The 998,066-nt window shown below is 36.6% G+C and overlaps 2 protein-coding genes and 3 pseudogenes across 2 annotated transcripts; 2 read left to right on the forward strand and 3 right to left on the reverse strand.

The window, feature by feature from the left end:
• Positions 1–78,348: 78,348 nt before the first annotated feature.
• Positions 78,349–767,949, forward strand: LOC145672143 (alkaline phosphatase, tissue-nonspecific isozyme-like). Its single transcript, XM_081741467.1, has 8 exons — positions 78,349–79,131; positions 525,464–525,684; positions 546,553–546,727; positions 662,444–662,622; positions 697,255–697,462; positions 707,972–708,112; positions 739,326–739,520; positions 765,129–767,949. The coding sequence occupies exons 1-8, from the start codon at positions 79,038–79,040 to the stop codon at positions 765,653–765,655; spliced, it is 1,740 nt and encodes a 579-aa protein (XP_081597593.1). The 5' UTR covers positions 78,349–79,037; the 3' UTR covers positions 765,656–767,949.
• On the reverse strand, positions 167,614–175,307 carry LOC145672140 (uncharacterized). Its single transcript, XM_081741465.1, has 2 exons — positions 171,868–175,307; positions 167,614–168,988 (listed from the first exon to the last, which is right to left on the reverse strand). The coding sequence occupies exons 1-2, from the start codon at positions 173,840–173,842 to the stop codon at positions 168,966–168,968; spliced, it is 1,998 nt and encodes a 665-aa protein (XP_081597591.1). The 5' UTR covers positions 173,843–175,307; the 3' UTR covers positions 167,614–168,965.
• LOC145671977 (cytochrome c oxidase subunit 1 pseudogene) lies at positions 499,788–504,776 on the forward strand (annotated as a pseudogene).
• On the reverse strand, positions 507,787–508,971 carry LOC145672142 (NADH-ubiquinone oxidoreductase chain 5 pseudogene; annotated as a pseudogene).
• LOC145672141 (NADH-ubiquinone oxidoreductase chain 4 pseudogene) lies at positions 509,171–510,549 on the reverse strand (annotated as a pseudogene).
• Positions 767,950–998,066: the final 230,117 nt, after the last annotated feature.

Genomic DNA, 998,066 nt, shown 5'->3' on the forward strand with positions numbered 1-998,066 from the left:
CTGGTATTTTTTTTAAGGAATTTGTTTTATTATAACCCCAGCTCGTTTGTCAGTATGTTCGTCCGGAAGAGAAAAAGAAAAATCTCAAAACTTACTTGAAGAATGAAAATCAACATTTGTCAGGACATAAAGGATCAAAAATTAGGAATAGAATTCATTGAAGTAAACGGTATTAAAACCGGAAGTGATAGAAATCAACCATTTCCGGTACCGGTATATACATTGATCACTAAAGAGCAAAAACGGTTACAGATAGCGAGAACCGGTTTTTTGCGGTCAATTAAGACTATTAAGAATTTATTATAAAACCGGAAGTAATAGAACTCTACTACTACTTCCGGTTTTAATATTAATTTCGATAACATTACATCATATAAACCAAATCCTTTCACGTGGTGTACACGTGTCGCTGGTATTTTTTTTCTCTTTTTCAAATGATTTAGAGTAACAAGCACTATAATAATCTTTGAATATAAAATTAAATCCTTCAGTTTAACGTCCCACAATTACACAATTTAGGCGAACGGAGATGATGACGGTGAAGTGAATAATGCTGGAAGAATTGGTAGAATGAGAAAGTGAGAGGAAACGGGAGTACCCCGAGAAAAATCAAGGACACGATGTTGTACCCTATAAGATTACTCCGCCTGCCATCGAACCAAGGACCCCAAGCATCAGTGGTAAACGCCCTACCACTGAGCCACAGTGTCCCCCCCCCCCATGATAACTTTGAAATTAGCCAGTTAATACTTACCAAATGCTATTCATTGAGTTAAATATTTGTTTTCGACAGTTAGTAGATGGTACAGAAATATGAGTGCTCGTCCATTTACAGAATCGCATTCAGAGTGCGGAGCAAAAAGCGAAAACCTGGAGGACGTTATTACCTCGTTTACGTAATAACATTTTGGAACACTATTTTACTTACTTCCTAACATAAGTGTCTTTAAGCTTTCAAACGCAATTGAAAACACTGGTCAGCTGGAGTAAATGAAGAGCTCATAAAAAGTCAGAAAATTGATTTATTGTAAGCAAAAATAAAGAAACAAGTAGAACTCTCGCATGTACACCACGGGAAGGAGTTTGTTTTGTATGGCATAATATTTCCTTAAGTAAGCCAAATCGGTTGTGTACAAGTAACGTCATTCGCTTCCTAGTAATAGCATGTAGGGGCACTTTGGGGCCCCATATTTCGGAAATTTCTGCGTATGGGCCCAAACACCAGAATACGGGTCTCCTACTTTGGTCTCCCGTAGCACATATCCGGACCCCAGCAAATCGGTTGCTTACACTTGAGACCGTTTCCTCGTCAGTTGATTGCAGGAAACCGCTTCTTGCTATTAGCGCTTTTAATCTATAACGATAATTTAAACCGGAAGTGGTTGGTTTTTTATACTTCCGGTTTGAATAGAGGGTTAAGAAACGAGATGGTACGTATACTTAGAACGCTAAATCGACTCCAAAAACTATTTTTTCTACCTTTTATTGTTTTTACTCTATGTAGATCAATATTGAAACCGGAAGTTGTCATGAAATTCTATGACTTCCGGTTTTAGTAGAGATTTAAGGATATAGAGATTAAATGTAATAGCCTTTTGTTAAATGCTTCCTATATAGAGATCAACGTTAAAACTGGGAATGGTTGTTTACTACCACTTCCAGTGAATGGATTAAAGAGTTCCAGAATTGAAAGTGTTCAATCAAGCAGCTCTTGAGTTTTTGTCTCTGGGACAAATGGATACATGGACAGACAGGTAAATGTACCAAGTGTGCTGCTTAATGTTTCTTAATTTTTCTTAAAGAAGGTTTTATTTTAGGATGAAGGTAGCAAATGCTTTATTCAAAGTACATGCCATCGCTAGCTATATATTTTGACCATTTCTCTTTGAAATTGTGGATGCATTCCCAGAAAAATCGTTCACATTTTGTCGTAGTCCAGTCAGAAAACCATTTTGGATATCTTCGTAATTGTTGAAGTGTTGCTGGGGAAGTGCTAAGACATCGATGAAAATAAGTGGTAGTCTGCAGGGATTAAATCTTGTGAATTCGAAGGGTGGAACAAGAGTTCCCAAACAAAAACAGAAATTGTCTCTAACGTCATTCACTGCAAAATCACTTTTCCATGTCTGTAGCCCAATTTGGACGCTTTTCGATCAATGCATGGTTCAAATTGATCAGTTGTTGACGGTAGCGAACGGTATTCACTGTTTCATCTGGTTTTAGAAGCTCATGGTACACCACACCTTTCTAATCTCACCAAATGTACAGCGTTGTATTCCTTCCGAAACGATTCGGTTTTGCGGTCTATTTGGATGGTTGTCCTGAGTCAACTTGTGACTTTTTGCATTTCGGTTCTCGAATTAGATCTATTTTTTCGTCTCCAGTCACCATTTGATGTAAGAAGAAAACTTTCTTTCTTCCAAGAAAGCAACATTTCATACTCCGCTTATCGCTTTTCCATTTGCATGTTGCTCAGATGTTTGTTGGTACCCATTTTCCTGTCCTGTCCGTCTTTCCAATGGCATGAAGAAGATCAGATATGGTTTGCCGGCCGGTATTTAACTTCTCTGCCATTTGTTGTTGACTTTGCCTATCGTCTTCGTCCGCTTGCAATATTCGGCGTCTTGGAATATTTTCGGCTGGTCCGGGCGATCTTTGTCTTTCAAGTCGAAATCACCACTTTTGAATTGTCTAAATCAACACTCACACACGCGTCTTGCGTTAGGACATTGTCATCATAAGTTTCTGCAACAATATGATGATTTTCACTCGTTGTCATCGCAAGTTTCCGCAAGGATATGTTGGCTTTCACTCGCGTTTATCTTTTGACTGACCCAACATGGTCTTTATTTGCTGTGAAACTAGACATGCTTACCACGCAAACACAATATCAAGCTAACTCAAACTCGGCTGCACATCAACGGCGTTTTCAAAGGTACTGTCAGAGCTCCTTCGTGGCTAAGCGGTTAGCGTATGCGCCTATGGCGTGGGAAACTCGGGTACGATTCCCAGCGGGAGCTCATGTGGTTCGGAATTCACGTTAATCAGTAGGTCCACGTCTCATATAGCCTCGTTGCTGAACGGGACGTTAAACTCAAAATCAACTCAACTCAACTCAAAAGTACTTTCCTAGCAACAAACTGATATAACAGTTGCGACTTGACCCAACCCTTGCTTGAAGCGCCATCCAGCGAGGAAATTAAAATGTATTAACCGGCATATCAGGTATCAAAGAGTTTTGGTTGGTAAAGAAAACTCTTTAAAATTAGGTTTGAAAAATTAATTATTTCTCAGTTTATTTGTAGCTTTAATCTCCAAGAACTATGAAAGTACGGTTGTTCCATGGTCGAGCGCTCACTTTGGTGCTGCATAGATCCCTCTTCCGATTACGAGGCATGCAAGTTTGTGGTTGACAAGATCGTATCCGTGAGTTTTCTCGGGCTTCTCCCACAGTCTCATTCCACCAATTATTTTATAATCATTCACCTCCATTAATTATCGTCTCCATTAGCCTAAATACAATGACTAGCGGGAGTCTTTGAAATTCTTTCAGTTTAACGTCCCACAATTATGCCTATTAGACAAAGGTAGAGAGATGATTACGGCAAGTGAATGATTATGGAAAAATTTGTGGAATAATGTGGTAGGAAACCAGAGGAAATCCACAGATACGTTGTTGTCCACCACAAACTCACTTTGTTCTGGGATCAAACTAGTTCCCCCACATACCAGAGGTATTCACTCCACCACTGAGCCATCTTGCCTCCCAACTAGCAAACGTAGAACAAGAAAATTTCATTTCATTTAAATTCAATTTGAAACTAGCTGCTTTTTGAGTAGTATACGGGATTACGGAGTTAGATTCTCGATAGGAAAGAATTGAAGAGCATTGCAGTGATTTAGATTCCGCCTTAAACTGTAAGTCTATGTCTCATTTAGCCTTGGTGTTATAGATAAGCGTTGAGTTTCAATAAACAAACATTCTCCACAGTAGTACCGAACAAGGTTGACACGGGTGGAGGGGATGAATCATTTTCCAGGGTCTCAAAAAAAAACTTTAAGAGGCCTAATCACTGCGAAATTAAAATACCGCTAATTTTACAGTAATTATGTGATATCTTCAAATAGATAAAAGATAAATCGAAATGTGGAACAAGAGCAACCTAGACAATATTATTTTGCATGAGGTACCAATATCACGAGTCACCTAGTAGCTTTTCGCTTAGAAACGCGAAAATAAATGCTGATTTTCAAAATGGTTGGAAATCGAAAGCAGATAAGAGACTCGTGATAACGGTATCTCATGTAAAATAATATTGTCTAGGGCGCTCTTGTTCCACATTTCGATTATCTTTAATCTATTTGAAGATACTACATAATTACTGTAAAATTAGCGGTATTTTAATTTCGCCGTGATAGGGAGTTAAAGATAATCGAAGGTACAAAGTAGAATGAGAGATGTCGCTTAGTTAAGAAATTTAAATTTTCCCGCTAAAAGTTAAGGAAAGAAAGCTTGTTACAATTTCAAAAATATATTTATGATAAATTAGTACAGTAGTACGATCAATTAATTCTTTAGTTTGTATAGAAAGAAATTTGAAAATTTTAAAGAAGTGATTTCCACAAGTCTCGTCACCGGTGAATGAAATACAGGATCATAAGATTCGCAACACAATCGCATTCTCAAAACACTACTACTTGCTAAAGACACGTAGGTCCTGAAAGCATCCGATATCGAGCACTTGACCCCATTTACGAAATTCTACGTATGCCACTTGTATATAAACGGACACGAATAGTCTCGCTACTGATGCTTCGATTAAATCATAACCATTCGTTCGTTCATTCACGTCAGTGGTATATACAAGGTGAGCCAAAAATCTCGAACGGGTTTTAAAAAACAGCAAAACGTTTCTCGTATGTTAACAATATGTATCGAAATGCTGCTGTAACATACATTATCTATGGGAGATTTATGGAATCTACGTATGAAAGATGATTTCACGTAAATGTCCACCATGATGCGGTTCGCATGCATAAGCTCATGCCACAACATAACATTAGTCGTGACACTTCTCAAAATTGCTGGCGTTTTTGTTTGGATTTCCGCGTGGAGATTCTCCTTCAGCTATTCTATTGTTTAAGGTTTATTAACATAGTCCGTTTATTGAAATGGCTTCAAAGGTAAAAGCCTGGTGCCTGTAAATCTGGCGATAGTGATAGCCAAGGATTGTTTGCTTTTCATGAAATGACTCAATGGCCAGAAAAGGTTCACAGGCGTGTGGTTGTAATCCTAGGCATGTTGCATTATCTTGCTGAAACAAAACGTCTGGCATATTCTCCTGCAGGGCGCAAAAGTTGAATCATCACCTTGTATCGAGCACTGGTGACGTTCACTCCATTGTCATTGACGTGTTCGCGAAAGTAAGGTCCAATGATTCTCTGGGACGTAATACCATACTGTATGCAACACAGAGTATGGTGTGTACGTTGGTGGATAACATGTGGATTCTCGGTACCCCAAAGCCTGCAATTTTGTTTACGTACTCATAGGAGTGGAAGTGTGTTTCATCACTCATAAATATCGTCAAGAAAAAAAAAGGTTCTTACGAACCAACTTGTCAGTGCGCGAAACAGATCTCAGGCATTGCCTTTGTTGCAGATATTGCACCAGTCGATTTTGTGCAGGTGCAAATTAGATGCAGATACAGGTGCAAATCATATTTTAAAATGGTGTGCAGTGTCGTTCAAATCAATCTCACGTGATCAGCCCGTCTTCTTGTGGAAATCTTCGGTGCTTCTACGACACTCCTTCGAATCCGTTCAATTACTGCATGAATTCTCGAGCGTAGTCTTCCCCATCGTGTTAAATCAGCTTCCGAAACATGCTTTCTGAAACGTCCAATCTATTGACGAATCATTGATTCAGAAGGTTCATCCCTGACACAAAAATAGCGACCATACGCTCTCATTTGACAATTGACAATTGACCTCTCGTTCACGAAATACAGTTCAATAATTTTCGTTCTCTGTACAACAGGCCCGTAGCCAGCCCGAAAATGTAGGGGGGCCCGGTGGAAGTTAGGGGGGGCCCGATCCAAAAATATTAGTTCATCTTATATTATAGTTCATTTGCAAACCTACCGTGAAAATTTTAGAGGGGGCCAGTACAAATTTAGGGGGGGCGGCCCCCTAGACCCCCCTGGACACGCGCCTGCTGCACAAGTGTGATTTTTTTTCTGTCCCGCACTTTCTGGACGTCTACTTGATGCAAGCTACAAACTAAGAGGAAATTGGTGGTTAGAATATCCCCCCTTACTTCTACTACGTCAACAGCGGCGAATCTAGCCCGGGGGCTGGTGGTCTAGCCCCTTCCCCTTAGTATTTTGAGTGACAAAAATAATTTAAGCTATTTACATATTTTTGTAAGTTTATAGTAAACCTCATGATATACCTATCATAGTCTGGGTTCTGGGTGCCCCCTCCAGTTTTTACCTTCCAGATCCGCCACTGTGTGTCAATCAGAAAAAAAAAAACTTTCAGATTAATGCTATTCTAATGGAAAATATTACGTATTCCAACCCCTTCGTGAAATATGGTCTATCCATCCTGTATTAATGAAAAATAAACAAAAAAAAAAAAAAAAACGAAATAAAAATAATAGTGAGCACAATAAGTTGATGACAATTTTGTTGGAGCTCCCTAGGGGACAGTAATGAGGGCAAATGTTGCTCTGTGATACTCCCTGTGTGCATTGCTATGAACGCAATGACATATATTGCGGAAATGCATGTCCCTTAAGGACATTCTGGTTGTTAAAGTGCAAAATATTACCGTTAGATGACTCTGCTACATGGTTCACGTTTGTTGCATTTCATTACCATTATGTAATCTACATCAGAGTGTTCCTGTTGCATTTTTGTTTTCCGTATTTCGACAGCAATTTCAATAATATAAACATTTTTTTGTTATTACATAATTTAATTTCAGTAAATGATGTTACTATTTTGACGTTGTAGTAGATAACTGTAATAGACCTATTTGTTTAAATGCAGGAGAGCAATTTCGTTTTAGTTCTGAAAATAAATTGTTTGCGCTTCATTTTTAATATATACCCACTTTCTAAGACATCCTCATACCTAAACATCGCTAGGTGCATTGAAGTTCTGATCTTCTGAAACGGGAATGATTTTTGAGAGCGAATAAATTATCGTTATGAATAGGGTGAACCATTATCTCTAAACTTTTTCTAACTTTAAAAGTAATAGATAAAAAATCGTTAAAATTTTGTACTATGCGAATATAGACCAGGGAAATTCGTTCGGCAGACCCTGTAGTGTTATCAGATTGGCAGTGTTGCCAATCCACGTTAAAGATGATTTTTATAATGGAATTGTCTGATTATTACATACGAAGGATGATCATAAATAAGGTTACAAGACCGATAGTTCTGGGCATGGTGGAAAGACTACAAGGTGGGTGCAATGCAGTGCTACATTCTTGTCGCTCTGGCGCATGACGTCATCTTGGTCTCAGACGTGACCAGCGAGAGTCAGATGAACTTTTAACAAGCGCTTGCTCGCTGGTATCTTACACGCAAACTTCTCTTCTATTTATAGTGATCTTCAACGAAGTAAAAATTTTAGTACAAACAATAATTATATAAACGTAATGTAATCAATGCTTAAGCTAAGTGAATTCAAAGGAAGATATTTACAATAGCAAAAGAAACAGCAATATCAGTTCATATTAAACAACTTTGAAGCTTGAACAAGCCAATATTACTCACTACATTTTCTGCTTTTTTCTTTCTTTTCTTTTCTTTCTTTCTTTTCTTTTTTAAACATCTGAAGTAATACACTCGAGTATATATAGGCCTGAATAATCTATAATACAGTGTGTCGTTAATGCATTTCATTATTATATATTTATGTATGCTCAAGTATATTTTCGTAACACATCGATCGGTTTTGATTTACTATTATTATTATTTTGCTTGAAAGAGAATTATTTACTGAAGACCCCACATAAATTTTGAGAATATCCCAAGGGAGAATTCATTCTTTTCGTAAACAAAAATGCACGTACGTATATTTTCCTTATGCTTGGACAGTTTTTTTTAAGAGGTTGCTCCCATGTAAGTTTCGTCAGAATCTCAGGGGAGGTTAAAAACTTTATTGAGCAGGGACGTGCGTATTTAATATTTTAAACATCGTTTTTGATTTATATATATTAAAAAAATCATCTTATTTGAAATCGCTGATCGCTTATTTATAGAATTTGTATCTGAACAAAAGGTTTGGTGAAACTGACAGTTCTCTGAATATTAGTGTCAAAATTTACGCCTTAACAAACTGTATTATTAAACATTTGTTCGAAATAAAACGTTACATATACTATTGTGTTCTAAAAATATATAGAAATAAATATGTATATACAAAGCACCTCAAACAAAGAAATTGCAACATGACTATTTCAAGCAAGAAACAAAGTACTAGGCGTAGGTGAAGACGATGTAGGGGTGTTACAGCTAGACTAGAAAACATATAAACCATAAAATTACATAATTTTCTTAATTTTCTTGATAAGTTTCTCTTTTCTGTCCCGTGGACTAAAGAAGACAAAAGATAAATGCAAGTGAATGATTATGTGGAATTTGGTGGAATGAGAATGTGGGAGTACCCCGAGAAACTCACGGACACGATGTTGTCCACCAGAAACTCACTTGACCGAGAAGCGGACCAGTATCCCTTGAACCAGAGGTGAGCCTTCTGCCATTGAGCCACCATGCTTCCTTGATTGGTTGAGAATCTACCATATTTTTAAATTTACTGCAGTGATTCTTAATTTTGTAATTCTGGAGGGAACCCCTAAATATGTATCCAAAGTAAATTATCCAAAGTTATGATTAAAATGAACAAAAATTTCAAAATCTGAGTGTAAAAATGTCCCGACAATGTCGCCCTGACATGGTAGGTGGATACTTTATTCTCTTGATCTAATACATTGTTATATATCTTTGTAACCGTTAATCGTTATTACGAACCTCCCATTCGTTAGTTAATTTGAAGTGCAACGTCCCGTTTTAGCACCGAGGCTACAGGGAATGCAGACCTCCAGAATGAAATGGGACCTGAACTACTTTAACGCGTTCAATGCTCGTAACTCGAGGGAGGTAAGCCCCTTAGGTCACCGTGCGTCCCTTTTCGAGTTATATGCCTGCCTCTATGAGGAAAATTTTGTCTCAATATCTTATGTAGAAGGAAATGATGATGGAAATGATCACCTCTGTCGCTCCCTCTCTTTCATGATTTTGAACCCGGGTCTTATCTCGAAGTTCATCTTTTTAAATCGTACTATTGGATTTTTGTATACAGAATCAACACAAGCTACTGTAGTCCTATATACTACTATTACATACTATTAATACTAAAAAGAAAGTACATAATGAAATCGTCTTTATAGAATTTCATTTAACATTGCATTTATTTATTATTTTTATGTAAATCTTAACCATATTTTAGGTTTATTTTGTCCTGTCGCCTTAAGCTAAAATCCATTTCTGGAGACATTCGCCCTCTTCTTGAGGAAATATAAAGTATTTTATATTAGTTCATTTAGTTTTTCTGTAATAATTACTACAGCCGTACACTGCACAGTTAAGCATTCTCGATATCATTTAAAAGAACAAAGTAACAAAGAATTTCCATTTGTCACTTAAAGCCGCACCGTTTCCCGTTGTCTCTTGCAAACCAGATGACGTCACAGCCACGACAGCGCTCCAGGCGACATGCGCATGCAACCACCTTGTAGTCTTTCCACCATGGTCCTGGGATTCGTCTGTTATAAAGAAATGAGGAATGTGCAATAATTTTAATACATATAGTTCGTAACTGTGAAAGTTTCAACCGCCCGCAACCTATGTCGCTCGTTGTAGGTAAACAGAAATGGTGTTTTCGCGAAACTGATCTCGCGAAGAAGTCCGCTCAGTTATTCGATTTCTGTGGGCAAAACATGTGACCACGACTGAAATTCACCGGCAGCTGGTAAAAGTGTACGCCTCGTCAGCCTGGTGTCGCAGAATGGTCTTCAAAATTTGCGGTTAGTAGAGAAAATGTCAGCCCCGAAAGCCATCACGCTGTTAAATCAGTTTCGCTGAGATTGACCACCCTCCCTACAGCCCAGACTTCGTCCCAAGCGACTTTAACCTGTTCTCGTACTTGAAGAAGCACCTAGGAGGCCGCCGCTTCGCTTCAGACGAGGAGGTGAAACACTTTGTGACAACGTGGCTGAACACACAAAGACAGGATTTTTACAAGGAGGAAATCTTCAAACTTATCCCACGATGCGACAAGTGCTTCAACCGATATGGAGACTGTATCGAGAAACAACCCAATGCATGCACTATCTGTTTTCTGCATTGGTTGCATGAAATATTATATTACTACCGGGTTTGTAACCTTACTTTTTTATCACTCTTCGTTTTTTAAATCTATCAATTAAACAAAAAGAACTTATTATGGAACATTCATTATGCAGTTCTATAGACTAAGGACGTTATATGATCACAAACAAATATTGAAAACCTCTTCAACAGCAATAATGGGAGATGGATATCCAAAATAACTTAATACCAAATACTATGATGATGATATGACGCATATCAAACAATGAAGTTCGGGGAAGATAAATATTTGACTTCTCTCAAAATGTTTTATTACCTTAGATAAATACCCCAGTCAATCGAGTACATAATTTTCAATAGATGTAAAGTTCATAATGGCAGTTACAACAATTTGATATCAAAAACCTTTCAGAAGGTATAATGAACATTGATATAATTTGCAACACTGCTGAAAGATTATATAATACTCTTGATATTACTATTATTATAAACTTTGCCGTTATATTAAGAGTCTTCATCCCGGCGAAATTGAAATACAGCTAATTTTACAGTAATTATGTGATATCTTGAAATAGATAAAAGATAATTGAAATATGGAACAAGAGCGGCCTAGACAATATTATTTTGCGTGAGGTACCGTTATCACAAGTCACCTAGTGGCTTTATGTTTTCAGCTGTTTAGAAACGCGAAAATAAATGTCGATTTTCAAAATGGCTCGAAATCGAAAGCAGATGAGTGAGTCGTGATTAGGGATGCACGCGAGACGAGACGAGACGAGAAATGGAAAAGTCTCGTCTCGTCTCGCAGCCTCAAATGTTGGTCTCGTCTCGCGTCTCGTCTCGTCTCGCAAATGTGAAGTCTCGTCTCGCGTCTCGCATAAAATGTTGAGTCTCGTCTCGCGCGAGACTTTCTCGCATGGTCTCGCAATCTCGCATATATTCTGGTCAAAATTTTGCAATGTGTTATTCTATGGCTGTTAATGAATGATGATGTGATATTCTGTCCGAAGGTAGGTATTTGACCTAAAAGTCCCTTGGCAAGCTGAATCCTTGGTGATTTGCCATTGCTTTCCATGGGATGAATGTTCATAACATTCTAAGGAGACGGAACCTAAAGTTCAACATGGTATCCGAACTTGTGTCCCCTCCGCTCCAAATTAAAAGAAAAGTTGTGCTGGAATTTGATTCCTGGACCATTAATTTTCGTCAAATTAACCCTTTCCGGTACCCGGCTTTTTGGGCTATTTTTTAGACTTTCAGTCAAGCAGCTACTGCATCGTCACTATTTATCCTAGGATCATGGTTCATACCTCTTTCTCTTCAGAATGAAGCTGGCTTTCAAATGGTATCACTTGCATGATCATACCATATACCAGGAGCGAGAAAAATGATGTCAAAGGAACAATTACGGAGGGAATTTTTTTCTCGCACTTTGGGCCCCTCTGGAGCGGCCCTGTGTGAACGTAGAGATCTCAAAAAAATCTGATAAATAGTACTTGGTATACTAAATGTGTGTGCCAAATTTCAAGTTTCTATCTTGAATAGTAAGGGCGGAAGAAATTTTATCAGGAATTCCCACCATGCCCCAAATTACAGTAACACACCATGATCTCAGGTAAAAAATTTCCTGAGACATCCCTAATTACCCTTGGGTCATGTTTCGCCCATCATTCTCTTCAGCTTAGAACTGCCTTTCAGGCGGTATGACTCACATGTCTCCATCATGTATCTAAAGCGGAAAAATCCCAAAAAAGGGATTTTTTGGGTCTAAATATCCTTTTTTTCAACTTTTAGCCCCTCTGGACCCCCTTGTTTTAACGCAGAGATATGCACAATTAAAATTTTCCAGGTGCAAAAATAAGCCCGCCAATATATATATATACCGACAATGTCCCATATTCCCGTATACAGAGGGAAATTTTTAAACATTCCCTGAGACATTCCTAATTACCCTAGGATCATTGTTTGCACATCATTCTCTTCAGAATATAACTGCCTTTCAGGCGGTACTATTCACTTGTCTCCATCATGTATCTAAGGCGAGAAAATCCTGTGAAAGGGATTTTTTGGTAAAAATTTCCCTTTTCAACGTTTAGCCCCTTTGTACCCCCATGTTTTAACACAGAAGTACGAAAAGAAATCTCGTAAATACTCCTCGGTGGACTGAATGTTTGTGCACAATTTCAATCTTCTAGGTGCAAAAATAAGCCCGCAAAAAATAATACCGAAAATGTCCAAAATTTCCTTATACAGAAGTATATTTTCATAAAAATTCCCTGACACTTCCCTAATTACCCTAGGGTCATGTGTCGCACATCATTCTCTTCAGAATAGAACTGCCTTTCAGGCGGTACCATTCACTTGTCTCCATCATGTATCTAAGGTGTGAAAATCGCGAAGAAATTGATTTTTTGGTAAAATATCCCTTTTTTCAACATTTCGCCCCTTTGGATCCCCCCCTGTTTTAACGCAGAAATCTGAAAAAAAATCTGGTAAATACTACTCGGTGGACTGAATGTTTGTGCAAAATTTCAATCTTCTACGTGTAAAAATAAGCCCGCCAAAAAATAATGAACATAGACCGGCCCCGAAATATTAAAAGAAAATATATATTTTAAAATTATGATGTCATCACCTCCTATGTCTCGACGCAGGAAGGTGTGAAACCATACGTAAGGTCTTCTAGAATGCCTCTGGACATAAAAAAAAAAAAACGGACGAAAAAGCTCAAATAGGAGAGTTATAACGCAATGTACCATGAAACATCCCGTATGGTACAGATTGTACCATGGGATCCCCAAAGGGTTAATAGCATAATTTACAGCAAAACCAGCATAAATTGTTGCTGGATCCAACATTGTTTTCCAGCTTAGTGGTCTCCAGCAATATTTGGCTCTTCTAAAATATCGTCGCCACTATCAACATTTACACGTTTTGGTCGTTTCCTTGAAGGGTGATTTTCCATTTTAAAGATGTTTTTATACCGCCAAAAGCGCTTGTAAACAACAAAAGAACTCCTCACAACACAATACGACCCAATTCTTTTGGTTCGTTCGCGCTTGTAGCAATGTTGCATTATCGCATTTTATCAACTTTCGCTTTCAACTTATATAGTGTTGCCAGATCTAGAAAATAAAATTACTGACAGATATAGGGCCATTCCTACCATCTCGCATCAAACCTGTAGGGCCATCCTACCAAACCAGTGTTTGAATTAAACTTCCAAACTAGAGGGGGATGTTTTTGATAAATATATAGAAAGAAAATACTTATTCCATGTAAAAAATATCATGTTATTTCTGCGAGACGGACCCGGGATAAACTTTGACGAGAGGAGATTTCCCCACCATCCCCCAACATAAATCGCTAGTAGTAATGTGAAAAAGACAGAAACAACAGAAATATCACATTTTGCAGCAATAGGGAGTCTTATTCGCTTTCCAGACCAAAAAACAGAAGTTCATGTATTCGTGCGCGCCCGCGTGTATGTGTTTGTGTCGCAAAATAAAGTCCTAAATCGATGTTGTAATAAATTTCCAATTTACAAAGCTTTTCTTTTTTAATGATGTTTAGAAACTAAAGAAGGCTTTAATTCTGAAAATCAACCTTGAATAATAATAAATCTCATAAAATGTCTATTGCCCCAATCACTTTTTTGTTCCTGGAGGCATTAACGCTCAACTTAGAAAATTCAATAAATGTAAAATCACTAAATATATAATTACATGTAATTCATAAATGTTGTCTCGTCTCGCATGGTTTAGTCTCGTCTCGCGTCTCGCATAAAATTTTCAGTCTCGTCTCGTGTCTCGTCTCGCAAATGCGAGACGAGACGCGAGACGAGACGAGACTTCTCGCGTCTCGCGTGCATCCCTAGTCGTGATAACGGTTTCTCATGTAAAATGATATTGTCTAGAGCGCTGTTGTTCCACATTTCAATTATCTTTTATCTATTTGAAGATATCACATAATTAATGTAAAATTAGCGGTATTTTAATTTCGCCGGGATGAAGACTCTTAATCAGTGGCGAATCTAGATGGTAAGTTTTGGAGAAGACAGCCAGAACCCAGACAATGATAAGAATATCATAATTTCACTATAAATTTTCAAAAATATGGAAATAATACCTTCAATTACTTTTGTCATTCAAAACACTGAGTGGCCTTGGTTCCCCGACCTCGTTCTGGATCCGCCACTGATGTTAATAGAAGCTAAGGAAAGCAGCAATTTTTTAAATTAAAAAATCCCACGTATACGTCGTTATCAGCAATATAGCGATTTCTACCTCGTTTTTGTTCTAACTGCGGATTAATTTCAGATATTAAATTACTGTAAACAGAATTATGAGCCTTATGTCTTTTGAAAACTATATACATTATTTGTTGTGATACTTATCTAAAGTACTTTCTCGATATAAAAAAACCTTACAAAGAAGGTTAAATTTTCAATTGCGTGAGACTTTCTTTCCTCATAATTCGAAATATGTTAGATCATGATCACAGCATTGTATATGAAGATACGTTCGATTTGCATTATCCCGACCATCTCACTTGGGTTATTATTGCTGTAAAGATCTCCTAAACGTCAGGTGTTTCTGATATTACTATTCTTAGCTTACAACACTGAATAATGATTGCGATATTCAACGAAATTAAAATGTTTGTTACTGAATTCTCTGTCTGTGTGTCTGTCCGTCCAGTATTTGCGATTTGTTTTCAATTTTGAGTTCTGCATTCGATAGAGCATCAAAAACTATCTAAAGAAGTGATGGAATGTTTCGCGTCACTCTTACCGTTCCCGAGATATTGGCAAAAAATGGCCGATTTCCGGAGATTTAAGGATCCATATCTCTGGAACCATAAGTCATAGAGACATGATGTTGGTATTGATCAGTATCTAAGAGGATAGTGAAAATTTGGTACCAAATAGTAACCGGTGGACACTGTACAAGTGGGCACTAGTTTGGCCAGTGGCCACCAGTGAATATTGGTACCAAAATGTTTACCATTCTCTTACATATTGGTCAACACCAACATAATCTCTCTATGACTTACCGTTCCCGACATACTAGCCAAGAAATAGTTCCGATTTCGGGAAATTTAAGGATCTATATCTCGGGAACCGTAAGTCATAGAGAGGTCATATTAGTGTTGGCCAATACCTAAAAGGATGGTGAGCCTTTTAGTACCAAATAGTAACCGGTGGGCACTGATCAACTGGCTACGTGCCAACTGGCCACTGTTCCCCAAATATTGGTCAAAATATTTCGAATTTCGGGAGGTTTAAGGAGCTATATCTCGGGAACTGTAAGCCACAGAGAGATTATATTTTGCGAGAAAGAGAAGAAGGTGCATATAAAAAGATTTACTTTTACATGTAGAAACAATCACAGTTATCTTTCCTGCTTCATCTCTCTATTCTTTTTAAGTTCGTTCTGGCTCTTGGAGCATTCTCAACTGGTTCTATTAATGAAGTTTTTGTTTATTACGTTTATTTATCACGTAGATTTGATATTTCTAGTCACCTGGCGTTGTACCATTTGAATAAAAAATAGGCTGTCGGGTTGGTAACCTGTTAATCTGATGGTATTGTGAAGTATGTTAAACAATTTGATTTTGTGCTTCATAATATTTCAGCTGTTTTTTTTTTTTTAATATTCTCATCTAGACCTCTACGTAGGTTACAAGTTCTTAGATATATCGGAAATGCCCAATCAATGGTCCTTCTGTATCCTGTTTTCTAAGAGATTAAATACCTTATTATTAGAGAGAAGCTATAACTTTCTAGTTATACAGCCATGGATCATTTATCTAGATACGTCCTTGTAACTTTTTAACTAATAGATAAAGTTCGATGAAATTTCTTACCAAGCAAATATTGACAGTGGGATACCATTTTGTGTACTCCACAATACCACCCAATTAACGGTGTTACCAACCCAAGATAAAGTTCTATATTTCTTAATGGCATTATGTCGGTTTATTACATATCACCTGTTTATTTCAAGAGTGAATTCTTAACTTTTCAGGAGAAGCGTTTGAAAGCTTCGAAACGCGGTGAAAACAACTTGGCGCAAGAACGACACAAGTGCTCACTAGTGCCCAGTTTTGAAAGCACATCGTGTGAAATTTTTACCAGAGATAGGCATCAAGATTAGTTTTCATTTTCTACCCATCAGTCAATAAGGACGATTTTTGAGTTAGTCACTTGAAATAAACAGGCTAAATGTCAAATCTACATGTTAAAAATACTTAAGATAACACTGAATAATACTGCAAAATCCCCTCGTACTCGTAAACTAAACAACATCCTTCGGCACAAGCATCAGTAAGCAATCGTCATCAATGGAACACGTATAGCTTCGAAGAGAACCCCTTCAACCCCTCTATAGGACCCGCTTCCAAAGATTGGCTATAAAAGCGGACACCTTGAAGTAGAAGACATAAGTTGCTAACTGGTCATATCCAACCTATTTCTCCAAACTGCATCGGGCGAAACTCCTCTAAAGTTACCTCTGTACTGCAACCGGCAAGAGATATCCTCATCTATTTCCGAGCTGCAACGGGCAGGAGACACTACCCTAACTCTGAGCTGGAACGGGCAAGAGGTTCCTTATCCATCTCCAAGCTCCAGCAGGCAGGGGATACAATCCCAACCTCTGAGATGCTACGGGCAAGAGGTTCATCCAGCTGCTAAATGGGCTTTGGATAGAGCTGCTTTACATGAACATGGTCATTCTTAACCAACAAATCTTAAACCTCCCAACTGCAATAGGCAGGAATTCCAAATCAGAGAGGAAAGAATTATTGCAGAATTAATAACGTCTCTTATACCTAAAGACGGTGAGGGAAGACCAGTGTATCGTTACCCTACCGGTGTATCGGGTTACCAGTGTATCGTTTGTATTATTCAGTGTGACAAAGTAAGGACGTTACATTATCACAAACATCTGTAAACATACAAATTCTGGATGCCTTTACCACAGTAATAACCCAAGTGAGATGGACGTGTCAAAGCACATCAAAGGTTCTTAGTGTCGAACACTATGATGTTGAAATGACGTATTTCTAACAAATAGGGAAAACAGTTATAAAGACTTGAATGTTTTACTGTTTCACAGTTTTTTTCTTTAAAAAAGTGTTTAAGTAATTATCACATCCAACCACACACACTGAGAAAAAAAATTGTAGGTGGCGTACTTAAAAAGATAGGTTACATGCGTAATTCCTGTAGTTTTTGGACTTAACGTACAACAGACGTATAACTGAAAACGCATGTTTTATAATACTTTCTGTATAAGTTTTTCATCTATACGTACTTTCCGTATGAAACAATGTAAGCGGTCAGGATCTCACATACAAATGGACGTATATAGCATATAGCTGACGAAGGTAACGTAAGTATATGCATGTGATATAAGGAAAACTGTTAGATGTCAGACATCCTACAACGGTATGATGTAACATCTAAGGGTAGTGCCTATGTAGCATACGGATAACGTATGATCCGTACTGATTTCTATACTAAGCAAGAGGATACAGTATATTTGTACAATATACCGCTGTCCGGAGAACGGATTTTTCTCTGTGCAGCTGATTTCCAATAAGCTTAAGATCGCCATGCCGTTTACGGTAATTTGATATCTCAACCCGTTTTGGAGATATGAAAAATCTGGGTAGAAATTGGTATACTTCTTAAAATGATACAGTTGTGAGAATTTTTTTATAAAACATATTGTTTTCATCTGCTTATACAACATTACATCAATAGTTTGTGGTAGTTGTAATTACAAGTTCTTGCAATTACATAATGTTGCAAACTCTACCAATTTTGTCGTACCTCCGGAACCTGTTGAGATATCAAATTGCTGTAAAAGGTATTATGATTCCAACGTTTATTGTGAACCATTTATATTGGTTGGATGCGATACTTACCTAAAGACCTTTGACAGATATTTTACCGGATAGTTCAGTTTTTGACCTCCTTGTTCGGTGTCCGGTACAACCTCAAAACCGGCCAATTATTTTTAATTTTGGAAATACTAGTCCTAATTTCTGCTTTATTCACATTATTTTGGAGTGACGAAAGGAATAGTTTGTCGAAAAACATGGTTAAAGCAGAGCTTATAATTCGGTTTAATATCGATCTGTCGTGCGCGGAATTTGTTGAAGAATTGAAGGCAGGAAAATTTATTAAACTGTTAAAGATCAACAGAAGTACATTTTCAAGAGCACACTACCACTGCTTCATCTTCAGTTACATCTTTTAATTAAATAATGCATCCAGGTCCAGTAAAAGTTTGTAAACATTATGAGACATTACCAGCCACAGCGAAGGTGGTAAGATTTATTTTTCAAGTATATTTAGCACATTGCATAATTATATTGTCAATTATATTTACTCTTCTGTTTTAACACGTTCAGCTCCATGTGTATCAATTTGATTCACAGTAAGGTTTTACAGGAGGACCACCTGTATCTATTTTCCTCAGACATATTGGTTGTCTTCTAGGGCCCGTGTGTCTGCTAGACTCACAGTTTGCATTTGACTAAATGGTTCAAGTGGAAGGTTTGGTCCCTGGGAAAGAAAATGTTGACTTCGGTTATGAAAATTTCAACAGGTGGCAGCCCTGTGACACGTTTTTTTTCACATTTTTAGGCTGGTGCCAGATGAACTGTATTTTGGTCCCGAGGTAAACTTTACTCATGTGGGCCTGGGGCTGAGCGTGTTAAATACGATGTATTATTATTGGTAGACTACATAAATTACACTACGTAACGACTCAAGCAAAAACTGGAATAAGTAAATTTAATAAATGCTTCAAAAACAACTCAAGTTATTTATTGAATTCGAACTCAGAATCGCGAAGTGACGTAACCACTTTTAGGTTGTTTACATGATGTTACAATCTTAATTAAGAGAATACGTACCCCAGGAAGGCACGTGAAGTTGGTCTAACCACATTATAGAAATATAAAATTTTTTGGAAAAATAAACACACTGCTGAACAAGACTGCACTTATTTAATATAAAAACACATTTACACGTGACGTTTCGATCTTCTATCCAAGATCCTCATCAGACGTACACTGCAGATTGTGTGTCAGTTTAAAAATTTTTGTCAACATTTAGTGCTTATTAGTGCTCAAGTCCGTAGAATTAGTGCTCAAATTATTCTCGAGATACATTGATTACTAAGGTGGTTGGACCAACTTCACGCTTTCTTAAAAATTGTATCAAAGTTAAAATTAAACTGTATATGGATTTAGTGCTTTTCATCATATATGGTCCAAGAATTAGTACTCAATAAATAAAGGCATACGGGGCATAATCTTAAGGTGGATCACTAGGTGTTCTCGGTGCTATGCTGAACGCTGCTTGAATAGTGCAGCATTGCCAGATAGTGTCGAGTGTTTACTGAAGTCACATAATAAAGAGACTAATCATGGAATTCTGCCTAGATACTTATTAGAGAACTTAGTTTTCGACCCTTACCGCGATTCCGCTTCTCGAACTGCTACGATAGAATCCAGGAATTTTCTTATTGTGACTACTACAGTAAACGTACAAATTTGGCAACAACGCATTATGGCGTTCTGCGCAAGTTTTGTCTCAAAATATATATTTCCTTAAATGTAAATTAATATTTAAATAAAATATGAAACATAACACGAAAAACGGTTAAACAAATATATCTATTTCGTGATAAGATTGTTATACCTTAAAATACTTTACACATACAAATAAACATTTCATGGAAACGGAGCACTTCTAGTAAGATCTAACAGCAAGTGCCATCTTGTGTGCTCGTTGTAAAACTAATAAAATATTTTCTTTTATTTGTTATCTTTTTCGGTATCAGAAGACACAACCAAATGAATCAGTGTCTTGTGTGAAACATAACTCTATCTTATAGTACAATATTTATAATATGTAACGTTTCATTACGCAGTAGTTAAGGGAATGAACTAAAATATGTACTGATTTCCGGGTATTGATCCACCTTAAGAGTATACGTACTCCAGGAAGCGACTACTCAAGGAGGGTATCCAGTGTTTCCATTCTCAAAAGTTGGCTACCCTAACCAGGCCGGTAGCCAGCCCAAAACTGTAGGGGGGGCCCGGCTGAAGTTAGGGGAGGGGGCCCGATCCAAAAATATTATAGTTCATCACCATATTATAGTTCATTTGCAAGCCTACCGTGAAAATTTATGGGGGGCCGGCCCCCTAGACTCCCCCTGGATACGGGCCTGACCCTAACTAAAACCACAAAACTGTTTAACAACATTCCTCACTTTAGAATCATTTTTTTAAAAATTGATTATCTGATTTTTTTTTTTTTTAAAAAAAGTTTGACTTTAGTCAATTCAAAAGAGTTAATGACAGGGACAATTCCATTGTATGAGTTTAAAGGATACTTTTTTTTTTCAGATCAGTTAAATAGCCAAGAATAAGAATGTTTTGTTTACGTATTCTGTATCAGTTTAAAAGTTAGTGAATTTTGCAATTATATTATTGGAAAAGTCTAAACTTTAGTTTGTTAACTTTAGTTTCTTTTTTGGAAAAGAAACTTTCCCTCTTCTTTTGCTTGCATTTATTAAGCTTCTTTTGATTTGGTAATTGTAAGATTTTTATCCACAATTCGAGGCAGAGGAAACTCTTTGTTACCCTGTGTAATCTATAAAAATACATGTAACTTTTTAATTAGTTTCTCCACCATTTATCACGAAAGAAAAAGACAAGGACCCAGAACCCTTTATTATGTAATAATTTATACTCTTGAAACTCTTAAAATGGATGTAGCAATAATTTTCCTCTTTTTTTGTCCCCTTTTTGTATTATCGCAGTAAGTTGCTTTCGCGTCTTAGGAATCTATAGACGAGAAAATTAGAGCGTTTATTTTAGTTAGTGAAGAAGAAAAATAGATGGCGGAAGCATCACGAGAAATATTGATATAATTCCGCACATTGTTACCCTCTTAAGGAAATTGATAAGGAAATTCTACCTCGAATAATTAAAGGGAAACATTCTGGAGTTTGCTAAACTTGCTTCTAATTAACAGGCATGTGTCAGTTACAAAGTTTCCCTTGTGAATAAAGCAGCTTCTTTACTCGAAACTTTGTATGAACAAGAGAAGGTAACTAACACCCTCTTGTGGAGAAAGATCGTGACATCTATTACAAACGCTGTAACCTTGAAACGTCAACAGGGTGTTATAGTAATTCTATATAATGAAAGATGTCCATCAAAAAGTTGATACTTCTCTGTACAAAATAACTTGAAGGTATCAAAACTTAATAGCTTTATTTATTAACACGTTACAATAAAATTTTAAAGTTAGCTAACGTAGGATTTAATAGTTTAACGCTGTTGAGTATTTCCGCCATCTTGTTCTTTCAATTCAAGGTGCTTAGTAATGAAGAATTAAGCACTTTTCCTAAATTAATCAGTTGCAATTCTCTATTTGCAAGCATGAATTCTTCTCTCGATGGATTGATGGTTTTTCAAAACAAGAAAAAATATTATATATGTATATATTGAGAGATATGTATAGACACAGGTGTCCCCACCAAAATGAATTTTGGGGTTCTTTATTACTTATTTACACATAAAGTAAATAGGGGGAATATGGGAAATTTCCGAAATAAAGTTCTGTATTTCAGTAATTTATTAAACAATTCAAACATTCGGTAATAACAAAGCTTGTGTATTACGCCATAGAAATATTAGCAAACATTAGTACAATGCGCTTACTGTTTAGTACTACACACATAATTGTGACACATGTGAAATAAACCATATTGCCCCAAAATTAAGGGTAGTATGGGTTAAAGTGTAAAGAATATTAGCAACACAAATATATTAACTAACCATCTCACAATACTCATAAATTCTAGAATAATAAGCTTTAGAACAAAAAGTAGTGACAAACATACTTTTATAGAAAATATTAGGAAATCAATATTACGAAAAAGAAACTTATAAATGAAAAATATTACCGTACATGGAGCTGGTAAAGTTAAGAATTCTGCCTAAGGACACTGAAGGCAGATAAACTTCTTCTTGGTTTCAAAATGAATACACGCAGAATGATTCCACATCAAACATCGTGTACAGTTGACCCACTCTTTTCCATTGTGATCATCATGGAACCACCCTTGGCACACTGAACATTGAGAATCAGTGTTATCCTCAGAAACTTTGGCGTTCATCGTCGTCTTATCTTCCTTTGTCGTTATAGACTTCCTTCTCTTTTTCAACATAAGAAGATTTTCGTCTACTATCAGTTCTTTGGAACAGCCTACTGTGCCTAAAATTTACGTGAAATATTATATTTCTTTTACTGTATAACAGGAAATTTCCCAACTTTGAATGTGTTTGTTCTCGATTTTTTATTTACTATTTTTCGCGGGACGGGACAGGACTCATAACGTACCCTGTGTCGCTTTCACGAGACTTTTTGTCTCTTGACCATATTCTCCACATAAATCCACGTACACATATTTCCCGGAATGACTCAATTCATATTACCCCATCTTGCTATATTTTATTTAGGTTTGCAACATTGTTCATACACGTAGCTGCAATACAACAAAGGGAAACACTTTGTTCTCTACACGTGAGTAACCAAGTTTTCGTAATTGTTTTATATATTCGGACAATATCTTATGTTTTATAGGTGCAGAATACCAACAGGTATTTTATGAGGGAAGAAAATTGTACATCATTGTACCTTCAAAAACCTTAATATTCTCTTAAATTTCTACTTCCACGTTTCACACAACTTCCAGTCGCATCCGATACTCCAAAAGAGCTTCTAACCCACGCGACAAGAAATTTCGTCTTGTACTTCCTGTGCTACGAGGAGGAAACCTTTTTCCGCACATATTCCCCGTCCGCCCATATTACCCCTATTTACCTTATTTATGTACATCACCAGGATCTATGGCCTTAAGTCCGTCACGTATAAAGTATGATGTCCGTCGGCAAGTACACTATCTAAACAAGGAGGAATAAAGAAAGAAAGTTGGCTGGGACTGTATCCGGGAATTTATCTGATGTGAATGAAAAAAAAAAAAAAGAACAGGAAAATCTGACTTAGGATCGTTGGCCTCAAAAGGTTGTTGCACCTTTTCGACGGATGTCCATAGCTTTTCGTTGTTGTATTTTTAATGTCTTTGTGGATGGCAGATACGAAAATGTGTGTACTCTTGAAAAGACGAGATTAGGGGAGAGGAAGGGAATGGCGATCAGTTGGGAATGGCGATCAGCCCACTTTGCCCTCTTGCGTGACCCGAGAAGAAGTCAAACTAGTGCTGCCATCTGCCTCTTGTAGCAAGGTTTCTTGTGTATTGTCGAGGAAGTTGTCAGAGAAGACTGAGGTCTACAGCGTGCTGAAACTTGTTTAAGTTGATTTTCTTATAAGGATCTGCATATTTCAACTCACGATACGTACAATTTTAAGTTGTAAGATCTCGAAGTTATTAAGATTCATAAAAAGTTATATTTACGTCTAATGCACGACACATAGTTATATTTAAAATAAACTACGTTTTACAGTATAACCAGCTCAATTTTTAAAATGGCGCAATGTTGGGAATGCTTCAACGTGATCGGTTTACCATCATGGTGATCGCCATTCCTAACAAACATTTGGAATACTTCTCCAGCCAAAAATTATAAAAGAGGCTAGACCTAAGATAGGTAATACACCTACTTGAGTCAAACACTGAAACTTTGGTATCAGTGTAACGTTTGTGGATCGTGAGTGCATCTTGACTGTACTGTTGTGGACTCACCACATGGACATACCTGTGACGTGTCTTTGAAAAAACGTCAATAAAATATTCAGTTGACGTTTCTCAGCCTTTTGAAGGCACAGTGTAGAAAGAAAAAAACTTGAACTGCCTATGAAACTATGTGTGTTTACTAAGCTTGTACTATGATCACCATTACCAACATGTGATGGGAATGGCGACTAAAGTAGCAATTTGAGTTTTCTCCATTGTGTTCCCGAACTGAAAGAATGATCCTCTTTTTATTTTACACACTTATTGTAGAAGGATTGGAGTACGTATTTACAAATTTGTTTCAATATATTTTGCAAATGAAACTACGTAATAACCCATTTTTCTTAGGCGATCGCCATTGCCCACCTCTCCCCTACTGTTCTAAACACTCTTAGTTGTTGACGTCATGTATTAAAGTGTGGTTATCTTTTTCGAAGCAAACAACCGTCAGAATTAAACTGTATTTTGCTGGGTTTTCTTATTTCCTTACTCTTCGATTTTACTTTGCTGGAGTAAACACGAAGAATTAATAAAATTTTATGTGACTTAATTTGGGGTTGCTTATTCTTCTTTCTGAAAGACATTTTATCTCGAACTCGTTTTTGTGTTCTTGAAGACAAAAAATGAAACATTTGAATTTCACATCCCGTGGTTATGCCAGCTAGGCTAAAGGAGACGGTGATGATGAGAAATGAATGAAATGAAGAAAGTGGGAGGAAACGGCAGAACCCCGAGGAAACTCGCGCACACGGTGTTTGTCCACCATAAGTTTCACTTAGCGCGAGCTGGGATTGAACCAGGGACCCCATGCACCAGAGGTGAACGCTCTACCACTGAGCCACCGGGCCCTCTGTTGTTGAAGAAGATCTTGGATAGGAAGATAAGGACGACGCTAGCTAATTTCTTGGGAGAGGAGGAAGAGAGAAACAGTTTGTAAAGGGAGAGATATTTTTATTGTATTGAAAATAATACTGTAATTTTATATTACTTGACTTACACTGTAACAAATATCTGGCGGAGAGTCGGAGTGGACTATGCCATCGGGAGGCGCCCATCCTTTTGCCTCCCTATCGCCGTCACAGTCAAATAGATGAAGAACGTGCCTATCGATACATATATTGTAATAAACTACCACCTACCACCAAATCGAAAATTGCCCTTGAAAAATACCCTAGGAAATTAGACCCAAAGCTGCCTAAATGCTACAAAATGATGCGATGGAATTAACTCATCTACCCTAATACCAAAAATGAAAAAAATAAAATAAAGAGTTCATTCCTCGAGATCCCTAGTGTCAGACTTTAGGTCCATTGTAACAATTATGGACAATTCAGGCAACTATATTCGACCACTCTTTACTGTGGAAGATACTTTTCCGAGCGGGATTAAAGGCGTACTCATGAAGATCCCAAATAGAGATCTAGAAACCTCCCTAATAAATGAACACATCCAATTTTACAACTTCGCGAGGATCCAATTCAACAGCGGCCCCACCAAGCTTGTCAGTCAATTCACAAGTGTCCCCAATACCACAGGCCACCTCATCAGTACACACCAGATCTTTAGGTTTAAAAGAAAGAAAAAAATTATCAGCTCAGAATGAGAAATAAAGTATTATAAGTTTACTTTCCATTCTGAGCAAAGCACTAGCACCAGCCTTTATTGAGCTTAAGAATTTGTTATTACCTATTTTCACCTATTTTTTGCAAAGCAAACATTTAAAAAAAATCTAAAGTTTAAACAGGAGTAATCCGTTTCTGTTCCTACCGGTTATGGGTTACCCTTGAAGTGTGGGAAAGAGGAGGTATTTTTAAACCAAAGTCAAGGGTAAGGATGAAAGTAACATGTTGCGTTGTGCAAAAGATCAGCTTATTCGAGAAGGGACTAGAGGGAGGCTCCTGGCACAAAATGAATTGGTACGAACTATAAAGTGCCAAAGGAATCCTATAAAACTTTACTCATTCGTAAATGAATACAGGAACTCACCTGTTTTATAACGATGAAAATATTATTTACTCCTAACCATGTAACAAAGAGATTAGTTCCGCTCATTCATAGTTTTCTTCACTTCTGCAAGGAATGGACGTAGTGTAACTGATTTTTAAATTTGATTGAAACTTGTTGTTTAAAAATACAAATATTTATTCCAACGCAGAGCAAAATGAATTGTTGAAAAACCTTCGATAAATTGTGACTCGATCAGGAATAGAATTCCAAGTCTTTGTCTTGCCATACAAGTTCTTAGTTTCTAAAGCTCTTGCACGGGAAGCCAAGACTAGAGTTCTTCATCAAGAAAAAAAGACGAAGGTAGGGATTGTATATTTCTGGGCTGGGGGCATCTATGGAAATTTTAGTCCGTCACGTATGAGGAATGACGTCCCTTGGCAATCGCACAACTGAGGGAACTGGAGAAGGAACGAAGGGAGCGGTCTGGGTCATTTATGTTAGGTACATCTCGGCATTTGTCTGGTGAATTAGGAGCACCCAGGTAAATCTCACTCAGAATTTCTGGCCTGAAAAAACTGTTACACCTTTCCGACCGAGTGTGTCTTCCTGAAATCAAATCCGGACTGCTTACACCAAAGGCAAGAGTGCTAGCGAATACTATGTGGGGCCATGAACGTGCGGGGGCAGGTCTGGTCCGTACCTGCGGTTTAATTTTATCTCACTCCAAGTGCTGCAAAATGTCGTGAGTTTTTATTTGTTATATTCTTGATAAGTACGGAACAAGAGACTGTCATCACGCCAAATGCTTATGTCCTATGGAAAATGAAACTTATAGTTTAACATCCTATGACTATGTTCTGTGGAAAATGAAACTTATAGTTTAACATCCTATGATTATGTTCTGTGGAAAATGAAACTTATAGTTTAACGTTCCGTGATTATGTCCTGTGGAAAATGAAACTTATAGTTTAACGTTCCGTGACTATGTTCTGTGGAAAATGAAACTTATAGTTTAACGTTCCGTGATTATGTCCTGTGGAAAATGAAACTTATAGTTTAATGTCCCGTGATTATGCCCTGTTTAAAATGAAACTTATAGTTTAACGTCCCATGATTATGCCCTGTGGAAAATGAAACTTATAGTTTAACGTTCCGTGACTATGTTCTGTGGAAAATGAAACTTATAGTTTAACGTCCCATGATTATGCCCTGTGGAAAATGAAACTTATAGTTTAACGTTCCGTGATTATGTTCTGTGGAAAATGAAACTTATAGTTTAACGTCCCATGATTATGTCCTGTGGAAAATGAAACTTATAGTTTAATGTCCCGTGATTATGCCCTGTTTAAAATGAAACTTATAGTTTAACGTCCCATGATTATTCCCTGTGGACTGAATGATTAATGAGACTGAGTTAATACGAAAGACGTTAATGGAATGAGAATGGTGGAGGAAATGGGAGAACCTCGATAAAACCTACCACAAATGCTTGCAGCCTGAGATCGAGCCAGGGACTCTACGCACCAGAGATGAACGCCGGGGACCATTGAGACGTTATGAATCCTTGTAAATGTAGGACAGACTCTTCTTAAACCAAACCCATCAATTATATGGAATATAATTTACTTTGCTTTGAAGTTTATATTCTGTTAAAAACTCCAAAGGACTTTTCAAAGAAAGAGCGTAATATACTATCTCCAAGCATAGGTCACCTTTAATCTAATAATTTCCAATAGACAGCTTGAAAAAAAAAACTCCTTCCTTTATGACATTCCTTGTGAACCCTGGCTGGAGCATTTATCTTTCTGATAGAAAGGAAATTAAATCGGATATTTGAACCAATCCAATCGAGAGTCGATAGCTGCGCGGATACTGTCAGAAATAATTAGTTCACTCCTCACCCATGCTCTACATACCGATTCATTCTGTGACGTGGTTTATAGTATTACACGGAGCATGGAATTTGTAATCTAATCGTTTTTAATATTATACTACTTAAAATGGCCGTTCTTCGCACTGGAAGAGTAGGTTTATGGGAAATATTTGAATCCCTTTTTTCTTAAAAGTGTAATGTTAAAAACACAGTAGATACTCTACTTTTAGCATAAATATTGACATGCCCTTCACCCATAGAATACACTTTTAATCAAATTGATATGAATTAAATAACTAGTATGAAGTGAATGCTAACTATTTTCCGAAAGTAATTCCCAACGAGTCAGACGTTTTCCTGTCCCGTAAACTATGATTTTGCCTCAAATCTAAGTCATTTTTCCCATATAATTTTTCACTTAGCTCCCTTTTCCCTTATCCCTGCCGGTGGGGATGAACTTGGATTTAAACGACATTGCAAGCGTCACTGTTCATTTCAGCGAACCCGAAAACTATGGATTGCACACTAATATCAGTTGTTTTGCATTATTTTCGTATGTCACTCTTTCTAACTCCCACTCCTTGGGGTGTCTCATTCCCACAGTATTTTCTTTCAGATTGAATATTATTTTTCTACCATGGTTGGTTAAATTTGCTACAGTATTTCGGATTTACGCTAGAATATACATTCATACACATACACACAAATAATAAGGATGAGGCAAAAGTTCAGTTCCATCCTTGTACTTTTGAAACGGCATGAGGAAAGATGACGAAACTTTGGATGTCAGTAATTGGGTAGGAGCGCACCAGATAATGCCGTACGGCATTATGGCGACCATTTTGAAATGCGCCATTTTGAATTCAGGTCCAATATTTCAAATGGGAATATGCAACAGGGTATGCGATACATGATTTTATGCTAGAATTTTACCCGAAATAAGAATCTTAAGTTATTTTTCACCTATCTTTAATCAGTAATGAAATTTTGTGGAGTTAACATTGCATATGGGATCCTACAGAAAAACACACACACACACACACACACAAGTACGAAGGACGTTTAATGAGTTTTGAACATATGGGTATAATGTTTGTATTAGTTGCAATATGGTGATGAAATTTTAAGTGTATATAACTTTTATCTTTTGGCTTCAAACTGTCATAATTGTTGTTTCCTTTTGTTCACAAATAAATCACAATGGACACCGAAGTAGACATCAGGACCCGGGACCGTATAACAGTCGGTAATGGAATTCCTGTTCAAAACTGGTATGAATCAACCACATTAATTCTTAGGAAGTTGTTTCCGGTTTATGGGGATCACACAGTGGACCCGCCAGTATCTAACGTTGGTTACAGGAGTTGGAAAACCTAGACTTTCCAATTCAGTCCAGAAAATTATGGCCTCTTTTTACTGGGATCAGTGGGGTGTTATCATATTCTTTTTGGAACATGGTTCCATAATTAACAAGGTGCTTTATTTATTATTTTCAATTGATCAGGTACGACGTACTATTCAGACAAAGAGAGCTGCAAGGTAAGGTCATCAAACTCCACCATGACAGTGCCAAGCCTCACACAACAATGATAACACAGGAGAAATTCATAAAAATAGTCTCTCAGTCTCCCTACAGTCTGGATTTGACTCCTTTGAATTTCTTCCTGTTTGGTCAAATGAAGGCTCACCTGCAAGAAAAAATCACTCGACAGTACAAGGCTTTCGTTTCTTGTGTGAAGCAATGATTTAAAAGTCAGCCATCTGAATTTTACCAATGTTCAAGGCATGAAAAGAATGTTGAACGAGATAAGTCATATCAGATGGAGGCTACCTTTAGTGACCTGGTTTTGTAGCCGACGAATCAAAGTATGTTTACCCAAAATTTCTTCATCATTTCAACTAATAACAATGTTATAATCATATGTACCTAACTTATTGAACATTCCTTGTATACATATCTAACAACCCTAGGAACCTTAGGTATCTATCAGAGCCCGATTTTCACGAAACTTTGTATATAGAGAGAGTACCTCGGGAAACTCGCACAGCCAAAATTGTAGCTGCAGAGTGCAAGATGTTGGGACACTAGAGCCCGAGAAAGATCAAAAGTGGAACCTCAGTACATTAAGGACATGGTGAGAAAATGCACGTTTTTCTTTAAAACTAATCATTGTAGCGACACGAAATGAGCATCCATGGATACGAGATGGTCAATATGATCTGTTAAGTGTTATAAAAAGAATATCCGCCATCTTGAAAGAGGCCATGTTGAAACTTGTGTGATTGGTGTAAATGAGAAGAGGGATATCCAATGCATTAATTTTAACGTAAATAGTCAAAAAAAACTGTTGGTGAAGTCTGTTGTGGGATTACATTATTCCCGTGCTTCTGGTTTAGGTACAAGAAAAGCAAAGTGTATTTTATGACACTCGAGGAGATTCAGGGTGTGGAGCGCTATAGGTGGACTGATATGACGTTCTGATTTCTGTTCGAATTAAGTCAAGTCTAATAAAAAGTTACAATTTAATGTCAACCATGACATTATTATGAAGATTGAACCCCTCATATCACCACATCCACACCAATTACATGGTGACTGTGACATAAATGACGTAGTACTAAAATTATATTTCTTTCGGTTTTCTAGTTCCACTGACCCCACTCATAGCGCTCCGTAATCTGCGTCTGCTTGAGTGTCATAAGATACACTTTGCTCATCTTGTACCTAAAGCACAGAAATAATGTAATACCACAACAGACTTCACCAACAGACCAGAAGCACAACAATATTGTAATCCAACAACAGACTTCACCAACAGGTTTTTGTGGCTATTTGCGTTAAAATTAATGCAACGGATGACCCTCTTCTCATTTACACCAATCACACAAGTTTCAACACGGCCTCTTTCAAGATGACGGATATTCTTTTTATAACCTTTAACAGATCATATCGACGATCTCGTACCCATGTATGCTCATTTCGTGTTGCTACAATAGCTAGTTTTAAAGAAAAACGTGCATTTTCTCACCATGTCCTTAATGTACTGCGGTTCCACTTTTGATCTTTCTCGGGCCCTAGTGTCCCAACGTCTTGGACTCTGCAGCAACAATTTTGGCTGTGCGACTTTCCCGAGGTACTCTCTCTATATACAAAGTTTCGTGAAAATCGGGCTCTGATAGATACCTAGGGTTCCTTGTAAGACCTCTACTGTGTCTTGGTATAATTATGAAAACTAATTAAATGTATTATGGAACTAATTTCAACTTTATTTTTTAAGCTGAAGGGTGAAGGTGGTTCGATACTAAAGCATTCATCTTGGATGGGAGTCTGTGATTCGATTCCAGACTATGAGATATTCTGGTGGACAATATCTGCTTGTAGGCTTTCAATTGTAAAGCAGTTGAAGCCACTGTAACTGGATATGCCCCTTTATACACAGTCAAGCTTAACCAGTAGACAAAGTAATTGAAATGAATTTCCTAAACACCTTGCTACAAAACTAACATCAGACTTTAGTTTTGTCGTTAAGAAGTTCTCAAATAAAAAGTATTATATAATATCACATATTATACACATGGGGCTGCAGTGGCTCAGTGGTATTGCGTTTATCTCTGGTGCGGATTCCCTGGTTCGATTCCAACTCTTCTCAAGCGGTCTTTGTGGTGGACAAACAGTGTGTATGGAATTCCTCGGGATTCTTTCGTTTCTTCCTGTTTATTTTACTCCTTTATTTCATTTATTACCATCATCATTATCATCATCACCGTCTTTCTTAGTCTGAATGCACAGTCCTAAGACTCTAAACTAAAAAGAAACTCTATATATAAATTAAATTACACATTTTCATTATCCTCAACTTAAATTTGACCAACTGTATTAAATCAATTATCTATGTTTTTATTTTTCTTTCACCATTAGGTTAAAATTATTCTCACAACTTTACATTGTTAATATTGTAATGTACCACGTGCTCTTTGAGTTGAGTTGATTTTGAGTTTAACCTCCCTTGTAGCAGCGAAGCTTTATAAGACGGGAGCTACTGATTAACTTGGAATCCGAACCACATGGCTTCCCGCCGGGAATCGAACCCAGGTCTCCCATTCCAAAGGCGCGTATTATAACCGCTTAGCCATGAAGAAGCTCTACATATGCTCCTGTTTGTAAAAAAAACAATCACATGTATTTTACGATGGAGTACTATAGCACGCGTTGGATTACTACAGAAGCGGACGCCGGACCAACAGCAGCACCTACAAGTAATATGACGACAAGGGAGCAGCAGCTCCATGGCAGCCCGGAGCGCATATATAACGAAGAGGATTCAATGGACAGTCACCAGTCTACGATTAGTCTCCCTTCCTCTAGCTTGCCTGGAGCTCTAGGACAAACTCAACCTAAAAACATTTAGTTTGCTGGGGAAGTCCCTTCTTCCCACCTTAGTTTGACGGAGCTCTGTCAGGATCCCAAACTCTTAACCCCCTCACTGCTTGCTTCGGAGCATTGAGGTTTCCTACTCCAGTCTGCTTAGCTTGCTTCGAAGCTCTATAGAGATCCTGCCCTAAAACTGCATGGTCTTGTACTATATTTTCTCTACCTAATATTAGAGAAAGTTATAGTATTTCTGTAAATACTGTTGTATTAAAAGATTTTATAATAAACTGGTAGTGGGAGTCGATTCCTGACTCTAATTTACACCACCTATCTCTACCTATCCCCACAAAGAGAAGAAATTTACAATATGTTCTTCTCAGTGGTGTTCCTCGAATTTTTCCTATATCTGTAGTAACTACAATTAAAAAAAAAAAAAAACGTGTCAAAATTTTGCCGACGATCCTAGTGGCAACACGTGACTTCTACGTTTAATAAATCGCAATAGAGAGATTAGTGTTACTTAAAGCGTGCTCTCTGATTAGTACTTTCTTCATGAACACTTTCCAACTGATTTCGATCTACTTTTCTCATTATTCAAACATGAAAACCCGACAAACGCTCTCTTTCGTATTTTCATTAATGTCGTACGACCAACATGGGTGAAATTAATACCAGTCATTGCCCTATTGACAAACTTTAATCTGTCTGTATGTTATATATATATATATAGACAAAGCTCGGGAAACAATTTTCTTCCTCAGCTAAGCATATTTTTAATCAGGAAAGTTCTTCAGAGAGATGAAAAGTTTTGAGCGAACTCGGAAATGAAACATGAGAGGCAAATCAGAAGGTAATTGAAGTCTCTCTTCTCTGTACTTTTCAGCCAGTGTTGTCAACCAGAAATAAATACAAGTCTCATTTCGTATTCAAGTGTAAGAAGTATCAAACTTCCTTTAACTCTTTAAAATTACGGGGTTTAAAAACAAATAAAACTTCAGACTTTCAGCTAGTTAGCGGTTGGCTTAATTACCTTAGACTTCGGTTCTTTCGTCATATTTTTTTTTCGGGGGGGGAGGTTTAATCTGATATTTAAACGACACAATATATGTGTGTTATCGGGGAAAATCAAGAAAAGAATATACCGTCTATTAAAAGAACTGCAGATTCCGATAACCGTGGGCTCTAAGTACAGGAAGCTACACGTAAAATAACTAAAGAAAATACACATCATATGCTATATATATTCTTCCCCTGTCTAATTGAAATACTCGATTTGATTTGATGTTTAGCGTCTCATTCAGCAGCGAGGCTATACGAGACGTGGACCTACAGTTTAATGTGGTATCCCAACCACGTGAACTCCCACCGACAATGGAACCCGGATCTCCCACGCCAAAGGCGCTTATGCTAATAATTGAAATACTGTTTGCAAAAATAAAGATTTTTAATAATCAAACTGACCACGTTGCGAACTTTAGAAAATTAAAAGAAAATTGCTTGGAAGATTTCACCTTCTTTCGTAATGAGCTCATATTCAATTTTGCACAGCATTGCTCGTAAAATAATTTTAGACTTTCGAATAACATTATTCATATGCGTCACGAATGCACAAATTCGAAGGGGGGGGGGGAATCAGAAAATGTCCAAACAAAGATCTTTACTGAATTTAAGTTCTCCTATACGAGGCTTGGATTCAAACAGTTACATCAAAAACCTATATATATTCATGTTGATTTCATAGCTTGATCGCTTCTAAGAGAATGGCATATTTACCAGAGAACAGGCAACGCTTCCCTAAGTTAATTAAATGTATAATCACTGTATTTAGAATGAATCAGGCTATCAAATGACACCACACGCATGTGTCAGGAATATATTAGACCCTTCAAAAGTGGCCCCTCCCAGCAAACATTTGTGAGTACGCTCCCGTTGATGACTACAACTATGCTAAGCTTTACCCAGATCGAATTAGTTTGGTTGAATTCGTACGAGATACGCTGTTTCTTTTAGTTTAATGTCCCGCGTTTATATGCCAAGGCTAAGGAAATGGTAATAGTGAAATCGATGATAATGGTGGAAAGATGAAAATGGGAAGAAACGGGACAATACCGAGAAAACCCACGTACACAGTGTTTGTTCATCATAAAGCCCATTTGGCAGGAGCTGGGGTCGAACTAAAGACCTATGTGGCAAAGGTAAAAGCTCTACCACTCATCGACTGCAGACTCAGAAACTGTTCTTGATTTGTCAGGAAAAAATCAAGGAAGGATAACAAGAAATTTAGAAATGATCCCCAAATGGATCAAAAGATTGTTTTTGAATCAGAGACCACAAAATTTTTGAACTGCTCCTTAATCGAGTTTTCTTATTTTCTTTCTTTCTTTTTTCTTTTTCTTTTTTTAATATGCACATCATACTGTGTTAAGTGATAGTTTGGGTTTTGCTATACTATATGTAGTTCTCCAGATATAAGACCTACAAGAAAGTTTTTGATTGAAATATATTGGATCTTTTGATCCAAAAATAGTAATTGCACAAACCTCGTATATTTTTAAAAACTCGAAACCTACTGTTTGCAATATATGAATCGGTATTCTTTGTAGAAAATTATTAAATGAGAAAGGCATTTATTTTTGCCACGCTCTTTCATTTATTAGATGAGCAAAAGCTAAGTTGAAGGTGAATTAATTCCTGGGAAACTGAAATATTAATTCCATCATCCTGTACTAAGAGGACAATCAGCGTGATACGTCTGTAAAATATTCATCCTCACCGTTGGGCTAGAACCACATCAAAAGACCCCATCCCGTTTCTATTGATCAACAAGGGGTTGTTTGTTGTGTCCAATGTTTTAGTTACACGAACTGTCACTTCGGCACCTTGACTGATGCTTCCACATGACCCCACGAGCTCAACTTTCTATCAATTGATTAGACCACAGCAAACATACACACTCACAGGAACAAAGCAGTTGGGAGCCAAGTTCGGTTTGTACGGAGAGTGAAATAATATTTCATCAGCTTACGAAGCACAATTGTAGTTCTATTTATGTTTTATGAGCTTCTTTCCTATTGGCATTTCGTAATGTTTACTTACAAGAAATAAATTTTAGAAATACAAAAACAAAGGTGATTGGTTAGAAGGGGTCGCCATCACATATAAAAGTATGAGGGGAGAAAGTACAACAGGTGACTGGTTTGAGATACCTGAGTAGTATTTTTTGTAATAAATAAATAAATAAATAAGCTTTCACCGAGAAGAAAAGTCTATTTTGTGGGTTATAAGATTATGAGTTAAGAAAAGACTTATAAAATATTTCGTGTGGAGAATTGTACTCTAGGAGACATGGCGAATACGCTAGTGTCTGAACGGAGAGGATTACACAGGTCTACATACTTGTGACGTAAGTTCTCTCCTTTATTCAAACGGGCTTAACGAAATCAAATTTTGTAGTACACTAAATCCTTTATTGCCACGTGTTCTTTAGTACCAACGGAATCAAAAAAGAAACACAAGCCTATTCAAAATGACCTCCGTTGGCAGTCACACATATCTTCAATCGTTGAAGCCAATGGCTGCACGCACATCTTGGGGTATGGAATCGGCTGCTTCACTAAATCGGCCTTAAGCAACTAAATATTGTAGTCAGATTTCTTGCAGGCTTTCTCCTCTAAGTAGTCTCAAAGGCGGAAGTCCAGCGGGTTGAGGTCCGGGCCTCCAGAGGACCAACCCTCCGCGGCTATGAAGTGAAGAACATTGTTGGCTAACCACTGCTGGTTCATCTTCACCCTATGTGCCAGCGCGTAGTCTTGCTGGAATGTCCACTATGCGCCAGAAAAAAAGAGTGTGGTTCAATTATTTCACTACCTTCTTCAAAACATCGTTCTGATAATTTACTGCCGTAGTCTGAACTTCTTGTTCGCAAAGGTGCAGCTGTATGACACCGTCTGAAGACACGCAACACCATACCATCACGGAAGCTGGGTGGTAGCCTTTTGGAATCCTAACAATTTGTGCGGTAGCTTCCCGAGAACTGTGGGCAATTCTGTTATTTTGCCGGTTTGATTATTCTTGTACGGTGAATGTTTTTTCAACAAGATTCGCCTGTGCTTCTCATTCGCGTACCGCTGAGCTCTTGGCTCTCTTGGCGTAATCTCTTGGCTCTTGTGATTCGTATTTTCTTTAAAGCTGGTGTCAACAGTTGTAATTTCGTTCTTCTGTAAGCCCCAAGTTTAAGGTCCTGTTTGATGCTGCGGGACATCGCTATTTTCGGTATATGCATCTCCCGCGACATGATTTTTTTTTCGAAGAGCATTTCGACAAATTCGCACAGCAACGGCTTTTACAGCTGCTGGCGTCCTTCAAAGTGCGCGGGCGGCCACTTCTTGTTCTGTCATCGATCGAGGGGGCACCGTTGAACCGTTTGATGCACAGATACACATTTTTTTTTTTCATAATTTGCAAAGGCTTTAGTAGATTGAAAATCTCTATGACGCCTTGTTGCACTTATGCAACGTGATCACAGCGATATGATTCTTTTTTATGGCCCACTCCGTGTTAACTGGACGAGTGAACGAGACATGTAAGGCCATTTAGCCCGTCTCGTTTTGAGGGATGACGTCCCTCGGCGAGCACACTATCCTGCGAAAGGGAAGGAAGAAAGGATTGGGAAAGGAAGGAGCGGCCTGGGACCTATAAGTTAGGTACCACCCCGGTATTTGCCTGGTGTAAATGAGGAAAACACATGAAAACCTCATTCAGGGTAGCTAGCCTGAAAAAGCGTTTTACACTTTTTTGACCGAGTGCCCCCACCGGGAATCGAACCAGGGACCGCTCGCACCTAAGGCGAAAGTGTTAGCTACTACGCTACATCCCACAAACAGACGTACAGAGTAAAATATAAATATACAAGTAAAATACAAAATTAAGAAACGATTAAAGAAACCAGCAAATCGGAAACTGAAACAAAGATTGAGACCAGAATAGCAGAAAATGTTGTGTATCTATGCGTGACTCCATTTGTAGCTAATCTTCTGCTGGTTTCTTGATTAAATTTTTGTCTCTGCTTTCGGATTCACGAAGCAAAACTTAGAAAAACAGAATGAATTGCAAAGCCTACGTGTAGTAACAACAGTAGTAGTAGTAGAAGTAGCAAAATATCAGTAGGTGGTTGTTTGTCTTCACAGTTTCCAGGGAAGGCCTCAAAATCCAACGTAATTAACTTAATTGAAGAAGCTTTTGAAAATTCAAACCCATACAACGATTCGTTTTCCTCTGTTACGTTTCTGACTTTTCAAATATTCTCTTTTTAAATTTTATATTCCTTTTTTGGCGCAAAAACACAATACAAGATGCACCAAGTCAGATAAAACATCACCATTTTATTGAATTAAGGTGTATAAAACATCCAGTCTAAAACTGGGAGAAGGAACTAAAACTATCTTGGTTAAATTTATGTTCGCTTTGTAATCCATGATTTAAACAAAAGCTAAAAATATCAAATAATTTGTTTAGCGTCCTACGACTATATCTTTTAATGTGAAGATGACATTTAGTTTATTTTCATTGGATATATCGTAAGTGGTGGCGGGGCGCGGTGGCTCAGTGGTAGAGCGTTCACCTCCGGTTCACCTTGCGCCGTGTGGACTTTGTGGTGGACAAACACCGTGCTCGTGGGTTTTCGCAGGGTTCTCCCGTTTCCTCCCACTATCTTCATTCCACGATTTCACTCATCTCTCATCATCACCGTCTCCTTTAGCTGAACCGGCATAACTGTGGGACGTAAAACTAAAAGATTTCATTTCATTTCCTGTCAACGGACACTAGACTAATTATGGCAAAGTACCATGCTTCTAGGCAACCAGATATTCTGTAGCAGTAGCGCAGCCAGATGTGTGTTTGGGGGGAGGGCAAGTGCTGTTATAGGTACATATAGAAAAATTTCGAACAAAAAATATATAAACATAAAAATATATATAAAAAATACAAACATCAAAGTACCAAAGTATATTGTCGAACCTCTTTGGGGAGGCCTCTGTCCCCTTTCCCTACCCACTGTTCTGTAGTGAGATTCTGGTTGCATAATAATACAGTAGTTATACTATAAAGTTTCGGAACACTTTCGTAGTGCATTATACTGTCTCTGTTGTTTGCAATAATTTCAAACAAATCAGTCAAATAGGTTAAGATTTTTTTTAAAAGAATTTTTATTATAATTATTGTCAGTTTTAATTTGGCTTTCAGAAATATCTATTTCCTTCCATATATTGCCAACAACACTAAGAGAAATTATTATCCCCGAAGGGTTGTTATATATACTCGTTAATATCTAGATTACATTTACATTATAAGTTTGAATATTGTATAAAAATATTGACCAAAAATTCTACTATGAAAATCTTAATTAAAACCACTGTTAAATAAGTACAGTTTTAATGTAAAAACGAAGCTAAATAAAATATAACTTCCAAACAAAACGGCTGTGTGTACAAAATACATTCAGCGTATTTATCTCGAAAAAAATTGTAGAATCATTTGTATTGCCATAATGCCATTATTTATATATTTACTTTTTTTTAAAAAAAATATTTGTTTCTGTCGTAGTAATTTACATAGCATTTGCCACCATCCTCTACATATATTTTTTTCAATTTGTATTTAGAATGAATAATTCACAGATTTAATTAAATGAGGTGTTTCAGTTAACAAAGAACTGCTTGTTTTTCCTTAGTTTTGTGATACAATTTGTACCGTGTCTATTTACTCTTTCGTATATTATATTCTGTAAGCGCTCAGTAAATGAAAAATAATTCAAATAGGTGAAAAATATACGTTTACTCGTTATAATTGCCAATTCCTATAAGTCTAATTTCTCATAAAAAATCTTCATAATATATACATATCTATATCTATATCTATCTATCTATCTATCTATCTATCTATCTATCTATATATATATATATATATATATATATATATATACAGGGGGTGTCAAAAAATCTAAGAACACTCCATACAGAACACGTAAGTCTGGCCCTCCACTGTGCAACACGTGTTGCGGTTGCCGATCGTTTTATATTTTCAATATGTCATGCGGACCTTCCTCTTCCGTAAGCAGTAACCACTTTACCTGTGAGTGTTGTGGTGTGAATGTGCTGCGGTAAAATAGGCGACCTGACATAATTCCAAACAGGCATGATCATTGGTGCCCGTCTGGTTGGAGCTTTAGTGGCAACAGTGGCGAACATTGTGAGGGTATCGAAAGGCACTGTGTCCAATGTCACGAGGGCATACACAATTCATGGGCAAACGACAACTGCAAAGAACAATAGAGGTCGAAAAACAATCCTGTCAGATAGAGACCGGAGGGCATTAAAACGGATTGTGGCAGCTAAAAAGAAGACCACTGTAATGAAAATTACGTCTGAACTCAATTCCGATCTACAGAACCCGGTTTCATCGAAAACAGTGTGACGTGAACTTCATAAAATAAAAATTCATGGTAGGGCCGCTATCACCAAACCCCTGGTCACAACAGTAAATGCGAAGAAGCGTATCCAGTGCTGCAAGGACGATAAAGTGTGGACTCATGAGCAGTGAAAACACGTAATGGGCCCGATGAATCGATCTTCGCCTAGTTTCCAACAACCGAATGTGTTTACATACCGAGAACACCGTCGCAGGCCTACGATACAGACTGTCTGCTCCCAACTGTAAAGCATGGGGGTGATTCTGTTACAGTATGGGCAGTGATATCGTGGTTTTCTGCAGGTCCCATCATAGCCTTGCATAGATTGATGAACGCTAAGGCGTATGAGGTCATTATGGAGGACCTGGTTCTACCCATGGCCCAAATATTGTTCCCTGATGGCGATGGCATTTACCAAGATGATTTGGCACCCTGTCACGCTGCAAAGACTGTGAAATCATGGTTTGATGAGCATGACCAGGAGCTATCACACCTCCCCTGGGTCTCACAATCGCCAGATCTGAACATCATTGAGCAATTGTGGTCTGAGTGAGAAAGGCGTGTTCGTACCCTCCACCAGCATCCGTTAAGGAACTGGAGCATGTTTTGGAGGTACAATGGTACAAAATTCCACACATCACGATTCAGGAGCTGTATACGTCCATTCCACGTGAAAACTAAGCTGATTTAGACGCAAAAGGAGGCCCCACACCATACTAGATATGATTTTCACACATTTGCAAACGTTTTAGATTTTTTGTCCAACCCTGTATATATATATATATATATATATATATATATATATATATATATATATATATATATATATATATATAAGAATTATGTGAATCCTTGTTAGGAGTATGTGTGCTACTTTTAGAAATATGTATCCTGATAATAGTTTGTGAATTACTATTAGGAGTATATGTGACACTGTCAGAAGTATGAGGGACACTATTAGAAGTATGTGTGTTACGGTTAGAAGTAAGTACGTGTGACATTGTTACGATTATATGTGTGTAGCGCTCCGAACTGCCCAAAGATTCTAAGACACTAACAGCTTTCAGTGTGGAAACACTGAAATAAAGAAGGGTTGCCATCCTGCTATTTTTGATGAGTACAGGAAGACTCAGAGGAGAAATTAAAATGTAAAAACAAAAATTTTAATTGCGATCTTTCTGGAAGCGAACGGATAACGCCTAACTCAAACAAGGCTACCTCTCACTTAATCATACGAGTAGGTAAGAGGAAATCTTTTTCCCTACACATTCTACAATTGTATTTTCTCCATGAGAACTATAGGCTTAACCTAAGGTAACCTGAAATAAAGTTGTATTAATAATACCTGAACATATGATCCTTATTTATCCTTTTATTATTTAGTAAGAAAGGATTACACTCTAGGATTTGGATTATGCAAATACTTAATACAAGTAAAAGTGTAATTAAACCAATAAAATAAATAAATAAATAAAAGTCTATGAAATTTTAAATGTGATATTAACTATGTTTCTCTCTTTCTTCGCTTTTATGGAGATAGATAACACAAGTATAACCTAATTATCCAAAACAAATATGACACAAAATTCATTGATACAGCATAGTAATACACCACAACAAGACAAGAAACTGTATCAAAATTATAATGGCAATATCAAATCTTGCTACAAATGGCATAAAGTTATTCCAAGTATATACTTCTTCGTGAGTAGAAAAACTAGTTATAATATTAGAAACTTACTCGTGAATGAGCAAAAACAGAAACACCAAGACTGAGTAAATATAAAAAAAGAAAAAAAAAGTCAGTAAATACATTTGAAAATGCATACAACCAACAGAAAGATAATAAGAGCGCTCTTACCTGAACAGAGATTTTTCTTATGACATTAATATGTAGTACATAGTTTCACTTAATGTTTTCATTACACCATTTACAACTGGAATCTCCTTATAACCGGCCAGGTTCGGTTTCCATGTTCGGGCTGTTATTTTTATATTTAAGGATGACCTAGTGGTTAGAACGTACAAGCACTTTACTCTGTCGGTGACAGTGGTTAAGAGTTAAAATCATGCAAACCTCTGAATTAAATCACAAACCAATATAAACTCAAGCTGAGGTTGCACTCGCGCGTACCCACCATCCTTGACCTGCCAATCTCTATGTTCGCAGAGTGTACTCAAATACCTGTACATAATACAAACAATTTTGCAGTGATTCACGTAAGAGACGCGGTAAAGATAACTGAAAACAAAACAAGTACATAAGGTAAATTTTATTTGATCAAAAACAAATCATATGTTGGATTTGCTTACGTGTACAACTTTTACTATATTTTTACTGACAAAACTGTTTGAATATATACTCATAATCTTTTAGCCCATTTTGAATTTTATTTTTAAAAAATATAATGATGAATGATTAATTTAAAATGAAATCATATATTGTTTCCGGCTCGTATCAACCTTGATGATATACTACCACTTAGCACACGTCGTTCACTTATCACTTCACTGCACTGCAGATTAATGAAATTTGGGGGGGGGGACCTTAGAGTGATTCCCTGTAGACGAATTCCTTACAGATCCATCTTCTTGTTGCGACGATGATGAATTTAATACTCCATTCAAGTTATTTTGACTTGGATCCTCTAATTATACGATTCGCAGCTAGATTACATGATATACAACATATTGGTAGTACGATGAAAACGTTTGTCCTTCCACTTATTAATTATCATATCATCGTTAATGTTAGCATGATTAACTGGAATAATAAGTTTACTGGATTACCTGGAATGTATCTCATAGATTTTCGCGATAAGAATTCACATGGCTATTAACTAAGTTACTTCGTGTTCCTATATATTCACCAACTCTCAATTATTTTTTACAATAACGTTCACATCGTGGAACTAGCTTAACAGTGGAATATATTCATATGATTAACTTTACAAAACCATGAAGGATTACTTAATTTATCTTTGATTATTATTATACTTGATTGTCTAGTCTCTTCTTCATATCACATCATGATGGCGCAATGCTAATCTTCGCGCGTAGAGCACAAAGCGTCTGTCTTCCTACGCCTAGTACTGACTACGCTTATTATTGAAAAACACTCTTTGATGGATACTATACACATTGTCGAGTTTTATTCTTATTCGCCATTAAAATAACATAACCAAAGTACTAAAAATAGTAGGAATAAACATCGATTACGCTGGAATTGACTGGACTATTTTTTAAAAGATTACAGCCACTTCACGTTCCATTGTGTCTTAAGCATGTAATGCAAGTCACCACTGCAAAGCGTTCCCAACACGTTGATAAAGACAAGACCATAATAATAAGGTTTGCGTCAACGTATAGTGCATAAAGCCTTATTCCACTTCAGATGAGACTGAATAGGGAATTTAAAATGGAATGGGAGTGAGGGAGGACACACGCTCACATCCTTAATGGCCAAACCTTCCATCTTCAAATAATTAGAAAATGTATTCCCACTACCGCTCCGATAGAAATAAGACTCGACTTAGAACCGTACATAGTACTTGGTGTAGCAATCCATGACAAGATACAGATTAAGCTAAACTGTTTAGGGCGAAGGTATAAGCCTGTGGACATTAAAAAGGCTTGATATGAAAGTCAAGCATTCTTGAAGTAAATCGTTGACACTAAAATATTCTTCTACAGCAAAAGAAGACAGGAACGCATAATATTCAGCGTGGCAATCCATAACATAACACAAATGAACCTAAACTGTTTGGGACGAAGGCACAAGACCGTAGACATAAAAAGGCTTGATATGAAAGTCAAACACTCTTGAAGTAAATCGTTACACTTTAAAATATTTTTCCACAGCGAAAGGAAACGGAAACTAACGGAAGAAAAATGATAAAGATTAGTTTACGTGATGAAATAACTGCTAATCTTTCAAACGGCAATTGTCCATACGAAGATCACAGTACCATCAAAGTCACTTTAGTTGGATTTCTGGCAGAAAAAGACACTTCTCACTTTAAGATAGTTAATATACGGAAATGGTTAGCAAATGCTAAACTCGTTGGTTGTAATAGGTTACTTTGATCCCAAAAATATTGTAAATTTCACATTTCTAACAGCCACTAATTACGCCCTTTGACCATTTAATTATTCAAGTTACCAACCATCACTGAAGATATATGCTGTACATCCAAAACTAAAAGGAAACTGTGTGATTCATTAAGAGTTCTCACAATACAACTTCTGTCGGTAAACTGTCATCTTTCAACTCCCTAACACGTCATTTCCCTTAAATTTCGAGGGAAGATGGAACATTTTTACAGAGTGGACAGATCGATAATAGAAAAACTACTAAGGTTTAAAATATTACAGACCAAAGTTATCGAGAATATAGTGGGCACTACATATGACATTGTTAGACGTATGTGTGACACTATTAGAAGCATGTGTACACTGTTATGAGTATATGTGTCATTGTTAGGAGCGTATGCGTCACTGTTAGGAGTATGCATGTTACTGTTAGGAATATGTGTGACACTCTTAGAAGTATGTGACACTCTTAGGAGTATAGTGACGGTTAGAAGTATGTGTGACACTGTTAGGAGTATGGTGACTGTTAGAAGTATGTGTGACACTATTAGAAGCATCTATGACTCTACTGTCCCTGTTCACTATATGTGTCCCTGTGTCCCTGTTAGGAGTATATGTGATCATGTTAGGACCATAGTAACACTGTTAGAAGTATGTGTGACACTGTTAGAAGCAGGTATAACACTGTTAGGAGAATGCGTAACGCTATTAGGAGTATGTGTGACACTGTTAGAAGTATATGTGATATTGTTAGGAGTATGGTGACTGTTACAAGTATGCGTGACACTATTAGAAGCATCTGTGACTCCCTTAGGAGTGTATGAGTGACCCTGTTAGGAGTATGGAGACACTTAGAAGTATGTATGACAGTGTTAGAAGTATGTGGGACATTGTTAGAGTATTGTGACACTGTTAGAAGTATGTCACACTGTTAGGAGTATGTGTAACACTTTTAGAAGTATATGTAACACTGTTAGGAGTATGATTGTAAGAAATAAGCAATATACGCCGTCAGGATAAGAACTATCAATTACTATTTTCTACGAACGGCAAACTATTTAGAGCATTTCAATTTGTTTGGTTTGATTATTTCGAAATTTACGAATGAGAATTTACTGTCAAGCAAATCATTTTGCCAGCTCAATATTAATTATGGATTGATGTCATATTTGCATAATATAATAGTTAAATAAAAATTAGAAGTTTTAAAATTAATTATAATTTTGAGCTGTGTCTTATTACCTGTTTTCTATAAGTACTAGGAAGGTTTGAGGAATGCCTTCAGGTCACATTATAAACAAAAGGAAAATCCCAACTTACACCTCCTGGCGGGAAAAAGTGGAGAACGTCTCAGGCGCCTAACTCACTTGGGAACTGCTGGCTGTCGGGATAAGGAGTCAACGTTTACCGGGTGCCAACGGTCTCCTAGGAGATCTCATGAGCTGGTGGAGATCAAGACCCTTCGTTTCTTTAGGAGAGGGGAAACTGTTCTAAAAGACGAATGAACAACAAGGTGGCTAACGGTAAGGAGATGAGAAAAGGAAATACAACTACTACCACATTACTGTATTTTTCTCAGGAGGGAGAATAAAGACAATAATGATTCTTTCTCAGGTAAAACATTCCAGAGGTAAAGTAGTTCCCCGTTTGGATTTCAAGGTGAAGAGTACTCCGGAAAGAATCATCAAACGAGAAAATAATAATAACTTTCATTTCAGTATAGGAAAGTTGAATGTCTCAACTTTAAGACTGCAAGTGAGTTTGAAGGTTTATAAAAATGAAAATGGATGAATGTAAAATGAACGTAGTGGATTTGAGTAAAGTTCGATGGTCATGAAAAGGTGAGATAATATCGGAAAATTACACAATACTCTATTCGCATTTCGTTAAGTCCCAAAATGATGTAGCAATATCAGTGAGAAACGAAATAGCAAAACGCGTAACAAGAGTGAAATTCTGTAATAACCATTTGATGTTTGTAAGGCTAAATGCAAAACCAGTAGATATCGTGATAATGCAAGTGTATTTGCCAATAATCGACTATGATGACATTGAATTAGAAGTAATGTATAGTGAAATTAGTGATATAATGTATCATGAGTGATGAGGTAAGGTTAATTCCATAGTAATCGGAGACCTTAACAGTGTAGTAGGAAAAGGAGCTATGAATAAGATGCTGGGGCCATTTGGACTAGGTAGAAGAAACGCTGGGACCAAATGCTCATCGACTTCTGTAAGCAGTATGATACGGTGGTGATGAATACGTGGTTTAAGAAAAGAAAATAAACAAGCTGTACATTTGGACAAGTCCAGGAGATAAGAAACGGTAACAAATCAATTACATTTTTGTCAAACAACGTTTCAGGAATAGTGTACGAGACGTGAATATACTACCAGGATGGTCATTGATTCGGATCATAGTCTCCTAGCGACGGATGTATGATCCCGATTGAAGTGAATGAATACAAATCAAAGGTGAAATCGAAAAATTGAAATTCGAGCAACTAAGAAATATGGACAGTGATGTGAAAGAAGAGATTGAAGGAAAAATCTGTGCAGTGGGCGATATGGTAGGCAACGTAGAAAATATTTGGGGAAAAGTTAAACCGATTCTACTAGATACACTCCACAACACATCGGCAAGATGAAAAGAGCACCGAGAAAACCATGAGTAAGCTTTAGAAGATGGAGGAACGTAAAAGGATGAAAACCACGGACATCAATGAATACAGCAGGTTGAATAATGAATTGAGAAGAGAGGCGAACAAAGCTAAAGAGAAGTACAGGAAACAGTTATGTAAAGAACTAATGGAACTTCCACTGCGTGGCAGATATGATCTGATGCATCGAAAATCACAAAAATTGGAGAAGATAGCGAACAAAATTATATACACGTTTATTGTCGAAGCTCAAGATCATGTAATCACATATTATGATAAAATCCTTAGAATCTTGGAGGAATAAATGAAAGATCTGTATGATCACAAGAGCTGCCCCAAAGGTGTTGCGATTGAAGCAAAAGAAGAGATGGATGATGAAGAAAAAGTTTCAGTACAAATGAAATAGTATCCGTCAAAGACATGCGAAAGAAGACCAGTGAAGACAACGACATACCGAGAGATTTGGTCAAAGGATTATGATACAGTGCAATGAAAGTACTGACTTCACTTATTAACAAGATCTGCCTGAGTGTAGAGGAACCAAAGAATTTTCTTGATGTTACAATGCATTATCCGAGAAAAAAAACAAACAAAGAGGTGCAGTCATCACAGAACCATTATCCTTATTTCCCATACTGGAAAGATTATTGCTCACATACTGAACAGACAGCTAGAAAGTAAGATAGAAGAAGTAAGACCAATTTACATTTCTGAAAGGAAAAAGGCACCAGAGATGCTATTTGATTTATGATAATTGTATCAGAACAAGTTTCTAACATAAAGGAAGAGATACGTTTCTGTTTTAATGAGTGGCTAAACTCTTTCGACCGGGTTAATTGAACCAAACCTCTGAAAATACTTAAAGAAATCTAGGGTCAAGCGGAGAGTCCAACCACTCATTCGCAACCTGTATAGGTCAACGGGTGAAGTTGGTCTTGAACGAAGAAGAAATCAATAGTATGGAGATTGGAAGAGGAATCACACCAGGCCTAGTTGTTTGTCCCAGTTATTCAATATTTAAAGTGAATGTTTAATGAAGGAAGCATTAATGGGAATTGAGGATTTCAAGGTGTAAGGGCAGATCATTAACAAGGTCAAGCGTGAATATGACATGGTTATTATAGCTAGAACCGAAGAAGGACTACAGGAGGTGATAAACAAAAAGTTGTCACTAGGAAACAATATGAAATGAAAATAAACATCGAAAAATGGAAGTCATTAGTATATTCCATGGAAACACGCTCTTACAGGTCAGAGTAGAGCAAAGTTAACTTGAAGAGGTCGATAATTTCAAGTATCTAAGAAGTATTTTGACGAGAGACGCTTATTGCACCAAAGAGGTCAGGTCAAGAATTGCCATAACCAGAGAGGCATTCAACAAGAAAAAGCACTCTTAACTACCAGGATTAAATATTGGACTAAGGAAGAAATTGGTGAAGAAATATTTAGAGAGTTTTGAAGTGTGGTGTGTTGGAAGAAAATGGAGATAGTAAAGATAAAGTGAACGGAGAGAGTAACAAACGAAGAAATGTTAAAACGGATAGGAGAGAGGCGAGGATTTGGAAGAGGAGAAAACGAGGAATAGGGAGAAGAATGACACAACTAATCGATTGTTTGAAAAATAGAAATATTGGGAATTTAAAGAGGAAAGTGGAGATTGAGGAACATGGAAGAAACAAAAAAACACCCGAATCTAAGAAAAAGCACTGTGTATGCCAGCGTTTCCCAACCATTTTCAACTTGCGGCACACTACAGATTTAAGTTGAATTATCGCGGCACACTATATAGATATTATTATTATTATTATTATTATTATTATTATTATTATTTGTAAACATAAAATACCTTGGTAATTTTTTCTGTGATTACTGATATCGTTTTCACAGACAAGAAAGTTCGATCATTGGTTTCAATCCGTGGTAAATCATTATTCTTATTTTTCATTCTAATTTAAAAATAGAAAACAATTACATTGAAATATAGGACTCAGGTTTATAAAAATACACTTTCTATTTCGAAAATTGTATCCAACCTTTTACTAAGAAGAAAGATCACTAAATAACGAACGAACAAACAAATCTCTTGTACTTTTAAAACACAAATGAAAGTAATTTGTATGCAGGTTTGCTTTCTCCAAATGATTGAATAGTATTTTAAAATTTCAAGTTACGAAATAGTCTGCAACAATAAAGAAGTAATAATGGTGATAACAATTATAACAAATACCTTTTTAACATTAAAAATTACAGAATAGTAACACAGTATGAAACTTAAAATTATAGATTCATAGTAGACGCTCAAAGTAATGTGAAATACAAATATACATTTTTCCTCACAAATATAATGTGAGATACAATGTCTTGCAATTTAATTGCAATAAAATAAATATTATGTTTCGATTCCCTCGCGGCACACCAGTGTGCCGCGGCACACCGGTTGGGAAACGCTGGTGTATGCTGTGCGATAGTTTATTGCCTTACTGAAAACTAAAGAAAGTTAGTCGTACTTCCGTCAGTAGGAACCCCTTTTATTTTGCAATAGCGACTCTTTCTCAGGATAGAATGATATCAAGCAAATCGTAGGCTCAAAAACCTGCTGACCTTACGTTCCGGACTTTTTATCTGCAGAGACTTTTAATGGAATGGGTCTATTGTGAGAAACCGAGAAATGTGGATCACTTAAAGAAAACCATAGTATACTGTATTGCTAAAATCACTCATTTTAGGATGAGGGGCCGCGGTGGCTCAGTGGTAGAGCGTTCACCTCTGGTGCTTGGGATCCAGGGTTCAAACCCTGCTCCCGCCAAGTGAACTTTGTGGTGGACAAACACCGTGCGCGTGGGTTTTCTCGGGGTTCTCCCGTTTCCTCCCACTTTCTTCATTCCACCATTTCATTCATTTCTCATAATCACCGTCTCCTTTAGCCTAACCGGCATAACCGTGGGACGTAAAACTTAAGGATTTCATTTCATTTTTTCATTTTAGGATGAAGATGTGTTTCCTAACGATTCTAAGCGTATGTGAGTCTGTGGCGGACACGTAGAAGGCAATTTCAAGCAGCTTTTGTAGTATATAACTTTTCTGATATTAAATGAATCTCTGAAAATAACAATACTGATTTTTGGATCATCCTGTATATGTTTGAGGGATAGTATTTGTAAAGAAAGCCGTTGAAGAAGTCAGTAATTCAAAAATCTGGTACATAACAAGTTACCTTTTATGTTTTTTCTGTTACCTGTAACTGCTTCTGCAAAACTAATTTAACCATTGTTTTTCTCTGAAAATTCTAGCTATAAAACATGTTTCACATGACCTAATTCCCTATTGGTAAAAAAATGATGTGATTCCAAAAAGTGCTCAGCATGCTTCAATAATAGTTTCTTCACCCATATCCATGATTTGAATACTAAATCAATTTCTACCGCTTATACTTATCCAGTTGAATTGGTTGGGTCCAGATTTTTGGAACACCCTGTGTTTATTCCTTATTTCGCATTTCACAGCTCTTTAAGTTCCTTATATCAAAATCCTCAATACAACATCCTAATTACCTTTTGAAATACGCTGTGTATATACAAATAACCATTCAGGGAAACGCGTTGTGGATACAAATGGGAAATTAATTCTGCTACATGACGCTAAGCAGTGGTTATTTTTACATTTAAATTTCCTTTCCACGAATACTGACCACATGCGTTGTCTAATTGTAGGTTATGATGTAGAAAGCAATTTCCGTCCCTTTTTCTCTCTCTCTTTTTCATTGGGCAACAGCACATTACGGGAAGTTTAATATTCTTACATTAAACAATGCCAACTACAGAAGACCGTTTCCCTACAGTTATAAAGTTAGAAACATTATTGCAATAAATATTATAGTATAGTTGCCAGAAAAAGTGGATGGATTTAAGGGCAGTTTTGTTTGGCGTAGAGAGAAATAAAAATATGTGTGATTCACCGAAAATTACAAAGGTTGTAAAAAAAAAAAAAAAAAAAAAAAAAAAAAAAAAAAAAAACTTGATATGAAACAAAAAGGACGAATAGACCTTTCAGATAGTCTAGCTTCTAGCTTAGTTGGTTGCATTGCAGTTTACAATCCCTTCCACTACTGAGGCTATGTGATATGTGGACCTTACTTCAACGTGGAATCCAAGCCAGGTGAGCTCCCATCGGGAATCGAACCCGGGTATCTCTTCCCGAAGATACTATACTAACCTTATAGCCACAAGGGTGCTATCTAGTAGCTAGCTTCCGGTGTATTAAGTTCTCGGTTCGATTTCCGCTGTAAAAACCTTGAAATTCGAACGCATTACGAGATTTCGGATTACACCTTTAAAATGTAGGCCTATATCTTATATAGACTCGGTACTGGAAGGACTAAATTCTAACCTAAACAACAAAGGGCAAATTATGCATGGAGAAAGATGTATGACACACAACTACACATCTTATTCCTCATTCAAACACATTCATCATATACATTTAAGCATTTATGATAGTGTGGTGTCTTACTACATTCTAATATACGCATTCAAACACTTATCAAGTTGTACTTCAGGTATTTTAAGCACTCATGAAATAAACTTTCTATCTTTACTTCGTCTTCTTTTTTTGTAAACTGCCAAATTAACTTCTTTATCCTTTTCTTCGCCAACAACAATTTGTGTTCAACATAAATACGAGGGTCATTTCATAAACAATGTACAGTAATTCTTTGCGCTCAACATCCGGGTAGCTTCTGTGTTCCATCAAGGGTGCCAACTTTGTGAAGCTGTCGAATGGTTCGGATAACGGCTGCAGAAAGGTCTTCCAGACATGGAAACCGATGTCCACACATACGTTGGTTTCAACTTTGGATACAGGTCGTAGTCTGGTGGACTCATGCCCGAACTGTAGGGAGCATAAGGTAACATTTCTCAACCATATTTGTGAAACGTTTGAAGCACATCATTAGCGGTGTGCAGGTGACCGTTGTCGTGGAGAATCTGTGGACTCGCCCTGAGTAATTACGATCAGGTTTTGTGCATTTCTCTGCGCAGTTTCAGCAGGAATTCATAATAATACGCTGTTGTGTAACTTCTTCCACATGGAACTGTCCGTTATGATAGTGTCTTGATGATTGTAAGCAAAAATCATCAATTGCTTAACCTCTGATTGAGACCGGCGATACGTTTTTAGCCTTGGAGAAGAGGGCGCTTGGGTAGTGATTTCAACTCTGTCTTAAAATCTCTGATTCACGTTTCATCAGTATCAATAATGTGACACAGAAAGTCCTCACCTTCAACTTGAATCTTTGTTTCAACACCGTTGCATTGTGTAGACGTGTCTGTTTCCGTTCAGCAGTCAAGCAGTGGGGGACCCATTGGGCAGAAATTTTTTTCACTTCTATAAAACACTTGTCAGAACTCTGTACACTGACGCAGATGGACTCCTTGAGATGTTAGAAAGTTCCAACGTGTCACACAGCGATCTTGTTTGAAATACATCTTTTGAACTTATATAGTGAGTGATCCATCCTTACATCTCTCAAAATCAGCAAATAATTTTTTTTAATGAAATTTATATCTGCTTAAAATCTGACTAGTTTAGTATACGTACATAATGTCTTTTGTCTGTGAAATTAAAATTCAGTTATCAAACAGGCGTCTTTACAAAAGTACTATTCATTGAACCCAAAATGAATAGTTGTTTCTTCAGGATGCCTTTTATACGATATCCGTAGTTTTTTTTTTTTTTTTTTTTTTAATCCCTTGCATGGTTAAACATCGAAATATTGCGTTTTAGTCTAGAACGACAGTATGCTCAAAGGTTGTTTTCACATTGACTTCTCAGTTTACAACTCTATACATCTCACTAGCAATTCCCTTGAGTTTAGTTTGTGTTAGCAACCTTTGATGTATCTATTTAATCATTGCTTTGGCATGACATTTAGTGATGTATGCATGTTACAGAGATCTCAGTTACAATGTGTTCTATTTATTCGGTCGCCCCTCTCCTTCACGTCCAAATATTTGATTTCGTTCTAAAGACTGTTTACGTAAGTCTTCATTTGTCCAAGTCCTACTAGTTTAGTGTACAGGGTCAGTTTCTAACATGAGACTGCAAAATATCTGGTGAAAAAAAAATGAAAAGAAAAGTACTTGAAATAAAAAAAAAATAATAGTTTGAAGCAGTGGATCTCAATCTTTTTTGACTAACGACACACTTTTTTTGATATTTTATTATAAATAATAATAATAATAATAATAATAATAATAATAATAATAATAATAATAATAATAATAATATCTATTATAATATTGAAACTAATTAGTTTTTATAATAACTCTATATAGCACTGAACATTATTGCTACCGCTGGAGGTGTTGACTGGTACAGTCCGTCTCGATTATAACTAATTACAATATTAAATTTTTAATGATTTTCAAATTCTAAAACTTCACGACACATCTTACGGAACTGTCTGACACACCAATGTGTCGCGACACATCGGTTGAGAACCACTGGTTTGGAGGGACAAAGTCACCTGTGCTGAAAATTTACCCCCCCCTTCCCCGTCTTCCTCCAAAATACTCACTTTTTAATTTCGATTTATTCTGGAGTGAAACAAATGAATTTTCAATTTAATATAGATTAGTGAATCTCATTTTCACTGATTACAGCGCTATCCATTACGAATCGAAAAAATGTTTCGAATATGATTTGTTTTTCACATATAATCCAAATGTGCAATAAAAAACTTAATGTTTTAATTTTTTTTCCTCCCACACCATAATATTGTTATATAACTATTTTTTGAACATTTTTCATCTGATCTTTGTCTATAGATATTTTGCAATATGAAGCTGGTATCATGAGATGTCGTTCAAGAGGACAAGTAAAATACTACATATGCAATTACGCTAGTTGGTATACTGTTTCAAGATGGCCAAAAGTCCTTCCACACAGTGACGTGCCGTGGAAAATCAGCGCCCGGGGCGAGAGGATACGACGGCGCTCTATACATGTATTCCAAGTAATTTTTTCCACTCTCCTTTTTTCCTTTTTTCTCCCGAAGTTTGCGCCTCTCTTACTTCTTACTTACTACTCTCGCCTCGCTCGCCCCCCTTAAGGTACAGTACTGCCTCCATATGACGTAACGGACAGGGAGCCAATCAGAACGCTAAACACCAACTGGGGCTATCTGTTATTTTATATACCTTGAATATAGCTGTCGAGTGATTTCCATACATTTCTCATGTATATCTAGAATAATTATTTCATTTTTAAACCACTGCATATTATTCTAATGCTAACTTCTATACTCGGCTGTGTTAAGCCTGAATGTGTTAGAACTGAAATATGGAAATAAAATGAAGTCATTAGTTTATCGTACCGAGGTACTTTAGTGTACTCTAAGAGAAAAACAGATGCCAGTGAATGCTACAAGAATTAATGGACGAAAGTAATGGAAAAGAAAGATGCTAACCTTATGAAGTAACTTCACTTAATGTTAACTTTAAATTGACCTTTAACCAGGATTCTATCCTAATACGTTTCGATATCAATTCTTTATACAAATCCAATAGATGACTAAACCTTTGTGTACTTAGCGTAGCTTGCCTAAAATTAATAGCACAGCCGAATATGATAACATGAAAGTAGACGTTAATTTTATGTAAAATATTTGCTTAGTAATAATAGTCCTGAGTTTTGAGACATTTATTACTTCATTCAACCCGAAAAAGAATGGAAATCTGAAAGGGTGGCAAGTTCTGTTGGAAAAAAAAAATGGGAACAAAATTTGGAACTTAAGTAGTGAGAACAATTTACCAAGCAAAAGTATTGCAAGGCGATGCTATGTATGAAGAACTTGCTCTCAGCACGGAAAGAGCAAATTTGTTTTCCAATTTCCCAATTACATTAGAAATTGGAATCGTCTCAGAATTCTTACAGACAAGCTTTCAACTTTGTCAATACAAAGGAAGTATTGAACTACGTTGAACTTAAAACTGAATCACATGTTCGCAGCAGTTTTGTCACATGATTAATGCAAAGTGTGTGAAGTGTAAATGAAAATGTGATTTTCTCTTGCCTCTCTAAGTTTACACTTATGTAGGAAAAAATTTGGGGTTTGAAAATCTGAAGTTGGAGTTCAACTTCGCATGACTCCAGATTCCTATTCCTTTTCTGACGGAACGAAGTGATAAATGTACGAGAACTTGTCACAGTTCCAGATTTCTATTCTTTTCTGGCCGAACGAAATGATAAATGTACGAGAACTTGACATCGTTCCATATTCGTATTTCTTTTGTGGTCGAACAAAGCGATAAATGTACGAAAACTTGGCATTGTTCCAGATTTCAATTCCTTTTCTGACCGAACGAAGTGATAAATGTATGAAAACTTGGCATCGTTCCAGATTTCTATTCCTTTTTTGACCGAAAGAAGTGATAAATATACAAGAACTTGGCATCATTCTAGATTTCTATTCCTTTTCTGGCCGAACTAAGTAATAAATGTACAAGAACTTGGCATCGTTCCAGATCTCTATCCTTTTCTGATCAAACGAAGGAATAAATGTACGGAAACTTGGCATTGTTCGAGATTTCTATTCCTTTTCTGGCCGAAAGAAGTGATAAATGTATGAGAACTTGGCATCGTTCTAGATTTGTATTTCTTTTGTTGTCGAACAAAGTGTAAATATACGAGAATTTGGCACCGTTCCAGGTTCATATTTCTTTTCTGGTTAAACGAAGTGATAAATGTAGAAAAATTGGCATCGTTCTAGATTTCTATCCTTTTCTGACCGAACGAAGAAATAAATGTACGAGGACTTGGCATTGTTCGAGATTTCTATTCCTTTTTTTGACCGAACGAAGTGATAAGTGTAGTAGAACTTGACTACATTTATTTTTTTAGGTTTGATATTAATTCTTTTTGTAAAACTTTTATAATGATCTTCCTGTTGTACAAAGCGTATGATTGTGTATTAAGTAGATGAGTGATTAGTCCTTACTTTTTCTTGTCCCCTAATTTTATCCCTTTGAAGAAAGAAGTTTGGAATCTTAGCATATTTCCTTTATTTGTAAATTACAACCTACTTGTATATTATTTGTATTAATTTCAAGTTTCCATATTTACAGGAAGAACTCTATAGGTTTTCAATAGTTGTCGACGTAACAATATGTAATATTGCTTTTGCCCCTTGGAGGGAGAAATTTTCAGTTTTCGGATTTGTCCCTTTATTTGTATCACACATTCTCCATTTGTGCTAAATTTCAAGTGTTAATCTTTACAGGAAATACCTTATAGGTTTTCATTCGTTTCGTAACAAGTGATGTGACAATATGTAATTTGTTAATTGCTCCCTTAATTTCTCCCTTTGGGGAGTAATTTTCTGTTTTCGCATATCATTCCTTCGCATATGTGTGATATGTATACGCAGGCCCGTAGCCAGCCCTAAAACTTAGGGGGGGGGCCCGATCCAACCATATGATAGTTCGTCACCATATTATAGTTCTTTTGCAAGCCTACTGTAAAACTTTTAGGGGGCCAGCAAAAATTTAAGGGGAGCCGGCCCCCCTAGACCCCCCTGGATACGGGCCTGTGTATACGAGAACTTGGCATCGTCCCAGATTTCTATTCCTTTCCTGGCCGAAAGAAGTGATAAATGCATGAGAACTTGACTCCAATATTTATATTTATGTTTTAGGACTGCTATTAATACTTTTTGGAAAACCTTTAGAATGATCTTCCTATTATGTGCCAAATTTCAAGTTTGTTTGCTAGCAGAAAGTACCTTTTAGGCCTCGGTGAATGAGTCAGTGAGTGTGTGTCGAAATTAAAGTTTTTCAAAGCCCTTTATTGTAAACAGTTTGAAATTAAACCTTGAAAATTTTTATTAGCCATGACCTGGTGCAGTTTAGTGACGTATCTGATTTGCATTGCAACACTTCCATTTGAAGCAAAATTATGCACGTTCGAAATTGGAATATGTACGTTCTGACAGTGAGTTGTTTTGTTTACACAGGCATACCAGTGCCAGCTCAGAGTAAGAGAGAACTTGGGTTGGCGCACTATCGAGCCCCTGGATAGTACACGGGCTCAACTATCGCTCGCGAAGACAAAGATAATGTAAGATACTTAATTAATAATTAGTGCAACTTTGACCTTCAGTTTACCTGACTTTTACCGGGGCAAAACTCCTGTAGTTAATTTCTTGAACTTACAAAATTACCTTCTCTTCTGAAACCCTTGAATACCTTGTAACTATAATATGCATATTTGAGTTCTTATGAAATACTTACAGTACATCTTCCTGTATAAGAACACTTCCTCAATTAAAATAAGAAATAGAACTGTGTATGACGTGCAATTGTTTATGCTAATTTGTATGGCTTTTACAGGATGTGTATTCGTTATGATGTCGAAATTGTATTCGTTTATATTTATCTTTGTTTTCGTAAGAAACCTCAAATGGTATTAAAGTACACATCTAGTGCTCACAATTGGATTATAATTTTATTAAGTGTAACGTCCAGCGATTATGGCTTCTAGGTTACAGGATTTGATTGGATTTTTAGTTTACGGTCTTTGTCAGAAGCGAGGCTATATGAAATGTGAACCTACAGTGTAACGTGGAATCCGAACCACATGAGCTTCCTCTGGGAATCGAACCCGGTTAGACTAAAGGAGATGGATGATTAACGAAATACAGTACAGTTTTTGATGTTCTACTACCGAGAATCGAACCAAAAACACACGAAATACCTATAGGAACAGCTTGAATTCATGAGGGTTAGGATGTTTTCGATCTGTAGTTATATTTCATACTTATATAGTATAATGTTTTTGTGTAGATAGACCTAACAGGAAATCGAACACTTGTTCAAGATATCTGTGTTTCTGTTTTATTTCCTCAACCAAAGAATGTTGTATATAGCTTATATTGTTAACATATATTTAAAAATAACTATATATTTATTTTGATTGGTAGTACATTGATAGCGTTGAGTTTAGCTTCACTTTCACCATCAAGACTATATTAGACGTGACTCTACAGTTAAGGTGAAATTCGAACCAGCGTAATGTGTTCAATTTTCAAGACCCTCCCACCGAGAATTGAACCCCGGGTTACCGCGCACCAAAGAAACGAGTAACAGTGCCACGTGTACATCAAATGAATTTGTTTCGTTTATATAGCGTGATATTTTCTCAATTTATATGGAAACCGGAAGTGGTATAAATTTCTATCACTTTCAGTTTTAGTAAAGAGATTAGAATGGAGTTTGAATTCATTCTTAGGACAAATAATTGATTTATGAAATCCGCTTCTCGCTGTTTGTTACTGTTTTTATTCTATACTGATTAAAATTGAAACCGGAAGTTGTTGTCTTCTATCACTTCCGGTTTGAATATCACCTCCATCAACGATCTCAGTTTTTAACCTTTGATCCTGTGCATCTTTGTCAAAATTGATGGTGATTCATCAAGAAGTTCTTGAATTTTGTTTTTTTGTCTTCCGGACAGACGGATACACATTTTTTTTTTTTTTTTTTTGTTTCCCAGGCAGACAGGTAAATATATAAAGGAGATTCGATAAACCAAACTCCATAACAATCGAAAAGAGCCTACTGGTTGCGAAAACTCATTACGATCAAGTACATTTTTTTTGTAATCAAAAAAGAAAGAAGCAGTTACAGCAAAGATAATTAACTTTTTGTTATTTCCCATATCACAGAACAAACTTTGGTACTGATTCAATTTGAAACCTAAAAATAATCGAAATTCCTACAGTAAATTCACAATTTAGTATATGCCCATTCTTTCGAAGTTATTTGTACACAATTATTTTTAATTCTTAGGAATTTACACCACTATTGTAATTCTTGTAAAGTTTCCAGCAAAATTCAGTCTCAAGTTCAATTTTTTTTCCTCAGCAACTTCGAAACTAATGGACAGATGTCGAGTGTAGCTCGTTTTAACTTCTCTTTATCGTCAGAAAAATTTCTCTTTTATCGTTACACATACACATATTATTTCGATAGTAACCTTCAGTTATTGGCAAAATGAATTATAGACTAAAGGCTGAGATTTTGTCGTTGACTAAGTCACAAGTTTGATCTTAGATAAGATGCGTCCGAAAATTAAGTAATTTAATATAACTTTGCTTTCAGTGACGTTAGATGTTAGTCGGTTACTAAGGTAAATAATAATCACAAACTCAATTAACATTGAATTACCAAAAATCCTTCCTTAGAAGAACATTATATCATAAATCCTATGCATTGTTCAAACTTTAAGTTTGTACCTTAAGAGGTTCCATCACGGCGGAATTAAAAACAGCGCTAATTTTACAGTAATTATGTGATATCTTCAAATAAATAAAAGATAATCGGAATCTGAAACAAGATCGCCCTAGACAATATTATTTTGCATGAGGTACCGTTATCATGACTCACCTAGAAGTTTTCCGTTTGAAGCCATTAAGAAACGCGAAAATTAATGCCGATTTTCTAAATAGCTGGAAATCGATACCAGATAAGGGAGTCGTGATAACGGTATCTCACGTAAAATAATATTGTCTAGGGAGGTCTTGTTCCACTTTTGGATTATCTTCTATCTATTTGAAGATATCACATAATTACTGTAAAATTAGCGGTATTTTAATTTCGCCGTGATAGGGCCTCTTAAGTAGTTTGGGCTAACGGGTGATCTGTCTTGGGCTAACGACTTCTTTTAAGTCTCGGGTGCTTGTTCAAAGACTGTCATAAAACTCAATATTTTTAGTCACTTCCAGTTAACTATCATTGGTAAGAGACAAAAAGTGTTCTGCAGATGTGTGTGGGGGGCTAAGCTAAATTCAAACTTGTACCGAAGTTATGAACTTATAAATTCGATGATATGCTTAAACTTTCAATACAAGTTTCCCAAAAAACGCACTTTTTTTTTGACTTGATACCCTTTGCAGAAGTGCTCAAGCTATAATAGAAATTATAAAATATATTACTGACTAGACTATAAACATTTTTAAAAGTATTTTCTCGTCATTTGTCTCATCTACACTTTAGCTCGAGGCCAACTCCATATGTAGGTTATTGAGTCTCTGTGTCCAAGGTATCAAGTGTATTAATATGTATTAGCGTGTGTGTCCAAAGTCTCGGATTATCCAACGAAGGTCAGCAGGCAAAGACAGAAGGCAGCAATGTTCTCAATTCTTCTTACGTTCTTTTTTTTCCCCTTTCTTTTGCTTCCTGAACTTTTCTCGGACGACAATCCCTCTTTGCGATTGAGATTCAATCCTCGCCGCTGTTGTCGACTTCGAGAATAAAAATTTAATCGCAGTCCCAATACCTTTGTATGCAAGTATTTTCCGAATTAGACCAAAAAAAAAAAAAAAAGAAAAATTCGATGAGAACAGAGAAAGCTGTCAAGGATTCATGTTTTTTTCTTCTCTTCGTCGACGTTCGCCGAGAAATCAAAAGAAAAAAAAAGTTAAATCTTGCCATGGAGAATGTAGCTGTATACAATGTGCCAAAGTCACTGTAAGATCACAGAAAGCGCTTCTCCACTCTGTTTCTTCCCTTTTCTAAGCAATATGTATCTCTAGGGGCACCATCCCATGAAAGTTTTCCAACTCGAACAGCACTAGATCTTTTACAAGAAAAGAAGATAATTTTGATACTTGGAAGTATCCTGAGGGATCAAAGTTTTTTTTATTTATTATTTTTTTTTTAAGAAAAATGATAGACGATAGCATGGACACAAAATTAAATATAAAATCTTCCTTTCGTGATGGGAATTTTCCCCGCATAGAATCTGGTGTAAACCATTTTAGAAATTCGCGTTTCACTTTTCAATACTGTCTCTTAGTGCGAAGCGTGGGTAATGAAATTTAAACCCAATAAACGCGCCTCTTAAGAGGAAACAGAAGTGGGTACAACCAAGGGCGTACCCACGGGAGGGTTCGTCCGCCCGTCTTCAAAACTTCCTAACTCAACATGCATTTATACATTTTCTCAAACTATATTCTTGTTTAAGAGGGAATTGATTGATGTAGCATGGAAATTTGGCGTCTGTCAGCTGCTTGATGATCCTCGTAAAGAATCATATGTTGTTGTTTAAAAACATATATTTAAAAAAAGTGCACTCACAAATTGAAAATATTTTAGAACTGAAAATAGCATAATCCACCCAATACACACAAATGCAAAGTGTTCCATATGTGATTAATCTCTACCCAGACAGCAATTTAAACTTGCTGCAAGTTGCCACAAACTTGCTGTCGCAAGGTCAATTAGCTTGCCGCAAGCTATACTATGCAAGCCAATTAGCTTGCTGCAAGCTTGGGGCAAGCTAGTTAGTTACATCTGGGCAAGGCTTGGGGCAAGCTTGTCTTCACAAGTTAAACAGAAGTCAAATTATCTCAAACGGAAGTCAATTATAAGCGTATTCTCATCAATGGCAAGCTTTAATAAACATATTGCAAGCAAAACACTCGCCAAACAAGTTATATAGAAGCTTGCAGTAAGCGAATTTAGATAAAACAGTATGAAATCAGTATATTTTAAGCGTGTGACTAAATCTATGCTACAATATATTGTCCCCTCAACTTCCCAATTATTGAAGCAAGTGCACAACCATGAAAACACCCAAGTCTCCGATGCGCTTCTGCAAAACATCAAAATAAGCATAATTGTTACGTTTTAGTTGTAACAACCATTTTTTTTTTTTGTCCGTCGTCCCGCTAAAGGGTTTTGCCCTTTCTTCGGGTAAGTGCTTTATATAAAATGTAGGTTGCAATTAAATGTGGTCGGTCTAAGAGGTGCACAAGTATATAATATTTATTTATTTATTAAATACATATAAACAGAGAGGAGATGGAAGGGTGACAATAACATCTAATGAAGTACAAGCATACTATAAGCATGAGACAGCAATATTGTTGAAAATAATAAGTTTATTACCATGTAGTGCGGAGTTAAGACGAGTGCAAAACTGGAATGAATATGGTACAGGAGGCAATATGGAGAGAAGCAGATGAAGATGAAATGAAGTGCTCTGTGAATACGCCACATCACAAGGTATTTGTTAGTACAGACGAATGCGAGTTATGTTCTGTTCCTGGGGCGATTCAGGAACTGATGGAGACAGAGGAAGCCCATGTTAATAGGTGGTTACGGTGCGTGTGATGGATATATGAATGATGAAAGCTCACGTGGTTCGTAGATGTGAAAGATTTCGGGATCCACTACACCATCATCGAGTTGCAAATGATAAAGAGTCATGAAGTGCTGTAGGGGAGTATCAACGTAAGCTGAGGGTGCGTCGTGATCCCGATCGTACCGTAGAATATCAAGTAACATGGGATGCTGCTGGTCAATTCGCTTGCAAACGTACCGTGTACGAAGCTCTTCGAGATGGTGCAATAAAGGTGGAAAGTCAATCAGCTCGTAAAGTAACCGTGTCGGATGCGGTAAGCGGATGCGATGTGCTAGGCGTAGAGCATGGCGCTCTAGGATAGCCAACTTCTGATAGAATTTGGGCGGTGCAGATGTCCAGGCAGTGTGACCGTATGTTAATGTACTGCGCATAAATGCTTTATATGTATGAAGTACTGTTAACGGTTTTAAACCCCAGGTTGTACCAACTAGGCGCTTGAGGAGGTTGAGCCGATTTTGCGCTTGGCGTATGATCTTGGTGAGGTGTGGGGTCCAAGTAAGTTTGGAGTCAAATATGACACCAAGATAAGTAAGAGTATTTGACGGCACGACAGGTGTATGGTCTACTTGGAGGTTTAATCGACTTGGATTCCTGTAGATACGTGAACGGCGTCTACGTGGCAGGAAAACAATAGCCTGAGTTTTGGTAGAATTTATACTTAATCGCCATACATTGCACCAGTCAACGAATGCATCAATTGCCGTTTGCATAGTTTTACTAATGGATTGTACTGTGCGGGCTGTCGTAAAAAAGGCGGTGTCGTCAGCAAACTGAAATATGTTGATGTTGTTTGGAACCACAAGGTCGGCAACATACAGTAGGTATAATAAAGGAGACAGTGACGAGCCTTGAGGAACGCCAGATTGGATGAAGATCGGATGAGAAAGTGTTCCGTTAATAGAGATATATGCTAGTCGCCCTAGTAAGAAAGAATGGATGAATCTGATATAAGAGGATGGTAGAAAATAGTTATGGAGTTTGTACAGTAAACCAGGGTGCCAAACTTTGTCGAAAGCTTTTTCTAGATCAAAGGCTACCAGACAAGAAGGAAAACCTGTGTTGTATTGATCATAAATAGCCGTAGATAGTCGTAATAACTGATCCATTGTACTGAAATGGGGTCGAAAACCGGCTTGATGAATAGGAAGTAGATTATGAGTTGCAAGATGAGCGTGCAAGCGGCGGACTAGAATGCGTTCTAATATTTTGCAAAGGCAACTGGTGAGATGAATAGGGCGATAGGACTGTACGTCAGTTGAAGGTTTGTTAGGTTTGGGAAATAGAAGAACTTTCGAGTATTTCCAGTCGATTGGAAAAAATCCAGTTCGCAGGATGAAAGTATATATGGCGCTGAGAAAAAGTAGAAAAGCAGGTGATGCTTGCCTGACGAGAACATAGGTAACAGAATCAAAGCCTGGTGCAGTGTTTCGTTTACGGAGCAATGTTTGGCGAATATCATCTGGTTGGATCGGAGTGGTAAGTTGATTATTGGGCTCTAAAGAGTGGCTGATAGATGGGCGCAGAGAAGCAGATGTTGGATCTGTACGTCTGTTTATTGAATTTTGTAGGCGCTGCGGTGTATGCCAACCAGGAAGAGGTGTAAAAATATCTTGAAAAAATGATGCAAACGTATTCGCTTTATCCATATCAGTGATCACTGCCTGATTATTGTGAACAATGGGGTATGGTGTGCGGGATACTGTACCGGTGAGTTGATGGAATTTGCGCCAATATTTACTGGGGTGTGATTCACTTGCAAGTGTGTTGCAAGTTTGAATCCAATGGCGTTTCTTATAGGCAACAATATAATTGTGCGTAATTCTAAGGTATTGGCGATGAAGTCTAAGCGCTTCAAGATTACCCGTAGCGAGATACTCACGATGTGCTCGACGAGAAGCGGATATGAAAGGTAAATAGTGCGGAGGCAATTTTGGTTTATGTAATTGTACTTCTGCTGTTGGAATGGAACGGTGTGCTGCTTCTTGAATAGATTCAGTAAGATTAGCAATTGTGTGATCAAGATCGTATTGTGTAGTAGGTATGAGCAAGTTATTAACAGCAGTGTCCAGATCGGAGCGATATTGTTCCCAATTGGCTCGTTTGTAGCAGAATACTTTCTGAGGAGGTATGTTAGAGTGAGAGCGAGGAGAACAGTGAAGTGTAAGTTTGATAGGCACATGATCACTACCAACTGAATCAAGCACATCGATATGAATACTCTGCGAAAGAGATGTTGATGTGATGACAACATCAGGAGTAGTATTGCTGACGGGGCGTGTAGGTTTCGGTAGAACATGGAACTCAGCAACTGTTTCAGTGTGAAGAAAGTCTAAAAAGTTAGTTTTGTCCCTCTGTGACCGACTATGAATGTTTAGATCCGCCATGATAATGTAGTGCCGAAAGGTAGAATCGATGTATCGAAAAAAGTCGTAGTTGATTGGTTTGCCTGGTCGAAAATATATGGTAGCGAAGGTAACAGTGCGGCCTCGAAAATAAATAGTCGTGACATTATGCTCAGGAAGGTGGAGTGTGAGCGGAAGTGGAACCGTGACTGCTCTATAAGGAAGGCGTTGGCTAACACCTATAGCTGTACCTCCGTAGACTCTTGGACCAGATGGAGCATCATGTCGGAGCAAGTGATATTTCGGAAAGTAACAGTTCAAATGTGGTGCGAGGTACGTTTCGTTAAGTGCAAAGGCTGCAATTTGTTCTTCTTGAAGAAGTTGTGTAAAGAGCACATGGTGTGTTAAGACTGATCGAATGTTAAGAAAAAGTAAGTTATAAGCCATAATGATACGTATTATTCTAGCGTATGCAGAAGTACCCATATTAAACGTAGACTTCGAGTGGTTGAATTTGAAAGTGAACTGTAGGTCCGGAATATGTAGCATGAAGTTGTAGGTTAAACAGTAATTTGGCTGCGTACATGATCTGATTCAGGATATGATTGCGATCAAAAGGATGGATATTTTGTAGAGAAATAGTGAGGAAGCGTAATAGGTCTTCAACAGTTATTGGATGGCGCAGCGAATTTGCTGGCGGTGTTGGAGTGTCAACAGAGCGTATGGGTACAACGAGTTCTGGCTTAGCTGGATCGGGTTTAGGTTTAGCTTTACACTTGTAGCTATAGGTAGGGTGTCCCTCAGAACATCGAACGCAATGTGGTGGCTCCTTAAGATTAGGGCAGCTCTTTGTGGGATGGTCAAGTGAACAGTAGCCACATTTGATGGTGTTCGGACACTCAGATGTCGGATGGGAATTGTATTGTTGGCATTTCTCACATCTAACAGGCAGAGGTGCTGGTGTGCGAGATGGTTCCACCTTGTAACGACGCCGGTATATATAGGCACCGTGGAGAAGCAGTTGGTCGATCAGTTGTTGTTGATCAGTAAGAATGCGGACTAAGTATGTTGGACCCTGGTTATTCTTGATACGTATACAACGCTTGACAGGTAGTCCTTCTTGGTGTAATTCGGAGTAAATTTCCTCATCAGTGAATTCAGGTTCCACTCCCCGTATGACGACAGATAACATTGGAGGACGCCGTGGTGGAGGTGGTGTTTTTCGTCCGCTGGAACTTAATGTTGATATTTTTGCTTTTAACCCAAAAATTTCGAAAGTAGCTTTGTTGCGGACATGTGTAGCGAAGTTCGGATTTGTCGATTTCAGAATGATACCCCGGCGCGTCTTGATGATTTCTTGTATTTCTGGACGAGGAACATACTTTACTAGTTGTTGAAAGACAGCGCGCACTGTGTCGTATTTTGGATCGAAATCAGTTAGTAGGAAGTTATAAATTGTTTCTTGGTGTAAAGTTGATTGATTTCCAGTGGAAGTGGATGCCCAATCCATATTGTTGCTGACATTAGTAGCAGTAGGATCTGTTATTGGTGTAAGCCGTTGTTTCTTGGGATCTAAGGTTTGTTCGCCGTCAGAGAGGGATCTGGATCGAATTCGTTGTCCGGTAGTGACACAGTTTGCATAAGTGGTAGGAACAGTGGTGGTAGTTGGTACTAGCCGTGTAGTGCCGGTAACAATACGCGGTTGCGTTTTTTGGCGACCATGTGGGCCAATGTTCAATGGAGTCGATGGACCGGAAGCATTGCCAGAGTCCGCCATAGGGATGAGAGTTCTAGGGCCAAAGCCGAAGAGGAAGCACTAATAAAATCGGTATCCGGTGGAGGTGCCAAAGTCGTCAATTAGGTTCGGTGATATAGTCCTCCGAAGAGGAGAATATCAAAAACAAATCGTTAGCCCAAGAGAATTGCAAGATCGTCAACAGCAAAGTCAATTAGATAATTTAGCCTCCGTAGAGGCTTAAACCAATTCGACGGTTGTTTCCTTAATCCTCAGTGAGGCAAGTAATCCAACCGTATTTCAGAAGTTCGCGATGGGGATGGATAATTCAGTGACTCGCTTATTTTTCTCCGCCAGCTACGGATACCCTATTTTTTTACCTGGTTAGAGATTGCAGGTGGCCAGTTCAATGTAACAACCAACGCGCCGTTGCTTTTTACAAATATCTAATATGTTGCTGTTTGTTAGCCGCGAGTACTTGAAATTTCTACCTTTTTATATAAAAACGCAGAAAAATGTTTATACTTTAAGGACAGCGTTCAGATCAAGTTTACACTGTAAGTTAAACTTGAAGTTTATATTAAAATATCTCCAACAGTTCTGTATTCTTTCGCGAAGTAAGTAGGCTCAAACCTGCTGCCATCTATGTTCACATTTATGCTTTATATATAAATACTACAATTCGTTATGCCTCATGGTTACCAAAATACGAGGAAATAAAGAGTGACATTATAGGTACGTGGGACTAGAGTACTAAAGTACTAGACGGCACAATTAAAAAAAGTAATTAAGTTTGTCCTTTATTCAAGCTGAATGCTAACAAGACGCTAACAACGCGAACACTACCTTGTCGCCGAAAGTTAAGAGGTCAGCGTCACGTGGTTTTTGAGAACAACTGAAAATCGAACGCGCGCTGGCTTTTTACTTCAATCTAAAGAAAAGCGTCTCGCAAGTGAAGCGTGGGTTGCCCGCACTACAGCTTGCGCTAAGCAGAAATAAGCTTTTGTGTATAAGCCAAAGCGAAATAAAATCAAATAAAAGCGGCAGGCAAGCTTGCGGCAAGCAAACATGCTGTCTGGGTAAGAACAAAGGAAATAAAAATCTACTTTACTGAAAGCAAAAATCGCACATAAATCCATCATCATGCTCGTCAGCACCTATACAAGAACCATGTGCCCAATCCTTGTACTCAGTGCACTGAATCCATCCTTGGCTGCTAATTCATTTTGAATAAAGTTCATTGCAATTGAGGTAGGAGCCCTCATTCTCGCCAATAAGCAAAAGCTGTACAACCGTAACTGATTGGGAAGTTCAGGAATATGTACTAAATCTCAAAGACAGAATTAATCCTATGTGGTGTCACGTCAGCGAGGATAAACAAGTTTGTTTGGTTAGGCTGAGAGAAAAATCGGCGATAGTCTAGATTCAAGCTGATTTTTAATTAGAAGTGGGAAGTTGAGGGGGGAAACATCTCTTTCCTCCTTTTTCGCCTTTTTTTAACACCTTTTCTCTTTTTCCCCTAAGAAAAATGTCTCAAGAAATCCTAACCCTGATTATAGTTATGCAAGAAATCAAAGTTTAGGAGTTATTTGTAACTTTGACAAGTATCTCAATAACCATACTGTGTACTGCAATGTTGGTAGTCTCTCTCTCTCATAAAGAAAAGCTTGAAGATGATGTACTTCAGTACCAGCTTCAGTGGCGTAATTATTAAGTTTCAGATTTTCAAAAAAAAAAAAGTTTTCTCGATTTTTTCGAAATATCATTATTTACACTCACCAACAACATTTTGTTCAGCTTTGTGTTCTATGGATTATCAAGAGTGGCCTACCTTCTTAAAACTGAGAGCTATTTGCCCCTTTAGAAATCACTGCTTGTCTACTAATTTGTTCATTAGCCCAACAGCCAACAAAGTTCAACCGTTGAACGACATTCAAGGTTTAAGTCTCGATGCGAATAGTGGATGAACTATGTTTAATCCTTAAATAGCCAATGAGATGAGTGAAGGACCGTAAAAGATACACAGACTACTGAAATAAAATGAACTGTGAAATTAATTCTTAAAGTGCAAAAATGTCGCTTTCTCTGCCACCATTACCTAAATTTTATATGTTCAATATAAAGATTTTGTATCAAATTTCACATGCTCATTTTTCCATTTCCAATGTTTCAGCAACACTAGGCAAAGGAAAGAGACAGAAAAATATTAAAATAAAAAAGATTATAATCAAACCTCTGAAGCATATGAGAATATTGATTACAATCAAACCTCTGAAGCATGTGAGAATATTAATTACAATCAAACTTCTGAAGCATGAGAGAATATTGATTACAATAAACCTCTGAAGCATGTAAGAATATTGATTACAATCAAAGCTCTGAAGCATGTAAGAATATTGATTACAATCAAATCTATAAAGCATGTGAGAATATTGATTATAATCAAACCTCTGAAGCATGTGAGAATATTGATTACATTCAAATCTATGAAGCACGTGAGAATATTGATTACAATCAAATCTATGAAGCATGTGAGAATATTGATTACAATCAAAGCTCTGAAGCATGTAAGAATATTGATTACAATCAAATCTATAAAGCATGTGAGAATATTGATTATAATCAAACCTCTGAAGCATGTGAGAATATTGATTACAATCAAATCTATGAAGCACGTGAGAATATTGATTACAATCAAATCTATGAAGCATGTGAGAATATTGATTACAATCAAACCTCTGAAGCATGTGGGAATATTGATTACAATCAAACCTCTGAAGCATGTTGGAATATTGATTACAATCAAACCTCTGAAGCATGAGAGAATATTGATTACAATCAAATCTATGAAGCATGTGATAATATTGATTACAATCAAACTTCTGAAGCATGTGAGAATATTGTTTACAATCAAACCTCTGAAGCATGTGAGAATATTGATTACAATTAAACCTCTGAAGCATGTGAGAATATTGATTACAATAAACCTCTGAAGCATGAGAGAGTATTGATTACAATCAAATCTCTGAAGCATGTGAGAATATTGATTACAATCAAACTTCTGAAGCATGTGATAATATTGTTTACAATAAACCTCTGGAGCATGTGAGAATATTGATTACAATAAACCTCTGAAGCATGTGAGAATATTGATAACAATCAAACCTCTGAAGCATGTGAGAATATTGACTACAATAAAACCTCTGAAGCATGTGAGAATATTGATTACAATAAAACCTCTGAAGCATGTGAGAATATTGATTACAATCAAATCTATGAAGCATGTGATAATATTGATTACAATCAAACTTCTGAAGCATGTGAGAATATTGTTTACAATGAACCTCTGAAGCATGTGAGAATATTGATTACAAAAAACCTCTGAAGCATGTGAGAATATTGATTACAATAAACCTCTGAAGCATGTGGGAATATTGATTACAATCAAACTTCTGAAGCATGTGAGAATATTGATTACAATCAAACCTCTGAAGCATGTGGGAATATTGATTACAATCAAACCTCTGAAGCATGTGAGAATATTGATTACAATCAAACCTCTGAAATGAACGAGAATATTGATTGTAATACTTAAAGATATTAAAATAGATATAATAAATATTTATTTAATGCATATGGATTCCTACCTCAAATGAAAATAAAATGAAATATTTCAGTTTAACGTCCCACGATTATGCCCTTCAGTTTAAGGGAAACGATGACTAAGGCAAATGAATGATAATGGAACAATTAGTGATGATAATGTGGGAGGAAATGTGAGTACTGTGAGGAAACTCACAGTACACGATGTTGTCGACTACAAACTTACTTGGCCGGGATCAAACTTTAGACCCCAGCGGTAAGCAAGCAGTCTAGTGCTTAGCCACTGTGCCAACCTCAAAAACTGAAGATTCCCTAACAACGAAACAAGTGACTATACTAACTAAATTATTATCTATTCAGCAGTAGAGAGTTAAGCATGGAAAACAAACGTAGTTTTGGGACGCTTAAATCGATTGCAGCTAAACCGTTTCTCGCTATCTATTGCCATATCTGCTCTACTATAGTGAATATTAAAACCGGAAATAGTTGATTTTATACCACTTCCGGTGTAGAAACCACATCCATTAACGAATTCGATTCCAAATTTCTGACCTTGTATGTACACCATGGCCAAAATTGCTGGTGGATGTATCAAGTATTCTTTGATATTTTAATCTTCCGAACGGAGTAAATGCTGTAGATATACAGGGTGTTTCAAAACAACACCAACAACGATTGCGAGGTGATTCCTAACACCAAGATAAGAAGAAAAGTATAGACCAACCTTAGTGCACAAATGCTTCCTTTCAGAGTTACAGGCTGCCGAAAACACGAAAAAATGAACTTTAAAGGTCCATAGCTCCAAAACTATTGGACCTATGGCACTCGGGTCAAGACTTCACTTAGAAACTAATATATGCCCTATTCAAAAATCCATGTTTCAGAATCCTAAGGTACTCACGCAACAATTTTTAAAGAGTGAGTTTTGTCACGGGCAGATAATTTGAAGTATTCACCAACTACCTCTATTATCAAAATTGTTGTGGAAGTAGCGTAGAATTCTGAAGCATGGATATTAGGATAGGGCACATACTAGTTCCTAAGTGAAGCCTTGATCCGACTACGGTTGGTCCCATAGTATTGGAGCTATGAACCTTTAAAGTTCATTTTCTCATTTTCGGCAGCCTATAACTCCGAAAGGAAACATTTGTGCGCCCAGGTTGGTCTATACTTTTCGTCTTATCTTGGTGTCAGGAATCACCCCCTAAACGCTGTCGGTGTTGTTTTGGAATACCCTGTATAAAGGAGTTTTCGGTAAACTAAATTCTTTTAAACTATTAAAAGAAAACTTATATTCCCAATTTATTATGCAATGTTCCTTTTTTTTTAATGCTGACTCTCCAGGGAACACTTAGGTTTTTATGTTGACCTAAATATCGTTTGACACACAAGTGACACAGAGTAATAGTTATGACTTGTTACTTTACAAAAAATGAAAGAAAAATATATTACCCTGCATATGCGTTCCCTCTTTCACACACACGCACACACACACACACACACACACACAGAGTTTTTGCAGCAACTTGCTATGAATATATTTCTTGTAGGTACTCTTTGTAGACAGAGAGGTCCCACAACGGAGTGCAGAGGTATTTGCGGGATGGTCGCTTGGATGTGTGTTCACGGCAGACTCTCTTAAATCATCATTAGCTGTTTTGGAGGCAACGCGAACTGATGGTTACGTGACGAACGTGGTGGTAAGCCATGGTAAATATATGACAACGAAGAAAGAAAGAAAAAAAAAGTACAGATGGAATTGTCGGTTCGGGCCCACCGCTTACTTTTTTTCTCCTAGATGCACAAGTTTTCTCTCTCGACGTATATATATAAAGATCTGTATGCATATGTGGAGAATTCACTCTCTCTCTTTTCTTTCGTATATATGTATGTGTGTGTCAAGTGTGGGTAGAAGCGGAAAGGAGTTGAGTGTGTCATTCGCGCACGCGTTGCAGCATATGACAGTGTTGCAGACCGACCCTTAGAAAAATAAGTAAGTCTCGCTTCAGATTATGAAAGTACGGTAACATTTCCCAACCAGTAGAGGGATTCCAATATTCTCTAATTAGAAGTGAAGAATTTTATCTATTTTAGTTTGAATAGGCAAATATAGGAGGGAATATGGTATCTACTCTGATGGATGTTGAATATATACAGGGTATTTCAAAAAATGAAATGAAATCTTTAAGTATTAATTCCCACGGTTATGCCGGCTAGGCTAAACGAGACGGTGATGATGAGAAATGAATGAAATGGTGGAATAAAAGAAAGTGGGAAGAAACGCGGAAACCCCGAGAAACCCACACACACAGTGTTTGTTCACCATAAAGCTAACTTGGCGCGAGCTGGGATCGAACCCAGGAGCCTATGCACCAGAGGTGAACGCTCTACCACTGAACCATCGCGGACACAGGGTGTTTCAAATCAACAGGATGTTTCAAAAGAACACCGACAACATTTGGAAGGTGATTCCTGACACCAAAATAAGACAAAAACTATAGACCATCCGGGGTGCACAAATGTTTCCTTTCGGAGTTATAGGCTGCCAAAAACATGAAAAAATGAACTTTAAATGTCCATAGCTCCAATACTATGGGAAATGCCGTAGTTGGGTCAAACCTTTACTTAGGAACTAATATGTGCACTATTCAAAAATATATGTTTCAGGATATCAGAGTTTGGCTACGGGCATATAATTTGAAATACTCATAACTACCTCTACAAAAATTGAAGCAGTACTACCGCAGGCTTCTCAAACATCGATATTTGGATAGGGCACATACTAGTTCCTAAGTGAAGTTTTGACCCGACTATGGTAGGTTCAATAGTATTGGAGCTATGAACCTTTAAAATTCTTTTTTTTTTTCTTTCTTCATGTTTTTGGCAGCCTATAACTTTGAAATGACGAAATTTCTGCACCGAAGTTGGCCTATACTTTTTATTTTATCTTGGTGGCAGGAATCACCTCCCAAACGTTGTCAGCGTTGTTTTGAAACACCCTGTATATTAGAAAACAACTTCCCGCTACTTGTTGCATACTTACATAGCTGTCAAAATCCAATGTTAAAACCGGTTCCAATAAAAAAAAATTGAAGCCGTCACATAAAAGAAACCGTTTCTCGTTATCTTACTGCTATGTTTATTGCTCTGGTAATTGGAACTGTAACTCAGGCCCGTAGCCAGCCCAAAAACTTAGGGGGGCCCGATCCAACCATATGATAGTTCATCACAATATTATAGTTCTTTTACAAGCCTACTGTAAAATTTTTAGGGGGCCAGCCCAAATTTAGGGGGGCCGGCCCCCCTAGACCCCCCTGGATACGGGCCTGCTGTAACTTGTAATAAACTTATTTCAGTTTCATATACAAAATGAATGAAATGAAATAATTCAGTTTAACGTCCTACGATTATGGCTCTCGGTTTCGGCTAAGAAGGACAATGATTAAGAAAAGTGAATAATGATGGAAAAAAATGGCAGAATGAGAATGTGGGAGGAAACGGAAGTATCCCGACAAAACCTATGGACACGATGTTGTCCACAACAAACTTACTTGGCCAAGAATTGAACCACGGACCCTACGTATCAGAGTTAAGGGCTCTTTCACTGAGCCACCGTGACCCCTGGTTTCATAGCACATTTTCTAACTGAATCCGTATTTAAAGTGTTTCTCTCTGTCCGTAACAGCTTTTGCTTACGGAAAATCAATAACGGAAACCGGATGTTGTACAGTCAACGACAAAAGTTCTTTTTGTTTGATGAAATTTATTTTGATAATGGCGATGGTATGGCTGAAATGTACAAAAAATTACATACTACTTAATTTAGTGAAAACTGTACTCAAATTGTCCTTCCATGCTGAAGTTATTTACAAAACTAATTTCATCAAACGGAAAGAATTTTTGTCTCAGACTGTACTATATTCTATCACTGTTTTCAGCTTAATGTTAAGAACTGAAATACCATATGTTCTTGTAATAATTAATGTTTTTTTTTTTAAAAAAAACACACACACATTGCTCGCTATCTATTACCGTTCTTCCTATATAACAATCAATATTAAAACCGGAAAAATATATTTCAATCATTTCCGGTTCTGGCATTGTAAGAGGTTTTGGTATAGTAATAAGGGAACAGTAGAGGACTGTTAACAAGACACTGAATTCATATCAAGTAAAAGTTTCTCTTCAAGTTTTACCGTTCGTTTTATATATATATATATATATATATATATATATATATCTGTTGTGCTTAACATTGAAACCGGAAATGGTATATTTCTACCACTTCTGGTAGGAATCTGGGTCTCATATTATGAATTTAATTCAAATGCAGAGAAAACACCGTTAATATAACATAGAAAAATGTCAGCAGTGTCACAAAAAAAATTGATGCATTTGAAAAACGAAATTGAATGATGGCATTTTTACATCCTGTGTCAGCACCGAAGCTATATAGGACGGGACTTACAGTGTAAAGTGTGATCCAAACTACTATGAAAGACAAAAGATGACAATGAAATGCAAAGTGAAAAGTACAAAAAAAAAAAAAAAAAACTCCATATGTGAAGTGGGATTGGAATCCGTGATCCCTAATAAGTTGGTGGCCTAGCTTTCCAGACCACACAGCTATCTGGGCCGATTAAAAACGAAATTAGGTAGTAACAAAATAATTATATTTGCAATGTGAATATGGTATTATTATAGTGTAGAAATAACATAATCATGTGATGTGTAGAAGGGGAAGTAAAAGAATATGTTACTTAACACGAAAGACATAAATCAAAAAAGTACTCTACCAAATCTGGATAAGATAATCTGGAAAAGCAGTTTACAAAATTTAAAAAACCCGGGTTTCTTTCCTCGGGTATAACATTTTGTTTTCGCGAGTTGTTTGCTTATTCACCGGAGCTATGGGAATATAATCCAGATCTCTCACTTTTTTGTAATGCATTCCTTTACTACCTCTGTTGCCACATATCAGACTTCTCCATTGTACATTTTCAGGACACGTAGTTCTAACAATGTGCAACATTGTACCACTACACATCACTGTTATGTTTAGTAATAATAGCGCATTTTAAATCTGTATTTGGTGCTATTTCAAACAAAATATTCTATGCTAAGTTGGCAACACTGCTTCACTTATGGCAACATTGTTTGTGGTTTTCGATAGGACATTTTGTTTTCATTATATTGTGTACCTTTTGTTTTGATTGTTTTAACAGTTTTCAAGATACTTTAAAGGTATATATTTCCATGATATAATTTTTGGGATATTCAAATGTTGAAGTCCCGTATGTTCTGTCCTTCTGGTCCATAGCACCTAAAATTTTGCTCATTTTCATTTCTCATTATGCTCTATCAGTGTGCTATGTGTCAATTAGATTTAAGCGACAACTTGTGGGACCTTCCCTTGTCAGAACCTCATCCTTTCACAGTGAGCATATCCTGGAGTGAATCTGACGTTGAGCTGATGGCATGAGCATGAGGAGGAGTATGCATGATGTCAGAATAATGGTGTGAACATAATATCGAGTGAGCGTGATATTAAATTGATAGTGTGAGCATGAAGTCAAGTGAGCGTAATGTCGAAATAACGGTATGAGCGTGGTATCGAGTAAGCGTGATATTGAATTAATAGTGTGAGCGTGATGTCGAATTAGCGTAATATTAAATTGATAGTGTGAACTTAAGTCGAGTAAGTATGATACTGAATTGATAGCGTGAGCGTGAAGTCGAAATAATGGTGTGAGCTTGATATCGAATGAACTTGATATTGAACTAATAGTGTGAGAAAATGTGATATCGAAATATGGTGTGAGTATAATATAGAGTGAGTGTGATATTGAATTGATAGTGTGACGTGAAGTTGATTGAGATAATATCGAAATAATGGTGTGAGCGTCATATCGATTGAATGTGATATTGAATTGATAGTGTGAGCATGATATCGATGTAATGGTGTGAGTCGAGATGAGAAGTACCTTTTCAAATTCGAAGGCAATACGAGAAATTTCACGTGTTACATGGGCAACCAAGCTTTAGATCTCAAAATACTACTTTATTGTTACACGATTCATAGTGTGGAAACTATAAATGTAACAAAGTAATTGTGTAAATACAATGAAGAGCATTTATCAACGTTTAAAGATACGCAAGTGATTACACAATATACTTTAATAATAAATATAGCCAAAATGTTGATGTATCATATCCTTTCTAGACCTTCCGTGACGTGGAAGGATTCTGATAAGTGATAAAGAAAGACATAATTTTGTACATACGAGGGTAAGTCAAAATGTAGCTGTAACTTTTCTTACATTGTTCATACTGGCCTCCGTCCTCATCATTTTATTGCTATATTGTGGTCATGTTATGCAAGTTTATCCTAATTCCTCCATTTGTCTTCCTTTTGTTCATTTTATTGCTATATTGTGGTCATGCTATGCAAGTTTATCCTAATTCGTCCATTTGTCTTCCTTTTGTTCATTTTATTGCTATATTGTGGTCATGCTATGCAAGTTTATCCTAATTCCTCCATTTGTATTCATTTTTTTGTTCATTTTATAGCTATATTGTGGTCATGCTATGCAAGTTTATCCTAATTCCTCCATTTGTCTTCCTTTTGTTCATTTTATAGCTATATTGTGGTCATGCTATGCAAGTTTGATCCTAATTCCTCCATTTGTCTTCTTTTTGTTCATTTTATAGCTATATTGTGGTCATGCTATGCAAGTTTGATCCTAATTCCTCCATTTGTCTTCTTTTTGTTCATTTTATAGCTATATTGTGGTCATGCTATGCAAGTTTGATCCTAATTCCTCCATTTGTCTTCTTTTTGTTCATTTTATAGCTATATTGTGGTCATGCTATGCAAGTTTGATCCTAATTCCTCCATTTGTCTTCTTTTTGTTCATTTTATAGCTATATTGTGGTCATGCTATGCAAGTTTGATCCTAATTCCTCCATTTGTCTTCTTTTTGTTCATTTTATAGCTATATTGTGGTCATGCTATGCAAGTTTGATCCTAATTCCTCCATTTGTCTTCTTTTTGTTCATTTTATAGCTATATTGTGGTCATGCTATGCAAGTTTGATCCTAATTCCTCCATTTGTCTTCTTTTTGTTCATTTTATAGCTATATTGTGGTCATGCTATGCAAGTTTGATCCTAATTCCTCCATTTGTCTTCTTTTTGTTCATTTTATTGCTATATTGTGGTCATGCTATACAAGTTTGATCCTAATTCCTCCATTTGTCTTCCTTTTGTTCATTTTATAGCTATATTGTGGTCATGCTATGCAAGTTTGATCCTTATTCCTCCATTTGTCTTCCTTTTGTTCATTTTATAGCTATATTGTGGTCATGCTATGCAAGTTTGATCCTTATTCCTCCATTTGTTTTCCTTTTGTTACACATAGATCATGGTCGCTCCATTAGAAATTTGCACCAAAGAGGAACAATGAGCACTGATCCGGTTTTTGTGGTTGGAAAGTTTATCAGGGGCCGCAATCCATCAAAGACTGTCGGCACAATACGGGAACAGTGTCTTGCTGCAACGAAGTGTCTACGATTGGATTGAAAAATTTCAAAAATGGTCCCACAAGTGTTACACACGAGGAACTAGCCGGACGACCATCTACGGCCACTAATCATGAGGACATTGAGCGTGCACGTAACATGGTTCTGTTCGACACACGAGTGACTATTGATGAAGTCGTATATTGTCTAGAAATTAGTCCTGGCTTCTGACAGACCTTCCGATCACAAAAACTGGATCATTGCTCCTTGTTCCTCTTTGGTGCAAACTTCTAGTGGAGCGGCCATGATCTATGTGCAACAAAAACAAGACAAATGGAAGACTTAGGATCAAACTTTCACAGCACGACCACAACAACATAACAATAAAGCAAACGAGAACAGAAGTCGGTATGAAGAATGTATAACGATCACTAAATGTGTATAACTACGGAAAACACCAGTTTGTAACGAGCTTAACGCTTGTTTTGCATATTTTATACATCGTTATAGCCCACAGTCCGTATATTTATATAACCTAGGTTACTGTTTTATCAAAATCCATATAAACACTTCATTTCGATATTACCCTTTTTTTATTGTAGTACGTAATAAGTTAAACACTTACACACATTGTACATGTAAGTTTTACAAGATGAATTCTCTATATATTATATGTTTTCCGTTGCTATGACAATTTACAAAATATGTCATATCACTATCACAACAGAACATCAATCATAATAGATAAAAGAAATTACATATATCTCTCTTTTTTTTTCTTCCTTTTGAACAGCTTGTGCATATTTTAAAAGCACATTTTGCCCGTAAATACAAGTTATTATATAAAAATTACACAATACCGTTACAAATGTAAGAAATGTTATAGCTACATCGTGGATAAATTTTGAGTTATCTTTGTAAATTCAAAAAAAAAAAAAAAAAAAAAAACAAGATGAGAAAAAATTTTCAGGAATCGAGACAGAACGAAAAAGATTTCTAGGAGACGGAACGAGACCTCTAAAAAATTAGGAGACGAGTCGAGACGATAAAACTTTATTTCTCGTCCTATCTCATGGATAACATTAAAAATTATGAAAATGTGAGGTCGAGTAAGCTTTGAGTGAGGTTAACTTAAAAGTATCACAGAGATTATAAGAGCATCTAGACAGAATCATTGAATGTTTCTGTTAATATTCCTTTCCTTTTTTTTTAAAAAAAAAAAGTTTAATTCAATCATTTCAAATTATTGTGTCATTTGTTATTGTAGCTTAGGCGTTGGCAACACTGTAGGATACTTACGACTCGAGTGTGCCAGAGCTGCCGAAAGGAGCCTGTGACTTCGGGAGCAGATCGCTCTCTGCAGACGAAACAGTCGTTTCCCGCTTTCACGAGAGTGGGGATAGTGTGCGCTCGCAGGAAAACGCGTGGGAAAATACAAAACATCGTTTCCCGTAAATCGCGAATACATTTATTTTTTCTCCCTTCTCTTTGACCGTAAAAAAATAAATCGGTTGTGATTTTCGGCTCGTTTCTCGGTTGAGCGGTATGACGTGCTATATTTTTCTATGAATACAACGAATCTTATGGTGTTATATTTCCGCCCTGGTATTTATCATTCTAATCAAATTAATCTTATAATGGTTGTTAGGTGAACTGATACCTACCCCTTTCTTTAACGATTTTCAAGTACCATCCCCTCCCGAGCAATACTTGCGAGGGCTTCTTTGTTTCTATATCATATATATAAACACAGATATGTGTGTGTTTACGTGTGAGTGTGTTGAATTACATACTCATAAGTGTTAGTGAGATTATGTGTTGAGTGTTCCTTTTTTAAAAAATAAATAATAAATAAAAATTCTACACTTATGTGTCTAATAAAAGGTACCTAACATATTATATATATTTATATTACGTTGTTAATAACGACAATACATTTTATTGAAAAAAAATAAAATAAAATAGAAGGCCAATATGTAGCCTACCAAGTGTGTTTTGTTGTGCAAGTGTGAGTGTTAATACTGAAATAAATGACCATGTATTTTGGGAAACAATGCTGGACGATCCAGCATATATTCACTTTTGCACCAATTTTGCTGCTGGTTACGGTCGTTTGTGGTCAAGGTAGGTATAAAAAATACTTTTCATTTTAATTATATGCAATACTGTTTCTTTTGTTACTTTCTGGTATATATTTTCTAAAATCTTCGCATTCAAATTCTAAGTGAATAGAAACGTAATCTTCAAGGAAATGGCGTGGGGTTGCAGTGCCCTTGGAGTAGTCGGACTGTCAGTTACTAGAATCATGATCGCGAAGCGAAATCATTTTGGGGTTCTAGTCTCACATCGGCATGGAGATTTCTAATTGTACTCGAAGTTTATACGTGTGTGTGTGCACAGAAAAATCCGTTATCGGACAGCGTTTATTGGACAAATATACGGGAGTCATATGTTTAGTACGGAAATTTGTATATGTTATCCATATACTAGGCCTAAATACGTACAGCTCTTTTCTCTCTTAGATGTTATATCATGTCGCTGTAGGATGATGTCTGACATCTAACGGTCTTTGGTATATTACATAAGTATACGTATGTTACATACGTCAACTATATATTAGGTACGTCCATCTGTATGTAAGAATCTTCCTGCCTGTATACAGTTCTTTCTTTTTTACGGAAAGTATATATAGATGGAACCCTTATACCGAAAGTACGTATAAAACATACACTTTCAGTTATATGTTTGTTGTAGGATGTTACATACATAATTTAGGATTTAGATTTCTGGGTTTTCGGCATCTATGGTCACTCAGCCCGTCAAATATGAGGGATGACGTCCCTCGGCGAGCACACTATCCAGGAAAAGGGGAGGGGAAAAAGATGGGAGAAGGAAGGAAGCGGCCTGCAACCTATAAGTTAAGTACCACCCCAGCATTTGCCTGTGTGAATGAGGGAAACCCATTAAATCCTCATTCAGGATGGTTGGTCTAAAAATGCATTTTACATCTTTTCGACCGATAGCCCTTACCAGGAATCGAACCCGGAACCGTAGGATGTTTCATATAGTCGTACATTAAGTCCAAACATTAAAGGATTTACGTACATAATCTACGTTTTTACGTACGTCACATATTTTTTTCTGTGTATCGCTGAGGTAATGATTTGAATGCGAACAAGTAAAAATTAAGAATCAGATAAACAAGAAAACTAAGTAAGGAAAGCAGTGATGGCAAGAGAATTCGATTTCAGAATTCGATATATATCAGAAGACGAATAATGCTTCCGATCTTACTGTAAACAATACATCTAATTTCACATAATCTCGGTGCTGAAAAGTTTGGTTTGGTTTTATTTAGTTTAACGTCTCACAGTTATGCCTACTAGGCTAAAGGAGACGTGGACCTGCTGATTATAGTAGAATCCGAACTACGTTTGTCGTTCTGCTGTACCCTCACAGGGAATCAAGCCCGCGACCACACGAACCGAAGTCAAGCTAGCTAGCCAGTGCTGAAAAGTATTACAATCTGCGGCACCACTTCCTTTTGGGTTGTCAGACGTCCATGCAAAGATATTCAGATCCCGGAGCTAGAGTAGATTTGGTAGCGGAGGCACGGTGACACTCGTACTCCCTCCTCTCCCCGGGTTCGACATCCGTGGTTAAAATATCTACTAAGCAAGAATTTTGAGATAGTCAACGGCTTCCTTTGACACAGCTACATACATGACATTGCAACGTAGAAGGTTAAAACTAAGGATTTAATTTCGCAGACTAAGGAGTAAAGTTCTTGTCTTTGTGATATCATTTTAATGCTACTTAAAACATCAGACGACTTTTAAACGTTTTAATCTTTTTTTATTTCAATGAACCGGGACCCGATGAACCAATATATATTAACACTTTAAACCTGTCCTATTTCTTCAAGTCTAGGAAAGAATTCACTGCAGAAACGCAAGAATGAAACCAACATGGAAATGGAACAACCTGAAAATTTAAATTCAGTGAAACACCCGTCAACTCATCAGCGGCGGATTTAGCCCGGGGAAGGGGAAGGCCTAGCCCCCCCTCCAGTTTTTTGAGTGACAAAAATAATTTAAGCCATTATTTATACACTTTTGAAAGTTTATAGTAAACTCATGATATACTTATTGTAGTCTGGGTTCTGGCTTACCCCCCCCCCCAGTTTTTACCTCCGCCTCTGCAACTCATATTCTAAGGAATGATACCTCGCAGGAACTTACAACTAAACGAATATTCCTATTACATGTGATTCCACGGGAAACAGGGATCCGGTTCGTCGGAATAAATATATACATATGTATATATTAACAATTTAAATCTATCCTATTTCTTCAAGTCTGGGGGATGAAATTACTGTAAAATTATTTAGGCCTATTAGGTGGCTAGCGAAAAATTTATACCATCGATTTGAAACTACAGTATATAACTGTACAAATTACAAACAAGTTTTTTTACAGTTTATGCAATTGCATTCCCTCTACTGTCCGGTCCTGTAGCTCAGTGGTGATCCGGAGGTGTCCCGGTCCCGACCCCTTGAAACTTTCAGTTGTTATACGTAATGTACGAATATAAGGTAAACTAAAATTAACTTCCTAAAAGATTATCTCGACTCTCCCTCTGTCGTATTGATACAAGACATTTACCTGGATATATCCTCTTTTTCGAGGTCTAAAAATGGATTCAGGTAGGTTTTTCAGGAAAATGGAGAAATATTAATTTTTTTAAAGGTAAAATACGATATATAGGGTGGCACAATAATATACCGATAAACTGAAATACCTAATGACAGATATGAAATTAAGCAAATCATGTCTAATGAAAACATGGGATCGTTTTACAATGAGAGGAATTCAAAAACGGGCGAAACACTAATATAATGCAGACTATCTCATGTACGCGACGGGGACATGGTGGTTCAGTGGTAGAGCGCTTACCTCTGGTGCGTGAGGTCCCTGGTTCGACCCCCGGCCAAGTAAGCTTGTGATGGACAAATTGAGTCCGTGGGCTTTGTCGGGGTACTTCCGTTTCCTCCCACCTTCTAATTTCACTAATTCTTCCATTATCATTCACTTGCCTTAATCATCGTCTCCCTTAGACTAAAAGGCATATTCGTGGGACGTTAAACTGAAAGAGTTTTCATGTCTCTCGAGCGCGGAACGATAACGCTGTTGCGTGTGAAAGATTATATATAAGATCGTGCCTGACAAACGCACTGATGTACCGATGGTAGCGGAGCGGTCGCCACAATACGGGGATCCATACATACAGATGGATAATTCACACACATGTTGCCCATACTCTATGTAGGAATCCTCCTTGCACAGAAATCACTCCGCTCTCATCTGTAGGTCATTCCATTTATGAGATGCGGCTTTCTGTGTGACCTTTCGACAAGACAGCTATATTTTTCCGTGTTCATGAGATATTTGGCATTATGTATTAGCGCCTTCAGCAGTTTTTGGACGGCTCTCACGGTAAACGGTGCCGATTTTGACCCATGTTCGTTAGACTTTTTTTCTTTGCTTTGTTCCATATCTATTATAACCGCCTTCACTTTGTCGATGTATTATTGTACCATACTGTATATGTGTTTAATTTATATTATTGTAATACCAAATGTTTAAATAAAAGGTAAAGAAATATAACACGCATAAAGTTTAATTAAAAACAATTAAATCAATGTTGACTTGAAACCCTGCATTGAAATGCAATTCCGCAATCTATACAAGTTTAGTTTAATAACTTTTTTTCCCGTTATCCCGTTAGAGATTTGTTGATTAATATAAATATGAGATTTGCGAAATCTAAAAAAAAATATAGTTTTAGTATTCTGACTACAGGCCATAATGCTAAACCTAGCAGAGGTATACTGTACTGTTCCGGAGGTTTACTGGAAAATGAACATTAGCTCATTGATATATTAGAGTTCCTCCGTGACTAAGCGGTTAGCGTGGGAGGCCCGGGTTCAATTCCCGGCGGGAGCTCATGTGGTTCCACGTTAATCAGTAGGTCCACGTCTCATATAGCCTCGCTGCTGAACGGGACGTTAAACCCAAAATCTACTCAACTCATGGATATATTTGCTTATGCCGAGAGTGTACTCACGGAGAACTAGTATCATGTACAGTGGGGGACACTTCTAAATGGTACAGCCATATGGAGATTTACGGCTAAGGTGTACCATTTAGAAGTGTCCCCCGCTGTACAAAATACAAAGTATAACACTCAATCTCAGAGTGGCCATCACATACAGTATTTAGAACGAAATTACAGTACCACCCGATTACTTGAATCTCACAGTGGGTCAGTGGGAGAGCGTTCACCTCTGGTGCATGGAGTCCCGTGTTCAATCCTAGCTCGCGTCAAGTGACCTTTGTGGTAGACAAACAACGTGTGCGTTGGTTTTCTCAGGGTTCTCCTGTTTCCTCCCATTTTCTTCATTCTACCATTTCATTCATTTCTCATCATCACCGTCTCCTTTAGCCTGACAGGCATAACCGTAGAACGTAAAACCTAAACATTCCATTTCATTTCATTTTGAATCTCACATTTAAGAGAAGTCTAGGTATATCTTGTATAGTCTCGGTTTAACGTATTATGTTTCGTCCATACTAGTAAAAATAATACAGTAACATATGTATAACTCGCACACTCCTGTTCCCACGCAGAAAATTGTGGAATTTCGGTCTATTTAAGAAGTAATAAATTCTACCAATGACAGTAAAGAGGATCACACGTAGATAGCTTCCATTAATGTCACCGTTACCTATTAAGATGCTCATTCACGGATTATCTATTAACGGACGAACTCGGCCGGGATAATCCGTGAATTCGTTTGCATGTATGGAATATTAGCTATCGTTAAATGTTAATATGTTAATGGATTAATTCCAATAACGAATTCCGCCGAGCACTTAAGCTGTCTATTGCAAAGAAAACAGAATTTAACATTTCAGTTTCCGTGTAGAGTAACGGTGAACGAAGAGACATACTAATGTCAGAATCTTATAAGCCTCACTACCGTGATCCAGAACGAGACGGGACGGAAAAAAAAATGTTCTAGAATTTGGACGACAAAAGACTTCTACCGTACCGTGCAAACACTTAGCACTCGTAAACATAAGAGTTTAGTAAATATTTTACTCTGCATGTCCTGTATGTAAACAAAGCATTTCGAGTCCACATTGAGAAAAATCAGTTTTCCGGACAGTGGTATATTGTACAAATATACGGAATCCTCATGTTTACTACAGAAATCAGTATGGAGCATACGTTATCGGTATGCTACATAGGCACTGCCCTTAGATGTTACATCATGCCGTTGCAATATGTCTGATGTCTAACAGTCTTCCTTGTATTATATACATATATGTATTTTACCTTCGTCAGCTATATGTTATACACACACGTCCATTTGTATGTGAGATCCTGACCGCCTATATTGTTTCATTCGGAAAGTACGTACAGATGGAACGCTTATACAGAAAGTATTATAAAAACATGCGTTTTGAGTTATACGTTTGTTGTACATTAAGTCCAAAAACTACAGAATTTACAAATGTAACATACGATTTTACATACAACGCATACGATTTTTTTTTCTCAGTGCATAATGTACTCAAGTCGCAAGAAAGGTTCCTGGTTCAATCTCAAGACATGTGTATTTGTAAAAGACAATATCCTATCTTTTCTTTCTTTTCTTTTCCGTTTATTCTCTACGATCTTTAATGCAATTGTAAATCCCACATTTATTCACTTATTTACCTTTCTCTACTCTGTACTTTAGTTACAGAGCATATGGGCGGTGTGTTACATGGAATATATCATTTGATTTTCTCTAGGCACACTTCCAATTGAATGATCCGTTGGATCAAATGCTCAACGTAATTTATTTCTAACGGTCTTCTTGACCCACATGTGTCCTTCCTCATTAATTCGAGCATTTTTCCAATTACCTCATGACGCTAGATCGATACCAGAAATTCTCTAACAGATAATGAATCTTTGAGTCTTACTCTTGAAACGAATGCACGCTTCAAAATGATAACACAAAATACGGGGGAAAAATACATAATAGTAATATTTAATTCACTTATATATATATATATATATATATATATATATATATATATATATATATATATATATATTCGAAAACTTATGTAGCGTTTGAGGGTTTTCCCAAAACAAGCATTAGCTCATTTACCCTAACGTAGCTGCGGAGCTCCATTATGCAGAGGTAGGGTGGAAGGCTGCAATGATTCAGTGGTAAAATGCTCACCCTGGTATGTATACTTCCTGGTACGATCTCAGCCTGTGTCAAGTTACCTTTGTAGTGGACAAACATCATAAAGTCGTCAGCATCGACCACATTCAATAAAATGTGTTGCCAGTCAAAATTAAAGTGGAAAACAGGGCTTTAAGTAAGGGCGTCGAAGCCTGTAGTGAAAAATATGATTCGATATTGTTTTTCTTTCTATTTTCTGTCTATAATAAAATAAAATTTATCTGCGTCGCGTCTTTTGTAGCGCAGAGAGATGGACGGTATATTATGTATATATGAAAGAAATTATCAGAAGAAATGAAATAACTCATGGAAATAATGCTGTCCGTCACAAATTTACATGAACTGGAATTAAATAATAGAAAATAAATTGTGCCAAAGACAGTAAATAAGACCATGCGATTCCACATATGAAATATTGGTTATAGGTATTCACAGCTAAAATAACCGTTTGTCGTAAAGATGTTAACGGATTTATGTCATTAACGAACTCGATCCATTATACTCGATCATTGTGAGATAATTGCAGTAAGAAAAATAATATATATCCCTTCATATGGACAATAGGGATGGCCTTTTTCGAAAAATCTGTTTTTCGATTTTCGGAAATTTCATTTTTCGTTTTTTCGTTTTTCGCTTTTTCGAAAAATTTTTCGTTTTTCGTTTTTCAAAAAATTTTCGTTTTTCGTTTTTCGAAAAATTGTTCGTTTTTCGTTTTTCGTTTTCGAAAAAGCCATTTTTCGAAAAAAGTATTTTTCGAAAGAATGTGGCGATCCCTAATTTCTTTGCCAACCGAAAGAATGTGGCCAACCAACATTTCTTTGCTGTTGTGCAGGCTGTATAAAAGCTAGGAAATGTCATAAACGTTAAACGGGATTTGCTTAGCCACTGTTAAAGTCAACGTTACCCATTAAGATATTAACGGATTTATTCCATTAACAAACTCAAGCGAGATAATTGCGGTAAGAAAAACTACATACCCCTTTGTTATATGCAACCAACATTTCCTTGCTACTGTGCAGGTTGTATAAAAGTAGGTAATGTTACAGATGTTAAACAGGATATACTGGTAGATAGAAGCAGTTGAAGTCATCGTTACTCATTAAGATATTAACGGATTTACTCCATTAACAAACTCGACCGAGATAATTGCGGTAAAAAGAGCAACATATCCTTTTATTATAGTCAACTAACATTTCTTTGCTACTGTGCAGGTTGTATAAAAGTAGGTAATGTTACAGATGTTAAACAGGATATACTGGTAGATACTAGTAGTTGAAGTCATCGTTACTCATTAAGATAATAACGGATTTACTTCATTAACAAACTCGACCGAGATAATTGTGGTAAGAAGAGCAACATATCCTTTTGTTATAGGCAACCAACATTTCTTTGCTATTGTGCTGGCTGTATAAAACTAGGGAATGTTGCAGATGTTAAACGGGATATGCATAATCACTGTTAAAGTCACTGTTACCAATGAGGTATTAACGGACTGACTCAATTAACGAGTAACGGTTGAACGAACATACTAACGTCACAATCTTATACGTCCACAATCCTAATAATTATAATAAATTTATCTACAATCCAACAAATATGCAGCCATAATTAAGAGGCGGCTTGGCCAATGCATGACCTGACGAGGATAACATTGACGGTTTTGGTTGGGGGCTCTAGTGTTGTGTTGTGTTGTGTTTTCCTTAGGTTCTGAGTGATCTAAATGGGACATGAGAACGGAGAGTGTCACTGCTGCAGTGTATCCAACGGTTTTTCGAAGTTTCCGTTTAGATGTTACAAGTAACTTAATCTGTTTGCACTTAAGAAAGAACGCCATAAAGTACACAGTATAGTTGTTATTGAATATAGGAATGATTCACCATTACTACTGTAATGAAGATGTATTTCGGATAGCTAGCCTATATATGCATGGAAATTTCGAATGCAGAAACAACATAGAACAATCAACAATTCAGTGAACTTCTACCATACATTAAACAAATTATATAAAAATTGGTTATTTTTATTCAATATCATTATAAAACAGAATCAATATATAAAAGACAGGAATAACAATGTCAATGATTAAAGCAACCCACATAATGCTTTATTTTTTGTTTAATTATGCTTTATTTTCTCCAAATTATGCTTTATTATGCTTTATTGTTAATTTCAATCATTGTTTCACATTACTTTGTATAATGTATAATATATTTACTATACATTAAATATTCTCAATATCTTGATCTATTTATTAATATTTTATGCAACCAGTTACTTTCATATTTAATGAACTTTCTATTTAAGGAACTGTAAAGAGATATGCTATACAAGAGCCTTATATATATATATATATATATATATATATATATCACTTGTGTGCGCCTTAGAGGTGCATATATACAGAAAGGGAAAGTAAAAGATGCCATCAAAAAGTACAAAAAGTGCTCAAGTTCAAGAGGTACACATAATAATATAGAGTGGAGTTTTTGTGTACTATTCATTGTTGGCAGAAACTTTTCTTCTTTTCCTTTTTCTCTCCTCCACATCAAAGGGTTACACCAAAAAGTTTACTGAAATAAAAATAATCTTTTCAGTGTTACATTGTTATGTTCTCAATGATTTTCCATTATAAATATTGGTTTTAAAAAATATTCATAAAGTATGTTAAACTTGCAGTTAAACACAATTTTCCGAGAATTGTTCTAATAGAATTTTCCAAGAATTGTGCTATATATTTTAAATTATGCTTTATGCTTTATTTTTTAAAATTATGCTTTTAAAATTAGTTTCTTCTGGACTCTTAGATAGCCGCAACCATGTTCAAAGTACCAATTGCTGTTATGCTTTTATGCTCTTTATGCTTTTGGGTTGCCCTATCATTGACTAATAGACTAATTTAGGGTTGACAGCTTAGAGACTTGGGCTATATTTTGTAAGTTTAAATTAAGTTAAGATTAAGGCTTTACAAACTTTACGATGCTTGCGTTCGTGTTTTAAATGTATGTTTATCAGTTGACATTATAAATTATTTGTCTCGAGTTTCAACCAAGAAAGAAAATAGATATATTTTCACTCGAAAAATGTGTAAGTACTCTCTGCCTAGGTATATGGCTATTAGGTTTAATAACTAGCGCGTGTTCCGTTGCTATATATGGTACCGGGTTTGATTCTCGGTGGGAGAGTACAAAAAGTACTTTTATAATCCTTCACTTTTCTTAATTGTCGGTCTCTTTTAGTCTAAAAGGCATATCCATGGGACGTTGTACAAAAAAATCGTTTCTTTTTTTTTTTTCGGGGAATGTGAATCCTTTGGGGCAAAGAGGAAGTGAAGAAAAAAGTTTTGCTTGCACTTTTAAAAGACTGTGGGATTTAAAGCTTGCCTTTCGGGACTGACTTGTAAACTTTGATTACAGTACCTCCTTTTTATAGGGTCATTATCGAAATCTAGCTCTTTGTTAGAGTTAGAATAAAAGTATTTGATAAAACATGAGTGTGTGAGTGGTGTAAGCGTACGTATCATTGCTTCAACATATAGCAAATTCACAACTTGTGTCTTTCAGGACAGAAATTTCCCTCTAACTCTGAATTTATCTCTTGTTCTAGCACTCAGATAACAAACAATTAATTCTATTAACTATTTTCACACAGAGTATACTTTTCAAAACTTGAAAGCCTAGAGTTATCTTTGTGTCTATGAGACATAACGATAATGTTTTTAATGACATTTTGTCAATTGACTTGGGAGGACTAAGTTTACTCTCGAAGCACAAGGTGATTATAGCTCAAGCGTATCAGATGTACAGTCTTGTTTAATAAAAACTACCCTCATCTCCTTTCGTTTCCACCTCTCTCTCAAAAGCCCTGTATTGTTATCCACATATTGAATTCAAAAACAAAGGAAATCGTCTTTGACCAGTTGTGACCTTTATTTCAAGTCTAAGCCTTAAAATGTGCCATATATTGTTGAAAGAGGTTACCGTAGGTGGCTTCAACAAAACAATAGTGAAATGGTTTATTACGAACAGGACAAAAAGAACTCTGATAGATTAATTACAAGCAAACAGGTTGGTAACACTACTGTTTACATTTTAGTTACAGAATCGGCCGCTTGTTTTATTGTGGGAGACTGTATTATTATTATTATTATTATTATTATTATTATTATTATTATTATTATTATTATTAAAACTTGCTAAATGTCTATGTTTGCGAGTATCTACCTAGATTATTCGAGTCTCTTGTTATTCTGCTTTGGTTCATTTAAAGAGACTAGCAGATTTCCATTGAAACGGTGTGTTCAAATTTCTCGTCTCGTTTCGTCTCGGTAACGAGGTAAAAAAAACACGTCTTGACGAGAAATACCTTTGTAAATTCGAGACGAGAATAAACACGAGAGGAAAATTTCACTCTACTCTCGGGCAACACTAGACAATCCTAATCTCCCATCACAAACTCTAAAGGACAAAAATAACTATCAACATCCAAACTTTCTACAGAGTAAGAAAGCCGAAAATAAATAAATAAATAAAGACATCAATACCATGAATTTGTATTAAAAAGATTATTAATAAATACTTATGCAGAAAGACAAAAGATGTCACATCTAAAATATTTTAAACAAACAAGAGAACAAAACAAGTAATGTTTTCACAAGCTCTTTTAGTTTAACTAAAATGATAATTTTGAAAGCCATTCACGAATGTTATTCTAAAATCATTAAGAGAAAGTTCTTAACACTTATCTCCAATCCCTAAAACTAATACTTCAATAAACTTCCTCTTGGTATTAAAACAACTCGAACACTATTAATAGTCTTCACAATTTAAGTTTTGCTGAAGGTAAAGTTTCTAAGTTTATCAGTTCTTAGAAAATCGAGAAAAATTTGCTTTTAGTAAGCATCATTCCTGACTACTCATAGAGTAATTATATAGTATAAGAGGTAGGCCCGTGCTGGGATACTAATGAGGGCGGTGGATAAGTCTACTAACAGGACGTCCATACAAAATTTTATATATATATATATATATATATGGTGCCATTTTATGTCAAAATCGTCACTTTGTTTTGGTATTAATGTAAATGTAAATAGCTAATTTGTGGAAACCTCGAATCGAAATCCTGTTTACTAGAGAAAACCTTTTTAGTTCATGCAATAACATTTCTGTCAAACAAAAAGAAGCTAAATATATCAACAACTTAATATAGCTCTATGGTCTATGGACACAGGAGGTTTGTCAGTATCGCGTTTACAAAAGCTCTCCATTGTCCTTAGCCAATTGGGCCCAGTTTCTACCTTATATTCCAATCTCTGCGAAAATCATTTTAATATTTTCCTCCGATTTTAATATTGTCCTCCCATTTTAATATTGTCCTCGGGCTCCCTAATTGTTGTTTTCCTATTTGTATTTCCAGTTAGAACTTGTTTCTAATTTCTTCCATTCTGGCTACATAACCTACCCATTTGAGCCTCCTAGACTTGATGACCGTAACAATGTTCGGTAAACGTATAAATTATGCACCTCCCGCTATTCCCCATTCCCGTTCCTCTTGGGTCCGAATATTGGTCTAAGAATCTTGTTTCCAAATACTTTCAGTCTGCGATTTTCCCTCAGAGTCAGTGACCATTTTTCGCAACCATACAGCACAATAGGCATGATTATCGTTTTATGCTTTAAGCTACAAATTCCTCACCTGAATCCGCGACAACAAAAGATTTTGAACTGAATAATAACACGAAATCTCTGCTTTCAGTTGACATAAAATTTCTTAGTGATTATAGTTTTGGTCTGTTAATAATGATCCTAGATATATAAAGGTATCCACCTTGTCGAAAGTAAACATTATAAATGAAATGAAATCTTTCAGTTTTACGTCCCACAGTTAAGCCGTGTAGGCTAAAGGAGACGATGAAATGAATGAAATAGTGGAATGAAGAAAGTGGGAGGAAACGAGAGAACCCCGAGAAAACCCACGATAACGGTGTTTCTCCACCACAAAGTCCACACGGCGCGAGCTTGGATGGGACCAGGGACCCGGAGGTGAACGCTCTACCACTGGGCCACCGCACCCCCGAAAGTAAATATTGTTTGGTATTTTAACGCATCCATAACATGCAGTATTACGATCTCGACAAACTTCCATGTATTTAGTTTTCTCTGCATTTATTTCTAACCCCATATCCCTGCAAGCGTCAATAAAGATTTCTGCATTCCTTTCTATTGTTCTATCATTCCTTATTAAATTTACATCATCAGTGTACGCCATAATCTGGTAAATACCATTCAGCTCTAGGACCTGATTGCTGTTTTTTTCCTTATAGTGTTCTCCAGAACAAAGTTAAATAATAATGGCGACAACGCATCTCCTTGTTTCAGGCCATTCTCGACGTGAAAGCTCGTGGACAAAAATTTTCCTACCCGGACTTTACTTTGGAACTCATTTAAACATATCTTAATTAATCTACCTTTTTTGGTATTCCAAATTCTGTAAGCAAGTTGTTTAATGTTTCCCTCCTACCCGAATCTAAAATCAATAATTGATGTGCCAGGATATTGTATTCCCATTTCTTTTCAAGTATTAGTCAAATGGTAAATATCTGGTCGATAGTTGATCAATTTTACCTAAATCCGCTCTGATAATCTCCAATAATTTCATCTGTGTATGGAGTCAATCTTGCTAATATATTGTTTAAGATGATTTATTGGAAGTTGACAGGCGAGGGGAAATGCCTCAATAATTCTTACAGTCAGTTTTGTTACTTTCTTCTGAAATGGGACATGATTGATTCTTTTCACTCTTGTGGTAATTGCTCCTTGTTCCAGATAAAAAGAATGGGGTTTGTGTATCTTGCTCTATAAATTTTCCCATCCAGCTAAAATTAACTCAGCCAGAATTTCGTGTAAACCCAGAGACATGTATTTCTTTAATTTTTAAATAGCGATTTCTGTTTCTGTCTGGTTAGGATCTGGAATATACGAATATTCTGTATGCATTTTATATTCTCCACGAACATTACTTTTTGGTTATATGTTAAGAAAATCGTCAAAGCAATCTTTCCATTTATTTAAGATACTATCCTGATCAGTGAGAACTGTTCCGCTGGCTTTCTTTATTGTATAAGCACGACGCTGATAGCCTTTCTTAAGTTCGTTGATGCATTTATACGTGTCCCGAATGTTTTTGTTTTTACTATTATCATCAAGTTAATTTTATTTTTCAAAACTCGCGTTTCTTTATTCTAAAAGTTTTGGAAGTTTTCCGCCAAATGACAATGAAATTTTGTGTGGTTATTTCGTTCGGATTTTGTAGCCAACTCTGTTTTTTTCTGTTTTCTCTTCTCTGCTACTTTAGTGCATTCCTGGTTGAACCATGGTTTGTTACTACGTATTTCTGCGTGCCCCAATATTTCTTTTGCTGAAATTTTAATGATATATGTAATTTCAACCAAGTATCCTGAACACTAGTGCACTCCGAACCTTCTAAAACCGAGAATCTATCTATTCGACACTTCAATCTGGCTCCCCTCTCACGTGACTCTCTTCTAATTGCTTTAAACAGCATCGTTTTCAGATGTCGAATATTTTCTTTATTCAACGAGTCTCTCTCTTATTATCGCTGCTACAAGGTAGTAATCACAATCAGCTCCTCTAAACGACCGAACATCAGTTTGGTAGACTGTTTTCTTCTGTTTACTAAAACGAGATCAGTTTGATTATGTGTTTTTCCATCTGATGAATTCCAAGTATATTTTTGAATGTCGCGATGTGGAAATTTGTAATCTTCACGATAAGGTTTCTGGATGCTGCAAAATTCACAAGTCTGAAGTCGTTGTCACAATCTTCCTTATGCAGATATTTATTCCCTATAATTGATTTGAAAATACCCTCTCGTCCTACCTTCGCATTGAAACCGCCTAACAGAATTTTCATATGGTATTGCGGGAGATGATCAAATGCCCGTTCTATTCTTTCGTAAAAACTATCTTTTATATCGTCATCCTTATTTTCTGTTGGAGCATGTTCATTTAAAACAATAATATTACATCACCGATCCTTAAAAGAAGTAAAAGAAAATCTATCATTAACAAATTCAATCTATGTAATTGCTGATATTATTCGTTTGTGAACGAAAAGCCCTGTTCCTAGTTGGTAAATTTTAATTCATTTCCCGTAAAAGAACGTAAAATTTCCCAACTTGATTTCTCCATTTCCTTCTCAACAAACTTCTGACATCCCACTAGGTCCATCCTCTATTTCTAAACTCATTCGTTACAATTTTAACGTGCCTTTCCTATAGAGACTTCTAATATTCCATGTACCAAATCTCATGTCGATTTTACTTCGCTGAGTTCGTGTCAGGTTATCAGTTCTGATCTGAAGATTCTGAGAATATATCTGAACAATCCTCTTTTTCAGGATGAGGTTGTTAGCCCCACACCAAATCCCCAAGCTGGAGGATCACCCCTTGTCGTCTGTCTACGACTGCTTATTCAAGTATGTTCAAAGCTAACCTGTATATCTAGAGGCCTTCTCCTCGATCCACAATCTGAGGACACGCCATACCGTGGTGTCAGGAAGACCACATTTCACGAAAATTAATATAGCTATATTTTAGAAATACAATAGGTATTGATTATCCGAACACTTCTTTAAAACACATAGGAACTATCAATATGCCCGGATATATGGATGCATATTAAGACTGTGAAAGCTTCGATGCAGTGAAAATCGTAAATTAGAGACTAGTGTCAATGTAGTATTTCATGAATGCATCGTACATTTGACTATCTGAACTATCTTGATGTATCACATTGTTTCGTTTCATAGCTACGTAACTTCATAATATTTTTGTAAGTGATTATACTCTTTACTTGTTCTCTGCCAATAGCAACTGTATGAATTTATAATATAAAACTGAAATACAGAGGAATAAAATTTTAAAAAATATATATAATGTGATATTTCGCAGGGCATCTTATGTAAAGGGCGCCTGATATTCTTCACAGGTTCTTTATTAACAGCCACTATTTGAATTGCAACGGCATGATGTAACATCTAAGGGCAGTGCCTATGTAGCATACGGATAACGTATGCTCCGTATTGATTTCTATAGTAAGCAAGACGATACCGTATATTTGTACAATATACCTCTGTCCTGAGAACGGATTTTTCTCTGTGAGGAAGAGTGAATAAAATCGTTCATCTTTGATGTGGTTTCGCAAGGTCGCCTAATGAAAAGAGCACTGAACCTTTCACGGGTTCTTTACCAATAAAACTGTAAGAATTTATTACTAAAAACTTGTACCTTTATTTATACTGTGATGTTTCGGAGGGCCACCGGGACACGTCCCGGTGGGCAAGCACGGGCCTGATAAGAGGTTTCAGGTGTTCTTCCCGCTGAAACTGTTACGCGAGTGGAGACTGTGGCGCCACCACTCAAGGAAGTTGGGTACCACGAACTACTAAAGCAAGAACGAATCAAATCTTTCAGAGCGCGTGAGTCTGACAGAAAAAAAATGAAATGAAATCTTTGAGTTTTACGTCCCACTGTTATGTCGGTTAGGCTAAAGGAGACGGTGATGAGTAATGAATGAAATGGTGGAATGAAGAAAGTGGGAGGAAACGGGAGTACTCCGAGGAAACCCACGCACACGGTGTTTTATCCACCACAAAGTTCACTTGGCGGGGGCTGGGATCGAACCCGGGACCCCAAGCAATAGAGGTGAACGCTCTACCACTGAGCCACCGCGGCCCCACTGAGTCTGACAGAATTAGTCAATGATACACTTAGCTACTGCCAGTAGCAGACAATGCAGTTAGTTACAACTCTAGCCAGTAGTGTCGCAGAGTCACTTTCGTTGCATTGTGGGAATGATTTGAATTTCCGTTATAAATATAGGGAGTTTTTACATCAGAAAGTTTCGGTTATATCCGTCGCGTGGTTTCATTGTCATAGTCGATTAAAGAAACAAAAAACTAGTGATTATTTAGATAAATGGAAACAAATGAATTTCGTGAGGTTATTAAGAACTTCTATTTGAAAGGTTTAACACCGAAAGAAGACTAAAGCCGAGTTAGATGAAGTTAATAGCACATCTGCTCCTGTATTTGGCTTGTTTAAAATTTGGCAAACGAGTTTAAACGTGACCGTACATCCCACAAACGATGAACATAGTTCGTGGCGTCCAGTGGAAGTGACTTCCTCCGAAATGATTGACAAAATCCACGATATAGTTTTGAGTGATCGACGAATCAAAGCGCGCGAAATAGTTGAGGCCACAGGCATACCATAAGATACAGTGTTTTCTATTTTGCATGAAAAGTTAGGTCTGGTAAAAAATCTCGGCAAAATCGGTGGGTGTTGCATTTGCTCTCAGTGGAGAATAAACGCAATCATGTGATCAATTTGAAGGCTGGTTTGGCGCATTTCCGTCGTAATCCCGGCGACTTTCTGTGCCGATACATAACAGTGAACGAGACATGGATGTACTACTACGCTCTAGAAACCAAACAACAGTCGAAACAGTGTGTTTTTAAAGGTGATCCAGCTCCGAAGAAGGCGAAAACGGTGAAATTGGGATACAAGGTGATGGCCAGATTTTAGGTGTGATGGGGCTCTAAGCTATTGAAGATTGAGCCCCTATTACAAGAGGGTCTGGTTTAACGGCGCCCTGTTACAAGTAGGGTTGGAAAACGACTCGATTACATGCGGGACTGGGTTACCGAAGCCTCATCCCATCATAAGCGAGGCTGTAAAACAGGCTCTAATTACAAGCCAAGCTGGAAAACAGGGGCCCTATTCATAACAAACTAGTACTTAATAGAGAACACCGTTATTGTATGTGCTTTTTATCATATTTGCTATTTTTATTGTTTTGAAATTACATTACCACCAGATTTTTCTTCAGTTTTTTGGGCCTCCCAAAAGAGTGAGGCCCTAAGCTATAGCTTGTATAGCTTATACGTAAATCCGGCGCTGGTGATGGCCACAGTTTTTTTTCTGATGCACATAAAATCACCTACATTACCTGGAAAAAGGATAAACGATTAAGAGGAAGTATTATGCTTCGTTATTGCATCGGTTGAGAAAAGAAATCAAGAAAAATTCACTTATTAGGCAAAGAAAAAAAACATATCTTTCTTCAAAGCAAGTTTCGATGGCGAAAATTATAGAATTAAAATTAGAATTATTATATGCATCATATTCACCAGATTTGGCCCTCATTGATTTTTTTTTTTATTCCAAGCTTGGAAAAGTGGCTCGGGAGAAAACGATTCACGTCGAACAAGTTCACATCCAAGTAGATGCCTACTTTGAGGGCTTTCCGAAATCTACTTTTTGGACGGCTTTAAAAAGTTGGAGAAACGCTGGGGACGCGGTGGAACAGAGGTAGAGCGTTCACCTCCGGTGCCTGGGGTCCCTAGTTCGATCCCAGCTTGCGCCGTGTGGACTTTGTGGTGGACAAACACCATGCTCGTGGGTTTTCTCAGGGTTCCCACTTTCTTCATTCCACCATTTCATTCATTTCTCGTAATCACCGTCTCCTTTAGCCTAACTGGCATAACTGTGGGACGTAAAACTCTAAGATTTCATTTCATTTCATTTTCGGAGAAACGCTAGGAAAAATGTGTCGAGCTAAAAGGAAATTATGTTGAAAATTGTTTTTAATAGTCTATCCTAAATGATTTAGTTTATCTTTTTCTAAGGACACTTGAATCAACATAGTCATTACTTGTATAAAAATGAAATGAAATCTTTGAGTTTTACGTCCCACTATTATGCCGATTAGGCTAAAGGAGACGGTGATGATGAGTAATGAATGAAATGGTGGAATGAAGAAAGTGGGAGGAAACGGAAGAAAACCCACGCACACGGTGTTTGTCCACCACAAAGTTCACTTGACGTGGGCTGGGATCGAACCCGGGACCCCAAGCAGCAGAGGTGAACGCTCTACCACTGAACCTTAGTCATTACTTATTTGACCATTTCGACTATAGCTGAATCCCCTTTATTTTCCTAAATTATTTACTAATTTTTTTTGGTAGGTAAATAAATGCTATTTATTTATTTATTTAAAAAGATTAACATCAAATGAAATATTCGCATTGACTTCTAAACTACTATGATAAATGTTTCTTATGCCTCCTGCTCTGTTAACTATTTGATTGACCGATTCACTTCTCTTTCCTAATATACTTTCCATTCTGAACCTCATTTGATATTATCATTCAAATTACCAAGAAATCACTAGTATAAAATTCTACATAACATATTTTATGAGCTCCCTCGTGGCTAAGCGGTTAGGGTACGCACCTTTAGCGCGGGAGACCGGGTTCAATTCCCGGCGGGAGCTCATCTGGTTAAGATTCCATGTTAATCAGTAGGTTCACGTCTCATATAGCCTCGCTGCTGAAAGGGGCGCTAAACTAAAATCAACTCAACTCAACATATTTTATTCAACACTATTAGCAGCATGCTTATTCATTAGTCTATTTGCAATCTTAAAAATTAGTTCCTTACACCGAAGGCCGCTTCGTCCATCAAGAACATACGTTAGAACAAGTTAAATTACCATCCTTTATTCAAAATTGCAAATTGTGCATTAGTAGATTTGCCTACACCTATCAAAATTTTATATTGATGGAAATTTTGCTTCTCTTCTCGACCTGTTTAATTATTCAAATCGCTACAGGTCTAGTCTTAGCTTTGCACTACATCTCAAATATTGAATTAGCTTTTAATAGTGTCATTGTTTTAGTTACATAATTCATAATATACAAACTATAAATTGTGACTGTACTCAATGAAAAGCATTTATCAACGATAGGTGATACAAAAGTCATTACACCCAAAGATCCAATAGTACATATGATTTAAATTTTGTTATATCACACCCGTTGTCGACTTCTCGTAACGCGGAAAGATTCTGATGGATTCTAGATGAATAAAGAAAAAAAATAAGACATACATTTTGTAGACAAATTTGCAAAATGAGCCGATAAGAGAAATGTTTCCTCAGAACCAAGAGGAGACGATATTTTTTTTTTTCAGAATCGAGACGAGAAGAGAATTCAACCGTGCCGTGCAAGCACTAGCACTTGTACACTCATGTCCAAAATTATTGTGGCATATCTATAACTGTCTTCTTGTAAGAATATAATTTGATAATGATTTTGCAGGGTACTTTTAATAGTGATACTATATGTATAATCGGGAAATGTATATTTGTGGTAAATTTCATAGGAAAAGAATCATAAATACGAAAATTAGAGTGAATAATACAAAATGTTGCTAAATGGACAAGAAAGTTTTATTTTTGTTTTATTGTTCCTATTTACTGTTCTTTTGACATGAAATTTGCCACATACATGTCTTTGCCAATTATACACATACTAACGTTATAAGAAATACCGGGCGAATTCGTTATCAAATTATAATCCTACAACAACATATTTATAGGTATGCGACAATAATTTTGGACATGAGTGTACATACAGGAACTTGGTAAATATTTTTCTCTGCGTGTTCTGTATCTGAACAAAGCATTTCGAGTTTATAATTGACTCAAGGTGAAACAAAGGTCCCTGGTTCAAACTTAAGACATATATGTTTCTAAATAACAATATCATTTCTTTACTTTCTTTTCAATTTTATATTTTTTTAATGATTTTTAAAGCAACCATTTTTCCCACATTTATTCACTTATTTGTCTTCTGCTACTTTTTACTTTAGTTACAGGGCATAAGGACGGGGTACTACATGAAATATACATTTTGATTTTTTATTAGGCATACTTCCAATTGAATGATCCGTTGGGTCAAACGCTCAACGTAATTTATTTCTAATGGTCTTCTTGACCCACATATGCCGGTCTTAATTAATTCGAGCACTTTTCCAATTACCTCATGACGCTAGATCGATACCAGAAATTCTCTAACAGGAAATGAATCTTGAGTCTTATGCCGGAACAAATGCACGCTTTAAAAAGAAAATACAAAACACGGTACCAAAAAAAAGTGCATAAAATAAATATTTAATGTAGTTTTTATGTATTGAAAATAATTTTCTTTTTAACTTTTTCTTTTCAATGATAAATAGATCTGGATATTTTCAATGATCAAAATGTATGTAGAGTCTGAGTGTTCTGCTCGAAACAATATTCTACTTCATTCACCTTAACGTCGATAGGCGGAGCCACTAAACCTGGTAAGGAGGAGTAGGGTGGATGGCCGCGGTGGCTCAATGGTAAAACACTCACGTCTGGTTATGTGTAGTCCCTGGTTCGATCCTAGCTCGCGTCAATTGAACTTTGCGGTGCTCAAACATCCTGTATGTGAATATTCTCGGGACTCTCCCGTTTCCTTTCACTTTCTTCATTCTACCGTTTTATTTACTACTATTACCGTTTCCTTAGCCTCGGCGAACTCTCATTGAACTAAAAAATGTGTAGGATGGACAGTTCCTTTCCCCTACCTGTTAAAGAAAGTCGCCGGTATCGTTCGCATTTAGTAAAAATGTTGTCAGTCAAAAGTGGAATGGAAAACAGACCTTTAAATGAGTGTGTCGAAGCCTGTTCAGAAAATTATGACTGGATGTTGTTTTTCCTTTTTTTCATTGTCTAATTAAATAAAGTTTCTCTGCATCATATGAGTGCAATGCTCGGCCTCTTTTGTAGAAAAGAGAAATGGATTGAAGCTCGAAAATGGAAGGTTATCTTTAATTTAACGATCTTGTAATTCTCCTTTCTAAGTTGAAACAAATATGTTTCATTCCACAGTGTGAAATTACAGGGGAGTTTCAAACTAGGGGGATTCTATACTGAAACTTGAAGGAGTACATCTAAAACTATTAGTTGCAATAGATTAATAACATCAAAAGTAGAATCTGTTCATCGAACTCAGAATCCATGTCGAAAAAGACATTACTCGCTATGCATTACCATTCTTGTTCTATGACGATAAATATTGAAACCGGAAATGGTTAATTTTAACCACTTTTGGATTTAACAGAGGGTTAAGATAAAAGGTAGAACCTATCCTGGGAAGATGAAACGATTGCAAGAAACTCCATCTTTTACACCTTGCGTTCTAAACGGAAATCAGTACGGAAACCGGAAGTAGTAGTAAATTTAAACCACTTTCTATTTTGGTTTAATGTCTTACGAGATGTGATGGTATCTTCTCTTGACATTCTGAATCAATTGGAGATAACCGCTTATCGAATATATTACCATGTTTATTCTATGGTCATAAATGTTAAAAACCAGAAATGGTCAACTTTAACCACTTCCGGTTTGAATAGATGGTTAATGGAGAAGATGCGTCATATTCTTGGAACAAAAAAAATGATTGGAGGAAACTGCATCTTGATATCTCTTATCTTTCTTCTTATGTGGAAATCAGTATTAAAACCGGAAGTAATATTAAATTTGAACCACTTCTGGCTTTAATAGAGTGCCCGAGATAATTACGGTTCATAACCTTAGGACGCTGAATCGATTAGATAAACCGATTAGATAATCGATGTCTCTTACCGTTTTTACTCTGATACTTGTCCACAGAGAGCCGGCCGGACAGACGAAGCCTCTCTATAAGACTTCCGATAGTTATGTACAGTGTTTCTTCCCGACTTGCTTTGGGGGGGGGGCACTGCCACCTCCGAGCTCTGAGAGTGTACCCCGGAGCAGACCAAAATAATGCGTCTATTATATAATAATAAATAGAATAGTATCAGTAGTGTCTCCGGAATACTAAGTGTGCCCCCCCGGAACAGTTTCTGAAAGAAACGCTGCTTATGCATAGCATAGGTTTTACATCTAACAAGTGAGTGAAACAAAAAAAATAACTATTATTTTTTAAAAAGAGGAATAATTAAAAGGAATGAAGAGGTCACAAAAGTAATGATGTTTATTTAAAATGAACATGATGTAGAACTAAACCGTGGAAAATATACTCTGCTCAGGTCAGTAAAAAGGATCACGCGATTCCGTATTTGAGATGTGGGTTATGGATATCCACAGTTAAAATCACCGTTGTCATTGAAGATGTTAAAGGATTGATCTCATTAACGAACTCCAGTAAGATAATTCCAGCAAGAGAATCAACATATTATTTTATTATAGGCAACCAACATTTCTTTGCTACTGTGCAGGTTGTATAGATGCTAGGGAATGTTACAGATTTTAAACAGGATATACTGGTAGATAGTAGCAGTTGAAGTCATCGTTACTCATTAAGATAATAACGGATTTAGTCCATTAACAAACTCGACTGAGATAATTGCGGTAAGAAGAGCAACATATCCTTTTATTAGACCCTATAGGCAACCAACATTTCTTTGCTACTGTGCAGGTTGTATAAATGCTAGGAAATGTTGCAGATGTTAAACAGGGTATACTGTTAGATAGCAAGAATTGAAGTCACCGTTAGGCGTGAAAAATGTTAACGGATTTACTTCATTAACGGACTCTCCCGAGTAAATCACTGCAATTGGCTGTTGCTAAAAACATAATTCAAAAATTTCCTTTTCTTTCAAGACTTATCATGTAGACATACGGATATATTGGCATTACAGTCTTATGAAGTTCACTAATGTGTTTCTAATAATATGAACATTTCACCACTGAACCAAGACCAAATTCTTCTCCACCCACACCAGCAAATTTTGAGATTTTGTGAAGGCCCCTATGGGAGAAAAGATCCCCCCATTATAATATTTCACAATCATGCTAAGCAAGTCTAGATCTAACTCCATGCTAATGGTAAGTATGCAAGTAGTCAAGGACGGATTGCGTTCTTTAGATCGCATACAATATATACACTTAAGACAGAACCTAGGTTTATGATGGTCCTTAACTTGTGAATTAACCCCTTTAGGATTTTTGGTAACTTTTGTTACCATGGCGTAGTATCGTCTTTGACCGCTTATTTAGGTTCTCTAACAGGTATTTAAGCCGGCTTTTTTTATTGTTCAGGTAGAAGATGGATGAAAGAACGCCCCAGATGCATTTTGGAACCGGATGGTCAACTTGGAGGCGCCAAGTGGGGGCAGATGCGCGTGTCTTTTTTTATTTTTTCTTAAAGCAAAATTCAAAACGTTTTCACGCCTTTACTTTTCAAGATATCAGATTGAAACTTTACATACAAATTATGTGTACCTTTGTTTATTTCTAATTTTTTTAAAATCCTTACGTGAAACCGAGGTCAAGCCCGAGGGGCGCAAGTGTTCCGAGGGGATGATTCTTTCAGAAAAAATTCCGGCTTTTCCCAATCTTTCCGGTTCAGGTGTACGATACGGACATGTGAGTAGTACCGTTGGAAACAACCCGTTTACTGAAAAAAAAATGACGTATTAACCATGACTCTAGGCCAAATAGTACTGATGCAGTAAATTTTAATAATATGTATATTTATGTATAAAGGGCCTAAATTTAGATTTCCAACAATTTTCCCGCCCTTTGTTATCAAGATACGAGATTGAAATTTTGCACACATATTATGGACATAACATCGTATATATTTTTAAAAAATCAGATCCCTACGTCAAGCCAGGCCCGGGCCAAAGGGGCAAAGTGTTTTAGGGGGATTTTCAGAAAAAATACCCGTTTTTCCCAATTTTTCCGGTTCAGGTGTATAGTATGGACATGCTAGTGGTACCGTTGAAAAGTGCTAGTTATACTGAAGAAAATAGAGCTTGAATAATGACTCTGGGCCAAATAATAATAACGCAGGACATTTTTGAAATATTTTATATGTATATATGAAAAAAATTGGCTCACCTTCAAACTTTCAAAAATTTCTCCCGACCTCAGATTTCAAGATATAAGATTTAAATTTTGCACACATATTACGTACATAACAACGTATTTCTAGAAGAAAAACTTCAGGTCTCTACGTGAACCCAAGCCCGGGCCAGGGAGGCGCAATAATTTCAACAAAGAATATTTCGAAAAGTCTCCCGGTTTTTTTTCGATTTTCCAATTTCTGTTTTATAATACGGACAAGCAAGTAGTACCGTTGGAAAGTATATTTTATCCTAAAAAAACGGGGTATGAACCATGATCCTACGATAAATAGTAATGAAGCAGTAGCTGTTTGAGTGAAAGTCTAGAATTTACCTCAAAAAGTGGAAATCCTAAAAAGGGTTAAAGGTCTGCATAGGAAAATATTTCACATGCCTAGTATATAAGCCAACCAAGGTCGACAGCCATGTCAAGCTTAATTGAGATCGAATATGTTATCACATGTACACAACAGTTTCATTTCAGATGTTTGTTTGGAGCGAGGGATGCAAAATTCTCCCCAGACACAAAAGTTTCTGGATTTTTTTAAAGTATATAATTGAATAAAAATATTTATTGCTGAAACTCACTGTAGGGTGAGCGCATTGTCCTCCTCAAATGACGCGCCTAAGCGTACAATTGTAAGAATATTGTCCTTGTGACTATCATTTTCCCTTTTAAATAAAAACCTTACATTAAGAACGAAAACCTTGGTTGTAGTAATTTCTAAAGCAAAGGATTTATACGCAATTTATACGAGAGTATCGTAAATATATTTTATCAACAGCAACGAAATACACAAAAAGATATGTATTTCAATCATAGCATATTTAGGTATTTATGGTCCATGCCCAAAAAGATTTTGCGCCAACTCTTATTTCTTCGCATTACTCTGGCAGCAACGAAATCAGCTCCTTCTAGCGTAGGAAATGTCGTAACGAGGAAATTCGGTCACGCTGTTGTACGCATATCAACGTTGTTGTGAGTATAGACCTCCCTTGAATTTCTCTCTTGTGGAAGCTCCTTTTTCCGCATATTATATTTCAATCTCACTTTTGTAACATGTCACCCTGAGTCCGGGAAACTCTGGCGGTCATATATATATATATATATATATATATATATATATATATATATATATATATATATATATATCTGGCCGTATATATACTGGACCGCACCTACTAGAGTTTCAGCGCGTTTGCCCTAAACATTGTCTGCTGAATTCTACGTTCATTTTTTTATTATTTATTTTTAGCTTTCATATTAACTCTATAGCCTATGAAACCCAGAGGTTCAATCCTGTATTCACAAAAGCTCTGCATTCACTTTTCTTCTTAACCAACTGCTACTAGTATCCAGTTTCTCCTTTGTATTTCCATTTCTGCGAGATTTATCTTAATATTTTCCTCCTATCTGCACCTAGGCCTTTCTAATTGGCTTTTCAGGTAGTAATTTGGAAGCTTTTGTACTTTCTCCCATTCTGACTATATGATCTGCACATCTGAGCATCCTCGACTTAATAATTTTAACAATATTAAGTAAACGGTATAAATTATGTAGTTCCTTATTATGAAGTTTCCGCCACTCCCCATTCCCATCCATCATGAGTCCGAATTTGCCTCAGGATTTTATTTTCAAATACTTTCGGTTTGCGCTCTTTCCTCAAAGTAACCGACCATGTATGGCAACCGTACAGTACTACAAGCATAATTATAGTTCTATGGTTCAAATATTCTTCTACAGAATTTGCGAAGACAAGGTATTTTAGACTGAATAATAATAGGGATTTCCTGCTTTAAATCCACATTTAATTTCTTCATGATATGCTTTTGGTCTGTTGATGTTGGTCTCAGTAACAAATACAAAATTCAGTAATGAGGGTACAAATTGGGGACGGAGTAAAACAAAAAAAAAACAAAAACAAAAAAAACACGAGTATGATGTTTAAAGAAACTGCATATATGACATATGGCAAGATAGCCCCCCCATCACTTTAGAAAATTGAAACAATGACTAGGTCATTCGTTTGTACTACGTTTGTACCGTTTGTACCGAAAATATTTTCTTTTGTACCATTTTCTTTTGTACCATTTACTTGAGAGGTCAACTGAGGGGGGGCTATCTTGGCTCCAAGATAGCTTCCCCGTATCACAGAACAAAAAATTGAAATGCACCATTCGAAAGCAAATCGTTTGTACCGTTAGTACCGAAAAAAGTTTTGTTTGTACCCTGATAGTTTTCAACAGTACACACATGTGGTTTATTGTACTTTGTGGGAAAAAGAAACATGGACATTACGTAAAAATGACGAAATGGCCGGAAACTATTGAAATGTGAATGTGGAGAAGTACAAAGAAGATTAGTTGGGTCGAGTAGAAAACAAATGAGAAAGTGTTAGAAATAATGGGGAAAAGAACATTTTAGATGCTATTGAGAAGAGGAAGAGAAAGAATTGGACATTAGCTAAGAACGAACTATATCATGAGGGACGTGGTAGAGGATATGGTGGCAGGAAAAAGAGGGAGAGGGTGAAAGAGGCTACAATTGATGGACAATATGAAAGCAGAAAAATCTTACTTGAAGAGAAGAAGTTCGCGAAAGACCGCGGAGTATCAAGACTTCTTAGTTGTAACAGTGAACTGCCAATAACGGCAGAATTCCTATGATGATGATAATAACTTTGTCGAAAATATTGATCTATATTTCAACGTATTCACAATGTGCAATATCCCTTATCATAATACTCCTAACTCCTGATGCAATACTCCTAACCGTGACACACATACTCTTATCAATGATTCAATACTCCTAACCGTGACACACATACTCTTATCAGTGATTCAATACTCCTAACCGTGACACACATACTCTTATCAGTGATTCAATGCTCCTAACACTGACAAACATACTCTTATCAGTGATTCAATACTCCTAACCGTGACACACATACTCTTATGAATGATTCAATACTCCTAACCGTGACACACATACTCTTATCAGTGATTCAATGCTCCTAACAGTGACAAACGTACTCTTATCAGTGATTCAATACTCCTAACCGTGACACACATACTCTTATCAGTAATTCAATACTCCTAACAGTGACAAACATACTCTTATCAGTGATTCAATACTCCTTAGAATGACGAACATACTCTTATCAGTGATTCAATACTCCTAACAGTGACACACATACTCTTATCAGTGATTCAATACTTCTAACCGTGACACACATACTCTTATCAGTGATTCAATACTCCTAACCGTGACACACATACTCTTATCAGTGATTCAATACTCCTAAGAATGACGAACATACTCTTATCAGTGATCCAATACTCCTAACAGTGACACAAATATTATACTTTTATCAGTGATTCAATACTTCTAACCGTGACACACATACTCTTATCAGTGATTCAATACTCCTAACAGTGACAAACATACTCTTATCAGTGATTCAATACTCCTAACAGTGACACACATATTCTTATCAATGATTCAATACTCCTAACCGTGACACACATACTCTGATCAGTGATTCAATACTCCTAACCGTGACACACATACTCTTACCAGTGACTCAATACTTCTAACAGTGACACACATATTCTTACCAGTGATTCAATACTCCTAACCATGACACACATACTCTGACCAGTGATTCAATACTCCTAGCCGTGACACACATTATCTATCTATCTATCTATCTATCTGCACACCTAACGGCTACACTTCTACTCCTATAACAGTGAATCATATAGTCCTAAAAATGATCCATATCTACTAACAGTGACTGACATATCCCCTTATAAGTACTGTACATAGATAATTTTGGTATCATTCCTTGATTTTCGCAAAATTTTGAACAATTCCAATGTAGTGATTGGTCTGTTGAAAACTTTAAATACTAATTTAGAAATATTTTAAATATTAAAAACGGGCTTACCATGTTTCATCGAAAGAGTTTCCAACAGTTTTAGTCAAACCCGTAGAAAATTATACTTGTTTAGAAAGGACATCAGTTCTCCCTCCTCTCTTTTCAGCTACGCCACTGATTCAAAATTAGCTTCAATCGAACTACAACAGAGTTACTGTTTCTTTTTTAAAAAAAAAGAAAAAAGAAAACAGGAAGGATCATTTTCTTTTCTTTCCGTTTTCTCTTTTTTGTTTCTTTCTTGTGCCCTTGTACTTCGTTACAAAAACTCAGGAAATCGGATATTCAGAAGTCCTACAAGAAACAGGATTCGGTACTATTTGCTGTTTGGATCAAGATGAACAAAGAAAAAAAAAAGAAAACGAAAGAACGGAACTAGATTGCAACCAATGAAGAAAAGAAAAAGAAAGAAAAGGGGAAATAACAAAATGCGTTTTGCGTCGATTCGCATTTGTTTCTTTCCGTAACGACTTTGTCTTGACTGGACCTCGTTACGATAGGATTTTTGTTTCGACTTTTTTTTTCTTTCTTTCTTTCTTTTTTTTCTTTGCTTGGAATGAGCCTTCAGAGTTCGGTGAGTTTTCTGCCTAACACGTTTTCTTCTTTCTTGTTTCTCCAAACTTTTTGTATATCTGCAGCCGAAAGAAGATGCAAACATCTGATAAATTGTGTCTGGTCTTCAGTTCTGTTTTCTCAATTCGCTGAACATTTTCTCGTTCGTTTGTTTGGTTCAGTAGATCTAGTTGTTTAGTTTTGTCGTTGTTTTGTTGTTGTTGTTGTTTTTCTTTTCTTTTTTCTTATTTCCATTCGTAAATAAACAATCTCGTTAGATTGGGCACGAAACACAATGATTGGGTGCTTTACTCAAATGGAACTTCCAAACAGTATTTTTTCATTCGTTGAAGTCTACTGGAAATTGCTGGAGAACTGGAAATAATAATAACAATAGAAACTTTACTTCTTGCTTCTTTGAATTCTTCAAGACAAATAATGGACTTATTTAAAATATAGTTATGATAATGGACTCGATAATCGTGAGTAATAAATATCAACCTTGAGTTCTGAAACGTAGTAATGGATTTTTTTATGGTATGATAATGGTTTCTATAGCTACGAGTATTAAAAGTTAATCTTGAATTTTCAAAGACAGCAATGGACATTTTTATTTCAAAACTGGTATGATAATGGTCTCTGTAACTACGAATAGTAAATATCAGTCTTGAATTTTCAAAGATAGTAATGGACCTTTTTTTATATTAAAAAAAAGCATTGATAAGATAATGAATTCTCTAAATTCAAGTATTATTCCCGGTGGGGTCACTCGTTCGAAAAAGTGTAACACGCTTTTTTAGGACAGCCACCCTGAATGAGGTTTTCCTGGGTTTTCCTCATTCACACCAGGCAAAGGCCTAACTTATAGGTCCCAGGCCGCTTCCTTCCTTCCCTTTCCCCGGATTGTGTGCTCGCCGAGGGACGTCATCCCTCAAATTGTGAAGGGCTAAATGGCCTTAGATGCCGAAATCCCAGAAATTTAAATCCCAAATCCCTAAATTCAAGTATTTAATATTAATACGGAATTTTCAAAGGTAGTAATTGGGAAACTCTTTTCAGTTGAATGTCCCTCGACTATGCCTTTTTGGCTAAGTCCCTCGACTATGCCTTTTTGGTTGAATGTCCCTCGACTATGCCTTTTTGGCTAAGTCCCTCGACTATGCCTTTTTGGCTAAGTCCCTCGACTATGCCTTTTTGGTTGAATGTCCCTCGACTATGCCTTTTTGGCTAAGTCCCTCCACTATGCCTTTTTGGCTAAGTCCCTCGACTATGCCTTTTTGGTTGAATGTCCCTCGACTATGCCTTTTTGGCTAAGTCCCTCGACTATGCCTTTTTGGTTGAATGTCCCTCGACTATGCCTTTTTGGATGATTAAAGCAAGTGAATGATTATGGAAAAATTGGTGGAATGAAAAAGTGGAAGGAAACATGTTTCCCAAAAAATCCCACGGACAGGATATTGCCCACCACAAACTTATTTGGCCGGAGATCGAACCACGGAGTACCAAAAGTAAGCGCTTTACCACTGAGCCACCGTGACCCTCTGAAGGTGGTAATGGATTCGATTTATTTTTTAAATAATGGAGTCTGTAACTACGAATAATTAATGTCTCTCTTACTTCATTTAGATATTTGACAATTGATTTTGCTTACAAAAAGTGTTCACCACAACAAATTCCTGTTCTTCCTGGTTTTTTTTTTTTTTTTTTTTTTTTTTACAAATTTCTACTAAATATCTGAAACGAAATTGAATTTAACTTCTGTTTATATTCATATGGTTACTTCTGTTAGTGGTAGGACACTTTGATGCCACAAGAAGCCATTAATTGGCGTGTATAAGCTAATGTCTGTATAATGACGACAAAATTGTTTAGTTTTGGTATCATAGAATCATTAAACACAATCTTCAAGTTTTCTCCTCATTACAGATAACTAATTGATACAAATTTTCGTACCAGATCATGTCTTATCTCGTCTCATGGGCATCGCTATTGGTGAAACTCCAACTACACATATACAGGACTGCGTTTATTAGGATTATGCAGTGGGACTTATAAGATTGTACTGTTACCACGTACGTCCGTTACTCCACCGATAACTCTTGAACGAAAACTATCGTGTCGATGCATAAGTTCTTGCGCTTTCCTTTTGGGTTGGCAACAATGCGGCGTGAATTGATTGTTTATCGCTGTTCCGTTGTTTTACCGTAGTGTGGATTTTGTATGTGGTGAAGCACAGGTTTTCTTGATTGTGAACGTATTATTTTATATATTTCAGACAAACAAATATGAAATATCAAGTTGAGAAAAGTGATCATTTCCATCATATTTTACTCTTCGAGTTTAACCGAGGATTCAGTGCAACAGAAGCTGCGAAACCAATTTGTGCAGTGTACGGGAATGAAGCAATTGCTGAAAGACCAGCACAGAAAAGCTTCTCTTGATCAATGGCTAACAGATTTCTTCCAGTCAAAACTAAAACAGTTCTTACAGGCGAGGCATTGAACTGCTACCTGAACGTTGGCAGAAGGTCATAGATAGTGGAGATGAATACATCACTGAGTGATTGTGAGTGACAGTAAAATGTATGCAATGTATTGTTACATGTCTATGTTGTATTTGTACTTGAATTAACAGAACAGCAGAATAAAAATAACACATAAACCGCACGAACTTATGCATCGACCCAATAATTTTGGAATTCTGTTTCGTGCAATGGCTAACTAGAATGAATTTCACCGCCGAATTCATTAATGGAGTCAACTGTTGATATATTGATGCTAATAGTGGCTTAAACGTACTCTATCGTTTTAAATCCATGGCATTCCCTAACTTCTATGCAACCTGTACAGCAGCAGAGCTTTGTTGGTTGCCTATGACAAATAATATACAGATTCTTTTTTGGTAATAAATAAATAAATAAATAAATAAATGGCCATTTGTTTCCCCATGAACCTCTTTTACTGTTTTTACAAGTGACTATAAGAAATAGTTTATGATGGGAAAGAGAAACAGGGAAAGACAATTTTCGAAGAGAGAAAATTACCTAACTTTTTCCTTCTAAATAAATTCCTTGACTAAAAGCAAAATTCTTTGAAACATTTTTACAGTTGAAAATCTAAAACTAAGCATACACTATCGTATTTTTCCTACGTAACCATGAAATTTTACATGTTCGGCTCGTTACCATCTGTCAATACTTTAGTGTATGGGTTCCCGTCGTGATTTTTACATACTGAATTTTTATACGATGGAAAAGTCTGATTGGCTTTAATTTTGGAGTAGTTATCCATGCGGCTAAAATGAAAGCGGTTTCGAGTAGCAAACGGTGACTTGCCCTTTCCACGGCTTTCTCTCTCAGTTTGGTAGTATTATTTTCAGAAGAGAAGCAGCCTTGGTTCAGTGGTAGAGCGTTCCCCTCTGGTGCATGGGGTGCTTGGGACTCGTTGCAAGTGAACTTTGTGGTGGACAAACATCGTGCTCGTGGGTTTTCTCAGAGTTCTCCCGTTTCTTCCCACATTCTTCATTCCACCATTTCGATCATTTCTCATCACCACCGTCTCCTTTAACCTAGCCGCATAAGCGTGATTCGTAAAACTTAAAGATTTAATCGTTTGTTTTCAGAAGAGAAAACATGTTCTTGAGTGATTCCACGTGAATCATTGTATTTTTCTTAGGTTTTCTGGCAGTATTACTAGGAAACATCATTCCAATCTAGTTTTAATGTTTGTATACAATTTCGACCTCGTCTGGTACAGCCTTTTCCAACTATCCTATATGTAACGTAGAAGCGCGATTTTATATTCTGAGGAAAAAGGAAACAGAGAAACACAATGAGCAAAGCAGGGGAAGGGATAAGATAAGAGAAGGAATCAATAAGTGTTGGCAGAGTGCGCGTAGTCATAGAATTATGTCGTGTTGTCCACGAAGCGAGAAGTACAATTTTGTTAAAAATCGAGACCAGACGAGAACCGTGACAATTCTCAAATGATTTTGACAAGACAAGAGTTCCATTGTCCCAAATTATAGATCTCAAATACTGTTGTAGTGTTGCAGTAATTCATAAATACAACATATATGCATTGATAAAGCTATTGTACGAACATAATGAAGAACATAATATCAACAAATAAAGTAATTACACAATATATTCCAGTATTGAATTTGGTTTAAATGATTTTACAGCACAATTTTTGTGGACCTCTCGTGGCGCGAAAGATTTCTGAGACTTTATACATGAAATTAAAAAAGAAAAGGCCATGGTATAAATTTTTGGACAAAAATTTACGGAACCGAGACGAGAAAAAATTGTTTCGAGAATCGTGGCGAGACGAGAAATAATCCTTTGTAAATCGAGACGAGACGAGAAAACCTTATGTCTCGTCTCGTCTCGCTGGTAACATTAGATCCACGAAAAATGTGTCTGAAAAGCCGTCGACTTTATGCTATGGATGTTGTTCCCTATTCCTGTCACCACTGTCTGTTACCTGTGTCCGAAGGTGACAAGCCAGCTTTTTCGCTGAGAAGGCGTGAGCTGTGACGTCAGAGAGCAATCAGTTGGAATTTATTATTTTATAAGCACATTTTTTTAAAAAAAATTATTGAATGTTTTAAGGACTTTCAAAGAGAAGAAATATATGTCTGCAATCCACATGGCTGCAATTTTCTATGTTTGTTACCTGGGTATATTAGATCATTTGGCTCAAAGCCGCAAAAATGAAATCTTTCAGTGTTACGTCCCACGATTATGCCTTGTAAGCTGAAGAAGGTGACAATGATGATGATAATCAATGATGAAATGAAAAAAGTGGAGGGAAACGGGAAAACCCTGGGAAAACCCCACACACGGTCTACCACAAATATCACTTGGCGAGAGCTGGAGGGAAACGGGAAAACTCTGAGAAAACTCACACACACAGCCCACCACAAATATCACTTGGCGAGAGCTGGGGGGAAACGGAAAACTCTGAGAAAACTCACACACACGGCCCACCACAAATATCGCTTGGCGAGAGCTGGGAGATAAACGAGAAAACTCTGAGAAAACTCACACACACGGCCCACCACAAATATCGCTTGGCGAGAGCTGGGGGAAACGGGAAAACCCTGAGAAAACCCATATACATGGGCCATCACAAAGATCACTTCGTGAAAGCCTGGGACCGTAGATACCAGAGATGAGTGTTATACCATCGACTTATTACTAGGGTTGCCATAAGTTTTTGATCCAAAATACGAACAAGCCTTAAAATGACGACCCATCAAAGATACGGTGTCTGAACACAGAATAAATATTTAGAAATTTCTTACCTAAGATCACCTTTCTAAAGTTAAACTCCTTCAAATCTTCACTGAAACCACACTTCCTCTTCTACTTACTTCTCATGATTTATATACTCGTAAAATAAAAACAAATAACTTGATGTAAAAACTATGTAGGCTCTACATAAACAACAAACAAATGAGAAGCAGTGGTACAGCTTTACGGCAGTTCTGATCTGTCACGGTAACAGTGTTGCCACTAACGTCAATAGCAAAAAACAAATAAATAAATAAAAAGAAAAGAAAAGAAAACTAAATTTCGCCAGAGATTTTAGCGATTCCCGACTTGGGAATATTCAGGTAGATCTAAAAACGGTCAAATATAACAGTTTCCTATTTCATGCTTTGTACGATACGGACACGGACACGGACACTAACTCAAAAATACAAACAGACAGTGCAAAATAAAGACATATGGCAAGCCTAGCTATTACTGATTTCATGTATAGATGAAATGTTAGCTATGTTACTTTACTTTTACGTGTTCTGGTCTTCGCGAATCTAGATATATCCTAAAACCCTTCACTCAAGCAAAGTTAAGAAAGCTACTAACCAAAACACAAATAATTAAAACCAAGTAAGAAAAATTAAATCTCCCATTCCACAAGCATAATACGTTATTAGCTGGATTGATCTATTTATTAGAGATCTTAAATGTAATGCACTTATGTGCCAAAGTAATGCTTATTTTTATTCTTCACAAATAAACATTACTAGTGCTGGTCCTTTCGTATTAAAGTACTACCATAGTTAAAGGATAGAAACCGATCTGAACTAACAAGGAGAGAACATGAACGTGTCATCCGGACATCTGAATCAAACCTAGTCCATTCGATAAACATAACAATCATATGTTCATGCATAAAAAATTAGGTGCCATGGACAACGGAGTAAGTTCCTGGGGCCCACTAACCCTGTTAGTATGAAGAAAATCGTAGACTCGCAGTGAAATAGCTATTGCATCAACACTGTTCATTAGAAACTCATAGTTTATAGTTCATTCTCTTCAGCATAAAACAAGCTTTCCAGAGGTGCTATGTATTGGCACCCATAACGTACTTGAACGGGAAAAATTTGGAGAATGTGGGGAAATTTCACTCCAGAAATTCCTCCGATCAACTATGAATCCCTCTGGAGTGCCCCAAATAAAAGCACATAATCCAAATGTATCTCGAACAATACTATAAGGGATAAGAAATGTGTGTACCAAGTTTTATATTGATAGACAAAACGGTATGAGGGGAAAGCTTGTATTGTTAAACAAGCTTTTCCCTCATATCTATTCCGCCTATCAATACAAAACTTGGTATAGTATTGTTCGAGATATATTTCGATTGTGTGCTTTTAATTGGGGCCACTCCAGAGGGATCCAAAGTTGATGGGAGGGATTTCTGGAGTGAAATTCCCCCACATTCTCCAAATTTTTCCCGTTCAAGTACGTTATGGGTCCCAATACATAGCAACTCTGCAAAGCTTGTTTCATGCTGAAGAGAATGAACTATAAACCATTACTTTCCAATGAACAATGTTGATGCAATAGCTATTTCACTGCGAGTCTACAATTTTCTTTATACTAACAGGGTTAATGGGCCCCAGGGACTTACTCCTTTGTCCATGGCACCTTTTTTTTTTTTTTGTGTGTGTGTGTGTGTATGTGCATGAACATATCTTTATGTTTATCGACTTGGACTTTGTTTGATTCGAATGTGCGGATGACAGGTTCATGTCTTTTCCTTGTAAGATCATATAAGATTTCAGAGGTCAAACAAACCAATATAATAAGCTTCTGCACCTAAATAAAATGTTAATCCAACATCGAAGTCGCAATCTCTCTTGTCGATATGAACTTAAAAAAAAAAAAAACGCCGTTATCTCTGGGGTAACTTAGTCTGAATCATTATTAATGGATCATCACAATGTGAGGCAATTGGGGATCCTCCTTTTATTTAAAAGGTAGGAAACCTCAATTTTGGAAATCATAGGTATAAGTGATGGGAATTTATGTGTTGACTACGTCTTTTTAACTGATGCCTTCCCGCTATTCATGGTCCGTTGCAGGATTGTAAAACCAGATATAAATTCCACGCAGACCATAGGCTACCCGCAGTTATGATTTTAAAGTAAAAAACATACATGTAATTTACAACAAAAAGGAAGAAGAAGAATTTTTTCAGTTTTACGTCCTATGGTTATGCCGGCTAGGCTAAAGAAGACGGTAATGATGAGAAATGAATGAAATGGTGGAATAAAGAAAGTGGGAGGAAACGGTAGAACCACGAAGAAACCCACGCACACGGTGTTTGTCCACCACAAAGTTCACTTGGCGGGAGCAGGTTTGAACGCAGTACTCCATGCACCAGAGGTGAACGCCACCACGGCCAAGAAGAAGAAGAAGAAGACAATACTAAGCTAATTTGTTTTAGCAAATGGTACGATTGAACATTTGAAAAAAGAAATTATACTGGACGTGTATTATTACTATAACATCTAGTAGCTAAATTTTAAATGGAAAGTGACAAGTCGTTCCATAACTTGTACTGAGTATCATATATAACTATGTTAATACGTTTTTAAAGTTGCTATGCATTTCGCGAAATATGAAATGAAAGATGAGCTTTGTTTTTTTTAGGGGGGGGGGGCTCCATAACTTTTTTTTTTTACTATGGTGAAATAGCTTAACCACAATAGATATGATACATTGTATATACATTGTTCACAGTAAACATGAATAATGCTATTTCGAGACCCTGAATTCAACGTTTTAAAATATCACGTAGTGTGATGTGACTAATACTAGAAATTTGTTTCCCCGTTGTCTGTTATGCAAACTGCAGCACGGCAGCTTGGAATAATGAGTAACCACATGATGCCCCATCATCATTTCTAAACTTGCCAAAATCTACTGTTTTATAGCCGACGGCCCGTCGGAAAACCCTCAATGCCTCGTCTCTGTCCCCACCGCGACCCCGCTGTGACCCACCAGAAAACAACAATCACACTGGAAGCTTTTGCCTTTGTGGTTGCATAACATCCTAGGATGAATGAGAGCTGTAATTGGATGGATCACAGCAGCAGGCGGTTTCCGCATGAATTGCACAAGCCTGACGCAAGATGGCATTGCTGTTCTCTCTCTCTCTCTCTCTTCCTATCTTTTCTCATTTTAATGAGCAACCAACCCTCCTCCTTTTATAAAAGTTTGGAGCAAGAAACTGAGAGTGACGTCTCTCGAACAGGATGAGGGCAATCCAGTTGCCTTGCAGTCACCACTGTCAAGGAAGCAGTTCGCCCCACTTAGCTTTAAATAAGTGGCCAGGCCTCATCTCTTGTGGCACTATAAAATCTCCCATCATAATAACCATTCATAAGACTAACTTCTGTAATAGTACTTATGAGAGTGGGTTATTTTAAGGAAGTTATTTTCATACAAATGCTCAAGTTAATTTCGTCAACGGTGTTATCAAGACACGTGCAGACGTGGCATAGGTTCAAACAGAGTATTCTATACCATACATGTTTATAAGTCTTCCATACGAGTAAACAAATTGCAGTAATGGTGGTATGATATTCTGAGCACATTCTTAAGATATTTCTGTGCAATAATCATGAATCACTCACAATCTTGCTTCCATTCCATCGTTGTTAACCCTTAACTACTCTAGTTAGGTCTCAATTCTCTTATCATTTGTCCATCTCCAAATTTAAAGGTAGTCAATAGATGGTGCTTGTTTCGTGTCTACCCTAATAGTTTGGCGTGAACTCGCATTGTGTTTAATAAAAAGAAAAACAAGTACTCTGACCTTTAGCAATATGCAAAGCAATATTGTTTGAATGACTCAGTGTGTGCCTGGGTACCTTCTGCACAATATCAGACCTACAATTATTGTTGAAAGGGACCGTACTCATAGTGGTTGCCGTTTATCAAAACCGTCTATCCCTTCTACAGGACTAGCAGATATTGTGCAAATGGGTAGGTAAGATTGCTCACGACAGTGATTCTACAGAAAGAACCTGGTATGCTGAAAAAAAATATAAAACATGATTCAGAAACGTGGCAAAATTTACAGCGAGCACTTGTATGCTATTGTACGATAAATTAATTAATATTTGTACTATAAACTGTGGTACCAAAATTACAAGCCGAGATGAACCCAACTCAGGAGCTTCCGGTGTATAAAACGCTGAAACAAAGTTTTTGTTGCCGAGCCGCCTGTCCCTGGCTGAACTCATAGGGAGTTCAGCCACCCTGGCCACTCCTATCTACGGGTCCGACGTACCTACAGCACACAATTATAGTCATTCTATATTTTTTCATTATTACGTCTACTATGATGTTCACTCGAATATGTTCCCCATGCCGGAAGCGTCGGTGCACCACCGATGGGCAACTAGCGACATCTCGCCAAAAATTAGCGGCCCCGCAGCGACGATCCGCGGAGGCCCCCCTCTTCCGTTTTGAAAATTGTATACCACAAGCGGAAGAGACGCGACAAAACGCCATTGAAACACAAAATGACTCCCCCAAAATTGTTAAATCGCCTATATGTGTGATTTGTTTACATTAAGGTCAGTCTTAAAAACACTTTTAAAAAAGTATCAAAAATGTACTCCGCAGGGGGATCGAACCACCAATCTTTGGATTGTTAGGCGGTTGTTTTTCCGACATCGCGACGGAGGCGATGAAGGAAACATTGCTTGTAAAGGGATAAATCGTTGAGACCTTTTGAATTTGGTCAGTCGGAGTGCTCGTTTAACAGTGTGTATGAGAGGATAACTGTTTGGGATAAGATAAAATGCGTTCGCCACGTAATTTTATAACAAAATGACACGTGTCTATTTACTTTATTTCATAGTTCTCCCACACTCACTTTCTAAGGATCGACTAGAGTTGCCATCTAATCTCATACAATTATCACACTTATCTCAAGATTTTTGACTTCATGATGTTGAGGCAGAGGTTATTCTTGATCCCCGGAGCTCACTTTAGGAACAATTCGTCAGGAAAAAAATAATACATAATAATATCCGCGTGCACATGACTGTCGATAGTTCGTGTTGGTCCCTTCGGGATTCTTCGCGATGAATCGAAGGAGCGCGGACTAAAACGAAGTCCTCGCTGCTACGCGGTGGTAATTTCAACACCCCGACTCGAGATAAGTGTTTCGACTCGACGAAACCCTGTCGCCAGTGGGACGCTATCGGTAATCCTTCGACGCGTCGTTATATCGACGATCGCCATTTACCTGCAATCGGGCCAATAGGTGTTGGCGACGTTTACGTTTATGGGGTTACTTATCTTGCATGAGCGACCTTTCTTATTATTGCATTCAATGAATGTCTGAGCGACCACTCCTACTTATTTATTGCGCGAGCTGTTCTATTTCCGTAAGTGATAATGAACCCGAATAATTTGGATGGAATTTCAAGATCACTACAACTCACCACCTCCTTTCCTTCCTCATTTGGCCCCGCGCTAACACTCCTACCTCGCAATCTCTCCTTACTTTATCCTAATTGTAATCCTCGCTCTGCTTTTTTTCCTATTTGATTTTCTTTTTTTTTTCTACATCAAGTTTGAGAAAAAAAAGTGCTTAAATACGCTTTTTATTGTTTTAAATGAGAAGTCCAAATACCGAATTTCACATCTTTATCCATAAGAGATTCCGAGATATGGGTATTTTTAAATAATGATCATCACCCCTATTTTACTCCTTTCTCGCTGACTTTCCAAAAATCCTTCCTCAATGATATCTCACGTCACAAATCCTATGCATTGTCCAATTTAAAGTTTTTAGCTTAAACGGTAAGGTCTGGGCGTTGATCAGTCAGTCATTCATATACTCACTCAGGACATCTTATTTTAGAGAGATACTAACATCAATTAGTCGCTTCGGTGAGTTAAAATAACAAAAAAAATATTAATAAGTTTCGTTAGTCAGCTATTTTTTTTTTTTTTACTTTTAAAGAAGCGCTTTGTGACATCAACTATTTTCGATCATTTTTATATATTTCCCCCTCCCTCTCCTCCAAGTCGTGAGGCTGAATTTGAATTTAAAGGCATCGGAAGTGTCACTGTTCATCTGAATGACTCCGAAAACTATGGATTCGACACTAATATCGGTCATTTTCGATAATTTTCCCCTTCCCTCCCGATATTGTGGGATCTCTCTCTCTCTCTCTCTCTCTCTCTCTCTCTCTATATATATATATATATATATATATATATATATATATATATATATATATATATATATATATATATATATATATATATATATTTAAAACATGAATATTGAATACCATGGAAAGTAAGATGAAATATGTCTACTGTATTGTACTATAGTTACTCGTAGTAGTTTGTTCCGTTCCCAGAGTTTGGTGGCCCTGGGGTCCCATTATTGGAATGAAACTAGCTTTGTTTGGGGATAATAAGAATATGTTTCAACAACATGATATTGTCCAAATGTGTATTGGGGCCCCATGAATGCCGAAATGAGACTGACTCTTATAAAGTCTTGCTAGGGCCCTCGTTTGACAAGTTTTTGCAACACCATAAAGAAACAGAACAGGTCCTTACCCTGGGGCCGCATTACCGTAAATGAAGCTGACAGCTTTATGAAGAAAAGTCTTCCCCATCGCATAAAAAATGATGAAAATGAAACTTTTGTGAGGCTTCTATACGCAACATGGGAAGAAAAAGATGTGGGTCCTTCAAGTGAGGCTCCTACGGGGCCCCTATACCCTCCAGTCCGAGACTGGGGGTATGGCATCCTGTGCGATCACACCTTGGAATTGGTGAGGAAGGAAGTGGCCTGGGAGAATGATGTTAAGTACCATCCCGTCATTTGTCCGATGTGAGTAAGGAAAACCCAGGTAAACCTCGCTCAGGATAACTGTCATGAAAAACCTTTTACACTTTTTCGACCGAGTGTTCTCATGAGGAAGCGAACTCAGGACCATTAGATTAGTAAAGTAGAATAATAATAGTAGGTTAGTTAAGTTAGTAGGGTAGTGGAATTTAAGTTGATTAGGTTAGGTTAAGCTTGTATGTTCTATTTTCAAGTACCTTAATATGATTTTTTCAGGGATATGTGTTTCTATAGCACTTGTAATAGTTTCACACTAGCAACACTATAGTTATAAACATAAAATTGAGCTTCCCTACTCTGTGTAGAAATACTCTGCGGGAGGAAAATAATATCTAATACAGTCAGTTCTATTTCATGCGCACTCACTCATTTTAACTACCCTATTAGCTTTTTTTATATTTATTTCTTGATTTTCCTTATACATCTGTTTTTCTTTTAAAAAGAACTTGTTTCCGCATACAATGATAAGGAATTTATTTGTGACAAAGATAAAACTAATTTTTATATCAAAACTGTGATCACGAACTATATAAATGGAACTTGATTTTTAATTATAAAAAAAAAAAAAAAAAAAGATTACAGATGAAGCGAAAACTCAAATCTAATATCTACACGAATCATTTCTCTGTTAAACAAGTATAGATCTGTTAAGAAATTCTACAAATATTAGTCAAGTTACAAAATTCAGAGGGGACGGGAGTTCCGAACCTGCTGGAGTCCCCGTGTGTGTGCCCCTGGTAGGAAGTAATCACCCTTTCTTGTTGTCACGTATAGACATCTATGCTTTCTCATGTTCAGTTCAAATTTGTTATCCCAAACAATAATTCTTGTTTTTTTTTTTAAAAAAAAAGAAAAAAGTTCAATTCAACTTTTTTAATGATATGGCAACTCTGCTGGCACTAGCATCAATTAGGTCTATAATAGTAAAACTGGAAAGACCTATTTCATGTTACTGGATCCCGTGGGACAGAAAAGGTTTTCATTCACATATTCTATTTGGTTTATTTACGTGTTTAAAACTAACTAAGTGTATACACTATTTTCCTCTGTTGTAATAAACACTATTATTTTGTTTCTTAAAAAGAAGCTGCATTACAAATTGAATAAGTACTAGCTGAACCTGAGCTCTCTGCACAACCCATCATTTACATATGAGCATGAATCTCCTTGTCATTCCTCACATCTGTACATGTCCCTTTACAGACACAAGTGAAATATCTTGATAAAAATCGGCAAGGGGTACCATAAAGGGGAGACATTTTCGATTGTTTTTTCAATATCTCGCACCATTTGCAAGATTTCAGTCTACTTCCGGTTGAAGTTTCTAATTCATGTATGATCTGTGTTTTCTTTCTTCTTGCTTACAGTATGTAATAAACGAATACATTCCACATACATTAATTATAATGTCAGTGATATATACAGTGTTCATTGGGCAAAACACTTCAAACAATAAAGATTCGTCTTAATCTGGTGAAATGGTTAATTTCGTTTTTCATTATCATTTGGCTATGAAACAAACGCCTGAGAGATATACAACCCCTGTATAAAACTATATATACAACCCCTGCATGTTGTGTTGAAATGTATAACTCACAGGATATGATGCTTTACGTTTTTTTTAAATTTCAACACCTTCAGCGTAACCCTAAAAATGTAATAAAGAAATAACAACCACGTTTTCTAAATATACAATTAGAACTGGACAATCTACACAAAATTTGGAATCGACCAGCAAAAACGGCAAGTTTCTAGCATTTGTGGTCAGGGCCAGATTTCCCAATAGGCCCGGTAGGCCCAGGCCTATGGGCACAAGCTCCCAGGGGGCGCACGGCCGAGAGAAAAAAAATTAAAAAATCTAGAAATAAAAATAAATAGCTATAACTTAACATATTTTTTGAATTGATTTAAAAAATCAGGCTAATAAAGCATTCTGATTTTGAAGTTCACTGGAACAAATAATTGTTGGTAAAGTTAAACTATTTTTCAACATTATGCATCAACTTCGGTACAACATTGATCTCAAACACGGCAGAACAGGCTGTAATTTTTTTAATAAAGGGTTTTAGGAAAGTAACTTTAACCAGACTAGGGGGCGGAAAAAAATATTGGGCCTAGGGGCGCCAAAATGCTAAATCCGGCCCTGTTTGTGGTTTTCGAGATCTCATTGTCGAAAGGATTGAAGATGAAGAAATTTTTCTTTGGAGACTTAGCATTTTAATATATAGATAGCGTTTGTAATGGTTTGAGAGTAGTAAAACTACAGCTAAACATAAAATATAGGTTACAAGCATGTGGAAATATTCCACCGGCGGAAATTAATACGTAATACAGTCTCCTCTCGTGTGAAATCACTAACTTTAACCATAAAGTTCCTACTTTTATGACAACTTTTCTCTAACTTACTATTTGCACGTATAATAGAGTTTCACAAATTTTATTAAATTGACGTGATGGGTTGTTGCATATTTTCTGAAGATGATAAATCATTAAGTACTTATGAAGATGCAAACTATACCATAAGAAAAAACAGACAAGTTTTTGCTTCAAGATATCTGGATAGTGTGTGACAAACAAAAAACAAAAACAAAAGACTGGGTTGACTACTTAATGCTTTGTTTATCTACTAATTAATTGTTGTTGAACGTAAACATCCCATCAAATAATATACTTGATGTACAATGTGTTGAAATGCAAACATGACTATCACAAAAGCCTCCCATCTACATTTTAAATATCCAGCGAACCTTTAATGTGTTTGAAAAGTTGGAACAGAACCCGTATAGAGGCGTTGAACCTTGCAAAACTTTGGCAACAAAACATTTTTTTTTCAAGCTTTATTCCCCAGACAATATTCTTTCCTACGGATCTATAAACTCAAAAGGTGCTAACAGCTACAGATTTTTTTATATGCTTTATTTGTCTTCTTTTTGTTTTTCTGGATTCTGTCCAGCTCCAATAAGCAATAACAAAAAAAGAAATTTCTTTCATCTTGCATAGTTGGCTCCAAGCCCCGATTCATTAATAATGGAAGTCACATACGACATACTCTTTGCAAAAGGCTCTCGGAAATCAAAACTCTTTTGCTATGACAAGATACAATTTTTGAGTCAGTGCTACAAACTGAAGTAGCAAAAGAAAAAAAGTTACTTGGATGAAACATTAGTGGCGTAGGGTCTTGTAAAAGAACCTCAAACTTAAGTACCAGAAAAAGATACTTAGACAGAACACTAGTGGCAGAGCGTCTTTTAAAAGTACTACAAACTTAAGTACCAAAGCAGTCACTTATATTAAACATTAGTGGCGGAGTCTTGTAAAAGTACTACAAATTTAACTACCAAAAAAAGGTAATTAGATGAAACATTGGTGGTGGAGCATCTTGTAAAAATACTACAAACTTAAGTACCAATAATAGTTAATTAGATGAAACATTAGTGGTGGAGCATCTTGTAAAAGTACTATAAACTAAAGTATCAGAAAAAAGTTACTTAGATGAAACATTAGTAATGGAGTGTCTTTTAAAAGTACTACAAACTTAAGTACCAGAAAAAGAGTTACTTTCATGAAACATTGGTGTTGGAGCGTCTTGTAGAAATACTACAATCTTAAGTACCAAATAAAAGTTACATAGACAAAACATTAGTGGTGGAGCGTCTTGTAAAAATACTACAATCTTAAGTACCAAATAAAAGATACTTAGATAAAACTTTGGTGGCGGAGCGTCTTGTACTGCAAATTTAAGTACCAGATTAAAGTTACTTTGATGAAACATTAGTGGGAGGACGTCTTGTATAATTACTACAAACTTAAATACCAGAGAAAATTACTTAGATCAAACATTACTGACAGAGCATCTTGTAAAAGTACTACAAACTTAAGTACCAGAAAAGTTACTTAAATAAAACATTAGTGGTAGAGCGTTTTGTAAAAGTATTACAAACTTAAGTACCAAAGAAAAGTAACTTAGATGAAACATTATTAGCGGAGCGTCTTGTAAAAGTACAGAATAAACTATTTTAAACAAAATAAAAATGAAAGAATTCACTTTAGATTGAAGAAGAAGTATAATTAATGAAAGTAAATGATTATAAAAGAATTACTAGTGGAATAAGAATGTTGGGAGAAACTCACGAGCAATGTTCTTCGCAACAAACTCACATGGCTAGAATGAATGAGTGATTAATGTTGACGTCAACAGCAATGCTAGCATTTCTTCCTTCATGATGTACAAGACTGCTCAAGCACGGACTGCCCTAAATAAAATACTGGGATGAACAGAGTGAAATATAGGAAATAAATAGGAGCTGAAAATTTAAAACAAAAACCAGAAAAAAAGATTTAAAATAATAAATACAATAAATAAAACATGTAACAATATCAATAAACAAAAAAGAACAATAAAAGCTAAAGGAAAATTTAAAATTGTAGCAGCGATAAAAAGAAGGTAATGGACTAAAATGCTCAGAGAACACAAAGTTTATGACGTGGACAAATCCAAGAACATGGCCAATAAAACTAACGTTAACCGACCGCACGCCCAAGTATACGAGGTAGTTGATGGCTTTCTCTGAATTCTGAGTATTCGGGATACTCGATAAAAATGTGCCGAATACTCAGTGGGACAATACATTCTTCCCAACACGTACGCTATGACCTAGAATAGAACCACGGATACATCATACTAAAGATGAGCATTCTACAACTAAAATCACTCCTTCCTAGAGCTTAAATCAAGTGGAGTCAGTGATGTAAATTTTCCGAAAAATTTTCCGATTCATAAAAACATTCTCCACTTGTTTCTACATCATTGTTTAGCCGTAAAATTTATTTGTAATAAATATTATCTGAAGAAAAAGTTTCATGAAGTGAAAATCTAAAGATTCTTTACTTCTGCAAAAATGTTTCAAAAACTTCAATGTACTCCTTCCTCAAAATTCACCTTTGATCTCACAAAATCATATTTCGTTAATTTAATACGCGTGAGACGATGTTTTCTCATAGTTTCAAAACACAATAAAATCCAAGTATTTCTTCTTAATTTCTGTTACAAAAATAATCTTCATAAGGAACTGGTACTTTTATATAGTTATTTCATTACATAGGGAGGCCTATATGTGAAGAAATAGTAGAATTTTCTGTTTTTGAAATAACTGATAAATTCACAAAGGTTTCTTTTCGCTTTCTCGTTACATTTTAAAAAATGGGATGGGATATTTGTACTCTACGAACTCGATTTATGTTCCCTGCACTTTACACACACACAAACACACACACACAGAGACAGAGACAGAGACAGAGAAAACACTATGTAAGTTTTTACTTGTCAACCTGAAATACGAGTATTAGAAAATTTTCCGATTCCCAAAAGCTAATTGGAAAATTATAATTTGTTGCTGTCTAACTTTATAGGAATTCTATTTTATAGTTCAATATGCAGTTAAATATAGTTGAATATCTTCCACCTAACATCACTATACATATTCAAAATTGTCCGGATTATGAAAAGGTTTTCCGCTTGTTTCTTCATTATAATGAAAACTTTCCGATCCATGAAAATTCCTTTCACTTGTTTCTGCAGAGAAATAAAACTTTCCGATTCATAAAAAGTTGTTTTATTTTTTGCTTCAAAATGATGAAAATTTTCCTAAAACTTTTTTTTTTTTTTAATTTTTCCATACACGACAGAAAATTTTTCGATTCATGAAAAGTTGTTTCATTTCTTCCTGATATAGTACCGGCAATTTTCTGAGCCATGAAAATTTTCAGATTCTTCCACTTTTTAACATTTCTATATATGAAGTCAATCAATTTTATGGTTAATGAGGAATTGTTACTTGATCACTGATATTTGTTTAGAACGGAAAATTTTCCACTTTACATCACTAAGTGAAGTAGTTCTGTACCGGTAATTCAACGTAGTGTAACGGTGAACGACCTATACTGTGAGGATTGATGCTTCATAATATTTTGTCAGTCGCCAACTGTATCGAATACAAGGCCTGGTTATAATTTGAAATCCTTATACATGTTGGATTCCATCCTTTATAACCTCCGTGTTCAGTTATGATTTCAGATTTTTTTTCTCTGGGAGGAATTTCAATACATTGAGGAGTGAAAAGCAGTATGTATGAAAATACTGGGGCTCTACATTAAGCACGACATTGGAAATATGGTCGAAGGGGAAATTTCGTGGTTTAAGGGGTAAATTCTAGCCCAGCCTACCCTTCCCCCCGAAATCATCACTGTTGATGTTGCATATGGATATAGAACACAGAAAAAAATATATAAAAAGAATGATTATATTAGTTTTTTTCTTAATTCCCTATTCAATTACCGAACAAATAAATAAGTATACATTTGTTATTCCTAAATGGTTGGGGTCTTTCACCACTTCTCTGGGCGCACACTTCGAAATTTTTGTTAGGAGGGATTCATGCTTTATGGAGGGGGGTCCAATACAACAAACCACTATGTCTATGTATAAGGCATGCCCAACTGAAATTAGGACTGAGGTTGGAGCGCCGTTATTCCCAGTTGAAGAATTTTGCCATTTCCCTGTTAGATGGCAGTTTATGCCACTAGAAATTTGTCATAGAGTAGATAGGGTCTTGACTGCAACAGAAGTGAGATAACAGGTAACGAGCGTGTCATGGATTCCTCCAAACAGGTTCAGCGTGCAGTAATCCAATTTTTGTCGGATGAAGGTGTTAGTGGAACTGACATCTACTGACTGAAAATCGCAGACGTGGCATATTGTCAAAAGGGATTATTCTGTTGCAGGATAATGCTCGTCCTCATGTGGCACAAGTGTGCAAAGATCTCCTCCAGCACTTGAAATGGGAAGTTCTCCAGCACTCTCCTTACAGCCCTGACTTGTCGTCCTGCGATTTTCATGTGTTCGGACCACTAAAAAGAAAACACTGATGTCCGAGAAAGAGTCGAAGAATGGTTCCGCACGCAACTCACGACTTTCTTCGTTGACGGTATCCATCGTCTCGTGGAGTAATGGGATACCTGTCTCAACCACCTAGGTGATTATGTATAGACAGTATTGTTACACAGATCTTGTCCCCTATGTAACACTTTTCAATGTATAATATACATATGCATTAAAACTAAATAAACCTTTGATTAAATGTATCAGTCCCACTTTCATTTGGGCATGCCTTATAGTATTGAACGGGTATTATTCTGCACACGAAAAGACTTTAAGTAATTGTAAAATACTTCCACCTATATTTTCAGAAAATGTGATAGAACTAGATTGTGTCTATAAGAGAAAGAGTACAAATGAAGTGAAGATCGAATTTTCACGCTACATCAATCATTTCCCTGTTAAATAAATATAGTTTTATTGAGGAAGTGTACAAACGTATGTTGAGTTTGGAAGTTTTATTGGGGGATCCGGATCACGTGGACCCCCGTGAGTGCACCCCTGTTTTTATTCTTAATTTTGTTTTAAATTCGCATTTCATGATTGTTAGCTGTTAAAATAATAATAATAATAATAAACTTATATCCACACAACACAATGATTATAATTACTATTACAATTAATTTCTTCCATATTACAAGGAATTTTGCAATGCTTTTACATGGCGTAGTTATATGGATGCGCACAGAACATACAGTGAGAATTAAGACAAGAAAAGTGTAATCCATGCCCGATAAAGTTCAGCCCGTCAAGAAGAGAGAAATCAGTGTACCCACAGTCAGGCTTCAGTATTTATAAGAGAGTTACCAGAAAATAGAATCACACGATTGGCCAATATCTTCATTATTTGGCTTATTGAGTTTTACGTCATAGCAGGGATGCAAATAACCGCTCGCCCACTCGCCCCGGGCGAGTGGTTCATCGGTGCGGGCGAGTATTTAATATCATACCGCAGGTAAGTAAATGATTTCTGTTGTGGGATATGGGCTAGTAACTTTGTTCTTGGGCGAATAAAATTTTGCCGCTTATTTGCATCCCTGCATTATAGGCTAAGATGCTGAGAATCTAAAAAATATAACAATAATGAAAACAACTGAAGCGCTTGGAGGATAAAGGTGGTATGTAACAAATTAAATATCATGGGAAAATTGACTTTCACAACTTTGTTCGTTAACATGCCACCTTCATCGCTGCCGTGTCGTGACAAAACGCTGTAACTTTGGCGGAGAAGTTTTGCGAAAATGAGCCGTAAAGTTTTCATTCGAAAATGTGATCTGTATCGTGTAGAACCAGTATATCTTGACTTTGGAAACACGTGGTTACATGTAATGTTACGTAAATGCATGTTGTGTGGTTAAATTTGGTGAAAATTGATTGGTTGACCATTATTGCCTAGTTACACTGGTTCTACAGATACAGATCACATTTTCGAACGAAAACTTTACGGCTCATTTTCGCAAAACTTCTCCGCCAAAGTTACAGCGTTTTGTCACGACACGGCAGATCGTTTCTAAGTATCTGCACTAGGACGAGGACTCACCAAATAATGTGTTAGGTAGCATGAGTAGCATATAACACGTGCATGAACAGCCACAATGCAACATTTCGAAAAATGTAACATAACACCTTTATCCTCTAAGCGCTTCAATTGTGGCGAAAGGTAGGCGCGCACCCAAAGAAGGATCCAACACTACGTCTATTTATTATCGAATGGGTATAATTCTGCACCCGACAAGATGATAAGTAATTGTAAAATACTTCCTATAATACTATATTTTCAGGAAAAAGAATATAGAACTAGATCGCTTTTTATAAAAGAAAGAGTACAGATGAAGTGTAATATCAAATTTTCATGCTACATCAATCATTTTCCTGAAACCAGAACCAAAAGCAGTTTTAGCTCCATTACCTGGACTTGAGTAACGTTTTAATACCACAGTTTTTCCATTTTGCTTGCACGGTATTTAAAGGGAACTTGAAGCGTCGCCTGCTAACGTCATAAACGTTATCCGTTAACAAAGTTAGAAATAACATATCGGAGTTCGTAACACTGATGAACTTCAGAAATGCTTCTAAAAAGTGAAAAGGAAGCCGCACTTCATTTCATAAGAGGATATTTCACAAACTCCTCTGTTTCTTTCTGTTTTTATTTTTTCTCTTTCTTAATTCTACAGTGGAACTAAAAGTATATGTTTAAGGGTTTAAGTTTTTTTTTTTTTTTTTTTGAGAGAGAGAGAGAGAGAATGAACCACAAGCGAAAGGAATACCTCTTCGAGAGTCACAGACTCCGGAAAAAATTTTCAAAAGTTATTTCCTCTGTTCATTTCTTTATATCTCTGAAGAAGATCTTGTCAGGAATGAAACGTCAAAAGCTTTATTCTCTGACGTCACTGATGTTTGATCCTTGACTTGTGTTCTTCCCACTTTAAAAAAAAAAAAAAAATTAGATACACAAACGTAAATGTGAAACAGCTTGATTGTTAACATAAGGCAAACACAGAAGTCAAACATTTCATAATACTTCCTCTAGTATCAAGAAAGCTTTCGGCAAGTTGGCGCGTCCTTGGCTTTTGGCTCTCTACGCTTGTACTTGAAACGCATGCTTTCATACAATCTACCTTTTGTTATACTTGCAAGTGATGCTTTTGACCCTTCGCATAGAATCACTGGACATTCATTCGCTTTTGACTTGACTTGAGTTGACTTGTAAAACGCTTGCGTCAAGCTTGAATGGAATACTAAATGCAAGGTTGTTCCAATCTAACTTCGTCACTGAAATCAGCTTGCAGGATGCTTGCACGTTTTCCAATGAAACTGGATGCAAGCTTGGCCGACTTGCAATTCAAGCTTATAGTAAGCGGTTTGCAAGTTGTCTCTGGTACTAGGATCGTTATTCACTTGGTGAGTCCAACTTACGATGGAGCCACGGTAGCTCAGTGGTAGAGCGGTCATCTTTAGTGCATGGGGCCCTTAATTCCATCCCAGGTCGCTCCAAGTAAACTTTGTGGTGGACAGACACTACGTACGTGGGTTGTACGGGGTTCTCCCGTTTCCTACTGCTTCCCTCATTCCACCATTTGATTCATTTCTCATTATTACCGTTTCCTTTAGCTTAGCCGGCATAAACGTGGGACGTAAAAGTTAGAGATTTCATTTCATTTTTGTTCTAACTCACGAAAGTTCACTAGGACGTACAGTAGCTCATTGGTACATGGGATCCATGGCTCAATCTCATACTCTACGAGTTTGTGGCAAACATCATGTTGCCTATGGATGTTTTTACGGGTTCTCTCTTCTCCTCCTACATTATTATTCCACCATTTTTGATAATCATTCATTTTCATTCGTCATCTGTAGTGTTGTTCGCGAAAAAAGCAATAAGATTTTCTCATTTCGTCTCATATTTTTGTAAAAATTTTGACGTCTCGATTCTCGAAAAGTTCTTTCACATCTCGTCTTGATTCTCGGAAAGTTCTTTCTTGCCTAGTAACGATTCTCGAAATGTTCTTTCTCGCCTAGTCTCGATTCTCGGAAAGTTCTTACCCGTCTCATCTCGATTCTCGGAAGGTTCTTTCTCACCTGGTCTCGATTCTTGGAAAGTTCTTACTCGTCTTATCTCGATTGTCGAAATGTTCTTTCTCGCCTTGTCTCGATTCTCGGAAAGTTCATTCTTGTCTAGTCTCGATTTTTGAAAAGTTCTTTCTCGCCTCGTCTTGATTCTCGGAAATCTTTATCGTCTTATCTTGAAAATTCTCTCGTCTCGTTTTGTGAATTTATGTACATACAAAATGTATGGCCTGATTTATTTCATCTGGAAGTCACCAGAATCCTTCCATGTCATGAGAGATCCACGAAAATATGATATAACAACATTTAAAGCATTTATTATTGGAGTAGACTACATAACAACTTGCATCTTTAAATATTGCAAAATGCTTTTCATCGAACAATTACTGTATCTATTTATAGAGTTCATACTATGAATCGTGTAACACTAAAACATGATGTTTTTAAGACTTGCATGAACTGGTGTTGACTATAAGACCTGAGGAAAGGCTCGTTTCGTTTCGAATACTCATACTCTAATTATTTTCCGTGACTTTTAGGTCATGTAAAGGTTCGTGCTAAGTTCAATTAGTCAGTTATTTTCAACTGAATGCTCTGTAATGTCATTTCCTGGTCACCTTCTCACTAAAGTATGTTGACAGAGAAGGGCGCCGATTTCTCTGTAAATTTAGGGGGGGGCATTGAGATGCAGAAGGTATATATATATATAGGTATATTTTTGCACTTTCACTCTATATTTCTCAAGAAACAAATTGTTATGATGTTCTTATTAAAAGTTTGTTTTTTATATTCCTATCTTTGTCTTTTCCATCTATATTCATCCAGTCAGAAATTATAATCTTCTTCCTATAAGCTTCTTTCCATATTCCTATTCTTGCTTTTCCCTCTATATTCATCGAACCAGAAATTATACCTTCTTCCTATAAACTTCTTTCTATTTTCCTATCCTTGCTTTCCACCTCTATATTCATCGAGCCAGAAATTATATTCTTCTTCCTATAAACCTATAACTTGTTTCGATATTCCTATCCTTGGTTTTCCGCTCTATATTCATTGAGCCAGAAATTAGATTCTTCTTCCTATAAGCTTCTTTCGTAATTTCTATCCTTGCATTTCGCCTCTATATTCATTGAGCCAGAAATTAGATTCTTCTTCCTATAAGCTTCTTTCGTAATTTCTATCCTTGCGTTTCCCCTCTAAATTCATTGAGCCAGAAATTAGATTCTTCTTCCTAGACACTTCATTCATAGATCCTATTCCTCTATTTTGACTCTATACTCATCAAGCTACAATACATGATATTATTATTCTTAATATTTCCTTTCAATATACCTGTTGATATTGTTTCCCTCACAAATTCTTATGTTTATTGTTGTTCCTGAAAAGCTATTTCCGACAATACTCTTCTTGCTTTTTTACTCTATTTTCATTAACGCACAAAATGTTACATTGTTATTCCAGAAACCTTTTTCCATCATTCCATTCTTAGCCTTTTCACTCTGTATTCAACGAACCACAAAATAGTATATTGTTGTTACTAAAAAGCTTCTTTCGACATGTCAATCCTAGCTTTTTTACCCTATATATTAATCGAGTCACAAAATGTTATGTTGATCTTCGCGAAAAGCTTCTTTCAACATTTCTGTTCTTGTTATTGTTCACTCTATACAGACGTCGAAACACAAAATGTTATATTATTCCTCCTGAAAAGCTTCTTTCATAATTCCTGTTCTTGCGTTTCTTTTACATTTAACATACTTTGAATTTAGTCCGCTTAACATTTTTTTTTCTTTTTTGGAATTTACTTAAAGAGATTCCAAAAAAGACATTTTAGATGCACCTAGAAATGGAAATGTGGTGGTGGTACGTACATATGAAAAGGGGGGAGGGGAAGAAGAAGATACATTCATAGTATGAGTAGAGAGGGTTTTTTAAGGGTCCAATTCAAGAGAAGTCGTAATGAGAGAAGAGTGCAGGTGAGCAGTCAGTAAGTAAAGGGGGGGAAAAGCAATTGAAGCAGCATACAAATTACCATGTCAAAAAGTACAGGAAGAGAGGTGACCTCTTTTTTTTTCTTTCATTATTCATCCCAGAATGCAAAGCAAAGCAAGAAGCAGAAAGAGCACACACACACACACACACACACACACTGCTGCTGCTGCTGAAAAAAAGAGCGTTCAGGAGCTATTAATGTCGTAATTTGGAATGGATGCAAAGAGAGAAGGACATTGCTCATATAACTTCTCGTAAAAAGAGAGGAAAAAGGGGGAAAAAAATAAGAGATTTAAAGCACAGTGAAAGATGCTTTGCTGTTCTCCTTGTAATTCATAGTCCTAGAAATGAGGTTCCTTCTCTCTCTTTTTTTCCTTAAAAAAGAAAAAAAGAATCCTACTCCTGTTGATGAAGGAAAAAGTCATTAAGCTTCCAAAAATGCAGACGGTTGCAGCAGAAAGAACACATTTTCCTACTTTTTTTTTTTGTAATTTACTTCTGTCCAGGTCATTTTGCCTTACCAAAAAAAAATCCTCGTAATTTATTTTTTTAAAAAAATTATTGTATTATAAGTATTCTTTTCTTTCGTGTCTGTGTGTGAGCAAGTGCTGACCGATAAGGAAATTAAGGTCCCCTCCCCCCACACAGCAACATTTATGTAAATCACTTAATAACGAGCTGTCGTCTGATTGTAGTCGCAAAAAGTTCACGACTTAATCAGATTAAAATAATTTCAGAGACGAACTAAAGGACGTAATACTAAATCTCTCAATGAATTACATTTAATAAAAAATTCTTTTATGTAAGTGCAATGAAATAGTAATTCTTTTTTTTCTATTTCCTTTTCTTTCTGAACTTATTACACATCATGTGAAGGTTAATTTTTTTTTAAAAAATAACTATATTACGAGGGAGCATCAAAAACTAAGTTTACAAGAACGATATTTCTGGAGTTTCATATGTTATGAGTGTGCGGTTGGATCATTTTAATACATGGAGTTGGCAACTCTGTAGAATTTCAGCCATTCGCTACCTATGACGCTAGTTATATATAAACAAAAATGGTGACTCGTTTGGAAAACTTGCCTCGCGAAGAAATCTGCTCAGTTATTCCATTTCTGTGGACGAAACATGTGACTGTGGCTGAAATTCACCGACAGCTGATAGAGGTTTACGGAGAGACTGTAATGTCTCCTCAGCATGTCGGAGAATGGTGTCAAAAGTTTGCAGCTGGTAGAGAAAACGTTACCAACGAGGAGCACAGTGGCTAACTGAGCACGACATCAATAGATTTAAACATCATCGATCAGCTGGGACATTATCGATCACCCTCCTTATAGCCCGGACCTCGCCCCAAGCGACTTTCACCTGTTCCCGCACTTGAAGCAGTATTCGTAGGTTTCCGTAAGAAAATTTCCCTCGACTGACACAAAATTTTCCCTTTTCTTATCAAATTTCCCGTAGTTTGTTGAGATTCCAATTCCTATATAACAGAAGTTATGTAATGAGATCAATTTAGCAATATTAAAGGAAGTGCCAACCAGACTTGTTTTATTTATTTAAAGAAAAAAAATACACACAAATACACCCAGCCAGCAATAACTTGCATAATTGGCGCAAATTATGATACTTTGAACATACACACGAAAACTGCAGAAACTATTGCTACTATTTTGCTTTGTTTCTGAAGAGCAAAGAAAAATTTAAGCATTTATATTGATCAATCTGTCAGTGACACAATTTCCCTGGATTTTTCGCGTTTTATCGAAAAATTCCATTTTTCCCCTTTTTGCTAAATTTACCTATGAAATTTCCCTAGATTAGGGAAATTTCCCTCACACTACGAACACTGACTTCAAAGAGCAGCTAGAAGGTCGTCGCTTGGCTTCAGACGAGCGAGGAGGTGAAACAGTTCGTCACAACGTGTCTGAACATGCACGGACAGGATTTTTACCAAGAGGGAATATTCAAACTCATTCCACGATGCGACAATTGTCTCAACCGATATGTGGACTGTATCGAAAAGTAACCTAATGTATGTACTTATCTGTTGACTGTATTGGTTGTATGAAGTAATATATACATGTTTCAGTGTAGGCTTTGTAACCTCACTTTCTTTTTACCTCTGTTATGTTTTGTTTTCCTATCTAATTAGCTTGTAGCATGGTAGCTTAGAGATAGAGTGCTCCCTTCTGGTGTTAGGGAACCCTAGTTCAAATTCAGACCAAATGAGTTCTTCATGCAAAACACCCTGCCCGTGAATTATCTAGGAATATCTCCTGTTTCTTCATACGAGGGTCACTTCAAAACTTTCGTAGTGACCCTCGTATATTCCTATACTCACAGTCATTCACTTTCACTATTTACCAGCTTTCTTCATACTAACGAGGAAAATAAAATCAGGAATTTCTCTTTTGTAATTAGCTTGTGTTGTATCTCAAGCAACTTTTTTTGAAAATAAAATCTTTGAGTTTAACGTCCGAAGATTCTGCCTTTTAAAAGTGAGACGATGATTTAAGCAAGTAAATGATGATGAATTAATGGGGTGGAATGAGAATGTGGAAGGAAATGTGAGTATTTCGAGAAAACCCACTTAGACGATGTTGTCCACCAGACACTTACTTGGTCGTGGATCGAGCCAAAAACCCTATGCACCAGAGGTAAGGGCTATACCACTGAACCACCGTGTCCCCCAAGAAATAAAAGAGTATAATTGGACACATTGTAAAACATGAAGGAATCACAGTATCATGTATGGAGAGAATTGTGGAAGGAAAATAAACTCTGCCGAAGACAATAAAGAGGATCATGCGAAACGTAAATGTATGAATTAATAGGATATGTACAAATATCCGTTATCCATTAAAAAGTTAACGGATTCACACGTGAAACATAAAGGAATGACGGTTTTACGTGTGAAGGGAATTGTTGAAGTAAAAGAAGCTTTGCTAAATACAGTAAATAGGATCATGCGAAACGCATATTCAGGAATTAACGGAAATATTGACAATATCCGTTATACGTGAAATTAACGGATTGAGTCTAGTAACCTCGCTCTAGTTTTCTATTGTAAAAAAAAGAAAGAAAAACAGCATAATCGAAAAACTTCACTTTTGTTCCAGTGTTGTGGTGTCGAGTAACGGACGTACTAAAGATACAACATGTCCCACTTGCGTAAGCATTATACCCAGAGGATGGCGGTAATTGAAATAAAAGAACCAAATAATGGAAGATGGAAGGAACAAAAACTACAAGAAAATAAAAATTCTGGTTCATGAGAAGAAATTGGCTTAAACCAATTAACACATTACTCATACAAGAGGAAGAAGATTATTAACAGTCATATTGTTAACGTTGTAACCGATATGAAATAAATAAATCTCGATAGAACAGGTCTGCAAATATTGTTCCATCTATTCCCGATTTTTCTGTTTTCCTGAAAGTGGAACAATCGAATACTGTTGTCAAAAATAAACTGAGTTGGCCATGACGAACGAACAGAGCAAAAATGTGTGACTTTAGAAAATACCCTCATCATTTTGCATGCTGGCGGCATTGTCGCGGATCCCAAGAGCTTCAGATATCCTCTGATCTGATTGGCCGATACAGATACATCACGAGTCATGACGTACATATAGTACAAAGTAAAGGCCACGTGTTGTCGGCCCTCGTGGCCGAGAGAGCTAGCACAACATGCTGGTAAGAAAAATCATTTTTGGCGTGGGTTCAAACCCTGCCTCCTGCCTAAGGAAAGTTTTTTTATTATTTTTATATTTTTTATAACACTTCTTTTGTTAAAATAATATTCAGAAAGTGATTTAACGATTATTTTTTTAAATTTCCATTAAACTTCTTTCATTAAAATAAGTTTGCCCTTGTACTATACAGATCCATAGCAAAAGTAGTAGTAGTTGTTGTTGTTGTAATAGTAGGTGGCGTCATCGGTACGTAGCCAATAAGAATGCTACTTCAGCCATGTTTTGGATGAACCTCTTGGGATCGGTGAAAATGCTTGCTGGCGGTCTTAAATTATCATTGTTGGAATATCTAACTTTTGTTTTATTAATTTCTCATGTATGGAAAATTACAAAGTGAAACATATTAATACTGAATAGAAGAGGACATTAACAAAGTTACTTATTCATTGTCTGCAAACTAACCACAAAGTACGTAAAGACGTGGACACCAACGAAATCATTCAGCATTGTCTGCAAACTACCCCGCAAAGTATGTAGAGATATGGACACGAACAAAATCGGTCGTCACTGTCTGCAAACTACACCGCGAAGTATGTAGAAACTGGGCATAAGAAAATCAGTCATTCACTGTCTGCAAACTACACTACGAAGTATGTAGAAACTGGGCATAAGAAAATCAGTCATTCACTGTCTGCAAACTACACTGCGAAGTATGTAGAAACTGGGCATAAGAAAATCAGTCATTCACTGTCTGCAAACTACACTGCGAAGTATGTAGAAACTGGGCATAAGAAAATCAGTCATTCACTGTCTGCAAACTACACTATGTAGTAAGTAGAAACGTGGACACTGACAAAATGAGTCATTCATTGTCTTCAAACTAACCTGCAAAGTATGTAGAAATACGGACACTAACAAAATCAGTCGTCACTGTGTTATAAATTAACCTCCTAAGTATTTAGGGACGTCGTCACTGTGTACAGACTACAATATCCGAAGTATGTAGAGACATGGATACTAGCGAAATCAGTTCTCATTGTCTACAAATACACTACAAAGTATATATAAGACGTGGACACTAACAAAATTAGACACTCATTATATATTAAATACCTAGGTATACTACGAAATGCAGAGACTTGGACAGTAAAATAAAGTAACCATTAATTGTATGCAGACTACATAACGAAGTATGGAGAGACATGAACACTAACAAAATTAGTCATCATTGTCTGCAGGCTGGAGATATACGGAGTGTTTCAAAACAACACTGACAACGTCTCGGAGATAATTTCTGTCACCAAGATAAGACGAAAAGTTAGACCAACTTGGGTGCACAAATGCTTCGTTTCGGAGTTATAGGCTGCCGAAAACATAAAAAGTGAACTTTAAAGGTCCATAGCTCCAAAACCATGGGACTTAACCGTAATCGGGTCAAGACTTCACTTAGGAACTAATAGGTACGCTATCCAAAAATACATGTTTCAGAATCCTAAGGTACTCACGCAGCAATTTTTTTTTATAGAGGCAGTGTGGCTACTGGCATATAATTTGAAGTACTCACAACTACCTCTATAAAAATTGTTGCGTAAGTACCGCAGGATACTGAGACATGGATATTTGAATAGCGCACATACTAGTTCCTAAATAAAGTCTTGACCCAATTACGGAAGGTCCCATAGTTTTGAAGCTATGGACCTTTAAAGTTCATTTTTTCATGTTTTCGCCCGTCTATAACTCCGAAAGGAAGCATTTGTGCACCCAAGTTGGTCTATACTTTTCGTCTTATCTTGGTATCAGGAATCACCTCCCAAAAGTTGTCGGTGTTGTTTTGAAACACCCTGTATATATTAGAAACACACGTATAGATAGACAAAGTATCATGCGTGGATAAGAAATATGAATCATGCGTGAATAGAAGTAATAGATATTGTAAAAAAAATATAGATTTTGGTCTGGTTGATGGTCCATTATATTGAAAGTAGAAAAATTATAATGCTTGGCTAGGTACCAAAAGACAAGAAGTGACCTAGGAAAGGTTCGTTTATGAGATGGTTTGATGAAATCAAGAATTTTCAGAATAACGTGAGAAAGCCCAAGATAGAGAGATCCTGCTCATATTGTAGATACTGTCATTGCACTATTGGATTGATAATGGCTTTCTAAGTGTATATATTCCTCCAACGTAGAACATGTTAAAGAGAAATCAGGAAAACACATCATGAAGTATGGAAAGAGGGGGAACAAATGAGCACATTGCATCACAAGAGATTAAAGCTTGTCAAAATGGATGTTTACATTAAGAGCGAAAGAAGCTTTATTTTTGGTTGTTCATTTTGAAAAGTGTTTTTTTTTTCTGGTTTGTTTTTGTTCTATACATGTAACGGCAATTTTTTTTTTTTTTTTTTTTTTTTTTTTTTTTTTTTTGCTGTTACGCTTGGATAGCATGTTTGGATTCAAAGAATTATAAAGTTTCTTTTGTATTTTGAACTTTGTTTTTGTTCTTGTTTAAAATGCAGAGATTTATTGTGTTTATAATCCTCACATGCCAACGATTCTTTTTCAAAGCGTTTTTTTTTTCTGTATTGTGTGTTGTGATTTGAAATGGATGAGCGAATCTTGTGAAAATAATCATTTTCAAAAACGCTACAGATAGAATACAGAGATTATATGAATTCTGTCTACCATAATGTTAGATATATACTTTTCAGCAAAAGCACATACAGTTCTCTTTATGTATAATGTTGTGAATAATTTCGGATTGAATAAACCAATTTAAATACAATCTATGAACGTTTCTCAGGTTTCTGAACTAGTAAACAGGGTGTTAATGAACCATATCGACAAACTGTAAGAGGTGATTCCTCACATCGAAATAAGAGAAAAAGTTCATATGGATCTATGGCGAAAAGTGCATAGTTTCAGAGCTAGGGCTGTCCAAAATCGCGAAAAAAACCAAATTTCAAGAGGCCCTATTTCAAATTCGAGAGACTGTGGATGGTGGTCCTTATCATCGTAAAAGAAGTCACGCATACGCAATCCAAAAATGCATATTTCATTAATGTTCAATAAGTGTTCGGACTATTCCCTGCAGGGTGAAATTCCCAGACATGCCATCAATCGAATTTTGAGATGTGCTCTGACTTTATGATTGGTCCAAAGTAGGCAAACGATAAACCTTGATAGCAGTGAACACGGAATCCTTTGGCGTGATGTCGGAAGTGTTAAGGATTGTCAGCAGCACGGTTTCTCGTACTCGGGAAGACGCATGCTGCGATGTTTTCTTTCATGCTTATAAGTAAAGAAAATGTGAAATATACGGTGACGAAGTGCATCGCATCACACGTTATTCCGAACACACACACACACACACACAAAAAAGACACGGAGCTACCACCCCGGTTCTTAACATTCCCGACTTCCCTCCGAAGCATTGGATGTCAAGGCTTACCTCCTGCCTGCTTTGAACCCTACTTGAAATCAGGGTATATCTGGAAACTTTATTGAGAGCATATCTAAGAATTACACCCTGTAGGGAATACCCTGTACACTTATTGAAAATTGATGAAATATGCACTTTTGGACTGTGTATGCGTGGGGGGGGACAACCATCCACAGTTTCTGGAATTCGAAGTAGGGCCTGTTGAAATTTGGCTTTTTTCGCGATTTTGGACAGCCCTAGCTCTAAAACGGTACACTTTTCACCATAGGTCCATATGAACTTTTTCTCTTATTTTGATGTGAGGAATCACCTCTTAAAGTTTGTCAGTATAGTTCATTAACACCCTGTATACATAAATGAGTATGGGAAGTTTCATAGTACGACTTTGTCCGTCCCTTGACGGATACAAAATAAAAAATAGAAGCAACAGTGTCATGTGTACACGACACGAATGAGTTTGGTTTGTTAGTTTCTAATTTTCTCAAATTATTGTTGCAACCGAAAGTAGTAGTAAATTCATTTTATTGTTTAGTAGAGAGATTACAAATACATATGGAATATATTCTAAAGTTCTGCTTAATGCAGGTGATAGAGCAAATCACATAGGGGAATCGTTTCCTTCCACTACCAATCTTATTACAAAATTTTCTGTTATAAACAGTAAGATACAGTACAATATCACTATAAAAAAATATATAGATTTCTCTAATAACTAGGATAAATAGGTGTTCCAAGGCCAAGGCAGCCTAAGAAAGAGTCCGCACAGACACAGCTCCACGGAAATTAAGGGTGTGGATTGAACGCTGCACGCCAGCAGAGAGAGAGGTTAGGAAGCCACAAAGCTTCACGCAAGGTGAGTTGAGTTCATTTTAGTTTAGCGTCCCTTTCAGCAGCGAGGCTATATGAGACGTGGACCTACTGATTAACGTGGAATCCGAACCACATAGTCTCCCGCCGGGAATCGAACCCGGGTCTCCCACGCCAAAGGCGCGTACGCTAACCGCTTAGCCACGAAGGAGCTCATTCACGCAAGGTGAGTGGCTGAAATTAGGAATCCCACAATACTCCAGGCAAGCTAAAAGGCTTGGGTTAGAGGTACCTCTCAAAACTCCAGGCAAGCTAAAAGCTTGGGTTAGAGGTACCTCTCAAAACTCCAGGCAAGCTAAAAGCTTGGGTTAGAGGTACCTCTCAAAACTCCAGGCAAGCTAAAAGCTTGGGTTAGAGGTACCTCTCAAAACTCCAGGCAAGCTAAAAGCTTGGGTTAGAGGTATCTCTCAAAACTCCAGGCAAGCTGAGAGAGTAGAGTTTGACCAGCCACAGGCTGATTTTAGATGTGGAAGTCGTCCTGGTTTTCTAGCTGCTCCAATGTGACACTGGCGCTAATAATCCTTCTTCGTCACGTGATTAGTGGTATTGCTCGTGTTCTTGTCGTCCGCCATTGTAGTAGTTTGTAGTAGGACGCATATGGTGTTTGCAAAAGAGCCAAATACAAGCATGTGTGGATTGTTTGTAAACAGAGCCATGCGTGGGACATTAGAATATTCTTGGAATACTTAATTGATTTCAGAAAATCTCTTCTTGCTCTCTATTACCGTTTTCACTCTAGAGGTATTAATGTTGAAACTAAAAGCAATTAATTTCTGACATTCCCAAATTTAATAAAGGGTTGAGACTTGAGAGAGAAAATGGCATCTATTCTTATAGCCCTCTTGTCCATATCTCTTTATCGTTTCTGTTCTATGTACATATCAATATTGAAACCGGAAGTTGTATGAGATTTCTATCAGTTCCGGTTTTAGTACAGACTTGAGGTTGGAAATGAAATGTATTTTTGAGACGCTTAATGACAGGAATCCACTTCTCGCTATCCAATACCGTTTTTGGCCTGTAGCAATCAACGTTAAACCGGAAATGATTAATTTCTATCCTTTCCGGGGTCATTGATCACCTTCATTAACGAAACTTGACATTTTGTCATTCCTCGACACTCTACATCCTGTTCAAAATTGATGGTGATTCATTAAGGTTAGTGCAAAGGGACAAGATTTGCCGATAGATGTCACTACAGTCTTCGTATCTCTCCCATGCATTTTTTTATCTTTAACGAAAATTTACAATTTCTTTTACAAATTTCAACCTAGAGACTTCAAATTTTTAGAGAAGGAACTTCGTAACCTATTAAAGGGAACAATCCGTGCCGATTTTTTATTTAGAATTTTCTTCATTGTTAAAACTGTTCGATTGTTAAAGGTTTGGATATCCATTTCAACAATCAAGTCATTTCAACAATGAAGAAAACTCTAAATAAAATATCGACACGGATTATATCCTTCGATAGATTATGAAGTTCCTTTTCAAAAAATTTGAAGTCTGTAGGTTGAAATTTGTAAGAGAAATTGTGAATTTTCGTGAAAGATAAAAATACATGGGAGAGATACGAAGACTGTAGTGCCATCTATCGGCAAAACTTGTCCTTTAAAGCAACCTTAAGTGCTTCTTGAGATTTCCTTGTTTCTCGGACGAACTGATGCGGATTGTTTGTCTCCCGAACGCACGGCCCGAGTTCGATTCCCAGTGAGGACGTTCGCTCCAGAAAGTGTAAAAGCTTTTTCAGACCAGTTATTCGTAGAGAGGTTTTCCTGGGTTTTCCTCATTCACACCAGGCAAATGCCGAGATGGTACCTGGGTCCCAGGCCGCTTTCTTTCCTTCCCCATTTCTTTCTTCCTTCCCTCTCCCCGGATAGTGTGATCGCCTAGGGACATCATCCCTCTTACGTGAGGAGATAACTTAGCAATAAATGTCGAAATCCCAGCAGTCTAATTGTCAGTCCTAATCCTAATCGAGAACAGACGGACAGACACATGAAGAGACAAGATAAATACAAAAAGGAGTTTTGATAAATGGAACTCTTTTGAGTAAAGAAGTAGCCATTAGAGATAAGCAAACCGGTTCCTGGTGGAACCGGTTTTCGGCTCTGAACGGATCCGGTTCCGGAACCAGGTTTTCGGATCCGGGTCTGGAACCGGTTCTCGAGATCCGGTTTCGGAACCCGTTTTTGGATCCAGGTCTGGAACCGGTTCTGAAAACCGTATCTCCAAGAACCGGTTTCTCGAGGAACCGGAAATTTGTGGCCATTCCTAGTAGCCAGGCTTTCTTGGTCAGGTTTCAGTGTCCCAAGAGTAGGTTGCATCTTCATTCTTATAATCCCTCCTTCATCAGTTCAAAAACGAGAGGGCATATTGGTTCAGTGGTAGAGCACTCACCTCTGGTGTGTGAGATCCCTGGTACCATCCCAAACTTTGTGAGTGGAAAATCTTGTGACCGTGTTTTTTCTCAAGGTTTTTTATTCCACATCCTTATTCTTTTTTAACCATTCACTTTTATTAAATCATCCATTCTTGTTTAGCCTATAGGCCATAGCCGTGGGACATTAATTTACAGTTTTATTTTATTTTTAGAACAAATAATAATAAAAGTCCCCTTTTTCTATTTCCATGTTGATCGACACATTGCTAAAATGGTTATCGACTGAGATAAACCTTATATATATATATATATATATATATATATATATATATATATATATATATATATATATATATATATATATATATATAGAGAGAGAGAGAGAGAGAGAGAGATATTAAGTGTCCCAAGTGTAGGTTTACTAGGCCCTATTTATGCACGGGCCCATGGCGGTAAATTTCTAGTGATGGTATTTTTGAAAAATCGAGATTGAAGTATGGTATTGAGAAAGCAGGCTGTGTCCACGAGAGAAAAAATTACGAGAGATCTACATCTAAAACAATATTTGTACCACATTACGGTCAGGTTTTCTCGTTACGACGCAACTGGTGCTAGAAGGAGCTGAGGCTATCGGTTAACAGCTGCCAATGTGACCCTTACATTTGTACGCACCACCTCGTTAATGGTAGCTCAATTGTGAGTGGACTCATGCGTATTATCTAGGCGTATACTGAATATAAAGAAATATGGGTGGAAATAATGCAAAATTTTCTTGGGCCCAGTGCCCTTCGCCTAAAATCTCTAAATAGGGGTCTCAATATATATAAATTCTAATTTCAAAAAATTCATTGTTTTTCATGAATTAAAACATGTATTTTCATTCATGAACATAGTATGTGCATTTTCTGAACTTACGAAAAAGGATCATAACTAGCTTCTATTATGTATGCCATTATTAATATTATTGGTATTACTAGGTTTGAAGAACACGAGCCCAGGATGTGTTGCGTCGGCTAAAATTCGACTGCATTTTCATGAAGCAAGTCTTATCAGTATGCTCATAAAACACTCATTTAATTACCAATGGCTTGCACCGATCAGTTTGTGAGTATAATGGAAGTGGGACACGAACTTAAGGAAACTAGAAATAAACTTAGGAACAAATTAGATAAGTATATGTACGTAGATTTTTAGGGATCCAAGACGTTATAAGCATGCGCATGATCAAAGAACGTTACTTATTACGAATCAATGAATTCAGTTGAAATATTGGGAAATTATTTAAGATATTATTATTTCGTAACGTAGCAAAGCACGAAGTTCAGGGATGTCTTGAACCACGACCGCATTTTTGTGAACAGGTAGGCTTTGAGATATTATTTGAAGAATATTACAAAAATATAATAATCTGAATTGTAACGTTATGATGATGTGTTACAGTTATCGAAAATGAGATCAAACACAAGCATACTCTCTTCTATTCTCTTTCGACAAAATTCCTCAGGAAATCACGGATTTCGATCACATTTCTCACCTTGTTACATGAGCTTGACTTATTCTTCAATCAAGGCAGCTTATTGTATTCATTCTTTTGTCGCAGGTGACTAAGCAACAATTATTTTGCTTTCTGCTCTCACAATATTGATAGAATATGGCATCGCAATGAGTATTCCGTCAAAGTTTTGATAACCCCAGTTTTTGTTAACCAAGTAAGCCTGAGAAGAGAATGCACACGAATGTAAAGCAATAATTTTGATTGAGGCTGTCGTTTGTAACCCGTTACCAGTAACAGCCAACAACTGACTTCCCAGTGAATGTGCAACCAGCCATCAAGTCATGCAAATTGGAAAGATTTGATTTGATTTGAAAGATCAGCAACGAGGACCTACTGATTAACGTGGAATCCGAACCCACATGAACTCCCGTCGGGAATCGAACCCGGGTCTCACATGCCGCAAATGGAAATAAGTTACAACGTAATGTGTCCCGGAGGGTTCTTAAATAGAATAGACGATTGTTATAGAATCTCGCAAGACGGTCTTTATTTTTTCATTCACGAATCTGAACTCATCGACTAGTTCATACACTGTCATTGTAGTTATGCGGGCAATTTTTCGAGGTAGCGATTCGACTGGGCAGTCCGAATTATAAACACGTTCACTTTCATCAGTTAACATGAAACTGATGCCGTATGCACTGTTGTTATGCTCTGATCAGAAGATTCACTTTCTGATACTACAAATCTGGGGACAGAATCGCTCAAGTTAGCAACAGTATATGCGGATGTGTTGTAGAAACTTTTGTGATCTTTGAACATTTTGGAATGTATAAAAGAAATCCTTTCCTAAAGAAATATTGTATATAGTTATTATTATTATTATTATTATTATTATTATTATTATTATTATTATTATTATTAGTAGTAGTAGTAGTAGTAGTAGTAGTAGTAGTAGTAGTAGTAGTAGTAGTAGTAGTAGTAGTAAATAAACTGTAGCCCTGTTTTTTTTTAGTGGACCTTACTTTAGAGACACCATGTCCATGTAAAACATACGTACAAAAAGACTTCACAATATTATGTAATACATACATAGTACTGTCAAGTCTTTTTGTATTTTTCTACTAAAGTTTCACTGACATGCTCACAGCATATTTTCCTATTTTATTGTATCCTGCTTCCCATTTTTGTTTTCCATACAACAAGAGAAATATACGCAGGTCTTCAGGGAAAGAATGGAAAGGTTAATGGATCTGCTTTCACTTTCTGTATTATTGATATACGTTACAACTGTACTCTCTCTCTGTGGATATATTAAACAAATAAACGACCAACCTCTATATTTACTTTAATCCTAGAGTGCATTGCATGGGTCTAATTGACCCGTAGGGTATTCCGAAATAAGCGTTTCGACAGAGTTCCCTCCCTTCTGCACAACATTTGCTTTCACTGAGAGTTTCCCCTTATATTTCCGGTTTTTAAATGTGTTCCTGTGAGTTTCTTTCAAAAATCAGAATACTGATTTAATACGCACAATCTAACAATAAATTAGTCATGCATTGAAAGCTTAAAATGTTAATCTGCAAATTAGTATTAACAGCTATTTCATACTTGATGAAACATTTTCTCGTAGAAAATCAAGGAATATAAGACATATGTTAAGAAAATAATTAAAATGCTAGGTTTATATACTTGTAGTCAAGAAAAGTTTATATGTTTGTGGCCAGTTTTTTTGACAGTGCTATCTCGGAAACCACAAGCTCTAGAAAGATGCCATTTTCACTGATCGATTGCAGTTCTAATTGAACATTTAAGAAAAACATGGCCGTTATTTCTTTATTACATTTTTGAGAGTACACTGCAAGTGTTGAAATTTAAAAAAAAATATTATATCCTACGAGGTATACATCCCAACACCACTTATTTGTATATAGGGGTTGTATATCCCTCAGGCGTTTGTTTCATGGCCAAATGATAATGAAAAACGAAGGATAACCATTTCTCCAATCTAAGATGAATCTTTATTGTTTTGATTGTTTTGCCCATTGAACACCATATATAACTGACACTAATTCTGTGTGTAATGTATTTGCTTATTAAATACTGCATGCAAGAAGAAAGAAAGCACTAATCATACATGAATTAGAAACTTCAATTGGAAGTAGGCTCAAATCTTGCACAGTACAAGATATTGAAAAAAATAATTAAAAAATCACCTTTATGATAGCGCTTGCAGATTTTTATCAAGACGTCTTTCACTTGTATCTGTACAAGAACATGTAAAAATGTTCTGAGGAATGACAAGGAAATTCATGCTCATATGTGAATGATGTGCTGTGTAAAGAGCGCAGGTTCAGCTAGTAATATTTTAATAAACTAAGAAAATTATATAAGAAATTTATTGTGATTGATATACAACTACATATCTTGGGTGTTTTTCGACGTAGTCATCACGAACCTCTAGACATTTCTGGTAACGTTATACAAACTTTCCTATATCATCTATGTAAAAGTCTGCCGTCTGAAACTGCAAGCAGTCCAGAACTTATGTCTTGAGCACTTTGCTCTCATTAAAACCGCTTCGATGCAAGCCACTGTTTTAGCTGAAAAAAGAGAAAGAAATTACTGGGGACAAACTCGGGGCTGTAAGGGTAATGATTAAATAGTACCCATCGAAATATTTGAATTGTCTCAACAGTACGAGCAGCTGTGTGTGGACGAGCGTTATCATGGATGAGAAGAATTCCACGGCGTAACATATCTCTCCACAAATTTTGAATTGCACGTCACAAGCTATTCAGTTCTGTTATTGTTCAGCGGTGATTGAATCACACTTTCTTCTTAACGCGTTCCTCCAAATCGTCGGTCTGAACACAAGATTTCCGTTACGTTCATCGTCATAACTATTTGAACGCCCTTCCCCCCGAAAGTCTCTGTACCATTGTCTGACCTTCCCTTCATTCATTATTATCGGTCTGTAATTGGCACACATTTTCTCATGGATGTCAGCTGTATTCTGTCCTTTAGCGTTCACAAATCGTATGACAGATATCACGTCACATTTGACGGGATTTTGTGTTACGACAGCCATTTCACCTTACTGTTACTCGAACGTAACCAATTCTACTCGGAAGATTCAATCGCTGTTGCAAACACAGAATGCTAGGACATGCTCCTGCGCATGCTCAACTTTAATCAGTGTTACCAACCCCTCGTAAAACGTTATCGTTCTTTTTATTGACGTGCGATTCATACTTATAAGGAAAATTATTAAGGAAGTCTTAAATGACTGCCTGATTATTCCATGCCTAAGTAAAGCTCCTTAAGTTAAAAACTTTCCATAGAATTTGTAACGCAAAGTTCAACCGAGGAAGGATTTTGTATAACTCGACGTGGAAGGGCCGGTAATGGAATTGCAATTTTTATACCTAGGTAATAAGATGCCCATATCTCGGAAATTTTAATGTTAGAGACATGAGATCTAATATTTATACTTTTCATTTAAAATAAATATAGGACGGGATTCAGTGTTCATTTTTTTTTTAATAAAATTTTGACCTAGAAAGGGAGGAAAAAGGGTGGAGGTTTTTCACTAAAAGATGTATATACAAAGTGTTCCAATTTCATATGAGATGTCGAATTCAAAGGAATTGTACCTGAAAAATGCAGAAGGAGCCATACAAAATTTTCCTGTAGCAAGGACATTTGCTAGTTTTCTATAGTAAATAAAATGAGAGTGATTTTGTTTGTGATCTTGTCACGGGAAAATGGCTGAACAGTTTGAAATGTTTTCTTGAATAGCTACTCAAATTGGATGTTTATTATAGCATATTTATTAAAATACCTATTCTATTTTATTCTTTATCCCTTTAAAATATCCTAAAGGCGATGAGAGGGATTCAAAATTTATGCCAAAAATATAGTATGTCAGGAGCACCTCAAGTTAGGAACATGAAACTTAGAATGCAAATCTCACTAAAAGTAATTGTATATATGTTCCAGCGTTTTCGAAATTTCTGCTTCAATGTAGATAAAAAGGGCCAATTTCTAATATTTTTTTCATTCAACTGGACGTTGTCTATCTCATCATTACAGGTAAACGGTTAAATCGTTTGAAACGAACTTTCTAACATATTTAGCACTTAGGTTGAGAAGAGATTCCATTATATTCTTCGTCTTCCTGTCCAACTCAACCGTAGGTTGGTGGGCAACATGGAAATTTTAAAACCTCTCTCTCCCTTGGGAGAGCTGTTTTATACTTTTGATAAGGTCTCTTCGTAACTGCGTCTAGATATTCTATCCTTGGTCTTCCTCGTCCTGGTTTTGCTTCTGCCTTTCCCTCTATCAGCACGGTGATCCAATCAGAGTGTCAAATAAGATAGCCAAGCGTGCTGTTTCTTCTTTTCCCTATTCTCTTCATGATCTGTAGTCCTTCATTAACTTCCTTTAGTACATCTTCATTCCTTTTCCTTTCGGTTCATGATATGCGCAGCATTCTGCGCCAGCACATTTCAAATGCTTCCTGCTTGGATACTTCAGCTTTTCTCAATGTCCAAGTGTTTGATCCGTAAAGCGCCACGCTCCATACCAGGGTCTTAATAAATCATTTACGAACGTCCAACGACACATTTCTTGTTGTTAGTAGTCCTCTTTTCCTATTGAATGCTTGTTTAGCCTGAGCTATTCTAGAACTTACATCTTTTTTCGCTTCTTTCGTCCGAGGATATTACACTTCCTAAATAGGGAAACGTTTTAACGTCGTCGATTTTCTCTCCTTTTGGCCATATGTTTGCCCTTTCCTGTCTTGCTCTTGTGCACTTTGTCATTTTATCACTCCATGATATTAATTTATCAAAAATTTGTGTCCTAAGAGCAGAGGAGGGGGTTTAAAATTTATGCAAAAAATAGCACATCTCATGCCATTCATGTTACGAAGATAAAACGTGATGTATAAACTTCTTATTAAAAATAAGATGACATGCTTCCTAGCTTTTTAGAATTATTTTGCGCTTCTATGGGAGAGAAATGAGCAATTCCTATAATTTTTTTTTCAATATCGTATATATCAATAATCCAAATATTTTCCATAAATTTATTTTTCCATAAGAAGGGACACTCAATAATATATAGGGTAGGCACGTAATCAGAATACTAAAACAAGGAATGGCCGAGATAATTTTCTGGGGACTAACTTGAATTCACCGTACACTCAAACATGTTTACTAACAAAGAACTGAAAAATTCAGGGGGATGAAAATGGTCGAAGATGGTGATGAACCCCTCTGGCCACTCTCTAACTAGGGGGTTGATACAGTGTGACTGTATAAGCTTTTATCATTTGAGAACATGGCAATTTTCTTTTTACTTCGTATCGTAATGATGGAATTTTTGGTAGGTGTATGGTCGATTGGTATATTTTAATAGCATATATCCACCCGCTTGTACAGTTGTTCTTTCGTAAATTTAAGGTAAGTATACGCTGTATTATAAAAATATTAATTAGGTAGGTATACACAATCTATTTCCTCATACGCCCCATTACAACTTTGGTTTTAGTTGTATTATGAGTGTGACATTTCATGTGTCAGTCTCAAGGGACTGTAGAACAATAACGTAACTAAGAGTGCAAACGGGGTATGTTCCCGGGGCGCCGGATTGAGGGGCGAAAACTGGGCAAATATTTATGTTCACTATCAGGCAAGAAAAGGAGTTTTAGCAAACTAAAGATCATAAAAAATATCTCAGAAACTTAAGACAACAACGACTCACCAACCTTAGGATTATATTCATAGAACATAAGTTAGTCTCAAAGCTATCTTTAGAGCACACTGTATAAACCATTGCAGCCCGCAAAGTTAAATTTTAGTTCCAGCTTTTGTGTTTTCATTTAACTTACATTGATTTAAGAAATTTGCAAAATGTCCGTGTATAATACTCGAGACAACAGCTTGACTGTTTGTTATAATGAAATATTCTATTCTAAGGCAACAGACTGTTGATTCATTCTACACATATACACATATGCCGACATAATTCCAAAAACATTGTGATAGGCATTTACTATGATAAGACTATAAGAATTCAAGCATACTACTCTCAGATTATTTGGCAATCAAATACTAATTAGTTTGGAGTTTCATCTTGTACAAAAAATTTAATTATGTACTGCAATTTTGAAATCAAGTTCTACCACTTAAAGAAAAATGGAATAGGAGAATTATTATGTGATACCAATATCAGGTGTAGTCGGGGAGCGTTTTGGTTTGGTTGGTCAAGGGGGGTGGCTAAGGTGAGTTCTTGCCCGGGCGAGAACTAGCCTAGTTGCATCGCTGATGTGGGAGAAGCCAATATGTCTGTTTTGAACAAGAAGGTGATACTTTATATATAGGTGATTTAAAAAAAAAATCAAATTCGAAATTTCAACGGATTTACACGTTTCATGGCTTCTACATACCTAAAAAAAATAATTTTCGATGTCTTTCCTTCTATTCATTCGCTCTCTCGTCCTAAAGTATGTGCGCTCGTCTAGAGGGCACTTTTTATGATATCCAGATTAATTTTAAAGCTTCCATAAAGTTCTCTAAGGTGGGTCTTCGAATTTTTTCCCCATTCCCAAAATAAGGGAAGTTTACGTGACGGTGAAAATTTTAGAAGTGCGATTTTCTTGCAAACAGCAGTAACGATTTTGTTAAATCGAATAATCCGTATCTCATTAACAGCTCTATAATATACGAGGGCCATTCAGAAAGTAACCTCCGATTGGTTTAAAGAGAAACACAAAAGTAAATAATAAGAATTTATTGTATACCATCTGAAAACTACTTTTCCGGCATGTGCTTACCCATTTGAGCCCATGTATTTGTGCCATCATCTTGGCAGCTACTCCAACATAAACCTTGACCTCGACCGCGAGTTATCATCGGCATATCTTTACCATCATATTTCATTACCTAAATGTAAGAATACATGTACGTAGTCTACTTTTAAACACAACTATAACATTAACATAAACATTTAGAACAGCATGTATATTATTGTTACTTATTTCCTCGACTGTTCTATATATTTCAAACAATTTTTTAAATTTTTTTTACAACAAATGCCACTAAAGAAAATTGACGTTAATATTAATAAAAATATCTATAAATACTAAACTTCTTGCAGTTTCTTTTTGTCTGTCAATTGTTTTAAATACATGTTATGCACACTTTTCTACTACATACAAAGATTGGAGTCGACGAAGATCAGTGATGGAGCGTTCACCTCTGGTGCGTAGGGTCCTTGGTTCGATCTCAGCACGCACCGAGTGAACTTTGTGGTGGACAAACATCGTGTGCGTGAGTTTTCTCGTACTTCTGCCGTTTCTTTCACTTTCTATTTTTGATTCATCACCCTCCCCTTTAGCCCAGCCAGCATAACTTTGGGACGTAAAACTTCAATATTTCATTTCATTTTTACATTCAAAGGAACTTGGACGGTAACACGTGAAGAATTTATATTTTGTTCTAAGTTGTTTGTGGTAAGCACACATAGAGCAGGTTTTCCTAAATTTTTGTTTGTCATTCGGATTTTTTTTCTGTTAGCATACTTTCTTCAGGAGTTATCAATTGTTGAATTTAGTGCTTCGGTGTCTCACACGTCTTCTAAGAAAGGGAATTATGAATTATTTTGACGAGACCTTGGTAAATTTGAATCGTCATTTAATCATATTATCTCTGTAACAAAGATGGAGAACAAAATTATTACACCTTACACCTGATGTTACACTTTACTTCTTAATGTTCCAATGGACTTGCTTGTTAAATACTTCTCCATGGTGTCTAATAGAGTACAATTATATTACATACACGCAATCAAATACGTAATTGAAAACACACGGTCTCCTAGCCGTTTGCAAAATTTCGTAACTAGAAACCAGTGGTGGATCCAGGGGGGCGATCGGGGCAATCGCCCCCCAAGAAGAGGATTTTTTAAAAATTTTATATATAAATTAAACCCATCCCAGAGTTGGGAACTCTTAAAAGTAGCTCTAAATAGCAGTATTACAACCCACCGCCCCCCAGAAGTCCGTTCTGGATCCGCCCCTGCTAGAAACATTAGAATTCACAGACCCTGATATTTTTAAAATTTGATGCTTACCTTGAAACATTCAACTACTAACGGATTAGCACAACATGAAAATGAGTGGAAAGGATTGATAGTAAATTCGCGAAAGATGATCGCAATCAGGCCGGTAGCCAGCCCCAAAATTTAGGGGGGGTAGAAGTTAGGGGGCCGACCCAACCATATTATAGTTCATTTGCAAGCCTACCATGAAAATATTAGGAAGGCCAGTAAAATTTTAGGGGACCGGGCCTCCCCAAGACCCCCCTTGTGTACAGGCCTGATTGCAATAGTGTGGACAGTGTTGCTAGTAGAGTGCTAATCAGCACTACGTTTTTTTTTTTTTTTTTTTCATTTTAGTGGTCAAAATGATAGAAAGCTTCCACAACAACTACACAATGACATACAAGCAAATCTAAAATGGTCGTTTGGAGGTGGCTGGTGGCTTTCTGGACAATTAATGTACCAAGGTAGGCTTGAAATATGAAATTTTACATCAAGTAAGAATAAAGTAATGCAATAAATTACATATAGACCTATATAAAAAAGGCAGACTTAAGGAGGCGTTTGCCCCCACCGTCCTTTCCGTGGATCCATTAGCGGAATGACATGATTTAAATTAAAACGAGAGCGAGAACATTTAGTACGAGAGTTGTATATTTTTGTTATTGAATCATAGGGAGCATTGTTAGCGAGTGTAACGTATTAATGCTACTTTTAGCTTCACAATCGCTCGCGGAAAGTGCAACAAATTAGGTCGCAGGTAAAATAAAAGATTTCCATAAAAAAAATAATCTTTTTTGATTCTTTGCACAATCTTAAGATTATTTACGGAATACTACAACTCACTTCCTGCAAAAGATAAATAACAATAGTGATCAAGTTTTCAATAGAATTTACATTTATCACAGCAACCAACAAATTTTAGAATTTTCAAGTTTTTTATGTTAGTAATTTTGTAGTGCTCATTTCATAACTTCATACGAAACGAGAGTTATCTCTGTATAGCAGACTAAAATGTTACCTATTTTTTTAAGTGTGAAATACTCCTTCACCATCAGAAATTCGCATAAGTCTCGCACATTTAAGAGGCTGCGACCTAGAAACGGTTGGAAACCACTACAACCTTTCTTGAGTGATGATACACTTCACTGGAAGTCCAGGACGTCACGACACACTAGTTTGAAATTTTTATTATAAATAATAATAATAATAATAATAATAATACGTATAATAGTGAAACCAATTAGTCTTTATAATGACTCTATATAGCACTGACCATTATTGCTACTGCTGGAGATGTTGCTGTTGCTATGGTACAGAGTCTGTCTCGATTTTAACTAATTATTATTATTATTAAATTCTTCATGATTTTTAAATTCTGAAATTTCACGACACAGCAGTGTGTCGCGACACATCGGTTGAGAACCACTGTACTGCACCAATGGTTCTCAAATTCTTTGTTTTGGAAGGGAAGGATTACAGTACAGTCTCCTGTGTTGAGTGTACCCCACTCCTGGGATACAAACACTTACGTGATGACTACGACAGGTTACCATTATTACTAGTATCCATTCTGGAATCTCTGGAAAATATTTTTAGAGTTTCGGAAAATTTTTCTTGTTTCTTTTTTGAAATGTGTGATTGAGTTACATTAGTTTTTAACCGACTTAAAAAAAAGAAGGTTTTCAGTTTGACTTGTATTTATGTATGTATGTATGCATGTTGGTACGTGTATTATCTCAAGAATTGTTGGTCGTATTTCGAAGTAACTTTCACTAATTAGAAAAATTGTTACCAGGAAAGGTTTATACACATTTTAAAAAATGGAAAAAGTAATAATTAATTAATTAATTAAAAATCAAATAATTCCTACAATGGCTGAGAAAACCTATCCTAAAATGTACTGCAACAGAAAATTCAACAAAGTAAGGCGGGTTGCATACAAGCAAGGTATAAGAACAATTTTTAGCCAGCTTTTCCCGAATGATTTAACGCTGGTGATGGATGTTAGATCATTGACGATGTCATACCAATTTACATACCGGTCTTGCTAAACTTTCGCAGAATATCATGCACTTTCTTTTGATTGGTTGCCTACTGCGAGAAGTGTCTTCCAAATTGAAATTTCCACAACAAAGGCCTCTGACTGACCTTTATGTCTATGTTTCCTGTTTCAAGTGCCTAAATAGCTTACTTCAAACAAACCTATTGGGAGTCACGATGGCCATTACCAAATGCGTACATCTGTTTCAAGAGACGGACTTTTGATCTCAGGTCATGTGAGTTCGTAAGGGATGACATTAAGAAAGAGAGAGAAAGAAGTTAAATTTAAATATGGGGATAGAGGGAGATATATTCACGTATGGAAGCTTAAAATTGGAGAAACAGATGATTAGACAGCATCCATATTCTGAAGAAAATGTGATTTTCTGAATCATAGGTTCTCAGTAAAACCTGTGAGCATCACACCCGCAGTTGTCGAATTAAGGTGGAGAGTTTTATTATTATTATTATTATTATTATTATTATTATTATTATTATTATTATTATTATTATTATTATTATTATTATTATTATTATTGAAGCGTCAGATAATTGTGCAGGGAGGAAAATATCGTAACATATGGAGAACAAAGTATTATAAAACTCATAGCTTTCGGAAACGGGTTTCGAACAAGAACCTTTCGGTTATGAAGCTACGATGTTAACCACTCACCCACTTAGATAGCTACTTGATAAGCCATATTTTTGTTGGATATCTCGAGAATGCAAACACTTTCGAGGAATTAAAATTGAAAATATACTCTTATTGCGTCTATATTTCCTGTTTAAAGTATCTGAATATACGGAGCCAACTAATAGCGAAGGTATTGGGAACCGTGATGGTTCATTGGGAGAGTGCTTACATCAAGTTTCAAGGATCGGAGGCTTGATCCTAGGCCATATGAGTTCATGATGAACGACATTGGGAGAGAGATTCAAATATGGGGACAGAAAAAAGACATTCACAGATGCAAGATTAGAATGGGAGACACAAATGTTCGGATACCATCCATATTCTGAGAAATGTTGCAATTTTGTGAAGCATTAAAATTGTATAGTGAAGATTACATCAGTGTGGTTGTACAATCATTGAAAAGAAATGGTATTCAACTACCATAGTGTGTTGTGTGCCATGCTATCCATAGCAATGATGCTCTCCTCCCCGTCCGATTGGAATGACATTTGTCAACGGTACATGTAGCCCTCAAAGAAAAAAAAATCTAAAGATTTCTTTATTGTGAAAAGAAACTCACTGAAACATATGAAATTGGATTCCTTTGGAACCTTTCAAGAACAAAATGAAAAGGTGGTGGATCATATTAAATTTCTCTTCTAACAGACAAAGATAAAAAAAACTTCATACTATTGGTGAGACTCCTATCAAACTTTGCACATTTAAGGCAAATAAAATTGTACTTTGGGAAGACTGCCAGAAAAGAGTTGACAAAATATATTTTCCTTATTTGTGTGAAGAAGAGTGGCAGTGCAAATTAGCAAGAACAGTTTTCATCAGTGATGTTGATTTACTTCCACAAAAAAATTCAGGAGGAAGTAATTGAATTGAAGTGCGATTCAAGTGTTATAAAACTGTTTCAGTTAAAGTCTTTGGAATAATTTTGGGTTTGTTTCCAACTTGTTTACCTAAGAGTAACAAAAGAAGCTTTAAAAGTTCTTGTTGAGTTCTCGACTACTTACCTTTGTAAATCAGCATTTTTTTTTGACTTTGACCATAATACAATCAAAATATTACAACGTTTGGAAGTGGAAAGTGATCTCAGGTGTGTAGGGTCCAACTTATAACTGAATATCGAGAAACTTGTGAAGAAAAAGCAATATCAACTATCACACTAATTTTTTTCCTTTGCCCTTACTGGATAAGTTTTTGGACTCCATTTTATACACTGAAATAGCATTTTGTACTCATTTTTGACAATTAAAAAAAAAAATGCATAACTATTTAGTTTTCAAATAAAGTAGAAATCTTGAACACGTGTAGAAAAGATACGTCAAATAATGTTCTGAAGTTTGCTAAAGCTAAAACGTAAATGCTTATTACAAGTTGTGTTTTTATTCATAATTTTAGATTTTATTTCAATCATACTTTTGCGCCTACTTTACTCATATATCACGCTTTCCCCCTCTCAGGTTGAAAACCACTAATATAAGTCATTTTCGTAACGAAAGTGAGTATTTTACGGATGATCTTCTCAAGAGCTATACTCAGGCGATTTTGTTCATATAACATGAATAAATGTTCTATTAACAACTTGATAATACGTATGAAAACTAATTTGTCCTGAAAATATCCACAAGGGGAGTATACGAGTACTCTTGGGGGAGATTTTTTGGGGGGCGATTTTCTCAAAATGACTAAGACGATTTTGTTTTGGAATGCTCCACGGGCCAGTGCAAGGGACCAGAGAAGTATTACTTGGCTAGCAATACTCCACGACCTAGTGCAGCCGACCAAAATAAAGGTTTTGTATTAGGATATTCCACGGCCCAGTAAAACCGACTAGAGTTGTAAAAATTGGGTAAGGCCAAAAAATGAAATCTTTAAGTTTAACGTCCCACGGTTATGCCGGTTAGGCTAAAGGAGACGGTGATAATGAGAAATGGTGGAATGAAGAAAGTGGGAGGAAACGGGAGAACCCCGAGAAAACCCACGAGCACGGTGTTTTTGGGTAAGGCCAATTCCAGATCAGACTGAAATTCTGAGGTGCTAGGTGCTCCTCTTTTCAAGAGTAATCTTCGGGTCTCTTGTTGAATCTTCGGCAGGGCGCTAGTCAAGATGGGGTCTTCTTTCTTCAGTGACATATGACATCAAGTGAAGTGTAGTCTGCTTTTGTTGACATGCAATACGTAACTGGCAGCCGTCACATGGCTGGGAATATTATAGTACTGTTTGACCCTCCGTCCGTCCGTTTATTGATCGAGAAGTATTAAAACGAAAATGGTAATAGTTACAATAGGACATTTTTCTTAAATATGAACCATACGTTCCAGGAATAGATACAATTTCGGCTCTAATGCCTGTATTGAGAATGCTATAATACGGTAGATATTACGTCATTGGCTTTCCGCGAACAGCTGTAATGATGTTTATGGGGAGTGGCCAGCTTAGTTACTCGTGGCTCGTTGAGCACAGTAGACGGTTGGTGGTGATTGGCTACCCTCGTACCACATCTCCAGCAGGTCCAAGCGCGGGAAGCCAACGCCATTATACCCTCTGAACTATACCATTTTCTCTTCATCATTGATCATTATAGAGCAAAACCTATAATAGATACGAAGATAAACAGTTTCTTTTATAATAGTTTAGTGTGCCAAGAATAGAATATATACAACTTCAGCTTTAGTTTAGCGATTGAAACCGGAAATTGTATGAATATTTGGCTTCCGGTTTTAATATTGGATTTTCATTGATTGGAAACGGTATTAAATAGAGAGATAAACGGTTTCTTTGATATGAGTTTAGTATGCCAGGAATAAAATAGATACCACCTTATAGCTCTAGTTCATCGATTGAAACCGGAAAGTTGTAGGAATACGTCCCTTCCGGTTTTAATATTGAATTTTCATTGAGTAAAAACGGTAAAAGAAAACGAAGAGAAAATCATACCAAAAGACTGTTCCATCTACCACCCTGTCTGCCTAATGAAACCTGAAATGAAAAACGTATCCCTGCTTGGTTAGCGATGTGGTTCTTTGTAGACTGAAAGTTCATGTGAAACATTTCAATATTTAATGCTTTGAAAGGGCTGTTTTCAATTAAATATCAAATCAAATAAAATTCCTTACTATTTTGCAGCGTGAGTATGAACTTAAAATACATTCCTTATTGTCATTTTATTAGATACTAGTGTGTTCAGCTTTCGGTCATGAACTGTAAGTGAAATGGCGTGTAAATGATATATACAACGAGTGCTTAGTGATTACTGATTACATATACAACAAATCACACATAAAGCTAATTGCCAAGCTGGATAGTATGTTTATTGGTGTGTCACCTGAATAAATCCAGAGCCATCTATTTGCGGGGAAGGAAAGCACTATCTCTTCCATAGACCATTTCAGGCACTGATTTTAATTTCGTACGTAAATTTAAACGAAATTCAATTTATCAAACTTGGCTAGAATGGTACCATTTGCTAGATCTTCCTCTGTACCAATTACTGAGGATATTTTTTTAAAAACCGATCAAACAAAACTCATGCTAGACGAGGATAAATACCGTACAATTGTACCTTGTTTAACTAAAAGATTCCTGATTTATAGGGTGTCCGAGAAGTCCCTGTGCTTCTAGGTTTGAATTTAACACAGAACAATGTTAGTTTAAGTTTAGTTGTGGTATTGGTAACACTACTTTCATAGTCACAGAAAACGTTGTTTGATTCCTCTGCTTTCAAACACTGTCTGGTAGAATATCCATGAGTTCAACCTTTCGAAAGATAACTTTTCAGGCGTTCCGCAACATTTCAAGGAAGACATGGAGACTTTTGAAAGATAACTTCTCAGGTGTTCCGTAGCATGTCAAGGAGTACGCGGAGTCTTTGAAAAGAACTTTTCTTGCAGGTGTTCCGCAATATGTCAAGGTGGGCATGGAGTCTTTTGAAAGATAACTTCTCAGGTGTCCCGTAACATGTCAAGGAGTACGTGGAGTCTTTGAAAAGAACTTCTCCCGCAGGTGTTCCGCAATATGTCAAGGTGGACATGGAGTCTTTCGAAAGATAACTTCTCAGGTGTTCTGCAACATGTCAAGGAAGACATGGAGCACATACAGTTCCACTGGATACAGAGTTCGTATGCGTAAGTACTCAGTCACATGTACTAATTAAGTAAGCTAAAATTACACTGTCATTGCTCTCTGCGATAATCAAATCTAGAAATACGGAAATTTATCTGAGACCCTATAGAAAGGGACCCAACGAAAAGTGTAATGTATTTGCAGCGTAGCAATGTAGAAGTTCTCCTAAATGTTAGATATCCTAAATAACTTTACTTGAAATGAAAATATACATCAATTACAATTTTTAAATGTTGTTCATTTAATTATTTATACGAGGGGCACGACAGCTTAGTGATAGAGTGCTTTACCTTTGGTATGTACGGTCCCTGGTTCTATCCAGGGATTGAAAGATTTCATTTCATTTCATTTCAGTTAGTTATCGAATTATCTACTTATCGTGTAAATTAGGAGCTAAAACAAAAAATGTGTCAAGATTTGGGTTTTGTAGTTTGATATTTACGCTATCAAGAGTGGTGCTACGTACTGTATGAGCTAGCTAGAACACGGCATGTTTCGTGAAAAACGAGTAAGCTTTTCTTAATGCCACTAGAATTTTCAACTTTATCTCCATTGCCCTAAAGCAGTGGTTCTCAAACTTTCCGACAACGCGGACCCCCTGTGCATTCGGAAAGTGATCCGCGGACCCCCTTGCAATGCTATATGAAATTTCACATGGTATTAAAAACTACACTGATTAGAATTACCACTGACAAGAAAAAGATAAAAAAAAAAAAATATTCCAATAAGTAATTTATTCTAAAGATACATGATTGTTTCCTAGTGAACGAAATTTCAATTGAAAATACAGTAACTTTCAAGACTGAAAATCAATGGACTTTTTTTAAAAAAAAAAAAAGAAAAAAGGAAATTACCTTGATAAACAATGTTCTCAAATGTGGGGTCACTAATATGAGGAAGAAAATTCTTTCTGTTTTTCCATAATTGCACTGAAATCCGGAATAAGTTTTGTCACCATCAATCTTAGGTGTGATTTCACATTAAGACGATTTCGCTTTCAGGCTTTATTTAATACTGCAAAGAGCAGAAAACGTCTGCTCACATAAGTAAGTTAAGGGAAAGCATCAAATGCTGCAATGCCTTTTTAGACAACTCTTCATATTCTCAGGGCAGAAATTTAATAAAGTAGGAAAACATTTAAATTTACAAACGTAAGTATAATTTCTAATTGCTTTCTTTTTAGTAACTGAAAAGAATACTTCTTGCATAAGAACTGTGAGTTCCATTTTATTATAAAACATTTCAACTTTTAGGCGTCGCGAACGCCCTGGCTACGTCCCACGGACCCCCAGGGGTCCGCGTACCCCACTTTGAGAACCACTGCCCTAAAGGACAGCTATATTCCGAGGACGTAAAACTTTAAAAAAAAAACATAATTCAGCAATTAAATTGCCCTTTTCTTCTAAAAGAAAAATGTAGGTGTTAAAATAAAGAAAGAACTTGGAACAGTAGCAAATGTGAAAGTGATATCAGAATTACACTTCCCTGTCAACGTCGAAAGTAAAATTAACGAGTTATTCAAAAATTTCATACAAAATATTAATAGATTTAAGGTTAGGGTTTTCATTTTCCTTTAAGTCAACAGCTTTCACTTTGCTCAGTTTAGAGCATATACTGAGCTCAATTTAACACTTGACTGCTTCTCTGGACAGGGGAGAGGGAGGGGGGAATAGGATATATATATATATATATAGTCATTTTTGTACACCATACGTTTCATCTTAGCTCCTACGTGGTTGTTCGTGGGCAATGTCAAATACGGGAAATATGGGTTATTATTCTGGTAAAGATTTCGTGACAAGCAGAGAGATTGTGTAAGGGATCTGGAATTCCCTGAGTTCATAAACGGTTTGTCGTCACAACGCGCGAGAAGTTGACCTCGTCGCTAGAATTTTCATCATCTCCATAGCAGCAGCACCAGCACCAGTAATACAGAAACAAGAAAGTTTGTCTACGAAGCTGTTTCCTTGCTACGTATATATAGCTATATATATATATATATATATATATATATATATATATATATATATATTGAGTGAGTGAGTGAACTCTCGTGTATGTATGTATATGTGTACGTAATTGAAGCTTGTTACAACAAATGGGCCTGTCGTCCATCAAGCTCTTTCATATGTTGTCATTTCTGTCTTGCCTTTTTCAGGTTCCACTTGACTCCTTCCCTTTCCTTGGGAATTAACTTACTCGTGAACGTGTAACTTCAATTGTGGACTCTCTCTCATTCTCTCTCTCTCTGACTCCCTTTACGATAGTCTCTGGTGAGAGGTCTTGCGTCATCATGGAGGAAGAAATTGTGTGATAGCTTTCGAATGATAATGAATGAACTTTGCTTTGCCCTCTCATGCAGTGTACGAGCATGGAGGTTAATCGACATACTCTCATTCTGAATTTTTCCCGCCCTATAATTACAACAAGAAACAAACTTAGATGTACTTCTCACCTTAACGTCTAACACATCTACCTCGATCAGGGTCAGACTTGTCAATGATTCAATTTAGTTGAGAAAAAGCAAGATAAGGAAAAGAACCCGCGTAGCACAATAAATCCACAGGACGTTTCACAAGTTTCAAGCCCTTTCCAGGACATTTAGGCTTCCAGAAGAAATTTTTAAGACAGGGTGGCCAAATGATGTTAATCTGACTGTAGTTTGTAATTCTGATCAAAAAGTTTCGATATGGCAACACTACTTAGCCTGAGAGTGGGGTTAAGGGTCACTGGACTTAGAACCGTTCATGCTATACTGGTACGAGAGTGGCTCAAGGAAACATTCTCGAATCGCTGGATCGATCGATGTAATAGAGTGTTTTAAAGGACAAAATGTATCAACATCACATATTCAATTGGGCCGAACTACGGAAAGCCAACAAAGAAGAGTTCCATAGGTTACCAGTACGGGCTTATCAAGTTGCTTGTAACAGTATTACACTTCGTCTCCAATCATGTATCGATTTCAATGGTGCATTGGTGGACCGGCTATGCCATGGAGAACAGATTAAAATTCTTGTAAGGAAAGGAATGAGACTAATGTTAATACTCAAGTTATGTTGCTAGTTTCTTTACCGCATTCTTTGAAACATCATCTACTGTACATAATTATGGGCCGCCCTGGATAATGGAAATATCCACAAAGTTTCAACTTGATGTGTCACCATACAATATTTGGATGTCCAAAAGTAATTCAATGGTTATCCCACAAAGAAACCAGAAATGTCCTGTAGAATTTCCAAATGATGTCCAAGTAAGCCCACTGGTAAAAGCGGTAGTCCCACGAACATCATAAGATGTAGTGGATGTTCCGTGGACATTCTTTGGAAATTCTCTAGGACATTTCTGTGTTCTTTGTGGGATAATCATGGGATAACTTTTGGACTAACTGGTTCATATTAGCTTTGTTATTCTAAATAACTTAAACTTGAAATACAAATCAGTGAGCAAAGCAACTTTTATTTTTCAAATATATATATATATATATATATATATATATATGACTGTGTATTGTGCTGCCAAAATGTCTTGATCCGTGTCAAAAACGCGAACTAAAGCTCACACCCTCACACACCCATGCGCTGAGCCAATAAGGGTTCAGCTGTTGCCAAGCGAGAGAAAGGGATTGGAATTACTTCAGCCGATAGCAGCGCTTGGAACGGAAGACTAGGTGTCAAGTCAATGTGGTATATTTATAACAATTTTGCCAACTAACAGAATATATTGGTTTCATCAGACACTGTAAAAAACAAGAGGTTATTGCATCTAAATGTAACAGGATCCCAGAAACTGTTTCTGAACTATGATTGGTTGATCAGAATGGACTCACAAGCAAAGGGTCCAAATGAATGAATCGAGTTGGGGGATGAGACATAGTGGGACTGGTAGAGAATGTGAAAATATGTACATGTGCAAAGTTATAGCTACTGAGCGCCATAAGAAACGGAGGGGGTCAAAGTTCATGGGAGAAAGGCTATGCTGTTATTGAAATACATCAAATAAACTGTTCAATCGTGAAAATAGTGGAAGATATACAACACAAATTTTGGCAGTTTCACATATTGGCCAAAAAAAAAAAAAAAAAAAAAAGAAAGAAAGAAAGAAAAGAAAAAGAATGGCAGAGTTGATCACGAACCTTCGCCGCCATCTTGAAACCATATATTTTGAAATCTGTGATAGTTTTTGAAATGGAAAGGTGGTAATGTGATATATCAATTAGGGCCAGCATGTTGTCAAAAAGTCAATTATGAACTTTAGTGATCGTTATCTGTACTTATTTGGGAGATTTAAGATTATCTTTACAGTTATTTTTGGAAAATCTAGGAGACTGATACTCGTATATTCAAAGTTAGGATTATCACGAAAACACATGTAAGTTAAACATATCTACAAGTCAAGAAAACTAACAGTGAAATTTGATACTCAACAGTGAAATGTGATACTAATAATGTAATAATATAAAACTTTTATATCAAATTTCACGGTTGGTTTTCTTGGCTTGTAGATATGTTTAACTTACATGTGTTTTCGTGATAATCCAAACTTTCAACATACGAGTATCAGTCTCCTATATTTTCCAAAACAACTGTGAAGATGATAATAAATCTTTCAAATAAATACAGATAACGATCACTAAAGTTCATAAATGACTTTTTGAGAACACGCTGACCCTAATTGATATATCACATGACTACATTTCTCTTTAAAGAATACCACACATTTCAAAATGGCGGATTTCAAGATGGTGGCGGAGATTCGTTATCTACTCTGCCATTCTTCTTTTTCCAATATGTGAAACTACCACCTTTCGTATGGTACATCTTTCACTATTTTCACGATTCAAAAGTTAATTTGATGTATTTCATAACTAGCCCTTCCCCCACCAACTTTGAGCCCCTCCCCGTCCGTTTCTTATGGCGCTCAGCCGGTATCACTTTGTACACACACATATTTTCATATCCTTTATCAGTCGCACTATGTCATCCCGCAACTCGATTCATCGATTTGGACTTTTTACTTGTCAGATAATCATAACAAAAATTGACAAAAATGAAACTAAAACCATAAATTCATTTCCCTCTCTGCTACAATTCATAAAAAGGAATTTATGGTTTTAGTTTCACTTTCGTATTCAGTGTTCAGTTAGCAACACTGTAAATTTAGTGGTATTGCAGAGTATGCCAAACAATGTCTTCTTGTCAATATTGGTATCGTTTCGGATCTAACATAGGGTGACCAGACGTACTGATTTTCGCAGTACAGCACTGTTTTTCAAGGAACTGTTCTAGGTGTTGCGAAGGCACCTAGAAAATCGAAAAATGTTCTTCTTTTTTAAAATGTCCTACGAAATATCCTGAGTTAACTTATTTGCAATATTTTAATGTTTCATTCTTTATTCACAACATTTAGAAAAACGGGATGCCTCTAATACAGGGATGCAAATAACCACTCGCCCGGGGCGAGTGGTTCATCGATGCTGGCGAGCAGACACGTTTGACAATTAACCTGCAAGCATACCAAGATATTTATGAGATCTTGTAAAAACATAAGATGACAGAATTACGAAATGAAAACGTGCACACGTTCTACAAGATGCGCCCACATAGAAATCAAACTGTTTTTAGAAGGGAGCAAGTAATTTTCTTCAAATGACTTTATCATTTTCAAAATAATCATTAGAAGGGTCAATATACCTTGCCAACCGTTTGTACAGATATTCAAAACACTCTTGAAAGTCATTAACACTAAGGTTTCGCAAAATAGGCTCAAGACTTGATTTAATGTTGAAAACTTCTGCCCTTTCATGACCATCTTGGGCTTCGGGAAAAAGAAATAAAATCAGCAGGCGATAAGTTTGGAGAATAGCTATGGTAGGTGGGTAATTTAACAGTTTCACTAAATGTTAGTAATAAATTGTTGTATAGAGACCTATATGGCCTACCATTCGTTGAAGTTGAAGGACAATATTACCTTGCATCATCCTCAACATATTCGCGACAACATTAATAACGATTTTATAATTTATACGCAAATCTGTATCATAATAAAGCATTGTCTATATCATTTGTAAAGGATTTTCTCAATTTGTAACAAAACTTAATATTACACGGTTGTTTCACTTTGATGCGCGTGTTTTTTTCTACGATGACTTTACACGTCCTGCATCTGATGCAAGCCTGCTTAGATACTAACTGCATGAAACCGGTTTCAACAAGCACTAACGGAAAACTTAGATATAGTGTTGCCATTCTATAGTAACTTTTTTGATAAAGGAAATATTTATTTAAAAAATGTTCGATTTCTTTATGAGCACACCTTGAATATCCTTGATACATTAACAGAATCTAGACATTAATTAAGTACTATGTTCTTTACTTGACTTTTATCCAATGTATCACTGTAGCGTTATAACCTTTTCGTATCGTTCGAATCAATTCTGTCATTTTTATGTTTTCGTAAAAGGACTCATTTCCCGAAGTGTTTTTGTGTTAGTTTCCGTACATCCTGTATATATTCAACAAATGATTGGATATATTGAAGTTTTAATTATAGTTTTCTTTTAAGAACATTAATGAAGAATTGGATATTTCTTTTTTTTTTTTAACCAATCGTTTTCAAGACAACTTCCTTTAAACTGAGTCTCTGCGGGAAATGGCAGAAAGCTTGGTAAGAGAAGTCTATAACAGGCACCATTCTGTTGATGTGTTGTCTTTGTAAGAGTGAGTATACGCTGACTGTATGGGAACGTCCAGTTAACCCAGTCGCTGTTCCTAAGCCATTCTGCAAAGACCTTAATCCTTAACGTTCCATTTCAAGCGGTCGACCGTTCTCAAGAGCTCTCAGAGTAGGATCGAGGCCATTTCAGTGCTAGACAAAGGCTACGTAGATCTTCTTCTTTTTAAAGGACTTAATCGCTTTAAATTAACTCCTCTCCTTTCGAACTCTCTCCTTTCTTTTGCTTTTAATTTCTCTCTCTCTCTCTCTTTCTTCTTTTAAAGGAGAGGGATAGCCCTATTGTAGACGACGCCACTGTTCTTCAACTTGATGAGAGGCTGTTTGTTTGTTCCTTGTCGATGAAAGTACCCTTCCGCAAATCCTTGATTATTTTCTGTCTTTGATTTAATGGAGAAGCCAACTACAAATGGCTATTCACCGTACGGTGCACAGAGGAAACCAATTAATTTTCTTATTTTAAACGCTCTGAAGCCCTAGTATATCTTAATTCAGCGGGACTTTCTTAGTAGTCGGACAGTTCAGTGCTTCACTTTTTTTTTTTTTTTTTTTTTTTTTTTTACTGGAGTGATTTCGTGTTTGATTTCCAGCGGAAGACTTTTGATATACTCTCCTGGTTATATGATTAGTATACGCGTTTTCAACGCAGAAGGCCTGGGTTCGATTCCCAGTAGGTGGTCATGTGATTCAAATGTCATGTACATAGCCTGGATGTTGAAAAAGAAAGCTAAACTCCCAACCATCCAATCCAACAGCCGTTCTCAGGAGCTTTCAGAGTAGAGTCAAAAACATTTCAGTGCTGTGGTGATCGCGAGGATTTGTAGAGCTTGATATAGATTTACCAATATCACTTACCCATTAGAATGCAAGGGTATGTCCCGGTCGTCAACCCCACCAATGAAATGTTGCCAGTGTCTTTTATCGCGCTATACGGAGGGTACAGTGTTGTCGGATTGTCGCTTAGTTTCGTTTTTCGTTGTTCTTGTTGTTGTTGTTGTTATTTTACGTTTTTGCTATTATTACTATTACAATTTAATTCGGATTATTGTTAGTGTTTTTTTTTTCGTGCTATTTTTTGACGCTCATTTGCTACTGTTCTAAGTTTGGAAACATTGTTGGTGCACTTCTGCTGTAGCACGGTGGCTCAGTGGTAGAGCGTTCACCTCTGGTCTATACCCTGGCCGGTGAACGATGATTTCTCACAGTTCCGCTCGCGAGGAGTGCGGTATTGCCATGTGTTTCTCGCGCAAGGAGAGAATCGTCTGCTTTCTCGTTGAGGGTGAGAGGTGGTGAGTGAAAATTTGGCAACGTGCGGTGGTTACCATGGAGACGCGACAGGTTCTGAGCCTAAGGTTGGTTGACCTGCTGTCTTCTGGTCGCTCACCGTGGCCTTGTGCAAAGCTGTCAGAAATCATCGTTCACCGGTCAGGGTATAGTGACTAGCATGTGTGCCTTTGGTGTACGGGTTCCCTGGCTCGATTCCCGGTGGGAGAGCCTTTGTGATTTTAATTGTCCTCGATGTTTCTGTGTTCGTGTCCCTGTCGTTCTAGGTGTTTGGAAAAGCAAATTAAACGAGTAAAGCAAATAAAATTAATCATAAATAGTTCAAGTAAGTTACTGAGACATGTTCGGTACTGAGCTACTGTAACGGATGAACGATACACATATAATCTTTAAATAGCCTCCACTACCCACAGTCCTGCGAGAACGGACGTCACCCCACTTCCCCCTTTAGAATACAAGAATTTTAAAAGGAGAGAGAAAGGAGAATTCCACTCCCCCACGGCTGAGAATAATGACGACGTGAAGAGTGAGGTTCAATACTGGAAAAGGCTTATACTGTATGCAAAATATCACTGTTAAGATAATCAGGTATATGTCTATAACTACTTGAAAATGTAAAAAGTTTTCTAACAAAATGGAAAATTTTATTATAACAAATCCGAAACGTGTTATATAAATAGTAATATAGAAAACATTCAACAATTTTAACAAGTAATAATATCATTAATAGAAATCGCCGTTATCAAGTAACATTTTTCCCAAAAGGATTTTTTTTTTTTCCAAGTAACAAATTTCTGAAGTAAATACTATAACCAATCGTAAATCCAAAATATAGAATTTAGAAACCTATATAACAATATCATTAAAATGTATGGAACTCGAAGTTACTGCAAAGTGGCTTTCTTTGGAATGAAAATGTGGGAGGAAAAGATTCCTTAAATATGGGTCAAAATACATGAGTTACGAGCATCAGCTCATCTGTAACTCTATAGATTCCTCTTTTTTTTTCTTTCCTTTTCAAAGCGGACCAAAGACATAAATCATTCATTTGAAGTCTCCACTAGCCTTAATATTTTCCGTAATTTCAATATATTAAACTTCCTGACTGGCGACTTTTCTTTAGTTTTATCAAGGAAAAACAAGAATCAACATGTTTTAACTCAAGGCTTAATTCTGCCTACACAAAACCAGTAACATGAACTATTCAATTAACTATTTTACTTTCTTACTTTTCCTTTCGCAATGTTTTAGAAATAAGTGCTTCCAAAATATATTGAATAATAATAATGTCTTCTAAATAATAACCATAGTCAGGAATTGTTATAGATTTCAAAAGAAATTAACTAAACTATACGATTATACGGAAAGAATATTAATTTTAACGACCCATTTTCATTCAGAGGACCTATCACTCTTACCTCATTTTATACACTGCAAAGCGCTTCAGGCTTAAAGCCAGAACCTCGGCTGCAACGTGACGTCATCCCGATCGACGACTCGCGCAAATCCAACCGAAGGTTAAGCAGTGCTTCCAACTCCAAGAGAAAGAACCAACTTAACAGTAAACTGGAGTTTCATCTCACAAAAGTTTTCCTTTACAACGTTTCATTTTATTATGAAACTTGGGTGGGTTACATAATATCCGAGGGTCGGTCAAAAAAAAATTCCTAACCATAACAAATCCCAAGTTGAATAATAAAATAATTTCAATACATTACCAAATCTTCCATAAATATTCAAATGCTAACGCCTTCTTTACAAACTTCTACAGTAAATTTTCCAATTCCTTACATAACATACACAAAGGATGATGATGAGGTATTTACAAAATGAAAAGGGTTGACCTCTCACTTTCTCGGACGAGGCATTCCTGCAGGAATAAAAAAAAATATACAAAACACAAAATTTGTTCGAACAAACATCCTAAAATATATAAATAAGTACAATATTAATAATTTACTTAACCTCAATTCTCATATCAAATCTTTTTTTCTGTGTTACCTTATGGGTTAGGTTGATTAACTTGTCTTGGTGGAAAATATTTCTTACAAAAACGAACATGGCGTTTTATATGAACATATGGTCTTTCAATATTTTCTAGCCAAACTGTATTTGGTGTAGGTTTAGAAATAAGGCGATATGGGCCTTCCCACTGAGGGGCGATTTTTGGATTGAAATGTTTCTCTGCTGAAATTTTCATGAACCTTTTAACCAATACTAAATCATCAATATTTAAATTAACAGGACTATGTTTTTGACTATATACCTTCGCACTATGTTTCCAAGCGCGTTCAATGTTATTATTTATATTGACTAATTTTTGCTCTTTATCCTGGTCATCGTCTAAAAGATCTAAATCCATCAACCATTTAACATCTAATGGATGGTAAAATTTCCGTCCCATATAAAGTTCACATGGACTGGTCCCAGTAGTTTCATTCATACTTATGTTAATAGTAAAAGCAATTTTAGATAGTAATTGGGCCCAATTCTGTTGAGACTTATCAACATAAATACGAATTAAATTTTTAACCGATCTCACCGTGCGTTCGGCTCTGTTCGATTGTGGGTTATATGGGGAGAATTTTACACTCTGTATACCATAGCTATACAAGAATTTCAAGAAGTAATCACTCACGAAATAAGAAGCGCCATCACTTAGGACTTTACCAGGAAAGCCGTATCGAAGAAATAATTCCTGTAACTTATTACAGATGATTTTTGAGGTTAGTCGTCTTAAAGGTTCTAAAAAGACAAAACGACTATAGGCGTCAGTGACAATTAAAATATATTCAAATCCAGAACTACTAGGCAATTTCCCTGCAATATCAATAAACCAAGTATAATTTGGGTGCATTACCTTTTTTGTAAAATATTGACCCATAGGTTTTCGATTAGAATCTTTACAGGTTTGGCACAAATGACAAGATTGTATAAAATTCTTAATGTCAGGATATAAAGTAGGCCAGGTATATTTTTCAGCAACCTTAGCAATGGTTTTTCGATATCCCATATGCCCACCATGAATTATTGGACAATGAGAATACTCAATAATCGACTGAATTAAAGAATTAGGTATTACAATTCTAAATCCATTATTCCCTTTACCTTTTGTCTTTTTAAACAAGATCTTATTTCTTAATACATACGGAGGAACTTCTTCCTTATGCTCTAACCTATTGATAATCTCTCTTAATTCAGGATCCTTCCTCTGGTGATCTGTAAGAGGTACATTAAACACAGGATTTTGCCAAAAATTAATGAAAGACAAATTTACTGTTTTATTATGATCTTTTATGACTTCCATTGTATTTTCATCTTTTGTATAGAATTTTAGATGGTTTCCAACCCTTGAAAGGAAATCGGCTATACTATTTATTTTTGATCTTACATGGACTATACGAAATTTAAACCTCGAGATTTTCTCTAACATGGTTCCATATCTCCTTTGTCTTTTATGGTTATTAAGTAACCAAGTTAAACTCTTACTATCAGTATATACTACAAAGGGATTTGCCAAATAATACTCGAATTTTTCCAAAGATAAAGAAAGAGCCTTAAGTTCTAACTCGTATATATTTTTACTCCAGTCAGATTGTGGAATTGCCCGACTAAACATAGATACAGGTCTAAGATTCCCTTCCGAATCATATTGGCTGAGAACCCCAGAAAAATGACGCAAAGAGCTATCACAATGTATTACGAAGTTGGAATTCATATCTGGGACTTTTAAAATAACCTGACTACAAAAGGCATCCTTTAATTTTTGTAGGGCTTCATCATGAACTTTAGTCCATTTAAAAGGCTTTTTTACAGATCTTAATTCTTGAAGGGGAGCAATTAACTCTGAATACCCATAAATAAATTTAGAATAGAACGAGAAAAATGAACATATTCTGTTCACTCCTTTTCTATTCTTTGGTTTTGGTATCTCCTGGATAGCTTTAATTCTCTCAGGGTCTATTGACATGTTGCCATTTTCAAAACGAAACCCTAAATATTTAATACTAGTTTGAAATAGACAGGACTTCTTTTCTGAAATAGTAATTCCCCAATTTCTTAGTCGAGATAATACCTCCTCTAATAGAGCTTTATGACTCTCAATATCTTTGCTAAATAAAATTATGTCATCAAAATATATCTCTAAATTCTTACCAATTAACCCTTCAAAGACTTTTGACATCAAATTACTTAAAACAAAAGGTGATAATACTAATCCCATTGGTACCGATTTATATCGATAGATTTTGTTTTTTGTCACAAAAGCAGTAATATTTCTACTCTCTTCAGACAGAGGAATTTGATGAAAACAAGATTTACAATCAAGTTTTGAAAAGATATTATTGTCCGAAATACTAGATATTACATTCTCCATGTTAGGAGAAGGATAGCTGTTTACCATCACCTTTTTGTTCACCTCTCCGTATGAAATTACAAGCCGCCTGCTTCCGTCTGAATTTGTTACTAGAAAGCAGGGTGACGTGTAGGGAGAATAATCTACTTCCTCTATAATATCGTCTTTTAAAAGCTGTGCAATAAAAGAATCTAATTCCTTTTGCTTATGCGTTGGAAGCTGATAAGGTTGCAATCGAATGGGAGTTTTATCGGCAAGTTCAATTTTGTAAGTGAAATTTTTTACTCTACCAATTTTGTTTCCAATAACATCAGAATATGAAGTTAACAAGTTATTAACATATTCCTGTAAATTAGAATCACATAGTAATAATTGATCAGGAACCATATAATTACCTTGAGATTCCTCCGGTTTAGTCTCCGGTGGATGCAATATGGACTGATCAAAAACGAATTCCACTCCTGGGTCAAACGTGGTATTAACTCCGCTGTCTCTGGTTACTGATGTCGATGGAGTCAAACTCTGATTGAAATTACCAAAAGATCTAGGCTGAGGTGTAGCTTTCGGACAACCAAGGTCGCATAGCGGCTGCTTTCCACTCACCCCATTCCTAGAAGTATATGCAGAAGCGAGAGAAGTCTGGGCACACAAAAGTTCATCAGCTCGGATCATAGGAACCACTAACTTCCGAGCTTTTATATTATATAAATTACCAGCAATGTCTATCACGGAATTGTATTTTGTATGAAAGTCATTTCCAAGCAGAAGATCAAACTCATTAGAGTCCACGATGAAGAAAATTTCACTAAATTGGTGTCTTCCAATTTTAAAATATAGTCTTACTCTCATATCCACTGTTACTTGTACATTTCCTAAGCCAATCGTCTGAACGTTCACCTTTTCTGTTCTTATTTTACATTTTTTTCTAAGTTCATCATAAAGATGTCGAGCCAAATAAGAGTTCGTACTCCCAGTATCAATTAAGCACTTAAAACGCATGCCCGTAATGTAAACAGGAATCGCTAATAAATTTTCCAATTTACTACCATTTTGATTTACATCTGAGTTATTTTGAGTTAAGTACTGAGATTCTAAATTATGGTTATGAGAAAATTCTGCCTTATCAAAATTTTTATAATTAGATGGTAAAGATTTCATAGCTGGAGAAACTAAAGTTTTATGTAAATTTATTGGTTCACGAGATTGCAACACTACTTGCTGTTTTGTGTTTTTCGCTCCGATAAAGGAAGATGATTTACGGGGTGGTACCAAGTCCCGTACGCTACTACCTTGATTACGTAATCGATAATAATCTTTCCTATATCTATGCAAAGCGTCATAGTGTTCTGCAGCTAAATACAATTGATTTAAATCGATAGGCATACCTCTTTCAGCTAGAAATTGATGGGCAGAAGGCGTTACCATATTAGTAATTAAACTACAAATGGTGGCTTCATCAAAGGACATATCAAGTACGTGAATAATCGATAATTTATTATCTACGAACTCATATAATGAATGATCCTCCCGCATGGGAACGTAGAAAAATAGTCGCATGAATTGTGTTCTACCAATAGTGGAAATAAATCGCACCACTAAATGTCTACAAACTGTTTGCCAAGGGGAAGCGTCCCCAATAAACGATTGTATAACTTCTTGCATTTCTCCTTTTGTACGAGAAAGACAAGCTACTAACACAAGATCTAAAGGCAAACCCTTACCTCTGACAATACTATCAAGTTTTAATAAAAACTGAAATGTAGACTCAGTATTGGTACCATCTATTATAGGTAGACTATTAATATCATGCAACAAAGATTTATAGATTCCTTCCGAAGCAAATTTCTCAAAATTTAAATTTAATGAAGCTGCCATATTAAATGGTCGATCTCTATATTTATTTTGAAAGCTCTGACTCCCTCCTGCTCTTAAATTAGGCGAGGAATTCGCAAACTGTGTACTGTGTCCCACATTACTTTGTGGATCCACGTTAAAATTTTGATTCTGAAATGGTCTACTTTGACCACCTAGTAAAGGTTCGTGAGGATTCACTTGAATATGGGCTGAAGGCCTTAAATGATCAAACATAGGATTACTAAATTCATAAGAATATCCAAGAAATTCATCCCCACTAGAACTTGAAGAATCCGAAAATCTATACTTTACATGCGTCTCCTTTGACTGTGCCATCCTTACAAGCACACCACAAAATATTAAGCACAAAGAAACCAAAAGAATAATTACTACTATTTTTACAACCTTATCAATAATTATCTGCTTATTACACAATGACCTACTAAACCATAATTTTTGTATCCGACCCCGGCAACACTGTATTAAGTATTTTACATTAACATTCATATACAACATTTATATTAACAAGAAAGGCATTGAATAATGAAAATATGTTATTTAATTTAGAGGTTAATTTCACCAAAGAAATACACATAAATTTTAGAATATAAAGGGGAACACTTTTGCTGGACCTCCCCGAACCGGACCTCGAAGCCAGCATAAATTTGCCTTTCCAGGGCAGTGTATAAAATTTATTTTTATTTAAAAATTATATATGTAACGGATGAACGATACACATATAATCTTTAAATAGCCTCCACTACCCACAGTCCTGCGAGAACGGACGTCACCCCACTTCCCCCTTTAGAATACAAGAATTTTAAAAGGAGAGAGAAAGGAGAATTCCACTCCCCCACGGCTGAGAATAATGACGACGTGAAGAGTGAGGTTCAATACTGGAAAAGGCTTATACTGTATGCAAAATATCACTGTTAAGATAATCAGGTATATGTCTATAACTACTTGAAAATGTAAAAAGTTTTCTAACAAAATGGAAAATTTTATTATAACAAATCCGAAACGTGTTATATAAATAGTAATATAGAAAACATTCAACAATTTTAACAAGTAATAATATCATTAATAGAAATCGCCGTTATCAAGTAACATTTTTCCCAAAAGGATTTTTTTTTTTTTTCCAAGTAACAAATTTCTGAAGTAAATACTATAACCAATCGTAAATCCAAAATATAGAATTTAGAAACCTATATAACAATATCATTAAAATGTATGGAACTCGAAGTTACTGCAAAGTGGCTTTCTTTGGAATGAAAATGTGGGAGGAAAAGATTCCTTAAATATGGGTCAAAATACATGAGTTACGAGCATCAGCTCATCTGTAACTCTATAGATTCCTCTTTTTTTTTTCTTTCCTTTTCAAAGCGGACCAAAGACATAAATCATTCATTTGAAGTCTCCACTAGCCTTAATATTTTCCGTAATTTCAATATATTAAACTTCCTGACTGGCGACTTTTCTTTAGTTTTATCAAGGAAAAACAAGAATCAACATGTTTTAACTCAAGGCTTAATTCTGCCTACACAAAACCAGTAACATGAACTATTCAATTAACTATTTTACTTTCTTACTTTTCCTTTCGCAATGTTTTAGAAATAAGTGCTTCCAAAATATATTGAATAATAATAATGTCTTCTAAATAATAACCATAGTCAGGAATTGTTATAGATTTCAAAAGAAATTAACTAAACTATACGATTATACGGAAAGAATATTAATTTTAACGACCCATTTTCATTCAGAGGACCTATCACTCTTACCTCATTTTATACACTGCAAAGCGCTTCAGGCTTAAAGCCAGAACCTCGGCTGCAACGTGACGTCATCCCGATCGACGACTCGCGCAAATCCAACCGAAGGTTAAGCAGTGCTTCCAACTCCAAGAGAAAGAACCAACTTAACAGTAAACTGGAGTTTCATCTCACAAAAGTTTTCCTTTACAACGTTTCATTTTATTATGAAACTTGGGTGGGTTACACTACGTGTCTCAGTAACTTAACCGAACGTGTAAGTTACTGAGACACGTTCGGTTAAATTAACTTTAAAAAAAAAAAGAAAAAGTAGTAGAGCGTTCACCTCTGGTCCGTGGGGTCCGTGGATCGATCCCAGCTCGCGCCAAATGGGCTTTGTAGTGGATAAAAACACGTGCGTGTGTTTTCTTGGGGTTCCCCCGTTTCGTCCCACTTTATTCATTCCACCATTGCATTCATTTCTCACCATCACAGTTTCCTTTAGCTTAGCCGGCATAACCGTGGGACGTATAGTTAATTTCATTTTCAATATCCATTGCCAGTGACATTTTTCGAACTTACATTTTTTTTGGGGGGGGGGTTCTTGCGAGTAAATCCAACTTTTACATTTCTACATACTTCGTTACATAATCTACAGAGTGTCTGATTTATTATAATTCTACTAGTGGATCTTATGCAATTGTAATGGCGGTATAAGTCGGTTACTCCACGCGATAATTCTTGAAGGAAAGGAAATTTTTCAATTTTGGTTCTTTATAAAATATAGCTAGAGTGGTTATCTCAGTCGACTTCCGTAATTTAGTGAATGAACATTATTATTATTATTATTATTATTATTATTATTATTTACATTATTATCATGCTTGAATATAGCTATTAATAATCTGATTTTCTAGTTAAAGGGTTAAAGCTTCGCCTTACAGGGTTGCAGACCTGTAGCCAGCCCAAAAACTTAGGGGGGAGGGGTCCGTCTGAAGTTAGGGGGGGCCGATGCAACCATATGATAGTTCATCACCATATTATATTTCTTTTGCAAGCCTAATGTAAAACTTTTAGGGGGCCAGCAAAAATTTAGGGGGGCGGACCCTAGACCCCCCTGAAAACGGGCCTGCAGGGTTGTATACTTTTGGTAGTCAAATACACAAAAGAATACATTGCAGTATTTGCTTTTCCTGACTAGCCCAGTGACTGTGGCAACTGGGGAAAAGGAGTTTTTTTTTTTCAAGTTTAAACTTATCAAAACTTAGTTAAGATCATCAATTCAGCAAAAACGTTTGAATAGTTTGGTAATTTTATCCATTGACCCTGAAGAGCAGGAGTTTGAACTTAGATAAAAGTCTTGAAGACTTTGCAGAGAGACAGAGAGAGGAAGAGAGAGAGAGGACTAAGCAATAATAATGACTCATTACTACGAGTGATTTTCGAATCTAAAACGATTGTTAGAAGTCAAAAAAAAAAAAAAAAATACAATTTGTTTCCAACAGTTCACTTACATTTTCATTTTTCTTTTGAAGCAAAACAAATATTGTTGTCAGTAAATTATTTTACAGCCACTAAAAACCGTGTAGTATTGTGATTTTGTACGTTTCAGAGCTGAGGCTTACATGTTTGCTAATTCATTTTAAAATGTAGCTTACATGTGTTTGACGTAACTCACATTCACTTTTTAAGCGTGTATTTTAATTGTTTTCCATTTTACCATATGGAAATGAAGTCTGCAATATACTTTGTAGGTATAAAGGTTAGAATAGAAATAAAATTAAATGAACTCTTTCAGTTTTACATCCGATGGTTATGCCAGATAGGCTAAAGGAGACGATGATGATGAGCAATGAATGAAATGGTGGAACGAAGAAAAGTGGGAAGAAACCGGAGAACCCAGAGAAAACCCAGGCACACAGTGTTCGTCCACCACAAAGTTCACTTGGCGTGAGCTGGGATGGAACCAAGGACCCATACACCAGGGGAGAACGCTCAAGCACTGAGCCACTACTGCAGGCTCCAAAGGTTATACAGTATAACCTCGTTAACACGAACTCGCTTAAGCCGAACACTCGGTTACGACGAACAAAATTTCGGTCCCGGCATCGCTGTACGTTATCTTATAGGAAGTTTTATCGGTTAACACGAATTTCGGTTAGCACGAATTACGAACTAATTTTTAGTCCCTTGAGTCAGTAAATGTTTTCATTTAACACGAACTTTCAATCTTTAGTTTTTTTTTGTTTTTTTTTTCAGATCATTTTCCTTATTTTAGATTTCACTCCAGACCAGTTTTTGTCATACAGTATTTATACAGACAAAAATTGCCTTGTAAATAAGAGAAAAACCAGAAACGGGTATCTTTCCTGTCTTATGAGGTGTTGATTCTGTCCTCCGTCAAGCGCTGAACATGCAGGTGCTTGGCAGACGAGCTGGTGACAGCTCGAGACAAAACGTCTTCTCTCCCCTGTAACTCCAAACTGGTGACAGCAGTCATAAATACCTTTCCGTTACTAGCGGTACCCAACCTGCTAGCGGAGTTGTCAATTTTATAACTTGACCTTGATTTTCTGCGTGGAAACTTTTTTTAAATCTTCGAAGATAGGATAATAAGGTTACTGTAGTGTTTTCACTTTTCAGAGGACGGTACCGAGACCGAAACTAGTCTCGATCTCGATCTTAACTCGAATTTGAGACCGAGCCGTGCTTTTCGAAATCGAGACGAGACCGAAACTCTCAGTCTCGTCTCGATACAATTCTGTGGATGGTATCAAGACGGAGAAGAGTCTTGGTCTCATCTCGAATTTGGAACCGAGACTACTCAGTCTCGTCTCGGTACCATCTCTGGTGTTTTCTATGACATACGTAATATACTGTAGTGTATGTATAGTCTGTATACTGTAGTGCGTATGTATGGAGAAAATGTATTCGATTAATAAGATTTGGGTCCCCGGTTAACACGAATTTTTTTAACACGAACTCCTGATTTTTCAGTCCCTTGGAATTCGTGCTAACGAGGGTTTACTGTAATAGACTACGGTATAGTACACACACGCACACACACACACACACACACACACATATATATATATATATATATATACTGTCAGGAACTCTATTCCACATAATTATTAAAGTTTTGTCCGTAATTGCTCTTTTAGTTCATTACTCTTCAAATGACTTTCAAAGAACAGCGAAAGAAGCTTTGGATATTTCACAACTAATTGTGATTAATTAATGAATTTATTTGTAAAACTCCTATGTAATTCTGTCTTTGAAATCGGCGCCAGACACTGAAGTGAGCTAGCTTTCACAAGTCAACGTGTAAGATCATGCATTGACAAATACGATGAGAGAAGATTCATAGATACACACGTCTCTATGAATTCACCACGAATACTGAAAGTCCATGACCTCAGCTCGAGTCAAGAATCAAAACTACTTTGCTTTTCGAAGTCGTGGTAGTTACAACGAACGACTTACCGAGAAGAACATTTGAGAGCTGAGATCAACCTGATTAATATACTTGTACTGTATTCTATCAGTCATCTATTCTCTACATCAATAATCTGAAATAGTGGTACAGTCCGCAGTAAAAAAACCTGCAACATGAGCATGTAAGTTTATTGTGAAAAGACGAAGTCTTTTGTTCTAAAATAAGTGTTCAGGGGAAAACGCTGAGATTTCCCCTGGCGTGATTCGTGCCACTTAGACATTATATTGATTCCCTGGGCTGTTAGGCGTAGTTTCACAATAGACTTACATACTCATGTTGCAGGTTTTTTTGCTGCGGACTGTACCAGGAGCGTCATTTCAGATTTTGCTTGGAGGGGCAAGATCCTTTGATATAAGTCAAATTTCGCTTTTTTTTTTTTTTTTTTTTTTTTACTGATTTACTACTATTCTATTAATAAAATCTATCTAAATCTCGAACTCGGGGGGGGGGGGAGGGGAGGAGGCAATTGCTTCTCCCTGCCCTCCCTAAATGACGAACCTGAGTGGTACCTGTTCCATACTTATCAATGCCTAGTCATGAGTCAGTACTTGGAAGGTTTCAATAAACACAACCAAACGTAAAATTACACTCATTAAAAAACATTCCCTCAAAATCATATTCTTTCGTTTCAACAGAAATAAATATTCATGAATATTAGTGTACAAATTATAGAGGTCTAAATTTCTATAAAAAATAATGGATATTGCTATGATTACGATACTTTTCGCGTATGTCCCGTTCTATGTAAATCATAGATAACATATATCATAACCACAACACATATATATTATACATTAGATATAATCGTGTAGATCTTACTGTTAGTACAGGTTTGATAGGAAAGTGAGGTTCGGTAAAATTGTTCCCAATCGGTCCCTGCATCTCCCATGAACATTCCTGCTAGTATGGCATTTATTCTATGTCGATTAACGTTTAAACAGGAAGTGTTTAATTTTTGCCACTTTTGTCTTGAATAGGAAGTTCAGAGAAAAGATGGTGCCTATTCTTAAAGCGCAAATCGATTCCAGAGAATTGCTTCTCGCTTTCTCATAAATGTTTTTTGCTCTATAAATGAACATTGAAACCGGAAGTTGTAGTGCATTTTAGAACTTCCGGTTTTACTAAAGGGTCAAGGCTGAAGATGAAATGTATTGTTGAGACACTTAATCGATTGCAGAAATCCACTTTTCACTATTTCCGGTTTTACGCTATAGTGTTTAGCATAAATACAAAAAAAAAAAAAAAAATGTTGATTTCGACAATTTCTGGTTTGAACATCGCCTCTAAAAACGAATCTGATTTCTAAATTTTGGCCCTCGATATTATGACTAAATTTTGTCAAGATCCATCAAATAGTTCTTGAGATCTTTTTTTCTTTTTTTTCTTTTCTTTTTTTTCTCTCAGAAGGACGAACTGACGGAGAGGGTTGCTTTTAATTTGATTTCAGTTCACTGTTCCTTTTAGCAGCGAGAGTATATGAATCAAGGACATAGAGTTGAACGTGGGACCCGAACCACATGAATTCCCACCGGGAATCGAACCCGGGTCTCCTACACCAAAGACGCGTACACTAACCGCTGAGCCACGAGGGAGCCCGAGACAGAGAAGGTAAGGAGTTTTGTTAAACCTAACTTCATAAAGAGATGTACTGAAGATGAGCATGTCACAATTTGAAAGTACGATGTGACTTATTAAGTTTATAAATTATTCATAATTCTGTAACGTAGCTCTTAGGGTTTATGAAGACAAAGTGTTTTTAAATATTAATGTCTAGAATTGTTCGAGAAATGAGACATAATACAATTACAAATTTATTGTTTAAAAACTTAAATAAAAAGAGTAAATCTATATTCTTCTTTAAACGAAGAACGAAGTTTCTGTTAAAAGTGCGTTTCTGAAGGTCTAGCAAATATGATGTAAGAAGAAACAAATAGAGAACTCTGTCGTGCTTTAACTAAACTACTTCTTGAATATCAGCTAATGGAAAATCTGAATGAAATCAGATCTTTCAATTTTTCATCCGAAGCATATGTCCTGTTGGCTAACGGAGATTGATGCAGCTTAGATTTTTTTTCTGGGTGCGCAAGCATTAATATTTGGGGCCCTAGAAAAAGCTGCTTTAGGCCCTCCAGCAAAATTTCAAAATAGAACCCTTCTTTCCATCTTTCTCTTACTCTTTGTGCCCCCCCCCAGGAGCCTGTGGGCCCTCCTGCACCATTAGGGGTCATTTATGGGCGCGTACCGTTTCACAAATGACAAATTAATTAAGGGTACAATATTGACAAATCTCAAAACCGTACGTATAAATATTATTTCAAGGACCCCTAATGGTAGACATTTTTTTTTTTTTTTTTTACTGAAATTGGCCCACGACTCATTTTTGTTTTATTTGCCTTTTGTGTGCTGTTTTGTTAACGTAATGTAGTGAACCTGTTTGATGCTTTATTTATAATTTCATGTTCGTATTGTATATGGAGTAAGAAAATTTTGTCTTAAAGTGGGCCCCCTTCGAATGGGGGAAGCTTCCCTGGGGGGCAATTGAGCCCTTCCCCCCACAAGTTATGGCCCTGGATTGATATAAAGCTAAATCATCCTTTATTTGATTTGTTTGCCTCTCCAGGACTGCTATTTAAACAGTTATATTTTAGTTTAAAGTCCGGCGTTTAAGCACCAATGTTAAATAGGTAGGAATGCGCACGAGACAAGATTTGTGGCTGTCTCGTCTCGAAAATGTGCTGTAAAAATGATGTCTCGACTCGAAAAATGTATATTTTTCTATTGGAAGAGCCGTGTCTCGACTCGAATTTTGTCAGGAAAATCCTGTCTCGACTCGTCTCGTGCGCATCCCTATAAATAGGACGGTGATCATGAGATGGATGATAATCGTGGAATGACAAAAGTGGAAGGAAACGTAAGAACCTCGAGGAAATCCACACACATGGTGTTTGCCTACCAAAAAAATCAATTTGGTGCGAGTTTAGATCGTACCTCAGGTATCACATGCGTCAGAGGTAAGCACCTTACCACTGAGTCACTACGGTCCGCTGTTTGAACAGTATTTATTATTACTTTCTGTGCTTATTATTATTTTCTGTCCAAAACTGCTATTTAAACGGTATTTATTATTTTTGATCTTCTATCTAGAATTACTTAATATCTGTCTAGAAGAAATAGTGAAAAAGAATCTATCCATCAGGAAGTTGCGGTCGGAAAGAGGGATTGCCGCCGTCGACGGTGGCACGACGATCTACTTGTTCAAAGTTGCCGACCTTTTGGCGAGGCGGCAAGAGGTCCGAAAATCGTAAAATAAAATGCCCTTTGCCAACTCTTTGCCAACTGTTGCCGACCGTCAGAGTCGGCAAAACAGTCGGAAAGGCCCATTTTTCCGACCCTCTGCCGACTCCTTATGCCGGCCTCTTTTCGACGGCTTCGCCGACGCATTTAATGCTCTTTTCCGGCTGTTTGCCGACAGGATCCTGATAGGGTATAAAATGAAGACGGCATTTCATTCAATAGGAGGTAGAATGATTATGTGTAGGCTATACGATTTGCAGATGATATCACGCTTGTTGCAGAATCTCAAGAGAAAATCAATAAGGCGTGAGGAAACTTGAGGAAGGGCTATGAAAAATATAGGACGAAAATAAATATTAGAAAGACAAAAGCCATGGTGATTGGAACGAAGATATCTGTGTCAAATATAGAAGTAAGAGGGGAGAAAATAGAACAGGTGACTAGTTTTCGATATCTGGGTAGTATTATTAGTATGAAGTGTGAATGTGAAACAAAAGCAAGGATAGGAGTGGGTAAAGAACCCTTTAGGAGGAAGAAAATACTATTTTGCAGGACCTTGAATAAAGAGTTGAGAAAGAGACTCATAAAGTGCTACATGTGGAGTATTGTGCTGTATGGTTCAGAAACGCAAAATTGATTAAAAACGACTGAAAGCTTTCGAAATGTGGATGTGGAGAAGAATTGAGAGAATTAGTTGGGTGTCAAGCGGAAAACAAATGAATGGGTGTCAAAAATAGTAAGAAAGAAAAGAACAATTTTAGATATTATTAAGAAGAGGAAAAGAAATTGGTTAGGAAATTAGCTAAGAAGAAACTGTATCAGGAGGGATGTTTTAGAGAGTATGGCGACAGGAAAAAAGGAAGGGGTCGAAGGAGACTACAATTCATGGACAATATCAAAACAGAAATCGTACATGAAGGCGAAAATATTACAGGAAGACCGTGGAGCATTGAAGATTCTCTGCTGCAGCTGCCCTGCCATAAAGGCAGAATATCTGCGATGATGGTGATGATATTGTAGGTATTATAGTATAGCATAGTACCTAGTATATAGTATAGTACTATAGTAATTACTGTAAATATATTAAGTGCTATAGTATGCAAGAATAAATTAATAATTTATGTTTTGACATGTATTTCGAAGGACTGAACGCTATTCAAAAACTGGAAAGGTGAGTGGATGACACTATCCCTCTTAGCCCCACTACTGGCGCCCATACCACCGGTACCACAAGCTACCTGTATAATTTCCCAATCGTTAGAAAGTATCTTTTTTTTCTTCTTTCTATTTTGAAAGAAAGGTAAGTGTTATTCAAATTTTAAGCTGCTGTAAACCTAACTGATTCGTACAGAGACAGATAACTTAAGATATTAAAGGTAGATGGAAGCACTTAATTAAATTAATGGTACCCAAATGTGAACGAACAGCTTTTCAGGTAGAATTCTGAGCTTTGTGTTCCTGTAACGTGTTTCTCTGGCTCTTTTTCAAGAGAATTTCCAGTGCGGTAGTTTCAGTTTTTTTTTCTGACTCCAGCTTTACTCCAGTAAAAGAATGATGACTCCTGCAGAGCGTGTAGTTGTCCCAGGTGACGCTTTGCAAAGTCGTTTGGAGTCGATACGGCAATGAATCCATGATACGTCGAGTGAATATAAACACTTTTGTCGCTCGCTACCAGCTAGCAACAGTCGATTTCCAAACAGCTACTACTACGTACTGTAAAATGTACGTAGATGTTGCGCTATTCTAAATAACATCGAAGCCAAGGAAAACGGAAGGGAAATCCAAAACATTACGGGACCTTTTTTTGTAAATTTCTCCCCAAGGAATTTGTTTTCTTGCTACCTATCGAAGTAAAGCAAACATTGGTGTGCAAGTTAAATTTTTTATTAGTTACACCTTACAGTATGTGTGTGAGATTTATAGTACTTCACTAGAAGTTATGAAAAACATTTCCAAAGGTACTTTCTGGTATTTATTATTGATAAGTCAGAATCAATCCAGGTTATTTACTTTAGAAACTAGTAAGGAATAATATACTAAATTAAAATGCAATATAGCAATGTACCGAGCATCCAAACAGTTGCTTCTAAAGATGATCGGTGATGTTTGCTTGTATTATTTTATAGAGTGTAATATACAGTGTATATAAAGTTCTCTGAAACAATTCAATTTGGAAGAAGTATTTCTCACACCCGATACTGCCACATTAAGAAGAACAATGCCGAACAGGACATACCAAAAGAAAGGAATACAGAACGGGAGACTAAACCACACAAAAAGAAATGATTTTTTTAGTTTAACGTCCTACGATTATGGTCTTTAGGCTAAGGGAGACGGATGATGGAACAATCAGTAGAATGGGAATATGGGAGGAAACGGAAGTAAATTGAGAAAACCTGTGGACACGATGTTGTTCTCCACAAACTTACTAGGACCACACATAAAGAAGGCCATAGAAAAAAATGTAATTAAGTAGTGAATGTCGCCTTAACAACTTAAAAATAAAATCCTCCAGAACTATGTCCACAGGCCCTTTTCAGTGCTATGGGGGGCTCGGTCCCCCTCGGTCCCCCCAGGATTGTCGTCTTTTGAGATTAGCTATATAAATAAAGAACGTGAATTTTCTAAATTATGTTAAACTTATAAGTCTTCATTGGGTAAACATTACAATACACGCTCAAGCTGCGCATCGATAAGTATGAACGCTTTAAGGATTTAGGATTTTAGATATCTGGGTTTTCGGCATCTGTGGCCATGTTATTAGCTCGTCACGTTTGAAGGATAACGTCACTCGGCGAGCACACTATCCGAGGAAAGGTAGGAAGCAGCCTAGGACCTATATGTTAAGCACCACCCTGGCATTTGCCTGCTGTGAATGAGGAAAACCCAGGAAAACATCATTCAGGGTGGATGGCCTGGAAAAGCTTTCTACACTTTTTTCGACCGAGTGCTCCCACCGGAACCGCTCGCACCGAGGGCTAGAGCATTAGCGACTACGCTACGCAGGGCCGCTAGTGTTGTGCCCCGGAGATGAGCGTGACCAAAATGCGGATTACAGGCGAAGGGACAGAACCAGAGGAGTCGTAAGTCCATTTGAATCGTACCAAGGTATGGCGTTTGACTCTCCAAAGAGAAATAATTAATGTTAGAACGTTTTATTGTAAGTTTGATTAAGTTCGATACAACCACGAAACACAAAGTTTCTTCTGTCGTCGGATCGAGATGGTGGCAAAGTTTTATTGCACGCGCACCTCAGCTACTCTTCCACACGGGGATGTCCCTGCAAAATGTCTGGATCAGAACTCAGTATCCATCTGGTAAGAGGAGGGGGGGTATACGCACCATTCTGCTGCGTGATTCTAACCTTCCAGCTCGATCCGGTCGACAGTCACATTGACACGTGTAAGAAGTTAGTACCTAATTTCATTATAGTCACACATAGTCTGACTCATTTAAAATAACTACCAAACACATATCTGATAATATTTTCATCATTCGTCCATCACCTGATGTGTTCCAATGTTGCATCACCCTTGACACTTAAACATTGCTCACTGATCACGAGATGGTCTACGCAGTAACATCACCTTTGACACTATACACCATATCATTTTTATTTTCCAACTAAATGCCAATGTTAATTATCTGACAAACTATGTTTAACCATTCACACTTCCTTCAACTGATAACTACATTTGCTAGCAGCGAATTATGTATACTTTATACTGATTTAAAGTTTTAGCTGTATTCTCAAATTCACCACAAATTATATTTTATACAATATGATGACTTAATATGAGAAATTTAATATACAGAGGTTACCGAAAAGAGCACAAAAGTATTCCCGAGCGTTGAAAAGCGTGGGGATACATCACTAGGACCGCTTTAAAAGGTATAGTAGAGTAGGGTAGAGTAGAGTAGAGTATGATGGGGATAGGTAGGGTAGAGGTAGGAACAAGTTAGCTTAAGTTCGGTAAGTTTAGACCCATTTTCATAAAATTAATAGAGTGCTACTTCTTGTTTTCGAGTGAGTATACCAGCTGGAGCGGTCATTGTAAAGTTAACCCTCTTGTTTATTATGGGAAAAAGATGTTCTTTGTACAAATTGATTTCTTTTAGTTTAACTTGGTGCCATTATGCCCTTTGTGTTAGGGGAGACATATCGTTAAAGCAAGTAAATGATGATGTGGGAGGAAACGGGATTATCCTGAGAAAACACACGGACACGATGTTGTCCACCACAAACTTGCTTGGCCGGGAATCGAATCAGGGACTCCATATTCAGAGTTAAGCGCTCTCCTACTGAAGCACCATGCCTCCCATAACTTTATTTTATTACAAATAGAGGTTAGTATAGGTTATTATAAAGAACCAAAATAATAATTTGCATTTACTCTTTCGCTCTCTGTGTTTTATTTTCGAAATATGGTCTAAGATCAGATTCCAATCTAGAATCTCCATAACTGAGGAAACAAAGATTTCCATTGGAAAATATTTCGCATACGTACTAAGCAACTCAAAGACCACCACCATGCCGAGATTAGACAAGGCCAAATTAATCTTTTGCAGATCATAGCAACTGGCCAAATGTTTTGCGAAAATTCTTAAGTCCAACTTAAAAATTTAGTATTCCATAACTTATTAACCAGACGTCTCCACAAGACATTTTTTCATATACAGTATATGGGTATATGCTAAGGAAGTGAAGATGTATTCTTTGTAGAACTGCCAAGTTTGGTGAAGATCAGATAAGTTATACAGAATGGCCCAAAAGTAGGTGTACGGACCTACATATATAAAACATACATGACTGTATACCTACTTTTGGACCACTTGTATACTGTAGATGGCGTATCCTTGTGACTTTTAAGCAGTTCAGTTTACGAATCAAATCTTAATACAGTTCGACTTCGGTAACTCGAATTTCTTGATAACTCGACCTTTTTCCTAGATTCCATGAATCAGGTCCGTATCCACGGAGGGTCTAGGAAGGCCGGATCCCCCTAAATTTTTACTGCCCCCCTAAAATGTTCACGATAGGCTTGCAAATGAACTATAATATGGTCGGATCGAGCCCTCGTAACTTCTACCGATTTTTGGGCTGGCTATGGACCTGCCTTGAACTCTCCATAACATTTAATGTTAAAATAACCTCTGTAAGTTGAATGTTTTAAAAAATATATAACCGCGATATATCGAATTTTAAAGGTTTCATAATTTATTTTAAGATCTCTGTAACTCGAACTTTCGTATATGCGAGTCGAAGTTTTTCTCTGTAAATTTGAATTTGTCTTGATGTGAACTTCGAGCTATAGAAGTTGAACGCGGAACCTCGGTATCTTGAATTTTTTGTGGCCACGTTGATAACTCGAACCTTGATTACTCTGATAATACTCGATAACTCGAATTTTATATATTCCCTTCACCTTCGAGCTATCGATTTCCCACTGTATCAGTATTTATGCTGTCTGCCTACACCTGTGTCCGTCCGGAAAACAGAAAATTTCGAGAATACTTGATAGATCAATATCAATGTTGGTTAGAAAATAGAAGACCATTGAATTTAAGAATCGAGTTCGTCGATAGAAGGGATCCATCCACAGGACGTGATACAAATCAATCATTATGAGAGCTCCTTCGTGGCTAAGCGGTTAGCCGTACGCGCCTGTGGTGTGGGAGACCCGGGTTCGATTCCCGGCGGGAGCTCATGTGGTTCGGATTCCAAGTTAATCAGTAGGTTCACGTCTCAGCCTCGCTGCTGAACGGGACGTTAAACTTAAAAAATCAATCAATCAATCAATACAAATCAACCATTGCGAGTTTGCGCATTGATCATTATAGATCAAAAACGATGATAGATAGTAAGAAGCAGATTCCTGTAATCAAGTAACCGTCCCAAGGATACATTTTATCTCCAGCCTTAACTCTCTACTAAAACCGGAAATGAAGAGATCCACTTAAACTTCCTGTTTCCATATTGATATAAATAGAGCAAACATGATAAATGATAACTGTAACTGGTTTCTTTGGTATCAATTTAGCGTTCTAACGATAGGTGCCATCTTCTATCATAGTCCTTTATTCAAACCGGAAGTGTCCGCTTTCTTCCACTTCCGCTTTTAACCTTGATCGCTGTAGAGTGAAAAACTGTAATAGAAAACGAAAAGCGGTCTCCTGCAGTCAATTAAGCGTCCCGAGAATATATATTCCAGATCCCATATAATCACTCTACTAAAACCGGAAAAGATAGAATTATACTACAACTTCCGGCTTCAATATTGATTGAGAAAATATCACATGAAGCAAACCAAATTCGTTTATGTGGTGTACACGTGGTACTACAACTTGTTCTTTTAAAGAAAAATCTATTGAACGCCGAATGATGTTAACAATACATAACAAATTACACCAGGCGGGAGCCCAAAAATGTTGGGGGGCGGTAGAAGTTTGAGGGGCCAATCGAATCATATTATAGTTCATCACCGTAATATTTCATTAGCAAGCCTACCATGAAAAATTTTAGCGAGGGGCAGCTAAAATTTAGGGGGGGGGCGGACCCCTAAACCGCCCATAGACAGGGCCTGTATTACACTTGTATTTCTTCAACTGACCAAGGTATAATATACTTATACTAAATGGTATTTCAAATGTGATATATAATTGCGCGAACTTCCCCGAACGTAATTCACAAAATTGAAACTAATTAGGAGGACAACCAGGTTACATATTTTAAGGCCAAGTTTAGTCTTTGAAATCTTCGTGCACAAAAGTAACTTTTTGTGAACGAGTTATGAAATGTCGACTCAATGCTTCGGTGGAGATTCGCAATTTAATTTTGTTTTATTTATTTATTTATTTCATTCTGAGTTATTAACAATACATTCGAAGAAGGAGAAACATGGACACTTGCTCCGTTAAGTATGCCACTTTCAACACTTTCGAATTCTACAACAAACATTTATTGTGGGAAAACTATCCTCCTCATCATACAACTGAATAATTACAATATAAAATATATGGAGATAATAACGTATAGAAATGTAGGGGAAAACTCATATTAATTAGAAAAGGAGGAGAGGTAACTGATATTGTCATAAAAATAAAGGCACTGAAACAGTGGCGGATCTAGAAGATAAAAATTTGGGGGGGGGGCAGCCATAACCCTGACTATGAAGGTATATCATTAGTTTACCATAAACTTTCAAAAATATATAAATAATAGGTTCATTTATTTTTGTCAGTCGAAAAACTGGGGGGCCTAGGCCTCCCCGGCCCCGGGCTAGATCCGCCACTGCACTGAAGTGAGAATTGGTTGAGCATATTGCAAGAAGAAATGATGATCGATGGACAGAAACAATTCTAAGAGACAACAAACGGCCTAACAAACATCGTGTCATGTTGTATCATGTTGTCCTAACATACAGTTATTAAAATTAAACAATAATGTTATTTAAAAAGTAGTTCACAGAATACAAAAACAGCATGATACGCAATGAAATGCAGTTGAGTTCGTTTCTCTAGTCACTACCTTAACTTAGATTTTTAGGGAATCGTTATTCTGATAACACTGTAATTTCTATGGATGCCAACACTGAAAATTCTTCAGGTTCATATTTTCTGTTGTAGAATAACATTGTCTACGATTGTGGTAAGTTGCATTTTATTATCTCCTTTCACTTATGAATAAATAAGCAAAAGAAAAATGGGAAATTTTGTATTATTTTTAGTAAGTCAGGCTCTTAATCATCGTCTCTCTTAGCCTAAAGGGAATAATCATGTGACGTTAAACCAAGGATCTTATAAAATAGAGGATCTGCCCTTACAACAAAATTTTGAAGCCATACGTCACAGTTTCGCCCCCCCCCCCCTCTACTCTGCCCACTCCGCCCAATAAGATCGCAATGATTTGAGCCAACAATCATGGCGGAAACGAAAATAGCCAATCAGACTATGGCAGAAACGAGAGTAGCCAATCAGACGTGCCGATGCTCGGTTGTCCATCGGCTCATTTTCCATCGGCGCTTCCAGCATAACCTAACCTTTGAGTAACGATATAAATATGGAGCAGCTAAAACAGTAGGTGTATATCTCGCACAGCCTTGGTACCAACTACTACTACTACTACTACAATTACTACTACTACTACTACTACTACTGCTGCTGCTGCTACTAACACTATTATTATTATTATTATTATTATTATTATTATTATTATTACTACTACTACCACTACTATTACTACTACTACTACTACTACTACTACTACTACTACTACTACTACTACTACTACTACTACTACTACTGCTAATAATAATAATAATAATAATAATAATAATAATTGGAGAAGACTTTGGAGGTTCCATTTGTTCTCTGTATCGCTTTGAAAGTGGATCAAATAAATTTAGTTTTCTTTGAAAACCGAAACACAATCAAGTATCTACTCTACTTTTCCGGGCACCAATCTTCTCAGTACTTCATTTTCTTCCTCTTTCATTCCGTTATTTGTAGTGAATGAGAGAAAGAGAACGAAGACAAAAGGGGCGAAATCCGATAAAAGAAAAATATCTAGAATGTTGGGAAGCAGAATGAGGCTACTGGAAAAACACAAGCAATCCGCCTTCGAGGCAACTGAATGTGGAAATAAGACTAAGGCTGCAGTATCCTAGCAGCGTCGCCGTATAGAAGGACGTGCCAATCTTTTATTAACGTTAAGTGGTAAGACGACCGGACTTTCTTTTTCTTTTCTTTTCTTTTCTTTTTTTTTTAACTGTTGGAAAAGATAAGGTTTTTTAGTTGACTAGTTCTTCTAGAAAATGCGTGACTTTGGTCCTAGCTGTCAAGCTGGTTCTTTTTTTGAGTGGTTCCAAGCACAGAGCTAGAAAAGAAGGAAGAAGAGCACAGCATCTGTGGACGGAATAAGTTTAATCTGCGATTCGTGCAACGACAAGAGAGAAAATCTCTTGAATGTCACGTTCTATTGGAGGATGGCTGGAGAGAACGGAACGAAACGGTCACTGCGGAAACTGAAGGCTCTGCAGATTTTTTTCCTCCCATAACTTGATCTAATATCTCCAGTCTTGAGCTTATTATTATTATTATACTAAGTGCTCCTCCCTCACCAAAGCCTTCACCTCGTCTGAAAATTTTCTACGCACTAGCGACATCTCTTGGGGTCAGATAGGAGGCAGCACAAGTAGCGACAACTATTACCCTGACTGTAAACTATTGGGAATTATCATGACAAACAGACAGATGTGTCTTGCGTGTATAATCAGGATTAAGAAACAAGAAAATCTAAATATTTTGTTTAGATGTTTATGCAACCCGGAATTCTTAAATGTTATGAAGTTTGCATATTAGTGGTATTAAGCTAAGGATGCCCAAAATTTTCCGGAATCTCAAATTTCACTCGAAGGATTTCGAAAAAATCAGGAATTTGGAAAATTTCCGGATTTTTCCTTACTAACCATAGACTGCAAACGCTTGCTTGTTTCATTCTCGTACTCATCCCCCTTTTCTACTTACTCATACTGTTTCTCTCTGCTATTTCTCTGATTGTAAAACCGTACTTCTACGTCATATATATCTGAAATGAGTAAAATTAGTGTTACAAGGTAAGAGGACATGGTTGAATCATTGTGAGTCAAAAAAGAGCATGTAACAAAATTTTATCATTGTATGGCATCAGAAAATTAGTTAAATTATGGTTGTAAGATTAAAAGACACGGGCGAACCATTTTGAGTCAAAGAAGAGCATGTAACAAAATTTCTTCATTGTATGACATCGGAAAATAGTTAAATTAAGGTTGCAAGAATAGAAGACACACGGTTGAACCTTTGTGAGTTAAAGAAGCGCATGTAACAAAATGCCATCATTGTATGACGTCGTAAAACGAGTTAAATTAAGGTTGCAACATTAGAGGACATTGTTGAACCATTGTGAATTAAGAAAAGCACGTAGAAACGCTGTAAACATGCATGATACAAATATTGGTGTGAGATATTAAATTAATGTAAACTACATTATGATATCTACGTTTAGTGAAACTCATCACGTATGTGACTAGATATTACAGTTGTTTAAAAATGCTTTTAGGAATAAAGATTCTAGAAATAGTCAAATTTTCCACCCCTCGTAACTTGTTTCTAGGTAATATCATGATCATAGTATCCTACACTAAGGTATTTACGCTGAAAATGTCTTGCTTTGCCTGTTCCAATTGTGCTACTATTTGTAGAAACCTCCAAAATTTTACGATATTGTTTACGATGATTGTAGAGTCCTTAGATTGCAATTCTGAATAATATATATCGTATTGTACGTTTTAGTTTAATGTATAGTCGTAGTTCAATAGTTTGAAATATTTAATGATCTGACGCCGTGTCATTTCAAACAAGAAATACAACTTATGTTGGATTAGCAACACTGTTAATCTCTTGGTATTGTAGGACAGTGGTTCTCAACCGATACGTCGCGACATACTGATTAAGTCAGTCCCGTAAGGTGTGTCGTGAAATTTTAGAATTTAAAAATCATCATGAATTTAATAATAATTAGTTAAAAATCGAGACAAACTGTACCAGTCAACACCTCCAGCGGTAGCATTGATGCTCAGTGCTATATAGAGTTATAAAAACTAACAGCTTTCGCTGTTACAATAGATATTATTATTATTATTATTATTATTATTATTATTATTATTATTATTATTAATAATAATAATAATAATAATACTTATAGTACAAATATCAAACAAATGTGTCGTAATGTCCTAGAAGTCCAGTAAAGTGTGTCGTTAATCGAAAAAGGTTGAGAACCACTGTTGAAGACTATGTCATATGATTTCTTGCTGTCGATATTTAGATCGTAATAAAAGCTCAGCGTTTTTTTCTTTTTTTTTTTTTTTACCAATTAGTTTGAAAGCTACACATATATATAGGACGAGAGAAAGAGCCAAAGGGATTAGGTTTGCTTCCAAAAAAATAAAGAAAAATGTTCTTTTATTCAACACACCCACAATTAAAGAAAGAAACTAAACCACCAATTTGAAGTTTAGCATGTATAAGTGGTTCTTACATAGAAATAGTACAACTGGGTTTTTTGGTCTTGTTTGAACATGTTGTAAAAAACCAGATAAATTTACAAATTCAGAAACATTGACATGCCGACAAGCTAATACCATTAGTGTTAAAATTCCCGTTTAATTTGGGTTTCTCCCCCTTTTTTATCTTTTTATTTGTGTGTTTTTTTCATTTTTTTTTCAGAATGTCAAAGTAAACTCAGTTGATGCATGTGATACATTCACTCGTTACAAAGCACGATGTGTTTTGTTGTTGTTGTTGTTTTTTTTTTTTTTTTTTTGCTTTTATTTTCCTAAAACGAGAGTCTCTGTGTCTGATCCATTTAGCTTTTAGGGAATTAAAACAAAAAACAGATTTATTCATCCCTGATAATGTGTGTTGTAGTGGTTATTTAGAAATAACTTGAAGATACAATATACAGCTTATATGAACTTTAACCCTTTCACTGTGGAAGGCGCCGGAAAGAAATTTCCCTAACCTGCGAATGTCGATTATAGTCGACGTGTTAACATTTGTCTGCATCTTGGTTTTGTTTTAGTTAACTATAGTCGCTGTGTGATTTCTATTGTTTCTCTGTGTGATTTCTATTGTTTATCGAAAACAATAGAACACAAAAATTGAACGGTACAACTTCGGCGACTATTCTCGACAAAGCCAAGATACGGACAAACAACTTTTAACCTGTCGACTATAGTCGACATTCGCATGTTAAGGAAATTTTCTTTCTGTCGACAAAAGTCGACTTCCTCTGTGAAAGCGTTAAGATATATACATTTCTCTGCTACATGCAACAACCATACAAACCATTGATGTTATATTGTGATTAATTGATACAGAGGTTCTGTTTTTATTTCTGGATGTAGGTGAAAATCCACAAATTCGCCCCAACGGCTGTTTTCGGCCACGTCATGGATTGATTTGAATTTTACTTTCTCTTCATGGCTTTAACGCCAATATAAGCCTGTGTTGAATGCTTTGTATTTTTAGTCTTTTCTCATGAAATACATATATTTAGTGACGATCGTATTTGTGTGTGTTTGTATATGTTAAGTCTTACTCGTGCAAACATATATTGATCACTTTAAAAAAAAACTGAGAGGGATAAATTTAGAAAAAAAATATGTGCCTGAGGCCTAAATGAAAAGGCAAAAGAGGATTTTAAAAAATGCTTTTCACAAACAAAACGCTTCATGCTGCACGAGAAAGGCTTCGTTGCAAGCAGAGCTGGTTTAAAGAGAGAAGTACCTAAAAAAAAAAGGTATCATATATTTAAAATAAAATAAAAAATGTATTTCTCTTACTTTCCTCTTTTGCCTCTCTCAGAAATTATGGTTAGGCAGTAAAAAGCCTGGTTTTAGTGATTTAGTCATTCAATTTATTTCGAGAAGCATTTTTATTTGTTTATTTCGTATTTGATTCTTGTTTAGGATGAAAATGAAAATAACAATTCGACAAGCCATTTGTCAGTTTTGTTTTTGTGCCCTAATAATAGTAAAAAGAAAAAGCATATTTGACAAGAAAATCTCAATTGTTTGTATCAAAAAAGGACAATAAAGTGTATATACTGAAATGAAAAAAAAAAGAGAAAACTTTATTACATCAGTTACTTTGTTAGAAAAACGTGATATAACTTTAAAGAGGAATTACGTTCACTAAATGTTAGTATATACTAGCATATATTACCCGCTTCGCTGGGTTGAAATAAATAATTTAAATGCCCACTGATATTGGGGTCATTTGGGATCATTTTAATGTATGTCATCCCTCCTCATCCCCGAAATATCAGGGCTGAAAATGGACTTAAACAGCATCAGAAGTGTCACTGTTCATTTCGGCGACCGCAACAACTATAGATTCAACAGCAGTATCTGTCATTTTTGACCATTTATATATATTTCCCCCACCCCCATGTTGCGGACCATGGCATCGGAAGTGTCACCGTTCATCTCAGCGACCTCAAAAATGTGGATTCAGTACTAATATCGGTTATTTTTAAATATCTCTTCCTTCCCCAAGTTGTGGGTTTGAATTTGGATTTAAACGGGATCGAAAGTACCACTGTTCATCTAAGGGATCCAGAAAACTATAAGTTCGACACTGATAGTGGCCATTTTCGATCATTTCTATGTATCTGTTTCTTCCCCTCCCCCAAGTGTCGGGCTGATTTTAGATTTAAAACGGATCGGAAATGCCACTCTTCATCTGAATGATCCCGAAAACTATGGATTAGACACTAATATAGGTCATTTTCGATCAATATTATATATAGTTCCCCCCCCCTCCTTGCTGCGTCACACGATATCAGAATTGTCACTGTTTATCTCAGCTACTCTTAAAACTATGGATTCGACACTAATATTAGTCATTTTCGATCATTTTTAAATGCTTATCTCCTCCCCTACGTTGTACCCTCCCCCTTTCCAACTATCAGGTCTGAACTTGGATTGTCTTAGCATCAGAAGTGTCACTGTTTCTCTCATCGAGCCCGAAAACTATGGATTAAACACTAATATCGGTCATTTTTGATCATTTTGAAATTTCTCTCCCCCTCTCCCTCCCCTACGTTGCATCGTCAAACTGAATAGCCTAAAGCAATCTCTGTCCCTAAACTCATGTATGTCGAAAATTTGATTGAGATCAGTCGGGTGGTTCAAGAGTGATGAAGTCACAAAGGCAATCATTTTTATTTTATTTTGTTTACATATATCTCCCCTCCCCCTCCGCTACGTTGGTTCGTCAAAGTGAAATGATAAAAAAAAAAACTCCCAAGGCCCGACCCTCATATATGTTGAAAATTTGATCGAGATTGGATGGGTGGTTCATAAGTTATTAGATTTTATTAGTTTTTATTTATACGTCCCCCTCCCCTCCCCCTCCCTAAGGATCTACCGTTAAAGTGAAATTGCAAATATGTTTTCAGATCCGAACCTCATGTATCTTGAAAATTTGATTGAGATCGGTCGGATAGTTCAAGAGTTATTAAGTTACAAAAATAGTCGCTTTCAGTCTTATATAAATTGATTTTTATATATCTCCTCCCTCCCCCTCCCCTAGGTTGCACCGTAAAAGTTAAATGACGAAAACATCCCAGGTCCAAACCCTATTTATGTTGAAAATTTGATCGAGATCGGTCGGGCGGTTCAAGAGATTAAGAGTCACAAACATTGTCACTTTCAATTTTATAAAATAGATGAGGAGTGATCAGCAAACATTAAAATTAATGATGCATTCTCTAAATTTTTCATCCCTCAAACTCGATTATTTTCTGAAACAAAGCACAGTGTAGAATATCTTTTGAATGTACACTTATGTCCAAAATGATTGTCGCATATCTATAACTGTCTTCTTGTAAGAATATAATTTGATAATGATTTTGCAGGGTACTTTTAATACTGATACTATGTGTATAATCGGAAAATGTATGTTTGTGGTAAATTCTATAGGAAAAAAATATAAATACGAAAATTAGGATTAATAAAACAAAATGTTGCTAAATCAATGAGAAAGTTTTATTTTTGTTTTATTGTTCTTATTTACTGATCTTTTGACATGAAATTTGCCCCATACATGTCTTTGCCGATTATACAGATACTAACATTATAAGAAATACCAGGCGAATTCGTTATCAAATTATATTCTCACAACAACATATTTATAGACATGCGACAATAATTTTGGACATGAGTGTACCTACTTATTTGAACACCAGTTTAAATCTAATACACCCTTTCAAATTGACACAAATTAAAAAATATTTTGTGTCATATGTAGATTTAAAATAGTATCTGCATCCTTCTCAGGATCCAAAATTCCTACAAAAGGAAGAAGCAAAAATAACCGAAGTACATAAACACACTTAAACATAAATTACTTAGTTGTTGCAAAAGAATCACATAATAATCATTCTCGTGTCAGCGCTCGTGCAAGCAAGACGTGTAGTACAACCGCTCCTGCAGATTTGCTTTCATTGCAAATATGTCTGACTTGTGTGGTAGTTGCAAGAAAGAAATTTCAGCCGTCAATCTCAAAGAAATTATTTCGTGTACCGGTGGTTGTGATAATTATTTTCACGCCAAATGTACATCCTTGAAAAATGCAGAAAATATTCGAAAACTGGGAGCAAGAAAAGAACAGTGGAAGTGTGATGTGTGCAAATCGGGCAATAGTGCGGAGTGTACGCTAAACCAAGATACTGACTTGAAAAAGCTAGTGCAACAAGTGAGTGAAATTCATGCAAATATGCCAAAAATTATGCAAATGAAAGATAATATTCGTGATCTGGAGAAAACCATAAACTTTCTGTCGGACAAATTTGATGACTTTACTAAGGAAATTTGTGATCTAAAGAAATCAGTTAGTGATCTAACGAAAAAGTCGGAAACTTTGGGAACAGAAAACAAAAAACTGAAAGAAGCAATTGGAACACTAGAGGACAAAGTAAGTGAACTAGAACAAAAACAGTTAGATGAAATAGAAATAGTTGGAATTCCCGAGACAAAAGAAGAACAAACCAATGAAATGGTAATGAAGGTAGCGAAGGCAGCTGGAATAATAACAAAAAGTGAAGATATACAAAAATCCTATAGACTGCCCACATCAAGAAGAGACAAGCCCAGAATAATTATAGCTAAACTTTCTTCAAAGGTAATTAGGGACAACTGGATTCAGAAGTTTCGAGAAAAAAAGAGTTTATTAGCGTCAGAAGTCAAACCCGAGTTCCCGAACAATCGAGTTTTTGTTAATGAACAATTAACACCAAACAATCGAAAAGTGCTATACGAAACAAAACAATTCGCCAGGAACAATGGTTTCCGATTTGTTTGGGTGCGTGATGGAAAAGTGCTTCTAAGGAAAGACGAAACATCCCGAGTGAAACATATCAAAAAGCTAGAAAATCTACAAAACATGCAAAACTAAGTGGCTCAACAGGACTGTCAACTTCACTCAAGATGGAACAGGTAATTAATGAAATTTTCTTATACCAAAATATAGACACTAACATCTGTAATAATATAGACTCTTTTAATGAATTATTTAGTGATAAAACAGGAATCACGATTATTCAATTGAATATCAGAAGTGTTGGAAAAAATTTAGATGAATTTTTAGTATTGTTACAAAATATTGCTATAAATGTAGATATAATTGTCTTAACAGAAATATGGAAAAATGAAGCAACTTGTAACATTAGCATAAACGGATGGTATAGATGGATTATCAGCAAGTGTATTGAAACATACGAAATCAAATATATTAAAACCTTTGCAGTATATCTTTAACCTAAGCTTAGAAACAGGTGTATTTCCTGATGATTTTAAGACTGCTGTAATAAAACCTATATATAAAAAAGGATCAAAGGCTGATCCTAATAACTATAGACCTATATCAATCCTCAGTAACTGTGCTAAACTGTTAGAAAAATGTATGAAGAGAAGATTAGTTAATTTTCTTGAACAAAATAAATTCTTTTCTTCAAATCAATATGGATTTCAAAAAGGTAAAAGTACATCAGATGCAGTATACAATTTAACAGAGATTGTTTGTAAAATTGTTGATAAAGCTGAAAAAGTAATAGCAGTTTTCCTAGACCTAGCTAAAGCATTCGACACAATATCACACAAAATTCTCTTAAATAAACTAGAAAGATGTGGATTAAGGGGTATATCGCTATCTTGGTTTAACAGTTATTTGAAAGACAGAAAACAGGCCGTCCAAATAGGTAATTTTCAAAGCAATTATTTATATGTAAAACAAGGAGTCCCTCAAGGAACTGTATTAGGCCCAATATTATTTTTAATTTATATAAATGATTTGTGTAATTTAAAAATGGACGGGCATATACAATCATTTGCTGATGACACCTCACTTATATTTACTGGTAAAACATGGACAGATGTATTTAAAAAAACTGAAGCAGAAATGAAGAAAGTAAAACAATGGCTTGATAATAGTCAGTTAGTATTAAATGCTGAAAAAAACAGGTATGTAACGTTTTCACCAACTTTAACAGGACAGCCAGAAAACATGTCACTTAAATTGCATCATTGTCAAAATATTGAAAAATGTAACTGTAGTCCTCTTATTAGTGAAAATAAAGTAAAATACTTAGGTATATTTATTGACAAGCATCTAAAATGGTCTTCTCATATTACACATATCGCCACGATACTAAGAAAATTATTATATAAATTTGTTCAATTACGAAACATTGTAAGCATAAAAATATTACGAACTGTATATTATGCTCTTGTAAATAGTATACTTACATATGGTATATTAATTTGGGGAGCTGCTTACCCTACTCATTTAAAACCTCTGATTGTTCAGCAAAATAATATTGTAAGAATATGTTTAAAAAAGGGACTTGAGAGTAGACTAGATAGAATCTATGACCAATTCTCAGTATTACCACTTTCAAAATTATATTTGCAGAAGGTATTAATATATGTTAAAAAGAACAGAAACGATTGGGAAGTAATAAAACATACGTATATAACCAGAAATGTGGTAAACAAAAATTTAGAAATTAGAGCAACGACTAAATCTATAACTCAACACCAAACATATTACAGAGCATCGAAGATCTATAATGAACTCCCACTCCGAATCAAAGAAGAAAGTAATTTCAAAACATATAAAAGGTTAATTTTACAATGGTTAAAAGAATTAAAAAGTGTTTAAAAAAAACTATTGTTAGTTAAAAGTAAGAATAAACCTCATATGTTACGATAAGAAAATAAATAAAACACGAGAATCAGGCTCACACACAAGCATTTGCTTATGTGAGCCATTTTCTTTTTATTCTTTGCATAAAAAATACAAAAAAATATTCGCAATATTGAAATAAGTGCATTGAATTAAGTCCGAAGTCCTGTCATCTCTGAATACCGGGTACGTTAAACTCTACCAATAAAGGGAATCAGGAAGTCCGATTTCCTTTAGAGAAGTAATAGCACTTATACGTAGAAAAGTTACTTGTTAATTTCTGTAGCAGTTATTTTTCTTATTCTTTTATTTTATTTCATTAATATTTTGTATATTGTTATTTTATAATTTAATATGCTTATGTATTTTTTATGTATATTCTTTAGTATATTGGATACATCCAATATATTAATTTTCTTCTTTAAATAAATAAATAAAAAAAAATTAAAAAAATAAAGAAAATGATTTTTTATTGCTGTTTATGAAACTTCCAATAAATACATCCAGCGTATGTAAGCCCTATGATCGGAAGTCAAGGCATGAAAACTGAAAAATAAAAAAAAAAATACTATTGGGTCCATTTGTCAAATGCAATAAACAAATGTCTTCTACAAGTAAGTATGGTATAGTTCAGTGCGTCCGTAAAGTTGCGCAACCTGAAGTTTGATTGTATATATCTTTTGAACCAAGAACAATAAAGACCTGAGATTTTATCGCAAATTTTTGCTTAAAACCACAGGATATCAATTATGTGCAAATTTTCATAGTTCATCATTAATTAATCTAAAATACGCCTGTTGCCGGAATTTACGACAACAGTGTTGGCAGGGGCTCCCCCAGAAGAGGAAACTTTCTTATTTTATATATAAATAAAACGCATCCCAGAGTTTGAAGCTCTTAGAAGTATCTCTAGGTAGTAGTATTAGAACCCCCCCCAGAAGTCCGTTCTGTATCCGCCCCTGAGCGTTAGCAGGGGTCGCGTTTCTGTCAAAAACAATGAGCTATAGGATATTTAACTAGAATTGAAAACGAAATCACTAAAATCAATCCATTAAAATTTCAGCTTGTTTCAAAGATAACTGAAAAATTAATTGTCTACATAAATGTTGGCACATGTAGTATTAAACACCGTTATTGATATATTTTCTTTATTTTGAAATTGTACAACTTTTTGTTATGCTTGTTTTCTTTTCTCTTTAACTCAATAAAGGAAAAATTTTTGTTAAATGTTTAGATAAAATTCATTTCTTCATATAATGCCAATTTAATTTGGTGTTTCTGATGTTTCTTTTCACAAAAGAAGGAAAAAAAAAGAAAGTTGAATTTTTGCTGTCAAGAAATCATGTTATCAATGACAAAAGAAGAAAAAAAAGAAACTGACGACAAACAAAATAAAGAAGACAGAATCAAATTTCACTCCATCTTCTTCTTCTACATCTCTCTTACTTCGTAAGAAAGAAAAAAGTCTAACAAAAATAATATAAAAACTACTGTGAAGAAGTTTCCTCGTATTTTTTTTTATTTTTTTCCAAAAGCAAAAATAAAATAAGTTACATACATACACACACACACACACACATATATATATATATATATATATATATATATATACAATTATATGGTACTGACAAGTTTATAATCTAATTTCCCGAAAGAAGATTTTCCTTCTGAACTTTCTTACGAAAAACTTTTTAGGTAAATACAAGTATATGTAGTTTTATATATATATATATGAACTTGAGATTTTGCCCACATACTCACACACATACTGTCGTATTTATCTGGTGATTGATTGGATATGTCATCGAACAGTTTCATTTGCCAAGAACTTACTTTCTGATATTCATTAAATTTGATGCTGGAAAAGCAAGCTAGCGTCTACTCTTAGTACAAAAATCTCTCTCTTTATATATATACGTATCAATCTCCTTGAAAACTTCAGTGAAAGGTTGCAAAAGAAGGCGGCAGACTTCGCTAACTTTCTCTCTCTCTCTCTGTTTGTGTGTGTGTGTGTATTTGTCTAGGAACTTATGTTTGGAAACTAGTCTCATACTTTTCAAAAGAAACAAGACATGACGAAAGTTATTTCTCGTATGATACTTTCTACACCATACAAACAAAAACATTTCCAGGGTCATGTTAGGTTCTGGCAAAGTTAGAATCTTTTAATACTGATAATGAAGGACTCTTTCTTTTACACACTCAACATTTGAAACTCGGAACTATAATTCACTTTTTCTTGTGTGTGGGGGGGGCGGGAGGGGGAGAAAATGTAAAGGTTGATAGAAAGTACGTTATGTCAAAGAAGCTTCGAACCACGTCAAGTATTAATAGAGAAGAGAACAGATTTTAAAAAATCCAAAGATCTGTGAAACATATCTTCGTAATCTTCAAAGGAAATGACTCACCATAGCTACAACCGAGATTCTTGTTTTGCAAATCTTAGTTTGGTGTAAAGTTCTAGTTAGTAGTAATTCTGTTCTGTAATACAATGAATAGGAAAGACGAAATCCTGACTGACTGACTGGTCTTGTTACACCTATGCCAAACTTTTTTAAGCTATAGAAAACAGAAATTTGAACACTACACAGGATTTATGATGTATGTACCATTAAGGAAGAGACTTTTGGAAATTCCATCTGGAGGGGGAAGGCGCAAAGGCGTAACTTGGAATATTTCCTGAGATGAATGTATATATTCTGGCCACAGTAGAAAATATGAAATATGAAATTTGGGCCCTCTCTTAAAATTTAAGATCTTAATAAATATTTTAATACTTTTAAGGGCCCATTACAACCAAAATTAATGGTGTTTGAGCGTGAAATGATTGTGTATATTTAAGTCGGAATTCTCCAGACATTGAAACTTTCACGATCCATAGTGTCAATCCAAGTATGAATTGATTCAGACGACCCATCAACGTGTCTGACCGACATGAGCGCCGCTACTAACCGCTGAGCATGGGCAGTGGCGACTCACGTGAGTTTGAGAACGTATAAGGATTGAACTTCAGATAATTGGCAATGTATAATGTGATCGGATGACTCACCTTTCCAGTTGTACGGGTAGGGTCCGGTGTGGCGTATAACCCATAGATACCATAGGCCCAAGTTGTCAAGAAGGTACTCTGCAAGTTGGTTGTGTCTCCGTAATGGTTTGAGGGGTATTTATATGACATCCGTAATATAATTCAGGAAGTTGGACTCAGTTACGTTAGTATGTGTAAAATAATTATTTATGATGAATTGCACATGTCTAAGGGTTCCCTTGGTTCCTTGTTTGCTGATTCCTCTTCAGGAACAAACATGTTGCGATATGTCGAGTCACTTGATGAGTCTGTTGGAGCTAGATTAGGAGATTTTCTTCTTTTTTTCAGTGTGATAACTATGGCTGAATGTTGGAGCTATCTATATAATTCGGAGACAAAACAGATGACCATGGAATGGACACAATCCTCATCACTTCTCCCCAAAATGGCAATGGTACAAAAGTATGCCGTTTACAGGCTCCAGGCTGTTTAGAATTGTCCTGGAGTCATCTTTATAGACTACCTTCAGAAGGGTGGTACTGTCTCTCGTATATACTACTGTTCACTTCTGAGGATGTTAGGGGGTTCTGTTGATCAAAAACTTGGCGGTATATTTATTAAAGGGATTCAGACAATGCACCCGCTCATGCATCACAAGCTGTGTCAGAGGAAGTTGCTAGACGCAACTTTAAAATATTGCCGCATCCGCTGTGTTCTCCTGTTCTGGCACAAGCAACTTCTTCCTGTATCCACAGATGAAGAATCCACTTTGAGGTTCCAATTTGACAAAACAGATTGCGTCAGAATGGTTTTCCATGCAATCTGCAGAGCTCTACAATAGCATCCTTCGACAGGACAAAAAATGATGGAAGGAATGTGTGACTGTCCAAGGAGGCCGTGCAGAGAAGTCTTAAAAAAAAAAGACATAAAACTTAATGCTGTGTCTCTATTAGTTAGTGTTAGTAGTTAAAACTCTCCGATACATCTCGTAAGAACTTATTTCTTTAATTTCTTTCTAATCTTGATAAGATGTAAATATATCATTCCGTTCTTGATTAAAATAATGTACTTATATTAATTACTAACTGTGTATATTCTACTTTATTTTAACTATCTAAGTGCTTCAACGATTTTTTGTCGGTTCTCTGAGTCTTAACTGGTTGACAGTACGTTATGAACCCCCATGTGACTACAGTCGCTAAATTTTCTTCAGACAGAATTGTACTTCGTTTTTACTGTGATAGCTGAATCTTCTCTCTCAAAGCATAAGAACTGAAGATACTCAGGGGACACTTAAGAGACAGATGGTGATCATTCGTTATCCGAGATTTAAAAGCCAACCACTACGGCAACCAGTGTGTTGCAAGCCAAAAGATCCATTTTGGCAATTACGTAATTCTGAGCCTATCTCCTTATTCTTTAAAACATTAAAATGTATTCTCACGTTCAAAGTGTCTTCGGACACCTGAGTCTTGAAGTATAAGACATAAATTTAGTTATAAGATCTTATTTAATTTTTTTATAACTGTGATAAAATAATCATTCGGTTACAGAAACTTCTTTCTTTAGTTTCCTTCTAACTTTGATAAGATTGTCATTTAGTTATAAGACCTTATTTCTTTAATTTCTTTGTAACTCTGAGAAGAAGAAAATTAGTTATAAGAATGTATTTCTAATCCTGATAACACGAACATTTGGCTATAAGAACTTGTTCCCTTAACTAACTCTGTTAAGATGAACATATGGTTAGATAAACTTGATTCTTTAATTTCTTTCTAACCCTGATAACACGCACATTTGGTTAAGAAAGTTATATATTTGATTTTGTACTCTCATAAGACAAAATTTTAGTCATATGAATTTATTTCTTTCTCATGTATAACAGGGTGTTTCAAAACAACACCGACAACGTTTGAGAGAGAGGTAATTCCTGACACCAAGATAAGACAAAAAGTATAGATCAATCTGGTTACACAAATGCTTCCTTTCTGAGTTATAGGCTGCCGAAAACGTGAAAAAATGAACTTTAAAGGTCCATAACTCCAAAACTATGGGACCTACCGTAGTCGGGTCAATGTTTCACTTACGAACCAATATGTGCCCTATTCAAAAATCCATGTTCCAGAATCCTAAGGTACTCACCCAAGGATTTTTATAGACGGAGTTTGGCTACGGGAAGTACCCACAAATTACCTCTATAAAAATGGTTGCGGAAGTGCCGTAAGATTCTGAAACATGAATATTTGGATAGAGCACATATTGGTTCCTAAGTGAAGTCTTGATTGGAGTATGGTAGGTTCCAGTATTGAAGCTTGGTCCTTTAAAATTCACTTTTCCATGTTCTCGGCAGCTTATAACTTCAAAAGGAAGTATTTGTGCACTCAGGTTGGTTTATACTTTTAGTCTTATCTTAGTGCCAGAAATCACCTCCCAAAAGTTTGTCGATGTTGTTTTGAAACACCCTATATATATATCACTTGTTTGCAGTACACATGGTCTCAGGTTCAAATCACAATAAAACAATTTAGAAATACTTCCACTGACAAGTTAGTAACAACTTCCATAACCAGTAATGAGGGCGATTGGTGCAGAACACTAATCATAGTGATTAGAAATGGACTCATTAGGATTTTCCAATGTTTACACATTCTTCGTTCACCAGGAGCCAACAATTTGAAAGTATTGAACTCATGTTGCATCCATAAGTCTTCCTTTTATTCAAAACTCAAACTTACAAGCACCAATTTCTAGGAGCATCTGGAACAAGGCATATTAAACTACATTTAAGGCAAGGTAAGGAAACCTTTGAGCAAATTTCTCTTCAAAAATCCCTGTAATTCTTAAATATTCAACAAAATATAGCCTTTTTTTCATTAATAATACGTACATTTTTAAAAAATCTAATTTCTTTACATTGAGAGAAATGCAAAGAAGTGGAAAAAGTGCCTGTGTTGGATACCGGACTTAGTTTCGGAATACTCTCTAATTTTGAGTAGCAAATGGATAAATGGAATGTTTTTCGAATATTACCATTCGCTTCCCGGAAAGAATGCTTTTGAATATATTAAAAATAAAACGAGTTTTAGAAAAGTATTTATTTCTCTGTGTTTTCTATAACTGATCATATAGTTTCCGAAGATAAAGTATAGGGTTATCTCGTTACTTTTTCTGTCTACTTTGTATATGTTTCGTTCTTCTTTCGTACCAACCATCAAATTTAATGCAGAAATATACTATGGTCTATATGATTGGGCTTCATGCTCCCTTCACGAAACTCCGTTGACCAATAATATTTCATATGAAGAAGTAGATGATTATATTTTTAAAAAGCGAAAATTGAAGATTTTCCTTGTCACACTCAAAGAGTTTGACGACTTGAGAAAATTATCGCAGAGGCTGCTTCTTCTGTTACCGGCGCGGGGCGTCAGCGCACGTGATGGATACATCAAAGCGAAATTGGAATCTAAAGGTTATATACCGACATTTCGAACAGAAAGTGACTATAAAATCCAAGGAGGAAAGTTGAAGGAAATCTTGGTCTGCCCCTTAGTATAATCATGTTTGCTAACATAACTTAGGGTGAATTGATGGGTGAACCTCACAGTCCAGCCACCTCCTCCTGGTGAGTTTTGGTTTATTTTCAAAGCATAATAAAGGACAGTATTTGAGGAACTGTTAGTAACTAGAAAGCCAAATCTTTTATTTAGTCATTTATATCGGAAAACTTTCGAGTAAAACTCATGGTCAAAGACAATTGGAAAACATCAACAGAAAAGAGGCATTTTTTAGCCTGAAATTTACAATTTTTTTAAACCAAAACTATAAGTAAACGGCACAGGAAACCATTCCTGAGGCACAAATTTAACACACTTGTCATAAACAAAACAATGAATAACCATAATGCAGAAAAAAACATAATGTAGTCAACTTGTAAATTATTCATTGCAAGTTTGGAAAATTCAAGATTGTTGATAGAACTCCAACTGACCAAACCAGTATATATATATATATATATATCTTAATAGTATATATATCTGTATTACAGTTTCGGCTATGTAACATAGCCGAAACTGTAATACAAACTATACTATTAATATATATATATATATATATATATATATATATATATATATATATATATATATATATATATATATATATATATTGCTTTGGTCGGTTGGAGTTTTATTAACATAGTAGCCAAATAATGATATTTTTGTAAAATGGTTGTGCGTGTTGCATATAACACTATCAGAATTTAAATTTCGATGCGCGCCACTTAAAATACCTCAAAAATTCTGAAAAAAAAAAAACAGGGGTCCTTTTGGTCACAAAAGGTCACTTTTCCGCACTACCCACCTTAACAAATAAAAAAAAATCGATACACCTTAATCTACAAGTTAAAAATTGAAAGCAAAGTTAAGCTAAAATCTAAACTCCTGGCTCAATAGCCTTGAGAGGACCAAGGCCTACCAGACGGTTTTTGACACTCATGCCTTTGGGATTATATCTACTCTCCCCTTCCTGTTAATGCTGATTTTGTAGACGGGAGTACGTTACTTCGTTCTTTCCAATAACTCTCCGATTATCTTCACAACACTGGGTGGCAAGCTCGGCATTCCTTGATTTTCCTGATCTCACGAAAAACGGCATTTTAGTGCGGTTGAGGAGTTGGTACAGAGTTAAGCTACCTGAAATTATATAGATATATACAGCTTACATAAGGCAACGAAAGAGCAAAATGGTGCTCATTTAACTCGTTGGTAGGTAACCACCACTTCAGTAATCACAAGAGGCTTTTGTTTTAGCTTTCTACACAAATTAAGTCTAGACTGAATTAGCCTTTCAATTTCTGTCGATGAACCAAAACTACAAGTTCAACAGTCCAACTCGGAATCGAAATAAGGCCACAAATAACAAAAAAACACTTGTTTAATCAATAAAGCTACAGAAAAACCTTTACTCAAATTTATCCGTTGGTTTTAAAAGTGATTCACAAAATCATCATGTATTAAGGGCGGATGAACTTTCGTTCTGTGTATGTTCAATCTATGTTCTCGACATATTCTGCATTGAGTACTGCATTACAAACCAGCCCATGAAAAAAAAAAAAAGTAAATTGGAAAATAAAACAAAAAGTCTACCCGGTTAATGGAGCTGATAAAAAGAGCTTACGAATCGTTTATTTCATTGAAGACTAAAATGAAAGGGCAATTCAACATTAAATTTACGTTGGTTTCCACAGTGTTCGGAAAGGCCACGGCGAGTGAAACAAAAATCTACTTTCTCCTTTGACGAGGTTTGAACCATGGTTTCGCGAATTATGTTCTTCCATTTGTATGCTACTCTCTCTCACTCTCTGTATATATATATATAGTATGGGTAAGGATCGATAAATACCACACATGAAAAGAGACATGCTCCGTTCATGGTGGTGACAGTTCTATTAGAGAACACTTTGCTGTAAGTATGTTCTCTTCTTGATAACGGCTAAAAAAATATGAGATTTTGTGCTTAAAGCCCTGGTATAAGACACATGAAAATAATTTTCTAAAAAGCTATAGGCGTTAAGATAGAAGAAATTTAATGTTATTTTCCTATAAGAAATCCATTTTAAAATGGAATTGATATACAATACTTGAGTTTCGCTTTTTAGAGTTTCAAACTCGTATATTATGCATAAATGGGGAAGTAATCGGCAAAATAATATATGTGGTAAATTTCATGTCAAAAGAGCAGTAAATAAGAAAACTATAACGTAAAAACGTGTAAATACTCAGTGGTTAACCATACTCAGAAGAGCTTAATTAATTAGCGATCAGAACCGATATTAAAGAATGCGTTAATGAACAAAGGTAGTCTCTGTATCTGTAAATATGTCAATGAACAATAAACATTTCAGTGACAAATTCTACAGCAGCAATTCATGATCACGAGTTCACCGGTTGTACATAGACAAATGGGGGAGGCGAAAGAGGGGCGAGAAAAATTACTGGGGTGGCGGTCACCCTTCCTCTCCCCCCTGTAGCATCGCCACTGCTGTTACTTTCATTCTTCTCAGAACTCCACAGTAGAGTTCGTGAGTGACAGCCTTCGAGTGCATATTGTGTTCCCGTGGTGCCTGTGTAAAGCACGGAGGTCAAGTGCGGATTTCTTCACACACACACTACACATATCTTCTTTGTACATTTACTCGTTCTTACCTCCATTTCTTTCCTTTACACTTTTTCCATCATACATTTCCACCTTTTCCCCACCTTTTTAGCCCTGACCAACTGAGTATTAAGCCCTCTCTCATTGTCTGAACTTTTCTCTCGATTTTGACGTTTTCTTTACGCAATTGTTTTCGTAGATTTTCTATTATTATTATTTCCTATATTTATTAGTTTTGCCCTTTTTCTACTAATCAAATCTTTAGATACATTATACACGTTTATTTACTTTTGTAAATTGCCGATAAGTCTTGTCCAAGACATTGGCAACGTATTTTTTGCTTCGCTTTTAAGGCGGTGCTTACCAGAAGAAGAACAACGTCACAGTGCCAATGTCGTAATACCGGTACAGAGGTTCGCGAGGATATATTTCAGAATTAATTTCATGGACATTTTCAAGTTAAATGTTATTATTATTATTATTATTATTATTATTATTATTATTATTATTATTATTATTATTATTATTATTATTATTATTATCAGGGCCGTAACTTGTGGAGGCAGAGGGGCAACTGCCCCCCACGGAAGCTCCCTGTCATTCGAGGGTCCCACTTTAATACAAAATTTTCGTACTCCGTATACGATATGAACATGAAATTATAAATGTAGCACCAAACAGGTTCGCAACATTACATAGATCTAAACAAAACAACATACAAGAGGTAAAAAGTCTACTATTAGAGGCCCTAGAAATAATATTTATTCGTATGGCTTTGAGATTTGTCCATATTGTCCCCTTAATTAATTTGTCATGTATGGAACAGGCCCAGGGGCGTAACTAACGGTCCCGCAAACCTTGCCGTCCGGGAGGGCCCATAAAGAGTAAGAGAAAGATGGAAAGAGGGGCCCAACAATTAGAAAAATAACTTTTTGTAGGGGACCCAAATTAATGCTTGCCCCCTCCCCCCAGAAAAGAATCTAAGTTACGGCGCTGATTGTTATTACTGTTACTTTCTAAAATAAAATGATGTTACTTCCTTAAAGGGTATTTGGCTAGTGTTGGTACATGAAATAATAATTATTTTAAACTATCTGGAATTGTACCGACTATAAATCAAACTAATGTGTTCACTCTTATGTATAACCAGAACTCTTTATTCTATCTTTTAATCGTATCCTTGTTATTAAATCTTTTCACACGAATCTCTTTTGAATCCAACTAATTCATATACTTATATAATCTTTTTACTCTATGTCCTTACGACATATATCTTCATTACATCTTGTTTCTTGCTAATCTTGTTTATCCTAACAACCTTCGACTATTTGACATTTACTTCAGGCACATCGGCATGTGCAAACTTTTGTGACATTTCCTGCCAACAATTACACCTTTGGATGTTGATTCCTTTTTCCTACACGCTTCATTTTAGTTTTTAATTGTCTTTATTTCATATTTAGTTTTACGTCCCGATACAGGTGATAATGATAATGTACGAAATGGAGGCCATGGTTTCTCAGTGGTAGAGCGTTCACCTCTGGTGATGAGGTCCTTGCTTCGATCGCAGCTCGCGCCAAGTGAATTTTGTGGACAAACAACGTGTGCGTGTTTTTTCGGGGTTCTCCTGTTTCCTCCTACTTTCTTCATTCCACCATTTCCTTCGGTTTCTCATTATCACCGTCTGTTTTAGGCTAGTCGACATAGCCGTGGGATGTAAAACTTAGAAATTTCATTTCATTTTTAATGTACGAAATGGTGAAATGAAGAAAGTGGGAAGAAACGGGAGAACCCCTAAGAAAACCTATGCACGCGGTGTTTATCCACAACAAAGCCTACATAGCGAGACTGAGATAAAACCAGACGCCCCCCACACCAGAGGTGAGCACTGTCTACCACTGACCTACCGTCGACATCTTAATTGTTTTGTTCATAAAACTATTAAATACTGAGCAGTTATTTATTCGTCACTTTATATTCTTTGGAGTTTATGCACTATTTATAATCGATGTTGCCTGAAGCTTTCTTCTTTTATCAAGTTTAATCTTATTCTACGAAATAATAGGCCGATTAATTAATTCCTTAGACTAATTGAAACGCACTTATTATTTAGATGCAACGTTGTTTCTTGCTAACAGGTTCTCACGTTATATCTTTCACTTGCTTCTACACGCAAATTAAGGCAGACGTCATATACATAATTGGTCAAAGCTTTGTTTTCATTATGAGTAAAGGGGATTTAATTGTTTCTCACATTAACTTAACTGAATATGCTTTCTAATGAGTATGTGCAAAAGTAGTGACTTGCCGTGGTTCTCAAATGTATTGAGGTAGTCAAATTTCTAGTGCAAATACAAATGTAATGTTATATGAGTTACTAAATTATAATAATAAATGATGCTGACAGCCATTTTAAAATTTAACGTATGTACAAAACGGCGTATTTATCAATAAACGATTTGTAGATCATATTAATTCTTATTTTTCGAATCACTATGAAAAATCTTTAGACTTGGGGACGCTAATACTCAACTAAATCAACTCTAGTATAGCGAGCTGTTGGGATGAAACGTGATTCAGTTGGTTTTTTAACCTCCCCACCTTTTTTTTTTAAACATTGTGCTCTAGATGCATATATTTTAATCACGCTCGACTCTAGCCATAGGAGCTAAATACACGGTTCTGATTGGTTAAAGTTATCCGTTTCTCGCCTCGTAGCATACATATAGCATAAATCAAACACCAAGTGCTATCGCTCCTAGTAGCAGAGCGTGCTACCAGATGAACTAGTAATGGAAGTCGCTTTCAGCGAGGGTTCAAACCCGGCTAATTGGAAGTTTTTTTTTTTATATTTTTTTAAGAGTCTTCATCCCGGCGAAATTAAAATACCGCTAATTTTACTGCAATTATGTGATATCTTCAAATAGATAAAAGATAATTGAAATATGGAACAAGAGCGCCCTAGACAAGATTATTTTGCGTGAGGTACCGTTATCACAAGTCACCTAGTAGCTTTATGTTTTCAGCTGTTTAGAAACGCGAAAAATAAATGGCGATTTTCAAAATGGCTCGAAATCGAAAGCAGATAAGTGAGTCGTGATAACGGTTTCTCATGTAAAATGATATTGTCTAGGGCGCTCTTGTTCCACATTTCGATTATCTTTTATCTATTTGAAGATATCACATAATTACTGTAAAATTAGCGGTATTTTAATTTCGCCGGGATGAAGACTCTTAAAAAAAGAATTAATAACATTTTTATTATTAAAATATGATAAAAATAATAATAATTTGTCATTGTACGAAATATATAATCCATAAAAAGTTATTTCCTTACGTTACGAAACTTAGTCGAAAATGCTTCAGCGAGCGCTGAGGGTTAGAAGCCTCGCAGGACTAGCTTTGTTCCACCTTGACCCCCATAAGATATACCACATGACATTTCGTCATCCTTGGGTGGTGTATCTTCGTGGTAAATCTACCCTCACCTGCTTCCTTGTTACCAACTTGAAACAATTGGCTAGGGTACAGCGTGAAAAAATGCACTCCATATAGCAGACCATCCTACAGTAGGCAACTTTATACAAGGTGCAGTAGTGAATCGGGCGATTTTAAAAACGTTATTATGAGGAAGTTATGAACTTTATATGAGTGTAACAAGTTACAATACGAGATACACATGAAAGCATTTATTTACTTGTGAATTTAAATCACTGAACAGAAAGGATTGTTGCAAAATAAAAAATAAACAAACAGTGATGCGCTACAAAAGAAAATTATCACAATAATGTGTGTGTGTGTTTTTTTTTTTAATGTGTCTGTACGCTAATCCAGAACTGAAACGTCGCGTTCACGAATGTGTTCCAAGAATTCCTTTAGATATGCTGCAAAGAGTAATGAGTGACCTTAGCAAGAGGGTTAGTGAACGTGTACAACAGGATGACGATCATCTGCAAAATGTCATTTTTGAGCAGGCCGGTAGCCAGCCCAAAAATGTAGGGGGGGCCCGGCTGAAGTTAGGGGGGCCAGATCCAAAAAAATTATATTTCATCCCCATATTATAGTTCACTTGCAAGCCTACCGTGAAAATTTTAGGGGGGGGCGGAAAAATTTAGGATGGCCCAGCCCCTCCTAGACCCCCACTGGATACGGGCCTGTTTTTGAGTAGTAACGTTTTCGGTGAAGCATTATTTTCTATATTTTATCCACACTGTTTTCTGGGTGGTGATTTAAACTCACAAATAACTAAGTGCTTTTATGCTTGCTTAGTTTGTATTCCATCTTGTTACACCCAAATAAAATTCATCGTTTGCTCGTAATAACGTTTTTAAAATCGCCCGATTCACTGTCGTACCCCTTATTACAGGGTGTAACAAAAAGGTACGGCAAAATTTCAGGAGTGTATTCCTTATGTGTAGACAAGCAAAAACGTTCATATAACCATATGTCAGGAAATGCATCGTTACACAGTAAACGGCCATTGAGCCGTTTGATGCTGGGAAATAGTCACATTCTGGTAGTCCCTTAACGTGATTCAATTTAAACTGCAACAACTCAGCCGCTAATTAAGCTAGAAAGGTAATTTTGGTATGAATGTGTTCCTAAAGGACGAAGCTTTAGACTGATATGTATTTCATGTATGTGGAGGGTATCTACGGTGGACGGGGGAGGGTAACTACGTGATGCAAAACAACAAGAAAACAGGTAGTTTCATTCCCCCGTCCACCGTTGTACCCCCACATATATGAAATACATGTAGACGAAGAGCTTCATCCTTAAGGAACACATTGATACCAAAATTACCTTCTTAGCTTAATTAGGGGCTGAGTTATTGAGATTTAAATTGAGTCACATTAAGAGGCGACCAGATGTGCTATTTCACAGCATCAAACGGTTCAACTGCCGTAACTATGTAACGATGCATTTCCTAACATATGGTCATATGAACTTTTTTGCTTGTCTACCCATAAGAAATCCACCCCTGAAATTTTGCCGTACCTTTTTGTTACACCCTGTATAGTGTGACACGCTTAGAAAAAAGACGAGAAATACGAAAGTGAACTGCGATTCACTACTAGACCTGTTGTGCCTTATTCTTTTTACTCTATCCTCTTACTGCTCATTCACACAATAAAGGAATTCATGGTTACAAATAAAAAGCAAAAATGAAGTGAGTATCGTTTGACAGTGTGAAACTAAGACTTCCAAACTAAGCGAATTCAATACTCAAATTTGGGGCCGCGGTGGCTCAGTGGTAGAGCGGTCACCTCTGGTGCTTGGGGTCTCGGGTTAGATCCCAGCCCCCGCCAAGTGAATTTTGTAGTGGACAAACACCATGTACGTTGGTTTCCTCGGGATTCTTCCGTTTCCTCCCACTTTCTTCAAAGATAAGTTCAAAGATATAACATGTTCCTCGTACGCTAAACCCATATCAAAAAGATATTACTCACTATCCCTTGCTGTTTTTGTTCTATGATGATAAAGATTGAAACCGGAAATCGTTTATTTCAACCACATCCGGTTTGAATAGAGAGCTGAGGGAGGAGATGGAGTCTATTCTTGGGACATTGAATCGACTACAAAAAAGGGGAGGCTTCTTGATATCTTTTTACCGTAGTCGCACTACGGAAATCAGTATTGAAATCTGAGTAATAGTAAATTTCCGGTTTTGTTAGTGTGTTGTGAATGTCTCGAAACGCTTAATTGTTTGCAAAAAAAAAATAGCTTCTAGGTATCTGTTACAGTTCTTTTTATGGTGATAAACGTTGAAACCGGAAGTGGCAAATTTGAATCAGTTCCGTTTCGAGTAAAAGCTTAAACGGAGCAAATGGAACATTTTCTTAAGACGCTGAATCGATTGCAAAAACTGCATTTTGGTAGCATTTACCACTTTTGCTCGACGGAAATCAGTATTAAAGTTGGAAGTAATAGTAAATTTGAACCATTTCCGGTTTTATACAATGTTGTGAATAGTCATGGTATTTTGTCTTGAGATGCTGAATCGTTTGTAAGAAACCGCTTTGCACTATCTGTTATTGCTTTCGTTCTATGGCGATAAACGTTAAAATTCCAAGTGGCTAAGTTCAACCACTTCCGGTTTGAATAGAGAGTTAACGGAGGAGAGTGAAGCTATCCCTGGAGTTAACGGAGCAAATGGAACCTTTTCATAAGACGCTGAATCGATTGCAAAAACTGCATCTTGATACCATTTACCACTTTTACTCGACGGAAATCAGTATTAAAGTTTGAAGTAATAGTAAATTTGAACCATTTCCGGTTTTATAGAATGTTGTGAATAGTCATGATATTTTGTCTTGATATGCTGGATCGTTTGCAAGAAACCGCTTCAGACTATCTGTTATTGTTTTCGTTCTATGGCGATAAACGTTGAAATTCCAAGTGGCTAATTTCAACCACTTCCGGTTTGAATACAGAGTTAACGGAGGAGAGTGAAGCAATCCCTGGGACGTTGAATCTATTGCTAAGAGCCGCATCTCGATATTTTTTACCTTTTTTCCTCTGATACCTGTCGACAAACGGACGGACAAAGCCTTTCTGTGAAACTATATAGCATAGTTTGGAGTTGAATAACGGAATAGTACCTGATCTAAAAATTTTCGAGAGAACATAAATTGGAAATCACAACCAAACTGTGGCTGAGATAATTTGATCACTGAAGTATTGCTTCAATTGCACCGGCTGAATGCGCGCTAATGCACAAACAATTATTTTCATACTTGCAAACCCGCATGTCCTGCGCAAGCGCAGGACACTATTGTTGTCTGAATGATTGAATATGATACAAAATTTAAAATATTTATGACTAGCAAAATAGTTTTACTAACACATTAATAATATCTTTAATTAAGAATTTCTCGATAATTACTCGAATTTAAGACGTCCTCGAATCTAAGACGTACCCTGATTTGGCTGGGTTAAATTAAGGAAAAATAGTAATATGCTGCGTGTTTACTATTACTAAAGCGCTCTTTGATATTGGTCATTTTCGGTGATTTTTATATGACTCTCTCAACCTCCCCATGTTGTGGGGCACGGCATGATAAAAGTTACCCCTGGCCCGAATATCATGTATGTTGAAAATATTATCGAGATCGGTTGGGTAGTTCAAGAGGTAAGTTCTATTTATTTTTATATATTAATCTCCCCCTCCCCTAGGTTCTACCGTCAAAGTGAAAATATTAAAAAAAAAAAAAAAACTTTTCAGGCTCGAACATCATCTATGTTGAAAATTTGTTCGAGATCGGTCAGATGGTTCAAAAATTATTAAGTTTTATTTATTTTTATGTATTTCTCCCCTCCCTTCCTCCTTCCCTAAGTTCTACCGTCAATTGTATATGATAAAAACCACCCCAGGTCCGAACCTCATCTATGTTGATCGGTTCGGTGGTTTAAGCGTGATGAAGTCACAAAGACAGTCATTTCTATTTTTATTTATTTATTTATTTATTACATATGTCCCCCTTCCCCGATCCGTCATTGTGCAGTCAAAGTAAAATGACGGAAACACCCCAGGTCCGAACATTATCTATGTTGAGAGTTTGATCGAGATCGGTCGGGTGGTTCGAGTTATTAAGTTCTACTCGTTTTCAAATATTTACTCTCCTCCCCTCCCCTCCCTAAGTTGTACAGCGGGGGACACTTCTAAATGGTACAGCCATATGGAGATTTACGGCTAAGGTGTACCATTTAGAAGTGTCCCCCGCTGTACCATCAAAATGAAATAATAAAAAACTTCACAGGTTTGAACTTCATCTATGTTCAAAATTTGATTGAGATTGGTCGTTTGGTTCAAGAGTTATTAAGTTTTATTTTTTATTATTTCTCCCTCCCCCTCCCCTAAGTTCTACCATCAAAGTGTATAGTTAAAATTACTCCCAGGCCAGAACTACATCTACGTCAAAAATTTGATCGAGATCGGTCGGGTGTTTCAAGAAATTAAGAGTCACATATTCACTTTCAGTTTGGATCTGCAGTTTTTTTGTTCGCAGACATCACCATTAATATATAAATTTGTTCCAGAGAGTACTCTAAAAACGTATGAATAAGAATTAGCAAATTTCGTCGAAACACATACAGAAAAGAAGTACAATTTTCTTTAATTATGCAAATTTAATTTCTTTCGGTAGCTACTAGTTATAGGTTCAGGGTATAATATACTATGAAAGGAAACAATAAACTTAAAATGAAGAAAACCCAAACTCTTGATGAGGAAATAATGATAAAAGTGAACATTTGATCAATTATGTTCAAGATTGTTAAGATTTCTTGGAAACTTGAAAGAACATGTTTGTGACGTTCTCATTAATCCAGTGGAATATGAAGACATAATTGAAATAGATGCAAAATAAATTTTAAGAGTTTAGTGATAGCTTTAGATTATAAATAACTCATTAACTATAGTTTACAATGTCGTCTTACTAGTTCGTTTGTGAGTTAAACTTCTCTTTTCAGCACCGGGCCTATATGAAACATGGACCTACAACTTAAGAGGAATCTGAACTGATAATACGTTCAATCTTTCTTTCATTGGGAATTGATCCCAAGACCACGTACAACGAAAGCGCGCCCACTAGCTATTAGACTTGTAGGAAGAAAATCGTCTTAGTAGTGTCGTCTTTAGGAAGACTTAATGGGGTTTTATTTTAGTATCAATTTCTCCACGTGTTTTCAAAGCCTATTTTAGTTGGTCACAAGTGGTATTTTAGGTATATAAATAGTTTTTAGTCATTTACTTTTCTCGAAAACTACACATGAGGATTAATCTACCGATAATTGTGTCATTTAGTTCAGCTTAATAAGATATACACATATCTCATCTTCGGACTGTTTTCGTGACATGCTACATCTGTTGTTGTTGAATTAAGGAGACAGACTTTTAGTAGTGATAACTTCTTACTTAATGGCGAGCTCTTCAAAGTTAAGCTTCAGGGTGTTCAACATTTAAGTTTGTAGACCTTACGACATATAGAAATGAGTTGCACTAATTGTACAACAATATTGTGTATATGATATCTATAAATTACTTTCATTTCTAATTGTAGCTATTTTTGGGCAACGGTGCTTAAAAGTGCACAATCTGTTGTCAAGAAGAAGAAACAAATGTAGAATATATGTTGAGATCAAGGATCTTATAAAATAGAGGATCTGCCCTTACAACAAAATCCTGAAGCCATACGTCACAGTTTCGCCACCCCTACTCTGCCCACTCCGCCCAATAGGATCGCAATATTTTGAGCCAACAATCATGACGGAAACGAAAGTAGCCAATCAGGCGATGGCAGAAACGAGAGTAGCCAATCAGACGTGCTCGGTTGTTTTTCGGCTTCATCGATTTAATAGGATGAAGATATATATGGGCAGATCCTCTATTTATAACATCCTTGGTTGAGATAGATTGATAATCATGTAATGACTAGTTGCTGTAACAAAAGATAATTATTTGTTTCGTGTTGCTATGACAACAGAAAAAAGATTATTCATGGAAATTTAAGAATAAAAGTTAATATTGTGATATGCATTTGATGTGACTAATTTCTCTTGCAATTATGAGTAAAAATTAAAGTGCTTGATCGTGTTGACTTACTCGAACTATGGGCAATAATTGTAACAGAAAGATAAAAGACTTTTAACGGTAAATTTTAAAAATAAGAGTGAAACGTTACAATTGGGAATTATGATTTAGTTCGCGCGAAGTCCAAACTACTGTAATGTGTTGAAATTTCAATGCTCCCTCACCGAGAATCGAATTCGGTACTCCACAGGCCAGTAGCCAGCCCAAAAATTTATGGGGGGGGGGGCGGCTGAAGTTAGGGGGGCCCGATCCAACCATATTATAGTTCATATCTAAGCCTATCGTAAAATTTTTAGAGGGGGCCAGCAAAAATTTAAGGGGGGCGGCCCCTCCTAGACCCCCTTGGATACGGGCCTGGTACTTCATACATCAAAGTCGAGCATGTACTAACAAGAGATGGAATGGATCAAGTGGGTCAAGATTTGTAAATGTTTCGTGGGTCGACAGAACGTAATCCACTGCGACCCAATATGACCCACCGACCCACTCTGCTCAGTGCATTGTAGACAGCATCTTCTGAATACCGGTGAATTTGTCTACGTTTTACTTTCAAGACCTCCATTTTTCTTCTTTTCTTATTTGTTTCGATTTAGTTACCTGAAATGAGTATATCTATGTGAAAAATGAACTTCAGGTACTTTTGGATATTCACATTTGTAATTGTAATAACAGCAATAGGACTTAACTTAGCTTTCGAGACACAGTCGAATTTTACATTGTTTTTTTTTTCTTTCTTTATGTTGGACTACTTTACCTTGAATTGTGATTTTCAAATTTCATCCTATTTTCCAGTGAAAAGTTTCTGTAATTCAATGAGAAGATAATTATATATGATAATTAAATGAAGTTCATCATAATATAGCCCATGACAAACATTTTACAATTTTATATCGTAAAGGTCAGATATACTGATACTGTAAAAAAGCGATTCTTGAATGATTGACCGTAGAAATTCAACCTCTAAGTGATTATTTCATAGCCTTGTTTTATGACAAGGGTAAACTCTTTAGTCAGTGGAGAGGAGGTCGTGCATCGTGAGTCAGAGTTAATGACGATGTATTTTGGTGGGTCAGAGTGGATCACAGTGGATGGTGGGTCAGTGGGTCATGGGTCACTTTTCATTGATTCACGCCATCTCTAGTGCTAGCCAGTGACGGATCCAGGAGGGGCAATCGCTCCCCCAGAAGAGAAAACTTTCTTATATATATATATATATATATATATATATATATATATATATATATATATATATATATATATATATATATATATATATATATATAACCCATCACAGAGTTTGGAGCTCTTAAAAATAGCTCTGAGTAGCAGTATTACAACCCACCGTCCCCCCAGAAGTAAGTCCTGGATCCACCCCTGGTACTAGCTACTAGACTAGCGGAGAAGTCTAGTGGGGATGAATTAATTGTGATATAAAATCCTGTTTGGAAATAGTTGATACGACTTCAAAATCCCATAGTTAACCACAGATGGGAGAGAAAATCGACACTGGATGATTCGCGCATTTTATTTATTTATTTATTTTTTTTGTATGTTTTCCAAGTTCTGTATACAATTTTATGATTAGAATGTTCTAATATTTCTACACTACTATATATAGCATATTTATTTCATAGCATGAGGTCGTTTTAATAATTCCTTTTGCAGTTAGTCAAAATCTCAATTTCCATCACATCAATAAGCACACAGTCAGTTGTTCTGCTTTCTGCAACGGATTCCAAATTACAGTTGCAGATGAAAGCGATACTGCATGAATATTGAATTCTTCACTTCAAGTACTATTGTATACAATCAAAGCGACAATTCTCGTCTCCACAGGTGATGAGAAAGGAACAGTGAGGCATAATTGTTAAAGTGACATTCAACAAAAGGCAGTTGGAATTTGTATCGAGTGCTGAATGCATTGTTGTGTGTGAAGGTTAATTAGTAGCTTTGTTGCTCAACCAACAAGAATAGAAAAACTCTCAGCCATCCAAATGAAAGCAAGTGAATTGTTCATTCCTAACAATGAGTGAGAGTGAAGCTAAAAAAAAAATATTTCTTTGAACATTTGCATCCAATCAGATGAAGAATTCATGATTTCCAATTTGTATAAGTTACAACTTGTTTTAAATTGATATCCCACCTCAAAATGTGCTTGTAGAATTGTGAATAAAGGGTGTTGGTTGAGTTTAGTGAAACTTTTCTAGTATATCAATAATGGCAAGTTTCTAGTATATCAATAACGGCAAGTTTCTAGTATATCAATAATGGCAAGTTTCTAGTATATCAATAATGACAAGTTTCTAGTATATCAATAATGGCAAGTTTCTAGTATATCAATAATGGCAAGTTTCTAGTATATCAATAATGGCAAGTTTCTAGTATATCAATAATGGCAAGTTTCTAGTATATCAATAATGGCAAGTTTCTAGTATATTAATAATGGCAAGTTTCTAGTATATCAATAATGGCAAGTTTCTAGTATATCAATAATGGCAAGTTTCTAGTATATCAATAATGGCAAGTTTCTAGTATATCAATAATGGCAAGTTTCTAGTATATCAATAATGGCAAGTTTCTAGTATATGAATAATGGCAAGTTTCTAGTATATCAATAATGGCAAGTTTCTAGTATATCAATAATGGCAAGTTTCTAGTATATCAATAATGGCAAGTTTCTAGTATATCAATAATGGCAAGTTTCTAGTATATCAATAATGGCAAGTTTCTAGTATATCAATAATGGCAAGTTTCTAGTATATCAATAATGGCAAGTTTCTAGTATATCAATAATGGCAAGTTTCTAGTATATCAATAATGGCAAGTTTCTAGTATATCATTAATGGTAAGTTTCTAGTATATCAATAATAGATAAGTTTCTTGTATATCAATAATGGCAAGTTTCTAGTATATCAATAATGGCAAGTTTCTAGTATATCAATAATGGCATGTTTCTAGTATATCAATAATGAAAAAGTTTCTTGTATATCAATAATGGCAAGTTTCTAGTAATTCAATAATGGCGAGTTCCTAGTATATCAATAATGGAAAAGTTTCTTGTATATCAATAATGGCAAGTTTCTAGTATATCAATAATGGCAAGTTTCTAGTATATCAATAATGGCGAGTTTCTAGTATTTCAATAATGGCAAGTTTCTAGTATATCAATAATGGAAAAGTTTCTAGTATATCAATAATGGCAAGTTCCTAGTATTTCAATAATGGCAAGTTTCTAGTATATCAATAATGGCAAGTTTCTAGTATATCAATAATGGCAAGTTTCAAGTATATCAATAATGGCAAGTTCCTAGTATTTCAATAATGGCAAGTTTCTAGTATATCAATAATGGAAAAGTTTCTTGTATATCAATAATGGCAAGTTTCTAGTATATCAATAATGGCAAGTTTCTAGTATATCAATAATGGCAAGTTTCTAGTATATCAATAATGGCAAGTTTCTAGTATATCAATAACGGAAAAGTTTCTAGTATATCAATAATGGCAAGTTCCTAGTATTTCAATAATCGCAAGTTTCTAGTATATCAATAATGGAAAAGTTTCTTGTATATCAATAATGGCAAGTTTCTAGTACATTAATAATGGCAAGTTTCTAGTATATCAATAAGGTACTGCGGTCCAGAACAAAATATCCATGCTTGGGGTCATTTCCCTTATCTCTTCTTGGGTACTCACAGGCGGATTTCAGGATGCAGATTATGAACATGATATTATTTAGAGGGATATTTTATTATTATTATTATTTTATTATTATTATTATTATTATTTAAAAGGGTGTAATGGTAAAATAGGGAAATGTAAATTTCGAGTGAAAATGGTACATATCAGAAGGGGGAATATTGATACATTTGGGAGAGGAATGGTAGGTTTTGGGAAGAACTGTAAATTTAGGAAAAAGAGTAGCACATTTGAGGAAAGTTAAATTTGAGGGGAGCGTAATACACTTGGGAAGAACTGTAAATTTAGAGTGAAGAATAGCAAACTTGAGGGAAGAAAGGTAAAGAGTGAGCCCAGTAAATTTGACCTCCATGGTAAACACCACCATTACGAAGACACTGATGTGTTGAATGAGGAGGTTTGTGTGCTATAGTGAAAGTAGGAGCTATGTGGATGCTAGTTGGCTATCAGAAGAGTCACTCCCACCTAATTTGTCTAAATGAAGTAGCCAGACAAAGAGTGTTCTGGGAGAAGGCGACAGTTCTGCAGTAGCCAACTTGGCGAAAATCATAGTAATTGGCACCATAACATGCACATTAGTCCCTCACATAGTCAGACTGACTTTAACGGCTGGGATACTGTGGGGTGAAAGGCACTCTCTACGACTTCATTTTTCTCTAGTTTGTTACCAGCAGAAAGAGGATATACTGTATGTACAATGACCTTTCGCAGGTCGAAATATAATTCCGGAGCCAAAATAACCCCCATCCAGATCTTCGAGAGGGGGATGTCTTGGGAAGGACTATTGGATGAGAAAGTGTGAGGAAGATATGTAGTGAACCGAATAAGCAAAAACAAACGCTTTAGGATAGAAATATGGAAAGTATCCACCATGTTACAGGGAGGGGAATTAGAAAATCTAAAATAAGAAATGAAACAAAATAATCCAGAGTAGTAGATTGTGAAGTTAAATGGGAAGGTAATGGAAAGTTGTACAGCAAAGGTTATAAAATGTTTTACAAAGGCAAAGAAAAAGAATGTCATAATAGTGCGGGAATAATTCTTGGTAAGCACTTACAAGAGAAGGTAGTGAAAGCAAAATATGTCGGCGACAGAGTTATGATGTAAAGACTTAAAGGAAAAAAGAAGGATCTGGTGGTGATACAGACATAAGCACCGGCCACTTCGCTTACAACTGAACAGTAGGTAATTATGATAAAATAGAAGAAAATGGGAGATTTCAATGCAGCTTTAGAAAAACAGAAATGTAATGTCGTAGGGATATACAGTTTAGGTGAAATAAATGAGAGAGAAGATGGACTGGCAATTTCTGTAGACAGAATTCACTAATTAATTGGGAACATTTGGTTCAATTAGCACAAGAGAAGAAGATATACATGGAAATCCTCAATAGACGACCAAATATATGAAGTAGAATACTGTATGGTTGGGTATAGGCATCAGAATAGCTTGAAAAAAGTTAAGATTCTTCTCGGATCCGATCTTGTTCTAGTCTGAGTGGATGTTCAATTGAAAAATGTAGCCAGAAGAAATGTAGGCAACAAGAAGCTGAATACTGAAAAGTTGAAAAACGAGGAAGCAAGAAATCTTTTTCGTTGACAAATTCGAAGAAAAGTACTCAAACGGGAAAATTTTAGGTGTAGTTCAGACGATTGGATGTATTAAAGAGAGCAGAATGATATACAAGAAGTTAAAAAAAACGAGTTACCAAGAAAAATAAACAGAGCGAAGGAAGAGCATTTGCTAAAGAAATTATTATAAGGACATCGAAGGATTAGAAAACGATGGGAAGTATGAGGAAATTTATTAGACGAATCTATGGAATTGTGGGGGAAAACAGGAGGGTATTATGATGGCAGTAGAAAATAAGACTGGGAAGGTACTCAGCGAAAGGAGTGAAATCTCTGAAAGACGGAAAACGTAAGTAGTAAACTTGTATGAGAGTAGGGATAGATTGCTCTGGTCTAAATGTTGAAGTATAAAATGAAGTATACAAGGATGATAAAGGATTTAGTATTTGTCGGGAGGAGTTTGAGAAAGCTTTATCCGAGATTAGGAATTGAAACGGCAACTGTGTAGATTATATACCGTACATTATATAGGAATCGAATTCATCAAGAATGTAGGGGACAAGGACAAAAGAGAATTGTTTCGACTCTGCAATGAAATATACAAAACAGGAGACTGGTTAAATGACTTCCTGATGTGTCGTACCTTCTCTCTTAATTAAATAATAGGAGAGATTTATAATTAAATAATTAAATGATTAAGAAATGATAAGGGTAATATTCTAGCTAGAGTATTTTAATTGATAATCATAACTTGGATATATAAAACAATGGATGAGTTGAGAATGTTCTTTATGCAGGCATATTAAGGAAGAACACATTCAAATTATCTTTATGCCTTCTAATAACTTGAATATTTTTCAAACACATAACAAATTGTGTTTGCTACTAAACAATAAAACCTAGTGACGACAAGAAACAAATTGTACTTGCAAACTAAACTTAATAATATCATTTACATTAACATGAGAAGATTGGTAGTATAGAGGAGCATATATTTAGATAGTAAAATGCATAATGAAAATTACAATAAATGCCTTACGGGAAACAAACTTAAATTAAATTCATCCTTGTCAAAACCAAAATATTCAAAGAGGAATATAGAGATGTAAACTTACCTTACTTCTGGGGAGCAAGTCATTATGAAGTGATGATGCTGAGAAATCGAAGTACATTCAAACAGACGAGTGACCCCAGATCAAGCATAACACGTGGTTTGCAAGCTCAGTATTTATACACAAGCTCAGTATTTCAGCTGCTCACTTTCTCTTTCATTTTCAATACGTCACTTGTTGTCTGCCTTTCTGTATTCCTGTCTGTTTTAATTTTACATATCCAAGTTTATTATTATGAATTATTATCCTTTCGGGACGTACCCGCATAATCATGCGGGTTGTGGGGGTACCAACTACAATCACTAATAATTATATATTTTTGGGTTGCATTTTATTTCATCGGCCGGGGACTGCTCGCTACAATTTTGCGAATTACAGATGCATCAATCCCATACGAGCATGCGTATTTCTTTTGTTTGCGGTTGAAGTTTGGTGGGGATTTATAAAGACGCTTCCCGTCCCGAAAGGGTTATAAAATTCTAATTTTTTAATATTACAAATAATTGGTCTGTCTGAAATTCTTGTTAAACATAACACTGAAGACGATCATCATACCGATGGCTAAGAAATCGAACCCAGAGAAATATGTCCGTTATATAATAGTCTCACACCGCATGCAGCAAAAGTTATGCTTCGTATACTCAACAGAAGGTTATAAGGAAGAACAAATGAAGAAGTTGAGGAAGAACATTTCAGGTTTAGCAGATGTAAGGGCACAAGAGATACAATTGGATTATTAAAGGTAATTACTGAAACGTTTATAGAAGAAATGAATCAAGTATATGTTATCTTTATCGATATAGAAAAGGCTTTGAGCACGTGAATTGGAAATTGTTGTTGGAAGTTGTAAGAAAGGTTGGGTTGGAATGGAAAGATCAAAGACTCATTCGAAGCCTATGTATGACCCAGAGACTAAATGTTACAATAGAGGAGGAACTGACAGAGGAAAATGCAATTGGAAGGGGAGTTCGACAGGGATACTGTTTCTCGCCAACATTATTTAATAGATATCTAGAAGAGATACTGAAAAGACCCTGCATAATAAGACAGTTTTTCGGAGGGATGTAGAATAATTAATATATACGGTTTGTAGATGGTATGGCGCTTGTTATGGAATCAGAAAACAAAGTGAATAAGATGTTAGAAAACTTAAGGAAAGGCTACAAGGAATATGAGATAAAATAAATGTTACAAAGATAAAGAAAAGACAATGATAATTTGAACAAAATGGTCGGTGACAAATACAGAAGTAGGAGGGGATAACACTGTATAAGTGACTGTTTTTCGATATCAGGCTAACATTATTAGTGATAATATGAACTACGAATATAAAACGAAAGCAACAATAGGAATGGGAAAAAAAGCCTTTAGGAGGAAGAAATGTCTGTTTTGTGTGACCTTGAATAAGAAGTTGAAAAATAAAAACATAAAATTTCCCGGTGGAGTGCTATGTTGTATGATGCAGAAACATGGACATTAAGCAAAAGGATTAAGAAAAACAAAAGATTGGAAGCTTTCGAAATGTGGATGTGGAGAGGGATGGAGAGAATTAGCTGGGTCGAATGGAAAACGGATGAGATGGTATTAGAAATGGTAGAGGAGAAAATAACAATTTTAGATGTAATTGAAAGAGAAACTGGTTGGGACATTGGCTGAAAAGCAACTCTACCATGAGGAACGTGCTAAAGGGTATGATGCTAGGGAAGAGAGGGAGTGGGCGAAAGGACCGACAGTTGATGGACAGTATCAAAGAAGAAAAGTCGTAGATGAAAACAAAGAAGTTAGCTGAAGACAATGGAACATTGAAGCTTCTGAATTATAGCAACTGAGCTGCCAATAATGGCAAAATATCTATGATAATAATAGTAAATTTGAGATGAACAATAGTAAATTTGGAGACAAGAATAACAAACTTCAGAGGGAAAGGTAACTTTTGGGGTAGAGAACTTTACATTTTGGGGAAAGAATAGTAAATATGAGAGGACAAAGGTACAATTTGAGGTGAAGAATGTTAAATTTGGGCACATAATATCATATTTGATGGGAGAAAGGAAACTTTTGGGGTGAAAAATGTTAAATTTGGGGAAAGAATAGCATATTTGAGGGGAGAAATTTAAATTTTTGGGTGAAAAACGTTAAATTTGGGAAAGGAATAGAAAATTTGAGGGGAGGAAGTTAAATTTCGGGGAAGCTTAGTAAATTTGAGGTGAAGAATGAGAAAAATAGGGGCAAGAATAGTAAATTTAAGGGTAAATTTTTGAGAATAATTGGAAATTTGGAGTAAACATGATAAGTTTGAAGGGAGGAATAATGAAATGAAATCTTTGAATAGTACGTCCCATGGTTATGCCGGTTAGGCTAAAGGAGACGTTGATGATGAGAAATAGATTAAATGGTGGAATGAATAAAGTGGGAGGAAATGAGAGAACCACGAGCAAACCCACGCACATGGTGTTTGTCCACCACAAAGTTCATTTGACGCGAGCTGGGATTGAACCAGGGACTCCAAGCACCAGAGAAGAACGTGGGAAGAATAATGCATTTGGAGGATTAGGCCCAAGTCCTTGGGAGATGGGCAACGATGTCCCCCTCGAGGCGACATTTTACTTAGTGTGCATAAATCATACATTATCTAAATGATTTTTTTTTTTTTCTTTTAAGCATGCAGGGCTACTGTTTCTGGTTTCCTGTGTCTACGACTATTAGGATCTGAGCTACGAACATGATCAATGAAACACAATTTTTCTAAAAACTAGCATGACAGTAACCAGCATTTGAGAAAAACCAGATTTTAAAAAAAAGTAACCAACTGATCTGGGCCTATATGTTTTTGTCACATTCTGGAGTGTTAACTACCCACAATCTGATGGTGCAACCGATCTAATCCAGAGCTCTGGGCTTAACCGCGTATTTTTATGAGAAGACAGGGGCTATATGACACGTAGACCTACTGAATAACGTGGAATCCGAACCACATGAGCTCCCGCCTGGAATCGAACCCGGGTCTCCCACGCCAAAGGCGCGTGCGCTAACCGCTTATCCACGAAAAAGCTCACAAATATAGGTTGAGTTAGGGAATTTGGGGGAGTTCGGACTCAGTGGACCTCCCACGGGCGCGCTCCTGTAAAAAGGCGACGTAAATACTGCCAACGCTAGCGTCCGAAGTTTAAGGACTATTAAGCGTACCACAGAGGAAATATATTCATTTGTGATAACAAGATAACTATACTTTATGTAAGATACTTTACTTTTTACCTATTTATACTGTTACATGACACAAAGCAAGATTATTACAAAATAAATCTTTACTATGTACACTCATGTCCAAAATTATCGTCGCATGTCTATATATATGTTGTTGTAGGAATATAATTTGATAACGAATTCGCCCGGTATTTCTTACAATGTTAGTAGGCCTATGTGAATAATCGGCAGAGACATGTATGTGGCAAATTTCATGTCAAAAGAGCGGTAAATAAGAACAATAAAACGAAAACAACTTTCTTTTCCATTTAGCAACATTTTGTTTCACTCATTCTAATTTTCGTATTTATAATTCTTTTGCTATGAAATTTGCCACAAATATACATTTACCGATTATACATATTCTATCAGTATTAAAAGTACCCTGTAAAGTCATCATAATATTATATTCTTACAAGAAGACAGTTATAGATATGCGACAATCAAATTTTGGACATGAGTGTACATTGAACAAGCATTCATACGCAGAGCATGTGAACTAACAGATTTTACTGCACCGAGCAAAATGTTTGGTACGGTAGACCCTGACAGATTGTCCATTGCTTTTGCATACACATAGTTTAAAGCCGCCACTTGTTTTGTCTTTTTTAAAAGCCTGTCAACAGATGGACGCATAAAGTAACGCATAAACAACACACTCCAATACACAGACATGCGCTGCAAATAAATTGAAGGCAAAACAAGAGGGATATGGTTAGAGCAATTAGTACTTGAATTAGTGGTAATAAATCTCAAGCGCGGATGCCAAATCACACAACAATGATTATCCAATTAAGCCACTTGTATTTGAATTAGACACACATTTGCATTCATCATTTTCTAAAACCACAGGAAAGATTTCTAACCTGTAATCTTCTTCGTTATTCAATAGAGATAACTACGCATGTAAAGTTTTACCACTGATTGATTTTACGTATTAGTTATTTAGCCTATATTATCACTGATCTTATAACATCACCAATACCTACGCTCTTCTAAACTAAGTTCTATGTTTTATATTCGACTTTAATAAACATTACAAGATTTTTCACAGAGCAATGGTGAATATCTCCGGAAACAAGTCGCTCCAAAGGAACGAATCCTTTGCTGAAATGAGAGGGCCAAGCTCTGTAATGAATCGGATTGACTTTGGCGAAATTAAGAGTGAATCAGGTTTGTGCAATGGACAGAATAAGATGGATTGAGTCACAAGAAACTAGTTGATTGATTGAGATGTATGGAATAAGACTTTTCATGGGCCCGATTCTGCTGAAAGGATCAGTTGATTCTTTCAGATAGATGGAATAAGATAACCTTCCTTTGATGGAATGAGACAGGTTGACTTAGGACTCAGTTAATAGATTGACATAGTCAGAGAAGAACAACTCTACTTTGATGGAATGATTGATCAAATCTCAATAAAGCAGATGGTGAATTGAGGTGAATGAAATCAGATAATTGAGTGATTTAGAATGACACATTAATGAATTGAGATTAATGTAATCAGACAAATCTACTTTGACGGAATGATACTGATCGACTTAAAAGGGTGTAGTTGATGAATTGATGTGATTGGAATTTGACCACTCTGCTTTTGACGGAATGATTGATTGACTCAGAATGATACAGTTAATGAATTGAGGTGAATGAAATCAGACAACTCAACTTTGACAGAATAACTGATCGATCAACTGAGAAGGACACAGTTAATGAATTGTGGTGAATGTGAAGAGGCAATTGTTCTTTGGTGGAATTAGGCAGATCGACTAGGAAAGACTCTGTTGATGGGTTTAAAAGATACAAACTCTATCCTTAGGTAGAATAGAAGGGACCAACTCAGAAGGATTTAGTTTAATGAATTGCATTTTTATCTTCTAGTCAGTTTTTGAAATTTCGAAATATTGCATTTAAATTTGGCACATGCGAATTTATAGGAATCTTTACTTTCAGGGTGCAACGTGCATTGCTAAAGAGTTATAGGGTTAGCAGAAATTAATGCTTCATCGTTACACATGAGTACTTCCAGTAAAAAGATACATTGTATCTCATATGTATAAATGAAAAGAGATTTACTATAGTGCTGCCAAAATGTCTTGATCCGTGGCAAAAATACGAACTAAAGATCACACCCACGCGTTGAGAAAATAAGGGTTTAGCTGTTGCTAAGCACGAGAGCGGATGACGAATAGGAGTGGAATTCCTTCAGCCGATAGTAGCGCTTGGAATGGAAGACTAAGTGTTGGGTCAATGTGGTGTATCTATAATGTCCCATCATGCGCTATATTCATGGTGCAACATAAGTTATTTGCTAAACAAGATGGTGACCACATTTTAATGTCTTGCAATGGAGTTTCTTCTGAATGGAGGGGTACCTAACATACTTATTGAATTTTTAGAAATCGACAGATAATATATCGCCAACTTGAACAGACACTTCTTTGGTAGTTGGTCGGTCGGAGTTTAGCATACATTTTCAGCAACGAGGTTGTATAAGACGTGGATCTACTACCAAACGTGGGATCCCAACCACATAAGCTCCCACTAGGAACCTACCCTAGGGAAAACATAATGCATGAATAGTTACAGATTCGGAAAGTTAGCATACCTTGATTTCTGAGGCAGGATCAAATACGTAGGGGAGACCGGGGTATTCACGAACACTTAAGCTTTGATTATACAGAAATAACTCTTTTGGTTTTAGAGATAAAATTAAGATTTCTTGTGTACAGAAAGCTTGGAGTTTTTCCTGTTTACTAAAGTGCAGAGAAAAGTCAAAAGTAACATTTTTCAACAAATCAGTGAGATGTTTTAAAAATGTGCCCATGTTCGGGATTGCCCTAGTGGTCGGAGTAATCCCGAACATACCATTTGCTTTAAACTTTCTTTTACAAAAGAAGCGAAATGCATTAAAATACATTGAAATTATACCGTAATTTAGTACTTAAATCTTTAATAAGAATTATAATTACAAACATAACAAAAGTTTATGAGAAATATGACCAGCCCTCATCATCTTTGAAACAATTACAAATGAAAGCTAACAGGTAATAGGCTAAACAAATGTACTATTATGAAATACATTCAGAAATAACGGTGCATTAAGTAAAATATTCGTTAAAATTAAAACACTATTTGGAATTGTAGAAATCACAGATATACGCATTAATGTATTGCTTCCAAGGACAGTTTCTTTATTAGTTAAATGTTCAAATGCGGTTAATAGGCTGAGCAAAATTGGCTAACTGCTAATGGATATTAGTAGGCTAAATAAATTTTGTGAAACACTCTGCGAATCATACAGAAAATATTGCAGCCTATGATGAAGTATCAGATATCCAAAATAGGGTCGCTGATAGAAGACTAATGAAGTAGGCTACTAATGACCTAAAATAATAAACATAGCAAATTATTCTAATTAATAAAACTAATAACGCTTATAACCAAGGCATGATCTATTTCTCAAACCAATTTCCTTAACTTATTACTTAATTTTTAATAATAATAATATAAAAAACAATTTAAAATTTTTTGATAATTTATTTCACACCATGGGGTACTCCCGAACACTCCGGGGTAATGGCAAACATTCTGTCCGTCATTTCCCCATGAGACGCCATTTTTTGTTTTGTTAAAGTTGAAACTAATTGTTGACTGCATGCAGGCTAGTAAGATTACAAAGAATTAATATTCAAATATAGGGGAATATATACCCTTACCTTTAACAATATAGATAAGATAAGAGCCATGACGAGGGAGACCCGGGTTCGATTCCATGCGGGAGCTCATAAGGTTCGGATTCCACATTAATCAGCAGGTCCTGTCTCATATAGCCTCGCTGCTGAAAGGGACGTTAAACTCAAAGTCAACTCAAGATAAGAACTAACGTACCTTGCCCAGATTGTTAAATCAATGTTAAATCAAGTGAATCAACAAAAGCAACAAAATGTCTTCGTGGCAATCCACTCAACTGACTGTCACCAAACTTATGCTACACTTTTCTAGGTCTCTCCGCTAGCGTGTAGCAAAATCGTCTGTTTTCTAACAAGCTTCCTTGGGCGTAAACTTGGGTGTTTGGCATTACCCCAGTGTTCGCGAATACCCCGGTATCCCCTATCAGTTGTAAGACCTATTACATTACACAAATTCGACTGGGAGTTACTGCTGCACCCTTCTTACAATTCAGACCTCGCTTCAAGTGATTTTCGTTTGTTTTGACTTTTAAAGTTTTTATTTTTATTTTTTGTTTTTTCCCGAAGCGATCGTTAATGAAAAGATAAAGCAGCTGGTACGATTATGCTCCAAAGTGCTGAGAATCTTTTCACGTTACTGGGTTTCAAGTATTATGTGTGCTTGAATAAATTCATTAATGTAGAGGAGGATTACGTTGAGAAATGAGTCTTTCTCAGACGTCTAATATGGAAGAAGAACAAGAGGGTAAATTTTATAAAACAGAGAACTCACAATTTTTCGCGAAAATAGTATCACCTCTTATTTTGCTGGCTCACTCCGATCTTCGACTTGTTGACGGAGAGCACCAGGGATTTTTCTTTTTAAATTGTACTTCTTTCACTTATTATCTCCTAAAGGTACCGTTATACCGAAATTTTCCTATTTCACCCTTAACTTTTCCTTCTTCAACGTTACGGAAAAAAACAAACAAACGCATTGTTTTAAATAGAACCTGGTTGATACCGCATATATATAACAGCAAACGCTTTTTTTTTTTTTTTTTTTTTTTTTTTTTTTACAGAGAACAATCAAGTTAGCCCACTGATTGACTACTCTCACACACAGAGACAGCATTTCAGCTTGCTCAGTGACGTTTAAAATAATATTCTCTTTACTGCAAATATAATATTGATGCCTAAGCCGCAAAGAACTATTTAAACGTTTTCGCTGTCAACCCTGATTTGCCTCTGACTGAGGATAATAAATCGTTAAATTAGGCATAGACGCGCTGTTCTATGAAGAATGAAATGTGATTTGAGATAACAAAATTATGAAGGGAATAATGAAATCGAAAATTTCGGTATAACCATACCCAAGGACATACGCAGGGCATTGGATCCCTCTGAAATCCCTTAAAATTTAGTCTAATTTAAGGAGTAACATTACAAATTTTAATAGTTGTCCTCATATTGAGTTTGCGCCTCAAAAGCTTTGGACCCCTCCCGAAACAAAATCCTGCGTACGTGCCTGATCGTACCTTAATGCTTTCTGCACTTTTATTTTATAACGCCTACTCATCAACTGTGTTCAAACTTTTGGGTTAGGTTTGCAAACTTCTATGTCTTAAATAATATGCCTACGCACTTGTATGTCATAAATAATATACCCTTAAACTTATATGCCATTAAAATGGCGACTCCTGAGATTAACATTTGCTTAATTTTTGCTTGGTCGTCACTACAATCTAGCATTGTATCTATTCCGACTCAGGGCAGGGCAGAGCTGGAGAATCCGCACGGTATCAAGGGGATTGTGGCCGCAGGAATCATGTGCGTTAGTGAAAATGAATGTGCGCATAAAAGAAGTCGAGTGCGAGAAATACATACCAACGTATACCAGGTGACCACTGGACGTTAGTTTTGCGTTAGAGTTGTATAGTAAAGAATCGTAATTTTTAACCGTGTTTCTATGTTGTGATTATTTACATGGTTTCCGCTTACACAAGCAAGATCCTTAAATGTTATTCCTTCTTTGTGAACTAACAGATTGTACATATATATTTTAAAAATAATGATCCTGTTTTTTGTTAATCTGCAGCTAAATGTGTTCCGTTACTCCGAAAATTCAAAATTTCAATGTTACTTAAACCCTTCTGCTATAGTTCTGAGCAGTAGTTTAAACATTGTTGCATCATTTCATCTCTCAATGTAACATATTCCTGTATATATTAAACTGCTAGGTTTATATGTTTCTGATCAAGAAAAGTTTATATGTTTGTGTTCAAGAAATGTTTGTATGTTTGTGGTCAAGTAAAGTTTGTATGTTTGTGGTCAAGAAAAGTTTGTATGTTTGTGGTCAAGAAAAGTTTGTATGTTTGTGGTCAAGAAAAGTTTTGTATGTTCGTGACCAATCTTTTCAACAGTAAGTTCTCGGGAACCACACGCTCTAGAAAGACGCCGTTTTCACTGATCGACTGCAAATTTTGTATAGATTGTTCAGTTTTAATTGAATATTTTTCTAAAAAAATAAATGGCCATTATTTCTTTATTACATTTTATAGGGAAACACTAAAAGTGTTGACATTTTAAAAAAGTAAAGCATCACATCCTATGAATTATACATTCCAACACCATACATTTCTATAAGAACGTTTGTGTTATGGCCATTTCTTTCGTCAAAGATGAATCCTCATTGTTTGGAGTGTCTTGCCCAATGAACACCATAATTATTATAATTAATTGGGTGTGCAATGCATTCGCTTATTACATACAGCATATAAGAAGAAAGACCGAAAAAGCTAATAGTGAAAAAGCTAATTAGATTAATTAAGATATGTTTAAATGAATCCCAAAGTAAAGTCCTGGTAGGAAAATTTTTGTCCACGGGCTTTCACGTCGAGAATGGCCTGAAACAAGATGCGTTGTCGCTATTATTATTCAACTTTGTTCTGGACTACGTTATTAGGAAAATCAAAGATTGCTACCAGGGCCTAGAGTTGAATGGGATTCATCCGGTTATGGCATATGCTGATGATGTAAATTTAATAGGAGATGATAGGAAAACAGTATAAAGAAATGCAGAGGTCTTATTAAACACTTGCAGAGACATGGGTTTAGAAGTAAATGCAGAAAAAAACTAAATACATGGAAGTTCGTCGGGATCGTAATACGGAAAATTAAAGATGAGTTAAAATATCGAATAATACTTTTGATAAAGTGGATACTTTCAAATATCTAACATCAATATTAACAGGCAAAAATCATATTCACGAAGAAACTAAATATCGACTAAAAGCAGGGAATTCGTGTTATTACTCAGTTCAAAATCTCTTGTCATCGCGAATTCTGTCGAGGAATTTGAAGTTTAAAATATATAAATCGATAATTATTCCTATTGTTCTATATGGTTGCGAAACGTGGTCGCTTACTCGGAAAGAAGAACATAGATTGAAAATATTTGAGAACAGGATTCTGAGACGAATATTCGGACCCAAGAGAAACGGGAATGGGGAATGGCGGAAATTGCATAACGAGGAACTACATAATTTATACGGTTTACCCAACATTGTTAGGGTCATCAAATCTAGGAGGCTCAGGTGGACAGGTCAAGTTACCAGGATGGAAGAAAGAAGAAACGCTTTCAAAATCTTAAGTGGAAGACAACTGGAAAACGACCATTAGGAAGACCTAGGCGCAGATGGGAGAACAATATTAAGATGGATCTCGCAGAAATAGGAATACAAAGTAAAAACTGGATCCAATTGGCTAAGGATAGAAGTCAGTGGAGAGCTTTTGTGAACGCGGCATTGACCTCCGGGTTCCATAGGCCATAGAGTTATTTTAGTTAGTTAGTTATATAAGAGGAAAGAAAATACTCGTCATACATGAATTAGAAACTCCAACCGAAAGTAGGCTCAAATCTTGCAAACGGTGCGAGATATTGAAAAATCGAAAGAAAAAAAAATCACTTTTATGGTGCCCCTTGTCGATTTCCATCCTTTTCACTTGTGTCTGTAAAGGAATATGTACGAATGTTCTGAGGAATGACAAGGAGATTCATGCTCATATGTGAGTGCAGGTTCACCTAGTACGAATACATAATAAGGAAAACCGAAAAATAAATTGAAATTAAAACATTTTGTGGTACAATAACTAATCACCATACTTTGTATTCATTTGCAGAAAATTGCGTTTTCATCATCATATGTTCTCTAATTAATGAAACAATGCATTAATCATAATCATGTTGTTGTATATTTTTGTGTAATTCATTTAATTATTAATTATTATGGATTTCGAAAAGAGGACAAGAAAAAAACACATTGGTTTTTAATGATACGGCAAGTACCTGATAACTCGGTTTTTATGATGAGCATCCGAAAGGATAATTATCTAGATATTGTATTAATAATTTTGTTTATCATTCATTGACTCTGTCCCTAAGGTTATAAAATCAATGTTTCCGCCCCGTGTGACTCTCTCTCTCTCATACACACTCACACTGTATATGCATATACACAAATACTACTGTATTTATTCCATAATATTCCTTGATGCATTTTCATTACCAATTATAACCAGCTGGTACGTATACAACATTTGTATAGCCTGCCGTAATTCATTCATTTTGCCCTCTATTTGTGCTCGAAGGTGTTTTGATTGTATTCGCTCATCTCTGCATTTCGCAACGAATTATTCAGTCACAGTATGTGAGGTGACCTGTCAAACTATTTTGCATTGTTTATATGAATTCACCTCTAACCTAAAGGATTGGCACGGATATACAATATTGTTAGCTGTTAACCAAGTTATGAGGTATTTCTCCCAGCATTTACTGATAATGGACGATTTATTGAAAAGGTCTTTAGTTCAATCTCAGCTTTTGTTAAAAAAAAATTACTGAATACCTCAATGTTTTAATGGTTTACTGAATACATCCCGCCTCTTTCTATTTTTTAAAAATCTATCTATTTATTTATAACTGAATATTATCTAACCAGGAAAACAGTGCCGATTTTGGCTGGGAGCGCCAGTGTTGTGTTTACCGTACTTACTATGCGAGCGAGGGGAACAAGAGAGCGGAAAGCCTCACTGTTGCAATGTATCTAATGGTTTCTCAAAGTTGCAGTTTATACAGGGTGGTTCAAAAAATGGGAAATTTTGAAAATTAACTAATTTCATGAAAACACATTTTTTAAAACTATTTAGCTCATTTAATAGTAAAAATAATGCAATTTTAGAATACATAGTACATTTTTTTGCGTTGAAATCTTGCAGGTGAGCTCATCTACACAAACATCTCACACCACACAGTTACTTCGTTACTGTGCAATGAACGCTGGTGTAGCTCCACACGATTGGCTTGTGCCCAATATCTAAAATTTTGTTTGTTAACAAATCCACTGAGGTGGAAATGGGCTTCGTCTGACATCCACAGTTTGTTAATAAACTCCTCGTACTTGTTTGTCTTTTGAAGCATTAGTTCACAAAATTGTCGCATAACATTATTGTTGGGTTTCAGTTCCTGGACGATCTGCAACTTGTATGGATGGCATTGCAAGTCCTGTACTAACATTCTTCGAACACTTAAACTATGCAACTGTAAAGATGCTGAGTGACGACGGATTGACCGACGTCGAGTTCTTGTGACAGCATCTCGAACAGCTTGGAGATTGTCTGGTGTACGAACGGTTCAAACACGGCCTGGAGGTTTCTTTTTTATTGCCGAACCAGTTTGCTCGAAATTACGTATCCGTGTTTTAATTGCATGTGCTGATGGAAAACGATTGTGGCGTCCTAAATTAAAAAGACGACAGAATTCTCTACGTGCCCCCTCCACACTGTTATTGTTTGTGTAAAACGCTTTGATCGCGAAAGCACGTTGCGCACCACTCCAAGCATTCATGATGACTAAATGACAAGTTGTCGTTGACAGGTTACTATACGTTATTCAGTGTGATACCAAAAGCCCAATGTTGCCAATACAACTTTCAAAATTTTCCGTTTCTTTAAATTACCCTGTATAAATGGCCTGATATGTTTGTGCTTAATGAAGAACACTATAAATTATGTATGAATAGTTTAGCATTCCTGTAGTAACGAAGACGTATTGTGGCTACCAATATCTGCATGGAAATTACCAATGCAAGAATAACAAAGTACACTCGACAATTCAGTGAGCTTCTACAATGCATTAAACAGAAGGTACGAAAATTAATTAGACTCTAATTGTTGTTCCATTTCATTATAAAATAAAAACAACTTTAAAAGACAGAAAAAGATTAATTTAAGGTTGTTAACTTAGAAAATTGGGTGATATCTTGTAAGTATACGTTTAAATCAAGTTAAGATTAGGGCTCAACTAAGTTTACGATTATTGCGTTTGCGTTTTAAATGTAGCGTATCTCTATCGGTTGACTAAAATTATTTTCTCGAGTTTCAGTCAGGAGAAAATTCAGTTACACCTTAACTCCTCTCCGCTGACCTGATGGTTCCCTCCTCGCTGGTCTAGTGGCGATGTACAAGGTCCCGGGTTCGATACCCGGTTGGAGAGCCTTTGTGGTTTTAACTGTCCTCGATGTGTTCTGTGTTCGTGTCCCTGTCGTTCTAGGTGATTGGAAAAAAGTCAAGCAAATGAGTAAAGCAAGTAAAATTAAGTAATAAGTAGTTTAAGTACTTTACTGAGACACGTTCGGTGAGTCAGTTAAAAAAAAGAAAAAAGTGGCTAGCACGTGCGCCTTTGGTGAACGGGATCCCGGGTTCGAATCCCGGAGGGAAAGCATGTGCGGCACATGTGGAATTTTAACTTTTCTCGATATTTGTGTGTTCGTGTCCTAGCTAAATAGAGAACGCAGTGGAAAAACTTAAATTAGGTAAAATAATGGTATTTAGGGAAATAACGTTACTGAGAATTTTTCGGCTAACTTTAAATAAGTTACTAGCATGCATGCCTTTAGTGCACGTGGTTCCGGGATTCGATTCTTGGTATAAGAGCACAAAAACTATAATTTTAAAATAATCCACTTTCATTAATCATTCCTCTCTTTTCGGGACAAAAAAAAAATCCAGGAATGTAATTATGTAGGAGGATATACTTTCTTGCAGGTGACTTAAAGCGTTCTGGAAATAATGTCCGAAACTTTTGAAACACTATTTGTCTTTTGCAGAAGTACTTTATTACGAGCAGAACAATAAGAACTATGATAAATAAATTAGTTACAAAGTTAACCGGTTGGCAACACTGCTGTTTACATTCTAGTTACAAAACCGGCCGTCTGCACTCGTTCATTGGTCGGGACATACAATATGATAAATTTCGAATGCAGGCCAAACTAAGCTAAGCACAAATAATGGAATTCTTGGATAATGTCTATGTCCGTCTGTCCTTTCTTGAGTCTTTCAACAGGTTAAGAGGTAGTGGAGATGATAATTTCAATTAGATTCAGAATCTTTAGGAAATCAAATAAATAAAACTATTAGGATTTATTTACCTTTCTAAGAATGCACAAGAGTAATTCCCCATATAGACTAAGTCAATCCGCTCAGAAATAAAGATAGCGAAAAAAAAAATACACATTTTTCAAATCAAATTAAATGTGCTACTGAGATAAAACTGTCCACTATGCACTTTTGAATGATGTAAGGTAGTTACAGTAATTGATAGTTATTGGAAGAAATGACTTAATGAAAATGAAAGGAAATGAAATCTTTGAGTTTTACGTCCCACGATTATGCTGATTTGGCTAAAGGAGACGGGTGATGATGAGAAATGAATAAAATGGTGGAATGAAGAAAGTGGGAGGAAACGGAAGAACCCCTAGAAAACCCCAAGCACCGGAGGTGAACGCTCTACCACTGAGCCACCGCGCCCCCGAAATGAGTAAATAATGTCGAGGAGCTAAGGACATGGTTGGAGAGTGTTCCTTTTGTATTTTGAAAATGTGTGTGTGTGTGTTTATATTCACAGAGTAATGTATTATTGTAATTAGATGAGAGTATGGACTTTGTGAATGAAATGCCCTAGATATTTATTATGAGCGAGAGAGTTATAAATATGTATATTTTGGAATACTAGTTAGGAAGTCTAGTCCATGAAGAATGTTAATTAATGTGGAGAGATGTAGGAATAAACATGAGCAAAAGGCAAAGGAGGATTTGGTTCTTATATGGAATTAAACCTACCTTCGTTCTCTAGTAAATCTATGAGAAATTAAAACTTATATACAAAGATAAAAAGATAATTTTAGTTTCTGAGACATGGAAACTCGCAGGACTACTCTTATTATACAAATTAACTCTAAAAGTACAAATCTATGATTTTAAATATTGACAAATCTTTTCCTTAATTTCTGACTTCTCTGATATATCGAGAAAGTAGTTTTTGGATGACTTACAGTGAGACTGAATGATCGACTTTCTGCCAAAAACTATTTTTAAGATTCGTTTTTTTAATGGTAATGGAAACATGTACGTGTACGAAGTAGTATCAAAAAGTTTCGAGGCTGGTTCTATATACAAGAAAATACCTTATTTACCTACGTTTTCACACTACCACCTTAACAAAATTATCACCTTGCACAGGAATAAAGCGCTCCCAGCGTTTCTGCCACTGCTGGAATGTGTACTGGAACTTCTCGTTTTGGAGCGTGCCAAGTACCTTTTCCGATTCACACTGGATTTCCACAGTGGTATGCAAACGGCAACCTTTTAGCTAGATCTTCAGCTTCAAGAAGATGGCAAAGTCTGCAGGAGCCAAATCTGGCGAGTATGGTGGATGCAGAAGTTCGATCACCTTGTTTGTGCTAAGAAACTCACGTGTGAAGGGAGTACGGTGACAGGGTGCATTGCCGTCGTGGAGTAACTAGTATTTCGCGCGCCACAGGCCCGGCCGCTTTTGCCAAATGTCCTTCCCCAGACGCCTTAAAACCTGGCAGTAAACTGTTGCTTAATCTCAGGGCCGTACCCTTACACTCAAATTTCGTCAGCGGTAATGATTCTCGACATAAAAGACGGGCTATCCACGGTATGCGGACGTAGTTCTTGCCAAACTTAGATGCAATGTTTCTCGGCGCATGTTCAAATCACACATGAAGATTGCCTGCACTGTTCCGTACGATACATTGATAATAGTAGCTATGTTTAGGATTGTTCTCCGACGATCCTGATGCACAAGTTGCGGAATCGTTTCAACATTTTTGAGTGTTGTGCTCTTGAAGGTCATCCTAATCTCTCATCGTCTTTCAGTGATGTCTTTCCGCTCTTGAAGCGAACGTGCAACACAAAATACCTGGAACGACTCTTTGAAGTATTACTATACACTTGCCAAATCAAGTCAAGCGTCTTTGTGACGGATTTGCCCAGTTTCAAACAGAATTTCACGTTCGTTCTAACTTGCTATCCATTGATGAAATCGCAGGCGTGGTAACGCATGTGGTCAGAATAGCACCAGCTGCATAGCTCTCGATGTACACAGGACGATGTCTCTTGGCACACTGACGTCGGTGTTCTGTATGTGTATGCAGTCTTACGCTACCATCTGTTGGCAGATAACAGAGCTAGTCTCGAAACCTTTTCATACCACCTAGTATATGAATTGGTAAATTCTTTTAATCACATTTTTAACCATTTGAACATAATTTTACAAAACTTAAACATTATTCTATATTTTATCTTGTAAAAATCCAAATCTTTTACCTCCAAATGAGAAACAAAGCTAAATAAATAAATGAAAAAAACATCCATGGGATGAATAATGGGCGGAAATATTGTAAACAATTAATTAAATAAATATATAAATACAAGAAAGTGTGTGTTTGTGTGTGTGTGTGTGTGGTGTGTGTGTGTGTTCCTGCATAACTCTGAAATGCCTATAGCACCCCTAGGCACCCTAAGCACACCTAGAAGAATGTGACAAAAAATAATCGAAAACTACCACAAATAGTGTTGAATTCATAATAATTTTTCGGGGTCCCTGAGATGAATAGTAACACTTCAATGCCGTTTAAGTTTATCTCTTATCGACGTGGGAGTGAGAAAGGAGTGATAAATGAAATGTCCAAAATGAACGAGCTTACTGTCGAATCCAGCTTTCGGAGTCTAAAATGATTATTGCCAGTTCTAGTTCCGAAAGTCCAAGTTTCGTCGAATAAAGAAGGAATGTTCTGGAGCTTTCGAAATTACTTATGCTAAATTGAAATCTAGTTTTTTTTTTTTTTTTTTTTTTTTTGTAATCGCATCATAGAAAAATGGCGGAACCGTTTGAAATGAATTTTTCAACATATTATATTTTTCTTATCTACCCTAAACTGGTTTTCATCACGTAAGGGTGCATCTTAAGAGAACAGAAGGGTACGAGTTTTATCCCCAAAATATAAAAAAATAAATAAAATATTTCAGATTAACGTAGCACGATTATGTCCTTTAAGCTAAGGGAGACGATGATTAAGGAAAATGAATGATGATGAAAGAATTGGTGGAATGGGAAAGTGAGAGGAAACGGGAGCTCTCGAGAAAACTCACGGACACGATGTTGTCCACCACGAAATTACTTGACCAGCGATCGAAACATTGACCCCACGCAAAAGAGGTAACTGCTCTACCACCTTCATCTCCGAAATAGAATGTTATTGGTTTTTATCAATACACAGTGGCGTATTTAGGAGGGGCTTCCGGGCTTAAGCCCCCCCGAAATCTTAATTACTATAGTAAAATATATGAAATATCTTGCAGAATTTTCACATTTCCAGGCAAAGCCCCCCCCCCGAAAGTTAGCAAAGCCCTCCCCGAAACAAAATCGTAGATACGCCACTGTCAATACAAATTCATTGAAATGCGTATCCAAGGGGGGTAAAGTAGGGATTTCAAATGTTTTCCATAATCTATTTTTTCTCGCATGAAGAACGAGCATTTGAGATAATTTGAAAATGAAACAAGAATCTCACTAGAACCAGTATCTTTTTAAAGCATCTTTATCAAATTATTTCGAGTCGTTTCTAAGTTACGTTTGTTTTAAAGAGGAAGGCTACTGATTTATTACTGCAGCTTTTTCTTCGGCATTGCTCTTTCTGCACAATGTTTTCTTTTGATGATTCTAACTTTTTTGTTTCTTACATTTCGCCTTAAAGTCTAAAACACACATGCAATCTCACATATACATTAAAACACTGCACACTAATGGAGATACAGATCCTAGGGTGGTGTTCTGAAATAAACAGCTGTCACTGTGGTAGCACTGCCTTCCTACAAATCTTTCTCACTTCCCTTATTTTCTGATTTTCCACTTCTTTCGTGCGATATCCTTTGTAAGGAAGGCTGCGGAAAATTTTTCGCATTCCTTTCCTCTTTAGTGGTGAAGAAAGTAGTCAATATACTTTATATATATATATATATATATATATATATATTCACACTTTTTGTCCTTTTCTCACTCTTTCACTGTATATCTTTATTTCTTTCTATCTCTTATTTTTATATATTTTGTTTCACCATCTTATTTCGCTTCATGTTTTATATCTTCAAGGCTTTCATTTATATATTTGCCAGTCTTATTATTTTACGCTTATTTCCATTTTGTCATTTTTTGCTCCTTCTATGTTTCATTTATCTTACTTAGTTCTATTTCTCCTATTTTTTTCCTTTCCTGTACTTTCATATGGTAAAACTCTGTCCCATATAAGTTGTAGGTAGAGCGTTAAAAAAAGTGTGTCCGGAATCGACTCCCAGTACCGGATTTTATTATAAAATTTCACTATAGCAGTATTTTACAAAAAATACTACAAAGATAATTTCTCTAAGTTTGCAAGGTTAGATATAGATAGTCTTTTGACCGTGAGGTTGCAGACAGGATCTCCATAAAGCCCCCAAGCTCGCTAGGCAGAGTGGCGTTAGGGATCCCAATGCCCCGTGGCAAGCAGTGGGTTGGTTAGGTGACCAGATTCCTAAGCAGGCTAAGCCGCTGAGGCTAGGATTCCCAACAGAGCCCCGAAGCAGGCTAAGCTAGGAGAAAAGAAAAGTCAAGAGTCCCGAAGCAGACTAGAGGCCTGGGGTTAGGTAAAACCTAACTTTCCGAAGCAAACAGTAGGAGGGACACCAGAGAACTGTTACAGGTACAGAAAAGCTAGAATACAGAGGGCCCCTTAGCAAGAAAGCTCGCCCCGTAAGTGAAGCACCAACCTATATCTACGTGCTTCTCCTGCATGCGTTTGTAAACCTAAAGCATTTGTCGGTAGGTGTGTTCCGCGGTTTCTATCTTTACGAGACATTTACACGCGAATCTGTTAACTGTGTAGATAGAAAGAAAGAAGGGTAAGAAAAAGAAGATAGGAAAGCGCGAGAAGTATTTTCACATCTTGTGATTTGATAGAGGGATAAAAAACCTGGAAACCAGGAAAAAAAACCAGTATCGGTCATGCTGCATGCATTAGGCTATTTACATGGCAAAACCACACTGAGAAGGGGTGGCAAAAATCCATGTAAACATGTCTGTAGTAATAAATTAATAATTTATCTTGTTTAATTACAACCTATCTTAAAATCTGTTAAGTGTTAATACAAATCTGTGTTGTCTATAAGGGGAAGTGTATTGTTAGTGGGACATCTGTTATTTTTTAAGCATGCATATCTGTACTCATTGTCCATGGACTCGCCAGGTCGTCATCGGTTTGCATCAGTCACAGTTGCGTTGATTACCCCTGCTCACTGTATCCCCGCACTGCTCCTTTTGCTTTGCTGGTTGGCTGTCTGTTGTTGGGGTTCTCTTCACAGTATCTGCGTATGTCCTGCTGATGTAAATTTTTCCTGATGTAGTGGTGATAGCGTTTATTGTGTTTCCGAAAATTTTTCTTGATGCTGCTTGCATGGCTATGGCGAGGGTTTTGTGCTGTTGTTGGCTTGCAGTTGAAGTAAGAACTATTCACGTTACTATTTTGTTTGTGGCTATTTCTATTTCTTCTTTTATCCATTTCTTCATACTATTATCCAGAGTTTCTGCTATGGTGGGGTCGGATGTATCTGCTATGATGGGTTCAGATGTATCTGCTGAATGCTGGTCCTGAAAAGAGCCTGTTGGTTTTGGTTTGTCTTCTATTGTAATAAGTGGAGGTGGTCTTCTTGTTTGGTTCAGCTTTGGTCTCTTTGGGCAGCCACTGCCACCAGTACGGTGGGAGTCGCTGATGCATGTGGCACAAAAGATGTTCTTTCGTGGTACCTTACACTCTTCTTTGTGTTGTTTTCCGCATCGGTTGCAAACTCTCTCTACTTTGCACCAGTACTTGAGATGTCCGTACTGATAGCAGTTATGGCATGGCATCGGCCTAGGAAGCGTCCTGGAAGTTTCTACAAGGTAGTGTTTCTGGTATAAGATTACTCCGGTTTGTAACAGACGATTTACTTGCTGTGGGTCATCAGAAAAAATCCTACGTAGTGGGGTTGGTCCTTTGTCTGTTCTGATTCTGGTCACATTACGGATGTTTAGTTTTTGTCTCTTGAGTTCTGCTTTAATATCCTGTATTTCTAGGTTGGTGGGTACGCTCTTTACAACACAGGTGAAGGTGGTGTCATTTCTTCTGGTTTGCTTCTTCATGTTCTTGGTTTCTTGAACAGCTGAAGATGTTTCTTTGTTTGCTTCAATGGTTTGCAGGGGTGAAGAGTGGTCCCGGTCTGATCTTGCGTTGGTTGGTCGTTCTCTGTGTATGTGGTCCTGGAAAGGGCCGCCGTGCAGTTGTTTATCTTCTTGGGTGGTTTCTTTCTTCTGCCTTCTCGGCTTCACTACCGTGAAGCCGTCTGCTTCTTCTGGAGCTTCATGTACATTGGAATCTCTAAGTGTGGATTTCTCGCCTTCGGGTATTTCATTTATTCCTGGAGACTGTTTCTTCTGTTGATCTGTAGTCTGCTCTTTGTGGGCGTCTTCTTCTATGTTGTAGTCTTCTTCAAACAAGGTCTTGATGTGAGCCTGGGAGCCGAATTCACTTGGTTTGAAGAGTCGCATGAACAAGTCCCTAGTAACAAGGTTGGGGAATGCAATAGTAACTTCTCTGTGTCCAGTCCTCTTGAACTTTATGTCTGCAAGGTCCATCTTCTTTGCTACTAGGTCCTTGATGTCCCTGGTTGAGTTGTATCTGCTGCTTATGTTGGCAAGCGTTAAGCTTATGCCGAGTAACTGGGCGAGGTCTAGGTTGGCTTTCTCGTAGGGATCTACTTCTCCTTGCTCCGTGTGGTCACGCACAGTGGGTTCCTTCCTTGTTGGAGTCTTCTTTCTTGGACGCAGCATTGTTAATATCACTTCTAGTTATTGTCACTAAAAACTTGGTCCTGATAAGGGCCACACTTGTTGGGTACACTTCACGTCACTATGTCACAGGTTGGGAAGAATGGTCCTTGTAAGGGCCTTTTAGTTTCTAATTGTTAGTGTTTTTGCTCCTCTAATGCTATCCCGAGGAGATAGTATTGGGTTCCCGTCAGCCGACTGTCGCCAAAGGCTGTACAACCTATATGGCCAGCGCGAAGCTTGACTCACAATAGGGGGTCTAGCCGACGGAAAGCAATTCCTATTTCCACAGGAAGCGGTGTGTGTAAGTGTGTTGTTACAGGTCCGCTGTCGGCCATCAAATTTATAGGGTCCCAGACGGCGGTGGCGCTGCTGCTCTGTTGTCGTAATCTGCTTCGTAGGAGGAGGGAGAAGTCCGTCGTTTGCAGGTCGTAGTAGATCCACGTGGTGTGTAGTATTCTCTCGTAAAACCATGTGGTGATGTTTATAAACATAAGCGAGAAGAGTTGTTTGTACACAATACCATGTGGGACATTACAATATTTCCCGCATCGAAAGAGAAGTTGCCCTCCTGGGTTTTCGAAGGGTGATTAGTTCTTGGAAATAGATGTCAAAACACTAATTTGTTACAACATACTAGAGTAGTTATTACATTTATTACAACTATAGTAGTTATTGCAACTAACAGAAGACCCGGTCTTCGCACGGATAGAATAGTTTCATTTTGGACATAAAGAACAACAAAATAATCACCAATCTAGATAGGGACTTCAAAAACCATGAATTCCATACGAATATCGGTCATCTTCAATTAGTATTACGTCATCATTCCCTCTTAAGTACTAATAGGGGCTGAATTTGAATTTAAACGGCATCGGAAATGTCACTGTTCCTCTCAGCGACACCGAAAACTATGGAGTGGACACTAATATTGGTATTTTTCGATAATTATATATCTCCTTCTCTCTGGTAAATTGCACTGTCAAAGTGAAATAATAAAAACCATCTCAGGCCCGAACCTCATCTATGTTGAAAATTTGATCGAGATCGGTTGGATTGTTTTTTTAAGTTATTAAGTCACAAACAAAGACACTTTCATTTTTATATATTGCAATGTCCCAAGTGGTGTTGTGTATAAACAACTCTTCACGCTTATGTTTATAAACATCACTACATGGTTTTACGAGAGGATACTACACACCACGTGGATCTACTACGACCTGCAGACGACGGAATTCTCCCTCCTCCCACGAAGCAGACTTCGACAACGGAGCAGCAGCGCCCCCGCCGTCTGAGAACACCTATAAATTTGATGGTCGGCAGCGGACCTGTAACAGTTCTCTGGTGTCCCTCCTACTGTTTGCAATGGAACATTATTAGTAACCTAACCCCAGGCCTCTCGTCTGCTACGGGGCTCTTCTTCTATCCTTTCTCCTGGCTTAGCCTGCTACGGGGCTCTGTCTGGGAATTCTAACCTCAGCCGCTTAGCCTGTTACGGGCTTCTTTGGCGACCTAATCCTCCCTCTTCTTGCCACGGAGCATTGGGTCCCTAATTCCACTCCACGGGACTCTGTAGAGATCCTGTCGGCGACCTTACGGTCAAAGACTGCCTGTAACTAACCTTGCAAACTTAGAGAAATTATCTGTGTAGTATTTTTTGTAAAATACTGTTTTATAATAAAAGCCGGTAGTGGGAGTCGATTCCAGACGCTCTTTTTATTAACGCTCTACCTACAACCTATATGGGACAAAGTTTTGCAATATAGAGATTATTTAGCTGTGGGAACTTACCATTTCCAGTTTCGAAAGTGACATCATCATAATGCAAAAAATGGTAATAGATAAGGAGAAGCATTTTTAACATGGAATTAGTACCTTAAGAATAAGTTTTATGTCCGATTTTGTCACTGCGTTGCAGCCGAAAATGGTAGAAATCTACAATTTCCGTTTTAAATATTGATCCAGTATGGGGCAATATAACAGTAAAGAAATTACAAACGTTTTATCTTTCTCATGTGCATTCAAGATCATAAGAAGAGTCATTGCAACACTTGTTCTTCTACTGAAACAAGAAGTAGCAAAATCTACAGTCTGGCTCAATTCTCTTGACGTCTGGCTAAAGCCAAGGACGTGTTTATAAGACACGGGTACCCGTCCTATCATAAAACATGGGTATATTCACGCACCCCTCTAAATTTTTGGGAGGGGTATGTTGGTCCACCCCTTAAATTTTGGAAATTTTCCAATTTAAGCATTCGGTATTATTATAGTACAGGACCTCAATATGTATCATGATAAATTTGGATGGTCCACCTCGTTCCCTTTCATGGGTAAAAGATTGTCGAAAATTAGTACGACCGCGTGTTTGGTTTCGACGTGTTATCCCCTTTGATGAGATCCTATTATCTTATATGATTATATGGGTATGTATAGGGGTCAATTATCTTACATAAGACATAGGTATATTAGTGCACCCTTTTGAAAATTGGGAGGGGTACATTGACCCACCCCTTAAATTTTGGAAATTGTTTAATATAAGCATTTGGTATTATAGCATAGGACATCAATATGTATCACTATAAATTTGGGTGATCCATCACGTTCCCTTTCATGGGTAAAGAACTACCAAAAATCAAATTTCGGAGGTTATTGACCCATTTTATTTCATTTGATGATGTCTTATTACCTTATATGATTATATGGGCATGTATAGGGTCTATTCTATTTCTTAAGATATAGATACATTGGTGCATCCGCTGAAAAATTTGAAGGAGTACATTGGCTCTCCACCTTAAATTTTGGAAATTGCCAAATGTAAAATTTAATATGGTACTATAGGACCCTAATATGTATTAGTATAAATTTGGGTGGTCCATTTTTTCCCTTTTATGGATAAAAAATGTTAAAAATTCAAATTTCGGAGGTTATTGACCCCCTTTGAAGAGCGTTTTATTATCTTATATGAACATATGAATATGTTCAGGGGTTTATTTTTTTTATAAGGCATGAGAACATCGATGCTTCCACCTTAAAATTTGTTAGAGGTACATTGGCTCACCCTTAAAGTTAGGAAATTGCCCAAGTTGGTATAATAATATAGGTTCTTATAAGTTCCGTTCCCTTTTATGGGTAAAAAATTGGGAAAAAATTGTAAATGAACCCTTTGATTGGGATTTAGCACGTTATATGGGTATGTACAGAGGTTTATTACCTTTATATTTTTATGTTCCCTTTTAAATGTTGTCGAATTTCATTTCCTTTCGTATACAAGTATAACGTGAAACATTTCTTTCGTAAAACACAGGTGAGAGAACGAAACAAACACTTCGAATCGAGAAGATTTAAGAATAAATACAGATTAAGATTAACTAATGTATCAACAAGTAGTACTGTATGTAGAAACATGATTTTTATCAAAGTATTTAGAAACTATATCTTTTTTCTTAAACATATACTAATATTTTATTAATGAATACATTTTTGAGCATTTGGGCTCGATCCAGGGCGGTGGGTTTTGTAATATTGTTACTTAGAGTTACTTTTAAGTTGCTCCAAACTCTGGGATGGGTTTTATTTATATACGTATAAAATAAGAAAGTCACGGTCAAGTGTAAGTGGCAGTCCCTGATGCCCTCTGAGATGTGAGTATTCAGGACATTCGTCAAGAATGTGCCAAATACTCAATGGTACAATACATTCCTCACAATACGGACTATTCAAACCTTTCCTCCTTTCCTTTCCCCGGATTGTGTGCTCGCCGAGGGACGTCATTCCTCAAAACGTGAAGGACTAAATGGCCTTAGATGCCGAAAGCCCACAAACCTAAAAATCCTAAATCCTAAGAATACAGTTTCCACTGATTTCTAGCCATTTAGAGGCAGCCGCGAGGAAGACTAGCACAACAAAAAAGGTAGATGATGAAGTAAAGAATAGCGAGTGACTACCTCATCTTAAGTTTTCGAATGCTAGAAAACTATAAAATAGGTATGGAAATTCAATATTTTATTAACTGTACAATTTTTTTTAACGTTTACCCGTTCAAAGGGTTGCGCCCTTTCTTCGATAAGAGTTAGATAGAATAGCATAAGAGGTCCAAGTTATCATTAGAGGGTCTAGGTGCTATTTAATTATCAATTTATTTGAAACTTTATTCATTTTTATGGGGAGGGTCATCAAGTGTGTGAGGACAAGCCTCAGTTGCGGTAGGTGCTGGTCCAGACTGGCTGGCTGGCATACAAGTTATGGTCTTGCTGAAACTGCGGTGCCTGGAATGAATAGATTCATGAAGCATATGGTGGTTAGTTGAATACATGAAGAGTTATGAAAGCATTATTTTTAACAACTTAGTATATGACAGTCATTAGATCTGTAATGATGGATGGTATGAGGGTGAGGTGCTACGACGCCACAACACATGGGTGATGTTAGTAAGACAAATGCTGTTATCTTCTTTTCCTGGGGCGACGTAAACTGATGGAGACAAAGGCAGCCCTGTTAGTGGATGGTTTAGTATGCATGAGATGGATAGATGAGTGGTGAAACTGTGCCAGGATGATAGATATCAAAGACTTCCCGAATCAATGTTGTCTGGCCCGATGTTGAGATGGTAAAGAGTCATCAGATACTGTAGAGGTGTGGGATAATATACAGCGGAAGTGTCATAGCCTCGGTCATTGCGGAGAATGCTCAAGAATATGGGATTAGCAGCTTCAATGCGTTTCTGAATGTAGTTTGAGCGGAAAGCCTCAAGATATGATTAGCTGTACAAATCAATCAAATCAAATTAAGCTAAGATCACAAACTTCTTTAAGTGAAAACAAATAATTAAGGTTGTGGCCAGTGTACGTGTTGTGTGTTATTTCAGTGTATGTGGTATTACATTTAAGTATGTTATTCATGTTACGTGTTACTTAACTTTTAAAGCCAATTCGACGCACATGTATACGTCCCGTGTAATAGTGACATAATGATGCATATTCTGCCATCTACTGCTTCCCACACGAACGAAATTGCATGCCAGTCAAGAGTAGATTGCCACCTGTTGTTTTTCCAAATTGTAGCACTCGAAGTAGGACTTCTAAAGTAAGAACTAGGGATGAACACAAAGTTTCGGTTCCCGTGGAACCGGTTCCGCGAGAGAAAAGTTCTTGGAGATCTGATTTTCAGAACCGGTTCCAAACTTGGATCCGAAAACACGGTTCCGGAACCAGATCCGTGCAATGCCAAAAACCAGTTTCACCAGGAACCGGATAAGGCCATCCCTAGTAAGAACACAGGACAGAAGGAGTACTTTGTAAGTGCAACATGTAAAGTTTTATTTTTGTTATTATTCTTGTTATTTCAGTAACTGTCATATTTTAATACATTTATGTGTAGTGTGATGTTTCGCTTACAAGACCTGAAAAAATTTAATTGAAATAAAGAACATGGTTTTGTTTAGTTTTATGACGTTATGCAAAAATTGCTGTTTTGCTGATTTAAAATTACCGCCTCTCGCAGAGGCTGATGGGTATTTAGGAGTTAGTCTCGGCTCGATAGGGTAATTTATATGCTAGTAAATGTCGTTTGTTTGCTGTACTGTATCAAGCAAATATGTTCTCTAAAAGGTAAAATTTACGTTTTTTTAATTGTAAATACAGTAGTTTTCTTCTCCTGATTTTTGATAGTTAACAATGCGTATTTTTTTGGACAATTCAAATTATGGATAATTGAAACTTTTTTGGTGTACCCATGTTCCTTTTCCCTTTTCCAAAATTTTCCCTTTTCTTATCAAATTTTCCCTACTTCGTAGGTTTCCCTAAAAAAGTTTCCCTCAACCGGCACAAAATTTTCCCTCTTCTTATCAAATTTTCCATACTTCGTAGGTTTCCTTAAAAAAGATTCCCTCAACCGGCACAAAAATTTTCCTTTTCTTATCAAATTTTCCCTAGTTCGTAGATTTCCTTAAAAAATTCCCTCAACTTGCACAAAATTTTCCCTTTTCTTATAAATTTTCCCTACTTTGTTGAGTGTCCAATACCTATGACAGAAGTTATGTCGTAAGATTAGTTTAGCTATATTAAAGGAAGTGTAAACCACATTTGTTTTGTTCATTTGCTTTTTTGCTTCTGTTTTTTTAAAGTTTTTCCACTTTATTTTTACAAAAAAAAAAAAAAAACACAAATACACTCAGCCTACAGTGGGTGCAAATTACACTACTTCTAATACACTAGGGTTATCACGACACGAGACAGAACCCTCTGAGGGGAGACACGAAACGGAAGTCTCGTCTCATCTTGTCTCGTGATAACACTAGAACACACACATACATTAGATTGCTATTGTATTGGTTTATTTATGAAAAACAATGAAAAATTTAAGGATTTATATTCATCAATCAGTCTGCTCGAGTATTTTCCTAGATTTCCATGTTTTATCGGAAAAATACCTTTTTCCTTTTTTGCTAAATTTGACTACGAAATTTTGCTTAAACTACGATTGTCCCTTCCTGCTCTCCCTACAGTGGCGGATGTAGAAGGTAAAAACTGGAGGGGGCAACCAGAAGCCAGGCAATGATAGATACCTATATCAAGATTTTACGCAAATGATTTTAATTTGAAATCTCTTTAAATACTTTGCTAACAGGAATTACGATTAAAAGATGGATGATTTATTTCACTAGTTATAGCTAGACATGAAGTATGAATCAGCAGTTCATAAGTTGCAGGTATTTACAGGTACCTAATCAGATTAGTCACAAGACGTAGTTTATATGGGGAAAAATATATTTAACATTCAAGTTAGAAATTATCGGAGAAAATAAATGTTGAATAGAAATATACAACTCACTACGATCAATGTTATCTTAGAAGTGTCCAATAAAGAATAAAAGACAACGCTTTCTGCGAACTTTCAAAAATATAAACATAATAGCTTAAATTATTTTTGTCACTCAAAAATCTGGTGGGCATAGTCCCCACGGCTCTGTTGTAGATCTGTCTCCCTAAATGACGCCTCTTGTTTGTATTCCCTTTATTATTGATTTTCAGTTTTCCACCAATTGTCCATGTTTTGTTGTCTTAGACCAGGGTTTCTCTACCTGGGGGGGGGGGGTCACGACCGCTAGGGGATTCTGAGAGGATTCATAGGGGTCGCGAAGATATGTGGAAGAAATAAATATAATTAGAATCTAATACCGGAAAATATTTTGAAATATTATTTTGAAAAGGTCAGGGCCATAACTTGTGAGGGGGAAGGGTTCAACTTTCCCCCAGGGAAGCTCCCCGCCGTTCGAGGGGGGCCCATTTTAAGACAAAATTTTCTTACTCCATATACGATACGAACATGAAATTATACATGAAGCATCAAGCAGGTTCACTACATAAAATAAACAAAACAACAGACCAAAGGTCAATAAAACAAAAATGAGTCGTGGGCCCATTTCAGTAAGACACGTCTACTATTAGGGGCCCTAGAAATAATATTTAGTCGTATGGCTTTGAAATTTGTCCCCTTAAAATAACTGTCATTGATGAAACGGGTCCAGGGGCGTAACTAACGGCCCTGCACACCTTGCCGTGAGGGAGGGCCCACATGCTCTGGGGGTTCCATATAGAGTTAGAGAAAGATGGAAAGACGGAACCCAAGATTTACAAAAACAACTTTTTAGGGGGCCCAAATACGCGTATTAATGCTTGCCCCTCCAGAAAAAAATTTAAGTTACGGCGCTGTAATAAGTGTATTTTTATACATACTGTTAAGAATAACAAAAAATAGGTCTACTAAACATTTTCAATAGGCGCAGAGTTGTTTAGAAATCAATTTAAATAAAAGAGGTATGATATTAAACTAATGAAATAAGTGAGATATGAGTGCGATTTCACTAATGCAGCAATGTCCGGTTCAACCTTTGTGACGCATTAAGTCATCAAGTCATTTAAAATACTCAATCTTTTAACAACTGTCCAAGTACTTTTTGACCAAAATTAGAAAAAAACTTTATTTTTTTTAAAAATCATATGACCCAAAATTAAGGGAGATATGAAGTTTTAAAATTTTCAAACGGCCTTCATTTTGAAATAGTATGACCGATCGGATTCTATATTTGTAATATGAATGAACTGCCCAAATTTTTTTTAATCCATTCGCTTTTAGGAAAGTTTCTGTATCTACTATATAAGAAATTGATTTTACTATTATAGAAATAGCTAAATATCATGAGATCTCTGCAATAGGTATATTAAAAATATTACATAGGTTTATTACAAACCAGAAATTATAAGGGGGTCGTTAGCAAGAGATTGTAATAAAGTGGGGATCGTGATAGGAATTAGGTTGAGAACCACTGTCTTAGACTGCTGAATGTTTGGTTAGTTAGTAATTTACCTTTAACACGTGACATATAAGTTACAGTGATTTTTGCATAATCAATGGCATTACAATGGAATGCAAAAATAAATACATTTTAAAAAGTGAATCGTAAGTTTGAAGAAGGTTAAAGGGGATTATATTTGGTCTAGGAATTAATTCGTGCGGGTGGACAAGAGATGGCGCAACGAACGGAGCGTCCCACAGTTCCGTGTATCCACACATGTGTTGCAAACCCCTGTCATCGCGTATCGTTCGTAGTATAGGGCAGTGGATTAAAGCGTCAACAACACCAGTTTGTAGTTAAGTGAACATGGCGCAATTTGTGCCTGATAAAGTGTTTTTGCGGGGTGTCCTGCTGCATTACTTTAACATGCAGAAAAGTGCGACTGAAAGTCATCGTATTTTGGTGGAAGTGTATGGTGACCATGCTCTAGCTGAGCGAACGTGTCAGAAGTGGTTTGCACGGTTTAGAAGTGGTGATTTCGGCTTGGCAGACCAAGAGCGATCTGGACAGCCAAAAAAATTTCAAGACGAAGAATTGACAGCATTGCTCGAGCAGGATTCGTGTCAAACGCAGGAACAACTTGCAGCAGCATTAGGCGTTGATCAAACAACAGTCTCCAAACGCTTGAAAGCCATGGGAATGATTCAAAAGATGTCACATTGGGTTCCACATGAATTGAAAGACAGAGACGTTGAAAGACAAAAAACCATTTGCGAATTGCTGCTTCAACGACAGAGCAGAAAGGGGTTTCTGCATCGAATTATTACGGTTGATGAGAAGTGGATCCATTACGAGAACCCTAAACGAAAAAAGGCCTGGGTGAAACCAGGTGAACCAGGCCCATCACAACCAAAACGAGATATTCACTGTGCAAAGGTTATGCTGTGCATATGGTGGGATATGAAAGGTGTGGTGTACTATGAGCTGCTGCAACCGGGTGAAACTATGAATGGAGAACGTTATCGACGACAATTAATGCGTTTGAAGCAAGCTCTGGCCAGAACACGACCAGAATGGGAGAACAGACATGATAAACTTATTGTTCAACATGATAACGCTCGCCCACATGTCGCAAAACCGGTCAAAACCTATTTAGAAAATGTCGGATGGGAAGTTTTACCCCACCCGCCTTATTAACCAGACGTTGCTCCTTCGGACTACTACTTGTTCGATTGCATGAACAATGATTTGATTGGACAGCGGTTTCCTTCTTCAGAAGATATCGAAACATGGGTCTCTCACTGGATCGCTTCCAAGGATGAGGACTTCTTTCGCCACGGAATCCGTACATTGCCTGACAGATGGGCGAAAGTGGTGGCTAGCGATGGACAATATTTTTCTTAAGGTATTTATGTATTTTGTGTTTGTACTACAGCTTCAATGTGTGCGTACCAACCGCACGAATTAATTCCTAGACCAAAATAGTTAAGAGAGAGTCTACTGGTTTTTTTCTACCTCTAATGTGTGGAGACCTTGGTTCCATTCCAGGTGTCGCCATGTGGGCTTTGTGGTGAACAAACATCGTATGTGTGAGTTTACTCGGGATTCTCTCGTTTCCTCCCACTTTCTTCATTCCACCATTTTATTCAGTCATATTCTTTAGACTAACGGCATAAGAGTGGGACATAAAAAAACTAAAATATTTTATATTATGTAGTTTTGTTCAGCTCACTAAGATGAATCAATTAGTCTCATCTTTGAACTGTCATTATAGTATGAGCAAATAATGGTTTTTTTTTTCTTTTTAATCGGCCCTGAAGCTATAATATATAGCCTCAGAAGTAACAGTGTACATATATATATTCAAAAGGAATGTCTGAAAACTCTACCTTCAAATTGCGTTGACAACATATTACTTCTCTAGCAACAACAACAACAACAAAAACAAAAACAAGAAACAAAAAGAAAGAAATGTTTGTGATGTATAATATTTCTCCATGTTTCATATGGTGCTTCTTTTCCAGCATTTAATTAAGTTGTTGTGGTTTTAATTAGTTTGCAGACGTACATGTTGAATGATTAATTAATTCAGGATGAAGGGTAACGTAATATTTTGAAGGGCAACGTAACTTGGAGTTAATGCAGGAAAACGGAGGGAAAAAAAACATTACACTTGTTCATTTCAAATATTTGATTGGAAAGTAATGAAAGCCTATTTTATTTGTTAATAATACGAGGTATAAACCAAAGTTATGTGCCATTTTTTTCCCCTTCCATTTGCAGCAAATTTGTTTCTTTTTCCTTTCAGTCATGCGTAAACTTTTTTTTTTTTTTAAAAAAAAGGAGATTGCCAATGAAGAAAGATTAATAACCTACTTTAGGCAGGCTAATATAATTTATTAAAAACAGAAATGGTGTATTTGACAAAAATCTTCTAATATTAAGCCCCTTAAGTATCTCATAATGCGGTTCGAATTGACATTCATTGTTTCTCGAAAATGAAGTTAAATGCTCATCGGTTAAGCAGTTTCTACTACAAATTTATCGAAGTGCCAATGTTCTTCTTTTGCATTTATCAGATTAGAACCATGTCGTAGGTCGGATTAAACTTTCAGGGGGCATCATCTGATCGCGGGCAATAGTTTGCTCATCACTGGGTTGTGTCAATCTTAGGTGTCTAAACTCACGAGCCGTACGCTCCGAGCTCGGCACTTGCGTTCAACCAGGCTCGGGTTCAATAATTGAGCGCGATCCAGAGTGAGCCCGAGGCCCAATGAAACAAGCAAGCGTGAGCTCATGTGATTGAGAGCTTAACTTAGGGAAGTGAGCCCGAACGCGAGTGAGCGCGAGCCCAACTGACGGAATTGAGCCCGAGCGCGAGTCGAATTGAGATTAGTGAACGCAAGCCCGAGTGAACACGACCCCAATTGAGAGAAATGAGCCCGAGCTCGAGTGAGTGTGAGCCCAGTTGAGAGAAATGAGCACGAGCCCAGTTGAAAGAAGTGAGTGCAAGCCCGAGCTTACCTAGTGCAAAATTATCATCTATGGTGTCAATCAGTGATAGACCTTATTATAATTTAACAAACTTAATACACAATTCAGAAGATTATCACTCAAATTCTACAACCCTAGAACATTACAGTGTATAAAGAAGTTGTTAATACTAGAAACCCGCAGCGGGATATACTAGCTACATGAAAAGTGTGGTGGCACAAATATTGGGAGGGTACCCTGGAAAGACATTGCCAACAAAAAGTCACAAGACAAGCGAATTATGTTGGTTATTGTTCCAGACAATAATATAAACAGTTCAGGGCAATTTCTTCATTTTGTTTTCGTTATCACTTCTTTGTAACGACTTCTTTGTAGGGAGGTGCGTTGATGATGTTGATACCTCCGTTCTCACTTGCCCTCAACCTCATGTATCAAAATGGTCCTTGTGAGGACAAAATGACGGTGTCCATCTCTAGTTCTAACCAGTTTCTAACCTTTTTTTTTTTTAAAAAATCATTATCCATATTATCCTTCCCAAATATACGCCTATTATTTTTAACACTTTCTTATTGGTTTATCATCCCATTCAACCAATGTTCCCCATTCTTCCCTATACTCCCATTTCTTAGAGCTCTTCTTACATTTAGTCGCTTGTTATTAACTTCACCTTACTGCTTCCGACAACGCACTACTCCATACGAAACAGAGCTCCCTCATGGCTAGGCGGTTTACTTAAGGTGCCTGTGGCATGGGATCACCGGGTTCGATTCTCGGTGGGAACTCATGTGGTTTAGATTTCATGTTAATCAATAGGTCCACGTCTCATATACCCTCGCTGCTGAAAGGGCCGCTAAACTCAAAATCAAATCAAATCTAACCCATACGAAACAACTCAAGAATTTCAGGTCATTAGTACAGATTTAATGAAGACGGTATTTTGAATATTAAAATTGTTCCATAGTCATTGTTTTTATTTTGAAAATGAACTGAATACTTTTTTTTTAAATAAAAAGCATGAATTGCATTAAGGAAGACATTAAAAAATATGCGTTCTTAAACGCAAAGATAATGAGAACGAGACAATGCGTTGTACTTCTAATACAACCATAACAATTTGCCTCCAGCTCAACTGTTACAACACGAGGAGGGTGTACAGAAAGCAAATATTTGGACAAAGTGATAACATCTCAGTCGGAGAGAATGGGTAATTCCTACTAGCTAAAATTATATATATATATATATATATATATATATATATATATATATATATATATATATATATATATATATATATATATATATATATATATATATATATATATATGTGTGTGTGTGTGTGTGTGTGTGTGTGTGTGAATTTTGGTAATCAAAGTAGAAATGTGCAGATCAAATTCCGCGAAGAACAGCTGTTGTTCCATGCCGGAATATAGACGGAACCAACTGTATGTTCTGGCAGCTGAAGAACAGAACAGAAAATAGAGACACCGGCTATACACTCTCTTCCCCTCTCGGAAGTGGAGAGAGGGAGGGGGAGAAAATTAGAGGAAGAGTATGTGAAGAAATAACCCGTTAACCGATCGTATCCCCACCACCACCCGCGCTCCAGTTAAATTAATTTTCAATCAGGAAGCGAAAATCTGGTTTGGTCTGTGCTTTTTCACCAGATGAGATAACTTTATGTCCTCCTTCCCCGCATACTACAGCATAGCATAGCATAACCACCACCTTGGATAGGGAGATAGGGCGGGAGTTAATCCGAAAATGCAACTAAAGCTGTACTGGTGTGTGTGTGTGTAACCCTTTGCCCTAAAATAAAATAAAATAAAAAATCTACGAGGGGAAGAGGAACATCAGATAGATGAGAGAGAGAAAAAACAACCAAACTGCCAGGGGTTTTCAATTAAAAGCTTTTGGTTTACCCTTCAGGGGTAAGAGATAAATTTACCCTCATCATTTCCAAAAATTTCCTTTCCTTCATTTTCTCTTTTTCTATTTCTCTCTATTTCTCCCCTTTCTCTCTATTTCTCACTTTACTATTCTCTCTGTTTTCCCGTTTTCTCTTTCTCCTTTCTTTTCTATCTCTTTTTTTCTTTTCTTTCTCTTTATTTTAGCTTGGCACAAGATTTTATGAACTTTTCATATTAGCGATAAAGCATAGCCATACTGCCAATGCTAGGGGCGGGTTTGCGAGGGGGTAAGAGAAAAAAGTATATTGTCAATAACTCTGCCTTCGTAGTTTCTGCCTGTAACAAAATTATATTTTATTGCGAAATATAACATTGAAAACAGAACATATAGGAGTACTAGGGGGAGGGGGTGCGTGGGCAGAGGAGTGAAATACCAAGAAACAATTGAGAGGGAAACGAAAAAAAGATTAATTTTAATTTATTTGGCTGGCAAATCATTGGAAATTTATATATATATTAGGGATGGCCAAAATTTTCCGGAATCCGGATATCGGAAAATTTACTTTCCGGAATTCGGAAAAATTCCGGATTTCGGAAAAATCCGGAATTCGGAAAAATTCCGGAATTCGGAAAAATTCCGGAATTCGGAAAAATTCCGGATTTCGGAAAAATTCCGGAATTCGGAAAAATTCCGGATTTCGGAAAAATTCCGGAATTCGGAAAAATTCCGGATTTCGGAAAAATTCCGGATTTCGGAAAAAATCCGGAATTCGGAAAAATTCCGGAATCCAGAAAAATTCCGGAATTCGAAAAAATTCCGGAATTCGGAAAAATTCCGGATTTCGGAAAAATTCCGACATTCGGAAAAAATCCGGAATTTAGAAAAAAATCGGAATTTTTCCGAAATCCGGAATTTTTCCGATTTTACTTTCCGGATTCCGGAAAGTAAAAATTTGGAATTGGCCATCCCTAGCTAGTAGCTGTTAAAACAGAAACACAATAATGAATATATATACTGTATTAGTTTCTTGTAGTTGGATATGTCTTTATCACTTACGTAGACAATTGCTACTGTAGTTATTTACTGTTTTATAAGGAAGGTCTTATTTTCACACACAAAAAAGTCGCCGGTATGTCTCAAACATTATCGCGTTCCCACCTGCAGCTGCTCCAAAGCACTGCAAACTACTTTAACCAGGCGAAAGGCAGTGGAGGAAAAGAAATCTCAACAAATATTCTAATAACATTCGCTTATTGTCAACATACCTACAGTGAGCGCAGAAAGTGTTCGTACACCGTGCATACTTTATGTTGAAAACAGCTAGCATGAGAACGGGAGGTGGAAAATATATATATATATAACCAGAATTAAGACTACACATTCATACATTTTATTTCTATATACAACAGAAAGGCCAAACAAACACAATCACTTTTTGTTCAGAAGAAAAGAGAGAATTCCTTTTTTGTAAACGCAAAATGTCACCTTACACTTATGCGTGAATTAGTGCTTATAAAGTATATTACGTTATTTGATATTTTGTGGGATTACCCTGTGCGTTAATGATTGTCTGTAATCTTCGTGGCATTGATTTCACCTATAGTAGTTCGTAGTTCTGTAGCTTCGGGACGGATTATGTCCCATTCTTCTTGAATAGCTTTTCTTAGGCCTTCTTTAGTAGAGACAGGGCCGGCGCGAGAGAGGGTCGAGCCGTGCCACCGCCCAGAGCGGCAAGTCTAATGGGCGGCAAAATTTGAAAAAGAAAAGAATACTATCAAAATATAATGCTTCGTAATAGGCTCACATGGAAAAATAAGATTGTGTTAACCTGAGAATGTAATTGAACTTACTTTACTCACATTCAAGAAAATACTCTCTCAGGAAATTCAGAGCATTCCTCCTCGTTTTCAATTATCAAACTACTAGCCACAGGTATCTCGTTCAATATTTCCCTTGCAGCAGTGTAGATAGGATTTTGAGCTAGAGTGCATAAGATTATCACGGTGTCTTTTTATATTTTTTTCTATTCAATAATGTTCTAACGCTCCGCTCCAAGTATGCAAAAAGTACACTCCCACTTGAGACAGGCCGTTCTAGCCTGTAGCATCCAGGGGCGGATCCAGGACGGACTTCTGGGGGGGGGGCGGTGGGTTGTAATACTGCTACTTAGAGCTACTTTTAATACTGCTACTTAGAGCTACTTTTAATACTGCTACTTAGAGAGGAAACTTTTAAGAGCGTCAAAAAATAAACTATATATTTTATTTATATATAAAATAAAAAAGTTTCCTCTTCTGGGGGGGCGATCGCCCGATCGCCCCCCCTGGATCCGCCCCTGGTAGCATCTAGAGACATTTAGGTTCTAATAGCGAGTTTTTGACCAATTTACAAATTGTTCATTCCGAATATAGTAAATCGTACAGCGTATTATTTCTTGAGAAATGTCTCATTTTTTGTATAGCTAAAAAAAAGTTTATGACTTTTTTTTCTGCGTCAGTTCAACGTTAGGCCATACTAAAGGAACATATTAGTAGTCTCACTTTAAAATCATAATCCACCACAAGGTGGGAGAGCCGAATTGATGCTCTGACTCAGTTATCAAATATAGGAAGTTTATGATGCCTTACTTCAAATAAGTAATGACAATAGAACCGATAGAATGGTCGTCCACGATGCTCTGTGTATAGCAAACCAGCTGAGTTACTTTTCTTTCCTTTACTCACTCGTTGTCTGATATGACTTTAAAGCATTGATTCTCATGTGTTGGATGCAGTAGGATTTCTTGAAAATATATCTGGGTACTTTGAGAGGAGCAGAAATTATGCAAAGTTTAAATCTTACTTAGTTGATACGATGGACTTGGCATCAGCATTAGATACGGGTGATCCACTGATACGTAATACAGTGCAAGCTCGAAGTCGAAAGAAGAGACAGTTTCAGTACGAGGCAGAGGATGAAGCTACTGAAAACAGCCACAAACAAGATACAAGATCGATTTTTATTACAAAGTTCTAGAAGTATGATTGTGTTAGCTTTTAAGAGAAAGATTTGAGCAACTTAAACATCACAGCGAGTATTTCAATTTTCTTTGCGATATAAGTAATCGTAAAGATATAGCCTACCACCTGAACTTTTTGTCTGAAAAGTGTACTAAACTTACCATCATTTTAACACACGAAGAATTGAAAGATATTAACCCCAGTGATTTGAAAGACAAACTGAAAGTGTTATCCACTATAATAAAGCGTGTGAAAGTTCACCAAAAAAAAAAAAAAAAAAAAAATTACGAACATGACTTTGCTCCCAATGTTAGTATTGCACGTAGAATTTTGTTAATCTTGCCTGTAACAGTGGCAAGTGGAGAAAGAAGTTTTTGGAAACTTAAGTTTATTAGAAACTATCTACACTCTTCTATGTCTGAAACACGCTTGAGTGGTCTAGCGTCGATATCAATAGAACACAAATTGGCTAAAACATTGGACTACGTGATGTGATAAAGGAATTTGCTCATATCAAAGCAAGAAAAGTTTCTTTCAATTAAGGTATGTTAAATTTATGTATGTCTATTGTGTTTTAGTACATTATAAGGCTTAAGCTAATCACTTACATTTACCATAATTATCTGATTTACTGTATTATCTTCTTGCTCCATACTCTGTTGAAAACGCCTTTTGATATAAAATAAGCCTAAAAATTAAAATTCTTAGTCATGATTAAAGTATATTTTTTAAATTTTATTTTCTGTATGCGCTGCTCTACATTACAGATATACAGCGAAATCGAGCATACTGAATATTGTGTCAGTATAGAGTCGTTTAAATATTACGTGAACATTTCAGAAAGTTAGTTCCTTTTTTTTTTTTTTTTTTTTTTTACTTTTCCATTTTATACATGTTTTTAAATGACACTTGAACGTTATCTGTCAAAATAAGGTTTGCGGATTAAAGGGGCGGCATGTGAAAGCACCGCCTAAGGCGGCAAAATTGCTAGCGCCGGCCCTGAGTAGAGAAGCTGTGCCTTCTGATTGTTGTCTCCAGAACAGACCATAGATGTTCTATGGGGTTCATATCTGGGGATTGGGGAGGTGTGCGAAGCTGTTTCAAGGTATTATAGAGTAGCCACAATCGAGTATTTTCCGCTCTATGTTTGGAGTCGTTGTCTTGCTGAACAATAAATTGTTTTCAAGAACCATCTTCTGAGCACTAGTATGGAGATTTTCCTTTAATATGTTAATATACACTTTGTGGATCATCACTCCATCGATAAGGTGGAGACGACCCACTCCTGAGGCACTCATACAATCCCAGACGAGCACGGACCCTCCTCCGTGTCTTACTTTAGGGACGAGATTTTGAGGATTCATCTCTGTATTCACCTTGCGCCATACAATACGCCTCCCATTGGACTCGATAAAGTTAAATTTACTTTCGTCCGAAAATATGACCCTATTCCAGAAAGAAGCCTGATCCCTTATCTTTATACTGTTTTTCAAACTTTAGTCTCTTTATACGATTTGTCTTGTTCACCCAGAACATTTTCCTGGCTATCCGACCATGATACCTTGCAAATATTCCGCACTGTACTGGCTGATACTTTAACACCGCGTGTTTCCAGATCCGTTGCCAATTGCACAGCACTATTTTTTGGAACCTTTTTTCTTTCCCTAATAATGTAACGTTTATCTTGTTCACTCAACACTCTTGGTCTTCCAGTTTTTTTTTTTTTTTTCGCACAGTGATAGAAACATTATACATCGCAATTATTGTTTGTACTGTTGAACGAGGCCTGTCTGCAAGGTATGCTATCTTTCTCAAAGACTTACTCTTCTTATGCAATTTAATAATTACTTTTCTTGTCTCCTCATTTGTTTCTGTTCGGTTGCTTCCCACTTTGACAGCCCACCGTGCAGTTTTTTCACTTCTATTCACAACTAAACTCATTCTGTTACTCGTCATGCTATACAGAGGTGTATACCCAGGTGAATACTAGTGAACCCCAGTTGTGGTATCTTTGTTTCGTATTCGTACGTCAGGTGTACGATCACTTTTTGCGTCTACTCTATACACTTTCTACGGAATTTATTTACTTTCTGACCATTAAACTTGTCTTTGTGGTTCTTTATTGATATATTCATAAAGCTTAGTTTTCATTATTCATATTGTGTGTGTTATTACACTTCTTAAATTTTCTGTTTCTTTTTCGCAGGCATTCTCGTTTCAATAGCATAGGTGTACGAACACTTTCTGCGCTCACTGTATGTATAGTAAATACAAATTTATAATTTTTGACTTTACGAAGTGTACAATGTAATTGTTCAATAATTAACATAAGCAGGCATTCATTAATTTATATTAATATAATAATTAATAAAACTAATAAGCGGGTGATTGATGACTCAGTGGTAGAGTTTTCATCTATGGTATTCTAACCCAGGACATGTGGGTTTTCGATGGCTAATTTTGTGTTCGAAAATTTTCCCGGTGGAAGGCCTACCTTTCTTATATTTGTTCCATCATCACTCATTAACGAATTTAGTTTATCAAAACTCTATAGCCATATATTCATTCTGTCCGTCAGTGAAGCAAACAGTCTCAAGAACTATCTGATGGATTACCAATCAATTTTGGCCATGATGTACAGAGTCAATAGTTAAGAATCGAGTTCCCTGATAAATGTAATATTCAAACCGGAAGCGGTACAAATCAACCATTTCCGGTTTTAACGTTAATCATTATATAGTAAATATGGTTATAGATAGCGAGAAGCGGTTTCCAGTAATCATGTAGATAGAATGTTACCCAATTTGTACATCTGCTGAAAATAATGAGCTTAGGTATTTAGAGAGCATTTTCCGCTTTAGAAAACGTGTGCTTGGTAAATAATGTAGAGAATTAGCTGAGTCAGGCATGTAGCTAGAATATGGTAATAGGAAGGGGGGGGTCTGTCACGAAATACTGTGGTTATTTACCAGGGGCTCAATCATTCTAAACTATTCTATTGGCAACATATATTGGTTCGTTTAGCCAAGATTTCTAATGGGGGGATGATATGAAATACTGTGGTTACACACCAGAGGCTCGATCAATCTAAATATTTTACTGACAACATACCCATATTGATTGGTTAGGACAATAAAATGAGGATATATTAGTAAGTATTTTAATAAGAAGCTATGAAGAAATCTCGAGTAAAAGAATATAAAAAAGTATTGAAAAAGATATAGTTTTCCGAGGTCATTCGAACGGTGTCGAGAATTTTGCGTCTGAGAAATTTGCGCCCTACCTCAAGAACAGGGAAAATTGCGCCTGCGATGTACCTCCACCGGGAAGTTGAGCTCTGCGAAATAAAAGAACCTATTGGAGCTTACGCATTTGCTCGGAGGGGCTGACATTACAGCATAAACAATCCTCCCCCCACAACCATGCCATTTGTGATTTATTTTCATTGTGGCTATATAAGGGGAGAATAAACTTCAATATAAGCCAAAAGAACACAACGGATCAACGCAATCACTGCTTCTTCCAGAGATGATTTTGGGGGAACACTGGCCTCCCCAGAGCTCTCAGAGTGCCCCCTCGGAGGAGACCAAAATAATACGTCTATAATATAATAATAAATAGAATAGTACCAGCAGTGACCCCCCTCCGGAATTCTAAGTGTGCCCCCCGGAATTTTTTTTTTCTGAAAGAACGACTGAACGCAATTGTGTGTTTGAATTCCAGCAAGTAAACACACTGTACATAGTTTTCTTGATAATATTACTGAACTGATTTTACATTCACTTTACATTTTCTTTTCTATATTTTGTGTCCTGAAAAGCCAAACAACTCGCAAGGATTGTGAACAGAGATATCTGGGTAGAGCCAAACAGCCTTTTGTAGATTAAATTATACTCTTTCATTATATTAATAATTATATATCAGTCATTTATACTTTTTTGTAAATTTTGTAGTATAATGAAAAATTGTATTTGTATGGATTGTCCTTTAGTGAACTAAAATTGTATTTTTTTCATTTGTTCGGAATAATATAACGGATGGAGTAACTCACTGAGACGATGATAGGCAAGCCTAGTTCAAGTGTGAGTGGAAGTTACTTTACACAATACAAAAATAAGTTGAATTGTAGGGCGCTAACATCCCAGTGCAAATATATAGCCGGCGCATTTTCCCCTCTTTTTGGGGTAGGGCGCAAACATCCCAGTGCAAATATATTGCGAGCGCATTTTTTCCTATTTTTGTGGTAGGGCGCAAATTTCCTGGGCGCAAAATTCTCTCATTCAAGGAAAATATAATGTCCGTGAAGTTGACAAGCCACTTATGTCAGACTCCATTTCGACTTTAAACGTCGCTAGTGCTACGTTAGTGTTCGATAGTGACGCAAATCGTTAGTACTTCACAGATAACGTGTGCTTTTTAAATAATGGATATAGGTCTTCTAACTGCATGCCAACACGCCCACTTCTAAGAATCATCTCAAAAATGAGGTTAACCGTTAGAGCAAGTAAGTGCTCATTAGTGCCATTAACATTAATGCCTCCATCGTACGGCCCTTTGAGTAATGATAATAGCACGCTCTTTGCTAGTCTCAATGCGTCCCTATATTCTCGCGAACATTCTGACGTGCCCAAGTTAGTTACTTTTTTTTTTTTTTTTTTTTTTGCAACTATTGTTTATCTGTTATTGTTTATTGCTAGTCTGCAGAGTAGTCCTTACATTAATATGCCATTGTCCTTGATAATCATTGCGTATTTACAAGCAGTTTGTTATTACTGTTAGAAGATATCAAAAAACAACAGATAAAATCTACTACTTAACGGTTCACATTTTTCTTTTACAGTACATAAACGATTAATAATAATAATAATAATAATAATAATAATAATAATAATAATAATAATAATAATAATAATAATAATAATAATAATAATAATAATAATAATAATAATAATAAGACTATTCCAGCATAAAAGTTATCAATTGCATCCCACTGGCAACAAGCGACGCATATTTTAACTTCACAAAAATTAGTTTCTCACGATTTTCTGGAAAACTACGTATGATAACATCTTCATTATGTCAAGTTGTTTATCTCAGTGTGATATATGTCTTACCTCTGGACAATATCACAGTAAAACAAAAATTAAATATTAGAAGTACATCGTACTTTTGGACTACATCTCATTAACCATGGGAAGATTGAGTAGTGTATACTTTAGGATGTAAGTTTCAGCTTAACTTGCATCATACATCCTTAGGATTACAAAAAGGAAATTTGTTCGTTTGCGTTTGAACAAAATTCTTAGGATTACAAAAAGAAAAAATAATTTTTCCGGTTTCCGGAATTTTTCCGAAATCCGGATTTTTTCCGAATTCCGGAATTTTTCCGAATTCCGGATTTTTTCCGAAATCCGGAATTTTTCCGAATTCCGGATTTTTTCTAAATTCCGGAATTTTTCCGAAATCCGGAATTTTTCTAAATTCCGGAATTTTTCCGAATTCCGGAATTTTTCCGAAATCCGGAATTTTTCCGAATTCCGGATTTTTTCCGAAATTCGGAATTTTTTCCGAATTCCGGAATTTTCCGATTTTACTTTCCGGATTCCGGAAAGTAAAAATTCCGGAATTGGCCATCCCTAATATATATATATATATATATATATATATATATATATATATATATATATATATATATATACAGTATAAACGAACAAAGTTTTAATCATGGCCAGTGTTATTTACTATTGCCATTCACAAAAAACTTATTTAGAACTTTTTCTAGTTTTTAAAAATAATTTTGCAGCAACGATAAGGAGGATCTATTTAGTTGGGTAAAGTAGACAATTTGAGCTATTACTGGAAGCAAATCAAGATCAGTTTTTCTCTTAACACACGAAAGCAGTAGATTTACGAAAAGTCATTAGGCAATTTGGAAAATTACATGAAGAATTAGCTATTACTAGCTGAAATCCCTGTTCTTCGCACGGAAAGGACATATTTATGGAAAATGTTTCAATCCCAAACTCTTTTAGATATGGATTTCAATGAAAGTATAGTTACAAAAATCGGCAATGTTACTCTCTTCCCAAACCCCTCATTTTTTACCCCTTCTCGCCCGTGTCGATGGGAACTGCGCTTGCACCTAAACTGCATAGTTAGTACCACTAGTCATCTCAACTACCGCAAAAACTATGAATCGAGCACTAATATCTGTGCTTTGCTACCTACCGTTTCCCTTGGGGTACTGGCTCACGAAGAACTCCCTAAGAAAACAGCTGATAACAATCCTGGTCCAGGCTCATACTCTGTTGGGCACAGATTGATAATGTTGAAGTGTGAACAGTGATTTGACATGAGCCACGTTGATGCTTTTGAGATTTAGGTTGTGTTATACTTACTTTTGCGTATGCACACGCATACATACACGTAACTGGCAAGCCGTCTGCTCGCAGGAATTCACACACACATGAATGAAGATGGTGATATTTATTTAGGTAAATTCCCATTTATTGAGTATAGATATATGTGGGTACGAGAAAAAAATATATATATATATATATATATTAACAACACACAAAATTCTCACTTGGCAGAGCTAAATGCTCAAACGGAAGAAATTGCTCTACAGCAATCAAATAAGCAAAGTGAAGAATAAACTTTTAACACTGTACGGTAAATGTAAATATACACGCACTCTATATGAACACTAGAAACATAGCCCTTGTTTGAATATCACTAGCACTATATATTCACTTTTCGTATTATGCTAAGATTTTCACTATGTGATAATGACGAGGGGAAAAGGGGGGAATGATAAATACAATATCATTCATACACAATATCAACTTCGTATCCAAAAATATTCCCAATGTTAATAAATGTAGTTAAGAGAAACGTATATGCAAAACAGTCATGGTGACGAAGACTATAAGTTGGAAACTATTTTACAGAAAAAAAAAATAAGTTTGCTACGACGAAATACTCTATTCAGACGATGAGCGTTGCATTGAAAAACAACAACTTCTTTGTTCTATCGTGAGAAGCGATAAGAACGACTGAAGAACACCTGCATACACAGAACGAGTTGAAATTCTCACCAAAAGAGAAATAGCTTTTAGTTGAGTAAAATAATAATTCCGTTGCATGAATAAAAGTTAAAAAAAAATACACTAGTCGTCCAAAAACATAGTTTTGTGGCCGGGCAGACGGTCACAGCTTTTTAACTATTTTGTATTCCACCTCCTTCTCTATCCCAATGGGAGATGAATTTGGACTTTAAACAGCATCTGAAGTGATACCATTCATCTCAGTGACCCCGAAAACTATAAATCGGGAGCCCAAGGACGAGGGCAGAGCCCAAGTTTGAATCAGCTGCTACCCTAGTAGCGAATTTTCATTTTGAAACCCTTGAGCAGAGGAGGAACATTCTTGATATATATATTTTTTTGTTCAAAATTACGTATTAACAATGAGATAGACGGTTCGGATCTAACAAATAAGATTAAAACTTTCGGTTTCATCCTTAAGAACAAGGCTAGCAAACTCTGATTTCTTTTTCTGCCAGAAAGCAAAATGAGTGTACTAATAAAGTGTTCTATGTGGCGAATATGCGCTTCTTGTAACAGATACAGCAAGGTATATCTGTAGTATTTCCAAATTGAACTGTTGAACCACTTTAGGAAACTATACAGAATACTGTAATTGGATCCTAAAGGCACATTGTATTCTTAAATAAATAAATAAATAAATAAATAAATAAATAAATAAACGGTGGCTCAATGTTGCCAGTCTGACGTAGTAAAGATGGCGGAGATGATGGGCGAAATTATTTGTTGGTTGGAGTCCTAGTGAAGAACATAGACGTTTTTAATTGGTTTCGTTCTTCCTGTGTTCGTGTCCCTGTCGAATCAGGCGGGAATTCAAAGTGTAGGGAAGAGTTAAATGGGAAACTGAAGTGAAGAAAAGTGATAGAGCCCTTAACGCTACTGCAAGGGGTCACAGTTTCGAATTCATGCAATGTTAGGTTGTGATTCACAATGTCATATTCGTAGGTTTAGTCGGTGTTACACCGGTTCCTTCCTCATTCTCATTCCACCAATATTTTTATAACAACTCACTGTCATTAATTATTTATCTCCTTAGCGTAGAGGGCATACCTGGAGGACATTAAGTTAAAGATTTGTTTATTTATCATCTTTCCTTCTTTGCGATACAGTGTTCACTCCAATTTTATCCTTGCGGTGGCTCAGTGGTAGAGATTTTCTCCTCTGGTGCATGGGGTCCTTGGTTCGATCCTAGCTTGCACCAAGTAATCTTTGAGCTTTCTGGTGGGCAAACATCATGTGCGTGAGTTTTCTCGGAGTTCTCCTGTTTCCTCCCACTTTCTTAATTCGACCATTTTCCTTCATTTCTCATCATCATCGTGTCCTTTAGCATAACCGTAGGACATAAAACTTAAAAACATGTTCAAGTAGGGATGCGCACGAGACGAGATTTGTGACTGTCTCGTCTCGAAAATGTGCTGTAAAAGTGATGTCTCGACTCGAAAAATGTATATTTCTCTATTGGAAGAACCGTGTCTCGACTCGAATTTTGTCAGGAAAATCCTGTCTCGATTCATCTCGTGCGCATCCCTATTTTCAAGTTTTTCCATTTTTTTTATTTCCAATACTCTTTCATTTGTTATTTTATTCGCTTATCTACTGTTTTTCTTTTTTAAAAAATTCCTATAGCACTGTATTCGAAGGCTTCCATTCTACGTATTTCTTCTCCTAGATTCCATGCCTCACATTCTAGAATAAGACTATATTTCTGTACACCACCACCAATACATTTTCTTACACTATACATAGAAACAGCTGTCGCTTGTACATCACTCAAAAGAGTTTGCTTTGTATGGCGTCATACTTTCTCAATTAGTATTGAAAACGGAAGTAGTATTAGATTCTTACCACTTCCGGTTTTGGTAGAAAGAGAGAGATCATTGTATTCTTGGGCAGTGACGTAAATAAGAGGAAGCAAACTGGTCTTGTGCCCCAGGCACCGGATTGGGGGGGCGGAAAACTAGGCAAATATTTATTTTTACTGTAGAGGGTAAGGCAAGGAAAGAAGTTGTAGCAAACTAAAGATCATAAAAAATTACCTCAGAAACTTAACAGGACAACAACAACTCATCAACCTCAGGATCATATCCAGAGAGTATAAGTTAGCTTCAAAGCTATCTTTTGAGGACATTATAAAAATCTTTGTAGCCAAAAGAGCCCGCAAAGTTAAATTTTATTTCGAGCTTTTTGTGTTTTCATTTAACTTATATCGACTTAGGAGATATACAAAATGTCCGAGTATAATACTCGAGAGAACAGCTTGACTGTCATAATTAAATATTCTATTCTAAAACAACAGATTGTTGATTCATTCTACACATATCCACATCCCGATATAATTCGAAAATCATTGTGATTTGCAGTTATTATGATAAGGCTATAAGAATATGTCAAGCATAATACTCTCAGATTATTTGGCAATCAAATACTAATTAGTTTGGTGTTTTATCTTGTAGTAAAATTAAATTATGTACTGCAATTTTGAAATCAAGCTTTACCACTTGAAGAAAAAACGGAATAGAAGAATTACTGTGTGATGTCAATATCAGGTGTAGTTGGGGAGCGTTTTGGTTTGGTTGATCAAGGGGGAAGGGGGCTAAGGCGAGTTCTTGCCCTGGGCAACAACTAGCCTAGTTGTGTCGCTGGTCTTGGGAAGTTTAATTGATCGTAAATAAAGCTGCATTTTCCTATATATTACCTATGGTGATTAACATTTAAGTCAAAAAGAGTTTATTTCTACCGATTGCGGTTTGGATATATGGTTACGGAAGGAGATAGAACCTATTTCTTGGATAAAACGATTAAAAAATCGCTTGTTGGTATCTCATACCTTGTCTGCTCTGATACTTATCCACAGACAGACGGACAGACAGATATGGCCGTTCAATAACTTCTCAATACTTATACATATCTTTGTTTGGAATTTTAATACATGTACTTGTTCGCAGTTATCTAAAGAACCGCAAAAGCATGCCTTCATTTCCTATAATTACGTGTGTTTATTATTTTTTTAAAAAAAATATCAAGTTTATCTTCAGCACAGTTCTTCCTTCCCCCTTGTAGGGGAATTCGATTCCATATATATATATATATATATATATATATATATATATATATATATATATATATATATATATATATATATATATATATATATATATATATGTGTGTGTGTGTGTGTGTGTGTGTAATGAAAGTTCCTTGAAAAGCCAATATAGAGAGGATGAAAAAGTAAAAAAATATACTACAGAGCTTACAAACGTACGAGATATAAGTATTCCGAAGTAATTACGATTTCGCTTTGCAGGTAATGAAAATAACTGTTTTTTAAATGTTTTTCTTATGTTCGTTCTTTTCAATATGTCATTAGAGAAAACTTTGCGTTATATATTTTCACTTGAAAGCATCAAAGGGAAAAGGTAACGTTTTTCATGTGAATATACTGTACAGTATAATTATGTAAGTACATGTGCTTTTCTTCGTTTCAGCGTAGAATCTGAAGAAAAGGATTAAAACTTACTAAGTTGGGGGAACACAAAATCTCGTTGTTCACTTGATAATTGATCCTTCACTAAGTCGAGGTTACACAAAGTATTATTGTTCAGTTGATAATGTATATTTCACTAAATTGGGATTAACAAAGTCTTATTGTTCAGTTGATAATGGATTCTTTAATAAGTTTGAGGGTACACAAACTCTCACTGTTCAATCGATAATGTATCTTTCACTAAGTCTGGAGTACATAAATCCACAGAGTTTAGTTGATAATGGAACCTTTACTAAGTTGTGGCTACACAAAATCTTATTGTTCAATTGATAATGGATCTTCAGTAAGAAGGGTACGGTTAGTCTCAATGTTCAATTGATAATGGATTCTTCACTAAGTTGGAGTACACAGTTGATAATGTATCCTTTACTAAGGCAGGGTGCACAAAGTCTTATTTTGAAGTTGATAATGGATCCTTCACAAAATTAGGAGTATACAATCTCTTATTGCTTAATTGGTAATGCATCCTTCACAAAGTTGGAGTACACAGTTGATAATGGATCCTTTACTAAGTCAGGGTGCACAAAGTCTTATTTTGAAGTTGATAATGGATCCTTCACAAAATTAGGAGTATACAATCTCTTATTGCTTAATTGATAATGGATCTTCACTAAGTTGGAGTACACAGTTGATAATGGATCCTTTACTAAGGCAGGGTGCACAAAGTCTTATTTTGAAGTTGATAATGGATCCTTCACAAAATTAGGAGTATACAATCTCTTATTGCTTAATTGATAATGGATCCTTCACTAAGTTGGAGTACACAGTTGATAATGGATCCTTTACTAAGTCAGGGTGCACAAAGTCTTATTTTGAAGTTGATAATGGATCCTTCACAAAATTAGGAGTATACAATCTCTTATTGCTTAATTGATAATGGATCCTTCACTAAGTTGGAGTACACAGTTGATAATGGATCCTTTACTAAGTCAGGGTGCACAAAGTCTTATTTTGAAGTTGATAATGGATCCTTCACAAAAATTAGGAGTATACAATCTCTTATTGCTTAATTGGTAATGCATCCTTCACTAAGACGGGGGTGCACAAATTATTGTTTAGTTGATAACGAGTCCTTCACTAAGTCGAGGGTACTCAAAGTCTCATTGTACAGTCGGTAATGGATCTTTCACTAAGTCAGAGGTGCACAAAATCTCATTGTTCAATCGAAAATGGATCCTTCACTAAGGGGGGTACAAGAAGTATCATTGTTCAATTGAAAATGGATCATACATTAAATTGGGGTACACAAAATATCATTGTTCAATACATATATATAGGACAGAATTACTCGAAAACGGAAAAGGATACATAATTATTATCTGTAATGCTGAAAACTTTACTGGAAAATTTCTAGTACAATAAACTAATATATTCTATAATATACATGGAGGGCAGGAAAGAGTCAGATATGTCGCCTCAGGCACCAGTCTATGCAGCTTAGGCGTTAATCAGGCCTGATTTCTATAAAGTATTTAGTTGTCATATTTATATGTTATAGTTACTAATTACTGTGTTTTACTCTTTCTAGGTAAGAGAAGACTGAAATATTGATACGTTTTCGACATATATATTGTAAGTACGTATAGTTTATATACACATGTTATTTGAACATGATCATGTAATAGGGATATATATTTAATGTTGTATTCCTGCACCATATTTTTATTTACCCTATTGACTTATATGGGGAAATATTTTTGAGTTTTTAGTGTAATGCATTTGACCAGTCATTTAGAACTGAATGCTGTGTGACGTCGTAGTTTGGTTCTAGCCTTGCTATTGAGAAGGGAAAGAGCTGGTGGGTAAAATGATGTTGATAAATAAACAGTGATGCCAGGCAAACAGGAACATCGATAGCGCAGTCGATGGTTTTGCAGGCATATTACTCGTTGATTCACGACAAACAAGAACATCAGTGGCATAGTTTTGCAGACATTCTACTAATGGATCCATGACAAACAAGAACATCAATAGCGTAGTCAATGGTTTTGCAGACATACTACTTCTGAATCCATGACAATCAAGAACAACAGTAGCGTAGTCGATGGTTTTGCAGGCATAGTACTTCTGAATCCATGACAAACAAGAACATCAGTAGCGCATTCGATGGTTTTGCAGACATACTACTTCTGAATCCATGACAATCAAGAACAACAGTAGCATAGTCGAAGATTTTGCAGACATTCTACTCCTGGATCCATGACAAACGAGAACATTAGTAGCGTAGTCGAAGGTTTTTTCAGGCATTCTATATCCAGGATCTATGACAAACAAGAACATCAATAGCGTAGTCGATGGTTTTGCAGGCATACTCCTCCTCGTAAATCCATGACAAAGAACATCAATAGTGTAGCTGATGATTTCGCAGATATTTTATTGCTGAATGCATGACTGTACATTCACTGCCTACACTTGCTTACCTACTCATCTGTATCCCTCTTTTCTTCATTGTGTTTCTCTCTGTGTTCCTCAAATTATAAAACCATGCCTCGTACGTCACACAATCTTGAGTTGTAGATGACTGAAGTAGACTTTTAATGGCTCGTTTTTTACTGATTTCTTCTTGAAATCGAGTTCACTGTCCTGTACTTCGTGACAATTAAATGTTGTTACATTTACTTTCAACGTTTAATAAACTTTTGCTAAAAGACAGTAAAGAACATCATGCGATTCCATATCCTTTTATTATAGACAACCAACATTTCTTTGCTACTGTGCATGTTACATAGAAGCCAGAGAATCGTATAAATTTTAAATGGGATATGAATAGTCACCGTTAACGTCACTATTACCCGTGAAGATGTTAACGGGTTAACTCCATTAACGAACTAACCCGAGATAACTGCAATGAGAAAAAGATACTCATCCTTTTATTAGAGGCAACCAGCACATCTTTGATTCTGTGCAGGTTGCATAGAAGCCAGGGAAAGTGCTAATTTAAAACGAGTAATGTATAGCCACCGTTACCCATAAAAGATGTTAACGGATTGGCTCCATTAACGAAATGGGCTGAAATAATAGTTCTAACAATCTATTGCAAATTAAAGAAAGAAGAAGGAAAACAAAATTCGAAAATTTACTTACGCTACATTCATGCATACGTCCTAGAGGGCAGTGTTGGGCAAATTTCAATTGAATTAACAATTAACAATTAATTTGTAAATTTAATTGTTAATTGCAATTAACAATTGAAATAAGTAATGGTTAATTGTTAATTGCAGTTGGCCATTAAAAAAGGAGAATCAATTGCAATTGATCAATTGATTGAAAGTAATTGCAGTGGAAAGTAATTGCAATTGAATTCTGTAATTCAATTGCAATTGAAATTAATTGGCAATTGATTCAATTGCAATTGATTTCCACAGCAATTACTTTCAATTGATTGATCAATTGCAATTGATTTTCACTGATTAATTTTCAACACTGTAGTTCAGAGAGGGCGTGGGGCAATGAAAACTTTAGCCACGACCAATTGACTCACCACCCGTCGTGACCCACGACCCACCGTGACCCACTCTGACCCACCACCCACCATAAATCACTCTTACCCACTGTGACCCACAGACCCGCCAAAACCCATTGTCATCAACTCTGACCCATGATTCACGCCCTCTTCTCTACTGACTAAAGAGTTTAAACTTGTAATAAAACAAGCCTATAAAATTATCACTCATCGGAGTTTGAATTTCTACGATCAATCGCTCAAGCATCGCACTAATACAATAACAGCGGATCTGACCTTTCTAATATAAATAAAATAGTTTGTTCGTGTGTCTGTGTGTCTATCTTTGTGCGGCCTGTGGACGGGACGAGTGGACCGAAAGTTTTCACAATTTGGTCACGGGTAGCTTGGTCTAGGCCCCAGACCAAGACGAAGAGGGTTTTTTTTTTTTAATTCCTTACTATGGGGTCTCCAGGAGACGTTTACCGGGACCGGCCTGGGGACCAGACAAGTCGACCGAGAGTTACCAAATTTTGGTCAAAGATACATTGGTCCAGGTTTCACACCAAGGCAAAGCTTTTTCGAAAAAATTCGAACCAGGGGGTCTCAGGGGGGCGTTTACCGGGACATGTAAAAGTATTTAAACAAAATAGACACTGACCAAAGCTTAAAACTTTACTTTATTTTAAATTATAATTTGTTACTGTTTCGGATATCTAGCATATCCTTCTTCAGACCCGATCGAAATTAATGAAAATACAGACATATATATAAATGTTGTTATAACAGAGTTTAAATTCTTTCTCCGAAACAGTAACAAATTATAATTTAAAATAAAGTAAAGTTTTAAGCTTTGGTCAGTGTCTCTTTTGTTAAAACAATTAATCCAAAGCCATGAATAGTCTTACTATGTAAAAGTAGTAGAAAATGACCGATATTAGTGTCGATTTCATAGTTTTCGCGGTCGCTGAGATCAATGGTGAAACTCCGATCGCATTAACTTCCAAATTCACCGTATTCTGCTACGGGCCGTGGGTCAATGGGGGGGAGGGGGGAAATACCGAAACGTACAAGTAATCCAAAATGACCGATATTAGTGTCAAATCCATAATTTTCGCGGTTGCTGATATCAATGGTGACACTACCATTAGCGATGACTTTCAAATTCATCCACCGTTGTATGCGGGCCTTGGGTCACCAGACGGGGGAATTCCGAGACATGTAAAAAAATAATCGAAAATGACCGATATTAATGTCAAATTCATAATTTTCGGGGTAGCTGAGCTCATTGGTGAAACTCAAGACCGCGTTTACTTTCACATTTAGCCCCCATCAGATAAGAAACGGGGGCATTATGAAGGGGATCACGAGACATGTAAAAATAATCCACAATGACCGATGTCAATTCCGTAGTTTTCGCGGTGGCTGAGATTAATGGTGATACTTTCATTAGCGATGATTTTCAAATTTAGCCAGCATTGTATGCGGGCCGGGAGTCACCGGGGGTGGGGAATTGCGAGACATGTAAAACTAATGGAAAGTGACCGATATTAGTGTCAAATCCATAGTTTTAGCTGTCGCTGAGATGAATGGTGATACTTCCACAGGCGTTGACTTCCAAATACAGCCCCCATCGGCTGCAGACCAGAGGCATTGTTTTTTTCAAAATTGGAACCAGAGGATTATAGGGATTTTTACAGGCATATGTAAAAAGTAGTAGAAAAGGGCAGATGTTAGTGTCACATTCATAGTTTTCGTGGTATTAGTTGGGGGTTGGTGGGGGCCAGAGGAGATTGTTTCACAATACGAACCAAGGGGGTCTGAGGGGGTGTTCACCGGGACATGTAAAAGTAGTAGAATTTGTGTCGAATCCATATTTATCGGGGTTGCTCAGACTTATAGTGACACCCCCGATAGTGTTTACGTTCAAATTCAGCCCCATCGGCCTTCCCAATGAAAGCACATGTACGTTGTTGGATATATATTCACACAAAATATATCCAATGTTAGAAATGTTTCTTAATTGTTCTCCCGTTGTTCAATTTGTTTACATTGATATTTTATCTGATCCGTGCGAAGAACGGGTATAACAGCTAGTACGAAATGGTAAAGTGTTTGTTATGGACCAAATTACAATGAATTCAATTATATATAAATAGATAATTATTATAATTATAACTAATAAATATTTCCTTGTTGAATCATAGAGCTCCTCCGTGGCTAAGCGGTTAGCGTACGCGCCTTATGGCGTGGGAAACCCGGGTTCGATTCCCTGCGGGAGCTCATGTGGTTCGGATTCCACGTTAATCAGTAGGTCCATGTCTCATATAGCCTCGCTGCTGACTGGGACGTTAAACCCCAAAAGCAACTCAAAATCAAATCAACTTGTTGAATTATACATATTTTTCAGTGGAAAAATAAATACAATTTAAAAGTCCCAAATCAACGTAAAGTAGACCAACTTAAAGGAAAAATGTATAAAATTTTCCATATAATTAAGCTTACAAACTTAAAATTTCCATGTAATTAAGCTAAATTACCATTTTTGTGTCGTTTTGTGCGCCTATTTCCTCGTTTTCTGCGTCACCGGAAATGAGTCAACGTTATCCTACAAATATGGCGGAACAAGTTAATGTTGTTCCGTCAGGAACGATTTTGAGGTCGTTTCCTTCACATCGTCTTGTGCGTGTTTTCTACCGTTTTGTAAGCCTATTTCCACGTTTTGTGAATCAATGGTAGTGGGTCAAAATGGGCATTCAATGTGGAAAGAAAACTGATCCACTCTCCCACCAGTATCGAATTTCAAGGTCGCTTTTTTCGCATTGTTTAGTGCATATTTATACCGTTTCTGCGCATACTTTCACGTTTTGTAGGCCAACGAAAGTGGGTCAAAGGTGACCTACAAATATGGCAGAGAAAGACATATTCATTCCACTTTCAAGGTCCATTTTGACCCTCTTCCACTGATGCACAAAGCGACACAAATCATGTATAAAAAGTGTGAAGGAAACGACCTCATTTGATGGTGACGGAACAGCATTAAGTTATTCCGCTATACTTGTAGGCCATTTTGACCCATTTTTGTTGTCGCACTAAAGTGGAAATAGAAGCACTAAAGTGGAAATAGGAGCACAAAACGGTACAAAGCAGGCACTATACGATGCGAAAGAAACGACCCCCCAAATTCGATAGTGGCGGAACAATGGCTCTAGTTTCTCGGACCATTTTGACGCATTTCTGGTGATGCTCAAAACGTGGAAGTAGGCGAACAGAACGGTACAAAATACACACTAAACGATGCGAAAGAACCAACCCCGAAATTCGATAGTGGCGGAATAGTGAGCCATTTAACTCCCACTTTAAAGACCCGTTTAACTCACTTCCGGTGACTACAAGACGAGGAAGTAGGCACAGAAAACTTTTTTAAAAATAATCACTAAACGATGCGAAAGAAACGACCTGGAAATTCGATAGTGTCGGAACAATGGGTCATTTTGGTCACACTTTGGACGTCCATTTTCACACACTTCTGGTGACGCGCAAAACGTGGAAATAAGAGCACGAAACGGCACGAAACATTCACTACTCGACGCGAAAGGAAGGACCACGAAATTCGGTAGGTATAGTGGTGGAGCAGTGGGTCATTTTCGTCCCACCTTCGAGGCCCATTTTGACCGTCTTCCAGTGACGCACAAAACGTCGAAATAGACGTACAAAAGGGTACGCGATGTGAAATTAACAACCTCGAGATTTAATAGTGGCGGAACTCTCGGTCATTTTCGTCCCATCTTGGAAGCCCATTTTGACCCACTTTCGGTGACGCACTAAACGTGGAAATAAGGGCACGAAACGGCACGAAAATCCACTAGTCGATGCAAAAGGAAGGATATCGAAATTCAGTAGTGGCGAAACTCTTGGTCATTTTCATCCCACCTTCGAGCCCATTTTGACCATCTTCCAGTGACGTACAATACGTCGAAATAGGCGCACAAAAGGGTACGCGATGTAAAATTAACAACCTCGAAATTCGATAGTGGCGGAACAGTGTGTCATTTTCGTCCTACCTTGGAAGCCCATTTTGACCCATTTCTGGTGACGCACGAAACGTGGAAATGGGGGCACGAAACAGCACGAAAATTCAGTAGTCGATGCGAAAGGAAGGATATCGAAATTCGGTAGTGGCGGAGCAGTGGGTCATTTTCGTCCCACCTTCGAGGCCCATTTTGACCGTCTTCCAGTGACGCACAAAACGTCGAAATAGACGTACAAAAGGGTACGCGATGTGAAATAAACGACCTCGAGATTTAATAGTGGCGGAACTCTTGATCGTTTTCGTCCCACCTTGGGGACTCATTTTAACCCACTTCCCACGACGTACAAAACGGAAGTAGACGCACAAAACGGCACAAAACGATGTGAAGGAAACAATCTCGAAATTCATTGGTGGCAGAAGAGCAATAACTTGTTCCGCCATATTTGTAGGCCCATTTTGACCCACTTCCGGTGATGCACAAAATGTGGGAATAGGCGCATAAAGCGACACAAAACACGCACAAAAGATGCAGAACAAAGTACCTTGAAATTCGTTGGTGGCGGAACAAGTTAATGACGCCGTGAGCACCAATATAAGTATATACTGTAGTTCTTACCAGTTGGCGCGGTGGGTCAGTGGTAGAGCGTTCACCTCCGGTGCTTGAGGTCCCTGGTTCGATCCCAGCTCGCGCAGTTTGTACTTTGTGGTGGACAAACACCCTGCTCGTGGATTTTCTTGGGGTTCTCCCGTTTCCTCCCACTTTCTTCATTTCATTCATTTCCTATCATCACCGTCTCCTTTTGCCTATCCGGCATAAGCATGAGACGTAAAACTAAAGATTTCTTATCATTTTTTGTAGTTCTTACCATCAAGGCTGAGAACTGCACGGTCCAATTTTTTAGCCAAAGTAGAAGCCCAACCGGAATAGTGATATCAACCGACTCGGCTTGGTTCAACTGAGCGTACAGCTTGAGCTGGCTTGGTTGGGATTACCCATCGACTGGGCTCAATTGAGCCAATGGCTTGAACCGGCTCGGTAAAGACGAGTCATCGGCTCGGCTCGATTGGAGCCAATGGCTCGAACCAGCTCTGTTGAAACGAGTCCATAGGCTGGGTTCGAGTCAGCTCAACTGAGCCGATGGCTCGAACGGGCTCGGTTGGGGTAAGCAATCAGCTCAATTCGGCTCGGCTCGTGTGAGCCATCGGCTGGAGCTGGCTCGGTTGGATGAGCTGTTAGCTCGGCTTACTTCTCGGTTCGGCTCGATAAGTGAATAAGCTGTGAGCGAGCCGCTTGAGCTGTTGACAACCCTAAGCCCGGGTCGAGCAGTTTTGAACATGTTTGGCTGGAGTCCCATAACTTCTAACAATTTTTGGCTCGAGCCCGAATACTTGCTCCTCCTGAACTCAAACCAAGAACCTCGTGACCGATGTCCTTGCCTTCTGAAGATTTCTTGACGACCAAGATCGACAGTCAACTAATTTTTAGTATTCCGATACAAACCGCCTATATTCCATGTTTATACAGGTACACGGTGTTATAATGATAATTAATTATAGTAGTAGTAGTAGTATCATTGATTATTATATTGTCTATGTAGGATACTTGAAGATAGTAGTACTTGGAACTACACAAAGGATTTAGCTCGAATTGGCTCGACTCGACTGGAAACTCGATCCGAATTCGAGTCGAGTTGGGGGAAATTTTTCGAGCCGAGATCTCAAGTCGAGCTCAAAGATGTCTGCTTCGAGTCGAGTCGAGTTTTAAAGAAAACTCGCTCGAACTCGCTGGTGCCCATTCCTATTGTATGCATGACGGGCATATAGAGTTCTTTCGAGGGGGATAGAACCATAAACATAATATATTTTAAAAAATACTTAGTTTCCTGGCTTTCTTCCCAGGGGGGGGGAAGGGATGGTAGGTATCCAGCATTTCTTATAAGTACCTTATTTGAAATATATAAAACAGTAACAAGTGGACAACACAATACACACACATCTTGTTATCTTCAGTTTTAATTGCTGATTTCAATTACAATTAACAATTACAAGTTTCAATTGTCAATTGCAATTAACAATTAAATGTTTCAATTGCACCCTTTGCAATTGACAATTAACAATTAAAAGTTTCAATTGCCTGGTGACCAATTAACAATTAACAATTGACGAAAATTTAATTGCAAATTTTATGATTGAATTCAATTGCAATTGAAATTAATTGTCAATTACAAATTGAAATCAATTGCAATTGAAATCAATTGCAATTGATTTTCAGAGCAATTACTTTCAATTGATTGATCAATTGCAATTGATTTCAATTGGTTTTGCCCAACACTGCTAGAGGGTATGGTGGCGGGAAAGAGAGGGAGGGGGCGAAGGAGACTACAATTAATGGATGATATTAAAACAGAAAGATCATACCCGAAGACGAAAAGGTTAGCGGAGGACCGTGGGGCATGGAAGCTTTTCAGCTGCGGCAAGTGACCTGCCAATAAAGGCAGAATACCTATGATGATGATGACATGCATACATAGTATATAGAAAGGAACCATTAAAGTGACAGTGTTATCCGCTAAGACATTAAAGGACTGGTTCCATTAAGAAATCGGTCAACCTTATCTCCCTACCCAGGAACGTCACCATGGGTGGGTCCTGTGGGTTCAGACCACCCTGTTTTAAAGTCCATGTACATTCTGTACTTGCGCAGTACGAATTTATTTGATCAAGTTTATTAGGATCACTTTAGTGAGACTTATAAGATTGTATGGTTGATCCGTCCATTCGTTACTCCACACGAGAACTCTTGAACGAAAGCGAATTTATTTATTTTATTTATTTATTTATTTATTTTTTTTTTTTTTGGTAATAGACAGCAAGAGCGATCATATCTCGTTAATAAAGTCAATACGTTAACATTTTCAAAGGTAATAGTAACTTTAACGATGATTAAAGTAACTTTAATGGTGGTTAAAGTAACTGTGACGATGATCAAAATAATTATAACAGTGGTTTAAAGTAACTCTCATGGTGGTTAAAGTAACTGTAACTGAGATTGAAGTAATTGTAACGGTGGTTAAAGTAACTGTGACAGATTAAAGTAACTACAACGGTGGTTTAAGTAACTGTAACGGTAGTTAAAGTAATTATAACGGTGATTAAAGTAACTTTAACAGTGGTCATATCCCATACAGGAAAATATATGATATTAGAATTTTTTTAAGGTTACAAGGTAAAATACTGTAATTCAGATTAATTTTTTTAGAGCTTAAAGTCTTTTAGTGGTAAAGAGAAATTTTGGTTAAACCTCAAAAACATATTGGTGAAGTTAAAATTTTACATACTTCGGGTATGGAGATGGTATACAAAGCCTTAAGTCTTGTTGTTGTCTGGAAACAGTTTAATCTCAAACATAAGAGATTTTTTGGTTAAACGTAAAAAAAATATATATATATATATATATATTGGTGAGGTTAAACCCTTACATACTTGGGATATGAAAGGCTATAGGATATTGACAGCTTCTATTACCGGCATAGTCTCATTATAAGTTGAATTTTCGCGTGATCCCCTTCACTCTCAGAATTTATTTTATTATATTAATCAGTTTGAGTTTGTAAAATCATAGGTTGAAATAAAAAGGAAAATAGGAAAAACATGACTTTATATTTCAAATAAAGAATTATATTTGCCATGCCCTTTATACGTTATATTAACTTGTCAGATGTCACTTTGTTTCAATTATTAAACTTTTTTTTCCTTATTCAAAATTAAATACTGTCATTCGTATGTCATTTACAGTTAATCTATGTAGCTATCAAACAATTTTAAAATAAAACTCAAATCGTCTGTAATTGAAAGGAACAGCTGGTAAAAACACACACACATATATATATATATATATCATACAAGAGCAAAAAATACCATTTTACCTTTCTGTATTTACTCTATCGATTTAAAATGTCGGATTTCCTTGAATTACAGGAAACTGTCAAAAGAATAATAGAAAATTTGTTATGATACATATGTTTGTGTTTCGTTTTGATGTTTATACAGATCTTTCTTGGAATATTCTCCATATGTCAGAATCTAATACTAAATAATGCACCAGATCGTTTTCGCAGAATCTTTCCGTAGTCGTTAACACTCTCGTCTTTTAATGCGAGCTGTCCAGGTTCGATTTACGGCCGGGACACTGAGTCGAAAAAAAAAATGTAATAGCTTTTTTCAGACCAGCCGTCTTGAGTGAGATTTTCCTGGGGTTTCTTTATTCCCACCAGGCAAATGAAGGGATGGTACCTACCATACAGATCCCAGACCGCTTTCTTCCTTTCCTTTCCTCGGATAGTGTGGTCACCGAGAGATGTCATTCGTCATAGATGCGATGGGTTAACACGGTCATAGATGCCGAAAGCCCAGAAATTTCATTTTTAATTTTAGTCCTAATCGTAGAATTTCTCAAATGTTATACGATTTGTGTGTGTATTCAAATAAGAACGATCCTGAACATTTAACGTAGCTAACATTTGAGTTCAAATACTAAAAGCAAATTGCCGATGTCAATGGGATGGCTGTAAGGTAACATTGATAAGAGTAAAGTAAAAGTAAGATACATATTATTCTTATTTATTAAGGTAAGTGTACCCACCTATTTAGCTTATCTTTTGCACATTACAATTTAATCAACATTATTTATAATGTTGTTTAATGGATCTTGGAGGTTATTTCGTGTATCAGTGGTTCTCAACGTGAGCGGTGGAACCCAAAGGGGCGATTGGGAGCCTATAGACTATTTAGGAGGCGTTTAATGGAGGTGGCGTTAGGGAATGCACGCAAAAAGATGGTTAATGCAAGACAAATTATAGAAACATGATTTCCTTCCATGATATACATTCTTTAAGACCGATTTTTAAGATTTTAAGCTCTTCTCTGATTCTTAGATTGCTTTACCCAAGTCTTAAGAGGCTCTATCACGGCGAAATTAAAATACCGCTAATTTTACAGTAATTATGTGATATTTTCAAATAGATAGAAGATAATCGAAAAGTGGAACAAGAGCTCGCTAGACAATATTATTTTACATGAGATACCGTTATCACGACTCACTTATTTGCTTTCGATTTCCAGCCATGTAGAAAATCGGCATTTATTTTCGCGTTTCTAAATGGCTGCAAACGGAAAACTACTAGGTGAGTCGTGATAACGGTACCTCATGCAAAATAATATTGTCTAGGGCGATCTTGTTCCACATTTCGATTATCTTTTATTTATTCGAAGATATCACATAATTACTGCAAAATTAGCGGTGTTTTAATTTCGCAGTGATTAGGCCTCTTAAGTTCTTATGCTCGTCCATGACTGGATTGTGTTAAAATGACTTGGACATTCAGGATAATTGCATTTACCCAAAGGAGCTCTAGGCTCTAGAAAGGTTGAGAACCACTTTCAGATATGATGTTAATGTTTTAATTTCTCATTTGTTCATTGTTTAGTTCACTTTTGTTTACTTTAAAATATCAAGAATGAAACTGTTGAGAAGTTAGTTGGCGAAACATACAACACACGGCACCAGCGTTTCTTCCAGACATGTTTTTGGGGGGCACTGCCCCCCGGAGCTCTGAGATTGCCCCCCGGAGGACACCAAAATAATATGTCTATAATACAATAATAAATAGAATAGTACCAGCAGTACCCCCTGGAACTTTTTTTTTCTAAAAGAACGACTGCACGGCACCACAAATTCAGCATCTGAAAAAAAAAAAAAAAGAGAAGAATATAATGTCAGTTTAAGAACATGGACCAAATTTCAAGAAGCGCTTGTTTAATATTTAACGAAATTAAATTGGTTTTAAATATTATCAAGGGAAGTACAATGATATATTGATAAGTATCGATATTTGAAAAGTCTTTATTAACTTTATCTAAAATAGAATAGTTGAATATTTGAGTTTGTGGAAGACATTAGTTATATGTAAAATATGAAAGCTTAACTGGTATCCTGCCGATGAAAATGATTTCACCACCTATAGATTATGTCTTAAATACCAGTAACAGTGGCGTATTTAGGGGGCTATCGGGCTCCAGCCCCCCTCCCAAAGTAAATTTATTAGTTTTTTGCTTTCCACGTACAACAATAATCTTTCTTACCACTTCTAAAAATTTTTATTATTTTTCATTTTCTTATGCTCTTTGTCCAGAAATAATACTGTATTTGTCAAATTTCATTCCACGTATGAACTGCATTCTTTTTTTCTTTTTTCGTCCATTCTACTCTTCTGTCTCCTTTTCTTAGTTGTTTCTTTCGTTTCTCCTATCATACTTTCGACCGTTGTTTGTTGTGATTTAAGTCGGCTGTCGCCATTAACACCGAAACTGATAAGCGAAACTGGTGTTCCACACCAACTTGCACGGATATCAACATAACGGGACTTTAGTTATTATAGCAAAGGGATATTTACATTGTTTAGTTATAAAGAAAGGTAAATGTTTGAATTAAAGAAATTTAAGAAGGGAAATAAGTAGCCCGGGAAATTAGGTAGGCCAAGATATTGCTTCCTATTTCTTCTATGAATAGAATGAAAGGTTAGATTCACTGCTAAATTTCTGTGTGTATCATACCACAAAAGATAAACCAGTCTGCAATTCTTGTCACTAAAAATTCAATTTATGCATAAATTAAAATATATTTAATTATCAAACTCAGGTGAGCATGCACCCTCCCTGCTTCGCTGTGTTGTGCATAGTTTCCCGAAACAAAATCCTAAATAAGCCACTGACCAGTACAAATCAAAAAATAAAAATTTAGTAACAATACAATTCATTTTAATATAAATTGAACTTTGATAACATCATGGCTAATGCTTTAAAATTCTCGGAAGATTCAATGTGTAAAGATCCATGTCTGTCATATCTTCCTGTATTCTGTACTAAAATATACAGCTATATAACATCTAAGTTGCTTTTCTAATATCAAACCCAGATAGACAAAACATTTAAAGAACATTTCAATATTAAAATATTTATGTTTATACTTTATGATTGTAGGTACAAAAGTAAGCATAATTCTAATTAACGAAAATATAGTTAATATCATATGAAGAATAAATAATAATAATAATAATAATAATAATAATAATAATAATAATAATAATAATAATAATAATAATAATAATAAAGAAATAAGAAAATATTTTAAAGGACTAAGCAAGAGTACGTATTACATATTTAATCACCTGTTGTTATCAATAATTGTGTTTATACACATGATATATATACTTTAGAAATCGAAATTCAAAATGATTCAACTTTCTATCAAGAGGATTACATCTATTTCTAGATATGAAGCATGTCTAAGGACATACCATAGAATCTCTACACTAATAGCTAAATAGTACTTTTTACTACTTGCAACTTTTCCTACTACAAGCCTATCACAACACTACTTACTAGTCCTACTATTACAAGCCTAGAAACAGTTTAAATCTTCAGACATATTCTTACCTTTACTGGAGAACTCTTCTTTCTTCCAGAAGCTCACTCGTGGCTGAGTGGTTAGCGTACGCGCCTTTGACGTGAGAGTTCCAGGTTCGATTTCCTGTGGAAGTTCATGTGGTTTGGATTCACGTTAAGCTGTAGGGCCACGTCTCATATAGCCTTGCTACTGGAAGATACACTAAATTGAAAATCAATCTTCTTTCTTCCGGCTTAGAGCTCTTCTACCTTCTTATCTTCTGCTGGTGATTGGAACTTCTCCTTTGTTCTGTTATAGGACTTCTTTCTTCTGTTGACGGACAAAATCTAGTAACATAAAAATAAGAATACAAGTTGGCAATTGAAATTTGATACACATAGGTTGGATAATAACACTGTTCTCACGTCAGAAGGCTGTGTCTCAGGATTACAAGATATCCGTAGTTGATAACAAAATGTGTGCTGATGAAATGTGGCGAATGGTAACGGCTGTGTGTTATTATCAAAAGCAACAGTGGCGTAACATAGAGGACAAAAGTGGAAGCGTCATAACGGTATGTTTCGGAAAGACGAATAACGTGGGTGGATTAAGATTGAAGTGGCACGTGGACATAGTTGCACAACAAGGTTTTCAGGACTTTTGTGACGGTCTTTTCGGCAAAATGAAGAAACATCTACGCGGGAAGCACTACGACACAAGAGAAACGTTCATCCGTACCGTATGACGGTTCCCGCGGAACATCGACGATTTACACACTGACGGAGTACGACGTATTCGAGATCGTGTAACAGAAGGTGATAAAAATAGAATGCGATTATATTGAAGAAATATAACAGATTTTCTTCTGTACGTAAAGCCAGATATGAATTATACGTAATAATGTTTCATTACCTTTTACCCATCCCTGTTAGAGGTTTACACGGGCTCCGGCCAAGCCCACGAGCTTAGGCCCGACCGAACGCATGGGCCGGGTCTAAAAAGAATAGATCACTTCGGGCTCAGGCCGTAAATTTTTTAAAATACAACCATATTTCTCAGGCCTTTTCGGACCTAACTTTGTAAATATGCTGTTTATCGGATCGTTCTTTCTTAAGAACTTTTAAAACATGTCTAAATTTGTAACTTGAAACGCCCACACTACAAATCTAATTACCATTATGCAATTGTAAAGCTAAAGTAAAGCTAACTGCGTAGTGGAGAGAAAAACTAAAAGCAACAGAAATAAAAATGCTTAGCTTAGAAATCAGAGTGAAAGTTTGAAGAGTCAGTGTCTGGATTCCATTGTTTTTCTTCACAGCAATTGACAATGACTGCTTTGAGGACTATCAGAGTGAGCTCAGTACACAGCCATTTGCATAAGAATTTGCACTCATTGACATTTTGTTTTAAATATTTGGAGTATTCATGTCTGCATTTCGTGAGAATTTATATAAATTAAATATTTAGTTTAACGTCGACGATTATGTACTGAGGCTAAGGGAGACATAATTTATATAAAATACAATTTTCTTTAGAAAATTCATGCAGCTAGTAAGTGTAAACAATAACTTTACTTTCGTTATTCTCTCCGAATGATGTAAGTTTTAAACTGCAGAATTAAACTTCTAACTTTTGTAAATAAACACTCCATTTTGCGCTAATTATTAAGTTTCTGTAATTTGGGCTTATTTCGGGGTCATTTAATTACCAAACGAGCTCGGGCCTAAAGGTTAAAACATATTTCGGACTCGGGTCGGGCCTCACATTATAAATTCACTGGCCGTGCCGGGCCCCGGCTAAAAATTCCGGTCCGTGCAGACCTCTATCCTTTGTATATATATATTTTATGCATATTGATTTTGATAACTGCATGCTATACCGATTTATTACCTTTGAAGTTAATGTAAAGTAAGTATGTTGTGTAAAATGATCAAATATTGTCAAACAGCAAAATAAAGCGTTGTATTATTATATAGAAACAAATAAACAAATGATTATAACATTAGTATTTAAACTCATTTGAATGGAAAACAAATATTAATTATACCTAATTATTGTTGTTTACTTGTTAACAATTATTTCTTACTAGCAAGATGTATGTATACATAAGAATAATTTATGTTTTGTGTTTGTTCAAAGTTTAATCAATTTCAATATTAATTGCTTACAAAGGACAATTTAGTAAATGAAAGACAATATATATTCATTTACATAGAAACAGCTCTTCAGTTGGAACAATAATTTAATTCACATATTAAACAGTTTATCATATAAGTATATGAACAAACATTGACGAAAGAAGATTTCCTCAAACATGTTTACTTGGTGCCTCCTTCGTAAATCCAGCGCATTTCACATCCCCGCCCTTTCCACTCTTTGGTCGTATGCAGTAATTTATTTCAGGAGGGGTTCCAAATTCAATACAACAATTAATTGTATTAAAATTTTTAAAATTATACCAAAAATTAGACGAAGATTACAGAAAAATTAAGATTTTCGGGGAGGGGTATAGATCTGCAGGATACACCTCTTGAGTACGACCCTGATCTCTTCGGCGATTGCAGATGCACCATTAGATTCTCAAATCTTCAATTAATAATAATAATAATAATAATAATAATAATAATAATAATAATAATAATAATAATTTAATCGTAGTTGATAGGTTTTTACACACTAGGTGTTGTACACTTTATTAGCATTTTTACTCATTCTTGATAATTTTGTAAAGCATTTTAATTTGTACAGGGTTTTCATAAAGTCTGGACGGATTTAATTTGCTTATAATTTTCATAAAAATGCCCATAATGAAATCAAATAAAGTGCAAACGGTAGAGGAAGGATTAAATATTTAGTTGGCAACACTGTTAGATAAGCGGCAACTCTGAACACGTTGAGAGAGGGAGGGCAAGAGTCAGTTTCTTACCAAATTCCATCCATTGTTGTTTTCATTGTTGTTTCAATGTTGACTGTTGAAAGTAAGTTGTAAGCTGTATTGGTGTGTGTGTGTCTTTTAAAGAAATAAATAAATGAAAAACTCCTCTGAGAAGACTATTTTTTTACCGTATCAAAGATGGCGTCGGTGAAAGAGAAAGCGCAATGTGTTCTGTGGTACGCAGAGCTAAAATCACCAATTCTGGTGTGTCGAAAGTTCACCAAAGAGTTCAAAAAACCGGCACCAACTGAGAGTGCAATCCGAAAGTGGCATGCTAAGTTCTTGGAGACAGGAAGCGTCCTGGACCGTCCTCGAAGTGGGAGGGCGCCAACATTGCCTGCAACAGTGAGCGGGGTAAGGGAAAGCATCATCAACAGCCCACAGAAGTCGATTCCTAGACGGTCCATGGAACTCGGAATTCCACAGACAACCGTGTTTAAGATAGCCAAGAAGACGATCAAGGCCAAAGGTTACAAAAGCGAGATAGTCCAGGATCTCCATGATGAAGATTTGGACATCCGGTTCAACTTCTGTGACGCCATGCTCAAGCAGTTGGAACATGGCGACGTTCTCCTTTCAGCCATCATGTTCTCAGATGAGGCAACCTTCCATGTCTCCGGGAAGGTTAACCGACACAACTGTTGCGTTTGGGGCACGGAAAACCCAAAGGAATTTGAGACACATGAGAGAGATAGCCCTAAAGTGAACGTTTGGTGCGCTGTGTTCTATGATCATCTGATCGGACCGTTCTTTTTTGAAGAGGAGACCGTGAATGGAGATTCGTACCTGGATATGTTGCACAAATACCTCATTCCGGAACTGGAGGCACATGGAATCCAGAACGACATCGTGTTCCAACAGGACGGGGCACCCCCTCACTATGCAATCAAGGTGAGACAATTCCTTGACGAGAAATTCCCTAACCGATGGATTGGCCGCGGTGGCCCGACCGCTTGGCCGCCAAGATCACCCGACCTTACCCCCTGCGACTTCTGGCTTTGGGGTCATGTGAAAACGGAAGTTTATACAAAGAAGCAAAGTGGTTTGGAGAACTTAAAGGACAAAATCAGGGCGTCTGTGGCTGGCATTTCGGATCTAACACGGCGGAACGCTGTGAGTGGATTCCAGCGCCGCCTACGCGAATGTGTGGACGTAAATGGCGCCCAGTTGGAGGTGTGGCGGTGAATGAACTGAGCTGGTGCAGATTACAGGTAAAAGTTTAATCCTTCCACTACCGTTAGCACTTTATTTGTTTTCAATATGAGCGTTTTTATGTAAATTATAAGCGAATTAAATCCGTCCATACTTTATGAAAACCCTGTATAATTATGTAGTTTCCAATATCGTAGAAGTCTCAGATTAAAATAGGGAAGTCCAAATTTTAAACTTGTAACATCTGTAAGGTTTGCTCAAGCTAGATTGTAAATTTTCGTTACAAATGGTGGTTTATTCACATTTTTACAGTTTATTTCTGTAGGTAGCTTGTGCCTCCTTTTCCCTTCGTTACGCTCATCCTCATAAAAAAAAAAGTGAGTAACATAATGAAAAATACAAACAATGTAGAAAGTTATAAAGAACAGCAGCTTCCTTTCATATTTGGCCAGGGAGGAGAAGCAAGATGAATCACCGTCCTAAGAATTCCACTTTTTCAATGAACTTTAAGTTCGTTACTGAATTTTCTTTGTCTGTATGTGCGTGTGTGTGTGTGTGTTATTTGAGATTTTTTTTTTTTAATTTTGAGCCCTTCATTCGATAGAGAATCAAAAACTATCTCAAAGAAGTGATGGAATTTTTCTCACTCTTACCGCTTCTCAGATATTAACCAAAAATGTCCCAATTTCGGGAGATTTAAGGAGCCATATCTACGAAACTGTAAGTCATAGATAGATCATATTGGTGTCGATGAATACCAAAGACGATATTGAACATTTTGGTACCAAATACTAACCAGTGGCCAGTGCCCAACTTACCACTGCTTCCCAGATATAGACCAAAAAAGTTCCGATTTCGGGAGATTTAAGGAGTCATATCTCGGGAACCGTAAGTTATATACAGTATGATATTAGTGTTGATCAATACCTAAGAGGATGATGAACATTTTAGTATTAAATAGTAAACGGTGGCCTTTGGTTGTATCTGCATTTTACAACAGTATGTTGTATACTTGTATTCTCTTTTGTCTTCGAGTAATATTTGGTTTATAAATATGTACAAGCCAGTTTATTTTATAGAAGAAGAAAAAGATAAAATAATATAAGATTATTATATATATTTTAATATATATAATTGAATATTTATATGTAGCTAAGAACGACGAACTGAAGGTTGTCATAGAAACCACAAACAAGTTTTAATGTAATATAATGTAATGGACTCGCTGTTATGTTGAATGTGAGTTAACGTTTTGCGAAGTTTCAAAAGATAATAAAAAGGTTTAAGAGTCTTCATCCCGGCGAAATTAAAATACCGCTAATTTTACAGTAATTATGTGATATCTTCAAATAGATAAAAGATAATCGAAATGTGGAACAAGAGCGCCCTAGACAATATTATTTTACATGAGATACCGTTATCACGACTCACTTATCTGCTTTCGATTTCGAGCCATTTTGAAATTCGGCATTTATTTTCGCGTTTCTAAACAGCTGAAAACGGAAACCCACTAGATGACTTGTGATAACGGTACCTCACGCAAAATATTGTCTAGGGTGCTCTTATTCCATATTTCAATTATCTTTTATCTATTTGAAGATATCACATAATTACTGTAAAATTAGCGGTATTTTAATTTCGCTGGGATGAAGACTCTTAACAAAGTAATTTAAAGTCGGTGAATTTTACTATTTACCAACCAGTGAGTTTGTTGTGTCAGTTATATAGTGATATATTTGTTATAATTTTTAGTATATATTTACAGTGTTAAACAGTGACAGCACAATATAGCTAATTCAGTAGATCCCCTAATACGCAGCTTCCAAATATGTATCATGTATTGAATTTAATCAAGTAAATTTATTATATAAATTTTGAAAAAAAGTAATTCGTTTTAAGTTCGTTCTGGCAATGCTCTTTGAAAATTCTCAACTGATTTATTACTACATGTTAGTATATTAGTATATAACCGATGAAAAAGTATGGATCTCTCAAACTTAGGGGACGGGAAGCAAATTACTCCTCCCTGTCCTCCATAAATGACTTCACTGCTACAAGACGCTATTAAATATACTATTAATGACCGTATCCAAACCTTCTCATATAAACCAGAAATTTGGGTGCACAGTTTATGACGTCAAAGTCGTTCGTTACCCACATTTATACACTCTACGAACGGTCTTGATAACAATTATTATTAGTTCATAATGTTCGGTAGAGTAGCGGTACACGCGGTTTTCCTCAAACCTTTTATTGTGAAAAGATGTTTATACAATTTGTATATACACTAGAATACAAATAAGCATTTTTTTCTAAAAGTTCGAATTGAGTAAGTAGATTCGGTTGATGGAACCAGAGGACGGGAACAAACAACAGCTCATACTCACAGAGCTCAGTGGGTGGATTGATATGGAATTGGACAAAAGCAATATTTCAGAACAGAGGGGCAACTGTTTTAAGTTGGTCACAAGGAGGCGGCTGAGGTTAGATTTACATCGAAGTTGCGCCATCTGAGTGTGACGTAATGTCAAGTGTTATTATCATGGGGGCAAAGGTGGAATGAAACGAGCCCTACGGGGCTTCTAATCCCATTCGCTCGCTCAGCTATGTTTCGTAACGTAAGTAAATGACATTTTTTTAAAATCAATATAGTTGTGTGGGCAAAGTCCTTCTTCCCTCGTGGTGCCTCCGGCACTTCCCCCTCTATCTTCCCACTATCCCCTACATCTCCTCACTTCACGAGGGCCCCATTTCTTACTTTCCTGTTGTTTTATAACGTCATTGTTTACAAGGGCCATCAGAAATCTGTAAGTAAATGGTGGAAAAAGCACAATTTATGGATTATATATTACGTACAAGGGCAAATTAGTTATTTTCATCTTATTTTAATGAAAAATTTGTAAATATTTTTTAGAAATAAAACTTTCCTTGGGTCGCGTTTGAACCCACGCCAAAAGCGGTTTTCAATACTATCCCGTTAGCTAGCATGTTCAGCTACGAGGACCGAGACCATCTGGGATTGTATTTGTGAATGTAGTATGTATTTACGTGGCGAGAAAATGATAACTTCAACCAATTAAACCGTACATTAGCTCAGTGTTGCCACAGTCCTAGCTCTGAAGTGGGCTGAAAAATAGTACCGAATTGAAACAAAAAAGGGCTGAATTCATTATTTTATACCAATGTAATAAATGGCTCTTTAACACGAAACTGAAAGAGGTAAAGTTCTTGAACACTCCCCTGTTCCAAGAGTCCAAATCAAGAAAGTGGTCTTTTTAAAAATTACTTTTTAGAAACATCGAAATAGGAGGACCCTGAACAACCCTGGAAGTAAATAAAACTTTTCTCACACGTAGGAAGTATGACAGAGGCCGCAAATTAAAAGGAGAAACAGTTATCATCTTCGGTATGTGCTGTAAGGAAACCAAACGCGCCTTTATTTCAAAGTGACCAATAAACCAAAACGGTATTATGGAAAAAAAAAATATACAAAACGAGGAACAAATCAATCATTTCCGAGTTCGTGTGTAAACAGTACGTTATAATAAAATATTAAAAAACATAAATTATTGCACTTTATTCAGGCTTATTTCAAGACCGAAGAAGGTTAACAAATTGACATTTGTAAAACATGTAAAACCGGTCTAGGATCCTAGAATCTTCCCTGAAAGACATCACAACACATTATTAATAATTTTAGGTCACAATGGATGAACCCATTTAGTGTAACTTGTTTTCCGGTATAGTTCGAAGCGTTATGCAGTGCAATGTCACAGAATGAATGTTCAACAGCACTTTTAACGAGTCCAACACACAGTATGAGTAACGTGAGATGTAGGAAAAATCTTACTGACACTTTTGAAAGTGTGACAAGTATTTGTTAAATGGTGCTGAATTTGGTAGAAATTGTACCAACGTTTTCACAAAAGGGGCTGAAAATGCCAGCATGGTACCAACGGGCCGATGAATGACAAAAAAGGGCTGAATTTAGTACAATTGTACCAAGTGTGGCAACAGTGCATTAGCTCCTATGGCTAGGGTTAAGCGTGGTTGAAATATATACCAAATTCAGAAGAAACGTCGAGGATAGATCACTTTACTTGTTTTCAGAGGAGATTTTCGGAAATTTTAGGTAGTGTCTCGTATATTATGCAGCACTTGTCGGAAGTCTCTCCTTCTTCTCATGCGCACGCCTAAGGATATAACACAATAGAAAATATTGCCAACTGGTGGTCAATATTCGACAGTTTTCCTGTTTTCTAGCAAACAACAGTCAAATCTTTTAAGTAAAAACACAGTACTGATAAGGTAAAGAGAAAACAGCACCATCTGGCGGTCAATATTCACACTTCACCTAACTAGTAATTTCCCTCAATAGAACCAGTTGTGTAATATACGGCTAATCACCTAGGCTCTAAACTGAGAGCGTGCCCACACAAACAGAATCAATTGCTCTTTCATCCGTACATATGAAACGGCTACAATTGTTTGTTGATACAGATTACAATGTTGTTTACATTGGTTCCGCCCATAAAGTAATTCGAGCGTTTGTTCATTTTAGCCAGGTAGGTAACTATATACACAGTTCATAGGTGGAAAGCTTATTTAGATGAATAGGGGAATTGTCAAGCTGGGTTTATCGTATATCTTTACAACATAACTGATTATGATGAAGTAGAAGTGAAAACAATGCCATGATAAAATGTAGGATTCCTGTTACTATAGCAATTCATTAAGCTGATGTATTTGTTGTCAACAAATAAGCCGGAAAGGTATTAAGGATTTTTACTACTGTATCATAGATACTCATTCCATAACAAGACTGATATATATATATATATATATATATATATTCAAGTTTTACGTCTCTCGATTTCATCCCCCAGGTTAAAAGAGACGGTGATAATATAAAATGAAGGAAAAGGTGGAATGAAGAGTGAGAGGAAACGGGAGAACCCCAAGAAAACCCCACAAACACTGTTTGTTCATCGCAAGGCTCAATTGGCGCTAGCTGGGATTGAACCAAAGACACCAGAGGTGAACGCTCTATTACTGATCCACCGAGGTCCCGCTATATGTATAAGTTTAACATTCTATGTTTCACATAACATGTATATACCGGGACTAAGGAAGACGGGGATGACGAGAGGGTTAATAATGTTAGTGGAATGAAGGATGTGGGAGGAAATAGAAGAATCCCAAGACAAATCAATGCATAGTCTTTGTCCACCAGAATGTCCACTTGGCTAGAGCTGGGATCGAACCAGGGACCTCTTGCCCCACATGTGAGCGCTGTACCATTCAAACACTGTAGGGGCAATAGAATAATATCCACTTCATAATAAATTATTTTTTGGGGGAAATTATGCGCGAGTATTACCTTCAACCGAATGAGATTTACTGATTGGCGGCATACCTCTAGTCTTTCAACACTTTTTTGTTATACACTTTACACAAAAAAAGAAACGAAACGAAATCTTTAAGCTCTACGTCCCACGGTTATGCCAGATAGGCTAAAGGAGACGATGATGATGAGAAATGAATGAAATGGTGGAAAGAAGAAAGTGGGAAGAAACGGGAGAAAGAACCCCGTTAAAACCAAAGCACACGATATTTGTAAACCACAAAGCTCACTTGGCACGAACTAGGATCGAACCGAGAACCCTACGCACCAGAGATGAACGCTCTAATACTGAGCCACCGCGGCCCTTACACTTTATATAGTGGCGTCATTTAATGAATTTGAGGGAGAGGAAGGTGAGTTTAGTAAACATGCTTATTAATAAATTGTATACTAATGAATTCATTTAAAAAAAAAGCAAAAACTTGCCCCTCCATGGCAAAATGTAAAATGACGCTATTGGCTTTATCAGTGGCGGATTTAGCCCGGGGCCGGGGGTCCTAGGCTCAGTCAGCTCTTTTAGTGACAAAAATAATTTAAACTATTATTTATGTATTTTTGAAAGTTTATAGTAAACTCATGGTGCACCCACCGTAGTCTGGGTTGTGACTATCTCCCCCAGTTTGTACCTTCTAAATCCGACACTGAATTTATAATATTGTAGACCTAGAACAAGAATAGAAGTATGGGAACATTCCTTCCTTATGTATCCACTGAACATCTTGTTTGTAGTCTTGCCAATTCCACTTCTACAGACTGCTTGACTCGCATTTTATCCCCCTCCTCCTTTGCCCTGTCTCTACATGTGTGTGTCTTTTCTTTTATCAAGATTAAATTTTTCTGAGCACATATATAGAGAGACACACACATAGAACCCTAATTCCTGTCTAATCTGGTAAGAGAGATATGCTACAATATTAATAAAACTGACAGCTGGACTTTTCTCACTTGTTCACGGCAGTTAAGATTACACACGCGCACACATGCTAGATAAAAGCGATGCGAAAATGATCAAAAGCTAAAATTAAAAATGCTTCATTTTATTATATCCTTGTGGGTCTTTTTTCCCTCTCTTGCGCCTTTACGCTTTCTCTGCTTATTACATTTCATAAAGCAACCTCTGACTTGTCCTCTACACTTCACCAAGTGATACTAACTCCGTAAACGTAATCGTCACTACATTACAAGCTAATTTCTACGTTTGCTTCACCGAAAACAATTTTACATATTTAATGTGGTCTGTCCATGTGTCCGTCCGGCAGACACTAAATCTCAAGAAAGACTTGATGGATGAGCAGGTCGTAGAACGTCAGAAGTCACGAAATAAGTTCTTTGATGGAAGTGATCCATTAAGTTGATCCCAAGAGATGGACAATCAAAAATCAGTTCCTTACAAGGACGCCCATTAGGAGGGCAAAAGTGGAGCGCTTGCCTCCTATAGGAAATTGTACTTCAGAAAATCAAAAACCCAATAGAAGTTTTAGAGTAGTTACCGAAAAATTTGAAACTATATTTCAAATGTCACTTATACTTGACCCCCTCTGGAAACCACAACATGGGTGCCCTTGGTTCTTCATGTATTCATCCTAACATGTTATAGGAAGAAATTATGGATATTCTTCTTGCTTGATACAAGGTATGATCAAAAAGTACGGTGAATGTAGTTCCACAGTGCCATCTATCGATGGTGTGTCCATTTCAGCTAGTAAACCCGGTCGTCTGAACCTTTAGTACAGTTTGTGTAGAGTTTGAACGAGTTGTGACATGTTAGTTGGCTTCCAGAGACAAAAGAGTGAGGACGTGTTAAAAATGTCTCTTGCACGCCAACATTAAGTTTGTTCTAAGCTGCAAAAAAGTGTTAAACAAGCTGATGAAATGCGAAAACCAGCATATGACGATAAAGCGGTGGCATTGAAGACTGTTTACAAGTAATGATATGAGCGATTCAAAAGAAGCTAGGAGTTGGTTGAAAACGTGCAAAGATCGAGACGTCAAAAACAGACGAAAACGTGCAAAAAATGGCACAAATGATTTGTTCAAACAGGCAAATGACTATTTGAGAGCTTTCCGAAGAACTAAACATCTCGTATGAGTCCGTGGAAAACATTTTAACCGACAATTAAAGGACAAATTACTTCCTTCTTCACCACGAAAACGCGCCGTGCCACACCTTGATTTTGATCTGCGAGTTTTTGGCCAGAAAAAGTGTTCCTGTCTGTTCACATTCGCGTTACTCACCAGATTTAGTACCATGCAACTTCTGGTTCTTCCGAAGAATTAAAACCGTGCTTAAAGGAAAAAGTTTTGACATCATTCCTGATATTGAGAGGGCCACGACAGAGCGGCTGAACGCCCTTCTAGAAGAAGACTTCCAGTCGTGGATTCAACGTTGGGATAAGGACATTGCTAGCCAAGGACAGTATTTTAAGGAGATTAAATCAAATTCCTTGTAAACTTATTACTTTATATCTAGTAAAATTGTTCGCCGTACTTTTTGATCATACCTCGTAGGCTACTCGCAATGCTGTTGAGATTAGCGGGCTAGTATAATCTTCAGGGTCCAAAAATACTTCTCTGAGAAATGAAACTAAATAACTTTTCTACTCGACTCTCAGATTCTTCGTATTTTCAAATTCATACATTTTACTAAAGATTTTTGAGCGCGGAATGGAAAGTGATTGAATTGCAACAGGGCCGTTACTTGTGTGGGGGAAGGGGAGCAACTGTACCTCTAGGGAAACCCTCCGCTCTTCGAGGGGGCCCACTTTAAAACAAAATTCTCTTACTACGATACGGACCTGAAATTATAAATGAATCATCAAACAGGTTCACTATATTACATAAACAAAACAGTACACAAAAAGTAAGTAAAATAAAAATGAGTCGTGGGCACATTTCAATAAAAAGAAAGTCTACTATTAGGGGCTCTAGAAATAATATTTATTCGTGTGGCTTTGAGATTTGTTTATATTGTCCCCTTAATTAATTTGCCAAGTATGGAACGGGTCAAGGGGAGTGCGGGAGGTTCCACAGGCATCGGGGAGCTCACAAAGAGTAAGAGAAAGATGAAACGAAGCCTATTTCCGAATTTTGCGGGAGGACCCAAGACAACTTCTTCTAGAGGGGGGGGCAAATATTAATGCTTGCCCTCCCCAGATAAAATCTAAGTTACGGCGCTTCGATTGTCATGCTCTATTTATTTTAACAAACCAAACTCCTTCACGTGGTGTACACTATGACACTGCTACTTGTTATACGTGATACAGGTGTTGCACAAAAGTTTGTTCAAACTTCAGCAGTTGATTCTTCTACTGTAATAGGTTAGAGCATTCTAAAAGAAGAGGAAAGATTGAGAAAACCGGAAGAAAAATATCAATTGATGGGACACCGGTACAAGAATCTTTGGTGTTGGTTTGCTTTTGGAACACCAAATTTTCAAAGATTTACAGGTGAAATTGAATATTTTTCATGAAAAGACATATTTATAAAAACAAATTTCTGTAGGCGACAGAAATAAAATACAAAGTAATACAGCTGTAATTTAGGTTCACAAATGTAGGGTTACTACTGTAAAAATCATTAAAAAAGTTTACGACGGACAAAATAATTTGTTGTACTAGATACTATTTTTCACCGGCGCGTGGTGTATTTCTGCACAGTGTGCAGAAGCTGTATTTTATGTTTTCCAATGGAGCGCTAATATATAAAAACATGACAAGTGGTATAGAAACTCGTATCGTTGCCAAAACCTACTTGTTTACAATATCTGCTTGCAGGTATAATCTTGCTTACACGTATGTTCACCGTCGCTGATGCACCTGCTCCCTTCCGTTGCACCCTCGTGTAATCGCGCGGGCCTACCATCTTCGCCTTGCCCTGACCCTGCGTAGATTAGATAGCACTCGTGCTTTTTAGTGGTCACCTAGCACAGGTTGGTTTGTGTTTTTACATACATTCTGCCATACATCCGAACGTCGTATTTGTACGCAAATCGTAAAAGAATTGTAATTTTTCAACAATTACTTCTGAGGGTGCTCTTGAATTTTATCTATGCCAATAAGTGAGATATTTTCAGGTCGTCCAGCGCAAATCATTTAGGAGACAAGAATCAAATTAGTGAAAGAAGTAATTTTTCAACGATTATTTCGAGTGGTATGCCAAAGGTAAATCTGCACACCTCAAACTGGTGCTATCCCGGAATAAATGGGACGTTTCTTATTTCTTAAGATTTTTTTTTATATTGGACTAGAACTTTTGAAATTAAAACACTGAACACAGTGAAAGATATTGTTTTATACTACGTACTATTGTAGTGAAAAATACGAAAGATTGCAAATATCTAGCTGAAACTATGCATACGTATAACTTCAAGTTGATAAACTTTATATAGATACTATATAGAAACTATATATAAACTATAATATTTAATGAAGTACTTCACCCGAGCCACCTATGAATACAAACACACTCATACACATGTAGTTATGTCATATATATATATATAAAACCCCTCCCTTATCTAAACCTGAAGTTAGGGTACTGTACATGTAACATCACCTATCTGATTAATTGGATAATTTCTGTCTGCAACGAGCAACCATTTCAGAGTGCACAACATAACAATAAAATGATTTTATTGCTTTTGTGTAATAACTGTTCAATCTACGATTATTAATTGTTGTAAGCTACAATTATTATCAATTCTTGTGTTAAATTATAATTTAATTTATTCACGCTTTGAACACAAGCATATCACTACTGCATTCAACATGAAACCGTTAATAACACACAAGACACTAAATCCAATCAATTTCAATTAGGATTATTGTCGTAATGTCTATTACAACTGTTATTATGTAATTTCAAAAGCGGAAACTAACGAAATTGAGTTATGAGTATGAGTTCTGGATATAATTTAGGTAGAAATGCTGAATATCATTTAATCCTGATTAGTATATTAATCTATTTCTAGATTTAACAATGATTTAGGAATTTTAGAAGGTCATCTCCTCTTAATATATATTTTCACAATAGATTACTTAGGACGGGAAAGAAGAAAAACAAATTAGATTGTATTAACTTTCATTGTGTTGTGGCTGCTATAAAGGACAACATAGGCCTGCAAAATTCACGTTTTAAAAAATAAAAGAGTGTGTGTGTCTCGATATCCTCTGAAAGTTATCTCGGATTATTTGTCTTATTAAAAAGGTTGATTTACCAAAACTTTTTTTTAAATAAAGTAATTGCAGGCGTATACGCGAGTGCAGCTAAATACGCCAGGTGTTCAGTGCTGAGACGATTCCGACGAAATCCGTTGAAATGCACCTCCAATATGTGCCACGGTCTTGGACAAGTCGGATTTGACGAATACTTCGGGATACAACGCTGAAGCCGTCATACAGTACAGTGTTGTTTGCTTGAGGAAGGTTCCGTGGAAGGACGTTATTATTTCAGTAGAGGTAAGAATACGTTTGTGCTAACTCAGAACGTTGTTGATTGTTTACAGTAACGTACGCCTTATTTCGTGTCCGTCTTCAAACACTTTGTTTTGTAAATGTAATTTCAGTATTTGTCACTCCATGGCTTGATGCAGCAAAATACGCCAGGTCTTGTGCAGGACTGATTGCAAAAGACAAAGATGATTTCATTTGTCGCACGTGTTCCATTTAATATCGATATAATGTTTTGAAGTCACAGCACAGTTATACCGTTTGTTTATCTTCTTATGGACTAAAACTCTTCAGTTTGGAACATCATTTCAACTTTGGATATTATGTTTTTACATTTTATCTTTTTATCTTCATCTTGCACTTTGGTTATTTAATTTTTTGCTTTAGCCATGTTGTGTAGTAATATTTGAGTTGTATAATACAGACGATGGAAGCAGTCGCAAGATTTATTACAGCTTTCTGGTAGTATCGTAGACTTGGCGTAATTATCTGCACGTATTGGTAAATACGCCAATTTGTAATACTTTTTTTTTTCCTTGGATAGAAAATAGAAGTGAGCTGCATCATTGTCACATTCTTTCTACACGCGGAAAAGGCTACTCTGCAACGCATCTGTCTTTTTCCTTGTGTTTCATGAAAATTAAGGTCATAATTGAAACACTCTTAACATGGCGTATTTACCTGTACCTACCTTATATTGCAATACTCTTTCATATTAGTAAACAAAACTACATTCTTTGTCATAAACAGTAGCAGGCAGACGATGAATGCCGTCGTCACCAATGAAACACGAAGTGCACACGAAGAGATACGAGGAAGACCCTTTTGACCCCTCCAAAGACTAGCTATATATAAGTGGACACCTCGAGGTAGATGACATCAGTTGTTAACTGGTCATCTCCTACCTATCTCCCCAAGCTGCAACGGGCAAGAGGTATCCTCACCCATCTTCTAGCTGCAACGAGCAGAAGATCCAATTCTAAAGAACTTTTAGACACATTACTTATTTGTAATCTTATGCACAAAACTATATAAACCTCTTTTATAATATAAAGATGAGAAGAAAATCCGTGTGTACCGTTACTGTACCGAATATTACAATATTTACTATGTTTGTCGTTCGTTTGGGAAATAAAAAAATATGTTCGTTTTTCCGGGAGACAAATAGTGCCAAGATTTACTTGACGGATCTACATCAACTTTGGCAAGGGTGTAGACGGTAGAAAATTAGGAATCGAGTTCGATGATGAAGAAGATCCATCCACTGGAAGTGGTAGACATGAATCATTTCTGGAAGAAACGATTCATTTCTTGTAGAAACTAATCTATTCTGATAGAAACGAACCATTTCTTGTAGAAACAAATCTTTTTTCTGGTAGAAACGAACCATTTCTTGTAGAAACGAACGATTTCTTGTAGAAATAAATATTTTCTGGCAGAAACGAACCATATATTTTAGAAACGAATCTTTTCTGGTAGAAACGAACCATTTCTAGCAGAAACGAATCATTTCTGAGATAAGCTGATCTTTTCTGGTAGAAACGAACCATGTATTTTAGAAACGAACGATTTGTTGTAGAAATAAATCTTTTCTGGTAGAAACGAACAATATATTGTAGAAACGAATCTTTTCTGGTAGAAACGAACCATTTCTGGAAGAAACGAATCTTTTCTGGTAGAAGCGAACCATTTCTGGTAGAAACAAACGGTTTCTGGTTTTAACGTTGATCACTAAAGGGCAAAAACGGTAATGTAGGGCGAGAGGCAGCATTCTGCAATGAATTAAGCGTCCCAAGAATATATTATATCTCCATTCTAATCGCTTTACTACGATTCCCACCACTACTACCACATTCGGTTTCAATATTAACTGAAATATTATCACACCATACAAACCAAATTTCTTTGTGTGGGATACACGTGACACTGCTAATTGGTTTTCTGGTTTCGGTCTGCTTGTATCTAATTAATTTGTGGTCATTAAAAAAAAGAAACAGTTAGAGCTACATTAAACTTTATAATAATAGGCTCAGTGGTAGAATATTTACCTCTGGTGCGTGGGATCCTTGATTAGATCTCAGTTCTCGCCGAGTAGACTTTGTGGTGGACAAACACCGTGTATATGTGTTTTCTAGTTCTTCATTCTACTTTCATCACCATCTGCCTTAACCTCGGTGCATAATCGTGGGACATAAAGTTAAAAAATGTAATTTCCTTTCATGTATAATAATACAAAGAGAGACAATTCATTCTGCAGTGATTTAATTTCTGCAGAACAAAGCACTTTAAAGGCTAGTCTAACGTTTTAAAGTGGTTTTCGTAATGTGGTTTGGATGTAGAAAGCTGAACCATCTCCAAACGAAGGCAGTAAATTTCTCTTTGAGTTGGACTCTCTGACGCATTTATGTTTTCTGCTCCTGCCACGGTTGCATTGTCAAAGAGAAAGAATTATGAAGGTGCATTTTCCTTCCTTTCTTTTTTTCTTTTCTTTTTTTAGGTGAATAAGTGTCTTCAGGAATGGTTTTCTGCACCAGGGCTTAGAAATCCATGCCAGCGACCAAGGCAAAGATTCACGCTAGATAGCGTTACAAACAGAAAAAAATTAATAACCACCGTTCTCTTCTTGCATCTGCTCCCAGCTTTCATTATTACCAAGATTTCACGGAAAAGTAAAAAAGTATTCCAGAATGTCCTTATTCATTGGGATATCCTCAGCATCTTTCCGCATGCTTGCGTATTTTCATCTGTGGGTTATGGTTACTTTAGGAAAGAGTGAAACTCAAATTGAATTCAAGAGTCATGGACTTTGCGTTTCGTTCCAATGTTATTGCTGTGTATCAAACTATGTTTTGTTCGTAATAAATGCTAATATCGGCCACACAAGTGATTAACAGGTAACACCTGTCTTAAGTCATATATGAAGATAACTGATACTACCAGAACATCATATGGAAGTATAGAATAGTCTTCATACAGTTGGAGGTAAAAGCTCTGTAAGACCTCTTGTAACGAAAAAAAGTGAATAACAAATATATGGGTACGTATTAGGACTAGGGGGAAGTCATATAGTAAGGGTATACCTGACGGTGACCATCTTGAAATCCGCCATTTTGAATTAAGGTTAAGTTTTTAAAATAGGAATAGGGTCATGTGATACATGATTTAGGGCGCAAATTTAATCAGAAGAACAATGGTGATGTTAATTTTGATTTACGCGCAATTGGTAAAAAGTTACAGGGAAATTAAATATTGTTGCAGCAAATGTATTAGTCTTTTACCCCACCTTGTAAATTTTGTGTTAATGATAATAATTAAATAAAAATCAGATGGATAAATATTAGGTCTATGGTAAGAGTTGCCTTGATGGCGGCCATGTTCAAATCCGCCATTTTGAATCAGACAAAAGTTTTAAACAAAACGCATAACAGTGACACCTTATTAGTAGCAAATTTTACCATAAATCCAACGGTATAACTATTTTTGCTTTATCATTAACCAGCACAAAATTAAATGGGAATAGATAATGCAATAGATGACTTCGGGCTAGAAGTTAATCAAAAATACAATTGTGGAGTTACAATGTTAGTTTTCTGATGCTGTACTTGCACGCCATTTCGTTGTTTTTCTTGTATCCTGTTCACATCTATTTCTCGCTCGCTATTTAAAACTTTTGTCTGATTCAAAATGGCGGATTAGAACATGGCCGCCATCAAGGAAACTCTTGCCATAGACCTAATATTTATCCATCTGATTTTTATTTAATTATTATCATTAATACAAAATTTACAAGGTGGGGTAAAGGACTAATACATATGCTGCAACAATATTTAATTTCCCTGTAACTTTTTACCAATTGCGCGTAAATCAAAATTAACATCACCATAGTTCTTCTGATTAAATTTGCGCCCTAAATCATGTATCTCATGACTCTATTCCTATTTTAAAAACTTAACCTTAATTCAAAATGGCGGATTTCAAGATGGCCGCCGTCAGGTATACCCTTATTATATGTCTTCCCCCTAATCCTAATATGTACCCATATATTTGTTATTCACCTTTTGTCGTTACAAGAGATCTTACAGAGCTTTTACCTCCAACTGTATGAAGACTACTCTTTACTTCCATGTGATGTTCTGGTAGCTGTATCTCCTAAACCCCTGGAGCTTCGCACCTACAACTTCACTGAAATACTGACCAAATTTAGTACTACTTTCTCATATGTGTCTCAGTCAGCAACTCGATTCTCCCAAACGTAAGGTTTACTGGTCAGTGTTCTCGTAGTCTATGTATTGTCATCCGGGAAAGCGACAAACTTTGAGAATGTCTGAAAATGTGAATATTGAAGAACTTTACACAATAGAAGAGACCAAAAATAACAGGTTAAGTGGCGACGTTATCGCAGAGAAGGTTATTATTTCTTTTTCAGGAAAATGATGGGCAGTGCTAACTCTGTCAGGAAATTTATATTCGTATTTTAAGCTTGTTTTCGGAGACTTTTTACCATTCCTTAGTAATCGAAACTTTTTGATAATTCGAACAGCTCAAGCAAACAAATAGTCGGATTAACGAGGTTAAACTGTATTTATTTGTTTAGCGAACTTCAACATACAGCCGGCTGCAGATTGAGATTCGTGAATAAAAGCCGACTGCAGATTAGGGTTCGTCGTTAATCTCTTGAATTTCGTGAATACATTAAAAATAGGGAAGAATTCAAAAATATAGAAAGTAAGCAACGCAGTATCTATAAAATGATATTATATCAGCTAGTGCTCACTGAATTGCAACTAGCCCTCTAGACAAGAAAGTGTGGTCAGCAACCGAGATGATTACATCACCACTTCGACTGGTAGTATTGCAGAGAAAGAACAAACTCGAGGCTACATGTTGGTAGACAGCACAATGTTATAATGGGAGATCGGCAGGATTTATCGACGTTTTAATAGGGCATGATTGTGACTACCCGAGCAGTAAGTACGTCAATAACCTACTTGGATGCGTCCGTTCCTGTGTAGTGAAGACGTACAAGGAGTGGGAAAGAAATGGGGTAACGGTCTCCAAGAGACGGAACGACGGAGGCTTACGGAAGCTCAAAACGTGGGGCGGGCGTCGCGTCAAACAACTCGTGACAGCCAAACAAACTACCAGTGTACGGAAATTACGTGACCAATACATACAATGGTAGATACACCAGACTAATTGGACCATGGATCAGGGGCGTCATTTAGGGAGAGGCAGGGAGGGGCATTTGCCCCCCCCCTGAGTTTGAGATGTATATAGATTTTGTCAATAGAATAGTAGTAAATCAGTGAAAAACGCGAAATTTTACTTATATCAAGGGGTCTTGCCCCCCAAGCTAAATCTGAAATGACGCTCCTGCCATGGATGTTTGGAAAATGTGTGGTACGAGTACTTTTCTCGGGCAGATGTGTGCATGTGTGGCGCTAACAGCAGGAAGCGACGGATCCCTCTTGCATAATTGCGTATTGTTAATATACATGCAAACTGATATGCCCTGGAAATGATTATGTACTATTCTATTTTGTGTAAGAAAAGCTGATCTAGCTTATTCTTTACGCCAGATGACCACCCTATCAGGTGCTATCTCAGAAAGTAAATCTCTATTGTTTCAGACGTGTATTGTCTCTCACTTTTATTATACTGGAATTATATTTCAACTCCGGTAAAACGAGACCAGTGTTAACCTCACATCTTTTCATGCTTTAAAATGTGCTTTAAGATTTCGAAGTTGGTTCGCAGGATTGTCATGCAACATGAAGATTCCCCACGCTTAATGAAGTACAAATCAACCAAAACGCTTACAAGTGATCAAATCAGAAAACATTACATTTCCCAATTTAGTTTCTTTAAATTAAAACGTAATACAAAGGATATGTATACTAATTAACAGAATTATAAAAGGAATCATTAAGAAGCATAGATGACGCCCGTAAACAAAATAGCAAAACTAAACAAAACAATTTTTTATTGAGGTACTTCAACCTTGCAAGTGTACAAAGAAATATCTACTGAACGGAATTTAAGTCAATATTTAATGGTCAGATTCAACTACGTGCGTGTATTCTCACACCGGAAATGTATGGAAAAGATTCTCACAAGATAATGGAGATAGTTTAGCTACATGGCGGAAACCCTGGAAATTAAAATAAGGTTAGTTTATCATCCGAGCAACAGATGCCTCTCATATTTGCATAATCATTAGCATGTCTAATATATCTTTTAATTGTTTATTTATTTAACGTCCCACGTGTATCCAACGAGGCTCGTTACAGATATGCAATTAATCAAAGTTACAAGAGATTGAGCATTTTTCATATAACCTGAAATCTTAATATTTGATTAGAGTTTGCACTGGTTTTGTGTAAGTTTTACGTAAACGGTTTTCATCCAGGGTGATTAATAATTTATCTTCCTGTATTTTATTTTCTTTAATCATTTTGAGCAACATGAATAGTCTCGTGTCTACTAAAACATTTCTTAGGTGTGTTAAACAAAGTACTGATTGGGAATCAATATAAGAAATTCTCTCTATGCCCTATAAAACGCGGAGGTTCAATACTGCGTTCACAAAAGCTCTCCGTTGACTTCTGTCTTTAGCCAACTGGATCCAGTTTCTACTCTGTATTCCTATTTCTGCGAGATCCATCTTCACATTGTCCTCCATCTACAACTAGCTCTTCCTAATGGACGTTTTCCGATTCGATTTCTAGTCAAAACTCTGAAAGCGTTCCTACCTTCTCCCATTCTGTCTACATGACTTGCGCACCTGAGCCTCCTACACTTGATGACACTAACAATGTTTGATAAATGGTACAAATTATGCAATTCTTCGTTATGTAGTATCAATTCTTAGAAGACAACAGTGCTGTAGCAAATCTCTTTGGGTCCCCTATGCAGAACGACAGAATGGGAGCCCCCCAATCAACAAGTTGACTCCAGTGCAGGAGGTTGTTTTGGGGCCTCCTTACCAGCAAGTTATTTTGAAGAGGTAATAGTTAAGGCTTGATTCCCTTATACATTCCAGAAGCAATGACAACAGGCCTCCTTGAATTGATTTATACAGGATGTTTCAAAATAACACCGACAACGTTTGGGAGGTGATTCCTGACACCAAGATAAGACAAAAAGTATAGACCAATCTGGGTGCATAAATGCTTCCTTTCGGAGTTATAGGCTGCCGAAAACATGATAAAATGAAATTTATAGGTCCGTAGTTCCGAACTAGGAAGTATCTTAGTCGGATCAAGACTTCACTTAGGAACTAATAGGTACGCTATCCAAAAATATATGTTTCAGAGTCCTGCCGTATTCACGCAACAATTTTTGTAGAGGGAGTTTGGCTACAGGCATATAATATGAAGCATTCACCAACTACCTCTATAAAAATTGTTTCTGAAGTATCGTAGGGTTGTGAAACATGAACATGTTGATAGTTCACATATTAGTTCCTAAGTGAAGTCTTGATCCGACTACAGCAGGTCCCATAGTTTTGGAGCTAATTATCTTTAAAGTTCATTTTTTTCATGTTTTCTGCAGCTTGTAACTCCAAAAGGAAGCATTTGTGCACCCAGGTTTGTCTATACTTTTTTGTCTTATCTTGGTGTCAGGAATCACCTCTCAAACGTTGTCGGTGTTGTTTTGAAACACCCTGTATATACTCTATACGGTTGTATTGAGCTTTCTCTCCTGGAAAACCCTTGCTGACTTGCATGTCCTTTCCTTCTGGGGTGTAATACATGAACAGGTAATACAAAACAAGTAAGGATACTAGATCTGTTGATTTCAACAAATACATATTACACATAACGTTACAATAATTATTATAATGATAAATTGATAATCAGTTTCAATGAGTCTTTAGATATTCTGCATTCGTAGGTTTAGTTATCTACAATGGGAGATGATTTAATTGTGTTAGTACTGAAAAGATACGTTTTAAATATTACTTGCATTCTACAGTGGGAGAGGGGGTGGAAGAGGGGGACAGCAACTCAAATTTCCTACAAATCTGAAATTGTATACTGTACATGTCTCACAAAGATAAAATGAATAATAGGGTAATTTAAGTATTAGCTTTAAATGAGCTTCAAACAACGAATGCGAGGTCCCCGCCGATTGTTACAGCTCTGGCAGATCCTGCATAAGATATAATTATTATTTGTGTACAAGTTCTATTTGTGTGCTTTGGACGCTCTTATCTGTTCTGGAGGTTTATCGATAAATTTCATTTCTCCTTTCTAAACTGTGCAACGACTAAGGTCATATAAAGAAATTGTTAATATACAGGGTGTCCACATGAAACCTTACTGATTACAAATATTAATTGCAGGGAAACTATTAGAGCCAGTGAGTAACGGTTTGCGACATTTTGAAGAGCAACTCAAAAAATTTTTTTTGTCTATATATGCACTTCTATATGGGTCCCGTTAGTTACTCTCACATTGTCCAATCGATATTCAATCTTTCGCCATGTGATGTATAGCATGTCCGGTGTAATCGGGTTGATGGCTTCTTCAATTTTGTGACGAAGACTAGCAATATCATCACAACGAATGCGATGTGGCGTAGACTCTGTCCTTGACACAGCCCCATAGGAGTTATGTCGGGAGATCGGTGTCCAAGCAGTGGATCCATCATGTCAACCCATCGCTACGGAAACGTTCGGTCTAAAGCCCTACGAACATCTAAACACCAGTGCGGTGGGGCATCATCCTGTTGGAATATTATGTGTGGTTTCAAAGGGAGTAGCTGTGGAAAAGCAAAGTGTTCAAGCATGTCCAGATAAACGAGACCAGTTATTGGGTACTCCATGAAGAAAAATGGTCCGATTATTGTCGTGTCCCAAAGTACACCACACATTTTCTTTCTTGCTATCTTTGACATATTGACGAACAACGTATGGGGGTTTGAAACCCCAAATGCGCACATCCTGACATTTCACCTTGCCTGATGTGTGGAAGGTTGTCTCATCACTGAAAACCACCCTCCCCAAGTAATCGGGGTCATCCTCGATCCGTTCCAGAATATCCATTGCAAACCTGGTTCGTTTTGATATGTCATCGGGCTGTAGCGCCTGAACGATTTGCGCCTTATATGCATACAAACGCAGTCTTTTATGGCGTACCTTATGGACCGTTGAACGTGGGATGTTCAGCTCACGTGACGCTCTGCGAACTGACTTTCTTGGGCTTCTAGTAAAGGCCTCCCTGACCTCATCCACAGTTTCCTCAGACGGTCGTGCTTTGCCCGAGCCAGGCTGTCGGTTGACAGTCCCTGTGGTCAAAAACTTCTCAAACCATAGTTTAATGGTCTTGACATCTGGTGAGTTCCGTTGATAATTTCGTCTGAAGTTACTTCACACGGTAATTGATTTAGTCTCAGCCAACCAGAACAGACATGGCGCTCTGTCTTGTGCTGCTGTCATCTTTGTTCATAAACACCTGCAACAAATAACAAAAATTTGTATAAATTTGTTACTGAACACCTGCAACAAATAACAACAACAAAAACTGTTTAAATTGTTCTTCAAAATGTCGCAAACCGTTATTCACTGGGTCTAATAGTTTCCATGCAATTAATATTTGTAATCATAGAGGTTTCATGTGGACACCCTGTATACACACATCACTGCATATCTGGGACAATGAAATAACTGAAATGAATAGGCTATCACAATATTGTGTTGCTATCTGTTTACAACAGTTTATCTAGTAGAGTTTAACTTGGCTTCATTTGTTATACTATTTTAACTTTACTTTTAAATTCTACCAGCTACCAAGTCATTGTGGTTGAGTTACAGTGTACCCACAGGAAGATGCATAGGATCTGGATTTCCCAAAACTTCTGATTTTTTTTTTTCATCACGGTTTTCATCAGGGGAAGACTCCTGTATGTGCATCCGGTCCGAAACCCTTTCCATTTTTTTGACTTTGCAGCCTTCCTCCCAATGAAAACTTACCTATGCTCACCTGTGGTTGAGCTATAGGGGATAGAAAGTCTTTGTAAGAAGTAACATGAGGAACAAAACTTGTATCACGATTGTTTTCCGTAAACAGGGTTGATCACTGTGCCGACGTGTTGTCAACTCTGCTTACAAGTAACCCAAACCGAAAAACATTGAATTTCTCAATATCATCATCATAATCATCATCATCATAGGTATTCTGCCATTATTGACAGGCCACTTGCTGCAATTGAAAAGCTTCCATACTCCACGATCTTCCGCTAAGCTCTTCGTTTTCAAGTACGATTTTTTCTGTTTTGATATCGTTCATTAATTGAAGTCTTCTTCGTCCCCTTCCTCTCTTTCCTGCTACCATACCCTCAAGCACGACCCTTATGATAAATTCCTTCTTTACCAGTTCCTCTTCCTCTTCTTAATAATATTTATTTTTTTCAACCATTTCTAACACCTCATTCCTTTTCCACTCGACCCAGCTAATTCTTTCCACTTTTCTCCACACCCACATTTTGAAAGCTTCCAGTCATTTTTCATCATTTATGCGTAATTTCCAGGTTTCTGATGCATATAGTACAATACTCTAGACGAAGCATTTTATGAGTCTTTTTCTCAACTCTTTATTCAAGGTCTCTAAAAAATAGTATTTTCTTCCTCCTAAAGGTTTTTTTCGCCATTCCTTTCCTAGCTTTTATTTCACGTTTACATTTCATATCATTATTAATAATACTACCCACACAAAGGTAAAAACTTATGTTGCGTACGTAAAAAAAAAGTAGGTTACATGCGAAAATCCTGTAGTTTTGGACTTAACGTACGACTATGTGTAACATCCTGAAGCAAACGTATAACATCCTGAAATGTTTTATAATACTTTAAGTGTTACATCTATATGTACTTTCCATACGGAATACTTTAAGTGTTACATCTATATCTACTTTCCATACGGAATACTTTAAGTGTTACATCTATATGTACTTTCCATACGGAATACTTTAAGTGTTACATCTATATCTACTTTCCATACGGAATACTTTAAGTGTTACATCTATATGTACTTTCCATACGGAAGACTGTTAGATGTCAGAAATCCTGAAGTGGTATGATGTAACATGTAAGAGGGTAAAAAGGCAGTACGTATGTAGCATATGGATAACTTATGTTCCGTACAGACTTCCGTAGTAACCACATGAATCCACTATATGTGTACAATATACCACTGTCCGGATAACGGATTTTTCTCAGTGCAGGTATCGAAAACTTGTCATTCTTATATTTTTTCTCCCTCCTACTTCTATATTTGACACCGAACCCTTCGTTCCAATCACAATGGCTTATGTCTTTCTAACATTTATTTTCATCCCACATTCTTCACAACCCTTCTTCAAGTTCTCTAGATTTTCTCTTCATATTCTTCAACAAGCGCCATATCATTCTCATATCGTATACCCTAATCATTCTATCGTCTAACAAAATTCTGTCTTCATTATGTAGAGTCTTTTTCACTATCTCTTCTAGATAGGTATTAAATAATGTAAGGGAGTGACAAAATCCCTGTCGAATTCTCCTTTCAATTGCATTTCCCTCTGTCATTTCCTGTTCTACACTGTCATAGTCTGTCATTTCTTGTTCTACACTTACTTCTTGGCTCATATATAAGTTTCTTATGAATGTTCGATCTTTCCATTCCAACTCAACTTTCTTTAGAATTTCCAACAACAATTCTCAATTCATGCAGTCAAAAGGCTTTTTGAGAGCAATAAATACCTCATACACATCTTTCTCTTTTTCTACAAACTTTTCACCGACTACCCTTAATAATTCAATTGCACTTTTTGTGCCCTTATCTCTCTTTAACCCGAACTGTTCCTCCTCAACTTTTTCATTTGTTCTTACGTATAACCTTCTGTTCAGAATTCGAAGCAAAACTTTAGCTGCATGAGGTATGAGACTAATAGTTCTATAATCCTCACATCTCTTTGGGTTCGATTTCTGAGCCATCGGTATCATGATCATCTTCAGGAAGTCTTTTGGCCGCTCTTCTGTTTCATACATTTCATTGCATAGTTGGAACAATTCTTTCTTTCCCTTGTCTCCCATATTTTTAATGAATTATATTGGTATATTATTTATCCCGCTTGCCTTTCTTTCCATTCCTGATCTCGGATATAGCTTTTACAAACTCATCCCGAAGAATACTACACCCTTTATCATGCTCGCCTACTTCCTTTTCTACTTCAACATCTAGGCCACACGTCTATCCCCGCTCTCATATAGGTCCTCAACATATTCTTTCCATCTTCCTAAGACTTTACTTCTCTCGCTGACTACATTCCCATTCTTACTTTCTATTACCATCTTAATACTTCTTGTTTCCTCCACAGTTAAGTAGATTTCACTTCCTTGTACATTTTCTCATATTTCCCAACCATTTCCAATTCTTCTATGTCCTAGCATTTTTTTCCGTGAAACTCTTCCCTTGCCCTTCGCAACTCGTTTTCTAATTTCCTGTACTTCTTTTTTTGCTTTCTTCCGTATCAACTTGTTTTACGTCTTCCGTTCCCTTATTTTTTAGCAACATCTATTCTGTTACCCATGGCGTCTTAGCCGTTTTGTGTGCTCTGTTATATTTCCTACGTGCAAGAAAAGTTTCATCTACTTCCACGGTTGCTTGGGGTCCTCCTATTTGGATGTTTTTAAAAAGCGGATTTTTTTGGTTTGGACTCTTGGAAGAGGGGGGGGGGAGCAGTGTTCTAGAACTTTAGCTCTTTTAGTTTCGTGTTATGGAGCCATGTATTACAGTGGTATAAAATAATGAATTCAGCCCTTTTTGTTTCAATTCGGCACTATTTTAAAGCCCACTCCAGAGCTAGGACTGTGGCAACACTGCTAGGTGCTGAAAATAGAATTGATTTATCCCCCCAACACCCATTACATTTGATATTTGTATAATTTGTGTATCATTTAATTGCGTATTATTCATTTATCGTCGCACGTTTAGCTCTAAGGCTAAGGTAAATGAACTTTTGATTCGTTACAGGCATGCAATTCATCAACTTTATAAGAGACAAGTCCGTAGTTAATCCAAAAATGTAGGAGCAACCAGTAGAAGTTAGGCGGGGGCGATTCAAACATATACTTCATTACTATATTATAGTTATTTGCAAGCCTACCGTGAATAATTTTGGGGGCTGGTAAAAATTTAGGGGAGCCTGGTCCCCCGTGGATACCGGCCTGATATGAGATTGAACGATTTCTGTATAATTTGAAATCTCAATATTTGGTTAGAGTTTGCACTGGTTTTGGGTAAGTTTTACCTTATCGGTTTCTATCTAGGGTGATTTATAATTTATCATCCTATATTGTTACTTCTGTATTCTCTTCCACCATTCTGAGAACCATGAATATATATATTTGGCAGACACCAGTGCCGTAACAAATTTCTTCGGGGCCCCAGCACAGGAATGTATTTTTGGGGCCTCTTTAGTAGTTGGTTTTGCTTACTTTTCGTAGAAGAAATTTAATGTTTTCTGTAACTCACATAGTGAAAAAAGAACTCATTGATAAGCATATAAGTATACAGGAGCGAAGGCAGAGGACGATATGTCAACCCTCACCCCGAAGTACGAAAAAGCCTTCAACATATTGTAATATAACATGAGAAAAAAAGTAATTCTCTGAGAAAACCGTATATTATGACAAAATATACTCTATCTCCGAAATAAAATCTTAAGATTACCCCTACAAGTACGTACAATCTCCAGGGCCTATCACAGAAATTCTACAAATTTGACTGTTTTACCTGAAAAGAAAAACATATCACTCATGTCAAAGTAACTTAATATACATACTATACATTCAAGAGAAAAGTGTCAATTAACTCGCCCAAAGACGAAACTTCCGTCTACTATGTTATCTATCTCATTTCTCAGAGGCCAGTTATTCGAATATGAAATTCAATTATTTATGAATATTTCAGTTATACATAAATGAATCTTCTCCATTTCAATCAAAAGAGAGTGGATAATTTTGTTTACTATTTATCGAATGCAAAGTTAATCTAAGTTTGTGCATGAATATGTATTTCCATTAAAGTCAGAACTGTTACAACTCGCTACTTAGTATTGCCAGCAAGAAAATTATTGAGTATTAATATTATAAAGAACTAACGTAACAAAAATCTCATAAATGAGCTAATATATATGAATATACAGGTCCATATGCACAACCAGTCCCGCAACCAGAGGGGGGTAGGCCCCTCCAGATTCCAATACAAAATGATATTATTAATACAAAAACCACAATTTAGATATTTGTAAGAGAATTTTTGATGATTTAACCCCCGCTAACATATTCATGGTCCCGCTGTAACTCTGTGGCTGATTTCGGGCCTGCGCACAACTTTCCTGGTGTAGTTCTGATAGATCTGTCACAAAGTTTCATAGCACATTTAACAAAGTAGAAGAAATTAAACATTGATATGAAACAAAATTTTAGGTTCCCAACCATGGAAAATATAATTATCGGCACCCGTCACAAATTGCCTATAATATAGACGTATTTTAATCAAATTAGCAGCAATAACCTCCGGCAGAAACAGTAAAATACCGGCCATTTGGCGCCTTGGACATGACGGAGAAAATTATTGAGTACGACATGTCCAACTCGTCCTCCCATCTAACGACTCCCATGGTGACAAAAATCCTACTCTAAACTGTAGGTCTTGTTTCAAATAGTCTCGCTGCTGAAAAGGACTGAAATGAAAATGAAGTAATTCGGTACATAAATTATGAAGTTAAGGAGACAGACTACTAAATATTTTTCAAAAGTTTACAATTTTTCTTTTGCCAGTTTTTCGTAAGTGAAAAGAGATAATGAAATGTAACTTACCTATAATGTTATTCTACATCCGAAAATATGAACCCGAAGAATTTTAAATGTTGCCATCCATAGAAATTACAGTGTGACCATAATTTGAATTACGCAAAAATTTAGGTTAAGGCAACGACTAGAAAAATGAACTCAACGGTAATTGATGACTTATCATGCTGTCTTGGTTCCTTGTTAACTACTTTTTAAATAATACTTGTATTTATTTTGTAATAACTTACATAAATTATTACAAAATAAAATAAGTTATCTAATATAAATAAAATAGCTTGTTTGTGTGTTTGTCTGTCTGTCTCTGTGTGGCCTGGGGACCAGAGGAGTGGATCGAGAGTTACCAAATTTTGGTCAGGGGTACCTTGGCTCAGGTCCCAGATCAAGACGAAGCCCTTTTTTCAAATTTCGAACCAGGGGGTCACAGGGGGACGTTTACCGGAACCGGCTTGGGAACCAGACAAATTGACCGAGAGTTACCGGTACCAAATTTTAGTCTCGAATACCTTGGTCCCTGCTCCAGACCATAGTTAAACGTTTTGTAAAAATTCGAACCAGGGGGGTCTCAGGGGTGCGTTTACCGAGACATATAAAAGTAATCCAAAATTACCGATAATTATATCAAATCCATAGTTTTCGCGGTCGCTGAGATCAATGGTGATACTCCCACAGGCGTTGACTTCAAAATACAGCCCTCGTGCGAAGCATGGGTATATTCAACTAGTTACAAAATAAATCCAAATATTATTTAAAAAGTAGTTAACAAAGAACAAATATAGCATGATAAGTCATCAGCTACCGTTGAGTTCACTGAAAATATTATTTCACAAAAAAGAATTTCTTCTGCTTCACATGCGCAACCCCTTACAAGAATAGAGTAAGGTATTGATTGAAATCAAAAGTTTTAAATTATATTATCAGAAATAGCGATAGAAGTGGGAACGCGAAGGAATTTTAAAGCGGTGGTTACGATCACTAACAACTAACTCCAGAAAAGCGTATGCTGTAAATGCAATGCTGCGATAGCCACAAAACGGAGTTTTATTGTATTGTAATACGCACAGGGTTCGTCACCGGTCATATTGGTGTCTAATAGCGGCTTCGAACCTTTTCTGCAATATATATATTCAATTTATATAAGCTATATGTTCGCAATTTCCCAAAAAATAGGAATATTTATTTATTTATAAAAAAAGAAAAGAACTGAATAAAATTGTTTGTTTAAAAGATTGCATATAAACCTGAGAATAAAAATAAATATTACAGTGAAAGAGCATGCGTTACGTAACGAGGACGTAAATCCCTCCTTCCCCTTGTCACACTTCGTAACGCAAGTCCGAACCGTCTCTCCCTTTTGCCACGCTACGTAATATGTGGAGACCCCTTATTCAGTTCATGTAACATGTTACACAAAAGCAATTGAAATGTTTTCAATATTGTAGGTATTACTGATTCGCGCAAGACAAAACTTAAAATAAAAATTTTCCGCGCTGGATGCTGTTTGGTTTGGTACAAATAAAAAGAGCTTTAAAAAGTTCCACAATTTTTTATGAGCTCTCGCTCGGTTTTGCAATTTTATAAACTGCCAGATTAACTTTGTAAAATAGCATTGTCTGTATAAATAACAAATAATTATTACTATCTCCACATGGTTATGATTAAAAAAATGTTTAATGATGTTTGACGTTTTAATTCTTTGTGATCTCGAAAAACTAAGCCAGATAAGCCATGGCGAAACAAGGGTAGATTGTACAATGCAACAATAATGCTTGCTTTTTTATATCCATGGGCTTTACAAGGTCACCGCGTCTGACACCTTTCTGAACTCACAAATACTCACTCCACTTCACACTTGCCGTCAGCTTCCATTTCCATTTTCAATGCTTTGCCTGCTCCACAGTCCACAACGACTGCAAAATAATAAGAAATATTAGCGACACGCTACACATGCTCTTTTTCACAGTCACTGTTGATAATTTAAACTCTGAATATTTAAAGATTTTTTCAGTTGATGCAACTAGCAAAATTGGAGAAATTTTAGTTTGTGTTCTGCTTTTGAATAGTTTTAGTTCCTTTTAAAGAAAACCCAGCTGGTTCAATCCCAGCTCGCGTCAAGTGAACTTTGTGGTGGACAAACACCGTATGCCTGGGTTTTTTCTCGGGGTTCTCGCTTCCTTTCACTTTCTTCATTCCACCATTTCATTAATTTCTCATCATCACAGTCTCCTTTAGCCTAGCAAGCATAATCGTGGAACGTAAAACAAAGATTTCATTACATTTTAATTTTTTAAAGAAAAAAAGTTTTTTTTTTTTGCATCTGCGTAAGAAACTAGTTTTCTGCCTGACATAAACTATTAATAAATTCGTGTAATTTACGTAGAAAAAGGTAACAAATGGGGCCCCCTAACAGTTAATTGACCCTAGTGCAGGAGGGTATTTTTGGGACCTCCTAACCAGCGAATTATTTTGAAGATATAACAGTTGAGGTTTGATTCCCTTGTCAGAATCCATGACAACAGGCCTCCTTGAATTGATTTATATAATGATTCTATTGAGCTTTCTCTCCTGGGGGCCTCTTGCTGAAGTACAATCTTGTGCATTCTTTCGAGGGGGGAACCAGTCACGAACAGGTAACACAATTAAAATGAAACAAGTAGTCACTAGATCTTTCAAATTCATCAAAGATATGTTACACATAAAGTCGTGATAATTATTACAGTGATTAATTGATTATCTATTTCAGTGATTCTTTAGCTATTCTGCATTCGAAAGTCTAGCTATCTACAATGCGAGCTGTTTCAATTGTTTTAATACTTAGAAGATATTTACATTTTAAATATTACTTGCATTTTAACGATGAATGAAGAGGGACATCAATTCAAATTTCCTATGTGAAATTGTACTATAATGTACACTCATGTCCAAAATTATTGTCTATAACTGTCTTCTTGTAAGAATATAATTTGATAATGATTTTGTAGGGTATTTTTAATACTGTTACTATGTGTATAATCGGGAAATGTATATTTGTGGTAAATTGCATAGGAAAAGAATTATAAATATGAAAATTAGAATGAGTAAAACAAAATGTTGCTAAATGGACAAGAAAATTTTATTTTCGTTTTATTGTTCTTATTTACTGCTCTTTTGTCATGAAATTTGCCACATATATGTCTTTGCCGATTATACACATACTAATATTATAAGAAATACCGGGCGAATTTGTTATCGAATTATATTCCTACAACAACATATTTATATACATGCGACAATAATTCTGGAGGACATGAGTGTACATGAATCATAGGCAAAATGAATAATAGGATAATTTAAGTATTCAGCGAATAGTAACTTAAATTGTGCTTCAAACTGTGAATGCACGGCACCCAGCCGATTGTTACGGCTGTGGCAGACACTGCGTAATATATTCAAATAATTCGTCTACACGTTTTCTTTATATGTTTTGGACGAACTATCGATTCTTGAAGTTTATCGATAAATTTCATATACATCTTGCTTTCTAAAATGTACAATAACTAAAGTTATATAAAGAAATTTCCATTACATACATACTTATCTGAGACCATGAAATAACTGACATGAATAGACTAAAACAATATTGTGTCGATATCTGTTTACAACGGTTTATCTAGTAGAACTTGACTTGGTTTGTTGTAGGATTTTAACTTTAATTTTAAATTATACCAGCTGCCATAGGGTCCAAATTCTCCAAAACTTAGAAACTCTTTTTTTTTTTTTTTTTTATGTATGTTTGCACTATAGGCCAACTGGTGTGGCTGCATTACCTTCTGCACTACCCTTAATTTTTCGACTTTGACCACTTCTTACCAAAAATTTGTCGTTGCTCACCTGTGGTTGAGCTAGGAGAGACAGGAACTCTTTGTAACAAGTAACATGAGGAACAAAACTCGTGACATGATTGCTTTTTTGGAACACGATTTCTCGCTGTGTCCATGTGCTATTATCGATGTGCTGCAATCGAGCAGTTTGAGGTTTTAGACTTACTATTGTGAGATGAAACCCATAAAGTTCAAGTTCCTTTGCAGACCATGATAGTTTAAAACAGTCCTAATTTTTTTGTGTGTCTCCTTGTCGAATCTAGGAGTCATGGCGTGATACAGGCCCGTATCCAAGGGGAGTCTAGGGAAGGCCGGCCCCCCTAAATTTTTGCTGTCCCCCCTAAAATTTTCCCGGTACGCTTTGCAAATGAACTATAATATGGAGATGAACTATAATAAGGTTGGATCGGGCCTCCCCTAACTTCAGCCGGGCCCTCCCTACATTTTTGGGCTGGCTACCTTCCTGGCGTGATATTTTCTGAATTAATATAGAAACCGGAAGTGCTAGTAGATATCTACCGTTTCCAGTTTTAGTAATGATATTAGAGTGGAGATGGAATATATTTTGAGGACGCTCAACAGATTGCAGACAACCGCTTCTCACTAAATATTACTGTTTTTTAATCTGTAGCGATTAGCATATTACCGTAGAGTAAATAGTTTATTTCTACTACTTCCGGTTTGAGTACAGAGTGAAGACTCCAGAACGCTAAATCGATTTTCCGAAAACCGCTTCTCGCTATTTATTATAGTTCTTTTGCTCTATGTAGATCAATGTTGAAACTGGAAGTTGCAGAGGATTTCCATCATTTTCGGTTTTAGTAGAAAGGTAAGGATGTAGATTAAATATATTCTTGGGATACTTAATCGATTGCAGGAAATCGATTCTTGCTATCATATTCTTGGGATACTTAATCGATTGCAGGAAATCGATTCTCGCTATCATATTCTTGGGATACTTAATCGATTGCAGGAAATCGATTCTCGCTATCATATTCTTGGGATACTTAATCGATTGCAGGAAATCGATTCTCGCTATCATATTCTTGGGATACTTCATCGATTGCAGGAAATCGATTCTCGCTATCTATTACTGTTTCTGTTCTATAGAGTTCAACGCTGAAACCGGAAATGGTTCATTTCTAACACTTCCGGTGGATGAATCGCCTTCGTCAATGAACTCGATTCCTAAATTTTTAACCTTCTACAACCTGGCCAAAAGTGATGGTCATCCATCAAGTAGCTCTTGAGATTTTTTGTGTCCCGGACACATATTTTATGTACCGGACGGACGGACAGACTAACAAATAAATAAATAAATAAATAAGGGAGTTTTAATAAACCAACTAATTAAAAACAAAGGTGACAGAGCTCACCTTTGGTGCAAGGGATTCCTGGTTCAATCTCAGGTCATGTGAGTCTGTGGTGTGCAACATCGTGACCCTGAGTTTTTTTTCGGGGCACTCCTGTTTTCTTCCCAAAATATTAATACACCAGTTCTTTTACCAACATTCACTTTCATTATTCATTTGTCTGCTCCAACATACAGCGTATAATCATAGGGAATAAAACTTGAAGTTTCATTTAGCTTTATTTCACGATTGCTTGAGAGAATTAGCAGGGTTGAGTGGGAAACGAATGAGAGGATATTTGAAATGGTGGGGGAGAAAAAAACACTTTTAGATACTATTGAGAAAAGGAGGAGAAACTGTTTGGGACATTGCCTAAGAAGAAATTGTATCATGAGGGACGTGCTTGAGAATATGGGATCAGGAAAAAGAGGGAGGGGAGAAGGAGGGTACAATTAATGGACGATATAAAAGCAGAAAGATCATACGTGAAGACGAAGAGTTTAGCGGAAGACCATGGAGCATGAAAGCTTCTAAGCTATGGAAGTGACCTGCCACACTGAGAAAAAAAATGTAGGTGGCGTACTTAAAAAGATACGTTACATGCGTAATTCCTGTAGTTTTTGGACTTAACGTACAGCAGACGTATAACTGAAAACGCGTGTTTTATAATACTTTCTGTATAAGTGTTCCACCTATACGTACTTTCTGTATGAAACAATGTAGGCGGTCAGGATCTCACATACAAATGGATGTATATAACATATAGCTGACGAAGGTAATATAAGTATTTGCATGTGATATACGGAAAACTGTTAGATGTCAGACATCCTGTAACGGCATGATGTAACGGTGCTAAGGGCAGTGCCTAGGTAGCATACGGATAACGTATACTCCGTACTGATTTCTATAGTAAGCAAGAGGCTACCGTGTATTTGTACATTATATTCTACCGCTGTCCGGAGAACGGATTTTTCTCTATGCAGTAAGGGCAGAATACCTATGATGATGATGATGATTATGCTTGATAGAGAATATTATTAAATTAACAGTTATTGTTTCTGCTGTGATTAACTTTTGTCTTCCTTAAGTCACAATACGTCATACTAGTTTCTAACAAAAGGAATATCACAGTGGAAGATGAATCCATTATCTATAATTCTTTCCTTAATAGGACCAGGGACCAGGTATGTTATTTAGGGGTGGCAGAGGGAATTTGTCTGCCTTGAAGTTTGAGTTGAGTTGATTTTGGGTTTAACGTCCCGTTGACCAGCGAGGTTATATGACACGTGGACATACTGATTAAAGTGGAATCCGAACCACGAGATATGTATATATTTTATTCTATATTTTAGTACTCTAAAGCAAAACATCGAACTACATATGTCGGTAGAGAGTATTTCTTCTTTCTCCCCCCTGGGTGGGAGGTCCAGGTTCGATTCCCAGCGATAGCTCATGTGCTTCGAACCCCACGTTAAACTGTAGGTCCACGCCTCATATGAGCATACCCTTACTGCTTAAAGGAACGGTAAACTCAAAATCAAAACAAATCTCCTCTCTTCCCTGCTTCACACAAGAACATCCTGAAATAATGATACTTAGTGGGAGTCTCCATATAAATAACAAGAATACACTTTTTTTTTTCTTACAAGTTAGCTCTGAGAAAGTCTCCGCCAGTTATGCGCTATATATATAAATTTACAACACATACGCGTATTGTGATTGTTTTGTTTTCTCTATGTCTGACTACATGGTGCAAATGTACGCGAGAGAATTTATACTATGAACATGTGCGGATAATTACTATGGTATATATATATATAACTTGTTTATATGTTAAATACGTTTATGCGTGTGTATACTTACGTATAAACAAAGTGTAAACGGGTCATTTAGCACATCACCTGTTGAAACTGCATTTCGAGGTTTATACAACGCGTATTTTCCTCTGCACCTGTCTTCGTGTGATTAATGTTGCTTTGTCATGTTTCCAAATAGTTTCCCCCGCTATGTAGCATTACATTCGCCTCACTTACTGCGTGATGCATATAAATGGCCCGGAAGAGCGGAAGTGTATATATAAATGTAGCATGTTAACGAAAAAGAAAAAAAGCCATGCCTAAACGAGAAATGATTGAAATGTAACATTAAAAAAGAATACTATAGATGGCAAAAAGTGCCAAGAATTTTCTCTTTCCCCGTAAGAATAACTGTACGATTATAATTTGTGCCAAGAGTATTGTGTGTATTTGAACTGAAGAAAATTATATAACAATAAAATTGTTTTGGGGGAAAAGCTTTGTACAAATATGACATATATAATGAACAATAGTTCTCACCCAGCTGTACAGGATTATGATTAACTTGTAAACTTTAACAGAAAATCGTGAGTAACATTGAGGAGCTCATGACCAAGACTGGTTTCGTAGGTTGAGGAAGGGATGCCAACCCGCTGGAAAAATCTCCATTTCCTCAAAGGAATTGCTTTTCATTTTATTTATTTATTTATTTTTAGCAATTTCGGAGATATAAAGGGAATTTTAGTCGAGATTGTGAAATATATGGGATTTTTGTTTCAACTGTACAGAATGTCGCAAAAAGAGCTCCCGTATTTGGAGAGGGCGCTGTGTGAGTTGTGATGGGGATACGGAGGCGGAGGGGATATCTATCGATAGCGGGATACGTGGCGTTTTTAGTAGTTGCAATGGCGTGGCATGCGTTTGTAGACGAGGAGTATATTCATATTGCTGGTTTAGTGATTATTACTCATCAAGCATTTTGCATTCGGTTCGGACTTGGCAGACGTGGTTTTGTTCAGGATAGAAAAGCTATTCAAATTTTTGTATCAAACTTTAAAGCAATGAGAAAAAAATCACCCAGCCAACTTCGGACTGTAACAACACGGAAAATGTGGCGCGTGTAAAAGCGTACATCGAGTAATCTCTAAAGCACTCAGCACTTCAGCAGTTCGGCCAGGCCATTTCTTCTCAAACGCACGATGCTCACCGCACAGCGCCATTTGATACGCCACCGTATCTCCACCACAACTTGCACAACACCCTCTCCAGATACGGGAGGTTTCTTGCCGGACCCTGTTTAAGATCCACGCAGGGGCGGATCCAGGACCGACCTCTGGGGAAGGGCGGTGGGTTGTCATACTACTACTTTTAAGGGCTCCAAACTTTGGGATGGATTTTATTTATATATATAAAATAAGAAAGCTTCCTCTTCTGGGGGGGGGGGGGGGCAACCGCCCCGATCGCCCCTGGATCCACGCCAACAAAATTCTCTAGGAGCGAGAATTAGACACAGTGAAAGATTAATAAACAATAAATCAGTATTAATTGCCAGATCTTTTAAATCAGGAAAGCTCATGTTAGTGGGAAAATGATTTGTGGAGTGTGTGATACCAAAGGTACTCAAAAAGTTACCACCAAACCAAGGAACGAAAATTTTACTCTGGTATTTAATTAAAATAAAATAATGAAAGAATGGATGATAGTAAAATATCAAACGAGAGATAAACCATCAAACGAGATGTCAAAAAAAATGTCCAGAGAAATAAATGAAGAACATGATTTTTCTAGCAACATTAGACTCAACATGAGGTGATGGCAGAAAGGTGTATTGGGGACCCTGCATTTCTGACAACAAAATACTTGTTTTCAATTAAGAAAATACTTATTTGCATCTACTATATTCTATACATGGAAGATCATATAGTTTTAGTTTTCATATTTTATTATTATTATTATTTTGTTATTAGTATGACGTGGGAAGTTCAAAACTAAAATAGAATATTTTTACTCTCGAGATGGTAGCATCACTAGGCTGAAGTTTGACTGCAGTTTCATGAACCAGAATTTTGACATTACACTCATAATGCACCCGTTTAATTACACAATTTTTAGGCATAATGGCAAGGAAGCGGAACACGAATTTAAGAAAACTTGGAAACAATTATGGACTGAAATGAATCTTTTTACGCATATTATACGTTTCCAATTAGTAATATAAAAAGTTATTTTGCATTGAAGAGCAATTGCGTGATAAGTTTGCTATTCAAAGCTAATCAATCCCTTAAGTTAACAGGAAATTATTTGCAGATGGTATCGTAAGATTACAAAACACGAAGTTCAGAGATATTTTCAACCGTGACAATATTCTTATAACATCCAGGATTTGACACACTATTTTACACAATGATATATTACAATAAAAACTCCACAGTTAAGATTAGTACATTCTGAAGTGTGTTACAGTTATTGAAAATGAGATTAAACATTAGCATACGTTTTCCTGCTCTCTTTTGATAACAATTTCCGAGAAAATTACAGAAATCATTGACATATTTTTTCTTGTAGAATGACTTTGACTTTATTTTGAATCAAGGCAGATTATTGGATTCACTCTTCTGTCGCAAGTAACTAAGTACCAATGAACTTGCATCTTGCCTTCACAATGTGGATAGAATATGATACCACAGTACATATTCCGTTAAGGTTTTGATAATCCTAATCTTTGTTCACCAAATAACCCTGGGAAGTGGATGCACACGAATGTAAAGCATGAAGGTTGACTGTAACTATCGCGCCGAACATATTAACATAACAGTCATCAACTGAATTCTCGATGAATGTGTCAACAGCCTTCAACGTCTGGAAATGGAAAGAAATCACGACGTTAGTATTCCCAGGACGATTTTCGAATTAAATATATTATTGTTGTCAAATACAGTCACATAGCACGGTCTTCAATTCTTCATTCACGAACTTGAACTCACAATCATGTTGATATATTGTAATTGTAGTTATGTAAGATGTTTTTCGAGGTGGAGATTTGACTGGATAATCGAAGTATATTTGACGTGAAACTGGTATAGTGATTGCTCTCATTATGACGATTTAATTTCTGATATCTTGAGTATGAAGTCGGAACAGTTCAAGTCACCAGCAGTACTCAATGCTCAAAATTTAGCTGGAAATGGATAAAGTTATCTAAAAATATACATTGAGAAAAAAAAATATGTGGCATATAGTCATTCAGGGGATGACCGACAGTTGGGGAATACCGACACTTCTAAGCTTAAAGCCTCTATCAATTCTACTGGAAAAGAAAAAGTTGGCGTAATCAGTACTAAGTGAAACTGTGTGGTGTATGGAATGTATATATGTAAAAGTTTAAAAATGAGAGAAAAATTTGACGAGAAAGATCTAAGTGTATGAAATAAGGTGTGAGAGATATGTGAGAAGTGAAGAATAATTGTAAAATTTGAGTATGTTTTGTTAAGCTCTTGTTTGGAAGTAAAAGTTGTATTGTTCAGTACTCATGGTGGACAACCTACAGCTGAAAGTTGTGCAATCACAGGTAGTAGGTACAGCAGTGTGCAATGTTTCTAACTTGCAAAAAATATAGTTAAGTGCAACATATATATTAGGGGTATTTTCGACACTCACACTTGGGGCACTTTCCCCCCCTTTCGTTTTGATTTTTAATAACTATATATCAAAAATACTATATTAGTATTAACATAGAGAAAATAAAATATCTGCATTCTTTTTTCATTGCATGAGATACTCCTGGAATTTGAATAAAATATCAGTAGCCATAGAGGCCGTAAAGAATGGAATGCTACTTACTACTGCTTCAAGAGCTTTTCAAGTCCCTCGGTATACATTACGTGACAGGTTATTGAAAGTTAATTGTAAGAAACATTTTGGTAAACATACAAGATTTACTGAAGAAGATGAACACGCACTAGAAGAAAAGTTAATTATATTAGACGGGTATGGGTTCATCCAAGAAAATGAGATGTGGTACTGTAAAACGAAAGATAATAGTGCCAAACGTTTAACATCTGCACAGAAAAATAGTAAGATAAAAAAAAATCAAAAGGTAATGACACATAAAAGAATGTACAGACATAAAAATGTTGCAAAACACAGTAACAAAAATGAGAAAACTCAAAAAGAAAATTATTGTGCTATCTGCCGGGGTTAGTTTACGGCAAAAATAATTCCGCTGATTGAGTTCAATGTATAAAATATTTTCATCGGTTTAACGAGGACTATGTTCTTCATCCAGACGATCTCTTCTTTGTGTATCAACAATGTGGAATCTCAGACAAATATGAGTACAATGTTTGCTCTTTCCTGTATATGAAACTAACACTAATATTTTAATCTATAACTACACTTTTGGTAACATATTATTAACACAAATTAACAAATACTTTATCATGAAGTATAGAATGTTTCTACTCTCTTCACTAGCTCACATTTAGTACATTATATTTTAAAAGAAATTCTTGTTTCATATACCTGTATTTCTTGTAACTGAACGAATTTTGTGATTATTCTTTTCCTCATTTGTAACTCAGTGACTTTTTTTCATTATTTTCCGGAGCTGTAAATAAAGGTATTCTACATTTCTAAACTTATAGATTCCCGTGTTTGTTTGAAGTCCATGAACTATTTTACGAACGTTGTGTGTTGTGGAATTATTAGTGACACTATCATAGTACGTAGTAAGGTTTTAATGTTGATGTCGGTATTACCCCAACAACCTGTCGGTTTTCGGAACCATGGAGTTAGGGAAGATAAGAGTTTTTTTTTTCCGGTAATAAACGTATTTTCGGTACGAAAGATATGTATGTAGTTGGTAAGAATCTCACATATAGACGGGCGTATGTATTATACGTATACGTATGCAAGATACGGAAGATTGTTAGATGCCAGACATCCTGAAGCGACATAATGTAACATCTGAGCGGGAAAAGACAGTATATATGTAGCATATGCTACGTACAGATTTCCGTAGTAAACATAATAATTTCGTATATTTGACAATATACCCCTGTCCGGATGACGGATTTTTCTCAGTGTAAGTGAATTTACAGTTAACAAAATTTAACCACAAAGTAAGGGGGAAAATTCGAAACTTTATCGTACTAACTTGTAACATAGTGCCTGTCCTTCCTTATAATTTGAAATCAATACTTTCATGATTCATACGCTACTTAAAATAATTAAAATATGTTCTGGTCCGTCATTGACAAGAAGTACTAAAATTAATTTTGCATTCTTTTCTGAGTTTCAAATTTTTGCAGTAATGCTGGCTAATATTTTGGTGGCATTATTGATTTAGCACACTAATAAAAGTACAAAGCTCAAGGTGAAAATACACTCGAAACTTATCATATCTACACTAACAACACGTTAAATTTAACTATGGGGAGGTAAGAGTTTTCGGAACCATGATTTGACGTAAAATTAATGCGTAGTTGAGGATGTAAGAAGCAAGTTACATATTGTAGTGTGGTAATATAAATGCTGCTGCAGGCAGAATTAGAAAAATAAAAAAATAGCAAGCTATACTTCGTTTCAATTCGTTTTTTTTTTTAAAGATAGTTTTGATTGGAAATGATATTCAACTACTACTAAGAAGAAATGACTTGACATTAGTAATCACGGCTGCAGAATATAGCCAATAGTTAAACCCCATATTTACTTTTTTCCAGTATATGAAGCTGGCTAAATTTAGTCATAAAATGTACCATTTGGCAACACTGCTTGTGGCTAATATGCTGAGATTTAGAATGTTTCTAACATATCGTGCGCTAAATGCTCAAACCTTTTTAGACTCCCTAATACGAAATTTATTAGCAAAATACAGTCTCATCGAAGTAATTTTCATTCTGTAGTTTACTTCTGTTAACTTGTTTTTTGTTTGCTAATAAATATAAATTTTCTGTGTAAATTCTTTGAATGTCATAAATTCAAACATAGTGTTTCATTAATATGAAAACACAGATTTCTGTTTCCTTTCAGAAAATATGTGGCAATTGTGTAAAATGCTTATAGATACAATTTTCTAGAATAAAACAATCTTAATATATCTCATTTTAAAAATAAATAATAAAGTGACATCTGTTTTTGTGAATTCAAAAAAATTTAAACCAAAACATTCCTCCAAGCATAATTTTTTGTTTGTCAAAAATCTAAAACATGTTATTGGTGTGTTCATAAAATTGACTTGAGTGGCGAAAATTCAGTTCCAAGTGCGTAAGTGTCAATTAGTAATACAGCTGAAACTCACTCCATGATTTCAAGTGGCGATAAAAACAAAATTTAATAGAATTTTCTTTAAATTTTAAAGTTTTCACTAACTCATCACGTTTCATTACAGACACTTGTGCGCACCACATATTATCCTACAAACATCGGACCGATCAACTTTATTCGAGAATGGTTGTCGGCCTGACTATCCCTTCTTAGTCATAAATATATCCCTCCGCAACAAAACTGTTGTACCACTACAACACTGACTTGTTTGTATATGCGTTTACGTATTTGCGCTTCGAGCCAGGCCCGTAGCCAGTCCAAAAATGTAGGGGGGCGGCGGAAGTTAGGGGGCCCGATCCAACCGTATTATAGTTCACCACCATATTATAGTTCATTTGCAAGCCTACCGTGAAAATTTTAGGGGGCGAGCAAAAATTTAGGGGGGCCTGGCACCTCTAGACCCCCCTGGATACGGGTCTGTTTCAAATTATGCTGCACTAGCACGAAACTTTTTATTGAATAAAATTGTGACACAGCAGCTACGTATGTTGCTCTTCAGAGGACGTCATATTCAAATCTGCAAGTAAACAAGAAGGAAGGGTTACGAACAAGTATATTATACCAAGGGCCAGATTAAGGAGGGGGCTTAGGGGAATATATTCCTGGGCCTCCACTCTGATCAAAATGTCAATTGGCTGGCTATCTATAAAGAATCAAGAGGGTACAAACGTCATAAAATAAAATATGACCAGGGGTAAAAGTGGATCTGGAAAGGTAGGGGGATGCATGTCGTCACGCCGTCCCCCATGCCTATTTTTGCCCATTGCATTTTTTTTTTTTTTTTTAGAAATTGGGAGGACGCTACAGATATTTTCTGGAAGTGGGAGGACAGCGTATTTATGACAAAAAATATAAAACATATTCCCTTAATTTTCCGACTATTATAGTTCATTTGCAAGCCTACCGTGAAATTTTATGGGGAGCAGCCAAAGTTTAGGGGGGGCCGGCCCCTCTAGCCCCCTTGGATACGGGCCTGGAGCACTGGGCCTCCAGATGGGTCAATCCAACAATCCAACCCTGATTATACCACTATATATATATATATATATATATATATATATATATATATATATATATATATATATATATATATATATATATATGGTATACATTTCAAAATAAACCTATTCAATAAGTTCTGACTATATAACAATTTGAAATCAAAGAGTGTTTTTGTGGGTTTATGTACTTCTATGTGCGCTGATGTAATTGCTGATCTAAGACGAATATAGATGTTTCATCTGTTTATTTCATTTGGATAATAATAATAATAATAATAATAATAATAATAATAATAATAATAATAATAATAATAATAATAATAATAATAATAATAATGTCTAGTACTTTAAAACGACAAATACAAAATCTACTGGGATCGAGAAATAAGAACGGATGTCACGGCACCTGCAAACAGTCCGTTGTTACCAATGTTATCGCTGTTATCAATAAAATTGACCAAGAAATAACCCTCACAGATGTAACAGTACCATTGACTCATAACATACATACAACCACTGGCACAAATCCCGGGGGGTTGAGGGGGATATGTCCCCTCCAATCTTGGAGCTGGGGGACTTCCCCCCCCTAATAATCAATTTTGAAATGTGCTTTCTGGGAAAAAATGTGATGATTTATGTTCGATTGCCACAAAGGAAACTGAGATGAAATTGATATCCCCCCAGAATAAGCCTCAAATCTGCCCGTCTCCCAATGTTGAAGACAACTCTGCTCCCTGATTCTCCACAGGATTGTTTTTCAACTTCACAAATATTTTGATCATCGCTTAACAAAAAAAAAAAGTCTTACGTGTCCCCCCCCCCAATGTAGAAGACAGATTTGCGCCGCTGCATACAACATTCAATACTAAAATAAGCAAATATAAAGATCTGACAGACGAAATCAACAAGCTATGGAAGTGTCAAAAAGTTACAGTAAGAACAATCATTATCTCAGCTACTGCAGTTGTCCCTAACAGTTCTGTGACGCAGTTTGATCAGAAAAACTCGAAACATCTTCTAAGAAATCTACAAAAATCAGTAATACTGGATTCCTGCCATATGTTCAGGAAGTTCTTTATGGAAGAAGAACTCTTCAAATAATCTGCACTTGCCAGAGAAGGCTGTCAAATTTACTAAGCTGAAGTCGGTTTAAACCAGAATATAGCAATAATAATGATAATAATAATAATAGAACAGTAAAAAGACGAGCATTAATATAAAGTATAATGTAGACAAAATCCAATTAAACAGAAATAACTCTTTATCAACGAAGTAAAAAATTGTCAAGCTCTCTCTATCTAAAACAAAATAAAGCTAAGAACAACAGTATAAAAATTACATTTAAGGTTAATGCTGCCAAAAGTTATTCCTTAAAAAGTATCTATAAGCCAGATCTCATAAAATTTTCACTTGCTTAAAATACATTAAGTCTAAATGTATGTGCTTAATAATCTGTCAACCTCTTTTTAAAATTTCACATTTCCAATTCACAGCAACTAAAATCGTGCTATTTCTTATCACTCTCGCAAATCCCGAGGGGATGAGGGAGACATATCCCTTCAATCTTGGAACTGGGGAGACTGGCCCCCAATAATCCGGTTTGAAATGTGTTTTTTGGGGAGAAATGTGATTATTTGTGTCCGATTGCCATAAAGGAAAGTGAGATGAAATCGATGTTCCTTGCTGTATAATATATAACAGGTTCACCTCAGAAATCAGATTCATCTACCGTAATATTAGTGTCCTCCCACCCCCCCGAGAATAAGCCTCAAATCTGCCCGCCTCCCAATGTTGAAGACAACTCTTCTCCCCCTGATCCTCTACAGCATTGTTTTTCAATTTCTTAAATATTTTGAACATCGCTTTAAAAAATATGGGAACGATCTTGGTGAAGACAGCTTTGTACCGATGTTTCTTATGCTATGATTAGGTACTTTAAAACCTGTTTCGTAAACAGTATTCACTCATATATATATATATATATATATATTAATAATAATAATAATAGAATTAGTAATATATAAAATATAATCCGTTAGAGAACAGCTATCTATGAACTGTCCAAAATGTATTGTTCAGAACGACAGTGTTCGTTTGCCACAATAGGAAGAAATATTCGTATTTTGTCATCGCATCGCAAAGCCCCGCTGGCACCGTTCCAACCCACTAAGCTATGCATGTTAATCTCTGACTGCATTATCAGCCAGACGCATTTATTATCATTATTGTTCATATTTAATTGCGAAACTAATATATTCAGTGTGCTTTCACAAGCCGAAATGGGGGTTGGATAGCAGAAGGGTTAAAAAATTACACGGGGTTAAATCAATACGTGGAAAGAAACATGATAAATGGAAAAGAGGGGGGAAATGAACAGTGATATATTATAATAAATAGTGTATGCTATTGTAGGTTATAAATCAATTTGTACACACACACACACACACAAAAATGATTATGCATGATTACATTGGTAGCCAATCAGAAAGATTGCATATAATATAGGAAACCGCCATTAATATTATTGCTTACAGCAGAAACGAAAATGATATTAGCCTGTTAGTGAAAAAATGAAAAGTAAATAAACTCTGAAATATTATTGGTATTTAACGAAAGTAAATGCAAAAAAAGAAATCACAATTCATCAATCCATAGATTTCATTAAGGCGAGTGTAAATTTTGATGTAGTTTTTTCTTTTTTCTTTTGTAGAAAATTAACAAAAGCACATTTATATGTAAGCATGAGAAGCATTTGATACTTTACGTGATAACCACGTCATCTTTCGAGGTGAAACTCATACTAAAGTATACTCTCCTCAAGATTTCTAATACGGCGCTTGCAAGGTAGCAGCAAACAGTATGTAAAGTACAGCTCACAGATGACTAGAAGAATCCTAAAACAGGGTTAGCGGGGAAAGGTCAACGACATAGTCAAGTCCATTTTCGTTTTTTGAGGTGTGGTCTATACTTAGATGTCGTCTGCTACTCCGTGTAGTTATCTGTGTGCTATTCCGTGGTATCATTTGAAACCCCCGTGCAAAAAGTGGGCGAGCCCATACCTACGTCACACTACTTCTGCTAGGGTTCTTCTCGTCATCTGTGAGCTGTAAGATTCGGGGCGTTCAGAGCGCAAGAGATTCAAATCCAATTACAAAGTTGTGAGAGAAAAGAGAAAATAAAGTTTGTACGGTAGCCTTAAGTACGAGGTACATTCAAATTATAACACCTCCATTCCCCCCCCCCTCAAAACTGGTAATCTTGGCCTCTTAACAAGCCGGTCTGACGACATGATCAAACTAGCGGAGAACATTGTTTCGGAGGCTCGCCTAATGAGAGCGGAACACATCGCCTTCAAAGTTAGCATTTCCGTGGGATCTATGCATACTGTCGTCAAACCGGCTTATGCGAGGCTGAGGTTGTCACACGACGTTATGCCCAGGGGCGGATCCAAGACAGACTTCTGAGGGGTCGGTGGGTTGTAATACTGCTACTTAGAGCTACTCTTAAGAACTCCAAACTCTAGGATAGGTTTTATTTATATATAAAATAAGAAAGTTTTCTGTTCTGGATTCGCTACTGGTTCTGCCTTCTTTGAACTGTCGCACCCATGAACGTACATTAGACACATCCTTGACACCACCATCACATGTCTCACTCAACTGGCGATGAATTTCAAGCGGAATTACACCACGCAAATGCAGAAAACAAATGAGTACATGCTGGTTTTGTAACGAAAACGTCGCCATTTTACGAATATCGTAAATATTAAAAACAGTCACTACTCTCACTGCTGCCGTTAGAGTTCTCTGTGTCGTACGGTGTTGCTATCTTTGTCACACATTGACAAGTGTTCGCATATTTTAAAATAAATAACACGCTTCTTTCTTTAGCTGTTCTGAGAACAAAAACGGAGGTGTTCTAAATTGAATGCACCTCGTACATGGATAGTTTCTCCTTCTGTTTTTCTTTTTTCTTTCTTTTCTTTTCTTTCTTTTTTTTTTTTACAATATGAGTTATTCACAATATCTGAACATGATTTTTTTAAAGTTCTGAAAGAGCTTCAGGTAGCCGTCTTAAATATGAAATAAGGTAGGTGCAGGTAAATACACCATGTTAATAGTTTTTGATTTTTTTTTTTATGGCCTTAATTTTCCTGAAACACAAAGAACAAGACATGTGCGTTGCAGAGTAGTCTTTTCTGCGTGTAGAAAAAAATGTGGCAATGATGTGACTCACTTCTATTTTGTACCCAAGGCAAAAGAAAAAGACTGTTAGAAAGTGGCGTATTTACTAACACGTTCAGTTAATTACGCCAAGTCTAGGATACTACTAGAAACCTATAATAAATCTTGCAACTGCTTACATCGTCTGTATTATACGAACTCAAATATTACTACACAACATGGCTGAAGCAAAAAAATAGAATAACCAAAGTGCAAGACGAAGATAAAAGATAAAATGTAAAAACGATTATCTCCATAATTGGAATGAAGTTCCGAACTGAAAAGTTTTAGTCCATAACAAGATAAACAAAACAGTGTCACTATACTGTGATTTAATAGAAACTACACCTATATTACATGGAACATGTGGTACAAATGAAAACATATTTGTTTTTGCAGTTAGTCCTACACAAACCCTGGCGTATTTCGCTGCACTATGCTTGATATTGATCTAGTAGCCATGGAATCACAAATACTAAAATTACACTTACAAAACAAAGTGTTCCTAGACGGATACGTAATAAGGCGTACATTGCTATAAACAACCAACAATGTTTTGAGTTAGCACGGTACTAGTAACGTATTCTTACCTCTATTGAAATAATAACGTCCTTCCACGGAACCTTCCCGAAGCAAACAACACTACATGGTGTGGTGGCCTCAGCACTGTCTCCCCGAGTATTCGTCAAATCGGACTTGTCCAAGACCGTAGCACATATTTGAGGCAGATTCTACCGGATTTCGTCGGAAACGTCCCAGTACAGAACACTTGGCGTATTTAGCTGCACTGGCGTATATACCTGCAGTTACTTTACATGCAAAATAACCAAAAGCAAACTAGGTTTGCTTGTGATCTGAGCACACCATGTTACCCAATATGATTAACTTTTAAAATTTTATAAATTTTTGTTCAAATATAATATTATCCTATAAAGTGAGACATATCACTCGTTAGATACCAAAAGCTGAACAAAATCACATGTGTAACGATAAATTCTCATGTGTAATTTTTAAAAAAATCCGAAGGAAAGAAATTTTTATACTTCCCAAAAATACAACGTTATATATAATTTGTCGTCAATAAATATTAGATTTAATTTAAAGAATTTAATTTTATTGCAATTTTTATACAATGTAGTTGAAATGTGTTTACTTCCAATCCTTGACTCGATTTGTAATAATAATAATAATAATAATAATAATAATAATAATAATAATAATAATAATAATAATAATAATAATAATTACAACCCAAAGAAATGGAGCACGAATGAACACTGAATATACTTGCAGTCTGAACAAGATCTCCTCGATGTGACGTATTCGAGCCTCACATTGCAACAAATTTCGACATCCACTTATATGCATTGGTCATCAGAAAATGGTAATTTATAATACAAATACCAATCTAACCACTTAGGTTCTTAAAAATCTCCAAATTACAGCTTCGATTCACAGGATTTTGGCCACGTTTTTACCAATGGGAATAACTCTATGCCGCACTTTCATTTGGTTTTCCATTATAAGTAAGAGGTATATATCACAAGGAGGCAAGTCATCTGAATAGGATGGATGAGTCATGTAGTTTTTTTTTTTTTTTGTTTTAACATAATGTCAATCACAACCGAGAAACACATATGTTTCAGCTGATTCAATAGGATGTGTTGACATGTCCTATGATAGTCCAATCCAATTATAAACATCTTGGATTGTGCGCATCCCATCCTCCAGGATCATTTTACCCACTTTCGCAACCATTTCCGGATTTGCTCATGATGACGGTGATGCAGGGTTGTCGCGTGGGTTGTAAGAGACTGGGGCGAGAATTCCCATGCGCCCCCTCCCCCACTGTGTATAAAAAAGAACCAGAGTTTATTCCGTACTCCTAAATTTAAACATGGAAAGTAAGATAAAAGAAGTTGGTGTTATGGTAAACTGAATGGTTTTTGTAGTCAAAACATAAAAGTGAACGGAAACATGGTTTTGAATTATTGAAATCGAATGCTGTTCTTGTTTATTTTGAACTTGATACACATCAACATAGTAATAGCATAGAATATACAAATAACGAAACAAATATTAAATTCCAAGATAAAAGAAATTTTTCTCGCAGAGGGCTGGAGGGAGTTCTACTTGAATAATCCTAGACAAGATCGACTTTACCGGTAATTTTCAAGTCCAATACTGTATGGGGAGTCCCTCAAGGTTGTAATCTAATTCCTCTGTTGTTTCTTCTTGTTATTAATGATATTCCTCTGTATTAAAACTTCAAGTTGCTCTTTTTGCCGACGATCTCAAATTATATTCGAAACTAAGTTCAGTTGATGACTGCGTGAAACTTCAAGATCTACTGAGAGTTCAAATATAGCGTAATAAGAATAAATTAGTCCTGAATGTGTCCAAATGTAAATCTGTATCTTTCACGGGGAAAGAAAATCCAATTAACTTTACCTATACAATAAGTGTCACTTCTTTGTCTACCTCAAATACTATCAAAGATCTAGGAGTTATATTTGATAGCAAATTAACCTTTGTTCAACACATAGACGCAATAACGAGTGGTTGATATAGAAACTGAGGTTTAATTTATAGTATAGGACAGGATTTCTACAAAGAATCAACATTTATAAGCAGGCCCGTATCCAGGGGGGTTTAGGAGGCCAGACCCCCCTAAATTTTTGCTGGTCCCCTCTAAAATTTTCACGGTAGGCTTGCAAATGAACTATTATATGGTGATGAACTATAATATGGTTGGATCGCCACCCCTAACTTCATCCGGTCCCCCTACATTTTTGAGCTGGCTACCTTCCTGTTTATAAGGTTATATTTTTCGTATATGACGTCAAAATTAAAATACTGTTGGTACTGTATGGACACCAAATGTCACTAAATACTCTGATGAAATAGAGAAAATATACAATTTAAATCTTTAAAAATGCTTCCATAGGCCTACTAGATGTTTCCTATGATGTCTTAGTAGGTAACGAATTTTAGTTTTAAAACATTAGGAAAAGAAAATGGATATTTGATCTGTTGTTCTTACATAAATTATTAAACGGTAAAATTGACTGTCCAGAATTAGTTTCAGAACTATTATTACGTGTCCTAATAGGTAAGACTAGAACAGCAAACACTGGGACATTCTATTGTAGAAAAGCAAGAACTAACATATTACGTAAGTCTTCTCTGTGAAGAATGTGTGCTTTATATAACAAAATTATTAGATTTTTTAAACAGTAGATGTATTCTAGTATGTCCTAAAGCAAGTTCATCAATTGTCAAGCCATAACTTCTGCATAATTAAACGACGTATATTTGTGTATGTATAATAATCAGTGGTGTATTTAGGGGGGGCTTCCGGGCTTAAGCCCCCCCCGAAATCTTACTTACTATAGTAAAGTATATGAAATATCTTGCAGAATTTTCATATTTTCAGGCAAAGCCCCCCCCGAAAGTTAGCAAAGCCCCTCCCGAAACAAAATCGTAAATACGCCACTGATAATAATGTATGTATAATAGTGTATGTTAGATAATTATGTACACGACATTATAGCTGGGCATTAAGCCTGTTGTGTTGTCCTTATTAAATAAATAAATAAATAAATTTTATTAAATTTTACTTAGCCGTAGCCTGATCATTACTAAAATATGTGATTTAACATTGAATTTTTAAAAAAATCATTTACCAACGTAATCTGATTTTTTTTTAAATTCTGTTGATTTGTGGTCCCGGAGCCCCCTGGTCGTGGCGCCCGGGGCAATCGCCCACGTAACGGTCCTGCGGTGATGACACCATAATGACGATTGAGGTGGATTTTTGTCATTCTCCGCAAAATCCGGAGCATTTTTGAAACACTGAAATCACATACGCCCTTTTCAACTTATCTTTTGTAAATCAATAAAGGAATGATAGACTAATTTCCTTTTTTTTAAAAATCTACCATTTAGGATGCAAGAAAATAATTTAGATGTGTAACAAGTTTGGTTTTAAAAAAGTTCTTTTAGAGCCACATTTACGAAAATTCATTTCGGTAATGGGGAAGGAACCATAATTTCCGTAAGCTTCTCTATGAAATGTGATAATCCTATAACACACTTACCTTAGATAAACAACGGGCATTAGAATAGCGATGTACATACAAGCTTTAAATATTTTATAGAATCCCGGGAAAGATGTCACTAATGTGAAAGCAAGAATAAGACGGCCACCAGTTGCAGTTTATTGACCCTTCATATCTTAATTCTTTTATTTTTAAAAAAAGCACGTTTGAAAAAGTGCAAAAATTATGACATGTTTTTAAGAAGTGGAATAATATTATATATTTAAGAAACATGGTTAATTTCACACTCGTAATATGTATAGGAGGGAATTCTGTACAATAATCGAAAATCGCACAACATTGTGAAAAAGATATAGGTCATTATAGTCTTGTCTGCTGTCTGCGATGTGTTCTTTTAATTTCTACCAGGTTGAAAACAAAATAATTATGTAAATTAAAATCCGTTATACAAAATTATCAAAAATGAGTACAAAATTCAATTTCAATGTACGACAGGACTTGAAGACTTATTATTATTATTATTATATTGATTTGAGAATTCAATACTGTGTCTGAAATCGCTGAAGGTGAGTTGGGATGAGTGAAGTATGGAGAGTTTACGAAGTGGGGGGAGGGGGCAGGAGTAGGCAAATAAGATTTGGAACATCTGTTCTCATGTAATTTAAAAGTATACAAGAACACCTTTCCTTTTGTACGTACCACATACGTAATCATATGGCTTTCTGTCCGTTCATTAGCTGGGGGCGCGGTGGCTCAGTGGTAGAGCGTTCACCTCTGATGCTTGGGGTCCCGGGTTCGATCCCAGCCCTCGCCAAGTGAACTTTGTGGTGGACAAACACCGTGCTCGTGGGTTTTATCGGGGTTCTCCCGTTTCCTCCCACTTTCTTCATTTCTCTCATCATCACCGTCTCCTTTAGCCTAACCGACATAACCGTGGGACGTAAAACTCAAAGATTTCATTTCATTTTTTTCATTGGCTACTGGAATCAGTAGCGAGGAGATCGTAGTTTCGTTTCAAGTATTTCTAATTTATCTGTTACTTAGCGAAGAGTAGGTACAGCACTCTGGTAGTGTTGCTCATACACGAAAGGTCAATGTTACTGTTGCGCACTAAATGAGACAAAAGTAAAAGCAGAATGAGAATTTTGGTTCTTAGTGTGAAACTACGGTAGACTTCCATATTATGCGAATTTAATACTCAAATTTGAAGTAGTACACCTACATATAGTATATTTAATTTTCCAAATATAGAATCTGTAGAATAGAATGGAATGGAATAGATAGGGTGGAATAGATAGATTCTTCAGACGCTGAATCCATATTGAACCCTTTAATTGGAAAGCATTGATAGCATTATCATTAAAATATTTAGTTTGCTTTTATGGTTGGACCATGTCTTCCTGATCATAATTTTTAAAGTGTTTTCGTACTTTGGTTACATAGTGCAAGATGTTTATTTCAAATCAACATTGCCATATAATAGGTTTTATGTGTTGTTACTGAGCAGCATTGCCGTAATATGGTCAAATATCATAAGATAATTTCAGTAATTAGCAGCAGGTTCGTTGAAATATCTTCCTACAGAGCAAGAAACCACAAATTAAAAAAGATAGTGCAGAACTAAAGCTTCTACAATACTAAGTTTGTTTGTCCACTGTTGACAAAGATTAGAAATATTTAAACAAGCGACCTGCAACTCATGTATATGAATATTGTATGAAAGCAATAATGCCAATTAAATAATCACTGAAGTTATAATTCGTGCGGATAACGCAACAGAATGCGATGTTAGCTGAGAACAACCGTGCCAAATAAAGGGTTAAAAATCTTAGTCGGTATTCTTACGTGTGTTTGTTCTATGGCGATAAAGGTTGAAACGGAAATCGTTAATTCGAACCACTTCCGGTTTGAATAGAGGATTAAGGGACGATATGAAATCTATTCTTGGGAAGATGAATCGATTGCGAAAATCCGCATCTCGAAATCTCTTACAGTTTTATTTGCTTTATGAAAGTTAGTATTCAAACTGGAAATTGTAATAAACTTTAACTACTTCCGATTTTGGTTCCGAATAGTTATGATATTTTGCCTTGAGACTCTGAATCGTCTTCAAGATAACACTTTTCGCCATGTGTTGCCGTTGTTATTTTATGGTAATAAACATTAAAACCGGAAATTGTTAATTTGAACCACTTCCGGATTGAATAGAGGATTCACGGAGGAGATGGTACGTATCTTTGAGACATTGAATCGATTCCAGAAAACCGCTTCTCGATATTTCTTACCGTTTTGGCTCAGACATCTATCGACAAACAGACTAATGGACGGACATAGCCTTTCCATAAGACTTGCGATGCTTATAGCAGAGTTTGAAAGTCTAAAAATTTATCGTGTCGAGAGAGAGTTCTTACGGTAGAAACATATATACGAGGCGAGATCAAAAAATACAGCGAATAATTTAATTAGAAACAAAATAATAAATTTACATGGAATTTAATTAAATATCCTGTCCTTACTCTCCTTACTGTCCAAAATACTGTCCTTAGCTAGCAATGCACTTATCCCAACGTTGAATTCATGACTGGAAGCATTTCTTGAAGGCTTCTTTTAGAAGAACGTTCAGCTGCTATTTCGCGGCCCTCTCAATGTTAGGAATGGTGTCAAAACGTTTTCCTTTAAGCACGATTTGAATTTTTGGGAAGAGCTGTAGAAGTCGTATGGTGCTAAATCTGGTGGGTAAGAAGGATGTGGAAAAACTGGATTTTTTTTGGGAGGGGAAAATGAAATCGCGGATCAAAAGCAATGTGGCACGGTACGTTTTCATGACGAAGGAGGAAGTCCATTTGCCAATTTAAACGGCGGTCAAAGTGCTTTTCACAGACCTGTACGGAATGTTTAGTTCTTCAGAAATCTCTCGAATAATCAGTCGCCTGTATGAACGAATCATTTGTGCCACTTTTTTTTTTACACATTTTCATCTCTTTTTGACGTCGCAGGTCGTATTGATCATTGTTCGTTTTCGACCGATTCCTTGCCACTTTTGAATCGTTCATTGTAAATAGTCTTCAATCCACTGCTTCAACGCTAAACACTGATTTTTAACATTTTGCGAGCTTCTTTGGAACCGTTTTGCAGCTTAAAACAAAACTTAATGTTGACGCTTGACAGACACCTCATTGTTCTGCCTCTAGAAGGCAACTGACACGTCACAATTCGTTCAAACTCGAAATTGAACATCTCAAACGGTCAGGCTATCGGGCTTAAGAGCCTGCCTTACTAAAAATAATACAAAATTTAGCATTTTTCTTTTGCTTGTTTATTCATAAGTGAAAGAAGATAATGAAATGCAAGTTACCACAATCATAGATAATGCTATTGTACAACAGAAAATATGAACCTGAAGAATCTTCAGTGTTGCCATCCATAGAAATTACAGTGTTGCCAGAATAACAATTTCCCTAAAATCTAAGTCAAGGCAGCGACTAGAGGAACGATCTCAACTGCATTTGGTTACGTATCATGTTGTTTTGGTTTCCTATGAACTACTTTTTTAAATAATAGTTGTATTTAGTTTGTAATAAACAAAATAGTTTTAACATACAGTTATTGAAACTAAATAATAATGTTAATTAAAAAGTAGTTCACAAGAAACCAAATCAACATGATACGTAATCAAATGCAGTTGAGTTCATTCTTCTACTCGCTGTCTTAATTTAGATTTTAGAGAAATTGTTTTTCTGGCAACACTGTAATTTCTATGGATGGCAACACTGAAGATTCTTCAGGTTCATATTTTCTGTTTTACAATAGCATTATCTATGATTGTGGTAACTTGCATTTCATTATCTTCTTTCACTTATGAATAAACAAGCAAAAGAAAAATGCTAAATTTTGTATTATTTTTAGTAAGGCAGGCTCTTAAGCCCGATAGCCTGACCGTTTGAGATGTTCAATTTCGAGTTTGAACGAATTGTGACGTGTCAGTTGCCTTCTAGAGGCAGAACAATGAGGTGTCTGTCAAGCGTCAACATTAAGTTTTGTTTTAAGCTGCAAAACGGTTCCAAAGAAGCTCCCAAAATGTTAAAAAATTAGTGTATAGCGTTGAAGCAGTGGATTGAAGACTATTTGCAATGAACGATTCAAAAGTGGCAAGGAATCGGTTGAAAACGAACGATCATGGGTACGACCTGCGACGTCAAAAAGAGATGAAACGTGTAAAAAAAAAAAAAAAGTGGCACAAATGATTCGTTCATACAGGCGAATGATTATTCGAGAGATTTCTGAAGAACTAAACATTCCGTACAGGTCTGTGAAAAGTATTTTGACCGCCGTTTAAATTGGCAAATGGACTTCCTCCTTCGTCATGAAAACGTACCGTGCCACATTGTTTTTGATCCGCGATTTCATTCTCCCCTCCCAAAAAAATCCAGTTTTTCCACATCCTTCTTACTCACCAGATTTAGCACCATACGACTTCTACAGCTCTTCCCAAAAATTCAAATCGTGCTTAAAGGAAAACGTTTTGACATCATTCCTGATATTGAGAGGATCCATACAGAGCAGCTGAACGCCCTTCCAAAAGAAGCCTTCCAGAAATGCTTCCAGTCATGGATTCAACGTTGAAATAAGTGCATCGCTAACAAAGAACAGTACTTTTGAAGGAGATTAAATCAAATTCCATGTAAGCTTATTAGTTTGTTTCTAATTAAATTATTCGCTGTATTTTTAGATCTCGCCTCGTATATATATTTCTATCGTAAGAACTCTCTCTCGACACGATAATTTTTAGGCTTTCAAACTCTGCTATAAGCATCGCAAGTCTTATAGAACGGTTATGTCCGTCCATTAGTCCGTTTGTCGATAGATGTCCGAGCCAAAACGGTAAGAAATATCGAGAAGTGGTTTTCTGGAATCGATTCAATGTCTCAAAGATACGTACCATCTCCTCCGTGAATCCTCTATTCAATCCGGAAGTGGTTCAAATTAACAATTTCCGGTTTCAATGTTTATCGCCATGGAACAACAACGGCAACAGAGCTATCTTGTAGACGATTCAGTGTTTCAAGGCAAAGTACCATTACTATTCGGAACCAAAACCGGAAGTAGTTGAAGTTTGTTACAATTTCCACTTTGAATACTGATTTTCATAGAGCAAAGAAAACTGTGAGAGATTTCGAGATGCGGATTTTCGCAATCGATTCATCTTCCCAAGAATAGGTTTCATATCGTTCCTTAATCCTCTAATCAAACCGGAAGTGGTTCGAATTAACAATTTCCGTTTCAACCTTTATCGTCATAGAATAAAAACAGTAAGAATACCGACTAAGATTCTTAACCCTTTATTTGGCAATGTTGCTCTCAAGCAATATCGTATTCTGTTGCGTTATCCGCACGAATTATAACTTCAGTGATCATTTAATTGGCATTATTGCTTTCATCCAATTATCATATGCATGATTTGCAGGTCGCTTGTTTAGATATTTCTAATCTTTGTCAACAGGGGACAAACAAACTTAGTATTGTAGAAGCTTTAGTTCTGCTTTATCTTTTTTTTTTTTTATTTGTGGTTTCTTGCTCTGTAGGAAGATATTTCAACGAAACTGCTGCTAATTACCGAAAGTATTCTTATGATATTTAATATTTGACCATATTAGAGCAATGCTGCTCAGTAGCAACACATAATACCTATTTTATGGCAATTTTGATTTGAAATAAACGTCCTGTATTTTGTAACCAAAGTAACAAAAACACTTTAAAAATTATGATCAGGAAGACATGGTCCAACCATAAAAGCAAACTAAATATTTTAATGATAATGCTATCAATGATTTCCAATTAAAGAGTTCAATATGGATTCAGCGTCTGAATAATCTATCTATTCCATCCTATCTATTCCATTCCATTCTATTCTACAGATTCTATATTTGGAACATTAAATATACTGTATGTAGGTGTACTACTTCAAATTTGAGTATTGAATTCGCGTCTACCGTAGTTTTACACTAAGAACCAAAATTCTCTTTTTGCTTTTACTTTTGTCTCATTTAGTGCGCAATAGTAACATTGACCTTTCGTGTATGAGCAACACTACCAGAGTGTTATATCTGCTCTTCGCTAAGTAAGAGAGAAATTAGAAATATTTTAAACGAAACTACGATCTTCTCGCTACTTATTCTAGTAGCTAATGAACAGACAGAAAGCCATATGATTACGTATGTGGTACGTACAAAAAGGAAAGGTGTTCTTGTATACTTTTAAATTACATGAGAAGATGTTCCAAATCTTATTCGCCTACTCCTGCTCCCACTTCGTAAACTCTGCATACTTCATCATCCCATCTCACCTTCAGCGATTTCATTTTGTATTCTCAAATCAATATAATAATAATAAGTCTTCAAGTCCTGTCGTACATTGAAATTGAATTTTGTACTCATTTTTGATAATTTTGTATAACGGATTTTAATTTACATAATTATTTTGTTTTCAACCTGGTAGAAATTAAAAGAACCACATCGCAGACAGCAGACAAGACTATAATATAATGACCTATATCTTTTTCACAATGTTCGTTCGTTCGTTCGTTGTTCTTGGCGGATTTTAGTTTTACAAGTAACGAGCGTGTGCTCTTGACTTGCATTTGTGTGTTCTTTTCTTGGCGTTTGTGTTACATCATCTTATCTTTTTCGGATCGCTACTGTCGCAGATCCTTCGGTTTGTTTTCCTTAGGGTGGTCGAGGCATCCTGTAGACTTGTCTTCTAGGTGCATTGGTTCCAATGGCTGCGATGCTGGGGTTGGGGTGGTTGGTGACCTGTGCCCAGAATCTGGCTGAAAGGTTCTCTCGAACTTCCTGGAGGAGAGGGAGGTCCAAATCTTCATGTAGTTGTGCAATGCTGGTTCCGAGTGCGTGCCGGGTTATGGCTCTTGCTGCCCTGTTCTGGATCACCTGTAGCTGACGTTGGTGATGACGTGCTGCGTGCTCCCAAGCAGGGTGAGCGTACAACAAGATGGGCCGTATGCAGATTTCGTAGATGTGTCTTCGGGTACTGTGGCTGAAGCTCCCGCTGAGAAGAATTGGCAGCAGTGCTCGTAGTGTTCTAGTTGCTTTGGTGGAGGTTTCCGTTAGGTGTCTTCGGAATGTTAGGCGGTCGTCCAGGATAACTCCGAGGTACTTGGCTTCTTTTGCGAGAGGTAGCAGGGTTCCAGACATCGTGATGGTAAAGTTCCGGTTTGCGTATCTTCTAGTGAAGTCTACCAAGGTGGTCTTCGCTGGGTTGATTCTGATCTTCCACTTCTGTGTCCACTCTTCGAGTTTGATGATATGTCTCTGCATTGCCCTTTCTGCGTACCGTGGGTTGCGATTCTGGGCAAAGACTGCCGTGTCATCTGCGTAGGTGGCTAGTAGTGTGCCATGGTCCGTAGGAATATCTGCAGTGAAGAGTGCATACAGAAGTGGAGAGAGGCAGGACCCCTGTGGTACTCCTGCGTGGATTGGCCTGGTGTCTGTTGTCTGTTAGGTGCCCTGAGTGGAACACCCGGAATCGGCGATCGGTCAGGTAGCTCCAGATGATCCGGATTTGATATGTGGGGAGGCCGGCTTGATGTAGTTTGTGGACCAGTCCATTGTGCCACACCCTGTCGAATGCCTTTTCGATGTCTAGAAAGAGGCCTAGGGTGTGGCCTCCTTCGTTGTACTGATGAGTTATTCTGTCGACTACCCGGACTAGCTGAAGGGTGGTGCTGTGCCCAGGCCTGAATCCGTGTTGATGGTCCGGTAAGCTGTCTCTTTCCTGCACCTGGTCCATGATTCTCCTTTGGATCACTCTTTCCACGATCTTTCCTAGGTGGGAGAGCAGACTGATAGGCCGATAGTTTTTCGCCTCTGTCCTGTGTCCTGTAGTCTTGGGTAGCATTATGATTCGAGCTTCCTTCCACACTGATGGGAAGTGTCCCGTTCTCAAGATGCCATTCGTAATTCTCGTGAGGAGTACCACAGCTTTCCTCGGTGCTTGCTTTATCGCCAGGGTTGGAATTGCGTCTGGTCCTGCTGCCTTGCGGTTGTGTAGTCGTTGTGGTGTGTGAAATTAAGTATGTTTCTTAAATATATAATATTATTCCACTTCTTAACAACATGTCATAATTTTTGCACTTTTTCAAACGTGCTTTTTTAAAAAATAAAAGAATTAAGATATAAAGGATCAGAAAACTGCAACTGGTGGCCGTCATATTCTTGCTTTCACATTAGTGACATCTTTGTCAGGATTCTATAAAATATTTAAAGCTTGTACGTATATCGCTATTCTAATGCCCGTTGTTTGTCTAAGTTAAGTGTGCTATAGGATTATCACATTTCATAGAGAAGCTTACAGAAATCATGGTTTCTTCCCCATTACCGAAATGAATTTTCGTAAACACGGCTCTAAAAGAACTTTTTTAAAAACCAAACTTGATACCCATCTAAATCATTTTCTTGCATCCTAAATGGTAGAGTTTTTAAAAAAGGAAATTAGTCTATCATTCCTTTATTGGTTTACAAAAGATAAGTTGAAAAGGGCGTATGTGTTTTCAGTGTTTCAAAAATGCCCCGGATTTTGCGGAGAATGACAAAAATCCAGCTCAATCGTCATTATGATGTCATCACCGCAGAACCGTTACGTAGGCGGGGCGACTGGGGTAATTGCTCCGGGCGCCACAAGCAAGGGGGCGCCAGGACAACAAATCAACAAAATTCAAAAAATTCAGATTATGTTGGTAAATGATTTTTTTTTTAAATTCAATGTTAAATCACATATTTTAGTAATGATCAGGCTACGGCTACGTAAAATTTATTTATTTATTTCATAAGGACAACACAACATAATGCCCAGCTATAGTGTCGTGTACATAATTATCTAACATACACTATTATATTATTATACATACACAAATATACATCGTTTAATTATGCAGAAGTTATGGCTTGACAATTGACTTGAACTTGTTTTCGAATATACTCAGTGGCGGATTAAGCTTCGTCGGCGCGCTCTTCTCTTTCACGCTTTTCGTTTTACGATAAGCCGCCCCACTTAATTTTGTTTGCTTCATGCTGCTGGATTAAAAAAAAAATCGCAACCAACTGAATGCACCAGAAAATACAGTAAATCAAAAACTAGTTGCATCGAATTAGATATCTCAGTAATTATTTATTGCAAAGCACAAACACTCGTCTGCGTATAACAGAAGTAGTTCCGACAGCATTTTCTTTCGCTTTGTCTTTTTTATTTTTATTTTTATTTTTTTTAAAGACTGACATTGTAAAGGCATGGTGGAAAGACTACCAAGGTGTAGTCTTTCTACCATGGTACAGGCAATGCGACCATGCTAGTTTCAAACAATCAGTTTTCTTTGTCGCCTGGCCATTGGTTTCGCAAGGGTGGTGAGCAGGCCCGTAACCACGGGGGGGGGGGGGGCAAGGGGTGGCCGGGCCTCCCTTAACCTGGACTGGCTCCCATAAAATTTCACGGTAGGCTTTCAAATGAACTATAATATGGTGATGAAGTATAATATGATTGGGTCGGGCCCCCCTAACTTCTACCGGGCCCCCCTAAATTTTTGGGCTGGCTACGGGCCTGGTGGTGAGAGATCGAAAATTTATTTACAAAAACAAACCACCAAGGTGTGGTGGGCAGCTTGGCTTATTGTCATTGTAAGCGATAAAAGTCACAGCACAGGTTAAAAAACAAAGTGATTGACACCTCAATCCGAATCTAAAGGAGGCAGAGCAGACGAAATTTCAGGTTCATATTTTCTGTTGTAGAATAGCATTATTTATGATTGTGGTAAGTTGCATTTCATTATTTCCTTTCACTGATGAATAATCAAGAAAAAGAAAATGGTAAATTTCGTATTATTTTTAGTAAGGCAGGCTCTTAACTTGTTGAAATGAATAAAACGTCTATAGGTGGCGCTGTGGAACTACATTCACCGTACTTTTTGGTCATACCTTGACTTTTTCAGACGAGAATATATTTTTTGAAACACATTTCCGAAGCGAAACAATTCCAAAATTTTGTCTTGTCGGCAACACTAGTAATTTTATTCCTGTACTTTTCTTTAAGAAAAAAATCCATGTTTGAAGCTAAATAACAAGAAATAGCGGTGTGAGCAGGAGAGAACCACTCTGATATTACCTTCATCTTTAAAGTAACACACACACACACAAAAGCAGATTTTAACTACGTTCGCAAATACAATTAAAGACTGTTAAAATGCAAAGTTTATTTCCCATTAAAATTACGGAGAACACATTTTTCTTTTCTGTACAGAAAGACAGAGACGAAAAACAAACTAAAAATAGGGTACTTAGCATAGGAACGATTTCTTGGTATGTTCTTCAAAACTCTTTTTTCTTCTCATTAACCGAAAGGATAATTAATGTGTGAGGCAGTTGATATACGAGGCGTGGGGGTTGTATGGAGCGAGAGGGGGGAGGAGGCGTAAGAGAAGAGAGAGAACTGAGAAATTTAAAATGCAATTATTCTACTCATTTCTGAAGCTGTCTGCCTCAAGGTGATGTTTCAATTTGCAAGTTAATTGCTGGTATAGAGAACCTGGCATCAAGAAAATGATTTGTTTCTCACTACAAGAAACATGGAAGAAGGAGTAATTCAAGAGTTTGGTGAAATTACCAATGAGATAAATGTCCCCCTTCCCTCTTTTTTACATTTTGTTTGTGTGTTTTTTTTTTCAGTACAGACTTCAAAGCATATTCTGGCTATGCTTTGTTTTTAAATATTTTTCCATGTCTTTAACCCTTAAAAGCACAATGGAGAGACGAAATAAACATGTTAAACACAGCCACTTAAGCAAACCATTTACTTAATAGAGATTTAACAGTTAAGAAATATGTCAACAAAGGAACCTGCAACCACTTTCGGTTGATCTCTACCACTTCCGGTTGAATAGAGAGTTAAGACTGAAGAAGGTTCCTGTACTTATTCTTAGAACACTATAAATCAATTTTTATTAAAAAAAAACGCTTCTCGCTATCTTTTATCGTTTTCGCTCTACGTACAACAATATTGAAACGGGAAGTTTTAATGAATTTCTATCACTTCAGGTTTTAGTAGAGAGTTAAAGATTGAGAAGCTTAATCGATTGCAGAAAACCGTTTCTTCGTATCAATTTCCATTTTTGCTCTATAGTGATAAATTTAATCATCGGAAGTGGTTAATTTCTACCACTTCCGGTTTGAATATGACTCTATCAACAAATTTGATTTCTATCTTTTGACCTTGATCAGTATTGAGTACTAAAAGGTAATAGATAGCGAGAAGTGGTTCTCAAGGCATCCCAAGAATATATTGATTACATTTCCATTCTGATCTATTACTGAAACCGGAAGTGGAAAATTAACAATTTCCTTTTTTTAACCTTAATCAATATTGAGTAAAAAAAGTTACAGATAGCGAGAAGTTATTTGTGATTTTATGCAATTAATTAAGCGTTCCCAGAACGTATTGATTACATTTTCCACTTTAAACTCTATACTGAAATCGGAAGTGGCAAAAATCAATCACTTCCTGTTTTAATTTTCATCACTATTGAGTCAGAAAAGGTAATGGATGACGAGAAGTGGTTTCCAGAATCAATTAAGCCTACCAAGAAGATAGTGAGTACATTTCCACTCTAATCTCTATTCTGAAACCGGAAGTGGAAAGAATCAGTCACTTCCGGTTTTAACGTTGATTACGTATATACCAAAGACGATAATAGATAAAGATAAGCAGTTTCCTGTAATAAATTAAGCGTCCAAAGAATATACTTAATCTCCACTCTAATTTCTCTATTGAAACTAGAAGTTGTAGAAACATATAACCACTTCCGGTTTCAATATTAATTGAGACGTCATACAAACCAAACTTCTTCACGTGCTGTACACGTAAGACTGCCACTTGTTTGTCGTTGTGCATGTCCTTTAGGCTAAGGGAGACGGACGATTAAGGCAAGTGAATGATGTTGGAAACAAGAATGGAATGAAAATGTGGGAGAAGATGGGAGTACCCCGAGAAAACCTACGGATACAGTGTTGTCCACCACAAATTTACTTGGCAGAGGTTCGAACTAGGGATCTTATGTAGCAGAGGTAAGTACTTTACCACTGAGCCACGGTGCATCCCTAAAAAAATTCTTCAAAAGTAATTTTTGAGAAATTCGATTCTAAAATACACTAAACTTGATAGCGCTAAAATGTACTTCTTCTTTGCCTTACCCTAAATCTAAATCCCAAATCCTAAATCCTTACAAGAGCTTTTTAGTAGCTAAGCGGTTGTGTACGGAGAGACCCAGGTTCGATTCCCTGAGGGAGCAAATGTGGTTCGGATTCCACGTTAATCGTTAGGTCCCGTCTCATATAGCCTCGCTACTGAAAGGGATGTTAAACTCAAAATCAACTCAACTCAGCTAAATCTCTACAAATACGAGCACTAGTATTAACGTGGGCCACAAACCATAACTGAACCTTGAATTTGGTGTAGTTGGTATGTAGGTATACTCCATACCACCAAGCAAAATCAACCTTCTTACTAAAAGCCGTTCCTTACCGAACTATCTCGCTACTAAGATAGGACGTCACATCATCAGATGATTTCTTCCTGTTTTGCCTATTCCTGTTTCGCCTACAACCCCCGCAGCCATAGTTATCAAGATGGTAGGCGAAACAAAAATTCCTGTTTTGCATATTCCTGTTTCGCCTACTGTTAGGACAAAGGGAAATATTTGAGTTGAGATTTTTTCTTGGGGATTTTAGCTTTATATGAATGAATCCAGGATATTGACTTAATGCAAGTCACCAAAAGGAAGTAAAAACGTTTTAGCAAGAAATAGAAATAAAACTTAGTGGTCAGGATTAGAAGAAATGGAAATTAGAGAAGAGCTATGTTAATGAACATGTTCATTTTATTTGTACCTTTTTTTTCTGTCATACACTCATACTCAATTTTCCTAATGTATGCAATAGGATACAGTATCAATGTAATCCATTTAACCTATATCTCTAGATTTTAATATCTCCTTCAAAGTATTAATTCACTGACATAAGCGTTTGTACTTTAATTTCTGCACTTTTGGCCGGTTCCCTACCTCCAGCAACATTACACTTACATTCTCCTGTTTTTCTTGTTTCAATAACTCCAACAATGTAAACATATTAAAATGATCATGAGACAATTTTCTATTTAATTTTGAATACCATTCCTCAACACCAAGGGCGCCCATCAGGGGGGGGCCAAGGTGGGGCGCTCGCCCTCCCAAGAGGAAATTATACTTGGGAATATCGATAACTCAATAGAATTTTTACATTAGTTACAGCAAAATTTGAAACTATATTTGAAATTTCGCTTATACTTGCCCCGCCTTGGAAACCACAACATGGGCGCCCTTGCTCAACACTGTTAGTCGTTCTTGCCCATTTGTCACATTTGTTAATATTTCATACAATACAATAAAAATGGGTGAGTGGGATGACTATGACATTTTCGTCACTCTTCCCTTGACTATTCCACTGTTTATTGGTGAAATCTGACAAACCAACTCTATGCTTATTATACTACGAAAGTCTGTTGCTTGCACTACGATAGCAATAACCACCCGAAATTAAATAAACAAATAAATGCCACTGTATTGTGCCCAGTGTTTCTTTCAGACATAATGTTCCGGGGGTGCACACTTAATATTCCGGGAAGGAGCACTGCTGGTATTATTCTATTTATTCTTATATTATAAATGTACTATTTTGGTCTTTTCCAGGGGGGGCACTTTCAGAGCTCCGGGGGCAGTATCCCCCCCAAAAAAAGTGTCTGGTAGAAACACTGGTTGTGCCTTACAATAAAGAATTGAACGTACCCGAAAAATATTTGGAAGTGGTAGAATTGGATCCTTGATTGCCCTGTTCGTCATTTTATCTACTAAACGTTTGGCTTAATTGGCGTTCCTTGCGGCTCGTGCGAATGTATACCTGACGACTTTATGGGCTCATCTCCAAGAACAACAACACTGGCTTTGAATCCGAGTGTACATTTAATATGTCTTCTCACCATTACGCCTGTTAATCAGATATAAATAAGTTTTATATTCAAAGTTTGCCTCCACACTTAGTGTTAACGAAGTTCGACATATCTCTGAGGATAAAGACACTTGTTACAAACATACTGTCACAAAACACTCAGATGACAATTCTATCTATAATTTTCAAAGATAAGCGGCACGGACCCAGAAGAAAAGCCCGAGCTTTTATGAGTATCTTGGTTACATAACTACATGAATGCTGTCCTGAAAAGGTAAAGAGATCTACCGTATGTGGAAGTAAATGTATTGAAACAGATTTTAATTGGTATCAGAACGGGATAGGCTAATCATGTTGCATATTATTACCAACACTACAGGATTACTGACTGATAAAGAAAAATATAAAGCTGCTAAAGAGATATACAGGAAAGAGATTAAAGTAGCAACAATTATTGCAAATGAAAACTTGATAAATAATTCAAAGAATAACTGTGCAGCAGCTTGGTCTATAATTATTAAGTAAATTGGAAAAACGCGTTGTTCGATACCCCATACCAATATCAGTAAACGAGTTCAATGAATATTTTGGGAATAATACAGGTATAACAGAGTTAAATGATAAATCAAAAGATGAAAACTATTCTCCGAAAATCAAGGTTTTGACTTTAAAAGTTTATTAGCACTGCCAAATGTTAGTAACATTGCGCCAAATTTTTCATGGACTGGAATAAATACCAGAACAGTTTTAGCAATCGTACGTGAACTGAAACCTTCAAACATTGAGGATTTCTGTGAATTTTCTAACAACTTGTTAAAAAAAAAAATAATTGATGTTATAGTTGAATCTTTAGTTTACATATTTAACTGCATGCTTACTGAGGGAATATCCACTGACTGCCTTAAATTGACAATCACAGCACCATACATAAGAAAAGTGATAAAAGTAAACCTAATAACAATCGTCCTATATCCTTAATGCCAATTATATCCAAACTTTTTGAGCAATGTATTAAAAATCAATTATTAAACTATCTAGAAACTAATAAACTGATCGACACTTCGCAATTCGGATTCGGACCGGGATTTTCCACGATTAAGGCTGTGGAAAATGTAGTAACATAATATAATGCAACAATATATAACACAAAATATAGACAATTTTTTGAAAGTAATTTATATACACATGTGCAACACTGCTAGATCTGAGCAAAGCTTTCGATAGAGTGTCACACGATTTATTGGTTGCAAAGTTTTATTATCATGATATCAGGGGTTGAGTTGTCATTAATGAACTCCTATCTTAATACAGGCTGTCCGTATTGCAAATGAAAGGTCAAGTGTTTTGAATGTAACATCAGGGGTGCCTCAGGGGAGTGTGTTAGGACCTTTACGTTTTCTTATCTATGTAAATTACTTCCCAAGTTTTCTACCTTGTAAATCTGTTTTATATGCTGACGACACAAGACTTTTAAGTACAGATAAGACCTTAATGGGAGTTAAAAATAACCACACATTAGAAATGCCATCAACATGTTAAACTATAACAAACTTTATCTCAATGAATCTAAGACAGAAACCATTCATTTTTATCTTGGTAATCACGTCAATGATGTTGATGCATGCCATTCTGTAAAACTTCTTTAAATCTATCTAGATCCAAAGCTAAACTGGAATGTACATACAGAAAATCTATGTAAAAGACTATCTAGAATATTGTTTTTAATTTGCAAACTAAGGATAACAGTTACTGAAACCGTGCATCTTACCAGCGTATTATGCTTTCTTTCATTGTCATTTGCAATAATGGTATATTATTGTGGAGTAATTTATTGAGAGCTCAAATTGTCTTCAAATGACAGAAAAATGCTATAAGAGCAATAAAAGACTTGCCAGATACTTGCAAGGCTTGCCAATTGTTCTCCCTCAGAGGCTGATTGCATTCTCCCTCAGATACTGATATCACCAGATCATTGTATGGTAAAACGAAACCAAGTTTCTTTAATACATTTATGGACGCTGATAAGACAATATTTGACGCTTTGTCATCACTGGGAAAAGATACTTTTAATGAAGAAATATATCGAGGTCTGGAAGCATTTATACACTCTGTAATTCCGAAGATAACATCCCTGAAAGAGTTACGGTGGCGGTTTTTTCACTAAAAAACAAGTTGATGGATCATGCACACCTCCAACACAAGATACTTTGCGTCCGGCCATAAAAAGAGCACAGTTTCAAGCCCTAATATGGCGTAAAGGACATATTGCGAATCCTGAACTACGTACAGTGATTAACTGGAGTTGGACTGTTAATGGAAAAGGGCAATACGAGCCAATAATGTGTGATATTCCTTGTGGAGCTAAAGAGCTTCTCTCAGCGATTAACTTGAATCATGGTTATGAGCAAGGGCGCCGATTTCTCTGTAAATGTGGGGGGGGGCGGGGGCATTCAGATGAAGAAGACATATATGAGGATTTTAAGACAAATTGCATTCAAATTATGCCAAATATTGTATGAGTACAATAAGGGGGCCACATGAAGTTTGGGGGCCCGGGCCCCCATAGTCCACCAAGGAACGGCGCCCTTGGTTATGAGCTGGGTACCTCGAAGCGGACTACGCAGATAGAGAATCTGTTACTAGGATAATGCGAAGTAAACAATCTCTCGTGAAACAAGAAGGAACTGAGCACTGTCATAATTTGATTAAGGAAATTCCTTTGTTATGTGACTTCTTATTCTTTTCTTTCATGAACCAGTCCGTTCGTCTTTCGACCTCCTGCCGATCGGTTGAACAGCGTAAAATCCCTGTGACCATAAGGAACGGAAATCAGGAAGTCTTGGTGTGTTTCCTCTTTTAACAATTTCTTGTTTTTTTGTTAGTGCGTTCTGAATGTGGTGTCGTGGTATAGTATAGTGTATATTGAAATATTAAGAAGAATTAATGTTATGAAGATTGAAGTAAGAAGGACAAGTTCGAATTCTGGAAATGTCCGATGACTAACGTGTGGATTCACACCAAAAGAAAAGTAACCCTTATTTTTCAGTAAATGAATATAATAAGAAAACACATGACTGGAGGACTTATTCCTTGATAATTAAAACATATTTCTAAAATACTTATGAATATCTACAGAATTAATATTAATATGGATCACATAATATAATAAATTGTAGGAATAGGTGTAATGATAATTTAAAAGAATATTAATTGCTTCTCTTGAGTGAAATATTAGATTTTGTATACTGTTATTTTCCTTACGTTTTGTATAACAACGATTTTGAAAATAAAAGTTTATTCGTATTTCATGCTCGTTTTATAAATTTAGCTAGTTGGCATAAATAAAAATGATTATATTGTCAAATGAAATATTTTTCTTAGGAACTTTTTTTTTAAAATTTTAACCAAAACGGCTACATTTACTAAAAGATGCATAATGTGTAGAACGTACTTAGACTTTTGTTTTTGAAAAAACAAAATTAAAATCGAATGATTAAGAGCGAAGTTATAAGAGGTTACGCGAACGATGAATCATCATCTTCTCCCACCTCCTCCCAGTCGCGGGTCTGACATGTCCGCCATACCTTTTCTTATTCCCTACCTTATAAGAAACAAAATGATACCATCCTCAATACTCTACCATTAAATTGCACACGGGATACCACTAGAAAACCCACTATTAGGAGTTTCCTACTTTTCTCTTAACAAATTGCGAAATTATAATTTTGTCCCAGGAACAAGAAAAAATTGAAATTATGTAGAATATGTGGTTTAACTTTAATATTTAACGCGCTTACTCAGATTTACAAGTTAAATCAGAAAACTTACAAATTAGCTGTAATGCCTTCCGATTTGTAATTCTTTATAATTTCATTCAGCTTTCCTTTATGATATGATTTGTGCTTTGGTGTAGTTTCGTATCTATTACTGACATAAATGCGTAGCAGTCTATTTCAATTAGGAGAGCTGAATTGTAGTACGAACATTATTTAGCTTGAAATGAAGTAAGACATCTATCGCCGTAATGATGATTACAGTTCAAATAAATTCAAGAGGTTAGTACAGAAACTTTTTTGTATTTTAACTTCTCACTGTCAGAGCATACGTTATGTTAATAATTTAGGACCGGTACAACTTCCGAGAGTTCCGACCAAGGGCGCCCATGTTGTAGTTTCCAAGGGGGGGGAGGCAAGTATAAGCAACGTTTCAAATATAGTTTCAAATTTTGCTGTAACTAGTGTAAAAATTCTATTGGATTTTCGATATTCTGAAATGAGTATCTCCAAAGACGTTAATCTAGTTTATATTTTGATGTGCCATACTGAAATATTTCTTGTGTTTGGGTGTGCTCTTGACTTTATAACGATATTGTGCAGTTTTATTATCTTTACTTGTATTTACGGGCAATATGTGTTATTAAAATATGCACAAGCTAGCTAAAAGAAGAAGAAGAAAATATAAAAAGAACTAGAATTAATTTTATTTCTGATATTATGATTGATGTTCTGTTAACATAGCAATCTGACGATATGTGTTATTGGTTGTCATAGCAACGAAAAATATAAGATATAACAAAGGATTCATCTTGTACAATCTACATGTATGTTTTTTAAAGGGTGTAAATATTTCCTTCATTACGTATTATAATAAAAGGTAATATCAAGATGGAGTGTTTAAGTGGATTATGGTAACATAGTAGACCAGATTTTAGACATATTTTAACTGTGGGCTATAGTGTAACGCTAAAAATATACAAAAATACGTTACATATAAATTGGTGTTTTCATCCACGAATTGCGTTACAACTTAATGCATACAAGTGTCGTGTTTTCGCATGGGCGGATTTAGGGGTCGTCTACTGTGTGGGGCGGATCTTTCGAGAGTTTCAAACACCCCTCAGTCGAGTGGGGTCCGGAAGCTTTCCTGTAGGAAATTGTTAATATACAAACTCGGTTTTGGAGCACTTTCGTGTATAATTCTCTATAATACACTAAAGGGGATATTTCTTCTAACTTATTTATTTTTTCAGAAAGTTGTTGGCGGGAGATCCAAGTCTCTCCATATTCCCTTCGCCGTCCCCGTTCCAAGAGAACTTTCCAATGGTTTTCAGTCATTAGGGCTGTAGAAATAGGGTCTACAATCTTTTAGGCAACATACCCTTATTGTGTTTCAACATTTAGATAGTCCAAATCGTAATAAAACATACCACCAGGCAGGTAGCCAGCCCAAAAATGTATGGGGGGATCCGTTAGAAGTTAGGGAGCCGATACAACCATATTATAGTTCATCACCATGTTATAGTTCAATTACAAGCCTACCGTAAAACTTTTTAATGGGGCCAGCAAAATTTTGGGGGGCCCGGCCTCCCTAGACCCCCCTGGATACGGGCCAGCATACCACCTCTGGATTTTTTCAATTCGAACACTGGTAATAATAGGATCACCGCACTAAACTTTCTCACTTCCTTTCCTTAAACTAAATCATGTTATGATGTAGTTGTAAAAGAAATATTTTCTTTGTAATGTACTCTTTAAATTGTAAGGTGTTTCCGGAAAATGTTGCCCCAAAAACATCCCAAAACTAAGTTATTCCTTGTAGACTTTTCCATAAGAAATAACTTATATCATATGTTAGGGTTACTGGTGAAATATTTCTTCCTAAAAAGTGAAATGAAATCTTGAGTTTTATGTCTCACGTTTATGACGGTTAGGCTAAAGGAGAAGGTTGAGTTGAGTTGATTTTAGTTTAGCGTCCCTTTCAGCAGCGAGGCTATATGAGACGTGGACCTACTGATTAACGTGGAATCCGAACCACATGAGCTCCCGCCGGGAATCGAACCCGGGTCTCCCACGCTAAAGGCGCGTATGCTAACCGCTTAGCCACGAAGGAGCTCTAAAGGAGAAGGTGTTGATGAGAGATGAATGAAATGGTGGAATGAAGAAAGTTGGAGGAAACGGGAAAACCCCGAGAAAAACCCACGCACTCGGTGTTTGTTCACCACAAAGTTCACTTGCCGCTAGCTAGGAACCGGGGATCCCGTACACCAGAGGTGAACGCTCTACCACTGAGCCACCGCGGTATCCATTTGTTTCTAAAATAGCATCAAAATGCGTCGTATTTTACAAAACTCGAAAAACTCAGTCTCAAGAGTGTAGTACGTGGTAAAATATTGTGCAGTACCCGGAGATACAAGCATTTTATTGTGAAAGGGGAGACTTAAACAAAAACTAGCCACAAATCATGTTAGTTGCCTTTGCCATGCTTTCAAAATGTTAACTTCTGCTCGTAAAAGTATTTTGGACTGTAATGTTAAAACTGCCAACACTTTATGTTTAATTCAAACTAAAGTTCAGAAGGTATAACGTCGTTGACTTCCCGCGCTTAGATCTGTTCGTCATTGGCGGTGTGATAAGAGCATAGCCAATCACCACCCTTCAGATTTGCCTAACCTATTCATCGCAAGGTCATCTGAAGGGTGGTGATTGGCTATGTTCTTAGCACACTTCCAGTGATAAGCAGGTCCAAGCGCTGGAAGTCAGCGACATTTTTACTTCTGGACTCTAATTTTAATGAATCCTTTGAGCCAAAATAAGAGTTCATCTTACGGTAATGATCAACAGCAAGCAGACGAAACACGTTAAATCGTTGATTAAATAAAAGGCACTCTGTAAAAATATATATTTCCTAATTATTTTGTTGAATACATTTTCTTCAGCAAATTTAGTTCAATACTTCTTTTTGAGCTTTCATTAAGTAGAGTTCACTTATAGAACTACAGTAGCATACTTTTGATGAAATTAGCAAAACTCTAAATACATTCAGTAATGGACATTAAACATGACCAGAGCTCCTTCGTTACGCGCCTTTGGCGTGTCAGACCCGGATTTGATTCCCAGCGGGAGCTCATGTGGTTCGCATTCCACGACAATCAGTAGGTCCACGTCTCATATATCCTCGCTGCTGAAAGGGACGTTAAACTCAAAATCAACTCAATTCAATGACCATCATGCATTTGCAAACACCATCTAGGCCTACTACTGTAATCTCAACCCCAAACGTTCCTCGAATCAGGGGTTCACACGTCTGTTTCCATGGTAACGTTACATTAATATATATAGTAATGTAAACATGCTTGTCAATTAAGGAAGACTTTAGTAAGGAAAATGTTCCTTTGTATCACAAGCTGGAGGTAGAGCTGGAGCTTCGTACGTACACATGAATTTATTTGGGGTTAGGTCCAAATTCTATATAAGGATAATTTATGTTAAAATTTGTAAAATTACCCTTAAAATTGGACTAAATTTACTGAAAAATCGAGAGGGAGTCCGGATTCCGAGAACCTTTTCCTGCTTACGTCTCTGATTGGAGCAGAAGAGATCCAGCATAAATCATCTGTTAGTTTTCCTCTTGCTGGCTCTAGATTTTTTTTCACTACATGGATTTTATCAAGTACACAGAGAAAAATCCGTATATTGTATATACAAATATACGGTATCCTCTTGCTTAATATAGAAATCAGTACGGAGCATACGTTATCCATATGCTACATAGGCACTGTCCTTAGATGTTACATCATGCCGTTGCAGGATGTCTGACATCTAACAGTTTTCCGTATATCACATGCATAGACCCTATACTTATGTTACCTATATGTTATATACGTCCATTTGTATGTGAGACCTGACCGCCTACATTGTTTCATACGGAAAGTATGTATAGATGGAACACTTTTTCAGTTATACGACTGCTGTACGTTAAGTCCAAATACTACAGGAATTACGCATGTCACCTATCTTTTTCAGTACGCCATTTACAATTTTTTTTCTTAGTGTACATAAACTCCTTTTGCTAAAAGAAAGTCCCTTTATTGTCTTTCAGTTTAACGTCCCACAAACATTAGACTGAGGGAGATGGGTGATTAAGACAACTGAATGATGGTGGTAAAATTATTGGAATAAGAGTGTGAATGGAAACGTAAGTACCCCGGAGAAAACCCACGGACACACTTTTGTCTACTATAAACTTATCTGACCGGGATTGAACCAGGACCCCAACAACCAGTTATAAGCGCTCTACCTGTGAATCACCATGCCCGCTGTTATCTAAATAAGTATGCTTCACCAAATCGTAACTTGCCTAGAACATTTTAAAAATGGGATTTTAGATATATATAAAAATTCCCCTTATTCGGCTATTAAATCAGCAAACTTCTTCTTTGTGCCAGTGGTTTGTAATCTGTACTCCTCTATATGTCATTCAGTTCTCCATCATTATGTAATCTGTCATTTAAAATAATTAACTTTACCTATTTACATACGAACATACTAATAAATTCTAACGTTAAAAGATAAGTAAATATGGAGATACTTAACAATATTCAGTATTTAATGGTACGAGACATCTGTTGCTCAAATAATAATTACCGTTCAAACAGGGGATGATTTACTGACAATTTAGATTCCAATTTTTTCAGATTAGATGTTTTTTGGGGGGAATGTTCGGAGCAGGCCCGTACCCACGGGGGCTTAGGGAAGCGGGCCTCCTAAATTTTTACAAACTCCCCTAACATTTTCAAGATAGGCTTGGAAATGAACTATAATATGGTGATGAACTACAATATGGTTGGATCGGGCCTCCCTAACTTTTACTGGGCCCTTCTACATTTTTGAGCTGGCTACGGTCCTGGTTCAGAGCACAAGAAAACCAACTCCAATTACCAAAGTTGTGAGAAAAGGAGACATGAATTTTGTACGGTACGCTTAAATACACTATATGAAAAACTTGACACTTTACATTAATTTTATTATTATTATTTATTTCATTATCCTTCTCAGACCTGAGGCTGTGATAGTAGGTAAAAAATTTACACGACATGCAATTAAATTGGTCATTCATGATCAAAAAGAAAGAAAATGTGGTCATTTGGTGTATCAATACTGTGGGTGCGTCATACAGTAAGGTATCATATTTGATACCTTAGGTCTTAACGAAGCAAATACATGAATTCCTTGTCTCCAATTTAGGTTAGCAGCTATGTAAGTATAAAGTGAAAATGATAAGAAACAATGTTATGGTTACATGTCTATACAATATTTGAACTTCGATTACATTCTAAATAAATAAAATAAAAATGTTAAATATTACAATATACATTTATTGTAATAGTATTCCAATAGTATATCCACAAACGTTAACAGTTTTCTTATTTCTAAAAAGTTACACTGAATATTTTTAACTGTTGTCTTATAATTTCAAGTTATCTTCGTATGTTGTTTTCCATTTTGTGAAATACAGCAATTTTGTGAGGGATTATATTCTGGCATATGATCAGCATGACGTGTTCTTGCTTTCTTAGAAGGCACAGGAAGAATTTTCCCTGGTTTTCTTTTCCTTCTAACATTTTCTTCACCACTGGAATCCTCTGTTGAACTTGCTCCAGTCGCAGAATACGTATCAAATATCAGATCTTGTGCAATTGATAACTTAAACTCATAGTAATCAAGAATGTCTTTTCTTGACATTTAGCCTCTTCACAGTATTCAATCCACGTTGCTGCTACCACAAAACCTACGAAGTGAAAAATACATCTTACAGTCCATTTTTTGTTCTTGATTTGATGCGATACTTGAAATTACACGATGTAACATATCAACACCGCCCATATGAAGGTTGTACTTTCTAACAATTACTGGTCTTGGAACCTGCACATACTCTTTATTCTTTTTACACAACGGCGACACTCATCTACAGGATTCACTCCAATATTCGAAGAAGCAAAGAGCACAGATCTATTGTCGAACCATTTTACTACTACTACCTTATCATCCTTTCGAACCACCTGATCGTAGCTGCCTCTACCCTCGGATTTTAGTTGGGAGTCAGTTTTCAAATGCACATATTTTGGAATGCGAGATTTCATTATTGTTCCTGTTGCCATAATATTTCTGTAAGTTAACATGTCCAATAAAGGGATGGATGTAAAGTATCGGTCGGTGTATAATTGTTTTATCTGGTAAACTGTCACACAATTTAAGAACGACACGCCTACCAACATCAAGTGTCTCTGGACTTTGTAAAATATTAGAAACAATATTACTTCTTTTCCCTCATACAAATACAGAGTGAAGGGCAAACCATTCTGTGAACAGACGACAAATACTTTTTGCCCTACTGGATTAGGCTTTCCTTTTATGTATTGTTTCATAGCTACATTACCATGGAAAGGAATCATTTGTTAGTCAATCGAAACCTGCTTAGATCTTGAGTTTTCTCTACACGTATTCGCAATTTAGGACACCACTGGGCGTATTTACCAGAACCTGTCCCCTTTACGTTTGTGAGGTGTAACTGAATCATCGTCCACAACTTCGAGATTATTTGTGAGCTGGAGAAAACTGTCTCTGCTAATATTGTCTGACACAAGCGGTATCTTAGTTGTTCTGCCCAATAACATTTTCGTTCTTGGTAGTCCGAATAGGTTCATTGCAATAGAACAACCTTTTGATCTCTTGTGGCGTTATATTGAAAGATTTCCCAAAATCCCGGACACCTCGCATGTCCGTATACTTCGCTACGTCTCCAAAAAAAGTAATCCCCAAAGTATCTACTGAAATACTCACTTGGATTCTGTAACTACATTCGTAACTACAAAACACCCTCCTGTAACTACATTTGTATCGATTGTGACCTAAGGTATCATATTCTATACCTTCACTATTTGTTACTATTATGATGTAATAACTTATATGACATTTCACAAAAACACATGGTATTTCTTGTAAAGACTATAGATCGTAAATATTATTCAGTAATATCAACTACAAATAATGAAATAAGTGAAACTTAGCACAAGAACTCCTCACGTATGTTCGCCCAGAGTTTCCTGCCATTCTTATGCCTCTTGCAGGGCTCACAACCGCGCAAAACCAACAGAACAATTTACGATCACAGAGCGAACCCCATATAGTTGGTGATACCACAGGCACAACTTTCTTCGTTGAGACCGTTTGAAAACACGACGCAAAATTCAAGATTCACATATGATACCCCAGGTCTGAGGAGGGTAAAATATCTGGTCATGGAAGTTTTTATATTCTAAAAGGAGCTTAGGAAGGAGATTTTATGAAGATGAAATTTGTCCAAAATTCTCAAAAACTGGGGTTGATTTCCTTGTACATTGAACGCACTATTTCACTAATTCAAATTTCCAATTCAATTTTTTTTTTAAACTTTCTTTTTAAATTTCATTGTACTTTGGTTTTGTTCACAAACTTGTTATTTTCTTTAGGGTGGGGACAAGTGGTAGACTGACTTGCCTGCCACTCGGACAAATACCCCATAAACCCTTTCCTTCATGGCGCTTCCCAAAAATATGTGTTTAATAAGGAGAATGAAGTTAATAAATTTCCCACCAAGTTTTACATTAATTTTCTGGAACGAAATTATAATTTGTAAGTATGTTGTGAATCTCGATTAGTAATAGCTCTTCAAGTCTTGTTTGCAAATTTGAAGTTCAGATTAACCGTTAGATTAGAATCGTACCCGGGAGAAGTTCTTCTCCCCCCACTCTTAGCTACGAATTTGTTCGATGGATTATACACTGTAAAAATCGTTGTGTTATTTCAACGACACGCCTATGTGTTAACACGATTGTGTTAGAATGCAACACAAACCGGTGGTTAGAACAACTCACTGTCCATTGGGAGTTGTGTGTCAAATGCTGGTAGTTGAAATGATACACTGCCTGTGTGTTAAATCAACACAAGTGTAGAATCTTCGGTGTTGTTTTCTGCGTGATTCCCAAATATGATGGGCATCTAATTATAAAGGCTTATGAATTGAAGTTACAGACAAACACAGTAGAAAGAAATACTTAAACAAATCCAGGTATACGCAAAATTTCAAAATGCAAACCGCGCGATGTGTTTTCAATTGTTTTACATAATGTTTCTGAAGAAATATGTCAACAGCGAGAAACAATATCGTATTAATGTGTCACTTCTATACTGCACTAGGGCTCACCAGTCAACATCGGGAACTGTGCTTCAAAAATGGCGGAAAACAAGTAGAATCACGATTAAGAGGCAAAGATATTATAAGGATATAGGTAAGAGTTTCCTATCATTCTTGACCAAGATGTTCGTGAAGGTTGTGTTGCGGAGGACGGCAAAAACTTTTATGAAGATTTTCTATATGAAGTGTTTTTTAGTTTACCATTCTTTATTTTAAAATTACAATCTTCGGTAAGCGTAAGCATGCACATCACATGGTTTTCCAACACAGAAAATGGTTACTACAACACCACACACGGAGTTATTTCAACACCGAAACAAGTGTCGTAGTAACACAGAAGTGGAGTCAAACTAACACCAAAAACGGTGTTAATCTGGTGGTCTGACTTTGAATTTTAGCACAGGGAGTGTTGAATTAACACCGAAACGGTGTTACTTATACGGCTTTGGCCTTGAATTATGACACAGATTGTGTGTTGAAATAATAAGAAAATAATGTTGAAGTAACACAGAGACTGTGTTATATTCATACTTGACATGGTGTAATATAAACACAAAATAATTAACAGACTACACACTGTGTTACTTTCTTTGTGTTAGTGCAACACCGCCACAAGTAACACTCAACACTTTTCTCCACACTACCGACCATAACATGGTGTCGAATCAACACCGAAAATACTAACACAGATCCGAGTTTAACACAGCTCAACACCGGTTGTGTGTTACAGACGTAACAGACCCCCTGTGTTAAACGCCAACACCGCGGAGTCTGTGTTGAACTAACACCGCATAGTGTAGTCACCCTGGAACCACTGCCCTGTGTTAAAATTGAGTTGAATTAACACAACTATTTTTTACTGTGTACGATATATGACCTAACGGCTAGTTCCGATTAGAAGCTAGATTTGCCGTTCAGTTGCGGCTGTCTTGTGTAATCAAATATCCAAGTAAAAAAAAATTCCTTTTTAAGTATTGTTATTAAAAAATTATGTGTTATAGTTAAAAATCATACTTGGATATATGCATAAGAGCTATCTAGAGGAACAGACATATGTAAATGATATAAAATTTCCTCCACTGTGATTTATTAATATGGCCCCTTCCTTATATGTACCATTGCTATTTCCACAACCTCTCTCAATATGTATCACCGACTAATTCATGGAGTTAGTCCAACTCTAGAAAAGATCTCTTTTTCTTTCAACGGAAGTGGAATTCAAATCAATAAATGCTTCAATACAATGATTTGTATTGCAATCTTCCACATGCTAATTTTAAAATTTTATTTGTCGTTCTTTTTAATTTAGCATTTAGTGTGTGGTACGTGATGGACCATGAGTACCCGAAGGAAAGGGGCAGGGACCCTCTAGCTCACGAAAATATATCCGTAATATAGCAAACCACGTATATTAAATATCAGAAATGCCAGATGTATTATAGCAATCATGGAGATGGCCTCCCTGTAGATAATTTTCTTCGGGTGCCCCTGTGATGCGTGGACCCAGCCTAATTTGCTTTTAATTATCCCTCACCTCATCTCAGGAACCTTTTTAACTTTACTGAGTGGCAATACTCTTTTGTTCCCTTCTTGGTACAGCCTTGCTTATATCTCATCCTGATATTAAAATTCCTTGCTGGCAATGCGATGATTTCAGGGATGGCCCGGGAGAAATTCTCCTCTCCCCGGGGGAAATTTTCTTACTTACTCGCATCCCTGGCTTACTTGCAACTGCATTTTAGATTTCTATATCCAGGCTGTATTTAAGCACAATCCATCGGGATCCAAGCTTGGGGTTGCATATTTAATATATATGCCCCATATATATATTCACGTATGGTATGTGGGAAACAGAAAATGCTCACGATAGAGAAATTTAATGGATATCGGTACTGAAAACAATGTTGGTACCACAGCATGAAAGTTTATTTGTTACGACGCTATTTGTACAAGAAGAAGCTGATTCTCTTGCTTATTGGCTGCAAGTGTAAAGTAGTAATGTTTTGTCTTTTGTTAATTTTATGTTGGTTTTCTTATACGAAACTAATAACGAACAAATATTTTGGGGAAAGTTAATTGTTTTGGTTCTAACTTGTAAGTGTAACATTTTTAATGGTCCGGTGAGATAAAAAAAAAAAAATGTTAAATACTGCCCTGGTTGTAGGCCAAATGCTATCTTATCATTTTCATCAGAAAAAAGACTATATTTCCAAATAAATAAAGACTTCAATAAGGCAAAATTCTTTCTTATATTGTAAGATGATGCTGAAGCATAACATGCAGTACAAATCATCTGGTAGTTTTTTCTTATGTTATTTTTAGTTTCCACTACACAGTTTATGTTAAAAGAAAAACTATGACTCAATCAAACTTCAGTTTTGCCAAATTACTATTCAGCTGTAACACTTTACTTATCTTATTGCGATCCTCACTGAACTTTGAAAATACTATGTATATATATGAGGTGTAGCAAAAAGGTACGGCAAAATTTCAGGTGCGGATTCCTTATAAGTAAACAAGTAAAAACGTTCATATGACCATACGTCGGGAAATGCATTATTACAGAGTTACGGCTATTGAGCCGCCTGATAGTGTGGATTAGTCACATTCTGGACGCTCCTCAATGGGACCCAATTTAAACCTCAATAGCTCAGCTCCTAATTAAGCTAGGGAGATAATTTTGGTATTAATGACTTCCTGAAGGATGAACTACGTATAAGCCACATGCAGATATGACATATACGTCGTCGGGAGAGCCTGTATCCATATTATCTGCAGCGAGTGCAGTCTTTGTCAGCAACCGACTATCTGCCGTGAGTACAATTTGGCCAGTGATACCTTCAGCAGTGTGCTGTTAATCTCATTTTCCCATCCGCAATAGTGTTTACAGATGAGGCTTAGTTCACAAGAGAAGGCATCTTCAATTACCATAATGTACATCTTTGAGCGGACGATAATCTTCATGCGATCAGTCCCAATTTGCTCTTAGTGTGTGGTGCGGTATTGTCGGTGACACTTTAGTAGGCCCATACATACTCCCGCAGAGGCTGACGGGAAACATCTATCGAGACTTCTTGGAAATCAACATTCCAGATAAATTGGATCACTTGCCGTTAGCTCTTCGTCCACCCATGAAAATGCATATCAGTGGAAAGCACCCTTCATCCTTCAGGAAGACATTGATACAAAAATTATCTTCCTAGGTTAATTAGGAGCTGAGCTATTGAGGTTTAAATTTAGTAACATTGAGGGGCGTCAAGAATGGGACTATTTCACACCATCATGGGGCTCAATAGCTGTAACTCTGTAACGATGCCTTTCCCGACATATGATCATATGAACTATGTTTTACTTGTTTATCCATAAGGAATCCACCCCTGACATTTTGCCGTACGTTTTAGTTACACCCTGAATATAACCAAAGTAAAATACCACTCTAATTCATTTGCATGTAGGACTTTATCAGATTTGAAGACTAAACTAACAAACTTCAATATATTTTAGTGATTTTCAAGATGTTATCTTTTATAAACTTACTCAGTCCATCACCTTAATATAACTTGTGATTTAGAGTAGTCTAGCATTTTCTAATTCACATAAATATGTAGCAATAATTTGTAGCATGAAAACAACAGATACAACGATATGTGAAAACATTCAGCACGCAAGATGCTGAGACATCTGTTGCCGAAATAATGTTTGTCCTTGAAACAAAAGCAAAGAATTACTGCCAGGAACATTTATATTCTTTTAGATTAGATGCTATTTCTTAAACAAAAACAAAAACAAAAACAAAGTTTTGATAAAGATTTCCTTGTCATTTGGTTTTGCTAAGAAAACTCGCCATTTTCTTTGGGTGAAGGAAAGATTTTTATTTTAAATAGGGTTGTCATATGTCCGTATTTTGTCCGGACTATTTGTATTTTTGGGTCCGTGTCCGTGTCCGTATTGTACAAAGCATGAAATAGGAAAATGTCGATATTTGACAGTTTTGGAACTGCCCGAAAATTTCCAAGTCGGGAATCGCTAACATCTCTGGCTAAAAGAATTATGCTTTCATCATAGGGCCTATAGCATATTTTAGTTACTACGAGTATTAATAAAATACGTTAAGTTTTTAAAAAGTATCTAATTTTTCCACTCCACAATTCATATATATATATAATTTAATTTATATATAATATAATTTCATATATATATATAATTTAATTGCATGATTTATTATATTTGTGTTAACGAAAAAATGTAAAACACGTTAATTTCCAATTGTGTATTAAGTATTACACCAAACAATTGTGTGATAACCTAAGAAGGCGATTTTTAGATAAGAAATTTCAAAATATTTATTCTGTGTTTGGGCACCGTATCTATGATGGGCCGTCATTTTAAAGCTTGTCCGTATTTTATATCAAAAAGTATGGAAACCTTGATTTTTAAAAGAAGTGCAATACAAATCTAAAAATAACAGAATGATTGTTGAATTTTATACTTTGTAATTCACACATAAAGCATTCAAGAATGTAACTTTGTCTTTAGCACCGATGTTGATTTCGTGTGTTATATGAAGCATGTAGCCCAAACTTTCCTTGCAACTCCCTAGACGCACGACCAGAATTTTTTACTGGGAGGATTTTTTTTTTATTATTTTTTTCTGAAAAGATAGGTAGAAGTATTTTACAATTGCTTATCGTTTTTTCGCGTCCAGAATAATCCATAGAAGTAGTATTGGATCCAGGCCCATATTCAGGTGGGTCTAGGGGGTCCACCCCCATAAATTTTTGCGGGTCCCCTAAAAGCTTCACGGTAGGCTTGTAAATGAACTATAATATGGTGATGAACTATAATATTTTTGGATCGAGCCCCCCCTAACTTCAGCCAAGCTCCTCCTACATTTTTCGGCTGGTTTCCGGCCTGATTGGATCCCCCTTAAAGCTTGTAGTATTATCCTTTTAAAAGCTCGGACTCCTCCCTACAAAACTTTGCAGTGGAAAGTGTATCCCAGACAATTCATTGTCTTCACTAATAAATCATCGCATGAGTACCAGGGGAACGTAACTCCAGTTTCATAGGTTTATAGGCGAGAGGACAACAAAAATATTATTTTCTTAGAAAGATGTGTTTTTAATAAGATGTTAATTGAACTACATTACAACAGATGATCGACGAGGAGAACAGATTGTGTTACGTTCCTTTTACACCAAGTGGGGCTTTCAAGCAAGGGCGCCGATCTTGGGGGGCCAAGGGGGCCCGGGCCCCCCTAAAGCTCATGTGGGCCCTTTTTTATTTCCGAATATACAATATTTGGCATAATTTGAGTGCAATTTGTCTTAAAATCTTCATATAAAAAACCTTCTGCATCTGAATGGGTTCCCCAAATTTACAGATAAATCGGCGCCCTCGCTTTCAAACATGCAGAAAACGAAAACCGCATTTTTGGAGTTACTTTTCTCTGGTTCTCACGCGACGAAATGATGATTAAAATTTCCATTTTTGATCGTAGTCTTTTAAAATTCTAAAAATTAGTTGCTCCTGTTGCCATTATAGGAGCAACTTAAAATTTTTTTTAAAAAATTTTAGTTCTCTAAAAGTTTATGTTGTGTGAATGTTCAGTAAAATTTCTACTTCTTTTAAAGTCAGCTATTAGCTACTAAAAGCTTAGAAAGGTTAAATTATTTCTTTTCTGGAAATATTTTAGGATAAAAACCTTGTGTGTTGAATTTTCCTTTTCGTTTTGCTCCATTTTCGCTGGATTTGTGAAGATAAAGAAACAGAGAGGGCGCTCGCTCATAATCTGGCTTCGTACTTTGCTTACAAATGTCCGTAGTGTTGCATCATCACCAGTTTTCATCTATATTTTTCATACAAGAAGATAACTGAAGGGGAAAAAAAATAAAAATGGGCAAAATATCTTGGCCGAAAGCCAGGACAAGAGATATAGAACAGCGTAATATAGGCCCCTTGCACAGACCTAGCAGCAATCCTCCACTTCGATAGCAAGAAGATTAAAGTTTTGTTAAGTTATTCGTCGCTAGGTTTCTCAGATTGTCTTCTTCCTGTGTTTAGATTTCAACCAGGCGTTCGCTAACACCGAAACTCAATTTAAGTTAATTGCTCTTTGAAGAAGAGCTGCTTGATGCAGATATTATATAATCTCAAGCAGAGGGCAGCACCAACCAATGAGAACTATTTGCTTGGCTAAGAAGTGAAGTTCCGTTAGAACTAGTATTACAAGTTATATTTCTGGGCTTTTGACATTATGGCCATGTTACCCCGTCACACATATGAGGCATGACATCACTTGGCAATGACACTGAACGGGGAATTGGAGAGGAAGGAAGGAATGGGGATGGAAGGAGAAGGCTTAGGACTATTATATCAGGTACCATACCGGCATTTGCCTGGCATAAATAAAAAAACAGGAAAAACCTCTTTCAGGATGGCTGGCCTATACAAGCTGTTACACCTTTTCGACCAAGTGCTCCTATCGGGATCGAACCCGGGATCGCTCGCATGAAATGAAGTTCCGTTACAAAAAAAATATAAGATACATTATAAATCTAGGTTAATATTTATACCTTTGTAAAATTTAGTTTGCTCGTGTTCTAAAACAGTGATGCCCAAATGATAGCCCGTTGGCAGGATTCGGTTCACGACGAATATGTTTCATTAGCGAGTAAACGTTTTGTTGTTTTCCTTTTGAACTAGATGTGTGACAAAAAGTGTGTGTGACTGTGCGTATCATAATATACATGAATCCAAACGATTTTTTATGTACAAGCATACTTATTTTCCTCATTTGACTATCTCTAAGAATGACATTTATTTTGTCTTTGATTGCAGCGCGTTATCAAGGGATGATCACTGTTCTAAAACATAATGATCGTTTAGGGATTCAGAATTTCTTTTTGAACATTAGTCCGATTTTCATGCGGTTTGTGGTAAATGATCAAGAAAGGATGGAAAATTTATAGGACCATGTTTACTGGTTTAAATTCATCCGGGGTAATATCGGCCACGCCTCAAGAAAAGCCGCAAATATTCTCCAGTGTACCTTACAATTGGAATCGAGTGCGGTGCGGTGTGAAGATTTGAATTGTCTTCGTACATGGAAACCTCGCCAAGGTGAATAAGAATAAGAAATAGGAAACTGGGCCGTTGTATTGGGAATTGCGTTGTACAATACTGTGCTACTGTGCGAGTAAAATCAAGACACAGTGAGAACAGTTCCATGGAGCAACATGAGTTTATCGTTAAAAGATTTTGGTAAATGGTAGGCCTATCTGTTGTTGCTTCCCGAAGGTCATTTAGAAACAAATTTGCCTCACGTTCTGCCACATATAGTAACATAGTATACGTATGGTCGCTAGTGAATAAATTGGAACAAACAGAATCGCTTCTGAGTGAGACAAGGAAGCATTGGACCCTGTAGGCAGCTTTGTGGAAAATGTCATTTAACGACTCCTTAGGTCGCCCAAGAAATATCTCCGTTGTTTGTCGCAAGAAATCGCCTGTACCTATTCAACATGGGATTTTTGGGTGTTACCGCTAACACTTGATTTGTATTTTGCAATTTCGGTTCAAAAACCCAAAACCTCATTCCAATTGCAAGGTACACTGGCGAATATTTGCTGGTTTTTTTTTTTTTTTTTTTTTTTTTTTTTTTTTTTTTTTTTTTGACGCGTGGCCGATATTACCCCAGATGAATTTAAACAAGTAAACATAGTCCCATAAATCTCCCATCCTTACTTGATCATTTGCTACAAACGGCATGAAAATCGGAAATATATATAATTAATTAATTTAAGATTTAGAATTCTTAAGATTTTATGAAGCTTAAGATTTTCTTAATAAGTTTTTAAGTTTTCTATTTCCTGAAAACCAATAAAGATTGACACAAGACCATAAGAGACGAAATGTTGTCTCTCAGACTAATTCTCATCTAGCAAATTTTTGGTATCTCTCGTCTCACGCGAGACTTCTTGATATTGGTCTCACATTCTCGCAAACTCAAGGTCGTATTTTGCCTGTTTTATTCCTTTTCTTTTAATACGAAAATTTCGTTATTAAAAATAAAATTGGAGTTGTGTTGTGCTAGTTTAAGCTCTATGTAAAATAAATAAAAGAAAAAACAGCTACAGTTTATATATTTCGTTACTACGAGAAAATGAACCTTTTATTCTTAACAAAATAACATGATAACGATGATACTTCACTAGCATCAGGGAGCAATCTTATAGACGATAGTAGATTAGGAAATGGTTACTATGCCTTTGGTACAGGGGCAGATCCAGGGGGAGCTATCGGAATGATTGCCCCTTCAAGAATTGGAAACTTTCTAATTTTATATATAAATATAACCTATCCCAGAGTTTGGAGTTCTTAAAAGTAGCTCTAAGTAGCAGTATTACAATCCACCGCTCTCCCAGAAGCCCTTCTTGGATCCGCCCCTGTTTTGACATGTACCGGTACAACATAAAATAGCCTTTGTGAACCTGGCTCCCCACCTCTATGTACAAACGATTTCCGTATATCAATAAAAAAAAGTACTTCGTTTGTGTCTGTTTGTACCGCAAATATTTTTGTTTATACTGTCCTGCAGTATGGGAAATTAAGAAAAAAGGGACAGGTTCACGCAGCCCCCCACAATGTCCTACGATCGATTTAATTGGCTCATCTGAAAGACTTTAGTTTGTACAGGATTGTACCGTAATTTGTTTCATTTTACCGTGTTTGATAATGAGAAATTAACGGAACAAAATTGGATCCCAGTTCAAGGAGGCCTTCAAATCAGAATTTAATACATCGGGTCTCATAAGAAATGTAAAACACAAAACTACGTCAATAAAAAATAAGACATGAACACTACAAATATATATACAAATTACAAATAATAGAAAAAACAAAAATTAAATTATCAAAATCTATCATCTAAGAAATCATGGATTCCGTTCTTTTTTTAGAATCATTTTAGAATCATAGATGAGACCGTTGATTATTACCTTTGTTATATTGTAAATACATTATGTACTTTGAATAAAGATATACTGAAAAATCTCTTAATTGCTGTTCATACAACAACAATACAGGAAATAAAAAATGTAATTAAATGTTAACTTGAATTATTTATGTTATACTATAAATATATTATGTACTTCGAATAAAGTTATACTGAAAATCGCTTAATTGCTATTCATAGAATAGCAATACAGGGGATAAACCTATTATTAAATATTAACTTGAGACATAAGAAAAGAAATATTGAGGCAGTTGATTACCTATGTTGTAAATACAATATGTACGTTTAATAAAAGTTGAATGAAAAATCTCTTATTTGCTATGTATAGAACAAAATGCATGGAACAAATCTTTTTTAAACGTTAGTTTCAAGCATAAGAAAGTAAATTATGAAACGGTTGATTGCCTATGTAATAAATGCATTATGTATTTTTAATAAAGATGTACTGAAACATCTCTTAATTGCTGTTTATGAACACAAATACAGGATACAAATATATTATTAAACGCTGATTCTAGGCATAGAAAAAGAAGTGCTGAGACAGTTGATTATGTATGTTATAAATTCATTATGTAATTTCAATAACGATTTTCTAAAAATCTCTTAATTGTTGTTTATAGAAAAAATACAGAAAATAAACCTGTCATTAAATGTTAACTTGAGACATAAGAAAGTAAATAATGAGACGGTTGATTACCTATGTTGTAAATACATTCTGTACTTTTAGTAAAAGTTTAGCAAAAATATATTAAAGTAGCTATTTATAGAACAAAACGAATGAGAGAAACTCTTTCAAACGTCAATTACAAGCTTAAGAAAGTAAATGATGACACAGTTGATTACTTACATATGTTATAAACGCATCATGTACTTTGATAAAGGTTTACTAAAAGTCTCTTAATTGTTATAGAACTTGTTTATAGAACAAAAATGTAGGGTACCGGTACAAACTTATTACAAACCGGTACGTAAATTCTAGGCATACGAAAGTAAGTGCTAAGACTGTTGATTACCTATGTTATAAAAGTATTACATACTTTCAATAAAGATTTACTAAAAATCTCTGTATTGCTGTTTATAGAACAAGAATACATGAGACAAGTCTGTTTTTAAACATTAATTTGAGGTATAAGATGGCACAATTAATTGGCAGTGTCATAGAAACGTTGTATACTTAATAATAAAGACTCGATCTAAGAAGGATCTTTTTTTTTCGCAAAAGGTGAAGTTTACCTAGTAGTCAAAGCACTAGGCATTGCTGCTCGTAACACTCATAGCACTCAGGTGATTATTAATGTTATAAATACATTGTGTATTTTTAATAAAGTTATACTGAAATATCTCTTAATTGCTATTTATAGAACAAAAATACATGGAACAAGTCTGTTTTTAAACGTTAATTTAAAGACATAATATGAGACAGTTGATTACCTGTGGCGTAAAAACACTGTGTACTTAATAATAGAAACTCGATCTAAAAAAGGATTATTTTTTTCCGTGAAAGATAAACTTTTTTTAGTACTCAATATGTGTCAGAAAAATTAAGTCAAGTGACAAATTCTGAGCCGCAGTAATCATAATTTTGAGAGAGACGCTGACATCAAACCAATATCCAATTATCGTACTTCCATTATATTGATTTATTGTAACAAAATCTCATAAATATTGAAAAAAAAATTACAAATGACCTAATATTTTTTTAAAAAAAAATGATGTATGTATTATAGTGTATATGTGCTGTATGGTATGTAGCTATTATACGACAAATAACCCAGACATAACTTTATTATTGACTACACAATCAGTTGAAAACAAAACAAACAGAAGAGAAAATTCAAAAAAGAAACGTGATTTTTTTTAAAAGTATATGTTTGTGAAATAAAAGGAATATTTTAGTAGCCTCTTTAAAAAATGGAACTAGTATTTCTTGTTGAATGAAAAAATGTAGTATTGTTGGTGGAAAAAAATACACAATAAAAATATATAGAAAAATATTGCTATATCTTCTTTACTACTGAGAACGCGCACAATTTTACAAGGATTTATTTGCCAGAACAGTAACAAGCTTAAAAAAATAAAAAACTATCCCCTCCCTGTATTCTATAAAAAGCAATATGGTGTATTTTGTGGTTCCATTAAAACGTAATCGTATTGAGACAGGAAGTATGAAAAGCGGGTTTCGAGAAAGAAGTAAATTATATTTTATTTTTATGTTATATAACGTCTATATATTTATTTTTCTTCTACTAAAATAGTAACTGGAATAATTTTATTTAAGACTCTTCGTTCCTATCTTTAAAGTGAAATTACAATAAAAATTTTTACATATATATATATATATATATATATATATATATATATATATATATATATATATATATATATATATATAATGAACGCTCTGGCGGGGTTAGGGAGGGGAGAGACAAAATAGGCCACTTACACGGTTAGTTGAATGTCCCATGATGACGCTGTGTATCCAGAGCGACTTGGCGGTGTTTTCCCGTCCTATGCACAACACCCATAGCAATTCCCAGACGCTTTCGGCACCATTTTTTGGATTCCCTTTTAGTGCGTCGAGAAAATTGCCTTACCTATTACATTTTGCACAGAGGAAACCTTCGCGCTGTGTGTTTTCGTCCCGCCTTCCCAAACCTCCTTGTTCCTTCCTTAAGTTCTTAATATACGCTTTTTTTGTTTGTAAAATATTGAGCGTTTCTCTCTTTTTTTTGGGGGGGGGGGGTTGTACTGCAGCTATCACGTAGCTTCCTGGAGGTTTATCCCGGGAGAGATAGTGAGAAAAAGGGGTAATGTTTCTCGCTTGTTTCTCCCAGTTTATGCAAAACAGAAATGCTTTTCTCCGCGTCTACTTTGTGTGTGCCTTTGTCCCTTTACAATATCTCCCCCCCCCTGTTCTCCTGGTCCTTCTTTGTGTACGATGGCACCTTTTAAAGTTCTTGTATATCGTATCGCCGCTGTTATTTTCGCTCCTCTAGTCACCGCATCGGCAAATTGCATCATATGGACACTCTCAGATACCCTTTATACGCATGTTCATACGCCACAATCACCTATTTACAGGAAACAGCTTTTAGCATCACGTTAGAATGTAGCTTTTAAGGTAAATAATTAAACATAAGTGGATAGGCAGTATATCTTATTATTTCATGATCTCGTAGCATTGAATGTTCTAGATTAAATCCCAGTGGGGGGTGGTATTTGTTTTTTGTTCTAGCCTTGTTCCAAAGCGGTTCAAGGGGGTTCTAGCCTTGTTACCCACGATACGAAACTGAGACGAAAGTCGAAAGCAGAAGTACCTTCTTAAATTCCACAAGAGACGAGAATCGATTTTAGTTGTTTTTGAGTTTAAGATCCCTTTCAGCAGCGAAGCTATATGCGACGGGGCCTACTGATCAACGTGGAATCCGAACCACATGAGCTTCCTCCGGGAATCGAACCCAGGTCTTCCACGCCAAAGGCGCGTGCGCTAACCGCTTAGCCATGAAGGAGCTCAAGGGACGAGAATCGAAACTAAATGACACATTTCACGAAAAAGTACTACTTTACTCTGGCTTTAGACTTCAATCACTTTTTTAATGTTACATGAGTCATAATATTTAGAAAGAAACAATAAACCTGTACAGCGATTTATGAATACAATGAAGAATAAATCATTGCACAATATTCTCCAATAATTAGTATGGTTAGAAGGTTGATATATGTCCTGGACCCCTTGTAATATGGAACGAATTTCTTAAAAATGTCATGATATGAATTTTCAAAATAACTCGAGAAAAGTTTCGAGGCGATAGAATCGAGACGACACTTCTAGAGGATTTAAGAGACGAGACAAGAAAAATCTTATTTATCGTCTAGTAGGCAGCCCTAGGGTTTTCTCAGCCTCTGTAAACTGGGTTCCTAGAAGAACCTGGAGTGTACAGATTTCTGGAACACTGTGGTGACGATATCACATGTACGTACGTACCCAAATATTATTTCTACATCAGAGTATTCTAAATGATGGTGCATGTTTTCCTAGATTTAAATATCAGCAGTCTTAAGGTTAACTCACACATAGTATACCGTGTCCATACTATTTGCCTGCCATGCTTGTGGAACTTTGTGGACCATGACACGGACGGGGCATGGCATGGGTACGGCATAGGCACGGTACGTCATGTGTGAATTCAAAAGATAACCCAATGAATTTTCGATGTCAAAGTCTGAAATGAAACTTTGAGGACCATGACACGGACAAGGCATGAATTTAAAAGATAACCCAATGAAGTTTCAAAGTCTGAAAAGAAACTTTGTGGTCCATGACACGGACGAGGCATGACATGAGTACGGCACAGACACGGTACGTCATGTGTGAATTAAAAAGATAGCCCAATGAATTTTCAATGTCAAAGTCTGAAAAGAATCTTTGAGGACCATGGCACGGACGAGGACCACGGCATTTACGAGATATGGCATGGGTACGACACAGGCACGGTACGTCATGTATGAATTAAGAAACACAACCCAATAAGTTTTCAATCTGAAAGTCTGAAAGAAAACTTTGAGGACCACGGCACGGCATGAGAACGGCATACTATTGTGTGAATTAACCGTTAACGAACAACTCTGTCCGTCCGTGAGTCTGCCTGACTGTCGATAGTTATCAGAGCAGAAAGAGTACGAGAAAGCAAGAAATATACAGTATGTCGAAAAAGTAATGGAATCTTTTTTCTTTACAAATAACCACTAGCTCCATCTGTTGAAGCAACATATTATCAGAAAGCTGGATATATACTCAACGAAACGAGGAGCGTGAAATTATAGCAAGAATAGTGAGTATCTGGTGTCATCTCGTCACAAAAACACGATGAGTTGATGAAAAAAGTGCTTGAAATGATGCTCACAATGCGAATTCGACTGTGAGATGGATGGCGGAGGAATTAAATTCGAAAAATAAGACATCACTTACGAAATTTTGACAAAGGATTTAAAGAAACAAAAGTATGTGCTTGGTTTGTTCCGCACAGCTTAACTGATTACCAAACACTTGCTCGCCTTGAACATTGCACGGACCTAATTAGAACTGTCAGACGGATCAGACATTCCTGAAATCGATTGTAACTGGTGAGACTTGGTGCTTTAAGTACGACCGGCAAACAAAATGATAAAGTGCTACGTAGAAATCTCCAGGTTCTGTGAAAGCGAAAAAGTTGCGTTTTCAAAAGTCACGTGAGAAGACAATGCTCATTTGTTTTTACGAATTCAAAAGTATAATACTTCAGGAATTTGTTCCACATCATGAAACTGTTAATAGTGAATATTATCTGGGTGTTATGGAGCATTTGTAGAAGCGAATCGTTCGCATAAGGTCCAAGTATCGAGCGCCAGGCAGTTGGTCTTTATTGCAAGACAATGCACCATAACACAGATCCGTTGCAGTTCATGACTTTTTTGGTTAAAATACAAACCTGTGTGCTTCCACATCCTCCGTATTCGCTTGATTTATAGCCGTTTGACTATTTCCTATTCCCAAAATTAAAATTGTCCATGAAAGAAACGTTTTATGACAATGTTACACACGTCCAGTCTGCCGTGACGAGTGTGATTGAGACGATTTCGAAAATGGATACTAAAAAACTATTTCCTAGCATTGGGTGAACGTGCCCGGCGATTTATTGATGCGGAAGGGATGTATTTTGAATAAAAAGAACCACACTTGGTAAAACACCGTAATTCGTTTTGTTTAATTTAGAAAGCCCCGATATTTTTCCGACATACTGTGTATGTGTAATAAGCATTATTGAGTTCTTCTCCATATGTGAAGTAATAGATTTTACAAGTTTGCTTTCTTTCTTTTTCTTTTTTCTTTTCTTTTCCTTTTTTATTTTTTATCCTGAGCTCTTCTCTATTTCTTTACGTTGGCTGTCTATCATTAGAAAAGAATGAAATGAAATCTTTGAGTTTTACGTCCCACGTTTATGCTAGTTAGGCTAAAGGATGAATGCAATGGGGGAATGAAGAAAGTGGGAGGAAACGGGAGAACCCCGAGAAAACCCACGCACACGGTGTTTGTCCACCACAAAGTTTACTTGGCGGGGGCTGGGATCGAACCCGGGACCCCAAGCACCAGAGGTGAACGCTCTACCACTGAGCCACCGCGGCCCCTTGTGTATAATTAGAATTTGAGATTGACTGTCCTAGCTTTTAATACTTTCTGAAAATATATTGCTGTCTTTACTGGTTTTCTTTGGCTTAATCTGCGTTTAAACTATGGAGTGGCATTCATATTCTTTGACTCTGGAGCTTTATTCAATACATGATTTAATGGATTGAATCATAAACTTAAGAAGGTACGAAGTATCAAGATGATTGACATAGTAAGAAACGAGATCTGTATGACGTCATTATTTAATCCTCAATAGTTTATGTTCTTTGGTCAAAACTCTTAGTCTATGGCTATTTGAGAATGCGTTTTCGAAGCGTTACTCCTTAGAACGAACGCGACCAAGGTGGTTATTTGGTAACTTTACTTTTGCCAGAGTTATAAATCATACTGAGAGCCAGTCAGGGTTTCCAGGTCTTTCTTGCAAGTCCAGGTCTATAATAGCAGAGTTCCAGTACTCTGCACAAAGCATCTTCAAAGCAGCTGTTTCTTGCTAAAATCCCCTTGCCTGGCAATACGTCTTTCCTTTTTTTCCATCCTTTTGACATCTTTTAAACAGCAGGCGGTCTATTGTTTCGAAACGCATCAAATACGCTCGAACTGACGTTTTCTTTGCGTTTTCATTGCTTTCGCGTTTGTGATTAGCCATCTACATTTAATTCCCAGCATACGCATGTGCAATAAAAAAGCGTTGCAGTCGCTTCAAATAGCCGCCCTATTAGGATCGGCGAAAATGCATCCCGAGGCCATTTTTCCGATTGTTCTCGATGAGGAATACCAGTATTGTTGTAGTACTACTTGTCACACCTTTTGTACTGAAATCTTCCTCCAGGAGAAATCACCATTAACCACCAGTAATCAAGAGCATGTCGAATAACAACCACTACTGATTAGATTTGATTTTCAGTTTAGGTCAGCAGTAAGGCTATATTGAGACGTGAACCTACACCTTAACGTGGAATCCGAACCACAAGAGATCCTGCCGGGAATCGAAACCGGGTTACCCATGCTAAAGGCACGTTGCCATGAGAAAATTCACAACCACAACTGAGTCAGGCTTCATCTAAGTGATTTAAACTACAGACACAAACAATTGTTCAATGTACCGTATGATACGTTACTCCCCGCACAACACAGAGAACACATCAGAGTTGCCAATCTGAAACGTTGCAAAATCCCATCTCGAGAGGGAGAAATTCCCATATTACTTTTGAATTTCTAACGTTACACTAACTTCATTGTTAAAATTCAAAACTTATAAAATACGAAGAATAAAACTATTGTACATCACTTTGCTTTCTTCAATATATAAGTGAATTATCCTCAAATTCCGATCTTTTACGCTTGAAATGAAAAATGAAATGAAATCTTTCTGTTTTATGTTTACAATGTTATGCCGACTAGGCTAAAGGAGATGGTGATGATGATAAAGGAATGCAATGGCGGAATGAAGAAAGTGGAAGGAAACAGGAGAATCCCAAGAAAACCTAGGCACACGGCGTTTGTCTACCACTAAGTCCATCTACTACGTTTATCAAATAGTTTATGAATAAGTATTTCTTTAGTTGAAAGCAACAATTTAAAATGTTGACGAGAACAAGTACATCTTCTTGTCAGAACTTCATATTTTAAGCACAGTTTTGTGCTGTAGTCATCTATAGAACGTTCATTCTAGAGTTGTTACATGTTGAACGTTCTAGAAATTGATTATTCCTAGTTTGGTACTTTACTTTCTTGTTCTTCTTCCTTTTTCTGATTTTAAACATCAAATTACAAATTACGTTCCTTGGCACTTGTTTCTTGACATTCTCAAAGCTACCTTATAAGTCACTTTAATACTAGCATGTGTTTTACAGTAACTAAATTAGACAAATAATACTGATTTTACGCCTACTAAAGACTGATTAGTCTATTTCCTGTCCATTAATAATTTTTGTTGGGGTTGATGAAGTAAATACATCATCATCATCATCATAGGTATTCTGCCCTTATTGGTAGGTCACTTGCCGTAGCTGAGGAGCTTCCATGTTCCACAGTCTTCCGCTAACCTTTTCGTTTTTACGTATGATATTTCTATTTTTATGTCGTCCATTAATTGTAGCCTCTTACGTACCCTTCCTCTCTTTCCTGCCACCATATCCTCTAGCACATCCCTCGTGATACAGTTTCTTCTCAGGCAAAATCCCAGCCAGTTTCTCGTCCTCTTCTTAATAACATCTAAAAGTATTCTTTTCTCTCCCATCATTTCTAACACCCTCTCGCTGGTTTTCCGCTCGACCCAATTAATTATTTCCATTCTTCTCCAGACCCACATTTCGAACGCTGCCAGTCGTTTTTCATCATTTTTACGTAATGTCCATGTTTGCACCCTATGCAGTACAACTATCTACACGAAGCATTTTATAAGTCTTTTTTCCCAACTCTTTATTCAAGGTCCCACAGAACAGACTTTTCTTCCTCCTAAAGGCTTCTTTCGCCATTCCTATCCTTGTTTTTATTTCACGTTCGCACTTCATGTCATGTGTGCGAAGTAAATACAGTACATGAAAAATCCAATACATCTTGCCAATTTGTACGAAAATTCCCTTTATCCCTATTATAGAAATTGAAGTCAAAAATTCTTACAAAATGGTACTTTTTTCCACAGGTTGGTATCACTGAAACACATACTCTCATTTTTCGGTACAGTAGTAAGATTTCAACTAACGTATGTCAACAATATGGCAATCAACGTACGAGTAGTAGAAAGTTTGTGATGCACATGATAGAAGTTTTTTTTTTTTTTTTAACTTAAAAAAGTTTTAAGAAATCATGAGAATACTTCAACAAAGAGGAAGAAAAGTGACATCTGATAAGTGCATGAGAATAAAAATAAAAAGAAATCATTTTCTTTTCGTTTTGGAAAACCAACATTTGTGAGATTTTTTAAAATCTTTTTATTATAAAAAGATAAAATATTGAATTTCTTTCCAAACATGCTATTTTCTTTTTGTATAAAAGAAATAAAACGCATGAGTTTTTCTTACTATTTAAAAAAGTTTTTAAGTATGTGGTTTGTCTTTAGATGCAAGAAAATGGGGGTATAGATCGCGAAAGAAAGTAAAAAAAATAATAGTTCGTTTTCTTTCTCTTTAAAAGAAAAAGTAGTTATACATAAAAAAACTGTGCTTTCTTTTCTATTCGTAATCCTATTTGAAGAATTTCATTCAATCGCACTGCTTTTCCTACTAGCTTTTTTTTCTATTTAAACGTTCTTTGAGCAACCGCAGTTCGGTGTTACACGAAAAGGTGCTTCTTTTCCTTTTTTTAAAAAAAAAAAAAAGATAAAATCCCGAAGGAAAACCGTACACGTTGAAGGTTCCAGAGAAAACGAAAGCAGCCTTTCTATCTTTTTTACAATGACATACTCTTTCAAAAATCTTCTTTCTTCCATTCTCTCTGAACTTTATGTTCATATATATATATATATATATATATATATATATATATATATATATATATATATATACCTGAAACAAAAGATCACTTATTTCTTTGAAAGACGCTTGTAGGAAGAAAGCACTTCTGGAAATGTTTGAGATGTACGTTGTGTGAAGATGAAGGGCGAAAGATAAGTCACTACAATATTCGGAGGATTAGATTTTTTTTTTAAATAGATATCTTAATTGAAACAGTATTTCGAATTTCTTTTCAGGAACGTTGTCAGAATATTATCTTTAAGGGGCAAAGGGTTAAAGTCTCAACATATTTTTACAGCGTTATAAAAAAATCTTATATCAATACTATTTGTTAATGACAATATAGCATTGTAATCTAGCTTTGATTATGTTAAGATAATTTGATGTGGAAGATGCTATTCTCTGCGAGATTTTCTTGAAGGAGCACGAGTAAATGGCAATAAATATTTTTTTATTATATACTTTGCAGTGAATGAAGTTTGTGTAAAAATGGCATAATAGTTGCACGTAAACTAAGGTACATTGATGCAGCTGTTCTGAAAGAAGCTTCATGGACATATTAAAGTTATAATTCGTTATATTATTAATCGACTTCCTAATGGAATTTTCAAATGATATAATAAATTAGCACAACAGTTGAATTCAAACGACAGATACATTAATGCCGCTGTAGCGAGAGAAGCTTCACAAACATAATAAAGTTATAATTTATTATATTATTGATTGATTTCCCTATGGAGTTTTCTGTTATGCCGAGAGATGCTTCACGAACGTATTAAAGTTACAATTCATTATACTATTGATTGATTTCCTTCTGGAGTTATCTATTATTAATGTAATAAATTAGCACAGTAGTTGAATTTAAACGACAAATGCAATAATGCAGCTATAACGAGAGAAGCTTCATGGACATATTAAAGTTATAATTTATTGTATTATTGATCGATTTCCTTACATCATTTCCCATTGTTGATTTAGTAAATTGGCACAGCAGTTAAATGCAAACGAAGATACGTTAATGCAGCTGTACCAAGAGAAGATTCATGGACATACTATATTGTAGATCGATTTCTCTGTGGAGTTTTCTATTACGTCGAGAGATACTTCACGAACATATTAAAGTTATAATTTCTTATATTAGTGGTCGATTTCCTTATGGAGTTTTTTTTTATAATTGATGTCATAAATTGTCACAATAGTTGAATGCAAAGAATACATACATTAATTCAGCTGTACTGAGAGAAGCTTTAAGCACATGCTAAAGTTATAATTTATTATATTATTGGTAGATTTCCTTATGGAGTTTTCTATTATTGATATAATAAATTGTCACAATAGTTGAATGCAAAAAACACATACATTAAAGCAGCTGTCCTGAGAGAAGCTTTATTGACATATCAGAGTTATAATTTATTATATAATTGGTCAATTTCCTTATGGAGTTTTCTATTATTGATATAATAAATTGTCACAATAGTTGAATACAAAGAACACATACATTAATTCAGCTATACTGAGAGAAGTTTTATGCACATACTAAACTTATAATTTATTATATTTTCGGGCGATTTGCTTATGGAGTTTTCTGTTATTGATATAATGAATTGTCACAATAGTTGAATGCAAAGAACAGATACATTAATGCAGCTGTACCAAGAGAGGCTTCATTGACATATCAAAGTTATAATTTATTATACTATTGGTCGATTTCGTTATGGAGTTTTCTATTATTGATATAATAAATTGTCACAATAGTTGAATGCAAAGAACACATACATTAATTCAGCTGTACTGAGAGAAGTTTTATGCACATACTAAACTTATAATTTATTATATTATCGGACGATTTGCTTATGGAGTTTTCTGTTATTGATATAATGAATTGTCACAATAGTTGAATGCAAAGAACAGATACATTAATGCAGCTGTACCAAGAGACGCTTCATTGACATATCAAAGTTATAATTTATTATACTATTGGTCGATTTCGTTATGGAGTTTTCTATTATTGATATAATAAATTGTCACAATAGTTGAATGCAAAGAACACATACATTAATTCAGCTGTACTGAGAGAAGTTTTATGCACATACTAAACATATAATTTATTATACTATTGGTCGATTTCGTTATGGAGTTTTCTATTATTGATATAATAAATTGTGATAATAGTTGAATCCAAAGAACACATTCATAAATGCAGCTGTACTGAGAGAAGCTTTATGCACATACTAAAGTTATAATTTATTATATTATTGGTCAATTTCCTTATGGAGTTTTCTATTATTGATATAATAAATTGTGATAATAGTTGAGTGCAAAGAACACATTCATAAATGCAGCTGTACTGAGAGAAGCTTTATGCACATACTAAACTTATAATTTATTATATTATTGGTCGATTTCGTTAAGCAGTTTTTGATAATTGATATAATAAATTGTCACAATAGTTGAATGCAAACAGCAGATACATTATTGTAGCTGTACCAAGAGAAGTTTCACGGACATATTAAACCTGTACTTTATTATACAGTTTGATTTCGATAACTGGAACCTCGATAACTCGAATTTCTTAATAATTCGAATTTTTCAATTCGTTTGAACTCTCCGTAACACTCAATGTTAAAATAACCTCTGTACGTCGAATGTTTAAAAATTTGGTTTAGATCTGGCCAGTAGATACCGATAAATAAAGTACCACATATACACACTCTCACACATACAGAGAGGGAGAGAGAGAGAGAGAAAGAGAGAGAGACATGCGCTCGAAGTGAAACTTAAGCTCACATGTAAAAGATTTTTCAGGCCAGTCATTCTGAGTGAGATTTTCCAGAGATTTCCTCATTCACACAAGGCAAATGCCGAGATAGTACCTAACATAACGGCCCCTGGACGCTTCACGGATAGTGTGATCGTACATCGAGATACTTTGTATCGATTGATAATTATCTGTATTTTTGGGCAGAAAGTGCTTCTACATCAGCACTATACCTGATATAATGTTAATTTAAAAATAACAAAAGAAGAATGTTTTTAATATATGTAAGAAATATACATAATTGTATAATTGGTTGCTAAGTAGTTGTTTATAGATACATAATTAACATGTTTGATTGCAAAACAGTTTGTGTGAATATACGTTAAAAGAGAATCAACGAATAAATTATTTACTACTCATCATCGACTTGTAATTTCAGTATAAAAGGTGAGAATACTAGTGGATATAATTACGGAAGATATTTTAAGGTGTGAACAATTACGGCCACTAAAGATTTACTTATGTTATTAGCCGAACCAGGGTTGGCGACCACCTTTGGTGAGTCGTTGTAAAATTTTGGTTTACCTCACCCGGGATCTTTGTAAATTCATATCCTGAAGTACAAAGTAAGGGGTGAATTTACTTCAGTAATAAGGTTCATGTCTACGAACTTAACTACACTTAGAAGTGGTAAAATAATCACAAGAAAAATTATGCTCGGTGAGGCAATGGAGAAAGAAACTGGTGACAGTGGTAACGACGAACAAAATACAGCTCCTGCTGTACCTGAAGTGTTGACATTTGAAGACAAAATCTTAATGGCTTTACAGCGACAAGAACAAAAGTTAGCCCAGATGTCGGAAGAATTAAAGCATACGGTTCAGCAGAAATCCGAGGAATCCAGTAAACAGTACGAGGAATTAAGTAGACAATTGGAGCAGAAATCCGAGGAATCCAGTAAACAGTACGAGGAATTAAGTAGACAATTGGAGCAGAAATCCGAGGAATCCAGTAAACAGTACGAGGAATTAAGTAGACGGTTGGAGCAAATAGACCAAAATTCAGAAGATACGAAACAATCTGTGATCCAGGCGGTGAAAGACCTTACATTACAATTTGATGAAAAGTTAAAAAGAGTATCAGGAGATTGCCAGGATAATTACAACCATGTAATCCAAGAAGTCAATTGTGTAAAAAAGGATTTGGAAGTAATAGAATCTTCTGTACGGCAACAAAAGATTCAGGTTACGGATAATTCTAACCAAATACGTGCGAATACTCAGTGGATATCTACATTACAAGAGGAAATTAGGACGTTGCAGATTAAGGACAACGCATATCACAACAACATGACTAATGATCGTTCGGAATTCCCTTGTTCTCAAGAGATGACCTCGCATTCACCCGTAACAGATCAACGTGGACCTCATATTATCTCATCTTCAAGTAATCCATCCGATGAGGACATTATTTTGGAAGGAATTCATTCAAGGAATAAAGATGGGCGGAAAAGAGATGGTGGAACCACAGATAATGCAGTAGGTAAAAATTGTCACTCAACACGAACACGAAATGGTGAAAGGAAGGTAAAGTTAAGTGTAAAGATGAGTGAAATACGTGCTATGAGTAAGTTTAGTGGTAAATGTAATGAAAATGCTACCTCTTTCTTAGAAAAATTTCAAGATGAGTGCAATATAATGTGTATAGATAAATCGCAATATATGAAACTAATCCCTCATTTATTACTCCCACCATGTTCGTTATGGTTTAAAGCAGTACGAGATCACACCAATACATATGAGGAATTCAAAGCAGCGCTGATTGCAAATTACGAAAACGACTTTTTGCTTGCAAACAGAGATGCCACGATTAGAAACCAACCTTTTAATCCTCGTTTGCACAAATCTGTTGTCGATTTTGTCGTAAATACATATAACGAATTAAAAGTCGTAAATCCGTTGCAATCGGAATCCAGAGTAATTGCATCAATTCGAAATTTGCTACCGTTTAAACTACAACAGATCCTGTTTTCTACCCAGTGTATGAGTCTTAATCACCTATTAACGCTTGTCCAATGTTATGAAACTCAATACCACGCTCAGAATCATCAAGCAGGATTAGGCAAAATTAAAAACAATTCAGATCACCTTGTACCTGTTCGGAATCTAAATATCCGTAATGCAGACAATACGGAATATAACCTAAGTCGAGCAAATTTCAACAATCAAAACGGACAAAATAGGCGAAGATATGTTGGGAATCCACCTAACCTAATTAATCGTGGCAATCCGTATGTTAGACCATATAACCAAAATAGATTTAAAAATAGACGAAATACATGGCGAAATTCCAGGAATACAGTAAACTATATGGATACACGTAATCGTAATTCAAGAGATGGCATTTCGCATCCAAATCAAGATAATGACACAATTCCTGTACAGAACAATAATACGGGACATAATAATGATTGTGCGGTACAGTGTACTTTATTGGAACCATACACGAGTATGAATTTAAACTAACTGCAGCTGATGTGGTAGGGGTTAAACCTATATCAGCTATAGATTCTCATGAACATTTATCTTCAAATTTATGTTATAATGTCAAACTCACATCAGCTATTGATTCTTATGAACATTTATCTTCGAATTTACATGTTCATGTCAATGATGAAAACGACCTTTTACACGACGTACCTGTAAATAATTATTCGGAAATAGCAGTTAATAGATGTCAGTATCAATTTATGCCTGTAGTAAATCGTTGTTGGTCTAAAGATGATAGTGTCAATGATGGTTTTGATGTTGAAGAAGATTTATAAATTTTGTGACATTTTCTCAGGTCCTTATTTATGTTTTAAGGAAATAAACCCTAAAGTTTTTGAATTGTTGAACGCTAAAACGGGTACGTCAATTGGACTTCGTAATATAGACGAGTTGAAGGTTTGGAGGCCTACCCAGTATACAAGAGAAAAATGGATGCGTTTAGTGAAAAGACTAGTTGCACCTGACATTCTTGCTCAAATTAATAAGAATGAAGGAGACTAAAAGAAAAAAATATATAAAAGGGTGTTTTCTGTTTGTGTAAAAATAGATTTATTTTCTTCCTTTTGCTCGTTCGAACGTAGGTTACGTTTAATTTTTGATTTTTACTCAATTTAATTTTCTTTAATTCTCGTTAACCAATGATAGTTTTCAAATGATTTTTTAATTTTGTCCTGTTAATGCGAAGAATTATAATTCGATCCATAATTGATTAATCACAAAGGTTATTTCCATTATATTGATCTGTGTTGAAACTTTGTTGTCAAAGATTATGTTAAATATAAGATTCATTCTATTAAGCTAATTATTCGACGGCTGTCTTTATGAGCTACCTTATATGTTATTCGAATAAGATCCTTTTGTATCATGACGCCTTATTGATATAATGTATATTTTAAAATATCATCTAACATAATTACTATATAATGCGCCCTGGAAAGATCAAACATCTTTTTCTTAATATGATCGTTTTTAATAATGATTGAAACTATTGATCATTGTGATTTATGTTTTAAAATGTAATTGACTTTTACAATTTTTGACTTCGCACCCTTCAGTGATTAGATTAATAAGCGACGACGTTTCTATAATAAAAGATAAATATTAATGAAATAAAAGATTTATTATAAATGTATTTCTATAAAGGAAGCTTAATAAAGTTATATACGAGGGTCGATCAAAATGTAAAAGGACGTAATTAATAGAATATCATTATTATAAACGGACCAGTGGTTCTTAAATATAAAAGCCAAGCTCGCTTGTAACTTTTATATTCAGTCCCGTCGTCGGGCGACATTTTATACAACGAGATACTTTGTATCGATTGATAATTATCTGTATTTTTGGGCAGAAAGTGCTTCTACATCAGCACTATACCTGATATAATGTTAATTTAAAAATAACAAAAGAAGAATGTTTTTAATATATGTAAGAAATATACATAATTGTATAATTGGTTGCTAAGTAGTTGTTTATAGATACATAATTAACATGTTTGATTGCAAAACAGTTTGTGTGAATATACGTTAAAAGAGAATCAACGAATAAATTATTTACTACTCATCATCGACTTGTAATTTCAGTATAAAAGGTGAGAATACTAGTGGATATAATTACGGAAGATATTTTAAGGTGTGAACAATTACGGCCACTAAAGATTTACTTATGTTATTAGCCGAACCAGGGTTGGCGTTGTAATCGCCGAGGAACGTCATCCTCATACGTGACGGGCTAATATGGCCTTCGATGCTGAAAGCCCAGAAATCCTATTCCTAATCCTACTAAAGTTCCCATATGCTTACACCGGAAGTTAACAAGTCAGTTTATTCGTGTTTGTTTAAAGTGATCTTTAAAAATATCCGTCTCATCTTCTGATATAATGGAATCACTGTGTATACCTAGCAGTAATTTGTGTACTATTTTTTTTTATTTTTTTTTTTTTGTAAGCTTAATGAATTTTCCTCGAAGGCTGTTGAACAAAAACCCACGAAAATCTATGAAGATAATATTGAATGATGGATGAAGATGGTCGTTATAGTTCTTGAAGAAGAAGAAAAAGATTTTAAAAAAAATTGCTGAGGCGATGTAATGTGATGTGACATAACTGAAAGTTCACGGAAGAGGAAGAAAGAAAAAAGAACGTGCGAGAAGAATTTGATGTCATTTTGGTCGAAAGAGGAAATGTGAGAATATCTGCATTAGCGTCCTTCCGAGAGGACTCTTTGGCTATCCATTTGGGAGTAATTAGGAAGGACAGCTTCTCTACCTGGAGGGCCTCATCAAGCCTCATTTGTTCATTCGCCCGAAATCACGTCATATCAATTGTAACTTCATTTGTTGAGGAAAGTATGTCAGCGTATGATGGCACGGGGACATTCATCTTTTATGGAAGTTATAATAAGGAAAAAAAAATGCTTCCATCATCATGTTACTTGAAGTATTCGTCAGAAAATGGTTCTAATGAAAGAGAAAATCTTTCTACAAGAAATGTTAGAGAGGAAGAACTATTATTGAATACGATTTTTTACAAAGTATTTTTTTTTTTTGATATATTTCTGCAGTATTTCCAAATTTATTGCAGAATATATACGAGGATGATTCAGAAAGTAATGCCTTCAACGTAATACTTTTATTTGCGTTCGACAGATAGCACCGATACACTTATCAGTGGAAAACTTGCAATGTCAGCTACAAATAGTGGCATTATTTTTCAACATAATACCCGTCACGAGCAACACGGTTGCGCCAACGCGAAACAAGATTTTCCATGCCCTCGGCGAAAAATTTCGGTGGCTGCAGCCAACACCATTGCCAAACTGGTGCTTCCGCCTCCGTTTCTCAACTGTAGCGTTGACCCTTAAGGTGATCCTTAAGTTTGGGGAAGAATCAAAAGTCGCAAGGCTCAAGATACGGAATATAGCCAGGACGAGGCAGAATGTCAACAACAGTTTGTGGAAGAAAGGACGTGTGGCGGTACTCCATTGACTGATGCATCGTTTCTGGGTCGTAATGGTGTATCTACGACTACGATGAATGTTCCTTAGCGCACAACCACCGCAGTCAGAAATTCAATGATAACCCGCTGTTTCAACATGACGTCACCATTGAATGATATAGATTGCTCCATTACTCTGGAACGAGAAGAGATAAAAAAAAAGTGAAACAAGTGACATTCTATACCTTAAACATCAGTTCATTAATGGTAAAAAGTTTAGAATATTTGCAGTACTATTAACCAAGTAGTGGGACTTGGACGCATTACTTTCCGAATCACCCTCGTACATATATTAGTATTTAACTGTTAAAGTAAAATGGAAGTATGTATTTGTAAAAACAAATCGTATATAGAAAATAAAATGTTGTTTGTTTGTCTCTTATATAAATTAGAACCGTTCAAGTGTCTAAAATTACTTCTGGAACCTAATTATTATCTACCTAGGGCCGAGTCTTTATTATGGAACTCTGATAAAAACGTGTCTTTTAAGTAGGGAGGAAGTTCAAGATTTATGCCAAAAATGGCGTATGTCAAAAACCACTCAGGCAGGGTTGGATCCAGGATTTTCTGAGGGAGGGGGTACACCAATAACTTGTAACGCTAATTCTGTTGTAAACTATGTTACATATGCCCTGATTCTATATGTTTAGGCAATACACGAGATTATCTGGAATAATTCAACACAGTAATGTATTTCAAATATATATTATTATCCTTCAATGTATAACTTGTTCGATACCTTAAAATACTGTACATTCAGATTACACAAGATGGTTCCTCGTTACATCTATATATTTCTAGTTACTATAGCAACGACATTAAAATAAGTAAACAAATCGTCATAACAACGATAACAAACAAAATCTCAATATGATACAAAATATTTAAATTATTTCTTTATATAATTTCGTCTTCTTCTTCTTCTTGATAGCTTATGTCTTTTTAAATACAGTACAACCCCTCAAATCCGAAGCCCGGAAATCCGAAAACCCAGTTAATCCGAACACGGTCTCAGGAGAAAAGAAAATAACTACAGCTGGAAAATGAAAAAAAATAATAGATTTAATCACACAAATTTAGTTTTCTTAAGGTTTTAACATTTTAAGACTTAATGCTTATTCTAAATCATTATCTAATTATATTCTTACAAGAAGACAGTTATAGATACGCGACAATCATTTTGGACATGAGTGTACACTTGCCAGTCAAGGTCACTGCCCTTTCGACCACTGGGTCACCCTGTCTAACCTCAGTTGTTGTTTTACAGCCAATTCCGTGACGAAATAAGTACGTAATATTATTTCCCGGGTAATCCGAACCCCCCGAAATCCGAACAGGCTTCAGCCCCAATTAGTTCGGATTTGAGGGGTTGTACTGTAGCTCATTTTGCCCGTAAATACAAATAATACTTAAAAGTACATAAGAATTATACATTACCGTTGTAAACTTCCAAAATAATCAATCACACTGAAACTCTTCAAAGTGACATACGACGATATTATTTATTCCTGACAATGCTTATACATAGAACGAAGGGGGGAGGGGGAGGAAGGGGTTGTAGTATTTTAAAGAGGGTTGCAAGTAATATGCAGAAAAAAAAGTTCTTCTCTTCTCCTGGATTCTGTTTCTTCTCTACTTGACAAATGTTATGTTGTTTTGCTTCCTTTTCCTTTTACGTTAATAAAATTGACTTAAACTATTGCTTTTGCAAAGCTCTGCTTTCTTTTAAGAGTCTTCGTCCCGGCGAAATTAAAATACCGCTTATTTTACAGTAATTATGTGATATCTTCATATAGATAAAAGATAATTGAAATATGGAACAAGAGCGCCCTAGACAATATTATTTTGCGTGAGGTACCGTTATCACAAGTCACCTACCGGCTTTCCGTTTTCAGCTGTTTAGAAACGCGAAAATAAATGCCGATTTTCAAAATGGCTCGAAATCGAAAGCAGATAAGTGAGTCGTGATAACAGTTTCTCATGTAAAATAATATTGTCTAGGGCGCTCTTGTTCCACATTTCGATTATCTTTTATCTATTTGAAGATATCACATAATTACTGTAAAATTAGCGGTATTTTAATTTCGCCGGGATGAAGATTCTTAAGCCCCAAACGGAAAAATAATGGCAGAAAGTTTCGGAAAGTGTTGCTATTTTCACTCATAGCTTCTCATTTTAAATAGGGTATATTTACAAAGAAAGGGGTGCGCGTGCACCCACCTAAATCCCGTTTTCTACTCAGGTTAGGGAGATGAAATTCAACATATAAATACCTTTTAAAAAAATGATTGAACATGTATTCTAGTGTTTTCAAAAATTCAATTTCCACGGTGGAATACAGCCAGGGGGCAACTTTTTATATTTTTCCTTAATATAAGGGGGAACAGTGGCTAAGTGGTAGAGCTGTTACCTCTGGTGCGTGAGGTCCGTGGTTCGATTCCCGGCTAGGAAGTTTGTGGTGGACATCGTTCTCCTGGGTTTGCTCGGGGTACTCTTGTTTCCTCCCACTTTCTCATTCCATCAATTCTCGCATCATCATTCACTTGCTTCAATCATCATCTCTCTCTTAGCCTAACAGGCATAATCGTGGGACGTTAAATTCAAAGATTTCTTTTCATTTTCCTCAATATGTAAAACTGAAATCTACAATGTTTCTTTCATCATCACGGGAGAGCAGCTGAACCATTTAAAACGAGTTTTGAAACATAGTATGTAGCTCGAACCGAGTTATTTTTATCATACTTGTACAACTTTCATTAAAATGTGTCTCAGAAGAGAGATTTAAAACTTATACCAAGACACTCAAGTTGAACATCTCCACTGACCCGTCCAATCCACAATCCTAAACAAAATTGAATATATGTGATCCATTTTAGGAGTCCTCAGGTTTCTGGCTCCTGTCTTTCTCCTAGTGAATAATCCACTACACAGGGAACGGGGTAATATTTCATTTGCTACCATTCACGACCTCTACGACTCGATTCCACGTCGCATCGAAGATATTGTGAAGGTGAAGGCGGTCCAACACCACATAAAATCTGATAGGGTACACTTTCTTTCAGAGGTTTCTCTTATTTTGATAACTATCTATAGGTTACTCTTGGAGTGGCTTCATTTTCTTAGTTTCTTTCTTTTTCTTTCAAAAAAAGAGTCAAATACGTTTTTCGTATGGCATTTCTTTATATTTCTTAACTAAATATTTTACTACTTCAGTATATTTCCGTTAGTCCACATTCCATGAGTCCGGAATACCCGATGGACCGCCACGGTATGGTGGAGTTTTCTTTTCTTATATATATATATATACTATGTGATCAAAAGTATCCGGACAAACTCAGACCCTCAAAAACATACGTTTTTTATATTAGGTGCATTGTGCTGTCACCTACTGCCAGGTACTCATTATCAGCGACCTCAGTAGTCATTAGACATCGTGAGAAAGCAGAATTGGGCGCTCCGTGGAACTCACGGACTTCGAACGTGTTGAGGTGATTGGGTGTCACTTGTGTCAGAAGTCTGTACAGGAGATTTACACAGTCCTAAACATGCCTAGGTCCACTGTGTCTGATGTGATAGTGAAGCGGAAACGTGAAGAGACACGTACAGCACAAAAGCGTACAGGCCGACCCCGTCTGTTGACTAACAGAGACAGCCGACAGTTGAAGAGGGTCGTAAAGTGTAATAGGCAGACATCTATCCAGACCATCACACAGGAATTCCAAACTGCATCAGGATCCACTCCATGTACTATGACAGTTAGACGTGAGGTGAGAAAACTAGGATTTCGTGGTCGAGCGGCTGCTCATAAGCCACACATCATGCGGGTAAATGCCAAACGACGCCTCGCTTGGTGTAAGGAGCGTAAACATTGGACGATTGAACAGTGGAAAAACGTTGTGTGGAGTGACGAATCACGGTACACAATGTGGCGATCCGATGGCAGGGTGTGGGTATGGCGAATGCCCGGTGAACGTCATCTGTCAACGTGTGTAGTGCCAACAGTAAAATTCGGAATTAGTGATGTTATGGTGTGGTCGTGTTTTTCTTGAAGGCTCCACTGTTTAAGAGCAATTCGGGAATGGCGATTGCATCTTTCAAAACGACCGAGCACCTGTTCATACTGCACGGCCTGTGGCGGAGTGGTTACACGACCATAACATCCTTGTAATGAACTGGCCTGCACAGAGGCCTGACTTGAATCCTATAGAACACCATTGCGATGTTTTGGAACGCCACTTCGTGCCAGGCCTCACCGACCTACATCGATACCTCTCCTCAGTTCAGCACTCCGTGAAGAATGGGCTACCATTCCCCAAAAAACCTTCCAGCACCTGATTGAAAGTATGTTTGCGAGAGTGGAAGCTGTCATCAAGGCTAAGGGTAGGCTAACACCATATTGAACTCCAGCAATAACGATGGAGGGCGCCACGAACTTGTAAGTCATTTTCAGCCAGGTGTCCGGATACTTTTGATCACATAGTATATATATATCGAATTTACTGTAGTCTTTCAAGAGTACAGAGATTCTGCATCAGTCCGTATTTTTTAAAATGTAGAATGTAGATTCGATCTGTTATAATATTGTAGTTTTTGTTATATTTGAGTTGAAATGACTACCATATTGTTCCTGATAAACAATTGCTACTAAACACCATGTTCTAGCTATATTAAGTATATGATTTAACCGTTCAGCGATCGCAAAAGGTAATGCCAGATAAATCCACCATTTTCGATGATCTGGCATTGATCAAGTCCCAAACGTCCCGGATTATCGGAAGTCTACTGTAGCCCCAAAATATGGCATAAGTATTTGTCACCTCTTTCTTTTCATGAAGAAATTTACACGAGATAGCTTGCTCTTGGGAAGAGAGTAACTTTGATTATGACTTACTTTGATTTTGAATTTGGCGGCCTTTTCACGAACGAGACTATATGAGATGTAGATTTATGTCTTAATGTGGGATGTAAACCAGTGAGCTCCCATCAGGAACCGAACCCGGTTCTCGCACGTCAAAGGCGCGCATGCTAACTGCTTAACCAATGAGCTCTGTTGTGTAACTAACACATCACGTTTGATACTGAAAGTTTTATTTTATTTTATTTATTTTATTTTATTTATTTTATTTTTTTTATTATTTTTTATTTTGTTTTTTTGTACAAGAAATATGTAGCTCATAATTTAATTGTGGTAAAAGCTTATGTTAGTTAATGGTAAACCGTATACAGTTTGTGGATGGTTAATTAAAAGAATGAAGTGATTAGATTTTATAGGTGTTTTCAACGAACTTATAGTTGTTGAAAATACCTATAAACTAAGTGGCAGATCAAATCCGAGGCCTGTCCTCCCCCCCCCCCAGGTTTTTGAATAACAAAAATAATTTAAGCTATTATTGATATATTTTGGAAAGTTTATAGTGAACTCATGATATACCTATCATAGTCTGGGATCTAGCGGTGTCTTCCCACTTGCGATAGTCTTATTAGCGACAGAAACTGTTAACTGTCCTATGAGCGACCGATTCGATCTGTTAACTGCCCTATGAGTCACCGATTCGTTCATACTAAGATAATGGAAGGAGATAATATTCTCTCTTCTTTAACTTGTTTTATGCTAATGTGATTTAGAACCTAACAATATGCACTATGAAAAATTTCGCTCTACCTGAATTTAAGACGTGAGAATGCTCTCATTACATTAACAATCTTTTATACGTTTTTCCTAATATTATATTTTTGAATTAATTTCTATGAATACATTGAGTCTATCAAGGGGAAAACTAATTAAATATTTAGAGTAGCTCCGTTTTTGTCTATGATTCTAATATAATTAAAAATTTCATGTTAAAATGATACGCAGCGTAAGTTTAGATTGAATATGTTTATGGCATAAGAAAGAAATTAGAAAGAAGCAGGGGTGCCCGAAGAAAATTTTCTAGGGAGGGGCATCTCCATGGTTGCTGTATCACGTCTGGTATATCTGTTATTTATTATATGTGGTTTGCTATTACGTATACATTTTTGTGAGCCTGGGGCAATCCCTGAATTTCCATCGGGCGCCCACAGAAAGAGGGTGTTCACCACTTGAGGATATCAAAGAAATCTAAAAACACGGTGTATTCGAAGAAATTATTACACAAGTTGCAAATCTCTCGCAGGACTTAACAGTTCGTCTAGTTATAAGGTACTATTTCAGATTGCTAGACGACAAGCTTTTATGTATAAGTCAAAACAAGGGAGGAAGGCAAATTAAGGAATTAGTTTACATTTTAGTAGCTTACAATAGGGAGGAAGGTAGTTTAAAGAGTTTGTTTACCTTTTGGATTGTTTAGAGTGAACTGCATTGTAATTGGTGAGATTGGTTGAGAATAGCCAATCAGACGTAAGGGATCTCAAAAGCTGTCTTTTGTCATTAACTTTTTTTTTTTTTTTATTTTATTCACTGCGAAACTGTTACACGTTTAAGTTTTCCAAAATAAAATATATTACTGTGCTTAGTGAGTAATTAGATTTGAATCAAATTAAATACAGAAAACAGAGCTTTTGAAGAAAGAGTATATTACATCTGGATTTTCAATAATTACATAGGAATATACTTTTCATGGAAATGTCCCTGTTGTTTCGTAAAGTTATTTGATGTTTTATGACAAATCTAACTCAAAATTAAAATAAGTTTTATTTGCACTCACAGTAGAGGAAAAATATATTTGACGAACAGTATCACTGGCACGTACATATTTCATACCAAGGTTGTTCGGACGCTAATAACGCCAGACGCAAACATACTTTATGAGATGGAATCATATAATTTTCCATCATCTCAATGTAAATGAACCGGTCGCTCATAGGACAGATAACAGTTCCTGTCGCTAATAGGACTGTCGCGTCTGAGACTAATTCGATCTAGCTGTTCCTCCACTTTTTTATCCTCTAAATTCACCTCTGGCTGGGACGTGTGGGGCTCGTGACAAAGATTTGGTTGAGTTAAATCTCTGACAAGTAAACCTAACGTTTGGGTGAATCGAGTTGCTGACTGAGACATATATGAGAAGGTAGTACTAAATGTGGTCAGTATTTCAGTGAAGTTGTAGGTGCGAAGCAAAAGGGGTTTAGGAGATACAGCTATCAGAACATCACATGGAAGTACAGAATAGTCTTCATACAGTTAAAGGTAAAAGCTCTGTAAGACCTCTCGTAACGACAAAAGGTGAATAACAAATATATGGGTACATATTAGGACTAGGGGGAAGTCATATAGTAAGGGTATATCTGACGGCGGCCATCTTGAAATCCGCCATTTTGAATTAAGGTTAAGTTTTTAAAATAGGAATAGGGTCATGTGATACATGATTTAAGGCGTAAATTTAATACCGTTGGATTTATGGTAAAATTTGCTATTAATAAGGTGTCACTGTTATGCGTTTTGTTTAAAACTTTTGTCTGATTCAAAATGGCGGATTTGAACATGGCCGCCATCAAGGCAACTCTTACCATAGACCTAATATTTATCCACCTGCATTTTATTTAATTATTATCATTAGCACAAAATTTAAGAGGTGGGGTAAAGGACTAATACATATGCTGCAACAATATTTAATTTCCCTGTAACTTTTTACCCATTGTGCGTAAATCAAAATTAACGTCACCATTGTTCTTCTGATTAAATTTACGCCTTAAATCATGTATCACATGACCCTATTCCTATTTTAAAAACTTAACCTTAATTCAAAATGGCGGATTTCAAGATGGCCGCCGTCAGGTATACCCTTACTATATGACTTCCCCCTAGTCCTAATATGTACCCATATATTTGTTATTCACCTTTTGTCGTTACAAGAGGTCTTACAGGGCTTTTACCTCCAACTGTATGCAGACTATTCTGTACTTCCATCTGATGTTCTGGTAGCTGTATCCCCTAAACCCCTGGAGCTTCGCACCTACAACTTCACTGAAATACTGACCACATTTAGTACTACTTTATCATGTGTGTCTCAGCCAGCAACTCGATTCACCCAAACGTAAGGTCTACTTGTGAGAGATGCCATGATTTAGGGCAGTAATGACTAATTAATCAAGAACCACACTAGAAAGTCATTTTCCTTTCTTCCCTGGCATAACGGTTCACTAAATGTGCAATAGTCATTAATTTCTGATTCCTGATTCTGATTCTTTTGTTCTTTTCTGGGAATTTGACTTCTTGTTTAGTATATCTGGGCCCAATAGAACCTGAGGTGTGAACGTAAAAAAGAAACTCTATGATTTGTTTTAAAGCTCGACCCGATACCAACAACCTTATCTTGCAGAATAAGATTGGTAAACAAATAGTTTAAAAAAATTGCCAGTTAAAAATTAAGTCTTGATAACGAATACAGTGGTGCTACACTGTTCCTGTTACGAATGAAACTTAAAAAAGAGAAAAAAAATCATACACATTTTTAATTTCAAAACTAGAATAAAATCTTTCAGTTTAACGTCCCACGATTATGCCCTTTCAACTAAGGAAGACGAGAATTAAAGCAGGTGAATGACCATAGAAGATTTAGTGAAATGAGAAAGTAGGAGGAAACGGGAATACCTCGAGAAAATCCACGAACACGATGTTGTCCACCACAAACTTACTAGACCGGGGATTCAACCAGGGACCTCATGCACCAGAGGTAAACGCTCTACCACTGAGTCACCTTGCTCCCCCCCGACATTTTTAGTTTTTTTTTCACGGACTGGAGGAAAAATACACGCGGGTTGCCATTTGTCCATCACTAATTTAAGAAATATTTAACATACGTTCCTTTTTCCATAAATAATTATTTCAGTAATAACTGCAGTATAACATGATTTAGGAACTGAAAATGAATTTTTTTAGTTTAACGTCCCACGATTATGTCCTTTACGGTAAGGAAGACGGATCATTAAGACAAGTGAATAATGATGAGAGAATTGATAGAATGAGAAAGTGGGAGGAAATGAAAAGACCCCGAGAAAACCCATGGACACAATATTGTCCATCACAAGTTTACTTGGGCGGGGATTGAACTAGGGACCCTATGTGCCAGAGATAAGCGATCTATCACGGAGCCACTGCGCTCCTCGATGTACGAAATGGAAACCAGAAAGTTTAATGTGACGATCCATAACTTTTATTTATTATTTTGTTTATTTACACTCTCCACCAATTTGCACAAAGCGACAACTTGGAAGATTTTACACTAAACATAAAAAGAATAATAATTAGAAAATTAAACAGTATTGGGAAAATTCATATAGTAAATAAAATACTATTGGAAACATCATGGAAGTAGATGGGTAAATAGATCTTAGTAATCATTTCATATTATTTGTACTGTAATCTAATTTTTAAAGCACTAAATTTTTTATATAACACTACTACAGATGCCAATGCAATTTATGAATGTAAATACTGGTTGTATCTTTCCATCACTTTGTTTCAGTTTTTTTTATTCCTTTTTAATCAAATTAATTCAAATAAATGTTTCCAAACCGATGTTGACATAACAAAAAAGAGAGAGAATTTAAAAATATACCCATTCGAGTCTCAATTTATTCGTGGAAATATAAAAACTAGAAAGCTATTCACAAAGAAAATTTAATTTTCATTTGTTTCTGAGTGGATAAGGAAAATATGAATGTATATTTTGAAATACCACGTCCTTAAGATAGTGTTGTCAGTATATGTAAACATAGTTTCCTTTTTCAATCAAATTATAATTAAAAATACTGCTCGTTGCTTTTCAGTCTTTGAAATCAACGGTGATTTTATTGGTTTAGCTTCACTGGCTCCTTTTTTGATGGTTTTAAGACGGATCTTATGAAAATTAAATTCTGCGCTGATATTATTATTACGTGGGGCGTTAAATATATAAGTTTCCTTTAGCTGTAAAATGTTTATTTTTAAGTTACATATGTAATGTGTAGAAGGGTCCTTCCTCACCTCCCTACATGACTCTCATTGAGATTCAGGCATTGGTTTCACAGTTGCAGTCATTTGTCCAAACCCTTTGCAAAAAAAAAAAAAAAAAAAAAATTCAGGGCTCGGGCTATTTAGCAACTCTCCTCACATTATGCTTCACTTCTTTATCTGTTTTGAGACTTTCACCTTGCAATGCAGATTTTAAGGCGGCAGACTACTAAATATTTTTGAAAACCTATCTTTTTTTTGCCCATTTTTCGTAAGTGGAAAGAGGTAATAAAATGTAACTTACCACCAGAATTGATCATGTTATTCTACACCCGAAAATACGAATCGAAAGAATTTTCAGTGTTGCCATCCATAAAAATTACAGTGTGACCAGAATTTGAATTACTCAAAAATCTAGGTAAAGGCAGCGACTAGAAGAATGAACTCAACGGTAATTGATGACTTATCATGCTGTCTATGTTTCTTTAATATGTCTATTTATTTTATAAAAATTACAAATTATTACAAAATAAATAAGTTATTACAAAATAAATAGAAACATTATTTAAAAAGTAGTAAACAAGGAACACAGACAGCATGATAAGTCATCAATTACCGTTGGGTTGGTTATATCGTAATGTTGGCCAATTTTGCACTCATAATTACAAATTTCTATCCATTTCTTCTTATTTATAGTTGAATACATTTTCCAGTTCATAAAGTTTATTAGAAACGCACGGGAGAATATGTTTCACTTTGGACATAAAGTGCACCAAAACTGTCACCAATCAATTTAGGGATCCCCAAAACTATGAATTCAACACTAATATCGGTCATTTTCAATTATTTTTACATTCACTATCCCCCATTATAAGTACTAATGAAGGCTGAATTTGGATTTAAACGACATCGGAAGTGTCACTATTCATCTCAACGGCCCCAGAAACTATGGATTCGACACTAATATTGGTCATATTCGATCACTTGTATATGTTTCCCCTCCTCCTCCCTAAGTTACGGGACTGAATTTGGATTTAAATAGCAACAGAAGTGCCACTGTTCGTCCGAAAACTATGGATTCTACACACTAATATCGGTCATTTTAGATATATCTCCCCCTAGTTGCATCTTCAAAGTGAAATTAATGTTGAAAACCATCCGATTGCTCGAAACTCATCTATGTTAAAAATTTGATAGAGATAGGTCGGGTGGTTCAAGAGTTCTTAAGTCACAAACATGGTCACTTTCATTGATATCTATATCTATATCTATATCTATATCTATATCTATATCTATATCTATATCTATATCTATATCTATATCTATATCTATATCTATCTATCTATATTGATTTATTCATGTATCTTACAGCCATGATTTTGGTGTCATTTTGTAGCAAAATACATCAAGTTTTGACTCACGTAGTACACAAGTTCAGAAACAAACCACCGTAAGCGCTAGTGACTGTTGCAGGACAGCAAAAATGGCTGCCTTTACTGACAGTGTTTCTTCCAGACATGTTTTTGAGGGAGCCCCCGGAAGAGACCAAAATAATACGTCTATAATATAATAATAAATATAATATTATCAGCAGTGCCCCCCCCCAGAACACCAAGTGTGCCCCCTCGGAACTATTTTTCTGAAAGAACTACTGTACCCGAGCGTGCTAGTTACGTGTTTTGGTTTGAAGAATCCAAGTCGGTGACAACTGTGCAAAGTAATTTTCCTTCAGAGTATGGTAAAGATCCTTCCAGTAGACTATTTATTAGTGGTATAAGTGTTTTATTGAAATTGGGCATTCGGTAAGACACAACAAATCTTCAGGTCGTCCCCGTGCGTCTAAAGACATTGTAGACCAAGGGAGACTTCAGATACCGCATCACCAATGGAAGCTACATTGAACATATTTAAGTATAAAGTATAAAACGTGATGTATTTTGTCACTGAATGAGAGCAAAGTCATGTCTGTGAGCTAAATAAATAAATCCATGTGAGTTTTCAAAGTTGTAAAGTTTTTGATACACCCTGTATATACAGGAAACATTAGCGCAAGAGTTTGACACGAAGGAAAGAATTCGAAGTATATGTTTAATCCAGGAGAAAAGAACTTACTTAAATATTTTAAGTAGACTTAGTCCTACATATCTTAAGTGTGAACGGTGAAACGGTTTGATTTTAGAATATTAGGATGAAAAACGCGGTGTATTTGAAGTTAGTACATCATTCGGACATATTTGCTTATTTGTTTATTTATTGTTAAATTTTTGCTTATTTGTTTATTTATTGATAAATTTTAGTTTATTTATTGTTAGTTTTAGCTAGATTCTAGATATAATTTAGCTACTTTTTGAAAGCAACTGTTGTCAACACTGAAAACCATAGCCGAAGAAGTATGACTTGTAGTTGTACAGCCCACAGCAAAAAAACTGCAACATGAGAATGTAAGTTTATTGTGAAACGACGAAGTGTTTTGCTCCAAAATAAGTGTGCACGGGAGGACGCCGAGGTTTCGTGTCACTTAGACGTTATGTTGATTCTTTGGGCTGTTAGGCGTAGTTTCACAATAAACTTACATGCTCATTTTGCAGGGTTTTTGCTGCGGACTGTACCAGGACTTCGGATCTTTCCTTCAGCATTCCCAGATCGAAAAGCAAAAATATCTGTAGGTCTACAGTAAAATATCTTCTAAAAATTCGTGTTTTTATTAAAACATCTGGATAAATATCAAATGTAATGATTTTTGTATTTACCTCAGATTTTTGCGAATTCTTCAATGCAATAGGCCTATTTAATAGCCAATGCCGAAATAGAGCAAGTGAAAAAAATACTGTATGTATGCACCACCACAGACATCATTAATAGTATTATAATATGTCAATTTTCATGATTTCATCTATATCAAACTTGAACATAACATATAAAAACTATAATCGCACAAAATAGAGCCACAACGATGTCTGTGTTATACACAACAAATAACATAACATAAGAATAGTATCATGTGCCTCAAATGTATCACAAAGTAGTTTTGTTCATGCGGATAGGAAGATATGTCCCAAATTAACGTCTGTTCAGTAACACTATACTTCAGTAATGTTTTCAAACTTGAAACATACCTTAAAATGACCTTCCTTTGTTCAAATATCACTGTGCATCGATTATTTTGTCATATTATAACACGGCACATATTACAGTCACGCATGTCCCGACATCTATTAAAAGAATACCATGCTAATGATATTCTAATGACAATTCAATTCAATTTGTACACACATTTTTACGTGTTTCGTATAATACATATATTGATTTCTAGTAAACAAGGGATGTTTAAAAAGCAATGATACTCCCAGTGTATTAAAACGAAAACAACAACAACAAAAGAAAAACTTTCCTGTGTAAATCAATAGGCTAAAGAAACTATATTGTGCAGATAACAAGGGCGGATTCATGACCAACATTTGGGGAAGGGGGAGGCGGTGAGTTGTCATACTGTTACTTAGAGCTACTTTTAACAGCTTCAAACTCTGGGATGGGTTTTATTTATATACATAAAATAAGGAAGTTTCCTCTTCTGGGGGGGAATCGCCCAGATCTGGATCCGCCACTGGCAGATAACAACTGATCTCGAAATGGAAACGTTATATTTTTTGAGTTTAATATTAGAGGTTTGCCTGTTAAACCCATTTGCATCATATTCGAATGCCACAGCTGCAGTTCAGCATTAGGCCTACATTTGGAATGTTTAGTCCACAAAGGAAATCAAGTCCATTGTTCGATATTTTGGGTTCATTTTATCTTCACGATCTCTATTTGAAGATTCTTTCACAGTTTAAATCAGTGGTGGGATTTTTTTTTAAAGGAGAGGACCTGAAGAAAATAACAAAAAATCAAGCGGGTCATTATAAACTGAGTGGTGACTGAATTGCGACCACCTACCTAATACTTTGTTCGTTCATCTTTTGCTCAGAGGACGGTCTGGTTACGACGTGGCTTGGATTCTGGTAGTTTCTGATATGTTTTAACGGGGATCTGACAGCGTATATTCCTAATGACATCCCACAATGAGCCCCCACATGTTGGTGCAGGAGTCATGGTGCGAATAGATCGTTCCCAACATCCCGTAAATGTTCTATAGGATTAAGATCCGGTGATTTAAGGGGCCAATTCATACGCTGCAGCTCCGTGGAATCCTTCTTAAGCCTAGCAAATAGAGTTCTGGCTTGGAGGCGCCGTGCATTGTTATCCTGGAAAATGCCGTCCTCCTATGGGTAGAAGTGCTGCATTGTAGGGTATACGTGACTCTCTAACACCAGCAGGTACACAACAAATGTCTCCCTGTGGTCCATACGCCCCAATAATTCCAGTTCATGCCAATAGAACCATCCCCAAGCCATAACATTGCATACGTATCAGTGTACGTCGTACAGTTGCTTGGAATATGGGCGTTGTGTATTCACCATTATATTGGCCACGTAACTTCAGGACACTGATGGTTCGTTTGGCTGTCACGAGCTGTTTGGCGCGACGCTCGCCCCACGTTTTGAACTTCCATACCGCCCTGTAGTTCCGCCTCTTGGAGACCGTTACCCGATTTTCTTCCCACTTCTTGTACATCTTCACTGCACAGAAACAGGTGCATCCGAGAAGTATTGTTATCTAGGTTATTGACGTACCTATTGCTCGGGTATATACAATCATTCCCTATTAAAATGTGCATAAATTCTACCTATACATTATAACAATATGCTGTGTGCCAACATGCAGGCTCAAGTGTGTTCTTTCTCTGCAATACTGCCAGTCTGGATGGTCATGTAATCAGCTTGGCTACTGGCCACACTTTGTTGTGTGGAAAGGTGGCTGCAATTTTGTGAGCATTTAGTGTAATTCATTAAGATGTAAATTATTTAAATATATATATATATATATATATATATATATATATATATATATATATATATATATATATATATATATATATATATATATATAATTTCTTAAAATTCTTGTAATAATAACCTTTTTTTTTAATAATTGAAGTTTCTCATAACTGACATGCATTGATTCTCTGAAGTAAAATTAAATGCTCAATTGTCAATGTTCCTAACATAATTCTATAGGAGTATCCATATTCTTTTTTACTTTTGTATATAAATTTTGATTTTATTTAAGTCTATATAAGAGATTTACATGTGATATCTTTTTGGTATACCGTGACTTAACGAATAGGGATTAGTGTTTATTTCCAATTTTGGAGATGTTATATCTTACAAACGTGATGATGCGTTTGTCACAAGTGTAATTTGGCTGCTATTGTTCTCTCTCGAAAATAAAATGAAATCTTTAAGTTTTACGTCGCAATCTTATAGCGGCTAAGCTAAAGGAGACGGTGACAGGTCCGTAGCAAGGACAAAAATGAAGGAGGGCCCGGGTGAAGTTAGGGGGAGCCGATCCAAACCATATGATAGTTCATCACCATATTATAGTTCATTTGCAAGCCTACCGTGAAAATTTTAGGAAGGCCGCAAAAATTTAGGGTGGCCCGGACTACCCTTGACCCCTTGGATACGGGCCTGGACGGTGATGAGAAATGGATGAAATCGTGGAATGAATAAAGTAACAGGAAATGGGAGAATCCCTAGAATACCCACGCACACGATGTTTGTTCACCACAAAGATCACTTGGCGAGAGCTGTGATCGAACTATGGACCCCATGCACCACAGGTAAAAGCTCTACCACTGAGGCCCCGCGGCCTCGCTGTCTCTTAAGCTCGATAGTGGGCCTTCTCTTTTCATATTATTGACCTGCTTCTCTTCTGTATATTTGCAGGTTTTTATTTTTGAGTCTTACAGGAAGACAGTTGTATTTCTCTGACTCAACCATGTTTACATACCACTGTTGGTTTTAACAATTAAAAATGTCTTGTGTATAAAACAAGGTGTGTTTTTTGTGGGCAAAACCTTGTGTAAGTATGCTGCAACACCAGTTAAATTACAGCAATTTATTATAAAATTTAAAATTAAAAGATTTTACAATTTGCAATAAATATTAAAATAAATCAGTTAACCCATGACCAATTTTTAACACGTTACAATATTAAATTATAATATTATGTGCTCCGCATAAATTTATTTATGTTCCTGTAAGTTTCAAAAGTAAACTGAGAGTGAGCTAGTTACGTTTATGAATATGCTCGCTTTTGCTCAAAATTGCACGAGTACATTGTGTGTAAAACTGAAACAGGAAATTATGAGTTTTTACAATTACGTAGAATAGATTTGTAGGTAGTTATTTAGTAGCAACAGAACACAGGGAATATATAATTTATAACAAATTCCCAATATAATAAATTTACATTGATCTATATTTTACGACAGTGTCAGATTAAAACTCGTAAAATTCACACTCTCAACTTACATTGTTTACCCTGATGAACAACTCCCTATATTCCTAATGGAAATTCAGATCGTTCCCACAATGCAACAAAAGTGACTCTGCGAAACTACCGGCTAGAGTTGTAACTAACTGCATCGTCTGCTACTGGCAGTAGCTAAATATGTCATTGGCTAATTCTATCAGACTCACGCACTCTGAATGATTTGATTCGTTCTTGCTTTTAGTAGTTCGTAGTACTCAACTTCCTTGAGTGGTGGCGCCACAGTCTCCACAGTTTCAGCGGGAAGAGCAGCTGAAACCTCTTATACTATATTGTTACTTTATGTCTACTTGATTCATCGTTTATGTCAAATTATTTGTGTGTGATTTGTAAGCAATATTCGTTATATCTGAAACACGCCCAAAATATTATACTCATAGATGTATCCAGAAATTATGAGTTTTCATAAGGATGTGCACAAAAGTACTTAAAGCAGAACTTTTCATATGGGTGTGTACATAGATAATTAAAGCAGAACTTTTCATATAGGGGTATACGTAAGTATGCAAAAGATTGCAGAACTATTACAGAACTTTTAATACCGGTGTGCACATAGGTAATTAAAGCAAAATTTTTCACACAGGTAAGCACAAAGGTAATTAAAGCAGTACCTTTAATACAGGTGTGCACAAAGGTAATCATAGTAGAGCTTTCCCAATGGATGTGCACAAAAGTACTTAAAAGAAATCTTTTAATGCGGGCGTGCACAAGGAAATTAAACCGTAACTTTTCATGTGGGTGTGCACAAAGGTAATTAAACCATAACTTTTCGTATGAGTGTGCACAAAGATAAGTAAAGCAGAACTTTTCATATAGATGTGCGACAAGGTAACTAAAGCAAAATTTTCTGGACGGGTGTATACAAAGGAATTAAAGCAAGATGTTTTGAACGAGTGTGAGAAAGATAATTAAAGTAGAACTTTTCATATGAGTGTTCACACAAAGGTAATTACTAGAGGCCAGATGTTAGGCAAAATGCCTATTCTTTAAATATTAAAGATATGGTCAAAAATAACGTTTTAATGTTAATATAGGGGGTTATATTTTCAATTTAAAACAATTTTATTTTGCCTATTTCACTCATTCCTGCCTAAATAATTGCTTTAGCGCCTAAAGTTGCCTATCTTTTCAAAATAAAACTTAATATTTCAAGAAAGGATTCTGCTTCTTCCGAGATATGTAAATGATGTTTGCAGTGACAAAATGCGGTAAAACTTTTGACTGCATATGTACTGATAAAGTGCTCTAAAACTTTGGATTGCTGTGTATACTGATAAATGTATAAAAATTTGGTCTCTTATGCGTAGTGATAAAGTGATGCATAGAATGTATTTTCCAAATATACTTGGAATACATGCCAAGCTTCGTTTTTATATATACAGTAAAAGAAGATATTAACAAACAACTATGTTTTTATATTCTTTGAACATTATCTATGACTTGAATTTATTTTTTTAATTGTACTTAGTACTTATCTTCATTATTTAGAGTTACATTTTAGTGCCTATTTTTAAAATTTTAGATGCCTATTTGCCTGCCTATTTTCCAGGTTTTTAATGCCTAAACATTCGGTCTCTAGTAATTACATTCCACTTACTCTCTGACTTTAATATTACCATGTGCTAATTTTGTTGGGCTTCAAATCTGTATTAAAAATCAGATAAAACGTCATTTCAATAAACTGAAAGTAACAAATCTTTAGAATACTTTGTAATTGAAGAAAAATGAACGAATCCATATTATTAGGATGTGCACAGATACTCTCGACACATCTAGTAACTACGCATATGATTATACTAAAATGGAAACGTGTTGTGAACACTTTATACTAAAATTTGTCTTACACAATACTAAATCTTGAGGAAAGTTCCATCAGTAAAAATTAAATTTCTATCGTTTAAATTACTTATTAAAGTGGGTAAGTTTTCTTCCTACAGTTTTAAGCGATAAAACTAATTTTCACCAATGTGACTTTCCTCTAAAGCCGCCATTGGCCAAATGTACTGTAAGAGTAATATTACTATGATAAAACATAAAACATCTAAACAATTGCGCTTAAATATGGTCAAAGTACCATATTCTTGCATAAATAAGCAACATTTTCTCAAACATATTAACACAAATCAAGACTGTTGATAAGACATGTTAACTGATCCCTCGGAAATGTCAACTTCGTAGACGATGAATTCCACACTCATTCGACGATACTCCAAAACAACTTTCTCTACTCGTTCAATCTTGTAGTCAGATCAGTTTGTGCGAGGCCGAAGCAACTTATTGGCTTGTTGTCACATGATGTTCTGCCTTCTTTGAACTATCACTGCACATTAGATACATCCATGACACCATCATCACATGTCAGATATACCACATTGACTTGATACCTAATCTTCCATTCCAAGCGCTGCTATCGGCTGAAGGAATTCCACTCCTTTTCGCTAAGACTCTCTGGCTTGGCAACAGCTGAACCGTTATTGGCTCAGTGCGTAGGTGTGAGCTTTACTTTGCATTTTTGCCACGGATCAAGACATTTTGGCAACACTATAGCAATGAATTCCAAGCGCGCTGTTCTTGTAATGAATCGTATTAGAAACAGTCATCATTCTTACCTCTGCCGCTAGAGTGCGGTACGGCGTTTCCATCTCGGTCACGCACTGACAACGAGTGCTCGCATATTTTAAAGCAAGCAGCACGTTTCTATCTGTTTCAGTTCTGGAGATGTTTGAAAGAACCTCGTATCAACGTTTATTTTATTTTATTTTATTTATTATTTTGTAGACTATATAATATAACGCATATCCAAAATAATTGTCGCATATCGATAAGTGCCTTCTTGTAAGAATATAATTTAATAATGATTTTGCAGTATTTTTAATACTGATACTATGGTATAATCGGGAAATGTATATTTGTGGTAAGTTTCATAGGAAAAGAACTATAAATAAGAAAATTAAGGTGAGTACAACAACATGCTGCTAAATGGACAAGAAAGTTTTATTTTCGTTTTATTGCTCTTATTTACTGCTCTTTTGACGTAAAATTTGCCACCTACATGTGTTTGCCGATTATACAGATGCTAATATTATAAGAAATACCGGACGAATTCGTTATCAAATTATGTTCCTGTAACAACATATTTATTGACATGCGACAATAATTTTGGACATGAGTGTGCATTTGTCTATTGAGTCTTCCTAATTCCAGTTCTTAAGTGTAATGATGTTTTTAATAGGGACGATTGACGAATCAAAATCAAGGTACCGATTAAACATTAAAAAAAATATGTAGATTTCTCTTCACGGTGAGATTATTATTAATTCCTAATATCATTCCTTTTCTATTACAAATTATTTTCTAAATTAAAAGTTACATGGGTCCGTTGTTCAATCCCAGCTTGTTCCAAGTGAGCTACGAAGGTGAGCAAACACCGTGTGCGTGGGTTTTCCCGGGGTTTACCGTTTTTTCCTACCTTCTTCATTCCGCCATTTAATTTACTCTCATCGCCAGTGCCGGATTTACGTATAAGCTAAACAAGCTATACCTTAGGGCTCCACTCTCTCTAGGGGCCCCAAAAAAATTAAACAAAAATCTGGATGTATATTTCCAAAATATTAGATAAGCAATAAGTAAAATAAAATCTATATATAGCAACAGTGCAGCATTTTGTGTAGGCTTCTATGATGCAAGTAATGGGTCTTTCAGCTAGCCTGCTTCCTAAAATATCTAATGTCTTCATTTCTGTATATAGGGTGAGTAAATTCATCTGGATACATAAAGGGCCCCATTACCTTCAATAGCATAGGGCCATATCAAACCTAAATCCGACTCTGCTCATCGCCTTCCTCTTCTTTAGCATATACGCCATGACCATGAAATGTAATACCATAATGCACCACGACCATAATAGTTACTTGTAAGTCAATGAAAAATATTGATGAGAGATTATTTTTAAATAATTACTTCACTGGCTGCAATGCGAAGAAGTATCATAAGTGTTAAATCTCCCACGTCAGGTTTTGCGCATCGATGACTGAATTTACACCAGCAGCGGATCCAGGGGGGAGCGGGCGATCAGGGCGATCGCCCCCCAGAAGAGGAAACTTTCTTATTTTATATATATAAATAAAGCCCATCCCAAAGTTTGGAGCCCTTAAAAGTAGCAGTATGACAACCCACCGCCCCCCACTCAGAAGTCGGTCCTGGATCCGCCCCTGATTTACAGTTCAATTTTTCACTAGACATACCTCTTGGTTTGACATGTTGGAATCTCCTGATATCACAGTTTGTAGGTATGACAATACCTAAATAATTTGCTTGAGAGGGAGAGCCGATATTGAACAGTTATTGAGGCAGTGATCCTTCTTAAAAACTGTGCCGACCTGAGCAGAAACTAAACTATGAAATTATTTTATATTTTTGATAATTTCTTTGTTTTTCTCATCATGACTAATTACTGCTATCCTACAAAACCGTCGTAATATATAATGTGGTTTTTCAATTACAAAAGAACAGAATCTGCATGTCGACAAACCTGCAGGCCCTAAGGTTACACCACTGCTTTAATACAATTGTTTGCACTACCATCCATGGCGTCGATCCTTGGGGGGGGGGGGAGGGAAGCTTATGTGGGCCACAAGGAATTTTTATGAATAGGCCCTATGTATTCTTATATGTATGTATTGTTATATGTGTTTTTATTGTTATATATATATATTGTTGTATGTATTTTTTATGAATGCCCCCTCCCCCAGCTACAAAGAAATCGGCGCCGTTGCTACCACTCAGGTTTTCTTCCAATAAAATGTCCCGGGAACAGGTGATAAAATCTAAATGCAAAGATTCTGAAGTGAGACACTATTTTGGTATGTTGACTATAGCAATTTAATTTTTCTTAGTTCCGGGACAGTAAAAGACCCCCGAAACTATTCCTGAAAGAAACACTGCTCGCATTAGACTCGAGTTTGCGTTGTGTTTTCTTCCATCGTATGTAATTGAATCCAGCGGCGCAAATCTGTCTGCAACATTCGGGGGGGGGAGGGAATTAGACAGTTCCCATAATATTTGTTTTAAGCGATATTCAAAATATTTATGAAGTTGATAAACAATGTTGTGGAGGATGAGGAGAGCAGAGTTGTCTTCAACATTGCGAGGCAGGCAGATTTGAGTTTTATTCTGGGGGGAACTTAAATTTCATATCACTTTCCTTTGTGACAATCGGACACGAATCATCACATTTCTATCCAAAAAACGGTGTCTTCCCACTTGCGACAGTCCTATTAGCGACAGGAACTGTTAACTGTCCTATGTGCGACCGATTCGATCTGTTAACTGCCCTATGAGTCACCGATTCGTTCATACTAAGATAATGGAAGAAGATAATGTTCTCTCTTCTTTAACTTGTTTTATGCTAATGTGATTTTGAACTTAACAAAATGTACTATGAAAAATTTCGCTCTACCTGAATTTAATACGTGAGAATGCTCTCATTACATTAAAAATCTTTTATACGTTTTTCCTAATATTATATTTTTGAATTAATTTCTATGAATACATCAAGGGGAAAACTAACTAAATATTTAGAGTAGTTCCCCCTTTGTCTATCATTCTAATATAATTAAAAAAAATCATGTTAAAATGATACGGAGCATAAGTTTAGATTGAATATGTTTATCGCATAAGAAAGAAATCAGAAAGAGGTAGGGGCGCCCGGAGAAAGTTTTCTAGGGAGGGGCATTTCCGTGGTTGCTGTATCATATCTGGTATATCTGGTATTTAATATACGTGGTTTGCTATATTACGTATACATTTTTGTGAGCCAGGGGGGCGACCCCTGCCTTCCCACCGGGCGCCCATGGAAAAAAGTTGTTCACCATTTGAGGATATCAAAAAAATCTAAAAAACACGGTGTATTCGAAGAAATTATTACACAAGTTACAAATCTCTCGCAGGACTTAACAGTTCGTCTAGTTATAAGGGATTATTTCAGATTGTTACACAACAAGCTTTTATGTATGTCAAAACAAGGCAGAAAAGCAAATTAAGCAATTAGTTTACGTTTTAGTAGCTTACAATAGGGCGGAAGGTAGTTTAAAGAGTTTGTTTATCTTTTGGATTGTTTAGAGTGAATTGCATTGTAATTGGTGGGATTGGCTGAGAATAGCCAATCAGATGTAAGGGATCTCAAAAGCTGTCTTTTATCATTGACTTTTTTTTTTTTCATTTTATTCATAGTCTTAGGAGGTCTAAAAAATAGATAGTTAGCGAAATGGTTTAACGTTACACGTTTTTACACGTTTAACTTTTTCAAAATAAAATATATTACTGTGCTTAGTGAGTAATTAGATTTGAATCAAATTAAGTACAGAAAGCAAAGCTTTTGAAGAAAGGGGATATTACAACTGGATTTTCAATAATTACATAGGAATATACTTTTCATGGAAATATCTCTGTTGTTTCGTTAAGTTATCTGATATGTTTTATGTCAAATCTAACTCAAAATTAAAATGTTTTATTTGCACTCACAGTAGAGGAAAAATATATTTGACTAACAGTATCACTGGCACGTACATATTTCATACCAAGGTTGTTCGGGCGTTAATAACGCCAGAGGCAAACATATTTTACGAGATGGAATCATATCATCGTCCATCATCTCAATGTAAATGAATCGGTCGCTCATAGGACAGATAACAGTTCCTGTCGCTAATAGGACTGTCGCTCCTGGGACTAATTCCCAAAAAACACATTTCAAATCGGATTATTGGGGGGAATAGTCTCCTCAGTTCCAAGATTGGAGGGGATATGTTCCCGTCATCTCCCCTGGATTTGCGACAGTGCTTGAGAGCTTGACGAACTTCTGCGTACACCACTCCTAGAAATCCTTGCTGTGATAATTCCATTTAAACACTGAAGTATTTATGCAGTTGATAACAGATGGCTAGCTTGTGCAGAAATAATAGGACTATGGCCGAATTTTTTCGTGTCTGTAGTTTTGTAAGATCTTTGCTAGAAACAGAGAAACCAATTTCTTGTCTCTTACGGATTTATCCTATTGCAAGAATTTAGAGTGAGTGGCGTATATTAAACTCATAAATCACATATTTTACCAAGTAGTTTTAATATATTAAGATTATATTTACCAATAGAAATCATGTCTAATTCACGTAATTGCAATCTTATTTTCTGTATGACCTAACTGATACAATTATACATAAATTTTTGTAAGTAAAAGAAACTGAATGAATTGAAATTTAATTAATAAATGTTTCTTATACTAGGGTTTCGTTTCACAGTATGAAATGGTGGAGACTATCAAATTACGAATTTTCAATAGAGGAATATAATGTGCTTTTAGGACGCTGAAACCAATTCGAAAACTAGTTCACGACATGTCTTAGAGCTTTTGAGCAACGGGAATCAATTACTAAAACCAGAAGTGAACTCTTCCGATTTCAATTGAAAGATTAAAACATAGATGGAGTGGAATCTATTCTTAGAATTGTAGTAGTACATCCAAGTCCTTGAAAAAAAAAATGCTGCATAAGCGTCAAACTCAGTTACTCCTGCTAACAGTAAAAGTGAGATCTAGTCTGAAACTAGTAATTATTACATACCTTGAACAAAGTAATCTCTGTTCGGAAACGTAATATATTAGAAAAGAAAGACTAAACTCAAAGAATATCTTGAGTAATCCGAGAATTCGACATTTTTTAACCCTTTGTATTCCAGATGTCATTTTTCTTTGTGCGTATTGTATTACCGCTTTCGATTACTGTGAAAAGAGTGCTTAGACCGTTATATAGGGCATAGTTGTTGTACGTGCAAGAGGAAAGCATTCACATTACTGGTTTGCATTGTGGAACATTTGGAATGAAACAGCAAAATTCTGATATTTTGAAGGGATTTTATGCTGCTTCTGGTTGGCAACACTGACCAGAGATCAAAGAAAGTTTTTTTCCCCTTTTCCGATCTCGAAATAGATCTTGAAGTTGATACTTGTCTATCGTCAAAACAAACACATGTGTGTTGTAATTGAATGCTCCCTTAGGCCGCCTGCCATCTACTGAGACAACACATTTTTTTGTGTCATTTCTGTCAGTAAGGTGCTGCCACCTAAGGAGAAATAGTAGAACTAAGTTTGGCCTTGCATCCACTAACAAATTTCACCATTTCGAGGATTACTACAACCCTTAATAAGGGATACGTTTTCATGACATCCACATGGATCTCACTAGTAGGTAAGGAGTTAATACTACTAATACAGAGGAAAAACTGTTTATGTATATCTTAAACATGAAGAGAGTAAAATTCTTTTCTCTCCAAGCTGATAAATGTTATACATACAAAAAAACAATATAAAATAATTGACGGTATGGGAGTAAAGAAGGAAATGAGGGAACAGTCCCTGAAATTCCACAGACATAATTAGAAACTGATATGGCTTGGAAACGAACCAGGCACCCTTTGTAACAGAGGTGAGGTTTCTACCACTGTGCCACCAAATCACCCCCTTTCTTTTAATGGTAATCACTGTTGATACCGGAAGATATTGGCAGATTTTATCACTTCTGTTTGGAATAGAGTTTTAAGGGTGAAGATTTGAATCTATACCTGAGACAAGGAATTCTTATTTGTAAAAGATTCGTTCTTCTCACCATCCTTTGCTCTACTACCTGTTGACAGAGAAACGGACACAGCCGTTATATAACATTTATCATGTTATTGATTACCATAATAGTTTGGTAGTCTAAAATGAGTTGCGTACGTTACGGTACTAATCCAGTGAACTCATGTAAAACTAACCGTATCCAAACTTTTAGGTTCAAGTATAAACCATGACATGAAAGAACAACCAAAATGTTTCCTGTTAATTGTATCTGAAAACTCCTACACTTTATAGCCTTTTTGTCCTTAATGTGATTATGTATCGTACGAATTTACGGCTCAGGTTTTCGAATCCGTAGTTATGAGAAGTCAAATCTTGAAATCTTGATGTTTAAAAACAAACGATCATACACCTAACTCATTCGATTAAAATCAACTTGCCATGGGCTGTAGACCTTGATCTTCTAAATAAGTGTGTGAAAGATTATCTTGTGTAGGTTCTCGAGCTATGGTTTGTCTAATTTTAGGTCACATTTTTCGAAGGCAAATAAATAAATAAAAATAAAATATCAACCACACTCATCCCATCTCAATTAAATTTGGTGTAGATCTTGATCTGCTTTACGAGCATGAAAATTATCATGTGCTAGCTTTTTGTTTCTAACTAATGCACAAAGCTCTAAATCATTACATTAGGCATAAGAAAAACGCAATAAATACTGCTTAAGATCAGTCTTGGACAGAAAAAAATTAACACTGTTTGAATATCAATTAAAAATCAATCTTGAACAGACAAAAATAATAAACACTATTTAAATAGCAATTAAAGATAAGTCTTGGACAGAAAAATAATAAATACTTTAAATAGCAATTAAATGTCAGTCTGGGACAGACAAAAATAATAAACACTTTTAAATAGCAATTAAAGATAAGTCTTGGAGAGAAAAGCAACAACTACTTTAATTAGCAATTAAAGGTTAGTCTTGGAGAGATGAAAATAATAAACACTATTTAAATAATAATTAAAGAGCAGTCTTGTACAGACAAAAGTAATAAACACAGTCTTGGTCAGATAAAAGTAATAAACACTATTTAAATAGTAATCAATGATCAGCCTTGGACAGGAAAAGTAATAAACACGGTTTATATAGCAATTAATGATAAGTCTTGGACAGGCAAAAATAATAAACGCTATTTAAATATCAATTAAAGATCAGTCTTAAATAGAAAAAACAATAAACACTTCAAAGAACAATTAAAGGTCAGTCTTGGATTTAAAAATTAGTCACCAGAAGTACTTTTTTTTTTTTTTTTTTTTTTTTTTTTGCAAATGCATATTTCTCTTATAAAGGTCTACATGTTATGTGACGCTGAAACTGGAAACCGCAGAATATGTTGATTTCAAGATATTTTTACCATATTCTGTTAAATTAAAAGCAAACATACTTCGTGAAATATACAAAATTATAGGTAACACTTCTAATAAATGCAAAATCAGATCATTATCCTAATGAGAAAGCCAAAAACTTTCAACTAAAGAAATAAATACGGAAACCATATAGATATATATGTGCTAATAATGCACCAAAGCACACTTAACGAGGGGTCTCCCTAACGATGCGTGTGTCGTAAAAGGCATAAACAGATGCTTGTACTCTGCATTATGGACCATATCTCTACCACATTAAAAACGTAATGACATACAGAAAGTATAAAAAGTAGATTTTTTTTTTCAAATAGATAGGGTTGATGGAGATGGAACAGGCATGATATCATTCATTATTACTCGACCCGTGTTGCTTTCACAAAAAGGTAAGCTACTATTCTTCCTCTTTTTTTTTAAAAAAAAAAAAAACTCTGTCCTTGTGCGGTATATTGTGGAGGCGGAAGAGAGAAGGTTGGCGCGAGATATAGGAAGTAAAGGTTTATTGGCATTAGTTGGAAGTTCTTTACGAAATGACGAAGAGGAAGAAGAAATTTTAAAGTTAAGTACTTAGTTATATGATGCCTGTTTCACACCGTAATAGGGTCAAGATGCATTTGCCCACACACACTTTGTACTTGCGCCATTTCAAGTATTATCTTGAATATTGTATAACATTGCAATAGCCTACGTCAGGTTATTACCCAAAGCGACAAAGCGCTGAACGTGAGGTAATATTTTTCATGTGTGTGTGTGTGTGCAGAAACGAGTGCATTAAGATTGTAAATTACATTTCTTCTCATGTAAAAACTTTCTCAATCTCAGGATTGACATGTGATTTACTTTTCTTCCCATGTAAAAATCTCTCAATCTCAGAATTTACATGCAAATTACTTTTCTTCCCATGTAAAAACTTTCTCAATCTCAGGATTGACATGTAATTTATTTTTCTTCCCATGTAAAAATCTCTCAATCTCAGAATTTACATGCAAATTACTTTTCTTCCCATGTAAAAAATTTCTCAATCTCAGGATTGATATTGATAGATATGACATCACACAAAGAAAATAGTATTACATGGAAAAAGATTTGTAAGTTATTTTTAATTCAAATAATTGAGTATTACAAGAAAAAGTAATGATAATTTTATAAATAACTTTATACCCAAAAAATATTAGTTTATAACCAATGATCTATCATTGGAAATGTCATGAAAAATATATAATTTTTAAGCAATTTTCAATACCATTATTTAGTGCACTAAATGAATCTCAAATTTTAATGAAGAAAGGAACAAATTAGTAACAAGCTGAAAATTGGTACAGATGTTGGAAATGATGTTCTAAACAACATACTAAAATTCCTCTGAAATCCCAGGAGACCTTCGCCGCCATAATGGAAAATGGCGGCCGGAAGTGTCAAATGAACAATACACAGATAAAAATAGCAATATCTTCGCTACAGTTGAACATAAAGAGATAAACTTAGTGTCGTTTTATAGAACACAGGTAACACAATATTTTTTAAAAAGAAACAATTTTTCATAAAACGCACACCTTTAAAAATATTTAGCTCTAAATTCTAAAATTCCGAAAACTATCGTCAAACTGATTTAAAATTTTATTGAATTTAGGAAGTAATTATTAGCAAGTAAAAATTTGACAGATGTTGATAAAGACTGATAAAGATTTAAATTACATACTAAAATCCTACAACTTCTTCGTTCTCTATATTGGAAAATGTACAAGTGTTTGAAGTAATTGAAAGATAATATTTTGTTAAGTGAAATACAAAATCTGGACCGGGTTAAATATTTGAGAAACTGTAAATGCAGTCGATCCGAAGCCAATCGGGATCAATGGTGGTGCAAGGGGGCAACATTATGACGTGTTTAAGGTTATCCTTCGCCATTTTGGTGACCGCCATCTTGGAATCAACTTGTTTATTTTAAATGGCAACATGGTCATGTGACATATTAAATAACATCCTCGTTCGAAGAAAAACCCAATGGTAAGGTTATTTTTTCAAAACCTAAAACTGTTTTGAAGTTGTGAATAGATTTATGATATGTTATATGTGAAATGCTGTGAAATATGCTGTGCGAAGTTTCGAAATGAAGGATAAAGATAAAGTAAAAAGCAACCTTTGTAACATCTCACATTGCGTATTCTTTAATAACCAGGAAAAGAGAGAGCTATCACACATGAGACAATTACAATCACATGACATTTTCAACATGCCCACCGTTCTGTTCTATGCATATTTTACATTGGTAGACAATAGCTTTAAAGTGGCCCCAAAGATAGAAATCCAACGGAGGTAGGTCGGGGACCTTGTTGGCCACTCAACTTGTCCATGCCAACCTAACCAACAACTGGCGAATTATTCATTCAACCATCGATTACATTAAGACCATAATGCCCCGGTGCCCCATCTTGTTGCCAATATTGATGAAATCACCCTTCCAACAAAAGTGGCATAACACGTCCAATAAGTTTTCGCCCCATATTCCACACCACACCATTACCTTACCTGCATCTTGCATCTTTGATGCATCTATCTAATTAAGATTTGTATTATCCCAGTACCGGACATTTTGGTTGTTAATCTCACCTCTTACATAGAAATTTGCCTCATCACTAGAAACAATGTTATGAGGAAACACTCGGTTACGAGCTATCTGGGCCAACGCCTATTCACAAAACTCCATTGGTCTATCTAAATCATCCTCTGGCAGATTTTGTTTCAACTTTAATTTTTAGGGGTGCCACTTTTTCCTTTTTTAACATTCTTTGAACACTTTTGACACTAACATTATGTTCACTTAATAGACGTCGCACACTCTCCATAGGACTTTCACCAATACACCCAACACAGCTGCTGATGTGTCTGGATCAGTTGCATTTCGTGGTCGTCCTGACCGAGGTAAATCATCAACATTTCCCTTTGCCATGAATTTACGGATTAGTTTTCGTACAGCACTGTCTGTCACCGTCTCGCGATTACGATGTCGCTCTTTAAAGACGGATGTTATTGCTGAACTGCGTTCTCCAGCCAAAAGAAAGATTTCGATTCTTTCCTCTCGAGTTAGCATCCGGTCCTACCTACAAGAAAGAAAGATAAAGAGTCAGTCGATTCCCGTGTATACAGTGTTTCACACATAACAAAATTTAAGTCTAAATGATAACATATTCTAGTCTAAATCCATTCACAACTTCAAAACCGTTGCAGAGTTTGAAAATAAGCTTTACCGTAGGATTTCTCGGTATTGGGCAAAATGTTCGGTACAGGGCTAATACAAATTTTAATTAGATAGATGCTTCAAAGATGCAAGGTGCTGGTTAGGTAATGGTGTGGTGCAGAATATGGGGCGAAAAACTTACTGGACCTGTTTTCCAATATAGGGAACGAAGAAGTTGTGGGATTTTAGTATGTCATTTAAATAGTCTTTATCAACATCTGTCAAATTTTAACTTGTTAATAATTACATCCTGAGCTCAATAAAATCAGTTTGACGGTAGTTTTCGGAATTTTAGAATTTAGAGCTAAACATTTCTAAAAGTATGCGTTTTATGAAAAATTGTTTCTTTTTTTAAAAAAAAAATATTCTGTTATCTATGTTCTATAAAACGACACTAAGTTTATCTCTTTATGTTCATCCATAACGAAGATGTTGCTATTTATATCTGGGTATTGTTCATTTGACACATCCGGCGGCCATTTTCCAATATGCCGGCGAAGATCACCTGGGATTTCAAAGGACTTTTAGTATGTTGTTTAGAACATCATTCTCAACATCTGTACCAATTTTCAGCTTGTTACTAATTTGTTCCTTACTTTTTGCTAATTTGACTGCACTAATTGAAATATATTGTTACAATGAAACAAAAAGAATATAACATTTGTGACCTTTGAGTACATAATGATGTTGTTTTATAATGATGTGTTCTAGCACAGAATTTCTTGTTATTCCAATTTATAAACGAACAATATGAGAACTGTATTGTAATTGGATTTTACGTTTATATGGATTTTTACGTTCAATCTTCAAGACTCGCCAGTTTGTTATTGTGATTTTATTTAGTTTTGGAATAGCTTAACGTTTTCTGTTCTTAACGGGAATATTCTGTACACACACACATACACACATCTATATATATATATATATTGTAACGACCTGTTGTGATTTCGTTACAGTTTATTTTCGTTTATTTTATTTTATTTTGTTTGATCATTTCCTGATCAGTCAAATGGTGTTATAATTTCTAACGTTAAATAGTTAATTTTCATAATATTTCTAGTGTGCTGTTGTTTTCTCTATCTGCACCACATAATAAGAATTGGATTCTATAGACTATGAATTTAATGCCAATTCTTTTCTTCTTCTTAACTATGATTTGTAAAATAACGGTACTCAATTATCATCAAACAATAAGATTTAAAAAAATATTTTGTTTAAGTATAATTATCGTTGTCTATTTTGATTATTTAGTGCATAACATTGAAAAATAATAATTAATTGTGCCTAGATCATTATTTGTTTAAAAATATCTTGGAACTAAGTTTATTTTGAATTATTAATTGACATATCTAGTGAAATGATCAACTTCAGCTAAGTTTCTTGGGCTCATTCTCTTGATGAGCTAGAAATTGTAAATTCCTTTAACGAATCGTTCAACTGACCGTTCGAATACTAGATTAAAGTTATAGATATTCAAACTGATAAATTTTGTGCAACAGTAAACCGAAAAGTTTATATAATGGGCATGAGTATCATAATAAATGAACTAAAGATTTTGAAATCTGGGTTTTATTTAAGGATTCAAATGCAAAAGAATGACATCGATTACGGTCAGTTGTTTCAACATCTCTCTTCTTGTACATAAAGTCCATCACTTCTACAACATCTCCTTATCTGTGTCTTCGATCCGATGCCTTGCCCTACTGCAACGTAGCTGCAGATGCGTAGCAGTGTGACAGGAACTCGAGGAACGAATAGTGACAACGTACCCGTTTAATGATGGATTGGCACACAACAAATTATATATATATATATATATATATATATATATATATATATATATATATATATATATATATATATATATATATATATATATATATATAAAGAGAGAGAGAGAGAGAGAGAGGTGTGTGTGTGTGTGTGAATGTATGTATATACATATATGTAATTTTTACTGTTTTGAATTACGTAATCCTATTTGAATTGAGGTAATTTAAAAAAAGTATGCATTTTTCTTTTTTGTTTTCTTATTGTGACTTCTACTTGCTTACGCTTTGCTTAAATCTATGTATTATTGCGATCCATTTATGAAATCATTTTTAAACTTTATTTTATGCTAGCCAATTGTAATTGGGGCTTGAGCAATGTAATAAATGCAAAATACTTACTTACTTACTTAAGCCGTTCTCTTCTGAATTCCGGTGTAGAGGGGTTTCCAGAGAGCTTTCCAATCGTCTCTGTTTCCTGCTGTTGTTTGCGCCGTTTTCCATGGAACCTTCTTGTTCTTTGCGATTTCTCGAATACCTTCCAGCCATGTTTTCCTCGGTCTTCCTTTTGGTTTCTTTCCTATAACTTTTGCCTCGTATACTTATTTTACTATTCTCTTTTCGTCCATTCTTGTTAAATGGCCAAACCATCTCAACTTTATCTGCTGTATTTCATCTTCCAATGGAGCTATTTTAAGCATTTCTCTTATTTTTACATTCCTTATCTTGTCTCTTATAGTTTTACCCTCTATTTTTTGCAGAAACCTCATTTCCCTTGCTTGTAGTTTCTTTTGTTGGTTTGTACTCAAAGTCCAAGACTCACAAGAATATGTTAATATCGGCTTATGTATCGTTTTGAAAACTGTTGTTTTTGTTCTTTTTGTTACTTCCTTTCTGTTCAGAAGCTGTGTCTGTAACCCATTGAAACATCTTCCTGCAGATGCTACTCTGTTAAAAATGTCTGTGTCTAGTTTTCCTTCTTTATTTATCCAGGTTCCTAGGTATTTGAAGTTATCCACTTGTTCTATTGTTTCATTTCTGATTTTGATGTGGTGCTTTTTGTCTTCTTTAGAAATTATCATCGATTTTGCTTTTGCCTGTGTTTAGTTTTAAATTTCTCTTTTCCAACTGCTCTTTCCACAGCTTTAAGTTATAATTCAAATTTTCTTCTGATTTGGCTATTAGATCTACATCGTCTGCAAATGCTAACTCTGATATTTTTATTGGTTTCATTTTCCAAAAACCTACATCGCACCATTTGTTCTTCTTGCGGCATTCTTTCATAACGTCACCCAGTACAAGGTTGAACAAAATAGGGCTGAGTACACAGCCTTGTCTTACTTTTGACATACTGTAAAATTCTTTTGATGTTTCTTTACATGTTCTTACGTAGTTCCTTGTTTGTCTATAGTAACTCTGAATTACATTTGCTAACTTAGTATTTACATTTCTGTTTTTGAGGCTTTTCCGTATTTCTTCTCTTCTGACAGTATCAAATGCTTTCGTTAGATCTATGAAGCAAAGATGGAGTACTTTATTTTGATTTACTCCTTTTTCTATGACTTGCATCAGCGTAAATATTTTATCTTGTGTGCTTCTGTTTCTTTTAAATCCGCTTTGAGAATCTTCCAGTTGCGGTTCGATTTCCTTCCTTAGTTTTTCATCAAGAATCCTTGCAAAGATTTTAGCTACTGTAGTCAGGAGCAAACTCCCTCTATAGTTATTGCAATCTTCGTCATCCCCTTTCTTATAAATGGCCACTATCACTGCGATTTCCAAGTCTTTGGGTACTTGTTCTTTCTTCCAAATCAAGTTAACTAGCTTTAGCAGCATTTTTCTTCCAAACGTTCCTAGATGTTTTATCATTTCTGGAGCAATTCCATCATGTCCTGATGCTCTTCCAGATTTCATTTTCTTTATTGCCCTTTCTAATTCTTCTTGTTGGATGTTATTTGTGTCTGTCGTCTGTTTTGTGTCTGTTCTCTTCTTGTGCCTGTTTTTCGTTTCCTCTATGTGCATATTTCCTTAACTTTTGCCTTATGTTTTCGACTTTTCTTTTTCTTTCTTGTATTGGGTCCTCCTGCTCTTTCAGTGTTTCTTCATAGTATTCTCCCCATCTTTTTATTATCTCCTCTTCCTTAACCAATATTTGCCCCTCTTTATCATATATTCTTTTAATTATCGGCTCTTTTTGTTCTTTTCTCATAGATTTTAGTGTGCCATAGAATAACTACGTTTCCTTGATAATTTTCCTGTAACCTTTTCCCGAAGTCTTCCCAAGCTTCCTTTTTACTTTTTTTTTACTAGATCCTTAACCTTTTTTCTCTGTTCTTTGTATCTTTCATAGTCATTATCCGTTCTCGTTGATATGTAGGTTTTCCATCTCTTCTTCTTCTCTTTGACTTCCTTTTTAATTTCTTTATTCCACCATGCTGCTCTTTTTATTTGCCATCCCCCAATTTTAGATTTCCCGCATACCCGCTCTGCCTTCTTTATGATTGTTGTTTTAAATTGCTTCCAAAGGTCTTCTGCTGTTGTTTTAAATTGCTTCTTCCTCTATTTCTTCTTCTTGTAGTAATCTTATGAACACTTCTTCTGTTTCTTGTGTGTATGCTCTTCTAGGGCTTTCTTCTGACAACTTCTTAATCTTTATTTTCTCCGTAACTTTCCTTTTTCTAGTGGCAGATTTTCTTGTGTCTTCTCTAGTAACTATTAAATCCATTGCTAAAAGATATTGATCGCTCCCTATTTCTGGTCCTCTCATAACTCCTACATTCTTGATTTCTTTCCAATTTTCTCTAGGTACTAATATGTAATCTATTATAGACTTCTCTTTCTTTGATGGTTCTTCTCTTGTATACAGATGGATATTTTCGTGTTTAAATTTTGTATTTGTCATTACGAGGTTGTTTTCAACGTAAATCTCGAGGTTCCGTTGTCGTTTTGTATTGTTTCCCCATATTTCCCTAGTAGCCCATTATAGTTCTTGTAGTTTCTTTGAACTCTTTCATTTAAATCTCCAGTTACTATTGTTGATATGTTGCTGTTGTCTATTGTTTGTTCTAATGTGTCCCAAAATACTTCTTTCTGTTCTACTGAGGCATCTTCACTTGGTCCGTACCCTATAATTATTTTTTGTCGTCTATCTTCTTTCTCATCTAAAATGATTGTAACTGCCATTATATTTTCGTTCACAAACTCCCAATCTTGTATTCTTTTTATAATGTCCTATTGTACTATACAACCTACTCCTCTCCTTGCCCTTTCGAATTTTGATACTTCTGAGTAAAATAAAATATACCCATTCCCTATGTTTTCTGTACCTTGTCCTTTCTTTTTGGTTTCGCTTATTCCTATAATTTTCATGTTTAGCTCCTTTGCTTCTGCTGTTAATTCTTGTTCTTTTCCTGTTAATCCTCATAATTCCAGGTTCCAATTCTCATATATCCTAATCCTCATCTCGTTGTTATCAGATCATTCCAACCGGCTCTCTGTTTCCCTGTTCTTTTGATGGTTAACGATTTCGGACATACGAGTTATCAGCCCGTAGCATCCTATCGTGATGAAGGGGTTGTCTTCTTTAGATGCTCACGCTCACCTTTGTCTGGCTGTTGGTCTGCCGACTTCTTGTTTGACAGGGAATTAAAGCCTAACCCTCCTCCTTTCTCATCCGGGCTTGGGACCGGCAATGGCGGAGTTTAAATGCAAAATAAAGAAATAAATATAGAATTGATTTCCTTAAAAATTATCTATTTTTATCTATCTTTACCGCAAGCGGTTATGTCCATTCTTCTGTACGGATTTTTGGTATCTACTAGTATTGGCTTTATGAAATAATAAGATAGAATTTCATTTGATCTATTGAGCTCCAACAAGTATTTTAACACAAAATTTTCTGGAATATTCAAAAATTAAAACAACGTATCAGCAGTTTTTGGTGTAAAATACGTTATCCTCACCCTGTATGAAATGTATTTTCTGTGATAACGAGAACTGATAACGCATACAAAGCACAGGGGAAATAATTGCTTTCGGGTGGAAACAACTTAAAAGCGTTCCGGGTTTGTTAAGTTCTCTGTTGTATCTGGCCTATTTTATGTTTCCGCCGCTGGGACAGTCTATTATTGTTTTCCTATCTCCTGTGTATATCTCTTTATGCTGCTTCTTCCAAGCGCTAGCAGATATCAACAAGTTGCGGTCATGAAAACACACACACACACACACACACACACATATATATATATATATATATATATATATATATATATATATATATATTCACATATGAACCTCGTTTCCTTATGAGAAACACCCATTTATTGCAATTGCCTTTCGTCTTAAAGCATTAATATTAGTCTACTAACCAATATGAAATTTATTTCATTACAGAAGCAATTATTTTCTACAGAAAGCCATATATAAACAACCACTCTTTAAAATACTTCTACAGATAAAGTTGTTCATAAGATAGACCGTTTATTCATGATAGTTTTATGAACAATTTTCTCCTTATTTATTTACGAACAATGTAGGTTTACACGGAACACTATTCAAGATGAGTTTTTTCTTAAATAATATACTTTTTACACTCAAAATCATGATGATTTTATGAACAATTATTTTAATGTAATAATATAGTTTTTACATGAAAAAATCATGGTAATCTTATAAACAATTGTTTTAATGTGAATAATGTAGCGTTTAGGCGAAAAATCATGATGATCTTATAAACAATCGTTTTAATGTGAAAATGTAGTTTTTACACGAAAAATCATGATGATCTTATGAGTAATTGTTTTAATGTGAATAATATAGTTTTTACACGAAAACATCACGATGATCTTATAAACAATTGTTTTATTTTGTTTTATTTATTTATTGTATATTGAACACAATAGGTGTATACCCATTGATAGTGTTCAGTAGTATACATAAATGATTAGTACAGTACATTACACAATATTTGTTCTACATGCTAAACTATGTACTCAAAAGTATTTTTAGTGTATATCAAATATATCTATTGTAGGGCATTTTATTTGGACACTATTATATATTGTGCACATTATTCTAATAGGCGATATACTTGATGCACTAGTACGCTTTGCTAGGGTGGTTCTTGAAATGTTTGTAGCCTCGAGCGCATTTTCCTGTTCGGAACCTGAAATAATATTTCGGACAATAATATTGGCGAATCTATCTTATGCAAAGTTTATGCAAAAAACAGAACGAAATTATTTCTTCTTGCTTCAAGAGAATACATTGAATAGCTTGGTAAGAGTTCAAGATTTTTTTGCGTATCGAGGATATATCCCTGTGTCTTTATATATTAAATAGCGAACAAATTTTGATTGAATTGCTTCTAATTGATGTGTATATTTTTACACACTATGATTCCATATCATGGACGCGTATTCCAGTTTGGTACGTATATATGCATCATATAGAATTTTAAGAATATTAGAGTTCCTAAATTCACTTCCAAGTCTCATTACAAATCCGAGATTTCTGTAAGCCTCATTTACAATTCGATTTAGGTAAATATCAAACAAAAGATTTGATATTTTTGATACACCAAGATCAATTATTTGGTCAACTCTTTGCAGCGGTATGTCATTAATATGATACTCAAATTCCAAGTAATTTATTTTACTCGTGCAAGATATTACACTGCATTTCTCAATGTTTAGTGGCAACTTGTTAATTTCACACCAGTCATGAAGTGAAGTGATGTCACTCTGCAAATCAATGCAGTCTCTTTCCGAATGTATCACGCGGTAAATTTATAAATCGTCTGCATAACAGTTTTTGTGACTTTATTACTTCAGGTAAATCATTAATATATAAGAGGAATAGCAAAGGTCCTAAGTTTGAGCCCTGTGGAACACCAGTATGAACTAAAAATTCAGTGGTAAGAACATTTTTGTAGCGAATACGATGTCTGCGTTCACGAAGATATGACGATAAAAATTTACGTAAGGTATGAGAAAAATTAAATGTTACCAGTTTGCTAAGAAGAACATCGTGATTAATAACATCGAACACCTTACTAAAGTCTGAATAAATTGTGTCAACTTGATTTTTATTGTCAATTTCTCTTGTTAATAAGTGAGTGAACTCGACAAGATTAGTTACTGTTGATTTTCTGGGTAGAAAACCATGTTGACGTCGCGAAATAATAGGAGAGACATGGAAGTATATTTTTTGTCTGAATAATAATTTCAAATATTTTAGCAGGTGCGGAGATTATAGCTATTGGTCTATAACTTTTTACATCAGTATTATTTCTACTGGTTTTAGGTACTGAACAGATATCGGCAAGTTTCCATCTTATTGGGAAATGAGAATTAGCTAGTGATTTATTAAATATGGCCTGAAATGGATATTTAAGTAAATGGCAGCAACCTTTAATTATATACGGCGGGATTTTGTCTGGTTCCGGGGTGATTCGAGGCCTAAGCCGCTTGATAGCATCTGCGACTTCTTCGACTTCAACGTGAGAGAATGCAAACTGATTAAGCAGATCAGAGTTATCATGATGTGATAAAGGCTCAAGATCATACTCAGATTTATTATATACGACTTTGAAAGTGTTGCATAAATACATTCGCAATATCTATTTCGGTGTTTAATTGACATTCTTCATAATTCATAATTGCACTGTCGGAATTACGGCTTTGTTTTTAACTTAAGTCCAAACAAATTTTGGATTTGCAAGAATATTAGATTCGGAATCATTTACGTATTTTTCATGAGCTTTTGAAATTTCCCGTTAAGATAGATATTGCCCGTAATTCTTTAAATTTATTTGAATGATACGTATTACTCCCGATTGCCTGTCTTCATTTTCTTCGATGATGCTCGTTACACTTTATCAATTTGATTATGTTAGGCGTGAACCAAACAGGATATTGCTTATTAATTTCCTTACGTGGTACACACTTGTCAAAAATATTCATTATTTCATAGAAAATATCAACGGTCTCGTCAGCCGTAGAACTATTAGCTGTTGTTTCCCAGTTAGCGCATGCCACTTCTCTTTATGACTACTCAAAATTAGCTTTGTAAAAGTTATAATCTGATTTACTATGTTCGCTTTTAGTAGGGTTCCCTTACTATACCGAAAATCGGCAAATAATGCAGAGTGATGAGCATCTTCAGGTACTACAGGTTGGTATTCACGTGTCACTTGAATATCATTTATATTTGCAAGACCTAGCTCTAACGTTCTGCTAAGTTCATTTCTAATATTACTTAGAGCTTTTAGGTTATATAAATTCATAAAATTAAATAATTCCCAACAAGTGCTTGTAGAATTAAGAAAATCAAAATCAATTTCTATTATTTGTGGTTGATTCCCATCGCCTATTAGAAGAATATTACTTTCCGGCTGCAAGTAGCTAGATAAGTAATCAATATAATTTTGATACACTCAGTTATTATATCCAGGGGGAAAATATACCAGACCAAGAAAAAGACGAGAGACATTATTTACAGTAATTTTAACAAGAATAGAATCCAAGGTTATATCTGGCGGGGGAAGTGACTGAACTTTGAAATCTTTCTTTCTTGCTAAAAGAACACCACCACCTGTTTTTTTTTACCAGTGAAAATTTAAATTTCTATCTAACCTAATAACTATGTATCTGTCGTCGAATAGTTCATTATCAGCGTGGCTATTTGTCAGCCAAGTTTCAGTAATCGCAATTACTTCAAAGTTATTGTTTAGTACGCTTTTGTAAAATGAATTCAGTTTACTTCTAAGTCCTCGAGCATTTTCATTTTGTTAAAAAAACACTACAATATCGATTGTCACTTGAAACATTATCACTGCTGAAGAATTTGTTATTATTTACTTGTAAGTTCCTCAGGAGACAATATTTGACCTAGTTGTTCTCCGAATCAGGTTATTCCTCGTTGAAGGGGCACAGGAATTTCAGGTGTATGAGTGCAGACAGTGTCTCTACTCTCCACCGGAAGGGGTTGTCTTTCAACGGGATCTATTTGAGTCGCTTCTCTCTGTTCATTTTTTTCAAGCTCTGCAAGGGAATGCCTTCGTCCATTGATGAACAGATGGCGGTAACGCATATACGCACTATGTCCATGACTATGTGCTTGCACTAAAAGATGATGAAGTTTCCTTCTTTCGTTACGCACAGCATATGAATAATTTTGCTCAACGTATATATTTGTCCCACGTAGCTTTCTTCGATCTCTAAGAACGCTTTCTTTTTTCTCATCCCGTAAAAATTTACACACAATGAGACGATTTTTACAGGAATTCTGTATCCGACCCTATGTACCCGGTCTAGATTACCATCCAACAATTCCATTTGAAATCGATCACGCAACAAGTCAGCAATTTTGTTTTCTGTATCATTTGAGCTTTCGCTGACACTTACTTTGATCCCGTAAAACACTAGATTTTGCTTGCGAGAGCGATTTTGCAACTTGTCAACCAAGTCTTCTAGGTAACCGGTGTACTGACGAAGTCAGTTTTCGCTCGTTCAAGTTCACCTTCAACAGCGCACACACGATCAACCATTTTAAACACGGTCTCTCGGAGCGTCTCACTTCACATACTAATGTCTCATTAGAGAAGCGAAGGGAACTTAACACTTCTTTGATCTCCGCAATGTCACTCTTTTGCATATTTGGAGGATCTGAATTTAGCTCTACTCCTCCTATTATCAACAATATCACTATCACTACACCATACTTTTCCATCACTTGAAGAACTAAGCAAAAGTTTTCACATTTTGCATAGCCACACGACCAAACTATCTAATTCTTACTCTCCAGATGCATAACGAGACAACCATTTCGCGGTTGATTTGCACTTCGGAGCGAGAGAAAAACATCTAACCGCTTCAACAAGTTGTGCTTTAACGTGAGTAATGTAGTTTTTACACGAAAAAAATCATGGTGGTCTTATAAACATTTATTTTAATATGAGTAATGCAGTTTTTACACGAAAAAATCATGATGATCTTATAAACAATTGTTTTAATGTGAATAATGTAGTTTTTACAGGAAAAAATCTTGGCGATTTTATTAACAATTGCTTTATTGAAATAATGTAGTTGTACAAGATAAAACCTTCATAATGATTTTGTTCAAATAATGAAATTGTACATAGAAAAAATTTTGAAAATTTGTAAATAATTTTCTGTTCAAATAAAATAGTTTTTTACGAATAAAGATTGTTGATGATATTATAAACAATATTTCAACAAAAAATATATAAATTTAGAAGCAACAATCTACTCAAATTATGTAAGTTTACACGAAAAACTATTAACGATGAGTTTATATTTTTTGTTCACTCAGGTTTAAACGTCAGCAGCAGGAACGCATTAGGACGCCGTACTCCCACTTTAAAAAAATATCTATGGTGTCCCTCCACTTCCTAAAAAATTACAATGAGCAAAGATAGACGTGGGGGACGGCGTGACGTCATCATTCTTCTACCTTTTCATATCCAATTTTATCCCTGGTTCAAATAATATAGTTTTTAATGTAAAAATCACGATGATTTTATAAACAATTATCTTCTTGAAATAATTTAGTTTTACACGTTAAAAATAATCATAATAATTTTATTCAACATAGATAAATGATGATTTAACATGTATAAACAATCTAATTTTTAAATAATGTACACGAAAAATTTGATAATTTATAGGTAATACCTCTTCAAAGAATGCAGTTTTACACAAAAACAGATTCTTGAAAGTTTACATTTTTATTTAAATAATCAAAATATTAATGATGACTTTATAATTTTAAATTCAAATAATGTAATTTTATACGTAAAAAGATTCAAAGTATTTAAATGTTGCAATCTTATTAGTAAGTTGTTCTCGAAAAATTATACTTTGTTTTTCTGCTGTAAAATGTTAAATTATCTTATTTTGAAGAAGTTTTCAATTAAGAATCAATTGTAATTATTACAAATAATTACAAATAGGAGGGTTGATTGATAAAGCAGATCTCTAATAGTGTAAGTTGTTTCCAGCACGATAATATGATGAAGTGGTATTATAACAAAGAACAGTTGTATTTTCTAATATATTAGAACTTTACGTTTTCATCTAGGTGTAATATTTTCTCAAATGCAATATCTACTTTTTTAAAATTCCTGTCCGAAAAGAGAAAAATGTAATTTTTCAGTTTAACATCCCACGATTATACAAGAAAATGGAAAGAAATGGGAGTACCCCGAGAAAATCCGCGGATACGATGTTGTCCACCACAAACTTACTTGACCGGTAAACGAACCAGGGTTTTCACACACCAGAGATAAGCATCTTATCACTAAGTCACTATGCTCCCCTTCGGAAAGAGAGTTAATCTTCCGTTTTAGATTTGTTCACAGGAACTTCAGCTTCGATGTAATAATAATAATAATAATAATAATAATAATAATAATAATAATAATAATAATAATAATAATAATAATAATAATAATAATCTTCATTCATTTAATTTTGATGACCACCAGATGTCGGATGACATTAAATGTCGGCTAAGGCATAAATGTAAAGAGAGTTTCGAGTAAGTTTTTATTTCAAGCTTGTTACTAAAATATTTCAATTTTTTGTTTACCTTAATATGGCATTACGTTGGTACAATGCAAAGGTCTAGTTCCGTAAATGTGTTGGTTGAGTGGTTCTAGAATTTCAGAACATATTTTTGGAAGTGTTCAGAAACCAAACATACTTTTTAATTCCTGAATACTTAGTATCCATAAACCTGTGTAACAAAACAATTGTTTCCATATACCTTTATAATACATTTCCCAGAAAAGATTTGCACAGTTTATTAAATTAATTAGTATATTCTTTTTATCTTATCCTTTACCAAATTAACACTATTTGACTCTTGTCCACCAATAATTGTATTTCACAAGAAATAGTATTAACTTCATTATAGAATTATTAATGTTATTCCCAGAAGAATTCAATGAAAATTGAAATTAATGAACTCTTTGTTACAGTTTGTACAGCTTCACTAGAACTCTCACTAATTGAGTGTCTTTTGTTTCTACAGTATATTAGTACAATAATTCTCAATATTAACGAAGAGCAATTATATTTGTAGAATCAATAATTTAGTTCTTTTGAATTACAATTTTTCTCTTTTCTTCGAATCAATAATTCTATTTAATATTCGAAATGTAACGAGAGTCCCAAATATTATAATACCAGGTTCATCTCTGTTATGAATATGTGTGATATTATTAGGGTACATGTGTGTTACCATTAGGAGTATGTATGTCACCGTTAGAAGTATATGTATCACCATATATATCACCATTAGAAACATGTATGTCACAATTAAAAGCATGTGTCACCATTAGGGGTATGTGTGTCACCATTAAAAGTATGTATATCACAATTAGGAGCATATGTGTCACCATTAGAAGTATGTGTGTCACTATTAGAAGTATGTATGTCATCATTAGAAGTATGTATATCACAATTAGGAGCATATGTGTCACCATTAGAAGTATGTGTGTCATTTTTAGGAGAAGATACACCATGGATACAATATGCCATTTAGTTGTGTAGTGTTTTACGTAAGAATAGAAGTAAACTAACATATACTACGCGTATTACCGCGGACAATATTGATCTCTTCCTCTCCCTGCATTCCATTTCTCTTTGTCTTTAATATGGATTAGATTAGATGGTTGAGTTTATTGTCCCGTTCAGCAGCGAGGCTATATAAGACGTGAATCTACAGCTTAACGTAGAATCCGAACTCCATGAGCCCCCACCGGGAATCGAACCGGAATTGAATAAGTTGTTGGACTTATTCTTTCTTTTTATATATAGGCATGACTACCTTTATATCGTAATTTCTACAAAAAAAAGAAAAGAAAAGAAAAGAAACTTTCCCTTTGCATAAATCCTAAAGTGTAATCCGACAGAGTTCAATCCCATAGCTTCAGAAGCCGTTAACGATCAATTTACCAATAAATAAATAAATAAATAAATAAAATCTTAAGATGGATTTCTAAATAAAATCCTCAGTTATTATTGTTAAACGATATGTTTTATTTCGGAATTAAAATTTTATTTTTATCAATTTTCTAGCAAACTTTATTCTCAAACATCTTAGGTCTTTTTAAATGTGAAATTTCATTCCCATCCGAAGATGGACAGGTCGCCTTGTCTGGAGCCATGAGCATTCATTTATTGGTAATATCATTGGAAGATAAAAATCAGGATTCCTTTATTTGTTGTCTGATTAGTGATGATGTAAATGATAAGGTGAGGTGCAATGAACAAAACACAAGGAGATGTGTTAGTTTAAAACAAGGGTGTTATATTTTGCTCTGGGGCTACTCAGAGCGGGTGTAAACACTTAGAGCCCTGTTAGTGAAAACAAAGGAGTGCAGTAATGAGGTAAATTGCTTTAGATATATGAGGTCATATTGTAATGAGGTAATGAGGTCATGTGGTCATGAGGTAATGAGGTCATGTGCTATAGATGGCTACTATAAATGCAACGAGAGGGGTTATGGAAATCTGTTGCCTCTTCATGTTCACGAATTGCAAGAAAATGGTCGACTACAAGACATCTTAGGTTGTCCACGTCAATGTTATATACTGATCAATATAGATACATCTCGTTCAGCTGTCATTTTAAATTTTACTTGAGTGAGGAGCCAATATTCTCTACTGACATTGAGGATTTTACGCTTTATTTATTAGTATGCAATTGATTAAAAATATGTATTTGTCACAAAGGCTCCGATTTCTCTGTAAATTTGAGGGGCTCATTCAAATGCAGAAGGCATATATGAGGATTTTAAGTCAAATTGCGCCCTTGAAACAGCGCTCTTGATTTCTCATACTTAAGAGAAGGAGAATTACGCCTTGTTCTTCTCAAATGATAGCTCTGGTCTTATCTTTGGATAGTATTACACGAAATTAAACAATTTGTTTTAAAAATAATAAAAGTTAATTATAATGTTGGTTTATATCTATAAACTGTATTGTCTACCGAACTGATTCTCAACCTAATTACTGTCACGATCCCCATTTTATAACATCATCTTGCCAGCGACCTCCTTATAATTTCTGGTTTGTAGTAAGCGTGTGTGAGATTTTTAATATACCTATTGCGCAGATCTCACGATACCCATATTTCTATAATAGTAGAATCCATTTCTTGAATATCGTGGATACAATAACTTCCCTAAAAGCGAATGGATTAAAACCAAATTTGGTCAGTTCTTTCATCTTCCACTTATCTTCGCGACCCCCTAGTGATCTCGGAACCAGGTTGAGAGAGACCCTAGTCTACTGTCAGCCTTGTTAGTTTCCTAACTCTAAACAAATAAGCAGGATAATAGAAAAATTGTACTTGAATGTTAATAACAGAAAGGTATAGTATGTTAACTGAGATGAGAGTATTGCCTGTGCTATTAGGCAGTACGAAGTGGACAAAGACATGGAAAAGCTCGTAAGGTTTTTAAAATATATATATATATATATATATATATATATATATATATATATATATATATATATATATATATATATATATATATATATATATATATATATATATAACACGATTCTTTGGAGCCGTCTAGAAGTACAATTCACGTAGGATGTTCAATATTTAAAATTTTGATCTCATTTCTTCCATATACCTGGGTATACCCTGCAACAACTTTCAACTCAGTGTGGAATTATATATATTTATGTAATTATAAGGAACTAGCCTCGATTACCCGCTTCGCTGGCTTAAAATAAAAAAATTAAATGCACAACTCCTTATCTTAAGTTTTTACTACCCGTGTAATATACAGAGTGAGCACAGAAACAGTCCCAGGTTTCAAATTATTGTAAATTTAATATGCGAAGGAATATTTTGCTGAAATTTTGAACAGTGATACATAAGCTCAAAAAGTTTTTGCAGCAATAATTGAAATCACGAACACTCGATGTGCGCTCCACCTGTAACGCGGGAAATATCGATGCGGTAATCTAGGTCCAACCACACGTTGTGTAGCATATCCGGTGTGATGGAGTTGACAGCATTACTGATGCGTTCTTGGAGATCGTTCAGAGTTGCAGGTAGTGGAGGTGCATACACTTTGCCCTTCACAAATCTCCACAGAAAGAAGTCACAAACAGTGAAGTCAGATGATCTTGGAGGTCACTTGCAAAGAACTTGATCATTGACTCCAGAGCGCCCTATCCATCGGTTTGGGAGGTTCTCGTTTAGAAACATGCGTACAGCACGATGCCAGTGTGGCGACGCTCCATCTTGTTGTAGAACGAAGTCGTCTATCTCTGCATTACTAAGTTGCGGAATCAACCAGTTACGTAGCAATGCTAAGTAACTTACACCTGTAATTGTTTGTTACTGAAAGAAGAACGGACCGTGCACCCGACGCTCTGATACTGCACAATAAACATTGATTTTTGGTGAGTCACGTTCCACATTTACATTTGCATGAGGATTCTGGGTTCCTCATATCCTTACATTGTGTCTATTCACCTTTCCACTTAAGTAAATGTCACCTTGTCGCTGAAAATGATCTTCGTCAGAAAGTTTTCGTCGTCCTCCATCAAATTTTGTATAGTCTCACAGAACTCACGGCGCTTTACCTTGTCTTGTAGGTATAACTTCTGAACCAATTGCAGTCGGTACGGGTAACACAGCAAACGCTTGCGTAAGATCTTGCTTACTGTTGTTTGTGGCATCTGCAACTCTCTGCTAGCTTTACGTGGAGACTTCTGTGGGCTGTGTACGAAGGCTGCTCTTACGCGCTCCACAGTTTCCTCGGAGACTGGACGTCGCCCTGAATGTCCTTTTCTTTGCTCACAAATGCGCCCCGTCTCAATAAACGTTCTACCCCACTTCACAATGGATTTGTGTGTGGGTGGATCAGCATTAAATTGTCGTTTGAAATCACGCTGCACTTCACAAAACTGCTTGCAAATTGTAAAACGCACCAGCTTCGTTGCAGTGGGGTGAACGCCATTTTCGATGTTACTGCCCTCTAGCTGCCCTGGATAGAAAGAACTAGGATTCTGAAAAGATAGATGGGAAAATACTTTGAGTTTACTGAGGTCTGTACAAAATTTCATGTAAATATTCAATTAAATGTTAATTATATGGCACTTTAAAATCAGGTACTGTTTCTGTGCTCACGCTGTACTATTTCTGTTTTTAGTAGCATGGATTTAAACAGCATCGGAAGTGTCACTGTTTGTCTCAGCGACCCCGAAAACTATGGATTCTACACTAATAATGGTCTATTTTTGATCATTTTTATATATTATCTAGGTTTACAAGAAGCCTTCACTTCAAGCATGGATAAAATTGAAATTGCTTACGATCTAACTAAAGTTATTTACAATGCAAACTCCATATCATTGGATGGCAAGCTCAAACGCTACTGTATTGTCATCCAGCCAGAGGGTTTTGTACGCAGCAGAATACCTTGCAATGAAGAAAGCTATGGTTGAGAAAGTGGAGGTGAAAGAAAGGAATATTTTAAGCAGTTAGGGACAAGGGTGAATTTAGAAGATGGTACAATCAGGAGTTTATAGTGCATAATATAACTGATGATATGCAGGAATGGAGGATTGTTTTTTTATGGACACTTACAAGTTAGCAAGACTGACAAATCGAATCTTTTCTTTCTTCATTGATAGAAAAATATGAAAAGTAGCATGGTTCAATTAAGTAGAACAAAACCTAATGGAGATTGGAATCTCGGACGAAGATATCCAAGAGCGGTAACCGCTTAATACAAAAATTAAACAACATCAAAGCTTCCAACCGAAGCAGAAGCTGAAAACGATAAAGATATCGATTGAACAGAGAAAGAAGCAATACCAACTACGAACAAAGGAATCCTGAACAAATATCGATGCAAGAAACGTGACAGAGAATTTACAAAGTAAAAATATTTGGATGGTGTATAAATTCTATTTTACCCAGTACTTGATAGGCGCAACGGTATGAACTTCTAAAAATCCTATTGGATTACGAACGAGTTTACATATCAATTGTAGTTTATTGTGAGTCGGCTTATGCATAGCTAAAAGTTTTCATATGAGTGTGTCACTAAAGGAAACTAAAGCAGAACTTTTCATTCAAGTAAGCACAAAGATAATGCAGGCCCATCTATCCGCTGAGTACTATTACATACTCGTGTCGATTAGTAAAGTAATTAAGAAGCACTGAAACATTACTATTATCAATCAAAATGGAACTATGTACCAAGCGAAATAAAGTATTGCCTAATATGAAATTACGTATACCTTCAATGAAATTATGAACTTATACCGTCACTTTGCACTTTTGTAGTATCGTCTCCGGCCTATGTTTAGCAGAAGGGGTGCAGCTCTTTTCTCTAAAATATGTTACAATTTTGGTAATTTCTGTTCACATTCGGTTAGTTTAGAGTAGGTTAGGTTAGGCTAGTTTAGTTTAGTTTAGGTTAGGTTAGTTTATGTTAAATTGGTGTAGGGGTCTCGCATAATTTTCCAAACAAATGATAGAATTTCGCTTATTTCTATAATATTAGGTAAGTTTAGGTTAGTTCAGGTTAGCTTAGGTTAGTTTATGATAGGTTAGGTTAGTTTATGTTAGGTTAGGTTAGATTTGGTTACGTTATGTTACGTCTAAGTACTTGCATCATTCATTTCTCCTGTAAATTTTGTGTTTTTACATGCTTTTGGATCCCTTGTACTAAACATACTCCTCGTCTCCTTGCTACTATTCCCCTCGATTATATATGTTCATGTTCATACACTTTGTAACTTGTTTACCTTATTAACACAGATGTTTACAAGTTTCTATTTCATCCAAAAACTGTTCTTGTATGCCTTAATATCTGGATAACTACATATAGTGTAGCCAAACCCAAACTATCACTTAACTCAGTATGATATGCTTATTCCGTAGAAGATACGAAAACTCGATTTAGGAGCCGTTTAAAAATTTTGTGGCCCCTGATTCAAAAACTAATTATTAGTAAAAAGATTACGGGTCCATGTTCCGTTAAGGGGGTCCAAAACTACACTGGACCCCTTAAGCTAACCTAACCTAACCTGACCTAAGCTAACCTAAACTAACCTAACATAACCTGACCTAACCTAACCTAATATAACGTTATATTATGTAATCAAACGAAAATCAATAGAAAGAAGTGGTGTCAAAGACACTGGACCCCCTCAACGGAACATTGACCAGATCACGATCTTTTGAACCATTTTTTTTTTTTTGTTTTCCTAAAATTCTTGTTTGTTACATGCCCTTTATATCTTTTTCTTTTGAATGTCATCAAGGACGCCGATTTCTCTGTAAATTTGGGGGCGCCCATTCAGAAACAGAAGGCATATATATGAGGATTTTAAGACAAATTGCATTCAAATTATGGCAAATATTGTATATTCATAAATACAATGCGGGGGTCCACATGAGCTTTGGGGGCCCGGGACTCCTCGGCCCCCTCAGGATCGGCACCCTTGAATGTCATCAACCCACATGCGCTGTCAATAAGGTCCAGTAAGAGGAAATAGAGAATTGATGACATGGTGATTCAAAAATAGAGATTTCACCTTTACTGTAAGGGGTTACCCGTTTGATCTCAGACCAAATGATTTTGTGTTGCATAAAATAGCGTATGTAGGTAATTTTTAGGAGTATTGTGGCTACCTTTCATGTTATCTTTAAACACAAACAATTTGTTGAACAAAACAATATATTCACATTTTAAAAAACTACATACGTGTTACAGTTTCGCCAACTAATACTTTGGCGAAAAATAATATTCGCCAACATTATTCTAAACGGCTAATTATAAACAAAGCAAAGCTTCTACTTATGGAAAATGTTATCTTTGCTCCAGTTCTTCCATAATTAGTAATTTATTGCCTGTCTTCTTTATCCCACAGAACATAAACGTGGGATTTTATTTACTTTCATTTTCCTTAGCTACACTGGCACTGATTCCCCACTGTAATTATGCAACCACATACATCAAAACCCACATCCTTTGTCACTATGATAGTATTCAAGATACCGAAGTTCTGTTAACAAATTTGTGTTACGTGTTAATATGTCACTCTAACATCCTGAATTCGACCCACAATTCCTAACGGAATATCTGGAAATTCCTCATTTCGTTTTGCGAAATACCTTGCACCACTATTGAAATAGTCTGAATCATGTATTTTCCAACAGAAAAGACTTAGACCTTAAGATGCCGTCCAAAGTCCATGGATAGCAGAGTTAAAGATATGCAACTCCAACGTTCAATTTCCCACATTTTTGTCAGTCTAGATCTGTGAAACAGCGATTCTCAGGAAATGTTTACTAGATTTTTTTTGCCTGTTTCGATGAGTAGAATTACCTTGCAATCGTTGTAAATGATCTGCAGATACACCCTGTATATAAAATCAATGGCAACTCACAAAATAAAACAGAAAAATCTGTTCTCTATCTTTTTTGTGCATCGCATTTCTTGTTTGCAATGCTGGAGGCGAAATAGCGATAACCACAGAAGCAATACCCACAATCACTAGCGTTCACGTGTTCATTGATCATGTTGCGTGCAAGTTAACGATTTTTAATTCTTTGCTCTTTTTTATTTTTTAAAAAAAGAAATCTCTTTGTTTCGTATATCTGACATGCTTTTACGTGTCATTTCACCTTATTAACTTTTAGTATGTTCTTCTGCCGTTTAATTGAATCTAACATGTGTTTATTGGTTTGTAGCGAAAGTTAATGTTTAATCTTATAATGTTGTAAAAGTACATTAGATGCACTCTACATGAATTAAGTAATTTTAACAACCCGACGTCTACAAAGAATCTGCAGTATTCACCAAAACTATGGTAACATCTATTTGGGTTCAGAGCTTAGTAGAATATTAAAGAAATGACATTTTTCAGTTTTACGTCCCACGTTTATGCCGGTTACGCTAAACGAGACGGTGATGATGAGAAAAATGGAATGAAGAAAGTGGTAAGAAATGGAAGAAACCCGAGAAAACCCACGCATACGGTGTTTGACTACCACATACCTCACTTGATGCGAGCGAGGATCGAACCAAGAACCCCATGGACCAAAAGTGAACGCTCTATCACTGAGTCATGCCGGCCCCCATTATTATTTTTTTTTTTAGATTCCTGAATACAAATTAAGGTGTGAATATTTAGAACATTTACAAGCAAAAACAGAAACAAAGAATAATGACAAATTAACATATTTATGTAGGCGTCATACTTCCATTAATGTAATAAGTTAATTGGATACGAGTTCAGCACTGAGGCTATATAGAACATGGATCTACAACTTAATCTGAAATAAGATCCGAAATCGCTAAACGAATCATATATCCATGAGCGAGCTCTTAAAATGATAAGATAGAGACATCACAATTAATGTAAACGTCATTACTACTAGTATGTAATCCTCCGTAAGGGAAACATTTGCACACATTTTTTTAAATGTACAGTATTCATTTACTAAGTGTGTCACATAAATTTTAAAAGCATCCGGCCCAGCGACTTCTGTACCCTATCCGTCTTTGTTACTCGCCTGCCTTCGCTCACAACGAGCCCCATATTTCCTGGTGAATTATGAAACAAATTTCTTCGCAATAAAAATGAAAAGTTGATAAAATAATTAATAAAATTGGAGTTTTTCAAGACTTCAATTTTATGTTCCCCACCATCACCACAGGCAGGGCCGGATTTAGGGGGGGGGGTGCAAAGGTACACGTGCATCCCACTTCATTGTAAATATGCACTACCCAAAGTGAGAAGTAGCAGTGAAAATAGCAACACTTTCCGAAAATTTCTGCTGTCATTTTGGGCTTAAAACAAGGAGAAGTTTTGCAAAATCGATAGTTTAAGTCAATTTTCTAAAAGTTGAAAGAAAAGGAACAGACACTTAGCAGCACATTCACACCACATATGCCTAAAGGCATTTAAAAAATTCCAATTCAATTCCAATGTGCTGGTAGTTATTGTAACCCCCCCCCCCTCAGAAAATCCTGGATCCGACCCTGACCACAGGCATATTCTTTCTTCTTGCGAAGCACATTTGTATTTTTCCGATTGATCTGCTCTTTCATTCAAGTTATTTGAAGAAAGCCATACACCCCTCAATGCCGCGAGTGGCTGAGTCAAGTACTGCAAGTTGGAGGAATTTGTAACCTTACAAAGTATACAATTGTCAAGTGTCAGCAACCATTTATCGGCAATGCGAGAAGATAGAAGTGTGCATACCGTGCGAAAGTCTACTCTGCATTATATTGTGATATTAGAAGGGAAGTTTAGTTCATGGATTTTGAACAGACATTCATCAATCTACTACTTATTATGAGATTCTATACCTAATGTACGAAATAGAATTTTACTCTTCAAAAAAGTAAGACAACCTGAAGGGGAAAGATGAAGTAGCGAAAGTAGGAGTTGAAAGGATTAACATGATAACAAGCGCAGTATAAGGATTGACTAAATATGACTACCTAACGATTTCGATGCCCAAAAACTTAATTGTGGACAATTTTGTCTTCTAAGTTATAGGGCTACAGCATGGCATGGCTCTTCTGCATAGATGGGTATGATGGCATCCTGGATGAACGTCTTGGCTCCTTACTCTGCCTAACTTCGACCACAACGAACTTTCAGAATTCTCTCTATGGTATAGTTTCTAGCAAGACTTCGTTCTTCCCCACATCCACATGCTCGGTCTTCATCCTTCTCTGGAAGAGGTCTTTCATAGATAAATAGTTAGGATATGTGTATTTAGTTTGGGAGACGCAGGTTCGATTCCTGGCGGGGGCTCATATGGTTCGGATTCTATGTTAATTTGTAGGCCCATGTCTCATACAATCTCGCTACTGAAAGGGTGGCTGAACTGTAACCAACATTCTCTGGTAATGTTATCCATCTCTCACACCGCCAGCAGGAATCTCTCTGAATCTCTCACAAAACTCGCCATTAGTAGTTATTTAAACTACCAGGAAGTCGAAACATATAACGACAATATATTAATTGGATTATTTAAACAAGGAAAAATAAAAGTTTCTATATGATAACGCAGCAAAGGAATTTTTTGTGTCTTTCATTATAGAATGCCATTATAAAATGTATGTTCATTATCAGTGCATGACTTCCTCGTATTTCTTTGTCTAAAAATGCATTTAACCAAAGTTTTCACAATCTCTGCCGATTTCATCAACAATCCTTAAATGTTAGAACTTCTTCACAGATGCATTTTCTGTCTGAAGAAAGAGAAGTCTCTGGCTCCATGGCTGTATCCAAATTCCGTGCGTTTAGTTTACGACTGGACACAGTTATACTCAACTATTTCCAGTGAGTGTACAACCAAGGAACCTATGGCAGCAGCCGCGCCTGTTAGTTACAAAATTCGTTGATTTTTTTGTTATTTAGTTAAAGTCAGTTAAAGTTCTTCTTTCTTAAACTTCAATTGTTTTGACGTCACCTTCTCTCTCTGTCTTTAAGGGACATATGAAAGGGGGTTTCAGCTTTTAACCCTCTCTTAAACAAGATGTCATGGAAAAATAAACATTTACTATATATTTATTTTTCCATTACATCTTGCTCAAGAGAGAACATCTTGAAACCCCCTTTCATATGTCCCTTAAAGACGTCCTTTGAAGACGAGAATATTCCTTGGGGGGCGTTAAGGCCTACGTTGAGAACCACTGGCTTACTGATTAACTTAGATCAGCATGTATTGACTGACAAAGCATATCAGGGTTTATTGCGAAAAGTGCCTATTTGAAACCGCAAAGGATTGATTTCTACCACTTATAGTTTTAGTAGAGAGATAAGGGCAGATATGGAATCACTTATTAAAACGAATAAATACATTAAAACAGTTTTTTGCTTTCCATAAACGTTCTTGGTCTATCGTCAAAGTTGAATCTCTGGACTGAATAGAGAAGTAAGAAAGGAGATTGAACTTGTTCTTTTTACATTGAATCCATAATGATTCTCCTTTCACCGTTTTTACCCTGATACCTATCGACACTGGATAGTTTCGTGGAGCAAGGTGCAGCCATGAGAATATCTCGGGCGCCACAATTTTTATTCAGTGGGCGCGGTGGCTCAGTGGTAGAGCGTTCATCTACGGTGCTTGGGGGTCCCTGGTTGGATCCCAGCTCGCGCCGTGTGGATTTTGTGGTGGAAAAACACCGTGCTCGTGGGTTTTCTCGGGGGGTTTCCCGTTTTCTTCCACTTTCTTCATTCTACAATTTCACTCATCTCTCATCATTACCGTCTCCTTTAGCCTAACCGGCATAACCGTGGGACGTAAACCTTAAACGATTTCATTTCATTTTCATTTTTACAATTTTTATTCAAAGCAAAGTATGTTTAATTTGAGAAAGAAAGGTAAATTTCGAGCTTGAATGGTCGATTTGGGAAGAGAAAGGTAAATTTGAAGTCATACTGGTGAGTTTGGAAGAGTAAGATAAGTTTGGGGGCGGAATGGTAAATTTGGACAGAGAAAGATAAACTTGGGCGCATAGATATAATAGAAAATTGGGGAGAAAGGTAAATTTGAAGTAGTATTAGTAAATTTGGAAGAGTAAGGTAAGTTTGGGGGAGAAATGGTAAATTTGGGAAGATAATGGTAAGTTTGAGGACAGAATGGTAAATTTGGGGAAGAAAGGTAAATTTGGAGCTTGAATTATAGGTTTGGGAAGAGAAAGGTAAATTCGAAGTCATACTGGTAAGTTTGGAAGAGTAAGATAAGTTTGGGGACGAAATGGTAAATTTGGGGAGAGAATGGTAAGTCTAAGGGCAGAATGGTAAATTTGGACAGAGAACGGTAAATTTGGGCGCATAGGTATAATAGAAAATTGCGGAGAAAGGTAAATTTGAAGTAATATTAGTAAATTTGGAAGAGTAAGGTAATTTTGATGGAGAAATGGTAAATTTGGAAGATAATGGTAAGTTTGGGGACATAATAGTAAATTTGTGGAGAGAAAGTAAATTTGAGGGTAGTATGGTACATTTAGGTAGAGAAAGGTAAAGTTGAGGGTATTACGGTACATTTGGGGAGAGAAAGGTAAATTTGGTTGCATAATAGTAAATTTGAAAGCACAATTGTGAATTTGGGCAGAATTGTTAATTTCTTGGTAGAATAGTTAATTTTAAGTGTACAAAGGTAAATTATGTGGTATAATACTAGATTTGGAGTGAAAGGGGAAATTTTGGGGCAGAATGGAAAATTTGAGGAGAGAAAGGGAAATTTTGGGTCAGAATGGTAAATTTGGGAAAGAGAGGTGTATTTTGGAAAATAACTATACATTTAGGAGAACAATTGCAAATTTGTGGATGTTTCAACCAAGCCCTTAGGGATGGATGAACATTCATATATCGACAGACAGATGGACGGATGTAGCCGTTCTGTAGGTCTTTGTATTTTTGGAAGTCTAATATATGAAGAGACCGCAGCACGATCTCTCTGCCTACGCCACTGCACATAATATCAATTTACTTGGTCTTACTCTGTTCATGGCATTTCAGTTTGCCACTACAAATGACAAGAAAACCAGAAAATTATATCTCTCAGTTCTCGCTCTCTTTCTATATTCCTTTCTCTCTCTCTTTCTCTTTCTTTCTTTCTCTCTCTCTCTCTCTCTTACATGCACACAAACACAAAAAAGCACATTGCTTTTGCTGTTTTTTCTCTCTTCCTTAGTTAAACGTGGCGTAGTTGTCTCCAGTTTTTTTAACGAGTGCCTACAACTCTTGTTGTTAGTGGCCTCTTGTGGGCTGTATTCTACAACGTAATGGACTCTGCAAGAGAACAAACGCTCAGTGTTGCCAGCTTTAAATTTCAATTGTTAGTCTGATTTTAATCCTTAAAAAAACACACAAAGAAAGCGAAGAAGAAGAAACCAGTAAAAAAAAAACATAATGAGAACAAGTACAGAACAAGCAAATTTCGTGTTAGATAACGGAAAATTTATTATGCTTTTCATTATGCTTTTGTTTTCTTTGTGTAATTAATGAAACAAATTTAAAAGGAAAAGTAGAGCGAAAAGCTGTGTAATCTTGCTGTAACAGTCTTTGACAATCTACTTACGCGTAAGTAGAAATTTGAAGGAGCCAATAAGTAGAAAGTAGAAGTAGAAGTAAGTAGAAAGGCATTAGCCCCCAAAATTTTAAATGACATTAAAGCTAAATAGCTTGAAGTAAGATCTTAAGGATTCACTTTGCATTCCTTTTTATGCTATCTAGCCCGAGCCCGCGGGCATAAGCCCCCAGTTTTTTGAGTGTCAAAATAATTGAAGGTATTACTTATACATTTTTGAAAGTCTATAGTAAACCTATGATATACTTATCATAGTCTGGGTTCTAGTTTCTTCCTACCCCCAGTTTTTACCTTTAAGATCCGCCACTGACAACAGAAGTCTTGTGTAGAATAGCGTTGACAATCAATCTGTCCAAGGATATCAACACAAAAACTATAAAAAATATATAGACAATCGTTCTTCTTAATAATCGATTCACCGTCCTAAGAACAGATACTGTGCCACACGTTAGACGTGAACATCTATTCTTATCTAGTCTTTCCATTATTCAGCGCCCCACTGTAGTTTCTACGTACTCCGTTAACCACTTTGGTTAAACCGGAAGTGGTAGAAGTTAACCATTTCCGGTTTCAGCGTTAATCGCAATAGAGCGAAAACTGTAAGCATCTCAAGATATGTTTCATTTCCCCCATTAGCTCTATATACAAACTGGAGATTTTCGTACTGCTACCTGCGGTTTCACTGTATATTCCCATAGCGCAAAATCGGTAAGACATATCAACCAAAATTTATTTTTTGCAATCAATTTAACATACAAAAAATATATGTTTTACCCAGTAGTGTCATTTCAGGTTTTGCTGGAGAGTACAACGAGATACTTTGTATCGTTTAATAATTACCTGTACCTTGGGCAGAAAGTGCTCATACACAAGCACTATACCTGATATAGTGTTAATTTAAAAATAACAAAAGAAGAATGTTTTTAATATATGTAAGAAATATACATTATTGTATAATTAGTTGCTATGTAGTTGTTGATAGTTACCTAACAAACATGTACGATTGGAAGACAGTCTATGTGTATATTCGTTCATAAAGAATCAACGAATAAAACTGTTTAATACGTATCACCGTTTTGTAATTTCAGTATAAAAGGTGAGAATACAAGTAAATGTACTCACAGAAGATATTTTAATGTGTAAACAAATACTACCACTCAAGATCTACTTATATTATATAACTGAACCAGGGTTAACGGCTACCTTTGGTAAGCACGTTATAAAAATTTTGGTTTACCTCACCCGGGAACTTGTAAATTCAATTCCCGAAGTTAAGTAAGGGTGAATTTACTTCTGCAAAAAAGTTAATGACTACGAACTTGACAAGACTGAGAAGTGGTAGAATAATCTCAAGAAATATGAACGGGGAAACAATGGAAAAAGAAATCAGTGATGGTGATAATGGTGAACAAAGTGCAGCACCAGGAATGACACTAGAAGACCGAATATTACTACTCTTACAACGGCAAGAACAAAGCCGAAAAGAAGATATGGAAGCCATAAAGCAGACGATGGAGCAGAAGTCAGATGAGACGAAACAATTTATTCTTCAGGCGATGAATGACATCACCTCGCAGTTTGACGAAAAGTTAAAAAGAATATCTGAGGATTGTCAAGATAGTCACAGCCATCTAATCCAAGAAGTCAGTGGTGTAAAAAGGGGTTTAGAAGCAATAGAATCTTCTGTACGTCAACAAAAAATCCAGGTCACGGATAACTCCAATCAGATACGTGCGAACACGCAGTTGATAGCTATCTTACAAGAGGAAATTAGGACACTACAGATCAAGGACAACACGTACCCCAACAACACGATTAATGATCGTGTGGAATTCCCTTGTTCGCCAGAGATGACCTCGCCTTCACCCGTATCTGATGAGGACATTGTTTTGGAAGAAAATCATCCGAGGAGTTCAGATGGGCGGAAAAGAGACGGTGTAACTACACATCACACCATAGATAGGAATTGTCACCCAAGAAGAACACGGAATGATAAAAGGAAGGTAAAATTAAGCGTAAAGATGAGTGAAATACGTGCCATGAGTAAGTTCAGTGGTAAGTGTAATGAGAGTGCTACTTCTTTCCTAGAAAAATTTCAGGACGAGTGCAATATAATGTGTATAGATAGATCACAATATATGAAATTAATCCCTCATTTATTACTCCCACCATGTTCTTTATGGTTTAAAGCAGTACGAGATCACGTTAGTACGTATGAGAAGTTTAAAGCAGCGCTAATCGCAAATTATGAAAATGACTTTTTGCTTGCAAATAGAGATGCCACGATTAGAAACCAACATTTCAATCCTCGTTTGCACAAATCCGTTGTCGAGTTTGTTGTAAATACATACAATGAATTAAAAGTCGTAAATCCATTGCAATCAGAATCTAGAATCATAGCATCAATTCGAAATTTGTTACCGTTCAAGTTACAACAGATCCTGTTTTCTACACAGTGTATGAGTTTCAACCACTTATTAATGCTTGTTCAATGTTATGAAACTCAATACCATGCTCTGAATCAACAAGCAGGAGTAGGTAAAAGTAAAAATAATTCAGATCATTTTGTACCTGTTCGGAATCTAAATATCCGTAGTGTGAACGATACGGAGCACAACATAAATCGAGTGAATTTAAGCAATCAGAACGAGCAAAATAGGCAAAGATATGTTGGTAATCAACCTAACCTAATCAATCGTGACAATAATTATGTCAGATCACTCAACCGAAGTAGACACAAAAACAATCGAAATACATGGCGAAATTCTAGAAATGCTACAAATCCTATGTATAGACATAATCGTTGTTCAAGAGATGGCACTTCGTATCAAAATCAGAATCACGACGCAATACATGTACAAAATAGTACGGAACCTAATCATGATTGTGCAGTACAATGTACTTTATTAGAATCATATGCAAATACGAATTTAAGCTATCGTAATTGATGAAGTAAGGGTTAAACCCATATCAGCTATAGATTTTCATGAACATTTATTTTATTTTTTATTCAATTTAATTTTCTTTAATTCTCATTAACCAATGATAATTTTCAAATGATTTTAATTCTCTCTTGTTAATGTGAAGAATTATAATTCGATTTGTAATTGATTAAAGGCAAAGGTTATTTATATTATATGGATTTGTGTTGAGAATTTGTTGTCAAAGATTATGTTAAGAATAAGGTTCATTCTATTAAGCTATTTATCCGACGACTGTCTTTATGCGCTACCTTACATATTACTCGAATAAGATTCTTCTATATTCTGACGCTTTATCGATACAATGTATATTTTAAAACATCATCTAATGTAGTTATTATATAATGCGCCCTGGAAAGATCAAACATTTTTTTCTTTACATCACCGTTTGTAATAATGATTGAAACTGTTAATCATTGAGATTTATGTTTTAAAAAGTAATTTGCCTTTTACCGATTTTGAATTCGTACCCTTCGTTAGTTATATAAATAAGCGACGACGTTTTAATAATAATAAAATATATATATTAATGTAATAAAGGATAAATAATAAAGAAATGAAAGATTTATTATAAATGTATTTATATATATGAAGCTTAATGAAGATATATATACGAGGGGCGATCAAAATGTAAAGGACATAAGTGATGTAATACCATTATTGTAAACGGACCAGTGGTTCTTAAATATAAAAGCCAAGCTCGCTTGTAACTTTTATATTCAGTCCCATCGTCGGGCGACATTTTTATACAACGAGATACTTTGTATCGTTTAATAATTACCTGTACCTTGGGCAGAAAGTGCTCATACACAAGCACTATACCTGATATAGTGTTAATTTAAAAATAACAAAGGAAGAATGTTTTTAATATATGTAAGAAATATACATTATTGTATAATTAGTTGCTATGTAGTTGTTGATAGTTACCTAACAAACATGTACGATTGGAAGACAGTCTATGTGTATATTCGTTCATAAAGAATCAACGAATAAAACTGTTTAATACGTATCACCGTTTTGTAATTACAGTATAAAAGGTGAGAATACAAGTAAATGTACTCACAGAAGATATTTTAATGTGTAAACAAATACTACCACTCAAGATCTACTTATATTATATAACTGAACCAGGGTTAACGGCTACCTTTGGTGAGTCGTTGTAAGAGGACGTAGGAAATGAAAAAAAAGTGAAATATTTCAGTTTAACCACGATTGTTCCCTTTTAGGCTAAGGGAGACGATGATTAAGGCAAGTGAATGAAGACGAGCAAGACTTGGTGAAATGAGAATGGGGAAGGAGACCGGAGTACTCGAGAAAACTCATGGGCACAATGTTTTCCATCACAAACTCACTTGACCGGGGATCGAACCGGAACCTAGAACTAAGTGCTCTAACATTGAAGCATCGTGCCCCCTCTACTGGGAATCAAACTCAAACTAAAAACACATGCTAGCCACTGTACCAATACTTAGTACGTGTTTCCTTAGAGAAATAGAATCATGGCAGTTACTGTTCTCTCTATAAACTCTGTCACCTTCCACTCATACGTCTTTTCACCCTCTGTTTCTAATAACAATAAAGAATAACTCACACGTGTGTGTTATCTTTTACTGTAAAAGCCCGTATTATAGAAGAAACATACACCTGTGTGTTACCTACTATATTAAAATCCGAATTATAGGAGCAACTCACATTTATGTGTTACTTACTGTCTTAGAAACCCAAATTATACAAGTAACTCACATTTGTGTGTTACTTACTAGCATAAAAAAAAACAGAATTTATAAGTACCTTACACCTGTGTGTTACACACTATCTTGAAAACCCGAATTATTTGAGTAACTGACACCTTTGTGTTAGTGCATACCTTAAAAGCACAGGTTGCAGAAATTAATCACACCTGTGTATTTAATTTTACCTTAAAAGCCCAAATTATCTCTAGTATTAATATTTTTAAAATGAAAATTTAAAATCATGAGAACATATCGGCGTCTTGAAATATTCTAATAATTATGTTTGAATTCCGAATTTGCTAGCGTAATCGTTTGCTACAACCATTGACGGCCATGGATGCAAAAGTAGGTATACAAATCTTCTTCCTTCACTTCCCGTGTCATTTTTTTTATGTATCTTTATGTCACGTGGATAATGTTGTATATCAACAGTTTTACACTATAATTAGCTTTTAGCGAGGGAAACCTTGTCCCCCCCCAAAAAAAATTAATTTGTAAACGTAAAAAGTGATGTTGTACTTGAATAATGCCGTCTATTGAGATGGAACTAACAGTAAAATATATCTTTATCAAGATCGTTATTACAACATGAGAGCCACAGTAATAAGTAATAGACTTCAGGAGGAACAGCCTGAAGCTATAATTAAATCTTAAATGTTAATTTCTGTATAAGCAAAACATTGTGCAAATGTAAGACACGTTTCAGTCGATAGATTGTATCGATATCAACAAAGTGAGATGTTTACTGTTCAATTCTCATGCGTGCTTTTCGAGAAAATGAAAAACAATTTTATAGCGCTAAAATTTGTCGTGCAGTTTTTACTTTGCTGAAAAAAATCGTTATTTATTTATACACTGTAGACTCTTAACTAGCAGATTGTTATTTACTCATTTCCTAGTGGACGTGTGTGAGTCGTAGAATTCCATGAACGAAATTAGGAACATTTTATTTACCGATATGTGTGAAATAAATTATAAGTTACGGGGCTAATAACTTCCAACATTCCATTACTGTTCTCAAAAAATTTCTCCTTTTTCATGCTGTGAACAAATGATCAAGATACAGATTTCAGGTTGTTAAATCATCAAATCAGTTATTTAATTGTGACTTGATTTCCAGGTTTATTGAAAATTATCTATTTATTTATTTATTTGTAAAATTGCTTATACTTTTACCGTCTCATAAGACACGCGGGATATCTGAAGAATAAGTATATTGTTTTTACATTGCAGCTTCCTCGTTCGCTATATGCGTCTTCGGCGCGGGAGACCCTTGTTCAATTCCCGGTGGTAGCTCATGTGATTCAAGTCTCATATTAAGCTGTAGGTTCACGCCTGATATAGCCTCGGTGATAGGATGCTAAACTCTAATGTAGCCTGATTTTTTCAGTACGGAATTTGCCTTTGCTTCTATGCAACCAACTTTACGCAACTCCAGGTTTGGTTGCCTACCTAGATCAAATGTCAAATGAAAGAGCTGATTCTTCATGCATTGCATGTTTCTAAAAGATAAATAAAGACTACTGTGAGAATAAAATCAGGCATAAAAAGATATGTATTTTTATATCTACTGGGTTATGCCTTATACGGACTGTGAGTTTACTATTTCAATGTGGATTATTCTCTCTCTCTCTCTTTCTCTCTCTCTCTTCTTTCTTTCTTTTCACTAAATCTATCATTTTTCTTTGTCTTTCTCAACATATATGATCAAATTTGCGTTCATACATTCCATAGACTGTTGACATACGACATAACTATATTTTCGTCGTGAGCATAGAAGACACATATTCGATTCTTGGTAAGAGTACATGATTTGTTAACCTGTAAATATGCATTCTACTGACTATTTGTACTGGCAAGCTCCGAAGAACTAGATTTAATATATCGTGATTAAACCATAATGTCAAATCTGGGATCAAACAAGTGAGTACTCGAAATCAAGTAATGCACATCATTAACTCAGTGTAAGATTTTGCAATAAAGCTGTAGAGCTACAATGATTTCCGCTTATTCGTTCTTGTCATCAGGTATTGAGTAATTGAGATAGTTAACCCGCTATAGAATTTTGCAGTAACACTGTAGAACAGATATAACTTCCGACTGTCTAGAGTAATTGAGACACTTAACCCACTATATAGGTTTGCAACAACGCTGTAGAGCAGATATAATTTCATCTGCGTTTGATCAGTCTGGGTAACCCGATCTGTCCGAGTCACCGGCATGTATGAGTCACTCATTCTAACTGCGGTAAAGAAGTGGAGTCAAGACGCAGATGAATCCTGTAGAAAACATGATTTGAGAAACCGAGGAGAGCCGGTGACTTGCGATCTGTGCCATCACTGGTATCAATCAGTCCTTTTAGGAGATTTAGGCCCATGTTGATAAAATCTCTCCTAGCGTCAGGGGAGACACCTAAGAAGTCCTTATGAGAAAACAGGTATTGATAAGCCTTATCGTTGGCCCTAGCAATCTCCTAGATATATAGTTAAAAGCTGGAAGCATATCGAAGTTCACCCAACATGATTGAAGATAAGCAATTTGTGCCATACAATTGTTTTCTTTTTCTTTAGTAATCTGTGACAAGTGAAGAAAATTTGGTATAACGGACATTCTTTTGTCTTCATAAATTTTGCTCAATACATCAGGAATGAAGATGAAAATAAGTATATGGGCCAATCCCCGACAATTTTTGTTCTCTCCTGTAACATAACACAATATGCCATGCCCAAACTAGTGAGCCGTACAAGCCGTTCATAATCCACAAAGACTCTTACGGACTTCAGTTGTTTAGTGCCAAGCCGTTCATAATCCACAAATACATCTCACGGACTTCAGTTGTTTGCTTCCAAGTCGTTCATAATCCACAAATACATCTTACGGACTTCAGTTGTTTACTGCCAATCCGTTGGAAGTTTTAATACAAATTTTCGAATGTAAATAATTGTTTTTATATGAAAGAAATTATACAGTAATTGATAATCGTAACTTATGATATTTCACTCAACTAAACAGAAATCTTCTAACATTTCAAAACAGTTTCTTAGTTACGTAATATTAAGAAGAAAATAATGTTATATTGTTTAACCTTCAAACCTCAGGTTGTGCGTCGAAACAGTGTTGTCGCAATCTTCTAGGTATTTATAAGATAGGAGAGTGATATGCATGGTTTATTAATATCGTTTCTAGGGAAACTTCTGACTGTCCTCTGGTTAGGTAACACCTAGGGAAGGAATTTAGCAACATTCATTAATATAGGCCTTAGTCGCTGTTGGGCTTTTAAATTGATTACATGGAGGAGGCATAATTTTATGTCAAACGAGTGTTAAAGGTAATACCTAAATAATTTAATACATCATCAAAACTTATCCAGGTTCACTTCAGATGAATATGTCAACACCATATGAGTAGATTATCTCAGGATTCTGCTGTTTTCCTCCACATTCTTTATTTCAATATTCCATTCGTTATTATCACCACCGTCTCTCTTAGCTTCTGAGTATAATCGTGAAACGTTAAACTAGAAATTCCATCTTATTTTTTCCCTATGAATGTTGACTAAAGAATTACAGAGTACTTAACTTGTGTGTCGTTTCTGAGGAAAGCCAGTTGTTTATATTTTCCTGGCGTTGATAATTAGAGACACCAACAATGACACAGTTATACAAATCAATTGAAAAAAATAAAATGAAATCTTTGAGTTTTACGTCCCACTTTTATGCCGGTTAGGCTAAAGGAGACGGTGATGATGAGTAATAAATGAAACGGTGGAGTGAAGAAAGTGGGAGAACCCCGGGAAAACCCACGCACACGGTGTTTGTCCACCACAAAGTTCACTTGGTGGGGGCTGGGATCGAACACTGGACTCCAAGCACCAGAGGTGAACGCTCTACCACTGAGCCACCGCGGCCCCTACAAATCAATTGAAAGCATCTTCCAAGAATGTACTATGTTTGGTGATTTTCGCATATATGGGAAGAGAAAATTAGGTGAAAATAATTGTGAGAAATGTGCCCTTAAAAGAACAATCACTGGTAAGAAGATAGATCTTTGGGGTACACCACAAAAAATAAAATAAAATCAGTCTGACAGAGTATGATTTATTTCAACCCCAGCAATTCTATTTGTTATAAGATTATAAATCCGTATCATAGACAAGTTGAAGTTGAAAGTTAAAACACTCACGTTGGACTATATCGAACACTTTTTCTATATCAAACTACAGGCGCATGGGAACTCCCTCGTGGCCAAGCAGTTAACGTACGCGGTTTTGACGTGAGTGACCTGGCTTCAATCCCCAGTCGGAGCTCATGTTATCCGAATCCCACTTTTAGCTGTTGGTGCACGTTTCATATAATCTCGCTGCTGAAAAGGACGCTAAAATTAAATCAACTCAACCACAGTGCGCAAGGTTGATTGCGTTTATTATAATGATTTGTTATAGTTGTAAATAGTAGGTGGAAAATTTACTATGAATATTTAAATCAGCTCCGAAATAAACATACTTGGTTGGAAACCTGTTATAATTAGTGAGATGTGCTTCACATCAGAACCAGGAGTTCTTCCAATACTTTTCTTACTGTAAGTTGTATTAGTTCGTATGAATCTACATTGATACAGAATCCGTAATAAGCATAACATATTACATGTGTTGATATTTTTCACTTATAGAAGATAATGGCGTTTTCTCAATATAATGTTACAGCCGTTAGGTAGAGCATAGGTAAAGTCTAGAAGATAACTAGAAGTTTTTCTTTGGAAAATGATATTTGATATTGCCTAATCATTAAAAGAGTTACGTTTGTTTTTGACAGCACCTTCAATGTTGGTTGCACTAATGGGCTTCATAAGTTCATGTTTAATGTGTATTCTTTGTAAAATGTTAGCACGAAAGTACTAGATGTAGTTAGGGTTAGGTAGTCGATGTGTTGTTTTCAAAAGATTAGATGGATTTTTAATAGGAAACAACATAGAGTATTAGTTTACCATGATCGATCGGCAAATGGGTTAGTTTTATTATGCTTGGTCCGGAATACACATATTACAAATGTTTAAAAATATGATGATGCCCGTGCATTTGGTGTTTGCGGTAACAATTTTGATTTTTGCTAAGAATACACGTTTATTTTCTACAGGGTGTTTGAAAACAACACTGACAACGTTTGGGAGTAGGTTCCTGACACCAAGATAAGACAAAAAGTATAGATCAACCTGGATGCATAAATGCTTCCTTTCGGAGTTATAGGCTGCCGAAAACATGAAAAAATGAATTTTAAAGGCCCATAGCTCCAATACTATGGAACTTACGGTAGTCGGGTCAAGACTTCACTTAGGAACTAGTATGTGCTCTATCCAATTATCAATGTTTTAAAATCCTGCAATACTTCGGCAACAATTTTTATAGAGGTAGTTTTTGAGTACTTCAAATTATATGTCCGTAGCCGAACTCCCTCTATAAAAGTTGTTGTGTGAGTACCTTAGGATTCTGAAACATATATTTTCGGATAGCGCATATATTAGTTTCTAAGTGAAGTCTTGACCCCACTACGGTAGGTCCCATAATTTGGGAGCTATGGACTTTTAAACTTAATTTTTTCATGTTTTCAGCAGCCTATAACTCTGAAAGGAAGCATTTGAGCACCCAGGTTGGACTATACTTTTCGTCTTATCTTGGTGTCAGGAATCATGTCCCAAACGTTGTCGGTGTTGTTTTGAAACACCCTTTATATGGTTATACCTAGGTATACATTACTTATATAGGGGGCGCTGTGGCTCAGTGGTAGAGCGTTCACCTCCGGTACTTGGGGTCCCTGGATCTATCCCAGCTCGCGCCGTATGGACTTTGTGGTGGAGAAACACCGTGCTCCTGGGTTTTCTCGGGGTTCTCCCGTTTCCTCCCACTTTCTTCATTCCACTATTTCATTCATTTCTCATAATCACCGTCTCCTTTAACCTAACCGGCATAACCGTGGTACGTAAAACTCAAAGATTTCATTTCATTTTTTTTACTTATATATAGGGTGGCCCAAATGTAGGTATACAGTGGCACTTGAATTTTAATCACAATTTTCAGTCATGCGAATGTTCGAAATCTCCTCAATCAACACTAGAAACAGTATTCAAGCCTACTCAGAAGACTGCGGCACACGTTACGACACAAACTTCAAATTCAATTTACACATTAAGCGTCATAACGATGTTCTAGATATGGAAAATTTCTTTTCAGCTATTTACTTTTAGTGCAACTTTCCTTTTATTATATTCTGCCATTACAGTCTTAAAGGGTCCAGAGTTTTGTGCATTAACCACTGAACCTGTTTTATTAAATTTGCATTTTATGCGATAAATTATAAAACGTGTTGGCGTAGGATTATAAAATTCGCTTCTCCATGACACATGAACGCGCTCAGCATCTTCAAGTTTTTCAAAAGGTTTTTAAGAATCCATCATCTTCGATCTTCATTCAAGTTAACACCCTATAACGACTTATCAAAAAGATAGTCGTAAACCTGGTTCGTTTGCTGAGATAAAAATCCGAAGTGGTAGTAATTCTTTGACATTAAAAATATTAACTTCGATCTTTAAATACCATTAATCTCACCTTTTTAATAAAACTGACAACGTCTATAAACGATGTTAAACTGGTTTATTATTTGATATAATTTATAGTATCCTTTTCTTAAAATTGTTAAGTACACAAATTCACTGACTAGGTAACCATAAAACATGTCCATATCAACCACTATCCCATAATAATCACTTACATCTATTAAAAACATTCTTCTTTTGTTAATATGAAATGAACATTCTACTAAGTATAGTGCACATGTATGAGTACTTTCTGCCCAAGGTACAGGTAAATATTACTCAAACCAAAGTATTTTGTTATATAAAATGTCGCTCGACAAAGGGACTGAATATAAAAGTCATGAGTAGGCTTGGCTTTTATCTTCAAGAACCACTGGTCCGTTAACATTAGTGTTTTTACATTGTATATGTCCATCATATTTTGATCGCACCTTGTATATCTATTCATTATATTTCACATATACATATATATATATAAATACATTCATAACAATTCTTTCATTTCATCATTATTTATCTTTAATTACATTAATTATATTTATTTCATTATTATCCATTATATTATTAATATATCTTCTTATTAAAATATCGTCGCTTATTTAATTAGTCGTCGCAGGGTGCGATTTCAAAAAATGTAAAGGACAAACGTGGGTTACAAATAATATTAATCTTTTCGGGCGCATTAAATAACAAACAAGTTAGATGTTGCATTTAAAGATATACATAGTAGCACTAAGATGTTATAATAAAGAAGAATCTCGTTCAAGTTAGTCGTTGAATAATTGATTTTATAGAATGGATCTTCTTTTTAACATAATGTTGGACAATTAAATTTTCAACACAAATCAATCTAATATAAATAATCTTTGCTTTTAATTAATTATAAATCGAATTATAATTCCTCATATTAACAAGAAAGAATAAAAATCATTTGAAAATTAATTTTCCAGTCTACCTAAAACTCTATTTAAGCATTTCAAGTATTTTTAAGAATCGTTTTCATTATTGATATTAACACATAAACTTTAAAATGAAAATTTACAAGAACCTACAACTAACATGAATGTAACCTAATTTCATTGACGGTAATCATGTTACATTCGTACTGGCATATGAATCTAATAAAGTGCATTGTACCGCACAATCATGATTAGGTTCTGTATTATTGCTCTGTACAGAAATTACTTCAATGCCTGGATCTTGATGCGAAGTGCCATCTCTTGTCCTTTCATTACGTCTATCCGCGTAGTTCGCTGTATTTCTGGAATTTCGCCATACATTACGTCGATTTTTAAATCTATTTTGACTATATGGTCTAACATATGAATTGCTACGACTAATTAGGTTAGGCGGATTCTTTACATAACCTTGTCTATTTTGCTCTTTTTGATTGCTAGAGTATACTCGGCTTAGGTTAGGTTCTGTATTATTCACACTCCGAATATTTAAATTCCGAACAGGCACCAAATGATCTGAATTATTCTTATTTTTACCTATTCCTGATTGTGGATTCATGGCATGATATTGAGTTTCGTAGCATTGGACAAGCATCAATAAATGGCTGAAACTCATACACTGTGTGGACAATAAGATCTGTTGCAATTTAAATGGAAGCAAATTTCGAATCGATGCTATTATTCTCGATTCCGATTGCAAAGGATTAACGACCTTTAATTCGTTGTAGACATTTACAACAAATTCTACAAGAGATTTGTGCAATCGAGGATTGAAGTGTTGATTTCTAAGGGTGGCATCTCTATTTGCCAGCAAAAAGTCATTTTCATAATTTGCGATCAATGCCGCTTTGAATTCCTCGTATGTACTAATGTGATCACGTATTGCCTTAAACCATAAGGAACAAGGTGGGAGTAATACATGGGGTATTAATTTCATTTATTGTGATCGTTCGATACACATTATATTGCATTCGTCTTGGAATTTCTCTAAGAAAGAAGTAGCATTCTCATTACACTTACCACTGAATTTGCTCATAGCTCGGATTTCACTCATCTTAACACTTAATTTTACCTTCTTTTTCTCATTCCTTGTTCTTGTTGAGTGATAGTTTCTATCCGTGACGTGCTGTGTCGTGACACCATCTATGTTTCGCTCATCAGTGCTTTTCGGACAACTTTCTTCTAGTATAATATCTTCATCAGACCCCGGCGAAGGCGAGTTCATCTCTGGTGAGTGGGGCAACTCAAAGCGATCACTACCCAAGTTATTACGGTAAATGTTGTCTTTAGCCTGTAACGTTCTAATCTCTTCCTGAATAGTAGCTAACAACTGTGTATTTACACGTATGTTATTAGAGTTGTTGCTGACCTGGATCTTTTGCTGTTTAATGGAAGATTCTATTACTTCTAAATCTTTTTTTACAGCACAGATTTCTTGATTTTGGTGATCATGCTTTTACTGACAATCATAGGATATCTTTTTTAACTTTTCCTCGAACTGTGAGGATATGTCGTTCACCACCTGGACAATTGTCTGTTTCGTTTCATCTGATTTCTGTTCTATCCGTCTACTTAATTCTTCATATTGCTTATTAGCTTGGTCAAACTTCTGTTCCATTTCGTCAAACTTCTGTTCCATTCGTCTGCTTAATTCTTCATTTTGCTTGTTAGCTTCGTCAAACTTCAGTTCTATCTTCTGTTCCATGGTCTTGTTAGCTTCGTCAAACTTCTGTTCCATTCGTCTACTTAATTCTTCATTTTGCTTGTTTATCTCGGTAGACATCTGCCTGAATTGTCGCTGTAAAGCTAACAAGAGTCGATCCTCTGATGACAAACCTGGTGTTACACTAGTTTCACCTTGGTCACTAGTATTTGATTCCTGCTGCATTGCTTCGTTGTCCATTTTTCTTATGATTACTTTACCACTTCGCAATATGGTTAAGTTCTTATTCATTAACTGTAGTATAAAAGTAAATTCAACCTTACTCTTCTTCTTCGGGAACTGAATTTACAAAGTCCCGGGTGAGGGAAACCAAATTTTTATAACGGCTTATCAAAAAGATAGTCGTAAACCTGGTTCGTTTGCTGAGATAAAAATCCGAAGTGGTAGTAATTCTTTGACATTAAAAATATTAACTTCGATCTTTAAATACCATTAATCTCACCTTTTTAATAAAACTGACAACGTCTATAAACGATGTTAAACTGGTTTATTATTTGATATAATTTATAGTATCCTTTTCTTAAAACTGTTAAGTACACAAATTCACTGACTAGGTAACCATAAAACATGTCCATATCAACCACTATCCCATAATAATCACTTACATCTATTAAAAACATTCTTCTTTTGTTAATATGAAATGAACATTCTACTAAGTATAGTGCACATGTATGAGTACTTTCTGCCCAAGGTACAGGTAAATATTACTCAAACCAAAGTATTTTGTTATAACCCACAGTTCCAGGAATCAAGATAGCTGAAAAGAAACCGAGAAAAGCAGTTGTAAACAACAAGTCATGGCAGTACTATGCCTGTATACCTACTTTTGGGCCACTCTGTACGTGAGGTTGATCTTACTTCTTACTAACATTAACTACCCGCTTTGCTGGTTATTTAAAAAAAAAGTAATATGTTCCGTTAGTCAGTAACATTTTAGTATTACTGAAGCGCTCTCTGAGGTAGGTTATTGTCAACGATTTTTATACTTCTTTTCCCTCCTCTCCCCTACGTGGCGTGGCTAAATTTAGATTTAAACGGCATCGAAAATGTCACTGTTCTTTACAGCGACCCCGAAAGCTATGGATTCGAGACTGATATTGGTGATATTCGATCATTTTTATATAGCTCCTTCGTCCCCCAAGTTGCGGTGCTGAATTAATCAACATCAGAAGTGTCATTCTGCATCTCAGCGATCCCGAAAACTTTAAATTCGACACTAACATCGTTCATTTTCGATCATTTGTAAATGTTTCCTCCCTCCCTCCTCTTCCTTTAAGTTACACCGTCAAAGTAAAATGATAAAAATTGTCAGAGGCTGGAACATCATCTGTCGAAAATTTTATCGAGATCGGTAGGGTGGTTCAAGAGTTATTAGGTTTTATTTATTTGATATATATATATACAGAGGTTGTTCAGTCTACATTTGGCCAATTCGACTTACCTAAAAATTTAGACGAATCCATGGCGCCAGGTTCGTAAGTGCTCGATGTGTTTCCCTTGGTTCCGAACAATAGCCCGACAGCGTAATTTCCACTGTAAAAGGCTTCTCTGAAGAACTTGGAGGGGAATCTTTTCCCATTCCCTATGCACAGCTTTCCAGAGTCCTTCCACAGTTGCCACACGCCGTTTTCCCAAAGCCCGCTTCTTCAATCCAAATCCACAATCGTTCATAGGACTTCCATCTGGAGATTTAACAGGTACCTCATTGAAAGCTATCACATGTATACTAGTTGCCTCCTCCATTTCCCTGTAGAATGCGAGGGACGATCGTGAGGTATGTGATGAGATCTTGTCCATGTAAATGCGCACCAGATTGGCGTCATTTCCGTACATTGTTGGAATCTCATGTTCGTAGATCGGCCGCATGATCTGCTCCTGAAAATACTGTGAATTTATTTTGCAGTTCTTCGCCACCCTACGAATCTTCAGTTTACCTCGGTAACAGTAGCCAGTAACGACCATGAACCCTTTTGGGAAGGATTCTTTACAGACACGGACCCACCTTCTGAAGTTCTTGGTGCCTTTCTCTCGGCACATGGTGGTTCTCGGTTTGCCGCAGTCGGAAAGGCAAATCCATGCTTCATCGAGCGTTACGACGTACATCCACCTTTGTTTTCCCAGATGCCGTTCGTACAGTTTACGGGTGTTACACTTTCGTTCCTTTTGGTGGGCATGCGTGAGAAGATGGCGGCGAGCTATCATGACTTTTTCAGCTTGAGTTGATGGTGTAACGTCCGGCTCACAGTCCCCAAAGACACGTCAAGACGATTAGCCATACACCTTTGTGTTGGCGGATTTTCTGGCATTGCCATTTTGCGAAGTTTCCTCTGCATGGTGAAGGTGCCCTTGGTGCATTCCCGCTTCCTAGGCAACTTCATTGGTGATCCAAATGGTGGAGCTTCGTTGCCCTTGTACTGTTTAATAACATTTTTTATTCCATTTAAACTGGTGTTTCAACCGTTCTTCTTGCACTGTTTTCTAATGACAGACATATTAAAGTGAGCGTCATAATGAACCGCAACATAGCCGTTCCAAAACCGGCTTAGTTTGGGCGGCATTTTGGTCACAGAGCGGACACACACACACACACTTGGAAACAAATTTAACACAACACTCACAACAATGGTCCTGTTTTGTGGGTTATTGTCATCCGCGCGGAAAAACAACTCCGTTCCCAGGAAGCCACTGCACAACACTGCCGATTTGAACGAGATCGGTTGGGTGGTTCAAAAGAGTTATAAAGTTTTATTTATTTTCATATATATCTGCCCTCTCCTCTTCCATCTCTAGGTTTTACAGTCTAGGTGAAATTACAAAAAAAAAAAAAAAAAAAAAAAACTTTCCACTCCCGAACCACATCTGTGTTGAAAATTTGATTTGGATCGGTTGACTGGTTCAAGAGTTATTAAGTCACATACTTTGTTACTTTTTTTTATTTATATTGATATATATATATATATATATATATATATATATATATATATATATATATATATATATATATATATATATCCTTCCTCCTCCTACCCGAAGTTCAACTGTCAAAGTGAATAGCTAAAAACACTCCCGGGCCAGAACTGCATCTACCTAAAAAAAAAAAAAAAAAAAATCAAAGTCGTTCAGGCGGTACAAGAGATAAACTTAATCACTTTAAATTTTTCTACAATTTTACAGGAAAAGTTCTCAATAACGGATTGCAATAGGACATGATGAAGGACGTACGCAGGAGATGGGTCCTTGGACTCTGGACCTCCCGAAATTCCGTATTTTCTATAAATTTTGTCTTAGGGATGATCTTACATATTTTAATATAATTTATCCTCACATTGAATTTGGATCATGATAAGTCTTGGATCCCTCCCGAAAATAAATTCCTACGTACGTGCCTAGATATACATAATTATTTTCCGTAAATGACAGGGAGTGCACGCGGTCCTAGGTTCTATTCCCGGTAGGGACGCTCGGTAGAAGAATGTACAAGATTTTCCAGGTTAGCTATCCTGAGTAACTTTTTCTTTATTTACATTAGACAAATGTCGGGATGGTCCCAGACCGCTTCTTTCCTTCCCCATTCTATTCTTTCTCACCAATTCCTCGGGCAGTGTGATCGCCGAGGAAAGTCATTCCTCATATGTATGATGGGCTAGCCATAGATGACGAAAGCCCAGAAAATCTAATTCCTAATCCTAAATGGCTAATCCTATCCATGTCTGTATTTAAGAGTGCCCATAAAAGAGAGAGTTCTTTACAGTAAATAATACATGTGATGCCCGCTATTGAGAGATGTTCGTTGGGATCGAACTAGAGATAAACGCTGTGTCACTACTGAGTCACCATGTCTCATCTGATACTCCCTCTAACCGACGTTATTTCAAACCTTAATTTGTATATCTCTTTATAATACGATGCATTATTATTATTATTATTATTATTATTATTATTATTATTATTATTATTATTATTATTATTATTATTATTATTATTATTATTATTATCCTTTGTAACAAGGATTTTCACTTTTTTTTCTTTTTTCGTATATACTGCCTTAAAGCATATATAAGCCTTCGGTTTTAATAACATAGTAACATAGTTTTGTTTTTCCTGCTACTTAAAAAACACGACAAAAGAAGCTGCATGGCCTTTCGGCTTGTGTTAATATGCAAAAAATTGCCTATAGCATTTTTACGCTTGAGTTTCTGCTACACAGTAAGTTTGAAAACAAACTAATGAGGGATTTTTTGGCTTTTCTTTTCTTTTTCTTTGTGTGTGTGTGTGTGTGTGTGTGTGTGTGTGTATGTGTGTGTGTGTGTGTGTGTGTGTGTGTGGTGTGTGTGTATGTGTATGTGTGTATGTGTGTTCCTACCATATTCATTTTTCTGCCTCTGGTTTTGAGGGAATGTTTTTGATTAAAAACAGCAGAAACCGTGCTAAGAATATTATCAAATGGTAGTTGGAGAAGGGAGAGAATGAAAAAGGATATGCCCTTAAACAAGCGCATTTTATTTCATATATTTTTTTCTAAACTATACGGATTCAATCTTCCAACTAGAAGTGATAAATTTATTTCGTTTGAATTTAGCGTCCCGGTTTTCAGTTCCAAGGCTATAAGAGACATAGACCTACAGTTTGAGGTAAAATCCAAACCACTGTAATGCGTTCAAATTTCTATTGGCTCTCCCAGAGCATCGAACCCGGAACTTGGGTTGACGCCTTTCCAAAACGAAAGGTGGGACAATTTTTGCAGTTAATGCTAGCGGAAGGGAGGAGAGACGGAAAGAAATGAAATAGTGGTCCGTGAAAATAATTTGCAACAAAGTAGTGAAACACGTTCCAGAGGAATGACTGCTCAAAATCAGTTGTCACCAGCCATATAACCCGAATTTTGCTAAGAATGATTTTAATGTCTTCTCACACCTCAAACAATTCCTGTCCGCTAAGCATTTTGATAATAATTACAGACAGCTGTCATACACTACTTCCACTCGCAGGCGGCTGTTTTCTCATGATATCATAATATAAAAGTTGATCTCATGTTATGACAAGTCTCTGAATTCCGGTAATGAATGTGTTTTGGAAAGTAGTGAGTTTTACGCCTCATGGTTATGCCGGATAGGCTAAAAGAGACGGTGAAGATGAGAAATGAGTGAAATGGTGGTATGAAGTAAGTGGGAGGAAATGGGAGAACCCCGAGGAAATCCACATACACGGTGTTTGGCCACCACAAACTTCACTTGGCGCGAGCTGGGATCGAACCAGGGATCCCAATTGTCAGAAATGAATGCTCTGCCACTGAGCCACCGCGGCCCGTTTTGAAAAGTAGTATCATCTGTGCTGCGGCAATAATTGTTTCAAAATCTTGTTGTGTTTACTGCTGTTTGCAAAGTTACTTTGTGTCTTCTTTTGTTTACTGCTGTAGTGAAACTTACTTTGTGTCTTCTTTTGTTTACTGCGGTAGTGAAACTTACTTTGTGTCTTCTTTTGTTTACTGCTGTAGTGAAACTTACTTTGTGTCTTCTTTTGTTTACTGCTGTAGTGAAACTTACTTTGTGTCTTCTTTTGTTTACTGCTGTAGGGAAACTTACTTTGTGTCTTCTTTTGTTTACTGCTGTAGGGAAACTTACTTTGTGTCTTCTTTTGTTTACTGCTGTAGGGAAACTTACTTTGTGTCTTCTTTTGTTTACTGCTGTAGGGAAACTTACTTTGTGTCTTCTTTTGTTTACTGCTGTAGGGAAACTTACTTTGTGTCTTCTTTTGTTTACTGCTGTAGGGAAACTTACTTTGTGTCTTCTTTTGTTTACTGTAGGGAAACTTACTTTGTGCCTTCTTATGTTTACTGCTGTAGGGGAACTTACTTTGTGGACGCACCTTGTAGTTAGAAAGTCTTCTAGCGCGGAGTGTTTCTGGTCTCGGGCTGTATTTTAGGAAAAGAAGAAAAAGAAATTAAACAAAGGAAGTCTCTAATTTAATGTGCCGTTGTTCTGCACTTTAAGCTAACGGAAATAGATGTTTAAAGATGGTGAATAATTACAAACTAATTGGTGAAGTTAGAATGTTAAAGGAAACAGAATAACTGTGAGAATATCTAAGGACACGATTGTATCCACTACAGATTCATGTGTTGGGATTCGAACCAGAGACCATTCTCAATAGAGGCGAGCGAAATATCATTGCCCCACTAAAGACGAAAGCTAGATATTGGTTAAGTGAGGACTTTAATCTTAAGTAAAAATAAGCCTGTAACAGGGACAACAGGAATAAGATATAAGGAAATGAAAAAGAAATTCACTCTCGAAATTTCATAAAGTGTTACCCCAAATTTGTAACAGCAATTTTGAGTAATGTAGTTTTATGCATTGTCACATTTTGAAAACCACAATCATAAAGAAAAAAGATGCTATTGGATTAGATTGGATTGAATTTGATTTGATTTGATGATATTGGATTTGGATTGGATTTTAGTTTAGTTTAATTTAGCGTCCCTTTCAGAAGTGAGGCTATATGAGACGTGGATCTATATAGTTTACCCAAACCACATGAGCTTCCGTCGAGAATCGAACTCGGGCCTTTCATGTCAAATGCACGTACGTTAACCCCTTAGCCACGAGGGAGCTCGGCATGTAAAGAAAAAGAGATAATATAAATAATTCTCTATTTATCTCATACATTTGTTAAAAAATACGTTTTACTTTGCTTTCGTTAAATAATATTCAGATAAGCAGCCACTTTTACATATTTTTCATTAGACTATCCACGTACATGAATTATAAGAGTGTAGGTCGTATAACTCTGCAATATGATTTTGTTTGAAATTTTAATTCAGTTCATTTCATTTTTAAATAAATAGCTTTACAACTAAGATATCTGCTTTAATTTTGCTGCCTGGTTGATATAATATGGTGTTTTCAAACACAGCGTATTGGCAAATTGATTCAGTAGGTCATATTACAGATTATTATTACTGTTCTTCTTCTTGTTTAATTAAAAGATAAACTACATAAAACATTCAATTTAAATTTCAACAATGCGTAATAGTAATAAATAAAAAATATACGGTATATGATCTCTAATAATTTTTTTCCTACAGTTTTGTGCATTTCATGTTCTGTAAAAAAAAATCCACGTCCTTTATTCACTATTAATAATATTTACCATGGTTTTCATAACCATTAAATATGAGTAACCTATTTGCATCCTTTAGTATTTTAAATGGAACAATTTAATTTCCGGGAGTGGGAATACATCTATTCATTGCATTTCAATCATTCACTTCCAGCACAGGTCATCAAACTTTCTTTTTGTGACGTGGTATAACCAATGATACTACCCGGGCGTATCTCGAAGAGGGAGAAATCCTTCCTCGAAGCTACGAAATTTTCCCCAGGTTGTCTCTGATCGTTTTCAAGATTGGGTACTAGCATTCTTGGATCCCCCCAGTGTTCGAACTTTCCGGAGATTTTCAAAAATCACCAGTGGACACAGTGACGTATTTACGATTTTGTTTCGTGGGGGGGCTTCGCTAACTTTAGTCCTGGAAATTGAAAATTCTGCAATATATTTCATTAACTTTAATATAGTAAATAAAATTTCTGGAGGGGGTAAGTCCGAAAGATCCTCCCCCTTAAATACACCACTGAGTGGACATATTGCGCTCATATCATGTCCATAGCTAGGAGGTAACCGTTGGACATCAGCATCCTTGAATTAGTCTTTATTATCCATTGTGTATTGCATCTGATGAAGCACTTACTTATGTGTGTACTGTTAAAGCTACGATTTATTCTAAATACCTTAGACTTGAGGATATTTTTTTTACTATAGCCGATAAATCCCATATTTATGATGACGCTGCTGATGCACAAACTGTAAAATGATTCTTAAAATATTTCAAAATGCAATCTTTCAGTTTAATCGTCACTACGATTATGCTCTTTTGGCTAAGGAAGAAGGTAAGTGAATGATGATGGATGAATTGGCGGAATGATAATCTGGGAGGATACGGTAGTACCCTGAGAAATCCTGTGAACACGATGTTGTCCGCTACAAACCTACTTCACCGGAGATCGAACCAAGAACTCCACGCAGCAGAGCTAAGAGTTCTACCGCTCAGTAACCGTGCTCTCCAAAATGATTCTTATGACGAAAAAGATGTTTCCAGGAAGAGATATACTCAATGGTCAATGCTTTACTTTCCAAAATTATTCTGCTCCTAACAACAGTACCAAAGTTAGATAGGATTATGTGCTGCTCTTCTGTCCTGTTTAGTGTTATAAACAGAAACGTTTCCTTGTGAAGACTTTCCAATAAAGAAAGGCAATTTTTTTCACGTTTTACTTCAGATTTTTTTTAATTATTCGTGGTGTACAAGTCACAGCGTTACTTTCATTAAATTGGTTACACAAAATGCACGGGGTGTAGATTCAAATTTCATTGTTGGTTTCTCTTAAAATTAATTAGAAACAAACCTCAACACAATCTCAGCAGAATTTTGTTTTCTGTTTGTTTTATGAACATTATTTCACATTTGACTGGAAAAGAATTTTGTTTTGGAAATTAAACGATGACTCGTGTATGGTTCTAAAAAAAAGTATTCTTTCGAAAAAAATGCCGTTTTTTAATTACAATATTAGTCATGTTAGTACTTAGTTACCCTATAATTAATTCCGATCGAAAACTTAATGGAGTGTCTTGACGGATAAATTTCCAGCAAAGAAACATCCTTACGAATTGAGTTAATTTAAATGAATAATCATCGAGCACCATTGCATTTCATTAAACACACTGAAAAACTTAATTCTAAAATGGTACAATAGAATTATAAAAATTGTATGCGCATTCCATCAAGTGTTATCTTAGAGTTATCATTTGTTGCTCCAGGGAGGGAAGGGGCACAATTCGTCCCCATTGAGTTCGAGATTTAGATACATTTTAATGAATAGGATAATAATATGCCAAAGAAATATATAAAACTCCACTCACGTCGAAGGATCTTCCGTCCCACACGCCCAAGTAAAATCTGAAATGATACTGCCATAAGTTAAAGTCACTTTCGTATGTAAGTAAATTTTATTTCGTTTATCAATGTACCTCACATCGTGTTATTAGCCATGATGAAATGAAATGTAATCTTTGAGTTTTACGTCCCACGTTTATGCTGGCTAGGGTAAAGGAGACGGTGATGATGAGAAATGTATGAAATGGTGGAATAAAGAAAGTGGAAGGAAACGGGAGAACCCCGGGAAACCCACGCACATGGTGTTTGTCCACCACAAAGTCCACTTGGCAGGGGCTGGAATCGTACCCGAGACCCTAATTGCCGAAGGTGAATGCTCTACCACTGAGACACCGCGGCCCCACCAGCCGTGATGTTGCAAATGTAAGTAATTTCTGTAAATTGCTTTGCATTCTGTGTATATATATATATATATACAGAATGCAAAGCAATTTACAGAAATTACTGTACAGGGTGGCCTAAAAGTAGGTATACACCCTTGCATTGATCAAGTATAACATTCTAGTTTATGAGTTTATTTGCTTTGGCCCTTCCGAGCTTAAGATAGAAATCAAAACACATTAAGAACAAATAAAAGTGTACCTGATGGATAACAATAGTAAACGATATAAAATACAATGAGCTGATCAGTACGGTTCTGTATACCAACTTTTGGGCCACCCTGCATATATTTCAGAGTAATGAACCACCGAAAATTCGAAAAATCATGTTTCGAAACGCCCTGCCTTAGAACCTATAGGACCTCTAACTGTAAAAAGGAAATTGAGGTATAGGGATACTCCTTTAAGTACTAATAACGCGTTCGTTTCACCGATAACGGAGGATGGTAAAACATGGATATTTAGATATTTCCCATACTAGTTCCTGTGTAATTCCTTAAACCGCTTGGTATCGATCCTGTAGTTTCTAAGACAGAGCATTTCGAAACGTGAAATTTCGAATTTTCGGCGGTTCATAACTCTGAAAGGAGACGTTTTCCGTCCCATGTTTATTAGAAGTTTTTTCTTTCACTTCATGTAAGGAATCACCTCCCAAAGTTTGTCGGTGGAGTTACCTACCACCCTGTATATATATATATATATATATATATATATATATATATATATATATATATATATATATAGAGAGAGAGAGAGAGAGAGAGAGAGAGAGAGAGAGAAAGAGAGAGAGAGAGAGATAGTATCTATTAATTTTTCCACATTAATTTCCCAATTATATATAAGTAGCACTTATAATCGAATTATTACTACACAATATGCGGCAAATACAAGATGTTATTATCATCTTTGCTGATGATTAAATTTTATTTTAATCTTTGAAGCCACAAAAACCAATACTTAAGTTCCAAGCGCTTGATTTAATTTCTTAAGTACATATGTAGTGTAATTAATGCTTAGGTACTTAACGAACAAGGAATAATAGCCTAATAGATCAAGTACTATTGAAGCAGATAAGAGGATAAAATCAAGTACAAGAAAACTATTGTTGAAATTGAACAATAAGAAGTTGATCCTTCCAAAGGCGCCCATCAGGGGGGCAAGGGGGGCGCTCGCTTCCCCTAAGAGGAAATTGTACTTGGGAATATTGAAAATTCAATAGAATTTTGACATTATTTACAGCAAAATTTGAAACTATATTTGAAACGTCGCTTACACTTGCCCCTTCCCCTTGGAAACCACAACATGGGCGCCCTTGGATCCTTCCCTTCTTGGGTAAAGTACTCTCAAATTTACAATGAGGATATACATTGCAAGTGTCCTCACTGTCTTTCTATAATACCATTTATATGTATACCATCTATATCTTCATTATAAATACTCTTACAATAGGGGCACATACCGCCCTCATACAGGGCTCCTTGGTGACTAAGCGGTTACCGTATGCGCGTTTGGAGTGGGAGACCCGGGTTCTATTCCAGGCGGGAGCTCATGTTTCGGATTTTACGTTAATCGGTGACCCCGTCTCATAGCCTCGATGCTACACACACACACAGACATAACGGCGCAACCACAGGAAAGCACGAGGGCATTGCCTCCTCCAATCTTGGACGGATGTCACTTTTGGGAACAAATGGGATCAATATATCCAATTAAATAAAGTCACAAAGTTGGAATGTGGCATAGAAGAAAGAGGAAACTGTTCAAGGTGTCATCCAAAACTACAGTGAATGTAGTTGCACAGTGCCATCTATCGACATTTTATTCATTTCAATTAGTAAGCCCGGTAGCCTAAGCCTTTGGTAGAGTCAGTGTCGAGTTTGAACGAGTTGTGACATGTTAGTTTGTTTCCAGAGGCAGAAGAGTGAGGACGTGTTAAGAGTAGAGATGCAAGGGCTCGGAAAAAAACCGGTTTTTTAAAAAAAAACTCGGTTTTTTCTGCTTTGCTTTTTTGCTTCGGAAATTTTGGGCTTTTTTCAAAATACTGCTTTAAATTGATAAAACAGACTTTGTATCGCTTCTCTATAACACAAAAAATCATTTAATTAGTGGTTGATGCTGATAATAATATAAAACATCGAAAATAAACTATGAATTTCCAAAAAATATTTCAAACAATTTTTCTTCAACATATTTACATTATGAATTCCACAGGATTAACCAATGTATATAATAAGAATTTTTTAACCTTCTATATACAAAAGCAAGCAGAATTGGCAAGAACCGTGGTTGTTTTTGAAAATGCCAAAAACCCGTTTTTTGGTGGATATTTAAACCAGGCTTTTTTGGTTTAAACCAGGCTTTTTTGGTTTAAACCAGGCTTTTTTGACTTAGATTTTTTGCTTTATGTATTTATATTACATATTCACAGAAATAGCCTAAGTTTGTTTCGCCTTGATATTATTATGCAACAGCGGGGTTATGCCGGAAGAACTCCCATAAGCTTAAAGAAGTGCGGTCAGTAAATTTCTTAAGTTGAGAATCTCCCGCCCTAGCCATTGGGAAAATCCCGTCATTACTTGAAATGTAAGACAATAACGGGAAAATCCTGTTATTGGTTTGCATGTAAAATTTAAAGGTCAACGTACCATAATCAGTGCGCTAAAACTGAGGTATTAAATTACAAATTTAGTACCGGTACGTAGATATCATTGAAAGTCCAATCCAAGCTAATGTTGGAAGCTACGTAGGCAATCGATAAATTTTGCCAATTTCTATCAATATATTTAAGCAATATTGGCTTCTTTATAAAACAACACGCATTTAGGCATGTAGAAATATACAATTTGGTTTGTTTCGTATATTTAGGCTTAACATCCTTACGAAATACCGAGGTTATCAAGGAGAAGACTTTCGCTTAAACTGACATCCGAACCGCTACTTGGGTTACACATGAAAGAAGGTTTGTGGTTCGACCGAGAATTGAACATGGGACACCTTGATTAAAAGGTGAAAGGGAAATAAAACTATTGCAGGTGGTTTGATATCTGGAAACGTTACCATGAAGTTCACACGATTCGCATTTTTCATTCTTTTTATTTTTGTGGTTTAAACCAGTTATTAAAAAAAAAGTTGGTGTAAATCAGCCAACCCTAAAAGTAAACACTTCTTTTTAAAAAATACACAAATAACTAGCAAAATAGTATGTAGTATTTTTACTTCAAAATATTCCATACCCTCTTTTTGAAACAAAATAAAATTAAAATAAAACATAAGAGAAATACTTAGATTTATATGATACACTTAAAGACAGCACATCTAGAACTTTTGGTTCTGTATATTCTTGAAATTCTACAGTTAAGTTTTATAGAACCACCATCACAGTTTACCCAATCCTCCAGTTTTCTGAATTTTTAACAAGAGGGATTCAACATATCATTACGGAACTCCCCCCCCCCAAAAAAAAGACTACGGAATATATTTAAGTTAAGCTAAATACAACTGCACAACAAACATGACTGAGTGATTAGCTTTTGCGCTTCTATCGGGAAGTCGGGATTCAACCAGCATTCGACCATTCTGTCAAAGCTTTTCTTCATTCCATCTGTGAATGTAGAAATAGTGCGTGTACTGTGAGTTGGGCGACTTCCTTTTTTATTGTTTTTAAATCGTTATTATTACTAATTACCAGCAATGACGGTTTTGCGAAGGTTAGGGGGGCGGTCTTTCGGACTGAAGCCCGTTCCCCAAAGTTACGGAATGTCTGCAACAAACGAAATATCTATTATTTATGCCTTTACTGATAAACTTTAAGCTCCCGTCAAATAAAAATTACGAATGTTTAAAAAAACTAAACATTAGTAAGAAACCCTTCCCAAAATACTTTTCTAAATCCGCCACTGATTCTCAGTATAAAATGATTTTTAAAGTTGTATCCGGAAGATTATTGCTAAACATATAAACGAAACGAAATATTAGTTATGCCTGTACTCATAAACTTCAAGCACTTCCCAAATAAAATTAGGACTTTTTAGGAAACGAAACAATCAGAAAAAACCCTCCTAAAGTACTTTTCTAAATCCGCTACTGATTATTTGTATAAATTGGTATTCAAGGTTGTGTCCGGAAAATTATTGCTAAATCACTTCACAGCTACAGTATAACAGAAATGTGGAAGTACGGTTTGACGGATATATTGAAAAACGTACGCTTTGACGGATAAATAGAAAAACGGGCAAGTTTAACTTTTGCGCTAGAAGCTAGAGTACTAAAAGCTCTTAGAAATGAAACACGGATGACAAACTAGAGAAGAAAAAAGATGTCGATAACTCAAAAGTTAAAATAAAGTTAAATAGCCTCTAAAATTACCCTCAAATACTACATTCTTCATGTTAGCTTTAATTCGTAAAACATGTGCTCCATCCATCTTGATGGTGAATTTCAGAGCGAAATATCACATTCAAGTCATGGAATTCTTATCTAACTATAGAATATACTATAAGAAAGCTATTTAGATAGAAAAATCATGAAGTTGAAAAAAGCCAAAATTTCCAAAATTCTCGTTTTTTTCCCAAAAAAGCCGGCTTTTTATGTGAAAAAAACCATCGATTCAAAAAAGCCGTCTTTTTTGCATCTCTAGTTAAGAGTGCCTGTTGTGCGCCAAGATTAAGTTTTGTTCTAAAGTGCAAAAAATGTGTCAAAATCAGTATATGGCGGTAAAGCGGTGGCATTGAAGACTATTTACAAATGTTATGAGTGATTCAGAAGCGGCAAGGTGTCGTTTGAAAAGGAGCACCGATCGCCACATCCTTCGACGTTAAAAATTGATTAAAACGTGTAAAAAGTGAGGTGAATGACAATTTGAGAGCTTTCCGAAGAACGAAACACCTCGCGTGGGTCTGTGGAAAGCATTTTAACCGCCGATTAAATGGTCAAAATGATTTCCTTCTTCACCACGAAAACCCAACGTGCCACATCTTGCTTTTAGTCCTCGAGTTTTTGTTTAAAAAAATATTCCTGTCTGTCTCTCTAGATATAGCTCTTCTGACTCTTCCCAAAAAATTAAAACCATGCTTAAAGGGAAACGTTTTGACACCATTCCTGATATTAAGAGGACCCATACAGAGCAGCTGAACGCACTTCGAAAAGAAGCCTTCCAGAAATGCTTCTAGTCATGGATTCAACGATGGGATAAGTGCATTGCTAGCCAAGGGCAGTACTTTGAAGGTGGGTAAATCAAATTCCATATAAGCTTATTACTTTGTTTCTAATTAAATTATTCATCGTAGTTTTTGATAACACCTCGTATTACGATATATTAGATAACAATATTTTGTGCCAAATGAAAGAAAGATTTTTCCAAAGAAGACTGAAGAAAATCAAACTTCTTCAAAGTGCATTACTATTGCCAATTGTGGAATGTCAAAATAATTCAGACTGAAATTGCAACATATAAAATTGAATCGGATTCTTTGCTTTAAGAAATGAAAATGTTTCCTTGACTTTTCGACAGACAATGCCATGCAGTGTTAATGACCTACAAAAATCTTCCTCACCAGCCAAAACAACTATTCCTGTGTGCTTGGAAACTTCTATCAGTATTCCTGGTAATTCCAGCAGCAGCGGAAATATGTGAATGGTCATTTTGAACATTAATAGTATTAAGACTTATTTAAGAAGCAGAATGCCACAGACAAGGCTAAATTATCTTTATATACTTCATATATATATATATATATATATATATATATATATATATATATATATATATATATAAGGACCAAGGAACTGGCAAAAGTAATCAATGTGGGGGCAATTGCTATCGAAACGAAACTCGAATTTCAGTGTTTGAAAAATACTTTCAGCACATTCATTTGTGGACAGAGACTGATACAGATTTTTTTTTTTTGTGAAAAACTAATTTAGTGTTTCTTTCGGAATAGTGGAAAAACGAAGTTCCTATGACAACTTCAATGCTTCTCTCAAAACAACATGTTTTGTATTTTCTCTGTGTGTGTTGAATAAAGTTGATATATTCAAAATAAATTTTATTGGTGTACAATTGTACAATTTGATTTACTTTTTTTATTTTTATTTTGTGCTTTACGGTGAATACTATTTCTTATTTAATTAAATTAATGAATTGTTCATGTGTGAAATGTTTTGGCTAATAATATCTAATATTTTCTGCTTAGCAGGCTTCTAAGAGTCAGATCAGATTTAAATCCTTTCCACTCCCTCGTCACAAAAAAAAAGTAACCAAAATTTGTGGTTGGACCTTTACGACATACATTTACAAGCATATCTATCGTTTCGTTTTCCATTTAATATATATCACACGCTCCTAGAAAATAGGCAAAACGAAACATTATAATAACTTACGGTCTTATGAAAAACCTGTTACTAGAAGCAGAAACCCAGTAGATATCGTAATGGAATGCGCCTTGGTCAACAGATAGCTGCAGAAATACGAGACGAAGCCGCAGAAGAACTTACATTGTCAAAATCAGGTTCCAAAAGAAGAAGTGTCCTGCTTCTGAGATGTGTTAAAACCAGGAAGACACTTCAACAAAGCCGAAACAAACCAAGAAGACTCAACTTGTTCCGGCTTCTACCTTTCAGTCAGTAGTGCCTACCAAAGCATATCGTCAGTCAGTATATCGAGTCGTCTGACGTATCTCGTAAGAAGAAATATTCTCATTACACCTCCCGCTCATCTAGCGACTCAGAAGATTCACATCACGCTTTTATTGATTCTCATTTGAATCAAGATAAACCTTCCGTAGCTGAGAAGACATTGCCTTCCATCCAGGAGCTTACCTCATCTAGTGTATTATCAGATCCCGTTTATAAATGTATGATTCCTCATCTACCTAGATCCCTGTTAGGCATTGTAGCGATATGACGTTTCTTCTAGAAGAATGTACGCAGAATGCACAACAAGAATTGACTTACGCCGCTACTTCGCCTTTTCTTATCAGATCCCAGGACAGTTTCATCTCTCATCGCATTAGGGATTACTTACAGAGGAAACAATACAGTGGAGAAATCTCGCAGCGATCCCAAGCCAACTCCTTGCTGGCGTTATTGTCAATATATCCTTTTCACCCAGGAATATCATCCGGAAGCAGTTTGTTATCGCTGTGGGGATGTTTATGCCCTCAACTCCTCTACGATCTCTCTCTCAGGAGAAATATATGATTTACCTGCAAGAAGATTGACCATCGTACAGGCTCTGGATCCTGTTCTCTTCGACCATTTACTTCACAAGTGCATCGAAACCTCGCTCCATCACTATTAATAGTACCTCTGTCTTCAAGAAAGCACTTGCGGCTCTTTTCAGGATCCTCTTGTCTCATCAATCACTGCACCACCAGGCCAGCTTTTTAAACGTCTAACCCTTATTCTTTCTGGGGACCCTCCTCCTAACATACCCGGAGTACACTTCTACATAGCGCACCCCCAGAATAAAAATGTAGTAACTCTGAAATGTCAATTTTACAAAACCGTTGTATCTAAAGAGACTTAATTATCATATCTGTTTTTGAGAATTGTAACGTTATTTCAATATATATATATATATATATATATATATATATATATATATATATATATATATAGATAGATAGATAGATAGATAGATAGATAGATAGATAGATATAGGTCTACTATGTGATCAAAAGTATTCGGACACCTGGCTGAAAATTACTTACAAGTTCGTGGCGCCCTCCATCGATACTGCTGGAATTCAATATGGTGTTGGCCCACCCTTAGCCTTGATGACAGCTTCCACTCTCACAGGCATACTTTCAATCAGGTACTGAAAGGTTTCTTGGGAATGGCAGCCCATTCTTCACGGAGTTCTGAACTGAGGAGAGGTATTGACGTAGGACGGTGAGGCCTGGCACGAAGTCGGTGTTCCAAAACATCCCAAAAGTGTTCTATAGGATTCACGTCAGGACTCTGTGCAGGCCAGTCCATTACAGGGATGTTATGGTCGTGTAACCACTCCGCCACAGGCCATGCAGTATGAACAGGTGCTCGATCGTGTTGAAAGATTCAATCGCCATCCCCGAATTCCTCTTCAACAGTGGGAAGCAAGAAGGTGCTTAAAACATCAACGTAGGCCTGCGCTGTGAGAGTGTCACACAAAACAAAAGGTGTGAAAGCCCCTTCCAAGAAAAACACGACCACACCATAACAGCACCACCTCCGAATTTTACTGTTGGCACTACACACGCTGACAGATGATGTTCACCGGGCATTCGCCATACCCACACCCTGCCATCGGATCGCCACATTGTGTACCGTGATTCGTCACTCCACACAACTTTTTTCCACTGTTCAGTCGTCCAATGTTTACGCTCCTTACACCAAGCGAAGCGTCGTTTGGGATTCACCTGCGTGATGTGTGGCTTATGAGCAGTCGCTCAACCATGAAATCCAAGTTTTCTCACCTCACGCCTAACTGCCATAGTACTTGGAGTGGATCCTGATGCAATTTGGAATTCCTGTGTGATGGTCTGGATAGATGTCTGCCTATTACACTTTACGACCCTCTTCAACTATCGGCGGTCTCTGTCAGTCAACAGACGAGGTCGGCTTGTACGCTTTTGTGCTGTACATGTCCCTTCACGTTTCCACTTCACTATCACATCAGACACAGTGGACCTAGGGATGTTTAGGAGTGTGGAAATCTCACGTACAAACTTCTGACACAAGTGACACCCAATCACATGACGACGTTCGAAGTCCGTGAGTTCTGCGGAGTACCCCATTCTGCTTTCTCACAATGTCTCAAGACTACTGAGGTCGCTGATAATGAGTAAACAGTTTAAAATTTATTTTGAGTTATCCAGCAAGGCCAAGATTCTCTCAGTAAGAAGATGATGACAGGATTACCAGGTTTTTCTTTTGTTTTTTTCTTTGCTAAATATCTTCACAACGTCTGTTGCTGAGTGGTATTAATTGAATGATACATCAGTGGAAAAGATTGTGATACCCGAGTTAGTCTATTTTCACAACTCGATGTCGCTTTTAGGCATCTTGTATTTGCTCGTCATTCATTTCTATTTCGCTCGTGTTAATGCTACTACTATTTAGGAAACCTCACCGTCTGCTATCTAATATAATAAGACTTCCTAGGAGGCATTTTCCATGTAAAACACCTCCAACGGAAAAAAGCCAACCAGAGTCAGTAAAGTACGTTCTGACAAATCAAAACATTCTGTTGGCAAAGCTTCTAGAAAGGGAACCAATTGGTGGTAGGCACGTAAGCAGAAATTTATTTCGGAGGAGGGTGTGCAAAGCTTTTCGGAGGGGTTCAAACTCAAAATGAGGAAAATTTGTATATTTACCCCATTCTGCAAAATTTGTAAAATTTGTAAAATTGGACTAAACTTACACAAAAGACAGGATTTCTGACTCACCTCCTGGGTATGTCCCGGTTTGGTGGGGCTCAGAATGTAAAATGCTTCTCTTCTTGCCAGAATGTTGCAAATTGTAGTTATATGTAAATATTGCTTTGTATTTTGATGCAGATTTTTTTTCCAAATTATAATTTAATGTCTTTTAAAAACAAATGTCTAAATTACAAATATTGATTTAGTGTATCTCTTATTTCTTAAGATGGCCTTGAAATTCTACTTTCAAAATATAACACATCCTCTACCTTCTATTTCGATATGTTCATTCCAAAATGATTTAAAATATCCTAGAAACCATGGGTTTTATAAATCTAACTAATGAAAAAATACCAGGTTCTAGAGGTTTTAACATTATTGAATGCTTGTGGTCAATTCTGAATCTCATACTCCAAAGCAGATATCCTTTCCCATCCTAGCTGACGGAACTAACCGTAGGTAGTATACTGCATGACGTATGATATAATATATTCTTCTGAAAGCATTCATGACTTACAGTATATATATATCACAATTCTACAACAAATTAGTGCTATTCTGCAGGCTCCACTGAGTATTACGCTGTATTAAGCAGGTACGCTCCGTTGTTTTGAGGTGTTTTCATTAATTTGATGACCATTTCCATCGCTTATCTACCCTACTCCAAGAATATTACTGTGTAGCCTACGTATTTCCTTATTCGTATAATGAACATAGATAATGACGGTGGTAACCACGTCTCTGTTTTCGTCTCAATCCCTTTGTGCCTTTCGTCCTCTCTCCGTCTTTCTCTCTTTCTTTACCTCTTCCCCCCCTCTCTCTTTCTGTCCATATTTATTAACGTGTTTCTGTGTCCTATATATATATATATATCTTAAAAGATGTTTCTTTCATCACCTGGCAACAGTAATGGGTTATGGTTTCCATGGTAGGAACGTAGATAAGGAAATTATTAAGACAAGTTGTTTTGCTCTTATGATAGCATCTGCTACAACGTAACCCACAAAATGGCCTCTCAGAATTTCTAGGAATGAAGCCATGACGTAAAATAAAAATTGAAATAGAACTCTTGAAGGCAATGGTATGAAAATGGGTTTCTATTCTCTTCTTCTATGGAAAGTTCTTTTAATGGAAACTTCATTTTCTTCCGTTGCTAACGGTGATTGTTATCTTGAGAATTGTATTTTTAAGAATAATATTATTTTATGACTGTGTTGCTGGCGGACAGTTCGAGCATTCTGGAAACGAAGGTGAATATACAAAGAGGAGAAAGGAAAAAATTACTTCTTTGCATTTCTTTTGTTTAAGAGCATATAGTAAGTTTAAGGATAGCTTATCCTTAGAAGAAAAAAGTGGATAGTACACAAGATGGCATTGCTTTACAAAATGAACATCTGAAAGATTATAATGTATGAGTAGTATTGATTGATTTAAGAATGTTTTTCACCATGTGAATTAAGAAAATGATTTAAGAATGTTTTTTAGCATATGAATTAAGAAAATGATTTAAGAATGCATTTCATCATGCGAATTAAAGACATGACTTAAGAATGCTTTTCATTATGTGAATTAAAGGAATGACTTAAGAATGCTTTTCACCAAGTGAATTAAGAATGTTTTTCATTATGAGAATTAAGAATGCTTTTCACCATGTGAATTAAGAAAATGCTTTAAGAATGTTTTTCACCATCTGAATTTAGAAAATTATTTAAAAATGCATTTCAGGATGTAAAATAAGTAAATGATTTAAGAATGCTTTTCACCATGTGACTTAACAAAATGCTTTAAGAATGTTTTTCACCATCTGAATTTAGAAAATGATTTAAGAATTCTTTTCACCATGTGAATTAAGAAAATGATTTAAGAATGTGTTTCACCATGTGAATTAAGAAAGAGATTTAAGAATGCTTTTCAGCATGTGAATTAAGAAAATGATTTAAGAATTCTTTTCACCATGTGAATTAAGAAAATGATTTAAGAATGCTTTTCACCACGTGAATTAAGCAAATGATTTAAGAATGCTTTTCACCACGTGAATTAAGAAAATGAATTAAGAATGCTTTTTACCATGTGAATGAAGATAATAATAAGAAAAGAACCTACTGCATGTGTCCTGTTCGGTGCTCTAGGCATTAGTGGGGTATAACTAAATGAAGAAAAGTCTTTCTTTCTTATAAAATAAAATGAATCAAGTCTTTCCGAGACAGAAGATGTTCATCCTACTCCCGAATGGGCAGATTGCATAAGTCATTGGAAGTAGTACTTCAATCTTAATAAGAAATAGGCTGTACTGAGATTGTAGTTTCTCCCTGGTTTCAACAAGTTCCCTGATCACAGGTTAGACTCCGTCAAGCTATGACCATATTATGAAGTTCTGTACCTTGTATGTGTCTGAACGCTTGTTGGTACCAAATTGAGGACGAGTTTGCTTTATGGTCCGTTGCAGATACTGGAGATGAGAATACGGCCAAACCCACGAGTTCAGTCTTAATGAGTGCGAAATCAAATTTTCGCGAGTCCAAGCAAGCTCAAGTTCAAACAAGTGTGAGTTTGAGCTAACGTGGTCCTCATTGAGATGGGTGAGCTCGATCTCCATTGTTGTATTGAGGATAATGAACCGGAGCCCAGGAGAGCCTGATCCCAAAACGCCATCTCTGCAGTAGAATATACTACCACTCGATAGGGGTGTTCTCTCCACTGTTGGATGTAGTCGGTAGGTGGGCTTAGGTCCATCCAACTAATGGGAATATTCCATTAACCATCTTTCCGAAGTGTTTTGTTGAAACGTGTTTGAATTTAAAACAACGTAATATGTGTCCAGGTTACAACTACTGGTCAGATTAATCTTCAGATGATGGCCTATGAGGTAGGGTACACACACTAAGCCCACCTGAGACAAAGAGATGCTATACACATACACAAAAATGGGAAATATCTTACAAGTTGCCGTTGTTACTGAAGCCAAAAAGTCACTGCTCCTAAAGTAGGTCATATCTCTAAAATAATAAGTTTTATTTCTTCAAATTAAGGGAAGAAAAGTTACCCAATATTCTAATTCTACAAATATCAATTACACTTATTTTAGTTCAAAACCATAAAATATTAATTTTCACCAACGTGACTTTCTTTATAAACTGACTCTCAAAAGGTCGAAACTTTGAATCTATATGTCGATTGTCAGTCTACAATAATAATAAATTAAAACGGACTTATCCGTTACATCATTACGGAAAGTGGATGATCCGTTTGTAACAAATTTTAAACATAGGTTTTTTTACTGTTCTCAAACCGGGCTTCAACATATAATTTTGATTAAAATGTGCACCTTAAGATAAGAGGAGGGGGAATGGAATAAAATGCTTTCCAAAACAGAGAATCGCATGAGCCCCTAAAGTTAGGGAGATGATAAGTGTATAGGTAGGTGTCCCAGCGTATCAGAATATTCCGGTTCTACAGGGATGGAGAGAAGGATCAGGTTCTAGCCTATAATTCAGGTTGATCGTTATGTATTCGACTGTTTGAAACGCTGCTGTCTCCTGTGTTATTGCAACAAAATCGTGAAGTTGATCCAGGCCGGTAGCCAGCCCAAAAATGTAGGGAGGGCCCGGCTGAAGTTAGGGGGGCCCGATCCAATCATACTATAGTTTATCATCGTATTATAGGTCATTTGCAAGCCTACCGTGAAAATTTTAGGGGGGGGGCAGCGAAACCTTAGGGGTCCGCCCCCCCCCTAGATACGGGCCTGAGTTGATCCCTTTATCAATGTGGTGTTTGAGCTTAATGTAGCGTAGCAGTTTCGTATTGATATTTGTGAAATGTCACCGACAGCGAAGCGTTATAGGGAACGCTATGTCATGGGTGTAGCTTACGTTCGTACCAGCGCGAGCCATCCGAGTAACCTAAATAAATGATATCATGTCAAAGCAAACATAAATATGAGGACCATGCTGAAACATTTGTTAACAAAATGGTCTGTTCGAGATTACCTGCGAAAACTGTTATCTGAGGTGCGAAAACTGTTATCTAGATGTTATCATTTCAATGTGACATTACAAAGAGATTAAATATGGTGCTCTCCACTGTCATTCATGTCATTTGGTGTCATTTTGGCCTTATACTTTATAAAGACTGTATTCATAACCTCCTCCGCGGTGCATTGCCGAACGTAAGACAAACTGCCGCAAACTGTACAAAAGACACTTGGAGTGTTCAAAATGGGAGACTCTTGTCACATTGAATCAAGCCTATACTTATCTTACGAGTAACGTCAATATTTGAAATATCAGTTACTATGATACCTCTGGCAAAAAAAAAAAAAAAAAAAAACTACCGAATTTCATTGCACTGCCGAGAATACTTCCCTAAGGAAATGGTGATTGTCACCAGGGTGCGATTACGATGAGAAGTTGGAGGTATATAAGATGGACGAAAAATAAAACTGAAAATTATGCCATGTACTTACAGGAACCCATCTGTTGGGAGTGTAAATAATCGGACAAAGTGTTTTCTATGCTTAGTCGGATAGTGTTTGAGAGTTAGTAGAGCAATTGCAGAAACAAGTGAATAGCGTTACTAGGTTATGTTTAATATATGTATGAAGTTCATAGTGAAACCCGTGGTCGATATTTGGATTTGAGCCGGAAGTGGCTAGTAAGATTATAAGGAATATGAGCCATTAATGGCTGTGTTTATTGTGTAGTTTTCAATATTTAGTTGCGGTTTGCTATAGATATTGAATGTTGGCGTGTTAATGAGGCAGGCTAAGAAAATGGCCATGCACATTAGTCCAGAATCAAATTCTAGGTGGCCAAAATTCATTTCAAATAGCTGGTGGCTAAAAATTGCAACAGAGGGGTTTTCAGGGTTGCTGATTTCAAATCTGGTAAAGTTTTGTTAAAAAATCAAGATGTCGGATTCAAGATGGCTAATCCAAGATGGCGGATAATTGAAACATTTCCTTCTATCGCTCAAGAGTGAGTGTCGGGGGGTTTTCGGGGTCGCTGATTTCAAATCTTATAACAGTTTTTTTTTGTTTAAAATTCAAAATGGCGGATCCAAGATGGCGGACTATTCGTAAAATTAACTATATGGCTCCTTGAATATGAGTTAAGGTTATTGAAAATAAATAAATGTTACTGGAAACTGCAACAATAAGTTTTAGAAAGTAAACAAACTATTTGAAGTATGTAATTTATTCTAAAATGAGATAATAAAGATCACTAAAGAATTTTAACTAAGAAAAAATATATCACATAAATCATCGTCTATTCAGCTGTCCAAAGTATTTTCTTCGTCTTCGGATTGTTCATAGTTCTTCACCCTCACTGCTATCTCCTTCTGTTCTCGTGTCTGACTCTTTCAGGAGCAATTGCAGAGCTTTTACCTCCTCCGGTAGAGTTGTACGCTTATTTCTTGTTGCTCTCCTAAGAGTGGTTATTACTGGATTAGAATCCACGAGTAACTGATGAACTAAATCTGTCGTGGTATGCATGCATGAATCTTTTCGAGTATGATGCATACGAAACTGTTTGTATTTTTTATTGCAAGACTCCTGAGCTTCTTCCGATAACATACCTATTGGAAAGATGGCGCTTTTTAATAACTTCTGCTCCGTGCATTAAAATCTTGTGAACGCTAACAGGCATTCTGTACCACCCGTATAGGTTGACAAATCTCCTTGCCGTTTCCTCTGTATATTTAGCCAAGGCTTCTCCATTGATAACCTCTCCACTTGAAATTGCAATCATTATGTTTCCAAATCTTCGAATCAAGTCTTCATCAAATCCTGTTATATCTGAAGACTGTTGAGCATTATGAAAAAAACGTCGGGCAACGTTGTCGGTATTAGAAGTCCCGACTTTTCCTGCTAGCATCTTATATATGTGTAGGCTTGTTTCATTCCGGAATCGGGTCTGAATTTCTTTTTTGATCATCTTCATTTCCTGTCGCTGAGCTTCAGTAGCTCCTCTTATTGTCGCAGCTTTTAAGTTTTTTTTATACGAAACTTTTAACACTGAATCTAAAAATTTAATCCAACTGTGAAGAGGAGATAAACCATACTCTAAGGTTTCAGGATTAATATTAAACTTTTTTAAATTTTGTAAATCATTCATCTCTTTCGGTGTGCATTTACAAATATAACATATTTGACTTCCAGTGTTTGTCAATGCATTTATAATTTTTCCGTCTATCATAGTAAAAAGGACCTTATATTCATCTAAAATAGGATTATTTTGGAATTCTACATACACTTGAATAGGAACCAAATCATTTACTTCTGCTTTCATTTGATTCACTTGGTTTTTAATCACTTCGGCAGTTTCTTTAACATATATAAATTTTATAGGACGGCACAATTTTGTTGACGATGGCCTATCATTGATCCAGATGACCTGGTGTTCTTCATTACTTAAAGTACCCTCAAGTTTTAAAGGGACCATAGAAAATAAAAACAGATTTCCACTTTGCAGACTTGAAGTTTGAGAGTCACCTTCTTCATGTTCATCGTCGATATCCAGTGCTTCATCTTGGTCTTGTGCTGCATCCGGAGTTTCTTCTGGTGCATGTGGTCGTTTTCTCCCCCCTTTTCCTTTTTCCTTTTGTCCCATCGTGTCGGCTGACAGAAGTTTGCCTTTATCGTCTGGCGGGAGTTCATTAGAATGTACATTTTATGGAGGTACATACATGTATTCGCTGTGTCCTGAGCTACCGTCGCAGCCATATTTTACAGTTAACACCACTTTCTTTAATTCTAAATGTGGGAGCTCTTCCACTGTTATCCGGTCTGCTATTTTTATAAGCCTTACGGCAGTGTGATCTAATAACTTTTGAAGAGGAATTCTGGCTCCTTCTAGACTCACTTCAATCCCTTCAGGATAGCAGCGATTATTTGCTTCCACTATTTTGTTGTACGGAGGGTAAAAGTTTTTCAAATTATGTTCTATGGCCCCTTTTCATAATGTGATGTAGCTATGCTTTGACAACTTACCATCCATCACCAATGCCAGGGCTTGGTCATCTGTGTATTGAGTCACTTCGGTTGACCTATCCATGCTTTGTTTGTATGCTCTTCTGATTTTTATAGGTCTCGTAGGCGAACCTTGCAACACATCTTTTAACAAATCGGCGGCTGCTCGCTTTCCCTCGTCTCGTAGATAAGACATTGACAAAGTAGTCGCCTCTTCCACTGACACATCACCTTTCAATTTTTGTATTTTTCGCCTTTTCGAACGCTCACTACTTTCCTCGAAACTCTTTGAAGGTCTTCCAGGACACGCTGCAACGTTCGGTTTTATCTCGAATTTTGTTTCTAGCCACTCCGAATGTTTCACTAAAAATTTGTTTCTGCTGTGATCTGCTGCTTTTCAATATTTGTGCAGTGTTGCACAAAAGTTAGCTACTTTTGACGTTAAAAGTTCTTCGTCGATTACACCTGTGTTCAAATTTTGTATATAGGCGACAAGATAATCCCTTGTGGCTCTTGTAGCTGGACCCTGTGGGTTAATTTGGTTCCTCCACTGCTCAAAAAGAGTCTTAAAAGTAATAACTTCTTCCATGATCAAATAAAAAAAAAAAGATTTATGTCACACAGTTTTAAACAATAATCATACAAAGTCGATTACATATAATTTTCCTCAACGGTTTTCACCTATAGCTGCATTATGTCCATTTATCTGACACCGGCGGCGCACGGCGGCAACGAAACCCACTTCACTGCACTTAATATTGACAAAACAATATGAAAATGTCGAAATCTTTTGGCAGTAATAGGCACTTTTTTTTCTCAGTCTAATAATTACGAAATGTAAACAAAAACACTATATGTTTACATCACTCGTCTATCCTTTAAAGCAACTTGACAAAAAAGCAAACTGATTACACAAATTATAAGCTTTAGGAACTTATTAACAAAAGAAAATCGCAAAAGGCTTACATTCGACTCGTAAACGACAAGCCACAGTCACAACAACTATGAAAATCATGACTAAGCGAACGCGTCATCCGTTGCTCTTTCTTTCAGCGACATTGGCGCCATGCGGCGAAGAGAAGAAAACTTAAAAATGTACAGAATTATTCAGGTATATAATAAAGAAACACTGTAGCACAAATTGCGCCTAAGAATTGCATTTCTATTTTTTCGTTTTTGGCCACCTAGAATTTGATTCTGGACCAGTGTGCCATGTAAATGGCACAACAAAATAACGTTGTTGAAATATAAATATCCCGGAACCTGAGCGATTCGAATAATGTACGTTTATGTACCCAAATACATTTAGATATATTAAAGGTCGAAAGTCGTCTGAGAGTGGTTTCTACATTCATTGGTAATCACTATAAGATTGTAAAGCTAGTAAAGTAAACACTAATAATACTTTTAAAAAGAAGACACATAACCTAACACCATCCCATCAAGAAATCAGTCTATAGGGGAAAACATCTAACTTTCTTATAGAACCCACAACAACCAGTAAGAATTCACATCGACAACGCATCCATCTATAGTGATATATCATTCCTTCGCTTTTATTACCACATGGACTAGCAAATGGGAAAACTAGTTCTTTATTTTCATGACATTTGTCTTTTTAAAAGAAAATTCTAGCACCAGTCAAAAGGATTTCTATGCATTTGGAGTGTTAATAGGACGTGTACAAAATCGCCTTCTAAGTACCCCTATTGCCCTATAGAAAAATTAAAGGAAAGAATTGAATGAAGTTCCAATGCCTCTGATCTAACGTAGTTTATTGTAGTGGGAAATGCGATGTCGAGCGATAGTCCATAACGCTTCTGGTCCTATAAAACACAACTTGTGGTGACTGCACTGCCTTTCATAGGGCAAGCGTACTTGGAAAATCGGTCAGACATAATATAATCAATCTTTTGAACTTCAAAATCTCAACCAATCGTATGTTCTTGAGAGCAGATAATTTCATGATCACGTAGATAATGTCTGAAAGAAAAAAATATTTACCGACTGTCTGTGTGTGTATGTGAGAGAAAGGAGTAGGAAGAAAGAAACACGAAAGAAATATATCGAAGCCCAGAGCCTGAATATATCCTCCAAGACAGGCAGGGAAAAGCATGTATTCTCACCAGATGAAAGAAATATGACCCAAAAGTGCGTGCATTTCGAAAGAAATAGTTTATTTAGGAACATATTTTTTTGCCCTCATGAAATATCACTGTTTTTCTTTATTTTCTCTGCCATCATTTTTGCATACATTGTACACGATTACCGTTGAGTGTTACACCAGCTGCATAAAATGTCTGCTTTAGAATACCAAATAAGACTGTGCATACGTGAAAACTTAAGCGACTTTTACGATATGTTATGTCGTATAGAGTTCGTTTATTTTTCACCTAAGAGATAAAGATTGCATAATGTAAGTATCGTAGTTTGTTATTCAAATTTAGAAACTGTAATATTTTTTTTAGACGTTTTATGTCTACTTTGGCATCATGTCAGTTTCTTTTTAATAATTGAAGAAACTATACGTGCAGTTCTAGAGTTTGACAACATGCGCATGTATTGGGAGGACTGTGTGTTAGTTCCACGATAGCTTCGGAGAAGCTTCCTTGTGGCAAAATGATTAGCATTTTTTTTTCGAGGATGACCTAGGTTCGATTCCCGCTGGTTATTCCAAATAGCTTTCAAGTCGGGCACGGAGGCTCAGTGGTAGAGCGCTTTCCTCTGGTGTGTGGGGTCTCTGGTTCGATCACGATCCATGTAAGTGTTGTGGTGGACAACATCGTTTCCGTGGTTTTTCTTGGGGGAATTCTCCCACATTATCAATCCACCAATTTTTTCATCATCATTCACTTGCTTTAATCACCGTGTACTTTAGCCTAAAAGGCAATATCGTGGGACGTTAAATTGAAAGATTTCATTTTGTAATAGAAAATGAAATGAAATCTTTGAGTTTTACGTCCCACGCTTATGCCGGTTAGGCTAAAGGAGACGGTGATGATGAGATATGCGTGAAACGGTGGAATGAAGAAAGTGGGAGGAAACGGGAGAACTCCGAAAAAAAAACAAGAGCACGGTGTTTGTTCACCACAAAGTTCACTTGGCTGGGGTTGGGATCGAACCCGGGACCCCAAGCACCAGAGGTGAACGCTCTAGCACTGAGCCACCGCGCCCCCCATTTTGTAATAGAATTCAACCCAAATAGCTTTCGTTAGCAGAACAAAACAAAACAGCTTAGAATGCTCGAGGAACTTTGCCAGAACGAACTTAATTTTTTTTTTTTTTTTTTGTTGAGTCCACAACCAATGAGGCAATAATTATTTGAATCAATAACTGGTATTAGTGTTGATCAACACCAATATAATCTCTCTATGACTTATGGTTCTCGAGAAATGGCTGCTTAAATTTCCCAAAATCGGAACTTTTTTTTTTTTTTTAACCAATATCTCGGGAAGGATAAGAGTGACGCAAAAAATTCCAAATCAGTTTTTGATACTCCATCGCGAATGGAGGGCTCAAAATAGAAAAGTTTGCAAATAATGCACAGACACAGACACACATACACACATATATATACACACACACACAAACACAGAAAGAGAAAGAGTGAGAGAGAGAGAGAGAGAGAGAGAGAGCATTTAGTAAGGAACTTCTTAAGTTCGCTGAAAGTTCGATTGTAATATGATATCTAGTGCGTGCTTTACTTGAAACTAAACATTTCTGACCAGAGTAATACATTTATTATTAGAAACTAAATTACAGTGTAACAGTTTCAACAACTTAACTAACTTGAAACTAAACTTTAATAAACACTTCTGACCAGATTAATACACTTATTACTAAAAACTAAATTACAGTGTAACGGTTTCGACAACTTAACATTGTCTTCATCAAGCACTAATGAAAGAGATATTTATTTATTTATTTATTTATTTATTTATTTCCTCCAACAGAGAGATCTCTCCAATTATAGGAGGTGTGCACAATTGATTACATTATTATATTATGTAGACTTAAGAGAGAAAATAATGCCATATACAGTGTAAACATGTTAAAGAAACGGAGCATGATGTACAATAGATTTGGGAGGTTTACAGGGGCTAGAAAGGCAGAATAGACCAATGATAAGGAAATGGAAGGAAGCACAAAGGATAAAGAAAGAGAAAAATGACAAATTAATGAACTGGACTGTTAATACATAAGCTCTGGGATAAATTATTAAACAAATTGAAGTAAAAGAATAAGATTTAACAGATTTATATGTAACTTATATTCATTATATAGTTTTATATAGTATATAGTTTTACTTATATAGAGTTTTATATATTGTTATATTTTATAGTTTAATTTTTATGTCTATATATATTTTTATATTGCTATATTTATTGATATAATCAGTTTTATTTAGTATAATATGTTATATTTAATTTAGATCTAATAGGCATCAGAGGAAGATTAAAAGTTTTGAGGCATTTGATCAAGTATAAACAGGTCTGTTACAGATGTTTGGAAAAGATGAACACAGGTGGGAGGGTAATTAGGTCAGGGCAGGTGCCGACAGATGGCGCTCGGGGAAGTACGACTCTGGTGGCTTCCTATGGAAACAATGAACTTGAGTACTTTAACTTTTAGTATAAATGTCTATGATCTAAGATATCTCTTTCAGTTAGTGTTTGATGAAGACAATGTTAAGTTGTCGAAACCGTTAGACTGTAATTTAGTTTTTAATAATAAGTGTATTAATCTGGACAGAAGTTTTTATTATTCCTGTAGTGAATTCCAGAGTCGTCATGGATAGAGTTCAAGGGCGCCCATGTTGTGGTTTCCAAGGGGGGCAAGTATAAGCGATATTTCAAATTTTGTTATAACTAATGTAAAAATTCTATTTGGTTTTCGATATTCCCAAGTACAATTTCCTATGAGGGCGATCGCCCCACCTTGCCCCCCCCTGATGGGCGCCCTTGATAGAGTTGCTTCTGAAGTACGTTTATTATTTGTGGTTAAGAGGTAAAAGGTTGAAAGAGACTTGGCGTCTCCTGAGTGGTCATATCAGTAAAAGTTAAAATTTTATCTTAACAAGCTAAGAGAGCTTACCTACTATATTCATTCCTATAGTCTTCTTCTCTTAACTTCTGGGGAAAAAATCTTTTTATTTTTATTATTATTTTTTTTTTATCGATGTACCATTCCCCAAAAGCTGCTAGCGGACTTAACTCTATTTAGAAAGAAGTTGCAATAGTTCAAAAAGCTTGCACATATTGTGATAATTCAGCAAATATTACTCGATTTTGATGAAATATGGCATTATTTTTTCTGAGGATCTTCAATCATCTCAATGGCATAAGGATTGATATGTATTGGCCTCGTTTGTCAGTAGTGCGGCTGTATAGAATGAAATCTACAGAAAAGTACGATTTGAAACATTTTAGTGTGTTTAGTGCTCTCCCACCGGGAATCCAAGCTGGAACTTCCTGCAGAAAGGCATACTTTCTAACCACTGGACTGAGGAAGAAGGGGACTGGCCCCATGGCTTGTAGATCATCATCATCATAGGTATTCTGCCTTTATTGGCAGGTCACTTGCCGCAGCTGAGAAGCTTCCATGCTCCACGATCCTCCGCTAACCTTTTCGTCTTCGCGTATGATCTTTCTGTTTTAATATCATCCATTAATTGTAGTCTCCTTCGCCCCCTCCCTCTCTTTCCCGCCACCATACCCTCTAGGACGTCCCTCATGATACAATCTCTTCTTAGGCAATGTCCCAACCAGTTTCTCTTCCTCTTCCTAATAATATCTAAAAGTGTTCTTTTCTCACCCACCATTTCTAACACTCTCTCATTCGTTTTCCGCTCGACCCAACTAACTCTTTCCATTCTTCTCCACACCCACATTTCGAAGGCTTCCAGTCGATTTTCGTCACCCTTACGCAATGTCCACGTTTCCGCCCCATACAGCACAACACTCCACACGAAGCATTTTATGAGTCTTTTTCTCAACTCTTTGTTCAAGGTCCCACAAAACAGACTTTTCTTTCTTTTAAAGGCTTCTTTCGCCATTCCTATCCTTGCTTTTATTTCACGTTCGCATTTCATGTCATTACTAAGAACACTACATGACTTGTAGAAATCGATCAAAAATTAAGTGGTAAACCTACCCAATCTTATGGGGGGAAAAAACTGTTCACGATTTCTCTCGTTCAGTATTCAAGGTTTAAACTTTCTACGCCCGCCAGAATTTTAAACGAAATCGTAGACCGTCATATTGAGGCTGAGTTGTAAGCTCCCGGGGCGAAAATTTACAGACGCCCCCACTCCTCGCTAGTGTACTATGAAAAACAACCAGAGTGTACTCTTAGATTTAAATATGGAACGTAAGATCATAATGAATGATAAAAGATGTTAGTATTATGTCATTTCTTTTAAAGTCAATGGCTTTTATAGTTAACACATGAACTTAATGAAAACATGGTTTTCAATCATTGAGATCGAATGCTACTCTTGTTTATTTTGAACTTTGTACACATCAACATAGTAATAGCATAGAATACACAAATATCGATACAAATGTTAAAGTCCAATACGTAAATGAAAAAAAAAAAAAAAACAGCAATTTTCTGACTTTCACTAAAACCCAACAATATAAACTTTTCTCTTCTTGTGATTAACACACAAATTTTCCAGTAAATTTATCATAACGTCATAATACTAAAGTAACTTTTTCAGGTGACGTTTGTAATTATTTGTGAGGTAGTATTTGTTTCAATTCAGTTCTACAATTATAATTTATGTTCGAAATCAAAATGTACGGTTTGTTAATGTTTGTTTTGCAGGACGATGTTAACGATACGTTCTACCAAAACATGTAGTGTAAAGATCATAACTTGAATTTTGTTGATTTGTCGTCCCGGCGCCCCGCCCACTCGACGGCCCTGGGCCGTGATGGCACCCCTAATTATCACAGAGTCATGATTTATACATCTTTGGAAAGCGTATAGAACACCGATTCCAACAAGATAACATTTGTGCAATTCTTGTAATATTCGTAGAATAAGAAACTAAAAGTCCTAAAATATTTTAGAAAATAGAATTTGGGGGGCCCTGGCAACCCTTGCAGTTACCCTATGCTGACAAATTGATACTAATGTGTAGGTGGGGGCCGCGATGGCTCAGTGGTAGAGCGTTCACCTCTGGTGCTAGGGGTTCTGGGCTCGATCCCAGCCCCCACCAAGTGAACTTTGTGGTGGACATAAACCGTATGCGTGGGTTTTCTCGGGGTTCTCCCTCTTCCTCCCACTTTCTTCATTTCACCATTTCATTCATTACTAATCATCACCGTCTCCTTTAGCCTAACCGTGGGACGTAAACCTCAAAAATTTCATTTCATTTCACTAATGTGAAGGCAACATAATTATGATAATAATATAAATAAATGGTAGTCATTGTTACAATACAAAGCGATATAAACATTCAGAATGAAATTTCTAGAAAAAAAAACGCTTCGTATATCATTTTCGAAGGGCTGCAAGTTGCAATTGTACCGTCCTCCACAATAGTACTACGTTATATGCACACATCATGCATAGCATCAACAATTTTGCTTCTAGACCAATTCAACCGACCTGAAAATATAAATGTACCTGACGTCAAAAAAAAAAAAAAAAAAAAAAAAAAAAAAAGACAAAAAATTGGCCAACTTTGTCCCCCCTCTATAAGCAAAAAGTACACGTACAGAGTGTTACCATGTAGTGGATTACTTCATTGTTCCACATACCAATTTTTATGAGTGTACTTCCAAGCGGAGAATGGCTCCCAAAGAAACCTGACGCAAATGACAAAAAACATACGAAATTCACCCTCCTCCTCATCCGTAATAACCCACTACATACATAAAATGCATATCGGCGGTAAACTTAATCCTTCAGAAATACAGTGATACCAACATTATCATCTTAGATTAATTCAGGGCTGAGCTAATGACGTTTAAAGCATTGTTGCACCACTTGCATCAAGGGGCGTTTAAAGGTTAGGTCCAAGTCATAGGAGCCAAATAGCAATAATACGCAGTGTATTGTTTCTGCAAACTTTCTTGTTGTATCACATCATAATTTCAACAATTTTTCACCGTCATTTTAAGGGGCTGAAGCTGTTGATTTGTGTGTGTGCCAGTAGCGTAGCGTGATATTCCGAAAAGGGGATGCCAAAGTTAGTCATTTGTGCGATATAGTACTACTGCAAGCAGCAATACATAGCTATTCCGAATAGAAATATAGGGTTATACAAAATTTAGGAGGAAGTCCCCCTAATTGGAGGTCTAGTGGGGCATAGAGAAGCGAATGCGTGGATTACGTTAGAATTTAAAAACCAATTGTCTCAGCTCCTTCTTGCTACTACCGTTGTGACGAGAAAACTAGGCCCCACTTTTGTATGAACATTGTTTCCAGCATCGTTCCCTTCATTTCTTTCTCGTGGGCGGCTTTTTTCTCCACATACCACACGTCAATCTCGTTCTTTCAAAAAAAAAAAAAATCGCCCCTATAAATTTGTCATCTTGGGTCCGGAACTCAGACACCCGTTCGTGAATATGGGCCTGATTGTATATATCATTTGAAGGTGTAAATACAAAGCACTTAAACCAACTCTGGGGGCCTGTTTCTGTATCCAGATACTGAAGTCAAGGGCGCAAATCTGTCTTCAACTTTCGTGGGATGGGTAAGACTGTTCCCATAATCCTTTCCTTTTTTAACGAAGTTCAAAATATTTATGAAGTTGAAAAAAATGCTGTGGAGGATTAGGGAAGCAGAGTTGTCTATAACATCGGCAGGAGGGTACATTTTAAGGCTTATTGTGGGGGGAGGGGAGAAGAGACTCATATTACAGTAGATGAATCAGATTTCTGAGGTAAACCTGTTGTACTTGTATATTATATACCAAATGATGTAGATGAAATAGTGGTACATATCATTATTACAACTCAGTGCCGTGAGCACATTCTTAAATTTGAATATATGCATAATAATAATTGACATGTTTCTACTTACGCATCCAAATGATCCACATTAAAATTTTAGGACATTTGTTTTATAACAATACAAATAATGACTTCCCCAAAACTATGAAAGAAAATCAATCAGGCCTATATTTGGCGCAACAATACTCTTATCTGAGCAAAATTATGATTACCACAATAGCATTATAGGAATTGTTACAGGAATTAAACAAATAATTGAAAATAGACTACTAATAATTAATGACAATGAAATATTAAAGAATGCGATTCTTTTTTAAAAATGAAACAAGTCAAAGGACATCAGTTTCGTTTGTGGCAGTCGGATAGAAATCATCATCACAATCTCAAATTGGATTATTGGGGGGGTGGACAAGATTGTAGAGAACATGTTCCCCTTATGTCCCCGAGATTTGTGCCAGTGACTGAAGGGCCCTGGCACAATCTTTGCGAGTGACGGGGAGTGGTGGCTCTCTTGATCCTGATCGGTGAGCGTAATTCTACAGAATGCTTTACATTTATGCCTGTGTCTTTGAGCTCCTTTACGATGAAGATTACAATTACGATGCATTTAGTTGTGATTAAGGCATAACTATTTTAATACTATTATTTACATAACCGGAATACTTCAAAATGCGTTGAACTAACCATTTCCATTTTGTTCTATTTCCTTTATATTAGGACTCGTACGTTCTGTTCAGAAACTATAGCTTAGTTCAAAATATATACAGTTGGAAATACTTGAATATGCCAGCGTATATCTAAAGCAAATGTAGGGTTGCAAGGGATGAGGAGGAGTGAGAAGGGATGTATTGCGCATGCGCATTCAACAGAAAGCAGACGATATTCCCGATGCTTTCAGTAGGCCTGGAAGCCCGAGGAAAGTAGCATACGGCAGGAGGAAAGACAGAAAATGTGCATCTGAGCGACGCGCATGCGTAGGTTCCTCTTGTCAAAGTAAGTCGAGAGAGCGCGCCAGAAGATTGCAGTGGAAATAATTGTGATAATTACAAGCAAACAATTTATATATAATGAAATACGTACTTTTTCTTATTAACAGGGGATGCCGGGCATACCGGCGTTCTCTTACGCTACGCCGCTGGTGTGTGCGAAATTGATCCATAGCTTGATCTTCGGTGAGAGTGAAAATCCGAGCTGTAGTTCGGATTGCATTTGAAGCTGCAGGATTCTCCTTACGTAGACCCGGCGCTGGTCGATCAATGAAAATGTTCATTCAACATTATTAGAAGTCTACGTCAGATGTGAATATAAGTATCTTTCTGGATGGTGGATACAAATCTAGATGTTCACGGAAATACAAGAATGTTAATGATTGATCTTCTAAACATTGTTAATTACTTATATCTTATAATAAAGTATAATTATCCTTATCGGAAAATGGGATGTTAAGTAAGTAGGTAAGTTTTCCTTTAATTTCGTATTTCTGTTCACTTGAACATTATAACATTTTATTCAGCGTCAGACCCGTAACTTAGATTTTTTCTGGAGGGGGGCAAGCATTAACACGCGTATTCGGGCTCCATAGAAAAAAATGTTTTTCTAATTCTTGGGTCCCCTCTTTCCATCTTTCTCTTACTCTCTAGGGGCCCCCGGAGCCTGTGGGCCTTCCCACACGGCAAGATCTGCGGGGCTAGTACTTACGCCCCTGGGCCAGCTCCATACATGACATATTAATTAATGGGACAATATTGACAAATCTCAGTCATACGAATAAATTTTATTTCTAGGGCCCCTAATAGTGAACATTTTTCACTGAAATGTACCCAGGACTGATTTTTGTTTTTTACCTTTTGTGTGCTGTTTTGTTTGTGTAATGTGAACCTGTTTGATGCTTCATTTATAATTTCATGTTCGTATCGTATATGGAATAAGAAAATTTTGTCTTAAAATGGGCCTCCCTCGAACGGTGGGAAACTTCCCTGGGAGAGCAGTTGCCCCCCTCCTGTTCCTCCACAAGTTACGGCCCTGTTCAGCGTAGTTAATGTACAATAGAAAGAGATAGTATTGAATATTTATCTTGAATTTTATTTATATCATAGTATCCAGCAAATTATAAAAGGGAGGAACTTACTAATTGTTATAATTGGATAACTATTATGGAACAAACACGTTTTACATATCTCTTGTCTCATTACCTGAGATGGAGGGACGGATACAGATGTGTGTGGATATGAGTCCTAATGGAATGTGGTAGGAATTCAGGTTCGGGTTGAGTTGAGTTGATTTTAAGTTTAACGTCCCTTTCAGCAACGAGGTTATATGAGACGGGACCAACTGATTAACGTGGAATCCGAAGCACATGAGCTCCCGCCGGGAATCGAACCCGTGTCTCCCACGCCAAAGTCGGATACAGACCAAGGTCCTGATGGAAAGCAGTAGGAATGTGGGTTCGGATACGGAACTCGATGTTGCGGATATGGGTCCTGTTGGAATGCAGTACGGATGAGGATGTGTTATCGGATACGGACCGAGATGTAGCAGATGTACGTCCTGATGGAATTCAGTAAGAGTGTGAGTGTGATTTAGTTTTGTACTCGCGTAGACCTCTAATCATCACTACTTCCAATAACGTAGATAACTTAAGAAGATATAATTATACTCATGTGAATAAGATTACTACCTCTACTTTGTTGCATTTTCTAACCCACCAGCTTGAAAGATCAGATTCCGCTAATATATAAAGTGCAATGGAATATTTGTAGATTCAGTTCATTATTTACAAAGAAAATAGGGTACATATATTTGCTCATTTGCTTACAAAATCAGATAGATTGAATAATATGGGGTGATGTTGAGAATATGTTAAGTTGCATGTAAATATAGATACTCAGAGACACAATTTAATACAAATGGCTCGCAAAACCTGGTGAATCGGGACAGTAGAGGGGATAATATTTGGGCAGATTGTACGCAATGATTGCATAGTATGTCCTTAATACTTCTTCTGAGTCTCAAACCTCCAAGAAAGAATAACCCACAAAAAGACATCAATGTCTGCATATTTCGTCACGTATCTTGAAATGTTACACCATTTACATCTGATTTACACATATTATGAAGCTATGAATTATGGTTTCCACTATTTAGATGCAGACAAGAATACTAACATCAAATTATTGGACATATATAACCGTGACTCAGCATTTGTTATAAGGACTTGATGGTTGATGTGTGTGGCTCAGGAGATCTACTGCAGTGGTGTGGGAAAAGAAAGATAGAAAGGCGAGAGAACATGTCAGAAAACTGAGAGAGAAAATGGCGGAACTGATGATAGCTTGCTTCAGCTTTAGACGACAGTCAACATAAAGAGTTAGAAAGTCGTTTGAGGCACTGTGTGTGCGGGTTTTGAGTCGTTGCGCAGAGAACATTTTCGCAATATAAGCTTAAGTCTTTCCTTTTCTCTATTTCGTTACAGGAATAGACTCTGATAACATTTCAAGGGTTGATAAAAACGAGAAGCTAGAACTCACCCCTTTTTTACTCTCTACCACCTCTCAACCCGCTCTACCACCCCGAACATGTGTGCCAGAAAAACACACACTCATAGAAAGAAAAACCGTCTATATCGCATCAAGGACTAACTCCCTCCACTTTCTCCACATACAACATAAAATAGACCATTTTGTACCCTAGATGCTTCAAATATAGCTTCCTGTAGGCGATTCTGGTGGTACGAAATCGCTTCCCTACTTGTGTATCTTTTATGAGAAATATCGTCTCGCTTTTTTTTATTATTATTTTTCTTTTCTTCGTTCTCTACAACTCACCTATCATCAACTCTCTCTCTCCACAACGTACGTTATCACTTGTGGGCAACCGACTTTGAAACTGCTTCAAAATGGCGGAAATGATGTCTGCAAAAGGAAACTAGGAAATGGCATGGCGCGCAGAGATCTCAAAATATTAACTTTCTTTTTTCGTTATTTTTTTAACATTAAAACCATTACTTTTTTCTGTCTCTTAGAGAAAGAGAGAGAGAGAAAAAAAGAGAAAGAAAGAGAGAGAGAGAGAGAGAGAGAGAAGTATGAACTCATGAGAATAGAGGCAGGCAAGAAGCATTTTAATCTAGAGATGAAATGATGTAAAATTTTGAAGTTATTACTTTCTGTACTGGTAAGCATTTACACTAAAGTTTTGGTATGGCTAAATGCCTTCTGTTAGTGGTATCCATTTCATTTTAGCAATTAAGTTACATCACGAGATCTGATTGGCTAGTTCAGTTAGGTGGCTCAGTGGTAGACCGTTCACCTCTGGTGCTTGGGGTCCCGGTTCGATCCAAGCCCCCGCCAAGTGAACTTTGTGGTCGACAAACACCGTGCGCGTGCGTTTTCTCGGGATTCTGCCGTTTCCTCGCACTTTCTTCATTCCACCATTTCATTCATTACTCATCATCACCGTCTCCTTTAGCCTAACCGGCATAACTGTGGGACTTAAAACTCAAAGGTTTCATTTCATTTCGTTTTATTTCCCAATCTCTGATTCTGCCTAAGAGCATGTCTGCATGTAGCAGTCATGTGTGCAGTTTTTGTCAATGAGCAGTCTCAAAGTCAAAATGGGATGGAAATCTCCGAGAGAGAGAAACAAAAACATTTTCTTATGATAAATTCTAGGTCTAAGTTCGAAGTACTTGTTTCTGACAGGTGCTTTTCTTTTCTTTCTTTTTCGGGAAGAGAAAAGTTTTGGCGCCTAAGAAATTTCAGTATATAATATTGCAAATTTGCAATCGGATTTATTTACATTGCTATTTGTGGTAATAAAGAAATTGTCATTGGAAAACATTATTGTAAACATTAAGTTTTGTTCGTCACCCATCGCAAGTCTTAGGTGCCCCAACAAGATCGATATTGAAAATTTAGTATTTAGATATATCGATGTTGATATATTTGCGATATCGAATGTTGATATGTGTCAATATAATATCGACATATTGCAAGACCCAGATCCGAGAAATGATGCTTAAAATATACTGGAATCAATAATCAAAATCTAAATATGTTCTTGCATTCCGTATCCAACGTTGAGCGGGAAGGAAATGATCTCGAACAAACATTTTAAGCCAAAAAATTGTTAAAATAAAAGTAGTTATACTTCCCTCTTAATAGAAAACTATTACTGTAATTTATCATTTGCCTCTGTTTCTGATTGTCATCAGAAATCAGCAACAGTATACATACTTTACATAGTATAGCAATATACTATAATTTTTCACAACTAAGCAAACCGGAAGGTGATAATAAAGTGGAATGTTCTGCAAAGTAATCATAATTCATTGTCCTTATTTCTGTCAGTAATTTGGACACAGACTCAGAACTACAAGATTAATAGAACTAGAAATGGGAGATTTAATTCGTTTTTTCTCTCACACTAAAAGACGTCTGTATTTTGCTGAGATTGTCATTTTTTAAATATATAAGTCCCCTATCCCGGGCTAATTCTGGCTACCGGGGTTTCGAGGTAATCGGTACAGGAACGTGTAAAGTTTGTTGACTCTCAGATCTCGATAGTTTGTTAAAAGAGATTTAGTAATTCATGTTGTTATTTCTTCGTTACAAGACACTTCCGATTGACTATATTCATGGTGAATTACTGAACTTATACACTCCGCATAAAAAAGCGACAGCTAATACCTTGCAGCTAGCCATCCAATATATACCTCCTTATCCCACAATTGTGTCTCTTAGAAATATCCCTCTCCCACTTTCCTCTCTTCCATATTAAAATCAGCAACAACATGAGCACAATTCAAATTTCAAAATATACATTTATTAGTGTCAATAAAGTGAAAGAATAAAAATGAGACGAAAAGAGTTGAGTTGAGTTGATTTTGAGTTTAACGTACTGTCCAGCAGCGAGGCTATATGAAACGTGGACCTACTGATCAACGTGGAATCCGAACCACATGAGCTTCTGCCGGGAATCGAATCGAATGATCGGGGGGCTCATCATATATTCACTGTTGGTATAGACGTTGGTACTCGTGCCTATTTTACTGCTGCCACAATAATCATTGCTGTTCCTACAGGAATTAAGGTATTCAGATGAATTGCCACACTTCATGGAGCACAAATAACTTACTCACCTTCAATCTTATGAACTTTAGGTTTTATTTTCCTATTTACTGTTGGAGGTCTCACGGGAGTTGTATTAGCAAATTCATCCTTAGACATTGTTCTCCATGACACTTATTATGTAGTAGCACATTTTCATTATGTACTATCTATGGGTGCTGTATTTGCCATCATGGCAGGACTTATCCATTGGTTCCCTCTATTCAGAGGAACAACAATAAATCCTACATGACTAAAAATTCAATTCCTAGTAATATTCATAGGAGTAAACATCACATTCTTTCCTCAACATTTCTTAGGTTTAAGTGGGATACCTCGCCGGTACTCAGATTATCCAGATGCCTACACTACATGAAATATAGTATCAAGTATTGGCTCATTCCTTTCCTTCGTCGCCGTATTAGTACTTGTAATTATTATGTGAGAAGCCTTTGCGAGAGCTCGACCAGTAGTCTTCTCGGACCAACAAACAACATCTTTAGAATGATTCCAGAACTTGCCGCCAGCAGAGCATAGTTACGCAGAACTTCCCTTATTAACAAACTTCTAAGGTGGCAGATAAGTGCATTGGGCCTAAGCCCCAAACATAAGAATAAACATCTTCTTTAGAAATGGCCATTTGAAATCAACTAGGACTTCAAGATGCAGCGTCCCCTGTAATAGAACAAATAGTATTTTTTCATGATCATACAATACTCATTGTAACTATAATTACAGTCCTCGTAGGCTATCTACTAGCCTCTCTCCTACCAAATACATATATTAATCGTAATTTATTAGAAGGCCAAACCCTAGAAACTATTTGAACAATTTTGCCTGCTATTACACTAATCTTTATCGCCCTCCCATCTTTACGACTCTTATACTTACTAGACGAAATTCACCAGCCAGCAATTACTCTTAAAACAATTGGACACCAATGATACTGAAGTTACGAATATTCCGACTTCTCCTTAACAGAATTTGATTCTTACATAGTACCCATCAATGAAATAAGTCCTAATTCATTTCGTCTTCTAGATGTGGACAATCGCATCGTATTACCTATTAATATTGACATTCGTATTCTAATTACCGCTGCCGATGTTCTTCACTCATGAGCTATGCCTGCCTTTGGCATTAAAGCAGATGCCACCCCAGGACGTTTAAATCAAGTAGCAGCTAATATTACACGCACAGGCTTATTTTTCGGTCAATGTTCAGAAATTTGTGGTGCAAATCATAGTTTCATACCAATTGTTGTTGAGGCCTGCCCTCATTCAGTATTTATTAACTGAATAACAAAAATAATACAAGAACTTTCATTAGGTGGCTGAAAGTAAGCAATGGTCTCTTAAACCAAAAGATAGTAAAGTAACAATTACTCCTAATGGAAAAATTAGTTAAATTATAACGTAAGCATGTCAAGCTTAAATTACTACTTAATAGTATTTTTCTATCCCACAAATATCTCCCCTAAAATGACTCATCTTATTTATTATATTTTCCTTGTGCTACCTCTTATTTGCATCTATTATATATTTTAATTCAAACACGCCTCATCCTTCCTTAAATAGCACTAACATTAAAAAAAACAACCATAAACTGAAAGTGATAACAAATCTTTTTTCAACATTTGATCCCTCTACTTCAATTATAAACATGTCATTTAATTGACTTAGAACAGTAATTGGACTTCTAATTATTCCAATCCCATTTTGATTTCTGCCAGGACGTCCAAACATTTTATGAAATAAAATTACCTTAACCCTTCATAAGGAATTCAAAACTATTTTTGGTCCTACTAGTCATCAAGGAAGAACCTTCCTATTCATTTCTTTATTCTCCTTCATCCTATTTAATAATTTTATAGGCCTATTCCCTTATGTATTTACTAGCTCTAGACATCTAACTTTTACATTAACTCTCGCTCTGCCCCTTTGAATAAGTTTCATAATCTATGGCTGAATTAACCACACTCAACATATATTTGCACATCTCGTTCCTTCTGGAACTCCGGCCCCTCTCATACCCTTTATAGTATGCATTGAAATAATTAGTAACATCATTCGACCTGGGACCCTAGCTGTTCGATTAATAGCAAATATAATTGCAGGACATCTCCTCTTAACCTTACTAGGTAATACAGGCCCTTCTTTATCTCTTTCCATACTTTCATTACTAATAATCGGACAAATTACCCTTCTAATACTAGAATCTGCTGTCGCAGTAATCCAATCATATGTATTCGCCGTCCTAGTCACACTATATTCAAGAGAAGTTACTTATGTCAGCACCACAAAATCACCCTTACCACCTTGTTGATCAAAGCCCCTGACCACTTACTGGAGCTCTAGGGGCCTTAATTACAACCACAGGTCTCACTAAGTGATTTCATCAATATGACCCTTCCCTATTTTTCCTAGGGATACTAATTACACTATTAACCATAATTCAATGATGGCGGGATGTGACTCGAGAAGGAACATATCAAGGATTACACACTATGCAAGTCACATTAGGACTTCGGTGAGGCATAATCCTATTTATTATTTCTGAGGTATTCTTTTTCGTCTCATTTTTTTGGGCCTTCTTTCATAGTAGATTAGCACCAACAGTAGAAATTGGATCTTTCTGACCTCCAATAGGCATCGTTCCATTCAACCCAATACATATTCCCTTACTCAACACTGCAATCCTACTCGCCTCAGGAGTTACTGTAACATGAGCTCATCACAGATTAATAGAAGGTAATCACACTCAAGCCACTCAAGGTCTACTACTTACAATCCTCCTTGGCTTATATTTTACTGCACTACAAGCATACGAGTATTATGAAGCCCCATTCACTATTGCAGACGCTGTTTACGGCTCAACATTCTTTATAGCAACAGGCTTCCACGGTCTTCACGTTATCATTGGTTCTACATTCCTAGCCACTTGTTTATTACGCCACCTCTTATCACATTTTTCTCCTACGCACCATTTTGGATTTGAGGCTGCCGCCTGATACTGACATTTTGTAGATGTAGTGTGACTATTCCTTTATATTTCTATTTATTGATGAGGAGGTTAGCCTATTTAATATATATAGTATACTTGACTTCCAATCAAAAAGATCATTTAAATGAAATAGGCAATTAATACAGTTCTAACAACTGGTCTATTAACTATCATTATTTCCCTAATCGTTATAGCTATTTCAACTCTTCTTTCCAAAAAAGTTATTAATGACCGAGAAAAAAATTCCCCCTTTGAATGTGGATTCGACCCTAAATCATCAGCCCGAATTCCTTTCTCATTACGATTCTTCCTTATCGCTGTAATCTTCCTCATCTTTGATGTAGAAATTGCCCTTCTACTCCCAATAACAATTACTATTAACAATACTAATACATTATCTTGATCTCTCGTTAGATTAACATTCCTAGTAATTCTCTTAGTGGGCCTTTATCATGAATGAAATCAAGGATCTCTAACATGAGCCGACTAATAAAATGGGATAATAGTTAAATATAATATTTGGTTTGCATCCAAAAGGTGTTGCTGTCAACTTATCTCATAAGCAGGAAGCAAACAATTGCACTCAGTTTCGACCTGAACCTTTGGTCTCTTGACCCCTGCTTGTTAGTTGAAGCCAAAAAGAGGCATTTCACTGTTAATGATACTATTGGGTATTCCATCACCCCAACTAAGGAGATGTGAATAATCAAGAAGAAGCTGCTAACTTTATCTTTAGCGGATTGTACCGTTAACATCTCTTAATATAAAATAATTATAGCCCCCTTAGTATAAATATTACATTACCTTTTCGGGGTAAAAAAGAGAGTGCTCTTCTCAGGGAGTATATTTAGGGAATATAATTCTTCTTAGTATCTTCAGTACTATGCTTTCAGTATAAGCTACCCAAATACACAAATATAAAGAAGCAAAGGAAAATTGTAAAAATTAAAAAAATTAATAAATACATTTTAAATAAATTATCTTGTGAATGTTGAATTAATATTGAACCGTCCTTAAAACTACTATACATCCCTTGAGCACCAAGACATTCTCTCCACCCTTGATCAATGTTATTATAATATGCACCCCCTATATATAAAGGTAATTTAATAATATAATTTGTTGATAAATAAGGTAAAAATCACATGCTTCCTATTATTGTAGAACTAAAATAAAATTTCATACACACTAAAAACTGTCCGATAGAATAGCTTGATAATAAAATACCAACCCACAAACCTACTACACTCACAAGTAGAGCACCCATTTTTAGATGTAAAGGTAGAACAACACAATTAACACCAGGAAAAATTAATCAACTCAATGTCGCGCCTCCTAAAATTGCCATTACTACCAATCCTAATATTCCCTTACATATCACTCAACCTTCATTATCACTAATAGAATGAATATTAGCACCCCCAAAGCCCTTTCCCGTTAAATAAAATCTTAAACGTACTGAATAACATACAGTTAGGCCTGTAGAAAAAAATAATAAGAAAAAGCTGACTACATTAATTAAAGACAAAGAAGAAATTTCCAAAATTAAGTCCTTAGAATAAAATCCAGCTAAAAATGGTATCCCACATAAAGCTAAATTAGCTACATTTAAACAAGATAAAGTGAGTGGTATTTGACTTACAAGTGCTCCTATTCTACGAATATCTTGTGTATCACCCACACCATGAATAATTGCTCCCGCACATAAAAAAAGTAATGCCTTAAATAAGGCATGTGTCAATAAGTGAAAAAAAGCTAATACAGGAAATCCCATAGACAAAATTATTATTATAAGACCAAGCTGGCTTAAAGTGGATAAAGCAATAATCTTCTTTAAGTCATACTCGTAATTAGCACCGATGCCAGCTATAAATATTGTCAATCCTGATAATAAAAGCAATACATCTCCTATATAAACACTCAATAAAACATCTCTAAAACGAATTAACAAATAAACTCCAGCAGTTACAAGTGTAGAAGAGTGAACTAATGCTGATACTGGTGTAGGAGCAGCTATTGCTGCTGGTAATCACGCAGAAAAAGGGATTTGTGCACTTTTCGTTATTGCTGCCAAAATAATCAAACTAGAAATAATTACTATCTCATTTTTATTTAAAACTCTATGCAAATAAAAAACATAATTTCAACTTCCATAATTTAATATTCAAGCAATAGCTAATAAAATTGCTACGTCTCCAATACGATTAGAAAGGGCAGTCAACATGCCTGCATTATAAGACCGCACATTTTCATAATAAATTACTAAACAGTATGATACTAATCCTAGTCCGTCCCAACCAAGTAGGATTCTAATTAAATTAGGGGAAACAATTAATAAAACTATTGAAAGAACAAATATTAATACGAGCATAATAAACCGATTAAGATATCGCTCGGACCTCATATACTGTTCACTGTAATAAATTACTATTCTAGAAATATAAAGTACAAATCTTATAAACATAAATGATATTCAGTCAAATAGAAGAGTTATAATAATTTTATTTCTATTAAAAGAAATAACTTCTCATTCAATAAATACACTATATCTATTGATTAAAAAACTCAAGCCTATTATGAATAAAAGAATACTTATTCTATTTAAAAAGACAAATCTAGTCATACAAATTGAAAAAGGTCAAACCATGGCCTAAGGGCAACTAAACCTTCTTTAGTTCCACAAACTAAAATTTTATTCTAAACTACTCAAGCAGTTACAGCCATAAGAATCTCGGCCCTGCAAAAAAAATTAATAAATTTAAAGGCAACCAATGTAATATCAATAATAAATATTCTCGCACACTTCCTCCTCAACAAGAATATAAATTAGAATAAGGTATTCCATGCTGGGTATATGAATATAAATATAGTCTATAGGCAGCTCTAAAAAAAGAAAGCAAGGCTAACCCTAATATACTCAATCAAGATCAGCCAACAATTCTATTTAACAAACTAATTTCTCCTAATAAATTTAATGTTGGTGGTGCAGCTATATTAGCAATTCTTAATAAAAATCATCACAGCCCTAAACTCGGTATAAAAGATAGTATTCCACGATTAATTAACAGTCTTCGACTTCCTAGACGCTCATAAGAAATATTAGCAAGACAAAATAATCCTGAAGAACACAGGCCGTGAGCAATTATTAATGTAAGAGCACCTCTAAATCCTCATAGTCCCATCGTTAGTAAGCCTATCAACACTAAGCCTATATGGGCGACAGAAGAATAAGCAATTAAAGACTTTACATCAACTTGTCGTAAACATACCAATCTAACTGATCAAATACCCACAACTCTAATACCAAATCAAATTAAATTTATGCTTACAGCTACATTTTCTATAAAATACATAATACGTAATAATCCGTACCCTCCTAGCTTCAATAAAACTCCAGCCAAAATTATTGAACCACTTACAGGTGCTTCAACATGTGCTTTAGGTAACCAAAGATGAACTAGAAATATAGGCATTTTAATTAAAAAAGCAATAACTAAAGCAAAATATCACATATAATATGTAATTCCTAAATCTATTACACTTCTCATATTAATTATCAATAAACTACCCTTAACATATTCTAAATAGAAAATACCAATCAAAAGTGGAAGTGAAGCAAACAGGGTATAAAATAATAAATATATGCCTGCCTGTACTCGTTCGGGCTGATAACCTCAGCCCAAAATTAAAAATAGTGTAGGAATTAAAGGACCCTCAAAAAAAAATATAAACAATCTAGAAGAAGAAAATCTCAAGTAAAGTAAAATAAGTAGCAATAAAACTAAACTAATAAAGCTTGCACTATAAAATGAACTTCTCAAGACACCTTCTCTAGCTATAATTATAAGAATAACAATTCAAATACTTAATAAAATCAATGAATAGCTCAAACTATCACTTCACAAATAGTAGCCCACCTCCCAGGGAACTAATCCTATACTATTTCTTATTATAAATAAAAAACAAACTCCAATAAGACAAAACTGAACAACTCACCATAATTTAAAATTAAAACCTAAAGGTATCAAAAACAATATAAATATTAAATATTTTAGCATCGTAACACAACTAAAGAATTTAAATAATCACCTCCATGAGTTCGCACAATAGACACCAAAATCGATAGGCCTAAACTACCCTCACAAACACTAAAAGTTAGAAACAATAAACAAAAATAAATTTCAACATACAGGCTACCTAAAGAATAAGATAGAAGTAAAAAACTTATCAGCACAATAAATTCAAGTCTTAATAAAACCATCAATAAATGCTTACGTTGAATAACAAAACAAGCTATTCCTAAAATAATTAGAAAACAAGAAAATAAAATAAATAATATTTTCATAAGCTTTTATAGTTTAATTAAAACGTTGGTCTTGTAAACCATTAATGAATAAGATTCTAAAAGCATCAAGAGAAAGTGCAAACCTATCTTTAGTCCCCAAAACTAATATTTTAATAAACTACCTCTTGAAATTAAAATAACCTGAATATTACTTATAATTTTAGTAGTTTTAAGATTCATTCTAATTCAAATATCTCACCCCCTCTCAATAGGACTAATGCTTATTATTAACACCATTACTACCTGCTTAATTATTTCAACCATAAGAGAATCCCCTTGATTTTCTTACATCCCATTTCTAGTTTTTTTTGGAGGTATATTAGTTTTATTTATTTATGTTACAAGACTAGCATCAAATGAAATATTTACTTTAACACCTAGCCTTTTCTTACTAATTTCTTTAGCTCCACTCCTCCTAATCCTTATAATAATTATTGACCCTCTTATACTTCCAAATATAATTTCATTTCCACACCAAAGGCGCGTATGCTAACCACGGAGGAGCTCATGAGACGAAACGAGATTCATAAGTTGATGTAGAGAGAAACTTGAACATATCTCAATGAAAAATTGAAAAACTAGATATCTGTTAGATACAGAAGTGAGACAGAGAGAGAAAAGGAGATAGAAAAAGAAAATGAAAAGGGAGCACAGAAAAAAGTATTGGATTTAAACGTAGTAAGAAAATAACCTAATATTATAAAGTTCAGTTTCTAGAAATCCAATAGTAATGTAGAAATAATGTTTTTTATTTTTGTCAGAACTATTCAAATAAATATGTAGAGGATGCTTGTAAAATCCATTAAGTCACTTTCAAAATGAATACCAAACTTAGTGATCAAATTAAGTAGTAAATTCCCATTGAAACTGAAAAGTTCCGAGACATATCTAGGATCATGCCAAATGTTTAACACACATCCTGTCTTTCCGCGTGGTTCGGTTGCGAATTTGATAGTATTTATTAATCGTGCAGATCTGAAATACATTACAATAAAATTCGTAAATAGCATAGGTCCTACATTCCATTCCAGACTATTAATGCAAAATGAACAAAGAAAAGGAAAATATAAAGGAAAGAAAATATAGAAAAAAGACAGAAAGAAAAATTGAATGAGTTCTATTTTACTGCTAAATTTCTATCAGAAAGAGCCTACATTAAAAGTCGAAATTGTATCATAATGAAAAGTTACAAAGGAAACTTGGATGTTGGTTCCTTATAGACATAGCAAATCTTTCATATTTCGCATTTCATACGTGGATAAAACAAATTGAAGGATAATAGGATGGACACGAATTTTGTGTGAAATTAATATAAATAAAATCTCTCTTGAAATAATCCCAAAGAGGACTTTTATAGTCATTTCTGAACATTTGTCTCTTCCTTATATCCACTCTCGATTCCACCTATTGCGGATATAACGTTGTAATTCGCAATGATAGAATGAACACGCTAGAGCTGAAACGAGTCATCGCAGTGATTCGATTGAGACTCGGTAACCCTAAGGAGAAAAAGAGACATTGCGTATTTCCTTGACATAGAGTGTGAATTTGTGTGTGTGTGTGTGAGAGAGAGAGAGAATAGAAAGATGCAAGATATGATAAGGAAACGTGAAGAAAGATGGATATAGAGAGAGGAAGACAGACGAATATAAATATGAAAACTAATTATCATTACTCTGTATGATGAAGACTGCACGCACTGTTTATTCGGATTCTCGCCTTGTAACTTCTCCTTGGTAGCGAATGTTTTATGAGAAAAACATAGTACCTGATGGGGGATTCAAACCGAGATTTTCGGTATGGAAGTCGAGGACGGTACCAATACACCAACGGTTACTCTACCCGAAACATATTTATCAAAAGGTATAGTGTATCTTTCAAAGAACAATAACATGAAAAGTGGATACCACAGACCAATTAAGTGATTCGGATTGTCCTAGTAGCCCCCATAATTATTATTTGCCCTTTTTCAACCAACATTTTTAAATCGTCTCTATCATAATAGAGGTGTTTGCTTCCACATTCTTACGGATTGCTTGTTTAGTATCAGAAGTCACTCTTCGATTCTTGACGATCACTTTGTGAAAAAAAACGACCTTTGTCTTGACCAGGATTCCAACCTACGCTTTGAACCTATTCTACTCGTGAGTCCAGGACGTTGCCCCTACCCTATGCTGCCACCTGAAACTATAACTAAAATCTTACTAAGTTTAGTTCTGCTCTTTGGAACGAACCGGCTTCTTTCTGTAAGGTTATTTACACCAAAGTGCACGCCGAAATTCATTCATTTGAGGATCTGGAGACAAATTAGTGCCCACTAATAAACGAAATAGCATACAATCCAGGAAAATAACATACTATGCAGTAATTACGCCGTGTAAGTTCAAACCCCACGTCGTAAACGTCGTCAACACCTAGTGGCCCACTTGCTGATAAATGTCGATCGTCGCTATAGCGACGCGTCGAAAGATTGCCACTAGTGTGCCACTGGCGGCATGGTTTCGTCGAGTCGAAAGATATATCTACTGTCGGGGTATTGAAGTTACCACCGCGTAGCAGCGAAAACTTCATTTTGGTCTGCGCTCCTTCGATTAGTCGCTGAGAATCGCGAAGAGACCAACACGAATTATCGCAAGTCATGTGCATGCGGTTATTATTATATAGTAGCTGAATATAATCATTCTTCCCATGGGGGCAGTATTTGGAAGTCAACGCCTGTGGTATTATCACCATACATTTCAGCGAGCGCGAAAAGTATGGATTTGACACTAATATCGACCATTTTGGAATCTTTTTACATGTCTCGGCATCCCCCCGTTGCCCCTCGACCGGCATACAATGGTAGGTGAATTTGCAAGTCATCACTAATTGAAGTGTCACCATTGATCTCAGCGACCAAGAAAAGTATAGATTTGACATTTGATATCGGTCATTTTTGATTACTTTATTATGTCTCGGTATCCCGCCCCGGTGACTCCCAGCCCGCAGCCAAATAGGGTGAATTTGGAAGTTAATGCGATCGGAGTTGATTTCAGCGATCGTGAAAACTATGAATTAGGCAGTAATATCGGTCACTTTGTATATTCCTTTTATATGTCCCGCTAAACGTCCCTCCTGAGACCCCTCTGGTTCGAATTTTAACAAAAGTGCTTCGCCTTGGTCTTTGGTTTGGACCAAGGTATCCGTGACCAAAATTTGGTAACTCTCGTTCAACTTGTCTGTCCCCAGATGGGTCTCAGTAAACAGCAACGTGAGACCCCCCTGGTTCGGATTTCGATAAAAATGCCTTCCAGGATTTGTTGTAAATGGACAAAAACATCGCTTCGAAATTGCGAGTGTTACAGACCTGAATTTACGAAACACTACAGTGGTGGTTTCCGATCTATAGTGATGAGTTTCACAAAGCCATAGTAGCATTATCAAGTTCTCCTTGAAAGTTGTAATAACCAGCCAGTGCTTCGTATTGCCTTTCCAATAGAAACAGAGAAAAAACTATCCGTTCTTCTGTATGCTTAAGTTAGGCCACTGCTTATCAGGATGAAAGGTTGACCTGTGAAATGAAGATTGAGAGTGAGAGAAAGGAAGAGATATTTTTCCTTCACAGTACCCTCCCCCCCATATATATATATATATATATATATATATATATATATATATATATATATATATATATATATATATATATATATAATCCATTTCAACTAGTAATGCCAGCAGCCTAATATTTGGCACAGTCAGTGTCGAGTTTGAACGAGTTGTGACATGTTGGTTTCCAGAGGCAGAAGAGTGATGACTTGTTAAGAATGTCTATCACGCGCCTGCATTTTGCTCTAAGCTGCAAAAAAGTGCCAAAGAAGCTCACGAAATGTGAAAATAAGTGTATGGCTTTGAGGCGGTGGCATTGAAGACTGTTTGCAAGTAGTATGAGCGATTCAAAAGTGGCAAGGATTCGGTTGAAAATGAGCAACGATCGAGACGTCCTTCGACGTCAAAATCAGATGAAAACCTGCAAAAAGTGACGAAAATCATTTGTCCAAACAGGCGAATGACTATTTAAGAGCTTTCCGAAGAATTAAACATCTCGTATGGGTCCGTGGAATGCATTTTAACCGTCGATTAAATTTGGAAATGGCTTCCTAATTCACCACGAAAACTCGCCGGTGCCACACCCTGCATTTGATACGCGAGTGTTTGGCCGAAAAGAATATTCTTGTCTGTCCTCATTCACTATGCTCTCCAGATATAGCACCGTGTAACTTCTGGTTCTTCCCCAAAATTAAAATCGTGCTTAAAGGGAAACGTTCTGATACAATTCTTGACAATTGAGAAGGCCACGACAGAGCAGCCAAACGCCCTTCCAAAATAAAACCTTCCAGAAATGCTTCGAGTTATGCATTCAACGTTGGGATAAGTACATTGTTAGCAAAGGACAGTACTTTGAATAAGATTAAATCGAATTTCACATAGGCTTGTTACTTTGTTTCTAATAAAATGATTCTTTTTGATCATACTTCGTATATATATATATATATATATATATATATATATATATATATATATATATATATATACTCTGCATGTCCTGGGGATTTTTACCTCGTTTGCTAACAGAAGAATTACGATTATTTTCTTTGTTATATCTAATTGAGAGAGAACTACAGAACGTCGGAAACCAGTTAATATAAATTCTTGCTTTCATCGTTGTAATGCAGGCAAATTTGATGTAACGTTCAGCCTACGTTTCCGTTTCATTTCTTTTTGTTAACATTCTAGCGGAAACCTGGTTGTGCTTTCCCATTGAGTCTGATACCTGTCGGGTATTTTAAGATGGAACCAGTAATGCATGATAAAACGTACTGTCATATTTATTATTTCAACACAAAGAAATGAGGAAACATAATGGATAGCTAGAAGAGTGCATGGCCTATTTTTATACGTGGAACAAAATGTATCTCTGAGACATATCTCGTTTTCAATCTAAGGCTTTGATACAATATATTACTAACATATATAGTAAAGTGCCCTAAACGAAACTTTTTCCCTCATTGTTTCAAACTTCAGTTGCAGCAAATAATATACAAGGTGTTTCATAACAACACCCACAACGTTTGGGAATTGATTCCTGACACCAAGATAAGAAAAAAGTATAGACCAACCTAGGTGCACAAATGCTTCCATCTAGAGCTATAGGTTGTTGAAAACATGAAAAATGAACTTTAAAGATCCATAGCTCCAAAACTATGGGACCTACCGTAGTCGGGTCAAGACTTTATTTAGGAACTAATACCTGCGCTATTCAAAAATACATGTTTCGATGCTAATGCTAAGATACTCACACAATCACTTTTATAGAGGGACTTTCGCTACAGTCATATAATTTGAAGTAGGCCTACTCACCAACTACCTCTATAAAAATGTTTCGAAAGCACAGTACTATTTTGAAACTTGGATATTTGAATAGGCTACATACTAGTTCCAAAGTGATGCTTTGACTCGACTACAGTAGGTCCCATAGTTTTTGAGCTATGGACCTTTAAAGTTCATTTTTTTTATGTTTTCAACAGTCTATACCTCCGAAAGAAAGCATGTGTGCACACAGGTTGGTCTATACTTTTTGTCTTATCTTCGTGTAAAGAATCATCTTCCAAACGTTGTCGATGTTGTTTTGAAACACCCAGTATATATGTCCTAGATACGAAAGAGAAGGAGATCTTTAGGATGGGCATCATGATTATCTTATCTTAATCTTTGTGCTCATCCTCGACCAAGTTTCTCTATCTGTTGTGGGTTCAAATCTCCCTCAGGGTATGGATGTTATGTATTGCCATTTCATTATTTGTGTCAGTTTCTCTTCTTTTCCTTGAGAGATTAACATGCTAAAAATAATACATAATTTACCATTTTCCATTTGCTTGTTTTCCATAAGCGAAAGGAGACAATAAAATGCCACTTACTACAATCATAGATAATGTTATTCTACAACAGAAAATATGCACCTGAAGAATTTTAAGTGTTGCCATCCATATCAATTACAATGTTTTTCAGAATAACATTTCCCCCAAAATCTAAACGATCTGAATTGCATTTGATTACGTTTCATGATTTTCTTTTTTTGAATCCCGTGAAACACTTTTTAAATAATAGTATTTATGTTTAATAAAAAAAAAGTTTTAACATACAGTTATTAAAAATAAATAATAATGTTATTTAAAAAGTAGTTCACACAATTCCAAAAACAACTTGATACGTAATCAAACGCAGTTGAGTTAATTCCTCTAGTCGCTGCCTTACCTTAGATTTTGGGGGAAATGTTATTCTGGCAACACTGCAATTTCTTTCTTTTGTAAAATAACATTATCTATGATTATGGTAAGTTGCACTTCATTATCTCCTATCATTTATGAAAAACAAGCAAAAGAAAAATGGAAAATTTTGTTATTTTTAGTATGTCAGGCTCTTATCCTTAAAATGCGCAATTACGGTACGTAAGATTAATAATAATAATAATAATAATAATAATAATAATAATAATAATAATAATAATAATAATAATAATAATAATAATAATAATAAACTCTCATAAAGTCAGTAGGGAGGTTCTTGCGAAGCTTACATTTAAGAATGAATATATACTGATAATTAAAAGGGTCAGTATACTTTCTCATGACCTAAGTATGTAAAGTTTTGACCTGACAAATATTTTTTGAGGTTTAACCTAAATGTCGTATTTGAGGTTAAACATACCAATATTACTCTAAGCTTTATAGGATATACTATTTCTTGCCTCAAATATTTGAAGTACAGGGTGGTGGATTATTTCGGAAACAAACATAATTAAAGCAAATCTGACTAGCGGAGAGCGAACTTGGTAAAGGAGCTACCGATTGATGCATGCGTGGTGAATGGCGGCCATCTTGATGGCCACAATCATAATCCAGGTTAATTGTTTCAAATAGCAAGGTAGGCATGTCAGACATCAATTAACACTATTTTATTTGTAAGGGAATGTAATCCCGCAAGCAGAAATACGTAATCATGTCTCGTTCCAAAGTTATGACCCCCCCCAAAGTTGACGGATTTCTGTTTCCTTGTAGGGAGAGCGACATGGCACTAACGCTGCAAGAAAGACATGGCACCCCAAATTTGATGAGTTTTCATTTCGTTGCAGGTAGAGCGAGATGGCACTGACGAAGCAGGAAAGAATTGAGATCATCCTAATGCCTGGAGAAAGGAGTAGTCGTGTGATTGCCCAGAACTTCAACGCGTCCCACCCCGAAAGACCTGCAATGAGCCACAACACCGTTAGCTACCTCATTAGGAAATTTAGTGTAACTAGTTATGTTGCCGACAGACCATGGTCAGGTTCCCCACGAACCACGACAGATGAGGACACATCCACAATGGTGCTTACTGTGAAAAGTTTAAAGCACAACACAAGACAACTATCAGCGATAACAGGCGTACCACGTGCTTCTCCATACGAACAAGTGGCATCCCTTTAAGCTGCAGCTTGTCCACAACCTTTCAAAGGATGATCCAGACCAACGAATAGAATTCGGAAATTGGGCTTTGTCACAATATAACCGAGATCCGCATTTCCCAGCTAGCGATTCTTTTCACAGACGAGGCAAATTTTTATTTAGATGGGGAAGTGAATCACCAGAACATGCGATATTGGTCGGATACAAATCCACATTCGATTAATCCCTGCATGAGGGTTACCCCTGCTCATATCATGGTGTGGTGTGGCATATGGAACACGTAGATGATAGGACCCCTATTCATTCCTGGTACCCTAAATGGTGTCCGATATCTCGACATGTTGCAGGAGTTGGTGTTTCCGTTGCTTCTCCGCCCTGATGCTACCTTGCCGCGATATTTTCAGCAAGATTGTGCCCCACCGCACTATGCTCTGCCTGTACGGAAATACTTGGATCTGCATTTTCCTGGACGTTGAATCAGTCGCTGAGGCCCTGTGGACTGGCCAGCCCGGTCGCCGGACCTCACTCCCTTGGATTTTCTTATGGAGACACTTGAAAACACCTGGTGTATCAGGAGAAGATTCAGGATGTTGCACACCTACAGGAACGTATTCAGGACGCCTGTGATAGCATCACCCCCGCTGTGTTGTTACGGGTTCAAGAGGACCGGATTAAGAGACTCCGGTTGTGTGTTACAATGGACGGGCAACATGTGGAGCACATCCTGTAGGTAGGACTTTGGGACCACATAACTTTTTAATATGACATGATAACGTATTGCTGCTTGTGGGACTGCAGTCCCCTGCAAAAAACAAAAAAAAAGGTTAATTGATGTGTCACATGCCTACCTTCTCATTTGAAAAAAAAAATCTGGATCCAAGATTTCGGCCATCAAGATGGCCGCCATTCACCACACATGCATGAATCGGTAGCTCCTTTACCAAGTCCGCCCTCCGCTAATCAGATTTGCTTTAATCATGTTTGTTTCCAAAATAATCCACTGTACTAAGACTTATGGACCACCCTATATATACCCGCTCATAAACCCAAGTATGTGATGTTTTAACCTGATCAATATGTTTTGAGTTTTAACCAAAAAAAGTATTTAAACCTCTTAGAATCATTTCTGTTCGGAATCAATTTGAGCGATAATACTGTAGGCTTTTATACATCCTTTCATAGTTAAGTATATATTTTAACCTCACCAATACCTTTTTGAGATTTAACCAAAAAAAAATCTGTTAACTTCAAAAGGAAACTTTAAACTAAAAAAAACAATTTTACATTTTAACCTCAAAAATTTCTAACTTCATCACATATTTTAAAATGTGGGAGAAGAATGGCCACCGTTGAATTCACCGTTACCTATGAAGATGGTAACGGATTCACTGTATTAATGAGCTCAGTAGGGATAATTGCCGTGTAACGTGGGTTCCTGTCACCACGGCATGGCGCATCCTCAGGTTGCGGATCGAGGAGAAGGCCTCTAGATATAGAGGTTAGCTGCGAATATACTGAATAAGCAGTCGCGGACAGACGACTAGGAGTGGTCCTCCAGCTTGGGGGTTTGGGTAGGGCTAACAACCTCATCCTGTAAAAAAAAGCACTTGTTCAGAAATATTCACAAAAGCCTCGGACAAGGACTGATAACTTGGCACGACCTCAGCAAAAGAAAATGGACATGAGATTTGGAACATGGAATATTAGGAGTCTTTATAGGGCAGGCGCGTTAAAATCCGTAACGAGGGAGTTAGAGAAATACAGGATGGACGTAGTAGGAGTTCAGGAAGTTAGGTGGGAAGGAAATGGATCTGAGAATTCCGGAAATTTTACGTTCTTTTACGGGGAAGGAAATAAAAATCAGTTAGGAACAGGGTTTTTCGTTCATAAAAGTATATTACCAGCAATTAAACGGGTTGAATTTGTTACTGACAGACTTTCTTTTATTACTCTTAAGGGACGGTGGTGTGATATTATTGTTTTAAATGTACATGCCCCAACGGAAGGTAAGGATGACGATATAAAAGACAGTTTTTACGAAGAAGTGGAACGGATATTTGACCAACTCCCGCGATACCATATGAAAATTCTATTAGGGGGTTTCAATGCGAAGATAGGACGAGAGGATATTTTCAAACCGATTATAGGAAACGAAAGTCTGCATAAGGAAAGTAATGACAACGGTGTTAGACTCGTGAACTTTGCAACATCCAAAAACCTAATCGTGAAGAGTACAAAATTTCCACATCGCGACGTTCATAAATACATTTGGACATCACCAGACGGGAAAACACATAATCAAATTGACCACGTTTTAGTAGATAGAAGAAGGCAATCTAGCATAATTGATGTCCGGTCGTTTAGAGGGGCTGATTGTGATACTGACCACTACCTGATAGCAGCGATAATACGAGAGAGGTTATCGTTGAATAAAGGTAATATTCATTGTCCGAAAACGGAGAGATTCAATTTAAAGAAATTAGAAGAGAGCCAGGTAAGAGAGGAATACCAGATTGAACTTTCGAATAGATTCTCGGTTTTAGAAGACTTGGAGTGCACTAGTGTTGAGGATACCTGGATTGAAATTAGAGATAGCATTAAAATTTCAGCAATAGAAAAATTGGGACACGCGGAAATACGTAGGAACAAACCATGGTTCGACCAGGAATGCATAAAACTAGCAGAGAAGAGAAAACAGGCAAAATTACGCTGGCTACAAAATCCGAATGAAATGACTACACAAAATTTCGCAGTTATCAGGCGGGAAACTTCCAAAACTTTTAGAACAAAGAAACGCGATTTTCTGAAAGCTAAAATTAAGGAACTTGAAGATAATAGTAAAAATAAAAACATCCGGGACATGTATAAGGGAATCAACGAATTTAAGAAAGGCTATCAACCTCGTGCTTATATATTAAAGAAATCAGACGGTACAGTTCTCACTGGCACGGATAGCATCTTAAATAGATGGAAAGATTTCTTTAACGATTTGCTTAACACGCAACCAAAAACTAGTGTTCGTGGAGAAAAGGAGATACACACCACAGAACCGTATATTCCAGAACCCAACCGAATAGAAGTAGAAACCGCTATAAAGAAATTAAAGAAACACAAATCTCCGGGTGTAGATGAAATTCCGGCTGAGTTAATTTTAGCTGGAGGCGAAAAATTGTGGAACAAGATACACAAACTCATTCTCCTTATCTGGAACAAGGAAGAATTGCCACAAGAGTGGAAAGAATCAATCATTGCTCCAATCCACAAGAAAGGCGACAAAACTGACTGTAATAATTATCGAGGCATTTCTCTTCTATGAACATCCTATAAGATCCTTTCAAATATTCTGCTAGCAAGACTGACCCCATACGCAGATGAAATTATTGGAGATTATCAGTGCGGATTTAGACGAAATCGATCAACTATGGACCAAATATTTACCATTCGCCAAATACTCGAAAAAAAGTGAGATACAATACCCCGGTACATCAACTATTTATTGATTTTAGAAAGGCGTACGACTCGGTTAGGAGAGAAACATTATACAACGTTCTTGCAGAACTTGGAATACCGAGAAAGCTAATTAGATTAATTAAGGTATGTTTAAATGAATCCCAAAGTAAAGTCCGGGTAGGAAAATTTTTGTCCACGAGCTTTCACGTCGAAAATGGCCTGAAACAAGGAGATGCGTTGTCGCCATTATTATTTAACTTCGTTTTGGAATACGCTATAAGGAAAATCAAAGATAGCAACCAGGGCTTACAGTTGAACGGTATTCACCAGGTTATGGCATATGCTGATGATGTAAATTTAATAGGAGATGATAGGAGAACAATAGAAAGAAATGCAGAGATCTTATTAAACGCTTGCAGGGACATGGGTTTAGAAGTAAATGCAGAGAAAACTAAATACATGGAAGTCCGTCGGGACCGGAATACAGCAAATTATGGATATGTTAAAATACTAAATAATACTTTTGATAAAGTGGATACTTTCAAATATCTAGGATCAATATTAACAGAGGAAAATCATATTCACGGAGAAATTAAATGTCGACTAAAAGCAGGGAATTCGTGTTACTATTCGGTTCAAAATCTCTTGTCGTCGCGAATTCTGTCAAGGAATTTGAAACTTAAAATATACAAAACGATAATCATGCCTGTAGTTCTGTATGGCTGCGAAACATGGTCACTTACTCTGAGGGAAGAACATAGACTGAAAGTATTTGAGAACAAGATCCTGTGACGAATATTCGGACCCAAGAGGAACGGGAATGGGGAATGGCGGAAACTTCATAACGAGGAACTACATAATTTATATGGTTTACCCAACATTGTTAGGGTCGTCAAGTCTAGGAGGCTTAGATGGGCGGGTCATGTAGCTAGAATGGAGGAAAGTAGAGACGCTTTCAAAGTCTTGACTGGAAGACCAATCGGAAAACGACCATTAGGAAGACCTAGGCGCAGATGGGAGGACAATATTAAGATGGATCTCGCAGAGATTGGAATACAAAGTAGAAACTGGATGCAGTTAGCTAAGGATAGAAGTCAGTGGAGAGCTTTTGTGAACGCGGCATTGAACCTCAGGGTTCCATAGGCCATAGAGTTAGTTAGTTAGTTAGTTAGTTAGGGACAATTGCAGTGAGAAAAGCTGCATATCCTGTTATTATAGACAACTAGCATTTCTTTGATTATGTGCAGATTGCATAGAAGACAGGGGAACATGCTAATTTGAAATGGGATATGAATGTCAGACCACCATTATTCGTGACGTTGATAACAGGTTGACTCTATTAACGAACTCAAATGTGATAATCGCTCTAGTTTTCCTTCTACATTAACATTTCACCAATTACTTAATAATTTTGCACTTTGAGTACTCATCCACCTTCTTTAGGCTAAAGGGCGCAATTGAGGATCGACGTAAAGTTAAAACCTTCACTTCATTTTCAATTCATCTGAGGTCTTGAGCTGCAGATAGCGACATAGTCTATCACATGTTCCAATCCACTGAACATATGGGAACTTTTAACTGTGTTTGTGTTGTTGCCATTTTGATGTAATGAAGAACGAACAAGGCTATAAAGAGGTCAGAGAAATGTTCAAATTAAGACGACAAAAAGGGAATTAACAAATGACTCGTTTTAGTTTCTCCCTGTATCTTACAATTAGATCGCTTGGATGCCAATTTAGCCTAACTCGAAAACTAAATTGTTCAGGAGTGAAATTAGAAAACAAAAGTGAAATCTTTCAATTTACCGACCTACGATTGTGTCTTTTAAGCTAATACTGTATTTCTAACTAGAAAAGATTCCATTGAAAATAGTTTTGTTGAAAAAGTCTTTGATTACATAGATCATTATTCTTTGCCAATTTCAATGAGAAAGAACATATCTATTTGGAAATATGAAAAGTAAGCATACGAGTGGTACAACTAAAACCGAGTAAAGTTTACGAAGATTATCGTTCTAAGCGGAAAATCCCACTTGCGTTCATCCAATTATGTCCTACTAGGAGAATATTTCCGAAAATTTCCCGTTTGACACTAAAATGTCACGTAACTAGTAATAAGCCGTTTATGGCAAACCGTGTCATCTATGAAGAAAATAATGTATGAATATCAACTATCCCACAGATCGGCATCTTTTAAATCACTCTTGACCCTAGCCAAGCCATAGGAGCTAAACACGTGGTTGTGATTGATTGAATTTATCTGTTTCTCGCCACTTAGCGTACAGATAGCAGAAATCAAACGCCATCTGCTGTCGCTCCTCGGGGCCGAGCATTTTAGTACAACGGGATAGTAATGATAATCGTTTTTGGCCTGGGTTTAAATCCGGCCCTAGGTAAGCTTTTAAAATCTTTTCTCATAACACTTTTATCATTAAAATAAGATCAGAATAATATTCATTTTGCCCTTGAACGTCATGAAACATAGCTGAGCAAGCGGCAGCGAGCCAAGGAGGTTAGAAGCCCTGCAGGCCTCGTTTTTTTGTTCCACCTTTACCCCTATGATGATATCACGTGACATTACGTCACACTCGGATGGTCCAACTTCGAACCTCACCCGCTTCCTTCTGACCAAAATGCATATTTTTTTTTTAGGGTAGCGCTTGAAAAAATAATATGCTTTTCAAGGCAAAAGAGATCAGTTTTCAATTGATAATTTCTCACTTAATAGATTTAGCTGCAATGGGCAAGAGATGCTCCTTTCTCTCCGTGCTGCAAGGGACAAGTGATTATTAACCCTGTCTCTGTGGTGCAATGGGCATGAAGCTTCCTAGACCCAGTTGCTGCGGACATACTCAACTTGAACCTCTGTGCTGTAACGGGCATGAAGCTTCCTAGACCCAGTTGCTACGGACAGACACATACTCAACTTGAACCTCTGTGCTGTAACGGGCATGAAGCTTCCTAGACCCAGTTGCTACGGACAGACACATACTCAACTTGAACCTCTGTGCTGTAACGGGCATGAAGCTTCCTAGACCCAGTTGCTACGGACAGACACATACTCAACTTGAACCTCTGTGCTGTAACGGGCATGAAGCTTCCTAGACCCAGTTGCTACGGACAGACACATACTCAACTTGAACCTCTGTGCTGTAACGGGCATGAAGCTTCCTAGACCCAGTTGCTACGGACAGAAACACACTCAACTTGAACCTGTGTGCAGTAACGGGCATGAAGCTTCCTAGGTCCAGCTGCTACGGATAGAGACATACTCAACTTGAACCTCTGTGCTGTAACGGGCAGAAGGTTTCTTTGTATTTAATCCTTTTGGAACTCTTAAAGACTTATAGAGATTACATATTTCTAATCTAAATGTACTTATAAAGTTTATAATAAAACGTGAGACAAAACACCCGAAGGGGATATGGATAGCCATCATTAAAGTCGATGTTACCCTTGATAATGTTAACGAATTTACTACATTAAAGAGTTCAGCCGAGTTCTATTACAATAAAATAATTTCCATTCAAGACTTATCCTGCGAAGTAACGAACAAATGGACTCGTATTATAACCTGATGATTTCCACTTGCATGTCTTAATAATACTGCTGTAATTTATTTTGTACTGATTATCTTACGTATCGTAGTTCATATTTAAGTTTTGTAAGGTATTGTTTATATGTCTGTTTTCTGAATCTTTAATTAACATTTTTTTTCTGTTTTCTTTGCAGATAAAGACTATTGGTACAGCGAAGCTCGTGATACGTTGAATCGAATTCTTCATACGCCGCCAGAGCACGGGATAGCGAGGAACGTAATACTGTTTATTGGAGACGGGATGGGTTTGTCTACCGTTACGGCAGCTCGTATTCTGCGCGGCCAACAGTTAGGGCAGTCTGGTGAGGACTACCAATTAGCTTTCGAAAAGTTCCCTTACGTTGCCCTTGCCAAGGTAGGTAAAATACCTTTTTTAATGTGTTGTAGTAGTTAAGAGTTGGACTAAATGTGTTATAAAATTAGTTACATATTTCGAAAATAGAAGTGTGGCAGATATGCTTTGCAAATAAGAAACATGTAACTGCCAGCAGAATTTGTGACTTACTTATTGAATTGTAATTGTTGTAAGATATTAGTAGACCCTATGAGTGTCCCAAAATTCACGTAAGATTTGAATTTTGTGCCATTTGTACAGTAAGCTGTTCCCCTCCAAGGGCGCCGATTTCTCTGTAAATTTGGGGGGGGGGGATCATTCAGATGCAGAAGGCATATATGAGGATTTTAAGTCAAATTGCATTCAAATTATGCCAAATATTGCATATTCACAAATACAATGAGGGGGCCCACATGAGCTTTGGGGGGCCCGGGCCCCCTGGCCTCCCAGGTTCGGCGCCCTTGTTCCCCTCTCAAAAAAGACCGTGACAGCTGACAGTTTTGGTTTATTAAAAATGGAGCTCTACATGAAACGACAACGCATTTTCATAGTTGAGTAATATTTTAAAAATAACGGTTTGGCAGCTACAGTGTTCAATGTTTGCACAAAATACGGTCGGAATAGTGATTTAACTTGATCAACTGTGAAGAAATTGGTTTTAAAATTTAGAGAGACTGGATCCATTTATGATATTAAATATTCCAGCCATTCTTCAACAAGTCATTCAACACAAAACATCACAGCAGTTCGTGAGAGTATTGCTGAGAGTCCAGAAACATCCATTCGGCACCGTTGTCAAGAATGGGCCACTTTGTGAACCTCTCTACAGCATATTCTCACGGAAAATATGCGTCTTTATTCTTACAAAGTTCAATTAACTCAAGAACTGAACCTACGATCATCCAAGCCTTGAAGGAAGAAATTGAGTGCTGTATCAACGAAATTCAGCCAAGTTTATGCTAAACGGTCATGGAAAATTTCCATAAAAGAGTGCGTAAGCTATTCCATACATAGCCCTATCCTGTATACTTTATCAATCAATATGCTACTCCATATATAACCATATATTGTGTACTTTGTGAATCAATAAAAGCATTACAATTTTTAATAATAAACCTATGTTTTCTATCAAAATTACTTCTTGCGTGAATTTTGGGACTAGTTATGTGTTGACGTAATTCAATATGATAGTAGTTCTAAAAGACCCCGATTATTTTGTAAGTTTCTTGTAATCCTTTATCTATGAAACCAGAAGCCCAATAAATAGAGTTTGTCAAGAAATGTTCTAGGCAGGGGCGTATCCAGGACGGATTCCTGATTGGAGGTGAAAGATTTTTAAAAAAATTATCTCATTTGGCTTTTGCAGCAGCTGGGAGCACAAACAACCCTTCACCCTCTGGATGCTCTACGGTTCTGGTATATTTTGTACGAACTGCACATTGCATAAGATATATATTTCATTTTAACGTTCAACGTTTATGCCTTTTAGGCTAAGAGATACGGATAATTAAGACAAGTCAATGATAATGAAAAAAATACTGGAATGAGATTGTGGGAGAAAACGGGAAAACCCCGAGAAACCCCCCCACGGAAACGATGTTGTCCACCACAAACTTACTTGGTTGGAGATCAAACCAGGGGTCCCACCCACCAGAGGTAAGTGCTCTACAACTGAGTATAAAAATATAAATACTTACCCGTTAACAGTAACAGGCAGTGGCGTATTTAGAGGGGCTTCCGGGCTTAAGCCCCCTGCCCCGAAGTCTTACTCACTATAGTAAAGTATATGAAATATCTGGCAGAATTTTCACATTTTCAGGCAAAGCCCCCCCCCCGAAAGTTAGCAAAGCCTCCCCCTAAACAAAATCGTAAATACGCCACTGGTAACAGGTCACAATCTAAGAAGAGTAAACCTTGGTTAGTTATAGTAAAATTACATTATAATGTATGCCATTTTCTTTAGCATGTACGTCAGAAGACTTCCTCGTGGCTAAACGATTTTAGCATACATGTATTTGTCGTGGGAAGTCCTGTTCGGTTCCTGGCGGGAGCTCATGTGGTTCGGATTCCATGTCAAGCTGTAGGGCCACGCCTCATACAACCTTACTGCTGAAAGGAATGTCAAAAATTAAATCAAATCTTTAGGACTTAGAAACTTACTTCTTTTATGTAAGAAGATAACTGGCAAATATAGCCCTCTCTATGACAATACAATGAAACTTACAAAATTCTCGCTTTCTCTTGCTTTCGTCTCAGTTCTTTCGATATTCTATACAGAAAGCTGCCTATCACGACATTTCTCCAGGTTAATCAGATTCAAGACTTCATTAACTTCATTTTCAGGTTTCTGATCTCACTGATGACCACCTTCCTTGACCTCTCTTCGAATCTTCTCTCTATTTTTACTTGATTTTCTTCTCGCATGCTTGGAGTAGTTGATGTTAGTTTTCTGTATGACGGGGTAGCAAAATAGTCCAAACTTTTGGACTCGTTACATTCTAGAGCCTAGTACCCATCTCGCATACATAAATGCTTCGGACGTCCAATGAATGTCATTCGTAGGATATCCAGCAGACATTCCACTTTTTCTAGTAGACGTTCAAGGGCGCCGATCCTGGGGGGTCGAGGGGGCCCAGATCCCCCCCAATGCTCATGTGGACCCCCTATTGTATTTATAAATATACAATATTTGGCATAATTTGAATGCAATTTGTCTTAAAATCCTCATATATGTACCTTCTGCATCTGAATGGGCCGCCCAAATTTATAGAGAAATCGGCGCCCTTGTAGACGTTCTGTGGTGATCTAAGTGTCAGTTTATATCACGAAAACGTAACTTTCTACGGGATTACTGCGATATATTTTCGGATTCTTTCCATGAGAATCAGAGGGCGACATTTGGTTATTTAAATATTATCCCGTGATAGGCATATCCTATTGAATTTCAAAGGAAATACCGTGGATATTTACTTTATCCTTGAAGTGTTTACTGCGATCCTGAGTGTCCGCAAGACGGTTGCAGCTGTAGAATGTTCCATGGATTGCCGTGCTTTGTGGTAAGTGCACTATTGTGAAACAAACTCTGGTAAAACATCACCCAAAAAAAAAAAATCCATATATGGGATACGGACAGACGCCGTTAGTCACCATTACTGGTTATGAACTCGGCCGAGACAATAAATCCAGTTAATGTAACAAGATTACAATTTCTAAAACAAACAAAAAAAAAATGTGAATCTGTAGTTTTGAGAAATAACTACTAGTGGTTCTATTTGTGGCATATTTCTCTAGGATTTCAATAGGATGTGTCTGTCACGGGGCAATATTTGTATGTCCAAAATTTATTCTGTGGGTATCCAGCACAGAGAACAGAACTTTCCCGTATACTTATGGGATATCTCATCGGTTTCACACTTTCTCGGGACATTTAGGTTCGTAGAAGAAAATTTGAGGATAATAGAAATACCTATGTGATTTCTCTTGGCTTTCACGGAAATGTATTTGTCACACGAGTCTCACCATAATACATTGGTGTTCAAAAAGTTCTCGTGTGATTATCCCTCAAAGAACTCAGAAATTCCCACAGGGAATCTTGCATATGCAATGCAATCTGGATTTCAACAGGATATGCACCTGGCGGCATCCGAGACCAATGTACTTCAAATGTTCAAAGAATGTCTCTGTGCTATTCTCTTCTGTAAATACTTTTGCTCTGAGTAGATGTTTCTTTCAATTTCAGGTAATTATTCTCATTTTATACCAGTGGTGTCAGGGGTAACCCAGTGGATGATTTCTTTTCCTTAAAGCTGCTTCGACTTGTTGTTGAACTATAGATTCTTCCTTTTGAATAATTCATAAACTTCTTCAATGGTGCGCTGTTTTTCTTGGTTTTATTTTTAGGTTCAATCTTGATTAGTATTTTATTCTAGTTTCAGGAGCGCACTCACGAGGGTCCACCGGGTCCGCCACCCCCAAAACTTCCTAACTCAACATTCACTTGTACTCTTTCTCAATAAAATTATGTTAGTTTAACAGGAAAATCAGTGGCGGATCTAGGCCAGGGCCGGGGGGCAGTTTTTTCAGTGATAAAATAATTTAAGTTATTATTTATATATTTTTTGAAAATTTATATATACCTATGATAGTCTTGGTACTGGCTGCCTCCCCAGTTTTTACCTTCTAGATCCGCCACTGAGGGAGATGTTTAACAGCATAAAAATATTCATAAACTTCATTTGTAATCTTTCTCTTATAAAAAGAATCTAGTTCTATCATTTTTTCTGAAAATATAAGAGGAAGTATTTTACAATTTCTTATTATTTTTCTAATGCAAAATATACAGGTTTAATTTATAGACGTAGTATTGCGCCCTCCCAAAGTTTGGACTCACAACAAAAATTTCCGGGTGTGCTCCTGTCTAGTTTTGTGCCCTATTTCTAGTTGTACATGTCGGAGATTAGTATTGCGTGAAGATTTTTTTTTGTTAATTTTGATCTAGTTATGTCTTGATCCCAAATTATTGGTTGGGTTGAGATTTAGCATCCCCTTTAACACCCAGGCTATATGAGATTTTAACCTTCAGAATGAGTTGATTTCCTAACCACAAACGTTCCCATCGGGAACCAAACCTGGGGTCTTCCGCTTCAAATTTTCGTAGGGTATGATTTCTATATTGTTTGCACTCTAAAGAAATTAATATTGATTCCCTGCAAGATTTCTACTTGGCTTACAGAGATCATCCTGAAATTAACAATCTTGAATTTTTCAAACTACTATCGGTTCTAATTCAGTATATTTTTTTTAAGTTAAGGAGGAAGAGAGATAATTTCTCTTATAGAATTCTAGTCTGTTTCTAAGAGGGTTACGCCCTCTCGTTAGCATGTGATTCTTATATACAAAATAGGCGCAGGAAAAGGTAGGGGATGGGCTAAGGGATATTCTTTATTATTAGCTGAATTGGAACATCTATTAAGAGCTTTGTGAACTCATCATCATTTAATTTTTTATGTCATCATTTTACATTTGTTTTTATTTATGCTAATAAACGGTATATAGGACTAGAATAATTGAAACAGTGCATAATGATATAGTGCAAAAAACATACATATGATATAGTGCAAGAGAATCAAAGATATGGAATAGGTGCAACACGTGGCCAGCGAAATTGTAAAGTGATGAAGATGAGAAATGAGATGAAGTGCTAGAACGTCCCAAACATAAATGTGTTAATCAGATAGATGCAGGGTTATATCTTCTGTCCCGGGGCGACTCGGGACTGATGAACACAGGGGGAAGCCCTTGTTAATGGTGAGGATCTTTGTGCAATAATGGAGAAAAATTAGGAATGTGATCGGCAATGAAATAAATGACGTAGATTTCTCGTTCGTCCCGTGTCAGGTGTGTGTTGTTGATATATAGAGATATAAATATATTTAAAGGTGAAAGTCTGTACCGAAAGGTGGAGTCGGTGAGAGCGTCGGAGTGAAAGATGTTTAAAAAGAGCGGATGATCTGTGTGTATGCGAGAGTTGACATATGTAGTACGGAGTTCTGCAAGATGTTCCGTAATTTTCGGAAAGGAGATGTATTCATAGGTGAGCCATGTGGGGTATGGTAGTTTAAGGCGATAGGCTAAACGAAAATTGTGTCTCTCCAGTATGCAGAGCTTTTCGTAATAAGAAACAGAAGCATTGCACCAGGCAGTATGCCCATAAGTGAGGACGCGGCGGAGGAACGCCTTATAGGTGTGAAGCAAGACATCCGCGTTCAGGTCCCAAGTTGTTCCAGTGAGTCGGCGTAAGAGATCCAATCTATTTTTAGTCTTATCTGTTACCCTCTTCAAGTGGGCGTTACAGGTGAGCTTGGAATCAAAGACCACGCCTAAGTAGGTGACAGTCGATGTAGGATGTATAAGATATCCATCTATAATGACTCGGAAAAGAGTTGGGTTCCTGTGAATTCTGGAACGTCTTTTAGGTAGCAAGAACACTATTGCTTGTGTTTTTCTTCGTTAATAGTTAGATGCCATTTCTTGCACCAGGTGATGGAATTATTGAGTGTGGTTTGAAGAGAAGTATTAAATTGATGTAGGGTTTTGCGAAGAGCGAGAAAAGCCGTATCGTCTACATATTGAAAAGTAAATACATTGTGTGGAATTGGAGGTATGTCGAAAGCATAAAGTATATAAAGTGAGGGGTTAAGAGCCGATCCCTGAGGAACTCCAGTAAACGGAAATGTAGGCCAAGAGAGCACATTACCAACAGTGACGTGAGCAATACTATGTGCAAGAAAAGAATGAATGATCCTCAAATAGCACATGGGAAAGTTGAGTGACTGAAGTTTTTGAATTAGTCCATAATGCCAAACCTTATCAAAAGCCTTTTCTAAATCCATGAGTATAAAACATGATGGGAATGCTTTGTTATACTGGTTTATGATTATAGTGCTAAGGCGAAGCAATCGGTCATTAATTCAGAAACGTGGTCTGAAGTCTTCTTGATGAAAAGGTAGTATATTATGTGCTTCCAGATATGAACGAAGCCTGCACACGAGAATTTTTCTAGTAGCTTATTGAACACTGAAGTAAGTTGGATTGGTCTATAAGAGCTGACAGAATGTATGGGCTTATTTGGTTTGTGAAACATGCAGACTTTCGATACTTTCCATTCCAGTGGATAGAAACCATTTTTTAGGATGAAATTGAAGATTGCTACAAGGAGGACCAGTAGTGATTGTGGAGCTTCTTGGACATGACGGTAAGAGATATTATCAATTCCTGGTGCTGTATTCTTTTTCCGCTTTAGTGCGGTTTGAAGTTCAGCAGTAGTGATAGGTGCTGTAAGAGGATGCTCCGGATCTATGATATGCTCTCTGGAAAGCTGCAGAGCAGAGATGCCAGATATATTTATCCGTTCTAAACGTTTGGAAGCGACAGAGGGAGTAAATACAGTCTGTAACTGAGTAGCAAAGGCGTTTGCTTTATCTTGGTCCGAAAAGAGAGGTGTGCCATGGTCAATGAGAGGATAAGTAGTTTTGGTGTTCTTCCCAGCAAGTTCATTGAAACGCTTCCAATATCGAGAAGGATGTGCATCCTCAGATAGGTTAGTACATGTTTTAATCCAGTTCCTACGTTTATATGCATCCAGATAGTTCTTGACTGTGCGTTACCATTGACGTGGTGCTGAAGAGATTCACGGTTTCCTGTTCGATAATAATCGCGAAGATGTTGTGTCGTGCCTTCTGTGCAAATGCAAGGTAGATTGGAGGCAATTTTGGTTTATAAGGATGAACTTGTTCTATTGGAATGTGATGTTGAGAGCTTCGTTGTATTGCAGTAGTTGTAGTATTGAGACAAGAAGCGAGGTCGGTGTCATTGGTAGGTGGTATTACACTATGAAGAGTATCTTCAATTTCTTGTCGGAATTCAGGCCAATGAGCCTTACCATATCTCAAGACGGAGCGAGGCGCAATAACAGGACGAGTTGAAAGTCCATGTGTTAACGTTAGTTTCACTAGAAGATGGTCACTACCAATAGAATCGAGCACCTCTAGCTGGCACTTATTTATGAGATTCAGAGATGTAATAACATCTGGTGTAGTTTGGTTTATAGGCCTGGTGTGCTTAGGAAGAACATGAATATAAAGATGAAGATGATCAGTTATATATTGTTGAAATTTATCTTTTTCTCGAGCACTCCGACTATGGATATTAATATCTGCTGAAAAGGCATTCGCTATAACGGTAAAGGTTGGCGTGGTCTATCGTATAGATAGTGCTGAAACTTATGGTTATTGATGGGAAGTATATAGTAGGTACCCCCGGATACTATCGAAAGTTTGTGCAATACATTGTCACTAAGCCCTAAATTATTAAACAACATTAACATTCTTCCCTGCGAGAATTTTGATTTCAGTACAAACATAGTCCAAAAATTAACATTTTCAAGACAATCAAAAGTAAAATTTTTATATCTCATAATCTCTTTTGATAAGTGTATGTACATATTTGTGAATGAATCTCAAATGTCTCGAATACCTAACACAATTAGGGCTTGTAACGACAATGTCATCTGTTATTTTACAGAAACCTATCTGTATTGACAAAAGCACCCATCCCAGCAGCTGAAATAGCTAAGTGAATTGTGAATTGTGTGCGGGAGACAAGCGAAGGCAAATAATTTGCACAGCACGGCGGCTGATTCTGTCAGGTCTTCCCAGTCAGCAGCAATTCAAGCAGAAAACAAATAATTGGAGTTTGATTTCCCTCTAGGTACCATCAAAAGAGAGTTTTTTTTTTTTTTTTAGCATTACGATTTCAATTAGAACTTTTCTCTTTTTACTTCCGACTAATGACTGGTGGACACTATCGTAACCAATTAGAATGTTTCTAGTCTCGAAGATAGAATTCTCAATGAGGAGAGACGGTACGTTCAACGAAAGTTATTGCCGTCAGCAGCGAGGGCAATGGAGGCAGTGGCCTCCCTGGATTTTCGATGTTCAGTTTTTAGAAAAACCTGTCAAAAATTGTCCCCACATGGTCAAGTGCACCCATGTTGTGGTTTTCAGGGGGGGCAAGTATTAGCGACGTTTCAAATACGTTTCAAATTTTGCTGTAACTAATGTAAAAATTCTATTGGGTTTTCAATATTCTCAGGTAAAATTTCCTCTTAGGGAGGGGAAAGCGCCCCACCTTTCTCTCCTGATGGGCGCCCTCCCACATGGTATAGTACTTAATATAACCTATTTACGAGGTGTGTTCAAAACGTACCAACTCTTATTTTTCCGGCGTAAAGCAATGAACCGCGGGAGACTTTTTTTAGTGTAGATGTAGAGCGGATACTCATGCGCAGTCGTGATTTCTTTCCTGCTTGCAGAAATCGTCAATCGAGGATAGTCGGCTAACTAGTGAAGATGAACATTGAACGGTCGTCGAATTTCACTTTTTGAATAGCGTTGTTCGAGTGTTTAAGTTATTTTGTCAAAAACGAAATTCCGATGTCGCTCACTTACTTATTCGCCGTCATCAGCGATCTGCCGGCGACTGACTGCTTCTGCAGGTCCAGAAAAAAAAAAGATCACCTATATCCGTAGATCGAATCATACCTCCATAACTACGTTTGATTACGCCATAATAATAATAATAATAATAATAATAATAATAATAATAATAATAATAATAATAATAATAATAATAATAATAATATTTGGTCTAGGAATTAATTCGTGCGGGTGGACAAGAGATGGCGCAACGAACGGAGCGTCCCACAGTTCCGTGTATCCACACATGTGTTGCAAACCCCTGTCATCGCGTATCGTTCGTAGTATAGGGCAGTGGATTAAAGCGTCAACAACACCAGTTTGTAGTTAAGTGAACATGGTGCAATTTGTGCCTGATAAAGTGTTTTTGCAGGGTGTCCTGCTGCATTACTTTAACATGCAGAAAAGTGCGACTGAAAGTCATCGTATTTTGGTGGAAGTGTATGGTGACCATGCTCTAGCTGAGCGAACGTGTCAGAAGTGGTTTGCACGGTTTAGAAGTGGTGATTTTGGCTTGGCAGACCAAGAGCGAGCTGGACAGCCAATAAAATTTCAAGACGAAGAATTGACAGCATTGCTCGAGCAGGATTCGTGTCAAACGCAGAAACAACTTGCAGCAGCATTAGGCGTTGATCAAACAACAGTCTCCAAACGCTTGAAAGCCATGGGAATGATTCAAAAGATGTCACATTGGGTTCCACATGAATTGAAAGACAGAGACGTTGAAAGACGAAAAACCATTTGCGAATTGCTGCTTCAACGACAGAGCAGAAAGGGGTTTCTGCATCGAATTATTACGGGTGATGAGAAGTGGATCCATTACGAGAACCCTAAACGAAAAAAGGCCTGGGTGAAACCAGGTGAACCAGGTCCATCACAACCAAAACGAGATATTCACTGTGCAAAGGTTATGCTGTGCATATGGTGGGATATGAAAGGTGTGGTGTACTATGAGCTGCTGCAACCGGGTGAAACTATGAATGGAGAACGTTATCGACGACAATTAATGCGTTTGAAGCAAGCTCTGGCCAGAACACGACCAGAATGGGAGAACAGACACGATAAACTTATTGTTCAACATGATAACGCTCGCCCACATGTCGCAAAACCGGTCAAAACCTATTTAGAAAATGTCGGATGGGAAGTTTTACCCCACCCGCCGTATTCACCAGACGTTGCTCCTTCGGACTACTACTTGTTCGATTGCATGAACAACGATTTGATTGGACAGCGGTTTACTTCTTCAGAAGATATCGAAACATGGGTCTCTGACTGGATCGCTTCCAAGGATGAGGACTTCTTTCGCCACGGAATCCGTACATTGCCTGACAGATGGGCGAAAGTGGTGGCTAGCGATGGACAATATTTTTCTTAAGGTATTTATGTATTTTGTGTTTGTACTACAGCTTCAATGTGTGCGTACCAACCGCACGAATTAATTCCTAGACCAAATAATAATAATAATAATAATAATAATGACGTCGGATACTGACCAAACCTCATACATATTAGCCGGTATACAAATATTTTTAATCCTGGAATTACAGGGAAAATTTTATACCTTTCATTACCAATGGATCATTGGTGATTGTTTTTTTCTAACGAATAATGTGTACTTATTTTAGAAAGGAGCAATTAAACAGTAAATTGCTACATTTTTTATTACCTAGAACATCAATGAAATACACTTCCGTTTCCTGAGTTTTCTCTTTTTTAAGAAAAATAAAGCATCTTTTTATTTATGAAGTAACAAATATCCAAATTTAGATATCAGAAATGTATTTCTATGTAACAAAAATAAAATTATGTAAAAATTTCCCAAACAACTTTAACAAACTTGCAGTAATTCTTTCATCTTAGGGAACAGAAGAAAGTCACATGGATCATGTCTGGTGAATAGGGTGGGTGCTCTGGAACCTCCCACCCCTATCATGCAAACAGGTCTCTCACAGCAACAGTGTTGTGACAACGGGAGTTGACATGCAAAGCAATGGGTGAAACCCTTATAAATTTGGAGCCTTTCTTGCGCAGTGCAGGACGAAGATGTTCCAGAAATCTGCGGTAGTACACTGCCTTTCGGTCTGGTAATATGAAACCACGTACATAGTATGCCACTATCAGCATCACCTTCACCCCTCCCCTCGCCAGGTTACACTTTCTTTCATGCTGACGGAGCTTCTTGGATCAGGGAGATGGGTGGCGGCATCTATTGTATTGGCATTTAAATTCTGGGTCATAAGAGCACACCCATGTTTCGTCAAGTGCGATAATTCTGTCCCGGAACACGCAATCTTCCCGTCTCTAATGTACCAAATGATCACTGGCGAGGGCGTATCTGTGCCATTTTTGAACGCCTGTAAGATGGTGCGGTAAACACCGGGATAAAATTTTTCGGTAACGAAGGGCATTATGCAGCACATTCAATACAGTAGTGTTGGATGTTCCTACCTCGTTCCCCAATTTCCTGCCAGTCCACCACCTGTGCACATACAGCAAAGATTGAGTCAATTCAATGAGTTTCCGACCCCATGTCGACCTCCAGCTGGTTCCTGTTGCACACTACCACGTCCTGTACGAAACGTACAACCCAAAGTATTGCAGTACCATAGCACAATGCGTGCTAATCCAGAGTGACACTCCCTGGCGATTATTTCCACGGTCTACTTCGATCTTTTACACATGCACAATGTCCTAACTTGAAAAGCAACTGCTTTGAAGAAGTGAGATTTAACAACCTACTTTCAACACTCCCCTACTATCAATGCAACACATATACTAGCGCCGCCACCCGCTTGTCTAGCTTTACCCACCTTCTACATGCGTTCCAACTGCAGCTGGAATAAAACTCTCTGCTTGAGCATAAAACAATATTGCCATTTATGTATTTCCAGCCCTTGTATTTATTTCTAACTTTCACCATGATAGCTAGAACATTAAAATGCTAATACTGCCATCTACAATGCACAATTTCAACCGAAGCTGAAGTTTGATAAATATGTTTGCACTCAATAAAGATCAGGGTCCAATGGACCCGCATGGTACTTAATGCTGTAAATTAGTAAACCTACCCTCATGACTTACAAAAATAAAATAGCACCTAAGTAATTTAAAACAAGACTGCAAACAAGAAAAAGTCAGAGAATATCAATACCTGGAAACGTTGTGTATCATTATTATTACTCACAAAAGAATCAATATGGGTCCAATGGACCCACCTGGTAGTCGTAGAATTAATAAACTGCTCGTCTGACGTAAGACATTGGATGCATGTAGCTATCATTGTTAGAGGCAATTTTATCTGTTAAGAAGGCAGACTACTAAAAATGATACAAAAGCTAACTATTTTTCTTTGGCCCGTTTCTCGTAAGTGAAACGAGATAATGAAATGTAACTTACCGCAATAATAATAATGTTATTCTACACCCGAAAATACGAATCGGAAGAATTTTCAGTGTTACCATCCATAGAAATTACAGTGTGATCAGGATATGAATTACCCAAAAATCTACGTTAAGGCAGCTGCTAAAAAAATGAACTCAACGGTAATTTTTGACTTACCATTTTGTCTTGGTTCCTTGCTAACTACTTTTTAAATGATATTTGTATTTCTTTTGTAATAAACAATAGAAAAAAAATATTCAAAAAATAAAAAATAAATGCAAATATTTAAAAAGTAGCTAAAAAGGAACCAACACAACATGATTGGTTATGTATTACCGTTGACTCCATTTTTCTAGTCGCGGCCTTAAATTAGATTTTTGAGTAAGTCAAATTCTGGTCACACTGTAATTTCTATGGATGGAAACTGAAAATTATTTTGATTCGTATTTTCGGGTGTAGAATAACATTATCAATTATTTATTTCGTAAGTTACATTTCATTATCTCTTTTCATTTACAAACAAAAAAACGGGCAAAAGAAAAATGGTTAGCTTTTGTATCATTTTTATAGTCTGCCCCCTTTAAAAACAAAGTTAACCACAAGGGTCAACGATCGCTCATATAGCTAAGATTTTATATTTGACATGAAATATTATATTACATACGTACATTCCGCTATGTGTGCAAATAATTATTGCTACTATGAAAGCTAATTTACGTTTAAAATTAAACATGTCTTTTCATTCAAAGTAAACACAAAACTGGCAATATATATATATATATATATATATATATATATATATATATATATATATATATATATATTATGGTTTAAACGAAGAGGTACTTGCTTCATATCCAGTTCATTTGTCAACGATAGATGATGAATCGAATAATAATTTACATGGCAATGCAATGGGGAAAATAGATGTAGCAAACCAAAGTTCACCCAAGCGAAAAGGCAATATAATTACAAAATTATTGCAGAATATGCCTATATATAAGCCGTGTCACTCATCGCATTGACACACACAGATATTACATTAATCTACTGATGACAAAACAACAATAAAATCATACATATCTCAAAAGCATACAACATATCTTGAGAATCAAATATTCAATCACGCATATTTATAGAAATTCGAGCAGCCTAAATGCAATGAGCTGAAGTTTTTGGCGAGTTTTCTATTATGCCAACCAGTGGCGTATTTAGGATTTTGCTTCGGGGGGAGGGACTATGCACAACAAGTGAATAAGCACTTATATTTTTCTTTTTGGGGCTGACAAATTTTAATGATGTTGTGCATATAACAAATTTATTTCGGGGGGGTGAGTCCCGATAGCCCATCCGCTAAATACGTCACTGATGTCAACTAAAGTAAAATATGAATCTTAGAATTGAAAATTTTTCTATTCACGTAAATTCGTTAGTTCCGTTATCAAACTGGGTTAGGCGATTTCAAAAGTATTTAAACAGCAATTTGCTAGCCTTCTTCATATTTAAAATCAAACTGGCAATTTAACTTATGTTGACAAATAGAGCAAGACAAGTGATGAGCTATATGATACTTGGTAAGGAAAGAACTAAATAGCTATTATCTGGAGTCTGTTTACACCTCCCAAAGGATGGAAATAAATCTAGTAGTGGCTAGTTTGCCCAACGTTATCTCTAAAATTGTAAAAATGTATTATAAGTAATGGAAAGAAGTTCGAATCAGTTTGCCAGTAATGTAGGTCTTGATGACAGGAAATACAGAATTGGGTACGTGCAAAATTCCTACCCGTTTCTGATAGGTCGCTGGCAGTGGCGGATCTAGCCCTTTGCCGGGTGAACCTAGACCCCCCTCCACCTCAGTTGTTTGACTGACAAAAATAATTTAAGCTATTATTTATATATTTTTGAAAGTTTATAATAAACTCATAATATACCTATCATAATCTGGGTTCTGGCTGCTGCTCCCCCCCAATCTTTATCTACTAAATCCGCCCTTGGTCGCTGATGAAAGGTGTTGTGACCGAATATATAAAGTTCCAAGAGGTGGAATTGGTAATTATGTTATCCGAAGAACATTACAGCAGCACCAGGTAGCGAGAGTGTATTAGTGGCTCGTAACTGGAGAGAGTGTTTGCCGATCAAATGGAGACCAATTAGGGACACATCTCTGTTTGCCGTTTGATTTCGATAAGGACACTAGTGTAGCCATGGCCTGCCACAATAAACAAACATAATGGAATTGACGAAAATACTTGTCGTCGTTGGTTTCGAAAATTCACCCGACTTATTCTTCTGATTTGGCCACTACAGATTTACATCTTTCTCGAGCCTTGCAAATCTCCTTCACACACTGGAGCCTGTGAAAATGGCTTTACGTGCGTTTTTCAACTCCAAACCTGCAGAATTTTATCGGCATGGAATTCATTTTCTACCTGAAAGATGGTAGGAGGTCATTGATCACGCTATTGATTATACACAGTCCTAGATGTGTTACATTTTGTGCTCTTCGCACTGCCGTATGCACCTCGAACACGGTTAGACCTTTTGCACTACCCAAGGCCGTGCCGTGGAGAAGGGGTTGCGAACGGGGCGACGGCGCCGGAATAAGGGGGCGAAAAATTCGGTAGAAAAAAGGGAAAAGATAGGAAATTTGCTTGGAATATATGTATACTCTCGCCCCGGGCGCTGATTTTCCACGGCATGGCCTTGGCACTACCCAATATTTCTGCTACAGATGTTGAAACTATATCTAAATTCCTTTGATGCGTTATGGTTCACCATATGAAGAGCAACAAAGACACAAATTTCAATATTTATTTTTAAAATGCTGTTGATTGGCGTTATTTGGTTATGATGTGTAGTTCTAAATCTCAGTTGAGGATAAAGAGTTGTGTCTTCATAAAAGTTTCTGCAGTAATTGTTAATCTTAGTTAATCTTCATATTTTTGGTGTTTGTGGTGATTACATATGGCTAGATGGAGAGAAAATCGCAGACGTTAAAACGGTCCCCTATTTAGGAAGTCTAATATCCTCGGACGGAAGAAGTGACAAAGACGTAAGTTCCAGAATAACGCAGGCTAAACAAGCATTCAGTAGGAAAAGAGGACTACTAACATCAAGAAATGTGTCGCAGGAAATTCATAAACGATTTATTAAGACACTGGTATGGGGCGTGGCGCTGTACGGATCAGAGACATGGACATTGAGAAAAGCTGAAATATCTAAGCCGGAGAAAGCATTTGAAATATGTTGTTGGCGCAGAATGTTGCGCATATCATGGACCGAAAGGAAAAGGAATGAAAACGTACTAAAGGAAGCTAATGAAAGACGAAAGATCAGAAGATAATAGGAAAAAGAAGAAACAGCATGCTTGGCCATCTTATTCTACACTCCGATTGGATCACTGTGCTGATAGGGGGAAAGGCAGAAGGAAAACCAGGAAGAGGAAGACCAAGGATAGAACATCTAGATGCAGTTACGAAAAAGAGGCCTTATCAAAGTATAAAACAGCTCTCTCAAGCAAGAGAAAAGTTTTAAAATTTCCATATTGCCTACCAACCTATAGATGAGGTAAACAAGAAGACTTCGGGTAAACTTTACAATACACACTCCAGCTACGCATCGATAAGTAGGACTGCTTTGAAAGAGTATAGTAGACTAGGGTAGGGTAGAGTAGAGTAAGATAGGGATAAGTAGGGTAAGGGTAGGAACGGGTTAGGTTGAGGTCAGGGAAGTTTTGACCCATTTTCATAAAACTAAATAGAGTCTAATTTCTAGTTTCTGAGTGAGTATACTAGCTGAAGCGGTAGCTGGTATTGTAACGTTAACCCATTACTTTAAACATTATTAAGTAATAGAAATCTGACTTCAAAGATTGAAGAGAGCTACTTAATTTAGATTCCGTTATGTAAACAAACACAGAACTATATTTAAATATAAACACAACAGAGTAAATTTAAATTCCAATCCATGATGACAGGTTCCAAAACAAGCCACATAGGTTTGGGGGGCCAAGTCATTAAAAATTCTCTTACACATATCTAAATTGTGTTTTTTGTATTGAGGTCTGGAGGGGCCACGAAAAGTTAAGGGGCCCAAGACCCCCTCTGGTTGCGGGCCTGCATGATGAGGTGTATTTGAGAAAAAGGTCGGGTTTTGCTTTATGTGAAAACAGTCCTTGCAGAAAGTTGACTTACTATATGGTATACTGAAATGATGATACAGATTACAAACTGTTTTCAGGCACAAGTCAAATTCACGGGCCGTTTCCAAATACAAGATGGCTGCATCACACTTGTTATAGACGATTTTCAATAAGTGCAAATAATTGAAAGCCATGATGATTTATTCCCTAACTTCAGATATGCAAATTTACCAAGGACGGCGATCCTGGGGGGGCGCCTTCCCCCCCAAAGCTCATTATTGAATTTAACAATATACAATATTAGGCATAATTTGAATGCAAATTGTCTTAAAATCCTCATATACGCCTTCTGCATCTGAATGGGCCCCCCTCAAAATTTACAGAGAAATCGGCGCCCTTGAAATTTACTTCAACTGAATATCTCCACTTTAGCTGGCAATCTTGTAGATGGAGCTTCAGTCTCATCAGATTTCAAAATACTGGATGGATCCAACTTTCGGGACAAATTAAACTTGGGTCAAGTAATCTTCACGGTATCAACCAGCTGTTCGGAATTAGGAAATACCAATTTGTTCTACTACTTTCTTCTTAGAGGACATGTTCAGATGTAAATCATCCATCCATGTTAAGCGTCAAGTAAGGCAGTTGAGCCCAGATAAATTCAAAATATACTTCGTCGCACATTTTAGAAATTCGATTCCTATTGTGAATTACATTTCTAAATGTATTATTTTTGCAACGCAATCGTGAAACAACGTTAGTTTCATTTCCGAACCTAATTAATTTATAGCAGCTATTTGAACATATAAAATGCTGAAAAATTAGACATTTAGGTCCTGTTCTATATGGAACATCCGAGTGTAAACATGTTCAATTTCTGTCTAAAAAAAAAAACAACAACAAAAAAAAAACTCAAAGTCTCCTTTAGTCGTTCAGCGTAACATCTGGAAAAGGAGTTAAATCTTACAGTTTAACGTCCCAGAGTTCTGCACTTTAGTCTGCGAGAGATGGTTGATGGCAAATGAATGATGACGAAAGCGTTGGTGGAATGAGAATGTGGGAGAAACGGAAATACCTCAGGAATGTGCATAAACATGATGTTGTCTATCACAAATTTACTAAGCCGAGGATTGAACCAGAGGATTTAAAACTAAAAATTTATTTAATTTTTATTTTTTAAACAAAGGTTACTCATTTCTCTCCTTTACAGGCCTTTACAGGCAACCACACAAAGAAAATGATAATTTAATACCTTGGCTTCAAAAAAAATATATATATATATCTTAATTGATTAAGCGCCGACAAGACTGAACTCGCGGAATTCACACACACACAAAAAAAGCTTGTGTACTGAAAGGGACTATCACATCTTCCTCTACAGAAATCATACTCCCCCACAACAGAAGGCCAAGTATATTGGAGCCACCCCGGACCGACGTCCAACATTTGCGAACCCCTGGAAAGAACAGCCAAGAAAGCTACTCAATGATTCAAAGCCCTTTTGCCCATTGCTCCTCAGCTCTCAACTGACCTTAGAAACAAAATGACATGTATATCAGATGTGTATCCTTCCCATCCTGATATACGCCTATCCTGTATGGCAACATACTTCCCACTGCCACCACCAAGTGGTCGAAAACAAAGCCGCACATGCTGTCACAGGACACTCTAGAGACACATGGATCGTACAAATTCATAAGGACTTCGAACTTTCATTACTTGAAGACAGTGGCGCATATAGAAGGTAACAACTGGGGAGGGAGGCAGCACTATAGCATGAGTTTACTATAAACTTTAAAAAAATATATAAATAATAGCTTCAATTATTTATTTCTCACTCAAAAAATGGGGGCCTATGCCCCCCGGCCCCGTGCTTGATCCACCACAGCTTGAGGAACTACGAAACCAGCATTGAGGCAACTGTTGGAGGAATGTCAGTCAATCATCCTGACAATCAAAAACATGGGAATCTTCATCCCGCCGAAACATCTGTACCCAGGGCCGGATTTAGGGGTGGTGCAAAGGTGCACGTGCAACCCCACTTCGTTGTAAATATATACTATCTAAAATGAGAAGCTAGCAGTGAAAATAGCCACACTTTCCGAAACTTTCTGCCGCCATGTTTCCCTTTGGGCTTAAAAGAAAGCAGAGCTTTGCAAAAGCAATAGTTTAAGTCGATTTTCAAAAGGTTGAAGGCAAAGGATTTACCAAGCAAAACAATATAGCATTTGTCAAGTAGGGAAGAAAACAGAAACCAGGAGCAGATAATTTTTTTCCTGCATAACACTTGTGACCCTCTTTAAAATATTCCCCTCCCCTCCCCTTCGTTCTATGTATCAGTGTTGTAAGGTGTAAAGAATATTTTCGCATGTCAGTTTGAAGAGTTTCAGTGTGATTGGTTATTTTGGTAGTTATTGGCGCACCCCCCCCCCTCCTCAGACAATCTTGGATCCGGCCCTGTCTGTACCGTATGCAAACACAGGCACAGCAGTGTGATAACACAGCCAGGATAAGAACCACAAAAATCTACGACAGTTGCGATTTCCAAATCCATTTACATTAGAAAACAACTGCCAAAGAAAACAACACACATAGAAGTCATGTGTTTAGATCCGTAACTTTTTACATGCAAAACTCGTCATGACATGCTCAATTGGTTAATGATAATTCGTATTTGCTCAACTCGATCCCTGGATAATTATACACATGTTTAAAAAGAGATATGTTTCACCAACTTAGGATTGCCATATTTTAAAATTAGAAAAGCTGGGAATTCTAAACCGTAAGGACTGATGTGAATTTTTGTACTACAAATACTGACCTGGGATCCTTCGGACCATTTGTGTGTGTGTGATTTCTTTGTTAAGTGACACTTCCATTGTACTTTTCTAACAAAACTAAAGTAAAGAAAATTTAGTTTTTGCCTTTAATGTTTTATTAAGTTCAACAAATGTGAGTCTCGAATTGTAAAGTAAATATTACAGTAAGATACCTGTAAGGCAAGCCCCCACACCCTAAGAAAAAAGTAAGCGATATATGGCAAATATTGATCATACGATTTTCTCTCTAACTAACACACAATAATTTCTAAATTTTTATCATAAGAAAGGTAAAACATATGTGTTTAGGAATCTTGGTCCATAAACATTTTAAAAGAAAAGAAAATATTAATAATAAATCTGATCTAAACAAAGTGCTAAGGATACCGTAATTGAAGGCTCCACCGACCAACGTTGCAAGTAACAACAATCCAAGTTCACAGAAATCGAAAAAAAAAATACTATATGTTGGTTGTATATAGGCTTTAAATTTACTTTTTCAGTTTCAAACAGTGCATTTATATCAAATGATGTTACATTTAGAATTGCAACTTCTATTACAATACCGTTGTTTTGGTAAAATCTCAACGTGAGAGAAATTGTCGCTTGCAACGTTGCTCGGCGGAGCTATTGATTCAATTGATTCACTTCTGAATATATGAAGATTAGGTGAACACATAGCTCACAGCCTGAGCCTGACTTCAAATTTTTAACTCAGTCGCGATTGAGATTGTCACACAGATGTAGCGTTTTACGTTGAAAAAACGAAATGAAATCTTTAAGTTTTACGTCCTACGATTATGCCGGTGAGGCTAAAGGAGACACTGATGATGAGAGATGAGTGAAATGGTGGAATGAAGAAAGTGTGAGGAAACGGAAGAACTCCGAGAAAACCCACGAGCACGGTATTTGTCCAACACAAAGTCCACATGGCGCGAGCTGGGATCGAACCAGGGACTCCAAGCACCGGAGGTAAACGCTCTACCACTGAGCCACCGCGCCCTCTGTTTTACGTTGAATATAACAACACTTCATCAACAAAGCCGTCTTAGATTTTTCTCCAATTTAAAAAGCGGATGGTTTATCGTGATTGAGATGGTTAAGCGGGGGACGAATATAGGATCTGAAAATCGAGTGGTACCCGCTATAATCGGGTAATATGGCCAAGGGCGCCGATCCTGGGGGCCTCGGACCCCCCAAAGCTCATGTGGGCCCCCTATTGTATTTATGAACATACAATATTTGGCATAATTTGAATGCAATTTATCGTAAAATCCTCATATATATACCTTCTGCATCTGAATGGGCCTCCCCAAATTTACTGAGAAATCGGTGCCCTTGAATATGGCAACCCTAGACCAACTGTTTGAAGAAAAGAGAGCGACAGTGCTACCAACAGGTGTGAAAGTCCCCATATATTTATTGTTACTAAATATTTAAAAATACTACAAATTATTATTTTACAAATTCAGCATTCCTAAATGTAAGCATTGTTTTTATTTTCTTTTTCCAGACTTACAATAACGATGCTCAGATAGGCGAATCGTCGGCGTGTGCGACGGCGTTAATGTGTGGTGTAAAAGGAAATTTTGAAACTGTAGGACTTGATAACCGAGGAACGTTCGAAAATTGTTTTTCAAGTTTCTCCGCGCGAGTGCCATCTCTTATCGACTGGGCGCAACGAGAAGGTAAGTCCAGGCAAGCTTAATTTATTAAGATAGTAGTACAATGAAATGTCTCCCTTATTTCATTTATTTGTGTTTTCTATAACTGTACTGTATTCCTGTTAAAGAAAAGTGCTTTTCTTCGGCAAAAAAAAAAAAAAGTGCAATGTTAATTGATTTTTATGCTGATACTAGCAAAGATCTCTGTTCATCACACGTGAAGACTAAGATCTAATGATTACTTTACTTGTAACAGCGATGGCGAAACCACTGCTCGCGGGCTGGATGTGGCCTCCTGTAAAGGTCTATCCGGCCCGCGACATGGTTTGTAGACGAATGAAATTTCTGACAAACTTCTGCCGGGCCAGGCAACTGAAGATGGCGGCACAGTACCAGCATAATCCACTCTTTATCTGTGTCAAATATCAACAAACACATAAAGTTATTATTTTATAGAATAGAGTAAATTCCAATTCTCAGTGGCGTATTTAGGGGGGGCTTCCGGGCTTAAGCCCCCCCAAATCTTACTATAGTAAAGTATATGAAATATCTTGCAGAATTTTCACATTTTCAGGCAAATCCCCCCCCCCGAAAGTTAGCAAAGCCCTCCCCGAAACAAAATCGTAAATACGCCACTGCCAATTCTCTAAACCTAATGAATTCCTTGATATGGGTATCTTAGTGAGCCCCACTCCACCCCTTTTCTTCCCACCTCTTTTCTTTTGGTTTTAGGTCAAACACAGAAATGGAAAAGCATGTGTTTAAATACTATCAATGAACAATTTAAACATCAAATTTAGTTTCTCTAAACATAAGGGAACCGCGTTGTCTCAGTGGTGCATATGATACCTGGTTCAATCGCAGCTTGCACCCTGTAGGCTTTGTAGTGAGCAAATACCGTATGCGTGAGATTCTTCGATGTATCATCCGTTTCCTCCCATTTTAATCATTCTACCATTTCAAACATTCTCATTTTCATCGTTTCTCTTAGCTTCAGAGCACAGCCGTGAAATGTTAAACAAGAACATTCATTTCAATTCTAAGATTAAGAATTTTTGAGGTAGAATATGTTAGCATACTACAAAGCCCTTTTCTTTCCTTGTAGATCAAACACTCACACACAAAAATACTGAAACATGTTGTTTTTATTTTATTTGAAAGAATTTAAATAAGAAATTTCATATCTCTACACACCTAAGGATTTCCAATAAAGGGAAAACGTAGAATCTAGTGGCGATACAGAAGTATGAACCGACAATTTCGCATACAACTGAAGAAGAAGAGAAAAATTATGAGAAAATAGTAGAAATTGTAAGCAAGGAGAAGAGGGATGCATGCGTAATTGTAATGGGAGATTTCAATGCAGTTGTGGTAGAAGAACTGGAAGGTAGCGTCGTAGTCAAATATGGTTTAGGCGAAAGAAATGAAAGACGAGAGGGACTGGACAATTTCAGTAGATAGAATTCACTAGTCACTAGGAACACTTGCAGCAAAAGAGAATAAGATATACCTGAAAATCTTCACTAGACGACCAAAGATATCAGACAGAGAACGTTATGATTTGGCAAAGGTATCTGATCGGAGCAGCTTGAATAGCTTAAAGATTCTTTCTGAGGCCGGTATTTTCTCTGATCATAACTTTGTGCTGGCCGAAGTGGATATTCAACTGAAAAATGTAGGCAGAAAAAAAGTAGGCAAGAAGAAGTTGAATCCTGAAAAGTTGAAAAACGAGGATGCGAAAAATCTTTTCGCTGAAAAATTCGAAGAAAAAGACTCAAACCCGGAAAGGATAGATAGAGCTAGTAACAGACGGTGGAAGCGTATTAAACTAGGCATACAGCAGGCTGCAGAAGAAGTATTGGGTTACCGCGAACACAAAACAAACAAGAAACCATGGGTTACAGGACATAAATTGTAGAAAGTGAGGGAAAGGAAAACGTAGAAACTGGTTGATATAGAAGTGAAACAATAAGTTACGAATGGAAATAGACAGGGCAAGAAAAGAGTTTTACAAGAGAAAGACATAGAAGAATTAGAAAGGATTCGGAAATATGAGGAAGTATACAGGAAGGTGAAATCTATGGAACTTGGAAGGAAAGAAGTGTGTATTACGATGATAGTAGAAAATAATGGAAGGTAGTCATCAAGAAAAGTGATGTCTTAGGAAGATGGAAAGAATAGGTTGATAACTCATATGAGAGTAGGAAAATGAAATGAAATCTTTGAGGTTTACGTCCCACGGTTATGCCGGTTAAGCTAAAGGAGACGGTGATGATGAGTAATGAATGAAATGGTGGAATGAAGAAAGTGGTAGGAAACGGGAGAACCCCGAGGAAACCCACGAACACGGTGTTTGTCCACCACAAAGTTCAGTTGGCGGGGGCCGGGAAATATGAGAGTAGGGATAGACCGTGTGACCTAGATATTGAAGTAGAAAATAAAGTACACGAGGATGATAAATGAGTTTGGGAAAGCTATATTAGAGATTAGGAAGGAAAAGCAACCTAATAGATAATATATTAATCGAATTCTTTAAGAATATGGAAAGGAAGGGCAAAAAAAATATAAAAAATGTTCCGACTCTGCAATGAGTTATATGAAACAGAACAGTGCCAAAAGATTTTCTAAAGATGGTCATGATGCCCATGGCTAAGAAATCGAGCTCAGAGAGGTCAGAAAATTATAGAACTATTAGTCTCATATAGCATGCAGCAGAAAGTTAGCTTCGAATATTCAACACAAGGCTGTATGGGAGAACAAGTTGAAGAGAAACAATTCGGGTTTAGGAGAGGTAAGGACACAATAGATTTAATTGGATTATTAAGGGTGTTAGGTGAAAGGCTTATAGCAAAAGGGAAAAGGTGTACGCTACATTTGCTGACCTAGAAAACGCTTTTGATCGCATGAATTGGAAATTGTTGGGAGCTCCAAAGAAGATTGGTTTTCAATAGAAAGATCGAAAGACTCATAAGGAACTTACACATGAGCCAACAAGTACGTGTTAGAATAAGGAAACAATGACAGAGGAGAATGCATTTCGAAGAGAAGTTCAACAGTGATGCTGTCTCTCGGCAAAATTGTTTAATATCTATCTCGGTGAAATAGTGAAAAATAGTCTGCATAATCAAAACAGGATTTGGTAGGAAATAGAATGAATAAATGCATAGGACGTAGGGTTTGCAGATAATATTGCACTTGTGAGGTTTGTTTTCAATGTTTTAAATATGTTTTCATTGCGTATTGTCCATTCCCTACAACGATAGACAGACTGTCATTCAGTCACTGTGGACTAGCAAGAGTAGAAGCTTATCCAGTGCAAACGATGGGTATACCAAGTGATTCAATTTCTCCAGGCTAAATATACAGTCGTAATTCGTCTTTGAAAGAATAACAGTTATGAAGGAAGCTTAATAAGTGACAGTGGTGTGGATAACTGCTGAATAAGATCTTACGAAAACACGACGGTCATGGGTGGAAGTTATGGCATCAGAGAATTTAAAGAACTTACCGGTGTACACGACGAGGACGGGGAAGAGATAGAAACCTATGACAGCAAAGAATTAAGGAATAACTGGTTAAAAGGGAGTTGCCGTGGACCCGTAGTTTTCAACTTTTTGGAGTTTAAAATGTGGATTTCGGTGAGCTGTGCCCAATGGAGTCACTTTTGATTTCTGGAACCGACTGCTTCAAAGTCAAATTAAGTCAAAAGTAAAAATTGGGAATATTTGGGCAATGCGGACCAGTGACCAGCTGGGACGAAATGAATGTCATTCGATTCGTTTTCTCACTTATATGAATAATTGACATGCCATTTTCCCGAAAATTCTATTTTGACCCCGAAAATTAACGAAAATCCGTGATTTTGGGCAATTTGGACCTGTGACTAAATGAGACCTGTGACCATCGTATTCTCACATACATGACTAATTCATATGCCATTTTCCCGAAAAATTCTATTTTGACCACGAAAATTAATGAAAAATTGGGATTTTGAGAAAAGTGGACCAGTGATCGACTGGGACAAAATAGGTGTCATTCGAATCATATTCACACATACACGAATAATTCATATGCCATTTTTCCCAAAAATCCCATTTTGTACCGGAAAATTAACGAAAATCCAAGATACAAAATTCCAGATTTTCGTTAATTTTTGATGTCAAGAAATTGTCGGGAAAATGGCATATCAATTATTCATGTACGTGAGAATACGAATCAAATGACACCCATGTCGCCCCAGTCGATCACTGGTCCGCATTGTTCAAATGGTCTCACTTTTTATTTTTGACCCCTAATTTGACCTTGAAGTGGTCGGTTCCAGAAACCAAAAGTTCTGCCATTGGTCACAGCTAATCGAAATCTACATTTTAATCCCCAAAAAGTTGAAAATTACGGGGCCCCTGTAATTCTCTTTTAACCGAATAACTACCTTATCGGCATAAATGACAAGGATGGCAAAGAGTGGAAATCTATGACTTCAGATGACTTTACTGAACGTGAGCATCGTATGTTTATGAAAGGCGTAAAATATGACGTCTGAGCTATCTACTGAGTTCTCTGAAATTAAAAGACCAGTATCAAATTATATTACAAAGATTACGCGTGGTGGGAACTTAATTGTTTTCCATATGTTTTAAAGCTCACTACAACTATTAAACAGTAAATCGTATCTCTGCGGAGGATTTCCATTTCGTCATTTCACATAGTTCTCACCAGGTGGATGAGCGGAGCTTGAAAAGAAATAACATTCGTAGAAACGCTGAAATAAAAGCACAAGACATATTGAAAAGCTAGAGAAAATGGATGAACAATATTTGACGCAAATAAATTTTATAAAGTTTAAACAAACACTACTAATCTATGTTTTCACTTCTTCTTTCAGACTCTTCTAACATTTTCAGGTGCCCAAGTCAAAGTCAAGCTCTGATTTAATTTTGTCAATATTGTAAATTACGCATTAAAATATTCCTCTATACTTGAGAACTTAATGTAATGTCTTCGTCCCTTGTTCAGTACGGTTATGTTATAAATATGTTTGCACAGAATGGTACTGATTTATATACAAAGTATTTTAATCTTACCTATGTTATTTCAATCTCGCTTAAATACAAAATTTGATTTGGAAGAGTGATGCTATGTGATGTAAGTCAAGCAAGAAAGTTAACATTGTAGATTCGGAGCTCGGAAATTAACACATCGTAAAACATACGAGTCCTATTTTCTTTCAACCTCCGTTACGCTATTAGAGAAGATCCGAAAGGGATGACGTGACGTGATAATATGAAGCTGATTGTTGCACGTTACCCATGTTCACACCGATAGGCAACCTTTGCTATTAACTCTTTATGGAGTAGTAGACGTGGAAAAATATCGAATATAATCGAATCTCCCGGCAACTGCGATCAAAGTGATATAATACGATTTGTCCAAGTGGCTGCTGAGTTCCCTGATTCTTCCAGCATCAGATAGTTCAGATATTGACTGCAATCGGACCGCCATCTAAGTGCGAAGTACGTTACGAAACTCGATTTCTTCAAGCGGCTACTGAGTTCCCTGAAGTTTCAAGATCACACAGACTGCAATTGGAACGCTCTCCAAGTGTAAGAATGTGATGTAATTCGTTTCCTCCAGGTCGCTGCCGAGTTCGCTGAAATTCAAAGATTAAATATTTCTGAAATCATCATCTATACCTTTCACGAACCACATGGTTAACGCATTCACAAAGATGGTCTATCATCATAAACCTCCATCTTAGAATGTCCTTCTTGTGTATGTTGGTAGGTCCTTCTTTAAACTTTCTAAAGAAGTCGTGTACACAAACATTACTTATAAAGTTTTCTTCTTTAAACTCTCTGCAGCAGTCGTGCACACAAATATTACTTACAAAGTTTTCTTCTTTAAACTCTCTGCAGCAGTCGTGCACACAAACATTACTTATAAAGTTTGCTTTCTTCAACTCTCTGCAGCAGTCGTGCACACAAACATTACTTACAAAGTTTGCTTTCTTCAATTCTTTGCAGCAGTCGTGCACACAAACATTACCTACAAAGTTTTCTTCTTTAAACTCTCTGCAGCAGTCGTGCCCATAGCAGTCACTTGTAAAGTTCTCTCCATAATCCTTTGCTATTTCAGTATGAATTGAGACTTTGCTATGCTCTTCTGCCTGGATTACATCATGTAGCTTACACTACGTGTGCGCTTTGACTGCACTTGATATATTTTCATGCTCATTACTCCGCAATGATTGAATTGCAGACTTTGCCTATGGGTGTAGGAGATGAATAAAATCCAATTAACATCTTGATTCTCATCTACATTCTGTTATCTCACGTAATTCTTTCCTTTAAGGCTTAATGAAAATAATAATATAAAAAACTCTCGTATTTAGTTAATAGAATTCTACATAAAACCATTGATACCAATATAAACAATATACTCTGACACAATTCACAATTATTACCAACAATCAGAAGAAAGTAAAACCGAGGGAAAACTTAGAAAAAGCACAGTTAGGGTTGTTGGTAATCAGATTTTCGTGTGGGACTTCCTGATTGCAAACCTAGAACGCTAAGCACTAGTCTATGTACAGAAATGTTTGTATTCCAAACACATAATTACAGTAGACAAACTAGGGTATAAATGCTGGTAACATTAAGCAGAAATCCAAGGTTTTGAGTGAGCTTACTTCTGATTGGAGGGGACTTACTTGTTTCTCACTTTTTGTTGGGAAATAGATATAAAAGTGTGAATGTTATTTCTATTTCTCCAAGCAGCTGCTCAGTTTCCTACAGTTGTTTAAATGTTGTTATATCACGCCATTCGTGGACTCCTCGTGACGCGGAAATATTTTGAGGACTTGTAGATAAAATTAGGGGAAAAATCAGAGCATATATATGGAGCCGGATTTAGGGGGTGCAAAGGTGCACGTGCAGCCCCCTCCCCTTCGTTGTAAATATACACTACCTAAAACGAGAAGCTAGCACTTAAAATAGCAGCGCTTTCCGAAAATATCTGCTGTCATGTGTTCGTTTGGGGCTTAAAAGAAAGCAGAGTTTTGCAAAGGTAATAATTTACGTCAATTTTCTGAGCGTTGAAGGGAGAGGATTCACCGAGAGCAGACATTTAGCATTTCCAGGGCAATTCCACACTCAAACCACAGATACCTAAAATCATTTTAAAGATTTCAAATGTACTGGTAGTTATTGGTGCACACACACACACACACACACACACACATATATATATATATATATATATATATGTGTGTGTGTGTGTGTGTGTGTGTGTTCATATAAGACGACAAGAAACATTTCGAAATAATTTGAAATGATAACCGAAACGAAACGATACTTCTACAAAATTTAAGAGACGAAGTTAGAAAACCTCATTTCGGTCTCGTTTCGTAGCCAACAATAATCACTTTTCGTTTCTAGAAGATCTAGTGAATTTACTTCCTTAACTTTGAGGCTAACTCTGCAGTCGCCCTTGTTGCATGTCCATTGGTGCTTTAATGGTATCTAGGATCTAAATTATCACAATAATCTTTCACCTGGCCTTGATCCGACATTTTGTTTCTCGAATTACAATCCGTTATTTTATCATTGAGATCAACTTTCGGTAGACTATAGCTCTACCAAAGACTAAAATGACACAATTGCGTACCCATGTTGATCCATAATTTTATTCCTGTAATGATTCATTTCCCAAAGTTACTTAGTCTTGTTTCCCGAACACCTTTTATGTATAGCAGAATTACATGTATTTGCTTATTCACAATCTGGCGTTTTGAATGGTGTATTGCGGTACATTGCAAAATGATTGGTGAGTAGCGAGGAAGAGAGAGAGAGAGAGAGGTTTATCTACTGCATTCTCTGTACATGACAATTTGTGGTGATTATGACTTACATGTTGTTCTGGTCGTTTCCGAGTTATTAAGCCGCCTGATAACAGTACGTGATCAATATGCTATTCGCGAGAGTTATCGATGTATATACGTACGAGTACATTCCATTCCGTGAGATGATTTCTCACGGGATTTATTTCAAGCAAACCAGAGCTGTAATTTTTTTATTTATACTTCAGATTTCGTTTAAAGTGAAACTAAAATAAGTATTTATCTTCATTATAGCCATTTTAATACAAAACTACATATAAATTGCTCATCAGCTCCTGATATTCATTGAAACATTACTAAAGTACGCTTTCCTCATAGAAAAAGAAAACACATTAATTCGTTCACTGAAAAAAATGCTTCATTTAGCCAAGGGTTCCGATCCTCCCCCCCCCCCCTCCTAAAGCTGATGAGGGCCCCTTATTGTATTTATAAATATACAATATTTGGCATAGTTTGAGTGCAATTTGTCTCAAAATCTATGTCTACCTTCTGCATCTGAATGCCCCCCCCCCCCAAATTTACAGAGAAATCGGCGCTCTTGTATTTAGCTCAAACATTTATTGGTTTCCATCGTGGAGCAGACAATTGCCTCTTTAGTAATTCCCATTATGGTATTTAGGGCCTATACCCCATCTACCTCTTAAAATGGCAATTTCCTTAAATTCCACAATATGGTAAAACGATCAAATATGTCCAGAGATTATGCATATACCAAACCAGTGGCGGATGCAAGGGGGTGGCTATAGGGGCTATAGCTCCCCACCTTGACGCTCAGGTATACACTGGATAAAATGGGATTCAATTCTGCTTTACACTAGATAAAACGGATTCAATTCTGCTTTACACTTTGTATTAAACTGAAAACGACGATATCCCGTATCATGTAGAACTATTTTCTATGATTCAAGTTTCACCAATATATGGCTCTTGGGACCATGGTCGCCCGCAGCGAGGGGCAAGGAGGGGCAGTTGCCCTCTCTAGATTTTGATTTCTTGGAATATCAAAACATACTAATTTGCATCATATAGTACTTAATACCTTTATATAAAACACTATAATGGTACGGTTTATTTACCGCAGTTAATAAGGATATGTGCTTAAATAATGGTTGTTTTACAGGCCCGTAGCCAGCCCAAAAATGTAGAGGGGGCGGTAGAAGTTAGGACGGGACCGATAGAAGCTAGGGGGGCCCGACCCAACCATATTATAGTTCATTTGCAAGCCTACCATGAAAATTTTAGGGGGGTAGTGGAAATTTAGGGGGGCCTGGCCCCCTAGCCCCCCGTGGATACTGGTCTGTTGTTTTATATGATGTATCATGTGTACGAATGCATCAAAGTGTGTGCGTATTCGCGATTGTGTTTGTGTATCAATCTTTTGCCTCCTCCCTGAAATCGGTCTTTTGTCCCCTTGGAATCGATCTGCCCGTCCCCCTTTGAAATCGGTCTTTCATTTCTTTCTTGGAAAAATGTCCTGTGGCGTCTCTGTTTGGGTGTGGTACAGCATGCGACACTTACTTCCGTGCTTAAGTCTTCCACATTAATGTATGTGGCGATACATCTATGCACTTTTAAAAGTTCCTTATTTTCAGCCTTATTTTTAATCACTGATATTTTTTATGCCATTCTTATGTAACATCGAGGAAATGAGAAAGGAACTTAATATTAAGATAGGCTTCACATCACGATCAGGTTACGAAATCAACGCAGTTGACGAGAATGTAGACCATTCATTACAGTGAGTCGAACCCTCACAGTATGAATATGTGTGTATCAAGAATAAAAATAAAAGTAGCATTTGAAATTCCGAGTCAACTCTGATAGAAACAAACTAAAATTAAATTCTACAATTAAAAAAATATTTAATTAATCAAGAAATGACACAACTAACCAACAGTAGAATAACCAGTACTGAAACCCCGCGGGAATATATCTACATAAATAATTTAGCTGTATTTAAATTTAATCATCTCTACTGGATTTTGTTTATTTAATTTATTATTAGACTATTACCTTGCAGGTGAATATATATTGTTTTCAATTATACAGCGGGTACATACGTTAAATTGCAAATAAAATACAAAGAAATTCAATAAAAAAAATATCTCTACCATTAAGAGTACTGAGTGGGTGCCAATCTATTTTATTTTATTTATTTATTTTTTTTTTTAGTTCATTCATTTATGTTTGTATACAAACACAGAATGAATGGAAACTCCCATTATACACATGTACGTTACGCAAAGGGGTGTCGATGAAGCTGAAGTGTGCAGAATATAATAACAGATGATATACAGGATGTTTCAAAAGAACACCGACAACGTTTGGAAATGAAATGAAATCTTTGAGTTTTACGTCCCACGGTTATGCCGGTTAGGCTAAAGGAGAAGGTGATGATGAGTAATGAATGAAATGGTGGAATGAAGAAAGTGGGAGGAAACGGGAGAACCCCGAGAAAACCCACGCACACGGTGTTTGTCCACCACAAAGTTCACTTGGCGGGGGCTGGACAACGTTTGGGAGATGATTCCTGACACCAAGATAAGACAAAATGTATAGACCAACCTAGGTGCACAAATGCTTCCTTTCGGAGTTATAGGCTGCCGAAAACATGAACTTTAAAGGTCCAAAGCTCAAATACTATGGGATCTATCGTAGTCGGATCAAAACTTTATTTAGGAACTAGTATGTGCCCTATCTAAATATTCATGTTTCAGAATCCTGCGGTACTTCCACTTTATAGAGATAGTTGGTGAGTACTTCAAATTATTTGCTCGTAGCCAAACTCCCTTTATAAAAGTTGTTGTGTGAATACCTTAGGATTCTCAAACATGCGAGGAATCGCCTTCCAAACGATGTAGATGTTGGTTTCAAACACCCTGTATATAACACTCTGTGTGTGTGTGTGTGTGTGTTATCTGAGGAAGCTGTAGACAAACATTCCATTCAAAAAATGTTTATGAGTACCACATCATTTTCGTAACAGAGAATTATTCATTTTCAGATAAGGGTGTGAAATTCTCTGTACTATTGGAGTTGTTGGAAAAATAAATAAATAAATAAATAAATAAATAAAATTAAATAAAAATAAAGGTTTTCCTATCTCAATATTATTTATTTCAGTGGAGGAGACTAGTTAAACATTGCAAAACTCTATTTGTTGTTGATTTGCCTGTGTGAGGTTCCTCACAAGCTCTGATTCTCTTTACAATAGTTCCTTCACAGTATGCGGTGTCTCATCGACCATTGATCGCACTCTGTAGAAAAATAGCTACTACCGTACAACGGAGAAACTTTTAACATTGTGAGGCATATTCAAATGTCCCTCTCTTCGTCTTGTTACTAATCTGTGTTTCCTTTTTGTGAGCAAGTTTTTAACGTAGAGTAATTGACAATATAACAAAAGCAAGCACAAGTGGTTGAATGTGTCATACATTGTATACACGACTCGAAAAGTGCATTACCACCTGCAATTCTCGTTTTCCTGCAATAGCAGGCAACCCAAAAAGCTCGGCGGTTGGGTTGGTTCCGAATTCGAAAAGCGTTGGACCAAACCTCAATTTTGTTAAAAATATACCAGTGTGGCAAACTGAAAAATAAGGAAATAAAACAAATTGTTAAGAATGACAATTTTATTATCGTGACGGAGTTGGATGACATCAAAAGTTACAAAACGATCTTACTTAAGCAGTTCAAAAAAGATGAATGGCAAAAGACACATATCAGAAAAAACATTTCTCTCCTTCTCCCCCCCCAAAAAAAAGAATTTTAAAAAAGAAAAAGTTACATAAAGTAAAGGTTTAATATAAAAGACTCACCCAAAATTTTGAAAATTGACACGCGAAAGGCAAGAATAACTGAACCCAAGTGAATAAAATTGTGCACAGACATTGCAGACGTAAAATGTGGGAATACAGGCTTCATATTTTCCTGAAAAAAAACGGTAGGGTGGGGCACGGACCCCTCCAAACCCTTGATCAAGAGATATCAAAAATGCTTGTAACAGTATGTCAGATGTGTGTAAAGGACATGAAGAATTGTAACGAAATTTTTCTATGGACAACAGGTAAAAAATAAAAGAATACGAGGTTTTATTGTTATGCGGAAAACAGTTTTAGGGGGCAAAAGCCCCCACGAAAAATTTTCAAATTTGACGTCCGAAAGGTAAGAAGAAGTGAACCGAACTGGATGAAACTCTGCACAGATATTATAAACATAAAATGAGGGAATACGGGTTTCGTATTTTCCTTTAAAAAACGGCTGGGTAGGGCGCGGACTCCTCCAAACATTTGATCATGAAATATCAAAAGTACTAGTAACAAATGTCAGATGGGTGTAAAGGACATGAAGAATTACAACGAAACTTTTTGTATGGACAATACGCAGAAAATAAAGGAATACGTTTTTTTATTATCTGCGGGAAGACAGTTTTATAGGGTAAAAGAACCCACCCCAAAATTTTAAAGTTGACGCGAGAAAGATAAGAAGAAGTGAACCGAAGTGAGTGAAATATTGCAAAGATGTCGTAGGTTTAAAATGAGGAAATACGGGTTTCGTATTTTCCTGCAAAAAAAGGTTCGGTGAGGCACGGACCCCTCCAAACATTTGATCACGAAATATCAAAAGTGCTAGTAACAGTATGTGAGATGTGTCTAAAGAACATGAAGAATTGCAATGAAACTTAATGTATGGATAATATGCGAAAAACATACGAATACTGTTTTTTTTATTTTCTGCTTAAAAATGGTTTTACGGGAAAAAGCACCCACCCAAAATTTTGAAAGTTGACGAACGAAAAGCAAGGACAAGTGAATCGAAATGAATGAACTTGTGCACACATATTGTAAACGTAAAATGAGTGAATACGGGTTTCGTATTTTCCTGGAAAAAACTGTTGGAAAGGGCACGAACCATTCCAAAGTTTTGATCACGAAATATCAAAAGTACTAGTAATAGTGAGGTGTGTGTAAAGGAAATGAAGAATTGCAACGAAACATTTTGTATGGAAAATAACCATAAAATAAATCAATACGAGTTTCTTATTTCCTGCGGAAAAACTGTTTTAGGGGTCAAAGGCTCCTACCCAAAATTTTGAAAGTTGACACCCGAAAGACAAGAAGAAATGAGCCGAAGTGAATGAAATTTGCATAAGTACTGCAGATTTAAAATGAGGATAAGGGTTTTATATTTTCTTAGAGAAAACAGTTAGGTGGGGCGCCGACCCTCCCAAACGTTTGATAACAAAAAATCAAAAATAATATTAATAGTATGTGAGATGTGTGTAAAGGAAATGAAGACTTTCAACGAAACTTTTTGTGTGGGAAATGTGCTGAAAACAAAAAAATACGGGTTTTTCATTTTTGCGGAAAAATGGTTTTATGGGGCAAAAGGCCCCACCCCACAATTTTGAAATTTGGCACCGAAAGGGAAGAAAAAGTGAACCGAAGTTAATAAAATTTTGCGCAGATATTGTAGACATAAAATGAGGGTATACGGGTTTCGCATTTACCTAAAACAAACCGGTTAAGTGTGGCACGGACTCCTCCGAATCTTTGATCACGAAATTTCATAAGCGCTAGTAACAGTATGTCAGATGTCTGTAAAGGACATGAAGAGCTGCAACGAAACATTGTGTATGGAGAATACGCAAAAAGAAAATGAATACTTGTTTCTTATTTTATGCGGAAAAATTATTTTGTGAGCAAAATAACCCACCCCAAAATTTTGAAAGTTGATGCCCGAAAGGTAAGAAGAATTGAGCCGAAGCGAACGAAATTGTGCACAGATATTGTAGGCATAAAATGGGGGAGTATGGGTTTCGTATTTTCCTTGAGAAAACGGAAGCGTCGGGTGCCGACCCCTCCAAACCTTTGATCACGAAATATCGAAAGTACTATTAATAGTATGTCAGATGTGTGTAAAGGACATGAAGAATTCCAAAGAAACATTTCGTATCGACAATACGCAAAAAATAAAGGAATACGGGTTTTTTATGTTCTGCGGGAAAACGGTTTTAAAGGCTATAGCCTCTTTTGAAAGTTGAAGCCCGAAAGGCAAGAAGAAGTGAGCCGAAGTGAATTAAATTGTGCACAGATACTGCAGACGTAAAATGAGGATACGGGTTTCGTATTGCCCTGGGGAAAACGGTTCCGTAGTGCGCCAACCCCTCCAAACCTTTGATCACCAAATATCAAAAGTACTAGTAACAGTATCTGAGATGTGTGTAAAGGACATGAAGAATTGCAACATATCTTTTTGTATGGACAATACGCAAAAAATAAAGGAATACGGGTTTATTATTTTCTGCGGAAAGACTGTTTTATGGGGCAAAACAACCCACCCCAAAATTTTAAATTTTGAAGCTGGAAAGGTCAGAACAAGTGAACCGAAGTGAGTGAAATATTGCACAGATATTGAAGGCTTAAAACGAGGGAATACGGGTTTCGTATTTTCCTGGAAAAAGAGGTTGGGTGAGGCACGGACTCCTTCAAACATTTTGATCACGAAATATCAAAAGTACTAGTAACAGTATTTGAGATATGTGTAAAGGACACGAAGAATTGCAACATAACTTTTTGTATGGACAATACGCAAAAAATAAAGGAATATGAGTTTCTAATGTTCTGCGAGAAACGGTTTTAGGGGGCAAAAGACCCCATCCAAAATTTTAAAAGTTGACGCCCGAAAGGTAAAAAGACATTAGCCGAGGTAAATGAAATTCTGCACAGATATTACAGACGTAAAATGAGGATATGAGTTTCGTATTTTGCTGAAGAAAAAGGTTGGGTGAGGCACCGACCCCTCCAAACCTTTGATCACGAAATATCAAAAGCGCTAGTAACAGTATGTCAGATGTGTGTAAAGAACATGAAGAATTGCAACGAAACATTGTGTATGCAAAATAACCAAAAAAATAAATGAATACTGGTTTCTTATTTTCTGCGGAAAACTGTTTTAGGGGTCAAAATCTCTCACCCAAAATTTTGAAGTTGACACCCGAAAGAAAACAAGAAATGAGCCGAAGTAAATGAAATTTGCACAGATATTGCAGACAGAAAATGAGGTTACGGGTTTCGTATTTTTCTAGAGAAAACAGTCGTGTGGAGCGCCGACCCGTCCAAACGTTTGATAACGAATAATCAAAGTGCTACTAACAGTATGTCAAATGTGTATATAGGACATGAAGAATTGCACCGAAACTTTTGTATGGACAATGCACTAAAAACAAAGGAATACGGGTTTTTTATTTTTGCGGAAAAACGGTTTTATTGGGCAAAAGACCCCATCCCAAAATTTTGAAATTTGACGCCAAAAAGTAAGAAAAAGTAAACGGAAGTGAATGAAAATTTGCACAAATATTGTAGACGTAAAACGAGGGAATACGAGTTTCGTATTTACCTAAAAAAAACGGTTAGTTGGGGCCCGGACTCTTCTGAACCTTTGATCACGAAATATCAAGAGTGCTAGTAACAGATTGTCAGGTGTGTGTGAAGCCCACCAAGAATTCCAAAGAAACTTTCTGTATGGACAATACGCAAAAAATAAAGGAATACGTTTTTTTATTTTCTGCGGAGAAACAGTTGTAGGGGGCAAAAGAACCCACCCAAAGTTTTGAAAGTTGATGCCCGAAAGGCAAGAAGAAGTGAGGCGAAGTGAATTAAATTGTGCACAGATATTGTAGACAAAAAATGAGGGAATACGAGTTTCGTATTTTCCTGGGGAAAACGGAAGCGTGGGGCGCCGACCCCTCCAAACATTTGATCACGAAATATGAAAAGTGCTAGTATGTCAGATGAGTGTAAAAGACATGAAGAATTGCAACACAACCTTTTGTATGCACAATACGCAAAAAATAAAGGAATACGGTTTTTTATGATCTGCGGGAAAACGGTTTTAGGCGGCAAGAGACCCACCCAAAATTTTAAAAGTTGACGCCCGAAAGACGCGAAGAAGTGAACCAAATTGAATCAAATATTGCACAGATATTGTAGGTTTAAATTGAGGGCAAACGGGTTTCGTATTTTTCTAAGAAAAACGGTTAGGGGGCTCGGACCCCTCCAAACCTTTGATCACGAAATATAAAAAATGCTGGTAACAGTATGTCATATGTGTGTAAAGGCCACGAAGAATTCCAACGAAACTTTTTGTATGGACAAATACGCAAAAAAATAAAGGAATGCTTTTTTATTTTCTGCAGAAAAACAGTTTTATGGGGCAAAAGAACCCACACCAAACTTTTGAAAGTTGACTCCCGAAAGGTACATGTTGTCTCAAAGGTCGAGGGCATTCTTTATTGCTATTTTAAGTAAAAAATTTTCTAAGTCCAGCTTCGGGTATCTTCGGGAAAAAGTAAACCAGGTTCGAACCTCGAAGTCAACCTTTGCAATCGGGAGAAATTTTGCAGATGTGTTTTTCTTCTTTTAAATATAATAAGATTTGTTATTAATTGTATAAAAAAGCAACATTGATTGAAATACTTAATAATTCAATATTTCGAAACTTTGTATTAATATCAGCACATGCCTGTTTGTCATTTAGCTCTCCATACGTAAAGAAACATTTAGATACGTAAACGAATCTTTCCATATGTGAAAGAATGCAGAAAATTAAGACATAGAACACAATTCTCGTCTGAGTACTAAAATAAAAGTCAAAATGGAACAAAAACAGCGTTTGCAGTGGATATGAATCAGAGCCCTGCACGGGCCGGGCGCGCCCGATTCGGCCCGGTGCCCGGCCCGACCCGTTTCAAGTAATATCAAACTGGACCGGTCCCTAACCGGGCCGGGCACATTTCGGGCCGAACCTGGCCGAGCCGGGCCGGCCCGGCTCGGCCCTGTAGTCTGAAAGACGGTTCGGAAACTAATCTTGTCAGCCTACTTGTTTTTTTAATGTCGTCCACTACCTCTATTTTTGCCGTGTTTGTACGGTCTTACTGTTAGCCTATGTTAATCGTAATGTGTTTGGGAAACTGACTCTTTATTCAAGACTGTGATGTACTGGTAATACTATTACTATTACTACTTCTACTACTACTATTACTACTTCTACTATTACTACTACGACCACTGCTAATACTACTACAAGTGCTACGACTTCGCGTCAGAGTTGACATGTCTGATGGTACCGAATTTACCTTCTAAGTACAGAATAAAATTGAGAAATGCTAGTTATTATGGCCGGTCTGCGTAGAATGTGAACCGATGCTTGATCTACGAGGGAGAATAGTGGCTCAATAGAAAAAACACTCACATCTGGTGCTAGAGGTCATCGGATCAATCCCTGCTCATGCTATGTGAGCTTTGTTGTGGACAAACATCGTGTTCATGGGAGTTTCTGGGCTGGTCCCGCTTCCTCCCACTGTTTTCTTTCCACCAATTCATCCCATCATCATCCATTCAGCCTGAGCCGTAGTTACCTAAAGAACGTATGGTAAAGTCAAGTACTTGACCTAGTAAGTAGAATTTGGTACGCTACCATTGGACCACGGAGGGCAAAACCATAAACTGGCGTGCTCATAAGATCAGTGCAATTTGTAGTAATGTTCAATTAGCAAGGCAAATATCGAATGGTGTTACATGTTCATGTATTGTTTATAGTATGATGCTACAAATATAACAAAATATAATGATCAAATACATCACCAAATCGCCAGGGTCGATTAGGTGTTCCTGGAACGGTGGCTCAGCGGTTGAGCGTTCACCTCTGGTGTATGGGGTCCCTGGTTTGATCCGAGCTCTCGCCAAGTGAACTTTGTGGTGTGAAGTAGACATCTACCTCAACATGTCATCATGTGTAAGAGAACTAGATATACTGCAGTGGTGGAACAAGAACAAACATTACCAAAATTGTGTAAATTAACGCGTCAGTATCTCGTCATCCCTGCTTCTAGTGCGTCTACTGAAAGAGATTTTAGTACTCAGGAACGGAGAAATGCTCTAAAGAAACTGTTGAATCTGTTTCCGTGCTATTCGATGCGTACAAGGACATACAGTAAAGCGATGTTCATTTTGCACTATTGGTTTCTTAGGAAACCTTATATTTTCATTTTCTTAATATCAACTATCCCTTCTATTATATGTGATGTTAAGAGGCATTTTTGATAGCTGATATCTATACATTTTTCATTCAGGGGACTTTTGAGGTATTTTTTGATCAACAATGATATGTGTGGATTTTGTTTTGATTTACTGCCTCGCATTCCGTCATATAGCTCTGTTATTTACTTGTTACGCACCGTTCCAGGAACACTTCATCGATCCTGGGGTCTGGGTGATTTATTTGATCATTGTTTTTTGTTATTATTATTGTAGCATCGAATTATAAAGAATACAGGAACATGTAATATGATTTGGAATCTGCCGTGCTAATTGAACATTACTACAAATTGCGCTAATCTTATGAACACGCCAGTTCATGGTTTCGGCCTCCGGGGTCTAATGTAGCGGAACAAATTCTAATTAGTAGGTCAAGGACTTGACTTTCTCATATGTTCTTTAGGCAATTACGGCTCAAGACGTATGAATGATGATGGATGAATTGGTGGAATGAAGACAGTGGACGAAAACGGTCTAATCCAAAAACTCCCACGCTCACGATTTTTGTCCACAACAAAGCTCACATAACACGAGGAGGGATCGATCCGACGACCTCTAGCACCAGATGTGAATGCATTCTACTGGCCAGACTACGCAGACTGGCCATAATAACTAGTATTTCTTCGATTTTTTCTGTACTTAGATTGTAAAGTATGTACCACCAGACATGTCAACTCTGACGCTCGTAGCAGTTGTAGTAGTAGAAGTAGTAATAATAATAATAATAATAATAATAATAACAGCAGTAGCAGTAGTAGTAGTAATAAGAGTAGTAGAAGTACAGTACTTTACAGTCTTGAATAAAGAGTTAATTTCCCAAACACCAGTGGCGGCGGTTGGACGTTAAAAGTGAGGGGGCAAGACATGATCTGAATATTTTTATATAAATGTTAGTTTTCCTGGTTGTTTCTAACATTTTGTTTGACGAAAGGTTGTATAACTAATAGGATACTATATTTTCAGTTAAAATACCGTATATCGTATATAATAGTTTATTAAGTAAATTGAGAAGAACAACGCAAGTAGATACTCTGTACTCTTAAACGACGAAAGTGTAAGAAGAGATTTGATTCCTTGCTCATGAACATCTTAAAATTCTGTCTGGAAAATTGTGTGATCAGATTATTTAATAAATTTGCAAAACAAATAAATAGAAAGGATAATATTAATCATAGTAATGAATAATGATGCTTGTTTTGCAAAAGTTATATTGAAACTGAGGATTAATGAAAAACTTAATATTTAATTCCACACATGATATTAAATGTATGTTATTACTCTTAGAAAATGAAAGACAGTAAATACTACAAGCATATGCTACGACATTTAAAGAAATATTTGCTTTTGGAACTTCTTGAAATATGTTCGTTGCCATTAGGTGCAGATTTCACTTTCTTGGAACACATCAAAACACAACAATACTTACAATCCACACTTCAGTTATACAAAATAAACTTAAAACCTAGAATTATGTTCAATTTACTAAATTTTATTGTATATACACTCGTACATCCTTAAACACAACACTTCACTCGTATATTACACTACAAAACAATGGAAAAGGTAGAAGTTGTTTCTTATCACGCTCTTTTTAATCGATATTCCTTCTTTAGAAAGAAGAAAAGACATTTTAGGAACTGTCAATTTTTGTGCAATTAAAGAATAACTTGTGAAATAGGCCCTACTTTTTTGCATAATGTTCTTTCGATTAGCTTCAAAGCGGCTCACTAACATATCGAGCCCTTGTAAGAAGAAATGAAAGTATGCTGAAATTGTGCTCCAATAGGTTATTTTTTGGGGTTATTTTCTGTGGCGATTAAAACGCAATTACTGTAGCTTTCTTTACTCCACGGGAAGACAACCAATACGTATTCACGCAACAGCAAATATTATATGGCAGCATTTTTTCCTATTAATCAGTAACACATACAAAATCGTTACATTACCAAATGAAACTATATACATTAATTGGTTACTTAAAAAAAGTGCGGGGGCAACTGCCCATGCCAAACACATTACCGCCCATGCCAAACACATTACGATTAATACAGGCTGCCAACATTAGTTTCCGATCCGTCTTTCACAGTGTTCGGGCCGGCCCGGCTCGGCCCGTTTCGGCCCGTTTCGTGCCCGGCCCAGTTAGAGCCCGCCTCGAGATTCGGGCCGGGCCGGGCTGGGTCGAGCCGGGCACAGAATTCAGATCCATTCGGGTCGGGCCGGGCCGGGCCGGGCCGTCTTCGGGCCTGGGTTTGCAGGGCTTTGCCCTGCACGGGTTGGGCGTGTCCTGTTCGGCCCGGACACAAATGCTATAGGGCCGAACCGGGCGCACGTATTTCCGGGTTGGAACCGGGCACTCAAGGACGGATTGAAAACTAATGTCATTTTTTCCCTTAAATGTCCTCCACTACCCCTGCCTTTGTCGTGTTCGTACGGTCTTACTGTCAGTCTATGTTAATCGTAGTGTGTTTGGGAAACTGACTCTTTATTCAAGACTGCAAAGTACTGTAATACTACTAATATTACTACTACTTCTATTATTACTACTACGACCACAGTTAATACTACTATAACTGCTAAGATTTCGCGTCAGAGTTGACATGTCTGGTGGTACAGAATTTACCTTCTAAGTACAGTATTTTATAACAAGACTTGTCAAACAGGGTGAAATATCCCTATTTTCATTTTCCAACCATTTTTGACCATAAATCGACTTTTGCGAGGTGACAAAGGAAGATACGACAGAAGGAAAACAAAGTTATTGTAAAAGCATTATCATCAATATTTTGCATTCCAAAATACGGAATGTTACTTAAAAAACATAACTTTAAAAGAAATATCTACTAAAATGAAAGAACAATCATGGCATTTTAGGCGTGTGCGTAACAGTAATATACAAAATAAATATTACAATACTTTTGAGGGTCTAGATCATTTAGATTAGATATTGGTATTCCAAAGGTAAACAAATGAAATATTTTTTTTTCTTTTGACTGAAAACGTGATTTTGAATTATATATATATACACAGACTGTTACACAATTCGTGTAATTTTCTACAGCACTGGGAGAAGATGAAGTTTTCACACCATTAATATAAAATTTGGCACTCTTATTGAGAAATATCTGAATTTTTCGAATTTCTAAAGGAAATAAAAGAAAATTAATGTTTAGCCCCCCTTTTGGAAGTGTAAACACAGAAGTTCATTTTCCTTATGGGAGGTTCAATGTTAAATTTTGGAAGCAGTTTTCTCCAATAATTATTCGTAAAGATTTTGGGGCAAATGAGTTGTATTTGTTACGAAATGCAAAAACACTCATTCACAAAGCTAGTAAAGCCGTCTCAAACATTATTTTGGGAAGGCCTCCCTTCGGGGGGCAAGGGCCGTAAAAAGCTGGTGGGTGATGTGTTACCAAATCCCAAAATTTATTTTCGGAGTGCCAGTAAACGTCACATTAATCACGAATGTCACATAATTAATGCTCCAATGCTCCTTACATGTAAGAGTGACTGATAATGGGGCTACAGCCCCCTTTCAAAAGTAAGAAAATCACCAGAAATATCCTTAATAGGGACATACGAGAAGAAGGTGTTTTTGTTAATTAGTGTGAAATTTGGCGTCATTGTAGCAAAAGAGTATGCATTTTTGAAATATGGAATGCTATTTTGGTAACGCACCGCCTTAGGGGGGCACAGGGGACGAAGCGTTAGATGATGTACCTTTATAAAAATTCAAAATTTTGTTCCGGAAATGCCAGTGAGCGTCAGATTTTTCACAAATGTCACAGAATTAATATTCTAATGCTCCTTGCATGTGCCAGTAACTTGTGTGGGGCTATAACCCCCTTTCATAAAATATCCTCATAATTCTTCAATTTATTTGAGCTGACCTTTGTGCTGCCTCTGTACCATATCGGGTTGTGCATTAATGGAAGCCATGGCTAAAAGTAATATACATTTCCTTTCCCTCGACTTCGATCCGACATTTTGTTCTCGAGTTACGGCTTTTTTGGGCATTTTTCCGACTGGTTTTTGGCTGGTCATAGCGCCAAAAGGAAGCATTGTGCACCCAGGTTGTCTTATCACGGTGTCAGGAATGAGCTCTCAAACGTTGTAAGTGTTGTTTTGAAACATCCTCTATATTTCTATCCTGTTTCGGATTAGCTTCTCTTTGCCAATCAATTTCCAGTATTCCCAAAATAAACCAAAAGTGAACTAAATTCACTAAATCGCCTTCCCCCTATGCTTTCTTCTTGTATAGTACTTATTATATATTTATATTGTAATTGACATAGATTGCCAATATTGATTGAAATATCTGGTTAAAATTCTATTAGAGGAATTCCCTCTTCAGTACAGAAATTCCCTCCTTGCATCCTACCGCCATTTTAGGCGAGATGGGATTAAGTAAGATGGAAATTCCCATCTCGCCTAAAATGGTAGACATTCTTATTTCGGAGATATAAGTGGATGATAAATCGTTAGGCGAGGTGGGATTAGGCTAGATGGGATTGAATCATCTGAAAAGGTAGGGGTACGGTAGGTAGCGGCATGACGTCACGCCGTCCCCCATGCCTATCTTTGCCCATTGTAATTGCTTAGGAAGTGGGAGGACGCCGTACACAGTTTTTTGGAGGTGGGGATAGGGTCCCCCGCGTTCCCACGCACCTTAACCCCTGCTGCTAAGTATTAATTGCTGTGAGGACTAACGAAAAATATTATGTGATAATAATAATAATAATAATAATAATAATAATAATAATAATAATAATAATAATAATAATAAAGTATCTGAATGATACAGATATTTTTTCAACTTTTATTACAATTGCTGTGGGTTCCCATGAATCTGGTTATATTGTTTTTGAAAGGAATAAAGAGGCTTCCACTAACAATATGATTTGTATAAAAGAAAAAAAGCCTTATCAGTTGCAAGAACTGACAAGTGGCCTTGTGTCTGTTTTTTTAAACACAATGTTACGAGGCACAGAAGCCACCACGCCTGCGGTGTGCTTGCTTTTTTGCCTCAGGCAGCTTCTGTACTAAAATTAAGACTTTGCTTCAGGCAGACAGTACTAAAATTCTGTCAATTTATGTGTAGCTATCAGCAACCACACAGGTTCTTTGAAACGCTGAATTTTACAAGAAAGGTTTTGTCCATCGGATAAGAAGCGAACGAAGCCCATCGTACGTTGTAATCCCTCCCCTCTTTTGCACACTGTGTGAAATTTAACTTGTATACTGTAGTAAGTTACAGAAAAGAGAATGCTATTTTTTTAAAAAAATGACATTATCGAATAAGATTGACCATTATTACAATATATTCAAGAATATATACAAATATTCTTTTAACAGTCGTCGTACTTAGTTGCCTGCACTGAAATTCCCATAATGTGCTTTCTTCTTTTCTAATATGAGCTCCGAGCTTCTTCGTGTCTAAGTGGTTAGCGTACGTGCCTTTGGCGTGAGAGACCCGGGTTCGATTCCGGTGAGAGCTCATGTAGTTCGGGTTTGTCAATTAATCAGTAGGTCCCGTCTTATATAGCCTCGCTGCTGAAAGGGACGACAAAATCAACTCAACTCATATTGAGCACCATAGGAGATATAACTCCGAGGTGAATTTTGTCCCTGGAAAACCTCCCAAAATCACCAACGGTACGAAATATGTCTGCAATGCAACATGTCCATCATTTCCAACTCTATGCTCTGTGATCTAGTTTGCTTTTCATGTTTTCAGTAAACTAGACAGACAAAAGGAAGAATAGAGGCTTTCTTCCAGAAAATTGTGTTCGAGGGTGGGGGATCACACAGGCTCGTATCCACGGGGAGTCTAGGGGGCCGGGCTCACCAAAAATTTTTACATTAGAATGATTTATGAGCATTAAAGTAGTCAGCCATTAGGATTTTTTTGTTTTAGGATGATACCAGATTCGACTCCTGGTGTAAGCTCAACTTTCAGTATTGTGTCATTTGCAGGTCTCGTCTCATACAGATTCGTTGAAAAACCTCTAAACATGTGCTATGACTAGTATGCGAACTAAAGTTTTTTTTTAGCAAAAGAGAGAGAAATTTCTTGCTTTAGACTCTGCCCTGTAATCCAGTTTTTCTGGAGGCGAGATAGTATGGTTGAGAACGACCTATCAGATTCAAGTTCCGAACCCACATATAAAAGACCTTCCTTTATAACCTTGGTGTTGTATAAAGACGAAAAACAAAAATATACTGATAGCTCCAGTAATAGATATTATAGCAAAGAGATTTAAAAAATAGGTGGTTTTGAAATAGAGAAAGGACAGTACCTGAGCTTTATTAGTATTACTAGCATATATTACCCGCTTTGCTAAGTTAAAATGAAAATTTTAAAGCACAACTCCGTATTTCATGTGTTTAGTACCCGTGAAATATGCTGTTTTCGTTTTTAATGGCATCGATTTAAACAGCATCGGAAAGATCATTGATCAACTAGGCGACCCAAAAAATGATGGATTCGACACCAATAATGGTCATTTTCGGTCATTTATATATATATTTCCTCCTCCCCTATGTTGCGGGCCATGGCAACGAAAATGTCACTGTTCATCTCAGCGACCCCTCACAAATGTGGATTCAGCACTAATTAACGGTCATTTTCCATTATCTTTAAATATCTCTTCCTCCCTTTCCCCCAAGTTGTGGGGTTGAATTTGAATTTAAACATGATCGAAAGTACCACTGCTCATCTAAGCGACCCAGAAAACTATAAATTTGACACTGATAGTGGCCATTATCGATCATTTTATATATCACTTTCTCCCCTTCCCGCAAGTGGCGGAGCTGATTTTGCATTTAAACCGGATCGAAGATGTCACAGTTCATCAAAATGATCCCGAAAACTATGGATTAGGTACTAATATTGGTTATTTTCGATTATTATTATTATATATAGCTCCCCCTCCCCCGTGCCGCGGCACACGAAATCAGAATTGTCACTGTTAATCTCAGCTACTCCTAAAACTATTGATTCGACACTAATATTACTCAGTTTCGATCATTTTTAAACGTTTATCCCCCTCTCCTCCATTGTATCCTCCACCTTCCCAACTATTAGGGCTGAACTTGGATTGAAACAGCATCAGAAGTGTTACTGTTTGTCTCATCGGGCCCGAAAACTATGGATTCAACATTAATATCGGTCATTTTTGATCATTTTTAAATTTCTCTCCCTCTCGCCCTCCCCTACGTTGTTTCGTCAAAGTAAATAGCCTAAAGTAATCCCTGCCCCTATACTCATGTATATTGAAAATTTGATTTAGATCGGTCGGGTGGTTCAAGAGTGATGAAGTCACAGAGACAGGCATTTTTATTTTTATTTTTTTTTACATATATCTGCCTCCTCTCCCTCCCCTACGTTTGCTCGTCAAAGTGAAATGATAAAAAAACACCCAAGACCCGACCCTCATATTTGTTGAAAATTAGATCGAGATTGGTTGGGTGGTTCAAAAGTTATTAGGTTTTATTAGTTTCTATTTATACGTTCCCCCCTCCCCCCTAGGATGTACCGTTAAAGTAAAATTACAAAAATGTTTCCAGATCCAAACCTCATACATCTTGAAAATTTGATTGCGATCGGTCGGATATTCAAGATATAGTTCAAGAGTTATTAAGTTACAAAAATAGTGGCTTTCAGTCTTATATAAATTGATTTATATATATATATATCTCCTCCTTCTCCGCCCCCACGTTACACTGTCAAATTTAAATAACACGATCCCAGGCCTGAGCCTCATCTATGTTGAAAATTTGATCAAGATTGGCCGAGTGGTTCAGGAATTATTAAATTTTATTTATTTTTACACCCCCCCCCCCTAAGTTGTACCATCAAAGTGAATAGCCTAAAACCAGCCCAGCCGTAAAACTCATCCATATTTCAAATTTGATTAAGATCAGTGGGGCGGTTCGGGAGAGTTATAGTCACAAACATAGTGTTTCTCAATTATATATATATATATATTAGTAGTGTCGAATCTAGATTTTTTCCTATGGGGGCAACGTAAAATTTTACGGCACATTCCACCAGCCCCCCTTCCAACAGAACGGCGAATATGCATGGTTTTTACCACTACCACTCTACATTGAGACTTTTCCCAAATAGGCAGTACTGGCTTCGATAGAAGGAAAAAAAGTTTGAAGGGCCGGATCGGGACAGTGAAGAGAAGAGTGGCAGTGTTGGGCAAATTTCAATTGAATTGACAATTAACAATTAATCTGTAAATTTAATTGTTAATTGCAATTGACAACGGAAGTAAGTAATGGTTAATTGTTAATTGCAGTTGCCCATTAATAAAGGAGAATCAATTGCAATTAATCAATCGATTGAAATTAATTGCAATTGAAATTAATTAGCAATTAATTCAATTGCAATTTTTGATTTCCACAGCAATTACTTTCAATTGATTGATCAATTGCAATTGATTTTCACTGATTAATTTTCAACACTGTAGTTCAGAGAGAGTGTGGGGCAATGAAAACTTTAGCCACGACCAACTGACCCACCACCCATCGTGACCCATGACCCACCATGAACCACTGTCACACACTGTGACCCAAGACCCACCGAAACCCATTTTCATCAACTCTGACCCACGAATCATGCCCTCTTCTCTACTGACTAAAGAGTTTAAACTTGTAATAAAACAAGGCTATGAAATTATCACTCATTGGATTTTAAATTTCTACGATCAATCACTCAAGCACCGCTCTATTACAATAACGGTGGATCTGACCTTTCTAATATAAATAAAATAGAGTTTGCCTGAGTGTCTGTCTCTCTATCTGTGTGCGGCCCGTGGACCAGACGAGTGGACGAAAGTTTTTAAAATTTGGTCGCGGGTAGCTTGGTCTAGGCCACAGATCAAGACGAAGAGTTTTTTTTTTTCAACCGGGACCGGCCTGGGAACCAGACAAGTTGGCTGAGAGTTACCAAATTTTGGATACGGATACCTTGGTTCAGGTCCCAGACCAAGGTGAAGCGTTTTTGACTAAATTAGAACCAGGGGGTCTCAGGAGGGCGTTAACCCAGACATGTAAAAGTAGTAGAAAATGACCGATATTAGTGTCGATTTCATAGTTTTCGCGGTCGCTGAGATCAATGGTGATACTTTCATTAGCGATGATTTTCTAATTCAGCCACCATTGTATGTGGGCCGGGAGTCACCGGGGTGGAGAATTGCGAGACATGTAAAAATAATGGAAAATGACCGATACTAGTCTCAAATCAATAGTTTTCACTGTCGCTGAGATGAATGGTGATACTCACACATGCGTTGACTTCCAAATACTGCCCCCATCGGCTGCTGGTCAGAGGCATGTTTTTTTTTCAAAATTGGAACCAGAGGATCATAGGGGCTTTTATCGGAATATGTAAAAGTAGTAGAAAATGGCAGATTTTAGTGTCACATTCAAAGTTTTCGCGGTATCGGCTGGAGGCCAGAGGCGATTTTTTCACAATTCGAACCAAGGGGGTCTCAGGGGGCGTTTACCGGGACATGTAAAAGTAGTAGAAAATGACCAATATTTGTGTCGAATCCATATTTATCGGGATTGCTCAGATGTATAGTGACAACCCCGATAGTGTTTACGTTCAAATTCAGCCCCCATCGGCCTTCCCAATGAAAACACATGTATATATATTATTTTGTTTTCCATGTAGTTAACATTAATGTCATAGTAGATTAAATGATAAAATTCGAATTAGTAATTCTGTTTTACATTGCTCCATACATACACTGGAGCAAATCCCGGGGGAATGAAGGGGACGTGTTCCCTCCAATCTTGGAACTGGGGAGATTGTCCTCCCCAATAATCCGATTTGAAATGTGTTTTTTGGGAGAGAAATTTGATTATTTGTGTCCGATCGCTAGAAAGGAAAGTGAGATGAAATTAATGTCCACTCAGAATAAGCCTCAAATCTGCCCGCCTCCCAATGTTGAAGACAATTCTGCTCCCCTGATCCTCTACAGCATTGTTTCTCGGCTACAGAAATATTTTGAACATCGCTATATATGTATATATATAATATGGGAACGATATTACCCGTTCCCCCCTCCCCTAATGTTGAAGACAGATTTGCGCTGTTGCATACATACCTGTCGTTTCTCGTTTCTTTTTGTCCATGAACTCAAAATCCTGGACAAGGCTTGCATAAATTTCTCGCCGTGCTTTTTGCTTTTCAATCCTGTCCTTGAAAGAGTCTGTTATCTTATCCCATATGCAAAGTCTACATTCCACAAGTTCAATAATGGTTAAAATATCGAATGGAAAAATTCCTGCCATCTCTAAAAATCTAAGCAAAACTAGAAAGGTAAGAATGCAATAATACACAACCTTTTGATCCAGTCACTGTAGCTAAAATGCAGAACTCTATCAGGGGGTCGATCCCGGTACAAAGGGGATAGGGAAAACTTGGATACATAGCTTTGGTCTTTCTTTTCAATTGCCATTCTACACATTATTTTTTAAAATGGGAGATTTGGGATAGTTTTGGAAGTGAGAGAAAAAATCTGTAAGAAGTGAAGCATGAAGTCACATCCCTATTGTTGAGATCACAATCAAGAAAATGCCAAGTGAGTAACTTGTCCTTGGAGCTTGGGAAAGAGTGTTTGATTGTGTTGGTTTCGTTTCAAAATAATAATTCTACTTTGACTTGTCAAAAAATATTGTATTCAATCACTGCTTATTGAGTGGAACCGGGAAAAGTGATCTGCACACAATTCTAATGAAAAGAAAAGGAAGTAATAATAATCAGGATTTTTTCCATATGCTTATGTTCACAGTGTATCAAACTTTGAATGCATTAATAGATTAAAAAATATACCATCAAAGAGTGTGTGTGTGAGAGAGAGAGAGAGACAGAGAGAGAAAGAACAAAAATTAAAAATTAGTGGAAAATAATCAAGAACTTGGTTATCTAAATTTTCTATATTCTATTTGGTAATAGCTAATTAGAGGGAAACCAGTACTCTTCAAACTTCCCACATTTTATACTTATTTAATAAAGGGAATTAGCTACTCCAAAACAGAGACTGTAAAAAAATAATAAGCTGTTCCGAAGTTGTTTATAGGACAAGATAATAATAATATTATTATACAATTATAATAGAAAAAATGGAAACAACAAAATTCCAAAGACAAGAAACGAAACAAAAATATACAGCGCCTTGTCACTCACTCTCTTCATCTAACCCACTGGCCGGCCGACATTATCGGCCACATGTGCATCCAATCATAAGAAAACATTGCCACCGACAAAATCGGTGTCCGCGATACCGCCGACATTATCTGGGGCTTGGCCGACAGCATCTGCGTGTCGGAGGATTGGCCGATAATATCGGTGGCGTGTGTAAGCTACGATTTGAGTACATTGAAGTCGATTTCACCGCCGACATTATCGATGCTTCCACCGATATTATCGTTGCCGTGTGCAAACGCACTAAGACTTCTCTTTGATCTGTATGTAAACTTTTGTCAGTTGATGCAAAAAATAAGTGAGTTTGTTCTACGCTCTACATTTCGAAACTGATTTTATAAGATGAACAGACTCCCCACACTTGAAAACAACATAGACAGATTTTCTGAAACTTTCGTACGTTGTTAGCTGCAATATTCCTGTACAGGTAATTATTCGCGGAGATGTTTACATAGAATCAAGGAAATCTTAACGATCTATGAAGAGAAAGAAAACAGACTTTGTTCTTATTTGCTGTCAATCTGCATTCCATCGGTTTCTTTTTCTCCGCGGACAATCCTAAGTTCACGCACGTGACCTAGCGAGGGAAGAGAGAGAAAGAAATCTACTTGGTTAGATTCCTATCTGCTGTTCTGCACTGTTGAAAAATGCAGCCAATATCTTAAACAGCTTTTAAATGGAAGAAAATTAATTTTTAATTAGCGCGCTATAATATTACCTTAGCAAGAAAAAGTAAAAGTGAACATGCAATATTAATACTAATATACATTTGGCCGAATTTTGAACTCTATAAAATAAATAGTTTTTATAAAATTTTGGAAAGAAATATGCTATGTTATTATATATATTAGGGATGGCCAAAAATTTTCGGATCCGGATATCCCAGATCCAGTGAGATCCGGATCCGGATCTTGCCGGATCCGGACCTAGATCCTGATCTCGGATCCGAATCGCAGATCCGGATCTCGGATCTTGGTCCGGATCTCGGATCTGGATCCGAAATTCGAATCTCAGATCTTGATTCGTATCCAAACCTACATCTGAAATTGTGATCTTATAAAATTGAATATCTAAAATTCGTTAGAACTTTTTTCGGATTCACTGATATAGTAGGTTGCTGTGCTTTTAAATGTTTCCGTAACAGTTTGTTCTACCTTTGTTCTTTATTTTATTTTAACCTTGCAATATTTACATGTTGCACTTTCTGTCGAAGTCGCTTTAGTAAGATGTTTCCAAGTTTGATTTCTTCCCATTTCAGAGTATAGTGAACTGTCTGAAAACTGATGTAAATGGTAACAAATTCTTCTGTTTAGCTCCTCTTCGAAACTTAATGTTAACTTCATATTGATAATATTTATTTTATTCTTAGAAAATAAACTTTCTCCTTTTCTCAGATACAAATGAAATATCTTTTAGATAAGGCCCTTTTAATCGCAGGAATACTAGACAAAACAAACTCTTTATTAATAGTAGTTTCTGACTCACTAGAGTCCAACCATCAACAAATGTAATAATGAATATCTTTCACTTCGAAGGTATATACAACAAAAAATATAGACTGGTTGGCGTGAGAATTTCAGGAGAGCGATATGGTTGTGTTCGTTGTATGACTTCATTACCTAACTTATGGCTTGCCCTTCTGAGGTCGGTCGTTTGTTGAAGGAGTAAATATAAAAGAGATTTCTATTATTTTTTCTTCACCCTCCATGTTTCTTTAAACATACATTGCAGGAGGTAACCAAAACATATCCATGCGTCGTATCATTGAAGCGTTTTGTGTTTTGTATATTAAAGTGTTCAAAAATATTTAACATATTCGCATTTGTTCATGTGATCTCAGGTTCAATTCTCGGTGGAAACATACTTGAGAAAATTAAAAGCTGAAACAATATGAAAATAGTATTTAAAAGTCAGGAAATTGATATTAAAACTTTAGCTATATATTGGGACTGTAAGGCTGTAGTTAAATTAACCCACACGTTTCGTGAAGATATATTACATCGTTATTGTTTTTTCACTATAAGCTACCAGATACATCCTCAGAGGCTACTTTACACTGTAGTAATCAGCAGATGAAAACATTGGAAAAGGAATGGAAGGAAGGTCTCCAGAGCCTTAGATCAAGGTACTAACCTAGCATTTGCCCAGTATAACTGAGAAACAACCCTGGAAAATCCTCAGTCAGGATGGCTGGTCTCCGAATTCGAATCCGGTATTATCCAATTGCGAAGCAAGAATCATAACAAGTAGCCTGAGCTCGCTCCGTATTATTATTATTATTATTATTTAATTAATGTAATGTTTTAAAATTAGTGCAAATTAAACCGTACTTTATTTATTGCTGATGTTATAGTAAATAAGTCTACATGAGACATCAGTCCGCTATCAAGAAAGAATACTAGAACTGGAATTCAGGAAGCGGGAGTAAAGAGATTAATGAGGATGAGGAAACTATGTACGATGCAAAAACTGAGTAATTATGACTTCGTCACAGATATATTCACTTATATACGTCAATTAATATTTCTCTGATACAGTGCACTCTTACTTTCTATAGTAGCAGGAAAATGGCCCGCTTTTGTAAATGAACACACTAAGCACGTGGGTATAGGTGCAATGTCCGTGCAAAGAAATATAGGTAAAACTAGAAAAAAAATAGGGAAAGCGAGGGGAAATGATAAACCGCCCTTCAACTTAAAAAAAACTAAAAATAACTAAACTTAGAGCTACAAAAGACGCGAGACGAATTTTATTGAAAAGATTGTTTTTCCTTAGTGATTAGTTCTTCTAACTATGAACATGAATTAAAAAGAAAACAAGTAGCTAGCTCCGAGTTTCGCAAACTAGTTAAAAGAAAATATTGGATAAAATTTAATAATAAAGAAGCCATTTATGATAATTAAAACAAACTAAATTCTTGGCACGACAGTCCTTTGGTTCCTACCAGCGGCCTTACGTTCAAAGTGGGGATGTGTAGTCAACGCATCGACACCCGAAGTCCTTATGCCGGCTTTCTAGACTGGAGTCCGCTACCTCTTACTTAAGATAACTCCCCCACGATGCTGGGTCAACATCGAAATTGTTGAGTGCCTCTCCGGAAATTGAACCCATGACCACGGGCACCGAAGGCAGGCTTTCAGTCTTCTATAGACGAAAAGCTATAGTTACCCACATTATCTAATACAGAAATAAGTTCTGATTCTCTAATAGCTGCTGATGGTGATAGTCAAGGTTCACCGAAGCATGAACCCAAACCCAAACTGAGATATTGATGTCACTGGAACGCCTGAAAAGTCATTGTGGGTAAGTGAATTGCCCAGATGTCCGGAATTGTCAGGATGAAGGGCGATGGTGATGTGAAATGCGGGGCTGTCAGAGGTACTACTTATGATAATTGGATTTATATCTATGTTGCCATAAACCCTCTCCAAGAACATAACTGTTAATCATAGCTTTGAAAATGTTACATAAGGAGTTTTATTGCTATTATTAGGTTGCATTAGGAATTATCGGATTTATTTTAACGCTTAATTTTTACATCTCTTCTAATTTACGAATATTTAAATCGCAATTATGCCCTTAAGGTCAATTAGTGATATTTTAAATCATGAAATGAAATGAAATCTTTAAGTTTAACGTCCCGCGGTTATGCCGGTTAGGCTAAAGGAGACGGTGATAATGAGAAATGAGTAAAATGGTGGAATGAAGGAAGTGGGAGGAAACGGGAGAACCCCGAGAATACCCACGAGCACGATGTTTGTCCACCACAAAGTCAACACGGCGCGTGCTGTGATCGAACCAGGAACCCCAATCACCGGAGGTGAACGCTCTACCACGGAGCCACCGCACCCTTCATTTTAAATCATTTCGAACCAACTTTATATACGGTTAGTCTTACTATATTTGAATAATTGAGACCAGAAGCAGTCTACACGCTAAGTCCAAAAGAATCTTGGCCGACCTCCTGATAAACCACGTCTTTCAGAAAGGTGAATTGTGGCAATCCGATATCCACATGAGGAAATCTTCGGTTCAGTGTGAAAGCTTCCATAAGAACCAGCACTCTCATCAGTGAAATGTGCTTTGGTAATTTTTATTCAATGTGAAAGTACCTAACTTTATTGCTAAAAATGGCATTTATTTCAAACAAGTCGCCATTACAGTTTTCGTATTTAAACACAACACTCATGAAAAGTCTGTTAAAGCGCGACTTGCCCCTGAAAAAGAATATATATCTGTTTTTAGTTTCTCGTGTTCCCCAAAGTACACCCGGACTTAGTGCAAGTGCCTTCCGCTCGCACTACCTAGGTACAAACAGCTACGATCTTGGTACTAGCACTTGTTTCGGTTTCCAGATCTCAAATATTTATCTTTCAGCCTGATTCTATGTATGAATCCGAAATTTCAAATCTAGATAAGGGGCACCAAAATTCATAGTTTATTCTCGGTGCTCATATTGTGATTTATTAAATAATTATTAAATCTAATTGTAAGTTATACATTTGATATTTTGAGCAGACTGAGCAAGATAAATATACGTAAAAACTAGTCAATACTTATCTTAACTGTTTATGTTTTCTTAACTGTCAATGAAATAGGTGTATTGAGGAATTTTAAATATTCGTGTTTTGTATTCCGGTTTCAAATATAAATATGTATGTATTTCATCTCGGTCCTGCAACCGGGTGGACTTAGATTCGACATTCGAACTCTCATCCGGATCAAATCAGATTATTTTTTAGTTAGGCAAGCATTTAATCGTTAGTGTAGATTGAAGGAGACAAATAGACTTGCCAGTATTCTTCTTAATTTTCTGTTTTCTTCTTCACTGTCAGGACTTCGTGAAATTTCTTTCGGCGAATTTTTGATATTCAAGTTTATCACAATTTGGGTGGGATGTGGGTTTGGATAAGAATCAAGATCTGAGATCCGAATTTCGAACCCAGATCCGAATATCGAATCCGGATCCGAGATTCGAGATCCGGACCCAGATCCGAGATCCGGATCCAGATCCGGATCTTCGAATGCGACCAGATCCGGATCCGGCCATCCCTAATATATATAACGTTACTCTCGCGTTCCCCCTCAGTTTTACCCCTACTATATATGAGAATTAACATTTCCCTTTATACTTATAATGGACATAACAAAATGGATACTCAGAACAGTTTTGGTTTTCAAACACTAATGCCAAGAAGCAAGCATATCTCCATGAAACAAGCATATCGTTTTGTTTATTTCTTTCTTTCTTGACTCTTCGATCTAGTCGATCGCCTGAAGGCAAAACATCGCACAGCAAACAAGCTGCTTCGACACGTGCCAACGACAGAACGAAAGTACTGAAACTACACTCAGGCAAAAAAAAAGCAAAATTCCCGCACGCTTCTGTGCCTTGTAACATTGTGTTAAAAAAAAACACAAGGTCAGCTGTCAGACACCTGATAAGACTTTTATACAAATCGTCGTTGTTTGAAGCCTCTTTATTCCTCATAAAAACAATATATCCAGATTCGCGAAAGCCCACAGAGATTGTATTAGAAAGTTAAAAAACATCTTTATCATTCAGATCATTTATTATTATTATTATTATTATTATTATTATTAGTAGTAGTAGTAGTAGTAGTAGTAGTAGTAGTAGTAGTAGTAGTAGTAGTAGTAGTAGTAGTAGGAGTAGTAGTAGTAGTAGAATTACCACATAATATTTTTCGTTAGTCCTTACAGCAATTAATACTTAGCAGCAGAGGTAAAAGTGCTTGGGAATGCAGGGGACGCCGTCCCCCACCTCCTAAAAATGTGTACGGCGCCCCCGAGTTCCTAAGAAATTACAATGGGCAAAGATACGCATGGGGGACGGCGTGATGTCATGCCGCTACCTACCGTTCCCCTATCTTTTCAGATTCACTTTATCTTTGCTTAGCAGGAAATCGATACAAGAGTTAGTAGAACAGCCACTCTTTATTGATAAAAATCGTAATTTGGCGTTATTAAAAACAAAATTTCTGTGTCTAGAGGTAGAAGAGAGGGTACCATGGAAGTTACTATTGCCACGTACAAAAATGAAACCTGTATTCAACACTGACTACGTATAATTCAAGGATATTTTTAAAGCAAAATGCTTACACGTTTTCAATAGTAAAATTAAAATAATTACTAAGAAATACATTCATTGAAAAACTCAGGGGTGGCAAGTCCACCGTTTTAAATCTGCTGCAGAGCGTTCGAGTCCAAATTCAAGTAAAGTTAACGCATGGAAGACCCAGGTTCGATTCCCGGTGGGAGTTCATGTGATTCGGATTCGACGTTAATTAGTAGGTCCACGTTTTATATAGCTTCGCTGCTGAAAGGGACGTTAAGTTCAAAATCAACTCAAGAAAAGTTAAAACAATGAGAATGTTTTCTACTGTTTTGTCGTATGCAATTCTATGTTAAATAAAACTACATACACTATTTGATAATGGAAGCATCGTCAGAAATACAGTATCCAATAAATAAAACTTTTCACGGAGGGTTTATCTGAAGATACATACAAATATTGAAAATAGTTTAAAAAGGTGCATAATGCGGAAATATTATTTTATCGCGTATGAACTTAAGGCTTCTAGAACAGCAAGTTCTGACCAGATATTAACACCGCAGAACCAGAATATGATCAAGGGATGGACTAAACCAGCGTTTCCCAACCGGTGTGCCGCGGCACAGTGGTGTGCTGCGAGGAAATCGGAACAAAATTATTAATTCTATAGCAATCAAATTGCAAGACATACAGAAAAAGGTATATTTGTATTTCAAATTACTACTATGAATCTAAAATTTAAAGTTTCATACTGTGTTACTTTTCTGTAGAACATTTTTCTGTACATTTCTAATTTTGAAAAAAAAGTATTTGTTATCATTGTTATGACCATTATTGCTTCTTTACTGTTGCAGACTATTTCGTAACTTGAAATTTTAAAATATTATTCAATCCTTCCGGCAAAGTAAACATGCATACGAATTACCTATATTTGTGTTTTAAAAGTAAAAGAGATTCGTTTGTTCGTTCGTTATTTAGTGATCCTCCTTCTTAATGAAAGGTTGGACACAGTTTTCGAAAAAAAGTGTATTTTTAACAACTTGAGCCCTATATCTGATTGTAATTGTTTTCTAGTTTTAAATTAAAATGAAAAATAAGCATAATGATTTGCCACGGGGAAAAAACACTGGTCTAGCTTTCTTCTCTGTGAGAAGGATGTCAGTAATCAGAAAAAAATACTACAGTATTTTATATTTTCAAATAATAATAATAATAATAATAATAATAATAATAATAATAATATGTGTCCCGCGAGAATTCAAGTTACCCTGAAGTGTGCCGCAAGTTGAAAAAGGTTGGGAAACGCTGGACTAAACCATAGTTTCCAACTTTACCCAGTGTAAATAAAGTAGGATTGAAACCCACTCTATCCAGTGTACACCTGAGCGTCATGGGGGAGGGCTGTATCACTATCCCCTATAAAATTCCTCTTGGATCCGCGCCTGTTGAAACCAATTCATATTTCATAACTTCATACACGGCACGATCAAGCACTGAATCTATTGAAATCTTACTACATAAAATAATTATCGAGTGTCATAAAATAATTATCATAATATAAATTGTCACTCATGTAGTGTGTGCTAATATAACTAGGGATGCGCACGAGACAAGATTTGTGGCTGTCTCGTCTCGAAAATGTGCTGTAAAAGTGATGTCTCGACTCGAAAAATGTATATTTCTCTATTGGAAGTGCCATGTCTCGACTCGAATTTTGTCAGGAAAATCTTGTCTCGATTCGTCTCGTGCGCATCCCTAAATGTAACTCATGACAAAAATGTTTTGTTTTAAAACAAAATTAAACGGTTGAAGTGGACTCTGCCGAGTAGAAGACATCCAATTTATTAAACCGCCTCGCAACTCACTTGGCAGCACACTTAGGTTACACTCTTCACCTTTTTCCCATGCTATCTAAAGTATCGGCTAATCTTAAATTCGCATTGCCGATTCGGGTTTTCTAACAAGAATTATTATGTTGCAACTTAATTTGGATGTGAAATCCTGACTTAATTAGCATTTAAGAACTTCGAAGTCTGCATTAAAATCATGACAGAAATATAGTTAAATCTCAGTTCTAAATTTTATGTCTACCTTGCATCTAAATACTTGTGCTGTCATTTCTTTCAATGTTGGTAGGAGCCGAAGTTCCAATTGATCCCAATTTTTCGCTTTAATTCCCTCTATTTGTTCATAAAATTTTAGAGAAATATTATTATTAACAAGCAACACTTCTGAAGTGTAACACTCCGATCTTGATAAAATTTGGAAGGTAGATACTATACATGAAATAAACGAATACGTGTTTCTTATTTTCTGCGGAGAAAAGGGTTTTAAGGGGCAAGATACCCCACCCACAATTTTGAAAGTTGACGCCCCAAAGGAAAAAACCAAGGAAACCGAAGTAAACGAAATTTTACACACAAATTGCAGATATAAAATGAGGGAACACGTGTTTCCTATTTTCCTGGAAAAAACGGTTAGGTGGGGACCGGATCCCTCCAAAACTTTCATCACGAAATATCGAAAGTGATAATAGCAATATGACAAATGTGTGTAAAGGACACAAAGAACTGCAACGAAACTTTGTGTATGAACAACATACCAAAAAATAAAGGAACACGGTTTTTTTTATTTTGTGCTGAGAAACGATTTCAGGGGGCAAAAGCTATCACCCAAAATTTTGAAAGTTAAGGCCCGGAAGGCCAGAGGAAGTAAACCGAACTGAATGAAATAGTGCACAGATATTGTCGACATAAAATGAGGGCATACGTTTTTCTCATTTTCCTGAGAAAAAAAAAGAAAACCGTTTAGGTGGGACACACACACCTCCAGAACTTTGATCATGAAATATCAAAACTGCTAATAACAGAAGTGTTTGACGGACATGACGAATTGGAACGACACATTGTGTAGGGACAATACGCAAAAAATAAACGAATACGGTTTTTCTTTTATTTTCTGCGGAAAAACGGTTTTAGGGGCAAAAGCCCCCATCCCAAATTTTGAAATTTGAGGCCCAAAATGCAAGAAGAAGTGCACCGAATTAAATGAAATTGTGCGCAGATATTGTAGACGAAAAACGAGATAATTGAGTTTCGTATTTTCCTGGGAAAAGCGGTTGAGTGAGGCACGGACCTTCTAAACCGTTGATTACGGAATATCAAAAGTGCAAATAAGCATACGCAAAAGTTCCTAAAGAATATGGAGAATTGGAACGAAACTTCGTAAAGGGACTATTTGCAAAACAGTATATGAAACGTGTTTTAATTTTTGCGGAAAAACAGTGTTGGAGCCTAGGTCCCATCCCCCCCCAAAAAAGGAAATATTACCGTAATAGCTCAGAAAGGAGTGGACCCAAGCAAATCAAATTGTGTGTAGACATTATATGTAAAATAAGGGCTCTCGTGTTTCTCAAGTGTTCCTACCCGTTTTGCTTCAAATTTGGCATACCAATAGCAAACTGGAAATAAATCGACACGTGTTTTTCTTTATGCTGAAAAAACATTGCAAGGGTTAAAGGTGCCTCCTGAAATACTATAAAATACGCTATACTGTTTGTGTTTGCTGTTACTTGATCTGCCAAATTTGAAGAAATCGGATGGAGACACGAGACTTGTGAAACACGAGAGGCCATATTTTACATATCCAATATCTACATACAATTGCTTTCGCTTCGGTCCACTTCTCCCGCGACTCAACGCCTCGGTTCACTCACAATTTTTTATCTTTCAGGAAAATACGAAACACGTATTCCCTCACCTTACCTCTACAATATTAGTGGATATTTCATTCACTTCGGTCCACTTCTTCTTGTCTTTTGGGGTCAATTCCAAAATTGTAGACGGGGGCTTTTGCAAACCAAAACCGTTTTTAACCAAAATTAAAAAATGTATTCGTTTATTTTTTGCGTATTGCCCATACTCGCAGAGCCTCCGTGGCTAAGCGGTTAGCGTACGCGCCTTTGGCGTGGGAGACCCGGGTTCGATTCCCGGTGGGAGCTCATGTGGTTCGGATTCCACGTTAGTCAGTAGGTCCACGTCTCATATAGCCTCGCTGCTGAAAGGGACGCTAAACTAAAATAAACTCAACCCATACACGCAGTTTGATGCAATTCTTCATGTCCGTTACACGCATCTGATATACTGTTACTAGATATTTTGATATTTCGTGATGAAGGGTTTGGAGAGATCCATGCTCCACCTGGCCGTTTTTTCCAGGAAAATAAGGAAACTTATTCCCTAATTTTGTGTCTACAATATCTGTCCATATTTCATTCACTTCAGTTCACTTCTTCTTACCTTTCACGCGTCAACTTTCAAAATTTTGGTTTTGGGTTCTTTTGCTCCTAAAACCGTCTTTCCGCAAAAAAGAAAAACATATTCTTTGTTTTTTGTCCACAGAAAGTTTTGTTGCAATTCTTCATGTCTTTTACACACATCTAACATATTGTTACTAGCATTTTTCATTTTTTGTGATCAAAGCTTTGGAGGGGTCGGTGCCCCACCCAACCGATTTCTAAAGGAAAATACGAAACCCGTATTCACTCACTTTATGTCTACAATATCTGTGCACAAATTCACTCCCTTCGGTTCACTTCTTTTTGCCTTTCGGGAGTCAACATTCAAAATTTTGTTTGGGAGGTTTTGCCCCCCAAAAACCGTTTTCCCGCAGAACATAACAAAACCCGTATTCATTTACTTTCCGCGTACTGTCCATACACAAAGTTATGTTGCAATTCTTTATTTCCTTTACACACATCTGACATACTGTTATTATTACTTTTGATTTTTCGGGATCAAAGGTTTGGAGGGGTCTGTGCACCACCCTACTGTTTTTCCCAGGAAAGTACGAAACTCGTACCCTCATTTCACGTCTGCAATATCTGTGCACAATTTCATTCACTTCGGCTCAATTCTTCTTGCCTTTCGGACGTCAACTTTCAAAATTTCGGGTGGTGGCTTTTGCCCCTGAAACCGTTTTTCCGCAGAACAAAAAAAAAGTATTCATTTTTCGGCGTATTGTTAATACACAAAGTTATGTTGGAATTCTTCAAGTTGTTTGCACACATCTGACATACTGTTGGTAGCACTTTTAATATTTCTTGATCACAGGTTTGGAGGGGTCCATGCAGCACCCAACCGTGTTTTCCAGGAAAATAGAAAACCGTATCCCCTCATTTTACGTCTACAATATCTGTGTAGAAATTCATTCACTTCGGTTCACTTCTTTTTGCCTTTCGGGCGTCAATTTTCAAAATTTTGTGTGGGAGCTTTTGCCCCCTAATACCATTTTTCAACAGAACATAAAGAACCCGTATTGCTTTATTTCTGGCGTATTATCCATACAAAAAGTTTCATTGCAATTCTTCATGTCCCTTATACACTTTCTACATACTGTTATTAGCATTTTAATTTTTGGTGATCAAAGGTTTGGAGGGGTCCGTGCCCCACACGACTATTTTCTCCACGAAAATATGAAACCCGTATCCTTATTTTATGTCTACAATATATGTTCACATTTGCACTCACTTCGATTCACTTCTTGGGGCCGCGGTGGCTCAGTGGTAAAGCGTTCACTTCTGGTGCTTGGGGTCCCGGGTTCGATCCCAGCCCCCGCCAAGTGAACTTTGTGGTGGACAAACACCGTGTGCGTGGGTTTTCTCGGGGTTCGCCCGTTTCCTCCCACTTCCTTCATTCCACCATTTCATTCATTACTCATAATCACCGTCTCCTTTAGCCTAACCGGCAAACCGTGGGACGTAAAACTTAAAGATTTCATTTCATTTTTTTTTCGATTCACTTCTGTTTGCCTTTCGAGTTCAACTTTCAAAATTTAGGGTGGGAGCTTTTGCCCCCTAAAACCGTTTTCCCGCAGAACTTAGAAAAACCCGTATTCGTTTACTTTTTGCGTATTGTCCATACACAAAGTTATGTTGCAATTTTTCATGTCCTTGACACACATCTGACATACTAGCACTTTTGATATTTTGTGATCAAACGTTAGGGAGGGTCCGTGCCGCACCCACTCCTTTTTTCCAGGAAAATAGCAAACCCATATTCCCTCATTTTATGTCTACAATGTCCGTGCACAATTTGATTCACTTCGGTTCACTTCTTTTTGCCTTCCCGGCGTCAACTTTCATAATTTTGTGTGAGAGCTTTTGCCCCTAAAACCGTTTTTCCGCAGAAAAACCCTTCTCCATTTTTTTTTTTTTTGCGTATTGTCCGTACATAAAGTTTCATTGGAATTCTTCATGTCTTTTACACAAATCTGATATACTGTTACTAGCACTTTTGATATTTCCTGAGCAAATGTTGGGAGTGGTCCGTGCCCCACGTAACACTTTTTTCAGGAAATACGGAACTAGAATTCCCACATTTTATTTTCACAATATGTGTGAAAAATTTCATTCACTTCGGTTCACTTCTTCTTGCTTTTTTGGCGTCAAATTTCAAACTTTTGGGGTGGGTTCATTTGCCCCCCTAAAACCGTTTTCCTGCAGAACATTAAGAAAACGTATTCTTTTATTTTTTGCCTATTGTTCATACACTAAGTTCCGTTGCAATTCTTCATGTCCTATACACACATTTGACATATTGTTACAAGAACTTTTATTTTTCGTGGTCAAATGTTTGGAGGGGTCCGTGCCCCACGCGGCCGTTTTTTCCAGAGAAATACGACATTCGTATCCTCATTTTACGTATTCAATATCTGTGAAAATTTTTATTCACTTCGGTTTACTTCTGCTTTTCAGGGGCCGCCGTGGCTCAGTGGTAGATCATTCACCTCTGGTGCTTGGGGTCCTGGGTTCGATCCCAGCCCCCGCCAAGTGAACTTTGTGGTGCACAAACACCGTGTGCGTGGGTTTTCTAGCGGTTCTCCGTTTCCTCCCACTTTCTTCATTCCACCATTTCATTCATTACTCATCATCAACGTCTGTCTCCTTTAGCCTAACCGGCATAACCGTGAGACGTAAAACTGAAAGATTTCATTTTTTCTTCTGTCTTTCGGGCGTCAACTTCCAAAATTTTGTGTGGGAATTTTTCCCTCTAAAACCGTTTTTCCGCGGAAAATAAAAAAAACAATATTCATTTATTTTTTTGTCCACACATAAAGTTTCGTTGCAATTCTTCATGTCCTTTACACACATCTCAGATACGGTTACTAGCACTTTTGATATTTCGTGATCAAAGGATTGGAGGGGTTAGTGCCCCACCGAACCGTTACTTCCAGAAAAATACTAAAACCGTATTCCCCCATTTTATATCTACAATATCTGTGCACAATTTCATTCACTTCGGTTCACTTCCTTTTGCCTTTCGGGCATCAACTTTCAAAATTTTGGGTTTGAGCTTTTTTCCCTTAAAACTGTTTTTTTCACAGAAAATTTAAATAAATGTTTTCCTTTATTTTTTGCGTATTGTCCATAGACGCAGTTTGATTAAATTCTTCATGTCCTTTACACACATCTGACATGCTGTTACCAGCACATTTGATTTTCCGTGCCACGTTCCGTGCCCCACCTAACCGTTTTTTCGAGGAAAATACGAAACTCGTATCCTCATGTTACGTTTGCAATATCTGCGCTTAATTTCGTTCACTTCGGTTCACTTCTTGCCTTTCGGACATCAAGTTTCAAAATTTTGGGTGGGAGCTTTTGCCCCTAAATCCGTTTTTCCGCAGAAAATTTAAAAAGGCCGTATTCCTGTAGTTTTTGCGTATTTTCAATACAAAATGTTCCATTGCAGTTATTCATGTCTTTTACACACTTCTGACATACTGTTACTAGCAGTTTTGATATTTCGTGATAAAAGGTTTGGAGGGGTCCGTGCCCCACCCAACCGTTTTTTCCAGGAAAATACGAAACTCGTATTCCCTCCTTTTACGTCTACAATATCTGTGCACAATTTTATTGACTTTGGTTCAGTTGTTCTTGCCTTTCGGGTGTCAACTTTCACAATATAGAGTGGGGCTTTTATATTTAAACTTACGTAACTTTATGTAACTTTTTCTTTTTTATGAGATTCTTTTTTGGGAGGTGAGGAGAGAAATGTTTTCCTCTGATATGTGTCTTTTTCCATTCATCTTTTTTGAACTGCTTAAGTAAGATCATTTTGTAACTTTTGATGTCATCCATCTCCGTCATGATAATATTATTGTCATTTTTAACAATTTGTTTTATTCCCTCATTTGCAGTCTGCCACACTGATATATTTATTACAAAATTGAGGTTTGGTCCAGCGCCTTTCGAATTCGGAACCAACCCAACCGCCGAGCTTTTTGGGTTGCCTGCTATTGCAGGAAAACGAGAATTGCAGGTGGTAATGCACTTTTGGAGTCGTGTATACATACATATATTGTACAAAAAAAAAAAAAACATGTGTTTAAGTTTCACTTGATTTTTCTCCATTTTTAAAAATGTGGGTTAGACCACTGTTGCGCTAACCTTCTCAATTATATAGTATAAGAGGTTTCAGCTGCTCTTCCCGCTGAAACTGTGGCGCCACCACTCAAGGAAGTTGGGTACCACGAACTACTAAAAGCAAGAACGAATCAATTCATTCAGAGCGCCTGAGTCTGATAGAATTAGCCAATGATACACTTAGCTTACTGCCAGTAGCAGACGATGCAGTTAGTTACTACTCTAGCCGGTAGTGTCGCAGAATCGCTTTCGTTGCATTGTGGGAAAAAACATAATTTCCATTAGTTATGTAGGAATCAGGGTAATCAGTGGTTTTTTAACTAAGTAATGCGTTTCAGTGCGTGTTAATTGTGTGTGGGTTGCTGTATTGAGTATTTACAGTATTGTTATGATTGTATTATTTTTTTGCTTTCTTCAAACACTTATTGAACGTATATATATTTCTATTACAGTCGAATCACCGAATTTGTTTAAATGAAATCTTTAAGTTTTACTTTCCACGGACCGAATTTGATTCTTGTTTATCAATTATAAGGGATATGTTACTACTTAAGAAAGTTTCAACTTGGTGTTATGATATATGAAGTAATGAAACTACACTATTCAGAGGCAGAATTGGTGTAAATTTGGGTTGATCAGAAGCAAAGTAAAAGTACTAAGTGCTTGAAATTACTGCACAAAATCTACCGTATGGATCTGAAAATGTAGAAAAAAAGTTCTACACAGTCAAGTGCAAACGCATAAGAACTTAATCAGAAAGAAGTGTCACTGAAGCCAATTTTGCAGATTTTACAATTCCCGTGAAACTTCAGTACAAGAGGATAAAGATAACTTTGATGGAAGCGAAGAAGAAATATTTAAGAGAATGGTGCTCCAGTGGAGATTCGGTTTGGTTTGATTTAGCTTAATGTCTCATGGTTATGCCTGCTAGACTAAAGGAGACATGAACCTGCTGATTATAGTGGAATCCGAACCACTTTGGTCGTTCAACTGTAGCCCCACCGGGAATTGAACCCGGGACCACGCGAACCGAAGTCAAACGTACTAGCCACTAGACCAAGCGCGGGTTCTAGCTCCAGAGGTTGTCATTTCCCTATTTGCGTAATTTTATGAAAAGAAAAATTTTCACAATGCTAGATCATGCTTAGTAAAGACAAATTCCTAGTACCTCTACATCGCTTGGGGAAGTAATAGGTTTAAATATGCAAGTAGAGAAGGGGATGAGTTTGTGAAGAATGACAATGAAATCTGTGAAGTGTCAAAGGATAAAATAAATAATGCCTACAAGTTTCAAAATTGGTAGGCATTAAAAATAGATGCAAATTCGATTTCCGGCCGAATACGGAGAATCAAGTACAAATATCATTATGAAAGATGAACTTTCACAGTAGTATATATCGTTTCCACCATACTATCATACCTGGAAGAAAATTGAACTATAGGAGTATCCTAGCGGCATTAGCACTAGTATTTAAATTTCAATAGGCCAGTACTGTGTTTTCAGTTCTACTTGGATGAAATCTAAGGTCGATTAAATGATAGGCTTAAAAGGAAAGAAAAAATTAAATATTTCGGTTTAACGGCCTACGATTAGGCTAAGGGAGACAGTCATTAAGGCAAATGAATAATGATGGTGGAATGAAAATGTTGTAGGAAACCCGTGAAAACTCACGGACATGATGTTGTCTAACACAAGTTTACTTGGCCGATATTGAGCCAAGAACCGCACGCACCATATTTAAGCGCTCTAACACTGAGCCCTGTACCTAAGTGGAAAAGGAAGTTTTGGTTTGATACATTATCTAAATCAATCTTGATTTCCAAATTTAGGATTTAGCATTTAGGATTTAGATTTCTGCCCTCTTGGCATCTTCTGGCCATTTAGCCCGTCACGTTTGAGGGATCACGTCCCTCGGTGAGCACACTATCCGGGGAAAGATAAGGAAGAAAGTATTGGGGAAGAAAGGAAGCGCCCTGGGAACTATAAGTTAGGTACTGCCCCGGCATTTGCCTGGTGTGAATGAGGAAAAGCCAGGGAAACCTCATTCAAGGTAGCTGGCCTGAAAAAGCTGTTACACTTTTTCGACTCAGTGCCCCCGCCGGGAATCGTACCGCTTGCATCGATTTCCAAATTTCTTAAAATAAGGGTATTCTAGAAGGTTATTTATTGTAGGAAGTACAAGCAGCTATAAAAACTTCGTTGGTCACGTAAAACATATATACGTAAAACCAGAATTCAGAAATTTTACAAAAGTAAAAAAAAAAAAAAAAAGCAAACTTCCGGAAAATTATCAGAATACCACTACAGAATCAATATAACGGCCAAAAATATAACAATCCTGACGACTACCTCGGAGGGAGAACCATAGAAATTCAGTAAGTAAACATTTCTTTGCCCTTCAGAAGGTTTAATTCGATACCATACTCTTTCACCAGAATTATTCATGTAAACAGCGTATGCTGTAATGGATATTCTACAAATGTTCACTTACCAAACACTGTTTGCAATACGTAAATACACAATAATTTCCAGTTTCTCAAATGGTATGTGAGAGATCATTCAGTTTTATTTCTCTTGTGAAATAACTAACTAAAACTTGCATTAGTTTGTCTTTGTAAAACTATGCACAGAAATAAATAATTTAGGCGTAAAGTCATAGAAATGAGAAGATAAATATTTTACAAATGTAGAAGAAAGATAAAGAAAGAGAAATAAATAATAAAGTGTAATAGTTCTTGTGACGAAGCCTTCGGCTCTTTGTACACTCTAGATTAAAATTGTAGTTGGGCTCCTTTGTGGCTAAGCGCTTAGTGTACGCACCTGTGGCATGAGAGACCCGGCTTTGATTCCTAGAGAAAGCTCATGTGATTCGGATCCCACGTTAAGCTGTAGGTTCGCGTCTCATATAGCCCCGCTGCTGAAACTGACGCTAAACCCAAAATCAAGTCAATTGAAATCAAAAATCGTGGTTAATTAAAAGCATTAATTGGTTGCACTTATATATTTCTTGAGTACCCACTGACTACCCCCATCTCCATACTATACTCATACAATTATTTGGGACTTTGTTATACATCTAAGCGTTAGGGCAGGTAGCGACACCTATTAGTGTGACGCGTAAACTGAGAAGTTCGCCTTTTAATATTAGCATTGTTAATAAAATTGATAATATCTTCTGATTCTTAAAAGTTCTTATTTTCTTAATATGGAGAGCAACTTTTTAATAATAATGAGTGAGTATCGTTTCACAGTGTGAGACTAGGGTAGACTTTCCCAATCTATGGCAATTCAACTCTCAAACTTTATGTAGTATGTATCTGTAACTACTAGTTGCAATAGATTAACAAGTAGAACCTGTTCCTCGAATATTGAATACATACACTGAGAAAAATAAGTTATCTGAATAGCGGTATAACATTCACATATACAGAATCCTTATGTTTCCTACAGAAATCTGTACGAAGCATACCGTATGTTATCCATATACTACATACTTTTCCAGCTTAAGTGTTTTACTACATCGTGCCTTTGCAGGATGTATGACATATAACAGTCTTCCTTATATTACATACAAATACATATGTCACATACGTCCGTCTGTATGTGAGATCGATTCCCTATAAACAGTTCTTTCTGACACACAATCATAGTCATACGTCTTGCAAATAAAATCAGAAAAATAAACACACTGCCGAACAAGACTGCACTTACTTAATATAAAAGCACATTTACACATCTGTAGATGTGTTTTTATATTAAATAAGTGCAGTCTTGTTCAGCAGTGTGTTTATTTTTCATAGTTCTTTCGTTCGGTCGGAAAGTACGTTTATTCGGAACACTCGTACGGTAATAAACTATACTTTTTCAGTTTTACGTTTGCTGTACGTTAAGTCCAAAAACTACATGATTTACACATGTAATCTACGTTTTGATATACCGTACGTTACATACATTTTCTCTCAGTATATGCGGTTAGAATAATGTTTATTTGAACATGATACGGAAAATTTAAATATCATTGAAAACGCCCCTTCCTCCTACAAAATGAATTTTCCGAAACTCTAAAACACGTGTTCCCAAATTTTCCATTATATATATGTATACCAAATTTAACATCTCCAACTTAAGGAAGTCTTCGCGTTAGGCATTTTCTCGGCAAAATATCTAATTTTTTAAGAGTATAAACGCTCTCTAGCTCTAGATATGGAATTTTCGAAAATGCAAAAATGCTAAAATATGCATTCATTTATTTTCTTTAAATGATAAGCTTATTATGTTGAGCTTCATCTTTCTAACTTCAGCAATTCATGAGATATTTTATTCTAGGCATAAATAAATAAATAAATAAATAAATGTACTCCCTTTTATCACTTTTATTGTGCGTTTTTCCAAAAATACTTTTTCTCTCTGACCAAATTTATCGTTTCTACCAGTGGCGTATTTACAATTTTGTTTCAGGGGGTTTTGCTAACTGTCGGGAGGGGGGGCTTTGCCTGAAAATGTGAAAATTCTGCAAGATATTTCATATACTTTACTGTAGTAAGTAAGATTTCGTGGGGGCTTAAGCCCGGAAGCCTTCCCTAAATACCCCACAGATTTCTACCTATAGTAATTAGGTCTGCTCGTTGATGAACGAGTCACATCTACTATTGGATCAAACGATCCAATATATTTCAATTTAAAAATTTCTTATAGGCCTTATAGAGTAGAGGGGGCAAGAGTACGCGGGGAGCAAGAATACAATTCCCTAAAAACAGCGGAATATATTCGCGTATGGTAATAATGCTTCACGTGGAGTTTGATGTTAATGGCGTCTAGAACCTAAGCAAGTTTGAGTGTGCTGTAGAAAACTACAAGCTATCTAAGTAAGTATTTATGTTTTTCTAATAGTTTGATATTATATTGGGACATAAGTGCTTAAGGTATAACTTACACATTTTTTTATTGATTTCAAAGTACTGTAAAGCATTAGTTTCTAACATATCCATTGTTTAACAGGTTGGAGTAAATAGACTTTCTTCGGATAGTTGGCAGTGCAACATCGCGGGAAATTCCATTGTGTAGTTAATGGGGAAGGGTACGTAGATACCGACGGGGCAAGTATACGCATGCGTACTCTTGCCTCTTTTTTCTATGAAAAAAAAAACAATTTGATTTAATTTAACAATCAAAAAAGAATGTGGATTCAGTTGTAAAAGATAGTGACGGCAAACGTTACGATCACGTTCCCATATGTAACCTATAACGTTAAGAATTCTGAAGAATCCTGATATTTTTTTATGTATGAGGGACACATTGTTATTCTAAATACCACTCCTTACATAACAATATCTAAGGAGATGTTTTCGAAGCAAATAAAGCCTGAGACAGTTAAATCTGCAGTTATTGAATAATAGCACGTTTGTTTATTTTATTCAGGTTTCAGAAATGCTACATTTTGCCCTCTTTTATAAATGTCAATGGTCTTCACTAATAAAATTCTATTAGTCTAATGTTTGGTATGGGATCCTATAAACATATATGAAGCTACTCTAACCTAACATTTGACAATACGTAGCTTCTTGAAAGGTAGGCCGAGAACTTTTCAAGTCACTCTCGTAGTTGACAAGTATTCTTTACTACAAGAAACTGATGAAATAAGCTGGTTGGAAAAAATATTTTTATAAATGGGGTCCAAATATTATCTGGCTTTTTTTTTTTTTTTTGTATTCTATGCTTCCTCATTACTGATATGAGGAGAATTAAGGATTTTTCTTTCCTTAGGTTTTTTTTTAATTAATTTTTTTAAGGAATAAACTGCAGCGTCTTTGGCCACAATAAAGCTAGTATTTACCAAAGAAATGGAAAACGAATTAGTGCAATATATCAAATTACTGGGTCAACTCTTGTATGGCATAACTTTAAAAGATCTAAGAAGAGTGGCATACGATTGTGCTAAACGCAACCAGTTGCCTTATCCCTTTAGTCATGTGAATCAAAGGGCAGGAAGAGATTGGACAGAGTCTTTCCGTCGTAGACATCCAACTAATGCTTTGCGACAGCCTTCGAAGATTGGCCTGGGAAGAGCTTATGGCTTTAACAAGTCACAAGTTGAACGCTTTCTTAATTGTCTACAAGATCTTGTAAGAGAAGACGGTTTCCTTCCACAGGATATCTACAATATGTACGAAACTGGCATTAGTACGGTTCCTCAAAAAAGTCCAAAAAGTCTTGCTGACTAAAAATCAGTTGTGAGTAAAATTGTGCCTAGTGATTGTGAAGTTACCATCCCAGCTGTTTCTTGCGTGAGTGCATCTGGTTCCTTCATTCCATCTGCGTTGATATTTCCCAGGAAACAAATGAAACAAGAGTAACTCGATAGATCGACGCCGGGTTCTGTGGGAATGATATCTGATTCTGGTTTGTTAATCAACTCACAACTTTTCGTAGAATTGCTGCATTATTTATACCAACATATGCAATCAAATCCGGTCACAAAAAAAGGTATTCTTCCTTGTTGACAATCCTCTCACATTCCATTGATTTCTGCAGGCAAAATGGGATTCTGATGTTAAGTTTACTACCCCATACCAGCCATAATTTGCAACCATTAGATCGCTCCTTTTTTTTTAGCCCGCTGAAATCCTGGTATTCAACAGCGTCTGATAAATGGATGAAAAATCATCCATCGCTCCCAATTACACAATTCAAAGTTATGAGTTTGTTCACTGAAGCTTACTACAAAGCTGCAACCATTGGTATTGCAATATCCGGCATTCAATAATGTGGAATTGTTCCACTGTACCCAGATGTGTTCACTGAAGAAGATTTTCTTCCTTCTACTGTGGATGTAGTAGACTTAAATATACAAGCCAGCTCTGAAGATGAAAGCATTCCTGAAGCAACGAATTAAGCAGAAGACCTGAATAGAGCCCAAAATCTTTCATCGGAGGATTCACTGGAAGTAAACAGGAGCCCATGCGACACATCCACATCAAACACTCCTTTGTTAGTTACTCGTTCTTCTCCATCTGTTACCAAAGCTTCAGACAGAAACACTGGATTCTCACAAGACGCAAACAGGAGCTTATGCGGACTGTCCATATCAAACACTCCTCTGCTGGTTTCTCGTTCATCTCTTACCAAACCTTCAACCAGTGAAGCTGGATCTTCACTGGAGGTAAGCAAGAGTCCATGCGGACCGTAGACACCATACACTCCTCTGGTGGTTGTCAGCCCTCCTCCGTCGCCACCAAGGCCTCAACTTGTAAATCTTGATCTTCTCGAGGTCAATCAGAAATTCTGACATCCTCTCCTTTCAAACAGAACTTTACTTCTGAAACTGCGCTCTCCAAAGAGCAAAGTCAAACACCAAGAAAACTACAACTGAAGATAACTCCTCAGATCAGTGAGAAGTAGTGCACGAGTGTCCATTAAACAATATCATGTACAACTATCCCCCAACAGAACAATGGATCCAGTGCGCAAGATGCAATGAATTATAACATGAACAATGCACATCATATGAAGGAATGGAAATTTTCATCTGTGGTAAGTGTTAATGTTCCTTTGGGTGCGTACTCTTGCCCTTTTCATTTCGTACTCTTGCCCCACATACTGGGGCAAGAGTACGAATTTGAATATTTTCATTTTATAATTTCTAGTTCTTCCAAGGATAGAGGTATATAAAAGTTGAGTTCACATGTCATAAAACGGAGTTCAAGTTTTGTGTTCCATATAAAAGTTTTCAGTTGCAATTATTTTTTACCAAAATATATAAGTTTAATTAAAATTTGCGCCCCCCTTTCCTATATCTGGAGAACTACATATAGTGTAGTCAAACCCAAACTATCACTTACTCAATATGATGTGCTTATTCCGTAGAAAACATGAAAACTCGATTTAGGGGTCGTTCAAAAATGTTGTGGCCCCTGATCCAAAAACTAATTACTCTCCAAGCAATCTTTTGATCCATTTTTTAGGTTTGCTAAAAAAAAAAAACTTTTATATAATAGTATAGGTAGGCAAAATTGTTAGAAGAGTCCTCGAGAAATTCGGATTTTTAAAAATTTTCATCCTTCAGCAAAGTATTCTTATTTTTGTTGGTAGGAAGAAAATTTAAAAAAAAAAACGCTTGGGGAATCTTGTAAAAATCTTACATTAAAAATTTGGTTCGAATACGTTTAACAGTTTCGTCTGTAGCTGTGTGTACGGTTACGAACAGACAAACATTCATCCAAAAATAATACTTTTGGCATATAGGAACCGTGAAATGTATAAACTCGTTCAAATCTTGAGTTCGATTTTTTCATCATCATATTTTCTCTTTTCTCGTATCGACTTTTGAGAGTAAAAATAAGAAAATCCATGGAAACGTTGGGAATTGAATCAAAGTACCTTACAGTTAGATATTCATTCTTTCCTATTCAATTTCCATTCTATTTGTCGACATACAAAAAAGAATTAATAATAATAACGTTGACTCAAAGAGGAATCAAGTTAGATTTATTTCAATCTTATTTTTATTTTTAAAAAAATAAATGAAAGATTCTTTTTTTAGAAAAAAAAAGAAAAGAAACTTAGTGCTTAAGTTAGTAATTTAAATTGCCTCCATTTTAGAAACTTACAAAGAACCCATATTAAAATCAATATGCAAAAAAAGAAGGTTGTTTCTTTCTTTGAAAAGCATGTAACGTATGCAGATGCTTATACTCTTCCACGAATTCTGTAACTTATATTCCACGCACGGTTCCCGTGTGTATCATCGACTTTGTCTCCTTCGTCTTCACGCTGGAACGGGAAGGGGGGAAGGAAAGAAGAAGATTCGTTGAAAGGCAAATGAGCAAGAGAACACAGTTGAAAAGGGCGGCGACATTTTTTTCGCGACTAGGTATACGTATTTTCTCTCTCGCTCACATACGCACTTAAGCTTTCTACATAGAGCATGAGCAGAAATTTTGTGTGTGTGTGTGTTTGTGTGCCCCCTTCCTATTTGCTACGTTTTCTTACCCACTCCCAGATTACCTCTCTTATTTTTTTTTTTACCCTTGTTAAGCTAACTTGGTAACCTCACTATATTCTTTTTTTTTTGCTTACGCATTTTGCTTTATAGTATAATACGCATTTCGCAAAAGAAAACTCTGTTAAAAATTCTACACGCAGAGCCATATTCCTTCTTTTTTCTCTTCTTGGTAGCAGAAGCAAAATAAAAGAAGAAAGAGAGAAGTAAATCGGATTAAAAATTAACAAGGGAGCGCTGGAGATTTCTTTTTTTTTTTAATTTTTTAGTTGGAAACCCTTTTTTGTAATACATAATAATGTGAAGAACAGGTTAGTTGGGACTTCTTTTATGCATCTTTTTGAAGAATTAGAAACACAACGGTGTGAAATTGTCGAATAAATTATTTTCTCTCTCTTTCTTTCTCTCTCTCTTTCTCCTTTCCTCTTTATCTCTCTCTTTCTGTTTCTCTTTTTTCTTTCTTTTTCTCTGTTTTCTTTTTCTTTCTTTCTCTCTCTCTCTGTTTCTCTTTTTCTTTCTCTCTCTCTCTGTTTCTCTTTTTCTTTCTTTCTTTCTCTCCCCTTTGTCTCTTCATCTCTCTTTCTGCCCGCTTTTACGCACATTTATTCATTCTCACTATCTTCTCTGTTTATTAAACTGAAATGATCGTGCATTTCGACAACACAACTAGGACAAGATACACCCATTATATTTTCTATTATTGACATTGACAACCCTGCAAAATTAAGTATACATGTACAAAACACTACAGTTTTGACCAAATCTCTTTGCCTGAACAAGCAATAATCTGTTTATACACTAACCTAATCTTTTTAACAATTCGTTGATCTTCACCTTTTCATATTTTACTTTCCGCTATGCTTTCTCATACTTATATACACAAACACACATTTAAAAAAAAAAATTGGATTGTCCTCCTACAATATTATTTTATGCGAAATCAATATGTTTGAAAAACGCCACAAAGTACCCTCAGCTCCCACATGCATATTCGTTATCATATTTCTATCGCTGATAGGCAGGTTCGGCAATAGAACACTAATGCCCTTAAATCTCGTGAACACCTACGCTATCTACGAGGGAATTTCCAAAAGTTACCTACCTAACACCTCGTTGCTGGTAATAAGAGCTTCATGACGTATAGTGCCATCTAGCGAAGAAATAATGTATCAGCTTTTACGTCTACCTGCATCAATTCGTTGCACCCAGTCAACAAGGAATGGAATTAGAGCACCTAGGAGGGTAGATAACTTCTGCACTTGACTGTACATACATATACGAGGTGCTATCCAGAATTTTCGGGACTGGTGCTGCCATCTGGAAAGTAATAGTAGTAGAGCTTTGCACCGATAAGTGGCAAGACTAGCATATCTGATGAGTAAGAGTGCACAGTTTCATGCATCTGGGTTGATGTGTTAAGTTTCCACAGTGTTTTTCATTATACTCTGTGTGTGGTGATTTTACGATGGATCCGAGAATAGAACAGCGCGTGTGTATCAAATTCTGTGCGAATCTCGGGAAAAGTGCTACGGAGACCTTTGCAATGATTCAACAAGTGTTTGGGGAACACAGCATGATCTGTACGCGTGTGTTAGAGTGGCATGCTCGGTTCAGGGCCGGTCATACAGATATTGAAGACGATGCCCACACTAGAAGAGACGTTAGCAGCATAACGCCAGACATTGTTGATAAAATTCAACAATTGGTTCGTGAGGATCGACGTCGAACCATTCAGGACCTTGCTGAAATGGAAATTGGTTATGAGACATGCCAGGGAACTGGCTGCTGCATCACGACAATGCGCCCTGTCACACTTCCTTGCTCACCAGGAACTTTTTGGCAAAAACAACATGGCGGTTGTACCCACCCACCGTACTCGCCGGATTTGGCACCTTGTAACTTCGCTCTCTTAAAACTGAAAAGCAAGTTGAAAGGCCGTCGGTTCGACACACTTGAGAGGATTCACGAAGCATCGCTGGCGGTGCTAAACACCCTCTAAGAACAGGACCTCCAGGATAAGTTTAGCCAATGGCAGAATCGCTGGGACCGGTGTCTTCATGCAAAAGGGAACTACTTCAAGGGTGATGGCGGTCATTATTCCAAAAGTACATTTTTCACCAGATGGCAGCACCAGTCCCGAATATTTTGGATAGCACCTCGTATGAAGAAGTTTTGGTGAACAACTTTAATTTTTTTCCCTAATGGAGCACATTGATTCAGTCGGTATTACACTATTTTGTGATGCAAATTATCCCTATTTACTTTTCCAAATAAAATGAAATATTTCAGATTAACGTACCACAATTGATGGAAGAGTTGATAGAATGAGAATGTAGAAGGAAACGGGAATACTTCGAGAAAACCCACGAATACAATCTTGTCCAACACAAACTTACTTGACTGGGTGCCCCACGCAACAGAGGTAAGCGGTGAACCACAGAGTTACCGTGTTCCCGTTTTCCTATTCCAATATCACAATGGCTTTATATTGGGATTTTGCAGTTTCTTCTCACTACTTTTTTTATGAAAGCATCAATTCCTTTCATATAGCTCCCTGATGGCTATGTGGAGAGCGTACACGACTTTGGCGTGGAAAACCCTGTATTCGCTTCTCGGCGGAAGCTCATGTGGGTCGGACTCCATGCTAAGCCGTAGGTCAACGTCTCATATAGCCCCGCTGCTCAATGGGACGCTCAACTCAAATACAGATCAAAAAAACAATTTCTTTCATAGCTAGAGATGGAGTGGTCAGTAGGTCGTAAGTAAGCAGGACGTGACCCACTGCGACCCACCGTAACCCACCCTGATCCACCGACCCACTCTGTTCAGTGCATTGCAGACAGCATCTGAACACTGGTGAGTTGAGTTTAACGTCCCGTTCAGCAGCGAGGCTATATGAGACGTGGACCTACTGACTAACGTGGAATCCGAACCACATGAGCTCCCGCCGGAAATCGAACCCGGGTCTCCCACGCCCTGAGCACTGGTGAATTTGTCTACGTTTTACTTCCAAAATCACCATTTTTTCTTTTTCATTTGTTTTTGTTTACTTAACTGAGATGAGTATATCTAAGTGAAAAAAGAACTCGAGGCACTTTTGGATATTGATATTTGTAATTCTAATAATACTAGTTATAGGACTCAGTACATCGCTTTCGAGACACCCACCACCTGTGCGTTTCTAGAGGAGCTTACTACTGGAAAAAGATTTTTGAACCACCTCTAATTATGAATTATTATTTAAAAAAATGAATGTAACTATGTGTGTGTGACCATCACGGGTAAATGTCAAAATAAAATGAAATGACTTTTGATATATAGTTAGGCCCCATTTCTACGGGGATGTTATAATATGGCTTTCATTATTATACTTATCCTAAGGGGGGAATGTGGACCATGGGTCAAGTTTCAAGTTTTTCTTGACTCATGCCATCTCTATTCATAGCCACTCACATGCATTGTTCATCTTTTTTTGTGCCATGAGACGTTAAACTAAAGCTCCAATTACAAGCATTCACGTAACTTACGTTATCTGTTTGTGTCAAATCATGTGTTAAAAATTTTCCATGCATGCTTATTTCTGATCACAATATAATATTTTATTAATTTCAAACTGGAGCGTCATTGAATTTGAGATTTATATATATTTTAATCATTACTATAATAATATACTAATGGAAAACGTTAGGGACGGATCTAGACGGTAAAATCTGGGGGACAACCAGAAACCAGACTATGCTAGGTATATCATGAGTTTCCTATAAACTTTCAAAAACGTGTAAATAATAGTTTCAAATATTTTGCTCACTCGAAAATGGGGCCTAGGCCAGGCCCGTAGCCAGCCCAAAAGTTTAGGGGGGGCGGTAGAAGTTAAGGGGGCCGACCCAACCATATTATACTTCATCACCATATTCCAAGCCTACCGTGAAATTTTATGGGGGCCAGCCCAAGTTTAGGGGTGCCCGGCCCCCTTGCCCGCCGTGGATACGGGCCTGGCTTAGGCCCCCTTGGCCCTAGGATACATCCGCCACTGTAAAATGTGAAAATCTATGTATCTCGGAAAATCTTGCCCCCACCCCGAAGTAAAACCTTAAATGATGCTACTGATTTCAACAAAATGGTGTTTTTTCAAAAGTACTTCTGTTCCAGCTTCTGTTTGCGGATTTATTTATTTTTTCTGTGTTTAACTGTTGGTTCCTGGATGGCAACGTATGCTTGTCCATTCTTTAACTTGTGTATTATTTTCCTTTGTCTGCAAAGCACTTTGATTTTTGAAGTCAAAGAAGAGATATTAATCTTTTTCCAGACAGAACAATACATGTTGCAGATATGATTTACCCTTTCAAAGTATCGCCTTAACCATGCACCTCGTCGCAACCATTTCCACGAAGATATGTGACTTAATTTCTAAGAGAAAATTTTGTTTAGAGTATTCTAAGTTAATCGTCTTACAGAGCGGATTTTAAGGTGCAGCATCTTTTCTAAAATTGTAATTCTTATAACAACCATTTCTGGTCATAAAACGAACTGAAATCAACGCACTTTGTTGCACTTTTTCTTATTTTTTTTTTTTTTGGTAGATTGATAAAATTTCACTTTTTTTTACTTCTTATAGCCCTTAGCACCTTTAGTGTCCCTTTTTTCTCTTTTTTTAAAAAATTTGGACAGAGCAATGTTTTATTTTAAATCTAGTTTACACATAGACAACATTCCATGAATTTAGACGCAATCCTGACGGATTTGCTAGGTATAATTTTAAGTTGAATTTGCAAAACAATCCGGACATAGAAATCTTTGCAACGCCAATTTAACTTCCTATCCATGTGCATACAAGATATGAACCTCTGGTTTTTGTTGATGTGGAGCTAAGTTCCTTCGCATACAAGGATCTCCTGGGCTCCAAACGACAGAAACTAATATTCGAAAACATAGAAATGTGGTGCATAATCAAGTATAACCAATTTCTCAAGCCACAATATTGCTAAATTAAAGTTTTCTTTTTTTCAAAATACCGAGTTGGTTTCAACCACAATTTTATTACAATAATGTTGAATGTTGTACAAGTTTGGGATTAAATAAAACAATTTTGCAATATATGTCCAATGTTTAAAGCCAAGATTTTAACAATATTTCCTGGTGTAATGAACAAAGAATGTTCATGTAACTGTATACTATAGCACTTAATAAAAATATCCTATTAGCACTTTTTTTTTGTTGTTGTTATTTTTGAATGATTTTTCAGCACCTTTTATTCCCTTTTTCCTACCACATTTTTGCACCTTAACATCCGGTCTCTAATCATCATATATCTTGAAGATTATGAAAATTAATTTTAATGAGTAGTATGTTTGTTATCGTTAGGAAAAGACAACAAAAATTTGCTAGCTAATAGCGTGGAATATTATTCTGAAATAAATTACTATTTCCGTATACTATGTCATAACTGGACAGAAATACAGTTAAACAGAAATTTAAATTTGAAAGGTAATTACTCTGTATAACATTATGTTGTATTTCATTAATCGTCTTATGTACTGGTAACTTTAGAAAGGCAAACTTTACTAAAATGTACAATGAATTACCAAATGTTAACTGGGACTGTCTCAAAGATCTGAATGATATTAGCGCGATTGTTGATAAGTTTTATGAAATTATTTATAATGCGATACAAGTAAGTGTTCCCTCTAAGAAATTCTTGAACAAAAATTATCTCTGTTGGCTTATGGAATACGCGACAAAACGTACCACTTGATAGGACGGTATATATATATATCGGCCAAAATAAGGTTAAAAGTTGAACAGATTGGTGTTGAGAAAAGTACCGATGCAAGACCAAGACTAAGGCTAAGACCATGCCTGCAAGATTCTCGCCAGACCAAGACCAACAAGAATCTTGCATATGCAATATTTGAATATTTGCTGATTTCCATCACACTTTATCCAGGCTTTGGACCAGAGACCGATAAGCATTATTAGAGGGGCGCGGGCGCTGTCTCCCACAAGGGCCACCAGCATCTCAATGTCACAAATCAATTGCAGTTTTCTTTCTACAGTAAGTCAATAATATTAACAATTGACAATTAAAACCTGATATTCTTCCATCAGTATATTATTCTGAATTGTTCAGAATATTATATGAAGTTCAAGGAGAACGTATACTATATTACAAAATTAGCAGATGATTTAGTGTACTAGTTTTTTATGCTACTGTATCTATCACTTTTGCACTCGAAATATTTTTTTAATAAATCTTTTTCAATAGACATCATCAAAATGTTTTCAAATGTTCCGGAGACATGGTACTCGTTAGCCTATTTTTAATGTATTTGAGTTTATTTCAATTCGAAAAATTTCTTTCACATGTTACCTGAGTTACGGGCAAAGTCAATAAAAATGTGTATGCTGGAAACCTGGATAAGTATTACTGCACAAATTACAATTCTGAAAAATTAAAATGCAGCACATTGGACAATTTTGCAACACGTTTTGCATTCGCTTTCTTTGTAAACAAATATATTTTCTACTAATTCTGAATCATTTGCGCCATCAGCACAGTCATTTTTCCTCGGTTGTGCTCGTCATCAAGACTGAATTTCAACGATATCCACGTCCTTCAAAAGTCCAGGAGAATACATTTATAGTATTCTTGGAAACTTCTTAACTGAAGTTTTTCAGAAAATATGTAAGTTTATCGAAAGGCGCGTCTGGAAGTTCTGTTACTTGGTTGAAGTGGCTAGGGTCCAATTAATTCATAAAGTATATTGCTTCTTGAATCTTGAAGAAGTACTCAAAACTACCATGTCCAATATTGTGTTGAATGCTTCGATGCAGTACCTGGTCATTGGATAGAAGCAGCTTCATCTTCATATTCACAGGAAAAATCTTTGTCCATCTCTGAAGGCGAATTGTCGATTGGTCGATAGAAAAAAAGAAATCACGTTCTAAGTCTTCAAATTTGTTATTGGCCCATTCTGCAAAGCTTAATGCTGCATTCTTAACGGATTCAAAATCATCTCTCTACTATTTCAGTTGGAACAGAGTAGTCTGCATCATCCGATAGGACTACACTTACAGCACCCTCTATTTGGAGATAGTTCGATAGAGAGGTCGTCACCTGAAATATCTTAAGGAACATTCTTCTGTCCGAATTGTTTTGAACTTGAGAAGATCTTTTATATATCCTTTCGCTTTACACCTAAATTTTGGTTTGATATTTTCTGTAGAAGCAATTTTCTTAATTGTTATTGTCAACTCTATATACAAAGCACTTTTTGGGTTCGAAAAATGACCAAACTTTTTCTGAAAAACAGTGTGTTTTCTACCATCTTGTTTCCGCAATAACTGTAAGACGCCTTTGTTAACATTTGATCTTCCAAATGTACATTCGCTTATAAGACTCACGCATAAATATCGCACAGTTATTCAGCAGAACAATGACACAGAATCAATGCAATTTTTTGTCAGATCACATATGACATTATTGAGTATATGAGCGTAACACCACCCGTGTAACTGAGTATCTTAGTAGTTAAGCGGTTAGCGTATGCGCCTTTGACGTGGGAGACCTGGGTTCGATTCCCGGCGGGAGCTCATGTGCTTCGGATTTCCCGTAAATCAGTATGTCCCGTCTCATAAAACCTCGCTGCTAAAAGGACCGTTAAACTCAAAATCAACTGAATCACACGTGTAACTGATCATAGGTGAATTGAAAAAATTCGAATATTGTCCTTGCATGTTACTTGAGCCATCGGTTGAATATCAAATACACTTCTTAATATCAAAGGTTCAATTTCTGCAGAATTTCCAGCAGTAAACCGCAAAGACACTAGCCTGTGGTAGATATGCGTTTTAAAATGACAACAATATTTTGTTTAACAACATATCGTAAAACAACAGAGCACTGGCCTGAAACTACTATATCTTGAGTAGTGTCTAATAGAACAGAAAATATTGAAGCTTGAGAGACTTCTTTCGAAATATCTTCTCTGATAAGTGTGCCGATAGCATTCAAAACATAATTCACCGTGTTTAGTAAGTTATGCGACCACTATCCTGCTTACTTCCTCGTATATGACTCTTCTCGGTGACCTTATCTAAATTACTTTTAAGCGGAAGATCAAATTTGCTTAAGAAAGGAATAATATCCAAAAAGTTTCCAAGATCTATAGCTGTGTGTTTCAGTTTATAGGCTGCTACGTTTCCTCTATAAATGAGTCATCTTTTACTTATGAGTTTCTGTACTTTGACAACTCGATACATTACCTGTCTGTTCTTCTCAACCTTATACTGCCGTTGTTTTACCTGCTCATGAGGAAGTAGTTTCTTAACATGAAGTAGTACGTTTTGTCCCAGATTAAATATCCGAAATGTTTTAATTAGTCCATAATAGTTTGTAACTTATATAAGTGGTACTTTTTGTCGTGGAATAAATACCAGAAATGTTTTAATTAATCCATGATAGGTTGTCATTTATGACAGGTCGTCAAAAGTGGTACGTTTTGTCGCGAAACTTCAAGTGGTACTTTTTGTCGCTGGTACGTTTTGTCGGGACACCGGCTTACGTCCAATATTATTAAAAAAATAAATGTAAGTCCTATCACTATAAATAAATGGAGAAACGGTATGGGTGATGTTTCGTTTCACAAATGGGAATTTTGTAAACTCCGGAAAGATTTGAAAACAGAAATAGCGTTAGCGTATAAATTTCGTTTTTGAATCGGTAACACATGGTAAAGAGAGATCATAGTCAATTCTGAAATTTTATCAAAAGTAAAAATAGGCATCTTTCTACAGGCTTCCTTACGTGTAATGGTAAGGAACTGAGAAACAATAATGATATTGCAGAGGAATTTGCTAGCTATTTTAATTCGGTTTATAGTAATGGCAGAGCGCATTATGATACAAATAGATTCATGCCTGATGGGACAGCTTACGAAACATTAGATATGTTTTTCTTAAATGAAATCGCTCTAGAGGATGTTGAGGAAGCCATAAGAATGTTGAAACCCAAAAGATCGTGCGAATCGAATGGTATACCACCGTACATTCTTAAGGGTTGTATAGACATTCTTAAGCATCATCTACATACAATTATAAATATGTCATTAAACACAAGCGTGTTTCCAGACAAGTGGAAAGAAGCCATAGTTTGTCCTATCCCTAAATCTTGTGATGCGAAGAATGTACAGAATTTTAGGCCTATTTCTATTTTATGAGCATTTGCCAAGGTGTTTGATGAAATTATTGGAGACTATCAGTACGGATTTATACGAAATCGATCAACTATCGACCAAATATTTACCATTCGCCAAATACTCAAAAAAAGTGGGAATACAATACCCCGGTACATCAACTATTTATTGATTTTAGAAAGGCGTACGACTCAGTTAATAGAGAAACATTATACAACGTTCCTACGGAACTTGAAATACCGAGAAAGCTAATTAGTTTAATTAAGATATGTTTAAATGAATCCCAAAGTAAAGCTCGGGTAGGAAGATTTTTGCCCACGAGCTTCCACGTCCAAAATGGCCTGAACAAGGAGATGCGTTGTCGCCATTATTATTCAACTTTGTGCTGGAATACGCTATAAGGAAAATCAAAGATAGCAACCAGGGCCTAGAGTTGAGCGGCATTCACCAGGTTATGGCAAATGCTAATGATGTAAATATAATAGGGAATGATAGCAGAACAATAGAAAGAAATGCAGAGATCTTATTAAACGCTTGCAGGGACATGGGTTTAGAAGTAAATGCAGAGAAAACTAAATACGTGGAAGTGCGTCGGGACCATAATGCAGCAAATTATGGATGCATTAAAATATTAAGTAATACTTTTGATAAAGTGAATACTTTCAAATATCTAGGATCAATATTAACAGACGAAAATCATATTCACGAAGAAATTAAATGTCGACTAAAAGCAGGGAATTCGTGTTACTATTCGGTTCAAAATCTCTTGTCGTCGCGAATTCTGTCGAGGAATTTCAAGCTTAAAATATATAAAACGATAATCATGTCTGTTTTTCTGTATGGTTGCGAAACATGGTTGCTTAGTCTGAGGGAAGAACATAGACTGAAAGTATTTGAGAACAAGATCCTAGGACAAATATTCGGACCGAAGAGGAACGGGAAGGGGAGTGGCGGAAACTTCATAACGAGGAACTACATAATTTATACGGTTTACCCAACATTGTTAGGGTCATCAAGTCTAGGAGGCTTAGGTGGGCACGTCTTGTAGCTAGAATGGAAGAAAGTAGAAATGCTTTCAAAGTCTTGACTGGAAGACCAATCGGAAAACGACCATTAGTAAGACCTAGGTGCAGATGGGAGGACAATATTAAGATGGATCTCACACAGATAGGAATACAAAGTAGAAACTGGATCCAATTGGCTAAAGATAGAAGTCAGTGGAGAGCTTTTGTGAACGGGGTATTGAAAATCCGGGTTCCATAGGCCATAGAGTTAGTTAATTTTGCCAAGGTGTTTGAGCAAGTAATATTCAAGAGGATAATGTGTCATGTAAAACCCGTCATGTCAGTATATCAGCATATCTTCTTAAAAAATAGATCAACATCCACTAATTTAGCCATTATTACAAATTTTATTAAAATGAATTGGATAGAGGGGGTCAAGTGGATGTGATCTATACTGACTTTTCAAAAGCCTTTGATTTGGTAGACCATGATGTACTGCTGCAAAAACTAACGACTTTTAATTTGTCCATGCAAGCAAAAAATTTTTTCGCATCCTATTTGCAAAATCGTCAACAATCCGTCATGTACAAAGGATATAGATCTAAAAAAAAATCACAGCCTTATCTGGTGTCCCTCAAGGTTCAAATCTTGGTCCACTCTTATTTCTATTAGTGATAACTGACCTACCGTCTTATATTCATTATTCTAACACTCTTCTATTCGCTGACGACATTAAAATATTCTCCAAACTTAATTCGCTTGAAGGCTGTGCAAAACTGCAAATAGACTTATGTAATATCAAGAACTGGTGTGACAGTAACAAGTTTAAGTTGAACGTAAATAAATGCAAAACTATTTCCTTTACCCGCAAAGAAAACACCATTAAATATGACTATTCTGTTGAAGGAACTATTTTAGAGACACCTACTTTAATTAAAGATCTAGGAGTGCTATTTGATCCTAAATTAAGTTTTACTTATCATATTGAAACAATTGTTAATAATTCATACAGAAATCTTGGCTTCGTAATGAGAATAGGTAAGGAGTTTCAAAACGATGCTACGTTAATGAAACTCTACTTTTGTTTTGAGATCGCAATTAGAATATTCGACTCTGTCTTGATCACCAAAAACACAAGAACACATAGATATGATTGAAAGAATACAATCAAAATTCTTGAGATTACTTGCTTACAGAAAAACTGGCATGTATCCAAAATACGAGTCGTATTCAGAAATAGTACAAAACTTCAATACGAACACGTTGAAACAAAGGAGAGAACATACGGACCTTTTGTTTTTACACAAATTACTACATGGTAAAATTGACTGTCCCAATCTTATTTCGAAGGTTCAATTGCATGTCCCATCAGGTAAAACCCGCGTAGGAAATAGCAGTACATTTTTACTGCAGAAAGGCAAGAACAAATATCCTCGCTAAGTCTCCTATATGGAAGATGAGTGCTTCCTACAATGAGATTGAAAGGATAACTGCTATAGATGTTTTTGGAATGTCGGAGACAGTATACAAGAATAGCCTTAAAATTATGTGATAATGAAAATATATAAATGTATAACCTTGCTAAAAATAGATATATAACTAAGGATAAATGTATTTGTAAGGAACAACGCTGTAACTGGGCCTAGAGCCTGTTGTGTTGAATAAATAAATAAATAAATAAATAAATAAATCTTGCTAGTGTCACAATGAAAAACTTAATGCAGCAGCGTTTCACCTTAATAATAGGCATGGTTCTCGAAGAGCATCAGTAAGTGAGGGAGTACCGTGGCTCAGTGGTAGAGCGCTTACCTCTGATGCGTGGGTACTCTTGTTCGATCCGCGGCCAAGTAACTTCGTGGGGGAGAGCATCGTGCCCGTGGCTTTTCTCGGAGTTCTCCCGTTTCCTCCTATTTTCTTATTCCATGAATTCTCTCTTTGTCATTCACTTGCTTTAGTTGTCGTATCCGTAAGCCTAAAGATCATAATCGTGGAATGTTAAACTGAAATATTTCATTTTTTATTTCAAAGAGCATTAAAATTTATGTTTACATTGAATTTTTTTAAAATTTTCTTTGAAACTGCCCGTGAGCGTTTCCATTACCCTAAGGTAACATAAATTTTAAGTTACAAGAAATGCTTGGTTTAAGGGGAAGAGACCTAATACTTTTATATTGCATTTTGGGTCCCAAGAGTGATTTCAAGTTACAAAATACAGAAATCAAGGCGTTTTTTAAGTCATACCCAACATTTGTCAATTCCAGGCACGGTCTAAAAATCCCCAACACATGTTGGTACCAAAATACATTTAAAGACAGAAATTGTAAAGAAAGAGTACAGAATACACTTCGATCATTTGTATCTTGAATAACGATCATGAAATACTTTGTTCGTATTTTCTGAAAACCGAGACACTTAGGAGTTAAATTTGAGAATCATTAAAAAACGGGACAACGGTTGAAAAAAGGGACTGTCCCGACTAAACAGGACGTCTGCTTACCTTAAGGATAATTCACACATAGTGTGCTGTTCTCATACTGTGCCTCGTCCCTGCCGTGGTCCCCGAAGTTTCTTTTCACACTTTGACATTGAATCTTCATTGGGTTATCTTTTTAATTCACCCATGACGTACCGTGTCTGTGCAGTACCCATGCCATGCCCCGTCGGTGCCGTGGTCCTCAGTTTCCTTTCACAGTGAGATTGAAAACTCATTGTTTTGTGTATTGTTAATTCACACATGACGTACCGTGGCTGTAACATATCCATGCCATGCCTTGTCCGTGCCGTCGTCCTCAAAGTTTTCTTTCACACTGAGATTGAACACTCATTGGGTTGTGTTTCTTAATTCACATATGACGTACCGTACCCATGCCATGCCTCGTCCGTGAAGTGGTCCTCAAAGTTTTCTTTCAGACTGAGATTGAAAACTCATTGGATTTGTTTTTTTCATTCACACATGACGTACCGTGGCTATAATGTACCCATCTCATGGCAGGTCCGTGCCGTGGTCCTCAAAGACGGTCTTTAATATTGAAAACTCATTGGGATGTGTTTTTTTTTTAATTCACACATGGCGTACTGTGCCTGTGTCATGCCCATGCCATGTCTCGTCCGTGCCGTTGTCCTCAAAGTTTCTTTTGAGACTTTGACATTGGAGATTCATTACGTTATATTTTTGCTATTCCCAGATGTCTCTGTCATTTACCTGCCATGCCGTACCCCGATACGCTGCCTTGAAGAAAAAACATCCTGGTCGCGAAACTTCGGCTATCCTCGGAGTACTCGAAGCAGCACGAAGTTGACCCTGCTTGAAATTCATCTTGGAAACTGATGTAGAAAACTGTAGCGGGACGACACAGCACGACATGGTATGTGAGAATGAATGATCACGACCGTAGCACGGACGGCTTGGGCTCGGCAACGTATGTGTGAATCACCCTTTACCTTACCCATATAATTTTGTTCAGCTTAGTAAGTTCTATCGATTGGTATATGTCTCATTTTTAACACTTCTTTTTCGTTAAATCTTAATAATCCTGTAGAACTTGATTATATTCAGATATCAAGCAAATAGTACATTTTAGAGCTAGGATCGTAGAGCAATCTTGTGCAAATTTGTGCAGATGCTATGGTGAAAATCATTTTCTCTGGTAAGCAGCTATTTAGTAATAACAGAAGCACATGCAAAGACAATATTCACGTATCAGAATATGGTGGTCGGATCTTACGTTTCTTCTCTAAGCTTTACGTCTTTCTGGCGCCTTTTACTTTATATGTCTTTATTTTCACAGTAAAAGTATTTCCTTCGTTTTTTCAAATAAATCAAAACAAATGATAGCCCTGGACACTTCTAAAATGTATTTATAACTTAGTACTTAAAAATTAATTAATTAAATTAGGTAAACTCATTTCTCACAAACTATTAGCAACGGTATCCAACGATATAACTTACTCATAGTATTCAGATGGAAAACCAACAGGTTGCATTTTAACCACCTACATAATCGGCATTCTACACGTTGGGTGCCATGTGTATGGATTTCCATACACACGGTTCCTTCATTCAGCGCCTCGTGTATGGTTTTCCATACACACAAATATATATTGCACTTTTTCAAGTTCGCTCTATAGGTGTGTGTGCTATTACATACATATGGCGTAGAAGTCAAAATTTAATATCCACTCCGCGTGAATGCAAAACCACACACAAAGAAAAATATACGACATGCCTATGTGTTAATGTAGAATCTTCGGTGTTATTTTCTGCGTGATTGCTAAATATGTTGGGCATCTAATTATTAAGGGTTATGAATTGAAGCTACAAACAAACAGTAGAAAGAAATACTTAACAAATCCAGGTATACGCAAAATTTCAAAATGCAAACCGTGCGATGTGTTTTCAATTGTTTTACATAATGTTTCTGAAGAAACCCTAACAGCACAAGATGTGCTGGGCATGTGCCATTTAGGTGTTCTAAATTCATCTCTCACATTTGATGTATTTTGCTTCTTTTTCTAAGCGATTGTGTACTAGAAGCAACAAACGTATCAATTTTCTAAGATGGCAACTGGCGCCGATCATTTGAAAGTGAATATGGAAGAACTAGAAAATAAAGTAAATAGACAGTCGTCATTTTGTTATAAAATTAGGTTTACATGGCGAGCAGATTTTATCTTATCCCGAACGGTTATTGTCAAATATACGCGGCTTAAAGCAGCACTCTGATTAGCCAAATTCAAAAGACCTAAGCAATTTATCCCTCTACAAGCGATGTTTTCTTCATCGCATCCGTGGCCAAGTCAGAAGAGCACGCGGCTAGTAATTGGAAGGTTGGTGGTTTGTGCCCCTCTCCACTGGAGTACATTTTTTTTTACTTGTTTAAAGTGTTTTTTTTTTTTTGGACTCAGCATAATATAAACACATTACGCATATAGACGATTTAACATATTTTGGGGGAGTAATTTTGTGGTTCATTAACGCTTACGGCACGGCTCAACACCGGTTGTGTGTTAAATGCCCACACTGCGGGATATGTGTTGAACTAACACCGCACAGTGGTAGTCACGCTGGAACCACTGCTCTGTGTTAAAATTGAGTTGAATTGACACAACCATTTTTTACTGTGTAGAATATATTGATATTGGGAAAAGAATTTACTGTGAACTAATAAAATCAGATTATATTGATGTCAGGAACAGAAGCTGATATCAGGTAAATGTTGAGCCTGAACACGAGTTATGAGAGTTAAAAACATTTTGTAAAGATACTAGTAGTTTGTTGTTTCACTGTAAAAAATCGTTATGTTATTTCAACGACATGCCTATGTGTTAAAATATAACATAAACAGGTGGTTAGAACAACTCACTCTCCATTTGGAGTTGTGTGTCCAATGCCGGTAGTTGAAGTGATACAGAGCCTGTGTGTTAAATTAACACAAGTAGTGAATCTTCGGTGTTGCTTTCTGCGTGTGATTGCCAAATACATGGACATCTAATTATAAAAGCTTATATACTGAAACTACAGACAAACACAGAAGAAAGAAATACTTAAACAAATTCAAGTATTCGCAAAATTTCAAGTGCAAACCGTGCGATTGTTCCCAATCGTTTTACATAATATTTCTGAAGAAATATGTCAACAGCGAGAAACAACACTACATCACTGTGGCACTTCTACACTATACTAGAGCTCGCCAGTCAACACCGGAAACTTTCAAAAATGGTGGAAAGGAAGTAGAAACACGATTAAGAGGCAAACATACTATAAAAATATAGGTAAGAGTTTCCTATCATTCTTGAATAAGATGTTGGGGAAGGTTGTATTTCACACCATCAAGAAATACTTCAGAATGTATGTTGCGAAGGACGACAAAAAGTTTGTGAAGGTTTTCTAAATGAAGGTTTTCACTTCATTTTCACCTTACACTTCATGCAACTGCCGATAAATTTCAAAACAGTAACATCCTTTCGCCCACAGAAAACGAATCACTGCACGCATTTCCAATTTAAACGTCTCTTGCAATTGTCGAGACATGTTTATCAGAACCACCTCCATTTGCCTCGGAAAAACCGCTACGTCATACTATACAGATACATATATGCAATGTTGCCACATAGTTTCATCAAAAGAGCCTTTGACCGAAAATATTTACGGAGTCCAACTAACTTTCTGACTGACCCACGTATTATTTTTATATCCTTTTCATCTTCCTCGAATGTTTCGTGGCACACTGGTCGAAAAATCACTTCTATATACCATTCTCGCCGTTCTTTGAAGTCTCTAAAAGTGCAGAGTGACTCAGTGAGTCCAGAAGATCCTTTTATATGAAATGTTTTGTGTGTGTTCCTCATGTGTTTCATATTTCAATATAAATATGGAGTAGCCTAAGATAAATTTTGCGGACCCTAGCCCCGCTTGTCTCCAGGACCGGCACCCGTGATAGAAATAGGATAACAGGTTATCAAGAAATATGGGAATAGAAATGTCAATCAAAATAATTTTTACAAATACATTTCCTGCTACTAAACGGCATGACAAGCATCTTGGCATTTGAAGGCATCTTAAAGTTCCCTTTAAACGCTGTTAGCAAGTGAGAGGCCAGTGGTATTGCCATATTTATTTTGTACACATCCACGTCTATTCTGTGCCACCTGATCGCGCTGTAGTTCGTCTGCTTAGCCATAACCACACCCCTTAGCATTCGGCAACATCGCGTCAGAGCTTGCGTTTTATTCGTTTAGCTGAAATGCCAAAATGTTTGTCACAGGCTTTAGATGCTAATTACATTTATGTTTTTCATCTCCCTTTGCGGCCCTCATGTTGATTTGATTTGAATCTTAGCGTCATGTTCAGCAGTGAGGCTATATGGGGCGTGGAACTACAGTTTAAAGTGGGATCCAAACCACATGAGCTCCACCGGGAATTAAACCCGAGTCTCCCACGCCAAACCCGCGTACACTAACCCCTTAGCCAGGAGGAAACTCGCCCTCAGGTTGAGAAACCCGCTTTATGCCATAAGGTTACTTGGGTGGTATTTAGGTAAATATTACAAGTATTACTTTTGTATAATGAGGTTTAAACTGTACAGCTAGAATACAATACCTAATTTCTCATTTGTTTCTCCAATCTTACAATTGATCACTGCATTTCCGTTCCACACAGTTATATTTTCTTCCTTCACCTCCTGAGCCTCATACTAACTGCTTCTAGTAGCTTTCAATAATTTTCATATCCCTGACTAATACATTCCATTCCTCCCATATTCTCTTTCTAACAATTACCTAAAGTACATATACATAAAACATAAAGCTACAAGTTTCATTCGATGTTCGGAATAGTTTGATTTGTGTGTTCTTCAAAACTTTTAGCCTTTATCTATGACTGAACTGACCCAAATTTGACTGGTTTCCCACAAAGATAACAAAGAATCTTGATACCAATTTTGGTCAAAGTTTGGTTGGCCGTTTTTGAGAAATTAAAGCTTATAAATGGGGGACTATAAGCTTGACTCGAAAGCCAACACTAGGAACATTGACTCAGCTGTGTGTTTTATTCATGTTCACAACTCGGCCTGCAGACGAGTTTACTTTCTTTTACACGTGTAGGATTGTAACGAGACAACGTTTCTCTTTCCAGCACCACTCATGGTATTGCTTATTCATACACTTCGACTGCTCTGCCGCAGGTATTTAAAATTGAAAACGGCACTCTATTTTTTATTAGTCATCAACTCTCGTGGTAATTGGGAAGATTCAACTTTTTTATTTTTCCCGTGCGTTGATTGGTTAAGAAAGAAAGAAATAGGCTCCGTGTATCAGAAATGAAATGTCCACTCATGCGCTTAATGTATGTACCCTCAGTATACAAGTACATATGAATGCGTGTGTGTATTATGTACTTAGACTGTGGATTTAACATTGCAATGTAAACTTAGCGTCAATGGTGATGAGGACCAGCCTTTTGGTGGGGTGTTGAAATCCTAGCTGGAGATGGGGTACCATCAAGGCTAACCCAACTCGTTTATTTGATTCTGCTTCCAGTATATTTACGCATGCTTGCTCGTTTATACGGCAGTCAAAGTACATATTTATAATAAAAATTTCCATCGCTATCTGTTACATTTGTAAATTTGATGTGTGTTTGTATTTGGAAATATTTAAGCAGCATCGCTCCTTATAAGATTAGTCTTAATGGTTAGGAATAGCAACTTATATGTATTTCTACAATTATTATAATTAAGTATTCTGTTTGTTCCCAGGTCCTCGGATAAATATATATATATATATTTTTCAATGTTCGGACCTGGAAATGCTTCTTGCACATTTTTCGATCATCCGCTTCCCCTTTTAACTCTCAATATTTTCTTCTGGTTTTCAAATTATCGATCATATTTGTTCTTCTTCCTACTCCTCGTTTTCCTTCCGCTTTTCCCTCTGTGACGGTATGAAGAAGACAATTTCTTTCGAAGATATGTCCAATCCAATTCACCTTGTTGCGGAGAATGCTGGCTAAAAGAGTCCTCTTCTCTCCTATCTATTTTAAAACATCTTCATTTTTGTTCTTCTCTCCGTCCATTTTAACTTCTCCATCTTCCTCCAACATCACAATTGGAAGCTATCTAAATATTTATTCTCAAATTTCCATAATGTCGAAATCTTTGACCCATTTCTACACTTAAGATATACATATATATATATGACTGCTGCTATATATATATATATATATATATATATATATATATATATATATATATATATATATATATATATATATATATAAGTGCGCCCAAAGGGGGCAGGGTGCCCGGCCCCTCTCGCTCACAAAAGTGTATCAAATTTCTAAAGATTTTCTTAATACAAATATAAAATATCAAACGTTATATAGCAACCAGGGAGATGAGCCCTCTAGAAAATTTTATTCGGGCGCCCATGATATATATTAGGTTGGTCCGGAAAAAAAAATGTTTTTCTTTGTTTGAAACGCTATACTGCGGAAAACTTGCCTCTATGGTAGATAAATGAAATGCAAAAGAAATATATTTTTTGTTTACATCTGGCGATAGCGCAACGACCCTAAACTTTGAAAAAATATGCGATTTTCATAACTTTTCCAATACATGGAGAAAATTCGAATAGCTTCTATAAGAAGTACCTATAGTCATATTTCAATAGAGAAAATTATAGAAGAGATAAATAAATGGAAAAGGAATGCATATTACAATTTATTAGTAGCGTATTACACTTGTAAAAACACTTAAATCAAGACAAATTTCTATTGAAATAAACATTTTTTTTCTCATTGTGTAAAACTTCAGTTTGTAATGAAATACAGTCTTTTACTTGTCTTTAGTTTCTTTTGGTAGTTTGAAAAATGATTTTCTTGAAAAACTTGGTATTGAATATCTTGTCAAAAGTGTAGTTCTTATAAAACCATCCTTGGAATTGAAACCGTCGACTTTTTGTGACTCCTCAGTTACCAGCTTCACGCATCGCTCTATTACTTGGGTGTGATATGGGAATTTTCGAAGTCCCACTCAGCCGCTGTTTCACCTGATTGGACCTTAGACCAAATCTCGTGATCGGTAAATCTCCGCAACAAAGGCTGAGGTGAAAGTGTAACAGTGTTCCAGTGAACCATTTCGGTGTAGTCTGTAGCTAGGAAATTGATCTTAGGTAGTCAGAAACTCCTTATTGACTTCCTGTTAGAAGTTAAGTTTCTAGCCTTTATAATTCTTCTGAACCCTAACTCTCTTATATGATCCCTTGCATCTACTACCATACTTAAAAGCAAGTTTTTCGGATGGGCAAAAAATGTGTTTCTCTCATTTACTCGGTCAATGACTTTTAGCAAATTTTCTGGCAGGAATCTAGACGATTCTATAAATTCAAATACATGTTTTGATCCATCTGTGAAGTACTTACTTTATATATATGAAACCATACTGGCATATGAGACTTTAGGATAAAATAAACTAAGTTCTTGTGTTCATCTATTGAGTTTACGATTCATAAATACAATCGAAGAACTCTGTTCGCCGTTGTTAACCATCTTAAATGGGAAGGTGGGACAGGTTCACGAACAGCTAAATCTTAAGGACAGCTTCCTGATTTTATAGCGGAGTTTATGTCCAGCAGGTACTGTTGATCTTTGCTTAAAATTTTTCGGTCAATTTCTTGAATCTCACACTCAACACTCTCAAAATTTACCACTGGTAGTTACTTATTTACTGAGCTGTGTGCCAATCGGACCAGTAAATGATTTTGACCCAGTTGTTTCATCATCTAAATGTAAAAACAAATGCTGGAATGGCAATTCATTAAGAGGCACATACCTCACAGTGTTGTCCTTTTAATTTGTTTTTCTATTTGTCAAATAAGAGCCGTTTTCTACCCTGTATTGACAACTGATCAGTCACATCCAATTACGTCGAGTTCATGAAATGAAAATGGAGTTTCAGTCAAATAAGAAAGAATGCTATTGGCAATGTTTTGAGCAGAAACAGAAGAGGGTAAAACATGGCCAACGAACACAGAATTTGGTTTTTGTAAAATTGAGTAATGTTCCTCCTTTATAGTTCTTTGAAACTGCTTTGAGTTTACTTTCTCAATCACGAGGGTGTCATCCTTTCTTCCATTAAAATGTTGACCTTGAAGTGGGTTATGTTTGTCCTTATTCTGTATTTAGAGTTCTGAGCGGTTAACACTTTTTTCCCTCTAAGTTTATTTTTTGTCAATGACACGGATGTGGTCTTCAACAGTTACGACGCTAAAATCTTGCAACACACTTGAAGCGATAGCTGCCGTTGCTCTATCTGATACTCCAAAACGATCGCTAGTCAGAGCAGTAGTTTTCAATTTAATGTGCATCTGCCGTAGTGACTTACTCTCAGACTTAAATTCTTCGAAATCTCCATCGTTGCTATCTTCTATCTCTTCAGACAAATCACTGCCTACCTCTTTTGACAGGAGAGTTTCTGTATCTGTATATTTTGAACAAGATGACTGTGATAATAAATTTACATTGGATTGAGTTCTTTCATGTCTTTGGGTAATCTCTTTTGTTTCGTTACACTTCCAATTTTACCTATGCTAAAATTTCTTTCGGAGTACAAGAAGTTTAGTTTAATGATGGATATCTATTTTTTTTTTTTTTTACATTTACAGATAATAGACATAGGGCATTCACAGACCTCAGTATCAGTGACCTTTTGACAATTTCAGTCAAATGTTATTTTGCACTTACATGCAGATACATCAAACAGTAACAAAGGTTTTCTTTTGAAATGTTCAACTCTCCTTTTTAACTTTTCCGTATCCCGCTTAAAGGACTTCATAAGGTTACGATAACTGACATGGTATGCATTTATTAACTGAACAGTTCTGTAAAGCGTTATTGTTGGTATTGAAGATTTATCAAACACAGATTTAACTTGTCTGTCACAATATTCGAACTTGAGAAAAACGAACTCACCTGTTGTCTATTTTCACTGCTGAGTTGTAATGTTCATGGAAAAAACACTAAAGAACGTCTTCGTAAGTTGGAAGTTTATTCAATGATAACTCCTTTGGATTGCCAAATAAAGGGGTGCGAGTAATTTTCTTGTAAACAGCTATGACACAGTGATTAATATAATAAAATAACTAAACAGGTTGTAGGTTTCAATCAGTCATATATTTCAAAATGTCAATTTTTGTTTAAAAAACGTGTTTTAATAAGTGTAATACGCTACAAATATATTATAAAATGTATTCCTTTTCCATTTATTTTTTTTTTTATAATTTTCTCTATTGAAATATAACTATAGGTACATGTTATAGAAGTTATTTGCATTTTCTCCATCGTGTATTTTTTCAAAGTTGATGATATTCAACAAAATATGACGTCAAATTGTTAAGAGACGTGAAAATAAGTGAAGTTAAGTGAACCGTACCCAATTGATTTTGGCTCAAGCTAATAGTTGATTGGATGTCCACACCCAGTAATAACACCTTTGCATCGTTGTGGCATGGAGTCTACTAAGTTTTGTTGTCTCTCTATTGAAATGCAGTGTTGCTAGACGTCGTTTATTCCTTGAATGAACTCAGCTCTCGTTGTAGAACTTCTTGCACGAACCTTGTCTTTCAAAACACTCCATAAATTTTCAATTGGGTTTAAGTCAGTCTAATTACCAGGCCAAGGAAGTCGTGTAAGATGACGTAAGAACAGTGTATAGTCTTTTATAACTCTGCACTATGACATTGGGTAGAATCGTCTTGAAAAATAAAAACCACCGTTGAATAAATCTCTACCTGGAGGTGTTATTGTCGTTTCAAAAATATGTTTATAAGTTTGTGCATTAATAACACCATCACAAATGTGAATTTTACCAATTTCACTAAAAGAAAAACAACCCCAACACTGGTAGAGAACCTGGAGAACCTGCACTGTTCTGTCGAGACAAGGATTTCATTTTTCGACCACATTTGCCAATTTTTCCACTTTTTATGCACCCTGCTTACCGAATCTTGACCAGCTGCCTACCCACTGTACTTTTATGGAGTTTGATAATCCGGGCTATTTCACCGTTAGTTTTGCCACACGCACTTAATATTTTGATTCTAGTAGCTTTCTATGGAGTAATGTCACACGTTTTACTCATGTCGTTGTCCGATATCAATAATTTATAAACTTTAAATCAATATTTATGGGTAAAACTATTACTTTCAAATTTGTCAGTAAAAATAACATTACTAGAATAACACAATTAGGTAACCCAGGGCACTTACACAACAAAACCATACTACACGCGTGGAACGTAGATTACCTTATTGAGTGCGAATCTCAGTGAAAGCAGCATCGAATCATCCATTTAAATGAACATTTAGCATGAAGGATTTGTGTTTCCTTTCATACACATTTTGTTGAATATCATCAATTGTTGTAAAGATACGAAAATTCTGTAAGTAGATTTGGATTCTACATAAAATTTCCTTTAATTTGATGTATATATCATTGTATGTTTGTGCATATTTAGGTAGAAACTTCTTTGAAATCCTTATAATTTTTTCCATGAATCCATATATATATTGAGTCCTCAATATATATATGGAGTCATGTTCCTTGTTCCTCAATATAGACATCCAAAACTTTTAGAACAAAGAAACGCGATTTTTTGAAAGCTAAAATTAAGGAACTTGAAGATAATAGTAAAATAAAAACATTCTGGATATGTATAAGGATAAACGAATTTAAGAAAGGCTATCAACCTCGATATTAAAGAAAGCTGACGGAACAGTTCTCACTGATACAAATAGCATCTTAAATAGATGGAAATATTTCTTTGACGATTTGCTTAACACGCAACCAAAAACTAGTGTGTGCGTGGAGAAAAGGAGATACTCACCGCAGAACCGTATATTTCAGAATCCAACCGAATAGAAGTAGAAACCGCTATAAAGAAATTAAAGAAACATAAATCTCCAGGTGTAGATGAAATTCCGGCTGAGTTAATTTGAGCTGGAGGCGAAAAATTGTGGAACAAGATACACAAGCTCATACTCCTTATCTGGAACAAGGAAGAATGGCCACAAGAGTGGAAAGAATCAATCATTGTTCCAATTCACAAGAAAGGCGACAAAACTGACTGTAATAATTATCGAGGCATTTCTCTTCTGTCAACATCCTATAAAATCCTTTCAAATATTCTATGAGCAAGATTGACCCCATACGCAAATGAAATTATTGGAGATTATCAGTGCGGATTTAGACGAAATCGATCAACTATTGATCAAATATTTACCATTCGCCAAATACTCGAAAAAAGTGGGAATACAATACCCCGGTACATCAACTATTTATTGACTTTAGAAAGGCGTACGACTCGGTTAGGAGAGAAATATTATACAACGTTCTTAAAGAACTTGGAATACCGAGAAATCTAATTAGATTAATTAAGATATGTTCAAATGAATCTCAAAGTAAAGTCCGTGTAGGAAAATTTTTGGCCACGAGCTTTCACGTCGAAAATACCCTGAAACAAGGAGATGCGTTGTTGCCATTATTATTTAACTGTGTTCTGGAATACGCTACAAGGAAAATCAAAGATAGCAAACTGGGCCTAGAGTTGAACGGTATTCACCAGGTTATGGCATATGCTGATGATATAAATTTAATAGGGGATGATAGGAGAACAATAGAAAGAAATGCAGAGATCTTATTAGACGCTTGCAGGGACATGGGTTTAGAAGTAAATGCAGAGAAAACTAAATACATGGAAGTGCGTTGAGACCGTAATACAGCAAATTATGGATGCGTTAAAATATTAAATAATACTTTTGATAAAGTGGATAGTTTCAAATATCTAGGATCAATATTAACAGAGGAAAATCATATTCACGAAGAAATTAAATGTCGACTAAAAGCAGGGAATTCGTGTTACTATTCGGTTCAAAATCTCTTGTCGCGAATTCTGTCGAGGAATTTGAAGCTTAAATATATAAAACGATAATCATACCTGTTGTTCTGTATGGTTGCGAAACATGGTCGCTTACTCTGAGGGAAGAACATAGATTGAAAGTATTTGAGAACAAGATCCCGAGACGAATATTCGGACCCGAGAGGAACGGGAATGGGGAATGGCGGAAACTTCATAACGAGGAACTACATAGTTTATATGGTTTACCCAACATTGTTAAGATCGTCAAGTCTAGGAGGCTTAGGTGGGCAGGTCATGTAGCTAGAATGGAAGAAAGTAGAAACGCTTTCAAAGTCTTGACTGGAAGACCAATCGGAAAATGACCATTAGGAAGACCTAGACGCAGATGGGAGGATAATATTAAGATGGATCTCGCAGAGATAGGAATACAAAGTAGAAACTAGATGCAGTCAGCTAAGTATAGAAGACAGTGGAGAGCTTTTGTGAACGCGGCATTGAACCTCCGGGTTCCATAGGCCATAGAGTTAGTTAGTTATACATCATAGAAATACTTCTTACATCATAGCCATATCAGTGCTGTGCCGTGGAAAATCATCTCCCAAGGCAAAAGTATATGACGGCTCCTCGTACATATCAATGAGATCAATAGACCAGCGCAAAGCGCCACCAGAGTTGGCTCGAAGCGTAAGAACATTTTCATACATAAACTCTGCTTTTCCTTGATTTTGAGCACTTTTCTTTATTACTTTTTCCTTCCATTTTATATACGTGCACATGCATTTTCCTCTCGAATTTGCGTCCTCTTATTCTAACGTCCGGGGCCGTTGCCACGCTCGCCCCATCATGACACCGCACTGAGCCATATACACACAATCTGCACATATGAATCACAATTTCTTCTTCTGGCCTGCTTAGACATGATGAATGTTTTCAAAACATTTCCGACCTCTTCGTTAATAACCACATTCTGCCTTAACAAGAGGCCTTAACAACTCACTTGCACTGTTCTAACAAAGAACAGACATGAACGTGTCATTCGGACATCCGAATCAAACCTAATCTATTCGATAAACATAACAAAGATATGTTCATGCACAAAAAATTTGGTGCCATGGACAACGGAGTATGTCCCTGTAGCCCACTAACCCTATTAATATAAAGAAAATCTTTGAGTTTTACGTCCCACGGTTATGCCGGTTAGGCTAAAGGAGACGGTGATGATGAGTAATGAATGAAATGGTGGAATGAAGAAAGTGGGAGGAAACGAGAGAACCCCGAGGAAACCCACGCACACGGTGTTTGTCCACCACAAAGTTCACTTGGCGGGGGCTGGGATGGACCCCGGGACCCCACGAACCAGATGTGAACGCTCTACCATTGAGCCACCGCAGTCCCTGTTAATATAAAAAAAAATCGCAGTGAAATAGCTATTGTATCAGTATTGTTCATTGGAAAGTCATAGTTGTTTCTCTTCAGCATGAAACAAGCTTTCCAGCAGTGCTATGTATTGGCACCCATAACGTATTTGAACAGGGAAGATCGGGAGAATGTCGAGAAAATTCCTTCCAAAAATCCCTCCCATCATCTTTGGCTCCGTCTGGAGTAGCCCCGGGTAAAATCACACAATCCAAATGCATCTCGAAAACATATTATAGAGGATAAGAAATGAGTGTACCAAGTTTCGTTTTGATAGACAGCATAGATGATAGGTATGAGGGGAAAGGTTGTACCTAGGTATACCAATACGCTCTGTACACACAAAACCGAACCTATGATCTGACCTATAAAGAGAAGAAAATATAAAAAAATATAAACGCAGTACTATTTACAGTATCATGATATGAAGAATTGTACCACATTCTCTGTAGAATAAGAATATGGTACAAACCTTTTACTCAGGGCCACTCCGTAGAGAGCCAAAGTTGATGGAAGAAATTTTTAGTGGAAATTTTCCCGACACTCTCCCAATTTTCCCTGTTCTAGTACGTTAAGAGCGTCAATACATGCACCGCTGGGAAGGTTGTTCCATGAGGAAGAAAATGAACTAGAAACAATGACTTTCCAATGAACAGTACCAGGGGCGAATCCAGGGGAGGCGATCGGGGCGATTACCTTCCCCCCCAGAAGAGGAAATTTTCTTATTTTGTATATATAAGTAAAACTCATCCCAAAGTGTGGAGTCCTTAAAAGTAGCAGTATGACAACCCATCGCACCCCCCCCTTCCTAGAGGTCCGTCCTGGATTCGCCCCTGAACAGTACTGATACAATAGCTATTACACTGAGATTTTCTTTATACTAACAGGGTTAATGGGCACTAGGGAATTACTCCACTGTCCATGGCACCTAATTTTTTGGACGTGAACATATCTTTGTTATGTTTATTGAATGGACTAGGTTTGATTCAGATGTCCGGATGACACGTTCATGTCCGTTCCTTGTAAATTTTCTCTTAACGTTAAAAACTTTCATTGTTATCCATATAACTTCCCTCAAGAAACGCCACTACACACAATAACAATGAGAATAATATTTTACATTAACAAGTCATTGTTATTCCTAAATTGTTAGTTAAGTAATCGTTAGTTAGTTACCGTTTTTAAACAATGAGAGAATATTTTAGCGTAATGGAAAGAGAAGTTGGAAAACCGACGAGTACAACACAGTTTAAACTTTTCGTCCAAAAAATGTACATCAACCAGATAAAAATTTTCTCCACTAGATTTTGCAAAACATTGTATCTCCCTTTTTTTTTATATCTCTCTTTTTAATATCTCTCCTCCTCTAAACGTTTTGCCCTGTCTCATTTTCTCATTTCCGGTTCATTTTATTTTATTTCTTTTTTTTTTTTTTTTTTTTTTTGCATTGTTTCGACCTACATTCAGAACGGATTGGCGGGGAAGGGAAAAGAGTGGGAGAAAGCTCTTGTGTTCTTCATGGTTCATATAATGTTAAATGTTCCTTGTAGCAAAATGCGTGATACATCCAACTCTAAAAAGAGCCACCATTTTTGTTTTTATTACTTCGTGTTGTCATATATCTATTTTCTCTTTGTCCTTCCTCACTATATATGTACGTATGTCACAAATTATAGATTATATTACATATAAATACAGTACAAACATTGGTTACAGTATATTACTTTTTGAGGTTTTTATTATTTTTATTTTGCTAATGTTCTCGTTTCTTACTCGAAGCTGTATAACTCTTTCGTGGTTATATGCATAGCAGTTCGCAGCGGGGGACACAAAAATAAAATGAAATGAAATATTTTAGTTTTACATCCCATGCTTATGCAAACTAGGCTAAAGGAGACGGGTGTGGATAGAAATGGTAGAATGAAGAAAGTGGGAGGAAACTGGAGAATCCCGAGAAAACCTACATATATGATGTTTGTCCACTCAAAGTCCCCTTGATGTGAGCTGTGATCGAGCCAGGGACCCCCACGCGTTAGAGGTAAACACTCTACCACTGAGCCAAGGCGGCCCCGGGGACCAAAGGCGGCAATTGCACTCGGAAGAGGTTTGGTATTCTCGGAAGTGCTTTGGTTGTTCGAAATATCACGTGTCAAAACATATTCGATGTGCTTCCTCATTTACGAGGGGCGTAGTGGCTCAGTGGGTAGAGCGCTTGTAGTGCTCCAGGTTAGCACCAAGTATACAGACATCAATTCATACATTTTTTTATTTGTTTTGTATTTCATGCTTTAATTTAGTGTGTATGATCGCATCCGTATCGTAAATCTGAGCCCAAAAGCTTATTTCTTTATATGAAGTATGGTGGAGCCTGCGAAAATGGTCTAAATTCTGGCACCTGAAAAGGAAGAGAAGAAAGAAACTTTAAGGATGAAGAATATACACAAGATTTCAAAACAAAAGATACAGACTAATGGCTTTAATTTTCGTTGAAATTTAAGATATATCTCCAGTGGAACGATTTAATATAGGGTCATATAAAAAGTATCCGCGGTTTTTTGGTACATTTTTGAACAAAAAATTTCTTTACTGAAAATCAATTTTATGACCATTATTATCTATGGCCTTTTGCCACTTTTGGGGTAGCTTCATAATTCCATAGGTGTAGAATTTCTGTGGTTTATCCTCAAAAAACTTGACCAAGTGCTTTTCAGCGGCACTTCGGTAGGCCATTTTTTTTTCTTAACCATCAAGAGAGTTTTGCAAAGACCGAAACAAATGGTAGTCAGACTGTGCAAGATCCGGGCTATACGATGGATGCATCAAAATTTCTCAAACAAGTCTCGTCAATTTGTCCCGAATCATTAAAGATGTGTGTGGCCGTACATTGTCATGATGAAACACAACTCCCTTTCTGTTGACCAATTCTGGTCGCTTTATGTTAAGTGTTTGGTGCGATCGGAAGGGAATTGTCCATTATGAGTAGCTGCAACCTAACGAAACCATGAATTTGGTCGTGTACTGTGCACAACTCGACCGTTTGAACTAAACAATCCAGAAGAAGCAATCAACTTTTTATTCAAGGTACTATAAAATAGTATTTTCTTCCTCCTAAAGGCTTCTTTCAGCATTCCTATCCTTGCTTTTATTTCACGTTCACATTTCATATCATTACTAATAATACTATCCAGGTATCGAAAACTAATCACCTGTCCTATTTTCTCCCCTCCTACTTCTATATTTAACACCGACCGTTTCGTTCCAAACACCATGGCTTTTGTCTTCCTAACATTTATTTTCATCCCATATTCTTCCAAGACCTTCCTCACGTTTTCTAATATCTTACTGATTTTCTTTTCAGAACGCATGACCAAATTAGATAATCACTAGAGTGGTTTAGAGTTCAGTTTTCCTTTCAACAGCAGGGCTATATAAGACGTGGACCTACGGATTTACGTGGGACCAAATGAGCTCCCGCCAGGAATCGAAGCAGTTCTTCCAAGTAGAAAGTGCGTATACTGAACATATTATCAAAAGTTCCGGCTTTTTTTTTTTTTTTTTTTTTTTTTTTTGCAAGGTGGTGGTGCAGGAAGGAGGGACAATCAGACAAATGTAGTCGCGATCATACAAATCTTGATGCACACATTACTTTATGTGAAACAATTGTTATTGACTTAAACTGCATAACTTTATTTACTACAGTAACTATCCAAAATACTGTAGTAAATGATTAAAAAATGAAATTAAATTACCGTATTCTAATGGACTATAAGTCGTACCTTAATTTTTAAGCATTTTTTTTTAAAAAAAAGTACCGTAACAGTTTAACCATTTTTTTAAATTAGATTGCAAAGCCAGACTAAAAATATTTTTAGTTTATAAAACCGAACTGACCTTTAAAATGCCCGAAAATCATCATCTGAACATTCTTCTTCTTCTTCTTCTTCTTCGGAATCGTTGTCCTCTTCATATATAAAATAGCCTTCACTGACATCGAGAGCGTTACTTATGTCGCACTTCTTGATAGATTTAACAATAATGTCTTTCCACACTCTAGACCACGACTGTTTTATCCACTAATTTTAAATCAAACTGATCACTTTTATATTAATTTCGAGCTAAATTTTGGAGGCAATTTTAACGCGCCTAAATTTTGGAGGCAATTTGTTTGAAGAAAAAATTGCATGTTATAGTCTGTAATACGGTAACACTTTCAGATTAACGTTTCATGTTTATGCCCGTTAGGCTAAGGCAGATGGATGATTAAGGCAAGTGAATAATGATAGGAGAATTGGTGGAATGAGAATGGAGGAGGAAACAGGAATACTCTGAGAAAAGCCATGGGCAAGATGTTGCCCACAACAAACTTACTTGACTGGGAATCAAACAAGGGAGCCCTAGACACCAGAGGAAGCGCTCTACCAGTGATCTACCCTCCCCCAGTCTTGGAAACAATTATTATAACAATTTACAAATACTTTCTATTTTTTTTTTTTTTAAATTTTCTTCATTGTAATTAAGGTATTTACCAATATTTAAAGAAAGTAAAGGTGAGGCTAACGAAGAACCATAAGGCTAAAGGACACGGGTAATAAACAAAGTGAATCATTCTTGAGAAGTTCACAGAATGAGAATGTGGGAGGAAAGTAGAGAACTCTGGGAAAATTCTCGTTCATGATGTTGTTCATGGATGAGCAGGAATCGAACCAATTAACTGTGCTTCTGCAAAATCGAATAACAAATCACGGTTACCGGAGAAGATTGTGTGTAGAATCAGGCTTTTAAGTTATTTTTCTTTCATTCCTTTTATCAAGGGCGAATCCAGGGGGGGGGAGACGATCGGGACGATCGTCCACTTCCCAGAAGAGGAAATTTCCTTATTTTATATAAAATTTAAAACCCATCCCAGAGTTTGGAGCTCTCAAAAGTAGCTGTAAGTAGGAGTATTACAACCCACTGCCCCCCCCCCCCAGAAGTCCGTCCTGGATCCGCCCCTGCCTTTTATGTATTTACTTTTACCCATTTTCATTCTACGGAAATTCAATTTTTTAAAAAAAGTAAAACGGACGTACCGTAAAAGTTTTCTATCTTTCGTTTACTCTAAATATGAATAACAGCCATGTTGTAAAAGGATTTGCCGTTGTAATATGATATTCTTAATAAAAAAAGAATCTTCCTCCTGTGTGCCTTTGTAGCTGCGATTCTTTTTTACTGTCAATGTATAGAATGCGTTTCATGTTTTCTCCTTCTTTTTTATTGATGGTCATAAATACATTCTTTCTGTTATTGATACAATACGAGAGATCAAACGTTTTATGATCACTTTTCCGTTTCATAAAGGATGCCGCTTCTTTTTATATAGTTTAATAAAAGGGAAACGAATGTTGTAAAGACAGAAGTTCAATGTCCACGGTTTTCACAGAAACCAACAAATTTATACGAATATACGTATATATAGGGATAAGTGAAGTCAAGATTTATATATAAAAGGGCTATCTTTTGTCATTAAACATTATTACCTTAAGGAATATAATTCGACACTTTCCTCTCATATATATATATATATATATATATATATATATATATATATATATATATATATATATATATATAAAATATACATTGTGTTTCAAACAACACCGACTACGTTTGGGGGTGATTCCTGACACCAACACTGAGAAAAATATTGTAGGTGGCGTACTTAAAAAGGTAGGTTACATGTGTAATTCCTGTAGTTTTTGGACTTAACTTACAGCAGACCTATAACTGAAAACGCATGTTTTATAATACTTTTTGTATAAGGTTCCATCTATACGTACTTTCCGTATGAAACAATGTAGGCGGTCAGATCTCACATACAAATGGACGTATATAACATATAGCTGAGGAATGTAACATAAGTATATGCATGTGATATACGGAAAACTGTTAGATGTCAGATATCCAGCAACAGCATGATGTAACATCTAAGGACAGTGCCTATGTATGCACCGTACTGATTTCTATAATAAGCAAGAGGATACCGTATATTTGTACAATATACCGCTGTCCGGACAACGGATTTTTCTCTGTGAAGATAAGACGAAAAGCATAGATCAACCAGAGTGCAGAAGTCCGTAATTTTGGAGTGATAGGCTGCCTAAAACATAGAAAAATATACTTCCTTAGTAAAGTCTTGACCCGACTACGTTATGTCGCATAGTTTCCAACTATGGGCCTTTAAAGTATATTTTTCCATGTTTTAGGCAGCCTATAACTCCAAAATTACGGATTTCTGCACCCTGGATGTGCCCTATCCAAGTATCCATGTTTTAGAATCCTGCGGTATTTCCGTAACAGTTTTTATAAAGGAAGATGCCGAGTATTTCAAATTATTGCCCATAGCTTAACTCCCTCTATAAAAATATTAAGTAAGTAATTTAGGTTCCTGAAACATGTGTCTTTGGATAGCGCACATATTAGTTCCTAGCTGAAATGTTGACTCGACTACGATAGATCCCATACTTTTGGAGCTATGGAGGTTCATTTCTTCATGTTTTCTGCAGCCTATAACTCCAAAACGAAGCATTTTTGTACCCAGGTTGGTCTATACTTTTTTGTCTTATCTTGTTGTCAACAATCACCTCCCAAACGTTGTCGGTGCTGTTTTGAAACACCCTGTATATATAAGGATGTCTCAAAAGTCTCCTGATATAGAGTAACTCTGCTATTATCACAGTTACAACAAAATGTAAGAGGAGAAGCTGTCTTTAAATATGACGTTTTCAATCTAAAGTGAAAGACTTATTTAAATCAGACGAGTCGTTTGGGATAAAGTTATTGTTTTTAACGTTAACATGTTTATCACTATCCCACATTTCAAATAGTAACTTCATTCACTTATGTTTTGGGTCCAGGTAAATGGCAACGTTTCATTTTCATTTAACGTTGGGCGCATAAAGAGTGTATAGGCCAAACGGCTCGTCTGATTTAAATAAGTCTTTCATTTTAGATTGAAAATATTGTATTTGGAGACGGTTTCTCCTCTTACATTTTGTTGTAACTGTGATGATAACAGTTACCCTATATCAGGGAAGTTTTGAGACGCCCTCTTTCTCTCCCTATATATATTTAAAAGGACTGAATGAAATGTAATGTCAAGATTGTTATAATTTGTGCACAGAAGAACACGTCTCACATTCCTTTAATGTACATGGGTCTTTCAATATATTTGTTAACCTAAGCTGTAAAATATTTATTTTTTAAATATACATTTGTAACCTATACATAAATGAATATGTGGGTTCTTCCTCATTGAGATTCAGGTATTTGTCTCACTGCTGTACCAATTTGTCCAAACTCTTTGAAAAAAAAAAAAAAAAGACTGGCTATTTAGCACTTTTCTTACATTCCGTTTCACGTCAGGGTGAAAGGTTCACCTTGCAATGCAGATTTTAACACCGGGAAAAGGTGGAAGTAAGTTGAGATATTTCTGGTACCATGCCCCCACCAAGTAAAAAAGAAAGTGCAGAATCGATCACCTGGTGTAAGAAGAACTGGAATTAAGTCACGTTAGGAATAAATTGGCAAGCGAAAGTACGCTTAAATAAAGTAAACAAGAAATAAAAATTCTAACTTCATATATTGTCAATACCTATGTTTGAATAAAGTTGCATCTTGCAAATATACATGCTAGACGCCAATTTACAGTACGGCGGGAATACAGGAGTAAAGTTTTTGTGCTGGTCTGCATGATATTCTCTGTTGATACCCCCCAAAGTCCCCAAATCTCACGGTATTTGATTTAGTTCTCTGTGGGAGTGTGTGAAGTATATAGCTTATCTAGCCAACAACATTGCAAGAACTGGAGAAACGCATCACTACTGCTGTGACGAACATTGACGGGGATATGCTATCGAACGTACGGAACGAACTGTGTTACCATTTGGACATTTGCCGTGTGAGCAACGTCGCGCATATTGAACATCTGTAGTATGTACCTGAAATTTGGTGAGAAGATATATCTTTTCACTATTACCTGTTCTTGATAATGGTTTTGTACTTCTAAATATTCAGTGTTTTGTAATCCGATGTATTATTTACACTAAGCGTGTACAATGCAGAAATCAATTAAACTTCAGCTTATTTTCATACTCTGCTCCTTTCAACACGGAAAGATCACTCTTAGCTAGCAGGATTAATATAGGATTAAAGAAGAAGTTGGTTAAGCGCTATACTTGTATATAAAGGATTGAATTGTATGGTTCAGGGACTTGGACATTACGGAAGTTAGACAAAAAATATTTAGAGAGCTTCGTAATGTGGTGTTGGACGAAGATGGAGAAGATAAAATGGACGGAGAGAGTAACAAACGAAGATATTTTTAAAACGGATAAGAGAGAAGAGGACGTTTTTGGCCAACATTCTTCTTAGGAAGACCAATTGAATTGAAAACGTTTTGCGGAGAAATTGTCCTCTTCATACTGCCATAGAAGGTAAGGTGGAAGGAAAGCGAGGAATAGAAAGAAGAACAAAACTGATCAAATATTTGAAAAATAGAAGAAACTATTGGGAGTTAAAAGATGAAACTGAAGATCGGGAAACGTGGAAGAAACATTCCTAGAACCAAACCTTAAAAACCTCATTAGTCCCAGGATCTATAAACAGACAGAATACTTAATAATAAATCTGCCCCTCATCTAATTTTCTATATTCACGTACGCGTACATTTTAATGCCGAACAATACTTGTAAATTTCAGTTGTAAACTTCACAAAATGCGGCTTCGCCGAAATAATTATCCACCAAAGTATCTAATTTAAGATAATACCTAATTAAGTTGGGTTAATTGTACCACATATAATCCAATGTATGTACTACAAGCATTTTCACGTTATGTATTCGCTTTATTTGATGCTATCTGCGAACAAAACACTAACAAAATTTATCTACTTAAAACCCGGAACTCCAACACGAAATTAGCCAATAGTGGTACCCACATTCCATTGCACCAATTTTTCCTCCTCCCTCTTTAATTATAAAAAGAATGACGTGAAATCATGTTCTGCTCTGCTCAATGAATGTTTCCATTCAATTTCCCAATTGGTTCTCTTCTACAGGGAAAATGAGGACTGTAGCCAAAAAAACCACAAAACAATCACAAATCGCTTTGCTCCGCTTAACATTCAACATGGTGGTTTTACATGTGATAGCTGTTGCCGTCTCTTGTACTTTTCCTGTAAATTAATATTATTTTTATTATCATTTTTCACAAATGGTTGACTTTAGAAGTAGATTTCAAGCAAATACATATATAAAGCAGCTAGTTTAAAACAAAGTGAGTTTTTTTTAACTCGTGGCTCTACACTTCCAATACGGGATACTTTTGTTTGATTGGTGAAGAACTACACTTATATCTGCCATAGGTATATCTTATATCTGCCATTTATATCTGTGACATACATAGCCCTAACAGTGACATACATATCCCTAACAATGACACATATTTCTAACAGTGACACACATACTTCTAACAGTGACACAATAATCCCAACAGTGACACACATACCCTAGCAGTGACTCACATACTAACAGTGAAACATATATTTCTAACAGTGACACACATATTTCTAACAGTGACACAATAATCCCAACAGTGACATACAAACTCTTAACAGTAAGATAGATAGTTCTAACTGTTACATAAATACAGGGTGTCCAATATACAATGCAACCCAAAGTTTAGGATAGTATAACTTTTGAACCTGAAACGATACACAAATAATGGTTATACCAAAATGAAACCTTGTTCATATATATATTTTAAACTAGGAAGCAACGATTGAAGTTTACTAGAAACCACATAGTGTTGCCAGATGTAACCGAAGGTGTAAATCATTTTTTTTCGCAAAACACGTAAATTAACTCATAACTCATACGTATGGATGTTCTGTCGTTAATTTTCAGTTTGTTCAGTTGAAGGAGCTTGTAAACTATGGAGCAGGAAAAGGAGTTTTTCATTTCCACCGATAACTAATCGGATGAGGCCTCTGTAAGTGGGAGATAGGGAAATCGTGGTCTTCATAAATTAACACACTGAATTGGAATCTTTGCTGATGTTTCAGTGCATCAAAAGGTGTGTTAAGAACCTGTCTACATTATGCAACTCCTAAAAAGTACGAAAAACCATCTTTGAAATTATCATAATAAAACTTTTATTTACGTGCACCCGGCAACGCTGCAATTATCACGAAATGAGTTATCAGCTCTATAAGATGCTGGGAGTGCCCCCTGTTTTTATTCAAATACTGGTTCACACGTTTCACCATCTTGGCAGCAACTTTACGAATATTAGAGGTGCTAATGTTGTCAATGGCACTGCGAATCTTCGTTTCCACGTCTTGTGTAACTTCTTGCTTTAAGTAGCCCCATTGAAATGAAAAGCAGTGTTACCGGGTGCATGTAAGTAAAAGTTTCATCATAGTAATTACAAAGTTTCTTTCTCGTTGTTTTTAGGAATTGCATAATGTAGACAGATCCTTAACACATCTTTTGATGCACTGAAACATCAGCAGTGTTGCCAATTCAGAGTGTTAATTTATGAAAACTACGATTTCCCCAGTTCCTCCTTATAGAGGCCCCATCCGATTAGTTATCGGTGGAAATGAAAAATTCTTTTTTCTGTTCTATAGTTTCTAAGTTTCTCCAACTAAGCAAACTGAAAATTAACGACAGAACATCCATACATATGAGTTATAAGTTAATTTACGTGTTTTGCAAAAGAATTGATTTACACCTTCGGTTACATCTGGCAACATTGAGTTATTCCTAGTAAACTTCAATCGTTGCTTCTTAGTTTAAAAATATATACATGAACAAGGCTTCATTTTGGTATAACCATTATTTGTGTATCGTTTCAGGTTCAAAAGTTGTGCTGTCCTAAACTCCGGGTTGCATTGTATATTGGACACCCTGTACTTCTAATGGTGACACACTTATTCCTAACAGTGAGACAATAATTCTAATAGTGATACACATACTTATAACGGTGACACACATATCCCTAACAGTATCAAACATACCTCTAACGGTGACACAGGTACAACTATGAGTGACACATATCCTCCTAACAGTGACATTTTCATACCTAATTGTGGCATACATATTTCTAACGGTGACATAGGCCTATATATTCTAACTGTGAGATACATACTTCTAACAGTGACAGGCCTATATATTCTAACTGTGGTATACATACTTCTAACGGTGACACAGGCTTATATATTCTAACTGTGACATACATACTTCTAGTGGTGACATACGTATTTCCAGCTGTGATTCGCATACTAGTTCTAAACAGAAAATCAGAAACCACTATAATTGCTGATTGATTGATAAATTTTAATCGAATGTGTATAAGATTACAAAGCAAGAACTATATATACACCATCTGACATAACATTTAACTTCTGTTTAATTTATATTAGTAGCCATGATCAAATTAAAACTCTCTCCATTCACCGGCCGGGATCGCAACTCAGCGCCTACGGAAACGTATTTAATTATGGAAAATTTCAATTGCAGGCAAAGCTTCTGTTTTCTTACATGTTTGTAATACGTATGTAATATATTCGTGTTAGTACATGATTAAATAGGGAGGATCGTGTCAACATTGAAATGGAAATATTCTCCGGGATTATTTTTTTAATCTTTCGTTGTTTGACATATACATATAGACCCTACTTGTAACACATGCATAATTCATTCTTCATTTACATTTATGAGTTTGAGATGTTGTATGATGAAAATTGCATTTAAGTTCCACCAAGAAATAGTGATGGAATATTATTGGGAATGGTTGTGTAGTAACGAACACTGAAAATTGATCCTTTTTTGTTTGTTTGTTTGTTTGCTTGCTTGCTTGCTTTAAGTGGGACATGCTTATCTCTTGTTGGATAATTTAAACTTTTTTATAGTACTGTTTGTTTTAAATAACCCGTTAAAATGAAGAATTAACAAGTTAAATTATCACGTAGTACATTTCTTCCTCCATTAGCTGCATGAAGTAGGATTACCACTTTCAGAAGCAAATGGTAGAAATATTTTATCAGCCAATAGATGGAGGAGAGGGATAAGATACCAACAGAGTAATAATATAATATAAGAAATTTCAGCTTCTCTTCCCACTGAAACTGTGGAGACTGTGGCGCCGCCGCTCAAGGAAGTTGGGTACTACGAACTACTAAAAGCAAGAACGAATCAAATCATTCAGAGCCCGTGAGTTTGATAAAATTAGCCAATGATACACTTAGCTACTGCCAGTAGCAGACGATGCTGTTAGTTACAACTCTAGCTGTTAGTGTCGCCGAGTCACTTTTGTTGCATTCTGGGAACGATTTGAATTTCCATTATAAATATAGGAAGTGGTTTATCAGAGTAATCAGTGATACCAACTGTCCTTTTAACGTAGATCTAATAGTGTAATACATGTCTTATAGTAAAGAACAAATTATATTTCTCTAATTGATAAATGCAAACTAACAGTAGAAGTGGGGCCACTTAATCGAAATTTACTATGATTGACTAAGGTGTGTCACGTGGTTTGACATCAATGGCCTCCTAACAAAAAGTAAGATTGTCGCTTCTATTATGTAGTTTTCTTTCGAGTTTAACATCCCATGATTATGATTTGAGGCTAAAGCAAATGACAACGATTAGATGGATGATAATGATGGAATAACAAAAATAAGAAGAAACAGGGGAAGCCAGAGAAAATCCAACACACACGGTCAGAGAGGTCCATGTTGTGGTTTCCAAGGGGGAGGGCAAGTATAAGCAACGTTTCAAACATAGTTTCAAATTTTGCTGTAGCTAATGTAAAAATTCTATTAGGTTTTCGATATTCCCAAGTACAATTTCCTCTAGGGGGGCGAGCCCCTCTGATGGGCACCCTTGCACACGGTGTTTGTTCACTCCAAAACTCAGTTGGGCGGGAGCTGGAACCAAATCACGAACCTCGTGTGATTCTTGTTTGAGCATCGCTATAGCATACACAGTGAAAAAATATATGTGTCGTACGTAAAAACATAAGTTACGCGCATAAATCCTGTAGTTTTTGGACTTAAAGTAGACTAATAGACTATATATAATAGACTTAATGTCGACTAATAGACTTACAGTCGACTATATATATAACAGCCTTCTGCAAACGTATAACTGAAAAGGTATGTCTTATAATACTCTCTGTATAAGTGTTTCATCTATATGTATGCCTACTTTCGGTATGACTGTATGTAGGCGCTAAGGATCTCATATACTGTACAGATGGACGTATATAACATATAAGTGACGTATATAACATGCGTAATATATATATGTAATGTACGGAAGACTGTTAAATGTCAGGCGTCCTACAGCTGCATGATGTAACATCTAAGCGGATAAAAGGCAGTACATACCCTATCAGGATACTACAGCCTACAGTCGGACAATTTGTCCATGCCGACCAAATGCCACGGTCGGATTGCCGGCGTCGGACACCGGAATCTTTCCGCGCGATTTTCGACTACGACGAATAGTTGCCTTGCCGAGCAGTCGGCAAACAGCCAGAAATGAGCATTAAATGCGCCAGCGCCGCCGTCAAAAAAAAGGCCGGCACAAGGCCAACTCTGACGGTCGGCAACAGTTGGCAAAGAGTCGGCAAAGGGCATTTTATTTTATGATTTCCGACCGCTTGCCGCAAAAGGACGGAAACACTTTGAATAAGTAGATAGTCGTGCTGCCGCAGACGGGTGCCGGCTGCCTCCGGTGGCCCGCCTCCGTCGACGGGCAATTCCTCTTTCCGATCGCGACTTCCTTATGGGGTATATAGTATATGGATAATGTATGCTCTGTACATATTTTCGTAGTAAAGATATGGATTCCGTATATTAGTATTATATACCGCTGTCCAGATAATAGATTTTTCTCAGTGTAGTCGGCAAGCCATCTATCTGCAAATACTGGGTGAGCAGTGAGCAATATGGCTTCTACAGACCACAGAGCGTTCTGTGTGCTTGATTTTTATGCGACTCAGTTTGTGTACAAATTCAATGATACTTCAGTTGAAAATGTAGAGTATTTGTGCTGCAACATGCTACAACTATGGTTGAATTGAGTGAGCGCATCGCTGCAACTGTGATCGATATCGACCATGATATGCTAGGAAGTTTGGCAGGAACTTGATTAGAGAACTGGATGTGTGTCTTGTAACTGGTGGGTTGAATATTGAACATTTATAATGTTTAAAAAAAAAAACTTTTTAGTTGATCAATCAGTACGTTAAATCTGTTTACATACGTGTTATTAAAAGTAAAATAAATAATCATGGAAATCGGAAACATCATTTTACTCGCTCTGTAGATTGAAGTTTAGCATCCCTTTTTAGCACCTAAGCTATATGAAACGTAGACCTACAGTTTAAGATAGAATCCAACTCACCATAGTCAGTGGCGGATCTAGAAGGTAAAAATTAGGGGGATCAGCCAGAAGCCAATATTATGATAGATATTAAATGAGTTTACTATACACTTTCATAAATATATAAATAAATAGCTTAAATTAGTTTTGTCACTCAAATACTGAGGGGCCTAGTCCCCCCGACTCCGGGATAAATTCTCCACTGATCATAATACGTTCAAATTCCAATTCTATCGCGCGGGAATCGAACTTGGAACCACCTGCACGAAAAGGCACTCTCTCCAGCCATTAGACTAGCGGATAGGACTTGCACAAGTTCGATTACCAATTCTTTTTCTTTGTATCTTCATTCTAGTACGAATGTGAGCAAGGGCGCCCATGTTGTGGTTTCCAAGGGGGGGCAAGCATAAGCGACATTTCAAATGTAGTTTCAAATTTTGCGGTAACTATTCTTTAAAAAAATCTAGGGATGCACGCGAGACGAGACGAGACGAGAAATGGAAAAGTCTCGTCTCGTCTCGCAGCCTCAAATGTTGGTCTCGTCTCGCGTCTCGTCTCGTCTCGCAAATGTGAAGTCTCGTCTCGCGTCTCGCAAATGTGAAGTCTTGTCTCGCGTCTCGCGCGAGACTTTCTCGCATAGTCTCGCCAGTCTCGCATATATTCTGGTCAAAATTTTGCAATGTGTTATTCTATGGCTGTTAATGAATGATGATGTGATATTCTGTCCGAAGGCAGGTATTTGACCTAAAAGTCCCTTGGCAAGCTGAATCCTTGGTGATTTCTCATTGCTTTCCATGGGATGAATATTCATAACATCCTAAGGAGACGGAACCTAGAGTTCAACATGGTATCCGAACTTGTGTCCTCTCCGCTCCAAATTAAAAGAAAAGTTGTGCTGGAATTTGATTCCTGGATCATTAATTTTCGTCAAATTAACCCTTTCCGGTACCCGGCTTTTTGGGCTATTTTTTAGACTTTCAGTCAAACAGCTACTGCATCGGCACTATTTATCCTAGGATCATGGTTCGTACCTCACTCTTTTCAGAATGAAGCTGGCTTTCGTATGGTACCGCTTGCATGCTCATACCATATACCAGGAGTGGGAAAAATGATGTCAAAGGGAAAATTACGGAGGGATTTTTTTTCTCGCACTTTGGGCCCCTCTGGAGCGGCCCTGTGTGAACGTAGCCATCTAAAAAATCTGATAAATTGTACTTGGTATACTAAATGTGTGTACCAAATTTCAAGTTTTTATCTTGAATAGTAAGGGCGGGAGAAATTTTATCAGGAATACCCACCATGCCCCAAATTACCGTAAAACACTATGATCTCAGGTAAAAAATTTCCTGAGACATCCCTAATTACCCTAGGGTCATGTTTCGCCCATCATTCTCTTCAGCTTAGAACTGCCTTTCAGGCGGTATAACTCACGTGTCTCCATCATGTATCTAAGGCGGGAAAATCCCGAAAAAAAGTTATTTTTGGGGTCTAATTATCCTTTTTTCAACTTTTAGCCCCTCTGAACCCCCCTGTTTTAACGCAGAGATCTGAAAAAATCTGATAAATACTACTAGGTGGGCTGAATGTTTATGCAGAATTCCAATTTTCCAGGTGCAAAAGTAAGCCCGCCAAAAAAAAATATATATATATACCGACAATGTCCCATATTCCCGTATACAGAGGAAAATTTTTAAACATTCCCTGAGACATCCCTAATTACCCTAGGATCATTCAGAATAGAACTGTCTTTCAGGCGGTACCATCCACTTGTCTCCATCATGTATCTAAGGCGAGAAAATCCCGTGAAAGGGATTTTTTGGTAAAAATTCCCCTTTTTCAATGATTAGCCCCTTTGTACCCCCATGTTTTAAAACAGAAGTACGAAAAAAATCTCGTAAATACTCCTCGGTGGACTGAATGTTTGTGCACAATTTCAATCTTCTAGGTGCAAAAATAAGCCCGCAAAAATAATATCGAAAATGTCCAAAATTCCCCTATACAAAAGTATATTTTTATAAAAATTCCCTGACACTTCCCTAATTACCCTAGGGTCATGTGTCGCACATTATTTTCTTCAGAATAGAACTGCCTTTCAGGCGGTACCATTAAGTTGTCTCCATCATGTATTTAAGGCGGGAAAATCGCGAAGAATGGGATTTTTTGGTAAAATATCCCTTTTTTCAACTTTTTGCCTCTCTGGATCCCCCCCCCCTCCTGTTTTAACGCATAAATCTGAAAAATCTGGTAAATACTACTCGGTGGACTGAAAGTTTGTGCAAAATTTCAATCTTCTACGTCTAAAAATAAGCCCGCCAAAAAATAATGAACATAGACCGGCCCCACAATATTAAAAGAAAATATATATTTTAGAATTATGACGTCATCACCTCCTATGTCTCGACGCAGGAAGGTGTGAAACCATACGTAAGGTCTTCTACAATGCCTCTGGACTTGAAAAACAAAACAAAACAAAACAAAAAAAAACCGGATGAAAAAGCTCAAATAGGAGAGTTATAACGCAATGTACCATGAAACACCCCGTATGGTACAGATTGTACCATGGGATCCCCAAAGGGTTAATAGCATAATTTACAGCAAAACCAGCATAAATTATTGCTGGATCCAACATTGTTTTCCAGCTTAGAGGTCTCCAGCAATATTTGGCTCTTCTAAAATATCATCGCCACTATCAACATTTACACGTTTTGGTCGTTTCCTTGAAGGGTGATTTTCCATTATAAAGATTTTATACCACCAAAAGCGCTTGTAGACAACAAAAGAACTCCTCACAACACAATACGACCCAATTCTTTTGGTTCGTTCGCGCTTGTAGCAATGTTGCATTATCGCATTTTATCAACTTTCGCGTTCAACTTATATAGTGTTGCCAGATCTAGAAAATAAAATTACTGACAGATATAGGGCCATTCCTACCATCTCGCATTAAACCTATAGGGCCATTATACCAAACCAGTGTTTGAATTAAACTTCCGAACTAGAGGGGGATATTTTTGATAAATATATAGAAAGAAAATACTTATTCCATGTAAAAATATCATGTTATTTCTGCGAGCCGGACCCGGGATAAACTTTGACGAGAGGGGATTTCCCCGCCATCCCCCAACATAAATCGCTAGTAGTAATGTGAAAAAGACAGAAGCAACAAAAATATCACATTTTGCAGCAATAGGGAGTCTTATTCCCTTTTCAGACCAAAAAACAGAAGTTCATGTATTCGTGCGCGCCCGCGTGTATCTGTTTGTGTCGTAAAATAAAGTCCTAAATCGATGTTGTAATAAATTTCCAATTTACAAAGCTTTTCTTTTTTAATGATGTTTAAAAACTAAAGAAGGCTTTAATTCTGAAAATTAACCTTGAATAATAATAAATCTCATAAAATGTCTATTGCGCCAATCACTTTTTTGTTCCTGGAGGCATTAACGCTCAACTTAGAAAATCCAATAAATGTAAAATCACTAAATATATAATTACATGTAATTCATAAATGTTGCGAGACTGCGAGAAGTCTCGCGAGACTTCTCGTGCGAGACTTAACTGAGTCTCGTCTCGCGTCTCGTCTCGCATGGTTTAGTCTCGTCTCGCGTCTCGCATAAAATTTTCAGTCTCGTCTCGTGTCTCGTCTCGCAAATGCGAGACGAGACGCGAGACGAGACGAGACTTCTCGCGTCTCGCGTGCATCCCTAAAAAAATCTATTGGGTTTTAGATCTTCCGAAGCACAATTTCTTCTAAAGGGGGGGACGGGCATGTGCCCCCCTTTTCCCCTGATGGACGCCCTTACCTAGGGAATTAAAAGGGCTGCAGCGTAATATCAACTAGTGGTTCTCAACCTTTTTTGAGAGACGATACACTTTACTGAGCTTTCAGGATATCGCTACGCATTTATTTGAAATTTTTAATATAAATAATAATAGGCTAATAATATCTATTATAATAGTGAAACCAATTAATTCTTATAATATTTTGTATAGCACTGAGCATAGTGACCTAACTAGGCCTGGGGCAAACGGGGCTCGTATCCCAGGCACCGGATTAGGAGGGAGCAAAATTGGACAAATATTTTGGGGAAGACTTTTGGTTTGGTTGGTTAGGGGGGCGCTAAGGCGAGTTCTTGCCCCGGGCCAGAACTAGCGTATTTGCGTCGCTGACTGAGCATTATTGTTAGCGCTGGAGGTGTTGACTGGTACAGTTAGTATCGATTTTAACTAATTGTTATGAATTTCTTTTTTTTTTAATTCTAAAATTACGTGATACACCTTAGGGGTACTGCGTGACACATCAGTGAGTCGCGACACATCGCTTGAGAACCACTAGGATGGACTATAGCTAGTACCTCAATCAGTGCTGAGATGAACAAGGTGTGTAGCCTCCACCTCTTCACAACATCTCTTGTGCGTTCGTTCTCTATCCCCAGAAGGTGGACGACCCTTAATTGTTTCTTTATTTCCCATTTGAAGGTCCATACACAGCAACAAGCCGAAGCAGAAATATGTGAATGTAACAAGCCGAACAGAAGCTTCTGGTTAGAACAAAACAAAATGCTTTGGCGACAATTCAATTTTCTATCTTGTCCTTCTTTTTTCCTTTCTTTAATTTTTCTTTTTTCACTGGTATGAAAATTGTCAGTTCTTTTCGCATTTTTCTGGACTGGACTTCAAAAGTATAAATTGATTAAACTTTGGAAAAAGAAAGAAAAAAAGTACAGAGAGCCAGACGGATTATCTATTGAGTGAAATAATGGCTCACAAAGAATAGAAAGAGGGAACTATGGACTTGAAAGGATGCTTTTAAACTAAGATAAAAAAAAAACTGCTAATGTCTGTTCTTTGCAGGAATAAACACACACAAAAAAAAATCCAGTATCAAACATGAATTTTTGTCAGGGTTTTGAATTTATTTATTCATGTGTTGAGAAAATTTCAGAAATAGTTGTCAAATTAGTTGAAACTGGAAACCATAAAACTAAAAAAGGAAGATTTTTTTTTTGCGAAGTCTTATATTTAAAGTAGGGATGGGCAAAATTTTCCGGAATCGGAAATTTCACTTTCCGGATTTCGGAAAAATTCCGGAATTCGGAAAAATTCGGAACTTAGAAAATTCCTATCTTGGAAAAATTCCAGAATTTTTCTGAACTGCGGGATCTTTTAAATTCCGGATTTTTTCCGAGATAGGAATTTTCTAAATTCCGGATTTTTTCGAATTCCGGAATTTCCGAAATCCGATTTTTTGCAAATTCGGAGACTTTTCTGAATTACGGGAATTTCTAACTTCAGAGATTTTCTAAATTCCGGATTTTTCCGATTTTGCTTTCCGGATTCCGGAAAATAAAAATTTCGGAATTGGACATCTCTAATTTAAGGGTACCATCTTAGAATTCACCTGGTGGGACTGAAGGAAAACGCTGGAAAACCTTGTGATAATCAGCGGGATCCTAAACCATGATCTATAATTGTGAAACGAGAATATTCAGTACTTACAGAGAAAGGGTAAGTACAATGGATAAACTGGAAGTTGGAATTATTAATATTGTTGAGTTAATCCCCGAAAATCATCGGAACACAATACAACACAGCACAACACAATGTGTCCTCTAACGTAGTACAACACAATATATCTTCTAATGTAGTACAACACAATATATCCTCTAACGTAGTACAACACAATATATCCTCTACTGTAGTACAACACAATATATCCTCTAACGTAGTACAACACGATATATCCCCTAACGTAGTACAACACAATATATCCTCTAACGTAGTACAACACAATATATCCTCTACTGTAGTACAACACAATATATCCTCTAACGTAGTACAACACAATATATCCTCTAACGTAGCACAACACAATATATCCTCTAACGTAGTACAACACAATATATCATCTACTGTAGTACAACACAATATATCCTCTAACGTAGTACAACACAATATATCCTCTACTGTAGTACAACACAACATATCCTCTAACGTAGTACAACACAATATATCCTCTACTGTAGTACAACACAATATATCCTCTAACGTAGTACAACGCAACATATCCTCTAACGTAGTACAACACAATATATCCTCTAACGTAGTACAACACAATATATCCTCTAACGTAGTACAACACAATATATCCTCTAACGTAGTACAACACAATATATCCTCTAACGTAGTACAACACAATATATCCTCTACTGTAGTACAACACAATATATCCTCTAACGTAGTACAACACAAAATATCCTCTAACGTAGCACAACACAATATATCCTCTAAAGCAGAACAACACAATATATCCTCTAACACGCTCAGAAGTGCATTGATGTTGGTAAGCATTTTTGAGAATTTAGTGTGACCTGCTGCGTGGCGTTTTCGTCTCCTTACAATCGCTCATGTGAGTATTTAACAGCAAGTGTTAATATGTCTTTCCATCTTTAATTATCTGCTTAATTGTTATGTACTAATTACTGCTGCACCACAAATTAATGCAAAAACAATTAGTATCTGCATGTCTCTTCTAATGTTTACTTACGCAAGTACCCTGACATTTCCGTGTGTTACATGATAATGTTTTTGTTTACGTTTTTCTACTTCATTTATGTTTCAGTTCATACTTCAGTTATCGTTGAAATTGGAAACAATATTCACATGAATTACTTTGTTTAGAATCAATCATCCATACTTCGATTTCCCGAAGTATTGCTATTTCATTCGGGGACACTATATATAATACCACAGTTCCTTGTATTCGTGAGAAAAGACGTGAAATATGCTATGATAAAATACATCGCTGTACGCGTTATTCCGAACACAAAAAACTTTGCAGATGGCGGTCCTAAACTTCCGACCCCCCACCTAGCATTCCGTGTCCACCGTTGCCAAGGCTTACTTTATGCCTATTTCGAACTTCCTAGAAAGCAGAGCATATCTGACAATTCTGTTGGAACCATGCCTAGGAATTATATCTTCTAGGAGAATCCCTTGCACATCTACTACACAGTGCTGAAAGACACGCTTCTCAATGGGGTTTAAGTGACTTCCTCTACGCTGGTATGGATTGCTACACCATGGTATCTCTCGAATTTCAAATAATACGTGTAGAAATGTAGCTTTCTCACAATTCAATTTTGAATGGTTCTAGCTCTAAAACTATTCACTTTTTTTTTTTTTTTTTTTTTTTTTTTTTTTTTTTTTTTTTTTTTTTTACAGACTCGTATAAACTTTTGTTCTCATTCGTGAGGAATCAACTCTCAGTTGGTCAGTATAGTTCATTAACACCTGCTATACTGTAATACCCTACATATATTTATAAGGTGAGTTAAATTCAGTGGTGCAAGTCAATTTCCCGTCAAGTATGCAAGTATGCATCGGGGGAGCAAAGTGATAAGGACGCCCTCCCCCAAAAAAAAGTGCGGTAGAGGGGCGATAAAATTTTGTGACAAGCAAGTGCCTCCAAGGCTTCCAACAAAATACCCCCGGTCAACTTGAAAATTTGAAATGACAACGTGAGCATCGTTTGATGCATCTTAGAAATCGAAACAATTGTAGTAGGGAACAAGTGTCGACATGGGAAGCCGTTCCAAACTAGCAGCCAGCAGACAATGAGTCTTGTTGCAGATAAACTTGCATGGTTCGGAGTAGGAACACGATAGAAGATAAATCAGTGAAAAACAAAAATTGAAATAGACATTTGACAAATTGTTGACGAAAGATAAAACGGTAAAGTATGTCAAACAAAGTTTGTACATTACTTACCGTGACACAAGTGATGCCAATATGAATTCCGCTCTGTTCCACACACTTCCGTAAGAGGTGGCATAGGGATTCTTCAGGCATATTATGTAGAATCTTTGCGTAATCTACGTACCCGCACCTAATGTCCTAATAATTGTATATAAGAATTAAGATAATAGGTAAGTTTTTCCCTTTGTTTGAAGCGCGATAAAACTGTAATTTTAACGATGTGCCTTTACTCACCTGACCCCAATGTGTGTATTTTTAAAATAACATTTAATGTTTAAAGTTCGTTTTTTTTTTTTTTAAATTTAGAACCTTTAAATTTAAAAGCCATCTAGATTGTTTACTGTTAAAACGTTCTTAACCATTGTGTACTACCTTGGGGTCCTTTTGGGACAGCAGAGATATTTAATGTAGTATATCTGTTAATCAACGTAAAGGGGCCGTGGTGGGTTCACCTCTGGTGCATGGAGTCCTTGGCAGGCCCGTAGCCAGGCCAAAAATTTAGGGGGGGAGGTCCGGTCGAAGTTTGGGGGGGGCGATCCAACCACATTATAGTTCACCATATTATAGTTCACTTGTAAGCCTACCGTGAAAATTTTAGGAGGGGCCAGTAAAAATTTAGGGGGGCGCCCCCCCTAGACCCCCTTGATACGGGCCTGGTCTTTGGTTCGATCCCAGATCGCGCCAAGTAAACTTTGTGGTGAACAAATACCGTGTGCGTGGGTTTTCTAGGAAATTGTCCCGTTTCCTCCCATTTTCTTCATTCCAGTAGATATTTCATTCATTTCTCATCATCACCGTCTCCTTTATCCTAGCCGGCATATTCGTGGGACGTAAAACCGTGGGATTTTCTTAATAAAAGTGAGTATTTAAAAATCTGTTTTTATATGTTATGTAGCTAGGATGGAAGAAAGTAGGAACGTTTACGAAGTCTTAACTGGAAGACCAATCGAAAAACGACCATTAGAAAGACCTAGGCGTAGATGGGAGGACAATATTAAGATGGATCTCGCAGGCACCACGCAGAAATAGGATCCAGTTGGCTACGGATAGAAGTCAGTGTAGAGTTTTTGTGAACGCGACATTGAACCTCCGGGTTCCATAGGCCATAGTGTTTAATATATTGAACACAAAATATCATTTGCTGTTGTTTTGTTTTCATGTACAAAATGATTGTTTATCATTGAGGTCGTAAAAGGACCTTAAGATAATGCACATGTAACTAATATATTATTCCTTTATTACGTTTCTTCTTACGGCATTTATTTCGAAGTTGGGCGTCCGCTTTCGCCACGTTTTTTTCGCTATTATCTTCTTGCCACACTTTCTACAGTTTGTTATTAGGTTCATTAATCCGTGCTCTTCACAAACTTTTAAAAGATTTTGTTCTTTATCAATGTATTGTTTCACAAATGTTAAAACTGTTAGTTCATTGCCCTTGTACATTCGCCATGTTGATAACATAAATGCTCGTTTCTTTCCAACAATGCAACTGTTCGGTTACCTTGCGCCAAGTAGTTCCCTCCGCTCGCAGTATAGTCCCATGTTTATAACCGCTTATATATAACAAATAAACAGATTTTTCGAGACCCTTATACATTATCAAGCACACAAACGATCAAATTATCCATATCTTTCCTGTAAATTTTAAAAAAAATTGCTGGAAACGGACGCCCAACTTTGGAACTTAACCCCTTCTTACAAACGAGCAAAATTAGTAGTTTATATAATGCTCAATATGTAGCGGAGAATACTAATATATTGTTTACAAAAACAATTACTTCATGATTGGCATAATAGAGTAAGTTGAGTATGTAGTAAGAAGAAAGGTTTCTTCCATTACACTGCATAATTTGTCGCTTTGTCCCTTTCTTCCGTGGGGTACAGTTTGAAGCAAGAAATATATCGAAACCTGCTTATATTTTTGAACAGCTTGTGAATAACAAAGTGGCTAGTTGCAAAGGGCTTTACTGAGTAGAAATAATCACCATTTTTGTTTCTATATCTATACTGAGGCTTGTTTATTATCCAGCTACATATAGCATCATTCTTTCAAACTATACACTGGCCGTGGAGAATACGTTAGCTTCTGTGGCCCATCTATCTTTTAATGAAAATGATACATACTTAAAAAGACAAAGGGCTAAAGCTTGTTACTTCTAGCAACAACCCGAAGAAGATGGCATGATTTGGCTATGTTGAATTGAAGTTGTGCTGTTATCAGGGACAAAGTCATCAAGTATTTCTTTTCAATTTTGAATGACGTTGTGCTGTTCGTCGGGAATGCAGAGAAAACTAAATACATGGAAGTGCGTCGGGATCGTAATACGGCAAATTGTGGAGGCGTTAAAATATTAAATAATACTTTTGATAAAGTGGATACTTTCAAATATTTAGGATCAATATTAACAGACGAAAATCATATTCACGAAGAAATTAAATGTCGACTAAAAGCAGGGAATTCGTGTTACTATTCGGTTCAAAATCTCTTGTCGTCGCGAATTCTGTCGAGGAATTTGAAGCTTAAAATATATAAAACGATAATCATGCCTGTTGTTGTGTATGGTTGCGAAACATGGTCGCTTACTCTGAGGGAAGAACATAGACTGAAAGTATTTGAGAACAGGATCCTGAGAAGAATATTCGGACCCAAGAGGAACGAGAATGGGGAATGGCGGAAGCTTCATAACGAGGAACTACATAGTTTATACGGTTTACCCAACATTGTTAGGGTCGTCAAGTCTAGGAGGCTTAGGTGGGCAGGTCATGTAGCTAGAATGGAAGAAAGTAGAAACGCTTTCAAAGTCTTGACTGGTAGACCCATAGGAAAACGATCATTAGGAAGACCTAGGCGCAGATGGGAGGATAATATTAAGATGGATCTCGCAGAGATAGGAATACAAAGTAGAAACTGGATCCAATTAGCTAAGGATAGAAGTCAGTGGAGAGCTTTTGTGAACGCGGCACTGAACCTCCGGGTTCCATAGGCCATAGAGTTAGTTAGTTAGTTAGTTAGTTGTGCTGTTATCAGGGACAAGGTCATCAAGTATTTCTTTTCAATTTTGAATAAGGTTGTACTGTTATCAGGGACAAGGTCATCAAGTATTTCTTTTCTATTTTGAATGATGTTGTGCTGTTATCAGGGACAAGGTCATCAAGTATTTCTTTTCTATTTTGAATGACGCTGTGCTGTTATCAGGGACAAGGTCATCAAGTATTTCTTTTCTATTTTGAATAAGGTTGTACTGTTATCAGGGACAAGGTCATCAAGTATTTATTTTCTGTTTTGAATAAGGTAGTACTGTTATCAGGGACAAGGTAATCAAGTATTTCTTTTCTATTTTGAATGACGTTGTGCTGTTATCAGGGACAAGGTAATCAAGTATTTCTTTTCTATTTTGATGACGTTGTGCTGTTATCAGGGACAAGGTAATCAAGTATTTCTTTTCTATTTTGAATGACGATGTCAGTAATGCCGATGGTCACAGTCTGAGTTCAAACTTAATGCAATAAAGTATTGTTTTGAAATGCATTCGTATAAAATTTTGGTACGGAACACCAATAATTACATATTTTTAATTGATATCTCAAAGGGACCCAGCGGTATTTCTTATGCTATATTTTTCACGCTTTCACACAAGGTTTAAAGCATGCACATGATTTCTGACACACAAATGTGGTTAGCCTGATTGTTTTCTTGAAACACGTTTGCTTATGCACGAAATTTCACATAAAAACACCTCTGACAACACTGGTGATATATGTGACGTCACTAGCAAACAACGATATTAGTTCGCAATGTTGTCGTCTGCACGCGTAATACACACGTATGGAGATGCATGAGTATGTGTGTTTGGTTCCTTCGTTACTTTGCCGGATCAAATATATCGTACGTATCCATATGTATTTATATCTACATTGTTATGCGTCATGCGATATGTTTGTTGCATATGGACGAAAATTAGGCGAAGCTGAAGCCAAAAAGAGGGACGAGAACGTGCTCATTATCTCTTTTACATTGAATGGCTTAGTTCTAGGAAATGGTAACAAAAAGCTGGAAAAGAACAGTTCGATGGAAATGTAATAGAAGAAAGAAAAAAAACGTACATAAAAACCGTTAGCTTGAAATATAATCATTATCAGCATATAAAAAGTGTTTGCTCAATATATCATACGTAAGTTGGCTGGGAAAAAGTAACAAACAAAATAGCGCACAGAATGGCGCGTGCTGTCCGCTGGTTATGAGTTCTTCCCACTATATACACATACACGCATAGTATGTATCAAACCTTCCCCATTGTAAACAGCAAAGATTCTACGAATTCCATTCACCCATTCCGTAATAACACCCTGTGAAACGGTTGAACACGTAACAGCGGGGAAACCAGAGGCGAATTTAGAAGGTAAAAACTGGAGGGTCTGTCAGAACTCAGGCTGTGATAGGCATATTATCTTTACTATAAACTTACAAAAAATATATACATAATAGCTTAAATTATTTTTGTCTCTCAAAAAACTGTTAGGCCTAGGCCCCCCGGCCCCGGTCTTGGTCCGCCACTGGGGAAAACTGCACCCACGTGATATGTATCATTGTTTACAAGCCAATTATAGTAAGAAAACTGTGGATCTGTTTTTTAAGATTAAAATAATAACAGATATATATATATCACTAATATATATAGAAATTAATATTTCTAACATTATCAAATACAGATTTGGTGATACACTATAACTCAGCCTAAATCGTCGACCAATTATTAATATACAGAGTGACCCAAAAGTAGGTATACACCCCTGCTAGCTTATAGGTTTATTTGCTTAGGCTGTTCCGAGCTTAAGATATAAGTAAAAACGACATAAAGAACAAATAAAGAAACTAAGTTTACCTGATGGATAACAATAAGAAATGATATAAAAAACAACGAGTTGATCAGTACAGAACTGTATACCTACTTTGGGCCACCCTGTATATTTCCGTCTTCTTATAAATACTAATAACATTACGGTTGTGCTTTTGAATTGCACCTCAATAGTGTAGTATCTCATACGAGTCAACGTCCTCATCATATTCATATGATAACGTTCTATATACATGTTCTAAGGTATCCTCTTATTTTTCGGAAACTGTGAGCAGATGGAAGCCATCTTTTTTTTTTTTTTTTTTTTAAAAAAAAGGCAAACACTTTATGAATTTGTGATACAGAAGGTGACACCATGCAACGCTCATAGTTCCTATAACTACCGCTAGAGTGATCTGCGTTATCAATATTACAAATGGCAGCGTTAAATATGCAAGAACGGCATGTGATCACCCGTTTTCTTTACATACATGGTGTGATATCTACCGATATTCATGGACAATTCAGTGAAACATGTGCTTAAGTTATAATGGATGCAATAAATGTCCGTTCGTGGGTGTGGAAATCTAAAAAAAAAAAAAAAAAAAAAAAAAAAAAAGGCGAACGTAATGTGAAAACAACCCTAAGCAACCTCTACCACGGACAAACTTTATCGACAACGTGATTGGACGAGTAGAGAAAGCTGTTAAAGAGAACCACCAATTAGGAGTGCGAGATACAGCCTGTAGATTTAACATTTCATTGGAATCTGTTTAGATCATTCTGCATTAAGACTTGAAAATGTAAACAGTTTCTTGAAGATGGGTTCCCAGGGTCTGACTGTTGATTATAAGGCCGCATATGTAATAATGTGTCAATCAATGTAAATTTTGCGATTATGCCATGAATAAAGCTTGTTTTTCTTCAAATGTAACAATAGATTAAACATGGGAAGAACCATTTTCCTATCCTGAAATGAAATGGTAAAACACAGACTTCTCACCACCAAAGAAATTTCACCCGCCAATGTTTATAAAGTGATAATTTCTATGTTTTGGGACGGCAAAGGTATAGTTTTCATTCATTGTGTTCTAGAGGGTATTATAGTGACGACTGCATCTTTTAAGATTAAGCTTATTCCAGCACTGCAAGCAAAACGACACGAGAAGCTTGCTCATGTTCTTTTCCATCAAGATAATGATCCTGCTCATCAGATACTTTGAATTTTCTTCGTAACGGTGAAACTTTGTCTCGTGCTTCTTACTCGCCAGATATTGCTTGTACCGATTTTTAACGTTTCCGACAATGAAGAACACTTTCTATGCACGTTTCATTTTCAGTCGGGCCGCTCTCATTCTTGAATTTTCCAGTTGACAAATTACACCTTTAAAGCAGGGGCAGATCCAGAGGGACGATCGCCCCCTTCCCACAAGAGGGAACTTTCTTATATTATATATAAATAAAACCCATCCCAGAGTTTGAAGCTCTTAAAAATAATTCTAAGTAGCAGTATTACACTGTCCCCCTCCAAGAAGTCCGACCTGGATTCGCCCCTGTAGTAGCTTTACTGGCGACCATTGTTTCATCCTGAGACCCTCTAATTGCGAAGAGCCATTTTGTACCTGAAAGCATGAATCGCGTAACTCACAAATCCTTGTTTTCCAGAAAACAGCAAAAACACTTACTTAAGTCCTACTGAATACATATTGGACATACTACATGTTAATTACGTCATCTACCCGTCTAGAACAAGATACAACCAATCAGTTGTTGCAGACCTCCGAAAGATATTCAAAACTGATTTTAACTCATTTTCGCCAAAATTGGACTTATGCACTTCATGCCCGCAGGTACAGCATTACCCTATAAGTGAATTTGAGAAATTCAACCAAATGTTTAAAATTATCACTGACGTCACTGACTTCAACCTCATAGAATTTTCCCGTGAAATTAATGAACCTTTAACGCCTCGCATGAAGAATTTGCATGATAGTGGTTTTTCTGTATCTTTACATGTTGCAGAAAATTCATAAATCTAGATCATGTTAGGAAAGATAGCTAAAATGTACAAAAATCTAATGTTTAAAGGATTTTTCTTTTGACAAACTAAAAATTTTCTGATCGCCTTCGACATCGCGGTACATACTTATCAAGTTACTTTTGAAATGACTATTCTTGCAGGTGTTGAGTGGTACAGTCTTTCTGAGCGCTAATATTAACTTTATTAAAGGTACGAAGGTCGAAATATAAATTGCCTTATTAATTCTAGACTTATAGACCTTCAGAGTGTTATAAAAATTATTTTAAAATTCTAAAATTTCGTGATGCACCACATGGGGTTGTGTGATACATCTGTTGGCCTCTTGAATCGATATATTATGCTACAATCAATGCTATTTCATTATAATACTAATGGGTATGTCCTCTTTGGAAACGTTTTGAGAATTGCAATATCACATTTGAACGTAACGCGTTACTACCAAGCATCCTCGCACGCCCTTAGTGCACAGGAACCCGCGTTTCCATTCTTGGTGGGAGAGTTTTGAAAATGTTGAACGCATTACGGTGGTTGGATTATACAGGGTGGCCCAAAAGTAGGTATACACGTCTGCATTGATCTAGTATAACATTCTAATTTATGGGTTTGTTTGCTTCGGCTGCTTCGAGCTTAAAGTATACGTAAAAAAAAAAAAATCATTAAGAATAAATAATAAAGAAATTAAGTCTACCTCAAGGATACCAATAAGAAATGATATAAAATGTAATGAGCTGATCAGTTACGGTACTGTATATCTACTTTTGGGCCACCCTGTACCTTTAAACTGGAGATCAGGTTTTTTGTATAGTCTTGGTGCTGCAAGAGACGGTAGAACTCCAATACAACCAATCAAATTACTGCCAATAGTTGTAATCACAGGTCGGATTAAGTCGGTAAGAAGCAGGCCTGTATCCAGGGGCTCTAGTGGTGCCGCCCCCCCAAATTTTGGCTGGCCCGCCTAAAATTTTCACGGTAGACTGGCAAATGAACTATATGGCGAAGAACTGTAATATGGTTACATCGGCCCCCCCTAACTTCAGCCGGGCCCCCCTACATTTTTGGGCTGGCTATAAGCCTGGTAAGAAGTCAGATTTTAAGGTAGGATATATACATATACATGTCACAATGTTCTGCCATTCTTTATGCATTCTTTAAATATTGGGTCAATGATATAGTTTTTTCTCGGTATTCAACAGAATATACATGTATTTTTAACTATATTTAACTTACATGAATGCTCATTTACATAAGTAAAACTGATATTCATAAGGATATTTGCATGATTATTTATGAGGGCAGGTGTTTCAGTGGTAGAACGCTTACTTATGGTTGCGTGGGGTTTCTGGTTCAAATCCCGACCAAGTATATTCGTGGTGGACAACATCGTGTCCGTGGATTTCCTCGAGGCACTCCTGTTTCCTTCCACTTCCTCACTCCATCGATTCTTCCATTATCTTTCACTTGCGTTAATCACCCGTCTCCCTTAGCCTAAAGGGCAGTGGGACGTTAAACTGAAAGATTGGCAATATCATTTAATATCATTATTATTTTAGTCATATTAATTATTTTCCAATTTAGGTAGATGCCGGAATGGATTTCTTGTTGGAAAATAAATTAGCAACAGTGGCGGATCCAGGAAAATAGTTTGAGAGGGGCTTCACTCAGAAAGTATTCGTTTTTTTTTTTTAGAAATCACTAGACTTGGAGGAGGGGCTTGAAGTTTGTACGCTTAGCAATGACTAGATTTTAAAAAAAAAATCTTGCAATTTAAGTGAGCTTTTTCCTGAAAATCCCAAACCTCGTAAATCTTCCACTGAATGCGGTTGTGATTATATTCTTGGACATAAAGAGCAACCAAGGTAAATTAATTCACGGGGATTTTTTTTTCCTGTTCCTGAATTGGCATTTTTGAGGAACATGTGCTAAACTATCAGCATGTAATTCCTGTGCCGGTACCAGAAAATGCACAGACCCATTTTTCTTTACAAATATCTGTAATTCATACTATATACGAATACGGTTAAAATCATTCTAATATCAATATATATTTATAGACTGCGTGCAGTTTTGTGTAAGAAGCTAAATGTACAAAAGCTGAAGGGAAAACACTGTACAAAAACTGAAGGGAAAACACTGCACGAAAACGTTATGTTCTTACGTTGAACATGCATGGAGTGCAAAGTATCCTCTACTATGGGGTAACTTTGAACCAAAGTTTATATTTCAATAACCATGGTCATATGAAATATTTACTAACCCACTTGCGTGAATGTTTTCCTCATATATATGTTTAAAATACAGTGTGTTAAATCATTACGGTTGTAAGTTACAGCGATTTTTTTTTTTTTTTTTAACTTCCTAACACCTGGTTCAAAGTAGCCACGTTTTACGGAATGTTTCTACTTAGGCATCCACAATGTTCCACATTAAAACTTGAGGACATTTGTTTTATAATAATATAAATAATGACTTCTCCAAAACTATGAAGAAAGAAAATCAATTATGTATGACGCAACAATACTCTTATTTGAGTAAAATGATGATGATCTCAATTGCATTATAGGAATTAAACAAATAGTTGAAAATAGACTAACTATAATTAATGACAGATTTAATGTAATGAAGTATCAAACCTTCATATCATTAAGGTGGAATGGAAAAGCCAAGAGAAATAAATTTTCTCTCTCTTTTGTGGTGATCGGACACAAATAATCACACTTATGTCCAAGAAACACTTTTCTAATCGGATTATTGGGGGGGGGGGACAGTCCCCCAGTTCCAAAATTCGAGGGGACATGTCACCCTCATCCCCCCGCGATTTGCGCAGATGCATTTATGGCATATCCAACAATCCAGCAGAGATGTTGTCGCTGTAAGGACTTGCCCTTTGTGGTGATTGTCGGAAATCTCGGTATCGTCCGCGGTTGTATCATTTCCCTATTCTTGAATCCGAGGTGTACAGAGGATGGATATAAGCATGTTAGTATACACTATCTACAACCGATTCATTTCATTTTCATAAGCCCGAACACAATTGGGAACATAAGCATCCACTTTTAATTTTTTTTTCAATGGGTGATCATTTTTCGGTAATTACAAAAAAAAAAAAAAGGATTTGTGTTTTTTTTTGAGAAATGAACAAACCAGTGGTTCCCAAATTGGAAGATCTCTTAGAAATGTAAAATAACAACGGAAGAAGGGGGGGTGGGACAGGCTACTGAAATAAAATGAATACTGAAATTATTTTTAAACTGTAAAGGCATCACTCTTTCAAAACCTCAATTATCCATACTCTGTATTGAACTTAAAATCAAACTAGTGACATTTAAAAAAAAAAAAAAAAAAAAATCCAAGTATGTTTAGCAATATTAGTCAGAGAAATCCAATGAGTGCTAAGCACTCATTAAAATTGCCCAGTGGATACTTGAGCCCCGGAGCACCTACGCAGCCGAAGCTTTTGGCTGGCAACGCTAACCTAAATTACCGAAAAAGATAAACATGTTCTCGAAACAGTCGATGATTTTAAATTGAACGTGGAAATCATCGCAAACTGACTAACAAATAAATTTTCAACACGACTGAATTCCACCAAAGAGTTCTGGAATGTGGAAAATCAGATTTCTTATATAAACATCAGCTTGGTCTTTCTATTGTTTGGGGCCATAGTGGCTCAGTGGTAGAATGCTTACCTCTGGTGCGTGAGTTCCCTGGCTCGATTCCCGTCCAAATATGTTTGTGATGAAGAACATTGTGGTTTTTGGATTTCTCGGGGTACTTTCGTTTCCTCCCACATGATCATTTCATCGGTTCTTTCATCATCATTCATTTGCTTTAATCATCCGTCTTCCTTAGCCTAAAGGGTATAATCCGTGGGACGTTAAACTGGAATATTTCCATTCCTTTCTATTGTTGCCCATGAGAACAATGTTCGATGGTGGCAACAATGAATCACTGACAAATCAAGCTTTTTTTCTTTAATTTCCGTTTCAGTTTTACATTGTGCGATTCAAATGTATGGATCTCCTCATGAGAACTCATTTGAATACACTGAAAACAACGCAATGTCCTTACCTCAATATGTCAAATGGGTTCTCAAGGTGAGCTGTGACCTTGATCTGACCGTGACCTCTGACCATGACACTTTATTGACGCATATTTGGTCGGCTTGCGACATAGAATCATACCATAGAGCTTTTCCTTTGTTATCACTTCGATTTACGTTTTCTTCAGGCTCTTTCAGGATTTACTATTGCAATCCTATAAGGAAAAAAAATCGAAATTTGACCTTTGACCCTATATCTCTTCAATCTTTAGTACAAGTGACATGCTGCTATGACGAAACAAAACTTATGTCCTTCATCTAAAGTTACACCAAATTGCACGGCTTTTGTGTATACCACTTGTGCACAGTGAACAAATGAAATTGACACACGAATTAATAAACCCTCTGTATATATATATATATATATATATATATATATATATATATATATATATATATATATATATATATATATATATATATATATATTTCTGTTGACTTTTTTTAAAAAAATATTTTTAGCTTTGCGTTATTGATATAGGAAATTAGGTAGAAACCTCATATAGATATTCCGACACTTTTTCGTTTTGTTCTGTCTTTCTTGTGCGGTGGTAGTGGAGCTATACATATATGTGTGTCAACATATATCTATATGCGAGTGGGATCTGTGTATTCGCGTTTGTATTCAGTCTCTCTCTTTCTCTCTCTCGCCTATATATACAGGACGATTCTGCTAGACAAAGACAAAAGTCGACCATTACTCACATCCGGTTTTATCGTACCATTGAATGAATGTGTTTCTAGGAAACATAAAAAGTCCGGAAAGACGAGTTAAATAGAGATTTCATTCTTTATTTTCTCTCTTTTAAATGTAAACAAAAATAATTACATTTAAAGTGTTTTGTCTTGTTTCTAGAATTCAGAATTGAATATTTATTTAACATTTAATTTCTTTCTAGGTAATCTGCATTTTCACAATTATGAATTAAATTTTTTGGGGGAGATTATTTTTTTTTAAATCATTTTTCCCTCTTTCTTGAAGGTTGATAATTAAAAGTAGTAAATACAATTGGGTAAAAATTATCTTTCATGGTGTACTAACTGAAATGCCCATTCATCGCACGGGAAGAATGTGTTAGTTAAAACACACACTCATTCCTCGGTCTTACAGTTGGGTCGCCATATTTTGAAAATGGGAAAAAAAAATGAAATGAAATTTTTGAGTTTTAGGTCCCACGGTTATGCCGGTTAGGCTAAAGGAGACGGTGATGATGAGTAATGAATGAAATGGTGGAATGAAGAAAGTGGGAGGAAACGGGAGAACCCCGAGAAAACCCACGCACACGGTGTTTGTCCACCACAAATTTCACTTGGCGGGAGCAGGGTTTGAACCGGAGACCCCTAGCACCAGAGGTGAACGCTCTACCACTGAGCCACCGCGGCCCCCTTTTTGAAAATGGGAATACCGGACACCTTACTGAAGTACGTATACTCTTAAGATTGTGATATCAAAGTTGTGAACAAACTTAAAGTGGTTACTTCACATAAAACTGGAAGATTCGGAGTTCGAATGTAATAAATAACTTTAGTTACTTCTGAAGTATTTATTAAACTTACTTATTCTAGTTTTGCTTGAGTCCGTATATGAAATTTTTGTAGTTTGCCATCAATAATACATTGTATTTAGAACAAAAAACCAAATATAATTGGCAATATAATTATGGAATGCACAAAATATACTTCAAAAATAAGTCTTACCAGCTTCGCTGCAACTGGTAATGTCTCATAATGCCTACAGTATAGAGTTTTACTGGATCTGAATGCATTATGGGGCCGCGGTGGCTCAGTGGTAGCTTGTTCATAAATTGATTGATTGATTGTGTTTACGTCTCTTTTCAGCAGCGAGGCTATATGAGACGTGAACCTACTGTTTAACGTGGAATCCGAACCACATGAGCTCCCGCCGGGAATCGAACCCGGGCCTTCCACGCCAAAGGCGCGTACGCTAACCACTTAGACACGGAGGGGCTCCTGGTAGCTTGTTCCCCTCTGATGCATGATGTTCTAGGTTCGATTCCAGCTCGCGCCAAGTGAACTTTTGTGGAGAACAAAACAACGTGTGCGTGGGTTTTCTGGGGTTCTCCCGATTCCACCCACTTTCTTCATTCCACTATTTCATTCATTTTCTCATCGTCACCGTCTCCTTTACCCTAGCCGATACAAACGTGGGACGTAGAACTTAAGAGATTTTTTTTGGATGCATTATTTAATTGGAAGATGTAGCTGAGAATGAAGCAGTGCTAGCTGCGCTCTTGGAAATGTACTTTTGTTGACCTTTAACAGATTTGATAAGTTTAGTACATTTTCCTGCCTTCAACTTCACAAATTACGCGCACGACAGGTCGATATCAAAGCGAATTATACAAGCTCTGCTTTAACATTGTTCATCGACAAGCGATTCCTCTCGTCACTCCAAAATAATCTGAATAGAATAGAGAATAGGACTAGTAGAGAGGAAAAATTACTGAATATTTAACGCCCGGTTTTGAAGTCTCCCGGGCACCGGAGAAGGAGGTCAAAAACTGAAATGTCCTGTAAAAATGCCGGTCATTGTTTTAAGCGCACGAGTAAAAGTCCGGAATTTAATCGCAAATTTCAAGTAGTTAGGACCATTGCATGAGCAAAAGGAAGTGTTCTCCATAATCAGCTAGCTCTGAAGTTTTTCTTAGCAATAAAAAAAATCAGTGGAAATGTCCATTCTGCTTGCTGTATAGAATGCATATGAAATTTGGTTGCTAACGTGATATAGGAAACAGAGACTTACAGTCTCTGTTTCCTATATCACGTTAGCAACCAAATTTCATATGCATTCTATACAACAAGCAGAATGGACATTTCCACTGATTTTTTCATTGCTAAGAAAAACTTCAGAGCTAGCTGATTATGGAAAATGTTCTTTAAAAAAAAGAAAAGGAAAAAGAAAAGAAAGAAAGATAAAAAGAAAAACAAAGAAACGAAATGTGATTGGGTGTAACATTAGAGCAGCAAATTTGTGAATAGAAGAAACTTCACAATGCGTACATTCAAGATAGTTATAGGTTACCGAACACGTTAAAGAGAATTAGAAAAGCCATTTACATGGATACTTTGTGCTGAGTGTATAACTTAGGGAAGTCCTATTTGTTTTTGTTTTTTTAATCGGACTTCAGAGGAATTGAATTTCCCAGATCTGAATATCCAGAAAGGAGATCTGAAATCCAGACCTGAAATAGGGACCCATAAATCTGACTAATTATCTTATCCGGATTTGGACCTGAAATATTCGGATATTATTTGTTTCCGATATCTTTTAACTAGGTCTGTTATATGAGGTTAATTCGGAAAATTTTGGAGAAAGACGTTTAGACCAAGGAAAGTGTAAAAAGACAAATAGCGCCTCTTGAGGAAAGAAAAACTACTAAGGGAAGAAAAAGGTTCATACTGCTTCAGAAAGCTTTATATCATATAATAGTTAGTATGTTTGGTAAGCTTTATTCCCTGTAAGTTGTGGCAATAAATTTTAACTTTTTTTTTTACCGATGTGACTCCCCTCAAGACACGCCACTGTAGAGAATAATATAAAATAGGGTCCTGGAGAGAATGATTCAAACATTCTCACTATATTGACTTGAAATAAGATAAGACCCAGTTTGCGGATTTGTTTCTACGGCACTGAATTTTCTGGTTTCTGAATCTAACTTAAAACGTGCTTATACTTGCAATTATGAGATTACTATATTTTACGGTTCTCCATACGATTCCCTCAGGAAATGTACATGTCAATCTATTTAGTATTAATATCAAAGTTATGACTAATTATAGAAGTTGTTTGGTGTGTATGGAAGCTCAACCGATGGTTTTGTCTTTGCAGGGAAAGCGACAGGGATTGTCACCAACACTCGCATTACACATGGGACCCCAGCTGCTCTCTACGCGCACTCAGCGAGTCGTTACTGGGAGGATGATAGCAAGATTCCTCCGGGACAGCGGAAATCCTGCAAGGACATCGTCAGGCAGCTTGTAGAGGACGATCCTGGTAGAAACATTAACGTAAGTTTCTCTTTACATCACTTACAGATAATTACGGAAAATGTAATTGATATCATAAGTGTTGTCTTAAGGAAAATAGAGGATAAAACTATCTAATGCAAGCCGTGCAATTTTAATGGCGTATGAGGTAGAGTTACATTAATGTGTGTTAGTCAATGTTGCCAATCCATAACATAATAAGTTCGTACACCTGTCGTTTATAGGTAGTATTTCTTTTTGTAGTTGGATTGCAGAAAGGAAATTTGTCTTTGAAAAGGTAATTCTATGGCCTATAGAACCCGGAGGTTCAATGCCTCGTTCACAAAAAACTCTGCATTGACTTCTATCCTTAGCCAACTGGATCCAGTTTCTACTTTGTATTCCTATTTCTGAGTGGTCAATCTTAATATTGTCCTTCATCTATGCCTAGGTCTTCCTAATGGTCGTTTTCCAATCGGACTTCCAGTTAAAACTTTGAAAGCCCTCCGACTTTCTTCCATTCTGGTTACATGACCTGCCAATCTGAGACTCATAGACTTGATGACTCTGACAAGCTTTTGGGGGGCCGCGGTCCCTCAGTGGTAGAGCGTTCATTTCTGGTGCATGGGTCTTTGGTTCGTTCCCAGCTCGAGCTAAGTTACTTTGTGCTGGACAAAAACCGTGTGTGTGGGATTTCTCAGGGTTCTCTCGTTTGTTCCCACTTTCTTCCTTCTACCGTTTCCTTCATTTCTCATCATCACCGTCTCCTTTAGCTTTGCCGACATAAACGTGGGACGTAAAACCTAAAGATTTCATTTAATTTCTAACAATGTTTGGTGAACGGTACTAATTATGCAATTTCTCGTTACGAAGTTTCCGCTATTCCCCATTCCCGTTTTTCTTGGGTCCGAATATTCGTCTCAGGATCTTGTTCTCAAATACTTTCATTCTACGTTCTTCCATGAGAGTAAGCGACTACGTTTCACAACCATACAGGACAACATTTATGATTTTTACGAACAATTACAAAAATGTATCAAATTATGAGCTTCTTCCGTCATGTATCTTGACCTAAAGGAAGCTATCAACCTCATTGGTAAAGCAATTGTACAATTTTGCCACATCGACAACTAAGGATTCTAAAGCAACGACGTATCTACAGCGGCTTGCTGCAGCAGTGCCCAACTTGTTTGTAGACAACTTGTTTTTATTCAACTTTGGAACTTGTCTCAGCATTCGTAAAAATGTCACTATGGTATAATTAAAGTTCGATTCCGACATTTTCAATGAAGAACTATCTCCCAAATAACTCATTGGTGCACCCTGCGTCCTAAAGCCTGCCCATGGGCACCCCTGCCGGCAACTATTCCAAACTTAGGGGTCACAGATGGACTACGGTGCATGCTCTAGTCGAATCTTTCTTCCTTTGCGAAAACCACTTTCTCATTGCCCATGAAATCAGAGACGATGCTATACAAGGATGTTATAAAATAGAGGATATGCCCATACAACAAAATCGTGAAGCCATACGTCACAGTTTCGCCACACCTACTCTGCCCACTCTGCGCCACTAAGATTGCAATGTTCCGGGCCAACAATCATGGCGGAAATGAAAGTAGCTAATCAGACGTGCCGGCTCAGACGATGCTCGGTTGCTTTTTTCGGCTTCATTGAGTTCATATGATGAAGATACGCATGGGCAGATTCTCTATTTTATAACATCCTTGATGTTGTACTTGTTTCAATGTATCGGTGGGAACAGTAAAGTTATATAGAAACTGAAATCGCATAACCCTATAATATGTAAATGCTTGGAATGTGTTTTCCATGTTATCGCCAGCCTATAACTCCAAAAAGAAGCATTTTTGCACTCAGGTTAGTCTATATTTTTTGTCTCATCTTGGTGTCAGGAATCACCTCCCAAACGTTGTCGGTGTTGTTTTTAAACACCCTGTAGAATTCCAGAGTTGTCAGGATCGATATGTAGAATTGAGTAGGACTATTTTTTAAATCAATGTCAGGTTCTCTGCCTGCCTCTTCACCTATCAGTGTGGCTTGCTGAGAGAGCAAGGATACAATGATGACTTCATATAATATTCAGTTGGAAATGTTTGCACTCCTTGGCGTTACATTTTCAGTGTGTAGCAATGTATAAATAGCATATAGGAGCAATTCCAAGAAGTATATGTAGGTTCAGTGCAAAATAAGAACAGTAATTCTTGGTAAGAAACTTAAGAACGCCATTTAATATTGAAAATTCAATCTACTATGTAGGCTACTTAAAATTACAGACCACTGCATTTCCACAAGAAAGCGAATACGACATTCTGTCGTATAATCACTGGAGAGAAAAAACGAATACGTGAATACATGAAGTCAGACAGTAGAAATATGCGTTTCGCTCTCATACATGATAGCAGTAGAAGGGGTATTAAAAAAAAAATATTTTCAAAAAATGATTTTCTCGGAAAGAAAATAGAAGAAAAATAACGGAGTAGAGAAGAAGAAACCTCATTGGCAGATGCCACACAAAATGACATTTTCGAATCTTAACGTTAGTCGAAAAGGACGCTTCGGTGAAGAATTCAAAAATCACTAGTTTTTCTTCATTCATTTTCTTGTACTGTTACTACTATTACTACTAATACTATAACCAGAATTCTTCTTTCGGGGCCCTAGAGAAGTGCTGCCTTCGTTGAAAGATCGATGTTAGACGGATGGAGGACTGGATATGGAAAAAGCGCAGGGCGTGAGAGCAGGCAGGGGTGAGGAACATGGTACAGTAGGAGAAATTTCCTCCCAATGGGAACCGCTCTACAACCCTGTGAGTCCTTTGCCGTTCTATAAGAAAAGGGAAGAGAGGCAGAGATGCACTAGTCGCCTGCTTTTGCTTGCTTGTATGTACCAGCCTTGCCGGTAGCTTTGCTTTCTTTCTCAGTGTTGCCATACCCTGTGTTAATGTTTTCCCTAAAAGCAAGCCTAAATTATCTATCCATTACAATGCTACAATAGCAACTCCAACGTATAACTATGGCTTTCAAATCTTTCATTTACGGTTATGTGTGATTTCACGTTTAACAGAGACAAACATTTTAAGTACGAGTACTTTAAATAAATCAGTTAACTAGATCTTTTTCAGAAAGTTTATGATATAAAATTGTTGTTCAAAGCCTTTGTATTTTAATAAGTCTTCTAAAAAATCAATGCACATGAATTGTACTTCCATCTTCCGAGTTCTTATATGTTGTGGAATATATGTTGTGGAAATTTATATGTTTGTGGACAATCCTTTCGACAATGAGATCACGGAAACTACAGGCTCTAGAAAAACGACGTTTTCATTGATCGATTGGAAATTTTGCGTACATTGTTCAGTTCTAATTGAATATTTTAAAAACATGGCCGTTATTTCTTTATTACATTTTTTAGGGTACGCATGGAAGCGTTGAAATTAAAAAAAAAACTAAAGCAACTTATCCTACTCGGGGCCGCGGTGGCTCAGTGGTAGAGCGTTCACGTCTGGTGCTTGGGGTCCCGGGTTCGATCCCAGCCCCCGCCAAGTGAACTTTGTGGTGGACAAACACCGTGTGCGTGGGTTTTCTCGGGGTTCTCCCGTTTCCTCCCACTTTCTTCATTCCACCATTTCATTCATCACTCATCATCACCGTCTCCTTTAGCCTAACCGGCATAACCGTGGGACGTAAAACTTAAAGATTTCATTTCATTTTTTTCAACTTATCCTACTCGTTATACATTCCAACACTACGTTGTTGTATATAGGGGCTGCATATGTCTCAGGCTTTTATTTCATGGCCAAATAATAATGAAAAAGGAACGATAGCCATTTCTCCAGTTTAAGCAGTAAGATGAATCTTTATTTTTGGAGTGATTTGCCCAATGAACACCATATATAACTGCGATTATAATTAATTGCGTATGTAATTTATTTGCTTATTACATACTGCGTGCAAGAAGAAAGAAAACACTGGTCATGCATGAATTAGAAACTCCAAACGGAAGTAGGGGCCGCGGTGGCTCAGTGGTAGAGCGTTCACCTCTGGTGCTTGGGGTCTCGGGTTCGATCCCAGCCCCCGCCAAGTGAACTTTGTGGTGGACAAACACCGTGTGCGTGGGTTTTCTCGGGGTTCTCCCGTTTCCTCCCACTTTCTTCATTCCACCATTTCATTCATTACTCATCATCACCGTCTCCTTTAGCCTAACCGGCATAAGCGTGGGACGTAAAACTCAAAGATTTATTTCCAAGCGGAAGTAGGCTCAAATCTTGCAAACGGTGCGAAATATTGAGGTCCCCTTTATGATACGCCTTGCCGATTTTTTTTTTTTAAAATCAAGACATTTTTCACTTGTGTTTGTAAAGGGACATGTACAGATTTGAGGAATGAGAAGGATATTTATGCTCATATGCGAATGATGCGCTGTGTAGAGAGCGCAGGTTCAGCTAGTCTATATAATAGAATGCTAGGTTTACATGTTTGTCTCCAAAGAAAAGTTTGTCTCCAATCCTTCCGACAATGAGATCTCGAAAACCACAAGTGCTAGAAATGTGCTGTTTTCGCTGGACGATTCCAAATGTTGTGTAGATTGTTCAGTTCTAATTGAATATTTAAAAATGGCCACTATTTCTTTATTACACTTTTAGGGGTACAATGAAAGTGTTGAAATGTTTTAAAAAGTAAAGCATCATATCCTACGAGTTACACGTTCCAACACAACATAGTTGTATACAGGGGTTGTATATCTCTCAGGCATTTGTTTCATGGCCAAATGATAATGACAAACGAAGGATAAACATTTCTCCAGGCTAAGATGAATCTTTATTGTTTGGAGTGTTTTGCCCAATGATCACTATATACCATTGACATTATAAATAATTGTGTATGTAATGTATTTGCTTATTACGTACTACATTGATCATACGTACTTATGAATTAAAAACTCCAAGCGGAAGTAGGCTCAAATCTTGCAAATGTTGCGAGATATTGAAAAAAATAATTGAAAAGATCCCCCCTTTACGATACCCCTTGCCTTTTTTTTTTTTTTTTTTTTATCATGAGTATTTCAGCTTTGTCTATAAAGGGACATGTACAGATGTTGTGAGGAATGACAATGAGATTCATGCTCATATGTGAATGATATGCTGTGTAGAGAGCTCAGGTTCAGCTAGTTTATAACAAATAATAGATTCTTTTATTCTCTCTTACAAATGCCCTAAATATGAGCATTAGTGCTCTTATTGGATCAAGCAAGAACGTGAAAACACGATAAACCTTATTTCCAGCTGTTAAAGCGTTTGGTTGCTTGGAATTTAACATCTCATTTCAGCACCGACTTTATATGAGACGTGGACCTAAAGTTTAAAGTGAAATTCGTTCAGGTTTCAAGGCTCTTCTGCCAGCTCGAGATCCCGTGGACCAGCAGAGAGGGTTTTATTACGTATGATTGCGGGATCAGTTTCTGCTACTTACACTTAATGATCGGTAATTTCGGTGAAATAATGGTAATTGTTGGTCACATATAATTCAAATACAAAAGCTCTCTGGGTGGTTATATCCTTTGCTAAGTTAAGAAGTTTAATTTAGTGTTGCAATTGAAATTTGAGTACTTTCTTTAAAAAATCACAATGCAATTCTGATACATATTTCTTTTAGAGTGTCCCATAATTATGTATATTATGTATGATTTACTGTAGTATTTGTAATTCTGCACAAAGAAGTTTCGATATGGCAACACTATGTAGTCTGAAAGTGGGGGTAATGGTCACTGGACTTAGAACCGTTAATGTATACCAAACAGGATAGCGGAACGGTTGTCTCTGGAACAGCATGTGCTTTGTGTGAGTTTGTGTTCTGTGGTGCGGCCAGCTCGATTTCCCGACTTGTACCACCTGACTTTTCCTTATGGGGTGTTTTAAATTACAACGTGTATCCACATCACATACACAGTTTAGCCAAATTACGGGAAACTGTCACAGAATAGTTCCACAGGATACTAGTACGGGTCTGCTAATACGGGTACGGGTACGGGTTAAGCTGCTTGTGACAACGTTACTCTTCGTCTCCAGGCATGTGACGATTTAGATGGAGCATTGAATGTCATGGAGAACAGATATTAAAATTCTTATCATCAAAGGTATGAAATTAATGTGTTTATGTTCAAGTTATGTTGCTAGTTTCTTTATTACAGTTTTCGAAACATCATACACACAATTATGGATCACCCTGTACAGTATACTGCACTTCGTTTATTTTTATGAATATATTCTGTCCTCATGTTTAATTTCTAACACGATGAAAATCTGAAAGCAAAGCCGTTCTGGTGACTACGCGCGGACAAGTGCTCGGGAAACAGCTAGGCTACCAATCAGATTGCTTGTGAATGCTGTGCTACTCGAGTTTTTGTCCCTTTATATCAACAGTTCTGTTCTAAATCTATTAAAGGTAACCAAACATACATACGACCAAAAAAAAACTGTTACTTGTAAAGGAATCATATTAAACATATACTATCTATATACCATATTAGCCGTAAATCATTATTTCAGAATTTCTGGAACTAATTAAAACGTAATTTATTCACTAAATATTCACTAATAACATTCAAGATAAAATATATTTAAACTGATGTATTTTCCGAAGATTTTTCTGCATTTATTATTTTATTTTGCATAAAATTAGTTCTTTATAATCGAAAATACATCCACTGTTAACAGGGGCGTATGCAGGGGGTGGGTACCGGGGTTCCGGAACCCCCAGAAATCCCGACCTTTTTATAAATGTAGTCTACTTTTAGGGGAATTTTAGAAATTTTCATAGCCTCAAGTAGTATTTGGACCCCCCCCCCCCCCCCGAAACGCTTTAGATCCCTTTCGAAATAAATTCCTGCGTACGTCCCTGACTATTAATGGCTTCTTTAATTATTACACCAGAACTGTCTAGAAAAAAACATGTTTTTACGTGTCTGACCACGAAACTTAACAAGTTAAATGTTCATATCTGGTCAAAGAAAATTATATCATATGATACAGACTGTTGTTCATATCAACATATAAATATTTATGAATGTTGTCATAATAAACACTATACCGGTATTGACTTCAAAACAAATATTGAAAAACAAAAATCTCAAAACAATATAACTAATTAAACATTTGATTAAGAAAAGTATGACAAATAAAATAATCAGCAAGGTATACAAATCAAGAATAAGATTTATTTAGATTTTATTTAGAGACTTGATTTACTCTAAAAAAAATATCAATATGTTAGGGGAAACAAAGGGATTCTGGTTAAGACTCGATTCCAAGAATGGAAGGGAACACATAGGAAGTTTGTACAAAGCTAACAATCTTCATCTCGTAAAAAAATTAAATCTATGAAAACTAAATTCGTAGCCTCCACGTTCGTTCTCATTTTATGAAGAACAATTCGAAAGCTCACAGAACATATGCTACAGAAAACAAACGTTATTCAAACACTATATAATCTGATGGAATAACTAACAAAATATACACACAAGAAAAACCTCAATAACAAGCTTTATGTAACTAAATCCCAAACAGATGCTTCTTTTCATGTTGACCGCGGGTGCCTCCACAAGATGATGGAACAGAAAAGATAAACAACTCGCAACTAGTTCTTCTCCTAACCCCATGACATAATTATTAATTCTCACCTATGTCCTAGATTCAAGACATCCTAATACAACACACAAACCTTGACACACTAGACAAAATAGTCTTGTGGATTGCCATTCATGGGGAAAAACTGACGTTAAAAAAATGATCCTTAAAACCACTGAAGAAAAAATGAAGAAACTTGAAACAAGATTCTACATAGCGTCGCAGAAAGTATTCCATTCTAAACTCAACACTACTACACCAAATTCGTGCGTCAGTGTTCGAGAACCCAATGCGACAACTCCAAATTCGTGCGCCAGTGTTCAGGAACTCAATACAACAACCCCAAATTCGTGCGCCAGTGTTCGGAACTCAATGCAACAAACCTAAATTCGTGCGCCAGTGCTCGGGAACTCGACACAACAACCCCAAATTCGTGCATCAGTGTTTAGGGTGTGGCTGTCCGATCCACTATAGCGATGAGTGAAAGAAGTATGTCTTCCCGGTCAGTGTATAATGTGGCGATTAGGACAGTGCTTAAAGCGAGCCGGTTATGCATCCGAAAGTTAGAAAATCGGCCGGTATGGCATACCGGTAAAAGTAACTGATTTAAATTGAAATTTGCGTGTAGAAAAAAAAAAACTGATTTTACACATGAGTCAACAAATATTTTTGTATTATCAAAGATTTCGTTGCTGCTGCTTCGAAAGTAAATAACAAGTCCCTATTATCCTATTGAATGGCAGAATTTGTGCTCTTGATTTTTTCAACAGTTGTGCGAGCAATTCCAACCTCTCCTCAAAAAAAAATCTAACTACCGTACCGTACACCTAAAGTGCTTAACCTGGATCGACCCCTGGCATTGACAGGACTTTTTTTCAATCCAAATTATTCTTTTAACATTTTCTGGACTCCTGTGTTTACATTTATAAGAAAATCTTACACGAGACCAGACCAGAAGATGCTTTTGAAACTGGAAATGAGATTGGAATAAACCTAGATACTAAAGACGAGAGGAGAGTGCCTACAAAGTCTTCAAAACGAGACGAAAAAGAATATGGGCATATATATGTTTTCTTGTTTTAATCCACTTAAAGGCCGCGTTGTTTCACTGTTATAAATCCCAAGTTTCAGTAAGCCGATATGATCAAACAAATCCTAGGAAAGCAAAATCATTTTACGAATATTTATTTGTTGTGCTGATGATAGTGTCGTGTAAAACATTTACAAATTAGTGCCCTCTCTCTTTTTCTTTCTATAGATTTTTCACGTCAAAAATGGTGCAAAAATGTCAGTAATAGAGATGCTCTTTAGGTTCTGTTAAAAGTATTGCTCTAAGTGGTCATATTTGTTCCATACCGCCACCTCATCTGATGTTACTTTAAGCACTAGATTAGGATCCTGTACGTTGTTGTGTATTGCTTTTAAGATTAAGATCAGAAATTAGATTTTCTGGTCTTTTCAGTTTCTATGACCATGTTAGCCCGCCAAATATGAAAGATGACGCCACTCGGAAAGCGCACTGTCCAACAAAAGAGAAGGAAGACAGGATTGGGGAAGGAAGGATGCGGTCTGGGACCTATACGTTGGGTACCATCCCGGCATTTGCTTGGTGTGAATGAGGAAAATTTAGGAAAACCTCATTCAGGATAGCTAGCCTGAAAAGCTTTTATACTTTTTCGACCGAGTGTCCACGCTGGGAATCAAACCCGGGACAGCTCTTGTTTTTTCTGGTTCATCGATTCCATATTCGGAACATTGTGGCCGCATTCCGCTCAATACGTGAACCAGAATACATGTGTGTATTTTTTATTTTCCGTTGGAACACCGCCGTAAGAAGGATGCAACATATTTAGAGTCCCCATCACGGCGAAGTTAAAATACCGCTAATTTTACAGTAATTATGCGATATCTTCAAGCAGATTAAAGATAATCGAAATGTTGAACAAGAGCGCGCTAGACAATATTATTTTTCATGAGATACCGTTATCACGACTCACTTATCTAGTTTCGACTTTCAGCCATTTAGAAAATCGGCATTTATTTTGGCGTTTTATAAATGGCTGCACACGGAAAGCTACTAGGTGACTCATGATAACGGTACTTCATGCAAAATAATAGTGTCTAGCGCGCTCTTGTTCTACATTTTGATTATCTTTTATCTATTTGAAGATATCACATAATTACCGTAAAATTAGCGGTATTATAATTTCACAGTGATTAGGCCTCCTAATTACGTGAGCTACAAATCAGGATAGATCATGAAGCAAGATCAATCTTCATACTATAGACTGTTACCCACCAAATATCTAGTCTCCAAGAGACCTGGTTCTTCAGAACTTCCATAGTTTAGTTATTACAAATAGGTATTACAACCCTTGTAACGATTCGATCTTAAGAAGCACGTTTCACCATATTCTTCATATTTCGTTGGTCTCTGAAGACGTTCGAAGACTTGTATAGATAGATAATATACAGGCTGATTCAAAACAAGCCCGACAATATTTGAGAGGTGATTTCTAACACTAAGATAAGACAAAAAGTATAGACCAAGCTGTGTGCAGAAATCCGTCATTTCGGAGATAGATGAGACCGGGGCTTGTGACAAAAATAAGTTTTTATTTTTTCTAGGATTTCATTTTTATTAAATGTCAGAAAATTTTGTCTTAAAATAAAGTTTGGACATTAGACCACTTCCATAATTTTTTCTGCATCTGTATTTTCCATTCTAAGAACAGTACAATAGATAAAACAAACACAAATGTTTTGTCATAACATGCCCCTTGCTGGGGCAGGTTGTGACTTTGATCGGGTAAGTTTTGACAGAAAGAAATGTGCCCGATTTTGCCATTGTAATTTTAATATAAATTGTGCTAAACATAACGCAAAAGTAATGTTTCCTAAGAAAAATATTTTGCATACATAAAGAAACTATTTTCAATTTCTCATGTGAATACTCTTTCTAAATTATCGTTATCGTACACAGTTAAATGCGCCAACAATACTTTCTTCCTAATACTCAGTTTTATAATAGAATTACAATTTCTTTCAGAAATGACTTATGATGCAAACCTAGACCACATAGACCCCCTATCATCGTCCGAGTTGCAATTGTGGCATACATAAATAGGATTACCTTCTGTGCACGCTTCGTGTGACCACTGATTACAGTCAACACATTGAGCCAACGATTCTCTGGGTTTGGAATTAGAAAATGGTTCTAGACACTCAATACAAAAGCAATCATCTTCACTATCATCGTCACTATCATTTTTAAGTTTTGAAATTTTCATCTTCTTTTTTAATAGAGCTGTTCAGAATATTACGGCTAATACCCTTCTTCAGAGACTTTTTATGTCTTGCTCCTGCATCTGCTTCTAATACTTCTTTAACTGGAGTATCAGTGAGAACAGCTGACATTCGCTTCTTCCTTCCTGTTTAGTTTCCCTGAGTATAGCTTTTGGTAACGGACGAAGGGCGCTGGGACTAACATGATGAGGGTTACTGACATTTCTGGACGTTTCGTCTTAAGACATTACTTGCATAGACGACAGTTGTGGTTTTTCTTTACCTGTAGAAGGTCTATTGACAACATTCGATAAGGTTTCAGATTCTTTACGGTTTGTTGCTGGATAAGGCTGGTTTGTTTCCTCACAAGTAAATCTGGGAGTTGTGAATTCACTTCTTGTGTAATGTTAGTTGGTCCTTGTTCTCCATTATGACCTGAAAAGTTCGTTGAGGATGAGGATGTTGAACTTGAGTGATGTGTTAGCGAAGTACGTCCTAGTGCTAACTTTATAATGTGGTCATCATCTTCAATGTAACGATCAGTTACCTGCGGTTCCAAAAATTCATCATCTGTAAAAATGTTTCTATTAAAGGGATTATACCAGTTATTCTGAATGCATTAGGAATATTAGATGAATTTACACTAAGAGGAAATGTCGTTTTCACAATAGTCGGAATGCCATAGATACTAAATGCACACCCACGATTGTTTTCCATCCATGCATCCATTCCATTTGCAACTAACTTTTTAAATGAAGAATATACTCCTCTGTCCAGGGGTTGCAGCTTATGGGACGTGTCAGGTGGGAATGACAGAAGAATAACACAATTTTTCTTGGCATAATTGATTACCTGCACTGAGATATGAGATTCATGGTTATCAAACAGAAAAAGGACACGATGTTGAAGAGAACTGCCTGTATGTTTGACAAAATGCTCCATGAATTGCACAAACATGTCTCCTGTCATCCAACCTGATGGATTATTTCCTGCAATACTTCCAGTAGGACCTTTACCATGAAATCTAAGTCGGTCGAATCTCTTCTCCATGCAAATTAAGCTTAGTCCTAGGTTCTAATTACCTGCAACAAACTGCTTCTTGTAGAATCTGTACAGTGACTGTCTATTAACTTCATATTATGCTGCACTTGTCTTGAAGATCCCTGGTTTTCGTGGTATGCTCGTGCTGCATCTATGTGCACTTCAATTGGTATCTGACTTTTCTCTTTCTCTTATATGTTCGTATCATCTGCAACGAGAAAGATTGAAGCAAGCATTAAAATGCAAATTCAAATTGCTGCAAATTACATGCAAAAGGATGTTATTGTTAATGATAATGTGGTGTTCTGTCCAAAGGCCAGTCTTTGATTCAAAGTATCTAGGCATGGTGAACTCATGGCGGTTTGCCTTTCTTTTCCATGGGATAGTGATGCCGTCCTAAGGAGGGATCTACAACTAAGCTGGGATCCGAACCACTTGTGTCTCCACTGGGAATCGAACTCGGGATCCCTTGAGTACACTCATCCACAAGAGATATATGCAAAAGAAACCAGTTTAAATCTGCAAACATTGATGCATATACAATCAGCAGTGTGCTAATGATTTTATGCGTCAGAAATCGGAAATTTCTTCCCAATACTAATAACGTATCCATTTCCTAACAAAACATTAATAATAGCTCTTATGTAAAACTAATAATAAAATTAATTAGACAATAAACTTCCATTGTCTGGTTTTCTGCGGGGTCAGTTGTGATATTTGTCACAATTTACCCCTAGCAGTTTGTCACAACTAACCCCAATGGGTATTTTTTGCTTTTATTGACAATTCAGTATTTCAGTTTTACTTTACTAAGAAACAAAACCTTTTAAATGCGTATTATAGTTGCTTTAGTTTTTAGAAAATACCATTAATATTTCCAACTATTTTATATTGAAGAAAACAGAAATCAAACTTACCTTCAAAAATAGATCAAGACTTCCACAAAACCAACTTTCTTCTTTGCTCTGGCTCGGCGCGACTCACACTAATGGGAAACAATAGACTGTGAATTCGAGACTGTGGGCGTCAATCAGCGTCGCCAGATCGTGTATATTGTTTGCACTTTTAATAAAAACATAACTGTCACAACCTGCCCCTGTCACAACAAGCCCCGGTCTCCTCTATATTGGGGGGCGCGGTGGCTCAGTGGTAGAGCGTTCACCTCCGATGCTTGGGGCCCCTGGTTCGATCCCAGCTCGCGCAGTGTAGACTTTGTGGTGGACAAACACCGTGCTCGTGGGTTTTCCCGGGGCTGTCCCGTTTCCTCCCACTTTCTTCATTCCACCATTTCACTCATCTCTCATCATTATCTTTACCCTAACCGGCATAATCGTGGGACGTAAAACTTAAAGATTTCATTTCATTTTTCTATCGGAGATATAGGCTGCCGAAAATATGAAAAAATGAAATTTAAAGGTCCAGCTTCAATACTATAGGACCTACCGTATTCAGATCAAGACTTAGGAACTAGGTTTATGTGCCCTATCCAAATATCCATGTTTCAGCATCTTGCGGTGGGCTACTTCCCAACAGTTTTAATACAGGTAATTAGTGAGTCCTTCAAATTATATGCCCGTAGCCAAACTGCCTCTATAAAATATGTTGCGTGAGTACCTTAGGATTCTGAAACATGTCTTTTTGGATAGCTCACATATTAGTTCCTAAGTGAAGTCTTGACCGGACTACGGCAGGTCCCATAGTTTTAGAGATACGGACCTTTAAGCTTCATTTTTTCATGTTTTCGGCATCGTATAACTCCGAAAGGAAGCATTTGTGCAACCAGATTGATCTATACATTTTTGTTTTATCTTGGTGTTAGGAGTCACTTTCCAAAACGTTCGGTGTTATTTTGGAACACCCCTGTATAACATTTTGTTTTCATATTTCTTTTCCTACATAAAACTTAGCTAAAACAACTTAACAATGAAGTTGAAAGATCGGCCAAAAGGAATCCTTTCCCCCATCGCAATTTATTTTCGTTGAAATCAGTTGAAACTAGTTTCCCGTAAATTTAGTATAATTATCCTACAGATGGTTTCACTGTTCTTGATAACAAGCCTCAGAAACATAAGACAAATAGACACAATGCTTGTTTGATACAAAAAAAGGAAACTTCCTTTTTCATTTGTTTTCTATTTCTCTTCTTGTTTTCTTTTATTTCCAAATCCGGAAAACGTAAAGAAACCAAAAGACAAAAGGAAATAGAAAATAAATCCTAAAGAATAAGAAAAGAAGGAAACAAGGACAGAAAGGAAACAGTGCATCTAACGAATACAAGGAAGGAAAAGAGGTTGCCGAAAGTTCTTCAATTTTTTGAAACCTGTCAATTGTTGTTCTCTTGTTTATAAAGACCGAATAATCCGATTACTTGTTTTTCCTTTTTCAGTTTTGCTTTTCCAAGTTCTCAGATTTCTGCCTGTCTCTTTTATGCTTCGTGTCTTCGGAGAAATTATTATTTACCTCCGTTTCGTCTTATATAAAAAGATATGCTTCGTTAGCGTTCGCCGTAGTGTACACTGAACATCCACAACTTTTGAACAAACTATTGACAACGAATAGGGAAACTCAATATCACGTTTTACCAGCAAAGCAGGAAATGCAGACATGTTAGAAATCTAGAAAAATGGAAAATAGAAAAATGAAAATTATTTGCCTTAATAAAATTACTTGCCTGCTATTTAGGCATGTTTCACTAGGTTATGGTTACCGTATCTATTTTATGATAGTTAATAATTTGGTTTGGGTACAAAACCTCGCGGCCAGAACCTCGCCAACCAAAACCTTGCCTGGCCAAAACCTCGCCTCCCAAAACCTCGCGGCCCAAAATCTCGCCAGGCCGAAACCTCGCCTGGTCAAAACCTCGCCGTCCAAAACCTCGCGGGACAAAATCTCGCCTGGCCAAAACCCCGCCTGACCAAAACCTCGCCGCCAAAACATCGCGGGCCTAAATCTCGACTGGCCAAAATCCCGCCTGACCAAAACCTCGCCGCCCAAAACGTCGCGGGCCAAAATCTCGCCTGGCCAAAACCTCGCAGGCCAAAACCTCGCCTTGGCAAAACCTCGTCTTCCAAAACCTCGCGCCCCAAAATATCACCATACCCAAAATATCGAGTCCCCAGTTATTGAAAACAACTAAAAAGAAGCGCAATATTGCGTCAATATGTAAAACTATTTATTTAAATGAAAATTACTGTATATTTGAACTTTTTTAAATCCTGGAAGAGGGGGATTAATTCGCCCTTAGTTGGAGGCTAAATTCATCGTTTATTCCTGACTGATTTTAATCAAGGCTGGAGAATTGTGCCAACCTTCAAATAATATATACTTAAAATTTTAACAAAAATCTAATAATATTTATGAAAGTATGAAATAATATATGAGTCTTTACGACGTCCCTTGATTATGTCCTAGAGGTTAAAGGAGACGTAGATGACCAGGATGAAGGAAATGATCGAATAAAGAAAGTGGGAAGAAACGGGAATAACCCGAGAAAGCCCACGCACACGATGTTTTTGTATCTTCTTCTTCTTCTTCTTCTTCTTCTTCTTATTATTATTATTATTATTATTATTATTATTATTATTATTATTATTATTATTATTATTATTATTATTATTATTATTATTATTATTATTATTATTATTATTATTATTTGTAATGTGGAATTGCATATTAAGAAACTCATTGGGTAAATTTTAAAGAAAAGTTTCATTCGCGGTGAGGTTTTGGCCACGCGATGTTTTGGGTGGCGAGGTTTTGGCCCGGCGAGGTTTTGGGCGGCGAGGTTTTGTCCCGCGAGGTTTTGGCCACGTGAGATTTTGGACGGCGAGGTTTTACCCACGCGAGGTTTTGGCAGGCGAGATTTTGGGTGGCGATGTTTCGGCCGCGAGATTTTGTCCGTATCCCAATAATTTTATCACTATTTATGACAAATTTTGTTCTGTATGGAAATCAATGTGGAAATCACATATGGCAGATCTTTACTACTTGAAGATGTCGTAGAGAAATAGGGACGAAAGTGGAGCATATTCTTAAAGAACAAGCATCGTTTCTCGCCTGGGGCCGGGGTGGCTCAGTGGTAAAGCGTTCACCTCTGGTGTATAGTGTCTCTGGTTCGATCCCAGCTCGCGCCAAGTGAACTTTATTGTGAACAAACATTGTGTGCGTCGGTTTTCTCGCGGTTCTTCAGTTTCCTCCCACTTTTTTCAGTCCATCATTTCATTCATTCCTCATTATCAGCGTCAGCGGCATACCGTGAGACGTAAAACTCAAAGATTTCATTTTCATCACTTCTCGTCGTCTTTTACCATTTTCGCTCTCTTACTCTCGATAGACAGACGGACGGACATAGCCGCTGTATAAGATTTTCCATATTAATACACAGTACAATTTGGGAGTTTAAAATCCTTACTAACTGTAGTTCTCTGTACTTATCCATATCTTAGAACAGAGACATGTTTCAGATGTTCTTTTGCCATTACAGTTGTTCTTTGAACTGCAAGTTTATGGTACTCTGAACATTCTTCATTTCCTTATGTGTCGTGTGCAGTTGTGGTATAAAGGAAAACTTTGATTAGTTTGCACTGGACTACCCTGGATTTGAGAGGATCATGGATCCTCAACCTGGGAGTCGGAACCATGGGGAGATTGCGAGAGGGATACATGGGGGTTGCAAAGATGAAAAAGATAAGTGTTATTAGGATCTAGTAAGGGAGTAATATTTTTTTTTAGAAATTATTTTGACGTTTCTTTTAGTTTGATTACATAATTATTCCATACCTACTGTCAAATATAGCAAAAATATTAAAAGTAATTCTAGTTTGAAAATCTTGACATTGTTCTCAAAAAGGGCTGAGATTACTTTCGAGACAGTGACGAGAGAGTTATAAAGTGTAATAATCAATTCAGAATAGTTGTGCTGTGTTTGTTGATAAATTAGCAATGGAGAAATAAGTTCGTCGACAACTGGAAAAATGGATTATTTTTTGTTTGACAACTTCTGTTATTCTATGTAGACTTGTATATATGTGTGTGTTAGCAGCTACGCAAATCTGTCTTCAACATTGGGGAGAACGGGCAAGACCGTTCCCATATACAGGATGGTAGGTAACTCCACCGACAAACTTTGGGAGGTGATTCCTTATATGAAATGAAAGAAAAAAGTTCTGATAAACATAGGTCGAAAAACGTCTCCTTTCAGAGTTATGAACCGCCGAAAATTCGAAAAATCATGTTTCGAAACGCCCTGCCTTAGAAACTATAGGACCTATCCCAAGAGGTTTAAGGAATTACACAGAAACTAGTATGCGATCTATCTAAATATCCATGTTTTACCATCCTCCGTTATCGGCGAAATGAACGCGCCACTCAACTTCCTTTTTACAGTTCGTTTCGCCGATAACGGACCACGGTAGAACATGGATATTTAGATAGAGCGCATACTAGTTCCTTTGTAATTCCTTAAACCGCTTGGTATCGGTCCTGTAGTTTCTAAGGCAGAGCGTTTCGAATCGTGAATTTTCGAATTTTCGGTGGCTCATAACTCTGAAAGGAGACGTTTTTTGTCCCATGTTTATTAGAACTTTTTTCTTTCATTTCATATAAGGAATCATCTCCCAAAGTTTGTCGGTGGAGTTACCTACCACCCTGTATATATATTAAAGCGATGTTCAAAATATCTATTGAAAAACAATGCTGTATAGGATCAGAGGAGCAGAGTTGTCTTCAACATTGGGAGGTGAGCAGATATGAGGCTCATTCTGGGAGAGGGGAGATGAGACTCATATTACGGTAGATTGATCTGATTTCGAGGTGAACCTGTTGTATATTATATATATCAGGCGATGTAGATGAAATGGCAGGCGAACACAAATGAAGGGTAAGGGGAAAAAACAAGGATTGTTCTTGTGTGTGCTTTAACGGATACTTTGTCATATCTGTTGGTGACTCTTGGTACTATTTGACTGTATATGTATGCATGCGTAGATGTAAATATATCCACGCATAAAAAATGCAAAAGATTTTACTATCTCTATTCTTTTTTACGCGGTTTTCAATATTAAAACGCCGTTTTCTCGAAAATACAGTTTTGTGACATTCCTTCTTTTTTTCTCTTACCCTAATCATTTCAAATCGGATTATTGGGAGGGACAGTCCCCTCAATTCCAAGATTGAGGGGGACATGTTCCCCTCATTCCCCCCGGGATTTGAGCCAGTGTGTGCAAGGGTTACACACACATATACAACTGTAAGCGATAACCAGCAATAGCCAAAAAAGATTATTACAAACCAGATATAACTTATATGGTCACTGGCAATAGGATGTAATAAAAGAGGGGCATGGTATAAAATAAGTTGAGAAAGCTTGTAGTATACCACTCTGACGAAGATATGGATATTTCATTGAACTTAGCCTCATTAATATGATGATAATATACTCATCCTTAATCAAACATAGCCTATGTGAAAGTATCCGAAGAAAAAAAACCTAAAGAAACTAAAATGACATTTAAATTTTGTATAAATATTATCCTTGCATTCTAGACTGTAAATAAGAAGTTTCAGGAATTACATATCCTTAACAGGAGATAAGAGATTTAAATAATTTTATGGTTTCTTTGCGTTATTCACTTGCATTCAATGTCGAAGTAGAAAAGGAATGGAATGCATAAAGGGAAGAAGATGAAATTTATTGTCAGCATGAGAAAGTATATTATAAAGTGTACATTTCGATAGTTTGGTACACCTTTACAACTTTCAAGTCGGTTGAAAAATCACTATGGATCAAACAATTCAAATGAAAATACATTTTATTATACTATTTTGAGGAGATTATCGTAAAGGAGGTAAGTCAACTTAGCTTGGGATTTCGTGGCAAAAGCACAATAGTAATAAAAGGCGTGTTTATTGTAGAAATCCACTTTCTTTTGGGTCATTTTGGATATACGAGGTGTGTTCGAAAATAGCGAATCTTATTTTTTCCCGCGTAAACCAATGAACCGCAGGATACTTTCTTCAGTGTAGATGTAGAGGGTACACTCACGCGCAGTCGTGAGATTTTCCCGCCTGTAGAAACCATCAGTCGCTTGGCAGTCGGCCAACGAATGAAGAGGGGGAACTGAGCGATTGTCGGATTTCAGTTTTTGTAAAATGACAGAAAAAAAAAACTTGAGCAGAGATATTGCATCAAATTTTGACAACAACTTGGCGATGCCCAAGTAGAAACCATTCAATCGAATCGGTACATTCAATTTTGAACGAGAATTTGGGCATGAGGAGTGTGTCCGTGAAATTTGATTCAGGCTTTCATCACCAAATACAATATTCCTGTGTGTCGTAAAGCTCCCCTACTCACCTGACATGGCTCCGTGTGACTTTTGGTTATGTCCCAAGCTGAAAATGCTACTAAAAGGGACCCGATTTGAGTCAAGAGAAGACATCATGCTGAATGCGTCGGTACGGTTGCTCACCATTCCAAATACTGCGTTCCAGAAGTGTCTCCAACAATGGCGGAAGCGCTAGGGAGACTATTTTGCACGAGACTAGTATTTCGGATTTCCAAATCAATAAATGTATTTTTGCCAACCAATGGTTCGGTATTTCTTGAATACACCTCGTATTTCATATTTATTATTTCCACCTGAAGCATGAAGGTCCTATCAGAGCTTAAAAGATTTGTCTCCAGATGGTGTTGAAAACACTTATAACGTAAAGAAAAAGAAATGTGTTAACATGGACCAAGGTGGATCAGTTTACTTCTGTTACATGGGGGTCTCTACTTAGATATGACCCTGTTCCAAGTAAAGTTTGTGGTGGACAAACACCATGTGTGGGTATTTCTCGGGGCCGTTTCCTTCCCACTTCAATCATTTCATCACTATCATTCGTCTTATCATAATCGTCTCCCTTAGCTTCGCTACATAATCGTGGGACGTTAAACTCAAAGAAATGTGTTAACTTTTCCATATACTTTAGCATATTGTATAGACTTCATCCACGGGCATCGATCCTGGGGGGTCGAGGGGACCCGAGACCGCCAAAGCTCATGTAAGGTCCCCCTAGTGTATTTATGAATATACAATATTTGGCATAATTTGAATGCAATTTGTCTTAACATCCTCATATATATATACCTTCTGCGACTGAGTAAGCCCTCCCAAATTTACAGAGAAATCGGCGCCCTTGACTTCAGCTATACTTCGCACAACTTTCACCATTTGACTTGATACTCTTACCCCCAAAATTTGATACGATCAAAACAAAATACAGTTGGACATCGATAACTCGAACCTCAATAACTCGTATTCCTTGATAATTCGATTTTTTTACATTCCTTTGAACTCTGCATAACACTCAATGTTAAAATAACCTCTGTAAGTCGAATGTTTAGAAATTACAATCTCGAAAAGTCGAATTTTTAAGGGTTTCATACTCGTCTTCAAAAAACTCGGTAACTCGAATTTTCGTATCTGCGAACCTCGATAAGTCGAAGTTTACCTCTGTAAGTCGAATTTCTTTTGATGTGACTTCTATAACTCGAAACCTCTATGTTTTTACGTAATTGTCATTGTTGCTAGTCCTGTCATTGTTGCTAATGTGTACAGTACTTGTGTTGAATTCATATCTAGTATTCTATTTTCACTAGTCATCTTCGAGTTATAGGGGTGAATGAACAAAGCTTCTAGTTGTAGAGGTTATAGTAATTCTTCATGAGAAAAACGCGGAACTTCAGTATCTCGAGTTTTTGTTGTGATCATGTTGATAACTCGAACCTTGATTACTGAAAAATATCGATTAAGTTGAATTTTTATCTGTTCCCTTCTGCTTCGAGTTATCATCTCTCACTATATTAAAATACAAAATTAACTCTTGAAACTTAGCCTTATACTTCATGTGTTGTTCTTAAAATATTTTAAAAAAAGACAAACATATATATTGCCATCTATTGGTCAAATATAAAGTTTTATGTTTTGCTACTCCCATAAATGATCCGGGATTTTCATTTGAAGTTATCACAAGAAGTAAGCAGAAGAAACGTGGATTGGGAGATACATGACCTAAACTTCTTCTTCTCCTCCCTCCTGTGCTACCACGAGAGAAACCTCTCGAGAAGATTTATGTCTTAATTAAACCATTAGCTAGGAAATAGATGGCTGTAGCGAGTACCTTTACGCTTATATATAAGATGTGTGTGCGTGAAATTTTGGGAGGTTTGGTTTTACTGTTTGAGTCTGAATAACAAGATAGCAACTTCAAAGCATGGTCTGCACTTTTTTTGTTGTTGGAATTACTTTTCCCTCACTTTCCAAGCTCCCTAAATACACACCTCCAAAACCAACACCACAAACAAAATGTCTTACTTTCCATTCTACGTTAAACCTGGTCCAGCCTTAATCCTTATACCAATAGAACGAAAGCCGCCTACCACAATAGACTTTCACCTTACGGAGAAGAACGCTCATGGACTCTGTAAGCAGGGTTTCCAGCCTGCATATCATTATGAAGATAGATAATACTGTAGTGACTTTTTTTAATTTTGTAATACGTTATTTAGGTGGAACATACATAGGTTTTTAACGATGATAATACAATCAATTTTATATCTATAGGAAATTACAATATCACAAATAGTATAAAGGTAATCAAGAAAGTTATGTCGCTTTTTCATCCACCACCATCGAACATCGATATGTCACGTAAGACGTACCTAGAAGATCAAATATAGTCCCCATCAGCATTGACGACCTTCTTTCAACGTTCTGGAAGGTCATGGATTCCATCACGGTAGAACTTAGTGGACCGTGAAGGGAAGAAGGTATCAAGTGTAATTTGCACCTCTACCAGGAAGAACTGGCGTCCTCTAAGATGATTGTCCAATCAATGGAACAGGTGATAATCGGTCGTAGAATGTCCGAGAAATATGGCGGATGCAATAGTGTATCCTATCCACGGCGTAGAATGGTGTCCTGGGTTATCCCAGCCATGTGGGGCTTAGCCTTGTCCTATAACAGGAGTAGTCCTTTGCGATTCAGAAGTGCTGGCTCCAGAGTTTTGAGTTTTACTTGAACACGGCTCGACTGCTGACACGAGCAGTTCACGAAACACACAGGAGGACATTCTTCTGGTGCAGTGCTGGTTTCGGCTGTTTTAGAACCGGTTCATGAAATGCTAACCAATGATGACGGCGCCGTAGAGCTTCGTAAGGATCCACTTTTCATCACATGTCAACACCCTGTCCAGAAATGTTTCTTTCCTCAGAAGAGACAGCAAAGAAACACAGGTATCTGTTTGCGTTGCCTTCTGGCCCGGAGTCAAATCATGTGAGACCCATCAACCCAACTTGTAGTGCTTCGCAAGTTGATGGAGGTGCTGCCGAATGGTTCCTCTATTCACACTGTATTGTAGTTTCAGTTCCTCAGATTGTTGGCCACTGTTCGTCTCAATTGCTGCCTGAAGATCTTCATTTCTTACATGTGTTGGCCTTCCGGCACGTAGTGCGTCTTCAAGTGTTTCGTCACCGCCTTGAACTTGTTAAGCCACCGCTGCACTGTCCGCGTAGTCACGACACCCTCACAAAAAGCCTGGCTTATCTTCCGCTCCCTGCAGTGGCGTTTGACCCCAGTTTGAACTCTTACAGCGTACACGCTGTTATGATGCTCTGCGGAGGTCCCATGTTCAATCTTTCCTTACGCAAGTTCACGGTGTAACTGAACTGCCACAAGCAGGTAATATATTTCCCACATCAACAACTGACCTTCGTCGTATCTCCATTCGCATTCAACTCACGATGTGAGAGCCAATTGAACACAGACCTCCACAAAGAGCGACAGAACTTTCTTGGTTACGTTTATACTACTACGATAAAGTAAAATATTACTATTGAATTTGATTAGTTTTAACGATTCTTCTCAGAACCTACGCTATAGGAGACCGGGCTGCTGTTTAAAATGGAATCCAAACCATTATTTGAGACTTTATCAGAAACAAGTATCCTCACTAAGAATTCAACTTGGGACCACGCACACATAATAATAATAATAATAATAATAATAATAATAATAATAATAATAATAATAATAATAATAATACCATCATATAGCCTAATTTATTTATCTATCTATCTATCTATCTATCTATCTATGTATATATATATATATATATATATATATATATATATATATATATATATATATATATATATATATATATATATATATATATATGTATAAATTTCAGCACCAAAGTTATCTGCGACGTGCACCTATAGTAACCTACGATTACGAAATGAAAATGCTTACTTTTGCTATAAAGCATGTGGTTCTGGATGATTTCTCTGCCAATAGAGTTTTCAATGTTAATCTAACATCAAGAGAAAATATTAAATATAAAAGGTATTAAATTCTAACTTTTCGATTTTATTTTATTTTATTTTATTTTTGAGTTTAACGTCCTGTTCAGCAGCGCGGCTATATAAGACATGGACCTAATTATTAATGTGGAATCCGAACCACGTGAGCTCTTCCGAGTCGAACCCGGGTCTCCCACGACAAAGCAATGTACGCTAACCGCTTGGTCACGAAGGAGTTCTGCTCACTTTTAGACAGACAGAAATAATGGAAGTGATGTTGTAACTACATATAATCTTATAATGGCTTTTGGATCACTCATAACCCATTTAAGGGATGTAACGCCCAAATAATGGTCTCTAAGGGTTGTTTCATTATTTGTCGTTTTTACGGCTCAATTTGTCCGCTAATTTCTCCCTCAATTTTAGAATTTACTCTAACGGAAATATGTAAGATATATTATAGTAGCGAAGCCAGTAGCATTTTCTGTCAGAAAAGATGAAAAATTATTTACAACGGTTGTGCGTGTGTATATACCGTAACACAGCATTTCTTTAAAATGTGACTGTTGTCACTATTCGTAAAACAAGTGCAAGATGAAAGACGTAAGTCGCTTTGTATGGTTAACTTTAAGATGTATATACTACAATATAATAATATAAGTACTTGCAACATTAGCTGCATCTACTACTACACAAAGAAAAACAGTATGTGGCGTACGTAAAATCGTAGGTTACATGCGCAAATCTTGCAGTTTTTCGACTTAACTTACTATTACAAGTAACATCTTGCAGGCAACATATAGGTGAAAATGTGTTTTATAGTACTTGCCGTGTGTGTTCCATCTACACGTACTTTCCTTACGAAAGAAAGAACTGTATATAGGCAGTAAGAGTCGAACATACAGATGGACGTATGTAACATACAGCTGACGTATGTATCACACATATACGTATGTAATATACGAAAAACTGTTAGATGTCAGACATCCTGCAACGACATACTAAGTCGGGGAAAAGCAATACGTATGTAGCATATGGATAACGTATGCTCGGTACAGATTTCCGTAGTACACATCTAGACCCCGTATATTTGTACAACATACAAAATAGCTGTCCGGACAACGAATTTTTCCTCAGTGTAGAGAAGAATATTGATGCAAGTAAGGTTATTATATTTACTTGGGCTCATATTAAAGGGTATTGAAACACACTAAACAATGTAGTTACTTTTGCAGTAGGTAAACGATATAATTAAGAATCAGTGTTAGAATAACAATAAGAAATTAGCAAACTTATTCTTTCTCGGTAACGATAGGGTAAGTTTGACAACATTAAGCGAAGTCTGTTATCACCACATCGTTTCCCAGAATTACTGTTGCTATAACATTTCCCTCGTGAGTAATTTTGTGGTGCGATTTTGTTGATTGACAAGATGATGTTTAAAATAACGTAACATAATACTGAAAACGGGTCATTTGGATTTACATGATTACAATGCCCCGATTTACTATTGTTTGCTTTGTTTGTTTTCCGACTTTTTCCCTCCTCTCTTGAAAAGTACTGTTTCTATTAGTGGCAACGTCGCGCTGCATGGCATCACGTTCAGCGTCACTTCCGTTTTGGTGCTTTCTAAAGATTATATGGAGTTTAGTACTCTTATAGGCCCGTACCAAACCCGAAAATGTAGAGGGAGCCCGGTAGAATTCTTTCTTTGGGGGGGGATCCAACCATTTTATAGTTCATTTTCAATCCTACCGTGAAAATTTTAGGGAACCAGTAAAATTTTAGGGAAATGTGGCCCCCCAGCGCCCGTGAATAAGTGCTTGTAATTGTATGCACTGTAACTAAAACTAGACAATCTGAAAAACAAAAACTTTGGATACAGATGTTGGCAACTCTGCTTATGATGAGCTTTGCACCTTTTGTAGTGATTTATTCGGTTAAGAGGATTGGCCCCTATTCTTTCCCTACCGCGCTCATTTCCTCTACAAAAAGCCAACATCACCACATTCCCTGGCTGTATGTACACTCCACACAGAGGATTCTTGCCACTAGATTATAAAATGATATATGGGAGCTGCGGCTAATGAGCATATATATATATATATATATATATATATATATATATATATATATATATATATATATATATATATATATCTTGCTTGTTATATTTTTCAAGAATTCTCTCACTGCAATTAAAATTATTTTTCCTTGAACTGTATATATATAATGTTTTCCTCGTTAAAAATAGCCTACGTTGTTATTTATTGCAAGATTTATTGTATAGAGTGGTACGATTTTAATTTATTATTTACTAAAGGGAAGCGCAAAAGAGTACTCGTTAACACGAGCATTCTACGCGCTTGTTAATAAATGCCCGAGTTGTTACAAATTCACAAAAGGACTTTATCTGTTGGGTTATTTTAAAAAGTATACATATTTTTAATTGTCATGCTATTACTATTATACATTTTCAGGAAAATTTAGGAATTCATTTTACGTTGAAATTTTAAATAAATTAAAGATACAGGCCATTGCACTAAACTTTCTTGCTCAAATTAATTGAACTAAATCATGTTTGCTATAATGCAATTATTAATGAAACATTTTCTTGCAAAATACCCCTTACGAATTTTTCTTAAGTCATGGTTTATGCCATATTTTAAGGTGATCAATGAAATATCTGCTTCTAAAATTTCAATAAAATCGCATAATAGAAATAATAATAATAATTAAAAAACATCCCGAAGAGTAAACTACCCCTTATGAATATTTTCGTAACAAGTAATATACGGAATAGTACAAACTTATTCGGGTGCGAATCCAGGACGGGACTTCTGGGGTGCTGTAAGACTGCTACTTAAAGTTACTTTTAAGAGCTCCAAACTCTGGGTTGGGTTTCATTCATATATAAAATAAGAAAGTTTTCTCTTCTAAGGGGGAGGGCTGATCGCCCCGATCGCCACCCGCTGGACTCGCCACTGAATTTATTAATGAAATGAGGATCCTAGTATCAAAATCCGCTATATCCATTTCGCTTAATTTCGAGTAATCTCACAAAACGTGCAGTGAAGCTCCATATATACACGCGTACAAAGTCCCATATTTCAACTAGTTTTTTTTTAGTATGAAATATTAAGCTTTTAAACAAAACTCTGTTTCTATGGAATTCCTTTAGATCAAACATATAACAAGCGATATATAACTCAATTTCGGTAAAATGTTGATTTGGCGTTTTTTGATACTAGGCGCCTCAAATACGAAGACAATCGCGCGAATCATTTACAGGCAAGTCGTCCGGCGAAAACTCACCCAATGTTAAGCTACCAAACTTTTTTTTTTCAGGAGAATTGAGTTATTTCATATTATAATGAAATTCCATGTTATTAGTGAAATATCTATTTTTGGAATATAAACAGAATCGGCAGTCTTTTTTTTTCTTTTCTGTAGAAAATCATCCGGAAAGAACTTACCCTAAAGAACAAACTATCCACATAGAAACAAACTGGCTGAGAAACTACAGAGAAAGAAATCAGAAGAAGGATCATGTTTGGACGTGTTGTCATGAAAAAAAAAAAACAAATTAAGATCTGGAGGAACCGAGTAATCACAAACAACACTGCTGTTCATCTGGTCGAAGCACTAATATTCTCTTTTTTATTGTACAGGTGTAAAACTTGGACCGCAAAGCCATCTTATATAAAATATACATTGATTCATATGGAATGTAGTGTTTGTGTACAATGTTACATATAACTTTACCGGCAAGATGAATTAATGCGTCTATCACGGAGGAACTCAGAAATTTGAGTGCCAATCTTCTTGAGTTAGCAGGAGAATTCTCCAATTCTTCAGACATTTGATACGACGAGACGACCATAATATACATAAAACCATCATGGAAGCAAAACTGAAGACAAGAAACCATGAAAGGACAAAGTGCCTTTGTGATAGAGCACTTCCATCTGATGCGTGTGGCCCCTGGTTCGATTCCCGGCAAAGTAAGCTTGTGGTGGACAACATGGTGTCCATGGGTTTTCTCGGGATAGTCCCGTTTCTCCTCACTTTCTCATTCCACCAATTCTTCCATTATCATTCACTTCCCTTAATCATCATCTCCCTTAGCCTAATGGACATAATCCTGGGATGTTAAACTCAAAAATTTCATTTCAAAGGAGAAGGTGAGGAAGAACCTTCTACAAGAGGATAAGAGAAATAAAACGCACAATTTTCTTACCTCTTCAAAGTGTCTTAAGGAAACCTCGAGATCTTACTGTACAAAATGGGGATAGTACTTCAGACGTGTGACAAAGGAAGTCAATGGGGATAGTACTTCAGACGTGTGACAAAGGAAGTCAATGGGGATAGTACTTCAGACGTGTGACAAAGGAAGTCAATGGGGATAGTACTTCAGACATGTCACAAAGCAAGTCAATGAGGATAGTACTTCAGACGTGTGACAAAGGAAGTCAATGAGGATAGTACTTCAGACGTGTGACAAAGGAAGTCAATGAGGATAGTACTTCAGACATGTGACAAAGGAAGTCAGTGGGGATAGTACTTCAGACGTGTGACAAAGGAAGTCAATGGGGTCACGACGCTCAAAAATGAGCAACAGATGAGTGATGATCGTTTTAAAGCTTACAAGCTGTACATGCCTGAAATATTATGCAGAAGTGCTGCAGGTATGGACAGTGCACTATCCGTACACTGTCTCTGCTATTGTCATTATCCCTGTACGAATATTAGAGTTTCTTGGTTTTCTGCCGCCCGTATTTAAGGACTTCAACTTTCAAGTATCCTCGAAGAAACTAAATTTACCAGGATTCAGGTTTGGTTAACAAGTTAACCATGCAACGCTAGCATGCATGGGAAAGATACAACCCCTGCACTCGGAAAAATCCATTCTCCGGACAGCAATATATTGTACAAATACACGGAATCCTCTTGCTTAATGCAAAAATCAGTACGGAGCATACATTTTCCGTACGTCACATAGGCACTGCCATTAGATGTTACATCATGCTGTTGCAGGATGTCTGATATCTGACAGTCTTCCTTATATTACACACATATATGTATGTTACCTTCGTCAGTTATATGTTATATACGTCCATTTATATGTGAGATCCTGACCGCCTATATTGTTTCATACAGAAAGTACGTACAGATAAAACACTTATACAGAAACTATTATAAAACATGCGTTTTCAGTTATACGTTTTCTGTACGTTAAGTCCAAAAACTACAGGATTTACAAATGTAACATACTATTTTACGCACATTTTTTAAATCATTGTTGAAAGTTTTCTGGAGAACTAGTATCATAGATTTACAAGTAATAGATATACGTTACTGTTATGAGAAATCATACAAGAGATTCAATCTACTACTTTAGCAGTGCATGCACATTCTTCGTGCACAATGCACGTCAGGTTGACAACGAAGGACATGCTTTTTAACGTCTAGTACATTAGGTTTTCTCGAGAACGACGCATGAGAATTGGCCCTCAAAAATGTCTTTTTGTTCAGCTGGATGGGACCAATCAATTGATATATGTCTTATCTTTAGACAATGTTATAGTTAAAGAGTTAATATTAATTTCTGGCTATACGGTACTTTATTAACCACACTATATACTATCATCTTGTTCATGCCATAATGAAAAATCTTGATTACTGTACGCATTTCAATAGTGATTTCATCTTTACATGTGGGATTAAAATTAGGATTTAGATTTCTGGGCTCTCGGCATCTATGGTTATCTTATCCCGTCACGTGTGAGGGATGACATCTCTCGCTGATCACACTGTCTGAGGAAAGGGGAGGAAGCGGCCTGGGACATTTATGTTAGGTAACATCTCGACATTTGCCTGGTGTGAATGAGGAAACCTAGGAAAACCTTTCTCAAGATGAATGGCCTGAAAAAGCTTCTTACAACTTTTTGATCGAGTGTCCCCACCGAGGATCGAGCTCGGGACCGCTTGCATCAAAGGCGAGAGCATTAACAACTGCCTTACACGCTACCACTTTATGATTCAACCAAGCACTTAATGCTGGTCTAATGATTAGCGCATACAGCTTTTGTGCATGTGATCACGGGTTCCAAAATGAAATGAAATCTTTAAGTTTTACGTCCCACGTTAATGCCGGTTAGGCTAAAGGAGACGGTGAGGATGAGAGATGAGTGTAATGGTGGAATGAAGAAAGTGGGAGGAAACGGGAGGACCCAGAGAAAACCCACGAGCACGGTGTTTGTCCATCACAAAGTCCACACGGCGTGAGGTGCGATCGAACCAGGGACGCCAAGCACCGGAGGTGAACGCTCTACCACTGAGCCACCGCGCCTCCATCAGGGGTTCCAGTCTCGGTGGGAGAACATTAGACGAATTTACTAGGATAAAAATGACCATAGTACAATTATGAAAGGAGAGAAAGTAAAATTTCATTAACAGCATAATCATCATCATCATAGGTATTCTGCCTTTATTGGCAGGTCACTTGCCGCAGCTGAGAAGCTTTCATGCTCCTCGGTCCTCCACTAACTTCTTCGTCTTTGCGTATGATCTTTCTGTTTTTATATCATCCATTAATTGTAGTCTCCTTCGCCCCCTCCCTCTCTTGCTCGCCACCATACCCTCTAGGACGTTCCTCATGATACAATCTCTTCTTAGGCAATGTCCCAACCAGTTTCTCTTCCTCTTCCTAATAATATCTAAAAGTGTTCTTTTCTCACCCACCATTTCTAACACTCTCTCATTCGTTTTCCGCTCGACCCAACTAATCCTTTCCATTCTTCTCCACACCCACATTTCGAAGGCTTCCAGTCTATTTTCATCACCTTTACGTAATGTCTACGTTTCCGCCCCATACAGTACAACACTCCGTTGTTTCATATCTCCCGGATAAAAACCACCATTACGAAGACATGTGTCGGGTAGGGAGGATTGCGTGCTACAGTGAAATTTAGATCTGTGTCGGTGGTAGTTCACTACCAGAAGGGCCACTCCTACCGAATTGGTCTAAATAGAGTAGCCAGACGAAGAGTGTTCTGGGAGAAGGCAGCAGTTCTCCAGTGCCAAGTTGGCGGAAATCATAGTGATTGGTACGGCAACTTGGACATTAGTCCCAGGCGTGGTGAGAGTGACTTGAACGGCTGGGATACTGCGGGGTAGAAGGCAACGGGAAACCACCACTCTATTTTCCCTAGTTTGCTGGCAGCAAAAAGAGAACATATGAACAGCATAATAGAATTATTTAAAAATAAGAAGGATCAATAATACAAAGATTAAAATTAATATGTACCTACAAAAGGTAACGAATACTTGTTGGTTTCACACAATGTACACGATGCTCGTATCTTCTGCATCTTCTGCTAGGTGGAATACAATATCTTCTTTACATCTGTCTATCTATTTCTCTCTCTTGTCTTTATCAAAATATAAAGCACAGGATATAAAGCAAAAAAGAATAAGAGGATGATGAAGAAGAAAGGAAAACAGAATCTCCTTAATTATAGCTGGTAATTAGGCTGAGAGAAGCAATGAGCGTGATGCTTGGGAAGGGTGATGTCTTTGCTTGAATGAGTACAGCATTCATTGTTTCAATTGCTTATAACAAGATGATGATGAAGATGTAGTGGAAAAAGACGATAAAGAGGTTACGTTTGACACAATGAAAAGAAATCTTAATTCTTCTCCCTTTTTTTTCTTAGCCTTATCTAAACTGCTTTCACTCGTACCCGTACCTGGTGCATTTATTTCCACACTGTCTGTCACTCCTACCCCAGACCATACCCCCCCCACTCTCTCTCTATCTCTCTCTCTTTGTCTGTCTCTCGAGATCGATGATATTCAACAATTCCGCAGGGATAGATCATTATAAATAGAAGTTGTTGGTTTATGTCATAATAAGAGATAGAATATTGTAAATAGAAGTTGTTGGTTTACGGCACAATAAGGGATAGAATATTGTAAATAGAAGTTGTTGGTTTACGGCATAATAACAGATAAAATATTGTAAATAGAAGTTGTTGGCTTACGGCACAATAAGGGATAGAATATTGTAAATAGAAGTTGTTGGTTTACGGCATAATAACAGATAGAATATTGTAAATAGAAGTTGTTGGTTTACGGTATAATAAGGAACAGAATGTTGTAAATAGAAGTTATTGGTTTACGGTATAATAAGGAATAAAATATTGTAAATAGAAGTTGTTGGTTTACGGTATAATAAGGAACAGAATGTTGTAAATAGAAGTTATTGGTTTACGGTATAATAAGGAATAAAATATTGTAAATAGAAGTTGTTGGTTTACGGTATAATAAGGAACAGAATGTTGTAAATAGAAGTTATTGGTTTACGGTATAATAAGGAATAAAATATTGTAAATAGAAGTTGTTGGTTTACGGTATAATAAGGAACAGAATGTTGTAAATAGAAGTTATTGGTTTACGGTATAATAACAGATAGAATATTGTAAATAGAAGTTGTTGGTTTACGGTATAATAAGGAACAGAATGTTGTAAATAGAAGTTATTGGTTTACGGTATAATAAGGAATAAAATATTGTAAATAGAAGTTGTTGGTTTACGGTATAATAAGGAACAGAATGTTGTAAATAGAAGTTATTGGTTTACGGTATAATAACAAATAGAATATTGTAAATAGAAGTTGTTGGTTTACGGTATAATAAGGAATAAAATATTGTAAATAGAAGTTGTTGGTTTACGGTTGATGATTTAGGGCATAATAAGAGGCAGAATACTTTAAGTAGAGGTTTTTGGTTTACGGCATAATAAGGAATAGAATATTGTAAATAGAAGTTGTTGGTTTACGACATAATAAGGGATATAATATTGTAAATATAATTTGATAGTTTATGACATAATAAAGGATAGAATATTGGAAATGGAAGTTGTTTATTTAAGGCATAAAAATAACAAAATATTTTAAACAATAGTCATTTTAGAGCATAATAAGTGATAAAACATTGTAATTAAAAGTTATTGTTTAAACTGCTTTAGTACTGCCTGTGAATTATAGTTACCTTTCTTCCTGATGCAGAAACATATACTTTAGTACTGTCAGTGATTAGTAGTCTTCTTTTTTTCGTTCCGCTCTACAAATTATCAGCTTCAGTGCTGTCTGAATTGCAATGTTCTTTTCTCTTGATCTGACGCAGAAGTAATCCGCTATAATACAGTCTGTGAACTGTAGTCTTCTTCTTTTCTCTCTTTCTGACGAACAAGGTGTGAATAATAGTCCTCTTTTCTCTCGTTCTGACGTAGAATATATCTCTCTTCGTACTTTCTTCATACTGTAGTCATCTTCTTTTCTCTCGTTCTGACGCAGAAGTAATCCGCTGTAGTACAATCTGTGAATTGTAGTCTCTTCTTTTGGCTCTTTCTGACGAACAAGATAACTGATTTAGTACTGTCTGTGAATAATAGTCCTCTTTTCTCTCGTTCTGACGTAGAAGTTATCTACTTTAGTGTTGTCTATAAATTATAATAGTTTTTCTCTCGTTATTACGAAGAAGTTATCTGCTTTAATACTATCTGTGAACTTTAGTATTCTTTTTCTCTCGTTCTGAGGTAGAAGTTATCTTCTTTAATTTTATCTATGAATTGTAATCGCCTTTTCTGTCGTTCTAACGTATAAGTTAACCGTTTTAGTACTGTCTGATTCGTAATATTATTTTCTCTCCTTCTAAAGGTAGAAGTTGTCTGTTTTAGTATTGTTGTTGATTTTGAGTTTAACGTCCCTTTCAGCAGCGAGGCTATATGAGACGGGACCTACTGATTAATGTAGAATCCGAACCACATGAGCTGTCGCCTCGCTTTGGTATTGTCTATGAATTGTAGTATTCTATATTTCTCTCATTGTAAGGTAGAAATTATCTTCTTTAGTAGTGTATGAATTGTAGTAGTCTTTTCTCTCGTCCTGACGTAGAGGTCATCTACTTTAGTATTGTCTCTGTGCATGTCAAGCTTATGGACAACATAAAGTTACACCCCATTTCAGAGGATGGAACGTCTAAAATTCCTTTATGGTAACATGGGTAATATGTTTCAAGAGACGACAAAGGAAATAACTTGTGTGTAATGTGTATAGCTAGTCATACATATACATGTTTCTCTCGTTTGAAGGAGATCGCAATGTCTCTGTGACATTGCGTTCAACTCTGGCGCATGGCGTCCCTGGTTCGATCACAGTTCGCGCCAAGTGGACTTTGTGATAGACAAACACTGTGCACGTTGATTTTCTCGGGATTCTCCTGCTAACAGCGCGAAGCAGGATTAAAAGTTAAGCCATAGCGTGATTACATCCATGATTAAGACTTTGAAGAAAGCTAAATTTCTGTTTATTTCTACAGCTCTAGAGTGTAACGACCCTAGGATCAGTGCAGAAAGACTAAGTTTCGTATGCGCTTGTTTCAATATTTACCCTCGTAGGTTCTTTCTAGACGCGTTTGCTTTTCTGAACGTCTTCTTTGGGCTGTCATCTATCAAATATTTTCAACTACTTCTCTCCTGGACTTCCAAATTATTGTCGACTCTTATATAACCAATAATTTTTGGTTTTCTTACGTCATCAGCCATTTGAGATTTTGCAACACCGAATATTAGACAGTAGTCTCAAATGCACTTTCAAGCTCTCTCCTGGTTTTATGGTTACGACATTCGTCTTTAGCGAGAAAGACCTGGCTTCGATTTTCGGTGGGAGCTTATGTGGGTTGGATCCAACATTAAGCTGCAGATCTATCACATTGTTGCTTCGGTGTTCAAAAAACAACTCCAATTTCAAATTTATCAGCCAATGAGATCCCACATTATGCGTAGATCCATGTCTCATTTAGCATTAGTGGTGATGTTAAACTCCAAGTATAGCAGTTAGTTACATTGTTACATTTTAAACTGTAAGTCCGCTTCGTGTTATCTCAGTACTAAAAATAGTACGTTTAACTTCAAATTACTGAATCAACCAATTTCTACGTACTGCTGCAGATCCACGTCTCATATAGCTTCTGTGATAAAAAGGTAAATTCTGTAAGAATCATTTTCTAGTACAGAGACCTCTTCTGGAATCTGCTGATATATTAACAAGTGGCCAATACCCTCATTATGCAATGGCATGTTTATTTCATAATGCAGAAAAGTAATGTGTTACTTCTGGAATTTTCCATTTCTGCCTAATTTAGTAATAATAATAATAAGTACATTGAACATTGCTTTTCAGAAAATAACGATATTTGAATTTGAGCACAATAAAAAATAACGCAAAGCAAAGATACTTCTTCCAAAGATACTTCTTCCAATAAATTATTAGTATTTACAGCAATAATTTATATTTTAGGTCCTCCTGGGAGGCGGTCGACGCCATTGGCTGCCTAAAGTAGCCAGGGATCCTGAGATGAAGACAGAAGAAGGCAGACGACTGGATGGACGAAATCTAATCGATGATTGGGTCAGAGATAAGAAGAGAAGAAATCTCCGTGCTGAATATGTGTGGAATAAGGGTCAATTCGATAAGGTCAACCCCAAAATAACCGATTTTCTATTAGGTAAGTTCATATTTGCATTTAACTAGATAACCTATGTAGTTTAATTCTTGTACAGAAAAATTAGGGGCATTACTCGAGCAGACGGTCCTACCAAATTTTGGCATATTTCTTGCATTTTCCAGTCTGTTTTTGCAGAACATGCACTAAATGAGAAGATAGTATATAAACCACGAACCAACTTGTGCTAGGTGGCCACTGAAAAGCACGAATGCCATCTAACCGAGTCAGGGCAAGAGCGTAGCAGGGGAGTCCAAGCGTTAGCGAGGGAGTGCGTCCGTAGGGAGAAGACTCGTCAGCGACGAGGAGTATACGCAAAAAGAAGATAGTGGAAAAATACTTAAAATATCCGTAATAACCGTCTGCTCGAGTGAACCCTATCTTGGATATGGCAAAATGCATCAACGTATTACAAATGCCAATACTTTCTCCACAGCTAATTTCGATCTTCAAAAAAAAAGTACCTTTCACAGCTGATATATGAGTGTTACACTGTCTTCCTTTCTTACCTTTACGACAGAAAAATGTTATGTATTGCCTATGTTCAGAATGTTTACTTCTTTTCCACACTTCGCACAGTTGATTTTACGCTTCATCATACCATGACGTTGCAGGAACTTTATAATATGACGCTCTTTATCAAACAATTCTTTGTAATAAAACCGTATGTTGGCATTACATCCATCGCACACGTCCATGACTAACGTATGAACCGCAAATTCTCGCCGTTTATATCTATCCTATTTGCATTCTTGTATTTTTCCGCTTTCCGCTTCAGTAAATAGTTACACATACAATACGTTCATTGCCATTCAAAATCCATTTCAATATGTTGTGCAATGACAGAAATTATTTATTTTAACACTCTCATTCCTTCACTAAAAATGTTTCACATCATATTTTACCTATAAATTTTGTTTTTGGTAGAACCATCTGCTCGAGTGAATTAGGATATCAGGACATTAGCTTGTAGCCAGAAAATGGTACATTTTTCCATGTGACATTCATCAAAAGACACTACTACTTGCATCAATACATTAGGATATACATCAATACCTCCACTATTAGAAATAAAAGGGAAAAGTAATTCTGTTATTTATATTTACTACCAACAAAAGCGACACCATGCGGGAAATCTGTAAAACTCTTGCTTTCACTTGAGTCGTTAGTGGCATTCTATCTCCTTAGCCGATTAGTGTATACATATTCCGTTTTTATTCTTGGTCTGCTAAGGGCGTCAGTGATGTGATCCTGTATGTACTATAACTATATTGGAAGCGAGATAACGGGATGAGGGATTGCCTTTACGATATTGTGAGAACTGCTCGGAGCACGCGTTAATAGTAGGATCTATCCTTCAACATGAACGCAAAACTCAAAACTCATTCTCCCCAGACATGTAGAACTCCATCATGTAAACGATTTGTTTATGACTTTTTCCTTATGCAACACTGAACTCACATTGACCAACACGTACAGTATTACGAGAGAATTATCGAAACTTGTGTTGACACCTCGAAAATAAGTATTCAAACTATGTAACGCGAGATTTCTTGAGAACCTAGTGAGTAGATAACTTTTAACGAAAAATAAGATTTTGCTAATTAACTCATTTTTAAACTATAATATAGTTTGGATGGTAGGTAATTTAAAAAAAAAAAAAAATTGTCTGCATATCATTTAAAAACAGAAAATTTCTACTTGAAGAGGAAGACGTAGATGAAAACTGTGGCAAGTGACCTGCCAAATCGTAGAATATTTATGATGATATGATGATGATGATGATGATGATATCACCTTCTACACAAATTATTGTATACATAAATTGTTCGATATCTAAACAGAACTTTATGGAATGGGAATGCTAACCAGGGGTCAAGGTGGCACCAGAGGTAGAGCACTTACCTCTGGTGATTGGGATCCTTGGATCGAACCCTGGCCAAGGAAGTTTGTGTTTGACAACATCGTGTTCGTGGCTTCCCTCGGGTACTTCCGTTTCCTCCGATTTTCTCATTCTACCAATTCCTCCATTATCATTCTCTTGCTTTCATAATCGTCTCCCTTAGCCTAGAGAGTATAATCGTGGGACATTAAAAGGAAGAAGAGAATGCTAAACATCAACAAATATAGAATAAATGTTCAAGTAAATAAATTCTGTAGGCAAAATATGATATCGTATGATATATCTCTGTAAGTGTAGCTGCAGAAACTAACAGTATATGAAAATGAAAAATCAAGAAGGAATTTGTTTCACCATTAGATGAGTAACAGAGTGCTTTACTTAAAACTGCCCAACTATTTGCTTGTGAACATTGCTTTTGTACAGACTTGACGTTATGATCGCTGAGGCTGTACTATTGCAGACAGAGGTTGGAGTTATGCAAGTGAACGTGCAAGAAGTATAAGGTTCTTAACGTTTGCACAAGATATTTTATCACCAGCTTGATCTTTGTGAATAAAAAAATTAGAGATTCAGCCACCAAGTTAAGGCCGACTCTCTATAATTTAGTTCTTTAGAAAGTCAACCCCTTTGAGTTGCAGGTGTTATTTTCCTAGGTGCGTGCTGTAATACCGATTTTATTTAACTTTTAAAACTGTCTGGACCATTATATAGGGCATAGTTATTGTGCGCCCCTGAGGAGAACATTCACATTACTGATAAAAGCAATTATTCGCATTGTGGAACAATTGGACCGTAAAAGAAAAATTCCGATTTTCTGAAGTGATTTTATGCTGCTTCAGGTTGGCAACACTGAGCAGAGATCAAAGATAAAGATTTCCTTCTCCGACTTCGAAATAGATTTCGTTGTTGCTAATTGTTTGTCATCAAAATAAACACACGTGTGTTGTAATTGAATGCTCCCTTAAGCCTGTCCATCCATTGAGACAACACATTTTTTTATCGTTTCTGTCAGTAAGGTGCTGTCACCTAAGGAGAAACAGTAGAACTAAGTCTTGCGTTGCATCCATTAACAAATTTCAGCATCTCCAGAGTTAACACGACCATTAATAAAGGATACATTTTCATGACACCTACATGGATGTCATTGGAGAAATTTCGGTATCAGTATGCTTAAGGAAAAGAAACACAGTGTTATTACTTTAATAGACGTAGCAGGGTGGGTCTTGTGAAGGAGAATACGTTTATTAGTGATCCATCACATCGAAAATCATAGAACCAAAAATCGCTAAGTGCTTCAGATTTCCGCGTCGATATCCCTTAATGGATATTTCTAATCAATATCAATTATTTAGATTGAGCGTTACACAAGTGTGAGAGAAAGATTCTTTTTCAAAATAAACTGTTACATGGATGATAATCAGAGAAAACTATAATCTTGTTTGCTTTTTTCGCCTCTCATAAACAGTAGGCATTAAATTTCATCTTCCTGAGAATTTATCATTTCCTTCCTTGATACTCTATAATATATCAGAATAATAATAAAAAAAACTACCATTATTGTTTCTTTCATCTCGCTCAAAAAAAAGAAAGAAAAAACAACCATGCCTAATATTTTTATAGCTTCCTGCATAACGGGTAGGCAATCATCATTTTCTCTGTCACACCGTCATTTGTTTCTAGCATTTTTGTCCTCTTCCTTTTTATTCCTGTTTCCTAGTTGTCATTTCAATATAGCCTTTATTTATCTTTCTCTCCATTATTCACACCCTTCGGCTGGTTGAAAGAATTACCATTTATTTTTAACTTGATCATTTTACCTACGTTGTATATATTAGTCCTAAGCATGCACATTTTACTTTTTTCGAACTTCATGTATCCCACGTATCCTCATCCTGGTCATCGCATTTTTCATAAACTTAAAAAAGAGTCGTAATAGTCCATAAGGGACTATGACAGCCCAAATGGCATGCATGATCAACACAACAAGTCCCAGCCATTACTTCTTCTATATGTATGTAAGTTACTCCCAAATCACCTAACTGTTTTAACTGAAAATTGGGTGAGTGTGGAGTGAAATTTATACTACAGATTCGATATATGACTTATACAAAAAAGATGATAATTTCAGAACTGTATAATCAGTGGTGTATCTAGCCCGAGACCATCTAGCCCCTCCTGCTTTTTGAGCGACAAAATAATTAAACACAGTGAAACCTGTCTTTAGCGGAACCGAGAGGGACTCACTAAAATTTCCGTTGAAGTCAGGTTTTCGCTTAATGGGGATTGACCTTTTCCTTTTTAGTAAAAAAAAATATATGCTTATAACGGATATACTGAGAAAATATATTGCAGTACGTACCTTCTTCAATTACAGTACTTCTTTCTTCTACGAATTAATACAGAATAAAACTTAAAATGAATACAACATATACTATGCACACGTTTTCTTTATTTTTTTCCGATAGTCAAGTAGGGTTTTCTGTATACACTGCTACTTGGCTACTCGACTTTCGGCACAGACTTTTACTTAAAAAACTACATTAAGTAAATCAGAGTAATTTTTCCGTAAGCCAAATTGTTGCAGTTCCTTTAAACTTCTGAGAGTATCTTGATATGTCTTTATCCTACACTCTTCTTCCAACTCGATATAGTATTTCACTTCCTCCATCTCGTCTTCCCCTCTCCGACTTTCCGTATGAATCTTGATTAAGACATCTGTATTCGCTGCTTCTGTTTCAGTTTTCACATCGCTGTCTACATTGATGTAATCCTCGGCATTGCAATTAGAGAAAGTAGCTTCAGTTGACATACTCCGTAGGACTAGCCGAAAATTGTGGGAGGTGAATAGGAGTTTTGGTTGGGGAAGGTCAACACTGTCCAAGAAGATTTAACAAAAGAACGAAAAATTTATCACAGACAGTGTAATGTATATCACAGATAGCTGGCTAAGGATAGAAGTCAGTGGAGATATTTTGTGAACGCGGCATGAAACCTAAGGGTTTCATACGTCATACAGAGTGTGTGTGTGTGTGTGTGTGTGTGTGTGTGTGTGTGTGTGTGTGTGTGTGTGTTGTGTGTGTTAAATGTAATTATATGTTTCCCCTCTCACAGGATGTCTAAAATTTGCTAAAAGCTGTAGTCCGGAACTCAGAATTTTTCGTTAAAGGTTTATTTTGCTTTCCGTTGTCCGCATAACACAGTTTCCGCTTAATGAAGGGACTTTTGTACATTTTTTACTACAAAATTCACGGGACTGTGAAATATTTCCGTTTAATAAAGGGTCCGTTGAAAGGAGGTTTTACTGTATATTATTCATATACTTTTGAAAGTTTATAGTAAACTCATCATATACCTATCATAGTCTGGGTTTTGACTGCCCATTCCCCTGTTTTTAGCTTCTAGATCCGCCACTGTGTACAATAGTGTTTACCTTAATAAATTAACATTCTGTAAAACTTTCAAATGGTTAAATTAGAGCCCTTATATGTTGTGAGATAGAATCAAGCCGCACTGAGAAAGATCCGTTATCCGGACAGAGGTATATTCTAGCAATATATGGTATCCTTATATTTCCTACTGAAATCAGTACGGAATATACGTTATCCATATTCTACATATGTGCTGACCTTAGATGTTACATCATGCTGTTGCAGGATGTCTGACATCTAACAGTTTCTCGGATATTACATACGTCAACTATATGTTACATACGCCGATCTGTATGTGAGATCCTGACCGCCTATATATAGTTTTTTTTTCGTTTGTATGGAAACTACGCTTATTCGGAACACCTTTACGGAAAGTACGCATAAAATATAATATACATTTTCAGTTATACGTTTGCTGTACGTTAAGTCAAAAACTGTAGGATTTACACATCTGACCTACGTTTTTACGTATGCTACATACGTTTTTTTCTCAATACGGATTACGATTTTTCCTAAGGAATTACTTGCCATGCTGTTCCTAAGGGATTGTATGCGTGTTCAGAAAACATTCAAATACAGGGTATTCCCAAAAATTTCCTGTCTAACACTGATATATCGTGCCAATGATAATATGCTATTTATTTTGGTGCAAATTACCAGTTTCGCGGCCACAGATGCACTCACTAAGAAACAAATGTTAGAATTACAGTTGAATACAGTAAATTAATAAATAATTAACATATAAAGGAATGCAGATAAAGGGGTACAGACTAATTTCATGTCGGCATATAGTAAAAAAAGATTAAAATACTTAGAATAAATAGAACAAACGGAACAACTAAAACAAGTCATAATAATTACATTCTGTAACCGGATAAATAACATCAGTCCGTTACACATACAAACGCAACACACTATTTGCTGTAGTTAATCACCTGGCTTGATGAATTTCACCAGGATTCCTCCCATGTTACCCAAAGGAGCATCTTCAGTGGTAGAGCTCTGGTGCTTGTGGTCCTGGCTTCGATCCCACTTCCCGCCAAGTGAACTTTGTGGTGGACAAACACCGTGTGCGTGGGTTTTCTCGGGGTTCTCCAGTTTCCTCTCTATTCTTCATTCCACCATTTAATTCATTTCTCATCATCTCTGTCTCCTTTAGCCTTGGCGGCATACCGTGGGACGTAAAACTCAAAGATTTAATTTTTCCAAAGGAGCATCTTGGAGGAGTGTAAAAAAAAAAATATATCACTTGGATGTTCAAAAAATATTTTTGATCCGTGTTCAATGAATTTTCGGTGAAGTTGTCCCAGTCTACTGAAACAAGCTGAAAACTCTGGAGTGGCAACTCTTCGCACGAGGAAATGCTGATCTGATTAGCCCTCTAAAGGAAGGTGAAACAGTACTATCTTTAAAGATATAGGCCCGACTAATAATTCTTTTCTTTTCTGAAGGAAAATGTGCCAGCACTTGTCATAAATATTTTATCGCAGTAACTTCCGTACTTTTAACATATCATTCGACATACCCTCGTAGTCTCTAGATTGATTCGTTCTTTTGATATGAATCGCAGAATAACGATGAGAGCAGCTACAAGTCCACATATTTACTAGGGTTAAGTTTTGCGAGAGGTGATGCTACTATTCTGATGAACATTTGAAGGCGTAGGTGCACACCGTAAGAAAATTATTTGATTTTGGTTTCTTCAGTTGTCATGAACTCTAAAATTTTATTATCTGTAATCTTGCAATTCGTTGAAATAACACTAACTTAAAATACATTTAAACACACGTAACATGAACATGTAAGAATGTTATAGTAAGAGGTTGAGTATTTTAATTAACTTTGTACAGAACCATATGGATAGTTCTGTTATAATTACCTTTGTTCACACCCATGTGAAAAGCTCCCTTTTCGTCACCGTTGTGCATACCTATATGAAAAGTCCTCTTTTAGTTCTTTGTGCACAACCCATGTGAAAAGTTTACTTTTCATTACCTCTGTGCATACTTATGTGAAAAGTTCTCTTCTCATTAGATTTGCGGACACATATGAAAATTCTGTTATAATTACTTTTTCCACACCCACTTGAAAAATTCTCTTTTAATTATCTTTGTTCACATCTATATGAAAATTCCTGTTTTAATTATCTTTTTTGCACATCCATATGGAAAGTTCTGTTTTCATTATCATTGTGCACACCCAAATAAGAAGTTATCTTTGTACACACCTGTGTGAAAAGTTCACTTTTTATTACTTCTGTGCACATTAGTATGAAGATTTCTTTTTTAGTTAGATTTGTGCAAGGCTATATGAAAATTCTACTTTAGTTACCTTTTTGAACAGACCCATATGGAAAGTTGTTTTAATTATCTTTTTTGCACTTCACATGGAAAGTTACCTTTTAATTACCATCGTGCACATCATTATGAGAAGTCCTTTTTAATCGCCTTTGTGCACGTCCTTATAAAAGCTCTCTTTTATTTACCTCTGTGCACACTTATATAAAAAGTTATGTTTTAATTACTTTTGTGCACACTCATATAAAAGTTCTGGTGACACCTATGCGAACATCGGTGCACAATTTATCCATGCAACACAGATGACCTAAATAAGAATACTATAAACTTCATCTGTGAGAATCCCGTTTCACATTCGCTAGAAGTATTGTAATTATAATCGAAGGGGACTTTAGAGGAAATAATATGCCCGAGGAAGGGATTGATTGTTTCGGATGTCAATATCTTCACCTGGCTGATAGCCCAAGGACATTTACTAAAATATGCCCCAGGTTTTATTTTTCTAAAGATAATCTCAGAAATCATGAACTATTTCTCTTCTATTTAAGCAGAAATTTAACCGCTGCAAAAGTGAGCTCAAATCCTAAACAGGTTCAAAACACTTGAGGGGTCTACAAACTATTGATCATATGATCATTTAAATACATACAGTATATTGTTGATCCAATCTTTAATTCGATTTAAAGTGAAAAATTCACTTCGTAAGTAGAAAATCTGAAAATGCTATAGTCCAGAAAGTATAACGTCGCTGGCTTCCCGCGCTTGGACCTGCTCGTCACTGGGGGTGTGGTAAGAGGATAGCCAATCAGCACCAACCGTCTGCTGCGCTCAGCGAGCCACGAGTATCCACGTTGGCAACTCCACATAAACGTCACTGCACCTTTTCGCGGGAAGCTAACGACGTTATAGTCCCTACCTTCCGTACTATAGAGAAATCACATATTTTTAAACTTATGGAAAAGGTACCGTTGTATACTGCCATAAAATAAGCATCGGGCCTTATTGTAGTTTTCGCTATTTAACTCGCTTTGTTTTTGGAAGTTATAATGTTCGTACTACATGATTCCCAATAAAATCTCCCACATTTAAAATTCTAATAAAACCGAAAGTTGCAGATAGAAACTTGTTAGTTCGAAAATATAAAACGTTATTGAAAAGAATTTGTACTTACTTTGCTCTGACTTGAATTACTCTGTTGTGTTGTGTGTGGAAATGACAAAACAATTATTCTCAATAATAACCAATAATACACAATAAAACCTCCTACTTTTTTGATCAGCTGTAGCACTATCAGTGGAGGGACGAGATGAATGGGGGTCATCACTTCTGTTCACCACTCTCTTGTCGTTTTCAGTCGTCATTATGTTTTTGTCAGAAGCTCAGTCAAAATGTTCCTCAAAAGAAGCATTTCTGTGAGTTCAGTACACAGAGCTTCTCGTATAAAGCTGGCTAATCTACACAGTAAAAATGTACTGTACCTTATCGGAAGACTATTTTGCAGTGAGTCAAGAATTTTCGAACAATGGTTTTAGCATTGAAAAAATAAATAATCTGACCGACTTAGAAGTGCTCTTACACCTGAGAATATTGAGAGTGTGACAAGTCTGTAGGCAGTCTCCAAACGTTCTGCAAAGAAGCATGCTGCAGTTGTTGGCCTCCCTAAGTGTGAGAAGAATTTTGTAAGAAGGTCTGTAGTAATTTAGAAAAGGTTTTCAATACTATTTTATATTTTTCAATAAACAACTTTCTTTCTGCAATACTTTTTGTTTTACTAGCCTTGAGGTTTTAATGGATCACTGTATATACAGGGTTTGTCCAAGAAGTAAAGAGACTGGCCACCGCGCAGCGCTCCAGTCGCCATCAGAGCTCTCTCAATGGGTGGTATCGGTGGTGGGGGTCTTAAATAAAATCATCACACCGCGCGGCGGGTCGCTTCTGAACAGTGAGAGAATAAGGATCGATCGTTGTGCAAAGTGTGTGTTTTTTTCATTTTAAACACGGAATAAAAAGCGAAAAATGGAGTGGTCGATAAAGCAGCGATACGCCATCAACTTCTGCGTTCGCTTGGGCAAAACTGCTTCAGAGACTCTTGGAATTAATTGAGGAGACCTACGGAGACAATGCCATGTCGAAAGCCTAGTTTTATCGCTGACATAAGGACTTCAAAGACGGGCGGGAGACAGTTGGGGACAAACATTGATTTGAACGCGCTTCGACGAGTTCTTGGGTTGAAAACACGGGAAAGGCGAAAGAACTCTTGGACTTTGACCATCGGTTGAATCTGCGATCAATATCAGAAGAACTTAACTTGTGTAAGTTAACCCTACACAACATTGTAACTGAGAAATTGAACATGAGAAAAGTTTGTGCAAAATTGGTACCAAAAGTGTTGAATGATAAACAAAAACAACGACGAGTTAACGTGTGCCCTGAAATGATGGGGATTGTGGAAGGTAAAGCAGACTTTTCCCTGTTCCCCAAAGTGAAAACTGTCCTGAAAGGTCGCCATTTTGATGACGTTGCCGCCTCCAGAAGACCGTAACCAAATTTTTTAAAGACATTTCGGAAGCTGCTGACTTCCAGGGAGCGTATGAATCATGGAAATAGCGCTGGTAGCAGTGCATCGACGCCCAAGGGACTATTCTTTAGAATTTACAGGAATTGTTAAAATCGGATGAATAAATTCCTGTTTATAGACTCAGTCTCAGTACTTCTTGCACAAACACTGTAAAGTAGCAACATGTTAGTGCCATCTAAAACCTTGTTATCAATTACCATGTTCAATACTACAATTACATTTGTGATAAATTCAATCTAAATGTTAAAAGTGTCACACTCATTTATTTGTTCATTAAACAAAGTATAAATTGTCTCTCTTCTTTAGGTCTTTTTGCTTTCTCGCATTTGGATTTCGAAGCTGACCGAGACGAGAGCTCAACCGGTGACCCATCGTTAGCTGAGATGACCCGGAAAGCAATTGAGATGCTGAACAAAAATCCACATGGCTTCTTCCTCCTAGTTGAAGGTCAGTATGTGTTATTATTATCGATTCCTTAATTAAAACATTGATTCATGTCTATCATGATGTCATGGTACTACTTTACGTGTTATGGTATAATCCATTGTAACTATATTGTGATATTCGGTAGAGTAACTTTACATGTTTTTCTAATTTACTTTTTTATTATAAAATATTTTTATATTGTTTATAGCCAAAATTACAAATAAGAAATTTTATATTTGTCTCTAAAAACATCTTTCCTCTAAGTTACATACAATTGGACCTCTTGCCCATTGCAATTCGAAGGTTTGAGGTTTGGTGATTAAGGGTCTTCACTACAGCGAAATTAAACTACAGCAAATTTTAGAGTTTTTCTGTAATATCTTCAAAACAAACAAAAATATTCGAAAAACAGAAACGTAGTGAACTAAACAATACACGTTTTCATGTGATACCGTTATCATAACACATCTATCTGTTTTCGAATTACAACTGTAGATAGATTTAGCACTTTTTGCGGGTTTAGTAAACAGCGGTATACCAAAAGCAGATAAGTGAATTGTGGTAAAGCTGTCACATGCAAAATAGTATTGTCTAGTTTACTACGTTTCTGCTTTTCGAATATTTTTATTTGTTTCGAAGATACTATAGAAAGATTCTAAAATTAACGGTGTTTTTTTTTCTGCGGTGAAGACACTTAAGAATGACCCTGTTCATTGCAGCTGGGTCTAAAGAAACCTCCTGCCCGCTACAACTCGGAGATAGGCGAGGATACATCTTCCTCGTTGCAGCTCAGAGGTAAAGTAAATATCTCTTGCTCGTTGTAACTCGGAGATAGGTGAGGATTCTTCTTGCCCGTTGGAGCTCGGAGATATTATCTCCTGTCTGTTGCAGCTCGGAGATAGGGTTAGAGAAATCTCTCCCGCCCGTTGCAGCTTGGAGAGATAGGTGTGAAGTGACCAGTTAATGACTGATGTCTTCTGCTTCAAAGTATCCGTTATATAACCAGTCTTTGGAGGCGGAACCTGTGGAGGGGTCGGAGGAGTTTTCTTCGTATATCTTCGTGTCTTCTTCGTGTTCCATCGGTGGTTATGGCATCCGTCATCTGCTCACTGATGCTTGTGCCGAAGCACGCGGTTTTGTTTAATAATATGAGATGCTTCCAGTATAAAGAGATATTGCAATATTTAATGCTGTTCGTTGGTTATTAAATGCACCTATCTATGCATTTAAATATGTATTAAGATTAAATTTATCCAACGTTGCTATTTCAATTAAATTATGCTCATACTTAATACATACAACGAGTATCTTGTCCAATGTAGTCATTCCGTTTCTTTCGAACGCTAAACCGATTATTTTTTTTTAAGCGCTTCTCGCTTCCTGTTATCAGATTTCCTGTTATCAGATCAATGCTAAACTAGAACTGAAAATTTGAACTTTACATATGCATAGCTCCAAAACTATGAGACCTACCGCAATCGAGTCAAGACTTCACTTAGAAACTACTATGTGCCCTATCCAAATATCCATGTTAGAGAATCCTGCGGTACTTCCGCAACAATTTTTATAAAGGTAGTTAGTGAGTACTTCAAATTATATACTCATAGCCAAACTCCCGTAAAACTGTTAGATGTCAAACATCCATATATTATATACGTCCATCCATATGTGAGATCCTTACCGCCTATATACATTTCTTTCATACGGAAAGTACGTCCATCCTTATATACGTCCATCCATATGTGAGATCCTTACCGCCTATATACATTTCTTTCTTTCATACGGAAAGTACGTCCATCCTTATATACGTCGATCCATATGCGAGATCCTTACCGCCTATATATATTTCTTTCATACGGAAAGTACGTCCATCCTTATATACATTCATCCATATGTGAGATCCTTACCGCCTATAAACATTTCTTTCATACGGAAAGTACGTCCATCCTCATATACGTCCATCCATATGTGAGATCCTTACCGCCTATATACATTTCTTTCATACGGAAAGTACGTCCATCCTTATATACGTCCATCCATATGTGAGATCCTTACCGCTTATATACATTTCTTTCATATGGAAAGTACGTCCATCCATATGTGAGATCCTCACCGCCTATATACATTTCTTTCATACGGAAAATACGTCCATCCTTATATACGTCCATCCATATGTGAGATCCTTACCGCCTATATACATTTCTTTCTTTCATACGGAAAGTACGTCCATCCTTATATACATCTATCCATATGTGAGATCCTTACCACCTATATACATTTCTTTCATACGGAAAGTACGTCCATCCTTATATACATCCATTAATATGTGAGATCCTCACCGCCTATATACATTTCTTTCTTTCATACGGAAAGTACGTCCATCCTTATATACGTCCACCCATATGTGAGATCCTTACCATCTATATACATTTCTTTCTTTCATACGGAAAGTACGTCCATCCTTATATACGTCCATCCATATGTGAGATCCTTACCGCCTATATACATTTCTTTCATACGGAAAGTACGTCCATCCTTATATACATCCATTAATATGTGAGATCCTCACCGCCTATATACATTTCTTTCTTTCATACGGAAAGTACGTCCATCTTTATATACGTCCATCCATATGTGAGCTCCTTAACGCCTATATACATTTCTTTCTTTCATACTTAAAGTACATCCATCCTTATATACGTCCACCCATATGTGAGATCCTTACCGTCTATATACATTTCTTTCTTTCATACGGAAAGTACGTCCACCCTTATATACGTCCATCCATATGTGAGATCCTTACCGCCTATATACATTTCTTTCATACGGAAAGTACGTCCATCCTTATATACATCTATCCATATGTGAGATTCTTACCACCTATATACATTTCTTTCATACGGAAAGTACGTCCATCCTTATATACATCCATTAATATGTGAGATCCTCACCGCCTATATACATTTCTTTCTTTCATACGGAAAGTACGTCCATCCTTATATACGTCCATCCATATGTGAGATCCTTACCGTCTATATACATTTCTTTCTTTCATACGGAAAGTACGTCCATCCTTATATACGTCCATCCATATGTGAGATCCTTACCGCCTATATACATTTCTTTCATACGGAAAGTACGTCGATCCTTATATACATCCATTAATATGTGAGATCCTCACCGCCTATATACATTTCTTTCTTTCATACGGAAATTACGTCCATCCTTATATACGTCCACCCATATGTGAGATCCTTACCGTCTATATACATTTCTTTCTTTCATACGGAAAGTACGTCCATCCTTATATACGTCCATCCATAGTGAGATCCTTACCGCCTATATACATTTCTTTCATACGGAAAGTACGTCCATCCTTATATACGTCCATCCATATGTGAGATCCTTACCGCCTATATATTTTTTTTTCATACGGAAAGTACGTCCATCCTTATATACATCCATTAATATGTGAGCTCCTTAACGCCTATATACATTTCTTTCTTTCATACGGAAAGTACTTCCATCTTTATATACGTCCATCCATATGTGAGATCCTTATCGCATATATACATTTCTTTCTTTCATACGGAAAGTACTTCCATCCTTATATACGTCCATCCATATGTGAGCTCCTTAACGCCTATATACATTTCTTTTTTTCATACGGAAAGTACTTCCATTCTTATATACGTCCATCCATATGTGAGCTCCTTAACGCCTATATACATTTCTTTCTTTCATACTTAAAGTACATCCATCCTTATATACGTCTATCCATATGTGAGATCCTTATCGCATATATACATTTCTTTCTTTCATACGGAAAGTACTTCCATCCTTATATACATCCATCCATATATGAGATCCTTACTGCCTATATACATTTCTTTTATACGGAAAGTACGTCCATCCTTATATACGTTCATCCATATGTGAGATCCTTATCGCCTATATACATTTCTTTCTTTCATACGGAAAATACGTTCATCCTTATATACGTCCATCCATATGTGAGATCCTTACCGCCTATATACATTTCTTTCTTTCATACGGAAAGTACGTCCATCCTTATATACATCCATCCATATGTGAGATCCTTACCGCCTATATACATTTCTTTCATACGGAAAGTACGTCCATCCTTATATACGTCCATCCATATGTGAGATCCTTACCGCCTATATACATTTCTTTCTTTCATACGGAAAGTACGTCCATCCTTATATACATCCATCCATATATGAGATCCTTACCGCCTATATACATTTCTTTCATACGGAAAGTACGTCCATCCTTATATACGTTCATCCATATGTGAGATCCTTACCGCATATATACAGCTCTTTCTTTCATACGGAAAGTACGTTTATTCGGAACACTTATACGGAAAGTACGTATAGAAAATACATTTTCAGTTATACGCTTCCTACAGGATGATACATAGGATTGTACGTTAAGTCCAAAAATTACATAATTTACGTATGTAACGTACGTTTTGACATACGCCATGTATGTTTTTTTTCTCAGTGTATCTTGCATATTGTACCTCTTTCAAATAGGGACAGTAAAAGGAATAGAGTATTCAGTAAAGAACTCGGAAAAAATATCGTGCTAAAATACTTCTTTCTATGCCAAGATACAAGAATATTTCTTTGCTCTAATACGATAGTCATAAGAGGGTATAGAACATTGAAGCAGTCAATACCATCTGGTTTGTTTCTGATCGAAAAAGCTTCCAAAAATATATTACCAAAGTTAGGACCTATTTTCTTCAGTTTTCTCCATTACAGGACTCTGCAATATCATAACAGTAGTTGACATTTCCAATACTGGGGGGAAAAAATGCACTGTTTTGTATGTGTGTGTGTGTGTGTGTGTAAATACGCGTGTGTCAGATAAGTATAAATGTTATAAAGAAAAAAAAGTGGAACAGAGCAAGAGACAGAGAAACAGACAGCAAATATGAAAATGGTTTCCACTATGCGCGTTGTCTCGTCGACGTCGTAACCACAATTGTCGTTTGCGGGTGAGTAGGCAAGCAAGCAAAGGGTGAAAATGAAATGAAATGAAATAAAAAAAAAAGTAAAAAAAAAATGATGACGCCTGAATATTGCTGTTCCAAGCGTTCAGCTGTTCTGTGCATTCACTGAAGTGTGATGGACGCACCATTTGCACATCGTTCGCACTCTTGTCATAGCCTTTTTTTTTCCCTTCTGACGAAACGACGTCCCAGAACTTTACCAAATTGAACCTTCAATATTCACTTCCTCTTCTTTAGATTTTTCGCCTTTCTTTCCTCTATTGATAATTTACCAACCCGCATGTAAAATAGGACAGCAGAACACACACACATATATATAGATATAAGAAACTCCGGCAAACATGATGCTAAGCGCCACTTCCGGTAAAATTAAGTTATTTGGTGGAATAGGTTGGCATCAACCAACAGAAAAGTATGTAGATAGTTTAACTTCGATAATGTGCCTGTAGATGGCAGGAAAAGCTTGTTTAGTATATGCCATTGCATTGAATTATATGGAAATTCTTTCCCAGTTAACTCCAAAGTTAGAAAATGTGACATACCATTACGTTCCTCCAAGCAGCTCATAGTATTATATATACTCCGATAATAACATTGGTGAATCTTAAATAATGCTATATAGACCTCTGTTGGTGACATTTTTTCGAGATAGAACGTTAATATTACGTATGTTTTGTCTTCCAACACTGTCTCTATAGATAAAAGACACGGCATTACTGACTATCTAATGTACACCAAATATTCTGTTTTACATTTTCTCTCGCCGTCAAACTGCCTACAGTAAGAGAATGATGCAAGTCGCCTGATGTTCAGATGTCAATTTCCATTAACTTGTGCTTTCTTATACTACATGTTTTACAAGATAAATTTATACTGGAAGAATCAACAATCAGTAACATAGATAAAGAGAGTTAAAAAGGAGAAGATCAGACAGTTTATGTAAAGGTATTATCCAAATGCTTGCCTAGTGGAACTGACAAAAACAAAAACAATATAAAATAAAATAAATGCCAAGCTTCCGGATTTAAAATAGCAACCTCCACTAGAGGAGTAAGAACGGGCTTGAGACAAGGAATTAGTGTATGACCGCTCAGTATTCATATCACCTTATTTATTGAAGTATTCATGCACAAGCATTGCCTAATTCACGATTAGAATAATAAAATTTGTCCAACTAGCGTATACCAGTAATATGTAAGGATAACAGAGAAGAAACATAAATATCCGAGAAGGTTTTATAGGTGTTTTTTGTGGATAATTTAGGGACATTTGAGAACAAGATCCTGAGACGAATATTCGGACCCAAGAGGAATGGGAATGCGGAATGGCAGAAACATCAAAACAAGGAATCACATAATTTATACGGTTTAGGGTAATCAAATCTAGGAGGCTCAGGTTGGCAGATCATGTAGCCAGGATGGCAAAAAGTAGGAACGCTTTCAAAGTCTTAACTAGAAGACCAATCGGGAAACGATCATTAGGAAGGCCTAGACGCAGATGAGACGATAATATTAAGATGGATCTCCCGCAATCAGGAATACAAAGTAGAAACTGGATCCAGTTGGCTAAGGATAGAAGCCAGTGGAGAGCTTTTGTGAACGCGGCATTGAGCTTTTGGGTTGCATAAGCCATAGAGCTAATTAGTTAACTTAGGGATATTTCGGAAGGTTACAGAAGATTGGTCCGTCTATATGTGTCCAATTTTGACTTCTCACCTCCCTTAGGAAAAATACTGGACCAACATCGGTTTCCCTTGATGTGAGCACCATGTATTTTGCCAATAGCCCTGCACCATAACTTCCATTGTAAGAGGCTCCTTGAAGTACAGCAATGGGAATTTTGAGCATCTTCTTCTGGCGGGCTCCCCAGAGACCACGGACAATGGTGACGCGACGAGATGAAATTGTTCTTTTCAATAGGTCAAACCCGCAAAAATACATTAAACTGGTATCAAGTGATTTCACTGGTATGTCTTGGAAAGAAATAGCCTGGATGCCGGTGTCTACATTGATTTCTTGCAGAAATCTCTGTGTAGAACGGGATGTATGTGATGAGGCCTTATCCATATGCACAGAGACTTAATTTATTGCATTTCCATACAAACAAGGCAGAACTTCTCTATAAATTGGTATGAGGAAATGTTGCTGATAAAATGCGGAGTTGAATTTACAGTTTGTAGGCAACTTTCGAATCGTTAACTTGTCTTCATAGAAGAACCCCGTGATAACCAGAAATCCTTTCGAAAAACTTGCTTTGCGCTGATGGATGAAGTCAGCATAAATTTTTGAATCTCGTGGAGTGTACGTTATGGCTTGAATTTTGCCACAATCTGATGGATAAATCCACGCCCAAGCTTCATCAAGTGTGACAACAAAGTTCCTCTTTCTCCTGGATACTTGGTGTTCGTAAAAGTACCTTAATGTGTTTTCTTCTTCCTCTGATGGACTGCAGTAAGGACTTGTCCGCGATATTTAAACAACTTCCGGAGCTTTAATTTGCCATGTATGTTGCTGTTCACAGTAGACTGTACCACGGGCAATAGTCTTACCATCATACGTTGTGCAGAACGGTTTTCCTGTCGGGTACTTGGGCGCAACTTTCGAGCTATACGATCGTTTTCTACTTCTCTTATTGGATGAATGAAGTGCTAGAACATTGTAGTGTTTATGACAATTAGTTATGTTCTTGGTGGTTGTTGACCCCAATGCATGTCCATTTTACCTGCATTGTTTTTGAATCTGTGTCACGGAAAACGGCGTGGAAAAGTGCTACGACGTAGCCTTTCCAAAGCCGGTTCACCTTGGTTGCCCATGATTCACACACCACACACGCGCGAATTTGGCGTAATAGAGAGGAATTTGGCTTTCTCTTGCTGCAGTTGGTTCTATGAGCAAGGATGAAGGTTTAAAATCAGACACACATATACGGATCAACCTTTTGTAGTTGAGGTGAATACGGTATATAACTAGCACACACTATTTGGAAAACTTTTATGAAGATTATCATGGAATAGCGTCCATAATAAGAAACTTGCATATACTTGTTTCAATTAATATGTTTATATGAGTTTACCGAGCAAGCATACGTCAATGATTAACGTTCTTGTTACGCAAGTAAGAGGATACGGTTTCTAGAAACCATCAAGAATCCGAATTGCGGTTTTTGTAGAAGTTTTTTTTTTTCAGTTTCATCAAGCGAATGTTTGAAAAATACCTTTAAACATTTTCTCTTTTTCCTATCCACGTTTTATAATGTTTTTGATGGTGGATTATTGCTTGCTTCACAAAATCAGACTTTCTTCTTTTTATGGAAATTACTGTGAAACATTATCTCAAGTTAGGTCTAAGTCACCTCTTTGTCTTAGGTAATATCGAATATAGGCTATAGGCCTCACTCGAAGACGTTTTCTTCCGTTTTCTTTCGTGAATACTAACCACAAAGAAAACAGATGAAAGTCGTGTAACGTTCAGTGTTGCCAACTTACTACAACAGAAAAGGCGGGCTTTTCAAAAGTTGTGCTCTTTATGGAACACCTTTTAATTATCCAATCGCATATCCCACACATGTAAGTCTCGCGTGATCCTCTTTACTATTCTTTAGCAGAGTCTATTACACATATTTACGAGTCAGCAATAGGTTTGCTAATTCAAATTTTATAAAAATAAAGAAATAAAAAAAAGTCAATAGCAGTTAAACTGTTAAATGAAAATACTGTATAATTGAAAGCGAGTATCGGCTTGTGATATGACGGTATTGAAGAACGGCGGATGGTCGTGGTTCGGGGGTGAAGTGCTCACCCATGATGCGAGTGGTCCGTGTTTCGACCCCAGATCAGGTAAGTGTGTGGTGGAAAATATAGTGTTTCTGTGGGTTTTCTCAGGGTTCTCCTATTTCCTCTCACATTCTCATACCATCAATACCGCATTCGCTTTCATTAACTATCTTTCTTCTTTGGCCTAGAGGACGTAAAATGTAATCGTGAAACGCAAAACTGAAAGATTTCGTTATGATGGATATTCTGTATTTTTTTAAAAATTTCATTTTAAAAATTGTTTATTATCATAATTTGTTTCTGTGATTAACTAATTCAATTAAAACCCATTATGGGTCGCGGTGGCTCAGTGGTAGAGCGTTGCTTGGGGTTCTGGGTTCAATCCCAGCCCCCGCCAAGTGAACTTTGTGGTGGACAAACACCGTGTGCGTGGGTTTCTCGGGGTTCTCCCGTTTCTTCATTCCACCATTTCATTCATTACTCATCATCACCGTCTCCTTTAGCCTAACTGGCATAACCGTGGAACGTAAAACTCAAAGATTTCATTTCATTTTTAAAACCCATTATTAATCGACCTCTAACACCAGTTTTGTATAGTACGCATGTCTCTTACAACCAATTAATCACAAAGTATGCAAGGTATTCTTGTATATTATGCAATTAAGATATCAACAGGAAAGCAAATATCCAAGTTGATTTTATTACAGAAAGTGCCTATATACATATATATATATATATGAGAATCAGTCAAAAATGTTAGTTCCACTGTTTGAGAAAACGAAACAGGAGCGAACTCTTAGAATGTTTTCATTTGTACGTATACATACAAAAGCTTGTTTTCGACATATCCACTTTCTTTGTTTAAACATTTTTGAGGCGTAACACATTTTTGTACGCCTTCTACAAAGAATTTCGGCATGACATCCGATAACCATTGTTGGGTTACAGTTTTCACTTCGTCATCCGAGTAATCTCGTCGCTTTGAAAGTTCTTTCATGAGGTCGAAACCCAGGAAGTCGTAAGCTGGAAAACCAATCGAGTTCACTCATGCGACTATCTCAGCGAAGTTGAATGTCCATGTTGATTGCCTTCGCTTGCGATAAGCGTCGTCAACTGTTCTCAAACATGTCACACCACTTTGCAATAGCTTGACACGATATTGCAGTTTCACCATAAACTGCGATAAAGTTTGCGCAGTTACACAGTTTTGTCCACTAAAAAGAAAATCACTACACAACCACACTCCTCTAGTCTAGTCACCTGCAGCTGCCTAGGCATGTTTACACCTGATTAGAGAGCAAACTACAACTGAAAACCGCTACATCACGCGGTGGAGATAAATGTTTGCAGTGCTTCTATCAAATAACATTTTGACTGACCCTCGTGTATACACATACACATACTCACACATGCATATATCACACTGTACTTTCATTTCGCCTAGTTGGTTATTGGTTATTTTGCCCTCTCATAGATTCAGTGAAAATCTTCGCAAGATCTCCTGGAATAATTTTCAAATAACACTTCTTTTGATCCGGCACGTGCAGGCCATTGTAGCTTTCCCGCAATTTTTTTCTCCTCTCCTTCTTTCAAACGATGCGGACCTCCTTTTTTCTCTATCCTCCTTTTTCATCAAAAAGGATTAGAAGAGATCCTCGTGCGGAAGCATTTTCACTCACGAGACGAGAACAGACGGAGAGAGCAAGCTACAAGTATCATATGAATCGGATGATGACGTTACAAAAAAACGAAGGAAATGGAAGTAAGTTCGTCTTATCCACTTCTAATCAAGTAAAATGTCTACTAAAAGGGACTCAATAAGGCGAAGTACTGCTGATGGTGTGGATGGAATATTATAGTGCGTTTTTTTTTTTAAATCAAAATTGGATCTGACAGCGGGAAGTCCTTTTACTGAAAACTCATCGTCAAATCAAATATCAAAATTAAAATGATCATTAAAGAAATATTTTTGGATTAGATTTCTTTGTTTGTTGAAAGGGCCTTTCCTAGTAACATAGTGAAATCGGCCAAATTAGGTCGTTATTGACCCAAAATGTTTGCTTTGACCTAAAACCATCCCCAAAAAATGTTTTGACCCACTACTTCCACGCCTTACCGAATTACATGCTCACAAATTTAATATCTTTTAATTCTGAGGGTGATCCAAATAGTTTGAAAGTTTTCAGGTTGTAGATTAAATAATCAAAAAATGTGAAAAAACACGTTGTTTTACACTTTTAATGCATTTTGCAATGTTGCCATCACTTTAAGACCCTGAAAAAGTATGTATTGTGTCTAAAGGTATTACAACAATTTGAACAAAAATCAGCGTTGTCCTTATTCATTTTTTTTACGATTTTTTTTTGAAATTTTCAACACTCAAAACACCAAGAAATAGCATCGAGTTTTTTTTTTTTTTTTTTTTTAAATGTTCACATTTATACCTAGATAGTATCTACAATCTGTGAAACTTTGAAATGATTTGAATCAGCTCCAACAGAACTAAAAGATATTAAATTTTGAGCATGTGCAACACGATAATTCGGTAAGGGGTGGGGGTAAGAGGCAGGCCCGTATCCAGGGGGGTCTAGGGGGGCCGGCCTCCCTAAATTTTCGCTGGCCCCCTCTAAAATTTTCAAGGTAGGCTTGCAAATGAACTATAATATGGTGATGAACTATAATATAGTTAGATCGGGCCCCCCCAAATTTCGGCCGGGCCCCCCCTACATTTTTGGGCTGACTACCGGCCTGGTAAGAGGTTAAAACTTTTTTGGGGGGTGGCTTTAGATCAAAACTAACATTTTGGGTCAATAACGACCCAGTTTGGATCAAGGACCGATTTCACTATCGACTAGGAAAGACCCTTTAGCGCCTATGTTTAGGCTCGGGCACATTTAAGACGGGAATTTATTGTTTAAGCTCGAACCCGAATCACTGTAATAAGCTCAATAGTCTCTCGCGATTTATATACTCTTTAGACAAGAACAAGACGAATAATTAATGAGAGTGAATGATAATAGAAAAAATAGTAAAATGAGTATGTGGGTGGAAATGGGAGAACTCCGAGAAACCATACGGACACAATGTTTTGTTCACCACAAACTTACATGGTCTGCGATCGAACCAGGAACCACTTGCATCAGAGATGAGCACTATAACACTGACTTCCTATGCCCCCTCTTTTCCCACTGGGAATTGAACCCAGAACTACATGGGCCAAAAAGTACTCACTAGTCATTAGAACCAGCGACAAGAGCTATATTCAGAGTAAAGATGAGCAACTTTGTGATGCAAAATTTTTGTAAAATTTTAATCACCGCTATTTTTTTGTCCCTCTGAAAGATCGGAACTCATTCACTGATTCATTCATATTTACAAGGTATTTGAAATGATAAGATGTAGAACCTTCAAATTTCCCAGAAGCAATTTCCTCGTATCCTAAATTGCAAATAAGACGGGTATATAAGAGATTCGATTCCTAAAGGGGAAAATGGGACTTGCAATACGCGTGCGTAGGTCATTGCGAATCGGACAATCTTGACCAAATCAAGCGATCGGGAATATGGTTACTAATTTGTTATGATGTGCGAAAAAATGGTGCACACACTAAGAAATATCCGTTCTACGGACACCGGTTATACAAATATACAGAATCTTCTTGCTTACTACAGGAATCAGTACGGAGCATGTGTTAGCCGTATGCTACATAGTTACTGCCCTTAGATGTTACATGATATCATGCCGTTGCAGGATGTCTGATATCTAACAGTCTTCCTTATGTTATATACATACTGTATATGTATTTTACCTTCGTCAGCTATATGTTATATACGTCCATTTGTATCTGAGATCCTGACCGCCTATATTATTTCATACAGAAAGTACGTATAGATGGAACACTTATACGAAAAATATTATAAAACATGCGTCTTCAGTTATACGTTTGCTGTTCGTAAAAAATGAAATGAAATCTTCAAGTTTAACGTCCCACGATTATGACGGTTAGACTAAAGGAGACGGTGATAATGAGAAATGAGTGAAATGATGGAATGAAGAGAGTGGGAGGAAACGGGAGAACCCCGAGAAAACCCACGAGCACGGTGTTTGTCCACCACAAAGTCCAGACGGCGCGAGCTGGGATCGAACCAGGGACCCCAAGCACCGGAGGTGAACGCTCTACCAGTGATCCACCGCGCCCCCATTGCTGTACGTTAAGTCCATAAACTACAGGATTTACACATGTAACCTACATTTTTAAGTACGCCACACACATTTTTTCTCAGTACATGCTGAGGCTTACTGAATCTTACAAAAATAAATAAATAAAATCTTTATTTCAGTTTAACGTCTTACAATTATGCCCTCTAGACTAAAGGAGACACTGATTAAAGCAAGTGAATGATGATGGAAGAATTGGTGGAGTGAGAGAGTGGGAGGAAACAGTCCCGAGAAAACTATGTTGTCCACTGCAAACTTACTTGGCCAGGGATGGAAACAGGGACCCAACGCACCAGAAGAAAGCTCTCTATTACTAAACCACCGTGCCCTAGAGATCTGCACGGGCCGGGCCGGGCTTGGGCGGGCCGACACTGTTATTTCTTTGGACCGGACCGAGCTTGGGCTGGCCGACACTGATTTCTCTTCAAGTCTGGCCGGGCTGGGGCCGATCAATTGCAATCCTTTAATAATTATTGACTTTTGTTAAACGATAATTGGAATAAAGCCAAACGTTGAAGAAGTGTGTCCGTGAAAAATGTTACAAAGAATGCAATAGATATTTACAGTTTGTCTTGCTTAGCGGCTGCACTTTCACTATAGAGGATTGCAGGCATTATGCGGTAAATTGAGCTCTGACCTTGACCTTCACTGAACTCAAAATATAAGAAATAGGGGTGGGAATGTTTTGCCTGTCGCTAAACAATATTGGCATTTTCACTTTATGCTAAAAATCAGTTAAGTTAGATTTCTGTTACAGGGAATGGAGTTTTTGTTCTCTCGATGACAGGCAAAGTTCTAGGAGGCAATGGTACCATTCGGAAGGCAAGCATCAGGTTGTGAACCAAAGTTTAAAAAATGTTTCTGAGGGTTAGGTCAAATTTAGTACTAAATTTTGAGAAAGATTCGGGCTCGAGCTATTTTTTTTTTTAAATTTATCGGGCCGGGGTCGGGCCAAAAACTTAAAATTTATCGGGCCCGGGCCGGGCTTGGGCCAAGAATTTTGAAATACTTATCGGGCCGGGCCGAGCTCGGGCCGAAAATCTCCAAAACTTTTCGGGCCCGGGCTGGGCCGGGCCTAGGTACGTTCGGGCTGGATTGGGATCGGGCCGAAAAATTCGGCCCGTGCAGGTCTCTACCGTGCCCCCTCTCCATACACAAACTTAAAGTAATAACCTCAGCTATAGAAAACAAAGTATGTAACATCATTACTACAACTGTATTCCATATACTTTTTTATAAGAGTAAAGGAATTTATGAGCACCCTACACTTAAAAAATGAAAAAATTGATTAATTAATAATAATAAGTGAATTTTGCTTTACACTGTGATGCTACGGTAGATTTCTAACCTGCGGTATGTGAATTCAATACCGAACTTGAATTAGTACGTCTCTAGCTACTGGTTCCAATAGAGGAATAGGATCAAAGACAGATTCTGTTCCTTGAACACTGAATGCATAATTCGCTGTTTTTGCTGTATGAAGATTAACATTAAAACCGAAAGGGTTAATTGATGTCTATCATTTCCAGTTGTAATATAAAAAAGAATAAAATCAGATATGATGCATATGCTTGGCACTGAATCCATATCAAAAATCTCCTTGTTAGTAATCATTTCCATTTTATCCATCATGTGATCAGTGTTATAATCGAATAAACCTAGACTTTCACAACTTCCGGTTTCTACAGATACAGTAGATGAGAATCAATATCACTTCCGGTTTCTACAGATAGAGTAGATGAGAATCAACACCACTTCCGGATTCTACAGATACAGTAGATGAGAATCAATACCACTTCCGGTTTCTACAGATACAGTAGATGAGAATCAATACTATTTCCGGTTTCTACAGATACAGTAGATGAAAATCAATACCACTTCCAGATTCTACAGATACAGTAGATTGGAATCAATACCACTTCCGGTTTCTACAGATACAGTAGATGATAATCAATACCACTTCCGGTTTCTATAAATACAGTAGATGAGAATCAATACCCCTTCCGGTTTCTACAGATAAAGTAGATGAGAATCAATACCACTTCCGGTTTCTACAGATACAGTAGATAAGAATCAATACCACTTCCGGTTTCTACAGATAAAGTAGATGAGAATCAATACCACTTCTGGTTTCTACAGATACAGTAGATGAGAATCAATACAAAACTCGTTGTTGAGGCGCAAAATCTGTGTCGAAACTTTTCTTTTTTATATATATCCCGTACCGTTTCTGTTCGGTGGAAATGAGTATTGAAACCGTAAGTATTAGTAAATTCCAACCATTTCCGGGATTATTAGAGTGTTGTGAATGGTGACGCGGAAACGATTGCAAAATCCGCTTGTCACTATCGATTACCATTTTTTTTCTCTCTCTATGGAAATCGTTGAAATCGGAAAGTGACTAATTTCAACTGCTTCCGATTGAAGAGTAACGGTTTGACGGAAAAGATGGAACCTTTTCTTCGGATGCTGAATCGGTTGCACAAAACCGATTCTTTATATATCTTTCGTTTTTGCTCTGATAGTTGTCGACAGACCTACAGAATGACGGACAGACTTCCATTTTATGACAGTTTGGAAGTCTAATAATAATGTGACAATTAAATCAAGGAGCATCGATGCATGTACTTCAGTCAAATTAATTATGTCTTTGACCTTAGAATTTATTGGGAACTATATTAATTGGTTCTTGGAGTTGAAGTCAAGCATCCTTTCAAGTGACGAGACTGTATGAGATGAACATCTACAGTTTAATGTGGAAACCAAATCTTATGAACTCCCGGGAATCCAATCCGGATCTCCCGAGAAAATATAGGCCTATTATTATTTTTGCTTTCGGTGATGTTTCGAATAAATCATCCTGTTTTAGAAATATTATATGACCTATGTACAAATTTAAATTCAATTTAGTTCCAAAATAAACATAGGGCAGCGGTGGCTCATCGGTAGAGCGTTCACCTCTGGAGCTTAGGGTCTCTGGTTCGATCCCAGTTCATGCCAAGTGGGCTTTATGGTGAACAAATGCGTGGGTTTTCTCTGAGTCCTCCCATTTCCTAACAGTCTCTTAATTCCACAATTTCATTCATTTCTCACCATCTCCTTAGGGATTTAAGATTTAGGACTTAGATATCTGGGATTTCGGCATCTAAGGCCATGCTAGCCCGTCACCTGTGAGGGATGACGTCGCTAAGCGAGCACACTATCCGGGGAAAGGGAAGAAAAGAAGCGGCCTGAGATCTAAATGTTAGGTACCATCCTGGCGTTTGGCTGGTGTGAATGAGGAAAACCCAGGAAAACTTAATTCAGATTGGTTGCCCTGAAAAAGCTTTTTACCTTTTCCGACCGAGTGCCCCCACCAGGAATCGAACCCGGGTCCGCTCGTACTGAAGATGAGAGCGTTAGCGCCTACGTCACCGTCTCCTTTAGCCTAAATGAAATAATCGTGGGATGTAAAACTGAAAGATCTCTTTTTTCAAGAGACATGGGACATGAGCATGTCTGTATTTTCCGACTGTGTAGCTTGGAGCTTATGACGTTAATCAACTCATGTTTATTATCACATTTTGTGAACTGATTTTTTTTTTTTTTTACAACAAATGTAAAAATACCGTCGTCTGCAGACACCGAGTGTAATGTAAAAGCAATTGTCGAGCCATTTTCCTTAAACGAGATAAATAAAACCCATTACTGTAAAGCTGTTCCTTGAGACAATCAGGTTAAGAACTAATTCTCTTAAGATTCGTTTTACGGTGAATGAGAAATCTTTTTTTGTTGTTCCAAAAGGCGTTTTAATGATGGTAATAAACGTTGCTTATAATTAGAGAGAAGAAGCAAGTGCACTTTTGGAACAACTCCAATAATCGTAATTCCTTATTTGACTATTATCGTTGTTTTTTGTACTTGAACTGGCTCCAGAATTAAGAAAAATTCTGTTCGTTTTGCTCATCGATTAAGGTTTGTGAAATTCCCAGCTTCTACGTATATTCCGAAATGGCAAAAGACTGAGACAACATTTTTCGTCTTTAGATGGAGTTAACAAGGAAATTACTTTTCTTTCTTTTTCTTTTTTGTTTCTAACTTTCGACTGCAATACATTTATATGTAAAAATATCAATTAACTTTTTTTTTCAATTAAACTTGATTTAATTTAAATTACTTCAAATAATTGAATTACTTGATTTCAAGTTTTTACTTACAAGTATTGTAAGTATCTCACATCTCAGCGAGATCGTTATCAAAATCCAGAGGACCTAAGCCCCAATGGTCCATTAGCAGTGGCGTATTTAGAATTTTGTTTCGGGGGGACTGTGCACAACGCGAGGAAGCAGGAGGAGAAGCAATTGCCCACCTGAGTTTGAGAATTAAATATATTTTAATGTATGCATAAATTGAAGTTTTAATGACAAGAATTGCAGATTAATGAATTTTATGTGATATGATACAAAAATTTAGCAGTGAATCCAACCTTTTATTCTATTCATAGAAGGAAAAGTAAGCATTCTTTTGGTCTATCTAAATTTCCTTGACTACATATTCCTCTCCCTCTCTTGATTTTCTTTAATACAAACATATACTTTTTTTTATATATAACTAAACAATGTTAATATTCCTTTGCTATAATAACTAAAGTCCCGTTATGTTGATATATGTGCAAGTTGGTGTGGAACATCAGTTTCGCTTATCAGTTTTGGTATTACTGACGACGGCCGACTTGAATCACAACTAACTACGTGTTGAAAGTATGATAAGAGAAACGAAAGAAAGTAACAATTAAGAAAAAGAACCAGAAGAATAGAATGGACGAAAGAAAGAAAACAAAATTGACAAATCAAATTTGACAAATACAGTATTATTTCTGAACAAAGAGCATAGGTAAATGGAAAGTCAATGAAATTCTTAGAAATGGTAAGAAAGATTAATGTTGTACGTGGAATGCAAAAAAATAAAGATTTTTTTTCCGGGGGGGGGGGGTTTGAGCCCGATAGCCCCCTAATTACGAGACTGTCCATTAGTTACATCTCCGCTAATTCCCTTAACAAGTTATCCTTAAAATCGTTTTTTTAAAGTTATCTTATAGTTTCGACTTCTAAAACAAGACGTCGCTATAAGTTAGACATCATGCAACAGACATCAAATTCTTCATCATAAATATGACAATTAAATTGTGAAGAATTATTTTGGAAAATTTTCGGAAGGAACGTTAATTTTTTTATTTTATTTTTAGGAATCGTTTAGTTTATAGTTCTAAAAATAGGTACGATCTTCTCTCTTAACGCTCTAGTCCATTGGTTCTCAACTGATGTGTTGCGACACACTGGTGTGTCACGTAGTCCACTAAGATTTATCTCGAAATTTTAGAATTTAAAAATCATGAGAAATTTAAAAACAATTAGTTAAAATCGAAACAGACGGTACCAGTCAACGTCTCCAGCGGCAGCAATAATGTTCAGACCAAAGATGGTCATCCTCCCTCATTTTGCCTTCATGAGGGCCGCCCTCACCCTCATTTTAGTAGTTGAGGGTGAGGGCGTTGGAGGATGTGGGCGATAAAGTAATTGAGGGTGAGTGTGAGTGAGGGTGAGTGTGAGGGCATCAATGGAGGGTGAGTGTCAGGGAGGGTGAGGGTGTCAGTTGAGGGTGAGTGTGAGGGAGGTGAGGGTGAGGGCGTCAATTGAGGGTGTCAGTTGAGGGTGAGTGTGAGGGAGGTGAGGGTGAGGGCGTCAATTGAGGGTGAGGGTAAGTGTTCATAAAATTAATTATCTTGCAATTCTTCATTTCTGGAAAATATGTTAGAAAATGTAATGTAGCTTTTTTTTTTTTTTTTAGAATTTAATCGTTGTTCACTGAAAATCGTCATATCAATATTCCATAAGTTTCATACGCTTTTCATGCGCGAAGACAAGATGTTTCTCATAGCTTTATTACTTTTCTATATTTATATATTTTCACTTTATAGAAATAATAATTACGAAATATGTAAAAATATCTACTGCAAGTTTTTGGCTACCGAAAATTTCAAAGTTTAACGAAAGTAACCCATTAAAATACTAGAAGTTCTCAGGAAATAATGTTTTTTTTTTCATATATTAATTCAGAAGAGAAACTAATAAATATTCATATATTTATTCATTCTGAAATTGTACCTAAGAAAAAGGTTTATTTCTTCTAAGTAAGAGAAAAATATATATAAGAAAGGTACAAAGCTGCAAGCCGCAATAAATAACTTTATATTTAATTATCAAATAAAAAGATATTTCCTGCTTTTGGCTATATACGTACTTTTAGACTTCCAAACTACGCTATGCATATGAAAGGGAAGTCTTATAGAACGGCTGTGTCCGTCTGTCAACAGGTATCACATCAAAATCGGTAAGAGCTATTGACAAGCGGTTTTCGGGAATCGATCCAGCATCCCAATAATAGGTTGCATCTCCTTCAACAACCTCCTATTGTACCCTCAAATCACCTTGGCAGTCAATCTGTTAAACCGGAAGTGGTAGAAATCGGAAGTTTCCGGTTTCAAATTAAAGACCACGAGTAAAAAACGGTAATAGCGATCGGCAAACAGTTTTCGGAAGTAAGTGGATATGAAAGGAACCACCTTTACTCTGCACTTCTACTAAAACTGGAAGTGGTAGGATCCACTACTACTTCAGGTTTCAATATTTATTTTCATAAACTTAAAAGGGTAAGAGCTATCGAGAAACGGTTTGCGGGAATCAATTCTGCATTCTCTTTCAACAATCTTATTTAAACGGGAAGTGGTAGAAGTCAACCATATCTAGTTTCAACAAACATATTCATAACTCATAAACGAATATAAAACATAGCTAGCGATAAAGAGTTTTCAGAAATCGATTTAAGGTTTTAGGGGACAAACCACCTGTACTCCTGTATTTCCACTAAAATCGGAAGTGGTATAAATTCACTACTACTTCTGATTTCAATATTGATTTTCCTAGACCTAAAACGATAAGTGGTATTGACAAGCGGTTTTCGAGAATCGATTCAGCATCCCAAGAATAGGTTCCATCTCTTTCACCAATCTTCGAGTTAAATCAGAAGCTATGTTGAACCACTTCTGGTTTCAACAATATTGGTCATAGCTCAAAAACGGTAAGAGCTATTGAGAAACGGTTTTCGGGAAACGATTCGTCGTTCCAATAATAGGTCCCATCTCCTTCGACAACCTAATATTTAAACCGTAAGTGGTAGAATTCAACTACTTCCGGTTTCTACTATTTCCAGTTTTACTATTGAATTTGTATAGTTTGGAAGTTTACCGTAGTTTCATACTGTAGAACGATACTCGCTTGTTCTATCATATAATTCTTGTGTTATCAAATACTAGGTTTATTACCAGGTACTCAATTTCATTCATCTCTCATCATCACCATCTTCTTTAGCCTAACCGACATAACGTAGGACGTAAAACTCAAAACTTTTATTTTTCATTTTCAAACTGGAAAGTAACTATTTCCGATTTCAGCGTTGATAGATGTAGAGTAAGAACTGTAATGTGTAGCTTAGCCAGAAGAGACTTTTTGCAATCAATTAAGAATATATTCCATCATCATTTTAATCTCTCTACTTAAACCGGAAATGAAATGAAATAAAATGAAATTATTAAGTTTTACGTCTCACGGTTATGCCGGTTAGGCTAAAGGAGACTGTGATAATGTGAAATGAATGAAATGATGGAATGAAGAAAGTGAGAGAACTCCGAGAAACCTCAGGCTACACGATGTTTCTCCACCACAAAGTTCACTTAGCGCTAACTGTGATCGAACCAGGGACCACAAGCACCAGATGTGAACTCTCTACCACTGAGCCACCGCGGCCTCCTTTAAACCGGAAATGGTAGAAATCTATTAGTACTTTCGGTTTCAATGTTAATTGAGAAAATGACACTTTATAGAAACCAAACTCCTTGTTATGATGTACATATGACGCTGCAATTTGCTTATTTGCTGGAAGAAATTATTTAGATATATGTAGCAAAAAAAAGCTGTTAGCTAATAGATTATGCATATTGATACAAAGCAAGAGTTTTGGAAAGAGCTAGATGCTACCACGCAGAATTATTCGTTACTTGAGAAATTTGTCCTAGTAGGAGATTTAAATAGGCGTGTAGGACGAGCAAAATCAAGATTGAAAGAAGACGTGGAAAATATGGATTGGGAGACAGAAATAATGAAGGTGAGAACACCTTGCTATTCTCATTATCTTCTATAATCAGAAAGTGAAGAATACCTTATTACATATAAGAGTGGGACCTCAAGGTCTCTGATCGACCTTATTTTACAAAGGAGACAAAACCTACATGATGCAAGGGACTGCAAAGTAATACTATGTGACAGGCTAACAGAGTAACACCGTCTCGTAGTAGCCTGTGCATCAAGGAAAAGGTAGGAAGAAGACCAAAAATTGTTCCTGTTCGAATAAAGTGATGGAAACTAGAAGAGACAAGTGCTGAAAAGATTCGATAGGAAATTACCTCATCAGAAATACTGCAACTGAAGGAAGAAAAGATACACGTAGAAGAGAAGTAAATCAGTTAGTAGCACTCAGAGACAGAGTAAGAAAATATATGGGAGAAACTAAAGAAAGAGGCTACATTGATAAGAAAACGTAGTGGTGGAATAAAGAACTTCAAGCCGCTGTAAAGGAGAAAGAGGAATGATATAAAAATGGCAAAACTCTGGTAATCAACGAGATATGAAGGATTACAAGGAAGCGTAAAACATTAAGAAGGCAGATAGTGTAGCAAAAGGCAAGGCGTATGATGAGTTGTAAACCCTGAAAACAAAACAGGAAGAAAAGATGATAAACAAGCTTTCGCAGATAAGAAAACGGCAAAAGAAAGATATGTCGCATGTGTGCTGAATAAAGGATGAAAGTAACGAGATTCTGATAAATGAAGAGAAGTTAAAGATAGATAGAAGAAGTATTTACAGAAACGTCTTAATGAAGAAAATCTGCGGTTAAAGTGCAAAACTCTTCCCACAAATCAGGAATTGGTTCAGCTTGTGACCACGGTAGAGGTAGAAAATAACAGATAAAAGATTAAAAGTAGTAAAGCTCCAGAACCAGATAGTCTCCCTATCGAAGCATGCAAAAGTTTAGGTAAAGAAGGAAAGCAGTTTCTCGACTTTTTAATAGGATATTGGAAACAGAAATATGGCAAAAGAATGAAGAAGCAGCTACGTTGTGCCAGTTTTTTTTTTTTTTTTTTAAATAAAGGAAAGATCCAAGAATGTGGTAACTACAGAGGAATACAACTTATAAGTTATAAGCCATGCAGTGAAACTCTGAAGGAGAGTGATAAAAGCAAGTTTGAGGGAAGAAACGGAAACAATAGAGAACCAATTTGGTTTCATACCAAAGCGGTCGATAACGGATGCAATATTTGCACTTAGGTTGTTAATGGAAAATACCTTCAATCTATAGAAAGTGTAAGGTAGAGTGGCACAGAATCTTATTTGATGGCACTGAAGAAGTGGAATATAGGACCAGGCTCGTATCCAGGGGGTCTAGAGGAGCCGAGCCCCCCTAAAGTTTTGGTGGCCCCCTAACATTTTCACGGCAGGCTTGCAAATGAACTATAATATGGTGATAAACTATAATATGGTTGGATCGGGCCCCCCTAACTTCATCCGCCCCCCCCCTACATTTTTAAGCTGGCTACAGGCCTGTATAGGACTGGATTGAGAAGCGTGAGTGAACTTCATCAGGGATCTAGTTTTAACTGTACCTTTTTGCAATTGCGATTGGCAAGCTTACAAAGGATATCCACGAGTTAACACCATGGAATATGCTATTTACGGATGATGTGCTGGTGAGTGACATCGAGGCGACACTGCAATGTCCGTGAACCTGGCCCCACCCACATCGGCACTAATTTTAAAACATATGCCAAAAATTAGTGCCCAATTAGTGCTGACGACCTGTAATGTTAAAAAAATTTGTGCCGTTACACAGACTTCAAAAAACAAAAAAGATTCTGGGTGGGGCTAGGTTCACGCTAGCCCCACCCACTCAACCGATCGAGATAAAACCTATACCCAAGGTTAGTGTTAAATTAGTGCTGTCGATACCACATAAAAAGAAAATTAGTGCTATTATCAAAAGGCCAAAATATATTCGAAAATGTTCAATGGCGGCATCATCAAAGAAAACCAAAGATCCCTCATTTTTATGATAAGATATATAGCACGAATCTTCTTTCTATGCAGTATCGTCAGCACTAATTTAGCACTAATTTTTGGCATAGTTTACAAAATTACTGCTCCATTATTAAAAGTGGGTGGGGCTGTCTTCACGTGAACCTGGCCCCACCCACAGCGGCACTAATTTTAAAACATATGACAAAAGTTAGGGCCGAATTAGTGCTGACGACCTGTAATGTTAAAAAAATTAGTGGTTACACAAACGTCAAAAAGCAAAAACGATTTTGGGTGGAGCTAGGTTCACGCTAGCCCCACCCACTCAACCGAGTGAGATGAAACCTATACACAATGTTAGTGGTAAATTAGTGCTGTCGATACCGCATAAAAAGAAAATTAGTGCCACTATCAGTAGGCCAAAAATATTCGAAAATCTAATATGGCGGCATCATCAAAGACAACAATCGATCCTCATTTTTATCATACTATAGATAGCACTAATTTTCTTTCTATGCGGCATCGTCAGCACTAATATAGCACTGATTTTTGGCATGGTTTTCAAAATTAGTGCTGTTACACAAACGTCAAAAAACCAAGAATATGTGGGTGGGGCTAGCGTGAACCTGGCCCCACCCACTCAACCGATTGAGATGAAACCTATACACAATGTTAGTGTTAAATTAGTGCTTTCGATACCGCATAAAAAGAAAATTAGTGCCATTATCACTAGGCCAAATATATTCGAAAATCTAATATGGCGGCATCATCAAAGAAAACAATCGATCCTCATTTTTATCATACTATACATAGCACTAATTTTCTTTCTATGCTTTATCGTCAGCACTAATATAGCACTAATTTTTGGCATAGTTTTCAAAATTAGTGCTGTTACACAAACGACAAAAACGACACTAATATTTTCGTTATTTCTGCCAAGTTAACGCTGTTTTCAAAGGTTTTGTATTTACTTGTAGCACCTACATTAATAAATCAGGAACGGTAGGTTGTTGTGCATTAAGAAGCACTAGCGATGCACTAACAATTGCGCTGGAAGAGATCATCAGTGCTTTTGATTTTGGTGGAAATTGAACGGAATGAAAACTTCCCCATGGATTTCTTATGGAGTTTCGTGACATGTAATTAGCCATATCTACATCAATAGTTATGCTTTACGAAACAATGTGTGTTTTGTAGAAGCACAAACGATGCATGAACGAATGAAACTTACTTTCCGTTAGTGCTTAAAATGGGAACCAAATTTACGCTGGTCCCAAATGTTTTTCTACTTGTAGAGCTTACACTAATGGAGCGGTAACGTTAGTTGTCGGTGCACTAGGAAGCACTAACGAATGACACTAAGTTTTTCATTAGTACTTGAAATTTCAGGTGCAGCGTCAACTTGGCGCCACAAAAGGTTTTTATCTGTAGCTCCTATAGGAATAAAGCATTAACGATAGGCGTTAATGCACTAAGAATCATTAACGATGCACTAGCGATTGACACTAAATTTATCGTTAGTGCGTGATGTGGAGGTTATGTTCAGGGACGTCGTTAGTTCTTCTTAATGAAGGTGTTAGAAGGAATACCCTTCGTGGGACAATTTCTCGCTGCTACAGATACTTCAACCACTAACGGAAAAATTAGAGCCATTCGTTAGCGCATCGTTAGTGCTTCTTAATGCACCAACACGTAACGTTAGTGCTTCATTAGTATAGGTGCAACATGTAAAATACTTTGGAAAATAGTATGAACTTAGGCCCTACTATAAGCACTTAGGAAATAATTAGTGCGATTCGTTAGTGCATCGTTAGTGCTTCTAGAAAAAGTTTCGTTAGTGTTTATAAGAAATTTATGAGGAATTTCTCAGTATATCAAAGTTCCACCACAGTTAAAAGCACTCATTACCTCTTCTAGTGCAATCGTTAGTGCAGTGTTAGTGCTTGTTAGTGTAACAACCCCTAACGTTAGTGCTTCATTAGTGTAGATGCTAAAACTAAAATATATTTGGAAGTTGGCTTGAACTTTCCCCACTTCAAGAACTAACGAGAAAGTTAGTGTCATTCATTAGTTCTAGAAGACACTAACAGCTTGTATACAATTTGATATTTCTGTAGTTTGTCCCCACCGAAAGCCTTGAAGAAATACCAAAATATGGTAGCAATGACGTTAGTGCCTAGAGCTCCTCCGTGGCTAAGCTTTTAGCGTATGCGCCTTTGGCGCTGGAGACCCGGGTTCGATTCCCGGCTGTAGCTCATGTGGTTCGGATTCCACGTTAATCAGTAGGTCCACGTCTCATATAGCCTCGCTGCTGAACGGGACGATAAACTCAAAATCAACTCAACTCAACGTTAGTGCCTAGTGCGTTTAAGTATTCTAACAATGCACTAACGATTTGTCATTAAGCCCATGTTTCTACGTCAATTTGTATAGATTTTAATATTTCTGAAGTTGCCCTCACCAAAAATCTTGAATAAATCCCAATATGTGGTAGCACTAACGTTATTGCTTAGTGCGTTTAAGGGCACAACGATGCATTAGTGATTACCGTTGACCCTATGGTTGTACGTCAATTTATATGGAATTTGATATTTCTGAAGTTGCCTTCCCCAAAAATCTTGAATAAATCCCAAAATATGATAGCACTAACGTTAGTGTTTAGTGCGTTTAAGTGATCTACTATCGATGTACTAACGATTGCCGTTAACTCCATGTTTCTACGTCAATTTGTATAGATTTGGATATTTCTGAAGTTGCCCCCACCAAAAATCTCCAGTAACTCGTAAACGCTGATAGCACTAACGTTAGTGCTTATTGCGTTTAAGTGCACTTTCCATGCATTAACGATGTGCGACGTTTGGTATAATTTGGGAGAGGTGGGGGGCCAACTTCAAGCACGTGTATACATAGCAATATTTTTATTTCTATAGTTTGAAGTTGCCCTCTCCCTACCTCTACCAAATTACAACAAACGTCGTACATCGTTAGTGCATCGTTAGTACACGTTAGTGCAATCACAATTTACGAGATATTGAAGATTTTTGGTAGGGGCTAACTTCATATGTAGTTATTCTCCCCACTACAGATGGATTAGTGATTGCCGTTAACCCCATGTTTCTACGTCCATTTGTACGGATTTTGATATTTCTGAAGCAGCCCCAATACCAAAAGTATTCAATAAATCACAAAATATGATGGCACTAACGTTAGTGCTTAGTGCGTTTAAGTGCACTAACGATGCACTAACGACTGCCGTTAACTCCATGTTTCTACATAAATTTGTATGGAATCTGATATTTCTGAAGTTCGCCCCTCACCAAAAATCTTGAATTACTCGTAAACTCAGATAGCACTACCCTTTGTGCTTAAAGCGTTTAAGTGCACTAACAATGCACTAACGATGTGTGACGATTGGTGTAATTTGGAAGAGATGGGAGCCAACTACAAGCACGTTTATACATAGCACTAATATTCTTTCTATGCGACGTGTCTGAAGTTTAGCTCCCACCTTCCAAATTACAACAAACGTAGCAATTGTTAGTGCATCATTATCCACTAAACGCACTAAGCACTAACGTTAGCGATATCAGAGTTTACGAGTTAGTGAAGATTTTTGGTGGGGGCCAACTTCAAAAATATCAAATTCCATATAAATTGACGTAGATTTGGGGTTAATGGCAATCCTTAGTGCATCGTTAGTGCGCGTAAACGCATTAAGCACTAACGTTAGTGGTATCAGAGTTTACGAGTTATTGGAGATTTTTGGTTGGGGGACAACTCCAGAAATATCCATATCTATACAAATTGATGTAGAAACATGGGGTTAACGTGAATCGTTATAGCATTGTTAGTGCATTTAAACGTACTAAGCATTAACGTTAGTGCTACCATATATTGTGATTTATTGAAGATTTTTATTGAAGGGCCAAATTCAGAAACATCAAATTCCATACAAGCTGTTAGTGTTTAATGGAAGCACTATCGATATACTAATGAATATCACTAATTTTTTCGGGGGGGAGTTCAAGCAAACCTCGAAAGATATTTTACTTTTAGCACCTACACGAATGAAACACTAGCGTTAGTGGTTGCTGCACTAAGAAGTACTAATGATGCACTTACGATTGCACTAGAGGAGATCATTAGTGCTTTTGAATTTGGCGGAAATTTGACGCAATGAAAAATTCAACATACATTTCTTATCTGTGTTCTCTGACATGTAATTGGACATAAATACACTAACAGTGAAGCACTAACGAAATTGTTAGTGTTTCATACAACCACTAAAGATGCACTAAGGAATGGTACTAATATTTACGTTAGTACTTGAACTGGGGGCGCAAGGTTCACGCACGGCCTATACTAACGAAACACTAACATTAGGTGTTGGTGCACAAAGAAGAACTAAAAATGCATTAACGATTTCCTTAGAAGAGATTATTAGTGCATATAAATTTGGCGGGAATCAATGCCATGAAAAATTCCCCATACATTTCTTATGTGAATTTCGTGACATGTAATTGGCCATAACTAAACTAATAGTCCAACATTATTGCAACTGTTAGTTTTTTGAAGCACTAACGATGTACTAACGAATGCCACTCATTTGCAGTTAGTACTTGAAGTGGGACATCTAACTTCACCCTAACGTTCAAACCTATTTTATTTGTAGCACCTATACTAATAAAACATTAACTTCAGTTGTTGGTGCACTACGAAGCACTTACGAATCACTAAAAATTGCACTATTAGAGGTAATTAAAGCTTTCGAATGTGATAGGATTTGGAACAATAAAATATCCCCATGTATTTCAAATGGGAGATTCATGACATATAACTCACCACCTCCAGATAAGCAATAAAGGAAACATTAGTGCGGTTTTAGAAGTTTGTGTAATAGCACTGATTTTGTAAACTATGCCAAAAATTAGTGCTGAATTAGTGCTGACGATACCGCATAGAAAGAAAATTAGTGCTATGTATAGTATGATAAAAATGAGGATCGATTGTTTCCTTTGATGATGCCGCCATATTAGATTTTCGAATTATTTGGCCTACTGATAGTGGCACTAATTTTCTTTTTATGCGGTATCGACAGCACTAATTTAACACTAACATTATGTATAGGTTTCATCTCAATCGGTTGAGTGGGTGGGGCCAGGTTCACGCTAGCCCCACCCACATATTCTTGGTTTTTTGACGTTTGTGTAACAGCACTAATTTTGAAAACCATGCCAAAAATTAGTGCTATATTAGTGCTGACGATGCCGCATAGAAAGAAAATTAGTGCTATGTATAGTATGATAAAAATGAGGATCGATTGTTGTCTTTGATGATGCCGCCATATTAGATTTTCGAATATTTTTGGCCTACTGATAGTGGCAATAATTTTCTTTGTATGCGGTATCGACAGCACTAATTTAACACTAACATTGTGTATAGGTTTCATCTCAATCGGTTGAGTGGGTGGGGCTAGGTTCACGCTAGCCCCACCCACTTCTTTTTAGTTTTTTGACGTTTGTGTAACAGCACTAATTTTGAAAACCATGCCAAAAATTAGTGCTAAATTAGTGCTGACGATGCCGCATAGAAAGAAAATTAGTGCTATGTATAGTATGATAAAAATGAGGATCGATTGTTGTCTTTGATGATGCCGCCATATTAGAGTTTCGAATATTTTTGGCCTTCTGATAGTGGCACAAATTTTCTTTTTATGCGGTATCGACAGCACTAATTTACCACTAATATTTTGTATAGGCTTCATCTCACTCGGTTGAGTGGGTGGGGCTAGCGTGAACCTAGCCCCACCCAAAATCGTTTTTGTTTTTTGACGTTTGTGTAACAGCACTAATTTTTTTAACATTACAGGTCGTCAGCACTAATTCGGCCCTAACTTTTGTCATATGTTTTAAAATTAGTGCCGCTGTGGGTGGGGTCAGGTTCACGTGAAGACAGCCCCACCCACTTTTAATAATGGAGCAGTAATTTTGTAAACTATGCCAAAAATTAGTGCTAAATTAGTACTGACGATACTGCATAGAAAGAAGATTCGTGCTATATATCTTATCATAAAAATGAGGGATCTTTGGTTTTCTTTGATGATGCCGCCATTGAACATTTTCGAATATATTTTGGCCTTTTGATAATAGCACTAATTTTCTTTTTATGTGGTATCGACAGCACTAATTTAACACTAACCTTGGGTATAGGTTTTATCTCGATCGGTTGAGTGGGTGGGGCTAGCGTGAACCTAGCCCCACCCAGAATCTTTTTTGTTTTTTGAAGTCTGTGTAACGGCACAAATTTTTTTAACATTACAGGTCGTCAGCACTAATTGGGCACTAATTTTTGGCATATGTTTTAAAATTAGTGCCAATGTGGGTGGGGCCAGGTTCACGGACATGACACTGCAAGAGAAATTAGATACCTGGAGAGTAGCTTTGGAGAACAAACGGTTTGGAATTAGTAAAACCAAGACAAAATATTTATATTGTCCTTTCAGGAAAAATGCAATCGACAGTACAAGAATACGACTGGACCAAGAAAGGTTGGTAATGACGAACAATTTAAAGTACTTGGGATGAATTCTGCAATAAAATACAGGAATAGAAAAAAAAGATGTAAACAGCAAAACTAGCAGCTATTGGACAATATGAAGAAAAATGGTAGAAATATTGTCTGACCTAAGGGTACTAATACGCCTTAAAGGGAAAGTTTACGAAACAAGAATGAGACCTGCAATATTATACGGAGTGGAATGGAACCATTGTCAGTAGCAATAATAGTCTCTACACGCCGTCGACACCACTTACAGGTAGTAATGAGATGAATCTTGAAAATGTTCGTCATTGCATTCACCATAGCTGCTCTGAGAGTTGCAACGGTATTTTTTGAATGCTTATTGGAGTCCCTCTCAACTGCACCATACACAATAGTCCATTGAGACAACTAACTCCTTGGGAGCTGGGAGATTCATATTGGGAATGACATGGTCAGGAAAATTACCTGCCAACCATTCTTGATGGTAAGGGTTGCTGGAATGGTGCGGCGTCCTGCTGAAAAACATACTGTTTCCCACTCGCTACAACAATAATCTGGGGCCTCAGAACTGTGTTCAACACCTCAGTATAAACAACATCGTTGACTCTGACACTTTGTCGAAAGAAATGTGTAGGAATCACGTCGCTTTCACTGCTCACGAACCCGAAAACCATCACTGAGGCTCAACATTTAGTATGCGAGACAAACGGAACCTCGTCGTGGCTTTTTATAATTTTTCCTTCATCGGAGAAAAAGCAGAGCATTTTGGGATCTTCAACATGTTTTAGCTTATTCGGGAGGCAGTTGACTCTGGTCTCAGTTGATTTGCCCTAGTTCTCTCGGACAAGAATTGTCTTCCCCGCATCACGCACGACTTGTAACGAAGATTTCTCATCAAGTTGCTTGCATGGACTACCTAGGATCCTCATCGATGACAGCTTGGACAGAACGGACGAATTTTGGCATCCTGATAATGTGTTAAAGCAGACAATGTCATTTTCTGTGGAAAATGGTGGCCACATCACCTCTGAGTCAACAGTTCTCTCCGAACCTTGAAGCTGATTACGGGATGAAATTCAGTGGCCTGCAGCGAAGGAGACAGCAGTAGAATATCTCTTCATTTCTTGAGTTAGTTTAGGTCATTCCATCTTCTAGGCTCTGCAATAGAAACGAGTTGTAAGTATGATGTACAACGCACTGTGCTTCTTACTGTATAATGTGTGTTCTCAAATACTTGACACACCCTCTAGATAGATATTATATAAAGCTTTAAAATGGGCTTTTCGGATTACCCTTGTAATTAAATGTGGATAGTATATCTAAAAATAAAACATATACTTTTTTAGTGCTTGAAAGTAAACCCTAACACGTCTATCAGGCAAAAATTTAATATAAGATCTCTCGTATCATTTTCGGGAAATCGGTGTGTGTGTGTGTAGTAATGATATACCTAATGATTGATTGGCTATTGTTACCTTTTCTTTTTTGTCTTTACAGGCGGCCGTATCGACCACGCCCACCATTACAACAATGCTTATCGAGCATTAGAAGAAACGTTAGCTCTGGAATCAGCATTAACAGCAGCTCTGCCAATGTTAAACCCTACAGAGACACTGTTTGTAGTAACAGCTGACCATTCCCACGTTTTCACGCTGGGTGGAGTTGGAACCAAGAGAGGGAATCCCATATTCGGTAAGTTTTTTGTGTGCTCTCGTTTGCAAACAACACATACACTAACACACACACATGTACAAACAAACAAAAAGTGTGTGTGTATATATATATACATACACAGAGTGTATACATACTGCTTGTAGCGTATCCACCTTAGCTATCTACCTTGCTGGTTTCTAAAAGAAAGAAAAGAGAAAAACGAAAAGTTTCTAACACTTTGGAACATCCATTTGCCTTTCTCGCTTGAGAAGGAAATATATACTGTATATAAAAGAAAAAAGCAGCAATGCGTCTTACAGAGCGGTGGTAGTTCTTAGAATGTTATTGATGCAGACACTCTGCAGGCTACACTGCAAATGTAGTACCCTTGCTCAAAGGTTTACCAATTTTTTCCTTTAAAGGAACTCAAACACGGTTATTGAGTTCCTTGAAATGTTATCTGCACTGATATTTTCCACCTGTTACCGAATCTAAATAAAACAAAAATGTTTATTTTTTCCACTTGTCAGCTAGCTAATTAATTGAACTTTCTCTGCTGGTTTCTAGTCATTTTAGATTTTAGTGCCTACTTTTAGGCACTAAAGTAGTGTCTTCATTAGTCCATTAAAAAATTACATATAAAGGTTGTTACTTCGTTTGTTTTTTTTTTTTTTTTTTTTTTTAAGCCTGAAGACATTGCAGAACACGTTACCTATCGTTTCACGTCTTTCTGGGTCGAGGCATAGGGTATGATGACGTACTAACTAAAAAAACATTGTTATGCCTATTTTTATTATCTTTTGGCGGGCTTACTTTTGCACCTAGATCAAAATTTTATACACATATTTACTGCATCCGTTAGTATTTCCCAGATTTTTTCAGATCTCTGCGTTAAAACAGGGAGGTCCAGAGGGGCAAAAGGATAAAATAAAAGGGATATTTTTAACAAAATTAAATATTTTTTTTTTTCGATTTTCCCTGATGAAGACATGCGCATGGTACCGTTTGAAAGTCTGTTCTATTCTGAAGAGAAAGATGTTCGGAAAATGACTGTAGAATAAATAATAAGGATATCTCAGCTAATGTTTATATTACATCCGGGTCTTTTGGAATAATCTGAAGCATTGTGGGCTCATTGGTAAATATTTTTTCCTATCCTTACTATTCAAGATAGAAGCTTAAAAAAATGTACGCACATTTATTATACCCCTTACTGTTTTAGTTGATTTTGAGATCTGTGTGTTAAAATAGGGAGCCCAGACGGACTCAAAATTAAAAAAAAAAAACCGAATTCAGAAAAAAATACCGATTTCTCTAAACATTTCCCACCTCAAAGACACGATAGGAAAATGTAAATTGTAGGTTATCGTTTGAAAGGCCGTTCTATTCTGAAGAGAATGAGGTACGAATCGTTATCCTATGGTAAATAGGGATGATGCTGTAGTTGCTTGACTGAAAGTCTATAATTTACCTTCAAAAAGCAGAAATTTAGAAGGGCGAGAGGTGATCAAAAATTTTCAATCGGAATCTGGCCAGGTCTAGATGTAAACCATAATATACATCCGAAATCTAGATGCAGAAATAAATAAAATGAAATCTCTAACATCCCTCGGTTATGTTCTCACTGCTAAAGAAGACGGGTGGTTAGCGAAAGTGAATGCTTATGGAAGAATTAGTAGATTGAGGATGTAGAAGGAAACAGGAGAACCCCGAGAAAACCCACAGACACAGTGTTGTTCACTATAAAATCACATTACCTGGGATTGAACCAGGTATCCTTCGCACTAGATTTGAGCACTGTATCACAAAAGTCATGATGGTCCCCCCACCGAGATCCGGATTCTATTATATTAGTATATATATTCAGAGATTTCAGATCCAAATGACTGGTACGCAAATTCATGCTATCTAAATATCTTAATTACTATTTATTCTCTGTACGCATACTGTAATTTACTGCTATCATGAACATTAATATAAGATCTGCTATTACTACGAGTTCTTGATGTAAAGGAAGAGTTGTATTTGTGTTTCATCGTCTAGCAAAAAGCTTTCTTCTGGATCAATTGAACAAAACTTCTAAAAATACTTAAAGAAATCGCAACTCGTACATAGGACAACGAGCGAAGTTGCTTTTGAATGAAGGAGAAACCAATAGTGTAGAGATTGGAAAAAAAGTTAGACAAAGATGTAGTTCGTCGGCCCAATTATTCAACATTTACGTGAATTATAATGAAGGAATGTTTAATGGAAAGTGGAGATTTCAAGATTGGAGGGCAGATCATTAACAAGATCAAGTACGCAGATGATACGGTTATAATAGCTAAAACCAAAGAAGGACTACATGAGATGATTGACAAAATAGTTGACACTGGAAAACTATATGGAATTAAATCAACATCAAAAAGTCGACAGTCATGAGAATATCTCGTGGAAACGCCCCCTTACGGATAAGAGTAGAACAAAGAGAACTTGAAGAGTTCGAGAATTTCAAGTTCTCTGAGAAGTATTTTGACGAGAAGAAATGTTTAGAAAGCTTTAAAACGTGTTGTTGGAGGAAGATGGAGAAGATAAAATGGACAGAAAGAGTAACAAGCGAAGATGTTTTAAAACGAATAGGAGAGAAGAGGACAGCATCCTTCAAAGGAAAGCCAATTGGATTGGACACATTTTGTGATGAAATTGTCTTCTTCATATCGCCATAAAAGGAAAGATGGAAGGAAAATGAGGTATAGGAAGAAGAAGAACACAACTGATAGATGATCTGAGAAACAAAAGAAAATATTAAGAGTTAAAAGATGAAGCTGAAGATTGAGATATGTGAAACAAATATTTCCATGCCTAAACATAAATAAATAAATAAATAAATAAATAAATAAATAAAAGGCTTCTTTCATCCCAGGGTCTGCCAAAAGTAGAACACTTAATAATAATTATAATTTTATTTTTATGTAAAATGTGCCCTTAATGTTTTAGAGTGGAATGTAAGAGACAAATAAACATAAAAACTGTTAATTTCTCATTTTTTCTCTCGTCTTCCTTGAGCGTCAAATTACCTTTGACGAATTATAAATATACGACTTTGGTATATTCACTATCGTTTTCGTCTGTCAACAGTAACATGAGTCAAACACCTGCTCAAGAGATAACTACTAAAGTACCAAAACGCTGAACCAATAGATCCTGATCTCGGATTTAGTTCACGTGCAATAGCAACTGCAAACCTCTCTATTACATCTCTATTGCATATTATCAAAGATCACTGACGGAAAAATTATGATCGCGAGAACTAATATGAACAGAGAGTACATAAAGAGAGAAAACAAAAATAGAACTTGCGAGATATTCCTTTCTTTCTTTTACAAAAAATAAAATTAATTTGACGCAAAACTGATTGGCATGTGTATTTTACTTCTTCCGTCATGCAGAAGAAATATGCTACTGAACGTGCTTTCTAGTTAAAACGATAGGTTAAATCTTATTGAATTCCATACATGACGTCATATCTCCGTAGCGAGAGTAATCTCTGTAGCTATTTTAATGATGGAACATTGCTACGATGTAACGTTAATTACTTCTGTCAGCATTGAAAAAAAAAAAACATTTCTATATTTGCTGTGGCTCATTATAGTGTCTGCAGTGCGCTGTTATATCGAGAACAAATGTAAAGCCAACAAATGATCCTCAGATTTAGAATCAGCCGCTTTTTAATGTCATGACGTTTCTATCAGTGACCTTGCCATGAAAGAGAGAGAGAAAAGAAAGCAGCTCCAAATTATTCCACGAGTCATAACTGTCTACAATTTTAGACTTTAGAGCATCAATCCTATCATATAATAAAACCTGAATCAACAGATAACTGCGAGTTGCCTGTTGAAATACAAATGGTGTAAAAACAGCTCATAACCTTTCTCGCAAAGGAAAGTATTAACGTTGTTCTGCTCATGAAATATACTGAAGCATGTCTGCCTTACAATGTCAGAAACTATTAGGCTACATAGGCAGAGATAACAGATGAGGATCAAAGATAGACCCGAAATCTTAATTAACTGTCAGGTCACTCACTATTGCCCTCAGCTCCTGGCACTATAGTCCATTGAGCCCTGCACATCAAGTCCAGCTGTCAACAGGACATCAGGCAAGCAGCTCCATAATTGCACCTCCAGACTATCTTATCAGAAGATTTGGTTACCACATTCCAGTCGGCGGTGACCCAAACTACAACACCTGCCATACAACTTCCAGGTGCCTATTCCAGAAAGACAGTGTATTATATCAGTTACACGAAAAAGCTATGTAATTCCCTCAGCGCCCACGGAGCCTAAATACTTCTCCAGCAATGCAGACGTCCCAAAAATCTTAGACATCACCGTCTCAGCCGTCATGTCTATCATAAATGGACCGTCAGTACTCCGCGATCTCCAATCTGATCCATACTCGTCATTTTCACAAACACACATGAAGCAACTACCAAAAATATCACGCGAATAGGGTAGAATACAAAGATATTTTAGCCAAGATGGTGGATCCTAGAATATCAGTCAAAATACCAGATGAGTTAGATGTCGTACTCGAAACATTCACCGGTGCTATCCTGTCAGAACTTTCACACAATTAAAAATCAAGCTGGAAATCACAATTCAAACTTAGAACAATCAGGAGATCTCCGCACGCCCACAATGCTCACCAAAGATTAACTACTTCAGAGCCATCAATAACTGGTGTACGCAGCGGAAAGTTACATATCGTTCTTTTCAGTCACCTTCGGAAAGTTCTCGGGGAAACAAGGCCCTGGTCAAAGACGCGGAGTCTTCAAAAAATTTAGAAAAAATCTTGGTCCTTTACAACAGAACTCATCACACCAAAAATATCTAGACAATAGTCAAACGACTCCAAAACCATGGAGCAGCAAAACTGGATGACACCCCCCTAATCACCTTGAAATATTATCCGATGAAAGTCATCGTACTCCTGCCTAGGCTAACAAATCCAGTCTACAGCATGGATATTTCCCGTAAATTTTGAAAGTTTTTCGTCTGGCACTATCCCGAAGGCTGTGGTAGCACTATCACCACAGCCACAAAACTCTTCTCTTTAACTCAAACAAGATAATAGAGTGGGCTACACGAAGGAGAATCATGACACATACAAGAAGGCACAACCTGCTATCATCATACCACTTCGCTTTCAGATCCGGACACAGAAAAACATTTAGTTTATCCGAGAAGTCGACACAGCTATACACCAATTCAACACCGGGTGTGGCTTCTCTGTTCCTCGACATAGAAAAGGTCTTTGATAGAATGTGGCTCCACTGCATCCTGCTCTACACCCAGGATGCTTTGCAAAATATCAAACACAATTAGTGAAGAGCTTCCTGGAAGACTGAACATTCAGTGTCCTTCACAAGTCCAAATGCCTGATATGATTGATAAAATTACACTATTTTATATTGGAAACCATCTATTTCCAACATATTTCCACTATTTCGGGGCCCGCGGTGACTCAGTTGTAGAGCGTTCAGCTCTGGTGCATGGGGTCCCTGGTTCGATCCCAGCTCGCGCCAAGTGAATTTTCTGGTTGACAAACACCGTGTGCGTGGGTTTCCTCTGTGTTCTCCTGTTTCCTCCCATTTTCTCCGTTCCACCATTTCATTCATTTCTCATCATCACCATCTCCTTTAGCGTAGCCGGCATAACCGCCGGATGTAAAACTCATAGATTTCATTTCATTTCATTTTCCTCTATTTCGATGTATCTATATCTTTACTCATAAGAGAGTTGGACTATTCTCCCGGATATTCAATACATCCCCTATTCTGAGAACATTTTACACGAAAAAAAAGAAAGCAATAGAAAGAAAAATAAATAGTGACAATTAAAAAGAAAATAAAGAAAAAGGGAATAGCATGAAAGAGAAAGAAAAAAAGAGAAATGTGAGTATATACTTAAGGAAAAAAAGAAAAAAAAGAACCAGACAACCTTTAAAAAGTTGTGTAAAGACGATAACAAGATTGCAACAAACATCCGAAATCCAACAGCGTGTGATGGTCTCCAGAAGCACTTCAAGTCAGTCGCAGAAAACTTTGTTCGTACGAGTATATCAAAACTTATGAAACCAGTAACAAGGAAAATAAAGTGTATCTAGCAGGAACTGATGGAAACTTCTGTGTCTTTTATGCTTGTTATATAGTGTACATATATAAACAAGAACAAAACAAAACAAAAACAAAGTGTTTCTTCAAAGAACACTATATAACAAGGGAGAAATAAAAGAAATAGATCTTCAAATACCATTTGTCTGAAATGGTACTGTCTTTCTTTCTGCTTTGAGGAACTCTAAGGAATGAGGACACTTGTATTACACTACTTTTGAGAGACTTTTGTGCTAGTAGCAAACGAAAAGATTTTCAAAAGTTTCTCACAATCTGATTACATTAAATAACATTGCAATGGTACCTTTTTTTATTTATTTATTTAGCTCTAACGAGGTTTTTTTGAATGCTTTTTGTTTAATTCAATCAGACAAGCAACATAAAATGATGGAAGTATTTTAATTAACAAAATCCTCTGATAAGGAATAAAAGTTCTCTAAAGGAGAACGAACAATTTATTTGCTCTTTCCAAAGCAACAACTATAACTTTTTTTAAAAGTAAAGTGAACATTATGGTCGAATTACTTACCTGTCTATTGAATGGGTACTTGAATTAAAACATTTGTCAAATATATTTTAAGTAATTTTACAACATTGCTGTCATTAAATTACATTTAAAGCACATCGAAGCCGCTGTTGATTAGAACAATCATTTTATTACGATTTCATTGTTCAATTACAATTTTAATGATAACTTTTTAAAGTAAAACGTAGTGATTGCTAAATTAGAGAGATTTTTTTTTTTGCTTGACACCCAAAATCGATTTTTTTTAAAAAAAGAAAAAGGAAGCTTCTCACCATTTCAATCTATCGCTAATTAACACTGAAGTCGACAATGATTAATCTACCGCTTTCGATTTGATTTGATTTTAAGTTTAGTGACCAATTCAGCAGCGAGGCTATATGAGACGTGGACCTGTAGCTTAACATGGATTCCGCACCACGTGAGTTCCCGCTGGGAATTGAACCAGGGTCTCCCACGCCAAACACACATGCACAACCACTTAACCACGAGGGTGCTTCACTTTTGGTTTGAAGAGAGGAAGAGGTAGAACCTATTGTTGGGACTCTGGATCGATGAAAAATAGAACATTTCTCGATATCTCTCACTGGTTTTACTACAAAATGTTTAGACAAACAGACACAGTCAATATTTCTGAAACTTATGCATAGCACAGTTTGGAGCAACATTAGAGAAAATTTAAAAGATGCAAGAAGTTTTGAAACAAAAATACAGAAGTTTTGCACCATCCAATTACACCAAAAGAACATCAAATGATTCTATAAAATGTCATGCCTGCACATGTCCATCTGTAGAGAAATTGTAGTCTCTTAGAAGCCTGTCCATTTTTAGACTTCAAATTTATGCTATGCATAAAAGACAAAAGTCATATAAAGCGACTCTAAGACGTGCCGTCTATCTATCTGTTGACAAGTGTTAGAGCCGAAACGTTAAGACATAGCGGAAAGTTTTTTTTTAATCGGTTTAGTCGTAAATATAGGTTTCAAGACATGAAAATGAAACCTTTCAGTTTAACGTCCCACGTTATGCCCGTTAGGTTAAGGGAGACGGATGATTACAGCTAGTGAATGATAACGGAAGAATCAGTGAAGTTAGAAGGTGGGCGAAAACGAAAGTACCCCGAGAAAACCTACGTTGTCCACCACAAACTTATTTGAACGAGGATCGAACCAGGTAGCCCATGCACCACTGAGCTACCGTGCCTCCCCCCCATATAGTTTTCATCCTCCATTTCCTCCATTAACCTTTTATTCAAACAGAAGGAATACAGATATTTACTTATTCTCCCGATTTCAATAAACCAAAGACGCTAAGAGATAGTGAGTAACAGCTTTTCGACGTGGATTCAGTGGTCGAAGACCAAGTTCTGTCTTTGATCTTAACCATCTATTTCAAACCGGAACTTATACATATACAGTACTACACTACTTCCGGTTTAAGTAGTTAATTCTTTCCGTTTAAGTATAATTTTCGGACTGTGAAACGAAATACGTTTCTTTTAAAATATTCTTTGTATTTACAAAGAAAAAGTTCAATTTCATTTCCATCTGAAGATGGGTGGACCACAGAAGGTAACGCCTTCTTTTGGGCTATAAATATTCATTTATTTGTAGTTTCAATTGGAAATGGGTAACATGATATATTTATTTATTGATATGTTTGGGCGTAGTGCAATATAAAATTACAGAATACAAAAATACAGAACAATACAAAATCATGCAAGAAAATTGCATCTTATAACAACCAATAAAGTGTTGAAGTTCTGGAGTGCTGAAGTGTTGAAAAAGTTTCTTGATTTCGTGGTAATGGATCAGAGAATAAATCCATAAGGATGGTGAATTTGGTGTGCAGATCTTGGGGGACGGCTTTCAGCTTCGGTATGTAAGTGCGTAGCGTGTTGGTCAGATTTAAATCCTTCAGAATATCTTTAATAGTTTGGATGATATCTTCAGGAGATGAGCTATCACCAGGAGACGCCTTCGGTGTAGAAGCTGCAACAGTGCATGATATTGTAGGATCAGGTCTTGAAGTAGATGTACCGGTAGTCGTGGTGTCTTGAAGAGGCGCTGAATGTGAGATTGTGCTTGCTGGTGTTGTTTTCCTCTTTGCTTGTAGAATTTTTGTTGTATTCGCGGAAATCCGGAATAATAATTTCTAATACTTTCAGTTTGAATAGAGAGTTGAAAAAAAGGGAATGAAAGCTAATCTTTTCACACTAAAAGCCAAGAATGTTATAAAATAGAGGATCTGCCCATATAACGAAATTGTGAAGCCATACGTCACAGTTTCGCCACACCCAATCTGCCCGCTCCTCACCAATAACATCGCAATAGTTCGAGCCAACCATCATGGCGGAAACGAGAGTAGCCAATCAGACGTGCCAGTTCAGACGATGCTCTGTTCTTTTTTGGCTTCATTGAATGCATAGGATTAAGATACGTATCGGCAGATCCTCTATTTTATAACATCCTTGCTAAAAGCATACCAAAAGACCGCTCCGCTTCTTCCTGTTTATTGTTGATTCTAGTCTATTGTAGTGAGTTTTGAAACCAACAATCTGCAATAAAGTTGTTTTTGACATCTGAAACACAGTTGATTGTTGTTAGGTTTTTTTTAAACTGCAATTTCATTCCCAGTCGAAACTGGGCGGGCCACAGAAGGTAACGCCTTCTCCGGGGCCAGAGAAAAACTGAAGTGTTAGAGGTGCCTGTTTATAGATGGGATACAGGAAGTTATTGACGGTGGTGATGTATGATCATGATTATATCTTTAGATGCAGTACAAGAAGTGCAGGGTAGAAGAGATTATGGACGATAGATATGCTGATGGGTTTGATAGATGCGACGACGTGGGTTATAGGTTGGCGTGGCCTGGTCAAGCTCATGCAGTGCAAGTAGATGGTCAACTGGTGGATAGGCATGTAGTGGTCGTGCAGGAGTCTGATCGAGCAGTGCACCAAGAATTGGATGGGCCTCAGCGATACGGCTCTGTATATAGCGAGTGCGGAGACGATAGAGATGTTTTAAGAGCGTGGGTATGGTGGTGTGCCGATAGACCTCCCTAGTAGGAGTATTTGCCGGTAAGAAATAAGCGGTGCGCAGAGCATGACGTTCCAGGACTTGTAATTTCGTGTAGAAGTGCTGAGGAGCAGACAACCAAGCAATATGACCATGGGTAAGAGCTGGGCGGACAAATACCTTATACGTATGAAGAAGAAGCCTGGTGTTGAGACCCCAGTTGGTACCGCAGAGGCTTCGCAACAAATTTATGCGGCGTCGAATTTTAGTTTGTAACTGAGAAAGGTGGGCTCTCCAGGTGAGATGTTTATCGAAAATGACGTCTAGATATTTCACACTGTTCGATAAGGTCAACGGTGAACCGAGAAGCGTAAGATGAAGACGCTCAGGATTTCGTGTTAGACAAAATTTGTTGCGGTTGCGGGCAAATAAGGCCATTTGGGTTTTGGCGGGGTTTAGTTTAAGTTTCCACTTCAGACACCAGGTGACCAACTGATCGATTGCTGGTTGGAGAGTAGTGTTAATACGATCCACAGAAGAACACAGAGCGAGATAGGCTGTGTCGTCAGCAAATTGTAGTGCATGGATGGGTGGCCGAGGTTGTGGCATATCTGCAACATATAAGATATAGAGTAAGGGGGAGAGCACGGAACCTTGTGGCACCCCAGCACGAAGAACAAAATGGTGAGACTGAGCCTGGTTGATATGAACAAAAGCTGGGCGTTGATGAAGGAAATTGGCTATGAGGCGGTCGTACGGTATAGGAAGAAGATGTAGCAGTTTAAAAAGAAGGCCTTGATGCCATACCGTATCAAATGCTCGCTCAATGTCAAATGAGATTAGGACAGAAGGTAGTCGTTTGTTGAAGTGGTTAGTCAAGAGGCTCGAGAGCTTAAGCAGCTGATCCGTGGTGCTGAAAGATGGTCGGAAGCCGGCTTGCGTTGTAGGCAGATGATGATGAGTTTCTAAAAAAGGATGAAGGCGGGTGACCAAAATGCGCTCCATGGTCTTACTGAAGACGTTGGTGAGACTGATTGGGCGATAGGAGCCGATATTGGTAGGATGTTTTTGAGGTTTCAGAAAAACCACAATTTTGGCGAGCTTCCAGAGAGGAGGAAAATAGCCAGTTGTTAAAATAGTTGTATACAACTGGGCGAGAACATGGTGGAATGCCTCTCCGGCTTGCCGAAGTTGGTTGTATGTAATAGTGTCGGCACCAGGAGCTGTATTGCGGCGTCGATGAAGCACAGTGACTATTTCAGCACTAGTAATCGGAGCTGTCAAAGGATTAGTGTGATCAAGTTTATGGTCTATTGCTGGTGTAAATAACACTCGCTCAGGATTGTCCAAAGTGGTAATACGGCGGTGAGATGGATGGTAAAATAATGGAGCATTATGTGGTGTGAAGACATCCTCAAGGTAAGTAGCAAAGGCGGTCGCTTTTTCGGAATCGGTAGTAGGAACATTGCCATCGCTCAGAATAGGATATTGGGAACCCCGGCGTTGATAAGTGAGCCGTTTAAACAGGTGCCAGAATTTAGTGCCATTGGTTTCATTGCGCAACTCATTGCAAGAATTTCGCCAATCTAAGCGTTTCCGGGCTATGATGTAGTGTTGGACCATGCGTTGAAACTGTCGATGGAGTAAAAGAAAGTGTCGATCGTGAGTTCGCCTGTATTCGGTCAGAACGACATGAGACCGGTGAAGTAGAGTGACGGCATTATGTGGTAGGCTCGGGCGATGCGAGTGTAAGGTACGTTTAGGAACTGCGTGTTCAGTAGCGCGTGCAATGAGAGTACTAAGAGATGTGGAGACATGGTCAATGTCAGATATAGACGAGACTGCAGTGGAAGTAGAAGCTAGGTTCTCCGTGATGTACATTCGATATTTCTCCCAGTCGGCCTTGGCGAAATTGTAGGTTGCAGGGGAGGCTGGTGGTTCCCTGGGTTGGGTGTTAGATGGAGTTATTGTAAGTAGTACCGGGAGATAATCACTGCCTACGGAGCTAAGTACCTCCACAGAAGATTTGGGCAGTAGGTTGTTACTGATGATAACCACGTCAGGGGTGGTGTGACTCGCAGGCCGAGTGTGGTGTGGCAGAGGAAGACAAGAACTATGGGTAGTTTGAAGGAAGTCCTGGAAACGCTGCTTTTGCGCCGCAGTACGTGAGTGATAATTGAGGTCCGCAAGAACTACGTATGTTTTAAAGTTGATATCCAAGTAAGTGAGAAAGCGGTATGGCAATGGTTGAGTAGATCGTACATAGATGGTCGCTAGGGTCAAAGTAAGAGCTGAAAAATAGACGGTACTGATAACGTGTTCAGAGTATTGCTCAGAATATGGTGGGATGATAAGACGACGAGGTAAAGAGTGCCTGATGGCAAGAGCGGCTCCACCACGAGCAATGTTGTTAGGGAGATCACACCGTAAGAGGTGATATTGTGGAAAGTAGTACCGATCAGTAGTTTTCAAGAAAGTTTCATTGAGTGCAATACAGTCTACATTTAGGGAGGATGCCATGGTTTCAAGTAATACCCGGTTTGTCTTGAGCGAGCGGATATTGGAAAATAGGAGCTTGACTACCTTCTTATTTTTGTTCCCCGCCATCTGGAACAGAAGGAGTAGATTCAGAATGGAAATGAAAGTGAGAGTAGAGGCCACAATAAGTGGCTGCCATATGGATATTAAAGATGTCGTATGCAGCTTTTGTTGCATGTGACAAAATGGCTTCACGTTGGAACGGGAAGGCATTTTGCAAGACTAGCGTGATAAATTGTAAGATATTTTCGACTGTAGGAGGAGGAAGTAAGGATGTTTGGGTGCCAGTTGAAGTATTGACAGGAGTGGAAGAAGCGTGGAGGCGGAGCGGCACGACTGTCTCGGGTTTATCCGGCAGCGGTTTCGGTTTGGTTTTGCATTTGTAAGAGTAGGTAGCATGGTCGCCATCACAGGTGTTGCATACCGGAGGTTGTTGGAGAAGTGTGCAGTTTTTAATCTTGTGTGGGCCCTTGCAGTGTGCACATTTAGGTGGAAGAGTGCATTGAGTGGTCATATGGGAATTATATGTTAAGCAAGTTTCGCAACGCCGTGAGAGAGGAGGTGGCGTGCGAGATGCCTCGACGAGATGGTGACAACGATAGATAAAGACACCATTTTGAAGAAGATCGTCTATAAGCGCTTGGTTGTCTGTAAGCAGTCTCACCATGTATGTAGGACCTTCGGCGTTCTTAATACGAATTGCACGACTCGGATGGATGTTATCGGCTTTGAGTTCTTCCAGCAATTCCTGTTCAGTAATACTAGGGTCAACCCCACGAATTACGACAGATAGTAAAGGAGAACGTTTGGGTGGAGGTGGTGTTTTTAAGCCAGGAGACTGTAAGAGCTGAATTTTTGTATTGGTGCCGAACATGGCTGGTCCAACTTTGTAAATAAGATGTTGGTACAGATTTGGGTTTGCAGTTTTAAGGATAATACCATTCTGTGTTTTAATGAGTTGCTGTAAATCCAGGCGAGTACAGTATCGGAGCAGCTTCAGATAAAAGGATTTAATATTATGAAGAGACGGATCTATCTGAGTAAAAAGGATGGTAGTTTGTGCAGGCGTCGGATTAGTAACATCCATAGGTTGGGCGACAGAAGCGCTGGCAACAGAAGAAGAAGAAGAATCAGATGCAGTTGGTTTAGACTTAGGAGGACTCTTGAGAGCCTCAGTATAGGAAGGGTTCGTGGGGGAGCGAGAGCGCTCGCGATCCCTAGGTGGAGAGCCATCGGATGATTGGGAGGTGCTAGCAGGTTTGGTGCGTTTTTGAGATCGGGCCGCCTCTCTACGAGATTCCCTAGGTGGTGCCATTACCGGTAAACCTTGGTGTTTGCCCTGGGAAGAAAAGTCCGGAGTCTTAGGCATGGTCGTCGATAAGTGACTTCAAAAAGGCAGAGCCTTTCGTCGGTCGAGCGCCGCCGAGGAAGATAATATAGATTACGAGGAGCTTGGAGTAAGGAAGCGTACCGCAAAACACTGAAGTGCTTTCGTCCCCGTCTAGATGTTAGTAGATAACCTGGCGTTTCACTAACACAAAAGTGCTGTGCCCCGCTCAGGGAATAAGTGGACTGTCAAACCAAAGTTAGTAATCAGCAAAATGCCCTAGATAAGAATTTGTGCGGCTCGGACCCGAAGGCCGATGTCGATTGTAACAATCCTCCGCACGTTAGAAGAAAGAACTAAACTAATGAACAATTAGCCTAATCGCACAACTTATAGACTTTCGACTATAGTCGCCAGGTGAGTATGATGATGTGTTGTTAGGTGCATGAGTTATGAAAATCTTATTATAATGTTAAAAATCCTTTTAGGAGTATTTAAAGATAGTAACAGATTGGGAACACGAGCATTACTTTACCACTCTGCAATACTATTTCTTTATTTCCCCATTTTGATGGTAAATAATTGCTCATTATTCTCTTTACTAGAATTTAACGTTTCCCTTTAAAAATAAATAAATATTAGTGCTGATATACAGTACCATCTTTTATTGTTTTTTTTTTTCACAAAACCCATTATCGATCTGGCTTCATACGTTAAAATGCAATATTCACAAAGCTAAAGCAATAATGTACCTTGAATATGAGGAAAATGGGGGCACTAACATTCATTAAATCCTGGCTAATAGACAGAATATAAACTCTGCCATTAATGAAATAAACAGCGTTGCGTACTCACTAATCCAGTTTTTAGGAAGAATAATAAAATATTCACTGCGCTTGTCTGTGTAGTCTGGCAGCCTTTTATTTTACCTTTCCATGTTTACAATGGACAGAAACCATTTAGAGGGAATTAAAACAAAGAAAAACTGATGATGGTATTTCATGCTTCTATATGTGCTTTATCAGTAATGTATAGGCAGTGGCGCAAATCTATCTTTAACATTGGGGGGGGAGGACGGGTAAGACCCTTCCCATATTTTTTTTAATCGATGTTCAAAATATTTGTGAAGTTGAGGAACAATGGTGAGGAAGATCAGGGAAGCAAAGTGTTCTTCAACATTGGGATGCGGACAGGTTTGAGGCTTATTCTGGGGGTACATCAATTTCATCTCACTTTCTTTTGTGGCAATGGGACATACATAATCACATTTCTCCCCCAAAAACATATTTCAAATCGGATTATTGGAGGGTATAGTCTCTTCCAGTTCCAAAGTGGGAGAGGACATGTCCCCTCATCCCCCCGGGATTTGCACCAGTGTGTATAGAGTGGCCCAAAAGTAGGTATACACTACCGTACTGATCATAATTTCTTATTGTTATCCATAATTTCTTATTGTCGTTTCTTTATTATTTGTTCTTAAAGCTTTTTAACTTACACCTTAAGTTCGGAACAGCCGAAGGAAACAAACCTATAAGCTGGAGTATTATACTTAATCACGGTGGGTCAGTGGGTCGAGTGGGTCAAGTTTTCTGGGTGGGTCAGTGGGTCGTGGGTCAACAGCATGTGACCCACTGCGACCCACCACCCACCGTGACCCACTGCGACCCACCGACTCAGTATGATCTACCGACTCTCTCTGCTCACTGCATTGTAGACAGTATCTTCTGAGGACTGGTAAATTTGTCTCCGTTTTACTTTCAAGACCTTCATTTCCCTTTCTTTTCCACTTGTTGATATTGTAACAGAGTGGTGCTTGAGCCATTGACTAGAAATTCAAACTCCGATTAGTGACAATTTCACAGTCTTGTTTTATTACAAGTGTAAACTCTTCAGTCAGTTCAGAAGAGGCCGTGGATCGTGTTCAGAGTTAATGACGATGGATTTTGGTGAGCCAGAGTAGGTCAAAGTGGATGAGAGTGGTTCATGGTGGGTGGTGGGTCAGAGTGGGACATGGTGGGTGGTGGGTCAGTGGGTCGCGGGTGAAATTTTTATTGACCCACCTACTTTTGGGCAACTCTGTATTCTGCGAATGCCTATTGAGTCTTCTTTTTTTTCTTTTTGTTATTCAGTCTCCCTGCCCTTTACTGCTACTCCTACAATAAGATGTATATGCAGAATCTAGCCTATTTTATTAGTTTCCTCCGCCCCAATTTCCTCTAAAATGTTTAGTAATTATATTGCAACTTGAATCGTTTGGCCTAATTTTCATTTCGCCTTAACTGTTATGACACGTACGTAAATAATAAGATTTCTGTCTGCCATGTTACACAAAATAAGAATTCTTGACTCCCTAATTCTAGTTTCGCCTAAAAAAAACGGGTAATAAAGAAATCACGGAAATATGGGATTTACAATCTTCATGATCATCATGTATATATAGGTTACAGAATAGATGTTGCAGAAAATGAGGGAAAGGAAGACGTGGAAACAGGTTGGTACAGAAGAGGGCAGAAAGATGTACAGAAAGTTGGATAAGGAACTACGAAAGAAAACTGACAGAGCAATTGAATAATTTTTCAAAAGAAAATGAGAGGATAGAAGAACTAGAAAGAGTTGGTGAAAATAAGGAAATGTAAACGGAGGAAAATCTATGAAACTTCGGATAAAACAAGAGGGTATTATGATGGTTGTATAAAATAACAGCTGAAGGGAAAATCAATAGGATGTTAGAAAACGTGATGAAGGTCTGGGAAGAATATTGGATGAAAATAAATGTAAGAAAGACAAAAGCCATGGTGATTGAAACGAAGGGACCTGCAGCAATTATACAAGTACTAGGGAAGAAAATAGAACAGGTAGCTAGTTTTCGATACCTGGGTAGTATTATAGTGATGAAATGAAGTGTGAATGTGAAATAAAAGCAAGGATAGGAATGGCGAAAAAAGCCTTTAGAAGCAAGAAAATACTATTTTGTTAATAAAGAGTTGAGAAAAAGGCTCATAAAATGTTTCGTGTAAATTATTGTATTGTATGGGTTAGAAACGTGGACGTAAAAAGGGTGAAAAACGACTGGAGAAGAAATGTGGGTATGGAGAAGAAAGGTGAAAATTAGCTGGATCAGGAGGAAAACGAATGAGTGTGTCAGAAATGATGAGAGAGAAAAGAACAATTTTTAGATATTATTAAGAAGGGGAAGAGAAACTTTTGGGGACATTGGCTAAGAAGGAACTGTATCATGAGGGATGTGCTAGAGGGTATGGGAAGATTTCTGAATACCGTAAGAATACGGAACATCTCTGACCTTCTTCTCCTATTACTAATGGAGGCGATAAATCTACTGCGCCTAGTTTCAGTATTGGGTTTCCATAGTTTGTAGCGCTACCGAAATTTCAGTTCCAGTTGTTGTAAATAAGAAAAGGCTGTGCTAAAAACTTTGCACAAAGACCCGCTTTTCCTGCATATAGTTATTAATTCAACATACTAGTTGTCTCTCCGCCCACAACAAGTCTTTCAAAAAGGTATAAGGTTGTCTCTAAAAGTCACCCCTTGTTGTATATAGGCAATTATAATAGGTCATACAAAGAGCGATGGCGTGGGAAGGGAAAATAAAGGCATCAAGATGAGAGAGAGAGAGAGGGAAAGGTGTTTGTCGCTTGCTAAGATCGTTAACAGCGAGTTAACGGCCCTTTTCAGTTCCACTTTTCCAGGCCTTTTTTTAACGCCTCGTTAATAGTGACTACTTTTATGGGGCCTCATCATTTCCCTTCCCAGTGAAAGACTGGGTGTTACCCGCGTTCCCTCCATCACATATCGAAAATCGGATAATGCACATCGTTTTTGAAGGTAATTGGTCTCCTCTATGTAGATTGATGACACGTTGTCCTTTCTCTTGTATGTGTGTGAGTACGTTTGTGTGTGTGGAGGAGTGTGTGTGTCCCACTTCGCTTGCTACTTTTATCGTCAATACATAGTTCGTTATGCTTCATCTTAGGGCCACGTCAATGCAAAGTTCGAAAAACCACTTTTAAAGGATCACCTGTTTATGCTATTATCTTTCCATGAAGTAGGTGTCTTTTTTGCCTTTAATAATGTTCTATAGAAGGCCAAAGAATATAAAAAAAAGACTTGATGTCGTTCCACTGACAACGAAGATAGATCGTCTTTTAAGGCTGTTTCTCCTCTCATAAAACTACTCCTGTTACAACTTTCTTAACGTTTCGTCACCCCTACCACATCACCTTCATCATCAGCATTTTTCGGTCGCTTTCTCATTATATTCTGCACGAATTCTTCTCCATTAAGTTTTAATATCACCTATAATCCACTGAGTTAAACCTCTCCACTTTTGATGTTTTTAATGATCTAAAAAAGAAAATGTAGAAAGATGATTTTTTACTCTCTCCTCCTGCCTTGAAGCAGAACACAATCTTTACCAAGAAAAGGAAGACTCAGATTACAATATATACTATTACGTAGTTTACTTAGTAAACATAGTAAGTATGTAGTTAAATCAGTTGAGTTTTGTCACACTGGGTAACTATGAGAACTTCATAATATGAGTTGACTTTAAATCTATGAGAATCTAGTACTGAAGTATGAGAATCTAATACTGAAATTATGAGAATATAACACTGAAAGTATGAGAATCTAATATTGAAACTATGTGAATCTAATACTGAAACCATGACAATATAATACTGAAACTATGAGAGTTTAATACTGAAACTATGAGAATGTAACACTGAAACTATCAGAATCTAATACTGAAATTACGAGAATCTGATACTGAAACTATGAGAATCTAATATTGAAACTATGTGAATCTAATAATAAAATGAGAACATACTACTAAAACTGAGAATTTAATACTGAAACTATGAGAATATAATACTAAAACTATGAAAATCTAATACTGGTACTATGAAAATCTAATACTGAAATTATAAGAATCTAATGCTGAAACGATGAGAATATAATACTGGAATTACAAGAATCTAATAGAGAAACTATGAAAACCTAATACTGGGATTACGACAATCTAATAGAGAAACTATGAGAATCTAGTATTGAAACTATGTGAATCTAATACTGAAACTATGAGAATCTAATACTAAAACTGAGAATTTAATACTGAAACTATGAGAATATAATACTAAAACTGAGAATTTAATACTGAAACTATGAGAATATAATACTAAAACTATGAAAATCTAATACTGGTACTGTGAAAATCTAATACTGAAATTACAAGAATCTAATGCTTAAACGATGAGAATATAATACTGGAATTACAAGAATCTAATAGAGAAACTATGAAAACCTAATACTGGGATTACGACAATCTAATAGAGAAACTGAGGATCTAGTATTGAAACTATGTGAATCTAATACTGAAACTATGAGAATCTAATACTAAAACTGAGAATTTAATACTGAAACTATGAGAATATAATACTAAAACTATGAAAATCTAATGCTGGTACTATGAAAATCTAATACTGAAATTACGAGAATCTAATACTGAAACGATGAGAATCTAATAGAGAAACTATGAGAATCTAATACTAAAACTGAGAATTTAATACTGAAACTATGAGAATATAATACTAAAACTATGAAAATCTAATACTGATACTATGAGAATATAATACTAAAACTATGAAAATCTAATACTGATACTATAAAAAATCTAATACTGAAATTACGAGAATCTAATATTGAAACTATGTGAATGTAATACTGAAACTATGAGAATCTCATATTGAAACTATGTGAATCTAATACTGAAACTATTATAACATAATACTAAAACTGAGAATTTAATACTGAAAATATTAGAATGTAATGGTAAAACTATGAAAATCTAATGCTGAAACTGTGAAAATCTAATACTAAAACTGTGAGAATGTAATATTGAAACTATGGGTATCTAATACTAATCTTTAAGCTATGAGAATGTAATACTGAAAATATGAGAATATATTACTGAAACTATGAGAATGTAATACCGGAACTATGAAAATCTAATACTGAAAGTATGAAAATTTAATACTGAAAGTATGAGAATCTTACACTGAAACTATGGGAATGTAATACTGAAACTATGAGAATCTAATATTGAAACAATGAGAATCTAATTGTGAAACTGAGAATTTAATACTGAAACAGAAAATAATAAATTTATAACTTCCGGTAGCGATAGAGGGAGAAGGTAAAAGATGGAACCCTTTCTTCGGAAGCTGAATGTATATCAAAAGCACTTTGTCTTCTAATTATTTACTATACAGGGACCAAAAGTGAAACCAGTAGTCGTAATAGCTTTTAGCTTTTATTACTTCCTTTTGAGTAGGAGAATAAGACATATAATGGAAACTAAATATTGGAATTCCTAATCCATATAAAAATGAACACTTTTTCGTCTCCTGTTATTGTTTCCATTTTCACTGTAGTAGTAAGTGTTAAAATCTTAAATTGAAGACTTACACCATTATCTTGTCTTGGAATGAGTGAATAGCCAATCTGCAACAACCAGTTACTGGTATTTTCGTCTAGAGAACGTTTTATCATCTCTGGTCCTCGTTCTAGTTATTGGAAGGATCGGTATGATGTTATTAGAAAGTCGAAGCTCAATATGGTTCGGGAAGTAAACGACAGGTTATTAATTAATGTAATATTTCCGTGTCGTTTCGTTTCGTCCCAATCTTACCACGTGCCGTATCGTTTCGTCCCCAACAGCATTTCGTCTCAATAGCGTTTCGTCCCAATTCCACGAACACGAAGCTTGGGTTTCGGCCCGCCACTTAATCGACTAGCGTTTTGTCCAGTAGTTACATAGATCGACTCTCTCTCTCTCTCTCTCTCTCTCTCTCTCTCTCTCTCTCTCACACACACACACACACACACACATTGATATTTACAGTGCGATAAGGTACATTGTTAGCACAAACCAGGACTGTATGCACTCTTACATTGGCACCTTTCTGACAGAAGTGGGTCTGTCATATAAGCTTCGCACCCAGTATGTACGAAAAGGAATAGTAATAAACCCACTAACGCCATGAACAAGCGCGGTTAGTTCATGGATTATTTTTTAAATTTTTATAAACTAAACAAAATCCATGGAGTTACCACACTCGCCCTTAAAACATAAGGCCTAGTCCCAAAAATAAAATTGAAGCCAGCGCTTTGTCACTTATTAAATGATTATTTCTAACTATCAATAACTTCGACCAGTATTTTCATCTACCAGTCCTAACGACTTTCCCAAAAATAAAATTGCAGCCAGCGCTTAGTTACTTATTAAATGATATTCGAATATTCTTGACTATCCATAGCTTTGTCCAGTATTTGCATATGTTAGTCCTAACTGCTCTCCTTTCTCTTTAATGTATGTGGATTACGTAAGAGACTTTCTTTAAAAAAAATTCCGGCGTCTCCTGAATTTTCCAGTGACTCAGTTGCTTTTATAATTCTGTCGTCCATCGAAACATACCTTTTCTTACTTTTCACCCCTTCAAAATTCAACTCCATGCTCATAAGCTTCGCATCTGAACGTTCTGCTTGTTCTTTTCAAGAATACAACCAAATCTTTCACTGGATTGACCTCTCTTAAATTCAGGAAAGTCCATTGGAGAACGCTGATACAAACAACATGTTCACTAACCAATAACAATAGTTCGAGACGAACTGCTACGGATCTACATTGGGACGAAACACTACTACACCGGTACGAAATGCTACGGATTTTGCATTGAGAAGAAACGCTACTGGGACGAAACACTACAAAACATAATATTTCACAGTTACGATTCTTCCAATCACTTCAACTCACCTGAATTAGTAAAACTAATTACGCTCTCTGGTGAAACCAATTATTAAAATGTTTACAAATTTACATGTTTTCGCTCTTATATAGTTAAATATTGACGCAAACCATCACATCTATATACAGTGTGTCCATAAAATACTATCAGAATTTAAAGTGGTATTACGACATTTTGCATAATCGTATTTAAATTAAATTGGTAACATTTGAAAGAAAAACTTTTTTTTTTTTTACTATACCTCATAAATATTGAATGTAGGCCCCACGAGTGGCAATGCAGACATCAAGACGATATTGGCACATTCCATGTCAAATCAAGAAGTCATCAGACTTGACTATCTCAGATTTTCGTAAAAATTGGTGCACAGCTTTACTTACGTAAGAGATGAAAAAATCCCAAATACTACCTCTCTTCTCCTGAAAGTGTCCCCATACAGGGTGTTCAAAAATTTCATAAAATGGCATTTTTTCACTTACAGTTATTAATGAAAATTGTCATAAAACGGTTAATATGTTCACTAGAGACGTGGAACAAACATCATTGGAAAGCCTAAAGATTGCGCTATAAGGTGTACTATATTAAAGAAAAACCTATACAATAAAAAATAACAGTTCAAAAATTAAAATTAAAATTTGAATTTCGCACAAAAATGTCCCTTTGAATTTGTTCAAAATTATCCAGATTGTAGTCTCATATACTAAAACATCGCAGAGTTGCATTTTGGGCACTCAATGGGATCCAATTCAAAATCCAACAGAAACTAAACATTGCAAGATATTGACCATGTGAATATCTGGGTTCAGATCGATAACCACTTGCCTGTAGCTATTTGCCTGCAGCATCAAAGGAATTTATATTCAACTTCATTTGTTTCTTGATGTATTCATTTGAATTTACACCGAGTTGTTTAACATTTAGAGAAGTGGAGCATTTTCATTTATTTTGAATATGTTGAACAATGTTGTCTCTAGCAAGACGAAAAGATCTCCAAGTAGACTTCCAAAAAATCCCTTTCTCGGAAAGTAGGGATCATGAAGCATGTAGAACTCTCGAAATTTCGAGTGCGATTGTTCCACGAACTTTCTTGTCTCATAATAAATGAATTTGGTAAGTGTTTGATTTTTATTTACTGGATCTTGAAGCTTTGTAGCAGACGAATTGAATTTCAAAAGTTTTTTTTTTTTTTTTTTAAAAAAATGCTTACTTGCATTTCAATACTTAAATTAAAGAATGGTTGTCCTATTACATTTTCATACACTTCTCTAAATAAGCTAATAATAACACTCTTCTTTTATTTAGCTAAGAATATTTCATGTTAGTGGAAATTTCCAACAGTGGAAAACCTTTTGAAAATACTCCAGCTTTCTGGAGAAGTCTTTTAAAAAATTAAACGCAATAAATCTTACTTTCGTTTTTGTTTTAAAAAAAGAACAAAAGGAGCGAATAAAATATCAAGAGTACGTGTATTCTCATTTGTTATTCTTCTTGATGACGTAATACTTGTCACTCTCAATGCACTGTGGGCAAAATTTTCAAAAAGAGCTTTAAAAAATTTTAAAAAAGAGAATTACCGAAACTCTTTCCGGTATATTGTTGAACAAGACCAGGTTTTTTAAATGTATTTATTACCCTAAATAAAAACGAAATGAAAAAATAAAGTTAGTTTTTTCCCCTCTCTTAACAAGATGAAGAGTATTCCATCAAATGGAAGAATGGCTTAATGAAGAGGAGTCAGACATAAATGAATATATATATAAAAAGAAGCTTGGAAAACGGTAACAAAGAAAGCAGAAATAAAAAAAATAGAGGAGAGAAAAGGGTAGCATTTATTTTAATGAGACTTTTTCCAATTCTACAAACAGAGATTTTGCAACTGTTAAAAATGATGTTCGAAAACATTTATATTCCTTGATATCGTTGAAGAAAAACACTTGTTTTCATTGTTTGATTATTCTTATTAATACCATTGTTCTATACCCAAAGTAGCTTCACTTCTTTTCTCTTTATAAATTCAAAGTTTCTTTCAGATGTTTGTATACGAAAGAATATAGACATGAGCTTTCCGAGCTATAATTTTAAGAATAACATTTAAGATGTAGGATAAATTCCAAAGTTGATCATCTGTTTTTAGCAAAAGTTTGAAAATTTACCGGGAACAAATGGATAATTTGCTTGTTTCTGCGTTTGATAGTATGTAAGGAGAGCGGGAGTTGTATTTTATTTTTCTTTATAAGCGGTTATAAACATGAAACTATTTGGCTGCGGAGGGAACTATTTGGCGCAAGGTTACCGAATGTGGAAAGTAACGAGCATTTGTTGTCTGAACATGGCTAGAAGTGTACAGAGAAGCTCCACCTAGTATCCGTACGCAGAGACGAGAAATCACACTCTATTACATTTAACAAAATAAGTCCAAACTTTCCTAATCCTAAACTAACCTGACCATACCCTACTCTACTTATCCTTACCTTACTCTATTCTACTCTGCCGTACCCTACTCTATTATACCCTTTTAAAGCGGTCCTAAAAATTGATGATTTTTACATTTTCGTAGCTGTTATTACACTTTTTGTCGAAAACCAGGCGGATAACCAACTTCAAAATAAATTACTAAAACATATGGAAACGTTTAAATACTCCCTGTATCTGTTTACTAATATTCTCTTTCCCAACACATATTTTCTGGAAATACAAATATTAAGGACGATATCGCACCATAGCTTTTCCTCTAGTGAGTAGATGATTGTAGAATTAGGTTACAAAGTCACAGATGCTATAGTAACTGCGTTGGAAGAAAAGATATCTGTCCTGGAATACAAGACCAGCACGGCAGAAAAAAAAATCTTAAAGTTTGGTAATATTGTTGTGACAGACAACCGACAAGTGCCTCTGTAATTTTCTGAAGGTATTACTGATTAGTAAAAGCTCCAATGTTTTCTTATAGAGAATAGCTAATCCTTATTCGCATAGGCATTCTGTTTAGCCTATTTACAAAGTACTTATCAGTTCTTAATCACAAAAGTGTTACCAAACTTTAATTTTCTGTCTACTACCATACCCAAAAAATCCTAGAAAAAACTATTTCCAAAGGAGTATACGTGGTTTCTCCAATACATATGCGAACTAATGTCATAAACACTGTATTTTACAAAATTAGGTTACATCAATCTTATCCCCTTTAAAATTCTCCAGATTCGTGGCAATATCCTTGTCCCAGCTCTATGTCCATTGTTGAAAACATCCCTAGACGTCTTCATAAGTTCCTCTTCAGGTGTCTTGTCGTTTCACGTTTTAGCATTTCCACATCCTTCCAGTCCCGCCTCCGCATGACCATTTTACATTTTGGAAACAAAATGAAGTCCCAAGGGACTAAGTTTGGTGAGTAGGGAGGGTGATCTAGTGTTGTGATCGAATTGTGGTCAATGTCCTCAACATAGGAGGTCGACAGTCGTCCTGGCCTTGTCTCATTCTTACAGTCTTCACAACCCTCACTGAAACGCCTGATCCACTTGAAAAGAGCTGGATTCTTCAGTGCATTGTTTCCATAAACAGCACACGACATTCCTTGAAAGCTTTCTCCCAGTTTCACCAAAAATTGGTGTTGATTCGTTGTTGAATCTGTTCATTAATATCCATTGTCGACATGAACATAAATAAAACAGGACACCAAAAAACCAATGCCACCTGTAACTGTACGCTCGTCTGGCAGTTACTATCGCTCCAGTGGCTCTGCTGCCAACAGAGCAGCAAGTGCACATGGCCTAATTTCAACTCAAAGTCTCCCTACTAGCTCAGTTTGCGTATTTATTGGACAGACCATGTATATACAACTCAACTGTACTTCCGTGAAGTTACGTCACTGAGTCATACGAAGAAAGACGAGGGTGCAGGTGTCCCCTAGATATTTTTCAAACATTGATATCTAGGAATCCTTGAAATCTCCCTTAGACTCCCATTAGATATTTTTCAAACATTGATTGCTCTGAATCATCATTGCATTGTATTAAAACATGTAGTTATATGAGTATATGTAAACATCGTATGTAATTTGACATAATCAGTATTAGTAACAGTTGCTCAAGGTGACACACTTCCCTCATGTGTTTTTAATTCAACTTTAAAAAGTACTAAAGAATGTTAAAGTAATATTACCATGTGAAGTATATTGATGTTTTACATATAAAATTGACCTATCCGTATTTTTATATATCTCTTATCGGAAGCAGACACTAATGATTCTCTGTTCCCCTTATTTTTTACAGGCTTAGATGCAAAATTATCCGACATCGACCATAAACCATATACGACACTATTATATGGCAATGGACCTGGATTTAGCAGAGACCCTGCTTCGGGTGGACGAGAGAATTTGACCGGAGTAGACACTCAAGATAGAAATTACGTCCAACAATCTGCTGTGCCACGACAATGGGAAACCCATGGAGGAGAGGATGTGCCCATCTACGCACGAGGACCCATGGCTCATCTTTTCCAAGGGACCGTTGATCAAACGTATATCCCACACGCAATAGCATTCGCTGCATGCATGGGAGAAAATAAGGACCACTGTGAAGGTGGGAATGTAGTGTACCTTCGGGATCAAGTGTGCGCCGAAGCTTCATCTCGCAGCAGTACAGACCCCGCAAGTGCAACAGTGATAAGCAGTAGCTCAATGAACGCGACTCGTGGTGGTGTTGCACCTGCAAGTTCGTGTGTTCATAACTCGACGAATATATTTCTATTGTGTTTCGTAGTTCTATTTCAAAAACTTTTCTTGATTTACCACTGATAAATAAATTAAAAATAATTCTTAAGAATTTCTCTAAAGACCTGAAAACTTACCCGCAAAACTTACCGTTACTGTTAAATAACTTCTGGAAGTTTCTTTTGAAGATAGAAACATCAAATTAAAACTATATATATGAAAAATCTTCAAAATTAATAGCGATAAAAATCCTCTTTCGTGCAGGGTATTGTGAATATTACAAATTTAATAAGTACTGATTGTGATTACAACGACGAGTGCGACGTCTCATGTTTTTAAAACCTTAAATCATTTTAGCCGAAGAAAATAAACACACAGTGTGAATTATTATCTTTGAAGAACAATGCATTTACAAAAGTGATTACCTACGTTATCACAATTATAACATATTCATGTATACCTTATTCTAGTACAAACAAAATATACAACGTTTTTGTTTCAAAAACAATAATATAGTGCACAATTGCGGGAAATGTTTTGTTTAAAATCTTGTGAAGATTTGTTGACACCAACATTTAGTGTTATAAGAACAAAAAAAAAGTAATATATTTGAAGGAACTACAAGTGTTTCCAACTAATGTGATTTGAAGAAGAGTTTTTAAAAAATATTAAGGTTTCGTAAAATTATCAATTAGAAGTACGTAATATCGAACGTGTAAATGAAAAGAAAAGAAAAAAAGATGTGTTGATATTTTCTGAATATATTTGTTGAGAAGAAAAAGAAATAATAAAAACAAAATTGTTTACAAATTTATTGCAAAATGATGAGAAAATGATTGTGTATAGGGGGAGAGGGAAATTTTTACAAATTATTGGAAATCCTTTACTAAAATTTGGTTATGGAAATATTGTTAAGAAGTGTTGTTCACTGGTATTTAAGCTATATATAAATTTGAGGGATTTGTGCATGATATTTTGTGCCAATTCTGAAACTAACTGACGATTTGTTTTAATGCCATTCAGAACTAGTTAACGCAATTTATGAACAGTACAATTGAATCAAATAATGCAAAAAGGGCTTAAGTCAAACAAACTTAGTTTTGAGGAAACTAAAACAGACATTGTAGAACAAGCTCATTCTGCGTAGAATAATCAAAGTTGACATCTGTTTATGAAATATGACATGTTAGACCAACAAAACTCAAGCCCATTAGGCATAGAAACATACCCTATAGGAACAAAAATCCGTTCGTAACTCAATTTCGTCATATGGGTGATTGAAGCCCTTTTTGCATGAACTAATTCAATTGTTTTTCAGTGAGTTGATTGGGATACAGACGTTAACGTTCCTTTTCGACAGTGAGGCTATAAGAAATTCAGACCAATGATGATTTCAGCATACGCGTTTCCTCCGAGGATGGGGGACTTTCAATACACTGGTAAAAATAGTATTCTATGGTAATCCACATTAAACATGGACAAAGAAATGACTCCGGCGCATGAGAGTCCGTGTTATTTTTCGCAAGATGGAGCAAAATTTGTTCCTTTTTCTTAATTATATATGGCCTGGCTTAGTGCAGGAAACAGGAAGGATATACAAAGGAGTTGTCCAGAGCAGAGGCGAATCTAGAAGGTAACAACTAAAGGGGGGGCAGTAAGAACTCAGGCTATGATAGGTATATCATGAGTTTATTATAAACTTTAAAAATATACAAATAATACAGTATGTCCGTAAAGTTGCGCCACCCACAGTTTGCTTCCGTATATCTTTTGATCTAAGAATGATAAGGACTTGAGATTTGAAACAAATATAAGCATGTTCTATCTAGCTATTTTCGAGATCATGACCAATGTTGGAACTTGTAACGCTTTTATATAGTAACTAAAGAAATTACCCTAAGTGTAAAATGTAAAATTTAAAAAAAAAATGTGCAAAATGAAAAAAATCGATATTCAATTGCAGAAAACTGATTTCCTGTGGGTGAATTCCTGTGTATATGTACAGTATGCATCAACATTTATTCATTGGTGCGAAAATGTAACAAGATTAATGCAGTGTTGCCATACAAAAAGACTATTTAATGCAAGTCCATAAAATTGGTGTTTTTCTGACAGAAATGCGGCCCCTGGCAACATTGTTATCGTAAAATTACTGCAACAGGTGTGTTTTAGGTTAATTAATGATAAGCAATGAGAATTTGCACATAATTGATAACATGAATTTTTATGCAAAAATTTGCAATATCGTTTACATTATGCTTACATTTACATAAACATGCTTACATTTGTTTCAAGTCTCAGGTCTTTATCATTCTTAGATCAAAAGATAACCTCAATCAAACTTCGGGTTGCGCAACTTTACGGACACACTGTAGCATAAATTATTTTTGTCATTAAGAAAACTGGGGGGGGGGGGCTAGGCTAATCCTGCCCTGGGTTAGATCCGCAACTGGTACAGAGGCTAATTTGTAAGATAGCACAGCATAATTTTTAGCACAAAGACTTTTGTATTTTGATGACCACCTATCAATTCTATCATATAACAAGTACTACTACAATAGAAATTCGAAAGACAGAGCGTAGGGATCACGTAGCTCAGTGATAGATCGTTCACCTGTGGTGCATGGGGTATTTGATTCGATCCTAGCTTGCGACAAGTGAGCTTTGTGGTTTACAAGCACCATGTGCGTGGGTTTTTCGCGGGGTTCTTCCGTTTCTTCCCACTTTCTCATCATTATCGTCTCCTTCAGCCTAGACGGGCTAACTGTGGGACGTAAAACTTAACGATTTCATTTATTTTCTTTTGGAAACAGAAAATTTTGGAGAATTAAATCTAAAAAACTAGCTATTACTCTGCCCGGAAACTTATGAATTAATTAAATCTGAGAGAGTGGGCACTGATCCCTCTTGTATCCTTGTGAAGTTTTGTAGCCCCAAAGGGGACAGGGAATCCCTCCCTAGAGCACGCAATGAAATCATCATGACTGAAGTACTAACGTATAGCTCACACAGAATCCAAATCATATGTATTTTTGGAAATGTAATTATAAGATTACAATATTCCGTTAAAATATGTGTTTCCAATTTGTGACATGTTTGACATTCTATATTGGAATTATTCAAGTGGTCATATTTTTGGAGATCCGGAATTCTGGTTTAAAATCAATGACGAATCTTTCTTACATAAAACGGTTATAAAATTTCTCGATTACACCTTGCTAATTATTTCTTGCACGCTTCGCCACTGGTATTTTTTCTTTCTCTATTACTGTTGCTCAATTCAAATTGCTTGCTAATTTGTGTGTTTATAAGTCACTGAATTTTTACTTCCTTAATTAAGAACTGCATTTTCGTCACAGTCTGCTGCTTCCTGAAATTTATGTATTCGCTCTTTCATTGTGAAAAATAATGAAAGAAAAAGGCAAGTCCAATTTAAGGGAAAAGTTATTCAAAAGATACATACACCTGTGTTTACGTTCTTATTTTCAGATTGTTATATCTTAAGGGATACGAAAAAGTAAAGAAGAAGTTTACATATACAGGAAAGCGGTAATTAGTATCTTCTGAAATTTTCTAATTTAGTTTTGTCGGTTTTGACGTCACATTAATCTGAGTAAGTTCCTTGCAATTTCACTTGCCGTTCTTTTTTTTTTTCTAGTTAATATAGTGTAGCAGCATTTGGTAGTAATTAAGCCTAACTAATCGATAAAAAATATTAATCATCGCAGTGACAGTTAAATGAATTACTCAGACGTCATCTTCCCTCATTTTATTTTATATTCTCTTCCCCACACTTCTAAGTTGAAATCACAGAAGAAATTAACGAGAATTGAGTAAAAATTAAGCATTTCTGAATGTTAATTAAAGGTAACATCTTGCGAATGCTCTTTTAAGTAACTGATATAATAAGTATAATTTTCTGCTGAGAAATTTACTATTTGTTTTTCTTATGTCACCCTGCTGTTTCGTAATACAACAAAACTTGTACCGCTATTTTATTGGAGTAAAATGAAGAAAACAATGCATGACCTGTTAATTATGTAAATTTATTTCGTTGACTAAATGAATTAGTTTCGCTGTTGGTTACTATTTCGTTAGGCTCCCTGAGCATAATAACCTATGTCACCATTTTTCTTAATATTAAAATGACATATTTGGTAAATTAAATATTATTGATCGCCATCTTGAAATAACTTTTTTCCCATTTTTTTAAAATTTTACACCCCATGCTTTATGTCTTTACGCTAAATAACACGAATGTTTCATGAAAGCAAATGCTTTTGTAAGAATTGGTGGTATGAGGAAGGAAACGGGAGAACCCTGGGAATATTTACGAACACGATGCTCTCCTCCAGAAACTTACATGACCTGAATTCGAACCAGGTACTGTTTGTACCAGAGGTGAGCACTTTATCACCAAGTACACATGCGTCCAGGGTTCTTCTATACCGGAGTTTCTCAACCTGAAAATCGTAATTTCTAGAGTGACGCGAAGGAGATGAGAAACATAAATGCAAGTAAAATCTAGTAGCGAAAATTATGTTTAAAGACTTTTTTGAAAAACATTCTTATTCCCATGCAGAAAAAAAGCAACGATAATTTAAAATATTATTATAAACCAAAGATTACTTTTATGGATCTCTGGCAGAGTTTGTGATTAAAAAAAGAAAAAGAAAAAACAGTTCGTAATATGAAACAGATGGAAACTGTAAGGGCTCATGTGATAGTGCTTAGGGAAAGCTTGGTCCTAATATTGACAATATGTTGATACAAATATGTATATTCTTGACGCATTTTCGGAATCCATACATCCTTTCATCGTCATCGAGAAACTGAAAGCTACAGTCCGGCTTAAAACCTCTTAAGATCTGGCGATAGCCAATAGTGTGCAAGTGTGAAGTTGTCAAATTTCGTTTCAGAGTCAAATAAACTGAACAAGCAACCTTGTTCCTCGTGTGTCATTGAAAGGTACAATGTTATAAACATTGTCTGTTCATTTGACGTTTTGTTTATATATATAACACAGATGGGAGGGAAAAGCAAACTCTTCGAACAAAGAAGATGGAAGAATAAACACTGTTTTAGATTGACTTCTCAGGGAAGAAAAAGATTTACAATAAAATATGAATCACTGAAAGTACAATCGTGTTTTCTTATCCCTACGTGTTTGGAAACGATCTTCTTAAACGTAAGCCAACACGCTATCACAAAAAGCGTTTTTGAGCACAAATCTCTCAAGCCCCAATGAAGTAGTGTGTACTAGGTAACTCACGTATGTTGCAGTCCATATTGTGATAAAGAGGGCAGATATTAAACGTCAGGATTCTCGAGCCGGACTAGAAAGGTACTGTATGTGACCAGGATTTGGCAATCTCAAGCATAATTGCTTTATATTCCGTGAAGTTTTCAGTTCATATGTAAAGATGTGAGATGGTTTGTAGTGTTTCAATATTGAAATGATATAAACTTTTTTTTTTTTTTAATTCTTAAGAGTGAGGGTAATGTTTGTTACGGACAGTCGAAAGAAGCAGTATTAACCAATACGTGGTAGAATTTGTGTATGTAGCGATAATATTCAAAAGATGAATATTGAGCCTTTGCCCGAAAACAAATTGAACAATTTATCAGAGAATAATCCGTATAGCTTATTGTTAATATTTTGTTCGTTTCCTTTGTTGAAAGAATTTCATTATTAGAAATAAGCTTCTGAAAAGAAATATTAAGTACACTCCACAACAAATAAAAGAACATAATTGAAAAAGGATACGCATTATTCTTCGATTATTGATAGAATTGCCAGTCATTCTGATTTTGACGGAATAGTCCCTATTTTGGAGAAAACGTCCCGCGTCCGGACTAGAACCGGTTTTCGGTAGAACTAGTTTTTGGATCTGGACGGATCCGGTTCCGGAACCGGGTTTTGGATTATGGTCTGGAACCGGTTTACAAGATCCGGTTCTGAAATAGTTTTCGGATCCAGGTCTGGAACCGGTTCCGGAACCAGTTCTGAAAACGGAATCAAGAACCGGTTTCTTGCGGAATCAGTTCCGGCGGAACCGGAACTTTGTGGTTCCGGTTCCGGTTCCCTACACTAAACCCAAGCTGCTGGCAGGCTGAAATGAAATGAAATCTTTGAGTCTTACGTCCCACGGTTATGCCAGTTAGGCTAAAGGAGACAGTGGTGATGAGTAATGAATGAAATGGTGGAATGAAGAAAGCGGGAGGAAACGGGAGAACCCTCGAGGAAACCCACGCACACGGTTTGTCCACCATAAAGTTCAATTGGCGGGGCTGGGATCGAATCCAGGACCCCAAGCACCAGAGGTGAACGCTCTATCACTAAGCCACCGCGGCCCCTGCTGGCAGGCTTTGAACATTGCGCTAGATGAAGCGGTGAAAGCGACAGGCAGGAGGCGGCCGTTTGTCTCATTTGGCTAAACACACTGGGTAACTGGCAAACTTATTTGGCTAAACACCCAACAGTGGACCAAAGAAATTTCTGGGAGCACAAGCGGGTCTGAGCGGTAGAGCACAAGCACGTGGTCCTCTTTGCAGTGTTTTGAAGGTCAACTTTGTGCGTTCTGTACGGTTCTTTGGGAGAGAGGTTTCGGATCCAGGTCTGGAACCGGTTCCTAAGATCTGCTTCCGGAACCGGGATTTCGGATCCAGGTCTGGAACTGGTTCCTAAGATCTGGTTACGGACGTGCCTCTGCGGTGAGTTTAAAATGTCCCAACTTTCATGTTTCTTCTTCTTATTATTATTATTCGGATAGTTAACTACTCGTATTTGTATTATTTTGGATGTATTTATTTAGGTATGTAATATATATTGATATACATAGGCTATATACTTTTCTAAATAGGCCATAATACGGCATATATAATTTAAATGATCTTAATTACAGCATGACTCGCTCAGTGAAAAACGAAATCAACAAATGGTTGCTATCGAGACATAAATATTTATTTTAGTATTTAAGGGACATACTCTAATAGATAATTTCATAAGATAGCTATATAACAGAACGAAATATGTATATTCTTCTTCTGTAATTTCACATCAAGTAGCACTTGAATGAACATGAACAGATTTACCAAAATCTATCAAGAAACTCCGACATCTTTACATGAAAACACAATCTAAAAAGTGCATATACTACAGGGAGAGCAAAATCGAGAGTATTTAGAAGGAAAATCCATAGATTCTGACTAAAGGTGGCTTCTCTAGTATTGCCCTGCCACGGACGGTAAAATCCGTATTATGGTGCAGATTTTCGGAACGGTCTAGTGTCCATGAGATGCGGATCGAGAAGATGAAAACTGGGGGCCAGCCAGAACTGAGACTATATTAGGGCTGCCAACTGTCCGGTAATTTTTCTTACAGTTCGATTTTGACCTTGTCCGGTGCTTGGTAAGACCGCAAACAGTGGCGGCTCTAGGCGAGGGCCGGGGGACCTAGGTCTCCCAGTTTTTTTGATGACAAAATAATTTAAGCTATTATTTATATATTTTTGAAAGTTTACCTATACCTATCATAATCTCCGTACTGACTGCCACCCCCAGTTTTTTAGCTTCTAGATCCGCCACTGACCTCAAAGTCGGACTTTAACATTTTTCTACTTATTAACATATTCTCTGTTCTATTCAGATTATTTTTAATTTCGCGGAAAGTAGATTTAGTTGAATCTGGATTCTAAAAATAAACCACACTTGACAAGCGACTGATGCCGGAGCGACCATACCGCAATTCCATCCCGCAACGAATTTATTGTTCCATCGTAGTGATATTATCGTTTGCAAGGTGGCAGTGATGCCAATTTGGCCTCATATTTGGAGTCATTTAGCCACACACAGGCCCGTAGCCAGCCCAAAAATTTATGGGGGCGGTAGAAATTAGGGGAGCCGGTAGAAATTAGGGGGGCCCGATCCAATCATATTATACTTCATCACCATATTATGGTTCATTTGCAAGCCTACCGTGATGGGGGCCAGCCAAAGTTTAGGGGGGGGCCCTTGCCCCCCCTGTGGATACGGGCCTGGCCATACAAATATACGAAAATGCTTATAGCCTTAAATATAGCTTATTTTACGAAATTCTTACAATTTTTGGCCATTTTAGTAGCCATTAAATGATTTCTAAAATTATTTTTTTCTTTGAAAATAAAGTGTAAATTTGAAATGAAACAAGAGGCTATCTGTCATTATATGCAATAGTATTAATTGATTGAGATAGCAGAGTTCCAGGTCTTTCTTATGTACTTTAGCACATAGACAGTAACCACTTTCAGATTGTTCACATTTTTGACGAGCGATGATGTCACAATCTTAAGAGTATAATCAGTGGCGTACTTACGATTTTGTTTCAGGAGGGGCTTTGCTTAATTTCGGGGGGAGGGGCTTTGCCTGAAAATGAGAAAATTCTGCAAGATATTTCATATACTTCACTATAGAAAGTAAAATTTCGGGGGGGCGCTTAAGCCCGGAAGCCCCCCTCCCTAAATACGCCACTGAGTATTTCCGTTTTGAAAAGTTTGCAAGCCTAACTCAGATACGTACATAATGAGTTTACAATAAACTTTAAAAAAGTATGCTATAAATAATAGCTAGCTTCCATTATTTTTGTCACTCAATAAAACTGGGGGCTAGGGCCCCCAGACTGCAGGCTAGATCCGTCACTGGTGTCCGTACACAACCAGATAATATTTGTCAAAGTACAGGATGGCGCCGAGCCGACCGACACATTTCAAACTTCAATATTGCGCGCAGTAATAACATATAAATTGGTGGACGGGGTAGGAATCGAAAGAGGAAAAGAAATGCCACGTTATATAGGGACAGCTTGCAATGGAGCGTTGGCAAGGGCGCCGATTTCTCTGTAAATTTGGGGGGTGGGGGCATTCAGATGCAGAAGGCATATATATGAAGATTTTAAGACAAATTGCATTCAAATTATGCCCAATATTGTATATTCATAAATACAATACGGAGGCCTACATGAGCTTTTGGGGGGGGGACCCTCGGTCCTCCCAGGATCGGCGCCCTTGAACGTTGGTGCATAGAACATTGTGGTATACCTCAGTTCGTACATGATCAATTTTTGATTTCTGCACGTCCCGACGGAGGGTAAACCCATTGGTCCCGGCTATGCAACAAACTTTTAGGAGACTGGTACAGAAAATATTGCATTTAATACAGAGAACCTTTCCGGATAAATTTTACCTGACGGATTCAGTTTTTTTTTTCACAGTGTACATAATACTTGCTTTCTAAAAGGCTGGTGTTTGCAAAGGCATCAACAGTCTCTTCAATTTCATTGAATTATTTTGAATATTGTTGTTCTTACAAAATATGAGGGTAATCCCATAGACATACCATACACCTCCGTCAATTGGTGACGAACTTCAATCCGTTTAACGCCTTTTCCGTTCAACAACCAATAAATGCGCGAGGTTCACACTTAGTGATAGCGCAAAGCGGGACCTGCATTAGAAGCGGCAGCCAAGGCAAGACCAAGCGTTTCCAGTGAGGTGTGCGAAGGCTTGTTTGGGAATAAGAGAAACAACAGACACAACTATTGCAAATAGCCACACGAATAGTTTACCTGCATACCAAGCACTTTGGAGACCTTAAATTCTGGGATAACCCTCGTACGTTGGAAAAATACGGAAGATGTGCTTTCATCTATTACCTTACGGGTTCTTGATGAATATAATAGCAGGCCAGCTTACGTTAACTTTCTTTTAACTCAGCATTTGTCATCACAGAATATCTTTTAATTCTTTCTTTGCTTTTCAACGTTTGACAGATAGACGAAGGATTGCCTCGTTCCGCAGTCAGTGTTAAGCCACATTGCCACGTTAGAAGAACTTATAGCTGTCATAAAATAATAATAATAATAATAATCTTGAAACCCTGCCATATTTCACCGTGCACACACAGTCTTGAAAGGGTCATAAAACATTTTTTTTTTCATCTTGCAAGGAATTGAACGATGCGCAACTTTCTGGGACGTCTTGCTTGCTACCTGCTATCGCCGTCCCGCTGAAATAAAAGAAAAGCCAGTTTCGCCGCTTCCGAAACAACGGATTCTTTTAGACAGGGAGGGGAAGTGCGCCAAAATACACGTTTTTAATTAGGATGTTCACTGTTTGTCCATTTGAGTGCAGTGCTGCATGGGTGGAGAAACCTTCCTTGCTTTCAAGAAGTTGTAACATGTGAAGAGTAAATAGAAAGATCGGGTTGCAAGTTTTTTTTTTTTTTTATGACAGCTACAAAATTCATTTAACGTGGCAATATGGGCTTATAAAGGGTGTCCCATAAATAATGCAACTTCTGAAATGCTCGCAATTTCTATTCTAGAAAATTAGCAGCACTGAATGTTACACGATTGTCATCTGTTACCTTTGTGGTTAGCAGTCACGGAGCGCAAAATAGCGAAAAATCGTCAACTGTTTTCTGCACGGGTAAGAATTCACAACATTCGCCACATTTGGAAGAAGTTTTCACTATGACATGCTGTTCCGTGCTGCTGTTGTTCCATTCCTATCCGTCAACTAAGTCTTCGCATTTGCTTATTTTCGTACTGAATATTGTTTGTACGTATATTATGAGTCAAAGGTACTGCTACATCTATGAGGATTGCTAACTAACTAACTAATTCTATGGCATATGGAACCCGGAGGTTCAATGCCGCGTTCACAAAAGCTCTCCACTAACTTCTATCCTTAGCTAACTGCATCCAGTTTCTACTTTGTATTCCTATCTCTGCGAGATCTATCTTAATATTGTTCTCCCATCTGCGCCTAGGTCTTCCTAATGGTCGTTTTCCGATTGCTCTTCCAGTCAAGACTTTGAAAGCGTTCTACTTTCTTCCATTCTAGCTACATGACCCGCCCACCTAAGCCTCCTAGACTTGACAACCCTAACAATGTTGGGTAAACCATATAACTTATGTAGTTCCTCGTTATGAAGTTTCCGCCATTCCCCATTCTCGTTCCTCTTGGGTCCGAATATTCGTCTCAGGATCTTGTTCTCAAATACTTTCAGTCTATGTTCTTCCCGCAGAATAAGTGACCATGTTTCGCAACCATACAGAACAACAGGCATGATTATCATTTTATATATTTTAAGCTTCAAATTCCTCGACAGAATTGACGACGACAAGAGATTTTAAACCGAATAGTAACACGAATTCCCTGCTTTTAGTCGACATTTAATTTCTTCGTAAATATGATTTTCGTTTGTTAGTATTGATCCTAGATATTTGAAACTATCCACTTTATCAAAAGTATTATTTAATATTTTAACGCATCCATGAGGATTGCTTCTTGGTTTATTTTCTTGACAGTGATGTCGATCTGTTTGCAGGTACCGTTACGTCTGTTCTGATTTCTCGATCCCAGTAGCATTTGTATTTATCATTTCCGAGTACTGAACTTGGCTGGTATTTGTACTGTGGTTTGGTATCGGTGATTTGTTCCATTCTATGTGCCAAAATTGACATTGTAATTATTATCACTATTAGCTTGATTGCTCTATTATTGACGAAATTGTCCTCATTGACTTGACAATGGTTTCTTGCCTTTTCTGAAGGAGACAAGAATTTAGTCGTTTCTTTTTTTCAGAAATTCAAGTGTTTTATATAAAACCTCTTTTGTTTTACTGTGCTAATCTCTGGCTATTTAACTATTTTATTGTCTTTCTTTCTTTTCACGATACTTGAGCCACGGTAAATCACTGATGGTGCCTAGGGTCCTTGGTTCGATCCCAGCTCGCACCAAGTGGACTTTGTGGTGAACAAACACTGTGTGCCTAGATTTCCTTGGGATTCTCTCGTTTCCTCCCACTTTCTTCATTCCACCATTTCATTCATTTCTCATCATCACCGTCTCCATTAGCCTAGCCAGCATAATCGTGCGACATAAAACATAAAATTTTTCATTTCATTTTCTTTTCATCAAAGTTTGGGGTGTTTAGTCTTTGGCAGTTTATATTCAATTGCATTGGCGTATTTACGATTTTGTTTCGGGGGGCTTTGCTAACTTTCGGGGGGACTTTGCCTAAAAATGTGAAAATTCTGCAAGATATTTCATATACTTTACTATACCTAGTAAGATTTCGGGGGGGCTTAAGCCCCCCTAAATACGTCACTGTTCAATTGGTAGAATCACATAATCTCATGGTAATCAGTTTTTAGAAGCTCTCAAAGTCACATTAAACTGCGTTGATTCTTCAATGCAATTCAAATGCTTTTTGTTTCTCCCTAGCTCATTAAGAAAAGTTGTATTTGATTATAATAGTATTTAAGTACTAAATAAGTATGAATGTAGGCTTAAGGCGAAGTCAAATTATTTCACCCAGTGACGTAACTAAGGACTAGCCAACGGGGCTTGTGTCCTGGGCGCCAGATTGGGAGGCGCAAATCTGGGCAAATATAAATTTTCGCTATAATTCAAGGAAAGGAGTTTTAGCAAACTAAAGATTAAAAAAAAAATTACCTCAGAAACTTAACAGGACAACAACGACTCACCAATCTTTCATATCCATAGTTAGCAAGTTACTTTCAAAGCTATCTTTTGAGGACATTGTAAAACCCTTTGGAGTCAAAATAGCACGTAAAATTAAATTTTAGTTGCAGCTTTTTTTGGTTCTCATTTAACTTACATCGATTTAAGATATTTGCAAAATGTCCGAGTATAATATTCGAGATCAGTGTTTCTTCCAGACATGTTTTTGGGGGTGCACTGCCAACCGGAGAAGACCAAAATAATACGTTTATAATATAATATTAAATAAAATAGTACCATCAGCGCCCCTCGGAATACGAAGTGCGCCCCCTTCCTCCCGGAGCATTATGTCTGAAAGAAACACTGTTCGAGACAACAGCTTTACTGTTCGTCATAATTAAATATTCTATTCTAAAGCAACAGACTGTTGATTCATTCTATGCATATGCACACCCCGACATAATTCTTAAAGTATTGTGATTTGTAGTTATTATGATAATGCTATAAGAATTTTGTCAAGCATACTATTCTCAGATTATTTGGCAATCAAATGCTAATTAGTTTGGTGTTTTATATCGTACTAAAAATTAAATTATGTACTGCAGTTTTGAAATCAAGTTTTACCGATTAAGGAAAAAATGGAATAGAAGATTTAATGTGTGGTGCCAATATCAGATATAGTTGGGGAGCGTTTTGGTTTGGTTGGGCAGGGGGGAGGGGAGCGCTAAGGCGAGTTCGTGCCCCGGGTAACAATTAGCCTAGTGACGTCATTGTCTGGAGGTATCCTATAGAAAAGAACTACGATTTACTGCGCATTCGTCTTCTCACTATTCCCTGTTCAGCGTAAGCTCTAACCTCCAGTAAACAAAATATTTTTATCCTTCCGCTTGTCAGAAATATGGCTAGTGATGTATCACTCCCACTCCCCACGGGGAGGAGCAAATTATACACGTGCATTTTGACAATACTGTCTCGCGTTGTCAGCAAAAAAAGAAAGAAACTCGAAAGATTAAAAAAGAAAAAAATAATTTCGCTGGTAAACAATTGTTGCTTAGTGAGTAAAGGTTTACCACAATACTCGCGGAACCGGGATTCATGCCAGTCGTCTTTCAGGCTTGAAAGCAGAACACGCCTCCACAGTTGAATTGGCGCCATAATTACTGCGCATGTTTGGTGTTTATTTCTATTGTTTCATTGACTACACTCTATTGCAGTATTATTAGATAATCCTTATTATATTTTTGTCATTTATAATAATGTAGTAGTTTTATATGGAGCTTCATAGTAAAAGAAATAATGAAATTATATGAACTACTTTGCGGAGGAGTACTAGCGTCGATAGGCCAACAGCAAATCAGCGAGATTTAGTTCCACGTGGCTTTGTTTATCGCAGTTCAGAGCTTACGCCGAACAGGGTTTAGTAACATTCATGCGAAACTTCACCACCTGAAGAACGAAGTTCAATGTGACCCTCTGAAGAACAATACAATTGAAACCATGGCCAAGGAACTCTCCAAAGATCTGATAAGATCTGTAACTGATGAACACAATACCTTTACCAAACCTATCTGATCAACTGTGTTACTCATGTGGCAAATAGTCTTTGTAACGAAATAGCTTCTGTTCCGCACATTTTCGTTCCATTAGATACCCGCATAGGAAAGAATCTCATTCTGGTGGTACGAAAGCTGGATTTTTTGCCCAGAGGAGTTATAAAGCATACCAGAAACAGATTTGTTCCTTCAATTAGTTACGGTACAATAACGTTACATGCTCGAATAACGTTACTGTGTCGTAACAAAAATTGGTGGTATACCTTGTACCTACCTACATTAAATAACCAATAATTTTGTTACAGAGAGCTATTTTCGTTACGTTACAGTTACGTTAAGTTATCCACCCCTGACTAAAAGACGCCGTTTGTTTAGGAAATTTCAGACCCAACCTACCAACAAACTATGGTAAGAAAATATCGTGAAATACGAATTGTACTACGACCAAGTAGTTCTTCTCATGGCTTGATTCAAGAGAATAAATTTATCCAGCCACAATATCTAGAAATTTAAAGCTTATGCCGATGTTTATTCACACAACACACGGGTTCATGATATTTTTCTTGACGTGCTCTCACATCGGATATTTACATCCTTTTATGCAGTGCGTATATCTACACCAATTCCAGCACAGGATTAGACGACAGCTATTTCGTCGCGAATTGTTTTGTAAACGTATGAAATCAAAGTTCATGGTTATTAGTGACGCTTAAATATTGTTCAAAAATACGGCAAAAACAATTTGATGTTATAGAAAAATATACCTAGAATTGGCACAAAATATAGATAAACAAGTACAGATGGTGCTCACTATAGACTGCATAAGAAGAGCAATATATTGTTCTGTACACCATTACGTATGTTCAAGAGATACATTTTCAATTCCAGTTTAAAAGGTTAGTCGTTCAGTCACTAAGATTTCTTAATAAATGAAAAATATTTTGATTTATTTAGGTATTTTGTACGACTCCAGAGGTTTCTACTTTTGGGCATTAGATTTATATTTGGCACGTTTTCGTACTTCTGACGTATTATTGAATCGTAACTTTAAAGGATGTAGCTCATTTTCATTATCGTTTTTGCTATTATTGGTAGGTCATTCAGTGTTGCCAGAGCTACTGATTTTGCAGCAGATCTGCTTTTTCTACGTTCTGATCTACTGTGAAAGAAATTAAAAATGAACAATCTCCTGTGTTTCCTTACCTCGAGGAGTTAATGAAATATATTATTAATATTGAATTTTCATTTTTTTCTTACATAAAAAGAGGAAATTTTTCTGTATCCATACACAAAGCTCTGTAGCGCGAATAGTTATAGAGTTTTGATGTATATAATATGAATGAAAGGATACAACTGTATGTCATCTTCTATATGTAGGATGGTTGACGATCTTTATGACTTACTGTAAGATTTACGAGTAAGTGTTGTTTAGATTGGGACTTGGGTTGGAAGCAGGGTAAAAGTGAGGGGTATGCTGGGGGACGTCGTTACCCCACTTCCAAAAATATCTATGGCGTCTCCCACTTCCTAAAAAATTACAGTAAATAAACATAGGCAAGGAGGACGGCCTATCATGCTTCACCCTACTATTTCAGAACCACTTTTACCCCTGGTTGGAAGAGTAGCTTAGATCACTTCTCCACGATCGTCAGCCGTTATTTTGAGGTAATTAAAATTCAAATTTATGTTTTGTATGTATTGTTTTATTTTGAAATTAAAGTAATAATGAATTCTGGACCTCTTGTTTTGACCGCTGTCCCCTTAATAATGGCATTTTTTTTTATCCCCCTGCATTTGCACTCAAATATTGGCACTTTATGTATCTACTGCTTTCTCCTGTTTTTCATGTTCGAATGTTCTGCTTTTCCAAGTGATCGGTCTGGCAACACTGATGTCATTTGCTGCAACTGGGAAGCTTACATGCTCCACGGTCTTCCGCTAACATTTTCGTTTTCACCTACGATTTTTCTGTGTTGATATGGTCCATCAATTGTAGTCTCCTTCGCCCCCTCCCTTTCATGCCACCGTACCCTCTAGCGCATCCCTCATGATACAGTTGTTCTTAGCGAATATTACAACCCAGTTTCTCTCCCTCTTCTCAATATTTAAAATTGTTATTTTCTCCCTCACCATTTCTAACACTGTCTCATTCGTTTCCCGCTGGACTGAACTAATTATTTCTCCTACTCTTCCCCACACCCACGTTTCAAAAACTTCAAATCGTTTTTGTTATGACTTTTACGTAATGTCTATTTTTCTGCCACATACAGGACAATACTCCACACGATGCGTTTTATGAGTCTTTTTCTCAACTCTTTATTCATAGCTCACAAAATAGACTTTTCTACATCCCAAAAGCTTCCTTCTCCATTCCTATCCTTGCTTTTATTTCACGTTTACACTTCGTATCATTACTAATAATAATACACAGGTATCGAAAACTAGTCACCAGTTTTATTTTCCCCCTCTTCTATATTTGACACCACACCCTTCATTCCAATCACTATAATAGAGGCCGCGGTGCCTCAGTGGTAGAGCGTTCACCTCTGGTGCTTGGGGTCCCGCGTTCAAACCCTGCTCCCGCCAAGTAAACTTTGTGGTGGACAAACACCGTGTGCGTGGGTTTTCTCGGAGTTCTTCCGTTTCCTCCCACTTTCTTATGTACGTATAAGTAATGCACATATTAGTCGAACAGTGATGATTTCAGGGGTGGGCTCTGGATTAAATTCCCCTTAGTCACGAAAATTTCCCCCTTATGGTGCTCAATGTAGAGTCTCAGTATTTTTATACTACTACTTCTCCCCCCAGTGTATTGAAATTGCTCCCCCACTGAAGAAATCTGAAACCAGCACTGCTGTCGAGTGCACCGTCATTACTTCTAAACAATCTGCATGAAAGCATTACTCAGTTTTAAGCTCAATTATGGAAGCACAGCTATTATTATTATTATTATTATTATTATTATTATTATTATTATTATTATTATTATTATTATTATTATTATTATTATTATTATTATTATTATAGCAATTAGTCTTGAAGCTTGAACTAGATTTACTGATTTCACCTCCAATTAGAACGCAAGGTTGTTTTCCAATCATCAACGCCTATATCTGAAATTGTACCAGCCTCGCCTTTCGCGTTATACGAAGAACACCTCCTGACGTTACAGTGTAGTCGGATTGCCTTTAAGTTTCGTTTTCATAATCGTTTTTGTCATTTTATATTTTCGTTGTTTTTATTCTTTGTGTTGTCTTTACCTACAGTGCTGTTATTTTTTGTTGTCACTCATTCACTATGTTTCCGAAGGTAGCCACTGCAGTTTGGTGAACCATTGTTTGACGTTCTGTCAAATGTGAGTTCGAAAGACGACTTTTCACGAATCGTACCGAAGTTTCCCGATGCGTCAGAGGTGACGCGTTTCTATGATTCATGAAGTGCCCAGGCGTCACGAGCCGTTGCGGTCACGTTTAGATTAAGGAGAAATTCTCAATACTAACGACGTCACTAGCATGTAAGCTCAAGTGTTTCAAAAGGAACACATTTAGCTGCACCTTCGTGTGAAAGTAGTTAACTTTCATATAGTTCTTAGTTCGATTCCAGATAGTAATACTAATATTCAAATAAAAGCCCTAGTATTTTACTCACGTAGCGTTACTTTTAGGACAATTTTCTCGACAGCACAATTACAGGGTGGTGAGAAGTCACTATCTGATTTTAAATGGGCATATTTTTGTCAATTTTTAATGGATTCCTAAAATTATTATTTTATATTATTCTAGGTTCTCTGAGAAACCAAAACCAATCACGTAGTGACATTTAAGATGAGTGGAAGATTGGCTGTGAAATTAAAATTGCGTTTTGAAGTTAATTCTGGGGGATTTATACGGTCCTCCAATTCTTCCAAATTACGTTGTTCCCTACGGTAGGCTTCGTTCTTAGTTCAACCCCACGGAGAAAGAAATCATTGAAAGAGATTAGGACTTCTGGCAGGGCGTTCATGTGGTCCTCCTCTCGAGAATTCTTCCACCAGTTATATACCTGGTTGTCCTTACTTCTATATGAAAATTACTGATCGTACTACAATAAAATGTGGCATGAGGTCCATGAACCTTCACCACCTATATATCTTGCATGTGTGCAATCGCGGGAAATACACCAACCCTTGAAACTGTATGGATACCGTGTAACGGAAGTTGTTGACAGGAAGTGACCAATTCCGGTACCAATCGCTTTCTTTCATCAAGACGAATGGATTCATATATGTTCTACCTGTGTACAAGTGCTAGAAATGCCGTACCAAGACTATAGATTTCCACACTTCAAAACAAGGAACTTCATTATAGCGATTTGGCAATGTCGTTAGTTTCTCGTGCTATTTTTTTAGGTACTTATTCATTCACGCTAAATGTCACAGCTCCTAGTTTCTTATGAAACCTAGAATAATATGAAGCAATAATTTTAATAATCCATTTAAAACTGACAGTACTACAATCATTTAAAATCAGACATTGACTTCCCACCCTTCCTTTATTGCCTAAGCACAATTCCCTCGTAACAATTGACTGGAGGGCAGTGTTCATTTGTAGTCCAGTGGCTAACGCGAGTGTTTCTCAGAACTCCTTCGTGGCTAAGTGGTTGGCGTACGCGCCTTTGACGTGAGAGATTCGGTTTCGATTCCCAGCTGGAGCTTATGTGATTCGGATTGCACATAAATCAGTAGGTTCATGTCTCATATAGCCTGGCTGCTGAAACGGACGCGAAACTCAAATTCAGCGACAAGCATTTTTTTTTATGTTCACATTTAGGAATTCAATTCCCGCTATAGATTCTTATCCAGATACAAACCCGACTATTGGTTCGGATTCCACTTCTGAAAAGTAGCTACTGTCTGTTTTAGCCTCTGTGCTGAAAAGGAAACATTTCAAGTTTATCAACTAATTGTGGATAGCAGTATCATTGCTAGAATACAGTTTTAAGCAAACAAGAAGTGACAAACTCCTGTACCAATCGCTTTCTTGCGTCGAAACAAGTTGCGTGATGTTGCGTATGTCCAATCGCTGTAAATATCTTACCCAGAAAACTACATTATTCCCTCCTGTAAACATCAGCGTAATATATTTAAATCATTATTCATGGATAGTATAACATCTCGGGTGCTTCAGATTTACGGAAGTGCAATTTTAGAACTGAACACAATTTCTAAGTAAACATTTGGTTATTTATGTCTATGAGTTATAAGCAGTTTAAAATAGATCTCAAGAAGTGATGGTGACAGTTCTATCTGCGCCGCAAGCACTCTTAACTCAGATTCAACGTTCATTTGTAGTTCATATTTTGTGCAGCTTTAGTATTGAATAAAGGAGCTAAATTCCAAGCAAATTTTATCTATAAGAAACCATTAAAACAAGAAAAACACCGAAGAGTCAAAGGTTTACTGAGAGATCAAAACCGTACGTACAGAGTGTCCAATTTAAACATTACCCTTTAATTTTCCTGGCTTGACGATGATCGTAATGCTCTTGTGATAACACCCAAAATGGGAAGGACCAATTATATTGCTTGTGCATGAAGCCTTGGACAAATTATTTACTTCTGATATACGAACTTTAAGGTCAATTCTAGGTGAGACGAAGATTGATAACCTGTTCTGTAAGGCGTCATGATAAGGGTATCTAACCAGGGACTACCACATATAAAGTGAAAACACTAAACCATAAGATATTTCTGCAAATTAACATGAAATAATAATTTATCTTTTAAAAGATCAATTTTTCAACGCAATTGTACAATGAGAGAATTGAATTGTATTTATGGGAAAACTATTTGCTTATGCAGTCTTTAAAGCGCATCTTCTATTTAGGGAAATAGGTCACAAAAAGTACTCCAACATTCTGCGGATATCGTAATACCCTATGGTAAATTTAAACTTATTTTAAATTGACATGCTTCCACAGCTGCAAAGCTTCAACTTTTTTTTTTACTCACTTCCAACTATGAAAAAAAAGGTGAGTTTAAATCGTGGTGCATGTGTAATTATTGTCTATGCGATTTAATTATTTTTTTCTTTGTATGTTCATTCCTGTGTGAAAAAACAAGCAAGTGTAACCCTTGTGTGCCCTTTGTCAATTGTACCTCCACATTTCTCCCCTACCTTTGTTAACCCATTGCTCCAACCACGTCAATCATCAACTCGTTCATATTTCACCCTGTTAATTACCCCCAATGCTGCCATTAACTTTTTTTTGTTGCAACCTTTGTCACTGCAGTGGATAAAAAATAATACATTTAAAAAAATACTTTGTGATTTTACTCCACAGCTCGAATAAGATTCGAATATATTTTATAATGTACTATTGTTGCCAACGAGACAAAACAATTATCGTCTCGTCTCGAAAATTAGACGAGATTCGAGACGTAAATTCCGTATTAAAATTCGAGAGGAGGTAATATATTTCACTAGTTTTGTGGCTAACAACAGTTCACTCAAATCTTAGATATGAAATGTTTTTTTAGTCCGTACAGATTCATAGTGTAAAAACTACAAATTGATAACATCACTGTGCGAACATAATCATCATCATCATAGGTATTCTGCCATTATTGCAAATCACTTGCCGTAACTGAGAAGCTTTTATGTTCCACGGTCTTCGGCTCACCTCTTTTTTTTTCACATTTGATTCTCCTCTTCTGATATCCATTAATTGTAGTCTCCTTCGCCCCCTCCCTTTCTTTCCTGCCACCATACCTTCTAACATCCTCTTCATGATACATTTCCTTCTTACTTTTCCTTTTCCGCTTGACCCAGCTGATTCTTTCTATTCTTCTCCACATCCACATTTCAAAAGCTTTCTGTCTTTTTCATAATTTTTGCACAAAGTCCATGTTTCTGCTCCATACAACACAATTTTCCCCTCGAAACATTTTATGACTCTTTTTAATAAATTTTTATTCAAGGTCCCACAAAATAGTATTTTCTTCCTCCTAAAGGTTTCTTTCCCCTTTCCTATTTTTCCTTTCATTTAACGTTTACACTTCATATCATAACTAATAATACCACCCAGGCATCTATTAAAACTAGTCATCTCTTCAATTTTCTTCCCTCCTACTTCTATATTTGACACCGGCCGCTTTATATATATATAGACCGTTTTCTTCCAATCACCATTGTTCAAGAGCATTTATTACCGTTTGAGGTTCGCAAAGTCATGACAGAACACATAATAATAGTGTTCAAATCCTCTTATATCACACCCTTCGTTGAGTTCTCATAGAGGGAAAGAATTCTCAGAATTACTAGATGAAATTGAGAAAATGCCAGGGCCATACATTTTGTACATAAATCAAAGAAACGAGACGAGAAAACCTTTCCGAGAATCGATACAAGACAAGAAATACTTTCGAGAATCGAGACGAAAGGAAGTTTGTACAAAAATTACTACACATTACAAGAAATTTTTTTTTTCTTTGCCTCGTGTGCAACACTATGCATAAGACGGACTTATACCGATCAAAGTAGGATTTGAATCATTTCTGGGCTTTATTGCAAGTACTCAAACCAGGTATCAGTCCTGGGATAAGACGAACAGAAAGCCCGCAAGTTAGCCACTTGGTCACGAAGGGCACCAGAATAACCTCGTAGCTTGTGCGCCTTCTGTATGGGAGGACCGTGTTCGAGACCCAGTGGTAACTCATGGGTTGGATTTCACGTTAAGCTGTAGGCTTACGTCTCGTATGCTATACCAGCTATTTCTAGCTGAATACTTGTGTCAAAACCACACGAAGAGAAAATGGAGAAGCCAAGTAACGTAGCGTTAAGAATGAACAGTAGTGATTTGGAACAGTGGTGGTTTCCGGGAGTAGTCCTGGGTAAGGTTTTATTCCAGAGCTGTGAAATCCTCTTCCCTGGGTCAAATGTTCGATCGTGCTCAATAAGGGTTACCAGTATTTTTATAGTCCTACTTTAACCCCTTATGAATTGGAATTCCCCCACAGGGAATCGTTTGAAATGACAACTGACTTGGAGGATAGCCGAGGGCATAGTCCATGGTTTTGTAGATATATTGTCACACTGTTTTATATAATAATAATAGACCAATTCCTAATATAGGCTACTTGTTCAAGATCAATCAATAATTCATTTTAAAACACTAAGGAGTTTGATACAAGACTTCGGTGTTTATCTGCGTACGGTCCAGGTCTGAAGAACAAAGTGCTATGCACTATTCTTTTTTTAAAAAACTTATTTTTTTGTCTGAATAGACCATTTTCTCTGTTGCATAAATTGAAATTTTCACTATTTCATGGAACAATCAGGATATACTTATTGTAGTGTATATACTACATGAAGAATATCACATGGACTCATGTAAGAACATGGGGGGCGTGGTGGCTCAGTGGTAGAGCGTTCACCTCTGGTGCTTGGGGTCCCGGGTTCGATCCCAGCCCCCGCCAAGTGAACTTTGTGGTGGACAAACACCGTGCCCGTGGGTTTTCTCGGGGTTCTCCCGTTTCCTCCCACTTTCTTCATTCCACCCTTTCACTCATCTCTCATTATCACCGTCTCCTTTAGCCTAACCGGCATAACCGTGGGACGTAAAACTCAAAGATTTCATTTCATTTCATTTCATGTAAGAACACCCAAAAGGAATAAATGACTCTGTCCAAGAAGAAGGTATGAAAAATTATAGCGATCCAAACTGGCATCAATGGATATCTGAAGAATCCCGTCTGGAAATTTCAAGTTCTTTAAATGTATGGAATAATCGCTAACATTTCTTACCTTGAATTGTCACTTAGATGGCAAATGGGTTTATTATAACAATGGTAAAAGATCATAACAATAGTTGGATGGTAATCAATGGCCTGGACGGTTTCAATAACCTCCTTTCCACCCAGAAAAGGTATTGTTGATACCGTCTATGATGGGATGATCCATCGTGTCTTTCTCAGGCAAGGTAAAACCACCAATGTAGATCGTGAAAGTGTTGAATTACAAATGCGCCGCAAACTCTTCCGCAACATCCAGCGGTGATCAACAGACAAGTTAGACGATGCCCACATATCGGTGTAAGCTCTCCATAATTGGAGTATGAAACCCTTCTTCAGTTCTGTATTCCAGGCCGGTAGCCAGCCCAAAAATGTAAAGAGGACGGTAGAAGTTAGGGGGCAGATCCAACCATATTATGGTTCATCAACTTATTATAGTTTATTTGCAAGCCTATCGTGAAAATTTTAGGAGACAAGTAAAATTTTAGGGTGATCCGGACCCCCCTAGAACCACTGGATACGGGCCTGCTGTATTCTCCGATATTTCTCCCACTGACTACGATCTCCTCAATCATTTCTCAGGGGGAAAGACCTTCTCTGCTGATAAAGCGGTGCAACGTGTGGTTAAAGACTTCTTCGTATCGCAAACTCAAGACTTCTTTACCCACAAAATACAATCGTTGGCTGCAGAATGGCAAAAGTATGTGAGATTGGACACGACGACTATTTTGTTGTTCATCAGGTATTGTTGTTGTCAATCTTCTGGCATTTGAAAATGATGCATCCGGAGTGGACATTTCATTTGCATTGACCTAATATTATCTAAATTCTTGACACCCTGCAATAACATTGTGTTACCAGGCTCAATCGGAAGCAATCTCGATCCAAGACCTTTAACGGTTAAGATCTATAGGAAAAAGAAACGGGTGATTAATGAAGTAAATGATTATTATGAAAGATTTGATAGAACGATAGTGTAGAAGGAAACGAAGAACCGCGCAAAAACCCAGAAACAAGATGTTATTCACCACAAATTCACATGCCTTGGGATCTGACTAGGAATTCCTCGTACCAGAGATGAATACTCTTTCGACTACGATTCACTTCTAACGCAATTCTATCCTTTCAAAATCCGAACTCAGAGAAGAATACTAACTAAATCGAAAAAAAAAAAAGAGCTCTAAGACAACCTGAAACGCTATAAAATCCCATCTTAATAAACAAAAATATCCTATTTTGATTCTGAATTCCCCACGTTTCATTATTATTATTATTATTATTATTATTATTATTATTATTATTATTATTATTATTATTATTATTATTATTATTAATCATTATTATTATTAACAATAATAATAATATAAAATATGAAAATGAAATGTATGTATGTCGTTTATTACTTTTTTCGTATCTCCTAGTTTCGATCTTCCACGTTTATTAAATACTTTGTGAATAACTATTTTGCTCAATACAAAGCAAATATAGTTTGCTTTGTTGTTAGAAATGCTCCTTTGTTCCATTACTCCATTACACCTTTGTACCATCACCTTATACTGAAACGAACGGTACTAGAAAACATCTTGTTCTCCACACGTGTGTGTTTTGGTTATTGATAGTTTCTCGTTTAATACTTTGCATCCTTTCTTTCATTTGTTTATTATTTTCTTAATCTTCTTTCTTCAAATACCAGAGAACAAATTTCATTGATTGGTATTTGATTTCTAAGAATCACCTATAGTTATTTCATTACTTACTAGCTTGGACTTCACCGGTATCCAAGAAAAGACTTAAACTAAAAGTTGACAACAACACTGACATACTTGTTGATGACTCATAAAACCTCCTTCCCGCTCATAGAGAATTTTATTGGTGTGAATTATACACGTAGTGAAAAATCACATATATGTTCCGAATTCCGACGAGAATTCCCTTTATCCCATTCCGAATAAATAATGCCAAAAACATTTCATAAAATGGAATTTTATTTCACAGATTGGCATCACTATTTTTCCCAAGCAAGTTAAAGGATATATTGGTCTCTAGTAAATACATGCATATACCATCAATATCCATCCATAACAATAAAATTTATACACACACCAAAGCTGTCAACCTAAGAGAACAAAATTATCGATTTTCGTCTTTGAAATTATCATATACTACCAAAAATATCGTATTTTCGTTATGCACATCATTATTGTAGTAACAAGTAAAATACTACTACTACTAATAATAATAATATATAATAAACTTATTTACTAATCTTCAGCAGGTGCGCATCCAAAATTATTTGTTGAGAAAGGGTTCAATATTTCCACATACTACATCCATGCAATATTGAAATGAAATGAAATCTTTAGTTTTACGTCCCACCGTTATGCTGGTTAGGCTAAAGGAGAAGGTGATGATGAGAGATGAGTGAAATAGTGGAATGAGGAAAGTGGAAGGAAACGGGATAACCCCGAGAAAACCCACGAGCACGCTCTTTGTCCACCACAAAGTCCACACGGCGCGAGTTGGGATCGAACCAGGGACCCCAAGCACCGGAGGTGAACGCTCTACCACTGAGTCACCGCGCCCCCATCCATGCAATATTGAACCAGTATTACTCTAGACCCCAGGGACGGCAATCGGTGCAATTGCCCCCCCCCCGAAGAATAAACTTTCTTATTTTATATATAAATAAAACCCATCCCAGAGTTTGGAGATCTTAAAAGTAGCTCTAAGTAGTAGTATTACAACCTACCCCCCACCAGAAGTCCGTCCTGTATCTGCCCCCGTTAAACCCGAAAATACAATAAAGAGTTGTTAAGTATTGTCACCTATATTCAGAGAAAAAGTGTAAAACTTGTTTGACTTTATAAGAAAAGAGAGAGTACAGACAAACAGTAACATCAAATCTTTGTGCTACATCAATTATTTCTCCGTTAAACCAATATAATTTTACTAGATAAGTGCTCAAAACTACGTTGAATTACGAAGTATTGAGGGGGAAGAAGTACCGGTAGACCGCCTGCATTTCCCTGATTTTTAGTTTCGAACTCCAAATCAGCATCACTGTCAAGGGCGCCCATGTTGTGGTTTCCAAGGGGGGGGGGCAAGTATAAGCGACGTTTCAAATATAGTTTCAAATTCTGCTGTAACTAATGTAAAAATTATATTGGGTTTTCAATATTCCCAAGTACAATTTCCTCTTCAGATGGGGGGGCGAGTGCCCCACCTTGCCCCCCTGATGGGCGCCCTTGATCACTGTCCTCGCCCTTTTTTAAAAACCTTCTTAACATTACTCGGAGTAATAACAATATTTTCATACCTTCGTAAACATAATTGAATTTAAAGAATGGATACAGGTTTATCTTTCGTCAGTCTCAAATCGTTGATTTATTTTTAGCAGGAATTACTGTCAAAAACCTCAGTATAAGTGTTTTATAATTGTTTAATGCACAGCTGCAACTTATATGCATTTTCAAAATTTGGCAAAAAGTGTGCTTTCTAAAATTACGCATATTCATCCAACTCAAGAACATTATTCTGTCAAAATTAATTATCGTAGGGTTGAAGTTCGCTGGACTAACCGTATCACAATTTCACAACGTGACTGTGATATGGTCGGACTAAAACTAACTGAGAAAATGTATAAAAGATGAGAGTCCATGTGCAATGATTTACAAAAAGAAAGTAAACCTATAAATTCTCACGAATGATATGGTGTTCAAGCGGAGAAAGTGAACATATTCTATAAAGCATATTAGCAGTAATAACTATTTAATAGAAAGAGGATGTGTTTGTTGATAAACTGCAAAAGGAACTACCGCCATCTTTTATTACAATTTTGTTCTGCGCTTTTTCTATAAATAAATTGGCTACCAGGTTCGAGTAACTGATTTCTTCGCATTGATGACGAATGTGCTAATTCAATGGACATTAATAACGAGTATCTTAATAAGTCTATTACTGCAACTAATGTTAAAATAGTATACTTAACACCATGCATGATAGTAAAGTGAGTGGAAACGTTTACTATAACTAAAATGAAAAAAAGTTAAGTTCTTACAGACGGTTCGGGTTCGAACCCCCCAAGTCTGAAATTTTTGAACTCCCTCGTGACTAAGCACTTACAATATGCGCCTTTGTAGTGAGTGACCCGGATTCGATTTCCGGTGGAAGTTCTTTTGATTCGATTCCACGTTAAGTTGTAGGTCCACCTTTTACATAGCCTCGCTGCTGATTGTGGTGCTAAGCTCAAAATCTATTATGTGTCAAGATTAGTGATGTGAGGTGGAAAATTTTCCGCGGAAAATTTTCCATTTCGGAAAATTTTCCGCTATATTTTTCCGGAAAATTTTCCGTTCTAAAAAAAATGTCAGTAATCAAGTAACAATTCCTCAGCAATCATAAAATTGGTTGAATTCATGCACAAAAATGTAAAAAAGTGAAAGATCATTTAAAGAATTTGAAAATTTTCATGGCTCAGACAATTTTCAGTACTATGTAAGAACAAGTTAAACCATTTTTCATGAATCGAAATATTTTCTCATATGGAAAAATGGAAGAACTTTTCATGAGTCGGAAAATTTTCATCATTTTGATGCAAAAAGTAAAACAACTTCTTGTGAATCGGAAAGTTTTATTGCTCTGTAGAAACGAGTGAAAGGAATTTTTATAGATCGGAAAATTTTCATCACGATGTAGAAACAAGCGGAAAAAAAAACTTTTCATAAGCCGGACAATTTTGGATATTATGTATAGTGATGTTAGGCGGAAAATTTTCCACTATATTTAACTGCACATTCAGCTACAAAATTGAATTTCTGTAGAGGACAGTTAATCAGCAACAAATTATAATTTTCCAATTAGGTTTCGGGAACCGGAAAATTTTCTAATATTTCAAGTTGGGAAATAAACTTTTACACAGTGTTTCTCTCTCTCTCTTCATCTGCGAGCTCCTTCGTTGCTAAGCAGTTAGCATACGCGCCTTTGGCATGGAAGACCTGGCTTCGATTTCCAGCGTGACTTCATGTAGTTCGGATTTCACGTTAAACAGTTGGTCCCGTCTTATATAGTTTCGCTGCTGAAAGGGACGTTAAACTCAAAATCAACTCAATTCAACTCTTCTGTGTGTGTGTATGCAAAGTGCAGAGAACATGAGTTCGTAGAGTACAAATATCCAATTCTATTATTTAAAATTTCAATTTATTAAAAGTCATGAATGTTTTCCGATTCATAAAAACATACTCCACTTATTCCTACATCGTTGTTTAGCCGTATAATTTATTGGTAATGAGTATTGTCTTACATAGTTTCATGAAGTGAAAATCTAACCATTCATTTCAAGAATGTTTCAAAAACTTCAATGCGTTCTTCCCTCAGAATCCACCTTTGATCTTACAATTAGATTTCGTCAGTTTAATACGGATAAGTCGGTTTTCTCAAAGCTTTACTACTTTTATAGATTTACATTCTGCAACATTTATGAATAAGTAGATATAATAAAGAGAGAGAGAGAAACACTATGTAAATTTTTACTTCACAACTTGAAATATTAGAAAATTTTCCGTTTCCCGAAATCTAATTGGAAAATTATAATTTGTTGCTGTCTAATTTTCCTCTACAGGAATCGAATTTTAAAGCTGAATGTGCAGTTAAATATAGTGGAAAATTTTCCACCTAACATCACTAGACATAATATCCAAAACTGTCCGGATTATGAAAAATGTTTTCACTTGTTTCTACAACGTTATGAAAATTTTCCGATTCATGAAAATTCCTTACATTTGTTTCTACAGAGCAATAAAACTTTCCGATTCACAAAAAATTGTTTTACTTTTTGCTTCAAAATTATGAAAATTTTCCGACTCATAAAAAGTTCGTCAATTTTTCCATACAAGACACAAAATATTTCGATTTATGAAACATTGTTTCATTTGTTCTTACATAATACTGAAAATTGTGTGAGGCGTGAAAATTTCAGATTCTTTAAACGATCTTTCCCTTTTTAACATTTCTATACATAAATTCAATCAATTGCATGAATACTGAGGAATTGATACTTGATCACTGATATTTAAGAACGGAAAATTTTCCGGAAAAATATGGAAGAAAATTTTTCATATCACATCGCGGCTGAACAACGATGCAGGAATAAGTGGAGTATGTTGTTATGTATTGGAAAATTTTCCGTTTCAACATTTTCCGGAAAATTTTCATCAGTGTACAGGACAGACAATTCTTCGGTTTATGAAAAATTGTTTCACTTGTTCCTACATAGTACTGAAAATTGTCTGAGCCATGAAAATTTTCAGATTCTTTAAACAATCTTTCACTTTTTAACATTTCTATACATGATTTCAATCAATTTTATGAATACTAAGGAACTGCTACTTGATCACTGACATTTGTTAAGAACGGAAAATTTTCCGGAAAAATATAGAAGAAAATTTTTCACCTCACATCACGGCTAAACAATGATGAAGGAATAAGTGATGTTTTATGAATCGGAAAATTTTCCGTTTCAAAATTTTCCGGGAAATTGTCATCAGTGTACAGGACAGACAATTCTTCGATTCATGAAAAATTGTTTCACTTGATCCTACATAGTACTGAAAATTGTCTGAGCCATGAAAATTTTCAGATTCTTTAAACAATCTTTCACTTTTTTACATTTCTATACACGAATTTAATCAATTTATAAATACTGAGGAATTGTTACTTGATCACTGATATATGTTAAGAACGGAAAATTTACCGGAAAAGTATAGAAGAAAATTTTCCACCTCACATCACGGCTATACAACGATGTAGGAATAAGTGGAGTATGTTTTTATGAATCGGAAAATTTTCATCACTGGTCAAGATTAACCCTTAGTACTGTTGGGAGATCACAATGTTTTTGATTTTTGTGACTGTATACTTCATGTTGAATTATGCAGTTTATTTAAAAGTACTTCATGCAAGAAGAGGTAAAAACTAAACAAATTTTGGCTCCAAGTTTTGAGAAAATCATTATATTAGCATGTCAAAGAAGCTCCTTTAATCATTCTACACACATTTTCTGTGTTGCGCAATATCATATTAAGAACTCCTCATTATGTTCCATAGTACGAAGCTTCAAACGTATTCCTTTTTCAAAAGCCACATACAGTTAGTTAGTAACAATACAAATCATTACGATTCACATGCATCGTAAGAATCCTGTTTAAAAAACATATCTGTCTAGTCAATGACATCTTTCTTCTAGATGTACAGGCAGAGTTTTCACTTAATTGCGGTGTGATTACTGAGAAATTATTACAATAAACATAATGAAAGCCCATAAGTTCCAACTCCTGCGAGGTTTGTACCAGTCTTGTTTTCATGTTTATAATAAAAATATGTAATTTTATATGTTTGTTTAGTGATATTTTGTCATATCCAGCGTTTTATGTTTTTTGTTCTTCAAAGTTCTGTCTTGTAACCACTGCTTTACATTTTCTTCAACGACAATACTCCATACTAAATATTCCTTTTTCTCTTTTAACTCTTTATTTTGATGACCCATATAAAATACACTTTTCTTCTGCCTCACATATTTTCTCCTCAGTACTATCCTTGCTTTGATTTTTCACTAACATTTAAGGCTTCACTAATAATGCTGACAAATTACCTACAACTATTTACTTCCTTTCCATTTGCCATGTTTGATGCATTAGCTTTCATTTCACTTTCTTATTTTCAGTAAATATTTTCATTCCATGTCTTTAATACATTTTAAAAAATCGTCTCAACATCCTATGAATTTTCATTTGAGATCCCGCTATAAGCTCTAATTATTGCCAAAGCGAATAACACTTAATTTTTTTTACCACTGGCGGAAATACCATCTTCTCTATGTAGATTCTAATTTTCTACTTCTTAGTATGCCTTCTTAATATACTCATTTTATTTAGTGTGTTATGTGTCTCTGATTTTTATTTGCGTCAGCAGTGAGGCCGTGAAAGACTAGACCTACAATGTAATGACATCTTCATCAGTGATGAGCTGGACAGGCACCCCTCTTATAGACCGGTCTGCTCCAAGCGTTAATATGCTTCGTTCTAGCTCCAGTACTTTAGTACAGATCTCTTGTGATAAAGGATAATACGGTAGGATACGATCAATATAGTGACGAGCCGAAGGTCATTTCTCAGTTGTACATGCTAGTGGAGGGAACTCCCTGTGCAAGTGAGAGTCTGATCCTTCCAGGGTAGCCAAATTCTTAGACTAGCTGCAAATTCACCACAGGGCACCACTTCCCAACCAAGATGCATTACAAACAGGGAATTCGGAACAATGTAATAAGGAACTGGGTCAATGAAACCGCATATTCACCTAAGCATGTGCTAGACAAAGGCCTATTCAACGTTTTGATTGGGGCACATGATCAATGTATTCAAGGTCTCTCTCTTCACGCTTCTCCTGCCTTTCTCTGGCTCTTCTTAATTGGCCTGCTCTCTGATCAATATGTGACTAGCTTTAGGTTAAGATCACCTTCCCCTCCCATTTGGTGCAAGGATACTGCAGTATCCTATCGGCATTGGAAACTAAATTCTGGAGCTCCCTCGAAGCCAGGAAGCTTGCTCAAGTACAGATATTGCTTTCCTTAGATTATAGCTGAGTTACCACATCACTACCGGAAGCAATCAATAATGCTCTATGAAAACCAGAAAGGAAATTATACCCCGGCCCCTGCCTACTTCAGATTATGGTTGAGGTACTACTTCGCTACCGGAAGCAAATAAACTCCCTAAAAACCAGGAAATGGGCTGATGTTCTGATCCTGCTTACCTCAGATTATGGCAGAGCTCTCATGTCTTTACCAGAACCAATCTGGCAGCCCCGGAGGCCCCTCAAAACCAGTTTTGTCCATGCTTATCTCAGATTACGTCTGAGGTACCACGTCATTATCGGAATCAACTTGGGAGCTACGAAGACGCTTGGTAACCAGAAAAGATTCTCGAGCTCCGACCCTGGTTACCTCAGATTACGGCTGAGGTAGTAACACAGTAGTACTGGACCCGATGTTTCTTACAAGCCACCCTCTGGGAAGTGAGACGAATGTTTCCTCCGCTGGCAGAATATCTTTTCACATTTAGCTCACCTTACTCTTAAAGAATGAAAAAGTGGCCCCGTGTAGAGTGAACGCTAACGCTCTCGCCTACGGTGAGAGCGGTCCCGGATTTGATTCCCAATGCGGCACTCAGTCGGAAAAGTGCAGTGAACTTTATCGGGCCAGCCATCCTGAATGAGGTTTTCCTGGGTTTTCCTCGTTCAGAAATCTAAATTTTAAATTCTAAGAATGAAAGGTTCTGTCAGTGAGGAATTCAATTGTTCTCTAACTAATTTAAATCTCAAATTTAGCGAGAGCACATCATTCTTCACAACCTTCAAGTTACCTAAGAATATGGGGCAGACTAGAGACCTACAGTTTAAAATGAGATCGGCACAAACGTAGTGGATTCAATATCTTTCCTGGGAATCGGACACTTGGCCTCCAACAACTAAGGCACGCGTGGTGGCTCTAGATCAACTATGAATGCTCTATGTGTTTCTGATATTAGTAAAGAAAAAAACATATATTGGAATGTATGCACATAAAAAAATCTTATTCGTAAAGGCTTAACATGTGTTAGAAAAAATCCCATCCAATCAAATTGAACTATTATATAATAGTATTGCTCGCGAAACAGAGACAAAAAAATGAGCTTTTCTCATCTCGTCTTATTAATTTTGGAGAAGTTCAGTCACGTCTCGATTCTCAAATTGTTTCACGACTCGTCTCGATTTTTTTGAAAAATTCTTTCCCTTCTTGACGATTCTTAAAACATCCTTTTTCGTCAAGCTTTGTAAATTTATATATCAAATTTATCTCCTTAATGTTTCTTAATTTCATCTAAAAATTGTTAGACTCTTTCAGCGTCAGGAGAGGTCCACAAAGAGGGTGGTATAACAACATTTAAGTTTTCATCTTGTCTCAAATTTTCAAACGTATTTGCCGGTTATTGTCTCTGAGACAAGAATAGATAATAGATTCTCGTAGACAACAATAGAATATCGGTATTTTGATGTTATCAAGAATAAATTAAATCATTGTAAGTATTTCGAAATTCAACCCCTTAATAACATAAAATTATTTCTACATTTTACGAAGTAAAACTGGTGAAGGGCTTTTTCCATTTGGAGCAGGGCATAGAAGGACCAAGTGTTGAATTGTGACAAAGCTTCAAAGATTCCATTCCAGGTGGCGTAGTCAACACCACGCTTTGGACCTAGGTTCTCCCAGGTGCTCTGTGACGTTACAATCTACTGTTCTAATTCTCAGTAAACTATAGAGAGAGTATAGGGTACAGGCATAAAACCTGGTGATGATAAAAGATAGTACAAAGGGATAAACAAGGACATAGATGTTGTTGTGCTTAGTCGTTTTGCAGGTACACTACTTGGGTATCCATGATTTCTCGTGCAAAGCCATTGCTTATTCTACTCCTTTACCTTTCCCCTCCTTCGTTGCTCTACCTATTATCTCTGCCAATTCTCCAATAGGAAAAGCGTGGTCGTATGTCATACATCTTCTAGTTAAAGTAGCCGACTGACCGGCATTTTAGCAGACTAAACTTTGTATTTCAAGGCTTCAAATACAATTACCCTTCAACTGTTTTGAGAATTATAAACGGGTGCCGGAAATTTTATTTTATAGCATTGGTAATCATAATTTGAGTTTAAAATGTCTACCATTGAGTCACTTAGTACAATTGAAATTCATGATCTATATTTTCCACAGGCTAACTTATCTCTCCCTCTTTTTGCTTCTACCACACCTCCTCTTACCGTTCCAAAACAAGTATCTTCTCTAATACAGTTAATCTTGTTCATTTAAAGTTTATTCTATACTGTCTTGTCTCCATTGTTTTTTCAGTACTTCCGAAGATTTACGAATCATTTTGATTTATAGTTCTATCTTTTTTCTACACCAGTTAATTAGAATGATGCGTTTGTTTCTTGGCAATGAACGTTAGTGTTTTAGATTGGAGCTAGCTCATATACTTTAGCTAATCTATCTAATTATCTCTTATTTTTGCTTATACAATGTGTTCAAAATCTTTGCTCTCAAGCAAAAATAAACACTATATTCTTTTACCCGGCCTTGATCCCACATCTTGTTCTTGAGTTATGATAATTTAGTTTTTGTCGTTCCGACAAGTTGTCGATTGGATATAGCTCTGAAATGGCGCATTTTAGCGCCCATGTTGGTCTTTAATTTTTTTTTTTTTTTCATGTTTTCGTGGGAGCATGTTTGAAACCCAGCTACGTGTGCGCACGGGATTAACAACGTGAGACACTTCTTTCCTTTACAGCATGTCGAGGAATCCCTCTGTTCATTTGGGGAATCCCGTGCACACGCATAGCTGCGTTTTCAAACATGCATCATTCAATGTACTAGGTATGACTTTCTAAGTGACGTTTTTAACCGCACTCTTTACGATGTATTGTTTTTAAGCTGTTGGCCTCTGAAGTTCCATTTCCCACGCTTTCGATACTCTGTCTCTCCTAAACGGGACGGAATTTCCCCCATGTTCACTAGGATTTTTTGCTTCTTTTTAAATGTACTATCACCCGTCCAAGTTTGTCCACGTAGTTACAGTTCACCCTGTATATACTCAGAAATAAAATACTTACTTGTAACAGCTATATTAAAATATCTCGCAGAGTGTTGCATAATTTTAAGACTTATTTCTATGTTTAAAAAATCTTGAGTATTAGTTATAAAATGTGGTTTAAAAGTTACAAAACAGTTTATTGTCTCCCTGAATATTGGCTGTGATCTGAGAAAGAAAATGAAATTTGGAAGAAATTTAAGGTCAAATTTAAGATGAATGTTATTGGTTTTTCTTATGATATTACTCAAATATAGAGCTTAATGAACATTTCATTTCATAAGAATTTTCATATTTGTATCCTTTCCTTACTTCAACTGTAATAAGAAAAAGTAACTGAAATAATGTTTGAGTGTTTAAAATTTTTTGTCATTTTCGTCGAAATCTCTATTGTAGAAGAAAAAAGTGCAGTGAATATTAAAGGATTTTTTTTAAATCACTGTGTTAAGAAATGAGAACAATTTATTAAGTAAAGATATGGGCGGAGGTACTTGAACCAAGCCGGGCGGAGAACATGATCAAAAGTGAAAAAGACATTCACATGACGTAGAGTCAGTAATGAAAGTGCATATATTTCCGTTCATGGGCGTCATTGGAGGATGGCAGGGGTTCAATTGCCCATTTTGTGTTTGAGAATTGCATGAATTTTAATAAATTGTATACCAATCTTGTCCTTTCCCCTGGCAAAAACCCGAAATGACACTAATACTCGCCTTCTATGCTCTATCGTCAATAACATTGTAGTAAACCCTCTTTGCTGGTCCGTCTAGGACGTATCGTTTGTGCACAGAGTTCTGAGTTTGATTCCCAGTGAGCTTAGAGATTTGGATTCAACTTTGAAATCGTCCTACATATGTTTGCTACTGCATATATAGATCAATTCATTTTTTATGTAGATTAATAATTTTGAATGCAATTTTCCAGTATATTACCCATATTTATGCCCTCTTTAGACAAGGACTGTATCAACAAAAGACTTTTAAGGTGGCAATAGTGTGGCAGGACAGAAAAGTCCTGGGATAACGTGAGAAATGACAATTGCTTTAATGTATACAAAGTATGTATCAATGTAAGAGAGAATATCGGAGGAAAGCAAAATTCTAGAGAGATGTACTTAGTTCCATCTTGCCGCCAAAGTACTTCCTTAATTATAATAAATTAGCTTCGTGACTGCAATTGCCGTGCAAAATTATAGATAAGCTGGCAAGAAAACTTTTAAAAGATGGTTTGTGATTAGCGTGTCAGTGGTGTCGTTTCATGTTTTGCTTCGGGAGAGGGGGGAGGACAAGACTCTCCGTAGATATAAGTAGACTTTCAGAAACTCAGGGAACAATTGTTCCCCTGAACCCCTCCGCAGCATCGATTCTGATTGCCACTGTAAGTGGTTTTCTATGTGAAATTTCTCCATCTCTTAACTGTTGGGTAACAATGGAAAAAATATGCTCTTTTATTGGGAATTAAAAGTGGGACTACGTTGAGGAAAGGTGCGCTTGCATCAATCATTATGACGCAAAGGAAAGATGTTATCTGATTGGTCATTTCATCCCACGGTCATTGATAAAAATGCATAAGGGAGAGAGATACGTATTTTCGTTTTACAAATTGTAGAATTATGATAAAAAGTTCTTGAGAAGGCAATACGTGCAATTTTTTTATCAGTGGCGTAGCGTGGTATTCTTCTTAGCTGCATTTCTTTTGTTTAATTAGAGAAAACCCACAGCTAGTGTGTGACCAAAGTGGAATTAGGTAGCCATATATGATCCCCTCCAGCCCTTTATACTTCTTACTATTTTTTTGCTAAGTAAAGTGAATTCAAGTTAGCTCTCCAAACGTTACCGTGGTCTCTCTATCTTAGTATTTTGGCTACGGACCTGACTCGTCGGGAAGCAGCGCTCCTACAGTTTCCATGGATGACATGTGCTGATTTATATGTAGTAGAGGTGCCCAACGCGCCACCGCAACACACTAGCTGACAAGACGTATCCCTTGGTGGTTTTTGTCACATTATCTGTATCCATCACTGTTATCGGTTTATGATTTATTCTAGAAGGATAATGAACACACAAGTACACCACCAGTGATTTGTAAAGTGAAAAGTAGCTCTGAAATATAAAAAGGTTGGCCACCTCTGCTATAGCCCATATATATTAAATAAAGCCGTTCTATTTCAAGTGTGCCCTCGGAAAAATGTGAAACATATTGTACTTCGGTCCAGGCCCTTATTCAGGGGGGTCTAGGGGGCCAGGCCCCCTAAATTTTTGCTGGCCCCCTAAAATTTTCACGGCAGGCTTGCAGATGAACTATAATATGGTGATGAACTATAATATGGTTGGATCGTTTCCCCCCCCTAACTTCAGCCAAGCCCACCCTACATTTTTGAGCTGGCTACCTGCTTGCTTCGGTCCCCGCCACCGTTTACTGAGGATACCTTCCCTTTGCTTTGGGGAAAGAACTCTGTCTGCATCCAACTATTAATGGATATCGGCCACAGCAACTTTGCTATCCTCTTTCGAGGGAGGTACACACATCCTCGGAGGAAAACACACATCTACAGAGCACCAGCAGGGGCACTCTTGGAATAAAAAGACTCTACCAATAAAGATTTGACCATTATAATCCCCCCTTTGCAGATACCTTCGCCCATAAATAAAGATTTTACAGTCTCTACTTGACAATGCAGTCATTTATTTGCAATATTTATTCATTTATTTGTAATTAAACAAGGTGTGTCACACATCGTTTTATTGATCATTCACAGAATGTGTGAAAAAGAAAGTACGAGAAAGTTTTACTGTTTTTAATTGTTGAATGAATATTAAGATTCATGTTAGAATAAAATAATAATATTTTTTCCGGAGAGAAAAGTTAAACCAAAAGGTAACGAAGGAAGGACCACATTTCCCATTCATATATAAATGTTTGTACTACGTACCTGTAAATCCTTCTAAAATACTGAAAAAAAGAGGTATAGAGGGAGCGAAGAATATGTCATTTGAAGAAATCAGTGACTGTTATAATCAACACTGTAAAGTTAAGCTCTTACCCAACATTATACAGAAAAGAATAAATAAATTGATTTTTCAAGAAAACAATCACGTAGTTTCATTATTAAATATAATTTAACTCAGTCTTTCCCTAATAATGCACATTTAATATTTAGATTTTTCCAATACAATTCTTCCTCTGAATAACTAAACAGCAATACTGTTTTTGTTTCAACTGCCTATGTTTAGTAGAATGGGTCCGTCCAGCTCTTTTCTCTAAAAAATGTTACAATTTTGGTATTTTCTGTTCACATACGGTTAGTTTAGGGTAGGTTAGTTTAGATTAGGTTAGGTTAGTTCATGTTATATTAGTGTAGGGGTCCCGCATAGTTTTCCAAAAAATTACAGAATTTCGCTTATTTCTACTAATATTAGGTTAGTTTAGGTTAGTTTATGTTAGGTTAGGTTAGATTTGGTTAAGTTATGTTACTTCTAAGTACTTGCATCATTCATTTCCCCTGTAAATTTTATGTTTTTTACGTGCTTCTGGACCCCTTGTACTAAACATACTCCGTTTCAACTAGATGATTTTTCACAAATATACATTATACACCAGTGGCGTATTTAGGGGGGTGACTTTCAGGCTTAAGCTCCCCCGAAATCTTACTTAGTATAGTAAAGTAAATGAAATATCTTGCAGAATTTTCACATTTCCAGGCAAAGCCCCTCCCCGAAAGTTAGCAAAGCCCCTCCCGAAACAAAATCGTAAATACGCCACTGTTATACACAGAAATCTTGTATGCTGGAAGCTGGTATCAGTAATGTTGATTTTACACTAATGATTACTTATATTTACACATAGTTGCGAATAGGGAATAGGTATATATCAATTCATTTTCTTTAAATAAATAAAAAGCGTAAATAGCACGTACAAGAAGCAAAAATTCGAAAAGAAATTCGTAGGTTCCGGATACATCCAGGTCTCTTGTCGCTACTCCTGCTTTGGCACAACTGCTATAGTACTATTGTGCTGCAAAAATGTCTTGAGCCGTGGCAAAAATGCGAACTAGAGCTCACACCCTCACACACCCACGCATTGAGCCAATAAGGGTTCAGCTGTTGCTAAGCGAAAAAAAGCGAGTGGAATTCCTTCAACCGATAGCAGCGCTTGCAACGGAAGACTAGGGATCAAGTCAATGTGGCATTAGTATAGAAAATCTATGCAGTGTTAATAGTTTGAGGGAAATTTCCCTAACCTTGGGAAATTTTGAAGGTAATCTTAGTAAAAAGGGAATTTTTCGATAAAATGTGAAAATCCAGGGAAATTGTTGCGCTAACTAAGCGACCAATATAAATGCTTAAATGTTTCTTTGTTCTTCAGAAATGAACCAATACAATAGTAATCGTTTATGTGTATGTGTTCAAAGCAGCATAATTTACACTGTTGGATAGGTGTATTAGTATTTTTTTTTGAAAAGAAAATAGTAAAAGAAAAATTAAACAAAGGAGCAAAAAGCAAATAAATAAAACAAATGTGGTTGGCACTTCCTTTAATATAGCTAAATTAATCTTATCACATAATTTCTGTCACAGAAATCGGAAATTCAACAAAGTAGGGAAAATTTGATTTTAAAAAGGAAAAAATTTTGTGTCAGTCAAGGGAAATTTTCTTTAGGAAATATAGGAACACTGAATCCGTGTTGTGGTCCAGATTTTCGTGTGTTGCGTCTGTGCATACAGCCAGATAGTGTATAAACCATGATTTCCTGTATTTTGCACGTGCCGACGGAGAACACACATAATTTCCGTCTGTTTACGGCTGTACAGATTGGTCATAGCTAAGTAACAAACCTCTACGAAGCTTGGTACAGGAAATCTTGTGTATAAAACAGAATCCTGACAAAATTTTGCCTTTCTGGATTTTCTGGACAAAAGAGTCAGCTTTTTTTCTCGCAGTATGAGTACATATCAAAGGTGGCCATTTTCCACTGGGCTCGCTCGGGCTCGCGCTCACCTGTCTCAGCTGGGCTAGTACTCACTCGGGCTCGCGCTCATCTCTCTGGACTGGGCTCGCACTCACTCGCGCTTGTGATCACTTCTCCCAACTGGGCTCGCGCTCACTCGCACTCGCGCTCACTAATCTTATCTGGGCTCGCACTCACTCGCGCTCGCGATCACTTCTCCCAACTGGGCTCGCACTCACTCGGGCTCGCGCTCACTTCTGTCCACTGGGCTTGCATTCATCCGGGCTCGCGCTCACTTGTCTCAACTGGACTTGCGATCACTAGCGCTCGCGATCACTTCTCCCAACTGGGCTCGCGCTCACTCGGGCTCGCGCTCACTTCTCTCCAATAGGCTTGTGCTCACCCGGGCTCACGCTAACTTGCCTTAATTGGGCTCGCGGGTATATGATGGGTATAAAGAGGTATTAAAATCTAGACTTTGACTAGCAGTAGGCCTAATTCAGTAGAAAATAGAGCTATTAATGCTATATATCAATTGTCAGATATAAAAATAAAATAATAAAAATGTTGCAGGGTTTAATGTATTAAACGTGGGCGGACTTTGAGGAACTTGAAATAAAATGCTCCTGATATTTAAATCTGGGCTTTGACTACTAGTAGGCCTAGTTTCTCAATAGAAAATAGGCTATATGACTAACGTCATATAGGAGTTATCAGACATCAGAATAAAATATTAAGAGTGTTACAGAGTTCAAGTCTTAAGGCTGTCATCACACTTGCAGACCAATACTCATTAAATGAATCTCTTTCTTATTTACTAAGATCAAAACAACTTATGAACAAAAAAAAAGCTTAGTGTTAGTAAATAAGAAAGAAACTTGTTTGAGTGTTTGTCTGCAAGCACGACGGCAGCACTAAGAAGCAAAGCCTAAATATATCTGAGTATGATGATTTCGTAAAAATAAAAATAAAATAAAATAAAACTGTCCTGTTAGCAAACAAATTCTATTATGTAAGTACTCATGCCTTATCATGAAATTATTTTAATGCAGTTGATGAATTGTCAGGCTTATAAGAAAAATTTGGTTCGAAAATTTCCAGGGCCAAAATTAGGCTTACTGTCGCCCATGTTTCACACATTAAACTTGCAACATCCCTATTTTATTCTGATATCTGATAACTGCTATACGACATTAGTAGCTCTACTTTCTACCGAGTTATTTGACCTATTTGTAATTGTAGTCAAAAGCTAGATTTTAATATCCAGGGCATTTTATTACAAGTTCCTCAAGGTCTGCCCACGTTTAATACAACGCAACTCCGCAACGTCCTTATTATTTTTTTATATATACCTGATAGATAAGTCATATAAGATAGTAGCTCCATTTTCTGCTTAGGAAGTAACTAACACCTGAATTTCAATATTCGGTGAATTTTATTACAAGTCCTTCAAGGAAGCTTATATTTGCTATCGGTGAGCTTTTGTCCATCATCGTAATATGAGACTGTCGGTGAGCTTATGTCCGGTGAGCTTTTTGCTGGTGAGCTTATGTCCAACACCCACATTACGCATAGATATCTCTAGTTTTTAACTAACATAAAGATTCTTAAGTAAAATTAGAAGTAGAAATTTAGGGAGACATTACAGGTATTCAACATTCGTGAAATTACAGAACTTATAATAACAAGAGCTAAACGTTTCCCGAAAATCTGCTAAACGTTTGGTAAAGGAAGTAACAGGATCTGATATCAGTGACTCTAAGTGTTTGTTAAAACCATTTTATAATAAAACAGCTACCTCTGCGGAAGCTAAAAGCAAACCAAAAGGTAAAAGGGAACTTTCTCTGATCCCTTTATATCGGTTTCAATGTAACACAACGAAATGATAGTACTTCAGAGGGTATTGCAATGTCATACCCTCTCCAGTAATACTTGCAGGAGTTTCGGCCTATCCTACAGGGATGTGCTAATCAAAGCACTAAAAATTAGAGATTTTTGAGAAATGTTGGTAGTGTATACCTCCAGAGCAATAACTTTTATATATAGAGAAAAGGAAAAGTAGAAAAATATTTTCTAAATTTTTTAAAATGTACTTTTAATCGGAGGGGGCTTGTAAAAGAAGTAACACCGATAAAAATTAAAAGACTTTTTGTTGCTTCAAACTAAAAGAAGAAAACTCCCCTACTATATTAATTGTTGTATACAACAATCAGGGCCGGACTTCAGCGGATTGGACCGATTGTTCCCAGTTGGGTCTCGCGCTAGAGTGTAATCTACTATTCAGTGCCGTCTTAGCAGCATAATGTTCCCCTGTGGAAACCAGTGTGGCTCCTATGACTAAATTCTGCAAGTAATACATGCAATTAATACATTCTGCTCGCGGGTCCCTCTGCCAAGTCATCATCAGACTGTTAGATGGCTCTGTTACTCTTGGCTTGTGAAATACAATAACATATTGTAATACATGTACATCCATGAACATAAACAAGGGAGCGTATAGCCTGTTGGCATCTATCTAGAATTTGAGGGAGTAAATAGTTTGTATTAAAAGTAATATTTTCTAAAGTTAATTCTGCAGTAGTTTCTTTATTTCTTTACGTTTCCAACTTCCGATGAAAAAATAGGCCTATTAAGTGATATGACACCTCAATGAATACCAGGATGATATAGTCTTAACGCGATTTCTTTAATTTTTTTTCTGGAACCGGGAGTCTCACAATAGTGTTCCCATTCGGGCCTGCATCTTCTAAGTCCATTAGATTACTTTTACCCTTTACTTTGAAGCAAGAAAACTTTAATTTTTTAACTTTGTGACTTCCCTCAGGAGCAACCACTACTTTTAATTATGTATTTGGAAGCATATTGTCCTGCTAAAATACATTAAATATGAATATTTCTTAATTTAGACCAAGTTTAAGAGTATTAAAACTGAAAATTTGAAAGTATGCGTTGATTATAGCCTGTATTTTGTTAAAACAACACCAAAGAAAATTAGAAGTTAATGAAAGCTCAATAAAGATGTTTATGAATGAGATTTACGTCATAACATCAGTTTGAGTCAAGAAGTTATGTGTAATACTTTCGAAAATGGTAAGCATATTGTGGTTCTAGTTTTCAATTCATCAGTACATTTCCTTACGTATATTAAAAGCCGGTTCTTTAATGGTGTAACATACCGGAAAATAGAACTTATATAAAATAAGGTAATAATAAGAACTGCGTTAAAAGAGGAAATGTAATTATGTCAAATTATTGTGAAATTTAGAATGTTTTGTGTTTGTTTGGAGCTTAATATTCTTTTTCATCAGTGAGGTTATATGAGATCCCGCTCGTCTGGAAGATGAGAATACTTACCACTTATTCACAGTGAATCAATATGAATAAGTGCTTGGCAACCCTTAGATATTTCGTCAGGTATGTGCTAATCTTCACTGTAATAAGATTTGATAAATCCGCAATGAAAATATTGTCAAACAACATCAAAATCGAGTTATAACCAGGGGTAAAAATTGATCTGAAAATGTTGGGGAACGCATGACGTCATGTCATCCCTTGTGCCTATCTTTGTCCACTATATTTTTTAGGAAGTGGAGGGACGCCATAGATATTTTTGGAAGTGGGAGATGACGTCCCCCATGTTTTCCTTCACTTTTAACTCTGGTTGCAACAAACGACACGCCATCGTTTCAGGGTAGCTTTCGAAGAAAGACTTTAGATAAGGGTCTTCGCTACAGCGAAATTAAACTACCGCTTATTTTGGAGTTTTTCTGTAATATCTTCAAAACAAATAAAAACATTCGAAAAGTGGAAACGTAGTGAACTAGACAATAGGATTTTACATGTGATACCGTTATCACAACTCATCTATCTGCTTTCGATTTGGAACTGTAGATAGATTTAGCATTTTTTTGCGGGTTCTGTAAATAGCGACATACCAAATTCAGATAGGTGAATTGCGATAAAGATATCACATGCAAAATCGTGTCGTTTGCATGTGTGCACTACGTTTCTGTTTCTCGAATATTTTTATTTGTTTTGAAGATATTACAGAAAAACTCTAAACTTAGCGGTAGTTTAATTTCGCTGTAGTGAAGAACCTTAATGAAAGGAGGTGTGTGTGTGTGTGTTTTATTTATTTATTTATTTATTTATTTATTTATTTATTTATTTATTTATTTATTATATTTTTATGTTGAATTGTTATCTTTCTTTTTTAAATAGCCCATTGACTTATATGAGAAAGTATTTTTCTTTTAAATAGACGAGATTTTACTCATTCAATTTTACTAATTTCTTCTTCTGGCCTATTTAAGGGTTCCTTGCTTTAAAAATATTCAATGTAATATTGATTTAGTTTTTATTTATATATATTAAAATTACATAATATAATGGTTAAATTTCGCATAGAATACATTTAAAGATCTCAAGAAGAAGTAGTCAGTAAAATTAACTGGCTAAAATTCTTTGTTTCCTCATATAAATTAATGGGCTGAATAACCATTATGATGCAAGTTATCAACATTCCTAAGAGCTACTCTTGTTTATTGGGATTTAAAGAAGCTATAATTAAATAATACATAATTATTTCGCTCGACTTTTCTATGAACGCACAGTTTCATTAGTTGTTAGTAAATAAATTTCCTACTTCGGAAGGTCAAATAGTTTCCATATTCTATGATCTCGCGCACACACACACACACACACACAAAAAGCTTGGGTCATGGAAGTTGTTACTAAAACAACAAAAACAAATACCTGCCTCAAATACCATCCTCTCGTAATAGCCATGAAAAAGTCGGTTCTCTATCGAAAGGTGTTTGAAGTCCTCTGGACAATAAAATGACAGCTCAGACCTCAAGAATGTGATTTTTCATTTTGTAAAGTTGTTTAATTCTTCCTTTACAATTCTGCACATGGAATGAATTTCCTATTTTTTTTTTTTTTTTTTTGACTCTAAAGCAAATTAGTCTACGTGAGTGTGAAGTGAGCACGGGCTCGCACTCACTCGGGCTCGCGCTCATCTCTCTGGACTGGGCTCGCACTCACTCGCGCTTCAGCTCATCTCTCTCGACTGGGCTCGCGATCACTCGGGCTCGCGCTCATCTCTCTCGACTGGGCTCGCACTCACTCGCGCTCGCGCTCACTTCTCCCAACTGGGCTCGTGCTCACTCGGGCTCACGATCACTTCTGTTAACTGAGCTCGCGCTCACTAATCTCAAGTGGGCTCGGGCTCACTCGGGCTCGCGCTCACTTATTTCATTGGGGCTCGGGCTCACTCGGGCTCGCGCTCAATTATTTCATTGGGGCTCGCACTCACTCGCGCTTGAGCTCATCTCTCTCGACTGGGCTCGCGATCACTCGGGCTCGCGCTCATCTCTCTCGACTGGGCTCGCACTCACTCGCGCTCGCGCTCACTTCTCCCAACTGGGCTTGTGCTCACTCGGGCTCACGATCACTTCTGTTAACTGAGCTCGCGCTCACTTCTCCCAACTGGGCTCGTGCTCACTCGGGCTCACGATCACTTCTGTTAACTGAGCTCTCGCTCACTAATCTCAAGTGGGCTCGGGCTCACTCGGGCTCGCGCTCACTTATTTCATTGGGGCTCGGGCTCACTCGGGCTCGCGCTCAATTATTGAGCCCGAGCCCGGTTGAGCGTGAGTGCCATGCTCACGAGCGTTGGGCTCGCGAGTTTGGACACCTATGGTACATATAGATGGAGATATCATATACCAAAATTCGGGTCGATTATTGGATGATGGTATTAAATATAATGGAAGAATAAGGTCATCGTGGGTTAATGGTAAAGAAGCCCTTAGTTCGATCCCAGCGTATGAGAGTTTGGTATGTTATTATTTATGTATTATTCTCTCTCTCTCTCTCGACATATATATATATATATATATATATATATATATATATATATATATATATATATATATATATATATATATATATATATATATATATAGAGAGAGAGAGAGAGAGAGAGAGAGAGAGAATACAGGGTATGGTAGTGAATCGGGCAATTTTGCAATACTGTTCTTTCAAGCATATAAGGGTAAAACCAGTACTGCTATCTTGTAGCTTCTGGGAAGAATTAAGTCACAATGGAGCAGTGTAAGCTGTATTTGCTGTGATAGTGTTTTGCAATCATCCAGCGTGAGTTTCGAATACATGATAGTTCATGCTATCAAGAATGTGTGAGGTTCAGTGATTTGAGTCTTGTACGGGTGAAATTTTAGACACAGGTGCAAAATTCCTTCCGTCCATTTCATCTTTCCATCCATCCCCACTCTCTCCATCTTCCTCCAACACGATATTTCGAAGCTCTCTAAATATTTCTTCTCTAATTTCCGTAACATACAATTGGATTGGACAGATATTGTTCATACCGCCATAGAAGGAAAGATGGAAAGAGAGCGAGGAGTAGGAAGAGTTACTGAAGTCAAGTCTCTCTGTCTAAGTCTCTGAACCATACAGTCCAATACTTCATATATATATATATATATATATAACATTTGACCAAGCTTCTTCTTAAGTCCAATATTAAATTTTCTAGTTAATAGTGATTTTTTCTTGTTGAATGTGTCTTTGGTCATGGCAATTCTTGACTTGATCTCTTTGGTGCAGTAAGTGTCTCTCGTCAAAATACTTTCCAAATATTTGAAATAATCGACCTCTTCAAGTTCTCTTTGTTCTACATACATATTGTTAACTATCCTAAATTTTCTTGATAGTAAATTCAATTTAAAGCCATTCTAAATAGGACTGGAGAAATGCGGTATTGCATAGTGCCCTAACGTTTCGAGGGAGAAACGTTAACAGCATTACGTGAGTATTACTGTATTTACAAGTCGCTGATTGCAGATAAAGTGTAACTTCTGCCACTTATTCATTTTGTAAGGAAAGGGGCGGAGAGAGGTTGAAATTATGTAAGAAATGCCATCAGTTATAAGGGAAAATCTTAGAAAAACAAATGTTTATTTTATGTCATCAAATCATGTCAATGTTGTCACTGACGTGAAAATAATACTAAAGTACATATTATACGGCTCATGAAATCCATACAAACAGAATTTTGTAATCCAACTCAAATCCCGGCACTTAACGGGAGAAGTTTACGGCCAGAGAGTGAAATAACACGACTCTGCTAATAATCCGTTCATGGTCACAACGTTGAGACCTCTGTCACAGGTGATCTCAATGTTGAGACTGGATTGTCCAAGCACAACACGTAGTTGTGGTACATGGCATGTGGTCTGAGTGAAAAACCACCGACTTCAAGAATGAGAGAGTGTATGACTGTTCCGGGAGCGGAATTGTTAGGGCAGGCCTGTCCATGAATTGGCTCCCGGAGCCAAAGCGTGAGCGAGTACGAGCGAAGATAAGAACAGGTGAGCACAGGTGCTGCTAGCTTCGCTTCTTCCACTGCATCCGATAAGTGTTGCCAACCACACATGATGGCAAAAAACCTATGGCCAAGCCTGGCCAGAAATTCGCACGATGATAAGCATTGAGCAGACGCAAGCGTGAAATGTGCAGGTGTGCTCTCCCCCTCCCCATTTCGAAAGCAGTGACGCGAAAACACTGCAGGAAATAAAATTGGTACGTTTTTTGGTCGAGGAAGACGCATGATAGAGGTTACAGTTAGCGTTGAAGTAACTAACAAATGAACAAGAAAAAAAAAGAAAGAAAGAAACTAATATTAAACATGTCATCTTACAGACATAAAAACGACTGCAAAAATCGGAAACGAATTGTTTCAGACCTTTTTAGCTTGCTTACACAATTCGTGACGTTGTATTACATTAGCACTCGGTCTGTAACTTGTCACTCGCTTCACGTTTGCTAAGTTGTAAACGCCTTTCGTTGCTAGATTGATAGGAGAACGACGGGAGGTTGAAAATAATAATAATAATAATAATAATAATAATAATAATAATAATAATAATAATAATAATAATAATAATAATAATACGCATTATTATTATTATTATTATTATTATTATTATTATTATTATTATTATTATTATTATTATTATTATTCGGACCAAAGAGGGATGAAAATGGAGATTGGAGGAAATTCATAACTAGGAATTGCATAGTTTATACCGCTCACCTAACATTATTAGGGTTATTAAGTGTAGAAGGCTCAGGTGGGCAGGCCATGTAGCCAGAATGGAAGAAATTAGAAACGCTTTCATAATTTTAACTGAAAACCCAATTGGAAGAAGACCACTAGGAAGACCTAGGCGTAGATGGGAAGACAATATTAAGATGGATCTTGCAGAAATAAGAGTACAGAGTAGAAACTGGATCCAGTTGGCTAAGGACATAAGTTAGTGGAAATATTTTGTAAACGCGGCATTGAACCTTCGGGTTCCATAGACCATAGAGTTAGTTAGTTATTATTATCTAAAAGAAATGTTCAAATGTTGTTAAGAGACAATTACACAGAAGAACTGAGTTCCGACCAAACACTAATTTGCCGGAAGGAAATTCAAGTGCAGTCTACTTTAAGCGTTATCCGTGCAACCCACGTTTCATGTTCAAGACATTGGGAATAATTGTTCGTATCATTCAGTTGGAACGTTTCCTTCCGAATTTACGCTATTACAGTAGACCTACGCTATTACAGTAAGCCTACGCTATTACAGTAGGCCTACAACATTGTGACTTTCAAAATCAGTCAGTAACTATCGAAGAAAGACAAGCGTGTAGCTTCAGTCGTTGAAATGATTTAACATTCTTTTTCACTTTTAACAAGCCACCGGCAAGCAACCAGCCAGGGACAATACAAAAAGACACTCCTTGTTAAAAAAAAAAAAACTAATTCCAGTCACTAACGGTCACTCTTAAAAATGGAAAATCTCTTTGGCTCTCTTAATATTTTGTTTGATTCTTTGCGATCAAAGTAACTTTAAAAGTGGAGTAAGAAATACTATTCTTCCTATTGATAGTGTAATGGTGGCTTCTAGTCTCCATAACCAACCCCTTGCTAAGCCTATTCGTACACACATACATGCATAAGCTAATTTTCTGGAGATAATACTTAGATAATTACAAACAAGTGCTACAGTTTTTTTTTTCGTATCAACAGATTATCTCTTTTCCTAAAAAGCGAAACAACATAATATAACAAACCCACATCCTTCTTTAACAAAAGGAAAGAAAAAAGAAGAAAAGGAACGTAGATAGTTTATCATTTGATTGCTGTTACAAGTTTGTATTGTCTATAGTTAACGGTTACCACATTGTAAAAAAACACTTTACACTAAATGGCAATCAGTTACCATACATACTTTTTTTTTTGGTAAGCTAGTGATTACCGCCAAGGTTGACAACACTTCCGCTCCTCTAAGGACGAAACCCGAAGATCCACGAAGCACGAACAATGGTATTTGCCCGTAGAATGCTCGTGAGCGTTCACGAGGAGAGTTTCCACTATCTGCTCGCCGTGGGCAGGGCTGTGTTAGGGTCTGCCGAAGATCCCGGGTTTGAATTCTGGTCCAGTAGTGCACTTTTTCACTCTTCGTGGAACACGATATTTATAGTAATCGCTTAACTGGGGTGCTTATAAGTCCATACTTTCCCATTTCTTTCTTTAAATTCCAGACCAATTTTTCTTGTAATAGCTACATAAAATTTGTTTTTATGCTCACTAGTAACCACATACGTTAAATAAGTTTCATAGTCGCTTAAGGTATAAATACAAGCAAAAAGTATAAAACGTGTCAAAACTAGTGCCCAATTAGTGCTGAATTCCTACAATGTCAAGATGTACTCTTATGCAAACGTCGATAAATCATGGCAGCTAGCCCCACCCACCTTTAAGAATGAAGCACTAATTTTGTAAACTATGTCAGAAATTAGTGCTGATGATACAGCATAGAAAGACAACTAGTGCTATTTATCTCATAATAAACATGAGGGAGTAACTCTTTTCTTTGATGGTGGTGCTATTAAAGATTTTCGTATAACTTTTGGCTTTCTAATGAGAACACTATTTATTTTGTATGTGATACCGTCAGCACTAATTTAACACTATCTTTGTGTATAGGTTTCATCTCAATCGGTTGAGTGGGCGGGGCTAGGTTGACGATAGTTGTGATATTTTTCCATCAGCACATTTTTTTTTAACATTATAGACCGATAGCACAAATTGGGCACTATTTTTTTTTTTTTTTGCATGTTTTAAAATTATTGCGTGTGTGGGTGGGGCCAGATTCATGGATATGTGATCATACATCCTTATAAAGACAATTTCTCTCTTACTGTAATGTGACGGATTATCATGAGCACCAGTGCTTCCAGTGTAAATTATTGTCTCTATATAAAATTGCTATTTCTGGTCGTCTAATAACTTTTTTCTTTCTGTTTTTTTTCTTGTATCATACTATAGTACTACTTTCTATGTATGGTTCAAGTTTCACTAATCTATGTCACTTGTGAGTGGCACAATATGCGAAACTTGCTTTCATCCTTAAGATTTAGACGTCAGTGTATTTACGTATATCATGTAGAGTATTGGGACTAAAATTGACCCTTATGGAACCCCCTCTGTACATTGATATTGGTTGTGATGTACAGTCTGCTATTTTAATCCTGGTGGGGGGCACTGTGGCTCAGTGGTAGAGCGTTCACCTCCGGTGCTTGGGGTCCCTGGTTCGATCTCAGCTCGCGCAGTGTGGACTTTGTGGTGGACAAACACCGTTCTCGTGGATTTTCTAGGGGTTCTCCCGTTTCATCCCACTTTCTTCATTCCACCATTTCACTCATCTCTCATCATCACCGTCTTCTTTAGCCTAACAGGCATAACTGTGGGACGTAAAACTTAAACATTTCATTTATTTTTTTGAAAATCCTGGTTGAGTGTGTATCCATGAAGTTAAATATTCATCTTGCGTAAGTATTTGCCATATTCATTGAAGCAAGGAATTTGTAATATATATAAATTTCATTAGTCGTAATCTTGAATCAAATTATTTGTCGGTCATTTAAAATCAATTACCTTTGACTCTTGCTCCTGAGAATTCCGTAATGTTGAATATATCGAAAGATAAAAATGTATAGAAACAAAATTTGCAAGAAGAGACCCGATATTGTTTTTTTTTCTATTCTATTCGGCCAGATGAGAGCACCAATTATTGAGTGGTACATTAGTGAAATAGGTGAGGCGTCTATTATGTGAAACTGTTCCCTTTGTAATTCACCAGTGACCTATTCTATACAGTAAAAAAATATCAAATATATTTTCTGATTCATTCTATTTTGAACGTACATGTATAGATATGCATACATGTATATCCTGTATGAATGAAAAGGGACACACAAAAATGAGGAAGGGGAAAATTGATGAACGTGAAGTGATTTGTCATTTATTTCCGCCTCTATTCCCCTTCCCTCCTCCCTCCCCTTCCCCCTTCCTCTTCCGTCCCCATTGATACTGGTTTATACAGATCAGGGAGACAGTTCTGCAATCATTCAAATTACGACGCGAATTGAAATTGCTGTATAATCATTCAGGGTTATCAGCTACAGTCAATTTAATATCAGTTCATGGGAACTCGTAAAGAAAAAAAAAAAAATAAATAATACTTTTTATTGACTGTATGTAAAGTCGGAGTGATATTGTATTCTTCAAAATTTATGTTATTTCTCGTAACGAAACAAAGATTAATTTCAGTTTTGGCTCTGTATAATTGCAGATGATGTTCTTTTTAAATACATAATTCACCATAGGAAATTTATTTTATGTTCCAAATTCTATGAATTGGAAATATTATATTATAACGCAGATTTTTGTTTCGTTTTAACTATGAAAGTTTGCAGGCTGTCTATAGAATTCAGAAACAATGACTATATGTATGAAGAAACACAATCAATGGTTGAATGATATAATATACTAGACTAGAGGTGAAGGAATGAGTTGTGGGAGGGGATGAATAAGCTGTTAGGAAGAAACTGCCAACTGACCTCAATTCTATTGGCTTTTTCTATTCTGTATATTCTCTGTATAGTTTTTTTTTTTTTTTTCAATAACAGAATGCTGTAAATGTACGGACGTAGGCAAGTGACTAATGTTCTTAGCTTCCAAGCGGAAGGTTCCTGATTTGTATCCACTGGTCGTCCATCCTAGTTAAGTTTTTCGTAGAGCGTTTCCTCAGTTTAACCTGGAAATACTGGAAAGGTACATTTTAATATTAGCCTGTCATCTCCTGTGCTTTGCCATCCTTTCCTGATTCTTGTTGATCATTAAAGATTACAAGTTTTATTTGAAAATTCCTTAAATAAACCAAAAAAGGTTTTATAATAACAGATCCTGGTGACGTATAGTGTGTAAAGGTGTCTAACTACCAACTGGACGGTTCGGAAACGAATTTTTTCTTTCTAACTTCGTTCCAATGTAACCTTGAGGTTCTTAACCACCTCCTTTAAAATGGGTATACGTGGAACAACCAAGGAAAGGGACTGTAGCGTGAGGCATGAATACACCATTTCCGCGAGTGCTGAAGTGGGTTTATTCTACCCACAGCATAGAAATAAATCTAACAGTTACCTAGGGGGACGCGGTGGCTCAGTGGTAGAGCATTCACCTTTGGTGCTTTGGGTCCCTGGTTTGATCCCAGCTCGCGCCGTGTGGACTTTCTGGTGGACAAAAACCGTCCTTGCGGATTTTCTCAGGGTTCTCCCGTTTCCTCCACTTTTTTCATTCCACTATTTTATTCATTTCTCATCATCACCGTCTCCTTTAGCCTAACCGGCATAACCATGGGACGTAAAACTTAAAGATTTCATTTTATTTTTTTCTAACAGTTACTTGTGCCTTAAATTAAACAATACATAAATAAGTAGGTCTAAATAAAAAACTTAAATAAATAAAATAAGTCGAGATGAACCGATCTCAGAAACTCCCGACGCATAAAGCTTTGGAACAGTCTCTGTGGCCACGTTACTTGCCGGCAAAATTTCGTTCATTTCCCGGCAGTAGTTACCGAGAAATAAAGTATCAAATACAAGTCGAACCGAGTTGATCCGAGCCTTTCCTGGCCGAGTTGAGAGACCATAACAACGATCTTTATTCTTTAGATCAGGGGCCGGTACTCAGGCAGCCCGGGCAACGCTGGGCTTCTCTGGTCATTTGTGTGTGTTTACAAACCAACTGACAATTGTGTGTAGTGTCTCAGAATTTCAGTGCAGGTGGCCAAGTACAGCGTGTACTTCTATTTCACTCCATCTGCCAAATTTGTGTAAGACCAAATAGTCAAGCAGAAAGTACCTATTCCAACATATTAATGCACATGTACAATGACTGATGAAGGAAGATCCAGCAAAAAGAGAAATTTGGAAGTCCCGACCACTCAATCTGAAATATTTTGAAAAGAGAGACAAATATTTTGCAGTAGTACGTGGTAATGGTACATCGTGTCTATTGTGTAATGCATCCATCATACCGACATATTATATATATATATATATATATATATATATATACTATATATATATAGGGTGCTCCAAAACCAAATGCCAAAAAATCAACTTGCTGTAAATAATCCTCCAAAGGCTTATTTTTTTCCTCGGGTCATAAGCTACTTACCTGCAAAATTTCAGCCCTGTTCCTCAATATTTACAGGTCGCTCCATTTTAAATATTTTTGTCCTTGTAGTATTACCAATGATCTAATGCTAGAATTTTTGGAAGGTATACGCTGGACTGTTTTGAAAATATAGCGTATGCCTACCTCCGTATATACTTATACATTCGTAAATTTAAAGTAAATATATGGTAATAAAATTTAAGGTAACTATATAAAAGTATTAGGTGGGTAATGGGTATACGCCCCATTACATTTCTATATACTACATTATAGGGTGTCAAGACTACAATGTAACACAGTAGCTGTGCTAACAACTGGATAGATATAAGTTCGTAGCTTTCGTTATGATCAGTAGATGGCGAGGTAATACTCTTTTTTTCCAAGAAGTTTCTGAATTATTAAAATAAATCGCTGTGGTGATGATGAAGCTGAAAGAGGTATAAGTCTCACTTAAAAGTATAATGAAGCCTTGACAAAACACGAGGAACACAAGCAATTTAGTATTCGATCGGTTGAAATCCATCGTAAAAAAAGTTTCCATTCCACTGAAGAAGGCGTTTTTTATAACTTGAGAATACAAATACTGTCATTTTGTTCTGAAAGATTTGACAGCAACTAACAAAAAAATGGCAAAGTGGAGCGACCTGTAAATAGGACTTAATTGTACTGAAATTTCGCTAGTTATTTCTATACATCAGAAGGAATAAAATAAGCCTTGTGGACCCCCGACCACTCTTAGTTTTATTTTGTGGACCACCCTAATATATATATATATGACATAGAAATATTTTATAAATGTAAATACGGGGGTGAACATGATGCACTGGATTACAAAGAACTTACAAAGATTTTGAAAGACCTCAAGATAGATCTTTCAATTTAACGTCCTACGATTATGACCCTTAGGCTAAAGGAGACGGATGATGAAGGCAAGTGAATGATGATGGAATCATTGGTGGAATGGGAATGTAAGAGTATCCCGAGAAAACCCATGGACACTATATAGTCAACCACAAAGACAACTTACGCTTCTTTCCCAGATAGTGTGCACTCCGAGGGAGATCATTCTTCAAAATGTGATGGACTTAAGACTACAGATACCAGTATTGCACAGAAATCTCTAGAAAGATTAAAAAAGAAAATAAACAAATACCGACTATCCCTAGGGTATGATATTCACGATCGCAGTAGATTTTGAAGTAACTGGAACGTGGTAATTATCAAGATACGTCGTGTTTCACATGTAAGTGTTAAGTCTTAAATCTGGGGACCTAGCAGGCCAAAATTGAATATGATACCGTGTAGAGCCCCTTTGATTATCCTGTCGGCATAGAGATTGACAAATGAGGCTTCAAAGTATCTAGATATTGTCGAAGGGCAGGATTAACGGCGTGAATGAAAATCAAAGGCAACTGGGACATGTTGGTTTTTGGCCCCCATAGCAGAGTGCTGAGCATAAAGAGTTCCTGAATAAAGAGTTTGAATACGTTCTGTTTCTGCAATCACTTCTGGCTTTGATACTTGTTTTTCGATAAATGTTTGATATTGTTATATTTTAATAGTCGATATTTTTTTATATATATATTTCAGTTTATTTGATACCTCGATCGTTTTCAATATTTTGGTATATCGGTCAAATTTCGATACTCAAGTCTGGATATAGCAAAGTACTATTTGCAATCCGAAAATAATGCCGGTATACACTGTAATCTTATTTATAGGCACCCTGTAGTTCTAGCAATCGTTATACAAAATTGAATTTCTATTTTGTGCCTACTTTACACATTTTTTTTTTCACTTTTATTACCAAGACACGACATCGTATATCTTAACTGCCAATTCGTAAGAATCAATATGTAGAGAATATTTTACTCTTTTTTCCAACCTATTTTTCCTTTGTGACTTTCCTTTCTTAACCCTATGCAAATAATCTCCTCCTTCAACCCCCGACTCCTCCCCCCGTTGTAATGTGAATGTGTGTACGTGAACTACAATCGTGGGCCGAGCAAACGCAGATGGTCAAAGAAAGAAGGTGGAGGAATGGAAGCACTATATATATGTATACCACATGAGAGGTGCTGAATAGGGGGAGTATGGGGGATTCTTTTTAACGAGGTAATAAATTTCCCACAGCGTATACGCATGGTCCTTTTTACTTAAATTTTGCTTCTGTATGCAGTTTCTTTCTCTTTCCCGTCCAGTTTTTCTTTATCCGCTAGCTTTCCCTCTTAGAACAGAGTTGCCAACCGTACCATAATAATGATATGTTTGCACGACATTTTAGATTAAGTAAATTTTGGTACCCAACAATTCTACATGCTTTCAAAGCTGTAAATGATTATGCTCATATTAAATGGCCACTTACATATATATTCTATGGTTCAGATGTTTCTGACCAGCGACGCAATTTTCCGGGATGACAAGATTTTCACGTTTAGTTTTGTGTGTAGGACATTGGGGCACGGGGTCCGTGGTCCGATTTCCAGTGGGGACCTTTGAAATTTGAATACATTATACTGGTTCGATTCCACCTTAAACTGTAGGTTCAGTATCATATAGCCTCGGCGCTGATGCTGGACTCTAATCAAGAGCTCCTCCTTGGCTAAGCGGTTAGCGTACGCGCCTTTGGCGTGGGAGACCCCGCCGCTTGGATTCCCGGCAGAAGTCTATGCGGTTCGGGTTCCACGTTAATCAGTAGGTCCCGTCTCATATAGAATTGCTGCTGACAGGGACGTTAATCTCAAAATCAACTCAATTCAACTCTAATGAAATAAGATAATGCACCAATTCACACTGCTGAAACAGTCGAGACATTTTTTTTTTTTTAAGTTTCACATCCCATGTTTATGCTTCATGATAGAGTTCCTTCTCAGCCAATAATCGAACCAGCTTATCTTCCAAGTTTTTAATTGCATCCAATATTATTCTTTCCTAGCCTACTATTTCTGACACTTTTTCATTCGTTTCTTGGCGGGAACTCATGTGGTTCGGATTCCAAGTTAATCAGTTGGTCCCGTCTCATATAGCCTTGCTGGTGTAAGGGGTGTTAAAATCAACTCATCAACTCAACTTTCTCTTTCGTTTTCTGTTTGTCAGCTAATTCCATTGTACTTCAAACTCACATTTTCTGCACATCGAGTCATTTTTAATCGCTTTTCAGTAATATCCGGTTTGTGTCCCGCAAAGTACAATGCCGCACCCGAAAATATTTACTGCGATGCTTATTACTTTATTTGGAACGTTCAGTGCACAAGGGAATCAAATGCACGTTTTGTTAATTTTGGACATGTTTCATCCTTAAAATCTATGTCTCAAGCTCCTCTCAGAACTTACAAGATTCATACATAGATATTGTAAAATAACTCTTATGTTGTAAACAACAGTCTTAATAGAGGGTGTCCAATATACAATGCAACCCGGAGTTTGGGATAGTAGAACTTTTGAACCTGAAGCGATACAGAATTAATGGTTATACCAAAATGAAGCTTTGATGATGCATATATTTTTAAACTAGGAAAAAACGATTCAAGTACAATAAGAATCACAGAGTGTTGCCAGATGTAACCGAAGGTGGAAATCAATTTTTTTGCAAAACACGTATATTGACTCCTAACTCATATGTATGGATGTTCTGTCTTTAATTTTCAGTTTGTTGAGTTGGAGTAGCTTAGAAACTGTGGAGTAGAAAAAAAGAATGTTTCATTTCCACCGATAACTAATCGGTCTGTAAATGGGAACTAGGGAAATCGTAATTTTCATAAATTAATACTCTGAATTGGCGCATCAAAAGGTGTGTTAAGGATACGCTATATCTACATTATGTAATTCCTCAAAAAGATGAGAAAGAAACATTCAAATTATCATAATAAAAGTTTTTCTTACATACGCCCGGCAACACTGCTACTTATTTCTGTGGGGCTACTTAAACGAAGAGGTACACAAGAAAAATCCTCGAATTGTACAAGACCTGGAAACGAACATTCACAGTACCATTGAGAACATTAACACTTCTACTCTTGTAAAGTTGCTGGGCTCCTTCGTGGTGGCTAAGTTGTTAGCGTACGCGCGTTTGGCGTGGGAGAACCGGGTTCTATTCCCGGCCGGAGATCATGTGGTTCGGATTCCAAGTTAATCATTAGGTCCCGTCTCATATAGTCTCGTTGCTGATTGGGACATTAAACTCAAAATCAACACAACTCGTAAAGTTGCTGCAAACAAGGTGAAACGTGTGAACCAGTGTTTAGGGATGCGCACGAGACGAGTCGAGGCAGATTTTTTTTTTTTTCCTGGCAAAATTCGAATCGAGACACAGCGCTTCCAATAGAGAAATATACTTTTTCGAGTCGAGACATCCTTTTACAGCACATTTTCGAGGCGAGACACCCTCATATCTTGTTTCGTGCGCATCCCTACCAGTGTTTGAAACAAACCAGATGGCACTTCCGATATCTGCTGTATACTTGATAAATCATTTCGTGATAATAGCAGTGTTTCCGGGTGCATGCAACTAAAAGTTTTATTATGATAATTTCAAAGTTTCTTTTTCATTTTTTTCAGGAATTCTATAATGTAAACAGATCCTTAAACACCTTTTGATGCACTAAAACATCAGCAGTGTTGCCAATTCAGAGTGTTAATTTATGAAAATTACGATTTCCCTAGTTCCCCTTTACAAAGGCCTCATTCGGTTGGTTATCGGTGGAAATGAAAAATTCTTTTTTCTACTGCATAGTTTTTAATCTAGTCCAACTAAACAAAGTGAAAATTAACGACAGAACATCCATACATATGAATTAGGAGTAAATATACGTGTTTTGCAAAAACAAATTAATTTCCACCTTCGTTTACACCTGGAAACAGTCTGTGATTCTTAGTGTACTTCAATCGTTGCTTCCTAGTTTAAAAATATGTGCATCAACAAAGCTTCATTTTGGTATAACCATTATTTGTGTATCGCTTCAGGTTCAAAAGTTCTACTATCCCAAACTCCGGGTTGCATTGTGTATTGCACATCCTGTATTTTCAAGTACGTAAGCTTACCGTAAGAAACTTATCTCTCTTTTTCCATGTACTTAAGCGTACCGTACAAACTTTATCTCTCTTTTTCCATGTACTTAAGCTTACTGTACACACTTTATCTCTCTTTTTCGATGTTCTTAAGCTTACCGTACAAACTGTATATCTTTTTCTCGTAGCTTTAGTTATTGAACTTGATTCTGTTGTGCTCTGAACATCCCATTTGATACCGACTGTTTTGTTCCAATTACCGTTTCTTTTGTCTATTCAACGTTTACTTTCATTCCATTATTCTTCGCAGCTTTTCCTAAAACTTTGGGATAGTACCTGGAATATAAAATATGGATCAACGGTAGATGTATGAGTGAAATGAAATTATTAGCTTAATGCTCCACGAGTATACACCGAAACTAAGGCAAACGGTGATGAGAATGAGCAAAATGGTTAAATAAAAAAAAGATTTGAAGAAACTTGAAACCCCCGAGAAAACCCACGCATACTGTGTTTGTGGAAACTTGAAATCGCACACAAAACCAGTGCATATTATGTTTGTCCGCAACAAAACCCATTTCGTGGTAGCTGGGATCGAACCAGGTACAAAACGCACTAGAGACATACGTTGTAGCATTGATCCACGTCTGTCACCAAGGTTGCAGTTTCATAAGCGTAGTGCTGCACTGCAAGTTGAATGGTGCAACGTTCCGTTAGAAATCACATATGGTTTACAAACCTCCATGTCACGACGAATCGGATATATTATACAGACTAATGATGGTCTCATGCAAGGGCGCCGATTTCTCTGTAAATTTGGGGGGGGCATTCAGATGGGAAGGTATATATATATATATATATATATATATATATATATATATATATATATATATATATATATATATATATATATATATATATATATATATATATATGAGGATTTTAATACAAATTGCATTCAAATTATGCCAAATATTGTAAATTCATAAATACAATAGGGGCCCACATCAGTTTTAGGGGGCCCGGGCCCCCCTGCCCCCCAGGATCAGCGCTCTTCGTGTCATGCAATATTACTCAGGTGCATGTTCCTCCTTCAGGTGCTTTCGTTATTACGAGATGTATATACAAGGTAACGAAAAACGTTCTTGCCGTTCTACAGCAATGATAAACAAATAGCAATACAGGTAGACAGCACGCACTTTTAGTTTTACAGCTCCCAGTATCCTGGCGATAAAATTAGGTGATTGTGGATGCAAGGAAATCCGTGAATGCATTCCTCAGGTCCTCTTCATTTGTGAAGAATATCCCACAGAGGTGGTTGTTGAGGGATTGAATAAACAGGTGGTAATTTGTTGGCGCAAGATCCAGTGAATATGGAGTGTGGCACACTGCCCATATGGAGACATTTGTTGTCATTTCTCAGTCAATTTTGGAAATATTCTCTATCCAAAAGTGTATGAAAATACTGGCCCCGTATTTGTATGATCTTTAGGAACAGGGTGGAGCAATATTACTTCCTGGAAATACCAGAAGATAGTGTACAGCACTTTTTTTTTTTTTTTTGGATGTCGTCTGACGAAATTCTTTCGACAGGCTGTGAATGTGTGTTTCCACTGCATCAACTGCATTTTTGTTTCTAGGTTGAATAATGGAATCCATTGTCATAACATTTTCCAAGAAATTGCGTCCCTCTCTTCTGAAGTGTTTCAAGTGTGCAACACTTGATCGAATCCTTGTCTCTTTTTGATCATCATTAAGCATTCGGGGAACCCGAGAGAAGAAACTTGTCTAAGACCTGTTCGTTCGTAATTATCCGTCCTACTGGCCTACTTTATCGCAAATCTCCTGCATGGTAACACGCCTATCTTCCATGATGAAATTTTCAACACAGGCAATCTTAAAATCAGTTGATGCTATCTTTGGACGTCCAGACTTCTGCTCATATTTCACACTCGTTTGCCCTGTATTGAACTCACGCATCCATTTTCTAGCAGTGTTTTCTACAAGAGAACTATTACCACACATACCTTGCAACTGGTTACGAATATCGGCGTCAGAACGTCAAAGCTGCGGTGAGGAATTTCACAATTAGATGTTGCTCTTCAACCGAAAATTCCAGGTCCCCGAGCAGTATCAAGAACAAGTCTTAATCGTTCAGGTACTGACTGAACTGCTGCCACCTAATAAACAAAACTTGCACTGCTTAAAGACGAAGGATGGAGGTCTCGGAGGCTTTCCTGAAATAACAAGAAATGTGGACCTTAGCACAAAATTGCACTATATTCCATAATATATTCACTCTCCAACACTCTCGCGGTCTTTACCATCATAAACCCAGATTGTTCATCTTCAATTTTTCTAATTTTGTTTTGACAGCAAGTAGTTTGTTCATTATACACCGTCATAAACTAACTCCTCTATGTTCCTTATGATCGGTGGCGTGTTGTTTGCCACGACTCGATTTTTGTGTTGTTTGCCACGATTTTGCCACAATCTTCGCATTCTTGGAGTGAAAGGAATGGTTGCCAGGCACTTTCGTTTTTGATTCCCTGGGACCAAGTGGGTAAGTGTGCTCGCCTTTGGAACGAGAGAGGTTTCATTAGACTCGCTGCTGAAAGACAACATTGGGCTCCAAACAAATGAACACAATACATCATTAATATCACAATAGATTAGTAAATGGATAGTCCTATAATTGCATTTGCTCTTTTATCGGATTTCTTAATATCATCTCCTGTTACATAATGTTCTGTTTTTCGTTATGCTACGCGACTAAAGAACTGGATATTATATCCTTAAGAAAAATGAAATGCAATATTTCCGTTTTACGCCCGACGATTATGCTGTGTAAACTAAAGGATATGATGATGATGATGAGAATGAGTAAGAAATAATGTATTGAAGGAAGTGGAAGCAAAACAGATCCCCGAGAAAATTCACGAACATGGTGTTTGCCCACCTGAAGGCCCACTTCGCGCGAGCTGAAATCTGACCAGAGATCCTGATAGTATGAAACAACAGTAAGCAAATATATATAGAAAACCTCAATAAAAACAAATGTAAACGGAAGATCACACTTCAAACTGGTGAAATGGAGATATTTCCTGGCATGACTACAAACGAGTAACAAACAGTATTCTTCTGCATTTTTCCAAACTATGCTTAAATATAAATATATCTCAAAAGAATCAGCCTGAACAAACTCATTAAAACATAAATTAATAAGCAATCGAGTGCTGTCTAATGTGAAACTACACTGTAAAACGTCATTGTGTTATTTCAACGACATATCTATATGTTAACACGATTGTGTTAAAATATAACAGAAATAGGTGGTTAGAACAACTCACTCTCCATTTGGAGTTATGTGTCAAATGCCGGTAGTTGAAATGACACGCAGCCTGTGTGTTAAATTAACACAAGTGTAGAAACTTTGGTGTTGTTTTCTGCGTGATTGCCAAATATGTTGGGCATCTAATTATAAAGGCTTATGAATAGGAGCTACAAACAAACAAAATAGAAAGAAATACTTAAACAAATCCAGGTATACGCAAAATTTCAACATGCAAACCGCACGATGTGTTTTCAATTGTTTTACATAATGTTCCTGAAGAAATATATCAACAGCGAGAAACAACATCGTATTACTGTGTCACTGCACTAGAGCTCACCAGTCGACACCGAGGACTGTGCTTCAAAAATGGCGGAAAACAAGTTGAATCATGGTTAACAAGCAAACTATAGGTAAGTCATCATTCCTATCATTCTTGAACAATAAATTGGTGAAGGTTGTGTTTCGCACCATCAAGAAATACTTCACAATAAATGTGGTGGAGGACGACAAATATTTTTATGAAGATTTTCTAAATGAATTGTTCGGTAGTTTACTATTAGTATTTTAAAATTAGAATCTTCGGTAAGCGTAAGCATGCACACCACATGGTTTTCCAACACACATAAATGGTTACATCAACACAACACCCGGAGTTATTTCAACACCGAAATAGAGGTCGTAGTAACACAGAAGTGGAATCGAACTAACACAAAAACGGTGCTAATCTGGTGGTCTGGCCTTGAATTTTAGCACAGGGAGTGTTGAATTAACACCAAAACGGTGTTACTTATAAGACTTTGACCTTGAATTATGACACAGATTGTGTGTTGAAATAATAAGAAAATGATACTGAAGTAACACAGGACTGTGTTATATTGATACTTGACATGGTCTAATATTAACACAAAATAATTTACACACTGCACACTGTGTTACTTTCTTCGTGTTGTTGCAGCACCGCCACAAGTAATACTCAACATTTTTCTCTGCACTATCGACCCTGACATGGTGTCAAATCAACACCGAAAATATTAACACAGATCCGAATTTAACACCGCTCAACACCAGTTGTGTGTGAAAGACGTAAACGCTCCCTGTATTAAACGTCAACATCGCAGGGTCTGTGTTGAACTAACACCGCATAGTAGTAGTCACGCTGGAACCACTGCTCTGTGTTAAAATTGAGTTGAATTAATACAATAATTTTTTACTGTGTACCAAATATATAAATCCACTAAAATGGCTTACAGTCAAAGTCAGAAATGGAAAATTCAGATATAATTTAAATTTTGAGAATAAACTAAAACACTCCTAAGATCCCATTAGAGAGAAATGTTTAATGAATACCAAAAACTAGGGTTAGGAATAAGAACAGTAACCCAATAACGTGTTTGTGACCATTTGTATTGCATGTATTCCGTTTATAAATATAATAGATTTGATTGTTATAATATAATCAGCTGGCAACCCTCAACTTCTGAGTCGATTTTCTATAAATCTTCACGATTATGATATATGATACATCAGAGAGAACAATGCCGTGGCAAACAACACCAAAATCGAGTCGTGGTAAACTATACCGTGACAAACAACACGTAATCTCATGATCTTGCTTTCCAATGATGTCATCAAGATTCGTGAAATATCTTTTGGCTCTTCTTCAATTTTATATATTTTATAATATTTACGATTATAAAATTTAAGTTCTGATTTTCTCTCCTTTCTCCAATCTTAATTAATTCAAATAAAATAAAATAGAATTTCAGGTTTAATGTCCCACGAATATAGGGTTTAGACTACCATGGATTTAGGCAAATTTCTACCTTAACGTCCCGTGTTTATGAACTTTCGGCGAGTGGCGAATTTAGCCCGGGGTCGGGTGTTTAGGCCCTGCAGGTTTTTTCTTCAGTAACAAAAATAATTTAAGATATTATTTATATATTATTGAAAGTTTATATAAACTCATGGTGTACCCTACCACAGTCTGGGTTCTGGCTGCCTACCCCTCCAAGTTTTTACCTTCTGGATCCGCCACTTCTTTAGACTAAAAGAGACGAGTGATTAATAAAAGCGACCCCTCACGATATAATTAGTGGAATGATGCTGTGGGAAGTGGCATCAGAACCCTGAGAAAACCCAAGGCATGACATTGTTCACCCCAAACTCGCGTGGTTCAGACACTATTGTTGGTCATGAGACGATACGAGACAGAGCTCTCGTAACAAGATACGAAATGAAACAGAATTCATGCAATAGGAACAAATATACTTTGTGCGACTAGACGAAATGAGGTTGTATTTTGTATTTTATGTTTTTGTATATTAACAAGGTTATGACGAAAAGTACCTACTATAAACATGGGCTCCGAACCATAGATCAGTCTTTGACTCCTACGGAATTATCTACTGCAGAGACTATCATCCTATCTAAACGTTGACGGTACAGACCATTCCCCAACCCCACTATTTCGATTCCAAGAGAGCTGGCCTAGAGAATTATACCACCACTGGATTACAAAACCGCGTCACTGGGTTGGAGGAATCAAATTCTTGTATCATTACTTTTTCTAATGGGACTGTGGCTCAATGGTAAAACGCTTATCTCTAGTGCATGGGGTTCCTCATTGGATCCCCGGCCAAGTAAGTTTGTGGTGGACAACATCGTGTCTATGGGTTTCCTCGGGATGCTCCCGTTTCCTCCTACATTGTCATTCCATCAATTATTCCATTATCATTCATTTGCCTTAATCATCCGTCTCCTTAGCCTAACGGGTATAATCTTGGGCCGTTAAACTGAAAGACTTACTTTTTCTAATGAAATTCTATATCCGATAGTCCCATGTAAAAAATGGACTTGTACACGCAGAGAAAATTCAAGCAGGAGAATCTGTGGAATGGACTGGCTTTCCTACAAAAATTTGACAAAAAAGAAAAACAAACTATCTGCTAACCGCAGACCGTAGGATAACAAACACAGAGAAACTGATCATGTTACGAGTATCTCAAGGCTTTTATGTATTATGAACGGGGCCGCGGAGGCCCAGTTAGTAGAGCAATCACCTCTGGTACATGGGGTCTTTGGTTCGATACCAGCTTTGTGGTGGACAAAAACCGTGTGCATGAGTTTTCTCGGGGTTCTCTCACTCCCTCCTACTTTATTCATTTCACAATTTCATTCGTTTCTCATCATCACTGTCTCCTTTAGCCTAGCCAGCATAACCGTGGGACGTAAAACTTAAAGATTAAATATATATTATGCAACTTTCCATGCAAAATTGCATGCAATATGTACATTCATGAACACAACTCAATACAAATAGCTACGAACAGAAAGAAGACAGGATAATATTGGGACAGATTGCATACTATTTAAAGTGTCGATGGTTGATATTGTCATATGGTCTAAGATCAGACATTTTAAAGTGGCGAATATAAATATGAAGCCGGAGTACACCGTTATTCTCGAAGGAGCCATCTTAACTCTTAAGAGCCAAGGACATATGGAAATGGTGACCATACAGGTAACAATTAACCCTTTCACAGAGGAAGTCGACTTTTGTCGACAGAACCAAATTTCCTTAACATGCAAATGTCGACTATAGTCGACGTGTTAAAATTTGTTTGCCCGTATCTTGGCTTTGTCGAGAGCAGTCGCCAAAGTTGTACCGTTCATTTTTGTTTGTGTTCTATTGTTTTCGATAAACAATAGAAATCACACAGAAAACCTTTGGCGACTACAATCGACAAACCCAAGATACAGACAAATTTTAACACGTCGACTATAATCGACATTCGCAGGTTAGGGAATTTTTTTTCCGTCGCCTTCCACAGTGAAAGGGTTAAATAATGTTGATAGTATGTGAACAATCATTTATCTGCAAGTGAAGTATCTAGAAGAGCAAATCTTTATTCTGCTATTAAGTTTCTTGTTTACCTGGCATTACTGCTTCGACAAAGTGCAAATTACAATGCCTACTCTGTATAATGTTTGAAGTATTTACAGAAAATGGGAGAAGAAGCTTATGACGTCAGAGAGCATCAAAGTTGTAATAACTGGATAATACTATTTCGAAGCCGACATGCCCGCTTTTTACATTATTATTATTATTATTATTATTATTATTATTATTATTATTATTATTATTATTATTATTATTATTATTGGTATAATCAGAAAAGTTTACGAAAAGCTCGGAAAGGTATGGAATGGAAATAAGTGTATGAAAGACAAAAACATGTGATTGGAACGAAGCGATCGATATATTGGAGGGAAGAAAGTAGAACAGATCACTAGTTTCCGATAACTGGATGAGGAAATTGAATAAAAGCAAGGATAGGAACAAGAAAAAATTGGATTTTGAAAGAAGAAAAGTCGATTTTGTGTGACTTTAATAAAGACTTCAGAAAAAGATTCAGAAAATGCATTGTCTGGAGTATTATACACTATGGACTGGAGGCTTTCAAATTGTGAATGTGAAAAAGAATGAGGAGGATTAGGTTGGTCGAACGGAAAATGAGTGGGGAAGTATTATAAATAGTAAGGAAGAAAACAACAATTTTAATTGTAATTGGAGAAAGGAAGACAAACTGATTGGGACATTACCTGAGATGGAAAACTACATGAGGCATCTGCTAGAAGTTGTAGCGACAGGAAAAAGATAGAGAGCAAGAAGATTTAATTTATAGTCGGTATTAGAGCAGAAAAAAGGTTATCTAAAGACCTTGCTGCACGGAAGCTTCTCGAACAGCATCAAATTACCTGTCAGTAATGGCAGAATACCCATGAAGCTTCACAGTTTGCGGAAAATGACCGGCCAGTGATGGAAGAATACGTATAAAGCTTCTCAGTTTGCGGAAAGTGACCGGCCAGTGATGGCAGAATACCTATGAAGCTTCCTAGTTTGTGGAGAGTGACCGGCCAGTGATGGCAGAATACCTATGAAGCTTCTTAGTTTGTGGAGAGTGACCGGCCAGTGATGGCAGAATACCTATGAAGCTTCTCAGTTTGAGGAAAGTGACCGGCCAGTGATGGCAGAATACCTATGAAGCTTCTCAGTTTGCGCAAAGTGACCGACCAATAATGGCAGAATACCTATGAAGCTTCTTAGTTTGCGGAAAGCGACCGGTCAGTGATGGCAGAATACCTATGAAGCTTCTTAGTTTGTGGAGAGTGACCGGCCAGTGATGGCAGAATACCTATGAAGCTTTTCAGTTTGCGGAAAATGACCGACCAATGATAGAAAAATACCTATGAAGCTTCTCAGTTTGCGGAAAGTAACCGGCCAGTGATGGAAGAATACCTATGAAACTGCTTAGTTTGCGGAAAGTGACCGGCCAGTGATGGAAGAATATCTATGAAACTTTTTGTTTGCGAAAAGTGACCTGTTGTTGAGGTTACTCAAATGCCGTTGAAACGTCATCGTGGAGAAATGTCATTTGTGATACTGATTAAGCTGTGGAGTCAGTTGTGTCTCATTATTTCTACAGCGCTTTGTATCAATTATAGATAGACGAAAAAAGTAACGCAACGCGTGTACACAATAGCCTAAGTTAATTTGGTACTTCGTTGGATGATTGCGAGTTTAACGACTCTTTCAGCACCCAGGTTATTTATGACACATTGATCTACAATTTAAGGTGAGATTGGTATCACATCAGCTGTCACAGAGGATTGAAGTCATGTGAGATATTAATTAATTTCAATGTGCTTGGAATAGATCTTGCACAGCGCCGTAACTTAGATTTTTTCTGGAGGGTCATGCATTAATACGTGTATTTGGGCCTCCTAGAAAAGTTGTTTTTCTAATTCTTGTGCCTCTTCTTTTCATCTCTCTCTTACTCTATATGGGCCCCCCGAGGTCTGCGGTGCCGTTAGTTTCACCCCTGGACCCGTTCCATACATGACAAATTAATTAAAGGGACAATATTGACAAATCTCAAAGCCATATGAATAAATATTATTTCTAGTGCCCCTAATAATAGACATTTTTTACTGAAATGGGCCTAGGACTCATTTTTTGTTTTATTGACCTTTTGTGTGCTGTGTTGGTTGTGTATTATAGTGAACATGTTAGGTGCTTTATTTATAATTTCATGTTGGTATCGTATATGGAGTAAGAAAATTTTGTCTTAAAATGCCCCCCCCCCCCCTCGAACGGCGGGGAGCTTCCCTGGGGAGGACAGTTGCCCCCTGCCTCCCACAAGTTACGGCCCTGATCTTGCATTGACTGTTTCCGAAAAAGAAAAAAATCATTAACCGAGAAATGAACAATATGCAGGACCGTTGTATTTCCATGCAGTTTGAAAAAGCTATTTTTGTTTCTCAAAGTGCCGTAATATCGTTCAAATTACAGCTACTTCACCTCGGACTCCAAACTTAATCCATTTTAGAGCCCCAGTAAGGTTTCAAAACAATTATTATCCTTTAAAATAATAGAAATTGAATTCTGGGGTCGCATGAATTTGGTTTTTCAAAAGGATTTTCACAGTAAATAAAATATAACAACAATAATTTAATAAAAGATTAAATTAATGCAATTACCACTATAGAAAAAAGTATTTAGTATATCATAATAGGAAATAATGATAACGCATGTGGAAGCTGGAAGAATACTAGGAAATATATATGTATATAAATTATTGTTTGGAAGGTGAGTCATCTTCCATGATAATATCAGTAAACTGCGTCTCATTCGAAACGTACGCGTACACACACACACATACGAATTCGGGTGGGGGGTGGGGGGAATGGGAGATTTCTCGAACATTTCGATCCAATTCGAAGTTGTTCAAGTACTGGGACCTCCGGAGGAAATATTATAATCATTTTAATCATACAGCACTATAATTGTTAAATATAGAGTTAGCAACTCTGATATTTTCTCCTCTTGCCCTAACCTCGCATAACAAAGGCGGACGTTCATCACTCTGGCTACGGAGAAACATTTAATGCTCTGTCCGGAACTTAACACATTGGGTACGATTCCCGTTTTGTCAAGAGAGATAGCAGGCGTCGAAAAGCCGAGTGTTCAAGGCATCGATCACCGAACTCCTTGCGGTTTCAGCACGTTCTCTCAGACCTGCTTAGCTACACTTGACTTTTTTTTATTGAGACAAGAAAGAAAAGAGGAGGTGAAGGAAGAAATATTACACAAGAGTTTTCAAATATTACAAAGAAAAACCATTTTAAAAAATAATGCTGAAAGTTCTTAAATACAGACTTCGTCATAAAATAGGAATATGTCGTTAAGATGAAACGGTGCCATAAATACACACAAATAGTGGAAGTAAATCTTCTTATGTTGATATAAATTACAGATTTTGTTGTTTCCTACTAACAATTTTGTCACAAAGAGGTAAAAGGGCGAAACTTCAAATGTTGTAAATTTGAGATATAAGTTGTAATGGATTCTTTGAAACTATCCTTTTCACATGTGAATAAGCTGTCCCAAACTCTGTGTTGTTCTTATGAAATATAAAACAAAATTATCGGGTTTATGCTTATTACTGTTAAGCTCAAACAGTGAACATCATTAATCTATACTATGAAGTTGTCCTTAATGCTGCACTATTTTGTCTGCTTCAGAGTCACCAGAACTGCCTATATTTCCAGGTCTATCCGTTTTAGCGGATCAAAGAAGATCTGTGAACCGACACCAAGACCCTGATGACCTGGATAAGAGTCGGGCTTTATCCATTGACTCGTGACCCACTCCATCAGTTGCGGTGATACCCAGACCAGGATAACCTGAATAAAAGTCGTGACTGACCCATTGACTTAACTCGTGATCCATTCCATCACTGGTGGTAATATTCAGAATTGGATGATCTGGATAAAAGTCGTGACTAAATCCATTGATTCGTGATCCATTGCATCACTGGTGGTGACACTTATACCCGGATGAATTAGTAAAAGTCGTGATTGATCTATTGACTCGTGATCCATTCCATCACTTGGCGGTGACACCCAGACTAGGATGACCTGGATAAAAGTTCTGACTGATCCATTGACTAGTGATCCATTTCGTCACTGGCGGTGACACCCAGACTGAATGACCTGTATAAAACTCGTGACTTATCCACTAACTCATGATCCATTCCGTCACTGGCGATGGCACCGAAACTCGGATGATCTCGATAAAAGTCGTGACTGATCCATTGACTCATGATCCATTTCATCATTGGCAGTGACACCCAGACCATGATGACCTGCATAAAGGCCGTTTACTTGTATAAAATGTATGAATATGATAAACTGATTGTACGAACCTTATGAAAATAATTTCTCAACGTTTAAAGATAGGCTAATACAGTGGTTCTCAACTTTTTTTGAGTGTCGACACACTTTACTGTACACCTACGACACACTTGTTTGATATATTAAAATTATATAAATTTCACGTCATTGGAATACGTAGAGTTTTATCAAACGGGTGTCAAGCATTCAGTCTCATTTCCTTTCAGCACATGCATGATTTTTGTATATCTTTATGTAATAGATGTTTCTTTTCGCGTAAAATCTTGCTCAAGTGGGTTAAAATCCAAAAAGACTCCCTGTGGTGTACGCCACTGATAATACTGTAAAACTATAAGTTTCTAAAACGTAGTGACTCTATATAGTATTGAGCATTGTTACTGGCGTGGGAGGCGCTGACTGTTACAGTTTGTCTCTAAATTGAATCTGACTAATTGGCTTATTAAATTCCGAAATTTCACGACACACTTTTATGAGCCTGTGCGACACATGAATGTGTCGCTACACAACGGTTGAGAACCACTGGGCTAGTCATTACACAATATACTGCAATAATACATATGGTTTACATGTTGTTATATCATACCATTTGTGGATCTCTCGAGACGCAGAATTATCCTATAATTTCTAGATGAAATTAAGAAAAAATAGGGTCATAAATCTTGTATACATAGATTTATAAAATAAGACGAAAAACCCTTCGAAATGAGACGAGAAAGAATTCTTTGAGAATCGAAACTGAGACGAGAGATCTACAAATTATTTCCGTGACGAGACGAGAAAATCTATTTCTCCTCTCATGGGTAACACTTGCGGGGAGGAAGTGTAGCTGTCTCCGATACAAAAGTGAATAGTCGTTCGGATTCCTTCTTAAATAGAAGGTTAGTCTTATATTGCCTTGGTGCAAAAACTAAATCTTAAACTCTACTAAACTAGCTAATAATCACTTCTCTAAAACCAAGAAGCTGGGGCCGCGGTGACTCAGTGGTAGAGCGTTTACCTCTGGTGCTTGGGGTCCCGGGTTCGATCCTAGCCCCACCAAGTGAACTTTGTGGTAGACAAACACCGTGTGCGTGGGTTTTCTCGGGGTTCTCCCGTTTCCTTCCACTTTCTTCATTCCATCATTTCATTCATTACTCATCATCACCGTCTCCTTTAGCCTAACCGGCATAATCGTGGGACGTAAAACTCAAAGATTTCATTTCGTTTCATTTTCTAAAATCAAGAAATACAGAATATGTAGATAAATTCTAAAAAATCCTCTGGGTGGCCAACTAAAAGGTCTGAACACGAAACCAGTGATTGATGAATAAGAATTACACATAGAACTGAGACATGTGTTGGGCCATGAAAATCTCAGCAGGATGTCTCATTTTCTCCAGTAGACGTCTCGTGATATTTTGTGGAAATTCACATGTCCGCTTCTATCACGAAAACAAAAATTCTTGTAGAATATTTCAGTGTTTTCTTGCAGGATAATCACGGGACATTCAGATATTATCCTATAACAGGCACATCGCATAGAAATCACGTGTATATTTCCGTTATTTTTGAAGTTTCTATTGTGAGCCAAAAGGTTCCAGGCATGGCGTAGAGGGTAGAGGATTCAGTAGTAAGGCGTTCGGTTCCAGATCATGTAAGATTGTGCTGGACTACAGTGTGTCTGTGTGCATTTTCTGGAATTCTTTCCTTTCCTTCAACATTATCATTCTATCAAAGATTTACGTTTATTAATCACGTGTCACCTTTAATCTAAAAGTCATAAGCGTGAGACATAAAAGTACAGACTTCATTTAATTTTATTTTTCTAAATGTCCTAGGACAAGTATGGAAATTGGGAGATGTACAACAGATGTACCATTGTCACATTGTGCTATCTGGAACACTAACCACTAACTTACCTTCGCTTCTAAGCGCGTTTGCCTTTGATATAAGTGGTGCTGTATTCTTCACAGTGAAAAGAGCATTAAAATTTAAACGCATTACGGAGGTTCGGATCCCCTATTAAACGAAATAAAACTATTGTTTCGTTATGCTTAATATCCACAAAAACTCCGTTATGATAATAAAGAAAATGCTAGAACGAAGAAAGTGGGAAGAAATAAATGAACCTCGGGGAAACACGTGTTTTTCTATCATAACCCCTGTGCCGTTATGCAGCCATAATTACGTTAGGGAATGCATGGTTGCCTATAGGCAAGTTAATTTGCCATTATTAACCCAGCATTCGTTCAGGTGTTTTGTTGCACGATTTTATAGAAGGGCACCTGCGCAGTAATGCAACCATAATTACGATAAAGAATGTATGATTGCCTATAAGCATGTTGATTTGCCATTATTAACTCAGTATCCGTTGAGTAATGCTCACAATGTTTGTGCAGCACGAAGCCCGCTTCGCACGAGCTGGGATCGAACAAAGGACCACTCTAACATCAGAAGTAAGTGCTCTACCATGAGCCCTACAGTTACCTAGGGTAACTTTTGTAAGGTTTGAACTGAACACAAACTATGCTCTCAAAATATTTAGTAAGGAAACTTATCCTGACAAGGGACACAAAAAGCATTTTCATTTTCCCCATTAGACTGTCTGACAAATCTTGTGCTTACTTACCAAAGTGCTAAAACTGATACAAGAACTTTAGCCACCTTTGTCTGAAAATTGAGCATTTGTTCAGCTGGGAGACAAAATCAGAATAAATGCCTTTCTCACTTACATCTCTGTGATAAATCTTAAGAACTAAAGTTTGTCACTTTGCCATACGCTTACTCACTGACAGCTAAAATTGTGTCGTGCATTTCCACCCACATTCCAAAATCTTCCTCTCCCCCGATTTCCTTTTATCCCGTCGCCAACCATCATCGCTCAGGTTCTCGGCTAGATCTGGTCTACCCACGAAAGTAATTACTTTCACCAAGCAAGGTCTCTCTGCCTTCGCCTTACTCCCAGACACACATACACCAACACAGAGACAATAGCTACCAAGTAAAGTCTCTCTCTCTGCCTCATCGTCCCCGCACACACATACACACACATACACGGAGACAATATCTAGCGTCGAACCTACCTACCCTCACCACCTACGCAATCAGCCGTTCTCCCGTATATGCCACCGAGCACCAAAACCCATTTTCCACGTTGGCACTGAACGCGACAGAGCACACACAAGAGTTTTGTGAGAAAAGTTTTTAGCAGGCGCAGCACTCGCTCAGCGACCTAATTTATGCTTTACAAGGTCAGGTGTCCAACAGCTCACGCACAGCTGGAGAGTGCTTAGATGAAATTGTTTCCCCCCAGGCATGTGTTCGTAAGTTACGCCGAGCGGAACAGGTGTGAACTTGTTCTTAAAGTTTTTTTTTCGCTATTAATAGGCGATTATAGAAATACTTTTTTAAAAATAAAACATGAGGTATCTGTAATGGCTATTGTTTGCATACGTAGCAGAACTTGATATAGTTCTTCATTTATCTCGCATAGTGCATAAAACTCGAAAGTAAGGAAGTAATTACTGAACTTTTCTCCAACTATGGTTTGAATAACCAAAATTATTCTTCACCTGGAAAATCGAAGAGACTTGTACGAACTATACCCAGTAAGCGACTTTTAATAAGGCTGCTAGTCGCATTTCTACTAAATTAATTGGCTGAATACGGAAGATAACCCAGCGATTCCAGTAGGAGAAAAGTTTAGCAAATGTACTGCTTGGTGTCGCTAGTGTCGGTAATAAACTTAAATTGTTCCTGATTGCATCGCATGATGTCGGTACTGTAGGTTACAAAGGTACTGTAAATGGTCCAGAGAAACAATTCCCATTTAAAACCAACTTCAAAGAAAAGGAGGAGGTTCTAGTGCAGATATGTTCTCATATAACTTCGAGTTAAGTACACTGATTTTGATTTATTTCTTTTCTTTTATTATTTGAAAAAGTATACGTTTCTGATGGTCCCATATAAATTTCTTTAGAATATGGTGGTAATCTTCGGTATTGCACTTTGAAACAGCTCAACGGATGCTGGGAATGGTAAATCAACATACCTATAGGCAACCATACATTCTTTAGAGTAATTGTGGTTGCATAACGTAATAGGGGGCATACTATAAAATTTCGAGACAAAATCAACGGATTGGCTTAATAACGCTTATAACTAACGGGTTACAACTAAAAATCTGCACAAAATGTGCGGAGTCATAAAATAAAACCTATTGACACAGTCATCGCTATTCTTTGGTATGTTGATACGTTGTAGATGTTGTGATCCTGAAAAAAGACTCAATAGGCATAACCACCAATCACTGACTGCTCGGTCACTATGAAGCCACTTTTTTTTTTTTTTTTTTTTTTTTTTAAACAGCAGAAGATAACGATGTTCTGGATTTCGGCGAGAATAATCGAAACCGTGGTATGTTGTAGATATGTGATCCTGAGAAAAAGTCTCAATGAACACAACTACCTATCACTGGCATTTTTTTAAAACTTAAAATTCCTTAATAGTTAATAGAAAGTTAATAGAAAGGAGTTTCCTGCTTAGGTCAATATTTCTTTAAGTAATTACTATAGCGTTCTGTTTAAACAATAGTATACCTTCCGCGAATGGATGGACAATCTGACATCTTGAGGAGGATCTCCAATGTGTCCACGCAACAGATCTATATTATTTTATTATTATATTAACACAAGAGAAAAGTACTTGAATGAGTGTTCTATTTTTATTGCTTGTTTCAATTCGTTACGTGTTTTTGTTTGTTGGTTTGCAACACTGAGGTTGAATAGATCAACGTTCGTTGTTAGCTCCAATGACATAACTCTTTCTAATCGTAGCAACATCCAACTCATCGAAAGACTGTGTGACCGCTGATGCCCCTTTGATAGTTTTATTGCTGATAAGAAAACTAGGTTTGGTTCGGAACATCGCTATATAATAATAATTATTATTCCTTTCTTTTGATTTGTGTTTGGGCACATGTAACATATCTTATGAAACAAACATACGTCACAATAAGTATTGCCCTATACTCATACGTAAGCGTTACATGACCACTTACCCAGGTCAACCTTTCATGAGGAACGTGACCCCTATCCAAGGAACTGAGAGTCCAAATAAGGAGAGGTTTGAGCGACGGCTTAACGTAAGCTCGCTAGAGCCCACGTGAGGCTATATTGGCTCGCTGAGACTCTCTCTCATTCAGGTTCGGGATCACTTGTTTTATTGGAGCTCGAGCTCAATTGCGCTCAGGATCTCTATCATTAACTGGGCTCGCGCTCATTTATGTCACAAGGGAACGGGTTCCTTCGCTCTCGAGTTCACTCACCTCAATAGGGCTCGCGCTTACTCGGGCTCTGGCTAACATATTTCATTGGAGCTCTGGCTCATTTGAGCTCGGGCTCATTTATTTCACTGGGGCTCGGGCTCACTTATTTCATTGTAACTGGGGCTCAGGCTTGAGCTCTCTACCTTCATCTGGGGTCGGGCTCGGGGTCTTTACCTTCAATTGGGATTCGGGTTCAATTATCTAACCCGAGTCCGGTTGAGAGCGAGCTCTGGTTTCATGAGTTTGGACATTTCTGGTAAGACCCACTGTGTGATTGTAATAAAATAATTTATGACCACTTTCTCTCTTCTTCGTTATGACGTCAATTTTGGAGAAATATAATTAAAGTGATGTTTTCCAGACAACTTTGGCTTAGATTGCGAAAAACCCTCTTGATCCTATAGTTACAAATTCTTCTTCGTCTGCGAGAAAGAAAAAAAAACATTGAGATCCATTTTTATTCATTTCTTTCTCTTGTTTTTTTTAAATCCAAAACTCTTTTTTTTTTATTCTAGATATCTGAAGTTTTATTTTTCTAAAAGCAAAAAGAAGAAAAAGAAGTTTCTCTTCTAGGTCCATATCTGTACTCAAAGATCGTAATATTACTTGGGAAGTATTTGCTTGAATTTTGAAGAGTCGTTCATGCAGAAAGGATGCTCAATATGCTTGTTTGAACGAACTGAAAAATTTATATATGCTTCTCGAACTTCCTAAAAAAAAAAAAAAAAAAAACGAAAAAAAAGTAGAGAATACAAGAATCAATGTTTGCTTAAGATATTAAGGTCAATATTTTCCAGGCCAAAGATTTTTTGTTTTTATGCATGGATTATTTGTGGTAACATGCTGTCGTATTAGTATCAATACTCCTACTATTTTATCGCACACACATAAGAGCTTTTGCGTTCAATATTATAGAATGACTGTGTATATTTATCGACTACAAAACAAATGGATCTTTATTGTTTCAAACGTACATATTTTTGTAAAACGCACATGTATGTTTAACTTTAACTCTATGCTGTTGCATTGGACAATGAAATGGTCTTATTCTAAACTAAATTGTGCTGCCCACAAGACGATCTCGTCTCAAAAACGAGACGAAAGTCTAGTTTTTTTTATCTCATCTTATATTCGAGACGAGACAAAAAAAATCTCGAAGTAAAAATATTTCAGTTTAACGTCTTACGATTATGCTTTTTTAGCCTAAGGTAGACGCATTATTAAAGGCAAGTGAATGATGATCGAAGAATCGGTAGAATGTGGGGAGGAAACGATAGAACCCAGAGAAAACTCACGGACACGATGTTGTCCACCATAAATTTACTTGGCCGGGATCGAACCAGAGACCCCACATACCAGAGCTAAGCGCTCTATCACTGAGCCACCGTGCCCGCGAGGAATTTCTCGAGTTATGTTCTTAGATCTCAAATACTACATTAGTTTTACATGATTCATATTGATATAGTAATTCTGCGAACAGAATGAAGAGCATTTATCAACGTTTCAAGGTAGGCAAGTCATTATATAATATCCTCCGATAAGTATGGATTAAATGTACTTATATGACACCATTTGTGAGCTTTTCGTCACGCAAAAGATTCTTATAGCTTCTAAATGGAACTAAGTAAAAAAAATCAGTTATTTATGGCTTTGCAAATCGGATTGTGACGCTTCTTAATTCATTCCCTATATTGAAACTAATAGTAACAGTAGGGTCTATTGCATCATTTTTAGCTTGAATATTTATTCCCCATAGAGCAAAAAGGATGAGAAAATGAAATAAAATCTTTCAGTTTAACGTCCCACGATTATGCTCTTTAGCCAAAGGGAGACGGATGATTAAAGCAAGTGAATGGTGATGGAAGAATTAGTGGAATGAGAAAGTGGGAGGAAACGGGAGTATTCCGAGAAAATCGATGGAAATGATGTTGGACGGGGATCGAGCCGGGGACGTCACGCACCTGATATAAGCGCTCTACCACTGACCTACAGTGCCCTCCGGAAGGACAAACGTACATACAGCAGGGCTGCATTTAGGGGAGTGTCAAGGTGCACGTCCACCCTCCCTTCGTTGTAAATATACACTACCTAAAGTGAGAAGTTAGCAGTGAAAATAGCAACTCTTTCCGAAAATTTCTGCTGTCATGTTTCCGCTTCGGCTTAAAACAAAAGGGAAGTTTTGCAAAATCGATAGTTTAAAAAAAAATTCTAAAAGTTAAAAGAAAAAAATTCACCGACAACATTTCCAGGACAGTTCCTCATTCACACGACAGATGCCTAAAGGCATTTTAAAAAATCCAATTCAATTCAAGTGTGCTGGTAGTTATTGGTGCACCCCCTCCCCTCAGAAATTCCTGGATCCGACCCTGCATACAGACATAACTATTTTATAAGACTGCGAATACTTATGCGTATCTGTTTGGAATTCTAACAAGAAATACAACTGCACTAACTTAAATCTGAAAAATGAAACTTAATTTAATTATTTATATGTCCATTTTCAGCTTTTACCTCCCTATTGCATACTCTTGTCACATATTCATATTGTATTATTTAAAGCAAATATTTAATAAAAGCATTTAATTACCTCTTTATAGTACTATTACAAACGTACTGTACCAGCATACTAAGGTTTCACAGACAATTAAATAACTTCTATTTAATGGCACATGTATGGCTATATGAGTAGGATATCAACTTCCCTACATAAAGGAGCGAGTACGAACAAATGAAAGAAGGAATAGTATGTTACCACAAGAGCCAGTTAGAGAGGAGTCCAGTTAGCACTATAATATATCTTAGAAATTCAATACTAATAGTATGTAACATATATTTTTTAGATTAAGTGAGAAAATCAAGTAAAATTATTCTGCAAATTGTATAAATAATTAACTATATGTGGGAAGGCTTATGCAACTTGTTAGAATGTGTAGTATTTCAGAGCAGTTTTTGTTTAATGAAATATAAAACTTCGGATACCGTTCCGCGAGTTTTATCAATAACATAATTTAGCCTTATTAAATGCATATCTTAGTACAGACTGGTTTAAATGTCTTGTCATCCCCTGCAAGAATGTAGAAAATTATTCCACAACTCCAGAGGTTGAATGTCAATCTGAATGACCTATCTCATCTGATTCAAGAGGTTGATGCACCACCCCAATATAACATCATTGTCACCAGATACGTGAATGAAATTTTTCGTGACAGATGAATTGTGTGAAAATGATACTTCCAACTCCAACACATCTCGATTGGCCTCCCAGAAGTCCATATTTCATGTCTTGCAAGAACTTTCTGTTGGGAAGATCGCTCATCCTTCCGGAGATCCGAATGGGGGGATATTTTGCATCCGGAACTACATTTTGACCTGCGAAGGACCATTGTACATTTGTTCTCTTTTTGCTGTCAGAAAACTAGGTAAAAATAGAGCGGTGCTTTTCCGTTGCCTTCCATCGTTCTTATATTTTGCTAACCATGACATATACTCCTAAAAATAACATAGATATCATTAACTAACTAACACTATGGCCGATGGAAGCAAGAGGTTCAATGCCGCATTCACAAAAGCTCTCCATTGACTTCTGTCTTTAGCCAACTGGATCCAGTTTCTACTTTGTATTCCTATTTCTGCGAGATCCATGGTAATGTTTTCCTCTCATCTACGACTAGGTCTTCCTAATGGTCGTTTTTCGATTGGATTTCTAGTTAAAACTTTGAAAGCGTTCCTACTTTCTTCCATTCTAGCTACCTGATCTGCCCACCTAAGTCTCCTAGAACTGGATGATCTTAACAATGTTTGGCAAACGGTATAAATTATGCAGTTCCTCGTTATGAAGTCTCCGCCATTCCTCATTCCCGTTTCTCTTGAGTCTGAATATTCGTTTCAGGATTTTATTCTCTAATACTTTCAGTCTACGTTCTTCCTTCAGAGTAAGCGACCATGTTTCGCAACCATACAGCACAACTGGCATGATTATCGTTTTATATATTTTTAAGCTTCAAATTCCTCAACAGAATTCGAGACGACAAAAGATTCTGAACTGAATAATAAGACGAATTCTCTGCTTTCGGTCGACATTTAACTTCTTTGTGGATATGGTTTTGGTCTGTTAATATTGATCCTAGATACTTGAAAGTATCCACTTTGTCCAAACTATTATTTGATATTTTGATTCATCCATAATTTGCAATATTACGATTCTAATAGTTAGGCATGTTATACTTGTAAAGATGGACTTCGCACTTGACACCGTTAAGCCCAGAAATTGGAGCAAAAGAGTACTCCTACTATTTCTTTTTTTTATCTCATAACATACTCTAAGGATGATATAAACTGCTTTATGAACTAAAAATCATGGCATTCAGTGAGAAATGTTATATTTAGTAGGTTTTCTTCTGAAAAATAGCGAGCAAGACCATATCTCTTCTCTAACTACGAAGTTTTCCCACATTCAGTTGTTAGTACTAACTTGACCATTAGACGTGGACCACACGTAGACAAACGAACCTAGCTTATCGTATCATTCACGCAGGTTCCAACTTCACACGGGAAAATGAGCTCTTACATAGGTAGCGCTAATAGTACTAGCACTGTTAGTAGTAATAGTAGTACTAGTAGCAGTAATAGTAGTGAATGGATATAATTTTGCGACTTAACCTAGAAATTAGCAGAAGTGAAAATGTACCTACTTGCCTATTGTAATGAATCAAATATTCGATAAATTTTTTAAAAAACTAGAAAATCTAGTTAGAAAGTCAGTAGGTTGAAGAAACATGGAATACATGAAGCTATCACGTTATCGATTGAGTATCGAAAGTTTCGGATTTGAACCTAATTTTTTGATATTGTGATTAGAGTTTCCCAGTCTTTCTCCTCTATAAACAGGACATGATACCTTTATCCACTACCTTGAGGGACTAGGGCAAGGTCGCTCAGCCACTTTGATACAGTCCAGTGGTTCTCAACCTTTTAAAATCTACTACCCCCTTCCGAGAATGCAATTGTAATACTGCTTTCCGTCATCTTAATTGAATATACCCATGCACAAGGCTGAATGGGACACTTAACTACTATTACTACTACGGAACGGAACAAGATAATGCACTAGCTCAACTTAAGCCATAAGTTTCTTGGTGAATACCGCGGCATACACTCTGGTTAAGGACAAACTTGCCACACTAGAGATATTCTAGTTGTTTGTCAGAAACTTAAAGAGCTTTAACTTTTAAATTAAGTGAAACGGAAGAGCTAGAAGAACAAACTAAAATGTATAAAATAATTCATTTAAGATAGAATACATCTTGGCTGAGAAAAGCAACTGTGTGAATGAAATTAGTGCTTTTTTAACTAATAGATAAAGCTGTGTGAGATAGAACCATCAGCTCAATGATCACAGCCCTATGACGTTACGATATACTTTACGTTGCAGGTGTGATGTTACCTGATGTTTCCACAGCGCTGGATTGAAAGAGGATCTGACGAGTGTCCAACTCCTTTCCCCTGGTCACCACGAAGTCCTGACTTTGTAACAGCCGATAGTGCTCTCTCAGATTTTATCAAGGAGAAAGCACCGCTATGGTACTATGATTGAGTTGCTAGAAGCTGTCCATGATACATTCTAGGAAGTGACGCCGGAATTCCTCCGTAAAACATCTATTAGGACATGGCGCAGAATTTGGCTGTACTATGATAATGTTGGTCTCCATACCGATATCCTGCACAGAGAAAAATCCGTTCTCCGGACACGGTATATTGTACAAATATACGGTATCCTCTTGCTTACTATAGAAATCAGTACGGAGCATACGTTATTCGTATGCTATACAGGCACTGCCCTTAGATGTTACATCATGCCGTTGCAGGATGTCTGACATCTAACAGTTTTCCGTATATCACATGCATATACTTATGCTATCTTCGTCAGCTATATGTTATATACGTCCATTTGTATGTGAGATCCTGACCGCCTACATTGTTTCATACGGAAAATACGTATAGATGGAACATTTGTGCGGAAAGTATTATAAAACACGCGTTTTCAGTTATACGTCTGCTGTACGTTAAGTCCAACAACTACAGGAATTACACATGTAACCTATATTTTTAAGTACGCCACCTACATTTTTTTCTCAGTGTGAACAAATGATTTATCACGCATGTGATCACATGAGTATGACAACAGCAAGGCTGTAATATAAGAAACAAAGTGGATACCTGTTGTGATCCTCTTGTAGATAAAACATTTATACATATAGATAGTACTTATTGCTTTATTCCCTTAAGCTCGTTGAATCCAGGATCCTCACTAGTGATCGTGGCCGCCTACATCGGAAGGGGGGACAAATACCCCTTGGGTTTTCGAAGGGTGTTCAGTTCTTGGAAGAATGTGTCAAGATGCTAATTTTTTAATTCACATACTATAGTACTTAATATATCTATAGTAAATACTGTCTTACTTAAGCATATTTATTGTAGTTAACCCTGCAACAGGCGCGCGGGTTTTTGTGACATGGATAGTCGCGCGGGCTACCACTGTAGCCCATTTGTTTTTATTTTATTATATTGGCAAATTTGTTAATATTTTTATCTTTCTTGTAGAGAAATGTATTTTTAAACTATTTTAAAAATCTTGTACCCAATTTCAGAAATACATTTATTTTGAAAGCTATGTGTATATACAAAGAAGATCAACGCCATTCATTTTTCAAAAGTAATACACGAATAGGACTGTAATAGTTATTTGTATTAAGCAATAAATGCACCAATCTGGTGCACTTCTAACTTTTCTTCGAGCTTTGTTTGTAAACATATATGTCGGAATTTTTTTTTAAAAATACGCATTATTTTCCAATAGTTTACAAACAAAGCTTACAGATAAACGTATTATCGACAAAACATATCCCTTTTTAGGAATATACTTTTTATGATTTCTTGCTATCAAAAGTTTGATTACGATTTTGCACAATTATACATATGATATTTACTCTCATATATTTTTCTTGTTCTGTTTTCCTACTCAAGATCCTCAAAGCATGTTCTGCTCACAAGTGATTGAGTGGTCAATGCACACTTTCCTTCAAACATTGACCACTCATCAAAAGCATCAAAATGCCAAGAAGGGCACGTATTTCAGTCTCGTCTGTAAAGTTTTGCATCACGGTCACGTACAAATCTAACTCTGTCAATGTAAATATTTGCCACAATCAACTATAAGTATGAAAATGTTTGCATCTAAAAACAATTCTAGACATTCACGTTACGACAATGCAGACCAGGCCTCACCTTTAGTCCCAGGAAAACGAAGCAAAATATTATGAGCATGAGTACAAATATTACGAGTAGGAGTTTTTTTTATCTGAAATTGTTTTTTACTACATAATAATTTACTTCAGAACTGTATTTATTATCACTATCATCAACAAGTATCAGTGATTCCTGTCACCCGGAATTCTCAGTAACATCTTTTGAACTTTTACTATTTCTGTGTCCGAAAAATGCAGTTCCTCCGTCCCAAAATATTCTTCACCTTCACTATCTCAATCTAGAAAACATTCCTCATCAGAACTGGCATTTTGCAAACTCATTAACCATCTGATTAACACTCAAACTATGATGAAAAAACTTTCGACGTTTTGGAACACTTATGACAGCAATAGTCGCGCGAGCTACAGATGTAGCCAATGAAATTTTCAAGCAGAATAACAATGAGCTCGTTTCGATTTTACGTTTTACCACACATTAAACACGCAGAATGATATTTGATAGAAAGGTACACTGACACCCTTTGAGTTAGCATCTCAAATTACTTTGCGGCAAGGAAAACAAAAACGCTGGGCTACAATAGTAGCCCGCGCGCGTATTGCAGGGTTAAAAGGTTGGGTGTGTGAATAATTATTGTTTTATATTATGATATATAATTGTGTACGCGCGTGTGTGTGTGGGTATGTGTGTGTGTGTGTGTGTATTCACGTCTCTGCTAATATGTCTGCTTTTAGTCCTCCTTCTTGGAAAAATGTGTCAAGATGCTAATTTTTTAATTCACATACTATAGTACTTAATATATCTATAGTAAATACTGTCTTACTTAAGCATATTTATTGTAGTTAAAAGGTTGGGTGTGTGAATAATTATTGTTTTATATTATGATATATAATTGTGTACGCGCGCGTGTGTGTGGGTATGTGTGTGTGTGTATGTGTGTGTGTGTGTATTCACGTCTCTGCTAATATGTCTGCTTTTAGTCCTCCTTAGAATCGGTCTTTTGCCTCCCCCTGAAAAAATCCTGCAGGCATCCTTGTTGCTGATATAGAAAACTTACGTTCTTGATGTACCGGTACTTTAAGAATAACACGATTTACTTTTTGGATCAAATAATTCAATATATTTCAGTCAAAAATTTTCTTGTAGACCTTATATTTGGAGAACTAAAATAAAGTAACCAAACCCAAACTATCACTTAACTCAGTATAAAATGTGCTTATTCCGTTAAATACGAAATCTCGATTTAGAGGCCGTTCAAAAATTGTGTATCCCCTGATCTAAAAATGCATCCTAAGATCCAATATATTTTAATCAAAAATGTTCATGTAGGTATTATATTTAGAGAACTACATATAGTGTAGCCAAACCCTAACTATCACTTAGCTCAGTATGATTTGTTTATTCTGTAAAAAATACGAAAGCTCGATTTAGGGGTCATTCAAAAATTTTGTAGCCCCTGATCCAAAAATGCATTATTGACCAAGATCGCATTTTTTGAACATTCCCCAAAATTCTTGTTTGCCTTCTCTTCCCTTGTTGTGGTCCTGAGATTGTTTTGAGCGTCATGTTCTACAAAAAGTCAATATATCTTCAAAAAATATGATGTAAGAACTGTAGTTTAATGGTTAGAATGTTAATTGTTCTTCAAATTATTTTCTCAAAAATAGCTCTAATAATTTTAGTCATATTTAATAAGCAAAACCCCTTTTAAACATGACACAACTAATCTTGATTAATCCTTATGGAGCTGTTCACTAATAAGGTGAGTTTAGTTCGGATGATTTTCTCGAAAATAGACTCAAGCAATTTCGCTGTTGTACGGACAATTTTCAATGGCTCTAATGAGTTTTAACGGTTCGATTCTAGATGAGAGAGCGTTAAACGCATGACAGTGGTTCGAATTGCACCTTAAATTGTAAGTACCTGTCTCTTATAGCCTCGGAGCTTAAAAGGAACGGTAAACTTCAAACAGACAATATAATCCATTTGGAAAGAAAATTCAAAAAGTGTAATTTTTCTGTTGTTATGTTTACTCAACATTTTTAGTAAGGATTTCTTCCATTTTCATGTATATACAGGGTGCCTCAAAACTCCCCTGACATTGGGTACCTCTGTTATTATCAGTTACAATAAAGTGTAAGAGGGGAAATCGTCTCTAAATATAATGTTTTCGATCTAAAGTGATTTTTTTTTTAAATCGGATGAGCCGTTTGGGCTATACATTCTTTATGTGCCCAATGTTAAATGAAAATGCAACGTTGCCATTTACAAGGGGCTGGGGGAGGGAAGCACGGGACGGAAGTGGACAAATTTTGTAAGAAAATGATGAATGGGGGCATTTTTGAAATGGGGGCTGCCATCGACACGTTAGCATATAATAGACAGTAACTTCATTCCCTTACGTTGTGGATCCACGTAAATGGTAACGTTTCATTTTCATTTAACATTGGACGCATAAAGAGGGTACAGCACAAACGGATCGTTTGATTTAAAAAAAAAATCTTTCTCTTTAGACTGAAAACGTCATATTTAGAGACGGTTTCCCCTTCTTACATTTTGTTGTAGCTCTGATAATAACAGTTACCTTATTTCAGGGAACTTTTGAGACACCCTGTATATGATCATGCAATACAGGGGGGTACAAAGGCTCAGAGGTAGAGTATTTACCACTGGTGCGTGAGGTCCCTGGTTCGATCCCAGGCTAAGTAAATTTGTGGTGAACAACAGCGTGTCCGTGAGTTTTCTCGGGCTTCTCCCATTTTCTCCCACATCATCATTCCACCAATTGTTATATCATTATTCACTTGCCTTAATCATCCGTCTCCCTTTTCCTAAAGGTCAAAATCGGGGGACGTTAAACTGATCATTTTCATTTCTTACAATACAGCAATTGTTTCCTTTTAATTAACATAAAAATAAAGGAACTTTAATTTTCTTAAAGCTATCTTTTCAAAAATATGAGTCTTGTAACTTCGTTCATATTTCACAAATACACACTCCAGTAATGATGCATTCTTTTGAAATAAAAAACGATTAAATTTAGCCTGGGTTGTTCGTATATTCTCATATTTTTATTCTGTATACAGGGTGTTTCAAAACATAACCGACAACTTTTTTTTTCCTGACACCAAGATAAGACAAAAAGTATAGACTAACGTGGGAGCTTAAATGCTTCCTTTCGGAGTTATAACCTGCCGAAAACATGAAAAAATGAGCTTTAAAGTTCCATAGCTCCAAAACTATGGGACCTACCGTAGTCGGGTCAAGACATTATTTAGGAATTAATATGTGTACTATCAAAATATCAATGCTTCAGAATACTAAGGTACTCACGTAACAATTTTTATTAATGGAACTTGGCTACGGGCGTATAATTTGAAGTACTAACCAACTACCTTTATTTAAAAAATGCTGCGAAAGTATTACAGGATTCTGAAACTTGAATATTTGGATGTAGCACATTCTAGTTCCTAAGTGAAATTTTGACCCTACTACGGTAGGTGCCATAGTTTTGGAGTTATGGACTTTTAAAGTTATTTTTGTGTGTGTTTTCGGCAGCCTATAACTCCGAAAGGAAGCATATATGTACTCAGGTTAGTCTATATTTGTTTGTTTTATCTTGGTGTCAGGAATCACCTCTCAAACGATGTCGGTGTTGTTTTGAAACACCCTGTCTAAATTTCTTAAGTATCTACTATTGCCTATTGCGATGCACTTTACTTTACATGAATATAAATTCTGATGTGCAGTGTATATATATTGCGAGAGCGGATAATAAAACAAACAAAAGACGGCTGCTATGAAAGCGTTAAAGTACATACATATTTTATATAATTTCATTTGCCATTTCTCTTACGTAAAAAGGGAAAGTAATTTATGATCGTAATAGCAACATCCGTTTCAACACCACGAGAAGATAATTGTTTCTTTTTTTCCTCGTCTTATTTCAGAAATTCAATCCAATTACATCTTCATATTTCTTCCAGGCTATAGCAAGAATCTTCTTCACTTAGAAGCCGAGATCCGCACACAGTGATAAAACTAAGCTACATCTACACACACACACACACACACACTTACACTACATATATAGATACAGAGATATGTTTTTCTTCTCCAGTGTTTGGACTTAATTATCCCTCCATAATTAACAAAACTTACTGATGTACTATCAAAGCAGCTATAAATTGAAGTGGCATGACTCTATTGCGAAAGCAACCCCTTACGTAAAAAAGAAAGGAAAGAAGGAAGGAACGGCGAGTGTTAATGCATAATAATTTGGAGTGAAAACTTAAAGGAGGTGGCGTTGCAAAATGTGGTCGTATAGCTTGCCCGGTATTAATATTAATGAGATGACGCTGCAAGTAGATCGAAGGCAAAAGGATGGAAGTGTTTCCGAGGGAAGAGCAGGGGGGTAGAAAAGGGTGCAAATTAAAAAGAAATAAAAAGCTAAAGTAAGTGAGGAGAAAAGATCTTACTTCTTTTCTTCTACTCGAAACTTAAGTTCCATTATAAAGTTTACTTTGAAGAACGTCGTCTTGGTTCTTAAGCTCTAGTAGCACCTTGCAGCAATTGGTGCGGATATTGGTTAAACTTTATATCCTTTCACTTCGGAGGAAGGGAAAGGAACAACGGAGAAATTTTTTTCAAACACACTGAGCTATTTCAAAATACCTGTGAGGCATTGTCGAAACAAGCTTGTTTGTATGCCATTTTTTTACAATCTCTCGAGTCACGATAGGAGAGAAAATAGTTTGGTTGTTGCAAAAAAAGAAAAAGAAAAAGAAAAAAGAAAAAAAGAAAAAGAAAAGCAAAAAGAAAAATAAGCTTTTCAATAGTTTTAGAATTTTCGTGGGCTTACTTGCTGAAAAACTTAGTTTTGAATGTCAAATCTTAGATGTTTCGTGGCTTTACTTGCTGGAAAACTAAGTTTTGAATGTCAGTTATTAAATGTTTCGTGGCCTTCTTAGATCTGAATGTCAATGCTTTGATGTTTCTTGGCCCTACTTGGTGAAAGACTTAGTTTTGAATCTCAGTTCTTAGATGTTTTGTGGCCTTACTTGCTAAAAACCTTAGTTTTGAAGTCAATCCTTAGAGGTTTTGTGGTCTTACTTGCTGAAAAGCTTAGCTTTGAGTGTCAGTTATTAAATGTTTCGTGGTCTTCTTAGTTCTGAATGTCAATCATTTGATGTTCCGTGGCCCTACGTGATGAAAAACTTAGCTTTGAATGTCAGTTCTTAGATGTTTAGTGATCTTCTTAATTCTGAATGTAAATCCTTTGATGTTTTGTGGCCTTCCTTGCTAAAAAACTTAATTTTGAATGTCAATCCTCATATGTTGTTCGTCTTACTTGCTAAAACGCTTAGCTTTGAGTGTCAGTCCTTCGATTTTTCGTGGCGTTACTTGCTGAGAAACTTAGTTTTCAATGTCAGTCCTTAAATGTTTCATGTCCTTACATGCTGAAAACCTTAGTTTTGAATCTTAATAATTAGATGTTTTGTGGTCTTACTTGCTGAAAAGCTTAGTTTTGAATGTCAATCCTTAGATGGTTCATGGACTTACTTGCTGAAAAACTTACAAAGAACGGACATGAACGTGTTATCCGGACATCCGAATCAAACCTAGCCCATTCGATAAACATAACAAAGATATGTTCATGCATAAAAAAATTAGGTGCCATGGACAACGGAATAAGTCCCAGGATATCCATGAACTTGGCAGACCTCCTATGGCAGGACACAATTTCGATTTCTCACATTGTTAGTACTTCGTTAGTGCTCGTTTGTACTGCAAATCCCATCGTTAGTGCTACAAAAAATAACGTCTCAATTTTTAAGTCACCATTGGCCTGCTAACTTCATGCCAATAGGCCAACATATCAAAATCATCCCATAAAATGAAATTATCGATTCGAGCAGCGTAGTGCTCGTTAGTATTATAAACATTAACGTTAGTGCTTTTCTATATACAATTTTTAGGATAAACAATTGGTCTGTTTTATAAAGCTGACAAACCACCTATGGCAGCCAATTTCGACCACCATACAATTTCGACCTCACATATCGTTAGTGCACCAAAGAAGAGACGGTAGAATATGCGGTGAATTAGCAGGCCATTAATGACTGTTTTTTCTTTTTTAAAAAAAGTAGCCATTGTCTCTGAGCACTATGATATGATATGTGACACTAACGAGTTCTAACGAAGCACTAATGACAAGTATAGCCAAAATTGTCATCTGTGGTAGATTTCGTCCCTGATCTGCGCGCATGATATTGGCAGGCCAAAAATGGGTTTCTTTAAAAAATGTAGCCGTTATCTGTAGAGCACTAGCTCTGGTATATAATCCACTAACTAGCATTAACGAAGCACTAATGAGTGGTGGTCTAGGGTAGGTTTAGTCTCTGGTCTACTGACATGAGTTAGCAGGCCAATAAGGTTTCTTCAAAACTGTAGGCGTTATTTATGGAGCACCAACGATGAAACATACTCACTAACGAGCACTAGCGATTTAATAACGATGGTTGAAATCGAGATTGTCTGCTATAATTTCCTTACGGCGTGTTGACATGAAGTTAGGTGGGGAAAATGATTTTTTAAAAATATATATCCGTTGTCTTTGGAGCACTAACGATGTGATATGCGGCACTAACGAGCACAAAAGAAGCACTAACGATATAAGAGGTCGAAATCGTGGTCTGCCATAGGTGGCCTGTCAGATTCATAAAACGGACCCATTTTGTTACCCTACAAACCATATATATAGAAACACTAACTTTAATGTTTATGGCACTAACGAGCACTAACGCTGCTCGAATAGGCAATTCCATTTATGGAGTGATTTTGATATGTTGATCAGTTGGCATGAAGTTAGCAGGCCAATGGTGATTCTTGAAAATTGAGACGTTATTTTCGTAGCACTAACAATGCGGTTTGAGGCACTAACGAACACTAACGAAGCACTAACAATGTGTGAAATCGAAATTGTGACCTGCTATAGGTGGCCTGCAAGTTCATGGACATAGTCCCTGGGGCCCATTAACCTTGTTAATATAAAGAAAATCGAAGACTTGCAGTGAGAGAGCTATTGCATCAACACTGTTCATTGGAATGTCATGGTTTATAGTGCATTCTCTTCAGCATGAAACGAGTTTTGCAGAGGTGTTATGTATTGGGGTCCATAACATACTTGAACAGGGTAAATTGGAAAAATATCGGGAGAATTCCCTCTAGAAATCCCTCCCATCAACTTTGGTCCTGTTTGGAGAGGCCCCGGATTAAAGCACATAATCCAAAATCCAAATGTGTCTCGAATAATACTGTAAGGGAGAAGAAATGTGTGTATATAGCTTTATTTTCAAAGACGGAATAGGTATGAAGGGAAAGGTTGTATACCAATACGCTCTGAACATACAACCTATCACCTGATCTATAAAGAGAACATACTATAAGAAATAGAAACGCAGTACTAGTTATCCTGATATCAAAGTTTGTACCACGTTCTCTGTAGAATGAAGCAAGTGTTTTAAACAGCAACTGTGCTACAGTTGTATTGGCATAAACCCACGTTATCCGCCAACTTCCCCACCCATGCCAGTTTTTATTATGTCATACTATATCTTCTTCTTTAACGATATACCTCCTATCCATATACCTCCTAGTATTTTTCAAGGTATATTTAACCGTGTACTCCTACCAGTGTGAGGCTTAACAAGGAGGATGAAGGGAAAATCCTTATCTGAGGAAATTAGATGTCTCCCAAAGTTTTGACCTTCGCCATGTTAAATTTCTCGGATGTGCATTTTATCCCCCGTTAAAATGTCCTTTAATTCTCACACTGACTCCTACCGGCTCCAGTATCGCTTCGGAGGACGCTTAACTTCGCAATAGAGCTATTTTAGAAGACATTTCTGCCACTTACCTCCAATTTCCCTCTCCACATGTCACGGAACAATATGTGTGATAACTATTGAAACGCTAGCTTCATTTTACAGAAAATATGGTACAACTCTTGATACCAGGATAAATAGAACTGCATATATATTTTTTTCATATTATGTTCTATTTATAGGTCAGGTCATAGGTTTGATTTTGTATGTACAAAGCATATTGATATACAACCATTCTCCTCATACCGATTCCGTCTATCAAAACAAAACTTGGTACACTCATTTCTTATCGCCTATAGTATTTTTCAAGATACATTTAGATTGTATGCTTTTACCCGGAGCCACTCCAGAGGGGACCGAAGCTGATGGGAGGGATTTTTGGAGGGAATTTTCCCGACATTCTCCCAATTTTTCCTGCTCAGGCATGTTATGGACGCCAATACATAGCACCACTGTAAAGCTTGTTTCATGCTGAAGAGCCTATATATTATGAATTTCAAATGAAAAGTGTTGATGCAATAACTATTTCACTGCGAGTCTACGAGTTTTCTTTATATTAACAAGGTTAATGGGCCCCAGGGACTTACTCCGTTGTCCATGGCACCTAATTTTTTGTGCATGAACATATCATTGTTATGTTTATCGAATGGACAAGGTTTGACTCAGATATTCATGTCCGTCCTTGTTAGTTTTGAACGTCACTCCTTAGATGCTTCGTGGCCTTACTTGCTGAAAACTTCGTTTTGAATGTTAGTCCTTATATGTTTCGTGGCCTTACTTGCTGAAAACCATAGTTTTGAAGTTAGTTCTTAGATGTTTAGGCATTGAATTAGGGATTCCTAACGTAAGAAGTAACCGGTCTAACCTCTAAACCTCGTACTGCCTTTTTAAGTTAGGATTGCAAATGAACATAATTCCGGTGGAACGGCGGTTCACTAGTAGAGCTCACATTTCTGGTGCTAGAAGCCCCTGGATCAATCCTAGGCCATGCGACTTTGTAATGGACAACAATATATCCGTCAATTTTCTCGATGCTTTCCCGTTTCCTACCACATAAAAATTTCACTAATTCTTTGATAATCATTCACTTTATTCCATCACATAATCATGGAACGTTACAGTAGAAGTTAATTTCCTTTCGTGCCCCCTCTACTGTGATTTGAATTAAAGGTACACGTCTCATATAGCCTCGCTGCAGAACGGGACGTTAAACTCAAAATCAACTCAACTCAACTCAAATCAAAACGGTGGCGCAACTCAGTTGCTGTATATGAAAGGGCTATAATGTAAAACAAACGCACAAATATTAGATACACTTGAGGCAAGTGATAACTTCAAAATTTACCGCTACAAGTTAATGGAAAAAGGCTTACCACGTTCCCTAATTTCTGTATAAAGTTTTCTGAACCTGTATGAAACTTTATTTCCTTACCTTGTACAGATAAAATGATTTTTTATTACCGTTGTGGCATCCTCGAGATTCGCCACTGTAATCTATACTAATAACAATTCCATATTAATTAATGTCAACTGTATTCATTATTATTGTTAACTGTATTTTAAGAGCAAATGATGCTAGCATTCTTGACAATGATTTAATGTAATTTAGCGAACAGTCTTACTATTTAAAAAAAAGTGAAAAGAAAAATGATTCATTCAAAGCACACACATCTGAGAACAAGAAATTCCTAGAAGTCGACATCCGAGTACTTTCTGTACAAAAGAATCAACTCTTGTTCCCGAGAAAGTAAATCTGAGAACTAAAAAGGAAATCCTACTTCAAAAACCGAAAAGCCAACTAGAAAACTTTTTCTTGCTGTCGAGGATTTACAAAAGAGATGTTACAGAAGCCATATGATGCAACTATACAAAATATCTCAACAATGTGCGACAGTCAAAGGAACACATTTTCAAAGGAAAGAATAAAATAAAAATATGTCGTTTTTTGGGGGGTTTTTATCAGGTAAATGGGATTAGTTTCTCTTGTTCAGAAAGTCAATGCATCTTTGTTGCTTTGTTCTACTCATGGAATTCATCATGTAACAGAACTTTATTCAAATAAAGAAATACCGGTAGCAGCACTGGATTAAGAAATAAGAAACTTGTCTGTGTCATTCAAGGTAGAGTTATGTGTGTGGAGTTGATCCTGTGCTTTCAAATTCTGATTGGAAACCAAAATAAATCTTGTTATTATTGATTATTTTGAAGAGAAAATCTGTGTTTCGATAATCGTATTGATATTTACAAAATAAACTTGAAGGCGAACTTCACACTGGTATCTATCGCAAACTGGGATTAGCACTAGAAATTAGATTTCTGGGCTGTCGGCATCTATGGCCATTTAGCCTGTCACGTATATGAGAGATGAAAGGATTCGGGAAGGAAAGAAGCGGTCTAGGGATATTATGTTAGGTACCATCCCGGCACTTGCCTGGTGTGAATGAAGGAAACCCAGGAAAATCCTCACTCAATCTGGCTGGCCTGAAAAAAGCTGTTACACTTTTTCGATCGAGTGTCCCCTCCGGGAATCGAACCTGGGACCGTTCGCACTAAAGGCGAGAGCGTTAGCAACAACGCTACGCGGGACCACTATATTGCCAACCAGGGCCGTCTCCAAATGGAACTAGGGCCTTCCTACATTTTCACTGGTCCTCCCTAAAATTTTCACGGTAGGCTTGCAAATGAACTATAATATGGTTGGGTCGCCCCCCCCAAACTTCTACCGCCCCCCCCCCTACATTTTGGGGCTGGCTACCGTCCTGGATCGAACCAGAAAATGAAATGAAATGAAATTTTTGAGTTTTACGTCCCACGGTTATGCTGGTTAGGCTAAAGGAGACGGTGAAGATGAGAGATGAATGAAATGGTAGAATGAAGAAAGTGGGAGGAAACGGGAGAACCCCGAGAAAACCCACGCACACGGTGTTTGTCCACCACAAAGTTCACTTGGCGGGGGCAGGGTTTGAATCCGAGACCCCAAGCACCAGAGGTGAACGCTCTACCACTGAGCCACCGCGGCCCCCAAGGATCGAACCAGAGACTACTACTGCCAGAAATGAGCGCTACATCACCACTTAGCCACCACGTCCCCTACAATGTTATAAACTGGCTCTCTGTTTTTCCTACAACAATACGAGGTGATTCCACCTACTACAAAAATACTTAACGAGTCTATGTGCTTCTATAATACAAAATGTCCCGCCACCTTCAATAATGTGAAGTGGACGCAACTAAAACAAACATACGAAGTTGATTCACCTCCTACAAGAATACAAAGTAAGTCTACTTACTACAATAATGTGAAAAGGAAGACTTAATACAACTGAAGAAGTGGATCCACCTCTACAACAATGCAAAATGTGTTTACTTTTCTAGAGCAAAATGAGGTGGGTCTACCTAGTAGTACAGTAATAAAAGGCTAATTTACCTCGTACTAAAATACGAAGGGAGTTAGTTCACTTCATGCGACAAAAGCGTATGGTGGATCAACCTATTGTAGCAATACAAAAAGATTCTCTTTATCAGAACAATACGAAATAGATCCACGTACTGAACAATACAAAATGTGTCTACTACAATAGTGCAAACTAAAGTCTGCAATATACTAGAAGTGATTCAGTGTCTCAGCATAACATATCATGACTATCCACAACATTCTACCAAAACTGAAATTGTGGTCTGAATACTAATTTGTGTAAAGAAAAAGTTGGTAAAAAAAAAAAAAAAAAAAGGATCTAGAAGCGACTTTTAGCGATTGATTTACTATCAGAAGAATATGTTTCGTCTTCTCTCTCAGCCCTTTATTCAAACTTGAAGTGGTTGAAATAAACAATTTGTGGTTTCTACCTTTATTGCCATTGAACAAAAACATTAATGGATAACGAGTAATAGGTATCTTTTTCTAATAATGGATTTAGCGTTCCAGAAGCAGATTGTATCTTTGATCTTATTATCTATTGCAAACCATTACTAATTTATGCACTACTTCCAAATTTGAGCAGTGAATTTGGATAGTTTGGAAGTCTTAGTTTCACACTGTGAAACGATACTCACTTGTTATTTTACAGGGTGGCCCAAAAGTAGATATACACCCCTGCATTGATCAAGTATAACATTCTAGTTTATGGGTTTATTTGCTTCGGCTCTTCCGAGCTTAAGATATAAGTAAAAACATATTGGGCCTTATGCAGAGTCATTCTGACGCGTGATTAGAATCATACTAAAGAGTTCGACTAACATATGTTTCGTGCAGTAGTCAGGCCTTTAGCATGACGCTAATCATTCTTCAAAACGACTCTGCATAAGGCGGGTTAAGACTAAATAATAAGCAACTAAGTCTACCTGATGGATAACAATAAGAAATGTTATAAAATGCAATGAGTTGATCAGTACGGTACTGTATACCTACTTTTGGGCCACCCTGTATAAATCTGATAATTGATCGTGTACAATAATGTATTACACTTCAAACAAATCTTATCTTTTGTAATTAGGATGAGATTGATAGTAAAGTATACCTTCAGTAAACTTTTTATTATTACACTAGTAATGCAATTGCACACTGTATGGTTAATGAATTATATATATATATATATATATATATATATATATATATATATACCCTACAATTATAATTAACTTTTATAGTTTAATTTTACGTCAATTCTAATATTACGCAATGATGAGAAATATCCCGTTCAGCAGGAGGAAATAAGCAATATGCCGATACGCAGAAAGGAACAATCAAACAAATACACTGAAAAGAAAAAAGAACAGTCAAATCATGTCTTTAGAAGAGGCCATTCTTCAAGTGGTATTATAACAATTTACAGAGAGGAAAGTGGCGACGAGAGACGTAGAAATATGGTCTCTCAAGAGTAATGATCCAGAAACTCAAACAATCGTGGCAGAATCCTCCAGGATTAACTATATATATATAGGCCATCATGAAGTTTCTGTATTGTCTTTCAGATTGGTGGTCCCTCTAGGAGGTTTATGGTCACTGATCACCTCGGAAGTCAGAAAATGTTGTACGTATTGGTATATGTGTAGGTAATGTTTATGTGTGTGCTTGTGAGAGAATGTGAACAGGCATGACTCTTCAAACAAAATTACTTCTAAGGATTAAGATAGAGAGAGATAGCTACCGTCAAATTGGGGAAAGGAGAAAATAGCATCTTTCCTTGTTTGCTTAAGTCGACTATTCGACATCATTATCTACGTTAAGATGGGGTCGGAGTGATGGGGTGGGGTAAGAGGAAGAGCCATTCATGCATATTGCAGACAAATGGAACACGATTTTGAGTAGCTGCTCCAAGAACTGTCATTCTAAAAGGAGATACGTACTAAGTAACTAACTCCTCCATCATCTTAGAATTTCCCATCCAATAGCGAAGGATCTTGTTAGATATCCTTGCATACAGAGACATTTCCTGTTAAAGGTAATTACATTATCTTCTAATTATGTACCCATTTGGTCGCATCAAGTTGAGTGCTTTTGAATTTTGATATCCTGCTTATAAACTTCCAAATCTACGTATATGACTTAACTTTATGTTTGAATCACTATACATATACTGCATTATCCAATTCTTACATGAGCCTTAGATAGATACAAAGTACTAGCATATGTATAATTAAATTACCTACATAATCAGTCCTTCATAGAATCCCCACAATAACGAAATAATTGCTATTTTTAGCTCTTCTGTTGTATATGCTTATAATTTCCTTCATGGACTGTAGCAACTCGTTCGATCGAGTATTTTTTTTTCTATGCGTAATTTTGTAGTAACAGATGAAAGTACCTTTGAAAAAATGAAATGAAATCTTTGAGTTTTACGTCCCACGGTTATGCGGGTTAGGCTAAAGGAGACGGTGATGATGAGTAATGAATGAAATGGCGGAATGAAGAAAGTGGGAGGAAACGGGAGAACCCCGAGAAAACCCACGCACACGGTGCTTGTCCACCACAAGGTTCACTTGGCGAGGCCTGGGATTGAAAGTACCTTTGAAACATCGACATGATATGGTATTCAGAATATAAATAGAACAACAATTCAGCTCCAGCTTCATAAGTTACAGACGCGTCATCCGTGAGTATGATTTAAGAATCCTAATAACGATATCCTACCTATAATGCAAAAACATCTTAGTCTATGAGACCCATTTAGGGGACTACGAATGGAGAAGGAAGCAGCCCTGCCTGAAAGAAGGGACCACCCCGGCATGCACCCGGGAAACTGAGAAAAACTGGAAAACCCTCAGTCAGGATAGCCCGTTAGAGCAGGGTTCTTGCCCACGGTTGATCTATCTAAATGCCATGTGGCAGGCAAGCACGCGACCCATACACTACCGACTGGGTACGAGATAATTAATTTGCCCAGGGGCGTCATTTAGGGGGGCAGGGAAAGGCAATGGCCCCCCGTGAGTTTGAAATTTCTATAGCTTTTATCAGTAAAATAGTAGTAAATCAGTGAAATACGCGAAATTTTACTTATAGCAAAGGGTCTTACAAAATCTGAAATGACGCTCCTGAATTTGCCTCATTTTAACTCGTCTGAAAAAGTGACAATACAGGCGCTTCTGTTTCTAGACGAGACAATAATTGAATAATGAGACAGGATCTAAGTGCCGCAATAATTAGAATTGAATTGTTTCGTTCAAACTTGTCTTACTACCAAGAAGAATACGTTCGTAAAAGAGTTTATAGTTGAAAAGTTGTTGCTTCTGTTTTCAAGCACTCACATGGTCGCAGCACCCGTTTAATTAGAATTGCAGATACGTCATGTTTATCGACTTTTCTTTCTTTTTTAGTTTTGGCACTTAGGACCTTTGTAACTTTATTCAATTGGCCTCTTGTCTTGTCTCGCTGACATCACTTAGACATTAATACCAGTTTGCCGTGAATTTATTCAATTCAATTTCTTTTTCGTACCTGCCCCCCCCCCTTCTGATGGTGACGCCAGTGCCTTGGATTCACATGGCGTGTGATCCTTCATATCCTTCATTGTGGATGTCCCTTCTATTCTTCTTGGTCCAGGATACTTCAAACTACACACTCTTTTCCTCATTGTTGTTCAATAAAGACGTGACAACGTTGCATTTTTCTTTACCATTGGGCGCTGTGGCAGTGTAGAGCCCAAACGGTTGTTCCAATTCCGAAAATTGCAACATTTTAAATTGAAAACACGTACTTCTTCCCAATAACATTGCTGTCTTATCATTTTATCTAGTATGTTTACGTAGGCCATCTCGGAAATTATTGAAGATACGAAAAAATGATAAGACAGCAATGTTATTGAGTTTTGGTTTACATACCAAATATACGAATTTATATTTGGCATATAAAGAAGTTATTATAAATGTAATGTTTATTGCTTTTTCTTCTTTCCCTTACGCAAAATTTCAAACCCGACGTCCAATTAAAAAAAAAAATATATATGATTATGTTGGAATTCAGTGAGAGAAGAATAAATATCAGATGGTAAATGTCAGATGCGTTAGACTCGTTTCTTTTTTTTTTTAAGGTCCTTATCATGTTACGCAATAATAAACTGTAAAAACATTGGTGTTTTCAAAATAAGCAAAGTGGAATGTTTTAATTTGTGGCAACACCAAGTCAGAATGTTTGAACAGTGTTACTAGGCAATATAAAATTAAAATAAAACAAACATTTTCTGAGGATGTCAGACGATTGCTTTGTAGTTTGGATATGAGGCGTTATTACAGTTGTGGTATTCTGTTTTAGTTTTTCCCCACTAGTTATTGAAAGTAAAGTTTGAATAAAAGCAACTGAAGTTATTAGCACCGAAGCGTAACTAAAACTTATGGTAGTTCCAATATTAAAGTGAATGATTTTGTTAGTTTCGCAATTAACTACTACAAAATGTTCTATTTGTCTATAAAAGCGAATGTGAGTTTGTTTTTCTCTTTATTCAATAATTAGTGAAACAAACTAAAATCATACTTGACATAATTTTTTGTCAACCGTAACTTCACTAAAAGATTTTATAGATAACTGCAATAATAGCTTCCAGCATGAGTGATAGAGGAGATAAATAGTGTGTGATATAGGCCCGTAGCCAGCCCAAAAATTTAGGAGGGGGGCGATAGAAGTTAGGGGGGACCGAGTTAATCATATTATATTTCATCACCATACTATAGTTCATTTGCAAGCCTATCGTGACATTTTATGGGAGCCAGCTAAAGTTTAGGGGGGCCCGGCCCCCCTTGCCCCCCGTGGATACGGGCCTGGTGTGACATTTAAAATAATCCAAAAAAAAAAAACAACCAATATTACCAAACAACAAAAACAAGCTGTCCTGTGACTGATAGCTACACGTGTTATAAACAAAATGAAAGGGAGGATCGTTAGCCAATCACTGTAGTATTCTTTCATGCCCATATTATTTTTACGCGCGACCCTAGCCAACTGTTTTTAAGTTGGGTCAGAAGGAATCGACTGACGTTAGATTTACATCAAAGTTGAACCACCCGAGTGTGAGTAATGCCACCTAGTATTATCACGAGGATCAAGGTGGAACAAATCGAAAATGAAAGGAAATGAAATCTTTTAAGTTTTACTTCCCACGGTTATGCCGGCTAGGCTAAAGGAGACAGTGATGATAAAAAAATAAATGAAATGGTGGAATGAAGAAAATGGTAGGAAACGGGAGAACTCTGAGAAAATCCATGCACAGAGTGGAACAAAATGAACCCTATGTGGCTGCTAACCCCCTTCGCTCGCTGAATCTCGCTCAGCTATGTTTCGTAACTTTTTATGCATTATATATTACGTTACATGGGGAAATGAGTATTATTTTTTAACCTTATTTTAATAATAAAAGTGTTATGAAAATATAAAAAAATAAAAACTTTCCTTGGGCCGGTAATAATACACTCGACACGCCAAAAGCGATTTTTGTTATGAGCCCGTTCGCCAGCACGCTTGGCCGCAAGGACCGACAGCAGTTGGCGTTTGATTTGTGCTATATGTATGCTACTTGGAGAGAAACATATAACTTCAACCAATCAGAACCATGTATTTAGCTCCTATGGCTAGGGTCGGGCGTGATTGAAATATATGCCCCCTCACGCTGTTTCTAGACAATGATTGCGCTGTTGCCGTTATTTTAAGGTTGAATCTTCAGTGAAATAGTTGTTTTAGTGTCCGGTAGTGTGTGTTGTGTTAAGTATTCTTTTCAAATTAACAATCGTTGTTGGTTGTGAATACTTTCGATCTGTGCTGTATTTATAAAATAAATATGATGACTGAAAATTCTGGAAGAACAATGTAAAACAAAAGTGGTTCAACATATAGAAGTCAGTCACGTGAAATGAATATAACGCTCGGTGCTATTTAAGAAGGGAGAAGAAGAATAAAGGATTCCTTTTTATCTCACTTTAAATTTTGCTCTTGACCTGATGCTTTTAGAGAAAGTATTTAGAGGCGGAAACTAAACTTTGAAATAAATATTGGCATTTGTGCCGTATCGCCGGACCATTTTGAAAACTGAAAACAAAGCACCAAAATGTATTGCATTCGGTTATATTTTGTTGGTTTACATTAAGTTGCGTTACATTACGTTACATTAGGCGTGCAGTATTACTCTAATACGGATCCATAGTATAAGTATTAGTAGTAGTAGGAGCAGGAGTAAGAGTAGTAATAATAGTAGTAGGAACGGGTTAGAAGCCCGGCAGTGTTTGGTTGGGTTCTGTTCTCGACATGAAATGGGCAAATGAAAGACTTGCCAAATTTTTTTCTGTACATTTTACAATTTATGGATCCGTATAGTAAAACAAGTGTACCTCTCCGCGAAATAGTCCATCCGCCTCCACATACAGTGCCGCTAACAACATCAAAAACAATCAACAAATACAATCACTTTCTTAACTTTTACTATTCCCCTTACCTGCCTTGTACTCATTCTTCCTCACAAACTTAAATAAATTCTCCAATTGACATGGTAAATTTCCTAAAATTGGTCCGGCGATACAGCACTTAACCCGAGATAGCTACTCAGGAAGGATGATTTTATTAGAAAGAGAGCAAATAGTTGTTATGCTCTGTCGTTTTTTAGGAGGGAAATGTCAAGTATCCAACCCAAGAAAATGGTACTGTATGGCTTGAAGCATGTCTCAATGCTAACCACTGAAACAGCAAATGTTGGACTGACTCGACACTTAAAAATACAATGCCTGTCCCAATTGGCAAAAGAGGGAGATTGATTTTGTTGCATAAAGGCACATCCGAGGGCTTCATACCAATCTTTCTTTCTTTCTTTCTTTCTTTTTTTTTAGACCACGTAAGACAACCGACTGCGGATATTGACGAGACGAGACAAGAAAATGTAATGTCTCGTCTCATAGGCAACTATTATCCTTCAAACTTCAAGATTTTGGTTGCCTATGGGCCTATGCACGAAAGATAAACTACAACGAAAATGCTTAAATAAAAGAGTTAATTAAATGTTTGGATAGTATAACAAGAAACCAAGTCTACTAAAGCATCTGCTGTTGATAATTTTCTGTTCTGATGCCTGTCTTCCAGTTACTCTAAAGAAAAAGAAGGCCTTTTAGTTAATTTATACGGTCTACCAAACATTGTTTTTGGGGTCGTCCAATCTAGTAGACTCAGGTGGGCAGGTCATGTAGCTAGGATGGAAGAAAGTAGGGAAACGTTTAAAGTCTTAGCTGGAAGACCAATCGGAAAACGCCCATTAGGAAGACTTAGGCGCAAATGGGAGGACAATATTGAGATGGATCTTGCAGAACTAGGAATACGAAATAGAAACTGGATCCAGTTGGCTAAGGCTAGAAGTCAGTGGAGAGCTTTTGTGAACGGGGCATTGAACTTTTGGGTTTCCATAGGCCATAGAGTTAGTTAGTTAGTTAGTTAGTTCGCATAGCACAAGAATTTAAATTCGAAGTATATGGAAACAGTAACTTCTAGATTTTGGGAAGGCACCTGAATAATTAGTTTAACTTTGTAAAATGTTTAATGAAAATTTAATTAAAATACTTTTTGTGTATGATTGTGTATTAGAAGATTGCAAAGTCTCTCCGTTAGATGAATGAAAATATTGAAGCTCCATAAGTTTCGAAGTTGATGTAAACTCAATGTAAAAACAATTTATTAATATTTTCTTTACTTTTCTTATAGAATATCAATATTCCAAGTATTATTGTTGTTTGTTGGATATTATACGTTCCTGTTATATTTTTTACAATTATAAAATTATGACTTGTTACGCGTCCTAATTTGTCGCATGAGCTGCTGTGTCTGTTGCGGCAGCATTTGGCAACAGCGCCTCCACGCGGTATACTCATAGTACTCAACTATCAGATGCCAACTTTTGTTGCGCAGAGTATAGTGTAAGATCTTTAACTGAGATGAATAATAAAGCTTCTGATGTCGTTTAACTTCAAATTCATGCCCTATCGGTATGAAGGTGAAGGTGTAAAAAGTGTGGCATGTAAAACTAATAGAAAACAACCTATATTAGTAGTTTTCGGAGTCGTTGAGATAAATAGTAACAATCTCGATTACGTTTGAGTCGAAATTCACCCCCTTCATCAGCACGGAGGTGAAGGGGAAATGTAAATATAAACAACGTATACGAAAAGAACAAAACTATTGAAGAAGATTGAAAGAAAAGAGAAAGATAAATAGTTAAAGGACAACGAATATTAAGGAAAGAAGGGACAGAGGGAAATAAAAATAATATATGTATAGACAGATAGTTAGGTACAGAAAGAAGCCAAAGTAACAATAAAGAAAGAAAAGCGAGAAAGAAAATGTAGAAGACTCAAAATAGCGAGTAGGAAGAATAAAAACAAGAAAGTAATAAAGAAAGATAATGAGGTAGTAAAAGGAAATGCAAAGTAGAGATATTTGAAGAATAAAAAGAAACAAATACAAATAATAGAGAAAAGATACAAGAATAGAGAAACAAAGAAAGAGAATGAGAAAGGCACAGGAAGCAAAGTTTAGAAGAAAAAAAATATGACAAAGAAAGAGGGAAAAGTAAAGAAGCTAGTGAAAGAAGAGCAAGAGGTATGACCCAACATTCAAAGCAAAACCGAGCAACGGCAAACAATTTATGACAATTGCCACAACACACCGAACAAAAACAAAAAGTAATAATGAAAGTTTTTAGAGCGTACCAGAATACCATCCCACAGGGGTCTCATTTGTCCATCCTTTTTTTCTTTTAATTTGTTTGCTTGTTTGTTTTCTGAGCTAGTTCTCCGCACCCCTCCTCTTTTTCTATCTTGAAACGACGAAAACAATACCACTTAAACTCAAGCGTTTATAAGGTACCTCACAAATAACGCTCCTCAATCACTACTTCCCTAGAGAGAGTTTAAACATACCGCTAAGTACTGGCCCTGAAATTATTAATAGTTTTTTTTCTGTTTGTTTGTCTTCTTCTGTTCTTTGCAAAGTCCCTTCATTTGTCTACATGTAAGCATTTATGGTTAGAAGTCTGATTTGAGAAAACGGTTTAAGGGAGCAGACTACTAAATATATATTTTTGAAAAACTAATAAATATTCTTTTGCCGTTTTTCGTAAGTCGAAAGAGGTAATAAAATGTAACTTATCACAATAATAGATAATGTTATTCTACACCCGAAAATACGAATCGGAAGAATTTTCAGTGTTGCCATCCATAGAAATTATAGTGTGACCAGAATTTGAATTACTCAAAAATCTAGGTTAAGGCAACGACTAGAAAATTGAACTCAACGGTAATTGATGACTTATCATGCTGTCTATGTTCCTTGTTTACTACTTTTTAAATAATATTTGTATTTATTTTGTAATACCTTATTTATTTTGTAATAATTTGTTTAAGTTTTATAAAATAAATATAAATATTATTTAAAAAGTAGTAAACAAGGAACATAGACAGCATGATAAGTCATAAATTACTTTTAAGTTCATTTTTCTAGTCGCTGCCTTAATCTAGAGTTTTGAGTAATTCAAATTCTGGTCACACTGTAATTTCTATGGATGACAACACTGAAATTCTTCCGATTCGTATTTTCGGGTGTAGAATAACATTATCTATTATTGTGGTAAGTTACATTTTATTATCTCTTTAAACTTACGAAAAACGGGCAAAAGAAAAATAAATATTAGTTTTTCAAAAATATTTAGTGGTTTGCCGCCTTAAGTGATATATTAAAGCTAATTAATGAGCAGAAGGAGTAAAATGCTACGGCGCTGACATTCAGTGAAACTGCCTGAATAACTTGGAACTGTACGTTCAACTCTAAATTTAAGAGCATGAAAACTTGTCATCATAACTAAAAGTAATCCACATATGGGAGCGTGATAGAACAGTGAAAGACAGTTTGCATAACCAAATAATCTCTGAGTATTCGGCTGCAGATCACGAGACACTATTCGTCATGGGTTGGAGTCTCACAGAAGAGAATTTGTAGCTGTCTTAAATGTTTCTGTGTTCGTGTCGCCGTCATTTGAATACAATGAAAGACTAGAACAAAGATAACTAAAGGAGAGAAACTTAAAGATAAAATGAAGGAAGAAGCTTCAAAATAAAGTGATCAAAACTCTGGTAACTTGATTGGTTCTGGGTCTTTTTAATGACTAAAGAAAAAAACGTTAGAGCGTTCGGCTCTGGAGTGAGAAGTCCCTGGTTCAATTACACGCTAGTGAGATTGTGGTCAGAGTTGCATTGGGTCGTCGGACAAGTGAGGCAAGATTTGTGAGTGGGTCAGTCGGTCGTGGGTCAACAGAACGTGACTCACTACGACCCTTCATACACCGTGACTTATTCTGACCCACTCTGCTCAGTGCATTGTAGACAGCATCTTCTGAACACTGGTAAATTTGTCTACGTTTTACTTTCAAGTCCTCCATTTTTTCTTCCTTTTTCATTTGTTTATATTTATTTACCTGAGATAAGTATATCTAAGTGAGAAAAGAATTTCAATCAATGTTGTATATTGATATTTGTAATTATAATAATTGCAATTTGACTTACTACTTGGCTTCGAGACACAGTCAAATTTTACATTGTCTTTTCCTTTACATTGGCTTACTTTACCTTTCAAATTTCATCCTATTTTCCACTGAAGAGTATGTGTAATTCATCAAGGAAATAATACTATATATTTTATGAAAATTAAATTGAAATTCATCGTAATATGACCCATGACAAATTACTTTACCATTTGATATCGTAAAGGTCAGATCCAGCAGAATTGTAACGGAGCGGTGGTTGAGCGATTAACCGTAGAAACTCAAATTCCGATTATCGATAATTTCACAGCTTTGCTTTTGTTATAAGTATAAACTCTTTAGTCAGTGGAAATGAGTGCGTGGATCATGAGTCAGAGTTGATGAGATGTTTATTTTCTGGGTGGTGGCTCAGAGTGGGTCACGGTTAATCATGGGTCCAGTAGTCGTGGGTTACGGTGAGTAGTGGGTCATGAAGTCAAGTTTTGATTGACCCACCACCTCTATAGTAGACAATATTGTGTTCGTGTAGAATCCCTGTTTTTCTCATTAGGATTTCTTACCAAATATTTAGTTTTCATCTTAAATTGTGCGATATTTTTGTTCATATAGTTTTATGTATCAATGAATGATTTTACATAAAACGTAGCCCTATGAACATGTATTGGAAATACTCGAACGAGTGAGGAGGCACGTAGCCAGGATTTTCTAATAGAGGGGTCCGTGATGAAATACTGTGGTTATCACACCAGGGGCTCGATAATTCAACTGGAAACATATATTGGTTCTTTTAGCCAGGATTTCGTAATGGGGGGGGGGGTATGAAATGAAATACTGTGGTTACAAACCAGGAGCCCGATCAATCTAAACTATTTTACTAGCAACATACACATATTGGTTTTTTAGGACAATAAAAGTAATGTTAGTAAGTATTTTGATAACAAGCTATGAAGAAATCTCGAGTAAAAGAATATTAAAAAACGTATTAAAAAAGATATAGTCTTCCGAGGTCATTCGAACTCGGTTCTTATTGTCTTCTTTCTTTTTCTATCTTCGTTTAATGCTATCAAGGAAAACAACGATATCTCTTTCGGCAGTAAAGATATCTTATAAAATGGATTGGGATTGCCGCGATACTGAAAATTTCTTTAAGAAGTGTAACTTGAATCTATGTTGCTATGCTGATATTATTGGTGATTGTGGACATTTCTTAAGTTCTACCTGAAAGATGTCTGATCAAACCGGTTTATCAACCGTCATTTGAAGTCCATAGGATTAGCATGGAGCTAGGTGGAATTCGGAATGCTCCGTTACAATAGTATCCATTTAAAACTTTACCTTCCCCCCTGTTTCCTCCACACAAAGCTCCTCATAAGAAAATGTAGCCGAACTCTTGCTGTAGCTTTTTTATTTTTAACACTGATTCTTCTTTTTCTCGTTTCTTTTTGCTTCATCCTTCCTTAATTGTTTTCATTTCTAGTTCCGAAGGAGGGTCTGGACCCCCGAACCCACCCCTTGGCTACGTGCCTGGAGTCAGGTAACTTCAAACGCTTGATTTTGAGATAAATGAAATCTATACAAGTTTGTTCTTTGCACACCAATATCTCACAAAATCGCGAGTTACCTCGAGAACTATAGTCAAATTCCTTCGCAACCAGTGACGGTATGGGATCTATTCAAATGAATCAGAATTTTGACGATATCCAAAGAATAATGTTTTTTCCTAGCTCAATAGATAGGCACATATTGAACAGGAAATCTACGACAAGGAACTTTTGACAACAAAACACAGTTGATGGAAAGAATTGCGACCACTTCATACTATGACATTCATAAGGAGATCTGTCAAAATCTTGTTCACAGCATCCCAAGATGACTATCACGAGCATGAAAGAACAAAATAGATTATAAAGATACATGAGGTACACAGAAAAGGTATAAAAATGTGTCACAAAGATTGATAAAGACATGTCGATAAAGAGTATCGATAAATATTACTTGTAGCCAACTTTTTTGTACCTTTGTTCTTTGCGTTAATTCAATGTAAACATATTCGTGTCTTTGCTTCACTTGATAACTAAAGCTATATAGTTACCTGGATTTCACAAAGACATAACAAACAGGGGAATATTATCAATAGTTAACTACAAAACATCAACCAATAGGTCTAGCAAGGGAAGTTCGGAAGAAAGCATTCGCCTTCAGAGAAACTAAGCATGATATTTGAAAGACCAATTCATGGTGATTACAACAAGCTAATAAAATTCCTGTACGATTGAGAACTGTTCGAGAGATTCAACTTAGAAGTTTATATGAAAAAGTGACTATATGGGCATTTAAACGCCTTAAGTACAACATTATTAGCAACGAATATTGACATGATGGCTTGACCTTCCTACTGCTTAATCACTTGGTCGATGCACAGACAAATTGTCCATTGCAAGTTGGACTGCGAATGGCAAAGGCGTAATGGTTGGGAATATACCAAAGAACTGTACACGGTTTGTACAACCATTTGATATCTTTGGATTCCGACCAATCAAAGATTATGGCAGGAGATTTGCACATAATATAAAACTTCTTCTTCAAAACGTTATGATGTACCAAAAAACAATCAAACAAATTTCGTATCCATAGTGATGAATCAGTTCCGATCTCTGTGACACATTGGATTGTTTCAGTTTGTGTTCCACAAGGTAGGTTACCGAACAAATTACGAACCCTTTGAATCACCTGTCGAATTTGCTTTTCGCTTTGGTTATGCGAACTGTTCCCTTGACGGATGCAACGAATTACACATATAAAATTTTCATGGTGCAAGGAAGTCTTTTGACAGCGTCATGTCTTCATAGAACAGAAGAACAGTAATCAATTTTCATCTCTAACCTATCATTATTGTGAACAATATAATGACTAATTTTAAATAACAAACCCGTTAGTTATTGAAAAACAGTTTTCTTCTGTTACCTTCGATAGATTTCAATTCGTGGGTCAATATTCGTTGCTAATAATCGTGTACTTAACGCGTTTAAATGCTCATATATTCATTTTATCATCTGAACTTCCAAGTTGCATCTTTCGAACAGTTCTCAACCATACAGGAATTTTATTAGCTTGTTGTAATCAGCATGAATTGGTCCTTCAACTGGCATGCTTAGTTTCTCTGCAGGAGGGATTTCTCCCGAACTTTCCTTGTAAGTGAAACCCTACATATGTCCTTATTACGCAGAAATATATACAGACCGAAACAAAATAAAAATACTCTTAGAGAAGACAGTGATACAATTATTTGTTTACAGACTGTATTTGTTAATGATGTGATTCGTCTTATGTTTTTTTAGTTTAACGTCCCACGATTGTGCTCTGAGGCTGAGAGAGACGGTGATGATGATAATAATAAACAAAAGGGTGGAATGAAAAAGTTGGAGGAAAGTGCCCCGAGAAAACCCATACATGCGGCATTTTGTCTAGTACAAATAAAACGGGTTAAGTGCCGTATCGCCGGACCAATTTTAGGAAATTTACCGGGTCAATTGGAGAATTTATTTAAGTTTATGAGGAGGAATGAGTGAAAGTGAGATAAGTGAAATAGTGAAAATGAAGAAAGTTGTTGTTTTTGTTGATTGTTTATGATGTTGTAAGCGGCACAGTATGTGGAGGCGGAACGACTATTTCGCGGAGAGATACATTTCTTATGATATAGTAGCACGAAAGGCATGGCGTCTACTATTGGAAAATTAACATCTACTATTAGGAAATTAATGTCTACTATTGAAACATTAATGTCAACTAATAGGGAATTAACGTCTACTAATGGGAAATTGACGTCTACTAATGGGAAAGTAACGGCTACCAATGGGAAATTAACGTCTACTAATAGGAAATTAAGGTGTACTTCTTGGGAAATTTACGTCTACTAATAGAAAATTAACGTATACTATTAAGAAATTGTCTGATATAGGAAAATTAACATCTATTAGTCGGAAAATAACATCTACTATTGGGAAACTTAGGTCTACTAATGGAAAATTAACGTAAACTATCGAGAAATGTATCTCTACTAAGGGAAAATTAGCGTATACTATTGTGAAATTATGTCTGCTATTGGAAAATTAATATCTATTAATGTGAAATTCACATTTACTATTGGGAAATTTACGTCTACTAATGGAAAATTAACGTCTACTATGGGAAATTAACATATACTATTCGGAAATTAACGTCTACTGATGAGAAATTAACGTGACGAACAGACAAAGATGTTTGCTGTCTACCATTAGGACTTATTAAAGTACTGGATAATTAACTGACGTTTCCTACCCATATTGCATTATATTTGTACTAAATTATATTATATCGAAGAAACGATGATATACCGGTAGCGAAAATTATGTAAAAATATTGAATTGTCATCAAAATATAAAAAAGTCTTCCAATAGACATCTTTGAGTTTTACGACCCGCGGTTATGCCGGATTAGGCTAAGGGAGACGGTGATGATGAGTAATGAATGAAATGGTGAAATGAAGAAAGTGGGAGGAAACGGGAGAACCCCGAGAAAACCCACACACACGGTGTTTGTCCACCACAAAGTTCACTTGGTGGGGGCTGGGATCGAATCCGGGACCACAAGCACCAGAGATGAATGCTCTATCACTGAGCCACCGCGGCCCCACTCTTCCAATAGAAATATATATGGTATATATACTTTTTGAGACGAGACAGCATCTTGACAATATACCGTATTTTCGAGACGAGACTGGCCAGGACTGAATTAACCTATCTGGAAGCCCAGGGCAAGAAAATATATGTGGTCCCTGCAGACTTCACCTAATGCATTTCTGTGAAAGTCCAGTAGAAAAGTTAAGGAAATATGTTTCATATTTTTGGTCATATTTTATTTCATGATGATGATTGTATCTTCATGTTTCTTTTTAGATAACCAGTTGAGATTTTGATCAAAGTGGAGGCTCCTCTCCATCTAAAAGCCAGGGGCTATAGACCCCTTAAGCCCTGAGACTGGCCCCCAAATCGTGTCTTGTGGCCAACATTAATCTATACAGAATGTTAAGTCTCAAGCTGGAATAGATGTGCGTAAAACATAAGTTGTAAGACGTAATTCCACCAAAGAGAAAAATAACCTAATATACCATTGTAAAAGGAATCAAATTAGGAATCCAAAGACCTTTATCAAACTCGAAACTTAAATGGTTTTCTACCTAGGTATTCATTCAAACTACACGTTTTTTGGGGGGTGGGGGGATTTTTTTTGCAAGAAAACTTACTTTTTATCTTATCTACCAGTACTTCACCACAAAATGCTGAAATGGCACGTTTATTTTTATATATCTCGTAACCTTCTTCTGTAGAGAAGATATTCTTAGTGTAACAGTGATTCTTACTGGGCATTTATGTGTGTGTGTGAATGTTTAATTACAAAGGCACATAAAAGTTTTAGCCTTGAGCGTATATGTAGAAAGGTAATTTTCTTCTTTTTTTAAAAAAAAGAAATGAACCTTCACTAGGTCAAGATTCAGACATGGTAACATTCTGTTGGAGAAAGAGGATTTATCGGTCTTACACTACGAAATACGAGATAAGGCGCTTTTCCCCATAAAGAAGACTGAATACCCCTTATATATTTTCTGCTGCATAAAACCAAAATATCTAAAAGACAAGAAAAAATTGCATGCAAATAAGGAAGAAGAGTCTTTTTTTAAAAGTAAAAAGAAAATGAAAAAGAAAAGCGAAACGATTGCGCATGGTTTCCATCCTTAAGATTTGAGTTTTTACAAGCAAATATATTGCTAGTCTCTTTTTATAAAGATGTTTTTTTTTTTAACAATGAAATGACACGAAATCTTTAAGTTTAACGTTCCACGATTATGGCCTTTATAGGCTAAGGGAGACGATGATTAAGGCAAGCGAATGATGATGAAAGAATTGGTGGAATGAGAATAAGGGAGGAAACAGGAATACTTCGAGAAAACCCAAGAACATGATATGGGCAGCCTGGACTGCTCAATAACATTTATCGATCGGTATATACCCCAGCTCAAGAACACTTATCGATTGGTATGCCCCAGCTCAGTAACATTTATCGATTGATATATGCCCCAGCCTAAAAACATTTATCGATTGGTATATGCCCCAGTTCAATAACATTTATCGATCGATATATGCCCCAGCCTAAAAAATATTTATCAATTGGTATATGCCCCAGTTCAATAACATTTATCGATCGATATATGCCCCAGCCTAAAAAATATTTATCAATTGGTATATGCCCCAGCTCAAGAACATTTATCGATCAATATATGGCCCAGCCTGAAAACATTTATCGATTGGTATATGCCCCAGTTCAATAACATTTATCGATCGATATATGCCCCAGCCTAAAAAATATTTATCAATTGGTATATGCCCCAGCTCAAGAACATTTATCGATCAATATATGGCCCACCCTAAAAACATTTATCGATTGGTATATGCCCCAGTTCAATAACATTATTCGATCGATATATGCCCCAACCAAAAACCATTTATCGATTGGTATATGAACCAGTTCAATAACATTTATCGATCAGTATATACCCCACCTCAAGAATATTTATCGATTGATATGCCCCAGCTCAGTAACATTTATCGATTGGCATATGCCCCAGTTCAATAACATTTATCGATCGATATATGACCCAACTCAATAATATTTATAGATTGCATATGCCCTATCTTTGGACATTTTTTCGTTAAATGATAATAACATTCTAAAATTATTATTATTATTATTATTATTATTATTATTATTATTATTATTATTATTATTATTATTATTATTATTATTATTATTATTATTATTATTATTATTATATAAGATACTTGTTAGATCAAAACTTGAGTTTGGTTCAGTTGTATGGAACAGTTTGTCTAATACACTTGTTAACAAAATCGAAACTGTACAGAAATGTTTCATAAGGCTACTATGTTATAAAATGAAAAGGGATTACCATTCATATGATCACTAATATTGGTTAAGGGAGTAGACTACTAAATATTTTTCAAAAGCTAACAATTTTTCTTTTGGTCTTTTTTTGTAAGTAAAAAGAGATAATGAAATGTAATTCTACACCCGAAAATATGAATCGGAAGAATTTTGAGTGTTGCCATGCATAGATATTACAGTGTGACTAGAATTTGAATTACCCAAAAATCTAGGTTAAGGCAGCAACTACAAAAATGAACTCAACGGTAATTGATGATTTATCATGCTGTCTTTGTCACTTGTTAACTACTTTTTAAATAATATTTTATTTATTTTTAATAACTTATTTATTTTAATAACTTATTTATTTTTAATAACTTATTTATTTTTTAATGTACATGAATTACCGTTGAGTTCATTTTTCTAGTCGCTGCCTTATCCTAGATTTTTGACTAATTCAAATTCTAGTCACACTGTAATATCTATGGATGGCAACACTGAAAAAAATTTCCGATTCGTATTTCCCGCGGGGTCATTATTCACACTAACCCGCGCATCCTGCGCACCTAACACCGCTTTTGCGGATAGAAATCAATCGACATTGGTAATAATAATAATAATAATAATAATTTATTTATCTGTACTTTACACCTAAAGGCAATTACAAAGTACAAAGTTTATACATCATTATCGAAGGATATGCAACCCAACTCCAAATATGGAAGGATATGAATACCCAACTCCAACATTGGTAACACGAAATAGTACTATAAATCTTTTTTCTCTTTACATATGCTGTACAAAAATACTCTACAATTTATCATTTAGTAACTGAAAACACTTTCGCTTAAAGGTCTTAAATTCGTACTGAAATAAATCCAATCCCATAGACTCAATTTTGTTATCTGCATCACATAATTTACACAGTGGTGACTTCCTGTTGACATTTATTCTGTTTTCAGACATGTAAAAAACCTGTCTACCTCTCAGATTTTGCCTAAGACAATAAAAAGGTAATCTACTTAATAAGAATGCGTTATCTTCCTTGTTATCGATTAATTTTTTAAGATATAGTACTCGCTGTATAAGTCTCCTATTTTCAAGTGACAATAATTTGAATTTTTTTAAAAGTTCATCATAAGGAATATAACGAGTTTGAATGCCATATATTTTATACGCAGTATATCTCAATAACTTATTTTGAACTTTTTCTATTTGCTGTTTCCTACACTGATAAAATGGATCCCAAACAATAGATGCATATTCTAGTTTCGATCGAACAAATGCATTATACAACGATAAAATAGTCCCCTAAATTCAAAACGCGAAATACTTGGAAGAGTGACAATGTCTTACAACAATTTAAAGAGAACAATGTTAAGAGAAATAAACAGAGCAATTCTTATAGAAATTAAAATGTTTTATGACAAGGGATCTAACTGCCAAATCTTGATTTTATTTTTATTATGTATTTTTAATATATCTTTTACATTGTAATCTTTATCTCTAGAACCAATCTTTTATGTTGATATATGACAATAAAGTGGCCAAGATCGTTTCCATCCCGTTTGTGCAATGTTAAGAAAGGTTGATTAATTCTTTTAAATGAAAGTTTAATTCGCATAGTTCTGTAAATAGTATATTATGCAATTAACTCTTTTCATTTTAATGTTGTTTTATAAATCAATTTGTATGTTGTAATTTGAATATATTAATCTTCCGACAAGGGCTGCTGTCAACAACTCCAATATTCATTCTATACTATAAATTTTCTGGTCTGTCTAAAATTATGCACAATAGTTTCAACACACTGGAAAACAAATTGTAAGTGGCGTACTTAAAAAGACAGGTTACATGCGTAATTCCTGTAGTTTTTGGACTTAACGTACAGCAGACGTATAACTGAAAATGCATGTTTTATAATACTTTCTGTATAAGTATTCCATGTATACGTACTTTCCGTATGAAACAATGTAGGCGGTCAGGATCTCACATACAAATGGACGTATATAACATATGGCTGACGAAGGTAACATAAGTATATGCATGTGATATACGGAAAACAGTTAGATGTGAGACATCCTGCAACGGCATGACGTAACATCTAAGGGCAATGCGTATGTAGCATCGGATAACGTATGCTCCGTACTGATTTCTGTAGTAAGCTAGAGGATTCCGTATATTTGTACAATATACCGCTGTCCGGAGAACGGATTTTTCTTTGTGCATAATGCTGTATTTTTGCCTCTTTTACATACTGAGAAAAATACATTATCCGGACAGCGGTACATTGTACAAATATACGGAATCCTTTTGTTTACTACAGAAATCAGAACGGAGCATATGTTATCCATATGCTAGATACTTTTGCCACTTACGTGCTACATCACGCCGTTGCAGGATGTTTAACATATAACAGTCTTCCGTATATTATATACGTATAATGTATGTCAGCTATATGTATATACTATACTGTATGTCCATCTGTATGCTAGATCCTGACTATCTATATACAGTTCTTTGGTTCGTACGGAAAGTACTTTTATTCGGAACACTTACACGAAAAGTACGTATAAAATATACTTTTACAGTTATACATTTGCTGTATGTTAACTCCAAAAACCATAGGATTAACACATGTAATACACTTTTTACGCACGCCATATACCGGTAACGTGTTTTATGGACTATAAGACAAACTCTTTTCTTCGAAAAATTGCCTGCAAAACTCAAGTCTTTCTTATACTCGAAATTAAGGTTGGTGTAAAGTTCCGCCGATAGATGTCACTACAGTCTTCGTATCCCTCTCGTGTTTTTTTTTTTTTTTTTATCTTTTACGAAAATTTACAATTTCTCTTACAAATCTCAACCTAGAGACTTCAAATTTTTAGAGAAGGAACTTCATAAGCTATCAAAGGCAACAACCCGTGTCGAATTTTTATTTAGAATTTTCTTCATTGTTAAAACAGTTCCATTGTTAAAGGTTTGGATATCCATTTCAACAATCAAGCCATTTCAACAATGAAGAGAATTCTAAATTTAAAAAAATCGGCACGGATTATTGCCTTCTTTAGGTTATGAAGTTCCTTCTCTAAACATTTGAAGTCTGTAGATTGGAATTTGTAAGAGAAATCGTGAATTTTCGTGAAAGGTGAAAAAATACATGAGAAAGATACGACGACTGTAGTGACATCTATCGGGAAAACATGTCTCTTTAAACCAACCTTAATATAAAATGTCCAATGCCGCGAGAAATCTATCTTTTTCTGGCAAAATTGCATTCAACTGGTAGCAGCAGTGCACCGACCCAATGAATCTGAGTTGCGGGGATTCACAAGCTTATTAACACTGTCTCCCTCCCGCTCTAGCATCACAAATTCAGAACTACAGACTAGAATATGCAGACCGAAACTCTGCGAAAAAATGAAAAAAATGTAACGGTATTCTTTTAAGAAAATGCTTAAAAATTAAGGTGAGTTTTACAGTCCATGTAATACGGTACGTTTTTTACAGTTCAGCATTGAAAAATAAAGTTAATAATAATAATAATAGCTAATAATAATAATAATAATAATAATAATAATAATAATAATAATAATAATAATAATAATAGTAAACAATAATTTTAAACCTTGACGCACTGAAAAACAGATGTGTTAAATAACCAAAATATTGGTATAAAAAATCTTTAAAAATAGCCAATTGAAGGACATCTGGACCACTTGGATGCTAAATGGCGTAACTCAAAAGTGGATTTTTTTCAAGAGAGAATTTTAAAGTTCAAAATCTCACGAAAAATTCATATTTCTTATATTGTTGCAACCAAGGACATGAAAATTGAAGTTTATTTTCTGATATTGATAGTGAATAACGAACATTCTCTTGATGCGATTTACATGAGATGTGGAAGTTTAAAATTCTCTTCTGCAAAATTTCAATTTTGTTACTCCATTCGGGATCCAAGAAGTTTGTATCTAGTTCGAAATATTTTATTACATGTTTTCATTTTTTAATGTAGAATAACACACGTCTAAAATTGCAATAGGTCTGCTGAAGAAATTAGGGACAAGAGGAAAATTGAAAACATAAAAACTTATAATGATAGCATAAACAATATAATAACATACCTCAGAACTCCGTAGTGGCTTAAGGTTAACGTACATCTTTGGCGCTGGAGACCTGCATTTGGTTCTGCGTGATAGAACATATAGTTGAGTTGATTTTGAGTTTAACGTCCTGTTTAGCAGAGAAGGAAAATGAGACGGGACCTACTGATTAACATGGAATCGAACCCGGATCTTCGAAGCCAAAGGCAGGTACGCTAACCGCTTAGACAAATAGAACATATAGTCCGGATATCATGTTATGAGGGAGGACTGATAAGTTCTCTGCTTGACCCCAAAGGACTTTACCTATAGGCATGAAAGTTTTAGGCTATCCAATTTATTGCCCCCGAAGGTCAACACATTTTGGGAAATCTTTGCTCCAACTTCTCGAACCCCTGTCTCCCCCAAAATTCTTCTGGTCTACAGGCTACCGCTCTGCAGGTGCTATAACCTTGTTATTACTGCTAAATTTTTATACCTTTTTAGTCTAGGAAAGAGATAATAAGTAGAAAGCATAAGATCTGGCGAGTAAGGTGGATGATCAATGGACTGAAACTCTAGGCTCTTCAGAAAATCTATCGTTCTTCCAGCCTTGTGAACGGGAGTATTGTCCTGTAGAAAACTATCCCCGGTGCTTTTCTTCAATAGCATTCTTTAACTTAGCCAGAAGACTATAGTAATACTCTGATTTTATGGTTTGCCCCTTCGGAATGTAGTTTGATAACAAAACACCATTCGTATCTCAGAATATTGAGGTAAGCACCTTACCTGCGGACCTCTGTATTTTGAATTTCTTTGGACTTGTAGATTCTGAGTGGAGTCAGTTGCATGACTGCTGTTTATCTCAGAATCAAACTAATGAAGAAAAAACTTTCATGCTAGGTAATAAGTCGATTCAAAAAACCATTCTTAAAGTTCACAAAATATCGCCAAATCAAGTGATAAGAGTTACACGTTTGCATTTCTCATAGGCGATGAAGTGTTTGGGCCCCCATTTCGCTGAAAACTTGTGCATATCCAATGATCATGGTTTATTGACCAGACATGTTCTTCGGATAAGTGCAAAGACTCAACTTCCGTTTGAAACGAAATTTGTGTGTTACTCAAGATTGGTACATGAACCTTATCCACTTTTTCCAAAGTTGACACTGACACACACACACACACACATCTTTCACACCCATCACACTGTTATTACACCTTTCACATCTTCTGTTGAAATATGAAAGGCAATGTACATCCAATGTGTCTAGCATGGAACCATGGATTTCTTTCGGCGACTTCTGTTGCAGGAAGAATTACTTCATGATACCTCAGAACTTCCTCTTTGTGAATTCCACAATTAGTGCCTTGTAAAGGAAAAAACATTAGTGTTACAATAATCTCAGTTGACACTTAAACTTACAAAAGATCAATGTTTCAAATACAACGAATGATATCAGGATGACATGGCCTGAAGGGAGTCGGGCCGAGAACTTATGAGTCCCCCTTGTAAGCTGTAGTTCCACGTCTTGTAAGTGTATTACTGCCCACAAAACATGAGACGACAAATAAAGTTTTCTCGTCACGTCTCGATTCTCAAAGAATTCTTTCACTTTTTATCTTGATTCTTGCAAACTTTTCGCGTCACGTTTTTTTAAAATTTATGTTTAATGGGCCGCGGAGGCTCAGTGGTAGAGCGTTCACTTCTGATGCATAGAGTCCCTGATTCGATCCTAGCTCGCGCCAAGTGGACTTCATGGTGGATAAACACTGTGTGGGAGGGTTTTGTCGGGATCCTCCCGTTCCTTCCACTTTCTTCCTTCCACCAGTTCATTCATTTCTCATCATCACAGTCTCCATTAGCCTACACGGTATAAGTGTGGGACGTAAAACTCAAAGATTTCATCTCATTTGTGTTCAAAATTTACTCTCTGTTTTATTTCTTAATTTTATTTCTAAAAGTTATCAGAATCCTTCTTCATCACGAGAGGTCCACGAAAGGTGTGATATTATTATTATTATTATTATTATTATTATTATTATTATTATTATTATTATTATTATTATTATTATTATTATTATTATTATTATTATTATTATTAAATATTCTGCCTTTGGGCAGATTCTGGGATTATTTATTTTTCAATTTTTGGGCCTGGAAATGTTTGTTCTATGTTTCTCAATTTTGAGCTTCCTGTTTTAACTTCCAATATTTTCTTCTATTTTTCAAATCATAGATCACTTGTGTTCTTCTTCTTCCTATTCCTCGCATTCTTTCCATCCTTGCTTCTATGGTGGTATGAAGAAGACAATTTTTTCGCAAGATATGTCCAATCCAATTGGCCTTTCTACGAAGGATTGGTCTTTCTAGAAGCGTCCTCTTCTCTCCTATCTGTTTTAAAACATGTTCGTTTGTTACTCTCTCTGTCCATTGTATCTTGTCTATCTTCTTCCTCCATATTTCGAAGTTCTCTAAATATTTGTTATCTAACTTCTGTAATGTTCAAGTCTCGGAAGCATAAGATCCCGTACTCCAATATACAGCACTTGACCAATTTTTTCCTTAGTCCAATATTAAGGCTATTAGTTAAGAGTGACCTTTTCTTGATGAATGTTTCTTTGTGTGTGTGGAATTTTCAACCTGATCTCTTTGATGCAGTACGCTTCTTTCGTCAAAATACTTCCCAGATATTTGAAATGATCGACCTTTACATTAAAACATCTTTCTGGTGATATAACAACATTAAAAAATATTAATTATTGGAGTACACTTTGTAATAACTTACATATATTTAAATATTGATAAATGTTCTTCAATTGTTTTTATTTATACAATTACTTTATCAAATTTATAGTTTTTTATACTATAATTATGGCACACTAAAGCAGTGTTTGAGATCTAGAACTGGGGGGACATTAGTGTTTCCACGAGACTCGAGATATATCTCGTCTCGTCTCGTCTTGAATTTTAGAAAATGTACTTCTCACTTTACTGTAGGTCTCATTTTCGCGACAAGAAACTTCTCCTCTCTTTGGACAACACTGCTCAATTATGCAACTAGCCAAGTAACATACATCAAATTCTCTATGTCTGACTGCTATGGAATTATAAGAAAACAAGTTAATAGTCTGTTGATTTAGAGTTCAGCACTAATAAGATTCGATCTACATAAGCTCCCTCTGGGAATCGAACCCTGGTCTCGTACGCCGAAGGCACGTACTCTAACCATATAGCCAGACGGGCATTGGAGACAGCAAGTAAATGTTTTCTTATCTGTATCCTCGATGTAGCTGGATTAAATTCTTATTTTGACATAATATTGCGTATGACTGAGCGCTGTTCCTAGCATCATAAATACACGATTCTTCTTCTTCTTCTTATTATTATTATTATTTACGCATACATGATCAAGGGAGCATTTCCCACTACAAGCTGACATGAAGAAAAGAGAAGCTAGGCTTAACCGAAAGAAATCCCACCATAAAACGTAGTAAAGTGGATTTTCTTATTTTGATTTATGAGCGGACAAACGCAGGAAACCCTACGTCGCTACTTTGATGTGATATGACGTACCAAACGGCGGACAGAAGAGAACACAATATATTTTATGAACCATCAAGTCAGTTTTTAAGCTCGTATAAAATGAAAAAAGAAAAAAAGTTAGGAGAGAAAACTAACTACAGTATAGCTACCGTCTTTGGGACTAAAGATATAGAAGGACGGAACAGTAAAATTAGTATTTTAAAACAAAGGCGTGTAAAATCTAAAGTGGTCTTATTGTTCCCACAGAGAAAGCCGTTAAAAGATATGCGTTATTTTCCTTCCTTCCGTTAGGAACATGTGTTAGAAATTTGACAATAACATTAAGAATAAATTTAAATTAAAGCAGTCAGAGTAGACTCATCATTACTGAAGCCAAACTGATATCATTAGCCGGTCGTTTGCAGCAAATTGTTAGGTTTAATATACAGTCTTGTTTTACAAACATATTAGTTACCCTCCTATCTTTGAAAAGCCATACACTCTAAAGTAAATTTTCTTTGGTCAGTTGGTTCCTTATGTCTTTAGGTATATGAAAGTTGCAACAGTGGATGGCGTAATCATAGAGGATTTACTAGTATCGAGGACCATGCGAGACAATGTATCACATTTTCACAAGAATTGAAGTCATTCTTAATACGGAAACTCGTCCATCGTACACTAATACTACAGGAACTGATAAAAAAAAAAACCTACTGAAACGATAACCAATAGAAAGCTAGCTTGTTTACCAGCGGGGGCTGAGGTAAAGGGGGAAGAATTTCAACAATTTTTCTGCCTGACTCTTACAATACTCTCTTTCCTCCTTCTATATGTCAGCGTTGCCAGGGTTAAAAATTTGTCACATGAATGTCATTCTGAAGAGTTAGTGTGAGTTGGTTATTTGTTGTGTGCTGTTGTGGTTGCGGTTTTGTTGCTTATTATTCATTTGACAATGGCTTCAAAGCGTAAGAGAGGGCAAACTATACACAGCGAAGCTAGAGAAGTAATAAGTAGGCTTCGGATTTTTAGGTCCCAAAAAATTCACATTAGGATCTTAAAAAGTGCATTTTAGGATTTTATAGGTTTTTAAAAACACGGTTTAGGATTTTTAGCGTTATATTACTGAAAACGGAATATTACTACACTTTAAACACTTTGTTAGCTATTTCATGCTTAAATGGTAACCTTAATTTAGTAAGCTTTATGCTAACCAGTCTTCTGCGTAATCAAAATAATAAAACTCTCCTTACCTTGGACTTTTTTTGATAGCTGAAATATAGTTTAACATATGTATGGCCTGTCGTACTATAGTAGTAGTAGTAGTAGTAGTAGTAGTTTTTGTCAGTTTTCTTATATTTGAAATTTTATATAACACCACAAATATCACTTCACTTTTCTAACGATACACTGAGGAAATACGAATGTTCAAATATTGTTTTTCCGGCACTTTTCATGTTTTCTATAGCGCAAAAAGTGGTTACTTCACTCTCTGTAATGGCACTGAACAACGAAATATGCCTATTTGGCAAGATTTTCTGTTGTGAACTTTTTCCTGTCGTCTGACAAAATTCTCTTGAATGCAGAAAAAATTACGTTCCACATCACACGATGTAAGAGGCGCATATTTCATACTGGCTAATTCCTCGGGATTCCATAGCAAATTTTCTTGGACATTGTCTCCACGAGGAATTTGGTCCACTAGTTGTATCTGTATGAAATCAGGACTGTGTTTAAAACCGCCTCCAACTTGTCCGCAATTTTTGTTCCAACTTCCCCAGGTACTTTTTTCTCTTTCACTTCTTGAAGAATTTGAAGAGCTTCTGTTAGTGGAAGAGACTTCTTCTCCAATTCAGTGATGGCTTGAGGCAGATAAGAAAAGTTGGCTTTAATGTAACTTAGTTGTTGTACAGCAAACTGTGACTTTAGTGTTTTTTGCAGACGTGATTGAAGTGGCTTCAATCTCGTCGAGCGAATCGATGACCTGAACAATGCTTATAAAATTATCTGCATAGTACAGTGCTGCTGAGAACCACGTTCCCCAACGGGACACAACGGGCTGTGGTGGCAGTGGTGTGTTTGGAAGCATATCCTTGAAGATAGCCACTCTGTTAGGAGCTTTCAAGAAAACCTTCTTTACAGATGAAATTATGTCGCTGACGATTGATTACGTGTTTAAAAGTATTTTTCAAGTTAAAAATAACTATAAAGAATCATTTAGGACGTTATAGGTTCTAAAAGCTAATTTAGGATTTTTTAGGTCCTAATCCCCCAATTAGGACATTTTAGGTCCTATAAAACTAATATAGTTCTACTTATAGCAACTTGAAATGTAAAGAAAAGACGAAATTTTTGTAGTCACTGTACAGGAATAAAATAGGTTCGAACCTAAGAATCCGGAGCCTAGTAATAAGGGAGGCCATAGTGTAGTGCGACGAAGAAGCGAGGGAGAAAAAACGGAAGCATTTGTTTGCGTGTGTCCACGTATACAGGGATCTTCGATAGGGATTGCATAATTGCATAAACTCTTTGAATTAAGTGAGTATTAGCTGAATTTTTTGACAATGCACTGGCAATCCTGCCCAGGACCGTCGAGTGACTGTTTCTTGGCGACGGGGTGGGGAACCTGCCAATCAACTCTAAATTCCTCAGCCTCGCATTAAAGCTAGCTCCCTATAATACTTACTAGAGAAAACCAGGAAATTCTATTTACTCACTAGTTTAGTGGGAAACCTGGCACTTCATAATCTGAACTAGTCCTTAAATGTTCTGTGGTACACTGGATGTTTCAACGGCAGAGGATATATTCAAGATGAACGTCAGATATCCAGAAAGAAAATTATTCAGCTTAGGAGATTACATTTTCAGTAATGGGTCAGGCGGGCCAGGTGAAAGGTTTCAGAGGACCGGAACCAGTCCGAGGGCCTGTTGTTACACATGCCTGATTATAGAGACAAACTATTAGTTCTTCCAGCCAGTGTTTCTTCCAGACATGTTTTTTTTAGGGGGGGCACTGTCTCCCCGGAGCTCTGACAGTGCCCAACGGAAGAGACCAAAATAACACGTCTATAATATAATAGTGAATAAAATATTACCAGCAGTGCCCCCCCCAAATACTAAGAGTGCCCCCCGGAACATTTTGCCTGAAAGAACGACTGCTTCTAGTACACACGGTTCCCAAAATATGGACTTCTAAAGTAAGGTAGGTGTGCATAATTTCTTCTTCTTAAAAAAAAAAAAAAAAAAAAAAGACTGTACTTACAGTCAGTCCACTGATAACTTGATAACTGTAACAATCATTCTCTTCAGTATCTTCTGATCTTTTATACCTTTTGCCGCATCAACGAGGTTTTAGTGGTTCATTGATAAAGCGCTCACCTCTGATGCGAGCAACCCTAGGTTCGTTCTCAGGTCGTAGGAGTTTGAGGAGAACAACATCGTGTTCGTGGGTTCTCTCCTTTTGATTTCCACATTCTCATTATTCCATCAATTACTTGATAATCTTTCACTTTTATTAATTATTCATCTTCTTTAGGTATCCTAGTAGACGTACACAACGTTGCTCACTCCTCATCCGTTTTAGTAACTAACGATTCGTAGTTAAACGAACATGAATATTGGAAATAGAAGACTAGCAGAAGTTAGCTTTGAAGGCTAATAATTTTTGCTTCTCCGCTGGGTGGGTGCGTGTTTGGCGTAGCGCTATAAAGAGCCGAGCCTCTTGTGTATGGTGTTCAGCAGGGCTAGCTAATGCTGTTGGATGTATGATGGAGATATGCTTACCGCGTAAGAACTCGTAAGAACGAATGCATAGCTGGAATTTGTTATTGCGACCTTCTCGCAAACTGCGAACTTCTTATCACAGCACCTCTTTCCGACATGGAGATGAGATCTTTCAAAACGGTAACTCATTTAGCCATCACACGATGTAGTGTGAAAGTATGGTACGAGTGACACAGCATCTTCAATGGCCCTCAGTCTCTCCGGATTTCAACCCGATTGAGCACCTATGAGATTCCATGGAACGGCAAATCAAGTATCTTGAGACATCCGATCTCCACCTCAGCATTGAATGCGACACTGCGCTCGGCTTGGATACCATGCCAGTGGATGCCCACCAACATCTCATTTTATCAATACCACGTCGTATTTCTGCTATATACAGAAGCTGAAAGGAGTTCGTTGACCAAACCAACAGATGCCTACCGACATCTCAATTTATCCCTAACATATCGAACTGTTGTTATATATGGAAGGTAAATGGGATTGGTTGGCTACACCAGCGTCAGCTAGCATCATAACATTCCATCCATTCCATGTCGAATCACTGCTGACCGACGATAAAACAACCTAAAAGCTTTTAGGTAGGCTGTCATATACACGAACAAGAAAGAGTTATGGAGATTTTTCGTGGCTGGAAGCAGGAAGATTCGGTGCAGGAAAACGTGATGCAAGGAAAATTTGTTGTACGGGAAACTCGGCGTGGGGAATGCTAGGTGCAAAGAAAGATTCATTATAGTATACTGTAGGATCCACTAGAAACTTAACTTTAAGGTTAAAGGAGAATAGGACGTAATTTCACTGTATCCTATAAGGCAGCGTTTCCCAACCTTTTTCAACTTGCGGCACACTACGGGTGTAACTTGAATTCTCGCGGCACACTCATACATATTATTATTATTATTATTATTATTATTATTATTATTATTATTATTATTATTATTATTATTATTATTATTATTATTTGCAAATATAAAATACCATGGTATTTTTTTCTGTGATTACTGATCTCTTTCTCACAGATTTCGAGCAAGTTGAGGGTGTTGGTGGAGTCGTGCTAGAAGCGCGCGTGGGATTTCCGATTGATTCGAATCCGCCCGTCTGTGGTTGAGCCCCTCTCCGGCCTGCCAGTCACCCATAATCCATTCACTTGCTGCCGCAATCGCCAAGATTTCCTCGCATCGGTGTACCTGTAAATGACGTCGCGTCGCCGCAGATTGTCATGTTCATCTTACAGTGCCTTATGATGCGTCTCGTGTACCATCGCCTAGTGTAAATCTTCAAACTGAACAATTCGCTCAGGACGTTTCAGCGTTACTCGCTTCTCCTGCCAGTGAATTCGGCTCTCTCTTCGTGGTTTTCCCCTATACTGATTCATTATATTTATTTTTTATTTTAATTTTAAAATAGAAAACAATTGGAATGAAATATAGGACTCAGATTTTTAAAAATGCGCTTTCTTTTTCGAAAACTGTATCCAACCTTTCAGTAAGAACGAAGATCACTAAATAACGAACGAACAAACAAATGTCTTGTACTTTTAACTTTGCTGTTTTAACCAAAATCGGTGCACATTATTGCAATCACACAGCTTGCGATGCGTCGAAGTCAAAACACAGCTGTTGAACAAAGTGTTGTTCTGTCATTCATGTGCGAATGAGTGTTCTACGAACATTCACTTGACGCGTACCGTACAAGTGCTTCCATTTCTCTGTGTTAGTATGACTCTCAATTGAAACGTAACATAGCAGCTAACCGTGGAAATGTATACGAGCTGAAATACTGTCTGCTACACAGTAATAGATGTAGACAGTAATTTTTTCCATGGTAGAAATTCATAGTAATGTGAAATACAAAACTATACATTTTTCCCCCTATGTCTTCCAATTTGGTTGCTATAGAATTAATAATTATGTTTCGATTTTCTCGCGGCACACCAGCGGTCCATTCACGGCACACCAGTGTGCCGCGGCACACCGGTTGGGAAACGCTGCTATAAGGAATTAGAAATATGATCGTGAAATAATTTTGAGTTCGAGATTTCGACGGATTTTAACATTTCATGATCCTTATATGACGAGAAATTGGCTTTAAGATGTCCGTCTGTGTGATTTAGCGAAGCGACCATCGTTACCAATCGACATATAAGTTTTTATGCTGCTTTAGAGGGTGTTTCCTACTTACAAAAATAAGTGTAGGTTACTGGAGGACTAAAGTTGAAAATTACAGATTTTTCGAAAAAGTTTTAACGATTGTATTTATATTTTATAAATAAATATCTAAATCTAAATTCTTCAAAATTAATAATTTCTTTATAATATTTCTTTATGATTTAAATGATATAATTTCTTTATTTATCATATGTTACTCAAAGGTGTAGAAATAAATGCTTCAACTAAAATGTCTACGTCTGATTAGAGGAGAAGTCAATAAGAAGCCAATATGAATACAGTACTTGTTCAACTTTTACTTAAGCTGAACAAACAAGTGAAAAGGAATATATAACCAAGCCAATGATTTGGTCAACACAAAGATCATGAAATTTTCGTTTTCACAATATAAAGTTTTATAAGCTATCATAAGCAGTAATATGCAATATGTATTACACCGAATCAATCTTACACCTAATTTTCCCTACACCGAGTTTTCCGTGCACCGAATTTTTCTACAGCGAGTTTTCTTACACCGAATCTCCCTAGTACTGTGGAGCTTTCTCGTGGCTATGTAGTTAGTGCACACGTCTTCGAATCGGAGACCAGAATTCGATTCTCCGTGTGAGCTCAAGTTGTTCGAATCCCATATAGCGTAGTCGCTAACGCTCTCGCCTTTAGTGCGAGCAGTCCCGGGTTCGATTCCCGGTGGGGTCACTCGGTCGAAGAAGTGTAACACGCTTTTTCCGGCCAGCCACCCTGAAAGAGGTTTTCCTGGGTTTTCCTCATTCATACCAGGCAAATGCCGGGATAGTACCTAACTTATAGGTCCCAGGCCGCTTCCTTTTTCCCGGATAGTATGCTCGCCGAAGGACATCATCCCCCATATCGTGACGGGCTAAATAGCCTTAGATGGTCGAAAGCCCAGAAATCTAAATCCCACGTTGAGCTGTATGTCCACTTCTCACCTAGCCCGAACTATGATCCAACAAGGAAAATGCTCTGAAAAGAAGAGTTAGAAAGTAGTTACCAAGTGCTATCGTTGAGGTTATTTCAAGTTAATTCCATTATTTAATTATGTATAAAGGAATATGTTATGAATATTAAAGTAATTAAAGGCAAACATTTGCACCATATTTCCTCGAATCACAAAATTCGAAGAAACTGATAAAGAAAATAAATAAAACTTTTCATTCTAGGAAACTTCCATAACTAATAGATATATAAACAAATTTCTAAGTTTCCAAAATTACTATTTACTATTCATAAAATATGTATATACATATAAGGATAGAATTTCTGATTTCTTCGGGCAATGTTTAAGTAACGAAGAGCGGATAAGCGATTCATAAATATTTGATTGTGGAGGTGTTTCTTTTTTTTTCAGTGAAACAAAGAAAAAGAAAATGAAATACGAAAAGACAAAGGCAACATTGCTGTAAATGTAACAACCCACAAGAGATATTTGAACAGAAATTAAACACAAATGGAAGATTTTTTTTCGTCTTCTTGTACGTTCTGTATGATAATCCTTGCTGGAGACTATCTTAACAGCCAGAGAAGGCAAATTGCTAACATTAATTCTTTGGAGCTAGTTGTGTAGCAAAACAAATGCGCCAAGCAGATTATAACATAGTACCCTGTAATGTTATGTAGTCGAAAAGACTTAAGACTTGGGATTAACAATGAAGAATTTAAGATGACATTTCGGTTCTAGTTACGAACAGCTGGGCCTACTTACTCTTATGTTTTTCTCTTCTCTTCGTATCTTTATGTGCAGCGCGTGTGGTGTTTAAAGTCAAAGAATACAGAATAAGAATCTCTCAAATATCTCTGTCTCTCTCTCGTTCTCTGAAAGCGGGATTTACTTGATTTTCCAAAACGCAAATGGAACATGGAGCAAGGGAGAGGAGGAAGAGAAAACAACAATTTAATATTGTTTGTATTTTGTCTAAATCCTCTCCAGTTCACAGCAAGATGATTTTATAACACATTTCAGAGCTGTATTTCTTGAAACCCACTTCTGCGAAAACCGAACTAAACCTACTCAATAGGATCATTTGGATTACGTCTTTCTTTTTTGAAATTTTCAAGTGATGGTAATTATGAAAATAATATCGAATTTGTTTTTTCAACGGATTTGTATATACATTTCATGACCCCTACATATTGTCAAGGAGCCTTATTTTCATATCATTATTGGAAATATTGTGTATGTTAATTTTCTGTTTTGGACGATTATCAAAGTTTTGTTTCTGTTTTGATATTTCAGCTTCATGAAACGTAGTCTGTGAATGTTGTTAGTGTTGTAAGTTGTCTGAATGCTTTACTGTTAATGTAAGCATTTTATAAATTTTATGTTTTGCTGTTAACAAAAATACATTACATCGGACAGCGTGATGTAAGTTATGTAAAATTCTGTGTGTTGACATGATATTCAATCTTAGAGAAGTATTGATTAACTAAGATTTCTTCAGAGAAATCTCATACACACGTGTAATGATTTCGGACTGAATTTTGGGAGCCGCAAGGTATAGAAGGTGCGTCCAGACGATAGCCAATCGGGAGACTTTGAATTTAGCACAAAGAAGCCGTCATAAAGTTTGTGGTCCCTTTGGAAGAAGAAAAACTTAAACGTTGCCATACGTAGTTCCTTCGTTTCCCTCGACCCCTGTTCTCTCTCACCCTCTTTTTTTCTTCCATCCATGTGTCTAACAGTGTGTAGGGGCGGGAGGTGTGTGTGGGGGGGGGGAGATTGTGTCAAAGAAAAAGGATCATTGTCAAAGATTTGGCAACAGTTTGGGTTCAGTTTATTGCCTGTCAGTTACTTTTCAAGGGATAGAAAAACCAAACAGGACGGTATGAAAAGAAACCTCACACGGGGGCGGCATCGCTTTGTGAGCAAGTGGATGTCTTTAGACTGAGGCTACTATACAGTGTAAGCACCTTTTGTTTCATAAACGCTTCAATTTATTTCTACGTAGTCCGTCAGAATTGGAATCTGGATTAGTCTTTATAGGAGTTGTGAAATCTGTCATTTGAATAGTTATTGAAGAGCCATTAGCCTAGTATCTCATAGTGAAATCTTCAAGTTGAGAACTAGGTATTCAACAAAGTTATTCTGATAGACTGACATTACACAACAACGGCTGTTGTATTCATCTAGCGAACTTTTGAATTTTGAGTCGACATCGTGAACTACGTCAGGCTCGATGCAATTAACCTATCCTTTTGTTGCGTGAGAATTGTCAAACACTTTAAGAGTTACATGACCGACATTCGCTACACAAACATACACTTAGACACATTAAGAATGAGACAAAATACGTGTTAACTACTACTTTGAATGTGTGTTTCTTTAATAAAACAGTGATGGAGATCCCCAAAGTACCTCATAGCACAATTTAGGTGCATTCATTTAACATTAGCAATATAGGAAATAATTGATGTACCTTGAGCTAATGCTACCAACTCCAAGTGTTCTATAACAGAAAAAAAGCTATACGTTCCAAACTGAATTATGAAGGAGTAACAATCCAGGTTGAGAATATAGAAAAAGTTATTTTTGGATGTGGGTCCGTCCGCTTGTCACAATGTATTCACACTAGCATAGAGTCTAAACAATTCAATTTATCCATACCAAATCTTAAACTTGAGGTTTTCATAAGATTCCGCAGGGTTTGCTTTCTCTTATTTTCTTTCTATTTCCAAAAGGATGATTTACAGATCGGTGAAAATTTTAAAAGTCCAATTTTTTTCGAAAATGGATCTAGAGATCTTGTTCATAGCTTAAATCAATATTCCACTGACTAATATAATATGGTATAAGTCATTTTTCTGGGGAAAAGCAGAAAGTGTAAATTCTTTTCTTACGACTTCAAAAACAACTTAGGCGATTTTGTTCACATTTCACATGTCTCATTAATAACTCTACAATATAGTTTAATCTGTTAATGCACAAGATATAGCTGCTAGCAAATGAGAGGCCAGCGATATTTCCACGTTTATTTTATACACATCCACGTCTATCCTCTGCCACTTGATCGCGCTGTAGTTCGTCTGCTTAGCCATAGCCACACCCCTTAGCACTCGGCAACATCGCGTCAGAGCTTGCGTTTTAATCCTTTAGCTGAAATGTCAAGATGTTTGTCACAGGCTTTAATTGAGCCGCCACCGTCTATAGAACAATCATGTTTTCCTTGATTTTTTTTTTTTTTACCGTAGGTTCAATTTTGCGGTGTTGGAACTTATAACGAAATATTTTGTAATTAATATTTCCTTTGATACATAATTCATCTATGTATACATATGATATGGTAGGGTTGTGTCGCTTAACCTTGCACTTTTTCTTTTCAAGCATATTTTTTTCTGACTATACATGTATATAATATTTACGTAAGTAAAAAAAAATAAAGAAAATATATCAACATACTATAATTACAATTGATATATATACAAAACATGCTATATACATTATTTCAGAATAATAGGACATTATACAGAAGTTTCTGTAAACTTATTTAGCAAAATAATCCGTAGAGAAAACATTATTTTTAAGTAAAATTCAGTTTTTTTATAAACGGTAGAAATAATTTATAACACATAAAATACACAAAAAATAACCCATCCCTGGCACATACATTGCTGGGACATAAATGATATGGTTGGGTTAGATCAGACCCACTGCTGCTTCAGATGAAAGATGTCTGTAAAACAACGAGTTTTAAGGAGAGCGTTTATACGTATTTTAGTAATCCTGGTTTTCTATAATAAACTCTTGTTTCTTTCAGAACAAGAAGGGTACATATTACACTCAAAAACTAAACAGAAAAAGAAAAAAGGAATTTCGGAAGATTCATAAAAGTAATGTACGCGTATAATTCGAGGGACCCACACGAGCTTTGGAGAGTCCCGGGCCCCCCGGCCTCTCAGGACCGGCATCCTTGGTTGAACTAAAGTTCATTCAACGAACCTTCTGATCCTGATGTAAACATTGTAGAATGATATTACTCCGCCAGCCATCGGATGATTGGCTATCGGTCACCGCTTCCTTCGAGAAGCACGTGCTTGTATCCTGTCGGAGTTTTGCATATTCCCCGCACGCAGCCATATTGTAAACTGTGATTCGCGCATAAGGTGGGCCAAACCCAGTTTCTACGCATGCGTATTCTCTTTTATTGCATTAATTCAATTTAGTTCTTAGATAGAGTGTTTTTTTTCTGTTATTTCACTGTAAGTAAATTGTATTTCTGCTAATGAGCCTTATAAGCAACAAAAACATTGAAAAACAGCTTACTTGACAATGGACTATTTTCTTCTGCCGCATGGATGCGGCAAGGCTCTTTAACCAATAAAATGAAACAATCACCACGTGTATTTGTTTACATGAAGTACTGAACGTTCCTTGAATGAACTTTAAGTACATAAGAGTTTTACATTTGCAATTTCAATGCACCAGCTTCAAAAAAAATTGAGGCTGGTATGTCCGTACAAGTAATTCAGTAGAATTCTTCATGTTCTCCTTCAATCTCCAATCAATTGTTGAAATAACTTGCTCAAGCCAAGTTTGTTCCTGATGGATACACCTTCAAAACGTGTCGTCTGCTCGCATTGCTCTTAAAGGTAAAACTGAAGAATGTGAAATAAGTCTTCTATATGTAAAATATCGACATTAAGCCAGTGCGTCACACTCATGCGATACATAAAAGTAATTTGGAAATGTTATCCCACTTTTACTAGTTCTTGAGGATTCGCAGTAGACTTGTTGAATAAATTACAAACTGTTGCAATTAACTGCCTAACTCTCGAGTAGTTTCTAAGTTTTCTTCCCTTTCTGGAACAGACACAAAGCCGTGTCACTTCCTGAAAATTCATGTAAAAGCAGTATAACATCATCCATGTTTCCTCCTGTATTTTCATATGTTTAAACATTTTGGCTGGTTGATTAAATCTGCCTTCTTTATGCAAGAGTTTTTAAATAATCAGAAAAATACGCGGTGGCTCAGTGGTGCGACTCGCGTGTTAGCTGCCCAAGAGGTAACACGTCTTTCGCTGGTCGTCCGTCCAGTGTCGTATCGTGCGAGAGGCATTGAATGCGCCCAGTGTACTTTGTGTTTGCTTGGAATTTACGCTGACTTGATTACAATATATTTCAGTTTAGTGGTGACTAGTGAGTTTATTTAGAATTATAAAATGTCTATCAAACGTGTCAATACATTAAAATTAGGATTTCGTGCGATTCCTAACCGTCCGTCCACAATAAAAATCCATGAGTTTATTCAAACTACGTTTAAGTTAAAGGAAGAACAAATATTGAGTATTGAGTTGGATATTTATCGTAAATGTGTGTATATTAAGTTATTGTCTGACTTGTTGTGTGACAAATTATTAAGAGATCATGGTGATAGTGTTAAATTTCAAGATGATAGTGGAACATACCCCGTGACTTTAGAATTAGCTGATCGACCTTTAACCTATGTGCGAATACATGCTATTCCCACGGAATATAGTGATACTGATGTCACGCGTGCCTTGTCTATCTATGGAGAGTGTAAAAGTATAAAAGATGAAATTTATGACGATACTCATATTTATAAAGTTAGATCTGGACGAAAGATCGTGACTATGTATTTGTTTAAACCTATACCGTCCTTCCTGGATATTCGTAACCAGAAGTTCCTAGTAACTTATTTCGGTCAGGACCGTACTTGTTATTACTGCCAATCTAGAGATCATTTACAAGATCAATGTTTTCAGCGTCAAAAACGGGCCTTTGTTTCAACAACAACCATGGAACATACTGAAAGTGATAAGGAACGCTCTCGGGTTTCGCCAACCCAAGAAATTAATGTGGTTAAACCTGCTAATTTGCCTACTTTAACGTCAGATGTTGACTTTCCAAAGTTAATGACTGAGCTTACTACCCCTGTGATACAGGGCCGTTCTCTAAACACTACTCCGATAGTGCCAAAAGACAGTGTTCCTAGCCGACCATGTTCCGGAGCAATTAAGGAAAACGTCTCTCCCAAGGATATTAGTGATAGTCAGGACAGGACCTCATCTGCAGCCCCTCCAGCTTTACATGGTACTTCTTCACTGGCTGAGTCAGATTTTTCACGGGAACATCAGTTTGTCACTGAACAAGATAGAAAGACGCTTTTGATAGACAGTGATTCCTCCTCCACTAGTGTTGTTGATGGTGATCAGAAGCTCGAGTGCATCTATAGTTTATCGGAAGTTTCCTCTGTAAGTCCCATTTGTCCAGTTCAGTCCAAGGAAAAAGATCATCCTTTCCCCCCTGTGAGTTGTCCTAGTGGGAAAAAAGGATCTGATGCCCGGAATTCCCAGGAAGCCTCCCAAGACAAGAAACGGAAGAAAGCAGGAACGGCTATAGCTCAAGTAAAACAACCTAAGAAGACGGATCAAGGACCCTTAGAAGTATCACCTAGGATCACCCGGTCGTCTGTAGCTAAATTAGTGAGTACGGAATATCTACCTGATACCGCAGTTCCTTCTTCAGGTGAGTCACCAACAGTTTCTACTCCTACCTAAACATTCAGAAACACAGTGCTTGCAGCCAAATAGTGGTGTGGTATTATGAAGTGTGTTGCTAACATTAGACAACATCCTATAACAATATTTATGTGTACTATCTTAAAACTAGCAACTATAAATATCAACGGAATACAATCGCCAGTCAAACTTGAAGCTCTCAATGACTTTCTACTTAAATCTGAAATAGATGTAGCTTTTCTCCAAGAAGTTGGTCCAAAGATTGTAAACGTACATCCATCATGTAATGTATATAATAATTGTACATATAATAGCCTTGGTACTGCAATTTTGGTTAAAGAAGGCATCCCGCTTACAAATGTAGAATTACATCCTAATGGTCGAATTATCAAAAGTCAGGTTAATGATATAACTCTAATCAATGTTTATGCGCCCAGTGGAAGCCATAATAGAAAAGAACGGAATAATTTTTATGCAAATGAGGTAGCGCCGTTTTTTAGTGGCCCAAATAATGTTATCTTTGGTGGAGATCATAATTCAAGTATAACTCACACAACAGAACCAACTTACCATTATTGCCCTACCTTAAATGAATTGGTAAAGAATTTGTCTTTGGTAGATGTGTGGGACTTCAAACACCCAGATTTAAGGGGGGACACATTTATTACAAAAACTTCGAGCTCAAGGATAGACAGGATTTATGTAAATGATAACTTCAAATCCCAGGTTGTTTCTGTATACCGATATCCCACGTGTTTCACTGATCATCTCTGTTTAATAATGGAAATTAAAATTAATGACCAGAAGATTGCTCGGGGACGGGGATATTATCACATGAATGAAAGTCTGCTCAATGATGAGTCATTTTGTCAGCTCTTTTCTAAAAAGTGGGCTTATTGGCTTAAACAAAAGAAGTGGTTTAAAACATATATTGAGTGGTGGAATCAATACTGTAAGGACAAAATCCGAAGCTTTTGTAGGTGGTATTCCTCTGAAATTTATGCTGATAAGCGAAAACTTTATAATTTCTATTATAAATGTCTTTTAGAGGCACAAACTGAAGCGATGACAAATCGCTCGGCCCTTATCTCTGTACGTAAATACAAAGCCAAATTATTACAATTCCATAAACAGAAAATGGAAGGGATTAGGTTACGTAGTAAAGTTCCAGGGTTTCCGGAAGAAGAACAATGCTCTCTTACACATGTGTTAACAGAAGCCAAACGTGGACGGAGGAAACTTATCACGTCACTCACAGATGCTCAAGGCTCCATTCAAAATACTCAGGACAATATTCGTAACACCCTGTATGATTATTACTACCAGTTATTTGGGGTCGCTGCTGCTACCGGCTGCGAAAATAAATTACTTGACAGTGTGCCTGCAGTGCTAAATGATGAAGACAATCAAATTTTATGTGCTCCGTTTACTAAAAATGAAGTACAAAGAGCTGTAAATGCTGCAAAAAAAGGAAAATCTCCTGGGCCCGACTCTATCTCTGGCCGTTTATATGTTAAATTTTGGGATATAATGGGCGATACACTAACATTGATTGTAAATGAATGGTTCTTTGCTTCAGAGACTATCAAGCGCCCTAATCCAGCCGTCACGGTCTTTATCCCTAAAACTGTTCAACCATCTAATGTTAGCCATTATAGACCTATATCCCTTCTTAATACAGATATCAAAATTTTTAGTAGATGTATTAAAAACAGACTACAGGACTACATGGATAAGTTATTACAAAATTTGCAATATGTGGCTGCTAAACAGAAAACCATCTATCACCTTTTATTAACTATTCGAGATAGTATTACTATTTGTAATGATTGCGCTCTTAAAGCGGCTCTGATAAATTTAGATTTTAAAAACGCCTTTGATAATATTGAACACTCGTACTTATGGTCTGTTTTCAGAAAATTCGGTTTTAATGAACAATTTGTTACATGGATGAAATATTTTTATAAAGATGCTCATACGAAGTTAAATGTTAACGGTCACCTATCCAACAACATTCCTATCAAACGTTCAATAAGACAAGGTGATCCCCTTTCAATGTTGAGTTTTGCTATTAGCCTTGCTCCCCTGTTATATGCTATGAATGACCGCCTAACTGGTCTAAATATTATTACCCCTGCTATAAAAGTGGCTAGTTATGCAGATGATGTAACAGTTTTTGTCTCTTCAAAACTAGATTATTCTCTCATGATGGAATGTGTTCGTGAATATGAGGTAGCATCTGGGGCTAGATTAAATGTTTGTAAATCGCATATGTTAAACATAAACAATAGTATTGATTTTAATGATATAGATACCGTCCCTCAGGCCGACAGTATCAAAATTTTAGGAATTACCTTTTATTCAAACATAATGCACACTATTGATCATAACTATACGAATATTGTAAACACACTGCGTCATTCAGGTTATGTAAATCAATCCAGAAATCTATGTTTATATTCTAGAGCTAAATTTATAAATGTTTATCTCTTAAGCAAAATCTGGTATTTGGCAAATGTATTACCTATGCCTCAACTCATAGGAAAACAAATTCAAAGTTTATGTGGTTGGTTTCTATGGAAACATCAGGTCTTTCGTGTTAAATATGATGTAATGTGTTGTTTACATTCACAAGGTGGCATCGGTCTGTTAAATGTGCAAGAAAAAGCTGCAAGTTTGTATGTTACTCGCTCAATGACCTTGTACACAGACGAAGCGAATAGTGTAACACAACAACTGCTCACTTACGTATTAGCACGAACAGAGAGGAGTCTACCCCTGTGTATGGCTGACCTCCCTCAAAGCTGTAAGTACTTGGAAACTATTTTGTGTGATTATATATATCTGTCGCAGCTTTTTGATTTTAAAACTTTAAGTAGTAAACAGCTGTATGTTTTTAAAATGACTAGATTATATGTCCCACCTAAAATTGTGTTAGATGAGTACTTGTGTAATTGGTCCAATATTTGGGCCAATATCAATGACTTGACCTTGTGTGTTGCCAGCAAATCTATCTGGTTTATGATTGTCCATAATGTTATTGATACTAAAGAAAAGAGAAACAAATATGGTTTTAGTCCTGATGCTCTTTGCAATAGATGTAACAATATAGATACGTTGATTCATAGAATCACGACATGTCTGGAATCCACAAAAATCTGGTCTCAGTTACGTCACTTTTTAGCCATTCTTACTCGTAGTTCGGAACGCAATATAAATATTAGCATAGTTTTAAGACCTGATTATCGTTTTTATCCCGTTAGTAAACAACATAGTGTCAATTGGTATATAGGAACGACCGTCAAATATATTTTTAATTCCAACTTAGAAGCAGGGGGAGCCTTCTATGTACAGTATTTACAAAAAGAATACTCCAAATTAGCAAAGGATGTACGTAATAAGCTATTTGCAAATTTTATAGCCAACTCATTGTTCTAGTAACTTCCTTTCTTTGTGCCAAAAGCCTAACCACTTCAATGTAATTGATTCTTGAGTTACAATAAATTTTCTAAAAAAAAAAAAAAAAAGTGGTAGAGCGTTCACCTCTGGTGCTTGGGGTCTCGAGTTCGATCCCAGCCCCCGCCAAGTGACCTTTGTGGTGGACAAACCAGTGTGCGTGGGTTTTCTCGGGGTTCTCCCGTTTCCTCCCACTTTCTTCATTCCACCATTTCATTCATTACTCATCATCACCGTCTCCTTTAGCCTAACCGGCATAACCGTGGGACGTAAAACTCAAAGATTTCATTTCATTTTTTTCTACCAGACTTGTTTCTTAAAATGATGATAAATTAAATTCAGTTTGACTTACTAACTCCCAACTATATGCTCAAGCATCTGTAGAGGGGTCTGCGGACCACAGTTTAAGAACCCTTGTTTTAAACGGAGAAATTTTGTACTTGTATGAGCAGCATTAAGGGTAACTATATCGCTTTTAGATTATGGTAGATAGAGAAACCGAATTAAGTTTACTTCAGGATACGTCCAGAGGAAAACAACATTTCTGAAGACGATTTTGGTACTTTTTTTTTTTTAAAAAAATCTCATATATATATATATATATATATATATATATATATATATATATATATATATATATATATATATATATATAGTTGAAACACAAGTACGAAAAAAATTAAAATAAAAAAAAACGGAAGTAAGAAATTAAATTCGTTGGAGCAGAATTCCTCCCCTCAGATTAGTTACCAAGAAAGAAAAGAAATTCACTCTACAACTTAGCATTCAGTTGGCAGGAAACTACCGGTTTTCCTGGATTTCCAGAAGCTGAATTTCCGGCTGGAATTGTCCACAGGTCGGAAAAGCCAAACCCAGCTTCTTATCTTCATTTTACAACAAGAGAAGATGAAGAAGAGGCCACACACACACACACACATTCACCCATCCCCTCTTCCTATAATAGAAGCTGCATACTGTTCCCCCGCGTGGAATGAACTTGAAGATGGTATATAAAGTCGTTATTACCTTAGCGTTAGTTTCCGGTCTCCTTCCGGCTGCCCCTCCGTTAGCGAAGTTCTAACGAAGCACATTTCTCTTTATTTAATAATCAATGACCTTGTAGCATAGTTTTATTTTATTTTTTCGTAAAAAAATCCTTTCTTTTTTCTTAGGTTCATCCTTTCTTTCCTGCTATTTTCTTATCGATCCTACATTTTCCACAAGTATATATAGCTTCTTCAGACTTTCTTTCCTTCAAGATTATAATTTTAATTTCCTCTTTTTCCGCCAGAGGACTCTTATTCTATTAATATTAATAGAAACGTCACGCGCTGCTTTGCTCTTGGCACATGATCGCTTCACTTGCTCTCCTTCCCAGATGTTTAACCCTAAAAGGTATTTACACGTTCCTTTTGGAAAAACCTGCAGGCGTAGTCCTTCTTGGGTTTTGTATAAATGCTGTTCATTCTAGCTTCGGAATTTTATATAACTTAAATACAAATAGAATCTGACCACAGCAAACATTTTATTATTAATAACTAGACAGAATACCCGTTCCAGCGATGTCGTGAGTCAATGAAATATTGACCCACGACCAACTGAATCACCACCCATCGTGACCCACGATACACCCTGACCCACCAATCGCTGTGACCCAACTAGCAGAATACCCGTTCCAGAGATGGCGTGGGTGATTGAAATGCTGACCCACGACGAACTGACCCACCATCCATCGTGACCCACCAATCGCTGTGACCCAACTAGTAGAATACCCGTTCCAGAGATGGCGTGGGTCAAAGAAATGCTGACCCACGACGAACTGATCCACCACCCATCGTGACCCACGATCCACTCTGACCCACCAGGCGCCGTGACCCACTCTCACCCACCACTCACCATGATCCATTCCGACCCACCCCGAACTGACCAACTCTGATCCAGCACCCACCAAAACACATTGTAAATAGCTCTGGCCGATGATCAACATCCTCCTGCCATTGACTAAAGAGTTTATATTTGTAACAAAACAAGGCTGTGAAATTATTATCACCCAAATCGGAATTTGAATTTCTACGATCAATCACTCAAGCATCGCTCTATTACAAGACTGGTGAATCTGACTTTTACGATATAAAATGGTAAAGTGCTTGTTATGGGTCATATTACGAGGAATTTCAGTTTAATTATCATATATAATTATTTCTTTGTTGAATTACAGATACTTTTCAGTGGAAAGTAGGATGAAATATGAAAGTTGCAAGGTAAAGTTGGCCAACGTAAAGGAAGAAAAAAACGTGTAAAATTTGACTGTGTCTCGAAGTGTAAGTAGTAAGACCTATTGCTATTATTACAATTACAAATATCAACATCCAAAAGCGCCTGTAGTTCTTTATTCACTTTGATATACTCATCTCAGGTAAGTACATAGAAACAAATGAAAGGGAAGAAAAATGGAAGCAGTAAACGTAGACAAATTCACCAGTGTTCAGAAGATGCTGTCTACAATGCACTGAGGAGAGTGGGTTAGTGAGTTATAGTGGGTCACGGTGGATGATGCGTCGCAGTGGGTCAAGTTCTGTTAACCCACGACCCACTTGCCCCCTCACAAATCTTAGCCCATTTGATCCGCGACGCAGTGACCTACTACATCTCTGGTGGTGTATTAACGGAGCTGTAGTTTTGTACAGCGTGGTCCAGAAGTGGGCGTACCCCTAATTTGTGTTTTCTGATGGTTTTAGATTTTATCCACAATTGTTTGGTAACATTGCTTGGCGTTGTCTGCCAACATTGCTATCCATGTTCATTTGTTTTCTGCTTGGTAACTGAACTACCTGAATCAGACGTTTCCTGGCTGTTGGATTGGAAGAGGTTGTGCATCTTCACCAGCTCTCTTTGCCTGGCCTCCAAGAAGTCCCGATCTGACGACACCAGACAATGCTCTCTGGGGTTTCATAAACCAACAAGTAAGGAGCACTCGATATCACGCAACGCAGGAATTACGAGCAGGTGTGGAACACGCCTTCACCCTCGTGACTCCGTAGTATCTCCTCGAAACATCTGCTAGAACTTGGCGCAGAATTCAGCTGTGAATGGTAATCATACCGTTGTTTAAGACTTCAAGGTAACTGTGTATAGACATACTACCATATCTAACACTATACTGTTGAAACTAAAGGGGGTGTACGCCCACTTCCGGACCACCCTGTAGTTTTATTTAAGCTGTTTCTTATCCTCTTCCTTGTATTAATTTTCTTATTTCTGAAGTATATATGTGTTTATTCATTAAATATCTGGTTTCAGGTTCTCACATCCTGCAAGTACACATATGAGATCTCTAGAATAGCTACGATATGTGCGATAATTGCTTATTTCGATATAAATGAGCTTAAAGATTCACAACACATTTGAAATTATTTTTTTTTCTTTCTTTCATAACGCAACTGTCACACAGATAGGGGAATGCACATCAAAAGTATGTTTGTGTCTAATACGATCATGATAGAGGACGCATTGTGAATAAAAAGGAACAAAGTTGCAAAGGATTGAAAATTGGATATTTTGGACAGTACTTATTTCGGGAAAAAATGCTTAGAGAAGCGTCACATCCATAAGTGGTTGCCAATAGCAGCCGCACGTTTACAGTCTCTATATTGTAGTCTGGGGTTTATATGGGAGGATGGGACGGAAACAGTGTTAGCAAGCTGTGTGAATCACCGCAACTCATGTTCGTCACATCGGTGCATTGCTGCTGCCAGTTGAATCCAAGGTTGCCAGATAGGGGTAAGTTTCCTGCTGTATAGAATATATGGCCATTTTTTAAGACTGGCGGGAATTTTAAATCAAACACTGGACATTTTTATATTAATTTCGAGTATAAGACACACCTGAATTTTGAATGCAATTTTTCGAAGAAAAAGTGCGTCTTACAGTCCGTAAAATAAGGTATATATATATATATATATATATATATATATATATATATATATATATATGTTTCTATCATTACTGATTTGTTATATGGTATTTTTCGAATGTCATAAAAAAGTAGAAAAGAAAAACATACGCTTTGATGTGTTTTTTTAAACTTAAAGTTATTATAGGAAACTTTTTTAAAAAATAAAACATAACGTATTTGAAATAAATAAATTTACAAGCAAAACCAATTTTTCCTTTCGTAAGTAAAAAATACACAAAAATATATGTATTATTTCACTTAAATCACATATATATATATATATATATATATATATATATATATATATATATATATATATATATATAGAGAGAGAGAGAGAGAGAGAGAGAGAGAGAGGGGGGGGAATTAGTTGAATTAACTGTTACACATATACATATAAGATTTTTTTCTATTTTAACATTGTTTTCGCATTATTCCGTAAAAAACTTCACTCTATTTAATATATATATATATATATATATATATATATATATATATATATATATACAGCACACCTATGAACTAGAGGTTAAACCAAATATAATAGCATTTTTCTGTATAATTACGGTGGAAATGAAACACACACACACACACACACATATATATATATATATATATATATATATATATATATATATATATATATATATATATATATATATAGTCCTTATTTGCTTGTAATAGCTCAAACCTAAACAGTTCTTCCCCTGCCCCAAGCCAAGTAATGTATTTCTTTCCCATTATGCACATGTATGCTCTTTTAGCAGAAATTTAAATAAACAAAAAGAGGAATATCGTGTAAATAAATGTTACTCAATTACCAAAAAGTACCTACTTTTTTTTTTACTTCTTTTTATAATTAGATAGATACGGTACTACTACCACTACTACTATGTGTCTCTGTGTGGAATTCTCTATGAAATACGTTTGTGTTAACGTGTAATAGTCGAGTAGAGAGGGCGAAAGGGTATATGTGTTTATTCTAATTTACACTTTCACTCTTATTTGGTCACACATGCTTTTATAAATGAGAAGAAACGAAAGGGAAAAAAAAGAGAAGGTACAGGACATTAATCGGATTAATGAAACGCATAATATCAGAATGATGGTTTATTACATTTAGTTGTCAGCATTTTTTTTTTTTTCGATATTTCCTTGTTTGAGACCCATCTCCCTCAAAGCTTTCGATGGTTACTGGATGGAATAGCCAGAGGATAATAACAACTTTCATTTTTGTAATTTAGTAATGGTTGGAAAATGAATAATTTCCTTTATATATATATATATATATATATATATATATATATATATATATATATATATATATATATATATATATATATATATTGCAGCAACATTATGACCACAGGTGTAAAATCAAATGTCATAATGTTCCTCTTTTCAGGAACGTATTGAAAGATCAACCGTATGTTACTTTATAAAAATTATGATTTGTTTGATAAATTTCATGGTCATGAAATGAATTTATTCAATTGTAATGTTTAAAGACTAATGCTCACTTTTCTAACTCTCTTTCTCTTATAAATTTTCTTGTAGCTACAACAGCAATAAATTTACCTATTGTTTTTAATGCGATAAGGCTGTTCTATTATCTAATAGTTATTCCTGTGCAATAAATAAAAGAAAGAAAAACACAATATTTGAAAGGGTGCACAATTTTAATTTCGAACACATTTTTAGTGTTAGAGACGCGGTGGCTCAATGGCAGAGCGTTCACCTCCGGTCTTTGGGATTGCTGGCAAGATTCCAGTTCGCGGCAAATGAGCTTTGTGGTGGATGAACACTGTGTGGGTAGGTAGGTTTTCTCTGGGTTCTCCCGTGTCCTCCCACATTTTCATTCCGCCATTTCATTCCTTTCTCATCATCAACGTCTCTTTTAGCCTATACGGCATAATCGTAGGAAGTAAAGCTTAAAAATTTCATTTCATTTTCAGTGTTGGCAGAGGTCTGTGACGTAATTCTGTTATCAGCTGTTTTTGGAGGTGAAATAACGGAGTGGGGAACGTCCTACATACTGTAAAGATTGGTCTTTCAGAATGGTCTGTGCACCCACTAATTGTATCTAATTCTGGCGACAGTTCTGGTTTGGAGACCACGGTAATAGTGAACACTGTTATTGACATCTTAATATTGTTTAAAGACGTAAGACAATAAATAAATAAATAAATAAATTTACTTCCGATAAGGGCTGCCGCGTAAGACCAGGGTACTTAGTAAGTGAACAAAACCAAATCTAACCTAACCTAACCTAATCTATTCTTTTCTAACAAACTAAACTAGATCGGGTATGGACTTTTGAGTTTCGGGTGCAAGAACAATGAATTTCGAAAAACTACTTACTGCAGTTTAACAACAACTCCTATTTCTGAGAGATTCATTTTAATATTATCATCTGATTTGCTCCAAGATCTTTCTAATGAATATTTCCCGACTGGATTTTCAGTTAAAATTTTGTAAGCTTTCTTACTTTCTTCTATTCTGGCTACATGACCTGCCCACCTGAGCCTCCTAGATTTGATGACCCTAACTATGTTTGGTAAACGGTATAAATTATGCAGTTCTTCATTATGAATAGAGACAGGAGTTTTTCGCAATTTGAAATTGAACATTTTGCATTTGAAATTTAAAATTTTGTATTTTGTCGCATTTTGAGATATAAAATTTCTTATTTTGTCGCTCAAGTGAATTATTTTACAAGCTCTAATATACAAATTCTAATATAGGCCCAATATAAGTAATAAACAATAATACTACTTAAGACAATGAAGTTATTCTTTAGCAGTTACTAACAACATATTACTTTTCTTCTATCACAAGTTTTTTTTATTTTACTTTTTCTAATTTTTTCTTTTCTTTTCTTTTCTTTTCTTTTACCAGGCATGTACTTGAACCACGCACGAAATGCAGAGTGGTCAACTTTTTCTGTGTGGGTATATTGGACTTCAGCAACATCTCGATAGTCTTATTTATGAATTCGATCTTTTTTACTTTTGCATTCTGTGCATTTGCGAAACCTTCCAACGTAATTTGTCCCTTCCCACTGCTTGCTCCACATTCAACTGTCTCTGGTACGTTTATGTCCTGCGGACTTGTTTACTGATTTGCGGATTTCTTTTGTACAGTATCTTTTTTCATTCAATGCGTGAATTGCAGAATTTACACATTAACGTTTGGATATCACTTATCTACAAGCCCTGACTTGCAAATTCACGTGCGCGAACTTGTTCCGTCCCCATTTTTATTCATCATTTTTAAGATTATAAACTCTTTTAGCGTATGTATTCCACAAAAACACTGAAGTGAGGATTTCTGCTTTTTTAACGACGCTGAATGTCCCACATTCCACAACTACAGCTATGAACTTAAAACAGAAGTTAGAAGTAATCAGCGTTGCCAGTTGCAAAAGGAAAACGTTGTTTGGAAAATTCTACTTTTTATTCCTGTATTTTAACAACTGAAACTAACGTTTAAAAAAAAATCGCAATTAGCGGCATATTTCGCTCAAAATGTCAGTTGTCGCATTTTGGCGCGATTTCAAAATACCTATTTCCTTACTCAATCTGACGTAGTTTCCTTGAGAAACCAACTCTCGGCTTTGTCGGAAAACTTTCGCGATTTCGCAATTTGCGAAAAACTCCTGCCCCTAATTATGAAGTTTCCGCCATTCCCCATTCCCGTTCCTCTTGGGTCCGAATATTCATCTCATTATTTTATTCCAAAGTACTTTCAGTCCGCGTTTTGTCTTTAGAGTTAGGACCATATTTCGCAACCATATTGCACAACAGGGATAATTATCGTTTTATAGGCTATATTTTAAGCTTCAAATTCCTCGACAGAATCCGGGGTTACCTAAAGTACCTAATTTCTGTATTTTTAAATATTTTGACATATACTTCTCTCAAATGTTGTACGGAACGTTAAAGATATCTGTATCGAAAATCGAAAACTCGGTACGTCTAATGGTTACCGAAATATGGTGAAATAAAGAGCGACACCATAGAGATGTGGGGTTCGCGTACTAGAAAAATAAATTACTAACAGGCCCAACAACAACCTCAATAGTAATTTCAATCCAAAACAAACACACATCCCTATGGGTTTTAGTGGAACCTTGAGGTTCGCAAAAGTTCAATTTTTAAACATTACAAAAATATGTCTTAAGAAAGTTTTGAAGTATATAACAGGTTTATGTTTACGGAAAACCGCAAGTCGATACGCCTAACAGCTACCAAAATATGTGGAAATATAGAGCGACGCCATAGGTAGGGCGCAAAATTTCAAAGCCAGACGCACTCGTAAATCCAAAAATGATGATCGCCAATATCTCTCACATAAAAATTTTGAGAGCTCCCTCCCCCCATGGCCTTTGCTTTGACAAAGAAAGAGATTACATCAAGGCATAAAGTTTTAAAAACAGACAATTAAATTCAGGATAATCAATTTGAATTGGACAACTCATACACATGTTAAAAATATCTTAACTTAAGACTTCACGTTTGTGTAATGCTCTCTCTCTCTCTGCACAGAAGTACCAGTTGTCGATTGCAGTTTTCGGATCAAAGTCCTTAAGTGGAAGGCCACTTATGGAAATTGTGAGCAAATCATCCAGTGTGTCAGTCTTAAATGGATTCCTGTAGGCAGTCTTTAACTCTGTTGAGACTGCTGAAACCTTTCACACATGAAGCAGTACTCACAGGTAAAATTGCACAAAATGTGACCATTTCAATTGAGGGTGGGAAAGGAGGAGCGAATTACAACGTTGTGAAGACTTCACTTTGCATGTCCGTTGTGAAGACTTCACACTCCGTGTTAGTCCACTTAGCAGGCCCGTATCCAGGGGGGTCTAGAGGGGCCGGTGTCCCCCTAAATTTTTGCGGACCCCCCTAAAATTTTCACGGTAGGGTTGCAAATGAACTATAATATGGTGATGAACTATAATATTTTTGGATCGGGCCCCCCCTAACTGCAGCCGGCCCCCCCTACATTTTTGGGCTGGCTACCGGCCTGCCACTTAGTGACAATTATTTTTGTGCGAAACAAACTGTGCAGCCCTATGAGTTTAGGCAGAAATCATCCCTACTGAACACTGATCGCCAGCTCTAAATTTCTAGTCGCCAATGGCAACCTGGCGACCAGAAATTTTGCGACCCTGCCATAGGTATATGGTATTTGCGTAATAGACGGTACAATTTTGTAAAATTAATTACTGAGGTTTAACAATAACTACAAGAATACTTATAATCAAAAACAAGCGTACATGCCTATGGGGTTTTGGAATTCCATGGGGTTCGTGAAACTCCTACTTTCAAATATTTCCAGAATATGACTTAACAAAGTTCTGATGAACGTTAATAGATATGTGTTTACCAAGAACTGCAAGTCGGATTACGTAACAGTTACAGCAAAACCATTAAATAAAAGCGACACCACAAGAGATATGCCCACTAGACAACAGGATTTCGAAAAATTAATTACTGAAACCTAACTACAACTTCCAGAACAGTCTTAATCCAAAACAAATGTACACTTTTATGGGGTTTGGGTGTAACATTCGTTTTTCGTACAACTACCAATTTATACATATTTAAAAAAATTGTAGTTTCGAAGACAGTTGCAGACACGTGCAATAGGGTGTGTCGAAAAAATAGTTTTTTCGACATGTTAAGTTGGGTAGTGCGAGAAAGTGGCCATTTGTGACCAAAAAGACGTCTGTTTTTGTCGGTGCAACGACATTGCGCAAATTTTTCTAATGATTAGACCTTTGATAATCTTTGTAACCTATGACTTATTGTCGAGGAGCAGAAAGTGCTGAAATTGCGCAAATTTCCATCGCGACGTTGCCAACAACAAGACTGAGGAAATTGTGTGAAATTTTGCACCGAAATAAAATGTATAAACGCCCTTCTTTTGTGAAATATACTTGTATTGAGTTCTAATACGCGTATGTTGTAAGGTAAAAAAAAAGAAAAAAATTGGACTATCTATATTATTTTATTATTAGTTATGATTATTATTTATTTATGCTCTCCTTCTGATAGCTTTATCTCTATTTGAAACTATATTCCTAATCGATATTCTTTATCATACCACTCTTACGAGACTGCCATTTTTACCTTACAACAAAAAGAAAGAAACTCCAAAAGAAATAATTCGTCCGCTCGCTGTTGTCTAGGTAACAGGTTCAAAAATACGATTGAGATAAAAATAACAAGTCAAATGATTTACGGAGGATAACTAGATTTATTAAGCTTAATGTTTCTCTAATTAAGGTAAGGTGTGTTGACTAGAAATCTGAGATTCAAAGGACGTTACTTCGCCCTTGCAAATTTAATCTTTAATATTTTGCTCGGCTTCCCAAAAACTAATCATGAGAGTTCAAGAGCACAAACTCTAATTTAAATATCACTAAACATAAAATAAAAGACTTATCTAATAATTCTTTGGGAACTGCGGTAATATGGAAACTAGTACTCTCTCTACTCTAGGTCCATATTCCTTACTTCCAAAGACCGCTTAACTTCACTTAGTAACAGTCCGGCCTACACCTGTTTTGGACTCTCAACACTCTGAGAAATCCAGAAAAAGGAAACTAGCTAAAATCTTAAGGGTTAGGTAAACTTAGGGAATTAGGAGTAGCAGCCGTCACTCATGGCCCAGCTATATTACGTCTTCCATTCAAGACTCTAACGTCTTCCATTCAAGACTCTAGGTTAAGAGGTGAACACACACGCTAATACTTTCAAACACGAAAGTCGCAGTGTGAAAACAAAAACATCAACCAAGCCTCACTATTGCCTGACTGTACAGGGAAATGAAACCAAATCGCAACTTGAATTCTATTTTAAATGGGAAAAACCTCCAGCACCTGGAGAGTTTCAAAACCTAAGTGCCCTGGGTTCACTCTCTCCCTAGGTCACCCCAAGAGCAAATTACTTTTCACTCCTAACCTTTAACTAGAGTCCAGTTAAGTCATTACTCTGACGTAGAGCTCAAAATTCGTACTTCATTCTTTAATTCCTATTCCTAACTCTGGAATTCACCTAAGTTACGGCCAGAGACCACTTTCTCTAGCGGGACTGGAAGCCACGGACTAACATATCCACTGGACAACCAGTAACTAATCTAAAGGACAAACTCCCAGGAAAAAGCTCTCTTGCTAATTCCCTTCGGACTGAACAGCCACCAGCATAGCCCTCTACTCTACAGGCCTCCTTAGCTGAAACAGCGAAAAAAATCCGCCTTTTTATACGTTTTGCCGGGGACAGAAAAAATTGAAAAAAATTAACTATTAACGATTCTAGAAACTTCTACAGCAGTGGAAAATTACTAGAAAAGTATGAAAGAAAAGAGAAATCTTCAAAAAACTAGCCTCTCTACCAGGTCTATAATAAAGTGGGAGCGAGAGTAATACTCGATCTAACTAACTGAATCTTAATCTTAAAAGAAAATTTGGCTTATATAAATGATTGGGATAATGCACTAATTGATATTTACGTACATTTACATATATTAAACATAGTAATATTATATATTATGCTATAGTTATTAAATAGATAGAACCAAATAAATGCATTAGATAAATACGTGTCAGGCCTGACTTATTGATAGATTTAATATTAAAATATATAATCTGAAATATCAAAGCAAGGTAACGAAGTGCCCCTTGCAATGTATAAAGCAATTTTGGAATTTAAATCCTACAGCTTTTAAAATTGTGATCTTTTAAAAAATAACGTCTCGACATCTTTCAATTTCTTTATAATCTAGTGTGTCATGACCTTCCAATTTTGAAACTTCCAGTCTTATAATTTTATTTGGTTTATCGTTGAACTATGCAGTGGCTCGTCGCTTGCAATTTTCTTGCCGTTGAGCACCATCTTCATCTTTACAATGGTTATGCGTATTTTTCCTGTATATTACCCTCCTCACTATAATTTGCTATTAATTCTCGATCCCGATTGGCTCGTTGTAATTCTCGTTCCTCATTGGCTTGTTATTGTCTTATCCGCAACCACCACACTGACCACTAATCCTTGTAACAATTTATACGATAATAATATATAATAATAAATCTTTCTCACAGCACCCAAAAGCAGTCACTAAGATGCAAATGCAAATGTAAGAATCATTTATAAAAAGGTAGAAGGACAGTTACTAAAAATGCGCGGTAGACACACTTTAAATATGTAAACAAATGCTTGTTTGTGATTGGTCCATACTGTGAAATGTAAATAAATCCTTATCTCTGATTGGTTGAACACCTGTCCACGATATTTAAAGGAAACTTCTAGAATTTTTTGTTTATTTTATATATGTTTTCCTTACACTTTTCTAGTAACTATTTGCTTCCAATAACTGTTTTCTTACAGTTTCAATTTTATAAACAATATTCCAGCTAGACATGATACAGAAAATTATTGACTGAGACGTGTTCCTCTGTTACCCCGATAACTTTAAATGTTATTGTCATCCATCATTTTGTATATTTTTTTTTTTTCATAAAACGACTTGCGTTTTGGTGACTGTTTTTATTAGTCGAAATGCTTATGGTAATGATACCAACGTTGCACAACAGTTTTTGCACAATTTCCACTTTTGCTGCCTGCTCATTAAGGCTTTATCTGTGTCAACAGATAAGGAAGTTAAAGTTTGCGCAATTTCAGTGCACCCGTTTTTGTAGTTCAGTAGGGTGGTCAAGCTGCTTCCTATTGAACTATCGGATTATCGTTTGGGTTGCACAAGCAGTATGGGGACGAGCATTGTCACGGAATAACACAACTCCGTTATTGAACATTCCTCTTCTCTTGTTTTGCACTGCACGCCGAAGTTTTCTCAGAGTCTTTCAGTATCATTTCGCATTGATGGTTTCACCCCAGGGTACGAAGTTAACCAGCAAAACTCCATTTCTGTCCCAAAACACTCCGCATGAGTTTTTGTGCTGACATTGTCATTTTCAGCTTTTGCTTTGTGGAAGATCCTGTGTACGGCCATTCCATCAAAAGTTGTTTCGATTTTGGGGTGACATAGCGAACCCATGTTTCTTCACCCGTCACGATTTGGTTTTAAAAGTCCCCTCTTTACTCGCTGTAACGGATAAGGAATGTCCGAGCACTGCCAAATCGTTTGGTTTCGTGGACGTCTGTGAGCATTTCGGAACCCAGCGGGAACACAGTTTGCGATAACTTAAGCAGTCGGTAACAATCTCGTGCAAAACAGTTCTCGAAACTTTGAAAGCATTGTCCTTGTGCACTGTCTATTCTTACCAATTTTCTCATGCACTATCCTCAGCAACTTATCAGTCTTTTAACAAAAGACCGCCGACTTCTTGGTTCGTCGTGGACGTTTGTCTATCCTCACCCACTTTTGCACCATGTCATCACTCATTGAATTGTCATCGTAAGTCTCCATAATTTGATGATGAATTTCGACCGGCTTGAATTTTCATCGTAAGTCTCTACAATGTGATGATGAATTTCGGCCGGCTTGAATTTTCATCGTAAGTCTCTACAATGTGATGATGAATTTCGGCCGGCTTGAATTTTCATCGTAAACATATACAATTTGATGATGAATTTCGGCCGGCTTGAATTTTCATATTAAACCTCTACAATTTGATGATGAATTTTGGCCGGCTTGAATTTTCATCGTAAGTCTCTACAATTTGATGATGAATTTCAGCCGGCTTGAATTTTCATCGTAAGTCTCTACAACTTGATGATGAATTTCGGCCGGCTTGAATTTTCATCGTAAGTCTCTTCAATGTGACGATGAATTTCGGCTGGCTTGAATTTTCATTATAAGTCTCTACAATTTGATGATGGATTTCGGCCGGTTTGAATTTTCATCGTAAGTCTCTACAACTTGATGATGAATTTCGGCCGGCTTGAATTTTCATCGTAAGTCTCTACAATTTGATGATGAATTTCGGCCTGCTTAACGTTCCTTGTATTCCAAAGACGGATAACAGAAAGAATCTCATAGTAGTCGACAATTGTTTTAAACATTGTAAACGATCACAGGCCACAATACACTCGTGACAACACAACTGTACTGGCGTCAGTGGAGATGCAATGAACCAGTGAAACGAGCGCACATGCACGGAGAGCCGACACTAGCAGTGTGGTGGAGTTCAAACGAATGGTATGTACTTGCCGGATACTGGCGGGTGTTTCCTTGAGGAAGGTTTGGACAAATTGGTCACCTGCTCTGACAAGTGTTTGAACATTGGTGGAAACTATGTAAAAAAAAAAAATGTTTAAAGTGTACTCTTTCATGTAAAAAAAATAATAAATTTGGCTTGAACAAAGCTGTTTTAGTATTTTGTTTCAAAACGGTACTTACTTCCCGGACATGCCTCGTATGTCTTAAGCATAGCCAGTGACGTATTTACGATTTTGTTTCGGGGGGAGGGGGGGACTTTGCCTGAAAATGTGAAAATTCTGCAAGATATTTCAAATACTTTACTATAGTAAGAAAGATTTCGGGGGGGGGGGGATTAAGCCCGGAAGCCCCTTCCCCCTAAATACGCCACTGCGCATAGCATAGTTTGCAAGCCTAAAATTAGTCTCGCAAACTGGAAAAAGTCTGATAATATTAGCTTAATTTACATAGGTTAATGGTAATTGTGAAATGTTAACATTTTAGAAATGGAAAAAAATAATATGGAATTTAATAAAATAATATACATTTTTTAAAGATATATATATATATATATATATATATATATATATATATATATATATATATATATATATATGCAGTAATATCTATTTTACATTTCTCTCTTTCTCTCTCACTTTTGAATGGTCAACAATGGTTGTGGAGCCGTAAACAATGCCTTGTGATAACCACGATGACATACAAAATAAATGCATTGTGACAGTCGCTACGGGCAACAATGACATATCACTCTCGGTGGACCCATTAGCTTTCACTGCATCCTTTCTCCTAACCTCTCCTCCCACCCACCCCCCTCAAAACAACACACATACATTTTATCCGTATGTGAAAGATCTTGCAAACATGCATATATGTACATATAGGCAGGATGATATACATTGAATCTGTATCAACAATATACTGTAGAAGGGGGAAAAAAAGAGCTTTATTATGTAAGCCTAAATCACTATTAAATTTACGGTAACAGTATCATAGCGTACATCAATTGATAGCCAACGTGTTTTACTCTGCATACAGTTTGTTCAATTTTACAGCATATTTTTTTAAAATCACATTTGAAAACAGGAGATTAAAGTTAATATTATAATTTTACAACTATCAGAGGCTCCGACACAGGTGCCCGAGCACCTAGTTGAACTTTTGTAGGGGGTGCTCGGCACCTATACACAAAACAAGGAGAACCAAAATTTAAAATAAAGAAACAAGAATGTAATACGAGAAGAAAAGGAAAAGAAGGGAAAATTCTATATTTCACCGCATTTCTTAAATGATAATAAGGTACATTATTTTTATAGAACGTAGAAAAGGGAGGAGGGATATACAGTTTGGGCAAACTTTACTAGACGAAAACACGTAAAATTCAGGAAACCGGAAGAACTAGTAAATTTCAAGTATTTTCGGTTTCGGTGGAGTGTACCAGGTGGTGGTGATATATTCTTTTGAATGCTGAACCGATCCCAAAAAACAGTTTTTTGTCCTTAACTTTTACCATTTTTGTTCTATGGCAATAAACGTTGAAACCAGAAGTAGTTCATTCATACCACTTCCGATTTCAATAGAGAGTTAAAGATATGGAATATTTTCTTGGAAAGCTGAATCGATTCCAAGAAACCGTTTTTGATCTATGGAAAAATGTATTGGAACCGGAAGTAGTACTACACTTCAACCGCTTCCGGTTTTGGACGAGTGTTGCGGAAGGTGGCAATATGTTTACTTCAGACTTTGAATCGATTGCAGAAAACAGCTTCATTGCTACGTGTTATCGTTTTTATTCTACGGTGAAAAACGTAGAAACCGGAAATGGCTAATTTCAGCCCCTTCCGGTTTGAATAACGGTCTAACAGAGGAGATGGAATCCGCTCTTGAAACTGAATCGATTGCAAAGAAACTACCTCTCGATATCTGTTACCGTTTTTTGCTCTGATACATGTCGGCAGCTGGACGGATAAAGCCGTTCTATAATATTTTCGACACTTACGCCTGGCATAGTTTGGAAGTCAAGTGAGTATCGTTTGACAGTGTGAAACTAAGATTTCCAAATTATGCAAATTCAATACTCAAACTTGAATTAGTACGGTACATCTATAACTACTGGTTGCAATAAAGTAATAAAACCAAAGATAGAACCACTTCCTTGAACGCTGAATCCATATCAAAAAGCCATTAATCGCTGTCCCTTACTGTTTTTGTTATATAGCGATAAAGGCTCAAATCAAAAATAATTTATATTAACCACTTCTAGTTTGAATAGAGGATTAAGAGAGGAGATAGAATCTATTCGTGGGACGCTGAATAGATTGCAAAAGAACACTTCTTGATATCTCTTACAGTTTCGCTGCATGAGAATCTCAAAGCAGAAATATTAATAAAGTCAACCTCTTTCATTTTCGATATAGTGTTGTGGGTTGTGATGATATATGCGCTTGAGACACTGTTATCGATTGCAAGAACCGTTTGTCGTTATCTATTATTACTATGTCTGTTCTATGACGATGCATACTGAAACCGGAAATGGTTAATTTGAATCACTTCCAGTTTGAACGGAGGAAACGAAAAAGATGGAACCTGTTCTTGCCAAGGTGAATCTATAGCAAAAAAAAAAAAAAAAAGTATTGACATCGTTTTTGCTCTATAGAAATCAGTATTGAAGCCGGAAGTAGTGGTAACTTTCAAACATTTCCTGTTTTGGTAGAGTGTTGTAGCTTGTGGTGATATATTATCTTGAGACCACGAATCGATTAAGTAGAAAATCGCTTCTCGCTATCTGTTACTGTTCTCGTTCTACAGCGACAAAGTGGTTGAAACCGGAAATGGCTAATTTCAACCACTTCCGGTTTGGAAAGAGCTTTATCAGTGGAGGAGAGACCTATTCTTGGGACACAGAATCGATTGCTTATTTTTTTTTTACCGATTTTGCTCTATCAAAATCAGTATAGAAATCAGAAGTAATAGTAAATTTGAACCACTTCCGGTTTCTGTATGGTGTTATCGATAGTCACGATACGTTGTCTTGAGAGACGCTGAATCGTTTGCCAGGACACCTTCTCGCTATCTATAACTGTTTTTGTTCTGTGGCGATAAAAGTTGAAACCGAAAATTACTTATTTTAGTCACTTCTGGTTTTAACAGAGCTTCAACAGAAGTGATAGAACCTAATCTAATGAAGCTGAATTGTTTGAAGAAAGAAAAAAAAAAGCTTCCCAACTTCTATTACCGTTTTTACGCCGATACCTGTTTGGAGACGAACGAATAATGCCGTCATGCCGTAAGGCATACTATGCTATAGTAATAATGCATAGTATAGTTTGGAAGTGTAATAATAACCATCAAATTCATCAATAAACGTAACACTTGGCACATATTAAAGTCCCGACAAACCGAAGTCGGTTCACGGGCTACTTTAACCGAAATCGGGACAGTGGTTAAGCCTAGTTCGATACATGAACTATTTGAACTTTAGAAAATTATAGAACTTTTGGAGATTAAAGAAATAATTGTTTGTCTCAGCCAGTGGCGTATTTACGATTTTGTTTAAGGAGGGGCTTTGCTAACTTCCGGGGGGGGGGAGAGGCTTTGCCTCAAAGTGTGAAAATTCTGCAAGATATTTCATATTGTAATATCCCATGTGAAGTTGTTTATAAACAAATCCACGCACCAAGTGTTTATAAACACCACCACGTGCTTCATCAAGAGGAACTTCCACCAGGGGAACTTCCTGCAATCACCTGCAGACGACATTTAGCCCCTCCCACGGAGCAGAAGACGAAATCGAAGCAGAAGCGCCCAAGGGACGCTATAAATTGGGCAGAAGAATCCAGCTCAGTACCAGTTCTCTGGTGACCCTCCTTTAGTCTGCTACGGGACTCTTGGAGTAACCTAACCCCAGGCCTCTAGTCTGCTACGGGACTCTTGGAGTAACCTAACCCCAGGCCTCTAGTCTGCTACGGGACTACGCCTATCCTATCTCCTGGCTTAGCCTGCTACGGGGCTCTGTCTGGGAATCCCAACCTCAGCCGCTTAGCCTGCTACGGGGCTCTGTTGGCAACTTAACCTGCCTCTGCTTGCTACGGAGCATTGGTTCCTTAACTCCACTCCTCTTAGCCTGCTACGGGGCTCTGTTGGAGATCCTGTCTGCGACCACTCGGTCAAAGACTACCTTTTACTTACCTTTTTAAATAGAGACCAAATTGTATAGTATTTTTGTACAAATACTCTTATGGTGGATTTTTATAATAAAACTGGTAGTGGGAGTCGATTCCGGACACTCTTTTTATTAACAGCTCTACCTCTTCCTTATCTGAGACGAAATCACAAAAAATTTTACAATATACTTTACTATAGTAAGTAAGATTTGGGGGGCTTAAGCCCGGAAGCCCCTCCTAAATACGCCACTGGTCTCAGCCATAACACAACACCGTCGCGCTTCTCCATTCACTATGAAACGCTCACTCGAAATCAATGTATTTTTGCGTCATTTAATTCTCATAAAACATTAATTTAATTATATTACCATTTAGGCTGTTTAAAGTAACAATAATGTATTGAATATAATTTTAAAAATTATTATTATTATTCAGTTAATTTTACTAATTAACATCGTACTTTGTAGCCCGAGGATAAATTAATTTTCAAATTGAACCATTGGGATTTAACAACACTGATCGGTGGAATAATTATATGGTACTATTGACCACACACATCTATTTCTTTGTTATGCTATTGCGTATTATTCTTCCTTTTGTTTACCCTCAATTTTAATTCTTCTCTTTTGTTTCAGAACATTTGTGTAAAACCAGGGACAGTAAAACCTTGTTAATTTTGAACTAATTGTGGGGATAAATTAACGGCATAAACAAAAGTCTGGACTACCGGAAGTAAGCTAAAAGAACAATGGAAAGTACATTAAGACTGTTTATAACACAAAAAGCACGTTTATTATATTGCATTTAAAGGGTATAGGCTAAACTATTATACAGGAAAATGTAAAACAATGCAGTTCATACTATGCACTTCACATATGCATTATGTCCTGTGTTATACTGATGCGTTCAATAGCCTCTGCACCACTCGAAACTCTTTCTAAAGCAGTTGGTTTGAAGTACATGTTTATATTGCCCTCGGATACTTTGGATTATAGTACCCACAACAATGAGAAAATACAAAACAGTGTTTACAACCATACCAGAGCCATGTGACGAATGAGATTCTTGACTTCTAGCCCCATTTAATACCGCACGTTCTGCCTTTTCCCCTTGCCTGTCTGGTATAAGCGAAGTCTGCCTTATCGGGCTTCGGATTAAGGAAGTTTTACTGTATACCATTTCTATGCTTGTCGACGGAAAGGCCTAATTGAATTACGTAAATACTGTATATGTTTTAAGTATGACGTCTCCATTAGTTATTAGGATCACGGAAGTGAGTCCTACTACCGATTAACGTAGCGTTCGGTAACTCGATAACGTAGAAAATCCGTTAAGATGTTAACGGATTTTCGGTGATTTACGTTTGTCCGTTAGTGCACAAGATAACTTTTGAATGAAAAGAAAATTGAATGCTCTCTTTTTTTTTTTTTTTTACGTCAGGCTGAAGTTGAACACCTCCCTTGGACCAACTAATGTCCACATCTGAATGTAGTCGAACATTTCTGTTCCATTTCGGAGGCATGAACCCAGCGTAGATTCCCGCCTCTATCCTCTACCACGGAATTGAGTAATTCAGTGCACGTAAAATGACGCAGTGTTTCTCTTGCTCCCATTAACAATCTCTATGAGTCCATTCCACGTCGCATCAGAGCTGCTCTGAGAGGTAAAAGGTGGCCTAATGCTATATTGACCTGATAAGTTGCACTTTTTCAAGGTGTTTTCATTAAATTAAAAAGTATGAGTCAAAAATATTTTCCTGTTGATACTAATTTGCCATATTCCAATACTCCGATAAAACTTATCGAGTCAAGGATATATGTCCTTCTTTAACGTACCTTTTGTGGAGGTACCTGACCCCTGAGACCCGGTAGAGGTGCCCAAAATAATATTAAAAATAGTTTTGCTTGAAAATTCCGAAATGTTGTATTCAGTAGGCACGTAAGTATTTTCTTTGTAGTTCTGATTTAATTGAAATTAAATAATGAATAAATCATAAATCTACAGAATTTAGCAAGAGCGCCCATCAATGGAGGCAAGGTGGGGCGCTTGCCCCCCTAAAAGGAAATTGTACTTGGGAGTATCTAAAACCCAATAGAATTTTTAGATTAGTTACAGCAAAATTTGAAACGTTGCTTATAATTGCCCCCCCCTTGGAAACCACAACACGGGGGCCCCTGGAACTTAGATTACGGGAAAAAGTTTTCTAAATGAAGTCTGCAATTTTCTTTTTTTTTTCTTTTTTCAAAGGAGAACTTGATTTTAAAAGATTTAAAAAATATATTTGACGGCCTCACTGCAAATTTCACATGAATTTTCTCTGCATTTGTGAATTTGTTTCCAGAACCAACTAGAAGAGATAGAAATATGGTATAGAAATATTAACAGTGTTGTGTATGATCTAACAATGCTGATGTGCAGAGACAGAGAGAGAGAGAGATAGGACGGAAAGAAAGAGGAAGTTGTGTTAAAATCAAGACAATGATCTTAGCAACATTTTCTTCTCTTACGAAGAACTGTGTCTACAAAAGCGTTACTAATGAAAATTCGCTTCTATTTTAGTTACGCATTCAAGCAAGACATATCTACAAACCACTAGCAGTCAAGATAAACTAACAAAGCTATGACAACAGCGTATTATGAAAGGCATTCTAGCCTTATAAAATATTTAACAGATAATATGATTATTGTTTCAATGAATGGTTTACATTTGCAAATTTGACTAATGTTGAAATCTCGGTTTCTTGTTGCTTGGACTGGATTTATGATGGTTTCTCTACATAGATTTTCTGAACTGGGAAGAAAGCATTTAATAACTTTTTTCTTTTTGGTTTTCTTTTATTTTCGACCAGCGATAGAAGTAAACGAAGCTCTGTAATCTTGAGAGAACTAAGAAGTTTCATTTTATCTTATAAAACAACAATGGACGTATAAACTACGGAGTGTCCGGAAAAGAATGCACCCTGTACAGAAAAAAAAATATTCTCGGGCCCCCTGATGTGATATTAGAATACTTTATGAACGAGGGTCGTTCCGAAATTAATGCCTCCTACTTTTTGTGCTGACTTTGTATTTCCATGCCAGATGTCGTTGGTGTAGTGCTAATGCTTGAACCTTTCTATTTTATTTGCAGCTGGTCCCGTTGTTCTGCGGTAGTTGGCGCTAGCATAGGAGTATTCCAAACTGGAGTCTGATATGGACGTGCCTATAAAATAACGATGTGTGATTAAATTCCTTACTGCTGAAGCAATTGCGCCGACTGAAATCCATCGACGCTTCGTAAAGGTTTATGGAGACGATACAACAGACGTGAGCAATGTGAGGCGATGGGTACGGCATTTTCAAGATGGTGAAAAGGGTGTTCATGACAAGCCACAGGCCGGGAGACTCTGCAAGGCTGTCATCCCTCGCAATGAAGAGCGTCTTGATCAACTCATCCGTGCTGATCGCCGGATAACGACAAGAGGATTGTGTGAAAAGCTGAATGTGGCGAACATTTTCAAGACTCAAAAGTTGTTGTCAAAGCTGTAAGGAAGTGGTTAGCCTCAGCTAGAGACCTGCACGGGGCAAATTTTTCGGCCCGAGCCCAATCCGGCCCTAATCTACCTAGCCCCGGCCCAGCCCGAGCCCGAAAAGTTTTGGAGGTTTTCGGTCCAAGCCCGGCGCAGTCCGATAAGATTTTTTAAAATTCTTGGCCCAAGCCCGGCCCGGACCCTATAAATTTTAGAAGTTTTTGGCCCGATAAATTAAAAAAAAATGAGCTCGAGCACCAATCTTTCTCAAAATTTAGTATTAAACTTGACCTAACCCTCAGAAACATTTTCTAAACTTTGGTTCACAACCTGACGCTTGCCTCCCGAAGGGTACCATTGCCTCCTAGAACTGTGCCTGTCATCGAGAGAACAAAAACTCCATTTCCTGTAACAAAAATCTAACTTAATTGAATTTTAGCATAAAGTAAAGATGGCAATATTGTTTAGCGACAGGCAAAACTTTCCACCCCTTCTTGTCATATTTTGGGTTCAATGAAGGCCAGAGCTCAATTTACTGCGCAATGCCCGCAATCTTCTATAGTAAAAGTGGAGCTGCTAAGCAAGACAAACTGTAAATAGCCATTTCATTCTCTGTAACATTTTTCACGGGCACACTTCTTCAACGTTTGGCTTTATTCCAATTATCGTTTAACGAAAGTCAATAATTATTAAAGAATTGCAATTAATCGGCCCCAGCCCGGCCCGATTTAAAGAGAAATCAGTGTTGACCCGCCCAAGCCCGGCCCGGCCCAAAGAAATAACAGAGTCGGCCCGCTCAAGCCCGGCCCGCAGGCCAGGCCGGGTTTCGGGCCTCGGGCCGAGCCCGATTCGTGCAGGTCTCTAGCCTCAGCTGGTTCTGACTTTTACAAGCGCGGTATGCCGGTTCTGGTTCATCATTGGCAAAAGTGTATAGCGAATGGTGGAAACTATATGGGAAAATGATAGTCTGTAGCTGAAATATTGCTCTGTTTAGCTGTGTTGTTGTTATTTATGTATCTTCATTAGTTTCCATGAAAAAAAAATAGGAATCATTAGTCTCGGAACGACCCTCGTACCAAAAGTAAGGAAATATATCAAAGTTTTTGTTTACCTAGCTCACAAAGATACAATATGGGCGCCCTCCATAACACGGCAGATATCGAGTCGATAGTCCATTTCCTCTCATGCCCGACTCAGCAATTCTTTCTGTAAAGAATGGCCCATAAAGCTTCGTTTTGCACATAGAGCAACGACGAACAATTTGGACTTGGCGGGTGACATTTTTCTTTATACTTACGATGATAGAGAAAAAATGTTGAAACATATTTTGGTAAAGATATTGGGACATAATTTACAACCGAAAAAAAAGTTACATGGATTTTAAATCCGAAAAGTAACTTAGAATATGTTTACTTGTGATAGGAAATTTCCAATTCTTATATCTACAAATAAAACATTTTAGTAGCATTGCAGGTGGATGTGTAAAAATAGACGAGGGACTAAAGGCAGAGTGTTACTGATTGGGAGTTCGAACCAACTCCAGGGAAGTGTTTATATACAGGGTGTTTCAAAACCGACAACGTTTGGGAGATGATTCATGACACCAAGATCAGACAAGTATCAATCAACCTGGATGTACAAATGATTGCTTTCGGAGTTATAGGCTGCCGAAAATATGAAAAAAAAAAAAACTTTAAAGATCCATAGATCCAGAACTATGGGATCTACCGTAGTCGGTTCAAGACTTCACTTAGGAACTAATATGTGTCCTATCCAAATATCCAAGTTTCACAATCCTGAGGTACTTCCGCAACAATTTTTAATGAGGTAGCTGGTGAGTACTTCAAATTATATGTCCGTAGCCAAGCTCCCTCCATAAAAATTGTTGTGTGAGTACCGCAGGATTCTGAAGCATAGATATTTGGATTGGGCACATATTAGTTCGTAAGTGAAGTCTTGACCCGACCGTGGTAGGTCCCATAGTACTGGAGCTATGGATATTTAAAGTTCATGTTTTTTTTTTTTTTTCGGCAGGCTATAACTACGAAATGACGGATTTCTGCACCCAGGTTAATCTATATTTTTTGTCTTATCTTGGTGTCAGGAACAGACCCATATCCAGGGGGGTCTAGGAGGCCGCCCCCCTAACATTTTCACGGTAGACTGGCAAATGAACTATAATATGGTGGTGAACTATAATATGGTTGCATCGGCCCTCTCTAACTTCAGACGGGCCCCCTTACATTTTTGGGCTGGCTACAGGCCTGGTCAGGAATCACCTCCCAAACGTTGTCAGTGTTGTTTTGAAACACCCTGTATACAGTTCTGTAGATATATTTCTACGAGAGTGAGTAAGTTGTCGAGAGAGAGAGAGCATTGGCGAGGTAGTCACGGACTCAGAACGACGGAAAGCTGGCGCTATAAGTGTAATTTCGTTTAACATTCCACGAATATATCCTTTAGCCTAAGGGAGACGAAGGATTAAGACAAGTGATTGATGACGAAATAATCACTGGAATGAGAATTTGGAAGGAAACGGGAGTACTCCGAGATAACCCAGGAAAACGGTGTTGTCTATCATAAAATTACTCGGGCAGAGATCCAACGAGGGACCCTACATACCACAGATAAGCGCTCTACCACCGAGCCACCGTGCTCCGCTGTAATTTCGTTAGAGAACCACCAGCGGTATGCCATTTCTTCATTTTAGGTATACCAGATATCAGCCTAATTGATTGATTTGATGTTTAGTTTATCGTCCCGTTCAGCAAAGAGGCTATGTGAGACGTTGTCCTACAGCTTAACATGGAATTGGAACCACATTAGCTCTCGCCGGTAATCGAACCCGTTTATCCTACGTCAAAGGTGAGCACACTAACTGCTTAGCCACTAGGAAGCTCTTCTTGCTAAGGGAATATATACTTCTAACGGTGTCACACATATTCCTAAGAACACAATAGATTCTCCTAACACTGATACATATACTACTGGGAGTGATAATAACAATCCTAAAAGTAATACACTTACTGTGAACACTGGGACAGGGAGTGATAATCACAATCCTAAAAGTAATACACTTACTCTGAACACTGGGACACATACTTCTAATGGTGATACACATACTCGTAACGGTGGTAAATATACTTCTAACACTGACATACATACTCCTAACATGATACACATACTCATAACAGTGACACAAACTCCTAACGGTGACACATACTGCTAACAGTGATACACATACCCTTAACAGTGACACATACTTCTAATGGTTACACACATATTCCTAAGAGTGACACACATATCTCTAACGCTGACATACATATTCCCAACAGTGATATACACACTTCTAACAGTGATACAAATTCCTAACGGTGTCATACCTATTGCTAACATTGACACAAAGACCTAACGGTGACATAGATACTCCTAACAGTGACACATATACTCCTAACAATTACACAAACTCCTAACAATTATGACACATATTTCCAAAAGTGACACATATACCTGTAAACGTGACATATATTTCTAAGAGTGACACACTCGTAATAGTGACACATTCCTAAGAGTGACACGCGTACTCCTACTAATCACACATATTTCTAACAGTGTAACAAATTCCTAACAGTAAGAAAATATCCCTAACGGTAACACATACTGCTAATGATTATACATATACTTCTGTGTATTAGGAGTGATACACGCACTCCTGATAGTGACACACATATTTCTAAGAGTGACATATATAGTCCTATCAGTGATATACACACTTTTAACAGTTATATATACATACTCCTAAGAGTGACGAATATACTTCTAACAGCGACACAAACTCCCAACGGCATGACACATACTGCTAACAGTGACACACATACTCCTAACAGTGATATAATTACTTCTAATAGTGATAGAAACTTCTATTGGTTACACGCATACTATTACGTTTTTTCACGAAGCTTTGCAGCTCTTGTAAACAACGCAGACGGCAGTGTTAGAACGAAATACTTTGGATAGATTATTAATTACCTGTACCTTGGGCAGAAAGTGCTCATACATGTGCACTATACTTAATAGAATGTTAATTTAATATTAACAAAAGAAGAATGTTTTTAATATCTGTAAGAGATATTGAGAGTGTTATGTAATTTGTTGCTATGTAATTGTTTATGGATACCTAATCATCATGTCTGTGTGCATGACAGTTTGAATGAAAATATATTATAAAGTGTATCAACCAATAAACCATTTAGTACCGTTCATCGACTTTATAATTCTTATAGAAAAGGTGAGAATAATAGTATATATAATTATTAAAGATATTTTTACATGCAAACAATTGCTACCACTCGAGATTCATATATCATCGATCGAACCAGGTTGACGACTACCCTTGGTGAGTCGTTATAAAAATTTTGGTTTACCTCACCCGGGACCTTGCTGTAAATTCATATCCCGAAGCAAAGTAAGGGTGAATTTACTTTTGTAATAAAGTTAATGAATACAAATTTCACAAGACTTAGGAGTGGTAGAATAATTATAAGAAAAATGAACGGTGAAGCAATGGAGAATGAATCCAATAATAGTGATAACGGTGAACATAGTGTAGCACCAGTAATGACATTCGAAGAACGAATCTTGCTAACCTTACAGCGGCAAGAACAATGTCGAAAGGACGATTTTGAAGCCATGAAACAAAATTTGGTCGAATTGAAGCAGACGATAGAACAGAAGATAGAACAGAAGTCTGAAGAATCCAACAAAGCAATACGAGGAATTAAGTAGACGAATGGAACAGAAGTCAGATGAAACGAAACAGTCAATTGTCCAGGCGATGAATCACATCACCTCGCAGTTCGAGGAAAAGTTAAAAAGAATATCTGAGGATTGTCAGGATAAGCACAACCACCAAATCCAAGAAATCAGTGATGTAAAAAAGGATTTAGAAGTAATAGAATCCTCTGTTCAACAGCAAAAGATTCAGGTCATCAATAATTCTAACAACATACGTGCAAATACGCAATTGATAGCTACTCTACAGGAAGAAATTAGGACGCTACAGGTTAAGGACAGCACATACCACAATAATATGGGTAGTGAGCGCTTGGAGTTTCCCCACTCACCAGAGATGACTTCGCCTTCACCTGTGTCTGATGAGGATATTATCTTGGAAGAAATTCATCCGAAGAGTACAGATGGGCGAAAAATGGATGGTGCAACGACACATCACGTCATGGATAGGAATTGTCATCCAATAAGTACACGGAATGATAAAAGAAAGGTAAAGTTAAGTGTTAAGATGAGTGAAATACGGGCTATGAGTAAATTCAGTGGTAAATGTAATGAAAACGCTACTTCTTTCCTGGAAAAATTTCAGGACGAATGCAATATAATGTGTATAGATAGATCACAATATATGAAATTAATCCCTCATGTATTACTCCCACCATGTTCTTTATGGTTTAAAGCAGTACGTGATCACATCAATACATACGAGGAATTCAAAGCGGCACTGATCGCAAATTATGAAAATGACTTTTTGCTTGCAAATCGAGATGCCACCATTAGAAATCAACATTTCAATCCTCGTTTGCACAAATCTGTTGTTGAGTTTGTCGTAAATACATACAACGAATTAAAAGTCGTTAATCCATTACAATCGGAATCTAGAATAATAGCATCGATTCGAAATTTGCTCCCATTTAAGTTACAACAGATCTTGTTTTCTACACAGTGTATGAGTTTCAACCATTTATTAATGCTTGTCCAATGCTATGAAACTCAATACCATGCTTTGAATCAACAAGCAGGAGTAGGTAAAAATAAGAATAATTCGGATCATTTTGTACCTGTTCGGAATCTAAATATCAGAAGTGTGAACGATACGGAACACAACCTAAGCCGAGTAAATTCTAGCAATCAAAACGAGCAAAATAGGCAAAGTTATGTAGGGAATCAGCTTAACCTGATTAATCGTGGTAATCCTGATGTCAGATCACCCAACAGAAGTAGACATAAAAACAATCGGAATATAGGGCGAAATTACAGGAATACAACAAGCTACATGGATAGACGTAATTGGAGGTCAAGAGATGGCACTTCGTATCAAAATCAGAATCACGATGAAATACATGTACAACATATTGTGGAACCTAATCATGATTGTGCAGTACAATGTACTTTATTAGAATCATATGCAAGTATGAATGTAACCTGATTACCGTTAATGAAATTAGGTTAAACCCATATCAGTTATAGATTCTTGTGAATTTTTATTTTTAAGTTTATGTGTTAATATCGATAATGAAAACAATTCTTATAACTTCGCTTTACAGACAATATGAGGAATTATAATTCGATTCATAATTGATTAAAAACAAAGATTATTTATATTAAAGTTTAGATTGACTTGTGTTGAAACTTTGTTATCAAAGATTATGTTAAGTATAAGATTCATTCTATTAAGTTAATTATTCAACGAATGTCTTGAATGAGATTCTTCTATATTTTGATGCCTTATTGATCCAATGTTTATTTTAAAATATCACCCAATATAATTATTATATAATGCGCCCTGGATAATGGTAACTCATGTTTGTTTCTTACGATTTTGACTTCGCACCCTTCAAAGATTAAATGAATAGGCGACGACATTTTAATAATAAAATATAATAATAATGTAATGAATGATAATGAAATAAATATAATTAATGTAATAAAAGATAAGTATTAATGAAGTGAAAGATTTGTTATAAATGTATCTATATCTATGATATGTAATGAAGATACATACGAGGGGCGATCAAAATGTGATGGACATATGTAATGTAAGACCATTATTGTAAACGGACCAGTGGTTCTTGAAGATAAAAGCCAAGCTTGCTTATGACTTTTATATTCAGTCCAATTGTCGGGCGACATTTTATAGAACGAAATACTTTGGATAGATTATTAATTACCTGTACCTTGGGCAGAAAGTGCTCATACATGTGCACTATACTTAATAGAATGTTAATTTAATATTAACAAAAGAAGAATGTTTTTAATATCTGTAAGAGATATTGAGAGTGTTATGTAATTTGTTGCTATGTAATTGTTTATGGATACCTAATCATCATGTCTGTGTGCATGACAGTTTGAATGAAAATATATTATAAAGTGTATCAACCAATAAACCATTTAGTACCGTTCATCGACTTTATAATTCTTATAGAAGAGGTGAGAATAATAGTATATATAATTATTAAAGATATTTTTACATGCAAACAATTGCTACCACTCGAGATTCATATATCATCGATCGAACCAGGTTGACGACTACCCTTGGTGAGTCGTTATAGTGTGTAAATGTTGCCAACTAACAGACTAAAAAGTTTATAGAAAACCTCGAGCTAACAAATTAAGAAACAAACCGAAGAGCGGGAGATTGAATATGAAATGGCATGGACTTCTGATAGATTACCAAGATGCATTTTCTCTCTCCTGAATCTTTGAAGCAGGATACAAATATAGACACAGAACACTGTCTGCCCGCAGCGGGGAAGGGGCAAAGGGGATGTTGCCTCCCAGGGTTTTGAAAGGTTTTTGGAAGTGCATGTCAAGACATACTAATTTGCTTACTTAAATGTTATAACACTTAATATATTCATATTAAATAATATAGTATCTGGTATTATAGATTATTTACTGTAGTTAATAAGCATATGCGCGTAAATAACTGTTGTTTTACTTGATGTATTATGTGCCCTCGTGTATCAAAATATTGTGTATTCGCGACTGAGTTTGTGTGTTGGTCTTTTGTCCCCCCTTCCCCTGTGGAATCAGTATTTTACCTCCTTGAAAAAGTCCTGCGGACGTCCATGCCTGGAAGCCGGGCTGAACAATCTCTTAAATTTTCCCTGTAACTGCAAATCATGGCTAATCGTGGTTGACCATAAATCTTCGTCCTCTATATATCAGGGAGTTCGCATTAATTGTTCAAAATATTCAATCTATCTACTAAATTTTATTTAGCCTGCCCATAACGTCAAGGGATAACATGGAAAATTAGAATCATAGCTATTGGATCTTACTATGTTCTCTAGTCTTTGTTGTCTTACTATATTTATTAGCTTGACTAGCAGATGTACTAAAACATATGCTCTTTTACCCCCATCCATTTGAAAACTGTGTTTCGGATCACTACGTGACTCTCAAGTAGAGGCAAGAAAACATGTGGATAATTGTTCATTAAAAAAAAAAAAAAGCGAAAGAGTTTATTTATTGAATGGATTACAATTTTAGTATCCCTTGAAGATTTTTTCAGATATTTTGTTACTCCTGAGAACGGACAATCATTCTTACGACTCTTAAATGTTCATTTAACCCTTAACGTACCAAGCCTAACTCGTCAACGTTGTTTACCAAGCTGGGGTCTTCTGGGGACCCCAAGTATTATTTTAATATCTCAACATACTATTGCAACTCAAATTATTATTTTTTGGATGTCTAAAAACATACATAAGTTAAATGAGCATTGTTGACATCAAATATTATGTTTACTTGAGCAATATTCAGTTTTTCGTACAATTTTATACTTTTGTGTTCGTAAATCTGAAATACAAGTTTAACAATGGAGCTTTTACATTTTCAAGTTGTTTTTTTTTTATTTCTTTTTAACGAACGCATCGTTGATCTAATTAGGTAATAGATAGTATATCCCAAACGGATGCAGGACACACATAAAAATCCAGAATAAATTGATTCTTATAGTTGCAGCAGTATCACCAAATATCGCCCTCTGGGGTTCCTAGAGGACTCCGCTTGGTATGTTAAGAGTTAAACCCGATCGTTTCTTTTAATCGATATGCGAATTATAACCAGGGGTAAAAGTGGGGGAACGCGGGAGAACGCCATCCACGACCTCGGAAAAATATTACGACGTCCCCCAGTTCCTAAGAAATTAAAATGGGCAAGGATAGGCGGGGGGCGGCGTGACGTCATGCCGCTTGCTACCGTACCCCTACCTTTTCAGATCCACTTTTACCCCTGATTATAACATACAGAATTAACATCAGACGTTACGCTACTTTGAATTGGTGAAATAGCTTTTATCTTTCTTTCTTACTTATCTTTAAAATAATAGGCCTACAACTTTTTATATCCAATGAAAAGCTCTCCAATTATCAAGAAGTATAATGCATTTAATATATTAAATAGAAATTTAGTACAAGGGCTCAGTTTTTCTTTTGGGTAACATAATGAACATTTGCATCCCAGTTCTCTGAAACCGACTAAACAGTCTGAGTACGATTCTTAAAAAAAAAAAAAAAAAAAAAAAAAAAACCCGAAATATAATCAGAAGTGAGCAATACTTGCAATGAACCAAATGACCATTATTCTTCCATAAGAAAATAGTCCCCAAGAAATTCCACTTGTTCAACCTAAGTAGCAATTATTGTATTTTTAAATTACACTAAGAACATTTTAGTTTCAATTAAAAGCACATTTCTATATGTGGATTGACATCTTACACAAAAATTTAAATTTAACAGGAAAACAGCTACACGCACTGACAAATACGCAGAGCGCGCGCTATATTTGATGATGACCATGCAGGCAGGAAGGTTACCAGTGAAGGATTACATGCACGTGCAGAAGCAGAAATATTGCGGGAAACAGACGAAGCATTTTCTCCTGCACCAATCGGAGCTCCTCCGTGGCTAAGCGGTTAGCGTACGCGCCTTTGGCGTGGGAGACCCGGGTTCGATTCCCGGCGGGAGCTCATGTGGTTCGGATTCCACGTTAATCAGTAGGTCCACGTCTCATATAGCCTCGCTGCTGAAAGGGACGCTAAACTAAAATCAACTCAACTCCTGCACCAATCGCTGAATACTCGTGCGCGGAGTGATACAAATTGAGTTACGCGGTTTGTTTTTGAAGAGTGCAAAGGTTTGTGAAAAAGCGAGTAGTAAGAGCTCCAAATATATTACTTCTTGGGGCCGCATGGCTCAGTGGTACACGTTCACCTGAGGTGCATGGGCTCCTTGTTTCGATCTCATTTCGCGCCAAGTGAACTTTGTAGTGGACAAACACCGTGTCTGTGGGTTTTTTCGTAGTTCTCCCGTTTCCTCCCACTCTCATCATTCCACCATTTCTTTCATATCTCATCACCTAAAGATATCTGCAGCTATTCTAGAAGACATTTCCGTGAGACGTAAAACTCAAAGATTTCATTTCATACTACTTGTTAAGCAAGGGCGCCCATCAGGGCGCTTGCCCCCTAGAGGAAATTGTACTTCAGAATATCGAAAATCCAATAGAATTTTTACATTAGTTACAGCAAAATTTGAAACTATTTTTGAAACATCTCTTATACTTGCCCCTCCCCCCTTGGAAACAACAACATGGGCGCCCTTGTTGTTAAGTGTATCCTTTCTTTAAATTTCAAAAGTTCGAAAATTATTTTGGCATAAACGATATTCGTTTAAGCTATAGTGTGTTTGTTACTGTCTTAGTATCTACAATGTTATTTCTTAATGTTCTCAGTTTACCTATCAAATAAACTAACTAGCTTGTAATATTATTTCCCTGCTGTTTGGCTATGGTTTGTTTGTACTTTGTTCATTATAGATCCAAATGCACGGATGCTTTAATTACTTTTAATACAACTTCTCCGAGACATGTATAACAGGAAAACGAGAGAATTTTATATATTCTTGTGTTTGTTCTAAAGAATGAAAATGTCCCAAGAACTCACCGGGAGTGTGGCCACCGTATGAATAACAATGAGACCACAGCGGGGCAATTATGCTGTTCTAACGACAACACGCGACTGTTCCGCTTGGAACAAAGAGAAACACAGGTCGTGCAGCCAACCGAATGAGAATTGCTCCCAACTCTCTCCGTATTGTGGTTGAGAGAAGTGAAAATGTCAAAATATCAGCTACTGAAAATACGTATTCAGGTGGACAGTGTAAACATTATCAGGATAACAACGCAAAACAGGTATCTTTATACAGGTCGAATGGAATAGGAAAATCCACGATGAAAATACAAACACAAGTATCTTTGTTTCAAATGGAACGAACGTTTTCATTGGTTTCCGTGAGCCACTTTCTTAGTTACATTTAATCCCAACAGAGGTCATTGTGAAGAAATGAATTAACTACTTTCAAAGGCTTATTTACAGCAAATGTGTTAAACTAAAGATAAATACTGTACTCTATATCAGTTCATAGGACTACACAAAAGGAACGAACACACTAATGGATTCCCTTGGAAGTAATGTTACGTCTTCAGAATAGAAATAAAATAAACACAAATACAGTAGATTATTGGTATAGCTAAAGTCTTTGTATTCCCAGCAATCACATGCGATCATCTCGCCTGGTTATTAGCAGCCCCGAGTTTCAAATCACCTCAAAGTTCTTGAACAACACCCCTCACGTCTTTCTTAATCCCTTGCTCTCGACACTCCCACTGCTGAAACATATCGTAGTGCGAAATTTCCAATCTTTTGGGGACACCTCTACCATATAACGCCAACGCTATATCACAACGTGCATAGATCTGGCACGTCGTATTGTACAGTCCGCAGCAAGAGTATGTAGGTTTATTGTGAAACTACGCCTAACAGCACATGGCTCATGTTATAGTTTTTTTTTTTTTTTTGCTGCTGACTGTACGTGAGCTCTTACACGAAGTTCCAGATTTACCATGCTATGCCTGTGTATATACGAGTGCTTCGTTGCCCCATACCGATATCATCCTGACCGGTACCGTAAAATCAAATATTCATGTTACATATGTTACATGAATCATTTCTCTGTTAAACAAGCTGTGTTAAGAAATTGTACAAAACTTGTGTTGAGTTAGGAAGTTTTGGAGGCTGTAAAAGTGATTATAAAAATACAGATGGTAAACAGAAAAATGGAAACACCTGTAGTTGGCAACATGTCAGATGTATGGGTTGGTAGTGGTGTCGTGGCGCCCGCAGCGCCGGACCGCTGCTGGTGGTGTGTTAGGTCGGTCTCCATACTACGTCAGGCGCAGTGGAACAGCAGTGTCCAGTGGCTGCAGCAGACGGAGGTAGTGTAAAATGGGAGACCTCTCAGATTTCCAAAGAGGGCAAATTGTTGGTGAGCGGTTATGTGGAGTGAGTGTGACGGCAGTGGCTACTGTGTTAGGTGTGTCGCGTGGGACAGTGTCGAAGGTGATGACGGTCTAAACAACACACGGGAAAACCACATAGGGAAAGCGGAACAGTGGGCGGAAAAAAATCATGAGTGACAGGTCACGCCGGGTATTAAAGCGCATTGTCACGCAGAACCGTCGTGCCACTGCGGAGCAAGTGACGGAGGAACTCAATCAGCACCTCCCCCACCCTGTTTCGACAATCACAGTCCGCCGCGAATTACATGACATGAACTTACGGGGTCGTGTTGCACGGGCTAAACCGCTCATCAGGGACCATAACGCTTTCGCACGCCGGAAATGGTGCCGCGACCATACAACTTGGACCGTTGAGGACTGGAAACGGTTGATATGGTCGGATGAGTCATTCTTCACCCTATTCCCAACCACGGGCCGTGTTTATGTGTGGAGAACGCCCAAAGAAGCTTATGATCTGCAGTGTCTCCGCCCAACTGTGAAACATGGCGGCGGCTCGGTGATCCTGTGGGCCGCCATATCATGGTTTTCATTGGGTCCTGTGGTCACACTTAGCGGACGAATCACTGCCAACGATTATGTTGCAATTTTAGGAGACCACTTGGATCCTATGGTCCGGATGTTGTTCCCGGACAATGACGCCATCTTCCAGGATGATAATGCACCCATTCACACAGCTGGTTTTGTTGCAGCGGGGTTTGAGGAACATCGGGATGAAGTTCAACACCTCCCCTGGCCCGCCCAATCCCCAGATCTCAACATAATTGAACATCTGTGGTCCGTCTTGGAAACACGACTCCGGCGACGATTTCCACCTCCATCCTCTCTCATAGAACTGGCCGATGCACTGCACGAGGAATGGTGTAAAATTCCACTTGCTAGCATTCACGACCCTATGCCTCCATCGCACGTCGCATCAAGGCTGTTCTGAAGGCGAAAGGTGGCCCGACATTAATCTGGTAAGTTGCAATTTCGTTCAGGTGTTTCCATTTCTCTGATCACCATCTGTAAATATACACCATGCTTCTTATTATAAAGAAGTAACTGAAGTAAGGACATTTTCCAAAGGTTATATGGATTTTTCCTCTCTACGCTCACATCTCATAGTCAGCACACGAAACAGACAAAACAGGCCATTAATAATGTTCCCGTAATAAAGACGGCCAGTCAAAATACAAAACAGAAAGTGGAACGAGAAAATCTGTCACGTGTGAACACATTGAGTCAATGGTAATGCGTTCATCACTGGTGTAAGAGGTTTTTGCTTCAATTATAGGCCATGTGAGTTTGTGTAGAGAACATACTTTGGGTTTTGCCATTTCCTCCCACATGTTCATTCCTTCAATTGTTTTCATAATTATTCGTTTTCATTAATCACCCGTTTTCTGTATCTTGAAGGACACCATTTGCAATTGAGGAAATACATTCGTGTTTTTGTTCAATTTTTATAATCTGTATTACTTGTTGCTTTTTCCCCTTTTACCTTCAAATTTCTTTATTATCCTAAACTTTTGTAATGATAAAATTTAATTTAAACCTTTAGTGAATAGATCTCTAAAGATGCGATTTTGTGTCGCGCCCAAAAATTCCATCAGAAGCGATTCAAATGCTTCCTTAAGTGTATGGATAGAACACCATGTCATGCAGAAGAATTTTTAGTGGCACAACAGATTCAAAGAGGGGCGCGAACAAATGGAAATGACCTCATGAGCAGGAGACTCTTAACAAGTACAACCGAAGTTAATATGGAAAGGGTAAAGTAGATTGAATATTGATCGTTGGCTAACTGCTCGAATGAACCTAGTTGCGCAAAAGAACAGTGTTTGGAAGATCATTAGCCAAGGGTTGAGAATGCAGAAAATCTGCACGAAAGTGGTGTCATTTACATTGCGTTTTTTGCCATATGGACAGACGAACCATTAGAATGTCTACAAAGAGATCCTGTGGCGTTTACTTCGTTCAATACGTCAGGAAAAATTGGAATTTGAGGGAGGAAAACTCGTTACTGTTCCTTAGCAACAACTTACCAAATCAACATCATCAAAATTCGGCAGCTCCTGGCCGAGAACATTACCATCCAGTACAAACCCTCTTATTCATCTGACCTTCGCTCTATGGTATTTATATTCTCAGTTTAAAGGAAATTGTCAAAGACGTTCATTTTGAAGGCGTGGAGATTATCAAGAAGGACATAACGACGAAACTTTGAAACATAGCAACATAATCTTTCCAGCAGTGCGTAAAGGCATGAGAGAAGCAGATGGAGAATTGTGTTAGAGTGAAGTGGGATTACTTTAAAAGGTCACCTGTTCTTTGTAGTTTGACAAAGAAATAAATTGCGAAACTAGTTCTGTTACTTTTTTGACAGACTTCGTATATGTAATATACCAACTACGATTCTTAGATTCTTAACTTGCATTTTTGCGGATGACTGCTCTACCAGCTTGTGTAGGAATCCAATACATGCAAGTAATATTAACAAAGAACGGCTAATACTTTTATCATCTCACATGTAATGGCTAGAAGTTCAAAATAAACATCGCTAAAACATAAGCTTTAGTAATAGACCCACAGAAATTACACGTATGAGTCCAATATATAGGGAGAAATTTATCATTAAGAGCATAGGAATAGCGTTGCTTGAATGCAGCCAATTTCCAAGTTAACAGGTGGTCAACTTAAAAGCTGTTTTATGTAGTCGGTTATACTTTTTTTTTTTTTTTTTTTTTTTTTTTACCGAAGACTTTCCCATCATGAATGGGCTGGACGTAGAAGAAAACACCTTCTCAGAGGCCAGAGATGTTTTCAATTTTATGGTGTTTGAATTTGTAGAATGATTTCGAGCTGTATGAGACTATCAGTTGACTTGACTTAATTTTGAGTTTAATGTCTCTTTCAGCAGCGAGGTTATATGAGACAGAACCTATTGATTAACGTGGAATTCGAACCAATGAGCTCCCGCCGGGAATCGAACCCGGGTTTCCCACGCCAAAGGCGCGTACGCTAACCGCTTAGCCACGAAGGAGCTCTATGAGACTATCAGGTAAAGTTATAAAATGTATAAGGTGAGGAGGTACTGCTAAGACCATAACATGATAAGTTGTTAAAGCTGACAACGGTGATAAAGGGTTACCTTAGAGCCATGAGGTCTGCAGTAATGAGCTGAGGTTATGTGCTGTATGCATGTGCAATAACGGTGATAGATTTTACGGTAGCTGAACTAACTTAAAATAATCTGAGCTAACCTAAACTAACGTAATATTAATAAGAATAAGCAAACATTTTATCATTTTTTCGAAAATTGTACTGGACTTCTACACTAATATAATCTAACATAAAGTAACCTAACCTAACCTAAAGTAACCTGAAGCAACCAAAACTAATCTAATGTGGACAGAAACTACCAAAATTATAAAAATATTTAGAAAAAATATCTGGACTCCTTCTGCTAAACATTGTCCGATCTTACACTTCAGTATGCTCTTTTTTCCTATAAAAATAATCTACCATTATTCATGAAAATATAAGTGTACTTTACAATCACAGGGGGCAGAATAATTCCCGTTCAATATTACCAGAATATTACTCGTTCAATACTACATAGACAGGGGTGCCCACAAGGGGGGCTATGACGCAAACTGCGTCATTGAAATATTTGGGGGGGTTAAAAATCTATATAAATATGTTTGAGAGGGTGTAAAAATTAATCGAAAAGATTTTTTTTCATGGAAGAACACCTACGGATAGGCAATTGAGGGGGGTGCGTCATGGACATGAGGGGGGTGGGCACCACTGACATAGTGGCTTGTAGTGTTGGACAATTCCAAAACTTTGGACCTTTACGTCTCATATAGCCTCGCTGCTGAACGGGTCGTTAAAGTCAATATCAGTTCAACTTTCCCAACAAAAATTTCTGGGTACGTACCTGTTAAGACAACAGGTGGAAATTCCATACGGAGAAACAGCCAATCAGTGCAAGCCTAATAGCCAAAGATAAGTGGCGGGAATCGCGGCACATAGCGGGATTTTGGTACTTACGATTGTTGCCGTGTAAGTATATAATACGCAACCTTGACTCGCCCGAATATAAATTTTGGAGTTCACATAGTTATTAAGCAACTGTAACAAGGTAAGAAAACAAAATTAAGTGTTAGCATTTGGAGTAGAAGATAAGAGAAGTGACTTTTTACAGCATGTGACTTCAGAATTTGTTCAAATATTCTTCGACACATGACCTTCTTCTATAGACTTATGCCTACGTGTTTTCGAAATGGGAAAACAATAGTAAATAATTTATAAATATTACGACAATTATTTGCAAGTGCTCTATAAACTGATCACAGGTAGCCTTTCTTTCCTAATGCCTGTATTTAGAAGGACGACCAAAAATTTTGAAGTTATATAATAATGAAGGATTACATAAGTGACTAAATGTTTATTAACTACAAATTACTGATGATTTGCAGCATTCGGAAAATACTACTCTTTTGTTATTTGGAAAACATTAACTAAGCTTCCTGGTAACAGTTATTTTCATTGGAAGGGAATAACCTTTGATGGATACTTGACTTCTTTTCTTATGGGAGTAAGCAAGTTAACCGGAAACACAAATATATATATTTTTTGCTTTAGCAGCGAAATGCCGTTCAGTTCACTAGTCGTTACAATGACGTAATCCTAATAAATAGATGCCAGTGAGCAAGCACGTCTATAGTAAGTCTAAGTTTGTCCTTAATTTCCCTTTATAGATTTAACCTTAGAAATCGTCTCTATGCATGGCTTTGCCAAGTGTAAATTTCAAGTCAGGTTGGCAGTCCAGGTAGCTTTGACGTATAAACCTGTGTATGGTTAGACCCGTTATCAGAATGAAGGCTGCGCAAGAATGCTTGCGTGTTAGACTTAGCCTAAGAGATTCTCTCTGTGTATGGTTTTACCAAGTGCAAATTTCAAGTCATGCTGGAGACCAGATAGCTTTGACATATAAGCCTGTGTATGATTAGACCACATATAAATATGAAGGCTGCGCAAGAATGCTTGCGTGTTAGACTTAGCCTAAGAGATTCTCTCTGTGTATGGCTTTACCAAGTCCAAATTTCAAGTCATGCTGGAGATCAGGTAGCTTTGACATATAAGCCTGTGTATGGTTATATCAGATGTAAGAATGAAGGCTGCGCAAGAATGCTTGCTTGTTGGACTTAGCCTAAGAGATTCTCTCTGTGTATGGTTTTACCAAGTGTAAATTTCAAGTCATGTTGGAGACCAGATAGCTTTGAAATATAATCCTGTGTATGGTTAGACCAGATGTAAGAATGAAGGCTGCGCAAGAATGCTTGCGTGTTAGACTTAGCCTTAGACGTTCTCTCTGTGTATGGCTTTACCAATTGCAAATTTCAAGTCATGTTGGAGACCAGATAGCTTTGACATATAAACCTGTGTATGATTAGACCAGATGTAAGAATGAAGGCTACGCAAGAATGCTTGCGTGTTAGACTTAGCCTTAGACGTTCTCTCTGTGTATGGCTTTACCAATTGCAAATTTCAAGTCATGTTGGAGACCAGATAGCTTTGACATATAAACCTGTGTATGATTAGACCAGATGTAAGAATGAAGGCTACGCAAGAATGCTTGCGTGTTAGACTTAGCCTTAGACGTTCTCTCTGTGTATGGCTTTACCAATTGCAAATTTCAAGTCATGTTGGAGACCAGATAGCTTTGAAATATAAGCCTGTGTATGGTTAGACCAAATGTAAGAATGAAGGCTGCGCAAGAATGCTTGCGTGTTAGACTTAGCCTTAGACGTTCTGTCTGTGTATGGTTTTGCCAAATGTAAATGCTTGACAAGCGTCAGTTTAACTAAATTTTAAGTCTAACCTTATAATAACTATTATTATGAAGTCTGAAATGAGCTTGCAATCATGAAACTAGCAACTTTGCTATAGCCTTGTTTAGTACCGCCTCCATGTAGATGCCAATTTGTACAAGCCTACAGACTTGGCCTTAAAGATTTGAGTAATTCTATTAAAAGTCTAGAATGCTATTAAGGTAGTGGGTAAATGCTTAATAAAGAGTCCATACATACAATATTTAATAATTAATATGGGCTCTTTGTTAATCATTTACCCACGGCTATAGTGAGATATCTTTGCATGGAAAATTCTAGTTAGATATTTGACTTTTCATTTTTCCCGGTACTCGTTATGTATGTAACTATGTTGCATTAAGTTTCGCGCCTCTCTTTCTCCGGGTTAACTCCATGGCAATAATGAAGTAACTTCCGCTCTCTGCGTTCATTGCTGGATGTGTATATTCACAAGAGTACACATCTCTGTATTAAAAATCTATACGTTTGTGTAAATTGTGCGTTCACTTAAAGAATGGATCTACATCAGGTTAACGTATTCTTGCCTACTTCTCCTCTCCCTTCTACATATGTATATTATGTTAGTGTATTGTTAGTGTTAGTGTAAATGCTACTCTGAATTGGCCATTGAACCAATACCATTACATATCATCTATCGCTTCATAATGTTCTTTCATGGAAATCGTACCGTCTATTGAGCAGTGTTTATTCCAGACATGTTTTTGGGAGGCATTGCCACCCCCGGAGCTCTGAGAGTGTCCTCCCGGAGGAGACCAAAATAATACATCTATAATATAATAGTAAATAAAATAGTACCAGCAGTGCCTCCCAGAATAGTAAGTGTGCTCCCCCGGAACATTTTGTCTGAAAGAACGACTGCTATTGAGACTCATGAAATATCATAACAGAATCTGAACTTTGCTAGCTGAGTTAAATTAAATAATAAATTACGTTGCGTCTTTTGGTTCAACGTCACATCAAATACAGCTTTCTTTTTTGTTAAAAATTTGCATACCAAATCATGTCATTATAAAAATCACAGCAAATACTGTTTGGACATTCATTTCTAACACCTTATGTTGGGAGAAGGAAATGCAGCATTTCGTCAAGAATATTTCAACGAATAAAATCTTATCTATCTTAAGTTTTTTTAATCCTTTTTATTGCATATTTAACTCGGCATAAAGAGTCCTTTAGTAAATAAATCATATGATAGATAAATACAACTTAAGTAAAAGCATGAGTACCTACGAGTGTATTTTACTTAACGAAAGAACTTGGTTGTGAGTGGATTGAATACACAAACTTTTTTCTTTCAAATTTTTCTTTATATTATAGCTCTATCCCTCTCTTCTTTGGACGTTATATTTTTACATTTTTCTTTTCTTTCTTTCATGAACAAAGAGTGGGAGACCGGGTTCGATTCCCGGCGGGAGCTCATTTGGTTCGGATTCCACGTTAATCAGTAGGTCCACATCTCATATAGCCTCGCTGCTGAAAGGGACGTTAAACTCAACTCCTCCTTCTCCTCTTCTTTCATGAACAATTATTACTGGTAGTCAAAAAACGGAGTAAGAGTCTACATTATTTTCAGAGCAACTCACGTACCAGCTACTCTAATCTTTGACTTCTTTCTTGGGCAATTTTATATATCAATGTTTTATTATACAAAAAAGTTACACACCACATGAGTCAATGAATGACAGCTTTAGCCAGACTAATTTTATAATCTGTACACAATAACAACACATTTGTGTCACAATTCATCTTATGTTTTGGTAACTTTTGACCGGTCCCAGGTACGATTCCCAGTAAAAATACGCACTCTCCTCAAGTTTAAACGGAGCAGAACTTTTCTTCTGATACTCATGTCCCAGGGCTAGCGACGAATTTCTACCCTCAATTTCCACAGAATACCTGGTTTGTTGTCTCTGGAGCTAAAACACGTGGGATTTCTGTTAGTATGGTATATCAAGTATTAGATCACAAACGAGTTGATGCTTTGATTGGATTGCATTCTATCTCAGGGACTGATACCACTTAATTAATTTAAGGTAAAACGAAGAGAAGTTCCTTTAATACATTTATGGACGATAATAAGACAGTACTTGACCCTTTGTCATCACTGGAAACGGATACTTTTAATGAAGAAACGTTCCGAGTTCTGAAAGCATTTATACGCTCTGTATACTTAAGAGTCCCGAATATAACATCCCTCAAAGAATTGCGGTGATGGGTTTTCACTAACAAGCAAGTCGATGGATCATGTGTGGCTCCAACATAAGATACTCTGCTTCTGATCATAAAAAGAGCACATTTTCAAGCCCTAATATAGCGGTAAACACATATTGAGAATCCAGAACTACCTACAGTGACTTACTGGGGTTGAACTGTTAATGGCAAAGGGCAATACTAGCCAATACTTTGTGATATTCCTTAAGGACATTAAGAACTTCTCACAGCGATTAACTTGAATCATGATTATGAGATTGATACCTCGAAGTGGACTACGCACATATGGAATCTGCTACTAGGGTAATGCGAAGGATAATAAACTCTCGTGCAACAAGAATAAACTGACCACTGTCATAATTCGATTAAGGGAAACCCTTTATTATGTGACTTCTTATTCTATATATTTTGTGAACCTGTCCGTCCGTCTTTCGACCTGCTGCCGATAGGTTGAAAAGCGTTAAATCCCTGTGACCATAAGGAACGGAAATCAGGAAATGTTTGTGTGTTTCCTTTGCCCCTCTTTTAACAATTTCTTGTTTTTGTTAGTGGGTTCTGAATGTGGTGTCGTGGTATAGTATAGTGTATATTGAAATATTAAGAAGAATTAATGTTATGAAGATTGAAGTAAGAAGGACAAGTTCGAATTCTGGAAGTGTCCCGATGACTAACGTGTGGATTTACACCAGAAGAAAAGTATCCTTTATTTTTCAGTAAATGAATATAATAAGAAAACACATGACTGGAGGATTTATTCCTTGATAATTAAAACATATTTCTAAAATACTTAATAAACATCTACAGAATTAATATTAATATAGATCACATAATAAAATAAATTGTAGGAATAGATGTAATGATAATTAAGAAAAATATTAATTGATTCTCTTGAGTGAAATATTAGATTTTGTATACTGTTCTTTTCCTTACGTTTTATATAACAACGATTTTGGAAATAAAAGTTTATTCGTATTTCATGCTTGTTTTATAAATCTAGCTATTTGGCACAAATAAATAATACAAAAATTATAATTTTGTCAAATGAAATATTTTTATGGGAAAAATCCTTTTTTTGAAATTTTAGCCAAAACGGCTACATTTACGTAACAGGTGCTAATAACATAATATGTAGAACGTACTTAGACCTTTCTTTTTTTAAAAAAAAAAAGAAGTAAATTAAAATAGAATGATTAGGAGCGAAGTTATAAGGAGTTAAACGAACGATGACTCATCATCTTCCCCCACGCCTCCCGCCTCCCAGTCGCGGGTCTGACAGCCCACCATCACTTTTCTCATTCCTTACCTTATAAGGAATAAAATGATACCATCCACAATACTCTACCATTAAATTGCACACGGGATACCGCTAGAAAACCCATTATTGGTAACTCTAACGAAAACGTATAAGTATACCGAATTTTAAAGTTGGAAATTCTTATTCCAATTCCAAGTACCTAAAACATGAGATTAGAAGTCTAAAAAAGGTCGATTTAAATAACATGGGGAATTTCTTCATACCCCTTTAGATCCCCTAAAAATTCAAAGTATTATTTTTATGGCAATGTTTCAGTATGGGTTAGGTTCGAAAAGCTACAAGCATGCCAAGTTTCAAATTTCCATATCAACCGGAAGTACCCGTTATTTTATGTCAGTTCATATAGTTTTATATATAGTTAGGATAGGATATATATTATATTAGGATATTTGGAAAGAATAAACTTACAGTATAAGAATATATACTAAAGTGTAAGAGAAACAATCAACGTTTCTGAATTTTTCAAATGGATGAGATACACGGTAATTCAGTCTATGCATCATACATACGCAGTGGCGTATTTATGATTTTGTTTCGGGAAGTTTTGCTCATTTTAATTCTGGAAATGTGAAAATTCAGCAAGATATTTCATTTACTTTATAATTAGAGGAAGTTCGGGTATTATGGAATAGTGGGATAACATGGAATACCTCATTATCTCGCCTGTGATGTGTTGCTTCCAAGCAGAGAGGAAAGAAACTACTACCTCACGTTCCCATGATGCTCTACAGTCAGTCTCTCTGTGATTGTGACATTCGTTGTGTTGGTAGACGTGAAACTCTGATTTCTTATTCCTGAAAACTTTTACAGGTAAGTGTTTTACAACCTGTATTTTCCTATTGAAATGTAATGGAACAACAATTCTTGTTTACTATGACGTTGGATATACAGAGAGGTAGTTTGATAAGCGCCATTATCCTATACGCCTTCGAATGCGTTTAACAGCTCTTTGGTTTCCAAGTTGGCGTGGAGGGCAATATGCAATATCCGCAAGAAAAGCATGGTATTCCGTATTTCGTATGGTTGTTGAGTTGAGTTGATTTTAGTTTAGCGTCCCGTTCAGCAGCGAGGCTATATGAGACGTGGACCTACTGATTAACGTGGAATCCGAACCACATGAGCTCCCACCGGGAATCGAACCCGGGTCTCCCACGCCAAAGGCGCGTATGCTAACCGCTTAGCCACGAGGAGCTCGTATTTCGTATGGTATTCCGATTACAAAAATATCTATCGGTATTGGGCAATTAAACATACATTTGTGGCGACAACAATGCTAAGTTTATTTTGTAATTTTTTGCAGCAAATTTTCTGATGACACAAGGGATAAGTTTGGGTCCAGCGTTCATCATATTTAATGCAAGCACAATGATTATGCTGTTCCTGAAGTAGATCAATCACATTCAGTTATGGCTTGGTATTCAGAATTATCATATATTGTTACTGTATTCATTGTATGTTCAACAGAAAACTCATTTCTTTTGTATATAGCATCTGTATTCCATATTACCCGACTATTTCATATTACCCTCCAAAGTGGTTTCTTTACAAATTGTACATTTTGCTCACCCCTTTAACGAAACTTCTTTATCAAGATATGTATAAATAAAGTCAAATATATAAGGCGTATATTTGTTTTCATTTTTGTTTCAATGTGCAATTATTAACTGAGGTACAAGCGAAACAAAAATGGTATTCCATAATACCCGAACTTCCTCTATAATAGTAAATAAAATTTTGGTGGGCTTAAGCCGGAGGCAAGCCTTAAATACGCCACTGTACATACGTATAATGAGAGTTTATTCTTTCAAATACGTCTATTAAAGTAAACAAGCACAGATAAATTTTTGCGGTAAAGTCGCAAAAAAAAAAATGCTTAGTTAGTTGTTTTTTCCTGCGAGAAAATAGGTTAATGTCAACATATTACAACCGAACGCAAAAATATTTTATAATAATAGAAAGAAACATCTGTCACCTTTTTTTCTATATCTAAAAGTTCAACATTGCTTTCCCATGTTTCTAAACGTGACATACGTCCACTTTTAAAACTGATAGGCGGCCAACTGGAGGCATGATACTGTCACATCGTGAACGAAATTCTCGTTGGTTGACACAAACGAAACATGGTAATAATGGAACACAGACAGCTCTCGACGAGACTTATCACTTGACGGACGCCTATCAACCGCTTGTGTAGCGAAACCGTCTGGATCCATGCAAAAACACAGAACCTCGGCTGCCTTGCCTTTGCTCAGCGTCAAGGCATCTGGAATAAGTAGATAAACGAGATGTCACATTGAATAAGCGCAGAAGATAACCACCAGATGTCTCGACTCGTCTTCCAAGTATCTTGTGTATTAACACCTTCCTGGTTGGATAACGTGTCAACTTGAAGAAGTCAAAAGGTTTGTTTAGTTTTACGCCATATATTACGTTAAATATAATGCATAGAATAGGACTACAAAAATACGCAAATTTGCAGAAAAGTATTAGTTTTTGCTATAGGTTATGCACTATACCATATTAAATAAAGAAATACGAAATATCACATTTACTACAAAGGAGCATTTTTACAGACTTACCACTATTCTTAACATATAAAAGTAATACCAAAGTCATATATATACACATATATAATATACCGGGTGCATCAAAACCCAGGGCCATAGACCAACTCCGCTAGAAGGAAAAAAAAAATGGTGGTTATCGACCTGAAACACTGGATTTTTCTAGTCGAACCAGTCGTTTCAGTTCCACATTGGTAAGGTGCTCTAGGCAGGTTCTAGAACACTAGCCTACATCCATTAAAATATAGTAAAAAAGTAATCAACCCGGCTACTAACCCGCCTTCACTCGCTAACGATCGTTTGGCATTACTATGTGAATTTAAATCTTTCAAGTTTTACGTCCCACAATTATGCCAGCTATGCTAAAGGAGACGGTGATGAAGAGAAATGAATGAAAATGGTGGACTGAAGAAGGTGGAAGAAAGTGGGAGAACTCCGAGAAAACCCAGGCGCACAGCCTTTGCCCACCACAAAGCTCAATTGGCGCGAGTTGGGATCGACCCAACGACCAATGCATCAGAGATGAACGATCTACCACTAGTCACCGCGGCCCTTACGTGAATTAGGTATTGAGCTTTGATAAAGAAAGGAACCAACCTTGGTACTAACCCACCTTCACGTATTTCAGCATTCTAGAACCTTCCCCAGTTTCCTATGTTAAATGAAAATGTAACATTCCCAGTTCACCAATCTGTTCCCTTCAGCCCTCACCATACCAACAATACAGCATTGTTGGGAAAAGAATTTGAAATGTTCTAGATTTCCTCAAACAACAATTAGCACGTTCTTCAATTCATTTTTGCGTGCCCTTACTTTAGGCCTGCAGAACTGGAAAAGTTGCTTTTTCATTTAACATTGGTCATCTAACCAGTGTGCAGCCCAAACAGCAAGTGTGTGATTGAAAAACTCCATCGTTTTAGATTGAAAACCAGCTATTTCAAACTCCCTTCTAATTTTCTTCGTATTTTTACTTATAAGAGTTGGCTTGTGGCCCCGGATTTTTTATATAGTATCAATAAGTGTAGGTTTCGAAAAAGCAAAAAAAGTAGTAGGCTATTTTGTAAATATAAAAATTGATGTTCTGTCGTAACGATATAGCCTCTTAGGATAAAATTGATATTGAAATATACGTATCTCCTCCAATATTTTCATAATAACTACTCTCAAAAGATTACAGTAGGCTACACAGAGGTGGATATAGAAGGTAAACACTGGGGGGAAACCAGGGGCGTCATTTAGTGAGGGCAGGCGGAGGCAATTGCCCCCCTCCCAAGAGTTTGAGGAATACATATACTTTAATCGATTGTTTACTAATATACTAGTACAAATCGTAAAAGTCTTATGTCGGTGGTGCTCTTGACTCCCTCTAGTGAAGTGTGAAATGACGCCCCTGGGGGCAACAAGAACCCAGACTATGATTATATCATTAGTTTACCATACACTTTGAAAAATATAGGTAATAACTTCAATTATTTTTGAAAGTCAAAAAGTAGGGGGGCCACTGGCCCCGAGCTAGATCCGCCTCTGACAGTACATTGCATGATTAACGAGATATGACCTAAAGTTAGGGTTAACCATTTATCTATACCTTAACTATAATTCATGGTGCCCAAATAATATCTCCTACATTAGAAATACACAGGGTGTTTTAAAACAACACCGATAACGTTTGAGAGGTGATTTCTGGCACCATGATAAAAATAAAAAGTATAGACCAACCTTGGTGCAAAAATGCTTCCTTTCGGAGTTATAGGTTGTCTAAAATATATATATAAAAAATGAACTTTAAAGGTCCATACCTCATAAACTATGGAACCTACCGTAATCGAGTCAAGACTTCACTTAGGAACTAATAGGGCTATATGTACTATCCAAATATCCAAGTTGCGGTACTTCTGCAACAATTTTTATAGAGGTAGTTGGTGAGTGCTTCAAATTATATGCCCGTAGCCAAATTCCCTCTATAAAAATTGCTTCGTGAGTACCTTAGGATTCTGAACAGTGTATGTTTGGAAAGGCCACATGTTAGTTTCTAAGTGAAGTCTTGAGCCGACTAGGTCTTGAGTAGGTTCCATACTTTTGGAGTTATGGACTTCTAAAGTTCATTTTTTCATGTTTTCGGCAACCTATAATTCCGAAAGGAAACATTTGTGCATCCAGGTCTGACTATACATTTCGTCTTAACTTGGCATCAAGAATCACCTCCCAAACGTTGTCGGTGTTGTTTTGAAACAACCTGTACATACCTCCCACATAAGAGAACATTCACCAATGTTTTTTTCACAATTCTAAAATTTAAGGAGTAAGCCAATGTAAAATTTCCAAAATTTTAGAGAAGTGCATCAATGCACTATGAAAGAAAATTAACTTCTCTACTCAACCATAATAACATACTGTATATTGTAGTAAAGCCTCATTTAAGAAGTTGCATTAAGTCAATAATCGACCTCATGGTAATATGGACATTTTGGTATTTTTTTCACAGATAGACCAACCACCCAAATTTTAAAAATTATTTAATTTAATTCTAGAGAACGTTTTCCTAATTTGATTTCTGACAACTCCCAAATTTAAGGGGTGGTCCTATGTACTGTCCCCAAATATTTAAAACGGGACTGGGGCCACGGTGGCACAGTGGTAGCTTGGGTTGCTTGGGGTCCCGGGTTCAAACTCTGCTCCCGCCAAGTGAACTTTGTGGTGGACGAACACCGTGTGCGTGGGTTTTCTCAAGGTTCTCCCGTTTCCTCCCACTCTTCATTCCACCATTTCATTCACCTCTCATCATCACCGTCTCCTTTAGCCTAACCGGCATAACCGTGGGATGTAAAACTCAAATATTTCATTTCATTTTATTTTTTAGAACGGGACTCAATGTAACCGAGAGATGGACTTGGGTACTCAACCATATGAACACAAAGAGTGTTAAAGGTCACAGGCTAGCTAAAGGTTAAAACACAAGGTTCATTCTTTGAACACCTGACAACTCCGCCAGCTACAGTTGATGAAGTATGACATCATGACGAAGAGGCATGGTTTCCCATACCCCAGGAAGCCTCATTCTTTCTGTGTTTCACTGTATTGCAGCCGTTCTGTTCGCTCATGATGGTAAGCCAACAAGTCAACTTCCTCGCGGCGCAGAGAGCTGCAAGTTTAATATTTTCCTATTTGTACCATCAGGTGTCTGCCTGTCAACTTTGGCGCTGCTGTATTGTATTCTTCTTTGTGCTGTATTTTTATTGGCAAGTAATGTAAGTCTCGAAGGTATTAGGAAACAGTAACATAATTTTAATTTTTGAACAATTATTACTGTTGGTGCCCCTTCTAAAGTCGGTCATTATCATGCATCACCAAAAACAAAACTGACGGAGATACAAACCTGTTATTTGAGAGCTAAGAAATGTGTTTCACTGTTACATAAATTTGACTCACTTATTACTCTGTATGAATTACAATATCAGTGTTTGGTATGGTTTGTAAAATATGTATGAATGTAATATGTGCGGAATATGGTAAGTAATCATTAGGAATAATAAGTAAATTTACAGTCATGGTTGCTGCTCTTTAGGCAGAAATCTCTCGCATTTGACATTGCTTCATTAAAGTTCTGAGACTCTCACAAAATGTACTTTGAAAGAAAACTAAAAGATGTGACTGACGGGATTCCCTTTCAAACGAGAAATAATTTTTGAAGATTTATCCCAGCCACTTCCCTTTCATTTTGCTGACCCAGAAATATTCTGACTCCCTCTTCCATAAATATTTTCCAGTTTGTATTTATGAGAGCTCATTAAATATTAACTTACGCTATACACAGAAGCCTTAAAAGTGACTTTCATTCTGTATGTGTACTCATTCCGAAGGATGTAATATGAACCACATTTCTGTTTTTAATCAACGTAATATTACTACGTTGAATAAACTTTTTAAAAAAAATCTTTTTCATGATTTCGTTCAAATTTACTTAAGCCATGCCGCTCTAATGTAAAATTATAGTAGTCTTTAAACCCTAGTGTCTGTTTATCAGAAGTAAGTGTAAGAAAATTATCAATTTAATAATAAAGTAAAAGCATCTTGAAATATCTTCTGTACACAAGGAAGAAGAAAAGTAACAAATGTGTCATTTAGAGAAAGTAACAAATCAACCATCAACAAAAGTAACATAGGAGAACATGATGGCTAAGTTACAGAGTACTTACCTCTGGTACTGAATAACTCACGTTAAGTAATATGTGAAGTAACTCACTGCTTTACGCTAGACAAACTCCATGTACGTATGTTGACTTTCTCGGGGTTCTTCCATTTTCTTCTTTCTTGACCCTATCTTTTTATTCATTGCTTATCATTAGAGCAACCCATATTATGCTTTATCTTTTGTGTAATTATGCTTTATTATTTTTCCAAATTATGCTTTATTATGCTTTATTGTTAATTTCTATCATTGTTTTACATTAATCGTATATAATGTATAATATTTACTATACATTACATATTCTAAATACCTTGATCTATATATTAATATTTCATGGAACCTGTTTCTTTCATATTTAATGAAATTTCTACTTAATGCATTGTAAAGAGATATGCTTTACTCGAGTCAGTTTTTGTTTCACTTGTGTGCGTCTTAGAGGTGCATATATATACAGAAAGGGAAAGTAAAAGATATCACCAAAAAAATACAGAAAGTGCTCAAGTTCAAGAGATACACATAACAATATAGTGTGGAGTTCTTGTGTACTCTTCGTTGTTGGCGGAAAGTTTTCTTCATTTCCTTCTTTTTCTCCACATCAAAGGATTACACCGAAAAGTTTACAGAAATAAAAATTAGCTATTCATTGTTGCATTGTTATGTTCTCAATGATTTTGCATTGTAAATATTGGTTTTACAAAATATTAATATAGTATGTATGTTAAACTTGCAGTTATACAGAATTTTCCAAGAATTGTGTTATATATTTTAAATTGTTCTTTATGCTTTATTTTCTAAAATTATGCTTTTAAAATTAGTTCCTTCTGGACCCTTAAATAACCTCAACCACGTTCAAGGTACCAACCATATGTCTAAATTGCTATTATGCTTTTTATGCTTTTTATGCTTTTGGGTTCCTCTACTTATCATCATCATCACTGTCTCCTTTAGGCTCAGAGCATGATCTTGGAACATTAAACTAAAACAAGTATCAAATTTACCAAAAATAAAAATAAGAGATTTACAAACAAGTAGTAAATCTACCAACAATAAAAGTAGTCAATCTACCAACAATAAAAATAGTCAACCTACCAACAAGAAAAGTATGAAATCTACGAACAAAAAAAAAAATAACAAATCTACCAATAAGACCTTTGTGTCAAGTGTGACCTCGGAAAATATGTGAAACAAACAAGTACTTCGACCTCAACCCCACCGTCCACTTACGGAGAAAAACTTTTTTTTTTTTTTTTTTACTTTAGGAAAAGAAGTGAACGATCTCGGCTGTGTTGCTAATTTATCATTCAGTCGTTTGGTCTTGACAAATGAAGATCGTAAGCTACTTAGAATGGCTAACAAGATATCGAAGCTTGTGAAGTAATTCCATGTGGTAATCCTGTCTGCATTCAACCATTTAGGATATCGGCCACAGCAACTTCTCCCTCCTCTTTCGAGGGAGGTACAGCGCCATTAAAGGGCACAGTTGAACTAGAAAGGCTCTATCGACTAGGAAAGTAACAAATCTACCAACTATTCTTCGTAGATCAATTGGTAATTCATCACTGAAAAGACGCCGCTACTACCTCCATTCTTACTTTTAATTTCTAGAGTTATTTTAATTTCTTTAAACGTTAAAACCTAAATTACATAAGTTCATTCTGAGATACCAAACAAATAATCATTATTAATGTTCATTTTATTTTAGTTCATCATCAAATAGGATAAGTTAGGCGTTAGAAAAAATGTGTCTCGGTAGGCAGGCCGGAAGCCAGCCCAAAAATGTAGGGGGAGCGTAGAAGTTAGGGGGGCCCGATCTCACTATATTATGGTTCATCACCATATTATAGTTCATTTGGAAGCCTACTGTGAAAATTTACTGTGAAAACTTACATAACTTATTACAAAATAAATACAAATATTATTTAAAATGTAGTTAACAAGGAACCAATAAAACATGATAAGTCATCAATTACCGTTGAGTTCATTTTTCTAGTCGCTGCCTCAACCTAGATTTTTGGGTAATTCAAATTCTGGCCCCACTGTGATTTCTATGGATGGCAACATTGAACATTTTTCCGACTCATATTTGCGGGTGTAGAATAACATTATCTATTATTGTGGTAAGTTACATTTCATTATCTCTTTTCACTTACCAAAAATGGGCTAAAGAATAATTGTTAGCTTTTGAAAAATATTTAGTAGTCTGCCCCTTACGTCTTCTTCACTTTCTAAATGATACAGTTGTTATATCAAAAACTGAAAAAACAAATGCCAGAGGGTTAGAATATTTTAGAATAACCTGTAAACAATGTGGGATGAAAGTAATTGTTATAAGACTACCAGACAAAAAAAAAAAATTACCTCCATCAGTGCATGAGCGAGCTTCATTAAAAGAGGTTTTCTACAGAGTGATGATGCCAGTTATACTTTTGGGAGTGGCAAGAGAAGATGAGAAGATGGAGAGACACTTTCAGGGACAGCTAGTTTTTTTTTTTTTTTTTTGTCTACCAAAAAGATGGTTTTAAATTTTTTTACTTACTTTAAAATACATATCTGACGGAAGAGGGTAGTTGGGGAAGTGGGCAGCTCTTGCCACACTTTTGGTGTCGTCAATGCCCGTACAATATACCATATCATTCAATAAGTTTGTAGGATGACATATAGAAGTCGCCACTATTCACAAATCCATATGATTTTTAGGAGGTACTAACTTCCAAATGATACCTGTCACAATTTCACAATAATCTGACATTTAGTTCACAAGTTACACTGGTTTCAGTGACGCAACTTTTGTACTTTTTAAAACAATGTAAAAGTCAGAATTTCGTGTGTTGATAAGGCATTACTTGTTGAAGGGAAAAAATACCATTCAAGCAAAGCAATGGCTTGACAAGTGTTACTCGTACTTTGCTCCATCCAGCGCCGTGCCGTGGAAAATCAGCGCCCGGAGCGAGAGTATACGACGTCGCCCCCATACATATAATCTAAGTAATTTTTCGTCTCTTATTTCTCTCGAATTTTGCACCCTCCTTACTTCAGCGCTTCAGTTGCCCCGCTCGCCCCCTCATGGCACGGTACTGACTCCATCGAGATAAATGGTAAAGTGGGTTACTGATTTTAAACGCTGCTGTGCAACGCTGATGATGAACGCTTTGGTCGCCCAAATTCGGCAGTTGTTCCAGAAAACAAAAAAGCCCACAAAATAGTTTTGTCCGATTCGTAAATGAAGTTGAATGCGATAATTGACACTTTAAAGATATCAGAAAGCATTGTGTGCTCTATTTTCATGAGAAATTACTATTGGCAGTTGGTACAGCGTTTGCTCACAGTCGATCCCCAAAAAACGCGTCGACGATTCTGAGTGATGCTTGGAGCTGTTTTCATGCGGTATGTAACAAAGGATGAAAAATGGATCCATCACTAGACTCCAGAGTCAAATTGCCATCAGCTGAGTGAACAGCAACTAGCGAAAGAATGTTCCAGGAAAAGAGATTTGACATTAATAAAGAAGTGATTGCCGAAAACTGAAACCTATTTTGAGGCCAAAGGTAAATCGTTCTACATAAATGCATCGAAATGGTAGAGAAGCGTTGAAAGGAATTATATACCTCTATAATCGGAAACACACTTAATTGTTTGCATACTTCCACAAAACATACAAACACCAAATTTTGCATACTTGTTCGTCATGGGATGTGAGTAATGGGAAAATTCCGATATCACGAAAAAGGTGACATTTTCCATGTAAATGAAGTGTCGAAATTTTTCATCGTTTCGAAATGCTGGTTTTTAGAGTAGATCCGCACACCATAGAGACGTCATATTTTGTCAGGCAGTGAAGCTAAGAACATAGTTTATGATAGAAAAACGAGCATTAAAATTCGTTTTCGTTTCGCGGCGCAAATCGAAAAAATGTGAAATTTGTAATGGCTGTATGTAGGACGTTGAAATTTCGAGGTGATGTTTATTCTGATGCGTAGTTTGCGAATCCGCCCTTAAACTTGAAAAAAATAGTCATGTTCGGTGTAAGAAAGTGCTAGGAATGTTATAAGGGGGCGTCTAATTCTACACAACTTGTAGATATGGTGGAATCACGAAATTGCGTTCAAGTGTGTAGATTACATCGCATGTGAGGGCAAAAATCCGACATGTTGGAAAAGACGTCATCTTCGATTCAAAATGGCGGCTCAAAAATTTGTAACCATGAAAATTGTAAGTTGTGCTGTTGGTAGGTAAGCCAGATTTCGCTATGTTATTAAGGACGTAGTTCAGTTTAAGTGAAGAAACAAATCATTGGAGAAGTCGCCATCTTGAATGAAAAATGGCCATATTTTTGAATTGCCTTCATTTGGACTCTTATGTGGTATATTGAGGAGAATAAAACAAACAGAATTCAACGTAGTAAGTTAGCTCCGCGGTAAAATGGCTGCTTTCTGAGTAGCAGGTCTGGGTTCGATTCTTTGCCGAACCTTCTTTTATCTCACGTTTTTTTTCTTATCACGTTGCTTCGTTTCATCAAAATAGTTTCTGTTGGCATTGCGTGAACATAATATTTTCGTTATTACAGACATAGACGAAAATAATATATTTATACACTAACTGTTGATATCGTCTCGAAACTAGGCAGTATGTTCGTGTGAAGCTTCGAGACGATACTCAACTATTTAGAAAGAAACATATGTAGCTTTAGAGATGGGGCAACACCAGTGTTTCTTTCAGAAACAATGTTCCTGAGGATCACAGTTAGTATTCCCAGGGGAACTGCTCATAGTATTCTATTTATTATTCTATTATACACGTATTATTTGGTCTCCTGCGGGGGCACTCTTTGAGCCCCAAGGAGGCAGTGTACCCCCCAAAAACATTTTGGAAAAAAACATTGAGCATCATTTCCACGATATAGTATGCAGACGAGACAAAAATACATTTTGTCTCGCGAGGATAGTGTGTGCTTCGAACCGGAAATAATTGCAAACCATCTCCCTTTTTATACTGGTCGTTTAGATAGATGCGTATACCAAGTTTGAAGTCTATACCACAACTGAAAAAGTATAAGATTATAACTTTTAAGGAAATACACACACGCACAGACACACACACACACACACTGACATATATATATACGCAAGTTTTGACAATTTTCTCGTTGGCAGCGTATATAGTTATAATACACGGGATACGTGGAAAAGTGCCTCTTTCGGTTCAGTAGTTTGTTTACATAACCGGTTGGAGTGAAATGCGTTTTATAATAGACTCAACCTTATAGGCAAACAATATATGCTATAAAAATAAACTTTCAAAGAAAGAAAAAGTGAGAAAAAAGTTGTTAGGAATCGAACCCAGGTCTCCTGTCTAGTAGGCTCACGTCAATCCCCTACACTACCGATTTCCTTAGATCTTCGACTTCGTTCTTACTGCTCACATAGTACTGGTACGTTGCAGCCGGCATCTGTGGGGAATTATATACCTCTATAATCGGAAACACACTTAATTGTTTGCATACTTCCACAAAACATACAAACACCAAATTTTGCATACTTGTTCGTCATGGGATGTGAGTAATGGGAAAATTCCGATATCACGAAAAAGGTGACATTTTCCATGTAAATGAAGTGTCGAAATTTTTCGTCGTTTCGAAATGCTGGTTTTTAGAGTAGTTCCGCACACCATAGAAACGTCATATTTTGTCAGGCAGTGAAGCTAGGAACATAGTTTATGATAGAAAAACGAGCATTAAAATTCGTTTTCGTTTCGCGGCGCAAATCGAAAAAATGTGAAATTTGTAATGGCTGTATGTAGGACGTTGAAATTTCGAGGTGATGTTTATTCTGATGCGTAGTTTGCGAATCCGCCCTTAGACTTGAAAAAAATAGTCATGTTCGGTGTAAGAAAGTGCTAGGAATGTTATAAGGGGGCGTCTAATTCTACACAACTTGTAGATATGGTGGAATCACGAAATTGCGTTCAAGTGTGTAGATTACATCGCATGTGAGGGCAAAAATCCGACATGTTGGAAAAGTCGTCATCTTCGATTCAAAATGGCGGCTCAAAAATTTGTAACCATGAAAATTGTAAGTTGTGCTGTTGGTAGGTAAGCCAGGTTTCGCTATGTTATTAAGGACGTAGTTCAGTTTAAGTGAAGAAACAAATCATTGGAGAAGTCGCCATCTTGAATGAAAAATGGCCATATTTTTGAATTGCCTTCATTTGGACTCTTATGTGGTATATTGAGGAGAATAAAACAAACAGAATTCAACGTAGTAAGTTAGCTCCGCGGTAAAGTGTCTGCTTTCTGAGTAGCAGGTCTGGGTTCGATTCTCTGCCGAACCTTCTTTTATCTTACGTTTTTTTTCTTATCACGTTGCTTCGTTTTATCAAAATAGTTTCTGTTGGCATTGCGTGAACAAAATATTTTCGTTATTACAGACATAGACGAAAATAATATATTTATACACTAACTGTTGATATCGTCTCGAAACTAGGCAGTATGTTCGTGTGAAGCTCCGAGACGATACTCAACTATTTAGAAAGAAACATATGTAGCTTTAGAGATGGGGCAACACCAGTGTTTCTTTCAGAAACAATGTTCCTGAGGATCACAGTTAGTATTCCCAGGGGAACTGCTCATAGTATTCTATTTTATATTCTATTATACACGTATTATTTGGTCTCCTGCGGGGGCACTCTTTGAGCCCCAAGGAGGCAGTGTACCCCCCAAAAACATTTAAAAAAAAACATTGAGCATCATTTCCACGATATAGTATGCAGACGAGACAAAAATACATTTTGTCTCGCGAGGATAGTGTGTGCTTTGAACCGGAAATAATTGCAAACCATCTCCCTTTTTATACTGGTCGTTTAGATAGATGCGTATACCAAGTTTAAAGTCTATACCACAACTGAAAAAGTATAAGATTATAACTTTTAAGGAAATACACACACGCACAGACACACACACACACACTGACATATATATATACGCAAGTTTTGACAATTTTCTCGTTGGCAGCGTATATAGTTATAATACACGGGATACGTGGAAAAGTGCCTCTTTCGGTTCAGTAGTTTGTTTACAGGACCGGTTGGAGTGAAATGCGTTTTATAATAGACTCAACCTTATAGGCAAACAATATATGCTATAAAAATAAACTTTCAAAGAAAGAAAAAGTGAGAAAAAATTGTTAGGAATCGAACCCAGGTCTCCTGTCTAGTAGGCTCACGTCAATCCCCTACACTACCGATTTCCTTAGATTTTCGACTTCGTTCTTACTGCTCACATAGTACTGGTACGTTGCGGCCGGCATCTGTGGGGAATTATATACCTCTATAATCGGAAACACACTTAATTGTTTGCATACTTCCACAAAACATACAAACACCAAATTTTGCATACTTGTTCGTCATGGGATGTGAGTAATGGGAAAATTCCGATATCACGAAAAAGGTGACATTTTCCATGTAAATGAAGTGTCGAAATTTTTCGTCGTTTCGAAATGCTGGTTTTTAGAGTAGTTCCGCACACCATAGAGACGTCATATTTTGTCAGGCACTGAAGCTAGGAACATAGTTTATGATAGAAAAACGAGCATTAAAATTCGTTTTCGTTTCGCGGCGCAAATCGAAAAAATGTGAAATTTGTAATGGCTGTATGTAGGACGTTGAAATTTCGAGGTGATGTTTATTCTGATGCGTAGTTTGCGAATCCGCCCTTAGACTTGAAAAAAATAGTCATGTTCGGTGTAAGAAAGTGCTAGGAATGTTATAAGGGGGCGTCTAATTCTACACAACTTGTAGATATGGTGGAATCACGAAATTGCGTTCAAGTGTGTAGATTACATCGCATGTGAGGGCAAAAATCCGACATGTTGGAAAAGTCGTCATCTTCGATTCAAAATGGCGGCTCAAAAATTTGTAACCATGAAAATTGTAAGTTGTGCTGTTGGTAGGTAAGCCAGGTTTCGCTATGTTATTAAGGACGTAGTTCAGTTTAAGTGAAGAAACAAATCATTGGAGAAGTCGCCATCTTGAATGAAAAATGGCCATATTTTTGAATTGCCTTCATTTGGACTCTTATGTGGTATATTGAGGAGAATAAAACAAACAGAATTCAACGTAGTAAGTTAGCTCCGCGGTAAAGTGTCTGCTTTCTGAGTAGCAGGTCTGGGTTCGATTCTCTGCCGAACCTTCTTTTATCTTACGTTTTTTTTCTTATCACGTTGCTTCGTTTTATCAAAATAGTTTCTGTTGGCATTGCGTGAACAAAATATTTTCGTTATTACAGACATAGACGAAAATAATATATTTATACACTAACTGTTGATATCGTCTCGAAACTAGGCAGTATGTTCGTGTGAAGCTCCGAGACGATACTCAACTATTTAGAAAGAAACATATGTAGCTTTAGAGATGGGGCAACACCAGTGTTTCTTTCAGAAACAATGTTCCTGAGGATCACAGTTAGTATTCCCAGGGGAACTGCTCATAGTATTCTATTTTATATTCTATTATACACGTATTATTTGGTCTCCTGCGGGGGCACTCTTTGAGCCCCAAGGAGGCAGTGTACCCCCCAAAAACATTAAAAAAAAAACATTGAGCATCATTTCCACGATATAGTATGCAGACGAGACAAAAATACATTTTGTCTCGCGAGGATAGTGTGTGCTTTGAACCGGAAATAATTGCAAACCATCTCCCTTTTTATACTGGTCGTTTAGATAGATGCGTATACCAAGTTTAAAGTCTATACCACAACTGAAAAAGTATAAGATTATAACTTTTAAGGAAATACACACACGCACAGACACACACACACACACTGACATATATATATACGCAAGTTTTGACAATTTTCTCGTTGGCAGCGTATATAGTTATAATACACGGGATACGTGGAAAAGTGCCTCTTTCGGTTCAGTAGTTTGTTTACAGGACCGGTTGGAGTGAAATGCGTTTTATAATAGACTCAACCTTATAGGCAAACAATATATGCTATAAAAATAAACTTTCAAAGAAAGAAAAAGTGAGAAAAAATTGTTAGGAATCGAACCCAGGTCTCCTGTCTAGTAGGCTCACGTCAATCCCCTACACTACCGATTTCCTTAGATTTTCGACTTCGTTCTTACTGCTCACATAGTACTGGTACGTTGCGGCCGGCATCTGTGGGGAATTATATACCTCTATAATCGGAAACACACTTAATTGTTTGCATACTTCCACAAAACATACAAACACCAAATTTTGCATACTTGTTCGTCATGGGATGTGAGTAATGGGAAAATTCCGATATCACGAAAAAGGTGACATTTTCCATGTAAATGAAGTGTCGAAATTTTTCGTCGTTTCGAAATGCTGGTTTTTAGAGTAGTTCCGCACACCATAGAGACGTCATATTTTGTCAGGCAGTGAAGCTAGGAACATAGTTTATGATAGAAAAACGAGCATTAAAATTCGTTTTCGTTTCGCGGCGCAAATCGAAAAAATGTGAAATTTGTAATGGCTGTATGTAGGTCGTTGAAATTTCGAGGTGATGTTTATTCTGATGCGTAGTTTGCGAATCCGCCCTTAAACTTGAAAAAAATAGTCATGTTCGGTGTAAGAAAGTGCTAGGAATGTTATAAGGGGGCGTCTAATTCTACACAACTTGTAGATATGGTGGAATCACGAAATTGCGTTCAAGTGTGTAGATTACATCGCATGTGAGGGCAAAAATCCGACATGTTGGAAAAGTCGTCATCTTCGATTCAAAATGGCAGCTCAAAAATTTGTAACCATGAAAATTGTAAGTTGTGCTGTTGGTAGGTAAGCCAGATTTCGCTATGTTATTAAGGACGTAGTTCAGTTTAAGTGAAGAAACAAATCATTGGAGAAGTCGCCATCTTGAATGAAAAATGGCCATATTTTTGAATTGCCTTCATTTGGACTCTTATGTGGTATATTGAGGAGAATAAAACAAACAGAATTCAACGTAGTAAGTTAGCTCCGCGGTAAAGTGTCTGCTTTCTGAGTAGCAGGTCTGGGTTCGATTCTCTGCCGAACCTTCTTTTATCTCACTTTTTTTTTCTTATCACGTTGCTTCGTTTTATCAAAATAGTTTCTGTTGGCATTGCGTGAACAAAATATTTTCGTTATTACAGACATAGACGAAAATAATATATTTATTCACTAACTGTTGATATCGTCTCGAAACTAGGCAGTATGTTCGTGTGAAGCTTCGAGACGATACTCAACTATTTAGAAAGAAACATATGTAGCTTTAGAGATGGGGCAACACCAGTGTTTCTTTCAGAAACAATATTCCTGAGGATCACAGTTAGTATTCCCAGGGGAACTGCTCATAGTATTCTATTTATTATTCTATTATACACGTATTATTTGGTCTCCTGCGGGGGCACTCTTTGAGCCCCAAGGAGGCAGTGTACCCCCCAAAAACATTTTGGAAAAAAACATTGAGCATTATTTCCACGATATAGTATGCAGACGAGACAAAAATACATTTTGTCTCGCGAGGATAGTGTGTGCTTCGAACCGGAAATAATTGCAAACCATCTCCCTTTTTATACTGGTCGTTTAGATAGATGCGTATACCAAGTTTGAAGTCTATACCACAACTGAAAAAGTATAAGATTATAACTTTTAAGGAAATACACACACGCACAGACACACACACACACACACTGACATATATATATACGCAAGTTTTGACAATTTTCTCGTTGGCAGCGTATATAGTTATAATACACGGGATACGTGGAAAAGTGCCTCTTTCGGTTCAGTAGTTTGTTTACAGGACCGGTTGGAGTGAAATGCGTTTTATAATAGACTCAACCTTATAGGCAAACAATATATGCTATAAAAATAAACTTTCAAAGAAAGAAAAAGTGAGAAAAAATTGTTAGGAATCGAACCCAGGTCTCCTGTCTAGTAGGCTCACGTCAATCCCCTACACTACCGATTTCCTTAGATTTTCGACTTCGTTCTTACTGCTCACATAGTACTGGTACGTTGCGGCCGGCATCTGTGGGGAATTATATACCTCTATAATCGGAAACACACTTAATTGTTTGCATACTTCCACAAAACATACAAACACCAAATTTTGCATACTTGTTCGTCATGGGATGTGAGTAATGGGAAAATTCCGATATCACGAAAAAGGTGACATTTTCCATGTAAATGAAGTGTCGAAATTTTTCGTCGTTTCGAAATGCTGGTTTTTAGAGTAGTTCCGCACACCATAGAGACGTCATATTTTGTCAGGCAGTGAAGCTAGGAACATAGTTTATGATAGAAAAACGAGCATTAAAATTCGTTTTCGTTTCGCGGCGCAAATCGAAAAAATGTGAAATTTGTAATGGCTGTATGTAGGTCGTTGAAATTTCGAGGTGATGTTTATTCTGATGCGTAGTTTGCGAATCCGCCCTTAAACTTGAAAAAATAGTCATGTTCGGTGTAAGAAAGTGCTAGGAATGTTATAAGGGGGCGTCTAATTCTACACAACTTGTAGATATGGTGGAATCACGAAATTGCGTTCAAGTGTGTAGATTACATCGCATGTGAGGGCAAAAATCCGACATGTTGGAAAAGTCGTCATCTTCGATTCAAAATGGCAGCTCAAAAATTTGTAACCATGAAAATTGTAAGTTGTGCTGTTGGTAGGTAAGCCAGATTTCGCTATGTTATTAAGGACGTAGTTCAGTTTAAGTGAAGAAACAAATCATTGGAGAAGTCGCCATCTTGAATGAAAAATGGCCATATTTTTGAATTGCCTTCATTTGGACTCTTATGTGGTATATTGAGGAGAATAAAACAAACAGAATTCAACGTAGTAAGTTAGCTCCGCGGTAAAGTGTCTGCTTTCTGAGTAGCAGGTCTGGGTTCGATTCTCTGCCGAACCTTCTTTTATCTCACTTTTTTTTTCTTATCACGTTGCTTCGTTTTATCAAAATAGTTTCTGTTGGCATTGCGTGAACAAAATATTTTCGTTATTACAGACATAGACGAAAATAATATATTTATTCACTAACTGTTGATATCGTCTCGAAACTAGGCAGTATGTTCGTGTGAAGCTTCGAGACGATACTCAACTATTTAGAAAGAAACATATGTAGCTTTAGAGATGGGGCAACACCAGTGTTTCTTTCAGAAACAATGTTCCTGAGGATCACAGTTAGTATTCCCAGGGGAACTGCTCATAGTATTCTATTTATTATTCTATTATACACGTATTATTTGGTCTCCTGCGGGGGCACTCTTTGAGCCCCAAGGAGGCAGTGTACCCCCCAAAAACATTTTGGAAAAAAACATTGAGCATTATTTCCACGATATAGTATGCAGACGAGACAAAAATACATTTTGTCTCGCGAGGATAGTGTGTGCTTCGAACCGGAAATAATTGCAAACCATCTCCCTTTTTATACTGGTCGTTTAGATAGATGCGTATACCAAGTTTGAAGTCTATACCACAACTGAAAAAGTATAAGATTATAACTTTTAAGGAAATACACACACGCACAGACACACACACACACTGACATATATATATACGCAAGTTTTGACAATTTTCTCGTTGGCAGCGTATATAGTTATAATACACGGGATACGTGGAAAAGTGCCTCTTTCGGTTCAGTAGTTTGTTTACAGGACCGGTTGGAGTGAAATGCGTTTTATAATAGACTCAACCTTATAGGCAAACAATATATGCTATAAAAATAAACTTTCAAAGAAAGAAAAAGTGAGAAAAAAATTGTTAGGAATCGAACCCAGGTCTCCTGTCTAGTAGGCTCACGTCGATCCCCTACACTACTGATTTCCTTAGATCTTCGACTTCGTTCTTACTGCTCACATAGTACTGGTACGTTGCGGCCGGCATCTGTGGGGAATTATATACCTCTATAATCGGAAACACACTTAATTGTTTGCATACTTCCACAAAACATACAAACACCAAATTTTGCATACTTGTTCGTCATGGGATGTGAGTAATGGGAAAATTCCGATATCACGAAAAAGGTGACATTTTCCATGTAAATGAAGTGTCGAAATTTTTCGTCGTTTCGAAATGCTGGTTTTTAGAGTAGTTCCGCTAACCATTGAAACGTCATATTTTGTCAGGCAGTGAAGCTAGGAACATAGTTTATGATAGAAAAACGAGCATTAAAATTCGTTTTCGTTTCGCGGCGCAAATCGAAAAAATGTGAAATTTGTAATGGCTGTATGTAGGACGTTGAAATTTCGAGGTGATGTTTATTCTGATGCGTAGTTTGCGAATCCGCCCTTAAACTTGAAAAAAATAGTCATGTTCGGTGTAAGAAAGTGCTAGGAATGTTATAAGGGGGCGTCTAATTCTACACAACTTGTAGATATGGTGGAATCACGAAATTGCGTTCAAGTGTGTAGATTACATCGCATGTGAGGGCAAAAATCCGACATGTTGGAAAAGTCGTCATCTTCGATTCAAAATGGCAGCTCAAAAATTTGTAACCATGAAAATTGTAAGTTGTGCTGTTGGTAGGTAAGCCAGGTTTCGCTATGTTATTAAGGACGTAGTTCAGTTTAAGTGAAGAAACAAATCATTGGAGAAGTCGCCATCTTGAATGAAAAGTGGCCATATTTTTGAATTGCCTTCATTTGGACTCTTATGTGGTATATTGAGGAGAATAAAACAAACAGAATTCAACGTAGTAAGTTAGCTCCGCGGTAAAGTGTCTGCTTTCTGAGTAGCAGGTCTGGGTTCGATTCTCTGCCGAACCTTCTTTTATCTCACGTTTTTTTTCTTATCACGTTGCTTCGTTTTATCAAAATAGTTTCTGTTGGCATTGCGTGAACAAAATATTTTCGTTATTACAGACATAGACGAAAATAATATATTTATACACTAACTGTTGATATCGTCTCGAAACTAGGCAGTATGTTCGTGTGAAGCTCCGAGACGATACTCAACTATTTAGAAAGAAACATATGTAGCTTTAGAGATGGGGCAACACCAGTGTTTCTTTCAGAAACAATGTTCCTGAGGATCACAGTTAGTATTCCCAGGGGAACTGCTCATAGTATTCTATTTTATATTCTATTATACACGTATTATTTGGTCTCCTGCGGGGGCACTCTTTGAGCCCCAAGGAGGCAGTGTACCCCCCAAAAACATTTTGGAAAAAAAACATTGAGCATCATTTCCACGATATAGTATGCAGACGAGACAAAAATACATTTTGTCTCGCGAGGATAGTGTGTGCTTTGAACCGGAAATAATTGCAAACCATCTCCCTTTTTATACTGGTCGTTTAGATAGATGCGTATACCAAGTTTGAAGTCTATATCACAACTGAAAAAGTATAAGATTATAACTTTTAAGGAAATACACACACGCACACACACACACACACACACTGACATATATATATACGCAAGTTTTGACAATTTTCTCGTTGGCAGCGTATATATTTATAATACACGGGATACGTGGAAAAGTGCCTCTTTCGGTTCAGTAGTTTGTTTACAGGACCGGTTGGAGTGAAATGCGTTTTATAATAGACTCAACCTTATAGGCAAACAATATATGCTATAAAAATAAACTTTCAAAGAAAGAAAAAGTGAGAAAAAATTGTTAGGAATCGAACCCAGGTCTCCTGTCTAGTAGGCTCACGTCAATCCCCTACACTACCGATTTCCTTAGATTTTCGACTTCGTTCTTACTGCTCACATAGTACTGGTACGTTGCGGCCGGCATCTGTGGGGAATTATATTATATACCTCTATAATCGGAAACACACTTAATTGTTTGCATACTTCCACAAAACATACAAACACCAAATTTTGCATACTTGTTCGTCATGGGATGTGAGTAATGGGAAAATTCCGATATCACGAAAAAGGTGACATTTTCCATGTAAATGAAGTGTCGAAATTTTTCGTCGTTTCGAAATGCTGGTTTTTAGAGTAGTTCCGCACACCATAGAGACGTCATATTTTGTCAGGCAGTGAAGCTAGGAACATAGTTTATGATAGAAAAACGAGCATTAAAATTCGTTTTCGTTTCGCGGCGCAAATCGAAAAAATGTGAAATTTGTAATGGCTGTATGTAGGTCGTTGAAATTTCGAGGTGATGTTTATTCTGATGCGTAGTTTGCGAATCCGCCCTTAAACTTGAAAAAAATAGTCATGTTCGGTGTAAGAAAGTGCTAGGAATGTTATAAGGGGGCGTCTAATTCTACACAACTTGTAGATATGGTGGAATCACGAAATTGCGTTCAAGTGTGTAGATTACATCGCATGTGAGGGCAAAAATCCGACATGTTGGAAAAGTCGTCATCTTCGATTCAAAATGGCAGCTCAAAAATTTGTAACCATGAAAATTGTAAGTTGTGCTGTTGGTAGGTAAGCCAGATTTCGCTATGTTATTAAGGACGTAGTTCAGTTTAAGTGAAGAAACAAATCATTGGAGAAGTCGCCATCTTGAATGAAAAATGGCCATATTTTTGAATTGCCTTCATTTGGACTCTTATGTGGTATATTGAGGAGAATAAAACAAACAGAATTCAACGTAGTAAGTTAGCTCCGCGGTAAAGTGTCTGCTTTCTGAGTAGCAGGTCTGGGTTCGATTCTCTGCCGAACCTTCTTTTATCTCACGTTTTTTTTTCTTATCACGTTGCTTCGTTTCATCAAAATAGTTTCTGTTGGCATTGCGTGAACAAAATATTTTCGTTATTACAGACATAGACGAAAATAATATATTTATTCACTAACTGTTGATATCGTCTCGAAACTAGGCAGTATGTTCGTGTGAAGCTTCGAGACGATACTCAACTATTTAGAAAGAAACATATGTAGCTTTAGAGATGGGGCAACACCAGTGTTTCTTTCAGAAACAATGTTCCTGAGGATCACAGTTAGTATTCCCAGGGGAACTGCTCATAGTATTCTATTTATTATTCTATTATACACGTATTATTTGGTCTCCTGCGGGGGCACTCTTTGAGCCCCAAGGAGGCAGTGTACCCCCCAAAAACATTTTGGAAAAAAACATTGAGCATCATTTCCACGATATAGTATGCAGACGAGACAAAAATACATTTTGTCTCGCGAGGATAGTGTGTGCTTCGAACCGGAAATAATTGCAAACCATCTCCCTTTTTATACTGGTCGTTTAGATAGATGCGTATACCAAGTTTGAAGTCTATACCACAACTGAAAAAGTATAAGATTATAACTTTTAAGGAAATACACACACGCACACACACACACACACACTGACATATATATATACGCAAGTTTTGACAATTTTCTCGTTGGCAGCGTATATAGTTATAATACACGGGATACGTGGAAAAGTGCCTCTTTCGGTTCAGTAGTTTGTTTACAGGACCGGTTGGAGTGAAATGCGTTTTATAATAGACTCAACCTTATAGGCAAACAATATATGCTATAAAAATAAACTTTCAAAGAAAGAAAAAGTGAGAAAAAAATTGTTAGGAATCGAACCCAGGTCTCCTGTCTAGTAGGCTCACGTCGATCCCCTACACTACCGATTTCCTTAGATCTTCGACTTCGTTCTTACTGCTCACATAGTACTGGTACGTTGCGGCCGGCATCTGTGGGGAATTACACCTCTAAAATCGGAATAGTAATCGGGTTATATATGCGTTTTTAGTATCATTAAGGAAATGATGTCTTGTTATTTAATTGTAATAAGAAATGAGAAAGACACCATTCTAATACACTGTTATACTACTATGCAAAAAGTGATTTGTTTAAAATGCTATAAACAAATTTTCAAATGCCTCCAATAATATTCATATTCCAAATTACTTAGTTAATAATCGTCTTCATTGAAAATATGAGAGTAAAGATACACGAATACTCTATGTAATTGCCCAGTGTATATAAACATTTCAAGAAGTCTTGCTGCCCAGTAAGTACATTTTTTACCAAAGGTCACCTTTATAATAAGATGTACTACGTTACACTGCAAAAACTAGCGTTGAATCAAATGTTATGAACTAATGTTTAAAAAGCCTTAACAAAATTCATTTTTATAAATTACCTACAAATTGTAGTCTTTATTGAAAATACAAGACGAGAGATACAGGTTGACTGCAAGAAATTTTCCAGTAAATATGAAATATTTGAGAAAGTCTTGCTGTAGGTAATATGTACAACTATGCCCGAGGTTTCCATTATAATACACTGTACTACATTACAGTACAAGAGTAGTGTTCACTCAAATGCTATGAAAAAAATTTAAATAATTTCCAACAATATTCATATTTGTAAATTACCTAGTAAATTGTAGTCTTCATTGTAAATACAAGAATAAATATGCAGGAAGCCTGAAATATTTTCGCACTCTTATATCACAGATGTGAATTACTTTTAGTGCAGGTAATATGTATGATCTGTCAGGAAAGTAAATGTACACCTATTTTTCGAGTCTGGCATTCCTGCGCTCCATCCGTGGAGAGTATGAGAATTAAATCAATCAAATGTTTACTGAGGGGCAAAAAGATAAGCTTAATCTGAATAAGACATTGCAGAGGGGCACAAGCTGTGAATACGAATAGTGCATTGTGTAAATAAAGGACGACACCGAAAGAGAAAGCCAGAAACAGCTGTTAAACTTACAAAAAAAGAGTAAAAATTGTCGAAGTGGGAACATAAAACACAAATACAATAAATACACCGACAACTAAACGATCACCATGCCATGATCTTGGTGTAGTGGTTAAGGTGCTGGCTTACAAATGCAAAGGACGCAAGTTCGAATCTTAAGCGAGGACATTTTAAGAATTTTTGTTAATAACACATACAACTCATGAGAGATGGTAAAAGAGGTCGTATTTAGTTTTTCGTAGCAATTATTATTGGTAATGTTTAGTACTGATCATACTTTTTGTCTTTGCGTATTGCTTTTGTTCTTGTCTTCATTTCCAAAGAGAAGAATATCCGAACAAATGCCACCAAAATTCCTCATATTTTGAATGTAAACGCCATTTGCAATTAGTGAAGAATAAAAATTGAACGTTCCGATGTAGCTGCAAAAAGTAAAAAGAAAAACATGGAAGTGGACCATACTCATGGTTATTAAAAATACAATTTCTACATGCCTTACACCTCCCGACCACGTTTCTACGTTAGCAAGTAAGAGGTTTGTGTTTAGGTTAGGTTGGTCAATACGTTTTGCAAAGGGGTCCGGTTTAGCTCTGACGCACCACAGGTGCGAGAAGGGAGAAAAACACTTTTTCTCTCTCCCTCTGTGTGTCTACTTATCTATCTATTTGTATATATATAACGCTATTTGTGAATGCCATAACCACCCTAATTTTCAGCGGATTGAGACGAAACTTGGCACAAACATTAATTGTTGAAATATCTTGATGAGTTCGTTAACCAGAATAATCAGATGAAAATGTTCAAAATGGTGGCCCTTCAAACTCTTAAAAAGTTCCAAGGGAACCAAATTTCGCCAATAAATAGGTATTCAGAAAGTGTGAATAAATTTTCCTCTTTTACTGAAATATTTGTGTGCAGAAACTTATTGAAATATTGGACCCGATTAATCGCCTAAAGAAGGTTCACGCCCTTTCGCTACGGTCAGGTTTTTTTTTTTTTTTTTTTTTTTTTTTGCAGGAGGGGGTTATCTTCCTATTGGAACAAGATGATTGTTAGTGATGATATGAAATTACACATTGAAAGTGAAGTAACTTGTGTAACGTGTTATTTGAAAGAATAATATAATAAATGTGCATTCCTCTAACACAGAGAACTCATGTATTTCGAGTTCGGGAGCCTGAATGGCGAGGAGTGTTATTTGATTTGCTTTTTAGTAACATATTGCATTGCAAATAAAGGTAGGCACCATTAGTGGTAAGTAATAATAATAATAATAATAATAATAATAATAATAATAATAATAATAATAATAATAATAATAATAATAATAATAATAATAATAATAGGTGTTGTTTGTGGCAAGGTAATATCTTTATCAATTCTTCTTCAAACGTAATGATTGTAACGCCATATCTCCCTTACAAACAAAATATTAGCAATTTATATCGAGAGAACGAGAAACTGTAGAGCGATGAGAGCAACGTTGGACAGTATGCACTCATAGTACTCAGAAAAGTAAGCGATTTCAATGCAAAATGAACGAAGAGTCATTGTCATGGGTACTCATGGGGCCACGGCAGAGCCCTCTTTAGGCAAAGTGTCAATAACTTATATCGAGAGGTGATACTGGGATGGGACCAACTTTTTACACCGTGGACCCATAAAGCGCATCGAAAAAAATAGGGGGGAGGGCGCCAGCCAGCCTTACTTATTTCCACATAATAATATAAAATTATGTTGTCGAAATACACACACGAGTTACCTACTAATATTTCATATTATTATTATTATTATTATCGACAGCGTCTTTTCATTACGTGTGCGTGTTTGACATGAAGCCAAAGAGAAGATCCATCATTCGTAGAAAGAATAATAGTCAGTTACTTTAACTGTGAACGACAGCGAAAAATACGAAAAGAGTGGACTACCTGTAGCGTAAAGAAGCAATATTTTCTCTCAAATGGATAAAAAATCAAGCCGAGATTAATTCGAACTCGCATGGACGGCGCGAAAAGCCAGTGCTTTGTCCACTTTTTTTTTAACTGACTCACTGAACGTGTTTCAGTATCTTACTTATTGCTAATTTTACTTGCTTCACTCGTTTAACTTGCTTTTTCTAATAACTTATAACGACAGAGACACGAACACCGAAACATCGAGAAAAGTTAAAAATCATAGATGCTCTCCCGCCGGGAATCGAACTCGGAACTCCATACACCAAAGGCGCACGTGCTAGCGACTAGACCAGCGGGAAGGGCACCACTCTCTCCCTCTGTCGTTAGGGATTACGATCACTGTCTTGCCAGCTATCACTTCTGTGGGTTGTATACTATGATCACATGTTTCTTCTCTGCTGCAAGAGTAAAACCTACATTATATGTAATACATGAGGTATTTAGACCTACATGCTCTTCATATAATGTAATAAAAGGGTCATGCTGGGAATAAGAAAAAGAACATTCCTTGGACAAAACGGAAACTATTGGCATCAGAAATATTTATCTACGAGGCATGCGCAGTAGTATATTTCAGAATAGTTACTGTTTTGTTCAGTAAACGAAGAAAGGGGTATAAAAAAGGAAATATGTCGCGTCAACGAGATCGACCAGATTTGACAGGGGCGGAAGCAGATGTATAGTAATACAACAACTTCGCTCAGTTGATACGAGCCGAGCCGGTTGATATCACTACCCGAGTTGGTCTTCTGCTTGGGCTCAAGAATTCGACCGTGCAGGTCTCAGCCTTAATTTTAAGAACTACAGTATAATTTTAAGTACTACAAGAAAAATACCTTTGACTCGACTCGGATTGAACTCGAGTCGAGTCGAATTTTGGCTCGACTCCTGCTCATCCCTATTCGTATTTGTATTTTGTTTCCACTTCAACAATTTCTACTCTTTTTTTTCTTCGTTTACCTATTGTTTCTGGATTTCTCTGTCGGTGTCGTCCTTTATTTACACCATGCACTATTCTTATTCCCAGCTTGTGACCCGCTTCAATGTCTTATTCAGTTTAGGCTTTTCTCCTTACATTGACTTGACATGTGATTGATTTAATTCTCACTTTCCTCGCACGACCGATGAAAATGTTTTATTATTATTATTATTATTATTATTATTATTATTATTATTATTATTATTATTATTATTATTATTATTATTATTATACTATTGAACTTGCACGGTGAAATTACTGTATAATACGATATCATTTCAGTAATTTTATTCCATTGTATGTTATTTAATTTATTAATGGGCACTAAATTGTCTCCAGATCAACGAATAAATTAACTACGGCATGCACTTTGGTGGAAATATCATTACATGAACATGTTTGGAACGAACCAATAATCTTATTGCAATGATATTTCCACCAAAGTGCATGCCGTAGTTAATTTATTCGTTGATCTGGAGACAATTTAGTGCCCATTAATAAACTAAATAACATACAATGGAGTAAAATTACAGAAATGATATCGTATTATACAGTAATTTCGCCGTGCAAGTTCAATAGTATAATAATAATAATAATAATAATAATAATAATAATAATAATAATAATAATAATAATAATAATAATAATAATAATAATAATAATAATAATAATAATAATAATAATAAAACATTTTCATCGGTCGTGCGCGGAAAGTGAGAATTAAATCAATCACATGTGAAGTCAATGTAAGAAAAAAAGCCTAAACTGAATAAGACATTGAAGCGGGTCACAAGCTGGGAATAAGAATAGTGCACGGTGTAAATAAAGGACGACACCGAAAGAGAAATCCAGAAACAGCAGGTAAAAGGAGAAAAAAGAGTAGACATTGTTGAAGTGGAAACATAAAATACAAACACGAATAGGGATGAGCACAAGTCGAGCCAAAATTCAATTCAACTCGAGTACAATTTGAGTCGAGTCAAAGGTAATTTTCTTGAATTGAGTTCCGAGCCAAGTCGCTGTTTTCGAGGTCTAGTTTCGAGTTGAGTTGAGTTTGATAATGGCTCTCTCGCTCGTTCAGCTCGTTTTAACTCGTTTTGAAATATTGGCCTGATCAGACTGGAAAGCAAAAGCCATGAGAAATGTAAGCAGTAATGTGGAATACTTTTAGTGTTGCTCACGACAGAGGTGCGTCTCATCTCGTAATTTTAGTGCATCTCGTGGGGCAATTTTAGTGTATCTCGTCTCGTCTAGATAACGAGAAGACAATAGTTTATTATTATGATTATTATTATTACGAGACAGCCTCAAATGTAATCACCAATATAAGTATATACTGTAGTTCTTAAAATCAAGGCTGAGATCTGCAGGTCGAATTCTTGAGCCCAAGCAGAAGACCAACTCGGGTAGTGATATCAACCGGCTCGGCTCGTATCAACTGAGCGAACAGCTCGAGTCGGCTCGGTTGGGATGAGCCGATGACCCGAGCCGGCTTAGTTGGAACAAGCCATCGACTCAGCTCAATTAGCCGATGGCTCGAGCTTTCTCGGTTGGGATGGGTCACCTACTCAGCTCATGTGAACCGGTTCGAGCCAGCTAAGTTGAAACTAGTTCATCAGCACGTTTCGACTCAGCTCAACTAAGCCGATGGCTCAAATCGGCTCGGTGTGGTGAGCTGTTGGCTTGGCTCACTTCTCGATTCGGTTCGATATTGAATGAGCTGTAAGCCGAGCCGCTCGAGCCGTTGAGAAGCCCAAACCCGGTCCTAGCTGTTTTGAATATGTTTGGATGAAGCCTATAACTTTTAACAATTTTTTGCTCGAGCCCGAATACTTGCCCCTTCGGAACTCAAACCCAGAACGTGACCGATGTCCTTGCCTCCTGAAGACTTCCAGACGACTGAGATCGACAGTCAATTAGCTTTTACTATTCAGATACAAACCGTATATCTTTTAAAGATTATACATGGAGTTGATATAATAATAATAATAATAATAATAATAATAATAATAATAATAATAATAATAATAATAATAATAATAATAATAATAATAATAATTTTAAACTTGCCCTGAAATTTGGTAAAACTTACTTAAAAGTAGAGATTTCGGGGAAAGGGTTCCGTACCTTCAAGACACACCTCTGCAACTACCAACATTTTAAACTAGAACCTTTTATTGAAGTTTCATGTAGAAAGTATGTTTTGAGGAAAATAACTGTAATAAATATAACTGAATATCACGCGACAGTAAGGCATATAATAAACTAATTTTTAGAATATGCAGAGGTAAATATAAAAGCTTTGCTACAAAAATACCTACACAGAGCATAATTCAATGAGCTCTGAAATACAATGTAACGAAATAGCCTATGAGATTCAGTCTACAGAGCAATTGTTACTTAAAGAATGGACATACACTATTTCGAGAATCGAGACAAGACGGGAAATGTTTACGATACTTTTCGTCTCGTCTCGATTCTCATCTCCAAAGAGAGACGAAAATTTTGATTTAGCCCTGACCCGTCTCGAATGTAAAATGTTAATTCTCATGTTATTTTATTTGTTTTAGAAAGGATTCATATTAACCAAAATAAATTCATTTTTCGGAAGCGGAACTTTCACTTTCCGGATTTCGCAAAATTATGGAATTCAGTTATACTCCGGAATTCAGAAGAATTTCGGAACTCGGAAAGAATCCGGAATTTAGAAAATTCCGGAATTGAGAAAAACTCCGACTTTCGAAAAAATCCGGATTTTCCGAATTCCGGAATGTTAACGAAATCAGAAATTTCTAAATTCCGGATTTTTCCGAATTCCGAAATTATTACAAAATTGGAATTTTCCGAATTCCGGAATGTGTCCGGCTTTACTTTCGGGAGTCCGAAAACTAATAATTCCGGAACAGGCTATCCCTAGTTTATACACAACCTTTCAGAACACTAAGCTACAGTAGTAGCTGTCTACAAACAAACAAGTAATGCAAAGCATGTTGTATACTGCAATACGTCATGTATTAAAATCCGACACCATGACCCTTTTATTACATTATATGAAGAGCATGTAGGTCTAAATACCTCATGTATTACATATAATGTAGGTTTTACTCTTCCAGCAAAGAAGAAACATGTGATCATAGTATACAACCCACAGAAGTGATAGCTGGCAATACAGTGGTCGTTATCCCTAACGACACAGGAAGTGAGCGTTGCCATCGCCGCTGGTCTAGAGGCTAGCACGTGAGCCTTGGGTGTATGGAGTCTCGGGTTCGATTCTCGGCGGGAGAGCATCTATCATTTTTAACTGTTCTCGATGTTTCGGTGTTCGTGTCCCTGTCGTTATAAGTTATTAGAAAAAGCAAGTTAAACGAGTGAAGCAAGTAAAATTAGCAATAAGTAAGTTACTGAAACGCGTTCGGTGAGTCAGTTTAAAAAATAGTGGACAAAGCACTGGCTTTTCGCGCCGTCCATGCGAGTTCGAATCAATCTCGGCTTGATATTTTATCCATTTGAGAGAAAGTATTGTTTCTTTTCGCTACAGGATGGATTTTCTCTTTGGTTTCATGTCAAACATGCTCACGTAATGAAAAGACGCTGTAGATAATAATAATAATAATAATAATAATAATAATAATAATAATAATAATAATAATAATAATAATAATATGAAATATTAGTAGCTAACTCGTGTGTGTATTTCGACAATATAATTTTCTATTATTATGTGGAAATAAGTAAGGCTGGCTGGCGCCCACCTCACTAATTTTTTCGATGCGCCTTATGGGTCCACGGTGTCCAACGTTGGTCCCATCCCAGTATCACTTCCTGTTTTCTCGATATAAGCTATCGACATTTTGCCTAAAGAGGGCTCTGCCGTGGCCCCATGAGTACCCATGACAATGACTCTTCGTTCATTTTGCATTGAAATCGCTTACTTTTCTGAGTACTATGAGTGCATACTGTCCAACGTTGGTCCCATCGCTCTACAGTTTCCCGTTCTCTCGATATAAATTGCTAATATTTTGTTTGTAAGGGAGATATGGCGTTACAATCATTACGTTTGAAGAAGAACTGAGGAAGATATTGCCTTGCCACAAACAACACCTATTATTATTATTATTATTATTATTATTATTATTATTATTATTATTATTATTATTATTATTATTATTATTATTATTATTATTATTATTGTTGTTGTTGTTTTACTTACCACTAATGTTGCCTACCTTTATTTGCAATGCAATATGTTACTAAAAAGCAAATCAAATAACACTCCTCGCCATTCAGGCTCCCGAACTCGAAATACATGAGTTCTCTGTGTTAGAGGAATGCACATTTATTATATTATTCTTTCAAATAACACGTTACACAAGTTACTTCACTTTCAATGTGTAATTTCATATCATCACTAACAATCATCTTGTTCCAATAGGAAGATAACCACCTCCTGCAAAAAAAAAAAAAAAAAAAAAAAAAACTGACCGTAGCGAAAGGGCGTGAACCTTCTTTAGGCCATTAATCGGGTCCAATATTTCAATAAGTTTCTGCACACAAATATTTCAGTAAAAGAGGAAAATTTATTCAAACTTTCTGAATATCTATTTATGGGTGAAATTTGGTTCCCTTGGAACTTTTTAAGAGTTTGAAGGGCCACCATTTTGAACATTTTCATCTGATTATTCTGGTTAACGAACTCATCAAGATATTTCAACAATTAATGTTTGTGCCAAGTTTCGTCTCAATCCGCTGAAAATTAGGGTGGTTATGGCATTCACAAATAGCGTTATATATATACAAATAGATAGATAAATATACACACAGAGGGAGAGAGAAAAAGTGTTTTTCTCCCTTCTCGCACCTGTGGTGCGTCAGAGCTAAACCGGGCCCCTTTGCAAAACGTATTGACGAGCCTAACCTAAACACAAGCCTCTTACTTGCTAACGTAGAAACGTGGTCGGGAGGTGTAAGGCATGTAGAAATTGTATTTTTAGTAACCATGAGTATGGTCGACTTCCATGTTTTTCCTTTTACTTTTTGCAGCTACTTCGGAACGTTCAATTTTTATTCTTTACTAATTGCAAATGGCGTTTACATTCAAAATATGAGGAATTTTGGTGGCATTTGTTCGGATATTCTTCTCTTTCGAAATGAAGACAAGAACAAAAGCAATACGCAAAGACAAAAAGTATTATCAGTACTAAACATTACCAATAATAATTGCTACGAAAAACTAAATACGACCTCTTTTACCATCTCTCATGAGTTGTATGTATTATTAACAAAAATTTTTAAAATGTCCTCGCTTAAGAATCGAACTTGGGTCCTTTGCATTTGTAAGCCAGCACCTTAACCACTACACCAAGATCATGGCATGGTGACCGTTTAGTTGTCGGCGTATTTGTTGTATTTGTGTTTTATGTTCCCACTTCGACAATTTTTACTCTTTTTTTGTAAGTTTAACAGCTGTTTCTGGCTTTCTCTTTCGGTGTCGTCCTTTATTTACACAATGCACTATTCGTATTCACAGCTTGTGCTCCTCTGCAATGTCTTATTCAGATTAAGCTTATCTTTTTGCCCCTCAGTAAACATTTGATTGATTTAATTCTCATACTCTCCACGGATGGAGCGCAGGAATGCCAGACTCGAAAAATAGGTGTACATTTACTTTCCTGACAGATCATACAGTTAACAACAGGGACACTATTATAATACATTGTACGTACTAAATTACACTGCAAAACATAATATTTAAAAGGGTGGAAAAATTCACATTTGTAAACAGTGAGTGTTTTCGGAAAATGAAAGGTTTAATTGGTAGGCTATTGCAAGACAGTTTCCGCTGTTTATGTTTCAGAAAATAAATTCTGTTATTGTCTCTAACATGTGCGCAAAGTTTATATAATTAGCCATGTACATGATTGCCAGAATAGAAGTAGTAATAGAGTTCTTTCTTATAAATTGTGTGTTTGCTGTCCAAAGTTAAATGGAAGAAATAATACCGGTTCAATTGAAGTATGTGTTGGTAACAGGTGTGTGCTGTAAAGGGAAGTGAATTCCTCCAGGAATAGTTTTCTAGAACTTGACACCTTATGGCAAAGCCATGACCGGGGGTCTGGGGGTGGAGCCCCCAGCGAGCTTTAGCGAGTGTATCACTCTGAAAGATATATTGATGAATAAAGTTGAACTTTGCCCAAAAGTTGTTTTATTAGTCATTCTACGAACTTACTGAGTGATGTATTATTTGTCTCAATAAATTAGTCTTTTAAATATACAGGGTGTTTCAAAACAACATCGACAACGTTTGGGAGTTAATTCCTGACTCCAAGATAATACAAAAAGTATAGATCAACTTGGGTGCATAAATGCTTCCTTTAGGCGTCATAGGGTGCCGAAAACATGAAAAAAAATCAACTTTAAAGGTACAAAGTTTTGTAGCTATGAACCTTTAAAGTTAATTTTTTTTACGTTTTCGGCAGCCTATAACTCCGAAAGGTAGCCTTTGTGCACCCAAGTTGGTCTATACTTTTTGTATTATCTTGGTTTCAGGAATCATCTCACAAACGTTGTCGGTGTTGTTTAGATACACCCAGTATTCTTCAACTTTACCAGCATAATGTGAGAGAAGCCATCCACGCCGAGGCCGGTAGCATTGCTATGTAATATAGGCCTATCTTTCTTGGCGGCGAGAGAGAGTGGTGGGGAAATGCCCCAACCAGATTCATTTGATTGAAGCTCCAGAGCCCATGTTGATAGCAAGTCCAGTATTTGATAACACTGGTATCATGTAAGGAAACAAAACTCAAAAACTCAAAGGGAAAATCATGGGACGCTAATTTTCTTGAATTCCCGTTTTAAGTTATATGATACGGATATGCGAATGGTACCGTTTAGAAGGATGCTTTATTCTGAAGAGAATGGCGTGCGAAGAAAAATTCTAGGATAAATAGTGATAATGTAGTAGCTGCTTGACTGAAAGTCTAAAATTTACTTTAAATATTCCAAAAGAGTTAAATATGAAATATCAATGTTTACAGATATGATTCGGAGAAACAAGCAGAATTCTTAAATATTGTTAGTGTCCAACAAAAAAATCAAAGATAGGACATTTATCAACCGATAAATCTCAATGAGCTGAAAAAACTGATACAGTTGAATGTAAATCATTACTGACGGTTTTCAAGAAAAAAAAAACTTTATTTTTTTGTAAACGTAAAAATCGATTCTATATCATAACCGCACCAGGTATTAAGATGAAAGTGACGAAAGTGACAAGGAACAATTCTTTTATTAAATATTCTGTAACGACACTAGCTATATATTCTGTAACTATATATATAGGATAAGTTTGGGTAAATACAAACAGTTCTAATGTTTCTTTCTTTTACTACTACCCCGCTAAACGAAAATATCTAATACTTCGTCATGTTATTTAACGATATGTTGGTATCCATATGCAACTGAAATAGTTTTCCTGTAATGGCATGTTAAGAGATAAAAAAAAATAATAATTTTCTGAAAGTTGACAAAATCTTTGATTTACAAATTTGGAAGGGTGAATCCGGACAGTAGGTTGGCGATTCCGGACACTGAACTTTGAAGGAAGATATATACATGATAGGAATGTTTTACCTTACTATCTTGCAACACTAACATTCTAACATCATAAGTACAGAATATAAATACAAATACATAATAAATACACACAAATTACTAACATAGCAATTTCTATACTAATTCCTGTTGAAACTGTAAGCTAAATGCACAGTAGTGTAACTACCACTATAGTGTTTAATCATTAAACATAGTAATCACATTTGTTTCCATTAGAACTACATTGTACTACTATTTTTTTCTAGTAACGACTAGATTATTAGTAAAATTATAATATGAATGCACTGAGATTATCATTTATTTATTTACTTATTTATTTATTTATTTATTATTTTTGCGTTAATGACGTCTGCCAGTTTCGTGAAGCACTAGTCATAATTCAGATACTTCGTCCGCAGATAAAATACAGTTCCTTATCACCTCGCACACATCTTTCATGAAACCAGGTCTTACACACAATACAGGACACCCTGGAACCGTATTTGCTTGATGATGGTGCCTAATTCTTAACATAAAATCCACAGTTGCTTTCATCCATTCCTTCGATTGTGTTTGAGGAGATAGTTTGAAACAAACTGCAATTCGTGACACTTAATCTTTTAGCAACACCTGGCCTTTATTTAGGACGTGGGTTTGGAAGAAGCAACAGCAGGAAAAGATATAAACTGTTTAACTGAGGACTCTGAAGGCGATTGAGACGTGTTTAGGGATAAGTCTGATGACACAAAAGAGGATTTGTTTTCAGCTGCTGGCGGATCATGTTTATTCGACAAAAGAAATTCACGTTTCCGAACTTGTTGCGGATCAAATGGAAATATACCAAATGATGTAGCCTTTCAGTAGTGTAGAATTTTTGAGCACCTTATGATTAGCATTCTGTAATTTAGTTGTGTTTGTAGATTCTAAGACAATTTTATAGATTTTTCTGGTGATTCTTCGGAGTCCACTTATGGGAAAAATGAATAGACGCTAGATATAAGCAATATACCTCACATAGACGTCAGTAGACCTCTATTTCACACTCATAAACGTGAAAAGCGAGAGAAAAGAGAGTGTTCTGAATCCTTTTAGTTCATTAGTTACATTGTCCGGATTCAGCTTAACGTAATAAACATGTCCGAATTCACCCTTCCCTAAACGTCTGGATTCGCCCATTTTGAGCACTGTAAACTTGTGCACGCGTTGAGCAGGCGTGCGCAAAGTAATGGAATTCATCCAATATGCAACGAGGAAAGTATAGGGTCTTCACTTTGATGTTTGTCATACTTAATCATTTGCTGAGAACCACTTTTATGTAAAACCTTAACATATTCCACTAAAAAAGTTACATCAGGTCAAAAAAAAACGTGCATGAACTATCCTGTTTTTTCTTCTTTTCTCGAGCATCAAAACTACGTATAACACTCTGCTCTTCCTACTAAACACTGAACTAAGAGGATGCTTCAAATAGGAAGGTACGGTGCTTCAAATAAGCGTCACAACAAGTCTTCACATTACACATGCGGAGAACAACGCAGAAGTTTTGTGATTGTTGGTAAGATACCTCTTGCCCGTAGGAGCGGAGAAATAAGCTTAGGGAGTCTCTTTCGCCTAGAGCAGCATGGAAGAAAGGTAGAAATTGGTAAATGGAAGACTGAAGTCTTCTGTCCCTGTGCGTCCTCTTTTATAGCCAGTCTTGGAGGCGGGGCCTATGAAGGGATTGAATGAATCCTCTTCGAGACTCTTCGTGTCCTCGTATTACTTCGGAGATGGCATCCGTCGGTTGCTTGGTGGTCGTTGAGCTGAAAGACGTAGTATTGTTTGTAAATATGAAGGCAAATTACAATATTGTCAATAAGTTACAGCCCAAAATTATGATTAGTGTTCAACTTGAACTTTTCTTTAAGTTAGGCCGGTAGTCAGCCCGAAAATGTAGGGGGGGGGTAAAAGTTAGGGAGGCCCGACCAAATCATATTATAGTTCATTTCCAAGGCTACCGTGAAAATTTTAGGAGGCCAGTGGATACGGGCCTGGTTTAAGCATAATAGTATCAAAATGTATGAAATATGTGACTGGTCAGATCACATTGACCTGATAAATATGATATGCTTGAATGTAAAAAAAAAAAAAAAAAAAAAGTCATGTTTATTATAAGAGACTGCGACGATTCGTGAAGCCTAGGGTCTACACCAATCACAAGATTGGTTTGCCTCGCGTGTGATGCATCGGGAGAATTCGGTACTATTCGTGCAGCTGTCTTCTGAACGCAGACTTGAGAAAAACATCAAACAAAAGAAGTGCACCAACAGTGTTGCCAAAAGTAGAAGACATGGCAAACGAGCGACAAAAAAGAACACTTAAAGAACTATCACACGAACACTAACAACTTTTTCAATTTCATTTTGATTTGATTTTAGCGTCCCTTAGAGCAGCGAGGCTATATGAGACTGCTTAATGTGGAATCCGAGCTCCCGCCAGGAATCGAACCTGGGTCTCCCACACCAAGGGCGTGTAACGCTAACCGCTTAGCCACGAAGGAGCTCATCAATTATTCGAATTAAACAGTAGTAATAATAATAGCGAAACTATGAAACAACAAAAGTAAATGAAAAGAAAGTTAGCGGTAATCTGACAACACTGTAATCTCAGGAGATGTTCTCCGTATAGCGACGGCATTAGTAACATTTCATGGATGGTGGATTGCAGACCGGGAGACACTCTCGCGTTCTATTGGCTGGCGAAATCGGTAGATCTAGGTCAAGCCTCACGACTCCTTGCGATAATTCTCGAGGAAAATCAAGAAATTCAATTAAATATATCAATTGATCAGGTTGGTTTTGTTCTTTTGAAATGAATTGATCTAATAATTTATGTATTGTGTATTAAATAGTATACATTGTTTAAAGAACAGATTTGATCTACTTTCGTTCGATTTTTCCTAACAGTGACACACAGAATCCTAACAATGACGCACTTTTTTACTGCAATATTTGGTTTGTAAACCTTCGGTGCCTGGTAGCCCTTTGTAGACTATCCAGTTAAATTACTAATATAGAAGATTTTTTAAGCCCATCTAACTTCTCATTGCAGTTGAACAAGCATTTTATTTTATACGAAAGAGTGATTGAACATTCATCTCATGAAGATTACGCTAAACGAATATGCATTGCAATGAAGGAGCGCACGCATCTTGTTGCGAGATTTTGTACAAAGGTAGTTAACTCTTGTTTTCCCATGAGGGAAATCATCATACGAGCGTCTGTACTGTTAATGCATTTGCTTTAGGCAGAGGACTACGCTTCCATCTCTTAATTCCTTCCGCCCCTCCCCCCATCCCACCCGCCTTCTCTCCTCGTCGCCTTTTCCCGAGCACAAGTTTCAGAAGTCCTTTACCTGAGATACGTAAACTTCGACGAAATGTTATAAAACCATCTTCTTCTCTTGGCCTCATCATGATATCCTCAAGGTTCGAATCCGATTACTACAACAGGAGTTATAATAAAGGCTTATTTTTGCCCCTTCATTATCATAGATTGCAGTTCCTCAAGGGACTTAGTAAATTTGAGAGAGAGAGCGTATATATATATATATATATATATATATATATATATATATATATATATATATATATATATATATATATATATATAACTAGTTCATCATAAAATTATGCGTACTTTGTGGTTACGTAAGAAACGAGCTGTTTCAATATCTAAACCAAGTCCTCTCGAATTATTAAGATCCAAGTATTTGTGAATATATATGTAAACACACACACATACACAGTTAGTTTATATACAGACCTAATTAATATAAATGGATCAATTAAAAAGAATTAATATTTCTTATTAAGTTCTACAGGCTTTATACCAATTGTTCTTTGTACTTTTTTATTATTATTATATTCCTTAAACAATTCTTGTAATATATCTATCCATTTATAATTTCCTTGAGTATTAAATTTTTTCCACGTTTTGTTTAAAAGTTCTGTTGACCTTCATTCGCTCGCGTACTGCCAATTCACGTTTCCGCTTGCGCTAACTTCAATTTGGCCGTCATCGATTTATTCACGTTTTTCAGCATTGTGCATGATGCAAAGTGTATGTTTTGACGTAATTAGATTTAGTACATTAAAACAAATCATTGTTTACCAAAAAATATATGTTTAAACTAAATTACAACACTAGTATGTATGAATGAATACTCAGTGAACAAAACACGAAAGAACAGAATCTAACCTATTCAAACTTCCATGTCACTGTCCTCGTAAGATTGCTGGCATGTATTGCAAGTAGTAGAAATGATTCAGTGCTTTTTGCGCATGTTTTCTCACAATCTGTACATTCAAGGCGAGTTCTAAGCTAATTAACATCCATGTCACTGTCTTCGTTGTGATTGCCGGCATGTATTGCAAATAATAATAATGGTTGAGTGCTTTTTTGCAGACGTTTTAACCACAATCATTACATTCAAGGCGAGTTTTTTTTTTTTTTTTTTTTTTTTACCCGCAGTTGTAGCATACCTCTTCGGATTGGTTGGACTGGTTCATCTTCACTAGTTTGCTTTCTATATTGTGCCACGAACAGCAGTAAATTTTTGACAAAATTGAGATTTTACATCGAGCTTTCAGGTTCTTATTCATTACCTCTAATGCTAACTCGTACAGATATGGTCTTCTTGTATTATTTTTGAAGTTAGGGCAGTTAAAAATGAAACAACCAATGAAAAATAATGAATCTTTTACTTATATTTTTATGTAAATACACAACAAAAGAAATCACGTTTTTGCTCGCACACACGGCACATTGGCCGTCCACCCTTCACCACAAACTTTGGGATTGTACTGAGCCGAAAGCAGTCGCTGGTTAGACTGCAGCCGCACATAATCTAGAGGGCGGGAGTGTAAATGGAGAATACACACCCCTCCAGCCATAATTTTAGAGCTCTGGGAAGAAGGGAACACAAAAACTGAAAATGACGGCAAATTTGCCGCGGGCACGAGCGGATGAAGGTTAAAACGTTCTACGATATCTATATTGTTTTACGAAGACACATACTGAAAATGGAGGACTCAAAATTCAAAAATTTCACAAAATATCATTTCTCTTTGACTGACGGTTCCCGAGATATGGCTACTTAAATCTCCCAAAATCGGAACTTTTTCAGCCAATATCTCGGGAACGGTAAGAGTGACGCGAAAAATTCCATCACTTCTTTGAGATAGCTTTTGATGCTCAATCGACTGGAGGACTGAAAATTGAACAATTTGCAAACAACAGACATAGAGAATTCAGTAACGAACTTTGCAGTTCCTAGAAAATATTTTCTTAACTTTTTTTTTATGACGTTGCTATAATGAAAATTTAGTTACAATTAGAGCCGTAGCTAGAGATTTCGGCGCCCAGGGCGAAGGAGAATTCGGCGCCCCTACATTCAACTTACCAAGGTTTTCCTTATATTTTCATTTTTTCTTTCTTTTTCTTTTTTCCCTTTCTTTTCTTTTTTCTTTTTTTTTTTTTTTTTTTTTTGCATACAAGAGAAACAGCTTTTGTTGTTACGCTACGCTGAATTTTTATCAAGCTGCTTAGATAGACCATTACAAAGACCCAAAAATGATCATTATATATTCTTTTACAACTACAAGTTGTTCTCAAGAAGTTTATTTTGAACTTTTTGTTAAACTTAACAAAACTACATTTGGTTGTATATAAATCTACTTGGATAATTGTGGAAAGAGCATGGAGTCGGTTCTCCTACGGTAGGAACCCCGTGTTAAACATGGAGTTGGTGGACTCGAGTGTTGGCTTTGGAACGGTCAGAGTTCTCTGAGCACAATGGTGATGTCAGAACTTGGGTCTCGGCCATGAAGTACCAAAAATAGGACCCCGAAGTTTTGGCCAGCGTTCCTTGTATACGCCTATAAACATGGAGTTCTTAGACGTGAGTGGTGGCATTGGAAAGAACCGACTTTTCTAAACACAGTGATAATGTCAGAAATTGGGCTAGCCTCGAGGACCCAGAAATAGTCTTGAAATTTAGGGCTCGGGTTCTTTCTATTCGTTTATTAAACATAGACCCAAACCGCCTGCGTCCTACAACTCTATATTTGATATACAAATAGAAGGAACCCGGGTCCAAAACTTTGGAACTTCATTTCTGGTGCCTCGGGACCAGGCCCGGTTTCTGACATCACTGCTATGTTCAGGACACCCGATCCTATCCATTACCACCACCCGCATCCAACTATTCCATGCTTTAAAGGGAAATAGAATGAACCCGATCCCAAAATTTGGGGATCCAGTTTCTGGAGCTTCGACATCAAGGCCCGATTTCTGATATTACCGCTGTGCTCAGACGATCCCGACCTTTCCAACGTCACCACCCTCGTAGAACAATTCCATGTATAATAGACAAATAGAAGAGGCTTAAGCCGAAATTTTTGGGACCTTATTTCTGGGGCCTCAGGTCTCGTGTCAAATCTCTGATATTACTGATGTGCTAAGCAGACCCGAAGCTTTAGAACGCCACTATCTACATACAAAATTTCCATGTTAAAAAGAGAAATATAATGGACCCAAGTTCTAAACTTCTGACTCCATTCCGTTTCTGGGGCCACAGGGCCAGGTCTTGATTTCCGACAACACCCCTGTGCTCAGGGCACCCAAATCTTTCCAGCGCCACTGCCTACGTCTAACAGCTCCATGTTTAATAACGAATAGTAGAGACACGTAGCTACTCCAAAATTCGTGACCCCATTTCTGGGGCCTCATGGCCAAGGCCCGACTTCTGACATCACCGCTGTTCTCAGGAGATACAGACCTTTCCAACGCCACCACCCGCGTCCACCAACTCCATGTCTAACACAGTTTCTTTATTGTAGCAGTATTTTAATGGTATTTTCTCCATGCTCTTTACAACTATTTACATTTTATACTACCGATAAGAAATGAAATTTAAATAATTACAAACTATGTGCTTTCATATCTTAGAAATGAGTAACAGCATTAATTTCCACTAATAATTGTCAACTTTTATAATTATTCTGTATGTGACCGCACTCATAGCATTTTAATTTCGATTCTTTACGTTAAAAATATTTTGTGAAATGTAACGGAAATTCAAAAGAAGCCTTCTTTGCGAATTTCTCAATATTGATCAATGCAGGTGAAGAATATGTTTAATGTTTGTATTTAAAATCCAAAATATAGTTTGGCTACTACACATGTTTGCAATTATGGAAATTACTTAATTTTTTAATGAATGAAAGTTCTGAATCCTGGCGATACAAGTAATTGATGGACAGATGATCGCAATGAATTCATTCAAATTGGAAGCATTTCACATGTCAATAGAATTTTAAAAATCACTGGTAGTGATCAGTCTTTGGAAAAGACGAAATTCGTTGGGTTAAGTACTGACCCTTAAGCCCCTATTCTACAGCTGCTTCAAGTTCGAAAACGTTACTATTCCCCTTTACCTTTATTTTTAATATTCCGGCGCAAACATCAGTTTGCGTTTCTCTTCACGTCTCACATCATCGTGGTTGATACGATTGGGCAGAAAAGCGTAAGTAGCTAAGCAAAATGACAATCACAAAGCCGAACTCATTGAGTTAATTTTCAGTTTAAAGTTCCGTTCAGCAGCTGGGCAATATGACGTGGAACTACTGATTAACGTGGATCCGAACCACATAAGATTCCGCCGGGAATCGAACCCGGGTTTCCCACGCCAAAGGCGCGTGCGCTAACCGCTTAGCCACGAAGGAGTTCAAGCCGAACTCGTGTTTGAGACTTTGATCATTTCTGATTTTGAAAACGCTCCTGCTCGCGCGCTATGTGATCACTCGGTACTTTGTATATACATTACATCATTAACAATAATTTTCTTTAAGTAAAAGTAAAAACTTGTGATTACTATTGAAACTTTTGGGTTGCGAGCGGAGCGAACAAAAAAAAAATACAGTTTTTTGCAAACTGGCACCAATATAGATCCAATACTTTTAATAGGGCGCCGAAGGAACAAGAGGGCGTCGCGTCGTTTACTCATTTCTAACACTTTTCTTTTCTTCTTGCTCGTTCGGCGCATCCCTTGCTATCAGCGTCTGGGACAACCGCCCCGCTCGTCCCCTTCCCTATCTACGGCTCTGTTGCAATAACTTTCATTGATCTCTTTCAACAACTTTGGTTTCTTACAATATCTTTGATAACGCTAAAATTTAATTGTAATAACTTCTTTCTAAGACAAAAATTTTAGTTAAGAGAATTTTGTTTTTAACGCATATAAGACAAACGTTTAATTATAAGAACTTCTTTGACGTTTACGTGATTGGGACACAGTCTTGAAGATGACGTTCTCATTAACACACATACAAAAACAATCAATGTATTCCTTGTACTAATAATTACACGAGTTTAGTTGTAAATATTTATATACTTAATTTCTTTCCAACTCAGTTAAGATGAAACTTTAATTCTGAGAATATATTCAGTTTCTTTATAATTATGATAAGATGAAAGTTTCACTGTAAAATTTTCATTAATTTATTAATAAACAAAAGTTTAGCTGTAAAATCTTGCTTTAATGTCTTCGTAATTCTGATACGAGAAGTTAGTCCTGTATGCTTGTTTCTCGAGTTTCTGTTATGTAACAATTACGAAATAAGCTCTAGATTTAAGAACTTATATAGAGTGTGTCAAAACAACATTGAGAACGTTTAGGAGATGATTCCTGCCATCAAGATAAGACAGAAAGTACAGACCAAACTAAGTGCACAAATGCTTCCCTTCGGAGTTATAGGCTGCAGAAAACATGAAAAAATGAACTTTAAAAGTCCATAGCTCCCAAACTATGGGACCTGCTCTAGTCGGTTCAAGACTTAACTTAGGAACTATTATGTGCCTTATCCAAATATTCAAGTTTCACAATCCTGCGGTACTTCCGCAACAATTTTTATAGAGGTAGTTGGTGTGTTCTTCAATCTATATGCCTGCAGCCAAACTCTCTCTATAAAAAATTGTCGCGTGAGTACCGCAGGTTTCTGAAACATGTATATTTGAATAGCGCACATATTAGTTCCTAAGTGAAGTCTTGACCCGATTACGGTAAGTCCCACAGTTTTGGAGCTATACACCTTTAAAGTTCTTTTTTCATGTTTTCTGCAACCTATAACTCCGAAAGGAAGCATTTGTGCACCCAGGATGGTCTATACTTTTTGTCTTATTTTGGTGTCAGGAATCACCTCCCAAACCATGTCGGTGTTGTTTTGAAACACCCTGTATATTTAGTTTTTACTGAACTTTAACTGAAATGCTACCGAAGTTTCCATCAACATTTTAGCTCTGAAGTTTGTATACGCTGTAAGCACTCTTACTTCTGAATCTTTCTTTCTGAATTCTTTTATCTGGTAGTCCAAATGGTCTCACAGATTTTCAATTGGATTTAAATCTGGAAACTTAGCTTGCCAAACCAGGTTACGTAAATGTTCCTGAAACAATTAATAAACACCTTAAACCCTGTAAAAATATGACAAATGTCATTTTGCAAATTAATCGTATTTATTGCACATCCATCATAAAGACGTTCTAGAGTTGGAAATTCCTGGGACCTCACTACATACAGGTTTGCATCAACGCAACGCAAATTGTGAATTTTAGTTTGCGATAATGGTGATAACAATTATAACTGCTTGTTTCAGATTTTGTGTTGCGATATGGTTAGCACATTTTGTAAAGAATGGCACCTAGTGAGGCATCTAGTCACTGACAAGATTTAAATAGCTAAACATGCTGGTCCATGTATGAATTCACCTGTATAAGTGTATGTATGAATAGGACCAAACCATGGTATGAAAGCATCCCAAGACCAGCACAGAATCTCTTCCACATCTCCCTCCAGAATCTCAACCAAACTCTTCCGCACTCAGCAAGTTGAATACTTCACTGAAGTTCAGGTGCACTCGACGTATTGCATCATCGGTATACAAATAGAAACGTGAATCGTCGAACCAGATTATATGTTTCCATCCTGTTGCAATCCAGTTTGATACGTTCTTAAACCCATTGAAGACATATAAGTTCATGTATCCTTATGAGAAGCCTTTATTTTCGTGGTTACTCGGCTTCAAAATGTCCATTGCTTGAAGCTCCCTTCGCACTGTTCTTTCGAAAATTGGTTGGAATAAATCTACATTCACGGATTGTAACAATTCCTATCTGGTTTGAAAATGACTTTTACTTGGCAATGCTTGAAACTCGTTGATGGTTAAAATTTGTTTGAGACCACAGCTCTGACATCGCTTTGAGTTTATAATGCAAAGTGGCATGTAGACTTTTGCCTTGTAGACTAGTGGCAGTTTGTGAACAGTCTGCAAACAATTGGTGCAATTTCATTGGTTGTATCCATAGGTAAGCTCAAATACAATGGTTCTTCTTCTTCTTTTTTTGCCATTCCGGCATATCTTGACAAGTTAATTTCAAAGAACCGTTCGGTATACTCACCCCAACTAATTGGTGATTTTCCATTTAGTCACGTCTTACCAATGAAACATTCTGTAGACCCTTGTATCAATAGAAATGGAAGACTTATTTCTAGAGGGGATGATTTACTTTTTGTTCGGTGATTAAATGAGGCACCCCAAACAGTAAGGTCGAACTACGTGCAATGTAAACTCTTGAAAATAACGTTTGTAGTGTTCGAGTAGTAAATACTAAAGTTTTCTGTGGCAGCCATTTCCTGTGGATATATGTAGGCCACCTATAGTTTGTTAAAAGTCTTTCCCAGTGTCAAATTTAATGTTCTTCCGCCTTTAGGCTGAAAGGTGTTGGTCACCCTTCACATCGCAGATCAACTAATGGATGAGTCAAGTGATTTCGTCATTTCCGCTCTCAACCTAAACGCAAGAATTTGAAACACATTTCCGGTTCCAAATAATACGTCTGCTTAATAAAGAAAGTATGAGCCGGTGTATGTTTCACTTTATTTTCGTGTAAATAAGTTCCCCTTTACTTATCTTTGATTTATTTCATCCTTTTAGTTTCATTTTTCACAAATAAACAAAAACTGCAATTCTTTATTTCATTATAATATGTTTAAGTCAATGCAAAAGATAACCATTGTAAGTCCCAAATGTATAGTCCATAAATCTATTTTTCAGAATACTAATTTCTGCTAGTTAAAGCATATACACAACGTTGTCGTTCTAATGGACTTGTTTTCCTAAGGAGAATCAACTTCCAAACGTTTGAAATTTTAAAATATCCTATACGTATAGCACCAAGGGGGAGGAACACTATTTTCTCATTTTGACATTCTTTCAAAAAAAATAAAATAAAGAATAGGAAATACCGGATGAGATCGTTGAACAGGAAATAGAAGATTTAAAGCTGGGAACCTCCCTTGGGAACTAAACCCAGAGCTCGAGGGGAAACCTCTTCATCGAGATAACGACGCAAAGATAGAAACGCCCAGCAGGGTGGGAAAACAGATTTCAGCGACACACGACACAATGGGAGGATAAAAATTGGAAATGCGGTCTGTCTACACAACTGCGACTGACTTTCTCATCTAAAGCAGAGGAAGAATAGAAGAACAAGTTTAAATATAGAAAAAAAAACTGATTTTTCTTTTAGTATGCCAACGAGAATGCCTTTGAAAGTATTTCTTAAATATTTGTTTCATCGCAGGGTAAGTTTCGAGTATATGCCTCAAGATCGTTCAGTATTTATCTTACTCGTAAAGACTTTAAGTTTTACGTCCAATGGTTATGCCGGCTAGGCTAAAAGGAGACGGTGATGATAAGAAATGAAGAAAATGGTGGAATGAAGAAAGCGGGAGGAAACGGAAAAAACACCGAGAAAACTCATACACACAGTGTTTGTCCACCACAAAGTTCACTTGATGCGAGCTGGGATCGAACCCAGGACCTCATGCACCAAGGATCGACTAATCAAATGGGAACCCCTATGAATGGCTGTTGTTCCACTCAATTTGATTACCAGAAGTTAATCTTGAGACTTTTCGTAGAACTTGCGAGGTATTACTGACGGCCAAGTCGGGGTTCCACTTACTCTATCTCAAGGAAGAACTTCTTGTTCCCTTGAGTGATTCCTCGACATGGGTGTCCACGAAGGTAGGGGGGGGGGCAACAGGTCCGGATTCTCCAAAACTTCTTAACACAGCACGTATTTGTAAACTCTCCCAATAAAACTATTCTTGTTTAACAGGGAAATAACTGAAATAATCTATAGTACTCGCACCCAGTCGTGAAGCTTGGGCTCTAGACCAATCACAGCAATATTTTGCTTGAACTCCGATGCATCGGAAAACTTCGGTACTATAGTATTCGTGAAGCCGCTTCCCGAGCGCACACTTGGGGAAACGTCAAACAGCTGAAATTAACTAACAATGTTGCCAAACTTTGAAGAGATAATAAATGAGTGTTTAAAAAAAAAGCATTTAAAAATTACCAATAATAACTCTGCACAACAATAACCAGTGTAACAATTATTCTAAAACGGTAACAATAACACGAATAGTAACAACGAAAATATAACGCAACAACAACAACAAAAAAAAACTAACAAAACGGAACTTGGCGACAAACCGAGAACACTGTACTATCGGGAGATGTTTTCCGTGTAGCGCGAGAGACGACACTGACAAATTTTGATGGGTGGGGGGTTGACGACTGGCACACTCTCTCGCGTTCTATTGGGTGGTGAAATCGATAGATCTAGGTCAAGCTTCATGACTCGGTGCGAATACTATAGTTCTATCATTTTTTTTCTGAAAGTATAGGAACAGTACTTTACAATTACTTATAGTCTTTCCGGCTGCAGGATAATACTAGCTCAATACTACGTACACGTAGTGGCTGATAGTATTGGACCCCCTCCCAAAAAAAAAAATCTTGGACTCCTCCCAACAAAAATTTCTTGGTGCGCCCTGTTCTTTTATAATCTCATACAGCGCCCATCACTATGCGCCGTCTTTGATTTTCCATAAGGTTTTATACCCGAAATATTGCCGAAGTGTTTGGGCTACTTCACAATCCAAATGACACAGTCTGCACATATCGGATCACCCCTCAGATTTCAGGATTTAGGGATTTTAGGATTTAGATTTCTGGGCTTTCAGCATCTAAGGCCATTTAACCCGTCACGTTTGAGGGATGACGTCCCTCGGCTTACACACTATTCGGGAAAAGGGAAGGAAGGAAGCGGCCTGGGAGCTATATGTTAGGTACCACCCTAGCATTTGCGTGGTGTGAATGAGGAAAACCCAGGAAAACCTCATTCAAGGTGGCTGGCCTGAGAAAGCTGTTACATTTTCTCGACCGAGTTCCCCCACCGGGAATCGAAACCGGAACCGCTCGCACCGAACGCAAGAGCGTTAGCGACCTCAGATTTCAGTACTACTAAATTCAATCATAAGTGTGTCTACACAGTACAATTACGAAAGGAAGTAATTTTCATTACATAATTACGTATTCAACTTACTATGACATCAGCACACATGCTTCGCGTTCCTTACATGGCATAACACAGAACTTAGGTCAAATTTTATACATAAGAACAGCTGATAGAAAAAAAATATTAAAAGAAATAACAATAAAATTATGATTGATAATTTAGGATTTACCGTATCACGTTAAACTGTAGAAAGAAACGCTGATTTTGAAATACGTGAGAAACAAAATTGAAGACTTGATTTCGTTATAAATTAAAATTAAAGTGTTCAACGTAGTACAAGAATTTGTAATCACCATACAAGTAAACGAAACTTCTGGAATTACACAAAGCTTTGAGGAAGGAAAATTGCAATTTCACTTGAAGCGTGAAAAAGAACATCAGAACATGTGAAGAAGCTTTTAAGAAAACATCGCGTAATTAATGACTCTTAAAACATTGGCATCTGCTGCTAAGAACGTGAGAGAGAATTAAATTTCTACATACTATGTAATTACCTTACCTTGTGTTGCTATTATCTGAGAAAAACATTTTGAGTACTTTCTGCAGCTGTTGTTTGCTATTTCTCAAGAAGAAATGAGAATATTTGAGGCTCATTTATTTTTTTTTTTTTGGGGGGGGAGGGATCTTTGTAGAAACTGGATTTAACTTCTCCATCTAACGATCATACCAAATCCTATAATATCGTGCTTCCCTGATAATAAAACTGGTTCTCATATATACCGGGTGTATCAAAAGTTCGGGGTCATAGGCCAACTCCATTATGAACGAAGATACGACAAAATGGAAAAGGAATGAAAGTTGATGGAAATAGACCACTTTATGCAGAGTCGTTTTGACGTTTGATTAACGTCATACTACTGCAGGAAACATACATTAGTCGAACTTTTCTAGTATGGCACTGATCACTTGTCAAATGATTCTGCATAAGACCCAGAAGGTTTAAAACCTAAACTAGTGTATTTTTAAAATCAATTGCGTGAGGCGTTTGCGATTCACTGTTAAGGTGCTTTATGTATGTATGAACAAGTATCCTTACCAGTTCAGTAGACTGTTCGGGCACGCAAGAATGACACGAGAAACGTGAACGTTGTTGTGTGAGGGAACATAGAACGTCTCGAATCAATTACCCAACAAAGCTGTATTATTGTTATGAAAGAGTCCAAGGGGGAACAGACTGAATCATGAACTATTGTTTGAAACCGCTATATATATATATATATATATATATATATATATATAATATATTATATATAATATATATATATATATATATATATATATATATATATATATATATATATATATATATATATATATATATATATATATATATATAATTATATTATATATATATATATATATATATTATATATATATATATATATATATATATATATATATATATCACACCCCCAGAATATTAGTGTCGTAACTCAAAAAAGTTGATTTTACAGGAGAGGCAAAAAACAGTTTTTACATTGAAATAATCCTTAATATTTTTGTTTCTATTTAAAACCATAACTTTATTTAAACACATGTATTAGTACATACTTTGTTGAAAATAGCTTGAGAAAATAAATGCGTATTTGTGTATTACAAATAGTGTTGTAAATAGAAAAAAAACCGTTCGTATTTTTTCAGAAATGTACGTTTTTTTTAGAAAAAAAAACATTGCCTCTCGTTTTTTTTCTAAATTTCGTTTTTTTTCAAATAGACATTTGTAATGCATCTTACGTCTATTTAAGTATTAAATATTTTTATGTAGGTATAATCACCGTAAAATGCAACATAAATTAAACGCTAGATACTGATACGCTACAAATATTTTACAATTTACATGAGTACCATATCTATTAACAATTCGGGTTTCAGCAGTTTTCATCAATATCAACTAAGAAATAAAAGTAGAAATGAAATTTTGTTTTTTCGTGAAAGCAGGCCTTTAATAAGTACGAAAATAATGTCACGAACAGTATAAAATTCAAATAACTTGTCTAAAGGTAAAAACTAATTTGCCTAATAGTATTTTCTAAATTTCATATAAAAATAATTTGTCGACTAGATATATATGATATGCAGAGCCGGCTCTACCATATATGCAACACGTGCATTTGCGTGGAGCGGCTAGTTTGGATGGTCCGACAAAATCTGTCATAAGTATATTATTTAAATTAAATATTTCTTGTTGGAAACAGACTTCATGATGATGGTAGTTACATTTACTAAGCTGACCTTCTATTTGAATACTACATTCATAAATTATGTTTAGGTTGCATTAGTTTAAGGCCACATGGACAATGCTAAAGCAAATGGTCGAATAAATCCGAGCACAAATTGCTTGATTGTTGCCAAATGCAAGAATTCAATTCTCGAATAGTAGTGAATATCTGTTCCATTTAGTAAGTTATCATATTTTTGATATGACAACTAGTCTTGTTTTTGTCAGAAACAAGTTCCTTATCATTGAAGATAGAAACAAGTTTTTTTTTTTTTTTTTTTTTAATGTTAACAGATATAGAAGAGAAATCAAGAAATAAAGATAAAAGAGCTAGTTGCACTGGAATTGAAGATTGAAGCTCGATATTGAATTCTATAACAAGGATTACCATCTCTCCTCTGCAGGTGTGTTTGTTTTATCTTTCACTAACATAATAGATTAATATTTAAAAAAAACAGACACAACGGGATTGCATTTTTAATAAGTATTTAAGCCTTTCTGAGTGCAACTGCACTTACCCTCATCTTTGTTGTTCATGCTGGAGTAGCATACTTAAAATCATGACTTTTAAGATTTGTTCTTTCTGGAGAAAGGGAGAGGGGGCAAATTATGCCATTGCATGGGGCGACAAATTGACTAGGACCGGCTCTGATGATATGTATATAAAAGACATGAATATAGGATGACACAATTTGAAGTAATGCAGGGTGTTTCAAATTAATATTAGGGTCTTGAATCTTTGTAGTATCTATTACAATTAACTTACAATTATAAATATTATATCAAATGAAAGAGCAACTCAAACAGTTTTGTACGCACGCATGTACATGCATTGTTTCTTCTGTCTGCCGTTAGAAAGAGCAAGCAGCAAAGATGTAGATTGGAGAGCAGAAAGTTTTTGTGTTGTAATAAAGACTGAATCTGTACAGTGCAACGGTCTGTGTGAAGAATATTAAGGAGATGCTTGCAACTACGTCCTTATCGTTTGCAGTTGCTACAGGTCTAAAGCCTACAGACTACGGTTTGCGTGCCAATTTCGCAAGTGAAATATTGCTGCATAACAATGAAGATTTTCTGGATCGTGTCGTCTTCAGTGATAAATCGACATTTCATCTAAGAGCTAATGTGAACACTCATAATGTTTGTATCAGGCCGTCAGCAAATCCTCAGGAGATGGTACACTTGAAACGAGACTCCCCTAAATTGAATGTGTTTTGTGCCATATGGCGGAAAGTTTATGGGCCTTTCTCGCCTATCGACTAGATGTGTGCCGTGTGACGAATGAATCTCACATTGAACACTTGTAGCAAAGACTGTTTGAGGTGCATTTTTACTTGATGCATTGCTTATAATTGTACGTAAAATGTAATAAGTACTACGAAGACTTAAAACCCCAAAATTCATTTTGAAACACCCTACATTTCTCACCAACAGTGTTGGAACTAAGATGTAAAAAGGAGAGAAAATTTTCCTTATAAAGTTATTGTTTACAACAACGATATTATTATTAGTCGAGACTATAACTACAACAACAACACGAGTTAGTAGTCAAAACAAATGTAATCAAATGTATACTCGGTGGCCCAGGTGGCCAAAGTGGCACACACGGGTGTGTCATTTGTTTAATCCACTCCTGTGTGGACACTAACTAAGATATCGGGACATTATTCCTGCAAAATATGGTTGGACTATAGTTTATCATATTATTTTTTTCTTCTGGTGTCGAATTTCCTTCTCAAATTTCACCCCAGTCAAAAAATCGAGAATTTTCTGATTTCGAATTTCATTTACTACTATTTTCCCTGTAGCTTCCTTCGTAGTAGAAAGACCTCCTTAAGACTTGCCAGGTAGATACCTCGGATGAATACCTAACTGTTGACATCAATTAGACAAGCCTACGCGTAGTGTTGCCAATTAGAGAAATTAAAATTTTCCTAAATTTGGGCAAAAAATTAGAAATTTTTGTTTATAAATCCGTATCTATACGTCCGAGTGCAAGTCAACTTACGCCAATCGAACATTTGCCCTTACTTAACAAACGCAAGTTCAGATCGTTACAATGGGGTAATTAGGGAACGCACGAAAAATTCGTATTTAGGTTCTTTAGTTTTTCCCTACTTTTCTGTTTACCGTAATATATTTTTGGTAATTAGAAGTTTTGTTCCTTAAATATCGTCATAATACTTGTAGGATATATTAGTGGTGTACCAATGTTTAATTTAAAATAGTTTGCGTCTGTTTGGTAGCAGTATCGCCAGCTATAGAAAATTTTAATTCCAGATTTTAGGGGGAAATTTTGGAAAAATTATATGTTTTGTCTCTATTATTTCCCCCTTGTTGGCTATATCGGAACAGACGTACCAGTATGTGGAAGTTTCGTCTTTGCTCTACACAACGCACTATGGAAAGTTTCAATAGGATAATTAGGGGAAGTACAGTTGAAGTTTATATTAGACCTTGTTCTCTGATTGGAAAGATAACTGTGATTTTTTTTAAAGGTATAATGAGATATTTTTTATTGACATACTTACTTTATTAGATATCGTCACAATACTTGTAGGATATATTAGAGGGATACCAAGCTTATTTTAAGATAGTTTATGTGTGTCTGATAGTAGTGTTGCCAGCTACAGAAAATTTTAATTCCAGATTTTAGGGGCAAATTTTGAAAAAAAAATCCCTTTTTTATTTCTATTATTTCCTTCTTGTTGGCTACATTCGAACAAACGTACCAGGGTCTAACAGCCTCATCCTTAGCCTACACAGCACATCACAAAAAGTTTCACTAGAATAATTAGGGAAAGTACAGTTGAGGTTTATAATAAACCATGTTCTGTAAATGGTAAGAAAATGGTGAATTTCTAAGGTAGAATGAGATTTTTTTTTTTAAATTTCATGCTTACTTTGTTATATATCGCAATGATACTTGTAGGATATATTCTTGGAGTACTGCGGTTTATTTTCAGATAGTTTTCGTCTGTCTGAT

This window comes from Thermobia domestica, chromosome 15, assembly GCF_964235325.1.
Source record: "Thermobia domestica chromosome 15, izTheDome1.hap1.1, whole genome shotgun sequence".
Taxonomy (NCBI): Eukaryota; Metazoa; Arthropoda; class Insecta; order Zygentoma; family Lepismatidae; genus Thermobia; species Thermobia domestica.

What these genes read in the sequence shown, in the direction of transcription:
- LOC145672143 (XM_081741467.1), top strand. Translation starts at nt 79,038, where the DNA reads ATGACCATGTATTTTGGGAAACAATGCTGGACGATCCAGCATATATTC. An exon ending in CGACTGGGCGCAACGAGAAG is followed by an intron (nt 546,728 to 662,443) that starts GTAAGTCCAGGC and finishes TTGTCTTTGCAG; the next exon opens with GGAAAGCGACAGGGATTGTC. An exon ending in ATCCTGGTAGAAACATTAAC is followed by an intron (nt 662,623 to 697,254) that starts GTAAGTTTCTCT and finishes TTTATATTTTAG; the next exon opens with GTCCTCCTGGGAGGCGGTCG.
- LOC145672140 (XM_081741465.1), bottom strand. Translation starts at nt 173,842, where the DNA reads ATGTTGTATATGAATGTTAATGTAAAATACTTAATACAGTGTTGCCGG. An exon ending in TAAACCGGAGGAATCTCAAG is followed by an intron (nt 168,989 to 171,867) that starts GTAATTATATGG and finishes TTATTCCTGCAG; the next exon opens with GAATGCCTCGTCCGAGAAAG.